Here is a 1,065,658-nt window from a genome sequence, read left to right as displayed (position 1 = left end):
CTCTGTTAAATTCTACAGGAAGCTGAGCAAAAAGGATAAAAAGCTGTCACTGTGCATGTTTTTGTCCTTTGATCTTGGGCTTCCAAAATGATTGCCAACATGTAACCCACTTCCCCGCATGAGAAAATGTGTAGGGTTGAACCTTGTCAAGATGACTTCCAATGGAGTGCTCAGTCATTGACCAACAGAGGCAGCTTGAACCACAGGTGGGAAGTAGAGACTTCTTCTTTGGGAGGAGCTGAGCAGTCTGATGGATGCTGTGTTAGAGGCAACCTCAGCCTGGAGCCTCTGGAATTACTTCTTTCGGCTCTTAAGACCTTGAGATATAAATAGAATCCTGTCATTCCATACAGAATTATGCTTTTATGCCACTGTTGTTCCATCTGTGCCGGTAAATAGAAGATTTTATGGTCAGCATCCATCATGGCCTAACTTTAATATAAATTCTTCTCTGTAAACAATTAAAGCAAAGTAATTGCCTCGTGCTACTCTCAGCGAGTTTACTGCAGGTGAGATTTTTAAAAGACTGAAGACATTTCATACTTTGTTCTCACCTGTCATTGGTTATGAAAGGTTGAGGGAAAAAACTCTTCCCATCAATAAATGTTTAAAGCACTAAATAAAAATTTTATCTGATCTCCCAAGACACGCAGTACTGACCCGCTGCTTGCCTTTGCACTTGCTAGGTTGGGAACCCTCTGAGGTTTGCAGCCATACCTTTTAGAAAGAGCCAGTCTAACCCACTAGTCCTTTTTTTTTTTTTTTTTTTTTTCCCAAGTGGATCAACAACTTGGACTTCACAGCTCCTTGCTGATGGGAAACTAATAATAGTGCTAGGTGTCTCTTTGATCTAATTTTAAAGACGTTGTTTCCATGACCACAATTTAGCATCAAATCTCACGGAACAATATTTCTTTTGAAGCATGTATTTCCCCCAAAGCACCAAGCCTATTCTTTTCTTAGGGTTGTCCTACTACTTGCCAGGCTGATTTGTATTAGGTTTTCCTCTGTCTTATTCCAAGCTTGCTTTTTTCTTTTTGAACTGATCCCACTCCCACATAAACACCTCCAAATTAATGAGTAGCTTTTTCAATTTGTTTGGGGAGCACACGTTTTAAGTGTGGAAACTCTCTAATTTTGCCACAGTGATCTATAAGTCAATGCTTCCTCCAACTTTTTAAATAAAGGGCAAGAAATGTAATTTTACAGCAATTTAAATCATGGACAAAGTCCAAATTTTTAAAATAGAATAATAACTTGGCTGCTTATGCTTTGCTCTCCGCCGTGCCACTCGGAAAACCACATACTCACATATAACCCAAAGGATGCTTAAAATATACTGGAACAGCAGAAGGAATCTGTACAGGTGCCAGCTGGAAAATGATGACTCTGGCCTGAGGAGAATTATGTGTGAGGGTTACCATTTTTGAGACTAAAATAAAGACACAGGGAGGGGGGGAGGGGAGAAGCGAAATTTTGTCTTCTCACTTCTAGCAGCCAAACTCACATATTCAAAGAGTGTTTTTTTTGAATTATGATGATTTTTCTTCTCCTTTTCCCTCAGCAGCACACCTGGATCATCACTCCTTTCCCTCCTTCCCTCCTCCCAGACAAACACGGCGGGGGTCTTTCACCCAACTGCCCGCCCGTGGGGACTCTGAAACCCCTGGGCAGCAGCAAGGGCGCTGCTGTGAGCGGGACGGGCGCCGGGGAAGGCCCCGCGGCCCGACGGGGACGGCGACCGCCCCCGCTGGCCCCGTCGCCCCGTCGCCCCCGGAGCCGGCGCAGCGCCGCCGGCCGCCGGCAGGGGGCGCGCTCCGCTCGCGGGCGGCCTGACGGCGGCGCGCTGTTCGAGAAACTTCCGGAAACAGCCGGGCGGAAGTGACGCCACGTCGCTGACGCAGCTTCCTGTTTGCGGCTGAGGTGAGCCGCCGCCGTTGCCGTCGTGCTGGGCTGCTGGCGGGGAGGGTGGCGGCCGCGCTGTGGAGGCAGCGGAGTGGGTGAGTTGTCCCTGGACGGGCTTGGCCTCGTTGGGCCGTGTGAGAGGCTGGGAGGCTTGAGGGAGCGGGCGCCGGTTTCTGGGCCAGGCCTGGGTTCGTAGCGACGGTGTGGCTGGTAACGGGGCCTGAGCCGGCGGCGCCGCCATGCTGCGCGCTGGGCGATCGGCAGTGGGGCCTCCCCCGCGGGGAGCCCGGTGCTCTGCCGGCCTCGGGGTCTCCTTTCCCTCGGGAAAGTGTGTGGCTGGGGCGGGCGGAGCGGGGTTTGCGTGGGGAGCGGGGCGGGCGGCGGGGATCTCCGGCGCTTGGGGGCGGGCGGGGAAGGAGCCGCCCCCGGGCGGCGCGGCTGCTTTGGACTTACCGCGTTACCTCGGCGTGGAGGAGATACGGCTGGGCCCGGGCCATACGGTCCTTGCTCGGGTTTGCCTCCTGTTTGCCGTAAGCAGAGAGGACCTAGGGGAAAAAAAACCGGCATTTCCATTTTCGCTTGCGGAAGTTTCAGTTTTAAAGAGGTGAGGAAGAGTCTCAGCTCACCATCTCCTCTTATGTGTCTCGAACAGACCGTTTACGTAAAGGTCCTTTTACTCGCAGCGTACTTTTTTTGGCACGCTTGTAAACTAAACGGGCTTTTTTACCCCCAATAGAAGTAGTTCAGTTAAATTCTGTTCTGTTTATTGACTCAGAGTAGAGTCAGTAGTAAGGCTTGTTGTGGGTGAAGGCGGTGCTGATGAGGTGTTGAGAACTCACTATTGTCAAGTTAGAAGCTGAGTTGAAGACTGTCGCCGGCAGGTAAGGAACACAGTTTGTCGTCAGTATTTGCTGGACTCCTGAGAAGGTGGCGAGTTATGGAGTGATTTATGAGCAGTGTTCCTCTTTGTAGCAACTCTTTATGCAGTGTTATAGTTTTACTGTTAGAGCTCTTGTTGGCTCCTCAAACCTGTGCTGCAGGCTTGAGCTATTCTAATGAAGGCATTACAAAAAGTTATTCAAAATACTGAGCAAATTTGTTTTGAATTCTGATAATAATAAACTGCTTGTTTGGTCCTCATTTGGGCACAGTAGCATCACAGAAGCTAAATTTATAACAATGCTAATGTGTAAATGGTCAAGCTTGTAACATTGCATAGTCAATCAGTGATCAAGCCCTGAGTTTTTAGGATGTAAAGTGTCAAAAAGTGATAACAACAAGGTGTTGATACAGAGGGAACAGCTGGAATGAAACTAGGCTCTGCCTCTCTGATCCTCTGAGGTTGGAGTTACTGCTGCCTGCTGACCTTAATTTTTGTTTACTCTTTGGAGATCCTTGTACTCTAGTTAGGAGGGATTTTATGTTCAGCTGATGATCAAGAGCCTGGTGGCTAAAGTACCATTTAGTTTGCTGGATTATGTTGTCAGAGAAGATTTGTTTGGACCAGTGAGTAAATGTATTTACAGATCTTGTCTCTGATTACTTTTTTTGTGCTTTTTACTTTAAACAACCAAAATGCTAACTAGCACTCAGTTCTAGTCTAACTTTGTTTCCCTCTCTTGGCTCTCATGCTGCCTTTTCAGTGGAGAACAAGAAACTGTTTGAAATTATTTAAGAAAATTTAATCTCAAATTAACTTCAATCTCAGACACTAGAGAAGAAATTTAAATTGCCACTTTTGCTGGCAGTACTTTGTAAACTGCGTTGTTAATAATAATTTCTCTATCTGTAAACTGCAGATTTCCCCTTGTTCTTGATCAGATTTGTCTTTTTAGCACTTGTGCTTTTTGACTGTAGCACATTCTTACCAAAACAGTTTTTCTCTCTGGTATTTTCTTCTTTCTTTCCTAGATTGATGCAATTTGCTAATTTATCTTGGCTTGACTTTGAGTGAAAGCATGCAAGGCCTCACTTTGGTGTAACACACCTTTTTTGTTGGAGGGATAGTATGTTTTGTTGTTTAGTTTTTTAATACATACATACATTAGTTGCCACCTACCATATTCGTTCTTTCTTGTAGTAGAAATTTTGGAATTTACACGGAGAGGGGAAACAACTTACGTTAAATCATCTCAATAATACAGATATATGAGTTCTTAATAGTACTTGACCTGTTCTGAGGAAAGAAATACCCGTGTGGTGGTGTTTTTTTTTTTTAACTGTAAAACTTTCAGGATTCCTATGCCTGTATAACTGTGCTTAATGCAGTGGCGCAGTTACGTCTCTGAGTTGAGGTCGTGCGGGATGAGAGTGATGACTGTTTTATTGTGAGTCCAGAGGCATTGAAGTTCTAGGCTGGAATTGACTGAAATGTCACACCAGGTTGAACAGACTGAGTGCAGCCGCCCGTGTTAGTTGTGTTCAGCTCTTGTGCTGCTGGTTGTAGAAGATAGTGCATCTCGATCATGTCAGTACACTGGACTTCCAGACTTGAGCGGCCTGTTTCTTACCATATAAATAGTGGTATTTTGAAGGGAATGTATTGCCTTAAACCTCACACAACTAAGCTGAAAATTAATATTCTAGTATTTTGCTCCTTAAGTATGAAGTGCTCCATTTCTCTTAATCGCGTTTATGAAGAACCTCATCTGCTGTGTCCTGAAAACATTATCTGTCAACAGCTTTTCCTTTGTCTTGATTTGTTTCAGGAATGGAAGGATTAGTAAGAAATTAGCTTTGTCAAAACTTGTTGGATCTTATATATGAAGATTGTTTATTTCAAGATAGATTTAGATTAAAACTGCAGTTGGTGATATTAAGGAAATTACATTTTCTTTGCTTTAGAAGGAAATACTACATCTGAATGGATGTTAGATTTTTCTTAAATTTAGACTTAAGGAAGCATTATTTTGCTTCTGTTTATTTAGCTGCTAGGGAAGAAATAATTTATGCATACAAATTTCACTCCTACAGTACTAGTTGTAGGTTAGATCTATGTTCTCTATTTGTTCTAAATAAGCAGTGAAATCCCACCGATATTAGTGAGGACCCAACACTTAACAAGGGTCTTATAGCTCATGTAATAAGTCTGAAGCCATTCATAGCTACGTGGCAGACAGTTTTTGTTAAAACTTGAATTCTTTTGATTAGAAGAAATTCTTTTCTGTCTTAAAATGTAGTCTGTATCTATGACAGCCTGTCATAATTGTTCTGGAAAAAGAAATTGGCATTTGCTTTAATGTAATTTTTTTTTGCTGGTTGGCTTAAGTAAAATTGCCATGACTCCAAAACTACTTCAGGGGAAGTGTGTAGGAACTTTAAACTAATTTATTTTCCCTGAAGGATCATCTGGTTGCATGTGATTATTTGGCTGAAACTTTCTGGACCTGATCTTTCCCAGTTGGGGCTTTCACTGTTTCTAATCAAACACAGATCATACTTTTTCTAAAATGAGTAAGGAATATTTCTACTTTATATAAAATAGCCTTTTATGGTTAGTTTTAGGAGGGTACCAGTGTTCCAGATATTTGTATGACATGATTCCAAATTTGGACACCTGAGTTGTTGTGTTTTGGAAAAATACCCCTTTGCTTTAAGGAGAGATGGTGAATAAGTACCTCTTGATTTAAGGCATGCTCATAGATGAGGTAGATAAGCAGCAGAGTATCAGCCAAGGGTGTGAGGGCAGCCTATTCACCGACCTACTTCCTTTTCCAGTTTTTGTTAGCTAGTTTACGTATCTTTCACAGGTGAAAATTTTCTATTTCTTCTGTTTGCATTTTTGGTAGTTTGTCTTTAATGGTTTCTTACTGGTTGCCCTCCTCAGGCTTTCTGTGTACCAGACAGTAATATAGACAAGAAAGTCCTGTAGTTCTTGCCAGAATTGTGCCTCTCTCTCCTTGGGAAGGACAGGAATGGACAGGGTTCTTTGTAACTTCTTGCCTTGAGGAAGTGAGTGACCCCTGTACAGATGGATCCTTTTTGGTTGTGGGGTTGTTTTTTTTGATAGAACTCAAACTGCAAGGTAAAGCAGTCAGCCTGGCTACCTCTTCTCCTGCATGAACTGCATCCTCTCATATAATAATCACTCTATTCAAATCCAGTCTTGTTTTCTAACATAGAAACAGGATGTTTGGTGTAAACAGGAGATTAAACTAAGCGTTTTGGAATGTTCATTTTATTAGATTCATCTTATGGGGATGCTGTGGTAATATTAATGTAATGAGTATAAACATTGCTATTTAAGTACATTTAGCTTTAATTATATGGTAAATTTACATTTTTCCATGAAACAATACATTTCAGGAACCTGTGAAGTTAAACTTTGACAGCTTTTCTAAGCTAAAGTAAAAGAAGTTAAAAATACTGAGATTTTTAATATATCTTAGTCTGTACCACAGTGTGCATGTATCAGTGGGAAAAACAATTTGATGTTGGTTCTTTACTTAAATGTATTTGTCAGATTAATTGATCACAAACTTTATACAGGATTTCTTGCTCTGTGCTATTGCACTCATCAGAATTAAGGTAACCTCCTTTCCATTCTTTAGCATTCTTAAACTTATAAAGATTCTCTTATATAACTCTTATAAAGATTCTCCTGATTTATAGTGCGGGTGTTTTTATGTTAGCACATGTACACTGCTTGCACAGTGGACCTTTGCTAGTACAGCCAAGAGACTGCTCGTGGTTCCAGCTCAGTTACGTACGGCACACCCCAGATATTGTTAGAACTGACAAAGATCTCTCCATTTTATTTGGGATTTGGCCAGAGTTTTGGGACTTGGGACTTTCTGTGTTGCTGAGTTGCACTAGGTAAAATGCAGTTGATCGTTGCCCGAGTGGTGCTCTGCTCTGAGGAGCTGTGGTGTGAGATTTGCCACTTTTTTTCATTAGGGCGTAGGATGACACCAGAAGGCAGTTTCTGTAACTAGTATCTGTGTGCTAAAGGCAGTGGCCTCTTCAAGCCAGTGAGAACTCCGTGAGCCACTGGTACAAATGTGTCTTGGGAGCCTTGGCAAATAGTCCTTTATGGTTGATCGTTATTTACCTTTCTTGTAGACAGGTAACTTGGAGAGATACAGGCAAGTAGTTAAAATTCATGGATTATGTTTGAAACGCATAGCTTGTGAGCAAAAGAAGTGACTGAACTTCTTCTGAAGTTTGTTACTTTAAGACTGAAAATATTTGTGTATGTCTCTCAATTTATGGTACTGTAAATAATAAAAACCTTAGCAATATAAAAATCAAATAAGCTATATAAAAATCAAATGAAGAAATACTAGAAAACTTCGAAAGTGTGTGTGTGTTACTTGGCATTCTTTGGATGGCCCTGAATCCACAACAGTATTAATGCTACTGTAATCTTGTTCATACTTTGAAGTTGTGTAAAATTATATCAGGTCCAGCTGACATACTACTTTCTAATAAAACTCTTGGAATGTGAAAAATCATATTTTTTTTAATCATAGGTTGCAATGCCCAAACATCCTCGAGTGTGTGCATCATCTATTAACATACCAGTGATTTCTCTAAATTGCTCAGTTGCTGTCAAGTAGGTCAGGCGCAAGCTCAAGCTGAACTGGGATTCAGAACAGGGTATTCTTCCTGTGTTGCCAGCAGGATGCAATCCTTTAGTTCTTGGAAAGTGGGTAGGAACTAGGAATTGGATGGCTGTGCAACTTACTTAGGATGTTGGTGACTGGCTGCTTCTGTGAATTACATGAATCAGGAATTTGGAACTCCATCTTCCTCTATGCAGGTGACTGCACTAGTCACTAAGTTTGAGCTATTCTCGCATGTTTCAGGACGCTCTGTGCTGCCCTATTGCTTCATCGCCAGAAATAGATAACTTTTTCTGACTAGGCTGACTGCAAAGGTTGCATGCCCCTTGCTGTCTGAATTCTCTCCTGACTGATTAAAAAATTTCTTGTTTGGATACTTTCCTCCCTTCTGTATTTAGTTAGGCATGCTGCTTTGTCATCTCTGCACATTGTGCATCTGATTACTTTTTTTCTTTTGTTTGTCATCTGATCTTCTAAAAGTTTATAGCTGTCTACATATCTGTCTTCTGTAATTCCTTTCGTGCCTTTTATGTAGCTGAGGACTTTTCTGTAAAGAGAGTTTATGAGCTGGGTTTCAAGATAACTCTAAACTTGACCCAGCTTTGGTCCCGAGCCTGGTCATGTACTCCTGTCAGTTGTCTTGTGTCAGTATGAGCATTCAGGGCTTCTGCTTGGTACGCCAGAACAAAGCTGACTTCTCCTGTGATGACTGAGAAATCTATAAGCTGTGGAAGCTTTTAGTTCACATGGACATTTGGATGTTTGATTTGTTCGTGCTCCAAAGGAGGAGTTAGAGTAGCTGATAGCATCCGATAAACAGACAGCAGTTTTGAACACAAGTAACTGTAGATCTTTGCAAGCAAACACAAAGGCTGTGTTTGCTCTTTCATCTGGAGTTTTTTTGCTTGTTTTTTCTTCTGAGACTTTGAAGATTTTCTGTGGTTGGAGGTGGGAAATTAGCTAATGTGGGCTGGCTTCCTTGTGGCTTTGGAAACAACCCTCACGACTGCCTAGTTAATGAGCCTTACTTACAAATTTAGAGACAAATTGTTTGAAAGACTTGGGGTTGGAATAAGATTTTTATCCTGTCATTTTGGTTAGGACAGTTGAGTATTTCTGCTTTTCGTTTTGCAGGAAGGTGTATGATTTGCTGCTTTGAATTATCTAGGTGTTTTGACCATGCAGATTCCTACTAGCCTTTAAAAAATAAAATCAGTAGTTTTATCAGCTGTTTTCTGTTTTGTTATAAGTTGATGGTGGTTTTTTTTCTCGAATGAATATTTTTCTTGGAAAGATTGGAGGCAGAGGTCTTTTCTAGTTTTGCTTAAGCTAGACAAAAAAAAAAAAAGCTGCAGATGAATTTTCTTCACGTAAATGTTGCTAAAACTGTTTTGCACGCAAGAAAAAAATCCCTTTGCTACCTACAATTGTGGCAGTGCAGTTAATGCTTTATGGAACTAGCAGATAGAAATAATGGTTAATTGGAGATGAACTCTTTCTGTCACATGAATGTTTGATTAAGGGAAGGAGAATAGAAACAGTTTCTTTTCTTTAGAGAGCTGCTGGCTTGTCTTAATTCCAGAATTTATATTAGTGGCAAGTAAAAACTGAACAGTAACACACTCGCAAAAGAATAGAATATGCAACCACCCAACATTTCTTTGAAACAAATAATTCCTCTTTTCTTGGAGGAGCTACTTTTTAGGGTCAGAGTAATCCAGTAAGCGTTAGTCTTGTAGCCTCAGCTTTCATTTTTGGTCCTAATTTCAGGCTTCTGTTATTTAGGATATATTGGTATATGCATTGAGTCTGAACTTAAAACATTGCAGCACTGTTTTTAAACAAACAGCTAAAGTGTTTAAAGAAGCATATGTTGAAATCAATATGACTACCAGTGTGCACAAAGTTCTCTTGGAAAAGATGAGATTCACTTTTTACATCTAAGTCGCTTTTCCTACCTGCTTCTTCCAGCTAGAAGCTTGAGCTTTGAGTTTACCTCTGAGATATCTGCCTAAATTGAGAGGAGTGCTAATGCAAGTCTTGAGTTTAAGAAAAAAAAAAAAGGAGAATATGGAAAAACCCAGCAGTGTGATATGTGCTTTTATGTGTTGTGGCTTCCTGCTGTTAGCTCACTGGTTTTAGGCTAGTATCTCTTGTTAGGAAGGGCTCTGACCTCTAGCCTTAAGCTTGACTCATGCCAGATTTCCCCTTCCACCCCCCGATTCCTTTCTGTAAACTATATGTTCCATAAATGCTATTACTCATAAGGATTGGCTATAGGATTTGATAACAGACTTAACCCATGCTAACCATACTCCTCACCTGTTTATTCGTAGAGCTGTTCACTTAGTCGTTGTTTGGGAAACAGCAAAATTAAGGAGGCTAGTTGATAGCAAATATTCTGGGATATTTGTGGTAACTATATGTTTACATATTGTACCCTGCTATTACTAGATTAGTATTGGCATTCTTAATGGTCATTTTAATGCATGTCTCCCAACTTCCCTTGGTGTTGGTCACAATATTAACTATACCCTTACTATTTTGTTCAATGTGGAGGTCTCTTCAAAGGGCAAAGTCAATTAGAGGTCTGTTTACCTGCTGCACTATAATTTTGTAAGTGTTTGTGGGACCATATGGTTAACTAGTTGCTAAAAACACCCATTTAAAAAATGTGTAGCTTCTCAAATAACATTTTTTTCTGTAAGTAGTTTGGAGGGGGCAGGTAGCATGGCAGGATATCTCTTAAACTGGTTTTGCTATTTGAGGAAACGTGTGTGTAACCACATCCCTAATTAAAGTTAATTAGGCTTTAACCTACAACAGCAATGTATTTTGAAGATGTACCAATTTATTTTAGAAGGAAGTCTCTCTTTAATGTTTGCATCCCAGGATGTTGAAAGATACATGTAATGCTAGTACAATAAATTAATTTCAGAATATTTCACTGGGCTCTATCATGCTTGATTCTTTCATTATTTGTGTGAAAGAACATGAAAATGAGACTTTGCCTGGGCTGAAATGAAAAACACTAAAAGACTGGGGGGAGAGGGGAGGAAGTGATTTCAGTGAATTTTTGGTTTTGATGCACAGGGTAAGAAAATGTGACATACGGTGCTGTATTGTTATGTTCTAAGTATATTTGGGTGACTTTGCCTGCGATGAGTTGATAAGTCATTGAAAAGATCAGCGTTGCCTTGTTCATAAAACTTGAAACGAACTAGCAGCAGCGGTAGGATGAGAAGGTGGTTGGAAGTTTTGCCAGAATGGAGACTTGTTACAGTGGTGGGGAGAAGAAGCCTTTGCATGAAGAGAAGAAATGTTCTTGAAATTGTTTCAAAGGATTCTTTCATCTTAGTGGTAATTTAGTTGAAGTATTGGTTAGTATAACTGTTCCTTCTAACTATTCTCTAATATTGACCAGAAATTGTCAGTATTTAAACTGAGTATGGCAAATGCTTTTTATTCTAACTTCTATGTTTCTTAGGGCTCTTGGGACAATATTCTGTTGTACTGAGAAACACACGGTGCTTCTATACTTGGTGGTTAACCTTGTGGTTTGAGCAGCCTTGCCTGGCTATGTACTTCATGTTGGTAAACATAAAGGAAATACATGGAATTCGGTAGCTTTGGCAATATGTGAGTTTTCTGTCAAGGTTTGAGTACAAGAAAGGCTTATTGGAAACTATCGGTGGAATTTTAGATTTCTAAGACCTGCGCATACATGCTTTTGTGAAGGGAGCATCTCAGTGGAATTAATGTTCTGAACAGTAGATGTGAAAGATGTGACCCTTTGTTTATGCTCATATATGCATAAGACAAGTGTCAGAGATAACATAAAGTGAACATGATACATGGTTTCTTTAATGGTGACATACTGTGCATACTCCTCTTAATATACTGATTAAATCTAGCTTTTCAGTCTAATTTGTTTCAGGAACCTGCTGTTTACCTATGTCTCTGTGTGCTGTGTTTCAATGGGATTAAAGAACATAAACAAAAATCAGAATCAAAGTAATTGTTTGATTTGTCAACCAAAAATAAAGCATTTTTATTTTTTCGTGTTTGGAACATTGGAATTTCTAAGAACAAGCATCCTTCTTAGATCAGATTTGCTACTGGAAGATACTAAGCTCCTACCTGAGGTCTATGAAGTAGCATTACTGGACAAGCTTCATTTACAAGTTCTTGTTGTTACAGGACTTGAAAGACTCAGCTGTTGATAACAAGACAACTATTGAAACATGGTGGATTACTATGAAGTTCTGGGAGTGCAAAAGCATGCCTCAGCAGAAGATATTAAAAAAGCGTAAGTATCACTGGTGTGTATATATATAAAATGAGTTATGAATTTTAAGGAACAAATATAGTCACATGGGTTCTGGATTCTCACTTTGTCAATATTAGGATGAGAAGTAGTCATCTGAGGTAATACCTTTGCTAACAGTGTTCTATTCAGTGTTCTGAAGAAAAAACATTTGCTCATTTTTATGGAATTGGGAAAAGAATCCTGAGTACTGCTGAAGTGAAAGTGCCATCAGTCACTGATTTTTAATCACTGTTAAATATATTTCTGTACAAGTTGCCTCCAAACTTGATATGGTCCAGGCAGTGACAGCCCCTTCTTCTGTGGCTGAATTGCAGTAACTAGTTTTCCCCTCCATTTACAGAGGTGCTTTTTCAGAGTTATTAACAGGTATTTTGCATGCTGCTTTTTTGGATACTAACTCTTTCTTAATGTAAAGTCTGGTTTCTGTGCTTAGATTTTGATGGACCGGACATCTGTTACTATTAAAAAAGACAAAACACTTCTAATGTAAAGTGTTCAAAGGAATTAAATAAAAGTTCTTTGTTTAGATTTACTGTTTGTGTACTATTTTAAGATGGGCGTTTGTAACAGTTTCAAAAGATACCATTTACTTTTCCACAAACAATTGGGATGAAACATTTCTGTAGTACACATTTCTAGTATACCAAAATTGTTTGACAGTAGATTGCAGTTTCACGTGACCTGGAAATGGTGCATTTCTCTCTTGCTGCATTCTAGCTGCCTGAGCTTAACTAATCAAATTGCACTAGTGTGTGTGAGTTTGATTTATGTTTTTTTTCCTCCTTTGTTGTTTTGCACATTCCTGCACATGCTACTTTGTCAACTCTTAACGTTTGAAATATGATCTTTTATGACTCCATGTAAAAGACTCCAAATCAACCTAAGTGCAATTGTAGCTTGGCCCCGCTAAGTAGTTACGAACACTTTGCCTAAAATATTTCATTTGAGGATAGGAGTTGTGTGCATCAGTAGCAGTCACAGAAGCTACTTATGTTAGGATGCTGCCACAGTTTGATATCGGGGTACTCTAGGAGCTTTCTGGGTTTTGTTTGTACCAGAAGAGTACTCTTCATGCTTCCCATGGTTGCCACATTGAATAAGTGTGGAGGTCTAAGGAGAAGCCCATAGCAGGAATGTTATGGAATGTTTTGCTTAGAGCTGCCTGATGTTGGTCAGCAGAAACACACAGGAGGAATAACCTCAAAATAACTGAAGAACCCTAAACCCACTCTTTTCTTTCTTTTTTTTTTTTTTTTTTTTTTTTTTTTAAGCAAATCAGAATAGATGGTTCTTTGTGTACCTGCAGAATCTGGTGGTACTGGTCTGGATGTGAGATTAAAAGCACTGGGGAATTTCTAAATATTTCAGTCACTGACAACCTGCTTGAAACATTTGGTATTTATCTGTATGGCATATTCCTTCATTTCAGAGTAAAATGTCCTTTGTTTTCCTTCCATTTAGGTACCGTAAATTGGCATTAAAATGGCACCCTGATAAAAATCCAGACAATAAAGAAGAGGCAGAACGTCAATTTAAACAAGTAGCTGAGGCCTATGAAGTTTTGTCAGATGGTAGGTATTTTAAAAGGGCTCTTGAACTGCAGGTGTCTAGTCTGGGTATCAGACTGAAAATGTTTATGTATGATGCTATAAAGGGATATTGTAACTTTGGTTTACTGTCCAACTCAACTACTTCCTTTTCAAAAGAGAGAAAAAGAAGCTTGCAGATAAGACAGAATAAGCAAAAATTTTGAAACAAAAATATTTAGGATCTCTCTAGATGGGTAGCCAAACCGGTTTCCTTCTAGAAACTGAAATCCTGCTTGCCAGGCCCTCTTCAGAAATTTCCGAAGAGATATCTGTGAATACTAAGATTTGTTTTATCTCAGGAGGTAAAGCCAATGTTACCATCACTATAGGGGAATTACTGTGTTTATCCAACAAGAATCAGGCTAGCCAAACTCTGAAGTATCTACTGCTGGGCCTGCTGCTTTTAGTTCTTGTAACGCTAAACTAGTCCTGACAAAGCCCAAGTATACTGTAAACCTTGCTGAAAATTTGGATTGCGTTTGGGTGAATTCCATAAATTCAGTCAACTGTGATACTGAGGTGAGTGTTTATATTTTGAATTGTTCTGAAACAGTTGCTTAGCCTGACACATGTGGTGCAGGAATTGAGTTTATAGTCCACCCCTATCTTTTTCCTTGAAAAGTATCATTAACTTTTGTTAGTGTTCTGGCAAAAGCAGTCTGAATCATAACAAAGTGATTTAAGCTACTTTGATTATTTTTCCCTGTAACTGACTGCAGCTGTCTGTATGCTATTTCTGAAGTGTCCTTGATTTCACCTGAGACAAGTGAGCATGGGAAAGCTATATTTAAAGCACTAGCAGCATCTAGATTACCTTTCAGAATTTGGCCTGGTTTATCAAGCTGCAGTCGTGTACACCCTCTTTCTTTTGTTGGTTTTGATACTTAATTGACATGGGAGAAACAGAACTTAATTTATAGGCAGTTGATTGTATACTTCTAGAGTAATTTAACCTTCTTAAGCAAATTTTTTGAGCAAGATAAAAATAGGATAATGGTCTGGTTGTAATGCAGATCTTTAAGTTCTTCCGAATTGGTACACTGCTAGAATTTTAGATGATCTTCTAAAAATGCTTCCTGGCTTTGGATCTAGACCAAATCCTAACTTACTGGTGTCTTAACAGTCATTTGTGCAGCACGAGTATCTGAATCCCAAGCCCTGTGTTTGAAAGGCAATCAACTGTTCTGCAGACTTAATGAAATTTTCTGACACCATTACAGGCTTGAATGAGGAGAGGTTTTTTGTCAGAAGAATAGTTTTGTAAGGGGTTATACAAGCAAAGAATGTTGAAATTGGGTGATCACAGAACACGCTTCCCTTGTGGTTTCAAGGACGGTATATTTTTCAAGATGAACTTTGGGCTTTGTAAGCCCTTGGGTCTTCCTCGCTGTTTCCTGCTCCTTCTGACGATTTGTCTACTTTACTGCAGTCATCTTTCACTGGTGGGTGGGCTAACCTTCTTTCTTTAAAAATTACTTTCTAGAAAGGCATTACGGGTAATGTGGGGATGTGTGTGTGAACCTATTGCAAGTTTCTGTTACTTGTAGATGCTGATCAGTATATAAAATTTTAATTCCCATTAGAAGTATTTTATTTTTCAGCAGCTGTTTGAGATAACTGCATGTTACTTCCATGATGCTATTTAAATTTCAAAACCGTCTTTCACCGAAGAGATTCCAGTGGGAATAGCATGTTGGGAGTCTAAAATAATGCCCTGTCTAAAAGATGCCCTGACTGGTTTTTGGCTGATGCTTCCACTGCAGTGCACGCAAAATAAGCTGTCTGTCTGCCCTGTTAAGCTTTTCAGGTTCCCTTTCAGGACCAACAGTGCAGTCTGATCTTGGGTAGTAATGCAGAGTTAGTTTTTCTCTCCTTTCTCATGGATACTGGAAGGCTGGTCTGCAGTGAAATTAAAAGCGAGCCATTCCATGTCTTCTAAAATAATAAAGAGCAAGTGGTTTGAGTCAAATCCTTCCATGGCATTTTTTTTAACGTCACTTCATTCCCATCTATTAAACTAGAAGTGATTATAGTTAATTTGAGGGGTTTTGCAGTCACTCATGCAGACACTGTCCTTCCTTTCTTTTAACTGTCATGATGGGTTTGGTCTTGTGCAATAAAAGGAAAAGTGGCAATGGTCAAGGTTTGCAACACGGAAAATTCCGATTGGATAGAAGGAAGAAAATGCTTACTATGAGAATGCTTGAGCACTGGGATTGTTTTCCAGGGAGGCTGGGGGGTATTTTTTCTTGGAGATTGATGAGACTGGGGCTTTATCCAGGCAAGGTTTGACCAACCTTTTGATTAGAGTTGTTTGGAGGAGAAGATTGAATTCCAGAGGTCCTTTGCAACCTAAAGGTTTCTGTGGTACCTATGTAAAGGTGAGGACTGCAGTATTCTTTTTAAAGGGAAGCTTCCTTATACCAGAATTTTTTTCTGAAACAGCAGGACCTGAGCTTCTGCAACTAAGTGGTAATAAGTCTAAAGTTTAGTACCTGTTTTTTCAGAACCTAAACTGCTTTGGCAATCCTGAACAAAAGTGTTCACCTGTTACGTGCTAGAACTTCCTTAAATAAACTAGCTTTGAAAAGATGTGTAGCTGAGACTACCAGCTAAGTCGTTTTAGTTTTCTCCAAGTTCAATGTGCCTATTTACTGACATGATGTACAACTTCTCCTTGTAGCTAAAAAACGTGACATCTATGACAGATACGGAAAAGAAGGCTTAATAAATGGAGGCGGAGGTATGTTGACAACTAGCAGTTCTTTGCTTTCTCTATTCTCCCCATTTTATGCAGCTTTCTTTTTAATGCAGGAATCTGGAAATGCCTGAAGTGTGATCTTCCGAAAATTGAAATTACAATTGTTTTTACAATTTTTCTAGTTGCTGTAAAAGGTATTACTGATATCTGGAAACAGAGAAAAGAGAATTAATTACAAAAAGTATTGTGTGTACTTAACTTGAGTGAGACCTGAAAAGAGGAATTTTAGAAATGTGCTTATTTTTAAATTATTCAAATATCATCTAGGCCTGAACTTTTTTGTTAGTAAGAATGTGTGAGGGTAATTGAAATTTAACGTTTCTTCTTAGGTGGAAATCATCACGATAATCCATTTGAATTTGGATTTACATTCCGTAACCCAGAAGATGTTTTTAGGGAGTTTTTTGGTGGAAGGGACCCCTTTTCATTTGACTTCTTTGGTAAGTAATGCGTTAGTGTTATGTGTATCTGAAGTGTGGCTAAAACTTTACTCTTAGAAAATAAACCTAGCTAATGCAGTTTTATTAGAAATAGCTGTGAAAATTGGAAGTAGACAATTGGTGGTTTTGTATTATTTTTAAAATGTTTGTGTCCTACCTGTTTCTTCTTGGTTGATTTAATAGTACAGAACAGGTATGGCTTGCCAGTTTGTGTTTTATTGGAAGGCCTGGTTTAAAAAAACATAAAATCATGGCTGCTGTGTCTCTGTAGGTTGGAAGGAACTAACATGCAACAGAAAAAGTATATGCTGGAATTCCCTCTACAGAATTTGACTGGGCAAACTTAGTCTGTTGAATTTGATCTCTTTTGATCTGTAAATGTTTAATGTAGCTTTGAGAGCTTCTGAACTGGACAGGTTAACTGTAACTGTTACAACATGGCTCTTGGTGTGAGCTTGTATCATAGCAAGAATGATTTTCTCATATCAAAATAAAAACAGCTGCATATATAATCTAGACATTTTCCCAAATTCATGTCATGAGTTTGCTTGGGGGATAAAGCTCCTGACTGCTCAACCTCAGTAGTTCTTGAAGCTCAGATGCTTCATTTAGTTAAAGGACGCAATAAGTGATAAGTTTGTCAAAGTAATCTTTTTGTCATAGTGTTGATTTGTGATGCTGCTTGCTCTAGTGTATTGAAGGTCTTTTCAAAGGTGCTGGCGTTCTTACTCAGCCTCTCTGTGTGTGTTCTACTGCATAAAATGCTGACCTATAAAGCAGCATTATAGGTCCTGTGTTCAGTGTTTACTTAGAGAAAGTAAAAAGTCCCATATTGAAAACTGGAAGAAGCAGCTCTCTTCCTTATCAGTGCCTTGACATTGGTTAATATCTATAATAATGTATATAGATGTTTTAACATTTTTAAAGGTAGTTTTTTATCTTTGCTGACAGCATTAAGGGCCTAATTCAGCTCAGATGTTAATTATATCTTTCTTTAGTTTGCTATTCAGGGATCATCAGTTGTTTGATGACTAATGAAGGATTAGAAGGGGGTTAAAGGGCTAGAGGTTGAATTCAGTAGAAGGTTAGTTGAAGAATTAGATGAGTAACTAGAGGAAGAATCTGGTTGAGGATAAACAGCAGAACTTGAGCAATTAGATCCAGTGGGAAATCAGCAGAAGCAGTAAAGGGCAGATCAGAGGAAGCATCTAGCAAAATACTGATGGGTGAAACAGACTGAACTAGGAAGATGCAACTTCTTCAGTGTTCTGCGAGCAGCAGCAGGATCTTAAGGAATTCTAGATGAGGATTTCAGTTTAGTTGAGATGGATTCTCAGTAAAAGCTCTTCTAATTTTTCTAGTCAGAAGGCTTCAAAGTGAGCACTCTATTTTTTGCTTTAAGTTGCTTAAGACATTCTCTGATATGGAAAGGTGTAACTCAAAAGGGTTTTTCCACAACTTTCTATAAAAAGTGTTTGCAACAATCTCTGCAATATTTACATGAAAATTTAAGGTGGTAAAACATGTAAATGTGAGTGCTTTCAATTGGATGTAGTGCATTTAATAATGCCAAAAGTGAGCGGTAGAAATTTATGTATAACGTGACTATTTGCCTTGGTGAACTATAGCCCTTGTAGAGTCTGCTTTGTAGATACACTAGTGGAACAGCTTCTGTCCTGAAGAATAAGGGAATTTATCCTCTAAAAATGAGGACTTTTCAACTTGATGAATTTTCTGTGGAACTAGTGACTTCTTAAGGAGCTACTCAGATTATAATTGGTTTTATAAGGAGCTGAATAAGGACTGAGTGCTTTCTAAAAATGTACATTGGTGGAATCGAACATGAATTAATATTTTGAAATGTTTGTACCTTTTATACAATTTGAAGTAGTGTGTAGTGAAGCCCACAGAATGCAGGTGGGACTCTATATCCTGATTGCCATTGAATGTTTGTAAAGAGCAGCATTCAGATGCATAATCCCTGTAAATTTATGGATGTGAAGAATATCTAAAATTGTACTATGAATTGAGTCCGTGAAACTCCACTGAGCTGTGTTGCATTGCTATTGCAGTTACAGAAAGTTTTCTTTATAAACAGAGACATCTTTATTCATCTGTAGAAAAGAGGAGAATGTATGAAGACTTCAGCAATGATTTTTAACTGATGAGTCCCTTCAGACTTTTCAAATGAAAATTTCTAATGTTGTTGAAGACAGCTTTGAACGCTTCCAAATGGAGCAAAGCTAATGTTACATTCTGTGTATTGCACCGGAATTGGCTCAGCCAGTCACAATTTCTCATCACTGATTTGCAGGCAAATTTTTTGTAAAAAGAAAGGTGCATCAAGGCTAGAACTTTCTAAACCTTGATCTGATAATATGACAGAAGGTTAACTCTGTTAATTTTTGAGACATGTCGGCTTGCTTTCTGTGACACCATGTAGTGTTCTGTTTGTATTTTATTTGTAAAATTTTCAAGGACATTCTTCTGCTGTATTTTAACAGTTCATAGTGAGGGAATGTTACCACTGGTAATGGAGGTGTATTCATTAAAGGCTGCTGCTCCAGGCACTGTGAGGGACAGAAACTGACGTGTTCTGGGTGTAGGCAAAAATGCTGGACACTGATTCTGGCCTGTTGACTCCAGTTTTGGTTTAGAGGCTTTTCAGACACTCACTTCAAGAACGGGTTATGTGTTGGAAGGGATTATCAGTGAGGAATTAATTGAAAGTTTGAGTGGATATCACAAGAACGTAACATTACCTAGCAGGCAATTTAGTAGTTCAAACAATTCATTAAGTAGTTAAGTCTTTCATGTACACTGAGCTTCCCATACCCTGAAACACTTCAAATGTTACCAGGTGTGTATCTGAGTTGCCTGAGTAATTTCTCTGTGGGCTGGAAGATAAAACTTGGGACCTACAGCAGACCAGTATCCTCCAACAGCAGTAGGTAGAAGCTAGATAGGATGTTTCAAAGCATTTCAAACAGTTTAGACACCTGTATGCCTAATCAAAGGAATCACACACAGAACCATGTTTTTCTGCGTGGTAAAATGCGTTAATAATGCGATGTGATCAGTTGCTCCAGGTGGATGCCCTCTCTATAATCTGTGTGGAAAGAGATTAACAAAGTCTAATCTTGACAGTTTTGCTATAGTTCCTGAACACTTTTGTACTCTCAGTGTGCCTTCCGATATGGTATTTAGTAAATGTCTTAGATATTTTTCTGAGTTTGTGAAGTAGAATTCAGGATGTATTTTAATCTAAATTTAATACCGGATGATGTACGTAAAGACTTATACGTTCTGTGGAGTTTTCCGTTGAGAATGCTGGTTATCTGGTTAATGTGGTATTTAAAAATCTGTACTGTTGGAAACAGGAAACAGGTAAAATTAAACTTAAAATTTTTACATGGCAAGCTGCATACAAGTATTTGTCACGGAGAATGTCAGCTAGCTAGTTATATGGTATGTAGTTTGGCTCCATCGAACAACAGAATTACAGCAGATTGACTACTGTAATATTGATTACATAAAATGAGGCATGAAAGTTCTTGAAAAGTATAGTGACTTAGGCATCCAGGCTAAAGAATCTCCACCTGACAGGAAAGAGGAAAATCTGTGTGCAGTAATCATTGCAAACTGTATTTTACGTGATCTGTCTTTTAGAATGTTGTTTAGAAATGGAATAGCTTCCTCAACCTTTTCGTCTCAAGGACAGAAAGTTGTCTTGCTGGGGTAAAATGTTTGCATAAGAGACAGATCATGGTTTAAATATACATGTGATGCCATTTCTGATAATTATGATGTTTAGGTGTTCTAATGAAAAATGTATTTGTTAGTCAAATAGGTTCTTAAAACTGAAAATGGAAGAGGCTTTCAATTAAAGCTGTCTTGCACAACATTGTCCTCTTTCTAATTAATCTTTTTGTTGACATTAATTTGCAGCTTTTGGTATTTATGAAGTGCTCAGAGATTTGCATGTGCATTCATTACTTTGGTATGAATGTGCACAAGTGTATTTTGTGAGCACCAGTCTTAGATCATAATTATCCACTGAATGGTCCGAATCTCACTACCATGTTTCTTTCAGAAATAACTTTGATAGGTTCAAAGAAAGTCTTTGAAACACAGGAATTGTCTCAGTACCCAGACAGTATTATCAAACAGGAATAGATGGAACTAATGCTTTGGCTCTATGGGTTGCTAAACTAATATTCTCTTGGTGTTTTGTTTTTTTTTTTCTTGGAGGGCTAGCTGGTTAAATTGGTCAGAGGACAAATGCTGAACATGGGACAAGGGGAGACAAAGAGGGTGGGTTATACAGTGATAGTGAAAGATTCCTCCATTTTTAAGTGTGCCTGAATATTTGGGCAGCAGTTTAATAAATACGAGGTTTGACAAGGCCAAATACAAGGTCCTGCACCTGGGTTGGGGCAACCCCTAGTATCAATACAGGCTGGGGGATGAAGGGGTTGAGAGCAGCCATGCAGAGAAGGACTTGGGGATACTGGTGGATGAAAAGCTCAATGTGAGCTGATGATGTGTACTTGCAGCCCAGAAAGTCAACCATTTCTTGGGCTGCATCAAAAGAAGCATGGCCAGCAGGTCAAGGGAGGTGATTCTACCCCTCTACTCCGCTCTGGTGAGACCCCACCTGGAGTACTGCATCCAGCTCTGGAGCCCTCAGCACAGGAAGGACACTGCACCTGTTGGGAGTGGGTCCAGAGGAGGGCCACAAAGATGATAGGAGGGATGTAATGCCTCTCTTGTGAGGACAGGCTGAGACAGTTGGGGTTGTTCAGTTTGGAGAAGAGAAGGCTCTGGGGAGAGCTTATTGTGGCCTTTCAGTACTTAAAGAGGGCTCATGAGAAAGACAAGGACAAACTTTTTAGCAGAGTGTGTTGCAATAGGACGAGGGGTAATGGTTTTAAACTAAAAGAGGGAAGATTAAGACTAAGGAGAAGAAGAAGAAATTTTTTTACACTGAGGGTGGTGAGACAGTGGAATGGATTGCCCAGAGAGGTGGTGGGTGCCCTGTCCCTGGAAACATTCAAGGTCAGGCTGTACGGGGCTCTGAGCAGCCTGATATAGTTGAAGATGTCCCTGGTCATTGCAGGGGGATTGGACCTCTAAAGGTCCCCTTCAACCCAAACTAGTCTATGTTTTTATGAAATACGAAATGCTGTTCAGAGTTGGACTTACTGTACTCTAGCATCTATGTAATTATGGTATAGAAGGCATTCAAAGGTGAAGTTTTAAGAGTCCTTTTTCTAAGAATTTATTAATGCCAGATGCTCTGCTATATATCATTAGAGAGGCTTTCAAATGCTTCTCCTGGTAAATGTCCTTAAATAAGTGGAGGAAACATCTGTTTGAGATGTAATTTGTGGAAGGGAACAATTATAAAAGACCATGCTGAAACACTCCAGGCAGATGAATCAACACTGCGTTCAACAGCAGTAATGTTCCAATTGCATACTGTCCCTGTAAGAGTCAACATCTCTGGCTGCAGCAGTGCATGCATGCGGGAACATTTGCTGACAGTGCACAGTTTCTCAATTCTTGATTTTTTTGGAGGTGAATGATGGCACTGCATTTGGAATGCACACGCTTTCATCAGGGATAGCGTCCTACTATGGCAAAGCATCTGCCTGCGCTGCTTTTGACCTTTGGGCACTTCTTCCTTCTGTCTTCCTTGTAAGCAGCACAGTTGCTTTTATGGTCACACTGTGAACCCCAGCAAAGAATTGATGTGGCTGGACTCCTTTCATCTGGAGAAGCTCTTTTCAGCTGATCAGTTCCTGATCTGGTTCCCCAAGCAGCTGCCAGAGTACAAGTGTCATGGTAGAAGTGACAGTCATAGGAAATGTGGCACTTTTAGTTCATGGTGTATTGTGGATTTCGGCTAACGGCTTAGATTGTTTTAATGAATTTCATGAAATTTAATTGAATTGTGGACTGTGTCAAACGTAGATATTCTGATTTTTTGCTCCCTTTTCTCCCTTCCCCTATTGTATGGCGCTTCCCTGATCGTTTTCTTTAGCATCATGGAATTGTTAGAGTTGGAAGGGACCTCTAGAGATCATCTAGTCCAACTCCCCTGCTAAAGCAGGATTGCCTAGAGCACATTACTCAGGACTGCATTGAGTCAGATTAGCTCATGGATGCAACAGAAAGCTAACAATACAAACACTCAGTGTTTTCTTTGGATCAGTGAATTAATGCAACTTGCCATTCAGTTCCATGATCACAAGGCAGGAAAGAAGAGTGATCGCATCTTTCAAGTAGTATTCTGCAACTGGATTATATTGCTGAAAGTGAGGAAATCCTGTTTCTATATTGCAGCTGAGGACTCCCAAGGGGAGCAGGGATCATGGCCTACCTCATTTTGAACTGCAAAGAGATATGCAGTATAGTTGTTATCTGACTTTTGAAGTAAAATTGAATTAGCAATGATTTTTCTAAATAAATTATTTTGGAAACATTACCTCTAATATCATTATTTTCAGGTGGGTTTGTTAGTATACAATCTTTTGTGTTGCTGGGGGTTTTGTGTTCCTACCTTCACCTTAACTTTTTGGCTTCTGTAACTGCAGGCTTCTTACCTAGTAACAGCAAGAATCCTGAAGTCCTTCATTGCACCTCTTTTGGTAACAGGTTACTGTGAGTTCTTTGCTTAAGCATTTGCTTTTTCCCTCCAAAGCTTCACGTCATCTCCTGTTATGGATAGACTAGAAGCGAGTCATGAAATTTCTCACCTTTTGGTCTCTCTTATCTTTGCTGTTTTGACAGCACCACAAGTTTCGTGTCAGAAGCGTGCTCTAACATTTCTGTTGAAACTGAATCTGATATTCTGTCCTCCCATAAGCTTCTGATAATACCTGGATTAGAAAAAATTGTGGATTTATCTCCAAACAGGAGATAAGTACTGATATTCTGAGGTAACACTGGTCTAGTATTTTGGTTTTCTGAAGCTTTAAAGTTGTATGGTATTTATATAGTATTTTTCTCTTTTTAGAAAGGCCTTCACTTGTGGGTTTTTTTTTTTTTTTTACTGCTTAGTTTTGTTGATCTGGTATGCTTCTAACATTCAATAAGAAAATTACATGGATTGTAAATTGCACTAAAAGGACTATTGTAAGAATAAAAGTAAGTAAAAAAACCAGACATACTGACATTGTGACGCTCACTGCATTTGAACTGTTCAGAAAAAGCCATCTCTGTGAAAAGGTTATCGTGCATGGAGAGGTTCTGCTAAATCACAAAAATAGACCTACCAGGCTGAAATGTTATATTTTGCTGAGTGGTACTATTAATCATGCTGATTTAGGGACTAAAAGCATAAACAGGGTCTGAGTAGTTGTGAGGTTGCTGTATTAATGTGTTTGGTGGTAGATACAACAAATGGTAATGCAGAAGCCTCCTGTTGCCTTCTCTCTTCAATGGTTTTGGCATTATTTTTTTTTCTGCGTGCTGTGCCTGGATGGCTGTCAGGATAGTAAGAAATATACCCTCAGGAAAGCCCTACCCATTTTCCTGTCTCTGCATAATCCATCTTGCTGAGCATTCTGCAGTCCACTGCAGGAGACTGGTTTGAGTACCTTATTTACTGGAGAGAGTTACTGGAAGAGCACTGGGGAATTACTAGCAGGGCTGCTAACAGAAACCACCTAAGGCTAGAACACTTATCAACATGGAGCGCTGACCTCTTTCTTTGGTGTGTAGGGTTGCCAAAGGCTAATAAGGCAGGTCCAAGTCTCCGTTAGGATTTTGTGGGCAGGAGTAGGCAATAATCCATTTAGAAGCTGGGTTGGTAGTAGGGATCTTTGGGATATTCTGTGATCCTCACTTAAAAGCCTTTGCAAGTTTCTGCTGCTGTTGTGCCGGAGAGATTCACTCACAGAATCAGCTGATACACTGTGGAGGATTAAAAACTCAAAGCTTACATACTAGGTTGTTTTGTTTTTATTTGAACTCCAGGTAACAAGAAAAATTAGACTATAAATAGAAAGCTTAACAGTGGGAGTAATATAATATAGATCGTTTGTACACGTGAGTGAATGACCTTCATAACTAACTTGTGAGTCACTCTAGCGAGAATAAATTGGACTACAAAACAATTAACTGCAGCGGTTTTACTTGCTAGCTGATACGCTAGGCTTAAAAAAAATGGCCTTTCTTTAAATGGTCAGAGTGCTTGTTTTAGAAATAGTAATTTTGGCGGTAGGCTCCCATATTTCCATGCCCAAGCATTTGTTTAATTTCTATTGTTTTAAAGGTAATAACAGGCCATCTTTATATTGAAGAAAACTTACTCTATATTAAAGAAGAAGAAAGCACAAAACAAAAAAACACCTGAGATAGAAAAAAAACTTAATCACTTGCTTGTCTAGTGTATGTAAGATAAAAGTTAGGTGCTATCTTGTTTTATTCAATAACGGTGGAAGCTAGAAGAAAGGGTTATTATTATTTTGTTTTTGGCATTTTATGTCTTTGATGAGAGTATATATCTGGACCTCAGCAGGTGCCTTTGTTCCACAGAAACACATTGTGATGTTTCACTTTTGTTAAGTAATAGCTCATAAACCAAATGGTAACTAACACATTTTTGTTATCTTACTGATTGCTTTAGTATTGTCACTCTTGCATTAACTGGGTTATTTACCATAAGTCATCTTGGATTTTTGTGGGGGTACCAGAGGTGGAATAAATACTGCATTTCTGAGCTTCATTTTCTCAATTAGTAGTTCTGAGCAGTCATGCAGTTACAAGGTTCTTTCCTTGCTTTCATAATTCTATTGCTGCTATCACCATTTTCTACATTTTTCAGTAAGAGCTTATTCTGAGCAGTGTTTCAAACTGTTATCTTCTAGTGTTGAGTCCCCACTTGTAAAACTTGGTAAAATCATTGATACTGTACCACACTCTTTCTGGGAGGGTTGTGACTGATGGAGAGTGTAGCTGAAGTTCCTAAACCTTTCTGATTTTAATGCAAGTATTATGTTTAGTGTTATATGGTTGCAATTTTATATGTTGCTCTTTGTTTTAACAGCACTAGTAAAAAGCAGTTTTCAGATAATTCTAGTAATTACTATTTTTTAGGAAAATGGAAAATGTGCTAAAGTAAATAAGGATAGCTTGTATAGGTGTCTTCCCCCACTTTTTTTCTTTTTTTTTTTTTTATTGGAAAGAGACTCTTGTCTTTCTGATGAGGATGGAACAGCAGCTCTTCTGAATGACATAACAGTTATACTTGAATTTGAAATAGCATTTTATCCATGACCCCCTTTCTCTATTTCTCCTTCCTCCTTCTGCTTGTTAAGTACCGAATGCCCCTTTGGAACACCGTGTGTAAACCCCTATACGCTGCCTAAATGTGCATCAGAATGAAGTACCAAATATGGCAAGTGCTAAAATAAACACTTTGAATGCTTTAAGATTATGACTCATCAATCCCTGGCTGCTGTTTTTATATTTCAATAATTGATATAACCTATCTGGAAGTCACTTTCAGAGCCCTCATCATGGTGATCCACAATACATCTTGAATAGAAATATGCTAGAAAGTTCAGGTATCTGTGTGTAATATTATACGATTTGTTAAACTCAAATTCTAAGAGTTTAATTTGTCTGGTGCTACTCTTTATTCTATACCTTGGAAAACCTTAGTCTGATAACAGGGACTTCTGTAACAGCTGAAGGATTTGCCTTACAGTGACTTGGTGTGTAGAGATCATGATTCTGCATCTGGAGTGTGTTAAATCTATTATATGCTAACTGACTAGACATAGTTAGCTTCAAATAAATACTGATCTCATGTTTTAGCATACCTCCAGTATATTATGCTATATGAGCACATGGTAAAAGTAATACTGTTTCTGTAGCTCTTGCCACTTCCATTATATTGAAAACTGTAAGAGCGTTTATATTAGGTTTAACAGGTTTTAATACTAAACAGCTAAAATAAGGAAATCAACTACTTTTATAACTATTTTTAGGTCCAAAAGTAAGACAGAATTTAGTCTAGAAGGAGCGTAGGAATTGCCTTTTTGGTGGAGAGTTCAGTTCAGTAGCATCAAATATTTCAAAGGAAGACTCTTATCCGTAACAGGAAGGTTTTTTTTCTAATGAAGAATCCCTAATGATTAAATACAGAATTACTCAGTAATATTGGCCTCTTAAATGTTGTCTTCTGTTTTGTAGAAGACCCCTTTGAGGACTTCTTCGGGGGCAGGCGGGGTCCAAGGGGAAGCAGAAGCAGAGGTGGTGGATCATTTTTCTCTGCCTTTGGTGGATTCCCTGCTTTTGGAAGTGGTTTTTCTTCATTTGACACAGGTAACTATCACAACATTTAACAAGGAATGCAGTTTTGGTTCACAAAAGATCTCAATAAAAAGTATTTATCAGCTTATTATAAATTGTCTACTTAATTCAAGAAATTCTGAGGCTGCTTTTTTAAAATTAAGCTGCTCACTGTAAAGTCTAAATGTAAATAAAGATATAGTTACAATATTTGGTCTATGTGAAAGTTCATGAAAAGCAAACAGACCTCTAAGAGGTCAAGAACTTTGTATGTTCTTAATTTTGGTGCTACAGTTTCTTTATAGCTTTAGAATTGTTCTTGTTCTGTTTGCTTTTAGGTGATGGGGGTGTGATGGCTTTTATTAAGGTCCTGAAAATATCCTGGATAAATGTGTGCCTAAAGCTCATGATACTACTTAGTATTGGTTCTAGGGTAGTCAGTTTGAATGCTGATGTCTGTATCTCAGAGGTTGCTGAGTGCCACTGGTAGTCAGTATCCTTTCAGGTGCTAAGATTCCGGGTATTAGTTGGATGTTAGTGATATGAAACTTGTTTTGTCTGCTAACTCAGGGCATCCCAACATCTACATTAAAGCAAAATATCACGCTCATTAAAATTACTAGCTTTACTCTGTGTGGAAAGAATGATACAATGATTGAGTTCAGCAGATAGGCTTGAGCACCTTTTCTTCAGGGGAGGACATGACATGTTTTTTGGCCAATGCTCTGCATTTGGAATTTGAACTATGGGTCCCTATGGGAGAAGTTGGTGGGGCTGGAGCCATCTTTTTATTCTCACACTGGTGTTTAATGCCATCAAGTCACTGATGCTGTATCGATGCATCCAGCTAAGGGCATCCTGAAGCTAGGATGTAGTCTGAGAGATGATTAATATGGATCCTACAGTCATGCGAAAATACATTTTTAGTCAAATACCTTCTTTCCCAATAGGTTTTACTTCGTTTGGTTCCCTGGGACATGGAGGCCTTACTTCATTCTCCTCTACATCATTTGGTGGCAGTGGGATGGGTAACTTCAAATCAGTATCAACCTCAACTAAAATAGTTAACGGCAGAAAAATTACTACAAAGAGGTAAGTGATATCAATATATGTATTGTGAGATGAAACTATATGTAGAGATGTATATATGTGTAAATACATGCATATAAATATACAATATGTATACACATAAATATAGTGATGCATGTATGTATATGTATTTTTACTTTTGATGTTGAGGTCATCACTTTACTTGGATTTCACTGAATACTTTAAAAAAGTTTTACTGGATTCTCCGATTCTTCTTGGCATTGCTGAGTTTACATAAAGCTGTAGCATGTGAAAATGTGGAAGACAGTGGTTTTGTGTAAACTCTTCATAGTCGAGGAGGGTTCAGGTGTGTGAGACATGCTTTCGCAACTGCTCTGATGAAAATTGAAGGTTGTAACTTGTTTGCTGTTTGAAAGGGACCTGATAATGGAGCTCTTCCAGGCCTTCAGAACCTCCTGTGTAGTGATACATCTTTTATTACGGTCCTTGACCACTGTCTGCCAAGTCAGCGTGAGCTTCTGGAGGAGAAAAGTGCACTTGGTTTCTGTTGATCGTGAAGCTTTTAATGTTATGGAACCATTTTCCCTAACATCCATTCTAGTTTGCTTTCTTAGGCAGTGTTTGAGAGAAGTTAAGTGTCTGTGCAAAAAGTAATTTTCTTTTTTCTGTTAAGTGAAATAAGCAAGTGAAACCTGCTTTGGGGAAAACTTTTCCTGTTTGTTGGGAAGTGAATTTTCAAATACTATACACAGTGTACCTTCCCACTATTTCCTGCTTCTGATGGGGAAATTACTGCTTTTGGGAAGCCCGAATATTGGTTAGCTACAGAGTAACCTACATGGAACATCATGGTCAATAAGTTAGTGAAAAGTAATAAAATGTAATGTCAGTACTTAGAAAATTTACAGAAAAGCAAGGGAGAACCAATTTTTTTTGCTTTGGTAACTCATGTCCCACACTTCAAAGTGCAAGGTTCTTCTGTGTCCTGTTATACTGGAGAGATCTGTCATCCTGATCACTTAAATGCAGGCTTTGTCATCACATGCTGGTGTGGTCATGGTATTTTTCTGAGTGTGTTCCAGAAAAATCTGAAAACTGCCCACTTTTGAGGGAATTGTACCAGGTGAGAGATATCAAAGAAAGTATTTATGCAGAAGAAGATAAGGCACTATGTTTTAATAATAAAAAGTAGGCTAAGTCAGGAACACAGCTGTCATATCTTTTGTTGTCATATTTAGAAAGCAGGCAGAGAAGCAAGAAATATGGTTAACTGCATCTAGGAAGGCACATTCACTATCTCTGAGAAGTCCTTTTCCTTTGTAGAATGCCTGCCCACAAGGTAGCTAAGGCTAAAGAAGAGTCATATCCCAGGATACCCAATGAAAATCTTACTCTGAGTAGTATTTTGCTTCAGGCAAGAAGCCATTCCCTCTGGTTTTAATTTGGGTGTATTCTCTTTACTAAGTGATCTCCAGAAAAATGTATATTAATCCATGTGGTTTCCTTATTTGAATAATGAGGGGAGAATTCCCAGGTATTTAAAATTTAGGCATAATTTTTAACTGTTCTAAAATTAATTGAAACATTCCTTATCTTCCCATTTCTAAAACAAGCAAAAGAAAACAAAAAACAACGAACCCCAAGCCCACAGAGCTCTTTAATAATCTCTCCTTCCATTCAGGGATTCTTAGATTTTGCAATGTATATGCTAGTCATAAACTTGGTATACGGTAGGTCTCCTTGTTAATTGCTCTGATCAAATTAAAAGTGTGCTTTACGTCATGAAAAATTATGATTAGATCTAGAATATTATGTGTTTAACAAATGGGATAGGTGCTAAATGCAACATTAAGATTGCACAGTTGATCTGTCAGAAGACATTTAGTTCTAGATAATAGAGCCTAGTGTCAGTACGACTGTGACAATGGATGAAGCGACAGCTCTAACTGTGAACTCTACAAACAGGAGGATTCAGACTTCCAGAAAGCAATTTTCCTGCTATAAATAAGCAATATCAGCTTCTGCGCTGTTAAATACGAAAGCTTGCCAACTACAGTTGCATCAAGCAGGCAGTGCTCCTTTACAGTTCGTTATCTAAAAACCTAGGCCTGGTGTGTATTTTCAAACTTCTTCCAGTGCTTTAAAACTGCTAACTCTGGTTTTGTCCTACAGAATTGTTGAGAATGGACAAGAGAGAGTAGAAGTCGAAGAAGATGGCCAGTTAAGGTCGCTAACAATAAATGGTAAGGAGCAGCTGCTACGCTTGGATAACAAGTAATTCAACGCACGCATTTAACAGAAATTTTAAGCTATAACAGCCACCATTTGAGGATTGACAGGAACATTTTTTGAAGATTTCAAACGAACTCAACTTTCTGTATATCCGTACTTAATCTTAAGTAGTATAAATAGCTCACCGAAACTCGTATTTGTCATAGACTTTTGAGTTAATTGTTGGGACCACATCAATTGGACCATTTTTGTCCTTAAAATTGTTGTAAATTTCTGTATGCACTTTTCTTTTTATTATATATGATCAAGGTGAACCATGATCCTTCAGTAGTGCTAGGGCGAGATGTACACTAACACTAGCATGAATCTTGCTTTTTCCAATTTGTTTGAAATGTGAGCCAGTTAGTAGTTTAAGTCTGCTGTGAAGTTAACATTTCCAGGATAAACTTTTTAATAATTTCAACTTTTTTTTAAATGTTTAGTAGTGAACAATGTTAATACATTTCTGGTAATGCATTTCTGGTTTAAATAAATTAAGGATGTTTTCTAGTTGTGCATGAATGCAGACGACTTAGTAAGTTTTGACAAATGTTTAAATGTGTAATGTAAGCAAAAGGTAAACAAAAGTGAAGCCAGTGAGCTGGGTCTTTTGTCATTTGCTAAAAAAAAAATTCAAAATGAATAAATGCTGATGTTTGTGGTGCATTCTTTCATGAATGGCATTTGTAACCTTCTTGTGTCTGTGTGTGATTTGGGCAACTTGGGAAAACAGTGCTAACAGTGCTTTTTTTTTTTTTTTTCCTTTCCCCTACAACCTTTTTCTTCAATCTTAAGGACAAGGGCCTTTTTTCTTTGCAGATGTTTTCTTCAGTGTGACTGAAAACATATTTAATTTCTTTTCTAAACCTGTATCTGAAGCACCTATTTTCAAGAAGCATTCAGAGGCTGACTCTCTAACTCCATCTTTCACCTTAATACATAATTTTTTGTGTGTCTAGGCCTGAAGTGTAAAAATAAAAAAGTTTTCTAAAGCTTTAAGTTCTGAGATTGCTTCAAAAATTATCTGTAGTGAACATAAATACACAGGAAAACATTTCATAATTAAAAAAGGCTTTCTGAACAATAAGATGTTTTTGCTAATTTGAGAACAAACACAATTGCTTTGGAGAAGATTTCTACAAAATTATTAGGGTTAAAATATATCGTTCTTATTTCTACTCATCAACCAAAAATCTAAGAAGGCCTTTTGTTAAATTATTGGCGTGAAGCAAAGTGTTAATTTGTAGCTAAGACCAGATTTTCAAAGTTTAGTGAAAGCTGGCTTGATTTCTGTATGTCATAGAGAAAGCATGCAAATTAGTATTGGCATATGTTAACACCTGCCAGGCTCTGAGTAATTTTATGCATAAATCACGGATGTGCAGTTTTTATCAGTGCACCAGCTTTGAACATCTGGTCTTCACCAAATTCTTCAGGGTGGCTTCGTGTTTTTAAAAAAAAAAAAAAAAAAGGCATGGTGTTTTCAAATGATCACTTAATGCCTTCTTGCTGAACACCATCTGCTTTGTACTAACAAATGCGTTGATTATTAAATACATCGAAAAGATTTGCTCTTATTTATCATGCAGGAAAACCAAGTCAACTTAGGCCAAACCAAGGATCTAACAAACTGTTACAACAGAATTCATGTGTACAGCAAAGTTACTATATCTTACATTTGTCCCTCTACCATTAATGCTAATTTCATAGAACCAAACCAAGTAACAGGGAGAAGAAGAAATAAACATGTGCTTTGGTTTTGGGACTACAGAAGTTATGTACCTTTTCAAGTTCTTTGCAGAGTTCTTGTTACTTCAGTGTTGTGTTTTTGGTGTAGAAGCACAAACTCAGTTTAGAACTAAACAGTGTTTTCTTGTCAGTGCTGGTTTTGCCTTCCCCATGTATGTTACTTCTTGATACGGATAACTAAACAGGCAATTTATTTCAAAATCCGGCTTTGTTGTGATGTTTTGAGTTATTAAAAATGTTAATTTATATTTATAGGACACAGTGTGCTCCTTTAAGTTATGTAAACTGTAAAAAGTGCTTCAAAATTGGTTAACCAACTCAAATAAAATTAGGACAATCTGGAGTTGAGTTTGAATTCCTTCCTGTGGGTACCCGTAGGTTTTACATTAAACTCTCAAACTTCACCTTCTATTTTAATCCCAGGTAATCTCCTTTAACTTTTAAATTACGTAGCTTGAGTTAAGAACACAATTATGACAGCATAGCTGCTAGTGGCAAATCTGTAGCCACATGCTTGCCTTAGATCTTACCCAGAAAAGTGTGGTCCTTCTCACAGTATTATATACAAACTGTTCACTCCAGGGTTCTATCATGAAATCTTTTAACACTGCAAATTTGCTGAAGATCCGGTGTTTTGGGTAGTCTCTCTTCTGCCTTCAGACCGCTGAAGCTGGTTGTTGTCAGAGCTGGAGAAAATGCAGCATTAAATGGCAGCGCTGTATTTTCTTAGTAAAAAGAGAAACTGGCAAAAGACAAAAACAAACAAGAAGAAATGAGTCAGCAGAAGACAGAATTCATGGGTAGAGATTTCTGCAGTAGTCAGCAGATCCCCATCCACCAGCATTTGAATAGGATGGTGGTTGAACTGGGTGGATACGTGGGCTTGGTCCAAGTATACAATTGGACTGGCAGTTCCAGTTCCACATGTAAAAAAAAATTGTCACCTTCTTACACTTGGCCTAAGCCAAATAGTCTCCACCTGTTTCAATATGTAGAACATTTTTTTTTTTTTTTAAATAACACTGTTTCTTATTTTTACACAAAATAAATCCTCACTCTATGTTTATTGTGGATCCAATTTAATTTCTTCCTACTATTTATTAGATATTTAGACTTCCTTAATTGTGCTGTTGAAATGAGTTTCTTTTCTATTGAAAAACACACTTTTTAGGCTGCTCTGAAAACTTTGATATCATTCCTTACTAATATCTAATTTGCATGTATGTACAAAACCCACTCATTAGAAGTAATGGATCATCAAGGGCAGCATATTTCCTTAAACTTCAATTTTGGCCCAAATGCCAAAAAACCCCCTTAATAACAGAAAATGTTCTTAATTCTAGCAAATGCTAGGCATAAAATACGCAGTGGGATGAGGTAGCTTTCAGAAACAGGTGCTGTTTGATTAAAAGTACTTTTTTTTCATACAGGAGGAATTAATTTTGAATGGTTAGGGACACCATCCGGTTTAAATTTAGCCTCCTCCAGTGGTTTGGAAAAACTTAAGATGGAGTTTTTGAACCTGCTCAATCACTTAACTCTTTCATGCTCTGCCTCAAAGTTCATTGGTAGAATACAATAACTTTGTCATGCTTTTTTCTTGGTGCAAGCTCTATTTGGCCTCTTGTGCATGGCGGTAATTTCAATGCAGTACACTGTAACACAAGTTTCTCCTTAGATTGCATGGCACCTACCTCTGTCACTTGGCTTTACTGAAGAAGTTTGGGATTTTGCCTTAGAATGCTTCACACTTCAAAATTGCTGAAGCTGTTGTTCTTGGTGCTTACAATATCTCCTGGGAATCACAGGCGTTGTTTTGTGGTGTAAGTGACAAAGCTGCTCTGCAGAGCAAGTGTGCACAGCATTTGTAAGATGTATACTCTATCAGCTCGTGATTAATTGATGGACTGAGTCTTAGAATGCTGAAAACAAGATTGGAAAAGACTTAAAAAACCCCACCCCACCGTCACCTCTAAACAAGCCCAAGGGTTTTCTATCTCCCTGTCAGTGTCCGTGTCCGTCTGTCCTGTTTGCTTGTCTCCTTCCGTGTATTGGCATTAGCTTTCAGTTTGTCTTTTGTATTTAGCTGTGCTTTTGTGTTTCAGACCATCTCTGGGATGGTCTGGTGATTTCTTTATTTTTGGAAATGTGAGTTCTGTTCCTGAATTTGCTTCTGTTCCGTTTGAGAAGTGACCTTGTTTCCTACTTTGCCGTAGTGTGATCCATGATTGGAACAGGATAGTGTTTACCTCGAGGATGGTCGCGTTGCAAAATGAACGCTCCAGGTGTGTGATGCTTTGTGGTCAGAGAACTTTTCAAAAGCACTCAATGCTAATTGCAATACTTTAACTTAGAATTCTTGTTAACTTTTTCATGAAAGATTTCAAAAGTGCTTTTGGAAAACCTGTCTCTTTGGTGGTGATTTTTGCATGTCTTAGTATTCAGGCTCATTTTTAAGTCATGGTGTTTTCACGAGGTAGTTGCAATACAGACATCAGTAATCTGCCATTCAGCGTTAACCTGGACTTTGAAACTTCTTTTAACCAAAAAAAAAAAAGAAGTTTGTTTGCACTGTCTGCTCCCTCTGATCTTGTTTACTTTGGGACTGAATCGTGACTACAGACTTGCTTTATGTAGTGCTCAACACAGACGGTTTGGGTTTTCTTGTTGTTATTGCTTCTCTTCAAGTGGTTGTCTTAAGTAAAAAGCCGTTTATCTTCCACCCGAAATGCTGAAATGTTCCTTATGTTGCAATAGTGTTGGAATGGAGCAAATTTACTTTGTTAGTGTTACAAACCGTACCTTTCGAATTCATAGTTATAGTGGGCTTGCTGCTTGGTCTGCTTTGGTTTTGGAAAAAAATACCTTGACTAGAATTGGTTTTGAGTGAAGTGGCGCTACTGGAAAGTTAAAGCAGCGGATGGTTGGTTTGTACCATAGGCCATGCATTCTCAGGACAGTAAGCCTCACTTTTGAGATGCTGCTGTCAGATTAGAAAAATAAAAGTAAAACATTAAAATGCTGTGACCATCTGAGCCATAACCCTGAACCTGTGCAAGCTGACAGTTGATTCAAACTCATTGAAACTTCTCTGAAAACTATGTTCTGGCAGACTTGGCACTGGGTTAGGTGTTATCTTACTTAAAACAGCTGGTAGAAAGTTAATTGAAAACCCATGTGAGTACTATATCCCCTCTCCTGCTTACCGTGTCTAAAACATACGCAGGAGTTTGGATGTGATAGTGCCCAAATCTGAAAGCTATGAAGTCTTGGGACAAGGTAAATTGCACTGGTAGCCTAAGTGCTAATTATCTTCCAAATAAAGGAAGCTAAAGATTTCCTGCCTGAGAAGATGTCAGCTTCGAAATGTAATGGTGGGGATTAAAGTATATTTAATTCGGAAGATAAGTAAAAAAGTTTTATGAAAAGGATGCTATTAAGTGGAATTGTCTCTTTAGTTCTCTTTTTCAATAATGCTGGTTTTTGCAGCATAGCGGGTTCATTTTAAAAACACTAAAAATAGATCATTTTTCAGCATGACTTAAAATTGACAATGAAGAAAATAGATTTTTAGAAGCTTACGGTAATAACTCTTCAAACTTTGCTTTGCCCTGTAACTTACCCTTCATACTGAATCACAAATGAGAGCTCTTTCAGCTATTCCTTTCAATGCAGCCAACTTCGAGTGAACTTCCTAAAAATAGGAAAAAAACCCCACCCCCGTAGCTGCTGGTTCACCAGCGGGCAAAATAAAGCTGAATCCTTTCATACAACTCAAAGTTAATTCTGAGGGCGATTAAATATTAATGCCTAGTTTGTAAAGGCTACAGTAAGGATGCCAGGCTTTTACGTGGTATAACGAACAGCGCGGTATGTTGAGAAAGCTTCAATTCCTCCTTTTATTGACTGTTAAATGTGAAATCTTCCACATTGTTTCTTATTTGTAAATTTATTTGAATGATGGATCCAGCCTGGGTGACTGGTCATAGAATTCAAACTGTGGAACACACATTCCTGATGGGCAGAAGACAGAATTATTTTGGCGATGTCTGTAATGGAGTTGCTGGGAGCTGTTACCAAAACAGCTAAAGATGCAAAGCAGCAGCTCTGGAATAGGATTTTTCTGTCTCGGATGCAGTCACAAGCTCGACTGAAACATGGTCTGGGGGGGAGTTTACCTGGAAAAAAAAAAAAATCATAAGCTTGCAGAGGCTTTGGCACATCTGGTAGAGAAGCTGGGAAGCTGGGCACATCCCAGCCTTCCGGGATCCCCGCCGTCGGGAGCCTTTCCGTTTCTCTCCAGAAATAGATGCCGTGTCTGTGTTAATCTTTGTAACTGATATATAGAGTAAGATTAACTCGTTTATTTGCCGCACATTTGCATAACTGTCACCATAGCCACATCTGGCAAACCTTTTTCCTAGGCATGTAGTTGGAGGCTGCCTTTTGCTACAAGCAGCACAAAACCCATGACAGAAACTGTCTGAATTTGTTCATCCTGTTGCGCTATTTGTCTTACTCAGCAGCAGAGTGCTGCCTCTCGCCTCTCTGAAAGGGCATGTTCCGTGGTATCAGTCTCTGTCATCCTTCCTCTGAAGGGAACTAGGCTATGGATGTTTTAAAATTGCTTTGGACTTCTCTGTGGAAGTATTTTTGGAGGAAAATGGAGCCAAGGCTCAGCCTTTAGTTCAGTCTCTCTTAGCCAGGGTCGGAGGACTAAGCCTTGGGTCTTCAGAGGACTTTGGCCAGGCTTTTCATAGCAATACTCATCAGAAGACACTTTAGTACTTTGGTTTATTTGGACATGCCCGCTGAGTAGTCACTTGGACACCTCCTATAATCAGTCTGCTAATCTTGACGTATACATCTCTTACTGCTGGGTGTTTACAGGAAATACGGTCAGGTCCTTATCACCAAGTGTACAGCACTTCAATAACGAGAGGGGGTTATTCACCTCGTCCATACAAACTCAGAGCTGGATGTTCAGGAGAGTAGTAGAGAGCTAGAAGTTCACTTTAAGCTGTTGTGGACACATCTGGTATTGCCTGCAAGCATGAGTAACGTTCATGAACCTCCTGCCCTCGGTCTTTGAGCTCCTGAATGAGTGCCAAGAGGTGGAAGATTTTTCTCTTCAGGAGATTCACCTTCTGAGTTAGGACAACAACCAAAATGCTTCTTCCATCCAATACCTCTAGTGCTACTTCCGTCTCTTCTGGGCTTGGATATCTTAATCCCAAGAAGAAAGGCAAGTCTTAACATCCCTGATAGGCGTGATGCTGCTTCTCAATGTAACTTGCAGGGCATGAAACCAGTGAGGGAGAAGCAGGAAACCAACACAGCCTGTTTTGTGCTGTTGACATAAATTTCAAGGATTATTTTCCTCATTTGGCCTTTGCCTTCCTCATCAGGAAAACCTGATGACGAGTTACCGCAGTGAGTGCAGAAGCAATGGGCGTTCGCCCCTTCTCTGCCGGCCCAAGCCCTGTGCTGCTGCGGGGGCTGGATTCCCCGCCAGCCCAGGCAGGGGAGGTGCTTCTGCAGCCCGAGGACGGTGTGCCAAATTCCAGTTTGATTCTAAAAAAAATGTGTACACCACTGAGATAAAACTCTGCATATTAAAGGTCACCTTGTTTGGAAGAAGGGTATAAACATTTGTATAAGGCTAGACAAATTCAAATGGGAAGATAAACATACATTTTTAGCACATGGGTGATTAACTGTTGGAAGAACCTGCCAAGAGAAGTAGTTTCCCCAGCTTTCTGTGTCTTAAAAGACAAGCTTTTGAAAAACATGTTTTAGTGTGAAGCAAGTGTTTGGGCTCTAGAGAGAAGTAGCGGAAACCCAGGAGTCTGGGGCACAGATCGAGATGCCGCATGGGGCGCAGTGTTCCTTCAGGCCTTTCTTCATCGTCTGTGTCGTAGCATCTTCCCTCCCTCTCCAGATGTGTTAACGTTAATGCATGTGACATATTATTCTTGTAATTTTGAGACTGGGGGATGCTTTTGTGATGAAGGAATTGGAGGGATGGCTGTGTGCGGGGGCCGCCTTGCCTGTCGGGAGGAGCTGGGGAAGCAGGTAGCTGGGAATAGAGGAGACAACACGAGCATCTAGGGCACAGATAGTGTTGCCTGATGACTATTGCCCTTAAGCATCCAGTTTGGGATGCGTAGGTGCCGAGAGTGGACTTCATGTGGGAGAAGACATTCTGGATCTATTAAGGTAAGTAGTGGCTTTATTGTAGTGAACAATTGTTTAGTGATGAGGAGGATACAGGGCGAGGGCCGTGATGACAGTCCCAGGGAATTTGGAGTTTGCATTTCAGTGAGCCCTTGTACATGTCCTGTCTTCTCACCAACAACAGACTGCAGAGCTTGAGAGCGCCTAATTTCAGCTCCCAAGATGAAGATTAGGAGGTCTTTTGTTAATGAATGTAATGTTATGACAAAGATTCACTTGGCAGAATGAACTATTCATTTTCTTAAATGTGGGCAGCATTTTTAACGATGTAAAGTTTTTATTTTTAGCGTGTGTTAAATCTTACGTGGATAGCAATATGCTTGTTTTGAATTTTTTGAGTGACTATGCTGAAAAAAGCTGGCTTTTTTTGTTAATTGGATCGTCTTTGGTAGTGTGCTAAATGCCTAAGACTGCGATATGTCAGAAAAATAATTCTACAGGGAACAGCCAGAGAAGCGTCTCCCACAGGGTTTATGTGCGTGAAGAAACTGTCTGTAGAGGCTTACTTGGGTTTTGTGTATACCCAGAGCTGCGTTTGTTAATCAAGTTTATTTCTAAGAGAAGCCTGAGGAAAGGAAAATTCCTGGAATTATAACTCTGCAGCATTTGGGTCATATAACCATCAAAAAGAGCTTGGAACAAAACCAAAACGTAAACCCTTGTATGGCCAAGTCTTGGTATCTCTAAGGTCCTTCCTAATTTTCTGGGCAAGGCTGCCTTCTTGGAGAGTGCTGGAACTCCAGAACTAAGTCTTAGTTCTTCTATGGCCAAATTAAGCATGTTTTGAGATCTAAATATTCAGCCCTTAAAATAGCTTTTGTGCAGTCTCCTTTTTATACAACTAACAAAAACTGTGAGGCTTTCGCCTTAGAGCAGAGCGAAAGCAGCTCAGCTCCACCAGCGCAGACACAGCTCTAGTGACAAGGAACCTTGTTAACGGAAAAGCAAACAAGTGTTCGTGCCCTACTTGCTCTGCCCTTTTCTGCCTTAAAAGAAGTCTCGCACAGAAATCTTTCTGTAGCTGGCAAAGTATATAGGCAGTGTACAGCTTGTACATGTTGACTGCTCGTTAGCAGAAAACTACTTCAAAACGCGTTCTTTTTAAATGTATCAGAGCTGTAACTTGGCAAAGCAAAAGAATTATATCTTTTCAATCCATCTTTTCCAAGGAGCTTCAAAATTTTTGAGTTGCATCCGGTGTGGAACCTATTTCAGAGTTAGGAAATGCAATTCTTTTCTCTTGTACAACTCGCGTTCCCTGTTACATCGCTGGAAGAGGCATCACCAGGTGTTCTTAGGCAAAGCACAGCAACTTCTCTAGAGAGTCAGCTAGAAAATGACAAAGTAGATGATCATTTTTACCACTGTTAAGTAAAAAGAAAATTTGGTGTACTTTACTATTCATATTCATATTTTTGAGGTGTTATATCAATGCCAGCTACAACTGTACGGTATATAACTTGCGGTATCTATTGCAAGGAGGGCTGTCGAAATAATTGCCAAAGTATTTCTGAAATGTTGGTGTTGACTTACTTTTGATCCATCTCGAAAGTACCAGCCCAAAAGAATTGGAAGACAGTCCCATTTGAAAGGTTAAAAGAAAGTTGAGTAATTTGTCCTGAATCCTACCCATAGCAGTTTTGTAGCCATTAATAATTTCTTTATTAACAAATATAAGTCCGTCTTGAAAAGTGTCGTAGAAGAGCAGGTGAATTCTAAGTGCTTTCTAATGCAATGAATAATTGAGAAGATGCTTCTTGTAATCACTCCCGAAAACAAGAAGCTGAACTCAGGGAAATAAAACATTTTTCTGAGAAGACACAGGTGTTTAAGCCCCCCTGCTCTTCTTGATGAACAGAATCAAGAACAAAAGATTAATTGATTATTCTTATGTGGTTTTCACTCTTGCCCCTTCTCTAGCACTTGCTCTGAGATCACGTGTGCGCTTCGCTCCCGAAATGTTTATAGAAGGAGATGACTACATCCCTGGTAACCCTATTCGTAGAATAAATCTCCAAGCGGAGTGCGTGCCCGTGCTGTGTGCTGCTCTCTTGCAGGGGAGGTGCTCCTTGCCCTGGACAGAATAGTTTCCAACAGTGGAAAGCCTTTTTTTACGAGAGCTGTTTGAATTTTATGAGAGCTGTTATGAGAGCTGTTTGAATTTTGCCTTACGCCTCCTCAGCTTCTCCTGAAACAAAAAGCCTTCGTTCACGTCGAACTCCAGATTCAGCTAATTGTCGTGTTTTCTGGGTGTGGCGATAAAATTCCCCAAATTACCAGTGTCTCCAGTGTGGAGTATGGACCTGTAAGCGGCACAGAGCCAAGCTAGCAACTTGAAGTGCAGCTTTAACGTAGATTACATGACATGCTGCTAACAGAGGTCAAAGCCTTGCCAGTTTTTTATTTTTGTGTCAGTTCTGGCTTGATCTTCCCTTAAAATATAGGGCTGCCAAATTTTCAGTTGAAATGGTGATAGAGATGGACGCACCGAGACCATGGAATGGTTAGAGTTGGAAGGGACCTTAAAGATCATCTGGTTCCGACCCCCCTGCCATCGGCAGGGTCACCTCCCACTAGAATGTTATAGATATTATCTGAATGTCACTGTTGTCCAGAACGTGTTACACCAGTGTGGTTTTATTTAGCGGTTTGTCTTCTCGATAGAAGTTCTGCTCTTTGAGGGGTTCTGCTAACAGATTCCACCCCCTGGAAGGTGCAACGACTGCATTGTGTGCTGTCATTTTGTCTCCGGTCCACTACGCAGTCTTGAGTAAGCAACTTTTTCTTTAGAAAAACAGTTGTTAATTCTTTTATTTAATGTTTTTAAAAATTAGTGGAAAAGGAGATTGTTTCTGCAGAGATGCCAGGCTGTGTCCAATAGCGGGAGTTCAGGCAAGGTCAGAACTTTAATTGGAAAGTGATGAAATATTCTCAAAAGTGCAAAGTCTGGGATTTTTTATGAGAGTCGCTGACTTGCATGATGACAAACACAGGTGAACGTCAGTCCTGTCTGTCGTGCATCAGTTCTAGGTTTCCTTTCGGTATCACAGTGCTGATTGCAAGAATGGAGCCTAAATGAAGTTTCACGTCTTCAAACTTAGTAAAACTCTTGGCAGGTGTTTCTGAGAAGATGTTGAGTTCGCTGGTGTTGAAGAGGGAGGTGGATTAGCTTTGCTGGATCCTGCGCTTTGGACTGCTCGTAGTACCAATTTGTAGTTGAACAGTTCAAAGCTCTGCAGTTTTGATGAAGTGTTTTTAAAGATTTTCAAATATTTATGCCATGGTATAATGAGTCCAGTGGCAAATAGTCACTTAAATATTTGGAAAAGCCTTCATTGCCATTACAGAATTACAGGAGACGGAGGTATGTCCGAATGCTGGGTGATTTTGAGCAGAAGCTCATTCAGGCAACTTCAGATGTTGAGCTGTTGTCCTGTCACGCAGTTTCGGTGGGTGCATCCCTTCCATGGGCACATCCACCTCTCCACCAAGAGGCGGTGGGCATTCAGGTGCTCTGTGATATGTTCCAATTTCTCTGCCTTCGTGGTAGCTTTTAAATCCTGCTCCCCCCTTTTCACTTTGGCCCCGGAGATTGTGGTTGGAAACGGTTGTTATTGTGCTTGGGGCTTCATCCCATGGATCTCAGAGATGTTTAAAGAGGAGAAGGTGGGATGGTGCCGCTGCAGCAACGTAAGATGGGAACAGGCATTGCTCTGGGCATGGGCAGCTGTGGGGTGGCCTTCCCAGGAGATGCGTGGCCACGTTGAGTACACCAAGCAGATACTAACGTCGCTGTTCGAACTCTCCTGTTTCCAAAACTCGCCAAGTTCTCTTGGTAAAACGTTCCGTGTTCCTACTGGATCTCTGCAGATGGAGCGTATAAACTGACTGATGATACTGTTGCCGGGCACAAAAGAGAATTGTAAGTATTATTATTGTTGGATCATAGTCATGTTTCTCATTTGGTGTTTTTTAATTGAGAAAATCTGTATTTCTGTGCTCTCCATTTATTGGTTATTTTGGCCAGAACTTCAGTTTGAGCAGCATACACGGAGCAATTTCTTTTTGTGCATGTACGTATGTATGTCTGTGTCTGTGTGTATATATTTGTGTGTCTGAACATTTAGTTATTGAAAGGTGTTGGATTTGAAAAATTACTTGCTGTATTCCTAAACTGTGGTGGATTTTAAGGCACAGGCTGAAGAGCTTGACTGTGAGTGGGGAAGAAAGATTGTTTGGAAACTGAGTTCCCTGGTGGATTTGAGATGCCGAACAAAAAAAAAAAAGTGGTACGGCTTGGGAGATACAGGTTCCTAATTAAATACAGTATTTAGTCAAAATTAGTACTGAACATCAACTTGCAATGCTATTTTTTTCAAATTCTGACTCTTCATTAGCATGTCAATATTTCCGAAGAGAATGCCCACTAACAGCTTAGTGCTCTTGTTGTCAGGAAGGTGTCAAAAATAGGATTGGGTTTTGGGGTGAAGGTTCATAAAGACCTAGTGAGCTCTCAGACCTCCTTTTACTCTGTCATTTGCACCTGTCGTTTTCAGGGTCAGTTAAAAGACGGTAGTCTTTGTACGTGGAGCTCTGTAAATCAGGGCTGTGTGCAGGCACTGGGAGCTGGGATTTGCTTACCCTAGTGCTAGTGATGTAGGAACGGATGAGGAATGAGTGATGTGTTGTGGGGTATAACTGGAGAGGGCAAATATCTCTTTCTTTTTTGTAATTAATATGTGAAACCCCTAGAGTCATATTTAAGACCCAGGATAAAAGGGAGATACAAACTGAGCACGGGCATTGCATTATAAAACGTGGAGCTTGCTCTTACTGTCTCGTGTCTGTGAGATTTCACCAGCACTAATAGCCATTTGATGAAAAGATAAACTTGGTGATTTTGTGCTTTTGCCAAATTACTATGGAAGTGTTGACAAAACAGCTGGGGAAGTCATTCATCACATTTTTCTGAAGTCACTCATAAGATTCTTTTCTTTTTAAATTTAACAGCATGGCTTTTTGCTTTATATATAAATTTTTTTTCTCTTATGGTAATCTGGATTTGCTGCACATTAAGGTTTTGAAGACTGGTTTAAAGCTGATCATCAGTGGAAAAATGTGTAACAAAACAGTGTAATTTGCAAATTAGGGATTGCTCGGAACTGCTCTGGAGGTGCTCCTTTTTGTGGAAATGTAAGATGATGTCTTGATACTATAACTTCTTGGCTCTTAAGAGTTACAAAGATCTGTTTGTTGTGAAAGTAGAAGAGCACTTTTCCTCTGCTCGCTCTCTGAAGAGTTTTCTAATTAGAGGCCAATTTTGATGGACGTGGTGGTGGTAACTGCTAGGAGGGCTGAAGGCCAGAAGCAAGTTTTGTCTTTCGGGGCAGTGATGGGGCCATTTCGCCTGGCACCGGGAGGTGCTGGAGCAGGAGAGGTGGGAAGGTCCGTGGGGCTCTGCTGGGCACAAGGAGAGAGGAGGCGCCAGTGGAAGGCACCTCGTGTCTGGGTAGATGACGGAGGGCCTGGCCAGGCTGCCTGTAGTTACGCCGTGGATTTTTTTGTTTGTTTGTTTGTTTTCCTCTAGTAGTGAGTATTAAGTTGCATTGTAAGGGCCAGTTCTTTTTTTTTTTTCTCAATAGGATTTTGTTTTGCTCTTCAAAATCCAATTTCAAAGTGAAACGTGAGCTGTGAGGCTTCCTCATGGTAAAGATGAAACCTGCGGGGATTTTGGCCTGAGGTTGAAATATAGGTGAGATGAAAAAAACCTCTGAATGTTGAGCCCAATCAAGTATTTTTCTGTTAAGGATACCAATTCTGGAGGAAGAGGGGCCGTGTAAGAGAGGGAGACAGTTACAGTCATCTGTAATCCCCCATCTCACCTTCATGTTGCGTAGGGAGTGTGTTGGGGGAGAGAACCCCCAAGAGTAGGAGCCCTTGGTGCAACTTTTTAAGGGGGGTCTGGCAGCAGCACTGCAACGTAGTGGCAAACAGCAGAACTTGAGGGAAACCATGGTAGAGATCTGACGTGACCCTGAAAAGTTGTAGAAAGCATCATCTTTTAAGTAATCTCAATTGCTGTTTAAAAAGCAGGTCCATTTGTTCAAACTGAGCTTGAAATCTTGCTATTTATATATGTCAAGCTGCGAAGCTCATTCCTCCTTCTTTGTTTCCTTTCAAAATTCATGCAGGAATGAATAAAAGACCCCTGTGTGATAAAGGCTTTTAAAATTAATAAAATTCACTTTGAGCAGCAGCATGCAAATGGGGTCATCTCTGCTTGCTGGAAACGTGGGGATTCGTGCTACCTCCTGCCATTTGCATTTCCCACATCCCAAATCTTTTAAGATGAGAGCAGTTGGCATAATCTATATGGATGCCCTGGCGAGCTTTGACAGAAGCAAAATAATGGCAAAAGTCTGGTTGTGCTCAGCCTGTACTTCTCTCTGGCCTCAAATTTAGTGTAGGACCATTCGTTGGGCTTTAAAAGGTCTTCCGATGAGTAAGTTTTGGCAGTGAGGAGGTAAATGCAGACTTTGTCAGCAATTCCCCTGTCTATATGTCAGGCTGCAGAGCTCGGTGCCACCCGGTATGGTCAAACAGGAGTGGCTTTAGCCATCGATCCCCATTAGCCACACAGGGGAACAGCACGATGACATCTCCTTTCAAAGGACCTGTTTGTACCTGCTGCAGTGTTAGCATATGGTGTACACTCATTTAACTTTCCCAATGTGTTGCAGATGTGGGGTATCTTTGGGGTGAAATGTCATCCTCTTGAGTAGCTTGATGTGCTGGGAATGCAGGATTCGTGTTGGTACACGCCGGGCTGAATACAGGATATAATGGGGTTCTGGGGCGTATACGGGGGTGGTAGGTAACATCCAGATGGCTAAAAAAAAAAAAAAAGAAGAAAGTCAAAAGGCTGAGCTTTCTAAAGGAGCTGCCGTGGGGCGGGGAGGGTGAGCCAACCCGGCGTGGGGCTTTCCCTGCCCCTGCCCTGCGCTGCAGGGGGACGGGATGGGTAAGAACAACAGGAGCTGGCACTGGAGCAGCTGGATATGAGGGCAAAAATAAAAGGAGCAAGTCCATTGCCAGCTTTTAAAGCCAGAAGGGCAGAGGATTGCTATGTGTGTTGAGCAAAAAGTATTGAGCCCTGCCCTTTCCCGGATCCTGGACGTGCTGCAGCCATGTCTCTCCGGGACAGAAATAGCACTGTGGGCGTCACTCCATCAGTCTCTGTCCTTTTTCCCACCCCCTTACTTTTTTCCATCACTTCCCAGGACTTCACCACCGCCTCCCCTGCTGTCTCCTGCCACTCGCAGACTTCTTTTCCGCCCTCACAGGAAAAGCCCGGCTCCCACGGCAGAGGCAATAGCAGTGCTGGTCCTGCCCTGGGAAAGCTTGGACCAAATCCCCCCAGTTATAGACTTAATGTGACGTTTTAAGTTGGAGCAGGGAGACAATAACGCACATCTGAGCGTGGTGCCCTTGGTGAGGGCAGAGCTGTGCAGGGGGAGAGGATGAGGAGGGACACGGCAGCAGGTTTTTGCAGAGGACATCTTTAATTTCTAACCAACTGAGCACCCCGGGCACCACTTCGGCTAAACATCTCAGCATTTTGCAGGAGGGATGTCTCGGACATCAGTTCACTGCACCAGAGGAAACCCTGCATCTCCTCGTGCTCTCGGTAGCACTGAGGAACCTGCAATTGCTCCGGAAGAAAAAATGAGTGCCAATAATTGGTGAATGCTACTGATTTGTGCGAGATGACTCAAAACATCAGCCTTTTTCCTGTGCTTTAGCTGATAAAATTCAGTGTTGAAAAAACCTCTCTTTACGGTTTGCCAAAGCTCTGCCCCGAGCAGCGGTGGTGCAGATGGGGCAGCTCCTCCGGCATTCCCCGGATAGTTTCTGAGTGATTTCAGGCTCTTTCGACTTTCAAGACTGCTTGCATATTTTTATCAGTAGATTTTAAAATGGCTGCTTTTTCTCATAAGCATCACATCAAATAGCAAGAGAGAGATTTTTAAAGGCTGTCACTGTCAAACTCAGACAGTGACATTTTCCAAAGAGGGCTTGATGCAAATCTTAGTTTCTGCCGAGTCTGACAAACCTGCGAGAGCACAGCCTGAAAGGGGGTTTTACAGCTCCTGCTGTTACGTGTTGAAGTACTAGTGTTTCCTGGCATTTAGAAACAAGTTTAAGAACAATTAATCGGAAGAACTTGCTCAACATAGCCTCCAGTAATGGTGAGGGAGTATTTTCTTGGCTGAGCGTGTTGCCTACAATTTTGGGAGCAGAGGGTGTGTGTGTGTGCACATGGGGTTTTGTAAAATACCCTGGGTTTGGTACTGTATGAGCACCCCTCACACGCAATGGAAATTAAAAGAAACTGTGATGATTTGCTGAAAACAAATTTTGGGTTTGTTGCCCCAAATTAGACCACTTCTCTTTTTTAGTAGAGTCACTTGGTCTCCTGATATTTTCTCTGCGCTATAATCGATATATTAGATATGGACCTTTTAAGAGAAGAAACAAAAGAACCAGTTAATCTCCAGGGCAACCCAGGCCTGTAGACAGGTCATTTCCATTAAATAAGTTCTTGGCTTGAACGGGCTCCTCTAAAGCATGAGATTTCCCAGCAAATGTCGGGCTTGAGTCTTCAAAGAACGTTGGTATCTTCTGCTAAGGTAAATATTAATACTGGAACTGCTGTAATGGTGGAAAAGTTTATCAGTACAAAAACCTCATCAACAGATTAGAAAGATCTTAGTGCTATCAACTTCAGATAAATGTATTTAAATGGGGATTTTTTTTTGTTTTCTTTCTCTTTGGGTTGCTCCTTCAGTCGCAGCTCAGCTCTCCCCAGCAGCAGCGGATGCAGTTGAGTCATCAGAAACTCCAGTGCCCTCCGTAGGCGCATGGTAAATTCCAAATCCTTGTAACAGCTGGGGGAAAAAAAAGTCAAGCAAAGCTGTTTTATTTTGCACTCTTGTTTTGTTGTCAATCAGCATCAGCTCAGACTAAGATCAGGGTTCCAGTTGAGTCCTCTCTAGAAGTAGCAATATGGTGGCCTGCTCCGAGCTTTGGAAAATACACCACCTCTTAACTTTAAAGTCTTAAAGTATTAGAAAGACACTTTGCTGGCCATCATTCAAGAAAGATTTGAATGGAGCAAGTTTCTGGCAAGCCATCCTTGCATAACCAGCTTGTTGGAGCTTTAGCTCGGAGCTGTCTTGTGTCATTAGATGAAGCCAGGCGTCCCTCACCAGTTGCATCTTCTCCTGATGCTGGTTACAGGAAGGGCTGCATGTTGTTTGCAGCCTCAGGGACGTCTTCCTCTGGGCTGGAGCAAACTGGTGCACCTACTTTTTATTTCTTAATACAGGGGGAAATCCTGGTTTTATATATATATATAGGTTTTTTTTTTTTTGGTTAGGTGTGTAAGTTAATAGCCTGCAAGCGGTAGGGCAGCCGTGCGGGAACCATGAAGGCTCGGCTTCCTCTTTCGCGAGAAGTGACACGGTAAATGTAAATGAGTGGTTCGATATCCTCAGGATGTTTACCCCTGTTTGTTCAGCATGTTTCTGTTAATTATGATCTTGCCCTTAATTACTGCTGATTCCTGGTAGGATTTCAGTTCAACTCCAGGAGGCACATGCATGCTCCTTAAACGTAACACAAAATAATAATGCTAACTCATGTGGGGCTGATCTTTTGTGAAGTGCTCCATGATTTACGCTCCCCACCTCACCTGGAATATCCTCTGCTGTAGTGTTTTCATTCCTGTGTATTATCTCCAGTTTCCAGGGGCACACATGGACCCCTTTGGTGTAGCTGGTGCCTCCTCCAAAGCACCCACCTAGTCCAAGAATTGTACTCACGGTTTGCCTTAGACATATAAAATCGATGTATTACCAAACAAATAAGAGTTTGCAGTGACTTCTGATAACATTGCACCTCACGACAGGCAATATTGCCCTCTACTGGTTAATTACAGGTTAAAGGATCCATATTTTTCCCTTTCACACAGCAACACTTCGCTACGCGAAACTATTTTTCAGCCCTTCTTGTGTAGAGCAAAAGGCAGGTTTTGGTCCTAATGCAACTTTTTAGGATGCTACAACTTTTGTTTGATTCTTGTTCCTCAGCAGCTGTTTTTCATTTGGGAGGACCTGCTGCACCCCAACATCAAACTTTAATTATTGTTTTTAAATGTTAGTAGAAATGCTGAATCCCTCATTTTCAGAATTAACCCGTAGAAATGTAACTTCTCCAAACTGGTTTTGCAAGTGAAATAACTGCAAGGTTTTTAATTATTATTTGCAGTAGTAGAACAAGACCTTTTGCTTAACGCTGTAAGCTGGGTGCCGACTCCAGCAGCCCCCGATAATTACCCCCTCCCCTGCCCAGCTGGGGCAGCTGCACGATGAGCTGGATCCAGGCGCTGAGCTGGGTTAAAATAAGCTCGCAAAAAGAGCGTTATTTTTAACCCGGGTCAGTCCCCTGCTCGGGTTCACGGCGCGGCTGCCTGGGCTCTCACAAGGGTTTGCTGGCTCAGAGGCACAGGAGACAGCAAGAAGGAGCCATGGGGGAAACCGAGGGCTGTTTAAAGCCAGAACACCCTAAAAGTTGCTTCTCAAGTAGATGTTTCAGCTCTGAACTCGGCCACGGACCCCCTCCTCCATACCAGCTGTCTTCCTAAAAGCCTTTTCCCGGGCAAACATCACTGCTGACAAAGCTCCAGCAATGTTTAAGCGCTTCTTGGTGGTGATGCCCTGTGTGGCTGACCTTTCCCAGGGTAAATTTTTTCAAGTCTCATTCTTGGAACTGGTACAGCCAGCTTTATTCAGAGTCTGGCTTGAATGTTTCCAATATCTTTAAATATTTAGAACAAGAGAAAATAGTTGGTGTAAGTTACGCTTTAGGTTTGCCTTTGCAAGGTGTGCTAAAGATAAATGATCAGAGGAAAGATCTGGTGGCTCATACCGTGCACAGCACTGTAGTCGATTCAGTGTTTGAGTCACAGCCGGCATAATGTTAATGGCATTTAACTAATTCATGGTGCCGTCCTGCTCTCCTGGAACTCGTAAAAGGGAAAAAAGTTTGGAGAATTTTTTGGGGTCTATTTGTTGAACTCAAACCTTGTCTTTACTTTGAGGGAGATGGAAAACTGAATGACTCTGTCGGGTGATCGAGATGGATTTAATCCTTTCAGTACTTAAAGGGGACTTATAAGAAAGATGGAGACAGACTTTTTAGCAGGGCCTGTTGCGATAGGACAAGGGATAATGGTTTTAAACTAAAAGAGGGTAGATTCAGACTAGATAATAAGGAAGAAATTTTTTGCACTGAGGGTGGTGAAACACTGGCCAGGTTGCCCAGAGAGGTGGTAGATGACCCATCCCTAGAAACAGTCAAGGTCAGGCTGGATGGGACTCTGAGCAACCTGATCTAGTTGAAGATGTCCCTGCTCATTGCAGGGGGGTTGGATGAGATGACCTTTAAAGGTCCTTTCCAACCCAAACCATTCTATGATTCGGCTGCAAAATGTGCTGCCTGTGTAGCAGTGGGGAGCAGCTCTGCACCCACCCTGGGCTCCACTGTGGGGCGAAGAACAGATGGGGGCAGGTATGGGCGGCCCAGATATAGGAAGCACAAATTATTCTTCTGGAGGAAAACTGGGTAACCTTGAAGTCTAATCAAAGTTAATAAGATATGTGTCTTCAGTTGCCACTGTATTCTGTTTTGGGGCATGCAGACGCAGCCCCTCTGGTGTGCCGGTGCTTTCACAGCATACCCCAAACAGCAGAATAATGTCAACAGCAGCTTAAGAGGGAATTTTCTTCCATTATAACACAGGTCAGCTCAGCTTAGCAAAAGCGCCCATTACAAATCCGCGATGACAGACTCTGGGAGTGCATGAGGAAGGGTTTAACACAGACTTCCAAAGGGATGCTGGTTCCACGGGTCCAGTACTGAGGAGCTGTGCTCTGGGTTTCATCAGAGATTGCCACCTCTTTGGGGGCAAACAGTGGGTTTGAACAAATTTGCAAACAGCCCTGTCACTGCTTGTTCTCCATGGATACTGATTCCCACCCTCAGCCACATGCCCTTTCCAGGTGCTTCAGCTGCGTTGCACAGATAAACTCCAAGCAGGAGCAGCCTGGTCCTGCTTCTCAGACTGGTGCAGGCAGTGTACAGGCAGGACCAAGCACAGCCAGGGTCTCTCCTGGGTTCCTTGGGCTGATGCAACACATTCAGGCAATGTGGTGGTGCAGTGCAAGGTCCAGCTTTGGGGGTTAGTTTTGTATCATTTTTGAAGGAAAGAGAAATAAATATGCATTGCAAGAGTTGTCTGTGGGGTTTTATTTTTGTGTTGGTGCATCATCTTTCACGGGGAAGTTGAACTATGAACCCCTCTGGAGAAGGGTGTGTGGGTCTGAGGGGACAGTCCTTGCTCTGGGCTGTTGGCAGAAGAGCCGCAGTCGGAGGACACCCCAGGCAAAGCCTTCGAGAGGCGCATTGTGACTCTTCATAAACAAAAGGTGGCATAGCTGTGAGGACTTGTCCCAAAACTCACAGGAGGTGTGTAACAGGCAGGTACCTTCATTTTCCAGAGTCAGAGCTGTACTCGTACCCTGAGGAGCTGAAGGCTAAAACCTCTGGAGGACAGCTCTCATGGGATTTGATACAGCAGGAAAAGTTCTCCTGCCTCTTCTCTAGACTGCAGTTGATTAAATTGATTAGTTTGGAGTATGGAATGTCTTCTACATTTTTACATTTTATTTTAAGTTGGACTCAAGCTGCGAGTGGTTGCTGGAAGATCTTTCTGCACCTCCATTTGGTGCTTGGTGTCGTGGGGCTGGTGGCAGAGCTCAGCTCCCAGAGCAAGGGAGCTCTGCGGGAGCACTGCTGCAAGCAGCAGATCGAGGAGGCATCTGGGGCAAGGGGACCAGCACGTAACCATGCTGCGTGTACGTCACCAGGGAGGAGCAAGATTATTTTGAATTCTTCCAGTGTTCAACTGTGCCTTTCGCACCAGCGGAATTGGACTAAAGGTGTTGAGATTGATCTCTAGCGTACTTAGGAGTAATTTATTGGGGTGTGTGTAGAGCATCTGGGTTAATATGTGTTAAGTGTTAGTGTGTCTGATTGGGGTGTCTCTTCGATGCACACACACACAGGGCTTTGAGAATGGCCCCAGCACATTTCTCAGTCCTGCATCTGCTTACCAATATGAATTTAAAACATGCAGGACTTTGCACATCAAAAAGAAAGCAAATGCAGTTTGTATTTCCATGGGAGGGATCGCCTATTTCTGGTGCACTATAATTTGTTAGGAATTGAACTTTCTTTACTGTTTTTTGTATGTGCAACTGGCGTACACGGGTTTCCTATGCTTTATTTTTTTTAACTCCTGGCATTTCATAGGGTTCATCATCACAGCCCTGGTATCGTGAAACTGGTACAGTGTTGTTGGTACAGCTTGTAAAATCCCGTAACATCTTATGGGAAACACCATCAATTCTGCATCTGGTGTTTTCTGAGCTTTTCCTTGCCCACTGCCTCTCCTAGATGAAGCTTGGGGAAAAAAAACCAACCTGTCTTTGGTGTTATCATCACGTGTGTGTTTGTCTTGTTTGCTTGTGCCTTCGGAAGGGCAGGAGACTCCAGGGTAAAAAAGCGTTGAGTGTTGTGTGTGGGGAATGGGTGTCTAACAACCTGGGAAAGCGGGTCCCCTGCGTAATACCCATGCACAGCAGGGGCTCAGCCGCACGGCGGGGAGAGGTGAGGCACCTCTCGGAGTCCTCTTCTCCTGCGAGGCCTCGGGTGCCGCATTGCACTGTGAAATGACTTTTTAAACATACCTTGCCTCCTTTCCCTCATGCCCTCGGAAGCATCTCCTCATGTAGGATTACAAGGTAAAGACAACGCCACCTCTTTTGTTTGAAAGTGTCGGTGGTTTGGTGCACACAATGAACCGGGTATTACTGCTCCTGTTCCTTACTGCATACGTGGTGCTTTTTCCATCTTCAAAGCATTTTCCAGCCATGAACTAAGAGCACAGGCATTAGCTGAGAGCACACACCCCTCCCGAAGCAGCTGATGCTCGGCACATCCTAGGAAAAACTTCCAGAATGTGACACACCACTTTTGATGCAAATAAAATGACGCTGTATTTCATCAGCTCTATTAAAAGTACTTAAGTAATTGAATTAATGAAACTTTAAAAAGCCTTTAAGAGACAAATGTGGTACACACCTTTCTTCTCACTTTTTTTTTATTTTCCCTGTTGAGCGTCTTTGGTTGGCTTTTTTATTTGTTATCTTACTGTTTGCATTTTGAAGTATGGTTTTACTGGTGGTTTTGTGTGTGACGGTAGCTGATTTCTCTACTTTGCAGCATTGGTACTGTTACAGTTTCTGCAGCAAAGGAAAGTGTTACCTGCAAAATAGCATGAGTATGACTGGAATACCTCATCTTTCATATTAATTTTTGCAAACATTGGGTTTTTATTTCCACTGTGTTCATTTGCCTTTGCTGTGCGTGCCTGCCTTGCTCCCTGGACTGTGCTTACCTCTTACATATTCAGCTCCACTTCCCATCTTCATGTGATCCTTCACGCTTCTCTACCATCCTCCCAGCTGCGGATGTCCAACATCCAGTCCCTCTGAACCCACATGGCTTTGTTTCTCTCCCACCATCCTTGTAGCCAGCTTGGGTGTTTATCCCTCCTTTCCCTATCGCTTTTCCTTGAGGAGGGCCAACCCTTCCCAGGCAGACAGTCCAGGCGAGGTGGGATGAGATGGCATGTTCTGCACAGGACAGAAATATCGTCCAGGGCCATGTGCTTGGCTCACTCACCCTGCCCTTTTGCGAAAAGGGAAACAGTGGCCCCGGAGTTGTCACATCCAGCTGATGTTTTTGGGTGGTTCCAGTCTGGGTGAGAGGCCATTGATGGAGCTTTCTGCTCCAGACACTCCCCGATCTGCAGATAGACAGGAGTATCTGTGAACTAACCACCGCCAAGGCGATAGTTTAGTGATGCCCAATTTCCAGCCCAGTTTGAGGGTTTTTTCAGGCTAAATTTAAGTATTCTGGGTGCAGCTCACTTTTCTTGCACTCTTTGCTTTTACAGGTGAGACAGACGAAGAAGCCTTTGCCGAGGAGTGCAGACGGAGAGGACAACACGCCCTGCCTTTCCAGCCGACCAACCCTCGCCTGCTGAAGCCTCACAAGCCTGCCAGTTCCCCCAAATATGCCTTTCATTATAATAGCGATGAGGTGGAAGAACAAGATAGAAGCCGGGTTACAAGCAGCTTGGAGACCCCTTTTTATTTATCAGGTGTGCACAAGCATGTTGATGAGAAATGTGCAGAAAAGGATCCATCAGCTAGTCAAAAGCCAAAACCAAAAAGCCAAGCAAGAGGTTGTTGCTGTGTGTTGACTTAATGTTAGCTCCCCGGCAGATAATAAATGGTAGCTTGTGTGCCTTCATCCTGCATTAGCTCTGCTCTTCAATTTAGTCTAGATTCACAAATGCCCCGGGATATTCGAGGATCCAGGGCAAATATTGTCGTGCTGCTGAAGTGCCCATGCTCTTTGTTCTTAAAAGTGAAGGCCTTTTAGAGATTAACTAATCATTATATTTTGCACATTCATTTATTTAAATTGTGCTTCGCTTCCTTGCCGAAGGAGAAGTTCAGCAACTTGATATTATTTCTGGAAGCTGCAATTTTAGGCACCTAAATACTAATAGAGAGGGCTGAGACCGTTCAGGTGAACGCGGAAGCGTGGCGATTGCCCTGGTTATTTTTGGAAGTAATTAGTCCTTTGATATATTTCCTGTCTGTAATGTTTCGGCAATGTAGTCCAGAGGCTATCTTGGACAACAAAGTCCTCATAACTACTTGGTTTAATTTGAACCTGTGGTCAAAGATCAGCCAGGACTGCCAGGACAGGTTTTCCTGAAACGTGAAGCATCTTTCTACTTGGATGCCCAAACCAAGGGCCTTTCTCAGTAGTGCTGAATTAGGTGAAGGGCTGTGAAGCGTGAGTCTGCGAGGCTCCTCAGGCTAAACACAGCGCATGAGAAACATGCACTGTACCCCAAACCACGTGCAACACCCACTCCCAGTACTGTACCAACTTCTGCTGCGTTTATGAGCCTTTAAATCTAGTGCTGTCTTCTGTACGGAAGACCTAAAGATATCATGTGGGATGACAGCTTGAAAAAATAGACACAGTCATATAAATGTCTTCCTGATCAGTTGCTGGAAGTTTTGCCTCTTTGGGGGTGGCTAAGTTGAATTTTTCTTTTTTTTTTTCTTAAAAAAAAAAAAAAAAAAAAGTTTAACATTTCTCTACAGAAGCCTGAATGTAACCTCTGGGCTGATGTCCTGAAACCTCCCACACAAGGGTTACAGGTTTTCTCTCCTGTGTCTGTAGCTGGCAAAACAAAAACTTGGCTCTGCATTTGGAGACTCTGCAATCACAACAATACTTGCTAATGGTTTCCAAAGAGCACCCGAGTTTGACATGCACCTCGCAATTTTTGGAGCAATTTTTAAGATTGCTTAGGACTTTTTGCTGTGAATCTATTTATGCTCCGAGGCGCACAAGTTTGCAATTAAAATGAATTTCCAGAAGTATTTGTGCAATCACAACATCCTCTTTTCTGCCAGTAGATTGTGAATTGCCATAAAAGAATCAGGGTGAAAACTTAATTGCAGTAAGACTTCGATTTTACTGTCGCTTTAAATATTTTGCCTACTGTTCCTCTGATGGACAGGGCTGCTGAAGGAGTGGTCGAGTCAGTCATAAAAACCTACGTGAGTGTCTCAATCCCTCCCTGGGAAGTTTGTGCACGAGCCCTGGCCAATAACACCGTTCTCCTTCATGGGTGTTCACCTCTGCCGAGTGCCTTGCCCAGCAAGCAGGCTTCACCAGCGCAGCTCTGTCATTAGATGGACCACTTACTTGGCTCCCGCTTGGCTTCTCCTTGATCACTGCAACAGCTGCCGTGCTTACACGGGCCAGCGTTGGGAAGGAATAGCATCTTTTTCTGCCTTGGTCCAAAGCCCACTTGCTTCAGTGGAAAATAGTTAAATTCAATGGCCTCAAACTGGGCACTGTTCCACTTCGAATCAGGTGGTTTTGGCACCGCTGACGTGCGGCCCTTGGCAGCGAGACTGCGCGGCAGCTTTAGATGTTGTCCCAGTTAGAGCACCTCAAGCAACTCCTCAGTCGTTAGTGATTCACCTGCAGTGAAATGGGTTTCTGTTCCCAGCTCTAAGAGTTGGGGATGTTTGAGTTTTAATGTGCATGTCCCTAGTGAATCTAAATGAAGGAAAAGGGAATGGGTTTTGTCTTGACTATGTGGTGGGGATCACTCTGGAATTGGCCACCTCTCTCCAGCGCCCAAGGAGAAAGGCTGGCCAACTTGTTCAGATTAGCAAGTGATATCCAGAGGTGAGACGAGTCCTCTCCTTAGTCAGGATTTCCAGTCATTACAGTGGGTTTTTAATAATGAAAAAAAAAGAGTTAAATTTGATTCTTTATCTAACGTTGACACTCTGCATTTTAGTAGAAATTTCTCTGGGTTTCATACTGTTCCTGGTTTCGTAACAGCCTTTAGAATAAAACCTGTGCTCTGAAGTCACTGCGTATCTCAAACAGCTCCACCCAAGTAATTTTTTAGTATGAACTCAGATATTACAAGTAATGCATTGCTCGATTGTATGATGTATGGCTGACTGGTGATATCCAAGCGGTACCAAAGTGGTATTAATGCCAGCAGAGACCTGGGGGTTACAGCCACTAATGGTGGGGGTAGTGGTAACTACCCCTAAAAAACTGCTGCTCTGGATTTGAGAGTTTTGATCTTTATCTAGCAAGAATGGTTGAAGTGTTTAATTGTTAAAATACTGAAAAGTACATGATATGAAAGATCATTATTTGCAAGATAATATTGCAAGGTTTGCTCTTCCTTTTGAATGAAATAGCTTGCATTAACCTCAAACTTACAACATTAATAATTCATTTTTGCTCCATTTTCACCCGCTGGCATCCCTGAAAAGGAGACCACTTTAGAAGAACTAGCTTAACTAATCTTGATCCTTTCCTGGCATGGATTCCTCTGCTGGAAAGTTGAGCTATTTATACTTTATTGCATCTTTGATGCAGTCTCTATTCTCTTTACCGACATACGGTTTCCTGAATTACACATTACTAACTAGTAAAATCAATGTGCCTGGTTATCCAAACTAATTACCTTACAATTCTCTCACATACTTGTATTTGGGCATGTAATGGAAAGAGAAAGGAAAGCAAAGCCACTGTTTTCCCTGGAAATCTAATACAGGAGGCATGCTGGAGACGCAGAGATGGGAGGAAGTTCCCTCTCCCTTTGCTCCACATCCCCTGGATGTAACTGCGTGCTAGTGGGATGGGGTAACAGCTGTACTCTCCTGCGGGCAGAGGGTGGGAAGGTTGGCTGGTGGATTTGGAGGCTGGCTGGTCGCTCCCTGGATTAGCCAGAGCTGCCTTCACGCGTGTTTTTTATCTGCTAGTACAAGAGCATCCCATTACCCCTTGGCTTCCCGTAGAAGGTGGCTGGGTTGCACATGGAAGGGCTTCCAAGGCTGCATGGCCTTGCAAGCTTTGGCTTGCCATGTGGGAGTAAAACCTTGGACTCTATTCAGTAATAGTATTACCTTAATTAATAGCAGGCAATCAGGCTTTATCTGGCTTGGTATGTTCTTGTAGCAATTCTAGGCAGAATTGGTAATGAAAATACTATGGTGAGCAAGCATGAAGGAAGGCCCCAGTAAGTTGCTACAGCTTTTCAGTCCCCTAAAACATCAAAGTTGGAATTACGTCACTGGGTTGGCCAGTGAAACTGGAGAACTCGCCCCTTGGATTTAACAGTGCGTATAATTAAACAGTGGAGTGGCATACCTAGACGGGGTGGGATGTTTTGTCACCTCAGGACTTTATGTAAAGGCAGGTTCTCTCCGCGATGCTCTGTGGCAGGAGCAGGAGCTGTGGATGCGGTGAGAGAATTAGTAGGTCAGATTGTGGTGTGTGTTGGGCAGTGGCTCGGGCTGAAAGGAGGGAATGTGAAAGTGTAGTGTAAAGCTGTAATTGCAAATTGAGTCACATGTATGAAATTATACGTGTGAGCTGTGAGCTGGGGTGGATTTTTATAATGGCATATGCAAGCATGGTCAGTCTAAATAACAGATGGTGGCTGCCACTCAGAAGTAAGCTAGCTACCTTTGAAATAGCAATTTATTGTTTTGACTAGAGAGATATTTCTAAGAGCAGAAAATTAGAAAGCGCACTACTGAACCCAACGTGCAGGCAGCCTGCTGCCCCGTTAAAGCTCCATGTGCATGTTGCAGCCATGGTTTTAAGGAGGGCAAAAGAATGGGCGTCAATCTTAGCAAAAAGTTACTGAAAACCATTTTCTCTGGGACTTGAGCAGAAAGCATCAATCCCTCCCAGCCTCAGTGCTTCAGAGCCTGCAAGTGGACGGAGGCTCCTCCAAAGTCTTCAACTTTGCAGTAAGTCTTCTATAAAAATCAGGTCACGGCCTTTATCACTGACTGATGTGGGTCGAGAAGCAGCAATGATGCATGTTAATCGTCAGTCGTGACTGAACAGCTTGTTTCCTTCTGCTGACTCCTACGCTCTCCTGTGCTGGCAGGAGGAAGGTGGAGCAGACCCGTGGCTGCTCTCTGCATCCTGGTAGGGCAGGCAGATGTCAGGCAGGGCAGGCAGAAGTAGGATACTATGAATGGGTTGGGTAGGGGTGTTTTCCCGAGGACACTTGTCCTTTTGGATCAATCACTCAATGTGCACACCTCCCTTGCTGTTGCCACCCAAGATTGTGACGAGTTTCATAGTCAGTGACTGAACAAACCTGTGACTTTGGGAGGTGCAGATGGCAGAAAAGTAGAAAGCCAGAAGGAAAGTCAATCTGGGAATACAGCAGAGACACTTCGCAATTGGTTTTGGTCCTTGCCGAGTCCTTGCTACTAAGCTATGTTGGAAGTTGGTTTCAGCCTTCAGCAGCTTTATGAAAGCTGGAATAGCTTCTGTGCTCTTTATAGTTCTGGAAGTAGAAGAGAAGGGGGATGAAATGGAAAGAGCGGGTCAGTAGATGCTGTTTGTTTTAGACAAAAATTATCCTGATTGTAAACCAGGTGTAATTCCAAATGGTGTGGATTCTTGCTTCATCTGTCTCTGATCCTAGCAGCTGAAAACTGTAAGAACATACCAAGTTAGAGTGATACCTGTCTGCACCTGAGTGAATCTGTTTTCCAAATGTCAAAGCCTGGGGAAGGTCTCAGCAAGCTGTTCTCCCCCCACCCTGTAATGCATTTCTAGAGTTTAGATGGCTAACAATTGCTCATAAGTGTGGAGATTTGAAAAACCCTTCTTCCAGGCCAGAACTGTTTGGCTGAAGCCAGTTCAGCCAGGCAGTAGCTATGGGAAGTTTCTATGGCCACTTCGTGATGCTGGCGACTCACCAAGACACAGGTTCACTGCAAATCAATCAGATAGTAACGGGGCTGCTGCTTTGTAATTCAGATTTTGTTCTCTTGTGACTCTGGGGCTAGTCTTGTAACCAAGGCAGCTAAATATGCTTTTAATTAGTACTGGTTGAAGTATGAGAGTGAAATAAGCACCGAAGGGTTACATCTTTAGTGTGCGATCTTTATTTTTACTAGGAGCTGCTTCACTTGTTTGGATCGGGTTTTTGGCCGTTATCACCCAGCACGGCATCACTGACACCAACAGACTGGCAAACTTTGACCCATCCTTTCTTCCTCGGCGTGGGTAGAAAAGGAAATGGTCGAGAGTGAAATTATTTATCACAGCAGGCTCGAAACAGAAAAGACCTGGCAGTTTTCTCTTGAGGAATACGCTGCATTTGTGCGTTATCTCCTACTTTTGCCAATCTGTTTCTGTGTGTCAGTGATAACGCTTGAAAGATTTCCACTTTTCACTGTTATCATTCCGGAGGCTGGTAGGAGACCGTGTTGTCAAATGCCTAAATATCTTCATACCACATTATTTTAACATTCGAGTTGTTTCATTTATAAGACGATGAAATATGTGGCATTCATTTAAAGTCATAATTTACATTGTCTCACAGTATTTTTAAGGGAAAGTTGCTAGAATTGCTTTCAAAAATGCAAACATCTGAAGAAAATGGACTTGCAAAAAAAAAAAGTGTTATGATAATTATGATATAAAATAACAGTATCAAAAGGAATCGTGCCATTATGTGGAAGCCTTTTAGAAATACTCACAGTGTTTTGAGAGTGAAAAATGAGAAAATTATGAAGCTGATAACCTGTTATGGTTTAATGATCCTTTCCCAAATATCTGTGTTGTTTCATAGCTATTACATGAACTAGTTCTGATCAGCTGATATGATGCTGTTTTCCCTCCAGTAAAGGAAAGAATCCTTTGAATAACACCCTTCAGATGACTGATTCTCAAGAGTCAGCTCGTCTGTTCCGCCTCCATTGGCCTCTGTGGTAAAGCAAATAGATGCTTGAGCCCTTCTGGGATGCGTCCCTTACAGCAGTCAGTGAAATGCCAAGGGATTCTAATTTTGACAATGTATAGGTGACCAAGGGGCTGATGCTGAAGTAAACTTCACGTTTTAGGAGATGTTCATGCAGGGTCCCCTGTATGACAGGACTGTAGCTCAGGAGGGTGGCAGGGTGTGGGGAAAACACAGTGTCATCTGCAATTCTGCAAAGCACTGCCAGTTTTGCTCTTCCTTAAACAAGAAAACTGGTTTCCACTCTAACTTTGCGCAGGCTAATCACTCATGGCAGAGTTTCTAAATAAATATCCTGCTTCTTGACTCAGGTGATTGCAAAAGATGAAGTCATGCTGTTGGTACAGCGTAGGAGCTAGAATGATAACCTAGGAACAGTTTCCCTTTGCTGCAAGGGAGTGTATTTCCTCTAACACACAAACTTTTGATAATGACTCGAGTGATTTTAGCCCAAAGACTACTTCGTAGTTCTCCCCAAGTCTTAAACCAAAGAACTGCAGTTCTGCTTTGGGCACAACTCTAATTGCACCTGGGAGGAGCTCTGATTAGGAGCAAACTTTAGCCACAGCGTGGCTTCATGCTCCTCTGACCTCCCACCGCTTCCTTTTCCCATCTTAATTGTGCTCTTGGTGCTAAATTGATGGAGAACCGGGTGGGATGGTGACATGACTTCCTCAGGGTCACACCTGCCTGCCTGCAGACAGAATGGGGGAAAGAAAGGGATTTCAGACAGGCAGAGCTGTGCTCTTCCTGGGCCATTCCTCTGACTCCCAGCCCTGCCCCTGAGCCGGCTGGCAGGGGCTCCTCCGCTCGGCCCCGCTCACTGGACTGTGCTGATTCCCAGTGGCAGAGCACTGCTGAGCTAAAAGATCCCTCCAGCTATCTCAAAGCATCACAGAAGAATGATTATTTGAGGGAAATGTGTACTACCTTTGAGTTTAGATTTAAGTGCACTTGGGTAGGTGTGGTGTTGGTTCTGCACAGGTCACTGTCCGTGCAAGTCTGCTGGCAAGTTGCGTTTTATTGCAAGTTTGGGGGAAAGATCAAGATGCAGAGCCAGAACTGGTTTTCACGCACCTTTGTGGGTGGGGAAAAAACCATTGGGATGATGATCACATGGCTGGAAGTTTGTGCCTACTGAACCTGTAGCAAATAATTGTTGCTTGAACTTAATACTTCCATACACTAAAGGAGCTGCGGTAGAATTATAACCTGTGGTGCACAGTTAAGCATGAGCAGGCTAATGACCTGCATATAAAATGCATATTGGTAAACACTGAGCACCTTCTTATTTACTCAGGATTCTCAGCACTCCCTCGTCTTGAAATGGAAATGCAAATATCGTGGTAACTGACTACTGTGAGCAGGAAACTCCAGTACTTAAATAGCTCCTGCTGTATAAGTCTTATTTATTGCTTCTGTTTTGAAAGTTATTCTAGTTTTGCATGTGCTCTAATTTTGAAGCTTTTCCTGAATGGCTTTGAAGTCTTTTGAAAGTTCTCTAGATCTTTTCAAACTTCAAAGATTGATAACATTTTCTTTCTATTCTATGTAAGGGATATAGTAGAACTGATCATTTAAAAAAAAAAAAAACAAACCAAAACCCCAAACATTAGAAAGCCAGACCTTTTCTTTAAGATTCCTTAAACCATTCAGAGAATGTGTGCTTTTGCTAGAGGGAAAAGTCCATGAATGCTGTGAATAGTGTTTTACAAGCCATGTTTCCTCAGGATACAAAGAAGGCAGCAAGAGGAGGAAGCAGAAGCAGAGAGAGGAACAGAAGAAGAAGAAGTCAACCAAAGGGAGTTACTAAAATGGACTTCTCTGCCATGCCAATACCTTTATAATAATGACAACTTTATGTTACATTTGAGCACACCTCTTTTGTGTATATTTTTTTGATTGTTCACACTGTTAGCAAGGAAGTGACTCATGTTTAAAACTGTACTAAAATTGCACTATGTTATTCTTTTTAGTTTCACGGAGTGGCTTTCTTGCCAGTCAGGTTAGGGAATTCGAACAAGGCTGATCTTGGTTAGAAGTGCATTATGTTTGAAGATTGGAAAGTGTTACAGAATTTCTTACCTCTTCCTTCCCTGGGACTAAAATGACTCTAGTCTAGTGTTTGTTTGTTTGTTTTGTAGGGTATAAAGGGTTGTGCAAATGCCTGTTTGTTGGTTGCTCTAGCATCAACATCAGGCCTGTTGAAAGAAGAGTCCTATTCACTTGTGTCATTTGGAATGGGACTGAGACATGAGCTCTTGTAGGGTAATTTATGCAAGTTTAATAAGTGACTTCTACGGTTATTTTTTTCCCCAAGCTGGGCAGCAAAGGTTTATCCCTGCTATTAAAATGTCCCTTCATTTTAAATTGTATCATGAAGTTATATCTTCTGATTTTAAGAAACTTAGTGTAACGATGGTCTCCTGAAAGCACTCCTACTGATTTCCTTAAGCATAGTTGACTCCCGATGAATCATTTAGTGAAATCATTCCTTATTTTAAAAGTTTATTTTCAGAACCTAGAGACAAATGATCTAAGTGCTACTTTAAAACTGCTCTTTGTTTCTGCTGAGTAGGTTTTAGATAACAAATGTTTTTTTTCAGCATCCATATAAGATTTTATCAAGTTGTTTCTGCAAAGAACTTACACCTTTATGTATGAGAGCATTTTGCATTGGTTTTATTGCAGGACTAATTTTTTTTAGCTTGAAAAGATGTCTTCAATTTAAAAGAAATATGTATTTTCTGGCAAGATGACTTCCTTGCTTCCCATACTTGTCTCATGTGCATGACACATTGCTTCTCTTAACCTTTTAGTTTGTACAGAGCCCTTCTGTTGCCTTAAGCATTTACCTGCATGTTTCTTGTCAGTATGTTGCCTCCTCTTTTTAACCTCCAGGTAGGAGTTATCAGCTTATGGTTTTGTTTTGTTTCTTTTGTCTTCCTCTTGCCAATACATTGTTGATGTAACATACTTAAACCTGGCAATATTGAAAGTCCGCAGTTCCTGGAGAAACTCACTCATCTTAACGTTTAAAAGATGTAGGAATGCACATAATGGTGTAAGGAAGAAGCTAAACAGAAAAATCAAGTCTGCATTCTAGCATGGATTGATATAACAAATTCTGGTGTCTCTGGTATCTGAATAGTTTAGCTTCAAATGCTTACATTTCCCAATGTAACCCTACGCAAACATATAACCATACATGAACTCTGTTAGGGTATTTAAATTATGGTTAATATGAAATAAGACTGAGTACCAGTTTTCTGTCACTTAAGTACCACTTTCTTTTTGTTTTGTGCAGTGTTACTAATATTTAAAAATAAAGAAAATTCTCCTTTATACTTTGTCCTCTTGCACTGTACTGTAGATTGGAGCTGGCATCAGTTGTTCATGCTTAGTTTCAATTCAAGTTTAGGCTGCAAGCACAAAGAGGGGGAGAGCCTGCATTCACAAAATGCCCACAAGCTGAGTTATTCCTTTTGCTAAGTCCATGAGCAAGTCGATACAGTCCCTGTGTCAAATGGCTGATACTGGAAAATCAGGGTTCGTTCTGGCTGGAAACATCGCTGTAAGGAGGGTATACCTCAAACGGAGCTTGCACATTCGCTGCGCAAGGAACATTCACACTGGATAATACCCAGCACTTGGAATTGCATCCCATTTAGTGTGCTTTCCTTTCTCTGGGAGAAGTCTGCCCCAGTACATATGCCAATTTTAAGCTATTAGAGTTCCTTATTTGTTGGGGAAATAGCGCATGCTCTGGAAAAGCGGGAGAGGTGGAGGAGGGTAGAGGTGACACCAGCGTAGGGCTGTCCCTGTGCTGTGAGCAGCCCCACGTCACTGGACAGAGTGGCTCCAGACCAAGAATGTGCCGTGAAGAGTTAGAGCAGGCCAGGATTTGGTACATAAATATCTTCCTGCCTCTGATCCCTGTGTTAGATTTGAAGGAGGATAGAGCATTAATTAGTTAGGAGACCTGAAGGCAGGCTCTAAATCAGTTGGGAAGCCTCTCTACCAAGAGCATCCTTATCACACTGGAAAGGTGCTGGCAAGCTTGCAGCCGAGCTCCTACACCCTGTGCTTCCTGTGGGAAGAAGCTCCTGGGAAACACAGAGTCCCCAGAGGGAACCATGGGCATAATCTTTCCTATAACTACCTAGAATCTGCCCAAGCTTGCCTAGAAATTAAGAAATGTGGGCCCATGGCCATTGAGCCTAATTCCTTCCTTCCTTTAGCCTGATTATTTCTGGATTTTAACTGAAAGGTGACTGCTTAACTGAGCACCGTGAAGCCTGGTGCTGTGTTGACGTGGCTATGGTGCTTGCAGGATGGCCCGGACGTGGTGCCACGTATGTATGAGCAAGCACGTATGTGAGGTCTTCGTATCCCAGTGCATCCAGCTGCCGAAGGTGAAGGCTGCATGATTATATGGTTACTTAAAGTATGCGTTGGGGCAGGAAAAATGCAGGTGGGCGTGAGACACCACAACTGATAACAGATGATGCTGGCCCAAGAGTGGCTGTGAATAAACGTATTGTGAAAGTTGGAGAAAGATTCCTGACCATCCTGCAACACTTCTGTGGAAGAGCTGAGGACAGAAACGGAACTACTTTAAATACACGCCTGACGTGATTTATAAAATGTATTGCCAAATTATTCTTTACAGAGCAGATACCTGGGCTCAGAGACCCAAAGTGTTTTCAATCCCTTTTAGTATCCCATAAGAAATTAAATTATTAGGGTAGAGACCATGCAGTGAGTTGAGTAACAGCATAATTAAAATGATACACTAAAAACAAAAGAGTTTTATCTTAAGATAGTGAGACACAATCGCAAACAAGCAAAATATGACAAGATAAGGGTTCCTGCTCCTCACTTAGAAGCTGCCACTGTGAAAATGGTTTAAATTCAGTTGTTTTTCTGCACTTTTTAGAGATGTGCACAGTCTGCTCTTTGAACCAAGGCTTGGCAAGACTTTGATGTTAAATAAATGATCTCAGAGAGTGTAGGTGTCTAAATGATAAAAATGTATTTTTCAAGTTTTTGCCCGGTCTCTGCTCCGTGTGGCTGCCCGCCTCCGTGGGAAACTTTCAGACCTGTGAATCCTACTTCTACAGGTAACACAAACCTCAATTTTTCTCTGTCAGTTCAGCTGCCTTTACAGAAAATTGCTTTTTTCCCCAAATTTCTGAAACAGTTAATGACTCTTTGTATGTATTTGTTGAAATATCACACCAAAAAGATGCTTATGTTGAAAAGAAGAGAGTCAGATACCTGGAAAATGTATAAAAAACATTAGAGAAGCACTAAACTGCCTGTTTTCCCAACCACATCTGAAATGTGTGACTCGTACCCACTTGTTCTTCAGGAATGTTCCTAGACATGTGCCACCAAACCGGTGCCTATCAAGTGATGGGATTAGCTTGTTACTAGATTGACTGTCATCATTTTATTCTGCCTATACAGAAATGTATTGATTCCATTTTTTTCCCCTTTGTTTTGTGTGCCAGTTGCACGGGATTATTTGTTCCTGGGATGCACAGGTTAGTCCTTCCTGCATTTCAGGTGTCTTTCTTCGTGTGCAGTCCTGCTCCTTTATGTCCAGACTTAGCTGACGTGTTCATGCTCTCTCGTGTTACCGTGCCTGGGGAGCACCTTACTCCCCTGTAACTCACATATTGATGGGGTACAGTTGCCCAATTAATAGTAGTGGTGGTAAAATTAGGTGTATTCTACTCTTCCAGATGAGCAAGTTGGAATCTGGTCTTAGAGACTTTTTATCACTTTGCAAAACTTTGCTCATTCCAACCTGTAGCACTGAAAACTGTAGGCAAGGCAAGGCAATTTTCCTCTCCACTGATGAGAATTAAAACAGGGCACTTAAAGCCACAGACAGATGCTCAATTTTAATAGAAGTTCATATTTGAAACTGTGATCAGTTCAGCTGTGTATGTCAGCACACATTGGCTTCCCGCAAGTTTTTCTAGCCAAAAGGGACTAGGTGGGGTGTTGGGAAGTGTCAGGTTTGTTAAGTACCCTGTTGGTGCCCTCTTGGCCGCCAGCTGTTAACTACTGACAGCGGCAGCAGCACTTCCAAAGTGGCTGAGCTGACCGGAGGTGACATTTCCAAGTGTGGGGTAGGTTACGTTGCTGCTCTAGTCACAACAAACAGAAACTGCTCATGTCATTTGGCATATTTTGAACTACAGCGCTGAGTGTCCCAGACTTTCCTTCTGCCTCTTCCAGAAGGCCTCGTGCTGTCACTGCAAAGCCAGCCCAAAAGGCAAGAAGTGAGTGCAAGAGGAAGACCAAAGCACATGCTCCCATAATGAGTCTGAATGCTTGGATTTCAGGAGAACGCCTCCATGTCTGCCTAAAAGCGTCCACAGATTTTCTAGGATGCCTCCAAGGAGGGAACAGGATCTCACTGCACTGGCTGGGTGTTTAATTGCATCTCTTCAATGCCTGTTTCCATTGGCATGCACATACACCTTTCTACTTAAACAGCATACATAATTTTTTCCATCCCTTGTTTGGGAAGTTCTCATCCTTTGGTCAATGCAGAGTGGTGGCTTGCTTGTTCTTTAGGCTGCCAGTAGTTGCAATTTAATGAAGTCTTATGATATGGGAGGTGTTATTTTTACATTATCTCAATAGTAGATAGTTACAGTTGGGAAAACTTCTTTAACTTAAAAAACAAAGTTACTTCCAGGTTTTTAAGATGAAAACTAACAGTGCAAACTGGTAGAACACTCCAAATAAATACACCTTTTAAATGTATTAGGTTAAAACTTACTGAATACATGTTTTTGCCTGATTTTTGGAGTCCCAATTTGTGACATCTTTGGATGCTTTCACACGTTAAGCTGTGTAGTGCTGGTTGCATACTGCTACGTGAGACCAAGAGATAGGTTGGAGCTCCTTTGATAGACTGCCTGCTCGGAGCAGAGGAAGGGGAGAAGCTCTAAGGAGATGTTAAGGAGCACTAAGCTGACACTTGCCACGGCACCTGGCAGGGACACTCACCAAAGGTGCATGACTTGATCCTGGCAGCAGATGCAAGCCACAACCTGCCATGCTGGTAGCGTTGTGACAACATGGGTTTCACAGCTTCAGGATTCCAGGCGAGGAGGTAACCAGCAGTAGAGCCTTCCCAGTGCTGTGAGTCATGCTTTATACCCACAAAAGTGATTTGTCAGCTACCTGGCCCGCTGTCCTCTATTTGATAGTGACTAATGGTGGATGCCTAGGGGAGAGCACAGGAACAGGCTAAGCGTGTAATTATGCCTCACCAGAATGTTTTCCCAGCTGCGGCACTCTGTGGGTCAGAGGCTCCTGGATCCAGAAATCTTTCCGTTGCCCAGTATTTTTTTCCATTGACTTGTTCAATTGTCTCTTAACCTCAAAACCTGCTCAGCACCTGGTGTCCCACGGCAAGGGGTTCCTCCTCTGACTGTTGGGTCAAGAGATATCCCCTGTGCTTTAAACCTCTCCCTTGCGAGCTTCTCGTTTCCTACTCTCCTCCCTCCTGACATTGGAAGAGATACTAAGCATGACATCCTCATTCACCTTTTCCAAGCCACTCATGATTTCACACATTTTGCACATGCCATCCCTTGGTTAACTCCTTTATGGCTCAATAGGTCCAGTATATTGGACCATTAGGAAACCTCATTAAACAGCAGCTGTTGCTCAGCTCCATAAGTTGTGATGACCACCCAGATGAGCATGACTAGGGTTTTAGCAACTTGTGACTACCCCGTTATCAGTCTGACAGAAAGAGAAAAAGGCCACGCAAAGCCCAGGACGCAGGAAGAGCAGACCAGCTCTTGAGACCTGGCTCTGATGCCCTCAGTCTCGCCAGGCTCTCACAGGCTCTGGAATGAGGATGCATGAGCTCATGGCAGCGATGGTATCTCCAGGGGATGGTCCCACACACCACCCGTCTTCCCACCCCCTCAGACGAAATCGCATCACGGAGCATTCCTGGGCAGCTGATGGGACGCGGCACCTCCTGACTCAGGCACATCTGCCGCTGCTCGCTGTTCCTCAGGCTGCAACGTTCACTGTCTCGAACTCTGCTGGGCTGGCACCACAGGGACTGGGGAGTAAGTGCTATATTGTAAGAAGTGTCTGGTGTTGCCAATGCCAGTTTGCCTGCTCTCATGGAAAACCGGTGTTGGGTGTTTAATCCCTGCCAACCAGGGAGACGGGCCTGGTAACCTTGGGAAGACACCTTGTGCCTGGTGTGACACATCCCTGCAGGCAGCACCTGGAGATGTGGGAAAGGCCACTCCACATGTCCCTGATTTCTGCAGCACTGCCCATGCAGCACAACAGCTTTTCCACTTCCAACCCCTTTTTGTCCACTATGCAGATGATAGTTCTCATCTGGAGCAACGTGGGCTGTGGCTTTCCCTATTCATAGAATCATAGAATGGTTTAGGTTGGAAGGGACCTTAAATATCATTTAGGTCCAAGCCCCCTGCCGTGGGCAGGGACATCTCCCACTAGACCAGGCTGCTCAAAGCCCCATCCAGCCCGGTCTTGAACACTTCCAGGGATGAGGCATTCATAACTTCCCTGGGCAACCTGTTCCAGTGCCTCACCACCCTCATGGTGAAAAATTTCTTCCTGAGATCCAATCTAAATCCACCCTCTTCCAGTTTCCCCTCAGAACCTTCTGTGCAGGGACAGCAATGCGCAAGTGTTCACTTGCTGGGCTTTAGGGCCACTGACATCATTTGGGAAATCTTAAATGGCTGGGGAGTTAGTTATGAGAAAACATCAGAGAGGATCCAGGGAGATGGGAGGGTGCAGGACATCAAATGCCGATTCTTAAAGTCCAAAGTCACAATTGGGCCATTGATCCACCCCCCCAAAGAGGTTGTATCAGGATCTGTCAAAGCTCAGTGTGTCCGGCTCTGCAGCTCTGGTTCAGATCCAGCTCCGCTTTAAATACGAATCTGCCCAATAGGTTTTCCATCTGTGTGCAGACACAGGCTCGAGTGACAGGTAACCTCTGCTCGCTGTGCCTCTGCTCCAGCAGACAGCCCTGCTGTGGTTTGCAGGAAGGTTTTTCTTATTGAGTGCACCTGAGCCCACGGCCTCTTCTTTGTCAGCAGGGTTCAGGTTTGGTGGTGGCGGTTTTTTAATCAACAAAATGACTTCCCTCGGAACCACAGATTTTTCTCTCATGAATACTTAGGAAAATATTATTTAGCTCATGTGTAATGCAAGTCTCAGGTTGCATTAAGAGATGGGATGTGATAGAACACGATGGTAATGAGTCACCTCGTATCATGTTTTATTGTGATGTGTCAGCTGAGAAAGCTAAAGAGCTATAGGTGTTCCTACCAGCCCAATTATGAAACAACCACTGGTTCATGCAGAGATTACCAAGTTTTTCCTGGGATAGTTAGCAGATTTAGGTCTGTGGTTTAGCAATATTTTGTTTAAATTGCTAACAATGAGCTGCTTTGGAATCTATTTTCCACCCAGAAAAGTCATCGGTCTCTTGTTACCAAGGGTTTACCTTGCTTAAAGACTCCAGTCATCAGGACGACACTGCCTCTCCCAGCAGAAGGGAAAGTTCGTGAGATTGTCTTTATTTTAGGGCTACTTTCTGCTGGCATTGACTAGAAGAGGGTGACAATGCCATCGCCTGTCGCTGCTGTAGAACTCAGAATATGAAGGCATGATTTGGAAAGTCAGGAGGTTAGAGGCTGGTCCTACACGTCTCAATTTAATCCAGAGAATGACAGATGCCCAGACAGGCAGAAAAACTCAAAAGGTTTTCAAGGTAGGCTTTTCACTTCCATTACTGCTGCCTGCATTGCTGGCGGTCATTAAGAAGCATGCAGGACCCTTCAGGACATCACACCAGCCCTGGGTATGAAATTGTGCCTATGGGATGCAGGTGATAGAACTGGTGGAGGCCAATGGGACTCAGTCCCTCTCTCTCCACCACTGGTCTGGTGTGACCTTCAGCCAACTGCTTTGCCTCCTGCCGAAATGCCCATGGATTTGTCAGGGCTGCCCAAGGAAACAGCCACTTCGCTGGGCAGTCTGGAAGCATCTGTTGTACATGGTCTGCTATGGTGATTGTGGGTGAGGCCTTTTTCTTATATGTTTAGGTAAATTTGGAAAATAGGGATTTACACATTCAACTTCTCTTGTCATACTGTTTATTTCGAATGTGAGTGAACGCAGTGGGGGGCTGCAGTTTCTAGCCCCTCACACAGGGCACAGGCTTGGGGCAGATATACGTGTTTCCTCTCCCACAACTCCGGGTCTTCTGCTGGTTATGACTCTCCTGCAGTCCCCATCCCTTTAGCCCCTAGGTCTCTCTGCAGCAGAAAAAGTCGATTCAGTGAAATGCTCTGGGGCTTTTGCTGTGTCAATGAGCAGAGACCAGGGTAGGACCTTTCCCTTCATTTTTATACTAGGGTTTGAACTCCCCTGCTCTAAAGCGTCGGTCTCGCACCGTTAACCCCTTGCAGCCCTGGTTGGAGGATAGGGTTTCCTAGCGGAGCTGTAAATGCTTCAGAGGAGGCATCTGGGGAGGGAAGCTGAATAATGGAAATGTTAACAGACCTTTCATTACACACCCGATACATCATTACTTAATTTCTTTGCTTTTGTCTCCTGTTTTTATAGTTTTTTTTCCCCTGATCAATAGCATTCATCCTACTCAGTGAACAGGCTTGATACTGTTTTTATGGTGTGAAAATTACTGTTGCTTTGACTGGCTCCTATTACAAGTGACACTGCTCGGCAGAAAACAATGAATCTTCCTATTATTTGGAAAATAAATGTGATTTATGGGAGCAGCAATCGATAGTGTTCTGCGTCTTGCCATCAGAGTGCTTGCTTTCTTGAAATAAGGCTTTTACCTTTGAAGTGTGAAGGCTGTTTATCTAGTGCTGCGGGACAATTTATAATGTATAAATATTTTAATCTCAGCTTTTATTAAGGATTTTAAAAAAGATGATGATAAAGAAAACATATATTGGCTTTTTAAGGGTTTGATGTCTTTGTGCAAAGCATTGAAGTAGGTGTGAAGCTAAGCACATTGGCAGGGAAGGGCATGTTGTGGTCACTGGAGATGCTGGAGGGAGGAGGAGGAAGGGGAAAGCCGACCATTGAGCACCTGCCATCTCTTCCCTTCACTCACTGGAGAGATGATGGTCAACACTGAGGATTTCTTACTAAAATCCCACAACACTGATAACAAAAAATAGACCAATTTAGGTTCAGGGAAGCAGAACCGCTTCACCTGATAACCATGCAAGGCATTATCTAGAGATGTCTGCGGAGGCCTATGAGGCTGTTCCTCGTTTTTCTGTTCATTCTTGCTCTTGTGTAGCAATCTCTCTGCTGCCTACTAGTTGGCTTTAGCTATTGTGGGCAAACTTTTCTCCCAGACACAGCAGGTGTGGGTCCTCTTCCTCTAATACCCATGCTAAGAATGTCTTGTATTTCTTGAAGAACTGGTAAATGAAGAGTTTACCTGTTTGGGGACAGTTTTTGTGTCTCCCTTGGGACACAAGGGAGCTCAATGTCACTTAAGTTTGTTGGTGGGTTTTTTTTTTTTTTGTTTTGTTTTGTTTTTTTTTAAATAGAAGTGGTCTTCAAGTCCCCTGAACTCTTTGGTGTATTCCAGGTGGTATTGTATTAACAGTGATTTAAATGCTGGTTGTGGTGTATTTATATATAGAGAGAAGGTTGTGTGACTGCATACCTGTACCAGCACCATCTGGAAGCAAATACAGTTGGGGCCAAACCCTGAGTTCTTCCCTGTAATTGTGCTTCCCATGCCAAGTAAGAGCGGACACAGCCCCTGGGGCAGCGGAGCTGAGGGTCACCTCAGCCAGGTGCAGGGACCCCACACCTCCAAGGATGGATGCCCTGGGAGAGCTGTGACGCCTCAAACCCCTAGATGTTGGAGAGATGTGATTCCAGTCCTGGGGTGGAAGTTTTCACCTTCTGAGGATCAAATTTGACCTCAGCAAACAATTTTGTCCTACAATGAGCAGCCTAAGGGGCCACACTTTTTGCAAAATTACTGGTGAAAGGAGCCTTGTGTCCAAAAAGGCACATCTGCACAGGAAAGGCTGAACACTGAATATACACCTATCACTGCTGCATGAAGGGCCAAAGCCACAGGGCCCAAATTATTTCTCTGTATAGAACTGAGCTGCTCAGAAAAACAGTTTATCAAGAGATTTTTGTTAAGGTATTTTGACAAAGATGAATGTTCCCCTCAGAAGCAGGTACATCAGACAGGAAGAGGTTGATCATTAATTTTAAAAAATAAATTTTCTGTCAGGTAAAGTTCTAGTTTGGAGATCACAGAATCATAGTATAATTTAGGTTGGAAAAGACCTTTAAGTCCAACCATAAGCCTAACACTGCCAAGTCCACCACTAAACCATGTATTACTATCCCTTCCTGCCAGCCTTCTTGCTCTGCTTTGGGCTGATTTCCAGTCAAGCTGAAGTGAACAGATGAAAGTTATTTTTTTCCCTTTAGGAATAAATATGCACATAAATATATACATATTTATACATACCTTAAGTACCGTTCTGGATATTTTCAACTACATTTCTTAGGCCAAGAGGATGGATAACGCTGTACTAGCAGCTGGGAGGATGAAGTGAACTGGAATTGCCTTTATCAGTCTTAAAACAGTGGAATCAGCAGTTTTCTGAATATCTTTGTGCAGAGCCTTTAATTTTCAGGCCTCTCAGTTTATGTTCAGGCAGTGCCAAACACTGAAGTAATCCAACCCTGCTTTGGGTCTCCTTAGTAGAACATCTTTGTTTTATGGTCAAGAGGAGTTTATTATGAAAATCTGATCTGCTACATTACATGAGGCTATATAATGTCACTTAATGATGCCTGCATTGAAGTTATGATCTCATGGCAAATCCAGAGTGTATCTCACAGAGAAACACCCAACCACAACTGGAAAAATTATCTCTTTTAGGCATCACCTCTTACAGAATGTACTTTGGTTTACTTGGTTCCTCAAACAGCAGCTTCTTCTGGCTGCAATGTCTTTACCCAGGTAGGACCTTCTCTGGCCAGGATCAAACATAGGGCTTGTGTTGAGTTAGCTACAAAGAAAGGGTTTCAGTGGGTAAAATAGCATAAATACAGCTGCCAGGCTAGCTATAATTATACAGACTTTGATAAATATAGTTACACTGTTGTTAAAAGGACTTTGGTGTAGTTTATTTCTTCGACTTGTGAGAGTTGGACAGAGATAGAGAACTGTCAAAGGCAGTCCACAGTTTTGTTTCCTTATCTGAAATTAGAGCCCCAGGACACAGCTGTATTCTTGTACTTTGAAGATTAATTTAAAATGAATACCATACTTTTTATAAAGGCTCTTTCCTTTAGTCCAGGACTTCTGTCACGTGGATGTACTTAATCCATGTGAAAAGCTGCACCACCAAAAGCAGGTGCAGCTTTTCCTGCTGTCCCACTTTGGAGAGGACATATTTGTGTGCATTTACCTGGCTATAGGTGCAGGATTCAGCACTGTATTTTAGCACTCTATTTCTAGTGATAAGCACCTTTACTGGGATAATGACACATGAACTTGAAGAGGTGTTATACATTAATTATACCAACACAGATAGACTGAGGTAAAATTCTGGAATTATTTAAGGCTTCACATACGTAACATAAATAAGCTACTGCTATGAGTATCGTTGCACTGAATCTCACTCTTAAATGATATTTTATTTTGATCAGGAAACAGAATAGCCAAGTAACAGAAGTACCATGTTGCCACCTAGGAATCTGGTCATAATTTGATGACAGGATCAGGATGTCTTCTCTATAAAAAGATCCTGAAGAGGTCTTCCTATTTAAATTAAACCTTATAGAGTTCACAATGCTTTTCTGAATGCAACTAACCATTCCTTAATTTTGCCCTGGCAGTTGCTGTGCTATTTGCATGAATATATACTGATATTCAGTGAATTAAATCATGATGCATCCTTCCAAGGGCAGGGGTGAAGAAACCCATCAGCCCACATTGCCTTAAATCAGCCTTTGCCAACTAATTTGTATTGCTCAGAACATGGAGCACTTTACTGTGATGAGTTAACTCCAATACTTACAGAGTAAACCCTCAAATCCTGCTATCACTTAGGAGCCTAGAAGGAGTTTTGCTCCACAAAGCTTAATGTACTCCTGTCAGGTTCATGACTTCATAAATAAAGCAGTGGTCTGCTTTCCGCCTAGGAAGAAGTTGTGTTCCTGACTCTCTCGTCATATTGAAACTGTTGAAAGACCTTTCAGCCAAGAGCTTTCAGCTTTGTGAGCTACCTCACCCTCATTTTTCATATAGCTGAATTTCCTTGCACCTTAGCCTAATTTATCAGCTTTGTAAAAAATTTGTTATGATTTCTTCTTTAGAATCGTTCTGGTCTTCTGCAATTCCTGAGCATGTGGAGCTGCAAAGGGTATTAATCTGGAAGCACAACTTTTGTGGGGGAATCAGCCCTTGCGGATATGATCTAAGTTCAAAGTTGGAAATTTGCTAGACCGAGGGTGGTCTGGAGGCAGAAAGTAGTTCGATGTATGATGCATGGCCACATTACAAACATAACTCTCTACTTGAGAAGGCGGATTTCATGGCTAAGAGAGTAGCCTGGGACTGAAAGGATCTGCATGCAGTTCTTGACTCCACTCCTGCCTTTCTGAGTCAATCTTAAAATGGTTACCAGTCAGCCTATCTCCCTGTTCCCTGTGTATAAAATAAGGTAATTTAATCCCTTTCTTTTGCACTTCATTCAATCCATTTAGCTCATTAATTCTTCAGGCCAGGAACTCAATCATGCTGTTTCACGAGGCAAGCACACAGAGACACAACGTGGAGCAATACAGATTAAAACATCTTGTAGCTTATAAAAATGAAATTCAACCCTACAGAATACTCCCCCTTACTACCAATACTAAGACAACACATCTCTCCCTCTCCCTTAAATCCAGACACACCAGGGATGGGGATGGGTGAGGTCTGAGAAGGATGAGGTCTGCTAAGTGCCCCGCTCCACCCTTCTGCTGGCAGCTCTTGTCGCATCCCCTCTCATTCTGCCTAATTGTATTTGCAGTGCAAGTATTTGTACAACCACAGCCATATCCAAAGACTTTCCCAGAGATAAGGGGGTTTATTTCACTTCCATCCAGAGCTATCTGCAAAATAATGTAATTAGTTGATCCCATGTTTGTCAAGAGAAAACAAAACTGAACAGCTTAAATGGTATTTGGACGAACAACAGATTCCTGCCCTTTGGCATAATTCAGGCTATAACTCCTTTTCCAGCTGTTCCTGTGCTATGATGTCCACCACTCCGGGACGTGACACAGAGCAGGGCTATAGGATGATAGCATCTTGATTTAGAGGAAAATTTCAGGACATCCATCACAGGAAAAGTTATTCATCTCCTTCAATTATTTATCTCCTGCATTTGTAACATATGTTTTTGTAGATACTCACATTTTCAGGGTGCTGGTTAGTGCAGCAGCAACGTAACCAGTTCTCTTCTGGCTTTCCTTCAGCTCTGCCCCCATCACCCGGACATGAGTCCCACTGGAGTCAACAGACCCTGTAACTATTCTCTGTGAGGGGCTTAAAAATATTTTCCTGCTTGTTAGACAAACCTAATGTAACCCTAACTATCCAAGCCAACTAGTGTGGTAAAACGATGCCGTAGATCTCAAGAATTCAGAGCAAAAGGAGGAGCATTGAGAAAGGCCCCCAAAACAGCTACCTTTAATGGAATTAGATGCTTAGCTAAATAAATAAGAAGCTATTGCTTGTGGAAAAAAAAAAAGTCAGTGATTTCCCCTGAGGTAAAATCAGTAGAGCAAAAGAAAAAAAAAAAAGTCTAAAAAAAAATAATTCCCTCACCATAAACCCAAAGGGACTTGTCAGCTCTAGGGCAGAAATTGGAGAGACCACTCAAGCAGGAAGAGGATTAGGCTATCTCCTATCAAAGCATGCATGGACTGGATTTTTACAGCAACTTAAACAGAGAGTGGTGGGGGTTTGGATTTGTTTTTTTCCATTTCCAGCTGTGGCAAAGACTGAAGAAAAAATATACACAATACAGTCCCTAGGGTAATGTCTTTCCAGCAGGACCAGTGCCCACATCCTCCTTCTAACTCCATCAACTTTAACAATTATAAAACTGCTCTGCTTTGCACAGTGACACCAAAGGCAGCGTGGAACGTTTACACCTTTGGCTAAATCTGTGAAGACCCATGTCCCACAGTGCTGAACATGAGAGTGAGCTGGCCTGGCTGTGAGATGGAAAGGACATAGCTGGTGATGAAGGGATGCAGGAGAGCTGGACGCAGCTATGCTACCACGAATCCTGCCTCCTAATCCCCTCTGACCTGGGCTCCTGATCCCAGATACATCAACGCTCAGCTATTTTGAATCTGCTCAGGCTTCCAAAAATACCGGGCATGCCCTGAGCATACTCGCATTAGCACAGCCTCCGCCGTGAGAACGTGGTACAAGCCTGTTTGCTCTGTGCGAGGAGCACTGTGCTCTCCTACCGTGCCGCCCCCCTGCTGCTGCAAGACAACGAGACTCTATTCACAAGTAGCAGAAATTGGGAAAATTATTACTGGACTGTGAATAAATGATTCCTTATTAAAATTCAAATTTTCTCTCTCTTTTTCAGCCTTAGATTCTGGTGCTGTTGAGGTAATGTGTCTCTGCCTGTCCAGCTTTTCATTATAAAGCCTTTGCCACTGTATAACTGTCTCCCTTTCTTTTTCTACATTTTTTTTTTTTTTCCTTCCTTGCCACTTTATTGCCAGCTGGAGAAAAACTGTTATCTCCTTCCTATGGGCAGGGCACTAAGTGATTAAAAAGCAATTCCAATGCCAAAGCTCAAAGTCTACCTGCCCAGCCGTCAGCCACCACTCTTCCTTGGCTAAACCTGACAGTGTCCTATGCCTGGAGCCTCCTCAGGTTCTCCTTGGAGACCTCCCTAAACATCCCTACATGTTCTGCATTCAGAGACAAACAATCATCAAGTCCATGCAGCAACCTGTGTTCCTGCTGGTAGTCACCAACAAGGTGCTCTGTGCCCATTTTCGGTTTCAGAGCCTACCCTGAAAAGGGCCACGTGCCTAAAGATGGTCTCCATTTATGCTCAGCAGATGAAACTTTCTGCTGGGACGGAGTAGTTGCAGGTTCACATCCCTCAGCTGCCCGAAGGCTTCACAGCATTATCTTCTGCCCACAAGGTTCTTCTCTTGGAGGCAGGAGAATAACTGGGCATCTTCAAAACAGCTGTTCAAGGATGTCATACAGTGTGGGAAAACTTCAGCAGAAGAATATACCTGAAGACTCCTACAGTCCATGAGCACTGTGAGCACCATGCAGTGGGCCCCATAGGTCTGCAGCAGTAACTGTGCCTCCGAGATGTCACATTTTGTAAAACATTCTGGACTTGACTTCAATGTCTACCATCAGCAGAGTCCTCTCCATAGGACAGCTTCACATGGAAGTGGGTTTTCTTGGCCCCTTCCCCTACAATGCTTTGCAGGGTCAGTTTAACTTATCTTGATGCTGTTCCCTAAGGTGTCTGACTTGCAACAGTGCTCTTTTAAGGTATTAGAGTGCCCAAGTTCTGCTTGTAAATCTAATCCTAAGTAACTCACCCAAGTTAAAATAGAGAACTTATTCTGAAGGTAAGATATCAATCCAGTTTGAATTTACATCACCCTTTTTAACCTCAACACTTCTAAATACAATTGCCTCAGTATATGAATATTACATTATCAAATAATATTCAAGGATGCTGTTGATCTACACATGGCTGAATCAAGGTTAGCTGTAGTAAAGAATTCATTGCTCAATATGTGGTTAAAATGGATTCCATATCTTTACAAGTTTATACATTTAGCTTCAGGCATTTTATTATGACTGGTGTGAATGATGATAACCTTTCAAAATAAACATACGTATATTGCTCTATATTGTAAGTAAAGTGACCATAATCCCTGCTCTGCCTAGTTCTCCTATTTTAAAAATTCTTCTAACCATGACATCAGGATTTTGTAGACCAGTACTGCTTTCCTTGAACTATTTCAGACTAATAATTCTGATGCCAGGGAAATATTTTCCTGGTATCTCCCTCACCCCCCCTGGAAAATCCATTCATACTCTAAAAACCTAGAAGAAAACCAGAAATTTGGCAGTTCCGAACTGTCATTTTCTTCTTATAGCCTACTTTTGGAGCACTGCCAGAAGCTCTCATCAGTCTGCTCGTGACGTATACACGGCTCTTTCAGCATAAGGTATGACTGCGGACAAGACATAGGCACATGAAAATAACGGCTGCTGATTTCTTTATCAAAATGCTCTTTGACCTTGACCGTTGGCTGGAAACCACTATATTATTAATTTAAGTCTCATGTTGTCTCTTCTCTTTACTCGAAATTCATGTTCTGTGTAAGCTTTATTACTACGTATGGGTTACAGATTTCACAAACTGGGAAAAAAATCACACCGTTAGCATGATACCCCCAAATACCAGTCTTCCTGCTAGGTTTCTCATGGGAGCTAGTAACTCTATGCACAACCTCAGCACCTTCCTACTGACCCAGCACAGGAGCAGAACTAATATTAGAAAGTGCTAAACTCAATGTTAGTGTAGAATAATTTTATTTAAAACTACTAGCCTAAATCCCAGTTGAATTTATTTGCTGAAACATGAGCCCTTGGTGTAGCACAGATACCAATTTTTTTTTGTGCAAAGGCATAGATTCTTGCTTAGAGAGATTTATCTGATATTAATGACATAGCTGCATTTAGATTGCATGAATCAGTACGTGCCATAAACTGCTTGAACACTCGTTAAGCCTGATGAATTAAATAACCCTCCTGGGCTGGAGAGAGATGTTGCTGTTATAGTTTATGATATATCATATATCACATCTGTTTGTTATTGTTCTACCCAGGTTATTTTATGTGTAAAAGTGATAATGCCAGCAGGAGTAATTCCTGCTTATTTTGGAAGAAACAGATGCTCCACAAACAGGAGACAGTGCAAAAAGCCTGGAAATTGGGAAATCTGCTGGAAATCTCTTCGATAGCCTGAGGAAGTGCTGGAGGACTTGTCTATATGGAGAAAGAGCCTGAAGAATATTATGTTATAGTTATTGTACTGTGGGTTGGTTTTTTTACAGTAAAACAACTCGTATTCTGATTTTAATTCCTTTCGTTTTGAGTGCTCTCCCTTTGCAAGCGTTGCTCCAGGGGCTGCTTATCCTCCGCTTGGGTCTCTTAGGTTGGAGTCTGGTGCTTGATGATACTGATATGCGTCTCTTCTTCTGTTCCCAGGGAGCACTGGACTGGGGCCCAGATCTGCGTTTCAGTGGCTCTCTAAACCGTTTAAGACTTGTGCAAAGGTAAATCCTCTTAAAATTGTAGGCCAAACATCGTTTGCTCTGTGTTATCTATATAAGCTCTTTTTTTTTTTTTTTAATTAGCTGGTAGCACAGTTCCTCCAGTTCTCAGGTTTACACTTTCGGTCGGTCTTGTATGTGTTGGCTGGCTGAGAGCAGCTCCTATCAGCCCCAGCCAATTCCTGATGGAGTCAATGGGTGCTGAGCCAGGCCAGCTGCCCTTGGCTGTGAACTGTAAAATAAATATTTCTCTTAAACACGGAGCATCTCGACTATTCCAAGAATGTCTCAAAAGCCCGTCTAGGCTATGTCAGCTCTTCTTCATAGGCAAAGGGGAAAAATCCTTTCAGAACTGAAGCATGGGAAGTATGTAACGCTGAGATGTGTCATTGTCTAAACTTTGGGCAGGGTGGGATGTTAGGGGAGGTTTCCAGGGAACCAGAAAAACTTTCACAAACTTATTGGCTGACATCCATGGCAAATGTCATTCCAGATAAGGCAGAGAAATAAGCAGCTCTATAGCAAAGTAAAACCACATCCAAAAATAAAGATCATATGTTTTAATGCTAAATGGTAAAAATTCAAGTGCTGTATAAGTCAGTGAGACTGCGGAACAGACTTATGATCCCTGGCAGTATTTAAATAAGTAGTTTTCTGTGATTCTGATTAAAAACAAGTTAAGTGTTTAGATGAATTTAAGGGTATGAATTGTTTCCTAGCTTTAGGAGGGACTAATCTTTAAGCTACGTACGATGTGCTTTGCTAAACTGTGGATGAAATTTCTCTCACTTGGCCAGTGATGGGTCATGCTGTGATAACACAGTGTCTCTGACTTAAAGTGTCTGATTTAAATCTAATACACAGATAAACAAAGAAAAAAAGCTACCTTTCAAAGAAGTCCACCTAGGACTCCAAAACCCCTCACTCAGGCTACATAAAAGTAAGCAAATATTCATTTTGCTCTGATAGCCAAAGCTCTCCTAACCTAGAACCAAATATTTAAATATGAAACTGGTCCTGCTCCATGCAAGACATTGTCCTCTACTGATTATCCTCTTACATGTCCATTTGCTCCTTTCTCAGCTCTCTTTCCATCCCTCTCTGGGGCATCATCGGCCTGGATCCCCAGGTCCAGTATTCTCTCAATGCTGACAGCTCTGAATTACTGGATGCCTTGGGTGACAAGCGCCTGTAGGGAGCTGCCTCCATGGACCCTGCTGTCTAAGCATCTACTGAGTCAGTGGAGCTCTAGTCAACACAAGCCATTGACTCTCAGGCATATTTGAGCTCATCCTAAAGTACTGACCTACCTTTGGCCACCTGACTTGCCCTCTGGGCTCCCGTGGTCAGACTGACATTGACTGTAATGGGGCCCTACACAACAGCCCCTCTGGCAGATACCTCAACTTCTGTGTCCTAAGTAGAAGCCGAGTCTTACCTTTGCTGTCCAGACTACAATCCCGGCACGTCTTTGTGAGTGCCCAGCCAAAGATTTTGGTTCAGTTTTTAATCTTTCCTTCTGATGTTTCCTTCTTTCTACGTATTTTCCTAATCATGGCAGGTGATAACCCTATTCTGGCTGTCACTCAGGCTCCCAACTCGGCCATCATATTAGCTGGGATTTAGCTGAGCTGTGATTGCTGAAATTTCAGTGGTTCTTGATTTCTGACTTCTCTAACAGCCAATCCTTCCTAGCAATGCACATAGGTAAATCTCGCCCCCGCCCCCCCGACACCCAGTGTTTCATACCTAGACCCTTACAGGTTCCTTTCCACTGCCCTTGAGACATTCAATCCTACCCTGCTCCTACCCATGGGCTCTCAAAGGTCATTCTCTAGCCTGGATCATCTCTCACCTTTCTTTTTCCACAGACACCTTTTTCTCAAATACACGGAACATAAGCCTCTTGCTTTGGCTCTCCGGGTGCAGCTTGGCTGGTTCCCCACCTTCTGCATCAGCTTTCATTGCCTGTCAAGGCGGTTACTCCCTGCCAGGGTGCCATCATCCCCTCGTTAAAGTTTCCAGCAAGCACTGTTATGCTTTCTTCCATCAGGCCCCCAGGCTTGGGAGAGACATCATCCAAACAGCCGCAAAGCTACATCATTACCTGCCTTCAAAGCTCCTATTTAAATTCTCCTTTGTCATAAGGCCTAAGAAAAAAACCACCTTTGACATTACACAGGCTATGAGAGTATGTAATACTAAATAATATATGTGTTCATGATTTCCCATATTTCCTGTGTATTTTTTCTTACACTTTGATTATAAACTCTTTGGGGTAAGACTTGCATTCAGGGGTTTGTTATTAGAGAAGACATAAATACATCATAAGGATAAGTAAAGGAGGGTAATAACTCTTTGTCATTCAAGAGAAGGACATCCCTAAATTTCCCGGCAGTCAGATGTTGTGAACTCCATTAGGAGCCACGAGTCTTGACATCAGTTTGCCTCATTCATTGCCATTTTTTTCTAAGGTAATAAGGCATGTCGTTGGCTTTGGGAGACGTGAGAGCACCTCATTTTAGCCAGCAGTATAAACCACCAGCTTCTTCTTCAATGCTGCATTTTTTGGAGAAGCCACTGGAGGGACACCTCCACTACAAAACCAAACCCAGCCACAACCTGCTCCAGTGCTTCCAGCCCGTCAGCTCCTGCTCCGTCTTTGATGGAAGGCTCCAAACAGAGGTGTTATTTTGCTGGTTACAAATTATTTCTGGTTAAAAATCAAAGACCTAACGTGATCTAAAGTTATCAGTTCTATAGAAATAGAAGAAAAAGAAAGATAGGAAAAAAACGCTTTGGGGTCACTTTGGACTAGAGTTAAAGCTCGAACCTTCATGGGGGGATGTGAGAAGACCTGCTCCTGCTCAGCCTGAGTGCAGAGCGCCTGGTGCTGGGGCGAGACCGGCTCACACGGGCAAAGGCTGCAAGACCGGGCCACCAACACCCGTAGCACAAGTCTGAAGCCACCAGACACATTTAGGCAACCAAGTCATCTCTGCTGGCCAGGCTGTTCCTCTTGCTGCTGTGGGTTTTCGGGAGTGACAGCCACAGCAGAGCTGAAATCACCTCATACTGGGTCCCCTGGAGCTGCAGAATTTCCTTTTTCCACACCAGGTCTACTCCTGTTATTGCAAGCTGACTCTTGCTAAACCACAATTGTTTCTAAGCTAAATAAACTAATATTTATGGATTTCCACAAAAAATAATAGTCACCAAGAAAGTGCCAATCTGGGGAAGACATGCCAAGTGTGTCTAAAACATACCTCTGTGCAAAGATGATTCTATTTTTGTCTGAAACAGAAGGCAGGAAACATTTATGTTCCTGAGTATCTAAATTTATCTTGAAAAGAATATTTATTAAAGTCACCATAGAAACAGAAATTTAGAAGTATTAGACTTATTCCAGTTGTTACAATTACTATTTCCTCCACAGCATGATCTGTTATATAGCAAATAATGAACAGCTCAAGATCTGTTATAATCTTTTTCCAGTGACTTTTGCTCTTTGATGGAAAAAACCCCAACTTTTGTGGCACGTAAAACTGCCCTTTCACATCCCTGCTTTAATTTACTGAACAAAAAGAGAAAAAAAACACCTTGTAGTATTTACCTGGCAGTAAAAATGAAAGGAAAAAGTCTGAACTTGCAGTGCATAATTTTTACGGCAGTATCCAGGAGTGTCTGTCAGATTTAAAATGCTTTTTTATTCGCTGAATACTAAGCAAGCTCTGTACACAGTTAGCAAAGAGTCTACTCTACTTGGTGGTCTAGTGGTCTCCCTAAATCTTGTCAACAGTTGTCACAGCTACTGGTTGTAAAACCATTTAAAAAATGAACGCATTTTTGTAGTGTGATGCTTTAGCCACAGCATCCCCTGGTTGACCCAGCGACGAGCTGCAGCCCACGCTCTCTCCTTGCCTGGGATGGTTCCCTCTGCTTTAGGAAGGGGATTACAATTCCTGCCGGGCGGATGTGCTCGATATAGGAACTATTTTGGTTAGCAAGCTTTTTATAAACAAGCACTCTACAAATGCCAAACTCTGAAATAACTGTTTTTGTGTGCTAAAAAACCAACTTTTACCATGAAAAATGTTCTGAAAAGAAATAAACAGCCTATGCTTCCAGCCTTTCAAGCTAGCTATTTACTACAGTAGTTACTTCAGATTAACAATAAGAGTTTCATCATTTATGATATGGTTGATATAAATGCCCTATCATGAAAGCTTCACCTTTTCTTATTGGACGTATTTTCTAAAAGCGACAATGTAATCCTGTATGCACAAGTTATATTTATCACAGCTGGCTTAGGCAGAGACAGAATTAATTAGGAAGTGTCTCAAATGTCAGATCATTAAATGAAATTGTAAAAAGGTAAATTGTAGTCTTCAGTGAGCAGATATCTCACAAAATGATCCTTGAAACAAATTGCAGTAGCTGTAAAAAATTCATTTCTTCTTTACAATTGCTTATTGGGACAATGTATATGGTTCCACATAAACATTAAAACTTTCTAATTTGATGTGAAGGTCAGCATAGAGGTCGTGATGAAGAATTTCTTTTAGTCTCTGTGGAATGACTAAACACTGAACAAATATTTAATTTGCATTTTACATTACTATTAAATAGACTTGTCTTCCTCAAAAAATCCCCCTAGAGTTTATTTCAGTTCTCTTCTTGTCAAAAATTTATAGGATTAAAGTGGAAAAAACAAGGTAAACACAACTAACAGCTAACATTTACTAAATTCTTCCCTTTTACTATTTTAATACCAGAAAGGTACTGTAATAGTGAAAAAAAGGAAAATGCAGCATATTTTTCTCTCAACACATCCTGAAGTGCCAACTTTTCTAGCCTTAAATCAATATTTAGACTCAGTAGTAGAAATGCATTTTAGTTGCAGAAATTCTTGTAGTATACTTTAAAAATCACGAACGTGGGGTCTGTTATTTTAGAGGAGTATTTGGTTCCAGGGACTCACAGGAGATTTCTGCACCAGGATGCTGTTAGCCGCATTACAAAAGGTCACAAATTAAGACAGAAAGCAGCATGCAGGGGATAGCACATTATTTGCCGCCCTTCTCCCTCTTTCCTCCCCAAATCAATCTGTTTAGACTGACCCAGTTTTGGCTGCGGTGTCAAGGCAACACGTTATGAAAAGGGATGCTTTGAAAGGGCTCCCATCCATTTTGTAGGGTATTTTGTAGGGCATTTTGGGGATGTACAGACCCTTGTTGCTCACTGACTTTGCGGTACCGACACGATGCAGAACACACCTGGCTACGCGTGCAAACACGGGCGGGTAAACAAGCCCTTCTCCCTGCAAGAGCTACTGTTACTGAGCTGCAGCGAGGAGGAAAGTCACATTAAAAACAAGTACACGCTCTCCTCCCACTGCTTCTAGTGTATCAGATCCAGAGGCAAAGGGCAGGAGTGGAGAGCAGTAGAGGTAGTTACTATGTCAGCACAGTGTTGAAGTTGTATTGATGTTAAACGTAGCTTCTATAAAGCAGTGGTCCCAAACACACCAGAATTTATTTAAGGGGCTTGTTTCTTTTTAAGATTCCTCCCAAATATGCAGTTTTCCTGTGGGCACCCAGCTAGCTGGCCTCACTCTGTTAAAATCTGTGGATTTTACACTTCCTGCACCTGTAACTGCTAAGAGGGGCTTGGAGTCGGTCATCCTTGCAGGGACCCTTCCCTGGGACTTCTCCTCAGTTCTGTGGTTGAGTGGACTCTACCCCCTCTCCTCTGCAGAACAGGTTGGAAAACCTGTTCCTGAACTCACTGAGTGCTTGGAAAGCAAAGCCACCTATGTGGAAGGCCTCCAACATTTTTTCCCTATAAAACATTTTTGTCAGTGCCATCGCTGGTCCGGTCCACAGTCCCAGTAGACTTTGGAAGAAGGGAGTTTTCAGCAGAAAAGTGAATACAGATTCCTGTCCTGCTGTCTCTCTTTGTCTCCTCTGCAGAGTGCCGGAGAGGGGATTGGCTCTGTCCCATCTGCTTTCCCAGTCCTAAATTCACTAAGCGAGAGGTGATCATGGCTTGGAGCACAGATGTGCCTCTGTGCTTGGTACATCACTCCCTGGGACTGGACCAGAGACGGTAAGGGACAAAAGCATCCAGTGTCCTGTCAGTGGCTCTGAACTGATGCCCAGGCACCACCACTTGCAGATATGAAGCTGGATAGCTTTGAAATCCAGGTTTCCACGCTGCCCTTGTGACTCACCTTTGTTAGACTGTGTCAGCACATACTGGTACCCACACACAGTACAGTAGCTTCACCTGAGGTGTGAGGTGATACTCACTATGTTCATAACCTGCTGTAACGGAGAGTGTTTCCACCTAGAACTTGGCAATCCTCTACTACGCTGTCAGGCTCGCAGCGCTCAGTGAATCTGGCAGTATATGCCAGTAAAAATGTCTGTGTGCTTAAAGGAATCCAAAAGGGACTGACCATCAGCCTCTAATCTTGCACCAATCTTGCTGAATTGCTTTAATTCAATCTTGCTTTGTGTTCTTACCTGATATCACGCTTATCCCTTCACGCACGTTCCTCCTGTTGAAACTGTGAGCCTTAGTCATGTGTTAAGAGGGTACAGTGAATGTTATACGAGTGTATTCTCGGATAGTTTTTTTCTTTGTGAACTGTTAAAATTGCTTCTTGAGGACATGAATGCCTTTTCTGGCTGTCTCCACTCCTTCGTCTTTGACGCAGAGGGTATTTGAGAAGTACAGGTCATGTTGCATGGGAGCACGGGATGTGGGAAGCTTAATGCATGAATCACAGACATTCTGTTTTATTCATAAAGAAGAAATAATTGGGGATTTTGTTTTCTCTTAAACGAATCTTTTGATTAAGCCCGAGCTGATGCTGGGCATTTTTTAAAAAGGAATATTTTTTTTTTGAGACAGCAGTAATAATAAAAAGGTCTGTCTGCTTTTTGTTTCATATTATATGATGATTAGTCTGAAAGATGTATCAATTATATTTATATAAGAACATTTTTCCTCACTGTTTTTAGCCCTGCGTATTGCACTGATTAAGGGGAATTGATCTTTGCTGCCATACAAAAATGGGAAAACAAACATGAGCTCAGTGATTGTATAAGATGTGCTCGAGGGCCATAATTTGAGCCAAGAGGAACGATTTGTGGCTTCGTCAGACCATGCAGACAAGTCTATCAAACGTACAACGTGTCATATACAGATTTCTGTTTAGTGGACCTTTCTGTCCCAGCCTCCACATTTATCACTGTCTCCCTGACAGGAGCTCTGCCCTGTTATCCTGACTTGTATGTCATTTATCAGTGTTAAGTACAACAAAAGAGTATCTCTTTAAACCCCCTTTACCCTTTCACACGCTTCTACCCTTGAATAATGATATCTGTCTCTGCAGCCCCAAATATTCCATTTCGTCCTTTCCTTTGTATTATGTTAGTTGCTCAATAAATGATTAAAATGGCATTAGTGCACTTTAAAATGAAAATTATTATATTATTGTTGAAGTCATGTGTAAGAGAAGAGATAAAAGCATTTGGGTGCTTTTGCCCCCTTTTTAGGCCTGTCAAGTCAAAAGAATTTTGTATAAAAAAACCTATCCACAAAGTCAAAACATGGCAATGCCAACCCAGCCCAAATCACACAGCCCCGAGCCCAAATCTGAATTTTCAGCTGTGGGTATAAATCACTGACTCCAAAGCAAAAAGAGTGAATTATGACATAAACGCGGGAATTAAAATAGTATTAATGGTCTTTGAACATTCTTTCAGATATGACTACTCCATTTATTTTACTCAAGAACAAAGGAGAAATGGGCCACAGAAACCTTAAAAAGGTTACATAAAAAGTGAAAACAGTTGCTGGAAAAGACATTTCCAAGCAGCATTTCATGGTCATGTCTGCTGCCGTGTTTTATAACAAAGGACTGTCTTTCTATAAAGTTGGTAACATGCTGGAAATCATAAGCCCCACAGAATTTATGTCTAGCTGCTGCCTTGCAAGACATTTTATAGAGATGTGTTAGCAACTCTGTATAACAGGTACAGCCCAGGCTCAGGTTATTAATTACAGCTTGGAGTTTCAATTTATAATCAATAAAAAACCCAAACCAATTACCAGTTTGAAACTTTGCTTCTCATTCTCTCATGTGTACATACACATAAATCATCCCGTTCTCACACTTCTCCTCTTACACCTCCCGCTCTATTTTCCAGACCTATTTCCCTGTTCTCTTTCTGAAAACACAAGAAAAAACCTACATGTTTTGCCCAGCCTTCTCATGCTCCTGCTCTCCTGAGCACTGCCCTGGTCAGACCTGGTCCTTGGCAATCCTCATCACTGTGCTGTATCCTTTCAGGCAGTACTTAAAGGATGCTGAGACCTGCAGACTTGGGCACAGCAGTAAAAGGGGATCTGCAGGGGGAGAGCACTGCATGGCATGACTGCTGCAAAGTGATTACATGGGAAAGGATCCCTCTCACTTCTCCAGATTTGGGACCTGAGAGAGTCAACAAGAGTGTTTATATTTGTGCAACACCTGTCAAAGCCCCTCTGACAAAGATGGGTAAGTGGTTGCATGGTGAAAGATCTTGATACTGAAGGGATGACCCAGGAAGGGATTATTGGATGAAAACCAGATCACCAGCTCCTGAAGCTGGTACAACACCAGGAATATAAGTAGAAATGGAAATGGGTGAGTCATTTGGAAGGCAGGGTTGTCTCCAGAAGCTCTTGATTGCCATGTCTGGCAGCTGAAAAGGCTCTTGGGGAGTCTAGGTGTTGGAGGTGGGTTGCCATCACTGAGTAGATTTGCCTTTTGCATTCGTTTCCTTGTGACCATTTACCTTCAACGTGGTAACCAAATGCCTAACCATCTATCTTGCTAATTGCCTCCGCTCTTGTTTTGCCATGGAGTTTACTTGATCCCCTGTGGACACTGGTCTTAAACACACTTAGCTGAAAATTGGTAGATTTTTAGCAAGTAGAGGAATCAGGTTCTGGTCCAGGTTTTCAGTAAGGGAAAAAAAAACCCTAACAGGTTTACAAAAAGGACCATATAATGGTGTTTGCAGCACTTGCATGCCAGACCCCGTGGAGGCTGAGACTTCACTGGAGGTAGGGCACTGTCTGCTTCTTGTTGATGAGTTGCTATCACAGATCTAGGAGTAAGTCTCTCACAGAGGTTACCACCTGGCAGTATACATTTTTCAACTGGTAAGCAAGATCCAGCCTCTGACTTCCCAAGGAGCATCTCTGGAGAGCACTGAGGTGGTCTGGACACCCCTTCTCTGTCTGCTCTACAAAGATACCACCAAAAGATCCATCCCTGTGTGACCATCACAGTGTAAGCAGTGCTTCAGATGAGCTCCTACTCAGACAAAGACACTGTGGCAGCAGTTTTCCCAAAATGGGATGCACTGACCTAACAGCCACTTCCCAGTAAAAGAAGGACCGCTCCTTTCCCTTTCCCTCATCTCTGCTTCCTGCTATGCACTCATGTCATTTTACCATGTGGCAGGTCTGGGCGTCTCTGGGTCCCTCTGCAAATGGATGCAGCTCATTAACTCAGCAAAAAATTTTTTTTTGCTTCGTTACCAAAAATTACAGGAGACTGGACTGATAGACAGCAGAATACCATGAGAAGAGTCTGAGGAAACTAAAGATGGTGCACAGGAGATGGGGGAGTGTGCAGCTGAGCGTAAGGAAAGGGCACAAGACTCATGTCTCCATTTTTAAGGCAGTAGTGAGCCATTAGATCAGCCCACCAGATTGTGATACTTAGTTGAAAACATCCGTAGCCCTCCTAGAAATACTACTCCTGGTACAACTGAAGACAGCCTCCTCCCAAGTGCCCCAGGCTGGTGGCTCACAGCTGCCCTATGAACAACTCATGACCTTTCAGTCATTTCCCAATGATGAGCTCTCATCTGACAGGATGTGTTTCAGGTGTTGCAGATGTATCAGTTAGTATTTTGCACCTTGAATAAATTTCACCTTATTTGGTGAAATATAACCTAATTCCTTCTGCTCAACATACCAATTCTTCTCTGTTTGGGATCACGCCCCAGCTTTGTGCCATCAACACACATCATCAACATGCTCCTGACATTTGTCCCAATTTAGCATTTGCATTTAGGCAACATTTTCAACAAACCACATGCTACTTCATATACCCTGATGGAGGATGACTTAACCCCACGTCGTCACTTAGTACGGTATTCGATGTTAAACACCCTCCCGGCAAGATTGTTATAATTCCCACTGAAATCAAAAGAGATCTTTGCACTGATATTAGTGTGCCAGGCCACCACACCGAACAAGCTGAGAAGTTTAAGATCAGTAAGTGGTAAGTTATGAAAAAAATCATTTGAATATGCCAGTGTTTTTTTTAGGGTAGCTTTATATTGATCAATACAATGGGAAAAAAAACACCCTGTGTTTAAACAAAATTACAGTGAATTGCTCAAAGGCAAAACAAAATTCTCTGCTCAGCTGTTTGGCTCACATTCATCTCCCTTTACTCCTATAGAAGTGACATTTTAATTAACTGTGTCAGGTGGATGTGTAACATCTCTGCTGAAAAGCCTGTATCTGCTCAGCTGCGTGTCATAGTTTCTATACTGCTAACATCTACAAGAGGTCATGCTTTTGTGGCAGGAGGGTCCAAATTCTGAACAAATACTTTATAATACATAATCTGTCTAAGCTTTTCTTCTACTTGCACAAATCTATGGTAAGTAGTGATTTCCTTGGATTATTTAAATACACAATTGTTTTCCACAAGCAAGCAAAAAAATCTCTATGGCAGGATCAAAAATCAGCTCTTTGTGGGTAATAAACAGTTTTGCATGGGACTGGTGGCCTAAACGGCAGTGATTTTGTTCCTCGAGCGAGTGCTTTTAGCTATGAATACCTAAGTGTGCAAATGTAAACTGCTGCTTCTGCAAATATATGTGCAGCTCTGAGGTTCACTTTCTGTGAATGTTAATGGATACAGAATTCAATCACATGAATATTCAAAGAAAGTGAACACAAAAGCCGCACAAGTGTGGTTGAAGCAAACAGATTCGAAAATGTAAGCCCAGAACCATGGCTTCCCCCCACCCTGCCAGTGTGAGTGCCTTAAACTTTGAGAGCTTTACAGTATCGACCGCACCCTGAATTTTTCAGGTAAATATAATGGGATACAAGCCATGCGGCTCCACGGAGTCTCAGGAGGAACGTTTCAGTTGTGTCACAAAGTCTGATTTGGATCTGAAGCTTTGAAGCTTTTCCTAGGCAACTGTCAGCTTAGACCTAGATGGGAACGCTGTGGTGCGGGAAATACTTCTGCTGGGATGACAAGGAGATGGTCAAAGAAGAGGATCACTAGCTTTGTGAGAGTCCCTTGTCAAACCAGGAGTAAGGGTGAGCAAGCAGGCAAATAATGTGTGAAATTCTATGAAAGGTGAGGGATGAAGGTGAGCGATACTTTTATTTTTTTGAAATAACAATGCATGTTGGGGTTTAAATTGCAAGTGTGTGATTTTAACATCAGTGAGCAGGAGGGAGAAACAAAGGAGGAATGGAAAACTATATATACACATATATGTACTTGAACACATATTTTCAATCTGTCACCTTAAGACGTGCCCACTTAGTTGCGGCTGTGAGTGGGAACCTCTGAAAGAGTCAATGAAGCAGGGGTGGGCATACAAATATAATTAAACTCCAGGAGGCTGGAGTGCTGCATTTTGTTATTCAGGAACTTTCCTGATGCATTTTAATTTTACCGATAAAGAAATCACACACAGACACACTCTTTAGGGAAAGAATTTTGGAGGTTATGAACGAAACCAGATAAATTAAAGACAGACATTACAGACTTTTTTAAAAGCTAATGGCATTTTTCCAAGTGCATTATTCCAAGTGCATTATGAGCATAAGATCAGTGGGAGCTCACCACGCAACTGTGATGTAAGTGAATGGCATCTCCCCAGTGATAATGAGGAAACTGAGGCATGTAGGTGATTCTGCAAAGCACTTAAATGCATGCTTCAAGCATGGACCATTCCCACTGATGGCAAACACTGCTTTCCTGAACTTAGTAACTGTTTATCTCAAATACCTCCTCCTGAAAACAGGGATAATGGGATGGCTATGCTTGGAATTATTCTATGATTAGAAATGTGCCCGTGTTCACTTTGCTGAGATGAAAGCTATGCATATGGCTGAAGACCACAACACAAGACTGTCAGAGATGGGCTTGGGATAGGAGTACTGTTGAGAATACCAGACACAACCATCCCTGGTTTGATGGCAGTAGGAAGAGAGGAAGAGCAAGGACTGAGGCTGGTAGGTGACAGACAAGATACAAAGGTATGTTGGAGCCTCAGAGAGATGCACTGTTGAATCTGTGTTACCGTTTCAATGGAAAAGGTGTCCCGGCCCAGGGCAGAGGGCTTGGAACTAGGTGATCTTTAAGGTCCCTTCCAACTGTAACCATTCTATGCAATTAAATGTAGCATATTTACCATGCAGACTATACAGTAAAAAGCTTGGGGCTTCCTAGATACTCTTATACTATATCAACACAGGTGGGGGCTACTGGGCAAAGACCCATTTTGTCCCCTCATTCACTTTGCAAGATGGGCAAGACATGGCAGGGCAGAAATCACCCCATTTCTTTCCCCTATAATTCCTTCCTAATCCTCCCTTAAAACCCAGCTCAAAGCTGCAGCGATTAGTGCAACCTCTACGCTCAGCATCTTCATTTCTTCCACCTTCATTTCTGCCCCCCTGCAACCTGCTTCTTCAGTAGCTTCAATGGAATATGGATTATGTTTATTTAGTTAGTTAGTAGGAAAGGTTCGGGTAACGTAGTCATTCTATTAGGTCTTGATGCCTGTTCTAGTCGCTTAACAGCTGACGACAGACCCTCAGTAATAAACTCTAAAAGTATGTTCAAGGAAATTAAATACTACCTTTCATTATACTATCTTACTGGTACTATGTCAACTGCCATTTTACTGATACTCTTCCAGAAAAGTGAGATCTGATAAAAATTTGCACTTCAGTTTACATTATTTATCAGAATTTTAATTTTAGTATTCTGTGGCTGACTTCATAAATGCCTCATAATGGTAATAACTACAACTCATAATGGTAGTAACTACAACTCTACGCTCAGTTGCATTAAGACCTACTAAAACTCTAGCACACAAGGTCACTTGCTCTCTGTGTGGTTCTCTCTCTATTCCACACAGTGTTAGCATCTCCTGCCTCTTCTGCAAATGCCACCAAGTGACTTGGAGATGGTATAAACACATCATTGAAATCAATTTACTTAAAAGGATTGTGAACCTTGATATATGGGGAGATTTGCTCTGATAACTTAGGGAAAATTGCTGGAATGGCTGGTACTGCCTGGCTGCTTTTCCATTTTTCTTCAGTGAGAGGATTTGGTGAAAAAGCAGAATTTGAGTAGGTTTTGTCTCCCCTCAGTCATTTAGGAAGCAGGCACATAGTCTACACCAGCCACGTGGGGTCCCTCTACATTCAGTGACGAGGAGAGACACCTTCATCCCTCTTATTGTGGGCTCTCAGACCTTATGCTGAGGGGCCACTCTGATTTTTGACAGTCCCTCCCCAGGAAGACTTACTTTTCCTTTGCTGTGGTTAGCCAAAAATGTTGCCTAAAAAAAAAAAAAACAACCCAGAAAAAACCTGACGAAAAAACTCCATTTAATTGTCTTTTTCGTGGAAACCTGTATTCTTTGAAAATGTTCTGATCCTTCACTTTGAACAATATCCAAACACTGAAATAAAACCTAAACGTCTTGTTGCTATTTTTTTCCATATTCTAATGCTCCCTGATTTCTCTCCATTTTCTCTCTTTATTTTCCTTTGCTTTTCCAACAGAGGGAAAACAGAACAGAAAATAGAGAGAGAGAGGAAGATTAAACCTATTTAACTACACTGCTCAAGGCCAGGGACCCACTCAGGACTCTCAGGGCGAGTGTGCCTTCACCAGAGGATGTTCTCTGCAGAGCTGAATGGGATCAGGCGAGCAGAAGTACCTCTCCACTTTCTACTCAGCCATTAACCCTCAGCAATCTGCCCTTCATACTCCTGGGCGTCTCCGAGTTGAAGGGAGAAGAGAGAATTTACGGTAGTGGCTCATTTCTGCCTGACCTGGGCCCTGGTAGCACAGAGTCAGAGTCCTCTCTTTTCGTCAGCCTGGTGACTCAAAGCAGGCAGGATGCTGCATGGCAGGCAGAGCACCCTGCTTGATTATTCGGCAAATATTTTGCTTTTTCAAATTTGCTTACATATCAAAATATGGGTTTAGCTGATAAAAGCCATCAGCTCCCTCAGAATCCATTACAATCTATCAGGCAAATACTCAGTAATTTCCAAATTAGTCCATGGACTGCAATACATTCAAGTGATCTTTATAATCTCTCCTGTAAAAAATATCCACCGTTATAAGAATTACCCAAACACGGATTTACCAGGTAGATAGCTTGCAATGTAAATGACTTGTGTTTGCATAGGTAGAATGCATATCAAAATGCATGCTCAAATGAGAGACCATATTGACTCTTTCTGAGCTCTTATGGTGTATTAGATAAACATTATCTTGGTTCAGGATTGTGGTAGTTTTCTATATGCACAGTTTCCTGATAAGCCATATGGACTCTCAGATAAAATTGTGTCTTCAGATTTAGAAAGTGATACGGCTGAATAGCTGTAATGAGTATGAAGAAGCTCCTGTTAACCAATTAATCAGAATGTGTCACTGAATGCTCCCTCCCCTTTTTGCGTTAGTATGTGCTATAGTGTCTCTATGTATGTGTATATATATGTACACCCAGCATTGCTCAGTGGTGTTTTGACAAAAAACACATGCCAAGGGCACAGCAACTGATCCTTGTACAGCAGTTGTGGTTGCATTTGTATCCCTGCACTACTGTGCTCCCAGTCATCTTGCTGATGATTTTCCATCTTGTTCACACAAAAGCACATATCCTTATGGCCACGGCTCACCAATGTTAACAGAAAGAACCTCACTGATTTCAGAGGCATGGATTTTGGTCACACATTGCCTTTTCTCAATAATAACATACTAAACATATTTTTCAATCATCAATGGCAAAACCTCAGTGGATTTACATTTCATCTATGTGGCATGTGAGCTGCAGGGATCCCTGCATAACTTGTAAAGGGTTCACACGAACTGACTAAGGCTGGGACCCAAACCAAGATGAGAACCATCAGCTGGAGCCAGGTCCTAGCTTTGTAGGTGGCACACCAAGCAACTTCTCTGTCCTTAATGGAGAAGTTGGGGATCTGTCCAGTGCATTTGTACACCATGTTGATGTGAGAAATTAGGTGGTGAATTACAGTTTGTTTCAAGTGACTGTGTGTCTTAGAGCTGACTATTTTTTTCCTTCTTTGTACACCTTGCAAATGAGGTCTCTTGCTACTACTTCAACAACTGCTACTTGAAGAGTACAAAAATGATATTATTTCTGCATAGATCAGATTTTGTCCAGCTTCTCCTCATGGTTAAAGGAGTAGATTTTCTCCTGAAAAGGAACACAAAGGTGTACCTACACAGCAGGGCTCAGTGTTCCACAGAGATAACGGAGCTATCTTAGGGTACCACAGACCATACAAACAACCCCCGGGGTGCTGCCACTCAGAACGGACAGCATACCAATGCATAAGTATCAAAAAGTTTTTTGAAAGGATCTGCAGTTTTCTTCCAGGAGAAAAAGTGCTCCATAGCTGCTGGGCAGGATGCTCTCAGATAGCTGGGGAGGGCGAGTCTCACTTTGGGAAAGGGATGGTCCAGATACAGGCAAGGCCACGAGTGCTGTATTCCTCACAAATGGGTTAAGCAGCTTTATTTTTGACCATTGCTTATTTTACCTCCAGACCTTAGAAGCTAAGGCAACAGATGGCATATTAAGAAAGTAATTTTAGCAGGTGAGGAATGTCCCTTCATTTGGTCCTCTGTTCCATGACTTTCTTGTTATCTTAATATTATTTAAAAGTAGCTCCGCTTTGAATGGCTAAATTTATTCTCTAAAGCACGCTGCTGAAATGTAAACATCATACAACTTTGATTTCCTATGAATAGAGAACACATGCTGTTACTGAAAAGAACATACAAGATTGCCATGCTTTTAGAAATCAAATGTTAATTATGAATCGGGATTGGAGGACACAATAAGCTTTTGCCCATTCATTGTGGCCAAAGATAATTTCCAAGGCTCTACAAAAATCGTACTTTGCAGGTCTTTGTTTGGATTCTTGTATTTTATCAGGAGAGCAGTGTTTCCTGCTCCTAGTCCTTGCAGAGGAAGCCGTGGATGCGGGCATTGTCTAACGCTGCTGCCCACCTTTGCAAAGAGGACACCATCATCTCGCCTGTGCTCATGTTCACAGCCACCCTCTGGGAATCGCTGTGAAGGTGTTCGCTTTCAACAGCTCGGCCGTGTTGTAAATGTGCTGTTGATGCTTTCATAGGCCAAATTACACAATGATAGTTTCTGATTTTTTTTTGTTTTGTTTGTTTTTGAACATGAAAACATACCTCTTTCTGTGTATATTAGTCTGTATGTCAAGCTTAGAATGTGAAAATTACAGAGTCATGAGCCTGAAGCATCGAGAGGCGTCAAAATAAAACCAACTGCAAACAGTTGCTTTCTTCTCCCAAAAATTTGACCAGAGGCAAGTGAAGATGAGGCCTGGTTTTCAGCAGTGAAAACACGTAAAACATGAAAACATCCCCTGAAACATGGAACTTACCAAACCAAAGCTGCATACTTAGTAGAAGTTTTGGCTTCCCTTTGCTTTTCCAGGTTCTAATATTTTATGCAGTTTATTTTAAATATGTTTTAAAAATGGGAAAGAGCTGAACATTGATAATAATTTTCCAAAGTTCTCCTAAAAAACACTGACTAAAAATCTTGACCCACAAAACCCTAGGTGAGGGCACAGCCTCCCCATTTCCAATGTGTAAGTCACCTGGGAGGAGCTCTCTGTGCTGGGCAGAGCGTAACTGGCCGGAAAAAATGCCTACTTTATTCTTGCTGCCACGATGGAGGTTATTACGAGAATGGGGCTCGCTTCATTCAAATAACCACTTTGGAAATAGGCTGCATTCCTGCTCTTTGTATTTCCGTGTGCCTTGGGCATTGTCAGATCCAAAGCCAGCAGACCTCCGTAGCCGGCTGTTCCGATGACGGCCATCCCTCCAGGAAAGGATGTTCTCAGGAGATTTCCAGCACAGCCCATGCTCTGTTCAAAAGGCTCGGGTAGGCTTGAATAAACATCTGACCTTCTCGAGGAAGAAAATGTAAACGTCCTTCCCCTCCCACCCCAGCTGTGATTCTTTTGACGTTCTTTTCTACTATTTGTCTTTATTTATCAAGCCAAGACAATATGTTTGACCCTAAATAAGAACAGAAGACTTTCAGACCTTAAGAAGCTTTCTGCGATAATGGAAACAAGTGAAGAAGTTCAAAACTGTGAATAAAAATGAAGTTTGTAGGAAGGAAGTTTTTACTTTAAGTTTTTTTACACTGGCAAGAATACACAGAATAAATAAAAACCCTTGTGCTTCTAGGTACACAGCACATGATGAGCCCCATCCTCAGCTCAGTGTGACAACTGCTCCCATAATTATATTGCAGGTTTTGGGGAAGAACTGCAGAACTGTGTGGCTTGATCAGCCAGGATTTGGAAGGTCTTTCATGTTTTTATTTTACTAAAGCATTGCTATTTTCAGCCAATTTTAATGCGTGCCATCAAAACCCAAAAGTAACTTAAATGGATGCCGGCTTTCTTTTTTATTAAATGCATGCCTTTCCACTTGCCTTTTTTCACCAAACATTTCATGTCCTCCTTCAAGTTGTTCTAGGTTCAGCCTCCAAGAGAGCAGTGAGGGAAAATCAGGCCATTTAAAAATAAAATAGATTACTTCTGCACAGCTTTCTTTAATCAAAACCATTATAACTGATGGCTCAGAGCCTTGATTACACCTCTTCAGAGGGCACCCCTTGATTTTGCGCGACATCCCTGATTATTTTATTTACTTATTTATTTATTTATTAGCTTTTACTTTCTGCCTTGATTTCTAGGTCACTGAGTTGAGGTTCGCTCTTCCTTTAAATGGACTTGCTTGTTTCTCAGTGGCAGGTTATTTTTCTTACAGGGACTATGAAGTAAACATGCCCCTTTTTCAGAAGATGACAAAAATTCCCGTGATCACATATTCCTGGAGTTCTTTTCTCTTTTTTTACCCCTCTAGCCCCTGTGGAGAGCAAGATTGGACCAAGAGTCATTCCTCCCGACCTCTCCCGAGCCCCCGCCGAGCTAAGGGCCAAAAGGTCATTTTCTCAGGTTCCCTCTGGAGGGAGAATCCAAAGGTCATTCCCTCCCTCCCCAACTCACCCCAACTGCATCTGAGAGACATTTAAAACTCCTTTGAAGCGGGGAGAGACAGAGTCCATGTGCTTTACCTACTGCCCCTCAACAGCCAAGAGACATGAACCAGGGCTGTACACGAAATGTTTATTTTGATGCTCAAACCTACTCAAGCCTGGCCTTGGGTTCAAGGTTTGGCACTTTGTGAACTTCAGCAGGGATGGGCAGAGACTGCTCACACAGCTGCGAAGTGGGGCCAACCATTTCTGCTTCCTTTTCTATTCCCCAAATCATCCTTTTCCCCCCAGTCCCCAGGCTCCTCCTTCTCCTCCCAGGTGCGGGTTTCACTAGGGACTAACCAGATGACATTAGGGAGTGGTGTTGAACAGCTCTGAACCTCCCAGTGTTCCCCGTTCTTGGGAACGGAGCTGGAGGGATCACTTTACGAGTCCTCTTAGAAAAAGAACCCAAACAGACTCACACAGCTTCACACAGGGCTGCTGCTGCCCACTGCCCTGTCACCCACAAACCCTGTGGACTGGTTTTGGAACCACTCTGCATTTCCCAAGACAGAATAGTCAAGGTTAGCACCTCTACACTTCCTCCTCATCCCTTTCCAGGAAAAAGTCTCTTTTTATTTGCTCTCCGAATGACAAAGTAAAAGGCAGAGATTTCTCATCGTTAATTTCTTTGACCTGCCTGAGGAAGGAAGGAAGAGAAGAGAAACAGTTATTTCACAAGGTCCCCTGCAGAAAGGGGGCACCAAGGGTCACTTCCTCTCAATCTGTCCCCTCCGAAGGAGAGCAGTTAGGCTGTGTCAATGCCACGGTCCCTTTGTGGTGGATAGGCAGCCGGAGGTCATCCTCTGCCCTGGCCCTGCTCTTGCTGCGGACGCACACTCTCTCCTGCACGCTCGCTTTCTCTCCCACATGGGGGGCGGGGGAGATTAGTTCTTTTTTCCTCTCTCCGCTTTGTATAGAGGGAACTCACAAGTCACTACCTGGGCCCCTTTTGGAACGAGACAATAACAAAAGCGCAGTTCCTAGGGTTGTTTTTTTTTTTTTTTCTGAGGATTTTTCAGGCTGCATGGTAGAATTAGCTGAGCAAAGCTTTAAAATCCAAATAAAAGTGAAATGCTGAAGTACAGGTTTTGAGCCACTTGGATGTTTTGGTGACACTGCCCAGCGCAGCTGCAAATCCACAGTAAAATTACTGACCTCTGGGTATGCCTCAGCCCTAAATTTGGGGAAAACACTAAGGTCCTGTGAAGCACTGTAAGTAAGCACGGATCATGTGAAATACACTGGAAAATTCAGGTTCTGTGTTATGAGACAGGAAGCAATAAATAAAAACACCTATCCTGCTTGGTTTTGGGGTTTGAACTGTTGCAGGTGACTCCTTTAGAGCCTCATCTGAATCCTCTGAAATAATGCAAGTGTTCTGGCTGAATTTCATGTCCTCTGAGTCAGCCCCAGAGGCTTCTGTCTTTACATTATTCTCTGGGAAAACTTTTAAGGAGCTAATGTTCAATTCAGAGTTCTTGTCAAGAGCTACATTTTCACAGACTGTTTTTTTTCAAGTCTTGGGGCCAAATTTTGTTCAGAGATAGGGGTCTGCACTTCCCGTTGAAGTCAATGAGCTAATCTTTGCCACCTCCAAAGCACAAACAAGAGAAATAAGCATTGGGTAGCTTGGAACAAGAATTTGGCCCTAAGACTAAAGTAGAAAACATTAGAAGTACATTCTACAATTTCAGCCTTCACTATTTTAAATGACAGGAACATGAAGCTGCTTGAAAAAAGATGCTCAGACTTTCTACGTACTGGTAAGACTGGCTGAGTAGAGAAACTAATTTGGCAGCATAAATGAATGTGTACCCAGGACCTCCACGTGAACTCCTTAGCAAGATTCAAAACTCCTTTTGACACACTCCAAGACCATTTACAGGAGAACAAATTGTAGTCAAGACTCTCCTTCCTTCCTTCCTGCCTTCCTTCCAGCCTTCCTCCCTGCCTTCCCCCCTCCCTCCCTTCCTTCCTCCCTCCCTTCCTCCCTCCCTTCTTCCCTTCCTTCCTCCCTCCCTTCCTTCCTTCCTTCCTTCCTTCCTTCCTTCCTTCCTTCCTTCCTTCCTTCCTTCCTTCCTTCCTTCCTTCCTTCCTTCCTTCCTTCCTTCCTTCCTTCCTTCCTTCCTTCTTCCCTCCCTCCCTTTCTTCCCTTCCTTCCCTTTCTCCTCATCCCCACTTCCTCTGCAAAGTCAGAATGACTTCTCTTAAGGCAGATGTTGACCCCTGGTACTGTGATCGCAGTCTGCACATTTCAACGCATTGAAATAATTCAGGACTTTCCCATTCAGCTCTTGAGATAACGCATTGTTTCTATAAAAGCAGGAGCACTTAAATGTAGAACAACATCATTTTTATGCCCTAGGTGAAATATATCTCCCTGACGTAGTGAGGCTTGGGCAACAAATGGCTACAAAATGCTTTGAGGTCCTCCTGTAAGTGTGCAATACTGTTATTCTACAGCACCTCACCACCGTGGAGTTCAGGAGTGACGCTGTTCATCAGTGCACTGGATGACCCCCTCCACCTCCACTTACAAATGAGGGATTTAGCCTTTGCAAATAGAAGTGACATGTTATTCTACATACTGGGTCGCACGTAGGTGGGACACTGGTCCTCCACACAGCACTGAGCCTTTCTGCCCACACCGAGTCGCTCCAGGATATTTGGGGGAATGGGATCCGCTCTCCTGCATGGACTCGCTGGAATCATTCAAGCGTGAGCTCCGATTTCCACCCATACCCGTGGATCCGTGGCTCTGCCTTGGAGTGTTCCACACTTCAAACTGAGCACGCAAGGATTCTTTATTAATTGTGATGATGTCGTTATTGCAACAAAGTGCTGCTTGTTAAGGAGAACACAATGAATTTCAGTCATTGTAGTATCCTTTCCTCCCCTCCCTTTTCCCCTCCCCATTTCCTCCCCAAATGCAAAATACAAATCCACTTAAAAAGCGGAGATCTTTTGACTTCTAACAGAAACTTTTATCCACATAAGAGGATAAGAAATTCATTAGCTTAAGTTGTGTGATTGTAACAGCTCATTAGAGAGCCCTGTGCCTTTCAAAGTGAGCATGCCTCCAGCCCTGCATTGAATCTGTCAAAGTTAAGGATAAAGGTACGGGACAACTTAACCATCCTGGAAGGCAATTTCTCTTTTTTAACTAAGCAGACCACAGGCTTCATTAAATGATTTTAATGAACAGTCATAGGCCTGATGTTCAAATCTTCATTTGTGTCTAATTGCAAACAAAATATAAAATTGCTAAAATGATCTTTCTTGCCAAGAAAAAAAATACAAATTTTAATTTACTGCCAGTAATTATGTTTCCAGATTCATTTTGACTCGTTGTTTTGTTTTATTTTTTTAAGGTGAAATAAATATTTTGATTTCAGGTTTAACTGCTGGAGAGCACTGCTGTAAAAATCTTAGCATGGCTCTCTTCAAACAAGGGAAAAACTGCCACTTCTAAACAGAAAACATAATTAGTCCTACTAATTTGTTGAAAGAAATGAAAGATAAAGCAGAGTTCTCAGCCATTTGTCAGATCAAGAAAGTTAGTGATATGGTATTTTTTCATCTGTGGAATCTCAGAAGGCACGGCCTTGACAAAGCAGGTCGTTGGCAACATTTTATAAAATATACGAGGGGAGATTGGAATGTATTTTTCAATCTTCCCCTGGTAGCCTTCGCGGCTTTAGTCAATTTATGCATCATCTGGTAAAGTTCAATACAGGGCACTGGGTCCCAAAATGTACTTTGAAGCATCCATAGCAAATCTTCTAATCTCTGCTTTCACTATCTGAGCAACATATGCATTAGAGTGGAATTTGGGATCAGCTTTTAGGTTGAGGGGTGAAACGCTTACCTAGATAACCTACAGTATCTTGGCTTCAAGTGTAATGTTCAGGTTCGGATAAATGATTGCTTTTCATTTTCTCCAAAGATAAATGATAAAAGATACAGTTTTATACTAGGATTTATAGACCTCTGTACCCGCACATTCAGGGGCATCAAGTACTTCTTTTAAAATTTACATTAAATACAAACATTGCAAAAACAAGCATTTCCTTAAGCCATTCAGAGAAATATGTTATTCTTTTACAGAGCATGATGGCTGCAGCAAGACACCATCACACGCCTTTACCGATCAACAAGCTTTTCTGACTTCACTATTCTTAGTTAATCTAAAGAAAGCTCAGTACCTTTCCTCCCCCTGGAAGAAAGGAAATTACACATTTGTCTGTGTTTAGCAGTACTATGACTTTACACCAGATAACACAACTTCACAAAAGAATTGCATGCGAGAAGGCTCAAGGCTTTCCACGCTTTTGTTTCCAAGCTCAGCTTCTACTACAGCAGGTTTTTTGGTTGTTTTCGCAACTATTCTGTTTCCACACTTCCTGCATTTGGGCTTTGTTCTGCCGTATGTCATATGAGAACAATGCCTGTGTCGTAGGAGGTAAGACAAGCTATTGGCATGGAAGGGCAAAGTCACAAAACAGTAATTATTGTTGTAGCGTGCAACTGCGGGGAAAAAAAATAACCCGATTTTTAAGCTGCTTCTTTCAAAAGTAATCTGTCAGTTATAGAGTATTGCAGTGAGTTGTAGCAGAGAATTCCTGCTTCATGAAGATCAACAAAATACAAAATCATGTTTTTTGAATTATGCAGCTACTTGCAGATAAGAATCTTTTAACAGAAAAAAGATTTACGTAGGTTTTATGCTAGGCAGGTGCACAGCATGTTTTCCTCAGAAAGGTCCTCCTCAAGGTATTAAGTGTTTTAAAGCATATACTCTTAAATCAGAAAAAAAAAAAAAAAAAACCAAAAAATTACTCCACTTCCTCCTGATAAAAAAAAAAAGAACAGCGTCTTTTAGCGCCAACGCGCTTCTAACCTCATTGTTAAGGTTTGGCTGGACAGACTTTCAAAATTACCTAATTCCCACTAACACAACCTAAGCCGCCTCCTCCCACCCTCCCGCCGCCCGACTAGCCGTTAACGGCACCGCCTCGCGCAGGCTGGCCCCGTCTCTGCCGCCCCGCCGGATTGGCTGAGCGGCGTCAGGAAGGTGGCCGGCGATTGGCTGGGGGCGGCTGCGGTTGCTATGACTCTGTTGCTAGGGCCTCAGCCGTTTCCAGGCCCTGCAGGAAACATGTAATGAATTATGGATGGTTGGTTTTCTCAAAGAGGCCTGATCTGTAATGCAGATGAGCTGCCAGGCCCCCCTTTTCTTCTGGGTTCCTAAAAAAAATATATTAAAAAAAATAAAAAAAAAATAATTTGAGTTTTAAATCAGAATCTGGCATTTGCGTTGTCCCCAGTCACAGCAGTGACTCCTGAATACTGATGTTAATTCTTATGCAAAGGCAGGGCCAGAGGTCACTATCTGTTATTTGTTCAGGAAAAGCTTGTAGGATTTTCTCTGAACTCTGTGACCCGTTGGGGTATTATTTTTTTTCCCCCTCTTTGGTTCAGGGACAAAATAGGATACAAATGCCAGAAGTGGTATTTTCTAGCAGTTGGAGAGGAAATTGTCCCCTTGGAGCGCGATGGAGCTGGAGGAATCCAGCAGCCAGGACAGCCAGTGCGCTGGCTTTTCTCTCCTCGTAAAAGATATCTTTGCCCAAATAAGACCTAAGACCTTCTGTTGGCTTAGTTCGCGTGGTTCAGGCCTTCATTAATGGTTTCGGTAGCCTTTGACTTCCCTGTGAGTGCCACATCCACAACATGCCCGCTTCAAACAAGTGCAAAACTGGATGTTGTTACCCACAGATAACTTCCCAGCTGGAACCACCTGTGTGAACAAAGCCTCTGATGCTTCATACCTGAATAAACTGCTTGCTACAATTCATTTAATTTCCCTAATATTCATCGATTAAGAACTACGGTGGATGTTATGCTACAGAAATGATAATATTTTCCTAAGCCTAATGAATACTGATGTCAGAAGAGACACCTCTTGTGCTCATGCAGAGTATAGTTTTGGGTTTTTTTCATACTGGTGACAAATTATTTCAATCTTTTCTGTGTCAAGCCTCTGTGGACAAATGTGAATTGAAAAATTATTAATTTTAGAGAAAATAATGAGCCTCATCCTTATTTAAGCTTGTGTAATTTTGACTAGACTCTGCCAAGTGTGGGCATCCTCTGCTGTCCAAATATTGACCGCAGTGGAAGGCTCTTGGTGCCTGGAAGTTCATGACCAGTGTGGGGGATGAGGCAGTCTTGCTCCTCCTCAAACTCTGTTTTTAGGGCAACTGCACACTAAGCAAAGAAATGACTGAGAAATTAGCCAAATTTCTATGGATTTTGTATCGTGGAATTTATGCTCTCTACACCTCAAATACTACCTGGTTCATGGCTTTTCCTCAGGGAGAAGTAAATGACTTGAGCAAGAGCTCTGAGATGAAAGTGAAATATATCCAACCCTCCTGTGATTCAGAGTAGGATGATACCTTATTTCTAGGATTATTAAACAAAATGTTCTGTTATGTAAAAACCAATGAGCACTGAAAAAAAAAAAGAAGAAAGTCTGTGAAACACTGCATACAGGAGTAGAAAACACGCTCAACTGGCCATCAGGTGGTCTCTAAGAGCTTCAGCTGCAATGGCCTTTATGTTTTATTATTTTCTATTATTAAAATGTTTTCTATTGAATAAAATGGTTAGGGCAAAACTGTATTGCCTATCCCACCCATTCCTGACAGAACATTCATCAGACTCCATTAAAAAAAAAATCCAGGCTATAGATGTGTCATTAGAGACTCAATGATGCTTAAAGCTCAGAAATGTCTGAGATGCAGTTTGCTGAAAACACAGTATTAACATTTGTGTATATGGATGTGTTAAATGTGGGTTTTTTTTTGTGACAGTGGTTCTGTGCAACATACATTAAAATGAAAAATATGTTAACAGTTTCTACTTGCAGCAAATGTAGGGCATGTTTTTGTGAACCAAATAATTGTGTTTTAAACTTTTCATTTAGTGATCTTTATTTTTTTTTACATAATACTCTATGCCTAACCCATTGGAAAATGATTATTCCCACACCTATATAAATACAGCATGCACTATGAGATTTGGAATAGTTTAAATGGTCAGCAAAGAAGCAGCAAATGACTTTTTATTCACGTATGCAATTTAAACAAATGCATATTTCCAGTGCTATAAATGGCCTTAGTGTCTCTTCGTGCTTTCTGTTGAGGATGCACAAGAAATTCAACCAGCAGCAGCCAGGCTCTTTCTGTAGCTATGCTGTCAGGTTGTGGAAAAGTCTTAGAGCTGGACATCATAATGATGTCTGCAGCATAGCTTTTGCCTTCATGTGTTGATCCTAACTTCACTAAAAGAGTGCTTGAACGTGCAGGACAGAGAGACCTCAACTCCAACGAGCCCTGTGACTCCCCCAGGACATTTTGTAGGCAGCTCCTCAGGAGGAACCTTGCTGAGTTTTCCTGATTAAGATTTTACAATTCCCTTTGCTGTGTTTGTGTGCTGAGGGGTGAGGAGGGGCTGGAGGCCTTTATGGTATGGATCTAACAACCTGCCTCAATTGGATACAATATATACTGGACAATAGTTCAAGTGCGAGAAGGTCTGGAGCCATCAACAGGGAGAAAAATGATGCAGGAAGCTTTCACAAAAGCAACAGCTCTTAAGGAAAGAGCTGAATGAGGAAAGGGGATTTTTTGGTTCATGATGAGTGGGAGGTTGGTGTGTGGCCAGGGTGGAGCGGGAGGCTATCTTCAGAAAGCAGGAGTGGTTATGAGAAAGGAAGGAGAGGAAGTAAATTGTTTTCGTGGTTTTTTTTTTTTTTTCCTTTATATCTGTATCATCTGATTGAAAAAATCTAATCTATTTCCATGGAAAATATCAAAGTTATATTTTTCTTTTTCCAAATTTTCGGTGTTATTGTTTCAGTAGAAGTTTCTTTCTTTTAGAAACAGGGGCTTCTTTCAATTTACTTAAAAAGAATGAAAACTTTCCAAGGGTCTTCATCTATTAAGGACTGTATAAACAAGAAAGCTTTGCATTTTTAACAATAATAGTTTTAAAATAGTGCATTAGCACAAATGTATGGTTCACAAAGATCCTTCTATAACTTAAAATATTTTCTGCTGAAGTGATTTCAACCTTTTTGTGCTATCAGTGATCTTCATAGAGTTTACGTTAATCCACAAACATTGTATAATGTGATGAAGCTGATGAGAATCAACAAAGGATAAAGTAGAGTATCACAGCTCAGATAAAAAAACCCACTGTTTAATGCCAGCTGCTCAGGAAATGTCAAAAGTAAAGTGAGTTTCAGGTCAAAGGCACTGGGAACACTCTGTTAGCAACCACCCCTAAGACAGGCGGCTCTTGCTGTTAGTATGAAGAAGGATATGGTGAGTCCTTTTTGATCTATCCCTGGGCCTCTTTCTAGCTCCCCAGACATGAATCCATCCCATTTGGGCTCATCTCTGTGGAACTGCTGGGAGTTTTTCAAAACATACTTTCTTTGGTCTTTCTAATGTTCCCTATCAGGTTCGCTAAAGGCTGGGATTTCAGTGAGAATCCTGCTCCTAGGAGACATGTGGGCTCAGTGCCAAGCCTTGAAAGTGCAGAAAATAGTGGGCAACTGCTCTTTTTTTAACTTTCCATGACAGCAGGGATCTTTCATCACCCTTTGTATTTCTGCCATGGCATTTTATAGCACCTGTGTCAGGCCCATTTCCATCTCGCACACCTTTGCTTTTGAGCACTTTGGTGTGCTATTCTGGAGCATTTAAATGGTGGGTGGCGAGTGTACTTTGTTTATCACCTGTTACAGGAGTTGTACTTCTTGCTACAACAGGTGAAACTTAAGAAATAGGACCAGAGTGTGGGCATGTTAATAGCTTGATGAACCTTTCTGTGGGTTCCATGGAGAATGGGGCACTATTTCACGTGACTAAGAACCAGAGGAACTGGTTTGGGAGAACTAACATGATATGTGCTGTTACTGCTTGACAAAATGTCCCCAGAAAGGTGCTCCAAAATTAGAAGAGTGTTGACGTCCACTCTGGAATGAACAGAAAAGCAGCTTGGCCCAGTAACTTGAGAGCCATAATAGGCACTTTCTGTACCTGGGTTTCCTGTAGATGTCCTGTAGATGTGCACCAAGTCCGCTGTGAAATACAAGGAATTTTGCAATGATTGTTCAGAATTTTTCAGGTTAACAGCATGGTTTGACTCTTTCCTTACGTATGTTTTTAGCATCTCTTTGAATTTTCAGGGATCCCCTAAATGCATCTTTAGTCCTTGAATGCTATGTTTTGTACCAGAGAAAAAAATCCTAATATAGCGCTCTGCAATGTACTTCCTAATGTGCATGTTGGTAACATGCAGTGGGATATGGATTATACATTTTTATGATATAGCACAAGGAAACACACTTCTGTAGTACAAAGTCTGTAAGCTCAGCCAGGGCATTGGTCAAGCTGACGACGCTTGCTCATTAAAAAGCTGTCATAATATACAAGTATGTTGCAAGCTTTATTGTTTGAATAGTGGCTTTTGGGAGCTATAGATTGGGAAGAGAGAGCTGAGTGACTCAGACCCTGCTGGTGCCACAGAGCTTTTTGCTTCTTAGAGCAAGGCAGTGTTTCAGATTTGGTCCTGTTTGCAGAGTAATCGTCCTTCAAAATGAAGAAAGAACTGCCAGCCCATTTGCAGAGTAATCGTTCTTCAAAATGAAGAAAGAATAGCCAACATGATGCCATCTACTAGGGATCCAACCCTTCACCTTCCTGGAGAAGGGATTTATCTCGTCATATGTTAGACTTTTACAGAAGGGACATCTACAGCAGATTTAGTGAGCCCAGTACTTGGAGATAAACAGGCCCTTTTTGCATGTAATTCATTTGATCTGTTTACTTCTGTCTTCTTTAAGTTGAGACAAACTCATGTCCTGGAAGTATCTGTGTTGGGATCATAAGGCCCAAACCAGGCCCAAATGCTACCATGATGGTATGTGGTGATCCAGGCTTGTCAGGAAACTCACTTTATGTCTCCTTCAAGGGAGCTCTGTGTCGTGTTGAAACATCTCAGCTGTGTTGGTCTTTGCTGTCTGCTGCACAATCCTCTTCTGCACACAACTTGTTTCTGTGCCTGGAGAGAGCCTTTTTCTGAATGAGAGAAGAACAGTTACGCCAAAGCAACTAGTTATTGGTCTTCCCACTTCTCATGCAGCAGTTGGTAGTGATCCTTTGGTAGGATCACTGCAAGCGTAGTCACAGAAACTGCTTTAAAAGCAGCTTGGTAGCTGCTTCAGCTTTCCAAGTCAGCTGGCAGTTGACTCAGGAAGCTGAAGCCAGCCAGCAGTGAGATGTCTTATACATCTCCAGAAACCACTGTGTATTTGCAGCAATTACCATAGTGATACAGCACTCTTTTGTCCATGGTCTCTGGTCAATAGAATAGGTCAAAATGTTGCCATTTATCCAAAAAATGAGATAAAACAATGACATTAGAGGAATAATGGGACTTGATGTGCATCCCATATGTCATGATTCTACTGGATTGTAAATAGCTTCTGTTATGTATGGCCTCGAAAAGAAAAAGTCCCACAATGGGTAGGATCTTTCTGGAGAAAGGACCATGATACCAGAATTATGTATGTTTCACAAAGAGTAAGTGCCCATGCTGGTGAAACATTGATATAGTAGCTGGCTGTGTAAAGAAAAGTAGCATGGATTGTTAATGTGTAATAGTTAGTGTTACTCAGTTTATTTGCAAGCAAAACTCCAATTCCCCTTCAGCGAACGCTGTGTAACACAGTGGGCTGCTGTGTTGTGTATTGTTTGAGCTTTTCAAGAAGGCCTTGAACTTGCAGCTATTGGCAAAGTTGGCATGTTTGAATCTGCCTGTGCGAGCTTTGAATTTATAGGAACTTTGTTGTCATTGCTATCAAAACTCATATTGTGATCAATGGAAACAACAGTGAGTCTTGATTTCTTAAGAGTAATTTCGTCTAAGGTAAGAAAGCACTGTAAGTTCATCTGTTCTGTAACACAGTCTATTCAGTTTCACATGATTCATATATATTTTCAACATGATGATTTTTGTTAGATTAAAGAATTTATGACTTCAGGGGTAACAGTTGCATGCCACAGGCATAGAACAGAACAAGCAAGCTATAGTGCCAAGTGTGAGGCCCCAGCAACGTTGGAGAGTTTATTAAATGGGACATGCCTAATTGATCGCAATTAGTGAAAGTAATACCTTCTCCCATCTTTTAACTAATTACTTTCCAATTTGACCTGAGAAATTCTTTCCAGTCGTAAATCTGCCAATCAATATGATTCTGTGCATGTAAGCCATAAATACAAACATAGTATCTAGGAACATTTTTCTCTATCTGTTCAGAACACAGATCTAGTTTGTTTGGTGCCTTCTTGTCAGTTATGGCAAGCCTTTAATTTTGGAAAAAACACCCTTCAAGCAGGCAAATGAACAAAAAATCCCAATCTCCAAACCCCAAGTCATCTCCATCTGGCCAATTGTGCATGAGAGGGAGAGGGAATCTTTTCTACCCTGTCTAGCTCTGAGGTTGAACTAAACCACATCTTTTTGGAAGGTATGCAGTATTGCCTTGAAACCTCCAGCCAATAGTGAGACCTCCACCTTCACTGATAATGTTTTAGCATTTAATTACCCTGTCTGTAAGAAAATTACATCTTGTTTCAAGGTTGAATTTGTCTAACTTCAACTTTCAGCCATTCAATCTTTTTCAAGCTTTTGTCAACAAGATTGAAAGGCTTTTATTAGGTATCTTTTCCAACAGTAAATACCTATATAAACTGATAGAGTCATTCTACAACTTACCTGAAGTTCTGCCTCTAAAAGCACTTCCTAACTCTTGGCCTCCCCACATCTCCCTGACAGAGCTTCCTTTCCTCTGTATGCTGCATGGTCAGAAACCAACACTGTCTTCTGGCAAGTGATGGGGAAAGGGGAAGAAATTATCTAAGAAAGAAAGAGGAGAGGTTAAAAAGGAATTTCTTGATGATTGATCACTGGTGTACTTGGAAGAGGCATTTTCTCTTGAAAAGGAAATCTTAGCTAAACATTCCCAGCCTACCCCCAAACAGGCTGTCAGCTCATTTCTACAATATCGATACTAAATGTTTGCAAAGCAATGCCCTGTCCTGGACCACACCTGACATAAATCAGGCAGGCTCCGGTGAGGTCAGTTTCTGCCTGTGGAGCTATCACACTTTATATCGTTTGAGGATGTAGAAGATGCTTTACAAAGAGGCACGCAGATGTTAAGGGACATTGGCTAAAGCAGTGATAATGTGTAGCATCCTGTGTGGTGCTCTGTGTCCTCAATTCTCTTACTCTCAGTAACGATCCAGGGCCCTCCAAACCTTGGGTGGGGAGTGGAGTCACAGTGAAATCATAGAAAATCCAACCACTTAATTTACCAAGTCCATATTAAACATAAAGGAACATTAAAAAATTCACTACCAATCTTCTGTTGAGATGTCTAGTTTCTCACCCTATCCATCCAGTTATCCATGTATTTAATTAGCACTTGACTTTTACATTATGAAAACATCAAGATATACCTGCCAGTCTAGGACATCACTAGATTAGACAAAAATGTAATGCAGTCCCCATCCCAGCAAGCTTATGGGACTGTAATATAAGCTATTTATAGCTGATCAGATCAAAGCATTTAGCGTAGAAGGAGTTAGGGATCCAAAATAAGAAGGTGAGTACAGCTCTTCCCAAGGAGGAATGACAATCAGAATTCAGCAGTTGGCCAGTGGAGTAGTTTCTGTGTGTACCCTACAGGGGTAAGTTCCACAGCAGTGATTTATTTCAAACATCTTCATTTTTTTTTCTCTCAGGATGAAGCAAATGTTTTAAATTACAGCTATAGCATGGAAGAGAGAATTTAACTAAAGCACAAATATGAGTCATGAAAATGTTCATGCCTTATTTTCAGGGTAATAACTAAACACCTGCTAAATTACATTTTAAAAAATTACCCAGTGTGTTTTATCCTTTTGTTTGTTATTTTCTCTCTTAAGCCCCACTCCCGATCCTTGATCTGCGTGGGAAGATTGTATCATCCAGGCAGAGGTCCCAAAACTCGGCAGAGCTCTGCCCATGTGGGGCTGATTACAGGACAAGGACAAGGACAGAAGTTTGTGCAACAGGGACAGCACTTCACAGGGCATTTAGGCGGAGCCCTGGCATAGCACCGAGTGCACCAGCACAACACGAGAGAAGAGATTATTACCCAGAAAAAACATAGACTTTTTTTGAAAGCTTGGGCAACAGAAGTAAGAAAAGTGACTCATCCGTGTTGATACTATCTAACCTTTACTTTCCCACATGTTGCTGTTTTCTTCTGATAGCAACTTTAGTGTAGTAAAAGTGTCTTGCTGAGGAGGAGAATGCTGAAGATGGGCATTATCTCCCCTGAGATGTGGAGTGCATATTCAGTTACTGAGCCTCTTGGGAACATGGTGGAGGGCTCATGCTCAGTTGTCTGTTTTGCTTTTTATGTTTTCTTTAGTTGTTTTTCATTCTGTCATTGAGTGGGCAGACAAGACTCTTGAACAATCTGTAATTACATAGTGTCACAGTTGATGAGGTTACAAAGGAGTAAATATGTAGTTGGTATTAGAGAGGATATTTTTAACAATACTCACTCTACATCTAATAGAGTGCATCTGTGTCCTCTGTGGGCACTCTGCCTTGGATAATATAAAAGGAGAGCAATGGGGAAGAGAGCAGCATAATAATATCTGCATAGTCTTCAGCGGAATCAGTTTCTGCAAATACACACTTGACATTTGAACTCTTTCATACCAGTGCTGCTCCTATTGATGCCAGTGGCATCTTTGCCCTTGAATAGGAATAGGATTGAATTCTGACTGTTGAATCTCTTATGACAAGAGAGGTGGAAGTTTCCCAGCATGATCTGATTGCCGTAGTCAAAGAGAAGAGTTTTATTAGACTATCGTGTCAGTAATTCTTGACCTGGGGTCATGACTATGTCTCAGGGAGGAACAACAACTCTCCCTTCTTTTTGGCTCACAAGGAGAGAACAACAATCTGATATATTTTTCTGTTGTAACATGGGTCACAGTGCAGAACAGAATAAAATAGTTTCATCAGCCTGCCTCTTCTGGGTTGTTACCTGTTGTGTTTCCACTTCTGCTAGCCAAATTTTGGCATCTCGGTGATACAGAACAGCCTGCTCTGGACAGTACCACATGTCTAAAGTCATGAAATCATATTGTATTTATACCACTCAGAGCTGAGGGAAATCACCTTTTAAAGAGTGAAGGGCCAATGTTATTTTATGATGGCAATGTGAAAAGATTTGTTTAAAAGGCTGGTGCTGATGTTTGATGTTTCTTGGCTGAACCAGTTACTAGACACTCTTGGTCATCTTAATTATTTGTACTCCAGCAACACCTATGAATTCATGTATCTTGTCTGAATCTATAGAGTGACATTACTTGGAAGTCCGTAATTTCCAGCTTTCAGGCGGGTGTGGGAATAGAAAGACTGATTTCCATGAAACAATGTCCGTTCACCTCAGCTGCTGCTCTGCTTGTGCAAGCTGAGGATGTGACTTGGGCTGTTGGGAACATCCCCCACGTCTCGGCTTCAATTTTCAAGGTATAGCAAGGATACCGATCTTCAGCAGCAAAATATCTCCCCATGCAGGTTACAATGAAATGACAGGACTCCCCTGTGTATGGGGTTATTATTCCCTGGCTTATAGCACAACAGTAAAGGAAAAAGCATTTTTAAAAATACCTTTAGGAAAATATGACAGAACTGAGAAAAGGCAACAGTAGGCTCAGTTTGCCAAAACCTGGACAGAAGTGCAAACCTGCACTATTCTCTAGTCGCTTGCTGAATTCCTGAAGAATTTACTAATAATTTGTTTTCGTTTCCCTTGCTGTGCTCTGTCTCTTTCTTCCTCAAATCCTGATGGCTTTCAGCATCTGACAATAGCACCACCTGCGCAATACAGGAGGAATGATGAAGAAATGAGGGGAGTGGTTAGATGATCTGCTTCTTGAGCAGGCTGCTAAGAGCCATCTTCTGTATGAATGAAAGAAGTCAGACGCAGTGTAGGAGAAATCCAAGAGAGCTTGCTTGCTCTTTCCCCCCTCTTTCCTCTCACCACAGGAGTGGACCGAACTGATCTCAGTCCCCTGGGTCTGTTGTGGTATGGAGGGATCATGCCTTCCCCCAGCATGAAGGGTTTTTTTTGACTTCTTTTTGTCTGCTATTTACTCTGTTTTCCCTGTCTTGAGGTTTTCCCTCTCTCATTTAAACAGTTTGCTCTGGTTTTGGCAACAAGGTGTGCAGGACACAGCAGAGCCAGGCCTGTCTTCATCTAAAAGGCAGAAAGAAAACAGTCCTTTTTCCTTTGGCTTTATCATATTTTGTGGGATCTCTGCCTGACCCGCAGTGTTCCTTTTCTCCGCCTCTGCCCCTCTTTTGGTCTGCCCACTCAGACATCTTTTGCTACTCTTTTCCCCCCTTGTCATGTAAAACCTCAACATCCAGGTAATGAATGCCATCTCACCTCTTTCTCTTTATTCATATTTCTGGGAGGTGAATGAACCTGCTCACAATGGAAGGAGGAGATAAGAAATCCACCCCCCGAAATATCACAGATACTTAAAATAATTTGGAGCAAAAATCCCTGCAGGTTTATTGAAAACACCCCCCCTCGACACACACAGATTTATTTATCTGCTTTACTGCATTTTGCTTACGTCAAGAGCTGGATTGCTCCTGTACAGCCCCCTCGCCAGGCAGATAATTGCTACATATTCTTTTGTATTGCTGCCACCACCTCCACCATCGGGCGCTTTCTCAAACAATCGCCTGCGCAGCCTCGGAGCAATCCATCTCTCTGCAGACAGTAGGATAACAGTGCTTTGATATTAGGGGTCTCCCAGGAGCAGGTGAGAGTCTTGCCTCTTTTCTTGAAAATCAAATGAAGTAAATACTGTGCATTTCTCCTTCCTTTTCCAGATCATTAGCAAAGATGTTAAATAAAACAGGGCTAGCTCTGTGACAGCTCCAGCCTCTTCTCGATGGTATCTCGTTGGCCGTCACTTCCACGCAGACACACCGACCTGATGCAGTGTCATTTATCATTACCTTTTGTTTACAGCCACTCAGCCAGTTGTCACTCTGTGTGACAATGCCCGTATTCAAGCCAATATGAATTTATTTCTCCAGAAAGACTTTCTGAGAGTAAAGCTTATGCCTCACTAAGCATCCAGCTATACTGTGTTACTGGCAAGACCTTTTCCTTCACCGTCACCCATTATATTTTTGATTAAACAAATCATAGCACAGCCTGGCCTTTCTGTTCTTGTTATTTACTGCTCAGGGTTTCTTCCACATGCTCATACTTATCTTTTCAGCTGGTTATTCATTAAATTCTATTGCTATGTGTTTAGGCAATAACAATTTTTAGGCTTTCTTTGATTTCCTCGAGCTGTCTTCAGCTCCTGAAGGCTGGTTTCCTTCTCAGCTCCCTGGATGTGGGACTGTCAGACTCATTGGCTGCAGGCAGCTGGAGACCCCTGCAGTGCCATGACTAACCATGGACTCCAGTTTTTGTCCTAGGAAAAGGATGCCTCTGACAAATATGACATCAGTATGTGTGAGGCAGGAGATAAACAACTTTGTGTAGGTCACGGTAGCCACAGCAGTGGGTCTTGTTTTTGAACTTCTTTCTTTTCTACCCTTTCCTTTTACCTCACTGCTCAGTGAAGCTGAGAGCAGAAAAGCCAGATGGAGGCGTGGCATCCCAGGGAGAGCTGGGCCACATCTGGTTATCCCTCCCCTCCCTGCACTGGTGTGGCAGTGTGCAGGTAACAGCATCTTTGCCACGGCTGTGGATGGAGGCAGGAGGACGTGCTCACCTATCGGGTTTGCTGAGTTGTCTCCTGGACAAGGGCAAAGATGGATGGAGAAAACCTGCAGGAACTTGTTGGCCATGATGCATGTCAGAAGTACATTCAGCAAAATAGTCTGCTATGCCCTGGACAAGGAGTAATGAGTCTCCTTTCACTTTTTTCCTATTAATACATTCATTGCCAAAGTAAATATTTAATTTGCCAGTACTAATGCACCCCAAGTACCATTCATTACATATGTATTCCCTCCCCTATTGTCTCCTACCCCAACAGCACAAAATATATAATTGCACAAAAAAGACTAGGGGACTATGGACATATCTTAAAAATCTTCTAATCTGTCTACAGCTTCAAAATTACAACAGGAACCAGATGCTGGGTCCAAAAGGCAGAATTGGAAGAACGATTTTATGTAACCAGGAAGATTCCATGATACTAAAGATATACTTCAAAACAAATTTTATCTCACAGATTTTTTTTTCCCTTAAATTCATAGAAACTATGCTTCTTTTTAATACTGTCAGGATGGTATACTTAATTTTTTTATTGAAAAGTGCATTTCAGTTAGAAATGACTGAAAATTTATTTCAACAAAATTTTAAATTCTTAACATCAAAAGGAAAATAAATTATATTGGTATATGAAACATTTTGTTTTACCTGATACCATAATTATAAAAATATTTCTCTCTTTGCTGATAACTAACAAACTAATTTGGAATGAGACACAGTTATTTCAATGACATTTTTCCAGAGCTACTAGTGAGATAACAATCCATTATCTGTAGAGCTCAGAGTAGACAGTCTAAATCATGACTGTTATGTTGAAAGCATCTTATGATCTTTAGATGGTAGATACTGTGCACTTACATATATCATATCATATCATGTATATATATATTTACATGTGTGTGTGTTTATATATATACACACATATATGAATGCGTGAGTGTATATCTGTAAACAACAAGTATATTGTGCCATAGCAATTTTGCCCTCAAATATAGTAGGTCTATATAGCTTATGGAGAGGCATGCAGTCTGCATTATTACAGATACTCTTTCTTTACAGCTCTGGCCCTGGTCCAAGTTTTCAGCACATACTTATGTTCGAATATATCAGTAATTGCACTAAGCCTTGCTTGAAAGTTTTCCTTAAGTCTTTCCCAAAAGTCTTCCTTGAATATATAGTAGGGGATTTTGTTACTAACCCTTTTAATAGTCCCGAATACTCCTCATTTTCTTCTGTTTTGGAAACCACCACGACGCGATGAGTGTGTATGCAACTTAGACTTGTGGGCTGTATGTGTTAAGTATTTGGATCCCAGTTTTTCTTTGGTTCCCCCAAACAGAGACACTTCTAAGAGCAGACAAAACAAGCAGGCCTGTAGCATACTCTATAAGACTCATGGTCCAGATGCCTTGGAGAGCAGATCTGCCACTGCTGCCAATGGTGTGTGGGGTGTAGAGGGCAGTAGCTACTCTTTGGGGCGTGAGAGAGACAGCACTTGGAGAAGGTGTGCTTGCTGCCATCTCTGGAAATATCAGGATTGGTAAATTCAGCTCTGAGCCTTCTGCTGTGGCCATGGATCCAGCAACTTGGCCCTGATCCTTCATCCTCAAGGCCAAATCTCAGTTTTGCCTTTCTCCTGAGTCAGATTGAGCCGCCTTTGCCTTTATGTATGGACAGTGTGCATTGAGAAGGAGGGGCAGCAAGACGGTGCTTAACATGAGCACTCCGTGGGGACGCAGGTGCCACCTCATTCTGTAGGTGACTGGAAAGCCAGAGAAAACAAGCAGATCAGCCTTTGGCTGCACAGAGCTACAGATCAGGTCCCTAGTGCCCAGTTCCCCACTGATGGACAGGAACGCGTTGCGGAGGCAGTGTAGCATAGCTTGTTTAATGCTGCATTATGTTAATGCATACCGGCGAGCCATTAACATGGGAATCTTAGATTTAAAATATAACAAACGGCACAATTCAATGTTTTGTAGCAGTGTGTACTCCGGAGTCATAAACACATAATTTTTTTGACCAAGTTTCAGCCTAAAGCAAATTTTCTCAGCTAAGTAGCTCCCTAATCTATCTATCCGCAAATATATATATTTCTTTTTAATAAAATTTGTTAATATTTACCAGACACATAATGGCACTGTTATTTTTACCCAGGGTGCATGCTTTACCTATTAAATGTTATAAAACCTTTCTAAAACCAAATTAAGGAAAAACATTAACATCAATCCATTGAATTCAGGTGCTATTTGAAAAATGTAGATGTTTTCAAACACTAGAGTGAATGGAAAAATATTGCTGCCTTGACTGTCAGATTACATTTCTTTCCTATTGAAGATAAGTGGGTTAAATTAAGTGATTAATTAACTATGCATCTGCACAATTAGGTGGGCATTTTTATTCTGTTTAACTTATATATTTATTTCTTGCTTGGGAAGAAAGGAACCGTAACAAGACAAAGGGAAGAACATCTACCAGAATTAGAGATTCCCAATAGCACTGTTGTAGTATGGATTTTACTATCATTTCCATTGTAGCCTTGTGAATTCATTGGGTTTAGAACTCAGGCATGAAAATTTGTTCCACGGTGAAATTTCTCAGTTAGACGAAATTTTGCCAGACTTTATTTACTGTTGTTTTTAGACTAGAAAAGCTGTAAGAGCATCTAACAAAAATAACCACCTTGGTTGCAGGTTTTCTGAGTTTCTTCTTGTCACGAGCTGACTTGTCCCATCTGTCATTGAGGTGCCGTTTCCAAAAGCAGCTCCTGAGCTGCTTCCTGGGTGTTTGTCTGTGGTGGGCATGAGGGAGAAGACAGGCAGATCTTACTTTGCCACTTTGCTGCTCAGATGCCCAAGCCAGTCTGGGGCAAAAGCAGCAGCTACAAGTTTAGTTTCCTCAATGCCCCTTACAAAGTGCATGTGGATGCCCGTAAACCTTCAGACGAAGAAGGGCACCTATGGCTTCTCCTCTTGGGGTAAAACTCTCTCCTTCCATCCCTTGCATTGACGCCCAGAACTGCAGCTAGGTGCAGCCTTGTGATGGATTTCTGGTAAAATTCCTCCCACACGGTGAAAACAGAAGTGCTTTTCAGCTCTGCCGTTTGCCAAACTTCCTTTCCGAGATGGTTTTTATCTCAGTCCTTGCCAGAATGCGGATCACTGGCTGGTACAAATGCTGTAAATGGACTAATGTGGGCCCAGCAAGCACTGGTCCCACTGCTTTGAGTTGTGCCTTTGAAAATAATGAGCTGGATTGTCAGAGCCCTCGGTCAGCAAGGCGAGAGAATGAGAACCCCGCTGCTCCCCTGCTCAGTTTGCAACTCCAGCTGCCAGCGGTGGCAACTATTCAACTGACATTCCCTCCAGTGAGAAAGGTCTTTGGCAACAGGGAAATGTTGGGATTTTTTTTTTCCCCTCCCCTGTAACTTTTCTTTTTTGGCATCAGCTGCCTTGTGTCCTCATACAAAAGTTCCTTTCTTTTTCTTTTTCTTTTTCTTTTTCTTTTTCTTTTTCTTTTTCTTTTTCTTTTTCTTTTTCTTTTTCTTTTTCTTTTTCTTTTTCTTTTTCTTTTTCTTTTTCTTTTTCTTTTTCTTTTTCTTTTTCTTTTTCTTTTTCTTTTTCTTTTTCTTTTTCTTTTTCTTTTTCTTTTTTTCTTTTCTGACATTTTGATTCTGCTTTAATTAACCACTTTGGAAGCAGCATGACTCTGTTTTGGAATGAGTTGCAATGGTACAAGTTTTGTGTGGAGGCATCTCTATTTCAGAGTGACTGCATCCCTTCTGACAGTCCTCCCACAGCTAGCCCACCTTGCCTTGCTTCAGGCCTCCATCAGTCTGGGGTTTTTTACCTGCATGAACCCTACTGCTCTACAAGCATCCTGAGCAGATGTCACAGGGCAGTTTATGCGCCCAGAGGCAACCGCTTTCGTTCCTTTGCTTTTCTGATTGCTTGACACCCCTCTTGCTCCTTTCCCCCATCCTCCCTTCTTCCACTCAATTACTGACCCAGTGGGGATGCTGTGCCCCAGGATTTCTCCGGGCTATTTTCTCTCCTAGAGGAAGAGCATGTCCAGCCCTCACTGAATTAGTCACTGCTTTGCCGTGACCTACCAGTGTCTGGGGCAGAGCGTGCAGGAGGAAAGCAATTGTGGGCACACGGGCCAGCACCCTACTACATCCAAGGAACATCGGTGGCATTACTGCAATACAAGGGTGCTCTCTTACTGCTCCCTCTAGCTAAACTTCTGCACCTGATTTTGCAAAATTATAAGTAGGTATAAATAGTGGTCGTTAGAAGATCAGTGATTCCTTTTTTCACTGTTTCCCTTCAAACCCACCCCCGTCCTGCCCTGCTCATATGGTGCTCCTACAGTTTTATACTTTTAACAGCTTTGTTTTAAGTGTCTAATTTTGCAATAATTGGCCAAATAGCCCACCTTTCCCACATGTTCATGTGCTTTAACTTTCTCTGTCTTGCCTGTTTAATCACTCTTCTCCTTTTCTCCTCTCTCCCCTCTCCACCGAGCATGGTAGGCATTAAAGTATCAGTTTTTTGCACGGCGTGTTTACCAGGGTACAAAAATCTTGGTTCAAAAAACCACGAGTGAACACTCTCTTAGGTTTTTTAACTACATTTATAGTAGAGGAAGTAAATTGCCAAAATTAAACCATGACAGCATTACAGAAATCCTTGGAGACGATAAGGCAGAAATTCCCAGACGTCCTCTCTTGCAACTCTACTTCCAAGCCCATGAGCTCATCCCCACCAGCATTTCCTGCTTGGGGTGCATGCCTCAGCCTGGAAAGCACCATCAGAAGGAATTCTTGGCTAGTTTTAGTCAGATCCTTGGAATTTTTAACAATTCAGACTCAAATCTATTATTATAAAGTCTAGTCATTTGGAAGTACGCTTTTAGGATTGAAAAACACATGGGAGAGGATTTAAACAAAGATAATTAGTGCTCAGTTTCAGTGCCTGGATTACAGAATAATACACAGCCTCCTCGTGGGGCTGTGTTCATTCAGTGTTTCCTTCCTACCCCAGCAAGGCCTTTCCGAGCACTAGTCTGGTAAACCAGCATGGCTCCATTTCCTGGTCTTTTAGAGCCTTTAAAAGCAATATATATCTCTGTGTTGCAGCCCAACATTTCAAGAAAGCATCCACTTAAAGGAAGGAAGTCCATGGAGGTTAAGAAATAATTAAAAATCTGAGCAGAACTATTATAATTACAAATATTTTTACCCTGTGCTGTTGGTTAGTGGATTGAAAATTGAGCCCATTTGGATGAATTAAATGAAATGCAGGAGGAAGACTGTGGGGAAGTGATTAGCTGGTCCCTGTGTCCTGGAAGTCCTGTAGTGCACTACTAGGAAATCCATAGCATCCCCAAAGCCATCTCTCTTTTATGAGAGAGAGAAGAGAAGCAGTTTAATTCCAGGAAAAGAAGTGCAGGAAATATTTCTTCTTTGAGCAAGCAAAGAGAGGAGGGAAGCTGTGATCAGACCCTGCTCTGCCTCTGCTGCAGGGCAGCTATGAGCCGTTGCCTGTTCAGGGCAGACAGTGAAATCGCAACCCTAACAGCTATGTTTAGTGGTGGGTATTTTCAGAATCAGGATTTTGTGTTGTAATCCACGTCACACAGCACCTGACTGGCAGATGTCTGGATACACAACGAGGCTCGGAGGAATTGGTGGCTTGGAAGTGCTAGAGGTTTTTTTGACGTGACTATTTTGATCATATTGTCTTTATTTTGAAAGCGAATTTCTAACTACTCTCACAGTTCTGGGTCAGCAAAAAGCCAGAACTCATATAAAAACAATCTAACTTTTAAAGTTGTCAAAATGGTAAGATCTTTAAAAATCTGTCAGGTCATTAATGTATAATAACCCCATGCCAACTTGCCTTGAAATCATTTAGTAGGTAAGATCTCATTTTGCTGATAACTAAATGAATTTTAGAACATTCAAAGTGGTTTGTTTTTTTGTGTGTGTTTTTTTTTTTTAATCTTGTTTTCATTTATGATTGCTTGTAACTGTTTATATCCATTTAATAACTAAAAAAGCATGTCCACAATCTGTCCCTGGCTGAATTCCTCTGACTAGCTCACTCCTTCAGAGCGTATTGGCCTAGCTTGTTGGTTCAGTGATCAGCATGAGTTTTGAATCAATGTAGCACAGGAGAGGGTTTACATTACTGCTGCCACAAAATGTAATCAACTGCCTAGCATATTTGTCTGAAGAATTATTAAAGCATAGAATGCAAAGTGGCAGAAATAGAAGTATAATTCTGCTAAAATCATCAAAGGATGCAATAACCGAGTTAGAAAATGCAGTGACAGATCTAATTAACGAACTAAATTACAATTCAGTCCAAAAATAATTGTCATTAGAAGTAAAATCACATTTCTGTCTGAAGCGTCTCAGCATGTTTGCCATAGTGATTGGTAAAACTAGAAAGAAACCCACTCTCATTATTTTTTTAATGCAATTATTACACACAAAAATCAGTCATGAAATCGAATATGCCAGTTTAGCAAACCATTCTCAGCTAAGAGCCTTCCCTCTCACACCGCACTGGAGAGGTTTAAGCTGGGGGCTGCTGGCTTACAATACTCTCCTTTTGTGCTCATGTTGGAGTCAACGTTATTTTCGGACTGACTCCTTCCTCCCGAAGACTTCTTCATTTTCTGAATTAAAACAACAGACCATTTAATTTTACTATTGACCTAATTGCGCATCTGAATCAGTTGGAAGCTATCTAACAAAAGGAAAAGACTAATAGGACATGTGCCAACTGCAGTTTAAGTTGGGCTGCTTTTAAAATAAGCTGAAGAGCTTTTGTATTAAGCTCTAACAATGGGTAATACAGCCGCCGAGCTGATTGCTTAAGCAACTTCTGGATATATTCACACAACAAATTTGAATTCTAAGTATTTTGCATACTGTTTCCACCTATATAATTGTCCGCTGGCCCTTATCATTATTTATTATGCAAAACTGATTTTTTTTTTTTGAAGCGTGAAGAATGAAGTAATTTAGTATGCAAACAGTTAAAACTCTCATGTGGATTCCGATTTCGTATGTGTTGATAAATTCACTTACGATGACTGACAGTGTGAGATTTTTTGGGGTCATAACGGTCACTCTTTCCATGACACTGATGAAAATGATAAACTAAATGCCAGAAGTGTCCCTGGCGCATCATAGGATGAAATGTATAAAATGTCAGTGTCTAGCCGGTGTCTATTAATAACTAAATATGATTGCGTGTAATGAGCAGAGATTTTCATGTTGATTGAAGTATGATTTCTTTTGATCTTCCAGATGTTGCTGCTTAGAAATTCATATTGCTCTTTTGCTGCTAAATGCATAATGACCTTTTAAAACCTTTTAACTGTTAAAAACCCTATTATTTTCAACAACGAAGTCAAGCTTCCAGATTTTTTATGTTGATTGGAAGTTCCTCTCTCTTCCCATCCTCACCTTCCCTTTTGCTTTCTCTGTTCTCTCTCATTTTTCTATACTTTTTTCCCTCTAATACATTTCTCTAGCAAAGCTTCTGACAATGCACTGACTCCTGTGCTCAGAGGGACAGACGGCATAAATCGGCTGGACCCTGTCCCCACTTGTGCCACTGCTACTCCCTTACAGTCCCGAGGAGTTTCCCAGCATTGCTGGGAAATTTGGCCCGAGCAAACGTTTCATGCAAATACCCTAGTCACCTCACTGTGGAGGTAGAAAAGAAACAAAGGCAGGTGTCAGAAATAAAGAATCGTGTAGTCGATGTTGATAGCGGAGTGATCTGCTCTGAAGAAAGCAGTCGCAGAGCATTGTAAGCTTTCTGCATGAATAATGCATTTGTGTCGCTCATTTTTGGGCTTAGTCACACCCTGCCTTCCACATTTGGCCCCTTTATGGTTGCACCTGTGCATGAATGGTGACTGCCTGAGAGCGTGCAGGAATAAAACGAGTCCCGGAGTAAAGGCAGCAGCAGCAGTGTAAGCTTCCATTCATTATTCAGCTTTTGTGCCAGTCCTGGGTTAGCAGAAGGCTGTCTCTGGCCTGTGTGACTCAGCCATGTTAATGCGGAGAGCGGCTTCCACACCATGAAGCTGTTTTAAGCTCTTAACTGATTTGGTTAGTGGCCACTGTATGAAGACAGCAAAGAAGGGCATCTCTACTCCTGGCATTTTTGGCACTGTGAGGTTTAGGATGCTCCAAGACCTCTGAACGGGCCTCACAGTGCCCAGGTTTCTTCCTCATCACTGCACAATGCCAGCATCACTCACACTCAAAAGGGCCTTGGGAGACCACCTACTCCAAACCCCCACTCCAAGCAGGGCCAGAACTGGCTTGAGACCTATTTTGCCCAACCCATTTAAAGTATTTTGGATGGGCTTGGAAGGAGAACTGCATCTGGCATGCTATGCTTGGTATGGTGTATACTCCATGTATTAAGGGCCAAAATCTCTTCATAGTCCCATTCCGAGCAAATGCAGTATCTTCAAGCAGTACTCCTGTAAATTAGCACGAGGATGAATCTGCTTGGAACAGTTTGACCAATTTACTGTAAAAGCCTTGTCCTATCTAGTTGCTTCCCAACCATCCTTTGGGCCCACTGCCATTCAGCCTAGGAATCGGTTCAGTGCTTCTCATTGCCTGGATGCTGGTAAACGATGGGAGGTTGCCAAGGGCAAGGCTGAAGCACAGGGCCATGCTGAGGTGTTTTGTGGCCTCTAAAATGGGGACAGGGCTCATGGATCTGTTTTAGCTATTGTGTAACAACAGGAAAATGGACCACTTCTGCACAGGCAGTACGTAGATGGAAAAGACAATAAAGACAGCAAAGCAAAGCATCTAGCAAAACAAATCTCATGTCACAAAGTTTTTTACGCCTTCATCTATTCCTGGAAATGTTCAACATAACACAAATTATTCTGGTTTTAATTACAGGCTCTGTAACATGCCACACAAAGCCAAACTCAAGAAGATCCTAGAACTTTGGAGGACCAGGCCAGGTCTACCATGGCACAGGTGAAGAGTGGCACTGGTGGTTGCTGTTCCAGATTTTTTGTGTTTGCAGGCAAAAAAATGCTGTCCACTGTATGGCATCTTTGCAATGTCTTTGTGAAAATGGCTGCATCTTTTACTGACTTCCCTGTGGATCTCTTTGTCACTAATGCAATAGTGACAGTCCTGGGGCCCTATTGCTCTCAGCTACCTCTGGTTCCTGTGCAACGTACTGTGTCATTCATTATATATGCTGGTCCCATCTGGTCTGACAAGCCTTCTCCATCCTCAGAAGCGATTACAAATAATAATGATAACAAAACCCAGAGAATTTTTGCTTTATTTTGAAAATGATTGTTTTGTGTTGCATGAGGGCGCTTCCCGCCTATCTCCGGGGTCACCTGGCAACCATTTCCTAGCCTCCTGCTATCAGATCCATATCAAGCAAGGGCATCTGGAAGCTCATTTGGGATGGGAGCTGCTCCCTTTCACCATCCCTGCTGGCCTCCTATGGGCAGAGGTGAGGAGAGTGTGCTTGCGATGGATTCACGACCATTACTCTGATAGAGGCTATTTAAACATGTTGTAGCAGTTTCATTTGTGTGCTGCCAAAATATTAAAAGAAAAGCTGATGCTAATATAGTATCAACCACCAACACTGCATAATTAAGCATGTATTCTTTGCAGTTGATGTTTGTCTGTTTAATAGAATTAAGGATAATTAAGAGAAAACAGTGAGAAGATATCACTGCACAGTATAACAATCTACCAAAGCAAGTGAAACAGTGAAAGCAATGTCTCTGAGTAGAATTGCTCACCCTGTGTGGTTTTTTGCTCCTTTGTTTATTTAATGGGTCACTTAATAACAAAAATTATATATTTGTATATGTACACACATACATATATGTGTATGTATATATATGGATTAAGTGAAAAAGTGATAGAACATGGCTGGGGCACATTAAGATTTTAAAAGCTCTGTTTAAAGGGCACACTCAAATTTTGAGATAGTAGAAGCATTTGCCACATAGGGCTAAGATGGGTACGTCCCAGCTCTCCCTCATCCAGCATCCTTTCCTTTTGTTTACACTGCATTACCCTGTGACTGTCCCTGTCTCATCACATTCCCCGCTCTCCTCACCCTGAAGCTAACATCTCCGAATTGGCTGGAGTAAGTCCAAAGGACATTAAACACTGTTTTGGCCACTGGGTTTTGCTACAGGAGTGAAAGTTGATGAATGGCTTGTGCTAATCCATACCTTGGTAAAAGCATCTTCTTTTGATGCTAAGCCTCCTCCCTGGCTGTGGTGTTTCAGATAGAAATCACCTTCCTGTTGGTGGGTATCTCTTTGCTTTAAGGGTCTGTTCCTTTAATCAAAATCAGTAGGAACAGCAGAGGGAATGTGGCTAAGGATGTATTTACTTGAAACATCCAGAGCTCTGAATATATCACCAACATGGGCCAGAATGGCCTGAGGAACATCTGTGCTTCAGCTTTGTTCAACAAAGACAAATATGTCTCACTCAGTGCTTCGCTCTTATATAAGTTTCCATATCGGCAGAAATAATTCAATGTATCTTGGTAATTCTGTTAAGGCAAGCTTACCAGTTCCCCCACCTCAGATTCAATAGTAATTGGGTTGATATTACCTGCAGGTATTTTTGTAAGAAGATGCTGTTAATGTCACTACTCCAGAAGCTTTATCAATACATTAATTGGTGCTAGAAAGTTGACAGCCTGCCCTTATGAGTGCTTGGCTTTGAGCAACCTGAAACTTAAATTATCATTTGAAATTATTTTTGTTTTGGAAGATAATGCACTACAGAGGGACAGTAAGAAGCAGCATCCTTAGATGACACCCGCGTCTGATGAATGGATACCTAATGCAATCACTATTTTTATTTGTTCCTGTAGCGAAGGCACACCCAGGGGCTTTGGTGAGGATTAGGGCCTCTGTGCTCAGTACCATGTACAAACAGCTTGCAATCGAATGTGGATTCATATATAAGAAAATGAAACCAGCCATTCCCCTTTCAGAAAAATTGAATTCCCTTCCCAACAGGTCGATAATGTGAGCTTCAGTGTGGTGGTTGAAAAGGATAGCTGCCATGGTGCGCAGTGGAGCTTCCTTAGGAAGGTCCCAGATCTCCATAAAGCTCCAGCAAGATGATTCTCTGCACTAACACGGAGCTTTTGGGAAAAATCGGGGTCCAAGATAGAAACTTACCCCTCTGTCTTCATTCCTCCAGGGCTGCCTTTACAGACAGGCACAGTTGGTGGTTCCCTGCAGTAGCAGGGACTGGCAGGGTGCCTTCCTGGGACAAGGCATGTGGCATAGCACTGCCCCGGTCCCCAGTCTGGCCAGTCTCTATCTGCACAGCCACTGGCAGAGACTGGAGGAGACAACGATTACTATTCCAGGGGTCAGCTCCTCAGCAACAAGTCAAGAAGCAAGCCCAGTTCTCCTTCCCAGGCCTGTCCTTCCCTCTCTTACCTGATCCAGTATCTCCGGTTCCCCACTCACAAAGCATTCAGGCAGATGGCCCCATAGCCCAGAGAGAACTTAGGAAAGCAATCTTCCCCATAACTGGCATCTCCCAGCTTTTCCTACACTCTTCTCTTTGCTTTTGCAGAACTGAATTTTACCAACCTTGAGCTGGTGTTCTCTTAAGCTCTGCTGAGAGCTGGTCCTGAAAGGCACCTTTCTGCCTGGATTTTGCAGAGCTCTCTGAGATCTGATCCTCTCTGGGATCTGATCGTCCTGGCACTGCACAAAAAAGACCTGATGGGTTACCACAAAGGGGTAATGAGGACTACTGCCAGCAGCTTGAACCCAGTTGGTCTAATGTGCATGCCTGGCAGAAATTTTAAGTGCCTGGGAAGAAGGAAACAGAGGTGGATACAGCTACCTAAATCTCTTTGCCAATCAATGCAAAGGCATAAGAAACTACAAAGACTTGCAGAGGTTGCTCCTGCCTCTCTCCCCTGTGACCCGAAAGGAAAGTAGAGGGGAACCACTGGAAATGTCAGTTGTCTTCATGCCTTTGAAATCTGCTTCAGCACCCTTTCCTAAAGCAGGATTCTAGTGCTGGATGGTGCCATTTCTTATGTTGTGAACTATGTGGCAGTATTTAGAGCACTGACTCGGGATGGATAATGTCTAGCTCTCAGCTTTCCTCCAATGGAGGTAGAAACATTCTCCCATTTCCCAGATCTCCAGGGTGCCCTGATAACAAACCACCCTGTGCCCTGGCTGAGAGCAGTTGCCAACTCGTCTTTGCAAGCCAAACCGTGGCACAGCCAGGCTGTCAAGAGTCCCATGGAAGAGACAGCAAGCGGGAGGGAACCAAGCAGCAGCCAGGCACTCATCGGGCATCCAAGAGCAGTGCTGGCTTTTGTCTGCCTTTCTACTGGTTTTTGTCAGGGAAGCAGAGACCCCACAGGATGCTGCAGACATAACAGCCACAGGGAAATGACTGCACCACCTTGGTGGTATCAGAAGTCCTGACTCGTCTCCTGGAAACTGAAGCAGGGTGTAGGTGCCTGTTTGCCCACACTTTGATTGCTTTAGGATTGGTAGCCCCAACCACACCACCTGCACCAGCAACTGCAGCAAAGAGCCTGGGCAACGTTCAGGCTGAAGCTGCATGGATTTAGCTGTCAACGTCCAAATACGCGATTGTTGAAAAGGAACAGTTTTGACAAACCGGACCAATGTCTGATATTTGTAAACCAGAGTGTGTCTGTGTTCATATTTATTCACACCATTCTCCAGTGTTCCAGTTCCGAGATTGGTGTGAGGATAGCTCCTCGGAAATTAATAACTGTTAGAGCTCTGTGGCTCAGTGAATTGTTTACTTCCTTACATCATTAATACTATCCTTGTAGGGAGAAGGAGCGTTGAAAATAATAAACACTCTTTTCTTCATTAATATTCTGAAGACTATGGGAGCAAAGGCAAGACACGATTGCTAGCTACTGTAGGGTCTCGAAATACACAGCTTCTGGCTGGTGCTTCAGTCCACGCTCAGATCTTTTCTGGTCACCGTAATAAAAAAGTGGTATCATTAAACAGGCCCAAGTTTGCATCTTTTCTGGCATACTGTCTCTCCTGTTGCCTGTCTCTCTGTACATGTATTGCATATACATCACTTAGAGAATATGCTGGATTTTACAGGCTGGACGTGGGTATCACAGCTGCGTCTGCCTGGGAAATCACCCCCAAGGACTGGTCGGTGGTGGGGCTGATGGTTCAGTAGGTGGCACTATTTCCTCTTGATTTAGGACCAAACCCGGGTCCTAGCACGATGTGTAGGGAGCTGTAAGGCCGAGGTGCCCTGTTTAACTCCGTTATCGGGGCTGGTTGTTTCTGCTGCGTTTCTGGCCTCGGGTGGGAGGAGGACTGACCCTGGCATCGCAGTTAAAATTCATTTGTGTAATTTCATTCTGATTCTATAAAACACTTTTTCACATTCAACTGATACTGTATTGTTTTTCACTTTCCAGACTAAAAACTGCCGTCTGGTATTCAATATGTTGTAGTAACTCTTAAATCAGTTATTACTGTCTACCACAGAGATGGCTGCATTCCTACAGTAGAAACGTGTCCCTATACATTCTTCCCTTCACAATGTTGAATCTTAATTAATCGCCACTTATAAAGTGCTTTGAGATCCCTAGAGGAAAAAAAAAAGTATGAAAGTGCAAAGTATTGTTAATTGTTATTTTAGTACTTTAAAAGAGTGAACCTGGCCCTGAAAACTAGCCACAAAAATGCACTAATTCCAAATTCTGCATGAGAAAACTCGAGGCCGCAAAGGAATTCGAAAGGTTCCTAATTAGGCAGAATTCACAAGGCAAACAAAAACTGGAAGACAAAGGTTAAACAAAAGAGGCAAGAATATATTTCATAGGAATCCGAAAGACAAAAAGAGAAATGCAGTGACAGATACTTGGTCTAGACCACCAACTGGGTGCCAATCCAGCCGGGGAGATACCCGCACCTCAGCATGTGCTGCACTGGTAAAGGTACTGGGCAAACCTATGCCTGAGGGAGCTGAAGCAACTTCCTTGGAGTGACACCAGGGATCCACTTGGCTCCTTTTGTTTAGTTGGTATCACAAGAGCAGAGACGGGGAGTTAGACTGACACTGATAACTGCCTGCCATAGGGTCAGGGGAGAGAGTGATCATTTGTGTGCTGCTGGCGCTGCCCCACAGCCTTTGGATCTTGTGGTTTGTTTCCCTCGTATTATTATTCTTACTATAGTTAGAAAATTCTGGACAAAAGGAGCAAGTGGTGAAAAATACTAATTTAGAATCAAAAACGAGCAACAGCCTTGGGGCTGGATTTACAAGGCCAGCTCAGGATACTAACAACCATTCTATGTTCTAAGTCCAAATGTAAATTTTCTAACTCTCTCCCCTCACAGGAAACATTTAATTCCCTAAATACCAAAGTTTCTGCTGGTAGAGTTTGCCAGGTGCCATGGCACTGGGCTCATATAGATAGACCTTAACCTGCAATTTGATGACTCTCGGTTCCTTGACATCTGTTTCACTGGTGAATTGTTGCTCTTTCCCAGAGCAGGGGATGCTGCAGCCACACTTGGAGCCTTCTTTCCCCTCATCTCCTTGCATTGTCTCACAAAACACAACCAAACACTCCTCCCTGCTACACAGCCTTTTGCCAAGTCTTCTTCTGATAATCCTTGAGATTAAATCCCTACACTTCCTGTTTTGGGACAGAAACACGCAGCCAGGTCTCCCATCTTTCAGGAGAGTTTCTACCAGTGGGGTACTGAATGAGATAGGGTGAAGCTGGCTCAGTCAGCTGTAACAGTTATTTCCATTTTCATAGGAGGCCTTTGCATTTGCAACTCAGTATTCACAGACTAAGGAGCCCAGCCCTGCTTCTCCCCCAGTGCAGGTAAGGATCCAGCCCCCAGGGCTGCAGAATCAATTCTTTACGGCTCCTTGTTCCCTGTGACTTAATGAATATTTATGTCTTTATTGCAGCATGGAATAGCTCAGGTCCCATGAGCACAGCAAGCAGGGGAATGTTTGATTTGTGAGCCTGAGATAGGGAGCAGCAGTAGCTGAAATTCAGGTGCCAAGGGGATTTCTGTAGTGGAGGGGAGAACCCTGGTATCTGTGCAATTTAGGCACCGAGGGGGTCTGGAGGATAGCTAGTTTGGAAGTTAGCACATAGAACAGCAGTTAGACACCTCCAACACCCCAGCAAATCTAGTTCCAGATGTTCCAGGACAGTATGCAATTCATATTCACATATTTTGATTATTGAAAAAGGTTTTTACCTTCCCTGAAAATTATGCGTAAAGGCTCTAATTCTAGGTGCTGCAGCAATATAACTCGTGATAAGTATCCCTGAAGCTGATCAGCAAAACAGCACTTCACATTTGCTTCTCTGAGAATGGGATTTGTTCTTTACTTAACCAGATAATAGTGTTGTCATCAGACTAATCCATATGCCTGCAGAAGAAAGTATCTCTCTTGTTTTACTGTTGCCGTAACATTTCCTCTTTGGACATTCACTGCGTACCTAAAGGCTCCACAATTTACACAGAAAATAAAGAGCTCGTCTTCCCTTGCTACTCTTCGGCTGAATTTACTGGTGCTCAGGATGCAATAGTCAGCGTTTATTTTCTTGGTGTAAGATACAGCAGATAAGAGTTAATTAACATCCTTAACAAAATATCACAAATACTGTATGGAAGCATACAAGATTTACCTTTTGGGCTGGATCTTTGCTTAGTGCATGCATGGCTTTTAATGTTAAATGTTCTCAAGAAGTTGTTAAGACCAGAGTCTATTTTCCTTTTGAGCCCCCAGTAAGTGACAGCCCGGGTACTTCTTAGGATAAGGTTTTGTGAGACAGCTCAGCCTTACAGCTCATAGTCTGTGAAAATTTAGTCTCCTCGCTATGGCTCCTGTGGTCTTAACTGTTCCTCTTGCATTCACTCCACCCTTTGGACCTCTTAGCAACCAGTCTGTATCTTTAAAGAGGTAAAAGAGCAGTGTGGAGAAAGAAAAGAAGAAACAAAAGTTTAGTGACCTGATCTGTCTCACTGCATTCCCAGCTGAAGCAATGCGAGTGGCACGATGAGGCAGCGCTGCCAGCAGTGGGGGAGGCGCAGGGGTGGGGGCTGCCCCCCCAGAGAAGTGAGCCGTGAGCTTGCCCCGTCTGCCTGTGAAACTACACCCTCAGAGGTGAGTAGGTGTCATTCCTCTGTGTGACCCACCCCACAACTCTTCCAGCAGAGCTCCCATATCCAGCAACGATGCAGCAAACTAGACCCAAATACCTAAATTAGAGCATGCCACCATTGCACATACCGCAAACCAATCTGGGAGAGAGGAAAGAAAGGACCTAAGAAGTGATGCTGACTGTGGCAGGAGAAAATGGACTGCTTTCCTTCTGTGTTTGAGCCTAATTATTGTACTGAGAGTGTGTCTTCACTGGTGTCTTGGAGCTTTAGGGCTGTGTGCTGAAAGCAGGATAAGTGCCAGCAGCTGAGGAACAGGGTACTCGGTATGGGAACAACAAAAACATCTTCATGAAGGCAGTGACCTGCAGGACTCTAATTAGCTCTGGTAGCAGCAGGACCCAGCTGTGATGCTGAACACAGATCTGAAGCTTGAAGAGACTCTGGCCAGCCACAAGCAGGCTCCGTAACTGTGCCAGAAAGGAAGGGAACAGAGGAAACTTCTGCCATGGTGACATGAAAGAGAGCTCAAAAGGTGTCTCGGGCTCTTGTGCCAGCTGGCTGAGTGGCTGCAGAGCCTAGGTATAGAGACTAATTTCTGGGAAATGTAAAGACATCTATGTTTAATATTACAGCTTGTGACTCATTTTCTCTATTTTCTGCCCCAACCGCGTAACTAAACACAGAGGCTCCAATCTTCTTTCCTATGACCTTCAATCATCTGTTGGAAAGTCACGTCATTAGGATGAAATTGGAAGAGTTTATTTCAGAAATTTCACTAACTGAGATGAAGAAACTTCTATGCTGCATTTGCTCATCTCTCCTTGAAGACCAAAGATGAGGTGGGTCACCCAAAAGGCAGATTTTTCCATCATTCTGACCTTACAGTACAGTCTCCATATTTTCTTGAATGCAGGAAGCCTATAATCTTGCCCTTGTCATGTTTTCACAGATCTGGGCCTCTTTTCATCATATTCCTCTAGGCAACTCCTGATCTATTTTCTACTTGACCCCATAGTTTTGATTTGCATGGTAGGTTGCCTATTCTTTTGCTTTTGCACATTTCTTTTATTTAACAAAGAATTCCATCCTAATCCCTTGAATTTTTCCATGATTCTGCCTTTAATCCCTCAAAAAAAATAGAGGGTACAAAATGTACAGACTCTCCCAGAACCCAGAGAAATGAGTATCACGAGGAACATCAGTGCTAAGTACTGTTGTTTACCCAGGCACTCCAAATGCATTAATAGGTTACAAAATGGAGATGAGTTTAGGTTAAACAGACAGGTTTGTCACCTTGCAGATGACAGGCCTTTAGACTCACAAGGTAAATAAGACAATTCAAGCGTGGCTTTACCACTCAACATACTTTTCCTTATGTTCTTACAAAAGCTTGAGCAATTGTGTATTAATGTAAAAGGCACTTTCCTTCCTGTGATTATTTATGTAATCAGTAGGAAAAAATTCATGATGAACTAGACTCTGCGGGTCAGCCTCTGATCACTCTAATTTGAATGTTGGATGAAGAAAAAATGTCACGGGCAGCCAATATCCTGAAAAAGAGAAGATCTGCAGGGACACTGACAGGGGACTGGCAGTGAGTTTTCACAGTAGACTTCGCTGGTTATTTTCTGTCTTTCTCTCTGTGTATCATCTGGTCTTTTGCCCCTGAATTACCATCTTAGGCTCCCCTGCATGCAAGACAGATGCCTAATTTGTGGATACCGACAGGAGTCATGTCCAAAATAGATGTTGAACTACTCAGACCTGTTAAAACTGAGAAACTTCCGGATACATCTGAAAATATAACATTAGTTGCCTCAGGAATACTGGTACTCGAGACTGTGATGCCCACAGATTTTTACGTGCCACCAGGTTTAATGAAGGAATGGTTTGGGGTTACCACTTTTTCGGGTCTTAAGCCTAAAAAAGATTTAGTTGTGGGACCATAAGGGACCATAAGTCCTCTAAGTTCCTGTACAACTTGCAGGGAATCGCCTCCACCTGAGAGCTCCACAGTTTTGCTGCCTCCCCAGTTAGAGTACATGGTGGGTTACAGCGATACATAATTCGGGCTTCTACTGCTCCCAGGTGTTGTATGGGAAGTAGAGACATCTGGCCTGGGGTTAGCCATTCCTCTGCATGGCAGGGTACTCGGGTGCAAGGCTGCACCAGTGCCATGCCAAGTGAAGCCCTTTACCCCCTTTCAGTTGAGCAAAGCATAAATGCATTCATTACCCTTTGGTCAGCACAGAAGTAAGGGATTCCAAATTGGCCACAGCAGCCTATATACTCATCATTTGATTTTTCCTAATCTCACCCTCATGTTCTTCTATGATAAAGCTGACCACAGTGTTGATTTCTATTCTGAAGCTCTCCCCAGCTAGAGTAAGAGGACTTAGGTATGACAGTGGCAGAGTTTCACAGGATCCTTATTGCAGTTCAGGAAAACAGGTTTATTGACCCTTCTCAAAGAGGAGTAATCGATGGCTTGATATCCAGCTGCTCGCCAGCAATAAGCAGAATACTGTTCTCTGGTGAGATCCCATCTGTGATATTGTGGCTGGTTTGGGCCTCCAGCTGAAGAGGGATAGGGAGAAATTGCTGTGGGTCTAATGGAGGGCTACCAAATGGCACAAGACTGGGAGCACATGGCTCACAACGAGAGGCTGAGGGAGTCGGACTTATTCTGCTTTTGTGGAGAGAAGGCTAAGGGACAAACTTGTAACTGTAATGGCTTGATGGGCAGCCACAAAGATGGAAGACCAAAGTCCTTCTTGATAGTGCTAGGCACTATAAGAACAACAAACACCACAAAATGTGTTTTGGGATTTCAGCCTGGACATTGGGAAAACATATTTCAGCAGGAGGGCACAGCAGTTGAAGAGCTCACCAGCAAGGTTGTGCAACCTACATCTTTTGAGGTTTGCTAGTCTCAGCTACGCAAAGCCGTGGACCTGGTCCTATGTGGGTGATAGTCCAGCTGAGTAGGAAGATGGAGACTGGAGACATCCAGATGTCTGTTCCAACCAACATTTCTGTGATTCTGTGATTTAGACAATTCTGACCATTTTTGTAGCTGTTATCTGTAGCATAAATGCAGTTCTGGGCTTCTGAAATGAAACCAAACCAGACCAGGGAACTAGAACAAAAAAATCTGAGAGCAGAAATTTTGCTTTAAAAACTAGTGTGCCAGAAGACTGGAAGAAATTTATCCATATGCTGGTATAAGACGAAGAGCTGCATGTTCACCATTACATATGAATGGACTCTCCTGTCACGGTACAAAGAGCTGGGGATAACTTAAGAAGGAACCTGCTGGAAGGAGACTCAGCGTGCTAAGGTGGTGAAAAGCTGCCTCTCAACTGACAGCAGAACAAAGTCTTTTTATGCTCTAAAATGATTCTTATAGAGACCGAGGAGCTATTGTGTGTGTGGAGCCCCATCCAGCTCTTGACAGTGGTAGTGCTCTGGATTGAAACATTAGGAAGAGAGAAGGAAATACCCTGAGGAAAGAAGTCAGCATTAATTTTACTGTTACTGGTATTTGGGAGTGAGTAATACCGAAGTTTCATGCTTGCAGTCATCCACATAGCAATAGCCCCCAATTTAGTCTGCAACAAAGAAGTCTGCTGTCAACACGCATACACACATCTACACCATCTTTCAAATGCCTTCTAGCACCGCTCGCCAGTTGCTTCCTGTGTGATTAACACATTCCTAATGAGTGGGCAAAAGTAACATTTCTAGTTTTCACTGTACAACAAGTCTTTGACCGTAGGGACTGGCTGCTGCACGGCAAGCAAATAGTGCACAGCCATTTCACCTGATCCTGTGTGTCAAACCAAAGCAGCAGACTGGAGCTATGGCAGGCACAAACATCAGTGTGCATGGATATGAAACCTAAAAAAGAAATGAACTTGTAGATCTCCATGGATCTATTTAAATACAATATTTTATTCCATTCCATGTAGCTTTTTATACAGTTCTCATCACCATAGCAACAGAGGTCCAGCTCCTCAAAGGGTATTTAGGTATCCTTCAGCACCCAAATCTACCAGCTGGGTGATATTGCAGTTACAAAAATATTATTAAGCTTCCACACAAAAGATGCCTGAAGACAGATGCTGCCCATAGCTGAGAAGCTGCTAAGAGCTCCATATCAAGCCAAAACAGGACATGAAGACAGATCCTCAAAGTGAGAATTTCCCCACTTAACCCTCCAGTGCCTTGGAAACACCCTGAGAAGGTGGTTAAATGAGCTGTGGCTCACCCAGTGGACAGCCTAGGGACAAGTGTGGCCGTATATTCATTTCTATACCTGCCAGTCTTGCCATCCTTGCAACCCTATACAACTTGGTGGTTAAAGCACTGATGTGTGACAGACAGTTTCAAATTTTACTCTGAATCATTTGAAGCAGAGAAGTACATCTCCTCCCACGTCCTACCAGAACCCTACTTCCAGTTCTCTCTGTTTGAATGAACAGGCTGAAACAAAAAGCTTTCCTCGGCAGAACACCTTTGCCCCAGGGGAAAGTTTTGAATTTTGCCTCAAATGAAGCAAAACCCAGGAACTGAGCTAGAGTTTCCTGCAGCTGAAGATTAACAATTATCTGTCATGGTTTGGTTCCATTGTCTTTTTGTAAAGGGACATATGTGTGCAGGGGGATTTTTAAAATATACATATTTCTGTGCATATAAATTGTGTACTTCTTTGCGTGCTTCTACTTAGATGAATAGTGTGTGTATATTTAGCAGCATTGTACAGATATTGCATGAATAAAGGTTATGTACATTTTTTATTTCCACTCTCTAAATACCTCAATATATGTTGTATACAGTGATGTTTACATTCAGACAGTGTGCAAGGCTGTGCATGCACATGCCCTGTTTGATGGGGGAAGGGGGTCTCCTTGGCACAATACTTATTAGTATCATCAATCATCAGGGGTGTCATTTCCAAATTCCCTTTCCCATACCTAATTTGCTAAACCTAATTCTTTATCACACTAGAAAACCCAGCATGAGAGATGGAAGTGATAATGAGAGGTGGCTTGCTCATCCATGCTCTACTGTGCAGAGCTGATGTCAGCCTGGCACCTTCTGGAGGGATTTCCCATTTTCTTTCTCTTTCCATGTAGGGTGCTCTGTATCTGCTCAACCCACAGCAATTAGCAGCCCATTGCATCCTTGTTGCACTGTGGCTTTATTTACTTCTGGCTCCTCAGTGTGCTCTTAAGTTGCTGGAGTCCTTAAGTCAAGCATCTTGCTTGGTTTGTCTACTGGTGCTTTCTTGGTTTAGATACATTTGCTAATGCCTCCAGTTCAGGACACCTCCAAAATGCACTTCATTAATCTCAACAACCTGAGGCTATGCAATTTTTTTTCCCTGAGTCTGGTACTAAATTACCAAAAGACCTTTATCAAAAACTTGCCTTATTGAGTTTGCCAGTCCTGTTCTGCTTGTGCAAATAATTGCATGTCTTTAAAATTTGGAGGGAGGAAACAACAAACCATGAGTGGAATCTAAACTACCAACTCAGAATTCCCATCCCTGACATGAACAGCACCAAGATTTCATCCTATATATGCTGTCACTCCCATCCCATATGCAAGTCCTGTTCTTGTCAATGAATTTAGCTCACCAGAAGTCATTGATTTCCCTGGGTTTATTCAAAGGTTTGCCCAACACCCAGACTCCTAATGGAATTAGTGGATCTGCATCCTACTCATATAGATTGCAGCACTGGATCAGGGCCCAATTATTCACGGACGTGACTTTGTTTCACCAGCGGACCTTTAAAATATGCAGCTTCTTCTCTCAGCTGTTGTAAAGAGGATGCCATAGAAAGAGAACAGAAACATATGGAAACTAATAAGGCAGGCCAGGAGACGTAGCAGGAAATAACCTTCAAAACCTCATGCATGTTAAGGGAAAAAAAAAAAACAAGCTCTGTTTTTCATAAGACAGGGAAGGTATGTCCAGTGCGTAAAGCTTTTAACACCAACACAAAGAATCAGTGAAGCCTGACTCTCCTATTTGATGAGGAATGAGTAAGACTCAGAATACAAAGATGTCACCAATTAGCAGCATCTCAGCCAGAAGTGTGAATATTTTTAGAAAACTAGAAGAATGGGAGACTTATTTTTAAACAAAGAAGAGATTTTAATCAGACGAAGAAACAGATATTATGGGGGATGCTTTAAAAAATCCTTTGAGAATTTGGTTGCCTAGTGCCAGGAGGAATAGTATTTAACTACTTTTTTTTTTTTTTTTTTAACTTTGGACAACTGTGATACCCCCAGTGACAACACAGTCCCATGAGCTAGAACATTTGGGACTCCGTGTCACACGATGTCATGATGACGTCAGTCTTTGTAGGAGCACAGCAAATAACACTGTGCATCAAGGCACACAGTACTGAAGTTTCACTAAAACCAGAATCTTTATGCAAGTCCAGTAAAACAGACCACTTTGGGAAGGACCTACTCAAAAGGTGAAAAGTCCCATCAGTAACTCTGGCCGACAGCAGTCAGGATTTATCAGAAAATTGGAAGAGAATGTTTCTGACACAGAAGTTGCGATAACAGGAAATGCACAGCGAAGGGACTACTTTGATAACTGCATTCGCAGTGCTGCTCCTTCCCCACCCCGTGTGTCCCCCTGAGGCGGGCAGGCAAATGCGCAGCAAAAGCTACGTCACTCAGATGCCCCATGTGCAGCAGCAAGAATTCCAACCACAATAGCAGGTATTTGCTCAGAGGCCCTGAGACCCCAAAGACTGCTTTTCCTTTACAAAGGAGGCACCTATTTGCTCAGCTTCCTGACTGAAAGACATTATCAGACAGCTATAGCTATAAATCAAGGCTTAAACAATGGTATTTGAGATTGTGAAAGCTCTTCTGAGCAGGGATTGACTACTACACTGACCCAATGTCATTACTCTATTCTTGGCCAGCTTTTGGGCACCTTTATAAAATTTATTCTCCAAGGAAAATAAAAAAACCTTAAAGGCTAGAAAATTGCAATATTTCTATATGAGAAGTATCAAGCATAAGGGAGAACCTGTGCTTGCTACAACCTAGACCTTTATGCTAAATTCTGCTCTGATCTGGTCATTTCACACCCAAAGGGATCATGCCAATGCCAATGTCCAAGGAAAGGTACCATCAGGTTCCTTGTGTCCCACTGGATGTCCCTTAAGTGAGCTTGTCTGATCAAGTCCTCTTTTCTGGGAGCTGTAAATACCTGATGGAAGTGGCTTTTAGCATAGGGAGGCTACAAAGAATGAAGTAAGACTTTGGCACTGGAACTGCAAGTTACTGGTCAATAGCTGTTTGTCTTCACCAGAACTTCAACTCTCCTCCACAGTAAATGCTCCAATATTCAGATTGTCCTAGAAGTATGAGTATTTTGTTAGTCTTTTGGAGCAGACCTGTAGAGAAAAGAATCATAAAATAAATTGTGAGTGTAAGATTAAATGTGATTAGACCCAGGCAGTAAGCCTCAATTCCTGCAATATCCCCTGCAGACTGGGAGATTTCCTTTTCCTCCTTACACCCTAGAGCTGTCCTGTTGGCTGTGTCCAGCCGTGTGCCTGCTGACACACGTTGTACAGCTATCACTGACACATGCTGTACAGCTGCTTCCTGGAGGAGCTGAAGGACTCGCAGCTTGAGCTCACAAGTTCTGGCAGTTGAACTTGTCTCCACATGTGTGTCACAGTATAGTAAGTACCCTCCACACAAGAACAAAGTAGTAATTTCTCTGATGCAAAATCAGCCGGTTGCTATGACAAAACATGGGGTTTGTTTGAATGCTGTTTTGAGACTAGTGTGTACCGCTTGCAAGAACATCTAAGGAGATACCAGTCGAGATTTGTTTTAGGCTCCATATCTGAAAGGATCTTCCCTAATGGGTTGGCCGTTACATTGTATCTAATATTTCTATGGATTCTATCAGTATGGCATGTGAGTTAGCTTTCCTGAAGTTATCCTACCCTCTAGCAACATCAGGAATAGCCATGCATATAATCTGCTATGATAAAACATTTAAGAACATTTTACTGAGTGATGTGGCCATTTCCTCTCATATGTTTGTCAGAGGGGAAGGAGCAACCCCTAAACAGACGACCAACACAAGATCTACTTCACTTAGACCATAACAACCAACTGCAAAGATGGATGAGGCTCTTATCCCTAGTGGCTGGGTTTCTACTCCACCAAGGCAGGCAGAAATTCACCAGGTCTGTTTTTTTCAGTCTGCAGAATTTTAAAGAGGTCACCAAATCATTGTGGGCATAAAGCTTTCTTGCATACTTTGAAATTGAAAAATATTATACTTCGTGGCAGAGAATTTTTTGACAGGTAAGTACCTTATGATTCACATTTTACTTTCATCAATCACAGTAAAAGTCAAGTAAGGCCGGTTATTACTGTGCCTGGTAAATTTTCTCAACAAGTCTGCAAAGCTAAGTATTTCTACTATTGTATTTAGATAACTACCACAGCCACCTACAGTTGGATGATCTGTACTAAGAAAAATGTTATTACTTTTGCAAATCCACCAAGTTATACATTGAGGTGCAATTCAAACTAGGATGGTTATGAAGGCAGTTGTCACTGTCTCCCTGATCCTCAAAGGTCCATGTAACAATTTTGGGCCAGGAGCCAGCTGTATGCTGGGTTAAAACACCAGAGATTTTCACCTTGGGGTAAGGTTTAGTGGAACTCATTGTTTTTAATTTGCAGCTTTGAGAAGTGTAACCATCTATGTTTTATAGATTTTTCTTTTCCTGTGAGGGAACTCATCAACTTTGATGTCTGTAATTATTGATTCTCTGTATTAAGGGATTGGTAAAACAGATTAACCACAATAGCATGTTAATTAAGACCATGTTTCAGCTTTCCAAAATTACTCTTTTTTTCCAGAAAGCTGATGAATTGACTGGCATTAGAGGCCATCCAAGCCAAGGAGCCAGAAGGCATAGAACACAAGGGAAATCTGCATACCCAAGAGAAAGTTTGGAGACAACATAATCCCGTTTTCACAATGTCCTGTGTGGGGCTGTTATACCCAAATCTTTAGTGGTGCTAGCAGGATACTTTGCATAGAGAGAGCTCTGTCAGATCTTCAGCCAGGTTGAGACTGGATTTGCTGCGTGTGCAAATCCCAGGATGAGGAGTCAAGACTAGGAACAGAACCTTGTCCCACTGAAAAATATTCTGCCAAGCAAGCCCAGGCTATGAGACTGGGAATTTATTCAGGTTTTCTACAATACCTTCAGCTCAATTGGTCATTCAGGTCCTTCCATCCTTAACTTTCATCTGACTTGTCCAGTTAGGCTTCAGGTCTTTGGAATAGATCCTTGTAGTAGCTTTGTGCCTGGTACAGAGGGTACTAATCTGAGCTGGAGATGTTATGGCTGCCCTTGGATAAATCACATTTTTCAACTGAAAGGACAATGCAAATGTCTCGTGTGTCATTTCTCCCACCTCAGTGCTCCCAGACTCCTGCTCTGGAGGAAGGACCCTCTGCCCGCCTTTCACTCCGGCTTTGTTTTGCCTTGCCTTTCCCAAGCCTCATTTCTGGCTACACTCTCACCAATTATTTTTTTTCAGATGCTGTAAACCTCAGTGTCAGCTCAGCTTGCATTAGTGTCAGACAAGTATCTCTTGGCGGTTTACAAAAAAGAAAATGGAAAGTCGAGCATTATTTAATGTGAAATGTGGTAGAGTGCCTATCCTGAGCTTCTCTGAGAGGCCTGAGGCTCCAGCTACCTGAAAAAGCTGATAAAAGCTGCTGTCATCCGGTGATTCAGCTCCCCTTCTACCATGGCTCTGTCCCCGCTCTGCGTGGGCAGCTCACAACATGCATGAACTCTGTTTCTGATGCAGACTAGAAGTTAGCGGGGCTATTCACCCAAGTTTCACTTGTGTTGAAGTATTTGTTGACTTTTCTCTTTTGAAAAGTTGACTTGCTCTTTTGAAGATGTATTTAGTCAGGAAAATGCTGTGAATTTGCTTTTTGTGCAATGATGTGGATTGCTTTTTAGCTATTCCGGCTGGGAGTGAGAAAAACTGGGTTGATGCCCAGGGGATGTCTCTGGTGCTGGGTCACGCTGGTTTGATCCGCTCTCATAAAGGGACGGCACTGCGTGGGCAGAGGGTCACCTTCTCCAGCAGATGAAATCCCCTCTCCATTTCTCCACCTCCCCTATTACCCATTACAAGGATATCCAGCAGGCTCTTGTCCCTCATAGCATCATGCAAGCTGAAATGTGGGTTGGATTTCCAGAAAGAAATATTGTCAGTGCAACTCTTCAGGGTCATGTACATGCTTATATTCACTTAATTGCATTTTAATTTGGATGTTGAAAAATTAAGGAGCATGAGCTTTACAGCTTTGGAATACTGTTTAAAAATGCATCTTTCCTGGGTAGATAGTAGCATGTAAAATGTGGATACCTCTTAAAATAAGCTTCAATTTCATTATTGCTGTGATTTCCCACTTTCAACATTTTCTGGAAGGGAGAGGGATATTTGGTTCAGAAGTTATTTTATCTGGTTCTATCCATTTTGTTGAACTGATTCTTTCCCCCTCCCCAAAAGGCTTTCTTTTTAATAACAGCTGTTATTTCTTTCCAAGTGCTGGGAAGAGGAGTCCAATAAACCCCTCCTTGGGTTCCTTCCAGAAATAAAAAACATTTCAGCTGTCATTCAGGCCTCCCTTTTCATTAATTCTATTTCAATGTATTTTATATGACCACGTGTCTGCCTTTGCAACAGCAAGGAATCTCAGTGGGACGGAGCAGCTTAATCGATCAGCAATCCTGGTCACCCAGAAAGAGTGCTAATTGGCCTCGGTACTTGAAGCATGTGACACTGCCTGACCTAATCATCAGAACTGGAGAAGTCAATAAATTAGAGGAGAAATGCAGATGGATAAAATAAGGACCCAATTCTATACAACACGCTGTGAACATTATTCCTGAAACCAGTAGTGCTATATGGAAAAGCCAAGTCAAGCATTTTGCTAGATACGGCCTGGGGGAACTAAGAGCAAGAATAATTTTATGTTTTCAGAGTTTCACCTTTTAGTCTTCCGTCACGTACACTTGATATGTCTTAGCAGTTTGTCTGAAGGCTCCTAACTGAATCTGTGAGAATTATTCATTCTCCCACTCTAATAATCCAGCGGTGCAGCTTGCCTTGCCCCTGCGCTCCCTGGGGAGGGACTGAGGCTGATGAAGCCAATGTGACCTGTTCAGGAGACTGGCAGGGACGTGCCAAGGCTCACCTCCCTCTGAGAGAGGAGCTGCATTCACACAAAATTTGGCGTCTCGGTTAAATGCCGCAGGTGAGATCGCAGCTCCCTCTGCGGCAATGGGAGCAGGTTTGCTTAGCCACAGGGTCCAGCCAGAGCATTTACCTCCAACCACTGATGAGCTAATAACTTCAGCCTGCTAATTTAGGCTTGAATTTAGACACATGAAGAGGCTGGTGCGAATACCTCCCTGGTGCCTGCAGTCTCAGCCATCAGCAACGCCCGGGTGAGGGCTGAAGGAGAGTGGATTGCCTTCAGAGGCAGGGCAGTCTCCTTATTAAAAGTGCTCCTTGTTCCCATGCTGCAGATGAAGGACTTCAGTCCCTGGAGCTGGCAGGGGCAACTTTCCAAGCATTGACAGCAAAGGAATTAGCATGTATAGGCACATGCTGTGGTGATGAGCAGGGAGAAACATTACCCTACATACACAGGCAGGGCTGGAGCATGGGGGCTTGTGGCTGGCAGCCAGGTCAGGCAAAGGCTGACAAGACAGAGGAGTCCAATATCCCAAACCTGCCTGGGGGCAGAGGCCAGCCTTCTTATGAACTATGGCTGGGTTGGAATAGGATGCTTAATGTCCCTTCTGTGGGACTAGGTGGTCTCAGGATCTGGAGTAATAAAGCTTTTCATCCTGCCTGCTCCGAAGGCAGCGAGTACAGTAGGGAATCCTAAGTCTTCTCTTAAACATTGAGAAAAAGAAGGAAGTAAACAGTAAATGCATCTGACAGGCAATGTGTTCAATGGAGGATGGTGTAAAGAGTATCTCCCACTGCCTGCTGTGTTCACGGTGAAGCATGTGCACACCAGTGGCCCTGGGGTGCACAAGCCCCTTCAGAAGGGGACATCTGGAGGAGCAGACAAAGCCCATGGCTCATCTGGCAGGGCTGCGTCTGCCCTGTTGTGTCTCTTGGTAGGACCAACAACTCTGAGGCCTTCCTGGAGAGGATGCCGTGAGAAAATCTCATGCAGGTCCTGCTCAGGGTATGGTCCTCCAGGGAGCCAGCTATGGACATGAGCAACTCATTGGTGTGTTTAGTGCCTGCTGCTGTCCTGTCCTGTTGGGACATGGCAGGTGACACAAGATTCTCAGATGTGGGACAGGAAACCAGGGGACATATGTCTACCCCCAGACATAGAACTCTCAGGACTGAAGCCCCAAGGATAAGGAAGCTTAAAGTGACATCTATCACAACCTTTTGAACACTCATTTCAGTTCTGAATTACCTTCTAGTTTTTCTCTCTAAGACTAATGGTAGGCAAAGTATTTTTGACTGTCTCTGCAGCCATGAAGCTCCTCAAGGGCTGAGGTGATTTTGTGATTAAACGTTTCTGGATGTGGTAGGTGGTAATTTTTATTCCCTCAGAACCCAGCAGGTGGCAAATGCAGGGAATCCAGCCTGAATTTTTGTGCAATGAATAAACGAAGATAGAGAGTTTCATACTCAGACCAGCTCTGGGGACTGGGCTAAAGTCTCAGTCTGGAGTAGCCAAGCCTCAGGAAAGAGTCCTTTGAATCATAAGGTCCTGAAGAGCAAATTTTCAGTGAAATTTTTTTCCATCTTTTATTTTCACCAAATATTGGATTTTTTTTCAATAGAAATCAGTCAGTTTTGCAGCCAGCTTTCAAGGTAGTTTGAAACAGGACACCTTAATTTAAAAAAAAAATTTTTTTTTTTTTTCCAAATTATCTTAAATCAGCTCTAGGAATTTAAGTAGCTTAACTTTGTATTTTTCACCGTGACCAACTCTGTATAGCCACACAAGGGAGAGAGAAGAATCAACCGCAGGTTGTGCCACTATCTACATGCACCTCCCAGTAGTCAGAAAAAAGAAGCGTAACCACCCTTATTTTATACGTGGTGCAGTGAAAATATTTGTTTATCCTTTCAGTCCATTAAGAAACCAAATTTACCGGCTTCCTCTTTAGAACTTTGTCCCTGACCACCTCACTTATATTAATTTAAACACATCCCAAACCACATCTACAATGAAAGATGGCTTACTGGGAGACTATTGGGTTTGCAGTTTTCCTACCAATTAGGACCACCTTGTGTTAGTGGAGGGAACTGGTGGGAGATGCACTGCTGCCAACCAGGTGCAGGGACACCAGTGCAGGTAAAATGACTCCCAACTTCTAGCACAGCCAAGATGGTAGTGAAGGCGTGGATATCTCCTACACCAAAAGCTACAGATGCCCAACCATGAGTAAGTGAACATGTGCCTGGTAGGAGTGCTGTGACGCTATTTTATCTAGCACAAATGTCTGGAGGTACACTGATCCATCTGTTGGCTATCCACATAGCTATGCTCTTATATTTTCTTTTTTTCTGTTATTGTTGTTTATGTATATATAGAGCTGTGATATATATGTCACAGCTCCAGAGACAGATAACATCTGTAGCCAAGGTCTTGTCCACAGTGGGATAAAAAACACTGTTAGCAGAGAAGTTAACATAAATTTGCAGTCCAAAGTCACAGGCACAGTCCTATTAATTGCAACTGTCCAACAAAATGCATTTTCAAACATAAGCAAAGCTTAAAAAAAAATAAAACATCAGGAAGACAGTTAACAAGGTGTTCAGAGACAGTGGAGCTATTTATGTAAAGTCAAATATGGAAGGAAAGTAGACCAGGTTACAGTAGCTCAGTAGGCAGGAAGGGGAAAAGACGTAAGGAATAGGAGCAATAAAGTCTCCAGACCAGCCAGGTGAAAAGTGCAAACCTGCCTTGTCCCCTCCTTTCCATAGCCCACTTTTTCCTAGAGCCAACAAAAGTGATCTGTACCACATCCTTTATCTGCTGGCCTTTCAGTGGGGAAGACAGGGTTTTTAAATAACAATAATAAAGTTTTCCATTTGTATTTTAATAAGGAAACATTCCTTTTTATCAGATTACCAGGCCTGTCATGATTCACCTCTGAGCCCTTCATTTGGTTAATGAATTTATGCCCCTCTCTCTGGGGGCAGAAGATCTTGTCATTCACAAAATGATGCCGTTATCAGCATATCTCACACTGAGGTGAGGCAGGGAAAGAAATCCCTGCTCAGCTTCATTGGTGCCAGTCTCTGCTTCCTTCTGTGCTTGGTGTTGTAAGAGGGCAGGTCATTGCTTAGCTCTGACGCTGCTCTGCTCAAGGCTGCTGCCTTGTTTCAGAGCCTTTGAGGTCAGGAGGGACCACAGTGCACTATGAAAACCCCCCACACCTTTGCCCTTTCTCACATCAGGAGCTGGTTGCCCTGTTAGAGTGCAAAAATCTCCTTCGTTGATTCAAATCGGGCACAAACCAAGTGGAATAAGCTCCCTCATCTAAAGAGGGAACACCTGAAGGTTGAACAAGGGTGAAACTTTGGCCAAAATGTGGTCAAAAGAAGGTTGGACTTTGGTTGCAGTTGGGCCAGGAGGTGATTCTATTTCTTTGATGTGGACAGGGTACTACTACCCCACATGACCAAAAAATCACTCAGGTGGCTTCAAGCTTTGTTAAAAACAGGATGTCTTCCATTCCCATCTATTTCTGAGCCATTTCACACCATGCCAGGGCAGTTTCTTAGCTCTAGTTCAGGACCCCAGAGGTACTGCCCACCTCCTGCACTCCCATCATGAGTATCTGGCAAACTTAAGTTTGAAGGTGGCAGAAGAGCAAACCTGTGCACAGCACATGGGACAGCCCTAAAGCTGGAACACGATCCTGGTATTGTTTTTATAGTCTCTGGCTAAAAAAGGAAAACAAAAGGCATGTTTTCTTTTTTCTATCAACTTCAAAATGTCTTTTATTCATAATCCTTGCACAAATTTAGCATATACCTGAGCAATCCCCGCTCTCAGCTGTGTGCTGCTGTCCTCCTGGCACATCAGGAAGGGTTTGTGGGAGCTGGTCCAGCAGTTGCCTGTTGGCAATGCAATGCTTCTGCAGGACATGCAGTTTCCCTGACTGAAGCCCTGAGCACACTGAGGAATGGCAACTTTCAGGGGAGACCTAAAGCCCATAGCAACGTGGGAATCCTTCCTTTCCTTCTGCAAGAGAGGCTACTTCAGTAATGTCCTGCCTACCTAACACTCAGCCTGTATTTTCCCCTGGGAACAGTATTTGTCCACTTTCAGCCCCCAAACAATTCTGGGCTAAATAACCCACCACTGCTTACCTCTCTCTGCTGATTTGGGAGGAAGCCAAAAGGACTGGCGGAGATTACCACTTAATTTTTAGCTGCCTGGATTAGGGGAAGCAAATCCCACACTCTATGCCTACATTACAGACAGAAGGGTTGCGGAGCAGATGGGATGGAGAGAGGAAAGTATGTGGGTAAGCACATACTTATTAGAAGGTTTATAAAAATATCTGTTAGTGTTACACTGCTCTTCTGTTACCTGTCATCTCCTGGAAGGACTAACCTGCACAGAAGCACTAGGTATTCCCTGATCCCAGGTACAGGCAGGAGGAGTTTATCGAGATCCTGGTGCTTCCTTTCCCTCTTGCCCAACCTTCCCTATCTCACTGTACATTAAAGGGAAACTCAGACAGCTAATTAAATTACTTTTCCCTGACTTAAAAAACTTAATAATATTAAATGAGCTTTCACAGATGCCAAAAGTAAACGCTATAATGGCATTTTCAGCCAGCATTAAATTGTTAATTAATTGACATGCATTAGAAATAGTGTAACATATGCAGCATCAGCCATCTATTCAGAACAAACCTCTAAAATGGGATGATCTCAGTGACTCAGACTGGTCAGACCCAGCTAGACTTGCACTATTAAGTGGAGGGGGCCACTCTAGGATGGGGGGGATACCATCGGTTATGTATGGCAGGGCTGTTTGTGCCTGCCATTTATATAAATCCTGCTTTTAGAGGGCTGGAATTCACCAAGGAAAATGGCAAAAGCTTTTACAAACCAGCATTCTGCTAAAAAGAAGCTTTGTGGACATTTATGTGGTTCTGTGCATCTTAGATGTTGTTTTGGCAACTTACGGAAAAGCAAGTTTGGGTGGATACAGAAAAGTAGGAGCTGTGAAGGTCTCCCAGGGTACATAGCAACAACACTGACAAAAAAAGTGTTCTTTTTCTTCCTGAGAGCAAGATTATTAGAGACTGGAACATGCCCAGGCAGTGAGATGACAACAGTGGCAGATCACTACAAAGGTGTCCAGTCCTTGGTCAATGTGACAATGTAGGGTTGCTGCTGTAACCTCTCTGCTGTAGAGCAAGGACCCACATTTTTCTTGCAGAGAGCATATTAATGGATATCTTATCTTCAAGATTTCCATTCTTATGCCTTACACCCTCGTGTCAGAGGGGCACCAGCCTATAAACCCTGTCCATCTCCGTTTAGCATCTCAGCCATGGAGGATAAGGGAGGTGGAAGTCAAGGAGGACAGTTATTTGGCACAGCTGAGATTCCAAGTAAGATGTGGCAGAGAGTCAGGTTTAGCAAGCACAGCTATAATAAAATCTTTCAGAACAAAAAAGCTGAAAGTATATGAGCCAGTGGTGCATCAAAAATGTTTTCTTTCCTAACTCATCTCAATATTTCATAATTTTGTTATAGTGCCTTTACTCTCTCAACCTCAGAGAAAAATAAAGAAGGTGATTTAAAATAAAAGACATAACCTAAGGGTTTCTCCAAAAGGCTCAGCATTTAGTGCTAAAAGTGGAAGGCAGGCCACATCCTACCTAACTGCTTAGGAACACGGTTTGGCTTCATTGCCTGTTTTGTGGTCTTTGCAATGGAAGTATATGGGATAGGCAGAACTGTCATTCACTTCAGATGAACCCTAATAAATCCCAATTTGTTACTTCAGCTTCTATAATACCTTATTTAAAAAAATAAAATAAAAACATAGACTCTACTTAGAATGAAGAGTAGAACAGATTAAAAAAACAATGCTAAAGACCTTCTGTTCTGCAAGAAATGTCTTGTTGAGTCGGGTCACTTACCCAGCTCCTTCAGCCATGCATGGCTAGACACACCAGATGTTAAATTAATCTCCCTTTTCAAAAAAGAGATGTGTATGCCTGCTCATGGAAACAAATCTATAAATAATCAAAAGGTAATTCTGGAAAAAGTGGTGGTTTGTTTGTCCCCTTCAGCCACTCGTGAGAGCATTAGTTTCCTTTCAGCCTCGGCAATGCTTTTATCAAGATCACAAACTGTGGGTCCGCTTTGGCTTCTGCCCAACAGATTAGGTGTAGCATCAGTAACACTGCGAGAACTGGTCTTGCTCATTCTCACTCTCTAGCATAATATCCGTATGCAGGAACAAACATTTCTGACTTGGACAACACAAATGAAATCTGCTGGAAAATGGAGCAGATTTCCTGCGTGAAGGAAATGGAGGCCACATTTAGAAACAAGTGCCACTAGAACACTGCTGTTCACTAGGTGTTTTTTTACATGAACTCAAAACTCTAAATACCATATTTTTGGCCACTTTTCTCCTTTTTCCCCTCTGGAAAGCAACAGCGCCCGTGCTCCCACACAACACGGTCACTGGCTGTGGTGTACACAAAGCCATTAAGCACTACTCAGCATAAAGGCTTTGCTCCAGTTTTGCCCTGCAGCGGTCACTGCAGCACCTCCTGCCCAGGCTTGGCGTACACTCAAGCAATGCTGTCTGCTGCTGAAGTCATAGCCCTACCTTGAATCGAGTACTGATGGGTGTTCAAATAGGCATAATGAGGGTTTTCAAAAGCCCTCATTATGGGGCTGTGGGCTCCATTACTTGGAGTGGTGAGTTATATATGGGAAACCACTGCCCTGTGAAATTCCCTCCCATACCTTTAATTTTGGTAGAAACTGCAGAATCCAACTGGTAGACACAAGATGTGGGATTCAGTTCCCTGAGTGTAGGGATACAACATCATTTGAGGCACTTCAGGAGATTTAAGCCACCAGCACAGGGCTGGCAAACAAAACACAAGACTTCAGAGCCTCAGCCATTTGGCATGAGCGCTGGAGGATAGGCAGGGTACCCGCAGCATCTGCAGTCACATTGAACAAGGACTGAATCCTGCCCAGAGGGTGAGATTCAGCTCATGGATTAAGACACTTAAATATAAAGGCCTCCATGCGTGCTACCTGTCTGAGTGTCCATTACAGTAAATGACAACCTCATTGGTGGAGTCTAGAGAGGAATTTGGCTGTCCAAGTATAGGTGTCTCCTTTTAGTGAGCTGATTAGCAATCAGTCTGCATCAAAGGAAATTTCATTTAGGTCTTGAAAAGATATTTTTCACAAAGAGGACCCAGAGGAATCTGCATCTCTGGAGATATTCAAAACTTGTCTGGAAATGACCCTGAGCAATGTGGTCTAAGTGCTGCGTTGGGAGGGAGGTTGCACTAGCTGAGCTGCAGAGCTCAATTTTAAAGTCCATTCAGTAGCTCTCCAATGACTCCAAAAAGACACCGAAGCTACTGTAGCAGGTGTCTTACTCTATAAGCTGCATTGACCCCCCTCTTGTCTAGATCCCAGATAACTGATGGCATAAAGGGGAGGGAGAAGTAATATGGCTTTTTCAGGGGGAAGTCATGTCTCAAAAGCCTGTTAAGAAGCTTTGAAGGAATCAGAGAGTGGGTTGAGGTGGGTGATTTACTTGATAGTGTGTATTTGGCTTTCCAAAAAGCCTTTGGCAAAGGCTGTCTCTTGAAAGGTTCTTACAGAAACTGAGCTCCCATTGGATTAGGGGGAAGTTCTTTGTGGGTTAGTGAGTGATTAAAATATAAGAAACAGGTTGTGAAGAAAGGGACAGTTTTGCAGTGGTTGTGATTCCCCATTATAAACAATGCGAAAAAGGAGGAGGTGGTAGTGAGACAGTAGACTGTGAATGACACATATTATCTAGGGTCATAAAAACAAAAGTAACTGTGAAGTGTCATGGAGAGACCTTGTGATAATGTGGGACTGTGAAGATGGCAGATGAAATCACTGATGATAAACATAAAGTAAGGCACATCATGAAATACACATCCCTAACAATAAAGACATAATGATGCCCTCTGGGCGAGTTATCGCCTTGAAGAGAAGGATTTGGTATTGCTGTGAATGATGGTAGTCTGTGAGCGCCAGCTCAGTGCTCAGCAGTGGAGAAGGGCAACGGAGAGTTAGAAATTCCAAAGAAAAGAAAAAAAACATAAAACCATCACTACGTGACGGTGTACCACAACCTGCACCCTGTGCACCTCAGAGCAAGCATAGTAGAAATGAAAATGCGCAAGGTAAGGTGAGGGATAACAAAGGTAATCAAAGGCACAGGACAACTTCTGTTAGAGGAGAAATGAGTCTTCAGTGTGGAACAGGAGAAACTGAGGAGGGATAGGATAAGGATCTCTTTAAATTCAAGGTCCACAAGGCAAGAAATTACTTCCCTTTTTCTCACAAGTGATCCAATGCAGTTATGAAGGAATAGGTTTACAGTCCCAAAAGGAAATGCTTTTCTACCCAATGCATAGTTAAACCTTGAAATCCCTGTATCAGGGTATGGGGTGAATAGCATGATTCACCTCATGGTAAAGCAGACATCCAAACTAGGTCAGATAAATCATGCTCTAAAAATGCGTATTTTCCTCCATTGACTACAAAGGAAGCTTATTATGAGTTCATTGACCATATAAGTCCATGAAGAGCTATTCAGATGGTTAAGACGAATCCCTCCTCTAACTTCTGCTGGAAATGATGGAGTAACACATTTCTGTATATTTGAGAATTATGGCCAGAGATCCTACAGGGAAAAATCTGGTGCAGGGAAAATACATCAGTCATATATTCTAAAACTTAATTTAAGTGTGCATCTCCCAGGATGGTCATCCATGCAGAGCCTTTTTTCTGTGTTGCTGATTTACCTGTGTGTGTGTGATAACTGGTGCATTCTCAAGGGGAGAAGTTAATTTTTGGCTTAACTCTAATGCAGTAAGAATTTCCCCATGGATTCAGTTGTTTCAAGCACACAATGTGCTGGTCCTATCACTAAACCAAGAATAAACACAGCCTACCAGTTACCCCTCCCTGTGGGTACATAGTTCTTTGTATTTTTTCAGGACACAAACCAGAAATACCAATCTCATCAGCACTGAAGTTTTGCAACAAGTTCTAAAAATAAACCCCAAGAACTCTGGGCAACTTGAAAAGCTTCTGGTTTTTATTTTGCATGAGGGGCTGTAGTAGTTCAGCTGGGAACAGAAGCAAATCTCCCACAGTATCCTCCTGGAGAAACTGGCTGCCCATGGCTTGGATGGGAGTACTCTCCACTGGGTTAAAAACTGGCTGGAGGGCTGGGCCCAGAGAGTGGTGGTAAGTGGAGTTAAATCCAGTTGGCGGCCGGTCATGAGTGGTGTCCCACACGGTTCGGTACTGGGTCCGGTTCTCTTTAACATCTTTATCAATGATCTGGACAAGGGGATTGAGTGCACCCTCAGTAAGTCCACAGATGACACCAAGTTGGGTGGGAGTGTTGACCTGCTGGAGGGTAGAAACACTTTGCAGAGGGATCTGGACAGGCTGTATTGATGTGCTGAGGCCAATGGGATGAGGTTCAATAAGGCCAAATGCCGGGTCCTGCACTTGGGTCACAACAACCCCATGCAGCTCTACAGGCTTGGGGCAGAGTGGCTGGAGAGCTGCCTGGCAGAAAAGGACCTGGGGGTGTTGGTCGACTGTCGGCTGAACATGAGCCAGCAGTGTGCCCAGGTGGCCAAGAAGGCCAACAGTATCTTGGCCTGTATCAGGAACAGTGTGGTGAGTAGGACTCGGGAGGTGATTGTCTCCCTGTACTCAGCACTGGTGAGGCCCCACCTCAAGTACTGTGTCCAGTTTGGGGCCCTTTACCACAAATAAGACATTGAGGTGCTGGAGCGGGTCCAGAGAAGGACAATGAAACTGGTGAGGGGTCTGTAGCACAAGTCTTATGAGGAGAGGCTAAGGGAGCTGGGGTTGTTCAGCCTAGAGAAAAGGAGGCTGAGGGGAGACCTTATTGCTCTCTACAACTACCTGAAAGGAGGTTGTAGAGAGGCGGGGGTCGGTCTCTTCTTCCAAGTCACAGACAACAGGACTAGAGCAAATGGCCTCAAGTTGCACCAGGGGAGGTTCAGGTTGGATATTAGGAAGAATTTTTACACTTGAAAGGGTTATCAAGCATTGGAATGGGCTGCCCAGGGAAGTGGTTGAGGCACCATCCCTGGACATGTTCAAAAGACGGGTTGACATGGTGCTGGGGGACATGGTATAGTGATGGTTTTTTTGTCAGTTAGGTTGATGGTTGGACTAGATGATCTTGAAGGTTCCTTCCAACCTAGATGATTCTATGATTCTAAGTCTCTCCCCTTCATGCTGGCACCAAGCAGAACAGCAAACAGGGCAGCTCTTTCCTCCTCTTCCCATTTGCTGAGTGCTGTGTCCTCCTGCTTCCCCAAACGTGTGAAGAGCTCAGGCTCAGAGGAGGTGTGTTGTCCCAGCACAGGCCGTGCAACAGGAGTATTCAGGGGCACTGGGGATGCTCCAGGCTGATACTCAAACCAGCTCTTTCCTGAGTCCTACCAGAAGGCAATACTTAGTCTGCTGTACTGTTAATGAGCTAGAGCCATGAATACAAAACGAAGAACAACAGCAACACTCAAAGCAATGCCTCTTGGAGGCAGGTGAGACACTGTCCTACAGTCAGCACCACAGAGGGCCAGGCTGCCTGTATCTGTGTAGCATGAAGCAAAAGCAAGTGCTGGTTGTGTGAATCAACGTATGTGCAACTGATAGCTTTTGTGTTTGCCTAGAAGATACATAATGGTCCAGTAGTTATATAGTTAAATGCATTTCTCTTTTTGTCCTCCATCTGATGTTACCAGAGGCTTCAGAAAGCTATCTTAGAGATGAAAGATCTCCTAAATTACACAACCAGGAAAATAGCTATAATGGTGCATATATTTTGCTTCCAAGATGAAAGTCACCTTCTTACACTGACAAAGACATAGATATTAAAACACGCAACTACATAAACAAGGTTAAAGAATGTAAAATGCGATTCTTCTGATGGGAAGGGAGTGAGATGGACTGGGAAAGTTTCTACCTTTTTATTTACATTTTTCTAGTTATTTCCAGGTAAGTGGCAAACTTTTTTAAGTCTTCTTTAAAACACAAGTGAAATTTTAACACATGATACAGGACTATGAAAATTGCCATACCAGGCTGTCTAGTCTTCGACTGGTAACAATAGATATTTCATGGAAAGACACACACCTTCATATAATGGACAGTGCTTATGGGAAAATTACATCCTGTCCCCCAGGGAAAAGACTGGTTATTTTATGCTGTGCTTATGTGGGAACCTTAGACTTTATTCCTCTTAACCTTATTTAATATAAGTGAGTTTTTTTCCATTCAAATCCTTCTGTCAATCCTGCTACTGTTTTAAAATTGTAAATCCTTGGGCAGCCTGGGCCACCCATTATGTGAAGCTCTGATCCACCAGCCTTCTCCCCCCAAAAAATTTTTCCTCCCTTTAATTTTCCTGAAAGAGGGTATCCTTTATTCCATTTGTCAACTCGTACACTCTGTGACACACACTATAGGCCAATTTTTTTCACTTCCCGGTTGTTCCAGGAGGGTCACTGTAACTCAATAATTTTTTTTCCCTTGCTTCACAGGAGTCTGCCTCCATCAAAATGTTGGAAGCTGCAATGTTACGGGCCACATACTCAAGCCAGAGGCGGCTGCAATCTCTTCTGCTCAGAGCAGATTAAACGTGGACCTCTAAGCCATCAGCAGGACATTTGTGTCCCTCTTTGTCATCCCCACGTGCCCACCTCCAATAATCAGACTCCAGCTCTCCAGCAACGGACAGAGGTACCGCTCCCCTCCCAAATAAAAGCAAAGCACCAGCTGGAAATGCTGTATTCACAATACCGTACTCCACAGACAATGTGACTTTATTGACAAACATGATTTTTACAGAGGTAGAACAAAATACTTTATATAATTTTTCTTTTTTTTTAAAACTATATACATATAAAGAATATAATCGAATGACAAGAAAGAAAAGGTTGTAAACAAAACAATATTATGCCATCAAATACAGTACAAACAGCATGCAAGAACAGCTTCAAATGAAATCTTGCTGGTGTAACTTTATTTTATTTCTAATGTGGTAAATGAAGAGTAGTAAAGAGTCATGCTCTAATTGGATTTAGTATGCCACAGCTCTGCAATTTTGTTTTAATTATTTTTTTTGCTTTTAAAATAAACCAACAGGATAGCTTTCTTTTCACTGTGGTAGGGAATGCTTTTGTAATGCCCAATGTAATCTTAACAGAAAAATATAATAATCAAATCTAAAAAGTGTACCCTCATTTAAAAAGCAAAACCATAGAAACTGTACAGTTTTAAAAAGCGAATTATCTCAGCTGCTTCTTAAGAGAATTTTCTAAACAAAGAATAAAATATGCAGAATAAAAATTAGGAGAGCTATTGTTCTGTAACAAAGCTAATCAAATACTTGTTTTCTATTCCAATAAACGGCTTTTTTTAATTAATGACTATTCTGGAAATTATGAAGTGGGCTGGGTTTTATTAATGTTCCACTTGACTAATAAAGCATGAACTCCTTACAGGTACTATAGCTGTCATTCCCCTGGGGATGGATGGAGATTGGTTCTGCATGCACGCTAGAGACAGGAACAAGGTTTAATCATTGGTGTAGATTTTAAAAATATTTTAAAATGTTTTAAATGTTTAGTAGCATCTATAAAAATAATCTTGCTTGTTTTGCTACTGGATTGAGATTTGGATATGGGATTTTCTGATGAAATTAATTCTTGGCCCTCATGATTCCCAAGGACTTCCACTGGATGTTACCTGGTCCCACAGACAACGGTCAAGAGCAATGGTCAGAGCTCACACTTGAAACACGTGAAGCCAACAGCAAAGCCCACACTGTTTTCCCTGTGGCTAGGGCTGAACCTCAAGGATCTGGGTTTTGGCGAATGGTGCTCTCCTGCCCCTCCATCCCTCTAAGTCCTTGCCCAAGTCATGAGAAAGGCGAAGGCTGGAGAGAGCGACTACTCTGTTGCTCCTATAACTATCAACACTGGTGACAACCACCTCTCCGTCCCTCATATCTGCATACACTGTGACTATGTTAAGTGTAGGGTCTGGTCAGGCCACCACCCTGCTCGGGGCCAGCAGCCACACTCGCTGCCGTGCCTGTGGAAAAACAGAGTTTTCTCCCTCTGCTGCAGGTTTTGGGCAGCCAGGAAGGAAACTGTGAGCACTGGGGTTAAATCAACCTCCTGCAGCTCCCCCCTGCCTTAAATGTCATTTAAAGATTCAACCACACAAACAGCACCTGTAGATTCATTTATCTTTATCAAGAACACCAGGATGGTCAATATTAAACACATGCTGTTTATGGCTACGCATCAGGCACCAGCCCAAGCTTCAATTGCAATGAGTTTACTAAAGATCAAGCAGAATATTGAAGGGGGAAGGATGGTGGGTCTCATTTGACTCTGGGCTCTCAGATGATCATGGCTTCCAGGAAGAAGCTCAACTCAAGCTGCCAGTGAACACAGGGCAGGTCCCACATCCAGTGCAAGTGGCCACGTGTGGCCTGAACAACATCCTTTGGCAAATCACAAGGGTTAAGTTAACTGCAGAGAAAAGGGTAAAGAAATATCTGCCCTGCATGAGAAATCCATCTCTGTGGCTTCATCCATGGCTTTGGCATCTTCCCGGGAAATGGATTGTCAAACCCCTCCGGATCGCCCGGGTGCAACTGAAACCCGCATTTGACTAATAGACCCTGCAGCAGATTATCACCCCCAGAAGCAGGGCACTTATTGAGAGATGTGAGCAGTATGCTACCTGCACAGACAAAATACTCTGCGTTATAGTTTACAGTCAACAGAATAAGCCTGGCACCTCTTTGTGGAAGAACTGTACAAAACACGGCTGAAATAACAGGATTGTCAATCACATTCAGTGGGAGATACTCTAACCTTCTGAGTAAGACCGCATCTTTCTGTTGTGTAAACTGGTCTACAAGTATGAATAAAACAATACATTCCTGCCCCATTAGCCTTGGGGAAGATTAATGCCCTCTAATCTACGCTAAATAAACTCCAAAGCATGAAGAACAATATTTAAGTCCCACACTCAGCTGCTTGTGAATTAATAGGGATCATCCTGAAATTGCTATTATGAAATGCAAATATTTGCAAAAGAACAATTAAAAAATATTCCTGAAGTGCAAACGAAAGGCTTGTCAGCCATGTTTGTGGTATGCACAGGGACAGTCAGAAGGCGAACGCTAATGAATCCCAGGGCAGAAGTCTGTGCTAAAAACCCATTAGCCCATTGGCAGTAGGCAATGGCACAGCATCTCGCACTGGGAAATAACTCTACCCAATAATCTGAGGGCTTGGCTTAAGATGCCCTAATTTTGATTCTTTGGACAGTTTGTTTGGATATAACTACCTGTATTTTCAGAAAGTTGCAGTACATGGCTCACAGTAAATCTACTTCAAACACTTGCTGATACTGCTCAAACTGATCTCATCTGCCCTGATCTGCAATTTTGTGTTAGCTAAAGTAATAAAAGAATCCTGTTAAACCTAAATTATCAAATGAAAAAGGCAATTTTCTCATTCATACTCCATTAGTTTTTTTAGTTATTGCTAGGAAAGCTCTAAAATGCTTAGGCCATAAAATAAACATGTGGCTTAATGTACAGTATGTGTACTTAAGAGGATGATGGCATCTGCAGTAACTGCTCTGTACTGCTACAGTAATGGAATGCACAAATTAAGCAACAGCACATACCAAGGATAGCATACAAAAGTGTATGGCAAAAAGTAACAAGCCTTCTGCTTTTTTTTTTTTTTTTTTTTTTTAATAACTCTTTAATTGCTAAAAAGAAGAAATCACCAATATCCACACCTACAACACAAAATTGCAACATGGTTGATTTCGGTAGATGCCTGTTACCTCTATGCCAGCAAAACTCTGTGATATTGTTATCTTTAACATTTTACTGATTAGAAGTTTATATAAGCTTCCCCTTCCCAAATTAAATTAAATGATATATTTTCCAGTGCTGAAGTCAAACGATTAGCCTAATATACTTTCAAGCACACAACACTGTTAAGATTTTGGAAAAAAAGCAGCGCACGTTCTTAAATCATGGAGATGTAGGATAACATGAAAAAGCATCCAAGTATTCACTTTTGAAAATGAAATTAAGAGCCTAGATCACTTAGGTGCCTTTGATAATTTTACCCTCAGGCTCTTCATTCAAAGATATCAGAGTACTTTCTATCAATGATTTCAATTCCTTCAGAAGAGTACTACAATTAAACCTGTGAATGCACATAAGCAAGATTGCATAACCAAACCATTTACAGACTTATTTTAGCATTACTTTGCAACAGTAGTCATTAGGATTTTGAGAACACAAGAATCTCTGAAATTCAACCTGTGTGCTTCTTTATCCCTTGGTGGTTAGTTAAATAGGTATCATTCAGAACAAGAAGAGAGCAGAGCCTCTGCAGAAAGGTGTGGCGAACATCTGGATCAGACAAACTCGATGAGAATCATAAAATGCAGATTGGAGATTTCTCCTTCAGCCAGGCTTTTACAGAAATATAGTTTGCTGGCTAAGAAGGATGGCACAGCACAGTTTTACACAGGGAAATGCAAAAATAAGGAGAGTCCCATTTTCTTCCTCAGTAATCCCATAAATCAACAATCTGTTTCCGTAACAGCTCTGGACATTTAGCTGACTGCTGACAGGGCCTTTCCCCATCACCTGAGGTGAGTCTATGCTTTCCTTTTCCATGCTGTCTGTGGTAGGTACATGGTCAGAGTTGTTGTGCTCGTTATTCCCCAGCTTCCCATTAATGTGACCAACTTGTTCTCCCCAGTTGCAACAACTGTGCAGGCCTATTTACTTATAGTTCAGATTTTCTTCCATTCATGGCACAAAGCTGAAAAGTAAACAACAGTTAAGAAAACATTTGCTTGCCAAAGCTCAGCATGAGAAGGTGCAAGCTCTCTTTGGCAGAGCCTGGACCTGTGTTTACTCACACCCTCAGCGCTGTTTCATGCTCCAGCTTGGCATTGTATAGGAACAATCACCATCCTCTTCAGGCCCTCCCTCTCATTCAGCTGTTGAAAAGTTACAAAAATATAACAGAACACTGTTTTCTGAGACTATATTGACTGCACTAATTACCCACAATACTGTATATTTGCTATTAAGAACATGAATGTGTGCTTTCAAAGTGTGACATTCAGGGCTTCGAGGATGTGAAAGGAATTAGATGGATTGTTCTGTCACTTAATCCGAGGCTTCAATGTACTTTTAAAAAATTGTTTAAACCCCCCAAAACCAGAATACACATTTAACTGTTGAACTTTTACCAGCTAAAGGAGTTTTTAAGGACCCTATCACTATGTGGTTACAACAGAAGATACACAGTTAAGGTCAGGTCACGGTTTCCAAGAACATTCACAGGGACTGAGGATGAGGAAAACAAGGGACGGATCCTGCGGGAACCTTCGGGAGACTGAGCAGCTCACTGGGGAAGTGCCTTGAGTATTGCATTCACTTCCTCGGCAACTGCTGTCAAAGCAAACTCAAACTGCTCCTGCGGAGAGAACAAACGCATACTCTGAATAATAAAACAAAACACTTTCCAAAAGCCTGGTGCACTATTCTGCAGCTGAGCATCCTCAAGACATTGTTAAAAATATGAATATGCAGGATGAACTGTACACTGTAACAGAAAAGAACAAAATGTTCTGGGCTTATTGATGCCATATAACATGTTTGACAGCATCTTGAAGCTGGAGTCATTTTAATGGAGAAAAATGTTGGTAGCAGAAACTAAGCTATTGGGACACAATGATGTATTGCAATTGTGTGGTCAGAAGGGTTTGGGAGTTGTTGATCACCAGCCATTTCCTTCTGACACAGAGATGGAAACTTGTTAACATAATTGAGATATGAAATATGTGAGATCATGCAACACAGAGCCTTTGGCTTTTCTCAGGACTGTTTCTTGTTGAAATCAGCTAGAATAAATATATCCTCACCTTATATCTATTATATAAAACAATATCTGCTTTTTGCTTGCCTATTGTTCTTTTTCACCCTCCCTTTTTAGCAGCCTTTCTGCACCCAAAAATTACCTAACAACGTTTAGACCACTTGCATTTAAGAAGTACTTGGCAAGGCTTTTCTCTGCTATTAATTAAACATAAAACCAAAATTACTAACAGGCTTCTGTGCTGGGTTGGCAGAGGTCACAGCCATGAATGGCCATCTCATCTAAGTGCAACCCTAACATGCTCCTGAACTGTCTAGTCCTACAGAAGGACAAAGGAATTTTACTTCCTCAAGGTTAACAGGTGTTACATTTTCTAAGCAAGTAATTTTTCTCAGAAATTTAGGTTACTGAAATATCCAACAGGATGATTTGGTGTTTGCAGCTTTTCAGATGAAAAAAAGAAATGTGAGCAGTTTACTCAGAATGTAGGCAAATCAATGACACCAGACAAGGGCTGTGGAGAAGTTTCTGGATTTTCTAGACATACTCCCATAGTTTAAGCCAGCCAGGATCAAGAGCCATTGAAGACCCAACTTTGAGAATGGAGGTCTGAGGTGCACCCTGCAAAGCATCCTGAGATCACTGCTGGGACACTATCTGTGTCTCCAACTAGGAAATTGGTGGTCTGGTAGGCACCTCCAGCCCCTCAATTTGCCCTGCCAGAGGCTATGTGGGATGGTTGCAGGTATATATGCAGCAGTGGAGGATGGCTGCAGAACACAGTGAGCCCTGGAAGGTGATTACTGGACTAATAGCATTCATTTTCCACAGTATTTCGCTTTACTGCAGAAATCCGCAGGAAGAAGGAAAAAACAAGGTGTGTAACTCATAGTTCAGAAAGGCAGCTGACTTCTGATGCCTGCAGTTCAGTGACAGTCTTCTCTGCCTTGTCTTATGCCACTGCAGAGTCATCTCCCATGTGGAGATGCCTCAGAGAGAAGTAATGATGGGCACAGTTCCTGAACAGAAAAAGTAGAACAAAACTCAGAATAATTTCTCAGAGGCACTGACATTCAAGAATTTTGCTGTCTGCTTGGTGCTGTCAAAATGGTATCCTTGTACATTCGCTGGACTGCAGCCAATAGTTTTTAATCAGACATCAATCCACCCTAAAGAGTAGGACTCATCCTCATTAGGCACAGAAAATGGTGTATATTTCTGCCTATGCCTCCCTGCACTTCCCAAGGTCTTTGCAATTAAAGACTGGAAATGCTGGTAGTCACCCAGGAGCAGCAGTTATATTTTAACTGGAGCACACTGAATGCGTGAGAGGAGCTGGAGGGCAGCGGAGGCAGAGAGGGCATTCATTTGGACACGCTGTGCCAGAACCAAACTGGGTGCCTGTACCGGCTCAAAAAAGCTTCAGGAAATTTGGGCTGATGCAGGAGAAGTGCTTGCCTCCAGGAAAAAGAGCCTTGGCAGGAAGAGCCATCAGCTGCTGGACCCCATCGATGCAGCCTGCAGAGCAGTCTGGGCAGGGTGGGAGACCCTTGCGCTGGGGCTGGAGGAGAGGGGCAAGGTGGGTGCTCCCAGGATGCCAATGCTCAGATGTGAGGGGGACAGCTGGTCCTTGTCACTGCCAGTCCTCAGAGCATGGGGAGGACAACAACAGAAGAGGCTGATCTGAGCACGATGGGGTTGAGACAGCGATGCAGCCAAGTTTCAGAGATGTGCAGATGCCTCTTCTAAGATGTGGGTGTCAGTTCGGAAGAAGGGAAGCTGCCCATGGTAATGAGGCTACCTAATGTGCTCTTCATCTGAGTATTTTGTAGTCAGGAAAAGCTCGTAAGATTGGGGACTACAATAATATTAGTCCCATTGCTGAAAATAACTTATATTACTCTAAAGTTATTCACTGAGCAAATCTGCCCTTTAACTTTGTTGGTCCGAGACATGTTCACCTTATCGTGAAGATCTGTCAGGCTGGAGACCATCTGACCTGCCTTTATCCCTCCTGGAGGGGTACCCCTCACGTGAGCACAGGGCACCACTGCACTGCCTGAGCAAAAGAATCTCTCTTGCCTGAGGACCATGGACTGATCAACATGACCTCCAAAGTTCAGTACGGATTTTGGAGACAGGTTGAGGGGAGACCACCAGCAAACATTAGATGTGACCCTAAATTACTGAGGCAAAACAACCTACAAAGCATAATCTCTACAGCCAGAGCTCAAAACTGACTGTGGAACACTGCATCAAAGAGGAGAGCAGAGCAGGCACACGAGATGTGCGAGGACTTGGTCCTTCTGGGATGGTGCAGCTGAGCTCTTCCCCCTCTTTCCTTCTGCATAATACACACAGGCAAAATGCAGATAGTGCAGCTTCCACTGATGTGTATCACTACCCTCCAAAGAAAAGCCTTTACACACCTCCCGCACCTTTCCATGAGAACAACCACAGTTAAATCAAATTAATGTCAGTAATTTTTGAAGGAGTTCAGTTTGTTGTTTTATACAGATACATTTCATTCACATAAGCTATTTGCATACACAAGATTGACTGGAGACGAACTGAAACATCTAGCTTTGCCTAGAAAACAGAGCTGGACAGGCATTTTGTGGTGCTGGTCCAACTTCAATGCAGAGGTGAATAATATATTTTATAAAAAATAATAAGCCATGTTTCATTAAGTCTACAAATAGAAATTCCCAGGAAAATGGAGTACATGTAGCATATATGACACAATAAAGAACATTAGCTAAATATTACAGATTGTGAGAGGAAAGATATAGAAGGAGAGAGAATAAAAGGAAATATATATTTTTCCCATCATAGAGAATATGCTTCTTCCTTCATTACTGTTTCTTCTCACATGTGCCATATCAATTCTATTTTATGATTCCCCTGAAAAAAAACACCAACAAAACCACAAACCCTCTATTATGCTCCTCAGAAATGCAGAATGTCGTTATGATAATTTCATTATCATTTATTATATATAGTGCTTTTGAATTAAAGATCCCTTCCAGAAGACAAAATGTTGCAAACAAATCTTTCACATGCTTATTGAAAATGTGGAGCGCTGCCTGCTGGAAACACAATAACATTGCTGAAGTAAGTTGGTGTTTATTTTGCCTAGGGATATTCTGTAATTGGCATTTCTAACCTGACTTTTAATCCATTGTTTTAAATTACTCTAGGAGTCTAATATTCCTCATTTGTATTCAGTTGGGAAAGCACAGGGGTTTGTTTAAATCCATCAGAAAAATTCTCTGGGGATTGTGCATTGCTAGCATGTAACCAGATATTTATAATTTGCAAGACATTAGCTTGAATAAGTGATTTGGGTGGTTTTGAGAAAATGACAATGATGGAAGAAGGAGCAAGAGGAGAGATAAGCAATATCTTGAGAAAATTTTTCATCCTGGATGAAAACACAGGATACATTTGTTTTCTGGAGCTCTTCCAGATAAATGTTTGGATGGGAAAAACACGTCTTGAGTGAGATTTTCATGGGACTCGGGTAACTATTTCTGAGCTAAGTACGAGAAGTTGTTCACAAAACCTCATTCTTTGTTTCTGGAGGTATGTTTTTCATTTGTTGAAGGCAAGAAGCTGTAATTTCTCTGCCCTGAGAGGGAAACTGGAATCTGAGCTCTATATTTCTACAGAGCTGCCATATATTTTGCATGCATTTACAGAGTAGTTCAGGACTTGCATCTTCCCTCAGAGGAAATATATGTGACAGTGGATACTGAGTGCTATAATGCATTTTTCTTCCTGTCTGAATAATCAAAGTAGAAGAAAAATTTGTGCAATTTTATGTCTTACTTGCAGATAAAGAATAGTTAGCTTTGACTGGCTCATCTTTATTTTTCATGCACTTACTTAATTGGTAAATAATAATTAATGTCCCCTCAACTGTTCTCCAGTATCCCCTCTCCTAGTATTAGTGGGAAGATAAATGATTAGGAAGAGATTCAAGAGAAGTTATGAACCAATGATTCATTCCTGCAAAACACATTTATTTCACCTCTGTCCCTCAGCAATTTCAACTCTCTAAACACTGCAGACTTTCCTATCAGTTCCAGCCAGGCCAAGAGAGAGTGCTTTCACGTTGCTCTTGTTACTCAATTCGGAGCTGTAACTCTCACTCGATATTTTACAATGTCATATACAGATCTATTTGGTCTCCATGCCATGAAGTAGTTTCTTTATTGTCATATTTGCAGCTCTTAACTTGCAGCAAATACCCCAAAATATCATTCCATATATCACTGAAATGGTTAATAATAAAAAGTTTCATTTCTTATTTAAGGCACTACAGTGACACCATCAGCTATCTTTAAAAGTTTTACATTGTGGAAAAATGTCAAAACTATTACAACTGACAGGAATTATAGAGTAATACCTCACCAAAGGGTACAAATATAGTCACCATGCTACATCCATAAAGGACATGGTTTTAGGCACGATGCAAGCTCTTCTGTTCGAAGATACTAAAAATGACTTGATTTCCTACAAAACTATATTACTTTTAATTCAAAAACTTTTTTTTTCTAAAGAAAAAGTCAAATGCAGCAGTTACATTCACTTTAATGAGTTGAAGCTTTAAAAAAAATTACATGCACAGTTAAGCACAGATACTCTAAGAAAATAATCCATATTTCAGGATGAAAGCAAAAACATTCTTTCAAATGCACATTTTCTTTAGTAGGCTATAGATTGTTGTCTTGACTGCCCTTCATATATGGTAATCAAGATAGATGCTGGAGACATTACAAGAAAGAGCAGTAAACACCAAAGACAGTAGCCTAGATAAATTTTCAGCATAAATAAACCTCAGTTGGTAGGGAGCCAAACAGAGTAATCAGCAAGCGACCTGCGTTAAATTAGGTCATACCCTCTCTCTTCTGTCATGAAAACAACTACTGTGAAAGACCTTTAATGTATTTAAAATCCCGGTGGATTTATTGACAGTACCTTTGTCTGGACCATGCCTGGTCTCTGGTCCCTCAAGTGCTCCAGGGTAGCAGCAATATCAATCTCTTTAGCACCTGCAACAAACCACAAATTGGGCTGAGTTCAGAGCACAAGATAATCCATGCTGCATCTGTCAATCTCTTGCTATCGGGTTCCCTTTGGGCTAACAGTCCAATTGAAAATTATTACATCCATCTCTCAGCAGACTTGGCAGGCAGCTGCAATTTTTGTGTTCATATAGAAAAATAAGAGGTTGGGGCAGTTTTTATTAACATTAATTCAAGAAAAGCCAGAGAAAAACAAATTCTTAAAAATGCCTCTACACCTACAGCAGAATATATTTCACAAAACCTAAGGGTCTGTTGTGGCAATGCCATCCAGTGCCCCTTTGTCACTTCTAAGAATATGCACTGAATTAAGGGCCCGAACCACATAAAGATTTATGCTGTTAAAACAAGATTCAGGTGAACTTTTGTCACCTGCAGCTGAGATCTAGAAAGCCTGTCTGTGGCTTCTAGCTCAGGACCTGCCAGACCATCTCGCTGTGTGACCAGCTGCTTCAGCCAGCAAATCTACGGCATTTTCTGAAGGTTACACTTGGGGTATCTGGACACCGTGGCTGTGCAGCGATCAGCAGCACCAGGATGCAGAAAACAGGCACTGCCGTGGGGACTGGCTCCCTTCCTCAGTGTAAATGGAGGTCTTTTCTTTTCAAACATCACCTATGGAGAGCAAAGAAAGCCCTTGTGCCTCTTGCCATGTAATAACCCAGAGCCTGGAGAATCAAAGGGGACAAGGAGATGTGGATTTCCTCCTGTTTCCTCAAGTTTAACATGTTTCAATACTACCCTTCTCATTTTCCATAAGTGCCTACCCAGACACATGTTTTTTGAGGGGACTGAGAGAAAACCAGGATTTTGGTCCTTCCGGTGTGAACTCCAGGTAGAAGCCTGGCTGGAAATCCTTTGAGCTGAGAAGTTCAGCTACAGAACTTGGCTCTCTTGCATCCGTCCCCTTCTGCATCTTGCAGGAACATCACACAATGCCAAAACATCAGGCAGATGGGCAGAGGGTCACCCTAGCCCAAGTGTAACTGCCTCATCCCCGCTTCCCTATCCTCTACTGCTCCAGATGTTCATACATTCTTCTAGGGCAGATATGGGTCTGTAGCCTCTGAAGATCAGGAATTTGGTGACCTCAGGTCTCTCTTCTTTTGCACATACACTTTCATCATTATATCAAGGACAAGGATCAGACACCTTCTGAAATCTGCTCCATTTTGAAGGATATTCAATGGTGTGCTCTGAAGAGAACTGTGGCCCTTTGATGTGCACTTTGACAACTGTTTCCTGTTGCCTGGCCCTAGGAATCTCCTGGCCCAGGCTGGGCCAATTTGGGACTTCCTTCTGGAGGCATTTAAATCTCCCCACCTGTTCACAGGGGTCTTGGTGCCTAACTTGGGAGTCATGCACCTAAAATGTTGCTGCTGCAATAGCTCACTTGTACACATCTAGAACATACATTTGTTTAGTTCCCAGGACTGGATTTGCAGGATGGGGCCAATGCTTACCACTATTTCTACAACTCTTGCAATTTAAGCGCTTAAGTCTAACTGTAATTAGGGTCACATCAATGTAAACATTATGTACCTCCTCATTTACCTAACTCAACTTTATAACTCAATACCATCTTTTCAAAAATTCAGAAAAGCAACTAAAAGTAAATGTTTTAATCTGTTTTCCTTTGATAGAAGACATGAGAAGATTTTTAAAAAAATCATCAGGTCCAGAAGAATAATTGATTTGCATTATGTTCTTCATATTGATGAAAATATGTTCTTCAGCTGTATCAGAAATAGAATGGATTAATTCAGTAAATGTAACAGTGACAACTCAGAAAAAGTATCTGGCAGATTTCTTTTGCTAATTACCACAGGTTGGGGCACTGTCTGGTTTTTGCTTTTTTTTCTCTCCACGTGTTGTACAGGAATTTACAGGGATGGAAAAAATAGAAAGTTTTATTTTAAAATAAAAAGCCCCAAACCTCCGTACAATGGAGCAGAGTGATACATACTCACATACGCTGTAAAGTCTGATAACAGTGACAGTAATTATACCTTAAGTCTGTTGCAGGTTTTGCAGTGGCAATTCATCTGGAAAGCATCAGTAAAGGTACACTCTTTGGAGACCTTACTACTCGTGCAAGATGGTAGCTCATTTCAGTGTTTAGTCTTGTGCATTAGTGCAATTAGGTGGGATTTTCGTGTTCCACCACAGATGTCCATGGGAGCAGAGTTGTGTGAGTACTGCAGACGCTGTACAGCCTTACTTGTGGTCTCATTAGATTGCCAGGAATTAAAATGTCCCAATAGCATCTTGGCTCAACATAAGAGGAATTCTCTCTTTGAGAAATTAACATAGGAGGAAATTTGAAGACACTGACATTCATTCACGAGGTTAACCACAGTCCTGAGCTGGCTTCCGAGGTGTGCTCCAAGGATCAACCCAGAGATCCTCCCAGTGGAGCGGGCAGGCTCGAGTGTCAGGTGGGCTTCCCCACGGTTGCAAACGTGCACGTCTCCCCTCCAGTAAGGGATGGTCTTTATTTGAAAATACTCTAGCCTCAGGACAAAAAGGGAAAAGGTTCATGACGACCTAATAACACTCTTTAATGGCCAGACAGGCTTCTGAGCTTACCTTTGAAAGAGTTAATTCCTCCATTCCTGTGACGCAGATTGAAGGCATTTACTAGCGAAGTGATGCTTGCTTTTTTATCATCATTAACAGAATGACATGCCTAATAGTATGAACAACTCCTGATTATAAAATCCTGATTTAGCAAAACACCAAAGCATATGCTTGCACTGGAACATAAGAATAGTCCTAGTGGGCCAGTGTGCTTGATGGGAAGCTTATTTTGAAGTGTTTTGTCAGTAGAAGTCCCTGAAAAGTATTTTTTTACTGATTAGCGTCCCTCAGCCTGTGGGTTGTGATCAGCACGTCACCCACAAGCACTTCTGATGTCCTCAGACATAGGTAATTAAAAGGAAAAGGAGAGCAAAGTATGATTTTGCCCAAAGCACATGTCTTGTTGAGAGGTTAGGCAGTGAGAGGAAAGGCAAAGCAGAAACAGAGATCAGTTTGCTACCCCATTTTTTCCATTACTGAATGCCTCTGGTGCTGTGGTGATGGCAACTAAGTGCCTAGAGGGGCTGTTCAACAAAACTTAGTGTTGCAGAGACGGGAAGCTGTTTCGGAAGAAAAATACCTTGGAATAGGAAAATTCACAGGAAAAGGGATGAAATCAATGGCATAGGATAAAGCCAGTATGACTTGTTTTCTTTCTACTTGAGTAAACCTCTCTTCCTCCCCCACATCCACTGCTACATGTTCTGCCTCTATTCCCTTACTGTGCCTAAACCAAATGCCTTTAAATATATATTTCTAGCCCACTATTACATCTCATTTTGTGATGAGGGCTTTTTTTTTCTATTCAAACTTACGCTGGATTGCTGTTATATTATGTATATTCAGCTCACTTCCACGGATGTGTGCAATGATAGTCTGGAGAAAGGTGACAGAAATGGACAAAGGAAGGGATTTTTCAAGGCACAAAGGGTGGTCTGAACCCAACCTGCCTTCACAGGTGAGAGGAGCTCAGTGCTTAACTGAAGTGTGAGCTTTCAACTCCCTTTGGAAGCATTTTGTTGAAATATGACACAAATTCAACATCTTCTTCGCCACACTGAGGCTTTCTCTTTAATCTGAAAGTACAACAGTATGGCATAACGCTCTTTAGTACTCTTTAGTACTCTTTAGTCATATGTTACATGACATTGGGAGAGAGGGTTATTGCATCTAAGGACATCAGGGTCAAATCACGCTCTTACTGAGATGGCTGCAAAATATGCACACACTGCTAAGGTATTTTAAACTTTGCTTATCTGGAAAGCCCACACACAATCTAAATTTGATGCAGTGGTCTAGAGTAAAAGCTGGAAGTACTTGATCCACTGATTCCAAGGATATCCCATTATTGGAATTGTTTTGCTCCAGCTACTAAACTATGAAGCCCAGTAATAGATGGAGATGTCAATTTGTTGTCATACAACAAATAATCTAGAGGAAGGGTTAAAAATACTAGGCTGGAAAGCACTGAGAATTGGAAAAGAGAACACAAAATATGTCAAAAAGGCAATATTTTCTATCTTTTCTCCCCACCAATACGTGTCTATCTACTTAACAGTGCTACTGGCTTCAGAAAATAAATAGGGGGATAAAAGAGGAAGCATTTAAAGAATAAAGAACTGCCTTTTCACCTTTTGACTGTATTTTGCTCTGCAGGGAATAAATTTGGTTTCTGTTTGTGACAGGTTCCGTTTCACAATGGATTTCATTGCTTGTTTTAAATGAACGTAAGAATCTAGCTTAGTGTGAGACCGAGCTAACGTTGTACCAGTTAGCAGTACAATACTGTACCAGCAGTATTGTGAAAAATGACTGTGCAATGTGCAATGTGATTTTTTTTTGTACAGAACATGTATTTGCAGTAATCACTGTGAGCTGGCTACTACTAGCCTTCCCCCTGCCCTTATCAGCTCACTGAGCTAGCTGAGTAAACACCTCCGAAAGCACTTCCACACCAGTGCAAGGCAGATTTTAACTTCAGTAATTAACTATCATCTTCCTAAAGGCTTGAAGCATTCACAGTGAGCACACAACAACCCACATCAGGAACGTTAACTGTATAAACTAAAAGAAAACAAGGAGAAGATGCAAGCTGAATTATATTTTGTCCCCAAGGGGAGAACCGGTTTCTGAAGTTTAGGGTCACATCCTTTGCAACCTTTTCTCTCCCCGTAGGCACCAGCGCAGGATGCACGCTGGCACTTAACAGCTGGTGCTCCTGATTAGCAGATCTCAAGGGGTTAAAGAGTTTGCCCTTAGATAGTTGCATAAGTGGAGTATCCAGCATGTCATAAAAACATGAGTAAAAGTTGAATTCCCTTTTCCTCCTGCAATAAATAACAAGCGAGCCAAATTCTGCTGCAATAGGCTCCGTGAGGTGACCAGCAGCAGCTCGCAATATTTAAAATCATCATGAATTAGCTAATGTTAGTTTTATGACTATAATAATGAAATCTTCCCTTTCTTCTTCTCCCGCTAAGCATGGCAGGGGACCCATTTTGATAAGCACAAAACACATGAGAAACACTCTGTGGAGGATAATCCCCTCCACATTGTAGCAGCATTGCTGTCGCTGTGATGGTACAGGAGTAAGACACACAAAGTTTGTCGAGAGGGGTAACATCTTTTAAAATATCAGCTGGGAAGAAAAAATTAAGGTATACCATTAAAAAGGGGGTTTCAGGTTTAGCACACTACAAAGCTTGTGCAACTGAAAATGTGCTGGGGTTTTTTTTTTTTCCAATTATAAGAACAATCAGCATTTGTTACATAAATGTATGGAAATTATGGCTTAATTAAGGCAAGCTTTGAGATTTTATTTTTATGTAATAGGCTTGAACATACTCACACTGAAAGCAAAGTCAAAAGTTCTATTTTATTCATTACTAACGAAAAGTGCAGCGTAGATTCTGTGAGACTGATAGAATTTTATATTAAAGGACTGTATTAAAAGGAATATTTTAGATTCTCGATGCTCTGAATTTTCTGTGTATTTATAAAAATAAAATGATCCTTAAATACTTCATCAAAGCAGTTATTTGTGGGGGGCTTCTTTTTAAATAACCCAAACTCAAGAGTTTTCTTTGTGAAGTTTCACAAATACATATCACTCATAAATATTAAATTAAAAAGGATTTTTCTAGCTGGGAACAACTTTCAGATCTACTGGCATATATTCTCAAAAAGATACGATTATAACTCTGCAGAATGGCTATAAATTTGTTACTGTGAGTCCTAAAGGGTGGCTTGGTCATTAGGTTGCTGTGTTTAGATACATTTGAATTCTCTTCCAGACCCAGACTGACTTCCTGCACCAGTTTGGTTAAATCATTAAATTCACCCTGTGTTTCACACCATAAAATGAACCATTTTTTTCCTACCTAATAAGTTGTTATGAAGACAAATCCATTAATGATTACAAGGTACTTGGACACTAGAGAGGTGAGGACCTAGATAGATACTCTATTCTTTTTTCCAATACCCTTTGCACCTTTCTCAGCCCTCTTTCTGTTCCCTTTGATCATAAAGTGATCACAAAGTTGAATATATGATGTAGGAGTCATGCTGAGCAGTTGTAAATGCGGGACTATTAGCACTGTTACTATTTCTCCTTAAGGAGATGATGATGATCTGTGTGGGAATAAAAAACGGAATACTAGGGGGAATACAGAAATGACCTGTCAAGTGCCTTTCTTTTTGCAGCAGTAAGTATTCCGTTTCATTCTAGTCAGATATTACCTGCTTAATGCATCTTTTTATATTTATTATATTGTATAGATTTTTGAATTAGGCCTCGAAGGGCAAAGGGACTTGTTAGGTCAGATTAAAAACTGGCTTGTTAAAATCTTGAAGGAAGAGTCCCTAATACAGTTCTTTCCGCCGCTGTTGCTAGAAGCTGAAAAAGATCCAATTAATATTTCCAAGATGCTGCTGATCGGCAGCCTTTTAGCCTCAGTCATGCGCGGTGCAGTATTTGCAGGCACTTGGGAGTGCCGTGGAAGAATCACTTGTAATATTACGAAATAGCAAAAATACACATGAGAAAGAAAATAAGGGCAAAAAATCCAGTGTCAGCAAGGACAATCAGCTGTGTCATCACAGCGTGTCTGCGTTTAGGAAGAATATAAGTGTTTTGCATGTTTGGGTGATGACTGGATGACTCATGCCTAAGCGTGATGCTTCATGGTCAAAGGAAACTTGTGTACGGTGGCTTTATGCTGCCTTTCTTCCCTCCCCATGCGAGGGCTCTGACAAACAGGCTTTCTTGGGTTTAGTACGTTTTCTGACCCTTTTCTGTGCTCAGCTTTGCCTCAGGAAGGAGGGAGATGATGAAATGCGGACACCCAAGGACAGAAACCTCCTAAAGAAGGAAAGACAGTAATAGAGCCAGGTCTGCCAGGAGCCTAAACACACAGGAGCCTAAATACTGCTGGCTGTGACAGCATATAGAAACAGAAGCAGGCTCTCTGGGGAGTTAGGAGGGTATATCAGTACCCATGGACTATTGCACTGTCACAGCTAGGCTGTTCCCAATGCCCAAGCTAGCTGGACATAGCACAGATACGCTACAGATTTGCAGTGCCCCCAAAGCTCTAGATGCCTCCAGCTTCCCACTGACAACTTCTAAAGGACAGCTTGCGTAGCTGCTCCAGCAAGTGTTTGCCCCATTGAGTACTTAATGTTGCAGTGAAACATTTAATCACACCATATGAGGGGCAAACTCAATCTGATTAAAGAAGAAAGGGTCATAACTAGGGGGAGTGTAACACCACTTCTTCACTGACCATTAGTTTTAATGGCATACCGGTAATATTTACTAACTAGCTCGGTCTCAAAGGCCCAGCCTCATCTCATCTACTCCAGCCATCCTTGAAGTTCGAATCGGAGTTAGTCATCTCCTCTCCCAACAGCTAAGAGAGAGAAGGGGAGCTCTGATGGGCAATTCATTTGCCTGAGAATTATCCTCCAGAGGTGCGTATCGTTCTCCACTGACGACTGAGTAGACCTAGACAACTAGGTTAGGTGAGATGCTTAATGCTAGATGCTTTATAAGGCTAAAGTTAGCTGGAATGAACCTGGGCTGAGAAGAGTTGAGTTTCTGCTCTGCAGAAACTCAGGCTCAGAAATGCCAGAATCTGCCAAATCTAACAGTATTTGAGATCTGTGCTTTTGTCTGCTGCCCTCCCCTCTTCCCTCCCCCAACAGTGTAGCAATTTTGATGGAAATGACAAAAGAAAAAGCAACATGGAACCACAATGAAAAGATAAACCACTTGCAGTATAATGTAGGGAAGGCCATGAAAAACATGTTCTAAGAGTAACTGCTGTTTGTGTAGTGCTCTGTTGCAAAAGAACAAGAGTATTTTCTTCCTTCAACTTTCATTGTCTGAGTGCCCATTAAATAAAAACACTTGTAAATATTAAAGTTAAAAAAAGGAGCTGAACAACAGCTAGAAACTACAAAAATAAAAGCAATTTTCATTTGTAGTTATCCAGATGTCTGCTGCTGTAGCTGCTGGAGTTCTGCTATTGGCCAGGAGGATCATTTGATGCTTTTCATGGAAAGAGAAAAGCGTCAGCAAAAACCTAGCGAGGGACACAGTTTTAAAGATAACAAAAAAGATAAATGTATTCAGGCTGGCATTTTCATTAAAAGCTTATTCTCCCTCTGAGATGAACAAAATCTGTGTGCATGTGTGTATGTAGTTAGGGATGGACTCAACATATACCCGAGTCTGTGAACTGTCTGTAATTTAACACAAAATACCTAAGTGCTTCTATACACCTAAAAATGATCCAAATAAAAATTTCACTACATTTATTAAAAAAAAACAAAACAAACCAAAAAAGCACAACAATGACAAAAAACCCAATGGGAAAAACAAGCATACAAATGCAGAGGAGAGTACTTCAAGTAATAAAAGCAAAGTAATGAAAATTATTGTGACAGTCATATACACACACAGTATACATTACATAATGTGTTATTGTTTACACATTTTATATTAATTCTTGAAAACTGCATGTTATAAATGTATAAATGTAGGTGATATGGCTTTGTCAGTACGCAATCCAAAGGAAACCGATACTGAAGATGGAATGCCTAGGAACAGCATAACATTTTAAAAACTGCTACAGGAACATAATGCTTCTAAGCTTACACTGATTTTAACAGTCTTGCAGAGATAGAAATTCACTACTGATATCTCAGTTTTTAAGCTAATATCCTTTGTCAATGCAGAAAAAAACATGCAGGAACCACTCACTGTAACTGAATGCAAATGGATGCTAATTTGAGGCCCAGTCCTTCCTCCTTTCCACTGTGCATGGGAATATATCACATCGCACTCTATTTCATATAGGAATTGTTTCTCTTTTACATCTAGATTTCCCCCAACCTCCTCAGAAGATAAAAGTAAAAGGAATATGCCTAAATTACTACATGCAAGAAATGGAAGTTAATAAATTATATTTTATATGGGGTAAGATATCCCATAATCACCTCTGGTCACTCTAGAAAATACCAGTGCACAAACCTAAATTCAACTTACACATGCATGCACATAGGCGTGCACACACATATACAAAGTGTAAACATGGCAAGAATTGTGGATGTGCTGCTTCTGCCTACTCATAGGTGTTCCGCAGTATCAGCTCCCATAGACTTCTGCACAGTTTGCTTCTTTTAGTATTTCTCCCAGAAACTACTGGCGAATTACCTGAAAGGCAGTTCATCTCCATGTGCTGAATGAAACATGAACAAAGTTCAGATGCTGATTGCAAAAATGACTTTTCTAAAAACGTGTCTTGGCCCTAAAAAGTCTTGGAGTCCCCTCTGGAAAATGTGAATTTTCATTACAGGGGACACAGAAGTAGCTCGCCCACATGAATCTATTAAATTGTAAGAACTACATTTTACATTACTTTCATTTTACATTGCACGTAGGTGGCAGTGCTTTCACAAGACAGTACATGGAGTGACCTGAATAAAAGATGCAACTATTATGGATTCATTCTTTAATGAAGTTTATCCTTTAAAGTGGCTAAAGTGGTCCAGCTGTAGAAGTTGTGGAATAATTACACTTTAGTTAGGTAATATACATTGTACCCTTTACAGCCAGAAGACTACCATCTGGTCAATTAAACACTTCTCTTCAAATCCTTCTATGGACTGCTGCATGAGATTAGCTACAAAAAAAGTAGTTCTTCACTCTGTATATAAACCTCCTTTTCCAAACATTTGCCCAGCTGCTTCTCAAACTGATAGCACAGTACTTCTATGACCAGCTTTTTCACTTTTCCATATTCTAACCTACCCATTGTGTGAAAAATGCCGCCCAAATTCCTTATCTGCTTGTCTCCTCCTTAGTTTCAGTCAATGACCTCTTGTTTTCAAATTAGTCACTATCTCAAGCTGCTTACTGACATCAATACATTCCTTTCAGGGTCTTCTAATGCTCTATGGGGACCCCCCTTCGCGCTCCCTTTCCCAAGGAATAGCCCATGTCTGATCAGTCTTTCTTCACAATTCATTTGCCCCAAACCCTGAATAATTAGGATTGCTTTCTACCACACTGTCATAGTCCCAATCCTTTTCCAATAAAATCTCCAGAACAGCAAATAACTCAAGAAATATGGCTCTTTTAGAGTAATCCCTGACCACTAAACTATATAAAAAGACAAAAAAAGCCAAAGAAATTACATCAATAACTTGTTCACTTTTTGTTTGAAATCTCTATATGCCATAAAGGAAACCATCTAAAAATGCAGCCCATACAACATACACTGGAAAACATCAACCAGCAACACCCTTCCCATGGTCACTAATTCATTTCACAACAGAAGCTTGTAGAACATGCTACTTTTTAATCTTCATTTTATGAACTATTAATTGATGACTCTATAGCGTCAATAACATGTCAAAAGCTTTAAAGCTTTATACCTCAATAATGCGTTTTGCAAAGAAAATAAACACTGTTTTAAACAGCTTGCTCTAAATAGCCAGAGTTCCCTGAGCATCACAGGCTGGACCGTAAAAAACTGTCCTATACGTTCCCCACACACTTTTGCATGTAGCTGGGGGCCCAGCTTTCATTGTGATTAATTATCTGCTGGGAAAGGCTGCAAGAATGAGCACTATTTGCCTAATTGTGTTTCCAGGGTAACTCATTACATAAAAGTTACAATACATAAATGCAGCTCATTTGAAAAAACGGCCTTATAACATATGATATGCTTACATGGACACTAAGAACTTCTTTCAGAAATTGAAACAGCAACATTTCAGATTTACATGGTTAGCATTATTGCCGCTGAGAACTGAGGCAGTCTTGTGGACAGGACAATAGCGCACAAAGCAAAATCTAATTTTTTGGCTTTACTCGCCTCCATTTTTCCCCTTTTTCCTAGAGACAATAATCTACCCCACCTAAATCTCAAAGACCAGCAATGTGATCGACTCAAACTTGGAACGTGAAAATAATTACATCTTGAAGTCCTGATTTTTTCTGCCGTAAATTTTTCTCCAGATAAATTTATTTATTTATATTCTGGAGAAAATCCCACCTATTTCTAATCCCACTTCTTGCCCTCTTTCCATTAAACACTACTTTAAAAAAAGGTAATCTCTTTTACACTACATATTCTCTCAAACCATTGTATGACACATAGTATGTTAAGTTTTATTTTCATGGGAAAAGCTGGATCCTGGGCTGAAGAAATATTCCCTTGTTCACCAAGAGCATGTCAGAAATAGTCTCCCTGAGACTTGTATCAGCAGAACCAAACAACAGAATTTTCTCAGACTTTGCATAAGGACTCAAAAATAAGCAGATTGAATCCATTTTAACACGAATATGGGCATTTTCTTTCATAAAATCCTTTCAGAGAAAGGCTAACCCCACAACTTCATTATGATTGTTAAATCCACACAGCAGATAAGCAAAACCTCAGTAAGGGTTCAGATTAGCCAAAATCATTTGATCACGATGAGTCAGAAGGCGAATTAAGGAATCTTTTGTTTTGCCTTAAAATGTCACGGTATAAACTGCATCTGCTCAAGAGCTGACTCACAAGACCCTCAGACAATAGGGTAGTGGGGGCAAGGAAAGGACTTGGGGAGATAACCTCCGCAGCCAGCCCAGGCCGGAGTGTGTGTGCTCATCAATTATAATCCAAGCTTTTGAATGCGAGAGAATAAACTGTTGGTTCGGCTTTGCTAAATCGAATCTTTTTGCTGGGTTTTAGAATTCAGAAATCAATATTTTAAAAAGATTTTAAAATTCATATTTGCCTTCCCTTTGACTCATCTCATTCCAGTTATTTCAAACACAAGAACATGGATGGTCAGCAAACCCTAAGCAGCTGCTGGCTGGATTAATATCTAAAAATCAAACTATTATCTACACTATCCAAGCCTCTTGGTTCAGAAAAATGAAAGCGGGAAGACTCATAATCTCATTTTATTTTCTTTTTTGTGCCAGAAACGCTCAATAAAAATGTCTTGCAATATATCAAACTTTTAGTCACTACAATAAGCCTGCAGGAAAGACAAGAAATGAGAAAATTTTCAACTTGTCTCTAGATCACACAAAAAGAAAAAAACCTGATCAGCTCAGAGTTACTGTGAGTTTGGGGCAAGGAAGGAATGTCAAGTAGACTAAATCTAAATCAGTTTATCTTCCCTAGTAACAAAGGATAAAACTTGTAAATACATCAAGAACGTTGAAATTCTCAGTGGAAATCGACCTCAGAAAAACAGTCTCTGTCAAAAATACAGCAAGTATTGTTATCTACAAAAACAATCCATTATCATTTTCTGTATTTATTTAAATCATGGAAGTGCATGTGGAGTTGAAATAAGTCACTTCTCAACTTCTCACTCAAAACTAAAGCTTGTCCTAACCTGCCTGTCAGGGAAATGAGAGGTGACTTGGTAACCGTCTTAAAATTGTAACACTCATGTAAAAATAGTATCATTGTTAAATAGTTATCACAGTTAAAACACATTAAATAGTATTTAAATGTGTTACTGTAAGGCCAGACTCAACACCGATTGGTTTTATGTTATTACTTTGATGGGTATAGGATCAGGGTCTTGTAACTGCTCTGCATATCAATCTAGCAAGAAAAATAATTATAGTAATAAACTACATGATAAATAGCAGCTCTAAGTTAGTGGAACCACTGAACAAAGGATACACTTGCATTTAAAACTTTCCGCTGACATGACACAGGAATGATAGAACTGAATAGACACTGTTGTTCTCTGACTGTTCCAGTATCTAATCAGATTATTTAATATGGCTGTTTGGAGTGAACACACAGATGCAGTCATTACATTTACTGCACAGAGGACAGTGAAATTCATTAAAAACCCAACCCAGGAGGAGATCCTGCCTGGCTCTCAAGGCAGCTGGGGGCCAGGACGGCGTTTGCTGGGCAAGGGCTCCTGCAAGCCCCCTGCAAGCTCTGACCTGCCCTCCTGCCCACTCGAGCCCCCAGGTACCCCATGGGGACTATTTCTACCCTCGGTAGTAGCTTCTACCCTCATGCAACTGCACTAACACAGGGCGCTTTGGCTTTTTTTGAATTTCATTCCTGCTCTCTGGAAGGGGCCAGGGCCATCAGACCAACGTGGTGGGGGTCAAGTACAAAATCCTCCCCAGCTTGGTTTCTCTACCCTGGCTTTAGGTTTTAGGAGTAGGTCCCTTGCTGGTGGTTTTCAGCATCTAAAATAATGAGGGATGGCAACAGGCGAGATAGTTGAAGATATGAATTTATAACGCGTTTAATAGACTAAGTATTAGCACTAATTCAATGAGCAGTAGGAGAAGAAATTGTAAATGACAGAGGCATTTACAGTTAACTGTCTAAGAGAATGCAGGGAAGTAAATCATTACATGAAAAAGGAGCTCCTTTTCTCAACCTACCCTATTAAAAACCCCACTAAAGAGCCAAGGCATTTATTGATTGCTTTCTACTTTCCCACTGCCGAAACTAAGTACTCCTCTATTTACTTTGATTTAAAAATGCATTATTGTCTACTTTCTAATAAACCAGACAGTGGAACAAGAAACTCAAATTATTCTAAGTTTATTCTTAAAAGTCCGTTGTGGTTTTTTTTTTTTTTTGAAAGACTGAAGGCCTTAATCCTTAAAAGCCTTTTTGAAAGAAATGTTACTAGATGCTGGCCTTGCAGCTGGGCCCAGATTGAAAGTGCACTTACATTTTTATGTTTAGTGCTGAAGGACTCTGAAGTTAGCCCTCGCACTCCACATAAAAGCTTTGGAAAGGGCATTCTTTGCCACTCGTGCAATTCATTCTCTAAGAAAAGGAAATGGAAAGAAAGATTTCATGTCCAGGGCCTTCAGGCCTTTGATCATTTGATGAACATTGGATCCTCAACCTGGGCCTCCAGCTTCTCAGGCCAGACAAAGAGGGCCCCGGCCGCACAGGCTGGGCCTCGGCTCCCGCCCGAACAAAACCTTTGGCGGCCGCACAGTGTGACAGCCTGGGAAAGGCCCACCTCAGCAGGGCTGAGATGCCCGCTCTGCCCTTTGATCTTTCATTTTAAACCCCAGCCAAAGCACCAGGTCAGGGGATTTCGCGTCGCACACCCCCACGGGCAGAGGGGAGCAGGTCAAGAACAAAATGGGGGTGACCGATCTCCAAAAAGCCCTGTGACGCCTTTCTCTGGCCAGTTTCACATGACTTGTCTGGCATTGTGAAGTGCTAAGCCCACACTTAAAATGGAATTTGACATTACATGCTACAATGGAGTCAATAAATGGCATTCTTCAGTGCTTTTACAACAAAGTCAACCCTCCCTTAAGTGGCTGAAAGCCCCAAGCTAGAAAATACTTCTCATTTACTTCTTTAGGCGAGTAAATTGCATATACTTTAAATCTAGTTTTCCTTACAGCTTCTCATTGCCAATGACTGAAATGAGCCGACCAAATACCTAACAAAGGTCTATATTAATTTTACGATGTACCATTGCTTCTATTTTTAAAGACTAGGTTGTCACGTGGCATGTAACAAGCATTGGAAATATCTCCAAATTCCTGCACAGACTAAAAACGTACTTTCGAATGAGCCTGAAAAACTCATCTCATCCCACTGAAAAATTTATTTTCAGTACAACTGCTAAGGAGGAGAACGCAAACACACAACTGCTTTTAACATCAGCAGCAAGTTCCACATGATGCTTGAGGGCAGAAAATTAAGTCCATGTTTGATGAGACATGTTAGCAGAATATGGAGAGAAAAAATGCTAAACTCTTCTATCGGAAGGAACAGGACACCACTATGTCCCACAGCACTGGTATATGCATGATGCAATAGATGACTACAAGGTTTGAAGTATATTTTTAAAATACATACAAAAATATGTCTATGTTAGAAGATTTTAAACAACTGTAAAGTGACTAGAACTGAAAGAACTAAATATTGTTACTCTATTTAAATTAATATATGTTTTTACAATTAATCCTTTTTCTTTAAATGTAAACACATGTGCATAATGCCAAATCAAGGTGGCTTAAGAACTCAGCTTAAGAAAGGCAAATAACTATTTTTTCTTTATTTTGAACCTCACAAGATTTTTCTTCCTCTTAAAATGCAGTTCTATGAAACTGTGATACAAAGATGGCCAAAGGCATGGGGAAGGTGTACAATATATAAATAAAGTTGACTGTTATGTCTTTATAACATATGGTCAGGTTAACATGCCAACTTTTACCCTCCTTCCTTCTGAAGACAGTATCAGTATTAAAAGAATGGCTTAGTTCTAACATACCAAGATTATTTCAGGGCACCTCATGAAACTCCCACCATGAAACCATTTTCGGATTGACAAAAAGTTAAGGAATGGTCTCAATCTCTACAGAATCTATAGACTTCATTTTAAACAAACAGACAACAGTATTTATTTATGTCAACAGCTGATTTCCCCCTCAAAAAATTACACCTCACACATAAGGAAACTAAGGGACAGAAAAGTTAAGTAAATTGTTCAATATTGAACAGTGGCAGAGCTGGGAACAGAGCAGTAGCTGATTTATTTTCAGTCTTCTGTCCTGTCCACTACAGTCTTCTTCCTCCTAAGAGACAAATTTGTGGAGCACATGGGGCTCTGTCTGATACCAGCTCTTCTAGGTGCTTTGGTGGCAATGGGCAGCTACAGAAAGGAAAGTAATGGCATTTGACCATCGTGGCTGGGTAGGTGACAGTGGACTGGCAACAGTCATAAGGCAGCCCAGGACCAAACTCACGTAACCATGGAATAAGGATTTTACAGTCCCAAGGTATCCTCTTCTGAAATCTGTAATAACTATTTTAAATGATAAATTTAAAAATTCAAATACTTCTCAACAGCACAAAAACACCTGCTCATTCACAAAGCATTTGTGTTTGGGTTTGTTGTTTATGAAAATAAAACTTGAGAACGTTCAGGAAAGAGTACGATTTGCCTCTAATTTATTCTCAGAATTTCTGTGAATATTGCTCCCCGCGTTGTCATGGCAACACAAGCACATCTTTCAGTACTGAGGAAGTAACAAGCCTTTCGATTCTCACCTTTGGCCATTTTATTGAGAACCATGTCAATTAGAATGTAGGTTCCACTTCTTCCTGCACCATCGCTGCCAACAGAAAGGGAAAAAGAAAAAATAAAGCCTATCAATGTGCATCTAGACTCAATATGAAGGTACCTGCCCTTAATGTTATACTGTTACACATGGGGGGAGAGGACAGAATGAGGCGCTAAAGTAGGGTACTGAGAGGGGGAGAGAAAGCTTGCACTGAATTAACACAAGCTGTTTGTGGAAGATTGACTACTAGCTTTTATGGGTAACAGGGCTTGCTTTGGATTTTTTTAAACCAAATTGTGTTAATGCAATAAAAGCATTTTAAACAAGTCAGTAACCCTAAAGTTACCATTTCTGCTCAAGAAGTGTACATATCATGAGCTTATAGTCACTTGTACATGAGATCAAGAACCACAGAATAAGCTAGACCAGAACATTATCTGGAATGGTCCCCAAATGTTGCAGACTGCATTTAAACAGAGGGAATGTGTAGGGAGACCCGTTCGTGAACCAAGATATTTGATTACTGAGGGACTGTCTGCAATCTTTCTTCACTATACATCATGAGTGGTTTGTTTTTCTATTTACCTTTCCCTTTAAATCTTCCTGAGTTGCAATGAGCAGAAAAAATTTTACCAGGTAATTCCTAAGAAACAGCTTTAACTTTTGTGTATCATCAGCCCTTCCTCAGAGATGTAAACCCAAGCCTCAGGAGGGGGGAAGCTCCCTAATCTGAATGCAGCTTGTGTCCCTTTCAGAGAGCAACGTGTAATTGCCAGCGTGATGCTCTTTTAGAGCTGCTGTTAGCAAACATAATTAAGACTTTAAGTAAATGCCTTTTTTCTTTCCCTCCCCAAAATTTTTACAAAGGTGCATGTGTGACCAATTAGACTGGTATGTACTTTTATTAATTAAGCCATTATTTTTATTGATAGCTCAATTTGTGTACAAGAATTAACGAAAGGCAAAATAATAGAACAGCATGAAGTGCGTTATTACATTCTGTTTAGAGGCAGGCTATGAAACTTAATTTTTGTAAAGTCTCTGTAGACAGAGGTTTTTTTCTTTCAGTTACTAGATCACTGCTTAGAGAAAAGGAGGTAAGGGTAATAACATTTTTCTATGTCTATGAAGGGAACAAAGACACAATCTTATTAGTTAAGCTGAAAAATGAGAGATGAGGCAGCGATCAGGCCCGATAAAAACAAAAATTACTGAGCCGATGGTAGACATTTCCATCCGTCACAGTAAGCACAGAGCAAGAAACTTGAAGGCTCTTCATTCTGTGCCAAATGTTTTTTTCTCAGGCCTCCTGAAGGCAATGCAAACAAGCCTGCTCCAGAGTGTTCACCTCTGCAGAGGGCCTCCTTGCACCCCGTGGAAGGTGACTGCCGAGCCACACATGAGAAAACACGTCCCCTCCCTCCTCACTCCCACCCAAAGTGGAATGCCGTATGTCAAACAACCTGCCTCTTAGTGGGGCTGGTTTTCTATCTTCTTTATCTACATGAATATCTTTGATAGATAAGTGCAATATATTCTCCTTATAATTCAGAACCTCCAATGGCAAAACCAAACATTAACATTATTATGGTAAAGTTTTCCATTGACCTGCCCAATAGCTTTCATGTGCATCTATCAGACTGTCAGGCCTAAAGATAATCTGGTCTTAAAGTATTACTCAATCTCTGGGTAGGTTACCACTCCCTGACATTGCCTACTTCTTACCATGATCACTAAAAGCAAGCAAAAAAGAATTAAAACATAATTGTTAATAAAGAAGACTAAGTTGGGATGGAATGCAAGCAACCATTATCATTTTGAAGGATATTTATGAAATTGAAGCGCTACTTATATTGGAAAGGGTGGCCATACTTTATTAAATCATGGCACAACATCTAGGAAATCATAGGAAAGGCTAATTTTATTATGAAAACAGATCCTAAGTATTAATTAGCATTAAAAAACAGTTGAATTTTATTTAATTCCTTCAGCCTACCTCACTATCTGTTTAGTGATTAATCTAAAGCTTTAATTCACCCATTTTGTTTATACCTATATTAAATTCTTACACATACAAATCTCTCTAAAGCTATTTTAGAAATTGTACTTGCCTGCAATGAACAACTACTGGACAAGAGCGACCCCTGTAGCACTTGTTTACTTTTCTGAAATAAAACAGACACAAAAAACTAATTAAGCATATGACATACTGTTTCTTTAGCCAAATGTCAAAAATAAGTAACAAGGAAAAGGAAATATTGCAGTCTTTAAAGAACAGTCAGATTGATAATTTCCCAATATAACAAGCAGTTGTTACATACATAATCTTGTATAGAGTTTGCTTCTGTGTTGCTGCTGTAGAAATCCCAGAAAACATCCCATTATTGCTGTTGGCTAGGCAAAATAAATGACCTCTTTTCTCAAAATCCTCATGTCTTGGCCCCAAAACTAAGATTATCTTGAGATGTTTTAATTTTAAAGGCAAATTTGAGTACATGAGCTTGCTCAAAGAAATATTGAGGGCACCAAACTGAATCCAAAATTAAAAATGGCTATTCCAGTATACTTTGTGCAATGTGTGCTGATTTGTAAAATCAGTTCTCCTCAGAAAGGCAAAATCAGAATCTCCTGAAAAGCTTCTCACAAAATTCTAAAACGTAACCTGTTGTGGTGAAAATAACTGAAACCATCAATAATCTCTACTGCTTTGATTCTAATGCAGGAGTCTTAAATATTTCATATTTACACATTATTGTCTTCAGCTTCCCAGTTAAACTTTCGCAAGAGAATATATGTAAAGTCAATCAATAAAAGTACAGCTATAGAACAGATCTGCTGATACGCAAACTCAATGAAGTAATTAACTAGCACTTAAGCAAACCAAGATACTCAGTCTAAGAATATAGTCCATAAAACTGGTTTGAATCTCTTTAAATTGCCTTACAAAACCCAAAATCCCAAACACTTTCTTCTGCTCTAGGATATATTTTGCATGTCACGTATCTTACAGGCCACAAAAAGCCATAACATAGGCACACATATGTTAGCAAGGCAAGCTGAATAAAGGCTAAAATGGGAAAGCATTGCTTCAAGAAATGAAAACCTTTCATTCAATTTCCTTGATGAGATGTTTGAATTCACTGGAGCTAGAAGGTCTCCTATGAAATGATTTCACAGGGCAGCTTCCAAGGGGTGCTCAGACCCTCCAACTGTGCCCAGCTCGACGCAAGTGTTACACAGGATCCTGACTGCTAAACTGAAGGGAGCTGCTGGAATTTGGCAACTGTGGTACAATGTTATTATGAATTTTAAAGCATAACTAACCTACTGAATCATTTAGTTCTTGGCTGTTCATCTATTCACTAACATCTGTGCTGTGAAAACATGCATATATCTTTAAACATTGCCTACAGTATAGCCTGAAGATGCCTAAATCTGACAGGGAGCCGGGATACCTGTAACTCAATCCAAACAGGCTACAGAGATGATGCTGGTGTCACATGAAACTGTGTTTTCACATTTTGCTTTTTATTATTTAAGATTCTAATCAAACTTGAAAACAATATTAAGTTCCTGTAATGATTCCCTTTGAACATTAGAATTCAGGATTTTTTCACAATTCTTACTCTTTTGCTTACTGATATAAATCATACTGGCAGAGACATTCTGTCTCTATATTCCTTGGATGTAAGTAATTAATGCAGTAGAACAACTATCTATGAAATAAGTGGGAAGTCATTGAGCAGCACCTGACTTCAGAAGTTAAATAGACCATTCGTATGTCCACAAATGCATATATACGCAGGCACTACCAAGCAAAACTTCAGTGACTTAAGCTGCAGTAGACTTTGTACATGAATGAATCATTCAGTTCTTGATGGTCATATCCAAGGATCAACTCCTTCTATGTAACAAACCCCCTGATATCTGAAATGCCTGTAAAAACATCTGATACAGTCAGTCTCCATTTCCTTACGTGCAGCTGGTCATCCTCCCCCACCCCTCATCATGTGCATTAGTAAAGAGTCATTCCTGCATTTAAAGTATTAAATAAAAGCTAATAACTAGAGAGGGGTATTTACCATTTCTATTTCTGCTTGTGTGGTTCCTTTGTTCCTTGTATGGCACCACTAATATGATATTTGCATGTTGTGACTAGCCATCTACCAAAGTCTTGATAGAATTTCAATTACAAACTCGATTTAAACCTATCAGTAAATCAGACCTCCCAGTAAATCAGACAGCCAGAGACACACATTAGGGAAAGACACCTTATGTTTGTCAGTTTTATTGAAGGCGTTTCAAACATTTTAATTATCACACATTTCAGAAAACACATTAAAACAAAGGATTTCAATCCAGCTGGTTCATAGCTTTGTCTATATATAGTTTATGAAAATATTTAGAAGTGCAGCAACATCTCATTTCATTCTTAGTTCTGGCTAATGAGAGTGAACTGAAAATTCATCAGTAAGCAAAGTTCTTGAATGTTGAAGAGAATATATATTATATATATACATATACAGGAAGAATTAACTTAGAAAGAATGATTAGTAATACAAACCAACCCTTGGCTCATTGAGTGAAAAAGAAATCATCATGCAAACCATCAGCAAGCAAAGGTCAGAGGTCGTTAGAGGCTCAGAAAAGGGGTTTCCCACATTGTCCCTGCAGCAGAGTCACAGTTTCCAATGATCACTTTTGTGACTATGCAACTGGGCTCATATTACTAGCTGCAACATCACAAAAATGACACTGGCAACCGCTAATTAGCTGGCAAAATAAGAATTTGTCCATTTTTAAAGTGAGCAGTGTTAGTAAATGCCATTGCACACAGCGAGAAGTGATAGCATAATAGATATATATTTTAAGCAAAGCCCTCACATGTGATGCTAATTATCTTTTAGCTTAGCAGTCCCTCTTTAAAGTGTAAATGTGCTCCCTCTGGGCTCAAGAAATATTTAATTACACATATCAGTGCATGACTAACAAGCTAGTCCAGAGCAATAATGATTGGTCTATTGTTCAAAATGAAATTAGGACTCTAGAAGCATTTAAAACTGACCAGTAGTTTCTGTAGTAGCCTCACCTCTCAGGGACTGTCTTTTGCACAGATTTTTTAAATATATAGAATAATCGTTTTTTGGCAATTTATACCTACATTATGAAAGTATAATAGATTACTCCGCAAGGATTAATGTATCTGCTAAATACAAAACCATCTAAAACACTCTCTGATACATACTAAGAAAAATGTAAGCTTTCAGTTTTCAAAGAGACTTGCAAAATTTACTTCGATAAAAATTTTAAGGTCCATATTTCCACAGACTCTGGGCAAGGTAATTTTGGGAATCCAATTTTTCTTGGTGATGAATTATAAAAAATAGAGGGTTGGTTATGTATATGCTTAATTTCATATATGTATGTGAATATATAAATATACACACATATCCATATATATATATACAAACACACTGAATGCACATAAAAACATAGATAGATTAAAAGAAATGAGAGTAGCCCCTTCCTAGCACTACCCTACTCCGAGTCTGGTAGTGCTGTCAGACATTTATTCCGGGGGCTTTATGACTCAGCTGTAGTAATCCAGCAGAGTTTGTACTTTAAATTGGAAGATTCAGGTACAAAACATGTATTGTATAAATGAATTCCAAATACATTATTCCAGCAATAGTGCATTAGGGGTTTTTTTGTTGTTAAAAAAGCAGCAACATTAGATGACCAAGAAAACTGAGATTCACAGACCAGCTATTGTGCATGCCAAAATTCCTTTTCAGGCGGAATTTTACTATGCATTCAGTATTATGAGTTCATTGTACAAAATCTGCACGTAGCAAATGATTACAGTACCCTACACTGGACTGTGAATACATATTAAATGAACACTCAGAATTCAATTAAATCTTAACAGGTTCATTCCCATACTGGCTTTAAATACAAAGAATGGCAGCTCCACTACTTTTCTCATCTAGTTATAATTTTCTTTTTCAAAGTATTGCACAACAGTCCTTCAGCATGGATATTTAACCCTTACACAATGTTGCTCTAAGCAGTGCTTTCTTGGTGATGTGAACTGCGACTTACTGTAGACCTAATCCTGCAGTTCATGCGGGGACCTCAATTCTTACTGAAGCAAGTTGGAGTCGAGGTCCTCCGAACTTCAGATGGCCTGGCTGTATGGGCTCATTTATAGTCTAGTTAGAATTGCTAGCAGGTTTCCCACTAACTTCAAAAAGAGCAAAACGGGACACTGTGTTGCCTCTGTGCTGCAGCCTTGCACAGCTTAATGGAACCAATTCAGAATTTTCACTACAGAAATTCACTACAGGCAACTTCCACGGTACCACAAGCAAAGGGGAATCAACCTATGAAAATCACATTAGAGTTTGAACCCAGAGAAGAAAACCTTGAAAATTCAATTACAATTTGAACTCCATCCTATGGCCGTGCTTCCTTCCTCCACTATTGCATTTGCATTGCGACTCTGTAGTGTATCCTTATACTCTTACCCAGCCATAGCTCCTAGAGACTCAGTGCAGCTGCTCTTCGTTACTCGACCTGCACCGTGTGAGATGACCCTCTGCTTTGAAAAGCCTTGCAGCACATACAAGAGTACCGGTGGATGAAGGGTGGCATTTAGTTCTGAAATTTTAAGGGTAGAATTCTGCCAAGTGGGCAACCAGCTCCCGGTGGCTATACGCCAGCTTCTCCCCTCAGATGCAGATGCGTAACTCCGACTGGCATCAGCCAGAGCTTCTAGCACTTATTGAAAGAAGGAAGTTTGGACCTTTTGAGCACTGAGCCCCTTATAATCACTTCGGGGGGTTGTAGATAATATTATAGAATGGAGAGGAAAACACGCGATCCCACAGGCCGCTTTTGGATTGAGAACCAACTCCCCAAACCTCCCGGAGATTCTTTTCATTAGTCATAAGCGCATCGCTGTGGATTAGCTGATACAGGCTAACACCTACACATGATGCACTGGGCACGGTTTGCAATCAAATGAAGATTATTTCACTTCAGTATTTATCATGCATGGCTTTAATTTTCAAATTAAAATTTAGATAGACACAGCAAACATTAGAGAAGGTAGCAAGGACTTTCACAGGTTTTGCCTCTGTATGTTTGTATTTTAAAGCCACATTGACTTTCTTTAAAATTCCAGAGGGTATGCTTTGTCAACATTTTTGTCTGTTTTCTCAAATTTCCACCTTCCTGCAGCCAAGGAAATTCTAGAGTCCTCACACTGTTTGATCCATATGAGGAAATGCTCCCATGGGAATGCCGTTATTGCTATATGACTGCATTGTGACTTTTTTTTTTTAAATGTGCTCATAGTACCTGATTTATTTGTGAGATTCCTGCAATAAGGATCATAGGGGAGCCACCCAAAAAGCCTGGAAGTTGCAGAATGGATAAATACTCAGAAAACAAAGAAACACAGAAGCACTGAAGAGCTGCACAAAGGGAAGAAAGGTGTTGATCTCTAAATGGGAAATGAGCATGTCTTAAAACCAGGCAACATCTATGTGACAGACAACACGAACCATCAACCTACTGCAGATTTGTGTGTTAGTTTAGCATTGTGGCATCACAGGCTGAGGACCCCCCTTTCAAACCAGAAATATTTAAAGGACAATTAAAAGGACTAGTTTAGTTCCTCAGGTGTGTATCATCTTAAATGAACTGTCATACTTTGTGCTTTACCTGCGGAAATCCAGAAGTGATCTTGTGGAAGCAGGAACCCTCTGATCGTTCCAGCTGAGGAAGTGGAACTGTGTCACTGTGCGGGTCTCGTTGGTCTGCAGGTTCTTCAAGTAGAAGCTCCTCACGAGGAAATCCTCGCACCAGATGTGCTCAGAGACAAGGTTTACCTACACCCCACAGGAAGGAACAAACAGAGATCAGCAATTTCAGTTGCAAGCACATCTTCAGGATTGCAGGTGTAAGATGTCTGGGATGAAAGGATTGCATTAAAGACTTGTTTCATTAGCAGGTTGGCCATTGCTGGGAAAATACTGTTTTTTTAATTTAGCAATCAGTGTAGTTGTCAGGAAGGGGTTACCTGCCACTGCTATTTTATTGAAAACATAAAAAACCCCATTCTCGACAGTTTTAATGTAAAAGAGAAAAATCACTAAATTGAAACTTTACATCATTATGTGAACACGAAAGACACTGCCTGAAAATATGTTAGACTGCCCGTCGCTTTCTACTCAGAAATGCCCACAATGCATTGCCCAGGCTGCTATCAGTGGTCTTAAAAATCTGAGTTGAATTCATGAGACATGAAAAATCAGTTTCTTCAGCTGCGTAGAAACATAACCATTAAAAAACGTGGCTTATTTGCAGAGTACATCTTTTCAGAAAATGAGTTTGCTCACATTTTAGTTTAAATAACTGTCTTTCTTCACATTTTCCTATTCTTAGTTGGTATAGTGGTATTATTTTCTTCCCCTACTCAGCTGGACAACTGGAAAAATCTGACAACTATTGTCAATGGTACATTTCAAGAAAACTAGTGATATGTTATTTTGAGCTAGAACTCAGAAGCAGAAAATAAAAATATGTATTTGTTGTTGTGGCTGAAGCAAGAGGTAAAAATAGGTAGTATTAATTACTAAAGCTATACAGAGGCTTTTCTGCAAAGACATACATATGGCTTTCCTAAGGCAAAATTCACTAGTTCTAAAAATACTATTTTCCTATAAAATATAAATACAGAGTTTCACATTTCAACCACTTGAAAAACCACTTGAAAAACAAAATTGTTGTCCTTTTTTCATTGTAATTCTTGGCTCATTATTGACTAGATTTTATTCGCGGAAACTACCTTGCTATTAAAAATGAGCTTGAATTTTTCATAAATATAAAACTACTCGAAGGCACAAGAAGAGTATTTAAGAGCCCTTGGCTCGACCTCCAGGTTAGATTGGCTTAAACACCATTTTGCCCTGTAGGAAATCAACCCGGACACTTACTGTCACGTTTACAACCAGATATGCTGTTTAGGTACCTCATAGATGTGGTAGAGGTTTGACCCTTCGTCTGGCCAATAGTGGTAGCACTGTTTGATTCCGTTTTCTGCGAGGGGTGTCAGCATGACAATAACGACACAGCCGTTCTCCCAGACCATCTGCAGACAAAGAAAGACACCGTGGCCACATTGTGACTGCCTAATTACTGCGTGACATGTATAATTACTGCACTCAGACACACAATCAAAATTTATTCCATTCACAGGAAATTTATTTCATTTTCATTAGACACTTTTACTCTGCAGCTGCTTTCAAATCCCTGAATAAACTGGCACCATATTTTGCAGGCGTCCATGAAATATTAAAGAATTTCCAGTGATTTCAATTTGGGTCTTCCACAAAATCTCTCCTCGTTCCTGGTACCGTGTTCAGCTGCTTTTCTGTCAAACTTTCAGATCCATAAAGGGAACACTGAACAATGCTCGCAGAACACACAACTATTTGGGATTTGATATTTATTAGTAAACAGCAAGGACCTACTAAAGTCGCATGTACTGAACCTGTTTGTGTCCTCAATCCTGTCTCTCTTTAGTTTGCCACGTAGCAAAAGCTATTAAAGAGCTGCATTGCTGAAACAACCATAAAAGTTGCATCTGAACAACAGCTATGAGTAAAAGGCAGGAAAAAAACAAACCAAATCTGTTCTTCCAGAAATATTTCAAATGGAGAAATCATTCCTCCAAAAGCACATTTATGAAAGATTCATTACAAATGTGCATTACTTTCTCTTTCTTCCTCCTTCCTTTCTTCCTTTTCTCTTTCCTTCCTTTCGTTTTTCCTTCTTTATCCCTTTATTTATTTATGTTTTTAACTGTCTTTTTTTTCCCTTTTATTTTCCTTTTCATTACTTAATATTTTTGCTCCCCATTCCTTTTTTCTGTCTCTCTTTCGCTTTTACTTTCCTTTTTTTTTTTTCCTGGAGGTAGAATGTCCAACTCCTGCTGCAGACCGTGCACTCACAGAGCACAGGTACAGCAGGAACAGAGGAAAACAGTGCCTCTTCACTATCAGCATGATCGCTTTATAATTTAGACCAACTACAGAGTAGGATACAGGAATCCAGTGCATCCTCAACTAAAGGATTTGTGGATGTCTCCCACAAACAGCAGAACAAGAAGAGATGCTCTGGTCTGGCGTATCTCTGTTTCAAACACAGCCCATGGCTGAACAAAAAGGCTCCTATGAATTAATACCAAGCAGCATAATCACTAAAAACTGTTATTATTATGCTGTACATTGATGTTATATTTGCATACAACTTTCATTGTCTTTTTGCTAGCATATAAAATTACTGAATGAAGAGTAAACTGCTCTTTTTGTGAAGGGTTATGTTTATTTCACAGAAATATTTATAAGCAACTGTATTGACATGTAAATTTTGTAAACAAAAAAGGCCTTTGTCTAAACTGTGCAAAGATGAGATGATACATTCAATTCAAGGATTATTTTTTTTTTAATTACATATCAAATAAAAAGGTTTCCCATTCATGGATAATGATGTTGTCTTCTCTTTTAAGAATAGCTTGCATATAGAGAAACAAATAACATTTTTTCTTCCTTTTTTTTTTTTCCCAATTTGCAACATAATTAAATCAACTTTTAAAACTAGCTTAGAATTATTTAGAGAAATGAACCTAGGATTTGCACAAAATACGGTTATTTATAATTTTGAATAGAAGTGGGGGAAAAAATAGTTGAATGTAATGAATAAAAATAATCTTTCTTATCTTTTCTCCCTTAAAAAGATTTTTTAACTAAAAATGTCTGTAATCCAATCATCTTCCTATTAAAACTCACAATGCCAGAAAACCATCAAAAATACCTTAAGTTGATAGATAATTTATTTTATAGACAGATGTAGATTTATCATTTGTATCTTTTTTGTATTGCATTTGTTTTAGGCCACAGCTGGGAACCTTCTTTGTACGTAAGGAAGATGATACAGATTTCATTCATTCTAACGTAGTTTCACCTTTTTTAGTCAGCAATCAGATTAAGATAAGAATTCAAAACATGTATCTTACTTTAAAACTAGCCCCACTAAATCAGTACTTTCATCACATAACGATTTAATGTGCCTCTAGAAGGTATAGAAGCTCATTGAAGCCATTACGAAAATGAGGAGAAACACGGTTTTTATGAGTGTAATAAAAATACAATGATCTAGACCATAAACTAATCATCTAGCACTCTGCTTGTGCCACCCAAGTGTAACATTATAAAAGCCCACTCGTTTAGACAGGAATCCTTACAGTTTGACAACCCTGTTCATTGGTTCAAAGATACAGCATTTCATTAGAGAGGGGCTGTCTGCATCTCTGAAGATTTCATTAAGCATAAATCCAAATGAAAGTTAATTTAAACAAACAATTTCAAAGTTACTCTGGGGTATAATATTTCTTTTAGGTCATCGTGCGAAAATGTAGAAGTCAAATCTACTAAATCAAGAAGGCAATACAATCTAGTGCTGTCATCCCTGTTACAAGCAATTGTCACTGCATCTCCTGTGCTTACCATTGGGAGGGGATTTTCACTAAGACTCACAGTCTGTGACTGGAGGAATACAGCATTTTCTTTGTCTCCTTGATAACTTAAATATTAGACCATCAGGCTGATATCCAGATTTCTTCCCAAATAACGTAGAAGATTGAAAGGCAATTCACAGAGTTTTATACTGTTGCCTGTTCACCGCCCTGTCTTTAACTTCGTGGTGGGTTTTTCAGGATCCACATCTCCCAACGCCTAACATTTTGCTGTGGTCACAGTGTCCAAACGTGGCCATGTATTAGAAAGTGTCCTCAAGGAGTGTGTCTTTGTAATTAATGAAGGAACAGGTAGCATAGCCCCGCACAATCCCAGAACAGCCTTCGGAGAAGGGCCTGTGGTTACCAAAGAGGCATTTCAGCTGGGCTTGGTGAATAAAGGAGGAGGTGCAGTTGTAAATTCACAGCAATTAACGTAATTCTGAACTTTGTAGGCTTGTACAATAGAAAGTAAGTCAATGCATGTGGTATAAGAATAAAGAGAACATAAGGTCCTCAGGGCAGAGGCTTTTCTTTTTGGGTAGAGTGCAGCAAAATTAAGCCTTAGAATCTAAGTGCCTATAAGAACTGAATATATATAAAATTATTCATATATATAATATAATATCTACAGTATATACAACTAAACTTATTTTAATCACTTAGGACAGGCAGTTTTGTATTTGTAATTTATGGTAATACTTCCAGAAGAAGAAATGTTGAATAGAGTCTTCTGAATAGAAGTGCTGAAGTCCGAGATAGAGCTCTGTAGTGAGCTCCTATACCTGAGATGCATGCTTTGCTGAAAAGCGAAGACAGCGTATAATTGTGTGACATGTCTACCTTCAGCCTATATGCCTAGAGAGTAACGTGTTAATGATCTTTAATGAGATTCTGCTGTATACATCATTCTCAAAACATTTCTTAGACAAGAATAACACTATCCCTTTCCATTTATTGCAAATTAAAGGCTGAATCCAGCAACCCAAAGACGAACAGTGCATTTGACATCCGCAGGATTCCCTGTTGATGAAATCCACCGTGTGGAGAGACCTCATGCTGTGGTTATCTAGTGTGCCAGTCCCGTACAAAGGACTTCCGCATTGGGATGAATTATATTTAGTACGAATTACTTGCAAAGGAGCACAGAATTGGTTTTTCAAGTAAGGAGAAAAATAAAGTCACAAATAGGAGAATCAGTGCCACAATATTGCCCAATCTGATAAAACACCAATTTTTGAAAGCTTGTATTTTAAAATTTCCTTGTTTACCAGCTTGTAAATAAAATGATTATATGAATCCCTTTAGTTTTTTCAGAAACTTCATAATTTCTAAGCTTCTTTTTATAACAAATGATCCACCCCAAGCCCCTTTTCCAGTCATTTTCAACTTTAGTTTAGTGATGGGAAAATGACAAGACATGTGCTCTGACCAGACACTCTTCTTTTGACACCGACTGGTGGAGAAGTTTCTAAAATATGGTGATTTAGAAGTAGAAAATAGATAGACTAATCAGTTAAATCCAGCCTGTTCACTAAAAATAACAGGCTAATCACACCAGCTGCATTCTGGAAGAGTTCTCCAGTAAATGAAGAGTCCATCTTTTCAGTCTTTTAGGCTTCCCAAATAGTTGGTAAATGCAACTATTTGGAACATCAGACAAACAAGCAAACAAAACCTAAATAATTTCTAATGATAATCAAAACTCAACATGAATAAACACAACTCCTAAACCGACAACAAAGCAAGTACTAACCCTTTCTGGATCAGATAATACTCATCGCATTACATATCTTGAAAGTAATTAACTCAACTGTGACTTCTTTCAAGTTATTCACTGGAAATAGGAAACACTGTATTGAATGGAGACAGTCAGAAAATGGCATTTTCCGGAATATTTTAAACCCAAACCCCAATGTTTTAATGGGTTAAAAAAGGGGGAAGCTTTTAACAGGAAAAAAAGTAAATTGGGGGCGAATTTAGATTTTTGTTATCAACTAGAACTTAGCAATGTTGCCAATCAAAAAACAACCTTATTTTTGTGAAACTGACTTATCATTTTGCTATGAAGTGGGTCAAATCTGGCAAAGTTAGAATTGCCATTTGCAGGGTTATAGCTGCGCCAGACAGCTAACTGTATCTGTATGTTGAAGAATTAATGATTAACAGTCTATGTTTAATTAAAAAAAAACAACAAACTATCTGACTCTTGCAGTTGAAAAGACGGCGTCAGAGAGGACTATATAAATATGTGGTAGTCAGGCTGCTCCACGTGTTATGTCCCTGCTGTTGCAGCAACACTTGTTTGAAAGTCAACGGGAAAGGCAAACTCAAGGTGACTGTATGTGTTGCAATAACTTCTGCTTTCTCAGACATAAATTGCTCTTATTCTTCTCAGTAGACTCCTAACTCAAGCTTTGTTATTAAATAATTTAAATATGAGCACTATTTAGTCTTGCAGTGCTGACAAAACCACATTAAGGAGGGAAAGTCCACCAAAATAATCTGTAATTAGCTTTTCATTTTAATATTGGAAAGGTGGAGCCTAAACAATAAAGGGATAGAAATTTTAAAAGGACTACTTCTAAATACCTTCTCCAACCAGAGCCATAATTAGAAGTGAGCACGGTAAACGCACACTCCTTTACTGAATGCCTATGGAATTCCTAATGTTATATTTATTTCACGTGGCTTGACAAGTTACTGGAGCTCTAGAGGCTACTGTTCTGTGCCTATCTCTCCCTTGCTGTTTTTCTTTTATTAAATTAAAATATGCATATTTTACACATTGAATTGCTTTGTGTCGCTTTTCATCTGCTTGTCTTTCTGAAGGTGAGAACTGATTAGACATGCAGGAAGTCCCATTCCAGGCAAGGAAAATAAAACTTGGGATTCAAGACTGCTTGAAAGCGCTATGTTCTGCACAGAAGAACAAAACGCAAAAAAATAATTTAGTCTGTAAATTAATTTCAGCACTCAGAAAACATGCTGAACTGGGAGCACAAAAACCCGCAACTAGAGCAGGGGAGGGTTTGGTACAGTTGTTCTTACTCAGCCCATGGGTTTGGAACACTGATTTTGCAGGGAGATTCATTCAGCTACAGGGACATCGTATCCTGCCCAGTGGGATTTACCCACTGATGACTAATCCTTTTTACACAGGAAACAATCAACTGACAGTATTTTGTATTTCTTTTGTTGAATTCCAAAACTGGAAGAGAGAAGCAAATGTTGCCAAACAGACATGCAAAGATTTATCATGTCCTCATGACTGCAACTCAGGAATCAGGTTCTTAACATGCTAGTGTGATCTAGGAGGAAAACAACAGTCAGTTTTTGAACTGACGCTGATAATATACTCCTGAATATGGGTAGAGAAAAATTATTCTAAAAATAGTTTTAAATTAAGAAATGCAGGACTAGAGGCAACGAAAAGCAAATGGCAACTGAACTCCCAGGCTCACATTAGGGCTCCGATCTTTACTCTTGGGACTCCTTCTGCACTTTACATTTAATAGTCTTGCAATAATAATAGAAAATAATCAAAGGAGCAGAGATGCGGTCTCCCCACTCCCTCTAATCACAACAGTGTAAACCTCCACTCCAGTGAGCTTTCTTTTTGTTTGTTGGCAATAGGTGCCCGGCTTTAACAAGAAGGGCGAACAGCATTCCCAATTTCAAGGCTATTTCATGTATTGGCGAACAGTGGAGGAAAGGTGGGGTAATGAAAAGCATGGGATGATTTGACTGATGTAGGATGAAGCTCTTTCTCACTTCCTGGAGGAGCATCCTAACCACAAAGGGGCTGCAGCTGAAGTCTGCATTCCCGGTCCTGTGTCTGACTCGCTGCTGTTCATGAGTGGTATCTGCTCTTTCATCCTTGAGACTGGAGCTCTCCAGGGACTAAGGCACCTGGGGAACTATCTAGATGGGCCTACAGATCTATTCAGGCAAAAGCCAGGGAATTTTCCTGTCGAAACTACAAGTGTTGACTGTGTTTAATTCACGATTTACTGTTGTAGGTGCTTTGAACCTTATTTACCATGTACAAAATGAGGAAAATCGTATTTCTCTATTCCATCTGTAGAAGTTACATAATGTTCATGCACTTATTAATTATGTTGGTCAGGGAGAGAGGACATCACAGAAAGACAACAAATACTGACATAAATATATATCACATGTGATTTGATTTTCTAAAGCACCTAAGAAGCATATCCTCTCAAGCCACTTGGCAGGAACTGCCTGATCTCTCCCTCTATTTCACTTACTATAGTAAAATAAAAAAAGGTGAAAATGCACTCCAAAAAGGTGGAGGGGAAAGAAGGGCAAATATGGGTAGATTTATGAAAGCAAGGCATAACGTGGGGCGTTTTCCAGAGGGAAAAATTATGACTTCCTACAGAAATCTCCATTTGGAGACTATGAACCTTAGCAGACATACAATTTATGAGACTGTCATAATTAAGAACAATTTTTCAGCGCAAAGACAGTTGGTTCTAAATATCTTAACTCCTAGGAATAGTTTCTTGCATATTATCATCTCTTGCATCTTAGAATACTTTGCAAGTTAAGACATGTACTTCATGTCAAATACTTCATGGAATTATAACCCAGCACATACGGAAAATAATAAAATTTTATGCCTCCAGAATTATTCACAACATGGAACTCCTGCTGCGAAAACTTGTTATAGATCAGAAATGTTCTACATCCTCTTTCTTTTGAATTATGTTCAAAGAGATGTTGAATTTTAATAGCGTTATGTGAATGAGCTGAGTGAAATCTCACTGAAGCTGCTGGACAAAATCATCACCTTTCATTCAAGATAAATGTAAGAAACAAGCAAACTCTTTTATGGAGCCTGATAACTGAAATTACAGAAGTTATCATCAAAACCAAGAGAAACGTGAAGCATATGGACCCATGAGTTTCTCTAGAAACTGATATGCTTAATGCAGAGAGAGAGGCATTAATCAAGGCAAGATGATTAATCCAGATAAGCAGCAAAAATGCGTAAAAGGAATAAAGAAACCACCAGCACAGCTCAACAAACCAGCATTGTGATCCTGATAGAAGAAAAGCTGAAAGAGAGGTTGGGGGTAAAACACTGGGTGAATGAGGTTTGGAAAAAAGAAGTTATTGCCTGTTATTTGATTCTGTCTTTGTTCAAGGAAATAAAACTCTGTACTTTCTTTGTAAATAAAATGGAACTGTATCAAAGCAAAACCCTATCCTGAGGATGAATTCTCTTTCCAGCTGAGAAGAAAACAACACACAGACCTGGCAAATTGTTTAACCACTCAGGTAAAAATGGATTAATACCATGTGAGGAGAGGCATCCAGTTTTCAAGAAAGGGAATCGTGAGGTGGAATTCCCACTGAACCAAAATAGAATCAATGAAGGAGGTATCTTTCAGAAATAGTAATTGGTAAAAAGAGATGAAAACGAGACCAGATGAAATTAAAAGAAGACTTAAATCAGCTGGAGGCTTTTCAAAATTAATTAAAGTAGTAGCTGGAAAATTTTCAGAGTGGTCTAAGAGATGACATGCGGGCAGAGATGAAATCTCTGCTTGAGCTGCAAACACTGAGTACCCAGACAGATTAGGAAGCCCTGTGGCAAAACAGATCAATGAGATGACTGACAACACAACTCCTGCAGGCTAGAAAGTTTTCAAAGAAATAGGTAAGCCAGGAAAGTTGGAGCTAACTTGGCACTTGCTGACTTAGAAGAGCCATGCCAAGAACCTGGAGAAGTCAACTGGAGGGACACAGACAATTCTGGAAGGCTGATGCCTGCAAGTGGCCTTGCACCTTCGGAAAAGCTGGAGTACAACTCTTTTTTTATCATTATTATTTTTATAACATCTAAAAAATTTGTTTGAACACCATTTGAAAATGATCCGTATACAGGAGTTTGGACTATCTCCAGCTCAAAAACTGTGTCTTTGAAAGAAAAGCTTCCATCAAGCTAACCTCTCTTGGGTCAACACGAAAACCCAAATGAACAGGAAGGTGCACTGAAAATGCTGAGTCTAGCAGCCAGCTCTAGTGGCGCAAGTCAGATGGTACTGAAGAACACTACCTGCCCTTCTTCCTCACCTTACCAAAAAGGACATAATTTTCCAAGAAGCACTCAGTAGTGAAATGACTGAAACTGGTCCCTCTCCAGTCCCATAGTGGTACTACGCATAGATCTGCTTACCAGTAGTACGAATGCTAAACAAGATGAGCTTGCACACAGCATCATCAATGTTTTACGAAAAAACTTTGCCCAGTTTGGGAAAGAGAAGACACCGAGCTGACCATGATCTTTGTTCAGATCTGGGCAACTTGAAAGCAGTAAATGGGAATTTGATTGCTGAGTTTCTAATAGCAGTTGCACAAAAATACTGGGCACTGGATCAACATAACAGGTTTTAGAGAGGCCTGCCAACACAACTAGGAAAAAAAGATTATCCAGAACTAAATCATCTGTTTGGCCTTAAATAGAGATAATGGATGTGACCACATGATCATGTAGATGACAGATATGAAGAGCAGCAGACACTGCATAGCAGTGTCAGAGCTCGGGAACTGGGTTCCTTTTGGAAGAAGCTTCCTCCAGACTCATCCGTAGCCCTCTCAACCGCCAACAGGCATTTGGTCCACTGGACCACTGAACGGTTGGTCTAAAGTAAAACCTACAAAATAAGTACTGTGCCACTCTACAAATCCATTCCTAGTGGGCCACACCGCCTGCTAATGTAGACATAGTCACTGATGGGTGGAAGAGTCTAATGCAAGTTTAAGGGAAACTAGGTTTAGAAGCTGGTCTCTGTAATTTGAGCATGAAATCTAGACAGTCAAATCTGGAGCAGTTTGGATTTCATTATGGCTATCAGCTGTGTTGTAAATGCCAAGGAAGCTTACTTACACTTTCAAGTAAAACAAATGCTTTGTAGGCAAGTGTATTCTAGAAATCAGCTTGGAATGTCTACAGGAGCGGAAACAATTATAACAGTTTCTTCCTGGGGTAACCTTTCAGCCAAGATAAAATGGTGTGGCTGATGCCCACCATGCAACTAGGCTCTTGGGAATCTTAGCAGTCTCTGCAAAAAAAGAGGAAGCAATACATCTAGTAAATATTGCCATAGACAGTGGAGCCAAGCTCCAAGAGTTTCTGTTGGACTTGCTAAAGCATGACATTGTGCATTTAGGCAAGGAACAGCAGAATAGTCCCAGGCCTCTCTGGAGTCAGTCACTCTTCTCAATATCAGTCAGAAAACTGCTTCACTGAGCACATGAAAGGGAAAAAAAAGCAACAGAGCTCAGCAACAGCTGGTATTAAGTGAAGGAGGGAGAGGGAGGAGAACCACTGAGAAGATGTTTCAGGAATGAATAACTGAATCTTTAAACAATCCCTGGTGGCAGCACCATGGTCTGTATAAACTACGGAAAACTGTATTCAATAAACATCAAAAGATGCTTCCCTGACAGGAGTTACTACTCTATTTTCCATAGCAAGTTCAGCTTTACCATGCTTCACCTTAAAATAGGTGCTATTAGGTGAAAAATTGATATAAACTTTGCTCCTGAATCTGGGGATAAACCACAACAACTTCAAGCCATGGCTTTTGACTTGTACATTTCGGCAGTTATGGACACAGTGTTCTGTAAGGATTTAAATTTCTCTTGGCCTGTTTATTAGACCTAGTTGATACCATGGCCATATACAAAAGCTTGGGACCGGAACTGGCACATTGATATGTGATCTGTAGGAAGTTTAAGACAAACGGGTGATGGACCACTTTGACATAGGTAGACAGACAACATCAAAATAAATGTAAGAAACAAAGTTTTCTGTGGAACCTAATAGAAGAAAAAAATCAAAGGATATCACATGAAAAATGGACACATAGCCACACTTGGCCAGAAGCTGAACCACAGTTGCCAAATGGTTTCGTGGAGATGTATACAGCAAATATGATGGGGAGATGGAGTGAACCTTCCCTGATGGATAATTGAGAGGAGAAATAGCTAAAAAGAGCAGAAGTGAAGTGAGGACTCTCCTACTCACAAATAGCATTAAGAGTCAAGATAGAGACCTTTTGAGTACAAAGTTGGGATAAAGAAGACTGGATCACAGAACAAAAACCCAACGTTTCAGTTCTTTGTGTCTGAACAAAATATATCATTCATACTATGCTGGTATGATTAATTCTGATTTCTGTGTGAGCAGCAGTGCTTATAAAAAAGTTAGTTCTTTAAATGCCTCCTTTAAAAATGAGAACCTAGATTTTTTCAACATGTAAAGGTCAAGTTATAGATAAAAATATACAAAATATAAATATATAAATATGCAAAAATATACAAATAAAAACCCTGAGCTTTATAAATCATAAAGGATCATTACAGAATAGCTAGCATGGCATTTGATTTTGCATGTTTAACTTAAGAAACACATTTTCAAGTACCATGCCTGATATAAGGAATTCGTTCACCAAAAGAAAAAAAGATATTGAAGACAAAAATCCCAAGTTACTTGAAAATTTAAGCCAGAACTGACATCAAACACAAAGAATTTGCTCTGGACTTCTAAAAACCAGGCCCAAAATATCTCAGACTAAGCATTTAAATATTGAGGAACCTAAAATCAAACATTTTGAAAATGTCTCGGTTCCTCATCAGTAGGAAATCAGAGACAGTAGGAAATTGTGACATGAAAAGTGTCTTTAGTAGGGATCCATTAACACTTTCTAATCATAGACCAAGTGATGCAGATGAAGAAAGAAGATGATTTCAACTGATACAAGCTCCTAAAATACAATGCCACTTCTGAAGTTTTTACATAGATATTCTTTATCTTCAGAACAAAGTTTCTAAATTCATGATGCAGAAGAATAAATAAAAACATATGTTCATGTTAATAGTAAGCCCCGGTTGATCTCCTCCCTGAACAGCTTCAGTAAGCTTTCAGGGACACTTTTACACTTACAAAGGAAGATCTAATGCAGCATATCCATCACACCATTGCACACACCTAGCCAGCCTGGTGGTGTATGTCCAAATCAGAGAGCCGCATGCAAAGTAAGCTCATATTTGTGCATCAGTAACTACTGCGTTTAGCCCCAATCCTGCAAAAAATTATACACCTAGTTAGCTTTATGCAGCAGGGTCTTAACTCAGCCTTTAACTCACTACCTGTGGTAGGGTAAATGCATAAGAATTTAAGCATTTTGGGGAACTGGGACATGCGAGAAGTAGGTTTCAATGGAAAAATTCACGGCACATAGTGTTAGGTCCTTTTTGATCTGGAGAGTGACAATGAATTCTGGCTACACTCTTAAGAAGGTCAGACCCTCTGAAAATCATCCAGTCTTTGGCAGCAGTTTAATTACGGAGACCTGGCACTAAAACACTTTGGCCTGAGGTTTTCCATATAATTTCCAGATCAACTATTCTTTAGCAGGGCTTGTCATATACATAAATGGCTTGAATATCCACGTACTAGATTTTAAAGACATTTGAACGAAGATTTTTCCACCTATTGTGACTCAAGCACAACATTTTTTATACACCTTACATTTCTAGAAGCACAGGAAAACATTTGACTTGTAACATAGATTCAGTTTTCAAAGAGATGTTTAACTTACCTGCCAGAAGTCAGCGACAGTAGCAGGGAGAGGGCCCTGGGTGGCAATATATGCTGGGTTTCGAGGGTCATGGTCCATCTGGAACAAGCAAAGAGAACACAGACTGGATTTATTTAAAAGAAAATCCCTTGCTGTGTTAGAAACAGAAAGCATGCAAAGGCAGAAACAAGGGACTTCCTAAAGGACTGTCATGTTTCTCCATCCTTTATTGGCAAACAATGAATTTTACTTCTATTTATAAGCTCAGAGGAGAACTTTTTCCACAAAAGACTGATGCTACCAGATGGATATCAACACACATGATGAGCAATGTCCTATGTCCTCAATATGCAGTGCAAGATCATTTATGGTGGTTGACAAAGGCATTTATTTGAGATCAGTACTCGTGGTTTCATAGCAACCTAGGAGCCATTTGAAACATTTTTCTACACTGAGTGTTAAGAATGCTCCACACATCTAAATATGTTCTCCATTTCCACTGTGCCAGTCAAGGGCACATGTAACTAAAAACCAGCAAAAATGGGGAACAAATTCAGTTTCTGGCTTTTTCTGGTTAGCTGATTTATCTAAATGCATGGATTTGGCCTCAATAGAGGAAGTTCTGCTTAAAGACCTTAATTATTACATTTAATTCAAGGAGCAGAAAATTCACTGAGCAGAAAAAATAAAGAATCTAAGAAACAAAGCCATCAAGAGTAAATAGGATTAGTGTGTTACAATGAATGTTTTTGAACTGATGGGTGGTTTTCTTGGTTATAAATCTTAGGACCCATTCTGCTGAAAAAGAAGATCTGCTGATAGGATTAAAAACCAAACAAATTCATTCTAACCCTGAACTGGGCAAGACAAAACTTTCAACATAAATAAAAGCCCCAGTTCAGCCCTCAGTTGTGTGGGTGTGACTCAGTGACACTTAAGTCTGCAAGAGTTAACTTATACCCACGTAGCTGAAAGTAGAATTTGTCTCGATACACGATTCTGTTCTATAAGTAAAGATCTGAATAAGAATGAATGTGACTCATATTTGCATTAAGAGGCATCTACTGAATTTATTCATAGCCTATCAAAATTTTCAGTGATGGTACATGTCAGCGTAAAAGAAGGCACCTCATAATTATGTGCAACATAAAAGAGGGAAGAACCATAAAAGAACAGATGCAAGTTATTTTAACAGAACAACAATATGATGAATGTTGCAAAAAGGAAGAGAACACTTATGTTTCTAATTTTCTGATGTATAATTAAGCTGGACGCACTATTAAAATTCTCTGTGACAACACAACACAGGTAAAATGAAGTCACTGAATCCATTTAGAATAAAAGCTTACTTCTGATTCAACACCCATAGTTATAAAAACCTTGACCAGGATGTCTATAATACCATCATTTTATTCTGAGTTTCATTGAGATGCTTCTCTTATCAGCAACTCTTCACAAGCAATTGCTCACAACAAATTTCAACCTTGCTTTCTTTGCCTTTTGACAAAAGCAATTCTGATAGCAGGACATTTACTACTGTGGGTATTTTGAAATCAGGGAAAAATTAGCTTTTTTCAGAAAGCACTATTAGCAAAAAATCCTTAGGACCTTAGGAACCATTTCAAAATGGGCAACTTTTTTTTTTGTTTTTCTAAGAACATTGAACTAAACAGAGCTGAAAACAGCTAATGTGATTAAGCAGAGTCAGGCTTAAAGGTTTTTTTTTTTTCTCTATTATAGTTGAAATAATTTCTGTTGTTGTTTTGTTTTGAATCCCACAGAGATCTATAGGATTTAATCAAGTGCTTAAATATTTTCCTATGCTGGAACTAAAAATCTTAGCTTAGAAAAATCGACCTGCACTAAGGAGGACTTGCTACTCCCACTGGAAACTGTTGCAGGCTGCATCCACTTGAAAATGATGTCACTTGTCTAACAGGCAAGAGCCTGACTTGGAAATGTAACCGACAGCGAATATACTAACTTTTGAAAAATAATAATTTACTTTGAATTTCTTCTTGAACTAAATTCTTTTGTATGTAGACATGCCAGGAAACAAAGGCAGACGAAATCAAGGGTGATGCAAATAGCGCTGTCATGGAGGAAATACTTCTCAACGTTCAGCTGATAAATCAGGAATAGGCCAATCTTGGCATTTCAACATTAATCAACCTCTGTCACAAAGGTGCTGTTGGAACGTGGCAAACATTACAATAAGCACAGAGTAGTGAAGTGTATCAGCCATTTAACAATAATTCAAAAGACAATTACAATTATTACATTCCAAGCACATTGTGTTGCACAGAAAACAATTATGAGCAGAAACTCTTCTTGCTTGGAGCAAATAGAAGATGGCAGAAAGCCCTATCACACTATTAAATGATCTTTAACTGAACAAAAATAAGAGCAAAGATTAAACTAATTAAATGAAATTCCTGGTTTCATCAATTTTCTATTGTATGTACTGTTTTAAAGGCCATGTATTTCAAGAAAAGTGTGAAAAATCACTACTCTGGTCACATTCAATTTAATGTGAGTAGGTGACTGCAATGGAGGGCTCCTGAATGTTTTTGTTATGTTCTTTTTTATTCTCTCAAGGTCACTAAGAACACCAAGGGCATCTTCATCTATCAAGTTTAACAAAAGTTTGAATAAAGAAATAAAGTCAGTAATGGGTTTTAAACTAACTAATCAAGGATCAAGTAAAAGGCTCTATTTTATGTCAGTAGTCATTATCTTCTTTCAAGGATCCCTCAGATTTCTCACTTCATGAAAATAAAACAGAAAATGTATTCTCCAGAGAAGAACAGAGAACAGCAGGCTTCATACTATCAAGTATTAAAACAAAAATTGGCTGTTTGCTAACATTTTACATCAGAACAACCTTCAGAAATCACCCTAATAGTAATTGTTCAAAAAGAACAAGATTTTTCCCTCTATGTCCCCATCAAAGCACAAAGTTTACAAGGTTTACATCAGAACTGGATCGAACAGCCATTTTTGGAAAGAAAAAGCTGCAATTACTACAACTGTTCTGGTATGGTGGAATTCTCATTTTCTGCTGCAGTACAACAAAGGCAAGTCTGCTGATAATGTTTCAATCTATTTTTCCATGATTTTGTATTAGGGAAAGAAAGGGATCAAGAATTACTATAACCGACCATGCAATTGACTGTGGTGATTTCTGTCACTACCAATATCAAAAGCAAATGGAAACAAAAAAGGAGGAGCATTCAGATTTCTTGTTGGAAAAGAAAAACTACAGAAAACTTTAGTGGCACAACTTGTGTTTTTTTCTACAGGGCTTTGTACTGAAAATTGACTTACAGTATCTTAAAGTAGGAAAATATATAAAGAGCACAGTATCACAATTAGTTGCACCTTTGTTAAATTAATATCAGACCACAATTTCGCCTTTGCTTTACTAGAGAATAAAAGCTACTCCTATAGTTTTTCCTTCAAGAGTCCTAATATCCAGTTGCCTTATCCTAGGACAGGCAAAGATTCCCTGAAGAACCCTGAATTTTGTTGAGTTTTTAGATAGAGATCATGCTGCTGCATGATTTCACTGATAATGCTGATGAAATAAAGCAAAATCAATACATTCTTGGCGTAAATCCTCAAATTTATTGTATTTGGCCATGAGAGTTGTACATATAGATTCTTGTTAAGTAGTCTTCTAAAACTGTAAACTGAAGTAAAACTGTCAATAAGCATCAATGACTGTTTTGAAATCTCATATAAAAGATACCCTGATTCATTCCTGCCCTTTACCTTCCCTCTCAGCTTGCCAGATTCTTACTTTCCACACAGAAAGATGCTGAGTGAGATGTGGTCTCAGTCACACCATATTTACCTTATCTAAATCCTCTGAGTCCAGCTGAAATGTTCCTAAATCATATAAGATCAGAATGAGATCCAGTATAGACCAAATGTAACAGAAAGTTGAACTCCGATTAACACCTTAAAAATTTGTATGGATTCAAGCTACTGTGTAGTTGCCAGATTTAATGTGTTTACAATACCAATAAAATCTACTTTCATGCAGGTATTTATGACACAGAATATAGACAGTCTTGAAAAGTAAAAATGTTTGCTTTTGTAGAGGAAAGCATATCCAGCAAATGCAGATGAACTCTGTAATCACATTCATCTCAGCATTAAAATTAAAAAGGTAGACTAGTCTTCATCTTCATGTTTGAATTAAAATTTAAAACAATTTTTAAATCCTTCCTTTAAAACCCCTAATGGAATGAAAGAAGTAAATCTGGTTGTGAATGCCATTATGAATTTCAGAGTCTATTCTTGGTGATGAAATTTGTATGCTGTGTTTGAACAAACTGTCATGCTAATGACATTCCTCAGTCTGGTGTCTCCAATAATAAGCAAACTGAGTTTTTAAATGTAGTTGATGGGATTTTTTCTCTCTCAGACACCCTATGAGGAAAAACAGAATTCCCATTTACTTTCATGACCTCTGATTTAAAAGCAAAGATTGCACATTATTTACTACTGGATGATTTTCCCGAAATTTAATGAGGACTAAGTACAAATATGACAGATGTAATTATCACAGTTTTATTCTGCACAGTCAGGGTCTTCTTGTGCTGTAATTGCAAGCCTTTCATTCAACTGCTGATAGCAGAGTTATTATCATAGTACTTTATGTTATTTCAGAGAGGAGGGAAACAGATTTCTACCTCACTTTTACTCTGCAAATTTATCCTAAGGACTCATTTTGCCAGGCCTCATGCTATAGTGAAATTTAAGACCTACAGGAGGAACTTGGACTAAATCTTTGCTGATTCTCCTCACCCACTCCTAGCCGTGATGAGGCCATCAATCTCACCCCAGTTTTCACAACATATTGGAAGGAAAGGAGGTCTTGAGCATTTTTTAAAAGGAAGAAACATGTGGGCAGGTGGCCAGTTCATTGTCTAGCGGGGGGATTTTTTTACGGTGTACTGCTGCACTCATTTAGACTTAAGTTAAGGTTGAGTGAGCCCCAGCTGGAGACTGGACCACTGACCCAGAAGCTGGAGATACCCAGCGACATGTACACGACTGGAAGCCTCCCTTTCTGAAGCTCAAATATAATTACTTTATTTTACACTCTTCCCCCACCAGACAGCTCACACGCGCAGGGAGGAAAAAGCCTCTTCCAGTCAGTTCAGACTGTACTGATCCTGTGCTATTAATGCCCATCTTGCAGCTCACTACAATGCTCTCTCTTAACCCAGGCGCTGCAAGGCGCAAATGCACCAGGAACATCACTGCATTGACATGATAATTACTGAGGTTATTTAAGTTGAAAGGCAGCAGTCTGAAGGAAAGAAATGGTAGGATTTTAGCAAGAGCAAATAAAGACAGACTTATTGGTACTCCACATCCACTGTACACTTACAAAGAAATTGATTAAATGTGTGTCTGCTAACTGAAAATATCTCAAATAAACAGCAGTAGTAATAGCATGTACGTCCGGCTCCGGCTGCAACGACTGTACAGCCACACGCAATATTGCAGAATCAAGTGCCCGTTATAACATTCCCATAGGTTTCTGAGGTGGAAAGCAGGACTGTCACTCCTATATTCTACCTCATTATACAAAAGCAATACCAGATTAACAAGTTAACAAATACATTTAAACAAACCTGAAGATACTTCATTTGTCTTGAAATGACACAGTTTGCTGGGAATCTTTCCAAACTATGGGCTTGCAAAGTAGTGTTTTCCTCCTACCAACCTCCCACTGCATCACCTTCAGGAAACACACATTTTATCTATTGCTTTCAAAATAGAAAAATGACTATTGACTTACTGAAATGAACTCACAAAACCATCTGGAACATCTCTTTCCTTGGAATAACAGATTGTCTACAGAAATGTGGGCTGCGGCACTCCTTCCCACACAGTAGGGTCCCTATCCTACCATGACGAAGAGGAACTCAAGAGTTTCTCTTGCCAGTTTTTCATGGCTATGCAAGATACCAGGTACTTGTCCCAGTCTAATGAAACACTTGTGCACCCACTTATCTCTGGGCATAGATATATTTCTGTAAGAGATATAGAGACAACCATAAGAATTTTTGCTTCATTAGTGTGACTTTTTTCACTGAACAAAACTCTGGAGTCTGGGAAAGCTACAAAAAAAGAAATACCTTTTAACCTTGCAGAAGAAAACACCCTTATTAAGGGCTGAATGGAAAGGGAAGATTACAACCTCCTGTAAAACTATGAGAGGTAAAGCCGAGGAAGGAGACTCTCTGCCTGCATCAGCTTTGGGCATCCTGACAAAGCAAATGTCTTCCCAGTTATGTCAATGGGACATCTTGGCCCTTTCTCTCCAGCCCCAACACTACTTAATCTAATATTTTTCTCTTTACTGTAATTAAGGGAATAGATGTAATTGTAATTCTGGACTATAGTGTAACAGGCATATACACACATGCAAGAATTTGCCCCTTCTACACAAAATTTGTGTACTAAAAACAATTAAGCTCTCTCTACACAGACTTTTGGGCAGGTTGCAGAAGCCCATCTTGGTTATTCAGTAAAAACACAGCAACTGTACTGCTGCCAGCACTGAACTTGGCTTAGCACTGTCTACAGATGCTATAATTCCACTTCTGTATCATGTTGCAGTCATCCGAATTACAACCAAGCTCTTACAAGAAGACAATATCTCACTTCCAGTTAACACCTCCCCACTCCCGTGCTTGCCACAAAACCTCTCAGCTTCTACTATCAAATTAAGGCTTGACCAAACATAACTCATCAAATGTGCTTCTTAAGACAGGCAAACAGAGCACTGAAGCCCTGGAGATGGATCTCTGTGCATGACTACAAGCAGGATGCCTATTCCTTGGAGCGCCAAGTTACTCTGAACTCCTGATCCTGGGGCCAGCTAGAGCTTGGTCAGGTCAGAGACATACTTCAAGGTAGTCCAAAATCTGCTCTAATCTGTGCGCATCTGCCCCTGTCCTCTAAAATGGCAGCTGACAATTCCTGAAGTATGCAGGTGCTTTGGTTTCCCCACTATCCTAAGTCAAAGATAAAAGCATCCCAAAGATGTTTGTTGGGATCTGTGTATTTTTTAACTCTTTGAATAAAACATTTTCATATGTTCAAGGAAAAGAAGCTTTTGAACACCACTGAAAGTAACAAAAACAAAGCTCAGAGAACAGTTTCCATATAGTTGTGGGGTTTTTAAAGCGAAAAAGTATTGTCAACAACGTTGGAAGGAAGCAGCCTGTAATTTCATGCTGTTGCAAATTGTCAGCTGCCTTGCCCACACAAAGTGATTTAACTGGGGGAGTGATACTCCCCAGAAAAATGAGCCAGTAATGGTGTACACAGCCCACTACAGTGAGATCTAATTTTCCATCCTAAGTTCTTTCTCATAGTTTCCCTACAATAACTTTTTAGTGCCTAATTAATGTGAGTAAGAACCATGAGCAAAAGCAACTCCAATACTAGCAGTCTCATGGAGGTCAAGGACACAGTGCTTTCTCCCCCTTCAAATGGATACCATGACACTTCTATTGAGATGCTACGACACAGCAACACTACTGGCTCTATCGTATCTGTTTTGTGTCTAAAAATAGAGACCTTTTCTCCCTATCACCTTTCACAGACAAGAAAGGATTCATATTCAGCTTACAAAGGGTCAGAAAGGGCAGCTGGGCCACACTGGAGTATTCAGAGGCAAAAATTGGATTGACCTATTTTGCAGTTTGAACGAATACACAAGCGGTGAGAGATCTCGTTCTTGCTTTCAAAACAGCAAACTCGAAGAGCTGGGAGAGCTACAGAAACACCAAGCTATGCATCAGTAGGGCAACGAAGGAAAAAAGGTAAGGGGAAATGTTGCTTTCTGATGCAGAAGAAGTTCAGAAGCCTGTGGAGCTCAGCTCTCCATGCCTACAGAAATCATTCTTCCTACAACTCTAGCTAGTAGGACAAAGCAAAAAAAGAACAAGTGTGTTTTACCTCCTCAGAGAGGGAAAAGCTCTGGTAAGGGTGTATCGTTGAATTTTATAATCTGTAAGTTAACAATATCAAGTACAGAAAACCTGACAGCATTACAAAGTAGAACAACAACTACCTAGTGACTTTTTCTTAGTACATGAACTTCAAGAGTATTGCATGCACATGTAGAAGATTTATTTCCCTTCAATTTGAAAAGGCAACCTGAGACCTCAGAGTTGAGAGGTACTCACAACCTGAGGTTGCACAATCTGAGCAGTGAGATGCCTCATGTTACCATATTTTAACAACAAGGAAAGACAGGGACTGACTATTTGGATTATTTCTTACAGGTTACTGTACTTACAATTGGGCTAGCATTGATGTAGTCTGAATTGTCGTGGCTATTTTCACCTTTCAGACATATCCTGGAATGATCATCTGCAAAGGAGAAAATAAGAGAAGAAAGTTTCTATACAAGTATTCTACCCATTTTAAGTTAAACTATTCAAAGTCAGATTAATGTGCATTTCAAGACAGGCAAGCGGTAAATATCAGAAAAGACACTTCCTTCTGACTCCCAACCTAGCATAGCCTTGGTACAGCCACAGCATTACAGCCCAACTCAGGAATGAAGCACTAAGAAATTTCAGAGGCTGAGTATCAGAAAGCATGTCTTCATGAGAGGCACCATAATGTACTACCATCTCTTGTGGGAAACACAGGAAATCTATTGCTCAGGGAGTTTAAGATTTAAACTAGGCAAAACACTAGAAAAAAACAGTATCATAGCAAATGCTCCTGTGTTTGCAGGGTCATGGAAGGAGTAAGCTGATAGACTTTGCCCATCTGGCTTCTCTATAAAATGAACAGCAGGAACGTTGAAGTACAGTTGAGAGCTGGACAGTGAGTTGATCTGTCCTGATCAAAGACCAGTGCTGTGTGGTGCTACGCTAGTGATGTGGGAGACGATGTGACTTGGAGATGATCCTGGGAGAGAGAAAATGCTGGTAACAACTGCACCTAAAATTATGACTGGAGTACATACAGCTACTAATAAAGAAAACAGCAGTCTGCTGTTTTCAGTATGCATACGAGACTTATGCATTTACCCATTGTCAGGATTCTCTATCACTTTTTAACTTGTATTTCTACTGGTGCTAGCTCATGTATGTTTAGAACTAGTACACCCCAAACTCTAGTCCTTTTTTTAACATCAGGACATATGTAATGAATGGGTTTTATTTGTCTGTATTTAGACAGTGACAATGCAGATGCCTGCATCTGTTCCAGTCATCTAAACTCACTGTGAAGAGAAAAGAAATATTTCTGTCATGAATCATCTCATCCTGATTTAGCTGTCTCAAACAGGCCAAACTGCACTCGAGAAGTGCCTACTTCTTTCCGTTGACTACAGAAAGAAAGACCAGACCACACACAGATAATTTATGCGAGACATCTCTAAGTCTTTACATATGAATCTCAAACAACTTGTACCTGATACATAACCAGCGCAATTTATACTTCCCAGCAAAACTACCCTGCACAGTATATTGTGGTGAGAGGTCGGGGAGCTGCCCTTTCTCTAACCCTCTACAGCTGAACACAGCTACTGATGTTTTGAGAGGATCCTTCCACCAATTATTCAAATAGACAAAAGAAGAGTACAGGAATACACCCTGTCCCCCTTTATATCTTTTCTAGTGGCCTGTGACACCATTCTTAACAGCAGAATTACAAGCTGCCTTTTAAACTATTAAGTACCAATCATTATTTTAATAACGAGGAACAAGAAATGAGTTATGAAACACTAAGTACCACACAGGAGAGTAGAGTCAGCAATGTCAAGGCAGTTCAGTATGTCAGCAAGAAAGGTGTGCTTGTATGACTGCTGTTTATAGTCACTCAATCTTACCACCAATATTTAACCCACCAATGTGAGCAACCTTCTCCTGGAATTAGAGGTGAAAGAGTCATGTGAAATGAATGAAGAATAATTCTTTACTATTCGCATAAAATTATTTCCTCTGGTAAGGTTTCAACACAATAGGAGGGTGAAGAAGATGAGAAAGGGAACTTGTTCATGCACATCATTCCCTTCCACCTTCCTTTGGCACCATTGCACAAAAAATCCACAATATAAAAAGGATTTTGTGACATCTGAGACCTTAGGGCTACCCAAGATTTTTTACAGGAAGCTTTACAATGATCATCGTCATACGGTGCTTGAAGAACTACAGCTCTGAAACCTTTTGGCTATGCAGCAGATAGGCAGATTACATGCACTAAATGTGGTCTCTCATGTATCTTAAGCTAAGTAAGCACTCAGGATAAGCCCCAATCATTGGATAGCAAAAGTGTTTGAACTAATCACCAAAGAAAATGTGTGAAATGTTTTCAAATGGGTGGGGGAAGAGAAAGCAGACAGTGATTCATCCGTATTTACCAAACAGATGTCAGTGAAAGTCTCCAGTAAAAGTCAAGTGTCAGATCAGTAAATTCATGATCTTTTTTTTAAAAAACATAATTTTTAATCCAACCCTCTGATTTAGTGTGCCATATAACTATCCTGCTGTCTTGGACAGTTTATCAGAGGGTGAGATATGTTAAGGCTTTGGTAGTGAAAAGGTGGTGAGACTTTGTATTTACGCTCAGAAAAAAAAAATGTGCAAAAAAGGTTGTACATGTGTTTTCTGCATATATCAAGAGTTTGCATCCATGTGCACTTCAGTTGCAGCATCAAGTGTTCATATTGACAATGAACAGATTGTGCTTGTCTATGCCTGTTATCACCTCAAAGCTTCTAGGAACCAGCATAATAGCTCTTCAGAAACAGGCAGAAAAAGAAGAAAAAAAAAAAACCAACCAGAATACCATGGACACCAGTTTGTTAAGTTAACAATAAGCAACTACGGGGAAAATGCCGAATGTACAAGAATTTTTTTTTTTTGTCAACTGCATATTGATTATATTAGAAACAAGGAAAGAGAAGGAGGAGAAGCGGGAAATAAAAGGAAGGAAAGAGATGAGAGAAAAGAAAGATATACAAGATCAGTCTAAAAAGCAAGAAAGAAAGATGAATGAAGAAATAGGAGAGTAATAACGAAGTGAGAGAAAAGAAAAATGCTGTTACTGGCTACTGCAATCTGGCCAAGCTACAACGAGTCATCATTTCAAATATCTACAATAGCTGCTGCTGAATGCTGAACTACTTTGCATTTCCTATTGCTCTAGCCAAGCCACAGCTGAAAGAAAAGCAAAATGTATAGATGGATATGTGTGGCAGAGAGAGGCTTCCTAAACAAGAAGGCTAATACTAACCCATGGCTGAGGAGAAATACAGCACAATTTTGTATTTTATATACATATAAAATATAAAGAATAATAATAGAGTATATATAATAAGAACATAATAATAATATAAAGAACAAAGAATAGAGGATAAAGGATAAAATATAAATCAAACGCATATGCTTGCAGTATATAAAACCTCAATTTATAGACAGAGAAACCTAAATTTTGGGGTCTACTTACAGATATCTTCACATGGACTAGATTACCGTTAATGGGGCTTGATTTAGTTGGGTAAGTATGAACATGTCATACCATTTGAGAAACTGTAGATGAGGCATTGCATAAGGATAACAGACATGACACAAGATCTGAAGACTTGTATCCTGGTGGCCCAGCATCTAAAGCTCACGTGGGGTATCCAAAGGCATCCTACAGCTATCCGTTTCACTGTAAACCAAAAACCTACTTTTGGCCATTGCACTGCTCTCTTGAACTGTTCACTGGCTGTAATGGGTGCTTTGGCACCTGGCTCACATGGAGGAGCTATGTGGAGACACTGAAATTTAGGCATCTTAACCTATGATTTCACAGAATTATGCCCAAAGATCTTTAATCAATGCCTCAGTGTACGTTTCTAGTGTTATCTGAGGTGCCCTAAGGACATTCAGGCTAGCAGCAAGGAGGGCACAGGTCTCCCATAGAGCCTGCGTTATACCTACTACCTCTGTGTGGGTACCTCAAATACTTTAGGCATCTCAAGTGGCACTAGATTCCTGTGTTTAAACAACTGAGTTGAGCACAAAATGTCATATCTATCTGGATTATTTAAACAGTGACCAATACTGCAGGAGTATGCCATCTTGCAGTCTTCTATTTATCTCACAGTGGCCCTGCTACTTAATGAAGATCTATTACTTTTGTTGTTTTTCAGATGAGGATTGAAAAATAAAAACCTTACAGCTCATCCAACTCCCATTTACGTAATTTTGGAAAAATAAAACTCACATCTTACCCAATTTCCTCTGTCTTCTCTTTCCTTTTAGGCTGATAACTCTGAAGGAACAACCACCAAAACAAAGGCTGGACACAAGGAGTATGGGCAGCTTTGGGTTGTTTGAATCCAGACATCACATAGCAGAGTGAATCTCACAACAATCAGCCTGGCACGTTCTGCCTGGATCACCACTCTCTTCCTTCTAAATTTAGACTGTTTTTTTTTTTTTTCTATACAGAGCACTATACAGAAAGAACTACACTGGTAAGAAAGTGAAGAACTACTGAGGAGCAAGTGGAGCAGTCTGAAGACTGTGAAGAATCATAATTAGTTGATTATCATTATTTTGCCCATGAGTTATTTGCACAAAATGGAACTCTTCTTAGATCTGAACTGAAATCAAGTTCATTTATTCCAGAGAGCTATTTGTACATGACATGCATTACTGACAGGAATAACGCACGAGTAACTGCACCTCTGCTCAGGTGTTCCTGTCCTCAGGGCACATTCCCTGGCTGTGCTCTGCCTGCACACAAGCCTCACAGCTGAGTGCACAGTCTGCCCTTAAATGCTTTGTTTTCATTTGGACAAAAATCAAAGCACAGAGGTAAGCAGGTTGCTCTAATATATACCATGACCCATGGACACAGTTACGGTAGACAGCTTTTGACAGATGTTTGCTGCAAAAAGTTGTTTGGCAAATGTTTAACGGTTTTATTTCACAGAGATGCAAGAAGAGAAAATAAAGTCCGGAAAGACGTTCTTTGGACATCAACAAACTGAGTTGCTCATGTGTTCATACAGAAAAAGGTATCCCATTGCAGTCTGCTTGTTGGTTGGACAAAAGGATGCAGTTTTGTTAACCTAGAAGGTCCAAGTTACTTCACTTGGTAGAATTTTTTTAACTAATAGTTATTTAAGTGCAGTGTCGAGGTGTTCTGCTACCAAGTATTTTAAAAGCTGTTTGCAAATAGAGAAGATAGATATAAGAATAAGCTATGATAAAACTGTGAGATTAAACATAATGTTAATCTAGAAATTACATCAGTTATGTAATCAGTAAAAAATAATAGCATATTATTTTAAGACTGGTTAAGAAAGGAAAATGTAAAGTAAATACAACATGATAATAAAGCTTCCTCGAAGCCTTCCTAAGATGAAATCTTTTATATGAATTGGCAATCTTGTTCTACCTTGTCAAGGTGATTATGAATATGAAAAGGGTAAGGAAATGCTAACAAGGCATTACTCTGTGAGAATACTTTGAATGTAGCATAACAACTTTGTAGCATATCAAAAGCATATCAGCTTTGCTTCCTAATTTATTATGAAGCAAATCTGTGACTTTTTGCTATAGTTTTCATGTCAAACATAGTCAAAGAAAAGTGGGCAAACTGGGCTCTCAGTCTAATCTTAAGAGTCCACAATAACCATCATCTTATCAAAATTCAATATTATTTAAACTCTATGCCACACTTCCCACTCATCATCTAAGCAGCTTTAAGGATATAACGTGACAGCTGCTTACCAGTGCACAGAAACTTCAGAAAGCGAGGGCAGGTAATTTTGTGCAATTCAGTCAAAAAGAAAAGTTCCTGGTGCACTAAGAGATATAATAGAAGTTTCCACATTGCATCAAAGCCAAAAAAAAATAAAAAATAGCATTTTACTCTTGTAAAAGCACTAAGGGATTTTAAATGTGCTAAAATACTTCTAATTAAAGTTTCAGATACACTGCAGACACCCTGTCCATGTCCAAATCCCTTCCCTGGTAGTACTGATTCAGTCTAGACTCAGCGATGGGAAGAAGAGTCATAACAATATGCCGTGGAAGAACCAATGGCAGAGACTTGTCAACTGAAGGCTGACCCGTGTAGGCTGATTCATCAGCTTGGTAAAATATGATGAGAAGAGACAGACTATCTTAGCCCTGAAAATAGCTCAGCTCTCTAGTGTGGCATGACACCCAAGCTAAAAACCCCTGCTCTTTAGCACTGCTGCAGCCAGGTTGCTTCTGGATTTAGAGCTAGAATGGTCTAGTCTGAGAGTCCCTATCATCGCTCGTATCATGCAGACATGTTTCCTACACCAGCTGAATAACCAGCATCAATTTCTGGCAACACCTGTAGCTCCCATTCTGTCTCCAAGGCAGCAACCAGAAACAATCTGGCTTAATTTATGAGCAGGGACTTGGAATAGCTTAAGATGGTTTGACTGCAAGTCCACATTGAAAAGAACACTTTAAGTGGGAAGATTAACTTGGATCAATACACACTATCATGGAGCAATTTTCACTTCCTATGATGTTGGTTAAATGCTATTTTTTCCGGATGGAAAAGAGCACAGAAGTCTTGCACTCCTTTAACTTTCATGGTGACTTCTTTAGAACTTTTCAACAGACCTGATCCCACCACATGGAAGTCAACAAACTGCTGCTGTTGCCCCAAAAGGCTTTCAATCAGCACCACATTTACTCAGGAGAATTCGTATCGTCAAACTACCTAACCAGCAAAGCATTGCAAAAAGAGCCACTGCATAAACAAGAGAGCCAAACCCTGCTGAAGCAAATATGCAAGGACTAATGGGCTCAGTTAAATTATCATGTACTTCCAAAGAATCTTCACTTTAAATCTGGCTCTGACATTTACTTAACGTGTTACCTGTCATTTCCCCATTTCTAAAGGAGGAATAGTACTTACTCAAGGCTCTCATAGGGAAAATTAATGTTTTCAGGGCACTTTAAAAATTAAAATAGCTATATATGTTTGCCAAGCTACCCAGCTGGATTGTGGGCACACTGATTGAGAGCATTTTTGTTGCTGTGGACTGTGCATATATTCTCAGTCTCAGTTTTGTTTCATTGGTTGCTTAATAAAACGTGTGGCCATAGATTACCAATGTAATCTATGAGATACGTACATTTGCATAGGAAAAATATGTTGCTTTTATTTCAAGCTCAGAAAGGTGGCTGCCTACAGGAAAGGAGATTCTAGGAACATAAACACTGGCTGCTTTTTCTTTTTCTCTTTTTATCCTAAGCCTAGCAGAGAGAGAAGCCAGTTTGCAAGCTTATCCACTGAAGCCTGAAGGGGCTCATTCAGTACAGCTGAGTATCTGATAAACAGATCATCTAGCTCTGATTATAGACTGCTGGTATTACTGTTGGATGGACATGATACCAACTTGTCTAAACACAAGCCAAACTTCTTTCTGTTGAATGGCTACAGATGCCACTCTTGCACAGAAAGTATATTCCAGCACTGAAAAGCACTCTGGCTATTGAATTTCATGAGACAGCACAGCTGCAGCAGCAGTGCTATGCCACATAGTTGTGCATTTCTGTAACATATATGCAACTTAGAGAGAGATAAACAGTGTCTGATATGATAACAGGACATGCACGCAGCCCATAGTTTTCTAGTACACATACAAGCTACTTTCTATTCTGTTTGCCTGTCATCTGACATCAAACCACTGTGCAAAGGACATTGAGAAATATACCAAGAGCTTAAAATGCAATCATCCAAATTAAAGTGTACATACATGGTACTACAGCCCGTGAGCGATTCTTCTGGATATTTTCCTCCTGCTGTGCAACGGTGGTGGCATTGGGTTCAGCCTGATAAGCACACAGAGCTTCCCACTCTTTCTCTAGACGATTCTTGTTTTTCAGATGATCTTCCATGTAGGACTGGAATTAAAAGGATACTGTATTAAGCATTGACTTAGCTAGGCTCAAAGCTAAGCTAAAAGGATGTATCTTGGGATGGAAAGCACAGGAATCCTAAGCTTTGGGCACAAAGCACACTTAGTCTTATGGCTAATTCATTTACTTAAGAGAGTTAACTTCAAGCTTATTTGTGCTACACAAAATGTACCAGTGCTAACAGAGAAGAAATATTTGTAACACCCAGCTACCAAGCTCCAGCAGAAAACTATTTCTTCTTCATTACCTAGAAGATGTTAAGCCCAAATGTCTCTTTCATCAGGCAATGAAAAAGAAACAAAAGTGCACTAATAAAAATTAGTTACTACAACAACAGCTCACGTCAAACTGAAGGCTTTCAAAACTAAAGTTCAAGCACATACACAAGTCACAAAACAATACAGCTGTTGAGAATTAACGAATTGCCAGGCTGAAGTGTCCTGGCTCAAGTACTGGGTGATTAGGAACTCATCCTGCACACAAACTGGCACAGAGAAGGCCTTGAACTGAGAAGGTGCCATTAATTAATATTAATATATGTTGTTAAACCTGGCATTCAGTAAAGTCAACAGTGTTAGGAGAAGCATCACCAAAGAAAAATTACCTGCCCTTGGCAGGAATGACAGCCCATCAGAGTATATTTGTGCAGGTCATAGCTTTTGCAGATCTCCCAAGGTTAGAGATTCAGTACAGCACTGGATCGGGAATTCAGTTCCAAAGGTTTGCCAAAAGTGAAATAAAACCCTATTCCTTCATCCCATGAACCTGAAAATCATCCAAGCAGGTGAGGGGAAGACAGCAGAAAGGAGGAAGGGCAGGGAAAACCAGAAATCTTCCCCTCCCTTTAGCACGAAAATTAAGAAAGGGATCACCTGGCACTATAAGCCCACTTAACAGCCAAATTACCTTTCAGAGTCTGTCATCTTCTCCTAGAGCGAGTAGCAGAACAATCTCACATGACACACAGTTTGTATTTGTAAATTAAACTCCATACTATCTTTACAAGGCAGGTTGAAGTTAACATCCTTAAACAGCTTGAAAGAGGGACAGACTGTTTAGGGGACAGGCTCAGGGTCTGGACGGGATTGGGAGCAGAGCTATGGGTGCCTCTGCCCCAAACATCAGTCAAATTGGTTCCTGCTGGAGCACTCACTAGTACAACCCAGTCTGTAGGAACATTTGTCTAGAAAAAGCTCCTGGACAGGATTCACTGTAAAGTATAAAAAGCAGTTTAATTGCTTGGAAAACCTTTCCCATAGACAATCTCCATTATGTTGAATAGCTCTTCCCAAACATGCGTTGAAGAAGAAAGGTTCACATGCCCTCTCAGCAGGTTTAACAGAAGGTGCAAAAAGCTTGCAGCTTGTCTTCTGCCAAATGGGAGCTCTGCTAAAGCTGTTGCTCTACCACGCTGCCCACCCCACCAGCGAGGCAGGAGACTGCTCTCTCTTCAGTTTTTTTTGGTTACAAAAGAGTCCCTGACACACAGCTTTGTTTTGAGCGGGGTCTGTCGGGTGCGTGTGTCTTTACATGAGATTTGTAAAACAAACCTGCTACTGAAAAGCAATTCAAGAAGTGACACTTCCAGAAAGGATATCTTTAAGGACATAGAAATTATTGCATTAGAAGAAAGGTTTCTAAAGGAGGTGAAAAATAGTAGTGGCCTAGATACAATCAAAACACCTACTGTGTGATTGCTTCTTTTCTACAATGAAGGAAAAAGCATCGTGGTGGACAGAGCTGTGACCTGATGGATGGGGAGCTCGGAGAGCTGCGCGGCCTCGTGGTGTGTTAGGGGAGTGGGTCAGCTAACACATTCCCAGCCTTAACCTGCTAGTTAATGGGAGGAAACTATCCCCTGACGGTTTGCTTGTCCCTGCCGAAAGGCTGCTGGTACCGGGGAAAGGAGAGGGGCTAAAGATCCTGTTCTTTTCTCCTAGTAAATCTGTGCCTGGATATGTATACTGAACATAATAAAAACAAAAGATAATCCCTCCTGAGCAGAGACTAGTTGGTATATAAGAATTTTTATGAGGCAAAGGGAAAAAATAGCAAAATCTTACAATACCAAGACCCCTGGCTTCAGAGAAGCTGTTTCGCATTCAGAAGGCAGAGATCAGGCAGTCAAGGACCAGCCTGTAGCATCTTCCCATTTTAAACCACAGTTTTATAATCTGATTCATTTTGACATGCCCATCACCAACGTCCCATAGACTTCAGGGACATTTTATGCAGATATACAGATCTGCAAACACTGAGTCTCCCCAAAATACTGGGAGATACATGAAGATGTAGGAAAAGGGCCATGAACATTTGATTCCTAAGGCAGAGCTGTACATAGCAAGGAACTTCCCGTTGGCTCCAACTTGTCTATTTGATGATTTCAAGGATTTTATTTTAAAAAGAAATTTTATTTTATTTTCAAATCACCAAATGTGACACAGTTAAGGTAAAGAGATTGCTTTTAGTGCACATGAATTTTTAAATAACTCATCTCTCTTTAAGAAGGAACATTCTTTTTACTTTTACCTTCCTTTTTTAGGGAATCCTGAGTGTAAAGAGAAATGAATGTTCAAATGAAAACACACCAAAATCTTTACTTTAACCAGACAACCACTTTTCATGTAGTTTCAACACCTGCATGGCATGGATCAGATTCACAGGGCACTTCCTGACTGAGGGAGCTGGGGTTGTTCAGCCTGGAGAAGAGGAGGCTCTGGGGAGACCTAATAGCGGCCTTCCAGTACCTGAGGGGGGCCTACAGGAAGGCTGGGGAGGGTCTGTTTACAAAGGCCTGCAGTGACAGGACGAGGGGCGATGGCTTTAAGCTGGAGAAGGGGAGATTTAGATTGGATATTAGAAAAAAGTTCTTTACTATGAGGGTGGTGGAACACTGAACAGGTTGCCCAGGGAGGTGGTTGAGGCCCCTTCCCTTGAGATATTCAAGGTGAAGCTCGACGAGGCCCTGGGCAACCTCGTCTAGTTGGAGGTGTCCCTGCTGACTGTGGGAAGGTCGGACTAGATGACCTTTGGATGTCCATTCCGGCCTGGACCATTCTATGAATCAATGAATCTTGAAAAGGTGTTTGACTATTCAAACGGACCCAAGGAAGCCTCTGCACAATATGAACATCTGCTTTTCACACGCTTAAAAAAGCTACCGAGAAAGAAGCTTGCTTTAAAACATTCAGCAGTCAGACAATTCCCTCAGAGTTAAGTAATCTTTCATTTACAGTCCTTCAGAGCCCCTACATTCATCCCCATTTTGCTAAACAGAAACTTAGTGATTTTGAAACACCCTCTTGGGAGCTGCTGGATGTACATTAAATTGAGTGGAACTTCTGATATTTTAGAGATTGTATGTCTACTCAAATCCACTCCTTAATTAGGATGTTTTCATAAGACATTCTGCAGCGTTTGCCTGGTACACAAGAAATTCATTACCAACGTGTCAAAGAGGCACATGATTTTCCTTGTCCCAGAGCAGCAGGTAAAATAGAGGTTGTCACCACTGCTACTGTAATGTTCCTCAAAGCCTGCTGAAAAAGGTAGAGGTCTAGTCTCACCGATATGTCCACATCAATACAAGTCCTGTAATCCCAAGTATATGCTATTATTTAAACAAACACTGTCTGCTTGGCAAGATCTCCTGATGTTCCTTAAATTTCATTGTCTTAATTTTCCTTCCACAGGGCCTAACCTGCAAGGACAATTGGTAGCCCAGTTCACACTTTCTCTTGTATACACAGATGAGATACTCTTGCTAACAAACATGTTATGGGGATAAGAAGGATGCATTGACATTATGTGGAGAGTGGTGATGTATTGTAAAATCCATTATTATTTTGTGAGACATGCCAGTCATAAGGCAAGAGATGAGCTTTCAGCCAGAGGATAAAAAACTGTCCCAGGGACAACGAATCTCTGGCCAAAAGAACTAATGCCAGTGGCAAATGAACACAGACACAAAGACAGAGGACAGCGGCCTGGCTTGGCTTTGGTAAAGTTTCCCGGGTGCTCAGTTGATGCTGTAATATGGTGTCAAACTAGTTTGCTTTTCTTTATTTTTTTTCTTTACTCAAGGAGTGGCATCCAGTGCGTGCTCTGTGACTAAACTAAGGTTATCAAATATAACAATTAAATTTTAATTGCCTGGTCAATCTCCAAATACCTTCTTCAGAGATAGTATAGTTTGCATCTGTCAAGATATTTGTTTTAAAAATAACTGTTTTATTAGCTGGTGCTCAGCTATTACAAAAAGCAATTATTTTTGACAACATACTTCCAATACGGTACTTGATTAGACACTCTTTCCATGGCTGAGAATGTCTCTTTTAATGAAAAGATGGGCAACTGTTAAATTGACAGACCTTGACAGGTCTAATCGAATCTCAAATGTCAGCTGAAGAAGTGGATGGGACATTATCTTAATCCTTGTGAGCAGTGACCACTCAAATCCACACCTTTCACCTCCCAGTGTGAGAGCCCCTGCTTTCAATCCTCTGCTGCTTTTTCCAGAGATGAAGAGGGCCAGGCAGTGCCGAGGTGCTTCACTGGGTTCCTCTGAAGGAATTTGGAGAGGAGAGAATTGGCCTTAGCTGTTATATAGCAAATTGTGCACTAAACGACCACACTTCAAACAATTTGCTTTGTTATTCTCTCCAACTGACTTAAGTAAAGGCTTTTTTTTTTTTTTTGCCTTTGCTCCCTGCTAACTTGTAGGCTACATTGTTCTGGCACAGGACAGCATTTTTGCTATTCTGCTTAAACCTCTTTGTCTTTTTTGGTACGTAATGTATTGACTATATGTAAAAGCAACAATTTTCTGCATAAATCCAATTTACTTTAAACACAGCACATCATTTTCTCCTTCCTTTTTCTGGCTTAATATCTTATCATTAGTGGCTTCACAGTAAATTTCTCCATTCCCACTCGTATTACTCGCAGTGCTATAGAAGTTAGAGACAGAAGAAGCCTATTGGATTACCTATTTCCAGGTCTTTCAAATAATGTCTTGTTTCCTGTACTTCACTAAGAAACTTCACTAACATTTAGGTGTTCTGTATCTAACGTAAAAGCCAAAAACACTGTTCATGATTATTCCTCAGGACACAAGCTGTTCTGAACAATACATTCTATTCCTGAAAATACTCAAATATTCTCAATTAGGAACAGTAGTCCTCACTTGAGATGGGTGCCATTAGTATTGCTTTTCTATTGCAAACTTATTTCGCTACCCATTGTCACCTATCCATTTATTTCAACCCTAGTGTGCGTACACAGAATATTGCTGTTCTGTATAATTTCCACTTGTATGTATTTCAGTGTCTTCACAGATCATGAATTAATGGATCTATGCAAACTAGAGATATCTCTTCTTGTGACTTTTCTTCAAAGATAATTTAACTTTATTTGTTGTACATGTTTTCAGGTCTAAGGTTTTCAAACTTTTTAATTACTCTTGTCATCACTTCTGTGCAGAACTTTACACTGTGATACCACTTGTAAAAGTCATTAAGTCACTTCCATCCACTTCCAGATCATTATTTTAAAAGTTAAATATAATTGGATCTAACAGTAATTCCTGTACTCTGCCAGACACTCCCATACATAGCTTTTGATCATTACTCTTTGTATATCATCCGTTAGCCACATTTCAATCCACATAATTGTCTTCTAAAAAATTGACATTAATTTTTCAATTAACTATTCATGAAACAGTTTCAAGGCTTTATTAAAATTTGGATATATTACATCTATTGTTTTCCCTTCTTCTACTGGTTTTGTAATTTTAGTTAAATAAAAAGCAATCAACTTCGGCCAGGCAAGATTTATTCTTTATAAAAGTATGCACATTCTTACTCATTGTGCAGCTATCCAATGGAAAGGATGGAGGAGATTAGCAAACACACAAAGGAAAGACTCCAGCCTTCCCTATCCTCTTAAATGAGACCCTCACAGTTATCTCCCTTTTATGCCCTTGAAAAATCTCTTGCTAGATAATCAGCAATTTCTTTTTTAATATGTGTTCCATTATTTTCTAGGGCTGGAGTCTGGACTCAGGGAACAGCAGCAGAAAGGTTCATTAGTCTTGCCCTCTTTCCTTCTCCCCACTTCTCTTTTATAAAATTGTGATGACTTTATTCTTCTATTTTGGTGCACCCACACTTGTCCAGATCTGCTCAAATAAAAAAAACTCCCTGAGACAAGTGTCACTACTAGAATCCTGAGCTGTATTCAGACCATGTGGAGCACCACAATATTTCTTCACATTTTCTAAGCATTTCTCACATCTCCTAACACAGTTTCACAGTAATACTGAAGTCACTTTGGGCTCTTCCTTGTTTGCAGAAGGTCAATCTTTCTCTCTGAGCTGCCATAGTGCTCTTGCAGAGACTAAGGGCTGGGAGCTCACCACACGTTTCCATGAAGAATGCTATCAGTGGTGTTCCATGTAGAAGGAAACATGGGAGCAAAGCAAAACTATGCTCACACCTTTCCTACCTTTCTTCCTCAACAAAGCAGACCTTAAATAAAGAAAGGACGCACTATCTCAATTGATTTAAGTCTTTCAATCAACTAACACATTAAGAAAATCACAGTTTTCTCGGGTAGTTATAGCTCTGTTGAAGCACCATAGATATTTCTGATGCTCTGATCTGACCAACCCACAATAATGCAGAGCCTATAGCTGCTACCACGACCAGCTCCATCTCTGAAATGTCACTCTGTAACTGTTGTTAAAAGCACTAGCTTTAGTCCTAACATGGAAAATCAAGTTTTCAACCTTGACTGTGGAGAAGTGTGACTTTATTGAGCTAGTTACATAGAGTTTATATATACATGTATATATATATATATATATCTATCTATATATCTCCTGGTTTGAGGAAAAACAGAACCAACTTTCTGTTCAGTAATTTTACTTCTTAGCTAGGCCTCTTCTAACTCTCATAATTTAACAGCATACTGTGCAGAAAACTGTTCGTTCTCAGAGACATGAGACCAATGTTTACACTTGATGCCAAGGAACGGTATGCAGGGAGGCTCTTGCTTATACTTATTGCTATAACAACCAAGGTCAACTAATCTCGTTATTTGCCCGCTGGAGGGTCGGAAATGGAAAAGTGTAGAGGGATCACACCTGCAGGGAGGAGGGGACATGACAGGTGACCCAAAACTGACCAACAGGGGTATTCCATCCCATCTGCCCCCTGCTCAGTACAAAAGCTGAGGGATCAGAGGATCATCCTTTTTCTCCAATGGCCAACGTCTGAAGAGGACCATGTTTGTCTGCCTTTGATCCTGATCTGTGCGTTCCTGACTCCAGAGCTGGAATCCAGTTCCCATACATCGCTGAGTCCAGTCTGGGACTTCCCCAGTGCCGGCTGGTGATGTCATCCTGGGAGCTTGATACGGTTTTGTACATATTGTATCTATTTCATTATTTTCTTTTTATTTTATTATTAATATTTCATTAAAGTAGTTTAGTTCCTTCTAAACTTGTAAATCTCTTTATCTCCTCTCCTTCTCTCCTGGGAGTGAGAGGTGGGGGGAGAGCATCTGTCGCTGGTCATTGGCCAATTCAGCCTAAACCACAACAATAAATAAAAATTATGTTGTGGCAATGCATAGTCAGTAGCTCACAGAACTTGTATCTGTAAGAACTCTCAGTAAGTTAACATTGGGCTATAACGTTTCATATCCTTTCAATCCTGGGGAGCGTTTTGCATCCACTACTGTCAATGGCAACACTCCTGACTTAACTGGAGCCGGGATTTCACCATCTGATTAGTCAGTCGTTTCAGTCTTGAGCCTCTTTTCTCTTTTCTAACTTTTCCTGTGCCACCCTAGATCTCCTGATCTTATCAGCAAGAATTGTCTAAATGAAAAAATCTGGGAAATAAAACCCCGGGAATTTCTATATTGTCTTTATAAAATACATTAAGAAATTACTTTTCTTCCCCAGTGTCTGGAGCCATACTACTACCATAATGTTTTTTGATCTACTTTTTCTCCTATTTCTCATTACCTGATTACACCAGTGAAAAGAATAGTTTTGAAGCCTTTTCAATTAAGTATTGAAAACCAGTACAAAGCTTTACTAGTAATTTGGCATAAAACACTACTGATATCATACATAATATGGTAGGTGATGAAGGCAAACTACAAAAAAAAAAAACCCACCAACAATCAGAGGGAGGCAATTCTCTGACAAAGCAACTATTCAGCCTGGTTGAGAACAATATCCCTAGTTTGTTTCAAATAGGTTGTATTATTAGGAAATAAATTAACTTCCATGGTGATATCAGCCAACAATAAAAAATGAGATTCCATAGTTTCAATGTTATATTTTTAGATATAAAGATTATTGTAAACAACTAAGCATGTACACAGAGAGCACAGTCGTGCTTTAAGCATTAAAAATAATTTTAAATTATTGTCCTTGGGTTTCTGGAGAAGTATCACCTCTGCGTGAGCCATGTATGGCATTATCTACCAGACTAGACTATTGTGCAAGAATGACTATAATTCACAAGTACATTAAATGGCAACCTATGTTCTGTTTACCTAAATTAATATACCCTTGATGTAGTGTATATCACTGCCTCCCCCTCTCTTAATGCTCTGATAATAGAGTTTTGTAACTTGTAAAAGGATTACTTCAATCCAATCAGCAGGTGCTGGGATCAGTGTGTGTCAGACAAACACTTGCTAATCCCTTTTCTTACAGCTCCCAGCTGCCAAAGGTGCTCAATGAAATCCCAATGAAATGGCTGGATACAACCTGGTGTGGACTGACGCAGGTTTTCAGCTCTGGAGGAGATCTTGGAAAATACATGTGACACTAAGCATTGCTTGAATCGGAATGATGAAGGCGGTATGCTTTTGAAAGGAAACAAACTTTGCAAAGAAATTAAACATTTAAAAAAATTAGAATATTTAATTACGAAGTATTTACTCTACCTGGCTTCCTAAATATAGCAGAAGATAAAGAAATTCACCATACAAAGAATCCCTTCTCAAGGATTATCAGCTACTTAATGGTGTCTTCTAGGTCTTAAAATACAACCACCCCCATCTCCTCCTCCTTACCCCCTTTCTTGAAATCTAAATTATGGCTATGAAGTTTCCCCCCTGCAATTACTTTGCTTTAAATAAACCTCAACAAAAAGGAGAAGATGATTACCATAAAAGGAATATAATTTGCTCCCTTACAATCTCTGTATTTCTATAGCTCCTTCTGTCCAACTGTCTGAAAGTCACATTATTTCTGCAGGGGAGGCAAGTATCATTGCTGTTTCACAGAGGCGAAATGAAAGGGCAGAACCATCGAAGTGAATTTCCTGGGGTCGCAGAATATGCTCCTAAAACATTTATTTTGCAGGGAAATTCAGAACTCGGTCTTCTTGACTGCTGTTTTTCCCTTTTCCCTTGATCATGTTTATAGACAGGGCTAAAGGTCGTGCAACCTTCATGAATCCATATCTGATAATATTTTTGTAATTAGAGCACACCAAATGTTCTGACTCTAATGGAATTAGAACAGGTTTTGGTTTGGGGATTTTGTTTAGAAATACAGGGTTTAAGTGGCTGACGAGTAGGGGAATTTAATTTATGCATGTTAGATTCTGTTTATACAAAGACATACCAAACTAAATAATAAAGATTTAAAAGATGAATTAGCTAAAATCAGTTTCCATGCCTTTTGTACTTCTTATGCTAGATTTCACAATAAATTTTTAAAATTATAAATAGCCTTTTAATAAAGGAAGAATTTTATTTCAAAAAATGAAGGTCTAAACCTCTTAGCCAAATACTGCTATTTCACAGCGTGGGATATGTTGTGACATTTCTTAAAAACAAAAATAAATCCAAACCAAAAAATCCCAAGCTTCCCCATTAAAGACAACTCTGCAGTATAGGAACTGATGCCAAGGATAGTGTCAGTTAAATTCGTCAGCTGAGACATTTTGGGAAGTGCTTCTGGTAGCTTTTTTAAAAAGCAAAAGCGTAAGCTACATATCTGAATAAAAAGTAGCAGAAAAACTGCAAAAACATATACAAATCAAGTCCTTTGACTCTGTGATAAATATTGACACCCATTTCCATTCTCACAGGAAACTGCTATTTTCTTCTTACACATTAAACCTATTTTTCAGATGATCCCTTCTTTTCACATTTTTTTACTAATGGTTTGAACACCATACCGCAACCCAAGACATATTTATGATTCATATATATGCCTACTAATGATGTTGCATGTCTGAAAGGAAAACTTTAAAAATATATTACTACACACTAATTACCTAGCTGAAAACCCAAAACCAAATTCCCTGCCTTCTTCCTCTCCAAGCTTTGCTAACTCTATTAAGCATCTAAATTTGGGTTCCTGGTTGGATACTATATTTGTAAATTTAGATTTTAATGAATTAAAGTCTGTGTTTCTTTTCAGAGCATTTGTATAGTCATCTTCATTTAGTATATATAAAAATTACCAAGAGATAAATATAGAATTCTGAAACTGTCATGTTTAAAAATAATTGTCTCTTCAAGCATGGTCAAGTTCTTCAGAGACAATGAGACTAGGAAAGCCCAGGCAACCATGACGAAGTACATCAAAGTGATACAGCACATGATGTGATTTATAGATAGTCTGGTAAACTATACCTCTCCTAGACAGTGGCCATCTTGTGTGTAGAAAGGAAAATATTATTTCTACAGACATAACATCTCTGCTAGAGCAAAGGGATAAGCAGTAATACTTTTACTACTCTTCTTAAATATGTTAATAACAATGAAAAGATGCTTTTCCAGGAGCAAATTATGACTCATAAAGGAAAACACCTCTGCCTTTTAGTGGTTGGGAGTGGAGGGGGGATGGGGTAACTAAATTGATAGTGAGAGTTTGTTCACAAACACACACGCTGGTTTGCGTGTAAATTGAGAATATGCAATATGAAATCCAAGAAGTCCTGTAATCCATACTATACCCACCGCCTAGCGGCAGAATATGCATAAGCAAAAGTGAACATATGGCCACCTGTGAGAAAAAGCAGGGAAAGAACAGACTCGATAATCAGCCTTTTCCTTAGAAAACTCCTGTAACATTGAGAGACGGGAAACTTCAAACTCCACAAACATCTTCAATGGTCTAATCATCGACTCAGGACCATTTTGGAAACACATCCCCAACCTACGAAGTTCCATGTTTGCATACTGCAAACTGCAGAGAAGCAACACAATTAGAGCAACTGCCAGTGAGGACAGTAAGCAGTGAAGGAACTCTTTTTCCACAGAAGTACTTCCAGGACTTAATGGAGACAACTGTGGGAGAATACCTGCCTGACTTCTGCCCTATCCCTTCCATGTCACACAGCCACGCGCTGAACCAATGTGGAACAGGAGATTGAGCAATGCTAGTCATAAGAGAGATGCAGCTGGCATCTACCCAGCTCCCAAATCTAGCTGAAGTGTCTCATTTTTTATGTAACCTTTTATCTGCACTCCATGGGATTTTCAGCTGAGGTTGGCCTAGCTCAGTGATTCTCAAGTTCTCAAATATTTTTCTCATGAAAGCATTCAAAAGGGATTGTGAAGTGATGGTAGAAAAGCTTTAGAAGTGTGTAAGCTGAAGACATCCTACCTACTCCTGGGACTCTTGGGTTTCCATGGAAGCCAGAAAGGATAACACTTTAAAGAAGTTTGAGGAACATTGGTCTAATCCACAGACAAGAACATTTGAAGTGACAGAGGGCAAAATAAGAACAAGGGAAAGACAATGTAAAAGAGGACAGAAAAAGATGCCAAGAACAGACTGTAGAGGTCAACAAAGAAGTGAAATGATGAAAGAAGACACTGTACTGCAAAGTAAAAAAATCAGGAAAACAAACACCAGAACACAGCAAATGAAGAAAATGCTATGGGAAGGAGCAAATTTTGGTCATAACTGATAACTGTCAACATTTTCTCATGCACTGTTTCTTTTCCTTGGAACATCTCCCTTCACATGCTGAACCAAGGAGAAAACATTGACAGTGTGACAGTAGTAGTTTTGAGTAGACAGTACAACTACAGCTGAATGCTAAACAGATGAAAAAAGCAAAATAAAGAACCTAAAATTCATTGCGCGTGTGTGTGATGGCTAAGGATCTAGCAGATTGGGAGTATATTCTTGACAATTCAGACGAGACTCAAACAATGACTAGATGGCACCCTTTTTCCACGACAGAGGTAACTGACTACAGACTGCACATCCTCAGTCTGGTTTTCACAAGCTTTTCCAATGTGTATCTAATATCTTTCAGCCAGGTCTCCAAATATGGAATAGTTTGCTCTTAGATAATGAGGCCGAAACTAAACCCGCAGAATCAAATCTGACAAACCCAGGTGCAGAACTCCTTTGTACTTTCATGTCTAAGAAAGACTAACGAGGGACAAAAAAGGGCAAAAATATTACCCTTCGATACGATCCTTCTTCTATTAAAGCCAATATGATTAGTTGTGAGAGCAGAGCACTGGGACACCAGAGAATGGAGGTCTACTCCTGGCTCTGCTTCTGACCTTAAGGTTAGTCTTGGTCAAGACAGTTTCTTGTCTGTGCCTGAGCTTCCTGGACTAAAAAGACAGAATAATGATATTGACCTTTAAAAAGAGCTTTGAACCTACTGATCAAACGTGCTGTGTAAGAGTTGGCTTATTATTATTTTTGTTACTGAAGGGAGTTGAAAGGCTCCTGGTGACTTTAATCAAAATTTCTTATATCAGGCCTGAAGGACAAAGTTTCTCAAAATTCACTTGTGAAGACACATGTATGGTAAAGCAAAGGCTGGTGTATATTCTCAGATACTGCAGAGTTTTCTTGACTCAAGCAGAACTTTAAATCACACAAAAGTAATTTCTGGACTTCCAGAAGAAATAACATATTAGGCACCATTAGTGCCTAGTGTATTCACTATGTTAATAGCAATTAGACATTATGATAATGCTTTCAGTCAGACTGGTCTAATGTAAACAAGGAAACCAATAGGTGAAAGGAGACAATAAGGAAAGAAGGAAGAACTTTTCTCAGGCAAGTATCACTCATGCCCACCTGAGCAGTGCCAGGACATCCCTCCCGCTGTGAGCCAGCACTACATTGGGGATTTTACATTCCTGCTTCTGTGTGGTTGCTGTAGTAAATCAAACCAACTCTTATGGGTGCCTTCCTACTAAAGCTGTAGATAAATATCTGCATTAGAAATAATCCTGCATTTAGAAAAGTTTTAATTTTGGATTCGGCATTAGCTTCATCCTTGACAAATTCCACCTCTTAACTACACCCGCCTACCACACTGGCATGGTGACGGATTCTTATGGTTGTGGTGTGCATGGTTTGTTATGATTCTTACACATTAAGAAGAACCCTTGATGTCTGTGACTTAACACATAATTATAATATATACAAAACATGCTTTTATAGTGAAACTGCTTCTTCTGGTACTGTTACTGCATGCTATTTAACAACTCCTATGTTTAAACTAAACCCCTTTGATTTTGCCTGATGAATGAAGCCTATGGCATTATGTAGCCTATGTAGCAGAAGCTACAATACCACTCTGTCTGCAAGACTGTTGCAAAGGAACATTTGTAAGGCTACAGATACAAGGTTAGTTCTGTAACCTGTAATTTCCTGAGTGAACCCAACCAAGTTCCCACAAGTTCACACAGAGGTAAAGCTCAGGGTAATCTCATGGTAGAGCAGGTGCATGGGGGTCTGTTGTGTTGATGGTATCTTTATATAAAGTCCATCTACTCATGCAAGTAATGTCTTAATCAAAGCATTTAAATGATCTCTATCTATTCTGCTAGTAAGATTTCTCACTGGCAAAGACACGTGACATCTCTTACATTATTTTTTCTGTATTTTTTTTCTATTTTTTCTACTTCTAATTTTCTACTGTTATTTTTTCTATAACAGAACACAGGAAAATTAATAGTGTTCTTTAACATACATCTCTGCCAGTACTTATGTGGCTGAGACCATTGCAAATTAAATTTTGTAAATTATCACTGCTTTGCTTTTCAGCATTTATGTCACTGTATATTCACAATTTCCTCATCCCAAAGAGCAAAAACAATCTGTTCAGCTTCATTTGTACACTCCTGTAAGAGGTGAAAATTACAAATATTGCAAAGAAAAGTTTCAAAATTTAGAATGCCAGGTAGTTTTTCATTAGCACCTAAAAGATATTATAAAAGATATATAGTATATTATTATCTCTGCTCACAAATATTTATATGTACTTATATGATGATACCGTTGCTGAACATGGTATTTGCACACAAGGATACATATGGGTATAAAGCACTCATGACTGAATACTCATCTCAAGGCACATGAAAAAATGAAAATACACCACCATTTAAAGGAGTAAGGAGGCCTAGTTAAACATGAAGTAATCTTGGTACCAAACAGAATTATAGGCTTTTTCTATGTCATAAAAATATCACCAAGATCTACGGCCTGATTCTGACTGGGCTCCCACCTGCTAATAAGTCATGTACAGATACAGTCTTGGGTGAAATTTCGGTTCTCAGATTTTTCTGCTGTAGCTTTTTTCCATCGTTATCTCAGTAGACATCTTCACTTCGGTAAGATGGATATTGAACTACCATCCTGCTACACATTCCAGGAATACGCACACAGCAAGCAGCTCGGCATCAGCTCACACATGAACAGCCTTAGCTCCCATAAAATATTCATTCATTTAAAAAATATTTGCACCCTGCTGTCAAACTTAGACAAATTCATACTGAGCTTCAGAAAATAGCTGTTTTAATGGTAAATGATGTTCCAGAAACCTCTTTCAGGCTAAACACTCTCGTCAAAATTATTTTAATAAGAAAGATTAACAATTTCAACATTAGCTGCTAATCCCCTTTCATTTGAAACTGTGCTGATAAAATTCTTTGCTTGTCATTCAAATAGTAAGTAATAATTATAGATTTGGGGCCTCCATCTCTTGCTTCATTAATAGTAAATTGCATGGAAGTCTGAAGCATAAAGTCAGCTTTGATACATCTCAAAATGCAATTTCCATAGCTTTCCTTAGCTATGTACAATTAATTACAGAGTTAATAAGGGGAATATGTTAATGAAAGGGAAATTATTCACTCAGACCACCTGGTCTTATCAAATGTCTTTAATATGTTTCCTACTTTCTGTGAATTTGGATGACAGCAAGAACACAAATCACGGTATGTACATTGCTAGTCCTTTAGTATTTTTATTTGCAACCAGCTAAAGTCTACTTAAATTAAATATGAAAAGAATGTATGAACTAATCAGTACTAAATAACTGACTGTATGTGCTTTCTCAAGTTCAGTACCTTTTTAATTTTGAAACAAAAATGCTTAAGCAACTTCATAATTACCAGACTCTCTTCAATGCTGAGTGTAAATATAATGTATCCAATAAGGAGACATTGTATTTTTTTGTTTATTTTCTTTAAAGTGTTTCATTAAATTTGTGCACGTGCAAGAGGTACAGAAATGTGCCCTAATTCTCTACACTGACACCTACTACAGCTTAGTTGCTATGTGCAGTGGGGCAGAGGCGTTATTGGATGTTCATGGGAATATTTTGGATAGTACAAACAGTCAGAAGGAGGCAAACTTTAAGTCATCTTAAAAATAATGCAGGTGTGAAACATAGTCAGAGAAATATTTTTTAAAAGACACGTCAAATCCAGAAACCAACCGTCTTCAACAGACGTTAATGGATTTACTACTAACCAGACTGAGGACAGAAACATTTTAGGACCTGGACACCAGCCCTCATAGTCATTCCAAAAAGAAAAGGGCAGAGAATAATTCCCAGATTAGTATCAGGCCATGCTGGGAGGAGGTGATGCTTATGAGCAGTTTGTCACCCCTCCTTTCTATTCTTGGTTCAGTACAATGGTACAGCAAGCAGCCAGAAACAAGAGGCAACTCAAAATTCTCCCCTCCTATGAATAGGGTTTTCTTGGCCAGCTGGTCAACCTAAAGGAGCATTAGCACACGAGTTTAGGACAAGAGGATGAGGGAGACATGACCACTGAGGGAGAGCTACCAATTAGAAAAATGAAAAGATATTACTCTAGTCTGAAACAAAAGAAGAGTTATCAAAAGGAGACAAATTCATAGTAAAACTATGTATTTCATAAAGACACACCGGGGGAGGGATGTAATATTTCAGGGTAGTAGACTTTATCTGGTTTTGACCAAAAAGTAACATAGTCCTCCTTTATGGAACAGCAAATACTGTGTCATCCACAAGCGAACTTCACAGATTATTTTAATGTTTATCTCCTTATTTAAAAACGTTTCCACAGCTGCTTCGTGGGCGCATATGCAAAATTTGATCGTCACAGGAGCATTTTGTCTGTCCTACACATTAAATTATCCAAGTACCACCCAAATTTTGATACTTCACTCACAAAGCACTGTTGAGTTCTAATCCCGGAGAGAGCTGCAGAAAGTATAATTATTTTTTTTTATCTTGCCCTGATGATGACCATAAACAGACTTTGTTGACTCAATGGAGGGACTAAGTTGCCTCTGTTACCAATTGCATGTTAACCGCTTCCAGTAACTTCTGTTGGCTTAGCCCGTGTGAACAGAAGGAGCTCTCCAAAATACCACTTGAGTTCCCCTGGGTAACTTAAACTGCAACTGGTATAACAGCGCAAAACCACAGTGGCAGTACGATGTCCCCTCTTTGTGAGTACCACGAAGCAAGTTTCAGTTTCATCCTGAACTGTGTTTTCAGAAGCTCTGAAGTTGTAGTCCCATTTACCACACGTCATTTGATCTTAGCAGTGCACCATGACTTGCAACTTGTGTGAGCCATTTCTTTATCCCACAGCGAGTCAAAACTCACCTCCTTCTCACGTCTGAACTCTGCCACCAGCTCAGAAATACACCATAACATGTATTACCATCTTGGGCCACCTGCCTGAGAAATCTTCCTCAACCACCCTCTTTCTATTATCTGTTATCCTTCTCCTTCTAAATAGGCATTTCCACCTGTTAGATCCAAAATATGATTAACTGCTATAATGAGTTATCCATTAATTAATGCAAGATGTGAGCATGCACAATAGGACAAATACAGCAAAGTGCACTTCTTTACTGAGGATGCATCTGGAGCCAAAAGACAACACCAGCAGCCTCCTGGACGAACATTCATCCCTGGTTTCTGCCACTAGTGAGACCCTCAGAAGCAACTGAGGACCCAGTAACATCCCTTGTCTTCAATTTGAAGTATCAAAACCCAGATCTTTTTCATTAAATGACCTCCTAGCATCTGTTGCTACTTGCTACAACTGATACTTATCTTGCCTTGACATTACCTGGATGTTCTCTAGGAATGGAAAAAAGCTGGGAGAAACAGAAAAAAGTTCAGATAGCCACCAAGTTTTGTTTCAGCCATGGATGGAAGTGATCCTTTCTTTTTACTTTGTGCCCATAGTACCATAAGCTAGTTTTGTGTCATGTATTTCTCCCAATGTAACGCTTTTAAAATTAGTACTCCAGAATATTAATAGAAATGTTTTCTTCATCTTTCTACTGAAAGCCTTAGGGAATGATATAAGGTGGCTGAAAGTGTTCAACCAAAGCAGCTTAAACACAGCTGGAATAAACACCTCACAGTCAAACGACAGACCAAGATGTAGTCACAGAAATTTGATGAGTTATTTCTAATCACAAATACATTTGGGGAAAACAACCAACAGGGAAGAATTTAGGAAAAAAAGTATGTTGAAATTAATTTCATACCATGTTCAAGAGGAATGTTTTTCTTGATTTAATACTAACTCCTGTAATTGACATTATTTCCTAAGGACCATTCAACAAGATTAATACAGAAAAAGGGAGGCAACTGAACATGAAACAAATAAAAATGGAAGAATCAAAGGGTAACCTGTTCATGAATTTTTTTTCTGAGTTTTATTGATGAAATCTATGTAGAACATACATCCATTTATTAGATTTACGGCTCTATTAATAGAGCTGTTTTCATATGCAATGAGATCTTTTGCACTTTTCTTTGCAGCTTTCTTTGTTCCTATATCTCAAGTCCTGGCTTTAAACAAACAGGCAAATGTTTCAAAATAAATGTTTAGGGAGGAAAAAAACCCTAAAATGAAGAGATGAATGCCATTTCATCAGCAGATCTTTCAGGAGGCAACCAGCTCCACTTGTCCCTAAAAGCATGACAACTCAAGGAGAGATGGGTAAAGATTTTCTCATCCACAGTATTTATGTCTTTTGGGGATATTGGCTATCATGTCACTAAGTAATGCGATACACAACTGCCTTTTCCCTTGTGACTCCTCTAATCTGACTGCTACTGATGAAATGGCCTTCAGGGCCAAAGCCTTCTTGGGACTTACATTTCATGAGTCTACTACAACTATTTATACTGGCACAGCTGAAAAATAAGTTGGGATTTAGATCCACTTAGCACATGTGTAAAAAGTGTATGCTTTTAGCTAAACTTTGCCACTGACTTGTTTCCCCTCCCCATATAAGGGAGGGTTTTTTTCTTCATTTTCTCAGTTGTAAGCTTTTATTAAACAGTATTTATATTCTTGAAATTCATAAAAACTAAAAAGAAATTAATGGGGGTAGAAGGAAATGGTGGAAAGAGAAAAAAATAATTAAAACCCACTAAATAATCAAACACACCATGATTGTGACAAAGACCTTGTATTCCTTATGTGCACTCCTCATCTTTGTCCCTGCTGGCTTTAATCACCTCTGCGGCATGTGTCCCTGGGCAGTGCACTGCACTCGTACCATGCATCACGCTCCTTTGCCCAGGAAATGTTTTCTGTGTATATGGATTAAGCTCAAGGTGGAAAGTACGCCTGCATCTAGCACAGGGCTATCAGTCCTCACACGCTGGAGCTTCTCTCTTTATTTAGTAAAGTGTGTTTAGATGCCTTTTGCTCATGCTTTTATTGTAGCTTTAAGAATAAAATCAAGGAGTTTCAGCAAAATGTGGTGGAGGATTTAACAAATATTTTTTCTTGTTGGAATGTGTCTTCTATCACTCAGTTCTACACTCTTCCATATTCAATTAAAAGAAAATCTATAGAAGCTACCCCATAGAGTCCATTTCAAACAGAGTTTACTTTTAAAAATGAAAGTGAGGGAAAATTGCTTATAAACCATCAAAAATGGATAGCAATGTTATCAAAAACCTCCAGGTTCAACCTTGGAAACTATTCCCTCCTTGTTCCCCTTCTCAGTCCCACAGCAATCCTGCCATTGATTCAGCATCAAAACTAAAGTGGGTGCAAAATTCAACTCCTTGGGTTTGACTGGTTTCCCAGCAGCAGGTCTCTGTCCCATGTGCCCCAGTTTGGGTTGTGTCACCTTCTAGGACACAACCTGTGCCAGAACTTTCTTTTGACACTAAGTTCTCATATGAAAACATTTCTCTATGGGGAAAGTCCTTTTGACTTTGCAGGCATATTGCCAAAGACAAGGGGATCAAGTGGACTTACACCTCCTAGATGAGAGGCCCTAGATTTCAATTTCTAATTCATTTGCTCCTACTTCCTAATTCAGTTCAGTTATGAAACTTTCTTCTGAAAAGTACAGTACGCACAAACTATCACAGACTATTATTATTTCCAATAGATACAGGAGATTCACACCTCAGGGAGAAGATTCTTCAGACTTCCAGCTTAAACAAGTACTGAAGAAGACCTTTTGTAAATTCAAACTTTCTGTAATTCTAATCCAAATTTTGCATGTCTGTCTTTATAAGGAAAAAACCCAAAACACAGAAAATCACTTCTGCTTCTGCAAATTCCCTCTCATATATGGTATTCAGACAACAACCTCAAAATGTTATCATCAAAAGCGTACGCTCCTTTCTTGCAGTACTGTTCTTCATTTAAAAACTCATAAAAGATTATAATTATTTTAACCAAACAAGCGTGGTAATATACGAAGCAGATGTGGGATCCAATCTACCTAATTTATGTGCTGAACTTGTGCTTCAGCACGAACAAAAGAGACTCCTTCATCTAAGCTGCAGACGTCAATAGGATGGTGCAGGCACAACAGGAGGTCTCCCAAGAGAAATCCACTCTGCCTAATTCTCTGGAGACCTTCATAGCCACCCACTCACTCCACCAAGTCGAAGGGGGATTTATGGACTCAAGACAACACCATCACTTCATTAAGTGCCTAAAATGTTAGGAGCCCAAGTCAGGGAGACTAAATCTCTTCTGGACACCTTCAAACCCCCCCTGGTTTTCTTGCCAGACTGCAAAGGGAAGCACTGCACTTTATTAGGACTTCTCTTGTCGCTTTAAAGATGGATGTGCACATGTGAATAAAGTGGATGAAAATCTCATTCGAAGTTCCTACTCTTTCCCTTGCTGTGACCTTCTGAAAAACAATTGTTTTCTTGCAAAACCAAGAGTGACTGAAATGAGGGCTCTTCTTTCTTGTTGCTCATGCTAAAAGCAGGCAGTCAGCATCACAAACACGACTGCATAAAACATGCTCCTCTAATTACACTTTCTAAAGTGCTTGGATCTTTTAGAAAGACAGAATCAAAAAGTGCCATATGGGCCACTCTCCTGCTATAAATATGAGGAAAAAGAACGTGAAAAGGAAATAGAAAAAAAAAAAAAGCTCTGAATGTTGTTAGCGCTGTCCTTCTGGGCCTCCCGAGTCCTCCCTGCTTCCTCCTGCCAACAGTACAAACTACCTCACGCTACTGTCAGCAGTGTGGAGATATTGCCTCTGCTGCACAAGAAAGTGGCAGAAATGCAGGATTTTTCTCTTTGAAAGACTGACTTCAGTCTAAGTGAGGAGACTGCCTCACAATCACATGGGTTTGGAGGATTCCTGGTTTCTCCAGACCTTGAGCACTATAATCAATGAGCTAACCACAAGTAGCAAGTCCTCCAAGAAAACAGGACTTGTGGCCAACCACAACCTCCAATAAAACCAAAACTGAGGTGGTTTGGACATCACTTAGGTACAACCTGACAGCATTTTCCAGCAAATTAAACAGCTTTACAGAAATGTTTCTGACCAATGCTACCTCTGAGCAAGATGGAGTCATCCAGTAGTGGCAGACACGTTTCTTCTAAGCTACTTTCATTAAAGATTTATTCTGTTTATAAATCAAAATAAAATATTTCCCACTGTCACTAAATACAGTAATCCATTGTTTTATTTTCTCTGGGGAAGTCCTGGTACCTATGAACAATAAAGACTGAGGAGCCCTAGCTCAGCTAACTGCTACTTCGCTGCACACTGTGGAGCTGAAAAACACATTTACAGAACTGTAAGTGCATTTAGCCTGCAAAGCAGATGGTATTTGCCATTCTTTCTAGCCCCCTTGCTAATATTTCTTGTTGCTTTTTTTAGGCACTGAGATATTTTTCACCGCAAATATCTACAAAATTTAAAAGATAAGAGGATTGCGGCAGCAGGAAATGGGAAGAACTGGAAAACTTCCTGTATCGAATGCTATAAAAGTTGTGAGCTGGCCCCTCGCTCTCCTCCACTCGTAGCTGCAGGGCAGGGGGAGGAAGAGCATCTTCTACTGCTGAAGTCCATCAAGCCACAGCATCTCCAGAGGGAGAGAAATTCAGGCAAATAAGGTATTACAGATATGTGCATTTATTTTTGAGCAAAATATGAATTGGGTCAGCTCTCCGGTTTCAGCGTGACCCACGGTGACATAAAACACGAGCATTTCTGATCAAGTCCAATCATCTGCTTCAGTGCTGTAGCTGAGCGATGCTGATCTTCCCATGTAAACCTAGCCCTGATTCACCTTCAGCAAATCTTGAATTCACGGTTTAACTACTTCCCTTAAGTAAACATCCACTGCCTGCCTGACCCTCCTATTAGGCTTGCCCTGATATCCAGGCTAAATGCATCCTTTTGATTCTAACCCATATTTTCTCCCTAATTGTATCATCTGCGTCTATTAAGAACAATTTTTCCCCATCCTGTATTTCAAAGCACGTAGGCAGGCTCCCCTGAATCAATGATTTTTGTTTGTTCAGTTTAGACTAAACAAATTAACTATTTTTTACTCTCTCCGTGTGGTTTGTACTCTCAAGACACCATAGCATTTCCTTTACCCTTCTTTGAACCCTCACCATCTAACACATGCTGTTAGATAGCTAACATATGTATGGGTTCATTCCGGGTTAAACAGGATTGACTGAATTATGGACACTGAACACCGTAACAGTGATCTTAACCAACCTGACCATTTTTTAAAGTTTATTGCCATATGAAGACAATTCGTTCTTGCAATTTTGCAGAGATTCCCAGATCCAGAATAAGTGGTTCCCATATGCAACTTTCTCTCCTTTAAGCTTGATTTTGTGATTTTTTTATTTTTCCCAACAATATAATTGAAAACAATTTTGCTCCATTTAAAGTAGATGAAACTGTTTGCAAATATTAAATGCCTATTTCCATCTACATAGGAAATTTTACTCTTATTTCCATACAAATATATTGCCTTAGAACCTTAGCACAGGAATTGGTACGTATTTTGAGGTTGGGCAATTGAAGTTGTTCTTTTTTTTTTTCCCCAAGCATTTCAGGTAACTGTGAAAGGAGATCAGGTGAATTTTAATTCCGGTTAGGCAACAGTTGGACAGTAAAAACTATGACAAATGATTTTCTGTCATAGGAGTAACCCTTCCAAACTGCACTTGTATACCAGATTTTAACATAATACTTAATTAACTCCTGTTTTAGGGGAGGAATAGGCAGGGGCTGGGGAAGAAGTATTTACTCACGATGACATACCCTGATGAAGCATCTGCTTGCCCTGCTTTTGCTCAGCTTTATAGCTGACCTGATCGAGGCTGAAGGAGGTCAGTAACTTGGCTGAGGTCAAATTAGATCTATGGGTTTTGCCTGCCTTCACTCCATTCTCCAGTAGGTGAGGTGAATTATAAGAATTCAAAAGATAACTGAGAAAAGAGTACTTTCAAATATAAGTCCAGACAAAGAGAGAAAGAAGCTGAAAAATTAAGACCCAAAAGTATGGCATGGTGGAGAGAAGTTTTCTTGTGAGAAACCCCACTGGTGAGTCTTCTCAGGGGTGCATAAATAAATCAACAGGGAAGTTTCCAAAAGCACAGCAATGCTACCAACTGGAAAGGGTGTTTACTTTAGATCAACCATAATAATAAATAGCAGAAATCAAATATAGAAAGCAAAATAACACCTGACTCATCTTCACCATTACCTAACTTCTTCCCAGCTAATTTCAATGCCCTCTACCAAGACAGCAAATATTTAAAGGAGGAGAAAAATAAAGCACAAAATATGGGGGATTACTCCACAGCTCTTCCAGCAGGACACTACCAGAGAGACAGCAAGAAACAACCAGCAGCAAGTCCCAGTCACTGGACTGTGTCCTGGGCTGCTAAAGCCATTTCTCACACACACAAAGATCTTCAAGTGTCCATCTTCTACAATGATACAGGTTACAAGTTGTATTTGGAAGTAACCCAAGTTTTCCCATGCAGACTCCATCAATACAATATATTTGGATCATTTTAAACACAGAAGAGATCCAGCTTGGAAGAAATCCAGCCAAGGGCAACAAAATTCAGGCTCAGATCACAATTCAGATCCCTTTTCTAAGGGTAATGGAAAAGAAATTGCTCCATATCACTAATATTCTGTTGCCTTCACAGCTCAGATCCCTCTGCACAATGAAGGTACACAAGAAAAAGCAGCATCCTGATCAGAAATTCAGCAGTTTTCTTCAGTTGTCCAAGCTGAGGTAAACATAAATTAACAGAACAAATGGACAACACAGGGCTTATCTTTTTAAAGCAAACATGCAGACAATTTGTATGTCCAAGATAAAAGCACGTTCCCCAGAGAGGAAAAAACACAATATAATGGAACAGAAATGGAAATAAAAATCCCTTTAGTTTTAATTATACAAAGCTAAGATTACCAACAAAGCTCAGGAATATTTTTTACCTGTGAAAAGACAGCTTCCCTTTCTTTAAAAGTTATCTCTTTCCAAAAGCTGAGCAGGTACCTTAAATTCTGATGACATTTTTTGTGCTGTGAAGATGAAATCGCCTTACCAAGATCATGTGACCGGTGGAGATGTCCATGTTGGACTGGACTGGCTCCTCACACCAGGATGACGTGCTGCTCCGGGCCGAGGGGCTGGGAATGGGCCCATCACTAAATTGTGAAGAAACACTATTTATTCGAGAAGCATGCAGGGGCTCCGGGCGATCAGATGTTTTCACTGCCATGCGCTGACGGCATAGCTCCTAGAGAGAGAAAAAGGAAGAAACAACCTACGGTTAAGAGTAATTACAGGATACAGTCTACTAAAGACATATGATTTACAATATGTTTCCAGGGCTGGAAGTGTTTTCCCCCTCACTGCAGTGATTTTTGGGAGGCTGTCTGTTCTGTTAGGCTCAGCTACAAAGAGATACTCAATGAAATTACTATACGATGACTACCCTAACCTTTCAAAAGTGTAATTATGACTGTATGCACATCTCCTTTTAGATAACCAAAAATAATATTTTGGAGCTTGACTTCTCTATCAGATATCCTTTTTTCCCGTTAATACTGCCCTGCATTCTGTGAAGCCACTTTTGAACTGCGCAACCTGCTGAAGTTAATGGGGTTGCACGGGAGTAATTGAGAGCGCTACTTGGCCCTGGATATGCAAACTCAGCAAGCTCAAGGCAACTGAATTGATGTGCTCTCTAGTATAAATCCTAGTTGATAGATGCCTCATTTCTCTTCATTAAAATAGCAAACTCACAACACTTCTTCCCTGATGTGGGGCAGAGAGGATGAAGAATGACATTAACGAAGAATAAAAGCAGAAATCTGTCATTGTATTGTTTAAGCAGCTTTGGTGAAGAAAGAAAATTCAAGCTATCACACATGCTAATGCAAGCCATGTTAAAACACTGAAATAGATCGCACTGGGAATACGCATTTTCAGTTGCTCCCATACATAGAATTCACATAAAAATAAAGAATTCTGGATAGGTAACAGAAAATCCTGCTGGTAAAAGCAACTCCTTACAGTATAAAATTCTGACTCTAATGGGATAAACAGACCTACGGTTACAACGTCATTGTTATAATGCTTTTAGAATCAGTTATGTGTGGTGAAATCCCAGACAACATAAGAAAATTACCATTTTTTAACATATGTCTATTGTCCATGAGAGATACTTGGCTGCCTGTGGCGCACAGCGAGACCAGATAGTCCATAGTATCTGGACATATTGCACATGCGGTGTGGCTACACATTTGTCTCAGATTACTCATTCTGCACAGACGACTACTAAGAGCACAGTTTCTTGCCTCAGGCTAACAAAATAATACAGTCTGAAGAATTCATACTGTTGAAATGCCATGGCTTCTGTTTTCTTATTCATTGATAATATAGTTGCAGTCCAAGTGCCATCAGTAGGGTGATCTGAAAACCTCCATATATCAAGCACAATAAAATCAACCCTTCTTTCAGGGGTTAGAAACATAACTTTAAGACTATGGTGGTATATTATTTTTTTAACATTGCAAACTTTAGGACACTAAAGAGGGACCCTAACCCATGCAGTAGCAAGCACTCAAACAAACCCACTGAAACCATTATACTGAGTCTCCCCCTGGCACCACATGGCAACGATTAAAACATTTTCTTCTCCCAAAGCTTCTATTTAACTTGCCATTAGAGATGCTTATGTGGGATTTTACTGTTTTATGGTGTGCAGTACATATATATATATGAATGTACAAATTAACATACAAATTTTGCTTCAGTGTTTCATATATAAACAGGATATATTTTGTCTATTACAAAAATCTGTGCTTTGAGAAACACAGATTATTTCTTGTATGTGGTGTTAGTTGTCGCAATAACTGTACAGACTGTCCTAAATAAAACTGCTACCTGACCCCATCATTGCATTTTGTATATTTACTAATTGTATCTATGCTATGTAAGAATTTTTTTTTTTATTTTTACAAAACATAGGGTGTTTTCCACACTTCACTAGAATGTTTTCTATCAGTTGGTACCTTTACTACTTCCTTCTAACCTTAGCAGGAAAAATATTAGGAAAAAAAAATTAAACTTTACAAATACTTTGAAATGGAGTCACATATATTAGTGTTAGATAGGTCAGTTAAACTATTGGTATTAAAACCAAGACTTTTTAATAAAGGAAGAAATGTTACTGGATTTATTTTTTTTTTAAATATAAGGACAAAGGGAAAAAATCTCTCTCCTTCTCTCTGAAGGATCATACACATCATAAGAAAAGATAGCAATAGTCCAAAATGGCTATTACTAACCTCAGAATGACCTTGTGGAAGTGTAATTTCAAATCCCTGCTTTTAGCAGACTTCAGGAAAAGTATAACAGTACAGAAACTTTTATTCAGAAAAATGAATCTACAGAAAACCAAAAAGCTGTTCAGATGTTTAGATATAAGCCATTCTCAGGGAGAATGGCTTATTGGACTAGGCAAAAGTATAGTAAGTAAAGGTATAAAAATATGTAGTCTATCACATAACTACTAAAAGGATGTGTCTTCTGGCTAGCATGCCATGTGGTGTAGATACGAATTTATTATATTCTAATAGACATCCTGCCACTTGACTCACCCCAACTCTGTGCTAACAATAGCATTTGTACTCAAACAGGATCTTTGTTTTTAAGTTGATCTGTTCCTGCTGCTCATATCCTGCCTCAAGTCATAATCCTCTGCTCTTACAAGTGGTTGCTGTGGAAAGGATTATAGACCTCTGCTAACAAAAAAGAATCAGGATCAAGTGAACTCTAAGAAATTATTATACCATTTTTACACAAATAATAATGACAAAAGAAGCAATATTATAGCCAACTGGTTCTAGAGTAGGTTAACCTTCAACTAAAAAGAATGGTTTGGACATAAAATATATAACATGGTACTAAGAAATGTTGTTTTAAAACTAAGTTTAACATGTTCATGGTCCTCATGAAAGAGGTTCAGGTTGAGAAACATGTTAAATACAAGTAAGTTTTTTAAAAAAAAAAAAAGTAACATGACCTCAAATATTAACATATTTCTTTCCTGACATATATAGAAGCAAAACAATTATTCCCAGAACTGCTGTAACTGTGAAATACCTCAAACAAAGCAATCACGTCACTGCACACCACCATAAAAAATTTTTAATGTAAACAGGAAGGTCAAATCATAGCTGCAGTAAAAACACCACTGAATTTCTTGATTGGTGTTTTAAATCTCCAAGACAATGGTTTTCCCCCTGCCTGTAAACAGAAGTTTTTTGTTTGAGTTTATTTCCAGATTGGTGTAAGGGCCCTCAACAGCTCTTCCTTCCCCCACTCCCAGCTAGCCCAGTCCAGGCTGAGGAACCTGCCCCATCCCTACACGCACGTCAGCAGTCTCAGGACACCTACAGATCTGCTCCTTCAAAGCCACCTCTCTGCTAGCCCAACTGTTTCAACTCCTGGTTGGGTTTTAGCCTAGCGCTGCAGGGGTAACACAGTTAACACCACCACATATAAAAGCTTTGATGCGTGGGGCATTTTCAGGAGCCAAACGGGTTCCTCCAGGACACGTGGACTAGGGAGGTCCAGCTCAGAGCAGGGAAGTGTCTAAATGTGCGATTTGGGTTTGCTTCATACTTGAGATGCGCAGCTCTATCCCATTCCTACGAAAGGCACTGGGAATAGCAGGGTCTCAACGTGTGGGGTGTTTCACATGGGGTGCTCTTGGGGAAACATCATCCATCCCTGGGCACTTACAGACGTGGCATCACTTCAAAGGTGCACAAAGCCCTAGATGGTTAAGAGCCTCATTAATATGGTATCTGTCACCTGTATTCTTCTCTGCATGCTCAGGTATGCTCTTCCCTGCTCTCCAAAATCTTTACTCTCGTAAGTGTTTGGCAAATCAGCCATCTACCAAACCAGAACTAGGATTTAAACTTGACTAAAATGTCAAAGCTGCAAACTGTGAGAATGACACGAGCTGTATTTCTGTATCGTCTCAGCATGTACACCATCAAAAATATTTTCTAAGAATGAATTCAATTTACTGCTGCACTTCTATATTTAGCCAAGTGGCTGAGGCTATTTCTGCTGTACTGCGACTCAGTAATGTCTAGCTGTTGTTTGTGTATAGTTCGAGTGCCATTCTTCATCTAAAAACATCATTTACACCTAAAAAAGCAATCATAATGCATACAGTGAAATATGAAGAAATGATCCCCCTGACCCTTCGGGCTATGATCTAATGGATGGGTTGGACGTAAACATTTATTTAAAAGGTAATTTGAAGTTTATGACATTATTTCCCATCACATGGGAATTGCTATCGTACTGAGGCACTTACTCTGTTTTTTATTTCCCAGCATTTATTATCAAACTTATGTGGTGGTCACATGCAGTATATAATGGAAAAGTAATATCGCTGTGTGACAAAAACTGCCATAACCAAGATAAATATTCTGTAAATAATGTCCAGTTAAATGAGTTCAAAGTACAGCACAATGATCAGCTGTAGAGAGCTTTTTATTCAAGACATAATTGATAACCTTAAACAAACCATGAACAATATTCTCAGAAAACCCCTGGACCTCTTCCAAGGAGGTTTTAAAGTGTTCCTAATACTTGGTTGTTCTCACATAGACAGGGAGAAGCACAAAGCAACAAGTATTTCCTCAGGTACAACAAATGGATTTTCAAATCCATACAGTCCACCTGTGACTGAACCACATCACGACATAAATGTAGTTTATCTACATTTAAAGAAGAGCATTAGGAGACCTGTTGCGCCTAATGGATACCACCACAGGGATGGAGAGCCAGCCTTACCACGCTGCTTTGTTAGGTGGGTCTTGAACTCAAAGAGGTAAGAAACTCTCCTTTCAACCAAGCAAGCATTGTGCCTGTTCAGAAATGAACCCCACAGATACCCGCCCAGGTCTGGTTTAGAGATGCAACCTGCTTACCACCACAAGCACATCTTCTGGACGTCCCCAGCTAGTGACAAAAGTGGCATTTGCTGCCACTTGGCTTCGTGAGGCACAGCAGCCATCAGTGTCACAGAAGGGCAAGACAACAAATTATAATTTTGAGAAATTTTAATCTTCCATCAAGTTCAATACAGCACGTATCTGGAAAACCCAGTAAGACCACATAGTTTTCTAAAATGTTTGGGTTTGGAGAGAAACCTATGTATACGCTCCAGTAAGGACTAAGAGTATAAGCAAGCATGCAACTAAAACCAGATAGAACTGAGGCTTGAATAGTCAATATTGAATCTTTTCACTTGTTTTGTTTGCAAAAATGGAATTTGAAAAAACTCAGGGAGGCACATTACAGGCGGGAGACCTGACCTGGGCATCCTGGGTAAGAGACGGCCAATGTGCACCTCGGCTTTCCACTCCACCTCAAAGCTGCCTGCACTGATGATGTTGCTGTTCATTAACATACACCTACTTAATGCAAATTCAGCATGCAATATCTCAAGATAGTTCAAGTCCAGTCACCGACCACGGCACGTGACTCGTTCTCATCTAGCTGGTACCAGGTGCATTGTAAATGAAATTTTTCTGTCCAAAATAAATGAAAATAGATTCATATCTACAATACTGCTCTTCTCCACTCACATTCACCTCAAATCTGCTTAATAGGAACCTGGGATCTGAGGGTAATTCCAACTTTCCAATTTATTTAGAAAAAGAAATATAATTTCATTACTATTAATGAAAATAACCTATTTTTGCAACTGATCTCCAAATTTACATAATTCCAAAAATAAAGTCCAGGAAATAGGCCTGACATTTCCACACTTTTAGAAGTCTTTTGCTTAACAAATTCAAATGGAAATCAGCTGAATGAGTCTATAAACAAGTGTGGCACAATTATTTTCAGAATTAACAAAATATAAGAAAGACTATATCCTTCCATGGTATAATTATTACAAAAATGCAGAGAAATTAGACAAAGAAATCACTGTTTATTAAAAATGATAGCTGAGTGTACACCAAGCCCTTTCAACCTGACCTGCCTAATTTCCTATCAGAAACAAATCTGCTTTAAGCAGGCATGATCACAATAACACTGTATTCATTTTACATGCGAAACAAAATTGTTTTGTAGAAATTTGAAATTAAAAATTATGACTATTAATTCTAAAGGATTCAAGGCTATACTTTATAACAAAACTTTATAATGAAAACTAAGAATATATGTAACCTTTTATATGCCAGGTATCAAAGGATAAGATCATTAAAAATGCTTTTCTTCTCAGCTTTAATACATTTAATTAAATAGTAGCCTCACTTTCCTTTAAATTAAGGAGGCATTATTCACAGGATGAGCTGAGTTCTGCACATACAGCATGGATTTCACTATTCTGCTACAGATGCAGCCATAACGCAGTGAGATTTAAAAAATGAAAAAATAAGGTAAGCTCTTTTTTTTTTTTTAAACAAATGAATCTAGGACTACAAACATCATTATTCTCTAACTAAATTTGCTTAGTGTTACTACAGGGTGAAGCTAAAGTCATTTGGCTGCCTTTGTTTTGCTTTTGCATACTTAATATGCTTGCAGGTGTCATAAATTTAACTTTAACTTATTTACTGTGTTTGTAGCTTTGGGGATAATTATAGCTTTATTACCATTTATTTTTGAGTTATTGAAACATACTTTCAAGCTTTAGTTTCATTTTCACATGCTTTTTGTCCAGGACTAAAAGAGCGGTTTACATATGTGGAATATTTGTACATATATTTTCTATGCTTGCCAGAAAAGGCAACTACTGAGATCAGTGCACCTTCAGAAAAGGAACAAAGGGAGATATTGGAAAAATGTCTGAAAGTAATATTTTGAGAGACCTCATCTCTGCCACAGCATCAAATGTTATCATTACATATTCATACTCTGTACAATTCACATTTATCTAGTCTTGTATGTGACAGATCTGGGGGTCTGAAAAAGAAAAATAAAAAAGCAAAATATATTTATTTGATTGTCAATATATCCTCAGTCTGTCCAGTTCAGTTTACTATCTGCCCTCTTGTACTGCACCACCCTCTGTATATATCTCTGAGTCTCGGTGTAGGGGTTTTGCTTTGTTTGGCTTTTAAATAACGTAAAAGGCAGGGCTGCTGTTTCTCTTTGAGAGCACTGCAGTAAAACACAGGCTTGAGACTCATTTTCCTAACAAAACCCCACCTTTGATTATGGTCTGTGAAATTAAAATTTTCAATTATTTTAGCATTCTGAGTGTTTCCTGGTGGTGACTCATGTAATTACGATTCCCCTTTCTTCATGTACATAAAGAAAGTAGAGGCCATGCAAGAGGGGAAATGCAAAGAAAATACAGCTATCTTTATATGGAAAGTTACTTTTCCGTTATTTGTATTTATTTGTTTTATTCCCTCTCTTTAAATTCAAGCATTTTCACAGTCTTATCCTACCAAATCAAACAAACAAAAAGCCATCACAGGCTTGTAGACATCTCCAGAAGTTCAGTAGATGTGAAAATTTCTGGCTTGCACAGAACCAAAGACACTGACTATGCAATACAGCTTAGGGAAATATTTTTACTTTAATTCCTGAGTGACCTCTCATCAATAAGATAGACATCTAAACAGCCCAGAAGCTCCTGAAGGAGGGAGAGGCCTTTTACATGGCTCATGTTGCCAAGGAAGACATGTCTGCATAGGTCTAATGATATTTCCCTGAGATAACGGTAGGGTGTTTTCCCTGCTATCCACACCAGGGAAGTACAGGCATCTTTGGGGATAATACTGCTTTCCAGAGGATCAATGAAAGTTGAAGACCATGTTTAGGTTACTGTACTGGGGATTTTTTTTCAATCCAAAAATAGAAGATGCCACTCTAACTGGGACCGTGTAAGTGAATACAACAATTTATAGCCTTTATTTCTAAAAGAGGGATGAGTTTTATGAAACAGATGCCTGACAACATGACTGCAGTACACTGGACTTCAAAGACAGAAGACACAAAGGAAGTTCATGTTTCTTTAAAATTATTTTAACTGGTATTTTCCCTGCATAATGACATCATGGTTACAATGACAACATGGTCCTTTCTCTTGGGATTTAAAGAGACTACCTGGATACCTCCAAGGAAACCAGGGTCTATCTCTAATAGGAAAGATCTGCAAACCATAGACGTGAAATCACCAGAGATATACTAGCATAAAAGCATCCAGGTCTTTCTCAGGGTGGCCCTGACAGTGTCTGAGCATTACTGGTCTTGCAATTCAGACAGCTGTAATTCTGGACACAGCAGGATATGAGATTTACCTACCTGCCACACACACACAAAAAAAAGGAATATATTTCATTTTTTAAGGAAACCAACAAAGTTGGTTTCTAAATTGCATTTCCCACATTTCAGGTGTGGTTGCATGTAGCATTTTACAAGTATATGGTAAGTATGAAGCTGGGAGAGGAAACGTTTCTTAAGGAGTAACTAGACAGAGAAAAATAATGTATAAACCAAACTTTACATTTTCCATATTTTGTTCATCTTAACTAACTCAAATATATGCTCATGAGGGCACAGCTGCTTCTTAAGAAGAATTTGCACAGCAAATTCACCGCTAGCACAGTGAGAGCCATACAGCACGGCATGGGTTACAAATCAACCACAGTAATGATTGAATTAACCTGAAAGGCCATGCAGAACCATCTGCAAATTCATCATGAATTTTGACTTTGTCTAACCCACCCAAAGCCCAACCAGCTTCCAGCAGATGCCAGCGCTCTAAAAGATAACTGCCACAAATGTTTCCTTTTCCACTCCCAGCGTTTATAGCTGCCTGGGGCCCAAAGCAGGCAAAAAACGCGGTCCCAAGGCAGCTGTAGTTTCTCAAGAAAGATATACATTAAGGCTGTGTAGTCCACTATTTTATTGCCCTGCAGGACTGAAAATGGGAGATCATTTCTTCTAGAAATAAGGATTCCCAGCTCACCAGCAGGACTCAGCATGCACTTCTAGCTTGGAAAGAAACAAACGTATAGCCACAAGTTTACATCTAAAAATGTTATTTTGCCCCATTCCAAAGATTACTATTGCTTCTCCTTAAGCCTGTGTAACTGCATTCATGGTAATAGAATCAGGCAGAGAAATACAAAAAGAAGTCCTAAAAACTTCTAAAAACCTCAAATACTTTTTTTTCATAGGAGGTGGCTATACATCTAAGATGTGATGCTGGAGTAAGGAAGGATTTATCAAGGGTGGTCATCAGTGACAAGTTTTTTTTCATAACATCTTCTATCATGACAGTTGAAACTGCCAGTCACTACCCCCTCCTGATTTGAAAATTGAAGTCATTGCTTTCCACCCATCCCCGACTGAAAATAAAAATGAAATCACTACTTCACCTTTGCTAGGAGCAACAAATGCAAATTTTGTGAATGAGGAAACAGTGTAAAAAGAAATAAAATATACAAAGCACAAAGCTACTAGTAAGTCAGAGCAGGTTATTATGAACAAAAAACTTGGTAATACAGAGGAACTCTCCTACACTATGGAAAAAATAGTATGTATGAGTTCCATTGTGTCTCTGATAACAGACGCACACGGAAAAATCTTCAAGGATTAAAAATGTTGGTCTATATTTCTACACATTCACTTTCTTAGTGTTACAGGAGATGTTGGAAAAACTGAGAGGGATTTTATACTCAGATCTTAATACTGATAGTCAGAGACACAGGGAGACTTCACATTTTGGAGAAAACAGCAACAACAGCAAAAACATACATTTCTCCTTGCTCTCCCCTGCCTCTCCATACAACTGTGCTCTCCACCAGATCATGGTCATGCCCTGGCACTGCCTGCCCGGAGGGGAGCTGCAGACCTCCCCACCATCCCTCATCTTGGTGCCCCATGGCACCACTTACAATAAATACCCCTCAGCAGCAGCAAGGAGTTTGCTAGTGTGTGTTTGCTTTCACAGAAAAGAACTCCTTGGCCATTACTGAAGTTCGTGGGTTTCCCTTTGCCAACTCATGCAAGCACAGGGGCTGTTAATCCACCTTGGACCTCTCCAGCAGGCACCAGTTTGCCTGCAAGAAGCACCATGGGAACAGCACAGAACACATACAAGGTAGGCATATTCCTAAAACAGTCACATCTTAATTTTGCATTATTTTAAGAGCGGGGGCATTAAGATACAGACATCTTCTAAAACATGAGCAGCTATTTTATTACCTAGTATATTTTTTCTCACATGTTTCTTTGGTTTTTGAGATTCCTGCTAACAACTTGTGTGTCAACAACATTCTGCAGAAATAGTGTTGCATGTTGCAGTTGTGTTATGCAGATAGCTTTTCCTCTATTAATCTTTTATTTTATGCATTTAATATAACTGAACGTCTTTGCCCTGATGGTTGGGCAGAAGACAGCATAAGAGTTTCACTCTTCCTTCAGTTCCTCATTTTATATACTTTTTTTCCTTTACTACACTGCCACTTGTTACTGTTTTGGAAGAAATAATCTGTCTTTTCAATTTCTTTTCACACGTTTTCCATGCCCTTAATCATTCTTGTCACCTTTTCCTCACTTCCTCCATTTCTGTAGTATTCCTTCGGCGATGGAGTGACCAGCACTTACAGAAGCCTCAAGCATTGATTTATACTTAATTAACTTCCAAAGCCCTCAAAACTAGCAAACAAAATTATTAGTCAACAATGCCTGGAGAGCCATTGGGTTGAGCCAGGCCTCCGAAAAGAAGCTGAAATTTGGAACAGCTTGCTCAGCAAACCTTCTGTATATTTTAACTTCACACCCAAGAGCTTTCCAGCGAGGTTAATTAGGAATTGCAGCTCTTTATTTCACTCTTGTAGGTGACAGTATATGGGATTTACATGCTCACAGTCACATTTTACTGTACATACTCTTTCCCCAGAGTACAGAAGGAGATGCTGTATGACATAACTTCACTATATAACATGAATTTACATATGGAGATTGTTCTTGCTCCCCAAACTACATTCAGCTCCATCACATTTCTCCTCCTATCTTACATGGAGAGCCAGCCACTCACACTTTTTGCTGTGATCCACTGCAGCAAAACCTCTTCCAGCAAATCACACCATTTCACTCCATGCAAGGCATTTTTCTTTCCCTGGAAGCCAGGATGAACTCCAGTTGAGAGAAGTTGGAAAAAGGTAAAATCCTAGTTTCTTTTCCCCACACTGTCAGAAAAGCAGCAGCATACTGAATTTTTCCTTTTCATCTTTCTCTTGTTCTTCTATTCATAGTTAGTGGGAAAGATCAATATTTCTCCAACATGTGAATATTCTGCCCAAAACGTTTTCTTGAAGATTAGGGGGATGTTCAGACCAGCAGCACTAGAAAATGGATAGGGTTGCTAGTTATGGCTCTACTACAGCCCACTTCAAACCATATACCTCTGCTGTTGTCAGCCAGCACAATCAAGGAAAAGCCTTCCCACCAGCATAAAACGCATACATCTCCATGTTGGGTAACATTTGATAAGGGAAAAGGGGGTGGCTTTAATCAGCCAAGGTAAGTACGTAAACTCAATACCAAAAGTGAGTTTTGTCATGATAATGATGAGCTGTTCTCACTTTGGAGAGCAAGACCAGCCACTTCTGAGATCTCCAAGATGCTGCCAGAATACAGTTCTGCAAAGCAGCAGCAGTCCTATGTAGAAGGAAAAAGGAGGAATCATCAAGAAGCCTGCAACTATGGTAGCTAGATAGGAAAACAGAAAACTGCAGCAAAAATGAATAGGATTTTATCAGTCTGAAATATTAAAAATTTAACAAACTATTTCCCTGATCAAAATCTGTGCTTGTTCAGAATGCAGTCATCCCAAGCAAACATCAATAAAACATCACTCATTTGTTTCTGGCAAAAAGTCTAGAAACTGGTCAGCAAAGCTTAGAGAAAATCGCATGCATTTTCTCCTTTGGATAAGCCACCTACAAGAAATTTGATTTTTTCCAATTCAAAAGCTATTCTCTCTCATCCCCCTCCAAATTAATTTTGGTTCTTTAGGATTTAGCTTCTAGGACCGTTCTTTTACAGTGCCCTTCTTCAGTCTTGGTTTAGTTGTTTTGTAAGAATACACGTGACGAAAACTAGATCTGCACACTGAAAGCTGAGAACCTGAACTGGAAGATCAAGAGCTGCAGGGATGCCCCAGCTGACTTACACTGCAGTGACATACACTGGTGCTATGAGAGCTTAGAACCTGCAACAGCAAAAATCACAGTACAAAGAAGTCAGCTGAGCTGTCTCAGTCCTCTACTGTACCTTGCTGGTCTGCATTAAGTCAATCAAATTTTCTTTTACAGTTCTTAAAACTGCTAGAGAGCATTCAGATCTCTGTTGTGCATGCAAATATATGAAAAGAAAAACATCTTGGATAGGAGGTCGTCATGCCCAGAACTGTAGCTTTGTCCTCATTTCCTCAGTTGAGAAAACTGAAATGAGGCCTCTTGTCCAGTCAACACAAATCACATCCTCAACATCCAACTCTTTGCAGGTCTGCACACAGGCCATCCCCTGCCCTCACGTGTCACGCACGCTCCCGAGGCTGTTTGAGACACAACCTCTCACATGTGCCTTTGGGAAAATTGGAGCAGTTGTGCAGCACGACCCCAGGAGAGCTCCAGTCTGCTCTACTCAAACTTCTCTTACAGCTTATACCACAATAAAACAAGTGAAAACATCGCAGTCCACATAGAATGTTCAACTTTGCAACATCCCTGCAAGAGCTGCACAACGGGGCTACAGGCAGAGGAAAGCTGAGGATTCAAAACCTGCTTTTGTTCATCTGTCCCTCAAACAGCCAAGTTCACTAAGGCTGAGCATACACAGTGCAGAAAGAACAAGAGGTCGCTGGAACTGGGATCTCGCTGGCTTTGGGTAGGACATGGACCTGCTCTCCCAGCATGCCGCCGAGCACAGCACGTCTCCCCTGCCTGCATGGAGATGGAGAAAGGAAGCGCATCCTGCATCCCCCATGCCTCGTCCCTTTCACTGCCCACTGTGTGAGACCAGTGTGCGGGACGAGAGGTGTACCCAGAAGAAAGCAGTAAGAAGAATGCTTTTTATGTACCTGACAGACTTCAGAGAATAAACTGCAACCTGCTCCTGCTCGCAGGCAACACGGTCCTACAAGAACCAACAAACATCGTCTACAACAGTTCCTTATGTACACAAAATTAACTTCTACTCTCTTCCAGTGAACATGCCTCTGATACAAGATTCGTTCTGCAAATAAAAAAAAACTTACCAGTTAAAAAATTTAAAAAAATATATTTTTTTCTTCTAGTGCAGCACTCGGAGGGAATATGAAAGGCTCAGCAAGCCAGACCGCAGTGTAAGCTCCTGAGTGTTCAGAGAATATATAATAGAAGAATGTGTCAAACCTGAAACACGGTAACAGAGCAGCTCCAAAAGAAAAAGGAAAATCCTAAAACAGAAAACAGGGCAGAAGTGTGTAGGAAAGACAGGCCTGATTATCCTCTACATTACATCAGAAAAAAAAAACGACTGAAGACAGTACAGCTATTCTAGAAAGAAATCGGGACACTTGAGATGATGTACTGCCTGGGACTGCAGATCAAATACTCTCCAGCCCATTAGGCAAGGCTGTGGTTATCTTTGGCTTCTTTATAACGTAGAGGCACTGGGACATAATCAATTTACCAGAGGGAGACAATCCATTGTACTTATCCAGAACCAGCCCACACTCAGCTGGCAAACAGCCTGCCACGTGGCAGGGACGGGTGGAAGGGGCTCCGAAGCAGGAGTATCCTGGGATCTCGGGATCAGCTTGGGAGCTCGGCAGTCCAGGATGGGGAGTTAAGGTAAAGCAACAGTAATTCTCATGTCTAAAACCAGGTGGCCACAGGCAAATTTTTAAGAAAACTGCTCGGTGAATGAATATATGTCTTTTTCTTGGCCTGTGCTAACTGTGCTGAGAAATTGTTTGGGAGTAAGTTGGGTGGCTTGGCCTGAAACGGTGCCAGGGCCACTTGAACAATTTACAGGTTTCATTTACCAGGCGAGATGCAGCCTGCAAGTCCACAGCACCTCCATCACATTTTCTAAGAAATGCCTGTTTGGGTAAGGACTCTGGATTTCCCAGTAATTAAAAATGAGTCACTAACTTAATTTCCCCTCCTACTATTTTTTTCTTAGCATTTTCTTACATCTGAAATACACAGAAATTCTACTGCAAGATGCTTGGAGCACGTTTGTCCTTCTTCCACAAAACAGCAAGCTCAAACACTATATTCTTCAGACAGGGGAAAATAAACCAAGTTGGGTAAGAGGAGAGCGTCGACATCACCTTCTCTCTGCCACTTTGCTCTAGTCCTATGCAGATAAACAGCCAACTACTTGAAAAAGATGGTTTACATTACTCAAACCTAAACCCACATGGCACCTTCTCGTCCAAGCACTCCAGGAGTTGCGTGTTTACTCATTTTCCTTCCATACCTGCCAAAAACCTCTCTCTCCACCTGCCCGCTCTAACGTAAAAAGTGTTTTACTCAAAAGCATCGCTGCGCTGCCACTGCTGCAGCAGCCCTGCACCTGGACCGTCAAGGTAAAACCTTCTCTGGTCAGGGCAGGTCCATTTCTCCAACACTGAGTCATTTACAAAAGTTATTTTCTTAACTAGGAAAAGCTTGGAGGAGAGCCACTCGTACCAAGCCCAACGAACCCCTCTGACACAGCCAGCGCCGTTCCCCCCGGGCTGCCCTGCCGCTGTGCTGTGCCTCCGGAGCAGTGGGCAGAGCAGGAGAGGAGGTGATGGGAGAGCATGTCTCCTCTCAGACAGACATGACAAGCTCAGATACAGATTTCCTGAAGTGCCCTCCAATATCTGTGCCATTGAGCACTTAAAATGAGCATTTCTCATTAAGCAGTATTTTGAAGTTGATTTTAAATGCTAGGAGCATGATTGATAACATACCCCTATTTATTTATTTATGCTCCAATTTATCAAACAGGCATATTTGATAAATTTCTGCTGGTTTATATATTCATACAGTATTTTGAAATGCTCTTTTGAACATTACTACCACTTAACTCTATTTTATGGCTACCACAGGAAGCAAGGTTAGGGCATTACATAGTCCACTGCACCACAGGAATTGTGGATTGTTCTCAACGCTAATCAGATAAAAAACAGATTAAAAGTTAAATCCATATTTGTACACCTCCTGTTTGGCCTCATTCTGCTTTGGCCATCAACTGACTTCAATGAAGTGTTTAACATAGGTAAGCTCTCTCCTAATCACCTTAAAACACTCCCCGCTTCTTTCTTCTCTCCCACGATTGCTATGCATGGCTATTGTGTAGAATATCTATTTTGTACATTGTGAAAACAGTCTCACCTTAAATTACAGTGGTTTATGTAACAACATTACATACAATGTATTTGAAGGTTCCTGAGAATTTATTTTAAGACAAAATTCTAATTAAAGAGAGAGAAAATTGTTCATATAATACACAATAAGCAGATTTAAATGGACATGAACAACTCTTCTAATACACATACCTCCCCGTGAATGTTTTATTACAATTACAGTTTGTCCTGTTGCTTTGCATAATCACATGAGATGATTTTTTTTTCCTCTCTCTTAATAAGGACACAGGAAAGGAAAAGATTAAAAATGCGTTACATCCTTTGCTTTCCCAGAAGAAAACACAAGCAAGCCCTTCTTAGTATTCAGCCCTAAGGCAAAATTTTCATCTATCCAAAATCCTTACTGAAGCTATTCCTTATTGAACTGTTTACTAAATACTCATATGCTGAACGCATCTCATCCTCAGTGACATCTTTTTTGCTTAAGTGTAGTGAGGGTCACTGAAAATGGAACAGTTTTGTATAGCTCTGAGGTAATATTTCATCGTACTGATTATTCTCAGTTTGCCAGCTTACTTTGGACCCAATACTGATGGTAATTTGAATATTACTGAGAACTTGATAAATAAGAACAGCAAAATTTTCCTTTTTTTCCCCATTTCACTTAGTGCACAAAACTCCATTTTCTAAGGAGCTGATACAGAGTATTACTATAACGTTAAGGTCTAGAATAACATGTTTGCTTATGAAAGCCAGTCTAGAGTGTAAAATATGAAGCCATATTAGAGGTAATGAATTATCTGCATTTAAACACACAAAACAGGCAGCATAGTTAAGGAGAGAGTACGTTTCCTGTGGATTTTTTCACTTGGAGCCTTTTAAAACATTTGCAGCAAAATATTTATTGTAGTTGTTGTAAATACCGTGTTCTTAACATCTCAAATCAAAACCACCAGCAGGATCAAATCTATAAAAGCACAGAGAAGTTCTTAGTGGCTTTGAATACAGAGAGATCATGTAATTAATAAGACTGTATTTTACAAAGGAATATATAATTTATATATAATATAATACATGTAATAATGTAGAATTTAACATATAATTTACAATTATATGCCTGCCAAATCAAGTTATTTGAACAAGTTTTTAAAAGAGCTGATGATGTGATCCAGCAGCACTGACGCTGCATGGCTCATGTACCCTTGAATACTTCAGGCAGTTTAAGAAGGAACTTCATTGTAAACTGTTTGGTCTTTGCCCCCTCATATTTTAAAGGAAGTTCTTTTGGCTGAGATGAAGGAAAATTAAAAAGAACATTATTGACATAAAATATTAAAAGGCAGGCTTTCTGAAGCCAGCTTCAGTGCATTTTAACTTTTGCCTTTAAATTCCATTATGGGCAATGTTTTGCAGCGCATTATCAGTGATGCAGAAGACCATGCTCATAGTAAAGTTCTGCAGCGCAAAGTATAAAATATGCTGATGATTTAACATCTCACACAACCCAGCGTTCCCCACACAGGGGTCAAAAGCCAGGGTTCAGCTGGACTCACAAATACATCACCCTGACTCAAACAGAGCATCCCTAAATAGTAGCAGTCACTAACGTACACTCATTACATTAATAAATTGCTCGCTAATGGGAGCGGTGACAACTAAGATGTGCACTTAGTGGCCCTGTTTGCAGCCCTCCCCTGATGCCTGAATGCCCGTTTTTCTCTGGGTTACTTTCTAAAGGCTCGAAAGTGCATGAAGAAAATCTGCTCAGTGTTGTGAAATAAATCAAAGAGTGTCTGCTGAAAATTCCTAAAACGCTTCAGCCCTAATCTCCTGGACCAGAGAGTGGGCTTGCAGAATGCTAAACTTGCTTTTCAAAGAAGATCAAAGCAACACGAGCAACAATTAAACACACGGATGAAGGTGTGCGCATGTGCGAGGCACCGCCGAGGCAGTAAGAACTGCTTTTCAGTCATCCCCAAATGCTACCTCCGACTTATCTAATCACTACACGTGTGATTTGAAAGGACAGGAGACGTGTTTAAAAGGGACGCAGAAATAGTCTGCCTTCATGTATAAAATGTGTTTTATGCACACGCAACATTTTGAGACACACTACTTCCACTCATTTTGAAAAGCTCCTCAGCCACTAATTAAACCAGCCTGTAATTTTGTTGTTTAGTGATTCAAAGACAGATGAAGTTGCAATTGCATATCTACCCTTCCTATCATGACTTAGTCTTTCAACAGGGTTACTTTAACCCCTTGAAGGCCAGCTGCTCGTCTTATCCAACACCCCAAGAACCACCCTCACACTGCAGCCTCCTCAAGCGGCATTGGGCCCTGTGGCAGCTTATCAAGGGCACCGCAGAGATTTTTATTTTCTTATTTCAACTTTTAGACAGTATTGGCCATTCTGCCCAAGTCTGATCCCTTCTGCGGGCACTTAAACCAGAAATGCTCATGCTAGTAGGCGAGTGGGCTCAGACAAGAACTGCTCCTGGTGGCAGGTGAGTGCCCAAGGGAGAGTGACGTTGCCTGACCGGCGCTACGCCTCCGGCACGGGGGGAGACTTCGTAGCCAACCTGCTATTTCCCTGACAATACCGTTTGTCTGTTTTCCCCTTCTCAAGCTGGTATTTCACGAGAAAGGAAAAAAGAAACACCCAAACCAAAAAAAAAAAAAAAACAACCCAAAACACAACAGCAACTGTGGGAAAAAACTCTTCAAAGTTCACAGGGTGAGTAAGGAAGGAGTAAAACCCCGAATGAACTCTCCTGGCTGAACTGGGTTAGGATGAAAAATGCTTCTGCTAAATGTTGAAAATTTAGGTCAGTCTTGTTTATATGAAAATATAAACCACTGACATTTTGAGAAGCATGTGAATTGAAGTGATATTTCAGTGTTCTCTCTGAATCACATTGGGCCACCAGACACTTTTATAGCAACCAATATTTCCCCCTTCAAATTAAAGTAAAAGTAATCTGAATTGTCACTTAAGCTGTAAGCAGACACATATTGGAGTATCATGCTTTAAAGTCTAGTGGCAGCAGCTGCTGAAATAGTTCATATTTTCAAAATACACTGAGTTAACCGAGTAGATACTTGGGAAACATTTAACAGAAGAAAACAGAGAGGTTTTTTGAAAGCTATCTGCTTTTTTCTTCCCCCGTATTAACACGGTTTACATTATTCCCCTATGAGTATCAGAGAAGATGAGAAAAAGATAATTGATGCTTTTCTGAGACCTAATTGATGTTATCCAAAACACACATCACACCAGATATCCATTACATTTAACACAGCTCAACATAAGGCGATTTTGACCATGCGAATAGGGCTCAATCCTATTTCTCCTCAAAACCACGTGAATAGTTTATTATATACAGAACCAGGCTCAGTGATTCATTTTGATAAAATGATACTCAGCGGCTTCAAAACTGCCTGAGTATTTTGTCTGCCTATACTGGGGCCTCCTACTGCTGCCATTGAAACAAATGGCAAAATTCCCATTTACTTCCACGGGAGGAGAGCCAAGCCCTTAGAAACCTTTGTATTTAAGGAAAAACATTTTTCCTCCCACTCATGACTACGGTTCCCTTGAAAAACCAATGGAAATGTTTGAGAAGTCAGGTCGTTAGGACTGGGCCCAAAGGTCAGGAACAAAGAATATTAATACAGTCTTGCTATTGAAAAACCAGGCAGCATCCTTGAGCGTTGTAGTTGTTTTTAAACAGAAAATGTCACTCTCAGCTCTAACTAGGAAGATTTTAAAATATATATAAATCTGGGAAGAAGAAATGAAGCACACATTTCATTTAGTGTCTGGATTACAGATTCTTATTAAACAAACCAGAGCTCATTATAAAATCAATATCAACTTAACCACTATACTCCCAGGAGAAATGGCAAAAAAGGTCACTCCAAGAAATTCAAACAATTTTCCTGCTGGAAGGGCACGATTTTAATTACAGATACTATTAATTAGAGCTGTCAGTAGGAAGATTGTCCTGTTAATTATCACAAATTCAGTTTCAAGTGTGATTTTGGAACCTGGGGGGCTTTTTTTTTTTTAAAATAAGAATTCTGGTATTCACGTTTAATGGAAGAAAAAGACTACCTATCCCTTCTGTGGTTTAAATAAGCCAACAGCAAGTTCCCTATTAAAACGAAACAAAAATATTTACGGCCACAGTCTCTTTGGCCAGCAAAACTGATCTGACAAACTGCTGTTTTGTTCAGACTTTATCCTGGAGGACACTCCTTTTTTTCCACTGGAAATGTTCTTGCTCTCTCTTGCTTTGGAATTCATTAAATCTAAAGATGTGATGTAATTTAAAGACTTTTTTTTTTTTTTTTTTTTTTTTGCAGCAAACATTCCATTTAAACTGAAAACCAAAACCACTCCTGAAGATACTAATTGTTACAGAAACATTCATAGTTATCATTTTGTACTACAATCTCCCTGGACCCAGCCTATGGAGATGTACTTAAAATGCTACATCTTTAACATATAAGAGGTACAGGCAGACCCAAACTTTGCGAGGAAATAAGAGTTTATTCCCGTATGACTCACAGCTGCCAATTTACATCTATCTCAGCTCCAGAATACAGAAAGGCCATAACGTCTGATCCTAAGCAGAACAAGAGGGTAAAATAAAACTTGACAGAAGAGTGCCATTAGCAAGACCCTTATGGGTGCATAGCAGACACGGATACTACAGAAACAATGTTTACACATTCTTGAATTCTTTTTCCTGGTCACACTCCAAATATTATGGGATAGCAGACCAGGGCTGTGTGATATATAACACATGCATTACTACACCAATAACACACCAAGAAATAAGTCCCATGATGTAAAGCAAACTTCAGGAACATGCAGATTGTCTCTCCACCCAATACTTTTGAAACTGAAAGAGAAAGCCTAGGGTTTCTGATTTATTTCAGGAAATCTGAGTGCAGTCCTCCTGTATTACTGGGTACACATCTGCTACCATTGTTCTCCCAGAACCAGTCCTGGTTCACCTCCCCATCTATCAGCATTAGATTTCATTTTATCTGAATAATGGCAGAAGGTGGCAACAGATCGGGTCAAAGGCTCTTTTCATATCAGACCCTGAAGAAGTCGATTACTCAAAAAGAGAGACATCTTCAGATAACCGTGCAATCCATTCCTCATAAATGTTAAAGATTTTTTGTTATTAATAGTGGCAGGGGTGACAGATTATGGATATTAATGTTATTTTTCAGAGAATTTCAATGGCAAGGGCTTCTTCTCTCTCTCTTTTTTTTTTTTAATGTTTCTAATTAGGCACGAATTTACAGCAACTACCAATATAGCCAAGATTAATACCCAGCAATAAAAAGCTGCTACAGTGAATCCACGGGAATATGAATGGAGCGGGGGGCAGCGTCGGAAACAAACCCACCCCCTCGGCTTCCAATACGAGAAGGGTCCCCCTGGGCTCTGCCGGGCACCCCGGGGGAGCAGGGTCGGAGGAGGACAGCTTCGTCCTTACCTGGTAAGCAGCGGGGGCGTCGGAGCCGGCGTCGGCCCCCAGGGCCGAGAGCTTCTCCTTCAGGCGGTGGTGGGCGCGGTGGCGGAGGCAGTAGGCGACCCCCGATGCCGCCAGGACCCCGGCGATGCAGGCGAGGGAGAGGAGGGTGAGGAGGAGGAATTTGGCGGACTCTGCCTCTTCCCCGCTCTGCGGGAGCGGCGGGACGTTGTTTTTCTGCAGGGGAGGAGAGAGAGGCAGCGCCTGAGTTGCGCGGTCGCGGAGCAGCGCGGAGGTGGGAGAACACCCGTCAGGGAAAAACAGCGCTAACTTTCAGCCAAGGATGGAGGCAAAGGGAACGGGCAGGGACAGCACTGCTGCCGTGTCCCCCTTCATCCCGGCGGCTCGCATTTAATTACCGAAAGGCGGAGGCGGCGCGCCGGCTGCGCGCAAGCACCGCGGCGCGCCCCGCAGCTCCGCGCCCTCCTCCCCCCGCGTCCCGCACACCGCCCCGCGGGACCGCATCCAGGGCCAGGGGCTGCGAGGGGGAAAATCCGGTATTTTTTTTTTTTCTTGGGGTGAGAAATAAAACACGGAACAACGGAGAAATAATAATAATAAAAAAAAGTAGGCGGCGGTCCTTCCTTTTGTCTGTTGTAGAACGAAAAGGATTAAAAAAAAGCCCGATAGTTCCAAACTCCTCCAGATTACTATTATTTTTGCAGCAATAGGAGAGGATCCTTCTAGTGCATTTCACTTGTCTCCATGTGCTAAAAAGTTGTACAATAATTTCCCCTCATTAGCTTCATTATAAGCTATATTAGCAACAATTAAAAACGCAACATGAAAATGAAAAGACCAGGCGCGCAAATTGCAGCAAGACTCATTTGGCCTGCATTCCCCCTTTCACAATTACCAGGGAAATGAATTGAAAAGCACGCCCCTGCCTCAGTCCTGGTTGCTACAAGATGAGAACAATTAGCAAACTCCTTTCCACCACCTAATTTCGCGTGGTAACAAAATGGATTTTTCCCCATGAATGCCTAGCCGGCCTATTCATTATCTCTCCTCTATTAGTAATTTTCTGCTCCGTATTCAGCTAGCCAGCTCTTAATTTCCTCCTGTCTTGCAGTGTACACAGTGGCTCTTATGTCAGGCCCGGTCCATTTTTATCTTGTAATCATAAAGGCCACCAAAGCAATTATCGCTGGTCTTGACTGTAAAAGCTTGTCATTAATTAGCCTCCTTGCCTTCAGTGCTGCGGATTAGCCGGGGCTGAGGCTGAGTTAATGGAAATGCAGGTTCAATAAGACTCCCGGATTTTCTTGCCTGGATGCGCCGAGCGGAGGAGGATTGCCGGGTTTGTAAACCCCGGGCAGCGGCGGGGGGGGCGGGCGCAGGGCTCGCCCAGAGCCAGCCATGTGCCGCCCGCCTCCGCGCCCGCGCAGCTACCGCCGGACCCTCCGCCTCCCTCCCTCCCCTAAACCGCAGCCGGCCCCTCCTCCAAATCCCAACAGCCATCAGGAGGACGGAGCTGCCCCCCCGCCCCGGGGGGGAGGATGCGGGGCTGCTTCCCCGCGTACCCCCCGGCGCTCCGCGGCCTCAACCGGGCACCTGCCCCGGGGGGAGCGTGGCCCCGGCCCCGCACCGCTGCCCGCTCTCCGCGCCAGGCGGGGGGGCTTGCAAAGGAGACCCGGGAGGGGCAGCACCGACGGCAGCCGCCGCCTGCTCGCAGCTCGGCCCTGGGGGCCTGGGGGGGTGGGTGTAAAGGGCTGCTGCGCTCTGCCATTAGCATCCCCCTGAAAGGCCGCCGTCCCCTCGGGGCCGGAGGTCGCAATCTGCATTTAAATAGGCAGCTCCCGCCAAAGTGCCGGCGCCCCCCCCCCCCCCCCCGCCCCGAGAGCTGCGCCCCGGGACCTTAATCCGCCTCGCCGCGGTGCTTGGCCTCCCATCAGCGAGGCGGCGACAACCTCCCCCCTTCCCCCCGCCCCGCCGGGACCCCCCGCGGGCCGGCCCCGCTCCCCGGGCCGCCTCGGACCCCGGCTGCGCGCAGGGGCACCGCCGCCGGGAAGAAAGAGACCGGCGGGCATTTTTGGGCACCGCTCCTCAATCTTTTCTCTCTCCGCTTTCGCAACCGCGGTTTTAAACGATTTTCCTTCTACGGTGACCGTGTGAAAGAGCCGCACAAGCACCCGGGGAAAGGGCTATGCCAGAGAAGCAACGAAAATGATGGGAGCAAAGTGCTGTCAAATGCCCCGAGTAAACACGGCGGAGAGAAAAGAGCATTCTTGCCTTTCTCCCCCGGTAGTTACAGTGATTTTAGATGTTGCTTCCAACTTTGCCGGGCAGCTTTCCCCGCAGAGCTGGGGTTCCCGTCCCCGGAGCTGGCTGCCCTTAACAAAAGATGTGCTCGCCGAGACATCCCGCACGGCTGCACCCGGGACCGTGAAACACGGGGAAGAATTTGGAACCTTCCGTGGGGTGTTCAGCATTGTTTACACCTCGGTAAGCATCTCCCGTGGGGAGCCAGTGTAGCCGTGTCCCTAGTGATGGGCTTCAGGCAGGCGAGGGCTTGCAAAACCCCTAAATGCCTGGGGGACCAGCCCCGACCCTCCGTGCCCTGGAAGGGGATGGCTGCCCGGCAGCAGGAGGGCGAAGGGGCTCGGCCGCTGCCCGCCGCTCTCCGCCTGCGCGGCCGCCCGGCGGTGCCCGCCCCGTCGGGGCGACTGGCAGAGGAGGGAGAGGGGCCTCTGCCATGGGGCCGCCGGCCTTTCTCCCCGCTCCTTCCTCCCTCCCGCTTTACAGGGAGCACCTCCGGAGCCGCTGCCGTCGGGGCCCGGAGGGTCCCCCTCTCCCCTCCTGGGGGGTTGGTTCTCGGGGCCACCTCGGCCAACCCCCGCGCCGCCCCTTGGAAACACCCTGGCATGGGGGACTGCTGCCGGCTGCGCGACCCCCCATAAACCGCCGGGTAAAACCGACGGCGAAGCTCCGCCGCCCGGCTTGGGCTCCGGATCCCGCACCGGCGGCTCTGCCGGGCCCCGGGCTGCGGACACCCGGCGCCGCAGAGAGCTGCGGGGCCCGCCCCACCGCGAAACAGTCCCCACTGCCCCCAACTCAACTGGATAATCCCGCTGCCCTTTCATCCTGCTTGATGTCTGACCAAATATCAAATTATGAAACGGGTAAAAACTAACCCGACGAGTTACCAGCTCTCCCCCCCCCCCCAGCCAGAAGCACAGATTTCCCCATCTCACCTAAACCCCCGATTCTTCCCTGCAATAAGGCCCCAGCCTGAAACGGAGCCCAGGGTTAATTAGAGGCGTCCTGTCAGACTTGACTTGAAATTGAAAGAAAAATGTTTAAATATTTATGAATTTGACATTTACAGGCGGATGTCTTTTAAAGCAGAACACCTCTCCCTGTGCTGGTTGGGGCTGCCATGGAGTGTGTGCCTGGGGTGGAAGGGGAACAATAGCTGTTGCATAACAAGAAAAACAAATCACCTTCCCCCCTCCTCCCCCAAAGGCTTAACAAATAAATAGACCACATAAATTATACGTAATTAAATATTAAACTCAGCTACATGTAACTATGCATTTTTTTTAAACTTTATATAACAGAATATATTGACATTCCTCTGAATTATTTTCTCCTCAGAAAATTTTGTAATATCACGGAGTCACGGTGAAGGAAAAACTAATTCCTAAATGGATGGCTTAGGAAGTGACTCTAAGTACAGAGGCTTTGGAGATGTTCATCCAGTCTTTCCTTGCTTTGAAACAGCCCGGCCTGAGCTTAAATACTAGAAGGCAAAGATTTACCCTGTCTGAGAACAACATTGCACCTACCACTTACACTCAGCAGTGTGTGCCTGAGGTACAGCGCTTCTGTCAGGGTTTGTGGCGGTTGGTTGGGTTTTTTTAAGAAGGAAGAAAAAATGCTTAGGATCTGATCTCATGTAGGCTTTCCCAGTCCCTCGACAGAACGCATTTTATATACACCCAAAAGTGAGTCAGTAACTAGAGCAGCCATAACGCTAGAGTCACAAATCACTGTTCTAATCAAAGAGCAGCGTCCCGTTCCACGGTGTCATCCCATGATGCAGCAGAACAGCCGACATTTCAAACGAATTCCAGGCAAATGTCAGTAAATATTTAATGTACGCTTTCATGTAAATAAGTTCTCACACCTATGTTGGAAGTGTGGGAGAAAGTCTTTGTAAGAGCAGAGAGGAGCTCCCCATGCAGTGATGTGAAAGCTCACCTTCCAGATGCCTCAGCAGAATTACACTTCATTATTTCCTTTAGGACACAGGGCCTGATTCTGGTCCTCGCTGAAGCAAAACTCTAACTGAACTTGAGGTTTTGTTTTGGTTCATAAATTTAAAAAGAAATTCCTGATTTAAAGCACAGTTTGCCAGTTACTGCACCCGACCTCTCTTCTAGTATGCAAAGGAAAAATCGCTACAATTCATTTTAAAACAACTTGACATTATAATTTCTTGTAATTTTTGCATGCCTTGATTTTTACATTTACATTAGAGAGTTTTGTTTCTGAGCAATAATCAAAAAACGCAGATTTCTCAGTAAACATGGGCAAAAAGATGAACTTCAGAATATGATTTGTTTCAAAATATTAGAACGTTAAAAAACTCAAGAGGTGCTATTTTTAATTTGGAATTCACTATAGAATCTAATAAATGAGAGAAGTGAGGCGGAAATAATCATGTATTAATTCTGTGCATTACAAAATCTTTTCAGAAGCTATTATCAGAGCAAGAGGCATTGTGGTTTGGATTCAGGGTGGGAGAAATCCTTTGTGCAACTGAAAGCTATTGTTCCTCTGTGGAGATGAAATTGTACTTGCAAATCTGCCATTCAAGAAGGGAAAAAAGTGCCTAGGCAGAAGAAAAGAATTCTACAAGAAAATCATTATTCTTAAAAATAAACTTCACTAAAATAAGTTTTAGTTCATCAGGGTTTGTTTTTTTTTTTTTAAGAGGATCCTTTGCTAGTAATCGCAGCCACTGACATTAAAACAAACCATAAAGGATATGTGTATTATTTCCTTAATATAGAAAGCATGAAGAAAGGGATGTGTGTGGGTGCGTATAGAGATATATATATTAAAAATATGTATTTATATATACACACACACATCTGTGTGTCTGCTTGCTTAAACAAATCTAAACTTAAATTCTCTTCTAGTATTTCCCTCTATAAGGTTATCTGAGACATAGGTTGAGATACACTATGCTGGTTAAGTTTTGATAGATTACTAGAAAATCAGAGAAACACTTTACATCAGGAGGAGCGTGGCTACCCTAATTTGTCCCCAGGAAACCTACAGGTTTTGGTTTTTTTTTTTCCTTTAGTAAAATAAGAAAGCAAACAGAAGGGAAAGCAGCATCTCCCTTGGTTGTGGTTCCTGCTTCTCCTCCCCTACTTCGCGCTTCCCAGTCAGGTGAGACTGGGACAGCAGGGCCTGGGGATGTTCACCTTCAGTGCGTACAATGTTTCTTGTGCTCAGCACTGTGCTCCCGAGCTGTATGGTCCAGGCTACTTGTTGGTGTTTTACGGTACTATCTTTAGAGTTAGCAAGAGGTTTCTGGGGCCGCTGTCCTCTGCCTCCCTTTTCACAACCCTCCTGGAAAGCTCGCCTGATGCCAGGATCACTTTCAGCAGATGTCAGTTCATCACCTGAAATGAGGTCAATTTAACGCTTTTACTCGGGAGGATGAAATCGGATGGGAAGGTACTTTTTGCTTCTTTTAGGGGTCGGAAAGATTAGACAAATCGACAAACACAAAAGGCAGATGGATTTCTGGGAACTGCAGCTTATTCAAATCACTGAGAAAGGTCACTGCAAGAGCCACAGATCTATTCATCTGTAGGGGTACAATGATCTTTCTGCAACCTTCAACACCACAAAGCACTCTGCAGCGTCTCTATACCTTTTAGCAGGATTAATACCATGAACAATGACTGAATACAATCAAGAATTCAGCGAGTTCAAAGATCCCTTGATCAATGGTAGATATTTTCTTCTGGCTTCCTAAAGGTAAACAGAAGTGAAGTTTCTGGTTAGAGTTACAAGAAATTACAGCTACTATCCTGAATCCCACTACAAGGTGCTGCTGAAATGCCAAAATGTCCAAGAACACCAAAGAAGTTTGTAGTGTGGAAGGAATAAGGTAGCGAAAGAGGAAATTTAAAGAGCTTCAAGATTTTCCCGAGGATCTGGGTATTTTTTTAAGTTGACATCTAGTTAAAGAGTACGGCACAAAAGCCTACAGCATCACTGAGAGGCTGTAGGGATAACACACGACTCGGGAAACCAGACAGCCACATCCATGCCTGTGGAGGAGGTAGGTGAGCCGTAGATGGAGAAGCGTGGCCCGTCCTACCCGAAACTGCACAGCGCGCCTCTGGGGTGGCAGCAAGAAGAGCAGGGCGCGGAGCCACCATGGTGAAGAAACTTCGATTCCCATGTCTAAGGACTCAGGAGCTACTAGGGGAAAGCAGCAGAACGGGAGCTCCAGGAAGCGGGTTTCCTCCTCAGCCCGGGCTTTGTAAGCCAGAGGGAAACAGATAAATAGAGGGGCTCGGCAGGTCCAAGTCACAAAGTGTCAGAGCCCGAGCCAAGAGGACGGTCAGCGATAGCCGAGCTTAATCAAATATCTTCGGCAAGCAAGAGAAACACAAGCCGTAGCGCCAGCGCTGATCTAATGCTGATGCTGAAGGCACATAATTTAGGGATTAGATAAAGCGCCCTTAAACTGCCAACAAGGGAGCCGTCCCTCGGTAACCCGCCGGCCGAGCCGGAGGCCCCGTCAACGCAGCAGCCGCCCCGTCTCGCTGGGCCCCGCCGCTCCCGGTCCGCCCCCGCCCGGGGATGGGGCTCCGGCGGCCGCCTCCGCGCACCCTCCTTGGGGCACCGAGCCGAGGGGAGCGGGAAGGGCGCGTCCTCGCCCCGGCGGGCCCGCGGCCCCCTCCCGCCCCTCTCCTCTGACGGCCCCGCGTCCCGGGGCATCCCCGGGGCACCGTTCGGCCGGGGGCTTTCGGAGCAGCGGCCGCGGGGCCGGGGGGAGGCGAAGCGGCCCTTCCTCCGCCCAATCTCCTTCGCGGAGACCCGGCCCGGCCCGACCCGACCCGACGGAGCGGGCGGCGGCTGCCCCCCATCCCGCCCACCCCCACACCCCGCTCCCCCGCGAGCCCTGGCCGGGCTGCCTCGAAACACGGCGCTCCCCCCCCGCCCCCGCACACCCCCCAATCCTCCGCCGCATTTACCTGCTGCCATGGCGCCGCAGCCGGCGTGCCGGGACGGGCTCCTCCCCGGGAGGGCTCAGCGCACCTCGGCGGGCTCTAGCAATCCTCCTCCGGTGCCAAAACTTCCCCCCCAACACACACACCCCCTTTCCCCTTCCCCACTCCCCTCCTCGGCGCAGACAAAGGCGGCGGCAGCCACAGACGCTCCTGGCAGCCTCGCAGCCGCCTCCCGGCGCGGCGCGGCGGGGCGGGGGGAGCCGGTGTCCCCGGGCAGCCCAGGCGGTCCCCGCGGGGCGCGGGCGCGGGTGGAGGATGCCGGCGCGGCCCGGCGCTGCCCTCCTTATATCGGGCCGGTGGCAGCCCCTGCCGGCTGCCGCACATGGCCCATCCACCGGTTGCTATAGCGATGCCTCCCCTCCACATGTTGCTGGCAGCAATTGGCTAAGGAGGTCTGGGCTGTGCAGAAACCCTTCGCCGGAGTGAGGCGATGAATGGACACGGGCTGTGTCACTCATTTGAAAAAGCTGTTGGGGGTTTCTGTTGTGGAAGGGTGTGTGTGTGTGTTTTGCTTGGGTTTTGTTTTTTTTTTTTTTTTTTGAATTTTTTTTTAATACGCGTCCTTCCCCAACCGCCCTCCCTCCCTCTCCTCCCCCCCTCCCCCCCGCATCTTTTGTTTTTTCTTTTCGTTTCTTTATTATTTTTTTTTTAGTGCCGTTCTTACAAGATGGAAGCGGCGGGCAGAACAATGACGGATACCCAAAATTGAAATCCAACAAGGGCAGTAAGGAAAACCTAAAGATCATTTGCATGACAATACAGCAAAGAAGCCCGCAACGCTTCTTCCTGAAAACACTTTCCTCCCGTAAAAAAACCCCCATCACACAGCGCCGAGTAAAGGAGGTCCAAACTTTTCCACCTCCCGTCCTGGTTCTCTAAATAACACACGAAATTAGGAAGCAGCAGTGTGCTGCGACCAGCCATGGGACAGTGGCGGAACCCGGTTAAATGAATCACGGCAGGGACTGCTGAGGGCGGGAGCGGTGCCGGTGCGGGCGAGCGGTGCCGGGCTGTGCCCGGCGCTGCACATCCCTAACTCCGAGTTAAAGCCGCTTTTCCGCGCAGGTGCCCGGGGCGGCACCGACCCTTATAACGAAACGGACCTCGCGGTCTCCCTTGTCTCCCGCAAATACGCTGCGGGGGTACCCCCGAAGCATCTGCCCGCGGAGTGCCCCGACTGCGGGACAAGAGCGAGCGGGCTGCCGGCTGCAGGTGACAGGTCCTTGGGAGGGCCCTTCAGACCGTCCCCCCTCTCCCCGATGAAGCGTCCTCCCGCCTCCCCGGCCCCATTGTTTCCCATTGCCCCTACGGCTGGGGATGGCAGGCAGGGCAGAGCTTGCCCTCCTCTGGCCGTGGGGGGAGGTCAGCCTCCCTTCCCCTATGCAGTCCCCAGCCCGCCCCCCCACCCCCGCCGCCGCCGCTGTGCCCCAGCCTCCCCCGACTCGGGCGGCGGCAGCCCCTGTGAGCCCCCCCGCCCCGAGCAACACCCCCCTGAGCCGAGAGAAACGCAAATCAAGCAGGGCGAGCTGCTCCTCTCCCCGCCTAGGGACCCCCTCCGCCCCGCCCGTTCCCCAGCCGCGGGGCTGGCCCGGCGGCGGGACTGTGCGGAGCGGGTGGCGTGCGGGGGTGGGATGGGATGGGATGGACGGGGCGGCCCGGGCCGCCCCCTTCCTCACCCCCACCCCCCCGCCACACCGGCAGCCGTCGGGGGCACGGCTCGCTGCCTTCCCGGCGGGAGCGGGCGGCTCGGGCTCCCGGTGACACTGCAGCAACCTCATGTAGCTTTTCAGATTTTTTTCCCTCTCCCCCTGGCCAGTATTCCTCCTCCCAGCGCTCCTCCGAAGCCTGCCCCTGGGTAAGGACACGGGCCTGTCCGGGAAGCCAAGGAAGGGCGACGGCAGCCTGTATCCCCAAAGCATCCCCCGCGCCAGAGCGACACTTCGCTTAAACCTACAGAACGGCGCCGAAAGTGCCATCATCATCATCACCGCGCCCAGGGTCGTTCTGCCGTGTTCCCAAAGCGCAGAGCAGCTGTGCCATAGGCTCACCCCCCGCCACCCTCACACCCGCACCGACCCTTCCCGCTGCAGACGGAGGAAGATGCTGTTTACATCAACACCGCTTTTTGACAAGAAGGTTTCTGGGGAGCAGAGAGAGGTACTCCTCACGCTCCTACCCGCCTTCCGCTCACGGAAAATCCTTCACCTTCCCACAGATTAACATAAATTTGGCTTCTCCAAACATTTAATCAGCTACATTTTTACTGCACGGTATCAACTTTGTCAGTCTGTCAGGCTGAGAGCACGCTTCTGCGTCTAATATTACCCTGCCCCGCTAAGAGCCACAGCATACATAATATGCTCACTAACCTGTATTACTTAAGTTGAAAGATAAATGAACCCGCCGAGAGATTTCATTAAAAGGACACGTGTGTTTGCATATTGATCCTTCTAATGAACTCTCTGAAACTGATAAATACTTCCATTAGCTGTGTAGTTTATACTTCTTATTTACAAATATATTAATTATGATTTCCTGAGCAAATATTGCATCTTTTCAGAACTGGCAGGGACTGAACTGGTTGAACATTAAATTGACTGGCCAAAAGTGTCAAGACACAGCAAAACGCTATTTAAAACACATTTTTTTTAACAGTGAAATTTTGAGAAATTTTTAGTGAAACTTAGAATACTTTCATTTTTACGTAATTCATTATTTTATCTCGTGCTAAATACAACCTTTAAAGGGATGGTAAATATCTTCGAGTGTTATGTCACAGGAAGAAATCATTTTAACACAGTTTTGTTAATATACTATTCATTAAAAACTTCGGATGCATTACCAGATATAAGAAATAATGTTTAAGAGTTTACTAATTTAAAAGTTTTAAAATGTTTTTAAAGCTTTCATAGTACTGTTACAGCCCCTATTTGTGAATGGACTTACTGGTACTTGATAAAACCTCATTTTCAATTTAATAACTTACATGTAGGTGGTCTAAATACATTTTCTCAAATAATTTAAAGCATTTGTAAATGGCAAAACAAAAAAGAATCCAAACCCTGACACAAGCAGCACTTTGGTAGTTTCTAGAGAGTTTCATGTCTTTTTCTTGGAAAACGCTTGAAATTGAAAGTAAAAATTACTTTGAGACAGTTTCTCTGGATTCAGTGCATCTAAAATACTAGTAGTTTGAAGATTTGCACTAACATTCATCTAAATTTAAGAGCTGTCTTTGAACTATGCCTAAACTCAAAATATTCTGATTCTTGTGATTTCAATGAGAAAGATGCTTGAAACATATTTCCAGTTTGCATAGAATGAAGCTGTTGTCTGAGAAGCAGCAATGTTTAGTGGGATTCCCTAAAAATCTGTTCCTTATAACTGGGTGCTGAAAACCACGCTGACCTTTTTGCCTTGATTTCTGACTACAAATCTGTCTGCAATTTTAAGTTTAGTCACTTCTTTCTGCAAATGCATGCACAATGTATAGCATGAAATGGATTTTCATTCTTTTAAAGGATGTATGATAAAGCTAAAATGCCATTTAATCTCATTTGTTGTTTTGTTTAAAAGTTTTATCTGACATCCTTTGGAGCTCATTAAATACAAATCCAAGTATGTTGCAGAGGATTTTCCACAGATTTTCTGTGTGTGAGGATCTTAAGATCAAAGTTGAATTTCCTTCACTCCTATGAACAAAAAGTCTTTGCCAAATATTAACTTCCTATACACATTTTTTTCAAATTACCTTAACTTTAGGAATACATGTTTTAAGAAAGAGACAGAGCCCCCGTGTCTTGAAAACACCACACCTTTCTTATAAACTCAACACCTAGGACCATAATTTGAAAATGGACTTAGCAGTATTTAAACACTGAACTTCACTGAGTTTTACATCTTATCTTCTCCTGTTCATCTGTGAAGATCGACACCAGACACTTTCTACTTCCAAGCAAATTCTAGAGCTCTTAGCTTTATTAAGAAAATGATTTCATTCTGGCTAAGATATGAATCTAATTAATCTGTCTTGCATTTTAAAAATGATAACTAAATTCAAGCTGCATACTATTCTTCAGAGACAGCTTAAAATATTAAGTAAAGAGTGCATTTTCCATTTATTTTAATTACATTAATACAGTTTCAATAAATAAAATAGTTCTATGCTTCATCAAATCAAACAAACTTGAATGCAAATCTTCTATTGATTAGTTCTCTGTTCACATTGGCCTGTTCACATTTGACTGTTTATTTTTAAATAGGAAAAAGATGCAGAGATGTTTGGGTGTTCCCATTAGTGAAATGAGGTCCAACTGTCCGAAAAGGTCAGCTCAGCCTTCTAGGAGGCTGATATAGCCCTATAAGTGTGACATCCTGATAAAATATTGCTTATAAAGGTATTCAGTGATATAAGACTAGATGCCTTTACAGACATTTTTAAACAAATGAAGATTTTGTTTTATTACATTTTTTCCAGGTAAATTCAAAAAACCTATTAGATCTCCCTGATCCCCTTCCCTGTGATGCTTACTGATCCATAGACAAAATATTACAAAACAACTGGATGAATTGTGCTTTTAATATTCAATTTAATTAAAGCTGACATGTTCTCGATTTGCAGGTGAACTTCTTTCTCAAGATAAACCACAGGACAAGACAGAGGCAGTCTTGTTAGTAGTTACGTCAAAAAAAGTGTCATTCTAGCTAATTCTATAATAACTCCATCCTTCAAATATTTGAGCAGCAGCAGCAGCTGAAAGAAAACTAAATATTGAAGAAAAAGTTTCAAAATACCTCAGGAGTCACAGCAAGTGTTTTGAAACATGTCCTTTATACATTTCAGAACAGTTTGGGGGCCTTCTGTAAATCAGGGCCCAATCCTGCCCACCTCAATCTGCAAAATTAATGATAAATCAACAGAACTAATCAGAATAGCAACCGGAACACAATAGTAAATGCTTTCAGGGTCAGGCTTTATGTAAATCAATATTTCACAAAAAAATACTTAATTGCATTGTGATTAGGTTTATATTCACAGAATATAAATCAAAATATTAATTTAAGTTTTAACATGGACTAAATACTGTTATTATGAAATCCCGGTTAAGAAGCTTCTACAAAAATGCCAACTCAAAACCTGTTTAATGGTAAAACATTACGAGAAATGCATGATTTTACACTGTGATCTTGTTATAACAAAATGTGGCTATCATTGAAATGCTGAACTTATTTTACACGTCAGTACTGTACGTGCTAAGAATTCAGAGAACTGTTAGGTATCAGTTTTCTCTACTGTAACATCAGCAGATTAGTTTTGTTAAAGTGCTATTTTAATATTGTAATGAAAAGAGTATGTATTTCTTCTTTCCTGAGATGAAAACAAACTAGTACAGTTTACATGTGAAAAGGTATTTTCAGAATAGTAGCCAGTGCTGCAAATCCATATGAGATCTGAAATCAAGATGTGTTTTTTCTGCCTTTGACACAAATATTGCTCTTTCTATCTTATCTTCTAATACTGATAGCCTTAGGACAAACATAGATTATGTTAGAAAATTGTCCTTCATTATATTGATCGAAGTTCCTTCCAACCTACCTGTATCTGACGTTAGATCATTTTTATTAGTTTTAAATTGTTTGTACTATAAATTCAAAATAAAAATTTTGATTTTGTTATAAAGCAAACTTTATAAATAGTTTAAAGTTCTAAAGCAGATGGTTTACAAAGTTCTTATGTGCTTCGTACAGTCCCACTGAGTTTCTTTTTACATCGACCTTCCATTTCTGACTGCAGAGAAAGACCTGCAGTCTTTCCACCTTTCCATCTTTGTGGAAAACACAACAATGCCTTCTTATGAAAACATATTAAGAAAGTATTTTAATTGGTATATGAAATTTTAACAATTGTCGGAACTACAGAGTGCTGTTAGACCACCTGAAGTTCATGCACCAGTAGTACTACACCTTATTTAAGATTTCTAGTTGGTGCTGCCATTGCTTTAGGGTCCCTGATAAGGGTCTTGCTTTTATGTTGTGAGACATAGGAATGGTGGAAACCTAAACAGCATCAGCAACCTCACCAGTAACACTGGTCCTGGAGCTGGGATCTAACTGATAATTTGGCAAAGATGCCAGACATACAGTAAAATCCTTCTTATGCTTTCAATATATCTAATAAAGACACCACCCCGACTCCCACCCCAATTTTGTATTTTAGAAAGCAATTTGCCAGGATTTTCCTCTTCTTTTTCTCCTCCTACTGAAGAAATGACAAAATGCCCCTTGATTTGAAGCAGGCCCTTGGTTGGTAAAGGAAGTAGGCACTATGTGCATGGCTCTTTTAATGTAACTAGATTCCTGAAAGTATGAACACTTACCAAAAAGAGAAAGAAGACCCTGACATATGTAGGAAGGAGGACCGAGACTAGGTAACTTTCAGAAAGTCCCATTTCTTCTCTGAGTCACATAAGCATTGAAGATCACTGAAAAAAAAATGCCTTTTCCGGCTATAGAAACAGGAGATGACTACATCGGTTTATGCAACCACAAGCTATAAACCCCAGATAAATAATTATGTGTGACAGCATGCTAGAATGAATGTATCACACAGTCATTTTAAAAATACGTGCTTTAAATTTGTGCCTTCAGATTACACATGAAATCAGAAAGATTGTTGAAAAAGTACTTATCCTATGTTTTGCATGTAATGAGGCACATGCACACACTCTCATTAGGTTTTTTTCAATTAACTTCAAAACAAAGTTCTAGATATTTAAAATTCCATTTAAACCATTAAGACTTTAGAGTCACTGCTTTACCAACACAGGTATGTCAATTTACAGAAAATGTAGGTATGGTCCATAAGATTTTACCTGTACTCAAACACTTGGGGTTTGAAGCAGTTATCACTGAAGTCTCATTTTTTTAAATGGAAGAAGAAGAGCAACAGTGCTGATTTATATGAACAGAAGCTTTCACCCTTAAACAGTAGCCTTACAAGTGGCACCAAGAGCTACGTCCGCACGCCTGTCACTGGATTCCCATAACTTCATCAGAGTTTTGGAAGGGCAAAGAATGAAGGGGTCATGTCAGAGCTTGATAAGACGCGCACTGACAAGCCTCTCATGCAAAGCTAATTGCAGAGGGAAAGTCAGAGCTGCTGAAAAGATCTTCTGTTTATCACTTTTTTTATGATTTGCTCAAGCTTTTGAAAGAATAGACTGTCTTGCCTCTTCCCTGTTTTTAACCACTCACTCTGTGTATGATAACTTTGTTCAAAAAATTTTCCAATAACTCTCAAAGATTTCTCTTAATTCAATATCAAATTTTAAATTGCCAGCAATACTAATAATACAGCCCTTTCAAATGCAGAGCTCAGGAAAATTTAAGGGTTCACTATCCCAAACTACATGTAGAATTTAATTTTCCACAATGAATTAGATACTCTCCAACATAGCTGCTCCTAAGTTTTATGTGTTACATTTCCCTGTGAATTCAAGAAAATTAATGAGAAACAGTACTTATGGAAAAAAATTCCTCTGGAATTCCTTCCAGCCTCCCTCTGATCCTGTCCTCAGAGCTCCTGAAGGCATCGTGGAGATCTCAGAATGGACTTTAAACACACTCAGGGAAGAGCTGCTGGTTAGCATTTGGATCAATTGCTTTGTGCCTGAAAGTGTAACTCTCCCCTGAGCACCTCAGTGGCCAGGAATGAGTGCCATGATCACAGTTACACCTTTTCCTGTACCTAGCCCTGCTTGTAGGACAAAAGCATACTAGGGTCTGACTTCACAGGCAAAAGGAAACTATGCCTTAAAGTACTGCACTGTTTAAAAAGTAAATGTATTGAAAGTTTTTAGAGTTGTAACTATGATTAAAAGAAACATTCTGCTGTTCAGCTCTTCAAGCAAATGGAGAAGATACTGTTGAGACAAGGATGTGCAAAGGCATTATTTAAGGTCTTAATTTTCCTACATCATTATCTCTAACTCACTATTTTTGATACTTTTGTTCCTTTAGCTAAATTCAACTTTGGGATTGATTATCATGTCTTCTGTTTCACTAAGCCAAACATTTGCCCTGGCACTACTGGGAACCACGTTGCTCTAACCCCACTATCGGTGTGCCCTGATACATGCTTGTGCCTTTTACGTTGCTTTCCTGCTTTCTAAAAACCAAGTCAAGTCCATGAACCACGGAAAGTCCTTTAGGCCCCCAGAGAAGGGCTTAGGTGAGGTGCAACGGGTCCCTTGGTCTCCTGCTGGTCTGAAAGCGCTCATAACAAATGCAATTTATTTTCTTTTATGTTCAATATATTCATTACTCTACTGTTGATCACAATTAAAAATCAACCGAAACAAATATCATCTCTTTAGAAAAGTTACCATAGAAACAACACCAGAGAATTCCCTTTAAAAATGTCAAGATTTCCCTCACATTTAAACACGGACTCCCAGGCATTACTCACGCACCACTAAAAACTGAAACATATCCAGTGAGTCATTAGTTTAAAAATACATCCATAAACATACACTCTTTCAAAGACAGGGATGTTTTTGTTTCAGTAAATATGTATCACGACATGACCCAACTTTTGATTTTATCTTGTTCTGTTTTACATCCCCAGAGAAAACGTGAACACTGTCGTCTTTTGTTCAAACACCTGATTGAGGAAGGAGAGAACAAAAATCAAGAGTGACAAAACACACAGAATGTGAGAAATACCAGCAAAAGCTAGGCAGAGAGGAAGAATAACTCTGAATACATATTTACATGGTAGTAGAAAAGATGAATGGAAAGAAAAATGCCTGAAATGAGACACAGTGCAGACATTCTCCACACACAGAGAGAATTTTAATGTTGTATCTTAAAATAAGAATTTTTTAAATTGAGAATTTTCCTAATTTAAACTAATTGAGCTTATGGTAATATGCTGTATCAGTTAATTTCCATTTCTTTGTGCCAATCTGTAATATAACATTAATCTCACATACTTTTCTCCATCCTTCTTCTGTGGGATAACTGGCAAACTCTGACACATTTTGGCAGAATAGAAGAAGGTCCATCTGCATAAGATGCTTTGATCATATGGAAGCTGAAGAAAATGTGCTGGAGTCAAAGTAGAAGGTGCTCCGCAAGTAATAATAATGTGAATTTAAAGAAAATTCAGAATTGTTCACAAAGAAAGCTGATAAATAGTTTATTCATAAACTCTTGCATATTTAGAGGAGATAATATAAAGGCATTGTGCCTTCCCTTTGCATTACTGGCTCTGCTGTAGATAAATAGCATGGCTGAATGGAACCAGATTAATGATAATAAAGACAGTTTTCTCATTTTCTTTGTAGTAGAGCCAACCTGAAAATGAGGAAAAACAACAAAATTGAACTAATTTTTGTTCTGTGGCTCTTATAGAAATGTTTTATTTCTTTCATTTTCTTGATGTAAGGAGTCTTAGAAATTTGCCTCTGAAATTTTAGTGGTAGAAGTCCTCCCATTCCTGCTTTGTCCTATTTTCTCCTTTTTTATCCTGATTCCTCCATTTTCCCCTCCTGTTTGTCACTCACTCAGAGAGAGAAATAAACATTGAAGAACAGATATAAGAGAAACAATAAATTCAGTTTAAAAAAATACCATGCAAAATTATTTTTCTTTCTTCCAATAATCAATTTCTGCTGAATATTTAAATTCATCAAAAATGCTGCAAACATTTCCCATATTAAAGAGAAGTATCAAATAGAAATTTTATTAAAAATTTTTAGCCACTTATTAATTTATATCATCATCATATTCTCATGGTTACAATATACATTTTTTTTTTTTCCATCAGAATTGTGTCTTCTGTTCCCACTTCAACTGAATGGCACGGGAAAAGAAGAATAAACCTAAGGAATGAAACTGAGACTATACGAAGGTGAGGAGAGATGTGGTATCAGGACAGATATATGTAGAAAACTCCAACATATTCAGAAAAACATATTCTGGAAGTCATACCAAATTTTAAATTAACTTTTAGATTTTCATTATAAATTTCTTGCCAATCAGAAAGATAAACACTAGTAGTATTTTTCCTCCTAAATCCAGGAAGGGCAGAGTATAGTACATCTGTAACTGAGGTATCTTTGCTATCTTGCCTCTAATATAATGATACCTAAATATTTACAAAACCTGCTCTTTCTTTTTAGAAAGAGTACGAAATTAAATTAGAGGCAAGATAGCAAAGATACCTCAGTTACAGATGTACTATACTCTGCCCTTCATTTTTCACCAGCATTGATCTCGTGGAGAGTTATATTCCTACATTTAGCCCAAATTGTGCCCCAGCCACACGGATAAAAGGCTTTTCTCAACAGGCATCTAGCAAGAGGCAGAAGCATACCATTGCCAGCAAGGAGAGCAGGGAAGGGTTGAGATATGAAACACAGGAATATTGTGGCAAGTTTTCAGCTGGAAGTTGATTTTAAATCTTTGGTAATTATATTTATATTCAGTGCCACAGAAGGAGTTTCACACAGAGACAGGTCTGTCTGTTTCAAAACCAAGTTGTTCAGTGTCGTCTGGATCAGCAAAACCCATTTACTGGTTTATGGACTCAGTACCATAACATTACATAGTGCCCATGAGAGCTGGACAATGCATCTGGATATCAAAGGCAGATGATTAATGTGCTGGAGCTGCCCTGGCAGAGAGCTCCCTGCTGACCACACATCTGAGCGTGGGCTATTTTTATGTGAAGTGTGAGATTTGCTAAAGGGAGGTGCTAGTTTCTTCAGTAGACCTCCTCACCTTGTTTCTTCAGCAGGATGTATTTACTTTCTCTATTGTGAGAATTTCTCCATGTTCACCTCATCATTCATCTGCCTTTAGATAGGAACAAATACGAAATGGGACCAACACAAAGGCCTGAGGTTCAGCCCTGAAGCCCCTTCTGCACCGTCCTGTAGCTTTGCCACTTCTTCGGTCTTCTCTCCTAAAGCAAGTTGCTGGAGCTGTAACAGTTTACACTAGGGAAGGTCTGTCCTCATCTATTTTTATTCACACATATGAATCACACTTCCATGCACCATAGCTAGAAATAAAACAGTAGTCCACCTCAAAGCTTTAAATTACTTAGGGCTTAATTAAGAGTATGATAGAATAGATATGAAATTTAAGATGCAGTCAGTGAGTAAATTAAAGTAGACACAAGCTCATGTGTCTGCTCTATACTTCAGTCTGGTAGTTTCAGGCAGAACAAATTTCCCACTCATTTTTCCCCCTAGACATAACATAGAGTAGTGTAATAACTATGATTAACATTATATGAAAATTAAACAATTTTGAAATTGCAGGGTTTGGAAACATGACTATCATACGTATGACAGAGAAAAATGATATCTTTCTGCATCAGATTCTCTCATACATGGATGAGGGTTGGATCTTGGCCCACTCCAGTTGCCTCGTGACACTCTGCAGTTTTCAGGCAACTGCAGGGCTGGGGTGGGCAGGTCCCTGAGCACGCTCCTGCATCAGAGGCACAAGAGTGGAGCTGTATTGACTTCTTCCAGCCTCTATAGAAAGACCATTTCTTCAGGATAGGAATACAACATGAGTGCATTAAAACAAGAACATCAAGCTTCTTTTTAGAGGGTGATGCTGGGTGAGTGGTCCCGCAAAAGGGGAAATGTCTCAGAAAGATGATGAAAGCTCTCCTGTCTTATCTGTGTGGGACAACCTATGAATCCTGCACACTCTTCACAAGTCTGAACGTTCATCCTCATGGAAATGAGAGATGGAATAATTTTGCAAATTACTTCTTATATCAGTCATTTGATGTGGCACTTTTTTGAAGAGGACTCCAGGTTAAAATTGGGCTATTGTACAAGAAATTTCCCTGTTCCACTTGCTTGCCTGCAATACATGCACAGTTGCTGCTAAAATGCAGCATATTATCCAGTTTCCTTGGTAGCACTTTGGTTCTGCCAAAGTGTTTACTCCGTAGCCCAGGTTCCTTCAGCTGATGAAGAAGTAGAAAGGAGATGCTTAGGAACAAGCTCTGTCTCTTTGCCCTAATATCAGACCAGCTTCTAATTTCTCTTTGCAGTCCCCACTCTGTCTCGCCACTCACATCTTTGAAATAACCTCTCCATACCCCCTTTGGATTTTATCTGCCTGAAAGATAATGATCAGAAAACCAAACAAACAGATCATCAAGATCATTACTTATTTTTAAGCTGCTTCCTTTCTGTGCGTTTCCCACAGAGCCCTGCTTTTTACTCTATTTCTGTGTAGGAGCAGAGTTTAAGGAGAAGATCATGGATATGAGACCAAGAAGGCTTTGTTGCTTTCCACCCTGTTACAACATTAAATGAAGACAACCAAAAGTTTGGCTTTAGTCCTGGTTGTGTAAGTGTCACTGATGACATGTGGTAAGGAGGGGAAGAGAATTTCTTGAGTGTATTAACAAAATACAGTTTTGATTGCAATTTGCTAATACATTTTACTAAATAGATGTTAAACAAAATAAACTCTACATTTGGCCAGAGAGCTGGACCTCATTGTAATCAAGAGCCAGAGAACAAGAATGCTATAAATTGCTTTCTAGTGACTGAGAACAGGAATAAATCCAAAGTCCTTTTTATGGGAGAAATCAGGCGACTGCACTATTTCACAGTTACAGTATATGGTTTAGGGCTACAATTACAAATCGTAATTTTCAAGGGTGAAGTCCCTGAGCAGAGAAAACAGGCTGAGCGACCGCATCCCTCAGCTGCATGCTAAAGAAACATGCCCGGACTGACAGCGTTGGCACATCAGCTGCTGTCACCCCTCTGCATCAGCAGGTCACTGCTAATGGCAGGTCTGAACAGTGATGCTGCACCTACCCTCCTGTGCTCTCAGAGCTGGGGGCTCTCCTTCCTTCCTTCCTTCTCTCCTTCCTTCCCTTACGGTGTCTGGCCAGGGGAGGACTCCTTAGACATTCGAGCTATGCCTTTTTGCGGAAGGTTCCTGGAAGCAGACGTGATGCTGCTCGGAAGACCAGAGACTAACATGACCCTGAACATGGGAGGCAGCAGGGCTGAAGACAGGGTCCACAGCTTCCAGCCTGCTCCTTCTCCCTGGACATCCAGGCACTTGGAGCAGAGAAGCAAAGGATCACCTTGGTGCCATCCCTCATGCCTCTGAAAGAAGCTCTCAGTGCATGCTCAGCCCTAGAATTGACTTTTTGTCATGTGCTGAGGCTCATGCATTGGAAAAACGTGTAAGGGTGGAGTGGGGAGAGCTTAGGCCCGCCTGGTAGCCAGCCTGTGCCTTAGGACACCACCAAGCTGTCACACAAAGAAGTGGCCATGCCTGAGCACTGGTCCCGTCACTGTCTCCTTGCAGAACCTTGTATAGCTGTCGCAGGGCAAGCAGGCCAGCCAGAGAGACCTGATGTGGATGACACAAATCATTGCAGCTGGTGGAGTTATAAATGTTGATATTTTCTTATAGATGCACGCCATAAGAGTGGGTGCTGTGCTCTCAGCTGCCGCAGACAAGCTTTCCCAAAGCACAGTGTGTCCTGGGGCAAAGCCCAGGTCACCAGGCTGTGGCTGGCGCCAGGCACCTCTCTGCTTTCACCAGGCTAGATCTCTGTGTATGACCACTGAAGAAGCCAAAGCCAAGTTCTATGAGACTTTATAATCACACAGAAATGTGTGTAACAACATGCCATAACTGAGAGAAAGAGATGTGAGGGCTGTTGGGTTGCAATTTTGGATGTAGGCACTTCTCACTGCAGTCTCCTAAATCCTGCACTGAATTTAGCCCCAGATTTCAGAGGCAGCAGCTACATTACGAATTTTTCCTCAGTGTCAGCTCTCAAGCTTCTAAGAGCAGGGACATTCATCATCTACAGAACTGCTGGATTATTTATCATTGAAGAAAATCAAGCACTCTTACTTACACATTAGTTTAAAATATTAATATGAATCTATTTGTCAGCAAAACTCTCAACGGTTATGAAGTAGGTGAGGTGCAGCAGATTTTACTTATGGGAAGACCAAACCATACCTTAACATCTCTTTTGTTGGAATTCAGCTATAAACTCTGTGACTAAGATGTGCTTTGACTTTAACACCTCTCCAGTGGCTTGCTGCTTTTCTTTATTAAAAAGGATCCCAGCAGAGTATTTTTTCTTGTTATAGATCACTTTTTGCTCCTCACAGTAGAAAATGTGTGCTCACACTAATTTCTATATACCAGATTATTATTATTATTATTTTTTGTGATGATGAGATCTGAACAACTTGTCCTGGCAGAATGATTTATGCATCTCATTTCAATAAGAATAGGCCTCAATTTGATTTTAAAAGAAAGACAGGGTTTTTATTTTTTTAAACAACTGAAGTAACAGAGGATTACAGAGACCTTTGGAAAAATAAAAGATGCAAACATTTTATTTATTTCCTTACATTTGCCTAATAAGATAGTCAGCACAACAACAATAACAAAAGGTTTATTTTAAAGTCTAGAGGATTTTTAACACGATTTGTATCATAAGCTTTTAATGTTAGGTATAGGCTAGAGCTACTAGCTGGGAGGGTTTGGGCAGATGGGAAAGGAATTGTGGATTTTATGGGCTGATTGGGCCACTAAGAGGAAAAATCAAGATGCCTGTCTAGGAGCAGGTCAAGACACCTTCATGGAAAGCCCACTTCATCTTCTCATGGCCTGGCCACACAAGGAAAATCATATCAGCATAAAACCATCTCACAAGCTGGACCAATAAATCCATAATTAGGGTTGGTATCAGTTTACCTACTCCAGGCAAGGGGGACAACCAAAAGCTCCCTTAATAGCAAATTCCCAATGCTATCTACAGGACTTGTCAGCTGTTGCTGAATCCTCCAAACTGCCCATCCTCAAAATAAACAATGTATTTTCAAGATAAAATACTCTCCTTTTCAAACTACAGTATTATTGGGGGGTATATTAGGGGGCAGAGAGAAATAAGAGGATAGATGGGAAGAGAACAGGGTGATCTCCATCTTCATACTCATGCCAGATCTCATCAGAGCAGCCCTCCAGAGCTAACAATGACAGCAAAGCATTTTGTGCTACACATTTCCATACATTTTTGGACCCTGAGAAGGTGAAGTGGTAAGTGGGCATAAAGTTTCTAGTTTTCTTCCCAAGTCTGTCCGTGATGCTTGGTATAATCCTTTTTGCAAGACATTACATTTATTAGTTCCTGAGTTTTCTTATTTGTAAAAGGGACATAGCAGAACTTCAGTCCCTCACAAGGCTGTTGTAGAGTTCAGTTCATTAAAATTTATAAGATGCAGTTAAGTATTTAGCCAAAAGTTGCTGTATAAATTGCAAAGCCTGTAACCCCTGTTTCCCTACACAGCTGAATACAAACAAGAATGAAAAAAAAAAAGAAATCAGGTTCACTTTCCTTGTGTTACCATAGCCATTTTCTGTCTTTTTCTTTATCACCCAAGCTGAGAAGTTACAGGTAGGTATTCACAGGTGGCACATCCTTTTTGAATAAGGCATGACTCCCCTTTGGGACCACCAAAAGAGGCCTGCCTCCAGATTGTGTAGGTTTCTAGCTAACATAAGTAGCATGAAGTCACTAACTACGGGGTCAGATCTCTGAGCTTGCTGGAAGACTTTGATACAATACCACTAACAAGAAGTTGAAAATCAGACCAAGCACTGAAAAAATTAAATTAAATTAAACAAGTCATCCAAGTACTTTTACACTGGCTTAAAAATAAGCAAGAGGGCCACAATGCAGTTAATATAAATATCACAGCTGATAGAGAGATGTTCAGACAGATTCCTGTAACAAGTGCCATAAAGCAGGAATAAACAAAGGTGGCTTTGTGAAAAATGCCCAAATCGGAATAATAAGGGACAAAAAGTAATCTGTTTTTGTGGAAAAAAATATATATTCTAACTGGACTTCAGAATGTCTCATAGTTCACTCATCATAGTGACAACATTGCAATTTCATGATCTTCCTTGGATCTTATAATATGCCATGGATATGAGAAATCAAACAATCTGTCTCAGCTCCACCCAGAAGACACGAAAAATGCAGAGTTCAATAAGGTAGCTGCTAAGGGTTAGTTAGTTTCATTAAACAACAATGACAAGAACAACGTCCAGTTTCAATGTAGTCTTGAGGAGAAAAAGGAAAAAAATAAAGAGATATGAATTAGTTGGCAAACCCCAAATATACGAATAGCTGGACAGAATTTTCTACCTGCAGGCTGGCCAGAGGGTTGAACCGTTTGTTCCAGCTAGGAAAGCCTGGTATCTAATGAGACTTTTATATTCTGGTATCAAGCAAAAATCCTACTTCCAAAACAGAAGAGATACTGCATACAATCACTAGCAAATTTTGGTAGGGACCAGAACTCCCAGGCTCTACTGCTAGCTCTTGACATCTCTTGGGTATGCAATTTAACCTCCCTATGAAAGATTTTCCATAAGCACCAGAGGGATTCAGAAACTCAGGTCTCATTAATTTTTATTAGACTTGTGCAACTCCACCCCTTGGGTCCTTTGAAAAACCTCTCTTCCTGTGTTTTTTAGTTGACTTCCCTGTTAAGTATGGGTAATAATTACAACTGATCAACCTGTTTAAATAATACAGTTATAATATCACTATTATCTTCGTAGATTATATTCAGCACTGAAATAAATGCATCATAATAAATAATGCAGAACTTTAACATCTGTTCTGGTTAGTAAATAATTCACAAGTCAATAATTAATTTTCTAGCTGTTCATTTATAATTCATAAATATTTGCCAAATATTCAGAATCTGAAAAATTTTATCTGAACTATTATGTGAACTTTTCCTTTTAGTTATTACATATTTGCTATCTATGTCATTTAGTTTGGCATTTAATTAACACAGTATTATTTTCTTTATCCTGACTGAATGAGTGAAATATTTCAAATGTTGGAAAGAAAGTCACTGTCAACACTGAATCATGAATATTCACTTAGTATGACTTTTCAGTGCTCACAAAAATTCACAATGTTTTGAAGACTCAACAGCATTTTCACAAACAGCATTATTTACGGAGTCAATCTCTGCGTATTCATTCATATATACTTTAATATACCTTTAAACTATTCATTCAACAAATCCCCAAGAACTTAAATGTCTTTTGTAACCCTGTCACATTAGAAAAAGAGACAAAGGCATCTTTGACACATCAGGCTGTCTTAACAAGGAAGACCCCAAAGCTCAATCACTGCTTTTTATTCTGCAAAACATGTATTGCTAAATATTGCAAAAAAAATCATTACATCAGCGTGCATTTGTAATGGAGTTTAGCAGTGAACGACTGAGATTATCCAATCTGAGGCACCTTCCTAGGCTAGTGAAATCAGGTAATTAGTTTCTGTAGGCTACTGGGGCTACAGAAAGTAACGAGTCTGCTCTACAGGGCAATTCTGGCCGTGGGCTGAAATGTTTTGAGGAGACACATCGTGCTCTTTCTCCTGTGACTACACACAGGACTAGAGAAGCTTTGCTCTTTAATCACTTCATGGACAAATTGAGCCCTTAACTGCTGACTGAAGATGTTCCTGTTGTTTTAAAAGCAGGACAAATAAATATTCACTTGCTACTTTCCCCTCAAAAGGGATCTCTGCATTCACCAAATGTTCCTGATTAAGCCTCTGAAACAGTGTAGTCTGGTTCTCCAGAGGACTCAAAATACGAAACGAATTTACATCTGGATTTAAATGCTTGTTCAGAATAACATTCTGCACACAGACACATCCAAGCTCATACCTGTGTGGGCGCATGGATGAGGGTACAAGGGTTAAAAATGGGACTGGAAGACAGGTTCAGGGCATAGCCTTCTGTCTACAGCACTGACGGCTGTACTTCTTTCACTAATTAGACTTTGATCAGATTAATCATGTATGCAGTCCTACTGAATGCAATGGGACTACTGCTGGGGACAAAAATAAAGAGCAAGTTTAAGTGCTGCAGGTGGTTAGATCGTCGATAACTAGAGCCAGAACCTTTCATATAGCAACTCAAGTAGGGAGAAGCTATCTTCTACCCAGCATTTCCATACCTATTACTTCACCAGAACCATTACGATTGTTATACAGTGAATATCCCTGAAACAGCAAAGTATCATTATAATGGATTTTTTGTTAAGAGTTCATAGCATCCTTAAGCCTATTCACACAGCAATGGGCAGCCATAGAGCTTTGAAGAGTGGGGTTTAGAGAGTGGAAAAGTAGCACAAAGGTAATTCAATAAGATGTTGGTCTCACAAACAGTATCAAAAGACTAACTTTTACATAGATCGTGACACTTACTTTTAAAGCTAAGAAGATTTTTCTTGCTCATATTATTTTCATTAGGAAGCTACACTTGTTATGGATTTTTTCCCACTCAGGCACAGATGAATGAGACAAAAAGCCAGATATTTAAAACATTAATATAATGGCCTGATAGCCTGTAAATAAAGCTTTGTCGATTATCCATTTGCTTTAAGTGTCTCTTTTGTTAAGCCACCAATTTTTAGGTCATCTCTGTAGTTTAGTCCAAAATAGCTGTAACAAGTACTAGCCCTTGAATTTAAGCATCACCTACAGATGTAGGAAGCCGACAGCAGGTGTGTTCATTGTACTCTGCCGTGAGGATCTTTGCACTTTTTAAAAGGGATTTTAAAATTGCAACCTAGGTTAGGGTCTACATTGTCATTAATGCTAAAATAAATTAAATTTGCTTTGAAACAACCTTTGAAACAACTCAGGGAGATCTCACTATCAAGGCTGCCAAAGGCACTGCTGGCAGTTTCCTTATACTTTATACTGGTCTAGGCATTTGTATACTTGTTCAGCAATGGACACATACAGACTAGGGGGCTGGAACGCCTCTCCTATGAATAAGGGTTGAGAGATTTGGGTTTGTTTAGCCTGAAGAATAGAAAACTTTGGAAAGACTTTATTGCAGCCTTTCAATACTTAAAGGGGGCATTTAAGAAAGACAGATAAAGACTTTTGAACAAGAACTGTAGTGATAGGACAAGGGGTAATAGTTTTAAACTAAGAGAGGGTAGATTTAAAGGGAACTTTAAAGGTCCCTTCCAACCCAAGCCATCCAATAATTCTATGATTTTATGATACCTATTTAATTATTCATGTATGATGCAACAACTTTAATAGGACAGCTTGAAAGAACACATCTGAGAGAGCTCTGGTGAGTTACAATGCCTAGCAGGAGACTGGGCATGTCAGTATAACTCTCAGAGCACGGAAATTGCATTTCATTGTCCCATGTCCTTGGTAATCTATAGGACAGAAGATAAGGCATTGGCCATTGCCTCCAACTGTTGCTGTTTTATTTTTCTTGAAAACTGGCTAGTGGATAAAAAGCTGCTAGCAGAAGAAGGTTCAGGGTTTTAATTCCTGTCCTGTTCTCCTGATTTTCTGTATTTCCTGAGAAATACATGGCTTCATCCTTTTTGGCCCGCTGAAGCAGTTCCCTGGTCAGCATGCTATTTTTATGGAGGACACAAGCACTCCTACTCACTGAATGGGTAACCTGCATGGGGATTTTTTCTGAGACAGTGGACACATAAACAATACACCCAGAAGCACAGATGCTAAACCTACCAGAATGGGAGGATTATGTCATTTTATAGGGTTAGCTTTCACTGACGTCCCTGAGTCAGAGCAACATCTGAATCTCAGCCTTGTGACTGCTGTGTGCTACTGTCATAACTAAAGGACTATCCACCCTTATCCTTTTGAACTCCCTGCCAACACTTATAAGCTTGGTTAATAAACTAGATGGTATAACAGTGAGTTTTTTAACTGATGAGGAGAGGAAAGCTACTTTCAGAAATAGTGTTTATGAATCATGACCCCATTATTCTAACCACATTGGGGAGTTAAGGTTGAAATAGGATACACCTCAGATACACCATGTTGTATCTAAAGGAATAATCTAGGTCATAAATAGGTAACCTGTGCCAAGGCCTGAAGTATCAGGACTTTTGAAAAGAATTAATGATAAATTCTGAAAGTATGCAAATGTTGACAAAGATGATTTTTTTGGGTAAAAGTATAGGCAGGCTGATGTTGGGAGCAAAGGAATTCTTGACAGTTTGCCCAACCTCTTCTCATTTCTTAAATAATGCATGATTTGAAATGAGAGCAAGTCAACATCTCGTTATCTGATGTACCCTCCTCTCACAAGTCACATCAGCATGCAGATTCCCAAAGCGCTCATTCCCAAAGATGCAGCAGACTTGTCCAAGCCGTTATGAGTATCAAGAAACATTTTATACAACATGCTATCAGAAATAATTTCACACGTAATGTCAAGTTCATCCTAAGCACATTTGGTGGCAAGAGTTCCTAACAAATTATAAAGCCAGAGAAGCCGAAGGAAAAGGAGGCTTTGCTGCAAAGGGACTAGCATTTTCTTTGTCTAAAGTTATGACATTTTGCCTTTGGATGATTTTCTTGGCAAATACTATAGACCAGTGTCAGAAGGGGAGGAGAAAAAGAGAGACTGTACAATACTTTCTATTATATGCATCACATGATGTCTCTTGGTTCAGTAGACATAAACAGCTTTAAAGTTCAAGGCTAATTCAAATTGGATTTTAGAAACACAAAGTCTTAAAACATTTGCACCAAACTAAGGGATTACACTCTTATCTTATCCTCAGAAAAGCTTTTGAAAAAAATATGGTAGCGCAGATTTTAAATTGGGTCTTCAAAACCCTCTTGTCTGTAGCTGTGTCATCTGCTTGGTTGCCTATTGTCAAAAGGTAAAATGTCTTATAGAGAGAAGGATTTGCATAAATTGCTATCACCTGCTGGCCATCCCAGGTTAATGAAAGTGAGGAAAAAAATAAATGCATGAAGCCTTTGAGCCTAATCTTTCTTGACTGTTTCTGTGCCAAAACAGATGAGGAAAATATTACTGTGGTTGTCTTCTTAACTTGCAGAGCATTTACAACCCGGGCCCAGTCTTGTCCCATGCTATCATTGAAATCTTTATCTCCACCTATTGAAATCAGTCATCAGATGGTGGAGGAACCTTTTCATAGTACGGATGCTTTAAGCCTTCTGCTCCCCACATGCACCAGAAAAGATGCAGTGCAAGAAACTGTGGGAACAAGCTGTACTAAAAGAAAATTACCCCTTAGTGGTTTGAGAACATACACGGCAATCGGACAGTCCGGCTAGAAATAGCACATGAACAAAAGGCATATTAGGTAAATGCTTATACTCTAAGTTAATTGTCCATCTGGTAAAGAGGAGTTAAAAGGGCAATCTATAGCAGTCTACTGCTACCTAAGGGTTAGTTAAAAAGGCAGCAGAGTCAAACTCTTTGCAGCAGTGTTAGATGACATACCAAGGACAATGATCATCAGCTGTGGCCTGGGAGATGAAGGTAGCCCAAAGAGTTTGTGGAATCTTCACCCTTGGTGGTTGTTCAAGACTCAGGAGGACCATACCATGACTGACCTGAGAGTGTGTTGGTGATAGCTGCAGTTTGAGCTGGAGGTTGGCCTAGACCTGCTCGTGTCCCTTCCAATCACCATTTCTGTAATCCTATATAATGCTAAGTATGAAAGTTAACATAGTGAATATAACTATATACACAAAAGATAACAAAAAGTATAGCAATTGTGAAAGCAGCAATTTTGTTCAGAGGGATAAAGAATGGTTCTGACAGTTTACTACAGCATAAGGTCTTTTACCAGTCATGTCAAATGAATTGTTTTTTATAGTGTCTGTTCTTTCCTGTTTAGGCAATTCACAGGAACCTACCATTAATATTCATGGGGATTTTATATTTACATCAGAAGAAGAGATCACAAAATAATAGACAACACCCACCTACAGGTGAGTCTAATTTCAAAAGGAGTCTCCACACTGTAGTCTGTTGTCTAAGAAAGTTTCCCAAGTATTTAGACTTCCTAAAGTTTAGTCTCTTTTGTACAGGAGAAGAAAGGGGAAATTGGCTTATTGTTGAGGACTTTTAAACAGCTGTGAGAATAACCAAAACGTTGCCTGGAAATCTCATAGCAAACGTCACTTCCGTGTGCCAGTCTAGTCTCTTTTGTGTGCTTTAACAAATATACTATCACATATATTAAAATGCATTGAACTATGAACTATTATAATAGTGAAATCCTGGATTATACAATGTATAGTTGATCTGTGCATGAAAAAGGTGTTTGATGCACAGCTGTGTTATTGCACATGGGCAGATCAACGATGCTGTGCTGATACTACTGCTCAGTTCATCCCAAATGCACCCAGCTCACTGCACATGAAATGCAATGCAGTGCATATATTTCTTTCAGGGAAATCTCTGATTGATCAGTAGCAGACTTATACCTGACTATACGAACAAGCATAAGGAGCTGTCTTGTTATACATGCAGTGCAAGGGATGCCCACAGAAGGTTAATCCATTCTCAGAAGTTGCTAAGTAACAGTACCCTGAGCTCAGGATCACTAATTACTCGACAGCTCATCTCCAAAGACTTTGACTTGTGTTTTATTGGCTGAACATCATTATTTCTTAATAGTCTATTCAGGCAGTAGGGATTGAGGGGGGCAGAGAAAGCACTGAGTTGATTTAAATCAGCGGAGAATTTGACTTGTCTCACAATTCTGAAGTTTGAATTAACGTCTCCGTAAAAACTCCCAAGTCATGAGAAAACTCATTGACTTCTGGACTGGTATATACTAATATGCCAAACGTTAATCACTCCAGCTACAATGGCACCATTTCTTTAGAACGTGCAAAATTCATCAGAAGGCAGGTGAAGTAAATTTGATTTTGTCAGGCTATCGTGTGAGTGCAGTATTACACAGAGAATGGAGTGCACTTATGTTGTGCATATCCTAGGTACATAATTTCTGTTTGCTGGAGGTTATTTTCTCTCTACCAGGGATTTTTCCCCCCCTTTTTTAAGAAAGAATCAATCGAGTCCGCTCCCAGCACACAGGTAAATAAATTTGTACCAGCAGTGGGATTAAGGTCAAAAACATAACCAACATTCTTCTGTAAATACCCAAGATTAAAATAAACGTATTTTTATTAGAAATCTTTCCAGCATTTGAGTGCTGTGACATTTCAACAATAATAATCTTTCTGCCTCTCACTGGCAAGTGCATTTTTGTCAGCAAGTACTGTAATACATGGCTTTAAGATTCAAAATAAAGTTCTAGAAAACCTTTACATAAATTAAGAACAATATCAAAACCCGTGTTTGGTTCACAGACACCATTCTAATATTAGAGAGTAATGATGTACAAAAAAGAATATTATCTAAATCTTATTTGGTGTAAACAAAATAGCTATTTCAAAAGCATTTAAAAACAATATAAAAGATACCAATTCATGTAAAACATAATGAACATGCAATTCCTTGTAGTGATAAATGTATTTTACAAGAGTTTGGCAGAGAACGCATCTGTAGCTGAAATAAAAATCAATAGAATTTGTTGCATAACTTAGACATAGCTTTATCCTCTTCTATTCAAATGAATATATGGGTTAGCAATTTATATGCCAAGTCTCAGCTCTCAGGGATTAGAAACAGCTGAGATATACTGCAACACTGAGGTTTATGATGTGAAAATGCTGACAGACTCAAATAAAATGGCACTGCTGCTACATCAGGTGGGAAACTTGATCCATGAACTATTACTGGTTGGGTGTAAATGTCTGAATCCACAGCTTCAGTCTAAAGGCTTGAAGCTTGCCCAGGGGATGTTACCTAGCCTGTATCTCTTTGTTTACAGTACTCTTCAAAATAATATCATACCTTAAGAGAGCTTCAAACCAGCCACTTCTAGAAAAAGTATGCTGTAGTGGATCACCAGCAAAAGGCTTGCATGACAGCTGAGCCTGCTTAACACCTTAAAGAAGGGATTAACAGATGTATTTTCTCAAGCACTGTATGTGAGCCTCCTTCCTTCCCCTTCACTTCTCTCTCAGGATTCGCAGCACTGTGGTCCCTGCCCTGCTCTGATACCCCCCACCCCATGCCCACCACACCTGGTTGTGGCAACCAGCTCTCCAATTCAGAGGCATCCCAATGGAAAAGGACATTCTTTATAAACACAGTTTTTTGCTGTGGCCTTTCCCCAAAGCTGAAATGCCTAGATTAAGCAGAAGCTCATGGCTAGACCCCAGGCTAATCCCTCTGGATGTGGGTGTTGTGGCTTTCACTTGGTAAAGCTTGTTGTCAAAGTCATTTTACGGTGCAGCATGTTCCTCTCACCAAGGAGCTCTTCTCAGTGAGTCCTGACCATCCTGGGCAGTTGGAAAGGAAAAACCAGCCACACTTACTGCATTTGATCCCCACAGAGATCATTACATTTTACTGTTTCCTCAGGCCATGGCTAAATTTGGCTTGTGGTGCCTTGGGACTATAAAGATACATTTTTCTTTCATGGCACATCTCTGCTTCCTACAATACTTCCCCAAAGTACAAAAAAGTTGCAAAATAAAAACAAAATACAAGGAAGTAGCTTCCAAATGCTGTACTAAGCATGAAATTCCCCGAGGTGTGAGGTAATTGCAGCACCTAGCTGTCATGGTAACAGGCACAACTGCAATTAATAACATTTAAAGTGTGCTATATGTGGAAGGTGCTAGGTAGAAACCTCCACAAGCCTGTTTGTTTAAAGCCACTCCTGCCTTCCCACTTATCCTATCTGAAAACTCGCCTGATGCATCTCAGCCAGGCATCGGATTTTCTTCAGAGATTTCAAACCTTTATGCAAAGCCACTGCCAGACGTTCATAAACAGAATGATACTAAATTTCTCTGCCCTAAGGAATAATACCAAACACTTATAATTTGGAGAACGGAGCATTCAGTTTTCTATAACGTGTGCTCTTGAATACCAGGAACTAATCTAATATTGCGCAAACCTCCTTTCACCGCTCAGCTTTACAGCTATCACATCAGCATGGTTTTCTAGCCAATGTCATGCTGCCCTGGAACTGAGAAAATCAATGAAGGTTAAAATCGCACACATGAAGGCATTGTGTTGATCTGCACTGCCATTAATTTAAACCATTTGGGGAGGCTAAAAAACAACCCAATTATTTTCTATTTGCAATTCTAGTGTAGGGCTAATACACAGAGCAATACCTAGTATATAAGGAAGTGTAAACCTGTCCGTTTACTGCTAAGTGACCCAGCTTATACAGATGTAATTAGAAAGTTATTAAACCAGAGTCCCTTTAGCCATGGCTTCAGCTGAACAGCTCTGCTACTAATACTATCCATTGAACTGCGTCCCTTTATAGCTTGAGCACTATCACTTTTTAATAGCATTACTCTTAACAATCAACCAGCATATGCTGTTTTGAACATTAATCCTTGCCTGCCATTGAATACATGTAAACACAATATAAATTAAAATTAAAAGAACTGTAGCACTATCCTTACAGGTTGTGATCAGGAGGCACACCCTCTCTTTCAGGTGTGCAGGTGCCAAGGGCCAGACCTGCTCTCTCTTTATCAGTGCATGAGAGGCTGGAGGGATCACATGGCATGGTTGGATGTGATAGCTCACCCAGGGTAATGTCCCACCTGGGGCACAGGATTGTGCCATGTCATCTACAAGCAAGCTGGTGAGCAGCTTGCCAGCTTGGTGGTAAAAGTGATGCCTTCCCCAGATGCCTGCACACGTCCCTTCAAGAGTCTGTGGCTACGAGAGGGCAAAGTTTAGCAGAAATCAGCCAGGTAACCCTTACATCAAGGTGCAGCTAATTTTTTTCTGGGGCAATTTTTGCCCCATACCCATCCTTTCTGTTAACAGACCATAGGATCACAGAGGGAAACTGATTCAAAGCGCAAGTTAAACATGGGGATTTGTGCCATATAACCAGATATCAAGTCTCCTCCATCTAGTCCTTGAGAAAGGTTGAATCCTGTCCCCAGGAAAGATGTCTTCATTCCACTGACCCCTCCAGATATTTCTGAAATTCACACCTCTACAGAGATCCGTACAAGAGTTCATTGGATCCACAAAAAATCTTCAAAATAGGTTCAACTGGAACGCAAAAGACAAATTCCCTCTTTTTTGAGTTAACCTTTTCTATTTTCATCCATACTGACTGATCTGTATTAGCATGAGAAACAGTATCTCAGTTGCAGCTCTTTTTAAAATCAGATATTTTCCTAACTCCCTGCTCTATCTGTGGGAAGGTACATTTACTAGACATTAAATCTAGAAGCATCCAGGCATCTGAGATTGTACTGCATGGAATAGTTTAATTAGGTAATGGTACATCAGTATTTTTAGGAGAACTTTCATTTATTACATGGAAGTGATCATAAAAGTTGAATGAGCTCTGGAAATAACTTGTTCTTTTCTGAGACTATTCAAAACCTCATCTTTATTTTTAGATTTAAAATCTATCTTAATTTTAAACTGTATAGATACAGTGTACTTAGAACACACGTAATTAGAAATGAGAAGTCTAGATTGCTCTAGATCAGGAGCTGTAAAATTTTCCTTAAGACTGACAGTTGCATTGAATGTGGTTTACCATTGGAGACAAAATATTTCTTTCTAATAAAATGTCTTGCTTCTCAAATTCTTTTAGGTACAATCATCCATCAACTGGGTCTGCTAGATCTAACCTGAATTCTATAGATACCAAGATAAACAGAAATGGAAGAATTCTCCTCATAGCCTCTATTCTTTTCTCTCAGCCTTCCCTTCTGCATAGGATGTGATATTGAACTCTAAGCCCAAAGGTTACATCAACTACTCATGACCATATCCATAGGTCCAATGTGCTGACAGTCCCGCTCTTTCCATCCACCTGTGGAATTTCTTTCACTTTGCTAGATACTACAGAAACTCTCCTTCTGATCAGGTAGCTTTCTATACTGATTTTATCTAAAAGCTTGCTCATTTAGACCCAGACATTTTTAAAATGGAAATATTCAGCTTCTATACTCCAAAAGTATGAAACACTACGGTACAAAGAGAGAATCTGTGTTTCTTAAAGCATTTCTAAGAAAAGATTGCAATTTAGAATGTGGAATTATGCAGTGGAATATCTTAAAAGTAACAAATCAAAGAAGTTATGCAGTGCTAAAATACTAACAACTGCATCAGAACCATAGGTTTTGAAGCACTGAGTAGTATATGTGCACTTTCTCATCAGAAACATTTAAGTGTGCACTGAAAATATTAATGTGGAAAGAATCAGTATAGAAAAACCTTAGCATATAGACAACTTTACTGGAGTAGGCTCTCTTTAACAGTGCAGAGGAGCAATCTTTAAACACAGAGGTGAGCAATCTTAATTGCATTGCGCCTTGAAACAAAAGCAAAACTACAGCATGGACCACAATATAGCATGAGTTTAACTAAGCTGCATAAAATTCTTGCACTGTTGGCTTACCATTATGTGCTCTACATGAGGCACGTATCAGAAAAGAAAATTTTTGTAGGAGAAAAGTCTCTTTCAATTTCTATTTGTTGAATAGTGATTGTGTTTGCACTGAAGATGCTAAGTGTTTCACTGAATTAGATGTTTTACAGTTACTCATTATAGCAGTTGACTATTTATATCTAACTCTTTTATAAGAAAATGACAGAAAGGGTCCTATCCAAAGAGAATTCCTGAGCCTGCATATTACCCCATTACAATCCATATAACCAGGACTGACCTGGTATGGCAGCTTGCTGATATATTGCTGTAAGAATTACGTATACACATTGCAATACAGTTCAGGCTATTACCAATAAAAGTCAAGTTATCTGGCCTCTAACATTTATAGAAGTCATAAATATCCAGAAATAAGAAAACTAGATCCTGCTTTCCTCGTTCTTGTCTTCCAAATGATGCCCTTTTTTTCAAACTTGTTAACAATCCTGTGTCCAAGAGCTGTTCAGCTTTATGCAGTCATTGTGCACATTTCCATTTGCCTAAAATAAATGCAAAACTTTCACTGAAGCTCTCTAACAGCAATTCTGCCTTCTGTGATTTTGACACCTCAGTTATACCCTGTGTTGTAAAATGAAAATTCTTAGATGACCTGACACAAAATGTTTTGATGTTTGTATCAGGACCTGCTTCCCTCCCAGGAATCACTTATAATATAAAGCCAAAGCTGGTACAGCAGACCAAAATTCTTTTTTTTTTTTGTACTGCAGCTAAAATGTTGCAAAATAAATAAATGCACAATAAAAGTAAATTTTCTTAAATTTTACAAAGTAGAAATATAAGGTTTTTTAAAAAGCCCAACTGTCATCTATATTGGGCACACTTTGACATATTCTCTTTTCCATCAACTTCAGCCATTGCAACTATGTTCCTAAGTCTGCACAGATATTTTAAATACTTCCATTCAGCCTTAGCACAGCAGCTCCAAATAGATGCATTTTGATGGTTTAATACATTTATTAAAAAATTTTAAGTCACTTGTTTTAGGTAAGATCAGCGTAAACAGAGAGAAGCCTCAGGTGCCATACTTAAACTGTTCAATCCCAGCAGGCTGATCTCAGCACCAAAACTGATGTAAATGTGCCCGACTATCCTGATTTAAAGAGCTGGTAGGCACATGCAATTCATTCTACCTCGAGACATGGGGTGATCAGTACTTGGAGAATTATACCTATTTGAACGCTTAAATACAATCCTTGCTGCCTGACTTGATTGCAACACTTAACAAATGTGAGCTTGTAGCTGGAAACCCCATTGAAGCCACAGCCCTAAGGACAAATCTACGCTCCAGATCAATGGGGTTTATTTAAGCATAAAGGCTGTGAGTAAGGACGATGAGCAACAATCTACTGCCCAGCTGGGGCTGACACACCTTTCCAGAAGGCCACTCACTCTCTACCAAGTTAGGTGGAGTGGATATTGCCCAAACACAATTTTAAACCAGCAGAAACATGAAAAAAGTATCTGTGTGATGGTCACCCTAGGAATTTGTGTCCTGCTTTGAAAGCTGATAATACCTCGACTACTAGCTTCAGACTCTGATATTTCCTCTTGCAAGTTGCCTTGTTCATCTGTCCTTGGATTTTACATCTTGTCCTGTCTTCCGTGCTGTCATCCTCATGTTTGTTCCTGCACTGCCTACATTTGTTCTCAGACCTCATCCTATCCTGCTGGTATCCAAAATCCTAACCTCATACCAGGCTCTGGCCTTGCCCCTTGGTTTGACTCTTTCATGACTTCTCAAGTTCTTCGTCTTGTTTGTCAAGATTCGTCTTGACTTCTTTCACTTTGATTCAACTGAGTTTAACCAACAGGCAGGACTACCCACGTCCCAGCCGTGACAAACCAAATCAGTCTACAACTTGCTGCATCTGCTTCCACCAAGTTTGAAAGCCCTGACTACTGTAAACGTATAATAAAAGAAACTAGTTGAAACTGTGAGGCTCTACACTCTGCGCGGTGTCATTTTTTTAATTGACTAACATGATGAATTTTGGGAATGGCACATCTTCTCTCCTCCACAATTTCAAGGGGGATGTTGGAGACAAGTTGAAGGAAGAAAAATGTATCAAAAGGTATTAAACACAAATACACCATCTGTGGTTCAGGAAGTCCCTGGACTGCAAATCACCAAAAGCCGGGGAAATATATCAGCAAAGTGTCACTACACACTGGCACTACTCCATCCTGCTGTTGCCTGAAGTTGGATGCAGACTTACACAGTCCAAGAAACATGTTTTTATGTTCTCAGGTCGCCAGGGGAAAATCGTCATCAACACTTGTCATCAATCGTCATCATCACTATTGGGGAGGAAATCTGGAAAACTGAAGGCAGGACTCCTACCATTTGCTTAGTAGAGCCACTGCTTCAAGTACCTCTGCAATTGTCTGAATGCCAAAGAACTGACTGATCGCACCAATGGACATCTTCCAGAGAAGCAATATCCCTGTATGAGTGTCTCCCCATAAAGTTTAAGGTAGTGCCTTTCCAAATGACCTGCCTCCCAGTTAGAGAAGATGGTGTGGTGGGAAGAGGGACGTAAGCCCAACCACTATGTGAGAGGGAAGGCAACAGAGGACCTGCTAAGCCCACTGGAGTGGCTGAAGGGGGGAAAAAAGGGGACAGCCAGAGTGAAACAAACCCCCCAGCCCAGCTGACAGCATATGTGTCTTTTGTGTGGGTTAGAGACACCACAGAGGAAGCAGTACCCCAGGCATGAAGGGAATGCTGAAGTTTTAAGGCCTCCATAAGCAGAGGAGGCCAGAAAGAACAGTCGCTGAGCTGGACCATGAGCTTGGATGACAGATGCCCCAACAGAGATGAACCTCCTGATAGATGATATATCTTACCAGTGTCAGGAGATGCCACTCCTTGAAGCACCCCTAATGGGGTGTGTAGAATTAAGTAACATGTTGTGGAGACTTGCTAAAAGGCTTAAGAAGATCGCTCCATTTCTTAACAACCTGTGAAATACAGAGCCGGACTGTGCACTGAAGGAGCAACAGAGCCTGTTTCAGCTTGTAGCAAAGGACAAGATCAGACAGGATTTGAGCTGGGGTAGCTCAAACCCTGACCCCTAATCCTGTTCTTTCTGAAAGCAGATGTGTTTGTTTTATGCTCGCTCTTCAGTTCCAGCCCCAAGTACCGAAGAAGGGAACGTGCCAAGGACCCAGACATGTGGCAGGAGGTGCTGGCTGTAGGTGAGGAGGCAGCACGGCACGGACAACTGACACATACTCCAGCCTGGAGCTGTCTGGGGATAACCCAAGCATCTGGCAAGTCTATCTGCAGCAATGTTCTACACCATTTGTCCAAGATATTCTCTTTTCTCCCTCTGCGTGACTCTGTGCAGCGACCTAGTGGACCCCTAGGAAGAGTCCGGCTCCAATGCAATTAGCGCGAACATCAGAAATGTCTCCCCATCACACAACTCCATATAGCCAGGGCACAGCTTGAACATGTTTATTCTGTGCAAAGCTTATGAAGAATTTGCATTAGAAAACAGAGACAAATGGAAATTTTGGCTTTCACTGCTGTTTTTAAAGCAAATGTCACCCAAAGAGCTATTTACCTATTATCTAGATTCTGTTGTTGATAATGCTAGCTTTGCAATATGAATTTTTAAAATTTATTTTAAAGCAATATTAGGAAATGCATTTCGCACCATGTAATTATATTAATAAAGAAATTTATTTGATGTTAAATATTTATTCTTCTCTCACTGTAATCATACTTTTGATGCTGCATACATTTACAATGAAAAAATGCATTTTCAAATGTCTTCAACCTGGTTTTATGATTATTTGTTAATCACAATCCATTAAAACCTTAAGGTTTTGAGTGCAGGGTTTGTGTTTTGGGTTTTGGTTTTTTTTTTTTTGTGTTATTTTGAATGGTCTGTTTTGCTTTGGTTGGTACAGTGAAAAGAAAAAAGTAATTTGGGTTTAGCATGTAGAATTTAACTAAGCTTTATTTATTTTATTGTCAGAAGTAATAATAGGGAGTAATTTAAGTACTTTGAAGATGTGCATTTAGTGGTCTTTGAAGCATAATCCCATTAAGATTAATAATGAATTACATCTGAGAAAGACTATGTCCCTTAATGCTAATGTCTTTTGCAAGGTGGATAAATCGCTCAATTTAACAGCAAAGATGAATGTGCAGAGGAGCTGTAGTTGCACTGACTTATTTGATGTTGGGAGGTTCTAATTTTGGTGGTGGTTTTTTGTTTTGTTTCTGTCTAGAAGACCCAGTGACTCACAGTCATTGAGGGATGAGCAGCTGCCTTGAATAAACACCATCCACTTCCCGTGACTGCAAACCTCGCCGGTAATAGTTCCACCATTGCCGAAGACTTCACTTTTCCCAGCAGGTGTTGGTCACGGTGTGCACAGCAAGCCTGAAGCAGCCGAGATGGGCTGAAGGTCTGAGTGATGAAGAGAATGTAGATGGCCTAGTTCTAATTTGACTCAATAAGCTGATCTCCTGTGTCCCATGTGGTCTTTCACAGAAACCAGCGTTCAGGATACCAACTTCAAACTTCATTCAGCGGTGCTGCAGTGCTCCAGAGGGGAGAGATTCTGCTGCTTTGCCTTGAATGGCAACATATTTTTATGGCATGCATAGCTATGCAGTAAAAGGTAGACAGATGTAAAGCGTGGCCTGGCTCTTTTAAGAGCAAGAGGGATGCACCCAAAGGCTGAAACAGAGCCTGCAAAGTAAAGCACTAAGTTATGGCTCTGACTAACCAGACCACACCAAGGAAGAAGCAATCTCCCTTCAGACTCCTTTCAGGTCCAGGCTTGTAGCAGAGACCTGGTGGGACAGATCTCTGTTCCCACTCAGGTAGGAAAAACATCACTGGCAGGACACCAGGCAGAACCTCCTCTTGTACCCTGCCATTACATGTGTGTCAGTCAGCTAACTCTTCATCCTGCTTAATTCATAAGAGCCAAAGAGATTGCATTACGCACTGGTACAGGTACAAAATCAGTGCTGCTTTGCCCAACAAATAATGGTATATGTCCCTTCTGATGAAACTGAACAATCAGTTCAAGGGGCTAACAAACCTCACAGTATATGCATCCTTCAAAGCACCTATTAAAAATCCATTTTTATGTTGCAATTGCTTACTAAGATAGATGCATTGATTTCTTTCCCTCACATCTGAGAAGCAATTGCACAGACTTATATTCAGAAGAAAGCACAGACTATACTTGAAAAACTAGGCATGAAGAATCAGTTTAGATTTCACCAAGTGTGAATTTGGGGAGAAAAAATATCCCTCCACCTTCTTGCTGCTAATGCAGTAGGGTTTATTTTTGAATGAAGGCAATATGAGCTTAAATTAAATGTCAAATATAATTTAACATTAAAGCATGAAGTGGCTGAGCGTGTGCGTGTCAAAACTAGCAGCTCTTCTGAGTGGTTAATTGCTATCTACAAAATAATAACCTATAAAAAGATCTCTCATTTTCAGCAGTGAGGCTTAAATTTACTGTACCGGAATAATTCTAACAAAATAGAGCTTAGAAGCCTTTTTAGTCACCCATGCCACATGAAGACACACAATACCAAATAAAAACATCTGCAATCTGGCTGCCTACTTCTCTGGGAGATGTCTAGACTCCTTTTATAATCAGCAATGAGAAATAGACACTTCTAGGCTGCAGTTCAACTTGTCCTAAACTAGATATCTAAAATAGGGCAGAAGAATCACATCTGAAAAGTGCCTATTTCTCTCCACTAACTGTAAAGGAACCCAGGAGTGATTAATTCAGAGGCAGAAAGCTACAAGGCAATGTCTAGTTTTGATCATTTTCTGCCAACAGGATCAACTGACCTTGCAATTACTTTTTTTTTTTTTTTTTTTTTTTTTTTTTTTTAACCCACCGACACCAGATAGGTAACTTCTATTAGTGTTACAAAGTGGCTTTTTTATGCAACATGCCGCCCACTTTAGAAAGTAGTGAATCCTTGCAAAAGAAACTCCACATCTGAGATTTCAGCTCTGGGACTGAAGTCTGGGAAGACATGACCAACAATCAAAAGAGCTAAAACTGAGCAAAACTGTCGTAATGGACCTAACTTTCCATGCATATGTACACCTGTTTAATTCTAGCCATACAAATAGTCTGTCCCATAGGACAGATCTAGATGGCTTTTTAAATAAGCTCCTGGCTACCAGTGGGCAAAGGCCTGTATGCTGTAGTACAATGGACCGGCTGGAAACCTCCACTAAAGCTGAGTTCTACTCAAAGGAAGAGGTAGCTTCAATAGAGGAAAACAAAACAGAGGACAACACATGCTTTTTATATTGGCATACCTCCTCCTCAAGGTTAAGTTATGACTCAATTTCCCTGTTTTGTTTTGTTTTTTTTTTTTTTTTCTTGGTGGTGTTCCTAAATATATCAGCATAAATAATACAGAAAAATCTGACTCAAATGCATTAGGAACAGCTAGACAAAATCCTGATATGTGTGAAGTGAGCGGCAAAAGCTATCACTGACTTAAATTGATTCACAACTTCAATCCTTCAGCATTTATAGCAATGAAAAATCTGAGGTGGTTTCCAGAATATGAAATAACAATATGTCATTGTAATGTCTCTATACAACTATTTCTGCTAGAAGGAGGAAGAGATTTGAGATAAAATAAGAAATCAGTTGTAAAGGCATTATCATTGGGGTCAATGAATATAAAAACAACAAACCATAATTTTCACCATGATTTTGTTTGTCTTCAAAGTTACATTTCAGAGATGTAACACAGTCAGTCACCCAATGTCTCTGGGGTGACAGGAGCTTGCCATGTTCATTTGGACATATCCACCGATCCAGAAGTTTTGATAAAAATGTTCACAAAGGTCATGTAAGTCACATGATGGAGACTGTTAGAAAGCTAAATTAATAGAGTAATCTGAACATCAAATATACGTTAAATAGCCAGAATTACTATATAATTGGAGAAGCATTGATTTATATTTCTAAATAATATGGAGTTAGTGATATGGATGAAAGAATTGGAGGGTGATCAGCCTGCAATCACAAGGCAAGGATTCCTCTCCAAACTTTTCTACCAAAACAAATGCATCTAAGCCCTATGGAGCTGCCTTTTTACTTCAAGATGAAAAACTTTGAAATGTAAGCAAGGATTAAGTCTCATTGACGGTTACTGTTTTGTTTGCTCTCACATGTCCAAAGTCAGTGCTGAGAGCAGGCAAGCAGCCTGATTACTGGCCAAGGCGAGAGTCAGCTCGTGGCCCTGGTAACATGGTCACCCTCTGCATGGCCATTGTCTCATGGGCAAATCTATACAGTGGTACAAGTCTTGGGCATGGTGCTGACATCGCAGACTGCATGCCAGCTTGGCCACCGCTTGTCCTCCCTGCGGACCGTCGGGTGCCAGCCATGAGCTGCTTTGAGCGGCTTCCAGCTCCTTCTGCCTGCTGTGTTTGAGACGAGGTGCTACCATGTCAGCAACAGCATCTTGGCACCATCGGGGCAGCCCTGAACTACCTCATTTGCAGCAGTGGGAGCACAGGTCTCCATTTGCCAAAGCAACAGTGACTCTTTGTAGCTGGGGAGATTCCAGCAGCCGTGGGGAAGGTTCTTCACCCCTTTGATCTCATAGAGAGGATCAGAGTGTTTTTTTCAAGCCCTAGCACAGCGTGCAAAAGACATATCTCTTCTGCTGCCATCCCTCCCCTTGACATACCATGGACAAGCACAGAAACTCTTCGGGTCATTTCATGCTCTCAACTGAGGCCTAAGCTACAGGATGTTGGTCTATTCCTGATTTCAAGTTTGGCTACTAGTAGGAGCTTGCTGATGTGGCTCCTCCTCCACATGTAGCTTGTATGAAGCTTTTACAACCTCAATGACTCTCCTGCACTGTGACTTCTGCCTACCCTCCGCTGTCCTGGCTCGTGAAGGGACACAAGGACTACCTGCCCTCTTAATAGGCATAGGTCAACACCACAGAAAGTAGAAGGCCATCTGACACATTGACATGCAACTACTCTTGCCAGCCCAAGACAGAAAAAGCCAAAGAAAGACTAGCGCTTTGCTGCTCTGGAAAGAAAAAACACCTATTCAGATTACTGAAAAAGATAGTGTAACATCCTCTCCTATGAGGACAGGCTAAGAGAGTTTGAGTTGTTTAGCCTAGACAAGACTCTGGGGAGACCTTATAGCCCCTTCCAATACCTAAAGGGGGCCTGGAGGATGGGGAGGGACTCTTTATCAGGGAGTGTAGTGATAGGATGAGGGGTAGTGGTTTTAGACTGAAAGAGGGTAGATTTAGACTAAATATAAGGAAGAAATTCTTTACTGTGAGGGTGGTGAGACACTGGAAGAGGTTTCCCAGAGAAGCTGTGGTTGCCCCAACCCTGGCGGTGATCAAGGCCACATTGGATGGGGCTTTGAGTAACCTGGTCTAGTGGAAGGTGTCCCTGCCCATGGCAGGGGGGTTAGAACTCAATGACCTTAAGGTCCCTTCCAGCTCTAACCATTCTATGATTCTACGTTGTAGCACTGCGTGGAATGACTTGAGCTGAACTTGCATTGAAAGCAGGGCAAGAACATCCTTGTGCAGTGAATCCAGTGATTACACGGTGAGAACAGAAAGTGGGTCAGAAGGAAAGGCCTGCGCAGAAACTGCAGCAGATGCAGTAAAACTCTGGCATGGGTAAATGTTACTTAATCTGGCATAAGGTCTGCCAACATCAGTTTGGCCAGGAATATTATCTATTTACTTGCTCGTGATTCTGAACTGGTGCAGCGTGGTGTAATCACTGATCTGTGTCACCTTGTTGCTCCTTTTTCAGCAAAGCCCCAAGAGCCCTTTTGCTACTGTCCAGCCTTTGGTTCTTAAGCTACTGCAGAGAACTAGAGGTCTCTACAGCTGCGCCGATCAGTGCCATGATGCTTCATTAACATAATCTGTTCACCAGCAGTTCTGCCTTCTGTATATTTGAAGTCATAAGGAATGCTTTAAAATAATTAATAGTCATTTTGCCCACCAAGAGAGGATCTGAATACCTTATAATACTCGTCATCATATTAAAAATCTACCTGCAGTATTTGTTGTATGGTCTCCTATTCTTCTGCAAGTGAAACTCCATCACAAATAATTAAGAGCTTTCTCTGAAATCTCAAGATTTACTGATTTAGCAGAAAAGATGGGTTGTAACAGACGAACTCCAGCAAATTTTGCTGAGGTGGTTTAGATGTTACTGCTCTCAGTTATTTTTCCCATCCTTCTGCCAAAGTTACTGTCCCTGGACAGAAGGGCAAGCTAAAATGTGGGCCCATCTCTAACACAGCCCCTTCAAACTACTGAGATATCACTCTGCAAAGTGACACCTTGAAGTACAGGTGTCCAGTCTTTTTTTTGTTGACCCTGATACAGCGCATAGTTGAAAGAAATATCTCCATCAAAAGCCTTAAAGACAAAAGATGGGGGGAAAAAAAAAAAAAAAAAAGTATCAGAACTACCTCAGTTTTCTCTCCCACTTGTTCTCCCAATGAATTCAAGTCACAGCCTTGTTTCTCTACAGCTGTCCTGTCTCTGCTAGCTGCTAATTTTAACCAGGATCCTCCATTACAAGGCAAGATGAAAGGGAAGTTATGAAAGGATATGAGCCACAGCTTTCCTAAACCTTCTATATTTTTTAAGTTCCTCGGTTGGCTCCCAAATACCTTTTCTGGTTCTATCACAATTCCAGCACACAGAATGGAAACACAAAGTGCCAAACAGATGCAGCTATTTGTAAGAAAAAGCCAAACCTTCTGTCCTCTCTCAATGATCTCTGACTTTCAGAATCTTGCCTGAACATTCATCAAATATTCTCTTTGTCTGTTGTCATCCCTCTTAAATACATAAAGAACTCATTCATGAATGTATAAACTTTTGTCAGTCTCTAAAGTAAATGGATTTTTCTTTTAAAATGCTTTACATCAAAATCACTCAGTGCATGGTGCTCGGTACTGTTATCCTCCTTTCTTCAGAGAGTGTGTCTGCTTTTGATCCTTTATTCCAGACTTCTCCCCAGCACTGATTTCTCTGTCAATTTGGGAGCTGTGCCCTGTGCTAATGTTTAGATGGCGTATTTTGATGTTTTTCCTGTCTTGCTTTTAAGAAATATCTCTCAAAACTGGTGCTGATAAAGGTTAAAGATGCTCAAGGATAATGTAATTGAGGCTTTTGTTCTTCCTCTCCACCATCCCACTATTATGTGAAGAAATAGTCAAGTAACCTTTGATGGGCCATAAATTCCATTTAATTTGCATCAATCTCTGCACCTGCACAGGTAACAGATTTTGGTCCATCCTATACAGAATAAGGGCCCAAACTCACCAAGGTCTAAAGACTTTAGTATAGGAAAAAGTTCCTCTTCAGGAAGCAGAAATCAGTCTCTCCACTTCCTACGTGGACCCCCCCCCCCATCCCTCATATTGCATGTTGAGGGAATTATGACCTTGCTTTGATAAGCCATTTCTGTCATACTGTGCAAGGAGACCACCACTTAGGATTCAGGAGTTGTGTCAACTCTTCCCAAGCAACATTCAATATTCTTTGGACACCGCTTCATGTAATACAATACTCTAATAGTTAAATTGTCTTTATTCATCTAGTAAGAAGACTGAGTCAACTCTAAGACAAAACTTAGCCAAAAGAGCAAAGAAATCTTTCTCTGCTGTATACATGTGTGTATACACATATATATATTTTTAATAAACTTGTGTTACACTCAGTTTCAGAGATACAGAAGTCTCTGTTAAGAGGCAATGGAGAACTCTGAGATAGAGTAATTGGAAATGTGTCCTTCTGCAGCTCCTACTCACTGCTGGTGTTCAGCAATAAAAAGAGAATTGCAACCATGAATCACAAACACTACTGTGCTGTCTTAATACTGCCTTTCAAGAACTGAAGAGACAAATACCACTTAGTCAAGGAGAAATCCTCATATATCTGATACACCCCCAAATGCTCTGTGATTAATCTTTTTTCTTAAAAACAAACAAAAGAAAACAAACACTGGTTGAACAAAAAAATCCCACATCCGACAATCTAGATTCCTAAAGCTTTGATGGAATGAGGCCATTGGTGAGCAACAGTAGAACTTTACATAGAAAACCCCCCAAACACTTTACTAAAGCTATCAAAAGAGCTATTCTTTTAGGTAGTTTTGGAGTAAATAAAACAACACTTAGTCCTTTAAGTGATTTGTTTGCATTAAATGATTCATTTGCATTTATTTGTCTAATCCCAGAGAGGTTATTGTGCCGCAGCATACTCACACATTCAATCAGGCTATTCTTTAAAGCCAAGTGCTGTGGCTTCTAAAGTGGGAGTGTGGATGCTGGATTTCAGCAGAGTTGGAATCCACTACATAAATTGAAAGAGTTTGCTATTCTGTATTGTCCCTATCACACTTGCTTGTTGAAACAACATCAACCTTTCAGCAGTGGGAAGCGGGTGGCCTGGGGAGCAGGAGGGATTCCTGACATGCCGCGTGGCCCTTTGGGAATCACTGTGAGATGCGTTTGCAAAAGCACTGGTGGCTGCTACTGTTCTCACTGTGAGCACTTTTTGAACAGCTTCCATAAGCCTCTTTGGGATTATGGTCCCATAGCTCTTCACTGGAAGGCAGTCAGAGTTTCAAGTGCAGATTCCTCCCCAAAGTCATACACGCCCTTCGTGGTTCAAGGTGGGACTTGAGTTTTTGGTTAGGCTGGTTTTCACTGCCTAGGTGGTTTTGCTGCTTCTCTTGCCTTGTCACCAGCCCTCATCTGGATCAGGGGGCTGAACTGGTAAAAGACTATAAAAAAAACATGAAGCGAACAGATTTTTTCCCATTTAGCAGCCTAAACTAGTTCACCATGATTGATCACGGGCTTAACGTAAGAAAGAAAATGGAAGCGCATAGCTGGGGTAGGAAAGAAGAAAGTTTTTACAGTTTTTAAATTTTTAACAATATAGATAAACTGAGGGTGTGGTTTAACTATTTATCTACCTATAAATAAATCCTTCCCCACATGCAATGCTTTAGGAGCTGTGGGTGAAAAAGACACTTACGTAAGCGCTGATGCAATCTGAATAAATGGTGGCATTTGGGCAGGGGCAATGGCGGGGGGGGCAGGGGGGTGGGCGGTGAGACAGCCATTACATAATGTAATTGGAGATTTATCCACCAAAGCTTCACATTTTGAGAGGGACAAACTGGATGTCCCAGAAACAAGCAGTTAAACAAACACTGAATTTGTAAACCCATTCAGAATTTGTAAAAAGTATTGTTGTTTTATTACTGTTATTTATCTTGATCGCGTTTGTTCTGCTTAGAAGAAATAAAACACAAGCGCTCTTTGCTTTAATTGCTGGGCCTATTCTTTAGTAAACAATGAAAAGTGATTAGAGATGTTTTTTGGCATGCACAGTCCAAAACCACCTAGTGAGAGTTCAAAGAACAAAGCAAATGCTTATTGGAAGAAATTACTCAGCTAACTAAACTTGTATATCTTTGAGTCAGACATTTTTTCAGCATCTTTACCCCATTTATCAATGCACAATTACTGTCACTATTGTGTTGTGTCATTAGGCGTAAGGTTACAAGTGCCAGCCGGAATAAAAAAATTGCAGTAATGTTGGCATAATTTTTCATTATCATCTTCATTAACCACAGCTAGTGGGAGTAAGAGTTTATCCTTGCTGTTGTCATCGTCATGACAACGCTTCCAAAGCTTGTCTGCCGAGAGTTCACCAGATACAAAAAACTGAATGTCCTCATTATTCCGCTTCTCACACTCTCACCCATGCCAAGGGTGATCCGAGATGCACAGGGCCCTTGATTTATCCCCTGTGATTTCTCTTGACAGCCTGGTATGGTGTCTCAGCTTAAGGCAATCGGTCTGATTTCACAGTTTAATTACTGCTAATCTGAAGGAGCGTGGCCAATGCTAATGAGCCAGCAGCAATCAAAGCAATAATGGCTAAACTCGCCCTGTTTCATTCTTCTCTTTTTATTAAAACACCCCTGCCCTGAAATAAGCAAGTAATTTCTCCTTCTCTGCACAACTGCATGAAAACGAACAGCCAAGCCTCATGTACAATTTAGTGTTATTTCAGAAGCAGACTGTAAGATTCCTTTATATTTTGCACTTAAACCCCTGTTTTATGTTAGTTTCCAAACAGCTTTGATTCAAGAAAAGAATCAATAGTTGGAAAAGACTCGTTAGTGGATCACTAGCTCAACTAGAGAACATCCACAGAGGCACACCGGGGCCAAATTTGGGATGGAGGTCTCCTTGATTTTTGCAGCTGAGCTTCACCGAATTATGCAGTGAATTAAAATATCTGTGAAGGCACTGCAAAAGAGAACCTAGAATATTCAGAAAGGACTTTATTGTAACAGAAATTAATTATGAATCTGGATAACAATCTACCCTGCAAGATGACCGGTGCCCTCAAGTTAACACCACCCAATGGCAACGATTTGCACGTTCTCCCTTTTCTTGAGCTTTTCTCCTATTGTTGAAAGAAATGAAGAAAATCATAGGGAGAAAAAAATAAAAATCTTCCAGACTGATTCGTCTCAATCATACTAGCCCAAACATCAGGAGTAACTCCAGGAAAATAAAAATAATCAGGCCCCCTATCTGTCTTTCAATACATGCATTGACTGTGTTACAAGTTCCTTTAGATAAATTTTTCTTTGGCCTTTTTCTTCCTCAGAGCAAAACTGCTACCTAAAATATTCACCAAACTTTACTGTGATGATTTGATTAATGTACAAAACCTTTTACATTTTAATGTTTCTCCAAACAAAAAGTAACATAGTAGAAGCAAAGGCCCCAATATCAGTATAAATCCTAGCTATTTCAGCAATGTTATACAGTTATTTCATGCTCAGTCTGGTGAGACATAAGCAGACTCTGGCCCACTTTGAATTAAGCAGCATAACTGTGTTTCAGTGCTACTGTGTGTGATTTATGAGATATAAATAGAAGGTTAGGCAATATTTTGCTTGTTAAATGACATGGGAGGAAGAATGATAGAGAAATCAGCCATAAATAAGGTTTTAGAGCAAATTTTGAAGCATGTGAACTGCTTGTCTTGTGCTTGTCTCAAGTTTATCTGTCATTACTTCAAATTTGGTGTTGCTCAGTTAACCTGAAGGAAAATAGCTTTTTAAGAATTTTGTGGGCACCTAGGAATATCTGACTGGAGTGGAAAATCACAACTTCTTCGCATGTAAAGGTATTAATAAAACACTAAGTATTTAGTATGTACCATTTGCTTTTTACATCAGCGTCATTTAAACGTGCAGTATAGCAAGACAGTGACACTTTATAGGATTAAGTCTATTATACATAATTTTATCTAATCTATTCATTAAAGAGCCATTCTATCAATGATCGTTTCACATTCATAATGCATATTTAAAAACAGAAAAGTCCCGACTGTGATGCTACAGCAATTTGTTATTTTGCAGTGTTTTTAAACCTATTTTACCCTTTTTTTTTTTTTTTGGTTGTTGTGTTTCTTTTTTTTTTCCACTCTGTCTCAGTACAAGAAAAATAATGCTATGGGTACTCACAAAATATGGCTATTTCCATAGGATACATGAGAGAGAGTGTCACAAGAGGGGAATGTCATTCTCATAATATTTTGTACTTCATCATAGCACTGTCAGAAGATGCCAATGGAGACTCCAAGTCATTTTAAAGAACCACTTCATTTACAGGGAAGGAGTTCACTCCTAATTAAGTTGGAAAGCCTCTGGGGCTTTCTCCAGCCTTTGCAATTCTGATTTCCTTGGAGAACTGGTAAATCTAAGAGATCTGGAGATTTCAGCGTGATTAAGGCCCTGTTGACACAGACGTTAAAACAGCGCTAGTCAAACTATGCCATAAACCTTCCAAAAAAAAAAAAATCCCTGTCCACAACAGCTCAGGTAAACTGAACTAGAAGTCTACTGGTAACGACAGTAATATGGCATACCTATGAGGCACAAGTGATAACACAGAAAAGAAGAAAAATCTACGTTTAAGATCTTGCTTGTCTCCATCAGTACACCTCCTCTATATTCATCTGATTTAGTTGGCTGAGGAACTGGGAATCCTTGGTGTAAAGTGGAAAAAAAAAAAAATGTGTAGACCAGGGAACTGCAAAATTCAAACTGCATATGAAAGAGTTATAATCCCCTTGTCTTCGAATTTAGAATGTATCTATATCGCAAGAATGTGATCTGGTGCCACCATACTGATGTGGTATAGCTACATGGAGGATCTCAAGCCCTGTAAATAAAACTGACATTTGCACATAAAGCTAAATTCTCTGATTAGGTTCACTGGAAAACTCCACAAACTGTATCAGTACAGCAGGCAGAAGACAACAAAGGAAGATGGCACAGTACTTATTTACACTGTTATAATAATAATAAAGAAAGAACATACATACAACTAGAAGATGAGAATCAAATGACCTGAATTCCACTTAACCCCCTATATTAGCTCATTCCGAGCTAATCTAATTATTACTACATAATAACATAGCAGTGGGTTGTCCATACAGATGCACTGCAACATAGAAGACAAGGAAATATCCACTCTCGGTTGTTGTTCTGACTTGATTCTCCCCTTTTATTGAATACCCATCAGAAGGTCTAGGTTGATAAGAAGTTGTCAGTCAAGACAAAGTAGCAGACACAGGGACTCTGGCAAAATTGAGGCACTGTAAATTTGGGTCAAAGAGAGCAAGTTGCACTGAAAAGCTGCAATAGAGCAGAGAACTAATTTTATGTCATTCTGAATAATGGAAAGTATCACAGCCATTGAATTATCCTTCTCTTCCCATAAATGGGAATTACTAGTACAAGTGTAAAGCCTTTTTGGCACTAAAGTGGTCCAGCCATCAAATAAGGGATGTCATTAACAAATGTAAGGTATTTTAGTGAAGTGTGGTGTGATGGACCCTGTGACAAAAGATGAGCAAAGTCTTCTGAAATATAATGCAGGGGCACATTAGTCCCATGGAGGCAATGCAAACCAGAGAACAGACTGTCAAGAAATCAGAGTTGATTTCCTTCTGGATGTTGTGAATTTGGACGTCATCAGTTTTGGCTAGCTGTGGATCTGGCATCCTGGTGCTCTCCCCCAAAAAAGAATTTCTCAGGTAATAATCTACCAAGTGGACAGAGCCAGTGCTGCTGAGACTGCACTTCTTGCACAGTTTGAACTGGCTCAATTTTTATGTTATAATAAAGCAACTGCCTTCTATCATTCTAAAATAATGTTGCTGCTGAGGTTTTTTTGCAAGGCAGGACTGAGACAGCAGTAGCAGGTCACTGCCATGGAAAGAAGGGATCTGAGGATTCACAGAAGAATGGGAAGAGAGGGCATTTGAAGTGAACACAAAGAGAGAAACCCAAAATGAATAAAATTGGAGAGGCTTTCAAACAGAAACAAACGTCAGAGGCAAAGGAAAATAAAAGAAAGCAAACTTGGTTTGTTTAGCAACCAAGACTAATTCCCCTTCCTGTTAGAAAAGACCTTCATAGATCAAAGTATTAGTGCGCTCTGAATTCCACTTGGGCAACCAGCGATATCCTGATTAGATTTGTATTTAAACAGAATTCTCATACATTTCAATTATCAGAATCATTGGAGCCAAGTGCTCTTTCAAGTTAGACCTAAATTATCCATTCTCTAACAGAAAGTGAAAGGGCATACAATATTGATACCAAACATTGTTCTGTGGAGCCATATATACTTTTAGGAGTCATGAGCATAAATAGAAACATTCTGTATTCATACAGTTCCACTGGTAAGCTGAAAATTTACTACAGAAAACAAAAGCAAGCACAGTCTTGGGTTTTAATTGCTTTAATGTTCAAAGGATAATCTTTCAGCCTAGTCTTCAAACTTGTTCTTTAGAATAATTACTTCTGTGTACTCAAAAAAGAAAAGATACTACAAAATGTGCTGATTTTCATAGGTTGGGCTAAGCACCTTCTAAAAACAAGTGTCCTTGATAGCATGCCATTTGAGGGTGCAAAGCCAGATGTACTCCAAATCAGGAGTCCCCTTCTATAATTATGTGTGATAGACTGGTTTGCATATCTGAATATCCCTAGTAGTGAACAGGAATCTAAATACCTATTGAAACAGCCCTGGAAGATAAGCATATTCACTGCTACTGAAAAACAGCTTAACGTGTAATACCACCCAAACACAACAGAGAGGCCTGAAAACTATCTCTATAAGAGGTCTCGGCATCAGAGGGAATTTTAGCTGTTACTTAAATGCACAGGAACATATATATAGGAACAAAACATTCATTGTTCACTTAAAACTCATCAAAACATGAATTCTGTAAATAACTGCTTCTTAACCTTAACACCTACATTTTCAATCTAGGATTAAAAAGTGACAAAGACCTTTATATATTTTTTATAACATGGTTCCATTTTCAGGATAATATCACCACTACTTAAAAATGATGATTTTCTAATCTCCTGCTTTGGTTTTCTTACAGTACCATATGAGGTTTAATGTCTCAGCTTTTATTTGTTGCTATTCACTAGACCCTGGGGGTCATGCTCTCTGTAAAATTATGAAGTGCATGCAGGATAATGGAGAGAATTCATCAACACAGGAGATTTTTCAGTGAATAATCTTCCAGATTCAGAGAACCACCTCCTTCCTCCTACCTCCCAGAATTTTACTGCTGAAAGAGAGGACTCTGAATCACAATACAGCAAAACAAATTTCCTTGGTACTTGTTCATATTGTGGACCTTTGACCGCTTTGTGACTGCTCCCATCTTCCCTACTCTGCCGCTGAAAGCAGCCTCTTTGCCCTCCCTGTGTTTTCTCACCGGTTCCTTCCATGGTATCTGCGCAACATCTTACTTCTACTTCTAGATATTTTCCTTATTATAGCAATTTTCTCCAAAGGATGACACTGTCTATCTCATCTGCAAGAAACAACAGAAAGCAAAAATGCTTAATTATGTTATGGTCATCTAGATATAGCCTTCTCATGTATTTCCCACTCAATGTCCTCTATGAGTCCCAGTATCTGTGTTGTACTAAATGCAGTTACCTGGGCAAGAGATCAGCTTTTTCCTTGTCTTACAAGAGACCCTAAAAATAATAATAAAGTATAATAATAATTACAGAACAAAGACTGCTTGTAACTTTTCCCTTATCCCAATGAAATTACAAGTGAAACAAATTTATTTCTCTCTAACACAACACCAACAACATATCTGAATTATAGTTTTCTCTGGTTTGATAGTTTAAATAATTTTAGAAAAACACACACCTGCTGTTTCCACTGAATAATTTATCCAGAAGGTAGGATGACCCCACTCACATTTGTACTTCTCTTTGACAGAAAAATAAACAAAAATTGCAGTATGAATTTACCAGTGAGGTTCAGGTCTCGTTTTAAGTAAGTAAAATATCTGGGCTGGAAAATTCAGATGTAATTCACCTGTACAGTGGACAAAAAAAGTATTGGTCTGAAAAGTATATAAAAATTTAAAAGTGGCATAAAAATGCCAGATCTTGCTATCTGTCCAATTTTCTATCTTTAGAAATTATAGTTTTACTTTTTCAAGGGCTAGCACATTTTACTAGCCCATATGCCTAAGTGACACTAGTTTTAGCTTTCAGTTTAGCTATTTATACCACACTGGACCATGTGCCCTCTTGGGATCCTGTCAAATCTGGCATAAGTGTCCACAGTCAGGACCTCACTTTGCTTTTTGTCAATGAGAAAGAGAAACATCAAAGAACCTCTCCAGCAACAGAAGAAAGAAGGTCATCTTCATCATTAGCAGCCATAACAGCTCAAGATGGATGTACAGAAACTCTGCAGAGTTGGAAGTGCAGCCCTTACAAGTCCAGATGAAAATTGTTTTGTATTATCCAAAGCCCTTGAGCGTAGTCCTTCTCCCTTCTACCCCTTCCGTATCAAACGGCAACTCTTTAAAAGGATGCCAGCAGTCTGCCTCCCATCCTCACAGCAATACTCAGCATTCACACTGAGGCACTTTCTGGGGTGTCAATAGGTGCAGCTGTCCCTATTTGTGTGGTCCCAGTACTGAGGTCTGCCTAAGACTTCTACTTCCCATAAGCACTGGTCTGGCAGCCTGTGGCCCCTGAATTCAGCAGATGGCCATGTTTAGCCAGTGAGCTATGGAAATGATAAAGAGCAGGAACCCTCTTTCCTGAAACCATTAAGAAAGCACTGAGATACTGTTCTAAGTAGGGGCTCTAGGATATTTAATATATATATAAAAATATATATAGAATGGAAAAGTGAAAAAAAAAATAATTCCCTAAACATTTTAATCACTTCAGTAGAAATGGTCTAAGTCAAACCATTTTACCTGCCCCTAGTATTTAGTTCTCTCACATGACAGCTACTGTGCCATCCTATATGGTATTCTCTGTAGGACAGGAAGAAAAACAAACACACACCCTCCATTTCAAATTATTTTTGGTAGGGTATATGAATCATCTTTGTCAACATAACCCAGAGGATATTGAAAGTCTTTAGAAAAACTAACTCAGGTTACTCTTTCCATCACATCATTAAGCACATCTAGAATTCTTTAAATCATGCCCTGACAAATGTGGATTTTTGGGGGGAAAATGTTCTTCAGATTCTTAACCAAGTTCCTCAAATAAGAAGAGATCTGGTTTTCCTTATATATGTTATTTACAGACAAGAAAAAGAAGAAATGTGCAAGCAATTTTTAGGCTCACTGTTTGGTATCTTCCTACAATTCGGTAAATAACAACAGATGCAATACATATATTTAAAATAGTTTTAGTGATGCCAGAGAATGATTTTTGTATGGATCTGTGCTTTGCTTTTCCCAGCTATGTTGAAGCAGCAGCAGTGGATGGTAGCAGGCAGTTGTGTTATATATGTTATACTATATATATAAAATATTATATATTATTATTATCTACCTCTCTCCTTTGAAGTCTTCCTTAGCAGTAAAAAGAGGCAATATCATCCTAACTGAACATCAAGTAACTCATCACTATGATGAAGGCAGCCTGCTTCTCTCTTGCTTTAGACCATCTTCTGACTCAGCCAGTCTCATCTTGTCGGTTTACACTTAATTTGCCTCCTCATTATCTTTTCAACCATAAAAGATGATAACTTCTTTGTTACTTAATTTAAAACTCAGGACATAGCCAGACGCTCCCTGCAGACAAAAAATTCTATAGGTTAAGATATTTTTATTCTGTCTTTGCCTAGGAAAAAAAATAGAAAAAAGAAAAAGCCAAACCACACTGTACAGACATTTCTCCTTTGCCCTAGGGCAAAGGCACCTGGGCTAGTGAACAAGTAAATCTACCCTCACAGATGACCAACTCTAGAGTTGTCCCCCTTGTGTTTGCTACTTGAGCTAGTTTAACTGCTTTTTAGCTTTTGCCTGGGGGTATGCCTATTCCTGCCTCAAGTCATCTTCCAAGAAGCCTCAGCCTAACAGAAATAGTCCAAGGGAGCAGGATAGAAAGAAAACCTAAACCAGCTGTCTGGGAAGCTGGAAAGATGGGGAGAGGGAAAACAAGACTGTGTTTCTTGAGGTTTACCAGCAGAGCACACATTGAAGCAGGGTGTAGATGGAGGGAAGGGTTCAAGAACGGAACCTTTTCCCTTCAGAAAGCTGGGAAAGGTATTAAAATAACAATAACACAGTTTTCCAAGCTTGAGCCCCAGTGGTTCATTCTCAGGAAAGAATGCATGTAAAATATTGAGAATACTGAAGAAAGCTGAAAGTGGTCCTTTTACTAATCCATCTCCATTTAGCCCAAAGCTGTAAGATGATATTTCCTTAACATAATCTTCTAGTTTCTGTCGGTTGAAGATTTTGTGTTTTCCTGAACTGGAAGTTGTATCCAGACCATTGCATTTAATAACTTTTGATGCATCTTTTTGTCTAGAATTTGTCTAATTATTTCTTAAACCTGCTTAAATGTGGTATCCTTGTAGCAATGAAATCCTCAATTTATTTTGCATTAGGAAGGAAAAGAGTTTTTCTGCACCCTGGCAATTTCAGGATGCCCCTACTTCTTGTTCTGTGGTAGCAGGGGATGATCATCTCCTCTCTGCATCTTCTGGATCATTCATAATTTTGTACAACTTTTTACATCTTTGTTGTTCATGAGTATTACACACACCATGAGACTGCTTTTTCCCCAGGGTGAAGAGATTTGGTGCATTCAGTCTCTGCTTGCAGAGAAACTGTTCGATTCCTCCACTCAGGCCGTCACCTTTTCTGCAGCTCTTCCAGCTCCATCATATTGCACTGGAGACGGGGTAACAAGAGCTGCACATTGCATACAAAACACAGAAACATCACAAGTTAGAGCCAGGAAGGTATTTTCTTTTCTGTTCCATTCCTTTTCTGGTAACTCCTTTTTGTTTGATGAAGCTGCATTTTTACAAGCTTCTGGGCTGTGTGCCAGCGTGATGCAAGATGACTTGACGCTTTCACTGTTATTTTTCTAAACCCCAACTTCTCCGCAGTCAGCTGTCCTGGGGGATGGCTTCCCAGGAAAGAAACGAATTGGCCATGACTGAAGAGTCACCACTACCTGTGTACAACCCATCCCACTATAGATTTCATCTCAAACCAAGTGTTGCTGTTCTGAAAAGGTCCCTCTGGGAGAAGGCAGGTCCGCACCATGGCTGAGCGGCTGCTTTAGATGCCGCAATATTCTAATGTAATTAGAAAACAGCTGTGAAGGAACAGTCAATTGTTTTTTGGCAGTCACGGCCAATTTTGCACCAATACAAATGATGAATCAAATCCTGCAAGTTTACAATATCTGCTGCGAGTGTAATGGCAGAAGCCATGCTAATGATTTTAAATCTTGTTTATACCATTTCTGGCTGATGAAGTAGTCCGTCATCCCCCAGAAGCCTCCAGTGTGACGGAATTCCCACACATTGCACCGTAACACCTACTGGGAAGGGGATAAGAGAGCCAATGGGTTGGGAATGAAAATCAAGCAGCTATCTTTCAGCCACAGACTAAATACAGTACATTCTTCTTCCTTTCCAAAGCAGAAACCATGCCATTGAGCCATGCATTACTCAGCCTCACCAAACAAACATAAAACTGGCAAGAGAGAATAACACAAAGTACCCAGTTACTACCAGGCTGCTCCTCCCTGACTATCAAAACCAGCCACCCACTATGTAGTAGCGCATCAGAAATATTCATCCAGGAGAACAGTGTTATTCCTTTAAACATGTTCTCATACCAGTTCTTTTAACAAACATCTAGCTCTGTTAAGGCTATCAAATATCAGCCTGTGAACTATCATCTGCTCCTAAAACATGTGCATGATGATAATAATCTCTAGGGCCACATTCTCTTGCTGAGGCCCCCCCACAAGATCCTTCAAAATTATTGCATGTGTCAGCCAGGATTGGAACTGCTTCTTAGGAGGATAACTGTTAAAAACATTTTTGCATTTGTAGCAGTGCCTGTTAACATAAAAAATTGCAATCCAGTTGGCAACATGCTTGCATAAGTGAAAACTTTGCAATAAAGATGTTAGAAACAACATTTGAAAGTGGCCCTTTGCCCTTCTTGTTGTGGCCTGAAAATAGCTGCATGTCAGTCTGTAGAGGCAGTATTTTCGGCCAGATAGTCAATAATTTTAATAGAATTACCATGGGACAGAAATGTCATCCAAAAATGGATTCATGTTTAATCTGGTAATCTGATCCCATATGGCACTTTAAAGAGTGGGAGGAATTAGTGTTTGCTGCTTAAAGAAATTACCCAGAAAATGACTGCTGAAGACAGACCAAATAGTACCTCATCAGCATTCACTGTGAAAAAGACAAACAGCACAGGAACAAGAGAAGTTAAAAGGTGAGCCAGCAAAGAAAGCCAAAATTCGTTCCTGCATGGCTAGGAAAGGGATAACAATCAGATGATAAAGGCAACCTCACAAAGTACCAGGTATAAATAAAGAGGAATTAGAATATATTGCACAGAGGGGCAGAAGGCAGTTTAAAAGCTGAACTTAACAATAAGCCAAGCTCTATCCTTAAATACCCATTCACTTTCTCTGCAGTTCTGAGGTGTTAAGAATGTATTGGAAAGCACAGTTTGGTCCCTTATTTATCTCTAATCATTCTGATAAGTGAAGCAAAGGTCTCAGGCACAAGGCTCGTAATGACTGTCTTGGTCCTGACACTTGACTGTGCTTCAGGCCACAGTTTCAGGGGGACATTTCTGGGAGGCAAAACAAGCCAGTGTGGTTCTTTCTTCTTGCCCTCATCCCTCAGTCCTGTTTATCCATTTGTCTGTGCAGCCTTGTGGTGAACTGGATTCAGAAACTCAACTCACAACTAACCCTGTTAAAGAATTAAAAGAAAGGACTGAGCATATTTTTAATTCAGCTGAGGTCACCCAGTTCATCTGTAGCTTTGCAAAAAGTGGCAATGGCACAACTGAGGGGCCACCCCTGGAGTGAACAGTTGGAGATAAATGGAATAAACAGATGGAGTTGAAGAGAAGAGCGGGAACAGCTCATGCTGCCTTTGATGCCAAAAGCGATGTCCACAGAAACACAGCCTCAGAGCTCCCAGTTTGTGCTGTCTCTGGAAGTGTGTTAATATCTGCACAAACACAGTAAATATGGCCTTTGTGCTAAAAAAAAAAAAAAAATAACGACCGGAGAATAAAAATAGCGGAGGGATGAGATGTGACAAACATCCAAAACACTTCAGATTCTGGGCAGGCAGCTCAATAATTTCATGATGCCTTTTCTATGTTCTTCTATCAGGATGTTCAGCTTCCCTGACCTGCCCCATGCTGGAAAACTGCCTTTTGTGACATCAACCTTTCACTTGGCCCATCCCCAAAAATCCTACAAGGTATGAGGAGCCCTTCTCTTTCACTGAAATTATGGAAGCTGAAGGGCATCAAAACAACAGCCAGTGAAGTTTCAGCTAAACCAAAGCAGGGTTTGTGGGTTGCAAATCTATTTAGTGAACCTGTAACTTGACATAGACATGTAGCAGAGGTTAAAAAACAAAGAAAAGCTATTTTCCCCCTTTCTACCTCCCCAGAAAGGAAAGCACTTAGCAGAACAAAGCGCTTGTTTTAAAATGAAGTAAGATGTGACTGTTCCCATATGGAGATTATACAAAATACACCCCTAAAGAATTATTCTGTTGCTTACTTCTGGGGTAAGAATACAGGATTTATCTGTAAAAGCAGCTCAGACCAGGGCAGTGCAGTGGCTAATGAAACCCATGCCAATATGTGTCCAAATCCTTTCCTTTGTGTGACCAGTTCAAGCACACCAATTTGTGACAGAGCTACGAAATGAAAAATCACAGCCCAGTGCACAGAGATAATATAGACAATAACTAAGCTTTTTTTGCTGCGTGCTTATGCACACATGCAACACCCAGCATTCAGCTCAGGCAGAGCTTGGCTGGCTCACCAAAGCCAACAGCCCCAAGATAAAAAGTCCAAATTAGGGGGAGAAAAAAAAAAAAAACTAATAAATCTCTCAGGTGCAATTTACAAACACAACAAAACACAATACTTTTTTCTTTTTTTTTTTTTTTGACTGTGGTTCTGAACAGGTAGAAACGCTGAGTCCTGCACAAATGTCCAATGGCAGAATTAGTGCTATGGTATTATGTCCTTAATGGATACACATTTTCCTCTTAATGCTCCCTTTATTACCACCCACCTGCTTTCCTTCCTTTTAAACTATATAAGGATGTCCAAAACCTCTGGAAAATGTACTTTAAGAAATAAAATTAGAGTAAGTCATTTGCTAGGTGAAACATCTTTTGTTTTGTTTAGGTGGCAACTAGGGCAGAGGGAGGACAATATCCATTTTTCCGCTAAAAAAAGTTAAAAATTCTTGTGAGAATCCCTACAATTAGAAGAGTCCATAGGAAATCGCCTAAGAAAAAAACCCCACACCTAAACTGTCCTAATATCATACTTAGCTGTTCTTGTGCTTGTCCTCATTTAGAGCCTGGTTTCCACAGCCAGTGGCTACTCTGGTTGTCAGAGCAGCAGTTACCAGCTCTCCACGTTATGTTAGTATGGATTACCACTCTATCTAGCATTTTTAAAACCTCTTTGATGATTAAAACCAAAACCCAACAAACCCCCCAAAATTTATGAGAACAGAGCAGTATTTACTCACCAATTGCCTACAGCACATCAAGGGGATAAATACAATAAAGGTGTATATGCATGTTTCTCCTTATCTGCCCCTCCATACAGTTTTCTATCTGCAAGATGCAAAACAGCAGCACGCTCTCAGGGTCTCTTTCGCTAAGGACTGGCCACTTCTGGCAGCTCTTTAAGCTCCCAGCCTCATGCCATTACCCAGAAATTTGTGCGGTTTAGTGTTTATGTGATTATAGATTCAGACTGGAAAGACTACAATTTGCCAGGCTAGATAGAGCCAGGCTAGAGGGCTTCCCCAATTAATAGCAACCCTGTTGTTATCACCAGTGATCCCTTCCAGGCTGTGCTTGGTTTCCCTTGTTCCATTTTCCCTTTCCCTCCTCTAAAGGCTTTGTTTAACTCTTTGCTCTTTGAAAAATATCAAATAGGTGAACTGAGGAGACATAAAAGCAATTTCCCTACATTCAGCTTCTTTTTGCTCTAGGCAGCCAGGATTTCCTTATTTCACCTAAGAGAAAGGTGAAGAACATGTTCCTAAAACCAGCATCTTATTTGTCCAGCATCCTAGCAGGTTGTGCCACTATTAGCATGTCTAGCTCACTAACAGCACAGTGGTTGCTTTCCATCAGCTTTTACAAAAACTATTTATTGACAGGTCAGAAAGCAAAAATGGCAGATTCACTGTACAAGAGGAACTTTACCCTTAATCCTTTACTAAACCTACCCCAGAAGCATCCTTCAGACTCTGCAGTGCGATTAAGATGAGGGTGTCAGAAAATGATGATTTTTGTTTCAGGATTTGGCTAAAATAAAGAAGATTCCTTGCCTTTTTGACTGCTATATTATTTTCTTTATGGTCTTTGCATTGTACCCCTTGTTTGTGTTGTTTCTATGTTTAGGAGTAACCAGATTTTCCTTATGGGCACGCACTACAGTGCATCCTGCAGCAGGTACAACAAAAGAAGGGCTCTTGTTTCAGCTCAGTTATCTAATTACTGAGACTTCAGGACAGATCCTCGAGGAATCTTAGAAGAGGAATAACAATGCTGAATTCTATACTATTATTTAGGTGTGAAACAGGATGGGAATCGAGTCACAGATTACTGGAGACTTAATTTGGCGTGGCAATGAGGACTCTGAGCCCAGCCCTTCAAAGGGGTTAGGTACTGCCTAAAATTTAACACAAGTTCCAATGACTTTGAGCAAATGAATAGAAATATCACCACTTTGCATCCCTGAAAGGAATCACATTTAAAAATCCAGACGTTAAACTAAATTATCTAGAAAGACCACGTTCCCCTTTTATCTCTGCAAGTCAAGTGATTTTATGCAAGTTCAGACTATTACTTAATATGAAAAGCACAGGCTGGAGATGGGACAGGAGATGCGTAAGACATGTCATGAAAAAAAGCTGGAATTAATGGATGGGTCTCATCAATCTCAGCTTGTATTTGTGATGAAGACAGTGCAAAGTGAATATACACCTTAAATAAGAAAGAGAATGTCAAAAACATGACAGTTATAAATCCAAGGTCAACAGTAGCTTTCAAAGAGTTTTCTTAAGCAGTTGTGATGGATTCCCAATTTGCTGAAAGTTTTACGTAAGACAGCTTGACACTTCATTGCCACAAGTTTCACAGTATAAAAATTTCAAGGCTTTCAGCTAACATCAGATACATCTGAAGGAGATTATAGAACATTGACCTTATTTTTGGTACCTATGTTAGCTAGGCCACGAAGGGGTTCCCAAGACACACAGGAGTGCTACATTTTGCCAAGCAGTGGCACTTATTTCCTTATTTTGACTACTTATAAGCAACAGATTAGTCTAAGCCAAAGCCCACAGAAGTCTTGACAAATATTACCCCGACTTTCAGATAAAACCCGTAATATCCTTTTTGTCTTGCTGGCTACATCAGCATTCCACACATTCAACATGCTGTTGAAGTTCAGCAGCTTTCAAATTGATATAGAGCAACTATTTTATTATTTAGAGAAAAACTACACAATTCTTTGGAAGAAAATGTGCAGTTGACTTTAAAAGAACATTTCTAGGTAGGTACAATGTAACCACTCTCACCATTTAACAGTTTACGTTTTGCCTTGAATCTCTATGTAGTCACTCTGAGAACATAACTTTACGTGACCTATTATTTTAAAGCTGATCCCTGAAGAAGTTTTACCTTGTTCTCCCACAGCTCTCTCAGTCAATCCCAAAGTCTCTAAACTGCCGGTAAGATCTCTAGCCTTCAGGGAATGCCACAGCGGGTCAGGACAGGCTTCCCAGGAAAGGCAGCACTTTCAGCCTACTGGCACGCAGCAGTGGCAGTGTTGTTTACTTCAATTCCTATGGTCTTCCCAATTTCATCTTCCTACCCCAAATCTGTCATCACTATCCCTACATTACTAACAGTGCAGCTCTTTAGTTGCAGTAGTGGGCAACCTCGGTATTTTCCTCCTTTCATTGGCTTTCCATTTCTCAAACAAAAGTAAGTGGTTTATCTTTCCTTTGCCCATATAACTGTATCTTTTCATTTGTAGTTCTTTTACAGTAGTTCATTGATACCAAAATCAGCGGACAGATGTTAGATACCAGAGCAGATAGACAGACACTGATGTACTTATATATGGGATTCCTTCCAAGCTCCTTCATGTCTTGATCAAAATGAGAAATTATTTTTTTCTTCAGCATATATTAGGAACTAAAGCAAAAATACAAACAAATAGTAATTCTGCAGAATTACCAAACCAGAGAGTTTACACTCATACCGTGGCTCATATTAGCACCAGTTATAAAATAGGACGTCCAAGAACTGCAAAATATGTCATGGTCTCATTTCTAGCCAGAGATGCTAAATTTTATATATAGCCTGAATGATAATTTTCATGAGCAACCCACCTCCCACTTCAACTGAAGGGAGCACAACTTTTGGTGTATGTCTGTTTTCCTGGATACCTCCCAGGGGACTTGATCCTTCACCACCTTGCCTGGATATCGATACTTTTGTGTAAAATGTATGATGTGCTATAGTTCTTGTTGTAGCACTCACTCCCACTCTCCTCTCCAGCTGAGCAGGTGAAAATGAGCAAAGAAGCTGCAAGGCTGCAGAGTATCAATCCTTACACCTGCACTTTTATTACAAAATCTCTGCTACCGGAAACGTAGCATTTAAAATCTTAACAGAAAAGAGATTATTTTTAAAGACAAATTAGATTTTTCTGTTAAAGTTGCATGAATGTAAAGGTCCCTATATATTTTGAATATTATTTTTCATTTGATGAAATTCTGAAAATAATAGTTGCACCTTTGAAAGCAAACAATATTATTAGCGCTAATAAAAGTTTGTTGAATGTTTCCTTTCTTGGAAACATAATTTAGAGTTTTGGGCAAAAATAATAAAAAAAAGTATTCCTTCCCAGTTTGACATCTCTCTTGAACAAATTTAATCCTCATCCCAAACACTCTCTCTTCCACAACTTCTTTGCTTCTCCTGGAACCTCATAAATAAGCGGTAGTGATCTTGGGAACAGGCTTGCTAGGTAATGGCAGTCACAGGCAGCAGGGGGGGCTCACACACAGGGTTACTTTGTTGGCCCTGCATATTTTCATGTTCATTTTCACTCTTTACTGATGGTAATGGCAGAACAGAGAATTTCCATAGCAGTATTAAACTTTGGGACCTAAATTTTCTGATAATTTTCTTTGGAATTTCTGTGCATGAATGCTTTTGATGATAATTTATATCTATTTCTTGCATTGAGACATTCATCAGTAAATCTCAAAGCACTTTAGAAAGGAGATCAATGTCATTATCATCATTTTGAAATTAGCTTACCAAGAGATTATTATTTCTGGTACAACGTGATTGCTCTATAAAAGCAATATGAGTGCAATGGCATTTGCCTTTGTGCCATAAGCTTAACATCGCTATCAAAAGATTTCTTTAACCAAATCAGAATAAGACAGCCTCAGTCTTTTCTGCTATCTTGGAAAAAAAAAAACCACAAAACAAAAAACAACCAACCCAAAACAACAAAGGGTGGATTAAAGGAAATATGAGTCCTTTTGACCAAATTAAGAAATCCAAGTTAGTATTACCTTACTTTTTACTTAATTCCAAACATATAATTCAGAAAGACTGACACACAGTAAAAAAGCCACACACCAGAGGAAAGCTTTCCTGCTTGCAGGTTTGCCGAGTTACGTGCCCTCTCCTCCACAGAAAGGGCTTCGCTGATATCTTGTGGAAACACTGGCCCGATCTTGAATAACTCTGCGCTCGCTCTCTCTTAACAGAGAAATAACAGAGGCCTTCAGAGAATTTAATGCTAAAATACCATATTGAAAATTGTTTACTGTTAGCCATTTTGCTGCAATGAACCCTTGACAGGGCTTAGATGCTGCCCTTACAATGCAATGCAGAACTCAGGCAAGCCACGATAACTCCTTGCAAGGGAGGGAAGATGAAGGAAATCATTTATGAATACATAACAGCAGCCAAAGCATTTCTGAGGAGTACATTCTTTCATGAACGCCTTTAGTACAGTGCAGGTCTAAATTGGATTTTTGCATATTTTTGCAGTAAGTGCATGAGAAAAAACATTAGTTAGTCTAAGAAAGAGAAACCGGTAAAGGTTAGCCAGAAATAATAATTTTTGCACTGCCAAGAGAAAAAACAAATGTGTATTTTGAAACAAAATTGAAGAGATTTGTATTTTAAATAGAACTGAAAGATGTGGGTTTTAATAACTTGTCTGTTTCTACCAGTCAGGCATCAGCCTCAAGACAAAAAGCACATAAAGCAAGAGAAAGTTCTGTAACCTTTTCAATATTCTTCATTAGACTCCACCATCCACAGCCCCTAGAGTGAACTGCATCATCAAATCAATTGCACCAAAGCCTCCTCTGATTTATGAAAGGCCTCACCATGGAGTTTTCATATACTAGTTATTTAAGTACTGAAAAGACTTACCTATAGATCCTCAAGTAATTACACACTGAGAAAGCTCACGCAGAGCAGATTTTCAGCAAAGGGAGGCCACTGTAGGAATAAAAGCCTTTTACAGCTGAAATCAGGCATGTATTACAGGTTTGTGTTTTTATAGGGCTGCATTAAGAACTGAGCCCTGAGACTAGCACAAAATGAGAGCAAGGGGACTTTCCCAGCGATAAATCTGAGGAGGTATAAAGGCATTTCCAGGACCATCACTATGATGAAAGCCAGGAACAGGTTTTCCCTTTTCAACTGTCTGACTAAGTAATCTTTTTTGTGACCTGTGATGGCACACATACACACACATGCATACGGTAGGTGCTACAAATAATATCACCTTTCTACATTTGTTCAGTCTGGAATTTTTTTTTTTTTAATGATCTCCTCACCTTTATTTTCTTATCCCCCACCAGCACAGGAAAAAAAAAAAAAAAGAGAACAACCAAATTGCTGCTGGCAGGAGTAGCATCTGCTGCACTCCTGCTTTTGGGATTTGAGCAGTGGACTTTCATGGAAGGCTCCCAGTCTCCACAGTGGTGGACCGCCGTGTCATGAAAGTCTGGGTAAAAAGAATGCTAAGACCTTTTCTCTGAAACATGTCCTTCGAACACAGCAGAAATGGGGCTTCTTAATGCATTTTGCGGGAGGAACGTTATCTTGGTTTCTTGATTATTTCCAGCTACATAAGTAATTCCCACTCTGCAATATCGTACAAACAGCAAAAGCAGCATCAACATCCTCCCCTTCACCGGCAGAAAAATTCCTCCTTCCCTTCCCCTGTCCAAAGGCTCTCTAAAAAATGAACTGGAGAAGTGAATCAGCCCTCGCTCCTTCACAAAATGGAAAAAGACCACATTTATATGCTTCATCCTCTTTTAAGAAGATTTATATATACTTTATAAACATTTTTTACATGTTTGTACTCTTTTAGGAGGGAAGGCAAACAGAACTTTGCAGAGCCTTTGCACCAAACTCAAATGAACTTAACCCCTCTGCTCAACTTCAGTCAATTCAGTTGGTAGGCTGCACATTGATATTTTGGGAAGATTGCTGCATATTGTGCATGATTTTTTTCTGTACTTGTGCATATACAGACCACTGTCTTCTGCTGGATCCCCTAGCAGACACTCCGAATGCTTATAATCATTTCATCCTTTGGAAGCTGAAATCTCATGTAGACTTAGGATAGGATTTTCAAAGGACTGAAGCCCTAACTCTATTTAGGATCATTTCCGTAAACCCTAATCCTAATTGCTTGATGGGACATTTCATTGGTTACTGTATCTTTCCTATTTTTCAAATATAAAGGCAGCAGAGCTGAGGTTTGGGTTCATCTAATGGAACTCAGAATAAAAATATGGCACCTGGTCACAGAGATTTTGCCCTCAAAAGTGAGTGATGTTTCTCATTTGTCATTGATCGAAGGACAATTTATCTTCCTTGGGGAAATAAGAATGACTTACTATTTTTCAACAGGTGTGACTCACTAATGGTTTTCCTCCAATGAACTTTTAGAAGCGAAATTATCATCAGATTTGGCAATGGGTGTACTGGCTTTCCTACAACTGCTATTCTTACAGTGCTAATGACTTGCACTTACATTGGATCACACTGAACAACTGTGCCACAAGGCTTCCTGTATCCCAAGGGATGCTGTAGCTCCTTGGCAGCACATATATTGCCTGATGTCAGACAGCACCGTCTCCAACAGCAGCATCCATCAGCTGCCATGAGCTAGGAAAGAAAGCAGCTGTTTCCAAATCTTTTTGAAACGATGTGCAATACACTCAAGCGAACCTCCCTTCCTCTCCCCTGGGATATATTATAAATATTATGAATTTGTATTATTAATACTGTATGAGTGTTAGAATATTTATTGTAAGTGTGGGGCCTTAACATTTGTACAACTCAAGTGTGTCTAGGGAGTCTCTCACTAAGTGCTGATATGCAACCGCTTCTAGATAAGTGTAAATATCACAGGACAAGATTGCACAACAGTTTGAGACAGAAAGTAAAAAATGTCACATTATCCTACCGGGCTGATGCTGCAAAGTATGTAAATGTATGACAGGCAGCCAAGTGTGAGTTTTGACAGGGCATTAGGCAGCCAGTCTAGCAAAAGTGTAATAAGATTGTTAACGAACAAGAGATCAATAGCCTTTTAATTTCTCCACCTGAAGTACTACAAAATGCTCCCTGTAACATGAGGTTTTCCAGGAAAGGATGTCAACTACTCACTAATCAAAGCTACTTTCTGCAGCAGTGGTGTGCCTCACAAATCGCCCTTTAAGAAACTGCGCCTGATTTACTTGTGAATCAAATTGCACTCGCAGTCCAACGTGGGATTGCTGTAATAGGAGAAAGCAACAAGGGAGGACACCTACTGATATATTACTTTTCTATTTTATTAGCAGGAACTGTGTTAAAGCCAATTAAATTTCATAGAACAGAGAACAGTTGTGCTCTTCTGGAGATTCCTGTGAAGGTTTAAAGCTAAAATTGAGAGTCTCCAACAGAAACTGTTAATTATAATTGTTCTTAATAAAGAGGGAGCACAAATGAAACCAGAATTTGAAACTATTGCTGCTGATTTAGCAGGTCTTTTAATAAAGCTTTGTTTATACAAACTGTTCTCAAAACTCATGCTAATATTCCAGCAACACCAGAACCCATCACAAGCAAGGTTATTTTTTAATTTTGGGGGCATAAAAATGCATGACATTTTTATTTAACTACACAGTTTCTGTCAAAACTTGGTATTTCGTATCTTCAGTTAACACATGCATTAAGGGGCTGGAAATGGCCATTGAAACGTATTTTTCTCATTTTGATGCAAAGGACAGACCGTTCTGCTGGACCTTTCATAATTATTTCTGAAACAGATACACTTTTTATTGCTCACAGTTTTAAGTGTTCAAGAAATTGATATAACAAAGTTTAACCTAAATTTTTAAATACCTAGCTCACTCCTTTAGAAATAACAACCCTTTTGTTTTTATTTTTAATTTTAAAAACCCCTTGTTCTCTTTTAAGTCGTGTCCCTCCCTCCCCCCTCAAAAAAAAAAAGTAATACTGCATTTTCAATTTTTTAAAAGGTATTCTTAAGAAAATGTGATCAGGTGTTACTCCAGGAAAGGACAGTTTGTCCAGCCATCCCCATAAAGCTGTAAGTGTTTCATGGCTGACTTAAAATACGCACAGAAGAAAAAGCTAGACTATGCTGCTAAATAATCACCAAGCTGCCTGCAGTCTCAACAGCTACAAAATTCTTCTTTCTGACCCCAGCAAGCCCCATATTTTCAGATTTTGGGAGATGCCGCCCACCTTCTTGCATGTACCGCGTCATCATTTCAAATAATCTCTCCTTTAGTTTCAAGAGTAAAAAAACCTCTCATTCTAAAAATTCTGCAGGAATTTGCATCCACCACCATCACAGGCTCCTGCTCTCCCCACATTTATTTCCCAGTTTTTTCTGATCATTTTGATCACTGGGTGTCTTTCAGCCTTATGACACAAGTTCTACAGCCTTAGACTGGACCTCTCGACCCAGACCTAACAGCCACATTGGTATCCTCTTTGGATTTTGGCCACCTAGACTTACCCCACTCTTCTTTGCATTGGTTCCCATCTCTTCCCTCTGCAGAGACCTTTTTCTTCCTTCATATATATTTACTTTTATATGTGTGTGTATATATATATATACAAAAGAAATAAAATTTGATAGATAGTTGATTTTATCTTTTTTTTCTGTGGAAAAAGAGGTTCATACCATTAAAAGTGTTCAGGACAACATTCTGATGCAACTCTCAGTTCAAGCCTAATGACACGAATGGTGTGTGGAGGTGTAGTTCCCCCTTTCTTCTCTGTCATAATCTTATTTCCCCTACGCAAAGAGCTCAAACTGGAGTAGTCCGAGTGTACTACGGAGTAGTGTGAGCTCCCCAGCTGCCACCTTCTGGGAGAATACATGTAACAATCTGCTTTAAAAGTGGGTTCTATTTATTCATGCATTTGGCACTTTAAAGCTGTGATATATAATTTAATACAAAAATATAAAATCAATAATGATTTAGTTCCAACTATGAAGCAAGTCGAGCACAGATCAATTTTCATAACATGCTTATAATCATTTAAACACCAACTGATGCCTGATAAAAAAAACTCAGAGAAACATTTTGCTGGTTTCGGACTTCGTGAAATAGACAAATTCTGAAAGATAAGGATTTTGCATTCAGTAAAATAAAGCCTTCACCCTAGAGCCTTCTTCCCCCTCCAACACTGCTCTATTACGATCACTGTACAAGAAGCACTGGATTAGAACTTCACAAAGAACTATTATACTCTAGCATGTCATGTAAGATTAGCAATTGTCAGTCCCAGAAGCTTTCATGGAGCTAGGGTCCTGAAGTTAAGTAATCACAAAAATGCAGGATTAGGTGGACCATATAAACCTTGCCAATTAGGATAGCCAATGCTATGGAAATGACAATATGGGTCAGTCTTTTCAAGTGCTTCTAAGACTCAGTAACTGTAGGGCTTGCGCTGTTGAGTATGAATCAAAAAAATGGAGAAGTCTGGGTTGCTTTCTGCACAAACACAACCCATCTTAATGAGCTTCTCAGTCTGTTGTTGTAAAATAAATAATCCCAGTACTGAATATGTATACATTCCATCACACTTGAGAAAGCCCAGTGTAATGTTAAGTTCAGAGTCAGCTCCAGTGTGGACCACCTGGGTCTCTAAGACAAGGCATCAACCTCTAACTTGCTGTATCTGCTGTTCCTGAACTAGAGTCCAGGACTTCTAGATCACTGTGCCCTTCTAGGCTTGGAGCCTCCTCATGTAACCAGTCATGCAACCAGCCCAACCTGGTATGTAGAATCAGAAGTAAGGACAAGAAGTCAGTATCTGAATGGGACTTCCCAGAGCCAGCTTGTCTGCTTTCGTCCAAAAAGAAGGAAGAATTTTGCATCTCTGAACTAGGTAGTTTTGACTTACAACTTCACATTGAAGGTAAATGTGATGGGACCCCCAGGCAGCCAGATCTTTGTGAGACAAGGAAATACCTTTTCCATGAGATGAGAAGACAGAGATACCAGAAGGTTCTCATTTTTCAAAACTTATTTCTATGACCGCACAAAATACTAACCCTGAATGCAGTAACTACTCTTTAGGTAGTGAAAAAGCAGCAATGGTGAAAGTAAAGTTTTTGAAAAAGATGACTTTCAGTGCCTCACTGGATTAAATCAACCCTGACACTCACCTCTGGACACATGGGAAAGTCTCTATATGCTGACTGTCCCTGTGGCAAGCAGGCCACCTGCTCTTCCCAAGCATCTCTCCTCCTCTACCCTTGGGATGTAGGCTCCTCTTTGCAGTTCCTGACACCTGTATGCTTCACCCCAAGGCTTTCTGAGGCTTGGTGTCCTCAGTTCTGCCAGGGGAAAGGGATACAGCTTTCTTCCTTGGAGATATTTGAGCCAAGAGGAAGCCCTCCAGCTTGCAATTTGGCTCTTTTTAGTAAAGCATGCAACACAACACGTATAGCTTGCAAACAAACAAACTAGTTAATTATATCTTTGCTACAGCAAGACAAACTTCAGATCTTTTCTTTAGAACAGTATTTCAAATTTGAGCTAATATAATAAAGGATTAGTTGCCTGAGAAGTTGCTATTCAGTTTTGGATAAACTTGGACAAGTGACAGCTAACTAAAGTCAACAGCTGCAGCAGACATTATGATATACAATTAATCACACATTCTGACAAAGAGACCAAACTGACAAGCTCAGGTCAAGAAAAGACAAGCTTTTGTATAAATGAAGTCTTTGCTGGAAACCAGTGTTCCCCCACGGAGGAGTGTAAGCTGCATGAGACGGAGCAGCCTACGCTCCTCTCCTCCCCCTGTGACCTGAAGCTTTGCATGCGACTCCCCATATTTTAATTAAAAAATTGGCAAAACTCCCTGTACCTTCAAATCCATGATATTCCTCTTTCCCAGGTAAACTGTGTTTTGGTTTAATTTGGGGACTGAAACACGATCAATTGTAGCAGTCATTTCTCTATGGCATTTTTTTTATTTTGATCTTACTTAAGATTGAATACTGGAACACCTTTTTAAACTGAGAATTTCAATAGAGAAATATAACTTCTGTAGCAATATTTACTGACATAGATGTTTCTTTACATAGACTTGTTTTTATAGAGCAAAAAAGAATATCTCAGTAATACATAGCTGTCCTAAAGAGGCAGCTCAGCAAATTATTTTGTTAGTGCTGACAATTTACAAGTTCTTCATATTAACACATGAAATTGTGTGGGATTGTGTGAAAGCATTTTTAGGCTCTATTATGCTTATCTGCATAACAAAACTCACTTTTATATATTTCCTGTCATCTAAAAGATCTCAAAGTCCCTTACAAATTCAAACTAATATGCAAACTTGAGAAACAAACACAAATTCCTCACTGAAAATCAGCATTAGTTTAACAACGAACAACACTAAAAGTGAAATCATCTTATTCTCTCATACCTACTTCTGCAAAAGGTAATAAACCACTAATGAATAGAAAAATATTAGTTTCTTAGAGCATAAGGCAAACATTTAAGAAAGTCTGTAGAAAAATATGAAATCAATTGAGACATCAATACCAGCAAAAACAAAATAATCTAGTCATTGATGCCTTACCAGAATTTACATCCCCTTGTAAGAGTCATATTCCTCTGACTTAGATGGAAAATAGATAAAACTTCAGCCTTTCATGGGAGGCATACAGAGGCTCTATTCTCCCACTAAGACTGGGACACCCCAATATATGCCTGTAACAGCTAACACTGGGAAGCTGAGTGGCAGCCCTGCAGACCTTTCCAAAGTGAGGACAGCTGTGGCCAGAGAGGGTGAATCGAAGCAAAGCCTGGGCTGGCAGAGGGATGTGGCTTATTTTTCTCATTCAAAAATCAAAATGGGGATTGACCTTTCCTGGGGTTTACGAACAAAGGACAGTCCAGGACGCAGATTTGGATCTGAAGCCTCATTCCTCACAGTGTGTAGGTTGCAGCTTCCCAGACCCAGAGTTCCCAGTACATACCTTGCTTGTTTCATCCTTTTGGAATTATTTCTGAACTGCATAATTCTTTTCTCTAAATTTAAACAGATCTGCAGTCTTTATTGTGAGTGCATTTAGGTTGTTTTTTTTCTTGAGTAGAAGCATCAATTTCACAGAGAGTGAATATTTGCTACAGCAAGCTAGATAATTCGTTGTTAAGACTTGCATATTTTAACAACTTGCATCTTGAAATAATTATTTAGAAATACATTCTCTTCTTTATCAGCTTTGTTATTTTCAACTACATTCAACAATATTAAAATCAGAGGTTTTCAATGTTTCTTGTACTTTTGCAGAATTCAAATGTTGAAAAGAAAGAAAAAGGAAACTCACAAAACTGTGTTTTAAATGGATTAAATCCATACCAATCACATTTATGGTATTTTATTAATGCCATAATCATTTTCAGAATGCCTACATTTCACTTAATGTGCACCACACAGAATGTAAACATTTAAATGCAGAGCCAATATTGTCATATAATTTGACTTCCTGAGCATCCGTATGACATTTTTCACCTCTAAATAATAAAAATTAATCCAGGAGCAATCTCCTTATTAATAAGCATGAATCTCTGGAAGCACTGAATGTTGAGCTACTAGTACAGGCAGCGGATATGTTTTCATTCACAACACTAGAGGCCTGACCCAGACCCTTGATGAGTATTCTAATTCCCTCTGTACACAGAACAAAACAGAAGGAGAGTTAGTGACTGGAATCAAGCTCTGTGTCAGGGGTTGTCTTAGGAAATTATATTTTCCAGTTCCTTGTTCTCCTTTTGGGTGTTCAAGCCACACCTGTCTTTTCTTGTTCCTTTTATCTCCCTCCTGAATTGTGTTTCGGAACCAGAAATATTTTCCTTGGTCTGTTAAATAATAAGTTATCTCTTACTCTCCCACAGCTACAAAATCCACATTTGACCTTCACACTGCATTTCAGTATAGCATTGCTTCATTTTGCACACATAATCTGATTTCATTATACAGGTCAGAATTACTCATAATGAAAAGTTTCACTAATAACAAGGGGCACCATTGATGCCTCTTGTCTTCTCATTAAAGGACTAAGACTTTAGTTTATTATAAATGGAACCACAACCAAATATACATGCATAGGAATCATCATAGATTTAAGTGTTTTTCTTTTATTTTTTTTTTTCCTTTTTACATTTTCTCTTTGTATTCTTATTTTCTGAATAGAAAGTAATCAAGTTGGTTTATTTAGTTTTATTTAGATTGGAAAGACTATCATTAATCTCTTTTGGTAAGATGTTCCGCTCACAATACAACAGCAGCAGCACATTTTTTAATGCACAGCTCTGCATGAAAACAGAACACAAATCCCCAGCTCTCCACCCACTGTGCAGTGGAATCTGTGGGTGACAAAGTGCAGTCAGAAAAGCACATTTGCAGCCTGTAACAAAACAAATGTTATGATGGAGAAGGGAGGAAAAAAGGAAGCAATTTTTAGAAAGGGCTTAAACCATCATTTACCCTAGCGGGAGGATGTGACTGACTTGCCACTTTAAGGCTTTATTGATTAATAAGATTTGAGGATACAGCATAGTAAGAAAAGTTTTCTTTTGAAAAAACCCCACAAACCTTCAAAAGATGGTACACAGCTATTCAAAGTTGCTCATATTTGCTTTGGGATTGAAATGAAGCCTTTGAGCATCAGGAATCCATTCCAGAGGGAATGAATGATGTATTTTGATTTTTAGACTTGCTATTGTACTTTTAACACATCTTTTGGCAACAGTTCAAGTTTTTATTAGCTTAAAGTTGGAATGACTTGCTTATCTGTGGTTGAACAGACCAAAGCAGAGGAGCCAGTGTTCCTATATGCTACTGTGGGAAATGGGATGCTTACTGTTTTGATAATACAAAACAAGGCTCCAAATCTGCAAGTGGCTCCAAGCATGGAACCAGCACACATTGTAAAGTCCATCACACGATCGAAGGTTACATATTATTTAAAATACATGTTCTTTATTACTTTGAACATAAAAAATTGTAAATGTGTCTAAATTGCAAATTATTTTCACATGTAAATCCTGACCTTTATTGGCTCCAGTCAGTGTATTTCTGTGTCTGAGAGAAGGTTTGATTATCAAATCTAGGACCTCAGTCTTTAACAAATAGGTCTAGAAGAAAACAAATGAATAGGTGCAGAAGAAAATAGTGTAGTTTAATTCTATAGTAGCTAAAGAAAAAAATGTTTTCACAAATGCATTTAGGAAAAGCTAATTGTAATGTGACTGTCATTGTCCAAGCTAGGCTACAGACTTACACTGACAGAAAGCTGAAGCAAGAGAAAGTTAAGACCCGAAGAGTTTTTATTTCTTCCAGCTATTTTCAGTTTCACTTATTATTTCTTTTATGTTACATAGTAGAAAGAACTCTCTTTTTTTTTTGCCCCCACAACACTTTCATTAAAAGAGAAATAAAAAAAAAAAACAACTGTAATTCAAAGCTCAGACAAAAAATAAAGGATGCCAGATTTCAAGAATGAAAGAATTTTTTCCCTCTTTCCTTCTTAAAATGTCTTGGTTAAGAGTTCAAAGCCCCTTTTTTTCCTTATAGGCTAGGCTGGAATAAAATACCATGCCCAAGATTTGAAGAAGTACAATTTTTAAAGTACATGTAGAATTAAAATTGGCAAGAGTAGGAGAAATTGGATACCTAAGGAAAATACCAATTTTTTCAGAGTCCCTTGCATTTGCCAGTTTGAGTTTTTTAAAGAATGTGGATCAAAGATTAAACCACAATAATTAAGCTGCATTTAATTTAAAGACACTGACCTAGACCTATTGTTTGCACCAAGGATGTGGCTACCATGCAGCTAACCTATAGTCATGAGCAGGCCAGTAACAGAACTGGAAAGCGACGAAAATCCCTGTGCCCCAACAGCATCGCATTCATTAGGCAGGACAGCATTCCCATTTGTAAGCAGAACCTTTTAATGCTTCCAGTGTTGCATAAGAAATGGAGGCAACCAAAATATCTAAAAAGTTTGAAAACTTCCCCTGTATTGAAATTAAAATGGAAGAAATAACAATAAACTGTCAAAGAATAGCTACTGACATGCAGAATTTTCTTCGCATTAAACTGAAGTGACATGACATAAAACCATCATGATGGCTTTCTCTCTGCTATGTCATATCACTTGCAAAACCTGATCATTTTATATAGAAGCTGATATTTTCTCTGTGAAGTTTAAAACAGTGCCTTTATAGCATCTTATTAAGGGTCTACACTCATTTTTAAACAATGATATTTACATGTGCCACAAGAAAGGGGCTTCCAGAGGAAGGAATCTCTGAAGCAGTAAATCTGTAGTATCAAGGCTGTTCATTTTGCTATGGACATTACAAGGACCATTATTTGCAAAAGCCTCCTATGGCCAGTGTTCAAATTTCAGCGATTGGTCAGTATTGAGTCCTTAGGGAAACATCATGAACAGCAGAGTTAAATAGAGGTTTTTAAAAGCCTGGGATTTGGGTTATGCCCTCATTATGAAATTTGGAATTGTTTCTGTGTCTAACTGTGAAAACAAAGCCCCATGCAGGCTATACTATTACGATCCCCACCAGCAGCAGAATGAGCAATCTACACATTTGCTGTGATTTTGCAAGTGTTGCATCACTATAAAGATCCCTGTCATTTCTCAAAAGATACAAAAGCATCCTACAAGAAACCTTCACTGCTCCAATTCAGATTTTTTCTCCACTGGAACTTACTAGAGCCTTATGTACCCCTGAGTACAGAAATGCTTTAGGTGACAAGATACATTCAAGACTGGTTTACTGACTGGATCGCCCATTGTCATTTCCATAAACAGCTGACCTGAAACATGTGTATGCTTACAAAGGTGCAGCCTGATGTGTTAAAAATACAAAATCTGAAGTATATTTTCATTTTTCCCCTTATGCAGTTTCCTATCAAATTATGTAAAAGCTTTTGTTTCAACTGTATTCAGTGGTGCCTAGAAATATGATGTTTAAGAGTGTCTTGGAAAAAAACAGACATAAAAACCCAAACAATCTTGAGTGTTCCCATCCTTACTGTCCTTATTCCCTACCAACTTCGGGATCAGTGATTCAAAATCATTTGTAGGTTCGAAAACAATTGCTTGCACTGCTGATGCTGGTGAGTAGCCCAGTATGTAGGACTGGTCTTGTTAAATGTTTTCACGACCTCTCTCATTTGTGGAGTTCTTTTTAATCCTTTGGATATTTTGGTTTTGTTAATATGTTAAGTAAATTGCTGTTGTGCATTAAAGCAACCAAATTTGACCGTTTGAATGCTAAAATAACTAGCAGTTTCTGTTTATTTCATAGGTGATTAGAAATCTACCTTTTGCACTGAAGCAGTATTTACAGGGTATTCATGTAGCAGACACGCAGTGTAATCTTCTCTCTCTGCAGCTGACAGCACACAGAGATGTTCAATGTAAAACTCAATGATGTACAAAGAATTTGACTGCTATGAGATAACTGGTCCTTTTCTTAACCCTCTCCTGATGGATTGTGGGAGGCAGACAAAATAAGGATCTGCTACCAGGCTGATAAGTCATTTCTGTTCTCTAAAATAGGAAAGCAGGGCCATATTAAAGGTGAAACCATTTATAAATATAGCCCTGTGGAGAAGGAGATGGACAAAAGGTTATATGTGATGTTTGAGTACCTATTAAAAGAAGCAAGAACACAAAACCTAGGCAGATCAAAATATGTGTTTGCATATGCCTATTAATTCTCAGACAAACTTTTGAAGAATGCTAGCCAATATATTCCAGCATGAGTAACAGAAATTGGGCTAAGTTCACAGCAAAGCACTTAAATAAATCACTTGATTTTCAGAGGATATTTGAAACTCAAATACAAAATATAATTGCCTACCTTTAGGCATCAAATAATGAAACTGCTGACAAAATTGCTAACTCTCAGCAGCCGTGAGTTCAAGGAAGCTCAAAGACAGACCAAATGTTCATATCGCTCTCTACAACTACCTGAAAGAAGGTTGTAGTGAGGTGGGGGTTTCTCTCTTCTCCAAAGTAACAAGGGATGGGACAAGAGGAAATGGCCTCAAGTTGCACCAGAGGAGGTTTAGGATGGGTATTAGGAAAAATTTCTTCACAGAAAGGGCTATCAAGCATTGGAACAGGCTGCCCAGGAAGGTGGTGGAATCACCATCCCTGGGGGTATTTAAAAGACAGGTAGATGTGGTGCTCAGCAACATGGTTTAGTGATGGTTATGGTAGTGTTAGGTTTGACTCGATGATCTTAAAGGTCCCTTCCAACCTAGGCAATTCTATGATTCTAAGAATTCAATTTTTTTTTTCTATGTTTCTATATGATGTCATAATTGTTACAAACTTTTACAAATGATATAATCAACACATGATATTGTCTTCAGGACAGCCACAGCTGACATTTAGTGAATCTGATGGAAAGCTTCACCTTTACTTCCAAGGCTACTGCCCCTGATATTAATCTTTTCTTTGTAGAGTTTGGTACAGTACTGTCAATTGTCCCCTTCTAGTTAAATTTGTAACACTGGCATGCGCTCATCTCTCTAGGATTTGAGAGCGTTAATGAGATACTGTCTTTCCAGAAGACTTTATATATGTATCACATACATGCATGTGCACTCGTGAGCACGTGTGTATAGGAAAGCCCTAATATACATTACAAGATATTATCTTGAAGTAGTCCTTGCTTAAAAACACTTAATCCACACAAAAAGCCTTTGCAATGTTTGTTTCAGCATAACAAATGAACAATAGAATAGCAACTTGATGGTGGGTGCTCTGTTTGGAGACCTGCCTCTAAGAATTATTATTTTTCCTGAAACTATTTTCTATAGTCTTACTGAGGGATGGAGATACTCAAAGTGTTGTAACAAACAATCACAGAAACTAAGGCAGGCCCTGTTTCTAAGTAAAATGTAACAAAACTATTTAAAAATATATTTTTATAAGAATACTTTAAAAATAATTATTTTGGTACATATTGTGTTTCTGCATTTCTTTTATCTTCAGCTAAAAAGTTAATCTATCATATTTTTTATTTAGTCAAATCTAAGCCATTTGGCTTCCTGGTTCCTTTACTGCTCTATCTAGTTTGGTAGCATTGAGAAAGAGTCCTCTAAAAACTTATTTTTCAATATAAATCTTACTAAAAAAACACAGAAACATTTATCTGGCTCAGGTTTTTATAGAAGCCTGTTCTGACAAAACCTATATATTTTAGATCTAACACTTTTTCTTAGGTGCTCTGATTAAAAAGGACAAACTTCCTCCACACATTTTCTTCTCCACAGGAGCCAGGGTTTGTTTCAGTTTCAAACTTCACTTGAAGCATGAGATATCAAACCTTTGCCCTAGAAATTACAGGCTGCGCAGGCAGTTTCTGAAGGACGTGCAGGAATTTTATTTGCATGTTTTCTGTTCCTAGTACTTTGTCTCTACCTTTACTACAACTGAACTAACCACTGCAGAGAGAATATGTAAGCCTTAATAAAGGGAGTGGGGATGATTAAGACCTGAGATGACCTTTATTCGATATTTAAAGCCATACAGTTTAATAATTAAAATAAATCTGCTGACGGCCATCCTACATTTGTTTTTGAAATACTTTAGGTAGTCTTTTTCATTCTAATTTCTGAACTAACATCACCTATATCTGTAAGATAACTTGCATGCAAGTGGAAAGAGACCCAAACCTTTCTGAGAATTGGTACATGGGAAAAAATCCCAAATGTCTTTCCTTTGCTTTTCATCGGGAGGGATAGTCCCCGCGGACTGACTTCCCTGTTGGAGAGACAAAAAGGCACTTTTCGTTTTCACTTGGTACCTAGAAGCCGGGGAACCCTCTTAGAAGCAGCAGGTTTGGGAGTCAGTTGTGCTTTCTGTTGCCTACCTTGACTGACATGCTCCACACTCAGAAGAAATGTTTTAAATATTAAGATTACAGTGACAAGTGCTCAAAAAATAGGAAATACTAGAATCCATCTAGCTCATGAATATCTATTTTGCTACCATCATCAATTACATCATCACAGAATTATAGAATCACAGTATCACAAACCACTTTTTTTTATGAAATCCTCAGCTGGGGCTCCCTGAATGAGTAACTACTGAATATTTTATTTTCACTACTTAGTTTTTGCCCTGAGCCTCGGGGCCAAAGTAAAAGAAGGTAACCTGCATTATCCATGAAGTCAGAGTATTCATGGGAACAACTGCTGTGAAGGAGTTGAACATGCTTTTGGTTTGCCCACTTGTGGTAACTTTTCTGTAACCTACCCAGTTAATTGCCTTCTTGGAAAGTACAAGCCTGTCACAAGTGGGGTCCCCCAGGGATTGACATTGGGCCCCATGCTGAGCAACATCTTTGTAAATGATCTGGATGACGGGATTGAAAACATCCACACCAAGTTTGCTAATGACATCAAACCAGGTAATGAGATGAACACATCAGAAGGGTGAGCCATCTTACAGAGAGACCTGGGCAGGCTGGAAATATGGGCAAGCAAGAGCAATATGGAGCTTAACAAAGACAAGTACAAAGTCCTGCACCTGGAATGAAATAACCAAACAGCTCAGCACAGACTAGGATCTGTGTGACTGAGGACTAGCCTTGCTGAAGGGGACTTGGAGGTCCTGGTGGACAACAAGCTGAACATGAGTCAGCAGGGTGCCACTGGAGCAAAAAAGGCAAATCGCATCCTGGGCTGCATCTGCCTGGGCGTAACTAACAGAGATAGAGGTGTGATCATCTCACTCTACTCAGCATTGTCATGCTTCTTCTGGAGTACTGTGTCCAGTTGTGGTCCCCATAATTCATGAAAGACATAGACAGACTGGAGATGGTCCAAAGAAGAACCACAAAGATCATAATAGAGCTGGAAAACCTGCCTCACAAGGAAAGACTGAAGAAGTAAGGTCTTTTCTTGTTGGAGAGGAGAAGGCTCAGGGGGCACCTCATCACAGTATTCCAGTACTTACAGGATGGCTACAAAGAGGATGGAGGGTCTCTCTTCAAAAGAGGCCACATGGAGAACACAAGTAGCAATGGGTCTAAGTTGCAGTAGGAGAAGTTTCATCTCAATATAAGAAAGACATTTTTTACAGTAAGAGCTGGAACAACCTCCTCAGGGACATGGTGGGGTCCCCATCACTGGGGACTAAATATGTGATTAGACAAGGTGCCAGATAAGCTCCCTTTCCCATGAAAGGTTGGACAAGATGATCTTTCGAGGCCCCTTCCAACCAGGGCTATTCTATAATTCTATGATCACCCGAATAGATTCACTAATTATTGATGAAATTCAGCCTGAAAAATCCTTTATAGAGAAGAGTTCAGGTTGAAGAAGTTAAGGTCTGCTTATTTATAGAAAAATGCAAAAATGATCTTATTCTGGGATTTTTAGGGAACTGTAATGGTAGATGGTGCTGCTATTTCTCCTTATACATCAAATATCTTGAATCTTTTGTTTTTATTTATTCCTTACAATTAAATCCAAGTGGTTCAATACCGGCAGAGACATATATAGAGGCAGTTAGATGAAATTAATTTGGAGAAAAAACAGTAATTAATGGATCTATTTTCATTTGGAATGCTAAGACTTTTCAAATGAAAACATATTGCTCTTCAATGTTCAGTGAACACAGAAAAGAATTTTCATGGGGAGAGATAATTGTACAAAAATAATTCAAATATAAAAGATAAAACTGAAATAACTTCAAACTAGTAAATACAGATTGCCTGATTTTGAAGGCTTAGAGCTGTCTTTCTGAATACACAAAAATTAGACATATATAATTGAAATTATTATTGCTGAACTAAGCATAAGCTACTGATTATGCCAATGCCTCGCTGGCCCAGTTTGGGAAAAATACTGCTCCCATTAAAGTGGTTAAAAAGGTACAGATTTCACTTCAGCATTACTGAATTTCTAACGAAAATTTAGGAATAGGGTGACTCACATGGAGTTCAGGCTGGATTTGCAGTGAAAATGCCCTTAGTAAGAAAGCAGATAGTGCCCTAAATTGCTTTAACTTTTTTCAGTACTTCCTTCTTTGCTATATCACACACAAACCAGCAGAGCTGAGCTGAAAACAGTCTTTCTTGCCTTGTGAAAAATTAAGGGATTTAAAAAGTTGAATTGCATTCATTGGACCAAACACAGAAATCTGAATTTTGTCCTATCAAAAATTTTAAAAAAATATTTGAATCATTGTAAACACTTTATTTAAATAATTTACAATGACTCACTACCATTTGGGCATTTTTTGTGTTCTAAAATAGACTTCTTTTAAAATTTGAGAAAAAAAATGGTAGCGCAGCTAGGAAAACATGCCCAAGTATGCACCTCAACATTTCAAAGCTGATTTAAAAAAAAAAAAGTGAATTCAAATAATTATTTGAAACTATCTTCCATTATAAATATTTTTAAAACATCTTTTAAAACAATTTAAATGGAAAATTTTTGACTAGTCCCATAAAGTCTACAATATGTCATACTTAAACCTGAGTATTAATTCTAGGATTTTACTGAGCTTGGAAAGTAAATGTCTAACTTTTATAACTGCATTTATTTTATGTTATGTTATGTTATTTTATTTTATTTTATTTTATTTTATTTTATTTTATTTTATTTTATTTTATTATTATTTATTTTGGGTAAAACATTCAGAAGTGCCTGGCTGGCATCTCAGCTTACTTCCCACCATGCCAAGCTGCCATGTACTTGTTCTGCAGTAAGTATCTCTGCATCCGTGTCCTGCCTCCTGGCAAATAGGAAGTCACCTGAAGAAGCCACACCTGACAGTGCATCGCCTCCACAAGAATCTTAATTACCACAAAATTACTCCTTTCACTAGGGATATTGCTCCTGGCAGTCATTTCTTTCACTGCTAAACTGGGTGATATGAAAAGTGAGGGAAATTTGGTTTAAGGGGTGAAGATGAAACGCTTTGCAGGGGTCTCTTCTCTCCTCCTGGCTGTGACAGAAGCGGCAGAAAGAAACGTGTCAGCACCTCCACTGCTTCAGTGCTAAATCCAAAGCTTTAATGCCCAGGAGCAGTGGTTTATATTAACCCTCTGGCTTTGCACTGGAGAGACGTGGGTGCACATCTTCTCCTGTCAGTTCCTCTGTGTGGGTCATACCCTGTGAGAGAAGGAGGTAATGGGGACCTGGTGGTTTCCTAAGCTGCCCAGAGCACCCCTTCCCAGTGCTCAATTCTCGAGACTCATGGTAAAACTAAGCCAAAATAGACCTTAAAGAATAACTTCGGTTGGACATATCATTGAAGTGGTAAGATCTTCATTCTCTGTGTAGCCCTGCTATTAGTCCAACTGAAGTACAAAGAAATATATCCAATTTGGGAAAACTATTGAAATCCAGAGAAATTGTTCTCCCAGCATGAGTAAATGTTAGCAGATTTTGACTCATCTGAGTTTTCACTGATAAGAGTTCACAGATTCAGGATGTATTACAACTCAGTATTTTGAACATTGAACTATTTATTGCTGCTCTCTTTCTTCTTATTTTTAATTGCAATGCTAGAGTTAATGTAATGAACAGGAGCATTAGCATACCAAAGACAATGATGGGGAAACTTCCATCCTTGTGTTGCTGTGCCCCTGCAGCCTCCAGCTAATCTCCTGCCAGCACCGACCATCCAGATAATGCCAGCTCGCTCTCTCACACACAAACACTTCACAACTTGTTGATATTCAACACAGGAATTAGGGCAGACCATTTTCATTTGTGGCTGCAATAGTGAAGCTAGTGAAGCAATTAGGAGCGCCCTACAAGTCGGATTTAGTTAAGACCACAGGAATACCCAAGAGCCAAAACACAGTCCCAACACAGCCCTCCAGCAAGTGTGGATTCATCAGTGCCTTTAGCAAGAAGAGTTGCAAAAAGCGTGTGGACTGCCATATATAGATGATTGCTTTTGTTTGCGAATAGCCCTGTGTGTAAGATCTGAACTGTCCTAGAGCAGCAAATGTAACCCCCCCAAAAACCCAACAGAAATAATTTTGCACTGTATCACTGCAGCTTTGGATGCAGTTTCAGCTTAATTAATAATCAACCCTTACACTTTTGTGGGCCCCCTCTCAGCACTGTCACACATTTCCTTCAGCACGCTTGCTTGCTTTTGGAGAAACAGCCACAAGATTGACAAGTGCATGAAACAAAATTACCCCCCTCAAACCAGAAAGAAGGTGTCCTCTCAAGGTCATGTTCAGACAAATGGCATGAGCTGTGTGCTAAATCTCCAGCAATTTACCTGGGCTCTGGATAAACAGAATCCTTCAGTATCCTCTGAAGCTCTAATGCCAACCCCTCCTCCTTTTCTTTCTCCATCTCCTGTATTAAATTCATTGTGAAGTTTCAAGAGGGAAAAGTACTTGCAAAGGTTATTCTAAAGCTCAAATCTAAATGCACTTTTAAACACTGCTGAACTCACTGCAGATGCTGTACACTAGACAAAGAGCTGCAGAAGGCCCACAATAATACACTAATCCCATTGCTAAAAGAAAGGGAGAAGACTTCAATCAATCTTGAAATTAATTTTGCATTTAAAAATGTAACAGCCTCTGCACTGTGTAGAGTGTCAATTCTTTTATCATGATTACTTGTTATGTGTCAAACCATTTAGTCTCACCTCCTATTGTGCCATGATTGAGTTCATGGCAGCAAACACACTGGTCATAAAAACAATGAAAGCTTGAATGCTGCCTGAAATATTTGTTTCACCAAAGCTGAATAATCAAATGCACATCATGATTTTTTGTCAACAACTTTAATTTAGTTCTGTTTAACTGATTGCCTATGCCTTCCTCATTTTTTGCTCCACAAAGGAGGCCTGTAGGACAAACAATAAGTAAAATCATTAGCTAAGGCTCAACTTCCTGTAAATAAAGGAATGGCTGAGAGCTTTTTTACATATTTGTTTCACAAATCCTCCTCTTTTCTTCCAGTGTCCCTTTTGACTGTTTTAAGTTTCTGGATCCAACTGGTGGCTTCAAACTTTTCAACCTGGATGCCTAAAACATTTTTGGTGATCTACAAACCCTTTGAAGTTTCAAAGACCTGGATTGCTCATTGCATGTATGGGCCTGCTCCTTTTAGACATGTTTTGGTGGTCCTAAGTCTGAAAATGTCTGGACTTGCTTGGTGGACTGGCCTTTACCGCTTGGCGAATGCCAGTATGTGTAGGAGGGGCAAATGTGCACCTCAAAGGGACTAACGTAAAAAGGGAGGCAAAGGTCCAACTCATCTGCCACACTAATTAGCGCTGGCGAGAGCGGATGCTTTCCACTGGCAGAGGATGTCAAACCCTACAGCGAGGGCCACTGTGGTGCGTAGGGACAGAGAGGCTGTGAGCACCCGAGTGCTCCTGAGATCTGCTGCAGGAGTGTCCCTGTCCCCTTCTGCACTTTTGTGCATCCAGAAGGTGTAAAAGTATATTACATACAGAAAGGAAAGTTTATAACTTCCAGCACACCCGACCTAGTCTTCTGAAAATCAGTGTGTCCACAACAGCAGTAGACATAGGATCCTATCAACTAAAATTTTCCTGGGCTTATTTGTTTGTTCTGCTTTCTTAAAGCATTTCTTTTTAGGATGTGGAAAGCTCTGAATTTTCTGTTGCAACCTTTACATGAAATCACTCTATTTGAAGTCTTCTGCAAAATTGTTAAAATTTCTATTTCTTTTTCCATCCACGGCCTTTCTAATAACTAAAGAAATGCTGTGTTCTAGAAATGCAGTATACTTTTATAAAATTTATAAATGATAAGAAATATTTTACTCCTTCTATGAAGTTAGGTATAAATTTTAACTTCCCCTGTTTATTACAAAGACATTTTCACCTAGAAAATGAAAATGACACTTTAGCCTTGTGGTCCCAGTGTAAATATTTGAATACGATCCCACAAATAGATGAACAAATGCACCAAGGTGAATATGTATGGAGAAAAAAAAAAAGAGAACGGGATGTTTTGGCTGTGGTTAAGAGCAGAAAACAGGGTGGCAACACAGGGTGTCAGAAGGGACACGTTGTTATCCACTGCGAATTTTGCAGATTGTTTTCTCTGCTTCATAACCTTTAAGTGCTGGTCCACTTTTTAACCTGCTCCATAGATCTGAGGACACTATAGATCCGCCCACAATACCACTTTATTAACTGCACATAATGAGGTATGCAACACTTCAAATAACAATACATCAGTCAGCAGAACAGGATGCCAAAATGCACGGCTTGGTTTGGCTTGCTGTTCACCTTCGTTCAACCAATTATACTGGCTTAAAGGTGAGACTGGAAAAAGAAGAGAGGTGGTATCATTTATCTTTCTGTCTTTTTTCAAATAAAACCTTTGTAAGAAAGAAAGGTAATGTTATTTTAAAGTCAAATTTATGTTTCTTATTTATTCTTTATGGGAGTATACATTATTGTCTTACATATAGGCAGAGCCAACAGTCAAATACTGCTAGAGGTAATAAAATTCCTTTTGTTGCTCTGGCCACATTATTCATGCCAAAACACTGACCATCCAGGATGGCTGCCACTATGGCTGTCCAGAGGGGAAAAATTTAGAATGTGACTCCTACTGGATGAAGGTTGGTGTACACCATCACCACTGTGTCCCTATCTGTTCCTCGCATCTCAGCAACAAGGGCTTCATCCAATCTCTCCACTCCTCTGCTATGCCTTGCCTGTCCCCTGGACTCTGGAAGAATAAAATTTAACTTTTGATTTAAATTATTTAATGTTTAGACTAAATGATGGTTCTGTTTTCTCACTGAAGAAAACCATCCAGTTCTCTAAAAGGGGGAAAAAAACCCCACCACCAACTGACCTAGCCTATGGCAAAAATTTTCACTGTTTTTGTCTGCATTTTCTATCTTACAATACCCATGATTAGTGAGAAAGAATCCTCTGTTTTGCTGTGATTTTGCATTGAGAAACCATGGCATAATATGAACTGTGTTTGCTTTATAAGCACATGTTGATGGGTGAGAATGGTTCCATGACCTGGGACGTTTTCTGGGGAAAAGCTGAGGATAAGCTAGAAATGCTCATTACACTACTGAGACTAGTTACAGAACTAGAGAGGTGTTTGCCCTCTGGGAAGATGCTGAAGACCATCTGTGATCACATTCAGCCACAGTGGGGGGGGAAAGTGGCAGTAGATTACTGTAGGTAATGGGCGATGCTGGTATGATCCTCACATGACAGTACCAATGCTTGAGTCGCCGATCCCCTTTGTGACTACGGGACAAGTCTTTCAACACCCTGGATGCAAAATCCTACAACTGAAAGGACAGAACTTCCCATGACCATGCAAGGATGCTGGGATTTCCTCTTTACAGCAGCCATCACTTTGCAGCCATGTCTCAATACCAGAAATGAAAACATCCCCAAAGTACAAATCACACTAGGTACAAAAGTAGAAGGCCAACTTTATGTGCCAAGTTGCCAGTGCTTCTACAAACGCCACATTTTATGAGCCAGGCTGAGAGGCAACAGCACATCTGAGAGCTGTCTGTTTGCCACCATATTAACATTATTCTAATACTTATCCAGTGGTCACTAGCTGAGCTTGACAGTTTTGTTACAGAGTTGTAGCTGGTTTAGTTTCCAAATCAATTTAAGTGGCAACCACAGCAAGACTTTCTAGCAATGACATAGGGCTTATAGAAGCAAGGTCTGAGGCTAAAAAAAGTTACTTTCCTGCCTATATTGAAATGGAAAAATTCTTGTTGTATTGATATGGAAAATTCCTCTTGAGCACCTAAAAGCAGTGAGAGAGTGAACAATAACTACAGATTGCAAACGCTACGATCAATGAACTGAAAAGTATGCTAAAAAAGGATAGTTACAGTCTCCTTTTGAAATAGTCTGAGCTTGGCCTAATTTTCACTGAATTGGCTACTGTGTTGTGACGTCAGACTAGGAGATTGCAACTGTCCATTTTGGCCATCCCACCTCCTCTATTTCAGTTCCACAGCCTGAACTCAAACACAGAGAGTGACCTTCTGGCTCATAGAGCTGCTTCAGAGCAAGCAAGAAGATAGCCAGATACCTACCTGACACTAACAATTCCTTCCTCGCAATGAACAGGCAAAATCATATCTCTTTTCCCAAGAGGTGGAAGCATTTGATGGAGATTTTGGACTTAGAGGTGTTTTGTGATTAAATATGGGATCTTTGACACCACTAGAGGAACTAATTTTACACAGACCTTTGTCCTGGGTAACTTCAAGACTACAAAACCTAAGGGCACGGTGCTTCCAAATGTGTGTATAAATTTTAGCCCTTAAATAGCGATCTGATTGTTAGTTTCTGGATAGCTGTAATTCTCATTCACTAACAATTTCTGGCTAACTATTGCCATAAGTGTTTTAACTTAGAACAGGTGAATTTGAAAATACTTGCCTAAGGACTTAGCAAAATTCAGGTCACAAATGTATCTCCATAGAAAGGAGTATTCATTGTGAGTTAATAACAAAAAGAGGAAGGGCTAAGACCTGCTTTCTTCCTATCAATGCATTATTGTGCTGTGCTGCACCAACCCAGATGTTGGTGACATTTCCAAGAAGCTGCCACCAAACTCAAACTGATTTCGGGGACAGAAAATACTGACTGGGAAAAAGGACAGAGAAGAAAGAAAGCACCGAGATAAACTTCTCACAAAATCTGTATTTTGCACCATCAAGACCTTTCTTGACAACCTCCATCTCTACTCTTTATATACATAGAAAATTAGCATATCATTTGATAATGACCTATCAAAACCTATGCTTTGATTACAAGCAGCTGCTTTTGATTACAATCAATGAATCACTAATTTGTGCTCAACCACAGAACAGTTGGACTCCATCTATTATTCATTCTTGAAGCGGAGATCCTATTTAGAATAGGATCTGGATTCCGAATTTCACTAAGCTTTTACCCTCTTGGCTATTAATAATTTTGTTTTGAAGTTAGGTCTCTGAGGTTTCATGATGGCTTCTTTTGTTATACTTAAACTCTGAAACAATATGCTCAGCTGTTGCCCAGATCTATGCATCTTTCTCCCTGATCGTATGTCTAGAACGGACTAATTTAAGTCTTCTAACAACCACATGATACTCTTTTGATTTTCAAAAGCCCTAGCCTTTATGTCCAGTATAAACTGAGCCATACTCACAAGGGACTGATCTAATATGGTTTCTGATTTTGTGACATGGGATTTGTACATCCATTAGTCTTTTCACAACAAATATATACACATATGACATGAAAAAAGGTACAAAAATGTAAGATGCCTTCTCAATTCACGATATTTAGCTTGAAGTCGTGGGATATAATGAACCCTTGTATAATTATATGTGCACAAACACAAACATTCTTCAGATAAATCCAAACTTTTTGAGCTCCAAGATCTCGTGTTCCATGAGCTTTGATTACATTATTGCTAGTTCAAGATAAGGTACTGTATGGTTTCTCTTAGATAATTGGATTGTTCATAAGAGTTTGTGAACGATTGCTACTGTGGAAAAAAACCTCTGTCTTGTGTAAGCGGCTTCCAGTGTAAGACTGTCTGGCTCACAAATCTGCATGACTCCAACAACCAACATACAAGCAACACCTCATTTGATAAATGGGTGATAACTAGACTCAAAAATGAAAACAACAGTTAGTGTGTTCTGGTTTTCTATCAATAAAAAAATAATAGATGTTCACCATCAAGCAAGTAAGTTAATTTACAAGCCAAAAATGTCAAAAATGCCCTGCTATTCAGTTTGGGTGGTAGGTCTGATAGATGGATGCCTATAATTTAAAAGTTCTACTCTAAACAAGTGTTAAACACATTCAAAGTATGTGGACACATTTTCAAAATGCAGCTCACACTTCAGAGCCTGAATACTGTTCTTAGGCTAAATTTGAAGGAGATGCTCAGGTTTGGGGCTGGGTCTTGTAGAGCATCACCAGCACTTGGTGAGGGGGTTCACATCCTTGCTTTCCAGTCATGGGTTCTCTCACTCCTCAAACCCCTCATGAAATGTGGCCATTTCTAAATGCCCCAAAAGGCAATGGGAAACCAGGACAAGTGCCCTAGGGTGCATTCCCCAAACTGTAAACCTGAGCAAGGAAAATGTAGATATCTTGCTGATAGCAGGGGAGTCCGGAGAGAAAATCAGTTTTGACAGCAGAATCTGCTCGGAGAACAATATTCACTCTTAAATTTACTCTTAAATTGCATTCTAATTCTGTGAGTGAGATTTACCACCCACAAGGAAAAGCTGAGAGAAAGAGGGATACCTTGTCAGTTCAAAACGGTGGGTGCAATTTGTTGCAAGTGTAAAGTGGCACCCACAAATCCAAAGATGCAATTTAAAAATCACACCTCAAGCTCGACAAACACAGGCTCCCGGGGACCCCAGTGCAGTCCACGTCTCTAATGAATGCTTCCTGCTTCTCCTGTCTCTGTCTTCTGTCCATTGACTTTAATATAAATCGTGCCTCGTGATTTTTTAAATAGTCAACAGAATGCTGTAATCTGTAACTCTTACTCATGTTAATAAGTACTTAATCATCTCAATAGGATCTAGATACACATTGGGACTGCTCCTGAGAATAAATTACTTCCCATTGAACATAAGGACTCAGGCCCATTTTTATTTACACATTGTACGTGAGATTCACAAAAAGACTGTGAAAATTCAGCCAGAGGTCTCATTACAAGAGTTGCTGGGAGCTAAGTGCCTTTGAATATCTGGCACATGGTACCAAACATCTGACAATCAATCCGTGATATAAATTTTGCCCTAAGATGTATGTTGCTCCCACTGAAGTCAGCAAGTTGAACATACTTCACCAGAGAATTTGACCACAATATAGTTGTTAAGGCAGACTGGCATTTTAGAGTTCATTTTTAAGTAAGGTAGTTCATTAGAAAAATAGCCATGTAACTAAATGTTTAACCACCAACACATAGATTTGAAATGTCAGGGAGGAATAAGTGTTATGCTTGCAAGTCTTTTTATTTCCCAGGGAAAGCTACATAAGTCACTAGGCCCCTTACAAACAAACAAACAAAAAGAGGAAAAGAAATGGCTTCATGCTCTTGAAACACCTCTGGGAAACAGAATGGCTGAGTGGGGCCGCATAGCAATTCAGCTATAATGGCCAGTAGCTTCAAACAACACAAAGCCTGCATAAATGTCAGATTTCCATTACTGGCAGCCTGAAATCTTTGCAATAGAGTTGTTCCTGTTAAGATTTGTCGTCACCATATGCTCTAATTACTGTTAAAATACCTTCTATCATGTCAGAAATCTTTCGGTTTTTAAACACATCTGGAGCCCAGGGCACAGGTAGATACAGGGTGGCAGCGAGCACTGAAACTGTTATTGATGGCTACCAGCAAAATAAACAAACAAGGGAAAAAGACTCACCAAAGTGAAAAACACAGGTTTGGTCCTATGGGACTGTGGGATCAGACCCCTGGCAGAGTCACAGCTTCTGCTTTAGAAGACATCGCCTAGAAAGTAAAGTTGAACCTCTGTGGCCTATTGCATAGGCCCAGGCTGAGGGAATCAAGCTAATGGAATCTGTGTTGAACACCCTTATGCTCTTCTAAATGTTTTTTTTTGGTTTAGCTAAATTTGCCAGCATGCAAGTTGAAACAACCTTAAAAACCTGTAAAATTGAACTCAAGGATCCTAAAATGGCTCACACTGTTTCAAACATATGGATATAAAATATCGATGTGACTATAAAGCTACTTTCCTATGGAGAGAAAGCCTAAGGTAAGCTGAGTTTGTATTGATGTGAGAAGTACTATGAATTATCATTATTTGCTATATCACAGTAATATACAAAATGACAGAAAATGGGTAATCACATAAGACAGCAAGGATCAATTGAATTCCCTAGAAACCAGGTTCCTTTTGCTTTGTGGGGGCAGTAAGGACCTCTGGCAGTTTGCATAAGTGTGGGGTCCTACTATCGAAATGTGCTACCAAATCGTGCAATGCACAATACACCGTTGCCAGAAGTAATGTATCTCATTATGGGGACTTTGGGTCACCGCAGACCGTACCATTAAATTTCTAGGAGCCTGCTGTTGGCTAGATGTGACTGTCTTGTCACATTTTTCTTTTTGTTCATTTAGGATTCAATTTGTTATATGAAAGGCAGACACATACAAATACCTACACATAAGCTCCATGAGCTCTTTCATTCAATGTTTAATTTTTTTTTTCTCTTAGTTTCCATGGGCATAAGTAAAGAACTCAAAGATAATGAAGATAAAGCAAAATCATGTAATTAAAAATTCAGTATTTGCTAAGTTTTGAGTGCTGCTTCAGAACATGAGTGGGGTGATATCTTAGTGCAATTATTAATTAAAAAAGTCCTTTTGGTAGGATGAACATGATATGCAGTACTGAAAGACCGATATTTTCCTGCGGTAGCAATTATCTGATGTGAGATTTAAAAAACACCAGTGAAACACATGTGACTACTTTTCCCTAAAGTTCACTGTGAATTTAGGATGTTCTGGTGTTTTCTTCTGAAAATTGAGTTCATCAAAGTAACACTATGAAAGGCAAAGCCTTTTTAAAATAGCTTTCCATTAACTATCATTTTTGTCATCTTAGTATAATCTTTTGTGATATACCTGACCATTTTGCCATGGGAATAGGGAATTGGGAGAAGCTACTGAGAGGGGCAAATAATTTCCAGGACCTACAGGTACCTCCATATGATATTCCCCAGCCCATTGTGTGCTGAGTAACTTCATCTCTTTACTTCTAGTTACAGTTTCTTTAACACTGCTGGAGATCTACGGATAAACCAAGCTATATTTATCATCAGATATTTGATAAGCATGAGAAAGATGACAGGATAAATGCTATGTACAACAAACTGCAGAAAAGCACAAAGCAAAATGGCAGCTACCCTCAGAAAACAGAATTATTCCTGGAAAGGGATTTCCCTTCATCTTAATCTACATTAGTCTTTCTGCCACCCCTCAGTCTAGTGCTGGCTGGATTTTCTGGTCTTATATTTGTGTTTTCTTGAGGGTTTCAGAAGGAGACGCAGGGTGATAGCACAAATAGGATATAATTATGATTTTAAAAGAAGAAAACTATTGTTCCCTGATATCCAGCAGTATTAGGCTGATTGTGAGTGAATAGGATGTAAACTGAAGATGAATTTTAAAACATTAAGCTTGCAAGGATCTGAAAACCTGGGCAGCAGGTACAAACAAAATGGACAGACATGAAGTCTTCAGAGGTGCCGTTCCCAGGGGTGGCATTTTGCCCTTTCTACAGATTTAGACATCTGGGAGTACTTTCAAAACGTGATTAAAAGTTCTTGCCAGCACCCATCAACACTCACTGCCTACTGCCTGGGGAGCAAAGTGGGTGTAGCTGCATGAGCCAAAAAATCCCCTTCATTCTCCAAAATTCGGACCCACAAAGAAAGAGAGTCACCATTTTGTTTCAGCTTTGAGGAAGTGTAGATCAGAAACATCCTTTCAAATCCAGATACGGTAAAAGTTTAATTAAAAGAATTTCAGCATTTTCTATTGCCTTTCATTTAAAAAATAAAATGCACAAACTAGGAACCTTGAATTAGATGATACATTTTTTTAAATCAGCTTATATTCTGATGCTTGAACTGGCCTCAGAACCATCTTCCTTTTATTTTAATTTTCTTTTTTGTGAGGCAAAGGAAAAGCAGAAGGCATGATTTTTGATAGAAAAACAAACAACAGCAATTAAACTTAGGTCTGTGTATTCCACTTGCAATGCCAAAACAAGCTATCAGATTACTGCATAAAGGGAACTAAAAACATGACCTATATATTTACTTTTGCTCGTGCTTTTCACTGTTCTGTTGGTTTTTATTGCAAGGCTTAATTAAAATTAATAGCAAGTCAGGCTGTCTTCAGATTGTTTGGAAACAGTACAGAACAACTGGATTGTACCTCCACCTACTGTTAGCACTCAGTTATCTTGAGAAGGGTACATCTAAGGCATTTTAAAGCACTGACACATATGATGCTCTGGGATACAAGCTGGACAGGTCACGAGCAAGAAAACTGCAGACTGAATTGATGGGGAAAGTTTAGTTTTGGCTAAACCCCATATCTTATTACTACTATAAAAGGGACTGAGAGCTTTGAGTTTCTTCTGCCTACTGTTTCCTTTCTTGTGTCAAAGTCAGGTGCATTCATGCAAAAGGAGCAAACAACCTTTCCTCTTATTTCCATATATTACTTTGGAGATTTTCTCCTCCTTTGTATCTACGGGAAAGTTTCTTGTGAAGCCGGTGCTCACAGAAGCACCAGCATGCTTTGAAGTGCATAGTTTAAACACACTTCAGAAAAGGTTTCTCAGGAGCAACCTTGTATTTTACATTAATGAAAAGCTTTCCTCTGAGATTATGCAGATTTCCCTGCAGATGGTACCTAACAACACAGGGACTACATCATGCTATCCCTACATATCCCTTTTTTTCCTCTTGGGCTAGAGTAAGCCAAGGGAGTTTGGCAGTGTCACTGCAACAACTACCTCTCAGGCACCGTGCTGCTGAGGGCTTTTCCCACCTCCGGATTAGGAATGTTGCAGCAAGAAAAAAAACATACTGAAGGGTTCACAGCAACCACCTCATGGGATCTGCCCAGCCTAACCAGGAGAAGATGTCAAATACTTGGATATGGCTTCAGCCCTGCATCATTCAGGGACTTACTTGCACAGAGACACTTATTTGCATTTAGGGTTCATATAGCTAAACCCTTTCTTTAGATAAGCAAGGGAGGTCTAGTCTTTTCAAAGGACAAGGGCAAGATGATAGTGCCCTTTTTCACCTAGTAGCTCAGTAATTAGAGCAGCTGTCTGTATGATGTGGGCCCCTACCTTGATCAAACAGCTCCTCCACCTAAGGGATCAGGATCAGGACTCATCCCTCCCGCTGGATGGCTGAAGCCACTGGAGCTGGGGTTTCCCACTGGGGCCCCTCTCAGTCCATTCTGTTGAAACTCTTCCTCTTTGCATGGCCCAATTAAATATTCATCGGGCCAGAGAGTAGTGAGCATCACACTGCAGCTTTAGCAGTTGTGGCAGTCCCAGGGAGAGATTCCCATCTCTGCTCTGATGAATGTTGAAGTATTTTCTATGAAGTATTTACTGGAACAGAGACATGGCAGCATCCAGTTCAGCGCACAGCCTGGAGGGGCCAACCACATGGGTCAAGTGCTGCAATGGGGAGGAGAGGGTACCTGCTGCTCTCAGCTGGAGCAAAGTGTTTCTGGGAAGCCTTTTTTAATTACTGGACTGAGGCTGGAAAATGAAGCACTCTAGAAAGTCAGGAAAAGCCAGGATTAAGGATGCCTACTCAACTTAATCTTGCCCCACACACATATTTTGAATTTGTGTTTTTCTAGAAGACTCTTCACTCAAGGCACAGAGTGGCCAGTGGTTTTTGTGTCTATATTTGCATTTGGCCATTGGCTTTATTTACCTCACATTACACAAAGCTTTCTGTGATGACAGACGTCAGCTGTAAGGATAGATTAGTAATTTTCAACATTTTCATTTCCTTCTTTTGGTACTCATTATTCCAGTATACAAACACTCCAAAATTTTAATGAATTTCATATCCTGCCTAGGACATGAGTGGGTATTGTTCCCTCTGTAAAAAGCAGACTTGAGGCACAGAGAGATTTATGTCAGAAAGTACTCATTAATTTTGGGTACCCAGTTTGAACTGTCTCTGTATTTTGTAGCATTTCATATATTCACATACACAGTCCAGTTCATACATTTGTTGTGTAAGTGCCCACCAAACCTATGGGTCAAGCCCTACAGAGAAAGTTTTGTATATCTAGAAAATGAGAAAGAAATGGCAATCTCTGACAAAACCGGTGTAACTGACTACATGTAAAGACTGCCTTGTAAAAACAACAAAAAAAAATTTGCTGTTTTAACCAAGAGACTATCCTGTGTCATTCGCTCTATACTTTCTCACTTAACAAATGAGGTAGGGGCCTCTTAATCGTTTGCTTTACTGCAAAGTCCTAGTTCATTGCCAGACCTGACCCTTTTTGCATACAAATGAAGCAGGATTCTGTAATTAAACATTCTACCTTTATATACATAGAAAAATGGGACAAATTAAGGGTCCTCAAATGATATGTCATGTCTTAAATTTTGAGGGCTTACCTTTGCAATTTTTTACAAAGAAAATATTTTTTTTTTCAGAATTAAAAATAACATACACAGGATTTTGATTAAAAAAAATATACCCTCCCCTCTGTAATATGAATATGTATCTTCATATTGACACCAGTATAGCTCATCACATAAATTAATATCCATCATCCAGACCTCTACCATTTGGGTTCCTGGAATAAAGTATGAGTAATGAAAGAGAGTGGAAGTGTTACCATTGGTTCCACATCCCTGTGCTGATGCAGGGGGACTCTTAGACGAAAAAAAACTGACTTCAGACCACACTGTGAAGGAAGGTACTCTACACAAAGCTTTTGTGACTAATGTCTTCCAAATTTGAACCCATCTTTTTCCCAGACCCTTGTTCTTTGCCTACCCAGTCTCAGTATGGAAGTTTCTCTCCATAGTTGTCTTGGCTGTAGCTTCCCCAGCTACTTTTTATGCAGGCCCAGGTGTGTGTCACCCCTGATTGGCTCTAGAGACAGTACCTGTACCAAGAAGTCACCCCTAACACCCTCCCAAAATCTTCTTGACTGCTGTGTCCTGTGGCATTGCTGATGCAGCAAATGTCAGGGAGGTTAAAGTCCCCTCTGTTAACCAGGTCTGTGTTACAGACACTTCCTTAATTTGTTTAGAAAAGATCTCTTCTACTTCTCACCCAGATCATGCAGTTTGTAACAAACCCTCTGGATCACGGTCCACAAGTTCTCAACAAGCTATTTGTCCACCCTATACATCCTTATCTGTCCATCCATGGGGATTCCCTGGTGAATTCAGATACTAAAATGCTGCAAATTTCTTCAGGGCATGTGCAAACCACAAATATACACAGATTTATAACTACTTTGGAAAAGATTGCCTGGATTTCCATAAAAAAGAGCAAAAGATAAATTCTTGTCACGTGGCTCCCACTACTTATCAGCACCAAACAAAGGTAACAGAGGTGGATCACTGTGACACTTGAAAGAAAAAAGCACCAAAACTTTTTTTGACACTGGTTTAAGGTTAATTTTCTATAGTGCAGTTTCAGAAATGATTGTTTGTGTTGTAATTTTCCTAAGAAAATTCAGCCAGACTAGATGCTAGAAATTTTCAAATGATTAAAGCTTCCAGCTGAAATTTCTAACAGGAAGTGCCAAGAAACTTTAATGGTTGGTAATGCTGTCCAAACTGCCTCTAGGTATAAGCTATAAAAAAAATACCTAAGAAAGAAATTTTGGTACGCTTATATGGGACATCTTTCACCATACCTTGAATGTTACCATGAATGAAGACAGCCTGTACCTCCATCAAAAGTCCCTTTTATCTTCCAAAGAGAAAACACACAGCATACAAATGCATCCTCTGTTCTGCTTCCAAAAGCAGAATAACTTAAAAAACAACTTTAAGAAAATGAGCAAATACCCAATATAAGTGCACAGGCTACAGTTTTGAGCTCATATGCTGCATTGTTTCAAATTCAAGTGAATTCATTTAGGGAGTGCAGTTGTCATAATTTTCTGTTAATCTCTCAGGACTGGCAGAGAGAGCTAGCTTAAAGGAAGACTAGAGTGTGTGTAAGCATCAACCAGTACTTATGTCAGTCCCAAAATAAAAAATGAAACTTCATGAATTTTGTGGGGCCCTGATACCAGCCTGGTCTTTAGTATGAATATGATAATGGATTTATGATTTTTGGTTCAAAATGGGTGCAAACCTTGCTTTCTATTTATTGGTTATGCTTTCTGGGTTATCTCTTTTAAATTAAGGCTGTGATTAACTTTGATGTGCCTATCAACACTAGATCATAGCCTTACTTATCCAGTACTGCTGGGAAGCTGAAATATTTTAATGACAGTCTAGAAATGAGAAAAACGTTAAAGAAAAAGAATACTAAGGTCCCAATAAGATAGCATTACATAAAAGCCGCCTTCTGAGATGCCCACGTACACCTCAAACACCCATTCAAAGACAGAAATGAACCTTAAACATCAGTGTTTCTAAGTAGTCTGCCAGCTCTTGACAACCATTTGTATCATGAAAATGATATGAATTGAATGACTAATAGTCCAAAATTCTGAATCATTGCTACAAGATTACTAGATTACTAGAGAGTTACTTGATTATGACAATATAACCCAATTATCACATCACTTAACTTTTTCAGATGTCATCAAAGCAACAATCTATAAATTTGAATAGTTTTTGTGAGAAATTCAAAAAAGTAGCATGGATCTATCAAAGTCTCCTGGAACATATATTCCTGACTGACTGCAACAAAACACAAACTATATTCACAAAGAGTTATTTTAATAGCCCCAGGAGTCAGTTTTATCTGCAAACACTTTAAGAAAAGCTAAAAAGCTAATTCCAGTATTTTGTGTCTCAAAAATGATACAAAAATAATAATATAAATATTATTTAACAGATTTTTTTAAAAAACATTATAGCATATCGTGTAATTTTAGGCAGCCTCATGGTATCTCCCAATGTGTGAGGCAGGACTTCCTCCTCCTGTAGCCTTCTGCTCCCAAGTTGATTCAGAGGCATGTGCTGGAGACAGGGGTCTGTTGGAAACACATGTCCTTAAGAAAATCAGCCTTCTGCTAATGAAAAAAAATTCTGACCTAAAAGAGCCCCTCCCCCGACATTGTATTTGTAATTTCAAATGTTTATGGGATTTTTTTTTTTTATGTTTTCCACTGAGTGTGCTGATGTTAGCACAAGATGCAAAAGAATGTTGTGTTATTGCAAACAACTTTAATTTTGATGTATATAATTCAATTTTAATAAGGACAACTACATATTTCCCCTTAGAAATGTATTTAAAAGAGTCTGTAATAAACTACATTCTACAAAGCAAGGCTATTTATAGGCAAAAAACCAAAAAATCCAAGTATGCTGCTTTCAAAGAAATTGCTTAAGCAGGTGCATACTAAAAAGCTGAGTTTGTTTGTGTACAAAGGCCTACAGATTTTTACTGGTAATTCAGAAACTTGGTATGCATGTAGGTGGGCTTAAAAGCAGCAAGTATACAATATTTCCATATCAAACAAATTTTTGATATGAAAGATTGCTCCTGCAAAATGCAAAAAAAGCAACAACTTTCCCTATCCTGTCTTCAGAAACAAGTTTTCAAGATTACTTTATTGAAAATGGAGGTAGGAGACAAAGGATCTCAAATGAGATGCCTGACTAGAGCAGCTTAGCACGGCATTTCAGTCCTGCCACTTTGAAAGCTGCCCCCGTATTTTTCAAAACTGAACCACTTTGCTTTCTGGTCCAGAGAACATGTTGGGAACTGGACTTCTCAGGTTCACAGCTTCCACAGAGGCTGCAGGATACAGTGGTTTATCCCGTGCAATTATGTCCTTCCATTTTGACCGATATCAGCAATGAAAACCATCTTTATCTATGCTTAAACAATCAGGCATGGACCAGGGGTTTAGATTTAGATCTTGATGCAGATAGAACCAAGTCTTACTGTATATCTGCCTTATCCTGCCCATCCAACGCCTGCTCCTCAGCACTGGTTAGGATCTCATCCTCTGACGAGTGTGAAAAATGGAGGAAAACCACCGAGGAAAACCAGCCCTTCTCGGCAAACTCATGCAACTGAGGTTGAGGTGACTTCCCCAGTGTTCCACTCCTTGCAATAAAAGAACATTGCAGCAAAGAGAGAAAAGAGTATGTTGCAAGAGTAAGCAAGGTGGCTAGTTTGCCCTTTCTCATGATCAAAGAAATGAGAAATTTCGTACTGGTATTCTAATTCTGACATCCCTCCATTACAACAATTGTACAATATGTTCCAGGATCACCTACTCTTTGGTCCCTGTCATTTGATGCCCAGGCTTGGTTTGCTGCATGCCATGCTTGTATGCAATTCATTGATGGGTGGTCAGTACACCATACATGACACTAGCAAAAATACATCCAGTTCATTGGATGCTTCAAGGGCGAGAAGCGGATCATCCATTGATGGATGTCCATTGTCGCCTTCAGCATCCATTTAAATTGGGCTGGTATCAAGAATAGCAGAAAACCAGAAATTTAATAGTGAATGATGACTCTTTTGGGTTAAACTTCACTTTTAAAAAAGATGTGCTTGACATAACTGGCCTGTAGCCTGCTGTGCGTTTTTACATTGTGTTTTCAGAAGTAAGAGGATTTTTTTTAAGGTTGATCAGAGGCAGCTGTACTTTTTGAAATGGCTTATAGTGTAGTCGTACTTTACACTACACTAATGGACTTCTCTGATGCAGCAATCCTAATCCATTTGGGCTGCTGTGGATGGCTACGTTTCTGTAAACTGGAGATAGTTTTGTTCCCAATTTAAATATGGATTTGAATGAACGTTAGTGGTGGGTGATTGGAAATTCTGGAGGTGCAGTTTGGTTTTAAAAGGACCCACACATTTGCTTATCCAGACCTCCTGGGCTTACACAATGTGCAACTGAAAATGGTCTTAAGAAGACAAATGCCTTTCATGACACTTTCAGCACTTCATGTACCCAATGCAAACTAAAGCCACAGACGCAGGAAGTTCAAGGGGATGAAAATCCATCGTTAATATGATTATTTGAATATTATGAAATTTTGTTAAAGTTTTGAGTTACATCAGTCTGCAATCTGAAGGAATATCTGGTTCATTTATTCATACTTTTATTAAAATAAGGCTGGGGGCTATCAGAGGGTGTGCTTACAGTGTTTCCATGCTGCTTGTCTGAACTTTATAGTTTCTAGGATGCCCTATATTGCTCTGAAAGCACCTTCTCTGATAGACCAATGAAACTTATAAAACTTGCAGCATTCTCTGGGGGCAGTAACTCATTTTCTCAGCACTCAACACTTTCAGCACAGTACTATTATTATTGCTTAGCCTTATATCATCCTCCCGATACTGTCCACACACACAGTTGGTTTACTGAAGAAGAGGTATTAGGCAACCTATCCAAGGGCACACATTGTGTCAGTGGTAAAGATGAAGGAATTTGCTCAGGAGGCTCATAGGCACATGTAAATTGGGCAATGGAGTGAGTGAGGGAGAAAGCGGAGGCTGATGGCGTTGTGGTGGCTCTGAACAGTGGCAGCGCAATGCAGGACCCTGTGCTGCCACAGCATCCCAGCCACGCCATGGGGCATCACTGCTGTGTTAAATCTGAGCTGCAAACAACTTCATTTATCACATGATAAGAACAGGAAATACATGGATGCAGCGGTGCTTCACAGGTTACAGGCCTTTGGGCAGTCCTTGATGCCCATCATCACTCATCTGACATGCAGAATAATTTTCTTTTATACAGTTATCATTTCTGAAATACACTGTTGCTCTGATTGTAAAACCACTGGGGATAACGCCTGTAACGGGAAAGGATGTATAATGTATCTTTTTTCTACATTAACCAAACAAGCTATGGATTTATTTTATTAATTGTATTTATCTGTTTATTGGGTTTTGGTGTTTTTTTTAATATTTGGAGATGGTCCTTGATGCTTAGGAACGTATATGCCCACAGTGCTGTGAAATTGTAAGAGGGATCACTATTTGATCCTACAATATTTGATTCAAACCATGAGATGATATAAAAAAAGTAGATCTATTGACTTCTAAACACCCTAATTTAGGAATGAAGATGTAAGTTTTTCCCAGAGTGCCAGAAGAGAAGGAGGGATAGACTGTAGGCACTGTCTCCATACAGTGATAGTATGTATTTATCACAGCCTCAGCCTTTGGAAAGATGAATGATGATTTCAACACGAAAGAAGAAACAGAATAAAAAAAAAGGTTCTAAATATCTTTTGGGAAAAATGTTGAATGTATCTTCAAGACAATCCTGTTTTCCTAGTTGCCAGTAAAAGCTTTATACAAAAGCAAGCCATAATTATGGCTTTTTTTTCCCCCTCTGCCTTTCCTCCAAATCTCTCACAATTTTTCTTTCTTCAAAAGCAGCAGCCAAGTAATTTTTGCCAAAGAGAAAGAAACGGGAAAATCTATGCTACTTCTTTCCTTCTTTTTATTTCTTTTCACATTAGCTACAACATTTGGTCTTACGTCATTACCTCCTGTATATATAACTTTTTATGAATGGCTGAAAGCAGAAGAGTGCAATTACAAAAAAAGTGCGGGTTCTAGAAGGAAGTATTTTGCTTTGATTACAGTATTGAGGTTGACATAGCCTAGAAAGCAGAAAGAAGTGGCATATGGTACACCACGGACATTTTTTTTGCTACTAGAGAACCATAGTACAGCTTTGGCAAGCAAGCATTTTAAGGCTTAACAGAAAACTTGGGAGTTTATTTTCTATGGTGGTCCAATTAGAGTTACCCTGCAACTCCCAAAGTCTTTCAGTTCTCTGACCTGACACAGCTGTCAGGAAACTGGAAACACGTACTCATTTAAATCGATACCAGAATGTCTTAAAACCACACACACAATACACTATACACTCCATTATTCTCTTCAAGAAGGACTGTGAGTCAGTTCCATGTTTCCTTTACATAAAGGCCTTTCTCAATTAATTTCCACTTAGGCATCTTGTCTGATGTTGATTATTAAATATAATTGCTTTTACACTACAAAGATGATGCAGAATATGTATATGAATACCCCACAAATATATACCAAGCACACCAAGATGTTCACTAAAAGAAACACGTACTGAGATACACAGCTGTTGTCCACGTACGTGCAATATGGAGACTAAAAAACTTCTTTTGCATCTAGTTTTGTATTTCTGTCTTTCTTGCAATATAAGTCTCTAAAACACAACCTGTGTGTAGGCATTAGCATATTGCCATTGCAGTTGATAGGAGTCCCATTTGCTGAAAGTCAAATGTGTACTAAAAAAGTTGAGATTTGTCAGCATCTGAAGGATGCAAGCTACAAGATAATTGGGATGCAGTTATACTGGAAATTCAGTTCTATTCAAACTTGTAGTCCCACTGATCAATTTTTTTTTTTGCTGAATCTTTGAGAGCATCGTGCATGTGTATCTAATTTATATATATGGGATGCTACTTTTTTATATATACACAGACCCAGAGAACTCTGTAGAAGAAATTACACTAACAGAATCGAAGGCCAGCTGGCAATACATGTTGGGCAAAAAAACGGAAGATGTGACAACTTCAGCTAAGCCAACAGACAGAATCACTTGATTTGGTCTCTGCACATCTTTAAAATCATGCTCTGTGAACATTGTTATGACAGGGAAAAACAAGATTTTTTTCCCTGTAAAATTAAATGTCACTCTTGATAGCATAATATCTGAAACATCATCCTTCCAAGTCCACAGCAATACTTTACACAGAAAATTAAACTCTCTCTCTGTTTATTGAGTGGATAATGCAGTCTTCGAATGTGTGAGAACCCCTGCTAGGTGAGAAATTAAAAAAGAAGCACTATAAAGTCTAATGGTATGTATGAAATACAAAAAAGAGAGAAAAAGGTAACTTAATTGGTAATCAGAAGAAATCATAAAACTAATCATGCAATTAATGTCTTAAAAAGCCAGCATATGAGGTGTGTATAATTACCAGAAAACAATGCAGTGATGGCTTCAAGGATTAATGAATTAATGATTGTTGGGGGAGGAGGATTTGATCTGCAATTTTATATGTTAGCTTTAAATCCATGCTAAACTATCACTTTGCTTTGTTTACAGGAAATGCCCTCACCTTATACATAGAGTTTATCTTTGAAATTAGGGTTTTTTTAATATTGTGTTTAAAATATTTTCCTTGAGAGAGATGCAGATGTGTTTTCTTTTCCTTCATATAGCTCCCCATCCTCCCCTCTTGTTCATGTTCATGAAAATAGAAGATGACTCTTTGCAAGGGAGAGAGTTTGGATAGCACATACATCAAAATGACACAAAGCCTAGAGAAATTCACCAATTGCAGGTGCCAGAATAAATTAACAAGTATGTTAACATATATAAATATTTTTATTTTCTCTTTAAAATGTAAAGTGCTACACCACATATTATCATTTGTCCTTTGTTTTGTACACACATTAAAAACTAAATTTGTGTTCTGGTGCTGATTGCTAATTTACTGATGATCTTATATATCAAGATGTTAATTTGTTGATAAAAGGAGGTGATAGAAAATTACAAATGATTTAAGACTGCTGTACATCAAAACATAAGCACTCCTTTGATTTAGTTGCCAACTAGAAAGATTTCAAACCGTCCTGTGGTAAACGTTGGTCTTTGTTCCTTTTTTTTTTTCCTCATATGGTTCAAATGTGTGCATCTGCTGCTAGATATGACAGCAATGCATGATGGATGGAAGGATGGATGAAAGGACTGGATTTTTTTATGACATCAGAGTCCCATAATTCAACAGCCTTCAAGGAAGGACTAAGATGATGGCCCAGTGGTGAGGGAGCTGGTTTAGGACTGGGGAGACCTGGGCTACCAAATGCATCCTCAGGGCTAACACAGCCTTTCTGTGACTCAATTCTATATTTGTAATCAAAGGATACGAATTAATTCCCTACTTTGATGGATGCTCAGAAAAGCAGATGCCTTCAAGACTGCCCGGTAGACGGATGCTACAGTAAGAGCAGACAGATGAGTAGCACAGGTAGAAGCTTTAAAAATGGCATGGCTAGAAAATTAGAGATTTTTAAGCTAAAAAAAGAATAAATTCTTGTAAAACGTGCCACTGTTAGAAATGTAAGCCCTATGAGAAGTTTGGCAGAGACTGAGTTCCCACAAGGTCTACGAGCCATGGTGCTGCAGCACTTGATCTTCTCATGTGTAGTTCAGCTCCCAGCACAACTCCTCCCTTAGCCCCCAGATAATGCTCTCAGCTGGGAAAAGAAGCAAAGTAAGGAGAAAGTTCAAGACAGAACAAAGAAAAGAAGGCACGGAAATGAGACTGAGAAGAAATGAAACCAATTCTCAAGTCTGTTGTTGACTTTCCATGTGGGCTTATAGATGCTCACAGTTCATTTCTACGCTCCAGCTCCCAGCTGTAAGAGTGATTATAATACTTGGCTGCGCCTCAGAGGGGTTCCCAGCATCGCTTCATTAATGGCTGGGAGTGCTCACACCATGGCAGTTATGGTGGCTATAAGGCGGGCAGAATTATGTGAAAATGGTGTTTGCAGATATCTATATGATAAGAACTCGAGCGAGGTTGGGTAACGATAGCCACTTCATATCAAATAGCCACTTATATCTGATAAGCTCTGAAGTCCCTAAATCCAGCCCAACTCAGCCACTGGTTGCTGCTGCCTCATTCTCATGTGTTGACAGGGCAGCACCAGGGTGAACAGGACCATCACACCCAGGGGTCGAAGCCCCAAGAGAGAATCCACTTGCCCCAGAGAGAACCCAGAATTTTTTCAGAAGGAGAAGAACTGTGATTTTTTTCACAGTGCATTATCTTCCTTCAGTGAGTTTGGGACAGGTTTTGGTGGAAGACAGAGTCTCACAGTAATTTGGATATTTCTAAATCACTTATTTGCTATTTTGCTATTTCTGGAGGTCTGTGACCCACTGTGTGAGACAGCGACTGCCCTGTCATCTCAGTGAAGTCAGTGGCATAAGGCTGCTGGGAGGGCTGGACAGGTTCATATTTTGATTTGGCATAGTAACGACTTCACTAAACTTCACCACTGAGATCAAACATATGACCTTGTCTGATTTTGCATAGAGTTGAACTTATGCAGTCCTTTGAAACCACAGTTTGGGTCACATAAATAAGATTTATTGTTGCTCTCTCTGCTGGACACAGACAAGAGGTGTTATTTGGAGACAAGAAAGACATAGTTTAAATCATTTTTCAGGACATAAAAACAGCTCAGACATCCAGATTTTTTTGTGGAAATATTTCAGTAAGATCTGCATCAAATTGGCATAAGCTATAATTGGAAAGTTTCCTTAATTCATTGTATCAATACAGAAATGGTTTTTGCATAATTTGAAGTGGAGAATAGCTTTATGTATTGCTAGCGAGTGGGATAAGCAAAGATGACATTCCAATTTCTATCAAAACCTGCTGCACCTTTGCAAAAAATAATACAGTTGAACACAAGATATAAACCTACTTGACTGGACAGATCCAAATCAGCTGTCTTAAAAATGAAAAACTGATGCAGTGGAGCATGCACAGAGGTACGTTTTCTTCCACCCTTTGCTATTGTTTGTAGTTATGAAAAATGAATGTTCAGTATCCCTATCCACAACTGGGATATTCCCACTCTCTAGTCCCACTTTGCATAAGTGGGAGCAACTACGTATGAAACATGGCATTGGAGTGATCATCCGTTGGAAGACAGCATGTTTTATTCCAAAAACCGAAATGAAATCAGCAGTTCCAAAGAGAAGCATTGTTCTGCAGATGCTGGGTGTTGCCTTATTTTGGAGGAGAGGGCTGGTTAGAAAGGGGGAAGCTCAGAAAGATCACCTTTTTATCTCTCATAGATAACTTTTAGAAAGAAATATTAAAATTTTTAGATCTGCTTGTAAACTGAAGAAATCCAGGAATAGAGCACTACTGGGTAGTGCACCAGGATTATCAAAACCAGGGTTACTCCTGCCGTGATATTGGTATTGCTGGCTATGACAAAGAGCTTGGCAAGGATCCTGTGTAAGTTTGTTTTCATGGAGACATCACTGGGAATCATATTATCAGCATTTGTGGAAAGATACCCTGCCACTGAAATTCTGTGTTATACTGGGGAAGCCAGTCCACAAGTTTCTGCCTCTCTCTGCAGCAGTTTTCTATTTTGCATTTTGTAGTACAAGTGTTGTCTTTTCCTACATTTGCACAGATGATATAAACATCTATCTACAATAATGGGATCTGATTAGCAGTGGAAACTATTCTTTTCTTAATTCCCAAAGTAATCTTGGGACATGGGTTTCTCAGTCTTTAGAAACATAGGAGTGGCCATACTGAGTTAGACCAGAAATGCACATAATTCATCACTCTACTTGTGGCAGCAGCCACTAGTGGGTACAGAAAGAGTGTAAGAATAGCTGGAGAAGCAAGTTGTGATGCTTCCTTACATTGGCTGTGTGATATCACTCCTAGTCTCCATTCTGTAGCATGGCGGGATTGAGGTTGGAGACTGAAAGGTCTTGAGCTCTTCTGTGGACACTACCTGATCTGAAACACGCTCTGGCACCCCATGATGTGAGTGCATCTATTCACACCTCTCAGCAGAGGGAGGATGCATATTACTGTACTTCATGCCGTAGAGGCAACCCTTTTAAATGGCCTTCATATACTGAAGCGTGGGAATCTCTAGCCTGGTCAGAACCACTTTAACTGTTTCCAAGCTGAAGATGTTAGGAAGATTTAAAGAAAGTTATAATGCATTGGCTTTGATCTTTCCTAGTAAAAGGTCCAGGAAGATCGGAATTTTTTAATGATGGCATGGATGGAGATTTGGTTGCTATGCTTTATCAAGGGGAGCTTGAATTCAATATTTAACCCCCAAGCATAGTAATTGCGCATTCCCTTGAGATGAGAAAGTAGTGTAAGGAAAGGCTGAACCAACAAAGCAATTGCTCCTGCAGTTCTGCAGTGGTTATTTTTCTCCTTATCCACATCCTGCAACATGACACAAAGGTATCCAGAAAATTTGATAGAGTTATGCTTTGCTCTGACCACCCATGAACTCAATATGAATTAACTCCCTCATCTTGATGAATTTGCCTTGCCAAACATGCAACATCAAGAAAATTCTCCTTCTAGAATTACCAAAAAATTTCTCAGCACAAGTCTTTTCTAAGCATTAGAGCCATTAACAACTCTCAGAAATAGTCACTGATTAATTTTCCTTCTCAGAAAATGTATTACATTCTCAAAATTTCCAATTTGATATTTTATAATCAGAAAAGTTACCATTTCAGCTTGATGTAACTTCGCAAAAACAAAATTCTAATTAATTTAAGTGAATTCATTCTTAAATGATAAACATGGAAATTAATGTTTTGATTAACATGACTAGGTAATGCATGAGATGGAAAAATAGATTACTGAAATTTCTACCCTAAACCCACAGCTTACTGTGTAAGGAAACCCTGAAAATCAGAACCAGTAATTTATGCTGTAAGGTTCCAGAAATAAAGCCTCGTTTTCAAAAATGCTTGACATTTCAGGACTCACCTGATTCAAATTGTAGCTTTGAGTGTTCACTACCTTTGAAAATCAAATCACAGTGACATATGCTAAACACTGAGCCCCAAATCTAAATGATTCAAAATTAAAAAGAACTTTCGAAACTCTAGTTGTAAGAGCCTTGATAAGAGATGAAAATAAAGGTTTTAGCACAGAACAAAAGAATTTCTGAGTCTCCTAACCACAAATGCTCAACCATGACAACAAGACTATTCTTACACCCCTAAGTCATGGTCTGCTTTAGTGTATACTAATTTCTCTCATCTGAGTTATTCCTTAAACCAATCTTTCCCGATTGTTTGTATTTTTCAAAGCAATTCAGCATGATTTAATCTTAAATGACACGCAGACAGTGACTTAATAATTAATATGCCAAGTAAAGCAGGTAAACTAAATCACCTCTTAAATTAAGAAACCAGATCCTTTCTATTAGGGCATAAACATAATTTAAAACATTGGTCTTAATAACTCATGCTCTATTAAGGAAAGAGCAGGTGGCTTAGCGTTGCTAATGCTGAATTGATATTACAGGAAAATATGAGAATCTTTGGTTGGTGTATAATATACTTCAGTTGCTTTCTAGCTGTACCACCAGCATTTAAATCATGAAATTACATTCCTATTCATGAGCCACACTCTTCTGAATTTTAAGATGCATATTATAATTATTTTTAGATATTAAGGGATAATGTTTATTCCCAGTGGATACTTTTTTTTTTGTTATTAGTAAAATAGCGTGTTTTTAAACATTAACTACCTAACTGCAGGCAGCAGGCCAAATGTCTAGTCCCTAAGTCAGTAATCAAACATACTCTTCGCAGTAGCAGGTTAGGTGAAAAGAGAGGCTGAGCTGGAGTCTGTCTATGCCGAAGTGCCCCAGTTCAGGAAGTGTCACTGCTGAGACTGCAGGCAGCTTTGTTTAACTCTGTTTTGCAATGGTCATTTAAAACTTTTTATTTTGATCTTTTGTGCTCACAGACCTGCACCATAAAGCTCCTGTGCGTAGTTTGCCAGCTGCTCAGCATCCCTTCCAGGCAGAAACACTGAGAAGTTTATCTCCTACCTGCTCCACAGACCAGAATTCAATCTTATTTTCTGCAGAGTAACTTCGTTGTGAGCCAGTAGCTTCCACTCTGTTACATTCAAGGAGCTGAGAACAGAGACACCCTGTCTTCTACTGGGCTATGTGCCAGTTTTGCACTGGTTTTTGCACTTTGATGGTAAAAATGTAGTATTAAATATTACTGTAGAGCAAGGTTGAAAACAGAAGCCTAAAAGTTAGTACATAGAATCCACTGTCATATCTTAATAAATTATGAAACTAAATTTATCGCAACAGCCATTTACTCATAGAAGTTTCCTGATTTCCTGGTGTACACTTTGAACTTTTGGGTATTCACTCATTTTCCCTCTAGTCAAACAAAACCTTTATTAAAATACTGGAAGCGTTTACATCTAGCTCTCTTTTTGTGGTGTGCGTATGTAAATGATGGATTTAGTTACACAACCACAGAATGAAACTATCAAGGAGAATAAATGCCATAGGAGGAAAAATATTTGTACTGAGAACTGCAAAATAAGATTATTTACTTACGTAACCCTCGTTTAAAATGCCTTATTGTAAGACCTGTAAGAATCCTGTAAGAAGTAAACTCCAAACCTGGATGCAAACTTGCTCCTCTTTCACTTCAATAGGAATACCAATCAGGACCAACCCCAAAGTTTATTCCTTTGGATTAAAAATAAAGGGAAAGCAAAAGTAAAAAACTCTACAATTGGGGTTTTCTCCTGTAGGAATTCTTTATTTAATAAGTTAACAGTATGGTCCAGGGCTGTCTTCATCATCACCCATGCCAAGATGATGTAGTTTTAATACTACAAGATTTTCATTAAACATCATTGCTGATAGTGACAGTTGACAGAAATTGTTAGGAATTTAACACTAGGATGGAGACAGAGTTAGTGATCTCACAGATAATTTAACTTGAGACAAGCCCTTTAACAGGAATACAATCTTCTGTATGGAGACCGCAGAGACCTCACCAGTGAGCGTGAGATGTCAATGTCAGGGGCAGGAGCTGCTCACACCTCTAGACAAGCCTTTGCGCCAGAGTGCGGAACACAGACTTCAGCTAAACCAGTCATTCTTTATCTGTCACTTGTATCTAGGATAGCTTGGGGTTTGGAGGGATTTGGATATGTAGGCTCTGTTCTCAAAATTTTCCACTTAGGTGCTCAGCTTGGTAAAACAGGTATCTAAAAAAAAGGGCATGGAACCTGCTGTTACCGAATGCCGGTGGATGCAGAGGCTCTCAGTTCAAAGCTTTTGTTGACTGTGAAATGTGGCAATAAAAGAGAATCAAACATGCTGTGAAACACTTCTGGGAGCTAAAAAAACCTTAATGCATTCAGTGTTAAATAATATACTCATACCAAATTGAAAAATAATATGACCAGTGCCAAAAGAGCCATGCATGTGAAGTTGTCACTTAAAAAAAAAGGCAGTGCTTCTCCAGCACACATCCCAGGGTTGTGTGCACTCTCCTGAGGATGACAGGAAAGCTCTGCTCAAAATATCATTAGTAACTCCAAATCTGCCAGCTAAGATTTGAAATCCATTTATTGAGGAAGAATAAGAAAGGCTATCTAGGAATGAGGGACAGGAGTCTTTGGTCTCAATTTTGGTCTCATTCTTACCAGTTTAATTTAACAAATAACTTCCCATAACTTCATGCTGCTGCTTGAAAGCTGCTTTTGATGAGACCAGAAGCAAACCACCTCCCTGTACTTTCAAGCAGGGCTCACATCCAATACAGTCAGTTAAAAAGCTAATGAGGCAAGGATGTAGCAACAGCTCCTTTCACTGGACTGATCAACTGCTTTACAAATGAACATGATACTTCTTTAAGAGAGACGCAGGCATGCTAAAATGGTCCTTAAGTCAATCTCCAGTTACATTTCCCCCTCAAAAACACAAAGAAAGAGATGAATTATTTAAAGTTGCTGTGGAGCTGACTGAGAGAAAGAGTCAGCCACGTGAAAAATGCTGGGTTTGTGAAGAACAGCGGCTGCCACGGTGTAGCACCACTCTGTGGTCTGGGGTTCCTGTTTAATAAATGACAGCACAAATCCTGCTGCAATCCTTTAGAAGAACTTCTGCAAGACAAAACACCTTGTATTTGTGCAGTGATAACCACACATTACAGAATGAAGCATAAATGGATTGTATGGCAAAATCCATCTGTTGTACCTGCAGTTTATATTTAATACTGTACAATAAAATATCTCGGAAGTCACATAAATCATTGTGACATTCTAATCCAACCTCTATGATCTCTATACAGAAATCCCAGCAGCTGTCTTTTAAAGTGTCCTTCCCAACAGTAACAAAATTTGACCCTACTAATGAGATCAAAGCTTAAAATTACTAGATACTATTCAATGGTAATTATTCTTCTGTTACAATTACCAAAATTCAACCCTTGCACCCAAAAAGCACTTCAGATTTTACTAAGCTATAAATGGGCTGTTCAACTATATCCATCAATATGAATTTGGCTTATGTGATGCATAGATATATGTAGTGCACAGAATAGGAATTGCAGTAGGATCATAAAGTTTATATATAAACTTGTAATATATTTTCATCCTGAGTTCACGGTAGAAATAAATTATTTTGTATGTTTCTCTTTATGATTTTGGATTGTCCTCATCACCTTCAGTAGCAGGGCAAGTCCCACTGAAAAATACAAACAGAACAAAGTTCTGCCTTCTCTTCCCTATTCCTGTAAGAATAGCTTGTGAAGGTCCATAAGATAATAACTACAATTTGTTCTAGCTTTCAGAATTTAAATTTGAAATTTAAAGCAAGTCATGCAAAACATAATCCATGCTTTTAAGACTAGAAAAGGCCATGTGGGAGTGTTTAAAAGTCAGACTAAGCTTGTATTCAGTGAGTCCACACTAGAAACATCCCAGAGGGATCCCTGGAGAGACCATGGCAATACAATGGACAGCTACGCCACTGCCTTCCAGAGGGACCAGCTCTGCTCAGTAGTGCGGTGGCAAGCAAGGCGCTGCTCTTCCTTTTGGGGAATTTTTCCAGTGGTGTTTTTGACTTGGAATTAGGCCAGGAAAGTAAACCCAAGGGACTGGGACACTATGGAAAAGTTCCTCATTTTCCTTGTCTTTCCCTTGTGTGCGCAGATAGTTGGGTGTACTATCTATGCTTTATCTTGCATCCTAATGATCCTAATGCATTTGTGTGAGACCTGTATCAAAGCAATTCTTTCATTGACTTCACAACATTTTGCATCAGAACTATTGTGGGCACGTGGCCCTGAGCTTCTTCAGACCTGGAAGCAGACACAGGGGAATAAGTTCTGTGTTCAGAACAATTCCAGTCAATTCTAAAAGTTTCTCTTGGGCCAAACAAGACTGCAGCACACTCATTCAAAGCCCCTGGTGATTCAACAGAAGGAAAATAGCTGCAGGGAACTTTAAATTTGTTTGTCAAGAAAGCTCACACCAGCTAGTCCATGAGGTATAGAGAAAACCATGAAAATCATGACATTCCTCACCCTGCTCAGGGGTACAAGTCCCCAACCACCCTGGTTTTGTAGGAATAGAAAGGATGCTCTATGTGATCACTGGTGATCATCACCCAAAAGATGTCTGTGGCAGATACAATTATTACATGCAGAGCCTTTGATGTATGGAATTTGAGCAGGTGAAGAAAGACAAAGAGAAGTCATTATTCATCATGTGCCAGATGGCAGCAATGCCAGAACCAGGATGGTTGTCCTAGGGACACACCAAGATCACCAGCAGAGTAAAAGACTAAGAGCATAGAAAACAAGGGCTTGAAAAAGGCATGAGGCCAGATTGTATAAGCAAGTTATTACTGGGAGCATCCAAAGAACAACATTTTCTTACAGGTAAGGCAGTAGTTCCACCCTTTTTCTTCTGCCTTCAAAAATTATTCCTGATTTTCTAACACAGGAGCTGGAACTGCAAGTACAGAAAGGAAATCTGCCTGATAGAGTGTTGGCAACCACCCTGTCCTCTGCAGGAGATTGGACAGTGTGACTCCAGGGCTCCTTCAACCAACATTTCTGTGATTTTGTGGTTGATTCTCCACATACTTCCGGGAGCCAACAGACTTTGAAATACAACAGCAATATGAGGAAACCTGACCACGCTTCTCAGAAACAACCTTGCAGGTCACCAAGGATAGGTATTACAGTCATGGTTATTTGGAGCACAGGAAGAATAAGGCATAGCTGACAATTCACTCCTGCCCCTCTTTTTGGCTACAGGCTTCATACAGAACCAAATGCTGCACAGCTGATGGATGTCTGGTTCACCTGGGCAGTACAAACATCTGCTTTTCTTGCTAGGCTAGGGAATGCACCCTTCCAAATTTCATAAAGCCATCATACAGAAGACAGGGAGGATATGTTAGGTATTAGATAAAAACTTTATGCTCAAAGCTAACAGATCTTTGCAAACAAGAGCCCTTATTGTGAAAAAAAAAAAAAAAAAAGAAAGAGAAAGAGAAAGAGAAAGAGAAAGAGAAAGAGAAAGAGAAAGAGAAAGAGAAAGAGAAAGAGAAAGAGAAAGAGAAAGAGAAAGAGAAAGAAAGAGACGTGTATGTTTTTAGTACAAAGTTATAAGGTTAAAAAAAGGTAACATAATAGCCCGAGGTAAAATACTATGCAAATGGTTGCATCAAAATACTCCAGTGCTGCTGAATACTTGAGCTAGGAATTGCCTCCCATTTATACTACGTTGTAAACCCTGCAGAAAGTGGGTCATGAATGTGCCCCTGTGACACTACTGCATCTTTCCTCTTTCCCGGTCCTAGTACGACATGGGAGATTTGAACAGTCAGTTCTTTATGCAACTCCCAGGTAAAATTTAAAAAAATAAGCAAAGTTCCAGAAAATTTCATTGATCTCTTTTTGACATTTCATAATTTTCTCTTGGTAACATGCTTAAGTTGTAGCAATCACCTGGAAGACATAAAATATGATGGATAAGGTGGCGGAAAGGAAGCACTTACTGCTAACTATATACTGGAGAGATAAGCGCAAGTCATGATCTGACCTGATATTAATTTCTGCATGAGAAGGCATTTTCAGAAGAAATCAAATGCTAAATACTTGTATGTAATTGTAAAAGTCATGGGCTATTAACTAATCACTATACTTCAACTAATGGCAGCATGCAGTTGCTAGGCAACCCCTGATAAGATGTGTGCATTGGCTGCCTGGGAATTACTAAAGAAAAGTGATTCCCTTCGCCACCATCACCACCAAGCCCATCTCTGAGTCAAATTGATTACATAGGAGTTCCTGTTTTGACTGATTTTATAGGAGATAAATGCTGACTACATTGTGTTTAGACAGTTGAAAACTGCACACTAGTTGATAAAACCTAAAAAAATGCAATCACTAAAGTGCATTTGTTGCTTTTTCAATGGGTTCATTTACCCTTGACATCATAACGCTGCACGCTGGAATCCTGAGTTCTCCGACTGATTTATTTTTATATACTGCATTATATTTCATAAGATGTGAAGAGTCAGATGACTGGAAGCTGACTCTGAAAATCAATGAGGAAGAGATACATACTGGCATATATGAACAGTGTTGCCTTTTTACAATTTTTTAATATTTTTTACTCTCTTATTTCACACTGTCACAGTTCTGTGTTTGACAGAAACCTGAAAATCAATTCTATTTGAGCATTTTTTTTCTTTATTTTGGTTCACCAAGTTAATATTAAATAAAAATGAATACTAAGCCAATTCAGTAAACAGGTTTTGGGGAAGTATTATACTGGCCTACTTGTTATGAATAAAATAAAAACAAAAACAAGATCAAAAATAAAGCAGAGAAGAAAAAGACATCCCCAGTATGAAGAACTACATGGAAACTACTGGCAGAAAATAAGAAGTTGGATTTTTTTTAACCCAATTGTCTAGCATTCAAGGTAGTATATATGCTCTGCAAAATATTTTGTCAAAAAGACTCTACCAATCAGTCTTAATATTTTTCCTTGCTTTGAATAATCAGGCACTCCGCAGCAAATTATTTAAATGGAAGTAAGACAAATTCAAAGCTATCTCAACCTCCTAAACTTATGATTTTTACAGTGTGTGTGAGTTGTCTCCCTCTTCTGGCTGACCCAGACAACCCAAGGGACCTACAACTGCTCAAACACACGAGGCTCCAGGTTTGGTGTGGACAAAGCCCAATAAGCTTCTCTCATGTGTGTGAGCTTATATGGAGACTGTAGCATCTACCTACAGGCACAGACTTGCAACTGGACATTTTCTTCGTGGTAAGCACTCTGTCCTCTGCTATGAAACTTCCTATCATCCCCTAGGAAGGGGTGACCAAGCAATGAAAGCAAGAATCAAATAAGAGGTGACAACATTATTATATTTTTCTTCTGAGTTACCTTTGAGGTTAGGGGACACACCAGGGGTTTCTATACTACCAGAAGAGAAACATAATTGTTTGCATACACTCCAAGTGGCATGACTGTTTTTGTATCCCAATCACACATCTCCTCTGCTGGCATCAGCCAGGGCTCTTTCCATGGCATACATTGCTCACAGCTTGATGCAACAAACTGCCCGACAACTATATTGAGAAACAGCTTGTTTTGTTTTTCTAATTTGGAAAACAAAGGCGTGCTGCAAGCTGCGCTGACTGGGAAGTCATACATCTTTAACACAAGTAAAAAGGAAAAGAAAAGAAGGAAACATCCTTTATTTACAGCAGACGTCTTCCTCTTTCCTTGCAAAGTGCCCTGTGAGCATGGCCACCCTCAATGCCACTTTTCAACACCAGCCAAAAAAGAATGAAATCTTTATTGTCCTTGTGTTCAGAAGTTAATATTAGGGAAATTGTTGCCTGTAAAGAGAAGGCTTCAGGCTACTATAGGAGACTCTTTCTCCAGTGGGATCAACAATGAAACTAATGTAGACCACAGACTATTCATTGCATAGGCCAGTGGGTCTCAAAGAGTTGCCCTGGAAGGTATGTTAACCACTGGGCTATCAAGATCCAGCCTGGCCCAGAATAACATCGTCCAGCCTGATAAGAGCTTTCATCTCCCCTCACACAGTCTCACTTCATCTTTCCAGGGAAATTCTTACAACAGGACCCCTTGCATCTCCATTTCAAGAAATCATCTCAAACTAGTACTGGGGACACGGAGCGTAGGACAGGCCTAATAATGGCCTTGTACGGCCTCTCAGAAGTGTACAAGGGCTGGAAGAACCTGCTGGGCTTTGGTTTTCTAACTGCTCAAGCTCAGTGTGCTCACACACTCCATGAACACAGCCTCAGTGCTCAGACAGTCAAGGATGGCCACAAATGGTTGACGATCATACTTGGGAATCCCTAGGACAGGCTTATCAGACCAATATGGAGTTTGATGGACATTATTTATAGCATTCACGTCTTCAGCCAACACTATAGGTTGTGATATGCCAAATGTACCTAGTTGTTTATCTCACAGAATCATCTTGACACCTCAGATATAGTGGAGATCCAACCTATTCAATCTTAGTTTTTAAACTGAATCTCATTTAACTATGCAGCCCTAGCCTTTGGCTTTCCCTGTAATGGAAAGTGGTGGGAAATAGAAGGAAATTCCAATCATAGCTGGACTCTGCTGATTATAGAGCTCAGTTGACTACATTGCTATCGTAGGTGAATCACTGAAGAGTCTGTAAAAATAAGTTAGGGGTAGATAATGTTAACTACTAATAGACTTTTCTAATCAGTGGGCTTACATCTCACTGGAGCAGGTAAGCGTGCAGGGAAGTCTTGGAAACTGTGAGCCAGTCTTTCAAGGGTCTGGAAAAAGCCAGATCCAGTCTTGTGAACTGGGAGTCTGGAAACTGTGTGTCTGCAGTTGCCTGCTCCACCAGTGTTCCATGAAACAGAGCTGGTGTACAATTTCTGTAAATGAACATCATTACAACAAAGAAATAACTTGCATGTATCATTCAACTTCTCAGGAAAATGACTCGGCAAACTTATGAGGGAATCCAGCCTGGTGGCTCCCTGTACCTGGTACATCGTGATAATTAATAATAAAGGAATTAGATACTGGGCATGCAGCAATGACGAGACTGTGCTCTGAAAACTTTACAGCTTGAATGGGCTGGGTAGGAGTACTGAATTCATACCCTGCAAGTAAATCATTTTACAACAGGGGAATTATGTGGTTCCATCTCTCCTGAGCCAGAAAAGCCACGGCTGATACAATTTGTCAGGGTCTGCTCTCCTGACTTGTAGTCTCATGGTGGGTTTCTAAGATGATATTTTAAACCAAGGGCAGGTGCCAATACACTATATTGTTGTGCCACCATATATAATAAAGGTGGATGCCTTCTTCCATTTCCTGGTAGTTATTTGCATTCCTAATCAGATACAGAATTTGGCTGAGCAAATTTGGGAGTCCCCAGGATGAAGCAGAAATTTCAGCAGAAATTTAATTGCTTGAAATGTATCAAGTTGCCATATTTTGTTTATTTCCTGAGATTCAATTACGAAAATTGCCAGTCTGTAGCTCCAAATTGCATGACAACTGTTGAACTTACAGTCTCACAAGGATAATCACCCCAGAGCACAACACACACATCGCTCCACTACCATAAATTAATATAAGCTGCCAGTAATTGAAAGGGGAAGAATAAACCCCACATTTCCTTTATTCCCTAACTGGTACAATGAGTATGTCATTCTATTGTCTCCTGGTGGGATCTTTTGCCACCTCAGTTGTTATAGGTTTTTTCTAGACACACTGGGTACAAATACGGTTTCACTTCACAAAATGTCTGTGCCCTCACCAGTCTGTTCATCCTTGTCAAATCAGGATTTCACACATTGTTTTCTGCACATTTCCTAATCTTAGTGTGAGTTTCATTTCCCCAGCCCGGTGCCATCGGCTATTGGTCTGGCACAAAACTCAAGCTCAAAATGAAAAAGTAAACCAGAGAAAAGCCAGCAGACACAGCTACTATTGCTCTGCTTTCTCTTTCCACAGCTAACAAAACATGCTTAATAGCACCATTGTGGTCTTGGTGAGCCAGAGAGGCAACCAGGCGTACCTTGTCATGCCCTATGAATATTGCCTATTCCCGAAATATTCTATATCTGCCCATTAGTGTTTCCAAAGTTCACGATGGCAATAGACAGAGGAACACTTCATTGTCTAATGGATACAAAACAGCAGTAACAACATGGTATTAGCCACTGTGGATATTACCGACCAACAAGGTCACAGACAACACCTGGATCTGCTCCAAGCTTCGACTGTTAAAACCAAAAGACCAAAGTCTTAAAATGACAATTCAAAATTTCACTAATTATTAATTTTTATATATATATATACTATGGCATCCTCATAAGTTCTTAGTTATCTGACAAACTTTTAGTATTTTTGCCTACTTGGTATCAGCAAAGTAAAGAAATTGAGCTTGTTTAGAAAAGAGACAAAATTATTTTGCATGAAAATACAAATATGATTTAAAATGTAATGAAATCTTGTCAATTTGTTTCAAAAATTTTATTGTCAGATTCTGGCTTCTATGGGTGAAAAACTCTCTTCTCTGGTTTAGAAAAGAATGATTTTCCTCTTAGCGTTCAAATTTGCATGCCAATATACTTTGCATGTAATTTACATACCATACTGTATCACAACCACTTTGTCTCTTATTGTAAAATCCAAGATCAGCTCCTAGCATTTCATAGCTAGGATTATTAAAATATTTTGTTAAGTCAAGTCTGAAGATAAGCTTTTATCCTGATGCTCCTGGAATTGCATGATAATGGGCAGAAAAGGTGAGCATCTGGTTCAGGCACTGGATTGGGCTTTGGGTCCAGTCCCAGATTTCTCACAGGCTTGTTTTCAAATTTGGACAATTTCACTTAATATCTTTCTAATTCACATCCTTAGTTGTAAAATAAGAAAAATGACAATTTTTATTCCCTTTCTTTTGTAATCTTGTCTTTTTGAGTCATTATCTGCAATCACTCAAAGGCACAGTTTTCCTTTCACTCTGTGTGTGGGCAGGTACCTAGTGAGATCCCTATCCTGACTAGAAAGCATTACTCTAATGCCCCTGTTAATCAAAACTATTCAGCCTTTTTTCAATTAAATGATTTATGCAAAGAAATATCAATTTGCTAGAGAATGATTTTTTTCATACATTCACACAAGTTTTAGGGAAACTTTAAACAGGGAATTTTTTTCATTTCAAAGGCATCATTTTTTGGTTAAAGATCAGGTGACAGAAAGCTTTACGATCATCTACAGTTTAGTGTTAGAACACTCCTATGGGAAAACAAAGTTAAAGCCTTCAGGTGCTTGACTCAGAACAAGGATCTTGGCATGAACCAGGAGCTATGTTGAACACCCACCTGTCCCAGGTTCTCATAAAATATCTGGAATATTAAAATATCTACACAAAATTAAGAAATTCCAGGAGGCTACTACCTAGTGTTGCTGATGAGGTTTGGCCCAACCAGAAGAGCAGTGCAGAAAATCAAGGTCTTCCTCTTTCTGCATGAGGGCCTACACCTCCACGCTATTCTGGGTCCCTGCTGTTGTGCTTATATCATGAAAAACTAGGAAAAGACTTGATTTCATTCAAATGGGAAACTAGGAATGCTCCATAATGTCAAAAAAGCTCTGCAGGACACAGAACCACATTCTGCTGAGCAGTGCTAGGTGCACACATGGTACTTCTGTGGGGAAAATCAGAGTACACATCTGAAGGTGCCTGCGATACTTCAATAGTGTGAAGTAACAGCTCCCTGAAAGAAGGTGACTGAAAATGGGACCCAAGACCACAGCTGAGGGCTATGAAGCACCTGAAGTATCTTCCTTACCTGTGGCAAGAACCCAAGGACATTACTTAATACAAGGTACCTTAAACAGCTGAAATAGGTTGCAGAGGTTAATGGTGTGAGTACTCACACTGTATTGGATATATTGCTTACAAGTAGCACTGCATTGCTTATCTCCAGATACTACCTTGACATGTAAAGAAGCTTAATGCTTCTCTAAACAATAGATCATAATTTCTCTACTTAAGACAAACTCAAATAATTTCAGTAGAAGCTATTATAACTGATTTGATCTTTTTCTGCCTAAATATTAATCTATTGTAGCTAATGTCACTTGTTATATATGAAGAATTCCTAGTTCTCTCCATGGTGAAACAGTTATTATTTGTGCTAAAATTAATAGCAAAATGCGTAAGAACGTGAAGTGAGTAAAGAACTTGGATCAAGTAGTGCTGCCTAACCTCATCTCAGACTGCTGCTGTTCTGCTGCAGAACATGATGAACTTCAGAGAGTCAATTTAGTGTCTTGGGAAAAGGCAAAGAGAAAAGGCAGCTCTGTTCTAAGCACCACTCTCATCAATTGGGTAACAGTTAAGAGGGGCCATTAGTACTCTCAGGTGTACATCTTGCTAGTGCAGGTAGCACTAGAAGAATGGGAAACTCTTTCTTTTAAGAACAAATAATGGGATTTCCCAGAAAATATCTAACTACCTTACATTATCTGGCACCTGCATGCCAGACACCTGTATGCTGCTGAACACCCATCTGCTATATACACTGCATGCATTTCTGTTCTTTCTTTTTTTTTTTTTTTTTTTAAGCTTGGCAAAGGAGTTGATTAGGAAGATAGTCTCTGAAAAACATTTTGGACAAAGATGCTAGCACAGATTGTACAGTAAAAGATATCAGGTCTGCCAATACATGCACACCACACTCTGCAGGCTGCTTATACTTGCCTCTCAATGATTTATTGCACAAATTACCGAAATTCTGAAACAGTACAAGCCATATCTCCATATTTCTATTTGGTATATATTTGATAATGAAAAGATGCAACCTCCTCAACAAGCAATATTTGTATTCGAGCTATTCTCTCTTCCTGGTCAGTAAGAATATCCTTTCTTTCAGAGCAGTCTCTGCATATCTTTCCTTTCTCTCCTGCTACAGGAAATATAGTTGCTGCTGATATTACTTCTGTCCAGTTCCAAATCCAAAAAAGATACCATTTGTACAACAGTTTCTCCAAGAATTAAATAAACTCATCGATGGTATTTTGAGTTTTAAATGGACTGAGTCACCCATTGCTTGTGTGTGCACTGCAATCAGTAGTTATATGAAACTGTCTAGTGTCCAGTAGCACTCACAACTCTGCTAGGTAGATCTCAGAAAACACAACACTCTCTCAGAAAGTATGTGCCCATATGTGTATATATATATGTATATATATATGAGGTTATTTGTAACATCAGAACCTTCATGATATAGTTCATTAAACAAAAGTCTTAAAACCCCCAAGAAGTACAAGGATGATGTACAAAAGTATATCAAGGAAAACACTTCTTTTTGGAGGCAGTCTTAGAGGACTAGGTTTTCATCCTACTGTAGAGACAAACAGTATCAAGACTGTTTTAACAAAGTATATTAATTGAACATACTAACTGATATAGAAAACATACTGCTCTCACTTTTTGGATAAACTATGAAACATTTTATTCATGTGATATGTTTTTTATTGTAAAGAACCTATTTTGTTACCAGTTGGTAATTGCCTGGCTCTTCCATTCAGTGTACAGCACACAAAATAGAAGTTAGCTCTCCAGGTTGTGCATATGCACGCACAGATACACAGATACACACACAAAACCCTAAAGCAACATACTGCACTTATCTTCTTCCCATTTTTAGATCATACATATTTCATTAAGCTTCATGCAGAGTGTCTTCTGATTTATGGTAATTGTCAACAAAAGCAAAAAATGATGACAATTTTAACCCTGCAGTACTGAGGATTTAACTGGGATAAAATTAAAATGTTTAGGGGGAGAAAAAAAACCACAACACCCTAAGCCACTGGGAGCTTGACCCTTGAGATGTTGTCAATTTTTTATTTTATTTTATTGTGTTTGTTGTCTGTAGAAGCAGATGCCAGCAGCAACATCTGATGTGCCGGACACCTCCAGTGTTATCCCAGCATGCTCATGGCCTGGAGGACTTGGAGTGAGACTAATTTCCATATCAAACCCAATTTAGATGAAACATCTTGGTTTAAAAAAAAAAAAAAAAAAGCCAGAGCATCAATAGCCCCTTGATTAGATTTTCATCTCCTGAGCAGACAAATATGAATATTTATTACCATGAATGCAGATTTTCCTCTTTCCATTGCTCTGATCTTGAATATTACCCACTGCTAATTTTTATGAAAATTTGGGCAACATAATGTTTTCACATAAACTGACAGTTCTTGAGATAATCCCGTTATTGTTTGGTGGGAAATGACAGTTTCCGCTTATTCATGTGTTAACGAGGGATTAAATATTGTTTTTCATCACTGTAATCTAAGATGGACTGGAAATTAAAATTCGAACATTGTGCATTAGCAGAGCTTTGAGGACCAGAATTTGTTTGCATTCACTTAGTAAAGATCTGTAAATTAACAGTTTAAGAATCAAGTGAAATCTGTATCATAAAAACAGCACTGATGTTTGTAAAATGAAGTCATTACTCTACCTGCTAAAGGTAAAGAGCCAGAGAGAGAAATAGTTCGCAAAATGCAACCCTTTTGCAAGAGCAAAGTGCACAGTGAACCGTTGTCAGCCGCAATGGTCCTTGGGCTTTAATGGACTAGGTCATTTTCCCGTGGCACAGAATCATGTCCCCCTTCTTTGTCACAGGTTCTGGTACTCAAACACTTGATATGCTCAGATCACATTGAAAAATCACTCTATGACAGATCTATCCATAGCACTAAAAGCAGTCATACTGACCCAGGAGCTGTTTTCATGCATGCCAAAGTGCTGTGCTCACGCCCTATCCAGGTCTTTGTGTGCACTACATAGACACATATAATTCTTCACTGAAATGGGTATTTTGCTGGAGCTGCAGTATATAGCTATAAAGGATCAGTTATGTCCTCAATGTTTGTGTCTAATGCCCAGTAACGTGAATCAGAGATACCTACATGTACCAAAGTGAAAATAGAGACGTACCAGTGACATTCTGCAGTTCACGAGCCATTACGTTGCTGTTTCTACAGAAGCTTTAAGTTACAAATTCAGTTAAGTGGGTTTGCAGCTCTATTAAAAAAACGCCAACATTTTCCTTTGATACCAGGCAAAGTGCAAACAAAACTAAAACTATGCTTAGTCAAAGCAACTCAAACACTTGCCTAACTAAAACTATCTCACCAGGATAAATCTCCCTGATTCATAGAGAAAAGAAAACTGAGCTTCAACAAAACTAATTTAATAGGAATCCTCATGCTTAAACTTAGAACCCTGTTAAAAATATTCTGACTAAAATATGATATTATGTGTATAGCACATAAATTCTTGCATTCTGAAGGATGCCAAAGTGATGGACATGCAGCACCACTACAGGAGTGTTGCCTCTAAAGGCTGAAAATTAGTGATGTACAGATGCAAAACTATTCTGGGCAGGATGAATGAGAATGTGCTACCAAACCTTCAGCCTTCCCAGAAAGGCTTAAGGGATCTTAAGGTTTACAGCCTAGTACTAAAAACACAGAATAAATGGCACAGCAACTCTTGTAACCAGATAGAAAAAAAACCAAAAACCTCACTACCTGCAGCTGAAACTTTAATTCTAAGGAAAATGCATTCCTTAACATCTGTGCTCCAAAGCAGAACACACTGAAGCTGCCTACTGTGAATGGTCACTGTCCTGGATTTTGCTTAGACTTAGAAGCAAAACAGCCTAGAAGAGTACTAGTTGGTGAGTGACCATGCCTACATTTTAACAGTACAGACGAATGTGGGACCATGACAGGCTCTATGCCCTTTTCTTGTTTATTTTACTAACGCCGACTTAGATATAAGGCCCCTGATGCCAGGATTCATAGACAAATGTTGGATGTCTCACAGCTTGGATCTTAGCCCAAGACACTCACTCTCCTATGCTTACAGAATGAGAGCAGAGGTCCTGGTGACTGGCTTTCCATGTTGGCCTGGACATGGAAGGGAACATTGCTGCCCAGAGACTGCTAGAGAGAGGGCTGAGGGACCGCGATCTGCCACCTCTTCCTCTCCTCAAATAGTTAAATCTGTGTTTGAGATTGCTTGAAATCCACGTGTTCCTGCCAGGATCAAGCTCTTGCTTATGGAGGTGGAAGAATATCCCTTCTCACAATTTCTGACGAGCTCTATCACTCAAACTTCAGACAGTTAAACAGAATTTAATCTTAATCTACAGCTTCCCCAGCCAACCCATTACACCACTGAAGATTTTGTTTTTCTTTGAGTCATAATGAACTGGCTGCTGGTAGAGGGAGGATGCTGAATTCATGAATCAGTAAGATATCTAGTACGAACAATCACATCCTCCTATGTAAAGATCCTACATATCTTCTTTATGAATATATCAAATGCAGGCTGCCAAATCATAGGGTAGATAATAACATTGATTTTTAAGCAGAATTACCCTGCAGTTTGCTTTATGTAGTCAGTGCTAGTATCTAAATCTCTTTTCTCTACAGATCTATAGTGGCTTGTAAGGGAAAATCTGCTTTAAAAACAGTGGCATGACACGGCCTAAAACCAAAACAAATCCTTAAAACAAACATATGCCACTTTTTTAACAGAACACTGTTAAAAAAGACAAAAAGGAACAACACTGGTAGGCTGCATAAGTTCCTGAAGCCACAAGGCAAAACGTATCTTGTTTCATTTTACATGATACTGAATAAAAATTGAATTGCTGTAGTTGTCATGGCAACTGCCACATCACTTGCCACTTCTGCTCCTTTAAATCACACAGTGCTACTGTAAAGGAATTCATGAACCAACATGACACTTGAATACTTGTGCTTTTTATACAATTTCAGGAGGAAAACATAAATCAATATATACTGATAGTTGTCTCTGAAAATCAGGTTTGTTGTATTTTTCTTAACATTATAATCTCCTCATTTCCTTGTCGTGTTCTTTAAAAATTTGTAAAGAAGGTGGAGGGCGTTTTCACAATCAGAGCACAAGAAAAGAAATTACTACTGACACCTGATTTCTAAACTGAAGCTGTGACCTGTCATTCAGATGTCAAAACACCTCTGCTATGCAATATTCAAATCAAATACAGGGGATAAACATTGGAACTTTGCCCCTCCACAGCCAGAGACGGTGTGATATGTGACAGAAGACAGTCTCAGTAGCATCCAGGCATCTCTTTAACTCTGAACTTATCAGTAGCTTAGAAGGAAAGTCTAACTATATACTTAAAACTAAGCATATTCTAAATGTTAGCAGAGTTGGGGCCATGATTTATATTGTTTTAGTATGTTCTGTATATAACAGGCAGTCACAGAAGGTATATGACAAAACAATGTGGTAAAATAATATACATATTCATGCTGTATATTTTTTGTTTTTATTTTGCCGTTTATTAACACTCTGGATGCAATTTATATGAAAAGCAGCCCTCTAGTGGGCTATGTACCATAATGAATAGTTAATAAATAGCATTAACATTATCTCTAAATATTAGCTAAAATGCATTTTGCAAAAACATACAAAATCTTAAATAAATGAGCCATAGAGCTCCATCATTCTCTTTGGAGAAATTTAATGTTCTGTTCAGCTTTATTCCTTAAAGCTCTTGAAGCATTACTTCTAAATACTACTGTATGACTAACTTCTGATTAGCATCACTTTACTATACATGTATACTCACAAAAATGTAATAGTGAGATATTGTTCAGTCAGTAAAACACCATAAAAGTAGGATATTACTAGTAGCATCCTATGTAAAATATCATCTATGAATTTTTAAGGGTTACACAGCTTCAGAATCTATAATTTGTGGGGGGGAGATTAAGGAAATCTTCCTCAATGTGCCTTCACCAAGAATATTTCTAGGATTGTACTCCTTAAAGTTTTTCATTTAATGATTTTGTTCTCATTGGTATATATTGCTTTAAAGGTACATGCCTTAAAGCAAAGAGCCCATCTGTGACCTGATGCATGCCTGGCCCATAGACATGTATTGCTCCAGAACACTGTCCTCCAGGAAATCTCTGTTCAACTGTTAATCAACACAGCCACAGCGACCAGCAAAAGCCAACGGCAAGAGCTGTCTGCAGAATCTCCAGTCCCAGCTCTCACATAACAGGAAAAAATGAATTTGTTGATTTCTAAGCCATGGGTTTTGCAGGAAAAGATGCTGAAAGTAGGATCATGGAAAAAGCCCTCCAGGGGTGCCCCTGGTCTAAGAATGCTTACACTGTAATGCTGAGGTGTGTTCCCTCATAGGCACCTCTTCTTGGCTTCAGCCTAATTAGTTCTGGTGAGAGGAGGGTGGGTTTCAACAGAAGTTGAAAAACTTACCCGTGACTTGGGCTAAAACTCCAGTATTTATGCATGCATAGCTGCTTCTCCTACACCATGGTCAGTATCAGATTTACTTTATCTAAGTGATCTTGAGTACAGAATCCCTTCCTCTCCCAGTATACCTCTGGGTGCAGTACCTGCTCCAGATCAGGAGCATTTGCTGGTTGCCAAGATGTCACTGTAAGAAAAGCAGCTGGAGTAGATCCCAGCCTAATCTGGTCTTTAAAAGCCAGAAGCCAACCCTTAGTATTCTACCTAGTAGTTGGAGAAGATCAGGAAAAAGCTGACACCTTATTCTTCAGCAATTGCTAATGATTTGTTAAGTTCTGCGCTCACTCCAATTCTTAATGGATTTCCAGTATCATTCTGGGTAAAATCTGCATACACAGACATTAACAACAAAATTTGGCAACACTAAGGAAGATAAGTTAGAAATCTGACTCCTGCCTCAAAGAGGCTTGCACATCACTGGAAAGTCTGTCTTATCACACCCTCTAGCTTCATTAGAATTTTTAAATGCAGATTTCTTTATCGTAGTAACATCACTTTATGCAACATCAACATAATTCTACACCTATCAAAATACCTATAGATGAGAATATCCTGAAACGTGTCAAAATATCACTGCTCTATTTTAGAACATCTAGAAGTACAGCAGTGTTCATTTCACATATATTTTGGGTTATTTCTATTTGGTTTAGAAAACTATTCTAGTTCTTATGTCTGACATATGAAAACCATGATTCAAATTCTACAAACAGTTACAATTCCAGCAATAAGTGTATTTTTTGAAGCCCTACTGGGAAATTGAAAGAGTTAATTAAAAATAAAGTATTATGGAGCAGGTGCTGTTTTATCAGTTCAAGACAGAAACAGTGCCATTGCTCTGGCTTGTTTCAGGCCTTGATTCAGATAATTTATTTTTCAAATCACAGACTCTTAGCCTCCAAAACCCGATTTGAATCTTTACACTTTCTTGAGCCACTGGAAAGTCTGAACTGTTACGCTGAAATTGTTGTTGACAACAAATTTCAGCCAAAAGCAGGATAAACAGTTATTTTTCCATGCCATAGTAACTGCATTTGAACAATTATGTGAAATTTTCTTAAACTGGAGCTGGAGTTGAACCAGACAAACTCTGGTCACAGCCACGCTCAGCATGGAATTGAACTGAAAAATACTGCACTTTTATAATAATTCTTCAAATAAAAAACTTCAAAAAAAAAGTGCTTATGTGATGAGAAAGAAGTGGTTAAGTTCATAAAGGATTTGGAAGGAATTCCGGGTTACTCAGTGACCTGTGTGCGGGTCATGAACCTGTGGTTCATGGTGCCTGCTGAGCTCCCTTGGGTTGGAGTGCAGCTCCTGGCTACAAGTCCAGTTGGACTAATGTTTGCATGGAACTGGGACCCCCAACTCCGCTGAATCCTGAATTCAGCAGGAGTCAGGGAGAGCCATGCTGCTCTAAGGAGGCTATCCCTCCATGTGAGACCAAATGCTGTCCCCAGGATCTCGCACAGGTCCTCAGCCAAGCAGAGCAACAAGTTCAACTCTTTATTTCTGCAAAACACAATGGTCCACATCAAGTTGAGAGATAGAACAGAGTTATGAGTCCTGCTTAAATGCTGTTTAGCTCTTCAGGTTTTTTATCAGTGCTATGCCTCTTATGGTATTATGCAAATACACACATAGATAACACAACACTTACATCATACCCTCACATATATTCAACTATAGGAGGTTCTTGAACTTCTGAAGATGACCTTAGGACTTCAGAGGTTTATTTCATGTGTGGGAGATGAAAAGAAAATACCTCGAATACAACAGCAGCTTCATTGTATCTGAATAACCAAGAAGGTGTGAAAAGCTTATGATAAATTTGTGTGGCACAAACATCATGCATGACAATGACTCACACAAATCTCAGAGGGCTACGGTATAGGAGATTTAGAGCTGTTATAAGTGCTGGAAAACTCCAAATAGAAAATAAACACCTTTGTAAATATAATTCCAGAGGTAGTCAGTACTACAGTAACGTACACATCCTCAGGATTTCAGTCTCGCATTGGTTTTCTCTATAGCAGAGTTATTCCTGGATTCCTGCTATAACAGCCTTCTTACAAACAAGATAGGTGCAAAAATAACTAGCACTTTAACAGTGATACACAGCACAAAAAACCCCTCTAATACAACTTTCTGGACCCCTGGGCCATTGAATATTCTGCCAGCAAATATCAGATGTTGAGGTGGATGCGTTGTGGAAGTACCAGTAAGGGCCTGTTGTTCCACAGTGACCTGATCTGCTTACCCACAGTCCAGACAATTCTTTGCATTGTATCATCCAAACCTTCCCATGAAACATATAGAACTTTTAAGTCAACATGTGACAAATGAGCAGCTTCTGATATGGCAGCTTAGGAACTCATTTTTAATCCTGCTAAAGCAGAGCCTACCCTACATCGACACAACACAGCTAACCTCAGCTTTATCCAAAAAACTCCCTGAAGCTGTAGAAATCTTTTATGTGACATAGAGATGATGAACTGTATTGTAGCTGTGCTAGACTCCAGACCTTTGTTGTTAATGACTGCATAGCACATGTTTATGCAGTGACATAAAAGCAATTCATCAGCCCTCCCCAGACTTGACTGAACGGCTCAGTAAGCTTGGTGTGAATTTTATAATCTGTTGTTGCTTTTAAAATGCCTTTCTTGAGATACAGAGAGAAAGCAAGAGATTGAGGAGCTCTGAGAAGCATTTCTCTTCTCCACAGAGAAAGAGACAGTTTCCTACCGAACTCAAGGCCTGGGTAGTCATTGGTATCTACACATTTCTTACTGAGGCACAAATCCTGTTATCATAGATCAACACCTAAAACAGGTTCCACTGTCCAGAGTGACACATGAATTATTGCTGAGCTTAGAACAACTCCTGCATTTGTTTATACAGCTGCTCCATTTGCCACTAGCATCTCAGCTATATTTCTTCTGAGCTATTTCAGATATGAAACTTGCCATGCAAAATCAATCCTTTTTATTTTACAGTCCTGCAAGTGAAGATTATATATCCATTAACTTTGACATGAATCTGACCCACTGTCCAAACAAAAAGACCATCTCTCATTCTGAAACTAAAGAGTTTTTTCTAAGTACTTGTGATTTGAGCATCTTGAATTTGACTTATGGTTACCATTACATATAATTCCATTCCCACAGTGTGAAGAAGAAGAAATCCTTATTCAACCAAAGGCTCCTTCATTATGTTAAAATATGTACTTTCTATTATTTTAATGCTGTTAAACACCAAGGTGAATCAAGAACAAACTGCAAAACTGGATTAACATGGTTAGATTTAACCTGAAATACTCTGAATCTGATACCCTATCAACAAAGAAACTGCTTGGTTACAGCACTCCATTATTTTTCATGTAGGTAAGACTGCAGAAATGTATTCATTATGTACACAATCATATCTGATAAGACTTAGAAAGGGAATGTACAGAGCTGGGAGAATTCACATCCAACAAAATATATAAGCAGCTGAATAAATGTTCTTCTATCACCTTAATGTTACAAACCACTTGGCTCTTTCGCTGCTGATCACCGTATCTCAGATGTAACCTGAAATATATTTAGGCCAAAATGTCTGCTTCCCTTCGGTTAATTAATTTTCACTTTTTGCCTCCTAAAAATATATCTTTGGCAGAGTGTAAAGCACAACCTTCTGTCATAGTCTTTATTAATCCAAGTAGTATCACCAGGTTTTTTTAAAAGCTATGATAGCCTAAATAAATGGGCGTTGAGCTCTGCAGTGACTTTTACTAAACCAAGCACAGGAACCAGACTGGGGAGATCTGTAGCCTAAGAACTTGTCCTTTTTTTCTTTTTCCCAGCTCTATTAGCTGATCTTAAAAAAATCTAGGAAGTCCTCGAGGCTGTATCTCCAGTACGTCCTTAGACTACCATGGTAACAACAACCCTATGACTACAATGTGGATTAATGATGCATTTAACAGGTGACAACTTTTTTCATTTCAAATATCCAGGAGTGCTTTCTTTCTCCATTGACCACTTATAACAATTCCTTTAACAATTAAACCATTCAATGACGGGAACTGGACAAAATACATGGAAGTATTTCATTAGCATAAGGAGTCCTGTTGGGTACAATTTTACTGAATGTGGCTTCCACAGTTTGTCCTGCTGACCTGTTTCTCTTGTTATTTAGCAGAAACCAGGGCCTGCGGACAGCACAAACACAAGCTTCACTCTAGTTTGAAGTCAGGACACAACCTGAGGCGCTCAGCTATGCTCCAGGATACACTTCCCAGCTCTTGAAGTTATGCATCCTTGAGAACCTCAACAGTTAAATCAGCTCCAGTTAAGGAGAGATGCTGGCTTTCACTATCTCATGATTTCACCTACGTTTTTTCCAAGTTCTAATTCTTACAGCTTTGACCCTGAGCATCTCAGCAGGTCTCAGTGTTGGTACCTCTTCAGGACTGTCTTTTAAGAATGTGAATAAAGTTACAGAAAGAACCTCAGAAATCCCAGCAAGTTAAGTTCTTAGGCATGAACTGATAATAATTAGAAATAATAAAAAAAGAAAATCAGTAAAAAAAAGAAAAAAGTAAATTCCGTCAGTATATTACAAGTCAGTAATTCATTATTCTTAATATTGAGAATAACGTAATCACAATAAAAAGGCATTTGTCTAGCCCTGTGAGCACTCACCACTAGCAAAATTACTTAAATGAAAAGGAAAAAAAAGATAAACGTGTACACAAAATTAGCACGAGAATTAGCAATCAACTATAGTTCACACAAGGTTCTTAACAGATAACATCATCTTTATTAATAAATTATGAACTGCTTAGTAGAGTTTTTGCTTAGTGATATCACCATAATAACAGATACGTTTTATTTATGTTTCAAGTTACATCCAAAATAAGCAAGTCATTCACTGTCAGATTCTCTGTCATGTCTGAAGACTCTTTACCCCAAATTTAAACTTTCATTGCTCTAGATGAGATAGCACTCCATCAAAACCAAGGGGGATAATATGACGACTTCAGTTGTTGTGCTCATCTTTGGGGATTTTGTTTCTATGATACAACAAAGCAAAAAACTGCATTTCTTAAAGCCGGCTGCACTTTTCTCATAAGGATGGTATTTTTTTCTCTGTGGGATACAGTGCTATTTGTGCAGCAGATTGTATTTTGACAGATGCAACTGTATCATAAAAAGGCCCTTAGCACGATCAGACTGGTAGCTCACAAACATTCATGAGCTCCAGGATTTCATAAAAGACCTCAACAATTAAAATGTTTTTGAGAGTGTAAAATGCCCCCAAGACACTTACCTCCCCCACACCAGTCTGCAGAATTTTCAGTCCGGTTGTTTTTTCAAGCTTCTCTTTGTTTATGGCTGTAAGGAAAATTAAGATTAAAAGAGTTACAGGAAAGCTGGAATACGCATGATTTTGCAGCATTTACAATATAACCAACCTTCTTTCCTCCATCAACAAATTCATGACAGTTCCTACCGATGCCATCTATAGAATATCCTTCCCTGATAGCAACTCTGCTAGTCAGTTTTCTGAATGCATAGGTATGCTATTAATTATTCATTATTATGTGAAAAAGAAAGGCAAACTAATTCTAGTTCTCTTGTACACACAGTTTCACACACATTTAACACATATACACAATATGTTTTGAAAGTTGTCTTCAGTGGAAACTTCCCACTGTCTTCCTTGCAGTGAAGAGCAGGGCAGCACCTTACCATTACAGCAGCACTGCCAGTTTGTGGGACATTTCACAACAAAGATAGGCAACTCTTACCTAGCAGGTAAGATAAATAGGTTATTTCACAACATTGGGATCCAATGCACAATGTTTTCTTGTTTGAAATTTAGGTTTTTCCTATTTATCAGCTTCTATATTGGTAGAAGCATTCAAAACAAAAATAAAGTAATCCAGTATAAAACAGCTAAATGCAAAATAGAGATAGTAATCACTAAGACTACATCTATACTTGCAACCCAAGCACACCCAGGCCATGAACTTGAGCACTGTCTTACCATTTCCCACACTTTTAAATCATTACTACGGTCTTCACATGATTTTGGCCTTTGCCCAAGAGTATTCTCACAAAAAAAATGCCTAACCACAGTTCTGGGGACAGTGCGAGGACGGGACTATTCCCAGCTGTGGGTACGGGTAAGGTCTTCCTGTCTTGGATGGAAAGACTTTAACCTTCTAGATGCAAGCTGTGTCAGTGTGCCAAAACCCGGGCACCTGGTTTGATTTATTTATGAGTAGAAATGAAGCCTTGCAGCCTTGTTAAACTCTCCTCCCTTTAGCCATCTAGTCATTGACTATGTAATCCAAGTGAGTCATCTAGGTTCTCTCTGCACTCAACGGAAAGGGATGGACATTTAATATGATGAGTCATTCCACATATCTTCCACGCATCTGCAGGCACCTATCTCCTTCCTTTGACTGCAGACACAATTTGGAAAGACTCAGGCTCCTCAATTTAAGTTGCCTAAAGGAAACATTGCTACCAGAAAGGACAAGAAGTCTGCTACAACATATTGTACTCTGTAAATTCACATTAAAATACTGAAAGGAATTAACATATCTTTTCTTTCATTTGTGAAAAATAGTCTTTAATTGTTGCAATTCAAAACATATTCAAAACAGTGGAGATTGCAGCAGACAATTCTCAGAAGCAATATTATTGTGGACTGATACTTTATTTAGTTTGTCCAAAGTGCAACACAAATGACTCACATTTATTTCAGAGGTGAGTCGTATTATTAGGGCTCAACCTCACCTCATATATCCAAAATGTGGAAAAATTTTGGTAAGAGATTATATGTGCAAAGACTCAAGAAGTGAAACCTCAAGCAATTCTAATACAGAGAAACTTTTCTGACTGCCCTCAGCAAAGGATGAATATTGCCTGTGACTTAAATAGAAGGCAAACCGCTGTCCCCCTTTTAGACGCACACAACTTATCTTTGCTTCTTTTTAAGACGGTACTGATAAGCAGAGAGGAACATGGAGTCTCAAGCTAAGAAAGTTTAAATGCATGTTTTGCTGGATGACAGCCTAAAAACTGCATACAATACTCACATACTTAATATATATGCCATGCTTTACACATTCACAAACATATTTATTCCACCCAGGGTCACGGGGACCACATGAGAAGGAGAGTTGCCTGGAACATGCAATTTGAGGCTACATTTTCACTGTGTTGTATATGTTGTGCAGTATGAATTTCCAAACAATAAGTAAATCTTTGCCAACAAGCTTAATTTTCAGCTTTGAGATAGATTCTGGACTATGTTGCTTCACTGATGGCTGATGACCTGCGATGTCACATTACAACATTCTCCCATTTGGATATGCCATTCTCTTGCAAAGATGTGCCATGCCACCACACTGACCCCCTCACACCCAGCATGTACATTAAAGGCAGATGTCTACCAAATGCAAAAATTTAGATATAGAAAACCAGAAAGCTCCACAGCCTCCTTCAAAGAAACTGAATGGTCCCACAAATGATTATTTGGTAGTCCAAGATAAAGAAAATTGTACAGCAGAGAGGCTGCAAAATAAATGGATATAAGTAAACAACAAACTTTATATCCCAGTGTGTAATTTCCTACCACAAGAACAGTTAATAGGAAATATTTGGTCCTCTGAATTGCTGAAATTTATAATTACTACTAGATACTTGACCTTCCTATTATAGGTTTCCTGAAGACTTTAATTATTGAAGCTTTGATATTTAAAAAAAAAAGTTTACTTAACACCCCCCTTTTTCCCTTGACATTGGCTAAAACACGAAGGACAGCTCTGACAGCCATGCCAATGTAAACCCTGTCAAAATTAGGAGGTATGAAGGCACAACGTGTTATTGATTAAATCATAACCTGAAAATGGTCAAGCTCGGGCACTGTCAGATTGCAGAGAGAGACACAGCAGACAGTCTCCGGCGTGTTCACTCCAGGCGTGTACAGGAGAGTATTTTAGCTAACCTTGAACTCCACAAGCAGTTCAGGAAGGTGAAGAAATTCTGTCAAAACCAGTGGTGCTGAAGCATCAGCTACATATCAAGCAGCTGCTTCAAGTCACTGAACGTGAATATAACTACTTAACTATAATTGAGAATTTAAGACAATAAAACATGGTCGATAACCTATAGCTATATGAGGAAAAAGTGGTGGGAAAATAAATTCAGATATTAAGAACAAGCTATTAATCCTTTGAAAACTGGCCTAAATTTTTTTAAAGTATTTTTGTGTATTACCTTCTAGCTTTTATTCCAATACAAATACAGAGCAGATGATGTTTCTGTTGCAAATTTTATGAACTGGAAACGATAATTCTGGGTAACATGGTATATTGCACATTCCATCAGTTGATTTTTTATGGCCACAGTTTAAAGTCCTGAAATACTAGCGGAGAACCGACAAACTCATCAGCAAAAAGGCATAATAAAAACAGCTATTAAAAAAAAAAAAAGGAAAAAAAACCCCAACCTTACCCAGTTAGCAACATATAAATCCCTTTTTTGATCTTCCACTGAAACAAAAAGGGCTTCCAAACACACAAAAAAGGAGGCCTTTAAATTAAATTCACTAGATGAAGGATATGCAAATTACCTGAAGAAGCGGAGCCCTATAATGTTCTCAAAATTCTGCAATAGCCTATTTAATTAGTATTTTAATTTATCAGAATAATTCTTTGCACTTGACAATTTATGCAGTATTCCATATAATTAAGCACGCAGCTACAGTGGAATAATTTTGCCTACTCTCTGTATACCAGTTATTTTAACCCGAAAGAATCTGTGGAAGTCTCTTCTGTGATCTAAATTACAATGGGGACAACTTAATGGCTTTGCTCTATTAGAGAGCACGATGAGGGTGTTACTGAGTGTTTAAGGGTAGGGATTGTCACTGTTCATAGTCTTCACTAACCTGAGGGAGGTCTGATGTGTTTTCTGAGGGCTAACGTTTATTTTCTTCAGTAAAGTTATCTGTCAGTGGCAGGGTCAGGAATTTGAGTGTCTAGTTTTGTCGTCGGCAGGTTTAACCTTAGAGTCTGTTGGTTATTAGGAGAAGCAAGTTACACAGGGCTTCGAGCAGACCTCCAGTCTCATTATAGCACTTCTGGAAGAAGGAAGGCCTGAGAAATGAGTGGTTTACAAAGGTTTGCTGTAAAGCAGGTTACCAAGCGCAACTGCCCCCTCTGGCTTACTCATGGGAGCACACGCTGGCACAAGCGCGACGAGGGAGGGGTTTCTGCAGGTGACTTCCTTGGCCTGTCCCCCGTGCTGCTGCAGGATTACCTGCTCCAGAGAATAAACCATCCTTAAATATGAAAAGTATTTGTGGGAAGATGGTGTCACTCACAAGGAAACCTTATTTTTCTGCTATGAATCTGACTTTGAGAGTGTGCTGTATTTAATTAAGCGTAGAAAAAAAAGTACTTACAGACATATGATTCCCCTGACCTCTATTACATGCCCATTTTAGAATGAGCCAATTTATGCTCTAAACTCACTAACTATATTGACTAGACCTCCAGTCAATAAAGTGATGGAGGGCAATTAATTTAGCTTTACTGTAGGCTGTCAGATGAATTCTGCAACAACCGTCTTCTTCCCATCAGCTTGTTGCAAAGCTCCTTTCAACATTGAGAAGAACTTCATTTATTTTTCTCTCTTTGAGGAAAGGAAAGGGAAAAGGAGGAAGGGAAATCCAGAGAGATGGTAAGTGTTTATTCCAGCTTTTAACTTTTTAACAAATTTCCCAAATCTAAGACAAGCAGATGTTGCATTTATCTACATCAAGTCACTCGTCACTTTCTTCTCCCCTACAAAGAACCCCCTGGTTTTGTGGAAAGCTTCTTAACAGGGTGGACCAGAAAAACTGCCTTTATGTTTGGCACGCCCATGCACTATGTGATGCAATACATAGCAGATAGTAAAATCTTTGTCATTCAATGAAAATGGATTCCCATAATATTTGGTCTCTCTCCCTGTTGAGAAGAACACAGTCCCAGAGTAAACCAGCCTTTGCACAGTCAATGCACCTCCTGAAACTGCTGAGACACACCACGAAATGAGAATGGGACAGAGGAAAACTGCACTGTTGGTTCAGTGTTCTCGAAGTCTTTTCCCAACAGAATAACCCAACATAGGTTACATAGGTTTTTCCCACCTCATTCACTTTCCTTTACTGGAAGTAATTAAAAAGTACTTTAATGAACTTTGAATTAGATACTTGGGTATGACCACATTCAGAAGAACAGACTTTCTGGAATACAAGTAAACTCTCCCTGATGTTGGCATATGTCTACAGCGTGGTGTGTGGTGACCCTATGCCCAGCCCTGGGCACTTCTTCCAGGAGCTACAGCCTGTGCATCTGTAACTCCTCTCCCCATGCAGGAGTAGCATCAGACTGCAAGTAAATTAGTCAAAAACACAACATGAGCATTCAAAATGCTCCAGCTTGAAACAAAAATAACTAACTCAAGTAGCCAGATACAAGGAGAAGAAGGGTTACTTTACTAAATTTTATAATTCAATTAGTGAGGGACAAGTACACAGGCTGCAGGCAAATGGTATTTTGTCTTCCAGTCTTTACTGGGGGATGACATGATAGTTGCTTCATATGTGATTTCTAGTTAACTGGCAGCCAGGCCTGGAATGAAAATGGTTGCAGAAAAGTCAAAGCTGCGTGGCTGTACTAGTGACAGCCTGCTAAATATTATGTCATATTCAATTTTCAAGTCATTTTTCAAATGATTTTAATTAGATATTGTTTCAATCTCACACGCATTAATTTAATTTCTGATATCAACATTTCAACTTTCAATCTGTTCAGATGCAGTACCTTGCCGCCTGGAGTAATTTAAAATATTGTTTACATCTCCAGCAATTTTGTGGGCACACATCCTTTACAACCCGCTCTAGCCAATAAAACCAGCAGATGGAAATTCAGGCCGTGCTCACCACTCCCAGCGCACCTTTGCATTCTCACAGTTTTTAGTGCGAGACAGACAAATCTCCATGCACACAACCAAGGAATTTTCCATCTCTGTTTGTCTTTAATTCTGTTCAAAAAATACACACAAAATAGATTTGTCAGGCAAATAGCAGCACTGCATGTTGCCATGAGAGAAAAATTGGCCCATACTTGAGTAGCTCCCAAGAGCTGTATATTTTTTCACACTCATTCACTAAAACAGCATCACTTTCTCGTCTCTAAACCATCTACCTCCCATGTCCCTAATGTCCCATGGTCAGATAATATTCAAGGATAAAGCAGCAAAGACCTGATACATCAAGACCTCACGTAGTTGTCTGTTTGCATAGATTAGGTATGTATTTTAAACACATTCTTTCTGCCTGACTGCTTGCATTGATTTATTTTTACTTATTTAATAAATAGCTGCTCAATTGTATGTTTTCCCTTAAACATCCTTTAAAATCAGCACACTGCTATTCTAAAATGTGATACTGAAATTGTAAAGGAGTAAAGGAGTTTGGGATAGCTGCAATAACATTTTTGTATTTCTCTGGAGCTTTTTTGTTAATGGTAGGATCCATCTCAGAAATCAGTCAGGGTTCCCTCACTAGTCAAGAGAAGTAAATAGGCATCGCCAGAGATTGACTTACCTGATCCTGAGACAGGTATAATATATTCATCATATATAAATATAGGCCTGGAAAGGCCTGATGGGGCAACAAATCAATTTTTTTTTTTCCACAGGTGTACCCTTGTAAGAAACATATGTATACAAACTCCGAAATACTTCAGCATTAAAACAGTCCTATTGACCATGCCATGGCTACAGAGAGGAATTTTCCAAGTGTGGTGTCAATGTAATGGCTCTGCTCTTGAAGTATGAACAAAAGCAGTTTATATGAATTAGAGCTGTAGAAATGAAAAACCTTTATCAATTCCAAATGCTTTTTTGCAGAGCTTGAGAAACCCTTTATCAGAAGTATTCTCCTAAATAATATAAGGAGGTTGATGTCCACCAATAGAAGAACTTTGAGTACTAATAACCAAAATAATTATGTTTTGGCTATGTATGTTTTGCAAACAGAATGTATTTCAGCGCTTTTTTTTCAGTGACAATTTTTAATCCTATTGACCATTTTAACAGTGACAATTCAATATCGCACATTACTTGATGCAGTGCAGCATATGCATGTGTAAAAACTTGCTTGCATACTTAAAACACTTATCCATTATTTATAGCTAAAGGTGTATCAATTCAGCCAGTATTAGCACAAAATGAAAAAAGAAGTGTCATTCCACCTTTCACATCAAAATTTGTTCACATAAATATTCTCTGACAAGTTTCAGCTCTGTACGGAAAATTCAGATAAAACAACCTGCAGTATGTTGAGCTGAAGCCAGAGCAGAATACATTCAAGTAGACCAAAGTTGCATGACTACTGGTGCTAGTGCAGACAATTTTATCTCAGCAAGCTTCTTTCTCGGCTGATTGCTAATGTCTAGATCAACTTTTAATTGTACTTTTTAAAGTCCCAGTTAGCTTAACATTAAAGTTCACCATCATATGTTCAGCCTTAACATTTACAAATTAGAAGGCAAAATTGGTGGTCCCAGGGGATGGGTGGGTAAGAAGGACCATCTGGATCTCTCTCAGCTCTCCTTAGTGGAAGGAACTCTTTGCCTCCTCACCTTCACAATATGGTGGAAAATAACACTCCATAAAATAAGCTTAAGGCCACAGCTTCTTTTCTTTCCTTTTAAATAGACTGGCTTTTGGAATGGCATTATAAAAGAACAGGTTTGCTGCCTTCTTTTATTTATAGTCAAGAATTCAACAGATTGCTTTAATTTTCTCCTGATGAAAATACTACCAAAAAATCAAACAGATAATGGCAGTTACTCAGCTTTTCAAGGCTAGCTATGTATTCTAGTTTTGTGTCTGCTTTTTGCTTCTATTTGAATATTCTCCCACTCAGTATAATTCATTTGAATCCCTCAGGATACCCACTGCATCTCCTTTTTGGTTTGTTTTTTTTTTGTTTTTTTTTAAATAAGAACCATCTGTCTTTTTTAAAAACATAAACTTTTATGTAAGATCCACTCCTTGTCCTTTTAATACTTTAGAAAAAGTAAAAAAAAATATAAGATTCTATGGCCATCTCCATCTAATAGGAACAAAAATATTGACCTACCTAGCGTCCAGGAATAATAGTATCTAAAATACAATTTTCTCTCCTGTTCTCACTTTTCTAGCAGTATTAACTGGGGTGGTTTATAAGCAGAAAGAACCATTGAAGTGACCCAGAAGTTGCTACTTATGGTTGTAGCTTTGTACAAATTGAGAAAACCCAGTTATCTGGAATTTAACTGACCTTGTGTGTTTTCTTTAGAATAGATGATGTGTTATTAGGGCAAGGGAAAGTACTAAACCTCCTCTCCAGAAGCCTATCAGCTACTTTTTCTATATCTTCTATTATTTTTTAACATAAAACAAACCAAAAAGCTCAGGAAAAGAAAACCAGAAACAGTTGTTGCACCTTTAATGACAGACCACTTTTAAAGAAGTGATCCACTCCTCCTCCCTGGAAAATACACCGGCCCTCTTTGATATTATAATATATAATTAAAAATACACATATTGACCTCTAATTATGAATCCTCATCTTTGTTATGCTGTACTTCTTTAGCATTCTCCTGCTTGCACCACTTTGAATCTTCTCATATAAACAGCCTGAAATATATGAATTATTCTTAATCTTATTTAAAATCTGTCAAAATCTTTGGATGGACACTGTAGTGTGTTTGCACTGGTATATGAAAAATTTAAGGGGCACTATCACTAATCCTTAGCATGCCAAATGGTTGTTATTTTTAATAAATACACGTTCAAGAACCATCATTTTTTTCAGTCATTTCCTCAGTTAATAAAACAGTACCCTGTAGGTTCATTTCTTTAATGATCCAAAACACAACTTCAAGCCATGTTATTTGTTATTCATCTACAACTACACTTAATGTCATCCTTGTGGCACAAATGTAACAAGACTGAGTTGGGAAAACATTAGCAATATTTCAGCTGACTGGCTCACTAAATCATGAATAACACAGCTAATGCACAAGGTCATTCACTAACAAAATCTATTTGCTGTGCTTCAGAATAAAATGGGAATATTTATTATCAAGGATGCCACTAGTAACAGGAGTCACAATAAAGCTTTCAGATAAGAGTCAATAGTGACAATGTTAACTTGCCCATTGTTTCTCACAATAAGTTTTCATAATTCTGGCCTAATGATAACTTTGAAGGCTACTTTGCTACACTTAAAAAACTTTCTTTAAAATCATGAAAAAGTGGAAGAATCAGTGAAGCCTGCTTATAGTTCAGAAATATAGGGCCAATATTTTTTAAAGAATATGAACTTTAATCATGTTATAAAAAAACATTATGTTTATCCTTGGATGGGTGAAGGGCAAAATAAGGAAGATAAATCCTTTTCTACAGAGATAACGGGGTCCTAAACGCATTTACAGAATTTGCATGTACATGTGTATGTGCAGGTGTGCATACTTGATGGGAATGAGGAGAAGGATTTGACAGGAAAAGATCTAAGTGTGTGAAGAATGGCTACTTTGCAGATCCTGGGGATACTCAAAATATTAGGATTATTACAACACCTGCAAATTCTTTTCACAGCCAGGATTATCATGGGAAAGACACTGCACAAACACACAGCTAAAGGGTGGCTCCTGTGCAAAAGAGCTTCTATTTACCAAACTGGAGACAGTAAATGGCTACAGAGAGGAGTACAGATAGCAAGGAATTGAGATTGGGCAACAAGACAGCAGAATACCAAAGCAGCATCCATCCACACAACATTCTTTCTCTTCGTTTTTGGCACAGGAAGTGATGTGATCAGCTAAGCCTTATAAATCCTTTAAAAGCTGCAGCACTTTCACTGTTTCACTGTTTAGAGGAGCAGAAGAGACTTATTGGCAGGGTTTAAAATAAGGAGAAATGGCAGGAAAGGGCACTCTGATCAGCTCTCCCAGAAGTGCTGGAAGCAAAGGCAAAGCTTTCCTTCTCTATAATTGGTGTGACGGAGAGGTCTCTCCTTTGCGGTAGGCTTAACCCAGTACTTACTGGCATGAGTTTCTGCTGGCACCGTCTCTCCTCTAACGATGCTATGAAAACATTTTTTTAAGGCATCCCTACAAAGTATAAAAAATGTTACCTGGACTGTCCCACACCCTGTGGTGCCAGTTCAATCCAAGTGGATTATAAATCGGATTATAAAGGTCTCATTGGGTAAGATGCTGTTGTGTATCTCAGATCTCTGTGCATTTTGTGGGAGAATCCTACATTCAGTAAGAAAAGCATTTCTGTTGTGCTGCTTTAGAACTAAAGAAGAAAGATGAATTGACAGAGTGAGACGCTGTGGACTAATATTGTGTATCAGGAGCTAACCCTGATGGTGGAAGAGTTTACTGGCCATCAAAATGCCAGCTACACACTCTTGTGAATAGTCCCTTCTTTTTTTTGGCAAAATATACATCATTAGCAAAAACCCTGCTATTTAAACTATTTGAGTTTGTCTGGTAAATTTTGACTGACATGGTTTAGAGCGTGATCACAGGAGCAGTCCACCCAGCAGATAAAAGACAGTGGTAACCTCTGTCAAGGGTACGATAACCTCTTTCATTGGCACTGATGCATTCAAAAGAGGACATCGGCCCAGAGCCGTTATGAGACTGTCAGACTTGTATGGATTATGCAATTTAACACATAGAAATCATTACTGCATACAATTTACAATAAATGTAAATGAAATGCCTATCCGCTTTATGCATACATGGGCATAGGTCACTATTTGAGTGCCAGCAATTTCAAGCAATTTCTGCATGTTATTTTCTGCAAAAAAACCAGCACAATAGCTTCCTTATGGGGTGAAAATCTATAGGAGAGTTAAAAGCTCACTGAAATGTTTTCTGACTTCTCTCTGACTGCTCCATTTGGCAGGCAGACTTCTCCCCTACCAAGACAGGCTGTAAAGTACACCTAAAGCTGGGCATGAAGCCATCCTCGCAGCGCTTTCCCCTCCCTCACAGCGTGGCCATAGTGCAGGCTGGTTTCCAGAGCTTCCCCTTGATGCAAATATATGGAAACCAGCCTGAAAAGAAATATTTGCTACTGGAAAAGAAAGGTGGCTATTACAAGGGCAGTACAGATAATGACTTCCTCAGGAAAGAATTTTGTGAGAAAGAGCTTTGCGTATTTCCTGACCCCCTTGCTTTTGTAGACTGCTGGATCCGTGACTGATTTCTAAAGGAGAGGATGCTCATGTGAAAGCATTTTAAAATTCCTTTATATATATATATATATATATCTCATACGCTAAAGCCATTTACTTTATAAATACCTGCAATAACCTACACATATATATATAACATGTATGTCTCAATATAAGATACATACATACGGCTTATTCCACCCACTACTCTTCGAAAATGAATATAGAACAGTAGTATAAACATAAATTAAGCATGAGGTATACATCTCCGCCAATCAAGATTAATGTATATTATTATCCCTTGACCCCTTCTTAATGTTCCATTTTACCATGTTTCTAAAATATTTATACCATACAGGGTGTTAAATTATAGCAATTAAGACCATAGTATGGTTTTATTAATATTTCATCAAGAATGTTTCATAATTTGAATTTCCCTGGTGCCCTTCTGTTGCTTTGCTGTACACTGTGGGGATGGAGGGCATTTCTGTCTTGTTCTTCTTCATCTTTGCAGAACTTCACCAGCATTTTGCTTTATTTAGCCAGAGGCAGTGTTTTGCAGCTACTGATTTTTTATCTGGTGGTTGACTCACGTAATAGTTTCAGGTCCTTTATGTCCAATTCTGGGTCTCCACCACAACAAAGACATCAGCAAACTGGAGTGAGACCAGAGAAGGGCTGCCAAAGGGACTGGCGCATGAATTCAAGGACAGGCTGAGACCAGCATGTTTGTTCAGCCTGGGCAAGAGACATCTAAATGGTGTTTTAACTGCTGTTGACTGCTACCTGGGTGGGATTACCAAAGAGATGGAGCCAGACTTTTGCAGAGACTCGTACCAAAAGGACTCAAGGCAAATTGCTACACAGGAAATTCTGGTTGGACAGAAGGAAAATACTGTTTTCTTAGTGAGTAAGTGATCGTTGAGCATTGGGACAGGCTTCCCCGAGAGCCTGTAGAATCTTTATACGTTGCGATTTCCATAATTCAGGTGGAGCAGGGCCTCAAGAAGCCAAATTTCAGATTTGGCGCTGCATTACACTGGTTCTTGGACCCAATGACCTCCAGAAGTCCCTTACGACTTAAATTTTTCTATAATTATAAACATATATATAACATCTTTAAAGACAGAAATTCTTCACAACAGGCTGTATAATTCCATCTTAACATTTCTGAAATAATGATAAAACCTTCCTTGAATAGGTACTACATGTTTTTTATGAGGAAAGGCTGCTGTCCTCAAGAGTACCATCGTCTCTCAGATCTGGGTTCAGCAAAGCATTTTTACTTCTGGTTCAGTTTGTTCTTATGCAGCAAAGCACTTTAAGACATGTTCAGCTGATGAATCATGGCCCAAAAGCACTGGAGTGGAGTGAAGAACAGAAACATGGAAGTTTGCAAAAATTCAAAACAAACTAACATTTGGGCTTTATTGCTTAGTTTTTGTGGCACACGTATCTGCATGGTCATCACAACAGAGCTGAACTAGGTTATGACAGCAAAACTGGAGAGATTGAAAATATTAAAAAATGGAACATTATGTGAATAAAGAAAAAATAAATTATTTTAGAGAAAATAATAATATTAGAACAGACAAAAAAATAAATAGAAGAAAAGGAATTATACAGAATGCTGTTCAAATATGAAGAAAGGTCTCTTCCTGAAGCACCATAATGTCACTGCATAAATGGCAGGTGATTAAAGGACACAACTGAGTTTTCCAGCTGCCAGATCACAAGGCAGATAGACACAAAGAGAGAGGATGAAGAGAGATGCACCCATGGAACAAAGGGGGATGAGAGTAACAGAAAAACTACCCAGCACTTCAGATTAGGTTTGGCTACTCCTTACATTTTACAGTCTGTATTCCAAAGGTGGCTTCATAATGCAGTTTTAGACATCTGAAAATTAGTCATTTAGTAAAAGCTTCTTGCCTAGCTTTCCCATAGCTCATAGAGAGAGGTGCTTCCAGAGAGCACTTCATCCTCTCTCAGAAAGACATCATTCACATGTAAATAAAATGTCACCATCCATTTGATGTGCAGCCATGATATGCCAAAAGCAGTTGGGGCTTTACAGCAAAGATTCAAGGAACTGATTTGCGTGATACAGAAATAGGTAAGAGATCTCACAAGGAAGATGGTTACCAAATTCATGGGTGAAAAGTCAAGATGGAAAGAGTATGTCTCTGTTAACCACTGTTTTAGTCACCCAGACTACAACATGAAGGGTAAAATTCTACATGGTGGTTTCCCATAATTCTGAGACTGTAGTTTCAAAACCAAAATTAATTTTGGGTTTTGTCCTAAAAAAATTTAGTATTTTTTTCTCCATTCATATATTTGTATTATTTTATATAATCTAGGATATAAGTAGCAGTGAGTAATACTGACACAGAGTGATAAGATTGACTTAATCTAGCAAGAGAATACAAGAGTTAAAATGATAGTTGTAAAATAATTCATTAATTTTAAAACATCAAGGACAGTTTTTACTAGGTACAGACTACAACTTTTTTTTTTTTGTGAATCCTTAAATTGCTTTTTTGTGCTGCAATGATGTTATATTAAATATTTTAAGATATGAATTGTTTCATTCAGTACTCAGCAGCCTGTTTTCAAAATAATGGAACATTACAGGTTTTATCTTTTCATTTGAAAAAAAGAACAGAATTTTGTGTATTACAAGAATAAATTTTGATTAATTTCTGATAAGATCTGCAAAAAACTTCCTCTCTAAAAAAAGTTTGCTGAACAGACAAAGTTGAAAAATTATCTGGACGAACAAGGGCCCCCAGGGCTATCCAGAAAGGATTTGGTTGATATGGGAATTCATATAAATGGAGGCAGCAGCAAAAGAGCACAGCTCTCTATATTACATTGTCACATACCAGGAAGAGCTGATGCTCCTTCAGGTAACATTGTGCCACATATAAAAAATGAACAATTTCGAGCAATTAGTTTCAACAAAGGTTGAATGAAAATCTGAACGTCCTACTGTCTTGCAAGTGATGCTACGAAGGAGAAAGGAGGCATGTTTTTCACATGCAGGATGGGTGAGGAGATGAATGCAAGATAATTAACAGGTTCCTGCATCTCTTGTTTTTGATAGCCAACTTGATTAGAAGTTCTGTAATTTTTTAGCTGGACAATTCCTTGGGTCAAGTTAGGAATGCAATTCCTGTAAAACCTCATCTATAACAGATAAAAGCACCAAGGTCTTGTAAAATTGAGATACATGTAGGATGTAATTATATGTTAAGTGTATGTGTTTTGTGTGTATGATGTATGGTGCTGGAATAGGATTTGCATACATCTGAATATTCATTAGATCTTCAATATCTTGTGAAACAAAATGCAATAAAGGAAGAAATAGAAACAGAGATAACAAGGGGAAGATGCATCTCTTTCATTTTCCTAATTTCACACTGTATAATGATCTACCCATCTATTTTCTTATTTAAAAATATCAACAAGACGTTTGATATTATAAATAACACTAAATAATAGACATTAATAATGCATTATAACCTTGCATTCAATTACAACCTTTAAATTAAATCCAAATATATTAATACTTAAATAATAATTAATATAAAATTAAATTTTAAATATAGTACTGTATTACTTTGTGGAAATTATATTAGCAGTTAGAATACTTTAAGGACATAAGCCTATCTAAATCAAACTGCAGGCTCTGTTGACAATTCATTTAAAGGAATCAAAATACAGCACTTATTTTCTAATTACAACATATAAATACAATTCCATTATCATATCGATTGTAGTACTGCATCTAGCTCATCTTTTAAGCTACCGTATTATTACTTGTGCGGTTTTACTATGTCCTTAAAATACACTATGCCACATTTTAAAATTACTATTTCAGCAGCAGTAGTGTTAAAGGAAAATGGCGTTTTTATAAAGCCTAATACATCTGAAGGGAAAAGCACTCAGAGTATCTAAATATGTTTTCTATGCACAGTTTGAACTCCAGTTGTTCAAAGTGAAGTGTTGCCTTTGGTGTGGAACATGAAGTACTTGGGATAGAAGAGCAGAGCAGCATCAAAGAAGGACCAACCATCTGATGCCACAAAATGCATGTATTGATTTCATATTTTGAAAGGCTTCCTTTACTTTGAATATTTAGCAGATCCAATGAAAGTCTGAACTGACCCCAATGAGTTTAAATCCTGCTTTAACTGAAATGTAACATTTGAGAAGGACATAGAAGTTATTCTATTATTATGCTTGTTATCAGCAAACAGGGTAGTATTTCAGAGGTGGATATATGACACATTGGGCTTTTGGAACAGAGAGGTTATAAAAACTACAAAAATTACTTGTACTTACAATCCTCAGTAGACTATGAAAAAGAAACTACTTTGAAATATCTTTTATAGAGTAGGCAGAGGTTTCTTTTCTAACATCTCAAGCTAAAATATGTAAATAACCTATTTTTTTCTACTATTTAATATTATGAAACATGCTTTCAGCATTAGATGAGCCACAAAGCAGTTAAATTGACTACTGGATTTATCTTTGGCATTAGGTCTTTTTTCACACTTGTAGCTTTTAATTTTCTTCACTTTTTAATTATTAATTTTGACTTTCAAAAGGACCTTGTCCATTTTTTTACTTGTAGTAAAATCAAGAGTTTCTTGCCATATTCCAGATGCTGATCCCATTTTAAACCTAGGTGCTAGATAATAACATATGTGAAGATGGCGAAAGGGAAAACCCAGACTATTCTCTGCTTGTTATGAGGAATTCAGATTTCTTTCTCTAAATGACATCTGAACATGTGGCCATTAGGACAGTACTTTCCACATAAATGTATATTTCAAATCTTATATATCTAGTTAGGACAAAACTAAGCAGGAGCCAACAAACCCAAACCCATGAAGCCTGGTGAAAGAGTTGGAAGCCATCCTGCTACAGGAAAGCTACGACATAGTAGCAATTATGGAAACTTGGTGGGACGAGTCCTATGACTGGAGTGTGGCCATTGATGGCTACAAACTATTCAGAAGGGACAGGAGAGGAAGAAGGGGTGGAGGTGTTGCCCTCTATGTGAAGAAATGGCTAGAGTGTGAAGAGTTGTTGCTAAAGAATAGCCATGAGCAGGTAGAAAGCTTGTGGGTAGGAATTAGAGATCGGGACAACAAAGGGAACCTTGTGGTAGGAGTCTACTACAGGCCTCCTGACCAGGCAGAGCCTGTCGACGATGCCTTCTTACTCCAGCTGGAAGAGGCATCACGATCACAGGCTCTCATCCTGCTGGGTGACTTTAACCACCCTGACATCTGTTGGAAAAGCAACACGGCTGGCTGCAGGCACTCCAGGAAGCTTCTAGAGTGCTTAGACGACAACTTCTTGAGACAAGAAATCACCAGCCCTACTCGAGGAGATGCATTGTTGGACTTGTTGGTTACAAATGCAAGTGAGGCCATCAGGGATATCAAAGTTGAAGGCAGTCTGGGCTGCAGTGATCATGCTCTAGTGCAGTTCACTCTCTTAAGAAGTTTGAAGCCCAAGAGGAACACCATCAGGACGCTAAATTTTAAGAAAGCGAACTTCCAACTCTTCAAGGAGTTAGTAAATAGGACCCCATGGGAAACTGCCCTTAGGGACAAGGGAGCAGAACAAAGCTGGCAGATCTTTAAGGATGCTCTCCATAGAGCACAAAAGATCTCAATCCCAACATGTAGGAAATTGGGTAAGGAAGGCAAGAAACCACCATGGTTGAGCCGGGACCTGCTGGTCAAACTAAGGGGTAAGATGGGGCTACACAGGAAATGGAAGAAGGGACAGGCAACCTGGGAAGAGTATAGGGATGTTGCCCGGCTGTGTAGGAATAAGGTCAGGGAGGCCAAGGCACAGCTAGAATTGGACTTGGCAAGGGACATAAAGAAAAACAAGAAATGCTTCTACAAGTACATTAACCAGAAAAGGAAGGTTAAAGAAAATGTACCCCCCCTAAAGAGCAGCAATGGGGAACTTGTATCAATGGAGGAAGAGAAGGCAGAAGTTCTCAATAATTTTTTTGCCTCAGTCTTCACTGGCAACCCCTCTCCTCCTAGCTCTTGTATTGATGGCCCACAAGCTGAGGATCCAGGTGACAAAGTCCATCCCACTATAACTGAAGGCATGGTACGTGATCACCTAAGGAATCTAAAGACATACAAGTCCATGGGACCTGATGAAATCCATCCCAGAGTCCTGAAGGAACTGGCTGATGAAGTTGCAAAACCACTTTCCATGATATTCGAAAAGTCATGGCAGTCAGGTGAAGTCCCTGCAGACTGGAAGAAAGGAAACATCACACCCATTTTTAAAAAGGGAAGAAAGGAGGACCCTGGGAACTACCGACCTGTCAGCCTCACCTCTGTGCCTGGGAAGATCATGGAGCAGATCCTTCTGGACGCCATGCTTGGGCACATGGAGGACAGGGGGATGATTCAGGACAGCCAACATGGATTTACTAGGGGCAAGTCCTGCCTGACTAACCTAGTGGCCTTCTATGATAAAGTGACTAGGTCAGTAGACAAGGGGCAACCTATGGATGTAATCTATCTGGACTTCTGTAAGGCCTTTGACACAGTTCCTCACAACATTCTACTTGCCAAATTGGAGGGATACAGATTTGATGGGTGGACGGTTCAGTGGATAAGGAATTGGCTGAATGGTCGCACCCAGAGGGTGGTACTCAATGGCTTTAAGTCCAGATGGAGAGCAGTGACTAGTGGTGTCCCTCAAGGGTCCGTCCTGGGACCAGTACTGTTTAACATTTTTATCAAAGACATAGACAGAGGGATTGAGAGCACCATCAGCAAGTTTGCAGATGACACCAAGCTGTGTGGTGTTGTCGATACACCAGAGGGACGGGATGTCATTCAGGGGGACCTGGACAGGCTGGAGAGGTGGGCCCAGATGAACCTCATGAGGTTCAACAAAAGCAAGTGCAGGATTCTGCACCTGGGAAGAAACAATCCTCAGTATAAATACAGACTGGGGGATGAGGTATTAGAAAGCAGCCCTGAGGAAAGGGACTTGGGGGTGCTGATTGACGAGAAGCTGGACATGAGCAGGCAATGTGCTCTCGCAGCCCAAAAGGCCAATCCCATCCTGGGCTGCATCAAAAGAAGTGTTGCCAGCAGATCCAGAGAGGTGATTCTGCCACTTTACTCTGCTCTGGTGAGACCTCACCTGGAGTACTGTGTGCAGGTCTGGAGCCCTCAATATAGAAAGGACATGGACCTGATGGAGCGGGTCCAGAGGAGGGCCACCAAAATGATCAGGGGGCTGGAGCACCTCTCCTATGAGGACAGGCTGAGGGAGCTGGGGTTGTTTAGCTTGGAGAAAAGGAGGCTCCGGGGAGACCTCATAGCGGCCTTCCAGTACCTGAGGGGGGCCTACAGGAAGGCTGGGGAGGGTCTGTTTACAAAGGCCTGCAGCGACAGGACGAGGGGCAATGGTTTTAAGCTGGAGAAGGGGAGATTTAGATTGGATATTAGGAAAAAGTTCTTTACCATGAGGGTGGTGGAACACTGGAACAGGTTGCCCAGGGAGGTGGTTGAGGCCCCTTCCCTTGAGATATTCAAGGTGAAGCTCGACGAGGCCCTGGGCAACCTGGTCTAGTTGGGGGTGTCCCTGCTGACTGCGGGGAGGTCGGACTAGATGACCTTTCGAGGTCTCTTCCGGCCTGGATCAATCTATGAATCTATGAATCTATGAATCTATGAAATGAAGTGGGGTTAGACAGATCTGGCAACAAAAATAGTTTAAAAATATTTTCCATTAACAAATTCTTATTTTTTAGTGATGAACACTCTCCATAACTGATCTAAAGAAGAAGGAGAGCTGATCAACTGGGACAGTTACTAAATTACCATCCTGCAGTGACCTATGCTTCTACACAAGCCCAACATGAGTTATATCACTGAGCCCTCTAGTTCCAGCTTAGACCTGGGTTAAGTGTTTCCAAATTAATTGCAGATAGCAATTTTGGGTTAAACATAATGAAAAAACATCCCCCAAAAGATCCAAACCAAAACCTATTGTTTGACCTGAAAAATATTTTATATTTTTACTTTGATTATAATTTGATTTGAATTTTTCTAGAACTAATTGCTGAAAAGAACAGAACAGAGCTCAAAGCACAACTGAAACAAAATACTTAGTTTAACTAGAACTAATGCAAGGAGATGTACTAAAATAAAAAAAAAAAAAGTTCTTTATGTATTTACTCAAAGTAAATTTAAGTTTGGTTTGGTTTGGCATGGTTATAAAAAAAAATCCCCAAAATATAATACTCCCCCCTTAGAACAAAAAGTTCTCCATATATCTCTTTCCAAATATCCAAAGCATATTCAGGATTATAATAAAGGAAATATAATTCGATTTGGTGATTTCACTGAATCTGTTTGGAGTAGTCTTTATCTGCAATTGAGACACTAAAAAATTGTCTTCCTTTGCATTAACTGGAGATGCACCAGTATGGAAGGGAACATTGCACATATGTTCAACAAATTTTTTTTTGAGAACAAGAGAAAGAGGTTTTATGATAAGTGAGAACAAAATAAATAGACAACTACCTTTTCTTCCATTATTAGCTTTTGCTTCAAATGTATTTTACAATACATTTTTCTAATCAATACAAATCTTGCCACTGTTCATACAATTAGAATCTTATCTACAGACAGGCAAGCTTCCTGGCAGAGTCTAGAGCACATACTTGGGGGAACCTAAGGTGTTGCTAGTAATAGTTGCAGCTGGTACTCCTTTCACAGAAATAACTACTGTAGAGCAGAATATGTTGGTGCCTAGTCTGCCAAGGTGAAATGCTGCGTCTTGGCATGCTCTGCCCTCCCTGGGCCTGGCAGCGACAGGGAATGGCTGGACACATGCCCCAATCTGTTGATCTGCCATGGCAATGATAGCCCTTGGCAGAGCAAATGAGCAGGAGCCATACACAACATTACACATTTTGCAGCTAAAGCTATCAGAGCATGTCTGCCTGAGTCCCACAGCTGAAGCCAACACCATGCATCCCTGCATCTAAACACAGCCCAATTAATCTCACTTTATTAAGAATTCAACTCTCAAAAAAGGATATTTTCCCTACCAAGCTTGCATTTTTTCCTGTTTTGCAGTTTTGTTTGAGCCCTTGCTAACTAGCACAGTGTTGGTTACCTGGCTGATGAGAGCAAAGGTGTCTGAATAATTTGTGGTTATAATACTAATATACAAATATAAATAAGAATTTATACAAAATTATTTCATATGTTTCTAAGTTCTCTCCAAACAGCTTGGTGTTGTGCCTTTGTTAGACCTAATTTAAAGAATAGTTTTCTGCGCATAATTCTTAGGTCATAATTCAGAATTTGATTCAGGGCTGAATTTTGGTGTGAGGTCATAACTGTTTTGTGCCTCACCGATTTCACTGCTGCGCTCCATATGGGCGCTGTCAAATGGGAATCTTACCCTGTTGGTTTTATAGGGTCACATTTTCATAGGCATTCAGTTCAATTCACTCAAAATATAATTGTGCATCAATTTCAGTGACACATAAAAGTCACACCAAGATGCTTCTGTTTTGTAATTGGAAACAGATTGCATAATGTAGACACATCCCCTTTATACAGTAATACCTGCGTGAGTAAAAGTCTTTGTCTTCACCACGAGATGGGAAAGTTGTGAAACAGTATATAAAAGTGATTTTCTGAGAGTCATCCAGCAGCCTACCATCAGAAATGGAAATTCCTCACTGTCCTGAAGCTGAACTCAGTGACACTGCATTTCATCCCATTCTTCAGCAGTTAAAAAGAGAATATTTCTATAAATACTGATAGTTTAACGTGTTCATCACAGCCTGGAATTAGTAATCAAACGCTACTATGGGGGGGGGGTGGTTCAGGATAAAAAGAAATAAGTAAAAGTAAGATAAAATTATAGAGCTAAAGAAATCAGCTGGACTAAATACCCCAATTTTTCTCTACCCTCAGCTAACTGCCTTTTTCTGAAGAAAGGTAAAGGAAATTATTCTGGGAAAAGGAGAAGCCACCTTTGAGAAAAAAGCAGCAATCAGTGCACAACAATAAAATCATAGATTAACTGAAGGGTTCTTTATTATAAATACATCTAACACTTCATTTTACTTGGTACTTTGGGCCCATTTAAAAATGAGCTGATAAAGCAACATTATTTCTTGGACTGACAACCAGCTTACTGGATTTCAGAGAGGTCAGAGGCTTCCTTGTTTATTTAGCTGAAGTAGCCTTTTAGCTCTCTGATCTTCTCAGTCTATTGTTATTATAAGTCTTCCTGGAGTTCTGCTTTTCAAATACCTTGTCTCCAGCTCACTTTGCATTTCCTATTCAGCAATTTAACCCTACAGACAGTTTATAAAACAAGATAAAAATCTATAAATTAGGTGTCCATGGGTGCTTGTGCCCTATATCTTTGTCAAGGATGATCACAATCAAATGCTTGTTTCTCGAGACAGCCTGTCAGCAAGCACAATTACAGGTTCTCAACTTGCCCTGCCATAGCACAAGGCAGAAGTAAGACTCTTGTAGCAAGGGAAATAGCTTCATACTCATTCTTCATCTCTTTTCTGTCTATTTTCTTAATTCTATTTATTTTCTTTACAGATTGCCATTAATACTTTTTTGAAAAAGTAAAAATTTATTAAATATGGAATACTTATATTCCTTTATGTGTATGATTACTTCAGAGACGGTGTAAAAAACTGGAGTGTGGTGCAAACATAGCTAAACCAGGGGGAACTAGGGAGTTTGGCAGCTCTGCCATGTCACCACAGCGGTGTGAAGGCTAATGGGAGTCACAGGTCCAAAGTGCCACTGCTAAATTGCTAGCCAAACCACAAGTAGTTCAAACCCTTTGAAACACTAACATTCTCAGGATCTTTTATTTCTAGATCTGAAGGGAAAATCCTGCCATCATTATGTAAACCAGAAATTTTGCTATGGACTTCACTGAGATCAAAATTTAACCGTGGTTTGGTTTATTTTAACATTTACATTTTACATTTACATGCTAAGGTCTGAGAACATGACTTACAATGGTGACCCTGTCCCTTGGACAGCAGGAACAGTGTCTTCAGAGACACCTTTCCCCTAAGGAGGAACAGGTTTTGGATGAATGCTGTGGACCATTCATCATCTGAAACAACAGGACCTATTACAACAAACTCTAAAGTGTGTTCTGTTGACCAAGGAAAGATGATAATGCCATAATAAAATCCAATATATCACAGGCCATTATGATGGAGCTGAGTGGTGGGAGAGAACATTTTTAGACGTCTGAGAGGAAATTGGTACATATTTAAAAGTTTCATCCTAAAGTGAGCCTTAGTACGTCGCCAAAAGGGAAAAATAAGATGATGTTGCACTGGTTTTGTGTTTTTTCCTCTTAAACTCCTCTAGAAACCATGAAATACTAGGAAATTCTGCTGTGGTCTGAGGGCTGTCCTATGCCTCCTACTTGGAGTTGCCACATCACCTCCCAATTTGTTCCTGTCCCTGACATGTTTCCCTCATCATCCTCACCCTAATAATGCTCCCTAAGGAATCCCCACAGGACAGGCTTGAAGTGTCCGGTCAGAGCCACTATGCCAAAAGTCTCTAGGTACACCTGCATATTAAAGACCCCTTTACTTCTCTCATGCTGCAAATAATTCAATGTTGCAATAAGTCTTCCACATTCATTTCCTATTTGTTTCTGAAAGGAATCAGATTTGTTGACTCAAATACGAGCAGGCAGCCAGGCAATGCGCCGACACAGGGGTACATCTTGGTCATGAATTCCAACGCTGTCTCCTGGCTGTCATATTTTCTGCTTTTCTAGCAAATATTGCCAGTTGCACAATATTATTCCACTCATAACAGGCCTCCAGGCAGAGTACAAACCATTAATTAGTTCCCTTTGATTCCATCAATTCAGGCAGTTTTTCACCCTTGTACTAATCCACTCATTGAGACTGAAATGTCTGAACTTGAATTCATGGATGCTACAGGAGATCATGTCAAAAGTCTTGTTTAGGTCAAAGTAGATAACAACCACTGTTCACCACTTATCCACAGAGCTTGTCATTTCATTGCAGAAGGCAATAAGGTTGGTCAGGCGTGATTAGCCCTTGATTAATCCATGCTGGCTAGTCCCAGTCATCATCTTGTCCTTCATGTGCCCAGTAATAGCTTCCAAGAGAACACACTCCATAATTTTCTCAGGGATCAAAGTGAAGCTGACCAGCGCCTAGTTTCCTGGAGCATTCCTTCTTGCCCTTTCTGAAGATGGGTGCAACACCTTTTCTCCAGCCTTCACCCCCAATCTTCACAACTTTTAAAGAAGATAGAGTGGCATATCAGCTACCTTTCTGAGCATCCTTGTATGCATCCATCTTGAACCCTGGATTTTTCTGTGTCAAGATTTCTTAAGAGATCTTTGACTCAATTGTCTTCTTCTATCATAGATTGTAGTTTCTGTCCTTGAAAACTCTCTCTCCATATATAGGCTGAAGAGGCCTTTTTGCTGCAGGTCACAATGACAATACTGAGCAATTCTGCCTATCTGCATTTGTTGTCACTAAAACACTTTCCCCATTCAGAAGTGAGCCTATTCCTCTTTTTTTTCTATATATTTTCTATATTCTTCCTTCATAGCCTGTCCTTCCTGTATACACTCATTTTGCACTGGAACTCAGTCCTGATTTACCAAGCCAGTTTCCTGGGACATAGGAAAGAGCGTTCTTGTGCTTGCTGACCCTAGAGACTTGCCAGCTCTCCTGAGCTGTATTTTTCTTCAGAGTTGCCTCTCACAGGATCTTGCCTACCAGTTCCCTGAAAAGCCAAAGTCTGACCGCCTGAAGTCCAGGGCCTGGTACGTGTCTTCCCATTCCCCTCAAAATCTTGAACTCCCTTATCAACATATAAACATATGTTTAGTACAATTTTTTATGTTGATATCAGAACAGAAACATGATTTAACTCTTTCTATCTGGATTTCGACTTTTACTTCTAGATTCAAAATAAGTGTGTTTGGGCCGCATTCAGAGAATCCTGTGTCTAGGAAGAACCATTGCTGTAGTGGCAGGTTCCCTATGTAACTTATCTGCATTGTACAAGGCTACTGGCCTGGGATAGTCTCCTCTTGCCTTAAAAACACCCTCCTTGTGAACATATTCCTTAATTCTGACTGCAGTCCCTCTTTGGTTCAATGTTCTGGCTCATAAATTGCAATAGTCCGTAGCTTGGCACCATATGGTGTCATTTACAGTTTCTGCAAGGTATTTGCTTCTAAATCATACCAGCTGCACAGCTATAAATTAGACATGAGGCAGGAGAGAATCAAATCAATGAAACACAATGCTATCGTGACTGGTGTTGTCTAAATTCTGGAAAACCTGTTTCATCCTGGTGAGGCTGAATCCACCCAGAATTGCACCCTAAGTTTCACTGCTTCACAGCATTTTTCCATCTTGCCTTTCTGAAGAGCTTTAAATAAATTTTTGTAATTCACCATATTTTGTGTATCATGGAGTTTATTCTTCCTAACTTAAAGATATTTCTCAGGAGGATTTTAAGACTTTTTTTTTTAGTGCAACATACTCTAAATTAATCCAGGCAAATGACCCAAAAAAGCAAAGGCAGTGATGTCTGAGGCCTCAGAGATCTTGTGGTCTTACAGCATTATCTCATCTCATAGCATTTCAAAGTCTTCAAACAAGTATTCAGTCCATCTAAAAAATCTTTCGGTCTTCAGGAACCAAAGCTCCAGGGTTTTTGATCTCAACTCTTTAAGTCTTTCCTTAATCTTAAAGGCTTTATATTTGGTAACTCCTTCTCTGCTGATAGACCTGATCACTAGAACATTCAGGGTCAGAATCTGAGATGACTTTTTCTCATTTCGAATAACTCTCTCTGCTTATTTATTTATTACAACTACTTATTTTTTTTTTCTTCTGAGGACATCAAGTAACTGCAAAAGTATTGCTGCTTTGGTCTTTTTTTTTTACTTGAGGTTTGCTAAGAGGTCATTAAAGCATTTCTGAGTAATGAATGTATCATTAATGTTATCAGCATGTGACCCTTGATGTTCTAGTGGTTCCCATAACCTTTTCATTAGACAGTCAGGACTAAGCACTTTGAGAACTTCTGTATAAGGAGCTGCTCAAAAAGGACAGGTAAATATTCTGTAAGGCAAGATTTATTGCCTGTAAAATATACAGATGGGAATTCTGTATATCTCCAGAATGTAAAGCATTGTTGGTTATAGAGGAAACTATATGAAGCCTGCCTCATGGACCAACCAGGAATTTGTTCCATGCTGATCTGTTTTGCCTTTACTTTGTAAACACCAGCCCCCTTTAAACCTTGCCTCCACCCCATAGTCCTCCTGACTGCTAAATCTGTGCCTGAATGGATGAGCCAGAGGGGGAAGAAGCAAAAGGTCCTATCTCAAGCATCAAATGAAGGTAACATGAGGTAGGTTTGGGAAAGGAGAATCTTTGCTAGTGATTTGAAGGATATAAATAACTAAGAAAAGGAATTATCTCAGGAAGTCCATAGAGATTTCTACACAGTACTGGGGTGGAATTCAGATAATAAGCATTAAGATAAGGTCAAGAAAAAAATAATTCCTAAAGGTGAGATCTATTAGATTGTGGAACAGTCTCCTGCTGGAAGTAGTGAGAGCAGAATGGTTTGGGTTATATCATTCAAATCCTTCATGTGGAAGTATATTTACACCGGCAACAGCAAACATTTCCATTTAAAAAAAAATTGCTGCTATACATGTGTGTCAAGCAGTCTATGTTTAGAAAGGCAAAAGACAATATTCGCTTTATCACCCATCCTATGTTTCTTGTTAGTATTTTGCTTACCAGTGGGAACAGTTTTATTGCTCTTTTTTTTGTACAGATGGCAAAGAGAATTGGAAAATGCATAGTGTTCATAATGTTACAGAGGTTTGGAGGTTTTTTTCTTTCCTCAGAGAGTAAAGATCAGAATGAAATTGTCTTCAGCAATTTGAATGCTTTATTTTTCCTGAATGGAAGAACACCTGAAGTGCTGGGGTATAATTTGGTGCAGAATATGCAACATTACATTGCAGGGAATATATTTCTCAGGGAACTATTCTCCTCTTATGGCAGATATGTAACTGCTACTAATGACAACAGAAATTACACTTTTGCCATAGGAAACTGACTGTGGTGTCTTGCCCTGATATGGCCATTTTGCTACACTAGTATTTCAAAACCTTCTTATCCTTTACTAACCACTAGAATATCCTATAAACATGACTTTTATTCAACAAAAACATACACATTTAGAAACACGGATATTTATCACTGTTGCATACTAATGCCTAAACATTAGTAGCATAATTTCTAAGGGAACAAAAGCCCATATGCATATACGAAAGGACACTTCATATAAAGTTGAGCTGAAAATCAGTGGGTGTTTTAAAGCACATATCTATTTGGACAGGGAATGTAACATTACCCAGTATGCAACCCTCAGGCAGCTGAGAGGCTTTTGGTGAACCATAGGTGTGCTATAGCCAAGCATCTCAGCGTAGCTCAGCTCGTTCTGCAAGCCTGGCTCTCCGTGGTTGCTCAAGGGCCCAGCAGGACTTTGTTGGTAGCTGGTAGCCCAGATGACTTCTCACAGCAAATTTGGCAGCAGCAGAGATACGTGAGGTGTCTTTTAACAGGCTACATTGGGTAGCAGAACCATTTAACCTGGCACTTTGCCTGGGCTAATTAGCCCTGCAGAGAAAATGGGTAAATCAGTTCAAAACACCATAATGTAACCAACCTGCTTCTTGTACCTGAGCTGGCTCACCACATGCTATCTTAGGTATCTGTTCAGGGTGCTGTAGCGGTGGGATATTACTTAATGATGTGTCCCAAGTAATCAGCACACAGACGAGGGGGCAAAGGAAGGGACCTAATGGGAATGCACAGAAAGAAGTAAAAAACTAATTTTCTATGGTGTTTAGTCTCTTGAAAATATCATTCTCTTTGACTAGATAACGAGGACAAACCTCTTGACAGGACAAACCTATTTTCAAATCGTAGGGTTTTATGAAGGCAAACAGTGCAAGAAGCTCTATGAATACATTTCATATGCATGTAAATTATTTATCCCAGAAAATCACTAGAGCTATTTTTAAAATATCCGTAGGACTTATATTTTCAGGTACATGACTCTGGCCATAGCAGTATTGTTGGTTTTTCTTGGCTTACAATGCTGCATTTTTCAAATTTACACAGAAAGCTGGCCAACAAATGGAGAAAAATATAGTAGAAATGGAATAAAAATCTCAAATCTCTGTTAATTCACCTTTAGAAATGTGGTTTAATTGCATTACAAGAGAATAGCTGGACATAAATGATTTTGAAGTGACTGAAATAAATGACACATAAGAGAAAAGATATCACTAGCTGTGAATAATTCCACTTTAAACTTAAAAAATACAGTTAATGTTAACACTATCTCTAGTTCTAAAAATACAGAAGAAAGGAAGAGGCACTAAAAGTGTGCTTCTTAGGACATAGCCTCAGCCATCTAAAATGTAAGCATCCTGTCTGACACTGCTGGGAGAGAAACACAAGGTATTGAAGATAGCTATGAATGGTAAAGTTGTCCTGTTCTGATCTTATGTTCAATTAGCCCAGGAATTCTTCGTCTTCCTTCTGCATTTGCTGTAGTCATAGAATGGTTAGAGTTGGAAAGGACCTTAAAGACCATCGAGTTCCAACCCCCCTGCCATGGGCAGGGACACCTCCACTAGAGCAGGTTGCTCAAAGCCCCATCCAGCCTGGCCTTGAACACTTCCAGGGATGGGGCATCCACAGCTTCCCTGGGCAACCTGTTCCAGTGCTCCACCACCCTCACAGTAAAGAATTTCTTCCTAATATCTAATCTAAATCTCCCTTCTTCCAATTTAAAACCATTACCCCTTGTCCTGACAAGGACATCACTATCACCATCACTATTTATTCCTTTAAAAAAGTGTTGGAGTTTATAAGATTCTATGATTTAAATTAGTGTTAACTACTTTCACAGTCACAGAAAATCATCAACTCAAAACAACGGGTTGCTGAGCACTTTGTCAGAACAAGGTGACTGACCACATGACAAAATTTGGCCCTATTTCTAATTGGTTATTTTGGTATCTGTTCATTATTTTAGAAATCTCTTACTTACTCTTCCATGTTTTTCAGTTATGTGGATGAAATATATCTTGCACAGGTTGTCTTACACTTCCTAAATGCTTTTTTAATTTCACTGCTATTACTTCAACTCAAAATGCAACATTGCTCAGAACAGTATTTAATCCGCATCTGTCACAGTATTTAATTCTTTGAGTCAAAGAATATTATAGTATCAAAAAAGAAATGCTATGGATTTCTAAATGCTTCCGCAAAGATCAAGCTCTACACCTCATGCAGTAAGGTTGTGTGCTTTCACTTCTTAGTATTAGCATACATGCACACTTATTAGTACCAATGTATTGCACTTTCCAAACTCAGAAGAAGATGCAAAGAAAAAGAAGATGCATCAGAGCTTAGAGCTGTGTCTCTGCTTTCCATGGATCACCTCTGACCCAAGATTTTGCATGAGTTTTAAGTATGTTTGGCACTAGCCTGGCACTGAACAGAGAATGTGTGGAGAGGCAGAAGGAGAAAACTAGCAGTGACCAAGGCAAGGACATTTATGTGCAGATTGAAAGTCTCATGCCAAGGAGCAGGATATAAAGAGACCACATGTGAAGACTGGCCCTAACTAATAATCGCCTGGCTGACATTTTAAACTCAGATGTTTTGTACTGACTGTTTCATTTCTTTCTTAGAGAAAAGATATTGCCACCACCATCTATTTCTATTGCATTCAGATTCAACACCCTGTGGTGCTAAGTGATGCAAAGACAAAAAAATAATATATCCCTAACTAGAAAAGCTGCATTATGGATTCATGATAAATCACTGTTCAAAAGTTAGATGTTCAGGCCCACACTTTATCATCTGTACATAGATCATCTGTACATACATACATAGATTGAGAAGGAAAAGCTCTGACATATCCTGGATACCTATCTGAAAATAAAGAAAGGTATCTACCTCTCTGTACTGACTACAAGGGAATATAAAGTGACTAACTCAGACTTACGTGTCTAACTTTTCATGTTTAGATTACGGCAGATAAATGTGCTCCACACTGTGAAAGAAAAAAGTGACTTAGAAGGATGGAGCAGAGTACAATCAAACATACGCATCATTATTTTTTATTATTATAAAAGAAGAATTGTAAACACAATCTATATTCATCTGTCCCCAACCTGCCCACTGGTAAGTGATTTATGTTGACACATATTATGAGACAAGATTTGTAAAAGAAGGCAACCACTTTTATTCAATGGATTATATAGTTTATTTGCTTTTTCCAGCTAGAACAGTGAGTCCAAAAAAAGTATTTTCATCATTAGAGTCCTTCCTTCTCTCACATCCTTAGGGATCAGAAATATAAGAATGTTACCATACAAAGAAGATGTGTAATGGCAAAGACAAGTTATAAAAAGTCATTTGAAGAAGAAAACACTGGCTATTATGTCAGTTCTAGGAGCCCCAAGTCTCAATTTAGCTAAGGAAAAGAGCTATTATTTTCATAAAAAATAGAGAATTATAAAATCAGACTCATTACATAATGTACTTATTCAAATAATGGGTCAGGATAAACACTGATTATACAATCCTGTGAGAGTGATTTGCATTCTAGTACATGCACACAATAAATTAGAGATTGGGGTGTTATCAGACACAAACTCCTAAGAGGAATCATTGAGTTTGCCGGCACTCATCAAGTAATTCAATCAGTGCAGAGTTCAAACTGAGCCAAGTCTTAGCACAAGAATATATTGTAAGTCCATTATGGGAACAGCTGAAGTGAAGGATCACCTTCTGGGAGTTGCACCTCTAGTCATCATGGCAATCTAAGCTGGCATCAGAGTTAACCAGACAAATCATAACATCCACTCTGAATAGTCATGCACCACTTCCCTACCTTTGCAATCAACTGAGCAATCCCTTCTGTATTTCTTCCTATGGGACAGGTCAAAAAATGCACTTCTACATGCCCTTGTAACAACCTGCATTTGTTAGAACTGCAGAGTCCAATAAGCTTCAGTGCAGATGAAAAAGCCAATAAAAATACTGATTAAAGTGAAAGAAATGGCTTTGCCAGTAAAGCACACTGGAGAACCAGCACTTCAGTTCTTGTGCACTGATTGCCACATGTCTGATAGGATCATGCTTTATCATCAGCTTTATTGTTAAACCATAGAGAAAGGATAAGAGAAAACAGCTGGGACTTTGGTGAGAAATCTAATATGTAAGAAAAACAGGAGCACAAAACCAAAAATAGTGACATTCAAAACAAAGTCTCTGAATCTGCTTTAAATGGAAGATATTGGGTGGGCTTTTTTGGCTCTCACTGGAAACTGAAGAAAAGATAGAGAATAAATTGATCTGTTTGAGACCAGAAAGATGTTTGTGGGAAATGGAGAGGACAACAAAAAGGTTCTTCAGCATTTCCTGGAAAGGGAGTAAAGTCAGCAAACCGTAAGAGCAGCGACCAGTGATGGTGTGGGAATCACATCCAGAGACCACAAGCAGCAGTGGTGGCTGTGCCCTGGTGGTTGCTGGTGGTCCATGGGACACCCCATCACCAACATGTGGCTGCCACCTACCTCTTTTTCAGTGGCTTTCACAGAGCGGTGTTGAGGAGCAGCACTTTCTGTGCTCTCCAGTGGGGTATACTTTTTCATGCTTCATCCCCTGACCTCTCATCCTAGGGATGACATCTCTTACAGAACACAAAAGCAGATAAATGTGGAAAAAAGTTATTATATGAGGTTTGGGGGAAGAGTTTTTTCCCCCTAGTGTCAAGTTAAAAGAGGTTCCAGGTGGGAGGAAGCCAGCTGCAGCTGCCAGGATAAAAAGGCAGCTATTTGAACCTAATTTGATATTTTATTTCCAGCAGCCTAAAAAGCCTTCAGTTAACTAAAGGCCAAGTGATACTCAGCAGAAGAAAATTAAAAAAACTGTACAGAGAGAAGGATGCTTTTTAGTCCCTCTAAAGTGAAATGCTGTGAACCATACAATTCCAATTTCAACCTCCCACTTAAGTATTCATGTGGATATCCTTTGCACTGCAGTGGGACTAAAGGCGCTCCCAAAGTCACAGTAATATAGCTCTTTCTCATGGCAATATACTTCAAAGGAATAGGTTTACAGATCTACTTACTGGTGCTTAGGATCGATTTGAAAATGTGTGAGGCATCAAGGCTCAGCTGACCTCACAGATTAAACATGATATGTCATTTCTACAATAACTTGCAAAACCTTCCCAGGGATGCTCTCCTCCCCATAAATCTTAGGTTTAGTTAACCAAACAGTGAATAGGAACTTCTGGCTCTATAAAATATTTGATCATCAGAGGACTCAGTCATTCTGCAAAGTATGTCACAAAACCAGAAGTTACAAACATTATAGCAACAGCCAGCAAGGCAAAAGAAGAAGAAAATAAACAAATCTGGAAATCTGAACTGGGGAAGCAGTTGTTTGTTTGGGTTTTTTTTGTTTTGGTTTTTTTTTGTTTGTTTGTTTGTTTTTTAATTTTATGCAACCAGATCAATAAAAAAATAAATTTGTGATCTGACAAAATGAGGTCAGGAAAGACGGAGAGAACAGGAAAGAAAGGTTCAGACTCAGCAATGTTGAAGTGAGATGCTCTACAGTTTATGACACTATTTCTCACAGGTAAGTACAATGTAGAAATGTTTATACAGACTTTTGAAGTTAAAAGTGCTCCCAATATTTCTATTAACTAACAGGTAGTTAGCCTTCCAGCATGAAAAGTATTACACTGTAACTTTAATAGTCCTGTTGGAACACATTTTTAGACATATCAAGGAGAGGAAGGTAACTGGGAGCAGTCAGGAAGAATTCACCAAAGGTAAAACATGCCTGACCAACCTCACTGCCTTCTGCAATAAAATAGATGGATTTTTGGATATGCAGAAATGTGTTTCTCCCCTTAAAGTGCAGTATCAACAGTAAAAAGAACATGCTTAGAAAAAATAGGTATATTCAAATTGTTGGTCATGATATAGCTTCACTGTAGCAAGAAGCCCTGCTCCATGGCACCAGCGTAGCAAAAACCACATCAAAACCTTGAACATAAGTTAGCTGCATGATGCTATTGCACAAAAGCACATTTCATTCTGAAACACAAAATCCTATTTCTATTTCTATTTCTATTTCTCCTTTCATGAGCAGTAGTATTGAGGAACTCTGACAATATGTCAAGTTAAACAGCGCAAAGCAGGATTCCAGTGCTCCTAATAAAGTCTTTGATGAGGTTAGATTCAAGATACTTCAGCATATAACTGTTAATGGTCCAAAACTGCAGTGGCTCCAATTGTTCCTTTCCACTGGAATTGGAAGAGCCCTCCAGGACTGCTTTTCCTTTGCTAAAAGTCCTCATCTGTAGGAAGCCACACTTTTGTCTCTTCTGCTCCCACCACAGGAAAGATATACAGTGAATAACTAGCTGATGTTACTGTCAGTTGCAAATTTTGTTCCTCACTATCACTATAATAATACCAGGATGCCAACAATAATCAGCAACAAAAATCAGCTTATGGATAAAGAGCACCTCTGAAGGGCTAGGGCTGTGTTTGGCTCTACCCCCCAGTGAAGGCAGACCCTCCATTTCCCTGGGCTATACAAATCTGGGTGTTACCTCATCACTCTCCAAAATGCCGTTTTTGATTGCACGAAACATATTTTTAAATCATTTATAGCCTTCAATGACTGTCACTTCATCCTAGACAAGGTATTAGTCATATATACAAGTCATTTGTGTTAGCCACCTCTAGGCCTGGCTGTTTTGATTTACTAGGTCTGAAACAAAATGTGAAGATACTATACTGCTCTTTGAGAACTGGAAAGGTATTCAACTACAGATTGGCTTCTACAGTATTATTTTAAGTAGAGAGTAATTATGGAAGAAAAAGCACTAATTGGAGTAACAGGATGGAATCACCGAGAAAAGCTGATTACTTTGCACTGTAAGAGTGAAGCAAAGCATCCATTGGTGCCATTTAAGCCACAAGGTAAACTGAGTTTGCCTTTGCCTTCTACAGAACAATATGGTGCAGCAGCCCTGACAGAAACACAAATGGTTATTTTACATAACTGTTAATTTACACAGTGTAGAATGTATTCATTCTTTTTTAGAAATATATGAGTTGACAACACAAATTAGACAAAATTTTTTTCAATATTTGTCAAAATTCCTCACAATTATTGGAGAACATGCTGACCTTGCAAAGGCTGAAAAGTATGAACAGTTGCTCTGCTGAAGTAACAAGAGCTACAACATTATGAAAAAGAAGTAAATAGAAGGTTAAAAAAATCCTCAAACCATCATCATGAGAATACACTCTTTCTGGTGATAAGGAAAATGAAATTTAAAAGAACAAATAACTCTGACTTCCTGTCACTATTAATGAAATTTCATTTACCTTTTCTATTTAGCAGCTATCAGTCTTCATATATCAAATTTAATTTCGCACAGTTATACGTTATTTTTCAGTTGTATCAATAAATTAACCTCATGGATTGTAAAGCCAGATGGGACCACTATGATCATCTAATCTGACCTCGTAAACCCAAGAACATTTTTCTTTATTAAGTTCAAGTTGAGAGAGTGTGTGCACGCGCACACATGTATGTATATATGCATATTTTTAAAATTGAGTGTCCACAATTATAACAACTCAAGTTCTGATCTAAACCCAGGTCTGCCCACTGGATTATGGATTAGAACCTTAAGGCTGACACTTCCAAAATATAGAAATGCATTTTCATTTTTTTTTATTATTTATCTGCCAAATTGGAAAGATGGTGGCACCTGCCTTTTAGCATACAGCAAACGTATTTCAGTGAGAGAAAAAAATCAACATTTTAAAATTAAAATTCATTGTTAGTTTTAGTTACAGCACCTGAATAATTGTTAAAAACAACTAATTACCTGCATACCAGAACACACATTTAATTAGCTGCTCATAAACAGAGTACATTTCGAAAGCCCTCCAGGGGGGATAGGTGCAGAAATTCTATTAACCAAAGTTGTGCGTGAATTTGAGCACTTCTTCAAAAATATACTCTGGAGACCACTTTTATGCATATTAGTTTTTCTCTTCAAAGTACTTTCTCCTCTTCCACATGTGCATGAATGAAAAGATCTGTCCACTTACAGGGGTACAGGATTTTATGAATGGAGGAACAGTGGGGTTTTCATCTTTTGTAACTGAGGTAAATGACATTTCTCCTTTATAGGTTCAGGGAAAAGTTAAAGAAATTACATCATCAGGATGGGATAGGAAATAGAAAGTTTATATGCAAGAGATCAGCTTCATTCAGAGAGGGACTCAGTTCGCAGTCAGTAGATTTCTGGGTTTGCCAGGCAGCTGTGTCTCTGAGCATGAGTCATTCAAAACCTTCTCCCCTGTTTTGTTACAATATTAAGACAATAGCATGATAGTGGGAAAACACACAACCCCCCTCTTGCCCTAACAATATTGTGACCACTGAGAGACACACACAGAGACACGTATACACACACATCGTCACTCACATGCATTCACTCAATCCAATTTTCTCTTCTCTCCAGCCCAAAATGAAGCTGCAGCCAACTTATTGAAGCAAACAAATGTATGGTCTCTTTCTCTTTTAAAAGGAAGAAGTTATCTGGATTCCCTCTTGATGAAGGAACGTCAATCCTTGTCTACCTTATTCCTTTACTGCAGAAATTGTCACCTTCAAAATTAATGGTCCTTTTCAGAGAAGAGTGCCTATCTCAAAGCATTTATCTGATAGAGCTGGTAACATTTTTCCAAAGAATCATCCTCCATCAGGAAATAGTTTCATTGAAATTGAAAGTTTTAAGTGAACATGTTGATTTTTATAGTATTTGACAGAAAAATTTAAATGCTTCAAATAAAAATGGAACATTGGGCTTTCTTACTTGATTTTGTCCTGATGGTCCAATCTTGTTCTATTTCCATTTGCACTTGTTTTAAAACTTGATTTCTAAATAATGCAATATTGTTTCCTATAATTCAATATTATATTCTAATGTGCTAAGATTGTCAGGCTGAGCTATTTTGACATTGCTGAAATGAAATTTCTAGCAACAGCAATCTAGATCTTTAGAAATACATTTACTTAAAAATTTCTTCTTGGAATTTCTTCTTTAAGTTGCATTTTTTAATTTAATGCAGATTGAAAGGAAGTTAAAATATTTCCCCGAAGAAGAAATTTTATTTTTTGATCAAATGTCTAATAACTCTATACGCAGACCAGTTCATGTAGACAGTTTTATATATGGTAGGGTTTTTTATCTCTATAGGTACAAGTAGTTCAATGTCTTCCAGAATGCTTACGACACATGGAAAACTTCCACACACACATGTCCAGATATGAATTACCTGCAGCTTACACACGTTACTGCTTTTCTTACTTAAAAAAGAAATTTTAAACAAAACTATTGGTATCTGGTTGTAGTAAATTTTTTAAAGCTATAACACATATTTGTGTGTACACCTCTGTATATGTATTCACATCCATCCAAAGCACTATTGTTAAAAGAGTTTTTCATTATACATTTATTTGCTAGAGTAAATGTTTCCCTTCCAGTTTTATACCTCACGTAATAAGTTGTGAACTGTGATGACTTAAGAAAACTTTAGGTAAATCCCTTGTAAAAAGCCTCCCAGTTTGACTAAGTGATATTTTAGAAGCTGAAGCCAAATTTCTTCCAGTATTATTGATCTGCTACAGCCAAAGCAGCTGCATTTACTAAATCGCAAAGGTAGTTTGTCTCTTGTGATTTCTGCATTAATATGCAATTTTATGGTAGTCTTAGGCACTGCTTATATTGCAGTAACAGTGTCAAATAGCCTAATTATAACATGATTGATTCCCTGGTCAGCAGAGGTGAAAAGTTTTCAAGCAGGAAAGATGATGAATGGATGAGGCCTCTGCCTGGAAATACTAAATCCCTCAGCAGACTCTAGTTTTACCTTAGGTAGCAAACAGTGACAATGTTCAGAGAAAGCTACACATTTCACATGTTTTTACCAAGCTTCAGACATCTACCAACCATGCTGTGTCCCAATCTCCTGGCTCAGATGTTAGAACATAAACAGAGACAGGTTTGTCACCTCCTTTTCTTTGCCTTTGAAACACAAAACTCCACACACATAAAGCCAACTCCGCCCCCATCCTTCAGAGGGGCAACTTTTCTTCTGCCTTTACTCAACTAAACTTCATGCTGCTTATCCTTAGAAATTCAATTAAAAAGAAAAAAAAAAAAAGGATTGGTCAGCCCCAACTTGTCTCCAGCCATGATTTTAAAAAGTTTATCTTTCTGACACTTCTCAGATAAAGTTGGTGACCATTCACACTCCCCAAACTGAGAAGAAATTTAATTTGAAAAGCTTCACTGTTTCTTTTGCATGAAAGACAAAATACTGCAGAACATAGAAAAAACATTTGTTGATATTTTGAAGCATATATAGTATAGATTTATTTTTTTAGTTTTTATACCTTTGAAGTTAAGAAAATCATTATTAGCTCTCTGGAACTCCTTATGATAGCATTAGTCATAATGAAGTCATTTATGGTAAACAACGAGATTTTGATGAGTACCTCCATAGTATTTCCACCATAATTCAGTATTGAATGACTAAGTATCAGAATTTTTAGAATCAGCTGAGAGACGGTACATTTCACATCTGCATTAAGACACAACCCCCAAGTGAATTTAAAAGAAGAAAGTGTTGCATTGTTGTAAGAAAGTCTATGTTGAAACAGCAAGGCTTTTCTTGCCTCAGGCTACAATAGCTACTAGTTTAACTCAATGGTCAGAGCACTCCCTGGGGAAACAAGAAGCCTTAATTCTACTGCTGGCAGTAACTTTCCCTTTGTTAGCAGCACATGTACAAAATTATTTTTAAAATAACACCACATGTATTAAACACTCACACCAAGATGACTTTTAAAAACAATGTTCCATATGTGCAAATGAGATTTTGGCAAACACAAAATTATATGCAGAAATTACATTTGGGTATGGAAAAAGACTCTTTTCACGAACCAAGATAGATATTTAATTTCTATGGGATAAATTGCATGCTACCTATTCACTAGCATAATTTTCCCACTGATGATTGACATTTAGATATCAAAGAGGAAAAAAGATAGCATAACATTAGATTGCACATCTCGGAGGAGTAAAAGGTATTCATTAGACTAGGTATTCCAGCAAATGGCATGCTAAAGTCTTGACAAAAATCATGTCAAAAGTCATGTCAATCTTTTTTTTGCTACCTCAAAAGCACATCTGTCTGTGGATGACAATCACTCTTACTGGCACCTGAAATATAACAAATAATACCCACACTCAAAAAGATGAAAGTTAGAATCAATGTGTGATACACTGCATTGCTGACCGATATTCAAGGACATGAAAATGCAAATAAACAGGGCTTGAGCATTCCCACTGGGACGGTGTGCAGCTGAGGGACAGTATGGAAAGAAGGAAACCATAGCAAAGGAGTTCAGGCCCTTGCAGGGTGTTTAACCCTCCAGAAGGGGTGTGATGCACAAAAAGCAGCAAAGCCCTGGAGCAGGGGGCAATTGCCACACGGTCCTCCACAGTGCTTCTTTCAGCCAGTTCAGAATAATATATCCTGGCTACAGAGAGAATCCAGGCAACTGCCTGTAGCTGAAAAGAAGATGGTGTCTTTGATTAAACCTTATCAATCTTTGTGCAAGGGTTAAATCAGAGGGGGAAATGAGCAGTAATTTTTTAGACCTTTAACAAGGATGGAAAAAACAGTCAGAATTCTCCCCTTGGGAGAAAGCCAGGACCTATGTAAAAAACAATAAATAAAGAGAGAGTTGCGTTGCAGAGTAACTGGATGAAAATTACTTCCTCACACCCGACTGAACTATTCAGAGGAGATGCACTACATATGGGAACATGTAACCTGCAGTTAGTGTCTAGTTATGCTTCCCTCAAAATGAGTAATTCTAACAACACAACAATAGCAAAATAATAAAGGAAAGGAGGAAGATTTGCATATTCTGTGTTCATTAACCCAAACTATAATGCTTCCCTTAACTATTACATACCTTTCTATCATTAGAAATACAATGTGAAAGGCTAAAAAAATTTATTATATGGTGGATTTTTTAAAAGAATTTTTTCTTAAGAGACAATGAGAAAAGCAACACAGCTCCTTTAATCCTGTAATCTCTCTGGTAGCAATCGGCTTGGGGTACATTTCAGCTTGTTCACTTGTCATCTACATTAAGAGTCCTTCAATGAGCTTTTCTTTTAAACTAAATACAGAATGACACATTTATAATTAGATCTCCCTGACCATTCCTTTCTAGGTTTGAAGGATATGAGATGTGGACATGTCATGCAGCCCCTGCTCCTGATCAGTGTGCTAAGGAGCTTAGACTTTCACTGTTGATTAGTGGATTGTAAAACAACTACAAAATATACTTGGGTGCTGCTGGTTCAGATACTGTGGCCTCAGTTATTCCCCACATGCAGGAATAGTCAGAAACTCATGAAATGTTTTGAACCACACTGAAAAATAAAAAAAGTTCAAATAAATCCTGAATTTCAAGCAAAGATTATTCATCATTTAAGAATAATATAAGACCCTGTGAACACAACAGCAAGAAAAAGTGCTGTTTCTTTTGAGCCTAAGAGCAGTAAGTATGTTTTAAGATCATTAGGAATACATTATAGTATTATGTGTTACTGTTTGTAATTCCACTTGATATTCAACTCATTTCTTAACATTAATTGTCGTTCAAACTGTCCATAACATTATTTCTCACTGAGGGATAAAATAAGATTTTTTTGTTTGTTCCCTTTAGTGCAGATTTGGTTTTAATCATTCATGGCTTTGGTATCTATGAGAAAATTTCTCAAAAAGTGTATCATATAATTTTCTTTGACAGTCTAGGAATATCCTAATGATGCTGAATTTTCATGAGCTTTTCAAAATAAGAACTGTATTCCAATAAAGGGATCTATGCTTGCCTGCTTTCTTTCTTAATATATAGGACAAAAAGCTTTTTTTTCACTGCCTTAGAACAAAAATCAGGGATAATTGCCCCACGTATGTTCCTTGGTTTTATTCACTGATCAGGGGGAAAAAAAAAGAATCATTCAGTTCTTCAGCTGTGTGAATATAACTTTACTAAGGGAAGTCAACTTTGGGGATTTAGTGAATCAGCAATGTTCTTTAGCCTTCTGATTTTTACCAGGCCTATTCAGCACTAACGTGGACCTCTTGGGACCCCAACTCTTTCACTTCTATCAAGACTATAATGTAAAACCAGCCAACATTTGCCACTGTTCCGACCTCCCTCACTGCACCGGGAAAACAGTCGATAACTTCCCACCTTTTTCTTCACAAGATAAATCTTTCTATCCTAGACTTCTACAGTCAACAAAATCTCACTTAGCTGTTTTTATTTTGTCCTACAGGCTGCACTTCATCAAATTTTCACATTAAGTGGCTCACTTTACCAACTTCCCACCCAGGATCATCTAGCATTTTAATATCAATGCTCTGTTTATAACTGAAATTTACTATTTACCACCTTTTGTCCATCAAATCTCTTTTCAAACAATAATACTCTTACAAATCCCAAGAATCCTAATCCTTCAGTTCTTATAACTATAGCTACTCCAATAGTGCTAAATAAAACATGGCCAGTGACTGAGCTCTAGTCTTGAGGCCCTTTCTACTCTACCCCGTGCTTGGCCATGGGCCTCCTCTGGGCCCTCACACAACTCTGTGACCATAAGGCCGAATTATTTAATATTTACAGGGAGGGGTTCAAGATGTCTGAAATAAGGGCTGTGTTGTAGCTCACCAGAGAAATATTTCAATTGCATGAAAACTGTGTTTGCTGATTTCCCTGGAGTATGATATGAGGGCATATATGGGGCATTTGATGCCATAAAGCCTTCAGGAAAATTGCTGGAGGGTTTTAAAGAAAGCAAAATCTGGTGCAGTCTTGTTACCCACAGGTAATGGACCTTGGAGTGCACTGTTTCTTGAGCCATGCTAAGGGACTGGGGAAAAATCCTAGCTGGAATGAGCCAAAACTATGCTCTGGATCATGTTAAAAGATATGCAATATAGTGACCCCAGCAGTCAGTGATCCACTGGCCAAGACTGCTCTCTGTCCATGTCTTGCTTAGCAGTATAAAAAATGTGTACCTGACAGTACAGACAAACATATTTGTTTCCTGTGTGGTAAAGGCAGTTAGAAAATTAAATAATCTATAGGACAAGTAAACTCATAACAAAATACTTAATTCTTCAGGTAACTAAATATCAAAGATGGAATCTAAAAGTTTACTTCCAGCATGGGGGTCAACATTTAGATTAAGTTAACCAGAAATAGGTGTCTATCTGTGACCTACACATTGATCCAGCCAACAAGGCCAAGGGAGTCAAAAGAGCTATTGCATTTATATAAGCTAGACTCTTAAACTAAGTTCAGCTAATACAAGTGACTGTACTGACTGTAGCAGGAATGCAAATAACATTCTCAAATGTAGGTAAGTCTACGGTGAACCCCATCTCCAGTCTAAACTATAGATTAGACTGCTTACTCATTGATACCTAGTGCTATGTGAGATGCCCTTGGGTACTTTGTCTTGCCTCCTGGAGTCACTGCAGAAACGCACAGATCTTCTGTATGTTCTGTATCATACCTGACAACTCATGTGCAAGTATCAAGTACCATTTCAAAAGGCATCAGACACCTACGGGCGGAGGAGATAAGTCTGAGCTTTCTGGACTCTGTCAGTGAGGGAGACACCTTCAGAGGGCAGTTTAGTCCTTCCTGCAATAGCAGGAACCCAATGAGCATTTAAATCAGATGTTTAATATTTGATGGGAGTAGGATGGCATGAGTCCCAAAATAAGGAGCCTACATAACCTACATAAACTACTTATGTTACCTCTATTCCACATATCTTTCTGCAAGGCGTGGAGGATCCTTCGAAAGATATGCTCAATATATCTTTAGAGAACTGAAAATATCAGAACTAAAGGATGCAGTCTGAAATTCAATCTAATGTCACTGAAGTTAAAGCTATTCTGGTGATTATTTCAACAGTGTAAGAGCTTTAGCTGAAATTTCTTATCTGGCACCAATTCTCTCACACAAACTAGGCCCTGGAAAGAATGATTACACCATCGTAATTGTTTGCAGATGACACCAAACTAGGTGGGAGTGTTGATCTGCTTGAGGGTCGGCAGGCTCTACAGAGGGACCTGGACAGGTTGGATCAATGGGCCTAGGCCAATGGGATGAGGTTTAATAAGGCCAAGTGCCGGGTCCTGCATTTCGGTCACAACAACCCCAGGCAACACTACAGGCTTGGGGAAGAGTGGCTGGAAAGCTGCCCAGCAGAAAAGGACCTGGGGGTGTTGGTGGACAGCCGGCTTAACATGAGCCAGCAGTGTGCCCAGGTGGGCAAGAAGGCCAATGGCATCCGGGCCTGTATGAGGAATAGCGTGGCCAGCAGGAGTAGGGAAGTGATGGTGCCTCTGTACTCGGCACTGGTGAGGCCTCACCTCGAGTACTGTGTTCAGTTCTGGGGCCCTCACTACAGGAAGGACATTGAAGTGCTGGAGCGTGTCCAGAGGAGAGCCACCAAGCTGGTGAGGGGTCTAGGGAACAAGTCATATGAGGAGAGGCTGAGGGAATGGGGCATGTTTAGTTTGGAGAAGAGGAGGCTGAGGGGGGACCTCATTGCCCTCTACAACTACCTGAAAGGAGGTTGTAGAGAGGTGGGTGTTGGCCTCTTCTCCCAAGGGAATAATGGCAAGACCAGAGGAAATGGTCTGAAGTTGCGGCAGGGGAGGTTTAGATTAGATATTAGGAAGAATTACTTTACTGAGAGAGTGGTCAGGCACTGGAACAGCCTGCCCAGGGAGGTGGTAGAGTCGCCATCCCTGGAGGTATTTAAGAAACGTGTAGACATGGCACTTCAGGACATGCTCTAGTGCCCGAGATTGTTGGTTTGTGTCTGTTTGTGGGTGGTGTGGTGTGTGGTTGTGGGCATTTGTTTTGGTTTGGTTTTGGTGTTCTGGGATTTTTTGGGTGTGGGTTTTTTTTTTTTTTTTTTTTGTTGGTTGGACTCGATGACCTCAAAGGTCCCATCCAACCAAAAATATTCTGTGATTCTGTGATAATGTAGATTATACGGTATATAATGTTTGGGATTCTGGAACGCTGCGGTCAAATCACTGTTTACAGGTCATATTGCCAACAATCCTTAATCTAGCATTAAGATGTAAAATTAACTCTCAAGACAGTAAATTTTACTACAATGAAATATTTTATTTCTAATTAGCAAGAAGCAAGAGAAAATTTTTCACCTGTCTTCTGTAGTCTTGATTTCCTTGAGCACTACAAGTACACAGCTCTTCAGAAGAAAAAGATTTTTTTAGTTGCAGACGTAAATGTTGATTTGGAAGCTTAATTTTAGACATTTAGCTTTACAGTTAGAGGACTAGAAATCCTACTTGGAAGATTACTAAAGCAAAGAAGTAAGAAGCATTACTGCGTATAGTCCAGAGAAAGCCAGATCAGGAAGGCTGTAAGGAATACAACATAACACCACTACATGAGAGAAATAAGAATACAATCAGGTAAATAGGGAAGGCAAGATCAAGAATTATAAATCTGTAATGGAACAAAGGAAGCCTGTAGACATTCTTAGACAGGAGTGAAATGGTCAAATCACAAACTGCAATAATAAACTTAACAGCTACACTTGGTATGTGTCAGAGTTATGTTTGAGTTGGCCAAGACTGAGAGCAGATGCAAAGAGAAAATGTTGGAGAGTCAGCAAAACTTATGCATTATATCCCTATAGATGAAAAAAGAACAAGGGAAAATAACTGAAAATGACACCAAAGTTGATGTGGAAAATGTTGTCATCAGCAGTATGCCTTAGCTACATATGTCTACTCTTTAGAAGTTACAGGACAACATCCAGGAGAAGGAAGAGTTCAATACATTTTTAATTTTGCTGATCAATTTTTAAGTCAACTCTGGGATACAGTTTGTGTAAATTAAATATGATGATTGTGTCACAAGTATTCCAGCAAATACTGGGGGGTCATCCCTTGGAAAAAGTGTATAAAATAGTTTAAGTGAAATCTAAGACCGTACCAACTGTCAGCAGGACACTGCCTGTATACACCAGTCAAGGCTCAGCTTTAATAAATCTGACAGATCTTTCCAAACCAAAGCAGAGATTGACATTAAAATACAAGAATCGGAAAACAGACAATGAAAGAGAACAGTGACAATGTATGGCGTAAAAAAAGCAACTCTTTTCCCTTCATTGTCTTATTACTAGTAAAACCAGTCACAAATTTAAAAAACACTGATTATCTGAATTAATGGAATTAGGGATGAGAAAACACTAGACTTAATTTACCTTCATAGCATTTAATATGAGATAGAACATCTCGTACTGGTATAGCTCCATTGATTTCAATTAATTTAACCTACTGACTAACTATCAGAGAACAGAATCAGGACCAGTTAGCCTGAGTGAGCATGAGTGTTGCATGGAGCCAGCCAAACTCTCAGGATTAGTTGCCGGGAAAAAGCTTTCAATCTAGGGAATATTTTATACCTCTCTGTAGAAAGCACTAAGCAGACAATGTAAGCTTTGCATAGATTTTTATAAGCCCATGTATTAGAAAAACCACCTTAATTGAGCTAATTTAGAAATGTTCTTTCTGATCGATGTATTGATTTAGTTATAATTTGGTTCCTGGCCTGGTGATCATCTTTATGTAGCTCTGTAAGTTTACTGTGAATTTGAAATGCACACAAGTATGTAATGAAATCCATTAACTAATAAAACAATGATCAGTCAATTAATGAGAAACGGTGTAGATTTTTTAAGTTAAATGGCTAGTTTTCTGGTGGGGATTCTTGCACAAGCATTGCATAGTCTGTTGCTTCAGCACCATCTTATTTAATAATGAGAGAACACTGGCATTGTAAAGGGCAGGAGTTTGCTATCTATCACTATCTCTGGAAGAAAATATGGTTGTAGGGGATTCCTGTCAAAGCCAAAAGGAGAGCTGAAATTGTTCTTTTGCACAGAACTCTAAGGACACACCAAAATATTCTATTAACACAAAAAAAATATTTCCAAATACATAATCTCTCTTCATTGGACCTTTCCTCAAAAATGCTATTTTGAAGCACTGAATCCATATTCCTATCCACTCACGATCCCTTACACTACTGTGAATCTAGTTAAAAAAACTTAATTAAAGCAGGATCTTGTGCACAGGAGAATGAGTAGTCCCACAGAAATCCTGTTCTTAGGGTGAATACAGTTACTCAGCTGATGTTTATAGGATGAAAACTAGTGCATACTCAGTAGTTACACTCTAACCTCCCTTACTTCACTGTAATCCAAATCCCTTGTAGTCTTCGGAATTAATCCAATCTAAATGAGATGATATTGCTGTTAAAGTATTCCTGATTTTCTTCTGCATGGTGGACAACAGAATGATGTCCTGAGACCACCATAGTCTCTGCAGATTTGACAGTAGTTTGTTCTTCTCTGCTGGGAACAAAGCAAAATTTCTAAATCACCACTTTTTCTGTTCTAGAAGAAGAAATGCTTCCTTTTTCTTTTATAATAGGGTTCATATTGTATTGTAGTGAACAGTGGAATTTTACTATAATTAGAGAAGTTCTAACTTGACTCTTGATATTTCCCAGTCTCTCAGGATCATTACTTCCCTGCACTATTTTCCAAAATCTCAGTTCAACTTGAGCTGGAGGCAAAGTTAGGTTTTTGACTTTAGATTTTCATTTGGGCTCATCTTTCAAACACTTATTATTTTCCTTGCTGGCATATGTTTGCCCATCGTCAGTTAGAATCTGCATGATTTTACATTTATAAAGAAAAGTTAAGCAATTCAACCAAACCCATAAACTTTTTTTCTAGGGACCAAAGTGGCAGCTTTCTCATTACATATCAATTTACAGCTCAAAATCAGGAACAGATCAATGCAAACCATCTGCACCTTGCAAGTTTTAACATATCTCCCTTTCGTCACTCTCAGTAAAGCAGAGGAAGTTATGCAGAGCATGTGGTTTGCTTTCACAAATAATTTCTATGGAAAACAGCAGTCAGACAGTAATACAGGCCCAAGGTGACCTCATTACTGAAATTTGTTCTAGTTGTCATTAGACATATCACACTGTGTCACTCAAATCGGGAAAGGAATAAGAGATACTGACACGCAGCACCAGTGATTAGAGATGAAAAATACTGTTACGCCATAAGAATCCCTTGGTGGAAAAGAAATATGTATAGCGCTTAAGATTCATTCGCCCACCTGATATGTCCCTCCTGCCTTTATGGCTTTATTCTTTTTCTATTCGTTAATTCTCCTTCACAAGGGACAACACCTTTTCTTGAAGAATATTTCAGAGGCCAATGCTCACTGGCCAGCTAACTTGCACAAAATGTTACTGAATTTTTGGTAGTGACACCCTCGTGTTGTGTAAAGGTATTTACTGCAGTGGCAGCAGGCCAACTTGGACAATCACTTTTTTGGTGTTTATCAGTGCAGGTTCTTGTCACTGTCTAGCTACAGACATGGCTTCATTCTTCACAATTGCAAGTTATGGTTAGATCAGTCCAAGCTTTGGCCTGACCTTCTTTAAGTCTACAATCCGCAAGGAACAATACCAGCAATTCAGAAGATGGCATCTTCTTAGCCAGAAGAAAAGTATGGTTGGCAAAGATCCTAGTGAGAGGAATTAAACTGTCCAGCCAAATGTCAGTTCCCACTCCCACCTTCTCCCACCTTGGTAACCAAAGTTCTGGGTCAGTGTGGCCTTTGGGACTTCCTGCCCAAAGGATGCACTTCCACCCTTGAGAAATATTAAGTCCCCGCAGAGTCAACATCCCTCAGTAGTTTCAGGACACACTTCTTGAAGCACAATAATTTGAATGAGATCTAAAGCCAAGATGCTAAGGCTTTGCTGATTTACCTTGAATGAAGAAAAAGTTCCTTAAAGCCAAGTGCTCACCATTTATCATTATCAAAGATCTCAAGATGCTTTGTGCAACAGTGTCCCAGAATAAGAGACAAATTATTAGGCATCATCCCAAACGTTATGGCCAAATTCCAGTTTGACTAATTACCTTCTGCTTACCAAAATTATCACTGCTAAGCAAAAGGAAGGGGATTTGCTTTCTATTTCTGGCCTGGACTTTTGGACAGTTGTTACTATGCACTTTAACCCTGTAGCTTTCCTCCTGAGAGCTGGTGAGTCAAAGGACGTTGTAGAATCATAGAACACAGAATAGTTTATCTTAACATAAAAAAATTCAGGGAGTCTACAAGATGAAAAGTGTTACATGAAAGCAAGAAATTATTGTTCTTTTTTTCCTTTACAGATTTTTGCAGCTGTTTTACTGCTAAAAATGATTCATTTTACACTAACCTAGATAAGGGAGGAGGAAGAGGGGATCTTAAAGGAATTTTTTGAAGTGGTTAAAACGTAGATGAGACCAACCAGGAAACAAACAAACAAACAATTTTCACCTCAATTGCTCAAACATAAAGCTCACTTTTTAAAAGTCTGATCTTTCATTCCCCAAATCTGCATTTAATTGTTTTCTATTATGCTGCCCATTTATGTCCTGTTGAATTCTTAATTTCTTTCCAAAATGCTTTGCACTTTGCTAATTCTATAGTGAAACAGGACTGTGTGAGCCTGAGGTACCTATCTCCTTACAGTGATTAAAATATTTGCTTCTTCATTCTCTCTTGAAAGTACCTTAGTTCTTTTTGCCATTCAGACATCTGTCCCAGTTGCTTGTTTTCTTGAAACAAATGTATTTATGGTTAACCCCTTCTCCCTGAAGTTTAATACAACAGTTTTGATCACTGCCTACAGAAGGAGCACTATTTGATTTTCAGTCAGATCTAAATACAATCTCTCTCAAGCTTCTCATATTTTAGAAATTTCCCCTTTCACTAAAATTCCTTTCAGTTCTAACAGTATTGGAGAATATGAAAATATGTATATTCCATTCAACTGTAATGTTGATAGGTTAATTTTTTCTCAAGATGTATATTTTTTATCTGTATATTTTCAGGTTGGTATGTACTACGTTTATTAGTCCTATCTGCAATAGTGGCAGTCTTATTCTACTGTTAATTTTACCAATAAAAAAAATAGGACAATCTGAAAATGAGAAGTCCAGCCTGTGACAGCTCATCATACATTATAAACCAGCCTCAGCACATCTGTGGGTAAATCGTCTCTTGTGAACTGTTCTACAGCTGTTAGGGCTCATGTTGTTCCCTTATAAACTAGAAATAGGAATTTTTATTACCTCTGGCCATAATTTAAATTACATGAGCCCAACTCCATGCTGTAGATTAGTGTACTGCCATGCAGTTTGGCTTTTATTTTGTCATACTACAATGCAGCTCACACATGAACTCTACCATCAGTAGATGTGTGATAGAAAAAGAAAGGATGAACACACACAGTATTAAAAATGCTAGAACAAAACCTTAGGTCTATAAAGAATCATTACTGTACTTGCACCTATTCTCATAGGTTATATTCTTGGCAGCTTTACATCACTAGAGTGAATGGTTCAAGCACTTAGTTCATACTCGACAAACACTCTAAAGGTCAGTGCTGTCACCCTTTCACTAAACATCACCAAAAATAGCTACATAGCTGTTCTAGGAGTTCTTGCTTGATTTATTAAATAAAATTTATGCTATAAGGTTTTTTCCAAGTCTTATATTGCAGAAAACTAAACCAGATATTTTTAACAATGTTTAAAAGTTAGAATTTTTGAGCAACCTGTGCAAATAAGAAAATCTATTCCACTTCAAAATTTTAAAAAATAAATTTACTTCCAAAAATTTAAAATTTATCACATCAGGACTAAGAACTGCTTTGCTCTCCCCCTCTTCCCTACATGTATTTCTTTAACTAGAAAAAGGGGCATTTTAAGAAATATGGAGAGGTCACAAGAGAAATTAAAAAAATACACCCCAACATGCAGAGTTAGATGAAATAAAAAATAATACCATTTCATAAATACCAGCTGAAGCTGTCCCTGCATAGATTTAACCAGAAATCTGTCCTTTCCCACTCAATTACAAGTAGAAAAAATTATTTGGCACATGTATATTTAACAGAAGAAATACATATGTTATAATCTGAATTTTTCCTTAGCAAATTATATTGATTACATTCTTCTGTGAAGTCTTACACTTTGATATACCTTACAGTAAGCTGCAATTTGTAGGCTGCAATTTATAAACTGCCAGGACACAAAAGAACTTGAATGTTACCCTACGCTCGTTCCAGCAACTTGCTTTAGAAAGTCATAAACATTATGGCTAATTAACAACCTAATGGAATGCTGAGAATGAAGGTCTTGCTTCTCTGTGCACTTCTGGGCTTGCCTTTAATTGGTAAGAAATTTCCAGAGCTATAAACACAACACCACATCTAAGCACCATTCAAAATTTACTTCTGGCTTTTCATCTCAAATAAACATAATAATTATCATTAGCTTTCTTATTAATTTTCGTAACCCATCGTGTCTTGAATAAAGAGTTCCTCAAGCCCAGGACTCGGATTAAGGATTATTGCATGTCTCTTCTTTGATTTCATTCAGTCATCATTGTAGGAAACGGTCCTCTAAATGAGTAATTATTCCTTCATTTTGATTGCAGGACAAAATGTATCAGCCAGAATCATGGTATCATATCAAGGAGCTGTGATGGTTAAATGTGCACCTGGATTTAGAAGCTCTCAGGAGTCTCATTCCCTGCTCTGCCCCAGATTGAACCACATAACCTTGAGCTAACAACTTGGTATCTCTACCTGCAACGTTGAATAATAATCATTCCAATTCATAGTCTCTTGACACTACAAGCTCAAGAAAAGTAGTGGTGGCATATACAAATCCTTGATTTGTATAGAGCCTTGGACAGTCCAGCATACTACTAATTTTACTAAACTATTTCTTACCCTCATCCTCATTATGAATATTGAATTATTTCAAACACATAGTCCATGAGAAATGTTTCCCTCAGTTTTTTAAAGCCATATAAAACACCTCATAAAATCTTTCAAAAGGTATGGCATACAAGAGAACAGCTACGATTACTTCTGAGGCTGAGTAAATAGGAATATAGACCCAAACAACCAAAGGAATTCTTCAAAGTTTGAAAATAATTTTTTTTTTTTTTTTTCCCCCCACAAAGACTAACATAACTAGCTATTCCACGTGAGCTTCACCAATACTTGTTTATTAAGTGTGAGGCCTTGCTCCAGCAATTAAAACCTTTGGGAGTGTATGGAAACCAGAACATTTGCATTTGGCCTTGAGCAATATACCTTCTGCATGACAGTGTGCTCCCCACAGTTTTGAACATGCTGACAGACTAAACTAACCAAACCTCCAGAGAACCAATGACTAGAACCTGCAATAATCCAACGGGAAGGACTACAGGCTTTATAAATAATAGCATGGTAAACTAGCACAAAGTTTATAGAAGAACCAGGCTCTGAGGTGACCATTACTGTAAAGGTGGAAAGGCTTTACCATGGATACCAGCCAGACAAAGGTGGAATAATAAAGCCAGGGAAGTGGAATAACAAAACTCATTATTTTGGAGCTCATGAATGCGATTTCTGTTGTTGACCTCTCAGGGCCAAATTCTGATCTCGAGGGAACAGGCTGACTGTACGGCTTCTATTGTCAACTGCATGGGCTCATGCAGATCTAATGATAACATGCCTGCATGACCTGTCTTGCCAGCTGCTGTCCCTTATCTTGTATTTCATAACCTTTCGAAATTAAAATACAATTAAATATCTTTAGAAATGATTCAAACAATTTCTGAATAAAGTACCTTGTTGCACCCTGTACAGAATCATCACAATGGTTTTCATTTAAAAACAAATAAAAAGAGGCAAAACTTTGAATCTGGGGTTATTCTAACTTTTCATTTACTTACATGTGAGAAAAAGTGTTTTCTTTTCCTTCTTTTTCGCAATCTGTGGACCTCAGATTGATAAACCCTGCTCCTAGATAAAATTAATTTTATTCCTGAAAAATCAACCAGAACAGCATCTACCTCTTTTCACAGCATCTTTGAAATAGGACTTTAGTGGACACGAGCGTTGTGGGCTGTGCCAGGGGCTTATTCTCATATCCATGATACCTCTTCCCCTGGGAGAGAATTAATTTCTATGCAAACTATTCATTTTCCTCATGATTTATAAACAATTTATAATACATATCCTGAAGTGAAATAAAAAAAAATAAAATTCTAATTAGACCTGAACCAAGCCCTAAAATAGGCTTGAAGCTATGGTATTTTTTTAAACTAAAGTTTAAAATAAGTTTTTGCTAATTTTATTTTACATTCTAAAAATTTATGTGGGTGGATTACAACCAAAGAAACAGGTGTCAAAAGCACAGCAGAAATCAAGACTAATGTGGTTTTAATCCTCAAGCATAAATCAGGAGAAACTGTTCACAAAAGCCAATACGGTTATTACGAGTTACCAGAAAATGTAAAAGAAATCCTCTTTGCATGTGAGCTACAGCTACAGTAATCAAACTGAGAAATCTGGGTGAGTTCGAGGGAAAATATACAATATGCAAACAAGCCACAGCTTCTTTTGCGATCTGACATGCACTAATAGCTAACAAACGAGAGGCTCTTTCAAATGAGCTGGTCTTGCACAGCTGAATTATGATAGGCAAATGGAATAGGAATGAATTATAGAGCAACGCTCCCTGTCACAATACGCCTCCGCAAAAGCTACTTCCCTTCAGAAGTTATCGGCACCCGCCAAAGCCACAGGGATTACCCTTCCCCTATGGCAGCAAGTAACAGGAGGGGAAATTTTGGCTCCTGACCAAGAAACCAGAAACTGAAAAATGTACTAACAAGTGAAGTGAGAAACCTAAGCCAGAATTCTTTAGGAAGGTAAAAGATTTATCCATGCTCAAGCCTGACTCCTCATTGACTTTCAGCCTCCACACTGCAGCATTAGAACGGCTCATAGAGCACTGTGGAAAATGGCAGACAAATATGGGTCTAAAAGGGTATGCTTCATCACCCAGCCATGATTTGCTTAAGAGCAACAAATTCATAGAGAAATTTGACTCACCAGTATATTCTGTCCCACTAGTAAAAAATTGTCAATGTGCATGTCATCCGACCCCAGAAAGCCAAGAGCCAAAGCATGGAAGGAAGCACTGTACCACGGGGACTACATGCTTGCAGTGGGCTGCTGCATATTTCACCTAGAACTTGGAGTTAAACTTCAAAACGCACTGAAGTAGCCTGGGAAATTTGCCCAGTGAGTACCCCTGATTTTCTGGTCAAGAAATAGAGATCCTCGATCCCTTTGGCAAGAATAATAGTGGGAACCCCCACTTGATTGTCCAATTCCATCTACTCTTCTCTGCATTCCAGCCTTCTGAAGGTTTTCAATGACCTGAAAGCACTTCAGCTCAATTCAGAGCTCTTCCTATTTCCCAAACATGATTAACACTTGTAGTGTTTAAACAGGGCACTCCTTTTACCGCCTCTCCTTTTATCAGTTCTTTCAACCTGCTAACCAATAAATACATCCAGCCACAGAACTACGTTGTGTAGTACATCCCTGGTAACCTTATCCACTAGAGTTTTCACTCTAGTGATTGATTCTCATAAAAGTTAAGTAGCCATCTATGAATAATGATTACTTTAAGAGCTCAGGTGCTAGTTGTCTCTACTAAAAAGACGAAGATATAAATTCTGATCATCTAAGCTCAAGGTCAGTATTGTTCAACAGAGCAAAAATTCTGTTTTACTATTTATTTTCAAACTATCAGAAATAGTTACTAAGGACCCCATTCAAATTCAAGTATTCAGAAGCTAGGAAATGCCAGATTAAAATTGTTTATGCAACTCAGTTTGGACCTCTTGAACATATCTGCTATGAAACCATCTTCAATTATGAGATCACAGACTATTTTTCCATGGCATAGCTGCAACTCTTTTTGTGTGCACTGTGGATGGTATTCTGAGAAATGGTATTCTGGGAATGAATCAGGTTTATGTAGTGAATGAGGCTTTCATTTCTCTCTGCCTCATTTGTTTCAGGAACTGGAAGGTATATAATGAACCAGCAAGGGACTACAGAACGAGAAAATAAGATTTAATGGTTAAGGCAGCTGCCACTGAAGAACTGAATTCCATTTCTGGATCTGCCACAGAGTTCCTATGTGATGTTGGACAAATCATTTCACATTTCCCAGAGATGACCATTAATTTGATGTTCCTCATTTTCTGCCCTCTATACAAGACAATTGAGCTGAGGTGTTGAACACTTATAGCTGCAATTGATGTAGATCAAAACTATTTATATACACATGAAGATTTATTAAAATTATAGAGACTGATGTATGATTTCTATTAATTTAGAAATTAGCTGATACATTGTCAACTATTTTGTTCTTCCTCTCTCTGTGCCTCTATCTATCACCTGTGAAGTACGGATAACAAACCCATGAATGGCCAGTGTATTACGCAGGTAATTTCATTCCTGTGTGTGAAACATTCAGGTATGATAGCTATGAGAACAATGAAGCAACAAATAATTTTGTATTCAGTGCAGGTTTTGAATGATGTGTGGTAAGGAAAGCCCTGGGGCCACATGCTACATGAACAGGATGGAAAGAAACACAAGCTAACTGCCGATAAAGCAGGGTCATGTGGAAAAAACAGGATCCATTTTTAAAAGAACATCAGAATGTCTGTATTCAAAGGGGCTGAATTAAGTTTTGCAGAAGCAGCCTTAGTCCTGGCATTACTTAGTTTCTGTGTGGGCTTGATTTTGTTCTTTCATGTAGATTTGGAGTTGTGTTGTCTGCTTCTAAGAAGCATTTGAACGTACGTTGTAGGTTTTATGTGAAGAAGAGAAGAATCCAGGCACCCATCACCTCACCCATTTTTAACCTAGGTCACAGATGAAAGGGAGTTTGAATCTAAACCCATGCTTCATACAGATGTAGAAAAGCTGGAATCTGATAAAGGTTAACACCTTGGATTTGAGAATGAATGTCCAGATTGATGTGGCTTGGAATGAACATCCAGATAGATGTGGCTCCCCTCTTTGGAAAGGCTGCATCCAAGCTTGCCCTGCTTGGTCCTGGAAACAAGCCTGCCTTGCCTAGATCTACAAAATGTAGATGTTCCTTTGGGGACAAATTACCCAACTGGTATCTGGACAGGACCTCACTGTCTTAGTCGTTCATTCAGGAAGAGCATGGCTGAGCAGCCGATACCCAAGGTGGCCAATGCCAACGCTCGAGTGGACATCCACTGCTCAGTTCATGAGCTCAGAGGATGTTAAGCCTTAGTTGGTCCATGAGATAGGCTGGGCAGGCTAAGTTCTGCCCTGGAACTTGGCCTCACTGCTTATCTCAGCTGGGCAACTCCATCACCATGTCTGCCAAATCCGGGATGGAACGTGTGACCGGGTGAACCAGAGGTATGATCTGGCTGATTGTTGTACCTGCATGGAGGCTGCGCACCTGTACTCACACATACTGAAAAACGGGGACAATTGGTCTCTCCTATTAGTACAAACAGATTCAGCTGGAGGAAGAAAGTAACTAGGGATACTTTAGCAATTCATTAAAGCTTGGAGTTATGATAAGGAAATCACAGTGCAGGGAAGTCCTATTTTCTTACTAACTTCCCTATTATATGAAAGCCATGAAAGAAATGAATATTGTGACGGGGTCATGACTTCGCTTATAAAATTTGCATATTAAGTTGTGGGAAAGATTACTGCTGAATGCCTTGTTTTACTCTTCACCCTGGTTTGCAGCCTTCTATTTTCTGATACCTGCTATAACTGACACGAGCTTTGCCAAAATATATTACAGGCCACACAGAAGATCATATATCAGCACATAATGGAATCAAGTTAAAATGCAAGTTTCCTATAATGAACTGAGCCAGCCCATTTCAGCATTAAGTCAGGTGTTACACTGGGAGGGAAGATAGGCTTTAAGGGACATTTTAAATTCAATTGCCTGCAAGAATGAAAATACGTAACTTAAAAATTTCAGGACAGCATGCCTGCTTTCTAAAGCTTAAAGCAGTTTCAGTCATGAGTTTATAATTTGTCAAAGTATTTTCACTAGATTTGCATGCAAATTATGAAATACAAAACCAATTTAGTACAGCAAAGAAAATGATTTCAATCATTAAGGGAAATAAAAGTAACTTTTACTTAGAGCATGAGAAGAAAAGAAAAGCAAATAAGAGATTAAAAATATCCTCTCTTGATGAATTCCAGTGTTTGGCCTAGAGAAGATTAGCCAGAAGAGGAAAAATATTTAAGAATTTATTCATAAATTTAGCAACCCTAAATCTACATGCTGAATAAATTAAACATTCCTAATCTTTCATATTTTCATTCTTGGCTTTCCTGATCAGAGCAGAATAAAAACTGTAACTTGGACCTTCGGACCAAGCAGGGGTGCAAATTGCTCATTCCAAACTCTAGGTGGCATAAACTGTCATGGACTTATTGAAGTCTGAGTTTTAAGTTGTGGTAGTTTATACTATGTGAAGATTCAGCCCCACACTACTTGCCTCTGTAAAGTAGTTTATGACTGTGCCTATTTTGGATCACACCAAACCAGAAGATATATGTTAAATAAGCAGTGAGTAAACTTAGACATGATACTCATAGATGATCAGGAAGACATTACATAAAGCAATTCAATATTTATTGATTATAAATATAGATACATCGTGGGCTTAAAACATGACAACTTAAATTCTTTTTTGTTTTCTGTTACCTGTTTGTGACTACAGTCCCCAACAAGTATTACAATTACATTTTGGAAGTTGTTGTAGGAATATGGAAAAACTCAAGATTTCTTTGCACAATACTGTCAGGATTCTTCCTGATGCACCTCATAGAGTACAAGAGGAATGATAATGATGATGATGATTTGGCAAACACCTTACAAAACACATGGTGCAACAAGGACATTTTAAGAAAATGCAAGAGAGAAAAGGAAAGTAGAGAGTAGAGGGTTATCTGAAAAAACTATACAATTAATTATGGCAGCAAATGCACAGCAATAGAAGCTTTAATGCAGATAAATAGTTTTTGTAGCATTTAATGCAGAAGAGGCCCACACCCTGATACTGAATTTGTTTTAAAAAGGAGAGAGCATTTGCATACAGCACGAGAGCCATTGCTGTGACATGTTTATGCATTGCACAGCATAGCAGATCCCTGACACCTGTGCACTACTGTAGCATAAATAGGGAAGAGTGGCGGAGCAAGAGCTCTTGCTGCTCCTTTCACCACCACTTTCAACAGGAGCTACTTATTCTTGTGGAGTAAGGAGGGGAAATTGTGGTCCCCCCACAGGTGAGCAGGCTGAAGGGCTTCACACCTACCTCTGAATTCAGTCTGACCACCTAGCAGGACAGAGAGCATTTGGGAAACTTCTATTCCAGTTCAACAAGGAACAAGGTAGTATTTGCAATGAGGAAATATAAAATTCCAGCGTATGGACACCAGTCATATGAAAGACATACTGTGAACCATTCGTTTAGGCAACTTCTTGACTTGGGAAACCATGAGAGGTACTGGCAGACACAGCAAATCATCAACCTATCTCAGTAAAGCAATTAATTTTTGTTTTTGCTAAAGCAATTTCTTAAGATATGTTTCCTAGATAGTGCTACAATCTGATAAATGTCTGGAGTGATACATAAAACGTCCTGACGTGCAAGTGCCTGAGCTCCTTAGCACAAGCTGTCACATTACTTTAGATACACGTGAAGAGAAAACACTGCACTGGGGAGATTTAACTCCATTTGATAAAATGAGCCGTGGGTATTCACCAGCTCATAAGGATGTCTTGGTTTCCAAGGGAAGGAAACCCACAAATTTGGTGTAGAAAAGAGCTATCACATATTCACATTACAACTCAAATCTGAAAAACTGGGGTAGGGGAGCAGCCTGCACTACTTTGAAGTCTAGACACAGCCTCTGCATAACTCTGCGTCCTATCAGCATAGTGAGGACATTTGTTTATTTGTTTGCCCACTTCTTGTTTCTCTTTTCTAGTTAGACACTGAATTCAAGGACTACCATCATCCCATATACCTGCACTTCTTGGCCCCATCATGGCTGCAGCCTTGGTCTGCTGGAGTACAAAAAGCAGTGCTGTGGATCAAGGTGCAGGTGTAGACAGCACCAGGAGGATCTCAATATGCATATAGTCCTACAATACCAGCAAGCAGAGTCACTTCATGCATGAATTAAGCCTGCATGACAATCAGAAAGTTCAGCTCTAAAGCTGATACTCAGTGCAAAATGTCAGCAGATTTCCGTTTTTACCTGAAGTTTACATTAAGCAGCAATTCTTAATATGGAGGATGGTCTGAATGTATTGAAATATTTTTAAAAGCTCAGTATTAGAAAGCAGAATTGAAGGAATATTTTTTATTCACTGTTTTGTACTAGCTTTTGTGTACTTTCCATCATTAATATTTAACCATACTGTTTGAAAACAGGGCTATACTTTCCTGAGATGCATTAGGCCAAGCCATTTACCTGCAATTAAAATGGTAAAGTAGTAGGAAAAAATAGCAATTCCTACTATGGAACTGTAGTATAACTGCAAAATTATTTAATTTGCAATTTATCTTAAATGTATGCTAAATTTTAGAACTTAGAAATTAACACCAAGGTGAGCAGTTTACTTCTCTATAAAAAGAACCTGAAAATGGATTTCTTCAGATAAGGAGGTGCAGAAGTAGAGATGCTTGAGTTCTATAACTTAGAGAAAAACACATAATGTTGCCAAAAATAACGGATAACTGTCCCTGAAGTCAATGCCTCAGGAAAATACTAACGAAGAGTACATCAATGGAAATGCCATCTATCACACCAGGTATGAAAGCTCCTGATCACTGTGATGAGTAACCCTGCATATTTTTTGCTAATACTGGAGACCTTGGCCTCTGAATTGCTGCTGAACCAATTTGGTTTAATTGCATTCTACATACCTGATTCCTCCCCTAAGCTGCTTAACTATTCTGGAGGGCTAACTGTATCTTCCTAAATACCTATTACCCTCCACTGTAGGAATCTTTGACATTCTCTCCCTATATTTCTGTGTTTGATTAAGTATATTTCCTATATTTTGGGGAGGAAGGGTTCTTTTGAAATAGAAGCTATTCAAAATGTAAGCTTTTCTTTTCAGTAAAAACCTGTGAGACTATCAAGCTGAATATGAACAGAGTAGTCTCACATGACAATATGTGTGCAAGGATTTTTAATTCTGGAATTTGTTTAACATTCTCCTTTTGTGTTGGCTGTTTCTTAAAAAGTAAACGGTACCATCTGTATAGACCATCTGAACTGAACTGACCCTGAACAGGAACATGAACAGAATGAACCTACGGATAATCCACAGCACTTTGTCAAGCCTGATGATAGCTAATTTACTTCCAGATAATACGGACAGGCAATTATTACCAGAAAACTTTAATGAGCAAAGATTGAGAAGAATTATCTTGATTTTGCAAGCATTACTTTCCACAAGAGTTTGTTCTATAGCGAAGTTTTCAGCAATAGGAAATGATAAAGAAATGAGTCGTAGGGGCTGATTCTGAAATCAACATCTGTTTTCCCACTCCTGTCAAAATCATTTACCATTATTTAGTGTGAAGTTTGGCTTGCCCATTAGCAGAGCCTATGATACAGGGTATCAGTATATGCCTATGAGAATTGTATACGCTGCACAGCTATCTCTGGTGTCCCACATATGCTGCCGGTTCCACATATGCTACCAATAGTGGCAAATAACAATCAAAAAGCGGCAGATGAAGAATAATTAAGTCTAAGGAATGGGGCAAGAGATTGAAGAAAATCATAACACATCGAGACATCCTTGAGGAGATGTTGGCTTCCCTACTTTGCTTTCATGCCTGCTTGGTCCTCAAAAGCTCCGTCCCTTCCTCCCCTCTTCCAGCATCCTGCCTTTGGGCACTCTCCCCACTAGGGCTGGTGGCATGATGGGAAGTCACTGGTACGACCCAACATCCTAATTTGCTCCAAGTGCTCAGCTGCTGCTGCAAGACCAGCCTGTACAGTTCTGGAGCTTGTTTCCCCTGCAGGGAAGTCAGGATAACTCGATTTGCTCCTGTCAAGGAGAAGGGTGCCAAACCAAGAGATCTGCTTCTGCTGAGCCCTTGGCACTGAAATCAAGCCTGCGGTTCTGTCATGCCCTTTTTGTTGCTTGGATTCATGAGGAAAGGCTATAGGAGGCTTCCTCTCTCTGCACAGCTAAGCTGTACCACCATGGGAGGCTTGAACTGTGTTTTTAAACAGGCTCCCTGCTGTTCTGTGTCACATTCTTTCTTCTTCTCCTTCCACAGCAATTTCATATGTATTACTTTCTAAAACAGAGGGCAAACTCCAAAAATGAGCATCCTGCACACAATTTTCCAATGTTCATGGCCAATTTGCTGCGTTCTGCTGTGAATTTCATGACAAGAAATTCCAAAAGTATTAATATTGCATTTGATCCCTCCTCCTTTTTCCCTTGTACCCAGAGATGCTTGTGTACTCACAGTATGTGAAACAAAGGGGGGGTGTCTTCAAATCCCAAAATCTTGCTACTTACGCATTTCTACATAAATTAAATTAGCTCTGACTTCATGAAAGTGCTGACTTCAAGAAAAAAAAAATACAGTTTTAAGAGGATAACTGATTCTCCTACAACAGAAACATCAATTAATATATTTAGTGATGTCCAGGGATTGATCTAATGCAGTATTTAGATTTATTTATGTTTCACTCCCATTTTCACTTTTCAATCTTTTTGGTAATGTAAAATAAATGGCATGTTAGATTAGCTTCTTGGCTTACACTAAGTATTACCATGTATTTTCTTAGAGTGAGGTGCTCTGCATGAAAACATTAATGATAACCGTTAAAGATAGGAAAAAGTTAAAATTCAAAGGATTCTCTTTGTCTTTTAGTTCCTCATTCTTTGCCAAATACATACATACCTTTATATATATATATATAAATCATAGGCAGTGAAATAAAGAATTTCTTTGATTTAATTTCAAGAAAAATGTCAAACGCAGAGACGCATCCACTATCCTTTCCTAGACATCAAAGATATTTTCAACAGAAGGGTCTCTGCTCAGCCAAAAATATAGTCTGTTTCCATACTGCAGCTGAAGTCTGCAAAAGCTCAGAGAGAAAAAGGAAAAAAAAATCAGTTTTCATGGCCATGTACCAATTTCTACAGGATGAAAGATGAAAGCATTTTTGGTTGAATCAGCCAGTATCTTTTAATTAGGAGAAGCATTTCCAAAAGTGTCTAGCTGTCTCTAAGAACACAAGTCTCGGTCACTGACTTCAATTTTGCAACAAAAATTATACTATGACTTAGTGACATCTTTCACAAAAATGGGTCAATTTTTCTTTCATAAAAAATGCAAGAAAACCTGACTTTCAAGTCATTTGGCCTTTTATTATAATATATTACATCTCATGCACTGTCTTGATGACATTTAGTGTTTCCTATGCAGGATCCCACGGTATGTATGAGTTGTCCGAAGTTCAAAGAGGGAAATCATTAAAATTTGACATTTTTGTCAATGTGTACACAGGGAGTTTACCTTTTCATTAGCTGCAGATAATTTTTTTTCTAGTGGAAAAGCTGAGTATGAAGTCATGAAAGACTTGGAGTGATTTTGTGTGATCCCAATTGAGACTAATGGGTAATTCTATATGATTGCAACTGGGTAAAGGAATTGATTAAAGATAATTTTTTTAGTTGTTATTTGCTGAGTTGTCAGGAGGTGTTGAGTCATGCTGTGAGACGTTCAAGTGCTGAATCTTCTGCTGTCATATACAGAAATGTCATGTTATATTACACAGCACGCAGAGGCAAGTTAAAAAAAATTCTTTATACATAACACGGTAGTTTGGTAAACAAAACCTATCAACTTCACAAATCTGGTTCTCCTTCCAATTGTATGTTATTTTTCATGCCTGATAATCTCAAATTTTCTCAGCGCACAAGTCCTAACAGATGTCTTTCTCCAGATGAAGGAACCAATTTGAATACTGTAAGAATATAAGTGTTGTCAGCCAAGATTTAGTAGGTTTTTCTTTTTGTTCAGAATTGTTTCTTAAACTCCTTTTGAAAACAAATTGCATGTGTTGTACCATTTCCTTGTTTGGCCAGGGTAAAGCAGTCCAGCAACCTTCTGCTTCTCGACTCAACCCAAAATACTTTTAGTAATTGCATTGTGATTTATGGAGGAGACAGGAAGACAGATGCTGATGTGATATCCAGAATCAGTTACAGACTCAAGGGAACAGTTTTTATGCCTGGCCATGATGGTATCAAGTCAGCATGAAGAGGAATGCATAAATTTTTGCTGTGAGTTTTAACTTTAACCAGCTTAGCTGAGTTGCCAAGAGTGGAGCCAAAACCCCACACAGGTGGGTCTTGGCTGGCATGCAGCTGGGCTCCCGAGCACTTAGGAGGGAAAAGGAGAGCCACTCCAAGAAAACGAAGTTTCCTGTGGTTCATATGGCTGTGAAGGCTGACAATGACTCCCCAGGGGCCATGTGGAGCCATCATCTCCTGGAAGAAAAGCATCCTGACCACTCCCATCTAAAGCCTGGCTCAAAGAAGACTGGGGACAGAGGAGGACAAGGTCACTCACATTCCACTTAGAAACTCTTCCTGCAGGGGTCCAGAGAGTGAGGAGATCACCCAGCAGCAGGAAGCCAAACCTTTTGCATTAGTTCATATTTGGTCTAACTATAATCTTACTGTTCTTTATCCTGTGATTAAAAGATAGGCTAGGCTCTCCAGGCCCTTAGGAGGAATTTTCTAAAATGATCTCTAAGCTCAACGGAGGCAGTGAGCACTGCACTCATATTATTTTCTCAGCACTTCAAGTAAAACCAGCTATCTCATGTTATGTTAAAGGCAAGACCATGCCATGCAAAAAGTGGATGTACACTTATGAGGAGGAGGACAGTCAATGATCTCAGTGTGTGTATTCAGGACCCTTCATTCAGTAGCTCTTATTCAGGCTCACTTCAGAAGTTGGATTTGCCTTATACAAGTGATCCTATAATCAGCAATTAAATAAATAATGTTGTACAGCCAGTAATCCATGTCTGCGGCCTCAGTTAGCTGAGAATACTGGGGGCCAAAACCTGCCTCTCCAGTAACAGTTCTAGAAGTAGAAGCTATTTCAGTACCAGCAAAATACTACATAACATCAATAAGACTGGGAGGAACTGGCTGAATCAGGCCAGTAGGTAGCATTATGTAAAACCTACAAAATGACAAGTGCTTTATTTTAGACCTTTATCCATATTCTTATTATCTTTATTTAAGAAAGAAAAAATCAACATTTCACCTAAAATTTCTGCTTTTATTATATTTGAAATATAATAAAAGACTGTACAAATTACAGAAGAGCTTTAAACCAGCAAACTAGAACATATAAATAAGACTTTTCATTACATTAATTTTCATCTTTGCTGAAAACTTAAGAAGGAAACTCTGCTCAGTAAAGATAAGAGAAAATTTCTACCTTCTAAAAACTTTCAAAAAAAAGCAAATTTTCCCCAATTAGATCTATACAAGTATCTTCTACAACTCCATTCTGAATTTCTACATTTGCTAATAATTTGGATGTTTAATTAAAAAAAAATATATTTTTTTCTCTACTTTCTTATTAATCTGATTCATCTCAGGAGTGAGAGGTCCTTGATAAGACTATTTCACTCCACAATGCAATTCCATTTTTTTTTTAAATTCCATTTTTTTTTTAAATTCCAATTTGGGCCAGCATATTGTGCCCTTATATATTTTCCTGCCTATCTCTTTAGAAAGATGCAATCTAATTTTAGTTATCACATTTACCTAAAGATCTCTGTTGCATCTATGGTTGAAATAGCTATTCTGAAAGTTCTTTTACATTAGTATGTATACATAATTATTGCAGTAAATGCTTTAAAAGCTGCCCAAACCGCGGAGGAGTTTTAAAAGGTTTGTGGCTGTAGATAAAGGTTTCATTTTGTTCAGCTTCCCTCTGCTCCTTTTACTAATCAGCCTGCAGCTTCTAATGCTCTGCTGACAGCCACCTTTCAGATTTCTATACATCTCTTAAAGACAATTACCAAATTTACCCAATGAGCTAGACTAGGAGTATCCTAATAGGAGTGTGAAAGGCTAACAAGCTGGAAGCCTTTGAGGTGGCATCAGTGTCTCACATCTCTTGAAGTCAGTGAGTTGATAAAATTGTTACTAGTTCAAGAAGGCACGCACCCATGGTTTCTCCTTTCAGGCATTCCCTTCAACTAAGGCTAGATAGTTAAGGTCGTGTATCTCAGATGTGGTAAGTGGGCTGAAATGTCAGAATTCACTCCCCAGGAACTTCGCAAACAAGGGGTTTTGTGTTGCAAGGAGGACTGAGCCATGAGCAGGGGAAGAAACTGTCTCATTCCCAACTCATCTATTTATTATTTTTTTTTTATATAAAGGGAATGCCGTCTCCAGCCTCTTTCTACCCGTAATCTGAGCAAGGTGTCAATGAAAAAGACAAAACTTCTTTTAAAGATTATTCTTTCTTGGAAACACTAAACATGATGCAGCTGTTACTCTGTCATGTGTGGTCTGACAATGCTCAGTTGTGAGGAGAGACATCCCTCTCCTTTTTCAGCCTGGGAAACTGCTCAAGTCTGTGAGAACAGTCCGAGATTTAACTTCTCAGAGGTGACAGCCTCCTAGCATTCAAGCGGAGTCAGCCATCCTCGCTCCCACCAGGCTGAACCATCCTTTCTGAATAAGCTCACTGACATCAACGGGGTTATTCCAGCCACAGGTACTGCTTGGTATGAGCCAAAATAGCAGAACTCAACCCAGAGCTCCTGTTAATAATCATAACAAGTCATAATGAACCCACCAGTTTTTATGTTCAGTAAAACTGTCTGTGTACCCATTATCATGAAAGAAGTAATGCAGTAATGAATATCGCCACCACCACAAGCCATTCAGAGTTTAGTAGCACACAGCAATAATCTCTGCTTGCTAGGACAGCTAGTAGAGGTTATATAGTTGACTCTAAAAGTATCATTTGCACAGAGTCTGCCTTCTGAAATTGGATGTAAACAAAGATACGGGTCCTAGTATCTTGTATAGAAAACAACTAGCACTGTATAAAGGCAGGGATTGAAGACTGATGCAGAGCAAAGAGTGCCACCTACAGAATTACTAGGAATATTTATTTCAACTCATAAGGTCCCCTTTCCATTTGCAGACCATCTATGATGATGTTTAGTTAGCACTGTCTGGGGAGATCAAATCCAAGCTGCAGCTCTCAGAGCCAATAAATTAACTGGAAAGCAAAGTAATGTAAGAGCAAAGCTGCTAAACAAAAGAGATGTTTGAAAAATTTGCTAATACTACAGCTATAAGAAATAATCTTACCAGCTCAGAACAAGCCTGCTTTGGATGTACAGTCTTCCCACATGCTTGACATCATAATACAGCACGTTTAATACTTGCACAGAATCCTCAATACACAGCACCACGAGAAAACCTCAGAAGTGCTGCTGCTGCAATTTTACTTTCATGAGGGCACTCTGGACTACAAGCTCTCAATGAAAAGGAGCACAGAAGTTAAAATCTATGCATTTCTTCCTATTCTGCCTCTATTAGTTGAAGTCCAGAAATACGTTGCTCGGTAAGGTTAACCGGATGGCAGATTCCTCGGTAACTAGAGGCTAGTCCGCGGTTCAGAAACAGATGGTAGGTTAAATAGTCTCAGCTGGTAGGAGTTTTTGCTTTGGCCTTTTCCACTTCCCTTTAGACTAATACATGACCATATTGCGACAGAAAGATTTTCAGTAGTGGTCAAAAAGTACTACAGGCATTCCTTATCCACATGCAATTATTTCCCTATCCAGCCCATAAACTGCTGTCACCCATTTAACGATGACCATAGACATAATGATAATAACGTGGGTAGAGTGTGAATTCCAAATTCTAGTTAAAAACGCTTGTTCTGCGGGTGGTAATACTCAGGTATTTGCTCTACAGTGAAGGAGGAGAGAAGGGTGTTGTGGTGGGAGAGAGAGCACAAAAAATATCTTTCCTTTTGTATCTGATATTTGTAAGTTTTAAAACTCTTGGGTTTTGTGTGTCATATGGCTTGCATATCCTGAAAAATCAGACTATTTGGGGCTGAACCGATCAGTCTGCTCAGCTACTGTGTGTCTGCCAAGGTTTGAGCCAATAACATATTGCAAGAGCCAGTGCAGTAATTATACAATCTGATCTCTGCATGCTACCAAAATAAACTCATAGCTAATGATGGCAGTGCTACCACCATTTAGCAGGTTGAAGATGTGTGCCATATTTAATGCCTCCTCATGAGATTGGCTTCCTAATCTGAAAGAGATTTAAGACACTTAGAGAGAAACGTGCAGCTACTCCTCTCTGCTGTTTTCAAACTGCTCCTGGTCGTATTGGGCCTCCCTACTCTATCCCTCAAATAAACAGAAAAGCTGCTTTCACAGCTCATCTCCAGATATGAAATTACTTTCATGGTGGCTGAGCGCTCTCTGCTATCCAAATTTCTCACAAAAACCATTGCTTTCATTTTCTTGTGCTACTGAGCTGAACAAAGATAAAGGGAGTCAAATAAAGATTATTGATTTAATGTTATCATTTCTCATTCTTTCTCCTCCTTAGGAGCATTCCTGTGCTTTTTATACCAACATATGCAGCAGCAGCAGCAATGCCACGAACAAGTTGGCTTTGTGACTCTTTGCAGGCTGAAGTTATCAGCAGCCACCTGTGCTGTATGCTGTACTGAGGAATTAGTGATTTGGAAAATTATCCAATCCATACTATCAAATCAAGGGAAATATCTACTGTTTGCAATTACTCTCTCAGAGCTTGCCGCTGCTCCTCCTTGCATTTGATAAAATTCAGCTACTGGAACTACAGCACTAGGCCTGTACAGTGAGAGTTCATTGGGCTTCATAAGTATATTCTCAATGCCACAAAAGATGATAGAATTACTACCAGGGGGTAACTATAATGACTTTTTTCCTCTCAAATGGAAGCTAGGTTGTATAACTGAGAAGTTGCAGTTACATTTCTATTCATACCATGCATACAAACCCAAACAAAAGGAAAGTTTGAAATTCGATGTAGCAAAAGCTAACATCCTCCATGATGGCAATGATAACAAGAAAACAGCAGTTTTCTGGCATCTCGTGTAGATGTAGCATGAGACGACTTCTCAAGGACCAGAACATGAGCAGTCATGACGCTTTACACATGCCTTTCCGAAAGTGCCATTAACATGGATTCATTAAATGTTTTTATGAAGGGCAGAAAAATGAGACCCAGACCCCAGCTAGAAATTTTGGGTTTACCATTTCTAAACCCAGAACCTTGAAAAAAACCCTAGCATAACTGACAGCTGAGCATCTAAAACCTATGCAATGCAAAATGCTGCAAGCATTGATTTGCAAGAAACCTCAGTAACTGGAGACATTTTTCCTGGAAAAAAACCCAACAACATCAACAACAACAACAAAAACCCAAAACCAAACCAAAACAAAAACCAACCTGAAATTATCAAATAGTCACAAGATTTTAAGAGAGAAAACACCAAAACAGTGAAAGCCACCAGCTTTCACTATCAAGGCCTATAAACATTTTGGAAACAACTGGATACAATAAAGTTTTCAGAACAACAGAGTTTACATTAATGTAACTAAGTACACAACTTATGCTTTAGCATGTATTTTATGACAGACTGGGAATAGAAACAGGCTCACACAGTTCCCCGGTTGGGACAGACACCTCAGGCTGTGGTGAAATGTGACCTTTATAGATATCTAGCAAAAAAAACATTTAAGAAACAGATATAACATCATGACCTTTGTAGATACATAGCATAAAACATCTAAAGCGAAAATCCCGACCCTCTTCCCTTCTGCCACAGAAGCCATGGACAAAGCAGGAACTGCCCAAGGGGCCAGTGGTGGGACTGGGAGTTGCAGGTTTTACTGAATCCCAAAATGATGGTAACAGCAGGACTGATTACACCTAACTTTGCCACCTACGTGTCTGTTATTTAGGTTCTCCCTACAGTTGCTGGAGGCAGGCAGGCAACTACAGAAGCGGTGTTTAAAATAAATGACTAAAGCAGAATATATGAATGGTAAAACAGAATTTGTGAATTGTTCTTTGGAGGTACTTCCATTGCTTTGACTACAGAGGGACTACTAATTTCTAACTAGAGTTCACTCAGAAGAACCTCAAGGGATGACACTATTATTACACCCTCTGGTGACAAGGGGCTGTTTATATTGCTCCAGTACACAGAAGAGAATGTGTCCTAGTGCAATTGGTGTAGGACATGGGATTTCCTCGATCAAATAGAAGCCAAGGCTTAGCATTATTGTTCTGCACTTTTGCTTCTTAGTGGAAAATAATATTGTAAAACTGGAATTACTTCTCTGATGGATTTTTGTTCTCTCTTCTCCCATCAAAAAAAAAAAAAAAAAAAAAAAAAAAAAAAAGGCAAAGAGGCAAAGGAGAGTTTATTTCATTAAATCTGAGAAAGTAAAGATGTAGCATTGCTAATGATAGTGTTTTGCTGATCCTGCGGTCCTACCACAGATGATCACATTCCAGAAACAGTCTTTAGGGTATTTGTAGCAAAAAAGTGCCACTACTGTTATTGAACTTTCAAAGGAGATATTTTAGAGGAAGGACAGCCCAAAGGCTTATAAGAATTTGAAAAACAGAAATGAAATAAAATCCACAGGAAGGAATGGTGCTACTCAGAGAAAAATTAAGAGGGTATTAAAATGCATGGTGAAGAAAGCAGGAAGGCAAGAATAAATTCTTAATCCACGAGGCCAGTTAAGTTAGATGAAAATTAATTAAAATTTGGAACTAAAGTGTTTGGTAGAGCCCCAATGGAAGTATAAGCCACAGCCAACACTCTGAAAGAGTAAAATCTGAGAGTCTAAAACTATTCTGAAGTGAAAATCAAATGACAGATACTTTGAGGACATCAAAATGAGGACAATGAGAAAAATTTGCTCAAGACCATCAAAGGTTAATGAAGCAGTTAAGAAAGAGAAAGGTCCACCTGAGAAGCAAAATGGTCCTTTGCTTCAGTGAAACAGGAGACCCTTGCTCCTTTGTGCTAATTAAGATGAAATACTATCAAAATGGAGGTTCCAGGCATTCTGGATGCTAGCAAGCATCCAAAGCTTCTAAAAAAGCTCATCTATAAATTACCTGAAATGTTTATAAAACACACTCTCTTTGCTGTTTCTGATGCACACAGCACACTGCAGCTATATTTAAAATCAATCCAGAGCTATAGAATGACTCTAGGGAATTACTGACCAGTGGATGTAAATGACAGTTCAAAACAGAAAAACAAAGCACTTGGAATATGATGATAACAAAGGGGCTAATCAGTGCTGTTTCTGTGAAGAAACACAATGCCTTGTCTCTTAAGACTACAGCTCTATGTGTTATTTTCTAGAAAAAACATCTTCAATGCACCCCACCCCCGGTTTTCACTCGCTTCACATATTTTGTAATTCCCTTAAAACAACTGTGCCACCATAATTGCTTGAGAATTAGTCTCTAAATTAGATTACAAGTAAAATAATTTTCCTTAAAAATTATATAATATAATATATTTAAAAATCAGACTTTATAAGCCAGCTCCCGTAGTGCTTACTATGGAGGAGGCAGAGATAGTGGCATAATAGAAAGAAACAAGCAAAATCTTTGGCTTAGTGCTGAAGAAAACATGTCTTAGAGCTACAGTCTTAGAAACCTTGTGATAAAGAAGAAATAATAAAGAAGAACCTTTTGACATACTTTATTCAGATTGCCAAAATGATTTTTCAAGGACTCTTATAAGACATGAATATAGGTAGAGAGTTATAAAGTAAAGAGGAAAACACTGTCCCAGACCAAAAAACAGCCAGAAGAGAAGAAACAAAGAGTATGATTAAATGGTGCATTTTTAGCATGGTGAAAGGTTAATGACAGGGCATCTCATGGTTACTTTCTAGGTCCTGGCTATTTAATAGATTCATTAATAATCTAGAAAGGGATGGTGTCTAGGTAGGCAGCAAAAGAGATACATAGTAATTTTTCAGGTTACTCAGGACAGAGAGGACATTGAGTTCAGAGTTTTGCCAGAGTAGAGGTTTGTCTTTTTTTGACAACTTTGCCTTAAGTTATCACCATCTAATATGTTCTTAAAACCACAGGGCTGCTCAATATAGAATACAATAGCTTTATCATCACTTAATTCTTTATGAACTAGATATCATTTTGATTTCACCAGGTAAGCCTACAAGGTACTCATAGTAGTTTTTATTTTCTGCCCTCCTTTTTTCTTTCAGAAAATCTCCCAAAAACAACATGGAGTTTAACAACAACACTAATTAAGCTATCAAGATCAAATATCAAGAAACTCCAGAAATCAAGCTTAATCCAATAAAACAGGTTCATCAATGCTCAGCTTACACATACTTTTATTTTTCCTTTGCCCCTAAAGTACCAATACTCATTTGGCCTATCCTCCTATTCACAGCAGAGGAAGAAAAGAATATTTTTAAAGTCATTTTCATTCTCTCAAAATGAAATAAAAATAACAATAAGCCTATTTTTAAATATACCAAAACCAATAATGAAAATGATCCTGTTATTACTAGATTTCTAAGACACCTTTAAATAGCACCTAGAAATTAATTTTTGAGGAAATATTCACATAAGGTTACTCGTACAATAAAAGCTTTGGGAGATTCACCTTGTCATTCCATCCTATGCAAATTCACAGGTATTATAATATACCTAATTTCTTTGTCCCTCACAGCACTAAGAAGAGAAAAATTGTCAAGTTCTTGAAGCCAGCACAGCAGCCATACCCTGTATACAAGTGTGGAATCATAAGACTGCTTCTTAAGGTCAGTGCAGCTTATGGTAATGAATATGGAAAGGTTACTATTGTTGTCTTTTGTTGATTTCTCCTCAAAAAATGCAAAGAACAAAAAGGTCACTAAGCAATGTTTCTAAGCTACTTTGGAATTTACTAATCTATCACTGAAGAAAATAAAAAAGGGTTAATAAAATATACTCTAGACACAGAAAATCAGATTAGAAGTGGCATTTCACTATGAAACCTTCTTTAGACAGGGAAAAAATAACCCCAAAATCAGAAAGGAAAGCTGCTTTCAGACTTTGATCACTAAATAAATATTTACAAACCGAATAAAGCTTTTTAAAGTACAAGGCTGGAGCACCATAACACGTCATTGAGGAGTACATCTGTGACACTGGAGCTGACATCTAGTACTGTAATGAATGCTAGATGCAAGAATTTTATGAAAATTGTACTTGTCCAGATCAGTGAAAGAAATTACTGTATATTGAGTTTTGTAGACCAAGACTATACTGGAAGTGATTGAAAAAAGCGAGCAGGGTGACAATGCAATGGCAAGAAGAGACTCCAACATTGCCAATTGAGAGATATCCAAGGAGGATATAAACTTGCCTTGTCAAGCTCGGATAGCAAACTGTTCAAATTAGAGGAACCTTGAGATGAGAGGAAAAGCCCTGTTGAAGGCAATCTGAATTGGCGGGTTGGCAAAGGGACAAATGGACTAGGGGGGCAAAGCATTTCCAAAGGCACTGCTCATTCTTAGGTCCAGGTTGAGGAAAATATAGAACTAAAACATAGAACATAAGGCTATGTCTCTCTCCTCTGACATGCTTTTGCCCTAAATAAATTATAAATATGGCTTTCCAGTCATTATTTTGTTGCAGCAAATAAGTTGTGGAAACCCCTGGTGATATCTAGGAGCTGTAGGGTTAGAAGATGATCTGAAAGAAGGATAAACTTATATTTCCATCTCAATACACAGATCTGGGGAGAACCAGAAATTCACTCTGAGGTGCACTTCAAGGGCTATCTGAAATAGCATGAATAAAAGGTAAAATTTTACTTGGAAAAATTAGTAAGAAAATAATTGTGTTTCTATATGGATATTACCATATATATGTCAACAGAATAAGCATCTCATAGACTGAATTATTGCCTATATTTGTATTTCTGTGGTTTTCTCATGTTGTGTGGCCCTTTGCAGTACCTTGTCTACAGTATTTGATGACAGAGTGGAAGAAGCAGCATAATCTTGACATTTTGGCATTACTCTTCATCTGTCTTGCCTTTTGTGGAGGTTACTATATTATTTAAAATGCCAAATGTTCAGAACCATATAGATAAGCCCAATTCAATGAATGTTGATGGGAATATTGTATACTTTAAATTCAAAATAGGCTTCTTGTTTGAGTGGAGGATCAGCTTTGAAGATAACTGTGCAAACAGTGACATCATTGAATTGAGCTGTTTGGTAGAATAATTTTTTAATAAGGGAGAATGTGTAAGTATTTTCATGAAACAGCCCTTTCACTGTTAGGGAATAGGTTAATCTGTTTCAGAAATTTTGAAGTCATAAAGCAATGGAAGTTTTCTATGTAATGGCTGGTGCTTCTGGACCTATGGGATCATTTGTTCATATTTTTAAAAAAAGAGATTACAGAATTAAGAGACACAATTACCCATCTTGCACTGAAAATAAGCACCACTAATTTATCCATTTTCTATTACAGAGAATGGCATCTTTAACAAAAGTAAATTTAAATAGAATTTTTTAAACGGTAGGATTATTTTCTCATGCTGAGCTTATTTATTCTTTTGTGTATGTATGTATACATAGGCAAAGGTTTGAGTCTGAATTTGCTTCTCAAGCAAATTTTATGTTGAAACTACACGATGTTATGTCCAGATGGAGTGTAGTGAGAAGAAAAGAATTTCAGATTTCACCTGCATTTTCATTTCAGTATGTATGTCAAATGCTTTGCCTTGTTTAGATAAAGGTCAAGAAAACACAAAGATTCTCTTTTTATCTTATGTGTTTTTGTAAAACAAGGGAAATGTAGGTGGAATGATTTGGAAATGAATTCCTTTTGAAATTCTCTACAGCAGTCAATTCAAGTCCTGAAAATACAGTTGTATCCTACACTGATATAGTCTTAACTCTTCCTTTTTATTGCAAAAAGGAATCAACTGGAGAACACAAAACAGTCTGAAACAAACCGTTGCAGAGTAATGGAGAAAGTACTGAGCATAGTAATGCTGCATGAGGAGAAAAGTGAAATAAGATAATTATTTGTCCTTTTGTTCTGTAACAGGATTGTCCAAAAGTCCATGTTTATTTAGCAGTGCATATGCACTATTTACTTCAATAGTCTGAAGTTAAGCACATGCTTAAGAATGACATTTTGGGGAAATTTAGCCCTCCATATCATTAAATAGTATCCTAAAATACTATAATCAGATAAGCATTATTTACTTATTTATTATTTCACAAGCCATTATTTTTGGAAGGTATTTGCAAAAATTTGGGTAGATAAGTAGAAGACTAAACAGACATGTTAGAACACAGCTGGAAGTCAGACAAATTCTTAAAACAGGTTCTCTTCAGTTTTAACTTCTGCATCCCTCTCACATTATTACAGGACATCTCACTTTTTCCTGAAACAATTACAAGGTTGATACCTGTGGTATTTATGTACTCTGAGGGTGTTGTAATGATTAGCTACTTCAGCCTTGCACAGAAAGGACGCAGAAAACCCATGCATTAGTTGGACAAAATCAGTAAAGCACTGTATAACTGATGATGATAATGACTCAACAGTGATTCACGACCACAGAAGTAGTTATCAAGGTAGTGAGGGATGAAGAAACTACTCAAGTAGTCCTGGAAGGAAACAGTCATAATGTCTTTTCACTCAATATGGGTAAAATAAAAAAAATATGTTATTTTGGGTCTTCTGTGTGAAAAAAAAATCTGTACATAAAATATAAAAAAAAGACCTAATGCCCTTTTACAGATTATTTTTTTGTCCCTATAGATAAACTGGGTTTAAAGTTAGATATAGAAAGGTTACACTAATTAGATTTCTAGAAATAATTACCCTTGCTAACCAAAGCGAATTAAAAATCAAACAGATGACTCAGTTTCAATGACAGCTATCAATCTACAAACATAAGCAAAAATAGATCAAATTCTTTATATACCTTTAAGATGATAGCCAATATCCAGCACAGACTATTCAGGCAGACTAGAAAAAGATTATTTCTTTCCCACCCCAGATATTATAGAATTCTATGAAAAACCTGAACTACTGGAAGAGTGAAAGCAGTTGTGTCAATACATACATGCACAGGAATAAGAGAAAAATTTGACATAAGTTGTTCCCAGAAATGTTTCTTCATTTTTGTATATCTGACATGAAAAAGGAAAAAAAAAAAAAAAGAATTCAAAAATTTGAAATATGGCTTTTTTTTTTTTTTTCTTTCCTAGTCAGCCGGAAAATGGAAAATGTTTGGAATGCTCTGTAAAAGCTACTTTGATAAAATATTTGTATCATTCTGGTCTACTTTATTTATCTTCTATAAAGACATAAGGCTGAAACTTCAATAAGTTTTCAGTGCATTTTGATGAAAGCATCCTTACATTTAAAAAATGGCTCAACAAGTGGTCTGTTCAATTAACATTAGCATAAATATACACAGCAGTACAGACATGGTATGCACCTATTTCAGAGTCAGGTACTAAGGAAAGATTTTGTTACTGAGACAAAATATACATTTTTGCAAACTGCAAAAAGCACTAATACTGACATATAACCTTTTCTAGTTCAGAGGACAAAAATTGTCTTTCCATTTCTGCTCCCCTTATGTCTTTTGAAGTGCAAATAATACATTTCCTATAACCATGCTTTTCAAGCAGAAAACTGGACTGTTTTTTTAAAAAGAAGCCTTTTCAGAGCAAACCATAACTAAGAGAAACAGGACAATTTAGAACTTTGTCCTTCCTCACTGAAGATTTTCAATTGACTTTAGTTGCATTGAGATCGGGGCCCTAAAGGAGATGTAGACATTAGATTTGAACAGTAATCTAACTAAGTGTTACTATATACTAAGTACGTATAACTATCTGCACTCCTTACTTGGATACAAAGATGATCATTAATAACCTGGTAATTTAGGGGAAAAAAATCAGGGGTTTCAAGCTCCTTTCAGAACCAGACTGGAGGACTGCATTCAAGGAATAATGACAGAAAGGAAAGAATAAAATTGCAACAGCCTCTCTTCCCATTAAAAAAAAAATGAAAAGAAAATCAATTTCTGGATAAAAGATGGGTCTCAGATGCTCTTCACACAGGAGAACAGAAAGCAATGTCATTGTTTTTTGAAATATGTATGAAGATAAATGCCTTAATTGGTGAAAGAGAAGTACCTGACAGTGATTTGAAGATTTTTGTTTTTGTGAACGTAAGTCAACTCTTGTAAAGAAGGTCAGCAGAACTTCAAAAGGATAACCCCTAGCCTCATTCTAGCCTTTACTTTATGCATTTTTATATCTCATTGAGAGAAGAATCAAACTCCTGCATGAAAATGCCTGTTTTGTTCCAATAACACATAGCAGGGTCTCTTCCTGAAGCCCTAGCACAAATAAACAGCTTTGAATTGCATCCACTGCTAAGTTAGCACACCACTGTTCGGCTGAAGCAGCTGCAGCCAACAGTTTAAATCAAATTCATAAAATGCAGGGATTGATATTTTCAAAAGAAAATAACAGCTAATATAGATGAAAATAAAAGAAGGGTTTATATTAATCTCCAGTTTATTTCATTTTAAAGATCGAAGCTTGGAACGGGGAGAGGGTCAAGCCTAGAAATGAAGCATTCTGAGGACAAAGTGGTTTGATACCATACCAAATGACCAAATTTTGGCAAAGGAGAATAGGAGGGGAATGACAAGAAGTGACTGAAAGCTCATTCCTGGAGAGGATTAAAAATAAATTCTCTGCACTAACTCAGTTTGAAGATCTGACATAAACAAGTCTGCAGCTCAGCTAAGGAAACACCTGATATCTTAGAGACAGGTTTCATCCCTTCTCCCCAGGAAGCTGGTGTTGCAGCCCCATGGGAGAGGTGCAGCGGGAGACGAGTGCCTGCACAGGCATACGGTTTAGGCTTGTTCTACTTGGTAAGATTTGCAGATTTCAAGACCTAACCACTAGGAAAGTTTGCAGATCTATGGTGTTTCCAATGTGTCCTAAGCTCTGACAATAATAATAAAAGAACAGAAGGGATCACAATAACAGGGATATAGCCCCCAGTATGCTAACTATCTTATTTGCTCATTAATGACAAGGATCAAAACTTTGAAATCAAAGATTTTAAAGTGAGGAAATCAAACTTTGAACATCCTGGTAGAAAAAAATCATTCAGATGGTTCTCTTATTTAATAGTTCCCCTTTGCTCTATCCTATACTTTTTCCTCTCTTTCAAGATCTTTCCTTCATTTGTTTTGGTACCTTCACGATTCACATTCACTCAAGTGGCAGAGGTGGATGTAGGCAAATAAATCGCTTCTGAATTACAACAGAGTAATTTTTTGTTTCCTAGCTCAGCTGCTTCTCCTTGCATGTTTTTACTTCTCTTCTGTCCTATAACTCTTACTCTTTATTGTGTCTTTACTCCTCAGGTGTTCCTCTGTTGGGTCTCTCTACCTTTCAACCCTCCATCTCCCACCATGGGAACCCCAGGAATGGGCGAGGAGCCACTCTGGGTAGCTGCTGCCCACAGACCACTCTCAAGGCAGGAGGATAAGCACGGCAGCAGCTTTCCCACTTCTCCCCTAGGCAAAAAGCAGCAAACCTCAAGGACCAGTGATGGCCCAAGGCAGCCGCCAGCCCCTCTCCTGCATCTTGCACTCTGCAGCCCTTGCACTGGGGAAGCAGGAGATGCACTGCCTTGGTGATGCCCATGCAGCACCTTCCCATTTACTGTACCTCAAAGCCAAGGATTTCTAGTTAATGCTTAATATGTAAAGGCTGAAATTATACCTGGTGGAGGTTGATGTGGACAATCTGCACAAGGCTGAGGTGCCATTTGGTCTGTAGGATTTGAAAACAAACCCGCAATCCTTCTCTGTATGAATCTGACAGTTCCTGTATTAATTGGCTATCGTACGGCATCCATGCATGCGGTGCCGGTAATTAAGGCAGAGTCAACACTCATACACCCCCAGATTTAAAGAAAGACTGTTTGGTTAATTAGGATACAATTTGTTTTTGTATGCTTCTAGAAATTGTTCCAATAATAAGTTTATGTACTATTATTATAAAATTAAAAACTGTCAGCAAAGCTGCTATAATTAATGTTTCTGAATTAAAGGTATAACACCTAAATTTTGAGAATTACCTTTTCTAACAGTATGAAAAACAATACTGTTCAGGTTTAAAAGATTGACTCTAAGTGGGTTTGTTCATCAAGAAGAGGAATATTGGATTTCCCCCTATTTTTCCAGGATAACTCATCACATTAAATTACTCTCTATTTTTTCTTCTTTTTTTTTTTTTTTTTAGAATCACAGCTATTTCGATTTAACCCATTATTAGAGACAGAAAAGTGACAAATTTCCTCAGCTCAGCAATACAAGAATTTGCAGTTTAAAGACCTCACTGTAAAAACTTTACATACTGTATCTGACACACTGTATCTGTTACCAAAGATATGCATCTAAGTACTGCAAATTGTCATTTTTGGGGCAACGCATAGCAGGGAACAACAATAACGAAGGGGAAAAAAAACCGCACAACAGTATAAGCTACAATAATAGAGTTTAGGATGTAATCACTTAGCTGCTGTCTCTGACCACAGTGGTAGAATACTACTTTCCAGCTGAGTTTAGTCTCTGAAGGTCATTAGAGATGTGTACCAATAAACATACACTCTGCTATCAGATTAGCAGACAAAACAGTTTCCATGGCAACCATTGGACAAGAGAGCTCGCCTGCATTCAGCATTAATTAAAAATATTTTTTTTTCCTCTCTCAGTCTCCTTGGAGTCAGTACTGTGAAACACAAGTGCTTGCAAGCTCTCTAATCTGTGGCTGCCTTTGAAAACCCATCCAATGTGTGTTGAAGCTGAGCCAATTAACGTTACGAGAATTGGGTGAATTGCAGAGAATCTGGCAAGGCTGTGTTTACCAATTAGGTTTTTTTTTATGATGCAAATGTTGCACACCATGCAGCAGGAATAAAAGCCAGCTATGCTGAATATGAAACTGTTAATTGCATTTTTCAGAGACACGGCTACAAGGTGAAACTAATCATACAAATGATAACTGGGTTTTACCACCTACAGTGCTTTGGTATTGCACTTTCACTAATCTGTATTAAAGTAGCCCATAAATTTTTACAGCGAAAGAAAATGCAGACCTTAGTACACCCCTCTGAATTTTGGGGGACATAAGGCACCAGGAAATTAGATATAGGTAGCAAGGAAAGCAATCAAATTATGGTTTATAAAAACAGCGACTTTTTTTAAAACAGAGAAAATATGTGTTTGCTACAAAACAAAGAGTAGTATAATCTATGCAGCTCAAATGAAAATCCTCCTGGTAAGAGAGACTGGTAAAGATGTCATTGAGCAGGAAGTTTTCCGAGTGAATCAGTCCAAAGGAAAATTGGGGATGAGGATGAAAAATGCTTGCATCAGAAGTCCTAAAGAAAACTGGATAATATATATTTATGGAGAGGTTTACTCGATACTTTAGAAACAGCAGGAGAGTCCAATATATAACACCCCAGATTGCTGACAGGATTTGGGAATACTTTAGGCTGAAGAGAAGTTTACGAAAAGGACTTTATGTCTAACTGGTCCAAGTGTGTAATATATTTTTATAAAAAGAATTAAAATATTATTTCTTTTCAAGTATTATAAGTCAGTAAAGGAAAGGGTAGGCAAATGGATTTTGTATCTAGAACCTCCCCATAAATTAAGCCTTATTTCTCCAAGAGTAAAACTCACCTCAGTTATGGGACCCTTAGTGAGAAATATTTAGGAGTAGTTAAGTGAAATCCTTCAAGTTTTTGATAGTATGGCAGTACCTACAAACAATGAAACTTTATTTGAATTTTATTTTTTCCTTAAAGATTTCTCAGTATGGAAAAATACAAAATAAAAGAATTTTCTCCTGTGAATGAGGCATTGAATTTTAATCATCAGATAAAACTATGAGATTGCTTTTCTGATATGCATCTGGCAAATATTTAGACAGAAAGAACACTTTAAAATGTTGCCACTGACTCTACCACTATCTCATCCACTTGGAAGTATGAAGTACATTGCATATACTTAGCTAATTGTTTCCTGTGACAAATTAAATTAAACAGTGATGACAAATAAACCCATGTCCTAAGGACATTTCAGTAAGCAGGTTCAGCTGTCTTCAGGTGTGACAAAGACCACAGTACTTGGGACCCAGAGTCTCAAAGTGCTCTAGAAACTATAATCAATTCTTCATCGAATATTTATGAAAAAAAGAAGTATGATCTTTCTCATTCCGTAGATCATTTCTGTGCCTCTCCTTAATTGTGTCAGTCACATAGAATTAGAAACAGATATGAAATCTCCTGTCATCAATTAATTTGTCATAAAGCTATCTCTATGCCTGTACCTTTGTCTTTTAGAAGACAAAGCATGCAGCATGACAAACATTTGGAGAGCACAAATATTTGCCAAACTAATGTATTTTGTGGTCAGCAATCACATGTACATGACACTTAGAAAAAGAAGAAAAGCATCAGTCAGAGAGGGTTTTCAAATGTTGCATTTAGAGAAGAGGATCAAAGTAAATGCTGCAAAGAATAACCACAACTAGAGTAATACACTAGACAACTTCAATTGAAAGTGGCATGGCTTAAAGTAACAAGATAATAGGGTTGAATAATGCAAATGACCATATCCCATGTGGGTTTGCACTACAAGAGATCCTAAAACCACAGAAAATTAGGAAAAGGCATTGAAGAGCAGATTCTTGAAGAGATTTTCCTGAAAGAATAGAGAAAATGAGGACAGCTGGGAACCTTGAATGCACAGCAGGATGAGGGGCAAGGGAATGATTTGCTCTATAATAAGAACTGAGGGAAACAGTGACAATTGTAGAAAGTGCATGAAGAAAACTAGCCAGGAATGAATGGCTCATGTGTTTCTGAACTGCACTGGCAATCAATCATCTATTTTCCAGCAAAAGACAAAATATAAATTTGAATCGCAACTGCTGCCAGAGTGTGCTTAGCCCTGATCGGTACAGCATTAAGACGGCAAGAGAAACTCTGTCAGACTTGATAAAATGGTTATTAGAAGGGATGAGTTTTTATGCACTTTGGAAGACAGATGGGTCATGTCAGAAATGAACTGTGTCTAAGTGACATGCTTCTCTCCATTCTTTTGTGTATTTGTTTACTTGAGCTTTTCATATTCTTGGGTTGATTCATAGGATGCTAAAGACATCCAATACCACTGGTGTATACACCTCTGACAGCTAAAGATTTGAATTCTGTTCAGGGCTTTCTTCTAATCAGGAATTTACTGCAGATCTATTCACTTCCATTGTCCATAATGTTAAAAGATACAGATTTGTAAAATTTGTTTTGCAAGAACTTCGCAGCTATTCAAAAGTGTCCAGAAATCATTTCGATTTCAATTGTTGCAATGTATAAATTTGAAGACCTTGGATCTTGGGCTTAAGGAGGAAAAAGAAAAATTAAAGTAATCGAGATAATGATCAAAGGATAACAAAACACAATTGTTACTGAAGATTACAAAGGACTGAAAAATCTGACTGATTATCTCTGCAAACAAGCTATCAGATTGCTAGAAATTGTTGGAAGTGTGGAGGCTATTAGGAAAAAAGACAGCTTTGCAATGAATGACAAAATTATGATCTGCCTTGTATCCCTGAACTTGTAGATAGATGAGCAACAAAGCCTCTGGTTCTTGAGAAAGAAACATCACTTTAGAATTATTTCATGAACAGTAGTCTGGTATCATAGTATAAGGAAACTCACAGCTTTTGCATAAGACTACTTGGCAACAAAAGGCAGATATGAAGGTAGAATATAAAGCAAGTATTACAAGTTGTTATTTTACTGTTATAATAAGTGAGATGCAGGACATTTCCCAGGGCTTAATTGACCAGCTGGGAAGAATTTATATGCTCAGGGTAATAAACTCAAGGAAACAATTTAGGCCAGAAGATCACCAAGATTAAACTGGAATCTTTCAAACAGATCCTTTTCTTCAGACACTTTTTTTTGTCGCTTTTTGCTTTTGTTTCTTTGCAAATATGAAAATGCTATTTTGTACATCACACAAATCCCACAGAAATCCAGCCATTTAAAACTGTAATATAGAAATAGAATTATCACCACATTCAGAATATACTTGTGCTCAACGAACACACAGAAGGATGGATGACCTCTTCCTTGAAGACTGATATTAAAAAGACAAGAAACAAGGAAGAGGGTGAGAATAAAACCATGAAAATCATTAAAATGGTAATTGAGCTAAGTTTTGTGATCCTGTTGATTATCCTTGAACACACTTGGCTTTTGCACCTGGCTGGGGATATACTGCTGCTAGTTCTTGATATGAGTTAGCAGGGCTCTTACAGGTGTCAGAATAATACCTAGGACATGGATAAATCAAATAAGACTATTATTTTCTGTTTCTGGAAGTCTAATGCTTCTTCATCATGCTCCAGAGTTCACAATCCCATCATAATAAAGTAGGTTTATACACAAGTGGTAGTAGGAATGCATTCTGAGTACAATGGAAATCTGGATTGTTGATTTTTTATTATTTTCTACTCAGTGTTGCTACTTTTAAGATGTGATATCACAGATGACAATCTTTACTATGTTAACAGGGAACTTGTCCAAGTTATTATTGTACAGAAATGTTTTCTCCCTCCCAGGCACCATGGTGACTGCAGCACTAAAAATAAGCACTGTCTACAGAGAGATGAATGAAGATATGAACATGGCATTCTGCAAGCCACAGCCAATAAAATCACTGAAATTTGGACGGAAATGATACGGAAAGAAAACTCGCTGTCATTTTGCCAACAAGCATTTGAAATGCAAGTATCACAGAGCTGGAGCCACATCAGCATGAGTCAGTAGTATCCTACCTGTCCTTCTACTAACTGAGACAGTTTCAACAGACTTCTACACACAGTTGACATAATTACATTTGACTTAAAGTCCAGATAACACAGTATCTCTAGGGGTTCTAGTCTCTTAAAGTTACAAAATATAGCACAATATAATCATGATAAACCTGGTAAGTAAAATATCTAGACACTCTGCTGGCCCAAGATGAATCCCATTGCCATGCGGGCTCTGCTTCTCCCAGATTCTGATTTATTTGGAGTAAAATCTGCATTTTCTGGATTACAAGATTGTGTCCAATATGTGTCAGAGTAATTAATTTGGTAAATTATGTAACTCCTTTAAAAAACTAGTGGACATCAAATTGTAAAGAAGAGACGAAGACTGTATACATCAAGAAATATTTTTTGAATCCGGAAGTATTTGGATTTTTAATCTGACCCATGTTATTGTGTATATGCGTGTACTACCTGTATCTCTAAAATGTTCTCATAATCCTAGTGTGAAAAGGAACAATTCTTTCTCTATGGGTCATTGAGACCTCCACAGAGAGTAAAATGCAAGTCCAGGATGAGTCTGAATAGTATAATTTACAATACAAAGCAGTAAAGTATTCCTTAGATTTCCAAAATAATCTTCTATACCAATTTAAGATAATACAGGAAAATAAAGCCCTGGTTTATTCCTGCAATCCTTCCACAAGTAGAGGTTGTAACATTCACCCACAGGATAGAAAAGCTTTATTTCTCTCAGAAATGACTGAAAAAGAACATTTTGACTTGTGGATTAAAAGTAAATGAAAAGAGGGGATGCAAGAACATCCCTTAATCTGTGTTCCTAGACCTTTATTTCTATTATGCTTTCATTACTCCAAATGGTATGGTTATCAAGTCAAAAGTAAGCTGATATGCACATGATACATGAAAACCATATCATTTATCAAGAGACTGAAAGGCAGAAATATTTTAAGAGTGTGACATTAACTTCCCATCCCTGGTATATAAAACTGTATACAAAGTGATACAGAGCTGACCTGCAGTTATGGGATGATTGAGGGGAAAGGGGTACCCAGCTCAGACATTCCTGCCTACATGAAGATTTGGGAGCAACCGAGCTTTGCACAGCAACAAGCCCAACCTGAGGGTGATTACAGGTCTGCCAGCGCACATGATCAGCTTGGTGATTCGGTTGTGTGGATTCACTGTGAACATGTGAATTCACTGGGCTGAAGCAATCAGGTGAGATAACAAAGGCAAAATAAACCAGGGTTTGCAACAGAGACCATAGATAAACTCAATAATCAAGTTGGAAATGTATTTGTTCAGGTGTTAGTATTGAAGGTTTACATTTGCATTGAAAAGCTTTGACTTAATTTTAGAAAGTATCTTTAAATATTTCAATCTAATTTATAATAGATTCAGTTAAAATACATAGGTTAAATATAATTCTAGCTATTGAATTTGCATATATCTTATATAACATCACGCAACACCTTTTGGACTTAGAAGAGCAAAATGTATGACATACAAACTGGGAATTCTTAGTGTAGATTGAGAAGTACTCTGCTTAGTAAACTGTAATGTTAATTATACAAAAACCTAATATGTTTCCATTCTAGTCTCCCCAAAGCTATCAATGAAAGAATTAGTAATGTCATTGGAATGAAAGAATGAAAATGTATAATGTTTAAATAGCATACTAAAAACAGATGTAGAAACTAAAAAGAAAGCCAAAAAGACAAACAATTCCCTCTCACCACTTTCTTTCCTTTTTCTCATTTTTTTAAAGATACCTTCTCAAATAACAGCACAGTGTACAGTCATGATTGATAGAGTAGTTGCTCAGGACTTGCAAATGTATTTTCTAACAATGGTCCCAAGACTCTGAAAGTAGAAACAAAAGAGGTGTATGGTACATTTACTGTATTTACTGATCTTTGTATACGACAAAAATCTGTGCTTCACTTTGTGAGCACAGCTTACAAAAAAGTATAAGGCAACATTTCTACCTTTGGACTCACAGACCTCAATTTTCTTTTCAAGACTATAATAAAGACTAACCTACAGTTCCACTACCCTAGTATAAGCACAAATTGGTTGAAGTTTGATGTTTCCTAAGGTTTCCCAGAATTTGGGAAGAAATGAATACTGACAAAAGCGTTATCACCTCTCACATGTTCCACTATATCACAGCCCAGGTAGAAGTGGGGATCACAGTCCTCCTCAGGGAAATTAGAGGAGAAGAAAATTGTATGTTCCCAGAGCACCGGAGTTGCACATCAGCTGTAGCCAAGGTTGAAAGAAGAAACTTGTCCTCTTTGAGACATAGTCAGGACAGGCTACTTTTGAATAGCCAGGAAAGGTTATTCAAAGTCTGGAACACAGAAAACAAGTTGTTCTAATTCACAAGTTTGTACCTGGAACCTGAAGTTCTATACAAAAAAAAAAAGTCCTGTAGAAGTAGAGAAATATTGTAACAGCTGAGTCATTATTATTGAGATTTAATAATAGTTAATCCACCCCAGGAAGACTTAAAAAAGAGGAAACAAACCTATTTCACTATTTACAAAGCTGCTGGCCATTTTCAGACTTGTTCTGTTTCCCACACATTTTCAGCTCTGGCTGAAATAAACATAACCACGTATCAATTAGGAATCAACCCCCAAATTTGAGACACTGACTAATATTTGTGTTGCAGAACATTATAAGGCATGCCACTAGTTATTACATTTTATTTTACTTCACTGTTTTCATTTCTAGTACTGGATATAATAATTCAAATTTCCTCACTTATATGTCCAAGAGTGATCCAGTGTTGGATAAAGGAATGGATCTGTAACTATGCCTTTAATGATGGCTCAAAATTAAATTGCTGCTCTGGATACACAGATTTCTCCAATACATTACCGAAAAAGGAAAAACAAAAACAAAAATAAAAGCCAAGGACTAAAATAATTCAGTAGACCAAATCCATTATCTCTAGAAGTGATGCAGTATGTTGTCAAAAAAAATTCAGGTAATAACAGAGCTAAAGACCAGAAAGAAATACAAATAAAGAGAGAGAAGCATATATTACTAAAGTTAAGCTTTCTGGATTAGTGAAACAGAAAACTCTCCTATAGATCCAGACGAAAAATTTCCTTTCAGTTTATTTTCTGTTGTATGAGTTACTTTTCCATTTCAGTGACTTCTGTAATGGAGGCAATCGGTCGTTATTGACCATTTGTACGGGGCTTCATTGGCAGCAGCATTTTGAGGGGAAAAGTGCCTTTCCAAAAGATCCTATGTTGCTTTAAAGCATGTAACAGTTCCAGTATGCCAAATGCACGTCGTGCTGTGAGCCATCACAGCAGTACACAGATATTGATTTAGATAGAAACCAGAGGGCTGGGGAAGATAGAAAGGGCACAGTGTGCTTTCTGATGCGTATGCATTATTTAGCTTTCATAGTTTCATCTGTAGTTAGTGCCTATTTAGATAAAATTATAGAATCGGTATCACTGAGTTCGATACAGGTACATCAAATTACTTCTGAACCAAAGAGATATAGACAATATGACTTATTTATTCTTGTAGCTACCAAGAAAATAGTTTTTAGTGATGATCTATTTTTTTTTCTACTTGAAAAATATACCTTGAAAAAGTACCATATTGTGAAAAACAAAGAAAAATAGAGCTTTAACTGCTTGGTTCCCAAACAGGTACACTACAGAAATCTATCATGCAAATTCCACCAATTCTAATACATAGGAATGTCAAATGATTGATTTGAGAAAACTAATTGGGAATTTCTGTAATATTGAAACAAACTAAAATTCACAGAGTAAGGGAGGCAAAGGCAAAAGAAGAATGCAAGGAAGATGTATTCAACTAACAAAGGTAGGTAGGAAAGAATGGAAAGGTCACAAGAGATCATAACATTTACATTAGTAGCTTGGATTAAAGTCCCAATGTTTTATTTTTATTTCCACATTTCCCTAGCATGTCTTTAAGGGAGACAGACAGAGAGTAGTTCCTAGACTCAAAACTTAACAACTGAATGTATTTGTTCTGTATTGCCCTGCTTCCTTAGAACACTACCATAAATCATGAAGATAACATTTTTTGGGCCAGATCTTGTACCTGAGAATGAAATCACAATAATTTATGCAATATTTTATGAGTGACTTGACATGTGCAGAAATGAACATGAAACAAAGCTGAGACCCTCAGATGCCACCACATATTTTGAATACATTTTGCTATTTAGAGTACCATATTTTGCAATTCTTACTAACCTGTGTACTAGTGTAAGCCTATATGGAAATGACTGACAAATGCAAAAGTTTCAGAAGATAGCTATTATCCTTATATTCATCTGTTTATTCTGAATCTGATCTACCAGCCGTTTATACAGAAACATTCTTAATTAACAGTATTGGTATCAAAAGGATTATTGTGTGAATAAGAGCTTGCAGACCAAACTGAAACACTGCACAATCTCTGATAACAAGCTGGCAAATAAATGTATTCACATGGAAACACTTACTTATTTGACTTAGTAGTGCAGAAACATCGACTTCCAGTCAAACACACACAGGCAGACGATTCTTACACAGTAGCCTATGAGAGCTGAAACCTTCTCACAATGATAAGCCAGTTTCAAACAAACAAATGAAATGCTTCCTCTTTTATCTTTCTACCAAAAATATTAGATAAGGATTTAGTACACTCTAAAAATTAGGTTACGGTTCAAATAAGTTCTTGTTTTAGGGAAAAAAGAATCCAACTACACCTGTCAAAAGCCTCATCACCAACTGTATAACATACATTCATATAAAAATGTAAAGACATATAATAAGTAGAATGTTAAAAAAAAAAAGCCCCATACTAATTCCACCAAAAGTGTATGTAATGGCAGGTGTTTTTTTCACTGACAATTTATTTGTAAACGTGATAGCAATAGGAATTACTATTATTATTTTCTACTGGATACAGTGTCCCAATTAAGTATGGCATAAGGGTAAGCATAATTTAATCAAAAAGAAAAGTTTGCAGTTATAATTAATAGTAGCCATTGCATTTTATAATGCTGATGATACCTTAGAAACATGATATCCTTCTGGGCACGTTTAAATGCGTATCTTTAAAGTTAGGATTCTCTGTTTATTAGAGATGTTTTTATTTATAGCCTAACATAGACATGCACAAATAGACAGAAAGCATACATTTTGCTGTGGAATTGCATGGAAAAAATGTTGCTAGAGTGGCTTCTTTTCTATTATCTTTTTTTTAATTTAGAAATCCCTTGAAGGCCTCAGCTAACTAATGAATTACTATCAAGCAAAACTTCAAAATAGCATTTGAAATTTGAAAAAAGCTATATTTTATTATTTAAATACTTTTTAAATCACATTTTGTCTAAAAAGATACCAAAAGATACCCTCTTGTCACAACACAAATAAACCCAGGTGAGATCTTTGCAAAAATTTACTGGGAGAATATTTCTGATAGCAAGCTGAAGTCCTGAACATAGTACTTTAAATAACAGTTAGGGAGACGGGCAAGTCAGGACTGGAAGAAATTCCCTTCCCATCCCTAGACCTTGGAGAAACAACTACAAGGGACAGTTAACCAGCATGACAGTTTGGGGCCCAGGTCCAGCCAGTCTTCTCTGTGCACTTTTCCTGCTGAAAACATCACAAAAACAGCTGCTTTCACAGGATTTTTCATGGAGTCTCAGGGGATCTTCTTGTTATGTTATTGCAGTATTTTGAATGACAGTCAGCCAGCAAAAACAACAAGAACAAGATCCAAAGAGAGGAAAGAGTGGGGACAGGGGATGTAAAGAGACAGGGAAGTAGAAAGACAGTTAAGGAAAAATGGATTACAAAAAAAAAGGAAAGATCAGAAAATATCAGCAAAAATAGGGAGTTGGGGAACCAGAAAATTAGACAAAACTAGAAATGAGGTGAAAAAGATTTACAGGAAAGAAGTTTTTAAGATAAGAGAAAGGAAAAAGAAAAATAGAGCATCCATCACAAATACAGAATATATTAAACAACAACAAAAAGAAATAAAAAGAAACTTAATTTAGAAGAAGAATTAAAATGGAAGGATTCAACAAGGCCTGCAAGAAACTTGCAGTAAGATGCAAGAGATGAATACAAAACAGATGCTGTGTAACTAGAAAGACAGAATAATCAAATTGTAAATAAATGACATTGACAAAGCTAGCCCAGCTTAGAGTATGTGTGTCATTTTATTTTACATTAGTAATAGACACATGTGTTGAGTTTGTAGTATCCATTTATATCTTCCCTAAAACACTGCAGGAGCAGGTAGGACTAATAAGAGCTTGCCTGACACAAGTCTGGTAAAAAATGATTGATTTTTCTATATTTATACATTACATTTTTGCTATGAGCTTCTTCCATTCTTTGCAGTGATGTTGATTCACTGTCTGCACACATATACAAACACAGTCAGTCAAGATGTAAAAGTGTTTGCTTTTTTGCACAACACCCCACCCCCAACTTTACAAATATTAATATTATATGACTTATTGCCATGGGAAGACAACAGTGAGCCTGTATCAGCAATGGGACTGCTACTGTCCCTTAAACTGCTTTTAAAATTTGATTGGGCTCCTTTCCATGCACTGGGGAATCTCCCATTTACATGCGTTGGGGGCAAGACTAAGCCATAACGGTGGATATTCAGATAGGAGAGGGAAGAGATGAGTCATGATTTGAAAAACGGACTTAGAAAGGAATTAAAGGTAGCAGCAATCATTGTGTGCTTTAAGCCTGAACTGAGGGCCAGGGACGTCAAAAGGAAAGCTTTCATTAGCTTCAGTGCCCTCTGACTCAAGTCCTTTTACATTCTGGAGGGCAGGAAGGATTATGTTTTGGAAAGCTGAGAGATTGAAATCATGTTACACAGGCATTAAAAATGCCACTTCTCTGCCTCAAGTGTGGCATCATCTCATTCATGTGACTGGGGGCAGGAATAAGACTGGAAACTGAGACTCCCAGTAACGAGAATACGATTGCAGTCACATCACTTACCAGAGATGAAAAATATTTTCATCTTTTTCCTTAAGTTACCTTGCTAGCTATTTCTTCCTCTTCTTTATATTGATAGTGGATATAGCATAGAAAAAACATTTAAATACTTAGTATTGTAATATTTCTATAAAACAATCAGTTCATTTAGACTCGTACAACAAAGTAATGTTAACTACAAGGTGGAATATCAACTAATTGATGAAATTACATTTCCTCAATATTACATTCTACCTTTTCTCATCAATGAATATTTTAAAAAAAGAACTAAAAAGATACTGTAAGTGAAGAAAGATATGATTTTAATAGGTAAAAATTCTTAAGTCTCCACTGGCAGAAGTCGGTTAATAAGACACAAAACATTATGCTTCTCTAGTCTACCTCTCTTCTCTTTCTCCCCATCTCCAAATCCCCAAAATACATGTGAAAAAATTTAATGACAGCATGAATAAAAAAGTAAGACTCCAAGCATGCAGATGTGTAATTTTCACACATTTTTTTTCTCATGCAGTTGTCTACAATTAGCTTTCTAAAGGAAAAAAAAGACACATTATAACTTCTAAATCTCCCTTTCCCATCTTAAAATATTAAAATATTGCTAATAGATGAACTGAGAGGGTTATGTCTATTTTTACTTTAGAGAACATAGATAAAAGGCAGGCAAAGCATTTTTTTTTTTTCTGGACTGCTTCACATGCACATACACCCCTTTCCAGTGTTGTTTTAATCTCAACTGGAGGTGACTACTCATTTGTAAAAGAAAAGAGGTTAAGAGGCACTAAATAAAGATGACAGATAGCTTCATAAAATAATTTAAATTACTCTGAAAAAGAACTGGGTAGAAAACAAAGATGACGCTGTTTACAGTAACAATATTTAAAATGTATTAATTAAACCCAGAGCAGAACTACAAAAGAGAGAGGTGCTTTGAAGATGGAAAGCTCTGAATGCCACAGGAAGCTTTGAAGTTTCTCAGTTTCCTTTGTTTCTCACTCATAATACATGAGGACACTCTGCAGTAGCTAAGCTTTAACTTTCAAGGGACCTTTTTCTGTTTGTTCCACCATTAATGAGAAAAAAAAAATCATATCCTTCTTTTGCTCTTCGACTTTAGAATTCATGGCAGAGAGATTCACTGCTGCCGTGAGAGTTTCTGGTTCCTATTTGGGAAGGTTGATTTAATCTATTGAAGCTTACTCTGCAGTCAGTGGTGCCAAATATATACCAGACTTTAGCATCAATTAATCAAAGCAGTCACCCTGTACAGCTTCCATTATACTTTGGAGGCAAAGGTAGAAATGCTAGAGCCAGGGCTGGTTTCAAACCTGCTCTTAAAACTGAAATGAAAAATTTCAGTTTCATATTCAATTACTTGATTTTTCTCTACAAGTATCCTCTGGCAAACATTTTAGCAGACAGTTATATCAATAGTAGGGAAGATTTCTCTAGTGGTACCTTCTTCTTGTGTGAGGACAGAGGAATCCAGAGAAAAGGAAGAGTTTGAAGAGTTTTTTACTTCCTGATGATGTCCCTGGAAGCTGTTGTTGAGTTCAGTAATTGAAAATAGTGAATTAAAAGGTGAACTCACACACATTTATAGGTTTCTTGACCTTCCAATCCATCCAATGGGAAAAAATAACTTCATTACTTACACATGATTCCTACAGCAACAGAGGTGATCTCCCTCCCCTCCTTCCAACCTACTTTATAGATTTAGGTAGAGCAGTTCCACTATGTATATTATGTGCGTTATCTCCAGAGATAACACGATCGCATTGTCATGCAAACATGCAAATCACCACTTCTAGTTGCCATGGTTTCAAATTGAAATGCTGGCATCCTTTTATCATGGCCCAGCATAACTTACTGTAAAAAAAAAAAAAAAAAAGGCAGCAAGGCAGAAGCCACAGGACGAGCCTGCGTTACACTAGAGGCATTTAGATAGCTCTGAACAACCTACTATTTAGAGGACTAAATCCAAGGTATATTTTTTTAAGTTCCACTAAAACTTCTGATACTGCATCTGGGTCCTGTTAATTAAAACACTTTTACATAAACTGGCTCACATTGCCACTAATTTAAAACTAAATGAAAGGAAGGAAAGTCAGGTTCCCAGCCACAATGCAATCCCACTGGGAATGTGCAGCCTTCCAGTTTTAGCACTCGGGAAATACTGCACTAATGCAGTCAGAGTAGCTTTACGTTAAAAAGGAAGAAATAAAAATAAAAAAAAAAGTTTTACAAATCTATTAATTGATTGCTATTATAAAGACTTAGGAATGAAATACCATAGAAAAGGTGAAGTCCAGGCAGGGGCAGCACAAAATTCTATGTTGTCTTATCAAGGTGGGTGTGCCTGTAACCTTCCCATATGGGCCAGAAAAAGTCCCCTCAGGTTAACGGCTCTGACTTTGCCAGCAGCACCAGCCTTGTACTAACAGTTGGAGGGATGTGGACCAGCTTGGTGGAAATAAAATGAAGACCTCAAATTCTCTTGTATAAAATGAGCTGACAGATGCTAACTGTTTTGAGTGTCCACTAGCAAAAAACAGGTTCAAAAGAGGAAAGTAACTGCTGTCTCATGTCTCACCAACCTGCATTTCACCGCTGGGCAACTGATTAATTTTAGGCATCTAACTTGCTGTGCCTATACGAGAGGCTAATTTTCCAAAGACCTCTGTAAGAGAATGGAAAGAAAGAACCTCCTACACAGAGTGATTCAGAGCCGCATCTTAACTTAGATGCTCTGAATTGTCCTCTGGGGAATCTTCCCTTAGTCCGAGTTCTACATAAGGAGACTTGCCTCCTAATTTAGCTATATGGACTAGGTGGACTGAATTCTGGGGACTTGAATGCCTTCCCAAGAGCCCACTAACCCACATGTGGACAGGAACCAACATACAAAATGAACCAACAGAGCAATTAAAGGTAAAAGCCAGGTTAGACAGGACAATTTTCCTTGTGGTAAGCCTCAAGAATGAAACTTGAAAGACCTGGCTTGTCCCTCCCCAGAACAAGGGAGCCCGGGCCTCTGCATTAGCTACCACCGAGGAGCTGCTGCTTCTTGTATGGATGTGACTGTGAGGGGATGATGCCTTGCTCCTGCTGTCTTTCTCAGACCAATATTTTCTGCAAGTGTGTGCCTCAAACACCTAACATGGGTATTTTTGTTTGTATTTCACCCAAGATAAGCAAACATAAAATCAGCTATCTGACAGTTAATAAAACCCAAATGTTCTACATCTAAAAACAAAAAATGAACTAAGATTTAAAGTATTTACTATACAAGAAGTTCACTGTCACTCTCCCCAAAATTAATATTTATCATACTTAATAAACTCTTTCTTACATCCATGTGTACTCCAAGCCTGAATACTAAATATTATTAAGAATTACGGCTAGTGCACTGATTCATGCAAACACAAATCACATATCTCTAGAGTCTAAAGAGGTAGTCAGCTTTCATTAGGGGAAGTCCCAAGACATGAGCTCTGGCACTCCTGATTTTATGGAAGATTTTCTGTGTGCTTGTGACTTCTTTCAGTAAGTTAAAATAGCATGTAACTTCATATTACCTTGAAGCCTCTTGTGGCTTTTCTTCAGCAGCTTTAAGGTAACCTTTCCACTGCCTATGGCAACTGTGTTCTGCCATATGTCAGTGCCAAAGAACAGAAATTTTTTGTAAGTTGCAATTTTTAGTGTAAAGGAGAGATGTGATCTCTTTGTCCATGAATCAGACAACAGCATAGTCCCAAAGAAGTGAACATTCCACCAATGATTTCAGGAAAACTTGTCATTTCCAGTGTAAAAATACCTCCAGTGGTCTTTCTATACTTTTGAAATTAGGAAAGATCTTAGGAAAAATTCTTTTCACCCATACTCTCTGATTTGTAGTAGCTATATGTATCAAACAAGAATTTTGACAATTTTACAACAGACTGGATCAAGTGTTATCCTTCACAAAACTATAACTTATAGCTCAAAATTTTATAAATCTATATATTATTTTTAAATAAAATTGTAGCAATTAATACTCACAATTTTGGAGTAACAAAACAGTAGCTACACCCTTGGGCTTTTTATTACTCCCTTTGACTAATATCTAATTGCTTTCAGTTGTTATCTCTCTTCTCTCGTAATACCTTAGTTGATGGTCCAATTAAACCAATCACTTTATATGGCCCAAAAGAAGTTTTGATTTAAGGGGACTGGGGCTGGTGCACTCAGGAAGCCTTAGCATACTTTTAAAGAAGGGTAAATGAAATTTTCACACCCAGGAAACACACATTTAAAAAAGTATATCAAAATACTAATGTATTCTACTTTTTCTTCAACATATGATACTTCCCCTGGAAGAAAAAAAAAAAAAGGTAGCATATGATTTGTCTTAAGCAGGAAAAGCAGCATGATTTTAATGTCTATTTTTGTATTAAGTCTCCTAAGACAAATGTTCTGCCCCATCTGCCAGAACAAACTGAAAGGCTCCAAAATTCCTTCCTCTCCATTTCTTGCTGGTGTTTATCCTCCAACGTGTTCTCTGCGTATATTCTTTCTCTGCCACATGTGCCTGTCAGACAATTTGGAAATATATAACTGCCTTGTGGCTACTTTGTTTGATGTAGCTTTGACATTCACATCTCTGTAGTTCTTAGTCTTTGAAACGAATGGAGGAAAAATATGTCCTAAAGCAGCCTTTATTACCATTGTTACTTCATTGATTTCAGATAAATTCAAGGAGAAATAAATCTGGACCAATAGTATTCAAGACAGCATTATTCTGTTAGGAGCACTTAAGAATTTATTAATTAGTTTAAATTGTTATTATGATATCAAGCTGCAAATGCAAACATCCCTTAAATATAGAGCCCCAAATGCAATAATACAGTGGTAAAAAGATTAAAAAAAGGCAGAATACAGTAATTCTGCCACCTGATGACACAATTGATGTCACAAATAATTTGCTTAAAACCTTGTCACCAATAATGACTAATCCTAAATACTTAGGGAAGCATCTGCAGAAAGAGAGACTGGTAGAAATATTTTCCAGAACAGGGCTGCAAAATAAGTCAGGGCATTTCTGAGCCAGAGGTGGTGACTTGTGTTTTAGAAATTAATGGGTTTTTTTTCTTACACTAATTTGTGCATCAGGTTTTTTAATGCACCTAAACTTTAGTATTCACAACAAACTTTGGCAAGGACTTTGTCAGCTTGATACTACATTGTTTGCAAAGCCACTTCTTTCTGCTTGTTGACAGCTTGTTTCCCAATAGTCAGCAATGAGAACGTGGCATACACAATGTTAGAAGGACTGAAATAGTCAAATCCTACACAACTTCTCCATGCCAGTCATGATTTTACAGACCTCTGTCATATCTGTCCATCAGTCATATCACTTTAAACAGACTCCTATTCTGTTTAATCTTTCCCTGTACACCAGATGCTCCGTACCTTTGATCTTCCTTGTCACGCCTCCCTATATCTTTGCCCATAATAATGTACCTTTCAGAGAGGAAGGGAGCAGAACTTCATGCATTTAGGGATGCAGGCACAACATGGTTTTGTAACAATGACATAATGAAGTTTTCTGGTTTTTTTTCCTCTCTTTGCTTCCTGAGCATCTAATTTGCTTTCGTTGCTGCTATTGAGCACTGAACTGGCATTTTCACAAAACTATATATTATAACCTCAAATGTCATTCCTGAGTACTTACAGTTAGCTCAGTGTCCATCACTGTGTATGTTACATTAGCACTGAGGTTTTATTCGCCCCTAAGTATCACGTAATATCTATAAAAATTGAATTTCATATACTAATTTATTGTCCAGTCACTCCTATGTCCTTCTTCAATGTTACACAGTCAGCCCTTGTCTTGAATATCTTGAATATCTCAACATCCTCAGCAAGCTGTTCTTTTCTACAGATCATTTATGAATCTGTTGAAGAGCACAAACCTCTGTGGAATTCAGCTGGTGACATCTCTGCATTGTGAAAATGGAACATTTATTCTTACCCTCTGCTGCCTCTCTTTTTACTGACTATTTATCCATGTGAAGACCTCCCTATTATCCCAGAGCAACTTAGCTGCTTTGTTGAGAGATATTGTTGAAAGTCATTCAGAATTCCATGGGAACTACATCTATCGTATCTCCCTCCTACGCACGCTTGTTACTGAATTCAAGGGCCTGAAGTTGAGCCATTGCCATTGCTAATATGCCGTACACACCCATGTGTCCACTAATTTTGTACTTAGGAAAATATGTACTAATTTATCCAATGTAGACATCAGGTTTAGTGATTTGTCATTTTTGTCAATCTTCTCTGTGGCCTTTTCTACAAACTAGTATTATATTTACCAACTTCCAGTCTGTTAGTATGAGGCTTTCCCATCACACCTACTGTCTCAGCTATTTCATTCTGGAGAGTTGTTTGAATGATTTTGAGCAAGTATTATCTGGCCATGGTGACTTATTACTCTTCATTTGTCTATTTGTTCCATAAATTCGATTTCAGACATTGTCTGATGAATTTCCCATAAAGAAGGATTCTTTTGCAGAAACCTTGCTAAATATTTAAATAGTGAGCATAGCTTTATAATTTTTTTTTTTTTCATTAATGGTGTCCTTTTCTCAAAGCTCTTTTTCAACACCTTTGATCCTATGGACTCTGTGAAAGGCTTCCTACCCCCAATTAATTTGAAAAGTATTTATTATTAGTTTTTAAGAATTTTGCAAGTTGCTTGTCCAATCTTTTTTGCCTACTCTGCTACATTTTTATACTTCACTTGCCATTAACAACGTTTCTATTTTTCTCTTTTGGACATGCCTCAGATTTCTTGACATATCTTCTGGTAACTTCCATTTTCATTCTGTTTTACCGTGTTGGCTTGATTTTGGTTTTCCTCAACTTATTTACTACGTGGCATGAATTTGGCTGGAGTTCCTAATATAATGTCTTTAAATAATCCCCATAGAACTTGAACACGTATAACATTTTTCATAGCTTCTTTAGTATATTTTTAACTGTATTTCTTCCCACTTATTGTGTTTTCCAGTTTTTAAATTCAGCACAGGAATAGTGGATTTTTGTGCATTTGCTGGCATGTTGAACCTAAGTAAAAAAAGGCTTCTGTTACAGAGCAGTTCATTGAGAGAAACTTTTCAATGGAGTCTTTCACCAATGCTCAGGACCAAGCTGCTACTTCTCATAGCTTCCCTGACTGCCTGGTTCCATCAAACAGTCATCAATGGGGTAAAAAAATTTGGATGTGGCAATTCATCCAGACAGGACACAATCTTTCTAATCTCACTCAGCATGTCACACTATCCATTGTAAGTCTATCATAATTCCCCTACTGTATTGTATATTTTGTTACTTGTTTATATATTTTTTTTGTTTGTTTTATTCTTTATTCTGTATTCCTTTTCCTATGTAGAACTGGAATTTCAATTGTAACTCTCCAACATGGCTTTGCATGATGCACTAATCTGATTTAATTGTCAGCTTGTTTTAACATATAAAAACTCTAAACTAAAACTCCACAAAATTCACTAAGCACTCACACTGTCCTTTGTACATTTTGTATCTTGATACAGCTTTTCCTTTGGAATTTGCAATATATTTCTTATGTCAATAGTTAGGTACTCTGGCTTTTAAATTGAGGATGAGCCTGGGGATTCCACCTATCCCCATTGCTCTTGAAGACAGCCCAGTCTGGGTGACCCAAAGCCTTTCTGTCAAAGCCAGCTTCTCATGTGGGCAAAGATGAATTGCAAGGAGTCTGAACACAAGCCAACTATAGACATCCTATTGGCACATGGAATGGAACTGGTGATGCATTTTTGGAGCAGCCTGCAATTCAAAGCATTCTGTGTGCACTCCGTGACCTACCATGGAGGTGTAGCTAATTGGGAATCATTACCTTTGGTAAAAGGACACCGCAGACTCTACAGAGAAACATTTACAGATAACATAATAATTGATTTATAGAATAATACAAAAATCAAACATAATTAAAAAATTATTTTACATATCAATGCTATTTATCTAGACACAATCCACCAATGGAAACATTTAAAATACTATTTACAGCTCAGAAAACTGTAGCATGATACACACAGAGATTTTAATAAGATTGCAGGCAGGCCACAAATGTCCAGAAGCCAAAGCAGGGGTGTTGAATACGTAGATGCCTGAGCAATTTTGTGCTATTACCACACTGTGCAAATCTCAGTAAGATCCAAATGGTAAAATATATTTTCCATACATTATGCATGCACACATGATGTGCAATTTTCCATACCTTAAGCATCCTTACATTTCAAGGGAAAAAAAGTACACGTTTTGCCCTCGCCTGTGCTGAAGGAGATCCAGAATCTTCACCATAAAATACTAAATTGTGCAGTAGATCTTCCCCAGACTCTGTGGCATGCAGAAGTGCATACTTTCCTGCCTCCTAAGAAGGCTGATACACAGGGTAAAGGAGCATCTTAAAGTCTGCTGTGAGTAAAGGAATGTAACTATTTACTAGCATTGCTAACAGACAGTGAGGAATATGAAATAAAAGCCCATTACTGGTGGATATTAAGCAGCTGTGCAACCAGAGACGTGTTTTTCATCACCCCACATGTTACAGTTTCTGCTTCAGAAGTCTTCTCTTCTGAGGATCACACAGCTCTTTGCAAACTTTCTCAAAGCCCAGAAAACTTTCTGTGTTAGGCCTTCTGTTATTTTTCCCACTTAAAGGAAGATCTAAGGGACTTTGCTAAGGTCACACAAATGGCACTGGTTAAATTAAAGGTGTGTGTCAAACTGATTTAGTTTTATACATGGAAGATTGTATGGAGACCACAAAACACTGTCCTCTCAGTTCCTCCGGCCTCAGCCAAAAAAAAAGCAAACAAGTGAGCTACTGTAAACAAAATAATAGTGTCTACAGCAAAATTCACATCAGCTTAACTAGGTAACTTAAAATACTTTGTCTTAACCAATTAAACTGATTACTTCTGTATTTTGTATTTCAAACAGGCTTTTATTTTCCTAACACATGTATGGGTAAAGAGTAAATTAAGGGAACAAGAAGAAAATTAAAATTTTATGATGAACAATTACAACATACACATAAATATTTATTCTTGTATCACACAAGATATTAGTTTTGCTGCCAGAAAGCACTAAGTGTGGTTCCGTAAACCACAAAAGCATGGATGTAGCAACTCTCTTCCTTCTACTTTCCTAGTAGTATATAAGGAAAGGCTCCTCCTAAAGTCCCTCTAATTGTAACTGGGGCATTACTACAAAGACCACTTATATGTTCACCTGAACTGAAACATATATTAAAGTCTGATCCAGCATACACATACATAAATTACTTGCAATATGAATGTAAGAATGGATGTGGGAGGAACCAAAAGTACAGTCTCATGTTCCTTCCTAGTTTAGTAGTTAGGGCATCCAACAGTGGAGAAAAAAGATCTCTTCCTCCCAGAGCGTCTATATATTGTTATGGTCCATTATCACTACAAGGTGCAAAAATAGTACATATTTTGTGTGTACTATGCAATAATCAAATTTCTAAAGTCTTTCCTATTCTACCCTCAGAGCACTGACCACCAGTCCAGTGTCTGGCTGCCATCAGGCTGCTCACTGATGGAGCCAGCACTGCTCAGCTCTCAGATGCATGTGGGGCAGGTTTCCACAGCAGGGAAAGGAAAGACCATTTCCTTTCCCCCTCTTTTCACCTGTAAACGCCCAGTAGCCTGTTCTTTAGAGTCAGCTTCAAGGCTGGGAAAATCATGGTTTCCAATCTCCCTGACGTATGGTATGTGTGGATTCTGAGAATTCCACTTCTTGGGGAAGAATCATTATGTTTTCTTCCTTCCACCCTTCTGTTTACCCTTAGAAAGAGCTCTGTTCCCAGGATCCTCATAAACCTAATTTTCAGCTCAATCTACTGAGGCAAGAAACTGAGATACTCTATTGGTCCATTTTGCTCCATTAGCTAGCTATAGGTGGCTTCCAGCTCATCGTTTAGATGTTTTGCATCATTTTCACTGCTCCCTCACTCCCTGCTTTGACTATATTCAGAGAACAGGCTCACCTCTCCTCACATAGTGGAGAGACTATGGCCTTAACTATGTTTGCAATTGTCTTTTTTTGTGCAGTCAAAACCTAAGTAAAATATTAGAAACTAATATTATTTTCAGTAAAGCACTGAAATGAGTAGTGAACCAGTGAAGGAACTTAAGTGTACTAAACTTATTCATACATTGTGGTATGATAGAAAACACATAAATATAGCTGTCCACAGAAAAGAAGTAGTCCAATGTGATCACCAAAGAACACATCCCAGAGAACATTTGAAAAAAGAAAACAAAACAACACTTTCATTATCAGGGAAATTCAGGCATCAGTGGTAAATGACCAGAACAGGAATGGGAGAATGTTTTAAGTTTATATAAATGCATAAGTAGTAGCTGGCTTACACTGGCATGGTTTGCTTTTTCTTGAGAGTGAACCACTTGCACCTGAACAAGTTAGAGATATGCTTATAAAAATATATACCAAAAAAACCTATATTCAAAATACTTAAGCAAATCCCCAGGGCAGACAGAGCTGAAGTCTAAATGTCATTGCTCTTTTGGAGACAAGATCAACCTATAACCTTATCAGAACACAAATTATGTCAGTGAACAACATCCGAAACCTGCAGAGGCATTTCAGAGATTTTTGGCATTCTAATTTATGGATTTCAGTTGTTGTTTTCTAACTTTCAGACTGCTCCTTTGGAGAAAGACTTTGGTTTAGTTTGCTTTAGTTTCACGTTTGCTTTAGTTTGTATGTTCTTTATTAGTTACAAAAGTCCAGAAAGTCTATCACTTTTATCTCTGTGCATTTTGATGACGCATAATACTGATTAGAAAGTGTCTCAGCTGGTAATAAGTTCCCTTCATAATTTTTTTTTCAAATGCTGTTTTTATGCAGTTCATACAGGAATCCAATTAGCATATCATTGTGACTGATTAAATATGCCTCACGTAAATTTACATGTCAAAATACATACTGTACTTAAACAAACAGACAAGGATGCCAGTCTTCTGTAAACAGCTTTGCATGCATAAGCTAACTCAGAAACACAAAAGCTTATATTTAAATTCTCAGTGACTACCTGAATAGAGTGAAAGGGAGACAGAAAGGTAATGTTACTCATGCATGAAGTGAGAGAATGAATATAGACATTTGTCTCTCTTTGTCTCTGAAGAAAACTATTGACAAGAGATTCCCCATCTGCATATGAGGCTGTCACGTCAGATTAGCTCATCAGGTAATGGAAATTTGGCCTCTGATCCAGAAAAGGTCCCTATGCACTAAGAATCGAGACTGTTTCAAAGAGATTGTATTATCTTAGACAGCAGGATTAAATTAATATGGGAATGACTTCTACTGGAGGAAATTTTTTGTTAAACATGTGCTAATGTTTATTATGCAGAGCATCCACTTCTCACGAGTGATCTTTCTTGACATTTATTCATTACTTTTTGACCTTCCTTGCAACTGAAAAACAAACAAGCGAAGTGCACCCCCTATGAAGTGTGGATGATATGGTTTCAACCAAATCCTCTAAAGACACTATAGGCTAACACACATTATGAAACAGTAGCAGAAATTACACTGTGTTCAGATAGATCAAATTAATACCCCAAAAGTGGAGAAATTATTGTGGTCAATCATAAAGGCCTGGATTCACAAAATGGATGTTGTAGCTACTGTTCTTAACCAGCAAAGGGAAGACTCCAGTTTCAGTTCTTTCTCCAATGAGTAGTTCATTAATTTACATCAAATATGCAATGAAGAAAGGACTTGGAGACGAGCCACCAAACTCCTGAGGAGTGCCCACATACTACGCTGCAGCATTCCCTTCTGCTCTCATGCACTCTAGGTCAGTGAACCATGCAAGGTGTAACAGCATCCAGAGGAAAGTCTGAGAATCTCCTCCCAGTACTTTACTCACACCATGATTAAGGAGATGGGTTCAGACTCCCCAAGGCAGAGGCAAACAGTGAGTTCATATCTTCATACTGACCAAATGCATCTCTGAGAAGAGACTGAGCTTTCATCTACAGAAATTAATCAGGAAGACTGATTACACAGATTTGCACTGTGGTTTGTAGTATAAGCCAGAGAGAATCAACACGTCAGGAAAGTAGCAAGTAGTTGCAGAGCAAAAGACAAAACCTGCTCTATATGACTAGATACATTTGAGAGTTGCAAACAGTTCCAGGTGAACTCAAGTCTTTTTTATGACTTCAGTGGAAAATTGGATTAGGCTACCACTGAGCATGGCAGAAAACAAGAGGCTACCTCAGCCTTGATTTTAATGATGTCCCACACGTAAATAAACATGTAGTTAATTTGATCTATATCATCTGCTTCTGATTTCACACAAACAAGAAGAGCAATGGGAGGAACAATACATAACACAGAGATATTTTCTGCAGAGCAGTGATATATAAGGTTGATATAATCTATCAAATTGCATATGCTTATTACCATTGCAGTGCTTCAATCTTCTGTATATTTTAGTATAGAAAGATGAACTACATAACTCAAGTAAGAATCTGAAATAAGAAATGTGATTAAAGGGCATTTCAAAATAAATTTAGGATGTTGAAATAGTGAAATAATAGAAATATCAGGACAATGAAATGGCATCTTGTTATTGACATTACAAAAAGGACTTCTCTTTTAATCTAAAATAAGTGATATGTATCAGTGGTTGTTATTAAATCCATACATTGTTTGTTATTTCATTTAATATATTAAAAATTTAGAACAGATTTCTACATTTTCCAGTATCTAAAATCAGCACTTTAGAATGTTTTTTGCCAGATTTAATACTGGCAGAATTAAAAGCAGTTTAATTTTTATCCCAAAAGTGAAGAAATGTTTTTAACAAGCTTGAATTCACATCACAACCTTCAGTCTATATTAATAGCAATCTGAATTGTGAATGTTCTAAAAGAAATTGAAAACAGAAATTTATTGTTATAGCTTTAATTGCTGTCAAAAGGATGATGTTTTAATACTGACAGTGATAAGTGATGTAAAATTTTCAAATGCTACAGTAGGGAGAAAACAGTTATTTTAGTTAGTTCAAATCCAGTGCCTACCCATTTATTTTATCTTTGCTGGAAGCCAGGTACAGATGCTTAATAAAAGTACAAAAACTTCTTACTGGACAATCACAGAAAAAAATCACTTGTGGAAAACTTTTAACTTCTTTTTTACTTCCTAAAAATGAAGCATATCCCTTTATGAAAATTTATCACTAGTAACACCAAGCAACTACTGATGTTTTAATTGTTAATAGAAAGCTATAGACACAGTACTTGAGGTGGGGCCTCACCAGTGCTGAGTACAGGGGGACGATCACTTCCCAAGTCCTACTCACCACACTGTTCCTGATACAGGCCAAGATACTGTTGGCCTTCTTGGCCACCTGGGCACACTGCTGGCTCATGTTCAGCTGACAGTCGACCAACACCACCAGGTCCTTTTCTGCCAGGCAGCTCTCCAGCCACTCTGCCCCAAGCCTGTAGAGCTGCATGGGGTTGTTGTGACCCAAGTGCAGGACCCGGCACTTGGCCTTATTCAACCTCATCCCATTGGCTTCAGCACATCAATCCAGCCTGTCCAGATCCCTCTGCAAAGCCTTTCTACCCTCAAGCAGGTCAACACTCCTACCTAATTTGGTGTCATCTGCGAACTCACTGAGGGTGCACTCAATCCCCTTGTCCAGATCATTGATAAAGATGTTAAAGAAAATCAGCCCCAATACTGAGCCCTGGGGGACACCACTCGTGACTGGCCGCCAACTGGATTTAACTCCATTCACCACCACTCTCTGTGCCTAGCCCGCCAGCCAGTTTTTAACCCAGTTAAAAATTCTGTGGGAGACTGTATCAAAGGCTTTACTTAAGTCCAGGTAACGAACATCCACAGCCTTTCCCTCATCCACCAAGCAGGTCACTTTGTCATAGAAGGAGATCAGGTTTGTCAAGCAGGACGTGCCTTTCATGAACATGTGCTGGCTGGGCCTGATCGCCTGGGTGTCCTTCATGCGCTGCATAATGGCACTCAGGATGAGGCACAATCCAACCAACAATGTGTGTAATATTCTCCCTATTAAAGCTGAGAAAAATCACAAGAAAATACTGAAAAATCGAAAATCACATTGAGTAAAAGTGACAAGAAACACATCTGTGATTTAGGAGCATATGGCTTTTTCCTTATTTTTTAAAGGCAATGACATTTAAAGCCGCTAAATAAGATATGTCCAAAATGGGATCTCTTGAAGTTTTTATTCATAACACAACTAAAATTGAAATTCTTCTTAAAATAATGAAAAAGAATGTTTAATAATATAGTAGATTATTTGATTAGGAAGTGGCACAAATAAAAGGGAGAAGACATTCACTGCATGCTTGAGGAGGCTAACAGTGTAAGTTTAATGGCTGACAGAATTATGTATGCTGAAATATTCTCTTCCAAGTAGAACATCATTTTCCCTCGTTCCCACAATTTAATGATTTTTTTTCTCCTTTTTTTTTTTTTTTTTCACCAAGTCCAAACTCCAGTGAGGTAATGGCTTGAACAAAAGGCAAGGCAAGGCTAAAACATGTTGGTAACCTTCTAGTGGCGTTGAACATAAGAGGGATACACACTTCCCAAGAAAGAAACTAATTAATTCATTTCAAGGGAATAAATATGATTGTTTCAAGTACACTGCTACACACCCTGACTATATATTGCAACAGCAAAACTACAAAAGCACTAATAGCTGTGCTGGGACTTTCCCACTGCCAAGCAAATTGTTTCCTTCATTTTGTGCCAAAATATATTTAGCCCCGTATCTAATGATACAAGGTGAAATGGACTGGGCTGTGTGCATGAAATGTTGAAGCAATGATACCTCCAAGGGATTCTTAGCCATCACGTGCCTACATGAGACCTCCAGAAGGTCTCCCTAATGCAGGTTGGCCTGGGCACACTCCTCCAGCAGGTTCATAATGAAGTAAGAATAGGGCTTTTTTGGCAGCATGTGTTGTGCCCAAATTTTCTTCAATATCCAGGGAAGAGGAGAAACAAACCAAAGTTTGTCCCAAAGGACAAAAATATGTGATGGGAGGGTTACAGTGTGATGACTAGCAGAGCCTCAAATTACAGTCTAGTTAATCCCTGAAAGGATGTCATTGCCTTATTGCTATAAATATTGTCAGGAAAGGACAACATAAGCACTGTTGCTGTTTGAAAACCACAGGAGCCTTTACCAGCAATTAAGAGCAGGTTGAGAGGAGAATTCTAGGAATGTATGTGCTTTGGTTTTCAAGTTTCACTGTTGTGTTTTGGTATTTTTGTCAGCAAGTTAGACAGATTTAGTTATACACGTGCAACATGTGAGGGTAACAGCATTATTTATCAGTATTAGATAATTTTATAAAATCAATGGCTTCTAGAAGAGCACTCAGAGGTGCTCCAGGCCACAATAATGCAAAGGGCTTCTGCAGAGGTGGAGAGGAAGATGGGAGGGAGAGGAGTAAAAAGAAGTGACAATTTACATTAGAACCAAGCTAGCCTTCCAAATAGATAAATTTCAATATCAATTGGAACCTACCAGAAAACATCTTTCCAAAAGGCTTGCTGTTCTCATGCACTGATGTGAAAACTGGTGACTTTACTTTCATCACATACTGCCGCTTCTTGCCAAAAAATGGCAACCTCCTTGGAGTAGAGTCAAAGCCAATGACTGCAACAGAAGCACTGAAACTGCCACAGTCATTTCTGTTAGGACAGCTCAATTTTTGTTTGGGTTTTTTCTTAGAATTTGAAAGGAAGAATGTTATTAAGTGTACAACTTTATTTTTAAGTGGATGGAGTTCACTCTTAGCAGAAGTTAGGTGTGCACTAAAGTAGAATAAACCATTACAAAGTGACTTGCATCTCCCATTGAACATCTAGGATGCTCAGAATTAAAAAGCCATTAAAACTAAGGAATACTGTAACAATGTAACATAAAAGCAAATGTATGCAGGTGAACATTATAACCTACTTGACCACTAACAGTCATTTCCAGGTATACATTTATGGTTTTTATTTCTACCCTCAGACTATTTTCTTTAATTTTTAAAGGACTGGAAGAATCCAACATTTCCTTAATAAAGAGGATGGGCTTCCATAAATAAAAACTAAGTTTAAAATTCTAAACATACTTCACAGTTGTGGTGCTTAGACAGTCAATGTCTTCCAGGAAATATGCAATCATGAACTTCATTAACAATTCAATAATATCCTAGTTGAAAGGAAAGAGTCATAGCTCAACTACGTAGGGCTGGAAGTTGCCTAAGATTCAAGCAAGCTGAGATCAAGCCTTTTCATATGTTAAGAAATTTGACATCATAAATAAGGCTACACTGCTATTGAAGAATGTCTTCACTGCATTAGAGCCATCCTCAACCGTATGTCATGTGCATAGACAGAAGTACAGGTGAAGCAGGTATAACTTTAAAAATCCACAGCCAACAAAAGGTCACCCTTTTCCCCAGCTTATTTATTCTGTTGACTAAATACAGCACTACATGCCATTTGAGACGACCCAAGCACCTAAGATATCAGTAAGGGGCTGTTAGTGTTGACACAGGACCATGAGAAACCAGCACATTCCTGAAGCAGCATTGGCACAGAGTTGCATCCCATCTTCTTTGCATAATGGAAGGCAGAAATACTTTTCTCCAAAAAATGCTGCCTATCCATCAACTGCCCATATTAAGTCTGAAATGTGCTCTAAAGGTGCTTGAGAGAGATCTAAGGGATTTGCTTCCATTGGGAGATCTGGGTTGGCCCTAAATTTAGGCAAGACTCCCATTGTAGTTAATGGAGAATAACAGGATCCTCAAGGGAATGATATATACTTGACCTACCCTAGACACCAATCATAAGTGTGATAGACATGGATGAGATAGATGAGATATAGAAGATACAGATGAGACAGACATCTCTCATGGGATGAAATGAATTACCCTCTGGAAGCACTTATTACATTCAACTGATTGTAAAGGGAGCTGAGGTAGACTAGCTCACACTTAAAATATCTAAAAGACAGACACCCGAGTTAGAGGAGATGAAATCCACTCTTATGTTTAAATTTGATTACAAAGAATTGAGTTAGCCGACACAATACTGACCATGACTGATTGCGTCTGTGCACAGAAGGACAACTCCAATTCAACATTCAACATTCAACAAAGCAGCTACTGTAATTAGTTGACACGATGCTAAACACTTTTTTTCTAAGGCATTCAGTCAATTCATTTTTAACATGAGCAGAATAGTTTACCAGTTAAGGGATGTAGTCTCAGAAATATGGGCCAGTTAAGAATGGTGCATCTGAGGGATTTATAGGAGAAAAACCGCATTGCAATTCTATTCTGGACACTTTAAAATATTAATTAATATAAATTATTAACTCCCATTTTAAAATGGGAAATTGCATATGTTCTGATGAACACATGAATTAGTGCTGAAATAAAAATTAGAATTCTGCATTGCTAAACTGAATGCCTTTTTAAAAAGCAGGCTATATGAATTAAAAAATTGACACATTTTGCCAGTGTAAACTGACAATATTTGAAAGGCTTTTCTTTAAAATAAAATGTGAAATTAGGCTGTATACTGTCATACATTGAGTGAAGCTATCTTGATTTAAAACAGCAAAATTTCTGTTGCCATAAGGACAGACAAGGCAGTTAATACATGTACCAAAACTTTTAAATTCCAGTGCAGCTTATACCTATGAAGATATTTATGTAAAATAACAGGCACAGAATTATAAAGAGAAACAAGTGACAGCATTAATGCATGACTGGCATTTTATGTTTTGCTAAAGATGACTAATGAACTGAACTCCTATGGAAATATAGTCTGCGCGAAATTCTCATACCTACCCAATGAGTTCATAATGATTACTGCTATTACAATGAATACAAAATTAATGAATAATAAATTAAATACACTAAATTGATATTAGGAGGCTCTTTAAGTCATTAATTTTTTGTAACAGTCAAGTCACAATCCATAATAACCTTCTGAGAATAACAAGTTATGGATTTAATTACAGATAAAAAGAAATGTCTTCTATTAAAATGTGGGAAATTATGCCCTAAAAAATTAAAAATTGAGCAGATGTGGGAAAGCAGCAAAGAATGTTCATAAACTAAAATAGTAATATTAATAAAAAAGGAAATTAGAATTTCATGTTTTTACTTGTTATGTTTTCAAAAGAAATATTCCAGGGTTAGGATAAAAGATGAACTAGCCAAGCATACTTATGAAAAGCTTGATTGGTTTGTGACATGTCAAGTGCAGAGAAATTCTTTCTTTTCCATACACAAAAATCTTGTCATAGGAATTAAGCTAACAATCAAAATAAATGTCATATTTAAATTTTGCAATCCTCACTCAGGATTCATCAGAGTCTAAAATATTAAAGTGAAATTTTGTTCCTATCATCTTCCCAGAAGATCAGCCCCATAGATACATGGCATTTTGAAAGTTTCAACATCATTGGAAATAAAACATGGAAGCTATTTTAAGCAGGCATGATCTACCTCTGTGTGCTACCACATCTACTGTTGGAGATTCAATAACTGTTTCTGAATAAAATAGTGAAGAATGGAAATCTAATAGAATTCCTTGAATTTTCTTATAACTGAAGTTCAGGCATGAAAAAAAGAATTTGAGAACTATACAGAGAAAGGCACAGTAAATTTAAAAATCTGTAAAACGTTATGTTTTCCCGGAGTTGATTTCTGTATGAATGGCAATCTCTGGTTCCTTTAGCCATGTATTGTATCTCCAGCAGCGATCAAAAGGAAAAGACTATGGAAATCAGATAGAACTGGTTTCACCTTTTTTTTTTTTTAAATATGTACATTGCCTTTTAGCTATTACCTCATTAATGAGCTAAAGGTGTCAAAAGAGTGCAGAGTACCTTTAAATATAAAAGGTATAAATGTACTATCTAACTTAACATGTGAAAGTATCAACACAGACAACCTCTCCTCTGTAATTGCCTGGCTGAGGGTAGGGCTTGACCAGCAACAGCTTTCACATCTCTACAGGGATCTACCCCAAACTCAGCTTTACCTCTTGTGATATCAACCACTAACAGTGGTTTAATGAACATGTGTGAATTGCATGTGTTTGTACAGAAGAGGAACTAGGGGGATGAAGGATGCTCACCAGCAGTAACAGGACATTCTGTCAAAAGCCGATAGCCATTACTAGATACACACTAAGAAGCAAATGGAACTTATTCCTAGGGGTACCAGAATTTGAACTTGAAAGCACACACATGATAGTGAAAACATGCTGTGGACTGTCTGCTGTGTTACTAACCATTCTATCTTGCTAGCTTCCATTTACACTTTTTTCTTTTTCTTAGTGAAGAAATCAGAGATGAAAACATCTTTTGGAATGAGGAGCCTTAGATACTTATTGCCTTCTGTCTAAAGCAAAGATTTATTTAACTGTATGGCAATATTCCACTAAGTTTGTTTAAAACTCTAAGGGCAAGTTATAATTCATTTTGATACATACGCCTCTACACATAAATATGTGCCAATTCTAACATTTATGCTTGCTTGCTGTATAACAGATATCAGTATAAACCAGATATCAGTTTAATAATATAACAGAAGACAACAAATTAGAGTTCTTAAACTCTCTGATAGTCTTTACCTACAAGCAACACACCAAGAAACCAATATAATGTGAAAGATGTATGCACTTATTCACACTGGCAAAGAGTATCAGAGAAACTGAAGCGATACATAGAAAAAAATGTGATAAATATGCAAACTCTGCCTCATCACCAGTTTAATAACAACAGAAGAGACAGCTTCGTTGTCCACACTGTCACTTCTGGAAACAGCTACCTGTACCTCCGATACTCCAGGCTTCCCACATCTCCCATCTTTCAGCTCTTTTTTGTCCATTCTGCTGATTTCAGATGTTTAGTTATCCTATGAGAGCTCTGCTGCCAGTAGGGAAAAGTATGGATAGAATATGAGAGGCAAAGAGAACAGACCAGAAAAGCAGAATCGCAGCAGGACTGAGGAAATAATCACAAACATTTGAATTCACCCATGTTTAAATTAGAAAACATGAGAAGGGCATCTGAATCTTTAGAGTTAAGTTAAAAAAATAGTAACTTACCATCAAATAATGATTTTTAACATATTTTCCTAAGTCTTATAGAAAGCAGAGTACTGGGAGCTGCCAAGTGAAAGATAGCTTACTTGCTTAAAATGTCACCTAACTTTGCAAACATTATGTTGTAACATAAAATAACAGGTTCTACAGCAGGTGGAGTTCTCAATTTGAAACACATTAAAAAATTAGTGTTAAAATACTTTTAATCTAACATCAAATAATGTAATAATCTGGTTGAATTGTCAGTTCTTAAATGGAAATAATATATGTTTGAACATGCCAATCCATTTTACAGCCAAGGGTAGTAACTACACCCAGCGTGGTTGATTTTAGCTGCACATTTCCCATTAATGCTAACTTGAGTTTCACAGCTATATCACTGCACATGGGTAGAGAATATACCCTCCAGTTGTTAAATGGCAGTGAAAGAAGAGAATGAATACATGGTGATTCCCCTGAAGAGGAAAAATGCCAAGGAAAGAAATGTCAGAAAGAATAATATAATACACAAAATCCATTCAGAGAAGGAAAGATGGGAGAGAAGGGGGGGGAGAAGGCACTTTCTGTTCTTTTTCCAAAAATCAGTTGTGTTCTGGGTTCCCTGCAATGATGCAACAATTGAAAAAAGACTTAACAGCCTCTTATAAAAGGCCAGTCATGAAATTCAGAAGAAAAAAGCATCTTTTTCTCAATTCAAGTCTATGTTTCAAATGAACCTACTACTTCTTTAGACCTAGATTTAAAGCTTTATGTCTTTTTTTTTTTTTCCCCTTTTTTTCTATTTATCTACATGCTCTGAATTACATGTAAAGTAAAAATAAATTGAGGAAGATTTTCATCAGTGCTGCATCCCTGTGGCTCTTTGCTGGTGACAGTTCAACAGTTTGTCTGGCAGAGCTGATCAAGGTTAAAAACAACTGCAAAAAAATGGTCCTTTTTAACTGCTGCTACTATGGGGTTCCAGCCGGGCTCCAGCTGCAGCCACTGAAACACTGCAACTTTATTTTACTAGGCTTAGGGTCTAGGATGAGGCTGTTAAATCCTGACCTGCATTTCCACAGTACATACCAGTCTGTCCAAAACCATTACTTTTTTAAGGTTTGCATTACTTCTCCATGCATGGTAATAATTTCATGATCCCTGTATACCTGTATTAGGTATTTCAATTCAAGAACCAAATTCAGAGGGAACGAACAGTTAAATATGTGTATAATCACTGCAGTCTTGAGGTCCTAGCTGGGGTTTGGAAGCAAAGCTGAACACGTTGAGTTCTTCTGAAAAATTCCCTATCTATCTCTTTCTGTCTTTTATATATATACACATGCACAGACTGTCTGTAGCACAAAGAATAGCACAATAAGGGAGAAAAATCATTTTCAGTTTAGATACAAAAAAACTGGTATACATCAACATGAAGAGACAGTCAACATTATAAAACAAATGATACTTTCTATAAAAATCTTCACTGTTTTAATATATTTATCTGAGGGGGATTTCTTATTTTCTTATATTTTGCTAAAGTACTTTATCAGTTTAAAATCCATTATAGGAATCCAATAATAAATATTGATCAGTGAAGGGACATTGACAACTCCCACAAGAAAAATGGGAGCTTTCTGCATGCATTGTAAATGCATGTAAATGAAATTTCCGCAAAATTTTGCCACATTATCAAGTAAAATAAATACATTTTTTCTTTTCTTTTTTTTGATTTTCTTTCAATGTAAATTAAAAGTATTAGCATTATTCACCCTGTGCATATCTAGAACCAAATACACACATATGTACCATACAGATACAATGTATATGCATGTATATATAATACGACATTCACATATATGTGCATATAAATATACATTTCATTTGTACCACAATATCAGTTTTCTCATATTACTCCAATTTCATATCATATGCTTACTCCTAAGCATCCATTTAGACAAATTTGTAAACTATGATAAATGAAATTACTCTGTATTATTAGTTCACTTACTCTGTATTATTAGTTCACTTATGCTCAGCACAAAACTACAGTGAATACTGGTTTCCACAACTTCTAATTACAAAACATTAGCTACCTGAGTCTTCTCCAGCTGAGCAGATTAGCATAGATCTTCTCTGCTGACAGCTTTGACCTTCACTCCAGCAAACACTTGTCAAAATGCCAAAAGTAATTACCTGGCTGTTTAGGAAGGAGTAATGGGGTGTAGCTACCTACCTTTTCTTGTTACTGATCTAAAATTTCTATAAAACTTTGCCAAGAAGCACCCTCTGGATTTTGGCAAACAGAGTTTTTTTCTCATCTGTCTTTTTTGTTTGTTTGTTTGTTTTAATAGAGTATCAAATATTAGCTATATGATCTCCTGCCAGCCAATCCCATCACAATTCTGCAGTGCAGGATAAATAACCCACTAGATGGATCTTTCAACCAAAATGATTTTATGATTGTTGTCATCCCAATTTTGTTGCACTGATGCAACTAGGAAAAAAATACAAAAAAGTAGCAGAAGCAGCACAGGAACAAGTGATCATAATTATAGACAGATAGACAGACCATACTGTCTATCCTCTGAATTATCTTAAAAAAACATTATGCTCTAGCTTTTATTTTCATAAAAAGCCTTTTTCCTATTCATATTTCGGATTTACAATTAAGAAAACAGACAATTTACAGGTACTTCTTGAAAATCTATGGCTAGATTAAATCTAGCATGTCTTTTGGTTTCAGCAACATAAAGCCATACAATAGCTCTTAATCTAGAATGTTCAAATTTATAGGAAATATTTTCCAAAGAGAACAAAGGGATTTAAGATGTTTTCCTGAAGACTAGGGAATACTAGGAAGATTAAGTATTTGCAGATTATTACAACAGTCATTAATCTCTTAATCCTGCATATATTTTTTTTCAGACAATGGAAAACAGCATCTCCAAATAAAAACAAGATCAAAGATCTATAAATCTGACTCTATCTCATCTTACATGTCCGAATTGATATCTGGAGTTCAGAAAAGCTCAGCAAAAAAAAAAAAAAAAGCTTTATTTGACCACAGATAGTCCAGAAAACAAAATTCGTGAACATCAAATCACTTGCCCCATAGTCCCAACATTCCCTAGCAATTGTGCAGGCCATCAGGTAGCAGCAGGAGCTGCTGAAGTAGCCTTCAATCCATAGGAGAAAGACTGCTCAAATTAAGGCAATGCTGAAATACAGATGTGAATACTGCTGACGAGTGTGCCCTAGTGAGTACTGCCAGCAAACTTAGTTTATCTTCAAGAACTCTCCCAAAGGTCTCAAATAATTCCTTGTCCCAATGTCAAGAGCTCATTATTTCCCCTCTCAGACACATTCCTCCATGAGCTATCGGCAGTGGAAGGTCATGCAAGTGGCTATTTTCAAGACAGATGATATGTGAATCCTCCGGACCTCCTAACTAAGCTTTTGTCAGCCAAAAACTCTCCACCTGCCCTTTTATCCCAGGTCATGTTTGTGCCTCCTTGCCAAGATGTCATCCCATAAATCGTGTTCTACCAAGAGAACAGATTGCTACCAGGTTGGGGTCAGCTGCCCCTACACGTTGTTACCAAAACACCGTGCTTCTGGAGAAGTGCCTTTTCTTGTTATTGCTGTTCTCCAGCAAAAAAGGGATGACAGCATGATTCTAAGATGATTGTGTGTAATTGATTTTGAGGGTTTTTTTGTGCTTTAAATAACAGATGTTTCTCATAGAGCCCTGAAGTAACACCGCTCTCCCTCACAATTTTTTATTATTTGGTTGATATGAAAACTATCCCTTACAATCACAAGATTGCTAGTCATCCAATTTCATATATTAAAAATAGGATATTTAGTTACATCAGATAAAGAACATTTTCCTGTTTGTACCAACTAAAATAGAACATTATCCCCTGTTCCACACAGTGCCTAGTGCTTATTTGCATGCATAGTTTAAAATTGTTAGGTTTATCTTTTTGTCCCACGTTTTGAAAAGTTATAATAAATCTGTCTAATGGATGGAAAAAAAATGTACTGACTGTTCTTTTTCAGGTAAAGGCTAGGTTACAATACTATCTGACCTAAATTAGGGTCTCTTTAATCCTCTTATTTATGCTCACCTAAAAAGTTACATATTCACCAAAAAATATTAGATCAGCCTTAACTACTCTTTACAGAAAAGCTGCCTTTTATGTGCCTGCCTTACCAAATTTCTTCTTACTGTAACATTCCTAAATAATTTGTTTTAATATGCTTGGGATCTGCTATAAACAGTCTCTTAAATGTGCTGCATAAAAATACATAAAAAATTATGAAAGCACTATAACATTTTAAGATGCCTGGAATTGTAAGCATTACTGTTATATATGTCATATTGCTTAAATATTTCCATTTTCCTGGAAAATGCTTATCATAAAAATGCTAAATAAAAGCAATTTTGCTAAATAATATGATGAAATATGATATTAAGCAGGTCGTGTTGGGTTTGGGGATTTCTGCTTGCTTTGCTTTAAATTAGAATGAAACTTAGTTCTCATATACTTTAGTATAGGGACTTTTTGATACCATGTTCACAGTGGGACCCCATAGTACTGCTGCTATACAAAAATTAATACTGCTTCATTTCAATCACACATTCTCAGTTATGGACTTCAGTGCAGCTATTCCTTGATTTACATCAGCTGAAAACAGTCCTTTTAAAATGTACAGGTCAGTTTGAAATATCTATGCAAGGAAATATGTAGCAAGTTTAATATGAAAAAAGACTTTTCACTTCCATAGTCAAACATGTATTGGGAGACTTCTTGCACTTCAAAGAAAACCACTTTTCACGTCAACTACATGGCAGTTTCATCTTGCATAACCAGCTGTAGGTGTGAACAAGCTGACTGCAGGAATTTCATTGTTTAATAATATTATATATGGTAATATTTATCAAACTTGAAATATTTGTAAATTTACTCAGTCTTAAATTAATTTTGAATTCTTAAAGCGCTTTGAACATGTTACCAAAGGAAAATGTGAATGAAGTAGATTAAGTAGAAGGAATCAGGATTTTCACCAGAAGATTTTAAGAGATCTAGTGACAGAAAAAATATTTTTGAATATGTTATCAAGCAGGAACTACAGGAAGATCCTGAAAGCCTTCTACAATCCTGACTTCAACCAATCTCCCTGGATTTATCTGCAATATTTATGTATGACAGTCCTATCATCAACAACATCTATACATTTCTGTGGATATTAGTGATGTCTTTCTCTCACCTACCTTTAGCCACTATGATAAGTGCTAGTTCATACAAACTATCTTTTTTCTTTGAATGTAGAGGGAATCTAGGCAACTAGTTTTGATGAAATGCCTACCATTTAGACAGCTGCAACAGGGTTAGATGAATTCTACCCTCACTATTACAATGCATTTAGTTATATTACCAGAGGGTTCTTTAAAAAAGTCAACTTTAAAATCACTACTAACCTTTAAACCATGACATAAATTACTTTAATAGAGGACTTATTTTACCTGTCCTTATAGGTCTGCCTATAAATTTCAGAAAAATCAATTAACACGAGTAGCTGCAAATAAACCATTCAATTCCATTGAACCTTTGATAGAACTGTCTCGATCATGTATCAACTGTTGTATTCTAAAACATTAATATATATAATACATCAATGGTGTGTTTCTCTTTATTTTAGTTTAATACCAATCTGATGGTTTTCTATGAATGGGTGTTTAATGAGGCATCAGAATGTAATGACACGAACTATCATTGCTTTAATTAAAGAACATTGGCTACATAATGCTACTTGTCTCTTGTTTTTCTCCTCAATTCTATAAAATTATTAACTAGCTTTAGAGTTTCCAATAGTTAAGTAGCTTGGTTTAGGGGTTTATGCTGGAATAGATTACTTCGCTTTACAAGGCGAACAGAAGGAAGTTCTGAAGTTTTCTGTTGTAACAGAAAAGATTAAAGCAAAAAGATTTCTGTCCAAAATTAGATACCTCACAGTTATTCTTAGCGGACACAAATGTATGTTTAAAAAAAACCCCTTGCTTATCACAGGAATTAATATCATAATTAGGAGTCCACTGGAGAAGAGCCATAACCAAAGCTCCTTGGTGTTCTTCAGGATTGAGGCACATTTACTGAACGCTAACACCCATCACAACCGCTAAAACTCATTCCATTTTTCAACAGAAGAACAAGGTGGGAAGGAAATGCCATCTCAAAAAGTCATTAATTATTGTATCAGACATTTGGTAGTGCAGGAGACAGTTCAGATTCTGAATAATAATTAAAAAATATAATGATATCCTTTATTCAGCAATGGAAAGTTTGAGGAAAATATTCAGGTAGATATAGATGGTGCAGCAGGTTAAAAGGAATTGATCCACTACAGAGGGGTGAAAAAGGACAATGTGAACTAAGCAGGCTTGAGTAGAAGAAATTAGGATTTGCATCAAAAGACTTAAGAGAGCTAGCACAGAAAAAGAGCTGTCAAACTTTTACGTTTCACTTTACAGACCAAAGAATTGTAATCCTCCTCAAGCCAGGGCAACAGCAAGTGAAATCAGATGGACCTCACAGCCTCCTGGCTACGTTGTTCAAAGTTTCTGACACAGAAGCTGTCAGTTCACTTCAAAGATGAACTTCAAATTATTCATAGACACAGTCTTTGTTACTGTCTCAGAGAGAAAGACACCTAGTTGCACAGTCTACAAAAATCTAGACAGAAAGAAGGAATTCAGCCATAGACTCTCATCTTGTTCTGTTCGCTTCATCATAACTGAATTATGAATCTGACAATGACTGGCCAATGAATACTTTCAAAACAACCATCATTGCTCACGGTTGAGGGCTAGAAAATGAAACCAAGACAGTGTGCAAGCATGGACATGTTTGTGACTGAAGCAACAGAGTTAATCTTTCTGAGACTTCTCACAAGTCATGCAAAGCCTATGCCAAAACTCAACACGACAACCAAGGCTGTTTATAGCCATTTAGGAACAACAAGGACTTCTTAGAGAAGAGGAAGTCTTTTTACCCAGAAATTGAAGTTTCCTGCTTCTGATGGTATAGAATTCATATCTCCTGCCCTGACGGTCACCAAGAAAAAGAAGATGGATGTTGCCACTACCAAAACAACACAATGGACATTGCCAAGTTTCATTATGTCAGCGACAGAAGCAGTACGAAGAATAATAAATTCCTAGATTACACATAGTTAAGTGTTATATATTATGCAAAGAGCTTCTAACAATTAACCAACAATGGTCTAAAAAGTGTCAAAGTCCAGACAGTGTTTAATCACAAGCTGAAATAACCAGAGAAAAAGTAACAGTTCAAATTCCCCTGTGAGACCGTGACATTTTTAAGATGTCAGCAATATCTATTCTAAATATGCATTTAACTGAATACATATATAGCTAAATAAAACTTTACATAATGTAGTTGATGACTTATTCCTCATTGCTCTGCTGTTCCTTCTCCTAGTCTCCCTTCTTTACATTTATACATTCTTTTCGTATACACATTACATGTAGCTTTATTACATGAAGATAAAGAGTTACATTATATAAAGATAAATCTGAAGACAGTTCTCCCTCTTTTGTTCTCCTGAGAACCTCCTATAAAACTTTTCTCGCTAATAATGGATAATAATATAGAGTTATCATGTTTCTGCCAACAATGCTGGTATGGTCAATACTTATTGGCTAGAGAGCAGAGTGAGCCTCTGCAGCGCTCCTAGAAATGAACAGCCAATTTAAGTTGCATACCAGATCCTCATCAATTGATTCTCTAATGTTGAGTGTATTATCTTCCCTCTGTGCCTTGTTTTGACAAATTTCAGACCATGAAATTAAGACTTGTGCAAGCTTTACAGAGGTATTCCATAAATGTCCTTTTTATTATACTTATTTCTATTATGCAGCAAACTGGAAAGATAACCCCTTTGACCAATAAATAGAAGATGAAATTTCATGACTAAAATGAACACAAGAGAACAGTCATATAAATCTATGTTTTAGACTTACATCAGAATTGCTAAAATTTGAACTGTATATTTCAACGAGACTGAAGGCTAATAAAACCAATTGCTGCAAACAGCTAAAAGAATGCACTGAAGCATTATAGATTTAACCAATCATTTGTGCTTTTGTGGTTAAGTCATTTAAAATATATTTATAATGGATATTTGCAGCACTGAATTTTTAAAGAAGTCAAAATATGTTCATGTCAGAGCCTCACCCCTTTTTAAGAGGGCCCAGATTTGATGTCTGACATAACTGTGATTCTGCTGAAGAATCACTTAAGAAATGGGAGCAATAAACAGATTTCTGCAGTGACTGCATAAGGCAAGTTCCTCATCAATATTTCCAAAGTTGAAGAAGAACCTGGAATCTATTTTTTTTTAAAGCAGGTGGGGCATTTCACTGTCTGACATGGCTTTGAAATTTAAATTTCTTGGTCATTCTTCAGAAAATTCTGTATTTCAAGCCTGCTAACTATCCAAGGTCATTAAAGGTTTTTAGGGTTTGATGGGAACTAAAAGCCTTTGAAATTAGACCACTGATTTAGATACTTAAGCCTACACATTTAGGAGAGGAAGTTTTGACACCTGTAAGTGCAGCTCAGACTTGCCTAGCAAAAGGAACATATCAGAGGCAGAATAAGGCATAAATACCAACTGAATCCAGGGTCACTAATATGACAGGCCATTTAGCCATCCTAATTTAGATAAAATCTATGACATCTTGGACCACTCCAAACCAATAAGATACCATCAGCTTAAATCACTAGACAAGGTAAGTTACTCTAAGGGTTTTGAAGTGCCCTTTACATCTCAAAAGGACTGTTTAATGCTGAAAGCTAAGGATCATGTTTTGCCTGTTTAGAGATGCCAATTTTAGCAAAAATATTCACTTTCAAAGTCAAAAGGTTCTATTGCAATATTTGTTGCCATGGATATTTTACCACAGCTGGGACATGACCAAAATTTGTAGGTGTCAAATCTCAAAATCTGTAAGTTTACAAATTTAATCATTTGCAATTGAAACTGTAAAGTAATTCTATATGTATTTCTTTTGTCTGTTCCAATACTTTTGACGTGGCATCTTTATTCAAATTAGCTTGTTATACAATTAAATTTTAATAATAATATAGTATTCTTGCATTGGGGGGAGGGGTTGTAGTGGAATTAATTTTGTAATGCATTTTTTGCAGAATTAGCAAGCTGGCAGAGAAATTTTAGACTTTTTAGACAAGAAGGTTATATGACTCAATAACCTGCTCTCCAAGTCACGTTTACTGGTCCCTATCAAACCCTGCACATTGTGAAAATGTAGGTTTCACCATCGGGGAAACAGAAAAGAAAAAAACCTAATGAGCAAAAATCAAAACCCAAAACCAAACCAAATCAATAGCTTAGTTAAGAGTTATGGGAATTAAAAAAAAAAAATCTGAAAAATTTTCTTGATAGTCTTATATATCTTCAAAACCCATATTTTAAAGAAAATCAAATCAAGATTTCTGACTTGCCGCAATGTTATGTATCGCAATATATCTTAGACACAAGAACCTGCACACAGGACCTATTAATTCCCTAACATTTGGTTATGCATTGTCTTTTGCCATGCTGTCTGTCCCCTGTCACTAATATGCCTACTCTATGCATACATCCCTTTGCTCTATTTTTTATGACACCTAAAATGCTGAATTTTAATACAATACCAAAAAATATAAGCATGATTCCAACTAGTAAAAGGCTGTAGCTACACATAAGCAAATGCATTTATTTCACTCTGGCAATGCTGAGTATCTACGCACAAGACTTCTCTCCTACCTCTCTTTTTCATGTGTGCAGTATATATATGATCTTTACAGCCATCTGATGATAAAATTCTATGATTGGAAACTTCAGAAGTTTACTTTTTTTTAGTTAATACTGTTACCGTACATGTCTCTGCATAAACGGTGGAATCCTGGAGTACTTATAAAGCAAACTCATTGCTCATTACTATACTTACTATATAGCAATTCTGTATAAATAGAGTTATCTTACTGATAATTGTTCTCTGCTAGATTTCCCCTAACCTTTAAACTGAAGAGAAATGAAATCCACATTCATTTGTCTAAATGATGTCATGTGCCAAGTGTAATTACTTCTGGAGCAGGTCATCCACGTCTACAGAAAGTTTATTTCTTCAAAATGTTGCGATGAAATTACACTGCACCATTGAGCTTGACTTATTAAACAGAAATAGGCCAGAGGACAGCTACTTGATGCAAGATATGTTCTATATTATGAATGTCAAAGTATGCGACACTGGCAAAACGTTGGCTGTCCTTCTGCTCGGTAGTCAAAGAGCAAATAAAGGTACTGCTAATGTGAGAAAGCAAGCTATTCACAATTTTAAATTACTCTGTTGTCAGCTTCCACATATAATTATGTAGCCCTAGAAACTGCAAAAAAAAAAGTAATCAAAACATTTACACAGAAGTGGGACTGTAGATTACTGGGAAAAAAGATTTATCAGCAAGAAGGTGGCTGAAGGATTTTAGAGAGCTTTATTTCTTCTCAAGCCTGGTCTCGTGTACATCAAGAAGAAGTAATCTCAAACTCCAAGAAAACATAAGAGACCATTTTTATTGTCATACTTTTATGTCACTATTTTTTAGTAGATATTCTAAGTCATTCATCTGTTTGCACAGTTGCTAAAGAGTCCTATCCCTTCTCTAACCTGCATATTTGTCAAACTCCACAGGGGAGGATGGAATACTTTAAATATAAATATACTTCCCTATATTTAAACCTAAGTAATGCAAGGAAAATATTCAGGTTACCCATTTTGGTTACAAAAATATATACTACACGAAAATAACATTGAACTGCTGCACAGAAACTGTTCTTGTGGATATCAGTGAGATGTGCATGTACATAACATCCGCAGAAATAAATTCCTTTTTGCAAATTGAGAAAATTTACATTCCCATAATTACTATGATTACCTCAATTTCTAAATTCTTTTCATTTCTAAGGATGTGACGGACAGTAAAATTCTTCAGTCAGTTTGGTCTATTCATTTTGTGTAAACAAGATCTCCTTTCAGAGTTCCTGGATGGATGTCAAGTTACCTAATAGTAGCACACCATGGAGTAATGCATTTACCTGTGCCTACACTGGAAGCATACATTGACTTATTCTGCTTTGGTTTCCTTCGGTAAATTAAGTTTTTGGAATGATTTTCTTCAAGACACTGTTGACTTTTAAAATTTCTAATTACAACTAAAGCCTGAAAAAACTTCTTATGTAAGTATATACCACTGTTCGTTTTTTAACTGAATTTATTTTTGGCTTTAGAGATCTGCAAGTAAGAAGTTTGCTTAAAATACATGAACTGATTAGCAAGTACACTGACAAGCTACTGCAACCTTATTTATTGGTTAGAAAAGAAAAATGAGATACTTCTTTAATTTAAAATGTTGGACGGCTGGATAGAATTGTGAGCGGGTTTTTTTGGTAAAAGGCAAACACAGAGCTTAGTTATAACAACACTATGGCCATGGTGAGATACCTAGAGGAGCTGATGTAAGACTCCTACAAACCTCTCTCTGCAGCCATCGAAACCTGAACATTTTAATGTACTAAACAAACAGAAGTTAGGAAATGCCTGGGATATAAATATATACAGTAGATAAAATTACAATATAAAAGATTAATTTAAGCTGGTGAATCTGTAGAACTTCCTCTGGAGGGACATTTGTTTGTCCCCAGAACCTCCCTACTTTTTCAGCAATATTTAAATTAAGGAAGTTGAAAATAACTACTTTGATCCCAGTGATAAGAAAAAACCCCTAATATTACTTCTTAGTTTTCCTGAAGGAAACCAGTCACAACACTTACACGTTTCAGAGTAACTTTCTAGGAACTGGCCAAGCCACATCAGTACCTCCTGAACTTTGTCAAGTTCAGGTTTCTGTGGACTTGCTAAATTTCAGCAGATGTCTTTTCCATGAACTTGTAAATTTTTGAACACATGTAGGCTTCATAATCTACAACAGGCATAGCTACAAACTGCATTCTGATTTATTTTGAACCTGCCTTCTGCCAGTTTCATCTGTTCTTACATTGTTAGAGCCGCTGCACAATCCCATGCACATTCGCTGTGCCACTCAGGACTTGATAGACCTTTTTCATACCATACTCATCTCTTTTTCCAAAATAAAGATTCCTGCCTTATTTCACCATTTTTTATATGGAAGATATTCCATACTTACAGTCACACATTCTGCCTTTCTCTGAGTCTTTCCAATTCAACCTGAGTTTCCAAGCTCTCTGGGGTATGAGAAGCAGATCTGTATGTCGTATTTAAATACAGGCAAGGCATAGATTTATATGATGATAAACGATATTGTTCTGTTTTCTATTCCTTTCTGAATAATTCTTAAAAATACTTTCTTTGTTGAACTGGTAATGGGGACAGAATTGTTATTTTCATTAAGTTACATATTACTACACTAAGTTCTTACTCCAAAGCAGTAATGGTCTATTTAGACCTATAACTTCATATGTAAAGCTATTTTTCTTCCATATGCTTTTTTTCACACTAATTTGCAATGAATTTATTCTGCCATTTTGAGTCCAGTCACTCAGTCTAAGGTTTTTATACATTTCTAAGACCAACTTTCACCTTTAACACTGTACATAACAATAAAATTAACAGGCTTTCTCATCACACTGCTCACCCTCTTTTCCAGCTCATTTCTAAGTATGTCGAATGCCACACTCCCAGAAGAGATCCTGAGAGATCCTTGCATGTTTCTGCTATTTTTAGCCTTTGAGAAAACTAATAATTTATTCCTAAACTCTGTTTCTTTCCTCTTAACCAATTGCTCAACCACCATTTTCATGTTCCATATCCACATTCTAAGAAAAAACTAGTTTCCTTAGAAATTTCTAGTGAAAGAGACTTGTCAAAAGTCTTTGCCAACCCAGGCAGGCTCTACCAGCTGCATCATGTCAGACGAGATTCAACAGATTTACAAGGCAAGGCACTGCTATAGAAAATATTAACTTATCCCCAGGTAAATCATACACATTCATGTTACCCCATAATTCAATAATTACTTTATTGTAATTTCCTAATTTTGACAGCATGCATCTATGGCATTTTGGCATGTTAAACCCTTTTAAGAAAAATAGTATCCTATTCATTACTCCAATCACCAGCTAACAAGACCCATCTCCAATGGGTCCTGCAAAGGAAAGTTCTGGCATGGGAGTTACCCCAGTTCTTTCTATAACTAAATTCATCCACGGTGAAGGAAAAGGAGAAGTTAATCAACAGTTTGGGGCTCCCGGTGTTTATTTACATGAAGTTTTTTTGTTTCTATTTTCAAGCAACATTGCAACTTGTTTACTCATAACTTTTTAAAACCTATCAATTGGGTAATCTGGAAGGAATTCACTTATCAATTCAGTTACTTTGATGAGATTATTTCTTCCAGTCAGCAACTCCATAATACAGTTAGTAGCCAAGTTGACAAGGAGACAACAGGCAGTTTAGCTCCAGAAATACAATGTTTATTCCCAAGATTAACTGTCATTGAAATTGGATAAACAACACACCAACAAAGGTATAGTTCTACCACCTATTGATCCAGAAATTAAGACTAACGTGTAATAACATTTTGTTCCCTGAAAAAAAGTATCAGAAAAGCGAAGGTATTACATCCTCATTTCCAAATAACCAGTCTGTTTTTATGAGTTCATGACAACACTGAAGAGTTTTTCACATGCTAGGCCTTGGCTACAAGTCTCTATTTAATCCATTTCGCCAACAAACAAGAAAGTCTCAGACAGTTTTAACTGACTCAGAGATGCTACACTTCAATTTCCTATATGTGCCACTCACCTCTTGAATGTCTCTTTCCTTAAATGCCAATTTTCTGGGAGAATGGGGTGTCTCTCTGCTGTTTGTAGAGCTACTGCCTGCTAAACCGGGGCGTGGAAGGTCACTGTTTGGGAATGGAGAACAAGGACTCTTACCTGCTGCTTTGGCAACATCTGCAGTCGAAACATTTTGGAGATTTGAGTGCACTCTGAAGGTCACAGCTGGTCCCAGCACGCTGGAAGAGATTATTAAAAAACATAAGATTCATAATCAGGAGACATGGCATAATATTGCTTATCAAAATAGGTTTTTAAGGAGATACTATTAAGACACTATTTAGCCCTCTTCCTTTTGCTTCATTAGCTACATTTGCATACATTTTTATACCTCTTGTGGTTTCTTGTGTGTATCTTGTGCCTGTCTGAAAGAATTTCAACGACGACTAAACTTCAGAACGCTCCTGTAAATACTATTTCTATTATGAAAATGGAAAAATGGAGGCACTGAAATTGTTATTCTCCTAAATACAGCATAAACCATCACTGGAAATCAGCATCCCAAGATTACATGCAGTTTAAATTTTATATGCCTGATATCAATACAAGGTTAGTCCTGTTGTCACGACTGTCAGTCAGAGGGACAGTAAAGAAAACCAGAATATTTATGTTGATCGGGTTCTGCAAGAACAAGCGTGGGGAAAGATTTTGGAAATATCAGATCCAACAAGTGATTTTGACCAGAAAGATACCACAAAGTATTTATCTTCTAACAACAGAGGTACCATAGAGGTACAACAGAACCATACATGTAACCTGTTTTGAGCTCCTATAGCTGTGGCTTATGAAAGAATGAAGTCTGAAAAATTGCTGCATAAAAGAAATCACTTGAAAAATATTTTTGTTGCAGAGCTTGAAATGAAGTATTAAATTATTCTTTTACTAACATGACAATATTTTGCATTCATACAATGGAGAGCACTTACTGAAGCATGCTTAATTGCATCACATATATCCTAGACAGAAATACCTTTAAACTTTTTCCACTTCAGGAAGAAAAAAACTATTATTAACCACAAGACTTTGATTCGAGGTCACAAAGGGAATCAGACTAAGACTAAGAAATATCCTTTCTATCTTTTACTAGCAAAGCATGCACTGTGCACATTTTATTCTGGAGTTAATAAGAACTGTCACTAATCAATCATTTTTCTCTAAATACCATTTGTTGGGGGTGGGGAAATAAAAAGAAAACAAAGCAATTTTATTGCTAAAGGACACTCCAGATGCCAAATCATTAATGAGCAAGAAATGTATTTTAATAATGTTATGTAATTATAAAGCATTTATCAGCGTCATTTAAATAATATTTTAGGTTATAATACTCAACAATTGCAAAGTATATTTTATTTGAGATAACCAATATACAAAAATTCAGACTATTCCCTGATTCTGTCACTAACACTGAGATAATCGACCGTAAAAGGCACCTGGGAGTTTCATGATACCATACATTGAATGCAACTAAACTTGCACAGTCCTTATTTCGGCATTGCCAGCCTAAGATGAATGGTGATTCCTCTCTGGCTGCTCAGACATTTATAGTATAATTATCACTCTGCTTTAAGTAAAAGCAGACACAAATGCAGTACACAGCTGTCCATGACAAGGATAGGGTGAAAAAAAACAACTTTAGATATTCCCGCAAATCTGCACTGCACACCATTATAGCTGAGAACCTGGAACCAACGTGAACTTTCAAGCACAGTGTAGTTACATTTCAGCTTTATCAGCAAAGACATAGAAAGTTTCCTCCCCTCCTTCCCTTGCCTGAGTTTTTTGCTTCTGTCTCTGGCCCAGAGCTCGCTCCCCTCCACAGTTGTCCTCCTGCCCCACTCACTGCAGCTAAGCACTTCATAGCATCATTAAAATCATACAGATTAAAACCGGATCATTGCAGTGATCCAGCCCAGGCAGGGAGAGACAGGGATTTCGGAGGAGTGAAGCCTGGCAGGGCCCATCACACTATTCTCTAGTGACTCCACCTGGATAATACAGGAACACGACAGGATCCCAGCCTTGCCCAGGTAGGCATTGCCACCAGCACTGTTGTTCCTCCTTGCTGCTGATGAGAAAATGTGGGGAAATAAAGAGGAAAAAATAGTGTAGGAAAAAAAATCCTTATGCAAGTGGGATGATATTTGGTTAAGAATGTTCTTTTGCAGGAAAGACGAAATCTCAGAAACATTTAAAACACCCATTCATATATCACTATGAGGGATATTGTTTTTCTTTACTGTAGCAATTGAAGGCTTGAACATAAGGAATCACCTGAGCACCACATAAGCACAGCTTCACTAAAAATATCTACAAAATGCGGAAAATTCAGCAGCTCTTGTAACAACTTTTTGCACATTGGTATTCTGCTGTTTATTTAAAAGCAAACAAAAGACCTTGAGATTACTTGGTCAAAATTGCATTTCTGCTCAATGTTTTGGGAACCGACTGCTTCAGGAGCTCATAAAATGAGATTTTTCTCATGGGGGACTTCTGGCAAAAGTACTCAATAAATAAACATTTCAATAACAATAGATGCCCTTTGGGGAATTCCTCGCTGTTCATTATGTGTTGGATGAGAACATTTAAACAAAACCAGTAATTATTTAACTGCAAAATATTTTATAAAAGACTTTTTAACAAGAGGGCAACCAGCCTGAGAAAAGGTTCTAAGATGTATAAAATGCACCCCTGATACTTCCTAACCAGGAACTTTAAATTAGATAGCTAAGACTGCTTTTTCGTGTGGCATCAAACCCTCTGAAGCCTAGCTAATATTAATGGCAATTGTCTTTACATCACTCTAGATACAGAGGCTCACTGAGGTGCACACGATTGTTTATGACCTGACGAATTGCAAGCAAACCATTCCCACAGATGCGGGAGGGTGCTGCCGGTTAGCAGAGGCATCCCTCCTGGCTGGCAGGTTGCATCATGCCAGCGCTCAGCCAGCTGTGGAGGTGAAAGCAGTCAGAAATGTAAACCACAATGCCCAGGCTGAAACATAACCTACAACTCAGACATGCATCTGCTGCAATCGAGATTAAAAATGTAAGGCAGTAGCACTTTTCATCTAGAAAGACAATATTTTATATCAGATTTTTTGTCTATTTTTTCCCTCCAAGCTTTATGCTACTACAATTACACCTATGTAAATTTGTAGTTGACTCTTCTGACATAAGTGAACTTACACTCACCTAAAAAAGAGAAGATTGTGAGTTTTAGAAGGCACCTGTACTATAATATTATAATCGCACTTATCATTTTTTTCTAATACCTTGTTATGATGTTTTTTTGAATAAAGGTAAGCAGGTCTGGCTTCAAGGCTAATAAACAGTGACTTTTCCTCACGCAAAATGTAATGTCTGTTGCAATGACCTGCTAAATTTATTACTTGAAATTTACTGACTAATTACCCCCTCTGTTGGCTGTCACAACTTCTGCTTTTTTTTTAATTTCAATAATGTTGCCTTCAGCCATAATAGGCTTTTTTTTTAACAAAGACATTCAAAGCATATTGCAAATTGTCACCCTTATGTGCTGTTGTCTTATATTCTGTTTACTAGAGATGAAATAATTACAGTGTTTATACCAAAATGACTTGAAGGTTGATTGCTGATTTAATAATATCCCCTCCCCTTGGGTTTTTATTTCCCATCTGAAGGTGGGAGGGTGCACATGTACAGAAACAAACAATATTCTTTGTATAAAATAGAAGTATTTCCTCTCATTAATTGTTTTACTGACTAACAACATTCTTATTATATTTTGCCTGTCAACAAATGAATGATCTGAATAAGCAGAGTTGGAGCATGATCAATATGGCAAGGTCCATATCACTTTCAAGCCGTAGGTTATAATTGTATTTATGAATGACAGGATTTAAATCTCCATAAATTATGCACCAATCTTTGCATGCCTGTTCTTCTCCCTCATGTGTGTATACTTTAGTATTACAATATCATACAGAAGGTTTACTGTGAAATACAGTCACAGTCTATCATACCCCCTAGTGGAAAAGGATTTGAGAAACAAGTGCCAACATGGTTATGTGTATTCTTGAAGATGAGACATTGAGCTGATGCTGTATGGAAATGAGTTGAGGTTGCACCGCATTTTTAAAAAATACAGTCAGAGTGCAATTTCTCAAGACCAGAGGAAGATGAGGAGATTAGGATTGGATATTTCCAACATTAAACATTCTCTTAATGACCCTCTTTCGTAAAACAGAGCTTGCCTTAATAAAGCTTAGATTTGAAATTAGAGTCACTACTTGTCTATATGTTCATTTCAAAATCCTTTAATCTCTGGAGGTTAAGAAAAGCAATTAGTAACGCTCCAGAGGATTGTGCAAAGCAAATTTTATAGCAGCGAAGGTAATTGTCTCAGGAAATGTTTGGTGGGCTTGAACTAATGACTTGCAATGTGTACACATTTCTGTGCTTACTGTGTTTAGGAATTCAAAGCTTATGTCCATTGTTTATATTGCACTGAAGCCTTCTTTTCACCTTCTCAATTTCAGAAAAATTAAAATGCCTGCACTTATGCCAATGTGTTATATATCATACATATATTGGTATATAAACATACTTATGTCAAATCAAATTGATGGAAAAAAGCACATGGCTAAAATAGGTATTTTTGCAATACAGTATGTTTGTATGACATGATTTACAGAGCAAAGCAAAGGCAGAAAATTGCAGCTGGTCATCATCATAAAATACATAGATGAATTAAGAAGTGTACACTGGCTACTTTGTGCACCTTCCGTTAAACAAACCAGCTACAAATCCATTGGCTACTTGATTCAGGTTTCACCAACAGTTTTGACCAGAAATTTTGACAAGAATTTATTTTGTGGAGCATTGCATCTTACTCTATTAGCAGGTACCTGACTAAGCTCCAAAAATTAAGGAAATCTCTGTAGGATGTATTGTGCTGACCTACGACAAAATAACTTCCCTGAGCTGTTGAGTAGAGAATATTGATCATCACCCAGACTTAATACTAAAAAGACACACATCTTTCACTCTTTAATATCTTTACTGTTCAAAAGTTTGCTTCATTTTGCACCTGGACTGAACAAATATCAATGTACAGCTGTATATATTCTCACATTTCTATTGACATGTATGTACTTACAGCCAGTGATCAATTAAAAAATCTTTTTTCTGCTTTAGCAAATTGATCTTCTCGAGCCCTTCTCTGGAAACTCTTAACACACTCCTAAAATTGCAGAATGACACACAGTGTTCCACAACACCCTGCAGCACAGGTAAAAATATATTCATATTTATATCCTTTATATACACTAAACATTAACTGTCTATTTCAAACTGTCTATAGAAATGTGGTCCTATACTAAACATATAGCTAGAGAAAGTAAAAGATTTGTTGCACCGACATCACACCTCATGTCTGACAATGACCAAGTACTAAAGATGAAAAAGCAAAATCCCTGCTAAGGGAAGGACATTAATTGCAGCACTCACTAGTTAGTGGTTGATTTTCTATCACCACTTGCATTTCATTAGAGAGGTTTACATGCAGCTGGGTGAGATGTAACAGATAGACCACAAAGATGAGATAGACTGACAGCTTTAGAGCAATCACAACTTGCAAATGTAACTACACGGAAACAAAACTCAGGTGTGGATTTGATGGTTGCAGCTCAGACTTACCTCTGCAAGCTGCATTTACAGCCTCCATAAACTCAGTAATTATTTGGACACCTTGTACTGTCCTCTCCCCCTGAAAGGACCAGTGCTGCGGAGTGACTTCATGGAGCATCATTTCAGGGGGAGAGTAGAGGGCACTACAAGGTGTCCAAATAATGAAATGTATTCTGACTGACACACTACTGTCATTAGAGTAATTTCAAGAGTAAAGTCACAGAAAAGGGATGTCGGGTCCAGAAAGGGATGCCTTCCAAAAACAGCAATCCGTCTTTGGTGTGTCTCTGATACCAACCAATACTAAACGATGGACTTTTAATTATTTTACATTAATCATTAATTTTGTATTAATCATTTAATCTATATGTATCAAAATTGTGCTAAGTACACTGATAGTAATTTACAGTGCAAAAGATGATGAAAGAGTATTTTAAAGATTTTACAACTCGCTTCATCTAAGGTGAAGATTATTTTGCTAAGCCTACAATTTAAATGATTTAAAAACCAGACCGCTCAATTTAGAGATTGATGCTACACTCAGTTTGTCCTATTTTTATTCTTCACAAAATGCAACTTCTGATGATTACTCAATATCTGTGAATAATTTGCAGAGGTTTAAAATAATTTTTCTATTAATCTGTCACAAGCCATGAAACTTGACATTTTCACCATGCTGAGTACATGAAAGTTGCCAGCTTTGCCTGCCATGCAAATAAGGTTCTTAATTACAGTATTTAAAAGAACAAACCATACAAGTGCTATAATTTTTTACAGCAAAAGAGTGTTTAGACCCTGAGAGAGTGGGACAATGATCTCAAAATGCTGCTTAAATGTACAGTGATTTTTCTTTCACTCCCCAAAGACTAAGATAAAGGATGAAAAAGTTATATGATTAAAAAAATATATAAATGTATTCTATTTATATTTCCATTCTTCTTCTTTATACCTTTTAGTAGTCTGCCTGGTACACAAACAGCAGACAGTTTTAATTTTTAGCCAGTAAGCGTTCAATGCATTTTACTGACTTCAGGCTTACTTACCATCTGCATACCTGTGCTGTCAGTGGAGTCTGTTGAATTCACATGTAAAACTTGTCTATTGGGACAACAGTCACCTTATGCTCATTTTGCACAAGTGACTTTTAATAATTAAGGAAGACCATGACTCATGTGTTAGGACTTTTGCAGAGGTAAAGGTTCAGCATGCTCATAGCTTTAATAGGAGCCAGACAGGACACAAATTTCTTTGATGAGGATTACGCAGCACAACCAAAGATCAAAACAACCAAACTTTCCTACAGGTTCCATTCAAAAAGCTACAAAACTCTGAGTGCTACAACCAGAGCCCTTCTTCTTGCCCTCTTAAGAACCTGTTGCCTTCTCCTTTAGCTCTGAAAAGACCCACTAGAACATTTGTTCTTGAGCTTCACCTGCCAGCTGTGAGGGAGAGACATTTACTTTGCAAAGGAAGCACTGCAAGCGGAACTTACTGGGCTCTTTCGATCACATCTACAAAGGTATATTTGCTCTGGCTGCCTTTATGGCTCCTAAGGACCACAAACCCTTGCACAGGCAGGTTGTGGTGCAGCTCATATGCCTGGATATGCAATATTTACTGGCTAGGGGGTAAAAAAAAATATGCAGAATTATTTATCTTTTATTTATCTTTTTCAGCTGGATCAGCATGTCTGCCATATTCATGCAATCCATCCATCCATCCATCCAAGTGACAAAGAAAGAGGAAAAAAGTGTGTTTGTGTAAGTAGGAGAATCAATTATCCAAGGGTTGGGGGATCAAGAAAGACATAGACATAAGAATAATTTTGTATATTTCTTATAAAGGACTATTCCTTTAAACAAATCTCTACATGATAATATATAATATACATTTCCAATATTAGTTATTCTATTTTTGGACCAAGCTTTAGTTCAAGAGTGAGAATCACAGCTCTCTGTTTCTATTCTCATATCTGTCACCAAGTTCTGTACCATCTTAGGGAAAATCAAGCACACTGTCTTGAGTTTCAGTTTACCCATGTGTAGAATGGAAATGATTACCTGTTAGTAATATGTGAAATGTTATATAAATTAAATGCAATGGCACATACTCAGTGACTTGCTTGAAATAAAGAAGTATATCCTGTCTACCTTATAATGTTATGAACTTTAATTTTATTAAAAAAGGAATATGATAGCATTCTCAGTAACACAGAGGCATGAATAGTAGAGAAATATGAAGTTAAAAATAGATAGATAAACTTCAGAAGCTCACTTATCTGTAAAAACCTTCTCTTGTGTAGGGACCTATGAGTACATGGAAATGTATCTACAACAGTGGATTTCATTCTGCTTTTGACTACAAAGGTGCAAATCCTCTGATTTAATGAGATGAAATGTTGTAATGGAAAACCAAACTTTGTACATTTTTATTTATAAGAGTCTCCCTAGATTTTTATGGTCTTTCTGTTTTGTCACCTAGAATTCATAAAACGCTGCAGGCCAAAATCCTTCTTGTTATTTTAATGTATTTCTATATTTTTCTAGCAGGAAAGCTACAGTGGAGAAGGCAAAATGATCTTGGTTATATGCACATTTATTAAAGAAAAGCACACAAAATATATTGTACCTCAAGGGAAAAAGCCACAAGACTAATGTAATGCTAAGGCTGAGAAATCACTCATTTTTAAGTAAAGGAATGCATAGTTGAAACCTCCACCTTATTTTTGTTTCCTTATCCTCATTCCTTTAAAAATTGATGTATCTTTATATTATAAATTAGTTGTCAAATAAGACAATATGTACCAGAAAACACAGTGTAATTTCTTATAAAAGCCTGCATGCAATGAGTTACAGCAGTACATTTTTCAGACAATTTGTTTTCCAGATTCATTAAATCTGTGGAAGGAGTCAAGTTTGAATAAAAGTGGTTCCATTATTTCTGAGTTATGCTTTTATAACATTTTAAACAAGATTATGCCAAATAGCCTTAGTCTGTTGGTTTGCTATTTAAAAATCAAAGAACAGATGACAAATATTGCTCAACTTTCTTGAAAGTTATGTCTTTTTTATTGAGACCAAGCATAGCACAGTTCAAATTGAAATAAAAATGTTGCTTAATTTCTGGACAAAAAATGGAATGGAAATAAAAATTCAATCTACTGCTAGTCTATACTACAGCACCTTAAGGAGAGCAAGATGGACTATATGTTTTTTCATAAGATGGACTATATATTTTTTCATAAGCACAATATTAGAACATTCCACTCAGTAAATCTAAATGCCATAGAAGGCAGAATCCAGAATCTGCCAATCTAGAAAAATCTTTGCAAGAATATTAATCCACTGGTGTTCAACATACAACACAAGAAAAGATTAATCACACTGAATCAAGGAGAAAAGAATCACGGAGAATCTGTACAGTAGAGGGAAGTTTGCAGATACAAACTTAACAAGACACTGTGCTACCTGTCCTACTACTGCTGTGGTTAAATAATCCTCCCTCACACTATCCCGCCTCTCAAGCTACCAATAATTTCCTGAGATGTTCACATTTAGAGCATACATATACCACATGTCATAATCCATCAGCATGATGAAGTGAAAATACCACGTACTGTTCCAGTGTTTAGGTTTTGGATGACTGAATATGATTAACTGGCTGATTGAGTTTTTCAGGTGTTAGAAAAATAACATGACAAACAATGAACAAAACCTATATAGCATGATGAGAACACTACAGCCAATGCACATGTTCATAATAGGTGAGGAGCTGGGAGATCCACTCATCAGTCTGCCTGCACAACACTTCCGATTTGAACACATATAAAGCTTCTCCAAACTTTCATCACTTGCTTTGATTTTCAGACATCTTCAGTTCAAGGTCTTTTTACTGGGATGGTTGGCTAGCTTTTCAAATTGCATTTATTCCAGCCCAACTGTTTCAGCCCTTCCTAAGAATAAAGATAATGATAGGTATCATCTGGTAGTGTAAGGACTTTTCTTTGAAAAGGAGGTGGAAAGTGTCTCTAACCCCACTACTTGAAAGCAGAGATTTGAAGTATGGCAAGAATGAGCTTGTGGATATGCAGTGTGAAATACTATGAGATCAGACTAATCCATTTTCTTTCCACAGAAAGGTATTCAGTTAAGCTTAGAGCTGAAAACCTCCCTTAGTAAACCTCCCCTCCTTCTCAGTAAATAACCCAAGTATGAGAACATTAAATAAAAATTCAGAAAAAATTAATATTCTCATCGGAAACCACGTAAGTTATGCATGTTCTAATTCAATGACTGACTACAGATTCTGAGTGCCCTTTCCATTATCCTCACAGTTTAGCTTACAGAGTTTAGAATTCTTATTATATTTGGATATTTCTTGCTAATTTCTCTTGTTTGTAAGTTTACTCTATAATGTGTGAAGAAATGTAATTACATGAAGAAAGTAATCTGCCACTCTACAATCTGCCAATGTTGCAGATTGTAGAGTGGTAAATTTTTTTTTTTTTTTAAATAAACACAAACCCTCTTAACACTACTACCCATCTGACTTCAATCCATGATACCAGTCCAACAATCAATCATCAAGGGCATTGGACACCCATAATTAGATTATAAAATCATAACTATAGTCATTTTACGTCTGCTTGCATAATTACATCAGCATGCTAATATCCTTTTAATGGTCTCTAATGATGTAATAAGAAATAATGGAATTTATTTGACAGCTACATAATCATTAACAAAACATATTAAGCATAACTATTACTTGCATAAAGATTCAGGCTGTATCCAAAAGTGACAGCTAACATGTTGGGTCTTTTCTTCAATGCTGAAATATTTCTAATTATGAATTCCCCAAATATATTCCCACTCATTTGCTTCACAGGGCGAGCAAAGTTTATGTCAATGCAAACTTGACTACAAACCAACTGCAGAAGTGGACTGAACGCTCTGGGAGCCAAGCCTGAGGCTATACTGTGAATTGCAGGCCATCGGTTAAAGTTGGCAGGATTGTGAACAAGAGAAGAAAAGATAAGTTGATTACTACCATACATCAACTAATCAAGAACTAACACGGGAATTGGTAGGAATCACTTACCAAACTCCAAAGCACAGGAAAAATCCTAAAAATATAGGGAAGAATGAAAGATATGTGCAGACAAAACTAACTAACTAACTAGACAAATACTAGTAGCGTAGTTGTGAAGCAGTCCCTGTAAAAGTATTTTTTTCAGAGAAAAGGACAAGAAACTCTAAATTGAGAATTTAAAGAACTTTAGAAGAACTCATCACTCACCCTGTCTCCTCAGTTCTTCTTACACTATTACTATTGAATGTGATGGCTTTGTCTATACTCTCAAATTAACCCTGTGATTCTCATTAACGTGTCTTTAACCTGAAATCTTTGCAATAGTCTAAAAAATTCAGGTCTACACCATTATTTTCTTACCATTCAGAATTCTTGGATGGAAAAGAGAGACTTGAGAATTTTACACCAAGCTAATACTCAGGCCGGAGTTCAAAGTAGATTTTTTAAAAATCTGAATCCCTAAGAAAAGAGTACTTCTAGTTGCCAGTAATCTAACATAATTTAAATCACCCATAATGCCTTAGGCCAAGTAAAAAGCATATTTCCTGGGAGGCCTCATTCTCACACTTTGATATGTCAAAGATGTAATAACCATGATATCAAGTCTTTCCTGAAAACCCTCTCCGTTATGCCACTTGGGACATAACCAGATTCATAGTTTTCCAACGATGTAGTGATGGCAAAAGAACAAATACAAAAAGCATTAATTCTTTGCTTAGTGAGGCCTTTTCCTAAAGCCTCTACTACTGCTGTATCTACTGGCCAGCTCCACATTTCTTTAGCACTTCATTGGTTTAACCTGAGTCAAAGCATCTCATTTTCTTGAGTAAAGAAAAATTATTATGGATGAATTCTTCATTCACTTGAGATTTGCGATAATCTTTCCCAGATATATAGATTTTTTAAAAAGGAAAAGACTGTGTTTGTGTTAATAGACAGAATACTTGGTCCTGGTTGGAGTTACGATCATTCAAAACACACTTTTAAACTACTGATGATACAAGTATTTTCAGCATATGACTGCATATTAATGGACACCAAATAACCAGCTTCCCTAATGTTGCACATTAGAAAAAAAAAAAAAAAAAGGATGTTCATAGCCAGCTATATAATTGGAGGAATATTTTTCATTAGAGAATGAATCTACAGCCTGTCAATTGCAATGTTGTTGTGATTTATCAAATGATAAAAATAACCAAAAAGCTTTAAACTAACAATTAGAAAGGTAGGTGAAAGTGTTCTTGTACTGCAAATGCATGAAGTTGATGAAGCAGAACCCATTGATTCCAGCAGAGAAATTGTTCCATGGGATCACCCCTTTAAATGTGCAGCAGACTTTATCTGCTAGTACTCAAAGTCAAGGTTGCAAATTCTCTTTACAAGGAAGACCACATAATATTGTTATTCTTTTTAGTTTCAAAACTCAGTTTTCATATGAAATACATTTCATAAAATACAAACGAAAAGGCTCTCAGCAATACAAGGAATTGTTCTAGGAAACAAAATACGGAAGTATTTTCCTTATAAACAACTACGTCTGGTATTTGTCAGATTTTTAAACAGATTTTCTCACCAGTAGCTTATTTCTCCCTACATATACAGTAATAGGAGGGGTACAATTTTTTTTTCCAAATAATAATAAACACTTCCACTAAAGATGAAACATCTTCAGACTATGGCTTAAAACACAGTGTTAAACGATGAACTACATTCCCTGGAACTGAAAGTTAAAGAAAAGCTGATGGCAGCACAAGTAAGGCTGAGAAAGATGCTGCACTTCAGCAACCTGATCATGGGCCAAAACAAGCAGCCACAAACCCTCTGAAACATAGGCAGGAGCTGGATGCTACCCAGACATCAGTTATTTTCTGTGCGCCAAGATGTGACTTCTTTCCAGCAAGTTCTCAAAACCCTCCCACAGCTGACCCTTCTTTTCCATTACTTTTCTATCAAACTATTTTTATTTTCTGTTTTACAAAGGAAGAATTAAGTTTTGTGAAGTAAATGTTCCTACCAAAATGATTTCAGAAAATCCCCAGTCTAAAAATTTTTACTCGACATGGCAAATCATAACCTCCTAGTTCAGGAGATTAGCATGCAGAGCATTCATCAGAATGAATCATATGAAGAAAACCAGTAGCTCAACAAAGCTGAACTCCCTGTGACTTGTTAAATGAGTAGTTGACCAAGCAGCATGACCCAGTGTGCCACATGCCAGACTCAAAGCCAGGGACCCAAGTTCCTATCCATCTCTGATGTCATTTTCCCCCTCAGCAACGCTGGGTATAATGACCCTTAACAAGACTTTCTTACCTAGAAACTGTTAAATAAGGTTGGTAATACTTTTACAATGCTCTGAACAGACTACTTTTCCCTATGGAAGCATAGGAAAATTTCAGTCTTTATAATTTTTTTACAAAATAATTTGTTCCTGAGTGTAGGGGACATTATAAAGATCACCACGATATTCTTTTTTTGTCTCCCGCACGTTCTCATTAATTTTGGCATTAAAGAGTAGATATTTCCTTCTAAGAAAAACTATTCAAAGATAATGAGAGATCCAATAAAATGAAAAGGGGCAAATTCCATGTACGTACTTGACATCATCGAAGGCACTCATCTGCAGCTTCAGGAGATCTGCCACTTCCTTTATTAACTCCAAGCCCTTTTCCACACTCAGGGGGCTGTTGAAAGGGAGCAAGAAAACAGAGCATTACAAAAATGGAACTCATCAATACTTGAGAGGCTAAAAGTCCCAAAAGAGTTATCACCTTGGCCTCTTAGAGCCTGAAAGCCACCACTAACTGTATTCCTGTCACATAGTGATCATGATATCAAGGGAATTGGGATCAGGTGCTTCTTCAGGCATGATGAATCACCTGAATTTTCCAGCAATAAGACAAACAATAAGGTGTAAATGGAATTGTTAGGAAGTGTAATGGGCCCATGATGCAGCAACCAGTTCATCTCAGTCCTCAATAAAAAATGTAATAAAGTAAAAGGACAGAAAGAGAGAAAAGGATCGACGAGACAAGGAGGGAAACAAACAATGAAAGTCAAATTGCAGGCTCAGTATCAAATGGACAAGGGAAAAGCATATTTTTAAATTCATTATTTTTTAAAATGAATCTTCGCCCAGTGAAAGGATACAAAATTATTATGGATTTGAGAGTAAACAATGGAGCAAGGCACACAGTCCAGAGGACACTGATTAGATACATAGGATTTAGTTTGGTGTCTGTATGCACTGCTGACAGAACCCACTTTAAATCTTTTTAACCTTTGTCAATGCCACATTTACATTTTTTAATTTAGAAAACAGGTTGCAATCAAGCCTAACACAAGAGGACTGCTAACATTTAAAAAAGCACTTATCTAGATGCAAAATATGTATTTGCAAAAATTTCAGGTTATTATAGTTGTTATGATACTAAAGATGCATTAAGAACATTCTATCCCTAATATACAGATCACACTTTCTTTAGTTGTTGTTCAATACTGTGGAACCGAATACAAAAGTATTAAGTAAAAAGATAAGGAAATGATATAGCAATGTCCTGTAAGAACAACAGATACAACATTCTATGTCTAAAATGTGATTATAGAATTATTCTCAACATTGTTAAAGCCCCAAATATCATAAAATTAAACCTTACAAGCTTGATACTTATCTAACTTATGCCACAGTAAATCAGAAACAACTTTGATGAGACTAACCCAGGGGAAAAAGGTTCTGTATTTTTTCCTTCAAGGATTTATAACAAGTAGGAGAAGGAGATGTCAAAAAAGAATATACTGTTAGACATGATCTTTTCAACTGGACTAAGGGGAAAAAATGATTTTTCAAAGCTCTGTACCTAGGTTACTATTTCTGGTTCACAGTGAAAGTTTTTGAATCTAATTTTATATCACAGTAATCATTGCCACAATTTTATTTATTGTTTGCAATGAGCACTGTTTAGTTATTTATTTATTGCACCGGGTTCTGCATACACTGCCCTAAGGGCACCTCTGTTTAAATAATGGGATGTCTCATGTGGATCTTGGTTAGGATGGAATTGCTCAGCCTCTCTTCATGCTACTAACCCAAATGCTCAAGAGAACTCCTGTCACACAAGCAGAGGTAGCCCCTCAAGGCACCAGATAAATTTAGAGTTTTTCTAGATGTCTAAGACAGCAATGTTCTTGTGTGAAAGTAACAAAAGAATCTGATTGTTTCTGTAAGGAAAAAAAAGTGTACTATAGATTATTCATAAAACCCCTACATTTCAAGGACTGACAGTGGGTAGAAACGTGATTATTCCCATCACTATGAAAGCAGATTGTCATAGTGACTCAGGGGCTTACGTGTTAATTAAATCTTTTCTCCCAAAGATGTTGGCTTAAATTTTATGGAAATGATTGGTGTCAGCGAGTGGGCTTTTACTGTAATAGCAAGTCTATGCAGTGGCACAGACTAAGTCTGCTGCATACATTGGTGTCATTTTTTTAACCAAGGGAGTCTCATTTGTAAAAGCTCAACCTCCTACTCCCTGCTTATCCCTCCTTCCCTGAAAAAGCATTCTCCAACTTCAAAAACAAGGTATGCTTCTACAAGCCGATGTGGTAACAGCAATGGGGGATGTAGTCAGAGCATTTGAATGATGGAGAGAAAATAGGAGAGAAAATGGTCTGCAATGCCATTCTTTTGCAAGCCTGATCATCCAGGAATAGTCTTAATAACTCTCATCCAATACCAAATTAAAACACATAGGTTCACAAACTCACATATAATTTATTAGGCTAAGAAATTGCCGTTCATAACAGCACAGGAAAGGTGCAGAACCAGTACTCTTTGGCACCAGTACTATCATTGATCACACTATCACATTTGAGCATTCACATTAAGAATGATTAGTTTATATCACGATATTTTCCAATATAAGTTTTTTAACTCCTTAACATTGATACATACTAGTACTGTTTATTACAGTTCTGTGGCAGTTGTACTGTAGGAGAGTTGAATATTTAAAACGTCATTTTCCACGCTCTATTTCTGCTTTGCTTTTGTTTAGTGTTGCTCAGTGTTGCATGGCTTGCACTTGTACAGCGATTGCCCTCAGCTTTGTTTACCCAGAGGGAGCACACCATTCCCACCAGCGCAGTGTTAAGCAAACGAGCCTACACGGTAACGGCACCATGCACCCACATCACCCATCTGATTTCAGGTTTATACAAGGACTGTTACCAGAAGACAACTTGCAAACATCACCTATCCTCCTGCCCATGGTCCTCCCACACGTCCCCAGCACAAGCACTTGTACTTGAGTACTTGTGGAACAGCCATTATTTGTGATCTTTCACTTACTATGCTGGATTTTCTGCTTGCTTGCTTCAGTCCTACATGGGAAGAAGTTTCTGTATTATGGAGTGGCGTTTTTTTTTATGAATGTGATTCATCTATTGATTGTGAGGGTTCAACAACTATGGAATTAATTCAAAGGAAAATGTTACATAAACCAACAAAGAAAAACAAAAAATAGTTGTTCAGTTAAGGAACAAACAACAGAAATTGCAATAGTAGAAAGAAGACTCTTTAGACAGCCCTGATGATGAAACTATTTTATCAAGGCCAAAGACTTAGAGGAAGGCTAAGGGTGGGGTACGGTTCATACTACTTTGAACTGTCAAGATGTTCCCTATATTGGGGGAGGAGAGAGGAGCCACCCTTTTTGGTGACAGTTGTTGCTGGCTCCAATTCACTCACAGCAGCGCAGCACAGAGTGAGTCTCTGGACTATGGCTCCTCAGTTTCCAGACATGCTACAACACAGGTCCAACTCATATGCACCTTCTTTTGGGAGCCTGTGATAAGACATTTCAGTACAACATGATGTAATAGTGAACCCTTAAAAGAGAAATCACAATCTAGGCCTCAAAGACACAAAACACGTACTGGGAAAAAACAAAAGGCAGCAAAAGGCACCGAGGGATGCTATTTATGCTTTGTGGGTTCTCTTGAGGCTGACCAACCCTTTTTCTGCCAAAGAAAATTAATGGCTCCTGCAGTGTCTTTAACAGTCCTTGATTTTACCACTCCATTTTATGGTTGCTTTGAAGGTTTATGATAATCTTTGATCTAGTATTTGGTCCTGGGAAGAATCAACTGTTGGATAGCATAGCAACTTTTTGCAGATGACATAGCTGTTGCCAGCTGAAATACTGAGATAGTGCTTGCTTTGGGTTTCCTATCTTTGCTCTCATTTCACTTGCTGTAGGTTTCTCTTTTGCATCTTCTTTCAAATTAACTGTGCTGAGATATGATAATAGCAGCTAAAACAAAATGTGATAGATCTCACAGTTTACCATAGTTAGTTTGGGGTCCACTTTAGGTCTCCAGCTCCAGTTTTCCACAGCTTGGAAGATGAAAAGAGAATTCAAAAGTTTAGAAAAGTCATGTAAAAGTAACTTTCTTCCATTGCTTTATCATCTAATGCCATCTCTATCTGTGAGTGCTAGCCTAAATATAATTTTTCAGTTGACAGATTCAGACCCTACTGAACCAGTAGCAAAACTGTCTCACTCAGATGCCAATCTCTATCTCATATTATTTGTAGAATATACTTTGACAGGTTAATGACAATGAAGAAATAAATGGGGAATGAAGTATAAATATTTCCTTTGGGGTTTATGTAGATATATATATAGCTTTAAAGTCTGGCAGAGTGTCATCTGCAAAATATTTCACTGCTGCTTTTGTTTTATCTCACTTTTCAGGGCACAGCTCTTGCACTAAGCTAGTTATACCTGCTGGAGCATATGGCTTATATCTCTGCTAAAAAAGCCAATATTATATGGTAGTACTACATTATCCCTTCAGATGAAATGACTCCCCAGTTCAGTGTAAGACTGATGTCATGATTAAACATCATGACACAAGCATGAAAACTTCCTTAACCCTTTTAACTACATAAAAAATAAATAGTCTAATCCATACCTACTTGTCCGAGCTAAAATAGTCACAAGCCAATCAGCCCCTTATAACTTCATCAGGAGGTTTGTCTAACAAAAAAAAAAGAAAGCAGATCTAGGCTACAAAGCTATTTTATTTAGAGACAAATTCAAAATGAAAGTACAGGAACAAATATCTCGACTTTAATGTGAGCTGCTAAGAATTTCTGAAAATAGTGTAATCTATTTAAACGCTCAGGATGGAATTTTGGACCCCAACTTTATGTAATTGTTAAAACTTTTCCACAAAGTGTACTGGACATTGGTGAAAATTATATTATGTATTTTCCAATATCTAAATCCCTCCCAGTGAGGGAGCCGAAAACAGAAATATTTTAAGGAATAATCCACTTACAGAGGCAATTTAAACAACAGAACATTGGATTAATATCTTTCTCTGCTATTGTCTATTGAAGATTTCACTTTCCATTTGCTCAATTTACAAGAACAATACAGTGATGAGGAGTCATTTCTAAAATCTAGTTCCAGAAAGTTGGCACAACTTGGAACAATCACATTAAGTCATTTTTTTCTCAGTCACTGCTAGAAAATGTATAGAATTTGCTAGTCATTCTTTTAATCTGTCTATACAATCCCACTGTCTTCAGTGGTTTTATATAAATCTGGGGATATCTGTTGCTGAATGAATTATGAATGAGGAACAGAATGTGTTTTCATCTGGAAGAGGCCTATCATGACCCTTAATTTCACCATCTGTAAAAAGAAAAAAATGATACCAACTTTCTATGTAAGATGCCTAGTATTTTTATATAAAAGACTATTATTATGTGACTTGCATCCCTTTTGGATCCAAGAATAGAAAAAGCAGCACTACTGACTGTCTCTAAAGGCTATATATATTTCTCCCTACCAAGTATAAAGAGGTTGTAGTAGTACAGACCATGTACACAAAAATTAACTTTTAATTATAATGAAAATGAGGGAACATTGCCCTGCAAAATATCTTCCTCCAAACTTTTCCAACAGAGGGGATCTGTCTGATTTTAGAGCACATCTGACTGATTTTAGGGCATATTTAGATCACCTAGATCCAGGTGAAGACAACTTCTCCCTCTCTGGTGAGTTAGCACCTTGCTAAATGCCTGCTGCAGGCAAATGGAGCAGGAGGCCAGAGTCTTATGAACCAGATGTGCCTCATGAATTAGACCCCTCCAACCAAAGAGTTGTACTGAATATTGGATGCTGATCTCAAGACCAGTTCAGCTGCAATTATCTGAACATTGCTAGAAACGGGTGCCATGTTTCCAAGAAATTCCCATGATAAACTACAATCTGATGACTAAGAACAACCACTTTGAATAATGGATTGTTTATTTTTGACCTGGACCTAATGATTTATGCATTCAAGGCTCAAATCTTCCCCTTCTGGTTAAAGAACAAGAAGGAAACATGTAAATGAAGGAACAGGAGGAGTTCTGTGGGGAATGACACTGGCAGCATGGCCAGCTTTGCATGCTGAGCTAAATGGAGCTCAAACTCTAATAAAAGCCAGTGGGCAATGTCAAAGGGAACAAGAAGAAAACAGAAGTAAACAACGATGAAAACTATATGTTCTGCATTTCCCAACATGCCTGTCAAAACAATCCTGTAAATTGATCCATCTTGGTAGGAAAAATCTGATCCAGTTATACAGATGGCTTGATTGCTAGCATTTGCCAAGCCTGCTCCCAGCCCAAGGAGAGCAACATGTAGCTCAATGTTACACTGAGGTTATGTCAGTCTCACAAGCAGTTGCTCTCATTTGCTTTTCCTCCTCCCTATTGCCAAGTGTCTTCGGAAACCCACTTACTGAACTCTGAAATGCTCCCTTCGTGCCATCATTCAAATTATGTATTGTCTTTACCAGACTGTACCTAGTGCCCTTCCAATACTCTGTTTAGCAATTGTAATGCAGCACTATAATGGACATCCAGTCAGCCCTGTCAGATTAGTTCAATTGAATCATTTTCTGCAAAAATGAAGAATAATCTACAGTACAGAAATAGGTCTGACATTGGGAATTGCACTCCTTAAACCTAAATGTCAGTCTAATCCCCAGTGAAATCTTAAGTAAGGTAGGGTTCAATCCGCCTAAAATTTGCTTAAATGGGGACACAGGCAACGGAGGCCAGTTGGACCATTTTTAAGAGTGCCAAGCACTGCACTAAAATTGCAAGGTGTTTCTCTACAGCCTGAAAGTTGCTCAGTGCTTAACTACGGCCCTCCCAGCAATATCGGAAATCACATTTCTGAGGAGATAAGTGTCACTTTCACATCCAGCCTCTCTTTTGCTATCCAAAGTCAAGCACAGTGGCATCTCCACTCCACCTATTTCCCCTGGAGAAGGTCCAAAATTTTGGCTACACCTGTGTTCAGCTGTAGTAGTACTGAGTTCACATTTCAACCAGAGGAAGGTAGAACCTAAGCCAAGCACTTAGGACTTTTTTTTTTTGGGGGGGAGACATTTTTTACTTAGACTAAGGTTTACTTTAAAAACACTTTCAATATTTACTAATGTAAAATGCCTACATGCTCAAAAAGTAAGTTTGGACTAGTAGTCTTCATTCCTCCTGAGTGCTGGAAGTTAAGAATTATGTTTTCTCTTGCATGTTGTCTATCTTCCTCCATTTCTTTTATACCTGAAGATGAACCACTGGGCTTATCAAGGGGACAGTGTTATTGCTCAGGGCTGGTACATAAAGCAGTCTTCTAGGATGTGGGAATTAAAACTGCTTAGACTAACTTCAGTAAGTTCTCTCCATCTCCTGCTTCGTGAATTTTAAGATGCATTCCATAGTTTAAAATCATTATTTAAGAAAGTTCCACTTGGCCATGTTTCAATAATGTCTCTGTGCACCAACATTAAGATGGCTTCCCCTCATCGATAGGGAAATTGTATCACTTTCGTAACAGCTAGCAAAGTCTCCTTAGCACTGCAAATCAAAAGCTAAACTAAAAAAAAATTATCTAAGTTCAGAAATATGGGTCTGGAATACCATATGGAGTACTTTAGAGAGTCAAATAAAGAGGACACCTTTAAGATGAATAAAGTTTCTTTTTTCTGGACTAGTTTTCTCTGGTAAAACCATTTGGCAGCAGCATGGGCATTGATTAGGCTGCAGGCAAACCCTCTGCTGATGGGAAGCTGGGAGCAGCAGCCCAGCCAGCTCCAGCACAAGCTGCCATCCTCCCTCCAGGCCTGGAAAAGAGGAGATATATTGGTGACAGGGCTCACGCTGAGGTGTATGGAAGTATTTCAGAGCTTCTTTAAAAGGACTTACAGATAGGCTAGGACCTGTCTGCTTATTATTTGTTCTACTGAATGAAAATTTTAAAATCCAGTAGAGGGGTCTATTTGAACAGGTGAGAGTAGCCTCAGCAATTTTAACCACCCACCTTCATGGACCAGTATTAGGCCTGATTCCTTTCACACCGTATCTCCACTCCCAGCACATTGCTTGGAAAGGAGGAGCAGAGGAGACAGAATGCCAGGACTCAAGCGCTGCCTCTCCATGGGCAAGGGGCTCGTGCACACCAGCTATGACTGCTTTGCCTGCTAAAAGCAGTCAGGAGGAAAGGGTAAAGAAGGGGAAAGCAATTTCCAGTTCCTGTTACTGGGATCAAGGAGTGAAAAGAGCAATTGCTGAGGGGAGCACATCCCCAGCAGTATGCACTAACCCCAGACCTTGTGTCAGTTCTCAGCACCAGCCACCAGCACAAGACTGGAGGTTATTCTAAATCACCTCAGACATGCTACAGCCTGATTTTCTTAAGCCAGCTGTAAAAACAGGGAAGTCCAAAAATGAGACCTAAAAAATAAAATAAAGTCCAAGATAATTCTGGAAAAGTTCTGAAGGAGGGTGACAGAAGTGGTCAGCTGATATACATCTCTGTAAGGACTACCTAAGGAGCAGTCTACCCTGGGAAAAACAACGCTGTGACAGACAGAAACCATTAATTCCTTATTTTGTTTTTTTTTTTTTTGGCTCTTGGGCACCATCATGTTCACACTGCTAAAAAACAAGAAAGACAGGTGTTAAAAAAGTTGTCCAGCAACAATATTCAACACTGACCTCAATTCCCTGAGGAAAAACTTAAAAGGTGTGAGGATTGCTAGGAAATTGCCAGTATTCAGGCAGTTGTCCAAAACCCAGTCAAAAAGTAGCAGAGTACCCATATTCTGCGCCAGGAGTACTAGGAACACCTGACCAAATAAATGAGAATATTATACATGAGAAGATCAGATTCCAACTGAGTCAGTATCTGACTCCAGTGGTCAGATAAAAGAATGATGCGGTTTTATCCCTACATGAACCTCATGAAAGACACGAATCTCTTGTTTCCAGACTGGGATGATAATCTCAGCCATGCACTCTGTTGCCATGCTCACTCGCTGCACTGCAGCCTAGGCAAAGTGCAGAGATCAGAAATCAGCCCCTCATGCCTTACACACTGCAGCAAGAGTATTCCTTCTAAAAAGAAATATATAAGATTATAGTATAATTCTACAAACAATCAGTTAATGTGATTATGTATATGTTCATTACTTCTAAAAATCTCCTTTTAAAAAATCTCCTGCTGAACTCTTGACTTCAGCAATATGTATTAGACTAGTTTGTGTTTTAGAAATGCATTGCAGGGAAACTGGCCACCTACTTCAGTATTTGCATGCCTTCTTTTAAATTTTCAAGTCTGAACATGTGTGCCACCGTAACAAGGGTAGGATTCGTGTATCTAAACACAGCAAATCTTTTCTTCAAAATTTTCCACAGCCTCAGAGCCCAGACTATGAGGAGTTTTAAGAATATCTTTTCTTTTTTTTTTTTTCTAAAAAGGACTATTTTTGCTAATGTCTATTATTCTGTCACACTTATTCCAACTGAATTTCATCTACCATTGTGCTCCTTAATCCCTCAATGTATTTAAATCCATCTGGAATTTTTCTAAATCCTCCATAGTTCTTCCTAACAGAGACAATTTGCCCATGGGGTACCACTAATCTCTCTACATGCTGGGAGGCAGCAGCTCATGACGAATCTTCCTCTCCTATCTCATAACCAGTTCTTAATCCCCAGTGACACCCTGGCCCTTGCTCTGTGACTCACTCTCCTTAAAGTCAGTATGAAGAGCATCCCGTTTATCTCCTGTTGATTTGAAGGGTAGGTACAACTTGCAGTTTTGCTGCAACAGCAGCTTTTCTCCCGAGAGACTCTGATGTATGTCATCAGAAGGTGCTTCACTCCTGAGGCTCTTCCAGGTACGGTGCTGCCACGAAGCAGAAAAGAGGGTCCCTGGTGCTGCCTCCTGGAGGCTGAAGCTCAGTGGCCTTCAGATATAAATAGCCAAGATTTAAAATGTGAACAGTAGCTTATCATTGATGTGGTCTCAGAGTCAGTGACCATAGCACTTCTTCAGCTCAGAGAAACTGAAAACAACGCCAGAAAAGCCTTTGTTTTAAGGACACAGTTAAATTTGTTTCCTTCTCTCTTTTTTTTTTTTTTCTGCTAAGATTAGTAAATATTTTAACAAGTAACATGATGGGAAACTCAGTTACTGAGGTATGAAATAGAAGAAAGTGAACCTCTTTGTGTGCAAATTTCAGTAGTAACTGAACTATGGAAGAGTTGCTGATGCCATCACTAAACAGATGTAGCTTTACCAAGGTTCCTCAAGAGATTTTCACTCCCCTCTTCCAAACTGACTCCTGTCTCCTGGCAACTGGCTTCACGGTACTTTCTAGCACACCAAAACCACTCTTGTCTGACCTGAAAGGTTACTTACCAAAGGTGGCTGATTTAGCTGCTGGCTACCAACATCTGAGCCACATGCCCTGCAATCCGGAGCAAAGAGGGAATAAATAGTGCGTGGTGTCCACTATACATGCTCCATGAAGGAGTGACTGCTCCTGCCACCTTAGGTAGCACACGGGATGTCAGAGAATTCACGGCAACAGAGTGACTTGACTCCCATTCTCATCAGGTTGGCAACCACCAGCATAAAGCTATGGAATCTGGACACCTTCAACTCCTACTTCTCTTTTTCTAGACACAAAGGAAATTTCACTCATCACAAGAAAGATGCATATCATCCATAAAATGGAGAAGAAACTGAGACATTAGAGTGGTTTGCTCCAGGTCAAAAGGATGTAAGTGGGAGGCAAGGACTACTGGGAACATTGTAACACCAAAGTAATTTATGGTATTACCATGAAATACTTTCTGAGCCTACCAAAGCTAAAAAAAAAACATTTAGACACCAAAATTGTATTTATTTCTCTTGTCTGGAAGTGCCCCTGAGAGTAACTCATCTGATAATCTATAAAGAAAGTCCTGGGCACTGATGCTTCAAGTCCATGGTGTTACAACCTGCCTTGTCTGTCTGAGTTTGAGTCTTTTGTCCGTGTTTCAGTATAGTTTCATATATCTTGAAGTACATATCCCCAGTAAAAATTTAGAAAAGGAATGTATTTCACCACTAAATGGATTTAATTTGGTTTTAACAGGGCATGTGCCTTAGATTTAGTTAAATAATGATTAATTCTGTAAATGGTTCACATTTATTCAGGATTCATGAAAGCAACCAAATAATTTCTCAGCACAGAGCTACTCACAGGATTGCTTGAGAGCTGCCCGATTTCATAGCCCTGTCATCCTAATCATTTTAAGAACGCTGCAATTTTATTGCATTGGGCTGCAGTTTCATATTTCTATGCTTGTTTCCTCAAAGGCTTTATTAGCCATAGAACCTTTTTAAGCCTACTCCTATTTTGACAGCTCAGCAAATTCCCACTTCCCGTAATTTTTTCCCCTCTTTTCCCACCACCAGTAAGTGTGAATTTAAACCTCTTAATACAGACAGAGTCAAGTCCAGACCAATTTGTAACACAGATGACACTTGGTAAAAATCAATGGCAGTGGGCAGGCTATGAAGGTCAGAGGAGATAACAGCATCATGGAAACACGAGAGTGATAGAGAAGTCAAGAAGGAGCAACTCTCCAGAGTTGTAACGGAAGTGTGACACTTTGCCAGCCTGTACTTGGATTACTTCAAACACGCACCACCTCCAGCTGTGTTAATAGCAACAAATTCATACAGATGCTTTGTCGCTAGCAGAAGCATGGAAATAATGGCAATAATTTGTGCCATAATTGTGATATCCTCCTTTCTGAGACTAAAATGGACCCCACCAAAGTACTCCCTAATGCATTTTAAGCTGAATGTTAGAAACAGCGCTGGAGTCCACCTATCATGAAGCCTGAATCTCTGATGCAAAAAAAAGCTTTGAAAATGCAAAATTGTTCCTTCATATCAAATTGCACTTTCATACAAGTAATTAATAAATGAGATTGAGGACAACTGATGATACACATTTTAGTGTAGTTCCAACTTCTTGTTCTTTCCTTTCATTCATATCTTCCCTCTTCCTTCAAGGCAGCTTAAAACACAGACCAATTTATAATGCAAATGGTTTAAATTAAAAACGAAAAGAATATCCAACAACCTAGTGTTAAAAGAAAGAAGTTAAAGAAAGACAAAAAATTCTGTAAGAGATCCCAAATTTAAAAATTTTAAAACTAACTTTTTATAAAAATCATTCTCTACACTATTAAGAAATTCACCCTAAATTTATTTCTATAGCAGACATACCTAGTCTTTAGATTGTGACATACCTTCTTCAAACTAGTGCCAGTGGAAATCCAGAATATCTATTTGAAAGAAAAAATAAAATATTTGTTCTGATTTATTCTCTGTGGTCTGAATTAGTCCTCACTGATTTTCTACCTATGAAATTTCATTTGCATGAAATAAAATTAATTTCAAGTGAGATTAAAATTACTTCATTCTAATTGTTAGTGTTCAGGCATTTACATCACGTATGTGTTATCTGAGTTAAGAAATTAAAAAAATTTCAGGTGTGAAAATTAAATGATGGCATTTTTATACTTGAGCTTCCCAGGACTGGGCAGAACAGGACTGATAAAAAAAGTACTAGCAGATAATAGACTGCATTATGATTCAGTTTGCTGCATTCCCAAGAACCCTGATCTTTGGCTTTCTCCTTCTCATTCATTTCAAAAGCTTAAATTTCATCACTCTCTTGTAATGAACTAAATGGTAACTACCCGAAAAACACTGTGATACACTAAAAGTATTGACCATATGGTATTGTGAGATATTGCAGCATCTCAGGGTTTTAATGACTACCACTGTTTATAAAAACAAAGCACAGCTCCCAGCTGCATCTCTAGTTTGGGAATACGCAACGTGCAGCCTCAGCGACTAGAGACCCATGGCCTGGGGACAGCAGAACAACCTGAACTTGCTCACAGAGAGCTTATGGAGTATCTGCACCAGCTGCTTTCCTGAAAGAACCAGTGTGCAATACTCAAACAAGGGATGATAACGTAGCACAGAAGGCATGGAAAGACAGGAATGGGAATGTCTGTTCTGGGAAACTAGGCCAACAGCCATATCTGTTCAGCTACGTGGAGAGATACAAATGTGAGCTAGTCCTTGTGGCTCTACTGGGGACTCCAGACGTGCTCCTATGTGTTCCTTACCCATTGCCTTTCATTGATTTAAGGGATCTGAGTGATTCCTTGTCATTACTGTTGCTAGTGTGACAGATCGGCTGGTCACCAGCTAAAACAATTCAAAATTTTTCTCTGAATGTTCCTCTAAAAGTAAAAATGAAGAGCTAGTCCTGATAGAAAGCAGAGGAAAATATCTGGGGAAGTGAAGCCCTAAGGGGAGGGAAAGATGGACCCCTGGAAGGACTCTTCTCTTGTAGAGTGATCTACATCAGCAGGTGAGAATCATATTCCAGGATAATATAGTTCCACGGATTTTGGAAGCACAAAAGCTGAGGACAACAGAAGTAGAACGGACTATAATCTTGTCTCTGCACATACAAAAGAAATTCAAAATATTCAAAGCTGAATTATTGTATTGACAAAAAAGGAGACGTAAATATTGCTGTCTGGCAAAGCTACAGTAACTGTTGTTTTTCTCTTATTTTCTTGTGCAAGAATAAATAAGCATGAAACATAATTTTCCTATGGGAATATATAATATCGGAATTAAGGCACTGAAGCAATAATGTGGGGGATATGATCTCTGTCACTCTCTAAGTATCACAAGGAATCTGGAGGATTAAGGAGGGAAAAATGATTTTATGTCTAGAAAACTCTAGGGAGCGCAAATAATTACATGTGAAGAGTTACCCAAAGAAGATTCTAGATTTACGTCTCTCCACCAGTTATGGTGCTGAGACAAAATGACAGAATTTTCTCTACTGGATAAACTCATAGGCAAGTATTTTCCTGCTGTATTATTTAGGTAGGGGCTCGAGCTATGATATCAGAAGCAAAACTTTTGGCTTTAAAATCAATGATAGATATTTATGGAACTTATTTATACAAGGGTAGAGACTGCTAGGGAAAGTGACAAAGTGAGGGATAAAAATTTTACATTTAACCTCCTATTTAATGCAAGTAATGCTGTCCCTTGCTGATTTTAACATACTTCAGAAGCAAGAGCTTTCCTGGTTTATGTATGTTTATAATTTCTTTGAGTTTTTTAAGCTAGTTGTAGAAGTTAAGAGAAGAATATGCACAAATCTTTTTCACTTGATAAATTGCAGTTGCAGGTAGAATAACAATTTCAAAAAGGACACCGAGATATGCAGAGAAGGTCAAACCAGTGTTTCTGTTTGTATATATGTATTAAGGCACAGGAACATTTTGTTGTTATTTTCTAAAAAAGAGCTGAAAAGCTTCATGGAATACAAAAGCTCAGCTTCTAAGAAACATCAAGACCTTCTAGTAACAAAGAACAATAAAACCTATCAGCCCTGTTTCATTGCTGTAAATATTGTAATTTATTTTCTCTTATTTATTTTAAACTTCATTTTTAAATGCAATTAAATTGCACTAAATATTTTAACCTGGTAGGGGAAACAGATAATGAAAATCATAAAAATACAACTCTTTAATGATTTGCCTAGGAAAATAGAAAACTTGGGGAATAAACCAAGAGTTCTGTACAACCCAGTTTCAAGGTCCTAACCTGTACGTCATCCTGTGGAAAGTAATCATTATATGCAAAGCAGTATCATTTATCACCTTTGCAAAGGTGGAGAAATAGTATCAAGCGTTTGGAATTAACCTAACCCTTCAGCATGTTAAATGTGTCAGACTAATCATATTTCATAGCAACTTTATACTATGAACACAAGAACCATTTTCAGTTTTTTCACAGTATCTAAGCAGAATACCAGCTACCTCAAATGCATAGAAAGGCATGTATGATCCAATTAAGTTAACATGTTGTGAACAGATTTACAGCCTCTATAATTTTACATAGACTGTCTGGAAATGAGAGTTAACATATGACAAAACGTGAAATATCCAGGAATTGACTAATACAACAATGCCAGGAGTTGGCTCACAAGCTGACAGAGCTGCCATGAGCTCTCTGTGATCTTGTATTGTTATGAAAAGCTTCAAGCACATGCATTGTGATAAATCACAAAACAGGACAGGTTCCTCTGCACTGGGAGTCCAAGCAAGGCTTCAGAAAAGCATGACTTGACTTTAAAGCTCGAAAGACTATGATAAGCAGTGAAAATAGATGAAATTTCTACTCTCAAATTAAGAATTTTCTTAGTGCATTTAAGTCTAACTACCTAATCTCATGTTCAAGAAATTGCACACCAGCTTGACTGTTTAAGCTGCTAAGCATGCAGCAGCTTGCATTTAGTTTCACTGGAGGTGGCAAGAACTACATGTTCTGGAAAGTCAGGCTTTGGGTTTCCTCATGAGGGACTCAGGAGGCTAAACATTGTTTAAATGTTTTGATTGTGGGATCTTGGCCCTCAGCTTAGAGCATATTCTGGCAGACAAATGGGAGTGCTGGCATTATTTCCAACTAAAAAAAAAGTTTTCCATACTTGAAGAACTAGAAGTTCAGAGAATAGGAATAGTTCTTTGGTCCAAAGGTAGACTTCTCTGATTTGAGAGCTCACATTGATGTATGCCCTCTATAACAGAGAGGTATTTTATAAGTATGTCCAAAGTAGCATACAAATGAAAACAAGATCCTGTAGATAACTTTGTTTTGTAAGATTGTTTTAGAATTTCAGAGCTAAAATTAGTAGAAACAGTTCCGAGCAGCTACATTGAGAAAGAAACAAACCTCTTTCACACAAATCCTACGGTGGTAGAATACAAATTTTTTGAGGGAGAAAAGAGTAAACAAAGTAAATCACCCAATTTGATTGGTTTCTCAGCATAATAAAGTGCTGAAGCAGCACAGTGGAGGATTTGTTGGACAATTTTCTACACTGAAACTGTCAATTCATTCCGAAGCTTAGCGCTGATGGATATTATGGATTGGTATGGATTGCACTGCTCCAACCATCTGAAAGGTCACTCGACAAACACAGCAGGAGTGACCTATTGTTCTTGCCATTGACAATCAGACTGCCATTTTGACAAGTCTTTAAACTATCACAAATCTTTTCTTCAAGTATTACATGGAAATGTTTATCTTTGCTTTGTGGCACAATTAAAAGCTGGCATCTTAGGAGTTCACTGAAGCAGTCTTAATATCTCCTTGGGTCAGACTTGCAAAGCCATGGAAGCCTGAGAATCTAATAGTGAATGCATCACCCCTGACATCTGTCAACTATACCACCGAGTATAATCTTTTCAGTTCCATTTTCAGATGAGAAGGTGAAAAGAACTCAAGCTATTATCCCCAGTGTACAAATATGTTGGAATACTTCCCTTTCTCACCATAGACCACTGTTTCAGCTGTAAAAATGAAGCTTCGCTGCTCCAAAACGTGGCCAATAAAAATTGATGGATTGAAACTATGTCTTATTGCTTTATGGGGGAAGAAGAAAAACACACAAAGTTAGTAGTATTGGAAAATAAGTACCTTTCATATTGGTACGATAAATAAGTGCCGTTCATATTTTGGAATTTCATTTTGTGTGCACAAGTCAAGAGTGGATTAAAAAAACCCACCTAAATCATAATTTTAAGTTAGTAATCTTAAATGTGCTAATTGCTGCAAGAAAGGTACTTCACATATGAATTAGTCTGACTCAGGCTGTTCGAAAGATATATTTCATGCATACCTTTAGCTCCAGCTTCCTCTCTATTCAAAATAGAGAAATTTAAAAAAGCATAAAGGTCTAAATGCAAAATATCAAAGATCAGTTGTGAAATCAATTTCCTGAGTACTCATAGAGTACAATCACCTCTCAAACAGGACTGATTTTAGACTGACATAATTAAAGATCTGACTAGGAATAGGTCCAGCCCCTTTATTTCACTGTATGAATATAACATGCACGTATAGCTATATATAAATGGGTGGCATGCACTTAAGCCATTTATTAATACTATTTATTTACTGCAAATAGCGAGTAAGTTTTTTAGCACAAAAACTTAACGAAGCTTAATAAAGAAATGTTCCTTAAATGGACATTAAAATTTCTCTTCTGTGCAGTGATAGTTAAAAAAACATCCCTTTCTCTATCCTCTCTCCCCCAAGAAAAAACTCAATTACAGCAACATTCATGAAAAGAAGTCCTTACTGGAACTCTCAGCTACACTGATCCAATTGCTCTCTAAGGATACTTTATGTACTAAAGAAATGGTTGTGGGAAACATTAGTACACAACAGATCCCTCAGCTGCTGTAGAAAGTATTTCACTGTTCCTGCAGAGTGGACAAGTCCATTTTTAGCATACCGAATTTCCTGAACAGGTTTTGTTGTTCTTATAAAATTCCAGAATATATAAAGATTTTTTTTTTTTTTTGCAAAATATGGGGTTTTCATTTTATTCTTACATTTCAGATAGATCTATTCAAAACAAACAAGTTTAGCAACAAAAATTAAACCAGTATATTTTGGAGTATGAAATGTTGAGAGGGTCAAATCACTGAAGAGTTATAAGTCACTGGCTGAAAACCCTGAACCAAAATCTGTTTACTGTAGATCGAATGCAACATAATCCTGGTACAAAAGGAATTTTTCTTTAGTTCAACTCAATCAGCTAAGTCTCATTAAAAATTAACTCATTTCAGATTAGGAACTGAAAACAAGCATGAAAGCTTATTCTCATCTCTACGGTGACTTTGGAGAAGATGACATCTAGTTGTACTCAAAGTGCTAAGAATGTAGTGAGGACTTATCATCTAAGTTTTCTGAATAGTATGTGCTTTGTGTAATGAGCTGGTTACCATTAAAAACTAAAATTGTTTTGATAAACATATTTTTGCATTCAAACCATTTGAAGTAGTTTCATCTAACTCATTTCAAATTTTTTTCCCCCATAATTTCTGAGCATTTTTAACAACATCCCAATGTTTATCTAAAAGTATCTTGTCCCAGAGTTACTATAATTGTAATAAGATAGTATATTAGAAAAGTATATTTTTCTTTCTGGTATTGAAAACAGTAAAGAAGCTGAACAAATCCATGCTAAATTGTATTTGTCTATATGGAGTCATCTAGGATCAAGAACCTTTGGGCAAATGACTCTCTTCAGCAAGTTTCATTGAATAATAACAGACATAATTCAGGGAAAATCCATCAGCGGGGAACTAGTTAGGGAGAAAAGCAGGTAAAATGGCACAGTGAAGAATATACACGCTGTGACGACTGAAAGTCAGAATGTCTCCCATTACCCAGAACTGTGAAAGCTCTAAGCTTTTAGAGAATTTATGAGCCAAATAAGTCTGGATGGTCAAGGGAGATGGTGTCATTAAGATATTGTTGAATATAAAGCTGCCTTCCAGACTGATGTGAGTTAAAAGGCCCTGGGGAAGCAGCACTGAGCAGGGGAAAAACTGACTTCTACTGCTTCACGTAGTATTCTTAGGCAGGAACCAGGAGGTGGGTTAAACTAGGGTATACCATCAACTTCTGGTAGACTGTTTTCAAAAACACGGAAGGTGACTCCTGAATGTCTCCTTGAAAAAAAGCAAGCAGTAATGCAACCTACCTGAAGGACTAAGGTATGACCTAGACAAAAAACTGGAATACTCTGTAATAACTAGCTTTCTCCCGGAGCAGGTTCTTGAGAACAGTAAGCCTGCTACAGGAACCAGTCAACAAAAATGAATGGTACAGGAAAAAACCCTGAAAAGTGTAATTGCAAAAGCAACTTACAACTGGTTCATTAAATCCAAAGCATTTGGTCATTAAATAATGATTAACAGTTGTTACTGACACATAGACATGTTAACAGAAGTATGAGGACCTCAAATCATTTGGGAATTCCCTTAAAGCAAGTACTCCAAAACTCCCCAAAGATCTTTTCTAAATGCTGGAGCTGGGTTTCTCTAGAAAGTAACAAATTTTAACACTAAAATGGTAAAAATAAAACTCAGAACGAGACATGATAGCAATGCAAGGATCTGTTAACGTAACTCTCATCCCCACTATGTCCTCACAAGGTGAGCCCTTTCCTTCAACAACTCTCATTCCAGTAACTAAGTAACTTTTATTTTCTGCAGGGTAACCTCTGAATCCTTATGAAATATATACCTTCCATTATCTCTGAAGAGTGGGTGTTTTCTCCCCACATTTTTGAGAAGCCTCTGTCTCTCTGTCCCTGATGTTTGCAGGCTATCAAGACTCAGCTTTCACTCTCTTCTCTTCTGCCTTTCCCTCTGTGCACCTTATAAAATCTCTGCCCCCAAAATGGCATCCTTTCTTTGAGATCCCATCTTTCCCAAGTGTAGTCTCTGGGAAAAGGTGAACAAGAAGTTGTCCTCTGACATCCAGTCACATGCATTTCAAAACAACACGGTGTAGTAAAATCAAGAATCCTCCACAGTTCTATTGCCTTTGGTCCCATTAATAAGTTTGAGACAGTCAAAAGAATCAATCCATGCTACAGAAGTTTCTGTCTCAGTTTCTCTAAAATATCTGGGCAGAGATTTGTAAGCCCATCCTAGAAACTCCTAATTTCTCACAGAAGATGAGTCGGGATTACTAACGAGATATAACATTGTTCTCACAGGGGAGGAAAGGATGTAAAAGCGCCCACATCATTCTAAACTCCAAAATGTTCCTATAATAAACTGTGTATCACTAGGGGAAAAAAAAAAAGCTGTCTTTTGAAAGTATAGTATTAAATGTCAAATTCATTAGTGACATGACCTGAAATCATTAGGTCTTTCTTTCTAATCTAGCTGCATATATGATGTTTGGATTCCTATATGTGTTATTTTCAGATCAAAATGAAACCACAGAGAAAATATTTTGCTTTGTTATTGTGTGTCATTTTTTGAAAGAATGACTCAGGCATTGATATTTAGGCTACTTTCAAGTCAAATATTTAAAGCCCACATCCTACCCATAAGTACACTTACTGACATATTGGAAGGTCACTGGAACATGAGAAGACAGAGAGAGGTCTAAGCAAAAGACCTACAAACTAAATATCTTCCGCAGTGGAGGAAAGGCAACTGTAAGAAAATGAAACTGTTTCCTTGTATTTTCATCAAAGTACTGAACAGGTTCCAAGCAGTTTCAGATCTATTAAAAATCAGGCCTGTGGCATTTTCCTCTTGTACATTCATATTTCATTAGGTGCAATGACTTTATCTTTTTTCCAGTTAAAAATGCCATTCAAATTGGCTGCTGTACTTACTCTTTCGCTGTGACAACATAGCCGTATCCTTTCTCCTCAGAAGATTTCACTTCAAGCTGTAAGCCTTGTCCCGTATTTTTCTGAGGCTCTTCATAGGAGTTTCCATCCTGCCTTAAAGTGTTCTTAATCCAGTAGCGGGTCTTGCTTGGGTCTTCAGAGTCAGATTCACTATTCTTTGCAGCTGTCAGTTCCCTTGAGAAAGTCTCACTTTTTACATTTTCCACACCAGCTTTTACTTCTTCTGAGGAAGAGTCAGCGTCTTCAGATTTCTTGGCTTCTGTCTTAGTAGATTCTTCAGGCGTAAGGTCTTTAGGCATACTGTCAGGTAATGCATTCTCATTCAAGAAGTTGACTAGTTTTACAGTGTTCTCCTGTATTAAAAGAATATTATTATTTTTAAAACTAAACACAGGAATGTTATACTGAACCAAACCTGGATATAGTCTTTCAAACTCTTATTGGTATAGTAGAGTCTATTCATGCAAATGTCACATGGTCATTTTCTTAATTTCTATATGCAGCCAGACTATGTAAGAACATGACGTTTATTCAGCAATAATAAAAGAGTATTAAATTATGCCACTGTATTTTTCACTAGTTTTAATAAGGGCAAAGAAATTTTATCGTTAACAGTTACTTCCTCAAATACCACAGAATCTAGATAGCCTTTTCTCTGGCTTGAACAGCTAGAAGAAAATGCTGATGATACTTTCATAGTGTTCATTTTCGTGTGTCTGTGTGTTTAAGTATTGATGAGAATGAAACTTTGCTATTGGGTCTCACAAGTCATACCACAGGAAAGGGAACAGATATTATGTGACTAATTATGTTTCACTTAGTTATCTCTAGATATTGTGTCAAACTGTTTGCAAGTGATCCACTAAGCTAAACATATGATCGTAGAATATGTCTGTCTAATAAATTGAAACAATAAGCAAATGAGCAAAAGTCAAAAAACATACCTGGAAAAATTAGTTTTCTAGTTTCATTATATATGCTTATTGCAACCAAGCATTTGGGAGGAAATCATGGCTAATGGGCACTTTGTGCTCTGTGTCACAATATATTCTTTTGTATCACATCCCCTATTCAAGCTGTCACTAAGAAATCCGTACAAGGGATTCTCTGTAAGTCTATTGTGAATGTAGTGCTTCTCTCCTTGAAGAATTTTATGTGGATGGTTAAAGCTCCTGCCAAATTGTCCATTTTTGTGTTTTCCTTGCTTGGTAGAAGGGCAGCTAAAGAGATTTTACTGGGAACGTAAGAGGGTTTGCCCATTTATAAGTCTTGCAGCGTTGGCTTTTGATAGAGTATATAGTAGGAGAAGTTTCATGGCAGTTTTAAAAAATATTTCTTTGACATTTTTCTGCTCCATGCAACCCAGAAAAAGAAAGTTGAATATACTTCAAAAATGGATGAATATTGGGCAGAAGTCTATAGGATATGATTCAAAGTTGAAGAGGAAAATTGTAAAAGTAATCTGGATTAAAATCCCAAATTGTGTGTTAGCACCTAGGGTATGAGATGTAATGCCTACAGCTTTTGAAACACCTCTGATATTCAAATATTTGGAAGAATATATGGTAAAGTGAAAGAATGAGAAATGACAGGCCCCCTAAAAGGAGCGGGAATATTGAACCGTCCCATAAACACGTGCCCTCAGAAGGACTATGTTTACTCATCTGCTTCTGAAAACCAGAAAGATTATCTGAGCAAGGATGCTTACATTGCCCAGAAGAAAGAGCCGTAAGACACACATCAATACTCAAAATTTACTAACCTGAGGAAAAGCATGAATTTGTCTGAACTTTGGAATATGTTATGAATTCTGTCTATTTATGAAGGAGAGAAAGGCAAAACAGGACTTGATTTTGGTTCTTTGAACTGAAAAACTCATTTTGGTTAAGCTTTAAATAAATGTTCAATTAATATTTCAATTCATCATCATCAATATGCCTATGCTGTGATACTGAATTACATCTACACAAGACAAAACCCCAAATCTTAATATTTCAGAAGTGTGTTTTGACCTTCACTGCACATAAACCTGATATTCTGAGATGGAATGCTTGTATTGTTAAAATACTGGTACTCTACCTCTTTATCGGTTCTCGCACTGGCTTCATGCACTCCATTGTCTGTAGGACATGAAAAGCACAAATACATAGTTATGAAGGAAAAATATCATATATGAAACAAACACCACTTATAGACTGCTTTGTAGTGGTGGCCTTTTCATGCAATTTAAACATTAAGACATCAAAGCTGAAAGGGCAGAGTAAAGAGCACTGTATAATTCAGTATTGTCATTCTAACTCCACTTCGACAGCAAATTAATGCAAGATCAATAGACAGAGTACTTCAAGAGCCAATGTAATAGTGTTATTTTGCTAATTAAGTGTCCAATCTTCATATCAGTTTATCAATATCTAAGAAAAAAACACCAATAAAATGGTTCTAGCTTACTGAATGGACATTTACATTAAAGAAAAAGGAAATATATACACCCCTCATACACACTGTGGTGGAAGAAAAAGACTTATTCTATAGCTATCATCTAGAAAAACATGTTACAGTTTAACTACAGTGATGATATGCAAGTCACACCATTAACCTCAGCCAAATAATGTTGGCTATTTGGTTTATGAACTGAGTCTTATTCATCTCTCCCAGCATGATTCAGGTCAAACTCTCAAGTCTGCTCATTTTAATCTACACAAAGAACTGGCAATTAAAATAACCAGACTATCCCTAACTAGCAAGGATTTCAGTATATCACCATGAAAAAAGACAATAAGTTAAATCACTGTTTGTCCCTTATATCATATTTTTGATGTCCTAGATATCATAACATTCCTAAAATAGAGAATCGTTAAGCGGTAACTTATGTCCCACTGTGGTATCGACATTAATGTCAATTACTGTAGCTCCTGAATCTGCATCACCAGGAAAAGATGTGTCCAGGCAGAAGTAAATAACCATAACTCTTTTATTTTCCTAAGCAGGAAGGGAAATTAGTAGTTTTCTACCTGTACCTGTCTAAGACTTTCTTCTGCAAATAACTGTGCTACACTAAAGAATGATTATATGTAAAATACAATTTTTCACCACATATTTCAAAATACATTCTTGGAATATAATAATTTTTCATTATCATTTTGTTTAAACATCTCATTTTCAAGAAAGGGAAATTAGACCACACAGCATAAAGCAATATGTACTTCAAGATAATTGGGTGTGTAGGTTTATCTTGTTTGTGAAGCTTGAAGACCAACGGTTCACAAACAGATGCATTTTTGATAAATAAAGTATCTGTTGTATAAAGGAAACAACAAAGCTAAAATTCTACACCCTTCAGGGAAAAATACAGAAACTTTCTGTCCTGTCCTCTTTCAAACTGATTTTAAGAAGTCTAGCACTATTGTGAAATGATAAAGAAAAGTTAGGGTAGATATCTTTTGCTGTATTTAACTCTTAGAATTAATACCTGGTATGGTAACACTATTTTCCATTAATCCAGTCTGAATCTCTGCCCTTCCTTGAGCACCTTCTTTCTTCATTTGCCCTTCTGTTTTGTCTTCTGTAGTTTTTCCAGCACCGTCCTCTGTTTCTTCCTGAATGCCAACTGTTTGGATTGCATTGGCAATAGTGTCAGCGATCTCATCCAGTTCTGTTGAGCTGAGATTCTCCACATTCACCTGGTGTTTCTGTAGGTCCTTCAATACATCCTTAATAAGTGTCTCTGGATCACAAAACAACATAAGTACAAGATTTAGCTGAGTATGTGAAACGTGTTTGTATCAGTATCTTTCGTGTTTCCTAAAAGATAGGTTTTCCTTCATGGAGAGCATCTGTTTTCCAAAAGAGTGCATAAACATTCACGCTGCCATTTTTATAAAAAATACAGTATTATAAATGAATGTTAGAGTTTATAACCAGGTGGACCCATGCCAGGCACTGGGGAATGTATGCCACTTCAACCCAGCAAGTTGTCCTAGAGAGAAGGGTATAAAATTGTCACCTTTTCTTTCCAAGAAAAGCATAGCTTCCTAGCCTAAACCGATTCAAAATACTAAAGACAAGTGTTAAGGTAACTTAACTTTTTTTAGCTGCACTAAGACAGTGCAAACAACACTACTGCTTGTTAGACATCGGGTTTCTTTGGTGATTTGCTTTTTGCAAGGTAAATAGCTACATAGATTTCTGGGGGAAAAGAAAAAAAAGAGTCACATAAAAAAAAGAGTCAGATATTTTGCCTTTCAATCAAAAAGCTCCTCTTCGATTAGAAGTGGATATGGATATATCTCTATTACATACATGGATATGTAATGGACAAACCTTCTAAATTGTATCAATTTCTCTTGGAAAATATATATTTTGTCAGAATAACCTGACAGAAAAAACTAAATTATTGAAGCAGAGCTAATAAAGTCAGGAAAGAAAAGACAGGATATATGTCAGTTCCAAATAAAAACTAAAACTTTTCAACTAAGTACATAGATACATTGCAAGGCACATCACAGTAGGAATAAGTGTTCTTGCAAAACTGCTTGATTACCTGACATCAGTGCATCTGCAAAAGAATGAAAACTGTGATGACTTCAGTGACTTTCTTTTTCAAGAGCCATTCATCCATTGACATGGAGAAATCATGACATGCAATAGCTACCAATCTATGAATGAAATTTTGAAGGTTTTTGCAATCATCTGCAATAATAGTTTCAAAAGTTCATAATAATTTTTAGTGCAGATTAAGAATCCACCTCTGTCTTTCTAAACCCCTTGTAAATGTGGAATCGCCTTAGAAAACATCTATGTCAAGAATTAAAGGTTTCTGTCATAACAAACATCCGCCAATTTAAAACAAAATAAAAGAGAACATGTCCAAAACATCTGATTAGAGCCTCGAACATGAGTTTCTCACAATTCAGATGAGTTTCCTAACTATTAAATGATACTGGCTGCTTTAGGATCACTTACTCACATTTGTACAATATTTTTGAAGCATTTTTTATTTGTTCAACTTCAGAACAGAAACCACATTTCTTTTCCCCTGACCTAGAACCCCTGCTTTCTAGCCATAACACGTTGAGAAGAATGTCATTCAGTTACTATGATTAGGAAACACCTTACCAAGAAATTGGATTTATGAAAAAAATTCAAAAACATCTACACGCCTAGTAGCACTATTTTTTCACAATTTAGACTCTGAAATTCTAAAGTTTACTCAGTGCTAATGTTACTTAGAGTCCTGAAAGTTTATCTGTTTTCTGAAAATGGGACCAAGATTCTTAAAATACTTCAAAAGAGTGGTTAGTAACACTATGAATTTCAGCAAATGGAACAGCATAAAAACAATTGTGTCATTGAGTAAAAGCTCACGTTCAAACAATGTTCATGCATTTATGATAAAACAATCTAGGTCAAATTACACCAATTTAGCAGCAGTTTCAAGACAAAGTACATCTAAATTCTGATTTGAAAAATCAGCAACCTTAGGCTTCCAATCTGAAAGCAAGCTTTGAAACTCAGAAAAATAAGTTGCATTTGCCTGCTAAATTTTATTTAAGTTAGTTACTGGCCATTACAACAATATTTGAAGACAAATCTTAAAAGAGAATTGTGTTCCAGGACATATATAATTAAAAGAGCCATATTAATGTAGCACTACTAGATTTTTGTTTATTTCAGTTGTTTCACAGCCAGATATCAAGACCAACTACTACGATACTCAACAGCACGCAGTCAATATAGCCTTGTTATTTCCATTTCATTTCTTTTTTTCCAATCTAACTTTCCTCTGTACCAGTCATGTTAGCCAAGTCTTATCTCTCCAGCCCACTTCCACATGTTCATAGTCAATAACAAATCAGTCTCCATCTCAAACCAAATGGAAATGGGGGAACAGGGTGGGGAATCACATGAGAAAATGAATGGCCCAGATAATGCCAACAGGCTCACTACAGGTCCTCCTAGTTCATTAAATAAACCTGTTATAGAGGGGCCTTCTGCTCCTCTGATGCTGCTATTCCTGCCATGGCCAATGCCACCTGGGCATCACTGAGAAAACAAATTCCTAAAGACTTGTGTCAATGTGAGTAAAACTTGGCACCGTATGTTACCTTTACTGAAGAACTACAAGTGTGACTTAGAATGTCAAGGACCAAAGGTGACAACCAAAGCCACTAAGTATGAGGAACATCATGTTTTCAGTATACTGGGAAGAATAGTCACCATAATGTCTGTAACAGCCTGGTGAAATGGAGGTCTGCATAAAGAGTCTTGCTAACTTCATGAGGTTCCTGTTACGATGTTAATATATGTCCATGTGAAATATGGGTGTTTCCACTTCTTGTTATGGCACTTGTCCATGTTTTTATATCATTTCATATTATTGGATAAGGCTGACACAGAAATAAATATCAGTGCATCTATTTACAAACACCTTTAGGCAATTTAAGGAAATGATGATGAATTTATTAAAATCAGAACGTATTTTTGGAGAAAGACCAAAAAAGCAGATGGATACTGCAACAGCACATCACTTAAGCAGCACATGTACTCAAATGTGCATGTACCTGTGCACAGCTCTTATGCTCTCCCACTGACCCCTTCTAAATAGAATCGGCAATGCTCAGCCATGTTTCACAGAGCTTGAATGGCCAACCAGATTTCTCCCTTAGCTCCAGCTTCCAAACGGAGGAAGGCAAGTTGCCTTTCATAGTTGCCTGAGAACCATGATAATAGTAAAGGCGCATATGTCTTAGATGATGTAATATTTAATATCAGCTTCACCAGTAGATTTCCCCTAGTAGGTAACAATAGCAGTTTAGCAAGGAAAAACAGCTTTTTATTGTACAGCACACAAATCATGCTCCATACCCTGTTGACACAACTGCCAAGGCCGGCTGGCCTGACCACCGGATGGTATGGCAGCAGTAATTTTGCTACCAGTCCTAACAGGGTGGTCTGTCATCTTCCACCCCGTCACCTAACTGACTATATATTAGCTGTCCTCAGCAGCACAGACTGGTCACCACAGCTTTGCAAGGCAGTGGACGTACAAACATATCTTTGCCTATAAACACGGAAGTTTGTTATTTTTTGAAAAAAAGATATCTGAATTACTAATTTTGTGACCTTTCCAAAGCAATGGAGAGATGCATTCTGTAACACACCAAAAATGAGTAGACTAGAACAAATCACTTAAAACTGAGCCAAATTCTGTATATGGCTGGTGCAGAAGACAGATTAATGATTCCACTATTGCACAATGACTACAAAGGCAGTACCCACGCACATCACGCTCCTCCTAGAGGTAACAGTTTCCAAATCTGATAGAAAAATAGCTCCACATTTCCTTCTCTTGTATTTCTCCCTCAGGGTGCCTTGTTAGCTAATTTACCTGCCACTGTTTTGCAGCAATTCTCAGTGCTAATCTGCTCAGTACCTTCTGGATTGTTCTCTCAGTCAAGTTCCTTTGTCTAATCCCGTGCCAGATGCAGCAGAGAATCGAGCCCATGCGACTGCCCACGTGCTTTCCAGTTTTTTGAACAGTTCTGTGGTTTAGAGAGTGCAAGAGAGAAACCACCCACAAGAATACAAAAGTCCTGAAGCACTGGAGAGATTGGAGAAAGGTTAAAAGCAGAAAGAGATGGCATGGTCAGCCTGGCAAATCTGAATCCGAACCACCATCATTCCAATGGACAGCACTTTAAACAACAAATACTCTGGGGTCTGTCCTCACCACTTCCTTATAGGACTATTAAGTGGCTCAAAAATACAAAGGAAAACATACTTTTTCCTACTCAAATGATTCACAATTTTATGTCTATGCAACATTTAAAAGCTAATACAAGGGAAGAAGTTCCTACAGGGCACATTATGTATGTGAAGTCAAAGCACTACAACGCAATGAAATGTGAAACATGTTATTCCCTCTAAGTGTTAAGCATTTTTTTCCCAGTTGGCTCCTACTAGGAAAGGTGAAGTGGAACAGCTGGAGGATAATGAAACCAGCATGTGCCTAGTTTGTTTTGAGTCTGGCAACAAAATTGTCTAACCTGTGCAAGAGACTCACAGTGCCACCTGGATTTGATTTTACATTATAGTTCTTTCCTTGAAACCTATTATGTCTGGGCACCATACCAAGAATGCTTTCACTTCTGAGCATCCTTTAGATTGCAAGCATCATCTTTCCTCTGCTGCAATTTTGACATTTCTGTGTGTTGTGTTTTAAAAAAACCCAACAAAACAAATCAAAGAATGTATAACTTTATGGCTGATAATAACTACAGAAGGGATTCAAATGAACCCTCTTACTTATTACCAAAACCCATTGGGATAGTGGTGACTGCAGTGTAATAGATGAAACTGCTTGGCAGTGGCTGAGGATCAGTTCTTTCATTTTTCAGGCATTCTGAACCACTGGAATAACATCAACAGTTAGGTTAGTTTAGAGAAACAACAAAGTGAATGAGAATTATTTTCTAAACTCTGCCTGATCCCCAGCCATGACGAGAAAACCCATCTTGTCTTACAAAGCAGCGCTTCAAATATATCACAGTATCCCATGAGACATTACACTCCACCTTCATTTAAATATTTGTTAAACTATCACATACAAAAGAAATCAGGATCTCATCATAATTAAGCAGCATTAGCCAAAAATGATTTAAAAACAGCAAATGGGTTGTTTGGTATAGAACGTCCAGCTGCAACCCCACCTTCTTGTATTACCCTGTGTCCACCTATCCACATAATTGACAGACTTGTCCCCTCTCTGTGTTCTGTGCCAGAATTTATTTCAGTGTTAATTTCTGTGTCAAACAGAAATTAATTGAATCTCACCCATGCTCTTTGAATTTCTAGTTAAATACAGAGAAACAGAACAAAACCAGGCATTTCTATATTACCTATATATAGTGTGGGATGCATGCATAAAAGATTTGACAGCAAAGATATGCCTATAATTATGTGTTGTTTGTAAAGTGCTTTGAAAATATAACACGTTACATAAATGCTACGTCTTACTGAGTGCCATATATTTCTGCATGCATATGGAAGGTGGGTTGAAGAATGTGGGTAGATGTTTGCAGGGAAAGAGTAGTTAGAATGCTGAACATTGTTATTGTAAGTATTATGGTAGTTATAAATACGCCAATAGAAGGAGATAGATCAGAATGTCTTTATTTTTTTTTTTCCTTTTTCTCAAAAATGCTCACTGAACATGGGGGAAACTTCAGATAAGTTAAAATAAGTAAATATCAACTTTACCATCCACTACGCTCAGAGGGTCCTTCGGATCATCCTGGGAAGCAGATTTATGATTCAGCATTTCAGGGGTTGGCCCCAGCACCCCAGATGCAGGTCTTGCCTGGAACAGCTTCTTCATTTTAAAATCTTCTGCTTTTCCTTTGGCAAAAGTTCCATCAAAAGGACTGACTTGCGAAGAGTAGAATCTATCGGCGTAAATGTGAGACCCTTTAGTCCTGCTGTGAGAGCTTTTATCATTGCTTTGAGCTGACAAGTTCTGAGTGATATATGCGTGCAGAGCAGCCATCAGAGTTTTTTGGTCAAGCCCCATTTCTGACTCTGGCGATAACTTGTCTGGTTGAGGCTGGGTGAAGGTCCTCCCATGGAGATTCTCAGCGTGCTGTTGGTGGGGTGTTGATGCATGGGCCAAAGGAGGTGCTTTTTCTTTGGGTTTTTGCATCATATAGTACCTAACAGGATCATTGTAGATGTAGCTCTAGAGAGAGTAGAAGGTGGAAAAAAAAGACTGGGTCATTATTGCTTTGTAATGATTATTGTTATGCAGGAATCATAGGCATAACCTCTAGTGTTTTACCCACCTACAATAATTAGAATCTGTAATGCATGTGAAGATTGCAAACCTCAAACTGGTATGTTTGCTTTAGAAGCACTATCACTTTAGTACAAATTCTGCAAAACAGTTTATTAAATTATTAAATAGCAAAATAAAGAGATTAGAGAGAGAATGATACAACTCAAACTTGATGTTACCTATGCATGCGCTATTTGTATTCAGTCAGACAAAGAAAATTCAGTAAAGCCACTTTCCCTTTGCTTTTTAGTAGACTTGTGACAATAACTTTTTTTTGAGGTTACTTACCAAAAGCTAGCAAGCCAAATCAAAAATATCATTTTTTATAGAACACCAAAAAAGCGAAACAATTCTTTTGTACATATATTTTGTTCTATTTTAAATTAAATCTTTTATTTTTTCACTAAATTAAATCTCTAAACAATATGTCCTCTGACAGCATAAAGAAATGTAAAAACAGCCTTTAAATTGGTTTATAATTCCTTTGTTATTTTCAGGTAAAACAACTCATCAAATTAAACAAGAATGTAAAAAATGTTTCAATCTAGCTAAAACCATGTTTTTGTTGAAAAAATGCTTGGGAAAAAGCAGATAGGTGGGCTGGCACTGGAGTTTTCTCTTTTCAGTTTCAAATTTTCAAGGATACACTTGAAATCCAACAATGTAAGACAACGTCTATTGTTTTCATTGACTTTTTTTTGTTGTTGGTAGTGATGAAATTTAGTTTTGAGGACAAATTATAAATTCCCCTTAAGTACTTTAAGCCTCTATCCAGCACATAAAACAATATACTCAGTATTACATTTACTACAATTTAATCTGAGACATTTTTGTATGATCACAACCCAAAGGCAGGAATTTTTGTTTTTAATAAAGCAGTTCTGCCCTCCCAAATAATTTCAAAAATAATTTTCCTTCACTCCTTGCTAAATACAAATTGGAAATGGGAGGTCTATTTATATTCAGAATTATTCCAATTAAATTGTTTGTTTACAATTCCTTCAAGACGCTTTGCTGAAGTTGCATCCCATACTGGATGTATGTTAAAGAATGGGTCCTGCTTCTCAGCTGCAGTTTCTTGGTTAAACTGTCATAGGAAATGTATTACAGTGTGAGAAACTTAGGACAGGGATTATTTCAGCTCTCACTGCTATAACTTGTAGCGGATCTTGTGTCCCTGTGCACTGATAGCGTAATGGCTTAGGACAGAAAAAGCTGCAAAATACATAATAGAGCGTAGAGACTATACAACCCAGAGGAGAGCAATTAGTAGAATCGGGCCAAAAAAATCATTATTTATATATTTCCTAATGGACTTTTTAAACACAAAATAAGTAAAGTTGATAAGCTATTCCAGAGATGAATATAAACTTTTAGATTTTATCTAGGTCTTTATTTATGGACAATAATTTTGCTCTCCATCTGAACAATTTTATTTCTTCTGATAACAGTCAGTTCATTTTGTAATATATATTCATAACCCCTGCTTTCCAAGAGGGTTATCCTCCCCTTGAGACAAGACTGAAGAGGTTTACTCCGTGATTCCATATCATGATTTGTAGATTTATGGCTGATGCAACTTCATTTTAAAAAAAAAAAAAAAAGGCACTTTGGTGTCTTTGGCTTGTGATCCACCAACGCAAGGCTTTTGACTTCTGCAGGTGGTCTTTAACATAGAAATGTGTTTTGTTAATGCCAAGAAATCGGGCTAGAGTAAGACAGTGTCAAAGAATATAGAGCTAGAGATCAAGCAGCTTTGTGTATGAAATATTTTAATGTCCCCTGGGAACTGTATCAAACAACATCAATGTAGCTCCGGTTCAGTGCACCAGCTGCAGGGTATGCACTGCTCTGCTCAATACCAAGAGGGGAGCCAGTTGTCAAAATACAAGTTGAACGTTGTTTACATACTTAATAGCAAATCCTAGATGTGAAAACCTACTAGTTGTACATATTTATCTCTCAATTTCAACGAGTCTTTGCATGGGGTAATTAACTCTTTAATGATACACCGTAGAAGGAACTGCAGAGGATGACACAAAGCAGTCCCAGACACACCAGGTAGTTTGCAGAGAATTCACATACACTGCCATCTCCCTTTCCTACTTGCATACCTTGCCATCTTTCCTACCTACTCCGTACCCTGTCACCTTTTGTAAGACCTTCTGGTGACATGGGAAGGAAGAACAGGGAGCTGGGAAAGGGAGAAATACGACGTGGGGCGGGGGGAAGAGGACAATCCCTATTCAGCCATGGAAAGATATTAAGTCAGCTCAATCCAGCCTGTGTAACTATACCCTAACTTGGATCTTTGTCCTATATCCAGCTGCCTCTTTTGCCTCTAAAGCTTTACTAATAAATGAAGTCTTAGGGGGAGCAAAACTGCTAGACAGCCTCAAACCACTTGTGAAAGATTAGGGTCAGGAGATGGAGGCGGGCTTTTGATGAGCTATTTAACAAGTCCAAATATCCTTTAACATTAACAGATGTGTGATTTCCTGCTCTTGCAGACAAGTACATGAAGAAAGAATACATAACAAAACCACCAAGTGATTTTACACAAATTGGATATAAAGAAGGGCCAGTCCTGGGCTCAGAGCTGCACCTCTATCAAGAAGGGGCAGCCTCTCAGCAGCTTGACAGGTCACACTTCGGGTAGTAAGGGATGAAATATTAAAAGTTCTAATTAAAGTACAGCCCCAACAGCTCAGCTGTCTTCACAGTGCACTCAGATACCAGCCCATCTGATGTAGCTTAGTCTGACTTAATTAAAGGGATCTCGCAGCTGTATGGTATGGCAACCCTCAACTTGCAGGATAAAAGATCTCCTTCCTCAGCCCTCCCACCTCATCACAAACAAAACGCAGCATCAAAAATATATGTGCCAACTGAAATATGCAAGGTGAAATCCAAGTAAAATTGCAGCATGGATAAATACAACCCTAGACTATGGGTTTGTGCTAAGTGGCACGTGAAAGAAACGTGCCATTTTTTACAGAAAAAGACAGAAGAAAAATATCTGTTATATGTAGATTAGAATCCAGTGACAATTTACATCTTAAGTTATTAATAACAATTGCAGAGCACTGCGACAACCTTATTTGAAGTGGTTTTGCAATCTAACCTCCTGAACCTTGTTAGTTTGAGTTACTTCCAAGTTAAACAGCAGAATCCATGGCCAGTGAAAAAAAATCTGTAAATTCCCTTGTTGGTGCCTTTGGAGAAGCTGTTAACATCATAGAGAAGCAGAGGGAAACAGGGAGCAGGAAAAATTTAAAAAAATATGAATTTGTAGACTGATTAAACTGGATTTATATAAAGTACTGCCCGTAACTGAAAACAAACAAACAAAAAAAACCCCAAACAAACAGACAAACACGCAATGTGCAGAACTAAGAAAGAATACTCTAGTTACTATATAACTGGTTTATACTGGATGGGGTTAGAATACAGGTCCCTATTATTATCAGGAATAATTTTATTTTTAATAGATAAGATATTGTTCAATTATGTCACTCATACGGCACTTTTTAAAAGTACTCCGAATTGCTAAAAAACTGAGTTTAAAAAAAATCTTATTTCTCCATCTGCACAAGATTTTCCTCTTATTCACCACCTTTCAAATAAGCTCTCTCAATAATTCACACATTATCAAAAGAACCCACACACTAACCTTTCTGAAGACGGAATTGTTAGGGCAATGTCTTGTATGGTTTAGGTATGTAAGTAACTGACATTTTCTTCATGGAAGTTCACAGAAGGGCACATTAAATTACACCCTGCAGATCCACTGTACAATAGTCTATGGGCTACACATTTTCCTCCTTTTTTTTTAAAAAAAAAAAAAAATTAAAAAAGGGAGCAGGATTAGATACATACAACCCAAGGCACAGATAAATGCTGTTCGATTTATCCACTAAAGGGTAGACTGATTTGAATATTTTGCCCAAGTGCAGAAAGAATGGAATTAAATTTATGACAAAATACTTCCTTTCTTGAGGACACATTTGCTAAATCTTGAAGGTATACAGAGCTAACAAAAATCCCTTAGGAATGCATAAAGAAGAAATCTTCCTCCATCAATTTCATTTAGCTTTTTCTGTTTGATGCATTTTCAGATATTAACTCATGTTTGCTACCACCTAAATTTGGTTGGACCATGATTCTATCTACAATACTTAATTTACTGTGCCTGTTTGAGATAGTGGTAGTATAAAAGAAAAACACAACAAACACTGCAACCAGGCCCTCCCTTACCAATGGTGGGGTAAAATAAAAATTTCCAAAGGCTACCAAAAATTAAATGATCTCATACTTTAACTCACTGTGTGGAGTGAAAGAAGTTTACCAGAAGCAGTCTAGATACTTTGTGAACCACACACGCTTGCCTCATGTAAACTTGTTACATGGGAAACACATGTACCCAAGGGAACCCCAAACTAAATAGGAGACAAGGGGCTCTGCCTGGTTGCTAGATCAGAGTGTGGGCTGTAAATTTATGCACCTGATTTATATTTATCTTGAGAGAAATCCAGCCAACAGTGTGAACCTGAGGGCCAAATGGGTGTCATGGCGTGGATTACAGTGCAAAGTCCCTGGGATGGAGCTGAGTCAGCAGTACAGCTGGGTCCTTACAGCACCACAGCTAAAGTAGCAAGACCTACGTTAAGAAAGCCTTAATTCTGGTGAGCCGCTCTTCCCATACGGTGCTGGACTGTCAGGAGGATATCTTAGCAGCCTTCCAGCTAGCTTCAAGCTAGCTGAAGCGGGACCTCTGCTTTACTAGCCTGCACGTGCTGTAGACGTGACGTTACACACTCTGCACCACATTCAGTGTTAACTTTGTCTGAAAATAACAGGTAAAGCCAATGAAAAAAATACAATTTTCTGAGCAATAGCGGAGCAAAAGAGGTTTCCACCAACTGATAATGACCTTTTCACTTACTACAGATAAGGATATTATACCATGCAATAAATCACTGCATAAAAAACAAGAACTTGTAAGATTAATTCAGAATCCAGAAGCTGGTAAAGAGGCCAAACCAGTGACTCCTGCAGCAATGGGATAGCATCAGACCACGGTCTTTTCACAGATTTGCAGGCTTAAGGTAAGAGGCACCATTAGAGTCCTCTTATCTGACCTATATACACTATTAATTTTCTGTATCTATCTCCCATTTTCTTTCTGAGAATGACGTCTTTGAAACCATCTAAGAACTACATCAGAGAAGTAAAGACGGCAAAGACTGTTAATGAACACCCTGTAGTTTGCAGTGTCAAAAGCTTGATCAAGCAAAAGGGATACTCAGAGTCTCCCTTGATCAAAACCAGTGATGACTTTTCTTCCTAATTCTGGTTGTAAATTTGCAGTGTAACAGGATTGTCTGGGATCTGACTGTATACCATTCAACAATCTACATTGCTGGAATTTCAGGTGACAGAGATTGTGAGCAGTATATTTTACTGCTCTTAAACAAAACAACCCTCCAAAACAGAAGAAAAAAGAGGATAAATGCATTGTTTTCTTTCATGTATAAGTTATTATTTAAGAAATTCACTTTTAAGTTTCAAATGTTCCCATCCATTCTTGGTCTCCTTTGGGATGCTGTTAGCTGCATGCCTACCCTTCAACCTCTCCAACAGATTGTCCTGCATGAATAATTTTTATCGTTAGTTGCCATTTCTTGTACTGCTGAGGAGCTCACTAGCTTTAGTCTTCATAGCTAACTGCTGGTTGTTCTCTCTGTTTCTGACAAATCTCCATCCTATGGGTTAAAACAAAGGTTCTAAAGTATTTCCTTTGGTGTAAAAGGAGTGCCAGATTGTTTTTCCTCAGCATTTATCATTTGCTCACCACAAACACAAATGCTAGTTTTACATATTGGGTTATATGATAACCTGGCTTGCCTCCACATAGGAAGGGAGCAGAGAAAAATGATGGGTGGATGAACCCCAATAACCTGATCAATGCCAAGGGGCCCCTGCCCTGAGTCCTCTCTGGGTCATCACAGTGAGCCATCAGCCATGATGTCCAGGAGTGTCACCCACCAGGTGGGAAAATGGGAGCCTACAGGGGGGTGTGACTCCTTATGGGATGCCAAGAAGAGCATCTTGTCATTGTACAAGGCATATTATGGAATGTTTAGAGAAAGGACCAGAGAGGGAACGATCAAGGTGGATTGTGGAGCAACTGTGGTGAAACAGAGGGGAAAGGAAGTAAAAAGGGACCAGTAGCATGTAAGCAGGCTGGCCAGTATGCTTGTCTGACAATGCCTGGTGTCTGATCACCGCAGTCTGTACTGACTTCTCAATAAACGCCATTTCTAACTATTATTCTGGGTGAGGAGGTGTCTACTCTGTGTGCATGTGTGTGTGTATGGTGGTCTGAGTGCCGACAACCAGAGTCAGACCACGGGTCCCATGGTGCCTATTGGCAGTACCTGCTCCAGTAGCTGGCTATTGGCTAGATGTGAGGACATGGAGCTGAAGCAGCTTCACCTCCATCAGGCTACATGGTTCAGCAGCTCCATAACATTACTAATAGGAACCAAAAAGTGACAGTCAGCCCCCAGTGGCTGGTAGAAATTGTGCAGCATGGCGATCAGTGCTGATAGATATACCAGAGTTTACCAGCTTCCTGCGTCTGAGAACAGTTTGCTCATATGTCAATAAGTCTGTTACTTAAGGTTTCAGTGAATGATGTTTAAACACATTTTCTGTAGGCATATGCTGGTATATTGAGCTAACTCATTATCTAAAGATGATTTACATAGAAACATGAAGATCTTCATCTGCCAAAAGTTGAGCACATTAGCACCAATTCAATATATTTATAACTCTAACATATGAATCTAGAGACTACTTTTACCAAAGAAATGAAAGTGAATAGAGATCTTCAGGATCCATGTCTATAACATTTCTTTACAACTCCATTAAAAGCAACCACCCATTCCCTGGAAAACTGCAAGAGGTTAGGTGAGGGGGTTTCTTTCCCTCATAAAAAACATCGGTTGTTGCACTGTCCTGAATGCATACACCAGCACACTCACACAGAAGTTAGATAACATAAGTTTAAATTTGTGTGAACTCTACCCTCTCATTTTATAAGTATGATCTAAAAATAAATATGGAATACGCTTTAAAATTTGTACCAGCTCCACCATCTTCTATTTACTGAGCCCAGTGTAGTGAAGTACAGTGAGTAAATATTTGCAAGACAAATAGCAAGCTTGCAGGAGAAATTACAGAAACAAACGCTCCAAATACATGGTATTTGGCAAAAAAGGAGTTGATTTCAAAGGGGTGGGGAGGGACCTGAAAAAGAAGAAAATCTTATTGTCCAGTCAGTATTCAAGATTTGAAAACTGTCAACCTATGTTTCATCTGGAAATTACTGGAAATTAATGGATTTGCCTTTTAAATAAGCCTCCAGGCCTACACACATCATTTGTAATATCATTTCTACAGCATTTGTATCTACAAATCATGGTACAAATAATTAATCATTACAAGATTACAAATCTTTACAAGCTGTGTGATAAGTGAAATTATGATTTCACTGTCAAGATGTGGACATGTGGTTCTAGGTAAAGACTTGAAAAGCACAATACTGGCACTAGAATCTTCACTTGCCAAATTATTAAGCTCAAAAATAAAATCACAGCTCACATGTAGCTTGCCAAACTGTGTATTTATACCGCAAACAACCTGGCTGCAGTTTTACTAGGCTTTGTAGCCATGATTCTGTTGGATCTTCAAATGTATGAGTACCATTCCTCCCAGAAAAAAATTGCTATCTAGACCAGATTTGTGCAGGATGGCAAACAGGACAGAATTCACAACATTTAATTTTATATATTTAAATTAGAATGGATGGATCACAACTTGGAAATTCCTTTTTTTCCTCTCCACTGCTCATAAAATCAGTTTAGGTTGACTGGCACCAATGCAAATGTCCGTATTTGGTCAAATGAATTCTGCTCTCTGCTACGGGGTTTGGTTTTTTTCAATAGCTTTGGAGTTGGGGTTATTTTGTCGTTGTGTTTTCACTTTTTGGAAGAGGATTTTAATAGTTGTATTTTACTGAAAAGAGCCATGGAGGGGAGAACGATCCCAAATATTAAATACTTATCTGAGATTTGAGGCTTAACTTCTAATCTACAGTCCACCAAAAAATTCTTGCACAACCTCAGGAAAGCTGTCTGTGAAACAGGGGTCTTAGTTCTTCCCTACTTTGTAATGGCATTAGCTAAATAAATACATGAACACTTGTGAGACGTTCAGGTTTACTCTAATGGTTGTTGTATAGATACGCAAATAGGTGGGCAATTCTGTAGCTTCGAGACACTCCTTTATCTCCTGATATTTTTATGAAAGTGCTTATGCATAGGGCGAATTACATTTTTCTTACTTATACATAATGCCACATATATGAAATATTAAATGTTACATTTATATAAGCAGATTTTAAGTGTATACATTGCAGAAAGGTTTTTGCCTTTTAGCGGTCAGCCATCAAATCAATTTCTAATGATCTTCATTCAGTAGTGTATTTTAATCAGTGTTAGATAAATAAGGGTACCGCTTTTTTGAATTAAAGCCCCAGATTAAAATAAGCAGTGACTGCATAATTTCTTACTAGATAATCACAGTAATGATTATTTGCAGATAAGTTCAGAGTACATCTTTGAGCCCTTGTTCACTCAGATTTTCTAAAATAAATAATAATCCTTTTTAATAATTATCACACATCCCAGTTCTTTCAGGAGATTGATTACAAAGCATCAAACAATTGATTTTCAACCCAACAAAGCTATGAGTACTCTTCCCTGAATGTGAAAGGGGAAAATAGGTGGAAGGTTCCCTCTTGTACTGAGGACTAAAATACAAGCTTTAGCAAATGTCTTGTCTAACCTTCATACCCTTCTAGATTCCAGCAAACTGACTTTGCCACAATAACTTTTATTTTCACCTTCTCCCCTTTCAGCACCATTTTACTGCTTATCTAACAACCCGCCATACCCCTCTGCCACTCACCAGTGACTTTATCTGTTTCTTTTTTCCTTCATGATTCTGCAAAGACCTTTAACTTTATTAGAGACTTCTTTGACGTAAAGATTCTGCTTTTTTCCTAAGCCTTTGCTTTAAAACTTTTAAGAATACCTGAGATTCAGAGATTTCTGCAACCACAATCATTACACATAAAGTTTACCTTGAAAATTAATGTAAGTAACTAAAATCCAAAGAAACAGAAGCAGCAGAAAATGGATGAAGCTCCCTGAGGACTCAGATAATTTTCTCTTCCTCCCTCCACTACGTAGTAGGGCCTGAATGGCACACCAGCCTGCAGAAGACCTTAGCAGCAGGTAGGACCCGTGTCTGAAGATCTCAGAAGGAAGGAGGAAGGAACAAAAGCAATTACACGCATCTTCTAGCCCTAAAAACCTGAACTATAAATCAGAGACCCCTACAACAAGAAATGCAGCAGTAGCATAAGTGCAGCAGGCACCTTCCTTACTCCTACAGCCTAGAAGATTTCCAAGAGGAGCCCACGGAGCACAGCAGTGCACTTTTGCAAGCCTGTGGTATTAAAAAAAATTCACAACTCATACTACTAGAAGGCATAAGGATATGTAAAAATGATACCTAGTTCAAGGAATAAACAATTAGTTTCAGCTGAATTATTTTTATTTTCTTTCTGATTTTGAGACTTTTAAGTATGTCTGGATCAAGTTTCAAATCTTTTATCTTTCTGTGATGACTGAAAAATTATTCTTGGTCAGTTGAAAGCAACATAATTGAAATCTCCTGTACCTATTCAACTGCAGGCATTTGAACTTTTTAAAAAACTGTAATGGAAGATCACCTCTCAATGCCTTGGTGAAAAGTAGACAATAGGAGTATTTGTTTCCATACTGATCATTTTTGCTGCCTCTCTTTTTTACTTGGTTGTAAAGGCCGCTGTGGACATACCTATTTTTTTCTTTTTCCATCTCCTTTATTTAAAAATTTCCTCAAGGCTTCCCACATGCCCTGCTATGCAAACGCTTACACAGAGCTCACCAGCAGGGCTGCCGTCAGCAGCAAAGCCAGCAGGCTCTCCTTTTACAGCTGACTAGCTTTAGTAATATCAGCTATCTGCAGTCCCTTCGAACCCAACAAAACTCTGCCTCTCTGTTTCTGTAGGAATGTCAACAGTGTAGTGGTTTTTTCAGGGTTTTGGGTTTGGTTTATTTTTTTCTATAAGAGAGGGATTTGCTCTAACTGGAGGGGAGAAAAGCAGAGGAATTCGCACATGATTTGAAGCCTCTGCATTTCTTGCCTCAGTATATAAGATAAAACAAGCTTTCTCATCATGTGTATGTGCCTGATTATATGTTTTTTTCCATACTAAGTCCAGATTTGGTAGAAAGGAATAACAAATATTGATAATGCAGCATATTGTCAGTGGTAAAACCTTCATTAAGCTCAAGTGGGGGGAAAAAAATCCCAACCCAAAAGGTCACTAGCTAATGCTTAAGTAACAAATGCCACCAAGTGCCCATTTTCTGAACAACTCTTTTCAGCTGATTCAAAGTGAAATGTTCTTTATGACTGGAATCCTCAGGAAACAGACCCACCAAATCTTCTGATTTACTACCAATGACAGAGTCATTATCAAATAGTTAGATTATTACCTGCAGAAGATACTCTCTAAATACTGAGAAAAAACTTTGATGAACTTCAAGAGCTTCAAAAATCACTCAGAGAAGCTCTTGCAATAAATGGTAGACATTATAGGAATTTTGGTCCATCACACGATTTAAGTTTAATAGTGTTATTTCTGTCACTGTTCTATCAAGCCTCAAGCTGACAGTTTTTTCAACCAGGGCACTATGAAAAGAGTTACCTGTTTTAGGTCTTGCTGTGTCTTATTTTACAACTTTATGCATAACTGTATGTGTGCTCTCTTCCTGATAGCGTTGAAGCTCTGAAGTTTTATTTTGATAATACACATGAAAGATAACAGCAAAAGTAAAGGCCAAAAGTTTATAAATGAATGTGATTAATAATATTTAAGTTTAGATACTGAATAACATTTTTGGAGTATAACAAATATTTTAAATCCTCTTTGCCTTTTTTTTTTCCTCTCTTTTACTCTTGGCGAGAGTCCTCTGATGACAGTTTTGGGACAAATCAGATTTCACTCAGGAAGTCTGCCTATAAGCACTAAATTTCTGCAAGATTCAGCTATACTTCATAGCAGGTAAGGTATCAAAAACACCAGAGTAGTATTACCTCTCCTACTCCCCAACAGCAAGAATGAAGTGACAGAGGTAAATATATACTTGAAAGAAAATTATTTTTAAGAAGGGTAAACTTAAAATTGCAGCTTTTGGGACTTTAAGCTGGGTAAAGTACCTCTTTCTTATCCTTATTTTTAATCAGAAAATTGCAAGAAAGTTAAAAAGATAAAATTGTTGCTACGATTATTTAACGTAGGTTCATAATTTATCCATATATGAAATACCAAAATAAGGTACCAAGATTTTGTTGAAGAATGCAATTAAAGTGAGTAAGATAGCCATTTTCAATTTCAAGTGGTATGATGATATCAAATGCAGCTCCTGCAGTTGCTTTCCTTCCTATTCTTTCCAAATTGTTAAATTTTGCATTTTTTCTGCTTCCTGGAATCCTGCTTTCTCTTTTGTTTCAATGTTATTCCATTAATGACATGATGAGTCAAGAGACAAACCCAGTATCGTCCTTCTTTCTTTTTAAAGAATAGCAGTTGCATTTGATTTTCAGAGAACCGGGAAACGTCTCCAGGATCATTTAAAATTCAATGATTGATTTCTAAATTTTAAGATAATTTTCCTTCTTTTTTTTTTCCTAATTTTAAATTATAGGTAACCCATCTGACTCAACGTCTGTTGTTTTAAAATGCTCCTTAGTAAATAGAAGTGTACAGTTTGCTCCTATATGTGATTCATTTCCAGATTTTCTCCTCCTTATCCCACTCCCCCAGGCTTCAGAGTACCCATCTCCATGGCAACACTCGATAAGGTTGGTGGGTGGTGTTATCACAGCAGGCTTCCCCACAGAAGGTCTCAGCCATATGGATTATTTATGAACTTGCATGACAGCACCAGACCCACTGAAATACTTCACGAGCAAGTTTTCTTGTCTCTGAAAATCAGTGATCCAAAGCAGGGCATCCTCACTGCCGTCAGCACCTGTGAGTAGACAGTGGAGGAAAAGCACCACAAAGGTGGTCACTCATCCATCCCAAAGCTGCCTTGTTGCTGCCTGCAAGTTTCTCTTACTTCAGATGAACACCTAATGACATACACCATAAATCATAAGTGTTATTTACGCCAGTCAGTGAAATTGGAAACTTGAGGGTCCTGACAAGAATAATAACATTTCAGTTATACCATGACTAAATAGTTGATACAACTGATACTGTTGTTGGGAGTTGCTATTGCAGATACACTGCAGTAGTTCTGTGTCTCTGAGCTAATTCCTGGAAAAAAATAGCAGTTTGGCTTTGACACTATATTTTCTTTGCCTGATTTTTTTCCTAAAATGTCAGTACATTTTTAGCTAAGGTTGTTGAATTTACACTGTATTCATACAAATATCACATACCAATTTTTTGAAAGGATCACTATAATAGCAGCCTATTTCTTTAAAATAATAGATTTCTTTGGATAAACACATTTTTTGAGCAAAAGATGTAGGGCTATAAGGGTCTGTCATATATAAACCCTTCATCCAATCATTTTTATAAATTTATCAAGCTGCATCTTAGAGCAAGACAGATTTTCCCTAGGAAAAAAAAAATAAATTGTTTTAGTTCTCAGGCATATGTGGGTTTTTTAAACAGAGCCAATACTCAAGATTTAAGGTTGTGTTTACTAGCCATATGTATATTTATAATGTATACATATGAACCTTAATTGGTCACAATGGGCTTTTTTCATGATCAACAAGAAGTAGGAAAAGTTGAGGCACAATTCATCAGATTTGTTATCAAAATCTGCTGAAAGATTATATTAATTGTACTGTAAGCACCAAAAATTCCCAGGGTAGTGCTGCCAGCTTTTTGGAGAGAAGTAGTTCACGTACGGTACGAAGCTTTTCAGATCAACCGGTGACGATGTTGCAACCATCACCCCACTCTTCCTCCTTCCTCACATATAAACTGTCCCATGTTAAGGTAAAACACTCCGGATTAGAAGAACTGTATTGTTTACAATGTTGAAGCTGACCCGACTCTTTTGGAGAGAACTTGGTTAGTGCAGTTATGATAATCAGCTGGAGGAGGCAGTAAGAAACAATGTCTGGTCTTAGGACAGAAGGGAAAATTGAAAAATAAGGAGAATTCAGAGAAGAAGGAAACCAAAATCCCAGAATGCAGGAACCACATTAAAAATACTACCTTGACTGAAGCTTTGTCATTAGTCTTCCTTGGATACAAATTTGTAGCTGCAGACTGGGAGAGAACACTGAGATATTTAAGATATTGCTGAAGAGACTTGGCCAAGTTCACATCATTTTCCAGATCATAATTTCTTTCATTATTTGCATTCTGTTCCAAAGTCCTGCACAGCAAAAGCAAGGAAAAGACAGTTACTGGTCTGTACAATCTACAAAGTGCCCAACTAAAAAGTCACTGTTTTATACTGCAACGCACTGAAGTTAGTTCCATACATAACAAAAAAGTCATCCAGAAGCTTAAAAACCACAAAAGTATAGAAAATGCAATGTTTCAGAAAAAGCAGCCAAAAAGTCTTGCACTATTAACATTTTATTGCATGAATCAAAGTTAATGATCCAACAGTAAATCAAATAAAATGCCTACATCAAGGCAAAGCCATATTCAGAAGAAAAGAAAATGCTTGTAAAAATAAAATATGCATGATTAAATTGTACCCCAAAGAAATATGAGATGGTTCTAAGATTTTAAAAAATTGCTGGATGATGATGAGATTCAACTGCAATTTGACCCTGCACCAATTTACAGAATAGTGACACTACTGGATGTGCAGAAATAACTGAGCAAGTCAGCTCCAGCAGAAGGCTTAAAAAAGGAATAGCTAGATGGAAAAAAGTATTTCTTCTGGTCTTTTTATGTGCCTGGGATTCACAGAATAGCAGTCTTTCCTGACTGGTTTAGACAGATCTTGGTGACGTTTGCAAAGGAAAGCTAAAAATGGGATTAAACAACAACAGTGTAGAGGTGTTTATATGGGATTCAGAGCGCTGTGTGCAATGAATCTGAATTATTACCAGCTCTCCTCATCTATCTCAACAACATGTCAATGATGATGATAATTTAAATGTCAACATCAGTAACTATTTCATTCCTTGTGTAAAAAAGCAGAGAGAGGATTCCCAGTCTGCTTCCTTCCATGTGAGTGACACATTGTTTTGAGGGAAATCACCTTTTTGGTGTCACCATTTTCTACCCACATGCCCACACACTTCTTCAATGAAGAACAATTCCAGGTGGAAGAGCTTTTGAGCCCAGGGAGATGAGGCATCATTTGACTTTCAGCATCTCCACACGACTATAAGCAAAATTTTATTCTACCAGCCCATGTCATGGTGCTTATGTGGGGGCACAGCTTGAGGGAGTACCATTAAGTCATTTTCCAAATTTTGGGTTTCATTACATTACTTTATGCACAAAGTAACAGACTTCCTTCCATGCTCACAGCTGTACCAAATGCATGTTCTGATGAATTTAATGCCAATAAATGTAATTAATAATCTAGTTTGCTGTGATGGCCTTGCAACCAATAGTGCTCACAAGGTTGCTCACTTTGAAGTACCAGAAAACCCATCAGGCACAAAAACTCTAGGAAAATGAAGGTTTACTGCACAGAGCACTATAGCGATCTTGATATAATTTACCTGAAGTCTTGCTTCCTTCTCATGCTGTTCATATTTTTGTCTTATTCCAGAGCTCTAAATTCTGCTTTATCACGGAGAGTGGACATGCAGGTAACATTATCCACCTCCTTTTTATCTTAAAGCCAGACTAAAACTGTTCTGCAGTTTTAGAATGAGCTGGGCAGTATGCCTTCAACAGAGACGAACTAATCATGGAATCATAGAATATCAAGTTGAAAGGGACCTCAAGAATCATCTGGTCCGACCTTTCTTGGCAAAAGCACAGTCTAGACAAGATGGCCCAGCACCCTGTACAGCTGAATCTTAGAAGTGTCCAATGATGGGGAACCCACCACTTCCCTGGGGAGATTATTCCAACGGTCAATGTTTATATCCAAAGAGGCTCTCATCATAGAAGGTATCCCACTTCCAAACACTCATCTTTCATTCATCAATTAATTCCAGCACCTATCTTCTGCTTTCTTCGCTAACTTTGACAAGAAAGGGAAAATAGAAATACCAGACCAAATTCTGCCCTGAGGATATCCACTGGAGCTAACGGGAACTGAATGCACAGATAAAACACAGTATTTAGGTTAGGCTTTCAAGCCATTATTTACAGTACATAATCACTCACACTGGTGGTAGAAGCAAAATCTGAGGTCTAAGATTTCTCATTTTTCTTATGGAGACAGTAATTATGCTCAAATTGTGTTTAAATTCCACATTAGATATAATCTTTTATGATAAAAACTTTTAAACATTTAAAATGTAAAAGCCTAACAAAGCATTGCATTTTATTTGATGACAACTTTAACAAAATCCTGTGAACACATCTGAAAGATTTTTAAGAATTTTTGTAGTTCACCAGTATATCAGTGTTGTCCACCTTGTTAAGACAGAAGGAAAAATGCATTAAATGAGCTATTATTGCAACTGAATTAAAATATTTCTTTTAAATTTGACAAAGTGATATTGGAAAATGGATGAAAGACAAACATATAAAAGCACCCGGTGAGTAGGAGAAATGACTGTCAGCTGAGTTCTTGTGCACTTATTTGGAAATATTTTCAGTTTTAATTTATTCTGAAAAAGGACTTTGCATATAATGAACATCAGGGTATAAATAGGATATATTAATAAATATCAGGGTATAAAAGGACCTGGGAGTGTTAGTGGACAGCCGGCTTAACATGAGCCAGCAGTGTGCCCAGGCAGCCAAGAAGGCCAACGGCATCCTGGCCTGTATCAGGAATAGCGTGGCCAGCAGGAGCAGGGAAGTCATCGTGCCTCTGTACTCGGCACTGGTGAGGCCTCACCTCGAGTACTGTGTTCAGTTTTGGGCCCCTCACTACAGGAAAGACATTGAAGTGCTGGAGCGTGTCCAGAGGAGAGCCACCAAGCTGGTGAGGGGTCTGGAGAACAAGTCCTATGAGGAGAGGCTGAAGGAACTGGGCATGTTTAGCTTGGAGAAGAGGAGGCTGAGGGGAGACCTCATTGCCCTCTACAACTACCTGAAAGGAAACTGTAGAGAGGCGGGGGTTGGCCTCTTCTCCCAAGGGAATAACGACAGGACCAGAGGAAATGGTCTGAAGTTGCGGCAGGGGAGGTTTAGATTAGATATTAGGAAGAATTACTTTACTGAGAGAGTGGTCAAGCACTGGAACAGCCTGCCCAGGGAGGTGGTGGAGTCACCATCCCTGGAGGTATTTAAGAAACGTGTAGACGTGGCTCTTCAGGGCATGCTCTAGTGCCCGGGATTGTTGGTTTGTGGTGGGGTGTTGTGTGTGGGGTTTAGTTGATGGATGCTGCTTGCTTTTTTTTTTTTTTTTTTTTTTTTTTTTTTTTTTTTTTTTGGGGGGGGTGTTGTTGTTTGTTGGTTTTGTGTTGTGTTTTTTTGTTTGTTTGTGTGTTTTTGTGTTTTGTTTTTTTTTTTTTGTTTTTTTTTTTTTTGTTTTTTTTTTTAATGTGGTTGGACTCGATGATCTCAAAGGTCCCTTCCAACCACTAAGATTCTGTGATTCTGTGATTCTGTGAAATACAATAACATATATAATTATTTATCCATGGAAATAATTCTGTATTTCCTACAAAAAACAGCACTTTAGAAGCTTTTTTTTTTTTTACGCAAATATCTAAATCACTGTACCTCAGATATTACACCTTTCTAGAATATTCTCAATTAATAGATACCACACTTTTTAGAAAACAGTTTCTCCCATTTAAATCCTGTAAGAATCTTATTACTGACTTAATGATGGTTTTATTATAGAAATAATGCTATACCCCATTTCATACATTGAAGTTTGCTGGAAACATTTGTGGTTTTGCCTAATTGCACCGATGAACACAACTGACATTTATTCCCTGTGTGCAGAATGGACTTCTTTCCTTTATCTTGGATCCTCTTTCAAGAGCAGGGATTTTTGAAATTTAATAAGGGCCCAGGAAATACCACGTACACTCCAGTTAGCCACGAAAGAAAGAACTTTCATCTTGAAATCAAGCTCCGAGTTTCAGCATTTTTTTAAAGATGAAATCCATGTCTTCTGTTCCATCACATTTTATAGGCACTAATTTAGCCTAAGTCAATTTACCTTTCAAGTGTCTGAGTCTATTTTCTTGCTCTCACTAGCTCTGTGGGGATTAATGACTCATTAGTATGACTTCATATTGTCTTATTGCACGTTACCCTTAATAAAAGGTCTTTCTGCCATAATGTTTCTTTGATAATTAAATACCTACACTAAGTTGCTTTTTTAATTATTTAATATTATCTGATAAGATTTTAGCAAGCGCACTGAGCACACTGAGCACGTAGCAAACTTTATCAGAATCTACAAGATGCCAGAGAAAAAGTTCCTACTGTTCTCTGACCTACAGAATATATTGCAAATGGACAACCAGAAAAATCAATTAATGCTTTAAACTGTTGGCACATAAGATAATGCTTTCAGGAGCACAGCTTGGTAACTTCAGAAAATCCATCCACAATAGGAACTGCTATAAGTGGAACACATTTGAAATTCTGATGTTCCTAAAGTGTCAATATACAAAATGGATTTTTTTTTTTTTTAATGTATGGTTCTAGTTAAAAATACAAAACAGCTAACACCTGATCACAACAGGAAATCCTAAAAGTGATCATCTGTTCTTAGGCTGCAAACTGAATTATTTTTATATCTTCTTTTATATTTATTTTTATATAACTATGAATCTGGAACACTGCAAAATATAGCCTTGATCTTGTGGAAATATGGCCTATTTTGTCTTACTCTCATGAATAAAAGTTTTAAATACACTCATTCTGTAAAAAAAAAAATCATTACAAGATATTAAAAATAATTTCTGATACCATGTACAGAGATTAATCCATGCAGTAATGGCTTTTGCGTATTTAAGCAGCGAAAATATGTTTATTGATTCAATCAAATGTTATCACCTTTATGATAATATATAGATCAGAATCTTCTTTAGAAGTCAAGTTTCTACCTTACTGCATTCCTGAAATGTATGGTGCAGGGATTTTAAGGAATAAGCAAATATCTGAAATACAGGGTCAAATTCTGTGAATTAAATCAAAACAAACTGAAGCAAACACAGCTGAAACCACTGGGCAGTATCAATTACACAGCATTTTTATTTCCATAAAAGAGCAATCTAAAAAAAAAAAAAATGGTTTTGCAATATAGGCAAACCACATACTGTGGCATATGAAGATCTAAAGTCCAGCTTTCAGTGTACCTTGCCTATTAAGGCTAGAAACTCAAGCTTTGTCCCACTAAGAAGAAAGTTTTCTAACAAAAAGTACTTCTTTCAATTTCACTAATTTTGAGATTGCATTTCTTAAAATCATGTAGGAGAAAGCAAAATTTACCATTTTTAACATTCCTAAAATTTTATGCATTTTTAAATGTCACTCTGAGGTTTGTGTGGTTGGGTTGCACTTAACAGCCTGTAGGACAGAATAGATCAGGTAAAGGAGTATATTTATGTATGTATCTGTACATGATGATGATATAATTTAAGGTCCTACATCCCTATCCCTCTGCAGAATTACAGATATTGTGTCTCTTGTCACCAATAATTGCTAAGTCGCCCCTCGTTATCTTTCAAGCCATGGGGAAAATGGCTTCTATAATGCAAGGAACAGATAGAAGTGTGTCCAACACTGTTTTCTGTCATTGGAACTTGCATGAATCTCTCCTACCTGGACAAATTTTGCAACTAAAGCTGAGAACCTATGGAATTTTAATAACTTACAGCTATGTTTTTGGAAGAATATGAGTTTGAAAATATAATTAGTTCCTCAGAATATCATTCAGTGCTGCTTCTTGTTTCTTTTTGTTTGCTTATTCCAGAATAAAATGTCTCCTGTGGATGAGCTACTGTCTAAGTCTGCCTTTTTAAGCCAGTCATAAGTAAAACTGGCAGAACTGAGACTAGACACTGCATAACTGGATGAAGACCTCGTGTGTTCAATTCTGACACCTAAATTAACAACAGAAGGAATATTTTATTAACTTGATGGTAGTCAGAAGAACAGCATTGAGGGTTTTCATTCACTCTGTCTGCTGTTTTGCTACTAGTGTTTTCAGTGCTATTGTACAACGGGTTTCCTTTTATCGTATAGAGAGTGGTTTGGGTGATGTGTTTAGTTCAGCATCCGTGCCAATTAATTTCTCATCATTTACAAACCCTCCCAAAAACCTACCAGGCAAAAAACACCACTGAAGACTTACCTTCCTGATTCAGATCCTTCAGATGCAAATATATCAGGGCGTCTGTTGTGGATTTTGTGAATGGCTGAGAGTTCCTGATCAATAACATGCTGTGTATAATCATCTCGCCAGGTAAAACCTGATAAATAATGAAAAAAAAAAAAGAAAAAAAAAGCAAACCCACTATTTAATAACTTGAAAGTTTAGTTTGGCAAAAAGTGTGTCCTATATAAACAATATTTAAAAAAAAAGAAAAAAGATTTGTTCGATTGGAACCAAGAGTGAACTATGGATTCTTCTCTGCTGCATGAAATTTTGTTAATCAAACTTTCCTTACAATGGAAGAAGGAGTAGATGATGTAGAAGACAGTAGACGATGTGAGGAGATTTTGAAAGACTTTACTCTTAGTGGAATTTTAGCTAGTTACAAACTAGCTTTAATAGATTTAAAAAAGGTTACTTTGGACAGCTGTGGAAAAGAGTCATCTCACTAGTGGGTATCTATTGAAGGGTTGCTTTACTTCTTCCCCATTCACAGTACACCATCCCTTCTCTGTTTTCTCCATGGAACTATGCTTTTAGAACATTAGGGAGCAAGTACTGTAGTGGAAATAAGTATTTTGAGTTTTAGTATAACACATGCGGAGGTCAAATTATGTTATCTTTATGCTTAATGTTGTGACAAAGAACTTTACAACAAGGGGGAAGTGCAACTATAAAGGCAAATTCCAGTGATTACTCATTAATTACATGCACTGCCAATCTCATGGTAATTATACTTGAAATAATGATATAACTCCAAACGTAATTGTTACCCAATTTGTAGATTTTAGATGTTACGGTTACACTTTAGTTCATAGAACTTGCCCATGCAATTATCTGTAATTATCTAATAACTAAACATCACACAATTGAAGAGAATTTCTGCTTTTATGCCATGCGCAGTAAAATACCACAAAACTCTTAAAGTAATATTGATAAAAGTTCCAGATATGGTTGTCCTGCTCATATCTTCCTGTAAGAAACCACCTAAAGAAAAATCCTCTCCAGCATGAGAAGGAAGGGGATGCATCTGGTTGTCAGAACAAGCCTGGGAAGGGGGATTTCTGGTTCAGTCCCTATTTCATACACACATTATAAACTTCATCACCATTTGCAGGCAACCTCAGATTTTTTGCTATAGTCTCTTAGGATGCAGCTAAAGCATCATCAGGCTCAGTAGAACCTACAACTTGGCCACCTTACTCCTTTGGTCCAGCAGACTATTAAAAAAAGGGCAGTATTCTTCAAATTTTTCCACTGTATTGAGTTTGTCTGTTTATTTAACCCCAGACTTAAAAAAGAAGTCTAAATAGGACATTTGTCCATTCTGCCAAAGCAGACTTCTCTGAACATGCAGAAGTAAAAATTACTTCAATATTTATAAAATTTTCAGCCTAAGGAGGAGATACTTAAAGAAGTCACACATAAGATTAGGCAGGCCTAGGAAGTACTGAAACTGTGCTATTGTCTGGGATTTAGACAAGTTTTAGGAAATAAAGTCACTGTTTAGGCAAGGTTTAGGTGGACTCATCCCAAACTTCTTTTTTTTTATTTTTTTTCATTAATGAAAATAATAATAGACTATCTAGAACCAATGTAAGTATGCACAAAGCCTTTAAAAAACAAAAAAAGCTCTTTAAAACAGCATGGTTCCACTCTGCTTTTGCTCCCTCTTTCTGCTTTTCTTAAATAAAAAGGTTATTTGAGTTTATTGAGGAAACACTTCACCTGAAATCATGTTAAATGTTAATGGCTACAATAAATTACTCCAGACCCTTAGGAGGGGGAAGATGTTTTTAGTTCTAATTCATCCTTTTCAAATACAAATTTAACATTTTCAAATGTGCTGTGTAAGTAGATGAATTCAAATCATTCCACAAATCTCAATGTAAGGCATCTCAGAACATGTTCTTATGTGAATATACAAAAATGAGTCACCGTGCACCTATGATTGTTTTGGTGTAGTGTTACTAAAATGATTTTTACATGAAAGTTTATATATATATATATATATGTTCAAGTTTATGTCTGTGCTGCCTAGACTACGCATTTGTATTGATTTATAAATTCCTGCAGAAGAAAAAACTAAGATAACATTCCAGTTTAGAAGAATGTGCAACAAAATAGTTCAGCTAAAATACATATATATTAAAATCATTAACATAGATATAAACCTAATTTATGAACTATGTATCCAAAATCACAACAGGTTCACTTTGTAACTCTAAACCAATACTAGCCCTATTAAAGGCTAAAGATTACACAAATAAACAAACTTTGAAGAAAAATACACAGAATTACACTCAAGATTTCTGTTCAAATTAAAGCAAGAAGCATTCATCTGTGGTATCTGTGCACAGACAGGAAATTCATCTCCCTTAATCCTGAGGAATATATATGGCTGCAGACAGGGGGTTAATAGTTGGGTATGTTTTTATGCCTCCACAAAACTACGTTTATGAAAAAAGAGCATAAGAAACCATGACAATTTCAGTCCTCATGGTCATAATAACAGTCTATCCTTTGTTAACTTTTCTTTCTCCTGCAGCACTATTTTAACATTTTCCCATAATGTATTTCAAACCAGTACAAGTATATAATCCTAAATATTGCAAAAGACCACAACTGTGGCATTAAAGGAGAGTAAACAGCTAAAAGGAAACTAGAATACTGTTATAGAGCTTAAGAAACAAGAGTTAAGGGAATATGCCCTCTCCAATTCATCTCCTAGCAATTCTAACTCAGATAAGAGCTAGAAGCTAGAACAAGACATGGATGAGAAATGCAAATTTTAACTAATTCAAAAAGCCCCTTGTCAATAAGTTAATATTGCTGTTTCTCATGCAACTATCTCCAGAATTGCAATGTGTCCAAATCTAACCTCATGCCAATCATTTTCCAGTATTGTTTCAGTTTCAAAAAAATCTCTCCCCCACACTGAGCTCAATAAAACAGCACATTCAAGAACCATAATGCCACGCTGACAGCTGCAATCAAAATTAAAGTTGAGAAGGAGCATATGACACCGTATGGTGATTTCCTGTTCTCTTTGTCTCTGCCGTCACACCTAGCACCAGCTCCTGCCTCACCACCCAATTACTACAATTTATCTCCACTGGCTGAGCAGGATCACAGCCTTGCTCTTGTACACACATTACTTCCATGTCACTAACGGGGAGCGGGACGGGCAGACACCCAACCCCTGATTAACCATCCCCCCTGCTGCAGGTCCGCCCAGGATCTGCGTCTCCCAACCGCGAATTCCCACAGACAGACAATGCCAAGAGAGGAGGCTGGTAGACACTGAAGTGATGCAAATATGATGACAACAACAGCAGCAGCAGATATAAATTTGCTCTCAGCTGAAGAGCACTGATGGTGGCGAGTCCCCATGAAAAAAGTCATTCGTATAAACTTTACCCACAAAAAGTATCACTTTTCATTCACCAAAGACTTCATTCTTATTTTTTTATAATTGAAACTTCATAATCTATATGTCTGTGAAAAGGGAATGCTAGTGTAGAGACAGTCAAGACAAGACATCAATACCTTTAGTAAACCAAATCTCCACATCAAAACCAACAGAGGTGTTCCAGATACGACTTGGTCTTTCCTTATTATCATCAGGTATATCTCCCTGGATCTTTTCTTCCCACAGCACAATTAATTCTTATTACTATCCACAATTACAAAAATAATAATGAAATTATTCTTGTCTAGGTCTCCATTATGTTCAACACTTAGCAATAATTCTGTCAACAGAATGTCTCTAAGAATTATTTTATTAATTGAAATAAAATCAAAAGCAAGCAGTGTAAATAGTGAAAACAGTTTTCAAAGATTCACACTGGTGAAGAAAATATTAACTTCTGTCTCCAAAAGTAAAGTCAAAGTTTTTTTCAAATTTATCATATAATTTTACTTTACACCTGCTTAATTGGCTTTGCTTCTATACCAATTACACAGAATTATTGAAAAATAATAAAAATTCAAATATGTCTTTTCTTCTCTCAGCTCTTCAATTTTTCTAAATAATGGCATTTTTTCCTGTGGTTTTGACTCTGTTTTTCATCTTAGAGAAACTTGATGCCTCTCAAATATGCCTGACCACATCTTTAATACATGTAATTATATTAGCAACTCCTGAGAACATTCATCTGCTACTTCTCTGTCTCAACTTATTCTAGTTCAGAATTGTTCACATATAATCGTCACCCCCTCTGAAGGCCCAGGCAAGAAAAACAACATCTTTTTAACTTTGCAAAAGCGTTCTGGTGTAAAACAGCTAAGTCCAATGTAAGTCCTTCAGAGCAACCACACTTCTTCCCCCCTGAAGGTTTGGCTGTGCAAATCTTCCTGCTCCTATCCCTGACCCTTTTCCCCGACCAGCCCGGTTGAGGCAGCGTGGGGCTCTGCAGGCAAGTCCAACAGAACCTGTGTCTGGCAGGATAACACCACGAGACTCTTCCAGCTCTTGTGACAATTAAAATCCAAAATGATTAGTTTTGCATCAATATATTGGCAACAAAGTTTGAATGGACATACCAAGTCCATTCAAAATGACATTATTATATATTGGCAGAAACCTATATACTAAAACCTGATCTTTCTTTGTCAGAAAAATCCCTTATAAAGGCCAAAAACCCTCAGAAGTATTCAGACTCGAAGCCAGAACATGTTACTAGTTTTGAGTTGTGACATTATTTTTTCCCCAGTTTTCGGTAATGTTATCCATTTTGTCCCTACACGGTGTATGATAAAATAGGTTTTTCTCTGAGCTACCTTCAAATGCTACTTCATTTCAGCCAGGAAACTCTCAGTGTAGAGCTCAGAGACTTTTATCCCCCATGCCATGTGTTGCAAATTGTTAATGCCTACTTTAGCTGTCAGAACGTCTGCAGAATTGGGAATGATTGGCTTTCTTCCCTATTTTCACAACAGACAGGTCAACATATAGACGTGTCTTTCTGCAGGCTGCCTTTCCACATTCTCTAGAGGAGCTACACTTGTTCTCATCCCAGACCTCCATTTTCCAAGCTCAAGGACATACCCAATAATGTTCACATATTTCAGTACTGGCTAAGTCAAAATTGCAGCTTTAATGCTGAGGTTGCTGTGTGTATAAAAAAATTCATTCTTCCAATTGCTATATATTCTTCCAAAGAATGCAGCCAAAAGAAAAAATCATGATGTCTACTGTTACAATAAAAGAAAAACAGAACTTCTTCCAAAAGCAATTTTGCAATAGCATTTGGAATGGCAGGTTAATGGCAAAAATAGTAATAGAGAAGTTAAACCCACCTCTGCACAGTTAAGCTCACTACCAACTTTTCCTGTAAATTAGTGCACCACAACATTTTAATTCCTATATATCTTTGGCTTGGAATATTCATTTGCTCTGAAAACTGGGGCTAAAGATGGTTTCCACAAAATCGGAACAAAATTTGACAAGACAGTTGTGAGCTACATTTCAATGAAAACGTACTCTAATTATTTTTTTTTTTTCCTCTGGTCAAACATTGGATTGTCTTCTAGAGGAAAAGAAAGTCTGGTACAGACTGTATGTGAAGAAATGACTGGGAGTTATAAGCGGTCGTCACCCCTTTCGTTCAATCCATTTTCCAGTGGTCATCCTCTCCTGGAAGGCCTCGACCTTTTGCTGTTTCCTTCCCTTTTCCACTGCATTCCCTGGCAGCAGTGCTGAGTACCGGATTTCCATTGGTGAGTTTGTCACCCCCTTTTGGAGATTCTAGTAGGATCTTCTCTATAATATGCAAGCGTTTCAGTCACTGCATTCAGCAGCAATTCACTCACTCTCGCAGGCAAAGAACTTCCATTCAAATGAGCAGATGAAAGGGCTGCCTAAGGATTATGGTTTCAAATTTTCATATATTGTTTTATTATACATAAAAGTGATAATCTCCCTAGAATTAAATTACCAGCATGATCTTCTTACAGCCCTGATTTTAATTTACCCTAAGTAACTATCCCAGAAGGTGGAGAAAAGGCTTTTCTCTTCAGTTTTTTGGAATTCCTATTATTTGAAAAAGCCAAATGAGTGCTTCATTTGCCAAGGAGATTATAAAATACTCTCACAGGACTCAGTATGCAATGTTTCCTTACCTTTATTTCAGCTCTTGTAGACAGCTACCAATAATTGGTTTATATAAGAGAAAGTTTCTAAGCGTTACATAAGATTTTTCTGCCAATGGAGCTGATAGTAATAAAAGAATAATATGATAATGCAAGATATATCACCTAACTTCCAATTAGAATAGGCTACTTTCCAAAGGCTAGAACAGAATGGATACATGAAAAAGACTTCCCAAATCCTTGAGATAAATCCTCTGCTATTCACCACGTCATATAATATTTTTCATAAATTGATGACCCTCAACCATGAAAGCAGATGGTTCCACTCACAGAAATGCTTTTTAGGAAGGAAGATATGCAAAAGGGGGCTTCTTGCATGGTTACAACTTTATATTAATGTTCAACTGTAATTTAACTCATGGTCAGTTACATCTTTAACTTGAATGTTCTCTGTGGTGTCTAGGCTGTGACATATTTATAAAAAAACCAAACTAATCTAGTATATGGTGAGTAAATGTGCACCTTCTATTCTTCCATTTCCTTCTGCCCCTGGACTATGCACAGACACGTCCTCAGTGCTCTCAGCCCAAGGAGTTTTCATGAACACAAGGAAATATTCACATGCAGCCAAAATACTGATACTAAAATAAAGATAAGACTGCTTTGCTTGTTTCACCGAGCTTTGAACCCACCTGTGTTAGCTGACAATCACATCAAAGTGCATGGGACTATACCAGATTTAACCCAAAAAGCCTGCCATTAGTTCTACATTTCAAACCGTCTCTCTTTACTACATTAATCCTCTGCAATCTTCTTTTAGAATAAGAAGTGGCGACCTTTGGTTTTCTCTGTCAAGATATCTTTCATTTTTCTATTCCCTTCTCCTTCCCTTTCTACCTTAGTATTCCTTTCTGAGGTGTCTTACACCACTCTAAGCTTTCATTCATTCATCTCATAAAGCAGGATCTCTTTAGTATGCAGAAACTGGTTGTAATGCTAGACTGTACAATGCTAAGAATGGAGATATTGTCCAAACAGTAGTTAACAATGCACATAAAATCAGCAGGTCTTCCTTCTCATTTTATTTTATCCATTTCATTTCATGCTAACAGTAGGATGACAGCCTTATTGTCAAGAAAAATATAGTTCCTGGGAAAGGACTTTTGAAGTGCCTTCAGTCTGGGAATTAAAACATCACCCGTAACAAGGTAGAATTGGTCAGAAATGTCCTGGCACTTAAATAAGTATAGAAAATTAAGTGGATATACAGCTTACACCTATTCTAGCAAATTCATCTCAGATCTACAATTCTTCATGTATTTTTAAATGCTTACGAGCAGAACTGTTCTTTCAGCTCCGCACAGTGGCTCTCACTCCCATTTTATGTAACTGCTGAACTTTCATTGATGTTTGTGAAAAATCAGTTTTTGGCTGTCAGAGGAGTGCTTTCAATTGCACATGCAAAGTCAATATACAGGAATGCCAAACCGGGCAGTACAGCAAAGGCTGCAGATGCAAATGGCTATCCACACTTGGTTCCGAACATGTCTTTAAGACCGATATACAGACCACGGGATAGGCAGCATGGAGAGAAAGTTAGAGTGAGTCAGAGCAAAGGCTTCTGCAGGGTATTCATGGTATATCGCGCAGGGAAATCCTGCATACTTGAAACATTTTCTCTAGCAAAGGCCCTTGTTCTCCTACTCACCATGCTCTGTCCTGCATTAAGACCAATGCTAATTAAAGCAGAAAAAAAGGTATTTTTTTTCTTTTAAATGATAGGCAGAAAGTCCATCTACAGTTTGTGTGCAACCACATCCTCCATTTTCCACTTTTAAGCCACATTTCTTGGAATGTAAATTCCTCCAGGAAGAGGTCATGTAATGCATGCATTTTTACAGTCTCTACAGCAATAACAACAACAATAATTGTTATTGTTGTTATTATTATCAATAACAACACAGCAGTTGCAGAAGTTACCGCTCCCTTAGGAACCTTGTAAAGATCTTGGTGGCTGGAAGCCGGGATTTTTCCAGGGAAGCACATTAGCCAAGCCAGCTTGCCTGGAGCAAAGATGAACAATCTGCAGGTCACACTGCTCCCCCCAAAACCTGATTAGTGCTCCTTGGGTTTCATTTTGAATTCACCTCGTGTGCAGAAAATACACACTGTGAATTTGTGCAACCCTGAAAGGCAACGTAGCATTTTCAGCTGGAGGAGTATTTGAATTATCTTTTTTTTTTTTTCTATTCTCTTGTGTGGCTAAACTTTTTTGGGTTTTGACCTTCCAGCAATTGCAACAGAGGATGCAATGCACTTTACTGTACATTGCATGATAGATATTTTTTTCATTTAAGCATTTTTAATCTTTGCGTCTCAGGGCTCTGATTTACAAGCTGATTACAATTAATAAATTACTGTACCACTTGTCAGCTAAGGTACAGTGTCTGCCTATGTATTTAGCTGGTGTCCATGGGTAAAAATGAGATTATTTCACTTATTTTAGCCAAAAATTAAAAGGATTTAGTGAGAGAAGCTCTGACTGACACCATTTCCTACCTAGTGTCCATTTTCCCTCCCTTGTTTCATGGAATTAATACCTCAGTGAGCTTTAAAAATATTTTTGGACAATTCATGTAATGATGATTCACAGATTCACATGGATGCTTTGTCAGCTTTGTGCACTCTGAGTTCTAGTTCTTTCTAGCTGCTTTACTGCCTTCTGGGGTTGGTCTCTCTGAATACTTAAAATATGCCATGCTATGAGGTGTGATTCAATTTTACCACAATATATTGCAATGTTACTAAAAAGCAGATTTATTTTTTTTTAAAATCTCTGAATTAGTTTTTTGCAAGACTGTCAATGAATTAAAATATTTAAACTGGAAGCAATGGAACAATCAGATACGAACTGCAGGCCCCTAAAATTTGAGTCTTTGTGTGCACAGTTCCAGCTGATGTCCATTCATTACACATCACTTCATAAAAAAGCTCCATTATTTTTTGCTCATAATCACAAATAGATGCTAGGTTTAAATGTCATTTTCTGAAAACTGTGACATTAACAAAAATATCTCAAAACATTCCATGATGACATAACACTGAAATAAAACATTCAGTAGGAATATAAAATTCATATCATTCCTGGGAGTAATTTTTACCTTTGCTCCATCAGGAGCAACTGCAATGTGTCCTTAACTAAGTGGCAGGTAATTGCTTTTTTCTTTTCTTAACTTCAGTGTATATCTACTATTTAAGGGCTAGCAAGTAATATCAAGGAAGTGAATGTATTTTCTAAAATACCATTCATTTCAGAAATGTGTCCATCAGCAGTTTTGAATGGCATACAAAGCAGCAAACCTTTAGAGAGAACACTGAAGCGAACCAGCAGTAATGTTAAAGCATTTCAAGAACATTGGTGGTGTAGGTCATATTTCTTTCTTTCACTTAGTATCGTTACAGAAGATAAGTCTTCTGATCAGTGGCTGCCAGCTTTAAGAAATAGCGATATATTTCTAGATAACTGACTGCTACCTATTACCATACTTTTGATGTGGTGGAACATTCATGTGCCTTATTTTCCACTACCTCAGGGTATCGTGGTTAAATGTCACATGCATTTTTCTCCCATGTTAAGAAAACAAAATCTGCACATTAATTCTTTCTAAGAGAGGTATAAATATAATAAGAAGGGAACATTGATTACTCTATTCATCTATAAACTACTCCAATAGAGATATAAACAATACTGGAAAACGTAATGCAGCCTTAATTATCAGCAGTGTTACCCCTCTGTTTATAACAGTCACAGTTTTATAGATGAAACCTGCAGCAGATTGCTCTGATAGCAGTTTAAACTAATTCACACCAAAAGACATGTTAAAAAGCCAGATTATCACACATATTTTACAAGTATATTGTTATTTAATGTAAGATATCTGTTTCATTGACCAGATTTCTGCTCCTTAGCAATTAAATTATCAGCGATTGTCCTTGTAATTGTATGCGAGAGCTAAGGTGCCCGAGAGCTTCATACACTCCTCCTTCCTAATATATGAACAAAAACACAGAGAATTGCTATTTTCTCACTCCAGAATGCTCCTGGTTCAGTTCTCCAAATCTGTAGCCCAGTAAGGCAATCTACCAAGAAAATGTTTCCTGTCATGGCCTCAAAAGGCACAAATTTTGGAAAGGAAAGTCCAATGAGTGAATAAACTTGAAAATGTTCTGCTTCGCCCATTTACATGCTACAAATCTGGCCTTCATCTGGCAGTCCCTATTCGCAGTACCTCACACAGTGTTAGCACTTTCAAACAGAAAAAAATATTCTTTTTTCTAGACAAACAATCATTTTATTTTACACTTTAGGGTTATTTGTTGCAAGGAGCAAACTAGAGCCTGGGATTAACTTGTTCTATTTACTACAACAAATTAAACAGAAATATGGGACATTGCAAAGTCAACAACGTATTATTAATTTGTTATTGCTACTCATCATTGACTTCTATGTCTATATACAAGGTAAACTCTATTTATAGATATAGATTTCACTTTACGTACGTCATATGACACATGAAAGAAAATATTTCTCTCTATCAATTACTTCTTAACTAAATGCGAAAGGTTCAAATGTAAAAACAGAAGTCTGTCCTGACAGCCACATAAGACTGTAGTTTTGTACATTACATTATATTTAGCAGTTGGTCAGGTTTGATTTGTTTCACTATACACAGTACCAAGGTATGCCCTGGAATGTTTTCTATTTTTAAAAGCTAAATGTAGTCAATGCTTCTCAGAAAGATAAATTTTGATCATCCTATTTGCTTGAAAGTATATTAAAATTGGTCAAGATTTCTGAGGTTACAGCAAAAATACTCCCATGCCACACTGATATCTCATCAATAAAGCTTTCTCTCCATCATTACTGGTGACGTTTAGCCAGCTAGTTGCCCAGCACAGCTTTTGCCCTGATTCTTTGTGTAGCCTTTGGTGGCGTGGGAATTTGCAGGATATGATTGGATGAACGGGTGCAAGAAAACGCTCCTGAATGGGAACTCATGTAACTATTGTACTGACAAAGTCAAAATAGACCTTTTCCCACTCTCCCCATGCTGCCTGGCTTTGCATTGCTAACAGGAATAGGAAGCAGTATGCATTTTTTTTATTACTCCTGCTATCATTCACATTGATGCCATGTTACACAAATCTGGTAGTCCAAATGAGGATCCTAATGGTTGCAAAACCTATTTACTTTTAGCGTAAGTTCTTCAAATGACACATGAGCAAAGAAAAGCACTTTTGCTAAAACAGAAGTAGAGCCCATGAAAGAATAGCTTCTAGTCAGGTATTACGATTCAGTTACACCTAGCTATTATACCAAACACCCTCATGCATACAGCCCAGATATAGCCCTTCGCCTGTTATTCTTTACATTATTTTTGTTAGCCAGGGAAAGTTTCCCTGACATAGTTTTGACAATTCCACAATTAATTTGTCTTCATTTCATTGTGTCCTTCATAACACTATGTAGGCAACAAATGTCAAGTCTTTCCAAGCGGAATGAAGCAGAAGTGAAGTCACATCCCTAATAAATTGTTTATTGAATATTTATTTTTACTTGGATGACAAAGTGCTAGTGAATCCACTGGTGGTAAAACCCATGCTTACATGCTACAGCACAACATTTATTGAAGCGGCTATTCTTGCCAAATCTATATTGCATTTATAAATCTTCAAAACAAGCCCTGGTAAATGTCACTTCTTCTTAAATGCTCAGCAGAATCAATGAAAAGTGATGCTGCCTTTGCCCTTGAAGAATTCACGTGTTTGGATCCAAGTCTAAATTCTAAAAACCTGTTCAGAAACACAAGCAGTGTAAACACACATGCAATGTACCAGAAGCACTGAAGAAAGAAAGGAAAAGTTACTCTAAATGCAAAAGTTAAATTCGAACAGGAAAGCTTGCCTATTGTTTTTCTAGGCTTTCATGGCAGGCTTTGTCAAATACGCTACTACAAAGCCCATTAGCTTACTGCCACTCTGCACTGAAATGTTTTGCAGTGATCTTCCATATGCTACCCAAAAGCAATCAGTTGCTTTTGACATGTTTTTAGTATTACATTAAGCACCTTTTGAAATAAACATTAATATAAAATAAAGTTAAAATATAGAGTTATGATACCTAATTCTACCTAAAAAAATATTGAAACTACTCTGGCATAACATCAGTCAGCATCATGGGCTATGTATTTATTCGTGTTTCCTACATATGTATCCTTCATTTACTGAACAATAATTCTGATTTTTTATTATATCTTCAAGTTCAAAAAGAAATTAAATACAAAAACTGAGCAGCACGGTAAACAATTTCATATCTCCTCTAATGTCTTGGATGCCGCCAGTGGATTCTACACTGGAACAGTCTGCTTGGTGTCAGTGGGATGCCCATCTCCAAAGAGCAGAGCTGCTCTGCTAAGAAGCACAGTCCAGATTCACTGCCATGCCTGACATGACACAACCCAAATGCTTTTCCAAGGAAAGCATTGCAACACCCTCATTTTCTAGCTGGTTTTGTAACAGCCATGGTTTAAAGGAGTGTGGGGTAGTCTATTCAAGGCTCTGAATTACACAGCAAATAGTATTTTTCAAGAGCATGTCAACTGGCTTAGTACAATGACACGTTTCTATGGCAGAGCTGCAGCTATATCATCTTTTTGCCCATGGTGGATTTCTCAGAGTTAGGGGAATTTCCTCAAAGGGAAATGCTGTCAGCACAGTGCAAGGAAAGAGAGCAGATAAAGAGAATTCAGGAAGGTCCACCAACAGAGAGCCCCTCTTCTTCAGAGTTACAATCCCCACAGCACCTTGTGCCCTCCCAGTCACAGTCAGAAACGCTGCAGCCCTCGCTCACTCCTTCTATAAGGATCTTTTCTTCAGGGGAGAAACTGGAAGTGTGCTTCTCCTGACTTGACCCACACCTATCTTCAGTGCACCTCCCTCACTAACCAGAACCAGCATTTCTTTTCTTTTTAGCAAAACCTACACTTGTTTCACTCCCAAATGGTGCTGAACGTGTTAATTAAACAGAAAATAGTTGGCAGAGCTTGTCATAGAGATGACATTTTAATGGTAGATGAAATCTTGGGGAGATATTCATTGATAAAATATAAAGTGAAATGGAAAAAAACATTGATTCAAATCAAGACCTCCTGTTTATTGCTTGAAGAACTCATCACAGTGAAAAAAACCAACAAACCAGTCTCCATCTATTGACGGCTGCCAGGATGCTAATTACCCCAGAATAGAAAACTGGCTTTGAAATGGGAATAGTTCAAAAGCAAACAAAAAACCACAGCCTAGATGGTGATGAAGAGCAAAAAATGACTTCTCAAGAACACATCCAGGAAAACAGAGAACAAAAAGATTATGAGATACTTTGTTACTTTTTATTTCTGAGTTATCCAAAAGATACGCACCAAAAAATAATAAAAAAAATGTAGTTCTAACCCTTTCCCACTCTTTATAGTACTATTTAATAGACACACAGGTGGGATGAATAACCTATGTCAGCAATTTTACTCTATTTAGTAAAATCCCTTGGAATAGTATGTTGTAGTTGGGATGAAGAGGTTTATTGTACTCTATGAGACTTTAGAAAATGTGATTATTACATTACTGCATTGTTTTAGTCTAAATAAAAGATAAACCCATTTCTCTAATAATTTAGATTTGGGGTCGATGCCTACATGCAGTGATTTGTAAAGCTTATAAAAAATGCTTAATTAAGCACATACTACTTCTTTTTCTGTAATTCCTGTATTCTTTGCTAAATAGTTATTTTAATGCAACAACAGCTGGATAATTTGGATCTTTGCAGAAGAGGTGGATTACATGGCAGCCACTAAATATTGGTAAAAGCATCACAGATTGTATGAAGTTTCCAAACATGTAATGCAAAGAGTCTTTCATTTCATCTGCCAACCCTGAAGATATCTCAATTGATAAAAAGAGAGATTTCAGTCCCCCTGTTCGAAAACCCACAGAAGCCAGGTGTCAAGAGGCTGAAAAGATGTCTTTTCACTAACTCTCTTTGGCTACATGATGATGAAATGAAAACCTGTTGAAGGTTTTCAGATTACCAGATTCTCTGTAAGTATCTTCTCAGTCTTTGTGGCTCTAATCCCATACAACTATAACTGATAGCCTTGATTTGGAATAATTTGGGGGAATTTTTAATGTTGCCTAAGTGCAATTAAATAAGGGGTTAGAATAAGGCTTGAGGGAAGAAATGCAACCTGTTTGTGGTATGGGTTGCAATGAAATCTAAGATACAATTTCCTATTACATAAGAATGTGTTCAGTCGTCTCTTATTCTTCACTCTCCTCCTTGTATCTCCCTACAAAATGTTTAGGGTTGTATGACAGAGATGAAGTATGACAGGTTCCTAATCTGCATAAGAATTGAAAAATGTTATTTTTTGCAGGGGCAATCCCACATTCATCTGCTGCCTGACTTAGAGTTTCCATCTGGACAGTTGGCAGTCACTCACTACGGTTCAGACCACCTCAAAATGTAGCACAGAGGCTTTGGCAAACTCTGATTTAGATACTTGGTAAGAGAAGAACAAGTTCTCACTAAAATCACTTCCATTTTCAGATATATCAAGCAAATGAACAGTAGTTTCATTTCTGTTCCTCCAAAACCAGAAAGGTAGAAAACCACTTGAAAGCTGAAATTATCTTCATGAGAAATTTGTTGTGCTCTGAATCTCTAAATATAGCTTGAAATAGACCTGACAGGTTTAGTCCATTCGTTTGTCCTCTATCCCTTCTCGATCTAGAAACAGATATAATTAAAGGAAAAAAAATAAAAATAAAAATCTGTGTAATGAAGAAGAAAAAGCCTCTATTTCCAGAAGCATCATTATTTCATTAGGGACATGCTCTGAACATCACTGTTCTCCGCATTACATCAAAAAATTGAAGTGCAGTCGCCTTCTCCTCTTCCTCTTTCTGTTACCATGTTGTTAATTCCAACTGCGAAGCCACTGACCCTTGAAATTATTTTCACATGCCTGGAAAACACATGTGGCTTTTCCTTACCTTTATCTTTCTAGAAATGTTCTTTCAAAATTCTTTGTGCCCCCTGGAAAATATTAATTCACACAGGATTCTGTTAACAAATATCAAAACTTAGCCTTAGTTTTAGCCTTAGAGACTTAAACCTCTAATGAGGGAATTCAGAGTTCAGCTTGCATTATTCCTCACTAGTAACATAAAAACAGGTTCAGCATGTGTAACACTGCTGCAGCTTAAGCACAGCAAGACATACCCTGAACTTTCAAATCCCTGCTTCTTATTTGTACAAGCCAGGCTATGAAAACAGACACTTCTAATGAATTCACTGAGAAATCCTTACTAGAAGTAAAAACAGCAGACTTAGAGCTATAATATTTAAAGCAACTGCAAAATTGTGCTTCTATCAGGAAAGGAACAAAAGCCGTGTTAGTTTTGAAGCTTACATTTATATTCAGCGTAATAATTCAAAGTATCATTGCCTGCCACTATTAGGAGACAGAGGTCAAATATGGCAAGTAAAAAAAAAAAAAAATTACATTCACAAGCTATACAAAAGAGAAAATAGGCTCAAATTGTATGAAGTGCAGTGACATTATTTAAATGTCTTTGTTAATCAGGGTCCTGACATAAGAGATGGTGCTGAGAAGAATTTGCTCTTCAGACTCTTCTCAGCATGGGTCAAATCTGCTTAATATTCCAAACGCTGTGTCTAGCTGAACCGCGTTACCCCTTTATGATCTCTCATCTATTTTTTTTCTCCTTTGAATTCAAGATGCACTGGTATTTTCAGTTTTCATCACTGCTAAAGGGCAGGGAAGCTATAGTATAAACAGTGAAGTTCCTTTCAAGCCTTGTTTATAATGATTTATACATTATACAGCTGTTAGACCTGCAGAAATTTTTCAGAAAGACAGAGCACCAAAAAAAAGAAGTTTGAGAATGTCTACTTTTGGCCTTATTTATTTTTTTTCCAGTTGCTCAATGAGAGACAAAAAAATAGGACTATCTGCTGATTCACACATGAGAAAATAAGAGCAGCCTAATTTCCACCCCATATAGCCACAATGGTGTGAAGCTCATGCAAAGCAAAGAACAGTAGCATTTAATGTACAGATGCTGCTGCTTACTTATCTGCACCAACATCCCATTCGAAGCATGCCCATGAGAACTACGCAGGATGTTTCAGATGGTCAATTGTCACTCTTTCAAGGAAGAATAAAAGATAAATAAAAAGATCAAAGTTGCATGGGTTGTAAATCTTAGCCTGTACATTGGTCTCCCCATTCTCCAGTGCTGTTTGTGGGGAACAGAAAGGGTTCCTTAAAACAAAAGGTAGCTCTGGCCTCCTGTTGGCACCATGCTATAGAGGATGCACTGTGCAATCACAAGATCAAGAACTTGTGTTCCTCTATGCCTCCTTCTTCCCCCAGCACTTGTGTAGTTGCCCCAGCCCTCCACAAGCTTAATTAATCCCTGCCAACTGCTTTCCCATCACCCAGACTTGCTACCTGAGGGGTCTGGAGGCTATTTTTGTTTCCTTGCCAAAATACTCAATCCATAAAAGATCTTCTCCCATTTCAACAAAGATATACAGCACAATGAGAGGACATGAAAAAGCAGCTGGCCAGTTTATTTTGATTTATTGGAAACATTATGGGATTGCCCAAAGGCCTTGATCAGAGTCCAGTTGTGCTCAGAGCTGTTCCACTGTGTCTGCAGCAGTGCAAAGCAGTAAGATAGATGAGGTTGCTCCAGACAAGATGAGATCTAGCCCACTCGAGGACAACTGTTTTTGCAGTGGGGATTTAGGAATGGCATACTACTGTAAAGACCAATTGCACAGTTGTGGAAGATTTTGATAGCCTGATGTAGCTGAAAGATTTGAGAAACTGCAATGACACAAATCAGACTGTCTGATATGACTCCCTTTCTGGCAGTCAGATAAATGCAATACATTTTCACGCTACTGACCAGCATTGGTCAAAAGAGCGTTTTCAAAATGTTCCCATTCAGAATGAAAACCAATCCAGTCCTAACTACTCATTTCACAGAATGTCATATCCTGTATTTACACTTAATGGTTATTTTATTTTTTTAAACTGCAGATCACAGGCTCACAGAATCTTCCTGGTTGGAAGGGACCTTTGAGATCATCGAGTACAACCAACAAAAAAAACCCCCCAAAACACACACACAAACGAACACCAAAACCAAAACAAAACAAACACCCACAGCCACACACCACACCCAGCCACAAACAGACACAAACCAACAATCTCGGCCACTAGAGCATGCCCTGAAGTGCCATGTCTACACGTTTCTTAAATACCTCCAGGGATGGCGACTCCACCACCTCCCTGGGCAGGCTGTTCCAGTGCCTGACCACTCTCTCAGTAAAGTAATTCTTCCTAGTATCTAATCTAAACCTCCCCTGCCACAACTTCAGACCATTTCCTCTGGTCCTGCCATTATTCCCTTGGGAGAAGAGGCCAACACCCACCCCTCTACAACCTCCTTTCAGGTAGTTGTAGAGGGCAATGAGGTCCCCCCTCAGCCTCCTCTTCTCCAAACTAAACATGCCCAGTTCCCTCAGCCTCTCCTCATATGACTTGTTCTCTAGACAAGAGAACAGCTAGACAAGAGAACATCTCTCATCAGCTTGGTGGCTCTCCTCTGGACACGCTCCAGCACCTCAATGTCCTTCCTGTAGTGAGGGCCCCAGAACTGAACACAGTACTCGAGGTGAGGCCTCACCAGCGCCGAGTACAGAGGCACCATCACTTCCCTGCTCCTGCTGGCCACACTATTCCTCATACAGGCCAGGATGCTGTTGGCCTTCTTGGCCACCTGGGCACACTGCTGGCTCATGTTAAGCCAGCTGTCCACCAATACCCCCAGGTCCTTTTCTGCTGGGCAGCTTTCCAGCCACTCTTCCCCAAGCCTGTAGCGTTGCCTGGGGTTGTTGTGACCGAAATGCAGGACCCGGCACTTGGCCTTATTAAACCTCATCCCATTAACCTTGGCCCATTGATCCAACCTGTCCAGGTCCCTCTGTAGAGCCTGCCGACCCTCAAGCAGATCAACACTCCCACCTAGCTTGGTGTCATCTGCAAACTTACTGAGGGTGCACTCAATCCCCTTATCCAGATCATCAATAAAGATATTAAACAAGACTGGCCCCAAAACTGAGCCCTGAGGGACACCACTGGTGACCAGCCGCCAACTGGATTTCACCCCATTAATTACAACTCTGATAGAGTGGGGAATGCAGCTTTGAGACAAGCCTACACCAAGCTGGTGAAGGTTTTCATCCGTTATGCTGAAATAGGGTGGCATACTAATCAGGCAGCTATAGTGCAGAATATTTTCTATATTTTCAATGGGTTTAGTATACATTTCATTATTTCTTGTCCATGTCTCTGATCTCTCTATGTTCACCCACCTATAGACACCCAACCCAAGTGGGAACTTAAGGGCTATAATTAGAGCCTTGCAAGTTAGGAGGAGACACCACAAGTGTTGGAAAGGCTGAAAATGTTTTGATGTCTTCTTCGTTGATCAGCGCAGGCAGCAACAACCAGGTGCTATGGCTGAGCCACTTCTGGGAAGGGATGTGCACTTCATACCATGTACACAACGTAGTATAAATGCACTGTGTCTTATTGGATATGAGATACTTACACTTCATTTATTAAAAAAGCCCTCAGAAGAACAAAGTGAAATAAGAAAGAATTGATCACAAGGAGAAATATGAGATAACAGGAGGAACGATTTTGGAAAAGAAAGGGCGGAAAGAAGGTTTAAACATATTGTTCCTCTCCTTCTTACAATTTACAGTGCTTTTCTGTTTGTCAGGACCAGCTTCAGAAGGGGAGTATTTAAGGATTAAAAGAGAACTCTTCCCTTCAGAGAGCCAGTTTCACCAAATGTAATGTTGACAGGCGCTGTACAGCTACGGTGTCTATTCGGGAAGACATAATAAATACGAACTGAAAAGGTCACATCTCACACAGGCACCTTTGACGACTCATGCAGACTCTCTCTCAAAATACACCTCAGAAGTAGATACAGTAACACATTCCTTCCCTCCAGCATTCACAGCAACTAAGGTTTCAAAACCACTTAAATTTCCTATTAGAAATCTCGATTCAGGAATATACCCTGCTTTGATTTAACACGTGCCCAGAAAGGCAGTTGTACTCCTGTATTCCATGCAGCAGTTCAAGTTTGGTGTGGAATTATTTCTTTTTCATAACAATAAATAAAAACTACAATTTGCAAAGGAAACAAAATAAACAGCAATCCATTTATGACGATAGCTCAGTCATTCATGCTCACACCCTACTGCTAATAAATATTTAAGAGAATAATGAGACTTCCAATTGTAGTAAAACAGTAGATAACTGCAATGCTTTTAAAAGTCATGTGTGACTTTATTTCTCTTCTTTTTCATGGTTAGCTTTTGGGATTGAATGGGTTAATTTATTTCTTGAGAAAGAAGACCTTAGATAAGCTTGGTGGTTATGTAGGCATGTCTGGGTTGCTAGGAGTTTTAACTATCAGCTTGCAAATGGAGCTATTTCAGATCCCAGGTAATCCAAAGAACAGGCTCTCCTCGTGCACTAAACGATGCAGGGATTATGTGGCAAAAAAGAGTATACAATCATATAATCAGACACTGCACTGTAACACACGGGCACAAAGATGCTGAATTAAGGCAGCGCAGGAAATGCCAGAATTACATTTGTCTACTTTCTGAATGTTTAGTTTGCAGTCCTCAGAAGGGTTTTCTTTTTAATTTATTATTATTTTTATTAATCATAGATACTGTGTGTAACACACACAGAGAATATGATATAGTACTGGGTAATAATGGCACCTCTTGTGTGCAGCTCCTGCTCATTAATTGTCCTGGTACTTTTCTTACTTGGACATGGACATTCCAGTGGTAAATGATATTATATCTTCTGCGTATCAGCTCGCTCATGCATATGACCACTTGATTGCCTCACATACACCGTTTAACCTAATTAACATAAACACTGATGTCTCAAGAATTTTCTGTGACTCCAAGATCTGCGCTATTGGAAATAGGCATAATTCTCTAAGCAATTTCTGAGCTTGGTCACAATACAGTAAACCTGTGCTGCTTCGCTAAGTCTGATGCATCATTGATAAACACCGCTGAACCAGTTTCAACAATATCCTTTACCTTATGCTATGTTTGTGTTAAAGCAAAAGCTAAAACACCTATAGAATAAGGAGGGCAGGAGCTTCGGGGGAAAGGGAATTGCTTTTGTGGCTTTTTCCTAATAGTTTATATAAGCATAAGAAACACCCCAAAGTACTTAGTAAGGGGAAAAAAAATGCAGGCTTCAGTTTATCCAATGAAAGAAATCAGAACCTGTCACACAGTATATAAAATATGTTCGAACATATACTTGACTTAAATTTATTGGTGCCAAATCTCCCACTGAATTAAACTGCAGTTCAGGGTACTAAGCACCCCTGTAAATCAGAAGCTTCACGCACGTGCGATTGCAGTCCCGGGCTGCCTGTTTAACAGGAAATCACTTTTATCATCGCAATGAGTCGAGGAGAGAGCCCATGACCAGAATGCTATTTTTATCTACTGAATCTCTGACTCTGTGTAAACTATTTCTACAGGAAATAAATATGTAAAAGTGGCATCAATTATTACAGTTTCAATTAAGGTACTGAATGGAGTATGCTATGCCTTGCATAGCAGACATGACTAATTTGAAAAAGGAATAAAGTATATTTTTCAGATAAAGCTGAAGTAATTTTTTTTTTAAAGAATTTAGGCAGGATATTTATTCTCTTTTCAACAAAGGAGATGACAGTATCCATGCATGATAAAAATCTTCTCACTTCCTTTTCTAGACAAAGGTGGAGACAAGGCTAATTTTCATATTCAAGCCCCTCAATTATTAGTTTTGCTACCTTCCCAGCCCTTGCCAAAAGTCTCAGCTTTTCTTTTTTCTTAAAGATCAAAGTAAAAATCCTGAATATGTGATCCTGAACTGAGAAACAACACAGATTAAATACATGTGTGTGTGCGCATGTGTGTTTACATCACCAGAAATTAATAGCTCCCGTATCATCATGCTAAGACATCTTCACGATTGTCCATATGATACAAGATTGTTGATTTTTACATGAACATAATGACAGAGAATCTGATTTGTAATGTTTTGGGTTTGTTCCCCCAAAAAACCAATGACAACAAAATGAATTTGCAGAAATTACACAGGAACTGATCCTGTTCCCATCAAATTTTGTGAAACTGCTCCACGTGCTATATGCGCTCCATTTAACACACCTAAAATTATCAGCAAAGTGGTTGGGAAGAGCAGGGCAGTCCCTGAAAATGAGTAATGAAGTGATACTGCTGCTAATAACACCGTACCATACATTTATATAGTACCTGCCAACCCCGAAGGTAAAAAAATAAAGCATCTAAAATAAAGATAAAGCATCTAAACTTCCTGCATAAGGAGTAAAGTCATACAAACAGGGTGAAGTTCAGCCTTTCAAACAGCGACCCTGGCACTGACTTTGGTCCAGGACAGCAGACCATTTCTCTCCAAAATCCACATGAAATATTCCACCCAGACAAGAAGGGAATCTCTCTGATCTCTCGAGATATGAAAGAGCAGTCCACATTTAACTTCACACAACTCAGTCTCCTCTCATGCCTGAGTCTTTTCCCTGCCCATATTTCTCTGCTTTAACTTTTCTTTCCCTCCAGTCAACTGCAAACATATATATGAAGATTTGATTTTTGGGAAGCACCTTCAACTTGATTCACTTCAGTTGAATCTTCAAACGCTCAGCCTCTCTGACTATCAGGCCATAAATATAAGAGAAGTAAATATCTGTACCCTGCAACCTCTCCCATCCTCTTTGTGACGGTGCTGCTCATGGCTTCCCCAGGGTCTGATTTATCCACAAGACTGGCATCTTAAATTCAACAATGTGCAATTCATTTTTGCAGTCCTCAAAGATAACAAATATTCAGTTTTAAATTATTGAATCATTCATTTCACTTAGGATGCCTGAAGATTATCATTTTTATGGAAAGTCATAAATTGTAATTGCAAGTAATAAAAATATAAGTAAAGAGAACACCCGGACATGGCACAAAGAAAACACCTCATTCTGTAAATGAGTGTGTTTAATTAATGATGATTTCTAATTGTAATGCATTACTTACAGAATTAACACTTTTTATATCTATCTGCTAACCCTAATTTTAAAAGTTATTTCAGCTGCAAATGACTTGTGATTTATTTTTTTTTAAATAATATTTATTCTGAGTTCAGCCTCCCCAGAAGCAGCAGGAAGCAATGACAGGCTTTGGCTGCTCAAGCCCCTGCATGGAGCATTTTCAAGCGGGCACACAACTGCCCGTCTGGACTCGTGCAAAGGTTCACGTTCAGACCTGATGCAGGGACTCTGAACACTACACATTAAGGAAATGTTTCTATTTAATTGGCAGTCCAAGATATACTAAGGTAATCTTCACTGCAGTATCTAGCAGATATTGCAGTAACCATTACTTTCCTGCTTATTTAGCTGAAGCTGTGGGACACAAGCTGGAGCACTAGCCCCATTGCAAGAATACAGACACCTTCCCTGAACAATATAAGCCTTCCCAAACAGCCCATGTGGTTAAATCTATCTCCTCCTTAAGAGAACAGCAAAGCTCCAATAATGTGGAGTAAGCTGTTCACTCTGGTTATTGTAATACTGCCTGTACAAAACAATAACGTATGATATTTATCAGTGCTAGCAGCTGGTAGTCTGGTATTATGACTGATTACCACAAGATTCAAAATTTTAGTCTAGATCTTCTCATAATTTTCTGGTGATGATATTTTGTCAACACAGAATAATCCCTTCCACTGTTGTTCTCCTTTTATTTAGGAAGTTTGGCAACAGTGATACTGTGCTGAGGGCTGCCTTATTCGAGCTGGAAAAAAAAACAGTATCTTTACTTTCATTTTTCATGAAGTATTACTCTGTGATTAAGGTTGCTTCTTTTATTGTTTGTTTACTTGTTTCTATTTTTCCATTTGAATTCATCTGGATTCAGCTTCCAGCCTACTTCAACCAAATCTTGTCTTTCTCTGCTATATTATAGAGTGTTCTGGTAACCAATATTTTCAACACATTAAGGCCCTTCCGCACTGTAAACAAATCATCTAAGTTTCCCACTATAAGGCATTCTCTCAAAATTGTTTTTCTGGCCCATTCATTTACAATCTTCAATTTGCCAACATAATTTAAACAAATGCGGACACAAACCCGTACAAGATATTCCAGTACCTGCCTGACTAATGCAACATATATAGAGAAAATCACTTCCCTTTCCTTGTCACTATTCTAATCAGCGTATCCAAGATCCACATTAGCCTTCTTTGACCCAGCTCTCATAGAAAGTCCCGATGAGCTGGTTGTCTGGTATGACCCTAAAGCCTTTCCCAAGTACAAGCCCTCAACAGAACAGATAACCTCATTGCAACTTCCAGCCTGCACTCTCATACTTTTTTTGAATGGCATATGTTGGCAATTATCCTAAGTTCTCTAGTAGAACTTAATTACTATTCACAATGCCAATAGTCTATAAGTCATCTGGAAGTTTTTTTACTGGCAGCTAGTACATGCACATCCCCAACTTATTGACAAAGCTGTGGATGAAAATTGAGCCAGAGTCTATCCCTAAGGAATTTCACTAAAACCAATCTTACTTAAGTCTCATTATTATATTGGGAGTGGAAAGCATCTTTCTATCCAAATAAGGAGAAATATTCATGTATTAAAAAATATGCAAAGCTAGACTTTCCAAGGCGTAGAAAATGATGGTCTCCATTATGTAGAACTGTAAAGGCCATGTACGGAAATAACCGCTTAACAAAAACAGAGGTCCTTAAAAATCAATTGCTTTTGAGCAAAAATCTTTAGACTTTGTCTTGCACATCTCAATGTGCATTAGAAAAAGGCAAAATAATACTATACAAAGTAAAGAATGGATATGTTTATACACATTTGGGCCACAAAGACAAGAATTAACAAAAAATTTCAAATAACTGTAGTACAGTATAGAAAGCACAATAGAATGAAGAATATCAATGCTTCCATAATGGTGATATTTTTTTCAACACAGGTTCTGTCAAGGATATAAATCCTTTCTTCCTGTCCCCAGATTCCCCAGGCACAAAAACCACAAGATTAACTTTCACAATAGACATTCTTTCTTTGGGGAGGGGAGGAAGGCAGACAAAAAAAAGTTTTCTTAGTGTGAATGAAGAAGTCTGAAAGCTTCAAGTTTGTAACAAAAAAAAAAAAAAAAGAAATAATCTTCATTATTTTTCAAATTACCAGAACCCCAGAGTTCAGGAAAGCACAGAAACATGCAGCCCATTCATTCCTCTGGAAGCAGCAAATGCAACTTAAAGCAATGCTAAAATACTTCTTGAATAGGAAAGATACTAAGGGGAGTCTACTCCTGACTCCTCCTCAGTTCCTCCTCTTTTGCTCTCTGCTCACCAAGAGAGATGGCCAAGGCTGCACATCTCAGAGTGAAATATGTAATATAATCAATAAGATGCCACAAAGCTGAATATTTGATGCTAGTTTATTATTCTTATTGTGCTTCTGCAGGTTCGGTCTCCCTCCCCCCAGCCTGCTTTCCTCCCTCTCTTCTGCAAGCTCCCTCCAGAGGGGCCAACAATTCTAGCTCAAAAGCCGCATTACCTCTCATTTTATGAAATTTCTGCAAGGAATAACCTTTAACCCGTACTTTGCCTCCTCCCCTTCCCTGCCAAAAGCTTTATTCATTCAATTCTTTTTCAACCTCAATTACTTCCCATTTAACAAATGGTTGGTACAGCAGTGAAGCACTACAGTAAGAACAAAGGTTGGTGCTCCATTGCAATCTCTTCAGGGTAGAATTAAAGGCAAATTCTCTATCAGAGAAAGCCACCTCTCCTCGATTTTTCTGTCACCGCATTATTATTATACAGCTTGTCTCTGAAAGGAAGGCTCTCAGGGTGTCATGAACTCTCAGAGAATTTCTAGTCTACAATGCCTTTCAGTGAAAAAGGGAATGCTCCAGAGAGAAAATAACCTTTGTGTAAGGAAAGGTTTGTTCAGTAATATCGTCTGAGCATTGACTTTACAGGGAAGAAATGAATCTTTGCATTTGCATCACCAGAGCGTAGAAACTGGTCCAAAAGAATATCACTCTGCACAGCCTGAGCTATACTGCTCTCTTCGCTCTGACTGAGAGACAGGGAGACTTGAGCCGGATTAGGCAGTATATACAATCCCTCCTCTATTGATACATGTCCACAGCAGAACACACACAATTGAATTCAGAAAACGTGAATCCTGTTCATTTCAAATGGTATTTTTTAATTTAAAAAAAAAGCCATGTCACTTATGACATCTCTTTTCTGATCTCATTTGAAAGATAAGGGAAGAATGTATTCCTAATTGCCTTTTCCACTCATTCCTCAATTATTCTCTTTTATTTCTTCCCCCAATTTTAAATACTTTAAATGCAGGCATAAATTCCTGCCTCTCGCTGGCATGTCTGCAGCAGCAGTTCACGTTAGCAAAAGGACAGCAATATCCTCATGGAGACAGATTAGTGATACTCCAGAAGAATCCTAAACTGTCTTGTCTAGAAGAATTAAAGACTGCTCATAGCAAGTATCATTTGAACATATATAAATGTACACACAAGCACACATTCTGGCACAGGGAAGAATGGAGGACAGAAAAAAGTGACAGATACTCTTAAAAAAGGAGGAAATGAGGAGGCAGATTCCAAGCTGTGTGAATTCTTAAATGCTAATCGAAATAAATGGAACTCTGATAATTAATTCCAGCTAAGGATCTGCCCCTGAGAAATGAAAAGTGCCTCTCAACCTGCTCACATCCTTTTTTTCCTGAATTATTTTAATTATGCAAAAATTTAGGGGGTTTATTATTTTTATTTCTCATAATTTTATGTATTCCACAGGTCATTTTAAAGAATTACTATTTTTTTCTATTTTGTTTTAAAGTGGAATGTTTTCTTTATCCAAATAAGACTAGAGAAACTAAATGTTAAACCGTAAAAGGAAGGTGAAATGGTTAATGGAAAAAATGACCTATAAATACATCGGGAAAAAAAATAAAGAACAGGAAAAGAAAAGTAAGTTTTGTAGTATTCAGATTCAGGTTCAAGCTCAACAAGAAGCATGATCAAAATATATTCTCCCTTGAGAGCAACAGATTATTGAAGACAGTGGCACTTCATATGCTTTTCTTAATACTGTTTACAAACTACATCCTTCTGGGAGCTGAAGAAAAAAAAATTGCACTTTAAAGGCATGCATGTGGGTTATTAGCTAAAGCTAATAGCCACCATTCCCATATACCTGAAAGATGATTTTTTTCCCCTGAAAGAAAAATAAACCTAAGAAAAATGGTATCATACTTGATGTTCTGCAAACATTTTAATAATACATAAAGTCTGAGTTAAAAAGGAAAACAAGTCAAAACCAAATCAATAAAGTCTGTAATCCTAAAAAATTTCAATTTAGCCTCCAGTTACTCTATGTCAGTGTTTACTGCATGTCATACAGGGTACTTCACATACCTGCGTGCCTAGGATATTCTTAGTGCTGTGAATCCTTTAGATGTATCCCAAATGCTGAGATAACGCTATTTAATTCTCTGGAACAATAAACAATTAAAAATCCCCACTACTGCTGTCATTCAGTTAGACTTTAAAAATAGCGCAGCTAAGCAGGTGGCGAGTAGTGATTACCGTGCTTGCTGTCACCAATTGACTGCAGATTGTGCACATAGCAAGTCTATGCCAAAATATCTAGTTATTTTTGTTACTCATCTTCTCCCTTCCTACTCATCAACTTTACCTAAGAATGTTTTTCTGCCATAACATGCTGAGTTTTAAACTTCAGACTCCTAAAGGCAGAGATTATCACTGTAAACTTGGTTACTACCTGTAAAACAGGTCTTAAGACTGCAAAGTAAATTTTCAGCCCAAGACTTTGGCAATCACTCAATGGCACCTCCAGAGACAGACTTGACCACATAAGGGTGAACACGAGCAATAAAGGGTTAAGCCCTTTGGTTCCTGAAAACTGTTTGACAGTGTTATATGCTGCAAAAACACAAGGCAACCCAGATTTGGTACGCTAGTGAAAGGAGCAAGCTGCAGGTTGTAAAATTTTAGGTTAGCCATTTGTTAAATTACCATCTATTTGTAAAATTATTTCAAGTTTGAATAATATGGAAGATGAAGATAGATGTAAATTAAGTACGCTGCAGTTACCTGCAGCATTTCAAAGTTCATTTCCAGAATATTTTGGGTCTTGTACTCTATGGTTCTTTTGTGTAAATGGTTAGTACACCTGGCCAGCTCATCATGACAGTACTTCTCCAGTATGATGCAGGAGAAATCATAAGAGGCTTTTAAAAAGGTGAAAAAAAAAAAAAGAAAAGGTTTTCAAAACCATTGTCAAAATGAGGGTCCAGAAATCAATTTGTAATTATCTGCCAACACAAATCTAAAGGCTTTTCTGTGATAAGGGTGGTAATACATAGGGCTGTAATGTGAATTATTTCAAAGAATAAAAGACTGATTGTCTTCATGACCTATATAGCTTTTAGTGAGCTTTAAAACAAAATTACATTTTATACTTCTCATGAATGGCTTTCTCCCCCTTCTTTCCCCCCTTAAAAATGCAGGGTTTTTGTCCCATCTAGCAGGCTTTCAGCTTTAAATAGGACTCAGTTTCTTCCAATGTTGATACATTTCGTTCCACTGAAAGTGAAGGCTCTGGCTTTGCAAAAGACCTGAAGCTTCCCCTGTATAAAGGCAACCCTTTCCAACACGTTTAGAAGTAAACTACAAACCATATGATCATGTTATTTTTTATACAGAAGCTCAGCACTAAAATTCTTTTTTTTCCCCCCTGGAAAACTTTTATCATAGAAGTATGGTAAATAAAATATTTCAAAAGGTACAAAAATATCAAGGGATAGCTTATCAGAGATTAAAATAAGGTTAAAGGAATAAGAGAAAAAAAAATAGGGTTTAGTACTTGCAACAAATAGAAATAAAAGACATAATGCAAGATTTGCTAAGATATGAGAGCTATATTCAGATCATTGTACTTAATCACCTCAGCTCCTGTGGTCTGATGCCAACACAGTGATTCTGGATGTCCCAGTAGGTGACTCCAGGCCTGGCTTTTGATCATTTAGTGGTACTGAACATACACTGCAGCCTTGCAGATCCAAACCCATGAAAGTTTCTGTGTGGGACACCACTTGCAACTTTCTTATGCAAAGTTGCCTCCACATGATTTATTTATGGTTATTGCCTGCTTGAAAATAGCTTTCCAGAATGACAGGTAGTTTCAGTGAACTATTACCTTAATAATATTAAACATATTATACCTTTAAGATTGTGAAGAGTATACGGCTACAGAGCCATTTCATATTTGGAAACAGTATTTGGGTTTGTTCTCTCAGCTTTATCTAGAGATTCAGAAGAGTCAATTATGACTGAAGTGTATTAGTCAAAGTATTTTGGATCTTGGTAAGTGAGAGCTCCCTGGGGTAAATATGTACATCCTACTCTTGTTAACAATAAGCTGGATTCTTAACTGAAGTACCTGCTATCGTGTATGTTGGGATTCCTTTGCACTAGCAGCTAGATCATACTTTGGAAATCCATTTACCTAAGTTTCTTCAAATCATTCCAAAACTAACCTACTCATTCCGGATTTTCAGAATAATACAATAGAATCATAGAATCATTTCAGTTGGAAGAGACCTTTTAAGATCATCAAGTCCAACCATTAACATAACACTGCCAAGTCCACCACTAAACCATGTCCCTAAGCACCACATCTACCTATGTGTCTTTTAAATACCTCCAGGGATGGCGACTCAACCACTTCCCTTGGCAGCCTGTTTTAATGCTTGACAACCCTTCCACAGGAGAAATTTTTCCCAATATCCAATCTAAACCTCCCCTGACACAAAGCCATTTCCTCTTGTCCTATCGCCTGTGACTTGGGAGAAGAGACCAACCCCCACCTCGCCACAACCTCCTTTCAGGTAGTTGGAGAGAGCGATAAAGTCTCCCCTCAACCTCCTTTTCTCCAGGCTGAACAACCCCAGTTCCCTTAGCTGCTCCTCATGAGACTTGTTTTCCAGACTCCTCACCAGCTTTGTTGCCCTTCTCTGGACACGCTCCAGAATCTCAACGTCTTTCTTGGAGTGAGGGGCCCAAAAGTGAACATAGTATTCGAGGTGGGGCCTCACCAGTGCCGAGTACAGGGGGTTGATCACTTCCCTAGACCTGTTGGCCGCTCTATTTATTATAGGAGAACTGTTTGTAAGAAAATAAAAAATTTCAATTCCCTGTTTTTTGGGGAGCTTTCATGTTGATCAACGTAATAACTACCACGAAGAATAAGGAATGATCTCTACTTTGACTTCACAAAAGGTTAGACAAGTAGTTCTTTCCTTGTACAAAGCTTCAGTCTTTAAAAAAGGGTTTTCTAATCTATTAAGGTGAGATCTTCTCATGACTATATCTATCATTTTTTCTGAGAGGTTTTTTCATAGTATCATATTCTTCCTGCTCATAACACAATACATAATTTGTGCATTGACCCTGTATGTTCATACAGTGCCTAGCATTTTAAGGCCATATTCAGAAGTCCCACATGAGGCCTTTTAAATAATAAATAAAAAAATACAGTGCCAATATATCCCTGCCAACTTTTCTGCAATTGGCAGGCACTGCTCATTTAATAACTTTACTTCTCACCAGAGAGTAAACCTGTCCCCATAAGCCATTTGTCTTTTTCCAACATTTGTTTCACTTGAACTTAATTTCTGAAGGGACAGTAAAGTACATAATGTCACAACAACTTGCTGATATATTTGTTAATGCTGCAAGCAAGGTTATCCAGTCTGTTCTCAAACTCCAAATGGTTTCTGTTGGGTCAAAAAGGTTGAAAGGAAGCCAGGTGGAGATCAAAACTGTTCGTTTTCTCCTTACTTCCCAGCTTAGCTAGTAAATTAATGCTGGGTTAACAAGATAATAAAAGCACAGACTGGATGGTTCATCCAATCTGATGCAAAACTACCTAATGTTCTCTGATAAATCCTCTTCTGTGTTACGACTCCTTTCAGTTGGCAGAAATTTCTCAAATAGCACACATGAAGGAAAAAAGACACAAAACCAGAATAGGGACTCAGCTGACACCCATTCCCTTGGGAAATGGCACCTCCTGAACACAAACAGGGGCAGCTCTGAGGCTACTCTTAAGCTACACCACAGACAAAGGAAGATGTAAATACTCAGCCAGCACAGGCATAAGGACACAGAATTACCTTGAGCATTTTATCCTCCCTGTTGTTCAATCTGAACACAGCACCTGGCCTTTGAACCAGCCAAAAGTGCCTGAAGAGGCAGGTCCGTAAAACTTTCAGAACAAACTTTGGTAAGAAGACAGAACTAAAACTCACTGCACTGTTAATCAAACCTTATCTTTTAGGGGAAAAAAAATGCAAATGTAACATCATTAAAAAAATGAAAACTTTTAATGAAAACAAGAATTACTCATACTGCTCCACAGAGGATAAAAGATCTCTCTTTGGATTCCGCTCTAATCTAGTTTCAGGGTAATTGTTAAAGTGTTTGAAATATCTTATCTGTCCCTCCCCCCTGTTTATATTCTTGACTTCTTTAATGTACAGATTGCCTTTAATTTAGTTGGTTGGGATGTCGGTTCTGTATAAAGCTCTCATTTAGCTCCCAGTTAAATGAGCATTTCCCAAGAAATAATCTTCTGTCCTCTCCCTTCCCCAACATCTTCAGCCCAAAATGCCCATTACAGTTCCCATGTCAAATGAAATTTTAATGTCTTCTCCTCATCCCATCTTGCAGGTTCCTTCCCATAGATGTGCAAGACAGTACTTTTCTCAGACCCTGCTTTCTACTTTGCTCATGGTGTTACTCTGCTCAAAAGAGCCATCCTGCTCCAAATCATAGCATTACAACTTTTAGATCCTGTTTTGTTTATCCATTTCCCTGATTCTCAATGACTTTTCTGCACTGAGGAGCCCAGATTTTGTCTTGATAAACAGTGCATACCCTGCAGAGTAAATCTGATGGCCTTTATGTAACTGTCTAGTATGCACACGCTAAACTGTATACTATAAGGACTTAACACTATGAAATCTAGACTATAGTCTTGTTCACTTCAGTTACTCTTCTGAAGTCTTCACTTGTCTGTGCCTTTGAAAAGCCCTATATTTTTGCATTATTTTCCTGACTGCCTTGAACCAGAGAGAAATCAAGGGAACTGAACCTTACATGTCCCAGCAAGAGACGAGTAAAAGTTTCTCAACTTATCAACAGTTTCCTCCAAGCAGTCACCTCAATGCACAGAAGAAGCAATAAAGGCAGTGTAACATATTTGGAAACATTTGTTCTTTTCTCTGGCTGTATCTGCCTCAGTAGGAAATGATCCCAACAATAAAGAACAGAAAAGCCTGGTAGGTCTGAAAATGCATCTTACAGTTTGGGGTCAAAGCCTTTTTGGCTTTCTTTTCCTTCACCAAGGTAATGGACAGTGTGTGGTAGCTCAGCATGCTTGTCACTAACTTCTCGCCTCCAACTCTCCAGTTCATAGTAAGATCAAAGCAGAGGAACACAAAGGAGGATTCTATCATACGGATTGTGGAAAAAGACCTATTTTTCATCCCCTTTGTATACAAGAACCTTCTGATTACCAGCATTACATTCAGTTCCTCTTCCCTTTTTTTTAAGTCATCACAGTATTGATTGGTGCAATGGCTACAAAGAAGTTGATTCAAAAAGAAAACAGACAACAGAACAAAACTAATGATAACCAAAGGAGGACCTGTAATAATTACCGGCTTTTTGGCTGAAACTCAAGTATGCAGCAATAATTGAAGAGTCCATTAATTCCAGAATAACTGCCAAAAGGTAAGCTATCCAACAACACCTAGCCAGCCTCATGTTCAGCAGCATCTTCTGCACATTAACAGTACAAAGCAATCCACCTTAGTCACATAAATGGTAAACTCACAGCGATTCAACCCACCATAATCCTAACACTTTCCACTGAACAGTTCAAACACAGCGTTTCTCTCCAAGTCCCATTTGCAAGTAAGAACCTCTGTCTTCCTATGTTTTTATTATTCTTGACCCAGAGTAGTTCCTTCTAACTCAGTTGCTCACAATAATCCAGCCAGGCTCCCCACTGCACTGAAGTCAGCAACAGCAACAGCTAAAAGGAATTACAAAATCAGAGCTCATTAGAATCATAGTGTCCCGGTTTGAAGTAAAACCGAACCAATTTTCTGTTCTGTAACTTTACATCCTAGCTAGGCCTCCTCTAACTCTCTGAAATTAACGGCATATTGTGGAGAAAACTGCTCGTTCTCAGAGTGATAAGACCAATGTTTGTGCTCCATGCCAAGGGATGGTATGCAGGGAGGCCCTTGCTTATACTTATTGCTATAACAACCAAGGTCAGCCAATTTTGTTATTTGCCCCCTTAGAGGGTCGGAAACGGAAAAAACGTAGAGGGGTCACATCGGTGGGGAGGAGTGGACAGGACAGGTGACCCAAACCTGACCAACTGGGGTATTCCATCCCATCTGCCCCATGCTCAGTATAAAGGCTGAGGGATCAAAGGGTCAGCCTTTTCCTGCGATGGCCGACGTCCAGAGAGGACTCTGTCTGTTCATCTGCCTTTGATCCCGATCCGTGTGTTCCTGACTCCAGAGCTGGAATCCAGTTCCCATTCGTCACTGAGTCCAGTCTGGGACTTCCCCAGTGCCTGCCGGTGATGTGACTGTCATCCTGGGAACTTGATACGGTTTTGTATATATTGTATCTATTTCATTATTTTTCTTCTTTATTTTTATTTTAATATTAATTTTTCATTAAAGTAGTTTAGTTCATTCTAAACTTCTGAATCTCCTTATCTCTTTCTCCTCCTCTCTCCTCTTTTGGGGGGGGGAAGGGGGGGGAAGGGCCATCTGCCGGTCCGGTTTTGGTAAATTCAGCCAAAACCACGACACATAGAATCATAGAATCGTCCAGGTTGGAAGAGACCCTTGGGATCATCGAGTCCAACCATCTACCCTACAGTACAAAGTTCTCCCGAATTAGCATTATGTGCTAAGATGATTCACAGCATCCTTAGAAAGGGGCATATAGCAAACAGGCTTACTCAAGTGTCCTGCCTTACTGTCCTTCATCATCTCTCACCTTCTGCACTAAAACAGGTGTTTCCATGTAAGTATCTTTACCAGCTTCACCTAATGATTATTCAAAGCTTTATATTCTTCCTCCAACAATCCTAATAATATGTTTTGACAACTTGAACTCTGTGACAATTATCCTTTGGGGAATCAAAAAAACATCCTATTATTTGCTGGTAACATAACCTTGCAGAAAGTACAAAACCAGGATTGCCATCAGGCTGGTTTTTATGAAACATCTGATTGAGATGTCAAATAGGGACTAACAGGAGGGACACTGCTGTTCACCGGGCAGGTATTACTGACCTGGGTAGTGTGTTTGATAGCACCACTGAATATCTGGGGGCTTTTTGAACAGCACTGTTATGACTGCTACCATTATTTGTTATATAGTTTTCTTAAATTCAGTCAATGGGGGAGGAACAATCTCTCATTATGTGTTTGTACAACGTTTAACACAAGGGGGTTTCATCCTCATGTAAAAATTAACACTATTTACAGTAGCAGCTAAACTACCGATGGAAAAGAAGCTACTGCTTCCTTCATCATTTAGTAAGATTATTTTATCTTATTCTTTGCGAAGTTATGAACATTATCTTATCCATCTCAAGGAAGAAACACTGGTAAGAATCACTGTAAATGAATGGAGGGTTTTAATCTTATTTAGCCTTTTTATTCTCTTGACTTTCAAAAAAACTAATAAATTTACAATCACATATTTTCCATTCATGTACCTACATGACAACTTTACATAATGAATAATGACAGCTGATTTTTCACTTTTTCATTTTAAGCCTCTTTGATCTGAAACAAAACTGGAATCAGTATTGTTTCAATGGGGATTATGAAATCCTTTTACTGATGAAATATATCACCATAAAATGCTAAATTTCAGGTAGATATCTGAATATTGTCACAGGAAGACATTCCTCTTGCTAATCAAAGGCAGAGAGTAATCATAGTAGCTCACAGCACTAGTTTAATTGTTGTCAAATATTACCATGTAATAGTAACTGTGACTGCAAATAACCACAGAGACAAGACCCACACCCAGGTAACTGAAAATCTAATTGCACTGCATCAAATTAACCAGAAAATCACAAGGGCAATCACCAGATGATCACAGGCCATACTAGAGTATGATCATTTTTTCTAATGACATCTCCAAGCCATACAGGACGTTATCTGTTTTGCTCAATTTCCAGACAAAATAGTTTAACCAATATTAATGCAATTTAGAGTTTAATGCTCCCTCACACAAATGCTTTCTCTCCCCACTCCAACAACCAACAATCTCTTCTTTCCATCTCATTTGAAGCAATGATTTTCTATCAGGGAGGTATAACATACCTGGCGTAATTCCTCAGTGCTATTGAGAATATTTCAGCTTTAGGTCTGTAGAATGCCTAATGAGACAATTCTACATACCAAGAAAAAAAAAAGTTATAAAAATAAAGCTCATGGCTTTATTGCACTACCGTTAGTTTTCAGTAGACAGCAGTGACTACTCAAAAGGAGGTGTGATTTGAATCTTGTATTAGCTTAGAACTTTTCAGACAGGGGCTCTGTTTGGAAAACATTCTGGAAAATATTTCACAGCAACCTGTTTTCCTACCCGTTCGCCTTGGACTATACAAGAAGCACTGGGAGCTCCAGCCTGCCAGCAGAGCACCAAGCAACCCTGGCAATCCTTCAATCCATGGGAGCTGAAACTCTGAGGACTTCAAGTATATGCTGCATCTCAAGCCTCTGAGAGTTCTAAAATAATGAGTTATATACAATTTATTTAGGAATGATGAAAATTTCCCTCCATATGTCAATTGATATTCCCCAAAACAATGTCTTTCAAATGTTAGAATTTCTCACAGATGAGAAATTCTGACATTTGATTAGTTCTACTCTTAATCCACTGTCCTGCAATTTGCTCTGGCTCAATACTGCTATTACGATGCTCCTTAATTAATTTATTCCAAGTTAAGATAAAAAAAGTGGCACATTTTGCCACATTACTTCAAATTTAAGAAAACACCGAAATGTATTAATGGAATTGTAACTACCTTTGCAGTGAATCACAATGTAAATGCACAGGATACTCAAATACGACAGTCACACAATCCATTTCAGGGAAAATACTTTCAAAGACAATTTTAAACAACGACCCTATCAGACTCATACTTCTCTGGATTTCTTCCCTTCCTTCCCATGTTCTTGGACCTCAAAAATTTGCCTCAGTTGAAAAAAGCCAGTGGGAAAAAGAAACACACACACTTATTTCTCTTCCGAAATAATTTCTGTTCTGGGCTTTTACCCTATCCCCATTTCACAAGATACCGACTCCTTTTAGAATACTGTTTTCTAGGTTTGGGGTTCTAAGATTATTCTCTTTTTCTTTCTTAAAAAGAATTTCAGTATCCTAATTGGCATTTCAAGTGAAAGTCAAAATCCCACCTTTCCTTTTATATGCATGCTTCGCTCTTTGGAACAGTACTAAAGATGAAAAATTGAGGTCTGAAAATAGAAAATAAGCCAGAAAATGATCCATCACACTATCTTGCACTGAAAGCAATTTGTTTTCAGATTTGATCTTACTAGTAAATCTTTGAAAAAAACCTGGCATTGAGCAGTTCTTTCATCTAACAATGTATGATCTTGCAGAAAAGTCTGTGGAATGTTTCAAAGAACTTGTTTAGATATATTTACTTTATTGCCATGCCCATGGGAGAAGAGAGCCTTTTTTCCCCGACACAGATTTCTATAATTCAGTGTAAGGCACTGAGGCTCCCTCCTGCAAAATGACAAGCTGCTTCTGAAGGGAGCTCTTCTTTGCTCTGGCTGGAGTTACCCCTTGCCTTTCACAAACAAGATCTTGCTCAGTCCCAGTCATCTGAATCAGCCATGACTTCTCAACTGAGGGAATAAATGTCTAGTTCTGAATTAAGACTGTAAAATACCAAAATTTTATATGTATGCATGCAGTTAGAGACTTTATCATCCATGCATTTAGACACACATGAGTATGGAGGTAAAATTTGAATGTTGGCAGTGCCTGATTGCTTACACAGCTGTTGAATGAATGTGATGTTGTGCAGCTAATGTGATGTTCATTTGTTACTTCTTGTGAAGCCAATTGGTTTTCCCACAGTACTTTTTTCCCTTAAAATGTATTTATAAATAGCTGTGGAGAAATAATGTATATTGTACAATCATTTGTCTGAGAGTACCTTGACAAAATTCACTGGTGTCCCTTAAGGCAGATTAGATGAACTACCATTTAATGGTATTGATGATGGATGCAGTAAACAGCTTCAGGCCTGGGAATATAATCTATGACTCCTAGAAACTGTTAGTGTAGCAAGAAGCTCATTTGCAGCATTTAGACAGCACTAACTATCAGTCTATGCCATGTAAATGGGAGGAAAGAGGTTGTGTTTTGGGATACAGAACGTTCTATGAAAAGTAAAAGGGCTATGCCTCTAATCGGAGCATCTCCCTGGTGAGCACTTCAGATCCACTATGGGCAGTGCAAAGGCTTGGAATAATTATCTAAGTAATAACATTATAATCCTTGGAGATATCGACAGAAGAACACTTATCAGTGGCAAAACTTTTTCATCACTCTTCTAAAAAAATAAAAAAAATATTTATCTTTTCCTCTCACTTTAATTCCTCCCAAATCTACTAGGTAAAATTCTAGAATTCTTCCTTGTGTGCAGAATGATATAAGTCTAATTTACCCCTCACTTCCCATTTAAAGGGGGGGTCATGGTGAAGCACCCAGTGCTAGTCCATTCATTTATAGTTGGGAGTGGCAAAAAGAGGTGTTTTAAAGGGCATCTAAACCTTGAATTATCCATCTCACCAGAGATGGAGGAGGAGGATGATTATGTACTTCAGCCAAAATACAAAAGCACTGATTCAATAATTTGGAAAACACTGAACTCAATTGTTCATCATTCAGCTCTCAGGCCAGTTCATGCACTGGCTTCTCTACTGCAACCAGCTGCAAAAGCAGAGATTTCGGTAGGCAGGTTTTTGTAAACTGGACAGTACATATGAAAATGGATCACAGATCTTAAATCTTGGAAAACTGCTAGTAAATAAGAGACAAATAAAGCTCTCACATGTAAACTCACTATCACACCAAAGAAAAAAAAACCTCCAGCAGAAGTACTAGACAACTGATACTTATGGTGAATTTGAAACTATTGGCCTTGTAAGGGTTTCCTTGCATATAGACTAAATTTTACCATAAGTGGTAAGAATCCCATTGTAAGTTACAATAAACTCAAAATATTTCCTTCATGAAAAGAGAGGAAAAACAGGAAACTTGATAAGCCTTTCACTTTGTAAGCTAGTTTATAGCAGGAAGTCCATATATCTAGGACTTTTTTAGAAGTCTATTTAAGCAATAATGCAGAATCCACTAGCCTTCTAATGATGAATATGACAAAATCATTAAAATTAAGCGAAACTTAAGTAAATATAATGAATAGGGTAAGCACAAAGCTGATAAATGAAAACTCTGATAGAAGTTTCAGGTAAGGGTTTGGCATTTTTAATGCAAAACAAAAGCCAAAAAAGTGAGATTCTACAATTGACCTAAATAGCATATCTACACAGCAAATGGACAAACATGAGGAGATACTTAAGTTGGCACTGCCAAAGTTATAATGTGTACAAAACAAAGCACTGCAGAGCTTAGTAGGGCTAATTAACACAGGAAGAGCACTATGCCGACACAGGGATATTGAATCCTATCCAAGCTATCTTGTTCAGTGCTAACCAGGATGCAAAGACATAAAAGCATGCTCTACTTCTCTAACAAAGACAAAAGACAAAAGCATCTTGTAAATTTTAACTAATTATTTTAACATTACAATTTCTACCTGGATTCACTCACTTGAAGTGGCTGAGCACGCTGAAAGCTGAACCTGCTGACCTGTTAATAAAAATATTTATGTATTCATCTACGTGGCAGTAAGTGGAAGGAAAATTGGGGACCAGATGTAGGAGGAGAGTAGAGACTTGATTCAGAGTGTTTTGAGCACTGTTTTCCCTTTAATTTTCCTTGTTTTTCCTTTACAGTTTATAGCAAGCACAAGTGAGTACTGGATTTTCTCTTTCCCGCACTAATCTCACCTTTTCCAAATATCAGATAAACAGCAGAAGGGAAAAGAAATAGATTAAAACTTTGAACTGGGTCTTTCTTCAATAAGAACAATGAAAAAGGGAAGGTAAATTGGAATATTCTTAATGACACCTATTTACTTTATTGTTCTTTTTTATTTGCTCTTTATGCTATTAGGTAATTTCTTATTCTGCTGTTTCCATTTGCCATAGCACAGTGTGATCTCTGACTGGCTCTAAACGGAGGCCAGTTGTCCGTGAAGCCCCTCAGGTTTAAGTAAGCACCCTAATCTGCTTTGAACAGGATAACCAGCAGTAAATGCAACAGCAGAATTCATGCCATAAACCTTGCAGCCCATTTGCCTACTACAATCACGGTGAGATGTCATACAGCTCCCACTGCTTTTCACCTGGTCCTTCCTAGTCACTGCTCCAGCCAGAGCATCCTGTCCAGGTGAGCCTGCCTCCACCGGAGGTTTAATTAAGAAGGGGATCAGGTGCTTTCCAGCTCTCATAGTCAGTTTATCATATTTTCCTTGCCTTGTTAAAAGCAGAGTATGACACTTTCTCCCCTCCGTGTATGTCTGTCTCCACTCAGCCAGCGCCAGTCTCAGCTCTCAAAGAACGTGAGCTTTGCTAGAACTGCAACACGATTTTGTTGTAAAAGCAACAAGGATGCCAATGAGGCCTTGGGAAGAAGCTTTGTTCATTAACTCCATTAACAATTATAACTTCTTTGTAGAGCTGCATGATTACCTCTTTGCCTGTAGTAACGAGGTTAGTGCCCCGAGTGCCGAATCCCTGGGCCCCGTCTCAACTGACAGCTGATGTGCCTGTATAATGCAGGCATCTTTCCTTACACAAGGCAGGTTCTGTTCTCTGTTTAATATTTGATTGCTGTAACAGAGTGCGGAAGGACTTTTAAAAGCAAAATCCAGGTTGGGAGTTTTCTGTAACAACCATTGCCATAATATTAATTTTATTTCTAAAAACTATTCTATATCCAAAATAAAATTTTGTAGATGTGCATTTCCCCCCCCATTTTTCCATAGAGCAGATCTTATAGTCTTTGGCACAGATAGGTTCCTTTCAAAGCAGCATAATGTTCTTTACCACTTCCCTCTCGCAATGACAGGTCATTTTGAACGCTTGCCCATCCCCGCCTGTATCTGATGCTCTTGACACTAGACACACACATTTTAACAGAATTTCTAAAAGGGCTGTTTGAAAGAAAGGGTAACCTGACAGAAAGAAAATGTTACTAAAAATCTTTCAAAGTACTTATCATGTGAAAATCTGTTGCGTAGCCACATTGAATCTCCACATACTGTTACAGCTTCCAGTAAAAATGAAAAACGGAAGAGGAAAAAAAATGAGAAATCACTTCGGGGGGGAGAGTTTACAGAAGCCTGGAAGATAATATAACATTTATCTAAGAAAATAATCACATTCTCTGTTATTAAATATGTTATTGCACATCATGGAAAATAGTTTACAGGGAAAATATTTTGAAATAACAAATATACTATTTGGTTTCACTTCATATATACTTAGTGTTAAGAAAATGAAAGGAATAAAGCAATTTCTATGGATTATGTGGGAATGAAAAATAAGCTGTTAGCTGGATTTTCAAAATATTACTAAATCAAAAAGTATTAAGCATAAAATATTTTTTATTACTGTTACCAACAACTTTTAGTATGAAAGTACTGGAAAATTATAGCTTTTTTTTTTTCCAGATGAGATTAATGCGTTGCCCTATGTGGGCTGGAGTACAGTGCTTGTCCGATAGTATAAAGCAAAACTGAACAGCTGATAAGGACAACGATTAAATAAGTATAATGGATTTTATACGGGTGTGGGAGGAATTTAGGAAAGAAAATTTTCCAAATTAAGTTTGTGTCAGTCACTGAAACCTACATTATTCTTCTTGCAAAAGGTGTCTATCATCTTTAAAATCCAGAGGGGATCATAGCATTATACTCCACAGTGGCATCTGTGCCTGAAACAGCACACTCCTCTTTAAAGCCATGCTGGATTATTGGTTTAATGTTTAAACAGACTCAGAAAGAAGAAAAAAGATAAAAAGGAACAGCAACAAAACAACTGCTTTGTACAGCATCTTCAGCTTATCACTGGTGGTCTCCCATTCAAGAATTGACTGGACTCAGCTTCAATAATTAACTCATGCATTTTTATTGGTCAGAATTATATCAAAACTCCTACCCACCAGAACAATTATATTGCCTTTTCCATATTGAAAAAAAGATATCCAATGCTGTTGAATCTCATCCTATCGGTGCAGACAATTTTTAACATTCCATACTGTTTTGGGATTTCTCCTTTTTCCCTCTTTAAGAAATTATGACACTTTTTGCTTTTGACATATTGCTCAATACTTAACAAGAATCTCACCAGAAAATAAATCCATAGTTGTTTTCATGACAGCAAATTACATGCCAAAGCGTGACATTTAAATGTTGAATTTTAATGGCTTGTCAGCAGAAGTGAAACGCATTTAAAAAAATTAATATGTGAGAGAACAATGTGTCTGTCTATAAAATAATTCTGTTCATAGTAGACATGAATGGTAAATACAGTGTCAAATGTATTCTATTTCTCAAAGCACATCTTCATTTAGTAAGAAAGGAGCTAGATGAATAGGGGTTAAATTCTCCTCTCTCACTGGCACAGTGGATTCTCTGCTGCTGTTGTACTCATCAGGAAATTCCTACCAATATCCATTGCCAGGAGACAGGCATGACAATTTTAGCAATGGTACTAAAAGGCAAACTGGGCAGCATGGGGAGAAGGAGGAGTGTCCACCACCTCTTACAAGCACTCGGTTATGACTGGCACACACTTACCACCTCTCTTTTTCCTTGTGCTGTAGCTAGTGAAGACTCTGATTTTCAGAGAACAAATTCAAGAGATGATTGACCAAAAAATATTCTAATCACATTTAGCTATATGCAAGCATTTCCTCTTTGCTGTTTATCTTAAACATTTCCACCAATATTTTTTCACTTCCTACCAATAAACATTTGTGTTATGTAAAATGCTGCTATTTAAGTTAAAAATAGCAGTAAGCAGAATTCCCTTTTCCTCCTGCAATTACAATGATACAAATTTCAGTGTCCTTACTTACATTCAAGGTCCTTTAGGATCTTTGGATTATTTAATAAAGGTCTATAAAGAAGGTTTCACAGGTGATACAGGTATATTCACAGGCTAACAAATTTCCTCAGATTAAGTAAAATTGGAGATGGTTGTCAAGAATTAGGTTCTTGACAATGTGTGGAAATGTGAGAAAACAGAAAGTTAACTGCTGAAAAATGCAATTTATATACACTGAAAAATATAATCTTGCCTATATTTTGCTGGGAACCAACTTAATTATGTTCTTTTAGCAGGAGAAATAAATGGAAAGCTTCTCAATGTGCAACTATAGGAAGAATGTTCCTGGTCCTAAAACATTAAAATGCCTGAATTCCCTCACTAAAATACTCTGAGCAGTTTTGCACTGCTTGTCTAAAAACAAAGGAAGAAGAACGGGTTCAACACCAGACAATAAGAATGATCAAGGAAATGGAAAGACTCTTTATGGAGAAAGACTGGAATGGCTCTTCTTAGCCTGGAGGAAAGGAGGGGGTAAGATGAAATATTATAAAAGGGTGTCAGTTGCAAAGGGAAATAAACTGTCTCAGAATGTAAGAATATGAGCATACATTTAACAGCATATTTTACGAGTTACTCTTCAAGCAAGAATAAAGACTAATGAAGCCTTTATTCCTTCAGATACACATCCCACCTCTGCAAAAATACCACCTCCTTCCAAGTATTATCTGCTGCTTTCTTCTACAATTTCGTCCCATTCTCTTTGTGTCACCACAGCTCATCCCCAAGTATCCTATTTCTCATCTTTATTTACTCCTCTCGTTCTTCTGACGTCTGCATGTAGCCCAGACAAACATATCACCTGAACCACTGAGAGGTCTCTCCCTCTGCCGGGGTGTTCATTTCAGAGTCTCTCCTTGACCCAGCTGCCAATTTCCACAAAGCTCGTGGATACTGAATGTATTTGAGACCTTGCCTTTCTGCCAAATTGGCTAAGAAGTTGAAAAATTATTGAAGGACTGAGCTGAACTAATGCAAGGGGCAGGCAGGGCCCACCTTTACAATACTCTGTTAAAAAAGAGAACAAACAAAATTGTTTTAGGCAAACAAATAATTGAGAGGGAATCACTGATACCTGACACACAGAGCCATTCTTTCTCCTCCAGAAAGACTCCTGTGACTTCTAACAAACTATCAACATTAGAGGCTAAAATCTCAGCCACAAAACAATTAGTGCATGGGAAAGAGTAAGCATAATACTTTAAATGCCTTGACAATATGCCTCCATCTAAGGGCACATCAGTTCAGCTTCTACACCTGTTCAGCACCTGCCCTTTAGAAAAAAGGCTGACACATCAGAAAGTCATCCTTTTTTTTCCAAGTATATCAGCTATTACAAAAATTATATTACTTCTTCCTCCAAAGCATACATCACTCAAACTGATATTAACTTTAACTTCTTTCGTACTGCCCAAATCATAGGACAATAAGTGACTTCAGATCACCTGCAGTAAAGCTAAGCTGGTTAGTCCAGAGGTGAGAGAGGTGCATCCTTACCACCATCACTCTAAAGCATTTGTTCTTCTGCTAGGTATTATCTTGACACTCACCCTTATGATGATGATAACTTTCATTTATTTAGTTTCAAGGAGTATTTTTAAAAGACACAAGGCAGCAAACTGTCATTCTTCATACTTTTTCATTGCTATTTGTGGATGAGACACTAAAGTTTTATACTCGGACAACTATTTAACTCTCTGTCTCCTTTCAGGAGTACAGGCTTCACTTCCACTGCTGGCCTTGAAAAGCCAGCTAAAAAAGCTGGCACCAAGATCACATTCATTGCGTGGCAATGAAATTAAATGCCTTGAATCAGTCAAGCTCTTTTAGAACAGATGAAATTGGATTTAAATTAGATTTAGGATTTGCAGTTAAAAATATTTTAGTCTGTCAATCAAGCCTCAGCCACCTAGTTAACACCATATACATTTTATTCCTAAAAAATATGTGCAAACACGTTACAAAATTAGGCAAACCAAAGCTCTTCTTTATACTGCCAGTTTTCTAACTGAAAATGAGACTTTTAAAATCATTCTGAATATCTATACACTGAATTTTTAGAAATACTCAGACTAGAGACTATGTTTCACAAGTCATAATGTGCACAAGTCACTGGTAAAGCCTGTTATTTAAAGAGTACAACTATTGGGCAGAATTGTTGAAAGCAACATTGTCTCATTAAGCCGCAGCAACCTGACAGAAATGTCTTCGCTACCCCTTCAGCCTCAAACATTCAGAGAACGTCCCGTTGAACTGTAACATAAATACAGGCAGTTCAGCGGCAAGGATGAAGGGTTGTCAATACAGTGACATTAGCATGCACTTTTGATTTTCTCCAACTAAACATTATTAAACACTTAGTTTAATAAACTGAAACAATTTTACTGCTGTAAGTGGTAATATCAAGATATCAGATGAAGAGAATCCATAACAGAATGGTAATGAGGCTGCAGTATTGAATTTTCACCATTAAAATCCCCAGATTAGTTCTCAGTTTTCTCCTGGACTTTCAATGGAAGGAAAAATCAGCCAGAAACCCTACGTATAACCTACTGATTTCCTTTCACCAATCATTTGGAAAGTACAGAAGCAATTAAACTGGGAAAAACGCCTTTGAATATATCAGACTTGAGGTATCTAATATTCTTGCCTAAAGCTGTATGTTCCAGTCTTGACAGAGCAAATTGCTCATGCAAAGACATATCACCCTTTCCCTCATCTCCATAGGGCTCCTGCCATAGCAAAATTACTGGCTATATACTGACCCATATTGTTTCACAGTTTCTCCATGCTGTGCTGGCGGTCTTTAAGGGTTCCTCTGTTGTGTCTTAACTTGTAGGTTCTCCAGAAGCTGTCCATACTGATTCTATACTGATTCTATCCTAAACAAGTCCATAAGTAGAGCTTTTAATCACTATGATATTGCTATAGAGTTTGGTTAAAAGAATCACAGTCCTACATTTTGGAATTTATTTCTTTAATTTTGCACTTAAAAAAAACCCAGAATCTGCATGTAGGCAAGAAAAGTCTGCTTCGCTTTTCACAGTCATGTTCACCACAGAAATGGAAGTACTGTAAAGATATAAATACCAAATAAGTAATTATCTTTAACTTTATTCTTCAAGATAAAAAGGCCTAAAAAAAATGCTGTTCTGAGGAGCAAGCCCATGTCAACCTAAATCAGTAGTTCTGCATCATCTATTACCTTCTTGAACTCAGAGACCATATATTTGATGGCAGGCAGATTTTTAATTTTTTTCTTGCATTTTTTTCTACATTTTTTTAAACAGCCTTTCCTTTATTCTTTCTTTTTATATTTAACACTGAAAAGACTATTTTGTTTCATGCAGAGGAAGAAAATACCCTCACTGTAACAATCAGTATAATTATCCTATTATCCCACATTTTGGTATTTACATTCCTCTCCAGAATTAATTCAAGTAACCTTTGTTACCGTATCAACAGCCCTTACATCAAAGTGGAAGCAAGAGGCCTTATTTATTTATTTTAAAATTAGATCTGTGTTCCCAGTTGGTGAAACTGAAGAAGAGCCTAACAGTTCTTCATCACATTTTGGAAGGTGTTTTGACCTGCATGTTATTGCCAATACTGTGAGTGTCAGCGCACAAGTGACAAAAATAGCAGCAATATCTTTTTATTGATACTGTATTCACTTTATCCCCCAATGTTAAATTTATAGCTTTCCCTAGAGAACTGATATCATATTCACATCCCTGTCATTACAGCGGTATGAGGACTGCTCTTTCGAGCCGGTATCAATCACACCATATGTTGTCCTGAAAAGCAGATAGTGCAAACAGGTCACCTTACCCTCTGACCTGGAGAATTAGAGTTTAATTATAAACACAGGCTCCACCTCCTTTGTTTTCAGTTGTGCAATAGCACAAAAGAGGTTATAAATATTCAGAAATTACCACTTTTACCTACTTTGTGCTTTCCCCCCACTCTCCCTCCAATTCTTCTGATACTGATTCTTTTAACAGTACAGAGAGATTTTACGTCTGTCCTGAAGCTGTATCTCCTCTAGCTTTTGATCCAACAGCAGTGGCCATCTCCCAGCAAGCAATAGGTCACTTGTAAATGCCTTTTTAAAGTCAATTCTGTTTTATAATGCCCAAGGCAAACAGCTATCAAAGCAGCTTTCACCACCTCTGTCCCATTATGCTAAAACCAGCTTGGTGAGAATGGAAAGCTTAGACTTCACATAATCCCAGCAAGCACACAACAAAAAAGATGAACTCAAAGAACACTAAAGGGTTCAGATCCCTGTGCCATTACTGATTTCCTGTAAAATCTCAGCTAATCACTAAGGTCCATGACCAAAAACATATTTAAGCATCTTATATAGGTAGGAGACTTGCCACTGAAATCAGTGGAACCATAAATGTTTACATATCTCTGTGAACCTGACCCTTTAGTCCTTCTATGTCCCATCTGTAAAATGAGGATAACATTAATTCATTATCTATCAGAGATAGAGAACACATCCTGAAAATTAAAAAGTGCTTAGATTTCACTGTAATAGAAAAACAAACAAAAAAACACGTTACATGGGAGAAAGTCTTAAAACCAGGCGGTAGAGGGAGGGGAGCAAAGGGAAGAAAACACAGATTCAGTGACATGTTAGTTAAAGTGTAAACAGTCTTATATACAAAGAAAGGATTCTAACTTCAATAGTGCCCTTATCTTATTGCTGCCTGTCTGGAATATGCTGACCTGAATCCCCCCGCAGAGGCAGACAGTATACGACACAGCAGATGCTGAACCTTTTAAGTCTTAGACAGTTATGATTTTTTACATAAATTGTAACGTTAAGCCCAATCACTCTGTTTCATGTTTATCCTGCATCATTTAGATGAACCTGCTTCGTCAACAGGGACACAGAAGCAAAATAGTCAAATTAATTCAGTTTCACATTATTTGCCTGGAAACGTGTTTTTAGGGAATCCTGGGACATTTTTGAGGTCTCTGAGAATAAGGGAGAGAGACCCTTAACGCTCATCCTTAGCCCAAAGAGATACCCAGGCGTCTTCCATCAAGATGTACATGCTCTGCTGTGGACACCATCAAGTGAAGTGATGTCAGCTTTTCTATCATTTCTCTTAGCAGAGTTGAGTCAGAGTAAGCTTGCTGTGACCCCTGTTCTTCAGTGAGCTCAGTTCCTTCAAAAATAGTTCAGTTCCTTCATAGGGCAAAAATCTGATGAAAATACTTTTGGAAGAGCACCTGTTACAATTTATGCTTACTACGGGTAGCCAGCTTTCTAGAGAGTTAGAAAATAACCCCAAAGTGTCTTAAAAAGGCATCTTGTCCAAAATAACACCCCACAGCAATGATCGCAAACAGAATACAGGTAAAGAAGACATAGCAAACCCGAGCCTGATAAACTATTTTGTGGCAGCACCTAGAGTACACTGGCATGCTTTTTCTGGCAGGATCTCAACACCACTATTCTGCTAATATTAGACTTCCAACAAAATTCTCCCTAAGTGCCAGCCTTGACACTGCTTCTATACATAAAGAAAAAAAATTTCTTTTTTTAATAGTGAAAAAAAAAAAAAAATTCTATAGTAATGAAAATTCCCTATAGAACATTAAAAATGAAATGTGATCCCAGAGACAGCAATGGGAGATGCAGCTAACAGCCGTGTTTCAATGCAGCCAGAATTTGATACCAATTAACATCAATGTAAGAAATTAAAGGGTAAATGGACCTATTAGATTATCTACTAAGAGTACTGTCCGTAAAGAAACAGCTTGTCTAACAGTAAAATGATGTGTCATATGGCATAGTCACTCTGAATCCTAAAGCTGTCCATCTTTAGAGAATGCAGTGTTTCTTAGTAAAAAATAAGCCAACACACAGATTTCAAAGCAGATGGAACACAGCTTCCAGGAACTGAGTTTGCAAAAGATTAAGGGGCAAACAATTGGGTCCTTTCCACAGCTGGATCACAGTTAATCTTGGGGTGCCAAAACAGGATTTGAGATGGATCCATGGCAGATTCATTTTTACTCTTAAACTTTCCTGTACTTTTCCACAACGTCATCGTTTCAGTGAAATCAGTCCATCTGTTTCACTACCCAAACCAGAAGGTGCCGATGTTTTCCCTGTCCATTACAAGCACAAACACATGATGTATGAAAAATTCATAATGAGAATCAATGGTGACACAGCCAAAGCAAGAAAACCATGGAAATGTCTATGTGATATCAGGAAAAGTGAGGGTGGGACAGTGGCCCAATGGCCTGATATTGTGAAAACCTAAAGCAAGCCTCCTATGAAATATATCACTAGCTGCATTTCATCAGTTACAAATGTGACTTCAAGAAACCAGTTAGCTTCATTTATTAACAAAACCAACCTCTACTCCTGATAGGCCAACACCCATTAGGATAAAATACTACATCTAGGTTTCATATACACTATACTGCAGTAATTAGAATTTATGAAAAAGTGTCCTTGGGTGGAGCAAGCAGGGGGGTAGTGTGCTCTCCCTGGGCTCTGGCACCTGTGCAATGTTTGTCCTTGGAAATGTTTTCCAACTGTGGCTCTGCTTCAGAATAACTCAGGATCCTGTGAGCGATGCCAAGGGGTGTTCACAAAGAACTTTGGAAGCCCTGGTCAAAAGAGGAAACTACTAACCATTGTAGAAATTATTTTAATGAAAAACAGGACACCTATCCCAGGAACATGCTATATAATTTTCTTCCGAGAACTCAAGAATCATTAAGAATAATAAGAATTTTTGCTTAAGGAAAGGCAATATTAAAAAAAAAATGTTTCTAATATTCATAGACCAAATTTAGAGAGAGACTGAATCTCACTGATCTACAAAGGACTTTTTAGGGAACACTGTGCTGACCAGCTGAAATTATTGCTCATCTTTCCTCCTATTTCATCAGATGTCATGGCTTCTTTGCTGTAACGTTAGTACTCTAGTTGCTTCTACATATTACAAATAGTTTTTCCATAGCTACACACAAGAATTGTGAAGTTCCTAAACCACTGAGTGTCAGAAGTCATACAAGGGAAAAGCTTGTTCTATACTTGCTCTGGATCTTACATTCTCTCCCTAAATATCTGCTACTGATCACTGGCAGAGGGGTATGTTCAGCTAGATGAATCATCTGAGTGAGCTAATACTGCACTTCATCATTTACCAGCCCAGAGCAATGGATTTTTATGCCTATCCACACTTGCTAGGTGGTTAAAACAGACATTCGCTTCTGGATTTGTTCTTTCAGGCTGCAGAAATACGTTAGCAGACCTAATGGCTTAAAGGGGAGGGCAGGAACAAATGTTCAAACAAATTCAAAACAGTATTTTGCTGCTACAGGGTAATAAAAATAAAAGCTTATTTCAGACAAAGCTCAGCTGTAACCAAAAACGACAGCTACATGATGGGACTGTGCTTTTTGCATCTTCCAGGTTTCTTCTGACAAAGTTTTCACCCTGCTTTGCTAATACACAAAAACAAGTTGGATCCTATTCTGCGCCCCATGTGAAGTAGGGAAGCAAACCAGAAATGAGTCATTCCAGCAGCTCAGTCCTACTGTAGGTCAAGTTCGCAATGCTCAGTAATAGAGACACTGGATGTAATGATGAACAATATGTGCAAATAGTCAAAGTCCCAATGGGTCTTCATCTTTAACTTGTAAACAAAGCAAATAGATGCAGAGGTTAATGAAAATGATTACTGAGGTTGATAATGTAATTTTCACAATTCTAAAGCTATGAGTTACAAAATAATTACTGGCACAAAGACCATGTAACAGTAACTGGTGTAGTGTAAGACCAGTTCTGATGGAATGAATGCATATCGCTCACTCACTCTATGTGGTCCAACAGTAAATGCACTAATAAAAATTAGCTTCCTTCCAATACCACAACCTATAAGCACACACATACTCTGCAATGACTGACATTTTATTGCCTAACTAACTCAGAGAAAGAAAGCTGAGAGATTCTGCACTCTGGAGATGAAGGACCCACTTTCATTTGATCTAAGTTCCTTAAATCTCTCATTTATAGGACCTGTAGTATGCATTTCACAAATCTCAAAGAACGCAGGCATCAGTTCTGCAACAATGGACTGTGTTTAATACGAGAGCTAAGCCTCTAAGTCCATACTACAATTTATATCAAGGATAATAGCCTCAGGATATTTTCTCCCATCTCAGGACTGGTGACACAATTCTCAGGGTTCCCACATTTTGTTTAAATTCTGCTTTGTGGGATTCAAGGTCCTGCAGTGCAAAAATCAATATGCATGCTCCACCTGCTGCTTGCTCTTTATTCCACTGCTAAAGTTGGAGCATCTACACAGAGTGACAATGGATGTTTTGGAAACTCTTATAAAAGGTTATAAATGCTCTGACTCTTAGAAAAGGTTTCACCTTGCTTCTGACATCATGCCTGATTTTCATAGCTAGAATTACCTGTAAAAGCAACTCATCAACTCACCTAAATACATTGTCAGAGAACATATGGTCAGCTAATCAGAGTCTTCTGTAGATACATTTGTGAAATTTTTTATGCAGGTGGAAAACTTAAAAGAGAAATCATATTTTTAAAAAATCTTAAAAAATAGATAAAATAATATCAATGAAAAGAAAAGCTATTACATTTATGCCTCGTTCTTAATGCAAACACTGCCTATGCCATTATAGTCATTGGTAGCATAATAACAAAAGGTCATATTGATTTAATCATATGTTCGTTCCGAGAATGAATATTTTTACACTTCTTTGAGAAGTTTCATTTTAAAGGAAGACACTGTTGGCCAATTGCTCAGTCATCCTTGTGGGAAACCAAGAGACTCGTACTTCTTACCCTTTGATCTCTCAAGCCCTAGATGGTTGTACCACTGTAAAACTCAGCCTGGAAAAGCTAGTTCACCCAAGCTTTTCAATATATCAGCACAAATCCTCCAGAAGGTAGGTACATTGGGGTTTTCTTTTCAGGCATGCTTTGATTTCACAGTCCTAGACTTGTACTTCTGAGTATTTTTCCTCTACTTTTTTGAATCCTTGAAAAAGAAAAATGAAAATAAAGAGAAACATCCCAAAATACTCCTGTATGACAAAATGTAGAAAATCAATGCCATTTCCTTCTCAGCATCACCCACCCTCAGCTGCAACTTGCTCAGTAAAACAGCAGGGAGGTGAAAGCCTCTAAAATGGCAAGTTTTATTATAAAAATTGATGCTTTAGTAGCCTTAGCAAAGAGTGACTAACATAGAAACAGAGACAGGTGCTGTATTTTTAAATTAATGAAATAGTATCAAATAAGGACATTCCAGATCTATTTTCTTTGTAAGAGCGAAAATACTGCAGTTTGACTATTCCATCAGATCTGTTACTACAGCATTTGTGAAATTTATAAAGATATAAAATCTTTTTTTTCCCATAAAAGACAAATATTCTGAAAGAGGCAAGTCGATTTGCTACATAATTTTAAAGTATTGTTTTAAGGAAAATGGAAAATACTACTATGTGACATAGTCACTAGAAAATAAAAGATATGTAAACAGTTTTATCTTGTCCCTAGTTTAAAGAAAACTGGCAAAGTATAACATCACAGAAATTTGAAGATCACAAGAATATTCTCAAGGCTAAACGCTGAACTACCCTCCAATGAAGATAAGTTCATACCATTGGTTGTCAGGAAAGGGCCTGGACCATGACCTGTCAAACTGAAGTTCAAGATAAATCCAGGATCTATTCTAGCATGAGTTGCACAAAAAAGTTCATGCCAAAAAAACACAACAGGATTAGAAATTGCCTGAGTGCTTGCTATTCAATGAAGGTCAGAATCTGAGCACTGATTAGTTTATGCTGCTACACAGATAACTGATAAGTACCCAAAGGATTTCAGAAAAATAATTAAAATGTTGCGGTAGTATAGGCCAGGGCAAACTGCAGCAAAGATGATTTTTTTTTTTTTTTTGAGCGACCCCGGCATTGGGAATTTGAAATTTTTTCTCAGGTTCTATTCAGGCTGTATAAGACTATTAAAGCTGTACCAGAAGCTACTTATCCTTAAAGTACAACTTAATTCCTCTAAAAACCTTTCCACAGGGCCTGAAACATGGATGAACTTAAATATTGCATTCAGTGAGACACAAAGGACAAAATTCATGTGACTAAACAAAACAGCAGAAGTAATCAGCCGTGGACTCCCTAGTCAATGGAGATCTAAGTAATATGGTCAGAGAAATTTAGGATATGATTCACTTCATCCCACAGTTGTCTAAAATTACACAGATGAATCATACCCTAAAAGTGCCTGTTTCTCTACTGTTTATAAAGAGAGCCCCAGCAGACAGGGACTGTATCCTCACAACTGCGTATGATGGATGCCATCCACACCATCAGAGCACACATTTCCAGTTCAGCAACAGCAGAGTCAACCCAAGGTGGCAGAGTGAAGCACTGTCTTGGGACTCACTGTCATTAAGAAGGGGATGGGATGGAATGGGATGGGATGGGGTGAGAGGGCTGGAGGATTAACTGTTTTGCAAATTTGCACCCCCTTAAAATTTTTTTAGAGTTCAGATGGAGTCCTGTAGAGCTAATTTAAGCCTACTACGAATGGAGCTGCTAAGAGCACTTGAAGTAACACCTCCATCCGTATAATACATGCCAGCATTATCAGAACGTAGATCACCTTCCTCTGTACACATTGAGCCAAGTGGCATAAGAAAAAAGATCTACTCCATTAAGAGGAGACAGTAGACTTGTGCTAGAGCTTTCTGTGATGATTAGCTGCTAGCTTAAAAAAAAAGAGATTAATAATATCATCTCTTCACAAAGTTCAAAGGAGAAAAATTAGACACAAAGGAGAAAAATTAGACATGAGGTGAAGGGCAGAGTCCTAGATAGAAGAAAACTGAAGAACAGGCCAACAGGGAGAAGAGCAAAGCCATGTGTGAGAAATAACTGATATTTGCACGTTGTTAGGTCACCACTCCATAGGGAGAAAAATAGAGTGGATTTAATAAACAATGAGACACTAATTTTAGAGCCAATATTTGTATGTTCACATATTTTTATATACTAATTTTGATACTGAAGGTATGTCTTTAAGACAACCCAGTAATATGTCAATAATGCTAAACCATCAATGCTTGGCTGAGCCTTCAAATAAACTTTTATTTTGCATAAATCTGTTGTTTCCTAAGGCAGATGTCATAAAGATGCAGTAGTAAGGATGAAACAATAATATTATTCAGAAAGATTTCAGCAGAACAGGTAAATGACCAATTTTATCTAAAATCTTAGGGAAGCATGAAGTAGGGTTTCTTATGTACTAAGTGCTAGAGTTGAGCACTTAATTAGACTGTCAAATCTAGGAGGACCAGAAGTAGATTAAACTTTGGATACTTATATATAGTGATCAGACACTCCAGTGCAAGGGAAAGATTAGATGATCATAACTAATCTAAGTTTTAATTAAAATTTAAAAGCAGACAGGTTTTGCACTGCCCACAAGGGAGAAAAAGCTGAGTTCCACTGAGATGGGTTCAAACATATTTTCCTCATTTCTGAATTGAATTTGGTATCCAGTCTTTCTAACGTTGTTCTCAGCTTAAAGAAAATTCTCCCATTTTAAGCAATGCACAGAGAGCCACATTCCATTTTTATTTATTGACTGGTAGAATTATCTTACAGGTTAATAAGATGGTACCAAGAAGTTTTCAGTGTCAATGAACATTTTAATTTTAAATTTCAAATCAGTATATTCCTCTCCAAACATTCACTGCCCTCTGCTCAATCCTACAGACAGTGTCCGAACAAAGTTCAGTTCAATGGAAGGGAAGAATATTTTATCATCGTCTCTCCCACATATATGCAAACACATGCTAATGTCTAATCTTGCAGAGATTTTCAAATGAAGATTGGTGGTAATGCCAGAGCTATAACTCAAAACATAAGATAATGCATTTTCCTTCCTATGTAGGGCTGATTGACTTATTCATTATGATTTCATTAGGTGGTGAGTTTAACCCTTCTTCTATTCATAAATTGTTTCCAATTCAATTCTGACTTCTCTAAAAGCATTCATTATTCATAAATATTTTATGAAGTGTTTAGGTGAACAATTTTAAACTTAATGAATTTTTTAATCTCTGTTTCTTTTTCCACTGGGAGTGACTGGCCCAAGTCACATAGAACTGACCTTAGCAAATACTTTCAGTGCATGGGGGTACTCATTAAAGTTTGTAAATGTAGAGTTCTTTCTGAAATGAGAATAAACGTAATAAGCTTATCAGGTTAGAAATTTACGTATGATGAATATCAAATATTGTTTAAGTCTAAGTATTATTCTTTAAAGAGGAAAAGTCCAAACCTTTAAAATTTTGCCTTTTTTTAGAAGAAAAACTACAGGAGATACCAGGAGGACACTGAGAGGAAGAGACCCAAGGGGTCATTTTGCACAAGCATTTACACCAAAGCTCCTCCTAGATAAGAAGAGGTTGCTGGCACTCCATGAATGTGCTGTATGGAAAAAGAGCTTGTTGGAGCAGCAAGCAACCTGGAGGAGATGGAGGGGCTGGGAGTCTGAAGCAAAGATCCCTATGTCAACTCGGGTCCTGCTCAGGTCTCTGCGCAGGAGCAAACTGCCTGTTTACTTTTTCTGTGCAGGAGCGAGAGCAAGTGGGTAACAGCAGGGAGACCCCATGGGGGCAGGGAAGCACTGTGCTTCCAGGTAACATTTGGGGGGCAGAAAAAGCAGGAGATGAAAGAAGGTGTATTTTTTGGTTTGGAATTATATCTTGCTTATATATTTACACTGCTGCTTAAATGGGAAAGCTGGAATGTTACAGAGAACAGACCTATCTCATTCATGAAGAGTTACAAAGAGAAGGGGTATGTGGCTCTTCTGTGGAACAAAATAACAGCCTTTGATCATGTAGAGTTTTAAGATAGAGATAAGTAATTCTCCCTAACAGTATATAAATTCAAAGAATAGTTTATTAAAGAGGTAATGTGGTCCAAGGAGTGCCTCTTGGCTTGCTTTACTGGTATATTAACAAAATAATAAAATAGAAGTGATTCTAATAGTCTGTACTGGGCTTCATCGGGAGAATAGGCAGCAGTTCAAAGGAGGGTATTACACCCCTCTACTCAGCAGCAGTGTGGCCACATCGAGATTATGTGTCCATTTTTTGATCCAGTTTCTTAAACTGGGGTTTGGTAAAGAAATTGAGACACTGGAGAAAGTCCAACAGATCGAGTCATGTAAGAAGAGCTGTTTTTGTTTTGTGAAGACGGGGGGCTAAGTGTGGACCCTAGCCACCACCAGTGCAGCTTCCAGCAGTATAGAGGGCAGTTGAGAGGAAAACATAGTCAAATTTTCCTGCTTTTGGACGATAGCTAAACAAGGGGCAAAAGCCACAAGTTGTAGTTTGGGAGGTTTATGTTGGACATGGCAAGAACCTCTTCTCTCAGGGGCTAGCCAAACAGGTCAAACTTTGGGTAAAACCCAAAGGGTTTTAAAATCCCCTTGGAGATTTTGAAGGCTCAAGCAGACAATCTGATATAGTTTCCGGTTACCCTGCTTTTAGCTAGAGACTGAACTAGATAACTTCCAGAGGTTCCATCTAACCAGCACTTCGGCGATTCCTTTAAGCGTTTCCATTTATTTAACATTATTTGACTTGTAGTTGTTAATCCTTTCACATAAGAACAACACCAAAGGAAATTATACAGTAACATACCCTAGTAATTTGTCAGAAAGTGTTTTTCACTATGGACAGATAGGTAATATTGCATATTGGTCATTTACCATGAAGGACGTAAACTAACAGCTCTCAGTAAGGACCAATGTGGAATTTAAAGTCTGCGAAAAATACCCTGTCAAAAGATCTCAACTTGAAAATATAGCAATAAATGGCAACATAACAGCTCCTTGAAGACAGGAAAAAAAATCTTTTGCAAAATATATAGTGGTTGGAATTGCTCAGCAAACGCAAACTGCCTGGAAACTCAGAAAGTGGAGTAGCCAAGACATCATACAAGCTGCAGGCAGTTTCATGTTGTGCAATTGGGCTCGTATAGAAACAGGCACGGGTCTCATCTGTGACTATGTGTGACCTTCCTTGCATTTCTTTACTCCCACAGCTAGCACAGACTTTTGTTCACCAGGGTTCTTTCTTAACATTCAAGTACAGCAAAGACATTCCAATGTGTTACCAACCAGGCATTTACAACACTGTGAGGAAAAAAATAACACAAAACATGATTAAATAAAACTCTGTGATTATGGAATTAAATTCTTAGCTAAGGCTAACATACCTTTATTGGGTTTAGATCGTTTTATATTTTTAAGTCAGTCCATGGGATGCTATCTATAAGGGTGAGGTAGCACTCTCAAGGGCAAGATCTGGGATACTCTGACTCAAATCAGTTGCTGCTTGTCAGCTGGCTGGAGCCTGATGGAGAAAAAAGCATCTACAGTCCCTCTCCCTTTTAGACAATTGTTTTTCATCTATAAAAAGGTTTATCAGGACCCTGAGCCCATATGCTAGGACAATCCTCTCGGCTCAGAATAGCCCCTATGCTATTGCCCTGTCCCACATGCTCTCCCCCTGCATTTCCTGCAGTATCTGAGGCTCCTCTCCCTATGTTCCAGCTGCAAAGTAAAATTACTGAACAGAAAATTGGTTCTGTTTTACCTCAAACCTGGACACCCAGACAGCCTCCAAAACCAGACCAGCTCCAAAATACAAAAATAATGCATTGGCTGTGACTTATGTATGCAAGAGCCAGCGGCTTCTAAACAAATGGGTAACAGCTGATTTTACCCCAGCAGTGACACTAATGCCTTTTGCTCCTCTACATAGCTAGTGAGTTTCCAGAAGAGCATTTATTTGCCATGGTGTACTGTGAGGGACACGATCTACCTATTGAGGTTTTGTATGAATAAGATTAAAATCATGATTTTGAAAAAGCAAGCCTAAATGTTTCAGAACTTAGAGTACCTATTATAAAGCTAAAAATATGTCAAACACAAGGTGTCATGAAGAGTTGATATCTTGAAAGAACATGAGGCAATGTAGGTAGAGAGAAAACCTCTAGATAAAGAAATGCAATGAATATAGAAATAGAAAAGGAAAACAAATTCCCTAGTAATAAACAAATAAGGAAGCAAACACTGGTAGCGCAATGATAAAAAGCAGTCTTATGTTGAATATGTAAATGTGCTATAATTATAGATCAATGGTAAAAGAACGTATAATTGGTTTGGATATGCTATATTGTTATTCAGTTTCTAAAAGTAGCATTATTAGAGAATACAGCAGCTAAAGAGGTAATCTCATGCCTGAACTGATATTTGCTGACATTCCAACTGTGGGAACAACTGATAATAAACTGCAATTTGATTTCTGTTTTTTCAAGTGTGTTTTAAAAATATATACCCGTATAACTTTGAGCCCAGTATGCCCAGTCCAACGGTCCTGTGGAAGGTGTTAATTTTTCTAAAGAATGATCTGAGAATAAGAATGAAGTTCGAAGCCACATGTGACATCATTAACAGGTCACCATGTTAATGAATAACCCAAATACAAAGAATTTCTGCTGTGAGCTGTTGCTCATTCTAATGCCATCCAAAGCCACTCAGAGGAGGCCTGGCAAGTTTGATCAGTGAATTCCAACTGGAACAAGAACAGACGTTTTTAGTTTCTTCCTCAGGAGGAAGAAACAGAGATGGTCTCCAAATTTCAAAGATTAGAAAGAGAACAAAATGTGGAAGAGCTAGCACAGAACGCTTCACGGAAAAGACTAAGCATTAATGCAGAGGTTAAAATCCATGAGGTGCGACAGATCTTCAACACAAAGGCAGCAAGGCAGGAATTGATCGACAGCCTTTGATATTTGCATTATATTACCACTAATTTCTATGTTTCCTTCAGAAAAAAGGCTGTAAAGTTATTTGGACCACAAAGAATTTCATGCATTCCTACCACAGTCAGCAATTGTCATTGCTAGTTGACAGAAACATGGCACAAAGCAGACACGTAAATCTTTTCTCCTTTCTATCAAACATATTAGTTAATGTGTTATCAAAAACAAAAGTAAAACCTCCGATTGATCATTCTTTTTAAACAAAAGGAATATGATGCTATTGGGTTGACATACTTATCTTCCAAAAAAAGCAATATTCAAATCATGCAAAATCAAAAAGCTTTATACAACAGTGTTATGAACGCAGATAAAACTAAACATATATTAAAAAGTTTTCTTCTGTACTTTCAGATATCTTTCCCACAATACATAGAATCTGCTTTGCCCCTATAATTAATTTTTGTAATGCAAATACATTTTTCACAAGTATCAATTTCCTGGAAAGAACATTTTTCATAAATGTCTTATATGGCAAAGAGCAAGTCAATGCCACATCAGATTATGTCTGGTAAGCAGATCTCAAAGTGTATTCTCTCTGTTGTTTCATAAAATAAAATTTCTTACTTTTCCTGAAACACATTCTTCATTTTCTGAAGTTCTATTTAGGTTTTGAAGACCAAAAAATATCAATGGTGCTTTAGGACTTAACAAAGGCAGGAGTTTTTTGCAACCTTTTCAGTGCATTATTGTCCACTGAGCCAAAAAGCTAAGGCAGCGTGACAGTGATACCAGGAGAAGGTAAATATGTCCAGTCCCGGCTGAGTTCCTCCAGCGTACCATGTCATGGGGTTTATGCTTCAATTCCTGGCTTCAGCAGCCATCTAGGAGAAGAATTTAAGTACACAGATGTCTGGAGCAAGCTGATGCCTGGGAAATTTGATGTAAATGCACTGCTCTATTCAAGTAATACCATAATTTTTTTCCTGAAGGCCAAAAGAAGAGTTTGCCTTCCTTTATATCAATATTTGAATTTAAAGAAAAAGCTGTTTTCTCCTGCCTCTCGTTTTCAGCTTTCCATATACCTCCATAATGATGTGATAATCACCTTGAAAATATGTGCAAGAACTGCATTATTCCTTTTAAGTTTATTTCAAAACTGAGCTTATAAAGGTTTACTTTCAAGTCCGTTACCTTCATTGCAGTAACAAATGATACTTTGCCTTGAAAAATAGTCCTGACTGAAATATTTAGCAACCCCTTCTTACTTCACAAGCTGCATGTGACAAGCCACATTCATTTCAATTTTCAAGTTAACTGATTGTAAATCATTTTAGTTTTTAAAACAAATTTGCTGTAAGAGTGTAAAATTATTTCTTGCAAAGTTATATTAATCACCTTACACTTAACTGATTAAAATTAATTTAGAACAAATAATTTTTTTCTCCCTGTCAAGAGCTTTCTGGGTTGCAAAGAAGACAAATGAGGGAAAAAAAAAGTGTTATTTTTTTTCAAATAGTTTGTAAATTTGTTGCCTATTTCCACAGCCCATGAACCTCTCAATAATATCTTGCTGAGTTGACATAAATGAATTTAAGAGTGTATCCTACTCTTTTTGGTTCTCCTAATAACACTGTTGATATTTGAATATCTTAAGCAGGATTTTCTTCATAAAAGCAAAAGAAATTGCTTTCCTTGAAAGTTTTAGAACAAAACGTTGTTGTAGCAAAAATTAAGTAGCAACAAGCACACTCAGGAGTCATTTAGTAATGACTCCAACTTACATAAACAAAATACCCCAAACATTTATCTGATTTGTTTTCCAAATAGTCAAGCTGCACAGTTCCCGCAGTAAAGTGACAACAGCTGTAATTGAGTTAAAATTTAAGTAAAACAGAAGACAGAAGCTAAACTACCGATTATTAGTCTAAAATGTTTCTAATACATAGTATCCTATCGAACTGTGCTAGAAACAGCATCTAACAGGCACACAAAACACTAAAATATGACTTCTAGCTCAGAAGAACCGTATGCCACCAAGCACCTAACACCGAGGAGGTATGAACACTGTGAAATGTTTCTGTGTGCTTGAACTTTCCTTACGTTTTTTCCCTAAACATGCAGTGGCCACTCCCAGAGGCAGAGTCCTAAATCAGATGGACACTCCTCATGACCCAGAGCAAATACCCTTGTTCTGATGTCTTTAAGGAAGTGTGTCCTCCAGCCTCCAGCTCTGAGCTCTTTCTTCTAGTAGTGCTCATTGCTATGGCAGCTGCACTTTCACAGAGTTGGTACCATGTTATCAGCTCGACTGAATCACTTGTTAGAAACTATTCTATGAAACAAATGTAAATCCCTCTTGGAGTAAGGAACTTGAGAAATACTTCTGTTCTCTTTTATTGTTGCTTATGCTGATATTTCAAGTACTATTTATGCATTCATGCTTGAATTATAATGTACCATGATTAGTCCTCCTATCTCATTTTCCATGCTTCTAGTCTTATAGGTCAATCATCAGTGTGAAACTATGTTTCCACAATCTTGCTAAGAATCTTACTGATGCGATCACTTTGCCTTCATGATAATATTGTTGGGACAAGAAGAAAACAAAACATTTTATAATCTATTTAATCCATTTAAGTAAAAAAAAGTATTTCATGCATTGTATCTCAAACAGGGAAGCGTATAGATGATTTATCATGCTTGGTATATTCCAAAAAGCATCTCCTCCCAAGCTGGACGAGAGGACTCAGAAGATCAGCCACAGGGATAAGTATTCCCATTTCCTTCAGGCACTACTCATTCACCCCTTTGTGCTGGTACTTCCTTCATTCCCCTTTTCCAATGATTTAGTCCTATCTAAACAGCATCATTTTGACTGTTCTGTTTATCAGACAATGAGAAATGTTTCAACTCCTCATAAATTATAAATTATAACACTACCAATTTCAGAAAGTGATTCATCATGTTTCAGCATCTGTGAGAAGGGCTTTTCCCATATAGACAGCCACATTTATAAAAACTGAATCTTCAGAAAATCTTCTTCATGAAGGGTAGTTTGAAAGATTTGACTGACTCAAGGACAGTGTGAGTGAAAATTCCATGAACAAGAGTATTTGAATGCTAACAGATCATTTATTTGTAGCAAAGTCTAATATTCCAAGGCATTCATTTCTATCATCAATCTACTAGTAGATAGTGTAGACAAAGATAGACTCAATGTGTAAAGAAGACATAAAAACTATATAATTACGAAACCTGAATTCAATTTTAGTCAAAGTCCTTTATTAAACAGATTATCATCAAGTGTGTCACTCATCCAAGACTCTGTAGTATGCTTCTTATTGTAGTAAACATTTTGAGCTGGCAGAATTGCAAGTGATATTTGCTATTCATATCATGTTGTCCTTTGTTTTATAGCACCTGACCATACAATATTCCATTTGAACCTTGATTCAAATCCAGGCAAATATGACTTAGAAGTGATCAGCAAATAGGAAAGAAAGAGGACATAAATTTTATGAGGATTTCTAGGGATTATTTTTTTAATCTTATGGAAATAGATATCAACAGACTATTGCTAGAAAAGAATAGGAAACTAATAATATTGCAATAGGACATCAGGAAGGAAACAAAGAAGAAAAACCAACTCATGTTAGAAAAACAAATAAGTAAATAAAAACCTAGAAAATCACTCAAGTTAATTAGTATCTGGTCCTTAATGTTATATATATCTAATAAAAATTGAAAGTGCTCAATATACAGATTATTCAAAATTTTACTTATTGTGGGATTCTTCCAAGAGAAATTTGTCCTGCCCTTTACAGAAAGAACAGATGCTGTCCCCTACCACTTCCAGTGAAGCTGGGCATCACCAAGTGCAGATAGCTAGTACTCTTTTTAAAAAGACAAGACCTGGGCATTATGTAGATAAAGGAAATTAGACCTCTGAAAAAGTGAAGCCCTTTCTTGCGGTTACCTGAAACATTTGTGTGGGCTTGACAATGTCTTGCTTATCTATACTGCAGAAACGGTTATAGTGTTTTGCACACAATTTGTAGGAGAACAGCATTAACTGTGTAAGTGACCATCACAGCCAGCAAACATGACCTAAGGGCTGGATGTATTACATCTGATAGCACCAGCAAACAGCAGAGTCTTCTGCCTGAGCCACCTGATGTCAGCAATCCATTAATCTGATAGCCTGTATTGATTCTACTCCTTCCATATTTCTGTCCTTGCTAAACATTTCAGAATTTGCTAAGGATACTGAGAGTAAAAAAAAAATAAGTGATTTTATCACATCAATCATTTGAACAAGGGCGTTCCAGTATTCTATTATCTTTTACGGATATATTTAAGATTCTTATCACTGGGATACCCACGGGCCACAAAAACTGCCTGCAAAAGTTTTACATCAGTTCAAAGCATATACACATTTGTGTATGCACCTCTAAATGTCATTAGTAAGGAAAGATAAAAGCAAAAGTACTTTCATTCTCCACCATGGTTTCAATCTGTGGGTTCCTTGTCATTCTCTTGTTATGAAAAAATATGACACAAGTCCAAATTTCAATGCCCAAGTTTCCTTAAATGAAGCATACTGCAGTTTATTGCAACAGATACATCCAGGGAGGTGGGTTGCTGATAACAGAGATCCTAGGGAAGGTTGATTTATTGATCAGAGGACCACTTAGTAGGTGGAGGTCGCATGAATTCAGCTGAACTAACCAAAATCTTATGGCAGTCAGGGAGATGGAGACAGGTAAGTATCATTTGAGATGGCCTGAGGTATCCCACCAGCCTCTAGTGTGCCCCTCTAGAAGGGCACGGGTCTGCTGCAGGTCCTTCACCTCTAACATCCCTGTGGAGGAAGCTTTACATAGGACTCATCCCCAATATTTGGGCAATGTAAATGACTGCTGGTTGTCCATGCAAGCATGATCAATTTAGACATCAATTTAGGTGCCTTAGTGAGATTAATTTTGCCCCCCTTCTTCTCTATATCCAAACAGTACTTTTCCACTCATACAATGTTGCCTTGATTAAATTATATTTTCATAAATTTTCTTGCATAACTTAGCCCTTAGAAAATGACAAGTGAAAGAGCCACAAGTACAATTCACATGTAACCATTAACCAGCCAGGAGTTACTACAATCAAGTTTTGTCGAGTTTGTTTCATTTGGGTGGGCTGCTAGAGAGGAAATAAATCCCCTGAAATTTTTTTAATCCTCTAAATCAGTGGTTTCCAAACTAGAAGTCCGGCCTCTAAGTATAATCATGAGCTTCCAAGAAACAATTTTTTTCTCGTAATTTAACTAGCATCATGCTAATATAACATTACTAGTTTGTAATTGAGATTGTAACTAGAAAATATTCAGGAACAAACACCCAGACAGATGATACAAGTGCAAAATTAACTATTCCAACAGTCCTCTTGGAACAATTTAGATCACAATGATTTCCTGGTCCTGCAGTTGTCTACAACACAGGTATAGTTCATGTATTTGTACCTAAAAAGTTTGTTCACCTTATTGGCTTTCACTTTATCCAAGTTTTGATTTGTTAGTTCAAATTATGCCATTCAGAAGGTAGAACATCATTTCCAGCTTTGGAAAGAGCACAGAGATTAACTTCAGAAAGCTGAATAAAAATTAAAAGGAAGACAGTACACACCACTCGTAATGAAATCAGAACAGTTCTACGTATACAAATTCATTGGAAAGAACTGTTTCTAGCTTGCTAGAAGTTGTGTGTTTTCTACCCATGTACCCTGCAAAAGTATACATGGAAAATTATTTTTATTTCTTGCTGATTTATTTATATGACACCAGTATTCATAGATGCTACAATTTTATTGTATAGAGTGTCAGTCACAGATATGCACTACACAAAAAGGAAGCACCTCTCCTGAAATTGCTTCACCAAGTCCTTGTTGCGGATTCAGTGAGTCATAAGGCTTTTTACTTTTATAAACTCTGCGCCACTGGGCCTGAAACACTGTGTTTGAAAACTTCTGAAGACGTCCCCTCAGAGGGAGCACAAAATAATTGTAACCCCCAGTGCAACTAACCCTACTCTAGAGTTTTTACTGTACCTCTGTGTGAGAGCTTCTCCAGGATGATCTTTAGGCGCTGAAGAACAGGGGGTGAAATGTCATATTTATAGATGTCTATTACTGGCATTCGCTGACATCTCCCAAATATTCCATCTGCAGGAGAGAGAAAAAGAAAAGGAAAAATATACATTTCGTTTTCTGAGGAAAAGAAATGTGTGATGAGATGCGCATTTCCAATGTATCCTAATTATACACTGAAGGAACCTTTTAAAAGACACTTTAAAAAGCTATCAAAGGACTACTGAAGTCACAAGACAGGGTATTTTCTCCCAAAATAAATAAATACTGGAAAGAATATTAGTTGGAGGAAGATTCTATTGTACAAGTTATGCATACAGTTTATTTTATAAAGTAATTTCAGACTTCTGCTCCCAAATCTTTTAATGTAAGACTTCTTTACTCAGTGGGAGTTTATTCAGTGGGAAAAAAAAAAATTAATGCTCAGTGCCTTCTATGTTGCAGATGAAAAGTGCAGCATCCAGAAATATAAATATTAATTTGCAGAAGCGATGAGGACTTGCTGAAACATTTTTAATGCAGGAGCTGTGTGTTAGGCAATGGTAAATGAGAACTGAATCCGTAATGGCTAGTAAAGGCTCATTTCAAGAAGTACCCTCTAATGAATGCAATAAAAGAAAGCTGCTCACAGAACAATGAGATATTAATGTGGCCTAATTTATTTAGCTCCATTCCATTTGTCTAAAATGACAGACTCTTCTCATCAATGTCTTTTCAAATCACACCTTCTAATTAATTTAGCTTCTTATTAGTCTTTATTTAGAGAATTGTTCATTTTGAGACAAGCTTCCTGTGTATGTGTGGGAGGAACGGGGAGTTCAAACATTCAAATTACCTTTCTCCCTTTCATACAAAAGACTAATTCAGAGCCTAGGTGCTTCACATACAATCTGACCATCTGCAATTCCAGGCCTCAGAGAAAGAAAGTGGTTTCATTTATTGTTCAAAACCGTTCTCTTCTATATAGTGATCCAAAGGAAGCAATTTAAATGCAACAAGTTTAATTAGCAAAATATTCTACTGCAGTACTAGTTTTAACACAGTAATTACTTCTGATATTACATCTATGCTCAAAAAGGATAGTTACATCAGATTAACAGGAAATAACGGTAAGTATTAATTTGCAAACGTCCATTACTTTCTCTGCTGCTTCACAGAGCTAAAAGACTACAAATGGGAACTACTGGCCCAGCTGTTCACTAAACACAAATAATGGCATAAAAGAAAATAAAACAATCCAGGATGCAGAAAAGAGGCATTATTAGACTTCACCGTTAAACACAAATACCTCATTGAAATTAGCCAACTTTTGCTTTCTTTGCCTTTCCAATCCTCCTGTCACTTATAACTGCCAAATTAAGTTAATCCAAATTAAAAATTTGCTTCTGAGTCTAATTTTGTTGTTGGAAACTAGGTTTAATTTAGAAACTACATACACAGATCTAGTTTGTTTTTCTGCCATATGATGTATAAAGCAGCCTAACAGCAGATTAAAATATACATCTCCATTTAAAAACCTGTTGCAGTTGGAAATAAGCAAAGTATATAAATATCAGTCACTTGTAGATGGATGTATAACAGGAACAAATAAGGTCCTGAATTCAGAAACAAATAGAACATTTTAGTGTTTAATTGTTCAAAATGAAACATGGCTTGAAATAGCCAGCTCTATTTTGGAATACCACCACTACTAGCTACAAATAATTACAACAAAAATCTATGTTCATATAAATAATTAATATTCCATGATGTTTTAAAGATAATGTACCCTAAAAATAATTATAACTTTATTTTAAAGTCCAGAAAAGCATACGTATGCAGCATTAATTAAACTTTTTTGCATTAAGTATCATTTAAAGATAATTCAAAAGCTAATTCACTCGGTAACTCTGAAAGAGACTTAACCTTTTTTTTAAAACCAGAATTTTCAGAAACCTTTAACTTACTGTCTTTGAATAGAACAAAACCTATTTAAATTCTAAAATTAACAATTAGCATGAGTCTGAGCTGCATTATACAATCTATCCAGAAGCACTAGGACTGCTTAGGGAGAAACTGCAAGTTATTTTGGCTTTTGTACTTGAAATATGGGCATAATAAGCTTTGAAGAGGCTGCAATCACAAATGGTGCTCTGCTCTGCTAAATACAGTACTAGGAGAGTTGAGAAGGAGCAGTATGCCCCAAGGAGCAGTTGGCAAATACCATCTCTAAAATACAGAGGGTCTTTATAGTGAGGATTACAGTTGGACTAGAGTTGTGCAAATAGTACATTTCATAGTTCAGTTCAGTAGCTTTTTTAAAAAAAGTAGGAATTTTCCCAGGTTTTTCTATTTGGATTTTTTTTTTTTTTTACTTGGGGTTGGTTTATTTGGAGGGGTTAGTATTTTATTTTTCACTTGATTGCAAGGTTTCTCTAAATTGAGGTTTAGCGTTCAATTTTCAGGATACCTTTAAATTAAACCTTCTGAAAATTATATAGATTGTGGGGAAGAAGAGGCAGGGAGAGCAACTTTACCAAAAAAAACATATATTTGTAAAAGTTCCCCCTCTTTTTCTTTGCAAGAAATCTATTTGGCAGATGTGGCCCAAATTCAGAAATGGCTTCGGTCCAGCACAAACTTCATTTTCACTTAAATTACAGCTAATGTTTAAAAACTGTCCAGCCTGGTCTGCCACTGACTATCCAAAACCACTGTGCTCTTTACAGTGAGTAAATACATGATGCATCATTCCAGACCAGCTGCCCCCATCGCTGGCACAGGGTGACGTGGGTCCGTTGCAGTGTGCTGGTGTCCGAGCACCCTTCCGTGCACCCATTTGACCTCGAACAGCCTTTAATGAGCAAACTGCCCAAAGCTGTCATGAAGCAAAAAGAAAAGTGGAAAAGCTCCCAGATTGTACAGTAGATGTCATACGGCAGAGGAAGTTCAAAGCATGAGTGATGCTTTAATAACTGCCATCCACTGTGTGCCTATAGCTGTTAAGAGTGTGTTCGTACTGAACTTTGATTAAAATTGTATTCTGAGAAGGAAAGTAATATGCAAAAGACATCTGCTCTTTACACATGCCCAGAATGACGGAAGGTTGAGACAACCGATCAATATACACATATGGTTGCTATTAAAGTGCTATCATTTGCTAACCATTAGCAAAAAGTAGTATCTGAAATTTCCATAGTAATATCTTATAAGTTATACTTAGACCTGTAAACATCTGCGTTGACAGCATGGTAATGTTGACTTTTAGACGGCTTCTAGATTTGTTTCCAAAGAAAAGACTAAAACAGAAGTATAATATACCCGAGGAGATAGTGAGATTCTTCTTTATGTATTTGGCTATTTCAGTAATAAGTTCAATATTTGAGAAAAAATGCAAGCATACAGTTTTACAAGCTGCTATTTAAAATCTTGAATTTTGACAAATACATATTACTAAGATGCTAACATTAAAAGACACAAATTTAATGTAACCCAGGTGCCCAAAAAGATCTCCAATAATGGCATATTTAATAGAGACAGTACCCCGGAGCATGATACATGTATTTACACTGAATATTTATCAACTTCCAGTGAAAAAAATACAGCTGATAGATTAAACAGTGAACAAGTCAAAACACGAGTTCTGAAAGGGTGATTTTTGAGGAAGGGTTAGAAACAAATGGAAAACTCCCATCTTAATTCATTATTTTTGTCCATTTGTGATGAATTAGTGGATATTATGATCTCTATTACTTACTCAAGAAGGAAGCACCATGTTACATTCATGACTGACATCTAGGTACTGAATTATATAAAGAGAGAGCATGAAAAACTCTCGTTTGAAACAGAGCTTTAAAGAGTTGATTATGCCAACAGGTACAGTTAGTAAGACAGACAGGCATCATGTGCTTGACAGGTACTAAAAAAGTCTTTGGAAGCTTGCACTGAGTGAGCACCTTCACCTTGAAGGCCAGACTATTTGTGGGCAGTTGGTTCATTCAATTAATTTTAAGTAGTGTTTCCTACAAAAGAAACCCAGTGTATAATAAGCTGTCCTTGGCTAGAGAAACAAATCCTATCCTGGAAGCACCAAGTATGGCTAATCTGACAACTGAAACTAAGGTGAATACAAGACTTGGCACAGTTTTGAACAACACCAGCAAAAAAAGAATGAGTTCTTTTTGAGTGTATTTTGCTACTGAGCAAAGCTATGAAGACTGGTAGATACACTGGAGTTTGAAAGCTTGATAGATGTAAATTAAAGATTGTGTTCTGCAGTAATTAATTATTTAGATCTACATGCAGTGAAATTTTCACATCGTGGTGATAAGTGACCTTTGCAAAAGAGCCTTCAAGCAGATGCTTTGAAGCACCCTGTTCTTCTGCTCTTCAAACTTCCTGCAGCAGCCGGAAAGGAAGCGGTTCTCCAGACCATGGCAGTATTCACATACATGGGGTGACCAAAGTTTCAGCTTCCTTACCCTAATTACCTGACTACTGTTAAAAAATTATAAGGTAGAGCTTTGTGTAAAATGTAAGGTTTTCCTCATATTGTAGGCATTGTGCTTTGTTCCTGTAACATACGAAAGTCCATAGACCCAGCAGTGTGCCAAATGGCATCTGCTGCCACCTTTGACTGTATTCTTTATGATCTTGCAATTAATCAGAGAACTTCCTCTAGCGTTTCTGCAGAGTTTTCAGTGGGCATCGTCCTTCAGCAACTTAACCTTCTGTAAGAAAAGGATTGTTTCTTCTCACTGAATATGGACATTACTTCACATTCCTTCCCCCAGCTATTGGTTTAAGGTGATGTAAGGTCCAAGAGTAGTCCAGAACTAATGAAAAGGCCGGTGCTTGATGTCTTATAACCCATGGTTACAGCCTGAGTTGCCTACTGGGAAGATTAAATCATTTTCCAATGGAAAGCATAATATTTGCATCTCAAACGTCTCATCATACTGGAGTTCAAGGTCACGGACGTTAAAAGTTTTAGGAAGTATGAATAAGATTGTTAAGGTATTTTACTCTTCTCTCTCTGCTATTTTTCCCCAGTGTGGTGTTTTCAAAATCTTTTTCCAAAAAAGATATAATGTTACAGTTCTGTGAAGAGAACATTAAGTTGCGTACCAGGAGGCTTATTTCAGAAGACATAGTCCACAAATCCACATTCAACATTTACAAGTAAGCTCTTCAGCAAACAGTATATTTTTAATATTCCATTTATTAAAAAAAAGATTTGTTCATAATTTATACCTCTACTTTTAAATTCTCTTTACAAGTGAAGTAGAGATCATACAGACAGAGCAACAGTGGCTTCTACAGTGTCATTTCTCATGCAATGTTTTGAAAATATTACTCCAATGCTTTCAAACAGCAAATGCTTACAAGTCTCACTGCAGCAGTTCGTCAGAAAAGCTGCTGCTTGCAATCATGGTTAACTGCATCGCAAACCTGCAGCGCTCCACGAAGAACGCAGCCTTCCTAGGAGGCAATCTCCCCGTGTTAAACTTTTAAAACCTTTTTACCATTTTATTTTGCTTATCTCTGTGCAGCCTCAGTAGTCCTTGGTTATTTCCGTTTCAGAGCAGTAATAGTGGCATCTAGTGGACAGTTTGGAGCTCAGGGATCAGTCCTGGAGCACACGCTATTCACCACCAAAATTTATTGCTTTCAGATCCATTTGACATCATCTGGAATACACAGCTCTGCAGTTACAGCCGCCCTCAGCCTTCCTTATCCATATGGCTGATAGGCATGTGGAAGTTTTTAAGGCAATTATTTAAAATTAAGAAATACAATACCCAAAAAAAAAAAAAGGTAAGATAGTTTTTTCTAACTTAATGCGTTATTAAGACAAGAATGAAAAGTGCATACAGATTGTTTTAAAAGGAGTATGTGGTGCTATTCTGCTTTTGCTAGCGTATAAGGCACAAAACATTCATTATGCAAGGAAAGCAAATCTTCAACTCTAAATAAAACAAAAAGCACTTTTTTTTTTGTAAATTTGTATTGTAGATTTAATAGAAACACCACAGGAAGCAGAAAACAGCAATGTAAGATTTTCTTAACTTGAATTATTTTTTTATCCAACGAGAAAACGCAGCAGATACTCTTACGAACAGCCCAGTAAATACAGTCTTCCTCAGCTACTTAATAAACCGCTGCCTGGAAGGCAAAGGTAACTTTGTAAATTCTGCAGAAAGCCAGACCACTTAACAGTCCTCCAAAAGGACTCTAACCAGATTTAATGCCTTTCCTCATCTCTTTGGGCACAGATATTTAAGGAAAAATGTGGATGTCTCATCTTTCAACCAAAAAAACCCAAAACCTAAAACGCAAAATATATTTCTGCTGATTGAAAGAATTGGATGGCTTGTTAGTGATTATGGCAATGCTAGTATTAAAAGATAAAAGTTCACATTAACAGCAGCATTAGTTAGCTGTTGTGCAAACATTGTGATAGGGATGGGATTTGCAAAGATCCAAATCATCCCAAGGCACATCTGAGAGCAAATAGCTCCTCTGGGGTTTACAGTCCCCTTGGCTCAAGGAGTAATTCTGAGAGCGAGTTCTGGAGGACTCTCTTTTTCCTTCATCAAACACAGACATAACCTTCAAGAGAGGCGAAATACCACTTTAGAGACTATTTCTGTGCTAACCTGCTAATTTAAGTGGTGGATTGTATGGTCCCAAAATATTATGCACACTTTCACTTAAGAGGTTTTCTTAAGTTACAACAGAAATATGTAAATTGTAGAGAAAGTAACTAAAAAATCCTGCTCTCTCGAGTACAGCAAAAAGAGGGAAAGAAAAGACGACAAAAAAGCTAGTACAGTTTAACAAAGCAAGAGAAGAGCAGGCTCGCCGTGAAAAGAAGTGCTCCCCACTTCCAAAAGCTCCTAAGTTAAGTTATTCAGCTAAGAGAATGAGAGGTGAGGATTTCGATGCCTACTTTCTGCAATTCAGAGCACAGAAACGAACCTGTCTTAGCAGGTCATATGCAGGACTCCCAGCCACAGAAATAATGGCCATGCCTTGGGAGGAAAGGGCAGGAGGGAGTTTAAAGAAAGTAAAAAGTAGAGATTAGAAGAGAGCAAGTCTTAAATTTTTGCTGCTAGAGCTAATGTTCCAGTTGAATAATGCGTGAAAAAAGTGGTACTTCTTCGAGAACCAAACTTGAATTTTCCACAGCCTAGGTAACTATGTGGAATGAAAGCTATGGGTTTTGGCTCTATGATGAGGACAAGAAAGGATGAAAAAGCAGTGACTCAATCAATATCTTCCACATCCAAATGACCGCTACAGTTTGTAAGCTACAGAAACCATCTGCCTCTAATTTTGATCACAGAGACAAATCCAGACTTGAGAAAACCTTTGACAAAAACCCAAAAAGCTCTAATTGTAATGTATTAAGAGGAGTTTTCTAAGCAAAACTACATATTCAATATTAGCTATGATGTCTGTAAGAAAAAAGAGCTTGCAATCAAAATCATCTGAACAGCAACTCCTTTTTTTTGTCAATACTGGTACTAAAGAAGAAAGAGAGGAAACACTTAAACATATAAATCCTTCTCCAAGAGGAAAATTACTTTAGATTCAAGTATAAGTCAAGTATTAGTAAGCTTACAATAAAGCTATCTCTTTTTCTGTAGCATGTTTAGTCATTGGACTGCAAGACTAGCATGTAAGTTTATTACAATGTTATCTCACTAGTGAGGAATCTGAGCCCTGTGACCACATCCCAACTAGAAAAAGCTATTTTTTTCCAGAAGAAAGAAAGAACACTGCACCAAATTCTGACCACATCACTACCAGAAAGATATGAATAAACTAGAGAGGTTCAGAGAAAAAGCAAAGAAAGGAGGTAGTCACATAGATCCTTAAGCACTGAATTATCTGATTCTTTACAGGAAAAGACTAAAAGTTTATGCAACCTGGTTGATTAATTATTTATGACATTACTGGGAGAAATGGAGTGAAAAGACAAAAATGAACACTCCGAATCAGAACAAGCTTCAAGCAGACAGAAACTATTCTGAAGCTGTTCAACTCCCTCTTGGAAGAGTAATGGAGCTCCTATTGCTTGCACTGTTTAAAATTAAGCCAGAGCAATGGGGAATGATGAAACATGAACAATTCTTTTTTTACTCAATATGCATTTATGAACAGGGGTTATTGGAGGGACTAAGAATTTATTTATGGAAGCAATGAGATGCAAATATACTAATGCTTATTTATGCACACTAATTTTCCAAGTATCACTGAGATGTACTTCAGTCACTTCAAGGATCCCCATTAGGTTTTCGGTTGGTGCCAAGAACCACTTTGGTGCTGGCAATGTCTTCACTGTGTGATCAGACTGTAGCTGCTCTTGCATCTGTATTCCCAAGGCCAAAATAACTCTGCAAGGAAACATGTTCAGCAAAATGGATTTCTGCATTAATTTTCATTTTGTATTAAAAACAAAGTGGTGAAAGTTTTAACTCGTGCTGTCTAAGTGCCAAGAGCTTATATTTTAAGAGTTAGTTATTACAGGTTTGCAGGAGACAGCGTTCTCATGAAAACATGACTAATGACCATTCCATTTATATTCATCAGATGCAGCATCTAAGAGTTAGAGCAAACTTGGCTTATTTCTGACCTTTGCCGAACCTGAAGCTTTCTAGATCTTTGAAGGACAATATTTATTGAGACAGCAGATTACTTTTGTAATCCGAGCTACTGAATTTATTCCTAAATGGAACTGACTTTAGACATGCATGAAATTCTAGTAATAAAGATCTCCATCTTGTTCCCGAGCTGTAAAGTCTTACAAAAATTATGGAAAATTACATTATGCCAACCTGAACACATCTGCAGAAATTTCAAATGCATTCCTTTATGAAGGGGAGGGGAAACCCTTATAAACTAGGGTAACTTCACAGAGTGCTGCACCCTGTGGACTGATTAAAACTGTTTGGAGCTACCTCAGCTATCTCTGCACCTTGCTTGAGTATGAAATATCAGCACGCCTAGAGAAGCCACAGCACAACAAACTGTCTCTGGCAGCTTATTCTTGGGCACTGGAACAGCTGAGAACCTCACCTCAAACTTTGACAGAGGGATGCTAACAGTTTCTGCTGAACAGTCTGGAAAGAGTGAAAAATCTGACAGTTTTCAAGCAAACTGTGCTTTAAAATAGGCTAAATATGACGTTACATACCTAGGATGACCTATTAGAAGCTGCATTCGGAAAAGTTATTTCTATCACAATGAATTGGAGGTCCGGCTGCAGCTGTCCCCCCACTGTGTGACAGAGCCTAAGCACTGCCCGTGGCTTTGCTAATGACAATAGGTGAAGGGCATGAGACATTACAGTCCTCCTTGCTTGGTTCAGACCCCAGCGTTCAGCCTGAGACAATACCAAGGCAAAGCACTAATAACGTTTGAGGATATATGAACATGACAGCAAAAAAGTTGAATAAGGAGTTGATGTCAGACAGTATGCAGCATTGATGAGGTCAGTGTGGGAATACAGAGTTCTGGTGTCCAAATTTTAAAATGAGCGATAAATTTTGGAAAAGACATTGAGAGAAGCAAAAGAGATTATCTACGGGCTGGAAAAAGCCCTACGGTGAAATGCCTTTTCCAGCGCAGAAGTGTTCAGAATAGAGGATGATCTTTTGTCTCTATAAGTAAGCCCGCAGACAGATGAAATGATATGGGAACAGAGATCTTGGAACAGGACTGGGAGCAGTTTCAGAAGTATTTCATTCCCCTCAGTTTTGTGTGTTCCTGTTCATAACAACTTTTAAGACTTATAATGTCTGAAACTATGATAAAAATGAATCTGAAAAGCAAGATTTTTCTGCTTTTGCAAGAGACCCCCCAATGCATGTGAAATGTGCAACCCCAAACTGCTTCCTATTTTATTCAGGGAACACATACCACTTATGGGAAATATTTAACATTTGACCATACTTATAAGTTGTAATGTGCTTTTTAAAATAATGCATACAATTAAAAGCCATTATTTAACTGGAGTTTGGGTGAATTTAAGCTGCTCACAGCTTTAGACTCCCCTGCAATTTGAATGGTTAAGAACAGAAGTTGTATATTCAGCATATATACTTCTTAAAAGAAGAGAGAATAAGTAAGAATAATTTTGAACAAAGTATTCAATGCTACAAAAGAAGGAAATAACAGTTCATCAAAGATGCAAAATAAAAAAAAAAAAAAACCAACTTGAAAGCCAGGACTACAAGATCAGCAAAAATACTCACTGAAATAATATTTTACTAATGAGCTCCATACCGTTTCTTTCTAAATTTCTCCCTCATACTATATTGCTTATGAAGTGCCAGATTCTTGCTTGGGATAACGAACTACACAGGAAACAGAATATCTGTTTTTTGTCTCTTCTTATACTCCAGCTGAATGCTCTTCCAGGCAGAAAACATTAAATTTTTTTAGTATGTTTTGATAGAACTAACAAAAACGATTGCAAACCATAGCGAAGGAAAATGCGTCTACCCAAAATCCATTATTCTGAAGTTTCTGTTGGATTACTGAAAATAATAACGCACATGTAAATAATATTGCTGAACTTATGACACTTATTAAATGGATAACTATTCCCCTGGATCTCTGCACAAAGACCGCTTCTTAAGCATGTCGCCTCAGAGTTTCAGGCTTCTGCCAGAGCTTTTCCATTCTGTTATTCCACCAGCCAAGCCTATGCTCCCGCTCTGGCCAGCAGAAAGGTTTGCAAAGGGACAGCATCTCCAGGGTGATGGTATGGACATCACGAAAGACCTCTCAAAGGCAAAAGCATAAACAGAACTGCACACTCACTAATGAAAGCATAAGGATAAACCAACATTTTAAAAATGTGAGAGGAAAAAGAAATGTGAATCCTAGGGCAGAAAAAAGCCACCAGCTTCTATTGCTTAGCCACATTTCAGCTCTAATTTTCCAGTCAAAAAAATGTTTCTGTGATGAAATGTAACTTGGATATACCAAAACTAAAAAGATTTCCAAGCCATGTACAGATATAAACAGTTTTCAATGCATCCAGACATTTTTGTTTAATCTACAATAGCATTTTCTCCCAAAGGCATCAACCAAAATAGTCATTTTGTCTTCCAATCAAACTTCTGCATATCTAGTAACTGCAGTAATTTTTAAAAACAGTGTTTTTAATTTATGTCTTCACTGTCGCTAAGATCAGGAGCCAGAGACAACTGTTAAAAATATTTGCTACTATTTTCAGTGTTTATGAATGGACAATGTAGGAACAGGACAACCCATTTCTCTCACATCTTTCAAATAAAAGATGAGGATCACCCTTTCAAAGAAAAATGTTCACCCCCAAAGGACAATCCAGAAAACAACCTGCAAATTTTAATAAATCCAAGATCTTAAAGTCAGCACCCTAAGTCTTTTGCACAAACTTCATTTGCCACAAAGTTCATATTCTGCCGAAACCACTGGCTGCTGTCATATTTGGTGCAACTTGTTATGGGTGGAAAGATAAGCAGCAGGGCAGCAAAAAGAGGAGGTTTATCTATGGCAGCTAATCTCCTCAATCAACAGCACTCAGCTCTGCTTAACAGCCGTTGCCAAGTAACGGGGACCAGCTTTTCTTATCGGCTTCATAATGTTTCATTGACTATTCAGACTAGAATAGAAAGCTATGACACTCAGGGTTATAAGCAGCACAAAATGAAAATGGCATATTATGTGGTATGAAGAAGAGAAATCTTTTAGCCCTCACCTTATCTGGACAGTGACTGTTATGCAAAAAAAAAAAAAGCATCTGTCATTTTCTGCTCTGCTTATTTTAATATCACAAAACAAACAGAAAAATATATCTACATAAACAAGATATTTTTTTTAACATCGTTGGCAGGTCCTCAGCAATTCACTGACATTACTGATACCTCTTATTCAGAGAGACAAGGGTTACGCAGATCCCTATTACGTTACTGAAAAGCAAGTGCTTGCTGCTTATTCTAAAGCTATTGCAGCAGCTTCAATGCAGCGAGGGATGTCTTCTCACAGCAGGTGGGATATTCCTCAAGCCTTGATAACCATGACCAGAATAAGACAATCTATACAAAACTGACAACATTACATTTCTTTAACAGTATTACTATGTCTCTCTCCTGTCTTCATCTCCGCACAGATTCTGATTTTTTGTTGGAATACTGATATTCCTCGTGTACTGAAGCAGAAAGAGAAAAGCCTTATTGCACCTCTTCTGATTATAATTTTTTCAGTATAATCACTTTTTCTAAATATCTGGTTACTAAAATTTAAATCTAAGGCCATCCAGAATTACGATGAATTGTAACTGCCATTGTATTTGCAAGTTATAATCAGCATATACAGATTTATATCATTCCCCGACACAGGAAAAAGTGATAAATAAATAAGAGAATATGCTTAGACACATTCACTGTATCAGAGAACCTAATGATACGCTGCCCAAATTAGAAAATGAATTTGGTTACCTTTGTTCCACCCTAAAGAATGACTAACCATCGCAAAGTCACCATATCCAGAGAGCTATGACCTCTCAAAGTTTTGTGTTTGATGTATATACCCATGCCCAGAAAATGGAAGGAATATCCTGCAACAAATTTTACACTCAGGTAATTCTCTCCCCTTCACACAAAGTTCAGCTTTGGTTTTAAAACAAATATTTACAAGTATCTGAGGTTGCAAGTACTTCTGAAGGATGTCATGTTAGCCAGTCTCTTTCTGCACAAACTCCAACACGTTTAGTTACTGTTAAGCACGTGCCTAAATTTAAATTAATTGCAAGTCTCCCAGATGCTACTGGGAATATTTCCATGATTAAAAGCAACTGTTTGCTTAAGCAATTGTCTCTACTGCAGCCTCAGTGTTCCATGGCTGACTTGCTTTTCCAAAATTTTAGAAAAACCTGAAAAAATTAAAAGCAGTTGCAAAACACCGCAAGTATCATACCATACCCTTCAGGAAATTTTCAAGCTTTGCTTTATTATGGAGCCCATAGGATGAATATGAATTACTGAAGCAGAAACACACCTTTCCTTGGCACTGAAGTTTCCTATGCAGATGTGATTTCAAAGTAGTGACTGCGCTGAGGTTGAAATGTCTTATGTGATCATGACACAGTGTGATATGGCTACGGGCTCTCTTACATTTAGAATGGGATTGATGAATTCCTTTCACAAAAGCATAATTGTCAGTCTTCTTTCGGTGAAAAATACCTTCTGGGCTATACTCCCAAAGCTCACCACACTCTCACTAGTAAATCTGCAATTTTATCTAGACAATGTATTTAGGTGACCTAGAGCAGGATTATCAACTACTCCACCTAGTCATCTCCTTCCATTTTTCATCATTAATGAGAACAGACAAATTTCAAAGAGAAGGTATTGTTTCTAACAATGAATAAAGGGAATATTTCTTTCCGTACTAAATGGCCTGAGTTTTAGGGAAAAGTGTTTTTAAATCTGATTCAGCTCAGTAAACCTTGCATATGAGATTGGACAGACAAGTTAGAATTGTAGTTGCTGCAGGTTTTCTCCAGAACTAACAAAGACATAGGGGCATATGCTGAAGGTCATTTGGCTAAACAAAAATGTAAATTATTAAATTGAACAGATACACGCCTTAATATGAATAAAGTCGCAGGGCCTTGATGAATGGATTAGCCATAACAAAAGAACGAACTCTAAAAAAATCTGTGGATTCAACCTTAGCTGATGTGCTACTACCAGTTTTCACCCAGTGTGGCTTTTCAGCTAATGGACACTAAGAGGAGGTATTAGACCTATTTCAACTTGCTTGAGTACAATAATAAAGGAAGAGAGGGTTCAGGTAGAGAGGTGTTGAGTTTTCTTCTATCACTCAAATAAGTAAATTTATAAATTCATTACTAATTTGAATGTATTGATTTATTATAAATTGAATCTATTGGAAATTATTACTATTTGAATAATTTATGGAGTGTTATTTTAACCAGTGTGATAAGGCACACAAACAAATCATATTTCCAAATATATTCCCTTCACCATAGTTTCATATTTCCAAACATACTCCCTTCACTACACTTCCATGAAGAGATATAAACTGTAGAAAGAAACTTGAACATCAGTAATTTTGGTTCTTAAGACTTTTGCTTTTTGCTCTGAGCCAGGGAGAAAGTGTTAAGATCTTAGTCATGGAGAGGTGACAAGGTTCATTAAAAGCAAATGATGGCTTAGACTGAAAGAGGCAGAATGTATTTCATCTTTTCACCTCAGAAGCAAATGCAGCCTGATATAAATGAGAGGCCCCTTCAGCCATGACCACATAATGCAACGTAGAAGCACTGCAAGTGATTGCAGGACTAAAGTTTTAAGTCCCATCAAGAAGACTGCACCGGAGCCAAGCACCGTTATGTTAGGACATGTCCATCATCTGAAGTTGCTTCTTAAAATATTAGTTCAAGAAAAGCAACTAATTCCCTGGCAGTTTGTAAAGAGTATCATATCTCAAAAATCTATTTAAATTTCTCTTGAATACTATATAGTTGCCCCTTTAGTCCTGTGCCATATCAGTAGTGACATTACTTTTGAACATTCACATCAGGATCCCTAGGGGCCAGATTTTCAAGCTGAGCACATACACTTAAGGAGCAAAGGAATAAAAATATCGGATAGGCATAGGTACGGAGACCCACGATTTTGTGTGTGCATGAAATCAGTCATCAGGTTGTGTCATAGGCAAGCAAATACTAATCACAAGTGCAGATACATATCATGTTGTAGCACCTAGGGAAGATGGCTAGGCCAAAATCTGGGCAGAGGTTACTGCTGTTTTGACTTCTGTCCTCAAACTGTAATTTTAAAACCCCTGTCATGTTGTTTCAGTCCCTTCATGTATTTGGTATCTGAAGTGAAAAAAAGGGGGAAGGAATTGGCTTAATAGAAGCAAACAATGCTAAATAGACGTTGGAATAATAATTTTGCAAAGCAATATGAGAAGAATCTTACTTTATATTCAGTATAAAAATCTTATACTCAAAACAACAGGGCTGTCAGTAATTACAAAGAAATATAGTCTCCTCACAGATCCATCATTAGGCATCATTCTAGTAGAACCATTAGAAGTGCTCTCTTTTTACCTACAAGCAAAGCACTTATGCTAAGTTGCTTCCATACATTTAAGGAACTGATTTTGGTTTGGATTTCTCTTTTTTTTTTTTTTTTCCTAAGAAGGCTTCAGAATAATTTCTACAAAACCAACATGGATCATCTTTAATTACTGCATTGCAACCATGGCTATTTAAAAACCCAGTCTCAGCAAAGTAGATGACAAACATTAATGAGCAGTAATGCACACATGGTATTGTAAATGAAAGGATAATGAAAGCAATTTATTTGAAAATTAAAATATGATTAAGAATGGCAGTCTGTACTAGGACCCAGATGCCAACAAAAAGCAACCAATGTGCAAGCAGACTGTCATTAATTTGGGAAGCGTATGAAATTGCTTTCCTTTCTTTGACAGTTTTTAATATAAAGTATTTTAACTAATAGATAGCATGTATACACTGGAAGCTACAAGACCTATGGAGATTTTTAGAAGAAATAAAGAACACTACAAGGAAAGTCTCCAAGAGGAGACTCTCCAAGAGAAAAAGAAACAGGGGACTAGATTTAGGAGTACAATTAGAAGGTATTTCAAATTTTAGGTACAAGGAATTACACTATACAAAAGTGCCTCTCCAAAATAACTCTGGAGAGACTGTCAGTTCTTTACTTGTGCTCACACCAGCACCCAATTAGGAACAGGACACTTGGGGAAAGCCCAAAAAGCAGGTTCACTGGAGTTAGCTAAACGCATGCAGAGGAGGTCTAGAAGCAATTTAACTACAATAGTGTTCTCCTTTGCATGTGTTAACAAGTCTTTCTGAGACCATGCAAGTATGTTTAGGATCCAAACTGGTTCCATCTGTGCAGTGTGGGCTGCTAGTTCAAGTCTCCATCACTTCAAGGACCTCTCAACTTTGCTCCAAATCAGAATATAGCATACCTTGAAAAACCTGAATTAGTATTAGCTACTAAAATAAAAACGTTCCTCTTTGGTTGGTTGGTTGGTTGGTTGGGTGGTTTTTAAACTGACTGCTCATCCCAAGTTGTCATTGACACAACAGCAAACTATACTCAGCAGATTGCTATTAAGTTGTTGTATATACTCATATTTAAGCATTTGTATTTGAAAATTTCAACCTAGTAACTTCATCAGAGGCATATGTCAGAGGTTTTTGGGCTCCATGACAAATTACTAGACCATCTGTCTGCAAGACATACAAATGTTTCAGGATGTACAAAAAAAAGTCATTGAGAAGGGATTCTGTTTTTTTAAAAAACCTGATTAAAACACAAGAGGGAGCTATGCTGAACAAAGCCAAAGGACTGCTCTGTCTTGGTGGTGCTAAGGGTCAGGTGTCAAACATTCATCCGTCTGATTTCAGAAATTAAACATAGTTGTTTGGATAGCTGCTCTCAGGGAGATAGAGCTCCTATTAGGACATATCTTCTGCTACAAAAATCCACTTCATAAACATATTAACTTGCACCTAACATAGCCAGTCAAGAGAGGTGATTTTCCCACTGTATTTAGCGTTGGTGCGGCCTCACTGTGAGCACTGTGTGCAGTTCTGGGGCCCACAATTTAAAAAGGATGTGAAGGTCCTTGAATGCATCCAGAGGAAGGAAACCAAGCTGGTGAAAGGGCTGGAAGGCATGTCCTGTGAGGAGCAGCTAAGAACTTTGTGTTTGTCTAGTTTGGAGAAAAGGCTGAGGGGCGACCTCGTTGCTCTACAGCTTCCTGAGGAGGGGACATGGAGAGGGAGGTGCTGAGCTCTTCTCCCTGGGATCCAGTGGCAGGACATGTGAGAATGGTCCAAAGCTGTGCCAGTGGAGGTTTAGACTGGACATTAGCATTTCTTTAATGAAAGGGTGGTCAAACACTGGAACAGTCTTCCTAGAGAGACGATCCATGCCCCAAGCCTGTCAGAGTCCAAAAGGCATTTGGACAATGCCCGTAATAACATGCTTTAACTTAGTCAGCCCTGAAGTGGTCGGGCAGTTGGACTAGATGATCACTGTAGGTTCTTTCCAATTGAACTTTTCTATTCTAAGGTTCAGCTTCAAAGTAAAACAGAATACTGTGCTGCTATGAACACCATTTTGTTGTATATTCACTAAAATGTTTGTACAGTGTTTACAAGATATGTAGACTAAGGAAAAACAAGATAATCAATCAATAGCTTCTTTCACCATACTTTTTTGAATAAATTTATATTTTATGTATATAAATCACTTCTCCTCCTATCAAAAGATACCCCAGAAAAACAAATTTCATTAATATGGCTCCCAAGAACCAGTATTTTCCACTGTATGTAAGGTCTGAGGAGAATTTCTTACTTAGTACTTGGTTGTGCAGTAAACACATATCCTCCTAGCCAGGACATACACTATTGAACCCTGAAGACATCTTCCATCCATTTCTGTTTTGGGTATGATATTACATATAATATAAACATTTATGTATATATTACAACTCTAGAAGTAAATATCTAATTATCTAAAACAAAACTGGTAAGTTTTTAGGGGCAAGTGCTATACACCAGCGGAGCTGAGCTGGTACTTTATCATCACTTACAGCATGGGGAAGACAAAGAAAACAGTTTTATCTGTAGAACTCCACACCTTAACAAAAGGCTATTCCCTGGACAGAATACATTTTTTGCCCACTCTTTTTTTTTCCCCTACTGTTGTGTTGCTTTAGCTATTACTAAATTTTACAAAGATTCTTGGACTTTTCAGCTTCTAATTATTTCTCTTCTGTCAGTCAAGCCAATCACTCAACACATCTTAAAAACTGCTACGATCTCTGTTTGAACAATGCCACTTTTGGGTAGGTGACAAGGGCTAATCATCAATGAAAAAATATAAATAGAACCAATGGCTGCTTAAAAATATATTTTAATCCTTAAGAAATCCACTGGGATATTAACAAAAGGTGGTTTTGTCTGCAAAAAGGCATTAACATAGCCATTTATAAAACTAATAGGAAAGCGAGCACTGCTCCAGTAATAATGAAAGTACACTGCAGAATAACATTATGGAAATAGGATACCAAATTGAAGAATTGACCTTGGGGCCCTGGCTTATCCTGGATGAAGATGACTTGTGAAATGAAAATTTGGCTGTAATTTGCTCTTGCTTTCCCTAAAAGGTTGAAGGCATTTCTATTCCAAATGAATAAAACGACTGTTAATTTCCTAGCATTAAGCAGGGTGTTCTTAAATATAGTTAAGTGTATTCAAATACATTTTCAAGTCCTATTTTTATTCTTAGAAAAATAGAACTGGTTTTCTCTGATTTTTATCATAGACAGTTCTAACAGTTAATTTTTAAATCACTTCAGAGAGAAGTACCTGCTACAGCCGAATCAGTTGGATGCACTATACTTATGTATCAAGTGTTTATTCTTAATTTAACAGGATCCATTGGTCTGAGCATTTGATACTATAAGTGAACATGAAATACAGAACATGAAGACATTCCTTCAAATAATCGTATCACTTTCAAATAATGGTAAAATATTATAAACTGTTATAGGAAAAAAATAACAGCTAAAAATATGAGCTTCATAATTTTGTTTAACATGAGACCTATTTAATAACAGCCATCAGTGCATCCATTTCAGGAATGGATAAATGTCATAACATGGTGGTTAAAGCCAGAACTGAAATAAATCAAAACAAAGCAGAAGTCACAGATGGATCATACTATATGCAAAGTCAAAAATTTGCATACAGTACTTTCCTTGAAGGTATTAGGCGTATATTAAATAGCACCAAGAACCAAAGGAAAGGAACATCTTGCCATAAGAACCACAAGTTTTCCAGTTTTAATTATTGATATCATAGTAGCACCTAGCATCCTCAATAATTGTTCAAAGAATATATATGAAATGCAAATATACAAAAAAAATCCATCCATATATATTTACGTATATTTTATATGTGGATATAGATATTATATTGTAATACTATACATATGTATAAAATAAAGTAGTAATTTAAAAAACTCTTCCCCAAGGATATTACATTCATAAATCAGTATTTATGGCATTCAGATATGGATACACAAGTAAGAGCTTGGCAGTACCAGTCAGAATGACAAGCAATACTAAACACAGTCCAGTTCCCTAAACATACTTCATATGCTTCATGGAGGAGATTTTCAAGAAGGAATCTAAGGACAGCTTTAAGTTGGCTTAGGAATGGTTACAAACAGCTTCTGTCATACATGGGGTATATAAGGGAGAAGGGCAAAGGTGCTTATTTGAAAATGAATACAAAGAAGATAAAGCCTCAGGTAACTGGTAAAACAGAAAAAGGAATTAAAACCTGTATTACTTATAAGAAATAAGCCTAACACATTCTGAGCCTATATTCAAGATGAGAAAAATTCTCAAATTACATGTCTAAATCTTCTATGTATTTTACCAAATTTCAAATTAAAAAAAAAAAAAATTTTTCAAACAAGCAACCTCTTACAAAATCTTCAGTATATTATTGATTTTTCTTTCATTTAGTAAAGCGTACACAAGCACAAACAGTGAAAACCTTTGAGAAATCCGTTGTTTCTAAGAAAATATTCGGTAGCAGTTTACCAAGCTTTTAAAGAAAATTCTTGTTTCATTCTACAGTAGATTAATATTTGATCTATAGCTTTATATCAGATAAAATAATACAATTTATATTTCATGTGCTTATCAAGCCACAGTCGCAGTCTAACGGAGACCCCAACGGCTCCGTGTGCACTGGTAACCTAAATCACGCTACAGAACCCTCCTAGGCACTGGCATTTGACCTCCATCGGTAACATGTTAGAAAGGTCTTTGGCTTCCTTTTGTCCCAACTAATGCTCTTCCACACTAACCATATGGATAGTTCATGAGCTACAACATTTCAATACGCGCTTCCCGGAGGCAGTGCATATCTGTCTGCCTGTCGACTGGAGATGGACCACTCTATGCTGCTGAGATGCGGGGCCAGACAGTGGGCCCTGGTCATTTTTGTAGCCCATATAGCCACATATTTTTAAGCACACAGCATAAACAGCAATGGATATTGATTCTCTTAGGATTTTTTTTCTTGAAACACCTGTGTATCTCATAAGCATTGGAGTTCGTTAACAGAAGTGCAATTTTTTGTAAAAAACAGAGCAGCAAATGAGTTTATAGCCAAGTATAGGATAAGAAGAATGACAGGAACTTCCTCTAATACATGTTGCACGTCAAAATTCTTCTGACAAAAATACACCAGACTTCATCTTCAAGACTTTTCTCACTTTTTCCCTCAAAGTTCCTACCTGAAATGTGGGCTCCAGAGCCCAAAGTTCTGGAAGGATCCTCTGAGTCTGAACCTACCTATGAGTCATGAGAACCTATCTGTTCTCATGCCAATACTGGCCTTTAGCTTAAATACCTCTTTTCTCTCCCTAGGATTTTATCAATAACATACTTACAGACACCAGCTGCATCATCAGCTATCATCTGCATATCAGGTATCATGTCTCTGGCTTAATCTGCAATGCTAAATAGGATGTCCTCCTTTAGTCTCCTCAACGATGAGATACTTCATTCTGTAGTCTTATTACCAGCCTTTTCTCTGCACACATTCCAGTTTCAACCAAATCTTCCTCAATATATTTGGCAAAAAAAAGTCCATATGAGTATTCCAGGGGATCTCCCGTTAAGGTTGAACACACTGCTACTTGAATACACTTGCTACTGCTATCTCTGCCTCCTTGTGCCTAGATACCCGCATACTAAAATTGTCTGTGGTCTTTCATGGTACCGTCATAGTAAGGATGTGCAGTCATCCCACAGCTGAAAAATACATTCAGGTCCTTCTCTTCCTCTGCCATTTCCAACTGAGAATGTTCTAACTGTCAAGTTCTAATAGTCCTCAACAGTACGACCTTTCACTTTGTACTGTTCACATGACTATCATTCTGCCTCTCAGAGCTACATGTTCTTTTCAGTGTAATATTCCTCTTCTCTTTTTATCAAGACAGTAGCTCAGTTTTCTTTCAGTATTATCTTAATATTTGTCCTAAGGTCACTAATAAAAATACAGTGAGATCTTCCACAAAATCAATTATGCAGAAATTCTTTTAAAAAGCTCAGTCCAAGTACTTCACTCATCAATACTGCCTATTGTCATATTTTAGTAAGACATCATATTCTCTTTACAATTCCTATCATGGTCTCTGTACTCTGAAATTTAAATAAAAGTTTCCTATACAGGCTTTACTGAAGTTCAGTTGATGCCATTGCCACCATTTTCTGTCTAGAAAGTTAGTTCTCCTTCAAAAATACATCAGGACAACACAAAAAAACCCCTTTTCAGGCCACTGGTATGATGCGTCTTGGGTAGATTTATACTGTCTTCTTCCCATTGAACTCCGATCAGGTTTACAGGCTTGTGTTTGTCTGACTCACTCTCTGCCTTTTAAATATAAGCATTACTATCTTTTCTCCACTCTCTGTTGCTGTGTTTACAATACTTGCTGCCCGTTCTTTCAGGAAACTGTGATGGACATTATTCAGCACTGAGTCCTTTAAATGGATTTTACTTCAGTTATAGTAATTTCCGTCTTTGCTAATAATTACCCACCTCAGTAAACATCAATCTTATAAAAATCAAGGCAAAGTATTAACAGAGCCATATGATTGTCTCCTTTGAAAACTTTGATCAGTGCGAAGGTAGTTTGGCTGGTAAATCTGTTGCTAACTTGTTACCTGGAATATTAACTGGTGGGGGGTAATTTTATGAGCTGAAGCTTTGTTTGTTTATCTGCTGTCCATTTACAAGGCCGTGTTTTGAATAACTACTTCCAGACGGATATTTTAATAACACATGATCTGAGCACCCTCAGACATTAACTAGGAAAAGGAAAAAAAAAAAACTATAAATACATATATATCCTGATGATTATATTAAGTTTATTTGCTCTCATTTAGAAAATTAATCAGGAAAACATTAAGGGAGAAGAATCAGAAGAGGTCTGAAGCAATAATAACGGTGTCTCTCAACAGATTTCACAGGCTAAAAGAAAAGTCTCATACACAAATGCTCCCATGCTTTTAATACAGGCACTCCCTCCTACTCACTCAGCAATCACCTCTTGGTCTTTTCCAAAAAACAGCAATGGAGCTGTTGGAAAGACACACAGGAGCTTGCAGCTCTGCACAGTCATAAGTAGGCACCTCCCTTCCAGTACTTGCACACCTACCAGTTTTCCTGGAGACCACAACAGCAAAGGTTCTTACAGTAGTTAGCGTGATTTCTGTGCCTTTGCACTTAACAATATTTTAATACCTTTGGAAAACAGATGTAACTACTACAAAACATGAGAACACTTGTAGAGAGATATAAATGCAGGTATTTTTCACATCAGTTTATATAATTCGCTACCAAATAATGGCATTATGTCAAAGAGTTCTTAAAGAAATGTTTCAGATTTGATTCATGCAAGTACAGAACATGCAAATTCCTAAATAGGATTAAAATTAATGAAGTCTATCTATCATGTTTCATGGTAAAGACCAGCAATGTGGTTGGGAAGAAAGTTCTGCACTGAAATTTGCATGTGGACTGAAAATTATATTGTTTGTTGAACCTCAAAGTGCTCCTTTTTTATTCTAGCAGGAAGAGAATTGTTAATGATAAAAGCATACATTCATTCTTTGCTGGCTTGTTATTTCAAAGATAAACAAATAGAGAAAAAAATCCCACAGTTTGTTAAAAATTTGAGATATAGAATATTTCCTCTCTATTTCAATTTAACAGCATTTTTATTACCAGACTTAAGCTGGAAGTCTAACTAAAACAACAAAAACCCCATGAAAAACAGAACTGACAAAAATAAATGACACAAAAAGCTCTCAACTCTCTTCAGTGTTCAGAAAAGTGAATTAACATATTTATTGAATTACATTGGCAATGAAGACAGCAATATATTGAAATTCATTGATTTTTTTTTTCTTGACTTAAAAGCAACACAGATGCTTATTACAAAACAGCGGTTCCTCTTCTCATTTTTATCAACCCTTTTTTAACAGCCACTGACATTGACAGTTTCAAGCTTAATTGTACATTCAGCATGTACTGTTAATGACATTAGATAAATGGATCACATCAGAATGCAGTATCGTCAAAAGAGACCACGTGCCAATCTTACAAATTTAAAATCAAACAAGCTACTCTGTAGACCCTGACTCTTCAAGTTGTTTATCAACTGAGTACTAGAGAATATTTTGAATGTCATTATACATCAAAAGATGAAAGATGTGCCTACCACAGCCCATGTTCCATTTATACAATGAAATTTAATTACATGTTATAACTATGCTGTCTTAGAACTATGGTAATTAAAGGGGTACAGTACATTGGTGTTTTATTCATTGTAAGCCCTCATTTTCAGAGGGCTTAACTCAGCCATGCAAATTTACTCCCGTATCAAAGGGTGGAGTCTGTCACAAACAGAGCTACACTTGCTGCAACTATGCTAAAACATAGCTGAAAGTTATTTGCAGCATCGTTGGGAATGTTGTTAGAATTAACCTAAAAAATCTGCAATATATAGGGACTCAGAATAATAGCTGTTTAAAATAAAAGTTTATGTCTAAGGGAATTTTTTGTTTGCATACATCTCTAATCAGATTTCTGAGCAAAATACTCTCAATCTCATGCAAAATGTCTTTCTGCAAGCACATTATTAGCACAAGTAGTGAGCCTCCCAAATAATTAAGAACCTTTTTGGAAGGATGAAATCTAGGTCCTTAAGCAGCAGGGTGTTTAGATAAAATTTTCACCTGTATAGGCAGTTGCAAATTACAATCCTCCGCATCTACATGGTCTGAGCAAGACCCGGTGGCTGAGTGGAGGCAGTTTAATTGGCTGGCCATACTCCACAGGAGCAGTGAAGACAAGCTTGGAGAGGTGCCGAATTAACACATCTCACAGATTTCCCAGACCTCACTCACCCTCTGCTTTATAAAACCAGCCCTGCCCCCACAAGTCTTCCAGACACCCCAGATTATGCTGGTCATCTTCATATATGTGCGGTGGCAAAGAATATCCTGATCTATCTTCCAAGACGTATAAGGATACATAGTGAAATAAGCACTCTGTTTCCTTCCCAGATAATCTCTCTGCTCGTGGTGTCATGCATTCTTGGATTTTCAGTAAAAAGGAAAACAAATCCATAGTATCAATTCCCCATAAGCCATTCAAGATTCATGTTACATTCATTAGCCAAATCTGATATTTTACCTGTTGTTAATATAAAGCTACTTATAATGTGTTGGTGACAAGTTTTCAGTGACTTTAATCACACAAGATTTATTGCTTCCACTCAATTTACACAGCATAAAGTATGTGGCATTTCTTTGGGTAGGATGTTTGGCAAATACTTTCCCCAAACATATAGAAAAAAATACAGTTGCACAAAGCATCAATAAAAATAACTTTATCCTCAGTCCACTGAATGAGGTATACCATTTCTAATAAGCAGTCATCCAGTGTAGCAAAATTCTGTGACAACCAACAAAAGGGGCAATTTAAGGACGGAGCATTGCCTTGCTTCTACAGATCTAAGACTTATTTTAAGCTTTTTTTTGTGTGTGTGATCAAATCAGCATCAACCCAATTATGCCTAAGGTCTATCTTCTTGTTAGATGGCAGGGTCAGTCACAAATGAGCAGCCTCTTGCAATTTTCCATCGAATCAGCTCTGTAATTTGAGAGCTAATGCAGACATCTAATGAAAACAAATCATCAGACAGTGTTGGTTCTCCCCCTCCTTTCCAAAATGAGGCATTTGGAGGGATTTGGGTTTCTCTTTTAAAAGCCAATTCTCCTCTCTGTGAAAGCCAATGCAATCTATAGTAAACAAAAGTCAGTAGTCATTTTTAGTCCTTCATGAATATTTCAAACCTCTGTGCACCTTTTTTCCAAAAGCATTCTCACTTTGTTCAGTAAAAGATAGATTAAGAATTTTAAGTACAAAATACACCCTGTAAGTAAAAGTATTTTGCAAGAAGTAAGACATTTGCATGAAACTGCAAAATGCAAATCTATAGTCATAAACTTACTTGCTGAGAGCTCAGCACCGTTACAATAAACACATTCGGAAGAAAAGCCTTTATGTTAAGTGCTCTTCATAATCCATAAATACCCAAAATCTTCAGAAAAAGCTGGTTATTTCTAACAAGGGGAGAAAGAGGCTGTGCATAATGAACTACAGACAGAACCAAACTTGAGCTGTTTCAGTCACCCAACCTCTGGCTTCGTTCTGACAAACTAAGCCACTGAATCTATACATCTAAACTGCCAACGAAAACAGTAGGATGATAAGGAAGATCCCTAAATTATTCAAAGTGGTTTCTGGGCTTCAAAAGACTCCTTCACTTTGTTCCTTTATATATCTACAGCTATTTAAGTTTGCCTCTGGCTCTGACACAGGGAGCATTGTGCCTGTGATGTTGAAAGAGAGGAGCGATTCTGTAAGTTTGGGCAGAGACTTCTCCAGTTAGAGCCTACGAAGAACAAGACAGCCATTTTGGCAGGTCTCGGGATGCCAGGATTGCAACTCTAAAAAAGTCATTCCCTTCCCCCCACCTTTCTATTTCCAATTTCTCCCATACTATAGCACTCCTGCATACGCCAGATCATACTTGTCAATCTCTCTGAGGATCAAAAAGTAAGATGCTATTAACATATGCTTTTACTGCTTAACAGCATATAGACAGCACTCCCAAAGGGGGCCCAAAGCTTCAAAAGAGGAAAAAGAAAAAGATATCAGAGTCAACATTGTGCCCTAATTTACAGGTCTACTGCTGGTAGAGCCCACAACTGTTACGCTCCCTTTTTTTCCTTATCTAATGCCAGCAGCCTCATTCTTAATGGCAGACAATAGGCTGACAGAGACACCGAGCTTAGGAAGGTGTAAAGGTTTCTCACGTGCTGCCTCTTGGATACAGATAAATTTTTATTCCCCTATCTGCAGAAAAGACTGGAGGAAATACCTTTCTAAGTTCTACCATCCACTGGCAAAAGGCTCCTGAGCACACAGCCTTTCATACAGACTCCCACTGAAGTCAATTGGATCACTCACATGAATGCAAAGCTGCTAAATCAGGCACACCAGAGGAACTGAAAAGCCATCTGCTAATTAACTTAAAAATCTATTTTCAACAGATATGTGAATATACTGTATGCGCTTCTCTATGTGCTCCTCAGATTTAGACCCCAAAATGCAGAAAAAGACTGAGACCTGAAAACTGTCAGTCAGAGTGAGGATTGGAACCTCATATCAAGAAAGGAAAATATTAAAGCAAGAGCTCATAAAATACTTTTTTCTTCAGCTAACTACTCATAGTGCAATGCAACCAGTGTAGTCTAGCTTAATAAGGACTTTGTAATTTGACATGAAATTCATTATGTGCACAGCATTGCTACCAAGGGGACAGCAAAAGCGGAACGGCAGCGCTGTGGAGAATTCAGACTTGGCTGGTCTTGGAAAACCATCTGTGACTCAAGACTAGATCACAGGTATGGTCAAGCAAAGGATATGGTGCCTTGCACATCAAGACACAGTCTCATCTCAGCTGCCACCTATTCCCAAACAATTTCCATACCTACAAATAAAATCGCAAGGGGGCAACCGAAAAAGAAAAAAAGAACCAACGCCACCCTGGAAGATAAGCATTTTGTTTTCTTCCCGTTACAGTCCTTTAAATCTGTTTTTCAACAGCAGTCCAGCTCCATCTCTTCTTCCAGTAGCAGTAACATCAGTGAGCTAAGACTTATAAGAAGTGAAGGTTTCTTTCTCGGATAAAAGGGATTTTCTAATGTTTGGCCTTCTGGATGTTTCTTGTGTAGCTGTTTGGCATTCAGAAATACTGGCCAGTTATTTCAGCTCCAGAAATCTCAAGAAGCAATTTTATACTTTAGCAAGGATACTGCCATGCTCCACAAATTCATTGGATCCCTGTATGCTCCTCTATAACACTGTGATAGATTCAGTATCAAAATATTTATACGAAAGCCTTACAAGCAGGCTTAAGCTTCCCAATGCATCTGCCACAGTAATGTGCACATACCGTATTGTACATATGCATTAATGAGATATGATATTGCCTATACAAACATACATTATGTATTGCAAATATACAGAATATCATACCTACAAATACTATGTACCTTTACCATAATGCAGCATAAGGTTCAAATCACAGCAGTTTTAGAAATATCAGTTCAGCATCAGCAACTACTGTCTACATGTTAAAATGAAAAGCTTTTAAATCAGCCTCTTGGTGTGCCTTCTGCACTGGACACTGCAGATATCCACCATTCAAAAGAGATACTGACCTATATAGATGCCAAATCTTCATGCTGTAATATTTTTAAACATAGATTTGAAGCACTTTTGAAGATTTTAATCATTCTGAGCTCTTGACTGTAAAATATAAGAGTAACTAAATACTTATCATTAGATTTCCAATCACTTCAAGGCCCACAATGAAAGTGAGGTCTTTAGTAACGTTTTCCAACACACGTTTTCTGAGCGTGTGGCGTAACACATATATTAGCAACGTTGATTTGGGATGAGCTCTCTGTCTGCGTCCCAGAATTACTCAGTAACAGCCAAAAGAGGACAAATCACCCAAGTGAGGATGTAGCTGTGGCACAATTTCCATCATGACTCTATTCATGGGGAAGAGGGGTAGGGGGAGAAAAAAAGCAGCAGGAGTTGATATAGCCTTTATGGCCAGGGGCTGTGCCTGCGCCTGCATTAAAAGTCATGTCTCTATTTCTAGCGCTCTGGATTAAAACAGATACCATCTGACTTGCCATTTATTTATTCACACTGGGTTTCAATCTACAGGGTGCAATAAGAACAGAGTACCGGAGGGTTATTTCATGTGGAAGCTGACAAGGTTTCCAGGAAAAAAAAAAAAAGTTTTCTTTTCTGCAACTAAACCAATAAGAAATGTGCTTAAAATTGCCCCAATCATAGTTCCTTTCCTTGACTATTTCCTTTCTTTATCAGACATCTGAATTTTCTTCTGACACCCTAAATCTTCTAATCAGATTGTGCTGATAAACTCCTGAATTTGTGCAAAGACCCTTTAAAACCAAGAAAACATCATAGAGATTCCCACTTGTGATTGCTGAATCAAGGCTTTCAATGAGGCGCTGACTAATTCCAAATTGGTGAGCAGCAAACTGTAACTAAGGGCTGACAATAAGGAATATTGCCACATACAGCAAGAAATGCCCAGGTCCTGCCACAAAATCCATTTACTGTACATCTCTTGTGGCAAACATCTGAACTTCAGGAAAATATATACTTTGACCACATTATTCTCATACTGCAAACCATCAAGTAATTATCATCAAAATCTGTGGATTTTATTACATATATGTATGTGTTCTCAACACACACAGATTCAGAATGGGAAATAATCTACATTGACCAAACAACTGTGCAGGACCGAAGCCTTTTGAGATAACCTTTTAAATGGGGATAGATATTCTCATGAAAATTCAAAGTTCTCACTTAATTGAATATGGAGTAAATGATCCTTCTCCTGCACTGTCTTTGTGTGTCTTCTAGGGACATGGTGAGAATGAATCTCTAAATAAAAGAAATATTCATTTATGGGATCGAGAATATACTCAGGTTCTAGGGTGAGGAAATTCAAAATAGCAGCAATTACATGCAATATAAAAATAGATTTCCAGTTGCTCTTGTAGAAAAATGTGAAGATATGCAATTTATAGTCTGTAACAACAACTGAAAGAAAAATAACTTTAATCTAGGAAAAAAGCAACCCTGTCATTGTCTGAGCCGTGATACAACTGTAATTCCAGCAGGTTAGGATAAAGATACAATACAAAGAAAAGCACTAATATTATTTACTTTTTCTCAGATTCTTTCTTCTTCTCAGTGGCTTCTGCCACTACAGTTGCAATATCAGTTATTTTCCAGTCTTTTGTAAATGGAAAAGGGGGAAGGGAAAATAAAACATCTCTTATTTGCTCACGTTTGGATTTTCAATATTTTTTCCTTTGATAGCTTCTCCTTTGAGCAGTAGCAGTGTCAATTCCCCAAGGGCAGAAGTCAGGTCTCAGAAATATGTACACAGCATACAAATCTTCTACAATGCTCTTTCTAATAGTATGTTAAACTCTGAGAAATGTTATCTATGGAAATACATATATGCATTTCATAAGCCGAAAACCAGCTCCGGATGCCATCTGCATTGAGCCATAACAACCATTTATTAGCCTTATAGAAAATGCTCATAGTTTATACAAATAACTAAGTTTGAATAGCTCCCACCAAGATGAATACAACATCTATCAACACAGACTTCTCTGTGCAGTCCCCAGAAACCGTCTTCGAAGGCATCATGGCAGCGTGCACAAGCTGCAACTTTGTGAAGGTTTCCAGAAATTATCGGGCAGACCTGACCACAAACTTCCAGCTTTCTACAGAGCTGAAGCAAGCCTTCCTTTGTACAACTATCCACCAGCCTGTCTTGAGCCTGAATTTATTCCTGGTGTCACTGAAGGGCAGTTCAGCTTCCATAACCTGTGAAGCTCTGGATCATTTTGCCAACTAGTATGAAAGTTGTGCTGAATTTGTGATGTGGGGTGTAAGAATGGAGCAGTCACCAGACTGGACACCAAACACCCAATAATGACAAGGACTTCTAAGTGCTCCTGATTATAGGTTCATCTGCCAATGCACAAGAAATAGCCTGTTGAGGTCATAAAATTAAACACAGCAGACTTTTTCTTAGTACATGCTAATGTGACACTACCCAGAGTGAAGCTGATTTTCTGGGCAAACTGCTATTAAATCAGTCAGAAGGTTTGCAGTAGCAAAAGCACCCTGCTGACAAAAATTTCACCTGCATGTATTGATCTCAATTTTCAAAAACACCTGCAACTTTTTAGGGAGATATCTTCCACTAGCTGAAATGCAAACGATAAGCAAAATGACAGCACCTACATTGGCACAGTTCCAGCTTAGCTCTGAATAATGTTAACTGTTTTGTTCTACAAAACTGTTTCAACAACCACCCCAAGGCCCATATACCTTTTTTTTTTTTCTCCATGTATACTTCTAACAAGCATTGAACCCTGCTTCTGCTTCTCCTAGATCTTTCCCCTCTAATTCATTAGCTTGAAGTCACAGCCTGCAGATAAGGAACATGAGCCTTTTATAAACCAAAAATTATTCCAGTATTTTCTAAGAAGTTTTACATAAGTTGAAACACTTTATTGAAATTATTTAATGGGTATAATTTATCACTAGCAATGAATGTTAGAATTCCCATATTCTCATTCTTTACAAGTCATTAGCTAGAGACAGCAAAACATGCATGTGTCAATGCCTTTAGCTTCGCTCACCTGCAGAAACAATCCTTATGAACTACGTATCTAAAAGCATTTTCTTACCCTAGAGTGGATTTCATTTTCAAGACACTCATTTAGAGCCAGAACAGACAAATTTAATGAAGCGGTTCTCTACGCAACACTGTCTCAGAGGGATCTCTGAACATCACCCCACCGGTGAAAAAGTTCACAGCACGAATGAGAATAACATAGCTGCAACACAAAAGTACAACAGCACTAACAGCAGTAAAAGTTCAAAATAGCCATTAATTCTGTAATTCTAAGCTCTGGGTGTTGAAAATAGCATATATGCTCAGAGACTACTTTTTTAATGCCTTCCTGGTTCTTTGGTGTTTACATGTAAACTTGACTGACAACACTTTTCAGTTACATTAATGCATGATTTGCAAACTAGATACACAGACAGGATGGGTGTGGAGCACTGTTATTCACCTGGTAACAGCAAAAAGTCTATCATCAGGCACTATAAATACTAATAGTATTTTTTTTCTTTGTCTTTAAATCAGCCACTTTCAGGCAAAACATAGACAGTGATTGCCAGAGCTATGGCTTAGACTGAGATGTTGCAGAAAGCGATTATGGCTATCAACATGGAGTGATCAGAATAGTATGTTCCCAGGTGTGCTTTCCAATTCAAAGAGGCACTTGAAGTTTTAATGGAAATTTGGTTGAAGCACAAGGCAACAAATGGTAAAATACTATGAAAGATCATACTTTTGATTAAAGATCCAAACTTCTAAATGGAAAGAATGATTAGGGTTATTTTATATTGGTTTTATGAATGAAGCACACATTACTTTGACAACACACTAGTCCTGAGGCACCATGCTAAAACAACACGACCAAAACTGACATGCTAAATGAAGTAGACATTCATTATATATTTTCTACAGATATTGTCTTCCTTTACCTCAATTTTACATACAGTATTGTCACAGGAAAAAATTGGCTAAGTCACATGGTTTAAATGAAATCAGGGTTGAAGTGGTTTATTGATTTATTAATGGTACATAATTAACTGGCAATCAGCGAGCTATACATTTGGGATCAATATCAGCAAAAGAACAGATAAACCACAATACCAGGCACTCACAAAATGATAACAGATACTTACAATTTTCTAAACACCTTTCTACTGCTAGCCCCCAAAATTTCTAATCCCCATGGCCACATTCACACAGTTGCCTGCACACACACAACCTACTGACAGACAGGCCATGGACGAGGATCTCCCCCTTCTGGCGTGCAGGTTCCCACTTACCTGCACCTCCTTTGGGAGATGTGGGAGCTCCAGCTCTGTGCGTACCTGTCCTGCTTTCTTCAGTTGAATAATTTGCAGCCAGTGAACAAGATCTCCCAGAGCCAGGTACGAATACCCAAGGTGGGTCCCAGCAGGGCTGGATACCCACAGCCTCTGGCAGAAAGGATGCACACTCCTGGATGCAGGCTGTGACGGTGGTGGGGCAGCCTCCAGCACTGTCAAACCCCATTTTGATGCTGCTCTGTTTCCCATCTCTCTCTCTCCCTGCTGTAGCAAGTTTTCATACTTTTACACTTCTTTTAAAAATACGTCTTTTTTCTTTCTTTTTTTTTTTTTTTTAGGTCCCATAACATGGGTAAGTCCCTGGTTACCATTTAAACCAGCTGATAGTCCTATTAAGCAAACTTTGTTCATTTTAATTTCTGCTTTAGCACTACCAGTTTTTGGGCAAACATCCTCTGAGGCAGTTTTGGGTATTCCACTCACACACACTGTTTACTCTTGCATTCCTCTCTGCCATGTTACTAAGAGAAGGAGCCATGCTGACTTCCCCATAAGTGTTACCAACAGATGATTATACATAGTAAAACTATTTTTGCTGGACATAGGACAGGAGATGGGATAAATAAGCCAAAGTTTAATGGGAACTAGATGATCTTTAAGCTCCCTTCCAACTCTAAACATTCTATGGTTCTATGGTCGAGTTGCAGCAACGTTTATGGCTAGACATATAACTGTTAGCCCCCAAAAGCAAATTCATAGGAACTAATATCACAATGAGAAAGCTTTTAGAGCTGGGCACTAGTTCATAATAATGCTGTTAAGTTAAACACAGTATGAATTAAGCATGGATTCACCACCCAGTGACATTTTATTCAGCAACAAAAAATGAGAAAGAATGCTTGCAGTAACACTACTGTCAGAAGAACTGGCAAAACACAGATGTATAAGACAACATAGAAGGAAAAGCAATGTTTTCAGGAACGAGGAATTATCAAAACATCAAGAAATTGAGACAGTTTGCATGTGTAATAAAAATAAAACAGTCATTTGCCACAGAAGAATTTCTAAGAGGACGCCCTTTGGTCCTGCAATGCTAGCATACTTTATGAATACATGCAACCTTTGGAGAAAATACTGCCTGTTCTTGGGGATAAAGGACATTGAATCTATTATTTTGCCTAAAAATACCTTAGGTAAGTATCAGTAATAAGATAAGAAAGATGAAAATGATGATGCACGTCAGTGCAAATGGATAAATGAACTCTTGATACTTCAAAGACAGCTCAGAAAACAGTCAACAGGGCAAAGAAAGGACCTTAACATCACTACAAAGCTCAGTCATGAGATCAGTTACTTCCATTACAAATTTTTTATTATATATTTTGTGTCATGTGTGTACAATTCAAACTGAAAAGTTTACTGGTAGGGAAGAAACGTGGAATTTGTTTTCAAAAGTCTCATATAACACAGAGGTCCAGGTTATATACAGAGAGGGAGTGAACAGAGATACTGAATGAAGCAGATCTATCAAGTGACCTCTTTGAGGATGATTCTTGACCACACCTTTTCTGTTTACTAAAGCGGCATTTCTCCTCTAACAACATGGTCCTCACCTGCAAGCAGGAGCAAGCAGGTGGGGTTTCAAACCTGACACACTATCAGCCCCCTGCAGACTCTGTGCACAGCCTGTGGGGTGCTGAGCCACCCTCTGAGGACCCCAGAGGTGACAAGTAGGGAATCATTTTCTATTGGCACTTTGAAGTGCTTCAGGCTCAACTGATGTCTCCCCAGACGGAACTTAGGAGTCTCCAGCCTCTACTCATTAAGGTGTGGCCATTCCTCCTTCCTGGCAATGTAGGGTTTGGCCTTTTGCCCTGCATGGTCTCTGCAAAACTCCTCCTCATCTCCATAGGTTGTGCACTGTCTCCTACAGCTCCTTTGCGTGGTGGTTACATGGCTCAGTGTCAGCCAGAGCACATCTCTCACTGGGAAGGCCAACATTATCGCCAGCCCCAGCCCCAGCCAAGGCACAAGGCAGTCTATGCAACCTGAGACCTAGATGGCCAAACCCTCCATCTGGAGCTCCCTTCTGATGTGACAGGGTGGCTGGTCCAGCAGGTGTTGGGAAATGTGCCCTGGGGCACACCATTGTCATCACTGTGAAAGTCCGCATCATCTTCGGCAGTACTGCTGGGGCCACCCGCAGCCCCTTACAGGGAAAACTGTCACACGAGCAGGTGATTTAGCAGTTCAGTTCCCCGTGCATCCTCATATGTAAATACTTTTACAAAAATAAATAAAACAAAATAATTCTACACTTTGGGGAGAGATTATAATATGGTAGATGATCATTCTGAACTCCAAGAGCAGTTTCTGTGGGAACCCGCTCTCATGTAACACATAAGTTTCAGGGATTGAAAAAAAATTGTTTGTATATGTTCAGTGTTCACATTTTCAGCCTTATTCTCCATGGTCTCCAATTTCCTGATTGGTGAAATATCACTTTTCCCCATCGAGTAAACTCATTAATCTTGTTGAAAAATATAAATAGTACAGTAGTGATTGACACTGAAACACTTAAGAGTAAATTAATAATTACATATTCAGCATAGGGTGTGGGTATGGTGTGCAGTGTACACAGACTGGCGAAAATAAAAATAAATACGGACTAGGTACTATTTACTGAGCACAAAGAGACACCCTCAGATGCTTGTGTTCAAATAGCTGTTTAAATGAGGACTTGCATAAGCACAGGTCTGATCACATGAATAAGTGCTTTTGGGGATCTGGTCCACTGATTCTCAACCTCTTTCAGGTATGAAGCCACAGGGCAGAAAACTGCAATTCTATCTCCCACTCAAGCCCAAAATAAGTCACTTCTGAATGTTAGATAATAAATATCACTCATGACATCATCCTAAAGGGTAAGAAGCGATTTATATTTATATGAATAGACATGGAGGACAAATATGACCTATGGGAATATGTTAAATGTCTTCATGTGAAAACCAGAACTCTAATATTAACAGAAAAATTGTCCCTCTGAAAGATATTTTCTTGCAGCCCAACCAGTATCAACATATACATCTGCTAACATTTGTGTTTGGTAACTAGATTTACACACCTGATCATCTTTCAAAAGGGCAAATGCCCTGGTTTCATCAACAATATACAAATACTTGAAAGAAAAAAAAAAAAAAAGTAGTTTTTAAATTTGAGATTACAGATTTACTAAACAGGTTTGGAAGCCAGCAACATTCAATTGCTAAAACTCTGTGGCTTTGAAACAAAGAAATATCATTATTGTTGTCTATTTAATTTAAATAGACTTTGCAGCCTTATTTATGTTGGCAGGGAAATGGATTCGGACCATGGTGTATGCCTAGGAAGTAAACCTCTCCAAGGAAAAGAGCAGGTCACCAGCGTATAAAGTAGATTTGGGAACTGTTTAACTATGTTTCTTCTCAATATTCATTATAGCAAAGCACCCAGGGCATCCGTTTGACTTTACATTGTTTATTGCAATTTCCTCTCCTGAGAATTTTAGACCTTGACAACTAGAAGTTATAGTACCAGCCCTCAAACCAAACTTGCTCACAAAAGAGTCGTGTTCACATTTGATGTGACTGTGGGATCTGAGTGAGAGTCTCCCAATACTCAGTGCTGAAACACTTCTAGGTTTGGGTCTTGACACTAAACAGTCACAGTAGCACAGCGTACAAAAAAAAATCACTTCGATCAGAGACTAGCTTTATAATTAGTTTAATGAAGAAATTTTTCTGTTCACCCCAAACTATATCAGCAGGGAGAAAGCCTAGAGGAAGTCTGATTGACTTTCATGACACTGCGTATGGGTATGAAATAGAAGAATTCTTAGAAATTCAAAATTTTGGAATTTAAGCAGCAGAGCATTCAGTTGCATTTTTTTTTCCCCAGGGGTTTGTTTGTTCATGAGTTTGACCTTAATTATCAGAATTAAGTTCTGGTAATTAGGAGACCTCTCTGACAAAAATAATTCTCCTAAATTTAAACCGCTCTTAAGGAAGGCATGGTAGCTAGTAGAAAAGTGTTAGTATTGTAATTCAATGAAAATGAATCCAAACACTACTGAAACCCTTCTTTTCCTGTATATTCTTCATCTCATTGGGGCAGGGTTTACTACATTGTCAGTGAATGAATCGCTTCCCTTTCCAATAGGCAATGTGTGGCAACTGTTCATTTCTAGTGATTAAATAATTTCATAAGATACAAAATAAATAAGTGCACAGGGTTTTGTAATTGCTGTTTTTCCCAAATGAGCAGTGAGGGCAAGAAAAAGGAATGGGAAGACGAACAGAACAAAAAATAAGAGTAAGAAATGGTATGCACAGACATCGTAAGATTAATATGCACAAAAGAAATTAAATATTTCCAACCCGAAGCAGCACTTCTCATCACACCAACCAGTCTTGAGAAAAGCCAGCTCAGGAATCAAGAAAAAAAGATATAAGATTCAGATCAGCTTCCATGATCTGGAAACTTCTACAGTAAGAAATAAAATGAAAGTGGAAAGATAAAAGATCTGAGCATTAGTTTTATATTTTGCCCTTGACTTTTCTTGCCCATGAAGTTACATCTTGCTTTTGACTTTTCTTTGCTGATAGTAAACTGGTGTGGCACTACTGAGATTTTTTTTTCCTCCTCTTCAAATAACCCCGTATTTTCTGCAATCTTAGATATGAATGTTCACCTGAATTAATCCTTCTGCTCCCCTCTGACTATTCTTTAAATTTCTATTTGGAAAGTGTATTTGGGTTGAGGGCTTCTTAACTGTTAATGGTTTCGTGAAGCATATGGGATAATACGTCTGCATTTCTTCAGCCACTCCGGACAGACAACATGGTGAAAACAGTCCCATGCAGTCTTTTACTTGCTGAGTATTTCCCCAGAGGGGAGAGAGAGGGAATACGGGCAGAACTGAGCAGGATATGCTCCCAAAACTCTAAATCTCTATTAAGATTCAGGATGAAAATCAGGATGCTATAGCTCATTTCCCTATAGACACTTATTAAAGTGTTCAGGAAAAATCCTAGCTTTTTGAAACTAAATACAGCTCTACATCTATGGACTTCCACTGTCAAGAATTCACCAAGAATTTAGCATACACCTAAATAGTGTAGATTTCCATCGCTCTTCTTTCATCCTCCTCTATACCAAATAAAATACTACATTCAGCATAATTTCATTCATTTCACATAATGCCATTAAAAAAAACTCTAAGGACACAAGCATAAAAATCTAATGCGTCTTTCTTTCTTGCACAAATTAAATTTGCTATTTGACTACTTGAATTCAAGTGGGGATATAGCTTCCAGTAGATTTGAAGACATCAGCAGTGAAACAACATAATTTTTGAATCATAAATGGATTTTTTTGACTGTTGGCATTAAAAGGACTTTGGCATAAAAGTGCCATATTTTATATTTTAAAAAGCAGTAATTAATTCCATACAAAGCCAACAGCTCACTAGTGGTACAGTTATCTTTCTCTATTTTCCTCAAAGTCCTTATGGTAAGAAAATAAGCTGGTTTCATTCAGTAGCTGCAAACGTTTTCATATAACTACATAGTGTTAGTCAAACTGATGACAACTGACTCGAGTATGGCCAGTAATTTATGACATCTGCTATTCACAGAAAAGAAGAAAAAAATCACTGATCGTGTCTGCCTGGGATGCTTTATTTCAAAACATGTCTAAAGTTTAGAGGTAAAAATGGTAGAATCACCACTTTGAGGGAAAAAAAAAAAAGAAAAAAGAAAAAAAACAAGATTGAATATTTGTTGTGAGTGTGTGTAAAATACCATTAGCAGAAGAAAGGAAATTAATTCTTGATGGAATTCTACTGATCAACCATTCTGCCAAAGATCTGCTCTACCGCCTTGCATGTTTTATGTACTCCTGTACAGAATGCAAAGATTGGCATGGCATAGTTATCCTTGTGATCTATACGTATGTAAGATACTATATGAAAAAGATCAACATTAAAAGAAGTGGCTGCAGCAGAATACTACTGAATTCACTGCCAAGATGAAGTCGAACCTAACTTGTATTAAAACTGCTTATAGTTCTTTAAGCTTCAGACATGTAGGTTCATGAGAAAAAGATTTATAATGCTTTCCTCATACGTTGTCAGCTCAATTAATTCTCCAGTTGAAAAATGGAGAAGCCCAGACTGTGGAACTTTTTAAATTTTTTAAGATATTAAGTGATGCCACAGGTCACAAATTTGAGCTGAATTATGAGACATTCCTTTATTCGAACATGAGACCACCCTTCTGGCTATATACTTTCTAAAATTATTTATTTTTATATCTATGCAATACATATATTATTTATAAAAGTATTCTTGTAGATCAAATCAAAATAAGAATATACAATTCTAAAAGTGTTTCTGAAAGAACCTATGCTAGTTTTCTTCAATTTACTTAGCTGAGGTTTAAGCCTAGATACCAAAACAACTGAAGATCTGAAAGATTGACTTAGATTACCATTTAGAATTTCATTATTAAAAAACTGCAACATACACTGACTGACATGAAGAATGGGCTTTCGCAATATGATTACTTTTTTGTGTTTACTACTTATAAAAATTTCCTGCATTAAGTGAGACATACATTGGAAAATTCATTAACTCAGTTCAAAAACCAAAGGGTAACCACCAGACAAGACTCAAAAAGATGCAGCTGATAGTTTTTTTCTAGCTTTATAAAGTTTTGTTACTGGGTCCAGAACAGAAATAGTATAAAATGTTTAGCAAGATGCAGGTTCAGGGGAACTGCTTCCCTTCAGCTGCCTGAGATACTCCAGACTGATGTTGCTATGTTTGACACATTTCCTTTGAGTTTGCTCCAAAAGCACAAGCAAAATGAGAAAAGACAAAGGAGAAAGCAGGGGAGATCAAGCTATAATGATTTGATTGAATTTCAAAGTTGATCATTATAGTCCTTAGTCTAGTTCCATGATTCCCACACCCTGGCTGACTTCCTTTCCTCTTCCAATTACCAAATTCATATGTGATATTCTAAGTAGAGTTTTCATTGCAGGGCTAACCTTAGAGCTACATCCAGTTTAATCTTACCTCGGTGAAAGTATCCGCGATGCAAATCTACACTCAACTGTCCAATATACAAAGGTTTCTGTGAATTATCCTGAGGCTACATAAGACCTCATACATGGCACCAGCTACATAACTCAGTCAACTACTAGAAATCTTGTTTCATCTTCTTCACTACAATTCAAAAGTTTTTCCCACCAATTCAGTTATTAACTTCCACCTTAAAATGGTCTAGAAACAGTCTCTGGCTACTGTGTTTCTTTGAGCTGAGTTTTAGCTTGTCACTTTTGCAGAAAGTGATGTTAACATAAGCATCCCTTCAAAAGGAGACCGCTCTAGAGATGGAGACACAAGGAGCACGTGACAATAGCACACCTTCTTTCCTTCTTTGAGAATGGGACAGTGTATTCTGCTAAGGATAACCCATGGTGATTTGACAGAATGGTCCTGTAGAAAAATAACACCCTGTACAGCCTGGAAGTTTGGGAGCATGACCACAAATGTCCAATGCCTGCAGTGGATTGAGAACTTATTCGTGAGCAAAGCAACCTACAAGTATTTGTATGAGCAACCCGTCCTGGCTTCTTGGTGACAGAATTGTGGATGAGTGATTATATTTTTATCTGGAACTTTCCTACCACAGATTTCTACAGCTCAGTAGGTCCTTGTTTTAGTAAAGATTGTTCTTTGCATGGTGCTTTGCTGGGTAAATTTCTTCTCCCAGTTCACTGATACACAGCCATGTCATTACCAGTTACTGTTCTCACTGAGCTCTTATGGAAATGCAGCACCAAACCTTTCATCACCTAGTAGGATATCAAAACAATTTGCAATGTAACATTTCTGTTCAGATGCTGGGAGGTATAGTGGGAATGCAGTTACGTTCTGATTCTCTATATATTGTACCCTGCAACCTATTCCATGTACCCGCCACATGTACGATACCCTGCAACCCCCCAGCAAGACTAAACTTTAAGTTTTAAAAACCATCAAACTCAATATAGAGGTTTTAGTACCTGCACAAAGAACATGCTGGGATACTCAGTGAATAAAAGTCCACATTAACCTTGTACTGCAGTTGCAGTGATATTGTGGATCAATTAGGTCGTTTTTATTTAAACAGTAAATGTGTTTGTTCCTTAGGATAGGTATCAGTACAGCCATAGTCCTTGGTTACAGATTCTGCTTAGAAATAGAAATGTTTGGGGGGTTGTTTTGTTTCTGTTAGAAGTTGAGGCATCCACAACACCAGAAACAACCAAAACACTATGACAAAAATGTCTGAAGCTTTTGAAACAGATCAAAAGTACAGTGATTTGTTTGATCTAATTTGCTTTAAAAGTGGATATTGAAATATTTAACACGCTTAGTTCCCACATAAGAAAAGCAGCATGCAATTCCCCTCTTTCCCCCAACCCCAAAATCTCTGTCAGATACCTTCTCCAGCTTTTTTCCTGTAAGAAGCTTCATTCTAGATCTAAATATGGTAATCAACAGGAAGAAACAAAACTACAATTGTGGAGTAATATTCCATTCTGCAGTAAGCTGATTTCACTTAACCTCATGATCAAAATGTACAGTACATCTCACTACTCGCTCTCATGTTTGTAGGAAATTAATATTCTGGGAAGGTGCACTCAGTGTGTGACTGAATTCACAAACGATACTATCAACAATAAAATAAATAAATCATGTTTCATACTAAGACACCATGGCTTTTTTTAGATTTAAATTATCCTTGAAAACAGACATAAAACATAATCAAATAGACCAAGAAAAGAATGAAAGGAAATCTCAGAAGGGTTTAAGTATTTGAGATAAAAGACATATAAAACAACTTTGGATGTAGGGAAAAAAAAAAACACCACACGAATAAAAATAGAGAGAAATATTGAACACGAGCAACATTATTGTGCTTCAGAGTCCATGTTTCTTCCTTTCAATGATCCCCAGTGAAACCAGTAAGAATTTATACAAATATGCACTGGAAGACTAGCATTAAAATATGCAATAAATGTAATAGGAGAAACCCAAAGATTGCAACTATGCTTACTATGTGATAAGGTATTTCATTCCTTCCTATTATATCTAGATTATTATCTAGGTATTTTATAAAATTCCTTCAACATTAAAGCAAGAATTGCAGTAGAAAACATGAAATCAATTCTTCCTATTAATAGTAGGTAAACATTTTCATAAACCACCAAAGACATCGTATCATTCAGCATAAGTAGTACTGGATATTGCAGTACTATATGCTTTAAAAATCATTCTCAGGGCGCAAGTCTGCCTTCAGTATTTGTATCTCAGTCATGGAGTATGCAGTCATGGTGAGTTTTCATTTTACTAAGACTTTGATTTATAAAATTCTCCTCGGATGACCTTACAAAAAATTATTCAGAGAAACAAATATTCCATTTGACAAACTACCACATTCCTAATTGATAAACTCAGAATTCTTGAGCTGAGCCATGAAGTCAGGACAAGGCTTATTGCACGATCACTTCCACTTTGTGCTTTACTTTCCCATCGTTCATCAATTCTTCATTGCAAACACCGTAATTCTACTTGCAGTGTCTAATATAACAAAAAAATCAGCCCCCACACCTCAGATGCTGACACGTCAAGGCATTGTCACACTCTGTTCTCAATGGCCCTAGCATAATATCCAAGATCATTCTTTATACAAGACTAACTTTTGTAGTGATACTACTACTTTGTGCACGCATGAAAGGTGATATTTTTTACAGGGGTCAAGACCCCCAGTTTTCCTAGCACTGGCCACCAGCAGCAGCGTCACTTCCACAGTGGTGAGAGAAGGTGACTGGACCAGTCCAGTGTAACCAGCACTTCAGTGGAAGTCCCAAGTTTTATGATATTGTCCATGAAGTGGATTCAGAGCTTCACAAAGGTACGGAAAAGTATTTCCTTCCTCCCTACCCTTCTGAAATCATTTTGCTGGCATTATTCTCAGAGTCAATTATCCGAGTGGCAATCACTGGACAGCTTGGTGGGAAGCTAAGCACCCACAACCTGGACGGTGCCCAGCGCTCAGGCTGGTGTCATGCCTGTGCCGTTTGCTGCACAGGAAGGTTTCAGCCTTAGGGTATAGCAGTGTTCCAGTACCAAATGTCTCACTTTGCCCAATTACAGCTTTAGAAATTCACAAGGGAAATATCTGGGGATTACTTGGGCCATCACATCTTTCAGGGCACTTCATTTCATATGCTTCAGGACTAGTTTTAAAGATTTTAGACATGTATTAGCAACAGAGGGGAAAAAATTCCAAAACCAAAGTTGAAACTGAATTGGCCTCGACAACACTGAAACAGAAGTACAAATTAAGTACCTATTGATTACGAGATTAAGCAGACATAATTTCTACAAGTCTGTGCCAGAAAGTTATGGAGAACAGGAGGACTCCACAGGACTAAAAACTGAAAACAATGATGAAAGATACGCTACACTGAGACTAGGTCAGCAGCAATACTTTTCGACTTGGCACAAGAAAAATTAACAGAAGTTTCTTAATTGGCTAAACCACATCTGTCTAACATTTTGACAGAATTTACAAAGAAAAGTCTGTTGCTGCCACTGAGGCATGTTAATACAGATCTGATAACTTGCATGATTATAACCCAGTCATTTTTATAAATATTTCTATGAGAACTAACATTTTCGTAAGTCTAAAAATCTAAGATCTTGAATGACATGGCTCTGAGTGAATTATAAGCAAGGGGCTTTACTGATTTCAACAGGATGCTCCAAGTCAACAAAGGATGACAGAATAGTACCCCAGATACATACAGTATCCTTGCAAATGATAAACAACAACAAAAAAAAAAACCACCAAGTTCTTTCTGGACCCCCATTTACCCTTTCAAATGCATATTTACCCAGTGCAATGCAACACCATGTCAGAGCCAGCCAAACTAGCACATTTATACAGCACCATGCAGGGATATTAGCTGAGGTCTCAGAGAGAGTATAACCTCGTTAGAGCAACATTGTGCATGGGCTAATTAGTCCTGTCTCTCAAGCAAGGCTAATTATTCCCAGTACAGCACCATACTGATAGTGCTCTGCGGCTTCTGGGTTCTGGAGCTAGATTATTCAGCATTAGCTCAGGGATCTCTGCCCCACGCTGTATTCAAAATTGTAAACAAAATCATGAGAAATGGCTGTATTATTCTGAGATAGCAGCATGATGCACTGCACTGTCTCGCTTCATCTATCAAGGACATCAAAATGAAGGATTAACGTGTCTGTGCACTGAGATCATCTTTTAAATGGGAAATTCCACCACTCGACCAACAGTTGTGCTAGAGAGAAAAGTTGGACTGAAGGGAAAAAATATCCCAGGATTGGAGTCCAGGGTGTCTACAAGCACCTCACTAGCCATATGCCGCACTTGGTAAACTCTCAGAAACATAAAAAGGTAAATAAAGGCTAGAGAGAAGGTCAAGACTTCTGCTGTCTTTCTTAAAGACCAGCTTTGAGTAAAAGCTAGTGCAAAACAAACGGTTTCGTATTCTGCTGCCAAGGCAGGTCCCAAACTGTTCCAGTGGAGATCAGAGTTCCTGTATCACAATGGAATACTAAGCACAGTTAATTGAGAAACCTTGGGATGCCTCTACCACAAGTTTCAAGGCTTAGGAGAGTTTGCCTTTGTTGTTTCAGATGCAAAAGCTGATAGCAAATCTGTGTCAATGAGAGGCCTTGCAGAGCCTAAACTAGAAAGGACCAGTGAGCTGGGACTGGGGCCAGCTGCCCTGGAAATAAAATTTGAAATAAAAAGGCAAGGTGAGGTCTCTGCCATCACCACAGAACTGAATGCATCTTGTTTCAACACATCTCTAACAAGCAGCCTAACGTACAAGAATGAAGACTTAATAAACTGCGCCAGGATTTGAGCCCTGTGCTGCTGACATACACTTCTGTGATAAGACTGAGTTGCCAAGAGCCTTCTGTTAAGGACAGTGTTTTTGTCCAGTTCCTGTTGTGATGCCAGGTAACAATAAATATAGCTTTCAAAAGAAACTCTAATAGGAAACGTGAAATAGCAGAAATGTGAGCTAACATTTTAAGCCATTACCATACTGTATCCACTGTCTTTTCTAACTAGCAGAGGCTACTAGTATAAAGATATGAAAGTACAAATACTAGCTTCTATTGCAAATGAAAAAAAAAAAAAGGAAAAAAAAAAACAGAGCTGTGACGACAGTTTATTCCCTAGAATTCCAATAGAATTAAACAATGAGTTTTGATGAGGGGAGCACAGAGACAAGGCAGAAAGACATCATCAATTTAAAGTCAATTTACCTTCGTGGTTACTAGGCTGTAAATTAACACCTCTTCTGTAGTAGCATAAGCAAAGAGTTCTTTCGGTGTTTTACTTAACACTTACCATGTACAGAAGATATGGGTCCAAAATTTGAAATCCTGGGCAACGTGGTAATAAAATAAATCACAAGAATATAGGGATTAATCTGGTCCCACTCCTTGCTGCTCAACCTGTCCATTGCAAGCCTTTTATTTTTTTAAACCATGAGTGGAAGAACATTCAGAGCATTGTCCACATCTTCTCTCATTGCACAGTTTAGAACCCCTACCCAACACCCAAAATACAGCATTTTAACCCCAGTAGAAGAGTGGCAAGTGCCATAAAGTCCACTAGGTATTGGACTAATACAAATTTACAGACATAGGCATAAAGGTCATAAAGAGCATTAAACCTTAGACATTAGGAAATACTGATCTAGGGAACAGAAAGAGGAGAAATTTTGTTCAAAACTAATCAATTCATCAAGAAAATTTTTAAATCCCAGTCTGTAGAAAAGAGAAATACTGATAGCAACTGAGCATTTAACCTTTAACATACATATACGTTTTCCACAATATTGGTATCTATTCTGTACAAGCTGACAAAATTAAAAGTTTTAGTAACACAAAACTTATCCCATCCACCCTCTGCACTTGTATGGAGCAGTTAAATGCTACTGCCTGATTGTTTCTGATAAAAAGATATAGTATATCTTGCTAAAGCTAGTGATGTGCCAAGTACTCAGTGATGAAGTGACAAATAGCCGTCTTGATTCCTGACAAAATACTCCCTCTGCTGTACAATATACACTGTTACATAAAGCCCAATGCACATATATACATATTTAAACTATGAAAAGGTCATGCTTTTCATAAGCCAGACAATTCACTCTTTCAGATTTTTTTCTGAATGACCTTGCTGAAAATAGAAATTTCATTATCCACCACATATAAAATTATTTGTGACTTACTTCAAACAAACAGGATGAATACACAAAGGTATAAACCTATATAGGTGCCCAGGCCTCAAAGGCTATAACATTCCTAAATTATTTAGTTCAATTTACAGTGAATGTTATAAAATAAAGGCTCAAATTCCCAGTTAAGACATAGATATGTCAAAATACAAGTATCTAAAAAGTAATACAGAATGAATGAATTCAGCCATAGTTCTGTTTTGTTTGTGTTTTACTGCTTCTATTATATACCCGTTCAAAATTGCTCTGTCTCTATAATTTCATCATGCCTTTATAGTAAACAGTAAGGTGGTTAACAAGGCTGAAAATGTTAACATTTCTGATGGGCTGGAAAAATATTTCCAGATAAATTTTCCATTTAGAAATTGTGCAATCCAAAGGACATAAAGAGACCTGGAAAACCAAAGGCACTCAGGAGGTCACATATGGAACAAACTGAAATGGTTGTGCTGAGTACAACAGAAAGAAGACCTGTCCATCCCATGCAAAACCAGACCAACCTGCAGTATGTGAACTCCTGAAGTTCTGGAATGGTATCCATGTGCCGCCCAAGTGGCATGTGTTGCAGAGTGTCTTTTCCAAAGAACATGGAATGACATCTCCAAGTTTATATCATAAATCTGTTTTAATATTTAGTGTGCCTAACCTCTCCCTCTCCACCAGAAAGCTGAACTCTTCTCCCAGGAGAGCCCAAAGTACATGCACAGCCACAGAGTAAAACACTACTGTCCATAAATAGAGGTATATTTTTCAGCTTTTAAAATGGAGTATGTTCATAGACACAGAATAAAACTGTATTATCCATACACAGAGGTATGATTTTTCAGCTTTTAAAAAAGTTAAGATTGGTTTTTAAGGATGGACATTGGGTTTTTTGCATTCAGATAGTTCACTAATACACTTCAATTTACACTAGTAGTCCCTGACGCAAACACTTTCTCTCTGCCCCAGGTGCTCCCACTCATACAACTTCAACTCATAGAAATCTGCTTAAGAAAACAGTAATTGAGGAATAAAATCATCTGCATTTCATGCTTTCATGATATATGTTTTGGGTTTATTCCACGGAGGTGTTAAGAAATTCAAGTTCTAATTCAAGGCATATTGTCATTATGTACTAAATTTCATTAAAAATTCAAATTTTATCTAGCTGTCATAAAGTGCATTTATAGAAATTAGCCATTCCAGGGCAGAAAGATGAAAATACTGTAACAGCAATAATGCTGGCTTATCTGGAAATACAAAACCAAAGAGAATTTCTTCCAAGAAATTCCATTAAAATTATTCTTTTTTAAGTAAAAGCTAAAGATTAATTACTTCTAACTGTATTAAGCAGTAAAAAGGGTGGGTTTTTTCAATTAACATTAATAGTTAATATAACTCCTTTTTATTTCAGAAACATGCCAAGAAGATATAATTATCCAAAGAGCAGTATTCAGAAGAAATTCCCTTTGCATTTTTCTCAAAGGAAGCACAATAAACATCGTTTGCTTTCTAACAACTACCAATTGCAGCTAGCTACTGTGTATGCTAAATTGCATACAGGGGAAAAAAAAATGTCCATATTGCTCATATCACACCTTTGAGCACATGTGCCATAAGGATATACACCAGGAAGGACAACAACTCCATTCAAAACAGGGAGCAGGTCATGATTGATTACAGTCCCAGCATCCCTCTATAGTCTGCGTTTAAGCAAAACTTGCCAAGATCAACCCTTTGCAGTATATCAATACTGCCACAGGATGGCAGAAGGAACACCTGATAATTTCACTGGCTTTGCAAATTCCCAAGATGCTGGTGAAAGCCTATAACCAGCTGAATTCTCCGCTGCCTGCATTCTGTTGCATCTGCAGAACAAGCGCCAATTACATGCAGGGTCTCACTGGCAGAAGCTTACACAACATTGTGAAAAGCCTTAAACACTATCGAAATTATAAGTAGAGTTCCTCATTTCCACATTATAATCACTTAAGAGCTACCAAAAAAAGTTGTAGTTTATGTCTTATTGGAAAAAAAAAAGAATCAGTTAAATTTTTATACTGTATTATCAGTCAGTTTGCGGCAGGTGGGACATCCCTTTGTGCCAGTCTTACAGCAAAAGTACAGTGTGATGCACTTCCAAACATGCAGTCATAGAATAGTTTGGGTTGGAAGGAGCCTTTAAAGGTCATCCAGTCCAACTCCGCTCCAATGAGCAGGAACATCTCCAACTAAATCAGGTTGCTCAGAGCCTCATCCAACCTGACCTGGAATGTTTCCAGGGATGGGGCATCTCTCACCTCTCTGGGCAACCTGGCCCAGTGTTTCACCACCCTCAGCATAAAAAAATTCTTCCTTATCTCTAGTCTAAATCTTCCCTCTTTTAGTCTAAAGTCATTACCCCTTGTCCTGTTGCAACAGACCCTGCTAAAAAGTTTGGCCCCATCTTTCTTGTAGGCCCCCTTTAAGTACTGAAAGTCTGCTATAGGTTCTCCCTGAAGCCTTCTCTTCTCCAGGCTGAACAACCCCAACTCTCTCAGTCTGTTTTCATAGGTGAGGTGCTCCAGCCCTATGACCATCTTTGTGGCCCTCTTCTGGATCCACTCCAACAGGTCCATGTCCTTCGTATGCTGGGGGCTCCAGAGCTGGATGCAGTACTCCAGGTGGGGTCTCACCAGAGCGTAGAGGGGCAGAATAACCTCCCTCGACCTGCTGGCCATGCTTCTTTTGATGTGACCCAGAACGCAGTTGGCCTTCTTGGCTGCAAGGGCAGCAAGTCCTTCTCAGCAGGACTACCTTCAATTCCTTCATCCCTCAGCCTGTATTGATATCGCGGGTTGCCCCAATCACAGACGGAAAGCTGTCAGACAAATCTTGACGCCTTCTGTTCAAGGAACATGTCGTCTGTACACAACGCAAAGGAAAAGCAGGATATAACTGAGAATGAACCAGCAGGGCACTGGCATCAAAGAGCTGCCCTCAGGCAGAAAGTCATCTCAGGAGTTATTTTATTTTCTTTTTCTTTTCAAGCTGTTTACTACTACTAACAGGTATTCAAGAGATGCAGAGTAACTTGGAGACAGTCACTTGATAAATAATTGGACTAAGGCAACATGCACCCTAAAAGAAGAGCTTGGTTATATGGGACATTGGCCTTCTTTGGTTCCATAGCCTTGTGTATGGATGTTACTCCTACAGTCACAGGATCAGCAAGAGAATGAGCAGAAATGGATAAATACCCAGGTCTTTAATTATAGCACATCTTCTGCTTACAGCCCTGTGATGGGGAGACTTCAGGATGCTGGAAGCTTGTGTCTCTATCCCTATCCTTTTGCTCCTGCCAGAGTAACTGGATGTTCCACATGGAAACTTCTGAACTTCTGAAGTTCAGAAATAGTAACCACATCTTTGTTTCTTTCACCAAAGATTACTGGATCATACTTAAATCTTTTTGGTGTAGCAAGCTGAGGAGAGAAAGTCTTAATCACAGACCCTGTAGGAGATTTTAGACATTTTTTTTTCCGCATAGGAAAGCAATATTACAGGATATCATCTCAATGCCTTTGATTCTCACTGAAATCATGAAGTCTACTCTTTTTATTAGGCCAGGTAATTTTAGCATGTCTGTTGAAACAACAGTTGAGAGACACCTCTCTTTCCTGCTGCATCAAGAGCCTGAATTAGGTTTCTACATTTTTCCCTTGTTCTCTACATACGAAATTGAAGACTTTTCACATTAAAATCGCTGTCTCTCTTTCCTACTGAAAGAAAAAAGATGAAGAATAACTGATATTGCAGACAAGATTTTGTTTTGGCTGAGAAAAAAAACCAAACGCTACTCACTGAAAGAAGGAACTTGTATTAGAATAATGATTCAAAGAAAGAATAGTTTTTTTCCTAGGTTTTGGACAAGGTTGAGGATTAGGCAAGTTCAGTCAGTTGAACAATTCTTGTGTTTTAGCTAATCGAAAGAACTGAAAGTGCTGTTTCTACTACTGAACTTGAGAAAAATGTTAACCATACCCTGCTTTCCCAGTCCTTTCTGCAGTATTTGTAATGTAACATATTTCCAGTCATTTCATGACAGACTTACTAGATATGTTCAGCTGGTAATAAGAATCTTTTTCCTAGCAGAAAATCCATTTCTGGATTTATCCAAACGGAATTAATGGAAGCCAGTAGCCTCTAGAGAGGTTTTTATTTTTCCAGACTACCACTCATTTCCTCTTGTTTCTTCCTTGGAAAGCACCACGCACGGCTCTCTCCTTTAATAAGGCACTGGCTTAACCAATTTGAAGCAGCCCAAACAGTAGTCTTAAATTAATTACAATGTCATACATCCCTTCCCCTGACATCTGAAGATGACACTTTGTGGCAGCCTCTCCTTTAGCATTGTCTTTAAGAGTGATACATGATTGCAATTTTCTTCCATCTGCTAGGACTGCCAGCATAACAGCAAGCCTGGGGACTTTCTGTTGTTTCTGGTACTTTTGATGATAACGGATTTGCACCTTTAATGCATACAGCAATATTTGACAGTGTACTAGGAAAGTACCAGATTTCAACCTGTTTTATGTTTGTATCTACAGTTGCATCTTCATTCTATGGAGAACCATTGACAATCTATTGATTTTTCAGCATTACGCGCCCTAATTTTCTTATCCAAACTAGACTTGAAAGTTGCAACGGTTGGATAAACGAATGCATCCTGGATTTCAGCTGGAACTTTGGGATCAAAGGCAGACCTGTGATGATGGAGTCACTTCTAGAACACAAATCACACAGGATGTTCAATCTTCTATTTTTTTGTTTTTGTTAATAAATGATTTTACTTGGCTTTCTCAAAAAAGTCTGTTTTGCTTCGCTGGATTATGGATGTACACAAATTGGCACTGTGAACTGTTTTCTCCTTCTTTCCTTCAGTGAACCTTAGCAACTGCACAGATTACCCTAAAAGCAACTGTAGAGTCGATATACTAGCCATAGAAACAGCATCTTTTCTAATGGCTTCTTAGTTATGTTTTATTCATAATTCAGTGATCGGTTTAAATTTGCATTCTAGCAGTCTCACGTGCTTCCTAATGGTTTCACAATTGAAATGCCTTCCTTTTCTGTTACCTGCTGTTGATTGCTTTGAACGGGTTTAATTTATTTAATGATTGAGAATACAGACCATAATACTAAATATGTTTTCATGTTCATCCCAGTGTAAATTTGTGCTAAAAATAAACACAAAAGGCTTTACATAATAAGCAAAGCATCATAAGAATGCATCATCCACTGGAGCAGCTATGTTAAAATTATAACTCTATCGTGAGCATGGATGAATCAAGAACAATTGCAACACCTCTTCACTGAGTGTATATAGTTTCTTTTTTTCTCATACATGAATCAAAAATAATTCAGAGTGATTACATCTTGACGGATGGGGAAAATATCACTTTGAAGTGAATTTCCAAATATCATTTTGAATTTCATTTCAGAAAGATAGGCAGTAGATATTTCAGCAAAGTTCTGCTTAACTCACTCTGTAAAGAGATTGGGAAAAAAATATTACTATTATGAAGAAGCACAATGCCAATCAATTCTGAGGTCTGCAAAAACAAAATCTTCCTGTTCACATCATCTTTCAAAAGTCCAGCTCCAGCTTTCATTTTTGTATATATGAGACACTGAAAAGTCTCCTAAACATTTTCCCTGATGTTAAGTTTGTTCTGAATGTAACTCACTTCATGCTATAAATTAAAGATTGCTTGTCACCTTTACCATTAAATGGCAGAAGATACAAATCTATTGCATTCTTACATTTGGGGACTCATTATGGGTCCACTCTGGCCCCCAAAGCTCTGAAGGACCCTAACTTGATCATACTAGCAAACATGACATAACCTTTACATTTGCTCATTCAACTTTTCACACAAGATGCTGCAGAAGACAAAATTAGCCTAAAACCAGAAGCACGTGTAAAACAATAAAATAGAACAAAACAGAAGAACCTTACTGAAATTTGAATCTGCCTTTGAATATTTACTTTTAAACATTTTTAAAGTCAATTTCACCAAGTGAGTTGGAAGACATAGCCCAAAAATGCATTCTTTAATATCAAATCCTGCATATCTCACTCTTAACTTAAATTCAAGTAAAAACTTTTCAAGAAAAATGTTGCTATTAATCTCATGTAAAATGTACAAGAAAAGGATCCTTTGGTGTCAAATCCAACAGTCTGCTGCAAAGCTCCTCATATCAGTGGTCTTCTCAATGCTGAACAACGGGTTCCGGAGTAAACATCCTTCCAGGATTATTTAGGATGACTTTTTAAAGACAAAAGAGCGACTGTATGTGAGTATACGTATCTACATGTTAGGGTAAACAGCAGCATTTATCCACACTTTGTTCACAATTTAAAAGCCATTTTCATAACTACAGTGGCAAGTGAGAAAGAGAATGATAATGAGAATTTTGACTTCAGAACACAAGATGGCAGCCTCCAAAAGGGAATAGGAAGTTGTCCCAAATCACTTCCAACAGTTATGAACCTTTTCATGGTGATTTTAGGTCTTGGACTGCAGGAGTGCAAACTTTACCATCCTTTACACAGGATTAATCACAGAAATCATGAATAAAAGCCAAAAAGTAAGTATTAAGCTAAGATGTATTTCACTAAGAGAAAAGCATATTAAAAGTAGCTTATGGGAAATCTTTTGCATATTTCCATCAATGACTTCTCAACGGGTTTTACTTCCAAAGGCAAAAATGCAGATTACTATTCTACAACTAAAATTTACAAGTAAAACTTACTAATACATATATATAAGATCATCCAAGAACTATTTACATCTTTACCATGCAAAAATTAATTAAATAAATGCTTCTTCCCATAAACAGACACATTTTATACATGCACGGCTACATTGCAATTTACAAGGGAGCAGCTAAGTGCAAGATTTCAGTTACAAGTCTAGATCATACTGATGCCCATTAAACTTCACCAATGTTGCTGGTTACCTGAGACTATGCTGAGTACACTATGCACTATGCAAAGGAAAGGCCTAGCACAGTTTACTTTCCTCCTTAAACAATATGCAAACTGTTTGCATACAAATAAAAGCATAACTCCATGGGTGGGCTTCATCTTCTGTATCTCTACCTACAGAAGTCAGACAAGCTCTTCCAGACTCTCATGTAGCAAAGAAAAAGATTGAGCTACAGATCTCATAAGGAAACTTTAGAGATAGAGAACCTAAAAAGTTATTTTTTGACATTGGTTTAACCTCCATCCAGCTTATTTACATAGTAATGACTCAATCATAGGTCATATACGTGATCCCACAACATAATACAAGTAACTGCTCCATTCAATGTAGTTCCATTTGCATTCACATCAGAGTAATGATAATAACTTAACTATGTCTTAATAAGTCATAATATCTTTAAAATATATGTATGACTAAGTAAAACCAAATTATATTCAAAGAGCCCCTCAGTTGTTTTTCATCTTTTTAAGCAAAATATAATCCAAAAGTAACAAACCAATACACCACAAAATTTATTACCCTAACGGCTAGTTGATAAAAAATAGACACTTTCCACATCACAGACAAGTTGTACTTTCCCTTTCTTTTGTAATCACAGCTTTTACTCTTCTTTCCAGATGCAAAGTCCTTTCCTTCAACATTACTCACTAAACTCCTTGTCTGAAGGCACCTATTGCCATCCACTGCCTGGAGGAGAAATCCAGAGCTGTTTAGATGATATACTTAAACCTCCAAGTTGCTAAAACTAGGCAAAATTAATCCATATTCAAAAAAGGAGAATACAAACATGGGTGACAATAGTGAATAAAAACATCAGGGACTAGAAATTTAGATTTACAGTACTTACTTGGGACACCAGGTCAAAATCGGACAAGGAAGACACTGCAACAACAGCAGGCATCCTACAAGAACCATGTTATCTGGAAGGTTTCCGTACCAACCAAATACTTCCCCACAAGCCATACGATACCACAAAATGACTTGCAATATAGAAGACCAAAGTGACAAAAAACTTTCATGTCTCAAAGTTTAAAGACAATTTAAAGCTGGAGGCTGGCATACAAGACGAGCGTGTAGGCAGGCAAAATCCTTTGCAAGAGCAAGGCCTGAAGGATGCTGCAATGAGAATCGTAACTAATATAACAGATGGTAGAGCACAGCATACCCTTGTATTCTGGCACATTTCAGATACTGCCTATCATTTGGTTGCACCTGTGTCTTTCTCTACTCAAAGATTAAAGTCCTGGGAAGCTGAACATATTTTGCTTCCATTTTTTGTCCCTTCCACACAGTTTCTCTGGCTCTCAATTCTCTGAGGTCTCCACCCAGGCAAGCTGGCATCTCAGTAAAAGTGGCACGTACATTCAGACCTCATGAGATCAGACAGCCCATCACCCACCTCCAGTCAGGAGAAAAAAACCCTAAACCATTCCTATAGGCCGTATCTCCCTAGGAATCTATTTTCATACTCATTGTCTGTAGGGTTTGGACACTTTTCCTTGTGCTGTCTCTGGATATCCACATAACGTAGCTTGAACTACAAGGTGTTCTCGGTACAGGGAGATCTATTTTCTTCCCTCTCAGGCTATTCCTTTTCAGAACACAGATTCTTTCATTGGTCTTTCCCCACATCATTCCTACATCACTCCAAATGGACCCCTTCCAGCACCAAAACTGGGCCCTTCTCCAGAACAAGCCTCGCAAAAGTGCTGATCAGGGTAAAAGTATTATCTCCCATACATTTGACATAACATTCCTCCTTAAACATGCCAGTAGGACGCTTGATTTTTGTGTGCTATGATGATGGGACCAACTCAAGCACAGCTTGCAATGCACTTTATATCGCAGAGCATTTTTTGCTCCTTAGCTAGCCTTCCACATGTGGTACACTACAAATAAGAGCAGTACTTTGCACTTTACTGGATTTCACTGCCTTTATTTCAAGCCATTTCTCCAATTTTTTTCTAAGTCATTATGGGTTTCAAGCCTGTCCTTGAACATGTTGACAGGCCCTCCTGGCTTGTATATCACCAGCAGATTTCATACGCACACTCTCAGCTGTATCATCTAAATCATTATGAAAATGCTGAAAAGCGCCAGAGAAGCATCTCCAAACAAGCAAATGCAGCTGGTCAGTAACTGCCCCTGTCGAGGCATTTACTGGAGTCGCAGGGTGAAAGGACTCAGTGCAGGCAAAACCAGACAATCCTGCTGCCCGCGGGGTCTCCACCAGTATCAGGTCCCATCTTGGAGCGGGCTTAGCTCTGTTAGTGATGCAACTTTCATATGGATAGGATCTGTACAACCTGCCTGTGAAAATCTAATTGTCAAAAAACTCCTTAAAGTCATGATTTAACCATGTTTGCTGTGTATGCTTAGCCCTGTGGCTTGTTACCCTGTCAAAGCATGAAATCAAGTCATGTGAAATCCGTTGTCTGTTTTTTACTTGTCACTTTTTCTTTTTTATCTGGTAGAGACTTACAAACAGGCAAGTGAAGTACACATACTCCAGCCTTTTCCCAGAAATCTAAGTTCAGCTGAGAATGCATCCTCTCCTTGTCTTGCATCCTCCTTTTTTCCATTAGCTCCATGTTACCTTTTGTTTTTCCCGGAACACCAGATCCTCTCTATGACTTCTCTAAGATTGCTTCATTCTATTTCCAGTTCCTTTGCAGTGAAATGTATTTAATCCTTTCTTAGAGTAGCAATCGCAAATCATCTCACTTCAACAGTTACTGACTTTTGCTTCTCTCCTGTTCCAGCAGAGTTGTCACTCCTCCGCTGCTTTTTTAAACTACGTAGAGCTAATCTTTTTTGCAGACATAGTACTGAAGGATGGAGAACAAAACACAAAACACTTTCATCTTCCCAGTAATCTTCCGTTGTTATCTTTCCATTGGGTAGCAAGACAACTTTGTCATTAGTCCATGCAGGAATGGATGGACTAAGAAAAGAAAGTAAATATTCTAATTTCACTTCAATTTTCTCAGATCATTCATACTTTTATTGCATTGGAAGGTGGGTTTTTTTGTTTGTTTTGTTTTTATTCCTAATGAGGAATGAAGAAGTTAGAAAAAAATTAAATAAAAGAGCTCTGGATGATCTACCAGAATCACAGGTCCCTGCTACTGCAGTGTCTGCACAGGCTGCTCACAAAAGAAGATAAAGGTTAAAGTGAGGCTGTAAGAGAGGTTAAAGATAAAGGCTGTTCGTGTACAAACCTGCAGAAAAAAAAAAAAGGCAGGCAGAATCAGAAGCTGAAGACAGCGTTGCAGAAAGCAGTGCAGCTCTGATTGCAGGCACCAATCAATAATCCTGAGAAGGAAGACTACTGCTGAAAAATATATCACTAACAACAACAAAAACCCCAGGAACTGAAGAATGTAGCAGTGACCATCAATAACAACTTGGTTTTGAGAGCACCTCCGCAGATGAATGGATAGATGGGACTGCACTGGTTTAGGGGAGATTGTCAGCATTATCATCATTAATGCATCATTTAAAAAAGTACCCAAACACACAAACTAGATTTCATCTTTTCTGCCTTCCTTTTCTACAAAGTGGCCTTAAATCAATTTACGTATTTCAGAGTTTGGTAAGCATTTCAGCAATGGAAGATGGTGTTAGTATAGCACTACCAGCTTCATTGCTTTTCTCTCTAGGAAAATCCTTAGATTTCATACTAGGAAACACATTTCAGACAAAACCTGAGTTTGGGCAGGGTTTCCATTTGAAATTTCATGTCAAACAATCTTTGGCATGAAGACTTACAAAAAAGGAAGGAGGAAGGTATATTTACAATAGTGTCTTATTTCGCGAGTCATGTTTTTGCAGCAAATCTCTGCCTCGCACTCACTGAACGCAGTTTGATTTCTATAGCGGAGGACACACGTTCACACTTTTGAAGGAAATGAGCACTAGTGGTGTTCAAGTCCCTGGACCAGAGGTCTTCCAAGGGAAAGTACCTCCTGAAATCTGTGCCAGCCTGGATGTCAGGTTTGCAAATCAAGTGTTTTGCTTGGTAGGTCTGCTCCAATTGCACCACATTATGTGCGAACATAAACACCGCCAGAATCTAGCTGAGAAACATTTTGCCTTCCTTCAAAATCTATAATCACATTTACACAGTCTCTTTCTCTCTCCTTTACAAGAAAACATTCTGTCATACCAAATGTTCCCACACTATTGGTATTTACTCGTTCTGTGAGTTTCGTTCCCTCAGGAATGGTAAAGTTGCTTGCTAATTAGGGTCTCCTCATACCAGATGCTTTTCTCCTTTGATTTGATCATATTTTATGTCTCCCTCTTGTGGGAGAAAGACTGAGATATACAAAAGAGTGCAAGATACTATTTGAACCCAATAACCACTTTTCACAATGTATGATTTGAGGCATATGCAATACATGCATACATGACTGCAGAGAACTATAAACTCAGCGTTATAGTAGGTTTTCTGTTTGTTTACGCTTCACCAAAGGAACCAACTGGCAGTACGGCCACTAAAATGTAACATACCCAGCACTGCTTCACACCGGGCGCCCCAGGCTTACAGTCAAGGAACAGGTAGGATACATGGAGGAACAACCCAGCACGACTGTTCCGAACACGCTGTTTCCACAACAGTCACTCCAGTCCGCACAGGCATATCCTCAGGGGTAGCGGCAAAGACCAGATGGCTTTCCATTCGCATTTTCTACTGTTCTTGTAACAAGGCTATCCTCACAAAGATTTCATGTAGAGTAACAAATGCACCGATTTTCCCGAATAAACTCCCAAAGAAGCAAATTTTAACATCCCTGCTAAACCCAGCCCTACTTCAGATATTTAAGGCTTTGTTCTTTGCTAAGAAACAGGGAGAAAGAGGTGAAAGTGAGAATAACAAGGTATTCAAGAGATGCTAAGAGATTTCCTTCCATCAGTGCGAACAACAGGGATGTACTTACTTTTGACCTACTTTTGTCAGAAAATAAGAATGAAATTCTGTCACGTAATTTAGTGTACAGAGATGAGGTGCTGGAACAAACACACAGAATAAGAAGCAATAAGCCATCAGCCCGGGCACATTATCATCAGAACCAGGGTTCAAAAAGCGAATGATGCTTGAGGTCTCACAGCCAAGCATGACAGGCACAGGGGTAAAAGAGACAACAGGTGAAATTTTGAATTCCTTGAAATCAGCAGGATTTATGCATTGATTTGATTCAAGGTGCTGTGTTCCTGCACATCCACAGAGTAATTCACATGGACAAAAATGTATTGTTTGCTATTTTATGACAGATCACCAACTCAACTTAGTATGGGAGACTTTTAAATACTTTGTATTATAAAGCTTCTGTGCTAGTATTCAAAAAATTATTTTTCAAGTAAATTGAGGTCAAACCCACAAGAACCATAAAATATAGTATGTGTTAAATCCTGAATATCATAGCACCTCTTATGTGATATATATGCCCTGTAAAGTGAATTACAAATATTTGCAGAAATTACACATCTGCTCTAAAAACGTCAAATCTTGCTGACACCAGGAAAAACACAGGAAGAGTTATGGGAGCAGTATACTATAGATGAAAATTCTCCAATGAGTACATTTTGATTAATGTTGCTGCATTCACTAACGAATGACAGGCAAGGTCACAAGTAATTTCAGTAGTTCTCCATACTACAACCTCCATGGCTGTATAAAGAAAGCCTATATTTTACAAGACCACTTCCCTGAGATGAACTAAAATACTTTCCAAACAGTAATAATATACATAAAGCGGTGAAATTCACATCAGCTATTCAGATATATAAAGTTATAAAAGAATTATACCTCATATTTTCTTATGAAAGATCAAGCTATCTTAATAGTCTTAGTTATCATATTTTCTCTCTATAGTACAGTGTCTTATTTGTAAAACCTTAAAAGCTAAAAGGTCATCTACAACTTGAACCCAATGAAGCAAAAGGGTCTGAGGAGACAGACTACCTGGCAAAGCTGGAACATTATGCAACTTTGCCTATGGAGACAAGCTTAATTAAGCATCTGCAAAAATGCTCCACTACTTATTTGAGAACTAAGTTATAAAACACCAGAAACCCAAATGTTACCTATACCTACCTGCCATTCAGACACTCCCTATTTATATAAGGCTTAACTCAGGATATTAGGTAAGATGAGCAGTGAGGAGTTAGTAGTTTTATCTGCATTTCACAAGGTTTTTAAAACAGCATAAGGGAATAACAGTTTCTTACTATAGCCTTACCACGTCAAGCCAAAACAGCATGGTTACACATTTGAACTCCCTACATATTCTTCACTGTCCCACTGAAATTCACCTCAAATCATTACCAGTTGAGAGTGAAGTCTCTCTCACAATCTACCACAGTGACTTCAACCCAACCCAGCTCATTTGTAAAGGATGTTATTACTAACTAAAGAAGAGCTCTTCCTCCAAACTCCCCTCTCCCAGCATGGAACACACAATGAATAAGTAATCTCTTCAGCCAACAATTTTATTTAACATTATTCTAAGCTGCTTAAGAATGCCAGAAGTTAGTTACTTTTCAAACATAATCAATGCCATCTGATTTTATTGGGGTTTATATCAGCTGCAAATCCTGCTTTTAATCTCAACCACTCCTATTTGCATAGCTAAATAGAAACAGACTGCTACAGGGGAGGGAAGGAGGAAATAATGCACTTTATGCATTTAATACCTGGCCATCTGGTACCTCAGAAATGTGTTCAACTTCAAAACAGCAAGAAAATAAAATGAAGGAGCCAAAAGAAGCTTTGCTACAGAAAAACTGCATTTATTCTATTCAAACAGGGCAACTGGCATCTGATGCAGAGGATATACACGTAAATCCAAATGCTAATACACAGTTCTTATATGAATAGGAATGCCAGAGGTAAGCAGTATCAATGGAAACTAGAATAAAGTCTCTGTCCTTGACACCCTAATTTAAATGATTTTTTTCTAATTTTCTCTTCTGTATATCACTGAAAGAGCAGGAAGAAAACTGAATACTTAAGGCATTTCCCTTCACACAGAGAAGGAAAAACAAGAAATGCAGTAATGTTTAGCAGCTTCAGCATCCTCAATATTTGCTAGATGGCTTGGGAAAAACATATAGGTAATAGGTGGAATTTCTCATTAGCACACTACGCGACTGCAGTACTGAAGAGAGAGGGAGTCATTCTACTTTGAAGAAAGACCTTAAGGCAGGTACAGATAAATGGGTTATTCTGTAGAGAAAGGCGGTGATCCCACTGCAGGAAAAAAAATCACATTGGAGAAGGCCTATTACTGCTTCCAGGAAACTTTTGAGCTTCTCTTAATCCCTCTCTTTTTGCCACCTGAACAACACATGGGAAAAAAAAGCACTGAGATGTGTTTTCTGTGAAGCCACAGGATCTTGTGGCAGAAATCTGTCTAAAAGAGCGTATTATTTAAGGACAAGCTTTCCATCACTGCTATATGGTAAATGCAAATTGCCCTACTAATAAAAAAATCTGTGTGCACAAAACTGATTTGCCCAGTGCTGATAGCCTTGCTGAAGTATGCAACTTTGGGGCACAAAAAGAAAAAAAAAAAAAAAAAAAAAATACATATACAAGTAGAAGGTCATACAATTTCTGGAAAAACAAATCTTCCCTAAAGATCATTATGTTTAGACAGCAGTTTACGTTTCTAATATGTTTTATCAACTACACCAAAAAAAGACAAGAATACTAAATACAAAGTAGAAGATGAAAACTACCAAACGCTCGCTGGAAGCAGAATGCAGAAGGACGCTGGGCTGTTTATTTACATAAAAGCATGTGAAAGCAATAGAGGAAGACCCTCAGCAGCTCATTCTGGCAGAAAAGAAGGGCTTTTCAAGACCTGTCAAAGGAACTACAGGTGCAAAAGATGGTGAAATGGCAACAGTCATTAATTCTTCGTAAGAGAAGAAGAATGAAGTGAAGACGGGACTCTGGAAAGACCAATTTCACTGTGCCTAGAGATCTGGTAGGTAGATAAATTGCAAGTTTCCTCGAAATAAATCACTTTGGAAGTCAAATTAGTAGGTAGGAATATAAAAATAGCAAGAGCACAGTGGGGAAAAAAGTCCAAAAGATCAGAGTATAGCACATCACGTAAAGGAACAGGTAAAAAGAACATGCTCTGGAGACACAGAAGTAGTATGAAAAAAGTCAGAAAATAGATGGTTCAATCCTCCACAGCTTCTCTGTCTATGGTTGGCAGATCACCTGCAGTCCCTCAGAAAATGGTTCATATACAATAGTAGAGAACAGTGACAAAAAAAGAACCACATACACTTTGAAAATATTTGTAAAATTTTCTCCAGGTTTTAGCAGAAAAGAATAGAGGAAAAAAAAAAGATAGTAAAATCTTGCAGTTCGTTCACAAATAAAGGCCATTGTAGTTACATTGTATGAAAGATACGTGCATTGTATCCAACGCATGCATTTTTCTGTTGGTTATTTTCCCCACAAAAGTAAGTACAATGAAAAATAACAACTGCATATTACTCAGAAGAATTATCGATAGATGACCATAAGAAAAATATTTAAATTACTTTGGTTTCATTTTTCATTAGAAAGAGAACTGTGGATCAGGCAATTAATCACAACACACAGGAAAAAGAAGAAAATGGAAGGTAGAATGAGGCAGGTGAGCATTTGACCAAATTCTACATTTTTAAATCACAGACCTGACAAAACTCATTCTTAGAAAGCACACTAGAGGAAATTTAGAACACTTACTACTTATTTAAGAGGGCTCACAGGAGAGAAGAGTGGCTCAAGAAGGTTGGAAAAAGTAAACCAAAATACCTATCTTCAGAATGAGAGAAAATTAAAGAGTTTGGGAAAATGTGGACTACTCGGTTTAAAATGAAGTCCCAGAAAAAAACAGAGCAAATAAAAAGCACCGAGAAGATTGGACAGATTACATAAGTATTGTCAACATGGATTTTTAAAGAACAGACTGCTGAATCAAGTTGATTTTCTCCATGACACAATAAAAACCCTTGTGTGAAGGGAAAAGTCCGTAGATGTCTTACATTCACCTTAGCAGGGCTCTTGGTACTGTCTCATGTGACATTTTCATTAGTAAGTCTAAATGAAACCTCGTTAAATTGGGTAAAACTGTTTTGAAAACCATATGTAGACCTATCAATGGATAACCGTCAAAACAGGATGTCAGAAAAGGATGTATCAAGTAGGATTTCGCAGAGGGTCTTTCCTGGTCTAGTAGTATTTATTCAGTAATTTCATTAATCATTTAGATGATGGAATGGAGTGAATGCTTATTAAATGCGACATTTGACTGCACACAACACAGGGCCTGCAGCTTCTTTCAAGCCCCTAGAGAACAAAATTAAAATCAAAATAATCTTGACAAATTGGAAAATGGCATAAAAAAAGGACATAATTCAGCAGGGAGAAATGTGAGATACTATACCAATACCCAGGTAGAAATAACAGCTGTACAGCACAAGACATAGAATGGTTGGCTTGGATGACAGTTCCTAATGAGAAATTTTGGGACTATAATGGGTTATCTATAGGAATCAGCATTATCATACCCTTACAGCACATGAGCTTTTAGTAAAATAATATATACCATTTCTAATGCTCCATAGAGTCTAAATGCATAGTCTAAATGTTCAAAAGAAGAAAGTAGATGGAGTGAGATGGTTGAGCTTTCTCTTCCACTGGTCCAAGCATCAAATTCCTGAAGCGCCTCAGGCACATGTTATTAGACTTACAGAAGATATTACACAGAAGATATTTTCTTCAGGAATAATGGAGGACTTAGACCAGCTTTTCTCATCTGGGAATCCTCTTCAAAGGGAACAACTATATTCTTTCTAAGAATTCTTTCTTCTTTTCTTGAAGCTGGCCACACCACTAGGTCAAATAAGCGAAGACAGAAACTTCAATTTCATTTGGAATTATGACGTAGAAAAATACTTTTAGAGCAAGGTAAGGAATTTAAATAACTTAGTAGGCTTTGGAATATGTTTACAGAGAAGTGCCTATGAAATTGGGTGACTTTAATAAATTTTGCATCAAAATCAGACCTTGTCTTTAGTGAAAAGATAATAGGTATTATAATACTAAAGTCATACAGTTCTGAATTCTCTTACCACAAAACCATCATTTAAAAAAATTAGTCTATATTTGGAGAAACAAAGAAGTTGCATAAGGGAATGCTGGTGCACTCTATTGTTTCAAGATTCTTAGAAGAAAAGTGTCCTCTGATCCCTGTGTCATCACATTTGAGGTGGTGTCCCTCAAGGGTCCATCCTGGCACCAGTACTGTTTAACTTTTTTATCAATGACATAGAGGGATTGAGAGCACCATCAGCAAGTTTGCAGATGACACCAAGCTGTGCGGTGTTGTCGATACACCAGAGGGACGGGATGTCACTCAGAGGGACCTGGACAGGCTGGAGAGGTGGGCTTAAGTAAACCTCATGAGGTTCAACAAAAGCAAGTGCAGGATTCTGCACCTGGGCCAAAACAATCCTCAGTATAAATACAGACTGAGGGATGAGGTATTAGAAAGCAGCCCTGAGGAAAGGGACTTGGGGGTGCTGATGGACGAGAAGCTGGACATGAGCAGGCAGTGTGCACTTGCAGCCCAGAAGGCCAATCACATTCTGGGCTGCATCAAAAGAAGTGTTGCCAGCAGATCCAGAGAGGTGATTCTGCCACTTTGCTCTGGTGAGACCTCACCTGGAGTACTGTGTGCAGGTCTGGAGCCCTCAATATAGAAAGGACATGGACCTGATGGAGCAGGTCCAGAGGAGAGCCACTAAAATGATCAGGGGGTTGGAGCACCTCTCCTATGAGAACAGGCTGAGAGAGCTGGGGTTGTTCAGCTTGGAGAAAAGGAGGCTCCGGGGAGACCGAATAGCGGCCTTCCAGTACCTGAGGGGGGCCTACAGGAAGGCTGGGGAGGGTCTGTTTACAAAGGCCTGCAGTGACAGGACGAGGGGCAATGGTTTTAAGCTGGAGAAGGGGAGATTTAGATTGGATATTAGGAAAAAGTTCTTTACCATGAGGGTGGTAGAACACTGGAACAGGTTGCCCAGGGAGGTGGTTGAGGCCCCTTCCCTTGAGATATTCAAGGTGAAGCTTGACAAGGCCCTGGGCAACCTGGTCTAGTTGGAGGTGTCCCTGCTGACTGCAGGAAGGTCAGACTAGATGACCTTTGGAGGTCTCTTCGGGCCTGGACCGATCTATGAATCTATACAAGCAATGAAAGAACCTCATAAACGAGGTAAATGTGAAAGTCAAAATGGGTAGGATTAAAAGTTCGTTCCAATTACAAGGCAGGATTGAATGCTTCAATTGAAGCCTGAAACTACAGGAGACTACTGAGTTTCCACAACAGGGATGTGAACTGTACAATACTTAGTACAAGCTTTGTTTGTTTCAATTTGAGCAAATTAAGGATTTCATTCTAGATTTACTGCTGTGCTACATTTAAGATTTGGTAGGTTCTGCCAAAATACCGGTTTTATATAATACACATTCTTAAGAGGCAGCTTTATCATGGCATGTCTTTTGTGGAGGGTGGGGTGGAAGAGAAATAGTAAATGTCAGATACCTGGATTGTGTTTGCATTATGGCAACTCTTTCAGAGTAACTGAGAACTTGATATCTTGCAATGAACTTAACTTTATGCAGACCGTATTATTTCCAGAAAAGCTCCCCCCTCCCCCCAAAATAAACCAAAACACATCACATTTTATTGCATGTCACCACCATACAAAATGGTTAAGGAACAGTGAGAATCTTGTTCTGCTTTGGCATTGCTTAAATGGGGATCTCAGATTATTTCAACAAGAGCTATCCAATGCCAGCTTTCAGGCCTGACATACTCTTTGAATATGGACATTGGAACTCAGATAGGTCTACTTACGGGATTAAGACTATATTAGTGTGAGAAGGAATTTATGCCTCTCTAATGCCAGGCAAACACATTTTTAAACACTCTTTTTATATACATAAAACTGATCATTAGAAGTGAAAGTTCTATAAATTCACTTCATAGCTGGTTTATTTTGCCCATTAGTTTTCTGGGTTTTTTTCATTTGTGTTTTTGTTTTTTTTAATGGTACTTTTTCTGTGAAATGCTGTACAAGTACATATCAGGAATCAACAAGTTTTCAAAATTCAGTCTGTACGGTTGATTTGGATTCTTGCTAGCCTTAGATGTCTTATCTAAGGTGTATGTTTGTTGGGTTTCTTTTCCTAAGAAGTGATACTGTTACAAGTCCTAATGCATTTAAGTTTGTAAATTGTTTGGAAATCCTTGGATGGAAATTAAACTGCAAGTTCATAAGAACTATATTTTTTTTCAGGAAAGATGTGTTTATTCCACAATACAAAAATATCAGGTTCATGTCAGGCAGAGAATCATATAATTATGTAAAACTATCAGTCAGGGATGAATCATCACCAAAACAAGGTCTGACAATTTCTTTTCACAAGTAGATGGAGAAGGAGCTACTAGCCATCTGGATGCAGCGATTTCAGACACTCAGCTGATAAGCTTTGCATTTGGTTTAAGTTTCCCACCTTCACAGCAGCAATGCCATCCTCAGATCCATAATACAAACACAACATGAGCACACTTCTCACAGGAAGCTTTTTCAACAAGAAGAGATGCTTCCAGTCAGTTAGATATTTTAAAAATATGAACAAAACTCAAGAGATCAAAGATTTAAATAACCTTCCATATGAGAAGCAAGTCAACATGGAGCCCTCTTGTTACAATTATCATGCTTATAAATACATTTCTATGACTTCCATGAAATATCTCTTACCTAATTAATTTATCTGCAGTAATTTTGTTTTATAATTTCTGTGAAGTAGCTAATGATTACAATTTCACATGCATACCGGTGAAGTAACAGTCTGATTCTGACCTATGGTAGACCAAGGGGAGTGGAAAAAGTCATAAAACTAGTCCTCCTCATATCACTAGTTTCCACAACCAATATTCCTTCCAGCATTCTACCTATAAAATTATAATGCACAAGATCCTTTACGAGAGTAAAGCTGTTGTGGGGAATATTTTAGTCCACTAAACCTGGGGATACAAGATGACAAAAGCTTTACAAATGTGCTAAATTTCCTATTACATCAAAATATCAAACACAAGCATATATCTAGACTTTTAAAAGCAGCTTTTGATTATTTAATGACAATACACATACAGGAAATCTGTATACCTTTTATAACTTCTGGCCTTTGGTGACTTTTAATCATACACACACAGACATATATATTAACCCCCATGCACAAACAGAGAGCAGTCTGAAGCAAAGGCAAATGACGGATGAACCATGAGGTCATATTGATTCCCTCTGCTGTAATGCAACTCATTATTAGAGATGCCGTCCATTAATTTTTCCTTTCTCTACAAATCCTTAATTATAACATATTAGAAGTGCATGCCTGAGTGAGCACTGCTCTAATTTGAAACTGAAACAATGCTTGTGTCCCACCGTGAGCAACATTAATTAAGATCTCTCTTCTGTTTTCCCTGAACTCTCCTCCTGACATTTCCAGGTAAAGTTAAATAAAAAAGTATGTCAATATGTAAAAGTTAACTATCAGCAAATACATCATGTAATTGAAGTACTGGATGTTGAACATCAATTTAAATAGTTTCCCTTTGGAAACTGTGTGTTTGTCCATGCAACTTCATATTATGGTCTTTATTAATAACAATAATCATATCAGGCAATCTCTGAACATTTGACAAATTGATAATATCAACCAACCCGAACTATTCTATGATTTTATAAATGTAAACAGGCCAAACTGAATCAACTTCTGACAATATTTTTTCCATCAGAAGTATCAAGCTCTGGAACCCTCAACACAGGAAAGAAATGGCCTGTTGGAGTAAGAAGAGGGCCACAAAAATGATCAGAGGGGAGAGTTGGGGGACTTCAGCCTGGAGAAGAGAAGGCTTCAGGGAGAACCTATAGTAGACTTTCAGTACTTAAAGGGGGCCTACAGGAAAGATGGGACAAACTTCTTAGCAGGGCCTATAGCAATAGGACAAGGGGTAATGGCTTTTAGCTAAAAGAGGGAAGATTTAGACTAGATAGAAGGAAGCGCTTTTTTATGCTGAGGGTGGTGAAACACTGAGCCGGGTTGCCCAGAGAGGTGAGAGATGCCCCATCACTGGAAACATTCCAGGTCAGGTTGAACAGGGCTCTGAGCAACCTGATCTAGTTGAAGATGTCCCTGCTCATTGCAGGGGAGTGCAGACTAGATGACCTTTAAAGGTCCCTTTCAGCCCAAACTGTGCTATGATTCTTATATATCACATTTGAAATAGAAGTATATCAATCAATAGCAGCAGCATAAATTGAAAAATGGAAATCCTATTTCTGTGCGCTTTTTTTGTGGGTTTTTTTTGGGGGGTTTTTTTTTTGGTTTTTGGTTTTTGTTTGTTTGTTTTTTTAAACTGAAACCTACCCAGTTGTTCGTTGACTGGAGCACCCTTCTGCAGAAAACAGGTTCTTTGTAATATAACTAACCTAGTTGAACATACAGGGGAGGGAAGTTGTCAGAAAAGATATTCTGATCACCTTTACCAAGAGGAATTCAACTTGTAATTTAACTGCCCCCAGTGTAACTTAATATAACTTGGCAATACATTTTCAATTAACTTGTAAGTACATTAAGCTCATGTAAAATTTAAAGAGCAAGAAATTGAATTAATACATAAATATAGCTCAAGGTCTGAGAGACTTTCCCATGGTATGTGGAAAGAACCCTATGTGTTACCTGCTGTTGAGCACATACTTCAGTTCCCTAACATAATTTAGTAAACTAAAATATTTCCCTCATTTCTTGTGTAAAATAACTCCAAGAGGATGCAAATTTATTTCATCCAGCCACCACAGTCTCGTCAATCCCAGCTGCAGGGTGGCACACAACCAGCTCCCAGTTCTAGTGCTGGCTAAGACGGCAACTGTCATTGCACTGCAGGTGGTCGAGCTTCCATTTATCTGCAATTAGGAGGCAAATACAACCCATGACTGCTTAAACCCATCTTCCTAAGGATGGTCACCTGCAACCCATGAGATACAAGAGCTAGCCCAATCTTAGCCTGGTACGACTCCAGCTCTGGTGGCCTCACCCAGCCTTGTGCTCAAGTCCCAAGTGCAAGATTGTGGTTTTGTGTTCAGTGGCTTCAAAGCAGCAACATCCTCAGGTGGTTTGCAAGCCAGAGCATTATCAATTACAGCAAACAAAGCAGGAAATGCAAAGCCTAAAGACTCAGTGGAGGTTTGTTGTTTTTTTTTTTTTTTTTTTAAAGCATGATCTGGCACAGGTTTCTGAACAGATCCCAGTACAACACCAACCAAGTTTAATGGAACTGTTCCAGTTATTACAGAGTTTAGGTTTTTCTCACTGTGAAAGATATTTTTGCTTTATTTCTCTATTTCATAGGCAAGAAACTTCTTGTGCTTATGTGACAGAGAAGAAGATTCTTGGTAGAAGACAACAAATGGCAGAGCTAAGTTTTCTCCTGCTTGGACTTACCCCAGAAAGCTTGCTGAACTTCTAGGGGAGTGGCCAGCAATGATCTGGACCTTCATTAATACAGTTACTTAAGTGTTTTCAGACCACTGATGGAAGAGCACTACTAATGCACAAAGTAGTGTGAAAAAAATCAAACTGAAACTAAAGTCACACCTTGAAATACAAAGTAGATCTCATTCATTTAAATCAATAAGCACAGAACTTAATGGAGTCTGATATTCAATTAATTACTGCTGGTAAGGCAAAGGGAAATATTTTATAAAATAGCCTTTTATGAACCACAGCAACAGTACTAGAAAAAGTGCTTTATAGTCTTTGAAAACGGAAGGGACACTGTAGTGGAGAGAAGGGAAATATCAAAAATAAACTAGCTTTGGTTAATGCTGTGTAAACACCTATAGAGAGTTATGACAGCAAGTTCTACAGATAACTTTCACAGTACTTAAGGTTAAATCTGGCCACTTTCAAAATATGGAATTATTTAGGCCAGCCAGAAATATCAGTTTTCCATAAAATACTTCAGTATTTGAACAACAAATTTTCAACAAACCTGCTGACAAGTAGCTGTAATTCCCACAACACTGATGCTAGTGTATTCAGTGACAAAGCCAAACAGTTCTTTAATAAATATGCTGCTAGGTGTCCTAATTGCTGTCCTTTAACTAAAATTAATAGAAGACTTTTGAATCGGCTATATACATTCACTAACATTCAAATTGGTCTGCTGAGCAATAAGTCACTGCTCTGCTCAGGAATAAATTTTAGCATGGTATGTGGAGCACAGCTCCTTGCTCCAGCATCAAATGCCCTCAGACTTGCTCACTTTAGATCAATAACAGGTACCTGGGAACAAATGAACATTCCATCATAGAAGCAATGTGTGTTGCCACTAAAAGGGAAATGTTTTCCTTTTACTAGCTTTGCATAGTTCATAAGGAGTAACACCAGGTGCATTGTGTACTTGTGCATGAGGCAGGAAAGAGTAGTAGAAGAAAATGTATTTATGTTAAAATATAAAATGCATAGCAAAAGATATTGATAACGTCAGGATAAAAAAAAAAAGCCTACCACCACACAGTCTAAGCCCTTTCTTAGACTTAGGGCTTAGACTCTATTTTAATTGTTACATTGTTCTTAACTTGTATTTGGTACAAAAATCAGTATTACACATCAGACTATCACTCTATTTAGAATGTTCTCACTGATCTGAACACGTGCACTCCAATCCAAATCTGGGATACAAACCCAAACCTTTCAAAACGCTGCAGACTGCTGAAGATTCCAAAAAACAATAGTGACTTGCAGTGTACCAGCAACGCTCAAACCAAACAGTCACATCCCACAGGCACATTCAGAAAAAGGCACAAAACTTCTTTTCTGTATCTTGGCAGGGAGGGGATCACAGCATACCCCACTACTACTGAATAGCCACATCATCAAAATCACAATGTACATCCTTATGTAGATTCAGTGCCCTGATTGAGATGAAGACCACAAATACTCGCAGTTCTGCTTCCGTGTGCTAGCATAAATCCACAATACTAAGTCTCCAGGAGCCAGACTGCAATTGAAAGTCCAGTCAATGCACTGAAAATACCAGTACAAGCCCTGTATTTTTCTGCTTTGAAAAATATGATCCCCACTCCCATTGTCCTTGGTAACAAACTGCCTGTGAACAAGCCAGGAGTCCAGTGTATTAAGTGTGTTGCGAGCATCAACTGGATCCAAATACTCAAAGTGAGGGTATACTCAGTATCTTTCTAAAAAGCAGCTCTTGGCTAGTAGGAACTGCGAGAGAGTTACACTTATGCATATATATACACACATATATATGAAAATATACAGACACATATATAGCCTACTGACTAGCACTTCTGTTCAGGAAATGAGAAATCTAAGTTCTTCAGTATAAGAGGGTTCACTCCTGTATCTGCCATATCACAGGACAGTCCCTACCTATTAGGCTTTAAGAGGGGCTGGGACAACTCTCCTTTTTGCTGAAGCCACACCAGTGAATAGAAAAGCTGCAAGGAGCCAGAAAGAGAGCAAGAGGAAAAGCATGACTCTGCACCCTAATAGGATATTCAACTGGAGAGAGTGCAATTATGATTTCCAGCTTCTGCTCCCAAGATTGTTAATGCATTGTACGTTAAGTAGCTATGCAGTGAAAATTTGACATTATCTTGGGAACAGGACTCAATCACAGCATAACCACAAAGGTAAAATCCTGTTCCCTCTTGTCCTCTTTTACCAGCTCTGCAAATCTTGTCCTATTTTCTATACAATGGCTTTAGCAAAAGGGAAAGTCTGTCTTCTCTCTGTGCAGTCTATAGATTAGTAATTACTGTGCTACCCTTAGGAGTTAATAAGATCTTAGACTGTACTTGTGGGTGTTCCTGCTGGAACTTTTTGAAGTGGTGGCATGTATATCAGCCATGGTTTGAGAAGGGAAGGGTGCAAGCCGACACCTACTACAGCCAGCAAAGGCCTGTCTTCCCTGTCTTCTTGCGGTATCAGATTCCTTGGCTGAGGCTACACCGTGTTTTACTGTTGACCAACCCAACGTGACTGGTACTTGCTTTACCTAATTAGAGCAAGATTCCTTCACAGTAGGTGGGTTTTCGATTTCACTTTCAGACAATCAAAGTAAGGGGACAGTGGTTATCCTGGGGAGCGCTGACTGCATTAGGTACTTCGTACATCCCAGTTCTTTTGATTTCCCTGGCGGTACCAGAAACTGGTCATTATCCAAGACAGCATGGATGGGATTCACATGATTAAAAGCAGGTCTCATGTACAGAGCAGACCTAGTCATCCTACCCACTTCTTTTGCAGAGATGCAGTCAAGGGAATAATTTACCTCCTCTTACAGAAAAGATCTAAAGCATGTTAGACCAGTTGTCACCTAAAAATGCCCATTTTACTCCCAACTATATGGCAAACTTTGGACAACCAGCTCAGAGACTGATATCCAGACTGCAAATATCCACAATCAAGCCTGATGACTACCCCCTCCACGTGTTTCTGAAGCAGAGCTTCCTCTGGACTTCGCCCTTTGGCCTCCCATATGCTGACACGAAGATACTGACCATAATCCTGTTTTGGGCCAAAGAAGAAGACAAGCCAATCCCAAAAATACACTGGGTTATTTCACAGTGCTTTGGGCAGGAATCTGATTAAACCTTATAAACTTAGGGGTTCTCTTCCCCTACTCAACTCTCACTAATTTAAACAGTAATTTGAAGTAAATATCATCATCAGAACAGTCCAAGTACTTACACAAATTTGCAGTTCAACCATAAACTTAAATCCATATATAGTACCCAAAGGAAAAAAAAGAGAGCACAGTTCACCCATTAGATCTATTGAAAAATTTCAAAAGCCAATCACTAGTTTTTCAAGGGAAATTAAACACACAGGCACCTACTTTGTTAAATGTTAGAGAATATGTTTTTCTAATTCGAATGTCTGATTACACCTTGCTGATACCATCCATATTCTGGAAGAAAATTCTCTTCAGGGCCAATTTCTTTTCAAAAAGAAGTGCAATTGGATGGACGGGGCTAGGAATGGCGATCATAGATAACATACACAGTAAAAGCTCTAAGAAAACTGAAATAAACCCATTAAGTATTCCAAGACAAAACTAAAGCAGAAAAGATTAATTAAGAAACCTGATTAGAACGTCTCCAAAAGTGAGGCTGTAGACTGTTGGCCATGAAAGAAATGTTCCCTACAAAGCAAGCAGTGAACTCAGGATTAATTTAGAAAGTGACCCAGGATCAAATTCACTCACTCTCAAACTTTCTCCACATTAATGAAAATGCCCTCTCCCATCTGCCCCCATTATTATACGGCACAGCTCTGCTAGTAATGGCAAAGTTATGATTAATACAGCAGCTCCTGCCCTAGGAATTGGGTTGTTCACATCTGAGGTGGTAAGATCTGATTAAGGCCATGTTAAAAACGTTCATGATGGCTCAAACTTCATCATGACAAGCTGTGTCCCCACAGTAGCATGCAGTCCAGAAACAGTGCAAAGTATGATTCGTCCGGCTCCCAAATTACACTCCAAGTGTCCTTTAGTGCATTTACAGAAACCTTTATCCCTGAATTACAGTCTATGTGCTCCTATATGGTGATATAGCAAGTGACCCTAACTGCTCCATTACTTTACGAAAATTGAACAGCCAGAGTTCAGGCCAGAAGAGATCATTTGGCCATTTAGCCAAACTGCTCATGCCTCTCAGCCTTCAGCTTCATTCCTCTGCTCATATCAACTACCTAATGCTGCAGAAAAACACATTCAACTAAAAATACATTTAAAACAGAAAAGACAAAAGACAATCAGGCTTCTTTGAAGACAAGTGACAAATAACCTACTGCCTACTTTGAGTTTTTGCCCACCAGTTCACATTAAGCCTGTTTTCTTGCTTTGAAGAGGTTCTAGTGCATGATATTCACCGAGCAGTAAAATACTATCACACCGTAGTCATGCAATCTCACAATATTCTTTGAGAAATTGAACAAATTGAGTCTTGCGTGCCTTCACATTTTCTCAAATCTAAAATTATTTCAGCTACTCTCTTCTGTCTCCATTCCAATTTTTGACAATAATTTTGAATGCTGGCACAATTTTATGCAACATTATGCAACAAGTAGCCTTACCATTAGACTTGATAAAAGTTAAGTCAAAGCTAACTCTCCACATCCCCAAGTTACTTTGTTCTCATATCATGAATTATATTAACCTTTTTTGCCATGATACCAGAGTAAAAACCTGTATCGAGTTGTTTTCCACCCATGTCCATTACTGAGGAACTGCTTGGAAGACTGTGCTACCCTGTTTTGCACGGCATGCATTTTCCCCTTCTAGAAGTACATCTTTACATTTGGGTTTACCAAAACTATTTTTGCTTGAAAGCCCAAAACCAGCCATGCCCTCATCAAAAACCATTCTACCCACTCCTTGTGTCATTTGCAATTATTTATTTTCAAGAAAGAAATTATATATTTTTTCCTCATCATTTGTAAAACCGAACAAAGCTGAACATTGCTTTAAAATCCAGTTCATGACTAGTTTGACATTGGTCAACTCTGGCTGAGAGCAAGGCCAAACCAACCAAGCCATACTCCTACTGTCTTTGCTAGCTCTACTTCAAAATCTTTTGTCTTTATGCCATTATTTAAAAAAGAGAGGTACATATCCTTCCTGTTAGATGAACTTATTCCATGGCTCATTTTTTTTCCAGTAATTATACCAGATTCATGCCCTTTAATCTCTTAAGGAGTTCTTATTCCCTTAATGACAACAGTGACATTACAGATGGGTTGTTTTTTTTTCCTTCACAAGAGATCTTGGAAGGCAAGAGAGAGCACAGAGTGAGAGGATAATTACATCCTAGCACAACTAGAAAAATATATTTAACTTCATTGATCTATTTAAATAATGCAATTATTATTTTAGTTTAAACTAATTTAATTAACAGTTAACTATATTAAAGATACAGAAATTAAGAAAAATCAACAAAATTATTAGACACATTCTGTTTTTAACAATTGTATATTCACATCAATGTGTTCAGTACCCTGGATATTAGATTATTATTGTTTAGTTTCATTTATGTTTTCCGTATCCTCACAGTCCTCACCTGTCTCCTTCTGTTTTCTATGTCCACTGGAAGTGGGCAAGGAAGCTCATTTCTTTTCTGCCTATATTGCACCTACTATGTGACTGGACCTCCTTGCTGCTGTAGCTATATAAATAGCAAAAACATGAAAGTGTGCATGATGGGGAAAATAAGTTGAATTAACAAAACCCAAATGAATTCAAGTCCAGCTTTGTGTTCATTACAATCTCTGTAACAATTACAGATCTAGTTAGCTTCCTAATTTGCTTTCTGAGAACTTAAACTAATGCTTAACTTTAATTTAGGTGCCAATTCCATTGCAGATGTTCAGTGTGCTGCTTGGTTAACGGATTTGCAATTACGTTCTGTAGATTTGTTCTTAACTGTCAGCTCTATTATCAATAAAGCAGAACTAAGCTCTGGCTGGGTGTCATCCCTGCCCTCCTGAGTTATTCATGAACCTGAGCTTTTTGCTATATGTTTGGGAAGGGGAAGAGAAAAGCTACAATATGGGAGCTTAAGTTATTGAAAAACAAATGATAAATCAAGAACTTAAGGAGGATTTTTTTTTTTTACTCTGAGCTTCTATACATTAATGAAAATTTCTTCTTTTTTATATATAGACATACATATATGTTTATATATATACACTTGATGGGGTTTGGTTTTTTTGGTTGTAGTTTTGGGGGGTTTTTTGGTTTGGTGGTTTTTTTTCCCCTCATTTCTCAGACCTGGTCATTCTATATGCAAAGCTTCCTAAATTTAATTATGATTTTGTACACATGCACTTCTTTCTGTTGCCAGGAGGCACACCCAAATAAAAGAAAAAAAAAAAAAAACAAGGAAAGAAAAAACCTGACCCTTCACTCCAGAAGAGTTTGCCTTGACATTGCAACAGATACAATCACCCCTACATATTGCATGTGAAAATCCCAAGTAGAATACAGTTGTGGGTAGCAGCGAGATGAGCAAAGGCCTGGACAGAGATTGGTTTGTCTTTTCATTCCCAGTATGAGACACTCACTGAACTCAACTCTAAAAAGTAGCCTGAATCCTTTCTGATCAGCTGCCCAGAAACTCTTATGAATCCAAGTAAAAACTTAAAATCCAGTTTAAAAATTCATATTTACCTATTCCAACACTACTGAAGTTTCATTTGAAGACTGGTGAAAGTTTCAGGGTCATTTCTTTGCCTAAACTCTGGACGAGCCAAGTTTCCTATAAGTTTCAGTTCTGAACCTGAACTCTCACCTTTACAAGCCTATTCATTACAAAATAAAAGTATTCATCTAAGCAGCTGCATACCTCCTACACAGCATACCTTACAGTGAGTCAACCACACCAAGATGGTTATGTAATTTAATTACACCTTTGGATAATCTTTGTAAAAATCAGGATGTGCTTTTAGAGATTGGAAGCCCCATAAAGCCTTCAAAAGGAATGCCACAAAACCAACACTTTTTACATGGATAGCACATATTCTTTTGTCTTCTTCTAGGACTGGGAAGACTTATGAGGTAAAAAATTTCATGTATCTTCCACTTTGGGTACCTAAACCCAAATCTTTATTAAAAAAATTAAATATAGATTAGCAAATATTAAATTTCCACATTCTCTCAAAATAGATCATTTAACCCAATACCTTGTTTGTAAACAAAAAGCCCAACTCTCGCATAACAGGGCTTATTTTTATGCATTGTTTGAATTTACAAAAATAGTTTTAGAAAAATGCATCTTTTGTTGGAAATAGCTAGATTTGTTTTTTAATAGTATAACTATTTATTCCCTAATGCTATCACTAAATGGACAAACTTACCCTCTGAATAATCCACAATCCATTTAAAAATCCATCATTACTACAGATAGGGGTGTGCTCTTCCACATGTTCCCAACTAAAATTTTTTCAGGTTACTGACTCAAACCCATTAAATAAAAGATACTAAAGACTTGATTTATTGCACAAGTCTCTCAATTACACCCGCTGAAAAAGCCAGAATTAAATTAATTTGATTTTGACCCTCTATTCATTTATACTATTTAGTTTCTAAAGGTAAAGCACAGACCACTTCAAAAACCACACTTCCTCTGGCAACACATGAACCACAATGCTGATGACAAGTCAGTTCATTAAACTCCATTATTTCAAATTAGGTTGCACAATCATAGGAGCAGAAGCTGTGGCAGAGACCCTGCAGTGAGGGCCAGACAAACTGAAATACCCACAAAGTGTAGAAAAACACGAAGACAGGCTGAGAGAGCTGGGGTTGTTCAGCCTGGAGAAGAGAAGGCTCCGGGGAGACCTCATAGCAGCCTTCCAATATCAAAAGGGAGCCTACAGGAGAGACGGAGAGTGACTCTTTGTCAGGAGATGTAGTGACAGGAAAAGGGGTAATGGTTTTAAATTGAAAGAAGGGAGATTTAGACTAGATATTAGGAGGAAATTCTTTACTGTAAGGGTAGTGAAGCACTGTAACAGGTTGCCCAGTGAAGCTGTGGATGCCCCATCCCTGGAAGTGTTTAAGGCCAGGCTGGATGGGGCTTTGAGCAACCTGCTCTAGTGGAGGTGTCCCTGCCCATGGCAGGGGCGTTGGAACTCGATGATCTTTAAGGTCCCTTCCAACTCTAACCATTCTATGATTCTATGAAAACGTAAATCTAGTTCTGGAACTGAGCTAGTAAGGAAGCTGTTTTGCATCATAATTAAGACAAAATTGCTGACAGCAAATACATTAGTTCCCTCTCCCCCAACAGTCTGCTCTGGATGCCTATCTTCCTCCCTCACATAATTGTGCAGGCACGTTACTTATCCACCAGGAAGATTTATTGAAACCCAAAGCAGATTTAAAACAAGGGCTCTGAATCCAGAGAAACCCCCAGATCTGGCACAAGGAAAGTAGTGGGTGCTTCTGGCTGGGGTGGGAGAAGAGACAGGAATCCCCCCCCAGTGGTGATCTGGTTGGTTTAACCATAACAAATTGCACCATAAAATTCACCTCTGAGAAAAGCTACTTAGGTCAAGTCCAACACTATGACTCTAAGCTGGTCCAGGTTCCAGTTTCAAGACCTGTATGGTCAGCTTCATTCTGCTATAAAGCAAACTAAAATAGAAAGATTTGTGTACTGCAGACATAACTTCATGTGTTTACTTTGAAAAGGTAAATAGTAAGTTTAAAGGAAAGTCAGAAATTAGCGGATGTAGTGCAGTATTCCCAGAATTCCAGCAAAGTGCTTAACCCAAGTCTTTGCTGAAATTTCTTTCACAAAGGACTTTCCCCATCACACGTGCACTATGTATTATTTCCTCAGGTCAATTTTTGTGCCACTTAAAATACAATGGATAGGAAGTTAATCATTTACATGCTTTATGGAAATCATTATTCTAACTTTCCTGTTAAGAAAAAAAGAACATCTAAATTTTTCATAAGAGCAGCTGTATCCTTAGTGCAATTCATTTCTTCATTTAAATTAAGATGAAAAGATTTAGATGGATTGATCTAAGATATTTATTTCAGTTAATGTGTTTACCAGACTTCATAACCCACCTCCTCACTTCTGTTGTTCTCTTTTCTTCTTCATATGCAATAATCCCATGTCACATCAACTTCCAATGCTGTACACTATTTTTCTTCAAAACAACAGGACGTTCTTTTGAAGTTGCTTTTGCTTCACACTATGAGCCTCTCTGAACATTCAGAGGGGCATACAGCAATGATTAGTACTTTACTTCTCATTAAGGTGTAAATAGTAGGAGAACAACGAGAAGAAAAACATTGCCAAGTCACCACAGAAGAGGACTAATTTTTTACAATTACTACTGCAGATTTGTTCCAAATCAGAACTGCCATTATACTGTCAAGAAGATTCAAGTTTCAGAAAGGACATTGCATCAATAGCTGAATACCAAGAAGTCCAAATAAAAGTAAAGAAAAACATTTAATGTATATAAATCTATGTTTATCCGTTAAAGCCTGTGCCACATACAACAGGTCACGTCATATTTTTGTGCATAGGGATCCATTTTATTTCATTATATGAGATTGCCTCAAAGATATTTGCATAGAAATCTTTCAAACTACATAATCATTGGCATTGGATAGTACAAATCTACACCATAATACACATGAAAGGCTTATTTCAACAGCTACTGTGTATCACTTTTTTTTTAAACCAGTAACAGCTGCAAGCCAAACTAATATTTAAAACATCTCCAGTTTTAGACACACTGCAGCTATCACAATTGCCTTTCAACAGGTGTTTTCAGCAGCAACTGAAGGAATTTTGAGATCTTCACAGCTCTGTTTTCGTGTATTAATATACCCCTTCCCATCCTCTCCAGTAAACAATCACCTAAGTATGTGGTTTCTAACTGATTTATAATCCTCAGAGGTACGGTCATTTATGAAGCAAGTCAGGAACTAAAATGGAAACAACACCTGTGAGGCATTTACATTTAGTTCAGAAGTGTTATTCTGCTAAAAGAGCAAGCATCAAAAATTAAAGCATTTACTATACAGGGAATAGTAGGACTGTTGTTGCTTTTCAAACCATCTCAGAAACAGAGCATTGCACCTAAAAATTCTATGCTCAAGGTCAAGCACCTAAAAAAGAATAAAACTTATATAGGTTACACTCCTTAACCCAGTCCTTTGTATCTACACATTATGACACAATATTTTATCCCTTTACAACTCTTTTCCCATTCCTAGTATAGTCAAATGCTCATTAGGCATCTTGATCTGTAGCTGTAGAAGGTGTGAACTGATTTCTTGCTCAATAAAAACTTTTTTGAATTTGTAAGTATTATTTCCTTGTGGATTTCCACTATAGCATCTAAGATAAGGAGCAAGATACAGCCACAAAAGAGCATGTATAAGCAGGGGTTACAATTCACTTAGCCTTCGCAGTAAATATTCTCCTGCAGTTCTGTATGTGATTGAGTTGGGCCTCTAATGATTACGACACACTGTATTTCTGCTGATTTATATGACACACACCTGGTATAACTGCAGTGACATACACCTGAACAGTTTTTTTATGAACGTATACAGGCACTCCAGAAACCTGTTCCATTACATACTTGTGCTAGTATGAATTAAATCACTCATTCCTTTATTGCATTTGTACTCTCCTAGCAAATGGCTGCTGGTCAGAGAACCACATTTTGATCTCTAGCACTGCACACTGCTAACAAAAAGCACCACCTTGAATCCTCACCCCAAAATCTGGAAAGCCAGTTACCACACCAGGACATCAAGATGGACAAACCTTTTCCTCTAAGCAGCACATTCTCTGGCTTTCCCAAATCCTACTGTATGCAGACAAAAGAAAAATAGTGGTAAAAAAATGGGCAACCCCAAAATAACCTGTAACCTCCCTGAATCCACTCCTTTTGGACTTGTGACTGACTGACGAGGAGGTAATTAATAGCCTCCTCGCACTGTTACATACCAGTCACAGCTTGCCGTCTGTTTTTCCAACTCTTTTGGCAAGGCAGTGTTTGCCCGTGAGCCCGTGCCTTCTGCAGGATTTGCTGCTCCTGAGGAAAGGTGCTGCGCAGTCGCGATGCCTGGGCTGTTCTCCAGCCAGCTCATCCAGAGCTGTTAACAGTGAGCTCATTGCACCCAAGACTTTCAGCCTCAGGTTTACTTTTCAGTCTCGTAGCCTCTCTCTGGCATAAGGACAAAATGTTTTCCATACCATCTGCTCATCTATGATATAAGCAGGGTCAGTACAATGTTACATCAAAATAATTTACACCTATTCATGCTGACTTACCAATAAATAACACATCAGTTCTCAGATGAATCTATCAGACTTCCTAAGGTGTACAACCATTACTGAGAGGCATCTCTAGCTATACTGCATGTGTAACTGCCAATCACACCATATAATAAAAGGATTTAACAGCTACCATTTCCTCCAGCTACCATAGAAGCACACTTAAAACTAGGATTGCTACAGCATAATGACAGTGTAACTAGCCTTAAGAAGTCAGCTCCACAGCCTTCTAACAGGTTGCTTTTCTATTAAAAAAATAGAAATAAAAAAAAAAGTTGTCAGTCTTCTGACTAACTGAACCAAGATGCTCTATTAGTTATGGGGACAGGATGCTGGTTCACTGTGTTTTCAAACCTTGAGTTTCAAAATTCCCTTTCCTTGCAAAATTTCAGGATTTACTGCAGCAGCCCAGACTATGAATTGTGCTTTCTGGTCAGCCCTGCCTGTCACCACCCGCCAGTGATGTTCACAGGGCATATTTGGATGCTCAGCTGTGAATTCTGTGTGATCCACCCTTCACTTGCTTCTGAGGGCTGCCTGCCTCAGCAGGGGACAAGAGCGAGAGGTTGATGAGGAGTCAAGAGACAGAGCTGCATTATGCAGGAAAATAAAAGGTCAGAACTCAAGGAGGGACTAATGAAAGGGAACAGGAGGAGAGAGCAATTCATTCAGGGGAGAACAGACTGTTCGGTATTTTAAATTTCATGGGAAGATAGGAATCTTCTCTCAAAATTAAACTTTTTTTTTCTAATACAACAGTACTGCTACACCAATTCCCTTTCAACAAAAGTAGTCCCACTATAATAAAAAAATATGAAATACAAACACACTAAATCATGTCACAACACAAAACATTAAATGTTTCAGCAAAATGCAGTTTCCCCTCTACTACTACCCAGACAAATATTATAAACTGTAAAACAATGCACAATTGAAAATTAAAATCTTTTAATTTTGGATAGAATTGATGTATTTTAGCAGATTTAGGTTTTTCCTCCTTTTATTTGCAACTACTTATTGTATAAAATTGCAAATAAAACATAATATTTTGATCATATAAGGCTGTTTTCCGCCTATTGCTGACCAAAGATGAGCAGTTTCTGTATATTCATAAAAGTTAAAACAAAAGTGCTGACAGACCCTTAACAACATCAGTGCCCCTAAATGCCTCTCTCATAAATTCATCTGTTTAACAAGAATGTCATCTAATAAGCAGGTCAGCAGAGAACTGCAAAGAAAACAGGGTAGCTCTGCTGCTGCAACTACTCCCCAGACAATACTTTCATCATGTAGAAGATAACCAGTATGCTATATATATGTACGTTTATTACAGAATAAGTCGTTTTAGCTGTACATTTTCCAGACAGCGGGTACTACTATAATTTCTCCTTTAAAAATAAATTAGTTTGTTAAAGCCATAGTCTTAAACATGAACACCGCATACCCCTGCACTGTCTAAAAATGGAACCTTCCTTATTTCCGCATCTGTTATTATTACAGTAAAATAAACCTGTGTGTGTATGGGAGAAGGGAAGAAGGATCAGAGCTGGCCAAAAGGGACAGAATGACTGACTGACTATCAGTAGTTAGAGTTTGGTCCAAATTACGCTCCCAATGCACATTCAGCAAAAGATTTTTTTTGGAGGTGTTCAGTTCCAGGTTTGAAAAAAAAAAAATATGAAAAATACCACTTCTGCCCTGTTCTTAACTGAAAGAGCCTGGTGAAATATCCATGCACCTACAGCCTCATGCTGTGGACATATCTCCAGCCACAGGAGGATTTCACAAAGCCACATTGCCAGCCTGGCAGGGAGCAGCCATGGTTGGGAGGTGTTTCCCACCAGCAGCACAGCCACAGCTACAGCCCAGGGGAACTTCACTGCCCAAATGCACACCGCCAGCCACAAGATCCCCAACACATTACCTGAACCTCCTGGCAACCAGAGTACCATACCCAGCAGTGAGCTGCCAGTCTGGGCCTCTGCCAGGCCAGGAGGAGAGAAGGACCTTCCCTAGAGCAGGAGGAAAAATAAGACTTGTGCTTCTGCTTATGGATTTTCTGATCATCAGGGAAGAGATCTTTAGTGGGTTACAGAGCTGTGTCAAGGACGAGACACACTCTGTAAGCTGGGTTTAACTCCCAGTATCACCTTACCTCTGTGCTCACAGATTTTTGAGGTTAAAACATATATATGTAAGGTTAGCATCTATATAAGATATTACAACATGGCCTCTGGCAGACCACTTTCTATTTGCACAAAGGTCCCATGCAGACTATGTCTGGCCAACATTAACATGCCTCTGGCCAAGCAGAAGATACAATCCATCTTAATAATCAATCTTATTTCACCTTCTCTCCATGCAAACCAAATGCTGAAAGCCTGGGGGTATACCTTGCTCCCTCCTGCCACCTGTTTAGAGTGGCAGAGGAGACGCCATTTCTGGCACATGCCCAGGTCTTCTCAAATACACCAAGAAGATCACTTCAGCTGGACCCAGGGTATTCCTGGGATGAAAGCAAGAGGCAAACGCCAAGGACCAGAGGGGTTTTCGTAAGGTGCGTCTAGCCCAACTCCAGCCCAACAGGCAACCCTCTCCTTCCTAATGCCCACTAGGCTGCAGAGCCCACACGGGACACAGCCCTCATAGGGTACAAGGTAGAAAAGGGAGCCCACATCATCCTTGCCAGCATCAGCCACAGACACTCCGAGCCAGACAATCCAGCCACAAGAGTCAGGGAACAGAAAAGAGCAAGTGTTCTTTTCACGTTAGCAATATTTTGACCAGAGAAGGGAAAGGAAAAGGCAGAGACTCACGAGAAGAGTCAGGCTGCCTGCTTTTGCTCATGTAGAGGCCAAGGAAGATGGGGAGCAGCATCTGGAAGATGGAGAGAGCAGCCAAGACACTCAAACAAGGCTTAGGATTTGGAAAGGGCATCCTGGCCACAACAGCACAAACAAGGTGGATTTGAGAGAGCTGTGTCTGCCGAGGCCGTGCCCAAGACCATAATATCTTATTATTGTTCAGGTAACAACTTATTTTAAGCATGTGAGTTTTCAAAACCTGTAGAAATTATACCACAGGTATGGATAACGCAAACAAAGTTTAACTTCTCTTGTATAGGAGAACACCTCAGTATTAATTTTCTTGTAAGACTTCTTGCACGTCACATTTCACCATGATTATGTTGTTCACAGTTACACATGAACATTGTTTTAAGACAGGTGGCATGCCACAAAGAAAAAATAATTTTATTTCAACAAGTTGTTTCTAAGACATTAGAAAATTTAGAAAGTTCTTTCCGACATAATAGTGGTTTTACAGAGAACCCATATTCTTTAAAAAAAAAAAAAAAAACAAAAACCCAACACTAAGTTGTCAGTCACTGCTGCCACTTACAGTTGATGCTGAATTATTCTAAACAGCAAAAGATTTGCAGAGTTGCAAGTGGTCACATAAATACTGCAAAACTTTGTAATCTTTAATTACTTTTCTAAGTCTTGATATTTTTTGTTCTTTCTTCTCTTTGGTACCTGCCAGCTCTATCAATTTTTCTGAATCTCCTGCAGCTATAGAATTCTTTGCTTCCTCTATTGCCTATTACGAAAACAGTCCCAATTCCATCAGCTTTCCACAACCCATTATGTTATTACTCCTTGTTATTGCACACCAGTTTCACTGATTCTCTTCCATTCTCTGAGAACTAATTTTAACAGGAAAAGGTACATGGCTCCTATATGGCAAATTAACTGCATTTCTAGCTCTCTTGGACAAGACAGTTTATTTGGATTTCCTTTCTATCATACATAATGCCACTAAATCTGATAATTCAATTATCTCACAGGAACAAAAAGAGAAAATACACCAGGTATTTGAAAACCAGTACTAAAAACTTCTAAGCCATGTTATTGTTACTCAAGCCCACCTCAGAGTAAGGAAGCATTTTTTAAGAGACTGAAACTTGTCAGAGTAGTGAATTTACCTCTGTAGTGTTCTTGCTTACCAGTTCCACATTGTCTGCCACTTAAATAACGATGGACACCCAAAGAAGGCTATTAGGTAATTCTGGAGTAGAACTTGGCATCTGGCTTTATCCACTCATTCAGAATTTCCCATAATATTGATGGAGCTGCCATTATGGCACCCATCCACAACTCCACATACCACACTGGCACCAACCCCTGACGGATCACATTTCTACTTCACTAACGGTATTTTCTGCAGAATCACAGATTATGTTGCTCCAATTATGCTTCTCTTTGCAGTACCTTCAATCATGACCCTGACGTTATAGGGCTGTCAATCAAGCCTGTCTGGGTGACAGCTCTACACTGCTATCACCTTTCATCCTATCTTAACAACTTAGCAAATGCATCAGGCAAAACAAATAGCAATGGGATTTAGAGATTAGCTAATTCATCCAGGTACTGTTGAACCACTGCTGGTTCAGGCAAGACCACAATAACAGACTAACCCTGTTAAAACAGGCACAGTGATTAATAGAGATATCCAGACATCTTAACCCGCTACACCTGCCAACTGGCTCCACCCAGCACTGGTGACAAACAGACTCTCAACTGCTCAGAAATACCAGGTGAGAATTATTAACATACAAACAAGTACATCAGCCCATCACAGAATTGTTGGGGTTTTGCCTGACTGGGAAAAAACAATTAGGAAAAAAAAAAAAAAGAAGAACTCACCATTCCTACAGAACAAGCATGATGTCAACATAATTGTTGTGTCTTCTGGCCTTTTCTGATGTGTTCTTTCCTAAACTCTCACTTCAGACAAAGCATTTAATTTTTTCATACTTCATATTCTCTGAAAATAAGGTTATCAGGCCTCAAAGTATATAGAAGATTCAAGAAAAGAAACTTTCTTCCCCTTATATGTCTCCATCTTTTATATGATCTCCCAGACTTCAGGCACTGAAGCTAACTCACTGCTCAAGTAAAGCAAGACTTTTAGCCTTTTCCTCACACAAGCACTCGATGCAAATGAGCAGACAATGACTCATGGAATAAAATTAGGGACCAACCCTATAAATTAATTTTCCCCAAGAGCATTGTACCTTTTACCCATAAAAAAGGGCAAGTTTCCCATTTTAAAAGTAAATATTCCTTTAAAAAGATGAAAATTAAATAATATTTGCTATGTTTTTAAGCTATACTAAATTATGGATTGATTCAAATATAAAATATAAAAGTCAAAGCATGCCTACAGCAAATAGCATTTACATGTTATTTCTGAATATATATAATAATGCTCGTTAGTACTATTTTTTACCGTTTTCTCTTCAAAATTGCTGGTGAGGTGCAACTTCACCAAAACATTACACACCTCTCAATTTCATATAAGCTTTTAGAAACACCTAAGATACTAATATATCCCAACACTTGACTCTGAAGTCAAGACTTAGCACAGTAAGATGCGTGGAGGACTCCTATGAATCTAAAGAACAAACAAGTACTTCAGATCAATATTAAGTTTGGGTTAGTAACAGATCTGGGGGTGGAATTGGAGGTATAATGGGGTGTCAATGGAAAAAACTTCCAAGGTTTCAGGAGCTGGTAGGCTAAGCAATTTCTGTGCTTTTAACCCAAGTGGCTGCTGCAAAAGACAACACGCAAGTTAATCTGAGAGCCTGGCACAACAGAAATGGCTACTTTATCTCAGTCTTGATGAAGCTAAACTGAAAGTTATTGGCACTTGCTCTGCACCTCTCCACCATCATGCTTTCTCCTTAGGTGTCCTTTCCAGAACAGTAACCAGAGCCATGTCTTCTCCTCACCCAGCTCTGAGGCTCCTGTCATTGCCTAGGAGATCCCTCAGCCACAGAGGCAAAATTGAATTTCACTTCTGGTGACACCCTGGGAAGGAAAGCTGAGGGTGTTAATAGGAAGGAGGGCTGGGGGGGAAAACAAGATGCCCCCAGCCTTTTACCACCTTTGAGATTCCCTCACTCCTTCCTCCCTCTCGTGCACGTCTCCAGGCTTCCTCCACAGTCCTGAAGCATCTCTTTCCCCATTCAGCATCCTTTCAGTATCCCCACACCTGATTTGCAAAAAAAAAAAAAAAAACTCAAACAACCTGTCAGCTTCCTTTCCTTCAAGCAGCAGATGCTGCTCATACAGGGCATCCCAGGCCACGTCAAAGAGAAAAGGTGTCAGGTCAGTGTTGGGCTCTGCTCCAATACAGTGAGGACAGTGTGACTAGACATGAAAAAACAACACTCAGCTGAGGAGCTCTGGAGAAGAGAGTTCACTGTGGCCCAGCTCAAAGAAAAGCAAACTACTACTTTTGCTGACCCTGTCCCCCACACCAAAGTTGCTGTAAGGAGCATCTCAGGTCAGAATATCTCATCATCATCTTCTCAGTCTTGCCAGAAAGAGCTGCATTCTTCAGTTGAGTCTGAAGTTGATTCAGATATTGTTAACAGCAAAAGACAAAATTATGAGTCGTTAAAGCCCTGCTTGGATTCTCTTCCACCTTCTGTAAAAGTGGCCACTAATCAATACTATTCACAGTTTCTTCAAGTGCAATTGTGTAAGATGTTTTTGAGAAGCTGCTCACGGGAGGAGGGGGCGGGGGGGGGAAGAGCTTGCCACAGAGCTCTGCAGAGCACAGATCCAGCTGTGTAGCCAGCGCAGCTCATGGGCACAGACAGTAAACAAGCAGAAATAAATCAATCTGTTCCCCCATTAAATTGTTGCTACTTGAACTGCAGTATCTCCCACACTGATATTGTAGATAATTGTTTCATCTTCATTACAACCAGTATTAACACCCAAAGCAATAAAATCTTTCACATTCTCATTTTATTCAAGCCAAAGGACAACCCTGTTGCAGTGACATATGGCTCTGCTCCTCTGCGAGTATGTTAGACTGCCTACAAAGTCTCCTTGTCTAGCAAAGGATAATGCTTTTTAAAAATCAATGACCTGCATTAATTTGTATTTTCCAGCAAGAAAACCTCACATATCATCGTAATCATCTTTCTATACAACAGACAAATGAGTTTCCTCACATTGTTTGCATTTTTTTCCTCCTTTAATAGAATGGTTTTAGACTATGTCATTGATTATATAGCCAGAATGTGCTATTTTTTTTTCGGACAAAAGTCAGCTTGGTGTTAACCAACTGCAGAGCAATTCCTGCATAGTTGAAACAACATAAAGAACAGTCTGGGGGATATGAACTGAGGATGGGACTAAGTTCTGCACCACTTTGAAAACAAGAGGCAGTTCGTAGCCATTTACTTACATATGAATTTAAACCTCAGGGGATTTGGTATGTCTCTGATTTTATTTTAATCCAAAAGGTTTCTCTGTTGTATATGTTCTGCCAACCAAGTGAGCATCCCAAACTCCAAAAAAAAAAAAAAAAAAAAAAGAAAGGATTAAATGCCCCCCTGCTCTTCTCCTGGCTCTGTGATTCCTCCCCATGTTACTGCAAGATGACCAGCTGCCATGGGGAGGGCAGAGATTATCCCAGGTTGCTCTTCTGTGAGTAAGAAGATCTCCATTGCTGTGAGACAGGGACCTGAAATCATGGTCCCCCATGTCCTGCAGGAGACCTTTACAAATGGATGCTTGTAAGCCTTCCTTGTGAAGATGGAACAGATTTGTATTCTTACATGGTTAGCAAGTATTTCTCTGCTTGAAGATGCAGGTTCAGGTAAGGAGAGCTGCAGCTCCATGAAATCATAACAGCTGATGTACAAGATCATAAAAAAAATAGGCATAAACAGGTAGAATATTTATACCTCCTCTTCTTTTCCATCTAAACCTCCACTTCTAAAACCAGCAGATTTCAGACCAAGGAAATTACGTTTATTTATTGTTTTTAACAAAACCTCTTCTGCCTGTGCCAACAACTTCTTAATAGTAAACAGGATGCAAACTGCATGACATAAAGGAGCAGATTTTGTTTAGCAAATGCTTAATGTCATTGTCATGGTTTCTAAAAAGGCAGCTTATAATGGCACTGAAATTTGCACTTACTGCAGCTTAATTAATGAACGCCCATTTCCCATTTATATCTAATGCAGAGACTTTCAGATTAAAAAAGGGAAATATTTACTCATGTACTACTGTATGAGAATAAAATGTATGATGAAAACCCCTTAGCCCTAGAATTCTGAACTATCATTTCCTTTTTGAAGCTGCAGATGTCTTCCTTTCTAAAATATTCTGTTAACCTCTATTCCAGTCATAACTTATTTTCAATTACCATGCCAACAAAATACATTGAAACCTATAAGTCATTTTTTGGCATCATTTGTGGAGAGTAATATTTCATGAAATAAAATTTTACCCAATGACCTAATTCATTAAAAAAAACACACCCACTTCGGAGGGCTAGTATAAATCTATTTTTAGATAACTTGAAATAAAGCCCAGCAAGGAGTGACTTCTAATTGGCAATGCATTAGATTCAGGGACTTGAAGTGGGCACTGACTGACTGATTACCTTTGGAAAGATTTGGGTTTTTTTTTAATGTCACAATAAACATAAGAAACAGCCAAGTTTATTACTTAAAGCTAGAAAATGAATTAAAACTTAAAATCAAAACAAATGGCACCACCCCACCCACCCCTGAAAACCACTCCACCTCCAAAGGAAACAAATGGATCTAATTTGGGAAATCCACATTCCATTTAAACTGCTTCCTCTGTGACTCAGTATTGCAGGTTGTCTTCTATAAGTGTCCAACAAGCTATGAAACTATTGGCAAGCATTACCATCCACACGTCCATCCATCTAACTCTCAATCTATCCTAGTACCCTTTTTATCTCCATTTCACAGGAACAAAGACACAGCAGCATGATGTAGAGTCAAAACAGAGGACTACAGGACAAAGTAAAAAATCTGAATGAAGGTCTCATTAGTTTTCTACTCTACCCTCAATTTCCCCTGCACACCCCCGCATCAGCACATTATATAGATTCTGGTTAGATAATACACCTCTTCCTCATCTGTAATAGAGTTCAACATAGAGAAAGAATCAATTAAAGCTCAATAACAGATAGAGAAAGTTAACAGAAGACATTCTTGCCATTGAAAAATTGCCTAACATGCAACTGCTCACAATCATACCTGTCCTGTTACTTCCAAGGAAAAATTATGATAGTATAGTCTAATCTCCAAATGAGTCAGAGAGATAATGCAGTTTAGAGACTAAATGCAATCTTAAAAGGGCCAAGATTAAATAAAATAAAATGAGTACGCATTTTCAACCTTATCATAATATTGCAAATACAATATTAACAGAAATGTTCGCTGCATTAAAAACCAAAACATTTCCTTTTGATAGGCATATTTCCTTGAAGAGTTTAGAGTCCAAACGTTAAATGTTATATCCCTTACTCTCCCTCAACATCTACTGCTCTTACCAACTTTCTTAAATCATGCTGATCCTACCTTAGAGCCAAGAGAGGACACGCTAACACAGCAGCAAAAACAACCCAATATTTCTCAATTTATGCAGAGCAGCAGCCAAAGCTATTTAAATAAAGGACTAAATTACAATAAATAGTTTGGGACCATAGAATATATTTATTGTTCTGCCTACCTCTAGAGCAACTTTTGTTGCTGTTGCCATGGAGGTTGTAGGGCATGAAAGAAAACTCTGTTTAAATTAAAGGCTTTGAATGGCTTATAATGGAGAATGACTTTTCATTAACAGGTCTTTACCTGTTAATCAGCAGTACTATGATTAGTTCACTTTCAGATTGTTCTTATTTATTTAATGAGGACATAGAACAAAAAAGCCTGTCACTGTTCTTTATTACAGAGCATTTATTCTAAGCATTAGAATAAAGGGAAGTTATATATTTCCCAGCTCCCTTTGGATGAACCTTCTACTTTGAATCCAACCCAGTTCAAAATAAGGACATCCAGTAATAGGTACCCAACTTGGGATAGAGCTTCTACATATTTTTTTTTAAATTTTAAAATAAAGAAAGTGGTGCATCTATTTAGTTCATCTGTTCAGAAAAATCAGTCATTGAAAGTTATTTTCATATAAATTATATATTTATGTTTTTCATATTCATGCGAACTTGCCTCTCATATTTAGAACATTATAGATTAAACTAATTCCTTCCTCCTTAGCTTCTTACATGACATGTCATGGATGTTATTTATTATTGAATATATATCCAGATACAAGATATCTTCAGACAAAAACATCACTATGTCTTGCAGAAACTGTAATCAGAGTTTTGCTCTGCTGAGGCAGACACACTTCCAGGTGATCCAAGTCATAATGTTTTGCTACTCACTTTTCTCATATTCTTTGAGAAATTACTTAGCCAGAATCACAACATTACCCCCTGCAAACCATAAATAACATTTTTTTCCCCCCTATAAAGTTTATTGTCTAAAGGTAGGTTGAGAGTCAAAAAAAATCATTAGCGCTTGTCAAATGCTATTAAGTCTGCAACAAAAAGGTGTTTATTAAATTGCATTGTAATGCAACAGATGCTACAGCAGTCAACCAATGCACTGTCTGGCCAGCAAACAGGGAGAAGGATTTTTGACAGAACTTTTGAGAGGGGGAAAAAAAAAAAAAAGAAAAAAAAATAAAGGTATGCATCTTAAACACAGAGAATCTCGTAACTGTAAAGAAACATCAAAAAGGGTCTTATTCAGGAGATGATTAAGAAATCTACAGCTTTACCTCCCACACACCCAAGAAAACAGAGAAGAAATAGTCAACAGTCATTCATCAACGGCCTTGTAAAATTGGTACATTTTCTAAATACATAGTCTGATTCATTACCCCATATTTTAAGCATATGTACTATGAAACAGGATTACCAAAGTTTTCAAAAAGAAAGATACAATTTTCTCAGGCAGAAAACATGTTCAAAGTTTTCTAGTCTATCCTCTTTGACATTCCTGTCAATGCCTCTGTTAATTACCAAAGTACCTTGATACTTAGTGGTAATAATTAATCTGATTGACTGAGTTAACCACTGCTGCATTTATATAGTATTCACTTACTGATATGCAGGGGGACAAAGGCAAATATCAGAGTTTCACATCTAACAGATATTAGGTGAAGCCCAAAATAAGAGAGTAGATCTAAAGCTATGCACTTCATGTTTGGAATTACACATTCCTAAGTAATCAGATCGCTAAGAAGAAGATACCTTTTTAACATCAGGAAAAAAAAAAAATTTAATCTCATTCAAACCTGGAGTTGTAAAATAATCACAATACAACTATGTAGCTGTCACTGCCAACTCAGTTCACATCTCCTTTGTTTTGACAATCTTTATTACTGCTCTTTATTCATAAGTAAGTTTATGCCGGTTTTTCAGGCTTTTTGGGCTTTGTTTGGGTTTGATTTTTTTTAGTGAACAATTTAGTAGAGGTGAACCATTAAAGAAAAAAAAAAAAAACCTGTCTATTATTCAATCTTTAGAAAGCCACAACCCAAACACCTTACTCATGAAGTAAAACACAAGACTTCTGAATGCCCCTTGATACAACAAAGAGAAAAAGTATGATGGATTCTCAGCAGGGGTGCACCACCACAGTGTCACTCCAAGCCAGGACTTGCTTGTTTTCCACCTCATTGCCAGAACATTATCCTTTGGTGCTCTCTTCTGTACAGACCATGCTGTCCTTTTCAGGGTCTTGTGTTTCATGATTCATCATGCAGAAATTTTACTGAGACTCCCTAAAGCCTCTTTTCAAACAGGCTGTACTTTTCCACTGTCTCCCAAATGTTTCAACTACTTTTTTTTTTTCGTATAATAAAACAATGAAATAGGGAACATCTCTGAACAGGTCCAACAAATGTGCTGACAACTGCTATGTAACTTAACCAAAAAGAGTTAATGAAGTGGTCCACCACACGCTAATAAGATACATGATACAAACAATATCTCAAATTATTTTCATGAAAATATACTTGGGTTTTAATATGCTAGAGTAACATACATTTTCTAAGCTACCCTAAATTGTATGTATCCAGCCTAGTATAAGTTTCAAAAAAGCAGCACACAAATAGGATTTGCTTGTTTTTTGTGATAAAACACACACATGCATATTGTAAGAGGGAAGACTTGTATCAACTCAAATATTCAATGGAGAAATACCGAATATTTCCCCCCCCCGAAAAAAGCAAATCCAAAAATTCCAGAACCTCAATCCTGCTTAAAATCAGATCATTACATGAGATTTTGGATACTCATCCACATTATCACTACAAATACATAATTTGGGTAACACAGAAAGAGATACTAGATAAATTTAATTCTTCAGTGATCTAACACCCCACCCACAACCCCCAGCCTCTCCAACCTATGGTTGAAAATACTCTACCACAAATCACAACACTAATATAGAAATGGAAGTTTCCCTATGACAACACAGCAGCCTTCTTGCCCAAGCTGGAAAAAAAAGGAGGTCTGACCACATGAAATAATGCTGTACAACACTGAGCAGCTCCAAGACTTATTTACTAGCATAGAATGCAGGAATATAAAGGATCACCTATGGTTGGTGGTAGATTTATGGTTGTACATATTTGCCTCTCACTTGCTGCTGGACAGCAGGCTGTCAGGGAAGTCTGAGTGATGGTTTTGTGCCCTGCAGGAGCTACAACTTGGGATTCTCCACACACAAAAAAAACCAAACACATCATAATAAAGCTTTTAGTGACAGCTAGGATGGTGGATAACTATAATTGTGTTATCACACCGAGTGACTTTTCCTAAGGAGAAGATTGTAACTTCACCTTTGATTACTCCTCCACTTTTAATGCCCGTTGTGCTAGACGATTCTACCCCACTATCACACAGGTAGCTATTGTAACACCATACTGAGACAAAAAAAACAAGACACAAGTAGACAATTTGGAAGATGAATGGGTCTTTTCTTCAAAGACAAAAAAAAAAAAAAAAAGCACCACTCTCTACTGCAAGGTTAAGCAGATGAAGTCATCACTACCCTGGTATTTATAACCTCATGGTAAAACTGGAATGTTATTTTTTTCCCCACAGTGATTTTACCTCAAATAACTCAGAAACGTTCAGCATCAATGTTGAAAGTGTTGCTGTCAGTGAACACTGGGCTGAGTGTACTCAGTAGCATACCAGAGCCCCCTCATTTAGAAACTGAGACAGTACAATTTATTTGCAAAGCACGGCATGGTTGGGTGGGGTAGAGCTGAGAAACCCTGACATTTCTACAGTCACCATCTCCGACTCCCCTTCACTGTGTTTTCACTATTTATACTCCTAGTTATGTTGGAACTTCTCTTCCACTCATTAATCCTGAAGAGATCTGACACTGTCATTAATACAGGTATTTTTAGAGCTTCATACAACAAGGAGAAGTGAGAGTAATGTCAGGGGAAAGGGAGCACACAGACTGATGGGGAGCCAGAGGTTCCCTCCCAAAAAAACTCCATATCATTGACTTGCTCCTGTTACATGACTCTGCTCACTTATTTATTCCCACTCCTTGCTTGTTTCCCATTATGTTATGTGACAAATTTCAATCTTGGTGTTTATTTCCACAGATGTAAACACAGAATTGTTTCAAAAAGAGTTCATACACACCTTTTAACTAAGGCACACATCCTCACAGCCATAGATTCTAAAACATATTTAGGTGGTAACTCACCCTTGATTTCATTTGAATGAAATGTGTAAATACTTCTGAAGATGTGGGTTTTCAGAGTACCATGATACAATGGTAGATTTAAAATTTTCTCCTTCTTGAGTATCATACCAGATCCTGACATAATTTTTTTAAAATATGTTTTGAATAAGTAAGTCTCTGACAATTGATCAGTGGAAGAAACACTGAAAGTAAATCCATATATAATAATTAGTCAGGTTTTTACTCCAAACATATAAATATATTCCATTTACCTCACAATGCAGGTTAGAAATTACAACATCAGGTTTATCTCATAGGGTGGTATTAAGACTTCAGTTACTTGTGAAGAATTCCCACATCCTTGGAAAGCACAGAAATTCTCTGTACATACAGTAAAATGACAGCATATAGAGGTTCTGCTTGGCATTACCCTCCAAAGTCTGAATTTAGCTATAACAAAGGTAATTCTTACTGAAAAGCTTTGGAAAGCTTAGGCACGGATTTTAGTGTTATTTGACAAAATTTTTATAGCTTTTGTAAGAGCAACACCTTGCAAATGCAGATGTAGCTGCAGACATCTGTTAACTAAACAAAGCTGAGGTGCATCTCCCTCTGTAATTCCATCCTACTAGGCAATGATCTGGAAAACCTTAAAGCATAACACATTAAGTTCAAGAAACCATTTCAGGGATCCTGACTCCTTTCCCTTATCATCTGGAGCACATGTTTACCATTTATGGCTCATCACCAGCACATGCAATCACTTATATTCCAAATGTTCAAGGAGCTCCATAGCTGAGGAAGAAAGTACATTAATATTCTGAACTATCTGGAGACATCCAAACTTGGAAAGGCTCATGACTTTGTACTCCAACACTTGGATGCCTTTGACACACTGTGCTACCCTAAGTCCTTCCTAACAAGTGCAGCTTGCATACATAAAGCAATATTGATTCAGCTGTGCATAGCTGTTTATACAGCCTTTCAGAAGCATAGCATCTTCAAACACTGCTGCAGACATCAGACCGTGTCTTCCTAGGAGAGGTTTAGTGGTTGTCACTGAGGCTTGACTTAATGATGCACACTGCGCCAACGACTGTAATTAACTTTTTTGGTTGGCCTCACAGAGCTGTTTTCTACAATCTGATCTGTTCTGCATGAACCCTGTTATGATTTCATGCGGGAAGGAAGCTTGCAGCCACAACATCTTTCATAAATAAAACTGCCCTGATTTATAAAGGTTGTGTTGATAAGGAGCAAAGATATCATGGTACCCACGCATGGATAAAACGCAGCACAAAGCTTCTTTCTGAAGCAAAATGTCTGGAGATTAAACGTAAAGGAAAGAATGCCATCCTTCTAAATGAGCAGTTCAAACAGTTTAATAAAGGGAGGAATAAGGACAATAAGGACAATATTTTGAAATGAATGCTTTTATCTATACCACATGGTGTCTTTCCCAGTAGCTTTACCACAATTCAATAGCATGATTTCATAAGAAAGGATAAGAACTAGTCTTTGTTTTGCTGCTTTCAGGAGCCAGTTTATTTAAACCTTCCAACAAGGAGGTTATGTGAGCTGATGTTTCACATGAACTGCTTTACTTATCACTTAAAATGCAAAACAGAACATGACATATTCCCACTTATCCAACTGCATTAGGTTGAATATATAAATACAAGTGTTCAAGGACAAGTGAAGGATCTCTGTCTTAGAGATCATCTAAAAATTCCTTCTTGATGCCTTTTTTTTCCTTTCCTTTTCATACAAACACATTCTAGGCATAACGGTTAAGAAATAAAAATACACACAGGGGTAAACGCATTTGCTTAAGCTTCTAACCCAGACAGGAAAACATATGTGAGCAACATATCCCTCTTTACCTACAGCTGTGTCACTACACTTACCTCATTTCAAATCCTATTCCTTATATTAGTCTTTTCCTTTCCATATATCTTGTCTAATTAAGATGCTATTATTTGCTTCCTTTGGCATCTGTAGAATCTTATCAGCACTTACTGGGAGGAAGCATTTCCAAGCTTATAGAATGCTAGATTATTTTCTATTAGGGTCTGCAGCTCCTTAGCACATCCACCTTTCACATCAAGTTTCTTAGCCACAAGCTTTCATGCTTCAAGCATTTTAGATAGGTGAAAATATCAGTTCCTCCAACTGTAAGAGAGAGGTAATGATTTACCAGAAGTTAAATAAAATGACACCTAAGCCACTTTACCCTGCAAAGTTCTAGCTTTGCAAAGGAAGAGTCCAGGAAAATTAACTCAGTCTTTTTGCCTGGCTTATCCTTACACCATTAAAATAAACATGAAACAATATGTTCCTTTTTAACCACTTGATGAGTCAGTGCAGCTCAGGAAACTGATAAAAGGTTTATGGAAATAAATTAATATTGCATGAATGTTGCTGGAGCTATTAAACAAACAGAAGCGCAAACCCATCACTGAAGCCAAAAGAGACCTTTATATGATGAGGGAAAGTGGCAGAAAAGTCAACAATCATTATTACAGCAGGTTCTTTGCCCTGAGAAAATTGCATATGACCTAAACAGATGGAAGTGATGCAACTGATAGTTACGCGGTTTATATCAGAACTTACAACTGGATTACACTGCTTTTAACAATAAAAGAAGTTTCTTTTAACATCTTTTTTTTTTTATGAACAAATGAACATTTACCAAAATCTTTCAGACAATCTCTTCTTCAAAATAAATGAGAAATAAAGAATAGTATTTTTTTTAAAGCTATGAAACTACTGTTATGGGTGTTTTGGTTATGCATTTACAAGTCTGATGCATGACAAGTCCTTGAAGTTGATGACATGACATAACAAATACTGTGACATATCTTCAATACGCAAACTCAGTTTCATTTTTAAAATGCAGTCAGTTCAGTTACTTTTGCTGGAGACTGAGAGAAAGATCAAAATTATCATCCTTCCTGCAGGAGCCAGACTCAGATCTGCAGATCACAGATGCTTCAAAGATGCTACCCAAAAGTAACTGCTGTTTCTTACCCACATTCACACTGTACTTCAGAAATATGCACTTGTGTGACAACAAAGGAGGCAAACCTTTCCATGACCTTGCAATACACAAAGTAAGCTCCATTCCCGAGCATAGTGACCTCCACAGAGTGAAGTTCCCAAGCTTTCAATCCAGCTAAGCATGAGCATTTTAATATACCAGGATTTCTGAAGAACTTCAGAAATACCGTTGAACCAGAAGCAGTTTGGGCAGGAAAAATGGGAAGGACTGCGCAGAAGCAAGCAGCCCTCTTCTTTCTGGTACATATAAAAAGTTAATTCTGATAGTATTTTAATACTCCCAAGTACAATCTTCCAAAGTTTCTGTTAATTTTCTCAAGAATGGTGTATTTTTATTTGCATGAAGGACAGCATTTAAAATCCACTCTAGACAACATTTGCCCAGTCAGAAAAAAAAAAATACTTTGCAGTGACCTTAAAGACATTAACAGAATCTCTGCATGTATTTTTTTTTAATTAAGACCAGCCATTAGGAAATATCATTGATCAACTGGCTTATTCATTACTGACATTTCTTTAAGCTACAGTTATGCCAAAATAAGAGTAGATCTACAGAAGAGATTATCTTTGAATTCAGAAAGAAATTATTTCCATAGTTTAATGTTGCACTCTAATGAAAGTCACATTGAGTTTTTAAAACCCGTGTCTTCAATTAAGAAAACAGGTAGAGTAAGAAAATGTGAAGTAACCTTTAGAGGAACTTCTTTAATGAAGAATTTGCCATCAGTTAAAGTACATTTATTTCTTTACTATCATCTGTTGCATAAACTCCCATTATACACTGTCCGCCAGATAACAGTGACCTATCATAAAAGCCAATTAAATATACTTGTATTGGGGAAGACTACAGCCCAGGCACTGCAGATCATTAGTAGTCAGCAAAATACACTACTGTAGAAAAATGCCACTACCATCCCTGGTGTTAGTCATAGAAAGTGTCAATGTAAAAATTTTGCATATTATTGGAATAACTTCAAATAACACTTTTACACAAGAATTACCTTTGAAGATGTTAATAAATGTACTGTTTCTAACCTCCTACCTATTTTAACTCCTCTCAGCTCCTCAACCCTATTTTCTGTCTTTTATTCCCTCTCCTGCCTGCTTTTGTCTGACATTCAACAATACTGGAAATGTAATCTCACTTCATCTTAAGTGTTTGATAAATTAACATGTTAAAGTTTATTTATTAAAGACCTATATTATTGGCTCTTGGGTTTGATGGAAAGCAAAACTACTTCATTATGCCTTATATTCACAAAGAGAAATTTAATATATAATACTTTTTTTAATTAAATCCCTAATTACCACTCTACATATTTTAAAACAGTAATTTCTTCAAAAGATCTCTCTCTAAACATGGCTCATCCTTCATCCAGACTTAAATGTTTTCATATAGCACACTAACAGTCTTTGACCACTGTCAGAAAAAGTCTTTCCTGCTATTCCAGTAGATTCATTTATACATTTGTATTGACTTATGAGAAAAATTTTGAAGGAGAGCACAAGAAAGCTGCTTCTGCATAGTTCGAGTAAAATCACAGAAAAAAAGGAAGCATGATAATCAAGAAAAACAGTAGTCTTCCTTTTAGATCTTCTTTCTTATTATAATAAATAACCTTTTGAAGAAAAGGAGACTGGTAATTACTCAACATCATCCTCTAAAAAGATGAACAACCTGAGGATAACAAAACAGTTATTTTCACCCTGTATAAAGACAAATTAAATGTTAGCATATTTCAGTGTGTTTAATTTAACTACAATCTGTTCCTCATAAAAGGAGATGATGTTGTTCAAGATTGAGAAAACGTTTATATATTTTTTAACTCTATTAAATTTTCCCTAACTGCTGACCAGGATAGTCATACTTGGTACTTCCCCACCACCACCACCACCTTTTCCTCTCCTTCTCATTCATATATAGATCTGGCTCATTGAATCAACCACATCACAATTACACAGCGGAGGACGGAGTAGTCAGCAAACAAAACATTGAAGACTTACCATTTACACAGATTTCAAAAGATTTGCAAAGGTCATCCTCAAACAGGCAGCCTAAAAACACAATAGAAAGGTGAAAATTAATACAGGTATCAAAATGAGGATAATTAAGACTGAAGATCTTTCAGGCTATTAACTGCTCAACAAGAGTCAGACATTTGGTTGGTCTTAGGAGTCCAAATTGGGAGGTACAGAAAGTCAAGAACATGGAAACAGGTCTGGTTAGACACGCATCTTACTAACTGGTTAAGTCCAGAATAACCTTACTGAAGTCCAGAAATACCTCTACTGAGGGTTCAGTTTTCTCTGTGCACATCTCTCTCATATAGTAACATGGGGAACTTCGCGTTCTCCCAATTTTGAACGCATTATACCACAGCAGAGTAACACTGCAATACACTACAAAAATATACATCAACAAATCAGGAGTTTCCTCAAGATATTTCTACTGCAATGATGAAACAAGCCTAGGGATCTGGTATAAATTGCTCAAATTAGGCTTATATTTGGTAACTGCAACCATAGACCATGGCTAGCCCCTCAGGAGCACTAACTCTTTGGAGAAAGGCTTAAAAATTAAGCCGTCCATACCAACACTGCAATACCTCCACAGACAGCTGACGAATCGATACAGGTCTACAAAAAACATCCCAAGGGTTTTTTTCCATTTATAGCACGAAATTTGTTCCAAAGCATGTTGCTTTATGGGCCCCAAACCTCACCCTAGAAACTGCATCCAGGTTGGCAGTCCCAGCTCATGCACTTATATACATCTTCATGGATAAAAGTGTTCTGTTCCCTTGTTGCTACTATTACCTAATCAAGTAATGAGACACTAGTTATTACCTCCTTTATCTTCAAATAAAACAAACTGCTGATGATATTCATGAGGGCAGCAGAGAAGTGGGCAGGATACACATCTGCTCTGGTCGCTCCACACTGCGGGACAGGGACAAGGACCAAGTACAGAAGCAGCATGAAATCCTGTGCTATTGCTAAGGGCATGCACTCTGTTAACCCAACTAGTAATTTCTTTGTTGTGTGTTTGGTTTTGTGGGGTTTTTTTGAAAAAGATAGAGAACTAGGACCGCATAGACTCCAAGAAATGAAGATGTATTTTGAATGCATAAACTGCCATATTATCACAATTAAGCCTACCTGGGAAGTACTTTAGGCTTACAAATGGACACAGGGATTTATCAAAATTAAGCAGTCTCAAGCAGTTTCACACTATGCATCAAAAAAACACCAGGAACTTCACCACATCTAAATACAGGAGCAAATTCTCTCTCCCCAGCCGTGCCTATGCCTGCAGAAGCACAGAGTACAAGCATCTCTATTCATCAGACAGTCAAATGGATTAAGTAGCCTATTCTTATAAAACAAAACCAACCAAAAGAAACCCACACACCACAGAAAAACAGCAGCAACTGAAAGGCTCAAGACTATGTTCATGAATTACCAGATTCCTAACCCTGCTAAAAAAAGAGCTCAGGAGGATAGAGTGACTTATGTATGCCTGCATAGCCTTTCAGCAGGTAACTGTATTAGCACACCATTAAACCTGAACTAATATACTGTGTCTCTCAGCAGAATTTATTAGCACAGTGCCAGGTCTGAGCGAGGCAAGCACATTTACATGAATTGGAGTCATTTGGAGTACTAGCAGAGCCCCTTATATCGATCTCACACCTGCCTGCAACAACCCCAATATACATAAGCAGATAGTGAAAGCCTGCAACATGCACACTGATAAAAGCGTTCTCTTGTCCTTTTACCTATTCACCAATAAACTGTGGATACACATCTGGTAGCTTTTGAGAAGTAAAGGAAGTTTCAGAGCAGCAAAGGCTTCTTCAAGCAGAGTATGGCAGAAGAGTATGTGCCTACACAAACTCCGATTTGTGACTTATATTTGAGATGCATAAGATTTTACTCCAGACAAGTCTACTGTAACAGCCAACTAACCTGAAGCAGTGTCTAAAAAAACCCAAAAAAAACCAGCAAAGCAGAAGGATATCTGAACTATACATTGACTCAAAGAACTTAAGGCACGAATGAGGACAGGCAGTGACCAAAACTCAAAGAACTTAAGGCACGAATGAGGACAGGCAGTGACCAAAACACATCGGCACAGATTATACAGCACAAGAGGAGGTCTAATTAAAAGCATAGTAATGATCACTGAGAAAAAAGAAGGTAAAAGGCTTCAAGTACTAATACAAGCTAGACAAATGAAAGTTGTACTTCAACATTATTGTTTTCAGAAAATTAAAGTTGTCTTTTCTAAAAAAATCTAAAGTTAGAAAAATCCTTGGTTAAACGTCTCTGCCTTGTTTTCCTGAGAGATAACAAAAAGGTCGGAACCAAAAGCCTGAAATATCTATGCCCAATGAAGGGCTGCCAAAGGTGTCCTCTGATGGAGGGAAGACAGGTAGCTTTGTAGTTGATTTCCCATCCTGCAGCAGCTACGCCGTCGATCCAAGAGGTGTCAGATGAGAAGATTCAACCAGGAACACTTCTAGTGCAGTCACACATTAAAACAGCAACTGGTTCACCCGGACCCTACTGATTTTGAAACACTTGGGAGCTGGCATCATAGCCACCTGCCACCATGGCCACTGACACTCTCAGAAACAGAGAGATCCAGGTTCAAGATGAGCAAAATGAGTATGCTCTGGTACAAAGAAATAAACAGCCAGGCTACCTCCATACAGAACTCCGACTCAAATGCACTCTGATTTTGCTTGATATATTTTGCATTATCACCTAATATATTTTCTATGAAAAGCACAAAAGGAAACCTATTTTATCATGGTTTAGTTTTCTTTTTAATAATAGTTGGTTATATGATGCTTACTGCAGCAAGGCATCTGACACAATTAGCCTTAGAAACATATGTTTTGGAGGGCAAATTAATGAAATGCATCACGAACTATACCCATCTAAGATTACTCTAAAATAAAAAGCACCTCCAAAACTCCTTGAAAAATATTTTATTTCAAGTTATTTATTGCTAGAATTGATTGTTATGCATATTTCACCCAACCAGTAAATGTGCTAATTTAACTACCGATTTATCTTTTGTTGTTATTTGCTGTGAGATTAAGAAGCATCATATTTCATTCTAAATATCATCTACGTACTAATAGTAATGGTGGAAATAAGTCACCACTGAAGAGGGAAGTAATATTGTCTCCAAAGAGCACTTAATTCTCTTCATGCCTTATGGGATCAAAATTACATTCCATTTTCTATCAAACAATCCCCCTACCAGAGATCATCTCCCAACACACAGAAATTGTTGATGCAATACCTTCAAACCCCACAAAAAACCCCAAAACACCCACAACCCAAACCTCCAATCTTACTTCATACAGGAGCCCTGAAATAACAAGTTCTCCATGTAACTATTCAACCAGCTGATGGAAAGTAAAACTGAACAGCTGCACATATACTGCTTTGCTTATTCTAGAATTCAAACACAGGTTTGTTACTTCACTTGCATGAAAAATCCACCTCTTCTGTACCCCTTGCACAGTCCCCACATCTCAATAGTGACAAAGAAGGCTGGAGCAATGACTCAGTTGTGCACAGGTGCACCAGCAGCCACCAGAAGTTCACCTGATCCTCCTCCCGCCACGTAACCAAGGCACACAACTTTAAGTCATGTGTCTCGTTAGTACAGGGAGGGTATAATGGCACATATTGGAGCTACTTAAAACCCAGTTAGCACAGCAGAAAGGATTATCCCATATAGTTGGGTAACTATATGTTTTTTCACATTCTTAAATGAAAGGGTTTGCAAAGGTAGAGTATATGTCCATTAACTTCTACTGACATAAATCATGCACTTATATCTTCTTGATAGTTTGCCACAGTGAATTCCAGAAGAGTTTATATGAGTGAAGTTCACTAGAGGTCAGACAAGCCCAGGCTGACCGTGTAATAAAAACCGATGTAGTGAACTTCCATACACCAAAGTAAGCAGGTCTTTCAGAGAGAATTCAAGAAGAGTAAGTAAATAAATACCTAATTTTATCCTTGCTTCCAAGCACAGTCTTTAGTAGCCTGCAATTCTACTAAGTTGTGCCAGGTGTGAAGACCATTTGTATTTAACCCACTCACATAAACCCACATGTTTTCTCAATGTTTTTTAACTTTATGACTGCATAAAATAAGGGCGGGTATGTATGCTACATATAGCAATAGATTTACATCATGTATTCTTTGTTAACTAGCCAGGAAAAGAGATTCGATAGAGCCTCACAAGATTTTCTACCTCCCTTTCCTCTTCCTCTACCCTACATCTCCTGTACTGGTTCTCAGACTGTCAGCACAACATAATCACAAAACACTGTTGAAAGTAAAGGACCTAAAAGTTTAAATCTCTTCGTCAAGGTATTCTTCTCGTGAGACACTAATAAAACTATTCCCTTTTCCCTTTCATCAGGTATACAAAAGTTTTGCTTTCCCAAAGACAAACTAAGAAGGTCTAAACCACACTGAAATACACTGTTTGGTTTTATAAGAGGTGCCTCTGAAGGGTACAACAGTCAAGGCACCAACTAAAATCACTTGAACTCCATTTAGAAAAAGCTATAGTAATTCACATCTCATGAAAATAACTTTTAAAAATCCACTGATCAAAGAGGTTACATTAATGTTTATTCCTCTGTCTTTTCCCTCAGTTAACCAACCCATGATGACTTCACATTATACATCTCTTCCAAGAATGCCCAAAATCCATAAGCATTTTTATTAAGTAAGATAAAAACCATACTGTAGCCCCCTTCATAAAAAAATTGCCTTATAATCATCAAAACAAGACAACAAACAATAGGCAAGAACAGCTAAGTTTCTTCTCTAGTTATCAATCAGAAATTGGGAAAATACAAACCTCCTAAATCGCTTCTGTTGTTGAGGGTTCTCTGCCTCTTCCCTTCATGCTCGTCATTCAACTGCCACATGAGCACCTCCTGTCTCTTCACATTTGCAGACCGTAACAACCTCACCTCATCACAAATTCTTAGCTAGTATGTGTTCCTTTAATCAAAATATACCAATGCTCATCAGCATTTTAAATAATCTATAAAGAAAACTCACTGCATTTATCTGCTTCTTTCAGATTTAGTTGCTATCTGGTAAGGAGAGCTTGAAGCGTAAGTTCTGCTGAACACTGCTAATGAGAGAAGCAAAAAAGGAAACACCTGGGTAAGCCAACACTGGGCATGTCTGATGGGCCCCGTTGGGTCTTTAGCACCAGCTGTGAATGACTCTAAACAGAGAGCACCTGTTCATTTGCCTATAGTAAGATTAAGAAATATGGTCCAAAATGACATTTTAAAAGTGCTCAGCTCACACAACTGGGATAGCTCTAACTGAAAAAATCAAGATAGTGCATAATAGCAATAAGGAATGATACGATGAACTGATTGGTAGGAAGAGTCAAACATGATTTTTGTGCAGAAAACTGAATGGAGAAGTCATCTCATTGAGAGAGACATATTCCTCTCACTAATAGAGGTGAGAGAAAATTTTGCTCAGTCTGCTAAAGCTGTGATCTATCCAACACATCCTCATCTGTCTGCCATACGTGTATGCTTAACAAGTCTAAAATTACACAAAATTGCAAAAATAACTTGCAATTATAAGCAGAGCTCCTCTCGGTTTCCCAAACTGTGCTTAGTCGGTGCTGTAGGTGTACATACGTGTGTAACGTAAGCATTACTCATTACTCAAAACAAGAGGTCCCTTCCAACTCTGACAATTCCATGATCCATGAATTGCATATGAAAAATCAACTACTGTTTCTTTACTTTAGTTTTATTTTGGCATTCACTTTGATAATAAATTTGGACATTCCCTGGCCGTATTTTTTAAATTTTCATTTTTATCCCCTTTTTTCTTTGCATTTTTTTCTGTTCCAAACTCCTCTATTCTCCTTCTGAGAAGTATTTTTTCTAGCTCCTACTTATTCTCTTCTACTCTTCAAGAAACCATTGTTCCACCACCAGAATGCAGTCTCCCCTTTCTGTCCCTCCGAAGCACATGCTGTACTTGGGCACAGACCTTCCTGCCCGTGCCCTCTCCTTTCACTCATGCAGGTAAACAGCATGTCTGTCACCTTTTTACAATTATTGATTGCTGGCAATTTCTGAATCTCCAGTCTCACCCTTTACCATGGGTGTCCTCCACTTCCCTTCTTCTAGCATGCTCAACCGTTCCTCATCCACCTCTCTTCTGGTGTGACGAACAGGAGAGAGGTAAAGAGACAGAGGTAAGAGAGGGGCAGAATTTGCTCCTTCTTGCTCTCTTTATTCCGAGCTTTTAAGGAGTGGAGCAGGTTCAGCCACGTTCTCTCTTTCTCCTCGGTTCTCACGATATCCAGAATATTCTTCATTGAGGAAGGTGTTTTATCAAGACATCAGAACTTGTGATGGTTTATAAAAAACTGCTTGGAACATTAGTTTAAATATGAAAGAAAAGTAAATCAACGTGGTCAAAAACATTATTAAAGGAGTACATAATACTAAAGGGGTTCTTTCTCCCAAGAGAGAAAGTGGGAAAAATATATGACAGCATAATATGTACTGAGCTTTCGTCTTCTTCCTTTACTCTACCTTTTATGTTTTTTGAATGTAATAGGTGCCTGATGTTTTTGTAACACTTGAAACTCTTGAGAGCAGATATTTATTTATTTTTTTTAATTGTGTGCATGTACAAAGCCTAGTACAATGAAGCACTGATCCCTGGTGAGGAATCCAGGCCTTACTGTAATCCAAATTAACAGTCATAAAGATGACAAAAGAAATCCCTGCAGTGGTTAACTGAAGGACTGTGCAATCTCTTACATGAAAAGTTTCCAAAGTAAAGTAAGGAAAGATTTCCCATAAGTGTTACCATATGGTGTTAACACTTCCACATCTCAGAATTACTCCTTCTTTCAATCACTTTTCATACACACTGATTTTGTATATTGAAATATGACCCTAGGCAGAATAATTCACCATGGAATAATTTTCATTTAAAAGGGAAAACATTAGTACTAAACTTATAGCCAAGATTTGCCCCTGAAGCCTCAATCACAGTACATATTAGTCCTTCAATTACTTTCTTTATATCACTTGCCCTTCAACATGTATGGATTGATGCACTAAATAGGCAAAATAGTATAAAATTGTTGCGATGTATGATACTATTTTTCACTATGCAAGGGGGATACTTTGTCTTTTCTGCATTTAGAAAAAATAGTAATGAATACATCTTTCCTTTTGCATGTAATTAGTCGTGAGCCTGTCCACCACTAAAGAACGGAATTGCTTTGTGGTGAAAATACTATTAACTTTTCTGATTACTAATGCCATGATTGCAATGATGTAGGGCTTTTCTTCTAGGGAGCACTGAGGAAAGGTCACTACTAGGAATAATTGAAGATGTGAGCAGTAATAATAGTTCATGAGGGGAAGAGACAGGGAAAGGCCATCACTGGAAAAGCTCCGAGCATTTCCTTTTGCCCAGGGCTCAGAAAGAACATGGCATTTCATGGGCTGATACAGTCAATGTGTGTTTTGGTGTGCCTTTTTGTCATTTTTTCACAGTGAATATTAGAAGAACTTGTGTATTTTCCCCTGAAAAATGACAATTCTCTCAATGCTACAGTTCCCAACTCTGTTTCTTTAGCAGAGACCACCACTAGTTCAGATAATTTCAGCAAATGGGGAGCACAGGTATAATACTTCTGGCAAACAAGTAGCTCCACTAATATTTAGTTATATTGAACACTAAAATGCCCTCCATTTAAATAAAAAAATTGCAGATAAACCCAGTATTGGAGAAAAAATAGAAGATCATTTAAAAACTAACATTAAAATTGTTACTTCTTAGGTTCAAGACCAAAATCTTTTACCCACACCATTAACTGTGGCAGGAGTGGTCAAATGTGATTTTGCTCAAGTAACTCAGCCCCAAGGAAAAGATCTTTGACATGTTAGTAGTCCATATTGGGACAAAATTAGGATCTCTACAATAAAAAATTATAATCTGTTCCTTCAAAATTAGTAGATGTGAATTGAAGTTCTCACAAGTTGTATAAAAAATATCATGAAGATCCAGACATGGCTTTCAATAACTTCAATTCAATACCTTCTACTGGTGACCAGTTGCTAAAATTAATTTCCTTATTGGGCAGTAAACTGAAATCACCTAACACCCACTAAAACCACAACTGTGACCCAAGCAAAACGTTTTTGCATTTAGCAGAGAATTTGAGGGCTGAACACCATTGACTCGAGATGAATAATTACACTTTGCTGTTTAAATACATCAAAAAGGAGCCTGAATTTTCTTTCCCCTGCTGTTGCTTGTCCAGTATCCTTTCCCATAAAATCTATGGGCAGCAAGGCCTTCTAGTATTTCTCATTGCCATTAGATATTAAAAACTGAGGCTTACATACAGCAGAGTATGATGTTAGAGGCAAAGCACATAGACCAGCAAACATTGCCATTCAGTGGCCTCTGTCATATTTATTCTGTGAAAGAACTACTGTCATCATTATGTCTGTCAACCTCATTTTACCCATCAGTAACTGTCAGTCTATTCCTGTATATTTGTTCTACAAAATTGCAGAATGGAGTGAATTCTAAGTCCTAATTATAACATAATTCTAGCCTTCTTCCACAGTCAGAGTTAAGACAAGCTGGGTCAAAGAAGTAACAAAACATTAGCTGGAGGAAATAGGAACTATCTGTCTGGGAGCTAGGTGCTTTGGATGATAATTCTTCCAGATAAAATTTTCCAAAACACTTAGGTGATAAAGAAGCTTATGTCCCATCATTTGAAGCTAATCAGACACTAAGATGCACAATCAGTGACAGTTCTTTTAAAAAATAGTTCTCTGAAGTTGTGTCTCATGTTTTGGGAAAATTCCTAGTATTGACATAATCAAAGAAAGGAAAAGAGAAATGTTTTATCATTTTCCTCTAACAAGCATCAAAATTTTGTCTTCATTATTTGACAGAAAATCTTAATGTGTATCTGCTTGGTGCTTGAAAAAACATAACCAGAATTCACAGCAATTCTCATCCAGTTATACTGTCTCCAAAAGAAAGTAATTACCCAATATTCTGGGGTAATGCACCTCTCCCAACACTGTCTTGAGCAGACTTCAAAGGCAGAAACAATTTGTTGCAGAAGACCTCTTTGGAATCATTGGCTTTTCTGTTCTGTTTCATTTAGAAAATAGTACAGCGATGATGCCTGTGCCCACAGCTGCAGTATGGCCGGTACCTGTCACATACGAACCCTTCTTTTTCCTTCCTCATTCTTAGAAAATCACTCTCCTTTTTGTTCCATCTCTCTTTCCCAGTTAATTTGAGCTGAGTAAATTATCATGTGGACTTGGCAAAGACAACTTGGGAAGGAAACAAAGAATCCTATAACTCAGTGGAGTCTGAAGAGCAAGGGGAGAGTCTACAGTCATTTATTGCAGAAACGTAATTCTAATCTAGACAACAGCACAAGTGGGTTGGGAGCTACACTTAACAGATGAGCTCCAAATAGGGAGATGGGACCAAACCAGTACTCTAAACCTGTCTGTTTCCATGTATCCATATTGAGGCCTGCTAGGTATTGAAAACACTTTAAATTGCTATTATTGTGTGTTTGGAAAAGCAGCTTTATACATTTATCATGCAATTTTGAATCATACTATAATGTTTATTTAGAGTGCCAAAATCACCTAAGCTCATGTAATGAAAAATACTATTATACATACACTTGGTAATTTCTTTAATAAAGAGTTTAAATAGTCCAGAGTAATCCACATTAATTATTAATGTATTGGAGAAAAATAATGAAAGTCAATGCAGAAAGTCATAGTCCCTTTAAGTTCTTGAAGGAAAAAGAATAATATTTGGTAAAATTCAATGGACTGTGGCACCAAGATGTATCTATATAATTTACCCTGGGAATTTGAATTGTGAATGAAGCTGCAGCATTCTCTAGTATGGGACGGAGTTACGAGAAATAGGTCATACAAGGGTATTAGTAGCACATCAAAGTTAACAGTACTTAGTGGAGATGCCTAAAACTTTTTACCTTCCACGGAAAAATGAAAGAATTTTATAAATGTTTATGTACTAGAAATTTTTTCAACCTACCAAGAACTCAGCTGTTCTAATCAATACAAATTATCTCTTGACATATAATCAATGTGCAGCACCTTGTGGCTTTGTTCAGGTCCTGTTGGACTCATAGCGTATGTAACTGCGTACAGGGGCATCACTCCACTTTGTGTCTGGGATAGATGTTAAGGGGCAGACTTGGGACAATACTTTGTTAATGCTGAAAAAGAATTAAATCTATCTTGTATTGATACAAGACTCATTCCAGACAGTAGTTTAAAATCATTACAGAGTAAAATGATCCGCTTCTACTTATTTCGGTGAAATTACACCAATTTCAAAGAAAATCTGGAACTGAGAGTGAATAGTCCTGATTTTGACCAGTAAATGTGCTCTAATTACTCCTGACTCACCCTGATGTATCTGAGGCTGGTATTAGAGCCAGCTGTTCCAGAATACATTATGCCGTTGTCTCAGTGAAGTATCTCTGCCTGCCCTGTGATACCAGTGAGATGTCTTTTTTCCCCAGGCTAGCTGTTGAGAGGCAGGCATCATAATGACACCTATCAGAGAAGTAGTTAAGAAAAAGACTAATGATTAAAGCAATTTGGGGAGGAAGCCAGGAAAATTAGAGACAATTCTGAAACATGAAAAATATGATGCATGCGGAGTAGCACCAGAATTCATATTCTAGTTCCTTCTTAAAAAGTACATAAAAGACAATTTTTCTGTCTCTAGAAAAAAAGATCACTAGAATGGTAAACCTCTCAGATTTTAGAAGTTCATCTGACTGTTAAACTTCTTTAAACACCAAGGAAAAACTATCCTTGAGAAAATTCATTTATTTAGGAAAAAAAATCTGAAGCCTGGATGCCTTCAGGAGTTTATATAGGTGCCTTTCACCATTAAGAGTAGCCAAAAATAATTACTATATTATAGCCATATAGTCACCAGCTCTCATTAACTTAGCATCTAATGCTTATTGATTTTGATGGAATTGAAGTATCTGAGCAGCTTCATGAATTAGGGCCCCAGTGCCTATTTTTTTTTGTTCATGTTTATTATCTTTGTTATTTTCCCTTGGGCAGTAGGAGGAAAAATCTTAGAACTTTTACTGAACAGATAAGAAAAAGATGTTAACAAACAGTTGATCTTGCATGTCCCCTGAATATCTGAATGTCATAAAGAGGAGACAAGTTACTTATAAGCCAGACTTACTAGCAAGGTTACCAAACTACAATCCAGCAGACTGGAGTTCTAGTGTTTGTCCTGATTTTTGCTGCTAGCCTGGCAAATCAGTTCATTGCAACTTTCCCTCTGTATTTTGTGTGTCTTGTCCAGTTAAATGATAAAATTTATGATTGTTATCATGCGTTTATAAGTAGCTGGCAAGACAGAGATCTGGGCAAGCTTAAAGTGCTAATGATCATTGTAATACAAATAATAACCTTTGTATCCCTTAATTTATCTTCTCCACAGCTCACAGAAATGTTTTGAACCTTAAAGAAAAAGAAGGAGCTGCGTAAAAGTACTGGGAAGCATTCAGTGCAATGCAAACAAGCATTTCCTAAAGAGTATTGCTTTTAATGGTGATTTAAGTAAAGCAAATAAGCTCTACCTCTTCTCAAAAAGTGCAGGGATTTCAACAGAGAATGTGAAACAGCTCCTTGCCCACCACTGATATCTACAGTACATGAGCTTTTGAGTTTATATTCCCTGAGAACTGGGGTGGGGTGGTGGCAGGCGACTGAAAAGTATGTCAGGGGATGAGAATTCTAGTTAGGGCCCTGAAGTTGCCAAGTATCAGACAGGTAAGGAGACCTCCAACTCTCAGGTGACAACTTGTACAAATTTCGGTATGGCTTCAGGAGCACCATCTGTCAAGATACTTCTAATGAAATCATAGATTGGTCTTCAAGTCTCAGCTCAGATTGACTTATCTACCAGTTTGATTTAATGAAAAGGAAAATAAGGCATTTACAAAGTCAGGAAAAAATATGTCTGAATCTTGTGTCCATCCTCTATCATATTCCTTTTGGATGAGTAGGAACTGCAGTCAGCATGATTACATTGTAGTTAAAATTCATAAAACTTGTACTATGCATGTTATATATAGCATACTGGAGTTGTACAATGTTATGATCCACCTGAAGATAACAATCCACTTCTGAGCACAAGTGAATGCTAGTGTTGCCTATTTTTCATATTTCCATCTAAACTTAAGCCGAAGACTGAAGTCAAGGACGCTTGCATTTCTTTAGCATTAGTCAAAGTCTCCAAATCACATTTGCTGAAAACAAATTCCTTCCAGAAGGCAACATATCCCACAGAAAAAAAAGCAGGTACTTCACTGAATATCTACACATCTCATCATAACGCTACGTCTAATAAAAGGCCAAATACCTTTTACTGCTTGCATTCATGCATCAATCTTTATTCCCATCATAACAGCCTCCTCTGTGCTCATTCCTTATCCCATCATGTTACCTTTGCTCCTGAGAGTTACCAGGTAGAAGGCACATAATGGAAAAGAGAAGGGAATGGGGATTTTCACATCAGTATTCACCAATGGGAAACCACCTCCCAGCTTCCTCCACTGTCCCATAAAGCTGCTCTGAACTCCAGAGCTGGCGCCTGCTGAATCCAGCCTCTCACTAGTAACGATAACAAGCCCAGAGCCTACACAATGAAAAAAGAATGGGGCATATTATTAACTTCAACAAAGGATTACCTTTTTTTTTTTTTTAAATGGAAATATAGAGAATGAAGATGGATGAAAAAACTTAGAAACTTGAAAACAGTAAAACCATGGGTATACAGAGGAAATAATAAACACTTCACTAAGCAATAAGAGAAGAAAAAGAATATACAAGAAATGGGGAAAATAAGAGAGTCTGAGAAAGGAAGTGGAGAATAACCTTCACAGAAATGTCTGTAATGCATGGTGAGTTAAAAGTGATAAAAAGTCTGAAGTACAGAGATAAGCCAGTGGCAGAGATAACAGCAGACCTGAGTTTTCCTCATAGCATGTTACACGGACTTCGGAGGAGTGCTGCCTTGGGCTTTCAGAGAGCTTGGCAGAAGGGGACTCTCTCATTTCTTGCAGGCATCCTGAGAATAGCAGTTGTTTTACAATAATCCCATTGATAGTTTGCAAGCCTATTCCAAAGTTTCATTAATTCAAGAATGGATTTTGGGTTTTTTTCCTACAAAATTGCTTGGTGATAATATTTCACAAAGTTCCAGACATGAGTCTTCAGTCTACAGTTGACTGTAGGTTGACTGGCATTTGCATAATTCTGTGAGACATGATATTCAATGAGGTTTAGAATCAGTCTGGCACCTCATATGGGAGCCTTCTTAAGAATTCTTAAATTATTTTAATGAACCAGTATTATTCAAAAAACTATTTTTTTTCCTTCAGGATTTGAACTTCAGCCAAATCACTAAACCATAATCTTTAAAAGTATTCTTGGAGACTTTCTATTTGATGCATATCTTACAAGTCTAATCTTGTGTTGTTTCTGAATTTAATACTCTGCAGACAGCAAAGAACAATGTGTATGCAATGTTATGTACATCAATATAGTGTTTATAAAAAATTCTACTTATAAGACTCTTAAAATAATAGCACAGAAACCCAACAAATAAATCACCAAAACAAAACAAAGCTTTGTGACCTTTACCTTCTGTTCTACAAACAATACATCATGCAGCAGAAGTACGGGAACAAGAATATTAAAATTATGCCCAAATGAGGAAATGAATTATTTTTTTTACAGATCGACCTCATTTGAAGTGTTCTTTCAAACCAACATGAGATTGCAACAAGAATGTCTGAAAGCTCTGAAATTGTTTCATAAAAGGTATGTCAAAAAATGCAAAACATGGAGAGCGCTGTGTTATTACACACTAGTCTGTACAAGGAAACTACACAGCTTCTTCTCTTCATTTAGATTTTCTGAGAATAAAGTTTAACTATCAAATTCACATCAAGTGCTAGCCTTTTTGAGAAGGTGGCTTCAGTTTTCTGCAGACAGTTAAAGAGCATCAGGTCAAGGACCAAAACAACAATCATTGTATCTACAGTTCTCTTCCTCTTGTATAATTTCCTGGAACATTTTCACTGAGGGACACATTGAAAAAAAAAAAAAATTGGTGTTCACAGAATATGAGCTTATGGTTATTCTGCTGTTGAAAAACCTGCACTGGCAAACTCTTGGCTGGAACTTGGTTCAAGATAGCCTCAGGATCTCTACAGCTAAGAGGTTTTGTCCACTAATTCAACTTCCCTTCAGCTATTAATGTAATGTCAGAACAACTAAAACACAAAATGCTTTGCACCATTTTCTGTGTAATCAACACAAACAGTTTTAACAATTTTATACAGCTAAAAACATGAAGTTAATGTGTGTAGGTTCAATGAAAAAACTGTCGTCAGAGTGGCCCAAGTCAGCTCTTCATTTTCCCAATTTAAAAAGTGCATGAGTACAGGGCACAACTGTGTTGGGATGGGAGAGGGCTGCCCGGGGCTGACAGTATGTGAACATACCTGCATCCTCCGTACCTCCCAGAAAATCCTTACTTTGATTATACTCAGCAGCTCTGTCCATTGGCATCTGATAATACAATAGCATGCAATTTATGTAATACTGGGTTAAAGGTAGAACAGACATATAAAATACAATTATTCTTGCTTTTAGTTGTAATGCTTTATTTACAAAGAGATATGAAAGTGTCTGCGCACTTTCAAAACAACTGCGTATTAGAGCCTTTTATCACTCCCAAGCCTTTACCTTCACTGTCAATAAAACCTTCTCTAGGGGTGTGATTCCCTTGTTGTTCTTTGACAATCTGTTCTCTTCTGAGATCTCCACCACACCTGGGTAGCCTGCCTAATCTTATGGTCCATACAGTTTACCAATAAGGACTTATGAGCAGGACAGTGAGTTTAGGCCATGGATTATCCCCCCCAGCCACTACCTTTCCAGATGTGTGAACACCTTTATTGCTACTACTAGTCTGGCAGTACAGAACGCTAACAGCCAGCCTCAGAAAAGATTACCCAGTCTTCTCTCCTTTTACAATCCACTCACTTCACAACATTTACATTCCCGGATGGATAACTGATTCTATACCCTGAAGAAGTTTTTTTTTTAAAAAAAAGTGAAATATATCAGAAGGAAAAACTTACTTTTTTAGTATAATTTTTACCAAAATATCCTAAGAGATTTAAGATGACTCACAAATGCCTAAAAATATGGAAGCTATTTTCCTCCTGTGTGTTTTTTCCTTTATGATGAAGAGAAGGTAAAAGTACTTTCCTTTTGTTTCTTGTTATTTTCTGCTTAGTTTCTACCTTCCCTTTTTGTAAGAACAGTAACGTACATTATGTTTTTGCTTGAGAAGCTCCTGAATGCGTACCACCTGCATCAGCAGGAGGCATGGCAGATAAAAAGCACTAACCACACAGTTGCAATTACAGCTCAAAGATGAGTGCTAATCTTACTAGCTGCTACATGGTAGTTCTCCCACTTTCAGCCAGTGCCATCCACTTTGCAAAACAAATCAAAGTTCGTGTTTGAAAACTACATGTATATATCTGTACTACACATGTATGAATACACATATATTAAACATGTATATATTATACGTGTATTACACACATAGGAAATTTTTAGTTATTATTATTATTACACTAAAATAGGGATGAAATTTGTTGCCGAAACATTGGCATCTAGTGCCCCCTGAGATACCACAGACCAAGATACCCACACAGCACTGAGAGATATGGTACAGGACTTGCGGGAGAGTCAGTTCTTCCTGGAGTGCCAGGGAGGTTTTAGGCAGAGTACCCACAGCACCCAAAACAACACAAGGTACCCTTCTTTAGGCAACTGAATCCAGCCTTGTTTTCTAAAACAACTTAGATGAGCCATGCCACAAAAGTCTTATTTCTGCCAATTGGTTCTGCAAGTGTCTCTGTAGTGATCTCAGAGGTAAATGTCAACTGTCTAAGCGCTACAATTACCTGAGATGAGACCCCTCTACTGTCTTCTTTGAGATGTCAGAAAACAAAAGTATAGTTCTTAAAAACGGGTAATTTTGTTGAGACTCAATCATCTGAATACCTTTGAAAAATACAGATTCAGAGGATACAAGGACTGAAGAGAAAGCAAGAAATAAAAAGGAGGCACTTTACATTGTACTTAACTTCTTCATGAGGTTTTAAGGCTTGTTGAATGTCTCTATTTGATACTGTTTTTGTTGGCATTTTAACCTTGGCTTGCCTGCTCCTGCATGCCTCATTTTCCAGTGTTGCAGGTGGTCGTATTTCCACAATATAGAGTGCAACAGTCACCAAAGGAGTATCTTGTTCCTGCTATAGACACTGACAAGCCTTCACTGATTTTTGAAATAACAGGTCCGGAACCTAAATATTCAGGATGGTAATAGGAGTTAAAGCAGACTAGAAAAGTGCTTTTGCTGCATTACAGAGGACATACTGTTCCTCAACTAAACTAGGAACAGAAAAGTGAAGTAACCTTTCTTTCTACTTGAAAAAGAACAAATAGGCTTTCCCTTCCCTATATTTTGCTGTAGTTGCACAGAACGCCTTGTGTTATTTATAAGAAACTCTGCGAATCAGAAATAACTCCACACTGAAAAGCACACAATTTTGCCTAGAAGTATTCTGGTAGAAATGGAGGCCAAGCAGAAGAGAAAGTAGGCCCACCTTGGCTTTTAAAGGAGAAGGTACGAAACACCTAAATAACCTTGCATTATATTTTTAGGATCCATTCCTAAAAATACTTGAAATTATCTAAATATTATTGAATATTCTTAGAAAAAGAAATCTAAAATATGAAGATTTTCCATGGATACCTAAGGCTCAGAGATGCAGTCATCATGCCAGGTCACTGGCACATAGTGAAAGACGAGTTTGTATGATGAAAACAAATCTAATGGGTTTATTTTTAAATAAAGACATTTCATAATGAATATTCAGCAAGCCAGCTGCAGCCCAAAAATCATCCACTGAACATAGCCAGGAATGGTTGCAAATAATCATTGCATACATGAAAAAATCCAGAACATTCCTCACAGGTCTGCCTCTAGCCTATGTATTTGGGATTATATTTTTTGTTGTGTGTGTTATGTATATCTAAACAGTATTTAAAAGGCAGTTTAAAAAAATAGCAGAACACTAACAGCACCTCTGGAAACACTTAGGATTTTTATTCTAGAAACGTTCATCTGCCAACTTAAAAATGTTCATCTGTGGAACGATTTAGAGGCTTTAGCTTGGGTTTTTTTCTCCTTTCAAATCACTGGGAAGGTACAATCTCATTCTGCACTTCCACAGTAAATATTATAGCTGAAATTGTTTTAACAGGGTTTATCCTACTTTATGCTGGCTGCTTAAAGAACAGTAGGATAAAGGAAATTAACACTTCAATCTTCTTTGCAGTACATTTAATCACTGTAAAATCATGGGGTAATAAACCAGTCTGTAAAGAAGACTGTCATCAAACACACACACAAAAGGTAAAATAATTAAAGTACAAAATTCAAGCAGGACAGCAGTCACCACCCTCAAACCAGCATGAATGGCTTCACAATTGTTTGTGATAAGGCACTGATAGTCATCATTTCTCCCATCTTTAAAGCTGTTTTAACTGGAAATGTAGCAGTGAAATTTCGCCACCTTAAAATTAATGGCAAACTCCAGTTTGCTGCAACTGCCTTGGAGAATGTTATTTTGTAGATTTATATTAATGATCAGAACATAAAATTTTATTGCCAGACAAATGGAATAGGTATGATAGAGTAACAAATAGCATATTTTTAGACAATCATCTATGCTGGTAATAATCAAGCTTAAAAAATGGCACAAGCTCATTCATACAAAATTTCTAGACATTTCTCTTTTCAAAAGATAAACTTGGGTATCACTTATTAAATTATGCATTCTGAACAGAACAACAAGAAGATCTAATACCATATAAGATAGAAAGTAGGCATCAAACTGAAAATTCTAGTTATCTAAAACTTAGTTCAGAAGGTTAATTTTTAGTTTGACAAGTGAGAGATCCACTCTCTATTTCTGTGCCCTGCTACATCTGAATCCCTGAATGATCTCTACAGAAAAGTGAGAAGGAGCAAAAATGTAAGGCTATTTCAAGTCTATTTCAAGTACTGTAGGAGTTTGACAGTATTTCATTTTTCAACATATGCTAAAACACCGTGGGATGACTTTATAACTTCTGCAGCTTCATACAGATAAATATGGCTAGATAGGATCTGGATGTTTCATGCAGTCAGGAAGATGTAAGGAACAGCACCAGCAGGTTACTTTCTGCAGTAGGGTCCTTTTAGAGAACAGCAACGCATGAGCCCTCCATAACTAGTTACAGCAGCAGGAATCCAGACACAAAGAAACAGAAACCACATCCAAGCTCATTTGCCCAGTTCACAAAGCAAGGCTACACAGCGTCTGAATTGTACTTTACTGCAATAGGTTAGTTCACTCGGGGCCAATACCTCAAACATTGGTGAATGACTAATTTATGATGAAAAAGTTTCATTTTTAATGGAAATGAGTCAAAGCCAGGAGAAATAATGAGAAAGGAAAAAAGAATAAATTCCTATTATGTGACCCAGTTCAAGCTTAACTCTGTATATGCTATTCCTGCACAGTGAATTTTTTGCTCCCGTTTTGTTTCCTGCTCTTCTGCTCTGCAGAAGGCAGCACTATTGACCAATTCCAGCCAAGAGCTTTTCAATTTCCATACTCCAAGGGCTCTTTTCTATCTCCTCAGCTCGTTAGAAAGAAACACAGGCAACAGAAGATGGAATGTTTTTCTTCCCCTTTTATGACAGCTGCCATTTGGTCAACTGAGGTGGCACGACTAGCACAATAAAATCACCAGCATGAAACTTAATGCATCCCACAATAGCATGCAAATTTTAAGAACATCAGGCTGGCCATTTGCATCAGGGGAGCTCTGTCTGGACCAGGATTGAGGGTCTGAAAGTGGCCATCAGCAGATGTTAAGGGAGAGAGCATCGGAAAACCTTTCCAGTGTGAGGCAACACACTGTTTAAAAACCTTGAGTGAGAGGCTGTATCTGGACTGTGATGTCTGAGAAATATCAATTCCCCTTCATAGCTCATTGATTCTTTTGGCTTCCGTGAGACTCCTCAAAGCCCTAGTGACAGGCAGGTAAATAAATATTATCTACTTTTAACAGGAAGAAGAAAATGTGTTCTATAATGTGTGCCAGATGTTGTGAAAAGTAAGCAATTAACAGTCCTAACAGTGGTCTATGTGCCACTTGTGTATCTCTTTTTGCCTTAAAGATCTTACAGTTTAGACAGATGGCATAAAATACTCCAGAAGAACAGAAAAAGTGTCTAGCCTGACACTTGGTAAAGTTATTAATTTTTTTTTTTTTTTTTTAAATATAGGAGTGGGTGACTGTTTTTTTTTTTCTTCTATTTTAATGTATTAGGCCTTCTGGTTCCTAATATCTGATATAACACTGTTAGACCAAAATGCTTCCCTTTTTTTCTCTTACTTTCTCAGTACATTACCTTTCCTGCATCTAATAGTTAAACAATTATTTTTTTTAGGCTACCAACAGAAGATAAACTACTTTACAGGCTAGAAAGCATTACCATCTTCATTACCGTCCAATTAGATCACCAGTAAAGTGAAGATAATATCATGTTCTTATTCTTCAGTCATAAAATAGGTTCTCAGGTATAAAAGATTGAAATACTAGAATTTAGGCTAGGCTGGAAATCAGGTTTCAGTATATTTAATCTTTCTACCTTTGAACAGCAATTTTTACTTTCAGTAATTTCAGAGATCGATTTCTGGGATCTAAATGCCAAGAAGATTTAGCCAGGGTAGGGTATTTTATGTTCATATGAGGAAAGTTATGCAAACATGCACAGATTATACCCAACTAACAGCATTTTTCATGCTAATGAAATTTTCTTTCTTTATGCACCAAACAATGTTTTCAATTCGAGCATTTTTAAAAAACAAAACTTTATTATTTCATTTATCCAAGCAGTGATTTGTATCCAAAGGAAAACACAAAATCTATGGTGGTTTTTTTTTTACTGCGCTTTGATTTACTGTAAAATTTCTGACTTTTCCTTTCCAGTGGGCAAATATATGAACATACACATCTAATTAAAACATTTGAAAGGACTTGCCACAGTTTTCCCAGCACATGAATCTTCTGGGAAGAACTAAACTTGGAAAGTTTAAGATCTATAGATGAAACTTTTCTGAATGTATTAGCATGTGATAAAAGGAGGCAAGAACAGAGACTTTTTATACTCGCTACGTAACCTGTGCCACCTGCTCTCCTATAAAAAGTGCTGTTTTCTTCTGCATCGCTTCACAAGTTTTATGTGAGTAGAATCTTTTCAATACATCTGAGGATTAATTAATATTTCCATTTTACGTCTAAAGCATAACATTTAATATTTATAATTATTCACTAGACGTCTATCACTTTTTGGAAAGACAATTTATACCCCAAAACAGCACAGTGCACCTAACCATAGTAGTACTGAACAAAAATGCCAAGGGGTATGATAGTTGTCTGCAGTTGCTTATATTCGGATTTCCACATGATAGCTAAAGACAACCACAACTGTAAACTTCATTGCAAGAATAATTACAACTTACATATGGATTTAGAAAAAACATAAATAAGTATCAGAATGTATATTTCCAGCTAAGCAACAAAAAAAAGACTGGTGTCTTCATCACACGCTCAACAGAATTCAGAATTGCAAACCTCTGAAAAGGAATAAAAGATGTTCGCAACCAGAGCTCTTCACAGCACTTGCAACAGCCTCCCTCAGCAGGAGCCTCTCACCGATGGCAGAAAAATAACAGTAGATAATGTTTAAACTGATTAACATATTTGTACCTTCCCTATTACACACACAAGAAATTTTCGTTCTGCAGAGGATGACCTTAAGAAAATGAAGTAACGGTTCATTTATTTTGTGAGTATCAGTGGTCATTTTGTCACCTGACTAGAATTATGTTTGAGAACACTGGATAAAAGGCATAAAAATTTATTATCAGCAAACGCAGCCTACTTGAACTCCACCTATTTTTAGCTACTTGTGCTATTAATCAGCAGCACAGATCCCCACTAGGATAACAAGACCAAGTTCCTGACACTCAAGAAACAAGAAATGGAACAGAAAACACAGCATGAGCAAATTAAGGGTGACAGCCATAATACAGAAAACAAAACAGACCGTGAGAGAACCTTGCTTTACAGAAAGAGAAGAACACAAACTTTCCTGTAATAACAGTGTACAAGTGATCAGAAGCTAAAGTAGAAAAGATTGTACTAAAGTAAAAATTAGCAAATCAAAAAAGGAGTCTGGAGTGCTAAATTAAAGCAAGTGTATTATTCAGCGTCTTGGAAGAAAGCATAAGCACCCAGAAATTTGAAACTAGGAATCAAAGTGTCAATGTGTAAGAAGCCCAAGCGTTACAGCAGATTATTTTATGATATTTGAGAAATGTTTACAAAATGAATTTGCTTTTACTTCTTAGTGAATGAAAAAAAATAGACAAACTCAGTTAAAATCCTGTATTGAAGATAGTGTGTCCATCCTACAGCTATATGACCTTCAGACTTTCCTACACACTAGTTGCATTTCATAGCACACATCATCTCTGCAAACAGAGGTAAACACACAACAGAAAAATACAAGATTTTACCTGAACTCATATTTCTAGTAATTCTTTTCTTCATAAGTACATAACTAAAATGCAAGCAATTTTGTATTGGGCATTCCTTGCACCTTATAATTTTTCTTACGCAAAGGTTGATTTCTAAAATAAAAATTAAAGGAGATTTTTATTACTTTGTGCACTTTGCCCCTAAATATTCTTCCCAGACAATATACTACTTGAATGAAACAAAGCCACATGCTAGGAATAGAAGAAACAAAACACTGAGGATGATAAATAATACAGAAACTTTGAGCACAAGTCAGAAAGCGTCTTATCATAGGCTTCTATGTTTAAACTGAATTTGCACTATACATTTTCCAGTCATCTTGGCATGAAAGGAGACTTTTAAAAGAAACTGGTTCCTAGTGACTTTTTTTGTAAACTAAATGTTTAAAGCTTGCCTTGATTTAATTAATCTGTATAGTTTCCTAGTGAGCAAGAAGTTAGATCCCATAGATTCAATTACATTTCCATGCCAGGAGCAAAAATTACTGTATAAAAAAATAAAGAGATAAGTTCTCTGCTCTGCTAGAGAAAGAAATGCTTAATGAATCCAAGGTTATTTAAAATATTTAAACCCTAAATAAACCTTCACCAGTCACCCTAGTAAGTTCTTAAATTGCCAGGTGACAATGCATCTGCTGCACACATCTTTTCTTCTAGAAAAAAGGATGTAGAGGGCATGTTTGCCATATGCCATTTAACACCATCATCTTAATTTGCTAGGAATGTCTTTACAGGTTCTTTGGTGCTAGATTGTTTACTGGAACCCTGAAAAATTACCACAACCAGCACACTTTGTTAGCATGTGGATATACTGCTACCAAATCCAGTGGTCAATAACATCTGCATTTGATTATAGCGCTCTTTATCCATAAAAAGGAGGGTCAATGTATCATCTGAAAGAGGTAACAGGACATCAAGAGTCTGAGAGGCCTTCTGAGTCCTCAGCTGCTATATACTTAAACTGAATTTCCTCTTCCCACTCCACTCACTGCAAAGAGTGGAGAAAATATCCACTTTTAAATATTTAAACGACCACATTTTAACGACCACAGGAGGTTAACTCCCCAAAAGATGGAGCACAAGGACTGAATACATTACAGACAGTCTGGTTGCCTTAGGGAGGAAATTTTGTCTACCAGCAAGCGCCAGAGTTGTCATAGCACCCTTCAAAACAACCAGAACAATCACCTGCAACTCCTACATGTGCATTTCTTGGACAATAACATGATGGTAGACTGTATACCGATGTCTTCTGCAAAGACTACCCACTCCTCTTTTAGGAGAGAAAACATCTACATTTGTATAAATATGTACAAGTCAGCAGTAAGGACAATTTTCTTTAATAATAAAGACCTCCTGAACAACAGCTCATTTTTTACTGACTCTATTATAAAAATAGACTAATTAAGACATTGACAAAAATAGTGCTGTCTCGTAGTCAGCTGCCACAACTGTGTAACTACCAGGCTTCAGGCCAGGGCAGTTTTGAGACAGCTTCCATTGCTCTGACAAATAACCTCCTCTGCTCCACTAACAAGGAAACTGCATCCAGGCTCATCCCATTGGGCTACTCTGCAGCACAGCACCGCGAGGTCTCCTCAGACGTTCACGGTTACAGGGGTAAACAGAGGTACCTGAAATGGTGCTTCCTCTCAGAATGAACCCAAAGCATCATCATAGGCCCTACAGAGCCCACAGGTCTCAGCCCTCAGCATTATACTACTGAACACCAATCTGGGAAAGCCAGACAGGTAAATTAGCTGAATTACCAGCAACACAGGTAACGGCGATTGTTTCAGTTCAGATAGGAATGGCATATTCTCCTACTGTTCTCACAGCCTGGCTGAAGTCAGCACTTGACTGAAGACCAGATGGCTAATCTCAAAGCCAGAAAAAATGAGGAAGCCTTTTGAAGAACATGTCATTATTTCCATTAAAGTAACATTTAGGGTTTCCAACACAGAGAAGAACAATGAGCACCTTACAAGCATGCCTCAGAGAATATACACCTTAATTACACATTAGCATTTCTGTAAATTTAAGTTCCAGGTATTCATTAAATCAAATCTGAAAGCTAAAGAGCGGTAGATGTGACCACGTAACCTTAAATAAAGACTTATTCACTGAACAGAGATTGATTGAGACAGAGATCTGTGGGAAAATTGTCTCTGAGTACATAATTAAAAAATTATCACAGTGTATGTAGGCAAAGGAAGCAATTTAAAATAGGTGTTTTCCAGCTTAAAGTGATAAATGTTACAGCCAAAGATTTGGCCACATATAATAAATTTGCCACAAAGGAGGCTGATGGTTTCCTGAGCTACATTTGAGGAGTTTGGCCAGGAGGCTGAAGGGGTGATCCTTCCCCTCTACTCAGCACTGGTGAGGCCACACCTGGAGGACTGGGTTTGGTTCTGGGCTTCTCAGCACATGGACATACTGGAGAGAGTCCAACAAAGGGTCACAAAGATGATAAATGGACTGGAGCATCTCTCCTATAAGGAAAGCTGAGGCAGCTGGGGCTGTTTAATCCGGAGAAGAAGGCTCTGGGGAGATCTCATTAATATGTAGAAATATCTGAATGGAGAGCGCAAAGAATATGCAGCCAGGCTCTTCTCAGTGGTGCCCAGTGACAGGACCAGAGGCAATGGGCACAAACTGAAACACCCGAAGTCCCCTCTGAACATCAGGAAACACCGATTTACTGTGAGGATGAGAGCACTGGCACAGGTTGCCCAGAGAGGTTGTGGCATCTCCCTCTCTTAGTCATCTGGGCATGGTCCTGGGCGCTAGGTGGCCCTGCCTGACCAGGTGGGTTGGACCAGATGACCTCCAGAGGTCCCTGACAACCTCAGCCATTTCTGTGATTCTGTGAAAAAAGCTAACTCACGAGCTAAGCTGAACTCAAAGAAAATCACTTCTGTGTGCCCACACAGAGTGGGTGTGTAACAAATGTGGCACAACAAATCCCCTTTAAATTCACACTTTTCATAATTCACGTTATCTTTATGTGTGCACATGCAGAAAAACTCCAAGAAGCAATATTTTTGTATTTTGGGGATGTGTTTTCTTTACTTTTTTGTTTTAAAGGAAAAAAAAATTATCTAATTAACTGTAGCAAATCCTGTGCATCAGTAGCTGTCTGCTCTGTAGAAGTACCTTTACGACTTAACCTATAGGACTATACCTTTTGCTAAAAGCAGTAGAAGATTGCGAGACTGGCACTGCATCAAGCTGACCTTGAGCTGGGAATTCATTTCCAGGAGTCCATTCTTTCCCCTCATACTACTTTAACAGATTTCAGGCTTTTCTTTTGCAAAAGTGGTGTACAGTTATACTTGGATGGTTCATTGTGTTATTCCATGTTGAAGATAAAAAATGCAAAGAACATTTTCAGTTCAAAATTAACAAAAACATTTCCTTCTATCCAAAAGCTTAATCAGATTGCTAACGACTTCAGAATATTTATTCCACAAATTGGGGTAACAGAGCATCTTAGTACTTTCATTTTAAAAATATCGAGTACCACATGATCATATGTATTTCTTAAAAAATTTTTCTACCTGAAGTTATAAACTACATGCAAGAATGTAGGCTAAAGCAACAGGAAAGGCACATTCCAGGAAGAGCAAGAGATCATCAGCAAAGACATTAACATGGCTTGTGACACAATGTTGCACAAGAATAAAACAAAATCGAAATAAATACTCCCTATTTGCTATCCTCTTTTATTTAAAATGTGTACACATGTAAATAAAACCTCTTAATTATTTAAAAACAGAAACACAATTTTCAAGTTGAAAGCACTTCTGCTTTTTTTTATAGAAGTTCATAAAAATTTTCCTAACATTTTCAATAAAGGGAAGGCAAATGCACATAACTAAAAGCATATCACTATTCCAATTTTAAGACTATTCAAGGAGAAGGGACATCACACTTAAGGGGATTCCAAGTTGTCAACAGTCCTTTATTTTTCACAGCTAGGTCTTTGCCAAACCATTTAAAAGCAAGCTTGCTATTTTGCACAACACTAACGCCTACCCATCCTTCACATTTCACTCCACTAGTGCCCTTTTGTATCAAAGCACAGACCTCTTAAATAGAATGCTGGAAAAAAGAGAGACGCTCTAATGTTACTTGCATTCCATCGCACTGTTACTCCTTGCTTTTACTTGTCATTCTCTTTGAATCCCCTATTGATGTGACACATTGGGACGTGGATATACTACAGATGCAGCATGATTCATCAGGAGTATATGGCTCCTCTTTCAACACAAAAATGCTTTTAGAAGATATCCAAGTTCATTGACTCAATGTTTCTCACTAGGAGGCTGTTTTAACACTGGTTTTCTTAGTTTTCTCATGCCAGAGTACTGTTGCCATTTTCCCTGCATCCCCGCTTCTGAAGTCAAGTAGCATGTTATTAAAGCCTCTTTGGATGTAGGCACTGGGCTAAAGTAAAATAAGCTTCTGCTAAAATCTTAGGGCTGCTTGCTAGACTGTTCTCTTCATTCTGCCTTCTTGCAGATAAAAACAGTATTGAATTAGTTTTATGAATTATATGAGTTAATTTTAACAACTCCTGACAATATTTGATCTGACAAATAACTGAAAACAGCAACTTAAACAGGATAAAGCAGTAAAAAGAGATAAAACGACAGAGGGCAAAAATAAAAATAATCCTGATAGTTTCAGACTATAAGAATACGTAATTAAGGATTTTAGAAACATAGGATTGGCAGAAAATCCTCATAGCTGGTAGAAATGTCATTGTGACTAGATCTGACAACCTTCTTGAACTTCTGACACCTGACAAGTTAATTGAGTCATTTGCAACCCATTACCTGCTCCAACTACTTTCATTTTCTAAGAAAAAATACCTGTCCTGGAGCAAATCTTTCTATGACACTAGAATATAGTACCTCGTTGATGATGAGTAGCCTTGAGGAGACTTTACTCTGGCTCTATCTCGGGAAGAAGAGAACATCATTATCTGCAGAGACACAAAGAAGGAAAGAAACTCTGGAAAATAATAATTCCATGAGCACTTAATACTGGCATAGAGTGGCATGATCACAGTCATGACTATTCATTCCTGCTCCTTTCCCCTCAGGCTAGTTCCAGCTGGGATTAGTTCTCCCAACCTGCAGAGGAAAGGGGCAGCACAAGGGCGGCAGAGTGGGAGCAGGAAAGGCTTGCCAGCTCAGTAGAAGGCAGATGAGCAGGACAGCTTGTGTGGCAGCAGGGTAATTTTGGGCTAGCTTAACATGTGCATGGAACTACACTGTTAAGACTTATTATATTGTTGCCAGAACTGAAAAGTACCATTGTGTTTGATAGCACACTTCCTTGGAATTCTGCAAGAAGAGTATTCAGATGTACTATTCCGAGTCCTTGACTGGAGGTTGTGGCCAAACCTAAACTGAAACCCAACTCAGCACCTGTATTCCTTCCAAATTGCTTTATCTCTCCTGAAAGCCCTGTGCCTTCTTGCTGCTTGCCACAGGATGATCTTAGCTTCCATGGAAAGATCCTCTTTTCCAGACCAGTTATTTTGCTTAATTACTGCTAGCAAGCAATGCTGAATGAGCTGTCATTTCCAAATCAAGGTCATTCTTTGTAGCAAATATATTTGTCTGGAGTAAGTTTAGCTGCTGTTGTTACTCTTTCAAGATAGTTAAGAGTCCAAAAGAATGATCAAACAACCCTAATCCCATGCATTTTCATTACACTGTATAGTTTTGTCAGGTTTGCTACTACATATAAAGCACGTAGGCATTCATGGTAAAGCCAACATACATATACTCTGTAAAGTAATATTAATTTTGCTGTTTCAAATATTTGAGGAAAAATCTGGCTTCCAGTTTTTTAAAAAGATTGTCTAGAACCCCCTGCTCACTCCCTGGCTCAAGCTATAACTTGTCAGAAGCTTCACAACTGCAAACATCTAAGTTACACTAACTTGTAGCCCTCGTGTGAATGCACAATTTTTATGTAAACCAGACATATGTTCCAAAATATTAAAATCTTTCTTTCTAATTTTTTTTTCTTAAGTTGTAGAATGTGATCTATTCCTTGTTTCAGTTTCTGGAAACACCTCTACTCATCACAGAAATCAGGCAAAAATCACAGTTATCCAAGGGGGTTTAGGCTGAATTAGTGAAAAAAAAAAAAGATCACTACTGCAGCCAACCCATCAGATTTTATGCCAGCAGTGAAAAATAAAATAACATAAAATAAAATAAAATAAAATAAAATAAAATAAAATAAAATAAAATAGGCTTTGACAATAAACTTCCACCACTCAAGATTATGGAAGAAAGCTGTAAAATGTGATCTAGAGCACACAAAAAATGGATCCTGACTTTAGGAAGTGTCTCATAATTTTTCAAATTTTTGCAATACTGAGTTGCTATCACTATTCAAATCTTTTAGATGTTACATCATTTTTACTTTTTTATTTATCAGAATCAACTTTCTAAACTCCTAACATATTATGGCATGTCTCTATCCCCATTTCTATTTGGAAATTATTATTAAAAATTATTTCACAGAAAAGTAGATAATGTTTTTAAAACCGTATTTGAATGGCATTCTAGAATGTAAACACTAAAAGATGTATGAGCAACAGGAAAAATAACCGGACACGGAAAAACTACAGCAACATAAAAAGAATTCAAGATTAGAGGAGCACGCATTGTATGAAATGGAATGACAGAAATAATTACAACCTACGCCTCAAATTTTACTAAAATTCTAAATTAAATTTTAAAATGGTCGCATAGGTTCTGTCAAGCATTATTCTGAATCTAGAAACCTGAGAAATCAAGTTAGAGTGGCAGTGTTAGCACATTTATAAACCTCTAAAATTCCAGGGTGTAGATAGAAGAAATTACTTTTTGTCCACTCTGATTCATAACAGGGAAGAGTCCGAAGCAGTTTGCTTTAAAAGCAGTTCAGCAACCAAACCAAATGTGACAGTCACAAAACCGCCAGATGAATGATAACTGCCTGCTGCAGGAGGTCAGCAGTTTAACTCATCTCTGGGTTTCCATTAAATTCAAGAGCTAAATTTAACACATCCACAGGACATATTTAAAAGGAAACAGAAACATGTCACCTTATTTGTGATATAGGTGAACAGACAACAGAGATGTCTGAAAGCTGTGGATCCTAAGAGATACTAAATAGCAATGTGTCATAATAGTGAGTGGTAATACAAGGCACAGAAAATATCTTTAGAGAATGAAGAATGCATTTTTCTGTTGGGCTGCTTGTAAATATTTAAAGTTAGGGAAAAGACACCGTAATTTATTGGTGATTGTCAGAGGAACAGAGGAGGAATTTTTCTCACCAGTAAATCACTGCTCTGTCTGCCAATAAGCAATCAGTTATTCCACTCTATCGCATCTCAGCTGCTTTTACTTGTCCCTATGATGCATCTCCACTTTGAGAAAAAGTATCTAAATACAAAATTTGTACTACTTTGTGCAGTTTTTTCCTTAAGCTCTAATGCAGTTATTATTGTAGCTCAGGGGAAACAAATATTATTGACCAAATTCTATCACAACATACTTTATGCAGAATGAAAATCAAAGTAATCATGCAGGCCCTGGGATGATGAAACGTAGCAGTGCAGAGGCAGAAAACGGAGTCCTTTGGGATGGGACAGGTAAGGATGACATCTGGTATCCTGCCATGGTGATGCTCTCTGGGGTGATCGAACTTCATCCAGAGCCCAAAATGAGGGGTAAAAAATCCCAGATGACCTCACTTCAGAAGCAACTGGTATATATCATCACAGTTAAACCTTTTATTTTCAAAGCTGCCAGCCCTGCTCCAGGCTGTGTGCAAAATTAGTTACTTAGGCAAAAAGAAGAAAAATGAAGATGAATTAAGCCTAACACACAGTGGAAAGAGAAGAAAAAAATTCTAGCAAATCAATCCAGAAAGGACTGATACTTATAGTCTAAAACTTTTCTAGATTGTGTTACATTTTTTAAATCTAAACATAAAATTATCATCAAGTTTCAATTAATATTATTGAAAATGTATTATCCATATCAATAACTATAATCATAAGCATAATGAAATAAAGAAAATCAGCATCTCGAAAGTAAAATATAACTTTCATGCTGATATTGTTTCTTTACAGTTAAAAAGCTACCTTATTTCTGATCAAAATCTTGCTAGAGCTATATTCCCATTCACTTCCATCCAAAAGCCTCACAAGTTATATGAGCTTTTTTATCTTAACCTTTCTGTCTGTGCCAGACTTTTCCAAGCTGCAGCAATTAATATAATTCTACTCAGATAGCACACACTTACTGTTTCCAAATTTTTCCAATTATTAGCATAATTTGGAGATTTAGAACCACACTAGTTCAGGCAACAGCATCTTCTCATTTCATTAATTTCTAATTTAATTTTTCAAAGTATATCCCATTCATTGCTTTTTAGGTAGAATTAGTATCTGTGTAATCTCATGAATAACTGTTCTTTTTGTTATTTTGTTATAGAGTATTTTTTTAATTAATCTAATATAGCAATTAAGCAAAAATCAAAAATAAACCATAGGGTAACATGCTCTATTTGTATAAGTAGTCTTTAAAAGGAAAATACATAGTGGAGTATATATTGCCATAGGACAAATAAACTGCAGTTTTCTTGCTACTATTGAAACAAGGTGAAATTTTCCACTCTACTTTATGCCTATAAAATTGTATTTGAGTAGAACTGCCCTCCAGACTCAGGTACTTCATTGAAATCCTCTGCCCCCCAGTACTCTTTATTTTAGAGCTGATTTACTGTAACATTTTGAACAAAATAGTAAAGAAGCTTGAATGAAAGAGTTTTCTAGGGAACCACATCTGGTTTTTATTGATTTAGAAAACCTTTGTTATCCTTAAATTTCTTCACCCTTGAAAAGGTATGATTACAAAATATTTCTCAATTTTAGCAAAGTCCAAAAGGTAGAACCACAATTACTGTGAAAAATGGCTTTTATTAACCTGCTTCCTATGAAGTTTATTTGACATTATTGCAAACTAATATTAGATTAACAACACTCAGTATAGAAATGGTGTTTGCCAACATAGAGGTTAGATGAATAGGAACTCATTTCTCCTTCTAACTACTATGACTAGGGAACAAGATCTTAGAATTATGATACAAGATTCCATAAAAATATCATCTCTGTCCTCAGTTATGGTCAAATAAATAAATCCAGAAAAAAACAGTGAAATGATTTAGCTTGTTCCCCAGCTGAGGGACAGGCCTCAGCTTAAGCCTTTTAAGACAGAAGGCTTAAAAATTCATAAGTAGGATGGAAAAAGTAAATAGGAAGAACTAAGTTCACTATCCCTTCAACCACAATAAGCAAATTTAAAAAAAAAAAAATTACTCTTATAAAACTCTAGAAATTATTGCCCGAAAATGTAAGATAGTCTTTGATTTCAGACTCACTGAGCTGAAAATTTCTGAAGGCTAGCAAAGTATACCAGAGAAATGTGGCTTTCCCTATTCTTTTGTACTCTTTTAGGTAAATGCTACAGGCAACAGGCAAAGAGAGCGTATGGGGCTGTATGGGGCTGTATGGGTCCTGAGTGTGGCCTAGAAGTGCCCTTATCATGCTCACTGGCAGGTAGCGATGTTCCACAGTTAAAAATAGGGCCAAGGTTACACAGAAGCAAATAGAAGCCAAAAATAGATACAGAAGTTCCAGGTACTATTTCTCTGTAGCATACGGTTATGCTAGGATAACCAGGATGTTCAATTGGATATAGATATTGCAGTGAAGGGATATATATTTTAATTTGAAGACACAGTCAATAGGGTCACCAAGGTATTTTGGAAATAATCCTAAAGTATTTTTTTATAACGCAAACATTGCAGAAGTTTCCTGTGATGACTGACTAAAGGCATATCTTTCACAAAGAATGCAGTAGCTGTGATAGGTAACCAGTAGACACAAAAGCCAACAGCTGTTCAGTTCACTCTACCTTAACTACCCGCATTTGATCAGCTGAAAAGCCCTCTAGACTTGACAGATTATATTGACTATAACGGGAGTTTAGATAACTAATTCATGTTAGTTCACCTCTAAACATAGGTGTCTTAACCCATAGCTCAACCCTGGCACATGTAATTCAAATGTGCCTTAACTATTCACATTTAAGTAATGCATATTATAATGCTTTTATGGTTTTATTATCTTCCAGCCAGGCTTTGATTGCTGACCCCATTTAGCTTTCAAGATAATAGCTGTTTGATAATTTGCCAAAACCAAAATCATATGTACAGATTGTTCTTTGCTGAATTGATTGATTCAGGACTTATTTTCAAGATCATGTCTGCCCCATTTGCAGATGTTCTGTTCTTCTTAATAAAGACAGGAAAACTGACAAGTCTTGTTAGAAAATTCATATCACTTCTCTTCTGTTATACCAGTCTGCAGCTTGTCTGAAAACTTGCTGCTGCTATTCATTCTTTTAGTCAGAACCAATAAATCCCACTCTTCATTCAATTTTTATTTTCAGATAGGATTTTCAAAGAGACCTAAAGGATTAGACTTCTCAGCTCTCATTAGCAGTCACTGGGAACTGGGCTTTTAACTGTCTGAAACTCCTTATCTCACTCCTATAAGCTTTCACATCCTGCAACTCTGACTCAATACAGACAGCAGGTCATCACTGAAGTATGGTTTAAAGGACTGTTTTTAAATCGAGGAGCTGCTTACCTGACCACAACCAAAGCTGACGTCTGTACCATTACAAACTCACCAGCCAGTCTTATGATTCCTTCACACATAACTTCAAATGTCAAGATAACTCTGGGATGCTGGTACTTGTTCTTTCAGGCTGCTTCTAAAAATAAATGAAATGGGCCAGCAACAGTTCTCTGACCCTGGTATTGATTAGCACAGCATGGCTCACATCCATTTGGCTGACTTCTCCCACTCTACTCCTACCTCCTTGTCCTCCAAAACAGAACAGCTGCATCCTACCTGCCTCTTTGCAGTGGCCTTTGGCCCATAATATATCCCCAGTCCTTGCTGGGGATTGTCTGGAAAAGTGGTTATTTAACACTCCAAACTCACTATGGACATGAGCATGCCAGCAATACAGCAGCATGGATGATCATAAATCTGTGCTTAGGCCCAAGTTCTGTTCATGACAAGTTTATTAACAAAGACATAACTTCATGCTCCTAGAGTATGATGCAGTTTGGGTGACAGTTGGATTTTTTTAGACTGAAATAAGTAGAAGTAGATTTCTTGATGAGTACATTTCACTGAAGATTTTTTTTTTCCCAAAGCAATTATATTCTTCCCTGGGGATGTAGCTTTCTCTGTCCTTTCTTAGCCTGAAGACTTAATGACATTCTCTGAAAATGGAGAAATCACTCAAAAATCACTTAGTCATCTCTTCAGTGTGGCGGGCTCTCTCTGCTGAGGGTTGGAAGTGTGAGTTTCAGAAGAGAGCCTTAACAAGCCTCTTAACAAAAGTATTTTGAGAGGTGTTTATTTAATTCACCTTCACAGTATAAGTGTCAAAGTAAAAAGGTGAAGACCTACAGTCTCAACTACATGGAAGTTTAACTATGTCTTTGAAACAGATGCCCAAATCCAGACAGGAAAGAGAGGTTAGAGTGTTGGTTCTTCTCTACTCCCAGTACTGCTGTGTTTTTCCAGACTTGGTACCTTGCTTCTCTTAAGAGTCCCATTTCTATCAGATGCCTAACTCTTCCTCTTCCTTCTTTAGAAAACTGTTGCCTAAATCAAAATTGCTTAGCCAAACAATTCACATGCGTTGCTGGCACAGGCAGTCCTAACAGTGACCAAGTTCTTCTTTGGATGTGGTCCTCAACAGTTTTGCTGCTTTTTCTTGCCTAATTCAGATATCATTTCCACTTTTGCTATGCTACTCTCATTCTCAGCCCCTCATATTTCTCCGGTTTCAGTTGTCTCATTTTGAAAACATCAATTGTTCCTTAAACAACATAATTCTTTATATCATGTTCTCCCTTTCACCTCCTTTCTTCTATAACTTTTCTGGGGGCAAGGTCTTCCTTGTCTTAGTTCTGTTATCTCTCCTGCCAAACATTAAAAAAAAAATCACCTGTTGCCTTGTTACATCATGATTCTATCCCAATCACCCAATCCTCTTCTAGACACTCAAATCATGTCTTTTATACGTGAGTTCTTCCTTGTGCAAACCACCATTTCATTGCGATGCTCTCAGGGCTCTGAGTTCTCTCCTCTCCTCCTAGAAGCAAGGCAGCTCAAGGCCAGCTCACTGACAGGAGCTGGTATGAAAAAAGAGCTGGAAGTGGGGGCTCCCCGCTCTGTCTCTTGGGAGCTGCTGTTAAGCTGAGACCCCGGGCCCCAGTCTGAACTGCACTGCAGCTCTGCGGCCACCATTGCAATGCCTGGGCATGCACCCAATTGATCCAGACCCTGACCCAGACCTTCAGACTTAATACCCCAGCCTGATCTCAGGCCTTTCTCATCACTATGGGCTTGCTCAGTGTCCCGGACTCTCAGCTAAATCTGCAAGGTCACCAGATCTGCCCTGCTTGCCTTGCTCAGGTGCAGTGGGAGCGGGTCACTGTCGGTGAGGCTGCTGCCTCTGCCAGCCTTGTTTCTGTCCTCAGCTTCTGGCTCACTTTCCCTTTGGGAGCAGACTGCCTTCGCTGTTCTCTGGCAGATTCCTTCTGAGCCATTTTTCATTCAGACTTTTACTTCTGCTGAAATAGCTCTTGGCTTTTATCATCTGAGGGACAAACACATTCAAACAGCTCTTGCTTCTTTCATTATTGTTCTTAACTACTTTATTTAGATGGTGTGTATCAATCTTACCTTTTATGATAGAAGTAGGTTTTGGTTTTGTAATCATACAATCCAGTACTTTTTTTCTCTTTTCTCTCTTAGCAATCTTTCAGGAAATATGATGATTATAATCACTTTCCTTTATTAATAGGCATCTCCCAAGAGTCTAGCAATTTCCTTCTTAGCACTTTCTAGTGCTTTCCTTCGTTCACATGCCTTTTCTAAAAAGGCTTTCTCCTTTAAAGGTACAGTTTCTGTTCTTAAATTGAAAACATGCCTTTCTAGGTTTTCTCCACTTTCTTTACTACTTCTTCTTGGCTTAGTTCTATTGACTCCTTGGAGACAAACAATTGAGCACAAATATGCCTGCTTCAGTTGTCACCTTTGTTTACTACTACTTAAAAGTTATTTTCTATCCACCTGCACTCCTCTTATAATTAAAATGTGAAGATGTACTATGAGATCTGGACTTGGTGAGAACTGTTCAGTCTTTTGATACTTCTAGAAATACTGTTTTGTCTCTGACTTTCTACATTTTTCCATATTTACACCATTTCAGTTCTATTTCAACATCTCCTATTTCTTTTTAACACCCCTTCAAAAGACTGAACAGCCACCAACTTGTTTTGTTGCAAAAGCTATTTCATTGCCGTACTCTTCTGTTGTTCTTATCTAACTCTTTATCAAAGACATTACAAATAAAAATGGAAACGTTAGATGCGAGCATCTAATTGTTTTCTTCACCTGAAAGATTCAATGGTTCTCTAAAGCCCCTCCTGTCCTTTCATGTACAGTAGTACATTCCTCTTCTCCATAATTTTATCATGGAGAAACCAGAATACTTCTGCAAAGATGAGATTAAATTAGAAAGTACATGTAACTTTATTTTTAATACCATTTCTTTCTTTCACAAAACAAAAGATTGCATTAAAAAAAAAACCCTGTTAATTTGCCCTTTGGAATATGTCTTTATTGAGAACATTTACTATCAATGATTCAATCTTTTTATGAAAGAATTTATACTGTTGTGATCTGCATTTGTGTGAAACCCTTTGCTCTGAGTCACTCAGCTGATGGCTACTTTCCAAAATACTGGAATTACTCACCACAAATCTACTGCAGTGACAGAAATCTAAGTTTTAAATAATGGATTTAGGAGCCTATATTACATTTTGGCTCATAAAATGTATTACCATAAAACAGACATTAAAGATATGTGTGCAGTGCAGCAAACTTCCAGAACTCAAGAATAGGGTGACACATGACATGAGAAATGTAAGGTTTTCTGGAGTTTCAGAAGTCAGTTGGGATCCAGTTTGTAAAAAGTTAGTCTTATGATCACAGAAATCTAATCTTTAACATCATAATAATTATTACATTCAAAGGGAATGTTAATTGAAAGTCTTAATCTGTTTTTCAGAGCAATAAATAAACCTGGTGATAAATTAGAGATTTTCCTGATGAGCAAAAGTAACAGAGAATGCAATATCTTCTTTTCACCTTCTACCCTTTTTCTTCCTCCTTCTTCTGATATTTCAACTTTCTACCAAGTTCTGCATATTAAATACAGACCAAAGGAAGGCGAGGGAGGGCAACCCCTACCCAAGGGTTTCCTCATCTTTCTCAGCTCCAAGCAGAAATTATATATTGCTTTCTGAATACAATAAGGGGAGAAGGATCTGGGAGAAATTTTGATAGACTGGCAGCAAAATTTTGAGGATCTCATTAGCAGTAGCAGGCCTGGGGGAGTGGAACAGGGTTACTGTTAATCTTGTTGCTTTTTGTGTTCTTCAGAATTCATTAGGGCAGAACTAGGCAGTATTCCTAAATTCCTCTAATTTTGTCAATAATTCACAGCAAAGCACAGAGCCAAGCTCATCATGAGAATTAGTGGCCTTATCACTACGCTGAATTAGCTTCTCAAAGTTTTTAATTTAGGAAAATCGTACTGACTCTGGGTGGGGCAGAGAATAAAAGACAGAACAATTAGTAATTTTTTTTCCAAGGGCAGGGAAAAATATAAAATCTATTGCTAAAATGTTCATATTTTCAGTAAGTCTTAAATAAATAGCCATGGACATCACTTGTAAACCATATGATGACAATTATGAAGAGAATCATGGCTCATGCTCCCATCTTCACATAGTTTTATTTCATTAGCATAATGGCAGATGTGCATTTCTGGCAACATGACTGGAGAAGTATATTCTGAGTGAGAACTGGACTGCTAACCAGACAATTAGTATTATGGCCTTTTGTCACTATGCTGTTTGTATTTGGACAGTAAGATAACTAGAAACTTATCATACAACTAGGCTCCCCGTTCTAGTATGAGATCAAGATACCACAGATTTAGTGGGAGGAGGAGATACCTCTGCTTATATTGGGGTTTTTTTGAGGATTTGGTAAAGTTTTCATTTTCCCAAAATGCCCTTTCATTCAGTCTTTTTCAATCTACATATGCCAATAACAATACAAAACCACCTGGAATATGATTGGTCTTAGTCAAGCTTTATGATAAATCAGGAAAAAAATTCACAAGAATGTTGTAAAAAAAGATAGAGATTCAGCAATTTTGTATTTTAAAAAGTCATTTCTGTGATTTCAAGTCATGAATAGTCTCTCACTATACACTGAAGAAGCTGTCTATGCTGTAGAAATAAGACAAATATAAACTCATTACTTTTCTCTGGCCTTTGGAGGACTTACATATTTGAGGAGTTTTTTAATATAGGCTTACAAGCACTGTCATAAATTATTCAGACTTGGATTTTATATTGGATTTGTTCCATTATGCAGTGATCAATCTGTGCTACTTTCAAAAATGAGAATGGCAGTTTGTGGGAATTACAGAAGTTAATAAATTCTGTTTTAATTGTTTCTAGTCTGTCACTGTGGGTCAGACAATGGGTCAGACATTTGGCTTATTAGTGCAGACTGTAATCACTATGTTTTGCTGCATATTCAAGAATCAGTTACTCGGTTCCTTTTTAGTTTTTTATTTAATGAGCTACAGAAGACCTTTCATATGTATTGATGATTCTGTAAGTCCATTTGCTTGCAGGTTTTGCTCCAGATTTCATCATTAGCAGATAATTACTGCTAACCCTTATTTTCTGCCATATTGTTCCTCTGTTCTCACTGCAGTCATAGAAAGGCACTTCCTTTGACACCTACTTCACTTCCACAACTGTTTTAATATTAAATACCTTGCTAATTTTTAGTGGATTGAGAATAGCCTATTTTTCTCAGGAGATAGCTTGCATGTAGAGCAGTATGGTCAAAGAAAATAAATGACTGTGCCCTCCAGCTAAGAATAAATGGCATCTCATGCAGCTGAAGTAAATGTGTCAGTAATGCTATTACTGTTAAAAAAAAAAAACAAAGGAAAACTTTTTCCAGGAAGTTAATAGGAAAAAATATCCCTTATCAGTTTTAATGAGATGCAGTAATATACATCGACATTTCTCTTCTTAAATATTTGTAAATTTTTCTATTTGTTTTCCAATATCATTACGATCTTTTTTTTTTTACTAGATTCTTTTCAATCCTAGAATTCTCCCTCTACCTTCACACTCCTCATTGTACTGTGGCTGTTCTGAGCCTGCTCTCCCTCTAAATTTTGTGATCAGTCCTTCCAAAACTTGCATTACTTAAAGTCGATTATAGCATTCTGGAAATAGATATTCAGCAGTTGATAATAGTAGAATAGAATAGAATATTTCCATTAGAAGGGACCGACGATCAGATAAGTCCAACTGCCAGCAGTATGCAACTATATCATGCAACTTAGCAGAAAGTTGCCAGTTAACCTTCTAATATCTTTAAATATGGAGAATACATCACAGCTAGTATCCACATTAAAAACTGCAGGTAAAAGCTTCTTTTTTCCTTTAGTGTAAATTAAACTTTTAAAGGCAATAGAGCAACATGAGAACAATATTCCTTCCAGCTTCAGGAATAAATGCAGCCCACCTGAATGAAGAACCTGCATATCAGCACACGCACTGGGTTTGCATGGCAAGATTTTGGTGTCAGAGGGCACTACAGAGGTGGCTTCTGTGACAAGCTGCTAGAGGCTTCCCCCACGTCCGATACAGCCAATGCCAGCCGGCTCTAAAACGGATCCACTGCTGGCCAAAACCAAGACCATCAGCAACAGTAGTAGCGCCTCTGGGATAATATAGTTAAGAAGAAGGGTGGGAAAACTGCAACATCAACTGCAGCCAAAGAGAGGAGTGAGAAGAAGTGAGAGCAACAACTCTGCAGACACCAAAGTCAGTGAAGAAGAAGTGGGGAGAGAAGCTCCAGGCGCCAGAGCAGAGATTCCCCTGCAGCCTGTGGAGAAGCCCATGGTGAGACAGGCTGTCCCCCTGCAGCCCATGGAGGTCCACTGTGGAGCAGATATCCACCTGCAGCCCCTGGAGAACCCCACACTGGAACAGGTAGATGCCCAAAGAAGGCTGTGACCCCATGGGAAGCCCATGCTGGAGCAGGTTTGCTGGCAGGACTTGTGACCCTATGGATGACCCAACACTGGAGCAGTCTGTTCCTGAAGGACTGCACCCTGTGGAAAGGACCAACCCTGGAGCAGTTTGTGAAAAACTGCTGCCCGTGGGAAGGATTCATTTTGGAGAAGTTCATGGAGAACTGTCTCTTGTGGGAGGGACCCCATGCTGGAGCAGAGGAAGAGTGTGAGGAGTCCTCACCCCAGGAAGGAAGTAGCAACAGAAACGTGTGATGAACTGACCACAATCCCCATTCCCTGTCACCTGTGCTCTTCAGGGGAGGAGGCAGAGAACTCAGGAGTAAAGTTAAGCCTGGGAAGAAAGGAGGGGTGAGGGAAGCTGTTTTAAGATTTAGGTTTTATGTCTCATTACCCTGGTCTGATTTGATTGGTAATAAATTAAACTAATTTCCCCAAGTCACTGCTTTGCCAGTGCCCGTAATTGGTGAATGGTCTCTCCGGGTCCTTATCTCAACCCACGAGACTTTTATTATATTTTCTCTCCCCCTTCCAGCTAAGGAGGGGAGTGATAGAGCGGCTTTGGTGAGCACCTGGCATCCAGCCAGGGTCAACTCACCCCAAAAGCAGTATCACATGGAAGTGGCCAGATTTAGTAGAGGGTATAGACTCCTTCATCCCTGCAAGTAAATCTGTACCTGATAGCACTGCCAAAATCCTGAACAGAAAAACAAATGCAATATAATAGAAGCAACAGACTGACAGCACCTAGAAAGCAAACAAAAATGTTCTTCAAAATAATAAAGGAGTATCATGAAAGTTCCTTTGGCAATTTGTAGTGTAGGTATTATTGTGTTCTTACGAGCATAATCCTTACACACATTTATTTTGTAAAGATCTCAGAATTTACCATGTAGCTCTTATTGGTTTTGAACATCAGTAAACTAAAGGAATTTTACAGAGCTCTGTTTACTGAAGTGGAGGGCAACTAATTTAAACAGAATATAAATATATTTCAGAGATTTCTGTGACAGCTGGGTAAAACCAAATGAAACTTTAAGCCAGTCCAGTTTTACTGGAGGGATGGGGCTTATTTCATCCCCCTCAAACCATCTATAAGTTAAATTAATGGCATATGATCTCCCCATGATACAGAAGCACTTCATAGTCGTATCCATCAAGAGAACTAGCAACAAAATTGTTTCCATGAGCTGCCTTCCATCCAGCATTCACATGTAAACATTTTGCATAAATAATTTAAATGACCTGTGCAACTTTAGGGCATATAAAAGCTATAAATCTTATATTTTCCCTCCAGGTCTCTAAGTATTCCAGGCTGCCTGGAAAAGGTATGGGATTCCCAAGTTTTTCACATGAATTTTGATCACTAACTTCATTACTTTCGCATTTTTATTTTTTTTCCTAAGAGGAAAATTACTGACAAAACCCTCCAGGCACTCACATTTTATTACAGATACAACCTTTACCTGCCTTTCCTCAAGTCTTTACCTTGAACTATAATAAAAATGTTGATCAAGTTGGGGATATGTCTGTGATGGTATATTTGTCTTAGGTATATTTCAAAATGCATTTTATACAACTATTCAAACATACTTAAAAGTTCCCATCTCTTTTCAAAGTATAAATATATAGGTATGGGCCTGACCCTATGCTGTCTTATTCCTAAAGAAGTCAGAACCTCTCATAAAAAAAGCTGTTGAACTTCTATCTGATGCTCCAGCCTTTTGCTCAAGTCCTGGTCTGTAAGATATGTAGTCTTTTCATTAACATTCCTATTTCCCAGTAAGCTTCCTTTTACTCTTGGGCCAAGAGGACTCCTGTCTTCTACCTTGGATATCATCCAAAGCATTAACAACGATTGCTGAAGTTTGCTTAATACCTCAGTAAATAAAACAGTTTTACTTTCTACTTCATATTAGCTGTCAGCCATCTTCTGTGTTCCCAGACAACACCGGACCTATATACCAGCAATAATACACTTTGGAAGAGCTGAAACTGTGAATATCTCTTCAGAAAAACAGTTAATCAGGATGTACTTGCTTGCATGACAGTCTTAGCACTGTTTTTGCTCTGGTATTTCACTGTAAGCTATCTATTTCCTGAGCAAAATAGACTATATTCATTCTAATCAATTATTTTGATTGTCTTCTGTTGTCTTACTATACCATATAAATGAACTCTCACACACATTTTTTTTCTATTAGCAGCAGTGGGTAAAAAGACAAACTGTTTTGGATTCCAAAGGAGAACCACAGGATGATTCATTCACATTGATGAAATAAAAACCTGAATATTGGGTGTCTCTTTTACCATTAACTCTGTGATTTATCCAGACTCGTCTATCAGGTTCTTTATTTTTACTGCATATGCTTTTTTTACATGTATACACTTTAGGTCCAACACAACATGTGTAAATTTTAACTCATCAGATATGCCTAATGGCTCTTTGTGCTTTAGTTTTTCATGTTAAATTGCTTGTGTTTTCCCAGTTGCTATGTGACGTTTTAAAATCAATTTATTAAAATGTACGTTTTCTCATGCAACTGCTTTATATTTGACTGGACTTATTTGAAGGCTGTTTTCAGCTGAAGGGTATTGTGCTTCCACAGCAAGAAAGCTAGAAACGGTTTCCAGATTGGAATCACAGACACATCACGTGTGTCAATGTTGATCATTTCAACTCACTTCTAATAAAGCCTGAAAAGGAAAAACATGTGAAGATAAGAGATGGAAAAACACGCATCTGTGGAAAAATAAACCTTTTCTATCTGCCCAGCCAGATCTGCATCTTCATTACTACTGCCTCACTGAGAACAGACTTTAAATCATAAATTGGCTTTAATAAGATGCTCGGCACTTTCTGTCCAAAGATGAATGTAATTTCCCATTAATTTTAGAAAGGGTGGAAACTGTGAGACTACTAAATCTAGTTGGATGAGGAGAAATAGAGAAGGCTGAAGCAGAGTCAGTAGACTTGATATTTTTAAAATAATCACTGAAGACATATTTTTCATTAAAATCCCCAATAAGGATGGGCATCTAACTCTTTTAGGATCCTAAGAGAACCAGTGCAGTCTTACTATTCTCCTAATCCATTTTACAAGTAATAAAGACTGACAAATCCCCTATTACAGAGATTATAAACAGTCAGTCTGCTACATATTTACTATGGAACAGCAACAAAGACACTTGCTGAGATCATTCAACATCTGCCAACTAGTTAAAACTAAATCACAGGAGAATTTTTTGGGATTTTAGCCAGTCAAGTAAGAATCTAAAATCTATGCATAACAGTCTGTCTCATATTGCTTTTGTATTAGGTCTCACACCTCAACAGACTGTATTTTGCATTTTTTTCTATTCTTTAAAAAACAGGGAAAAAAAGAAACAAAAAACCCAAAACCAACATAAATCTGTATCAAAATCCATCTAATAATGTCTTTCCTTGAGCAAAACAAAGAGAACACATAGTCTGAACTGCTAATTCTGCCTTTCTACATCTTATCACCGTCCCTTACTCCAAGAAGACATGAAATATTTGAATTAAGAGCATGTTTCCTATAGGAAGAGGAAGGCAGAGGAAACCACATTGCACATGGATACTTGCAATTTTACCCAAATCAGAATAATTGACAAGTACATACTGTCTGAACAACGATATGCAGCAGAAGGAAAACATAGCCTGTAGTTGACATTTATAACAACACTTTCAGATGGTCAGAAACACTGTGTTCAGTTCTCAGCTAGCAAGGTGTTTCTGGCTTCATCTGTTATCTCTTACAAATCACTGATTCAGACTGCCACATACTAAATTATTTCAGTATATGTTTGTGGATCATTCAACCTGATATAACTCCTCCAGCCAGACACTGTACATCTATTTGCCTCTTTCACTTGTATCTCTTTCTGCGCTGTTTACACTTGGAAAACTGACATCTGTTTTCCGGGGATTGTAAACCACTATTAGCATTGCAACTAAGCCTGAGTGTAGATCTGCAACAGTAGCAAAATCTTGCATGGAAGCTAGAAGAGCCATACTTACTGGGAAAAAAACCACATACGCTACTTTCATGCAATTAAATTCCCGCTTTTTAAAATAAAGCAAATCTACTTAAATATCAGGCTTGGACATCACACTCAAATTGTTATATCTGTGCTACCAGCTCATCATCAAACTGTGTGTATCTGCAGAAGATGCAATTTGTTCTGTAAGGGCCACCTCAATCCATTATTTGATTTCTGACTTTATCATACAAAGCTTTGGAAAAAGGCAAAAAAAGCCCCAAACCTTAGACATTTACTATTCCAGCCTGTATAATAACTAGATACAGATTTTTCAGCTAAGTATATAAAAAAATCTCATTCAGGTTTTTCTTGCTCTCCTAGGGTTCAGCCAGTGGAGCCCAATGTCTCTTTTAATCTTCTCTTTCTTCATCCTGTTCTGCAGGTAGGTTCCACCTCATTATATAAACTCAACAATAGCCTGTGAAAAACTGTATTTGACAGCTCATTCCAATCTATGCCTCTAGGACTGCGTAAAGCAGCAATTTGCAAACTTTTTGGAAATGTAACCCTACTTTGGTTGTCTGTCTTGGGCATGATATCTCCCCTTCCTGACAGCTACTTAGGTTTAACCTAATGTGCAGCACAGTCCAGGAGCACCAGATTCCATAATTGTTGGCAGGGGCTAGAATCCTCCAGGGCTGAAGCATGAGAAGAGGCTGTAATTACTGGTTAGAGGTGTTTCCATTTTCCAGGGAATTGTTAACTGTCAACAGTTAAAAATAGTTACTACTACTGTGACAAATGGAAATATTTGCCTCTAGTAATGATGGCTACTTGGAATTCTTCCTCCTGGACAAAATGGACTGTTACTGTCTTATCTGAGTAGCATTCCTAGAATCTCATCCTAGTGCTGCATGGCAGAAATATTGTCTGTATGAAAAGCATGGATTTCTTACTCAATTTAAAAGTTTTAAAAAAAAAAAAAGTTTTCCATAACTCAGATTTAAAAAACATTCTTGTTTTCTCTTTTTTTTCCCCCACACTAATCTGCCCTATATTATGTTTCTAGCCCTTATTAGTTGAACTGTGACAGTACTTTATATCAGATAAAATTTCAGTAAAACTACCCCATGATTCTGAGGGGAAATCTCCCAACTCCTGAATCACCTCACTCCTAGCAAGACAATTCTCTCAGTGTTTCAATAATTCCCAGATCCAGAATCAACACACAGTTGCCAGTGGAGCTGGCTTCATAATTCTGTATTGCAGAAAGCACTCTGAGATGTGTAACACACTGAGGTGTGTCCATCAGGTCTCTAAAACATAAGACCTTCTAAAAGGCATGCAATCTTTTTTAAATGTTGACATTTCTTAAGTTGCTGGTAAAATTTAATAAAAGAAATATTTAAAACAAAAAGAAAGAATGAGTCTTAGTAGCTGATATTAAAAAAATCCTTCCCAGAAAACAACCAGCAAGTTGTCTGACCAAGAGTAACAGAGGTAGGTCAGTATTTGGATGACAGTTACAAAGTGGGTCATCACCAACAGCTATGCTATATGTCACCAGGCATATAATAGCATTCTCTGTAGCTTCAGTCGTGCACTTATAGATAGCAGCTAGCAGCCTTCTTTAGTGATCACTGAATATACTCTTTCTTTGCTGCTTCCACTGTCTAAACATTTTCTGGCTTGCTCTCAACATTTCTTGTCACTTAGCAAAACAGCTGTGACACTTATGCACCATTATCTCAAAGAAGCTGAAGCTGGCCATACATTAAGACTCTCAGTCTATAAGGACATGCCTTTCTTTAGGACAAAGTGTTAGAACAGCACACTGTTTTGAAGTACCCTCTAACTATCACAGCTATCTCTTAATAAATTTGAAAGGACAGAAGGATTTCAGTAGCTTCATTACTTCAACAGCTAGAAAAAAAAATTAACATTTCAATAGATAGAAAAAATATGTGCAAGAATATGGAATAAAAGAAACCTCTGCTGCTTCCAAAATAGCTGTACTTGTCTTACTTTTTCACAGATACCTGCTGTATCTTTTGCCATAAGAAAATCATACTATTATTTTTTCACTGTGAAAGCCAGTAATTTATCTCCTAATTGACATTTTCAGTTACACAAATTCCTTCATTGTAAAATGGAAGCAAAATACGGTGAAATTATTTTATATTGCCAGTTTTATTATGAAAACCACAATTGCTCCTGCCATCAACACGAAAAGTTTAGTGCTACGGAAAAGCATTTAATCTATTCTTGCAAAACATGACATGAGCTGCATGTAAATCAGACCACACCTCCTAATGACTCATGTCCCATTTGCCTTGACAGCACAGATATTTTCAAGGAAAATGACTTTAAAAACACACTTTTTTTTTCCCACGTATGCTTTTGTTGTTACATATAAGATTCTAATCCATACAAACTAAGGGCAGATGGGATCTTTTCATGTTTCTATGGTCACGGCTGTTTTTTTTTTATTATTACTGTACTGTCTGCCAGTTATTTTTCCTGTCATTTGTATGAAACTAAAACACAACAACAGGGGGTGAGCCATTAGGAGCCGTTTCTAAAAATAAGAAAATTCTATTGTCTAATCATAAAAAATAGTAGAGGAGCAAGTAGTGTCTGAATGATCTTTCTGTCCATTTTTGAAAGATGACTGTATTTCAGTCTTTGCTTGTTCCCTAAAAATCTCTGCAGCAGCTGCAGAATGCTAAAAGACAGAAGCTCAAATACATTTCTCTCTGTGCTATATGTGGAACACCTGCTGGCTTCCTTTCTTTGATGTAGATTTTGGCAATAAATAAGAAGAGTAAAAAGTCTATATGAGCCAGTGATACAGTGCCCACTGGGACGTGATCTTGTACTGACCTGGAGTCACAGGACTCGTTCTATTTCTTCACTGAGAAATACACCAGCAAAAGCTGCAGAAGAAGGCATAGAAAGCTGCACTGCAGCAAAATACTAGGCTAAAAAGAATAATGATCCCTTTTCCATCAAAAGAATAAGAGTTTCTTCAGTGCTTTGAGGTTAAAAGCTATTATTGCGATATTTTAAATTCAGATTTTTCTACGCATAACTTCATTCCCAGTTACCATAAAATCAGCCAGCCATATTTGGATTATCTGACCGCAAACACTGCAGAGGCAACTAAACAGGCAAGCACAGAAGAATCCAGTGGTGGCTCTAATGCTTTCTAACACTGGTGGTGAATCACAGCAGAGAACCCTGAAGAAGACTTCAGCATGCATGTCTCTCTGACACAGTGAGTAAGAAAACAGTGAGTGTCTGTGAGCGCTACTCAATCAGTACCTGAATGCATGAGAAACCTGGACTGGATTTCAGTATTAATAACATATATGTATATATATACACATACATGGAAAATTGTTACAGGTTGAGGATTTCACTGTCTATCCTAAAATATAGCAACTTAGACTGAGCACTACACCATAAAGCTCATTATTTCTGTTTTTCAAGACAAAACAACTAAGTGCTCTTATCTTAGTACTATATTGATGATAAATAATGCGCACTGTTTTTGTTTTGTTGAAACTCCATTTGAAATGCTGCTACGTTACCGAGACACAACAACAATGGAAAATTTTAGTAAAGTTTATAAAGCTCTGGTGGAGATTAAAACCATTGTCCTCAAGGGCAAAGCTGTCCTTGAAAGAATCCACTCTCCTCCAAGACTTGTCCAGATGAAAAGCAAGAACTAGGAAGAAGTCTCATGACAGTTTAAGAAATTATTTCTCTGGTTTACTACTTCAGGATTTGATCTTGTTTCTATTGACTTGAGTTTTTAGGAGCGAGTCCTCAAACATCAACTTAAAAATAGTACAAAAGGGAAAGAAAGAAAAAATATTTTCTGTTTAGGACTCAGAATGAGGACCCCCACCCTTTTCTTCTGCAATTTGTACAGAAATAGCAAATAACATTTAGATATGTGTACTTGTATGACTACAAGCAATCCATGTAAAAAATATGAATACAAAATAGTCATCCATACCAACTTCTACAGGTGAACTCGTTACAAAATACATTAAAAGAAAACAACAGTTTGAAATCAAATAGATTTTAACTGAAGCTGATAAGCATTTTTGTCTTTGTGTGCTGGTAAGATTGGCCAGATTTTCTTAGACCCCATTATTTAGAATTAGTAAAAATTGCTTTTTTTTAATCATTAAATCACCATAAAATTATTTTACTGTGTAATTAATAGGTACCACCATTCGCATTCCATGAACAGTACAGGAACAGTGAAGAAGGAAAAATCTATACAGAATACATTTCACAGTAACGTAATGCACTCTAATGTGTGAGATAAACAGGAGTGTGACTGACAGATTTCAAGGTCAGAAAAGACCATGGTGAGCCCATTCTACATTAAAAACATCAGAGAATGTCATCAAGTATCATCAGGTGGTCACTGCAGTCAATCCACAATTTCTGTTTGAGTAAAAGCATTGCATCATGTGCCCCATTTGAATTAGTTCAATGGCCTGTCAACCCAGTGATTAAAAAATACTCATCTTTCAGCATTAATTTACTCAGCTTCGGGTTTCATTTTCTGCCACTCATTATGGCTTTTTTCTTGACAAATTTAGCTACTTTCTTGTTTTGCCAGAACTCCAAAGCTGCTGTCAAGGAAACTCTCCAAATTCTCCTCAGTCCAAACCTCCATGTTTCAAAATCTACTTTTTGCACAAGCATAGGGAGGACTTTTATTGCATTGGATCTTATAAATAAAGTTTTGGGTCATAATCAATAGTAAATGTAATTTCAGTAAAAATACCAGGAATATTAACAGCAAGTAGTTTACTACAGATGAGAGAAACAACAAAATAAGAACAGAAAGAAAAATAATTTTTGTTTTAATTTTCCTAAGCCACCGACACTCCCACAAATGGACTTATTCAGATATAGGCATTCCCCACCCAGATCTCTCATGCATTTTCCATAAAACGGTATATTAAGAAAAGATAAAGTTATTTTCAAATGTCAATAAAATCATTGCCATCTTCGAACACGAGCTCCATACTATTTTTATGAAGAACTCAGTATCATTATGTGCTTTTGGATTGCTGTCATGCCCAACTGTTTTCCAGTGCATGTCAAGTGACATGACTAATATGTAACTTTTGGAATTTGTTTTTTCTCCATTTCTCTCTTTCTTTGTGAATTTCTTCTCGTCTTGCTCATTCGATTTCAGTGGTGTTCACTCTGGAGAAGGATTGTTTATTTGTCTTTTACAAATTATGAGCATAGGTATTGTGTATTGTAATTTGTATTAATGGACAGAACACAAAAGAGTTCATCCCACATAATGAGTATATGTGACAGCTCTCGGGCAGTTCTCAGTCTTGCTTCAAGTTTTTTGTGCAAGTCTCAAACTACTCAAAACCCTCTCTCCACTCTGCAGACAAGATTTGTCTTTGAGAAGCAGAGTTTTTATCAGCAGTCCTCATCCTACAGCTCTGGCAGAACCATTAGATATCTTGGACTATTAGAAGATCAGGAATCTGGTTAGTGAATCTCTTGTAAACAAGGATATAGGCTTTGAGCTTGATCTGTAGGAGACCAGTGTTCAGAGCAGAAAACAACTAAAATGTACTTACCTCTGACTATGCTGCTGAACACCTACAGTGCTATGTCCTGTATTACCTACTCTTTATTAAGAAACAATAACTTTAAACCACAGTGTTCTACTCCACCGAAATCCAAATGAGAGGCAGTGAAAAGTGTGTAAAATCTGGGTCTGGTCATCATCCATCAGCATGAGACATATTGCTTTAGCCACCTGGACATGATAAGCGGGAATCCTTAGAGATAGTCCTGTGTGAAATCATCAGGGACCTCACAACCATTCTTGAACTTCAGATTTAATTATTTGCTATTTTTCACCTTCAACAAAAGGAACAGCGATCTCTTGCTAAAACTCCTAAATGAACATTCAATTTATGGGCTCTATCTGTGGTACAAATTAGAATTTCATGTAACTGTGAGCGTATCTTCCAAATAAATTCAAAAAGGGTACCTAGGAGCACTGCATAACGGTACCTGAGAAACAGATACGAAGGACATCGGTAGAATTCATTGTTTTCCTAAACTCTTTGAATATTCTCCTTTGTCAGCTCTGCATTCTGGAGGTTGACCAACCACACGTAAAATATTATTTTTATTCAATTTATCAAGAAAGCAGTTGGTTTTTTCCTGCCTTTGGCAAACCTCAATCATTACAAATTCCTCATTTGACATAAAAATGGTCTTCCTAAAATCAAGTGTTCCCTCCAGAATGATGTCGTTTCTCTGCTGTACTGTATTTTTACATTTTTACAAAATGTACCACTATAAGCATATCTTATGTGGCAAGATCTTATTTTGAAAATAAAATCAAGACATCAATTGATGCAAGGATTGCTCCTGCAGCTGACAATACCATTTCACATGTTTCTTTTATGTAGTGAATAGGGACACTAAATTTAACAGTTAGTGATACAGTATAATCTCCTATCTACATATTTTAAGAAAAAGCTTAGGATCATGAAGTCCAAAAAGAAGCACTCTTCCTCATTAACTATTCAATATGGCTACAGATCAGAAAGAAAATCACCTTGCAGAGACTTGATTTCCATAAATAAAAAGCTTTGTATAAAGAAATCAAGCTCTGCAAAAATCTTGATTGCAGCAAAATATGTTAATGGGTACTACTAAAAAATACAGTGCAAGGTCAAGGAAACTGTAAATCTAGTGCTTTTACATCACCATGTTCATTCAAGAATTTTAAAAATTATTATAAATACCTCATTTACATTGCACCAAGAACAGAGTTGTCACCATAGTTCTCTACTTTGTATGCAAGCTTTACCCACATTTTCTGCTCATGAAAAATAGAGAAATGTCATGATTTGCCTAATGTCACATAGCAGGAAACAGAAATAAAATCCTGTTCTATGACCACTTGACATTCAAAGCCCTTCATAATCTGCTTCCTAATATTCCTCTTCTCTCCTGTCACCATCTCCTCTTTCAACACTCAAACAACTTGAGTCCTCCAACTTTGTGTACTCTTGATCACTGTTTCCTTTCGTGCTGCTAATACATTTGGAGTTCCCTTTCTGAACCAAGATACAGCTTCTCCTTTATTTATTCATTCTCAGCTTAAAACTCAGTCCTTCATGACTGTCATAGACCATAACAGAAGATGTCCCTGTGTGTTACCAATTCTCAGTCCTTACCCATATCTACAGACAACTTTTCAGCCCTTCTAGCGTAGTGCAACGGGCTTGCCAGCCCACAATAACTACATCTTGCTCTTACTCCAAGGAGCTAAAAAAAATTTCTTTTTACTACAGAAAAGCACTCATTGTCAAAGTAAGTTAATGTAAACAGCATATTGTTAACCATCTTTATATAACTATTCATTTACGCAACTTCTAAAACCTCGTATTTATTATATTGTCTGCCTAATTCATCAACCCCTTCAGGCTGGAAGTGCATCTTTTTAAAGGTCTTTAATATTCCCAACACTCTTGGTGGCAACATGAAATAAATAAGCGCTATATAGTTCATTATTGAAATTTGAAAAAACAGCAGTATTTCTATACATAAAGTAGTCTACATCAGATGTAAAGACAAGGTTTGTTTTGTAATGAACATGGGTGAAAGAAAAATCCCTAAAAAGTATCTCTGCACTTTTACAATAGGATGACAAGTTAGTACTCTGAGAAAATAGAAGACTATACTGAATATGAGCAAAGCATCCTCAAAAATCATGAAGTCTGTTATACTGTAGAACAAGAAGGAAGGAATATATTTTCAGTCGAGTGTGTCTGTGCTGGTACATTGGCATGATTATTTTTCATGGCCAACAATTTTTTGAGATTAGAAACAAATTTAAATTTAACTGCATCTTTTCAGTTTAGAGTTAATGATTACTTAGAATTTACTTGGGAAATTCTTATATTTCAGTTACTTATTTCAAACAAAGAATTAATCTGTAAACAAGAGATTATTTTAAAAATTCAAAATAATTGATTTTTCAAAAATATCACTTAATCCCAAACTATAATTGCTGTGGAGCTAAAGTCTATTTCAAGAGGACAAGTATCATGCTATAACTCTACAGAGCTCCTGTTACTATAGTTCTCGAAGTTTTAAAAACTTTGCAAGATAATGTATTTGCCTTCTGTGTAATAAGGTTTTCAGGAACAACAAAGGCACTGCTAACAGTGATAAACTTTAGCATTACAAAATACTCTTGAGAGAGGATTTGGAAACTATCCCATTTGAAGGTAAGATGCAGAGCTCAAGTTTTAAAAGTTCATGGAGATATATTAGAAAGTTTGGATACTCCTCTACACTTCTCTAAAACAGCCTCTGTTCACACCATACTGCTTCTGCAGCTGATGTAAATCTAAGCAGTTTAGCCAAATGTTCCTGGAGTACCATTCGTCTCATCCTGAAGCAGACACGTAAAATAGGTCAGATCAATTATGTCCCGTAAGTGCCTCTTTCTCTTCAGTGACTATAAATGGGCCACAGAGTGACTGAATCAACTACAGACCAGATTCATTCAGAGACGAACCCCAGAGCCCACAACTAACTACCCTGTGAAAGTTTTCTCTAATAAAATAATGTTGAAGTGTTTCTTATCAAAAGGATATGTAAATAAAAGAAAATAAAGACAAAATTTTAAATATCTAATCCAATGCAGCCTAATTTCTGAGAAAGTACTAAATTGTTAGTGTTGAAAAAGAATTTGTTGCATGTTGTTATTTCTCATAGTGTTTGTCATTAGGTATAATTTCCAGTCTGTCTGTGATTAGGAAATAATTAAAATATTGAGCAGAACCCAATTTTGTTGTGATTCGTTCTAGAAGACAGATATCTGCAAATTTTGTGGTCTTTTGAAAAAGCTGGAGCTTTTGAAAATACATAAAACCACACCAATTTTGTTGAAACCAGCATATTCTTTGAAGACAGTTGGAAAACAGGCTATTTTTCCTGCTATAAAACACCAGACCAGCCAGATAATACCTCAAGAAGGAGAAGTAAAAGCTTAGAAACATCACTTCCAGGACAATTCCACTCACATTCTGCTCTTATTTAAGCAAAATTAAGATTGCTTTATTTTGTTGTTGTGGGTTTTTTTAAAACAAAAACAACTGACTTGTCTGAACATTCCGATCCATATACAAAGGAAAGCTGTACAGAGACTGTCAATAGGTCTTTCAACTGAAAATGTAGTTTTCAGGAAATCGAGTTGCTACAGGATACTTCTAATGAAACATTTCAATGGATAAACTGTAAAAAATTATTCCACTTAATTGAATGAAAATATTTAATTTGGGGTCAATTTAACACTGCAATGCATCAGGGGTTTCAAATCCCCCTTCTAAAGTGTGGCAATGCCTCATGGACGAGTTGAACAAGGAAGCCTGACCCAGTAACAAGACTGGGGCCTCTGATGCACAGCAGTAGCTCAGCAATTTCCCTCCTGCTCATCGTGGGCATACCAGGATCTGAAGATCTAGATTTCTAGCATCAGGAGCAGCAAAACCTTCTTTCTGCCCTCAGGCTGACAAACCTGGCAGTTCAGGCAGATGAAGTTCAGTGGTACATTAAAAAAAATTTTTTTTAATGCTTCAGTATTTTGCCTTCTCCAAAAATAATCTTTTTTTTAAAAGGTTTTATTCCATTAAGAGATCTTCATTTTTCATTTTTGTCCTGAGATGGAGCAAAATCAAATGTTGGAATATGAGAAGCTCCCATAAGAAAAAAAAAACAAATGTTGAACAGATAAAATTAAAATCTCTTCAAGGAACACTCTCTGCTGCAATTATGGAGCGAAAGAAAAGGAAAAAAGCATAGAGGCAGAATCATCCAAAAATATTATTTATTTCATTGTTCTGTTTGCTTCTGTAAAACATAACTTTAGTATCTGTACTGCACTTAAGAGTTTTAATCCAATAACCACACAAAACTGATGGCTCAAGAAGTTAAAAATAGCAACTATAGGGTATCTAATAGCCATATTGCACACAGGAGCAATTTGAGATCTTTTGCTCGTCAAGCAAGAACTCACAATCATTGCTCAAATAACCTATATACAACAGCCAAAGATGAGAGAAAAACCAGCCACTTTCTGTCACTGTAGCAATTTTTGGTGAAGAGTTAAATGTATTTATTCTCCTGCACTATCTTTGTTTTAAAGAAAGTGGTAAATACATATTTATAGGCTTATTTTAGAAGAACAAACCTGTTGTTATAGCTAGAAGATTCAAGGAACTGTTCTGTTTTAAACTGCATATTCAGACAACTAGAAGTACTATTGCAAGGAACAATGTTGCTTCATTTTAGCTAAATCTATCACCTTCTTCCTTTAAAGAAGCCTTCTAACGTTACGCTTCTTTAAACTGAGTGACTTCAAGGTTACAAAATATTAATGGATCTTCCTGAAGCTGTATTGCCTTTCTCATCAATATTATCATCTTTTGTTTGCTTTTCTCCACACCTGACTATTTTTAAAGACTTTGTTCATTTGTGAAAGCAAACCAAGACAATGAAAAAATGGGTTCAGCTGAGGTTACAGTATCCACCAGTCTGGTATGAGATCATGATACAACAGTAAAATATATGCCTGCACCTCTTTCTACTTTATTCAATTCCATATTTTCTGAGTGCACTATAGAGCTATTTTCTCTTTAAATTCAGCTTGCTTGCAATTTTATCTTCCCTCTTACACAGATGTCATGCATGATGGTGCACTTTCATTATTTCACACCCATTTGAGGAAAAAAAAACCCATATTTTCTTCTGTTAATTACATATATACCTCTCCATGTGCAAAATACAGTACCCCAGATTAGTAGCTCACAAATTCTCATAAACCGAATAGCGAGGGATCTCATCAGTGCTCACATAAAATCTCCACATTACACAAGTGTTGCAGAAACCACAATTTTACAAATGGCACACATCCTTCTAGAACAGCACTGGACCATTGTTCAAAAATGAGACAGAAGGGTAATTGATTATTGAAAAACAACTCTTAAAACAAGAAATAAAACAGATCTTTGTCCTGTTCTTTTCCAATGCCAAGAGAAGAAATCAGCCAAAGTGCATACCCAAATCCCAATTACATTCATAGAACCATAGAATTAATTGTTTTGGTTAGAAGAGACCTTTTAAGATCATCAAGTCCAACCGTTAACCCAGCACTGCCAAGTCCACCACTAAACCATGTCCCTCAGCACTACATCTACATGGCTTTTAAATACCTCCAGGGATGGAAACAAAACCACTTCCCTGGGCAGCCTGTTCCAATGCTTGACAACCCTTCCACTGAAGAAATTTTTCCTAATTTCCAGTCTAAACCTCCCCTGACACAACTTGAAGCCGTTTCCTCTTGTCCTATCACCTGTTACTTGGGAGAAGAGACCAACCCCTACCTCACTACAACTTCCTTTCAGTGAGTTGTAGAGAGCGATAAGGTCTCCCCTCAGCCTCCATTTCTCCAGGCTGAACAACCCCAGTTCCTTCAGCTGCTCCTCATGAGTCTTGTTCTCTAGACCCCTCACCACTTACTCAAAAGTTCATGTAACTCGATTTCAATAGCTTTCACACGCTACCATACAGAATTGCTGTGCAGTCTTAAATTCTGCGACAGGCAGAAGGCTGAAGTAATGATATTGCTCAGGTGGGTAGAATGATCCAGCTCAAAAGCCTATAATACTTGAAATGTTCTTTCTGACTTGATGTAATATCTTTCCATTCACACTTTCTCATCTGTACTGACATCGAAAGTATAATGCAAAGGCATGGGGTTTTTTTCTGCTACCAAAGTTAGTTATATACTTTCCATGGGTATGGGAACCCAGCGGGAGCACTTTAATATAGACCGGAGACTTCTGGCTGGAACACGAGTTTAAAAAAAAACCATTTAACCTAGTGTATTTTCTGCCTACAGTGGCAAGAAATACTTAGAACTGTATTAGCAGTTTACTAGCAACAATCCACTTCATTTTGTTTCTTATAAAATATTAGCGTTTCAGAGCCTAATGAGCAAATAATAGCATAATTTTTTATTCACAAATACTGTGACTATACATTTTTTTAGTTTTGAGGAAAGTTTGTGTATACCTTCATCTAGAATATTTGTCCACTTCAGAATTGTTCTATCATTAGAATGTCCTCAGGGCTGTGAGTTTCTTGTCCCCACCAGTCTATAAGGAACACAGGCATTATTCAGGGAGATGCTATTTGTGTTTGCTCAGTTTCCCCTAGTCAAAAGTTTCTTAGGAGCAAACCATACAAAGTGCCATATCACATTAGACCAAAATCCGTCTCTGACAGTGATCAGTAGCAGTTGTTGAGGGAAAGAGGGTAAGAATGGGGCAATACACCATGACGCTCACCTTGGTATGACCTTCCCATTTGCCAACCATCCATTAACGTCAGACAACCCTCAGATCTATCAGGCCTCATACCAGCCTGGAGACCTGATCCACCAACAGAGATATGTCCCTCAGCAGATGCACAGAAAAAGGGAATCGTGACTATTTAATTCTTAAAAACAAAAGTCACAATCTGAAATCATCCTTTTCCTCTTTGCACCACTTGACTATTTTTTGATGATTCATTCCACAAATACCATATATGACATTGCAAATAATTCTTACTGTGAAATCTGGAAAAGGTGCAGTCAAGGAGGACACTAAAGCTTTTTATCCAATCTGCAAAATATTACTTTACTGTTGCTACAGTAACATCTTCCTAATAAGCCCTTTAAATTTAAACACTGTCTTAGGAGAGTTCTAGGTCAAGTTAGAAAGCACAGACAAGCTCTTCAGAGGAATCAAGTTTATATTCAGCATGAGGAACAACGCAATGGAAAAGGTGAACTAAAGTTTTTAGCTATTTCCATAATGACTTCCCACTTGCTGTGGTCTGTCCTACTTTCTTTCCCCTTAGACACCCAGTAGTTTCTCTTCTGAGGAGAGAATTCTCAATTGCCTCTAAGGGAAAATTCCTAATAATTTTTTATCCTATAGCAACATATCATCTTCCTTTAAAAAAAAAAAAAAGCAGCTTACATTTGCAAAAAGATATATTTGCAGATATAAGTTTGCACCTCCTGAGATGAGACCAAGAATAAAAAGCTATTTCCAGTTTCTCACATATGGAGAATAACTACACATAGCTAATATATGAACTGAGAAATTGCAGAGTGAATACAAAAATCATTCATGAGGCACCTAGGGATTATAACAGGAATTTATATTTATTTGCTCTATAACTACATGATACCTGGTGTTCTTTTGCAGATCTTTAAGGTCCAGAATTAAAGTCATTCTTCTGGGGGAGAGTTAGCAGTATGCATACTGGGATATGCATTCCATATCTTTGGAAAAGGAGGAACAACCTCTTTCAGTATTCATGCAGTTGTAAAGCATCAGTTAGTGGATTTTTGGCACCAATCTGGTTTCAGAGAAATGTTCTGTTAATTTGCATCTTCTCAAATGTAGGTTTTTACAGTCCTTCCCAGATGTCACCAGATACCTACTCATCAGAGGAGAGTGAAAGCCAAAGCTTCTAACTCATCCTAAAGTGGTATGTCATATCAATTTTTAAAAAGTAAATGAAACACACAAAGTATTATTGTTGCAGAAGGCACTCCAAATAGCAGATTCAAGGTAATTTGAGGAATTCCTATCTAGTTTCATTTTAAAAACTCTGTTCTAATTATCTAATTTGGAAATGCAACAAATTCTTTTAAGTACCCCTGAAAACATACACTGGTGACACCACTGTGCAGTTTGTCACTACAGACTTTTCTAGTGTGTGACATTTTTATGTCATTAAAGTGTTCAATTACCAAAGAAATGAGTGAAATAAAAATCCTGATTCTACAAAAATTCAAGGTACAATGAAAACTGCTGTGACCTATTTTTTCCCATGCTGAAAGCAAAAAGGATGAACAGTCCTGTTTACTAAGTGACAACAGCACTTGCCTATAGTCAGGCACATGCCTAAGTATTTGCATTGGTAATCAGAACCAAAATTAAACAGACAGACTTAATCACAGCTTTCAGGTAATAAACGATTATAGCAACAGCTCTCCTGTGATTTATGATGTGAAAAAAATACCATCATAATACCTGAAATACGTTATTCACAAATGAAATGTGAATAAAAATAGATTATGAATAAATATAATGTAAAATACTGAAGAATGAACTAGAGCTAAGAAACTACATAATGAAGTTAACCTATTTCCAGCAGAGCTGCCAGTTTGCCGACTTTTTTCCTTACAAAGAGTAGGAAAAAGAGATGCTGTATTCTGACTCCAACACAACAGATGTTATTATAGTACGCTAACTTCCACCTCGACACATTTAAAGGCTATTTATTCCTAACACTCCCTCTACTTTTTTTCTCTGTTTTTGTCTTTGCCATCATATCTGGTCTCTATCAGCATTCATTGCTTTCATTTATACACATCTCCATAATTAATATCTGAAGCTTTACTTTATAAGAAAGTTACGTATTTTATCTAACGTGTTCGGGAAGTGTCGTATTTGCAGCCTGTAAATGGTTTGTTTGCTGGGGTTTTTTTACAAACTGGTATTTAGTTGACATCTGCACAAATGGGAAGGACTTTCCAAAGGTTACATGGCAATGGTGAAGCTGGTCAAACAGAGTTCTGTTAGCACAGCTGATGAGCTGGAGGGACTGGAAGGTGGAAAAAAATCCCAGGTACGAATGAGTCTTCACTCAATAGAAACCACAGTAGAAAGGCAGATCTTTCACCTCAAGTCAGTACCCATTCTGGAGGATGAAAGCTATCCAAAAATAATCTGTCTCTGGGAAATTTCATTAAGTGTTCTGATAATCAAATTAATCTGACAATCTGGTGAAGCAAAACCAGGATTACAGGTACAAGACTGTTATGTGATCTTTTCCTGCACCTATTTCTTTATATAATAGTTGTTTTACTGAACACTAAAGAGTAGAACATGTACTTTCTTTTCATCTGTACAGGAACATTGTCTAACACTGAGGAGTGACTCAGGTGTGGCTGGCAAACTGCAGAACACTACACCCTCTGTTTTCCAGGGACTGACAATCCCAAATAAAGTAACGTTCACACCCCGTTTTACAGGATCAGGGTTGCAAGATGATATATCACCAAACCACCAAAGCCCATCTCTTGGCAAGAAGAATTCTCTCAATTGAGAAGCATTAAGCAGAGTAACTTTGTCAAGTAGCAGGAAAACATGGGCACTCCCAAGCAAAGGCTATCTTCCAGACTACAACAGAAACAATGGAAAATGGACTAGAAAGAAAATGTTCAAATATTTATTCACTAATACTCTGTCTTAAATAGAGCTAAACATACCCTATAAAACCAGCCCTAAGCAAGCCCTATTCAAATATTTGTTGCCTTAAATCAGCTTAAATCCAGGAACCCTGGACTAATATCAGTGACATCAGAAGGAACTGAACCTGCAACTGTCCTTATTTATACCAAACATAAAAACAACTTCAGGAAAACTGGGGAAGCTACTCATAAAAGGCTTCTGTTGATAACAGAGTCTCCTTATGCAGTGATGAACTTTCATCTGAAGGCAATTTATTGTTTTTTCTAAAACTGTATGGACAAAAGGTAAGATGATGAATGACAGGAAGCCTACCCTGGTAAAGGAGCATTAGGTGGCCAAACTCAGATTCTGGGAGCTTCATGCAGAGGCTTGAGTGAGGCTCATCCCCCCTTTACATGCACTACTATTTAATTTAGCCTCTCTGGCATGAACCTCCCTAAACTGCAAGTTAAGAGAAAGATGCACAACCACGCTCCTTTTAACAACCTGTGTAGCCACCCCATCACTGGGTAGCTGATCATTTCAGAGCTCTTCCCTATCTGCTAAACTATGAAAGTAGTTCCATAATTTGAAGATGATAAAGCATTGTTCTAAAGTTCTCTCAAGTAATTGTTTAATTAGGAAAGTTTGACAACCGGGTGTGATCAGCTCCGTCATTCAAGCTGAGTCAGATCCTTCATAAAAGCTGTGTGTTCTACTTTCTAAAATGTCAGCCATTTGACAGCTGTTTATTCTCAAGCCTGTGTGCTGTGTCCATTTCCTCCTCCCTTCTCAGTTATTTGCTTTCAGATTATAAACTCATTAGAGCAGGTGTTACTCAGAGAAACAAAAGCAAATGGACAGAAAAAAAAAAAAAAAGCCCTCAGCTGTTGATTTTTGTCTTGTTGGGTGGTATAAAACCAACCAGATACAGTACTACAACAAGCTTCCCATTCTGCTTTTTAAATGCTATTTGATTATAGTGTAATAAAATTTATACTGCCTAAAAATGTGATTGCTCCCAAAGAACATGATTATTTTATTTTTCTACAGCTCTTAAGATGGAAATTCACCAGATAGCACCAGTTAACTTTGGGTTTTCCTTAAAAATGTCAATTTTCACTATTATTACATTTATTTTGAATACACAATTTTTGTAACTGCCCTTCATCCTTGGAAATCATCCCCTACATGTAATGTATGTTGGTAAATTGTTATTATGAGCTGACCTAGTTGACTGAAATAAACTTCCAGATAGGCAGTACTAACAACTTTGAAATTTCACTTCATAATTGAGGAAAAGGAAAATTGCAGAATCCGATCCCAGATTTCAAGGGTTTAAAAAAAAAAAAAAAAAAAAAAAAAAAAACAGAAAACCAGACATTTCTTAAACATATATCAAACAAAATTAAAAAATCTAAAAGGAATACCCTGTGCTGAAGAATTTGGGAGCGAGGGGGCTATCTCTGCCAACTGTGTCACTAACTCCAAGATGTGTTCACCCACCTAAATGCTTGATGATATTTACCTTGGTATCTTGTCTTCATTAATACGCAGCTATCTCCAGAAAGTCATGACAGAAGTGTAATTCCTAAATTTCCCTTTCCTCCTCCTTTTTTTCTTCCTTGAGGAGATAAGTATGAAGTGGGGTTGTCACCGGTGACTACAGCCTTCTCCAACATATGGAAGGAGTTGCTATAATCCACAGGGTCATACCATGAAAGTAAGAAACAGTGTTTAGCTGAGAAGGTGGGATGAGAGGTGAGGTCAGGTCACAGAAGAAGTTGGATATAATATTTTGCTAGGGTAAGGCATTGCACAGACTACATACTGAGAATACTGAGCTGTGCTAAAATCTAGAAAAGGAAAGAATGTTTTATGAGTAACAGCTCACTGGAGATACTTGATAGCCTAACATCTATCATATCAGATATCAGATAAAGCTGAAATATAAACAGCAAGTATATAAAGTATTCCACACTCTAAACTAAAATTATAACAAATAATTTTGCCAAGAGAAATACATTATAATGTACACATTCTTACTAAAATAGAATAGACATTCACATTCTTTGGTGGTGATTTATCTGCGTTAATCAAGGGTTATAATCTTTGATGCCACATTTTTAATTCAGCGCTGAAGAGTAAACAGAATTTCATGTCTAACTTACAAATCAGTTGTGTAAGAGAGGTCAGGTTAATAGGAGACTATCTTTTAGAAGGACACAAGTAAAAGTTTCATGCAATGGAGAGCTCAGGGGCAACAGTGGCATAAACTAATCCTATCCCGAAACCCATCTCCCTGTTGCAGTTTCATGGATACCAGCGCTAATACCAGCTGTTTTTACTGCTTGTAAGCAAGACTGGTCCATTTTTTTTGTTTCAGCCAAACCAATACCCTTTACAAAGGCAAGATCAAGCAGTCACTGGCAGAAATACCATAAACTTCTGTTATTGCCAGACATTCTGTACTACAAAGCTACAGCCTGATAATAATGGAAAAAACACAGACAATTTCTTAACATGGAAACTCTTCCTCAGGCCTGAAGACAAGGCCTGACCTTCCAGATGAAGTAAACCCATCATCTGAAACAACTGTTCTGAGCTTAACTGACTCGTATTAAGCAACTAAAGAGTTGTAGAGAAAAGAGAGACTTCCTGCTGCAGAGCAGAATATTAACAAGAGAAGGGGTTATAATATCTTTAGCTCTTTTAGGACAGCAACAGGCAGGAAGGTAATTATCTCCGGCAGAATAGTGAGAGCAGAAGATTTCTGTGTGCCAGAAATCCAAAATATCTATCAGTTTTTCAGCATCCAAGATTGATTTCCGTAAGGCATTTTGTAGAATTTGTTGAGGTTCAAACTTGAGAGATCAAAGATTAATTGGGCAGGGAGGGAGTAAAAGTGGGGGTTTTACGTGTATCCATATATTTCCTGACTTTTTTTGAACTGAGGACATCTGGAAGTATATTAGGTTTTGGGAGGCACATATATCTCTGTGCATTACCTTGTACTTGTTGGCTATGATTTCAAGCTTATATAACTGTCATTGCATGCTGTTAAGCTATGACTGAAAGAAAAGACTTTACACCCACTACAACCAGCTGTACTTCCCATAGAACTTCCAGTTACTGATTTTTACATGTTAAAATAGCTTGTTTTATCAAAGTATTAGTTTGAAGCAAGATAGGTATGCAATGTTAAGTGCTAACTCTCCATTCAGAGAGACTGTGCATCAACAAACTATGTTTAGTATTTAAGAATGTTTCACTGAAACTATAGGAAAAAACACAGTAAGATGCAGTAATTTACTAAGCTACTTTGCTTCTCAAAAATTCCTTCTCAAAAGGAAGAAATTCTATAAAGTTAAGCCCCTCTAATCTTTTCAGAAAAAAGTTTCCTAATTTTTTGATGAGCACAGCTGTTCTGAATGGTGTACTGTTATTGGGAATGCTATGGTGTATTGAGGCCATGAAATGGTTGAGATAAAAATAGAGCTCTTCCAACCCCCTCACAAGTAAAGCCCCTAAAACTCACATAAGAAAACTCAGTAATCTTATGTACACATTAACCTCTATGTCCTTCATGCTTTCTCTTGACTGTCCAAAACTAGTAAGTCTTCATGGTCCCCTTCCTTCAGCTCTCCAATACCAGACTCCGCTACCATTTGTCTCTCTTACGTACAGACCTCCTGTTCATTTACCTGCTTTTTTCCCCTCTCTTGCTCATCCTGTTATGCCAGTTTCTTCTCTGTCTCATCCAGAGGTCACCTTCATTTGTTTGCAATTACCAGAAGGTGATTTTCTCAAAGAAATTTTTTCCAGGATTGCTAATATCCTCCATCTACCTCACTTGTTCCAGTCCCTTATGTGACAAACCTTCCTGACTACTCGCTCACAGGACCTTCCTAAACAACTTACTTGCAAAACCTATATATGTCAAAGTCACGCTTGTGGTTTTGAAGTAATGTAGTAGGTCATCCTCAACCAACCAAACTTTAGTTTAAGCTACTTCATTAGTGTCACCTCAGTGGGGAGAGACAGGGGAATCCCTCTCCAAATGTGCTGACCTCTCCCCAACTTCACCTGAACTTCTGGTTTTTGAACAGCTAAATTGCAGTACATAGGTATTTACAGCCAGATACTCACCCCAGCCTGGGAAACATATTAAGACAATACCAAGTGGAAAGCAATACCTGCATTCAGGGAGACATTTACCTGACCTATGTTAGATATGTACAGCTGTGTAAAATTAACTGAAATTTATAAACTAGATACAGGTTAAAAGGAGTCTAGAATGATTAGCTCAAATAATTACATTTAGTTAGATGAATCCCACCCCTTACATCAAGAGAAATAAATTCTTTCTACTCCCAGAGCAGTTTCTCATAGTCTACACACATTTCCTGACTCCATTTTTGCCACAGCTTTGGCCTAAATGACTGAATTCATATTTGTGTTTTGTGAATCCCTTTTTCTTCTCGTCACCTTGCCTCATCTTCTCATGCCTCAAACTGGTCCATTGAACATCTCAGTTTTGCTGCTGCATTTGACTGTCTCTTCCATGAGAATGTCAGTCCACCCTATCTTAAAAAAAAATCCCACAAAGTTATAGTTTAAGTTTTAAAGTTTAAAGATTAAACATCTTAAAGTTTACATCTTTACAGATCGTATACAACTCATTAATCTCCATTCCTGATCTCCAAATCCAATAATTTTACTTCTACTAAACATTTCCTTTCTCATTCCCTCTTTTAAACATCCACATTCCCAACATGGCATCTCTTCTGATTGTTTCCCTGCAAACATGCTCTTCTTCGCCTGCATCTTCACTCCCTCATTCTTCATTTGCAAACACAAAACTTCAACAATATTACTTACTGCCTTCCTAAATTTATTAATAATGACCATGCTGAGCCTAACCAAATACACACCCAGCTCAGCATCCTGTCTTTGATGGAGACTAGCAGTGGACTTTCCCCCTTGGATATTTTCCCTCCTTTGTCAATTTTATCACCAAAACCAGACTGATCTTTCCTCTATTCTATATTGAAAGTCCTTCTAAATCTGCCTGTAAACACCAACACAGATTTTTGCAGGACCTTATATATTCTGATTCTGTAAGAATAACTTCAGAGATTTATCTAAACTTTAGACTACAGTGTAAGCAGGATAAGGCCAAAATATATATAATTTCCAGAAAGTTGGGATATAGACTGCCTTTTGGCTTCCACAGGAAGGAATTCTTCTTATGGATTTGGATATGTATGACCGGCAGTAATCACCTGCATCTGAGCTCGTGTTCTTATGTTCTTTTTCCAGCCAATGGAAACCTGATTGATGCAGGAGACCTCAACTCCCTGCTTATCAGTGGGTTCCGCTGCCTTCAGGGACTGCGGTTGCCCTTTTCTCACTAATGGCAGTCTCTCCACACTGAAGTTTATAAGCATTGCTGTTCACTGTAACTACACAGGCAACTGCCTATTTATCATTAGTGTGTCAATATTAATCACCCTTTGCTATTTTAGCAGAACTACCCAAATATTCCAGGATCTAACAACTAGGAGTAACCTAATTTAGATTACTGACAGCATGGTATGATGACGGTGTGGTATGATGATGGTTTTGGGACTGGTATTACTCCTTAATAGCAAAAAAAGAAGGAAGACAAGTAGAAATATTCGCTTGCATTTCACCAAATACAGAGAAATGTTGGGGTAGAGTCATGTAGGAAGCAGGAAAGAGCTTATATTTCCAAAAACTTGTCTGTTTCCTTTCAATCAGTAAACCAAATAAAACCAAAAATATCTCCCTAGAAATCTCATCCTATGAACAACCTTTAGAGCACCCTGCAATTGCTTCCTTTTACTGGTAAAGAAATAGTTCACTTCCTGGCCATTTGAAACTTTCAACAAAAACAAGTTAGATAGTAAAAAGATATTGTAGAGCAGTTATGGCATGATGCCAAAACCATTAATTCATATTCTTACCTTTAATTCAATGGAACTAACAGATAGACATGCCTTGATATCAAACTACTTTCAAGTTGCTTTCTAATATAACTGATTATTTAGAAACATTTCTAGAATATACAGAAATACTTTTGATGAGGGGAAGCATACAGCTTCCTACACTGGATCCTTCATGTTCTGAGTGCACAGCATTGTCTTAATTACATTATTTTGTTGATATTTTTATTTGCTAGCATTATATCATAAATTACACTCCATCATCAATAATTACATCAAATTAACATGATATCAGAATATCTGAGTGCCTATGAGAAGTTCCAAATAAATGTAACTGGAAAGTCAGGCAATTTTATCTACTGAACAGATGGCAACACTGTAATTCCCCTGCTTTCTCAGCCAGTCTGCTCCAAGCCTCAACTAGCATTTTGACCCAAATGCTACTGAAGTCAATGGGAAGGTTGACACTGACCGAGATTCAGCTCAGCTCAGAATTGCTGCAAGAAGCAAAACTTCAGTCCTCATGGATCTCCAAGACAGTTGACAATGATGGCTGAGAACAAGTCATGCTAATTTTGTTATGGTAACAACTATCCAACAAGAACCAAACCAAGATACGCTTTTTTTGCTGTTCCCCATGAAACACTCATAGACAAAAGCTCTCCATCACTACTTCTTTTGGATCAGCATTAACTGAAAAGCCAAAAAAAATTTGTATTTTTTCATCTGTCCTACTCTTTATTTCATTTTATTGTAATTTAAGAATCAACACTGGAGAAATGCTTTCCACCAATGGGAAATGAAGTCCCTGCTCTTGTAATTCCATACTTCTGATCAACTTTAATCACTTGAAACTCCTAACCCATGTCTAAAATGTTTTTTCAGCTGCTAAACATGCACTCTATACTTTGTGAAAGTCCTACAAGTAACATGCAACATTTTTTAAAAGTCTGTAAAGTTTGTATCCTCAATTACATTTAAACCCTAGTGAAATGTAAGACACTGTTTTGCTCGTTATGTGTGTCAGGAACTCACAGCTACAGGTTTAGAAGAAGATTTCATGTTTATAAGCCGAAATGTGACCAACTTGTCTTTTTGTTAGTTAAAAACTAAATTCACAGGTATTTCACTTGCAAAAATTTTGCATGGGATGATTTGAATACAACTTTGAAGGAACTTTTACAAAGTCTATGGAACAACCGTTTCCAGAAATTTCCACAGCATATTAATGTACTCATTTAAGAAGAAAATGCAGATGGATAAATGGGATTGCATGCAGCACAAAAGATCAAATTATATTGCAAAATTATACTCGTATTCACTGAAGGTTATAAGCATCATTTTACACATTAGAGGTCAATGTGAAGGCACTGCACCAAGCACACATTTACTCTCTTTTCTAATATATTTGAGGATGACTTCTGCTGTAAAGTATTGGTATTTTAGGACTAATGAAATAATGTGATTAAGAATGTTCACAGTTAACTTTGTTCCCAAGTTGTCTACCTCACCCAGACGATCTAATACGAAAATAAAATACCACTGCAACTTTCTGAATAGATTAGTCTATTTAAAAAGCCATGCAATTGCATGAAAAACTTAATTGTTTGAGCTGCAATTTTTACTGAAGTAACTGCTTTGTGTTTATTGGAAGGCATTGTAGGTTTAACTGCTTCCTCAGCATAATTATTTTCTAATAAGAAAATGTTTCATTGAAAAAAAATCCATACAACCATCACTACAGGAGAAGAATAACCAAAATCTGTAGAATTTAGCAAAAATTATCAGGATATATTGTTCACAGATGATTACTTTGTAAAACACATAAAGTTCCATAATCTTAAGTGGACTGTCTCTTATAAACAATTCAAGATGTATTTAGAGTATTAAACTCTCAGCCCCAGTGTTTCATCAAAGACTAATGAACACTACTATGATCTCAGCTGATTTTTTTCTGCGGAAAAGATAAGAATCTCTCTCCTGGGCTAAACCTGGGCAAAAGACAGAGAAGGGAAAGGCTACAGTTTTTCTCATTTATTTATATTTAAAATGCTACTATAAATGTCAAGAAATGGAAGAATATGTGTTTTTGTTAATAATAACATCTTATAAAAACACCTCCCCACAGGAACAATCTACAAAGCCTCATTAATTATATAGGCAGCGGCAGCAAAAGTCTAAATCTTTAATCTTATTTAACTGTAACTTTAAAACCTCCAATTTCTTAAACAAGTTTGAAAGTATGTTACAAAATAAATAGGTCACCATTTGGAGATTATTGGAAAGCATAGAAAAAAGTTGACCAAAAAGAGAGGAAAATAATGAAAATGGATTAAAACTTCCTATGAAGTGGTAAATGACATGAACTTCTACTTCTGAACCAGCTTTTAGGAAGACTTTCTGAAATGCTTAATAGGAACAAATTAATAAAAAACTGTTTCTATAATTTAATGGCTTTTAAGGCAGTTTCTAGCACATATTATAGAGGTTTCATAATGCACCTGTGTTCAATTTTTAATTAAAGAAGATGGGACTGTGCACAAGAAGAAACCAAATGAGTATCTTCCACCTATAACCACAAATAATCCCAAAACTCAGATACCTTGTAAAATTACAGTTGCATCTCCTGATTGTGTCTAAAAATTGCAGTCTAAAATTGAACATAATCTGTTATAATAAATAGTTTGGACTCAAGATAAATGAGATCTGAAACACTGATCCATAAAGGAAATAAAGTAAGTCTAAGGGAATAGACAGCTAAAACTGTTTCACTTCCAGTAATGCAAATGTTTTCCTGCATCTTGTCAAACAATAAATCCTCTCCCTTCTTTCACAGAGATCCGTGAGATATCAGTTAGTTCCCTATCCCAGCAAGAAGCAGAAAGCCTCAACTTGTATAACTGCTCTTGAAATATCTCTGAATTATACCTCCCAGACCACTGGATTCACTGTGTAAGATCAAGCCTGATCTTCCCCCATTCCCCTCCACGCAAGGACAGCCTTAACAGGCTGGCATCCTTGCCGAGGCAGAAGCACAGAGAAGCTACAGGGAAGTGACAAACACATAAACGTTGTTTCATAGCTATAACACACTGAAAAATATTTTGTGAGCCAGACTGGTTTGCAGTTTATGTTTAGGGAGAGAGAATCTAAATCTGACTACTTTGAAAGCACAATGTATAGCCTATTGCATTAGTAAAGATAAAAATTACAGCTATTACTTTCAATATTTTTATACAAGCTTTCTCCTCAGCAGATTAGGAGAAATAGTCTATATCTATAGCAACCAGGAGAGAGGAGGAAGGGATATACCCAGTCCAAACCATTTGTCCTTAAAACCCTGCATCACTACCTTCACTATAGCAAGCATTTAATAGCTCATTTTTATTGCCACTTGACTGAAGTCTCATTAAAAACATGGTCAGCTGATTTTAATTCCTTCTTAATAAATAAAATGTACATGAGGAAGGCCGCACTGATACTTTTGTAGGAGGCTTCCTTTCTTTCTTAAAGTCATTCTATTTTTTGTTTTAGAAAAAGATTTCTTAGGGACAGCTAGTTTACCTTTCACTCTCTGATCTCCACAACCACTCTAGGTAGGTATTAAACTGGGAAAAAATACAATATTCTCCATGTTATGAACTTCTTGACTTAAAGTGAGTTTCAGAAAGATACTGTAAGTGAAAGGAGACTGACTTTATTAGTAGATCTCATTGGAGAAAATTCTGAGCATACAGTCATGAGCGACTCAGGAGAGGACTGCCAAGGAGAGGGGCACAGCAGAATAGCATTTCAATGCACAGGTTTTTTTCAGCATCCCTTCGTGTTAGCGTGGGTCATTTTAGCTGGTGGGGATGTTTACTGCAGGCAGTATCTTCTAAAAGAGGAAGATGTTGGTCAGGGAATGTCTCGACAAAAGGAGGCTGTTTAATGGTCTTCACTGGGCAGCACTGGGTATTTTTAGACACCTCTAAAACGGCCTTAGCCAGGAGCCAGTGCTGCCTTCTCCCTCCAGCAGCATGACTTAGGGGTGGGCACCAGCGAAGGCTGGGCTGCATCTGGGGGTTTGTGGCCTGGGGATTTCCTGTGGGAATTTCCCATTTCCAAATGGGAGGGCAGTCTCATGGGCTGAACCCACTAAACGGGGAGGAGGGTTAAATGTATGGAGGCTGGATACATTTTTAGTGACTCCCCACCGGTGCACCTCGACTTCAGGGGCCTTGTGATCGTCTCGGAGGAAGTTTTCAGCGTCTGGGGAGACTTGGTGGGGCCGGCTCCCTGGAGGTGTCCCCAGAGATCTCACCCGGGACACGCCGCTGGGGCAGCTGGGGCGCTGGGCCGGCCTGGGGGTGACCAGGGACGGGCGGGGAGAGGCGGGACCTGGGAGATGTGAGGGGCCGGGAGCCGGTGGCGACGGGCCGGAGGACAGGGACTCTCAGAGGCAGCCGGTCGTGAGAGACCGGCGGACGGGGCCCCTCAGCAGGACCCGGTCGTGAGGGACCGGAGGACGGGGCCCCCCTCCACGGGAGCCGATAGCGATGGGCCGGAGGACGGGGCCCCTCACCGGCAGCGGTGCGGGCGCGGCCGCCGGGGGCCTGCCGAGCTGCCTCTGAGGAAGCTGTCGGGCACAGCGGAGGGAGCGAGGGGACGGCGCGGCCCCGCTCCCCGTCAGCCCCCACGCCTCCCGCCCCTCGCCCCACTCACCGATCCGCGCCTCGGCGGCGGCTCCGGCGGAGGGCGGTTGGCCGCGCGGGGCGGCGGCGAGGACCTGCAGCAGCGGCGGCAGCAGCAGCGGGAGGACGGAGCCGAGCGCCCCCATCATGCCTGGCCCATCGCAGGCGGCTGTCCCGCTCCCCTGCCCGCCGCCCGCCAGCCCTCACTCCATGCCGCCCTCCCTCCCTCCCGCCCGCCCTTCTGCCGCTGCCCTGCTCCGGCGAGCGGCAGCCGCAGCGGATTCAACACCCAGGACAGCGACCGGCGCCGCCTGCCCGCCCCACAGCCGGCCCCGCCCCGCCCCGGCCCGGCCCGGCCGCGGCACCGCCTCCCCGCTCCCCGCCCGGCCCTCCCTGCCGGGATGGCGCCGTACCGGCCCCCCCCTGCGGCGGGGTGAGGGCAGGGGCCGACCGCCGAATCGTCGCTGCCCCTGAGGGAGGCTCGGCCTCAGGCGGGCCGGCAGGCTCCGGGCGCTGCCCCGGGGGCAGCGGGGATCCTTCCCGTCAGGGCGGCTGTTCGCCCGAGTCCCCCGCAAAGATGGCTGAGCAGGGGAAGGGAGTTATTAAACGCGCTTGTTCCACACACCTGTGTGTAAAATCAGTTCAGCCCCTGCCAAAGTTTTGCCTTGAAAAACACGCCAGCTGGGTGGGTTCTCCCTGCGGCCTCCTCAGCGGTGGTTTATTTACTGCCGGGTTTTCCTCATAAAATTACTTGCCATCCTGAAGGATTTTACGAGCCCTCAGGTGAACACCTCCCACAGCTGAGGTGTGTGTGTGTGTGTGTGTTTGCCTGGGAGATGTCCGTGTTCGTCCTCCACCTCCTGTCCCCGATTCACTCCACTGAGCGGGCTGCCGGGAGGGAGCGGGGGCTCAGGCACGAATCCTCCTCCTTCACAGGCTCTCATTTTCTCACAAACTCCGTGTAATAATATTTAGCCTTTAACACGGCAGTCACGGCCACCGAGGTGAAACAGCGCAGCTGCCATGCCTCCTGGCAGGGGATGCGCTTTTGTCTAGGACAGCCAGCTCCGTGTCACGGCGAGGGACGGCTGGTCCCAGCCACCTCCATCACCCTGACGTCTGCTTTACTCCTCCCTGAAGTCTCAGATTCACCCGATCTTCCTCTTATTGGAGGTAAACAGCTCTAACTATACGCCCTGACATGCTTCATCCCTGGTTTTAACCAGGTACAGTCATGACAGACTCACACTCAAGGTATTTAAATTTGTAATACATGAATCATAGAATCATAGAATGCTTCGGGTTGGAAGGGACCTTAAAGATCATCCAGTTCCAACTCCCCTGCCATGGGCAGGGACACCTGCCGCTAGACCAGGTTCCTCAAAACCCCATCCAGCTTAGCCTTGAACACTTCCAGGGATGGGGCACCCACAGCTTCCCTGGGCAACCTGTTCCAGTGCCTCACTGCCCTCACAGGAAAGAATTTCTTCCTCATATCTAATCTAAATCTCCCCTCTTTCAGCTTAAAACCATTACCCCTCATCCTAGCCCATGAAGTGGCTTTGCCATAGATCAGAGAACTAAATAACCAAAGCCCACAGAACAAACTAACCCGGGAAGAGCACAGCTGTTCTTTCTTGCTCCCCTCAAAGGTGGCAGAGAATACAACACCAACATGTCCAGAATAGGGTGGACATCAGGTCTGGCCTCCATGTTGGGACCAGCTGGCACCTGCCATGGAGTGGTCAGCCAGGCCTGGAGGCCCAGATTTGAGCTTTGGTCCATTTTCCAAGCAGGGGGGCTCGGTGGGAGCTCATGGAGGGTACACGGGGCACTTATGGCACCTGCTGCCCTGATAGACAGTTGCAGACTTCTCTTTCTCAGTTTTGATCCGGGGGAAAGGTGTGAGCCTCTGTGCTGGGGAAAAGGAGTCATGGCTTCTAGAACTGGTGCAAAGTCACCTTCTTTCCTTTGTGGTTACAGTTGGTGACTCAAATGCAAAAAAGGGCATTATTTGATTCAGAAAACAGAAATTTCAAAAAAATATATCAATACTGGATGGTGTTCGCTGGGCCAGGGTTTGCAAAAGGGTTGGATGGTCTTTTCAAGCATTTCTGTCCTTGAGGTCTATTACATGGTTGCTTACATCTTGCAGGGGAGTGGTTTCACTAACCCAAAAGGTCCCTTTACCTCAGGAAAATCAATTTTGATGACTCTGAAAGAAACCTGAGCACGGAAAAGGGAGAAACAAAAAAGGAGGAAAAAGCGTTCTACGGAAAGGACAAGATGAGAAATGAAAGTGCTGAAACATAAATTAGTATATTCTCATGGGTTATGCAAACCATCTGGCTTTAAAAGCTAGTAGTAGGAACAAGGAAAAAGGTCATCTGAATTAGCAGAGAACTGCAAAACAACTGAAGGTAAGAAAGGAGCAAATGGCAGGCACAGCAAGAGAACAAGTTGTTTGTCAAAATACAAAATAGCAGTGGTATTACTGGAAGTCATTGCAGCTCTGCAACGAATGATTTGCATAGCTCCTGTGAATTTATGATCAAATACTATGCAGATTTTAAAAGGAAATTAAAATTCTCTTAGCCACTCCGTGCAGAGGATTAGCAAAATGACATTTGTTCAAATGCATGTGAAGCAATGTGAAAAATCAAGAGAGAAAGGGCATTCATCGAAGACAGACATAAATCCTTGAGTACACAAGGTTAGTAAAGACAGGAGCAAGGCGTCAAGGATAAAGTAAAGAGCCAATCAGTAGGTGAATTGGGCGTTTGGAAATAACTCAAGTAGCAATTCTCAGGACTGGAGAGTGTAGAGTATTCCCTACCTGGCTCTATTTTACAGTTGTATAGTAGGCTGCACCTAGTGAAGATACACAGATCTGTCTTAAAGCCCCAGGAACAGACAGATTGAAGTCAGGGGTAGTAGGTATAATGAATTTTGTTAATGACGTGTAAAAACTGCAAGACTCAAGTACTGTGTGTAAATTAGATGAATAACAGTATCACAGTGTAAATAACATGTTGTGACACATGCAGGTTACTTGCTGGTTCACAGTCGTTTTCTCAAGACATTTCTCAGTGCCAAGGCTTTTAATAGTTTGTAAAATAAATTAAGTATCTATGTTTAGGTCTACCACCCTTGTGGGATTGTTTTCTTTGTGGTTTTTATTATCATGTTTTCAGTAAGTTTCTGAACTGCAGAAAAAGAAATCCTAAAGGGTATAAGTAATTTGTGAAAATTACTAGAAAAACTAGAAAAATTACTCTGTTCTTGAAGTCAGGGATATTGTGGGGCTCAAACAGAACTGCAGGACTTGATAGTTTTGAAAAAGGAATAGAAGAAGGTATGTTATTTCTGTTAGGGCATATTAAATCTTTTTGGTGAGGGATTCTAAACTAGTAAAGATACTGAATGGTGGCTGAATGGGTAGAGTATCACCTCTCCATTGTTAATGTGAATGTGAGGCTATCTGAAAGAATGACATTGGAAATTATAGATCTGAAAAAAATCAGCACAGTGAATAACATATTGAAGTTTAACATGTCCTTCACTGCTGGAGCTGAGTCTTTTTATGAGACCCATGTTGGTGTGAAAAACATGCTAGGCAAAGTGAAAGAAGAGCTGGATAATCTGTATGATTTTATGCCTATGAAAGATTTACATCCCTATCCATGGTAACCATGGCTGAAACGGAGGTCTTCAAGGAAACACTTTCTTGTTTGAAAATGCCATGTTGTCTGACTAAGGTTTTTAATGAGAAACATACATGTTTTAATTGAGAATCCATTAGTTAGGGCCAGAAAAAGATCCAGAAAGGGCCAGAAATGATCCCAGAATGGCTAATTGCCCAGTAGCCAGGACACCTGAGTGGGCTGAGATTTTAAAGCTTCAAATTTTTGCTCTGGTCGATTCAAAGACATGATCTAATCATTGGACAATAAGGTCAGCCTCTTTATCCCTCTCAATTTCACTGGGCCATTCAAGATTATATTAAAATCAAACAGCCCTGCTAAAAAAGACATTGGTGGGCAGGAGTAGTTTTGCATGAAGAGGCAAGAATATGAGTATAAGATTTATTTTGTTGATTTAATACTGTTTAGAAAGAAATAGTAGGAGTTAATGAATCAATTAGCTGGGATTTAATGATAGTATTTTTACAGGTGTAAGAAGAAAAGGTGCCAAAATTGTATGAACCAAAAATTGGGTGCGGCTAAAAATTAAGATAAACACAGGATTCAGTTGAAGTAGAACATTGCCAGAGAATAATTTACGTATAAAAATACACAAAGGGAAAATACTGTTACTAATTCTATACTTATAAGTAATTAAGTGATATGAATAAAATGTTGTAAACAGGATTAAAATAATACGTGATAGTTAAAGGCTAAGGACTATAAAGCACCAAGGTATCATCTGAGTTTTACTGTGTACTTAGTTATTGAGGTCATGATTTTTAACTACAAATAGGAATTATATATACAAGCATAGGTACACCTGCATGATTGTAGAAATTGTATGTGTATATTTGTACAGGATAGAACTTCATGTTTCATCTAAGGATCACAGAGCTAATTGTCAGTTTAGCCAAGTATAAGGAGCCTAAACAAAAGGTCAGTTCCAGCTCTGCTAAATACAGTCTACCTGCACAGGCAAACACACCCTTAAAAAAAAAAAAAAAAGCATTAAAATTGCCTTCTTCATTTTCTTTCTTCCTCTTGTCCCCCGGTCCCCCTTGTCGTCCCCTCCCCAAATCAAGGCTTCCGAGCACATTAATTGCAGATCATTTGTCCTGTTAATGGGCCCAAAATCCACAGGGAACAATATCTATCAGGCAGTTTATCTAAGATTCAGTAACCTAGATATCTTGGCAGAGCTCTAAGATGTATTGGGGGGGGGGGGAGTGTAGCGGTGAAAAAGGAGAGAAAGAGGTTTGTGCTGTATCCCTGCCTAGACAAGGCAGAATTTAGACTATTTTATCATTTACATTTTCTGGTTCTAGAGGACATGGGTAAAGTATTCAAAGCCTGTAGATGTTTATACAGACACAAAGGTTGTCTTTCGGAGGCTCAGTGCTGCTCATGTAACCTTCACCATGCTTTTTTGAGGGGAGAAAGAGCTGATTGAGCAGCAGTAATCCTCCTGCAACTTGCTTGTGATTTGAGGACATCTTTCAGAAGACACTGAAAAATAAGGCTAGAAAAACCATTTCTAGAGCCACATCTTGGAGTACCATGGTTACAAGAGCAACAGTACCAGTTGCCACTTTGCATATTGTTGGTGTGAGCAGTCATAAACTGTGTTTTAGGAGGCTGATGGGGACTCTACACTCTTTAGGATGATCTGGCAAAGACACTCTTCGAGCTGCAGAACTGTTCACACGTTCATATCCTGGAATATTTTGATTATATTTATGTACTATTGTTGATGGAAAGTTTAAAGTGGCAAGATTTCTTTCTAAATTACAGGGGTGGGTTATTCCAACTGTATTGTAGAGGCTGTAATAGCTCTTGGGATTAAAAACTATCAAAATAGTTACTAGAAATTTTGCGCTATAAGTACATATAAGTATAATGCACTTATAAGTAGTTTCTTTTATTTATGTATGTTGAAAAAGTACATGCATGGTTATATAGCTCTGTATATTTAACCCTTTAGTTAAAAGAAAACATATCACTTATTCCATGTACACATTTTTTGAAACATTGAATTAAAATAGTTAATATTTTAAAGCAGTTAAGAATGAAGGACTTTATCCTGCAGTAGTGATAAGCAATATGTCCAAAAAGCTATCCAGTGCCTGAGACACTAAGAGTGTTTAGAGGATGAGAAGCTATACAGAAGCCTGGATTACTGAGAGCTGAAGTCATATAACTCTCTCTATAGCAGTACAAATACTTAAATTTCAACTTAGTGGTTGTATTCTACATTCAGGAACTAAGTTTATTAAAGGAATAGAAAGTTACTAAAGGGAGAAATCTTTAGCTGGTATAAAAAGGTGTAGCCCTAGGTCATATCAGCAGTGGCTGTGGTCTTTCTCAATTATTTAATATTTCATAGTATAACTAAAACTACTTGAAAGGATTTTAACATTCAATACAGAAATTACTGGTTCTCAGTATCAGTTATTTCGTATCTATAAAAGTAGTAGAGCCTTTAGGATTTTAAAATGAATTCTTACTGAATTCAGTTTAGCAGGAAAATAAATATTTGCAGGGTCTAGAAGATGTCGGATTGCTTGATGGAAGAGTGTGGTGGGATTCATTTTATGCATATCACAGCAATTCAGTTGTATCTAGGAATAATATTTTAACGTACTGTTGATTTCAGCTATTTTAAAGCTTTTCTTCTTGTTTCCAAAATTGTATTAGAACGTGCCTTTACTCTGGAGCATGCTGAAAGTTTTACTCTAGATATTTTTGCATCACTGAGGAGCAGGAGTTCAACACGGAGCCAGAAGGAAAAATCCTTGAGAACCGGATGACTGGTAGAGTTTAAAAAAGGAAAAGAAAAAAAGTAGGTTGATTTTAGTTATGACTGGTAAACTGTGAGCTGGGCTTTTATTCCCTGTGCTCTAACTGAATGATAATGGTTTTTATGTGTTGCTGGAAAGAACAGTTGGAAAGGAGCCTAAAATGGAGTGTTCAGGGCCTAAGAGATGAAACGCAGTGAGAGAAAATTACCTGCGAGAATAGCAGGAGATGTGACTTACATTAACCGAAGACCTAAACATCTGTGTGTAGGAGCGCTTAGGGGGGCATGTTTTGAGCTGACTTACAAGGCTGCAGGAACCCTTGGTACCAGATCAGCCACTTCAGTAAGTGCCTGGTAGTTTGGGTTTGTGAGGAAAATTTCCATAATGTCTTCTGCTGGTTTGCTAGGGATGCTGGAGAAAGCAGCTTCTGTAAACGCAGGCATTTGCAGGTCTGGATTGAACCCAAATTTGTTTGAGATTCATTTAAAATTCTAGCTGATTTGTTCAACTACCACTTATGGAGATACCTTCATTAAACAGGGTGCTGAAGCTGGGTTAGCTATAAAACTGAGGAGAGGAAAAGGTGGCACGAAGCAACCTGCGAGTAATGATGTACAGATGTTCAGAACCCACAAAAAGCAGATCCTCAGTGTCTCAAGACGGGGATACAATAACTGATGAATCCGAACTCTGAGGCCACTTCTGAAATCTTTATATCTAGTGCCAGGCTGTGAAAGGGAATTTGGGTTTCTCTGGGAGAGGGATGGCCTCTATGAGAAGAGGCACAAGTCACTGGTGTGCACTGGAGCTGGCCCCTTTTCACTGGGAAAGGCTTGATTTCTTGCTAATGCCCACCATCAGCTCAGATCAATACAGAGGCTAAACTGCCACTTCTCTATCTTGAAGTCACTGGAGACAGATTTCAAAATCAAACCCACTGGAACTCCTATTGATTTTCATGGGTGTTACTCTCTGTGCATATTGAGATGGTGTATCCAGATTAAATGAATAGACATTAGTAAATGTATTTTGCAAATGGGTTCTTGTTCTTTGAAAACCAGGATGAAGCCCTTAGTTGTGCAATCGATAATTAGATTTGGTTGCCATTGATCAAAATTGATTTAAAATGTCAATAGGGAGCCAAATTTTTAAATTAATTAGGTGCTTATAATGGAAGGGAGGTCAGAAACAGTTAAAAAAATCTATTTTCATCCATTTTTGCTAATCTGTAAAATTTGATACCTGGTGAATGGGTTTTACAACTGATAACTAATCCCCTGAGAGATCCACTCCTCCTGTGCTAAATTAAAGGATGAATGAGATTAATGCACTTTGTGAAAGAAAAGGCCTGTAGTTGATTAAAGCCGCTGGGGAGCTCTGGTTACGTGTCCCTCACTTTCTGTATCTGCCTTGGGAACCTGAAGTCTGATTCAGAGGGTGCTTTAGCACCCACAGCTGCAGCTGGAGACGGGTGCTTTGAGGTGGCAAGTGCCATACAATATGACATCTCATACCGAGTTCCCAAAATTCATAGAAATATTTCAACTTAGTCTCACTGTATGTTTGTAAAATGGCGATAAGAAAACCTACAGGGAGTTGGAAAGATACATGAATCACTGTGAAATTCTGGGAGTGCAGTGAACAGTGCCATAGTAACGCCACCGTGGAAGATAACGGTTTTGTCCTCAGAGCCAGGTATGAGTTGCATGTGGCAGATTAAGTGTAGAGCTATATGTTGAACAACGAGTGGAGAAAAAGCCCCGAATGTTTGCTGTGTTGTCAACAGGAAGGGTTGGAATCACCCATTCCGCAGACACGGACTGAGCACTGAGTAGGGAACAGATTGTGTGGAGTAACTACCTTGCCTTACTGTAATTAAAGATATCATGTCGTTCGACACATAGTCAAAGGTGAGGTTAAAGCTGTGCACAGCTTCATTTTGCTGCCTCCTGGCTTTTGAGTGCCTGAGTTTCCATCTCTGGTAGTGTTCTTAAACCATGCTCTCTTGTGTCCCGTACGAGGGAGGAGCTGGTTTCACAAAGCGCAAAGTTGGGGTGCGTGCGTTACCCAGCCATGGGGGTGGTGGGGAGAGGAAGTGTGGGACAGAAAATGGTCGAGAAGCTGCTTGTGCTCATCCCCATCCTTTTCTCCAGCATGTCGCTCTTGCTTTGGCTGTTTATTGCTGAAGACATAACATGCTTTTGGGTTAAGCTCATCCTCTCTCTATGTTCTATCTGGGAAACACTGTTGTCCTGCTTGCTGTAATAGACAGAGGCAAACCCAGTCAGGACCTAGAGGCTGGAATATCTGCTGTAGCTGTTGTGTGAGTATAAACTTGGAGCATCATTGAGAAATACACTGGCATGAAATCCAGAATTGAACAGTATGTTTGACAGCAACTCAGAATGGAGCAAGAATGACTGAGCTCCGATTATTTTTGCTTCAGTTTTATAGCTTAATGCTTACTGATGTGGGTTATTTTGAACAGCAAAAAGATTTTAAAAATTAAATACATAGTTTCTAATGTAAAAAAATTGGAAAATCTTGCTCAAGACATGCTGATATTTCAGAGTGCAAGATTGCTTGGACCATTGCCTGTGATGTGTTTCTTTGAAAGGAAGATTACTGGAAGAGAGAAGACTCTGTGACCAGAGAAAAAAAAATTTTAAAAAGGTAGGGAAAGTTCACGGTAATGACAGCTGGGGAAAGGAACATTGTTTGGACTACACTGAAATTACATTATGTGTCTTTGTAAGTACAAGATTATGTTAAGAATAGTCATAGGCTTTGGTGAAACTATTAGAAGTTGAATAATAGAAGAGACAGGATGCTCTTTTTCTGTTCTGAATCACTACTTTAAAAAGCCTTCCCTTTGCTCTGTTGTAGTTCAGAGTGTTCCAATAGAGCATCAAAGACCAAACAAAAACCCATACTTGACTTCTCAAGGGAATATTCCTGCAAGGCTGAGCATTACCCATGGACTTTTCTGCTTTGTATAATAAAGCTTCTACTGTATATGACTAAGTGGGTTGAGTCATACACAAATATTTTCTTACACAACAGTGTTAATAAACGTGGATGTGCTGCTCTTGGTAAATCCAAGGAGTAACTACCACGATTGAAAGAGCAGGTCACTATTGCAAAAATCTTACTGTTTAAAAATTCATCTTTCCTTATGCTATCCTAACCTACAGTTAGCCCTCTGCAGTGTGAGAAAATTCTGAGGAGGTTGGCAGCCCCTAGCCTGTAAAAAATGGGAAAAAAAGGGAACGAGGGGAAAGCAAAGATACTATGCTGGGGTCCCACCCACTGAATGAAGGGATGAGGGTGGCTGAGCAACAGCAGCCACCCAGAAGCAACCCAGCAAGGAGCAGTGAGGGCAGTGGGACCCAGGATTGTCAGGGTGAGTCCCTTCCCTCCCAGGCCCCTCCGGGCTTCCCAAGGAACTATCTAGAGCCAGGGCCTGGCCTGGGCCTCACTGTGCTCTAGAGACATCCACTGACAGGAAGGGAAGTTCCACCTTGTGAAAGGGGAATTTCTCCAGATGGTTCATAAGACAGAGGAACAAGGTTCCTGCTTTGAGGTTTATGATGGGTATTTAGTATTCTATCATCAATCTCCTATGTTACCCATGAAAAAAGGAGTATCATGGTGAAAAAGTGGAAAAGGTACAAAATTCTACTGGCAAGAATTACATTAAACACAGTTAGAAAAAAATACTAAGACAAAAATAAAGTTGTACCTGGCATTTTCTTTCATTAGCAGTTGAATAAAATTACAGGTAGAAGAGCTGTCCTACACTGGAACTGCAAAAGGAGGGTAGAGGGCTAAAGGGATGGAGATGGTCTTCACAACAGGTTTGTGAAAAACGAGTTCTCCTTTTCCCCCTCAACATAATTTTCAAAAAATAAAACTCTTTCCATATACAAATTTTTCCACAAAGTCAACATATTTCCAGAGCCAAAAGCATCACACCTGTTCAGATGTGCTAATTGCACAGGAGAGTCTTTCATCAGAGAGCACCGAGTGCTTGCTAATATTAGATCACGCTGAAAGAAGTACGCTTTTAAGCATTCAATCAATGGATCATGATACACTGATAAACTAAAAAATGCAGGCTGGATTCCCTGATTCCCTGTGCTGCTCGGGCAGTTTAAGGCTCTATGATCTTAACTGGGAAGATAAGAACTCCTCTGAGGCTGCCTGACCTGTCTCGGATGGCGCAGGAGCCAAATATTGCTGTCGATTCCATTGGGGATCAGATCAGGGAATGAGGAGGTTGTAATCACATCCCTTGGAAAGGTCTATCATTTCTATCATTTTCTTGCATCAAACAGCTCTCAGCTTCATTGCAGAGGGACTAGTTTTATGTTTCTTCTTTTCAGCCTTAACGTAATCTTAACTTTTTAAATTCTGACAATAGCAGCCCTCTGAAATAGTAAAAGTAAATAAATCAATCTGTTGATTTACACTGAAAATTAGTAAGGCCACCTTTTTTTTTTTTTGGTTATGAATCAGATTCTTGGGTCACAGATGTATAGTTCACCATGCAGTATAAGACTCTGACATTTTTGCTACTGTCCTTGAGTTTTAATATTGTTGGAGGAATCCAGCGTGGACTGAAACATCTGAAGAAGATGAGCCATTGTGGTCATCAAATGGCGCGTTCCCCTGGCAGCTCCTGGTCACAGGGAAATCCACCGGCTCAGCCCAGGGACTGGCTGAGGCACTCGATAGAAACAGCTTCCACTGTAAAACAAGGTTTTTGCATGTTATGGGAGGACAGGCACATGAAAACAGCCGTCCTGCAGGTCAAGAGCAGTGGTCTACAAGAGGGAATCTGGGGACAGAGGATGAGATTTGTCATGAAGGATGGTCCCTTTTAATAAAGGATCACTTTTAAATAAAGGACAAGCCTTAGAACTTCTCTTTGTGTGGAACTGAGAAAATACTGAGAGCAAAATCTTTTTCTTTATATTGTGTATGAGTAGTGTCCAATCTTAGAGAGCAGTGTAAGAAAGGACATGGCTTTTGCCATTATGATCAGTAAAATGAATTCCCTCAGTAAAAGGAGCTTTTCCTTCAAAGGAGCAGTGGGAGAACTTCAGCCATGCTGTCATTAAGTAGCTGAGACTAGGAACTAGATTACCACCTTCTTTGCACTGCTTTGGTTTGGGTTTTTCTAAGTACTCTCTTAGATTGGCCTGATTGGATTCGTAGCCTCTTATGGATGTATTGTTCCTTTAGATGCTGTTCAGAGAAAATAAAGTTGCTAATACTTGCCTCTTTTTGTTAAGCACAGCGAGATTTCAGAAAGGTCAGTGCACAAAGCCTGCGTTTCTTGCTGTTGAGCTGGTACACAGGTACCATTTTAGGCAATTATTAAGGATCGCTACATTAAGAAACAAAAGAAAAAAAAAGCCAAATCAATATTATTTATTCACATGAAAGCTGAGCTAGCACTAACACTTCATATCACTGTTTAATAATTACCCCAAGAGGCAGGAAACACGTGTCATTACACATTGCAAAGAGCCCAGCAGGAGGCTGGGCTGGCTCTCTCCTGTACGTCCTTTGCTGTAGGCGTTTGGATGCGCAGGACTCAGGTATGTTTCCAGCAATAACTGCTAAAATAGACCTACTTAAAATGTAAGGCTTTACAGAAAAGCATCTGCTACTGCAGCATATCAAAAAATTATTAACCCAAGACAAGGATTATTGTAGGAATTGTAAAACGAGTAAGGAACTAATTTAACGGAAGAGGGAAATAGATTAGGCTGGAATGGAATTACTAATGATGTTTTGGAACGCCACCTTATGTAATATTTTCATTAATGACAATACAAAAATAAGCATAAACAAATGAAATTTGAACATGTATTTGAAACTGGGACAAAGTTGACAGCGATATCAAAGGACTGGAATTTTACATAGGAAGAATTCAGTAATGTGAAGTCTGAAGTAATATAAGCACCATGAAATAAGTAAGTGTAAAATCATGTGTTTGAGAACAGACTAGTTTTGCTGAAAACAAGGTGGTTCCTCTGGTTTAAAAAAAAAAAAAATGACACGGGAGAAAAAGGTTGGTAACACCTTCTACTTCCTGGGGTGATAAGGAGTAAGAAAATAATAGTAACAGAACTTAAGGTAGACTGGGAAGAATACAGAGAAGCTGTCCGAGTCACCAGAAACCTGATCAGGCAAGCGAAAGCCCAGGCAGAACTAAATCTAGCCAGGGATGTGAAAAATAACAAGAAGAACTTCTATAGATATATCAGGGATAAAAATAAGACGAGGGAAGCTGTGGGTCCCCTCCGGAAGGAAACGGGAGACCTGGTCACCCAGGATGTGGATAAGGCTGAGCTACTGAATGACTTCTTTGCCTCAGTCTTCACTGGCAAGGGCCCTAACCACACTGCCCAAGTCACGGAGGGCAAGAACAGGGGCTCTGGGAATGAAGAAGCACCCACAGTACAAGAAGACGAGGTTCGAGACCTCTTAAAGAACCTGAAGGTGCATAAGTCCATGGGACCTGATGAAATCCATCCACGGGTCCTGAGAGAACTGGCGGACGAAGTTGCTAAGCCCCTCTCCATCATATTTGAGAAATCGTGGCAGTCTGGTGAAGTTCCCACTGACTGGAAAAAAGGGAACATAACTCCAATATTCAAAAAAGGAAACAAAGAAGACCCGGGAAACTACAGGCCGGTCAGTCTCACCTCTGTGCCTGGCAAGATCATGGAGCAGATCCTCCTGAAATCCTTGCTAAGGCACATGGAGAATAAAGAAGTGATTGGAAACAGCCAACATGGCTTCACCAAGGGCAAATCGTGCCTGACAAATTTGGTGGCCTTTTACAATACTGCCACAGACTTGGTAGACAAGGGCAGAGCGACTGACGTCATTTACCTGGACTTATGCAAAGCATTCGACACTGTCCCGCACGACATCCTGGTCTCAAAATTGGAAACTCATGGATTCGATGGATGGACCACTCGGTGGATAGGGAACTGGCTGGATGGCCGCATCCAAAGGGTTACAATCAATGGCTCAATGTCCAGGTGGCGGCCAGTAACGAGTGGTGTTCCGCAGGGGTCGGTACTGGGACCAGTACTGTTTAACATCTTTGTCGGTGACATGGACAGTGGGATAGAGTGCACCCTCAGCAAGTTTGCTGATGACACCAAGCTCGGTGGCGCAGTTGACACGCTGGAGGGAAGGGATACCATCCAGAGGGACCTAGACAGGCTGGAGAGGTGGGCTTGTGCAAATTGCATGAAGTTCAACCAAGCCAAGTGCAGGGTCCTGCACCTGGGACGTGGCAACCCCAGGCACAAATACAAGTTGGGTGGAGAATGGCTGGAGAGCAGCCCCGAGGAGAAGGACTTGGGAGTGCTTATGGATGAGAAGCTCAACATGAGCAGGCAGTGTGCACTGGCAGCCCAGAGAGCCAACCGTGTCCTGGGCTGCATCAGGAGAAGTGTGGCCAGCAGGTCTCGCGAGGTGATTCTGCCCCTCTACTCTGCGCTCGTGAGACCCCTCCTGGAGTACTGTGTCCAGCTTTGGAGTCCTCAACACAGAAAGGACATGGACCTGTTGGAACGGGTCCAGCGGAGGGCCACGAGGATGATCAGAGGGATGGAGCACCTCTCCTATGAAGACAGACTGAGAGAGCTGGGGTTGTTCAGCCTGGAGAAGAGAAGGCTCCGGGGAGACCTTATAACAGCCTATCAATACCTGAAGGGAGCCTACAGAAGAGCTGAAGAGGGACTCTTTGTCAGGAAGAGTGGTGACAGGACAAGGGGCAATGGTTTTAAATTGGAAGAGAAGAGATTTAGATTAGATATAAGGAAGAAATTCTTTACAGTGAGGGTGGTGAGGCACTGGAACAGGTTGCCCAGGGAAGTTGTGGATGCCCCATCCCTGGAAGTGTTCAAGGCCAGGCTGGATGGGGCTTTAAGCAACCTGCTCTAGTGAGAGGTGTCCCTGCCCATGGCAGGGGGGTTGGAACTAGATGATCTTTAAGGTCCTTTCCAACTCTAGCCATTCTATGATTCTATGATTCTATGATTCTAACTTCTGCTGCGATACCATTTTCAAAAAATGCTAAGACTATCACAGAAAGTGAATTTCCACTGCTGAAGGTTCCTCAGTATTAACGCCTATAATTTCTGCAGCTTTTCTAGAGCTGTGATAAGGAACTGGAGAAATGACCCACTGTTGTTAGAGAAGACTAAGGGCACATCTATGCCCAACAACCTCACCCACGGAAGAAATCCCAGTGATTGCTGAGCAAATTGAAGCTAAAGTTCCATAGCAGTGGCAGTGCCTTGGGTCACGCTCAGACAAGCACTACAGCTACACGGAGCCCAGCACTAAGAAGCCTTATCTGAAGTAGATTAGGCAAAAATTGTGCCTATTTGCAAGGGTTTAACGAAGCTGCAGAACTGCTGGCTGCCCGGGGGAAGTTTTGCAGCTGCTCCTGAAAGCTGCCCTTGAGCAGCGGATGGTGGGGACGTAAGCACTGAGCCGCTCCTTGGTCTGGAGTGGCAGGTCCCACTGCAGGCACCCCTGGAACAGGGCACCCGACAACCATCTCAGCTCACAGGACACGGAGCAGAGCAGCAGTAATGCTGGAAGGTAGCTGCTGTGATTCCACGTTGCAGTCATTACCGTAAGTGTTCACTAAGCATTAATCAAGTGAGGTGAAAGATTTTATCAAAAATAATTTCTCTGATTTCCTTCTGTAAGTCAGGAGATCTCAAAGCACTTGACAGCAGCAGCACACGCCAGTTTAACTGCAGAGTGGGTTGCAGCTTTCACGGGAATAAACAGCAGGTGCAAGGTGGATTTTTTCTTTTCCTTGGCAAGTCGGAAAGTTTACGTGCTTGGATCCATACCTGAAGACATTTATTTGCAAAGGAAGAGGCTCAAGAGCTTCTCCTGGTTTTCCTTTAGCTCATAATTTGAAGCTGTGATAGATGGAAGACTGCTGGACTTGCTTCCCAGCCAGACAACAGAGCAAATGAACACTGTCATCAAAAAAGGGACCAAGTCCCTACAAATAAAATTAAAACATAGAAGATTACTGCAAGTAGTTTAAAGCCATTGCTTTCTTCAGTAATATTTATACTGAATATATATGCATGCAGGGGAGAGCTATAGGCACACCACGTACAGGTGCAACTGTGACTAGAAAATTTATTCTCCAGGTAGCTGTACGTTAACAGTGACGCCCAATGCAAACTGCTCAAAGGAGTATCTTAGAATGGTGTTATCTTGTTCGTATTTCAAGCAATTTTATTAATCAAAGTCAAGTTCAGCTTCTTGAAAAAGCTGAGCAGATGTCAAAGGGTCTATCTTAAAACCACGGGAAGTTCTCAGGCCTGCAGTTAGGACAGTGCTGCTGGCTGAATACCGAGATTATTCCATAAAATACATCAAAGCCCAACCCCTCTCCTCCAGTAACACTCCAACAGCACTTTGGATTAATAAGATGAAACAAATCTGTTTTACGGATTTCCAAAAGATAGCTCAGCTGAAGGAACATACTATTTATTTATATGTTCAAAACAGAAGGAAAATGTAAGGATTTAACATTTTGACAAGACTTGGTTTGCAATGAGAATGGCAAGCAAAACCTAGAACTCTTATGCTATTTTTGTGAGATTTGCCCCCAAGCCGCAAGGAGAAAGCCCTGGCAGACCTTGGCTTATGGAATCCTAAGACTATCATTGCCTGTGTCACAGAAAGCCAATGGTTTTGCACCTCTCAGAGCAGTTAGAGTAGAGCTGGACTAGAAATTGAGCTGAAATCTATACACTGGCTGCACGACTAACGCAGAATGATTTCAACACTCTTGAGAGCCACCTGAATACCAGCCACCAGGAGGACAAAGGTTTATCTTTACATTTTCTTACCCTTCCTAGCAATATCACCTCAGAGTTCTTCAGAAGAAATATGCATATTTCTGACGCTGGTATTACGTTTATTTCTTTCAGGATTAAGGATATTACATCTGGAACAAGTATTCCATGAAAAGTGAAAACTGAAAAAGCAATATTATACACTGAGGAAAAACAAGGCAGTAAATTTAGATTCTCTTCTAATCTAATAATATGAGCAAATGCTGAAAGACTGAGAAGCAGAAAAAAAGAAACTGATTTACATATTCATTAAGTAATTTGTATAATCAGAAGATTTAAAAGGTCATTACTGGAACACCTGCCTGTTAACAGATGTAGAAGAATGAAGGCCAAAGAACACAGTTTTCATAAAGATGTTGATAGATAAACAGTTGGCAGTTCCACAGGTACCTGCTGTGGCAGCTTTAGTCTTTTTGGCTCAGGCTACTGTTGTGGAGAAGGTAAAGCTTCTGGAATTCCGGAATCCATACACACACCGGCCTTCCTGTGGTGAAACCTAACAGTTGTTTATTAAAAAATTTGGTTGCTTTTAAATATCAACATTCCAGCAAAATAAGCTTTTATCCAGTAGGAAAGTTTTACACACTAAGGTCAAGTATGAATTCGATGTAAAACAGGATGAAGGTGGTTCATTGCACTTGACAGAGCAGATACTAGAAAAAAAATCTTATGCTCTCTTAGCACAGAAAGAAAACCAGCCCAGTAGATGCCTGTTTAAGTAGATGGGAGTATGGCACTGTGCACAAATCTTAATCAAGAACAAGGAGTCTATCTTAATTTGGCTAAATTTGTTAATTTCTGTTTCAGCGCCACTCAGTAACATTGGAGATCTCAATAAGCCATTTCACAGACACATAATTGTAGATAACTAAGCGTTAGCCATCCAGGTCTAAGCTGGTCACCGAATGCTACTTCTAGTCTGTGGCTGAATCATTTTCTGGGGACTCCCCGTCACATCTCCTTCTGAAACAGACAAAAAAGCAGCATTATAAGCTGTGCTGGTTTTGGCTGGGATAGTGTTAAATTTCTCGGTAGTAGCTAGTATGTAGTAGCTATTTCTCCACAGTAGCTAGTATGGGGCTATTTATTTTCCTGTCTCTCTGTCAATTGTTTTTTCCATTTCCGTACAATTTTTAAAAATTGTTATTTCTTTTTAATTATTAAACTGGTTTTATCTCAACCCACGAGTTTCTTTCTCACGTTTACCCTTAGGATTCTTTCCCATCCCACCGGGGAGCGGGGAGTGAGCGAGCGGCTGTGTGGTGCTCAGTTGTTGGCTGGGGTTATACTCCACCATGAACTTAGACATCTAATTTACAGATGTCTCAGTTAAGGCAAAATAACATTCTGCAATCAGCATTCTAGTACTAGTCTTAGGAGAGCATCTGGTGGTATTAAGAAAATTAAATAAGTGTTTTACATGTCTGCATTATTAGTCTTAATTTATAAAAATAGGTTAATATAAAACAATTTGACTTACATATTAATCACGTCTATGTGTAATAGCTAGGGCATTTCCCTTCCAGTACACTTGTCACTGTATCACATGAATATTCAAGTTGGGAGGAAGCTCAGGAGATAACCTGCTCCAATCCTCAGCTCAAGCAGGGCCAGCTTCAAAATTATGAGATGATGGTCAGGGCCTTGTCAGTCAAGTTCTGCACATCTCCAGGGATGGATGTTCCACAGCCTGAGCAGCCTGCTCCTCTTCCATTTCCGGTTCATTTCACTCTTATAATGAAAAATTTTTTTCTTATGTCCAACACGGATTTTTCTTGCTGTGAGTTGCTTCTGTTGTCTCACATTCTCTTCACGTGTACCTCTAAGAAAAGTGTTTTTTAATCCTCATGCAGGCAGTTGAAGACAGCAACAAGATCATCCTTCTGCACTTGTCTATGCTGTTACACAGGATTAGTCCACTGCAGGCAGAAAAGCACAGGTCTTTGTGGAACATCATGAGATTTGTTGATTCTTAAGTCCAGCTTGTCAGGATCCCTTTGAATGGGGCCACCCTATCCCCCAATGTATCAAACGTTGCTCCCAAGTTGATGTCATCTGCCAACAAACTGAGGCTGCATTTCATCCCATTGCTCAAGCTTTCAATAAAAATGTTAAATAATACTGGTAGCAGTAGCTGCCCTGAGGAGCACCACTAGTAACCGGCTTTCAATGTGATAGTGTAGTGTCACTATTCTTCAAGTCTGATGGTACAAGTCCATTTCCCATCCACCTCTCTCACCTCATTTGGCTGTGAGGACACTATAAGCCCGTGTACAAGTCTCTGCTGATGACAGGAAAGACAACGTTCTCTGCTCTCTCTTCTTCCACAAAAGGGAGGGAAGTGAGATTGGTTGGGCAGAGTTTGCCTCTGCTGAATTCATGACGGCTACTCTCAAACACTATATAGTCCTTCTTGTGTCTTGAAAAAAAATTCGTTTCCATAACCTCAAGGAACATGATTTATAGTCTTCCCAGGAACTGAGGTTATGTGCTACTTCAAAGTATATAAGATACAATTATTATCTGTTTTATAAAAACAAATATATTGATTTTATGCCCCCCAAAATACTTTTTTATACAGAATAACATCTTTACAGCTATTTGAAAAAATCTTTACTATTACCTGATTTCTATACACACTTTCATACATTTTTTCCTGTGTTAAATGTACATAATAACAGAGAACAAACTTTAGCTATTGATAATTTTACAAGATAATCTTTTTTAAAAACCAATACATCTTCCTTCCTTTAATTTTCATGACAAAAGCTTCCGCGTGGTCAAAGATTCAAAAAGTCATCCAAAATTTTCAGAGATGATTCATACAGGATTCTGAAATGACATAAACCAATGCATAACAGGATTAGATATGCTAAATGCTAAATCAATCCTCGAATATTTGATTCTCAGAGTACAGCTACCCCATGATTTCTTTGACAAGTTATTCCCTATTAGTTTAAGTATTAAATATGTCTTTACAAATCACTTTTAAAATTGCTGTTTTTTTTCTTTCAACTTTTCCATTTTTCTGCTGATCATCTCTTGCTATAGCGTAATCTACAGCAAGCCACTTTAAATTACTATGTCAATTCAGGCACATTTTCTAATATTTCATCATCTATTTAAAGAACCCGCTCGTTTTCTTCACAGCATTTTTACTCTTTTTTCCAAACATAGTCAAATCCTTTACCGCGAATTCATACTAGGGCCATTTTTCATTCTTCTATTTCCTCCCTTTCTCCCTCATTCTTCAGTCTTCATAATTTTTCTCCTTACCTCTGGCATTTTTTTTTCCAGGCCTGAGCTTTCTCTTTTACCCTTAGCAGGAGCCCGCTTCAGCTGCACGTACATCCCTCTTAGTCCCCTTCTGACCCTCTCTCATCTCACATTACTCCAGAAACAATCTCAAAGTTCAGCTCTGAAATTTCCCTTTGGCAGGGCCTTTTTATTTTCTTCCATTCCCTGACATAGTCACTCATCTACCCTTTGTAGTTGCATACAACTTCTTCTACACTGCTGTAAAATATCATCAAAACACAAAAATGGGCATTTTGGTCTTCTGTCAAAACATTATTTCACTGTTAACCATCATAAACTTTATCCTTTACGTTACTTTTGTAAAAGATTCTGTCACCTGTATTTCTCGAGCATTTTTTTCTCCATATTTTTATTATTATAGTCCTGGGCTGCTGCCTCAAATAAGCAAGGTCAGTCATTAACCACGAGGAGTTAGGGCATTCATCATGAGACACCGAGAGCCAGACCTGAAATATAAGTGGCAGCTCTGGACTTCCATGGCAGTGTGTTGGACGTCAGGGCTCCCTCAACTGAGACGGCCACAGCCCTGTCACGTGCTCCTCTTTATAATGCTGTATCCTTTAAGCCGTGCTAGAACTCAACTGTCACAGGAAGCTACTATTGCAGTGTACTATAAAATCAGTATGATTAGTTGAGTTCTGTGGTTTTAGACACAATGCTATTTTGTATAAATTTTGTAGGGCAGGAAGCCGTCATCCAGAATAACTGTACGACTCCCCAGACAGGCAAATTTAAGTCACTTTTAGCCAATACCTTTCTAGTGAACTTTTAGATAAGTGGCAGACAAATCATACACACAGTTATATTACAAAACAATTCAAGAACCATTATTTATAGGCTGAATGAGAGTGCAATGAAGGATTTGGGAAGCTAGCTAAATGATAGTACTAAAGAAATATCTTTCAGTGCAGCCATTAGCTAAATTTAAATTCTAATACTCATACATCAAAATGCTAATTAAATACAAAATATTAAGTAAAAGGTATTATTCTATAGCACATTTTGTTTTATAGATATGGAACATTTTACTCTAGCCTCCAAATCACTGCATTGACAGCTTTATTCACTTTTTTTTTTTGCTAGGCATAAATATTTGCATTTTATAAGCTAAACAAATGTGTGTGCCATTACTCCTGAGGAAATTCTCTCAATATACAATATGTTGCCCAGAATTTTTAAGTGCACTGAACAGCATTTTTAAAATAATAGACCCACAGGGCCATCTTAAACTGCTCACTCAGCTGAAGAGGGAAGACTAAATTACAAAGAAAAGTTTGCTTCTGAATTAGTGCAACAATTCCTTGTTTAAGGACAGCAGTTTAATTACTACACCAGACAGCATTTTTACTTGTTTTTTTCTTTGCTAATATGTAACAGATTACTTATGTCTAAATTTAAGACGCTGGCACAGAATGCCAAGTCTGTAGGGAAATTAAAAGATTGTCACTGTTTCCTGGTATACCTGGGTGTTAAATAAAATAATCCCTCAAGGAGTTATGATGAGACAACGCATTCAGAAGCAAAAAGTAATACTACTATTAAGTACAAGTTAAAAAAACAGTAATATATTTTAGGATGCATCAGTGCAACACTCTGTGATTGTACTCAAAGTAATGATCAGAGACCTAGCTTGCGGCACACCATAACTAAAATTTTGGGGTTTGGTAAACAGAGTAGGATGATAAAATCATTTACAAACAACAGGGCACATTTCCAACTGTATATAATCACATTTTAGTTATACATTAGCAGCCTAGTACCACAGCACCACAAATGGCACGTCAGAAGACACTAGAGGCCCAGCCTGGTCCAACATTCTGTCTGTCTGAGAAAGCTCAAACACGCTGTAAATTAGTGAAGCAAAACCTGGTCATTGAAGAACTTCCTCCTGACCTTTTTTCAGAATGAATTCTGTTATCCTTCAGGAGAGGAAAAAAAACCCCAACGTGCTTGTTCAAATATGAATCCTCCCAAATTCTGCAAAGCCATGTGATACCTTCTGAATTTTTTTATCGTATTGCAATTCTGATTCTTGCTAAAAATACTTCGCATCATCATGTTCGTATTCCTAATCTTTTAATTTTATCTGCAACTGTCTTTCGGGTTTGTGTTATACAAAGGCATATTCATATATCATGAAATTAAAACACTGTGCAACATCTTATGCTCTTCATCTGCCCCAGCTTCCAGGTTGATTTGTCCCTGTTCACTGGGCAGAGATGATCATATAGATCCATAAAGCAATTACCTGTGTTCCTACTGAAATTTATAGTCAGTGGTGCGCTCAAGTGGCAGCAATTACTCATTTTAATGGGCCTATTTATTTAATCATGTTAAGATTTGCCTTAATTTCTCAGCCTTTTCTACTGTCTTAATTAAAAGAAGTGCACAACTGAATCGTGATACTCTGCTGCTCACCTTTCTTTTCCAGATCATTATTACTATTTTTAAAAATATTCTAGTAGAACACTTGGCAACCCAATGTTAAATGATTTAATGGCAAAAAAAAAATTTGGTTTTTTGTTTGATTTTGTTTCTAAGCTAGGTCCCAACCAAAAGAAATTTTTTGCAGCTGAGCAACTAATTAAAACAATCTACAGGAAGCAGAGTCACTCTGAGTTTTAGGAGTTCAATTATGTAATTATGTAGTGATTTTTTTTTTTTTAATAGGATATTTTTCAGTTCTTTATCAATTTTATGTTACAGGAGCACAATGTCGTCTGTAGAAATCACTCAAAGTCTTGACAGCAAAATTTCCGTTTTCTATTTTCTGATGTCAGACAGGAAATGTAAGCGAAGGGTGCACTGGTTTTGATTTTTTTTCCCTTCTTTTGTTTTTTAAATAAATCTCATTTTCAATAGTACGTAACTGGTGGCTCCTATGTATCATAAAACTTTCTGGTCTAGTTCTTAAGTTTACATATCTCTTTAAAGAGAGTTACATAATACCATTTTGGCTCTGATATAATAGCAGATTTAAATGAATGATGCACATTTTCTTAGCAACAACACAGCTACTCTATCGTATTGTCCTGAAAATCAGGATTTTTTTTTTTTCCTGGAAAAATCCAATTTACCTTCTGCACTTCTGAACCAATTCCAAATGGATATTTACTGTACAGCCCTCTAAAAGTTCTACCACTGCCAAAGCACTCAGTGTAGCTGTTGGGCTTCTTGATACGACTCAAGTGCAAACTCTAAGGATTTGAAGTAAGAAAGGGATGTAGTCCATGTGGCCTCCTTGATAAACTATCTGATTTTTCATACAGTAGCATCTTATAACTTTAGTATTGGCTTTAAATCAGTGACACCAATTCAGTCACAGCGCAGCCTCCAAAGGTTTACGTCCAGTCATTCCAATGCCAGAAACAACATGCCTCAGGCTGGTGATCCAGCAGAAGAACGTTCTGTGGAATTGTCCTCAGGGCTGCAGGGCCATGCAATGACCCCAAATGAAGTGGGATATTTTTTATGTTTTGTTTTTTAATGTAAAAATTAAATATCTATTCTACACCCATTTTTCGGCTGAATAGAAAGGATCATCGACCTGAAGAATTAAAGATTGCAAGGGCTTTTGCACGTTCAGGCCACTGTGGTGCATGAATAACTTTCTCAGTATTTTTGGATGAATGTCCATAACTGTACTCTGTTTTCTTCATATTCTATGTTTGTGCTTTTTAATGTCTACTTTGCATATTTTATAATTCCATGGTCAGTTCAATAACTAGGCAGAAATGAAATGTTAACAGATTTTTAGACTTAAGCAAGTTTCAGACACTTAAGGCTACAGCATTTATCATGATTGTCTATCTTAGGCAGGTAATAATGACTGTAAATCATCATTTCAAATAAAATCACTTTCAAGAAACTTATCCCAAAAATCTAAGTCAACCAGATACGACACTAAAATTGCAAAAAAAGAGCAAAATAAAACCCCTTTTGGAAGGTCTTAAAGTCATTGTCACATGCAGTTAAATTTTTACTATCTGTGTAGGTATGGACTCATATGCTTAATACCAAAATGAGAGAGAAAAATCTAGTAATAATGCTTTGTTCTGCACCTGCTGCTACCAGAACTGAATTTCAGAACTGAATCCTGCAACATACAGGATCAAGTCCTAACACATTCAAATTAAATGCAAAAAACCCAAACTAAATATATAAAGATTGTAATCACAGCAAATGATTTTTATCAGGAAAAATTAATACTGTGCTGGGCTCAATACCTTACAATTTTTTTTACCCACTACTGTAAACCTTGCAGTCCTTCTGAACGCTCTGCCTGTATATTAAGCAAACACAAACCACAGCCAATGATGGCAGCGGGTGCAGGAGAGGTTACTGTTTATTTCCCACAACACATTTACCTTTTGGTGCTGCCAGATTCTCCTGAGGCAGCATCCTTGCATGTCATCAGGGTCCTTTGAATGGCAGGTGCAATATCCTTTAGAAGTGAAGTTTTGTGCTTACCTATTTGAAATAAGATTATGTTGAAAAGTTGGACAAAAATAATGATTTATAAAAAAAACAAACCAAACCCTGCAGATTTTCATCAAATATTTTTTAACATAAAAGGTTGTTTAACGAAAGATTAGATATTAAATTAGATTTTCACTGTCCTGGGTTAATTACTGTGTATTTCAGCCAATCATAATATAGAGATGAGCCCTATGAGTTAGCACAGTTGTGTTTTTTATATAGATTATACAAAGATTGAAAGTCCAAGGCTTAACAACATGACTTACAAGTGATATAACCTTAAACCCTGTAGAAAAATGGTAACTTAAAAGGATAAGGAAAAGTGCCCCTTGAATTGTATAAGAACTTTCAAAATGTATTACATAAAAAATAGGAAGAAAAAAATAGACAAAAAAGGTTTGACTGACCTTTAATTATAGTCACAATGCAAACACTAGCTGTGAGACTAAAAATCCCTTCAATTTCTTCAGAGAGAATGCATTCCATTAATTCATTTAAAAATGACCTAAGGAAAAAAATACAGCAAACATACATTGTAAATCATGTTTCTTTCAAAATAGAACTGAACACAAGTTTGTGATTATGCCACGCTGCTACCACAGCCTCTCAAATACCCTGCAGGACAAAGCAGTGGTTATTGGGTAATTGAAGACAACGTGCTGCTTCTGGATCTGAGAACATCCTAAGTTCGCAGAATGGTAAATTGCTTGCAAAGAAAATAAAGAAGTTTGTACACAGAATAAGTAGCTGTTAAGAGAAATGAAGAGCTCATGGGCTATTTGGGGAAAGTCAATCTGTGAAAAAAACTACTAGTTCTTCAGGAATCTAACTCGTGTAATTTGTATCGAAATCTCTAACTTCAATTTCTACTGAAGTTTACAAGAATATGTTATATGACTCCAATGGTTTGTTAGCAACTACTCATGCCCTTAAAACAATTACTACTTCTAGCCTGATTAGAAACCAGAGTTTAATTAACACTTTGGTCTAAAATGCATTATCTCAAAAATTAAAATAGATGGGTTTCCAATTACAAAACACTAAAGAACGTTTATAACTAAATATAGCCCCAAAACACTTCCAAACTACATTTTAGGTATTTAAAGTATGGACAGACTAACAGAATCAAAACAACTGTTCATTATAAAGTCTGAGATAAATATTAACTCTATAAGTATCCTAAGAGACTCGCTTTTAGCAAGAGATGACAGTATTACCAGCAAATTTTAGAGGTGTTTTGGGACATATATTAAGAAAAATACAACAAGGGACTCAAGAAACAGATCTAGCAACCAAACTAAACTGCAATATGGATTAAGGCAATACCACAGAATGAAACCACGAATTGGCCATTATAGTGTTTATGGTAAAAATAACAAATCTAACTCAGAAGCAATTCACAAAACCAGAGAAAAATAAAACAACAAGAGGGATAAAGCAGAAGCTGGAGAAGATCTGTAATCCTCACTCCTCAAAGCACAAACCTAAATGCTCTCTGAAGAACTAAAGGGCAAAACTGAGAGCAGTACATGTTACAAACTTTCCTGAAAATATTTCAAAATACCTTTGCTATTGTTATTATCTGTTAGGAAAACTCAGTGCCATAAATACCCAGTTCCAACTTAAATTCTTCTTCAGCCTTTTATTTTGCTAAGGTATCAAAATGAAAGATGTAGTTAAGAAAAGAACCAACCTCCACCAGTGATTCAGTGAAGGAGCTTTGTAGAGAAGTATTGTTCAAAGAGCTGAGAACAATGAAACCTCTTTAGCTTCTGAAATAATTATGATCAAGTAGCTCATGCATTGCATTAGTTTTATAATTTCATTGTGGATTAATCTGATGAAGCATCGATTCCACTTCATATTGCTCTTAAATTGCTAACTGATAGTATTCCGATCAGAGTTCTGACTTTATTGTTACTACTGTTTAGGTCAGTATCTCACTCCTTAGTTCCATGAAGGAAGACTGTAATTTTATTAACCTGTAATAAGACTCCCTGCAGACTCAATGCAGCTGCCTTTCCCCACCTCCCTCTCAACAAGGGTCACCTGAGCCTGCAGGTGAAACAGAACAGAACAATAACCTATTTACAAATACATATAAAAGTTAAAGAGAGAAGTAATTGGCTCCTATACAGATAGTTCCCTACTGAAGGGGAGGATAGTCACACAATTGGCCACATATTGCCAAGTCACTCAGTATCATCACTGATATGGGGACTGAAATTCAGTGTTAGAGACTAATTAGTAACTGAAAACATAACAGACGCTGCAGAACCTGGTGTGAGATGATTGCGTGTTCCCAGAACAGAAGTTCACATCAGATTCTGTAATGTCAAAGGCTTTGACATTGGCATTGGCATAGAAAGATGATAATTCCTGAGACATTGAATGATTTACTACTGGACTCCAATTATGACCTATCAATACAGATTAATAAAAGAAAACAGCCTTAAGAGTAGTCTCAGTCTACAGGCACCAGTGGAACCAGATGTAAATTACCTCCTGACTTAAATCTTCTTTGCATCAAAAGATAAATACTAGAAGATAGATACATGTTTATCAAAGCATTCATAGAAACAATGTGGTCCAAACTAGCAGTTTTCTCCATCAAGAATCCAATCAAGATTCTCCTTGACCACAATGATGAAAAATTTCAGAGGAATAAATTGTATTTCTGCATCTCTTTTCAGTAGGTGTGTAAAATAATTGTGTTTCACTAAAAGAGAGTGACTTGATGGCCAGCTGCTGCCTCACAGAAGAACAGGATTTGGAATAGCAAACATATTGCTGGACTCTCTGGAGTCCTTTGTTTTGCAAGTTTGACTAGAACTAGAGACGGATTGAGAAGAAAAAAAAAAATCCCGTGACAGAAGAGACAGGAATATTCAATGCCTGTCAGATGAGAAAGTTAAAAATAGGAGTTAGTTGTGATAAGTCATGGAGAATGATCGGACTTCTAAGGAATACACGTTAACCCCTTGACCATGCAAAATAACTTGGTTGTGTATAGTCACGTAAATAAAAATTGAATATGAACAAATTAAGCAATGATAAAGAAATTCACTTGTGACCATTTTAGAAAGTATTCAAGGAACCCACTAAATATAGCAAATAAAACCCAAAACAGTTTGAGTCTTAAAAAAATAATTATGTAACTCCACTTTTGGGGGCTTTTAGGACTCAGATACTTTAAAACTATTTTGAATTTTGTGATTTTAATACAGCTATAGTGCATTTGTCACCTCATTGCAGATGTTCAATTAAAGGATTAATGCTATTTCTGGTTAATATTTTACCTCATCTAAATACCTCTGTATTATAGGGACTAATGTTTATTAGTATCTTATGAAAGAAGCAAGCCAAGATGTAGGATTACAGAACTCATTTCAATGGACAGTCTTGTAAATAAGAAGCACTCTTAGAAGCATTTAAAAAATGGAACCAAACCCCTCAATCAATACCTACAAGCAACTTGTCAAGAGAAAGGGATTATGAAGTAGTGCAGGTAAATTTAGTAAGCATCTAGTTCCTCAAAACTTATTTGAATTTAGAAATTAGAAATTAAAACTTTATTGATGACATATTGGCAACAACCTTGGACAAATAAATGTAGAAATATTTACCTGACAACATTAGCTGACTTCATAATTATGGCCATTATACTGCTTGAAAGAGGAGGAAGTTCTGAAATAGTCTTTGGTATCGTTAAGTCTTTTTCACTGGAAGCCTGAAAAAGAAAAAAGTCAACAACTGTTGGAGATCAAGAAATATATATATGTAGAAAACATGGAAGCAAATCTATATTTGAATAATTACACCAACTGAGACCTATCCTTAAATAATTAGAAGAAACATTCACATGTGTTCTTTGAAAAGCCTTAATCCAATTGTGTTGTGTCCAAGTAAACAAAACAAATTTAAATTAGAAAGGCTAAACTGAATAAACAGCATTTGTACCAAGGCAAATATTCTCCACAGTTGTTCTGAACAGAAGCTTCATTTAACTACATTGTTGGTCATGGTTTATAAAGGCACAGCCTACTAAGCACAAATGAGTATCCTCTGCGTCTCCATGTTTAGGCATGCAGACACAATTTCTAAAAGTAACTTGGGTGACAGCAATTTCCCAATTCCTTGTGTCAGTTCTTTCTGGTATCAAGATCTGGCAAGTATTTAGTCAGAACTGAATTTTAATTTACTAGTACTACAACCTTGGGGTAGGGGAAACCCCAGTTGAGATGACACACTGCAATGAATGTTCATGATCCAGGAGTACAAAGCTGCAGTCTCATTCAAGATCATAAACTTTTACTGTGCTGCATCTATAAAGAGCATGCTCTCATCCCACAGCTGATACATTCATATTTGCAGGGAAATCTCTGGGATTGTTTCAGTTCCCTCCGTAATGCTGAATCTTAGAGGCAGCTCTGTTGTACTCAGTACTTTCTGTCAACCTTTTATTGCTCCATTTCTGCCTTACCTGGCAACCAGAGTAAGAGTACAGCCTCTTCTGTTCTAAAGAACCTCTGCTCTTCCTGGTTAGTTCTCAAAGCTTCCTGCCTAACTAGCCATATTTGCTCCTAACACAACGCGCATTAGGAACACGCACTGGGCATGTTACCCTTCTTCTTCAAGGACAGTAATGGTTTCTTGGACTTTTAGCACAACAATAACCTCCGCCTATGTATTCTTTTCAGTCTTAGAGCCTCTTTCTTTACATTCCAGAGAAACTCAGATCGGATATTTGGAAATCCTCTAGACAAAAAAACTGAGGAACCAAAACCAGATATGGTATGAGAAATGGGTCTGTATTGAAGCACAGAATGCATAAGTGACCAGTGTCAAGCAAGACATTGGCCTGCTTTGGAACGGGATTATGGAACCTTTTGGGACAGTTCCAAGGATAGGTAACCGAAACCTTTCAGATATCAGTGGTTTGCTAATGCTGGGTGAGACGAAGTGAGGCAGGTTTAGAACAATTGCTCTTCCTCCTCCTTTCCCTGAGCTTTTATAGCTGAGCATGACATCATATGGTGCAGAATATGCCCTTGGTCAGTTTGGGTCAATGGTCTCAGCTGTTGCCCACCTGCTTAATTTTTTAGGGCACGGAAGAAGGGAAGAGAGAAAGCCTTGACTCTCTGCACACTCTGTTCAGCAACAGCCTTAACTAACTGCCGTGCCCTCAGCTGTGTTTTAACCACAATATTAAACCCCAGCACTGTAGGGACCACTGTGAAGAAACTTAACTCCTTCCCAGCCAGACCCAGTACAAATACACATGGAGTGAACATCTCAAATACCATGTCATTCGTCTCCAACACTGGCTAATTTCTATATTCTTCTGTCAGAGGCAGATAATGAACTAGGTATCAGGACAAGTCTGTTCTTACATGGCTGTACTCATAAATTATGGAAAATAAAATTTCCTGTTTGTTCCATGCCAGTACACACAAAATCTTGATCTGCAGTACAAAGATCACCCTTTCTGAAGACAGCTTTATTGTTCCAACAAAATGTTTAAAAGGCAGTAGGTGTAAAAAGTCAACATTAACTTTACCTTCTGTAGCACATAATTTATCTCTGCTACTATTGCTGCCAGGAGAGTAGAGAGTACACCTTGGTGAACTGCTGGGCACGATGAATGCCAGCACTGGACTGCATGTATGAATTCTCCAAGAGGCATTTGAATCAAGTGAACCAACTAAAACCAAAGAAAAACAGATCATTTTTTTCAGATTGCTTGAGTACAACTGAAATATTTCAGCAAGCTTCTCTGTGAAGATCACACCTTGCAAGCTATTGAGGTACTCTAGTCACCTGGGATGAGAAAGAATCAGAAGCATGCTTGGGAAGTCTGCTCATAAATTTGGGAGAAACAAACTAAACAACAGTTGTAACAAAAAAAGAACTGAAATGTTTTTCCGAAGTCCAGAAAAGCAGACCATCACATTTTCCAGAGTGATCCACCCATCTCACTACTATCTAGTCTCTGCTGTAAAATACAAGAAGCTAACTTTTCTGTGAAGATAGGATGTTATGAAGAACTCTAGGACATCATACATATTTTGAAGCTGATATAATTTAGGCCAAAATAAATAAAAGAACAACAATTTCTCCTCCCTCCCAAGATCATAATGTATATATAACCGAAGTCTTTGCTCTGTATTGAGCAAGCTCGTTTAATTGCAGATATGAGTAATAACCTATGAGTACAAGTGTAGTTCAGGATCATCAATCACAGAATGTATTGTTCTCCAATTTACTATTTTTTGTCATGACAAGACCAACAATGGATTAAAAAACCCCACTGGTAACAAGATAATTTGGAAAATTTAACCGAAAATTTAACTGAAAATTTAATCAGTTGTCAACTCGAATAATAACCTCAAAGTGTATAACACATTTGCGTAAAAAATACGGATTCATCTAAACATTAGGGAGCAATTTCAAGTGTAATATGATACCTGAATCCCTTCTTCCTGCTGTTTCTTGAGTCTACGTGCCACGCATTCTAAAACTTTCTGGAAGACAGTCTGTACAGCATGGAAGAGATTTGCCACTTCATCTGTCTCAGCATTCTGAGTTAAAGAAGCTTCAATAATTTCTTTTAGGGTATACAGTAACACCGGAGCACAAAAGCCACCTCTCTCTAGCAAAAGAGATAAATACCACCATAGAAAAATTGTAACGAGACATTCTTCAGGTACAAGCTTAGAATGAAACTCAGTTATATACCATAAATAGCTAAAGTTTACAAGTGTAGACAATATATTTAATTCTGAGCATCTTTAGCTGAAATTTTCATACAGTTCAATCAATATTTTAAGTATAAATCCAGCGTTCTTTCCAATTCTTGAAGTATAGGGATTAAAATCATAGATTCTTCAGGAATTGAGCTCTAATTCTGTCTATGCGCGAGCCAAATTTAAATAGTGCTACAATGCTGTCTCCTAAGACATACTGATATATATAAATATTTATATATCAATATACATATATCACTTTATATATATATTTAAAACCACCTTATATATATAAAACCCCCTGAATTATACAGTAATAACTGGAATCTAAGAGCAAAGAAGAAACATTAGTTATCAACAGTGACATTGTTCTGGGTTGGTTCTCTGCTTGTTTTCAGTCTGAAACACTGCTGTGACTCCTGACCATAGAATCATTGAATAGTTTGGGTTGGAAGGGACCTTTAAAGGTCATCTGGTATTTTTTTTTTATATATATATATATTTTTAATATATTTTTTATATATATACATATTTATATATATATTTATATATATATATATTCCCATATTACTGGTACTAGCTAGCATAAGCTGTAAACACTATTTTTTGAGAAACAGACTCCAAAATGCTAAAAGCAACAGTTCTGCTAATACAAGTCAGCTAAGTGTATATGGAGATGTTGATATTGGTATGAAATACTGCACCTGTTTTTATAACTGAAAGAGCCATATCTAAAAGCCGTGCTTGAAACATGAGATCGCCAAGGCCAACCATTATGACATCTTTACATACCGTCAGGTAGGCCTAGAAAAGAGATGCAAAAGCATATGAGAAACAAAGTTTACATAAAGCAACTGTTCAGTAAAATCTAAAAATAATAAAACTACATAACCTTAACCAAGCTGCCCTGGTGCATCTACTTGGAGTTACTTAGTTTGCAACATTTGAAAAGCAGGAATTTCCAAACAGTTTTCCAAACACTTCCATTGCCCGTTCTTCCAGTAAAAACAGTTTCTCAAAAGGCAGTAAATCCTCGACTTTTTTTTTCACTCAGGCTCAGATCAGAGGCATTGATACTTAACATTTACCGAGGCAGAATATGACATCTCTATCTTGAATAGCAAAATTAAAAAGAACATACAAAAAGAGCTTTTCCTTACGGACACACACACGTTACATACTAAACAGATTCTAATACTAATGTATAGACAGAGTAGAGAATTTTTAACCAGTCTATGTATATGTGAGCTAGATTGTTCAAGGACACTGACAGTGACTAAAGTCCAAATCTTGCGCTTGACCAAAATCTGAAAGGACCCGTGGCCCAGTGCTAAAATCCACCTTGGGTTAAATATGTCATGGGAATGTAACAGAAAACAATTCAAAACTAGCTAAAACCCACCCACTTCATATAATCAAATGCTTTTTGTGAAGGGTAAATGCAGATAAGGGGTAAGGGACACTATCAGCGGCGACACTAGGGTTTGTGTCAAAGGGCCTATCAGCCTCACTCAACAAATCAGTGGCCTAGAGAGAATGGCCCCCAGTGAATCCCTGCCCAAAACAGCAAGTGCAAAATTGAGTTACAGACCAAGCTTGAAGGAAGGGTGAAATGGGAAGAATGGGATATGTTGCAGGGAAAGTGATAGAGAAATATAAGTGGAAAAAGAAGAGACACCCTGGTCCCCTCTCACATACAACAGTATTAAAGAAGCAACTGTAATTATTGTGTATTATATGGATATTTTGAGACAAACTAGGTCCACTTTTAATAGCAGCATTGCTACCAAATATATACTCCAAACAATTAAAAAGCACAATCAATACCTCATTCCTATAAAAAACAATATACAAAGTGTGAAGCAAATAGGAGTTGCTTAACAACCGTGTGGCTTATTACAGGAGATGCAAAAGGCCTGGATTCTCTTCTTGACTTCCAAACAAGTCACATCAGTCTTTATACCTCAGTTTCTTCTCTGGAAATAATGATGCAAATAGACTTTAAGATCTACTAGTAAAGATCATTGTGTTTCATTATTGGCTAGTCAAGTAATGTACCAGATGGGTTTAAAGGTGAAAGCTGCCTATCCTATTGCTTATCAATAAATTTGCATTTCCATCATGTATTCAAACCTAGGAAACTTATCGCAAACATCCTGGTAATGCTGGTAAAGATTCCCTATTTTGTATTTTGTCTTTCTATAAGGTTGAGTTCTGTGCCTCCAAACTTTTGAAAAATAGCCATAAAGGAGTTATGATACACATACTAAATTTTTCATTCAGATAGAAGAGACAATAGCACATAAAACACACAAGAAACCTGCACCAGGAACAACTACAACACTTATTTGAGCTTACTATCTCTTTATACTTTTCAAAAAGTGATCTGGCTGTGGCAGCAGGATTTAGTACAAGACTGACCTCATTATTAAATTCCCAGGTAAATCATACCCTTCCTTCTCTGCTGACTTTCAACGATACGTTCTACAGGACTTAGCTCTAGAATGAAGCCCACTGAATTCCTCAGGGTATAATTTTACCTATTTCTTTTGGGAAAGCAGGAAGGAAGGAAGGAAGGAAGGAAGCAAGCAAGCAAGCAAACATGATTAGGTGTAAATCCTCTCTCATAACGACACCATCTTCCTGGTCCTTTAAGTCATCTATTGTGCTATTCAACCCAATGAATGCAGCTGCAGTGATTCTAGGTTGTTTCCAGGACCTTCCATGCTACAGAAGAACAGGCTATTAAGTGCTAGCAAAGGACGTAACTATATGCTAGTTTTCAGGAACTAATTTTCTTCTTTTCAGAACTCAGATTCAGTGACAATCTTAACTTTATGTTAATGCACTTTTAATAAAACTGTATAAACATTACCTTTATTTAATATGAGGGATGAGAGACTGAGGACAAGAATTACTTGTTAGAAACCTAAAATCTGGGAGACCCAGGTTACATTGCTTGCTGTGCTAGAAATCTCTTGTGTGGGCATTTTCACAAGTGTGAAACATAAAACATGTTCCATCTTCACGTCAACAGATATGATGAGAATATATATTATGCACTGCTAGGTGAAAAAAGTTTAGATAAGAACAAGGTATTGTTGACTCCAGCTACTGGATTTAATTGCTGGGGTATGCACAATTATATTTATATACTTTTATATTTATAAAATATAAAGGTTATAACTAAACTCAAAGCAATTTAAAAAAAAACAAGCATGTGATTTTAAGCAATCAAAAAACTGTAGCCTCAGAGCAATCAGGACTGTATTTCAATAGCTCATTCACTTGCTGGACTCCAAAAACTCCAGTGCACTATGTTTGTCAGTATACGATTGCTACACATAGGGCTTTTCAGATTGGCAGAGTTTGGTTTACATTATAAGAGACCTCTAACCTGGATAATTAATTCAGAAACATTACTGTGGTTTGGAATGCCATCCTCTTGATTGCTTGCTAGTATAAAAGGCACAACTTGACTTTCTATCCAAGCACCTGTCTCCTTCAGAAGAGAGAGGTAATCTTCTCCTTCTTCAGAAAACTGGGAAAAAAAAAATAAATCAGAAGTTTACCATTGGTCTTTCCAATTCTTCTGGAATTTCTTTTTGCTGTCAGATGTAATCCCAGGTTATACTGAAAAGCTATAACCATACCTTGTTCTGAAGATGAACACTCAACCTGCAAAAGAGGCTGAAGGCTCTTAGGCCAGTTGCTTGATTGCAGCTACCAGAATCTGCATCAGTTGCTTTCAGAATTGAGTCCAGAACCTCCTGAAACACCAAGGTTTACATTTATATTTTCCAGAAAATCTTTTCAAATGTGTCTTTTCTCAGCAGTTCTAAACAAAAGATTTTAAAAAAACCAAACCGCTAACCCCCCCAAAAAAACCCTGAAAAGAACCCAAAAACCAGACACTCAATATGCATACTTTCAATTACTCTCATTTTGCAACTGATTTTCAGACTATTCCTTACCCGTACATTCCAAAACTCAAGTCCCTTAAAAATGCTCAACAGTAGATCACAAAAATTTTGAAATACCTAAAAATGACAAGCTGGTTAAAATCTGCCATCTACAAACAACTCTGAACTAAACTATTGTAGTTTAGAATATTTATTTGAAGTACAAATCCAATGGATAACCTTTTTATGGAGGGGAAAAAGGGATCCTGAATCTTATTTATTTATTCTTGCAGGCCTTTAATTTGACTCAGGCAATCTATGATGTTAAGCACTCTTTTATAAGCATTGTTTATGGTAAAGAGTATACTACCTTTGCAGCACTGAGAATTTTCAAAAGCTTCTTCAGTTTCTTTTTAGGAACAGAGAGTAGGCAACCACGATTAAAAGGATGAGTCAATAAATATTCAATGTAATCAATTGCTAATTCTGGCTTCGATTCTTGGGTTACATGGATACGTACTCGTCGTTCAGTTGTTTTAATATTCTAAATGAGAAGAAAGCACAAAGACAGTACAAAACTGTTAGTATCTTTCTTTACAACTAATTTCAAAGCAGAATAATATGGCATTAAAGCAGCTGCTTCTTTAAAAAAAAAAAAGCATGATGTCTTTATGTAATCTAGCAATTTCTGAATTCTTTGACATATTAATATACACACCTTTTTTGGGGTTAGCACGTCAGACAGCCAGTCATAGGCTAATTCCATAATGTGTCCCACTTGACCCCAGCGACACATGCAGTCTATCAGGGTTGAATATTTGCTTTGGTCAGCTCCATTGTCAATATTTCTCAGTCTGGAGATCACACCGCAGCTTAAAAGAAAACAAACAAAGAGATGCATTAGCTTTACATCCATTAGTGTAGAAATAATTCAAAGAAAACCAACCAGTATAATACCAATTTCACTAATGGCTCAAAGGCATATTTACACCTCACAGATTTTACTAACTTATCAAATTTGTTTAGTGGATAATTTTATCCAAATGGGCATTTAATATGTCAAGTTGTGAAAAATTAAAAGATACAGTCTACAAGAGATTTCTTGTCATTAGTATTTTGGATTTAAAAATAGTACCTGAATGTAGGAACAGCAGCAGGGGGCATAAAGGATGCCAGAATAACCAATGGAGTCATGCAACGCTCATCCTGGGATAAAAAAAAAGTACACTACATGATGTACATGTACAGAGGCACACGAAACTAAAGAGAGTACCGTAAAGTATGATTAAATTATCTCAAATTAAGGATTTCCTTTTTGACTAGAAGTGGAACTGAAAGAAGCTCATAACAACATGTGGCTTGCAATCTGAAACTTCTGATTGCTATTTCTCAGAGGTCAGTTATCAATTATCTTATCATTCAACTTTCTGACAAACTGTCAGAACAACTACCATGAATAATTATGGCTCCATTAGCTTAATAACCATTGCAAAAGAAGTAACAGCTCTAGCTTACATTTTCTCTACTAGAGGCTAATATTTAATTGCACAATCACGACACCACCTAAGTCCTCTGAAGTAACTAGTGCCTTAAATGAATATTCATTCCCATCAGAAATTTATAAAAAAGACTGTAAAGGAAAGGGTGCTTACCTAACAATGGTAATGTTAAATGCATTATAAGTTGTTACAACACACAAGGTCTAGACCATGACAGAGTTTCACTCGGATTATATAGAAAACAATCTACGTGAAAGGCTCTTCAAAAATAGTATTCTATATGTCCAAGCTTCATGAATACATTCAAATGAAATTATTACCTACTTAGACGTTTGGAGAGCTAAAACCTTTCAAAGACAATTTTTTAAAGTACATTTAAAAACATATTTGTAGCTTTGCAGGAAAGAGACATGCTGCTTCAATCTGTAGTCTTTTAGAAACTAAGCCTCTGATGACAGGTCTTTTTAGATCCAAGCTGCTTACTCACTGTAAGAATATCAAAGTCAAAGAGGTTGCTTGCTAAAGCTGGTTATCTTGTCTGCTCACCAGAACCTTTCAGGAGGGATGGTACATCCTTTACCAAAACATGTTTGGAAGGTCTTTGACAACTTCCAAACGCTTTCAGGGTAGAAAGAGCATTTGGTATATCTGTGCTGTGGAATATTATGTAGCAATGAATTGCTTTCCACTCCCTGATTATCTAAAGCAACCTTGAATGTTGTTAAGTATAAGAGCCAGCATAACTCAGTGTACTTCAGCTTAAAAGCCATAAACAAAAAAAAAAAAAGATGTCCAGTAGATAATCCTTCTAAATGCACTACAGGATGCAGCAGATACTACTAGCCACTATCATAAAATAGCATCCTGAGGAATAGCACTAGAACAATTGAAAAGATCAAGAAGACCGAAAATAACTGATTTTAATTAATTTTTATATCAAACCCAAACAATAAATAAGTGCATCAAAAGATCATGAGACAGTAGAATCAAATTAGCAGAAACCAAACACAAGAAAGTGAAAAAGGAGCCTCATCTGCTTCAGCTGCCTGTTCCAGCAACTGGATCACAATAGGAAGTGGTGGTGGTAGAAGGGTTTGGGAAGAACAGGTGGAAAACCATGCAGACTCTCATCTACACTGAGTATTTATTCTGCAATGGCATATTTTCAGTTACTGATTTCCAAAAGTTCCAGAAACATTCAAAAGAATGGAATCCCATAAAAACATTACAAGGAGAGCAATTTACTGCACAAGTATTTCCAATCTGACTATTTAGATAACAATTCATCAGTCAGGTATCACAATTGCAGAACAGCTTCTACCCATTTGTGGAATTCCAAGAAACTTTCTACTGGTTATGGTTTACAGCAAGAATGAGAAAGAATACTTAATGCCATGAAAACAGATAAAAGACATAACACATGAAAGCATCTGAAGAAAATGCTAAGCGCTGACAGGAAAATCTAGGCTTCCTTTACCTTAAACACTTTAAAATATTCAGGAAGTACAGAAGCAAATTTTCTGATAGCGTACTCTTTGGCCTCTTCGTTGTGATCTAGTGCTTTCTGAATACTTCTCCAGAGAATTACAGTAATCTCCAATAAACTCACCATGCTGGCCACATCGTTTATTGACAACACATTATTCAACACCTGAAATACAAACACTTGGATGATATTACCTATTACATTCTCGAATATAAATTCAGGTTAAAATAAGGTTTCAAAAAGACCCTGAAAATCCTTCTATTCATTTCACAAAGGCATTGAGTTTGTTGTAGAATGTGAACTCCACAATTCATTGTTACTCTCTCTATATAATTTGAGTCAACTTGTGACATTATTTTTTTAAATAATTTAATTGCAGAATCAAACCAATTTATAATTAGTACTTGAATTAAGGAAGTATTCATTTAAAATATGCTTCATATTTCTTATATCTTATTCTAGCTCCTTCACCAAATGTCTGCTATTGCAGGGCACGAAAACACCATAATGACAGTTCTCCCCTTCCAATTCCATAGATGCCCAAATGCTTTCCTTCAGATTCCTGTTCCATTGTTAACTGCCTATGTCTCAAATTAAGCACCACAGAAAAAAAGTTACCAGAACTTATCATAAAGTGGACTTTCTTACACTTGTATTCTCCTTTTCACTTTCACCATCATCATCATGATCACTATCATGGAGACTCTCTTTCATTGCTTTCTGGATGCAGGCGTTCAAGCAGCGCCGAATAGTAAGCATCAATTTTGCTACATTTAAATATAAGAAGAATAAATTAGACATTTACTATTTGTTGAAGAATATGGCTAATAAATACTTTTAAGTGTAATGCTGGAAATCCAATATGAAAAGTAGGCAACAGAACCAGAAATAACTAGGAAAAAAATACCAAATTTCCTGGTAAGAGGAAATGGAAAGAGTGTGAAAATGCTTTATATCCTCAAGTACAAAGAAGAAATGGCAACATTATCACCAGGTTCTATAATTTTATTGTTTAAAAAATTCTACTCAAAAAACCACCCCGACTACCACCTTATCAAATCAGGATCAGAGGGAGCTCCCACAACTCCTACATTCATCTGGCATAGCTATCCATTTAATGACCTTTGTTGAATAATACGTTCCCTCCAATGACAACCCAATTATTTATAAAAGATGTAGTAGCCTAACCATTGCTTAATGAGAAGCACATCTCCAGATAAAAGTGAAAGGATTATGTCCACTCTGGTGAAAGTATGACTAGCTAAAATACACTTGCACATGTTATTTCAAAACTACCTTACCAGGGTGATATGATCTGTGAAGGGGCAATGCTTTGGGCATTTTACCCAAGTCACTCCATGCTGACTACTTTGTTTTTATAGTATCAGAACTCCTCTGAAACACTTTTCCCAATTTTACTTGGTACAATAGCACTTTTATAAAACAAGCTATACTTTGTGCAGTACATAGCCTTTTCACTAGAGGTTTCTGAAACTTTTAACAGGAAGGAGAGCTTTTCAGATTTCGTTTGAGCAACTTGAAAATACTACTGATCCACAAATTTCAGATAATCGGATTATCGGACATAAGTATTTTTCACCTTCTATAGAATCTTCCACATAAAGATATCAAATCATTTGAGACACCAGGGTATTTTATTTCAATATTTCTACATGATCAATAAATATCGACTTAGATATTAGATCAGCTTAGGTTTAGGGTCAATGTGAGGAGAAAGGGTAAAAAGAAAGACCAGATAACAACACCTGCTAGAGAGCATAGTACCGCACCTAAGAGCGGAAACAAAAAGCTTTGGTCTCCTCACTATTGAAAAAGTTTATGACTGTTGTCACCAGAGTTCATTGCTGGTGTCAAGAATTAAAAAAAAAACAACCTTACAAATACAAAATTATACTAAAACCAAAAGATCAAGCAACAACGTACCACTGTTAGAGAAAAAACTTTAAAAAGTAATTACATGGTGTGATCTTAGTATTTCCAAAGACTTTTAAGGTTTTATACTTTACCTATATTTGTAGGGGCAGTATATTCATAAGCATATTGATAGAACTTCCTTGCTGCTGCTGAATTCATCTGGATGAGAGTAACACAGCGCTCACACCACACATCCTCAGGATGGTTAATGGGAAAGAAAGAGTTGAATAAGAGATTGACTATGCGGCGTGACACAGGCCGTGAATCAACTTCAAGACGAGCCAGAAGATGCTCCATGGGACAGATTTTCCAGAACTTTTTAAAGAGAGAAAAATATATTAAAGGAGTTAAAAAAAAAAAAAAGAAGAAAACCCAACCACCTTATTAAATGCTGTTTATATCAAAAGTCTCAACAAATATAAATAGCATTTACCAGAAAAGCTTGAGCATTTTTTAATTTTTACCAAAATACCAGCATTTACTTGAGGTCACCTATTGCTGCAACAATGCTACTTTACTGTTCTGACGCACCTCTACAGCTCCCGGTATCTCTGATAGACCAGTAAAATTCTGGTTCAAGCAATTCCAGCTCAATATACCTGCAATGCTAATGCAATTCCATAGGTACAGGGAAGAATTATTTACACTACAAGGATATCACCACAAAATATAATTATTTTTCATTGTATGCCATGTTTCACATGTTCCTCTGTCTTTACTGACAGCAAATTCAGAATAATTCAGGAAAGCCAAAAAGACTGATTGCCTGAGCTTTCATACTAAAGGACAAATAACTTTCAAACAGGAATTTTTTATACATTTAAGAGCAGCAAGAATTATTTGTTTTTAAAAGACTGTACACAAAGTAACAACATTAAAAAAAAAAACCCTCTTTAAAGCACTGTTGATGTTGAATATAAGTTAAAAAAAGTTTGTTTGTATTTTACTATACAGATAACCGACAACGGATCAAATCATGACCACAGGTATCAGTCCTTTAATTCATACTTCTATATCATATCTTATGAACAGTTAAAACTCTGGACAAGAAGTGCTGAGTGCCTGTGAGGCTACAGAGTAACACAGAAATGAATATTAAAAAATTCATAAGAAGATTATAACAATGACATGTAATCAGATTATTAGGGAATATACTTGTTGAGTATTTTCAAAATATCATATAACACAAGAATATGATAGAAATTAAGATTTCAGATCTAACATGTTCAGAACAACAGTTCTGTGATGTTGTTTCTGCTGATTTTGTGAATAAAGTGATACATCTCCTAACACAGAGGCACCATCAGTGTGATGTCCAATGTCACATTCTACCATTCTACCTCAGATTCACCCAATAAAACCTGGCTTTAGAAGGTAATGATGCAGCAACTTCAGGGAAAAAAAAAAATGCTATCTTTTAGAGCACTACCACTTATTTGTAACTCTGAACTCCCTTCTCTAGTTATCTCCAATAATCTTAACAACCAGAACCAAGCATCTAAGTAAAGGTCCAGTTGCACACTGTAATCAGAGGAGATCTGCAAACGTTATTGGGACCCTGCTGCAAACTTTCTGTGCTGACAGTCTGAAGGATAATACCTTGTACTTGCAGCGTTTGTCTCCATTTCACATTTTCTGTGGACTTGCCTAATCAATGTAGTGACGTATGTAGTATGGAAATACCAAACTTCTTGTTGCATTATTGTAATCCTTATCCTGAATTTGTGTGCAAGAAGCTGAAAGCCCTCAATTCCAAAATCACCTCTTCGTTATCGTGTCTTTTGAGCATACTTCAGGGAATTTGGAAGGCACTGAGGTGGTCTAATCTCAATATGTCTTTGAGGTCCTGTCATCAAAGCTGAAATGCACACATTTCGCAAGTAGGTAATTCTCATGTTAAGGACAGATGTTTTCCTTGAGCATTGAAGCCTTTCTGGCAAACGAAGCTTCTATTTCTCTCCTGAACAAGAGAGAGATATACCTCTGACTTCATATAGTGTATGTGCCTAGCACAAGATAAGCATGTCCTAATAAATCAGCTTAGTAAGAGACAAAAAAATGATTAAAATAAAATATAAAATTGAAATTAGGAAACCATTGACAGCAGAGAGTGGAGAAAGAGCTCAAAGATGCTATAAAGCCTAAGGCTGAACAGTAACACCCTAAATAAAGATTTCACAGCAGAACAAAAAGTTCGTTCAAAATCACTATAAAAAGATAACAAAATCCCAAAGGACATGCCCACAGAAGACAAATAGAAATTATAAAAATAGGTAAATAAATCTAAAAAAGCGATTTGGTAAAGGCATTAAGCATTTGGAAGGTGAGAGTCCTGACTTGAGCTAGTTCGCTGGAAGGAAGCCTGGTGGAACTGACTGCTCTGCCCTGGCACGGCCAGGAGAGGGCAGGGAAGACAGGAACATGCTGAGAAGAAGGTCTGCTGGGATGCCAGCTGCCACTGGAAAAAAGCAGGCAAGCAAGGAGAGGCCACTGGACCTACTAATCATCACAAAGCAGTCAAAAATCAGGGGAAGAGGAAAAGGAGAAGAGTGTACTTGGCTTAACTAAAAAGCAAACTTTCTAGCATGTTTATAAAATCTCTGCTGTAGTAATATCCAGGCACAGCACTCTCTCATATACTTAATTTTTCTGTGAAGAACAGCTATGGAAAGGCTGAAAGCGCACCAGGTCTAGTCGTAATTTCTTTATTTATTTAAAAAGATTTTTCATGGACACCATTATTTCATTAGAATCCACAAAATTACTGGAAAGAAGTACTTTTATACTACTACCTACATTTGGATCAAAACCTTTAAAATGGACAGAGGTGACTAACAGCAACAGAATCCACAAGTCTTAGAAATAAACTCGGCCATAGGCTTAAATACATTAAGAGGAGAAAAACTGAAGTTAAGAGTCTTACTACATTAAACATATTCTTTTCCTTTTAGGAATACTGAAATAGTCTCAAAAGGTACTTTTTTTTTTTTTTTTTTTTAAATAAATGCCTTGATTTTCTCTGTCTTGCTACTTATCAAGTGACAGTTATCCTACCTTAGCAGCCTTGGTAGCCTTAACTTTCAGCAGCATATCAACAAAAGCCACTCGCACTTTCTCTGAATTGTCATGAAGACTGTGTTTGACTGCTGGCAGGAGCTGTTCCAGTAATGGGTGGCTTAGTTTGTTGTCCAAAATTAATGGTATGCACTGCAAGAAAAAAAAGATTATGTTTAAAAAATAAATAAATTTAAAGAGTAGATTTGCAAAGAGATGCAGCTAAATATTGTTGAACTGGATCATGACACTTCTAAGCTTAAATTCAATAGGGACAGACACTGTGCATGCATAATTTTCCTGTAACATTCTGTAGTAAAAATTGCTACGGTTATTTCATATTTCCAGTGAACTGTGTTCACTGAATTTATTTCAGATGAAGCAGCTTCAGATCTACACTGAGGCCACAGTCTTGCTTTCTACCTGAGGACACAGTGTCAAGTATTTTTTGTGGTAGAAATACCAGCTTCCCAAATTCCGCTGATTTCAGATTAAAAATACATCTTTTTTTGCCAAGTTATTTCTAAATCAGCACTTTCTGCTTTTCCAGTATAGACGCCCATGCAGCCATAGTGGAGAAAGTGAGGATTAACATGAAGATAGCTCCAAATTAATGCTGAATAGACACATACACTACATTTTTAAGTGAAAATACTGCTTAGAGAGTTCATTTTTCACTCTAACCTATTACTTATTTACCAGATGCTACAAAGTTGTAGATGAACTAATCCTAACATACATTCTAGCACGGGAGGCCAGCATTTCCAGAAAAACAATTTGTAATTATATTCATCCAAACCTCAGAAACAACAAGTGGAGTACAAAATCATACCATAATTGTGCATGTCTAGGGATGGGTTAAAACCATTGAGACAGAAACATACTGGAACCCGCCTGCATGTATTTTCAAGTCTAAGCATAACTTCTAATAACTAAAATAACTAAATTATCAGGGCCAAACAATGTATTGTAAGACTAGAAATGCAAAGTGGTTGAGAGTCACAAAGCCAAGCAATCACTACTTTAGAAAGCATTTGTTCATCCCAAATGTATGGCTTTTATAAAGCGTGTACAACACTTGCATGTATTAGGAACTTTATTGTATAAGTAATTTTGCAGAGCAAGTAATTTCCTTGACTTAAGTGGCCTATACTAGAAACTTGTGCATCAAGTAAAACATAAAAATGACAATCATGATTTTAAATTTAGAAAAAAAGATTTACTTTAAAAACAGAGCATCGAACATCAGCAGATGTTATATCACATGCCAGCTCTTCAGTTAGTTTTTTTAAAAGATCAGCAAGAATTGTTGGAGGAATCATCTCCCAGTATCTGGATGTTATCTGAGTAACTCCGAGTATCCCTGTAGAGCGGACAACTGGATGAGGATCTTCTAAGAGATTCTAAAACAAACAGAAGAATAATACTGTGAGTATATGTATTTTTGTGATTCTACTGCTATTTGACATTAACCTACCATAAACAAATAGCAGTCCATTACCTCTTCATTATTATGCAAATTGTCATACTATGAAAGAAATGTAATATTAACATTCCCTCAAGGCATTTTATTATGAAGCAAACCAGGAAATTTAAAGCAGAAGCAAAATTAAGACAAATATTGACCAATTTTTTTTAATTGGACTTTTGAAATAGTTTTTTTAAAAACAGCTCACATTAATTCTTGCATCTGTGATTTAATTAAGAATATTTAGACTTCCATTTGACTTCTATTTATATATGAGCTTATACTGGCCACTGTTCCTTTGCAACAATATAAAAACTTTGAAATTCATTCAATTATCTGATGTTTACAGTTTTAAAGACCGCACTCAGCATTTTCCAAACATTTTCTTAATGAAAATACTAGGCACATTCTCACCCATCTAGAATCATAGAATCATCTAGGTTGGAAGGGACCTTCAAGATCATCTAGTCCAACCATCAACCTAACTCTGACAAAAAAAACATCACTAAATCATGTCCCCCAGCACCATGTCAACCCGTCTTTTGAACATGTCCAGGGATGGTGCCTCAACCACTTCTCCGGGCAGCCCATTCCAATGCTTGATAACCCTTTCAGTGTAAAAATTCTTCCTAATATCCAACCTGAACCTTCCCTGGTGCAACTTGAGGCCATTTCCTCTAGTCCTGTCGCCTGTGACTTGGGAGAAGAGACCGACCCCCGCCTCTCTACAACCTCCTTTCAGGTAGTTGTAGAGAGCAATAAGGTCCCCCCTCAGCCTCCTTTTCTCTAGGCTCAACAACCCCAGCTCCCTTAGCCTCTCCTCATAAGACTTGTGCTCCAGACCCCTCACCAGCTTCGTTGCCCTTCTCTGGACCCGCTCCAGCACCTCAATGTCTTTTTTTCGGAAAGGGGCCCCAAACTGGACACAGTACTCGAGGCGGGGCCTCACCAGTGGCGAGTACAGAGGGACGATCACCTCTTGAGTCCTACTCACCCTAGACTATATCTAGACTGGTAAAGAATTTTTTAGGTTGCTGTCTCCGTTATACTTCATTTCAAAATATTTAGTAATACAGTATTAAACTTCCACTGAATGCTCACATATTAAATGTAAAGCTCTCTTCACCAATACTAGGTTAAGTAAGGCACAAGATCCATTACTCACGCATCTTGTCTTTCAAAACCATCTTTCATTCACAGATTAATGAATAACAATACCAAACATTTCCTTTTCAGAGTTGAAAACGGTGCGTGTCATTTGCTGTCAACTTACTACAGCAATTTAAAATATTATTTTTGCATTTTCTGCATCACAAGCCTGTATTTCCCTATGAATTCTATCCTGAAATTTCATAAATTTTAATTGCATCAACTGCTTATTTCACTGAATTTCACTGAATTTTTAGAGTTGGAAGGGACCATAAAGATCATCTAGTCCAACTGCCCTGCTGAAGCAGGATTGCCCAGAGCATTATTTTTGAGTTAGTTTTGATGAAATTTTCATTTTCAACATTTTAGTTTCATTAAAACTTACAAAAAGTTCTTCAAACTGTTTCTGAATTTCATTGTCCATCTCTTCAGTGTTAAAACTGGGATCACGAATAGGAAAAGCATCAACAAACAAAAATGCTGCATTTGATCGAACTTCCGAGTTTCTGGCCTGTTACAATGAAGGAAAAAAGTATTTTTTAAGTAAGTACCAACTTTTAACATCAAAAGGCATATCCTGTCAAATACTGCTCTTCAAACACTTCTGGCAAGTTAGTATTTTTAAGTAGATGGAAGAGATGAATTTTTAAATTGCACTTTTTAATAAGTATGGAAGCAACTTACAGTAATGTATGATTTTTATTTTTTTTTATCTTACATTTCTGTCCATTGAGTAAAACCTCAGTTATTAGTACAATCAGCTTTCAAGGCATATCAACTTCAATGACCCTGAAGAGTCACAGTCAGAGCCCTTCTGCTCTCTGTAATGCTGAATAAATTAAAAGCAATTGGTTTTCTCTTGGTCACCTCAGAGCTCCTCTACAAGAATCTTGAATTCAAGCAGATGCAATTAATTAAATTGCCTGTCAAGAGACAGGCAATTTAATTTAAAAGCTCCAGCTTATTTCTTCAAGAAAACAGTATTTAGAAACCAAGTACCAGCCAGCCTGGAGAGTAATGTATCCAGCATAAGCATATTCAGTTCTGCATCTATGCACGTAAGTAATAGGACCATGTTCTGAGCTCCAGGCAGCTCATCAAAAATCTAAGGCAAGCCTCATAACCCTCAGACATTTTACCATTTGTCATAGTTTTCAGTGTGTTACACTATTCATTTTGCTGGTTGTAGAAGCCCAAATGTAAAGAAAAATTAAAAACTTTATGCTTAGACACTCAGACAGTGAAAAATAATTAACCCTGTGGACTATAGAAAAAGAGAGCAGGCAATGAAGAAAAGATGAAATTCAAGGTATCTCAGGGAAAAACCTGAAATCTAACCATCAGACTACAATTTTTTATCAAAGTCAGCAGTGCAATGATAAGAGCCTCTGCTCCTTTCTCTTGGAAGAAAGAATTTTGTTCAGATTTTGGGTCCAAATTTGTGTATATATATATGAGACTATATATATACAGTCTAATAAGCCAAGCAAAGTAGGCTTAATTTTAACAGCAAGGTAAAAAACAATTCGGGGAACCTTCTGACTATTCTATCCATCCAATTTTTTTCCTCCCTTCTCATAAGAGACATTCAGATCAAAGGCAGGAAAAATTAAAACAAGGATAACTATGTAATATTTAGAACTAAATATACTAATGGCAAATAAAAACAGAAAAACACAAAAGAAATGAGCAACAATTACTTAATTTACAATTTATTTAGTATTTCCTTTCCGGACTGTTCTTCACATGGTGGGTCACAATTCTGGGAAGAACCAAAAAAAAAATCCAAATTCTTTGAGCCAACAAAATTATTAGGAATTCTAATTTTAATACTATGAAGGCAAATAAAGCCCATCTATACATTCTTTGTTTAGGGACTTGCATTTTACTTTATCTATCATGGATAATACAATTTATAATTCTTCATTCAATCCTATAAAGCTGTACAAAATCCTTTAACTTTGATCTTGTCTATACTGAAGAAGTATAACAAGATAATATGTGAATTCGGGGTGAAATAGCTCTTCTGCTCTAGTATTTCATGTGAAAATTAATTCAAGTGTGTTTTTGTGCAATAACCTAGACCTTGTCTACCACAACCATTCCAGAAAGTTAATTTTCATGAACTTCCTAAGTGCATTACACTGAATTCCATTAAGCTCGCTTTAATTCTGAACTGAGTACCCACAGTTTAAATTCCTGCCTTAAAAAATTGGAATTTATCCCAAATGTATTTGCATATTCAAGCTCATAAGAGAGTAAATGTCTTCACAGAGGTAGAACCCAGGACTTAAGATTCATATTCTATTTTATTCCGCGCTGACTTTTCCATGCAGAGGAGACTGCAGTTATTTAAATGACTAATGTTTCTTTACCTTTCTGAAATTTCCTCAGAATAGCACAAGAATAAAGTTTTTAAACAATATTTTAATTTTTTTGTTCAGTTAGTTTTCAGAGCTTTCTTTTAAGTTTCATCTTTTAAGTTTCATCTGGTGTATGAAATTCACTTCCAATTATTTAAAACACTGTTTTTCCCCAGTAAAAGTTAGTTTAAAAGTGTGGAATGATAAAAACACCCAAACACACACAGTACTTTAAAGGAATCACTTCCTTCAACAGCTTGAATTCCTGAAGGAGTGGTTCTTGACTTTTTGAGCTTGATAAGAAATAGCTTAATCACTACTTATCTCACAATAAATGTCCATATTTTTATACTTATATAACTTCTCATACTAACAACCAATCACTGCAGAACTGTCTCTGCTATGTTTGCATGAGACTTACTTTTCAGAATAAAGTCATGAAAAATGATGAAGAAGTTACATAAGGGCTTATATTATAAAAACTTAAAGTTGCATAAAGGCTTATAAAATGTGTGCAGGTAAAAGCTACAAAGGAAGCTTGTGCGATTTAAGTATTTGCAGAACAAGCAATTTAAGAAGAAACCGAGAACTATGCATTAAAACCATGCATTCTTGGTTTAAAGATTTCAGAGATGAAATGAAGTAGTTTCAACATGAACAGTTCTGGAATCCTTTGAATTCTTACAACTGAGATTTTTCCTTTCTACAAGAAGGAGTGCTAAAAAGTCCCTTCTCAGAGTTCCTTTCTGATTTATAACCAGTGTTCTAGAACAAGATTTGTTCTTCACTATATTAAATTAGGGATTTGTACACTGACTAAAATAGGAGCATCGAACTGGTTATTTAAGATTAAACTGACATTTCAAGCTTTGCAGCAGAATCCATACCAGTAAGGACAATTATAATCTTCCCTTCCTAGTTCCGTATCTTAAACTATTGGTGATTCTGAACGACAGCAACAGTTATCTTAAAAACGACAAATACTTCAGGAGTACTATATGAAAAAGAAAATTTAACTATACGAAAGTCACACAGCAAGACAGTGGCCTATAAAAAACGAATTGCCAGATTTTGACATTCAGTCACATATTTCCTTTTACCAATCACAAATATGGTACTGAATCATTTGGAATTCAGAATCTTTCTTTGCACTGAATCATTATGTGATTCATATAATTGCTGCATTTAATTTTGCACAATCCTCCCTTTACCATTCTGAAATCTATGCTCACAACAGTTGGACTATTTTACTGTATTAAAACAAGTTCTCCATGACCTATTTGATATACCTGTTAAAATCTAAACTTCAAGTGCTTAACTACATATGTAGAAGCTGTCAAAAATGAAACAAACAAACAAAAAAACCCAAACAAACAAACAAAAAATCACCCAAAAAACCTTCCTAAAAATTCAGATTTGTTCTAGCAATCGAACCATCAGTGATGTGAAAATTATGAATAGCAGCTGTTTAAAATCTGAACCACTCCGGAATCAGGTATTTCTCCCACTGTCTTACTGCAAATCAATAATGAACCTTTTTTCCCCTCAATCCAAAACTTTCTGTTACATTTCTTCAAATAAATCTATGCAGATTTAATAAGCTTTGACAGAATGTTCATCTGAAGTACTCTAATCTTATATTTGAATTAAGTCTTGGGCTTTGGAAAGTGTACTACTAGTCTCCATTCACAGATAGCAACTCCCATAAGGATGGAACAGGATGTTTTGCTCATCACTCCAAAATTGTTTCTGATCTACTAGTCAGGAATTTTGCTGTGCTATCAAAAAATCTATTAAAAACCTTATTCTCTTTAGCCGTGCTTTGTAACTATTGTTTTCTTGCACTGAGAACACATGCTTCATCCAGAGGGATCCTTGTTTATATTAATTCTAAAGGGATGAGATCCAACCCTGAATGTAAGGCCAACCAAGATACTGGTGTAGCAATGAGTCTGTTCATCTTCCCACTTCTACCATAGCATTCTACTGAAAACAAATAGCGCTCTACTGTAACTTCTGTAACTCATAAAATCCATTTTAAACATAATTGTTTTAAAATATTTTCAACTGTAAGATTTTTTTAAATATTTCTCTCATGGCTAGAGAAGATAGAGAAGATGCTATATAACCAATCAGTAAAGGAAACTTCAGTAAATGTTTAACAGCACTTAATTTGGCTGTGACAAATGGTACGTGTATGCTCTCACTGAAGGAATTTCATAACCACAGACAAAATACAGGCTGTTCACAATGAAGGAAGCTTGGTTCATCTTAATCATAAAGTGTAACTGAGCAGGTAAACTGCAGTAGGTACCCTTTAGCCTGTGCACACAATCCACAGGAAGACACACACACCTTAAAATTACTAGAAATCAGACATTTCATTCTGAATGCTTGATTGAAAGCACATCCATAGCACGAATGTCTCTACATACAGTCAAACTAGAATAATACTCTAATAAATTAATTAAGCTGTATTCTAAGGCTGGTAATTAATCAGAAGGTGGGACTAAATCATCCTCTGAACATTTCTGGCTTTCAGAATCAGTAAAACACTGATCATTCTATAAAGATCTTAGAAAACAGAATACATGGTTACATAAAATTCCCGAGCTGAGAAGATGAGAATACCAAACTTAGTGTTAGACCCACTGTCTACTGCAATCCTGGAAAGCACTGTGTGTACCTGTAAACAAAACTGAATTACAGAAGTAAATTACATTAACAAATTAGAATATTGTTGTGCAAACTATGTCTAATGACAACTTGCACAGTTACTCTGCTACAGCTGAGATGCTAAACACACTGATATTTCTTTCTATAGCCAGAAGCAATTACTAAAACCCGAACATGTGGGAGAGACCCAAAATTTAGTAGTTGGAGAAAGACAGTCCTGTTTTCTGAAAGGATAATTACCTTCAGTGCTCTCCAAAGGATAGGTCGATACAATCTATAGAGCATTTCTTCAACTCCTTGACGAACTTTGCTTTGTTTATGAAAATAACTCAGCATCTGAGAAAAACAAACAAACCAATCCCAAAAAACATTTTTAACAGTACTTTCTACATTCAAGGAGTTGTCTCATTGCATCATTTATATAAGACCAAAGAGTTTTCCATACTATGGAGAATGATAAAACTAGACAATATTAATTGACCCTATATTTTATTTAAAAGTCTCAAAAATCATTAAAAAAGACATATATCTAATAAATATCACATTTTATAACTTTATAGATTCAATACATCTATATAAAGATCTGCAACTGAGAAATAAAATCATGGCTAGAGAGTCAGTTTCCCATCAACCCCTCACTTTTTGTTACAAGAAAAAACCACCATTAATAAAGTAACTGGCAGAAATAATTTGAAACCGTGTAATTATCAACTACAGGTAAATAAGCCATTTCTCTGTTAAAACCAAAGGAACATTATTTGGTGACTAGGATTATCCAAATACAAATCTACAAACATAATACATTTTTTATGCATTGATGAAAAGCAAATATGAGCACTCCTTGTGACTCAGAATTGTGCTTAGGTAGATAAAGCACCTTTTATTTTTGTATCTGAATTATGCAGTCAAAAAGGGAAAGTAGAAGACAAGAACAGAATATGAGAAAGGACATAATGTAATTCCTCCACCCAAAACAGTGGAGAGCTGGAAAATAAATTGACCCTCTAGTGGTCAATCCCTTCAGATATTCACAGCTCCAGCTAGACAGGGAAGCCTGTGAATAGCATCTATAGAAACAACACTATAGTGGAAGAATCCCTTTTCTCTAGTTTTGAAATATACTGAAGTAAAGACATGGTACAATTTATAAAAGACATGGTACAATTTATAAGACACTGTGTAGCTTTCATTTATATGTGAGAATGATGGATCTAACCCAGGGTTAATGGTAAATCAGTACTGTTTTGTAATAAAATGCATTAGTACAGTATCAGATATTTGCAAAATGGACATCGTTTTATAATCAGAACTTTGAATTCAGAAGGGAGAGTTGTACGTGTTGCTTCCCCCCTGCCCCGCCCCTACTCTTTCAATAAAATAGCCCAAACTTTGCTCAAGGGAATGACTGTGGTTAGTTACTCTCCCAATTGCTACAGGAGCTTCTGGATTCTAAAGGACCATTTTAAATCAAATTCTTTCATACTGTAAAGGGCGCATCATTCAAATTTATTCCAAGACCCACTTCTCCACAACTCAAAGACAGATTTATTTACATCACTGTCCTCTTTCAAGATCGTAAGCTCCTGAATCTGAAAAACATGAAATGCCCTGTCAAGCCTACTCCATCAATCAGGAATCAGAGGAAAAGGAAATCCACTGTAGATATGAGAATCTATTTATTTTTGATTAAAACCAGAACAAAACCAAACCAAATTAAAATAAAAAAACAATATAGGATTGTATACTGGTATATCAAGCTGTATATTGTACATACTACACACTCTACCTTCCACATATTTGGGGGAAAGCATGGGAAGTGAAAGGGCATAGATCAAATGCAAATGCCTTGTCATGAAAAGCTTTGTGCACTTCTCATTCTGCTTCAAATGTTTTGCTCATGAATAAAAGACACAGATAGACAATAAGAATTTGTAGCTGTATCAAGACTTGTCCCTATAAACTTATATACAAAGCCCTCATAAATAACAAAAAGAAAGAACAAATTTAGTTTCAGACCCATCTACTAAATTTGCCTCAAGAAGCTTATGACTTTTCATTCCAATGATCAGCTATGGAAAGGTCAGTTCTCTAGATAAAGAAAAGCTTACACAACAGACAGCAAAAACTATTTCTGGCACTCTGGAAAATCCCCTTATATTTCTACTTTTGAGCACCAAAGACAGATCTGGTGCAAAACTATAAGCGGGTACCTCCTAAAATTTGTTTCAAATTATTTCTCAGAAATTTTTTAAGTAAGTATTGTGGTGGGTCAGCTCAAAGTACCACAAAGTCACTCACTCACTCCTTCCTCTCTTGGTGGGGTAGGGGAAGAGAAAAGCAAGAAAACTTATGGGTCAAGACAAAGACAGTTTAAGAAGCAAAGGAAAGAGGACCAAAAAAAAGCCCCAAAAGCAATGGAAATGCAATCACCACCTCCCACAAGTCCAGTGGGAGGTAGTGATTACACTTCCCGGCCCATCTCCAAGCAATTGCTACCTCCCCAAAATTCACTTTCCCTCAGTTTTAATTGCCAAGCATGATGTCATGTGTCATGTAATACCCCTTTGGTCAGTTTGGGTCAGCGGTCTCAGCTGTGCCCCCTCCCAACTTCTTGCTCATCCCCACCCCACTTCTAGAGTGGGGAAGAGAAAGCCTTGACACCATGCAAGCAATGCTCAGCAACAGCCCAAACACTGGTCTGTTATCAACACAGTTTTAGTCAGTAAATCCAAAGCATGGCACCATATGGGCTGCTGTGAAGAAAAATAATTCCATTGCAGCCAGACCTAGTATACTATTTTAGTATGAAATAGAAATTTTACACTTTATAATAACTGATCTGATGCTACTAGCTAATGTCATGCTTTAGAGGACCTTACCTCTCTAACTTTAGAATGAACAGAAGAACTTCTGGGAAGATGAATTCCATGATGCATGAAATCCTGAATGCAGTTATGTTCAAGTATCTACAGGAAAATCACATACATGCTACTGTTAACACACAATAAAACAAACAGTACTGTAAACTGTGCAGCAACTTATATTTTTCTCTAAAACAAGCAACTGAAAATAGTCTTTGATATTATTTCTTACTTGGCTTCTGCTTGGTCCAAATGTTTCCACGCTAGGGGCCTCTGTCTGCTTAAACTGATTGTCAAAAATTTCAGAATATACAATTAATCTGATTCTTAGAACCAGATTTGAAATTCAAAAGCACCTCCACGTGGTAAATAAGAATTATCTGGTATCTGAAATTTGCTGTAGCATTGTTGTAATGCTGTAATTATGCTTTTAATCATAATGGAAATTGGAAATAATGGAAATCCACTTAAACCAGACAAATATTTAAGCTATCAAATAAATAGACTTGCACATACAGAATAAAAACTTCAATAACTCAGATAACTAGTCTATGAAAAAAATCATGTGTATGCATGGTTGTGTGAACCAATATATCATCAGCAGAATTAAAGGTGTTTAAATGCAACCAAGTTGATCACAGTGGGCAAACATTCAAAGCATGACATGCTGTTATTTCTTGACAATGCTGAAGAGGCCTTTTCCTTAGGGAAATAGTTCCTTAAGGCTTGCTTAGGAATTTTTCTGAGGTTGAAAAGTCATGTATCTTCTCCATCTTGAAATTCAAAACTATTCAAATGAAATTTCAAGCATAGTATTACCTCTAAGAATTCTCCTGACACCTTCTTCCAGGCCCTGAAGTAAACTTCTGAAATGTATTCCATCAAGGATCTGTATTAACATGAAGGAAACACTTTGAAGCAAGCATCCTAACCATATCTATGTGCAATTCATAAAGGTAACAAAATGAAGGTTTTGATAAGTACGAACACTATTCTTGAATCTGTGCATCAACATTATTTTTAGAAGAAGAAATTATCTTGAAAGTCTACACTGATAATTATGGAAAAATAAAGTTAATTGTTAATTAATGAACCAGAGCACTATTAAAAAAACACAGGAAATATCTCTTACTGTGGAAAAGTCAAACATTAGCACAGATATTTTATCATGTACCTAACAATGAATACCTTACATTCTTTATAAAGATGTACAGGTACACATTATTCTAACTGAAAGCATTAGGAAGCCTCTGATTTTAATATGAAGAATTACTTCTGTAATATTTCACTGAATAATCAAAGGAAAAAAAAAAATCCACATTTCTCGTCAATCAGTCAAGTTCTCAGGTGATGATCCTGCAAGTTACTTCTTATTAGAATGTCTCCATATGGAATCTTGCCAAATTAAAGTGGAGGTTGCTCATAGGGAAAAATAAAAACACCTTACAGAAGCAGAAATGGACCTGCAATTCTCACACAAACACTGCAAATAACGCAGCACAGTTTATATGGAAGTTGTTTGCTTTGGCTAATGCTAAATAAGCATTTTACTACACCTATAATTGTACACATAGGCATGTGCAGAGCAACTATTAAATGAAGTTGCTAAAACAATATAGTAGTTATATTCAGCAGATGTGAAGGTCTCTGGATTCTGATATATTTTATCAATATACTAGGTATTTTAGAGTGCGAGACAAACAAGATTTTAGCCAAGCTCTTAACGATCATTAAGAACTCTAACTGTGATGCATACCTTGGAAAGAATTGTAATTGGTTTTTAACAGTTCCATGTATCATTTTAATGAAGTTTACATTCCAGCTGAACAAAAAGCTCAAGAATCTTCTTCCCTGTTGTGATGGGAAAAGAGGGGAAAAAAAAAGGGAAGTCAAACCCCAGAGGAATACCCAATTTAAAATCCACCTCAAAAATCAGTAAACACAGAGCTTAAAGATGAAAAGAAACACCACCTTTAATTTTAAAAAGCATAGATGGGATTGTTGCAGGAAAAAAAAAAAAGATTCCTAATTTTTAAACGGAATTCAAGCATTACTGTTATTTACACTGTAGAGAAAAAACAAAACAAATGACCATGTGGATTACATATCTGCCTGCATTTTTTTTCAATGCCCGTTCTGTTTAGGTGTGACTAAAAGTAGTATCCCATAATGATAAGGGACTGTGCAACTCGGGACCCTCACCAAAGCCACATCATCAGAGGTCCATCAAGTGCAATGTCATTCCAGGATGACACTGTAAAGACGGTGAAGGTACAAATAAAATAGCATGACAACTCTGCCAGCATCAGATATGGAAACAGTTTTTGGACAAAGCCACAGAGAACAGCTGGGCCACTGAGGAAAATAAATGTCCTGATTAAGAAGGACAATTCCTTTCCCATTGCCTTGTGAAAGGTAATATTGCAAATCACCTGGAACTGCTCTAACTCATGAAAACAGAAAAAAAGCTATTCAGTTTTTTTTTTCCCTGAATTAGTTTTCTTCCATATTAACAAGTTAGAAATGATGATGACAAATTTGGTGAGCAACAGAATTTTTGCAAGAAAAGGCAGTGGAAGGCTGTGGATGGAGAAAATAAGCCCTTGCTCTTCCAGAAAGCCCATGGAATCGAGCCTTACACCGCATCTGTGCTGACAGCCTTACTCTGGCACACGCTGCGGATGAACTGAAGGCATCCAGCTTATGAGTCTTTGAAACGTTTGACCATACATAAGGGCGAGTCAGACAGTTGGAAGGATCCTTTGCACCTGTCAGCTTTCTAGTCAAAAATAAATCAGGAAAATTACTAAGGAGATGCAATAGTAAAGAGCACGTTGGCAGAAGTTGAAACGGTGCACTGAAGAATTAGCAGAGGTTCAAAGACACTTCCAACGAGAGGTGGACTAACAGTTATGTTCAGACAAAATAGAGAAAATAAGGCTGATAATGCCAGACAGACTTTGAGCTAGAATATCATAGAGTAGGGCTAGAGAGAAGGAAGCATATAGACAGACACTGCCCTTTAGTGGAACTGATAGCTTAAATGCCTTCAGGTCAAGTAGTAATGCAGAAGATAAAAAAAATCAAGACCTAATGGTTGAATAGGATGTCGAGATCCTTGCCTACAGGTCTGACAGAACCCTTCCTGTTGCCAATGAGTGCTGCTTCTACCAAAAAAGCAAAAAATTGAATGAACAAAGTCACTTATCTCCAGCTTTGGTGTTATAATATGTATATTGGATTCCCAGTGGTGCACTCTTCCATCAACATCCCTGACAAACCAAAAGGGCAAAGGAGTCTTAACTTACAGCTCCCACCACAACAAGACAAAGATGAGGCCAAACTCAAACTCATCTCATCTGGGATGAACAAAGAGCTTTTGATGGGACTTAGGGAAAAAAGGAAGGTTTATCACCTTTGGAAGAAGGGACAAGCAACTCAGGAAGAGTACAGAGATCTTGTTAGGTTATACAGAGAAAAAATTAGGAAGGCAAAAGCCCGGCTGGAACTCAATCTGGCCAGTAATATAAGGGACAACAAAAAAAGTTTTTATAAATATGTCAACAAAAAGAGAGTCAGGGAGAATCTCCATCCCTTACTGGATGCGGGGGGAAACATTGTGACCAAGGACGAGGAGAAGGCTGAGATACTTAATGCCTTCTTTGCCTCTGTCTTCAATAGTCGGACCAGCTACCCCCAGGGTGTACGGCCTCCTGGGCTGGAAGATAAGGATGGAGAGCAGAACAACCCCCCCGTAATCCAGGAGGAAGTAGTTAATGATTTGCTTATGCACCTGGACACGCCTAAGTCCATGGAGCCCGATGGGATTCACCCAAGGGTACTCAGAGAGCTGGCAGGAGAGCTCACCAAGCCTCTCTCCATTATCTATCAACAATCCTGGTCAACAGGAGAGGTACCAGACGACTGGAGGGTGGCCAATGTGACGCCCATCTACGAGAAGGGCCGGAAGGATGATCCGGGAAACTATAGGCCTGTCAGTCGGTACCGGGAAAGATCATGGAAAGGATCATCTTGAGTGAGCTCTCACAGCAAGTGCAGGGCAGCCGAGGGATCAGGGCCAGCCAGCATAGGTTTATGAAAGGGAGGTCCTGCTTAACCAACTTGATCTCTTTCTATGACCATTTGACCCGCCTTCTTGATGCAGGGAAGGCTGTGGACGTTGTCTACCTGGACTTTGGTAAGGCCTTTGACACCGTCCCCCACAGCGTTCTCCTGGAGAAGCTGGAGAATCATAGCATAGACAAGTGTACTCTTCACTGGGTAAAAAACTGGCTGGATGGCTGTGCCCAGAGAGTTGTAATTAATGGGGTGAAATCCAGTTGGCGGCCGGTCACCAGTGGTGTCCCTCAGGGCTCAGTTTTGGGGCCAGTCTTGTTTAATATCTTTATTGATGATCTGGATAAGGGGATTGAGTAACGCACCCTCAGTAAGTTTGCAGATGACACCAAACTAGGTGTGAGTGTTGATCTGCTTGAGGGTCGGCAGGCTCTACAGAGGGACCTGGACAGGTTGGATCAATGGGCCAAGGCCAATGGGATGAGGTTTAATAAGGCCAAGTGCCAGGTCCTGCATTTCGGTCACAACAACCCAGGCAATGCTACAGGCTTGGGGAAGAGTGGCTGGAAAGCTGCCCAGCAGAAAAGGACCTGGGGGTATTGGTGGACAGGCGGCTTAACATGAGCCAGCAGTGTGCCCAGGTGGCCAAGAAGGCCAACAGCATCCTGGCCTGTATCAGGAATAGTGTGGCCAGCAAGACTAGGGAAGTGATGGTGCCTCTGTACTCGGCGCTGGTGAGGCCTCACCTCGAGTACTGTGTTCAGTTCTGGGGCCCTCACTACAGGAAGGACATTGAGGTGCTGGAGCGTGTCCAGAGGAGAGCACCAAGCTGGTGAGGGGTCTAGAGAACAAGTCCTATGAGGAGTTTGGAGAAGAGGAGGCTGAGGGGGGACCTCATTGCCCTCTACAACTACCTGAAAGGAGGTTGTAGAGAGGTGGGTGTTGGCCTCTTCTCCCAAGGGAATAATGACAGGACCAGAGGAAATGGTCTGAAGTTGCAGCAGGGGAGGTTTAGATTAGATATTAGGAAGAATTACTTTACTGAGAGAGTGGTCAGGCACTGGAACAGCCTGCCCAGGGAGGTGGTGGAGTCGCCATCCCTGGAGGTATTTAAGAAACGTGTAGACATGGCACTTCAGGGCATGCTCTAGTGGCCGAGATTGTTGGTTTGTGTCTGTTTGTGGGTGGGGTGGGGGGTGGTTGTGGGCGGGGTGGTGTGTGGTTGTGGGTGTTTGTTTTGGTTTGGTTTTGGTGTTTGGTGTTCTGGGATTTTTGGGGGTTTTTTGTTTGTTTGTTTGTTTTTGGTGGTTTAGTTTTGATTTTTTTTTGTTGGTTGGACTCGATGATCTCAAAGGTCCCTTCCAACCAAAAAGATTCTGTGATTCTGTGATTCTACAATCCCAGGAACAAGACAGATGAAGAAAAGTCACAAAGTAGCTTTCAGCAGTTTAACCAATTCTTTTTTGCCTTATATTTCAACAGATTGATCCTGATCCTGAAAATTATAGTAAGGGCCTGTAATTTAATCTGCTGCTTGTGATCAATGGATCTGAAACGATTACTGTTATCATCATTCTCAGTATCATGAGAGGTAAATTGGTCACAGGTAAATAAGATTGCAAACTTGTCATCTTTGGGGTTAATGCATTAACAGTGTCGAGCATCTTATACTGCTGTGCATGTGAATATAGTACACGTGACTTTGTCAGTTGCATACACACACAGATTAGCAAGGGAGAATAGAATAGGCTCTCTAAAACACAGTAATATTTGCTCTGCAGGGCTCTCCAGCTGTTTGATTGGAAACCCCACCTGAACAAGAATGTTGTCATAAATCACACAGAGATATAAATTCAGAGGATCACTCCACTGATGCAGCCTGAAAATAAGCCCCTGAGAAATACTACTCTATGTTGAACAGCACAGTCTGGGAAGGCATAAAACCTGAACTCCCTGATCTTGAAGTAAGGCATAAATGTGCAATTCTGTATCAGTTTAATCTGGTCTAGAACCAGGATACTCATTCCTGACCCTCTCCTTCCTCTCATCCTTGCATATGATGAACCAGTCCAGGCAGTTAATCTGGCTGAAAAATAATCTTACTAGGAAAAATCTGATCAGCTACTGCCTTCAACCAACCCATGACACAGCTGCCTGAGCATTCATACGGTGGAGAGGAAAACAGGAATGCTAGCCCATGGCAACACAGGATCATTGCAGCCTGGAGTTACAGCAACTTAAGCTGCTACAGAGCTACATTCTGGGAAGTGTACTCTGAAAAGAATTGGGTATACTTTTCTCAGGAACTGTAGAACAAGCCTGCGGGCACTAAAGGGAATACTATCCCTGATATACACGAGTTCAGTTTCATCTCAAGGCAATTCATACATCATGTTTATATTTGATATGACTATTGGCATTTTAGAAATAGACACAGAACATAAGTAAAAGGTCCAGCAGAGATACTGGGGGTGTGTTGGACATGGTGCTAAAAGAAATCTACCATTAGCAAAATGAGCCAGACAGGGAAACTAGAGAACACACACGAGGTGGGCTGTCATTAAAACTAAACTCCCTCAGCAGGTTGAGGGAGGCCATCCTTCCCCTCTGCTCAGCACTGGTGAGGCACATCTGGAGCGCTGGGCTCCCCAGCGCAACAGAGATATGGACATGCTGGAACAAGTCCAGCAAAGGGCCACAAAAATTATTAAAGGACTGAAGCATCTCTTATGCAAGGAGAGGCTGCAAGAGCTGGGCTTGTTAAGTCCAAAAAAGAGAAGGCACAGGGGAATCTTATCAATGTATATAAATACCTGACAGGGGATGTAAGGACAGTGGTGACAGACTCTTCTCAGTGGTGCCTGTGCCCATTGCCTTTTGTCCTGTCACCAATTGAAATACAAGAAATGCCCCTTAAATATAAGGAATATTTTTTTAAATTTTATTTTTTTCTTTTTACTATAGGCGTGATAGAACACTGGAGCAGGTTGCCCAGAAAGGTTGTGGAGTCTGCATCCTTGGAGATATTCAAAACCCAGGTGGACACGGCCCTGAGCAACCTGCTCTAGCTGACTGATTTGTGCAAGAGTGTTGGACTAGATGATTTCCAGAGGTCCCTTCCAACCTCAAACTCTGTAATTCTAACATAAATGCTCAGCAACATAACTTACGAATAATCAAAAGAAGATTTAGGAGGAACAACTATTATTTCCGCTCCCTCCCATATTAAAGCTTTTTAGGGAAAAAAAACCCAAAACCCAAACCTAGAACATTCCTAAACAGGTACAGATTAAAATTAACAAAAAGTCTGAGAATGGCTGAAGCATCCTTGATTACATGCAAGAGCTTATCAGGCCTGAAGATAAAGAGCCCGAAGCTCTTTCAGGTCCTGGTAGGATATCTCCCATTTCAGGGCTTCCAAGTTCTACCCTCTATCATAATCAGGTCAGGTCCAGAACTGAATCTGGCAACAGACTATAGACCTGTCAGCTGCACTGACAGCTGTTGTAGTTCTTTGTAAAGAGGTTTAGGCTAATGAACAGACCTCAGTAATATTAAAAAGGTATTCTCTGAAATTAAGGAAGCTCCCCAAGCCCACTCAAAGTTTTTAGCACTCAGAATTGATGCCTGGCAGGCAGTATTAGTAGTTCAATGGAAAGAACTGCTGAGAAGATTGGACATAATCAATATGAGTCTATATTTGTGAACAGTAGTTTAGATCTTTCACCTTTATCGGAAAGGAATGGAAAGACTAACAGAATGCAAATTCAACTCCCAGTTGCGAGCTTCTACTTTCAGTCAATCCTTCTAGCCATAAAGCTAAGTATTCAGGATGAAGTATTTAAACCACTAACAATCATATGCCAGAGCAGAGTGCAGTAAGGCTCTCTCCATATCTACTTAGAAAGAGATAGGTAGATGAAAAAGAAAGTGTGACAAAATGTCACGAGACCAGAAATCATGAGGAGAGAAGAAGAGCAAAAGCTTGGGCAGAAAAGTAAATGTGCAAAGTGTGACCAAATTTGCATATTCTTGGGGAGCAAAGGGGATGTGTTTTGATATGCCAGGAGAAAGATTTTTCCCCCCAAAATTAAAAAAAAAAAAAAAAATTCGTACTGAAGGCTGTGTTTCACCCAAAGGTTCTTTAGAAAAAAAAAAAACAACACTTATGTGTAGTAATTAACATGTGTTCTATTAGAAAGCTCACAAGATGTGGAAGAAAAAAAAATAACTACAAGAAGTTGCTTCTGAAGCCTAGATAGCAGTTTCATTTTACATATATAATTCCCAATTATTTACTCTGCCTATATGAGTATGAAATATTAAAAATGATGCAGTGGATTCAAATAAAACAGAAGAAAGTTATTAATACAGAATTAAATACAGCTACAGCATTTTAAGTACTGTGACAAAGAACACATACAGGTACATGCTTTTTCAAGAGGACAAAGAATGACCTAAAATGAAATATACCAAGCACATAAAACCAAATACAAAAGCAGCCAATAAAGTCTTACCCGTCTTCCCTCTTTTCACCCATGTTTTCTCTCCTTCCTTTCACACCTCTCTCATTGCCTTAGTACATCTCAATTTTAGCCAAAATTAAAACATCTTAAAACACAATGTGTAAGCAATAAAAAAAATAAATCTTAGTGGCCGTTATCCAAAACCTGATCTTACCAAACCATTCACTTAATTCACCCCCTACCACCATTTTTAAAACCCTCCATGCCCATAATGCCACAATCATGCAGCAACGTCAGAGGTCATTTTATGACAGATGTTCATATATTCCATGAAAGGAAATATATGTATTTTAAACAGGCAAAGAGGAGTTATAACTTTGGAGACAATGTCAGGTTGTCTTGTCAGCTAACCAGAAAAAAAGCTTGGATACTAGTATCTTGATGCACACTAAAAACTACAATACAGTACATCTTCACTGAGAGAAATACATGTTCTCAAATAAAATAATTCTCATTTTGCTCTAAAGTTGGGTCCTTCTTATGCTACTTTTAAAATAGACTATGGCAATGCAATCTTCTAAATGGAATCATTTAGAAGAGAAACTATTTTGCTAAAGTTATCTATCTACAATAAAAGAATAACTGCTCTAAAGAAGAGAATTATACCAAGGAATGGTTTTAAGTATTGAGGGACATGCACTGGAGGCAAAGCACTTGGTTCTTATTACCTTGGGATACAAGAACGTGAGTGATGACTTAGACATATACTTTTATATTTATGTCAGAAACAGGAATAAGGGGTTTCCGAATCAAACAGAAATATCAGCCATTGATAGCTTGGAGTCAGAGCTGATTTGTCTTGTATTGCTACCTACTGTACTGTAAAAAAAGGCTTAATGCAAAACCATTAAAAGTAACCAAAGCCCACACACATAAAAATCACAGTAAGATGAAAGTTTGCTTACCTCTTCTTTTTTGATGTGTTTTACACTCATAAAACACTGAAGCAACAGGTCCTTGACCTCATTACTCTCCTCTGAATCATAATCAAAACAAAGTAACGTCTGATGTAGATTCCATAGACGAACAATATCTGCACCCTGACAGGAAAAAAGCCTCCATATTATAAAGAAGTAGGTATAGCTTTAACGTGAAGAAGCATTTAAGGGTTTTAAAATAATTAATTTGAAATGTATTGTTACAGATCAAAGATTTTCAGACTGTAAAATTATAAACATTAATTGACTTTCACTGCATCCTTGGGAAAAAATTACAGAAATATGTGTAACTGCATTAATACTGACTTCCAACCACTGAAGATGTGCTTAAGTACAGAAGGAAAGCTGCTATTTCATGCAAAATAAATGAAAACACTATTATTCCACTTTTGAAACTTTATACAATGACAGTAGTTAACAGGGAAAAATAAAAGACAGACATAAGTAAAGGAGACGTTTATTGGGCTAGCGAAAAAGAAACATGCCACAATACTGTAACTAACTCACATGTTTAAAAAAAGAATTTCACTCCATTAATTGAGAAATAAGAGGAATTATTTGTAGTGAGATGCAGAGTAACAGAAAATGAAGCTTCCCACATAAGAAGTCTCTATGAGTAGCTGAACATAGTACTTAAAACCTGAATTGAGTTGATTCCTATTTAAACCTTAGTCACTGGACAGTAGAAATGAGAAAGAACGTAGAAAAAAATGTAAGAAATCCAGTTTGCTTGTGAAGTTGATGCCAAAAATCTTTAAAGTTTGTTATAAAGAAAGCAACATTTTAATATGCTGCTTACCCAAGCGACACCAAAAAGAAACTTTGTAACCAACACATATCCTAGGTTTCATTAGTTGAGAAGCACTAGGACATGGAAAACAAGTTAGTTTGACATGAAAGGTACGTAGGAGGGATAAACTTTTTTGGACTATTCAGTAATCATCTAAAAGTCAATATAGCTTCAGTATACCGTAGTAGCTTTAGCCAGGCTTTTTCTCAGCAGAATGATAAATAGAGTCTTCCCAAGCTGCTCCTTCCCTTCCAGGCCTTTCTCCCACCACATTTCACATACACGTTGGATAGCGCCCTGTAGGATTTTTTCAGATTCAGGTGATGCAGGAAGAATACCTGTAACAGTAATAAAGTAATTATGTACTGTCATGAACCAAGTTATTCCTGTAAAATATTAGCCTATTAGTACACCAATTATACCTCACAATGTCAACCAGTTCTTGCCACACTTATACATCTTAATGGCTTATTCTCATTGTGAGTATTTAGGCAGCTTTATTAACTCTTAAGGTTTTGGCCAAGTTTTTGGACCAGTAACAATGAACCAAAGTGAGCAATGATCTTACATTTTGCCTTAAAAATACTATGAGCTACAGAATAAGGAAAATAATCTATCATTGGATGAACAGTTGGGAGAAAGAAAACTACTGAAGTTCCAAATTTTAGATTGTGTAACTGATTTTTAAGTAAATGCTCCCTTAATTTTGTCTCATAAATAAGAGCTCACATCAGTACCAACTTTTCTCCAGTAAATTCTGTTCCACAGGCCAGCCAAGTCAAACAAAAAGCCTAGTATACTCATCTGCTAAAAAAACAGTATAACGTGGTATTCTGTAACAGATAAGTACGCACCGTTTAATATAAAAACACATTCTAGAAGAGCTTTGTAGTTTACAGTTTCATCCACTGCAGGTATGGAAGCAGTAACTACAGCTGCCACTCCTTGGATCACAGCTACAGTTTGTTTCTGAAAGAAAGCAACATTGAGGAAACAACTCTGCAGTTTACTTTATACTCAGAAGATAATTAATGACAAGCAACAAACCTTAGCAACCCAGAGCAAAGCTGAATTGCTATTATGCTTCCATTTTGAACAAAGAGTATACTGGCATCCAAATCCTATCGAATAAGAAGATGCAAAAGCATAGATTTTCGAAGTGCATCCATTTCAAGAAGTTTGAAAAAGGCTTTCAGCTCCAGCTAGTAGATAACTTAATGACTGTACACTTGTATCCATTCCTCCATCAAAAACTTCACCTGCAATAAAACCACTCAAACACACATCCATTTCAGATCTAAAAAGACCCTAACTAGTAGGGTCTTGTACAACTCAAAAATGTGTAGATCTGGTTACTTTAGATCCAGTTACATGATTCTACAGGCCTCTGTACATATGATGGGTTTTCTACAAGCCTCTAGGTCTCCCTAATGATTTCCCCACTGCATTTCTCTTTTTTTTCCAAAATTAAATAACGTTTTCCCCAAAAATTCTCAAGACTATGTGGACTGCAGTGCAGAAGGCAGCATACAAGGGTCTAAATCAGAAAAATTCTGTGAAAGCTAAATTTGTCAATCTAGGTTTCGTAACCTTCATTCAATAAAATGGTGTAATAAAACAGGTAGTGAATTTTTTATAGTATATGCCAGATACTTAAGGAACATCTGAGAGATCAACATTTGTTTACTGAAATAGGACATACAAAAAGCCCACTATTTTTCCACTGAAAAAACTGTCTCCTCTTTGATGATTAAAATTATCAGTAGATCTAATCTTTTATAATACAGAACAAAGAAAGTCAGCTTAACCCGAGCATGATAATTAAGAAGTCAGTTAAGAATGAGGCAGTGATGATGTTTGGAACTGACCTTGTTTGATAACCCTTGCATGTTTTTAGATGCTATGAAAATATTCCATTTTATTTACCAGAAAATATGAAATACTCATCATATTTTTATTTTACAAGATTTTTACCATTTCTGGAGCTCTCTCAATTTCCATGTTATCATTACTTTCATCATCTTCAACTTTCTGCCATGTTTCCACAGGGTTCTCCATCAAAGTCTCTGTCAATAGCTGCGTCAGTCTCTCCCATAGTACTTCTTTTTGCTTTCTTGGCAATTCTTGAAGTAGTTCATTCAAGTCGAAAGGATCAAATGTGTTTTTCTGTGAATGGCCAGAAGATATCACACAAGTCCACATTAGTGAAGTGGCTTATATTTCATCATCACATTTCCTAAAATTAACGCTTTTTTTACATTAAGGATTAATTTCCATTCCTCTGCAGTTATAGAGATAAAATACCTTCTAGAAGTTGTATTTCTTTAAAAAATAGCATGAGAAATTCCTGCTGTTTAACTCTTTATTGTGAAATAAGAGTATTTCTTTTAAGACTAAAGTCTTTAGCCCTCAAAAGCAACACTACTGAACATAAACCACATCCCTGTAATATCAACTTATGTCGTCTCTCGTGTTCTAAATACTTCATTCCCAGTGACAATTCCATACCCTTAGCTTAGAAGCTCACAACTGCACAGAATTAAAGCCCCTGATCATATCTTCAATATAGATTGATGATGGCTGTTGAAAGAAAATCCTTACACAAGGACTAGAAATTTAACAGTCAGTACAGCCACAGGGACAGCACCACAGGATTTGGAGCACAATCTGCATAGAACACTGCTCTGTGCACTGCACTGGTTTAAACCCCCACCCCAGTCAAACCCAACTCCTGAGCACATTAACCCTATACTTCCCTCTTTAGGTCTATTGAATGGGAAGCCACTATCAGTCTCTATAGAAGACCTCACTAAAAGACTGATCTAAACTATTTCTCAGAAGAACCTTGCTAGAAGATTTTACCTCAGAGATGCAAAGAGCCTGCTGGCATCAAAGAAGGGTAGGCAACCTGCTATGAAAGAGTATATGCAGAGAAAACATGAGAAGAAAAAACAGACACAGCCAAGAGCAAGTACAGATAGTTTTTGAGATGTAATTTGTAATACTGAAGTGAAGGTCTACCAGATCAAAAACACTTCGGAGGAAAGAATGTCCATGATATTGAAATAAAAATATTTTTAGTAACACTAAAAACCAGGAATCAAAAACATAAAAAATGTTGAAGGGAAAAAGAAAAATAGAAAATAATGAAAGAAGCAGCAGTATTAGAAGGTTCCCATAAGGGTATGAGAAGAAAGATCCTGTTGCATATTTATAACAGAATTTCTATCTTATTCTACGGCTGGAAACAAACACAATAAACCAAAGGCCTCACAGGGAGTTCTGCAGCCCTCTACGTCAAACTAGCCTAAAAGACAGGATATTAGGATTACACTGTTTTGAACAAAATGAATGAATTCATAGTAAGACTAAAGCTTTCTGATCTTTCTTTGGGATAATATAAGATACAATTATTCCAAAACCTATGAGAAAAAAGGATGTCATTGAATGACAGTCATATCCGTGATTCTTATTTTCCTGTCTGAGAAATAACGCATTTTCTTGAATTGGAACAGGATTTAGTGGAAAAATTTAACAGCACCCGATAAAGACCTCAACGAACAGCACCACAATATGGTAATACTTTTAAAAGATTACAAAGAAAGGCAAAAAACCCAAGACAAACCTTGAAGAAAAATTAGCAAACCCCTGGAATTTCAGAAGATGTGAATGAAACAAAACATTGAGAGGAGGGAAAAGGAAAATTAAAGGGGGTCAGGGGTATAGAAATGAGAGACACTGAAAGAAGTAGTGATGCTAAGAACAGAAATTTAAAAATAAGTTAAATAAGAAAATTCTGATGTTAGAACATGAAATAGCTAGAAAAAGCAGGGCATAAATATAGTACAAAAACTAAGAAAAGCAGTGAGGCTCTAAGCATCCTTTCCTCTTCTTTCTATGGTTATGTATCCACTTCTAATACACTGCCATAGCCTCCTCTAGAAAAGCAGTCAAGAATTATTCAAGGGAGATCCTAAAATGAGGATCTTCACCCTAAGATAAGACATAGTCAAACACCCTCCATCACTGAAGGTTTCAAAAGGAAATGTATAAAATAACTCAGGTCTCTTAGACAATCAAAACCTAATCTGGATATTCATGTTCCTTTATGCTATGAAGACATGAAGACAGTTTTAATCAATATGCTCATTATAGCCAGTGACATACAGTTTCCAGAGATACTGGTAACAACTGAAAATGGTTGCAAGCCAACTCTTGTGAATTGGTGATGAAAAATAAAAGGATGAAACAACCAATTTTTAATCCAAATAAACCAATATGTGTTAAGAAAGATCACTGGATTAAGATGGCAAAAACAACATGACCAAATTAATCAAAAAGGAAATGTTGCAAGTACCATGCGTTATCCTGAACGGCATAGTTTCTTGTTAAAGTATTCAGATTTGGGGAAAAATGGGAAGGGGACTTCAAGTAAAGGCGATCTGGTAATAAAGTTCTCATCTATAATTGCCTACAGGAGTGTAAATGAAAAAACGAACAAATATCTTGGAAAAAGAGATTCAGTTATGTTTGGGAGATAAACATATCTAAGTTTATTACATAGAACATGATCTCTATCATAGAAATCATAGTTTTAATACATCTGCTACATTAGTAAATTAGTTCATGCCTTGTGGACGTAGAGGTCAACTGATCCACTAACTTTATTCTGATACAGGTAATATTAGGAAAATACTGATTAGAAAGCTTAGAAAACTAACCTGAAAATACCATTTATTAAGGCTAGCAAAAGATGTTTAGGAGAAATCATGTATATCTTAATACCAGACAGATTGAACCTTAGTGGAAAACACCACAATGTAAATTATTATTTCAGATTATTATGCAATATCATATACACAACTTGCAAATGAACTTTTAATTAGTAAATTTCAGTGGATTTGTTTTGTTGTTCCTCCTGCTTCTCTCCACACTGCATTTAGAGACAGCAATATATCCCATCTCTAAAACATTCACTGATAAAAAGAACTATCAAGTACAAATACACACAGACTACAGAAAGTGGACAGCCTAAACTATCAAATGAATAAATACTAGTGAAATATGCCTCTGCTATCTTTGTACATTAGCTCAGATTCACTACACGGCAATAAACTCTTTCATAGGTTGAAAATTATTACTTTTTTTAAGTATTACCATGGTACAAATAATTTGTTTTTTAAAAAATGTAAAATGTATATGCAACAACCAAGTGTTAAAAAATTGCCTTATAAATAGCAATATTTCAGATTCTACAACTTTTTCAGGTATATTCCCTTAAGTGAACTTATTTTCTACAGCAATTATCCTAGCACATCTGCAGGTACCAGAGAAAGCGTTTCTTGTCCCTATGTCACAATATTTCTGCACTACTAAGAGACTTATAATTTTGTTAGTTATGCTCATGCATCATGGCTTACTTACAGGATTCTGAGTATAACGCAAGAAGTCTTCAATAGACTCTTTAGACACCACTTGTAAAAATGCTTCGCGTTTCATTGTGGTCTTGTTTTTCCTTGCTTTATAAACAAAACAGAACAAAATGTTAGAGAAAGTATTGTATCTCAAAATAAGATCATTTTTGGTCTCAGTGAAGAATACATGAGCTTACATTCTTCATCTACATAGTTATAAATAAAAGATGTTTCCCCCACCAAAATACTTTACAGTTGTCTGAATCAGCATTTAGATTCATAACAGCTGCAGTATTTGCATACTTTCTTTTTAGTTGTTTTTTCACTAAGCAAGTCCTAAAACAGAAAAACTTTTTAGTGGATACTTTTATGTTTAAAAAGAACAGTGTATCCTGCACACGCAGGATAGCAAGCCTTTTTAGCTAGACGTCATTCCTGACAACAGCATTTACTTATATAAAAAAATACAGCAAAATATTCTCGCCTTTTCTCTCTTGTCAAGTGAAAACTACGCAAAACGGGCAAGGCCGTTGACACCAAGAGCTTAATTTACGCACCCGAGCATTCCTTTCCACCCTAGACGATTCCTGACGTGCTTTCCCCGTCCCCATCAGCTGGCAGACTGCCTTACATCGCCTTTACTGCGCGCGAAGCCATACCCCGGAACGAGCCGGGAGCCGAGCCGGGGCACTGTCCCCGATCAGCCAGGGGCTGGCCGAGCTACCGCCAGGCCCCCGGCACGGCCCCACGCGCCGCCGTACGCCCCCGGCAGAAAGGAAGCGGGAAGACACACGGGCCGCTTACCTACCGCTCCCTCAGAAAGGAACCCGGGCAGATCTGGGGGTTACGCTTCCAGCAACGCGGCGCTGCCAGCACAGGAGGGAAACGAAACCGGCGACGGTCCGGTCTGACGGGCAGGAGAAGAGCCCGGGCCGCTCGCCAGGGAGAACGGGCCCCGCTGCCGGAAGAGGGGCCAGCCCCGGCTGCGGCTTAGCGAGGGGACAGCGTACCGCTCTACCGGCTCCTGGCGCTCCCCCACCGCTGCCTCTCCGCCTGCCCTCCCTCACGCAGCACCGAAGCCCGACCCCGCCGCCGCCCCTTTCGAATTCTCCCGCGGCGGCCGTTGAGCGCGCGCGCGGGCGGGCGGGCGGAGCTCCCGTCTCGCGAGAGCTCGACTCCAGGCATCTCCCCCACCGTCCTCCGCGCGACTGAGGGAGCTGAGGTGTTGCAGTCCCCCACTGACACGGGCCCGGGCTCGAAATCCACGCTTTCGGCTTTTTGCTTGTTTGTTCGAAGGCGAGAGCTGTTTTCAGTCAGGTGCCGCCTGGGTGACTTGTGGTTCCGCGGCCGAGGCCACCGCCGTCCTCAGCCGCCGCCCGCCGCCACCTTTCATGGAGGAAGCGGGGCTGAGGAAGGGGCGGCTGGTGCCGGCACGGCAGGAGGGCTGGGGGAGCTGGGGCGGAGGATGTGCACTGGATAGTACCTCTGCCTGGAGAGGACAGGCCCGGTAATTGGCACCACTGGGCAGCTGCAGCCCAAGCGTTAGTACGGAGTTTGGTGCAGGCCACGCTGCTCGCTTTTAGACTCGGCTACACTGAAATGATTCTTTTCAGCTTTCACTTCATAGTAATGGCTGGCTTGCTTACGCTTCTTACCCTGGAGGAACATCCAGTCAATTACCCGGACAGGGAGTAAATCTACATACCAGCTTACTGTTAGCTTTCTGTAGCTGTCTCTTAAAAGCCTCAACACCTTCAAACAGGGATAAGACATGTTTAGTTAAATTCATGTATAGGCTTAAGAAACAGTATGCCTTTGTCATGGATTTGGCTGGGATGGAATTAACTTCTTTGATAGCAGCTGGTGTAGTGCAGCCTTCTGGATTTGGGATGAGAAACAGTGTTGATAGTTCACAGGTGGTTTTGGTTGTTGCTGAGCTCTCAGGGCCTTTTCTGCGCCTCGTATTGCACCAACAGCAGGCTGGGAGTGCACAAGAAGTTGGGAGGGGACACAGCAGGGACAGCTGATCCCAACTGACCAAAGGGATATTCCATGCCATGTGATGTCATGCTCAGTATGTAAAGCTGGGGGAAGGATGAGGGAGGAAGGGAGGATGTTCGGAATTACAGCATTTGTCTTCCCCAGTCACTATTTATGCGTGATGGAGCCCTGCTTTGCTGGAGATGGCTGACCACCTTGCCTGCCAGTGGGAAGCAGTGAATGAATTCCTTGTTTTGCGTTGCTTGTGTGCATGGCTTTTGCTCTACCTATTGAACTGTCTTTATCTCAACCCACGAGTTTTTCTCACTTTTACTCTTCTGATGCTCTTCCCCATCCAAACTTGTGGGCGGGAGCGAGTGGCTGCCTGGTCCTAGTTGCCAGTGGGAGTTAAACCACAATGGCCTTTTTCCATGGATCATGGGTAACGTGCATGTACTAGTACTGCAATAACCATTTCTGCTAGCTCACAAAGCCTACATCATCCATTTGATTACACCGGTGACTGTTTTCTCCAAGAATGTTTTTGTTGCTATTGTTGACAGCTACGCATTTAATCTTAGTCATGGGGAACAGTACATGTATTACACGCTCTTCATCCAAAACGATGAAGAGCTAAACAGGCTACTCACCAGAATTTATAGGAGACTATGTAGGCCAGATGATATGTACACTTTGCTAACCAAGTATTTTTTTAATATATCAGGAAATGCTGCTTTCTGTTTCTTCTCAAACTTCATTTGCAGTACTCAGAAACAGTTGGACTCAGTCCCTTGAATTAAGCATAATCAGCTTTCAAATTCTGTGATATTCCCCATTCCATTTGTTTGATCTCTTCTGCCATCTAGAAACAGTCAAGATGTCTTGTTAAGGGCTTAATTTATATCTTTCAATTTTGAATTTGCAGTAGCACAATATTTCTCAGGATGTGTTGTTCAGAAGAGGTAGGTGCCTGACTGAAATAATTTACTTTCAGTCTGTGCTAGCAGCACAGCATATGCTGCTTCACTGCAAACAAACAGAAAATCAACAATCATTTCCATAAAAGTTCTCACATCTGATTGGACTCTTCTGGATTGTAATTTGTAAAAACATGATATAATTTAGATTTTATTTAATATTATGTGTAAAAATTCACTACTTCTTAAAGTAGTATTTGTGTCTTCTGCTAATATTTTAACATAGAATCTTCTTTAATCATCCTACCTCTCTCTGTATTCAAAATTAAGACTTGTCAGTTTTTCTGCTATATGTATTTGGCTTAAAGACTTTTCCTGTTTAACTCTTTTAAGTTTTTAAGCAAAATATTTACCTGTGTTTTAGACAGTTTGAAGACTATAGGATGAAAAATAGTTTATTATGTGCTTATCCCATATAAATAGTGCTATTCTGTGTTGCTTAAAAAATGTAACAGATTACTGACGTTACTGAAAGCAAAGATACAAACTGTTTCAATTCCTGAATCATCAACTGAGTCCACGTGAAACTTCTGAAATAACTGGATTTTAAAACAAATATGGGTGATCTAGAAAGTTCTGTCGGCACTGCAGGAGAATGGGCTACGTTATTTACAAGCTGTAATTGAGATGGTTGCCTGCCCCAGGCAGGGAGGATGTGGCAGAAGGAGTTAGCAGCCAAAAACTCGTCTTCTTGAGCAATGTAACTGCGTGGCAGCAGTTGAGTGCCACTCCTTGTCTCCTCCTGAAGCCGAACACACACTTCCCCACACCATATTGCCATCTAGACAAAGGCCCGGCTCCTCAGAAGTGTGGAAATACCAATCCAGGACACGGTCCACATCCACCTACCGGCAACCACAGAGGAAGATCCCAGGAGTGACAGGTCCCTGGGCAAGCGCTTGAAATCACATCTGTCCTCCAACCTGAATCCCCGCACTGCGACAGCCGGGAGGCGTTGGCTTCCAGAAGCGGGCTACCAAAAGAAGGGAGCATTTTGCTGCTCTGCAGCAAAGAAGGATGAAGAGTTGGGGTTGGTTCAGATCCTATGGACTTGACTTTAGTTCTTAAGTTAGGTATTCAGCTAAGTGCAAGAGGTGTCCCTGCCCACGGCACGGGGTTGGAACTCGATGAGCTTTAAGGTCCCTTCCAACTCTAACCATTCTGTGATTCTAAGCCTGTGAAACAGTTTACTTGAAGTAAGTTGTATGAGCAGTCGTCGTGCTTGTAGAATAGTAAAAGCAGATAAAAAAGTATGAAAACTGACATTTATACGTTGTGCTAATGTCTATCCTTTCTGCATACATTAAAAATCTTTGCCATTTTAGATCCAAACTGATGGTTTTATTTATCATGTCTCGTGTGGACTGAATATGTCATTAATACCTTGATTGGTCTTTTGATTAGATGCTACATTAGTCACCTGGTTACTGTTTATTTAGTCGGGCGCATATGCCTTTAGCACACCAACTAAAACATATTTTAGCTTATCATTTGTGTTGCATAGCAACCACAGAATGATTTTTTCATAGTATTGAAACTGGAAGTTGACACAGATAACAACAGACTGAATAACACCAAATGATTCATTTTAACGGACCACACAGAGAAAAGAGAGGCAGAATAGCGTTTTTCAGGTTTTTTTAAGAATTGTGGGTGCACTGCAAGCTAGTAATGAAGCTACAACTCTATTTGCAGCTTCTCTAATGTTCTCCCTTTCGAGAGTACCGAATTACATGCCTCTTTTTGACATATCTGTTCATCTGTTCAAAATAATCTATACCCTGTGATAATAATCTCATATTTATTATCATTTTCCTGTCAAGTCAAGTTAAGGCAAAAATGAAAAATGGCCCTTCCACACATGGTTGCTGAGCAACAGCAAGTAAAGGTTTGCTTTCGTAGCGCTTCATAAACCGGTCTTTATTCTTGCTGGTGGCCTGTGTAAGAGATCTCAATTACAAATGTCTCTCACAAGAACACCGTGGTTTGGACTATAGCAACTATTCTATTTTAACCTACGTGATTCAACATTATAAATACTCGTAAAAAATAAACAAGTAATTCCCTGAATGTCAGATGCTTTCTTGACAGTTGTGGTTTTGTTCATATTTATGAAGTTATTTTCTAGGTAATAGTCTGATGAGATTATTGTACACATTATCTCCTAACGCGTTAGAATTGCGACTCCTATTTCTTTTCAGGTGAATATATAATAAAATTTGTTATAGTCAATACAGTATCCACGAAATCTGCTCATCCTCTGAGGCAGGCTGTTAATAATTTACATGCGTTCATTTCCCTTGATTTTTTTTTTTTTTTTTTTGATCTTCACATACTTTGATAAATAATCCGAACAGCATGGGAGAGAGATGAAGTTTCACACTCTTCTGCTTCTCCAGATCTCCCCTTGCCTGAAGGTAACGCTGCCAATCACGCCAGCCTTCCGTCGGAGGCAACTGTCACCTTCCCGGGGCGGTGTGATTAGACTGCGAAACTGCTTATTTCCCCTTAAATTATTAATATTAACACGAAACAATTTTAAAGTTTAAGAGATTAAGTAGGAAAAAAACAAAACAAAACCAAAACATTCACTACGGAAGAAGAAAAAAAAAAAAAAAAAAAGATCCTTGTTAACTGGAACAAAAATCAGGAGATGAAATGGGCAGAGGGAAGGCGCAGCGTTTCCCGGGAGCCGCTCCCTGGAGCAGCGGCTGCAGAAGCCCTGAACCGCCGCTCCCTGGGAGCTGCCGGGAGCGCTGGCTGTCCCGCAGGTTAGTCACACCGAGCTCAGTTTAAGGCGTGAAAACAGCGCGACTTTATTTCTTTTCCTTTATTATTACGCTTTATGATAACATATTTATTATTACTTGCTTTATGATTGTGCTTTGACTGTTATCCCTCTTTCCTCATAGGCAGTGTTACAAATCCCAGTCATTTTGCTCTGCTAACTATTAGTACCATGAAAATAGAAAGATTCTGAAAGGCTATAAAATGCTCACAAAACAAATTACAATAACAATATTTGCATATCTAAATCCATTCCACTGTAAATATATGGAATATCACTTGTTGTGATAACTACAGCAAACATTTTCTAGTATAAAGTCATTAGCATATTTCAGAATATTATATATCAATGCGTAAATGTATAAGTTTGTCAGTTAATTTGTTTCAGATGCAAAACGCTGCAGTTACATCTACTGTGTCTACATTACTTTAACCCTATTAAATTTAACATTCTGAATTATTAGAGATTTACAGGTCTTGTATTCTATCTCCTTTCAGCTCTCACTCTATTTTAGTCTTTACGCTAAAGAGAAAAATTGTTTCTAATGTACAAAAATACTGTTATTTTTAATTTTACAAGTGCTCTTCAAGGTTTCATTGTGATAGACATACATCATCTAGATACGGCACCATCTCTGTTCCATCTGTCTAGTACAAAACATGAAAATACTGTATAAATATCAGAATGGACACGATTTGTTCATCCATATTAGTTTTTATATATATATATGTGTATATACATGCAGACACACACACGACAAACTACATTGGTTGGAGGACATACCAGCGTTTTCTTGTCTCTCACATCAACGTTGGCTTTGTCAAGGCTGAGACCTGGGTGTTCCCCGTGTTCCTGATCCAGACCAGGAACCAAACCAAAGCCCGTTGTGCGTTTCTTACAGGCTGCGGATCCAGCCGCCTCCCTGCAAAACTCGGAGACGGGGAACGGAGCGAGTGTGGTGCCCGCCCAGCGCAGGGCCCGGCTGGGGGCTACCGCTGGAGTCAGGCACGTGGAAGCGCTCACACCTTCGCTGGCTCAGACGTAGCTCCCAGTTATTCCTGTTCTGTGCATCAAACGGTTTTAGTGTCACAGGACCGTGTGACAATGCGATTTGGCAAATATTTCCTGATCAACTCCTTAAAAAAAGGAAAATTGTTTGGTAAGATACTTTTTCTAGTAGAATTCGATCTTTGCCCCCTTTCCTTTCCCCCCTGGGTCTGTTGTACTGCTCCACGATGCTTTCCGCTGTCGCTAGATACCCTGAGTTTCTAGCTGCAGGCTTCAAGCAACAGGAGAAATAAAGACTTAAAACATGATGATGTTTCAAATGTGCTGGTCAAGGCCCTTCTCCATGTCTTAAACTGTAATTTCACTTCTCCCTGCCTCTTGATTAATTTCAAGTTTTTGCACTTAATCTTATTAAAGTTGTGTCAGGTCCTCAAGGGAGCTCTATAATCAACTCTAATTGTCTAGGCTGGGTATCTCAGGCACGAAACACCTATGCAAATTACTGACAGGGGCAATTATGGTGAATTTAGAACCTTAATCTTCCAGAAGTTTCATGTTTCCTCAAGTCACGGACCAGTTGTTTTATTTGCCAGTGCCTCATGACTAAATGCTTTTACAAAAATATTTTGGCAAATTATATCTGGATATTATTAACCCCCATTATGAAACTCAACTCTTTTAATATCACCTGCGCCTCAGAGCAAAGGGGGAGAGAGCAGAGCACAGGGGGGACCATGCCTGTTTTTCACTGCTTTTAAGGTAGGACAACTTCAGGCTCCACTCCCAAAGATGCCTAGAATCCACACCACTTTGTTATTGCACAGGAACAAAGTGCACAGGCAGCAAAAAAGGCTTTTCAGAATAGGGTCTGCACTACCATCTAGTGGAATATAACGATGTCTTCACAAAACAAAAATCGTGCAGTAATGAGTATAAATCCAAAGACTTTAAAGGCTCATTGTGAATTATGAGCAAAACTAAAACACTTTATAAAAAATGTTAAAAATGAAACGTTTTTTACATTTCCAATAATCTGAACTTGAAACGGTGTATTAAATAAAAATAAAAAATAGACCTAGAACAAAGTTGCCTAAAACTCTAAGATTTACACCTCTTTTCAGAAAGCTCATCTCTTTTAAACCTTCAATTCTACCTACTTTACACACACGTTAATTAATGATTTACCTAATAAAACACAACCAACGTTGCTACAAATACCATTCTACGAGTTAATTTCCTTTAACTCATTTTCATTACCTTTCATTTTCATCACCGGGATGAAGGACGAGTCTAGAGACAATCCAAGTTCTTCAACTGGATGCCGTTGTCACAGTTTGTCGAATTTTCCAGTTGGGCTCTGAGCTGAAAGTTACGGCAGAGCAGCCATTTAGTGGTCGTCGTACTTACTTTAGCTCAGAGAACATTTCATGATTCATGCAAAAAATCAGGTAAAGGGTCTTATCAATTCTAGGTTGAAAACATTGCAACATGATAACTTCAGCTAAACTCCCAGGCAGCAATGAAAAATCATGCAAAATATGTCAGGACTTCAACTTCTCCCATGTTGAAGTCTGCATGGAACCATCTTGCAGAATTCTCTTTATTCAATTATTAATCTTTGTGAAATGCTTGGTGAGCTCCAGTTGTCAGTCTCTGAGAGTTCGTAGGGCAACACACAAGCTTGCTTATCCAGCTGAAGAATAAAAAACCTTATTTGAAACGCTGTGCTGGAAACAGCCACCATTAAAGGTGTGCACCAGTTTTTGTTTTAGGGATCTCATCCCAGTCACCCGGTAAAATTAATGGCCTTCCTTCAGTACCTACAAGCAATTATCGCTTTGCTAGCATTATCTATATTGCAACTCAAATTGTATTTTTAATTACTACATAATTTTTGCACCCTGACTTAACAAAGCTTGCAACTTCCTGCTACGTGCCGCCTTTGTTTGCCCAGCCAGGGTTGCTCCATCCCCAACTCCTAGAGCTCGGGGTCAAAATTCCCGGGAAGACCTACTGCACAGACAGAGCAAGATTGCAGAAGAACTCCAGTACATTTACTCATTTTAACATTAAACAAAATGCCCTTGAGACTCATAAAAAGAATTCAGGTTGGAAGGGACCTCAGCAGGTCATTGAGCTCAATCTCCTGCTGAAAGGAACTACTATCCTTAGAAAATATATAATAAAATTGATCATCAGTGACACAACCAGATTCTTGCTACGCACCTGATGAATGAAACCACAGGACAGCTGGGGTGCTGGGACTCCGCCACTTTCTTCCATATGTCATTTCTTGCTGGGCTGCTGCATGCCCAGCTCCGAGGGCAGTTGGATTATCAAGTCCTGGCAGGAACGGACCCCACTGTCCCCAAGCCAGGAGCTGCCCTTGCCACAGCCCGGGTATGAAAGGTTGGAATCTTGACTAGCTTAGTCTGTCCTTGAACCTGTTTCTATACGGATCTTAGAGGGAAGAACGGTTGCTATTAGCCCTTAATTCCTTTGCAATAAAGGTTACGGCTGCTGAGGACTCAAAGAACCACCAGGGGAAGAGAGGCTGGTGCCCTTTGGTAGCATCTGAGGAAATAGCTATGCGATGCTCTGCTCAAATTGGATTCCACTGCAGGTGACTGGCAAGCAATATTCCCCGCAGACGGTGAGAACAGAGAGCATCACCTCTATCACATGAATACAGATTAGAGAGTTTTTCTCCCCGAGCTGCCATCTAATCTGGCAGTTAAATTCACCGCATAACACCGAAAGAAATACGAGTGGATTTTTCACTTCAGCTGCTTTGCATTTTTCAAATAACGTATTTCAGAAGGTGACTGAGAATATTGTTGAAAGCCTGACAGTTAGGCTTAGACATCAGCAGGAGAACATAAAACGATAAAGTTAGACACTTTGTTAAGATGTATTAAAACACCATTTGTGATTAAACAGACAGACTCCTTCAGCAACCAGCTACAGCCACAAATAAGCCTTGGTTTTGGTTCTTTCTTTCTACCAAATATCAAAGGTACCATCCAACATTCAGAGTTTGTTTCAGGGAGAACATAAGTAATTAAACTGATTAAAACAGAAACCTCATAGGAAACTAATTTTGTATTCAGCTTAGCTGAGAAAATACCTAAATAACCATATTGGTGACCATAGTGGCAAACGCTGCTCTGAGATGGAGACTGGATGGCCCAAACCAGTTTAAACATTACAGCAAATATTAAGAAAACATCTAGGCTTGGCCGAGCCCCTCAAATTAATACCAAATCCACCTGGAGGAGCGTCTTGCACGGTAATTTCTGGTCTCCAACAAGATCTTGTGAATACACGGGCAGCGTTCTCGTGCAGGCGCTGATCCAGTTACCACCTGCCTTGTGGGACGGAATGAAAGGTTTGATTTTGATCCCAGTCTGGAGAACGCAGACACCGGATGAGTACTGGCACTGCCACCCAGAAACACCTTCCCGTGAGGGACCGAGGAAGATAAGATGGGCATGTTTTTACTTGGCTTTAGCTGCCTTCCCATGGATTAGCGGAAGCCCTTTATTCTGCTAAAAAGGGACGACATCCCCCTTAGGAAAAAAAAAGCCAACAAACCTGAAGATAATTTTGTAGTTAGTATCATTAAAGATTATCCAGTGGGGTCCCTTCTAAATGCGACAGTGACTGGGTGATGGGCCTCTGCAGCTTTCAGTCTGACTGACTATTAGGAATTCAGGGAAGTCGTAGCTGTTTAAGGGAAGAGGTATCATAATTAACTATGGTAATATAATTAACTAAAAATTAATGTTTAATGCAAACAGCGTAATTTCTATGGTTGTTTTTCTGTAATAGATAGAGGATCCAATACCCCTCTTCTTATTTATCCAGCACGTAGTTGTATTTTCTATCAGTATCTGCCTTAACAAGCAAGTGGAAGGACAGGAAAGATTCCCACAAGCAGAAATCTGCTGGTTCTAAATCCAAGGCAATTCCATGCAGTCCTAGGTCCTTTTGAAAACATAATTCATGACAACTGATGAGTAAGTGCTGGAACCGTGACAGTTTGTCCAGCTGATCATCTCAAGAGAAAAAATTTTAGATACTTAAGTTGAACAAAGGGACGTTCTAATTCTTACATGTGAATCTGTTCCAGGCCAACAAGCAAGGAGTCTCCCAGTGAAGTGTCCTCTTCTCACTCCACCGTTTCTCATGTAAAACCCAAAAATCTGCCTACAAACCTTACAGCGAGGCTACCTAGGTTAGCGTAGTCAGCATACTTCACATATTTTACATACATACATATTTCAAAAATTCACCTCATCGTATTACTAATTAATAGGACAGGGATATGCAAAAGAGGGGAAAAGGGAGTATGTGTGTAGAGGGAAGCAACACACCCACTTCCATATGAACCATTTATTGAATAAATACATGCATCATAATGTAGAATTACATGAGCAAAAAAGGCAATCTGTACAAAATTGATTACCCTTTGTTCTCATTTCAACTCTCACCATTTGCTGCAGCTCTGATAAAGGATTCAAGACAGAAAATGAAAGTTCTTTTAATCCAAATCCAAGTGATATGCATGCTGATTTGACTTCGGGTTATACCACTGCTATAATTAAGAAAGCTGGTTTTCTTGTCAGTGAAGCAGAGTAAATCTAAAAACAGTTTCAATAGTAGAGAACACGTGTCGGTACATAACAGGTAACAAAGCTTATTCTTAGCCATATCTTAAACATCTTCATACGTTCATATTTTAAGGCACAGGATAAACAAGAACTACATGAAAAGCTATCGGTTGATATTGAATACATTGATTTGATAATGAAGTGCAATTTTCGCCCAGAGGAAAAATGATATTTGTCCTTCCTACTTCCATATAAATGGAACAATCAGAATTTGGTTATTATACAGAGGTTTGTTTCCACTATCCAAAGAGTCAGTCTCATCTAGGCAGTCATATGGTGATCCAAATTCGCCCAGGAGAACACTTCTAAAGAGTTTGGCATCCAGGACTGATTACTGTGGGAATTACTGTTGCTGAACTGTAATGACAATTCGATCTCTTAATTTTAGATTCCTAGATGGGAACTAAGCTCTTTTAAGAGCCTACCCCTAATTTCAGGTTGTGAGCTATTTTGGAAACCTGTCCTATATACTTTATTCAGTTACTCACTTTGTGCTATCACCTCAAACGCAGCATTTTTTCCCCCTCTAGACTTTAGAAGACAGAAGTGCACGTTTTTTTGTTTAAGTGGAGAGTCTTTTAGCATCTTAACAGACTTTACTTAAGACTTGAAACATGCAATCAGTCTAACAGCCCATTTGCTGGCTATGGATCAAACTCTGGGGAGTCACTGGCCAAGATGTACAGCAAAAGTCCTTCTACCTCAGGCTGAACCAAGGCAAAAGCCAATTCTGCCGAACTGCTGCACTTAGACCTCCTTTATTTAGATCAGCTTTCGCTTTGTGCATTTTCATTGCATTAACAATAATTCTCTGTCTTTCCATTCTTAACATTTTAATGGAGAACTAGCAAAGAAAATATGTATTTCATAATATATTACATTTTATATGAACAGATGAGTGTGTGTATATATATTACATAGATAGATAGATACTCATACATTCCAATATAGAGTGAAGCCTTCGAATGGAAATGTTTTCTGACAAAGAACCTCTCTCTATTGCCCAGCCCATCAGAAAGTAACAGCAGCAAAATTTACAATGTAAGTTTCTTTGCTAAAATTGTCCTGTATAAAATGTGGCAATAAGAAGGCCATCACTGTATAGAGGTGTACATGTGCGTGTCACACACACCCGTGACAAATGTTCATGTTAAACTGAATTTAGACAAACTGAAGTGAGTCAATTCTTAAATTTGAAAAAGACAAAAAGCTACATCTATGGTAGGCACTTTGGTACATCTAGTGATGTAGGCAAATTCTACATCTAGAATTAAGGTTCTGTCAGTAATCTTACAATAAAGCTAATTTCAGGAGTTTATTATTCTGCTTTAAAAATTCTTTCTTGGCTGAGAGATCATTCTAGAATCTTAGCTAAATAATATACTTTGTCTGTCTAATTGCATACTTATCCAAGAATGAGGGTGTTGGCTCTGGAAGAGCTGAACTGTTCTCTTGGATTCTTAATGCACGTTTTTATAACAGTCTGAGAAAACTTACCAGAAGAAGGAAAATCAGCACTGAATAATAAAAAAAAAAAATTCCCCATAAGTCATTAAGTTAGAGGTATGAGCTCAGCTGTTTAGACTGATACCCTCCCTTCAACTCTCAACTGTCTACTTTTATCAGTTTGTGCTAATTGTATCACTGCTGGTCTTGCAGCAGACAATGGCAATGCTTCAGCAGAATGCCACTGAATCTCAGGAAATCTGTGTGGATCACTGCAGTGCATTCTCTCCATGCACCAAACATGCTAAGTAGCAATGAGGCAACTGTAAAGACAGTCAGTTTTAACTCAGTTTCATACTTTCTTACTTATTGGTGTTCAATTTCAGTATTACAGAAGGTATAGCATAATATACTATTTATATTATGGTGTAATAAAAATAAGGTATGTCTTGTATGTATGCCTACTATATGAACTTACATTGCAAGCTGATTTGCATACCTTATAAATCAGTGAAACATGGCAGTTAGGACAGTTCTAAGTGGTTAGAGATTTTGTTTATAATACAGAAAAATCCATGTCCTCATACGTTCAAAAGGTCACATGTCTGGTACTATAGAGTACAGGAATAAATAACAAAATCCAAGTGAATCTGTATAATAAAACCGTACTGTTTGTTATGTTTACTCCATTAAATGAAAACCCAGATTTAGAAACTGTGATTCATGGACCTCATCCTCTATTTATACAATATTTATAGAATTCTCATTTTTGTTTATAATATTCTATAGCGTGATTTCCCAATAATACATTTATATATAAATATTAAAATGTTAATGTTTTGTACATTTTAAGCTAGCCACACTGGGCCAGGAACACAATAAAGTAAAAACGTTTTTCTGCGTTTTGTTTTTGAAGAATATCACAAAATGATTAAGACCATTGTGCTGCAAAGACAAAAGAGATTCTTCGGAAAAAATTAACATGCATTTAAAAGAAAATATCTATATCCTTTATCTAATTTTCTTCTGAATTCAAACCAGCATGAAAGAATTATAAAAAAATAGTATATATTTACATGGTACAGTATACCTTGGTGAGATATAAAACAAGGCAGGAAAACAGCAGAACATAATCTTTTCACTTTCTAATAGGTACAGCCGTCATAAAGATCAATTTAAACACAAAAGGTTACTTTACTGTACTATTGCACATTGCAGTAACACATAAAATTGTTCAGCAAATTAAAAAACAAAGTTTAACAATGAGAAAGGCTATGTCTACATAAAATGACAAAGTGTTACAAAATTATTGGGGATGTGTCTAAGAACTAAATCAGTAAAACTATAAAAATAATATTGGTACATCTGTGAGAACAACGCTTTAAAAATATATAAAGGTTGGCAAAATTATGCACGGGGAATTCCCAGTATCCACGGGTCTAACTTGCACCATGTGGCCTTGTACCATCTTCTGTTAAATCATACCTGAAAATGAAAAAAAAAAGTTGTTGGGTTTTTTTTGGTTTTTTTTTTTGTTTTTTTTTTTTTTTTTTTTTTTTTACAATGAGCAGATATTATAAAACTTTTATTAACGCACCAGTTATTAGTATGTAGTATTATTAGTAATAAAGGAAATATTGTACTTACCACTGGGTCCAGCCTTTAGCAAGTTCTTCAGATGCCAGAGGTATTAATACCTGTGGAAAGTTAAATTAGCAATCCATGAATTATGTGTGCCTTTCATTCTATGTCTTTTAAATTTCAAATCTGACAATCCTGAAAAGTCTAAGTAATGCCATTAATAAACAATGTATTTTATGTCCTTGTCATCATAGCTATCTGCTCAACTTGTAGTAAAGTTTCAAGTTGCTGATTTTGACCTAAAAATCTATACCCTTTAATAATACGGTCCCAGACCACCTCAGAGGCTTAAATTCTGAAGATGGCATATCTTGGCAATGGCAATCAGCCATCCTGGTAAACAGGAAAATGAAGAACACCATTCACCATGAACTGGCCACAATTCTGATATCTTTCATTCTCTTTACAGAGCTTGAATGTGCTTTCTGCGTGCTCCAAATCACACACGTAGGAAATAGAGTGAACAGCGAAGCTGTAAGCGCAATAGCTGGTTTTGGCATTGGGAACATCTCCAGTAGCAGTTCTTTCTCATGAATTTTACAACCTGAAATTTTAATTACTAAATATACATTTGTTCTGTGTGCTTCTTTAAGTACTCTTGCTTGTCTTTCTAGTCCTGTCTGAACATTTTTGGAGATATCACCTGTTTTCTACTGGTTATTTTCTTTCTCTGACTTTATGACTAATAAGTCTGACATGCAGGTTTCTTTCTCTCTAGAAGAGACTGCTGCCTCATCTTTTGATGTCTGCCTCTGTAATTTGTTCCCTCCCTGACTGAAGCTTGACATCTAAGCCATCTATAATTTTTAAAAGCTTCGTACCTGAATCAGGTGCTTCAGTCAACACTAACCAGCTCATATGACAAGAGGATTCTAGTCTTATATAATAATGTGCTGTATTAACAGAATTTTCTTGTTGTCAACTTACTTTGCCAAGCAGCCCTTTATCTTTGGACAAGAAACCACCACTGTTCTTCACTGCTACATCTAGGGTTCTTCTCTGTACTTCAGGCAGGGAAACACTGAAATCAAATCTGAAAGGCAAAGTGATGCTTTAGTGAGAATTTGGTACCTGAAATGCAAGTTCTAAACAACTCAAATCATAACCAAACTATCTCCACTCCCCAGGCAAAAATACGGTCTGAGATAAATGAAGAAAAAGTATCCCAATGTTTTGCCTAAAATTTTTCTTCAATCCTATCTATGATCAATATCAAATATCTGAGACTTCTGTTACCAATGGTCTCTAGAAGCCACTGGTAAAACAAAACAAACAAAACCCAAACAAAACAAGGAAAAGGTCAACCGCTGACTCTACAGAGAGGAGAATGAGGAATCCTACTATCTTGACAGCTCAGTATCACTAGTCTCCAACAGGGAAAGACTGGTCAGTCTTGCTGATCCTCAGTTCTCTAGAACCACAGCTTCCTTTCTTTCCTGGCACACCAAGGAAATGTATCAACTCTTAAGGAAGAACAGATTTCATTTGCTAGATCTAGAATTTACAGAAAATGAGGGCAAGATTATACCACAATCTACAACTATTTGTCACTACAGTTCTTTAACAGCTTTATTGCTTTGCAATACATTTTTCTTGGAAAGACATAGTATAACAAATCTATTACCTGGAATGAACAGGAGAGAGCTGCAGTACCAGGAAAACCTACCAGAGCCTCTAACTAATGACTTACAGATTTCCCTTGGACAGAACAGACCAAAGTGTTGTTTTTCCCCAAATTAAGTTTCTGTTTGTAGAGAAAGGTCTTCTTTGTTGGTAAGTGATGGGTGGGGTAGGAAGGGTTACACGTGTGAGGGAAACTACCACGAAAAAGCCAAGTGCAAATAAGGATTTTTATGCAATGTAACGTTGCACAAGCTTGCACAACTTGCAACCTATGGGCCAGGATATAACCTGCGAGGAAATTTCCAGACTCCCTGGATGCTTAGAAGTGCCACCAAGTGGACTGACTGAGCAGTTTGGTCACACATAGACACTGGCTGGCCAAGTCTACCAAGGAGGCAGCATCTATCAGCCAGTCAGAACCAACGTGCTTCCTGGAAGGAAGGGACACCAACGGCACTGCCCAGCTAAAAGGCATGTTCTGGCCACCTGCCAGAAGACCGCACACTGCTTCTTAGCTACCAGCACAAAGGGGATGTAACTAACATCAGGTAAGGCAGAAAAGAAGAGAGAAGTGGCTGGTAAGAGAGTAAGAAGGGCTACAGTGGTATCAGGGAATAGAAGGATGAGAAGAGCTATTACAGCAGAAGAGAAACGTATGACCAAGTCTGGTGGTGAGAACTAGACTTTTCAACAGCTCATCCAGTCAGGTAAGCTGAGAAACTTCAATTTGACAGCTTTGTAACTGCATGATATAAAACTACTACACACAGTTGAGAACATACATTTGATCAAACACTGGGTTTAAGGTCTTCTTTGACACATGTGTTTTTCTTCTTCCTGATCGTCTCTTATCAGGCAATAAATACATTCGCACATATGGATCAGATCCCTCTTCTGAAAAGGCTATTAGATTTCTGTGACCAGTGAAAAACAAGGAAAAACATTTAGTAAATAAACGAGACATTACTGAATATGAGCAACTCCACTACTATCACTTAATTTGGTACATTAATCAGTTGTGGGATATCCTGCATGAAGTATGCCGTGCAGGATACAGCACATTGCTAATAGCACTAGTAAAGAAAAACTAAAAATATGACAAGTGGTGACTTGTACAAGATCAGATAAATGGTGAGCAGGCAGCAGAGGTAGGAATACAATGTTTCTTAAATTCTAATACAAAGTTTAGATATGGTTTTCCAAAAATCATGCGTTTTTGTCATTCCATGAAAAATTCACTCTCTTGGAGATAGTGTTCAGGCACTGCTGCTACAAATCTACATACCATTTTCATTAAAAATCTGACAGAGGCATAATAGACAAATACAAAATCACAGCAAAATCTTCAAAAAAGTTTTTACTGATTCTGAGTATAGCTCTGTATTTTTTTGTATTTACACATAATTACAATTACTATGCTACTTCAAAAATCAAAAAGATCATCCAGACAACCAATTTAAGAGGATAAGTCAAGATATGACAAAGTTTATAAAGAAATATGCACAGAAGTGAAATTTGGTATTTTATGCTTACCTGCAGGAATGCACTACCACAATCAGTTTGTTTCTTTGTGAACTATGACGAATTGTTAGCTGAATCTGTCCTAATGGAGACTGCCCCAGAGTTGTTCCACTGCAGGAAAAAGTAGAACACTACGCTTAGTTCTTAAAACACATATTTAAAGTAAGATGTAACAAATATATGCTGAGTAGTTTTCCCAGAAATCATATATTATCCATTTAACTTTTCACCAAACCAACGTAAAAAAAACCCAAAAATCAGAACGCCTAAAAAACATGGGGCCTGCAATAAAGGACCTCCTTGGCCATAGCTTTACCACTCTTATCAAATGAGAAAGTATGAAATTTGTGTATTAAATAAGGAGTAGTATTTCAACATTTATCATAATTAACAAAGTCTAACCCAGTTTGGGGCCAGAAGAAACTAACAAATGGAAGACAAGACAGCAGAGGACCACAAAGATAAATGGGGGACTGGAGCACCTAAGCAGATGGTGAAGGAAATGTGTTTGTACAAATGAAAGAGGCCAACAGCAGATTTGATAGCAGTCTTTCACTGCTTAAAACAGACATTATAGAGAAGACTGAGCCAGACTCCTCGTGGCTCTACACAGTAATAGAACAAGAGGCTGCAGTCAAGTTGCAATAAGATAAATTCCAATTGGAAATAAGAAAAAAAGGGTTTTCACAGTGGAGTGGTTAAGCACCAGAACTGCTGAAAAAGTCTGTAGACTCTCCATCCTTGGAGATGTTCAAGGCTTGTTTGGACAAGGCCCAAGAAAACAGATCTAACTTTGAAGTGAGATTTGCTCAAGGTCAGCCCTTGAGCAGAGGGCTGACTGACCTCCAGAGGTTCCTTCCAACCTAGATTACTCTATTGATTCTATGAACTCTGATAGAAAAAAAGATGAATTGGTTCAATCCCTTACAAATAAAAAATTAAAATCTTTCTACTTAGATTCACAGAGAAGCTACGTGAATAGGGAATTAAGTTTTCCATTCTGTTCAGAGCAGAATGGCTGCTCAGCTATCTTTACTGGTAAGTATAGCTGCCTGTTGAGTCAAGTAAAAAAAAAATTAGAGAATTTAAGAAAGCATGGCTGCTGCAATCCTCATTAATTGAATAGTAACTGACTATTCATTTAACATTTTTTATAGTCAACTACCCCTCTGAGTAATTTTAAAACACCAGCTATATTCAGCTTAATTGGCTTAATATTAATGCTAATAGGATTCAGTAGTGAAACAGGCAACCATTGCCATGGAAGTGATTAATGTTGTATGGAAAAATATCTCTCTCTCTTGTCATCCCACTCTTTTTAGTGCTACAGAGTGTAGCTATGAGAACAAGGTAGACTTTATCCTGCAGATCATCACAACGGTAAGGTAAAGGAACTTCTTATTGCAGAATCTGTTTAACTGAGGTACTGGGAGGAAGCAGAAAATCACAATGACTGATTTTCAAATGCCAGGCTCAAACTGCAACAGGAAAAAATATTACTGAAATGCAAACTAAGGACTTTCTCTTTGGCTGCACTGACGACATTTTTTATAAATCAGCTTAGATGTATTGCAAAACCAAGTAATTAACACCGTACTTTTCAAGCTGTCGTAGTCTTTGCCGTAGCTCCTGTGTGGCGATGGGCAGAGATATGTCTGAGGCTATGCTAGGAGTGGGTTCTTTGACTGAGAGGTGGCTGGGAGAATAAGAGAAGTTAGAAGCATGAAGACTGGAGGAACTTCGGCTGAGATCTGTTGGCCACTGAGGGCTGGCATTGGGAGGCTGACTTTTTTCAGCTGTATCAGTCTTTTTATCACTATCAGTCACTGGGGAAGCTGGAACAGGTTTGTTTGAATCGAGTGGTGGTGAGACAGGAACCTGAGGCTTAAAAGATGATTTTCTTGCATCTTTGGAAACAGATGGCCTTTTTACTTGGGCTGAGTGTTGATGATCTGGAGATCTTGCTGTCTTTTCAAGAGAAAGGACCTGGATATAGTAAAAATACATATAATATTACTATTTTCCAGTATAAAAAACAGTATAAAAAACAGTAACAAGTTTGTTTCTACAAGAGTACTGGTTAGTGACAAGTTGTTCAGTTCAGACACTATTGCAGGACCAAAAATATTCACACATATATTCATTCACTCTGCAGTAGGAAATCTCTTGCACAGCAAAACACAGCTCCATCTTCTTATATGGCAACTGCAGCAACTATAAAAAAATATGAAATTTTCCATTCATTTAGAATTCTTCTCCTTATTGTTCCTTTCCCATACTTTACACGCTTCTGGTGCAAGTGCTTTGCAGCTCTAGCCACCTGGAAAGCTATTCTATAATTATTTTCTTCTAATCTTTTGAAATTTAATCCTACATCACAAGTTCTTCTTGCCCCTTGTCCTTACTTTCTCTTTTATAGGTTATTTTCAGTTATTAATGACAAGTAAGAAAGAAAGTGATTTAGAAAATAACAAATAACAGAAGTTAACAGAAGTTTGACAATGTTTGCAAAGAGATACAATACCTTGTTAAACCAAATAATTTAGATGGGGAAAAAAGACAAACCAACTTTCAGGTATGCAAGTTCTATCTTCAAAATTCCAATGTGACTGAAAGTTCGTCGGAATTTTTCTAGTACTATGAAGGTACTTCCTTTCCCTATAAATTTTATTTTTTTTTAAACCGTCATTGCCCCAGTTCCATTTCTGTAAGACAAAGGTGATTTCACTGATTTGTAGCCTATTGAGTCGTAACAGACTTGAAGGAATTCAGATTCCAAACATGTTTTTAACCTAAAACCACTGGGAAACTCAGTCATAATCAATGTAGCTTGTAACTGTTTTTTTCAGAGTATTTTCTGGTTGTGAAATAGAATGTAATTAAATTAGAGGTTATCTTTGTGTACTTGATAGCACTGCAACAACCACGGACACCTGACACTGGGACACCCAAGGAAATGTACTGTCTTCTTCATAAAGCTAGAAGACCAGGAGTCACAATAGTCTTAAATATGCTTTCAGATATTTACAATGGGAAAAGCTTTAGAGTACCCTGAGTGCAATCTTCATGTTTATAGTGCTGTTTGGACCGGAGTTACTCAGGTGGAACCGCTGGTGCATAGTTAAATCTTCACTCTCCAGCAACTGGCTTAGAGGCAGTTTGAAGTTCCCCAAAGAACACTGGTGCTGTTCATCCCTCACCTGAAGGAACATAGAAGCTAAGTCATTTTGGTGATCTGCTTTGTAAAAATTCAGAGAAAGAAAAGGAAATTACAGTTTTATTTAAAAACAAAAAATCCAAACAATATCGAATGTAGTTTGTTCTTAAACCAAGTTTCCCTGATCATAAGATTACTTTACATTGAAGAAGGAAATAGCAAATATACTCAATGACTAGTTTCCTCATCCCTGTGCTGCAAAAGCAAGACAGAAAACTAACCACAACATCTCCATCTACCTGATCCTTCCTCAAATAACTACATGGTTTGCAAACAGTCTGTGTGGAAATTAATTCCCACAACTGTTAGAGGAGTAATAACTAGGACAGTACTCATTTACACTTCAGTCTCTTTGACCTATGTAAATGACATGTCAGCAGTGTAAAGGGACACAGTATTTGGATAAAACAAAGACTTCCTTGGGATGAGAGAGGAAACAAATTAGCCATTCTGCTAGCAGTTAAGACTCTTAAGGTTTAAAACAGGTATCAAAAATTACTCTTTTTTAAATTTTTTTCCCCTTTTTTTAAGTAAGACAACCACCAACTATGTTCTTCTGGTGAAAGACTAAAAGTATTTCTTCCTTTTAGCAGTAAATGCAAATAAACATTTCATAGCTTGGTCTTTAAAACCACTTTAAGCATAATCTTAATGGTGTTGACAACATGTCCAGCCTCATTTCATAACAGCCTGTAACGCCTGAATGTTACTACTGAAATATCTTAGAAAAGAAAGATATCTAAAGAGAGTGAGACAACGCACCTCAACTTCAAGATCTTGTCTTTTGGGATTGTGTACAAAGAAAGTAAAGTTTTCCTCCCATACTGGTTCATTGGTCTTGTATCGAATCTAAAGTCAGAGAACAAGAAGCATACAAATTATAAAACATTTTTGTCTAATAAAGCTGGTGTCAAGAGTTGAGTACATTTTCCATTTTGGCTTTGCAAAATTAATGTCTGAAACATGACATATTTAAAAAAAGGCCAAGTGGGATCTACCCAAGGCATATATAATATCACATATAAAATTATAACCAGAACATGTAATAGAGTATATTTTGCATTAAAGTTGCTGTATGTAAAATAAAACTCCTGCTAAAGAACCTTTACTTCACCCCAGTCTATGAAAAAATGCAAGGTCTTCAGACTGGCATATTCCCTGCTAGTATTTTTCCTTCTGATCTCCAAGTAGCCACATGGAAGATTTCATTGCCAAATCTCACTACTTTCAGCAACCCATTATTTGGGGATGGGGATGGAGGGGCGCATAGAGAGAGAGAAAAGTGCTCATAAAAGAAGCTATCACCAGGAACAAAGGACTTTAATTTCTATCTCTATTCCCTAATAAGTATCAAAATTAAAACTTAAAATTTTTTTTTAATTAAAAAAAAAAAAATTAAAAATTATAAGATCTAGTTTAGGCTTTGTGACAATTTTTTAGAGGATAGGGAAAAACCAAATTAGATGTCCTCTCCTTGATGTCCAAGTGGCGACCAGTGAAAAGTGGTGTTCCCCAGGGGTTGGGACTGGGACTGGTGCTGTTTAACCTCTTTGTTGGTGACATGGACAGTGGTATCGAGATGACAGCAAGTTGTGTTGAGTAGTCAACACACTGGAGGGAAGGGATGCTGTCTAGAGGGACCTGAACAGGCTGGAGAGGTAGGCTCGTGCAAACCTCGTGGAGTTTAACAAACAAGGCCAAGTGCAAGGTCCTGCACCTGGGTTGCAGCAATCCCAAGCACAAATACAGGGTGGGCAGAGAACAGATTGAAAGCAGCCCTGAGGAGAAGGACTTGAGGGTGGTGACGGATGAGAAGCTGAACATGAGATGGCAATGTGCACTCACAGCCCAGAAAGCCAACTGCATCCTCGGCTGCATCAAAAGAAATATGGCCAGCAGGTTGAGGAAGTCGATTCTGCCTCTCTGCTCTTGTGAGACCCCACCTGGAGTACTGCATCCAGGTCTGAAGCCCTCAGCACAGGAAGGACATGGACCTGTTGGAGCATGTCCAGAGGAGGGCCACAAAAGCGATCAGTGGGCTGGAGCACCTCTCCTGTGAGGACAGGCCTCAGGACAGGACTCTCTCAGAGTTCAGGTTGTTCAGCCTGGAGAAGAGAAGGCTCCAGGGAGACCTCATTGCGGCTTTCCAGTATCTAAAGAGGGCCTACAGGAAAGACGGGAAGGGACTCTGTATCGGGGAGTGTAGTGATAGGATAAAGGGTAATGATTTTAAACTGAAGATTAGATATTGGGAAGAAATTCTTTCCTGTGAGGGCGGTGAGACACTGGAACAGGTTGCCCAGAGAAGTTATGGATGCCCCATCCCTGAAAGTATTCAAGGCCAGGCTGGGTGGGGCTTTGAGCAACCTGGTCAAGTGGAAGGTGTCCCTGCCCAGATGATCTTTAAAGTCCCTTCAAACTCTAACCTTTCTATAATTCTATGATAAAAGCCTTGGACTTCAGAAAAGCAGATTTCAACTTGCTCTAGGAACTGTTTGTTAGAAGGGATTCCATGAGTGTCTGCCTTGGAGGGCAAAGGAGCTCAGGAGTGCTAGAAGACAGCCTTCTCAAAGCACAGAAGTGGTCCATACCTCAAAGCCAAAAAAGCAGCAGACATAACAAGAGTAGCCTAGCTAAACTCTTGAGAGCTCCTGAGAGCTACACAGCACTTTGGCTAATCTAAGGCCCTACTGTAAACAGAAGGTTCAGGCCAATGATCTTCAGGTGGTCCCTTTCAACTGGGGCATTTCTATAATTCTGTGATTCTGTAAATTTTCAAAACTTGATTGGTGTATTTTGAAGCCTGCTGTTTGCCCCCACTGTCGTTTATATAATCACTACTGTAGGAATCCAAGTTGCAAATCAGAACCTACTGTGGTAGGACATCTACAAATATTTAAAAATCTGGTCTCTACTCACAGACAGGTTGAATTGAGTAAGCCCATTCCATCCTTAGCTTCTTGTTGGCAATTTCGGCTCTGGTGGTAACTTTTAGTGCAGTGGATACGCTCAACGGCTTGATAGCCAACACAAACCACACACAGCCACCAAATGTTTGTAGACAGAACCAAGTATAAAGAGTAGGAACTTACCTTACTTTCCTGTGCCTTGTGTCCAACTGACAGCAAAACAAGTGGGTTGGGATTGCTGTTTATTTTCTTTCCTGACTGGTAAAGAAAAAGCAAAAACTTTGCCTTCAGAATAAAGCAAAACCTCTCTCCCCTGAAACTTAAATGTTTGCATTTTAAAAATACAAATCATATGCATTCTACTATATGCTTATCTATTATTCTCAGTATTTTATTCAACAGGCTTGAATGGCAGACTGGCTAGTAACTCGTGAACGCATCAACATGAAGGCATCCAACAACCCTATATACACTGAAGCAAAACGCTACAAATAAGCAGGAGTTTTAGACTCCTTTCTGTTTTCTTTGAATGAAATTGGTAAGGTGCAAATTCTTATCCTTTAATGAGCATTAAAATGCCTGGAGCTAATGAAGCATAGTTAAGACTGCAAAATAAATATCGCATGCAGATGGGAGATATGGAGAAAGAACAAACTCAGGAAGCTTACTTTATTTACATTGCAGTAGTATTATTAAATTGGATGTAGCACTAGAACATTGACATTTCCCCCTTTTCATTTTGGGGAGAAAAAAGATGCACTATAATGTACCTGATGTATATTTCTACAGTCTACCAAATACTCTTTATTAGAGAATCAACCATCTGCCATATCTGAGCCTTGCTCACCAGGTGTATTAGCATTACACCAAACTGTGAAAATAAACATCAGTTCAGAAACAAATGATATACACAAAGGAACATTCCCAACTACATGTTTCTTTCACAAATTTTAAATTAACCTAACAAAAAATTAAATCAGAAAGAAAAGTTAGATGTAAAAGTTAATCTTCTCAAGCAGGTATTAATGCAGTTTAAGAGGCCTAGAAAATATAGTAAATATGGTTAATAATATAATTGGAATTCTACCACATAGGAAATTGTACAGATCAGGTATGTAAACAGAAAGTTAGTTAAAAATCTGCTTAATGCATGTAAGGTCACAATTACAATCAAGTGATTAAAATATTTTTTATTTTTAAATAGAATGCGCATATTTTAGCTATTTTTGGATCTGAACTCACGTTTTGTACATGTTGATTCCACTAATATTACTTGACTTTAATGTGACACACTGCTTATAACCATACTTTCCTTTAGAAAAAAAGCTGTAAAGAAAGCACTCCTTTCTTGGAAAAATGCTGCATTTCTTTTTTCATTATTTCTAATAAAAAATATTTAGCTCTCAAAGACAACAGAATACAAAGGTTTAAGGAAAAGAAACTCAGATTACATTCCAACTGATGGTGTTTAAAAATGGTAGGTGAAATTTGTTTCATTTTTTCTTTGTTCATAAAAAGGTGCCTGAAACTCCCTTCTCCTCATAAAATGATGAAACTACAGAAGTTGACAAAGAGATCCTTGTTGCTTATGCTGATATGTAAATATAAATAATTTTAATTGATGCTAAATAGGCAGCAATATGTACACACTTATAATGTAGCTCTAACACCTGCCACAGAGATTCTGACAGGCTATTAAGAGACTGCCTCTTGTCCAAGTTTCTCCAGCTGAGAACTTTGCTTATGCCTTCCAAGTTTGCCTCTCAACTCTATGTCTTCCATTTCAAAGAACAGGGCTAAATTTATTTAGCGCTCATATGAAAGATGTAAAGCCTTCTAAAAACATCTAACAGAAACAAGATTATTTCAAAACACGTCAGAGATTGATTTTATTGGTTAGTCATTCAGAGCTGACCAATAAGGTATCATACACATCAGTATGTAAACGATGTTTTAGCTTTCCTGTCAGCCTTGTTCTTTAGTTACCGTTACAAATGAGTTCTCAGGACTGTTTTTTCCACAGTCTTCTAAAGCAGTCTATATTTTATCTAAAGCAGATCTATTTTAGATCAACTGATCTAAAATTCAGATTACCACAGAGCATAGTATTTTACCAATGTCTTGACTGTTTCTTGAAACCAAATTTAAACACAATGGCACTAAATATATATCTGGCAACAGAAATTCCGTCAACTGTTGGAAGAGAAGTATCGCAGGCATTTGTGCATTTCTAGTTACTTTTGTGACCTTAAATGGACAACTATATTAGTTTTACCTTTAGGGCTTTCTGAACAGCAGCCTTCTTCAAGCCATCAGGGTTAAATTCTAATGGATTATGCTTTTAAGTCAGGAAAGAATGAACATAGGAAGGGTTAGTAAGTCATGCAATGAAGCAATTTCACTAGGTTAATTAATTATGACATGACAACATAGGACAAAGTGGGAAAAAATATCAACCTAAAAAAACCCAAAAAATCTTTCAAACAGAACAATGAAAAAGCCACAACAACAAAAGAAGTCTGACAAACTTTTTTTCCCCTTTTGTCCTCTCTGAATGTTTGTATTGTGCTTTAAAACTAATATACTCGCTTTTCAGTCCACTTACATTTTTGTTGCTAGGTTTTTACCATAATAAAGAAACTTCACAAAATAGGTTTTATTGAATACGTGATGTCCTGTAGACTGCCTTCTGAATAAATATTTTTAAAATTTGGTTAAGTATATTTTCACAGCATAGAAGCTTCTCTGATGAGAAGTCAAGTAATTATGTGAAGGAGTCAATTTATTAGAGAAATAACTATGCTAAAAGTATTGATAGGGCTTAAATCATTATAAAAATCTGTCGTTTGAGCCTCTTCAGCAGATGAATGATGCAAATATTGCATGCTCACTAGAATGAAAGCCTACTACTTTACTCAGTTGAATGAAGACATACAGATAAATTAACAACAGGAATTTGAATTGATTTAGCAGGGCAAAACCTCTGACTACTTTCCATTAATTAAGCAAATTTTTAAATTTTATTTTAAGAATAACATATTGTTCTTGAAGTGACACATGTAAAGTACAAAAGTATCACAGAAAATTTGCATTCAACTCAAGAAATAATTTCAGGAAATACGATTTTGAAATAAAACAGACTTCAAGTTACTATACTTTTGACTGGCTTTTTCTTCAAGCACAAATTTTTGTTTCCAGGGAGAATTCTGCTTTAAAAGCTATAGTTCACGGCAACAAAAAAAATTCATAATGGCCTTTTTAAACGTGATGGTTTATGAACAGGAACCAATCTCATTCATGCTTTGCCAAAAAAAATGCCTTCCTGAAATTCAAATCCAAAAGTGACAAAAGATTTGAAGAGAGATTCAACCTTTGCGCAGAAATGTATTTTTACATTTTCTTTTGGAATGTCATATCCTGAAGTTGGCCAATATATATATGATGAGATTCCTGGCATTCAGCTTTAACATTCCTATTTCAGAATGTACATACCATATGATGAAACTGGCTAAAACTAGAAATAAGGTTTGGCTGGTTTTGTGGGACTTTTTTTATTCATTATTTTTCTTAAAATAGAATCAAGGAATCTTCCACAGCTATTTATTTGACATGCTTGGGACTTAAATTATTGTTCTTAAAGACCTTCAAAGATGAAGACTCCCTAGACACATCAATCCTAATGTTTAACTACCCTTTTCACTAGAAAATTTGTAATGCCAACAGGTATGTTTCCTTGCTGGAGTTTAAGCGCTGTTTCTTGATTTCTGACAGACATTAAAAAGTCACGTTGTTTGCAGCAGCCTTGTATCATTTCCATTCCCACCTTTTCTTCCTAAGGCTAAACTCATCCCAGTTACTCTTCTTCTGCTAGTCACATTTACTAGCTTTCTCATTATCATCACTGCTGTCTTCCGGATCTTAAATTCCTGCAGCCAAAATCAGGGCCTTAGTAACGGCTAAGTAGAACAGAAGGACTATGACATACATCTTACAGGCTACACTCCTCTTTCCACGTACAGTATGGTGCTTGTCTTTCATAACAGCATGATACTACAGCACCACTACAGATCTGTTTCTGTAGAGCTATCCATCAGGCAACCATTTCTATTCTACAATTATGTGTGCAATGTTCGTCCTCTATGGAAAAGTACCTTATTTTTCCAGATTATATCTGCAATTCATCAAGATCATTTTGAATTCCAAACTGCCCCACAACTTACTGGTCATCTTTCCTTCACATTTGCACCTGCATATTCAGTACACATCTTTTCCCCCCCTATATTATTATTTCAAAGAATTTTAAAAGTCAAAAACAAACCTATGTGATCAATTATAAAGGCAGGCAACCAATGATTCCTGGATATTGAACATGTCTCAATTCCTCTGGAATCATAGCAAGGATAGGCCAAGGGGGACATCAGCTGGGGCAAATATGTTTAAGCCAGACTTCAGGTTTCAAGGGAAGGAGCTGCAGGTCCATGTGGATGGTGGCTGAAAGGCTGGGCGGGAGGAGACTAGGAGAAGAAAAGGGAGTGTTCAATATAAAAAGCCAAGAAAAGGTCTTGCCTTGGGTGACAAAATTGTCTCACTATGGTTCTGAGTGTCTCTGCAGTTATACAAGAAGTATACTGGTAACTGACAGAGTGGAACAAATCAGATTTCAGGCTTGCATTCTGTAACAGCCAGTGACATTTGCAGTAAATCCTAATAACAAATCCATTAATTACACCACAACTAACAAGCTGTTTTTTTATTAATATGGTTTGGAGTATGACTCATTACTTCTTTTGACTCACTAAGATTTGCTTGGGGTTAAAATGGGGCTTTAGAAGCTTCTAAGTCTGTGAGTGCATCCTCAGTTGATGACCAGAAGACAGTTACTGAGCTGTAAGAGCCAATTTAAAATATAGATAATTTATATGTTATATAGACACCAAATCAGAAAAAAATTGCTATTGTTATGAGCTAATGATAATGTATCATAAAACTAGTGGTACCCACTTTTGGAAATTACACTAAGAACACTTTCATATTCCTTAACTTCAGATAAATCTTATTTAAATGGGTAAATGTCTGGATTAGGTGTCATGAATCTAGGTTCCCGGCAGCCAATAAACTGTCTAGAAAGGAACAGAGAGCCCTCAGGGCACTAGATTTTCCTCTCCCTATATAAAGTGAGTCTCCTTTTTAACAATCCTCACACCTCCCCAAGTAACTCATGTTACATGTCGATTAGGTATCTGAACATGCAGGTGTGAATGTGTGTATAATGCCTCGTGTTTAAAGATGCCCTGAAAACAAGGTGCAGTTTTATGACTGCTGAAGCTGTTATTACCTCTGGGCTACTACAGTCCTCTCCTCTCTCCTGGCCTCCAGCCACAGATGTCAAGACTAGCACCCATGCAATTGCAGAACACAGCAGTTAATGCTGCTGCTGAAGGAAATCCAGACCTGGCTTTCGTTAAGTGGTTGTGATTCCACTCTGACTCACTAATCGCTTCGGGGATTTGGAAAGTTTTGTCCAATGTCTAAACAGATGCTGTCAGAAGTAGACAACGTGTCCTAATACACAGGCCCTAAGATCAACAAAAATATCAGGGCTACACTCTTTAACATGCATTTTGATTTTTTAAAAAATTATTATTTTTAGAATCTACCTAGTATTTCTATAACTAAAAGAAAGGGCAACTATTTACCATTTTTAATACCACAATAACTGAACCATAGCTTATAAACTGCCTTATTCATTACATTTTAAAAAGATTTGGTAATGGATCTAATTTTTTTTATACTTTAAAATGAACTTCCACACAGAAACTAACTGAAAGGACCACAGAAAAAGGGTTTTGTTGGGATTTGGAGGGGGCTGGGGGAAGGTGTTTTTAAATCAAGGTTTATAATATGAACCACAAGTAGCCAGCCAGCAACAAATTTATCTGTACAATCTACAATGGCATATCCACCTCTCCCTGGCAAAAGAGTTCTTATTCTGAACAGATTCTCATTCTTTTTGAAGATACCAAGGTTGTCTTTAAGTGTAAGATATTCAGAGGCTCATTAGTTTGTAATAATCTTGTGACCTTAAATTCAAGCAAAAAGTATTAATTGGTGGTTCTCCCTAGCCTGGATTTTCCTGACTACAGACTAATTTGGGAAAAAAAAAAAAAAAAAAAAAGAGCTTGGGAATTTGCAAAACAAGGAGCATCATGAAGTGAAATAGAATTTACAAGGGAATTTATATTTTGGGGAGCACAAAGAACCACACCCATTTTTACAGCAATACTTGAACCAGTGTGGAGAGGTTGCAAGTTCTTACAAACACTGAGTGCATCACCTTTTAAAGAAACTACAAGGATGTTGATTGTAATATTTATTAGTTTAATTTCTTTGCAATAAAAGCACACAGTGTGCGAATACAGTATGCACTTTATTTCTCAATGAATCAGCAATTTAAGTTAAACGTAAGAGCTTCTACAACAAACTTGTCTTGGGTTTTTATCACAAAGAGTTACTTACCCAATGATATGCTGATCAATGAAATTTAAGTAGCCTTTAAAATGCAATAAAAATAGCACAAAAACAATGCACACTTGTTGAAACCATGCAGCAAAACAAATTGCATGCTCTCATTCCACTAGAGTGAGTGGCTTTAGTAGCACTAATCCACACTCTGGCAGAAAAAAGGTACAATACAAATAATACCAGAGAACTCACAAATAGTGCTCTATAGAGTGAGGTAGTGTTTTCACAAAAGACTAGTCCCGATGCTCTCCTCTCTTTTAAGTATCCACACCCAAAGTTTCCCTCGTAGATACTCTTAGGAAGATGGAAATGGAAGGAGAAAGCAGAGTGATGGGATTGTGGCAGAATGAATGCATAAGCAGCTTTACTACACAAAAAAGTTAAGGAAAACAGTCAAAGGATTCCAGAGAGAACAGCAGATAACAAAGATTAAGTAAATATTTGTCATTACAAATAGTTTCATCTGTTAAATGACTTTCTGTAGCGCAGCAAGGTGAAAAGTTTTTTGCTTTTTATTTCTTATTAATTATTCAATGGTATTAGCCCACTTTCCAAGTTACCTCTTTGTAGTTCAGATTTATATGACAGATCCAACTAAGTAAATTTAGAGACCAGCCTTCTACACTGTTCCTATTTCACTTTAAACATATTTTAGATAAATCATCCCAATGTCTTAGAAACCCACAATTATGATGCAGCTGTGCAAAAGAAAGGCCTGCGCTGGAAAATATCCACTGTAACTCAAACAAAACAAGGCTGATGACGAGATCTAAAGTGTACCAGTGATAAGTATTAAGAAATCTGTTTTGAAGGCAATAAAAAGTAATTATTCATCCAGAATATATTTAATCTGTAACATCAAAGTTGCGGACAAAAACTGTTAATAAGGGTCAGTGTAGTTTTAACCCTTCATTATCTTTGAACATTTTGTTCCCCATAAATACAAGCAATCCAAACGAGCAAATAATTTTGCTATTACACTACCCAACCCCTATCAGGGAATATGAACACAACATGAGAAGGCAGCAGTCTTTCATGTTTAGTCTGGTAAGTGTTGTTCCATATTAGAATCAAATGGACATTAAAAAAGCTGTATTCACTGTAATTCACTGCAGTTTGTCTAGCAGCCCCATGACATTATCTAAGCCTTGTCTTTATTGAATCTGTAGGAAACTTTTGAGTTCTCCTGCATGAAGATGTCTTCCCATATATTTCCCCCACCACATAACTGTGAAGCCTTCTTGTATCTGGTTTTGGACAACTTGAATTTAACACAATATTGTATTATTTTATTGTTGTAAACTTGTAAATGGAATTTTCAAGTGTTCAATGCTAATTTCTATTGTATTCTTTATAACATATTTCTGGAAAGAAAATTAGTTGAAGTTAAATACTGAGTCATTTGTAGAGTTGTAGCAACTGCTTTTCTGGGCTGGTAGAGCAAGAGAAAAAAAGAAGGTTAAACAGGTCCCACATTACGACCATCCTTATTCTCAACCCACCCAGGCAATTTTGTGATGTAGACAGAACATCAGACACAGCAATAAGAAATTTGGGATCCTGTTCGCAAATTTCCTAACTGGTCAGCTTTGTGCGAAGAACTTCCTCTTTCTGTTCCCTACAGCTTAGAGATCTACTGATTAGAAGTACTGATTAAGACATTTAAATTAAAATAGTGTCCCCCACAGCAGGTAGAACTCAAGACTTGCAGCCTAACCTTTCTGAAGGAGGGAAAAAATGTTACAGAATGTTTGTTTAAAACAGGAAGGGGAAAAAACTAAACTTAGGACAAAGCGCCTGAGTATTTGCTGGAAAAGCTAATCTAATACAGAGAACTAGAGTTGTATGGAAAAAAAATAGGAGATTGTGGATGAGAGAACTTTAAACTATTAATTTGAAGTAAGAGGCTTTACTGTATATTAACAAATATATTAAACTTACAACAGTTTGAGTAAAGTCCAGTAGTCAAAAAGAAAATACAGAAATGGGTTCAATTTAATCTAGTGCACAAAAGAGATAGCAGATGGACGACTTCTGCGTATTGCAGTGTTCTGAAACTGATGTTAAGCACACCATAATTCTATTTCTGCTTACTCTGTACTAGAGTAATTCTACTCTTTTTCTGCTAAGTTACAGAGTTCCCTCAAATTCAATACAGTGAGGTGAAAAAGATTATGCAGGGCTCTATTCCAAATGAGCTACATCATTTTAGCTTTTAAAATAACCTATAAATACTACTTCCAAACACTGCTCTATACACCCTGGAACAGATGTGAAATCGCTAGTCAGTGATGTAAATCGTTTAGGCTACTAAGCTTTCATTTGTTACCACTCTGTTTGATGCAGCATTTTAACTTAAATTTAAGATGAGTAGGGAAATTTTAAAATGCACACAAAAATATCTGAGGCTTGAAAACTTTATTCTCCAATTAGTATTTTAGTCATCACTTCCAGAATTTCTCATCTAATAACAATGTTGAAAAGCAGCAAAACTCAGTGTTATAATTCACATATCTATTTATGGTAGGGTTTACTTTATTACTACTATCATTTGCTTTACTACTTGAAACTTTATTTTACTAACCTGAAAAAAACTACCAAACTGTCTGTGCTTGTCATAAACAAGCTATTTCACAGCCCCATCACATAATCCATATAATGACAGTACCGTTAATTTTTTTGGTTTTATATGTTTTGCACAAACAAATAAACAATACTCAAAATGACAACCTGACAGAAATCTCATGCAAGTACTCTGCCACTGCAACATCAACTGCACAGTAATAATTTCCTGATGAGGACTTCAGTACCTTCAAATCTACCACAGATACCCTAAACCAAAGCAAGCAAGTTTACCTGAACTCGAGTGGGCCTTTCCCCAGTTCCTTAAAATTTCTCATGCTAATCCCATACTATTTACAGAAAACACTGTGTAATAAAAACATGCAGCCTTTCAAAGTCCAGGAAAGGAGCATTCTTTAAAGAAAAATCACACTGATTAAAGAGAAATGTTTTATTAAACATACACCTATAATACTATATGACTAAAAATGTGGACCTTACATTACATGTTTTGAAACGAGAGAAAGTATAGAAAACATGGCATAATGTGTGTTAGTAAAGCAGTGTGCCATACTACCAAGCAAAACATGCTGGAAGTACGCAAGAGATACCCATGACAAAAGGGTATCCATCAGAATATAACTTACGGGCAGGTTTCTTGCTGAGTCCAAATAGAGAATAAGCAATGCAGAAGAAAGCCCATCATTGGCTTGGTCTTTATCAGCTCTAATGCTTGTTAGCACCTAAACCAAAAACATACTGTAAGCCTTTCTGAAAATCAAATAACATTATTATTTCTGTCCCGTTCCCGAAGAATATTTTTAAAAGATCCCCCAAAACACAAACATTCACAAATGCACACTATGAAGCATAAGAAGTTTTCAAGACTCATATAGATACTTCAAACCCATTTTTATGGAAATTTCCACCCCATTTCCTAATTTTTTTTTTCTAGACTGGACAGATTAAAATATCATATCCAACTTTATCTTCCAGGCTAATAAAATGTTAGCTGATATTCTCAAGCCATAACATTAAGAGAAAAGCAGAGGACCACAAAAGCATTTTAAATCCCATGCCACAAGAGTACTTTGACAGTTATGACTAGTTTTAGATTTCTAAAGACAAACAGCTTGCAATAAAGTTACAGGTTTATCCAAACTCACAACAGCTAGAGAATTAAATTCCTAACATACTTAACAAAAAAAACCCCCAAAACAACAACCACCCAAAAACCCCATAACACCCACAACAAAAAACACCCCACAACAATTAAGATTAGGATAAAAGTAACTTGTTAATTTCATACCTTGTCTAGATTTTCAGCAGTTGGCATCAATGTGAGCCATTCCAGTTTTAAATGCAATTTTCCTTTGGACACTTCATCCAAAGTAAACCACTAAAAGTTAAGCAAAGTACTGTGAAATAACCTGACACCAAACAAATACATGATTGCAGTTGGCTCTTCAGGATGTTTAGGAAATGCTAAGATCTACTAGAAATTTCGTGTAGCTGAAGTCTGCATAACCAGAAAAGATCTGATTCATTGTTTAAAATTTCCTATTTCACACTGAATATTACAACACAGAATAACAAAAACAGCCATGCAAACCTCTATGTTATACAGTAAAAGCATTTTTAAAATATCAAGAGAATTCTTTAAGTTCTGTGAAGATACTCTGGAAATACAAACCCTGCATAACATAATTCTTAACAATACATAAGATCTCATAACAATCCCTCTTACATACAGGACAAAAATTAGTCTGTTAAGTCTAATAATAGTTAAACTTGGCAATTAACTATTCTCCTGCAAGAAAAAGCTCTCACCAAATATATGTTACTGTTTTTTGCAAACTAGTAATCTTAAAACTCCAAGACAGAAGAAGAATGGCATTATTCTAAAAAATTCAGTGAAATTCTTCAGATTTCACCAGTTCAGATATTCCTTAAACCACTGTACTGATCATCAAGGAATCTATTTCTATAGCATTATTCATGCAAATACAGGAACTATTAACAGGAAAAAAATAATAATACGAGAACAACTACATAAACAACATATGGGGTTTTTAAACCAAAACTTACCGAACACTTACCTCATCTAGAAGACGTTCCTTTTCAACTTCAATTAAATCTATCATCAAACTAGAAAAAAAAAAAAAAAGAAAGAAAAAACCAGTACTTTAGCCAAGAAGCAAAAAATTTAATACAGAACTCAAATCCCACCCTGTGCTTGCTGAGTATTCAGGCTTCCACTGAGATCAAAAGAGCAGAATACTATTCTTTTAGCCCCTAAGAGAGGAAGAAGTAGGGAATGAAATGGCTGAACGAAGATGAAAGCAGGATAACAGAAAATATGCCTAAACTAGAGCCCATTTTGTAGCTACAAGGGCAACTGGCACAACATGGCTCACATACGTATGACCAAATTCTCAGAGCAGTGACTACATCCAAATTACCCACTGGAAATAGCCCCTGGACATACGCTGTGACCAAATTCATGCTTTGGCATTGTCTGGAAAAGTGATAGTTCACACAAGCTAAAAACGTATCACGAAATCTGCTAAAAATTAAACAGGGCAGACAACTACATGCCAGTACACGAACATTTGACGTGGCTTTTGATTTTATTAGTGCTGATGTACACATTATGCCACTTTTCCCCCCCACCACTTCAGTGTAAGATTAGGGAAGTGCAAAGAAAAGAAGCCTTTGTACTACCTACTTCTTTATTTTAATGAGAAGAGAAGTAGGTACTGTTGCTCCTGTTAAGAGAGAAGGAGCTGGAAAGATAAGGGAGTTCTACTCTGTATGGAAAGCAACAATGGGAAGCTCCAAAACTCTGCAAGAAATAAAGGTGACAAATTACTGGAGAAAGAAGCTGACTAAAACCCTGAAATGTTTCTGGGTAAACACTAAAGGTAGGCCTATGGACTCTAAGAGTGAGTAATGTTTGCGAAAGCATTACAGCAACTTTCTTTAATCAAATAGTTAAGATAAGCTCTTACAGAAAAATAAACTGTGAGATAGCCATTTAAAAACCATGGAGATGAAGAAGATACAGAGCTATAAAGCTATATTAAGGTTGCCTGAAGAAATAATTAAGACTTAGTGATGCTTACAAAAGCAGGTAGGGTGCAATTACTGAAAAACCCCCATTTTTTTTTTCTGGGTATCCACAATACTTACCTTATTTTTTGAAAAATATATGAAGATATAGATGTGTATATACACAAGTACATTTTTATATACACATATTTACATATATGAAGTAATTAGGGAACTATTACTACTACTTACTACCACCATTTTACAAAGATAATGAATTTATAAATACAGTAATGTAGCAGAACTACAATTGCAATAAAATGCAAAAAAAAAACCAACCCAAAAAGATGACATCAAAATATTTCATATCTCTCTTCAATACCTACAAGCATATTCTCCACAACATTTACCTTCCCAGGAAGTCATCTTTATCTGGATCTTCATCAAAGAGCTCAATCTCTAGCTCCTGTCCTGGATGTTCATATACTAAGGCCTGGAAGTACAGTAAGATGGCACTGTCAATGGTAAAACTAACTACCTTTGTTAAATGGCATAGTAACAGTAAAACATAGAACTACAGTCCCTCTGTGTATTAAAACCTATCAATAAGGAAATGCTTTTAAAAAGATGCAATTTAATGAGCAGAGCAAGTATAAAAGCTTTTCAGATGCTATTTGCTAATGCTGGCTTTAAGAGACTAGGCTGCTTTTCAGAACTACTGATGCTTAGCCTACGCAAAAGTAGTATATGGATCAGTGGAGAATTTCTGTTTTGTTACAAAACTTTGGGCTTTTAGAAGGAGACATCAAGAAGCTCCTCAAGGAAGTCCCCAAAGTATCTGCTTTAACAAAAGAAACTTTAGAAGACAACTTTACAGAACACACAGCAAGGTATTTTTAATTATTATACCTCATAAACTTCATTCCATTTTGGATTGAGATTTTCTTTGATGACCTTGCTTTGGAAAATCTGGTTGCCCACACGGATGATTCCATAAGGATCTGACTTTCCTTTGACAATCCCTTTTAGGTAAGTATCTTTCCCCTCCAGGTCTTGAGCTTCAATAAAGTGTATCCTTAGAACACCCTGAAAAAAGAAAAAATGAGCTTATGTAGTAATCTGAAAGCCTCTGTGCCATTGCAATTTATGCAATATATATGTTTTATAATTTCCATTGTGATTTCTTTAACATGAAACTTAGTTTGGACACATTAAATGGAGGGATATCAATGATGATCCACATACACAGCAGACATAGCACTAAAGAGATTCCTGAAAAGAAAAACTGTCATCAAAAAATCAGAAACTTGCCAGTTATATCAAGGAAAGCTGTGCTACTGGAAGCGAGTAGCAATAAGTAGTAACAACTTTCAAGTGAAGAGCACTACCAATAGTTTGCAGTGATAATACAAAATGTGCTACTTAATTTTTAGTCTCTACAGTGGAACTATGTTTTAAGAAGTAATACATTTAAGATTCTAGTAAAACAAAAAGTCCTTCTTGGCATTATTATGAAATATTAACTCCACAGAAATCATTTATAAATTAAATCAATTATTTTAAGTGACTGGATTCACAATAATTTGTACTACTGCAATAACTATATTTAGAAATTCACACAGATGTGCATATCTTTTAACAGTTACTACTACAGAAAAACCTAAATGCCAAACCATTAGTATTAACAGAAACATGCTTACCTTTGGTATAGGAAACCGCAACTGAGCAATCTGCACTTCACTGACAAGGGGGACTGTAATTCTATTTGGAAGGACAAGGTAGTTGGATATTATATCCAATATTATTGTATCTGATAAGCCACTGTTGGAGAAAATAATCCTCAGTTACTTCATGAGAATTAAACACATGTTATGTCACACTAATATATTCCTTTTTCTGCTTAACAACCTAAATGGGGAAAACATTTGCCTTTTTGGGGAGGTAGAAGACACATCTGCTTTTTAAACACTTTTTTTTTTTTTAAATAAAGGATTCTTGTCAAAACGGCCGCCAGGTGGAAGCAGCTGACACCGAATAGCAGAAACCACAGACATGAATATGAAGTTCTCATTTCCCTGCCACCACCAAGTTCCCCTCGCACTCCCCATTCTAAAGCCACCCAGGGTAAAAGGCTGTTGCTTAAGTTTTCTTGCCTGCATTGCATATAACCAAGCAGATGTTAACTGTTAATCTACTTTTGTATTTCAATAATGATTTAACTGTCCCTGAAAGTTTGGCTAACCATGCCCTCATTGTTATGAAACAAGTTCTCTTGAGCTGGGAGGACCACCATTTAAAACAAACACGCTTGTGGCCGAGTAAAATGTAGCCTGGGGAAGCAAAACAGGTTTTGTTCTGGCAAAGGGAGTGGCAGTACAATCACATCGGTAATGAATCATTTAAACACCCAACCCCATACTTCCCCACAAACACAGAAAAGAAAAAGATTTCTAAGCTACAAGTTCACCCAGTTTGGGTGTGAACTGGCAACAAATCAGAAGGTTGTCAGGCCAATGCCGTTGGTTACACACATTGCCTACACTGGCAGAAAGGTAGAACTGGAGTGGTACAACTCAGCATGGAAGACAAGTACCCAGGAAGATTTTAGGGGTATGTACAAAGGCTCAGAGAGAAAATTATAAAAGTACTTGAGATATTCTCAAATGCACATGCACTCTCACTAAAGCTGGCATCCCCTTCAGGGATGAATGATTTCTCCCAAAATACACCTTATGATTTTCCTTTTACAGTCTTTATGGAATCAAGATGCCAATAATGTTTGATTATTTAGAACATTTTTCAGAATAAGCACGTGTGTGTAATCACCTTGTGAAGTTTTCCTAAGACTCAGTCTCCAGTTGGGAGTAGCTCTGACTCAGCAGCTAACATACAAGCACAAAAACTGCAGTGAAATGTATATTACATTTTAATTTGGGAAGAAAAATTCATGGTGATTGATAAACACATTATGGTAGAGATGGGTAATAGAATTAACCCATTAAATACAATCTGGCCTATTTCAAAGTCGTACTGATCTTTCATGCCAGAGACTGGCTACCTGTACAGCCTACATCCCCTTGGCTGCCTACTTCCACTGGCATCCAGTACAAGAGGAACAGAAGAAGATCAAAACTGCATCAAGATCAACAGACAGGTCTGTGCAGACCTCCGTTTATTCTCTAAAAGAAGCAACGCTGGACCATGTTAAGATATTGCTCAGAGGAAAAGTTTCCTCTCAACTTCTGAGTTAATTCACATCTGTCCTAAAGAGGAGCCTTCATTTCCCTTGCTTTCTTGCAGAGCTTATCCAGATATACTTACAAAGATTTTTATTCTACATGAACACCAAACCTTAGAAAATATAGTCTTTCAAGACAATCACTACAAGAAGATAATTATGTTATTTGAAAATACGTAGCTTCCTTTAGTCATGGTAACATATGTTGCTTTTCAAATTTCTCAGTTCAGTTTTGCTAAGCATCAAATTTTCAACTTATGTAGGTTAGACGTTCTCTAAAATGAGCCAAGAAAATAGAACCCATTATTTTTTTAGACTTGAATTAAAAATTTAAGATAAACATCCCAAACAGTCTTAACATTAAAAGGAAAACAAAAAAAGCTGAGGCGATGGTAACTACACAAGCAATAATCACACTTTTCAAAATCCAAGTCTGATGATGAAGCTCCAGGAGAGAGATCAGGTAAGCTGGTTTTTTGTTCATGCTTTTTGTTAGTGTCCCTACCTGGCAAGAAGAAAAAGCTCTGCCTTTACGCTCAGTAAAGCACACGCCTTAAGAACAGGTGATTAATATAGAAAACTAAGTGACCTAGGTCAGAGAAAGCAAATGAGCAGTGCAAGAGAGACAGTGGTACCTGCAATGCCTCAGAAGAAAGGTTATCGTGCTCTTCTCTCTTCACAAACATTATGAAATAAGCTATAAGCATAAACAAACCTATCCTAGACTAGGAAAAGGTTCAGGGATTGATTAATGTTCAAATGGAGCTACAGGAGATGTCCTTAAATAAGAGAAAGCCTGAAGCACAACAGAGCCCTGTCACTTGGAGGATTCACAATCCTTTATACTAGGACCAAACCCCAACTCTGTGATTCCAAAGGTCAGTCCCACAATTTTATCCCAACACAAATGCTTGAGTTCACCAAAACATCTGAGAAATTAATATGAAAAGTGAACCAGCATTAATGGAATTTCACAGAATTTTACACAGAGAAACTGGATTCATAGGAGGTAGCAGATATTCCAGCTTTAAAAACAGGGAGCTGAAAAAGTTATGGTCTTTGGTATTCTAAGTAATGAATTAAATGAATTCTAAACGAACACGAGACTTTCAAGCTGTTTAAAACTTATCTAACCAAATATTAGCCAACTGGGATGCTCCCAGCTCCAAAGTATTCTTCATGAATACAAGGCAAAAATGACAATCTTATTTATTATTTTATTACTTAAACTAAGAGCTCTGACCCATGGAAAAGATTCAAATCACTGATCAAGCAAGAGAGAAAGATGTACCAATTTAAACCCTTATATTGATGCATCATCGGTAAAGAGCTTATTAAGATTGTAAACTCCAAGTCATTGATTCTAAGTACAATTATTTTTTCAGTTCATAAACATGAGAGAAGTGTGAAAGGCTTCAGATAGTTTAAGTGTCTTCAAAAGCTCATTTCATTGCAGTAAAATAATTGGCAGTTACCCACTCTGTTGTATTGCTCTCTATTTAGCTCTACTTAATTTTTAGTGACCAAATAAGCAGCTATGTATTTTTCCTATGTTGTCTTTATTCATACCGTAGAGACAGCACATCTCTGACTGCACAGAGTATTTTTACTATAGCTCAAGCAACCGTAACAGAATTCACCTTCCCGGCATCCACTTTCCCTCCTGACAGCACGTGAGTATTCTCACAGCCTGGCTCCTCCTCACAGAGATTTTAATTCCACTCCTCCATAAGCTATGCTAATGATGGAATATGAATTACTTCTGTGTCCTTCTCCTTGTGGAGTCATATACAAAGAGCAATGGAAGTTGTTAACAGCTAAAAGGGAAGCTTCCAGCAGCAAATGCAGAAATTCATTTAGCAGAAAACATTTCCATACAAAGTACAAGTAGTTTAGTGTGCAGCCAACAGCCACAGGACGAAAAAGTTACCTGTGGTGGCAGCAATCTCTTGCTCATCATTGTTTATAACAACTACAATATGTCAAGCTGTCGTACCAAAATATACAATCTATCTATACAGATAAGAAAAACAAATACAGCACTGAAGAAATCTCTTGGTAAGGCAGAGCATGAGTCACCTCAGTTACAGTTACTATAGAAACTATACTACATGTAGATGGCACCATTATTTGCATATGTGGCCAAGCTCGGTTGCTCTGGAAACTATAAACTTGAGATTTTTAGCAAGACTTTGTTTACATCTGAGGTTTTCTGTTTGTAGTCAGGCAAATATGTAGCATGATATGAATCTCAGGAACCCGGTAAGTTTAAGTAGTAAATGTAAACTTATTAGTGTAATGTCAAAATAGCAAATTGTTACTCAGAAGTTGTATTTTGGAAGCCATTCTCTCACTCATGAAGAAAACCCCTTTCCTTGGAGGCGGTCTTTAGTGGGCTTGAATCATAAGCAATTCTTGCAGCCACTAACCCACTTAATGCAAGTTCTAATTTCAAACTGTTCATGCAATAGCTTCACATGTCTAAGTAAAGCAAAAATTGTTTCGGGCATGCAACTGAGCACTAAAGGATTAATTTAATACCTAAATTCAAACTCTTGTTTTCAAACAATAAAAAAAAAAATTCTGGAGTCAGCCAACTCTTGTGAGTATGGGATTCAATAGAAGAATTAGACACAAAATTCAAGTGTGTATCAGATCTGCCATTATCCCCTTAGCCACTGTCTCAATATTAAAAAGCCCCTAGGTAACCATTACAACTTGATAATTATTAATATATTCATGGGGATTTAACCTTATTGGGATTACAATGATTCAAAGAAACTTGATTTTCACCTCTGCTTCTGCTTTTTTCTTTGGTGTTTTATAATGTACTATTTTGAAAAGCTCTGAATACACCAAGCATTTTTTCTAGCTATATTTTTGCTACTCCGTTTGATCTTCACATAGTAAACTGAAAGCTTCAAAACTAAGTACTCAAAGAGATTAGAAAGTTTATTTAATTTGGTTACTGTCTTGAGATATTTCTAACTACCTTTACGCAAGCAACTAGAGATGTATCAGTGGACAAAGCCATAAACCAAGATGTTGTCAGCTCACTGGTGTGAAAAATAAGGCTTTCTGCTGTATACAGGAAATACACAAGATTCTGGGAATCTGGAAAGGCTGAGAACACTAAAAAAAGCAGATTAAAAATTAACTTTTCAGAATGTTTTTAGTAAGACCTACCAGATATGCTTTTAATGTACTTTCACTTGTAGTGAAATCACTACCTTCTGCCAATTGCGCAATTTCATATAATTCTAAATTAATACATAACTGCTCAGAGTAATTTAACCTAAAATTATTTAGCCCGTGGTCTTCAGATTTTTTGGGGTTTATTGGAGTGGATGAATATCAAACACTGGTTTACGTTTACTCACTTCAGTCCCGGAACATCCAGAAGGTTGGTCAGTCCAGTCCAGTTAATTTCCAAAAGCTGTGAATTACAGAGAAACAGGCAAGAATAATCACCCTACATTAATTTTCCATTAAAAAAAAAAGTACATACTATTCTTTTACAAAGGATCTGCTAATAGTTTAGTTAGTGATTTCCCTTGTGAATACTTCCACTGAAGATAACACATAATGTATTTGCTTACATAAAGAGCACTGTTACTTAATGTACTTTTGTAATGGTGGCAAAATATTTCAACAACATTATCTATGAAGCACCCAGCCTACCTGTAACAAACCATTAAGCAGAAAAAAATAATTATTCTTTCAACAGAAAAGGTAGTAAGATTTAATAACTGAATATTCCAAAACAAAAAGGCAAGACATATCATGGGATGTACTGCAAGAACCTACACGAGCCAGCAACATGCCCTTGCCGCAAAGGCTGCTAATGCCATCCTGGACTGCATTAGGAAAGCCATTGCCAGCAGGGTGAGGGAAGTGATCCTTTCCCTCTGCTCAGCACTGGTGAGGACACACCTGGAACAGTTTGCCCATTTCTGGGCTCCTCAGCACATGGACATACTGGGGAGAGTCCAAAAAAGGGCCATGAGGGTAATTAAGGGACTGGAGCATCTCTCCTATGAGGAAAAGCTGAGAGAGCTGGGACTGTTTAGCCCAGAGAAGAGAAGGCTCAGGGACATCTTATTACTGTCTATAAATACCTGAAGGGAGGGTGCAAAGAAGACAGAGCTGGGCTATTGTCAGTGGTGCCCAGTGACAGGACCAGAGGCAATGGGCACAAAGTGAAACACAGGAGGTTCTCTCTGAACATCAGGAAGCACTTTTTACTGTGAGGGTGAGGAAGGGCTGGCACAGGTTGTCCAGAGAGGTTGTAGAGTCTCCACCTTTGGACATACTCAAAAGCCATAGATTTGTAGATTCATAGATTGGTCCAAGCCGGAAGGGACCTCCAAAGGTCATCTAGTCCGACCTTCCCACAGTCAGCAGGGACACCCCCAACTAGATGAGGTTGCCCAGGGCCTCGTCGAGCTTCACCTTGAATATCCCAAGGGAAGGGGCCTCAACCACCTCCCTGGGCAACCTGTTCCAGTGTTCCACCACCCTCATAGTAAAGAACTTTTTCCTAATATCCAATCTAAATCTCCCCTTCTCCAGCTTAAAACCATCGCCCCTCGTCCTGTCACTGCAGGCCCTTGTAAACAGACCCTCCCCAGCCTTCCTGTAGGGCCCCCTCAGGTACTGGAAGGCTGCTATGAGGTCTCCCCGGAGCCTCCTCTTCTCCAGACTGAAGAACCCCAGCTCCCTCAGCCTGTCCTCATAGCAGAGGTGCTCCAACGCCCTGATCATTTTAGTGGCCATCTGGACACAGTCCCAGCTAACCCGCTCTGGGTGGCCCTGCTTCCTCAACTGGGTTAGACTAGACGATTTTCAAAGGTCCCTGCCAACCTCAACTATTCTATGAGTCTGTGAACATATTACAACAGAACACAAACATTTGGTCCCACTCAGGCAATAAGATTAGTGTCTTCCTAACTATGCCATTCAGAAGGGTGGATAAACCTAGACTTCAACAGAATGCTTAACATTAGCACTTTCCCTGCTGATATCCATTCAGAAAATTGCTGCAAGGTTTTCCTTAGCCTCCTTCTTTTACCGTATTACATTCAAATGTCTCAGTATAGGCAGGAGAGAAACAGAAACAGAGACTCCTCTAATACAGGCATCTAACTTAAACTCCAGTAGGTGACTGAAAGAAGCTTTTCCACTACCTCCATCAACCAGAAGGAGAACAATGGATATCTGCTATATTTCAACATTTAGAAATCAAGGCACCAAGAACAAAAGAATTATAAATTTATACAGATCATTACAATTTATCTGTTTGGTTCTTTTAAATGCAATTTTCTAAACCCTTCAGGATATTCATGTTTCCCAGACACTGAAAGAATGAATGAAAGTCAAAACAATTTTTCACTCTGTCGTTACAGCATCAGACAGAAGAGAAGAGCTGAAGAGAGAACAACAGCTTAACTTAGTGGTTTAGTTCTATTCAATTCATTTTCTTACTTTGCATTATTTTATATTGTGTGGGTAAAATGCAGTAAACAATACATTTCTGCCAGGAAAAGTATGGATTTCTGTACAGACTTTATTATATTTAATTATGCCGTTGCTACCGCCATTTTCCCTTTGCCAATTACAGAGTATTTCCTTTATCCATACATTGCATATACTGATTTTCTCCCAGGAATCATATTAAATATCTCAACAGATACAATAAAGATGAAGTTATGATAGCGGGGAAAAAAAAATTAACATTTTTATTGTTCCACTCTGACCCTTAAAAACACTTTCCCAAAGTATCCACAATAAAATAGCAGTTGTACAGGGAACCAAAATGTAAAGCTTCAGACAATTCACCGAACTACGAGTAACATGGTTCCTATAAGCTTAATTCTGTGGCTTTAGGAATAACAGGACCTTTCTAATAAGATACTGCAGAACTGATGCTACTGTGAAAACTTTGGTTGATTTTTAAGAGATTTCTAAAACTATATTTTGCAAGTTTCACCAGAACGTTAATTTTTCCTTTTTATTTACTTTTCAGCACAATATCCCCAACAGACACAGAAAATAATACGTCAGAGGAGGTAGAAAAGTAACAGAATTTTTAACATTTTACTAAATAGCAGTAAGTTCTTTTTGCAGTTTAGGGCATAGAGAAACAAAGATAAAACACTTCTTGCATTAGTTGCTGGTTAAGCTTCTGTTTTAACCTTTACATCATTGGTGAAATGCACCACTGGGCAAACTGAAAACGAAAAATGTTATTTGTCTGCTGGTAATTACATTCCACAATTAAGATATTTTGTCTTTATAACTAGTATGTTCCAAAGACTTCCTCTCACTTAGTCATTTATTTACTTGATTCTGTGTATTAAAATTCTTTTGCAGGACAAAGTGAAACAAATTATCTTGCAGGACAAAATTAAATACAGCACCAGATACTATTTAATATAAATCTGAATCTCCAAGTTCATGTTTCCAGATGTACAAAACATTGGAGGTAAACAAGATAACATTATTAAGAAAGACATTCTCCAACTGTAATAGTAGCTCTAGCAACCAAATTGCATGAACAGGTTGAAATAAATAGCTTTCAAAACATAAGTTCTGTGATAAAGTAATTGATTTTTGGACTCTAGAAATTTTAATGAACACTGTCCTTACCCAAAGGCTGGAATATCTCTAAAACCCTAACTTCTATAAATACAAGGTGAACAGTTATGGTCTCTTTGCTCTTTTACATGATGAAAACAATGTCAGATGGCTACTCTGCAATTATTCATATCTGTGAAGTTGATATTTGTTCTCATTATAAAATAAAGGGCTTTTAAACACTCAAAAGTGTTAAGTGAACAATGTGGTAAAAATTAATAATTAAAGCATATTGCATAATAATGAAGCAGATCATGTTCTTGTGACTTGTAACAACAGTCATTCTAAAATATGCAATAAATATCGACAGTCTTGGATTTAGTTTTCCACTTATGAAGTGATACAAACCCTGGATGAATATGCAATAAATTAACCGAAGGATACAAACGAAATGATGAATGCGATGGTGAAATGTGAGACAGTGCTATAGATATGAGCATCTTCAGAAAACTTTTCAAATTTAATTTACTTTTCCCTTAACGTCACGTCCAGCACACTTGATTTCTGCATAAGCGGAGAGTTCCCTCAACTGGGAAACTGAAAACTTTACAGCCAGGCTTTGGTTTCCATTGCACAAAATATTCCAAAGCACTTTTATCTTCTGCCCAAATGTCACATTATAAGCATAGTTTTGACATTTGCCTTTCAGAGCCCCTCCAAGGACTTTCACTGAGACAGTTTCACAAAGTTGAAAACAGATGATTTATTGAAGCGACAGATACAACAGATTCAGAATTGCCATTGATAAATGCACTAGCTGCAATAGTACTAATATATGATTTTTTAATTATTTTTCTTTATTTTTTAATTTTTTAATTGATTTTTTAATTACTTTTTAGGATATTTTTAAAGTCAAAAGAATTGAGATGAATGCTGGGAGTAAAAATTGGAATCTCAGAGTAAAAATAGTGATTTAACTGACCATACAAAGGCACCTAGTTTCATTTGAGATCCATTAGGATATAGAAACAGAATAGTTGGGGTTGGAAAACATGTCTGGAGATCATCCAGTCCAACACTCCTTCTCAAAGTGGGATCAGCTGTGCAGGTTGCTCAAGGCTGTGTCCAGTTAGGCTTTGAATATCTCCATGGATGGAGACTCCACAACCTCTCTGGGCAACCTGCTCCAGTGTTCTATCACCCCTACAGTTAAAAAACAAGAAAAATGATAACAATTTTTTGTGTTTAAAAGGAATTCATTGTATTTAAGTTTGTGCCCGTTACCTGTTGTCCCGTCACTAGAAAGCACTGAGAAGGGTCTGTCTGCATGGTCTTTACTTCCCCTATCAGGTATTTATATATATATTAACAACATCCCCCCCAAACCTTCTCTTCTCCAGGCTAAACAAACCCAGCTCTTGCAGCCTGTCCTCATATGAGAGATGCTCCATCCTCCTAACCATAGCCCTTTGTTAGGCTCACTCCAGTAGGTCCATCTCGCTCTTGTACTGGGGACCCCAGCACTGGACCCAGTACTCTAGATGTGCCTCACCAGCACTGTGCTACTTCCTCACTCCTGCAATCTAACAAATGTTTAAGTAATATAAGTAGCTTGGTAGTAGTTGATAAGACCAACCACAACTTGTGTTTTCACAGTAGTTCTCACGTTCTAATCACAAGTTTTGATACCACATTAGGTAACACTTTAAAAATCTATGTCTGGAAGGGTCTAGAAAAAGTAATTTTATACTGTTTTTAGATAAAGAACCCAGTTTATTACATGATTTCTTCCCTTTTTCATAGGCAAATTAGAAGGCAAATACACACCATAAATACCTCAAAAAAGTGGCCTCTATCCTAAGACGTTCATACCTACCTCCTGTATTTAACAGTTTTGCATACTGTTTTCAGAATAAGTAGAAAATGCAAAAATATTTGCATTTCATGTTGATTTTTTTCATGCTTTGTTTAGTATATTGCATAGAGCAGTTCACAGGGAAGAGTCTTGTGCTGTCTCCTATGACTTGAGCAATATAATGCATGTTGAAATTCAGCATTGAGAAACTTCTACACTAGACTGAAATATCTATCATAGTGGGTTTTATAATAACAGCCACAACCCAAAACAAAGAACAACATATAAGATACCATTGAGAACTGAAAAATTTTCAAATTATATGACCAAAAAGCATTTCAAAATGTTGCAGCACAGCTTATGAAACACAGAGTGCCTATGGTACAATTTCACTGTCAATACTTTATTACACACTTCTTCTCAAAAACAAGGCTACTGATTCATTCTGTCATCAGTCCTGAGACCATGAAAAATGTAAAAAAATAATTACACAAAGAAATTGAAAAAATAGTGCTACTAAGCATGGCCATTGAGACAAGAAATGCAATTAGTACATCTATTATCAGAAAATTCTATTCATCCACTTATTGTACAGGAATAAATAGAAAGACAGAAGTCAGTTTCAGAAATGTTAAAGACAAATCCTTTTCCATTCAAAGTTGGGGCTAAGAAATTAAAACACGCTCCTAAGGCTAAGCACTGTACAGGATTATTGGAAGAGCTTCGCAAATAAATCTTAAGCCATGAAATGTTTTGGAAGGAATACAAGCCTTCAGACTCATGGCATAAATTATGCTTTAACTATTGGGGCTTTGAAGGTAAGTTTTCCTTGCAGACAGGATTTGCCACATTTACTCACGATAGCACTTCCTTTCCAGTTCCACCAGAAGAGCCCTGCAGCAATGAAGCACACTAATAGCACTGCAGTAGCACACACTCTCTAATCTTAGTCTACAGATATTAGAGACAGATGCTTTTTTTCATGGATTTTTTTGTTTGTTTGTTTGTTTTGGTGTTCTTCCCCCCCTCACCTCCCACATTCCTCTCAGTAAGGTTGTTTCCTGTCTGCACTTTTGGATCCCAAACTTAATCAGACTTCAGCATTAGATATACCTTTTGCAACATGAGAAGAGTTTTCCAAAAAGCAACCCCAAGTTCAGGTAAAAACCATTTTTACCTGCAGTAGTTTGGAAATAGCACTGACAGCAGAGAAACTCACAGGAGAGAAGAAAGTAGTCAAATCTACAGTACTGCTTGATACACAAGAGGGAGCCCTTCCAGCCAAAGTCCTGCCAAATAACAAGGCTTTTCATTCCATATTTTGGGCATTACCATGCCATGGCTTTCTAGAGGGAAAAAAGGTCCCCTAACTTGTGGTTCTGACAGTAAGTTAAAGCAATGCCACCACTTCATCAAACTAAAGAACCCTATGGAGAAAAAGTGAGGAAGCAAAAGACTGCCAGCTGATGAATCATTTTTTGAAGCACCGAATATAAAAAATTCCACACTTAAAAAAGGGTTTTGGCCTATAAGTCTCCAAAATAGCTCAACAATATCATTTCCTTCTCTACCACCACTTTGAGCAATGCATAATTCTTAGTTTAGCTAAATTCGGGGAATGCCAGCTGGTTCTCTGCAGCAGAACTAACAGGGCACTGGAAAAACTGCGTTAAGGATTTGTCACCGACTGAAACTCTGCCAGGAGCCAGGAATGATGCAGTGCCTTTCCACAACACACTGCAACCCAGAGAGGAGATCTGCCTTGCAGAGACTGCTACCAGCCAGCTCTCTGGCCTAGAGCGAGGTTTCAGACACCAGTTACGTACTGACTGCTTCATCGGAAAGTGTATGTCGTGTGACTCAAAGCTCTTTCAGTTCTTCCCCTGCCCAGAGCAGTGAAAACAAATTATGTTTCCTCCCTGAAAACCAAGAAATTTCTGTCTTACCAAGGCTCTGAACTGAGAGCTGTGCAACACACACTAAAGCATACTCATACCAAGACACAAACCCTTCTTACTCCTGTCAATATTTTGTTATCAAAGTTGGAGGAAAGGAACATAAAATCTTTATGTGGGGAACCAGTGGTTGTCCAACATCGTTAATAGCTTAAAATTGATTAGACATCTTCATACTCATAGGGTACAGTGACTGTTATTGCACCTGCTATTCCACCAACAAAACACGTCTACATTTAAATACGGATTTTGTCCAGAGCTCGTGCTCATGGGCTGTCCTAGGCTTACTGGTTTAGGCCCTGAGCTGGTAGTAAAGGTAGCCAGAGGGCTGTGATTTGATGAGGCAGACACAAGAGTCTGGATACACAGTAAAATAAAGTTTGGAACTGCTAACACACACAAAGGACTACTTATATGCTGAGTTCACAGTGAAGCTGTCCACAGCATGAAGGGGAGATGAAGGCAAGATGAAGGTAAGAAAAGTTACTAGTTGCTCCATGCTGGGCTACCGGATGTCCGATTTGGGCACCATTACGTTAAGAGCCAGAAGATACATCTCTCCCAAGAGCAGCTGAACCTACTGAGCAGAAAAGCGTTTAGAGTGACGGGGAGACAGTGACAAGGGCACTGCTGAAATGCCTTCTCCTAGCCTTTCTTGCAACAGAGCAAGGACCCCATATGGAAAAATACTCAAAACTAGTTTTCAGACTTTACTTTCACTCAAATATTAGAGCCAAGATCTGTTTTGAAACCTACCCTATTTTGCGATTTAAGAAAATCCAGTGATTAAAAGTGTTTTGAGGTACCTCAAAACGCTGGCTGACTTAAGGTCTCATCACAGGGATATGTAATTTTGGAATTTATCAAACATTCAAGCAAGACCGGATAGCATGTAGAATCATATTGTATATCATGTTATATGGTGTAAATTCCAGCATAAGCTATGACTTCTAAATACTTACTGAGTTTTCCTGTGTTTGCTATTTCCTTCCTTCCTTACATCTTTTATTCACAGTATTTGAGACTTTCAAGTATGCTTAAAAAAAAGCCCTCACACCCATGAACACCAGAATTTACCTACATAACACAGTGGCAGAAGCATCATGAAAAGTGTAAAGTTTCCAAAGCTTATTCCAGAGAGAGCTTACAAAAAACAGAAAAGGAAAGCTCCCATATATTCTTTATATGTAAGAGACAGAGAAAGTTGGTTGCGTGTAATGCTTATTAATCATCTGGAAAAGTGATGGTAAATAGAACTGGAAAACAAAACAAAAGAATTTGCTAATTACTATGCTGCTTCTTCAATTTCATAAGACTATGAAAAAGGTCAAGAGCACCTAATATGCAAGGTGTGTATTTCAGTGTTGATAAAGCAAAATAATGCAATTGAATAAATACACATTATTCAATTTCACTGTTGGGGAAACAGCCATGCAGATGTTACAGTAAACACATAAAGCTCTACTTCAATCTGTTTCTACATTAATGAGTTTGATAAATCCCTGAATAAGTTAGATGCAACAGAGAACAAGTATCAGGATGCACAAGTAGCAGAGACAAGATTAATTCTGATGTTCATTTATGTTTAAACAAACAGCAACAGAACAATCTTCCTAAAACTCTGTGAAGATCAACAGCCTGTGAAGCTGATTTTAACTAAATGGGAAAATGAAGAATACAAATCAGACAGAATTGATAGGACTGACTCATCTTTTGTTATAATGCAAGAAACAGAATATTGTAAAGATGTGACTTACAATTCCTTTCATTATTACGTGCAATAGAAAAAAAAAACAAGTCCAGCAAGTAGTGATCTTTCTAAGCTTCCTGGTACAACACACCACTGAAGGTAATAGACAAGGAGGAGTCATTTTTATAAGTGAATCACACAACTGAGCTTTTACTCTTCTGAACAGAGACAGTAATATCTCAGTTCATTTTCTTCTATTCTGTTCAGCCATGGAATTATACTGGCTGCATGGCATACAAGTGGGATGGACCACTGCTTTCAGTTCTGCACCAAAATTCATTTATTTTATGAAATTCACAATTTATTCTTTTGTTATTTCTTCTGTGTTACACTGAAAGAGTTTAAAAAAAAGCTTATCTATCCCTGCAGCCAATAAGAAAAGGCAGGCTAAAATTTGATGAGCGTTTTTACATATTTGGTGTTCTCAATACCCTAGATGCCTGTACAAAGGGAAAAGAATGTACTGGAATGTAGAATATACAGGGTCATTACTGAAGTTCACAGCAGCACAAAAGGCAGCCTCTAAACACTGCCAACCTTGTGGCTTGATTTGGCTGCCATAAGCACTAATAATTCCCAGAAGAGAAGCCACAAAGTATTTTAAAATTCTGATGAACAACTTCCTGCTAATCAAGTTATGGAAGTATAAGATTTCTGCAGGACAAATTTAAGGTCTGCCACAGGGCACGATGATACAATCCCATGGGATAAGTTGTGTTTCTTCTCAGAAATTTATTATAAGAAGGGGACTAACATGCCTTCTTCTGTTCCTTGTGAATGTTCATGCAGAAACCAGAATTTGTCTGGTAATAGAGCACAGCTCATTACCACCACAATGCTAAAGCGCTAACATTATTGTAATAATTTTAAGTAACATTATCCAGTGTATTTCCCCAGTAAACATACAATAAACTCAGCCACTCAAACAAGGTCTGATCATACAATATTATAGAAAACAGAAATCACACCAGTTTTCATCATCTCTATAGAAAACAGAGCACATTTCTGCCCAGTAACTGTGTTTAACAGTAGTTTTTCGGTGATAACTGTTTAAAAATTTAAGTGAGACAATTGCTACAGAGATAAAATGTAGAGTTGTGGGGGCAAGAGACAGAGCAGGCAAGTTTTTGAGTTAAGGTAACCAGAAGAAGGATGGCAGTCGGTCTTCGAAAATCCAGTACACCTCACTATTCTCCAGTGTCAAATACTCAAAGCTACAGTTCAAGTTGGTTCCCTCTACTTTCTACTGCTTCCTACCCTTCTACCAGTCCTGCATTTCTGTTCACAGCCTCACACTAGTACTGACATTCTCCTGACTCCTTCGTGAGCCAGCTCAAAATGATCAAATACATCTGAAGGACAGAAAACTTGTCGCTTCTTTTGTGTTTAATATTCTGCCAGCTGACATCCTTTAACCAGCTTCCTTCAGGAGCAGAAGTTTCAACACCAGTATGAGAGAGACAGTAACGCTGACTGGGAGGGCACAGGGAGAGAAGAATATGGTATTGTGCAAGCACCGTGATGGCCATTAAAACATTCCTTAAGTTACCAAAATAAAGACTAACAAAAATGTAAGTTACAGCAAATAAGTCTACGAAGTAGTGGAAATCACTTCGACTTCATAAGCAACAGAACTAACTCTTAACAAATACTATTATAGCAGTACCTATGCTTCAGAATTTATCTAGGTGTTCCACAAACCCCTTTAAAAGAGGTTAGAAGCAAAGATACTGGCAGTCTCATTTGGTAAGAAGGCAGTTTTGATTAACTAAAAGCAAATCAAACCAACATTCTTCCGCATTCCACATAAGCACTTTATGGTTTTTTTCCAGTCATTTCACTAGGGTACATCCTTGGTACAAGGGCTCCTTTTGAGTCTCATTTTCATCAGTAGTGATAATTTTGAAAAACACATCCAGCACTGAATTTTCCAAAGGCAGCCAATATTAAATGAAACTAAACCAATATCAAATAAATCAACACAACAGGACAGACCCAATCTGTAAAGTGAGTAGAGGGAGAGCAGGGCTCAAGTCAGCAAGTGGAGGGCAAAAGCTTGAATATAAAAATGAGAGCTTTGGAAGAGTTGCCCACGTTTCCTGGAAGGCATCCTGGTTTTCAGCCATTGTTACTTTAGAACAATAATACTGGTATTTTCATGGGTCTGGTTTTTTTGTTTGTTTGTTTTTAAAAAAAGAAAAAAGGGTTGGGTCAAGACAGACCTTCAATATTAAGTATGCCACTGAACAAGCTTTTGAAAATTACCAATTTGCAGTACAGCAATAAGCCATAAACACTTCTAAAACCAAATCAAAAAAATCAAACTAATAAACTATGGGATATTTTGTTCTAAAAGTAAGAAAGCCTACACTTAGACAAGTAGAATATATGGTAAATACACATAATGTTAACATAATGAGAAGTATTGCAAAAAACCTTACAAACCCTGACTATTTGCAGAGTGCTAACTTCTCTCCAGCATCGAAGCTCAAAGATTTAAGACTACTTCAAAACATTACAATGTACATATTTCTCTCTTGAAATCTCTTACATATTTGGACATAATTTATAAGCTGATGAAACATTCTGCACCTTCTTCACAATAGTAACATCAAAATACAGTATTTTAAAAGTTTTGTATAAAGTAAGAACTCTTGCAGCATCAAAAACTTGATGCATTACTCAGAAATTTGAGACTGGTAAACTCATTAAACAACTATGTTTGGAACTATTAATTTAGGCAGCATTGCCTTATATAGTCATTAAGGCCAGCAAACAGATGATACAGAGCAAGAGGGATTGTTGCCAGTTACTTTAGACTGGAAAATATGAGAACAAAATCTAACACTAGCTGCCAACTAATTCCTCTTCTCATCTAACAAAAATATTGAAGAAAAGCTTTCCTTGGCTGCAGCCACTTGCTCTCTAGTAAGAGAGCAGAATCTGGCTATTGCTATAATAAACATTATTTTACATTTTTCTGCTGAAGTTAGAAAAATAAACACCAAGATGACACACTCCAGTGGGGAGAGAAGCCTGCTTGCAAAAAACCTAAACATTCACGTATAACTGTCAAAATTATGGAATAACTTGATTCAAAGATATTTTTGAACAGTTTCACCCTTAAGTTTGCTCTGACCTTGACCACTAGCTTAGTTTTTAAATGAAAGGAGGGTGAAAAATACTTTTAATATTTCTGTAACTGAATACTTTTAGGGAAGGGCTGACTTTAATTGTTGTACTCCAGGCTATTTCCAATCCTTTTTTGTCCCACTAAGTCAACCAGACCCTTAACAAAGCACCACGGAGGTAGAAGTAAAGATAAAATTACTCCAGACAATGTCTTTCACAAAGTGATGTGTTCAGAAAGCTTCTGACCACAAATGAGAGGTGTTTCATTTGATGTATTTTCAGTTTACTGTTTCAGGGGCAAGTTGTCCGAGTTAAGCACTTCACAAATGCACAGCACTTCGAGTGGATCAGGGACAGAAAGGACTGGGCACAGCAATTGGAGCTAAAAGCCGACTGGTGAGGTGTCTGGGAGTACCAGAAATGAAAGGTTCAGACAAATGCTACCAGAGCATGATGCCGGGAGTGGGAAACAGAGGAACTGTCCCTCTCCATCTCCTGCCAGCTTTCCCACCTTTCCCCTAGAAAGCAACAAAGCAACAGTAGCTGCAGGAGGTACCCCAGAAAAGCAGCCCAGACACTGCATCAGGTCATGGCTCCTGCACCCAGTGTGCCAGGAGAACAGCATCTGCAGAAGGAGGGCACACTGGTTTCTCTCTCACTGAATACAAAACAGCTTAGACTACACAAACCACATCTACAACACGAAGAAAGGTCATACCAAATCCTGTAGAAAAAAAGTTTAAGCTCTGTGTCCACACAGCTAAACTCTTCTCCCTGCTCCTCAAAAATAGTGTCCCTGTGATGAGCTAGGCACTGTACAAGGTCTGGAAATTGTTTGGGAGAGCAGTAAATAGCAAAATAATATCAGAGAGTATGCTAACAATTACAGAGTGCAGACTACCATAAGGCAGTGTTCAATCCTCCTCATGGCCCTGCCTAGTTTGTTAATGTAAACATGAACATTAACAGATGCCCTACACTCATACTCAGAAGGTAAAAATGAGACATAACTTAAGCAGACATCTCCTAGTGTTTAGATTCACTTCAAAGAAATGTGTGTAAATCCAGATTTGATTCCTCCCAATGTAGTATTTCCCCAACCCTTTCCAAATAAAAGCAATGATGTTTTATCAGTTTTGCATGAACTATTTCACTTTTACAAAAAAGCTCACTAAATTATCCACAGAACTTTTCCAAATTCTTACATGTTTTACTAAGATTTAAGTCTCCATTCCCTCTACCTCAGCACACGTTTCTCCAGATGAAACAAGCTACATGAATGATGCGAGCGACACTAGAGGTTTTTCCTAGGCTGTACATAAACACCCATACAAACTTATCTTTTCAACAAGTTCACAAGAGTTTATCATAGGACATTTATTAGTTCAAAAGGATTATGTTACAAGAGTGTGATTTCACTGAATAAAACAATAACATACCTTCTAAAGCTGTTTATGTAAAGAACAGGGTCCCACCCCCCAACGTTGAAAACTAGATCAACTTTTTAAAGATGCAGACGGCTGAGGAAACCAAAGTGATCAATCCGAGACTGTTTCAAAGTGCCTAAACCAATACACCTGTAATTTATGACCTGGCATAGTCTGAAACTGTTAAATCTTGACATCGTAAATTTTGTCTGTTTAATTAGAACATATCCAAGAAACAAAAGCTTCCAATGCAAAGCTTGCTTCTGAGTAAGAGATGGAAACAATTAATTTCCTTAAAGAAGTCATGTAACATAAGAATTTCCATGATGGTCACATTTTCTATTAAGCTCTATTGCTGGCACTTATTAAAAGCAGTATCAAACTTCAAATCGCTAAAACTGCCTTCCGCACACATATACAACATTAAAGAATTTTTCCATTAGCAAATGTCCAATGTGTATTATGTTCTCCTTGACTCCTTGATATTAATCTAAAATAAGATTGTTCAACACACTTTTTAACATCTGTGATCTTTTCTTGATACATTTGTAGATTAAAAAAGAAGTTTCCTAGAAGTAGTAATACCTAGACTAGAATCAGTGTCATACTTTATAAGATTTAATTAAATTAAAAATGTAGAGTATTTGTTCCTCCTTTTCAGACAGTTAAAATTATATTTGTTATCTGTCCTCTGTTCTTTTACCAATGCCACACCAAGTTACCAACAGACATACTGGTGCTTGTCAGCCCATCTTACCTGTGACATTCAGATTACAGCTTTTGAAGTAAAACAATCAGTCCAAGGTGCAACAATGCACTACCTTATCATAGTGCAAACCTCAAAGATGCACATCTACCATTTTAACACAGAGGAAAGTATTGAACTGAAATTGCATGACTACACCATTCAGGTTCCCAGCTTTCAAAAACTGTATTAGTTTCAAACTTCATGCTTACTGTATTTTTAAAAAAGCATATTTAAGTTCAGCATGAAAAGACAAGATGGCCATCTAAAACACAACTTCTCATGAAAATTAACTGTACCAGGTAATTGTGATAGGCCAGAATTCAGAAACTTTTGTGGCCTCAGAAAACTTTCCTTAACTCATTTTCTTTGAATTACTCAGATGACAAAGTTTTCTTCCTCTCGGTGAGCTAAGAGAATTATTATCTTTAATTCTCTTAATTCAAGGGAATTACAATGTATCTGGAATGACTACAAGGTTATTGAATCCGAATCCTGCAAGAACATACATCATTTTGGTGCCAGACTCTGTGATGCACATCGGTATTGGCCGAGCCAAAAAATCCCCAGTCACTTTCATTGTCATTTGAGTAGTAAAGAACAGGGAATCCCAGGAAATATTTCTAAAGTTTATTCAAGGTAATTATTACTCAACTTGGTTTCTTCTAGTATTCATAAAATTTGCCCACTATTTTTCTGGGAAAGTTCAACCAAATGGTAGCAAATACCCAAATTCTCTCTTTTTTCTGCTAAATTCTCGCTCCATCATTTTCTGACTACTGTCATCAGCACTCTAAAAAGAGTAGAAACAGACATAAAAGTACTTACAGGTTTCCTAAGGAAAAAAAGGGATAGTGCTCCAATTAGGGGCATGTCTCCAATTAGTGGTTCCAGGATAACCCTCATAGTGCCATGGATCTGTAGAAGGGGAGGAAAAATAGGTAATGGAATTGACTTTAGTTCAAGCTTGAAATAAAATTTATCCACTGGCAATGCTCACACTTCTAATTCATTAAATTCTAGACGATGAAGACTTTTATATATATAGCTTTACATGTCATGCAAACCACAAAAAAATTAACACAGACACTAAATAGTTGGGCTTACAAATTCATTACATTCATCTATATGATGCTGTGTCATGTTAGTGGTAATTTTGCTAAAAATCTGAAGTATATTATTTATACAGATCAGTGTAAACAAATGTGGCACAATCCAATATAATGGCATCCACAGATACTAGAACAAAAGTAGGTAAATGCTTATAGGTATGTCAAGACACATGCACACAAAAAAAGCATACTATTTGTCTTCATTAGAGAGAGAGATATCTGTTATCAGAAAGTTAAAAAAACAATATCAGAAGGCAAGGCTACTAATAATAATTGCGTCTAACACTGAAATATTAAATAAAACAAAATTTTAAGCTCCACATTCCCTTTACGAACCTACACATCACATGAACATTGGCTTGATGTGAAATTATCTCCATCTTTTCCAGAGAGAAAATAGTAAGCAACAAAACTACACAGTAACTTTTTCTTTCTTATAAACTATTTCATCAGAAAATAAAGATTCAGTGATGACTCGACATCAAAAGCAAAGAAAAAAAAAAATTTAATTTCACCTGTATACTTTTCACACCAGCTCTGCAGAAATATCGCTTGATCTCCAAATCAATTTCACAGTTTCCAACAAAACTAAAACAAAAGAGAAAGTATACATTTCATTTTTAAGGACTAAGTTGCAATACACCCTTAGTTCTGTATTGCACTGTCATGACAATGTATTTTGTATCTCAGTCTATACACTGAGACGCATGTTAAAACATTACAACATATAACAAAGTCAAGATTGTTAAAAAAATGACATACCCTTCAAAGCATCGCTACTGTCATGAAAATCAAATTAATACAGCGGTATGTTATCATCTCCAGAAGCATACATAAGAGAAAATACACAAGTAGCCTTACTTTTGGGAAATAACAGACACAGATTTCATACTCCATGTCAGGAAAGCTCCACACAGGTCTCACTGATAGTACATGTAACCAAATCCACTCTCATCTAATATAATCATGAGAAGCACTAGACATAGATGGTTATTTTGCTAAAAATCAAGATCGTCTGAAACATCAAGAGACTTGCAAAACCAGTCATATTTAGAATTTCAATAAGCTGGGCATTCTGAGCTGGATGATCCACTAAGCAAAGTTTAATCCAAAAACAGTTGAGCCTTTTCTGAAGGGAGAAAAGAGACAGGAAGCAAATTAGAAAATAATATATTAAAAACAATGCAAGTTCTTCCCTGAACCATTTTTGATTCCCATTTTTGGGGATGCAAGGTCAAGGGCTTAAAATTCTGTAGATGTTGACCTGTATCTCAGAGAGAGATTTATAGAAGATGATAAAAAAAAAAAAAAGACCCATCTATTTTGCCCATGCTACAAGGCTAAAAGATTATTTGCACACAACTCAGACTCAGATTTTAGCAGCTGCTTTTCCTGCAGCTCCATGTAGGTCAACGCATGGAGTTGAGCAGATCTTTTTCAGAAACTGCTTGCTGCTGTGAGCCACATTGGGTCTGAAAACAAACTAATTCTGAGACTCAATGTAAGAACCTAGGAAGAAAGCTTGAGACTCTGATTTCGCAAGGGAATTGGTCAATGATTCTACAGAATGAGAGCTAAAACCAAAACCCAACAGATTGAATACCAAGCTACAACTAGGGAGAGACTGGCTAGACAAGGAGCCTGGCTAAGAAGATAAGAGTTATAACAACAGAACAAATTAAATCTGAAGTGCTTTTTCAACACACTGCCCAGTTAAAGAAAATGGAAGAAGGTACTAGGTGGGGAAGGGATAAAACAGCTTAAAGCCAGACACTGTTGGGAGGGAGGGGGAGAATTTCAGGAACAGGGCATCCTGTTCCAGATTCTGCAGCAAAGCCCAGGCTTCCTCACATTAGTTTCCTCAGATCTAGCCTGTACAGTGGAAAACTGTTCAGACACATTTAGGAGTCTGATGGAATCTTATTACAGAAATGATGAAGAAAATGGGAGTTGCGCTCCTCATGGGGCCATTTTAGGATCAAGTCCAGATAAAATAACAGAACAGTAGGATCCTTGCACGCTCCCCCCTGAAAACGGATGGCCCCAAGGTACTATCAAAACAAAGGTGAGAGTTGCTGCATTCAGGATATCCATTATTCAAATCATCTGTAGCCTCCTGTACCCTGTGCGTGGGTGTTGTCTACTGGATTTCAAGCAAATGCAAATCTTATCAATCCTTAAACAGAAATAAACAATAGTACCAAGACATTCTTATGAACATCCAACACTAGAATTTATTTTGGACTATTCAAAAGATAACACTATGCAGAATCATTTTGGTACAATGACCGGTTTGGGGAGCTGAAAGACAACAACATGACAGGGGTCTATGTGAAAGGAAGGTGACCGTTGCTTTCCCTGGAAAGAATGTAATGTGACTGTATAGTTTAAAAATAGGTATATATTTTTTAATAGACAATTTAAAAGGATGTAATTTCTATTTTTACCTCTCTAACTATACATAGAGATAGTAGAGATATATATAAATACACACACACATATATATAATTGCATAACAACATGACACAGAGAAGCAAGGTCAATTAAAACCTGCAACTGAAGCCTCAACCTTGGTACTTTGTAGCATGAGAACTATTTGTGTTATGAAGACTGGGAAGCAATATGCTCATTTGAAAATCCATAAAAACATGATGACAAATCGAAGTAAAAATAGTAACAAACTGCATTGGAGGGTAGTAAGTCAACAACTTTTAACCTTATAATAAAGTTGAACACAGTTTTATCCCCTATGGCTGGGTCTGTTAACAGACAATGCTGTACAGAATTCTACTGTAATTTAACATACAACTTAAAGGCTCGTTTAGTAAGCAAATTCTATACATTCAGATCATAATATCCCAGAAATATTTATGACTCCTGTAACATACAGATCACTGAGATAGATTACATTTTAATGAGGACAGTCTTGTAAGAATATAACAGCAGCTGTACTAAATCAGATGAGAAGCAAAATATACTCTATGTGGTCGTTGTAGCCAGTTTACGACACCCAGAAAAAAGCAAACAAAAACATGAATAGGAAAACGTATTTCCCAGATTACAGTGATCTGTGATTCTGCATTTTGGACTATCTACATTATTTTTTAGGTCTTTAGGTCTTTTGACCCCATTTTTATATCTGTCTTCTGCCAGTACAAGTATGCATGAATGAAAAAACTCAGCTGTGTGCTGTTAACAAGTATTTCCTCAATCTCTCAATCTTTTTTTGGTCTTTACTACCGTTCACATTTAATTTGATGTTTTATCTTGTTTTCTATTAATCCATAATCTGTCATTTTCCCCAAGTGTTTACTATATTCATGCACTTTAGCAAACGTAAGATTTCTATTTATTACCAATATATTTAGACTTTATCTTCATTTGCTCAAGTAGTTGAAATTTTTCCCTTGCACATCTTTATCACCAGAAACTAGACTTTCAAATTGTAACAAATTTTGACAATTTTTTAAAATATAGCTCACTAAGTAAGAGAAAGGTAAAGTGTTCCCTTTCCAAACATGGCCCTGAAATCGAATCTTTAAATACATTTTCCCATGACTGCTTTGTGGATTAGCTAGTCAAGCTGCTTACAAGAGTAAAGTTCTTAATTGGATCCTGAGCGATGCATAGGACCTGTTTCAAAAGGTTCTGAAAAAACACTCTGAGGCAATGACCATAATGCACTCGATATCCTTGCAGAAACAATAAAAACCTGACCAAAACACACTCCTATTGCAATTAAACTTAAAAGCAAAAAACAAAACAAAAAAAACCCTCAAGGAAGGTAAAACTAAAGAAGTGTTTTGGAGACACATTGAAACTACTTAAATCTACTGTATGGAAGGTCCAAACCCCATCACAAAAAACTGACAGAAGTAAGGGCTATAGGAAGCCACAATGGTGAAATGGCAGGATAAAAAGATTATTAAAATAATTAATGGACTTAAAAAAAAAAGAAAAAAAATCTTTCCTTCCCTCCCCCCTGCCACACCCCTCCACAGGGCCTGGACTCATACAGCTATTCTTACCAATGCTTAGAGAGGTTGTTTTCCTTCTCAACTGTATTTACGGAATGAAGGGTTTATAGAAAGCTCCCAACTTTAAACTTAAAACATAAATTAAAATTAGAACAAACTAATTTAACTGGAGATTAAAATCTACAGGGATAAATACTCTGAAGGATAGACTTTTCTCCAGCAGTAAGACTGTTCTTTATAATCTTGCAAAACTGAACTAAAGTTGATTCCCTAAGAAATAGTTTAGGGTTGGTATCTGTTACTACTGAAGCAATCCCGGCAATGGACACTTAGAGAACACACCAAATAAAAATCAAACAGTAACAACTGATACTGGGGTGCCATCTGCCTTAAACTTGCATAAGACTTTGAAAAAGTCCTTTCCCAATTAGAAGGTGTCAAGGACAAGTCTTAAATATGGAACAGGACTTCCTTTTGTCTAAACCTTAATTGCTAGAAGCTGTCATAGCCACTCCATAGCTCTCCTGTTTCCATTTTCTTCCTGGAAGCCTATGCCACTGGTAGCTAGGGGTAAATGGGCACCTAGCAGACTCAGCACTAGTATTGTTATTTAAACCACTTGAAGGAATTTATTTTAGCCTTTTAGACTGGATTCCAGTCCAGCTGTTACCACTTCTCTAAGTAGGTTGCAATGTAATGCAATGAGACATATGGGTAAAGAGGTCTAGGTACTAGGACATTATTCCTGAATTTTTTGTACAAACCTATTGTCCTTTTTACCTTTATCTGTCCCAACCTACTTCATGAAGATGGGCAGGAGAAAAAAAAATAGGAAAAAAGAAACACTAGATTTACCCTTTCCTCCTGTGGGAATAATTCTGATTTAAAGGGAAGAAGTGATCTTGGGAGACTTGACCCCTCAAATGTCTCAAAAACAGCTTCTCAAAAACAATTTCTTTGCAGTGTGTCCATAGTGGTCAGACAAGTTTGTTCTCCTGAGGGCTTAAGTCTGAAGAGGTGAGGCTGTTCTCACAGCTGCTATGAAAAGTGGCAACAAAGAAAAAACTAAAGGAAAGTTTTCCATCAGGCCTAACAGCATCCATCCAGTGAAACAAGCTGCTGTATTTTGTCCAGCAACACCAACCCCTGATTTGGATAGCTGTCTTATTCCTACAGAAATAAAATGATTCAATTCAAGAGAGCAGGCCCTAATCACAGATGTATCCCCCCACCCCTTCTGAAACCCAGAAAAGGGTACAGCAACACCTTCTCTTATCACTCTGGTGCCCAGCTTTGACAAAGCAGCAGAGTATTCAACATCGCTGAGATCTAGATAAATAATTCAAAATTAAGAATAACCAAGTTCAAATTTTGGAAGCGACTCTGAAAAAGAAAAGCTGAGAGGCCCAATTACCCTTCTGGTTAATGCCAGGGAAGCAGCAAGAAACCCAGAAGGCTGCTTTGTACTGGATTCTCAGTGACTGACAAATCTGGCCTTTCCACAAGCTACAAACAGGCAAAAGTAGTCATTGTAACATCTATCTGTGATGGTCAAGTATAAAAACATTGCTGGGTTCACTGACTGAACTTTCAAAAAACCCTGTAACTGCAGATTGTGTTGAGAAAGATCTAGCCAATGTTTGCCAAAGTCTATTTATAAACCTATATAAAAGGGTCATGATGAAAGGGCAAAGAAACCTGAAGCAGCAGAGCACAGTCGCTCTGGCATTATATAATACATAGATTTACTTTGGTACGTGGTATCAGCACAAGTACTTCAGTAGCTACCATTCTCAGCTATCATTCTCTTTTTCTAATACTGTGTTTATAGAAAAAAAAATAATAATCTAAGTAGCTGAGAAAAGTTAAAAAAATCCAAATATATCCTAAATTTTATACTAGACTAAACTCCATGGCAAAGTTTTAAAACGTTAGAAAAAAGTATCAAAGATATTGCTTTAGCTCCGGAAAGTATTTTTTTATTTACTAACATTACTTTAATGATGCAGTCAGACTGAGTTGATATACTATTTCCCTCAGATAAATGCTATTTACAGCATGCAGTTCCTTCCTCCATTTATACAAAATTAGAACTAACTACATTTGCGTAATGAAGCAATTCTTCTCCTTTTAGGCCAACATAACTGCCGAATCAAAGCAAGTACATATTATAAAGCATGGGCATCATTGTAATACAATAATAAAGCTTACCTGATTTGAAGATCCAAAATGATCTGCCTTTTGTCCACATTTTCAGTGTACACTTTTACACCATTTATCCGCAGAGGCTGAAATAATGAAGTGAAAGTTGAATTCTACTAAACTATATTATACTGAACTCTTTAACTATGAAATAAAGGTGGATATAGGCAGATTCATGCCTGAAGGAAAGAATTTACTATAAACATTATTAAAAGGGGTGAAGCAAAGCTATACATTTAGCTCAAAATGTTATTTCAAGGGTAAAAATTACCTTGCTAAGAACCACTCAACCACAACTTTTCTGGCAATTACCCTGGGTTTAAACCACTAGATTTCAAGATTTACCAAAGATTTAATATCAAGATTTCCCTCACCACCCCCAACATCTCATTTCTCTGTACTAGTACATGTCTAACACTCCCGTACAAAGCATTCTTTTCCGTGCAGCTAGAACAACATGCTAAATTTAATTCACAAAAATGTAGTTGCTGTAAATGGAATTTAGTTGAAATGGATGGAAGATAATCCATAATCCCCACAAAAAGTTGTGTCAACCACTCTGTGTTCTCTCTCTAAACCGCTGCGCTCACGCTCCCCCCCGCCCCCCCTACAGAAAAAACACATACCAATCAAACATTCTGAAGACTCAAACGTTCATCAAATACTAGGTGGGAAAGGATGACCAATGACCTCTAGTTAGCACCACCTCCTGTCCCATTTTGAGTTTTTGCTTTCTGGAAAAATTGCCATATTCCTATTTACACCTTTTTAATAATTTAAGTAAAATGGAAATTTCCCTGCTGTCAGATTCCCACTGTCTTTGGGGTTGTGCGGCTCACAGGATTCAACTCAATCAAGGCTGCGATGCTAAGCAAGAACAGCTGCTTCTCACGTTCAAGATAACAGTCCAGCTGCAGAAGCATACAGAGGTGTGGAAACTAATTTAAACCCTTCTCAAAATGAGTACTGCTTAAAAGGAATGCTATTCTATAGTCTGTAATACAGGTGTATCTAGGGCAGGACAGAGCCCTGTGTAAAAGGATTTACAACTTAAAAAAAACAACCAAAAAAAGGCACACAAAAGGTGCAGTAAAGTATAATGAACTGTGACAAGCAAGAGGAACACAAAAGACAACTTCATGAAAAAGCTGTTAAGCTACATCTTAAGAGAAGAAAAGCTCACACTGACACAGGTAAGAATAACTAGTGCCGAACTTATTGCAAGCAGAGGTGACTTATTCTTAGCTTAGACTGGTTAAACAGGCTCTTCTGCAGGCATCTAAGAGCTATATATTATGACCCCCTTCTTTCATGAGACCAAACAGAAGGTAAACACCTCTCTACTCCTTGATACTATGGTATGTGCAGTTCTTTGGAAAGCTGAGCCAGCAGCGTCGTCACTGGACTGGGTACATAACATGATTAAAAGTTCATCTGTTACAAGAAAGGTAATTGCACCTAGGTCATCTGACAAGAAAAGGATAATGCCTCCTGCTCACTTAATGTAAAGCATTACAAAAATAGTATTAAAATTGTGTTGCTATAAGCTCTTCACATGACTGGGTGTTACAATACTTTGAGTCTTCTCCCAATTCTCAGGCAAATTTCTGAAGCAGAGACCCCAGGAAAAAAATAAAAAAATAAAAATGAAGCCCAAAAAAGCAGCCACACACTTTATTTTAATGTTACAGGAGAAATCAAAATCAGGCTTACCACCAAGTGTCACCAAGAAACATTTTTGTGTAGATTTAAACAGGTTACACGAAAACAGTACGTGAGACAGAACCTCTTAAAAAAACTTCACCAGACACTGACCTGGTTACCAATATCAATCTTTGTAAAACTGAAGGTACTGAGGTGGTTGTTCGCTCCTCTTACTGCTGGTTCTATGGTCTCCCGGAAGAGTTTCTCAATAAATTGGCAAATAAAAGGCCACATCTGTTTTACAGTCTAAGGAAAAAAAGAAATATACATAGAACACAACTTCACACATAACTAAAAATATTTTTTAAGGCATATATAAGAAATTCTGTACAAAGTTTTAAACATACAAGTTTTCTATGCAGTTCATTACAGACATAAGAACTGTTTCCTTTTTACATACAGGAAAGCTTTCTGGAATTCTCAATTTGTGTGTTTTATACATTTGCCCAAATCTAAAGCACTGGAGGAAGAGAAAAACGGTAACAAGCATTTTCTTCTTTTATCCCACGAATGTATACGCAGTCAGCACTGATGCTGAATGTTGGGGAGAAGGGTGAAGAGGGTTATGCTTATTTGCATGTAAAGAGAGGAATAAGAAAAAATAGGTCAAGGGTATTTCTTAAATAGATACATAATGTTTATAAATGTAAAATTACAGTATTTTACTGTCATATCTGAAAATTCTTTATTGTTTATTTTTTCTCACTATTTTCTAATTAACTCATGTTCTTCTATGCTCTTTGAATCAAAAATATTTTTAGAAAACCCAAGATACATAGATCTGTATCTTAGATTATCACACTTATAAATCAAAACTGCAAAATTGATTTATTTTTAGATTGTAGGTCAGGAACCTACAGTAACTGGAAAGAATCCCAGACAAGTAGAACATAAAAGTCTGTGTTTACAGCTGCTATGACTTCCACACAATTATAGTTGTCATTATTTTAATGCTATGTAAAGTCATTCTCCAAAACTCACATTTCAAGATCACGAAAATAGACTTCATTTTTCTTGTGACTAACTGGATCAACAACCAGAAGCTTCAAGTGTAAAAAGAGCACAGAAAGTTAAAATTACTCTGTTCTCAGATTCCTGCCTCACCATTTTTTTAAAATCTCAGATTTCCCTCCTCCCCCTTCCCATTTGGAAGATATGCTAATAACTAGCCTTACCTTGTTGAGCCATTCTGCCCTCTCTGTGTCTGGAAAATGGACCTAAAAAAAAAAAACAGAAAAATTGATACAAATACAAAACACTTCTTAAGTAATCATGTCCAGTCATTTATAATACAGTAAAGCTTAGGGATCTCCCTATGAGCAATGTATACAGCGAACAACATTAAGCAGTTAACATGCTTGACAAGAACATTAGAATTCAATCAGATAAAATACGAACTCGTTTCTGAACTACATAGATAGAAGTCCAATCACATATTTAATAGTAGAATCTAGAATCAAGTATTGCTTTAACACCATAAAAAAAACCTAATAATAATAATAAAAAAATAAGCACAGCTGACACAGCCTGTGTTAACCAAATCTACCTCTTATGTTTCAGGGGGTTTTAACCTGACATATGAGTGCCAGAGTCCTGACTGCACTTCTGCTTCTTTTCAGTCCTGCCAGATCTTTTGCAGTATCAATAAATCATGGCTAGAAATATTTAAACGGCGAAGCTGGAGCTCAGGAATATGGATTTGAGCTCCGCCAAAAGACCTTCAAAAGACATTTTTAGTGACTTCTTTTCTTAAACAACTGCAGAAATAAGTAAACGACAAAGTATGAGGGTATACACACAGGATGGAAAGTACCCATCACAACAGGAAAACACCACTTAAACACTGGAAGAACAGAGGCAGTTTTCCAGACACAGAAGGAGAGCACAGTTAGTAGCTTTACATCTTACACACACACACACAGATGAAAACCTGAAGCATTTCAGTAGAAGCAGAGTTAACAGCCATTTCTTTAGAAAGGAACAGCTTCTACAATGAGATGCAGATCACACTTCTGAAACACAAAGAGCCTTTGAACACACTGAAAAACTGTGACCTACATATACTGACTTTCGTGAAGCAATGTAGCAATGTGTCAACTGAATTGCAAAGTCTTAATCTCTTCATAGCATAACAGATTGTACCACTGGTTTTAACAGCAGTGCCTCCTGGTTATTTTTATTATGCGTATATCCCAAAAGTGAACAGGCAGCTAAATACACACTTTTTAAATTGTATCTTCAATAAGCTGGATTTAAAGGCAAGCCCTGTTAATAATTTCTTTCTTTATTTTTTATTAAATTCTAGCATTAACAATCAGCACTGTCATATTCTTGAATACACTCAAGTTATCTTCAGAGAAGTCTTCCATTTCATCTAAGCATCCATGTTTTAGCTTTGCTGGAGGATTGGCCCCTAAAGCGTAATTGTTATTGTCAGTTATTTCTCCAGCCTGTGCGTGTCTCAATATTTGCAGGCCCATAACTAAGGTAAGCCATACTTTTTCTACAGTTTCTTAGAGAATTTCAGATACTGCTTTCCTCCACTGTCAAAAGAAAGGCTCTTGCATCTTTTTCAAATGACTTTTTTCAAGTATATCACGTATCTATCAAAACCATTACAAGCAGCACAAGAATGACCAATGCTTGACTGTAACAAAAACATTCAATAGGATTTATTTTATGTAGGGAGTTCAAAGAATTGAATTATTAATAACGGATTGAGTAGTTTGGGGGCCACATTATTGTATTTTATTTATTTAGAATTAATTTCCTAGAAAATTCTGGTGAGTAGATTGTCAGAAGTCTGTATTTAGGGGGTTGGGCAGGGTTTTGTTTGCTTCCTTAAAAGCAAAAAATACTTGACGTTTTTGCATTTTCAACAAAAGAAGCAGTTTCTGTATGTACATGAATTTCTAGCTGAACAGAGTCCACACTCTGTTTTTGTCTTGCAGAGTTCTCTAGTTGTTTCCAGTGATCAGATCTTAAAGGAACAAAAAGAACAATCACTATGTTAACCCTAATGCTAATAAGTACCATTTTCACCTTTCTCCTAAAATATTTGCCTTCTGAATCTGCAGATGGAAAACAGCTGATTCCCAATAATTACTTATCTCTTAAGCATGATGTAGGATCATTCGTTCTGATCCATCCAATTCAATGTTGGATCATTCATTAAATATGTCATTCTGATTTGCTTAGGAGAGCAATCAGTGATATTCAAAGGGTGGGAACTCGAGCTGTCCCATACAGGGGAGAACATGAACAGCAGCAAAATAAATTAAAAAGAAACAACAAATTAAACACACAAATGAGGAAAGGAAAAGAAAATTCATGGAAATACCAAAAGCAAACCTGTTTGCTGTGAGCAATGCAAGACAGAATAGAGTTACCACTTTCACAATTCATTTTTTGTCCCTTATACAAGTACCCAGTTGACATCCAGAGGAGAGCCACACCAGGCTAAGAAAGACTTCCCTTCCTAAATATACTCTCAGCCCAGGTGAAATTCATCTTCCTCCACAGAGTGATCCAGCTTCACAGATTTCAGGTATAAACTCTCCAAGGCACAGGCCACATTCCCTGCACTACGCACGCAGCTGACTGGAACAAAACAGGGAGCATCTCCCTCTGGCAACCATCAAAGACCCTTCACATTGAGTCCCAAATTACGCAGAATCACTTGAGACAGGCTGGGAAACAAACAAGAGGCCACATACACTAGTCAGCTACACTAATTTATTAGTTTTGAATTTTATTTACTGTACGGTCTTTATTAAGACCTTGCTTAACAAGACATGGTGCTTAATTTTTCCACAGATTTAATAATTACTTGTCCTGTAATATGCCACACCTATCACGCTTCTACCATTATTTGAGGTAGTAGATCAATGCCTTAATTATATAAGCCTAGTTTACTTCTACAGTTGCACGTGTTAATCGGCAACAAATAATACAATGAATTACATCTTCCCTTCCTGTTTCTCATCCCTTCTCCATCCTTGCTTTTCTACACACTCTACTTTTAACATAATTCAGTTGTATTCAGTGTCTTTTCTGACATTAAAACCAGAGAGAACACAATCTTTCATCATCAAGACTCTGAATTTTTTTGTTCCAGCCAACCTTGAATCAGAAGTTAAGCGTTATTTAATCTCTAGATGCTCCACGACCAGTGAGGCTGAAAACGAGGCATAAATATTTATCAATCTACTAATTCCATACAGTTTTAGCCTGCTATATGAGACTGCAATATGAATGGCAACATTATATTTTACCTAAAGAGCTTTTGAAATCAAACACAATCTTACGCAAAGACAATTGGGGAAAGCCTACCAGCTGGAAGTTGGGGAGTACCAACTTTCAGTACCATCAGTCAGGATTAACACAAGAGCATCAAGGCAACTGCACAAACATTTTATGGCCAGAAACAGTAGCAGGAATCAGACTAACTGATGTGCAAAATCTGTTAACTCCTATACAAAATCTACCAGACAAGCATGATGGAAGGAGACAGGAGTCGAGGTTTGAGCAGACAGTCAACGACTAAAAGCATTTTCCACTTGGTTTCTGTTACTAAATTGCTCATGCAGGTTTGGTAAGTACTGCCTCATTTCAACCAGTTGGCATAGTTATTTATTATTCAAAGGAAAGTATAACTAGAGACAACTGTTCCAAGAAATACCCTAACAACCACGTTCAACACCAAAAACATAATACTACATGTTCCAGGAATGTTCTAATATTAAAAGTTATATTGCAATGTACTTGGAAGTGCTCAAAAGATGCATTTCTACACATTAAAAATACATGATTCGGTGTTCTCACGCAACTGCTTGTGCTCAGCTCTAAGCAACTCTTATTTACTTTCTGACATGTTCGTATCGTGCACTATCAAAAACTCAACCAAGAACATTTTTTTTTTTTAATGATCAATAAAATACCAGAAAGAGCCCAAGGAATGCAATTCCTTGTTCTGTCCTGGAAGCTAATAAAACAAAACAGAAAAAAAAAAAAAAACCAAAACAAAAAGAAAACCACTAACAAGCTCCTATTTCCATAGTAACAGCAGAAACATTTCTTACCCACAATTATTTTAATATTCAAATTGTATATACACTCTTCATATTGGCTAAATTAACTCCGTTTTCTGCCCAGATGATCATCTGCATCTTTCTAAGGAAACGAGGCTAGACAAAGAATAATAACCATTAAACTCAAAACGTACGGACTAAGGACTGGTGAGAAATTTTGGGAAGTCAAACAATAATCAGCAAATGGTATCAAATAAGTTTCAAAGTACAAATAACAATGATATTGCTGTCTTAAATATAATTCTTAGTTTACATTAGACCTTAGGGAGGTTTCACATATCTACATAAATGTCACTAAAAGCATGACAAGAAAATCAGAAAGAAGTTACAACACCCTTATGGAAATAATGGTGAACTGATCTCAGCACAAGCTACAGATATTCATAATCTACTTTAAAACATAAATTGCACAGTAGTTATTATTCACTGATCCTTTTACTCTAAAACACTTTTCCTTTTAAAATTATCTTCATATCCTTCTCCATCCTTAAATTTATCAGTCAACCCGTTATATTTAACTTCTATTTAATGATTATGATTAATACAGTATATCAGTCCTAAGGATTAATTACATGAACTGAAACAACAAAAATGGCACCTACATTGAAAGTACAAAACTGCTGCTATTGACCAGAGTATTCCATAAAGTGAAAACTTTTTTCACTATAAACCAATCACTTTCTCATGAATTGTGAATTGCAGCAAAGCAAGCAATAAAAGCAGTTTAGATTTAAAAAACAAAAAAACCCAACAAAACCAAACCAACAATAACAAAAAAAACCTAAATAAAGCCCCCACACCACTGTATATTGGCTTCCCCCAATGTAAAGTAAAAACTGAATTTTATACTACATTAAAAATGTGTTATAATAGCTATGTTTAATAGATACCCGAGTTAGCATTACTTAGTTTATGTCTAGTTTCTTCTATTTGCACTGTTTAATTACTTGTTGCTCCAGATTAAAATCTTAAAGACTCTGTAACAGCAACTTTTTGATTAATTATCAGGTCACACAGTATAACCAAGTTTCTTGATGTAGTTACAATGTAACTAAGTATTCTTGCGCAGTTTTCCAGTTATTTCACAAATATATTAGATAACAATCCCTTCTGCTTATTTTGGAAAGCTAAAATTACATACAAAAATCCTCCTCTATCAAAAGCACGTTTGTCGAGCTTAAACGTGAAAATATAAAAGGGCATCACAATTAGTTTTCACAGTCTCTTCATGCATCATCAGTGGTGGGAAAGCATCCCCAAAAGGAAATTCAGAACAGAAGCCCAACTTGGGTGCTCTAAATCACCTTCTGAACATACAGCACAAGCAGTTATTTAACTACTAAGCCTAAAATTAGGTGGTGTGGCAAAAAAGAAACACACTAAAATTAAATTGTCCTTCAAATTATAACTGCCAGATTAATTTGTCCAAATTTACTGCCCTTTTAACTCAAAAAGGCTAGAGATATTTAATAAAAGAATTAAGAAGAATCCCAGCATGAACAGAATAAAGAGTGTCATACAGTGATATTCAAGCTCAATTTAACAGCTATTTTCTCCAGTGTTTTCCAGTGGGTAAAGCATACTGGATGAAAGACATTTTAGGTAAAACAGAGTTGAGCAGGGCTAACGGCTTTATCCCATGTATTCCAGCCAGAATCCCTTCTCTCTCTGGAAAAAACGAGGAGCAGCAGTAGGTCAAGTATTTGTTCTTTTCCAAAAGGAATGGATGCAGAGTCTTCTGCTACTCAACACAACCTGAGGAGGTTTACCCTCAGTCACATATCGGGGGGCAGCTGTTCCTTCCTAATAGGAGGTAAAGAAGGTGGGGGGCTGGAAGGGAAAGCGGAGACCCCAGGCTGTCTCCTTTTACTCAAATAAGCCACCTCCAGGGTTATCCTACCAATTTTCCTAACTTCTTCAACCCCAGAAATACTGTAGCTCCCGTATCTTCTGAACTAGAGGAAAAACACACTAAATATTTACTGTTGCAGAACTGCAGGATTCAGTACTCCTGAAAGAGAAGGTTAAACTGATAAAAATTAGTGCTCCTCAAAAATGCTGCAATTAACCACAGGCATTTGCTACTAAATTAACAAAAACTGCTATTTCCAATATTTTTGGTAAGCTGATTCTGTTTAGCATGCTTTGGCATGGATTTTGGGTTTGCAGTCTTAAATATATTAAAATGATTAGACTTTGCACATCAAAATTCATATTCAGTATTACAAATGCTGTATGTTTTCTGTATGGGGATTAAGTAGTATGGGGATTTCAGTATGGGGACTCTTGAAACAGTTTCACTGAGAAGATCTGGGATGTGTTGCGTATGTAATGTCTTTCAGCAGAAACATCTGGAAGATCCAGAAGTAGGCTGAACATAGAAAATCAGTTTTGTCAAATACACTATCAAAGCCCAAAGGGTACTTAACATAAACGGTAGTTAGAAGGACCTGTGTAAATCAGTGTGACTAACCTAAAATTAAACCTCTGCAGAATAACCAGTACAGGTTTTAATAGTAATTGTTTTGATAGTAATTTGATATTAAAAAAAACCACACAAAACCAAAAACCACAACATCAGAAAAATTAAGAGGAGGGAAACAAAACAAATCCCCACAGACAGAGTCAGTAAGATACAGAGATAGAGGAGGTGGGGAAGGGCCCCAGAGTCGTTGCCATGGCTCTCTGATCACTACAAAACCTGAAAGTAAAATGGAAATCTAGGAAGAAGTGGAAACACATCTATATGGAAGAAACAGTTGTAATGCCAAGCAAGGTATTTATTTATAAACTGGAACGTAAGCCATTAAAGTGCTTGGACAACACATCGGAAAAGAAAATAAACCTTTAAAAAAAATAAAAAAGGAACTACATGCCCTTTGAGTCAGATTTGCACCTATGAGATAAGAGTGGCAATAGAAACACATACTTGGTGTCCCACCAAATTTTTCTAAAACATTCTACCAGCACAAACACTGTCATCCCACGTGAGCTGCCACTGTCAGTTCAGCAAGTCCTAAGAACTGCCATGGCAAATTATAGACAGCTGTTCAGCACAACTTTTCCAGGGTGATCTCTACCGTATCCTCCCCTGCCTCACAAGCCACCGGCTTCAGAGTCAGCATGAGCATCAAGGTGAAAAATAATTCTTTCAACAACACTGCAATTAAACACAGAACAAGTTGGCGCCTGTACGAAGTCTGATTTCAACACCTCTGGGTTTCAATACTAACACAGCTACTATAATAAAATTAACATACCTCAAGTAATAAAAATTAGATTCTTTATATGGTATAGAACGTTTTATTTCATTGAAGCCCTCTGTTACTTCTGTTCCTCTCCCCTTCTTCTTAAGGTCTAAAGAAAGGCCTAATTTACTGACCAGTTTAAACCTGGAATAAACCGCAGCTCCCAGACACAGGATCCTGCTATGCCCTGAAGGACATATTTCCTAACATAACATTTGTAGATATAGTATCTGGGAGACAAGGAAAGTGACCAGCAGCACACAAGCTGTTTTTTGTAAAGTCAGGCTAAACGAGCATAAAGCAGGTCTTCATTAAATGCTGCAAATGGCAGCAGCACTGTAGGAAGAGTCACGGCTACCCATACACACTGCTGAACTTAACTGAAGCCCAAACTACACAAAGGGATCTCACATCCAACCTTTCTGCTGTGCTAGAATTAAAACATAAAATTAAATTCAAAATATTTAACACATTTAAATTTTACCAATGACAATAAATGTACCTGTTTCTCATTTAAATAATACAAAGGTGCTACTTTGTTTAGATTTTTAAAAAAGTGTACATATATATATATAAAATACACATATAAGACTGTAATTGAGAAAGTTGTTCCTCTGGTTTCCTTCTCATTACAGAATTCACTGGAACAGCATTTAGAAAATTAACAATCCTCCAACTTTTGCTAGCTGCCTAGCCAAAATCTGATCAGCTTAAAGTTGTGGAAGCTGTGGATTCAGAATCCATCCCTCTGCAGCCCTGCAATACCACCAGAATATTCTCATCTGGACATTGCCCTGAACTTCTACAGCAAACAATGTCTTTGGCAATGCAAAAATAATGCTGTATTTGCAAAAGAAAAGTCCTGCCTAAAAGAGGTTCCAGAGCTCAGATAAACTGAACCAGCAGCCCAGAAGCCAGTCATGCAATTCAGAGCTGAAGGATGCTGAGACATTACAAAGCACAACAGTTTCATTTTCTCCACGCGTATCTTCAACTTCTATTAAATATGCTTCACTCATACTGGCAGTGAGGCTTGTCAAGAACTGCATTACTGCTCAGCAATTTGACTCACCAGTACAAAAACTAGATAAAATTTGCCTAAGTGCTGCTATTTTTGCAGAGATGGAGCAAGTATGCTGCAATACAAAATTACCCAGAAACCTCCTACGTAGCAGCAACTTGCCATAACAAAATCCTCCGGAATAGGCATTACAAGTAGCTGCTTTGGAAGAAAGACAGAAGAGTAGTCTGCTAGCTAGTAAAGGACCTGGGAAATCCTACTCCTAGCCTGATGCTCAGCTTTTGCAACCCCAACTCGAGGAAAATTGTTCAGCCTAGAAATTAAAAACTGAGCACCGTTTAACTTCCAGAACCATCGTGGCTTAATCACCTGAAGAGCAACACACACAACAAAAATCCCTTGCTTTACCACTAATGGTTACACAATTTCCTTCCAAACATCTGGAAATACATTGGCATGGGTTTCTGTCATATCTGGATGCAGAATCTACTCTAAACACAGCACACCAGGTCTGCTAGAGTGAATCATGCAGCTTTCCTTCGCTCGTCTGTTACCTCTCTCCAAACAGAAACCTTTAAGCCGTCAGTCTCTACCACAGATTCATCTTCTGTGCAGCCCAGTTTCAGAATTATCTTCAAGCACTAATACTAGCAGTATATATCACAACTCAGGCTTCGATAGAGAGATTAAATCAACACTGTAACCAAACTGCTTTATTCTCTCTGCAGTTCCAGTTGATCTCGTCATTTTTCCTGAATTGTTGTGTTCATACTTCTTTTCTACCTTCCAGCTGGAAAAGGATTTTAAGTTTTCAGTGATCAATTATTGGTTTGAACTGGGACACGACAGTAAAAAAAATTTAAAAAAAAAACAGAAGTTGCAGGAACCTTAATGGTTTTCTGTTTCTGAAGGATTCACACGCAGAACCTCTGACATAAGATTGATAACCTGACACAGAAAGAAATGTATTTTTCATACCTAGTTAGTATTTTTCTCTCTTTTCTGGACCAAGTCTACAACAAGATCTCTGCTTCCCAGGGTGGGAGACTTAACTCAGCAGTGTGGCACAGTACATCAAATTTGACAGGAAGTGTTCCTAAGACTCAAAACAAGTTATTGCAAACAAGAAATAGAGCCTGTAGAACTTAATTTCGCTAAATAGAAGGATTAGTCTTCCCTTAATCTTTCTCTACAAGAAAAAAATTCATCATGATAAATACACAGACTGAGGAAACGAGGTTATGCTTCTCACAATTTGATGGCTAGGCTTTTTATTTTAATTTTTAAAATCTCTTTAATATAATAATAAAAAAAATCCCTTATATTTCATATTAAGGGATTTATATGCAAAAGCACTCATTAAATCACTGGATATACTAGCAATGCAAGGACTAAAACCATCATCATGTTCAGCATACGGGTCCACCAAGACCTAACAAGTCATCTGTATTTACATTTTCCTGACACCTGACTGGTGCCTGCTGCCTGGCAGACCAGCAAAAAGCCTGCCCTTCAATTCCACCCTTGAAGTTCATATCCGGCACTCAGAACCCATCAAGAATAAAGACCCACTGAAAGATAGCAATCTTCAAGGTTACAGGGAGTGGAAGACTCCTAACAAAACTACTTCAAGGCATTCTTCATCTAACCATTTACCAGTCTTCTAAGTTGTCAGCAGGAACAGAAGTGATGTTGAGCACCTCTAAGTGAGGCAACATAAGAATTTAGGTTTAACATTTTGATTGCTTACTACCCACATTTACAATAGTGCTGTTATCTACACTACTTCCTTCTTCAGAAGATCAGAATGCATTATCAACTGTTATGACAGCAGGATGTCCTTTTCACAGAATCACAGAATTGTAGGGGTTGGAAGGGACTTTCAGAGATCATCTAGTCCAATCCCCCTGCCAGAGCAGGTTCACCTAGAGCAGGTAGGACAGGAATGCTCCCAGGTGGGTTTCAAATATCTCCAGAGAAGGATTTTCCAATCTCACCTTCAGTGGGCATTCACAGCAATAACAATTATATTTTAAATGCTGATGTCCAATGAAAGGCCAGGACAGGCAGAGTTAAAAAAAAACTAACCAAGAACTGAATAGCACAACACTACACAAGCGAAATATAAAGAACTGGACTTATACTAATTAAAGTTTCACTATTGCACCAAGTTATAGACACCTAGTGCAACCAATGTTTACAAAATAACATTTTTTGATAGCCCAATGTTAGTACATCTCCAGATTCCCACAAGCATTGCAATCGTTACTAGAAGCAGGGACACAGATTTTAAATGTTTCAACTGCTGAAAGGCATAGTGTGAACCATAGCTGTAAGGACGCACTGAATTCTACCACTTGAAAAATCTTGCACAGTATGACTTTTTGATGTCTTATCAACTTTACCCTTTTATTCTCAAAAGTAATTTTATTCCTTCTCCTCCTCTCTCACATAAAGTCTTAATACCTTGAAATTCAAGCTTTCAGGTTTTAAAAATTTTATAAAGGCATTAGCACCTTATTTCCAATTTGTCACATTTCAAAACATGACATCCTTCACGTTTTTAAGCCTGTATAACAAATTCTTTTTCAGTTCCCTTGAAAATCCAGGCATGTTCCCACTCTGCTGCATACCAGAGTGCCTAGCTCTCTTGACGGTTAAAAGAAGAAAAATTTTCCTCTCTGGATTGCTGAATATTAGCTTTCAAAGTAGCTTATACAGCCAGTGTCACAGCACAACTTACTATCCTTTGAATTGTCTATGGCTATGAAAAGAAGTGCTGGGCTCTGCACCAAACTGTCGCCATCCTTGTTGCTGCTGTCTAGACTAAAACATGGAAGTTTTCTTCTCCTTTCACTCCACTGACCCACACCACCCGCTCTGCTTTATTAAGCCCTGCAGTCAGGAGCTCGGATTCACTAAGACTACAGTCCCTGCACCAGGGAGATATTATTCCTGTTAACACTTGCAAGATTACATAGCTAATCTCTCTCAGGGAACCATGCAGGTGTTCTGTGTAGACTAAAACTGACATAAATTTTCAAGAAAGGACAGTGTTCAGGAAGTACTGACCAATCTCTGCAGGACCACCTGTCCTCTGCTCAGGCAGACTAACTGTCCTTTCCTGTCTTTAACTGGCTTTCTAGCAGCTAATTACTGAAGAGTAAAATTATCTCCTATGACTCAATGTGCACATTTTAGCATGAAATATCTCCATCTACCAAACTCCAAATTTTATAGGTTAACACTTTTTTTTTTTTTTGCTTTTTAGATGTAACCTATAACTCACAATACTTTTGAAACAAATCTATGTGAACTTCAACAAGACAAATATCATTCACTTTTTATTGGTTTGGGGGTGAGCAAACTGCAAATTTGTGTTTGAAAATACAAAAGAGCAAAAGGGAGAACTTGAATTTTTCTTGTGGTACTCAAACTGAAATACAGTATGAGAGCATGCAAATTCAAGCTGGGTTAATCTGCATCCTAAGAAGTCAAACAAGTCTGTAGAATATACTCATTAGGTAGCTCTTATGTGCCTGTTATTTAGTTCTTAGACTAAACGAAGATATGAGCACACTCCTGTTTTGACTGAATCTGACTCCTCACACCAGCAAGAGCATGTAACTTCTACATACTGCACCTCATCCAGTACTATCCAGCCAGAGTTTATGTTTAAAAAATGTTACAATAAGAATAATCAGAAACCATTCAAGGTATAACAGGCATTTTTAAATCCTCCTGTATCACTTCTAGCTGAAACACTAGAAACTTACTACACAAAATCGAGAAAGTATAAAGAGCATAGACTGTCCAGCAGTTTTGATGAACCTGTAAATATTCAGTGATAAACTCTCTCTGAAATTATAAAACTCTGCTGAGAAAGTAACAGAAAGCAGAACCTTCTAATAATGTGAAGCCAAAGAGTGGTAGTGTTTGGTTTGGGTCTCAGTTAATACAGTGAATAACAAATGGTGGGGAGGAAAGCCCTAGTGAAGCTGATATTATCAGGTATCGATGACAAACAGATAACATCTTTAACTCTTTCTGGTTCTTCCATTCAAGCATTTAACCAGGTCCTTACACCAAGCTCTTATACAAAGCTCAATATTTCTAAAACTCAGGTGCACACTAAAATTTCTAAGATTCATGACATTTGTTCTCTACCCTCTCTAAAACAAGTTTGACTCCCCAATGGACTGTATTTCAGCACAGAATCCAGTATGGTGTTATTTGTTAGAAAAAGACACTCAAAATATATCACAGATTCGATTGGCAACACATAGCATAGAAACTTCTGCGCTAGAGATCAAAGGTCCAGCTAACACAGCAACCAGAAGTGATGCCTAAGGAAAAAGAAAAAAACAAAGCAACTCCATAACTATGGAGTTATCCTTCCCTGAATATCCTCTCAGCTTCTGTGAGGACTGGCTGTAACCTGTAGGAGCTGTTGTCGTTCTCCTTCATCCTTTCTATCCCCAACCCTCCACCCCCCCCAAAAAAAAATTAATTCCATTTTACTAATACCCTTGTATCAGATAGCTCACTTGAGGCAAAACTGTTCTAGATTTTTAGGGCAGCCTTTATCCTCACACGGGATCATGCTGAAAATACAAGACCAATGAAATACATAACTGGAAAACACTGAGCACTGAGTTCCAATCCTCTGCAATTGCAGGCATCATTATCCTATTTCTGTTTATAAACTCCACCTTAAAACCACAGAGTTTGCTGCCATTGCTCAGTACAGACCAGGAAGGGCAGCTCTAGTGTGTTTTTGGTAGGCTGCGTTGCTAAGGAAAGACACTGAAGCACTCCCTGCTAAACCAAGTTTCTAAACTTAGGTATGCTACATCATATGTTTGAGTTACAAGGTGGAACCAAAACCCAGACTGCCTCCCAACTAAATTAACTATTATCCTCATCCTTAAATATCAATCTTACTACTTTGACTCTATGTGTTAGTCACAAAAAATACTTTAGAGGAAGAAAATCTTCATCAAATGACAGAAGATAACATTCAACACAAATAAAAATCCCTATCAAATTCCCACCCAGTAATATCACTTGTTTTTTAAGTAGAAATGGTATTTTCATTATCTATTGAAAATATTTAACAAGCATGTTTTCAATCTGCGCCTACAGCTTGTAATTCCAAATCACGGATCTCTCTTTCAATGGCCTATCTTTCAGCTAGAATATCTGTCCAATGACTGAGTTTAGCACCTCTTATCCAAGAAGCTATTTTAGAAAAAGCAGAGCAAGTGTACTTAAATCAAACCTGCAGAAGGAAAGGATACTACTAGAACCGCACCCTCCAAGGAAAACATGTAGGCTTGTGCTACTGGATTGACACATATGGCACCTGTACAGTACAGCATCCAGCAAGTTGCAAATCTCCTGCAAGACTTTCTGTCAGTCAGAGAGTCACCAACAGGAAAGTATTGTGGGAAGGTCAGAAGACATAGGTTTTCATATATAAATGCAAAGCTTATTGTTGTTGGTTTTTTTAATTCTGAAATTAGAAAAGTGGGTAAAATCCCGGTCCAAGTAAAGTCAACTGCCAAACTCCCATGAATTCAGTAGGCTCCAAGGAAGAATCCTTCAGCAGGTGGACACAACATATAAAATTTTGCCCTGGTATGTGGATATGGTGCCTAAGAAAAATACAACATTAAAAATAGATTGACAGCCCAGCACTGAGACTTAAAATTGACACTGAGGAACTCAACTTTCATTAAAAATAGTAAAAAATTGAAATAAACAGAATTTCACACTTACAGAAGTTGCTGTTCTAGACTACACACAGAACAAGTAGGAGGACAAAGCGTGCTTGCAGTGTCTCTCTACAACTGTACAATAATTTTCACCAGAAAGTGAGTTCAATGCCAAAATACACCATTCACAGCACTACAAGATTTATCATCATCCACAAACAGATGAATACTGTCTGGCAGGCACCTCTGAGTTTGCAACATAATAAAGTCCACGCTTAGCAAAAAGGAAGACGAAGCCCCTCAAGTGGAATTGAAGCAAATGGGTACCAAAGGGCATGCAGTACCTTTTCTCCAACACATGAATACATGTTGCAATATGTTCATTAAAACACACCTAGATATTTGACAGTCCTGTTTGTCGTTTGACTGGTGTACACAGCAACATTTGTTCTGTCACTTGTCTATCCATGCAAGTCTTTACAAGTTAACAAAGACAAGGGAAAAATAAAAATACTGCTCTAAGTAGGAAATCTAGAGTTAAAACCAACATTTAACTTTGTTTGTTTGTTAAATTAGTAACCAGGTTCCAAGAAGATGACGTCTTTTAAAAGATCAGTAGTAAATACAAAAATACAAGTGACTAAACAGAAATAAAAAGCCCGGTTGTCAACTTGCAACGCTCCACTTCATCCTACCAAAATTCCTGCAGGCCCTGGTTCCAGGAAACATCCCCTGTGATTCCAGCTTCCTGCAGACACAGACACTTTCTCTCATGTTATGACTGCAAACCATCACTGATACCGTCTTTCAAAACAGTTGTCTTACAGTGCTCTGCATCAAAACATTCTCCAGCCTCTGTTAAAGAGTTTTTCCATTCTAAAAAACAGGGAAAGTGATCACAAACTCTAAAAAACATAAATCCTCTTTCTAGGCTAGGCTATTTTTAAAACAATACTGGAAAACTAAAGAATATGCCTTCCCCTGATGTTTGAGGAGTTCAATGTTCGGCAATGTATGTTTTAAATGGTACTCCATTAATTTCTCTGCTTTTAATGCAAACTCTCTACACATAAGCAAATAAAATAAGTGAAGAGTTCCTATATTTTTTGAAAGAATATACTGTAGTTTTTACATAAGCAGTTACAAAACCAGCCCTTCTGTGGAAAGTAAACTGTAGAAAAACCACCATCTTGAGTACGTAGCAAAGATTTTCAATAATGCCATCAATTTATTTCCGGGTAGCATGCCCAATCAAGTGTGTGTAGTTGCTGACCTGAACCACAAAAATTTGTTTCTATGCACACAACCATTGCTTACGCTCAGCAAGTGCGTGCATGAAGATGTTTACCCTCAACTGAAATTATATTATCGTATAAAGGCAGTTACTGCCCTTCAAACAAATAATGGGTAGCAAGTAGCTGAGTGATTACAATTAGATATTTTCTTAGATGCAAAGGAGGAATGTTCCAGTGTTAGATTGCTGGAATTGTTGGGTGTTTGAAAGACAGGATGAAGAGGCAGCAAGAGTGAAGAAGAGCTGGATACCTTTTTCCTTATATAAATGCAGCACAGAGCTGCCACCTCTTCTCTCATATTACTGATTATCATGAATGTTGAAGATAACCAAAGCACTCAGGGATCTCCTGAATATTCTTTACCCTAAATTCAACCGTTACAAACGGTCTATATTCTTCCCAATTTAGCAGTAAAAATAGCCATCATAAATCAATACTACATTAATGAATGACAGCAGTAGTAAGTCACTTTATGAACATACTGCCTACAATTGAATCATAACATTAAGCACACAAACTCTTTAAAGAATGAGTTGCTTATAACTGATACTTAAGCTCACCACTTCTGCATTTTAATCCACACCTACTGTCCCACTCTGGATACTTGCATAGTGTATAGCTGGAACAGAGATAATCAGATCCTGGTTGCAGTTTACAACAAAAGGAAGACTTTTCTTACATGTCAGCAACCCTTTTTACCTATATATGGCTTCACAGCAATTTCAAAGGTTTACATTTTAAAGATTCAAATATTGGTGAATGAACAGTGGGCAACTGCAATTGCTGAATTATTCTCTGATTTTCAAAATTTTATCTTTTACATATCCAAGAACAATCTAGTCACTCTATACCTGCTGTATCATTAATAGAGAGAAATAAGGACCACTGGAGAATCATCTGACACCTTGAAACATTTCTCCTATGATCAGATAGAGTCCTCTGGAGATGCCTGTATTGCTCATAAAGAAGATCTCAAATAAATTCGGACTTGTATGTCTGAATTTAGGGTCAGCACATTCCAGCTCTAAGTGGAAATAAACCGAATATTAATTCTGTGAGTGGAAATAAATTTCTGTCAATTAAAAACAACTGCCTGAACTACAAATAATCAAACACCCAGTTCCCTAACATCTACCTTCAAGAAATCTTGCCCATGGTAATGCCACAGTAACTATGACACTTTATTTGACTGCTCCTAAGCAGAACCTTCCTTAGCCTGCACTTCTCTTGAATGTTTGTACACGTGCAGGGAGTAATATATGCAGTCAAGTATCACTGTTCACTCCTAAACTCTCAGCAGATTTTACAGCAGATGCTGCTGCAGACTGCTAATAATTTCTTTTAGAAGTTCTACAACAGAATATTTACTACACGTATTAATTAAAATCTAACAGCTGTGGCCCACATTATTCCTTGCTAAATTTAGGCACATAAAAAGTAGCGGTGAAGTTGTGACCTCATTACTCCAGATTCTTATTATACAGAGAAAAGGGACCTCCTGCAAAAAATGCAGCTCATCCCCTTCCCACTAACTAAAGACAGATGGCAGAAAGAGACATCTCTGAAACGGGGCGCCCAAGTTCAATAGGATGAATCTACATTGCAGTTCGCTACAGCGAACTTCATTGAGTGTGCTAATTGGCAATAGATTTTTATGGCTTTTCCTGTTGATCGTGTTGTTCTAGGCCTGAATCCCAGCCCAGTAAAGCTAAGAGATATTTTCAGCAGTCTACAATCTGTACGCAGCTCTTAATCACATGTAATAGCTTTCTTGCAAAAGACAACTTGAGTTTAGAAGAATGCAGTGATGACAGTTAAAATTAAATCAATCCCCCCTGAATAAAATGCCATAGTTATTTTCAGAGATCTGCATAAATAGCAGTTAATTTGCAACTATGTCATTCCAGCTGAAAAAAGTATTTTCAAGAACTTGATAAAGGCTTTTCCATGTACAACTAGCCTCCAAAGAAAAAAAGCAAGGATTTTATTTCTTTTCAGTATCAAAGGGATGTTGAAATCAAGTCCACCATTCTTCTTGCCATGTATGATTTGCTGCATGGGATACAGTCCTGACTCTGCTCAATGTATTTGAAAAACCGTTAGGACATTAAGTAGTCAACAAGCTTAACTTTCACCTATGACACTCTTTTTAAAAAATAAAATAAATTGAAGACTTTTGTTTAAACTAAATAGTTGAAGATCTATTTGCCTATGGAAATGTCTGCAATTAAAAGTAACTTGTAAACTATGCCGGAAAAAATTAAAACAGCCTTTGGGATACCCATTTCAGTGTCTCGTTCTCAGTGTTCCCTCTTATCCTCAGGAGCTCATATAGTTACTTCTTGTTAAAATAGTGACATCACAAATCCCAGGTCACTGACTAATCTGAGCTGCTCCAAATCAGAGGTTTTTTCCATTTCACTTACTCAGCGGGAGATCACAATGTAACAGCTTTACTTATACATTGCGTTCTTCGCTAGAGTGTGACAGACAGGAATGTTATTTCCATGTGCCCGGCAATGCAAACAATCACAGCAGCAGAAACCAGAGCTGGAGTTCATCACTTTGATTGCTGGAGGAAGAAACCAGGACAAATGAAAACCCGCAAAACAACCAGGGTTGACAAAAAGAAAAAACATTTCCCCAAGCACTGCAAGTCTCAAGCAAGAAAGCAAATGACCTTGTAATTTCTTATAGGTTACACCTAAACTAGAAGCTTAGGTGTTGCATGGGAATCAAGAATCATAACTTTACAGTAGAGGAAATTCCAAAGTGATATGTCAGAGCTTAAAACTCATTAATTTTAGGAACACTGATGAACTAATCTCCTCTCTCTGGCAAATGGATACATTCCTATTGCTGCTCAATAAATTGAAGCTTAAATGATATTCTACAGTTTTTTCAGCTCATGCTCTGAGGACACAGATGTAAATCAATGTTATTACAGTCAAGGATAAATGCTTTAAAGCAACTGTAAGTAAAAACTACAATCACTTCCATCCCTTTACCAGTTTCACTTCCAGCACAAATGCCTCCACTCCTTATTTTGTAAAACTTTTTTTTAAAGTTTCTGCCAAATATTCTATATCCCAAATAGCAAGCTGACTTGAAGTGAAGATGCAAGTTTGGATGTCTTCAGCCAGAACCAACACAGACTGTCCTGGTATCCCATAGAGTTTTTTCCTATTACCTATCTTCCATATAAACGTTTGAACATCTTCAATTGTCAGTTAGGCCTTAATAGTCCTGCCTTCACTTATCCCCAAACAAGAACTGCCAACTACAAATGCCTACCACTCAGGTGTAATATCCAGAGCAACACTGTGCAAACTCTCCCCAAACCCAACAGAGGCTTAAGCACTAGCAAAAAAATAAGGCAAAAAATAAGGAAAAATACCTAGTTTCAGGTATATACACTTGTACTTCCACTGACAGCTTTGTCAGAAGTATGGCGTTACAACAGACTTTCTTCCTAGCTGTGCCAGAAAACCAAGAAATTCAGTATAAAGGAAGTAGGTACAGCAATAACAACATAGCTGTGTTAGAACAAATTACTTTACCCTGGATTACTGTTTTAAAAGAACATTTCTGTAGTTCCTCATTTCTCATATAGTAAAATTAGAGTTTGTATTCTTATATGATAAATTGATTTTAATTTTTTTTAAGTGATTGCCAAATCAAACCTATTTTCAGGCTGTCACTATGACTGTGTGTAACAGATTACTCTAAAGAACTAAAGTGAAAAAAAAAAAGCCCCAAATTTCATTGGGTTTTTTTTAGTAAATCAAAGTAACAAAGTGAACAGATTGCTAACATTTTTATTCAGTTTAGAGAATGAAAGGTAAGACACATACAAGAAAGAAACTTAAGCCTATAACTGCAAAACTTTCAAAACACAAAGGAACTGAAAAAAAACCACAATTGTTGGCAAATATGTTTTCTGTTATCATACATCTATGTTAAGACCTGTAAACAACATAAGCACATATTATATGCAACTTTTTAAAAAGCTTTATACATAGCCAAATTCAGTAGAAAATACCCATTGTAAAGACTTACATGTACAAGACAGAAATAAGAAAACTGATTTTATCAAAGGAACATGGACAGTTTAGGCACATTCACATCAACACAGTACTCATACCTAACACACTCTAAAAAGAAAAAAATACCAAACAACAACAAAAAACCCAACCACCACCACTTTCAAAAGCGCGAATATTTTCCCTAAAATATAAACAAAAATAAAGACTACCATGAACAAATAGATAACAAGAAATTACTGCAATTTAAACTAATATATCAATCACTACTGAATGTTCTTATAGCACATACAAGTCAAACGACTGAACACTGGGTTTTTTTGTTCCCCCCATGAAACACACTCTTATCATTTCCTGGCTGCTATTTGACATTTAACTGGCAGAGGGTGGGTGGATGGAAAAGCATTCTTTTTCTAGTTCAAGTATTTTAGGAGAAAGTCATTGGGTGAGGAACACAGCATTTCAAAATATAAATTTAGTCTGCATCATGAAATGGATTACTAGACTAAGACAACTTCCTAGCCACACATGTAAGAGAATTTAGCATTGTAGTTCAACAATTAACAAGATGAATCAACAGACTGGGGGACGAGGGAAGAGACTTGCCTCAATACAAATTACAATTTTTCAAAGTTCTGGACCAGCAAGCTTACTGTACTAGGAAATATTAACAAATTAAGACAAGTCATTTCCTTATTTGAAGTATCATAAATTCATTACATTAATAGTCTGCTTGAAACATGTATACAGACCCAACTTTCTCAATAATGCTTAAATATAAAGTGAACTATGAGCTTCCTGAGCTGGTAAGTTCCATTTGAATTCCCCACACAGTGTTTTCCTCCCCACAACCCATTTTTACTTTTTTTTTTAGTATTCTATTTTAAAAATGAACACTCACAAACTTTAAGAGGACAAGTCCGGATCATAATACTGCACAGCTAATTCAAACTGGAACAATTACAGTTTTACAGCTACCTTCATGCTTCAATATATCTTGTAGTCAATTTGGAAAATGAAACAGGAAGACACAGCATTTTTAGAAATTTGCCCTCTTTCTTCCCAGCTTCCTTAAGGTAGACAGTGATGGAATACAAAACAATGGATTGTAAACACATTTAATTTTGCATTTGATGTTACATCTTTCAAAATCTTCCCAAGGGAAACTATTTCAGCGAGTTTGGATAATTCATGAGCCAGAATCTGACCGAAGGAATGCAAACAAAGGTTATGAAAAAAAACAGTGCTAAAGTTTGTACTAGACTCTCTCAATTAAAGTCTTCATTAAAACAGATGCAAAAAGGTATGCCAATTTACATTGTAAATATAAGTCTCTTAGGTGTAAGTGCTTGCAATTTGAACTAATGTAAACTTGACCCATGCTGCTATATGATAAGGACTGTCAAATGACAATGTAATGCTTGTCTGTCATATGACAGTTATTTTCAGCCAAGTAAAACTAGTTTCGTATTTCTAGCAACAACTTCATGGTACCTAATTCTAGACTGCTTCAGCTGAAAACCGTTAGCCTATTTCAAATTTTCAACTCCTAAGGAGAATTTTGTAGTTGCATCAGAGTGCAGCAGACAAAACTTTGTGCAATGACTCATTATATGGCAGTGTTCATCTTCCAAAGGTTATTTATATAACAGGAGTTCCATTTGAAAAAGTGTATGTTTTAGCAATTTGCTGCACAGAATTTTAATACTAGCTATTTAGCTGACAGGCTTCTGAGTTACTTAAAAAGTCTCACTACTTCTCACAAAACACCTCTAAAGATAGCCATCAATTTTAATTTTTTTTTCTAGTACACTTAATAGTTAAGCAAATACTGGTATTTTATGCAGAAAAAGTTTCTTACTGTTTGTAAGCCACAGCTGCAGACTGAAAGCTAATTTAAATGACAGCTTAAAACAAAAACAGAAATGATAGAATAATTCAGGTTGGAAGGGACCTCTGGAGCACACACTAAAAACAGAGCCAACTTTTAAGTTGCATCGAAGTACTGAGAGCTTATATGTGATGATTAAGTATATTAACAGGTCCGTTGAAATGTTATAAAAAAAAAACTTGGATGTGCAACAAGACCAAACTTTGCTTCCTCACAAAGACACCTCCGCAGTGTTATTTGTCACTTCTTTCTAAGAAGGTCCTCTTTATGCCGGCTATTCTTCCATTTCACTGTAAACCTGACCAGAGGCTTCCATAACCTCCTTTTTGTAGGCACTAGAACTTGTGTGGTTGCACAGTAAACTGACTCAAGGAACTGATCCAGCTGAACACTAAACCTGGCAAAAAGCTTAGAATTAGGCAGCCAAGTAAATTCTAATGCTGGCACAAAACGCAGTGGGAAAATGCAACTGGATGCAGAAAAAACCTTTTTGTCAGGAGCGCACATTCACTTTGTTTTGAAACTGCAGAATCATTCTCTTTAACTATTAAACTCCCTGCAATAAGCATATCTGAATGCAGAGAAAAGCCTACGAAGCCTACAAATAAAATTTAGGGATGCTGTTTATGCATATTCTCATAAATAAGGAACTGTTAGTAGGAAGAAGTTTTAAAATTCTTGCTGCTCCTCTAACTTTTAACAATATCACAGGAAGCACATAGAGAGAACAAAACAAAAGGCTGCACCATTTAAACAGCAAAGAAAATAAGAACTCCACCAGTCTAACAGAGACTGGTACGTGAAGCTTGGTAGAAGTTATTGGGGACGGGGATTAAATGACTCTGCAAGAAGGCTGAGAAGCACCTCTCTTCCTCCCCCTCTCATGCACCACATCAATGGGATTCAAGAGAACACGCCACAGCACTCCTCACCTGAAACCTGAGGTAAAGATGGAGACTCAAGAGAAATACAGAACTACGTTAAGGAACGAGAGATCAAAACAAAGTATCTTGAGTAGCTGAGGTAAATGGAATGGACGCAGCAAGGCCAGCCTACTTGTTGAACACATGCCCCCAGAATCAGGATTCTTGAACCTCACTTTTGTAATGAAACTTCCTTATGAAAGAAGTTTAATCTGGACTAATTTCTAATCAATGGAGAAGTATTGCTGTCAGTTACTCCATTAGCTGATGTGGCAAGTTTGTACAACCTCACTTTCCAGGCCTGACAATGATCCATTTTGTGACTTACTCTTTGACCACTAGCTAAGAAAAGTCATAAAATTTACATTGAAAACATAATAAAAGGAACAACATCTGTGAAATAAAACACCGAGAAGGTGGCAAGTGCCAGAAAGAAAACCAATTTAGGTTGGCTCTTTATTTTCCAAAAATACACACACACCCCTTTGATTAAACTATCATCTTTCCCTGCTTGCCCCAACAGAACTAGTCTCATCCTGTGAGAAGCCAAGGCTTCCTCAAAGAAGGTATTAAGCACTATCCAGATCCCTTCTTTCTTTTACTGCGGAATGAGAAAAACATTTAGTACATTAGAGATGGGACTGAAGAAGAGTCCTGGGTCAGTTCATGCCATCTTGGACAACTACACTCTGTAAACACATGAAGCTGGTAACTGCCTTCTACCATTTCACACATTTAGCAAATTCTTGATTTGATTCTTTCGTCTTATTCCCCATCCAACATTTTCCTTCTAAACTTTCTCGTCCTTCACCTGAAACAAATCTTACCCATAAATATCAAAGTGCCATATGATCCATAAGTTATACAACTGATAAAATGCCAGACCTCCCGAAATAGTTGTTTCATAATTTACTTAATTCAGTCATTTAAAATGAAAACACTCTCCCATCTTCTTATCAAAGTACTGTTTTCTCATTGTTCTTATTCACATTCAACTCTATGTTGAATAATCCATCTCTGTGTATTTCCCTTTATTTTCATTAAGTGTTCACAAACACCACCCAAAGATAAGGATTTAATTTTCGCCTTTGCCCCTGAACATGCAAAAGCAACTCTACATATGCTACATTTGAAGTTCTGCTGGCCTGTCAAGCTTCATACGTAAAACTTAGAAGCTGGCCTCTGCTAGGCTACAGAAAAGCTCCAAAGCTGCTGGTGGGGTGTCTGTTATAAACTAAATCTGATACTAACTTTTCCTAAGGAAGTTTAGATTATCCAACAACAAGGTAAAACAAAGAGCAAGATGACACTTCACAGGTCAAAAAAAACACTGTATCTAAACTGCCAGTGTCTCATATAAAATCTCTTATTTCTGTAATCCTTACAGAAGGATCATACTCTTTTATTGATTCCCTTGTATCTACATGTTGAAACATACCAAATCAATGGCATAGGTTAATTTATAATCATGAACTGCTGCTTTCAGTATCTGATATACTACTAAAAGGCTCTGACAAACTGGTTTCAGACACTACAGAGGATATTTAAAAGTTAGCATTCTTTTAAGACTTCATATTTTAAAGTAAATTTTAAAAACAGCTTCCTCAAACTCACACCTCAGATTCAGTACAGGCACATGGTCAGCACAAAATCGTTGCAAAGCTCAAAAGAAGCGATGCTAAAGGCAATTTCAGCAACTGAAGAACCATTTCAGTACTATAATTGGCGATGATTTGATAAATGGGAGATAAATAATTTGATTTATATCGCAGTTTAAGTCAAAGATTTTTATCTTACCAGAAACAAAGTGCTGCCTCTTCTTTAATTTTAAAAAACAAGAACAGGACACCAAAGAATTTTTTTGAATACTTAAAATTTCCAGAACAGGCTTTCACTACTAAAAACTACAATGAAAATGTTTTGACAATAACCCTGATTCATATTCCTATTTTCCAGCAGGCTCTCATGTGCCAAGAAAAAAAAAAGTCTTAGAATTCTTATCCAACCACACTCTGTGATGTGCCTCATAGAAGAGGAAGAAAAGGTCAACTGCTACTCTAGACTTTTTTTCTTCCACAAAACCTCAGTCTTTACTGATAGGATCTTTAGGACTCCCACATTTTCAAATATGGCTAAAGCTGAGCCAGCCCTTATATGCAAAACTATTTAGGCATGGAAACATCACTAGCATACTAAAACGCAAATTTAAAATAAAAAAAAAGACACCAAACTGGTACGCATCTTAACACATCTTAGTTATTCAGAGAAAGAGTACATTTAAAGAACACATTAGCAGTAGTCCCAAAAGTCAGTAATAACTGTTATGTAATATCAATTTTTTATACGAAAAAAGAATGTATTATACATACATATTTAGAAGGCCTGTGGCACATAAAAACAGTTCAAGGAGCATACTAATACTGCCAGGTTAATATTTTTCTTCAGTAGTTTGATAAAATGTTTATAAACATCAGTTCATCACGTGGCTTTCTACCATAAATATTCTGGAAAAGGATCTTTACGAATGAATCACATAGTGACGCTTACCACATTACTACATGAGAGGATGTGTTATGTGACAGACATCATCTCAGCATAGTTTTAACACATTAAACTTGAAGACTTTATTTGAGAAACAGGAAGATATGATCAATTGTCCAACATAAATGCCCTTTTTTCTCTGCTTCTCCATTCCTAAAACCATCATTCATGTGTCCTTGAACTATGGGATATTCTTAGAAAGTCACCCAGGTTACCTTCTTGACTACAAGAAGTAATACTGAACCAAATTAAACAACTTCTTTAAAAACTAAAAAAAAAAAAACTAAAAAAAAAAAAAAATCACACAACCCACAATACAGGTATGTATGTATACATATACTATAAGGCACCCAGATCAGAAGACAGTTTTGCAAGAAAACAATCAGGCTGAAGAAGGACATGGACTTCAGTTGTTAAGTACTCACAAGTTATTATTCTATTCTTACTCACACCCCTTCACACTTTCCAGATGCAGGCTGGCAGCCTGGAGTACGTGGCCATCTGCAGAACTAACCATATAAACTGATTAGATCAAGCTTAGCATTAAGTAGCCATACATGGGAGTAATTTTTCTTATAAATCACACATCCGTAAATTCGATCTAACATGCTCAACTAGCATTTGGAGAAAGGAGCAGAAGAATGTGTCACAATGCCTCACAGTCTTCCTTTTCATAGCATATTGTATAAAAACCCAGCTACAATTCCTACAGCTACAGTAACAACAGCACGAGCCAAAGGTATAATTAGAAGAGGAAGATCTTTTTGTTCTATGGCAATCAAAAACTGACATTGTATTGCAGAAGTCCACTTGTTTATCAGGTTTAATGAGTACATCCTTAACCATTAGCAAGAATTATTTGGAGAAATTATTTGGAGATTCCTGTCCTGAACTATCAATCTAAGATCCAGTTAGCAAGCTTGATTCTACATCAAGAAATCTTCACATCAAATACACATAAGTGCGTAACCACCTCAACCTTCTCTGCAGATGTCACTCAGTACAGGACATGACTCTGCAGTTAGGGCTACCTAACCATTTTTCTCCCACAGCACTGGGTCTGCCTTCCCAACACCAGAAAAACCCACGTCTTCGTTGCTTTAACCATATAATTGGAGTATTTGACAAGAAACTCATCGGACTTGGGGGAGGAGGGAAGTACGTATGCATATTCTATTCTAACACATGAAACTAAATACAAAAATTTCACAGTTATAAAACACAATTTCCTTTTTCAGACATGTTCTGAAGTCTGCTTTTACCCAGAATGGCTCCTCATCCCTTAAACACTAGCAGTTTGTTCAACATTCAACACAACATTCAACTACGAAATATGCAACCGCCATTGAAGTAACGCTTTACTGAACATCACCACTGCAAAAACGTTCAACAAAACATGGGTTGATAATTGAAGGTCCCTTCCAACTCTAACCATTCTATGATTCTATGATTATTGTAGCTATAAATCTAGTGAAAATGGTAGATGCTGACATTATCTCCTCCCTATAGGTGTAGCAGTAGTATAGCAGTTTAATGGTAATTCATAATACTCACAGTCTGCCATACAGTCTGAATTTCACACAGCTTCCCAAGAGAAAGATCTACCAGACTTCTTTACAATAGGACAGTAAATCAGTTTAATTAAAAAGGTGACACTGCCTATTTAGGTTCCTTTAACCTAAAGTAGATGAGAAAACAAAACCCTAAAAGTGACTCCAAACTAGGGCAGAAACTCAAGTGAGTCTGTAGGACCCAAAATGCTACATCAGACTTGTAATTAATGTTTTAATATGGCATTACTTTTACTACAATAACATACAGAATTTCAGTTTCTGTATAAAACATGGTTAGAGAGATGAAGAAAACTGTCTAAATCTGTTTTCGCTATCAATTATTTAAAAACACTAAGATTTGTTCCTATTTTGGTCCCCTGCTGATTGCTGACAGACTGCACACAAATACAGCTCCTGGTACCAGGCCAAATTTACAATTAATCTGGAGGAAAAATTTCAGCATGGCTTCTTATCTGTATGTTGAAGAAAACAGAAGTCAAAGTTTCACTTTTCAAAAAAGATATCAAACATGATATGTTGGCATGTTATATGAGTCACATTAAGCAACCAAAACCCCCTACAGTGGCAGAATTAATTAGCTCTTTTGGTTGTCCTGAGAAAAAATTTGCTATACCACCTAGATTCTGAAATTCCATTACTGTTTTGAAAATAATAGGCAACATGACACCTGGCCTTTAAAAATTAAGAATCCTGGTTTCCTACCTTCTATCCTCTAAGTAGTGATACGTAAATTGCTACTTTCCTTATATATGTTTGCATCTTAATTACATTCATGCCAGTATAAAATACATCTAGTGTATAAAAATGTTGCTAAGAAAGGAGAAATGTCAACTTTAAAGTATTTAAACACTATTTTGATACCCAAACCTTTTGCATTGTAAATTCTGCTGCTTAGCTTTAAGTGACTTGGAAAAAGCACCCACCTCTGCTCCCTCCCACCCTGTATGATCAGTGACATCTTCCAAACACACCGCAGAGCTATAACTACATGTCAGCAAGTCTATGAGTACAGATCTTATTCTTTGAAGACAGTAATCGAAGTATTTTTTAGCACATACATATATTTTAAATAATTCAGTGTTGACATTTTAAATAACATAACTTGTATTCACGTTGAATTAATTCATTTTACATTCACAGTACAGAATATTCCTATTGTATAACCACCTGCTCACGGAAGAAGTAAAATCTAATTTAGGAAACTAATAATTAACATTACAAACTCTAGTGTGATAGCACAACAGCATCACTTTCAAATCGTAACCGAGCATATTGCCAGCAGAAAAAATCTTCTCCTGCAATAACCACTGTCTTAAAAATAAATAACTCAATGCAGTATTACTGAATACTTAACATGAACCACTAAAGCAGCAATCAATTCGAAGGTGGGGGCCCGGGGGGGGGCACACAGGATCAGACCTTACATACACAGCTAAAGTTCTTCTCCTATCAAGAGCCCAGAAAGATCCCAAACGTCAAATAAATGTTTGTGATGTTACATAATTTTAGTTGAAAAATGGTTTATTACATTTCAGTTTCAGTCCCAGAAGAGTAAAAAAATTTCCTATATTTAAAACACAGCACTGTCCTACTCCAGTAATTTAAAGCTTATTTCCTTGACCAGAAACCAAGGGATCATACGCCAGTTTGGAGTTCATATTGAGACGGATAAACTTGATACCTATTAAAGAGATGTCAGGCTCCATATACCATCCAGTAGCTCTTACTTGAAATATGATTGAAATCTGTGAATCTCCAAGGCAACACACATAAAGCAGAAGGAAGGGGAACAGCAGTTTTCCAAGACACATTACCGACACAGCAAAAAGACCCATATAAAGCCTAATGACTATGACAGCAGACATTGAAGACCACTTTTGATTTAAGTGGACCTTCAGTTCTCAGAAGACTTCTGTTTTCCAGATTGCATTTCATCTGGAAGCTACATTTGGAAACATGGTATTTCCAGAATATAGCATATATGTCATCAGAAAAGAAAGAACCAAGACCTTTAAAATTTAAGAACATGATTAAAGAGAAAAAAAAATAATAAAAAAAAGAAAACCACAAAAAACCAAGAGTGATTTACAATACACCTGCCAACTGCTGTATCAGAAGGTCACACTTCTGGGGAAACCCTGCATATTGATCAGTTGCTTTCTCATAATACCATAGGATATGCAGGCATTTGCAGCCAGCACTCATTCCTCTCTATCATTTTTTGCCTCTGACTTCAGTCAAGAGGCCCCTTTCTAAACCTTTAGTTATTTGGACAACTCCACACAGGAATTAATTGCCATGTTATCACAGGAAACAAATTGTTACTTAAAATAAAATTTACACACAGTACTAAGCTTGAATATCTACTCCTTAGTTACCAACAGATAGTTACTATATACAACCCTCCACAACAAATCTAGTTTCAGTTAATTCATTTTAAAAGCATCAAATCAGAACACTTCCATTATACGGCTGCATGATTACAGGGAAAAAAAACCACACCAACGTAGAGCGAACATAAAAGCTATTCACCACGTTACTCAAGACACACCTCGGCATCAAGCAGTAAAACCACCTCATCTCTTTTAAACACTGTCCCCGTTTTTAACCACGATCTTCCACTAGAACTTGGGTAAAAGATACGAAAAAACAGGAGTAAAAAAGCCTCCTATTTCATACCTACACACTATGTCCAGATGTCTGGAACTCCTCTAAGTTCCTTAGTAGAGCTTGGACAGGTGACATCAGGTACAGTGATTTGATCACATGAAAACAGAGACTTGGATACTTATCATCACAACACTGCCCTATGCATGGTCACTAGTACCCAGCAGAGATGTGGATGGCTATTACTGAGGAGTAAAGAAATTACATGAAAAGTCTTAGCAGAAACCCTCAAGACTTCACGTGTGGAGACCAAGAGAGCCACAACCTCTGCACAGCAGATCACCGGGCAGAGCAGGACGTAGGGTGGCCTGGCTGAGCACTGATGCTGTCGGCTGGCTGGCTGTCAGCCGGATTAAAAAAAATTGTTAAGCCTCCAAAGTTAAAATTACAAAGAAAAACTATTCAACTTCGAAGCTGAGTTTCAGCTAAAAAAAAAAAAAACAAAAAAAAAAAACAAACAAAAAAACCCCACAAAAAACCCACACACCAAAAAAAAACCCCCGGTAGTTCTGAAGACTTATTAGAAAGCCTGAAACTTTCAAATGAAAACTCCACTTTCGAATAAAGCCTTTTAAAACCAACCATGGCAATGCACAGACACGGCCACCAAAGCCCCTTTACTCCAGTCCTCATGTCACAGCCCTGAAACCAGCCAGAAACACCACCTCATCTGTCACTCCCTACTAAGTAAAGCTTTACTGAAAACCATAAACCCGTTAAGACACCAACTTTGCCTGCCTCTAATCACAACTTTTGAAGAAAAGGTTCTTGCCCAAGTGGTGAAATCTGCGCTGTGGGGACCTCACTACACCCAAGACGTGTGTGTCACTGGCACCTGAAGGGAAAATAAGCCTAACCCTGAGGTAAAGTTTATTTCTGCGAGGGAAACCCCGGCCGTGACGGGTTCGGCGCTGCCGGGCAGCGCCATGGGGATGTCACCACACGGCAGGGGCGGCCGCCGCCGGTGCTAACGGGACCAGGTGGCCGCGGCGGGGACAGGCCACCCCGGTGGAGGGAGGGTCCCTCTGCCTGCCCGCCTGCGGCAACGCCGCTGGACGCCGAGTCTCGACAGGGGCTGGCAAAGCGGGACACGCAGCCCAGGGGCGCGGGAGAAGCCGCCTCCTCACCCCCCTCCCCGCCGCCGGGCCGGCTCTGGCGCTCCGGCCTGCAGCCAGCCTCGTCCCCCGCAGCCCGGGGAGGAGGGCGGGCGACAGGCAGGTCCCGGGGAGGTGACGGGCTCGGCTCGGAAGCGCCGAAGGGTGTTGGCCACTCACCCAGGCAGGCAGATCGGCGGAGGAGACGCTGAGCCGCACCGCCTCCTCCTCGTCCTCCAGGAAGGCGAGCGCCCGGCCCAGGCGGGAGGTCTTGCCGCCGCGGTGCCGGCGGATCCAGAAGAGCCCGCACAGGGCGATGAGGACCCAGCTGAAGCTCAGTCCCAGGTAGCCCAGCACATACACGGGGAAGATCAGCACGAAGCTCCTCGCAAACTGCGACACCAACCCCGTCACGTCCACGCTCAGCAGCGGCGGCGGCGGCTCCGGCACCGACTCCCCAGCCGCCGCCTTCTCCGCGGCGGCGGGATCGACGGCGGACCCCGCGCCGGGGGACTGCTTAGCCGCGGCCCCGCTCATGCTACCGCGGCGGCGGTTCCTACTGCTGCTGCCGCTCCTCCCGCTGCTCCTCCTCCTCCTCGGGCGCTGGCTGCGAGCGGGCAGGGGGGCAGGGCGGCGGCGGCGCCTCGCATCCTGCGCCCGGCCCCGCACGCCGCGCACCGACACCAACCGCCGCCCGCTTCCGGGTTCGGGGCGGCCCGGCCCAAACCGCCGCCGCGGCGGGGAGGGCGGTGTGTTGGGGGGCGGGCTGGGCTGTGCCGTGCCCGGGAGGCACCTCCTCCCCGGCCGCCGCGATGGGCGCCCGGCCCGCCGCTCTGCTCGGTTCTGCCCTGCCGCCTCCCGCCGCCCCGGGCAGCCGGGCCTCCCGCGGCCCCCTCCCCTTGCCCGGGGCGCTGTGACTCTCTCTCTTATCCTTTCCCCTCCAGGCCTGGCCTGGGAAACGTGGGCTCGCCCTGCACGACGGGATCTGGGCCAGAAGGAAATCGTCGCCTCGGACCCACTCGCCCGCCTTCGCCCGAGGGCAGCCGGCCCAACCGCCCGCCGGTAACGGGCTCCGGCCACGGCTGCTGGGCCTCGCCGGAGCGAGGGGAGCGCGGCGCGGAACGGGAGGCAGGAGGCAGGACCCGCTGGCAGAGGCTTTAGGGACGGCGGAGGTACCGGTGTGCGCCCTCACGGGCCGTCTGCCCCGCTCTCGTTAGCCACGTACGCGGTGCAGCGGTCCCCACCCGCAACGCCCCTCAGTAACAACCTTCGTGTTCGTTCCTTACTGAAGGATGTTATTTAAGGGCCGACTGATGTGAGGAAGCAGAGGCCGGTCACTCCGCCCCTTAGTGACAGCAGCCGTGTCCCGAGGCTTTGCTGGCACATCCTCAGGTAACGCTGGCTCCGCCGCCGCCTTGTCAATGCAGAGCAGTACCCAGGGCGGCACCCACCATCCTGGGGGATTATACGAGCCCTGACGCGTGGAACCAAACTGATTTTTTACAGGCTTGTGTCCTGTATCCCTTTATCACAGTCACACCTGGTTCCCACATCATTCCTCCCACCATTCCTTTATCTTTTCGATAGTTTTAATGTAACCTACCTGTTGTGTAAGGGGCAGCTGTTGCTTGTCCTTAGCTGTGTTGCTAATCAGTTTGCTGGTACACAGTTGCTGATTAATCTCAGCATTCACCAGAAGGCTTTTTTCTTTGGGCTTTAAATAGCCAACCATTCACTTAGTGGGAATGAGGGTCCTTGCTCCTTTCTTCAGCTGCCAGTTTTCACAAAATTTGTAGGACTTTTGAGACTAGTATTTGCAGGCAGGGCCAAGAGAACAAATTTAGCCAACAGGCTGAAAAGTTGTGGAAACACATACAAACGATCAAATAGGAAAGCTGCACAAGCTTCATTTCCTTAAGAAGCGAAAGCAACCTCATCTCAATTATCTAGAGAAATGGAGAGTGGTGCAAATGGAGAGGCAGTGGTGCAAAAGGAGAAGCTGTTTGCTCAGTGCTGCACAGCAGAATTGGAAAAATAATCCATATCTTCACAACTGAATGTGCTGTTCTCTTGTATCATCTTTCTAAATTCCCTCCGTGCCTGCAATTGGACACGATGGACCACTGTAAGCAAACCACATTCTGGCCATAGACTCATGCTGCTCTTCTTTACCCCCTCTTTACCATTAACACCATGTGTGTTCTCTGCCTTTCTGTTTAGGTTAGAATTAAAATCGAGAACAACCAAATGATACAAAAAGGAGTAACAAAACTAACAATTTTCAATTGCATGATAATCCAGGCATTGAAATTACTATTTACTTGCTTTGGGTCTTTACTTCTAGAGAATTCAAAATACCTACAGGCTGTGACAGCCAGGAGACAGAAAGGCAGCATAAGACTCTATAAAAGCTTGTTACCTTAAACTGGGGGTATCAAGTATGATTGTGATCCCTTTGGATACCAATAATATCAAATTGCAGTAAATATGGGTGAAATTTTGCATTTATTGTATTCTTTTTCTACTTGGTGTGCTTATATCGGCTTTCTTGGGAACTCCTCACTCCTGAGTTTCAGTAACACCTAGTACGAATGGCTATATTGGGTGTTGACTCCCTCCGTTATAACCAATACTATTAATATTTTCTCATTTTTTCATGCCCTTTGTTCTCAGTCTTGGATTGCATCACTCCATTTTACTTCCCTATCTGGCTTCACAGTATCTGAAGCAGAATACAACTGTACCACAAACCAAAATGAAAATTCAAAATGAGAAAAAAAAAAGCGATTGAATTAACATGACGCTTGCCAACTAACACTTTGCCATATGCTGCATCCTATTCTGCTCTCCTTTATGTCTCAGTGTGTATTCTGCAAATGAGCTGGATATAGAATTAGTAGAGAAGTACCCTGTACAGTCATTGTTAATACACTGGATAATACACTGCAGAAGCACATCAATAAAAAAAATAATCTTATAGTAGCATTTAGGATGACAAACATAATTGTATGCCCAACAGCCTAGCATTGATCCTGTGCAGAGTAATTAATTAGTTGATAGAGAAGTTTGATTAATCAGAACGAAATGTGCCTGATACTGTGCCAATCAAACAGGAAAACAGAAGGAAGATCTGTAGCATTAATTTAATAGCATTTATCTGTAACATCAATAGAAAGTTCTGATAAAGAGGTTACTGCTGACTTCGTAGAAATTCTGTAGATAACTGACTTGGCCCCACGCAGTATTTCAATACGGAACTGGGTGGTATGAAATTAGCATGCCCATTATTATAATAAAGAAAAGAGACTTGTTAAAATCAAAATATAAGTTGCTGCTAGGGGATAAGTTAGAGTCAGTTACTCTATTATAAGGTTTTTCATAAAATCTTCTGGATAAACACAAGTTATTTGTTTATTCTAATCTTTTTGGTGCTGATAAATTGTTAAATAATTTGCTTGAGGATCTTGGCATTGTTAATTCACATATTTCCTGATCCTATTTTTTAACACTTACAATAGCAGTCTTCAATGCATCAGGAACTCTTGAACAAGATACTGACTTACGGCACAGAGATTACTCTGGCTTTTCCTGAAGTATCCTATAGTGAACTGTAGCAGCTACAGAGCTGGTTATATTTGTCTCATTTAGATAACATTTATCCTCTTTATACCCTGCTTTGTAGGTCTGTTGCCTTCTTAGAATTTTAATTAAAATTTTTTCTTGCAGTATTGCTTTATACCCATTCTTAGCCATTTGAGTTTGTTTCTCCTTTTTATGGGATTCCTTTTTTTGCTGTTTCAAACTCAGTAGCTTCCATTGGAGTCAAAGCAGTGCCATCCTATGTTTATCTTGACTTTGCAACACATCAGTTTGCCATGATGCTTTTTTTTTCCTGTAAGTACCAGCACTATTCTTCAGAATAACTTCCCAAAAGATCTTTTTTATACATCTGGGTTTTTGGGGATGAGAAAAATTGGCAAAATTCAGTTTATACGGTGAAAAAGAAAATCTAAGTTTCCCTGACTTCTTTGGATTTCACACACACACACACAAAAACACATGTTTTGGAAGCAATTTTAAGTGGTGCTTCTTGACCATTTTCAGTAACAGTTAACCTTCCTGAAGAATGATATTTGATATACCTTATCGTACCCAACAGCATTACTGTAGTCTGATGCTTCTCTTTACAGGTTTTTAACTTTTGAATATAAATTTTTATTGAATAGAAATCTGAGAACATTTACTCAGGAGTTTTTTCCTAAAAATTTTGGAATTATTAATGGAAACATAGTTTACATGAAGTTTCATCCCTGGTATCACCCAATCTGGCTTCAGTTTCACTGAATGCATAAATTGTACTCTCACTGTAAGATCCTCAAATATTTATTGTTCCTGAAGAGAGAAATACTTTCCACTAAAATGTGTTTCTTAAGAAGTTTTCACAATAATCATAATCTTTTGGGGATAATCTAATGGGATTCTTACAAGTTAAAAGTTCAAAACTAAAGGCACAAAGTTTACTTCAGAGATCGGCATTTTTGCTGTTTCTAGTTATGAACCCAGAGGACTAACATAAGGAGTTTGAACACTGCAAAAGGTGATTTATGTACCTCTGTTGATAGTAATATTTGAGTTTTCTTCTCATCAACCAGAAATTGGTTGAAAAAAGGGAAAAAAACATAGCTACAAAGCCTAGATCCTAACAAGTCTCTTCCTTCACACAAAAAAGCACGTTATTTTCTTTTTTTTTGTTTTTATAATAATAAAAGATTCATCATTTTTAAGCATGGTGGAGGTCTGCCATGTTGCCCCTAATTTTTCGGCATAGTGCTGTGGTGTGTCATTCCATATAGAGATGAAGAACAATGCAATATTGCTTCGCAGGATTAGAGGAACAACCAAAGACAAAAAATAGCTTATTACTACAGAATGTGAAAAGCTGAGTTATTTTGTATTCCTGTCTTTCAGATAACAGTGCAGGTGAAGAAGATACATGTACCAAGCCAGGCAAGAGAAAAGCGTGTAGAAGCTAAAATTGTATTAAAATTCCTGGGGCTAACAAAAGCCTTGTTTACAACGCTTTTCTGTATGAGAAAAGCCAGGGCATCCTTTTATGCTCTCAAGTAATACAACCGACACATGCCATTTTATTGCCTGTATTCACACAATTCTAACACCCATTTTTATAAAAACAGTAAAACTACTGATGTATTGATTTTTTCCACTGCATTGGTGAGAAACTGTAGCTTCCTTTAATACATGGTGGAAACACTTCAATGTGCACAAATTATAATTCTGTTATTCCAAAGGGGTTACTCCAGCTTGTATTCTCTTGCAGCAGTTAAACTTCAGTTTGATCCCTGGCTTTAAGGTTTGAAAAGTTCTTTCCAAACCCTCTAGTGGTGCCTTCCCACATCTGTAATTTTTCTCTTGCCATAAAGCTGCTTTACTAGTATACTCTAATAGGGGTAAGAAAAAGCTAATGGCAGCCAAAACGGAGGGGTGGTGGGTTTTTTTTGGTAACAAATACACATGCATATTCTAAGAGTAGATGGTAGGACTAGACTTGAAAAAAAGCTTTTTTCTTCTGTCCAGTCTTTGGTATCACTGTCACAGTTGCTAGTTTTAGTTCTATGTATTTGCCATATTGGTGTTTAAAACAAAATTCAATTAGAGTACATGGAGGTAGATTTTGTCCTTCAGCCTCTATACTGTCGTGGTTTCGGCTGAATTTACCAAAACCAGACCGACAGATGGCCCTTCCCCCCCCCCCTTCTTCCCCCCCCCCCCAAAAAGAGGAGAGAGGAGGAGAAAGAGATAAAGGAGATTCAGAAGTTTAGAATGAACTAAACTACTTTAATGAAGAATTAATATTAAAATAAAAATAAAGAAGAAAATAATGAAATAGATACAATATATACAAAACCGTATCAAGCTCCCAGGATGACAGTCACATCACCGGCAGGCACTTGGGAAGTCCCAGACTGGACTCAGTGACGAATGGGAACTGGATTCCAGCTCTGGAGTCAGGAACACACGGATCGGGATCAAAGGCAGATGAACAGACAGAGTCCTCTCTGGACGTCGGCCATCGCAGGAAGGGGCTGACCCTTTGATCCCTCAGCCTTTATACTGAGCGTGGGGCAGATGGGATGGAATACCCCAGTTGGTCAGGTTTGGGTCACCTGTCCTGTCCACTCCTCCCCACCGATGTGACCCCTCTACGTTTTTTCTGTTTCCGACCCTCTAAGGGGGCAAATAAGGAAATTGGCTGACCTTGGTTGTTATAGCAATAAGTATAAGCAAGGGCCTCCCTGCATACCATTCCTTGGCATGGAGCACAAACATTGGGCTTATCATTCTGAGAACGAGCAGTTTTCTCCACAATATGCTGTTAATTTCAGAGAGTTAGAGGAGGCCTAGCTAGGATGTAAAGTTACAGAACAGAAAATTGGTTCGGTTTTACTTCAAACCGGGACATATACGTAGGTCAGCATTTCTGTAGGGTATCCTTTTTTAAGCATATACCTAGTTCCGTGTGTTTGTAACAGTCATCACTTTGGCTAAAGAGCTCTGAGTTAATCCAAGGTGGCTTGTAGGTGCATTTTTATTTGTTCAGGGAAGAAGACATAAAATGCTTATAGATTATTATTGCTCTGCCAAAGACAGCTAAATAATGCATAAGAATGTTTATAATAGTTTAGTATCTATAGATGCTTATATTTAGTGGATGTAATTTAGCACTTAAAGGTCATACTTACAGTCAATGGTGGTTTGTTGGTGTTGGGATTTTATTTAAATAAAATATCGAGGGTTTGGGGTTTTTTCCCTCCTTCCTAATTGCTTGCTTAATTTGCCTTTACATTTCTGCTACATGATAAAAGAAAATATTTCATAGTCCAGACAGTGAGGCAACTTTCACAGCATTTTTAATTTATTCTGGAAACATGAATAGGAGGCAACTGTATCAAGGCCTTGTATGTATTTGTCAACTGACTATTTAAGGCCAAGTATAAAGGGTTAAATTCTCTCTCTTTGAAATCAGTGTGACTTACTGTTGAACTACAAGAATGTTCCTTGAATGCAAAAATGCCTCTTCCTTTGTTTGTATTTTTTTCTCAGTAGGCAGTTTTCTACAAACATTGAGTATTAGCAGTAAGTCACGTATTAACTTTCTTGTTTTTTACTCCTAAAAAGAAAAAAATAGGCAACAAAGTTAAAAGTGCCCAGAGGAATTTTCACCCGGTCTTTTAAATCACACAGCATGTTAATAGGTTGTAAATATTTGCTGTGAAAATAGCGCACGCCTTTCCTGCAGGCCATCATCGTTTATGTGGGTTGTTTCACGTATGTTGGGTAAGCGGCTGCTTGCTCTTCACTAAGGAAAACAGCTCTGGTATTTGTTACTGTGGGAATATTAGCATTTTTATTTCTACAGGTGTTCTTCATACCGGCCTCTACCTAGCATCTGGGTAAACAGCAGATTAAATTAAGCGTATCACCCTTACCCGTAACATTTATTTTTCCACAGTAATCATGCATGACTTTTACTAAAAGCGAATCAGCTTCGATTAGGAGTGGTTTCATGGTACCCTTAGACTTCAAAAGCCCCGTAGTGAATAGAAGAGCGACAGTGCTCTGGCAGCCGCCCCGGTGAGCATCCCGTCCCGCCTCACGGGATGGAGCTGAGAGAGGCCGAGCCCTTCCCGGGCCGCCCCCACCACCTGAGGGAACCCAGCTGGGCATCGGCCCCAGGACGAAAACCTTCCCGCAGGCACCCCAGACCGCTGCTTCTCCCTAGAAAAGGGCTGGAGGTGGCCAGCCGCCAGCCTACAGCTACCTACGCCATGAAAAGCCGCTTCCCCCCCATCCTCTCACCGCTAGGCGGCCTCTCCCTTTCACACAATCCGCTGCGGCAGCAGCATCCGCCCGTCCTGGCGGCGGGCCCCGGCGTTCATCCATCGCTCGGCCGATCGGCTGCTTCCCCCTTGCCGCCTGTTGCTAGGCAGGCCCGGACGCAGCTGCCGCCGTTTCCTGCCCGCTCGGAGGCGGCGGGACGCGGCGCCCACCCCCTCCACCCCGCCATGGAGGGTGACAAGGTGAGGGGCCGCTGGGGAGCGGTCGGGGAGCCGGGCGAGCCTGCCGGCACCGCGCGAGGGGCCGCCCTGCCTCGCCTCTCCCCTCCTCTTTCCCCCACACCAGGAGGGCGGCCCTGAGGGGCCGGTGGGGCACGGCCGCCGCCCGGCCTGTTCTTCTGCTCGGCCTCCCCCTGCTTCCGGCCCTCTGTGCCTTGGCGCCTGCCAAAGCCATCGCCTCACCCGGCCGCGTCTCGCTGCGGCCGCTTGTGTCCCCGGGCTTGGAATAAGCCGGGGAATTTGAGGGGGCAAGGGCAGGGAACAGCTCTAGTGTTTCTTCTGCTGGTCCTGAGAACCCCCACGGCACCCCTGGGACAGTTCAAGTTTCCTTGCTTTGTCAGCACGCATCACCCAAGTAGCGGTACTAAGGAAGTCCTTATTCCTCTAGCAGAAGGATGAGGCTGTATCAGCCACCGACCTTTCTGCAGAAGGGAAAAGGTGGTTCATGAAAATATCCAAAGCTCTTAATGTTTCAGATTGTAGACAAAGTATATTTAATAATTGATACTGCTATAACTGCTAATTATTGAGTTTTAGTTCTTTAAGAACCCATGTATCTTTTGCATGATGGTGTTCAATTATGAAAAGTTTGTAGAGCTCCAAAATAAAGGAAACAAAACCACATGGACGTGCTGGCATCAGTTGTTGTGCTATCCATACACTTGAAAAAGAAGTACCAAATCACTTTTATTACTGTTGTGCATCTGTGTTTTACAGCTAATTAACTTGTGGTCATGCTGAATAGAAAACGTAGTAGGAAATAGAGTGGCAGGGCAGGGTATGTGAAGTAGTATGTTGGGACTGCTCTAAAACTTTCCGTTCAGATATCATTTCAGTAACTGTGGTACACCAATAACGTCCTTACTAAAAAGAGGTGAGTTAGTGAATTGCGATGGAAAGTTAAACTTGGATCAAAAATTTTTCAGGTGTGTTGGTATAAGACTGCCAGAGACCGAGAGGCAGTTATACTAACAGCCACGCTGCATGAGAGCCTCCTTTTTGCTGTTTCTGTTCTATCAAATCAAGTTTATCACTTGTGCTTTTTACTTACTTGAGGGCTCTCAAATAGGCAACTCATTGGAAATATGAAATATAAATATTTATATGTAAAAAGTAAAGTGTATTTCTCTGGCTGAAAGACTGCACGCAATTTTCTGTTTAAATGAGATCTTTGCTTAGTTAGAAACTTAATATTTTTCTGAAAACTTCCAGTCTTTCTAGGTTGTGAGTGAAGAAATCCTTCTTGATCTCTCTTGAAGATTTTATCTAAAGTAGCAAGGTCTCTTGTTCTGCTAGCTTCATAAGACAACATACTCATTGTTTAATTTAAAGGACAGATTCTTAGATGTTAAAAATTTTCATAACGCTTTTTGAGTTCAGTAAATCTGTTGCATTTTATGTCAGCTGATGAGCTCCTCGTGCTTTCAGGTGGATGAATCAAGTTAAACCCCAGTGTGGTTTAAATAACTGGTCTTAATCTTGATTTAAGTTACTATAAGGACCTCTAAATTAGCAGACAGGTGAGAAACTTCAATACATCCACTTCAAGTTAGTTTTAAAATTTTTTTTGTGTGTGTACAGTGATTCCTCTACTTACAGAGTGACAGTGGTCTCAAAGATATTAAGTTTCTTTAAGCTTTATGAAAGATCTCTCTTTTTCTATTTGTTTTGTTTGTTAGTTTCCTGCAAAAGCAGAGAATTAAGTGGAAAATCACTGTATATAAAAGTAACAGATTCTAGTGGGGGGGGGGGACCATGAAAACTGCAGACCCTTAACTGATACCTTATCTGTTATTGTCTATTGGTTATGCTGGTTTTAGACTATTTGCATTATTAGCATTCTTTCTTTGTTTGCTGATATGTACCTAAATATTTTCTAAAACAAAAACGTAATCATATATATTAGGGATTTTAAATAGGTCACTGTTTGAGACTACAGTGAAGCATTCTGTTCTCTTCACATCCATATCATTTCTTCCTTCCAGCTTACCCTCACGCAAGTTCTGTTGAGTTTCATAGGCTTTGTTAAAAATTCACTCAAGAAAATGATTGATTTCTCATCCAACCTTTTGCAGGAGTAAATATTTGTAATTTTTTGCCCTTTTTAAGGATCAGAAGAAAATAAAACTTAAAGTACACTTTCAGTTGTTTACAAAGGCTGCTTTCTTCGTACTTGTGATCAACTTCATCTAATGTTTACCAGCCCACTACAATCTTCTGTCAAATCTAAGTTTGAAAAGAAAGTGATTTTTTTTCATGTAGAATAATTAAAAAAATTAAAATATACTACTAAAATGCTGTTTCCATGTAATAAAGTAGCAAAAAACGGGCACTGTATGTTTATTTTCTTCCACCAGTGCAGCTCATCATTCAAATATTTATCAGCGATTTATTTTGTTAACATTTACTAACTTTTACCAAGTCTAAATTTGAGAATACTTGTAGCTTTGTCATGTCATTTTGATTACAGTCCTCATCCTTCAATGAACTGGTTAAAAATATTCAATAGATTAGTGATCTCAAGCAATATGATTTTTTTTTTTTTATTTAGTTTAGCCAAGTAGTTAAGGGCAGTAACTCTGCAAATGAGGGTAGGAGAATACAATCTAAGTAGGGAGCAGTCTAGTGAAACAGTGTCCATTTATAGTCTGATTATTTTCATGATCCTTTTATGTTTTTCTTCAGTGCTACATACCAATATTTCATATGGCAGTCAACTTACACATGTAGCCTGAACCATTCTCAAATAATAAGTGAAAGTTGATTGAAAAATAGTGCCAGCCTTTTTTGAGATGTGTGCAATGACTAAACCAGAAGCTTCCTTGGTTCACTTGAAATGCACAGTAATCTAACTATTTTTAACTTCTATTTTTTAAAAGTCTAACAAAAATGTGTTGTGGGTATGTCAGATCCCTGCTGATGGGGGGAAAAAAAAAAAAAGCATTACATTTGTCATGGTATTTTTAGATTCATTACTTGTCCATGTTATTTATCCCTTGAAATGTCTTCAAGTATGTATAGAGGATCTGTGGGAAAGATGGAGCCAAATCCTCTGAGATGTACAGTGAGAGGACAGAAGGCAGTGGCCCTAACTATCAGCAAGGGAAATTATCACTTAGTATAAGAAAACATTTTCAAATGAGAGTGGTCAAACCTGAAAACCAGGTTGCCCAGACAAACTCCAGCTTCAGGGATATTTAAACCTCACCTGAATAAATCCTTGACCAGGTCTTACTTTGAGGTTAGATTTAATAGAGCAGGAGGTTGAACCCAATGACATTGATACATTGATTACTTTCCAAAAGTGGCCTGACCGTGTGTACCCATTTGGTCTGTAACACAGCTGAATGGCTATCATTAGAAGGCCAATTTTCAGCCTCGATGAAGGGCCGCACTGTCATCCACCATAGGCACTGGCCTCAGAACTGGTTACCATGCATATACAGAGCTGGATAACCCAGTAGTGAGCTTCAGGCTGCTTCCAGGTCCAGTCAGATCAGGCAAACTAAGTATACATATTAAGGCTACATCAAATCAATGTTTACATAACAAAAAGCAGTGGTACTTGCCATATATACCTTGATCCTTTCCTTTGAAAACTATTCTTTAAGTGATTTACTTCTCGCTGCGACTTGATTGCTCAGTCTTTTGCTGTCTTTTCAATTCTAGAGAAGAACCAGAGAAGATACTTGGAAATCAGAAGAACTTCGGAAACATCTTAGGGTAATTATGTTTTATTTCTATTATTTTTGATGTTAAGTTATTTTACAGCAAGGGAATTTATTAACAGTCTAAACATAGAGGCTTGACTGCTTATTCTACTAGCCAACCTGCCTTGTGGACCTATAATAGCTCTGTAAGGCTTTTTGGTACACCAGACATTTTAAATCTACATCATTGAATACAGACCATATGGATCTTTAATGCGTAGCTGCTAAATTTCTTGCTACAACTGACTGTTCTGGACTCTGTCTAGTCCAAGCGTGTCCAGAGGCTGGCCCACTGAACTATTTCTAGCTACACAAGTCATATAAGATTACTCTACAGATTTCTTAATTAGGTAAATGGAACACATACCATGGTTGTGGTAATCACACAGCACATAATGGGGTCTGATTTGCTTCCCACCCAAATCCAAGTTACAGCTCTGCTTAATATATACTTATTGTTTTCTACATGTATGTTATGTATTGCATTTGTTATCATCTATCATGTTTGTCATGCACTTTTTAACTGGTTAATTACTTTATTCACTGGTCAAATAGGCCTTCAGGCTGCAGTCAGTAACACCACTGATGTTCATATTAGTTTTGCACTATATTTTTAAAAAGTTGTTTTACCATATGTATCTTCTGTATCTTGTGCAGATCTTCATTAGTCCTTTGATACACTAAAGCATCGTACTATTCATCTATTACGCCATTACCTAGCTTTCTATTACCTGGCTCCCCATTACCTCAGTGCCAGTGCTACAGTATAAGTACTTTGTATTTTTCAGACATTCAGTAACATTTCCACTACTTCCATGTGGGCTAAAGCTAACAAATTTGAATTAAAATGCTTTAGTTCCAACAGAAGTGGTGTGGTTGGACTTTCATTTCTGTGAAACAGATGGATAAAGTTTAATTCACTTTACTCATTGACTATAATCAAAGCAAGTTCTGTTTGTTCTGCATTGACTAAATAGCTGAAATCGTGAGTATAGTCAAATCAGTGGGAGTTGTGCTACTTGCTTCAGGAAGGTTCAAATATAATCTCTTATGACTTTAGAAAAATACAAGAATAGTTGCATCGTCAAGGGATGTAGGCCAAAAACTTCCTTTCACAGTCTTTATGTGCTGTTTTCTGTTCCAGTAAAAGCTAATCTTCTATTCTAAAGGCAGCTGCAGTATGCCCAGTTATCTATCATTATTTTTTGTCTGTGACATATTTTACAAGATGGCACAGTTTCTATCTACATGAGCTAACAGCTTTAAGATGCTTAGTTAATTTTTCAACCAGCTCTAAACAGAATGCACAGTTCCACAGTAAATTTTCTTTTTACCAAATTATTTTCAAATACATTGAAAATGCAGCTTATTATTTATTTTATTTATTCTTTTTACAATAAATGCAGACATTATGCTAGCAATTCTACAAAGTAAACCTAGAAATATATCAGCATTTTAATACAGTTAATACATTTAAATTCATAGTTAGGAATCCACTATTTTTTTTCGCGTGAGTATACTATATCTAAATAGATTGCTGAATTATAATAATGTAATTTTAATATTTTTTTTTTAATTTCAGGCATCACAGCCAGATAGTCAAAGTGAAGACCAAAAGCACAGAGAAAAGAAACTGCAGAAAGAGAAGTCTGTTTATGACACAGACACTCATAAACATGAACGCAAAGACAGAGGGAAGAGCAAGGAAAGAACAAGAGAGAGAGAGAGATTTAGATCTGGTGAAAGAGACAGGGATAAAATGAGAGAGAGAGAAACGGGAAAAGAGCACCAGAGAGAAGGAGACCGAGAGAAATACAAAAATAAGCTTCGAGAGTCAAGTATGGAGAAGGAAAGTTACCATGTACCAAAAGATAAAGACAAGGAGAGCAATAGGGAACAGGATAAAAAGCATAAAAGACATGAGATAAAGCAAATAGATACACAAAATAATCTGAAATCATTTGAAGGAAGAGATAAAGAACATCACAGAAGAAGAGAAGGCAGGCATCATTTGGGTAAGTTGCTTTGGGTTGCTCTTGTACTTTGAAATATTTGATATTTAGATAGAAATACTCTGAAACCATGCCTCATCTGTACAGAGAGGACAAAGACAGGCAGGTGTGAGTACCTACTGAAATGTGTATCTTTAGGGAATCTTGTTGTAACCTGGTTTTATTTTGGTGCTTGCAAAAATGTTGGTGCTCGTTTCCATTCCTCTGAGGAAAGGGTGAATGTCACTGGTTTTTTTGGTCACTTGACCCCAAGAGAGTAAGTACCTTCCTGCCTAGACATTCTCTATTGAGTGATCCATTTGAATCCCCAAGTTGCAGAGTGTTTGCAGGTTAGTAGCATGTGTCATTACTCTTACCATTACACAAGACAATTGAGAACAGAGGGATTCATTAGGAAAGAAAAAGGAGTAACCAGCTTTGGAGAGAAAATTTCAACAGAATATTAATTTATTTTTAGAAAGCTCTCATATTTTAGAAAACCCATATCACTGAAATACTGTTTTCTATATGCTAGAGTTAATTATGTAGAGAGTTTAATGAAATTTTTTCATTAATTTATACATATATTTTCTAGAGGAGGAGAAAACAAGAAGCAAAGAGCAGGAAAGAAGACATACGGAAAAGAAGGTAAAGGAAGGGAAAGGAATGAAGTGTTTCATAATGGAATAAGATAGAATCGTAGAATAATGAAGAAACAGGATCAGCATCCAGTTCCCAAAAAATCCAAGAGATGCATAGATAGTAAGGTCCTCACAATTGTATAAAACACACAACAACAAAGTATATCCTAGCCATTCTATTTTAAGGACATCCTTCATTCTTTTTTTAAAGTAAAATAAAATTTGCATAGCAAGCATTGCTTTATTTTTGTACAGCTACATCAAAATTTTCCATCATCTGTTTCCACCTTTATTACAAAAATTTTGGTAAATATACATCCTATTCTATGTTAGACCACCTAGTAAACAAAGGATTAATTTTTTGTGTGAAGAATACATAATCCAAAGAATTTTCTGTAGCAAAGTATGCAATGTGCCGGCAGAAGTATCAGAATCTCAAGTGACATGATAATTTGGAACTTTACATCATAAGAAATTTTTTTTTTTAAAATGGCTGGAAGATCCATATGACAGAAAGAGATTAGGTACTTACAAGTCTGCCATTGTAATAGTCAAAATTGGGTAGATTTGTGGTGAAGATAAAACAGTCTTGGAGAGCTTTCTAACTCTTTAATGTTATTTTTCCCTTTCCAGGATAATGATACTAGAAAGAGCATTGACAAATTTTTAACCTACAGAGTTGAAGAAGGTGAACGTGTACACAAGTTACAAACAGATCAAGAGCTGCATAAAGAGAGAGAGAGAAGACACAGAGAAAAAAAAGAATATTCTGTTGGGCCAGGAAAAGAGAGGCTCTCAAAAGAGAGAAGTCATAAACGTTATGAAGAGGAAGAAAAACATAAATCAAAGAGATCTAAAGAGAGATCTTCCCATGGAGACAGAGAAGAGCAACCAGCAGAAGCTACTGAGAGAGGAAAAAATAGAGAAAAAGAAAGAAAGAAGCATGATTTAAGGGTTAGTTTTGTTAAGACTTTAAAGCATTACCTTATAGTTAACTTTAATTGTTGATGTGTCATCATTGATAAGGTGAATAATAAAAATACTAGGATTGTAAATCAACATTTTCTGAAATCTGAGGCTAAAGTGGTAGATTAAAATACTACATCTGCATTTAAGTAGCCTAACCCAGAGCTACCCTTCCATAAAATTTAAACTAGAATCTTATTTATATTTTAGAAACATCTTTTATTCATAAAATTCTTTATTGCTATGACTTTTGAAATTTTTACTAACACTTTGAAGTGAACGTGAGATTAGGCTAGAGATCCGTTAAAATGTATTGGTTGGCTTTATAGAAAAAAAAAATATTATTTTAATTAAAGCTGGTTTTGATGTTGCCTGTAAAGGGAGCATGGTTATCTAACTCACAAGTAGGCACGTGAGTATAGATCCCTTATATTTATGGGGTTTTGCCTCTACTTCTGAAGCCATAGAATATCTTTTGTGTTTCTAATACAGAACATGTCAAAACTTTGATATTTTTACTGTTTTTTATAATACAAGTACTAATTCTACAAGAAGGAGTCAAGAAATACATAGTAATTTGTCACTCTTAAAATCAGATAAGTGTTATGGAACATAGGACCATTCAGATGGTCTAGGGTAGTTTTTGCTGCTGCCTGAAGTGTGAAGATCTACAAGTTTCTCAAAGAAAAGTTCAGAAATATATTTTCTAGTGAAAATGCTAGGTATCTTCAGTGTAGGGGCCCACCACAAGTGATTCCTGTACCTGACTTTCTGCAGCAGAATTCAAAAGCCTAGAAGGAGCTTGCTCAAGGTTTGACTTCCTTGGAAATTTACTCAAGTAGCTGTTACAGAATATACATGCTGATGCTGATGCTTCTGTCTCAGTTATGAGAATGCCCATTGAATACATTTCCAAACTTAGGCAAACCTTCATAATACAGAATTTAGGAGTCAAATCCCTCTACTTGGGATTAAAGTACCTGAGACTGTTCTTTGTCCCTTGGTTCAACTGGTGTGAATTGTTGCAGTCCATACTGTTAAAATGTCATTCTTTGAAACAGGTGGGCCACAGCCTACTGAGGTCAGCCCTTAGTCCCTGTCAGTTTTCCAGCCATTCCTAGGGGTTACTTAGGGAAGTGCTTGGGGCTCACATTTTAAGCAGCATACACTGAGCCCAGAGCACTTTTAACCATTGTTACTAATACAGTAATGTGAAGGTATCCTATCAAAAAGCCAGAATTTACTCTGGTAAAGCATTATAAGGTTTTGTTAAGCAAACAAATAGACTCAAGATCCCTTCTTGTTTCCTTTCTGAAATGCATTTCAGAAGGGGATGTAGCCAAACTTCGCTCCTGAGTATTTAATATTATCAGGAGAAGCTTGTATTGTGTGTATAGCATATCTTTGATGGGTGTTTATTTTCTTTGCTTACCATATCTGTAAGGAGGAGATTATTCTGATGTTCATAACAGAACTTCTTACAGACAGTGACTCATAAAAAAAATAGTATGTGTCACTGAAATAATTCATTAGAAACCTTTCTTACTGTTTAATATTACTAATACGTGTTCGTATATTGCTATCCCAGCATTTCTGACACATGAATATTGTGACTTCTTTTACAGAACAGCGAATACAAAAAAGAGGAGAGGATTCAAGAAGATAAGAGCCATCAACATGCAAGGTAAATTCAGAGATTTAAAATAAGGATGTACTGTATGGTATCTACTAAAATTCAGTCACCACCAAAACAATAAGCATGAATTGATCTCAGTTATCTAGGATGAATATAATTTTTTTCATAGGCCCTTTGTACAATACTATAGCAATTAAAAAAACCAAAAATCTGTGTTTTGCCTCTAAGAGGATTCATATAAAAATGTATGTATTTGCATTCCTTTTTTGTTTGGCGTTTTTTTTTTTTCGTACTCCGGGATACCAAGTTATATTCTACAGTCCTTGAAAACTACATGTATATTAATTTGGGCGCTTAATTTGAGAGACAGAAATGCTGTATTTTACCACCTGGAAATTCACTATGCAGCCACGTGGACACATGGAAGGTTCACGATGAACTACACAGGACTCTCTTATAGCACTTATTTTGATTTGAATATCTCTACTTAGTTCCTACTCTGAATGGTATCTAAAACTTTAGATATATATAGCAAGTTTACTGTTGTATAAAGTGGAAAGGTCCACGTCATCCTCAATAGGATCAGTAAAATTTCAGGATGATATTTCTAAATTTTAATACTAGCAAATACAAAATCTTATGGAAGTTCTCTATATAGTCTAGTTCTCTTTCTATTCTTTAATGCTTCAGCCATGTGAAATTTCTATACAACTTTCTGAAGTGTAACTCTCTGGATATGTTGTCAGTCACAATTCGCATTCTTAAACCCTAGTTTAGCTTCCTAGATAAATAGAAGACTGACATGGTGGCTTCTGGGGACGCTGACAGAGATAGTGAAGTCACTACCACTGTTGGCTACTTATTACTACTCTTTCTTAAGTATGGGACAGATCACTTCAGTCACAGTGAATTTGTCGTTTTGGAGTGTATTCCTGTACAAAACAAACAAAAAAAAGAAATATTTCAGAATGCTTCCTAGCAGCAGCAGCACTCAGCTCTGTCAAGCAGTGCCAAATATATAGGTTATATATTGAAGCTGTTGCTGATGGGGTGTTGTGGGGAAGTCATTGCTCCTGCATAGCTGGGAAGATGGAGTTAGCCATTTCTGAATGGCAAGGAAGCCAATATGGTTTATTGGGATGTCCCAAAACCCTGGTTCAGCCTCAAACACTGTCGACGTTGAATCATTCTGATTTGTTATGAGAGGATCAAGCCAAATTTTTATTTATATTTTATTTATATCATTGCCTTTTCTTATGTTTGTCAATCCCAACAGCAGTATATGGGAATACCTCTTACTTAAGAAGTCAGAACATTCTCTTCTCCAAGTCTGATACTTCACTTACAAAATAATCAAATAGGTTGTTAAGGAGCAGAGCTGGTTGTTGATTTTCTCCTGCTCTCTGACCCTGATTGTATTGTCCTCATAAATAAAATCCCTGAATGAAAGAACAAGTCAGTGTATGACTTACAGCCTTAGAGCACATTGCACCAACCTGATCTTGATCTCCAGTTTGCTGTGGACATTAATACAACTAATAGGTTTTTTCCTCCTTACTTTTTCTTCTGATGCAATTATAGGCATTAAATTTGGACAAGGTTTTTGCAGGTTTTAGCTGATTAATCATTTGGCTGTTTCATTATCATTTCGTATCATATATCGAGATCCATAAAAGTATTTGTAGAATTATTTCAGTTTGTTGGAAATTTTCAACTGTTTTTTCCTTTTCAGGAAAAAAGACCTATTTTTTTCTAAAACAAACAAAAAAAACCAGAAAAGAGAACCAAAACAAAACTAGTGTTTTCTTCCGAATAAAGAAGTATATAAGCCAATAAAAGTAATGTTCTTTTTTTCAATAGGACTGTAAGTGATAAAGGAAAACTCATTGAAAAAGAGGAAAGAGGCACAAGACAAGAGGTAAAACGATTTGGTTTTGGAACATAGAATGTTGCATTTTTCTTGGGATTAATGACAATTACAATATGTATTTCAATACAATGCCATTCTAAGATAAGATTTATGTGTATTGGTCTTCAGGTATCTCTTAACCTCTCCTTCTGGATACAGCATTAGAAAATTGATTTATTCTGTATAAATTTGCTAAGCATTGAAGGTAGCCATCTATTCAACTGTATTTCAACATCTTCTATGTTTGAAAAAATAATTGTCAATAATGTGAAGAGTTTAGGTGTGTAATACAAATCATCTACAAATCATCTACACATGCCTAAAGTATATTATTTCTTTCTATAAACAGCTGATATAGGCAAATAATGTGTAGTGTAAATGAAGTAAAATGCAGCTAGCAATGTAATTAATATATGTTTCTTAAAACAGTTGTCATAATAAAGAGGAAAATATTTTTATATGTTTAAGTGGACCAGTGCGGACAGAACTGAGTATTCAGCAAGTCTGAAGTGCAAGCTGTAAATACGTGGGTTTGTTTGGACCGGTCTGTGCTGGTACAGCCTAACTTTACCATAAAAGGTTTTTAATATTTTGTCTTACTTTCAACCATTTGTAATCATCCCCCAAAATCTAAATTCTGTTTTGGAATGTTGTAGGATTATGGTCCTAATCTAGGAAAAAGTAGTAGTACCTAATGAAAACATCCTTTTCTATAGTCTCATGTTAGGGGCAGCCATATATCTTTCATATATCTTTCAGCCGTATATCTTTCAAAACCGTACTAACTTCTATTAAAACCTGGCTGTTTTCATGACAGAAATAGTTTTATTTCAAGGACGTTCTAAGACACCCTGTTACTCTTTTCTTCTAATTTCCAATACGTTTCCATTATTCTTGTTTTAGTACAAGCATTTAGCTCAAGTACTTTTTTAGGGTTTTCTTCCACTAATGAGCTTATAGAAAGCATGCTTATTTCTTCTCTGCCTTAGTTTTCCTGACCTATGCAAGCCAAATTCATCATTCCTCTCATCATTTTAGCAGCTCTTTGTTTCAATTCGCATTAATTTTTCTTGAATATGGGTGACCAGAGTTGAACACAGTACTGAATGTGAATTTTCATCAGTGCCTTGTGTAGTACTGTACATGACATAAATACTTATCTGTTCCTGAAAGAAGCAGCTTTCTGACATATTCTTAGATTTAATCTGCACAGCTCTTACCACTGTGGCCCACAGTCATCCTGGATCAACTAATATGTTCAAACTGTTCTCTTGCTCTATTGTTTCCAACAGCTGAGGATCCAGGTAGCAGCTGGCATTGATGCTAATCTTTAGGGCCCGTATTCAACTCACCTTTAGGTGTGAATTGTCTCTGGTGAGGACCTAAATTTCCTTACATTTCCTTTGTAGTTTGTGAAGAGAAATAGGCCGTTCAGTCCTTTTATATTTGGTCTCCTTTTCCATTATCCTCTCTGCCTTCATTGGCAATAGGAGGCAACCTAGAAGGGTGAGATCCCTACTTAAGACCTGACTCAACACAGATAATTAAATCAAATTCCATGGATTTGCACTTTATGCTTTTGAATTTCTTCATGTATTTGTTACTCCAAATGCTGCAGTCATCCAGGTATTCCGACATGATTTCCTAATCCAGCTTTGTACTGACAATATATTCTTCATCTATTGTTTAAAGTAAGAACTTAGCTGTGATAGGATGATTCTGATTTCCCATGAGAATGTAGGAGGTTCTTATGAGGATGGTAAGATTTTGACAGCTACTGACAGGTGGAGGTTTTTAGTGTGTAAAAACTGCGTGTTGCAATGTTATAAACATCTGTGTGTTATTAACAAAAATGACAGCTCTATAGGCATATTCAGAGATGATTATAGTAAGGTAATAAAGACTATAACCATTTTTATGGGTGTCTTATTCTGCGTGTCTTTGACTAAATGGAATAAGGTTTTTTAAAAAATTCTGTATGAATTAGTTACTGCTGGGTATCTGCAACCTTGCAGGCAGAACAAGTTGGGGAAATTTTGACCATTTTTGGCCATGTTTGCCTGGATGGACAACCTGACTAATGTAACTTCTTGATCCAAAGATTGATCTGAGAAATGACAAAAAGCCACAAACAGAAAGACTGGCGTACTGTAGTCCTAGTTGTAGGACTCTGATGACTCTGAAAAGTAAGGTATCCATAGAAGCTGTTTACTGCTGTATAATGTCCTTAATACTTTTCCAAGTACTACATTCTGTGAAAACTAGGTGGCTCTATCTCTTCAAGAGTCGTGAAAGGATCAAAAGTTTGCCTGACTTAGCATTTGATAACCAGCTGCTATCCTTTGGTTGTAAATATGGAAGCAGGTAATAGGGGTGCTGTTACGCTTTTATATCCATTTTGAAATCTTGTTGAAATCCCTTAAACATGAATAATTTAGTCTATGATTATTGAAGGAAAAGGTTGACTAAAGATTGGATAGGTCGGTGTATGTTGTTTTAAGCTTTATGTTTGTTTGGGGTACACATTGGGGTAATTAAATAGCATTATTTTAATCAAGTTCAATAAGCTAGAGAAAGGCAATTTCTTTGAAGTTGTTTCAGGGCCACCATAAATCTTATTCCATGTAAATACAGTAGAGGATTCAATGTTAACAAAATTATTTATGCATAAAAATATCTTATTTTCCTGTTCTATCCATGTATCCGTTTTCCTGGTTTCAGCATCTGCACTATTTTATTAACAGATTGAGTGCCCCACTATAATGTAGGTATGCAGATAATTTTGTGTAATCCTCAAAAAGTAGAAGAGTCTTATTTTGTTGTTACACCATCATAAGAGCTACTGTATGCTACTGAAATTATAGTCAACATAGCAGTTTTTATGTCTCTCAGCAAAAATGCTGGTGGGGAAAGAATTGGTCTTCCCAAGATAGGATTGAGTACTGTTTTGTCTTCATGTATTATTATTTTAAGTAAACAATTATCACTTGTTAATACACTGTTATTTATATTTCTAAACTGAATTTGTTGTATGTTTGCTTAAAAATGTAGAAATACTTGGGAAGAACATTCGTCTATATTTATGCTAAAATTTGGCAGATAAAGATTTAATTTTTGTGTAAGATTATTTAACAGTTTTGTTTATTTTTCTCATTTAGGAAATGAAAGATACATACATCTATAATTCAGACATGGGAGTTGATAACTTTTCAGCAAATTATGAAGATGATTTTGAAGTAAGTAAAAGCATAGAGTTGTCCTTTTGGAATAATTCTCAAGTATCAAAATTTCAGGATGTTCAATGGGTTTTACTTATTCTTTTTTGGTGACAGTGACCTTAACTTGGCTAACAGTTAATAATGAGTAACTAAAATGTTATGTAGAAACTCTCTGCTATGTATTTACTTAGTTTTCATCAGGGGTTTGGAACCAATTTTTGCTTTTGAGTTGAAGTCTTCACAAGATGCTCTTTCAATTGAATTTCTTTGAATTTCAATTACTGAAACGAATTTTTTTTTGTGAAAAATGCTGAATTTTTTAAATAATGGGAGCAAGTAATCAATTTCAGGAAGGAAAAAAAGCTTCATTGTTTTTCATTGAAAAAAATATCATAGAAAAAAGGTATTGACACACATCAGTCCCTTCACTAGTTTATTTAATGGAACTCTTACTTTAAGCTCTTTTTTGTTTACTTTAAAGTTATTAAGACAGAAGAGTGTGTTGAATGTGCTTTCATTGGTAGCTGAACCAGCTACATCTTTGTTCAGTGAAACTAGAATTCCTCTCCGCTTACATTAGGAATGTTGTCCATGGTTGAGCTGTTCACTATAGTAGCCCTTTGCCACTCAGTGAAGAGAAGTGAGCATATTTAAGACTTATCATTTGCATTAGGTGATTATTTTAGCATGAGAGGAATTGTCTTAGTTAAGATAATTATTGAAGTATGAGCCTTGTGCATGGACTTGCAAACAGATAGTGTGGTAGTTAGGTAATTTTGAGCCTGCCATTGAAGGGCAACTTGTATTAAAAGTATCAAATAAACAACTTTATACATCTGTGAAGCTTTTATACAACTGAATCTGTCATTTTCTTTCTTTAAAGAACACATAATTCACCTGAACATGTAGTTCCTACTTTAGGATATTTAAAAAAAAAACCAAAAAGGAATCTATTTTGGGCACTGAAGAACAACACTAAGGAATTTTTCTTCACTTGATTAAAATGACCACACAATCAAGACATGCCATGTTCTTTCTATCAAACAGTTATTTTAAAATGCCTTTCAGTCAGAGGATTTATAGCCATCTGTAAGAGAATTTTATTTTTATTTTGACAGCATTTTATAGTTTCTTAGAAAAGATCTTGAAAAATATACCTATAATCCATGTTTATTAGTTACTGAAAGTCCAGTTACTTTTAAAGGATTATGAAGATGATTTTGATGATGATGAAGACAAAAGTGGTGAAGAAAGAGATGCAGAAGAAAACCTAAGGAAGATTCCGTTTTCCAGAACATCAGAAATTGAAGAAATTCAAAGAGCAATTAGTGCAGAAAATGATAGAATTTGTACTTCACTGCCAAAGAAAATTGAAAATGTACAAAAGGAGCCAATCATGGGTATGTGACTAGATACCAGTCTTTTTTTATTAAATGTATGAGTAACACATACAACTTCGGAGTAAACAGGCCACTTTTTCTAGAAGTCTGCCTAGAGGCAGAAATCTGGTCCTTTGGATGAGTCACTTAGGTTTGTGGGTAAGTACTGTAACTTGCACATTGCTAAAGAATGATTCAGAGGCATTACTAATCATTTAAAATGTGAAGTATAAAAATTTACAGACTGACATTTAATATGTCTTATTTTGGGTAACAGAAGGATATGAGAGTCTGGATTTTGAAAACTGGAGGAGTGCTAGAACAGTCTGGGGCTTCCGGTGATATTAAATCGCCTTTTTTTTAAAAAAGCTAAGTTGAAGCCACTGCTCTGGGTGGGAAGGTGAGAGAAATACAGATACTAGTTAAATATATAGTGTTATATCACTTTAAAATGCTTGCTTTTTTTTTTTTTTTTTTTTTTTTTCTGAAATGTGACTGTGGAATTATTCTCTTGTATTCAGTTGATCTGATACCTGTTAGTGCCAGACCTACTTATTTAACTAGCTACAGCTGTGATTCCCCTTTGTGCTCTCCACTTATGTGAATGTCAGTATAGAATCATTGTGTAAAAGAATCTTAAACAGCTTTTTACTCTAGTTCGTTCAAAGTTCATGCAGTCATGGAAGAATAGCATAGATTAGTTTCTGTAAGTCTTTACAGTATCAATAGATTTTTGGTTAAGTAGTCATTGCAGGTCAGAACCAATATACTGTAATATGAATATCTTCTTGCAGAAGATTTATGCAATTATTATTTTTTTTCTAATAAAAAATATTGAATCAATAAAATAATTCCATTAATGTTATAGATCTAACGAACAGGGTGGAATTCTAATATAGAATCATATTTTTAAATTCTGAATCGTAGCACTTACTACTTTATTGTAAATTATGCAGCACTCTCTTTTTTGATAAAATTTTGATCTTGTTTGGTTAAAATCGTTGTTGATCATTCTGGTAACGATTTTTAGAAGCTTAAAGACATTTTACAAGTATTATCTAAAAAGGCAGTCTTACTCTGAGGAAGTGAAACACTATTGGTCCTGACTGAAAGTTGGATATTAAGGTCAATTAGCTACCACCTAACCAGGAAAGGCAGTAAAATCGACATGACATCAGATGTTGTAGTCGTTCCATTAAAGCAACAAGTTTCAATGTTTTGCTTACTCTTCCAAGGGCATCAGTTAAGCTTGAGTTGATGAGTTTCTCAACTAGCTGTAGTGATGAATTCTTATTTAGAGGTGTAGCATGCACATGGTGAGTTTGATCTGATTTTAAATTGGTCATTGAGCGTTTTACTGTACACAGGGGAACAAAGGACTTGCTAATGGCAGGAGAAAGAAAGAGGCACTTTCTTCTAAAATAAAAATTACAATGGTCAGTCACTTTGAATTGGTTGATAAAGGACCATAATAAGGGAAAAATGCAGGCCCTTTACTGAAGTTAAGCATCTTATTGTACTGCTAATTGTGCTAGAGCACTTTGTGTAATGTGCAAACTAGTAACGTTTAGTAGCTGTGTCCTAATAAATCTGTTGCTTTTTAGATTTACTGCTTTACATTTTAATGCACTGTAAAGTGTGAATTATAACACTAATAATGTTTTATAATATCACAGAAAAACAATACCCTTCTGTCAGAAACTCTTTTTGTGGAATATTCATGGATTTTCAAATGGCAAACCAACGACAAAGTAGCCGAAGTATGGCTAGTAAGCAGAAGTAAGTGTATTTTAAATAATCCACCCAAAATGGCACCACACTATGTGAGATGTATTTTTTTTTTATTATATTTGAAATATGTGAATTTTATAATCTTGAGGATTTTAGAGCCAAATATTATTTTGTAAGCTCACAGTGTTTAGTACTCAAGTATATATAATTTACAGGCTTTGCTACATGCCATTTTATAACAGAAAGTTAACTATGTATCAACTTATGTGTATCATTTTATTACAGAATGAGTTGTCAGGATTGTCATTACTTTGTATTATTCTTCAGTCACTTAATTGGATATTGACCTATAGTACTAAAGAGCAAGCCTTTTAGCTGCTCTCAGGGCTCTACAGAACTGTAATTTCTTGAAATAATCAAGACTCTATATGGTACATACTGTTGCCAAAATAGCATGTTCCCATTCAGGGATAACACCAGTTGGTGTAAAAACATATTATTATTGATCTCAAATTGATCTAGATTTAAGACATCTAAGACAGCTCTGTATTAAAGAAACAAATTGATGTCTGTTTCTTGTGGAACTTGGCAGAAGCTCCAGATTTAACTGAAGCAATGTATTTATCTCCAATTTTTGTTACATCAATTGGATGCCTAAAGCAAAGATATTACGTTTTATTGATAATACTAGATTCCTCTGCTTCTTGGCTGCGTGTCAGTGGATAACCTTCACATAAGGGAGATTTTACCATCTACGCTAATTCACCTTCCCTAAATTTATATGCCCAAATTTTATGTGAGTTCATTGTCTAGGCTTCCTCCCTAGACAGTGGAGACAGATTAGGAAATTAAGGAAGGCATCTCTCTGAAGATTTGCCTTCTGAAATATTTGTCAGGCTCTACTAATTATGTCCTATGACTGATTATGACTATGTATAGAATTTTGTGTACATGCCAACAATGTATATAGCTTGTGAAGATAACGAGCATTTTCATGGAAAGATAAAGGGTTTGTGGAATTTAATGCTGTGATTAAATTGCTGCCAGTGAATAGACTGGAAGCATCCCATAAATGACCTGTGGCACTTTGGAGTTGTAAGTATTAATAAGAGGCTTATTAGTTTATTTTAAGGATTGGTCTACATGTATCATTAAGATTTGTAACTAGGAAGCAACTTTCATATATTTGAATTAGATCCCAGCAATCTGTGCCCACAGTATTTGTAAAGAGGTGGTGTATTAGGAAATAGAAGTAAAAATAAAATGTGGGTAAGAAAATGCAATACATATCATCAAGTGACAAAAATGAGATGTGAAAATTGTCCTTATGCATAGAGAAAAATCCAGCCTAAAATATCACAGGACAAATTCCAGCTCGTGTTGCTCCAGTCTTTTCCCTTTTCAAAGACTGTATTACTGAGAAGAAACTGCAACTAGAATATGCATCCGTTAAGACTCTTTAGATATGGAATTGCTACAGACCCATAATTGTATCTGGGTTGTATTTATATTAAGTATGTTAAAAAACCCTGAAAGTGCAAGAGAGAGAAAGGGAGACAACAACAATTTTCTCATTGTCAAGGAATCTCTACAGTAGCAAGAGCATGGAATTAACTTGTAAACATACATCTGTACGTAATTCAAGCAGTTAGCTCTTAAAATATCTTAACATTTTTATGACATTGAAGTAGAAAGATAGTTGTGTGAATTGTGACAAAGATTGTCTTTTCATTATCCACACATCCATACAAATGCTAGGAGTGGTAGGAATGCTTTTTAATTGTCGGAGTAAGATACAATATATGGAGGCAGACTTGTTTTCATATTAAGAATCAAAATATAATTTTATTTGTGAGCAAAGGTGAAAAAATTGAGGTAGGCAGAAAGTAAAAGGATTGGCAGTTGAGTTATTTTTTGTCATTCCAGCAGGGGAATTTAGGAAGATGGAAAGATTTGGTATTTCATAGGACAAAGAGATTCAGGTATCTCAAATAATGTACAATTTGCTAATCTTATTAAAAACAAAAAATAAAAGCGAAAAAATATGGTCTACCTCAATCTCAAGTACTCCTTTTCATACTATTTAGATCAATTATAGTCCATTAACTGATGGATTTTGGAGGCCTGCTTTTTGGGGAAGAGGTCAGTATTCATGTTAAGAATCAACAATAAATTCATTTAATGTATATATTTAGAAGATATTTTAAGATTGCTGCTATTGTTATTCTATTGTTACTTATTTCTGTAGTGATGTGGAGAGGTACAAGTTCAGGCAGCCTATTACCAGTGAAGGTCTTTCAAAATACATTTGCATAAGTCTAACAAAACCAGGACATTATAGATGATCTTTATAAAGCATGTACACGTATAGGTGATGTAAGTTAATAAGATTAATTTAGCAGACTTAGCCACCATTCTAACTATGGGAAGAAAAAGATATTCCTCTGTTACCTCACAGAACTGCTTTTGAATACTTAGGCAAGGTGATGGTGCTAGGCTTTGACAGTTTGGGTTTAATAAACCGCATAAGTTTGCCATTTGCAATCAATATTACATTTTCAAATGATATGATCATATGATAATTATCTCAGCATAACATTAAATGAGAATTCATAACAATATTATATGTACTTCTGTTAATATATTTTTATTTGTCAATTAATTTTGGTACAGCTTCAATTCACATAGATCAATGGATTGTTAGATCTCTGGTACTGTAGAAAATCAGGTTGTTTTTCTTTTGGAATACTGAATACTTGGTCTTAACCATTATTGTGTTTCTCCATTCTAAAGGAAACGGAGTTCGGAACTTCTCCCACTAATTGATCTGGACTTCTCAGTTAGTTTTTCCTTACTGGATTTGCCTCCTGTAAATGAGTATGACATGTATATCAGGAATTTTGGTAAAATGAACACTAAACAGGTGGGTAATAAATCTGTAGTAATATTTAAATCCTGAAAGTGCTGAATCTTGTTCTGGAAAATAATTTTCCTTACAAAAGATTTTCCTTAATTTTTCCTTACTAAAGCCAATAGGACTGTAAAGTAATAAATGATTAATTTTCATCTCTAAACCTTAATTACCATAAAGCAATGATATCAAAACTTTTGGCCAGACAGGCCATTTATTTTCTGTATTGGAAGAGGACTCTTGTTCTTTCCCCATCTTCTGCACCCCGAAAAAGAAGTCATCAGGCAAAATAGCCAGCAGGCCTGTGTGAATGAACAAGGAGCTGCTGGACAAGCTCGAGACCAAAAGGGAGGCCTATAGAGGGTGGAAGCAGGGACGGGTAGAATGGGCAGAATATAAAGAAACTGTCCGAGTGGCCAGGAACCAGATCAGGCAAGCGAAAGCCCAGGCAGAACTAAATCTAGCCAGGGACATCAAAAACAATAAGAAAAACTTCTATGGATATGTCAGGGACAAAGGCAGGACTAGGGAAGTTGTGGGCCCTCTCCAGAAGGAAATGGGAGACCTGGCCTCCCAGGATATGGATAAGGCTGAGCTACTGAACAACTTTTTTGCCTCAGTCTTCACCAGCAAGGGCTCTAACCACACTGCCCAAGTCACAGAAGGCAAAAACAAGGGCTCTGCGAATGAAGAACTACCCACAGTAGGAGAAGATCAGGTTCAAGACCTATTAAGGAACCTGAAGGTGCATAAGTCCATGGGACCTGATGAAATCCACCCTCGGGTCCTAAGGGAGCTGGCAGACGAAGTTGCTAAGCCGCTTTCCATCATATTTGAGAAATTGTGGCAATCTGGCGAAGTTCCCGCTGACTGGAAAAAGGGGAACGTAACCCCAGTATTCAAAAAAGGAAAAAAAGAAGACCCAGGGAACTATAGGCCAGTCAGCCTCACCTCTGTGCCTGGCAAGATCATGGAGCAGATCCTCCTGGAATCTCTGCTGAGGCACGTGGAAAATAAAGAGGTGATTTGAGACAGCCAGCGTGGCTTCACCAAGGGCAAATCGTGCCTGACAAATTTGGTGGCCTTTTACAATACTGCCACAGACTTGGTGGACAAGGGCAGAGCAACAGACGTCATCTACCTGGATTTATGCAAAGCGTTTGACACCGTCCCGCATGACATCCTGGTCTCAAAATTGGCAAGTCATGGGTTCGATGGATGGACCACTCGGTGGATAAGGAACTGGCTGAATGGCCGCACTCAAAGGGTTGTGGTCAATGGTTCAATGTCTAATTGGCGGCCAGTGACGAGTGGAGTTCCTCAGGGGTCGGTACTGGGACCAGTGCTGTTCAACATCTTTGTCGGAGACATGGACAGTGGGATAGAGTGCACCCTCAGCAAGTTTGCCAACGACACCAAGCTCGGTGGCACGGTCGACACGCTGGAGGGAAGGGATGCCATCCAGAGGGACCTGGACAGGCTTGAGAGATGGGCTCGTGCAAATTGCATGAAGTTCAACCAGGCCAAGTGCAGGGTCCTGCACCTGGGATGTGGCAATCCCAGGCACAAATACAGGTTGGGCGGAGAATGGCTGGAGAGCAGCCCTGAGGAGAAGGACTTGGGGGTGTTGGTGGATGAGAAGCTCAACATGAGCCGGCAATGTGCACTGGCAGCCCAGAAAGCCAAGCGAATCCTGGGCTGCATCAAGAGAAGTGTGTCCAGCAGGTTGCGGGAGGTGATTCTGCCCCTCTACTCTGCACTCGTGAGACCCCACCTGGAATACTGTGTCCAGCTTTGGAGTCCTCAACACAGGAAGGACACGGACCTGTTGGAACGGGTCCAGCGGAGGGCCACAAAGATGATCAGAGGGATGGAGCACCTCCCCTGTGAAGACAGGCTGAGAGAGCTGGGGTTGTTCAGCCTGGAGAAGAGAAGGCTCCGGGGAGACCTCATAGCAGCCTTCCAATATCTGAAGGGAGCCTACAGGAGAGCTGGAGAGGGACTCTTTCTCAGGAGATGTAGTGACAGGACAAGGGCTAATGGTTTTAAATTGAAAGAGGGGAGATTTAGATTAGATATTAGGAGGAAATTCTTTACTGTGAGGGTGGTGAAGCACTGGAACAGGTTGCCCAGGGAAGTTGTGGATGCCTCATCCCTGGAAGTGTTTAAGGCCAGGCTGGATGGAGCTTTGAGCAACCTGCTCTAGTGGAGGTGTCCCTGCCCATGGCAGGGGGGTTGGAACTAGATGATCTTTAAGGTCCCTTCCAACTCTAACCATTCTATGATTCTAAAGGACTTTCTGTATGTCGGTGGCTCACTGTCCCAAGCGTGCTGGTTTAGTGTTTATGCATCATGTAAGACGTTTTGTAGTTTTGCCGTAAGTCTGGCACTCTTGTGTGAAATGTGGCAAAATATGCATGCACAAAACAGTGACACTGTCAGTATGCTTATGTCTGAATTTACAAACAAAGAACTTGAGCATATCAGTTTTAAAATGACTGTTTAAGTTTTGTTCAGTTATGTGCTGTCATTCTTATCTGCATCACCCGTATATTGATCACTTCATTTTTCTACTTTAGGCATATGTTCAGTGTAACGAGGACAATCTTGAGAGAGACATTCAGACTGACGAAGTTGAGACGTTGGAGAAATGGACACAGCATCCAGGAGAAAGTGCCCTTGTATCTGGAGGTGAAGAACATTTTAATCTTACTCATTTATAGATGGATGTATGTAATCTTTCTTTTTTGTACCTATTAATTATCAGAATTTGTAAAGTGGCAGGATGCATTGGTACCAAACTGCTATAGGCACTCTGAATCCCCTTGGGGAGGGGTGGAGAATAAGTGGCAGAAATAGTTTCTTCCTTCTGGATTGCTGTTCCTGTTGGCAGAAGATATGATTCCCCAACAAACCTTGTTCTTCAGTACTGTTACTTCTGCTGAAGAGAAGTTGATTCCTGCCACTCTCCTCTTGCTTCAAAATTGCATCGTTTTTATGGTTTTCTTAACTGTTCCTCTTTTGAAACTTCAAATTTGGGTTTGGTTTTCATTTTCCCTTAGGTCCTACAAACAGCCAGAATATGTCAGTGAATGGAGCTCTAGCACCTAAAATTGATTCACAAAGATTAGCAAATTTCCTCCAGTCTGCTTGTCAGGTACACTTACGTACTTAATATCCCTTATGAGTTGTGTGCATAAGTATGCAGTATGATAGATCATTTGCAGTACTTGTTCTGACTAATTTAAATAAATTACTTAAATAATACTCATTATCAGTGAGATTCATCTCTCTGCAAAGGAATGGAACCAGAGCTGTGTACGTTCTTTGTCTGCAAAACTGTATTTGCAAAGATATGAAATTAACAGGAGAGTTGATAAAAGTGTATTAAATTAACTCACATACTTTAGAAAGTTACAAATAGCAAAGCTGAAAGATAAGACGACCCTTTTATTTCTATAAATGTAATTATGTTTGAAAGGTGATTGCTGTTTTGCTAGAGGAAGATCAAGTTGCAACACAACCCAGGTGGAAACTAAGATCTCGACAAACCAGTCTGTCTATTAGTGATAGCTGTTTCCAGTTAAATACTAACCAGCCATTCCTCCATGGTAAGGGAACTTTATTCTACACCTTTTAGTATACGGTGTGAACTCTTCTTCTTTATGCAAAATGCTTTTTTTCATGACTGAAGTGCAAACAGCATATATATACCCAGATATATAGATGATGTAAAGCCCACTTTTCTTTTAATTGTGCTAATCTTCTTGTAACTCTCTGTAGATTGTTTTCACACAGGGAACATAAGAGCATCATAGCTGCTGTGAAATCAGAAATATAGCTGGCGATTAGCATGCTAGAGGGGTGCCCTGGTTGTAAGTTCTTGCCCCTGCTGTTGGAGGGCCATCCCGAGGGGTGTAATTTCATTTAGGCTCTTTATGCTGACTGTAGGGCCAAAGTTGCAAATAAAGCAAGGTTATTGAACAGGGAGAATATAGCCTGGTATTTTTGAACTGCAGTTATATCTCCCCATATAAACAGTAGATGTTCAAATGAAAAGAAAAATGAAAAATAAAGCATCTGTAATTACGTTGGGAAGACCTATTATAATAAAACCATACGTATTCGAACATGAACACGAGATGAACAGAAAAAGCCTGGCTTGTGCTGTTTCCTGTTTGAAACTTAGCTTAATTTGCAGTATATATGCTGATGTCAGATCAGATTGGCTTGCTTATGCCCAGAATAATTATTCTATTAACTTCCTGGCTCTCTTCCTTTTTGCTTTCTACTTACTTCCAATTTTTTTGATTCCTTCTCTACTCCCTCCTTTGTTTCTTGTATAGCATCAAAACCAACCCACCGCTAATAGAAATATTCTTCATAATTATGTCTTAGCTCCTTTGGTTGTTGCTATAGCAGGTAAATATGCTTTTTCATCTGCAGTGAGTTTACTTTTTTATTTATTGTTCTTCGTTCTTGATTTTTTAATGGTTTAGGCCGAAAAATATCCTGCCTATATGTCTCTCAAGTTCAGAGGCAGACACTACTTTCTGTTCATGGATTACCTGAAAAGGCAGGTGATGGTTTACTGAACAGAAAGAGCATCATATGTGTTTGGAACATCTGGCAGCCCTCCAGTCCTCAGAAAGTATTAATATGTGACTCAAAGGTATGTTTTAATAACATTGTACCTTTTCCCTTTGAATAAAAGGCTTAATTATGTGTATTTTGTTCTCTTGCTGCAATATATGCCATCTTGTGACAAACACATTTGAAGATAGTGAGCACTATTCTCATTCCATTTTGTGCTTCGGTACTAGAATGTAGTGATGATCATAGTGGTTTTTTGGGTTTTGTTTTGTTTTTTTTTTTTTATTTTGAATCCATTTCATAGTTGAAGAGTGAATGGAAGTAAAACAGCTGGTTCAGATGTTGTCAGAACTTCTCTCTACCCATCACTGTCATACAGTTGAATCACCCCCTTTAGCTTTGTGGCAGGAGATGCAGATTATACAATTGTCTTGAAAATGAAAGTTTACTAAAGTCTTGTATCGTACTTCCCTTTTAAATAAATCGTTCTTTTGCCACAAACACCTGTAATTTGTCTTTTCTGGATTTGCATGTCTAGGAAGAACAAACATATATCAGGCTTATCAAATCATTAGCCTTTATGATAACATCAACCGTGCATCTTTTTACTCCTTAACAGGTGATATGTTGCTGCTTTAGTCCCCATAAACCAACATTAGTTTTTGCTGGAACAGTAGATGGTTCATTGTTGGTGTGGGATCTTCGAGAAGACTCAAGAATGCACCCTCATATGATGATCAGTGAAACTGACTGGATGTTTAGAGTTCCAACATTTTCCACTGGTTAGTGTCTATACATTCTGATTAGTCATTTTGTAGGCAGTGAAACAGTTCCACTACTAATTCTTCTAAGAACGCTCTTTCTCGGTAGCCTAGTTTAGGCAGTATATTTAGTCTAGTATAAATTGCCAATCTGTAATAGCTGTACAGAAATGTAAGCCAGCTCAATATGCATCAAGCAGTGAGAATAGAGAGGTGGACCAGATGTAGAACCTAATGAGCGTTGTAATATTAAAATGGACTACTTGACTACTACCTCATCTGAAATTTTTAGCTTAGTCAATTTTCATCATGTCATCTCCCTTAATATAACCTACATTTCTTTTTTGTCTACATCTAAACACACATATGAAGATGTATTTTTAAAAAATCAGAGTAATTAAAGAATGTAAAACATAACTTTTCAATCATTTAAAAGTCACAATTTGTACAAATTGTCACCTAAATCTTGATGTTTCTATAAGATTGTATGCAAGATCCAAGTGTATAAATGCATAACTTCTGTTAGAATCAGTGCAGTGCTACTCTGTGGGATCTAGAGAGCTGTTCATGTCATCCTAATGTAGATATCTGTATATGGTTTGCTGGATTGATTGTATTGATTAGATTTAGTTCACTTACAGATATTACAAAGCTCTAGATACCACGTAGATATGGTAATGTAGAAACCATTTTAAGTGTCTTAATCTCTGGTCTGAATCTCACCCTTATGCATTTCTAAAATTCCACTTACGTAACTTCATTACGTCTGGACTGTATCTAGATACACTAAAAGTTGAGTCAGGATTGTGGGTTTTTATTGCCAATTTATCAATTATTGTAGCAATGTAAGGTTTAGAAATTTGTCATATTTCTCATTCATTACATATACAACTGTATTTTTATGATACTATTGGTTCAGTGTATATGAGGATCACATCATTTGAAAACAAGTAGTCTGTGAAGGCTAGATGTCAGAGGTGATCTCTCTAATGGAGTAAGTTGAATTCTGACTTGCACAGTCAGCAGTCAGTTACTTTTAGTCTTTTGTTGAAGAGATTCTGAAGCTATGACTGAACTATGGGGCCCAAAAGCTCTCTGGTTGATATCTCTAGAAATGCACCAATTGCATGTTGGAGCAAAACCTGGACATACTTTTTCCTGTCATCCAGCTTGTCACATGAACAAAATCTCAAGCATTGTGGCCCGTTAGGAGCTACAGCATGCTCTTTCCAGGTTCTTAATGGTTCTTATTGTAAATAATTTTATTATTGCAAAATAAATCCTTCTATATGTATTTTTCCTTTTTTTGTGTGTGCAGGTGCTAACGTTTAACTAACACTGGGGTATTAATATTTTTCTAAAAAAACCCACCACACACTTGCACAAAATCCTCTTGTTCGCAAGTGTATCTAATTGCAGTGGCCATGTAAAAATAAACTTTAGTTGCTTGGTAGACTTTTAATTTTTTCAGTAGATCAAAGATGCTTGGTCCTGTGTTGCGCAACGGGCTACTCTTCAAATGCGTGTATACAGTTTCATGTAGTTGTTTATATAAGCAAACAGGTTTTAATGCTGTGTACTTAGGAAGCTTTATGCCTTTGGTTTTAAATGAGATTAAGTTCAGTGCACAGGGCAAGTCCAGAAATCAAGAGTATCTGACAAAGAATACATATTGAAATTGCTTTAAATATACATTTATTTTAAAATGTTATTAAAACGTAAATACATATTTTCTTGTGGTGAATTTTTTGTTTTGGGGTAGTTACTTTCTCTTAAAAGTAAATTTTCAATTTTGTCTTTTCTATAGTAAGCAGTGATTTATTTCTACCTCTGTTGTTTATGGAGCTTGAAATTAACATAATTCTTTTCATGGTAACCCTGAAATGGCAGATTTTAATGAAATGTCTGGTACAGTGGCATAAATGGTGCAGCAGTCATTTGGGAAATGAGAAGTAAATACAAATGGTGAAATATTGATTTATCTAGTAGTATGTTGTTAATTTAGGAAACAGTTTGCAGAATTGTATTTGAGACTTTTACAAAGTAATTCTTTATAAAGTTCATTATTTGCCATTCTTTCTTTGTAATCATCATTCTTGCATAAGCTGAAAAGTGATTAGGGTTTTGTTGTTGTTTTTCTTGAGAATAATATAGTGGTTAACTTCTATTATCCTTCATTACAGATGGCATTCTAAACTCAGTAAACCACACCTCTCCTATACTAGCAGTGGAACCTGTCTCAACCTCCCTCTATGCTGATCAGAATTATGGGCTCTCAGGCCTCTCTTTTCAGGAGGGTATGTACGTAAGCTGCTCTTCAAAGCATCAGTATATCTGAGTCTTTCATTACATGTCTAGTAAAACAAACGTATCATAGCCAAAATTCGGTTTATAATTATATTCTGCCTCTTAAGCTGTCTGTAGTATCAATTGCATAGAGCATTCATGTGTGTTTTCTGCACTCGTTATTTAATGTTCATTCAGTGCAGCTTCACAACAGATGTGGGTGCATGCTTGTTGTAATATCTGTTCTCAAGACACTGTCGTGTTCTTCCATGATAAAGCAAGTTATCATTCAAAAACTGCCTTTAGAGAAGTCTTAGTGCTTCTACAATGTCTGAAAAAAGCCTGTCTGAATCACTGGAACAACTTGCTTATGTATGAAAGTACTTAAAATGTGTGACTGTACTTGGTGGTTATTCCTGTGCCTTTGGCCTAATTTTTTACGACCAACCTTTGCAAAGAAATTTTAATCCTCATGCCCCCAAATTCTCAGTCAATCTGCTAGAGGAGACATTATTACTTCCATTGCAAACTTCCACTTTGAAATCCAGAGTAGCCCAAAGAAATGTGCTGCATATTGCAAGTTTTACAAGATTTCACCTATTGCACTTTATGTTCTGTTCCAAAGTCCATGCAGAATCCAGGTATTTTAAAAGATGCAGACAGAAATCATCTGCCTTTCTGGTAGGAAAAATGGAACTTACTAGAATAGACAGAGATACAGAATGGATTATTTCAGTTGGAAGGGACCTACAATGATCATCTAGTCCAGCTGCCTGACCACTTCAGGGCTGACCAATTTAAAGCATGTTGTTAAGCTCATTGTCCCAAATGCCTCTTAAACACTGCCAGGGTTGGGGCATCGACCACCTCTCTAGGAAGCCTGTTACAGCGTTTGACCACTCTCTCTTGGTAAAGAAAGTTTCATGCCTTTTTCATCTTTGGTAGAATTAGGGCACTTTCCCTTTTTATGCAGCTGGAGATCATAGAAGTTTCAGGGAATGTATTAACCTAGGAGATGTTTCAAATCCTTTGATACTGTTCAGGATGAAGTCAGTGTGCAAATACAAATTGTTACTATTCCTTTCATAGAAGTGTCAGGCCCTCCATTTCAGATAGCTTCAATGGATGAAAATGGAATCCTCAATATGTGGGTGAGTAATATATGTATAAAAAGAGAGAGTATCATGGGTTGGAGTAACAAAATACTTCTTCAAATATAGCAACCCAAGTCTGGGATTTCTGATGAGCATTTCCTCCCTGAGAAGTACAGCAACACTAGCCATTCTGTTGGAATTCTCCTCAAAATTTTTGACCTTACTCCCTAATGCCATGATATTATCCTTAGGCAAAACTGTTAACAGGTACATGAATTCATGAAAACAGGCAATCAGTAGTTTGCTTCACAGGAATATGTTAACATATTTTTATTAATTGAATAATAGACCTCAGTCCTCTTTCACCCACCTACTTTATTTTATTTGAATCACAGTGGTATCAGAGACTGTACTGAATGTACGTGAGAAATTACATTCATAATTTATATAAAATAAATGTTCAAGAGGCAAAATGTGAAAATCTGTGGATAAGATTACCCTGCCTAAAATGTGAGAGTCAGGTAAGAACCAGGGCTGTTGCTCTTCATTGCTGTCCTGACAAATCTTTCTATCAGATGTTTTCAGTCATTTTCTGATACAGCTTTGGCCCAGCTGCTGAACCTGTTGTTTACATCTGAATTGATCTTGCTTGAGGAACCGAATGGCTCATTGAATGCTAAGGGGATAAAAGTATTTCCGTTCTGTATCACTAGTTAAGTCCCTTAAATCTCTAAGTAACTTTAGTAGCAACAGATTCAGGCCAAATGATCTAGCCTTTCTATTTCATGAATACCAACAAGCACAGGAAACTTTTTTTGGGTGTTTAGGGTGGTTTTTTTGTGACCCGCCAAACTTAATAAGATGCCAGTTAGCAATTAACTGTCAAATGTAACTTCTCCTATTCTGCTTTCCAGCAGGGAATGTCCAGCGGGCATGCAAAGCTATTTTTAGCATTGCAGACATTGTGAGGGGATAGAGAACCTACCTGTAATCATTGTACTGTTAGACCTACCTATCTAAATGTTCCTTTGGAGTTATGTCATACATTATTACAACTAGTTAAAAAATGTTAAAGTCTGGTAAGTATTTATTGCTTATTAATGTTAAATATTGACTTTTCAGGTAGTCGTTGAATTACAAAAAGTGGATTTAGCTGGTTCGCAAACTGATTTAGGTGAGTACTTTAATTAGAGGTAGAATAAAGTGCTTGAATTTTGAGATTATGACGTTAGAAGAGAGAGGAAGAGTCAGTGATGACAAAAAATACTTTAGAAGGTGGCAAAATTACTGAGGAAAAGATTAATTCTGAGTAGGACATATATTTGATATTTGGCATTATTGGTTAGGTATCATGAGGGTTATTTTCACTGCTGTCTGAGTCTCACCTGCTAATTCTGTATTGGTAATTGCCACCACAGACAACCACATTTCTTATAAAGTCAAAGCAGATTTCTGTCCCCTCAACAGCTTTTTTTCAAAGAATATGAGATTTTATGTCCTTCTCGGTCCTCCTGTTCTTTCTTTAGTTTTAACCAATCTGTTTTAATGCTTTTGTTGTTGCCAATATTCAATTTTGATAATTGTCTTGCAAGTTCTTTTTTGGGAAAGGTATTTAATTTGGGATAAGAAAAACGTTTCTGTGAAAAAAGTAAAGAACTAAGTCCATTCAGCTCTTCTTGAGATATGTGAATGACAAAAATTAGATTTTTTGTTCTTTGAACAAATTTAGACTTACATACTTACCTAATTGGAAAAGGCTGTGATTAAAATCTGCATACATTTTAAAATACAGGTATAAAAAATGAAATAATGCTAACAAAATAGAATTTTTGGTCAATTTTCTAATTTAGGAGCTCGTGTGCAATGTCTGGCTATATTTAGCTGCTAAAGCTGGGTATTATGTCTGTGGAGAGGGACATTTTAAAGCTGTGGTCGTGTGTTGACATAGTTTTACTGCCACCAGCAATCATTTTTTTCATCTTCCAAAAATTCTTGTGTTTGAAGGATTTGAATTATTGATGTTATTCTGTATTATTATAGTCTCTCATTACTATAATTCATTATCAAAGATCCAAGTGACGTAAACGTGCATTTTCACCATTCATAGAACTAAGTTTTATAAATTAATATTACAGGATGTTATATGCATCCTGTAAAAATAAAACAAATGTATAATCATGTTTCCCTTTCTCTGTCCTCTTTCTTTGATTCATGTCAAAGATTACAGCTCCTCAGATTTGAATTCTGAAGTATTAGCTTAGGTTTTTATTTGATGGTAGCACTTTCTTAATGCAAAGTGCTTAAATCAGTTTAAATAATTATTTTATGTAATTTTAGGTTTAATTCCTGGAGGGAAAGTGAAGTTAGTACATAGCTCTACTATGGAATTGAATAACAGGTAAGAAAGCAGGAGTATTTAGATTTTACACATGTATCTCACAAAGATGTTTTTTCCTATACTTTATTTGTTTGCTGTTATGTAAGATATATTTAACAACATTTTCTGTAGTTGTTTGGATTTCTTTTAATATACAGTTAGTCATAGACTTTTTAGATCAAGAGTTTCCATATGTACTTGCATAGCTTTAGGAGACAACGTCCTGTATTTATGTCATCTTTTACCTTTACGTTTTCCTAGCCTTTTCCCAAAGGATGTGCGCCAGAGGATGCCCCAGACACTGACTATTAAATTTCTGTCTTCTAATCCTAATCATTTCATTGTTGGAACAAACATTGTGAGTAATGTGCTGAAATTTGTCTTGTTACTTTTTATTTTGGAAGCTGTGCCACTTGGAATTTTACCAGTAGACTGTATATAAAATTTATAATTTGAGACTATTATTAAAATCTGTTAGCTATTAAAATTTTTTAGCTATTAAGGATCTTCTAAGGTGGCAGCTCTGTGAATTATTTAACTTTTTCTTGTAATATTGATAATGCAAATTTTGTTTTCTTTTGTTTAGTTCATTTTCTTTTTATTGTTCATAGGGGCTGGTAGGCCACGGTACAAGACATGATTTAAAAGTTCTTCCAAAGCTATTCAGACCTCAGGAAAGCGGACTGAGGTCAATAAGCATCAACACAATTGACTTCTTCCCTTTTGGAAAGCCACTATTTCTGGTATGAAAACGTTTTAATATAATAAAAGTTTCATTTTTTTAATTACCTGCTGAGGGAGAATTTCTAATTTGACGTATTTAACTAGATGTTATAGATGATTTACCTCACTAATTGAAATCTGCCATGAAGGGTGGCAACAAGTCTTATGTCCTGGTGTTTGAACTTTGCTTATGTAGAAGGTGGACGATCTGGCTCACAGAAACAAATGGCAATCTCACTTCAGCCTTGTAACTTATTCTTTGTTTTTACGGAAATTCATTGCAAGCAGGTCTTCTGCTTTTAATGAAGCCTCAGCTCTTTCTCACTCTTATCGTACCTCTCTTAGTGACATAATCATTTCGGAGACAAATTACCTGTATTTCTGTGAAATAAAGGTCTGTGGGGCAGCTCTGGGCATTCCCTGCTTTCCTTTCCTCTCCACATCAGGCACACCCTGGGGTCTGCCTGGCAGTGCACAGCGTGGTCAGGTGTGGTCAAACCTGCCCCCAGCAGAACACACCCACTGGTTTTATCTGTCTCCCTTGTGAAAGTTTATTCAATGCAAGTTGAATCTAGCTTTGGATTTTCCATCTGCTTATCCTTGCCTATATTTGTACTTGATCCTCTCTTAAAAATGCTTTCTTTCTAAATTTGCCATAATTTACATCACTCCATTGGGATTGCCTAAGGTATAAAATGGATGTGTTTGGCTACAGTGTACGTAGTTTGAGTCAACACTGCACACTCAGAACTTTCTTTTGCCAGTGTGGATGTTTTAACCTTTTTCTCAAATGCATTTATTTAGAGGGATACTGACTTCTACAAGGTTGTATCTGCAGAGTCCTTTTAAATGTAAGCACAATTTGCAAAGTCAGTGTAAAAAGTCGTCATAATTTGAAAATTTCAGGAAGCCTTCCTGATGTAGAGATGGCCTAGGGTAGTAAGAAAAGTTCTTTTCTATTTTCATAGAGTATTTTCTTTTGTACCTGGATTAGAGTAAACTTATAAATCTTATACTAGGCAAGACAAAGGTTATAAAATATTTGGAAGCAGTGACATCTGCCCATCTTTGGATTTAGCTGTTCATTATGAATCAGTTTAATATCATTATACTGTTAAGCACAGCATGTCCTTCTGAAAGCTATCCTTGGTTTTAAAGATTACATGTGTCACTAAGTAGCTGCCTGAACTGGTCTCCAGGCCCTGACCTCGCCCCAGTTCAGACTACTGTCAAGTTGTGGTGGATCATAGTATTAGTGAAATTGATAGTTTGAACAGGATAGTTTAAAAGGAACAGGATAGTTTAAAACAGGAAATTGGGACTTCGTCCCAGGATTAGTGCATTAGATTCCTCTAGTATGTTCAGTACGGAGGTACTGCTTTTGAACTAAAATTTACATTGAAAGTTAAAGTCTGGATAGTCCATGACAGAGATGTGCCACTTGAGTCAGATAACTAATTTTATTTATATATCTAATATTCTCAGAAATTGAATTGCAATTTTTGTGCTGCTTAGTTTGTTTTGGTCCCAGGAAGTTCTTTCTTTTTGGACTATGGTATAGGTTGGCTGTTCAGATGGAAGTATTAGATTACATCAAATGACATCGGAGTATCCCCTCATGCAGTGGAACAACAGCACAAATGGCCGGCCAATTATTGCCCTGCAGTGGGCTTTAACAAGACCTGCTGTGTTTTTTGTCCTGGATGCATCATCTAATATTTACATTTGGGATCTTCTGGAAAATGATTTGCTGCCTGTGGCAAAGCAGACCATTCCATCAGAGAAGTAAGTACACTACATTATTTTTAACAAAATATTAACATTATCATCATCTACATTGATGATACATGGTGATGATACTCTATAATCTACATGATTAGAGTTTGGATGGTTTTTTTTTTGCCTGACTTGAAATCTTCATTAGAATTTCCTTTTCTAGCTATATTTTTAAACTGTTGGAGGTGTGGAAAGAGACTATAGCGAGCTAAATTTTAGTTTACCTTATTTACTTATGATTTCATACAGTCTGATAAAGGAGAAATAATGTTAGTCTAAATCAAAATCAGATATGTTGTTATCAGTTGGGACAGATGTCTGTACATGGAGCAGTTGCTGTTTATATGAAGAGAAAAAAATCTGTTCCCACTAAAATTATTGGACTGCTTAAGGTCAAAGATAGCTTTGCTGGATCAGAATCAACCCCTAAAATAGGCAAGATATGTTGGACAACGTTTTAAAATGCCTATATATAGTATGGTTACTAATATAAAGAAATAATAATATTGTGTTCATTGTCACAAAGCAAACAAGAATATTTTTGGCTAGCACGTATTCACCAAGACTCTCAATAACTGTTCCTGTTGTCAGTGTGGAGATCTGGGTATCCTGTAGATTGATACAGAAGAGCAGTTTAATTTAGCCTGTCTGAATAATAGCCTTGAGGATTCTCTTTCCTCCCTGACGGGAGCCCTACAGGGAGACTCTGTTTCCCTGAGCTTAAGTTAGTTTTGGTGAACATCCCTCTAACTAAAAGTTTTCCTTGTCGCCTCAAACTATAGCAAAGTGCTGCTAGTTTGGGGAAAAAAAATATAATTTTTTAAATTGCTACAATGTACTGGAAAATACCATTAAAATAGTTCATTTTTATGAGCTTGAAATAATTTTTAAGTTATGATTAGAAATCTCTGAAAATTAGGAATCTGTGAATCTGAATCATAAATTTTTGTTATGATTAGGGGAAGAAATTATGTTATGTTTATATTAAATGATTGCAATTGGTAAAAAGCTAAAGAACATTCTGGGACTTGAAATAGTGAGGACTGTTACACTGTGATGAGCAGAAAAAAAGAATCATGTAGTTACCTATAAGTAGCCTGCTAAAAACACATTTGAAAACACCAGTTTCTATTAATATTGCCTTGATTAAAAACACTCCCCCATTCTTTTGATTTCAGTGTTGTGACTATGACTCTGCTGGGAGAACCAGAAAAACCAAATGGATTGTTAGGGATTGCACTGGCCAAAGAATGTGGACAGATAGACATTCAGTATGTAAAGAAGAAGTGGGCATTACCTCAGCCAGAGGAATCGGAAAAACTACATTTGCTTTTATTGCAGTCTTTTTAGAACTGCACCTCTTTGGCTGTACAAATTGTTGTAAAATATTTAGATTATTTTTGACTGTAATGAGAAGTTTTATAATGTAATTTTGTATTTGTATATAACTTGTATATATTTTAAAGAGTATCAGTACAGTATTTCATCTGAAACCATATATTTTATCACAAAAATGGCGGAACCAAATTTAGCATTATTGTACTCAAAAAGATGAACTGTATTTCATTATTGAATATTGTAGATGTATATATTTTCACAAAAATACTGAAAATATATTGCGATAAATTAAGCTGCTGTTTCTCATTATTCTGCTCTGAAGTAAATGATAGGAGTCCTTTGTCTACTGAGCATAAAGTTGTGCCTCTGTAGGCAACCTTAAATGTATGGAGACTTTGACCTCTGCGCCTTTTAAACACTAACACTTGGTAAAACTTTCTTATATCTACCTAAAAACAGTATGCAAACTCATCAGAATACAAAATTACCTCACATGATATCTTACGTCTGATTTGACCCTGAAACATCGCAAAAGGAATACCTGACTGACTCGAGCTGTCCTGACATGTACATTACATGTTTGGATCAAACTATCTAAACAATACGCTTGTGAGATTTACTGAAATTCTAAATCCTTCAGGTTTTCTGATGTAAAACAGAAAATACTGGCCTGTTTAATCCTGCAAATCATTCCCAAAGCTCTTGTAGTGAGGAAGAGGCTAGTTGTCTATAATATTATTCTAATTTTTATATGCTGTTGTTAAAAGTTTGGACCAAGACCAACACAGAAAATGTCTAACTTTTGTAGCCAAACAACATCTGATTTAAAGATCGTGAGGAAAACCATGATTAAAGGAGCACAGACTCAGGGAACAAAAGGGCAATTGCAAGACAATGTGTTCAGAATTTAGTGAACATATATTTGAGATATGTACCATCTCCTTCTAAGGTAGACTGAAACGATTTGTAAATTCTAATTAATTTATTGCAAACATTTTTCTGTGCAAATTGTTACTTAAATTGAGCAAACTCAAAGTGGCCACATGATGGTGCCAAGTCACAGCAGTAAAAAATGAGATGAGTGCCTTATATAAACAACGTACACCACTTCAGGAATGAATTTGTTGTAGTCCATGGCACGTTCCCCTTACCTCAAAAGCAGGGCTTGCAATCCAGAGAGCCCGATGAACTGTGGAGGGATACATATTTCAGAGACCATTTTCACTATCCTGGTACCCTGGTCAGATTTTTTTGTGGGCATAAACACAAATGACTGTCCTCATCTTCATTGTTGGATTTATGCCGTAATAATATACACTACAAGTTAAAGTAGAATAGCTCTAGTAATTCAGATAAAGAACAACGGCAAGTACTTTTTTGCAATAGGATAGCAGAGCATCACTACTGAGAGCCATGGTAAAAAAACTGCTCCCAATCTCTCTCTCTTTCCCTCTCAGAGACACACACAAACACACGCCCACCCCACCACTCACTCCCCAATTTAAGATCAAAATTTAGCTTTGAAATTATACTAGTCTTCTGAATAAAATCTCTTACTTCTTATCGTTTCATCACTTTCAGGACTTACCATCCTGAATTTTCTTACTGCAGCCACTTTGTCACATGGAAAGTGTAAACAAAGGGTTGGTTTTTTTCTGCCTTGTACGGTGTGCAGTGGTGCTGGGGTTTTTTCCAATATGTAAAAAGAAAAAAATAGTTTCAATCTTCACACAGAAGGACCTGTTGCTACTTTTGAGCTGCTGTTGGTAGGAATGCTTTGAATTCAAAGATCCAAATATTTCAGGCCTCTTAGGCTTGTACTGCCTGGAGAGCTGAGTCAGTTCCCACACTGAGCCTGTGTTTCTTTCCTAAAAGCTGAGTTTTCTCTCTTGAACTGCAAACTAATGTAATGATATAAATGTATCCTGTGCTGACAGTTGCTGTTACGAGAATATGAGGAAAAAATGTGTAGAAGTTGCTGCTGTTTTGCATGTTTTCTCACTGGGTAGATGCAGACCGTTAGAGTGACGCTCCGTGTAATCTTAGCGGTTGGGCATATTGATGTAACTGTTTTTGAGCGTGTATCTGATCAGAAAAGTGGGGAGTATTGGTAGGCTGCAATACAAGAAAAGTATTCTATGCATAAGGACTTACAAAATTGTTTCAAGCAAAAAAATACTTAATTTTCCATCAGTTACTTCTAACGATTGTCAAGTTTGTATTGTTAACATAAGGTATTGGATTTTGCTCATGTTTCATAAGCAATGACATGAGCCTGTGTATAAAAGAAAAAAGTCCACTGTTAATTCCAAATTATTTTCGTATCCGTATAATTTTTACTGGTAGCTCTGATATGGGTGCATATACACACATATCCTACTGAATGATATTTATTTAGGAGGTAAACACTACTATCATGAAACATTTAAAATAGCACCAAATATTTTTTTTTTCCACCTGTGGGCAATTTTGGAATCCATATTCGTAACACAATGAACTGTAGTTAAAATTAACTGACCCACATAATAGAAATTTACCATTCAAATGATATAAAAGTTGAATCACTATCCACCCATATTAATAAACTTTTATAAAATACAACCTCTTGCTCGTAAGCCAACAAATCCTGGCAGCAAGGCCAAAAATTTTTAAATATGCAAAATGCCAGAAAGTTTTGGATAAACTGCTTTTATTTTCCACTTTATGAATGTGCTTTGAAAGCCTTTTCTATTTAGAACATAAATATTAATACTGTTTTCGTTGGATTTTGTCATCTCACAGATGGGAAAATGAAGTTTTCAGTAGCTGAATAATAAGTTAACCGAGGAACAGAATTCTTGAATCAGATGTCTGATTCCTTACAACTGTTTAGAAATGCTTTTATTAACCTGTCAGCCTCTATTTGCAGTAGAGCTTGGGAGAACGGGAATAGCATGATTCTTCTTTTGTACCAGAACATTTCTTTTTAATTGTACTGAAGGTGACCATCCTACCCAATGCAATTTTGCCTTAATTAATCATAGCTGTCATTTAGTTAAGGCGTGTTGAAGGATACAGGAGCATTGTAGCTTCCATAGCAATGAGGGACCATTCTATGAGCTGGAGTATTTTTAGCAGAGCACAGTTAGATCATAAAAATAGTTATTCTTTATGAAAAGACAGATGTTTTTTTCCTGATGGAGTTAGAATGTCCATCTAGGTTTGTTCTAGGTGTAGAAATTGCCTGGAGTAAAGCAAATACTAAAGTGTCGTTGGATTGCACAGACTCTTGGAATAGGCTTGTCTGTAAAATTCACTGAGGAAGTAACCAGAATTTGGCCATCGTCAGTGGCGTGCTGGGTGACACGCGAACCCGGGAAGGCTGTGAAGATCCTGGGGCAGGAAGATGGCTGATGAGCCACGTTTTCATTGCTAGCTTCATTTCCAGTCAGGTTTATCAAGAGGCTCTAGACAAAGGCTCGTTTGTGTGTGTGTTTCTGAGCCTCCTCGGCTGTGAGAAGGAAGACAGAAATTCCTGACGGTTTTGGAAAGTATATCGATAGAAAATCTTTTACCCTAGTTCCTGGTGTAGGCCTCTTCTGGCATTAATCAAACCGCTATAGGAGGGCCTATGTCTCAGTGCTAGAAGATAGGAAGCGGTGATTTAGGTGACGCTCTGTGAAAACTGAGTAGCATGTGGAATTATTTATCCTTTTTTTAATGCTACATGAAATTTCCCACTGGAGCTATTTACGTACGGATTGTATTTCAGACTGCTTTTTTACTCAAGGCTTCTTAGCACAGCTCCAGGGTTTTCCTGTTCACCTCTCACGTGCTAATCATTGGCAGGAAAGGTGGAGAAGAGGTGTGGGCTGCCCAGGCCTGGAAGCTGGACATTTTTCAGATGTTCAGAAATTGAATAAATGAGATACCTGCTTGCTGCTGCGGGAAGATACTGAAGAAATCCTCACCCAAGCCTTCCAGTTACCAGCCATGTCCTCTTTACAAAGGGAAAGAAAAATACCCTGTCAGTGTCTGATGCTTCAGGAATTGCAGTGTAGTTGACTGCATTTGGCATTCTTTAAGCTGTTAAAACCAAAGTTCACTTGACACAGTAATGGTTACATCCCACAGGATTTTACAGGTGGAAACAGAGTGACAACAAACCAATCCAAGCAAAAGACAATCGTATCAATTATTGAAATTACACTTCTGATTATGTTTTGCAAAACCTTAGCGTGAAGGGCAAAGTATTTACACATACTCTTAGTGGTAAAAGGAATAATTTTTTATTTAGATCAGCCATGCCCAGCATTATCTATTTTTAAAGAAGTCAGCAAATGCAATTATGCAAATAGCTGTTGACTATGGCTGGGAGGAAGGAGATGCTTCCTTCCCTCCTTGCAGTATTTTCCACTGCCTTTCCCTACAAAATGCGGTGATTCATTCAGCCTTTCCTTTTTATGTTCTGCAGTCACTGGTACCGAGCCTGCTATACTGGGGATGAAAAGGTGTCCCTTAATCAGATCACCTGAGATCTTGAATGGTTTAAAACGTTTTGGTAAGTGGCACTGGAAGCTGTAGATTTTTAGTTCAACAGCAGATAGTGTCAGCAGGAGCAATGGAGACTTCCTCTGTGTCTGACAACATGCAATAGTCAATGAAATAGTCAAAATAATTTTGTTATACCTCATGGACCAAATTGAAGCCAACTAAAGTGAACGTAAAGGTTTCCCTGTATATCTTACCTTCCTCCTATACCGGCTGTGAAACATAACAGAAAGTAAATTTCTCACTTCAGGTCTGGTCTTTATTTGTCCTGTATTTATATACAGGTATTTATAGACACTGATTGTCCCTCTGTGTCCTTCTCCCAACACATGCTCTTTTCTCTTGGATGGCCAACATTAATGTTGGTTTGAAGCCAACTGAAACTATATTGTTTTCTCTTGGATGGTCAACATTAATATTGGTTTGAGGCCAACAACTGCCACTTCAGAGAGGTAAAAGTACTCAATCTAGTTTCAATAGTTTCAGATGATGTAAGCGGAAAAAATTCTCTGAATAAGTGTTGAAGAAAGTAATTTGTAAATCCAGTAAAATGCTCTGAATGAAGTGAATGGCACAAAATGAGAATTCAGGTGTGTGTGAGATCAACTTCCAGCTGCTGACAGCAGCCAGACCTGGCCACCCTGCCTCCTTACGGCGGTGCCAGCTCTGAAGTCCAGAGATCCATCACTCTTCTGGACGCAAGGGTGGTTTTTGCTAAATCCTGAAATCTGTCCCATACCCATGTTTTTAGGATACCTACCTGAGTATGAAGCATGAGGAAATCTAGTGGTCTATGAGATCTGGATTCAATCACCATTCTATCTCAAAATTTCCCATGTTCGGGGAGCACTGGCTGTCCCTGGCTAGGCAGGGAGAGGTGATCCACCGCTGCTCTGGCCTGGCCGCCGGTCAGTGTGACCTTGGTGCTCTGAGTGTTTGCAGCAGGACAAGGCCAGCTGGGAGGATCCTGCTTTCCATCACATCTGCTTTTGGGACAAGAAGGGAACATAGAGTCAGAATCATAGAATCATAGAATGGTTCAGGTTGGAAGGGACCTTAAAGATCATCTAGTTCCAACCCTCGGCCATGGGCAGGGACACCTGCCGCTAGAGCAGGTTCCTTAAAGCCCCATCCAACTTGGCCTTGAACACTTCCAGGGAAATATGGAAAAAACAAGTTTAATTGTGCATTCTTATCCTCTGTGATGATGTTAATTCAGACACCCCAGGAGCTGTGTTGTGTACACATCTTCCATTTGTATTCAGAAACATATTTTCTTCACAAAATATGGTTTATCAGTCTCAGTGGCTTAGTGCAACATGGTCCTGAGTTAAACTGGCCTTAGACAGACACATGAAGGCATCAGACCAGATTTATGGAGGTAGACCAGATCACAATTACTTGGTAACATTGATGGGCTTGATTTTGAGTGCAAGGAAGTCTGTGCTTTTTTCTTCTTTGACATAATGTCAAATACAGACTCAAATAAAAGCACTAACACTTGTACATAATTAGAAAAATCTATATTTGTCATGGATGTAGCTTAAACTTTTTGACTCTGGGCCAGTAGACTGATGGAATTCCAGCTCCAAATAATTTATATCCTATTATAAATTAAAGCAGCCTAAGCTCTCTGTTTTCCAGTTTTACAATGGCACAACCCAATTGAAAACAGCGATGCTACCCTAGTAAAAGCAGGAGTAAAATAATATTGTAATAGCCTATACTACCCATTGATATTTACAACATGATTATTTTTCACCTTTAGTTGAACCATTACTTCTACTGGATTCATTAAATTTTGTAATATGTTTGTTGCCCTTTTCTCCCAGATGTCAAGTGGCTTTTGCTTTTAAGAGTCTGATATGTAACAGCTTTATTGGAAACTAATCCCATGCACAGGTCAGACAATCTATTGCTGCCGAATAAGTTTAATACAATAAATAAAAAACAGTTAGACCATATTATTAGTCTTTTTAGTCAAGCCTTGAGATGGCTCCAGTGTTCTTTAAGAGGTCTTTCCTCTTAGCCAAAAGTTCTGCTTCACCAGCTGATAATTTCACTGCTATTCCTCTTTGACATTGTCTGTCTTGTGACAAGGCAAAACCATTCAACTCGTCTAGACCGCAGTTGTTGCACATCAGGGATTTCATAACTTGCCTCTAACTCAAATTGCAATGTTTTTTCTCTCTAATACAGAAAAAAAAAAAAAAAGTCATAACAGCAGCTAGTTAGACACATATTTTAAAAGCAACATTTTTAATCCACATGGTTCTTCTTGGAGACGGAAGAATGGAGAGCTGGGTAAAATGGAATTTTTTAGAGACATGGAGAAAGTCTTCCAGAGGCTTAGAGAATGGATATCAAATATTTGCTGTCATTTTTAAAAAGCAGAGTCAGACAGTGAACCCTTACAATGAGTTACATAAGGATGTGAATTACCACGACTGCACTCACTACTGCAGATTTCAAATGCCATATCTTAAGGGCAAAGAATTAAGAGAAAAAATTAATAAACTTTCCTCATCTAGAATAACTTTTGACAATCATTTGGGAGTCAAGTTCTATTGCGCTGTTGAAATAAGTGACCAAGTAAGGAGCGTTTGTCTCACAGAGCTTATATGATGTAGGTGGAAAAGGTTTTTTTTTTGATTGCTGCATTTATTCACAATGGTAACACGATACTCTTAATGCCCATGCAGTTGAGCCAAAGGACAGGCTGATTAATACCAGAAAAATAGGATAAAGAAAAAGTTATATCTGAAACTGCCCTTCTAACCTTCATTTAGAACATTAATGATTACTGAGGTTACTTTAGATATCCAACTATTTTTCATGTTATAAGACAGTGTCAAAGGGCATCATTTAAAGATTAATTCACCCAAAATTATGAAATTCACATTGAATATAATGAAATTCCTTCACTGGGTTTGTTGGGGTTGGGGTAGGTTACAGAAAGAGCGTACATTACTATAGATTCCCTAAGTTTCCTTAGGCTTTTAGTTTACTTGCTGAATACTTAGCATTTTGGCAGTTCAGCAAGGTCAATTCATTAAGCAAATACATTACTAATTATATTGTGGCTGCATGGGGTCCATGCTGTACACATACAAATGAAAACTACCTATCCACAGTCTTCAAAGACATTGAGAGTAGTTTACATTTGTTTAAGCTCCAATTTGCATTCTTTTCATATTTTACAAACATAAGGATTTCACAATGTACTACATTTCATATCCTTGCATCCGTGTCTTTAAAAACCGAAAACTTCACTTCTTTAGCGTCTTTAGTTACCCCTGAAGTTTCAGGTCTTTCTGAAAAATCTGTCTATACATGACAATAGCTATATTCAGACAACAGGTCAATCTTATCCCATCCACATGGGCCAACAGCAAATGCTGAAGAAAGAAATACAGAATAACACAGGAAGCAGGCAATGATACTTTTCTTCCTAGTATGGTATGTCTTGCAAGCTTCTGGCAATCTGTGGCATAGGAATTTTCTGACTCAGATGGTAGCAGATCACAGTGTTTAAGAGAAAGGGAGGCATTTTTTCCCATTAATTCATCCAATGGCTTTTAAAAAACTATTTTTATTTTGGCCTCCAAAAATTTTGTGGCAATATATTCCACCAAATAATTGCCCTGTGTAAATAAATACTTCTGTTTTAACCCTACTGGCTGATCAGTTCATTAACTATGTCCTAGTTCTTATATTATCTGAAAAGGGAAACTTTAGCTGGGAAATAAACAGGAAAATTATTATTTCCCGTACTGTCTCTGTGTATTAATACTCCTCATAGTGAAACACTTCCAAATATTCATCATTCATCTCTGTGTCGAGGTGTGTTGCATTTAGAACACAATTTAGGCACAAATATTGTCTCGCTTTCAACTACAAAGGTGTTTTCTGTAATAGTCACACCTGGGAATACCAGAAAATTGTGTCAGACGCTGCTCCAAGGACACTTGTTTAGATAAGTAAAGTAGATGTGTGTTGAAACTAGCCTCAAGCAGAGCCTGGGAGCTTCAGCCTTTGCACAATGTAAATGTAGCCTATTTGACTCCAGCAAAGGTCAGTAATGGAATACATCATTATTCTTACAGCAATCACTTTTTAAAATAGGGAATCCATATTTTGGCATAGAATAAGGCTAATGATGTAGTAGGTCAGCCAGTTTGATCCTCCCAGAGAAATGAGAAAGGTACCTTTCATTTAGAGACTGAAGATTTCCAAAGCAGAGCAGAAAGGAAGGAACATCGCAGCCAGGGCAGGACGAGTGACCATCGAAGTGAGTTGAGGGGTTACCAGCCTTAGGCAAAGAACCTGGCAAAGAACAGGTGCCCTGTGATCCAGTGGAAACTCTGGGCTTGTGAACTCTTTTAAGTTACAAGATCCAAATCTGCACAACACCTCAGGGACAATAGCAAGAATCAATAGCAAGAAGAGATCTCGGGAGAACCTCCATCCTCTACTGGATAAGGGAGGTAACATAGTAACCAAAGATGAGGAGAAGGCTGAAGTCCTAAATGCCTTCTTTGCCTCTGTCTTTAGTAGTAGGATAGGGGGTTCCCTAAATATCCAGACCCCTGAACTAGCAGGTAGGGGCGGGGAGCAGAGTGAAGCCCCTGCAATTCAAAGGGAGGTGGTGAGGGACCTGCTCCAACACCTAGATGCAAACAAGTCTATGGGACCAGATGAGATCCACCCGAGGGTACTGAGGGAACTGGCAGAAGTGCTTGCGGAGCCACTCTCCATCATTTACCAGCAGTCCTGGCAAACTGGGGAGGTCCCGGCCGACTGGCGTCTGGCAAATGTGATGCCCATCCACAAGAAGGGCCGGAAGGATGATCCAGAGAACTACAGGCCTGTCAGTCTGACCTCGGTGCCTGGGAAGATCATGGAGCAGATCATCCTGGGTGCCATCATGCAACGCATGAGGGACACCCATGCGATCTGGCCCAGCCAGCACGGGTTCACGAGGGGCAGGTCCTGCTTGACAAACCTGATCTCCTTCTATGACAAAGTGACCCGCTTGCTGGATGAAGGAAAGGCAGTGGACGTTGTTTATCTGGACTTCAGCAAAGCCTTTGATACAGTCTCCCACAGTATCCTCCTGGAGAAACTGGCTGCCCATGGCTTGGATGGGAATACCCTCTGCTGGGTTAAAAACTGGCTGGAGGGCCGGACCCAGAGAGTGGTGGTGAATGGAGTTAAATCCAGCTGGCGACCGGTCACGAGTGGTGTCCCGCAGGGCTCGGTACTGGGGCCAATTCTCTTCAACATCTTTATCAATGATCTGGACGAGGGGATCGAGTGCACCCTCAGTAAGTTCGCAGACGACACCAAGCTGGGTGGCAGCGTTGATCTGCTGGAGGGTAGAGAGGCTCTGCAGAGAGATCTCGACAGGCTGGATCAATGGGCCGAGACCAACGGGATGAGGTTTAACAAGGCCAAGTGCCAGGTCCTGCACTTCGGTCACAACAACCCCAGGCAGCGCTATAGGCTGGGGGCAGAGTGGCTGGAGAGCTGCCTGGCAGAAAAGGACCTGGGGGTGTTGGTTGACTGTCGGCTGAACATGAGCCAGCAGTGTGCCCAGGTGGCTAAGAAGGCCAACAGCATCCTGGCCTGTATCAAGAACAGTGTGGCAAGTAGGGACCGAGAGGTGATCGTCCCCCTGTACTCGGCACTGGTGAGACCCCACCTCGAGTACTGTGTCCAGTTTTGGGCCCCCTACCACAAGAGGGACATTGAGGTGCTGGAGCGGGTCCAGAGAAGGGCAACGAAGCTGGTGAGGGGTCTGGAGCACAAGTCTTACGAGGAGAGGCTGAGGGAGCTGGGGTTGTTCAGTCTGGGGAAGAGGAGACTGAGGGGAGACCTTATTGTTCTGTACAACTACCTGAAAGGAGGCTGTAGAGAGGCGGGGGTCGGTCTCTTCTCCCAAGTCACAGATGATAGGACAAGGGGTAATGGCTTCAAGTTGCGCCAGGGGAAGTTCAGGTTGGATATTAGGAAACATTTCTTTACTGAAAGGGTTATCAGGCATTGGAATGGGCTGCCCAGGGAGGTGGTGGAGTCACCATCCCTGGAGGTATTTAAGAAACGTGTAGACATGGTTCTTCAGGGCATGCTCTAGTGTCCAAGATTACTGGTTTGTGGTGGGGTGCTGTGTGGGTGGGTGATGGTTTTTGGTTTGGTTGTTGTTGTTGTGTGTTCAGGTGGTGGGTGGTCGTTTTGTTTGTGGTGGTTTTTTTTTTTTTTTTTTTTTTTTTTTTTTACTGTTGGTTGGACTCGATGATCTCTGAGGTCCCTTCCAACCACTACGATTCTGATTCTGATTCTGATTCTGATTCTGACAGACAAACTCCAGCTTCTTGTGACTCCTAACACTCCTTCGGCGTAGCTGCACGTGTATCCATTAAGCCTCACCTGTTATAATTTTGACAACAATAAGTGTGTGTGTCCTGTTAGTGTTTTGGCTTTCAATGTCTCCAGAGAGATGTTCCATTTCGAAGTGCAAAAATAAAACCAAACGGATATTCAAGACTGAACTAGTTATAGGAGGCTTAGTAGAGTCTGTGGGCAGAATGAGTCCTCTGCATAATGCAGTGGAAAAGCTATGGTTATTTAGAAAGGAACAGAGTATCTTTGAATTTATAGAAGACAGTAATTCTCCCTTTCTTAATCAGGCCTCAGTAGGTATCTCTTTAATGTAAATAATATATTTTTGACCATAACATTACCATTTTAAAACTTTTCAGGTGGGAATTAGACTATCAAAATGAGTCAAGGAGTAACACATTAGCAGCTGACAGCTACCAGAATAAAGTGACTCTTAAGCAGTTTGTAGGAAATTGTAGGAAAAAACCACAATTTCTGGGTCAATATTGATCAATATTGATCTTTGAAGTCAAAAGGTCATGGAGAACAGTGACATCATTCAATTCCCAAGAAAGAACCAAAGACAAAGTATAATTATCATGTTTTTAAAACACACTTTCAAATACACTAGTAAAATATTGACATGAGAAAGAATATGGGAAGTATTAATCAATGGAAGGTTTAAATATAAATGCTAATTAAATAATATAAATGTGTATATATATTTCTCTGTTTCTAAAACTCAGACACCTGATATCTAGATTTAGGTGATTTAGAGATCTAATTTAGATGACAAAGATGCTTAGATTCAGATTTAGAAGCTGCTTTGTAAACATAGGCATCACCTGCTGGGTGCCAGTTGCCTTCTCCTGCAGTCACGCCTGCCCTTACCCAGGGGACCTCAGTCCTGGGCCAGGGACAGCCACTACTGGTGTCTCTGCCAAGCGAGAGAAGCCACTTACACATAACAACAAAACAAGCCAGATTTAAGAAGCAACATTCTCTTAGGTTCCTGAAATGTCCCAAAATAATGGATTTTAGGGTGATGTATTTCAAAGAGGGAGAAAAATGTTCCTCCATGGCATTACTTGAAGCTGTTTGTGGCATAGTACGATTGACATGATTCAAATGAAATGAAGAGGGACAGAGGCAATATTAGTCACTGTAAATCTCATAAATGCCTTCATCTATGTCAATGTGGATCTGAAATCTACTCTCCCCGGCCCATCATCAGTCTGACAGACTAGAGGTTTCCTTATAACAATATAATTTACCTCCTGCTGTCAAACAACAGAGGCAAGGCACCAGTTCCAGAATAAAAATTTCATCACGGAAAGCTGCTGAAACCAAAGTTTCCGAAACATTGTTTTAGTAGTCTCTCTGCAACATATTTGTTGGAGATAAAATATGTAATATTGCAGTGTAGAGCAATGGGCACTGCCTCAGAAAAGGCTATGCTACTGTTCACTGCCCTGCCAGCTTGTGCTGAAGCCGATGCCATCCCTGTGGGCAGGCACTATAGGTATATGTAGCAAACGGCCCATATGGCATCTGAAAGGCTGACAGCTGACATAAGGAAAATCTGTAGTGTCGGTCTTATGCAACTCTGGCTGTTGATATTAGAGTCATTTGCAATATTTCTATAACTTGCATCATTCAGCAGCTGAGTGAGACTTAGAGCAAGCTCTCCCGGAGGATCTCAATGTCTCATCTCCAAGAATGGTCATGAATAGTTTCTCGTAAAAGTGACATGACTCAGATGAAATGAAACAGCAAAGAAAAATTGGTAGGTGCATATATTTCATAAATGTCTTCCTTTGTGTGAATATGGATTTGAAACCTTTATTTTCCTCACTCCCATCACTAGTCTGACAGACTGCATGAGAAGCATGAATTTTGCAGAGAACAACAGGGAAGGAAAGTGGTGCTACTGTGTCCCAGAAGCAGAATAAAGAATGAGTGCAGATTTAGGGTGTTTGCATTAGAATTGCACTGGAAAACACTTCAACCAGTGACCTATGGACTGCACCTTGGGAGTGTTGAGACTGAGCACCTCTGTTCAGAGGTTTTCATCTGGCAAAGCTCTCCTCTGAAAGTGCTACCTGAAATACTGCTAGTTTTTTGAGGGGAATCTCAGGACTGGCTGGGATCAGTTGGCTGCTGGGGCCACCAGTGTCTGTGATATAATTGCAACAGCTGCTGAGAAAGCAGATGAAGATATAACAAGGATAAACCTACAGGTTGTATCCTAAGGCATCTGTTCCACCTCTTTAATCTCTCTCATCCCATGATGAAGATCAAAGCTTCCATATGGCATGGCAAGAGGTAGCAAGAAGAAAGGTACCCGTGTTGCTGTAGAAGGGGATCAGGATGGAAGGGACTTTCTCCTCCTTACCCTCCTCATGGGATAGAAGAACCCTGGGGAGCTGCCACTGAAGGAGAAAGGGCATGAAGCTGTGGAGCTCACCCACGTGCTGGTGAGAAGGAAGGAGCAGGAAGGCAAGCCAGTGCTATATGGAAAAGATATGTTCATGCTGCATATTCCTTCCTCTCACACCAGGAATTCCTGCTTCTTGGCCATATGCTCTTAACTGCCCAAACTAGAACCCACAAACAGTTACCTGATGCAGCTTTCCGAATTTCTGATTTGTTCCTTTATAGAACCAGTTCCCACAGAGGAGAAATCAAAATATAATTAAAAGAACAAATCTTGCTGTTGAGTGACTTATAATATCAGGCTGAGACATCAAACAAACAAGTCCTATTTACTTGAAACACTGTTGAATTCTTCGACATCTCGTGATGCATGATCACACTATCTTCCAGCATTTGCATTTACTAAAAGTCACCCCACACTCAAAGTGCCTAGTAATTGGCTTCAGAGCAACAAATGTATGGTTGGACTCGGTGATCTCAGAGGTCCTTTCCAACCATGATGATTCTGTGATTCTGTAATGCATAAATTCAGTTCTAGTGGCAGAATTCAGAAGGAAGAGGTGGACCCCAAACTGCAGTTGTAGTAGGTGGGACATTTACAGATACTGGATTAGAAAAAAAAATGCACCAAACAACTAGAAGTACCCACAGTTCTTAGACTTAAAGTGTGATTTTTTTTAATATATTTTATTTATTGTCTCTTTGTTGTCACTTTGTAATGCCCAGATGAATCATTGCTGTTTTGCCCTTGCCTCATGTGTCAATGGTGACTCTAAAGGAGAAGCTCAAAAATTACAAAAAACACCGTCACACTATGTGACAGTCCCCAAGGGATCCACATGTCCCAGCAAGCATCTAGGGAGTACTTAGGGCCAAGGAGGTTTGAGAAGGAGTCTCCTTAGGGATATGCAGCAGTGCTACCTCTGCCCTGGGTAAGCCTTGAGCAGTTACCATGTGCCTTGACAATCTCGGGTTTTTACCCTCTTGATTTTAAGCAGGTGCAGTACTTTACTTGGGATATAAAGAAAAAGCTCCCCGCTCCTTGAACACAAGCTCTCCAGTGCTTTCCCACAACCTCATCCCTTTCCATTTAGGTACATGCAAACTGCCAAAGCAACTTCTGGGTACAGAAGTCCATGTTTGGTAAGCTATGTTTGGTTATTCTATCTATTGGAATTCATCCAGAATCTAATTTACTATACCCGCAATGTAAGACATGATGAGAGTAGTGCTTACGCATTGCATTTCTGCTCAGACTGTATTTTTGTGATTTTTTTATAATACCATTATCTATTTGTATATACTCAAAAATTCCAAGGTATCTGTAACTCCCTTGGAGACAACGGATCTCGCTTGTCTGTCAAAATTAAGACCCTTCTAAGAGCGTAGCCTTCGCTGATACCCAGCCCAAGGCTGCTCACTGTCTATTAGACAAGCGCTCGTGTCTTTGATGTAAAGCACTTCCATATTTTGGTTAACAAATGTCTGTACTCATTATTTTGTCAGTTTGTCACATCCATTGCATTCAGGGCATAGCAATACCCAACAAACCAGGTTAGTAGGCAAAATCTGTCAGAAAGTTTGATGCCTGACTTAGGGAAGACTACGGCCCATAAAGCTCTGAAACTCTAAAAGCACTATCAGCTGCTGAAATCACTTCAAAGTAATCTTCTGTTCCAAATTAGAGTGCATCTTTGCAGCATAATCAAGTAATTTAATTTACAGGCATAGTTATTATTTATGGCTTATCATTCATATATTATAAGTAGTTTGCTGCAAACTACATTTGTAATGTTGATAGCTCCATTAACATACATAATTTAAATCAATATATTTTAAAAACTTGAACACCCATAATGGCCTGCTTAACAATCACTGTGACGCCTTTAAAATGTAGTCAAAAGCGCAGTGATTGTCCCACAGGCTGTTTGCATTATAGCATATACACCAGTTTGCAATAGTAGCAATAATACCACTTAACATTTTGTTAAAATATGCTTCTAACATAGAATAAAAACATCAAAAGAAGGAAGGAAGGAAGGAAAGAAAGGAGAAATATTTTATGCAGGTTGCTTAAAGAATAGGCAGATATTTCCAAATGTAAAAAGTTGCCCATGGAGAGTTTTGGAGTTTAGTGAAATGTGTCTTGACATATACATAGACTAACCAGACTGTAGTGCTGGATCATGCATAAAACCATCATGGATTTACTAGCATTTGTTTTTCATTTGCCTTATAAAATTTCGAGCATCATCTGAATGAAAGTCCTTGTATGTTTTCACCCCCTAACTGCAGTGACTGCCCAGCAGCCTTACAAGGAGCTGCTGGAACCTCACGTACTGTATTTAATGCTTAAATACCATAGAAACAGCTGCCTTAGAAGACTTTCTATAGAACAGCGCAGTCATCCCTGCTGATTGAATTCAGTTTTCTGTGATGACCATCCAGATGTGAGCCTGTGAAAATAATTAAGTACAGGTGTTTGAGCAATTCCACTATGCTGCTGCAATGATGTGCACCAGAAATTTAGGTATTGCACCTGTGGAAAATAAGTATAAAATACCTACAAATAAGGGTAAAATTCTACCAGTCTCTCTTCCTCTAGTTCTGCGTGAATGCAAGGGATGAGACAAGGTGTGAGGCACTGGCAGATCAGGACCTATGATTGTTGGTGGCCTTGAAAGGACATGAGTTCTCACACAGGCTGGGTGCTGGACTTGGTAGGATTCAGCTCTTCTGCCTAATTCCTCAGCATATCATTATGGGCTGGTATCTATCATTTTGTCAACTGGACAGCAGTTTTCTTTGCTCACACCCATAGTTTTGCCTCCTTTTTTGGCTTCCTCCCACCTTTCACTCCCTCAGCCACCTCCTTGTACCAGCACATTTTGTATTGCCATTCCACATGTCAAACCGGCCCCAAACCTGGCAGTCATCTTTCCACAGCATCCTCCAAGCATCCTCACGATCAGTCTGTGTAAATGAAGCCAACAACCCTCTAAGATATGGTCTGTCCTTTTCTTCCTTACAGCTACAGTGACAATAACCTATCCTCTCACTATTTTGGAACTTGCTTTTTTCAATTCCCATTACTTTGACCTCAATAAAAATAAATCAATGAATAAATCAAGTTGTCCAAAAAGAGGAAAAGTGTTCCCGAGAATTTGGATGATGCAGCATTTGTGAGTTAAATACTTTCTGATGATATAAAAAGGGAGAAATAAAGCAATCCTTTTCTGAACTTGCCATTCTGATTTGCAAATGGCACATGGACAATTTCTGTTTTTTTCACCCCAATGAAAAGCTGGTGCTTTCAGCCTGCTGCTGAATTCCATAACAGGCAAACAGTATTTTTCAATACCCAACCATAAAGATAACATATCCATGTGTTACTATGAATCATAGCAAACCCAGAATTTTCTAACTATTAGAGCATTGAAGCCCAATAATTCTTTGAGATTTTCAGTTTTCTGCCACTTTCTCATCCCTAAACACAGTATCTCATAATCTTCTTATCTCTGATTAAATGTGACTAATAATACATGCCAGCCATGGAGACATTAGCAATTACTACAAGACACACTTTAATACAACACCCTTTATTCCAGTAAGAAGAGGGTGGAGGATCCTCACATCTGCCCAAAATTAGGTGGTAAAATAAATAAATTTTTATTCTTAAAGAGAATCAGTTCCTAAAAATAAAATAACCTCTGGCAGAGGTAGTGTTTGCAAAACCTTCAGATCTTCAGCTGTCTAAAAGCATTGGCTATAAAGATTTATGTTGAGAGTGCTGAAAAAAAGCTTAAGAGAAGAATACTAGTACCATAAATGATAGCACTGTCTGTCTGATACGTTCAATTGGCAGTGGTTAGAAAAATAACAAAGATAAGGATTGTGTCGTTCACCAGTGACGCTTGTTATCTTGAAATAAGCGGTGACGACAGAAGGATGAATGATGGGGTGCAATCCTTGTGTAGCTTGGAAAGCAGGCAGGTTGGAGCAGAAACTGGGAGCTTTTTTGCTGTGCATAGCACACACAATATTTCATTTCTCTGAGTTTTAGCTGTGACACTGATTTGCTTTGCAATGAATTGAAGCTTCAATGAGAAGGCTGAGGGGAGACCTTATCAATGCTTATAAGTATCTAAAGGGTGGGTTGAAGGAGGAGGGAGCCAGACTCTTTTCAGTGGTTGCCAGTGAGAAGACGAGGGGCAACGGGCACAAGCTGGAACATAGGAGGTTCCACTCAAATATGAGAAGAAACTTCTTTACGGTGAGGGTGACAGAGCCCTGGAACAGGCTGCCCAGGGAGGTTGTGGAGTCCCCTTCTTTGGAGATTTTCAAGACCCGCCTGGATGCAGTCCTGAGTAACATGCTCTGACATGCTCTGGGCAATCCTGCTTCGGCAGGGGAGTTGGACTAGATGATCTTTATGGTCCCTTCCAACTCTAAAAAATTCAGTGAAATTCAGTGAATTAGGAACCAGAGACACAGCCAGCCCTACTAAATGTTAGGAGGAAGAAGATTTGGAATCCGAGTCCCACCTTCATCCCACCTGGGGTTTCACATCACGTAGTCTCTGCTGACTTTTTGCTTTGCCCTGAGGTTACAGGTATCTAACTTTTTGGCATCCACACAAGCTCACAAGCATCCAGCTCTAGAGTGAGAGCTATGTCCCACCTCAGATCTGCTATGATTTAGCCATGCCTCAAGCCTGAAACTTTAGCAATGGGCTCGCAATGGTGGTAGCCTTTTGCATCTGGGCCATTGAAGAGAGCTTAAACATGACTTTTGTTTGAAGTTCACAGTATGCTCTTGTTCATTTTCTCCTAAATGACGCCCAGCAGCACCGAGTGCAGACTGGCATGGGCTGCTGCTCTGCCACAGGAAAGCTCCTGCTATGATACTTTGAGCTCGAATGGAAATAGTAAGCAATAGGTACCTCATGCAAAAGATTGGCACTTGTCAGCTCAGTTTTACAGCCTCAGGAGATATGTATGTTACGGATATCACATAGATATCATCAGGATTAAGGGCTAATTCTATAAAAAAGTGCAGATAAAAAAGTCCTGCCTAATACCTGTAAATTTGCCTGCGTTTTCATCATTTCCATTTATTAAAATGTTAATAGAAGATCAAAAGCATTGGGATAGCTGTGAAAATATACTGAAGTGCCACAATCCAATGGCTTATCAGTACTGCAGCACTTACTGACCTTTTCCCACTCAGTCTGCATAGAATTACCCACTGGTATTACATTACCCACCTGGGCATCCTTGGATGATGGACCATGCGAGCTTTGCCTATTCATCTGTGCTTGCTGGAAAGGGTGTGGGACTTTGTGGGGTAGTGCCCTTTCTGAGGGTGTGGAAATACCTTTCCTATTGACTAGACCCCATTTCCCTTGCCATCCTTTCTTCTGTATTCCTTCAGGATTTTCAGGGACAAGAGACAGTCACAGGCATTTTCATTGGCTGGGTTTATTTGGGCGAAGAGAACGGCCAAACTGAGGTTATCGTTTCAGCTTTCTATTTGTGAGAGAGGGGAAAAATCAAACTGAAAAAGCAAATGCATAGTCTTTACAAGGAGATGGACACTTACAGGAGCAGTCAAAGAAAGCTGACGTGAGTTGACAAAGATAAATATTCCAGTACAAAACATAAGGAACAAGTTCAATGGGGGAGAACATGAAACTTCACAGGAAAACCTGAATCCTGAAAGGCATTAAATAAATTAAAATCAAAACTGGCACATGGGTTTGTGCTTGGATCCAATTCATTTCTTGTGATATCAAGAGTAAAGAAAGCCTAATCAACAATCCTCCATAAAGTAATTTGCGCTTGTATGTCCCAGCTATTAAGGTGCCTGGAAAGACAAATTGTAAGTCTGCGGTGTGGGGAAAGCTGGAATTGTGGGAAAAGGGCATACCATGCTGTGTGAGTGTGTCCTTATGGGTGGAGGGCAGTTCCTCAGGCTCAACTGTTGCAAAGGTGTAAGAGACAGAGGCTGTGCCCAGCAAGTGCTTGGAAAGGAGACAAGAAGGGACAAAAGGAGGCAGCCCAGAGGAAGCTGAAGGGCGCTGCTTCCCTGCTCACACGTGGGCAGTGTCAGGAGGGAGAGTTTGGCAAAGAAATGGACATCATCTATTCAATGCATCGTCTGGTTTATGCTGGTACTCTTGTGACCTGCTTTTAACTTCAGGTTTGCTAAAGAGTGTTTTTATCCTGTACCTGCTCCTACAGAAAACCTGTCCTTGGCTTCTGGGGCCAGCAACAGCTCAATCATCGGAGAGCACGCAAGGAAAGAGCCATGAGCAGGAAAACTCTGCTCACACGGGTTCTTCCTCCTCCCGGCCCCTGCGGGTTGAGGACTGTGGGAGAAGCAGCACACACAGGTAGAGAGGGGCTGTTTCATGGTCTGATATGATGGTGCCTGTATCTCATATGTGAGGCTGGCTTCATTTGGTTTCCCAGCCAGGCAGTCTTTGTCCTTCGTTTTTTTTTGACAGCTGCTCTTTGATTGCACTTGCCTACCTAATAAGCTGTGATTGAGAACCTTTTATCTCAAAAAAATGTATCACCGTCGTGAATAACTGGAATAATGGCGAGCAATTAATTGTGCTGAAACCGACACATCAAAATGGCTGAACTAATTAAACGTGCTGTTATGGTGAAATGACTTCAAAATATTTTCAATACTGTGCAAGCTGATCTTGAGGCAGAAGGAAGCTGGTTGACACTACTTACATATTAATGTTTATTATGGGTTTTTTATATGCTTGAGAATGGAGGTGTTTCGAAGGAGAGGAGAGGACTGGGGCCATCATGATGGCTGCTTGCAGAGGAGCCGTGCTCTGGGGACGGATGGGTGCCAGCTCCTGCGGTGCCTCCTGCAGGGACTGTAGCTGGATTATTGCCATCTATTTCTGTTTAGCAAGAGCACTGAGTCCACTCTGGAGCAGCAGCTTACAGCAGAGCCAGCAGAACAGGTTAATAATTTAATATTCAAGGCAACTAAGCTTTCATTTAATGTCCTTGGGACTGAAAAAAATTGTGATAAATTGGAGAGGGGCAGAGAAAGCATTTCCTTCGAGCATGGGTGAGCACAAGAGGTGGGTAGGTGACAGCAAGTAGGAGTTTCAAAAGAATTTCAGCAAGTTCTGTGCCATTTAAAAAGTGCCACCAGCGCTAAGAAGATCACAAGAGGTGTGCAGACCTGTTAATGTACCAACAGTCACCTAACTATTTTCTACTGGGCCTAGGCAACTCACTCCCTCCGGTTTCTCTTCAAGTGACACTTTCAAAGCTTTTAATGAAACTTACTTTTGCACCTAAAATGCTGCTGTGTCATGTCTTGGCCGCACCTATCTCATGTTGAAAGTTGTCTGGCATTTGAAACGAGGAGTTTATAGCTGTAGGCTTGAACAGAGAAGGAACTGTAGTGATCCTGGTGTTCACTGGCATCAGCTCAACACCAGTGGCTGCAGTCACTTTGGTCCAAAGCTTGCTGAGGGAGACACCACACATCCCTCACCCTCCTGCAAACCCAAGCAGTGCTAAAATATGAAAAAATCGTATTTGATTTACAATACAATTTAGGAGGGCTGAATTTCAAGATCTCTCTTTTATCCACATCATCCCTGCACCAGCTTTTTGTATTTGTATGTCAAAGACTGAGGTGTACAGGACTTTCCTCTGAGCAGCATAACCAGAGGGGAGAGATTGTATGCCAAGGTGAGCCCAGTCCCTGAGATTAATGCCAATTGTATGGGTTGTGTCTGAAGATATTACTATAAATAAGGGGAAAAAACATATGCATAAGTGTTAATATTCTTAAATGCATGTTAATATTCGAAAAAATATGTTACTGATATTTTGATTATTGAAAAATTGTTGTTCACTTTAAAGTTCATGCACTTTCTAAGGCACTGCTCCTCCAAATAACTAAATAGAGCAAACCAATCGTCTGCCATCTAGGATAGAACAGGGAGGGGGTCAGGACTTAGGAGGACAATTTTAGCTGTTTGAAAAATGTTATTTGAAATGTTTTTGAAATTGAAATGCTCTAGCTATTATTTATTTATTTATTTCATTTTTAATAACCAGCCAGTTTCTTTATGTCTGTTTCTAAAAATAAATATGTTCATGCGAATGCTGCCGGGTGGAAGCTGGAGGACTGCCTTGTTCTCAGTCTGTGTGAGGTGTGAGTCCCAGATGAGAGCTCTGGACTGCTGCCAGGCTACTGTATATTGTGCCTGAGTGATGGTGACTCCTCCAGCACTGGCTCTTTCCTGCAGCAAAGGCATTATTAACAGCTACGTGTGGATTTCCAGAGGGTGGAGGGTGAAAGGCAGTAGCAGTTATACTTGGATTGTCTAAAATAGTCCTTTTTAGCTTATGATCCTTGCAAAGGGTCTGGTGTGTCTGTTGGATTTGGGAGGTAAAGGGCTCATTTTGGAGTGAGCAATCAGGAGACAGCCCAAGGCTCCTGGCCAGAACGGATGGCGATGTGCTGAGGCTGCAGCTCATCTTTGTGCATACAGGAGAAGGCTATTCTGCTGTTCTTTCACCTTGGGCACTTGCAAGGCTAAAACCAGCTCACACCTTTCCTGAGTTGTGCAAAAGACTGAAGTAAATTCAGATATACACAATAAAATATAAAGTGTTGTTTTATTAATTCTATAAATCTCTTCCTTTAAAAAATACAGCTACAGAGAAGATGACTGCTGTCATCTAACTTCATCTATCAGCCAATAGACTCTTTTTTGGTAATATTAGACACAATTAATACAATTTCCTTGGTTTTTTTCACTTGATCGTAGTTGGAACCATGCCACTTGGAGCAACTCCACTGTTGGGTGGAACAAAGCACTGCAAAAAAGACCTTTACAACAGAAAAATACTGATTTTATTAAGTGGAGTGAGGAAAGGAGGACAGATCTTCAACACCTCTTTTAAGACAGGACAAACTGTCCTCTCACATATCCCTGCTGACTATGAAAACTTGCTCACCTTCTGTCTTAGATGGGTAAAATCAGAGTCCCCCCCTCCACTGGACAGGTTGCATTTGTGAAGCTCTAAGAACTATGGACAAACTTTTAATAACAAATTACATTTATTTCCTTTTTCAATACCTTAATGGAAACAAAAATACCAAGATAACACACAGAAGAATGACGATGTGGCCCTAAAATGCCAGAATGCTTCTTAACAGCTTTGAACAGGCTGGAAAATGGAGCTGATAACAGTCTCACTAAGTGAACATCAACACGGAGAGAAAATAAAGATGAAACTAAACTATGGTTACTGCCCTGAGGTTAGCGTATCCAGCTCACAAAGCTCCCAGCAAGCAGGGGTCACCCTAAATTCAGACCAATTTGGGCACAAGATTTCTTAGAGCTGGCCAAAAAAGCTGGGATTTATTTTCAGTTTTGCTTCAAATGCAGAAAACCAGGTGATGGTAAGTAATGTTGGACTCTGAAATCCATAGGTACAATTTGAAGTCAATTCTACAGATTTTCATCAGCATCAGAGAGACTGAGATTTTGTTTATTTCTCTGAAACTTCTGCCCAAGGGACAGAGGGTGGTGAGAGGCAGGACTTGACTTGGTGGCTGGTCATGAGGGAGCCACTCTGGAGCTAAGCACAGGAACGGAGGTCACTTTTGCAGTGTGGTGGCTACACTCAGCTAATCTCACTTCTCACATCCGAACCCTGGTCATCTAGGCTACTCGCGTGTGGCTGTGAGTTCAGGTCCATTAAAATTCAGAAATGTTTTTCCCCTTGAGGAAGTGGGGTTAAGTGGGGTGAGTAACTTCTGCTTGCATGTACATCATTCGCGAGCATACCATTTGCTCGTCTCTCTGGGAATGGTACTTGCTGATAGACTAAAGTCATAAATGAAATTATTTTTCTCGTGTCATCACCATCCCTCTTGGCCACAGTTCTGCTGCACTCACCTATCATGCAGAACTGCTACATGATATGCCGCTGAGTGCTGAAATTTTTCCCTCTGCAAAAAATAACACATAGGTCAGCCCCCTCCTTTTCTGCTCAGTGCTTTTCACCACCCAGCAGTAGAAGCTGGAATGAAGTATGATTTTTAAATGTCTTTTGACACTTTCTGTGAAGAGCACAGTATGATGCTTTTGCTTCTTGCTGGTGTTTGAACTGCTATCCGTCTTCTTCCGCCAGCTCCCAGGCTCCCAGGAGTGGGTAACTGGAACGCGATGCTGCGTAGTCCTGTGCAGAACAGAAATAGCCCAAATTCACAAGCAAAGTCCATAATCCTATCAGCTGCCTTTGGAGGATGGTGGTACTATAGGAGAAAGAAAAACTGAAGAAGCTCAACATGAGCTATTAAGGATGAAATTGTCACAGAGTCAGGGAGCAAAGTTAAGCCCCATTTTCTTTGGCTGTCAGTTCTGTGTACAGTTTGCACAGATTCATATACACATTGATGTTCACTGTGCAAATGCCAAGGTGGGCGTAAATGCCATTTCAGGTGTGGGGGTTTTGTGGTTGGTAACAATTATTGATCACTGTTACAATTTGAAAAATGGCTAAATCCTGAATGTCTGCACAGTAGTATTAGATTGTCACAACCAATGCCTGGCTAGGATTGCTCTGTGCAGCACTTCAATCACTTTTTTAAAGTGCAGTGCATTATTGCACAAAAAAATTGGTTTGGGTAGAAGGCAGGGAGAACAATTTTTTTCTCCAATTCCTTCTGAGACCTCAGAGGCAAGTTGGCTCTCTTTGACATTAATTCAGGTAAGGATTCACCAAAACCTCGGTAAACCTGAACTTTGTTGGCTAAGGGTGGGTTTGAGCACTCACTTGAAAGCAATTACGTGCTGCCATGCATGACTGAATCATTGCTTGCTCTCCACTGTTTAAGACCTGTCTTCCAGTCCTCTGCCAGGTGGTTTTGGTGCATCTTTCTGCTCAAGAAAGTATAGCTGCTTTTATACGTTGGTCACTGGTCATAGCCATCGTGCATATAGAGGAGAAATCCCTGAAAGCTCCAGCCTCCAGTTCCAGCTCCATTTCCCTGCCTTGAGCTACCTGACCTGTGCCAGAGAGGAGCCTGAATATGAATCAGAATATACAGTACGGACAGCAAGGACATCACAGTGTTGGTGCAAAACTGTTGTGTTTCAGCACGACACAACTGACCAGTTAACTGTGTATAATTTTGCCTATGCTAAAGTCTTCTGATAAGCTTCCTCTCCTTATATTATTGTTGGTAGCCATGGTGGCAGTTTGTGTAGACTGTTCCCAAGAGAAACAAAACTGCTCAACTCTCACAGGTGGGCAGTACTCAGGGTTAAAAAAAAAGTAGCTCACATATGAAAAATAGTCTAAGCATACAACTCTTTTCAAACAAGTATGAGAAGCCTAAATGCTGAGCATGTAGATGGTCCTTTCACCAGAGGAGCTATTCATATCTCATCCTCAGCTGCAAGCAGCAAAGCAAATTTCAGCTTCTCTAACAGACTGTTTACTGACTTTTGGAGTGTCCCAAAGGTGCTGAGGCAAGTCATGTGGTTTAAGCCCATTCAATTCACTTTGCAGTCAATGTAAGCAAAAAGCAAGTGCTGGCTCAGCAGCTCTGTGGAGATGGAGCAGCATCAAGCAGGAGTAGCTCATTTTCTGATGATTACAGGACATCCCAGAGGAAAATGCAGTAAGGTCAAGCAGAGAAATATGAAACAGTGGGGTATGTAAATTCAATAACCTTTCCTCTTAGTGATTCAATTCTTTTTGTTCTTGTTAAAGCAAAAGGTTGGGAAGGCTAGCTTACATTTTGTTGTGTGGGTTTGCATCTTTTCTGGGCTTCTCAGTTTTTGATTAAGAACCAGGTGACTTTGTAACTCATATATGTCCTGCAAGATATTACTTTAGGACTTTATTTTCATTCTTTTATAATTCAAAAGTGCAATAACCACTTTTAAATTGAAAAATCCTTTCAAAAGTATTCCATTGTGTCTAGCTCTTTTTAAAATACCTTTATCAAGGTTTCTTACTTCTATTGTTGCTACCAGAATCAGCAGCAATTCTGTCCTATTAACTTGGCTCAGTTTCTTCTCCTCCTACTTTTCTCCGCAATTGGCATATCTACTAGAGCCCTGGATGGCTATTTTTATCCATAAAACTGCTGTTTACAGTTTTATCCTAACTTGCTTCATTTGATTTCATGTGTTTCTTTTTAGTGATTTCCATCATTTTTATCCTAACTTGCTTCACTTCATTTCATGTATTTCTTTTTAGTGATTTTCATCGAGACACTATTTTGCCAAGCTGACCTTTGAAGATTTATTGTACTTAATTATAAAAATAGCATCTCATACCTCATAAACAATGTCTGTACCTCAAATAATTAGAACAACAGTTTATAAATAACATATGGTGACTCCATCTATGTGGAGTTAAATGTCTGTAGTAATCATAGTGGAGAAAGACTTTAAGGAGAGCTATTCAAGAGAATAACGCAATGGCTATGAACATCTTAATACACCATGTAAGTAATGGAAAAAAATTTAGAGTGATTAAGGTTTACATCACTGTATGCAGACATACTAGTTTAGGCAGAAGCCAAGAACTCAAACAGCATACACGAGATTATAGTAAGGACAGGCATAGACCATAGAAAGCTTAAAGGTAGATCACAGAAAGCTTAAATGTGAAAATGAGTCTGTAAAATATTCCTGAGAATGTTAGAAGCGAAATACAATGATAATCTGCCTTCTGAGCACGTCACAGCATCTTGGGGAGTCTTAGAGTAAGGAATAATCCTTTTAAATATTTGCTTTTATACCATGCTGGGGAGGACTGTAGAAGAAAAGCTTTTTGGTACCGACTAGATCCGACAGAGATTGCTGACTGCCTGATGCAACTGAAGGAAATACGTCTGCTGGTGCAAGAGCCTTAGGAAGGCTTAAGAAAGTCAGAAAGTCAGTGAGGTGAATACCATGGTATTTCTCCAGTCTCAAAAGCAGTTTGATTAACCTGCATATTTTGAAAATCATACTTGTTTCCAAGCTCTGAGACATCTGGAATTGGTAAGAAGGGTGAAATCCTGAAAAGACTGCCTTGTAAAGAATTAAAGGCCAGTGGTGTACTGAGTACCAGGCAGCATTGCATTGAGGATCAATCAAACAAATTTATATGTGATGAAGGAAACTACCTTTGCCTCATGCATGAATCATTGGTTCACATACCAATGTGGTGGCGGTAGGTGTGGTACATCACATTACTATTTTAGTGGATGGATCTTTGATGTATATAGGGGTGGTGAGACCCAGGGTGGGCCATCTGGCATGGGTGATGCCACAGAGGAGAGCTGAGGTACTAGGAAATTAGAGGGGATGCGAGAAGTATATAAACCTGCATGGAGCTGCTAAGTAATTTTAATGAGTGTATTAGGGGCCAGTAAGGGAGCTAAGGAGGATCTATAGGGCTTTTTAGCTCTCACTGACTTTCTAAAGTTATTCCAAATGCAGCCATCACCTACAGAAGTTGGCAGCTTGGCTGCATTCAAAACAAGAACCTGATGGTACAGAGTACAGGCCCAGTATTCCCTATCTCCGGCAGTGAAAGTACTTCACAGCTGTCATGTCTGGTCAGATGAGCTTTTACAGACTCCAGAGATTCAGATTATTCATTTAGTTTAAAGCAAAGTTGTGTTCCCACAGCTGAAAGTGATGAAGTTACTGCAGACAGTTCACAGCTAAACATCCTCCATTCTGGAAGGTATCCAATTCAGACGTGAGAAGAAAACATTGGTTCTGCTGAAGCTAGTGGAAAAGTTCCCATCAAGTTCAATGATGTTAAAATTTCAGTTTGAACCTTCTGAGATAACCTGGCACAAATCAGAGAGAAGGTGTTACTCAAGGGTCGGAGGGGTTCTACTCTACAACATACCCATTGCTGTCCCAGTTGGTAGCTGGGAAACCAAGGGATGAGTCAGCCCTTTCAGCTGAGGAAAAGGAACCTACCCTTCTTGACCTTTCCCTGAGCACTAATTGGAGTGGTTAGATTAGAGTAAATGTTATGAGAGGTGCAGCATAGACAACGTTTTCATGTCTTTATGTTGCTTAAAAAAACCTTGCTGGTTTCTTGTTCACTTAGCATCTGTCTAGATATTGATACTGTCAGAGAGTGAAAGCTAGAAATCTTCTTCAGAAGATTTATCAAGATTTATGTGCCTTGCTAACTGCTGAGTGAGGTGATTCTGTCCTAAGATTTTCTGTTATAAATTCAAATAAATTATGGAAAGGAGGACCAGGAAAGGCATGCTGTTTAATTACCCCATTCTGCATCTGTAAGACCAGCCCATCTTTAGCAGACGAATGTCTAAGACATGCACACAGAGTGCATAATCCAAGACATAAATCCTCATGTATACTTACATGTTGGAGATTCTTTCATCTCCCTTGCTGAACTACTGTAGGATTTATCAGTTCCTATAGCACACATGCTTTCCTAACCCAAACTCCTCTGACTGCAAAAGGAGTTGATTCCATTTTGGTTTACGTACTGGTGGAAATGGAAAAATGTGGATTATCTTACTCTGTAACAACCCTTGCATGTATATGAAGACTATTGCCATGTTTCTGTGATGCTTCTCTATTCTAGAATGAATAAAGATAATTCTTCCAACTTTTTCTATGAGGCTGAGGGTTTTTAAAGTTTTTTTTTATTTTATTTCTCTCCTCTAAACAATTTCTCATTTGTCTAGAACATTAAGTAAAGTGTCCATAGTAAAATGCTAGACTACAGCAATAACTTTCCATTAAATAAATCAAGCTGTATAAAGGGAATGAAAATGTAGAATGACTTGCACGGAAAATAAAATTATTTCAAAATGCCATTAACTATTCCTATCACAATTCTCACTGAGTACACAGCAAAGCAAATGTCATGGACTGATCCACTGCCAGTAATACAGAACCACTTATCTATTATTATTTAAAAGACGATTCATAAAGTAATTATCCCGGTTTTTCTCTGTCTTCTTACTGTTCCTGTCCAGCAAGAAACTTCCAAGGCATCAGTTTGGGTGGTGTTATTTGGCTCCTGGTGAGGAAAAAGGACCAGTTATGCTGGCTACCGTTTAATCCTGATTTATTTTCTGCTCTAAGTACTGGCAGTATCTTTCAGGTATTGTAGCCTTGCAAAGATGAACTGAAATGCAATGTGTCTGCATTTTAATATCTGAATGTCTTCCACTGGGTCATCAGGCTCACATCTGCACTAGCTTCACTGGGCAGCAAAGAAGGGTTACACGTACCGCACCTGGGGCTGGTGACACCTGGTGTAACAAAGCAACGATGAAAATCAAACGTTTATGTCCTCCCAAAGATTAATTGCTGTTGAAAATAAGGGCAGAATTTCTCCGATTATTAGAATTTGTACCTGGGACAAGATGTATATCCTTCCCTTTCTGGGCTAGCACTTGCTGTCTGCAACTGCCTGCCAAGAAGGACATTTAGAGTGAGATTGCTGATGGTGTGAGGGAAATTTTCATTTGCCTTTAAGTAAAGAAATTCTGCTGTAGAACTAAGACTTCGAAATATGCAAAGGAGGCTAATGTGCAGTGGGACAGAAGCCCTCTCCAGCTGTGGAATTGGTCAAAGTTATGAAATAGGAAGTGCTTGTTTTAAAGTGTGCAAGACACTGTGCTGGCTTGCAGCATAAATTATGCATCTTCCCCTTCCTGCAGGCCTGCACTGTGTGTCCATGGCTGAACACACAGTCCTTGGCCGCAGTGGAAAGAAGCTGTCTGCATAACAAAGGAAATGGATGATTTGCTACTATGCAGAGCATCCAGTTCTCGCTGAGCCGGTTGTCCTTAACGACACTGGAGCGTCCTGTTAGGATGGATGCAGCTACGTTCCTGAGAAAGGAGTACTATCTGAAAAAAGTCAGTGCTCACCTTCTCAATTTCTGGTAGTGGTTATCACCTCAGTAGATGAAGGGGAAACAAAATTTAAAACTTATGAGGGAAACGAGAGTAACTCCATGTCTGGAAAAGATTTCTTTAATGCTTTCTCATTCCAAACTGAACTAATCTTCTTGCCATCGTGTTCAAACTTACTCTGCTCCTCTTCCTTTCCCATACACTTACACCATTGGTTAAATGTACATCCACACCTGGTCTAAAGGCCAGCCTCCTTTACCATTCACACCATTAGCTTGCAAATGCACTTAGTTTCAGATTTAGTTTGAGGCCCAGGGCACTCACAAGGGCAATTCTGCATTTACTGTTTGTCAGATTGAGCTTGGGCTTTTGCACTGAGAGCTGGGAGGAAACTCTCACAGCTGAGTTCACCCCCACCACCAAGAGTGACCCTGAGCGTGGAGCATGGTAATCCCAGCCTGGACTCTCTGTCAGAGGGAGCAGCAGCGTGAGCGGTCAATGGCTGGAGACAAAGTCAGCTGAAATCAATTCTGCTCTCACCAGTAACGCAGGTGAGTCTTTGTGCTCTCTCTGCTAGGCAAAATACACAAATTTCTCTTTACTTTCTACTGTCAGCCATGAAAAATGTTGGAAGCTGTCATCTCCCTAAATGAGTATTATTTATTTTGTCATCTCTTTAAATAAGTATATGACAGGAAAACAGAGGAAGAGCACAATGCAGAAATTAGTATTTAATATTACTTGAAATGATAGTAAATGCTCCCCAATGGAGCAATTTTTTCACAGCATAATCTGCTGACTTGATAATCAATGTGAAATGCAAACATAATCTCTACATGAGCCTGAGACAGCAAATGCATGGAGCATCTTCAGTGCAGAGGAGAAGCCCGTGGGGGCATTGGCAGTACTTGACTAGCTGAGATGTAACTCTGAAGGGAAACTCTCTGCCCAGGGAGGTTGTGGAGTCCCCTTCTTTGGAGATTTTCAAGACCCCCCTGGATGCAGTCCTGAGTAACATGCTCTAACATGCTCTAGGCAATCCTGCTTCAGCAGGGGAGTTGGACTAGATGATCTCTATGGTCCCTTCCAACTCTAAAAAAATTCAGTGAAATTCAGTGAAAGCTAAGTGAAGCAAGCAAAAAGACAAAACGTGTCCTCAGCTCCTGGCTACAGAGCTGTGTACTCTGGAAGACTGCACGGGAAGAGCAGTAGTATTTCTTCAAGTGCTCTGGGAGATATATGATATGTTTGTTACATCCAAGAGCGAGCTGTAAAGTATAACAGCAATCATTAAGAAGGCACTGACTAGTTTAGTTTAAATTATCAAATAGTTAAGCTATGGCAGTGATACAGAACATATTCCTATAAAACATGAGGGTATCATCTCTGACTGTAATAGGACTGTCCTTTTATACTTCATTGTCAGAAAAGCATACTAACTGCAAAACACTGCTTGGCCCTCATAAAACCGTACTCAGTTTTTGAGTGCTTTATTTATGGGATAAGCAGTGCAATGACATTTTAAATGCTTTCTCTTTGAATAGCAATAATGATCTAATGATTATTTAAGTGATTTTCTCAAACAGTCCTGTATTTAGGAATCTAAAATATATGAAATGCATTGCCATGTAAATGTCAGTGAAAGTAATTAAGCAGTGAGAAATTTAAGATGATATAATTTGTTCCCTTTTTCTCTCTTCTATTGACATTTTAAAAAGCAAGCAGAACTATAATGTCCTGGGAAATATTATGGGATCACAATATGGCATGATTTAAGGAAGGGATTCCATCTCCTCTATTGCACTTACCACACGGTATTTCTATAAAAAATCAGTATAAATGAACTGTACACTGGACTCCTTAAATGTAATTTGATGGCAAACAGTCATTTCTGAATGTAAACTCCTATCTCCATTATGGCAGAAGACAATTTATCAGAGGACTAATAGCCTGAAAGATATTGAACATTTCAGAATAAAAAGGCTGCTAAGCATGTTGCCCAGTGACTCTATGAATTTCTGTTAATGGAAGATTTTTAGTACAGATGAGACAATACGTTTCAGAAATTGTTTAGCAGGAAAGGTCCTTCCGCCTTCCTGCCACAACAGTGCTGAACTAATGGCTTAGGTACAGCTGATCCTTAAGGACAGGGAATGCAAGTCAGCTGATTTCTTGAGGTTTCTTACAAAAGCTTCGGGGTTCCATGATTCTGTGATCTTTTTTCAAAACCAGTCAAATTAAGTAGGACAAATTAAGATAAAAAATGTAAGGCAGAACTCTCTAGAACTAGAACAAATTTCCTAATAATTTCTCTGAGACTTTTTTTTAAGTTTAGTGTTGATATCACTGAGAAATTATCTTTCTTTTCTTGTATATTTATGCTAACGCAATTATCATGGTGTTGATGTATATGTATGCTGATTAATTTTTATATATGGCATGTTCTCTGCTCAATGAATTCACTCACTTGTTAATTTTCTGTACAGCAGCATATATTTCATTAGATGTTTTTCCCTCCTGCAGAGATAGATATCTCTGAAGAGACATTTATCACTGATTACTACAGAAAACACTCTTGAATTGTGAGCTGTGTACTGTTTCTCTTTCTTTTGATTTCTTGACTTACTCAATCTGTTTTGTCTGTAAAAGTTATTTCCGAGACAAAATCTCCATGTTGCCCTTCATTTAATTACAACTGATTATTAGGTTCAATTCTTTTTCTGCTATTAAAGATGCTGCATTATTTTATTAATATTTCCAGTAATTTGTAGAGACTATGCTGCAACCTGTTATTTTATCTTGAAGAGATTGTGACTCAAGAGGCTTTACTATTTATTTAATCAGATATTTTACTAAACAAAAAGGAATTAAGAAACCATCTGTTGCTTGTAGGTGGTGTTTTTCCCTTGTTAAATGGAGTGTATGTGTGTATATTGTGAATATACAGTAATATATACGTATATATAAATAAAAGTAGAACACCATTCTGCATCATGAGCTTAAAGGCTGATATTTCTGTAGCTGTTTATGAAAATTATATTTGAGATACTGATACTTTCCTTCAATGCACATACATTTTCATGGTCTTGATGGACTTTATCCCATCATTATAGGGTATGTGCTACAACATCCTTGCTAAGCGTGGGGTATCCTGATTCAGGTAGAGCACATGAGTTGGCTGTTTGGTGTTCTGGGGAAAAGAGGTGGCAGGGTTTGGAGCGGTGTAGGTTGGAGTTCACTGCAACGCAGTCATTGATGATATATTGCAAGTTTAACATTCCATCAGAACTTTTTTGTGATTTAGTACACATTGTCTCAGCTGCTGTCTTCTCTAAAGTGTCTTCCTGTCCTCAGTGGTACCTATGTATCTTGTAAGGATGAGTTTTTTCTCTGGGGTTCCAGTCATCCACTGGCATCTTATAACCTATTTATGTCTCTCCAGGGTCACAGTGTCAGACTCCTTGCCAAATGGCCTGATCAAAAAAGTTGCTGAGAAGCCACAGCATCTCACCAGGAGACATGACTTGCCTGGTAGTAACCACACTCAATTGTTATTTTCAGGTTATTAAGAAGAGTAAAGATTATTACAGTTTAAACCCCCCCACAAAAAACTACCAAAACAGCATGGTGAAACAGTGATTTTGAAAGCTGACCACTGCCTAGACAGCCTCAGTCAGCAACAGCAACAGCTAAAAGATCTTCCAAAAGAAGATCCCTATGAGAGGCTGTAATGAAAACCATCCCTATGGCCAATATCTTACTGCCACGGTGTGTTTTGGTCCCATACATCCAGTATAGGCCTATTTTGGACAAAATGGATAAAATGGAGAAAAAGCTGTTTTGTCATTCGTCTGGTTTTGCAGTAAGACTTGGCTCATTGGGCAGCACCTTTTAGTGATCTGTCACTCCTTTTGACCTGCCTCACATCAGTCTGCAATTGCACATGGGCAAAGAGTAACCTCCCAGTTCTCAGCTGGACACAATGGGCAAAATTTTGCTCTGAACTTTCATCAGTGGAAAATGTTTAGAAATATCTACATCTTCAGAAAGGACCTGATACATAATGAACTACTCAGGACCAGTGAGAAGTTCTATGGGCCTCAGAAAAAAACAATTATTATCTCCCTCATCTTTTACTTGCTCTATACCCTAGACATGACTCCAGACAGTCCACTCCTACAGTAGTGAGATGTTTGTCTCCTGCCCTTGGTACAGAGGGAGTGTCCCTCACCCCACATCTCATTTGGACTGCCAAACAAACTGTAAGGCCAGGAACAAAAGGTCTTCTTTCTGTCTGATTTTCGGTGAGTGTGTTGTATTCAGTAGTTTCAAAACTCGACATATTTTATCAACATTAGCTGGATTTATCGCCTGTGACTTCATGTTCTTCTTCCAGGAATTAGCTCTTTGAAGTGCTTTCCCAGAGAATATTACAACTAAGATATGTCTGTTCCATTGTAAACTTACTGACACTGCTCTATCTTTTCAGATAGATAAAACGACCAGTTCCCAGGCTGCCAGAATTTAAACTAGTTTCTTAAGCTTGCACCAGATCAGTATAGTGAATGCCTTTCCATGCTTTGGAGACTCAAAAGGCAAAAGTTTCTAGGAAAGGAGGAAAACATCAACTAAATGTCATTGCTCAAGGAGCTGTAAGTGTACAACACTGGGAACCTATTTAGTACAGCACTGTCTTGATTTTAATTAAACAATTATTTAGAAAATTCAGTCACATATATAAAAGCTGTCATTCTCTCGCTTAAAGACTGACACCAGATTACAAGTGGCAGCCCTTCATGCCTCCTAGTGAAGCTAAGCCATTAGACTGAAATGGAAAGGGAGTGTCACAAAACAGGAACCAAAGCACTGCTTGTTGATGAGTAGTCTTTCTGGGAGAAGAGGCTTGGGTTATGGTGACACCCAATCTATGTATTTTAGTCAGTGGTCTTTAGTACAAAAATCACGAGCAGCAGAGAGAGATAAGTTCTAAAACATCAGTCTCCATCTTATTTTATCTATTAGCCATTGTGCTTTGCAAAAGGAAAGGAGAAAATTCCCTTGCAGAGAAAGAGAAAAGACACCTCTCCCTCTCTCTAGATGGCTCTTTGAAAGTAGCTTTTCAGAAGGTGATTCACATCCCAGTCTGCAGTTTAGGTTAAAGAATCACCAATAACATTGGCTTATCTTCATGATTCCAGCCTGAAGGACTAAATTAACAACTTGGGTTCTTGCACTAAAAGTTACTGTCTTGACATATCTTCTGCTTCTTCTCTAAGTGCCTGTGGTTTTTGTGTGTTTGGTTTGCCATTGTAGGAACAATCATAAAACACTCCAGCTAATTGAAAGAAATAATGAAAAGACAACCCCAAAAGACACATTAACAGTATGGTATTGAATTGTGCTTCTAAGTCTGAACAGCTGAATAAAATGTCAAGCTGAATAAGACCATTTGAACACTGGCGCTTTGCAGGGTAAACTCACTCTTTTAAAGAGGGAATAAATATCACTAAAAGTGTTTGAAGGTTTGGTTTCAGAAGTGATAGAAGATGTCCTTTGTACCTCAAGACACTTACAGAGAAGTTAGAAAAATGAAAAACATTCACAGATTTGAAAACTGTTAGGAATTGATTTTTATCTGAAATAATCCCCAACATTGTTTAACACGGATTTGCTACTTGCGTAGCTGCCCTTTATGTTGCTCTTACTGATAGCATCATTGTTCCCACAAAATATAATACATTTTGTTCCTTAATTATTAATCACTCTACTTTCCTATTAACAAAAGCAGCAAGTGGGATACTAGCTTCTTCCCTCCCTGCTGAGCAGAACATTTTAAGCAGTTTCCTTACAATAGATGGTAAGTAGAAATAGAGACTGGTTACTGTGAATTGCTGCTATAGATACGAGTTTCTTATCTCTGTCACTGTTCTAAGACTGCATGGAGTGCTTGTTAGCACGTTAACTAAAAGGCATTTAATAATGAATATAGCTGTATCACATTAAGCTATACTGCCCATCTTGTTAGGTTATAGTACATTCTGCAGAAACAGATGTCAAAGGTCCATTTTCCCTGTAAAATATAAACTTCAAACTAAGACATACAAAACCTTTAGTACAGATGTTACTAAGAGCTGACAGACAGCCTCACAAGGAGCATAAAAAAGGCCAGAACTGACTGAAGAAGCATTTCACATACATATAAGCCTTTGCCAACAATATATCAAACATTTTCAAATAACTCATTAAACAAAATTTGGAGGAAATGAACTTCTGCTGCTCTTCGCATAGTATTTCTTATGCTATTGCTGACATATATGTAGGTCAGTGCTATTTCATTATAGAACACTAAATGGCGCATCTTGCCTAAAGACATCCATTTCTGTGGCTGTCAAAAATCTCAAACATAAAAGCAGCAAGATGAACAGACAAATGAAATCAATTTAATTCAGCAGCATAAGGATGTGGGTTGTACTTCTTACCAAGATTAAATAAATGGACACTTAAATGACTGGTGTGTGTGAAATGACTTGATTTGTTTCACATACGCTCAATGTCTCATGAAGGATAACAAAGGAAATAACTCTTGCATTTGTTATTTGACTGTGGTAGAAATACAATACCACGATTACTATTAGTGAAAAGCTCTTGATGTCGTTCTGCAGTACTATCTAATTCTTCTTTCATTTTAGGCTCCATGAAGGTGACGTTTTCAAAGACCTTGAACCTTCAGTCATATAAACTAGCCAAGTGGCTATTTCGATATGTAAACTGTGCACTAGCACACACAAAAGCATGTATTAAAACTATGAGCTGACTTCTCTAGACAGCTTGAAAAAAATCCAAGCTTCAGTGACATGTACACTGAACATTTGTGCCCAAAGAACACTTCAGCCTGTTCTTGAGTGTTGTTTTAGTACCAAACCATAAGCACAAAGAATTGTAAAATAGAAGCAATGGAAGATAATATAAGACAATATTTTGCAGGACCAGGAAGTAGCATATTAATACTTAACTTTATGGAGTACTGTGTACCCTGTCTTCACTCTGTTGAGTTACCTAGCTCTTACAAAATAAAATTTCAGGACTTTTAAAGGTTCTTATCAGATAAGAAACTGCTGTATGGAGCAAGACCACTGCAATCTGGGATGACCCAAAGTCTTTTTAAATCTCTTGAAAAACAGGTGATGACTGGTCATACTGTATCTCAGGCACATGCTTCATGTGTATGGGATTCTTAATTGAATATAGATGTTTTGCCAGGGAAGGAGGCACATGAGTGATTTGCTTAGTCAAGGTCTATGAAAAAAATGAGATTATCCTGTCAGCACATAATGGTAATTATCTAATGCTGCTTGGCTTCTGAAGCACTTCCTTGTAGCTTGAACTAATTCAATACTAATTCACTGAATACATTGAACCAGGGATATTGTGCCATTAAATTAACTTAAATAGCTTTGTAGCAACCTGGCAGCAACTCAGCTGGCATTGCATAGATCTTCATCACCGGTTATCCCTGGTATCCATACAAACTGACATGTTTTACTGGGACTTCTGCTGCTGAGGCTGCATTGGTTTAAGTATGAGCTACTGAATGTGAGATTAATAATCCATACAGTCCACTTGTTTTCCTTAGGCAGCTAATGAAACAATTAAAAAAATAAAATATTATATTTCTTCCCTGGATGTTTGATCTCACAATAATCTTATTAATGCTGAGATATGAAATGATCATAAAACCAAGCTTTGTTTTATACTCCTTGAGCAAATTTTGAGACTATGCATGAAGAAATTTAATTACCTGCCCTACAAGCAGCACGTGACAAGCCCAACTGCAGACCGCAAGACGCTGCACAAATACAGGCTTTGTTTAAAAACTATCAGAGCAGGCAGATTTGGATTTATCTGAATGGATTTATTTACTTTGACAATTTATGCCTTGACTCAGTTCACCCAAGTACTTAACAAATGAGATATTTCATAGATTTCTTTTGGATTAACCATGTGCTAATATTCATAGATAAATGTCTGCTGAGAATACATTCACAAACACGTTGCATTTTGATGGAAAGCTTCATCAAGGAAACTCATGCCTGGGAACTCTCACTATGTCATAATACGTGATTAATGGGCAAGTGAGAACGGGTCTTGAATGCTGTGAGTGGTTCTTAATAAAGAATGCTACAAATAATTTATATTAAGAGGGAAATTTATTATCTGGCATTGTTCAAGAATAATCCTTACTAAATCTAGAAAAAACAGGCTGTCATGACTCTGAGAGCAGCCCCGTGTCAGGGGTTTTGCTGCTGCCACCCCGGGGCTGTGGGTGTCCCTGGGCTATGGGAGAGGGTCCTGGCTGTCCCCGACCCCAGGATAGGGAAGGTGGGAAGAAACAGTGTTTTTCAGTGATATTTTTCAAGATTTAAAGACTTTATTTAAGAATTAAACACAAAAAAGGCCCCACTAAGAGCACCAGAGGAATTCCAGATAACCACATTTTATTTAAGGCATTGGTATAGCATTCAGATTTGTTTCACAACTAGCTCAACCACCGCTAAACTCCACAGAAATGAAAGTAGTACCTCAGAGAGTCAAGTGACTAAAAGATAAATTAAAACTGCCAGTTCAAAGTTGCTTTGAGGATTTTCATCACACTGTCAGAGGCATTATAAAATCATCTAGTGTGGGGAAAATCACAACCCCGCTTCATCGATAGCAGCGAATCGTTCATGTCTGAGATGGGCCCAATGACAAAACATTTCCATGGAAGCAGTGTGGTTCGAAGTTAGGTCCTTCAGGGACACGCTTCCTCTGAGAAATGCTGATCTGAGTGCCACGCTTCTTATCCCTGGACTGGAGAATACTCTAAAAAAAAATAACCCATTATCTCCTCAAAATGTGGGTTTTGAAAAATATTTATTACAAAAGCATAGAAGAAGAAATAGAATGTATTGCGTCAGTGAATTTGAGTCATTTGAGTGTATGGTACTAAAATCTTGTCTTGTTAGAAGTTGAATTGTTGTAGGTGTAATGGCAAAATACCAACAAACAGATAAATAAAAGCAACAAATTACTGAAGTGTCCTGAAATAAAATTATACGAACTGTTAAGCCAGCTATATAAAAAGGTGAAATTAAAGGCTGTATTCCTCCCCCTCAATGCTCCTGGAGAAAAAAGACCTTTCCATCATTGCATGTTTGTTTTTCACAGGTTCTGAAATTATGAAGTATCATGATTGTATGTGCACAGCAATTATGAAAAAGCCAAGATCAGGATAGCTATAGAAAGTGTGTGTTGGAATGACCATCGAATCAGTATTAGATATAGGAAAAAACAAAGAGCAAGGAAAGAATCTGTAACATGAAAGAAAGGATAAAGAGAGAAACAGAAAGGAAAGAACACTATTTTCATTATTAAACCAGACTTTGGGAGAACTTGGCAAGATGGATACTGGTTATTCAAAATAACAGTGATTAAAGAGGTATCTCCTCACCCACATCAGCACTGGTTCTTGCAGTCCAGAGGCTCTAAAGGTAGCTGTTACTCAAGACGCCATCAGGACTTGGCAGAGAGGGGAAGCAACCACAGACACTCATGTACCATAATATTTTTTAATCTGATCCTGTCATTCAGTTAAACTGAGTTTGGGAAGGCTTGCTTTAGACTCTCAGATGTGCCTGAAGATAAGACATAGCCTTATCTTATTACCTATTATTAATAACTACATATTTGTAAAGAGAAAAATAGGAGGATTTCTGTTAGGTTTAAAACACCTAACAACCATTTAATCAGTGTCTCTCTAGAAAATTCCTTCATTATATTATTTTAACTCATGGAATTTAATTAACATCAGTTCCATGAGCTTATGGACCCATATTCCCATTTTAAAAACTGTTCTGATAATCCATGATAAACTAATAAGAATGATTTGCTTTTACTGAAACTCCTCTCACCATCTCTCAACAATTTCTGATCATGACTGTTAGTAGAAAGGACTTGTAGTTAATATTTGAGAATTAGAGTTTCTTCTTTTTGTTCATGTAGATAAAACCATTTCTATTGAAGGAAGAGGCATTCTGTTACAAGCTCTCTAAATACAGAAATACCAAATATCTGTAGCTGAAGTAACTGTTTTTAGTTATTTGGTTTCTTTTTTTTTTTTTTCCATTTCCTTAGGAATCAAATTATTCTAATTAAGGATTGTACTGATTTTACTTGGCTCTAATTGCAGTATTTCCTAAGACAGGGTAAAATCATATGAGAAAAGAAGTGAGAGGCTCATCAGGAGTTGGATGTGAAAAGAAATGGATATTAAATTCAGCTTTTTATGTTCTGTTTTCCACTGATTATAAATCACCTTTCAATCAACTCAAAATACTTCTGTTATGCCATACAATGAAAAGAGAGAGCAAATGTTACAGAAAAGAATATTCTACTAATAGAAGCATACAGATTCATGTTAACAATTCTTTTTTGCTCACGTATTTCATGTAAATCCATAGGACTTCTGTGCTGTAAGGCTTTCAAGGTAGGCAATTCTGAAAAGAAGAAATTGAATACGTTACGGATGGTATTCAGAAATTTCTGATGTATTCTTTTCCTAGGTTCATTTTGCTTTCAGTCAGTTTTATTCTGGAAGCTACTCCTGACAAAAGAATGCAGATGGTGAATAAAACCTCTAGCTTACCCCTAATACGTATATATGGCTACAGCCACATATAGATGAACTACAGCCCCTCAGAAAGGTGCCTTTAGATAATTTTGTGAAAATACTGTCTTCATGCTCAGTGGTGGTCAAAAGTCAAAGAGAATATTAAATAAAGATCTTTAATTAAGAACCTTAATTAATATATTTCTTAACAAACAGAAACATCACTAGGTTGTTGTAGAAATCAATGGTGCATCCACTTCTTTATCACTGAGTGCAGCTCTATTTCCTATTGGGAAGGGGATGGAGCCAAGCTAGTCATGATACAAAGAAGGAAGAGGAACATGATCGAAGGGACAGAGTCTCTGCCGTATCGGGACAGATTAAATGAACAGCCCAGTCCCACACAGCTGCTCACTCACTCTTCCCCAATGGGAAGATAAAGACAGTTCAGATGAAGACAGTTTAACAGGTAAAGTCAAAGCTGTGCGCACAAGCAAAGCAAAATAAGGAATTCATTCACCACTTCCACCAGCAGGCAGGTGTTCAGCCATCTCCAGGTAAGCGGGGCTCCAAGCGGGTGGACTGTAACTCCAAACATCCTCCTTTCTCCTCCTGTCCCCAGCTTTTATTGCTGAGCACAATGTCATATGGTATGGCATATCCCTTTGGTCAGCTGTCGCAGCTGTGTCCTCTCCCAACCTCTAGTGCACCCCCAGCTTCCTCACTGGTGGGGCAGGGTGAGAAACAGAGAAGGCCTTGACTCTGTGGAAGAATGACTCACTAATAGCTAACACATCCCTGTGTTATGAACACTATTTTCATCACAAATCCAAACCAGCACCCTATGGGCTGCTACGAAGAAAATTAACTCTATCCCAGCCAAAACCAGGACCATATCCTAGCACTTCCTGGTTTCAAAGAGTGATGACTGCAGAGAGGTACCCTAGAGTCAACTCACGGATGGGGCAACAAGAGAAGCATTATTCACAACTTCTCATAATATAAAACTTATGGGACACCCATTTAAATTATTAGGTTATGGTGTTAAAATGAAAATAATTACTTTTTCAGACAATGCATAGTGAAATTGATGTACTCGGGCTTTGCAGATGCTGTGACAGTCAATAAGATATAATCGTGTTCAGTCCAATTCATGGAGGACAAATCTAACAGTGAGTATTAATTAGTAAGCAGTTGCTGGATGCAACTCTGACTCAAGATATTCCCAGACTACTATAAGTTACAAACTGGGAGAACACAGGCAGAACAAAAATCATTTTATCCATAGTTTTCTTCCCATCGCTTTTTTCCCTGCATCCACCACAAATTCCTGCCAGAGAAAGACTGATCACCTGGGCTTATCTCAGAATTGATATTGAACGGCATTATTGTTCTTATCCTCAAAGAAGTTATTCCCAGTTGAACACAAACCAAGACTGAAGAAGTGAAAATCCTCATGCCTACCGTGAGCCGATGTGGCTGCAGTAATCTCTAAATGTCGTGGTCCAGGACATTGGGAAGTTCAGTTCACATTGCACATAAATAACATCTTTATGAAAGGACTGAAAATGCATGTGTAAAAATAAAGCTCTTTGGAGACGTGAATTAAACAGTGTCACCTTGGCAAGCAAATATTTAGAGGAATGGAAAAAACCTGCAACATTATCCACACATTAATGTAAGCAGTAAATGCAGTTTATGGACGGATGTTATCATAACCTACGCTCACGATCACTTTGCTGTTCTCTGCAATTGCCAGGGCAAAACATTTTGCAAGAACATAAAGATAATGGCACAGTTAAATTTAGTTGACTATTTTAATCTTAAAATTCAGCCTCTAAACACATGTAATTGATAGTATATGAATGAGTCATGGAAACTTGCTTTTTATGAAGAAAATTACTAATGTTCAGATCTGGCTTTTTTCATTACTTTTTATATCACTAGTTTCCTTCCAGTATGCAGCTCAGTGATCATTGATCCACAGCATTTATAGTAATTTAAATGTATTTCAGATGCTGGGTAACATGGCTCCTGCCATTTCAAAATGCTCATGAGTTTCCAAGCTATTCTACTTCCATTGTTGTTCTTTATGAGCAGGACATTATTTACTAAGTCTTTAATGATGAACTCCTGCTTTCCTCAGGCTGGGACGCATCCCTTTCACAGCCTGCTTGCCAAGTCCTCTGCACTGTGCTTCCAGTCCAGCACAACTGGGAAGGTCAGCTATGACCAGCAAAGAAAAGGCACTGAGACCAAAAGGCAAAGGAGGTTCTGGGAGATCCACAAAAGTACCTTGATGAGCTCAGGCAGCAGCCGATGTTGTGATGTCCTGCAATATCTCCCCTACTCTGCCTTGCAAGGCTGCACAGTCATGGAGAATTGTGCTAGGTGCATACTTCCAGGCATACTTTGGGCATGTTTAGTTTGGAGAAGAGGAGGCTGAGGGGGGACCTCATTGCCCTCTACAACTATCTAAAAGGAGGTTGTAGAGAGGTGGGTGTTGGCCTTTTCTCCCAACGGAATAATGGCAGGACCAGAGGAAATGGTCTGAAGTTGCGGCAGGGGAGGTTTAGGTTAGATATTAGGAAGAATTACTTTACTGAGAGAGTGGTCAGGCACTGGAACAGCCTGCCCAGGGAGGTGGTGGAGTCGCCATCCCTGGAGGTATTCAAGAAACGTGTAGACATGGCACTTCAGGGCATGCTCTAGTGGCCAAGATTGTTGGTTTGTGTCTGTTTGTGGGTGGGGTGGGGGGTGGTTGTGGACGTTTGTTTTGATTTGGTTGTGGTGGTGGTGTTCTGGGATTTTTTGGGTGTGGTTTTTTTCTGGTTTTGTTTTGGTTTTTTTGTTGGTTGGACTCGATGATCTCAAAGGTCCCATCCAACCAAAAATATTCTGTGATTCTGTGATACTTCCAGTTATACATGCCTTTGATTTTGCTCCTTTTGGAGACAGGTAGAGGCAAGCAGAAAAAGAGGACAAGTTGACGTTCAAATATTATTTCAATTAACTTTTGAAATGACAACCTGTACTTTCAAAAATGGTGATGACTGTTCTCAAGCTGCACTCAGCCAGCAAATCATTTGCATGCCAGGACAGCCCCATGGGACTGCCAGGAGGCCTGGTAGACAAACTGAGTGGCTTTTGGGTGGAAATAAGCCAGCCACAGCCAGTGGGACTAGTCATGGTGTTGTTACAGGACCCTGAAAAGCATCAAACTGGATGGAAACAGTGGAAGCCATGGAAGCTATTATCTCATCCATTCACATAATTTTTGAGATCCCCTTCTTTTTAGTTATTTAGTGTATGTGGAATGTTACTCATGTTGACCACATGAAATATCTGGTGTGCAGCTCACAGGGGCAGAAGTATTGCCACACTTCAAGTATGCAGCAAAATGCTCCCATTGCCATGGGAACTGGGAAACCAGCTCTGCCCTTATTTACAATTGTACACATATCAGAGGCATCTACACTGGTTTCTATAAACAAGAATTTGGAGCTAGACACTTAAAAAATGACCCCTTTCTGGCCAGAAAAGAAACACAAATGCATTTCTAATCATTTAAATAGTTGCCAGCATGTAGCCATACATGTTTCTGAGAAACAGATTTCAACAACTGCATTAAATTGATGTAAATAATTCATCAGCACAGGAGTCAGCCCATGGTCAGAGTGTCATCTGACTTTGAAGGTGCCAACTACAAATTCATGTCACTAACTGGCACACAAAACTGTAAGTCTAGCAAAAAGCCTGTAGTCCGAAGCACCAAATTTGTATCGCATGTCTAGAAAATAGCAGGCATAGTAAGTATATATATCTATGGAAAGAGAGGACATCAGACAGGCTGCTACAAGAGTAGTGCAACACCTTTTAGTTTTTTAAGGAAAAAGTAACTTAAGGAATGGAATAAATAGAAAATGGGAGGAAATCAAATAAGAATTTGCTACAGCTAACTGTGCTAGAAAATCCAGCATCCTTGTTTGATAACACTTGATCTCTTTGGCAAAGAGAGACCTATATGTGCTTGAATTAGTGCAAAACATTTGGCATGTGGTTGTCTGAAAATGTGAGTTGGGCAGAGAAGACAGGGATTAGTATAAGCAGTGTAGAAAAAAAGCTGAAATGGCAGGCAATCCTATTTAGGGTAGAGGGAGATATCAGAAAAATTCCTCAGGAATCAGTCGTGAGACTAATCTTATTTAATGGTAATCATGAATTAAATTCATAAGGCCTTGGTCTAGTCATGTAGGAATTTACTAATGAAACCTGCTGATCACACAAAGTCAAGAAAAATCATCCTTATGAAGGGATTTGTTGTGTAAAGCAAATATAGTCACACGGCACTTGGGGATAACATTTTTATTAGAAGTGGGATTAAATATAACGTGAGAGGGAAACCTGCTGAGCAAAGGGCTGCTACTATAAACTTTGGCAATGAACCAAAGTGCCATCCTTGGAGGTTCTGAGGCTTGGCTAGACACGGCTAAAGCTGTCATCATCCAGGATGGCAACAGCTTCCCTCTGAGAGGAGGACTGGATCAGGGATCCAGAGATCTTTTCCAGCCACATTTCTATGTTTCTGTGAGAATGAATGAGTGAATGAAAGACTGGTGAATTAGTCACAGCATGGCCTATGAACTGCCATTGCTACTCTGAGGAAGAACTTGAAGTCCCAGAAGGTGTTTGGTAAGGTATTTCCTGTAGAAATAAGAATTGATTTAAGAAAATGGGGGTTTCCAAGTGGGACACTTTATACAGCTGTAGTAACCTGTGCTCAGGAAAGTTTAATTTTAATTAAAAAAGACGCTAAAAGAGAAGGATAGAACTACAAGTCAACCAGGATTTGGGATGCATCTGCCCAGTCTTTTAATTCTAAGAAGTGTGTCAGAAAAGACCAAACATTTGTGGGGTTTTTAAACACAAAATCAGGCTTTGTGTTAACATTTAAATTTAACATTTGAAATTATTTGAAAAAATAAGTAAGATAAAATAGAAGATCAAGAAACCTAATATAGAGGGGATTCAGGAGTGGCTGCAGCCTGGACTGCAGGATATATTGCAATGTTATGGTCTTACTTTTTTTTCCAAAGTTCTGAATAATGTAGGATTTAAGAGACTCCATCATGCTGATACTCTGATAGCCAGAATTTTCAGCTCTCAAGAAAATCACACTGCACAGACTATCTATCTCCTTGAGAATGATTTCACAAGAATAGCCCAGGGCATTCTACAAAGGTTTTAGTAAACCTGAACATATTTCTTGAAAAGGAGAAAACTGGCAGACAAATGGCTGATTTGACCTTGTCATTCGGAAAGGGAATAGATAGTGTTAATGACAGCATGTTTCATCTTAGTATAGTTTACATTCAACCCTGCAACATGCCAATTTAAAACTTTCAAAAATGTCTGTTCTTGAAGTTTCTGGGTTCTCTCTTCCTTATCGGTGTCAAGCCAACCATTCTGCTGTAAATCTGAGGCTTGTCTCTATGTATATTTTCACCAAAAGTTCCTAAATCGACCCAAAAATCATAGCCTTAATCTTTTTTTGGAATTAAAGCTTTTTTTTGGGGGGTGGGGTGCAGAGGGGGAGGTGAGTACGAGAGTGACTTAAAACAAGTCAAGTCTAAGGAGAGCTGAATTCATAGTTAAATGACAGGGCTGGGATTCAGAAGGTCTGGATTATATCCCAGACTGCCACAGACTTCCTGTAAGATTTAAGCATACCTGAAATACTCAGTTTTCCTCCTAGAAAAAATGTGATTAGTTCTATCAAGCTAATAAACTGGGAGAATTTATTAACTGATATTTTTCAAGCACTTTGACACACTTGTTTGAGACAATATAGAGCTGCAGAAGATTAATATAAATTATATTTCATCACTGTTCATAGCAGGGTGTCTACACCTGGAACTTATTCTGTTTCTTGGTAGGAGTCTAAATTATTCATACACTGCAGATTTTTAACATGAAATATTAGTATAATCTTATCTTTAACTTGATAAAATTAATTTTATTTGATTTCTCTCTTCATCATTCATTCTTCAGTCCTTTCCCTTGAAGCCACTAAAATTTCCCTACATTCGTACTTTACCAATTGCTCCTGTTCTAAGAAAATTCAACTTGTAGCTCCTTGAGGGCCTCAGGCAGGATTTTATGCTATCCCCACACATGGGCACAGAGTGACAAATCTTTCTTTCTGGTTTAAGCAGCCTCTGACCCCCTTTTCCCACACTCATTCCTTTACCTACACCAACTCTCAGTGTGCCAAATTAACCATTTGCCAGGCAGCATGGTGAAACAGAGCTGGGAATTGCTCTAAGCTAAAAATAATCATACTTTGCAGGGTGGTTTTCTTTTTGGATAGATAGGCACAAGGTATCAGAGAGAGAAGGTCCCTTTGCCAAGGTATCAGAGAGAGAAGGTCAGATTGAGTATCAGCACACCTCCTGTCTGTGCTAAAATACTGCCATTCCCTTCCCTTGCCTGCTGGGCCAGGAGCTTGAAGAGAAGATTGCTCTCCACCAGCTATCTGCTGCTGGTTTCCAGGAAAGAGACAGAAACCAACCCTTAGCTCCCAGCTTCGCACCAGAGAAACTAATCTAACAAATAATGTGAATTGACAGCCCCTGCAGTACCATAAACAAAACAGTTTGATTGCTTAATTAACTGCCTGATCACAGCCTTGCTCCTTCCTGACAAAACCAGTTCAATTGCCCTTTCCAGCTCCACACATAAGTAAGCTATTCCTTTTACAAAATGACTTGAGCTGGCAATACCTGGGGTATGCTGCATTATTTAAAATCTGGATGTCACTCTCAGAAATAAATACTGTGAGCTGAAACCCACAAATACTGCCAATATGCCCATGTTTTATTCATGAATGGAGTAGGATATGAATGGAATGGGGTCCTAACACTATGTATTAGGGAAAGGGATATTAGTCAAATTAAGTTGCTTTGTTCCAGTTTCACCACCTGTGATATCATCTTTAGATCTTTTTACGGCGTCCCAGGGAGAAAACAGCTTTGAATATGGCAAAAAAAATTTGCATATGTTTTGAAAAGTATTCATATGATGATGCAAAAGATTTTACTAGAGCATTTTCAAAAGGACATGACAGATGAAAGCAGAAATATGTGAATAAAAGTATAAAATGGGCAATATTACACAATTTCAAGGACAAAATTTTCCTTATTGGAAAAAGAGGTATCATAAGGTGTTTTCTTGCAACAGCAAGGAAGAAAGAGGCAAA

The 1,065,658-nt window shown here is 38.7% G+C and overlaps 5 protein-coding genes across 9 annotated transcripts; 2 read left to right on the top strand and 3 right to left on the bottom strand.

Moving 5' to 3' along the window:
• Window positions 1-1,873: 1,873 nt before the first annotated feature.
• On the top strand, window positions 1,874-63,131 carry DNAJB6 (DnaJ heat shock protein family (Hsp40) member B6). 5 transcript variants are annotated; one of them, XM_074156852.1, is made up of 10 exons: window positions 1,874-2,000; window positions 11,670-11,778; window positions 13,261-13,370; window positions 16,072-16,131; window positions 16,479-16,589; window positions 26,796-26,927; window positions 27,845-27,986; window positions 30,117-30,187; window positions 53,344-53,550; window positions 61,518-63,131. In XM_074156852.1, exons 2-10 carry the CDS (start codon window positions 11,714-11,716, stop codon window positions 61,598-61,600), a joined length of 981 nt encoding a protein of 326 aa, XP_074012953.1. In that variant the 5' UTR covers window positions 1,874-2,000; window positions 11,670-11,713; the 3' UTR covers window positions 61,601-63,131. The 5 variants fall into 5 exon arrangements, with proteins under 5 accessions (XP_074012953.1, XP_074012952.1, XP_074012954.1 ...); XM_074156851.1 differs by lacking the exon at window positions 61,518-63,131 and having other exon boundaries at window positions 1,908-2,000; window positions 53,344-55,860; XM_074156853.1 differs by lacking the exons at window positions 1,874-2,000; window positions 53,344-53,550; window positions 61,518-63,131 and adding an exon at window positions 20,847-20,849 and having other exon boundaries at window positions 11,714-11,778; window positions 30,117-31,662.
• Window positions 63,132-157,115: 93,984 nt separating this feature from the next.
• Window positions 157,116-811,233, bottom strand: PTPRN2 (protein tyrosine phosphatase receptor type N2). Its single transcript, XM_074157635.1, is given in 26 exon segments — window positions 157,116-158,870; window positions 164,256-164,329; window positions 180,520-180,584; window positions 182,645-182,698; window positions 188,262-188,428; window positions 189,571-189,690; window positions 201,753-201,830; window positions 210,064-210,137; window positions 217,528-217,675; window positions 241,832-242,026; window positions 262,657-262,869; window positions 393,907-393,971; window positions 515,737-515,816; window positions 528,995-529,081; window positions 549,063-549,433; window positions 551,160-551,200; window positions 552,550-552,804; window positions 558,339-558,813; window positions 572,333-572,495; window positions 578,532-578,649; window positions 642,363-642,476; window positions 740,266-740,316; window positions 809,552-809,842; window positions 809,845-809,943; window positions 811,057-811,100; window positions 811,196-811,233. Coding segments are annotated over 26 exon segments (3,552 nt in total). The 3' UTR covers window positions 157,116-158,798.
• Window positions 811,234-828,710: 17,477 nt separating this feature from the next.
• NCAPG2 (non-SMC condensin II complex subunit G2) lies at window positions 828,711-878,696 on the bottom strand. The gene is made up of 27 exons (XM_074157315.1): window positions 878,622-878,696; window positions 875,172-875,363; window positions 874,052-874,166; window positions 873,378-873,535; window positions 872,375-872,509; window positions 864,623-864,717; window positions 863,686-863,755; window positions 862,885-862,971; window positions 860,246-860,341; window positions 855,352-855,477; window positions 853,573-853,752; window positions 852,350-852,502; window positions 849,388-849,610; window positions 848,009-848,127; window positions 847,352-847,525; window positions 845,511-845,581; window positions 845,094-845,247; window positions 844,746-844,919; window positions 844,127-844,243; window positions 843,871-844,014; window positions 841,178-841,277; window positions 840,195-840,379; window positions 839,288-839,431; window positions 837,354-837,457; window positions 834,135-834,232; window positions 833,616-833,718; window positions 828,711-828,762 (listed from the first exon to the last, which is right to left on the bottom strand). Exons 1-27 carry the CDS (start codon window positions 878,694-878,696, stop codon window positions 828,711-828,713), a joined length of 3,444 nt encoding a protein of 1,147 aa, XP_074013416.1.
• An 11,050-nt stretch (window positions 878,697-889,746) lies between these two features.
• ESYT2 (extended synaptotagmin 2) lies at window positions 889,747-975,843 on the bottom strand. The gene is made up of 24 exons (XM_074157118.1): window positions 975,487-975,843; window positions 945,378-945,419; window positions 944,314-944,448; window positions 942,508-942,584; window positions 936,835-936,907; window positions 936,036-936,125; window positions 921,148-921,203; window positions 916,230-916,350; window positions 915,439-915,615; window positions 914,940-915,022; window positions 913,578-913,626; window positions 912,788-912,877; window positions 912,126-912,221; window positions 909,109-909,210; window positions 904,670-904,732; window positions 902,578-902,652; window positions 900,248-900,334; window positions 899,319-899,468; window positions 897,866-898,254; window positions 896,281-896,379; window positions 895,530-895,661; window positions 894,052-894,157; window positions 893,131-893,180; window positions 889,747-892,968 (listed from the first exon to the last, which is right to left on the bottom strand). Exons 1-24 carry the CDS (start codon window positions 975,841-975,843, stop codon window positions 892,923-892,925), a joined length of 2,745 nt encoding a protein of 914 aa, XP_074013219.1. The 3' UTR covers window positions 889,747-892,922.
• A 7,452-nt stretch (window positions 975,844-983,295) lies between these two features.
• On the top strand, window positions 983,296-1,018,771 carry DYNC2I1 (dynein 2 intermediate chain 1). The gene is given in 24 exon segments (XM_074157634.1): window positions 983,296-983,405; window positions 987,111-987,164; window positions 988,734-989,166; window positions 989,738-989,790; window positions 990,417-990,737; window positions 992,375-992,433; window positions 994,246-994,303; window positions 997,453-997,530; window positions 998,717-998,912; window positions 1,000,568-1,000,670; window positions 1,003,416-1,003,545; window positions 1,006,113-1,006,266; window positions 1,006,632-1,006,690; window positions 1,007,015-1,007,144; window positions 1,008,033-1,008,205; window positions 1,008,746-1,008,908; window positions 1,011,071-1,011,184; window positions 1,012,263-1,012,324; window positions 1,013,390-1,013,441; window positions 1,014,605-1,014,665; window positions 1,014,906-1,015,002; window positions 1,015,256-1,015,387; window positions 1,016,929-1,017,152; window positions 1,018,322-1,018,771. Coding segments are annotated over 24 exon segments (3,093 nt in total). The 5' UTR covers window positions 983,296-983,390; the 3' UTR covers window positions 1,018,494-1,018,771.
• Window positions 1,018,772-1,065,658: the final 46,887 nt, after the last annotated feature.

Source organism: Numenius arquata, chromosome 12, assembly GCF_964106895.1.
Source record: "Numenius arquata chromosome 12, bNumArq3.hap1.1, whole genome shotgun sequence".
In the NCBI taxonomy this organism is placed as follows: Eukaryota; Metazoa; Chordata; class Aves; order Charadriiformes; family Scolopacidae; genus Numenius; species Numenius arquata.
The sequence above is the reverse complement of the archived record's forward strand: the minus strand, read 5'-3'. Positions and strand labels throughout refer to the sequence as shown.

Bases quoted from the DNA above. Each gene is read 5' to 3' on its own strand.
- DNAJB6 (XM_074156851.1), top strand. From the start codon at position 11,714: ATGGTGGATTACTATGAAGTTCTGGGAGTGCAAAAGCATGCCTCAGCA. The intron at 13,371-16,071 runs GTAGGTATTTTA...TTCTCCTTGTAG, and splicing joins CTATGAAGTTTTGTCAGATG to CTAAAAAACGTGACATCTAT. The intron at 16,590-26,795 runs GTAAGTAATGCG...TCTGTTTTGTAG, and splicing joins CTTTTCATTTGACTTCTTTG to AAGACCCCTTTGAGGACTTC.
- NCAPG2 (XM_074157315.1), bottom strand. From the start codon at position 878,696: ATGAAACGCGAAGCATTTTTACAAGTGGTGTCTAAAGAGTCTATTGAA. The intron at 873,536-874,051 runs GTGCGTACTTAT...TTACTGTTACAG, and splicing joins ATGTGTTTTTATATTAAACG to GTATTCTTCCTGCATCACCT. The intron at 845,248-845,510 runs GTACTATTTTTA...TTTTCTTTTAAG, and splicing joins GCTGCTGTTCCTACATTCAG to CTGCGGTGTGATCTCCAGAC.
- ESYT2 (XM_074157118.1), bottom strand. From the start codon at position 975,843: ATGAGCGGGGCCGCGGCTAAGCAGTCCCCCGGCGCGGGGTCCGCCGTC. The intron at 916,351-921,147 runs GTGAGTAAACGT...TTTCTCCAACAG, and splicing joins CTGGATGTTCCGGGACTGAA to TGGCTTATCAGATACAATAA. The intron at 899,469-900,247 runs GTGCGTTGTCTC...ATGTTCCTTCAG, and splicing joins GACAAGATCTTGAAGTTGAG to GTGAGGGATGAACAGCACCA.